This window comes from Artibeus jamaicensis, unplaced genomic scaffold (assembly GCF_021234435.1).
Source record: "Artibeus jamaicensis isolate MK-2021 breed Jamaican fruit bat unplaced genomic scaffold, CSHL_Jam_final contig_923, whole genome shotgun sequence".
Classification (NCBI taxonomy): Eukaryota; Metazoa; Chordata; class Mammalia; order Chiroptera; family Phyllostomidae; genus Artibeus; species Artibeus jamaicensis.
The window spans coordinates 17,596-1,171,028 of record NW_026522014.1 but is presented as its reverse complement, the minus strand read 5'-3'; the positions used below and the strand labels follow the sequence as shown (position 1 = coordinate 1,171,028).

At 40.4% G+C, this 1,153,433-nt stretch overlaps 3 protein-coding genes, 1 long non-coding RNA gene and 3 pseudogenes across 8 annotated transcripts; 1 reads left to right on the top strand and 6 right to left on the bottom strand.

Annotated features, from left to right (window-relative positions):
- Positions 1-5,091: 5,091 nt before the first annotated feature.
- LOC119042706 (60 kDa heat shock protein, mitochondrial-like) lies at positions 5,092-6,763 on the bottom strand (annotated as a pseudogene).
- Positions 6,764-110,867: 104,104 nt separating this feature from the next.
- LOC119042728 (fatty acid-binding protein 5-like) lies at positions 110,868-111,274 on the bottom strand (annotated as a pseudogene).
- A 238,809-nt stretch (positions 111,275-350,083) lies between these two features.
- LOC119042726 (60S ribosomal protein L10a-like) lies at positions 350,084-350,695 on the bottom strand (annotated as a pseudogene).
- A 28,246-nt stretch (positions 350,696-378,941) lies between these two features.
- On the top strand, positions 378,942-391,792 carry LOC119042711 (uncharacterized). Of its 2 annotated transcripts, XR_005081276.2 has the most exons (4): positions 378,942-379,028; positions 380,157-380,225; positions 390,467-390,561; positions 391,695-391,792. It is a non-coding gene; the product is annotated as an uncharacterized LOC119042711 (long non-coding RNA). The 2 variants fall into 2 exon arrangements; XR_008389643.1 differs by lacking the exons at positions 390,467-390,561; positions 391,695-391,792 and adding an exon at positions 387,138-387,249.
- Positions 391,793-398,338: 6,546 nt separating this feature from the next.
- Positions 398,339-405,690, bottom strand: FZD1 (frizzled class receptor 1). Its single transcript, XM_037136505.2, has one exon. The coding sequence runs from the start codon at positions 405,222-405,224 to the stop codon at positions 403,281-403,283; it is 1,944 nt and encodes a 647-aa protein (XP_036992400.2). The 5' UTR covers positions 405,225-405,690; the 3' UTR covers positions 398,339-403,280.
- Positions 405,691-452,524: 46,834 nt separating this feature from the next.
- On the bottom strand, positions 452,525-1,014,976 carry CDK14 (cyclin dependent kinase 14). 4 transcript variants are annotated; one of them, XM_053655082.1, is made up of 15 exons: positions 1,014,624-1,014,975; positions 1,007,637-1,007,668; positions 884,817-885,062; positions 873,878-873,972; positions 833,927-834,006; positions 772,780-772,874; positions 737,426-737,488; positions 723,002-723,125; positions 685,745-685,865; positions 662,765-662,858; positions 601,478-601,541; positions 580,301-580,349; positions 543,949-544,088; positions 536,994-537,137; positions 452,525-455,902 (listed from the first exon to the last, which is right to left on the bottom strand). In XM_053655082.1, exons 1-14 carry the CDS (start codon positions 1,014,712-1,014,714, stop codon positions 537,022-537,024), a joined length of 1,410 nt encoding a protein of 469 aa, XP_053511057.1. In that variant the 5' UTR covers positions 1,014,715-1,014,975; the 3' UTR covers positions 452,525-455,902; positions 536,994-537,021. The 4 variants fall into 4 exon arrangements, with proteins under 4 accessions (XP_053511057.1, XP_053511060.1, XP_053511059.1 ...); XM_053655083.1 differs by lacking the exon at positions 452,525-455,902 and adding an exon at positions 509,346-509,894 and having other exon boundaries at positions 1,014,624-1,014,976; XM_053655085.1 differs by lacking the exons at positions 1,007,637-1,007,668; positions 1,014,624-1,014,975 and adding an exon at positions 1,006,475-1,006,495.
- A 125,615-nt stretch (positions 1,014,977-1,140,591) lies between these two features.
- CLDN12 (claudin 12) lies at positions 1,140,592-1,152,210 on the bottom strand. Its single transcript, XM_037152463.2, has 3 exons — positions 1,152,092-1,152,210; positions 1,150,172-1,150,258; positions 1,140,592-1,143,882 (listed from the first exon to the last, which is right to left on the bottom strand). The coding sequence occupies exon 3, from the start codon at positions 1,143,847-1,143,849 to the stop codon at positions 1,143,112-1,143,114; it is 738 nt and encodes a 245-aa protein (XP_037008358.2). The 5' UTR covers positions 1,143,850-1,143,882; positions 1,150,172-1,150,258; positions 1,152,092-1,152,210; the 3' UTR covers positions 1,140,592-1,143,111.
- Positions 1,152,211-1,153,433: the final 1,223 nt, after the last annotated feature.

Here is a 1,153,433-nt window from a genome sequence, read left to right as displayed (position 1 = left end):
GGGGCAGGTGGGCTGGACCACAGAGCTGCTCTGCTATTGAGGAGGTATTCCCTGAGGCCACTTACCAAGGGGGTGTAGAGTATTTGCTATTCATTCATTCATTATTAAATCACACACTCAACATAGAGTTGGCATTTATTTATTAGTACAGTTCCAGCTAGGTTTAAGGCACTGTGCTAGGGAATAAAAGATTAATCGGACTGAGTTTTGACTGTTTCATGGGCTTGTTGTTTAAGAAGGAATATATACATCCGTGCCTTTCGTGAAACTAAGTTTTGTGAAATTTAGAAAGGTGAATCAGACACAGTCCTAACCTTAAGGAGTGTGTGTGTGTGTGTGTGTGTGTGTGTGTGCGCGCGCGCGCTTGCTTATTCAGTAGAAGAGGCAGGAAGCTCCTAACACTGCTGTAGGTGCAGCCTTTGGGGAGGTAAGCGGTGCACTCATGAACAAGGAGTAATAGCAGATGGCAACTGAACTGCGTGGCTCTATCCACAAGCGCTTCCCCTCTCAACTCAGCTCTCCCTGCCTTCCCTGTGTAGCTCTGCACGTGTTGGAATCAACAGACAACAGTGAGTATAGAAGGATCACCAAATGGCTGTTTTTCACACATCCATGGGTGTCAACTGCGACACAAAAACTTTTTAAAAAAAAGCTTGCTTTGTCATTGTAGTTGTCATTCAAGTCAACTAACTTGTCTTAAAACTTTTATATAGATTTTAGGTAGCTTATGCAGCTAATAAATCCAAATGAAAAAATTCTAGAGGCTATTTTTGGTTAATTTTTATGATGGGAAAAGAAAAGACACCAGTTGAGTAACAAAGAGAAGCTTGTATTGGAATTTAGCTCCTGTGAATTAGTAGTAATCCCCCAAGTGCCTTCCCAGACAGCAATGCTAAATTCAGTGGTGTTTTCCAGCTTCTCCTGCCCCCATTTTTCTCCTTCAGGGTCCTAAGTGATTAATTTTATTTAGTGAATTTTAAACTGATATTTTTACAGCAAAAATTTTTAAACAGTCAGAGACAGATTTCATTTTAATGGTTTAAATTTGAGGAGTTTTCAGAGCTTTGCTGGGTTGTTGTTCTGAGCGATGAGGCAGAAGAAGAAACTTAAAGAATGATTTATAAAGCAGGTAATATATGTGACATTCACATTGCTAAAGTCTGCAAGCAGAAAGTTAATCTTGCTTTTTTTTCCTTTAAAAAAATTCCCAACCCATTTCTCAATTAGAGCTCTAACCCAACACCCCAGATTGTAATGTATTAGTGATATCGATACACATAATTTAATGCTCTATTTAAAAATAAGTATAAGAAAATACTTTAAATGATTCATGGTGCAATAAAATTTGGTTATATTTATGTGTTGATAATATATCTTATTAATATGTTTTTTGCATTTTTGACATGCCATTAACTTTGACTAACATGAAAGCAACCTTTGGTTACTTAAAAAGAGCTTTTGTAGTGATGTAAATTGTATTGGTTAATGTCAGTGGGACTTATGCAAATTTCATGGGCCTAATATAATTTTGTGAGTCTTATGATTTTCTAGAAAGAGAGAGCAGCTTTGAGTTACCAGCCATCATTTCTGAGAGACAGCAGCTCTCTTTTTCGGGGCAAAGAGTGTTGCAGTTTCTGGGCAAAGGAAACTGCTCACAGATGCTCCTGGTAGGCCCAGCATCGTCGGTCACAGCTGCTCTTCCCAGGCAGGCTAAGATTATGTTTGTGATTCTTCAACTTCCTCTTTTTGCCAATCAAATGTAAACATTTATTTAAGTGTCCTTTTTTAAATGATTACAGAGGCAATAACCTGACATAGACTAGCAAGCCAATAAGTAAGGCTTATACACACTTCCTTTTAGAAGTTATGTTTTTAAAAATTTTACTTATTTATTTTTAGAGAGGGGAAGGGAAGGAGAAAGAGAGGGAGAGAAACATCAATGTGTGGTTGCCTCTCACAGGCCCTGTACTGAGGACCTGGCCTGCAACCCAAGCATGTGCCCTGACTGCAAATCGAACTGGTGACTCTTTGGTTTGCAGGCCCACACTGAATCCACTGAACAACACCAGCCAGGGCTAAACATACTTCCTTTAATAAAGATTCTCCATGCATTCATTCACTCACTCATTCATTCCTTCTGCAAATATTTATTAAACAACCACTATGTATTTGGTACTGTTCTAGGTGCTGAGATTTCAATAATGGACCAAACAGTTCACTCTCTTGCCCCATAGGCTCAAGCTTACATTCTGGTGGGTAGATATAGACAATAAACAAAAGAATAAACAAAACATGTAATATGCAAATGGTGATAAATGCTATGGAGAAAAATAAAGCAGGTAAGGGGTAGAGTGAGTTCCAGGATGGAGGGGATTCAAAGTTAAATACCATGGTCAGAGAAGACCTAACTGAGAACATAGACAAATGAAGTGTTTCTAAGGAGTGAGCCATGTATATCTACCTGGGGGAAGAGTGTTCTAGGCGGAGGAGACAGCAAGTGCCATGGGCCCCAGGTAGCAGAGTGTTGGACGTGTTGACTGAACAACCAGGAGCAAGAAGGGAGCAGTAATGGAGGGGAGAACACAGGGGCTGAGGTCAGAGAGTTAGTGGGGTCAGATAGGGTAGGGCTTTGTAGGTCCTTGTAAGGACTTTGGTGTTTGCTCTGGGGGAGAAGGAGAGCCACCGGAGGGTTTTGAGCAGAAAAATAACACTATGGCTTCTTCATTAAAATAGGAAGCAAGGTCATCAGCTGCAAGTGAAGATAAGGAGGAGGGTACTGGAAGAGATTAAGATGCAGTCACCTAGAAGGGTGAGACAATGATTGGGTTAGGGAAATAGAGTGTGATTACCAGGCAGCAGGGAGAGCCCACCTGAGGTTACTGGTCATGAATTTAAAGTGAGATCAGGCAGCCAAGCGGAGCAGGCGGAATAAGATTTAATGAGGGCTGAGGTTTTGCCAAGGACTAAAAGAAGGAAGGGTGGGGAAGGGGAGCTGAGGGCCTCACAGGAGAGTCATTTAGTGATGGACTCTGGAATTTAGGCTGGGTAGGGAGAGAACTGCGGGCCGAGGGGCAGGGACAGCGAAGTGAGGTAGGACCTGTGGACTGGAGGCGTCATGCAGCAGGATGTCGGGTACGGGGCGGTGAGCTCGGGGCACACCATTCTTTCTGGACTTTTTGTCCCCTGATATCTGAGCTTTTAGAACACTAGCAGAAGATACCCACAGTGGCCGATTTAGAAGTTTAGGCACTCAGTGGGTAGATTTCATTAAGAAAAAAGTTACAACCTAGCAGAATTTGGCTTTCCAAGATTATTTGCTTTATCTTAACTGAAAAACAAACAACAAACAAATAAACAAACAAACACCAAAACCAGGGCCGAGATCAAGGAGCCAAAATATTGCATTCAGTTGGAAATAGTCAATGCACACAGGAAAATCAAGTTTATATTTTCCATTGCCCCAGACATTGGATGCATTGTAGGAAAACACCCTGAATGACAGCACAGTAATAGTTATGGTAAAACAAAAACACAAGATTAGCCAATAAATACTTGCCATTGGAATACACATCTCATTTGCAAAACCATGCTGTGTCTCTGCTGCTTTTGAAGAGAGACAATTAGACTGTAAACACATAAAACTTGAAAGGAGCATAAACATCAATTATTTAGTGCTTTTCCTTAAATACAGATTACAATGCCAGCATTTGGAATTTCATAACTTACAAATGGTAGTGAAGCTTCTTGAGTCAAAGTCGCATCAGGATGTGTAAGTTAAACTGGAAAGAGGATTTGGAAACCTCTGCTCCCACCCCCGCCCCCGTCCCCATATAAACCCTTTTAGGTAGATGACGTTAAAAAAATGACACTTCAAGCTCCACAGGTGGTTGAATATCAAGGATAATTAGCTATTCAATTATCTTTAGGAAAATAAATTGAGTGACTTAAATACAAACTGTTTAAAAGGGCAAGCTCATGAGAACATAAGTTTTGTTGTTTAATAGTTCTCAAATTTCAAACAGAATTTTTTTTGGTTTTGCTGTAGGAATTAGATAAAAACATATAGATATTTTAAACTAAGGATGTGAGAAAATTAAACTGGCTTGAACAACTTCCATAAAGTATGTATATTTTAGCATTGAGTAGAGATTTTCCATTTTTTTGTGACTGAGAAATGAAACAAGGACACATTTCAGGAATCTTTATGGCCTGTTGCTTTGCCGCAGTACAGTGTGAAGTATTACCATCAGCACTAGAACTATATTACTTTTAAAATAAATTAAGGTCATATAAAAACACAGTAGTTTGAATTTTCTCAAAATTACAAGTCACGGTGTTCTGGTCCCCTGACCCCTTGCTCAAACACAGGAGGAATTTATATGATTTTCATTTTTAATCTATATATGAATCTTTGGGCCTAGACCTTCATCAAGTTAAGAAGTCAAGATTCTTTATAAAGAGCTGAAGTAGCTAACCCATTAGTTGAAAACATTTCTGTAAGCAAAGGTCACAAAGAAGCTTTGTTACTGAAAAGCCAATTTTAGCTACATTTTGAAAGGGATGCACTAACCTAATCGACCACTTGCATATGAGCTCTGCTGATATATAAAAGCCCTGAGGATTTTCTAAACTTTAAGCAAATTTTTATTACACAAAGCTCACATAATTGGACACTTCTCTACTTTGTACACAATTATTCTTATACTCCACAGGGAGGCTGCTTCTTAACTTCTCATCTTCTCAGGTGATGTCAAACACTAAAATCCTGATTTCCACAGAATGAGAGTAAAAAATGTGTCAGTGATTTAAGTTGAAAGCACTACATTGGTTCATGGCTATGGCACTTAATTATCAGGAGTGTGGAAATGTATTTTTATTCAAAAATACAACATAAGTTGTCCGTAGGCAGGGACAGTGGCAGCAGCAAACCATCGTCTGTTGTCAACTGAAACCAGTGGCGGATAGTTACAGTGATTTTCTTAAATGTCATCCAGTCGTTTCTTCAGTCCCGGCCTTCAACAGACTTCTCTGAACTTACAGGTGAGGAGCACTACCTTGAGCTTCCCCTCCCGGTTCTCATTAGTAACGGGATTAGAACATGCCACCTCCCACACCACCTCCCATTCCACCCATCCTGCCCACCCAGGGTCTTTCTCTCCTTTAGGAATTTCTGTGACTACAGCTTCTGCTGTTGTTAACAGAGAGGCCACTCCAGCAGCATCCAATAAAATAGTTCTTACAGCCTTCGTTGGATCAATGATTCCTTTTCCACCACATTCACAAAATCTCCTAGTATAGTATCATAACCAACTTCTGAGGAATTTTGCATAGTTTTCTCAGCTATCAATGATTCCTCAACATTCTTAGCAATGGTCACTGAAGCAATATTGAGTGCTTTTAAGCTAATTTTTATACCCACTTTTTGATCTTTTGGCTGGAGTTAATCAGTCCAAGGCTGGAAAGCGCCGCAGTGGGGCATGAGCCCCTCCCAGAACAGTGCCTTCCTCAGTGGCAGCTCATGTAGCACCAGGGGCGTCTGTTACTTTGTCTTTCTTTTCACTCACTGCAGTGTCACTTGTCCCCCTAACCTGCAACACAGCGGCTCCATCTGAGAGTTTCGTCAGGTGTTCATTTAGTTTTTCCTTTTCATGTCGACTAGTTGTGATATCTGTTAGATGATTTCTTGAATATATTTTTCAATTTGAGTCTTGTCACCTTTTCCATTCAAGAACATGGCATCATCTTTGGTCACAATGTCATCTTCAAAGAGTTAGAGTCAAACCTCCTCCAAACACTGAACCACCAGTGGCAGTAGCCATGTCTTTAAGCTGGTTCTTTCCATTGTCACTGAAACCTAGAGCTTTGACTGCTACAACCTGAAGAGTAACTGTTAGCCTATTCAGAACAAGTGTGCTTGGAGCTTCTCCATCAGCATCTTCAGCAATTGTGACCATGGGCTCACGGTGAGCATTGGTGATTTCAAGAGCAGGTCCAATGGGCTGAACACTAGAAATTTTCTTTTCACTCAGTAGAACATAGGCATCTTGGTATTCACCTTTCTGATCTTTTGCTGCATTAATAAACTATGAAGACATATAACCTTGATCAAACTTCATGCCTTCGATAATTTCTAACTCATCATTTAGTGTTTTTCCATCCTTTTACTATGATGGTAACTCCTTCTTTCAAGCTTTAAAAAAAAATCACATTGGAAGTAATATTGCCAATTTCATTGTCTCCGTTTGCAGAAATTGTAGCAAACCGACCCATGTCTTCAGGGGTTGTCACAGGTTTAGATTGCTTCTTAAATTCAGAAATTACAGCAGCAACAGCTAACATTATGCCTCTCCAGATTTCCGCTGAATTAGCACCTCAACCTTCTCAAAACCTTCCGTGACAACGGTGTGTGCCAGTATAGCAGAAGTGGTGGTGCCATCCCGGCCTCTTCATTTCTCTTATTGGTAACATCTGGAAGAAGTTTAGAGTGCAAATTTTTATCTGTTACGTCAATGGACCTTCCAACGATCACACCATCTTTTGTTACTTTGGGACCTTCCCAAACTCTGATCAACAATCTCTGTTCTTCCACTTGGCCCCATAGTAATGGCTACAGTGCTGGCCAAAAAGGTCTAGAGCTTGAAGTATTGAGGCTCAGGTGTCTGCACCAAATTTTACATCTTTGGCATAGGCCTTGAGTAAGATGAGGAGCCAGTGCCCTGGACATTGGCATCATCTGGTGAAGAATGTTGTGTGATCAAAGCATTTCTGTGGGCCAGTGGCAAGGCATGTGAGCGGTGAGGCAGACCATCATTGGCAAGTGAGGGCCAAGGGTTTTCAATTAATATGAAATTAAAAGGTTGGATGAAAGATAATCTTAAATTCATAATAATAAAATTGACAGTTGTGGTGAAGGTGTATGACATGACAATTAGTTAAATCAGTAACTGACCATTTGACTCTTGCTAAATTTGATTGAGGCCTGCAAAAGTAGATCTAAGGGAGTTTATAATCACATCTCAAGGAGCTTATAATTCCTTGGAGGAGATAAGACTAATACATACAAGTTAGCAAAATACAACAAGTGATGAATGATCTTAGGGAAGGGGCAGTATTAATTCTTTTATTTTCAAAAACCTTTTTTCCTCCTAGGAGTATTCATTGCTTTTACACTTGGTACACTCTTAACTGCCTTAGAGAATATTTATCAATTTCCTGGGCTGCCTAGTATCTGAATTATTTTCCTGGATTTGGAGAATTCTTATCATATGAGTGTTGGTAGGAGGAAGACTGAAAAAGCCAGATAGTCTCTTTCCCAGCCTCCTTCACAGCCAGGGTGTAGGCACACGACCAAGGCTCAGGCAGTTGACTTTAAAAATATAACAGCTTCATTGAGATATAATTTGCATGCCATTCAAATTACCCAGTTCGAGTGTACAATTCAGTTTTTCTTAATATATTCACAGTTGCATAACAATCAACTTTAAAATATTTTCATCACCTCAGAAAGAAACTCCATACTCATTGGCAGCCACTGCCCATTTCCCCTAAACTCCTGAGTCCTAGCAACACGCATCCACTTTTAATCTTGGTGTATTTTCCTATTCTGGACATTTCATATAAATGGAATCATATAATGATTCTCTCATAATTGACTTCTTTCACTTAGCATAATGCTTTCAAGATTCATCTATGTTGTAGCATGCATCAGAACTTTATTCCTTTATGTTGCTGAATAATTTTTCATTGTATGTATATAGAATATTTTATTTTTCTATTCGTCAGTTGATGGATATTTGGGTTGCTTCCAATATTTAGTTATTATGAATAATGCTGATATAAACATTCATATACCAGTTTTCCTGTGGGCATATATTTTAATTTCTCTTGGGTATACAGTGAGGAGTAGAATTGCTGGGTCACGTGATAACTCTAAACTTAATTTTTAGGACTGGGTCTTTTCTAAACAGAATATGCTGGGTGGGGCAAAAGAAGACTTACAGTTGTTTGTGTGAAAAATAATACAATAATTAATAAATAACAAAAAATTAACTCTGTTTTGCATACTGACAACTAAACCTACTTTTGCCCCATCCTGTATTATTTTCTGAAGTGCTTGCACCATTTTGCATTTTACCATCCATCTATGACAGTTCCAACTTTTTCATAGCTTCATCAACATTTGTTATTACCTGTCTTTTTGAATATAGCCATTCTAATAGGTGTCGGGTGATACCTCATTGTGGTTTTGATTTGCATTTTCATGATGGCTAATGATGCTGAATATTTTTTTGTGTTTTATTTGAACATTTTTATATCTTCTTTGGGAATATGTCTATTTAAATCTTTAGCCCATTTCTTTAACTTGGGTTATTTGCCTTTTCATTATTGAGTTGCGAGGCTTCTCCATAGATTCCAGCTACAAGCGCCTTATCGGATCTGTGATTTGCAAAGTTTCACCCTATGAGTTTTATTTTCATTTGCCTAATGATGCCCTTTGAAGTATTACAATCTTTTTCGATAAAGTCCAATTTATCTAATTTTTTTTCTGAGAAATCATTGCCTAATCCAAAGTCATGAAAATTTACTTCTGTGTTTTCTTCTGAGAGTCTTACAGTTTCAGCTCTTGCATTTAGGTATTTGGTACATATTGAGTTAATTTTTGTGTATGATGTGAGGTGGGGTTTCAACTCTATTCCTTTCATGTTGCTCTCCAGTTGCCTCTCCCAGCACCATTTGTTGATTTTTCCTTCTGCATTAAATCGTCTTGGCACTTTTGCCAAAAATCAATTGACTATAAATGTGAGGATTTATTTCTAGACTCTCCGTTCTATTCCATTGATCTGTGTGTCTATCCTCATGCCATTACCACAACTGCCTTGATTACTGTGGCTTTGAAGTAAACTTCGAAACTGAGAAGTGTGAGTCCTTCAGTGTTGTTCTTCTTTTTCAATTTTGTTTTGGCTATTCTGGTCTCTTTTTGTTTCCATATGAATTTCAGTACAAGCTTGTAAATTTCTGCACAAAAACAAGCCAGGATTTAGACAGAGGTTTTGTTGTATCTGTAGATCACTGTGGGTACTAAAGCCATCTTAACGGCATCAAGTGTTCCAATCTAGGGCCATCGATGTCGTTCCATTTATTTAGGTCTTTAACTTCTTTCAACAATATTTTGTAGTTTTCAGAGTAGAAGTGTTGAATTCCCTTTTAACAATTTATTCAGCATTTTATTTTATTTTTTGCTAATACTATATTTGGAATTGTTTCCTTAATTTCACTTTTGGTTTGCTCATTACTGCTGTATAGACCTACAAGTGAGTTCTGCATGTTGGTCTTGTGTTATACAACCTTAGTGAACTTCTAACAGTTTTTTAGTGGCTACCATAAGATTTTCCATACAAGATCATGTCATTTGCAAATAGAAATATTAATAGTTTTATTTTTTATGTTCTAATCTGATACCTTTTATTTAAATTTGCTCTCTTACTGCCGTGGCTAGAATCTCTGGTACAGTGCTAAATAGAAGCAGTGAGAATTAGCATCCTTGCCTCATTCCTGATCATAGGGGTAAAAACCTTTTAGTCATTCACCATTGAATTCAACCCATCAAATACTGGATGCAAATAAATAGGTATCATTGGAAAACCCAATCCAACCCTTTTTATTCCCCTTTCCTGCTTTATTTTTTGCATGTATCACATTAGGATATACTGTATGGTTTTAACTATTTGTTTTATAGTCTGTTCCCACCTCCTCTTGGCCTCTCCTATGTTCCTCTCCCCCCACATAATGTAAGTGCCATTGGGGCAGGCATTTTTGTTTGTTTTAGCCACTGCTTCATCCACGCCTAGAATTCTATTGGGCACATAGTAGTACTCAATACATACATGTTGACTGAAGGAATGATAACATGGTGTGTTTTCTGTTGCTGGTTTGCAAACTTTTTGTAAAGGGAAGCATAGTCTTGGATTTTTTCAAAATCTTTGTTTTATCTATACCAACTAACACAATGTGTCAGATATAGCAGGGCTTAGTAAATTTTGGTGAAATGGAATCATATATTGTACTGAAGACAAAAGGGTTCATGGAAGTGAGAGTTGAGCTAAGCCTGAAGAAGGAGTAAGAATGAGATGGGCAGAAGCAGGACAATACTAGTGGTGTAAAATGTAAATTTTAACACTTTGTTTTTTAAAAACAAGTAGGTAAAAATTATTCTCTCACAGTACTGGGGGCCAAAACCTTGAAACACAGTTGGTATGGCCATGTTCTCTACCAAGCTCTAGGGGAGGGTCCTCCTGGCCCTCTCTAGGTTCTTGTAACCCCAGGAATTCCTTGGCTTGCATCTGTGGTACTTTGTCTCTGACTCCATTGTCACTTGGTATTCTCCCTGTGTATCTGTGTCTTCTCATGCCATTTTCCTCTTTTTACAAGAACATCAGTCATCTTGGCTTTGGCTTTAAGATAATGACCTCATCTTAACTTTATTACATCTGCAAAGACCCTACTTCCAAATAAGGTCCTACACACAGGTACCAGGGCTTAGCACTTCAACATACCTGTTTGGAGGACACAATTCAACCCACAACACACCATGATGTTTATGGTCGATGTGACCCATTTCTACTTTCCCAGTCTCATTGCTTGCTCATCACTCAGTGCTCATGCTTCAGCTCTACAGAACCACTGGCTGTTGTCCAGTCTGGGATGCCCCAGTCTGATAGGCTAACACCATGGGATACTTCACCGCTCAGCTCAAGTGTCGCTTTCTCTGGGAAGGCTTCTTTGAGTCCAGTAAGGTTAGGAGCCTCTCTAATAGGCCCATTATAATATTTATCCTGCTGTACTATAATTATTGGTTTCCTGCCTTTTTCTCACACTAACTGAAGTTGAAAGTATAAACTTTGTGTCCTGTTTACCATTGTGTTCTCCTTGCTAAGCACAGTGCTTAGCGTTTGGTAGACATCCAGTTAATGTTTACTATTGAATATGAGGAATATTATGAAGGAAATTTGATAGAAACTAGAAACACATAGGGTTAATGGAAAAAGAAGAAATAGAGGATTAATTTAGAACTGGAGTAGAAAGCAAGAGAGGTATATATGAACAGAAAGGGTGAAATTCAAAGGAGAAGTGGTTTGGGGGAAATATTACAATTCCAATTAAAATAGGTTATGAAATAAATATGTAGTTGAGGGGGAAACTCTTTGAGGACAAGGTCTGTGCCTTGTCATTGTCTTCATAGTACTTAGTATTTTGCCTGGCATAAAAGATGCAATCAACTCATATTGACTATATGAGTTTTAAAGTGAATGTTTCCAGGTCTCTAGGATAGTGTTTATATTGACCAGACAGAGAAGTTGTGGACAATAACTGGATTAAGGACTGTGAAAATTAAGCCTTCAGCTTCAGGTATGTTGATTTGAAACTTAGAAAAGAATGGTAGGGTGAGATTCCCAGTAAACAATTCTAGGAGCCATGAGAGCTCAGAGCTGTGGACTTGAAAGTTATTGATGTCTATTTGGGTGTATTAATATAGAGATGGTAATTAAAGACATGGGATTTTTTAAAATGAGGTTTTTATAGGGATTTGGTATAGAGTCAGAGATTTGAAAAGAGATGTCAGAGCCTTGGGAAAACACGCATTTGCATACTAGGAGGTGCAAGTTAAGCCAGAGAAGGAGATGGAGAAGGAGCAGGTGTTCTATAACAGAATACATGAATAGGGTAGTGTCACGGACCCCAAGAGAGAAAATAATTTCAAAAACAGGAGCTCATTAACTGTACCAAGTGTTGAAAAAAGACCAAGAATAGTGAGGACTAATAAAAGTTAATCAGTTTGAGCTTTAGAAAGTCATTTGTGACTTTCAAGAGAAGTATTTCAGTGGAGTATTGGCAGTTAAAGCTAATCTCAGGTGTTTAAAAAGTAGTTGGTGACAATTTGGTGATAGTAAGAGAGGTGATGTGTAAACAATATAATTAAATTTGGCAAGAAGAGAAGAGAAACTGAAGAGTAGCTTTGGAAGGTAGTCAGGATCAGCAAAGACTGCTGTGCTTTTGGAATGAAAGGCATTTTTGACAAATTCAGTGTACTTGTGTTTGGTTCCCAACTCAGGTTAGAGCTGAAAGAGTGAATTACAAAGGTAGAGAAATCATGCAGTTTTGGCTTAATAACGCAAAAGGGTCTCCTTCTGGGTACTAGAGCTTGGTTCTGTGGCCAGTGCTGGAAAAGAGAAATGGGGTGGAAGGGATATGAGGAGTGTCTACAGTGGAACAGAAATTGTTAGGCCAGGGAGCACAGTCTAAGTGTGATGGAACAGAAAGGACTGAGTAAACCTCTCTGTTTATAGATGAGACAGCTGAGGTTCAGAAAGAAAGCCTGGGACTTCTGAGTACTAATGAAACAATAACTGAGTTGTTTGATAGGGTGATAGATTTGTTTTCCCTTCTCCTCAGACCGAATGGAATTCCATGCACCATTACTGCTTCCTAAGAGGGTATCGGGTTGTAGGCAAACCAGGAATTGCTGCCTGCCCCCTTGTTGAGGATGGTGCTGATCAGAGAGTCTAGCATTAGCCTCTCTGGGGAAAGAGTCTGCTTCTCAGAAAGCTCCTGGATCCACTGTGGCTGCGCTTTGCAAATAGGGACAGGGAAGTGGAAACCCACACTGTTGCCTCCCCAGGGTCATCATTAACCAAACTGGCAGGCTGAGAAGCCTGTGGCTATGGAAACCGACCTTATGAGGGAAGATGGGTTGTAAAAATAAGCCTCTTTTCTTTTCAACTAGATTTACTGGAATGATGCCTTGGCTCTTTGAATTAGATCCTGCAGAAATATCGGATTGGATTATTTAATATTCTCAGTCAATACCTTATCATCATTTTCTTAAACGTTCTCTCCTATGGGGCTGTTTTGGTTCTGTTGAAGACAGTAATCGATACGGCATTTTCCTATGCATGCGGGTTTTTACATTGTGAGCCCATATGGTCTTCGCTTGTCACATATGGAAACTCAGATTTCTGTGATGGGGAAGATACTCTGGTGCCGGGCATACCTTTGCGGCTGGGACTCAGGATGATGAAAGAAATAGTGAGCTGGGAGTTTGATGTATTGGTATCCACTCATATCACTGTTTTCTTCCCCTAAATATTTCTTCGTCATTGAGGTTTGGGGGAGATATGTATGTTCTGTATATATGTATATGTTACACACCTGCGCACACATACACATAGATGCCAGAATTCCTTAACCACACTTGGAAATTCCATATGCAAGGATAATAGATACTAGGATTAAACGGCAGGGGAGGATATGTGTGACAGATATATGGAAGGGTTTATTAAAACATTATCTGGGTTATTCAAGTTACTGTCCTCTAACCTTACCCTTTGTCCCCAACACTGTTCAGTTTTTGCATCATTATTCCCGATAGCACTGGAAAGCCTGCGGCAGCCTGTTCAGAATTCTCTAACATATTAAACTGAATAGCAAGTAAATAATTTCAATAATAATGTGTAGCCAATAATAATCACCCAAAACTGGCAGAATTTCAAAACCTTTGAAGGCTTCTTCTCTAACTACAGAATTCTATAGGGTATTAAAACCAAATTTTTAAAAATCTCAAGGCCTTTCAAATGATTAATCTAGGCATAGTGATTAATTCAGCTGTGGATAGAAACATTTTTTTTACATTTGTTGATGCTTTATTTTTATTATTTTTTCACATTTTTAAATTGCTGTTCAAGTACAGTTATCTCCCTTTCCCGGCCCCCCTTCTCGCCCCACCGCCCTAGCCATCCCCAGTGGATGGAGGACTTGTCTTCACTTCTTGTTCTAAACTGGGACTGTGTCAGCAGCTCACCAGAGACTGCCTTGTACACGATGTGGAGAAACAGGAGAGACCTAATATAAAAAAAAGAAAGGAGATTAGAGCAAAGGGCACCCATACGAGACCCAGACAAACTACACTGGGAAAACCAACAATGGCCGTGCATGCCAAAGATTCGCAGGGTATTAAAGAGGTCACACCCTACTTTAGAGCAAGACTTCTGCTAAACTGTAAAAGAGAGGCTTTTCTATTTTTAAAAATAACTTCAAAGAAGGATCATGGCCTCCATTGGTAACCCATTAAATTATCTAATAACTTTCTGCCAGGATTTAGTGTCACCTGTTTTGTTAAAGCGGAGTCCAACTTGTGAGGAGTTTAGATGAACTAACCTGACATGCACCCCTGGGGTGTAGACGTTCTTATATGCGAGGGTTACAGTTAGGTATTTATTTTTAGGAGAGCGTAATTTCTTTCTCCTTAATTTTTATACACCTTAATATTCTCCATTGCTTTCCTTTAAACCCTTCAAAGTTTCTGGAATACTGCAAATATGAGCTTGGTTCTTGTCTTTGATTATCTCAGGGTCAGACTGCTCACTTTGAACACTGTGAAAGGTGAAAGCATTGAGGTAGTGTTCAACCTTTTTCCTTTGCAAGTTATGTTCACATGGGCAGCATAATATTAGAGATGACATTTCTGCCAAGATCCAAAGATATAATTAATGCTGCATTCTAAGGGAATTCCTATACAAAGTTTCCAGAGAGGTAAACTGAGAACTGGTTACATGATTTTTAACTCTCTTGTCCATATAAAGGTTATATAAAGATGGAGAAAGTAAAGGTGGCTTCAGGATTTGTAAGGATTTCTTTGGAGAGCATTGTGCTGAGTCCCATTTCCAAGGAAGTAGTTTGGGAAGGTGCTCTTCTTCATCTAAGATCAAGAGAAAGGAGATTTTACAGATGTCATGAGGAACTTGATATGTGTCTCCTGTGGTTAAGGGAACATAGTGAACGAGTATCTGATGATTACATGGTAAATCTAAAAGGCAGAGAGGAGCCTGTGGGGTGCTCTAGCCACCTAGAGTATAGAAGAGGTGACAATATTGGTTGACCATTTTTCCCAGTGTGTGTTGGGCAAAGAATACTGAGGGTATTTGCCATAGACCAGGTATGGATTATATAAGAGAATGCTGGCCTGGAGTTTGGGGCTCAAACTATTATTGGGTCTATCTCTGCTTACTGCATCTCTCAGTGTAGCTTTTTGTATGTTCAATCTAAACAGACAGGCCCTCACTTTGTAATTACAGGATGGCTGTCAGAAGTTCCTGAAAGCTAATCCTTCCAGTTTCCAAAACCAGTGAAATATAGCAAGAGTCTTTCTCTCACTGTTCTTAGCACAAGGCCTAAGATGTGTTCCTATTGGACTGGCTTATGTCACGTACTGAGTCCTGAACAATGGCCAGGTTGACTTGGGGTTGAGTTTTGTACTTCACTCATGGAGCTGTGGAAGGGTGTCTCATCCAGCACACCAGACCAAGAGTGGGGAAGGAGTAGGTCCACAAATGAATATTATGTTCATGCCAGAGAAAGGTGGTGTAGATGCCAAGTAGACTAGCTATACATGTTCTACACACCTAGCATTTCTGTAGCTGTTATGCCTCTTCCTTTTTCTTTGTGTGTTTGTGCGTGTGTATAGCAACAAAAGAGAAAAGATTAAGGTCTGTGGTGGGCAGTTAAATCTTTTTAAATATTAAATGTGAGGCCAGCTCTAGAAAAAGTGAGATGAGAATGTTTCTGCTGAGGATTTGGAGCATTTATTGGAGTTGTAGGGAACCTGAGAAGTTGAGGAAGTGGTGGCTCTACTTGAAAGACCTACAAGAAAACCTGAAATCTTTGTGAATGAGGTGTATGGATACTCAAGGCTCACACTATCTCCAACATTTTCATGTTAAAAAGCAGCTCACAAAGATAGTGTTTGATATGTGCTATATGCTTGAGCGGAAATGGTTCTCCATATAAACTAAATCCTCTAATAGTATTCTTTCTTATTATTTCCTTTCATGATTGGAATATAATTTTCTATTGTATATAGATGGGGTTATTTAGATCTCACACTAGACTATAAATTCCATAAGGGCAAGAGATAGGGTGTCCATCTGGCTCACCATTGATCACCAGCACTTTGCAGAGAGTCTGGCACCTAGTTCAGCAAATATTGACTGAATGAATGGTTGAATAAAGTTTGTCCTCTTAAACCCACAGCATGACTTGAAAAAGAAGCCCATGTTTCTATGGGGGAGGAGGGCCTGCTTGAGTCACTAAGCTAGTTTGCCTGCCAGCTGACCTGCAGATCGGATGTGGGCCAGGTTGTGCTGTCATTCAAAGCATTTACAGAACTCTGTGTCAGGAGTCTGCTTTCAAGATATGGCACACGGAGTAAAGAACACTGCCTGGTATGTGATAAATATTTGAATGAGAGACATGCTAAAGGAGGGAGAGTTATTTATAAGATAAATAATCTGGACCCTTTGGGTAGTCACAGACAAAAGTTACATTTACGTATTATGGACATTTTTATGTTTTGATTTAAAAAACATCCACCTTATATCAGTATGATGGAATAAATGTTCCCCCTCATGTCACATAATCTTTATAATCATCACCTAATGGCTATGTAATGTTTCAGGGACTAGATTGTCCATAAGATAATTAATCACATTCCTACTGTTGGAACGCTTAGTTGTTTCTAATTTTTCCAATGTTGTAGATAATACAGGGAGCAACCGTTCTGTGCATGTCACTTTTACCATCCCTTGGATGTTTTCTAGGAAGGTTTCCCTGGGGTGTTATTCTTGACTCTGGCCTGAGGAAATGAGGAGTCAAACTGATCTTTTAACACAGGGTGTGTTCTGGGTGGTTGGAGCTCAGTCTGTACTCTGCCCACGAAGGGTCCTGCTGCAGACGAGGTCCCAGAGCAGGAGTCCCTCTGGTATCAAGCCCCAGCCCGGGCACCTTCTCCAAAGCAATGAAGAATCTTTGCCAGTATCAGGAAAGGAAATGAGAGAGGCTGCATTGTCTATTTTTTTAGTTTTCATGAACATGTTTATTTTGTGATTTGTGTTTTTTATACAAACATTATTTTTAGAACAATTTAAGATTTATGAAAAAATTACAAAGATTTTTCTGTAATTGCAAAATTACACAGAAATATCCCACACCCAGTTTGCATGATTATTAACACCTTACCTTAGTGTGGTACATTTGTTATAACTAATGGACCAGTGTTGATATATTATTGTTCAATTTGTTTACTTTTATTTATATTTAAAAATTGAAATTATTAAGCTTTTAGTTCAATAAAGCAGCTTTCAAATAACCCTAAAGTAAAAACAAAAACAGAAACAAAAATGAAAAGAAGAAGGAAAAGAGGAAGACCATGATTACAGTCTCAGGCGCTTCTTGAGAAGACCAGGAAAGAGGTCCTTGTCCTTATTTCTGCTTAAAAAAATCAATATGTAGGATTATATATGGGGTGGGACAAGTAGGTTTACAGTTGTGTGAGTATGTGAAACAGAGTTTATTCTTGTATTATTGTTTGTTAATTATTATATTATTTTCCATAGAAACAACTGTAAACCTACTTTTGCCCTTTCCTGTACCATGTGGCAGAATTTGGAAGCATTCTATTTGTAAGATTTCCACTAACGATTGCTTACTATATTTTTCACTGTTATTGCTGAGAGCTGACTAATGTGTTTTCTGAAATATTATTGTTCTTTTCTTCTTGTATTTTTTGTTCAAGTTCTGCTAAAAGTCTTCTTAATTAGTGAATTAATTTGACTTCAAAAATTTAAAAATCACTTACTTTAGTTCTCCCTCCCTGCCTCCCCCCCCCCCCCGCTGTAATTTTAGGGAGTTAATGCCGAACTGACTTGCAGTCCTTCTTGGGTTGTCCTTTTCTGCCTCATAACTAGTTCTCTAATCACCTCTCCTGGGACCAATCTGCTGGCTGAGGGATACAGTTTAGTACTGCTGTCCTAAAAAAGTTGGGAAGATGAAGGTTGTGCTTCTCACTTTTCCTTTCTACTTTCACCTTTACTGTTTTTCTTCTTCAGTTTTTTTCAGTCCCTAGCTGTGGTCTGTACTCTCTATGATGGGCCCTACTGATTCTAGACTTCAGGTGTTCATGACCTTGTGTCATTCTCTCCCTTTAAGCAACTGGCATCTACCCAATAGGATATGGCAATGTTGGGGGGATGTCATTTCTGTGATTATGTTAGAAAAGATTTCAAACTCTTGAATTTTCCTCTAACATTGGTTTCATTCCCAGCCTTTCTTTATTTTGTGAGAGGCATCCCTGGCACTCAGCTGATAAGCCTGAAGGACCAGAAGTTTTGGAGTCACCCTTGATTCACTCCTCTTGTACCCACCCCTCCACTCATGTAGGCAAACATTACTGAGCCTATGACTGGTAACTCTGTCTCCAAAATATGCCTTAGATCTTTTTACCTTTTTCTGTGGACACCACGCTGGTCTAATTTGTCTCATTTTTCACTTGGAATTGCTACCACAGCTTTTTATAGTAGGCAGAGTAATGCTTCTCTTCCTATTTCCCCTCGAAGATGTGCACAATTTAGTCCCTGGAATGTGAATATGGACTTTGCCAATGTGATTAAGAGTAAGGACCTTCACCTGGTGAGATTATCCTGGATTATCTGGGTGGGCCCAATCTAATCACGTAGGTCCTTAAGATTGAAGACTATTTTGTGATTGAGTCAGAGAGATGAAATGGCCTCTAGAAGCTAACAACTGCCTGAGTTTATAGCCAGCAAGACTTTATTCATTTTTAGAGAGAGGGGGAGAGAGGGAAAGAAACATTAATGTGAGAGAGAAACACCCATCAGTTGTTTCCTGAACACACCCTGGCCACGAGCCAAACCTACAACCCAGGGATATGCCCTGACCGGGAATCCAACTGGCAACCTTTTGCTTTGTGGGACAATGCCTAACCAACTGAGCCACACTGGTCAGGTTTATAGCCAGCAAGAAAACAAAAACCTCAGCTCTACAACAATAGGTAAATGAATTCTTCCAACAACCAGAATAAACAAGAAATTGATTCTTCCCCAGAGCTTCCAGAAAGGACTGCGGTCCTGCTGATGTTAGCTCAGTGAGACTCCTGTGAGACAGCAGACCTACAGAGCTGTACGTTAATACATTTGCATTATTTCAGCCACTGAGGCTGTGGTAATTTGCTACAGCAGCAATTAAAAACTAGTACAGCTTCTTACTGTTTTTCCTAACAATTCTCTTGGCTCTCCAAAGTGTTCTTCACAGGACAGCCAGAATGACCTTTTTTAAAAATTCTATCAAGGTGACTTCCCAGCTTAAATTCCTTTCCATTAGACTTCCTGTGAAACCCAAGCTCTTTTTCTGAGGCCCAGAGCCCTGCATGATCTGGCCCCTGCCAATCTCTCCAGTTCCTTCTGAAGTCACTCCTTTTGCACCTCATTGGCCTTTCAGTTCTCTCAACTTGTCAGGAAGTTTCACACCCTGGGGTTTTCACAGATGCTGGCTGGCATTTTGCTCAGAATGAGTTCCTCTGCTCTTCACAGGCAGTCCCCTTCTCATTCTTCAAATACCACCTTAAACGATAGTAATTATACCAATATCTTGTAAATTGTATTAGTGGTATTTAAGATACCGTAATATCTTGGTATTTTATGATATTAGAGAGACTTTTTCTCACTATCCTATCTGGATATGCTCTTCTTGTCGTTATTTTATATTAAAAAACTTATCTCCTTTATAGCACTGTTATCAATTTGGAACCATATATATACTTATTTGTTGCTTATTTAATGTCTGTCTCCCCAGCGAAAACTCTAGGTGCTGAAGACAGGTATGATGTTATCCTTCTTTGATCTGCAGTACCCAGTGTATTGCCTGGCATATTACAGATGTTCCATAAATGGCTTTTTTGAGTGAATGACTGTATACTTCTCCCATGGGATGTTCGTAAACATTTTGCCAGGGAAATGATTTTCTGGAGAAATAAGTTTTGGAAGTTTGAAATGAAAGTTAAACAGAGTTCTTTACTACAGGACTTTTCTGAGCTTTAATTTGGTGACATATATATTTTTTAATTTAATTTTATTTAATTATTGTTCAAGTACAGTTTTCTGCCTTTTACCCCCATCCCAGCCCACCCACCCCAACCCTCCCCACCTCCCTCCCATTTCCACCCCATCTTGTTATTGTCCATGCGCCCTTTATACTTGTTCCTGCAAATCCTTCTCCTTTTCCCCAGAAATTCCCTCCTCTCATAATTTGGTAACATATTATACAGGGCTAAGGCATCATGGGTCTGTAAATGGGACCATTGCTTGTAGCTTTTCTTGTGCTTATTTCACCTGGAACAACTTCAACTACTTCTTCTCCTTCTCTTCCTCCTCTTTCTCCTCTTTTTACTTATTCTTCTTTTATAAAAATCCTCACCTGAAGACATTTTTTTCATTGCTTTTTAGAGAGAGAGAAACATCAATTGGTTGCCTTCTGTGTGTGCCTGGACCGGGGATCATCCGTGTCCTGACTGGGAATTGACCCCGCAATGCTTTGGTTGTGGGATGACATTCCAACCAATTGAGCCACACTGGCCAGGGCTGGAGCTTCTTTTTTGAGGATGGTAGCTCTTGGGCCTAGTGTTCTGAGATACATAACTTGGTGAATACCAGTGTAGTTCAAGGTCCTCAATTTTTTAAATAAGGAGATTGTGACCCAGGCAGATTCACTGACTTATCTAGGGTTATACTGTGAGTTTTTATAACCATCAGGTCTTTTATGAAAGTCTACACATTTGAGAATGTCTATGGCATCTTTAAATGATTAGCTAAACCAATAGGGAAAGTTATGTTTACAGTAACATTACAGATGAGAGTTTAGAGCAGACTATATCAAGGAATTTGGACTTCTTTGGAAATTGCCATTTTTGATAAAAATACCACAACGGAGACAAAGTAATTCAGACCCTATAATTCAAAAATGCTACCACCACCTCCCTCCTTCATCCATGCCCAGATCAAAACAAAAATTCGTATAATTTAGTTTGTTCCAGCTAACTGGGATAGAAAGGAATCAGGCAAGAAGCATAAAGGAAAGTCTGGGTTTTATTTACTTACCTGATTGCTATGTTTTTATGGAATTTTTGTGTGGGAATTGAGAGTGTCTGAGAGAAGAATCCATATGTTTATTCTCAACATAGGGAATCGGTTGAGTGTATGGTCATGCATCTGGCTTTGGAATCTTACAGATGTGGGTTAGAGATGTTCCTCCGTTCCTTACCACCTGTGTGACATTGAGTACTTTATACCAAACCTCTCCAAGCCTCCTTTTTTCTCATGTGCAAACAGGAATACAAGCACACCATGGAGATATTGTGGGTTCAATTCCAGGCCACTGTAATAAAGCAAGTATCTCAATAAGGCAACTTGTATAGTTTCTCCTGGTGGAGGGTCTTACCTTTAAAGTGCAGCGAAGCGAATCACTATGAAAGGAGATGTACCTGTAATATTAATCCCATGTCATAGGGTTGCAGAGATGAGACGATGCATGCAAAGAGCTTAGCACATTGCTTGACACCAGCAGACACTTGTGTTAGTCATAGTTTTTAGGAGAAAGGAGTTTAGGTGTGCCATTGATGAGTGTTTGAGAGATTGGTGATAGGTTTCAAGTTTGCTCAATGATACCACACATGACTTAGGATTTCCTTGCTGATTGCAAATCATTCCTCTGCCTGGGTTTAAAATAAATACCAAATAAGAAATAAAGAGAGTCCACATATAATAATTTCTATATAGTTCACTTCTTGATCACTTAGGAATTTGCCTGTAGATCTGAAGTAAGATTGTCTAACCTGATGCAGCTTAAATGCACACTGACCATGTTTTAATGACAAGCAGCGTAGTTAACATTGTGAATTACTAAGGTTCAGGGGGCAAACACAAGGCCTGTGGGCCGAATCTGGCCCTCCACCTGTTTTATTCAGCCTGGCACCTTGTTTCTACCTGGTGGCAGTGCCGAGCTCTTCCTTAACTGTTAAGGAGTAGTTACGTTTATACAGTCCTAAAATTACATTCAGCCCTTTGAAGGCAACTGCAAGAATGATGTGGCCCTCAGCAAAAAAGAATGTGACACCTTTGTACTAATGGGTTTACATGGTAGTCTTGGCAAAATAGCTATTAGTTTGCTCTTTCAAGACTTGTATTCAGCTTTGTTAGCCACAGGTTTTACCAGGGGTAGATTAGTCTTCCTCCTAGGGCGTGGCCTTTCCAGGGTCTGCTGAACGCGCAAGCTGTTTAGTGAGGACTCTCTGCTTGGGCAGGTTAAAACTTGGACATTTCCAAATCCCATGTTTTTCAGCCCATAGTTCTTCTGTAGTTCTTTCCCTGGCTTTGTGGAGTCTTGTTCTGAGCATCTATTGCCTAGGATCTAGCCAAAGACCCAAGGGGTTCCCTGTACAGATTCCTGGACTCCTATACTCCTTGATAGCACTATACTCCTATACTCCTTGATTCCTGGACTCCTGGACTCCTTGATAGCACTTTCTCAACATGAAATTATGTTTTGTACAAACAAATTACACAGTCTCTCTTTCTGCAGCACCATGCCCCTTGAGTTCTAGCTGCCTCAGTGGCCCTGAATTCTGGTGTCTCCTCAGCACCCTACACTGAGATCTGTAAAGTACTTCCAGGCTTACTTTCCCCCCTTTTCTCAGGGATCAGGTTTTGCCTGTTGTCCAACATCTGGAAACAGTTATTTCATATGTCTCGTCAATTTTTATAGTTGTTTAAGAGGAAAGTTTCTCTGTTGTGGCCAGAAGTGGAAGTCCTTTCCCACTTTTAGTCCTCATTACTTTCCCATAGGGCCCCTACCTTGAAGAATCCCCCCCTCAGTACTGGAGTGGTGAGGGATTTACTCTCACAACACACGCTCTTGCCAAGTTTCTCTTATGACTGAGGGTCTGCGTAGGACAGATGGTGGGTATAGATCAGAGAATCATCAGATCAGTCTCTCATCAGAGAACAGAACAAAATTAACTCATCAGTACTTGCAACTGTACTTGTAGCTTTGCGCTTGATATGTTTAAGATTCTAGACCATACGGGTGCCAGGTGGGTATGAGACTTATCAAAGAGAACACTTCATAAATTACATAAATATTAACATACACCTGAAACAATAAAAGATTGATTATCAGCTGTCATTTAAAAATAGAAGTTAAAAAAAGATTCTGGACCACACAAATGGTAGCACGATGGGTTCATTTCTGAATTCATTTCTAATCTACCTTTACACAATGACTTTAAACAACATATTTGTTGACTATGTTGATTATAATTGAAATAATTTGAATCTATACTCATTGCCTTGTTTTTAGGCTAGAAAGACCCAATGTATCAGAAAAGGATGTGGTTTTCCTGTGAGCAAAGAATCCTTCTAGGGACAGGTCATGCAGAAACCATATTTTCTTTAGTCAGCATAATCACATTAATTATGATGAAATAAACTAATAATCTATTTCTACACCAATTTCTTCAGTATAACGAGGTGAGAAGTAATCACATATTGGTATCTTTTATAAAGAAATACTGGAAAGAGGGGGGCTCTTTCTTCCCATAATATGAGTAGGTGAAGAAAAATGAAATAAAATATAATTTAAGGGATTCAGAGGCTTTCAGTCATCTTTTTGCTTCATATACATGTAAAATAAAATATACAAATTGAAAAAAACTTCAAAAAATTTTGTTTTCAAAAAAATTTTATTTATTTACTTTTAGAGAGAAGGGAAGGGAGGGAGAAAGAGAGGAAGAGAAACATCAATGTGTGGTTGCCTCTCATGTGCCCCCTACTGGGGACCCAGCCCACAATCCAGGAATGTGCTCCAACTGGGAATTGAACCAGAGATCCTTTGGTTCACAGGCCAGTGCTCAATCCACTGAGCCACACCAACTAGGGCTAGTGTGTTTTTTTTCTTGGTAGGTGGTAGGGGTCCACTGGTGAGAATATGTTCTTTAGTAAGTTTTTGCTACAAAGGGTATTTGCTGGCATCAATGAAGAATGCTTATCTTTGCTTGTAAATGCTATTGCCTGTATCATGAGTAACTATGAGGGGGACACAAAAGGAAAATCCTTAAATTTAAATTTTAATTTATTGTAGCTTCATGTTTCAAATGTCTAATGCTTATTAATTCAGATGCCCTAATTTTTTCTTCTCCATAATCATTTTGACTTGCATGGCTTTGGAAAACCATTTGAAAGAACATAAAACATCTTTGTTTTATGACTGGTCTGTAGATTACTGACTCTAGCCTTCTTTAGGGCCTTGAACTTTGAGAATTTCATATCCATTTGTAATTTCAAATTATCTTTATAAACCAAGCTTTTTTGATATATCCTTTTTATTTTTTGAGAGTGTAACTGTATTATGCTAATCGTCTATATAATAATTTAGTGCAGTCATCTTATAATGACAGTGGAGTTGTTTATATTTTCCTGCTTTTGCAGAGGAGAAGTCAGAGGTATGGAGACTTTTGTGATTTTCCCAGTGTCCCTCATGGACAACTAAATATCATGGTGCTGGTACTGTTCTGTATCTTGATGCTGATGGTAGATACACAAGCCTACCTGGGTCATAAAATTCCATAGAACTAAATACGCACACAGCCATACACACACACATACACGTAAAACTAGTGAAATTGTCATCACAGAGTGGAGTGCATCAGTGTTAATTTCCTCCTCGTGACCTAGTACTACAGCTTTGTTCCCCGTTAGGGGAAACTGGTCGAGGGGTACTGGGATGACTCTGAATTTTTTTTTTACAACTGTCTGTGGATCTGCAATTTTCTCAAAGTAAAATGTTTTTTAAAAAATATCTGGGACTAAAGACTAATGTCCTGTAGAATGAGCATTGGTTGAATGTGGGGAGGGGACTCAAATGCGATTCCAAACTTGTCCTTAGTGTAGGCTAATTCCTTATCTGGGCGTCATTTTCCTTCTTTGTAAAGTGTTAGGGTGAAATAGATCAGCTCTCAGGCCCTTCCAGCTCAGAAATTTTATGGTTATTTGATGCCCTTTGGTGTTTCTCCCAGAGCACAGTGCTTCCTTCAGCTTTTTCTTCTGGGTATACCGAGATTGATTTGGATTCCTCCATTTCTGCTTGTGCCCTAATGACATAGCATTTTGCCTTCAAGTACTTTTTTTAAAGATTTTTTTTTAAAAAAGAACTGAGTCACTTAGAATACATTAACTCTGTAATTTTGAAACAGTATGCTTAACTTTCTTATTTTTCTTTTAATATTTTATTACTGTTATATAGTACTTTTATTTAAATTTACCTACACTTATAGTATAGACTGAAGTATACATTGAAGTATAGAAAAAGCCATTACTATATTTTCAAATAAGGTAGCTTTCAAGTTCCCAAATACTCACCATTGGGTTGCTTTATTACTAATCACATGTTTGATCTTGGGTCTCTAACTAGCCTTATTCTAATGTAACGAGGGAGGGTTATCAATAACTTAGGTCTTCACAAAGATATGGCAATAGAACAGAAAACTAAATAGTAGTTATTCCCATGATTGTTTTACACTTCTGAATGTAAGGACATTAAAGTTGAAGCTTTGCAAGATAAAATATGTTTCAAAGTTTTAGAAATAATTTTAATATAGAATTTCAAAATAGTGGAAAAATGCAAAGAATATTGGACCTTTCAACTGGTTATGAAGTGCATACCAAAGTTTGGACTTTTGGGAGCCTACTTCTGGACTTTTCCATGACTGATAAGTCTATAATTTGCTATTAAAATGTTGTGATTTTAGTTTCAGACAGTTGAGCTATAAATTGCTGAGCTCTGGGATAAAAGGCCAATTATATTAGAACAAATGTCTATTGTTTTATTCCAGGAGGGGGAGAATTCACCATGCTACTTACTTACAGTGATTATTTCAAATTTTCCTCCAGAAGAAAAAGCCCATGCCACATTTGTGGCAATGGCTAAGTGACCGCAGGAATGAAGAATTCAGGGATGATTTAGTGCAGATCATCACATAGGCTTCCCGGCATGTGCGTTTCAAACAGTACTGTGTTGTCTCCAGGTTTGCCAAAGTGTAATCTGTGTGCAATTGAGGCAAAATCAAAATCAGAATCCTAGGAGAGTAATATTATTTTGGAATTGTCAAGCAAAAGACCATGGTTTGGGTTGTTACGTCTGGAACCAAAATGTCACATGTGGCATACATCATTTGAAGTTTATTGTTTTAACCTTAGACCTCCTTGTTGAAAATGTGTACTATTCAGTGCCTTGCATCCCAGGATAAGCATTTCTGTTCCATAGTATGCGAGTCTCTGCCAGCTGCATGGTGCACATGGGGAAACCGTAGCTTAGATGGCTGGAAGAGCTCCTCCATGGTTTCACTCTTTGGCTGGAACTGCCAAACTAATAGATTTGGGGGGGCTCAAAAATTAAGGCATGGCACCAGGTAATTGAAACCATTCCCTGCACATCTGGAAAAAAAAACAGTCTAGTCAGCCAAACTCTTTGCTGAAAAAGGAATCATCCCGTGCTATTGTCTGGAGTTGCAGGGAAGTGGTGTCATTTTATGTTTATAGACGTATTTAGCATTTTCATGGACAGATTCAAAAGCTTGTGGTTACAAAGTGTGAAATTCTTATTAAAATTTCTCATGAAATCAACAGAATACATATCTAGTGATTGTTCCAAGGCCTTTTTTCATTCCATTTATACATTATAGCAACAGTCCTACTGATGTATGCTATTTTCTGTAACAAACCAACTATCCTACTTTTCCAATCATTGGTTGACTTGTCCTAGCCAGGAGAATTTCAGTTATTTGTCATTCAAGGTAAGTTCACCCTCAGTGCTATGGCCTCCTTCATGCTGGCATGCAGCAAACGGTCCTCTGGGATCAAGATGCAGTGAACTTGGGCTGGCCAGGGCACCAGTAGAAAAAAGAGGGGTGATGACAGGGAGTGTGTATTTTCACTTTTAAATCTAAACACAGATTTATAGATTGAGAATTTGATGTTATTCTGTGTGCAGAATTTGGACCTTCCACCTGTAGGCCAACATTTACTGTCAGAAATGAATTTATATGTCTTCCAAAGTTGCGCGTTACTTTCACTGATAATAAGAATGCAGCTAATAATAGAATAATAATAAAATAAATTCTATGATTTCAGAGGTGCTTTTATTATCATGTTTATTCTTACAGTATTAGCTTATGGGGCACATGGGTGGGGATTATTTTTTTCACTTTGAAAATGAGAATCCTGAAGCTCGGAGATGTTGATGGTTGACTCGAGGTCACACAGAATAGGGCTCGCTCTCAAAAAGGTTTCCTGATGCCAAGTCCTGTGTTCTTTCCATTAGCATCTGGTACTTCTTATGCTTCTTATGTCTTCTTCTCACCAAAGAAAATTTTATTTTGGACAAGTTTTCAAACGAATCTTGATGGCACAGATTCAAATGCTGTTCCTGTGGAGCTGACAGTGTGGAAATGTGCAGCTTCTCCACAGGGACAGTCTTTGTTAGCTTGGAATCCTGGGACTGACAAAGAAGAGTGTGAAATGGGCCCTGGTCAGGTGGCTCAGTTGGTCGGACAGGTGTCCTGTACACCTAAGTGTCACCAGTTCGATTTCTAGTCATGGCATGTACCTAGGTTGCAGGCTTGACCTTTGATCAGGGTAAGGGAGGCAAATGGTTTCCGAGTTCCTCTGTTCTAGTACATATTTCTGTCTATGATACAGGTACTTATTTGCATGTATGTCTCTAAATTTCAAATATAAACTCTCATTACCCATTTACCATTATATTCATGTTTGTATATGATGTCCACTGTACCATGTCCAATGTCTTGCATGAAATAAATGCTCAATGAATGTTTATTGAACATTACTGTTATGGCATTAAAGATGACATGACAGAGTTTGAAGAGTCCAAATGTACTTCTGTATACCATCTATATCAGTGCTGTCCAATATAACTTTCTGCAATGATGGAGATACTGTGTATTTGGGCTGTGCAACACAATAACCCCTAGTGACTAGTGTGACTGGGGAATGGAATGTTCAGTTATTTTTAATTTAAAGTGATTTAAGTGTAGATAGCTGTGTGTAGCTGATGGTTACCATATTAGAGAGCACAGCTCTAAATTCACATATATTTGTACCTTGTCAGATCTCTGAAATCTAGTTGTATTTAGTTCCTTCCCTACACTGATGGTTCTCACTATGTTTTCTTTTTTTTTTTTTTATTTTTTTTTTTTTCTTTTTTTCTTGTTTTTTTTTTTGGTCCTTTTTCCTTGTTTTTGTGTAGACAGGGTGCTAGGTTCTTTTGTTTTATAATGAGGTTGCACAGCCAGCCTTGAGCAAGATGATGAAGAGCTGGGTTGAGACTTTATCTTGCACACAAGCTAGGAGGCCCTCCTTGCTCCTCCAGTCCAGGAGGAAGAGATGGTATACGTCCTTGGGTGTTTTTCTGAAAATCACGAGTGACTTGGCTCTTGTAGTTAGTTGAGAAGGATTCGAAGAGGCTCCACAAGGGGACACAGTGGGGACTTCTCACTTCTCTGGGCTCAGGGATAGTTAGTCTGGGCCGTAGGAAAGAAAAGGTCTACCAGTTTCCTAATAAAAGCAAATCTGCAGTCAAAAGAAAGAGGAGGTCAGGCAGTTAACATTTGTTGAGCAGATTTGCTCATCAGTGTCTGGGTGGTGTTGCACTTGAGGGAAGAACCTTCAGAGTCTGTCTTTCTCCGTAACAAAGAAGGCTGCATCTATCACTCCTAACCATTAAGTTACACGTTTCTTCAAACTGTAAGACTTCTGAATCCCTACTCTGAAATTGTCAGCTTGGAATCAGTAAAAAACATTCTCTCTCCCTAGCTTTACCCAGCCCCCAACCCCACTCCTCCCCGGAGAGCCGTAGCAGAGGCTGCCCAGGAAGAGAGAAATGCTGTTCGTGCAGGGTGCACCCTTTGATCTCCGTGGCTTCTAAGAACCGCCATTCCTCATACTGCGGCTTCTGCTAACAGCTCTGGAGGAGGCAAAAGGTTAAACAGGCAGAGAGGCAGGAGTCAAATGGCAGCCAAATGGGAGCGCCCAAGTGGGTCCTTGAGTGGATGACTATGTGTTGTTATGTGATTCTGGCACAAGTTCTTTCCCGGGATGTAAACAGTGTTATAAAGGCAGGTTTTTACTATTAGAAGTAAAACAAATATGTGAGACACAAAAATGTGTGCATAGTTAATGTTGATGTACTCACGGGTAGCTTCAAAAACTGTGAATGAATCTTGAATTTCAGTATCAAAACCTTGGAGTCCGGGGTTGACAGCATTATTTGTTAAAGGACTCACTCAAGAGCTCTGTCAGGATTCAAAGGGCAGGATCTGCCCTGAGGGGTTTACTATGTAAGGCTGACTAACAATAGATCTTAATTCCTGTATTGTCTATGAAACTGGCACTTAGAAAAATGTTCTTCCTCTTTACAAAATATGTTCTGGTTAATGTTTTAACTTTCTGTCCTTTTCTGGCAGCGATGGGAGGTAGGAATCATCTGTCCCTTTGGGGATGAGGCAAAAGCACAGCACAGAGAGGGAAGTGAAATGGCTAAGCTCACAGAGCAATCCTGTGGCGTCGGAACAGGGAACTTCAAACGAGGACTGCAAACCAGCCTTTCTCTCCAGGAATAAGATGAGCTCCAAATCTCTCAGCCCATGTAAGGGAACTTCTGTGTGTGGAATATGTAAGTACGTGTGCAAAGGAGGAGAAGGAACCTCCCACTGGTGAAGCTCTTAGAAAAAGACACGTGACCTGTGACTTTGGTTCTGATTCCCTGGACCGATTAAAAAAAAAACAAACTTCCGTTTTGAAATAATTTAAAATGTATAGAAAAGTTGCAGAGATAATATAGGTAGTTCTGACATAGTCTTTATCCAATTTCCCCTAATATTAATATCTTACACCTTATTTCTTAAATTTTGCAGTAATTTTATATGCATGAGTGCCCCTTACAAAGAACTTTGTCTGTTAGTGGGTTTGTTTCTATCACTTTCCTATAACATTTTCCAAAAATGTAGTGCTAAAATGGAGTAACTTACATATCTGATTAGGATTCAACAGTTGAGCACTGAAAACTTCTATTATGAAGTCACTGGAGAGTTTTAACCACAGCTGTCGTTGCTAGGAAGAGGGGAAGGAAGAGGATTATTTGATCTTGGACAAGACAAACAACTTTTCAATAGGGGAAGGTCTTCTTAAGTAGTTCTCAGGCTGGAAGGTAGTTTTTTCCCCTCAGGAACCATTGAGTCTTTATAGCAATACTGAGATGACGGAGAATTTTGGAAACAGCATTTTATGGACTAAACATTGTAAGAGATCTGCATTTTCCAAAGTTCTTGAATTTGCTCACTGGTAAATAGAACCAGAATGAATGAGGATGACAAAAATTTGGTGGGCAATGACACTGGACTTTACAGTTGGAGTTGGAGCAGGCGCAGACTGAGTGAACTGTAGATCGGTGGAGGACACGCAGGTACATGGGGCCCATGAGGTCATGTGCCGCAGAGAAGTGCCGCGATGGCCAGCAGCTGGGCAGGACCCAGCCAGGGTTCTTTGATCAATCAGTGAGGAGCAATCGACACTTAAGACTGGCCTCATGCTAAGTCACACTTATTTATTATTTGAATTTGTTAAATTTGCATTTATGTTTAAAGTTACTGTAGGAGAGATCATATGAAATTTTCAGTATTTGACCATTGTTGTTCCATGAAAAGGGCGCTTTCTCATCATTCAACCTAACACCTGGTAAACTAAATGTGCTTCATTCTAGAAATGTTCACGTTGTTGTTGTTGTTGTTTTAACCTGGAAGTAAAGAATAGCTATTCGAACTGTGAACACCAACTGACATTGCTACGTGAGTACCCGGAGCGGGCAGACAGATGGGCAGACAGATGGGCAGGCCCTTTGGCAAAAGGCGCTCTTCCTGTGTGCCAGGTGTTGCACGCGTGTGTTGTGCGTTTTCTTCCCCGGATTAAGTTAGTTCTGTGGAGTTAGATTTGTGAGTTTCACAGATTTGTTAGTGCTCACCCTTTTCCCCTGTAGAGATCTAAGCAGGTATATCGGGAAATGATTGTCATCATGTTAGTTGTTAACCATAAGGTGGCATCGTATCACATTTTATGCCAAGAAAGCAGGCTGCTTTTCTGTTCACTGAAATAACTAGTCCACTGCACACGTCTTTAAGTTGTGGGTGTAACACGTTATTGAATTTTGAAGTTTATAAGCCAGTAGCAGAAGCTGGTATCTTCATACAGGGGGTTAACTTTTTTTCCTTATATTTGATTTTTTTATAATATGGCTGAGAAGTTAGTAATAGAATAAACTACTACTATATTAACTAACACTATGTTTTACCTCATTAAAATGTGTAAGGCAGTTTCTTGCATACATAGAAGCTTCTCAAAAATGTTCATTGCATGATTAAATTAAAATATTCCTTTAATAGGCCTTACCCTCAGGAATTCATTTTCTCATTTGTCAAGTTGAATTTACAGCGCACTTTTATTGCTATGACCCATTTCTTACCAGAATAAGAAGCTTATTTTCCTGAAGAAGTTAAACCCAACCGAACACATTTAATTTCCCTACTACCCTTTAAAAATACCTTTTTTGGGGTAACATACCACTTTTTTTTTGCTAATTAGAAATGTCCAGGACTTGCAAATGACAAATGTGCTGGCTTACTTTCTCTGAAAATTTCTCTGAAAATTATGGTTTAGTTTTGAAAAGATGAATAAAAATTTTGCTTCATTTTTCTCTGTAGAAACATTTTGTACCTTCTTAGAAAACATTGTAAATGCTTTCCATATAAAACCTCCATTTCTCCGTATGAAGTGGTTTTGTTGCTGGAACTCTGTATCCGGTTCAGTGGGAAGCTGGTGCCGCCTGTCTGCAAGGAGCAGCCCCACGAGGCGAGGCGTGTGGCAGAGCACCTTCGAAGTCTAGTTAGGCATCTGGAGGCTGCAGCAACAGGACTTTGGCCTCAGCATCCCTCTGCTGTGGATTCCCTGAAAAAACACTCTATTTTGCATAACCAGCTAGAAGGAGGTTTCTATTAAATGGATTAAATTAATTTCATGAATTGAGGTTTGACTGTAACCTGTATATTAAATTTCCTCCCTCTGACCTTTCTTTGGGTGAAATGTTGCTTAAAAAATCACCAAATTGTATTTCTCTCTGCTGTTAATAATGTAGGCATTTTATCCTTAATATTCTCTCAGAGCTAAAGTTGAAAGTCAAGCTGCAAGGCAGTAAAAGGCCAAAGTGAGAAGGCATGGATGAGAAGATGATCTCGGTTAGGCTGAAGGATGAGTCAGAGCCAGCTCTGTAAATCTGGCCACGATTTGGGTGGGTAGAAGATAGGATGGTGGTTGGGGAGGACAGTCCAGAAAGTGACTAGCCTATCTGTTTTGAGGAAGGGCGTAGCATATAATGAAGAGAAGAAAGAGAAGAAAGACCGGTATGGTTGGAGCACAGGACCGGGAGAGGGTGCTGGGAGTGTGGTAAGGTGGGCTGGAGGTGGGCTAGCACTGTGGTGGGCTAGCACTGTGGTCAAGACTCTGGATCTTTTAAATGCAAGGGGAAGCAAACAAAGAGTTTTAATTAGGGAGATGACCTGATCTTATTTACACTTAAAAAAAATCACTCCAGTTCATCAACAGTGGAATAGATAAATTAGTTGCGACATTCATGCAATGAAATGTTCTGTAGCAAAGAGAATGAACAATTTGTTGTTATACACAACAGCATGAAACAACATGCCAGCTTAAATGTAATGCTGAGTGAAAAAAGCCAAATGCAAAGATGAATACATTGTATGAGTCCCTTAATGTGAGTATTCTATTTCTTGACCTGGGCGCTGGTTACATGAATGTGTTCAGTTTGTGAAAATTTATCAAGCTGTACATTCAAGATTCGTGCACTTGAATGTATATATGTTAAACTTAAACGAAAAGTTAAAAAAGAGATCACTCTGGCTGCAGAAGAAAAGATAAATTATAGAAGGGAGTGGAAGCAAGGGGGACCAGTTAGGAGGCTACTGAAATTTTCCAGATGAAAGATGGTAGCTTCAACTGAGCTGGTGGTGGAAATGAGGAGAAGCGGGTAGGTTCTCGACCTGACTTGTGCCTCGTACAAGTTTAAGTATTATATGGGATATATAGAATTGTTGATATTTGACCACTTTTGGCCTTCAAAAGCAACAATTTCATTTGACTGAGCCTGCTAGGAATGGCTTGTAATGGCATCCTTGACTCATTTTTATTTGCGTATTAAGAATGCTAATGCTTGGTTTTACATATCTTTTCTTTACGATGTCATGAATAAAAACTTAAGGTTGTACTTAAGAACAGCTCCTGAGTTTTCGTGATTTCCTTCTATTTGAAAAACAATTACTACTTTCTCGGGGATGAGTTATGTTATAGTTGTTTTCTTCTGTTTTACCTGTGCTAGGATTCATGTATCAAAACTAGGAGTTCGTAATGTAACTAACTATTTAACTACCATACTAGATTTATGTCCTACTTTGTTGTAAAGATCATGAAAACAAGTAAAAACCTGTTTGTTTTCAAAGTCACGAGTCGAGTGTGGGCGTTGTTTGTGTGCAGGGGTGTCATGCGGCCCAACGTCAAGTTATAAATTGACTGAGAACATTATGAGATTTTGGGGGTGATTATGTGCTGTAATGTATTTTACATGTGGCCCAAGACAACTCTTCTTCTTCCAGTGTGGCCCAGAGACACCAAAACGTTGGACACCCCTGAAAGTATAAATTGTGTTGGAGGGTACGGATGTTAAATATCAGGTTTATTAGCTTCATCCCTGCACTTGCTCCAGAACTAGTGTCGTTTTTGTATCTGTTTAGGAAGCTTTGTGTCTGTTGTCAGATTTCTGGAGAGAAGCATGGGATTGAGAGGCCGCTGGCTGGTACACTAGGGGTGCTTTAAGTTGTGAGCATGAAGGCGACTTAGCTGGGCGGCCAGGCTATATGGAGAAGGCTGCACAGTGAATTCTGACCCTGTAGCCTATTCTACTGTAACTGAATCTTCTGATTCATATTCATCAAATGGACACGTGATAGTCTAAGGAGAAAACAACCTTGAAAATGGCCTATTGAAAGTAATTTACTCTCTCATTTATCACATTTTCAACTGGTGTACATTTGAGCAAAGTGGTGAGAGTATAATACCCATATGCCGAAAGTTTAGAGAGTCTAGGGAAAGGTATTTTAATTTTATTCTTTTTCTCAACATATATATTCTTTCGTACAAACATATATAAAATAAAAGTGGAAGAGGCAGATGATATTTGATATATATACATATATATGTATTTTACTAGCATGGAACTCATTTCCTCATATCGAAAAGCATGCCTCCTGGTTAGTATTAGATTTTCAGAATGTGTAGATGGAAAATAGTTAACAGAAATCATCCCAACTAGATTTATTTTGCATTGTGCTTCACTGAGTACAGAAGTCATATAGAAGGTTCCCCGCTGCCCCTCCCTACGGACCACTGTAAGTGCAGCCTCCAAAGAGGGGTGAGGAGGATGGGGAGACAATCTGCAAATGTTTGTTTGAAAAATGCCCTTTCCTGCCTAGTTATAGAGTGAAATCGATACTGACCTCCAGATCTGTTGACCTGTTTGTGAGATAGAAACTGAAATGTGAAAAAAATGAGAGTTTTCCTTGATGATAGATTTTTTTTCCTTTTTCCGTTGCAGCTCATGTGAACAATCTAATGACTAGAAAGATCTTCAGACCTCTTTACAGTGCTGAGGAATGTCATGTGAGAAAGGGCAAGCTTTCCCTATATCACTGTGTCTTAATCTTCTTAGATTTTTCTACAAAGAAATCATATTAATCAAATCTCTTTGCTGCTCTATGAGAGGCGCAGGCTGACTAATGCTCAGCTTTGGGTGAAATTGGATATGGGAGAAAATTCTGACTTGAAATAATACCAGACTTTGCATAATCCTGTGTTGCTGGAGTCTTAGTTCAGGGCTGTTGTTTCCAGCTCGGGTTTCGTGAAGACCCAGGGTACTGCCAGCGAGCCCGAAAGGTACTGCACCCTTTTAGAGGCAAAACAAAACAAAAAGAAAAACAACCAACCAACAACAAAAGAAAATAAAACTGAAACAAGGCACCAATTTAAATGTATTTAAACATAAAAAGAAATATTTGCTTTGGAGATGTCTAGGAGTAGGTTTTATGTATATATCTTCTGGTCACATAATGAGCAGCAGTTTTATGTTGCAAGTCCAGTGAAACTGACACTGCTGTTCATCTGGTTCATAGACTTTGCTGGCTCTATGATTTAAAAAAAACTTAATTTGGAATCTACTTATTGAAAATATAGTTGCTTTTTCAAAGTGCCTTTTGGGAAGCTATCTACTTATTTCAACAATTTATATATTAAAGTATTTTGGGAACATCTTGCAACTTTTTTTTTTAGTCTGTAAGTGTACCTCTTTAAATATCTTTTGAGGGGGGAGAGTGAATTTTTGGAGAAGTATGAAATTGTTAAGAATAGAGAGCCATGGATATAAAGCATGTGGATATGACCAACAGATTTAGACAAGAGGGCTAAGAATACACAATGGGGAAAGGATAGTTCTTCAATAAATGGTGTTGGGAAAACCATATATCCACATGCAAAACAATAAGGTTGGATCCTTATTTTACACAATACATAAAAGTTAACTCAAAATGGATTAAAGACTTAAATGTGACACCTAAAACGGTAAAACTCCCAGAAAAAAGCATGGGGTGTGAAGTTTCATGTTGTTGTCTTGGCACCGATTGCTTGGCTTTGACACTGAAAGCATAAGCAACAAGAGTGAAAATAAAGTGGGACCATCTCAAACCAAAAATGTTCCACACAGCAAAGGAAATGAACAATGCGAAAAGGTGAACAATTTTGAATGGGAGAAAATACTTGCAAACCATCTATCTGACAGGGATTAGTACCTAAAAAATAAAGGGAACTCATGTAACTCCAAATAACCATTTAAAAATTGGGCATAGGAACTGAATAGACATTTTTCCAAATAAGATACACAAATGGCCAACAGGTGCATGAAAAAGCACACATCATTTAATCATTAGGGAAATGCAAGTCAAAACCATGATGAAATATTACCCACACTTGTTAGAATGGCTGTCCTCAAAAAGACAAGAGAGAAGAGTTGGTGAGGATGTGAAGAGAATACTTGTACACTGTTGTTGGGGGGTGTAAATTGGTGTAACCACTCTGGAAAATCATATGGAGGCTCCTCAAAAAAAATTAAAAATAGAATTACCAAATGACCCAGCAATTCCACTTCCAGTTATTTATCTTAATGACCTGCAATCAGAGTCTTGAAGTGACGTCTGCAAGCTCATGCTCATTGCAGCATTATTCACAATAGCTAAGATATGGAAGCAACTGAAATGTCCAGTGACACCTGAAGATGTGACTACACACATGCACACACACATGCACACACACAAATATTATTCAGCTACATGAGAGAAGGAAATCCTGCCATTTTCCATTTATGGATATACCTGGATGACATTATGCTAAGTGAAAAAAGCCAGACACGGATAAATACTACATGATGCCACTTATATGAGGAATCAATGTTACGGTCAAACTCACAGAAGCATTTAACTGTGGTGTCGTCTCCTTAGTCTCTTCCAAGCTAGAAAGTTCCTCATACTTCCTCCCTTTCTTTCTTTCTTTCTTTCTTTTTTTTTTTAGTTTTGTTCTTTCATGATCATGACACTGGTCAATATTTGATCAATATAATTGGTCAACATTGACCAATTAGTTCATTTCCCTCTGTTTCGGTTTGTCTAATATTTCTGCATAATTTAATTCAGGCTTTTCTTTGCCAAAATACCACAGACATGATGCGTTTCCCTTTGGCATCATATCAGAGGCAAGTAATTTTTATTTGTTCATTACTGGTGATGTTAACTTTTGTTATTTGTTTAAGGTGGCGTCTGCCAGGTTTCTGTACTGCAAATATAGTATTTTTGCCTTTGACATTTGAAAATGTAGTTAGAAAATGTACTGAAAAAGAGTAATTATATACAGTTGTTCAAGACAGTGTTGCAGGATCACTCACTGGATATAGAGTTTTATTTGTTAAAAAAGCCTCATTCATTGGCTGTCAGGTGACGTTTTCAGACAATATCAATTTCCTGTTTCTATTCATACTTTCTGTCTGAATTTTAGCATCTATTAATGATTCTTACCTGGAAACAGTTATAATGGTGATATTTGATGTATACCGATTTTCTATTTCCATCATTTCTTCTATAATTATCATATGAGTTCTACTGCCAGGAAGAGCTGTCATTATTTATACCAAAAGAAACTACATGAATTCTTATTTTATTCTATGGCTTATGATCTATTACTATACTTACTTATTTTTGTTGCTCAACTATGCCCCAAATTGGCCATTGGGAGACCATTTAAGTTCAGAGACTGCATTCTTAACCACTGCTTCAAACTCCTCCTCTAAAGTTGTACTTTTACTTCAGAAAGTTACCATGCATCCTCTTTTAGTAGGTGCTCATTCTCATAGGTAATAGGAGGCTTATCGTGGCTTCCAAATTGGATACTATGACTTTATTAAAAAAAAAAAAGCAATCCCTAAGCTGTCATACTGCAAGTTCATTTGCCACTCTCTCAGACATTTTTGCTACATATACTTTACATATGGACATTTTTCAACTTTAATGACTATGTGATAAATATCCTATACAGGCAGTAAGGATTCAACTATTTTCAGGATATTTGAGAGAAAAAGATAGAACAAAACCTATTTTCCAATGTCAGCTAACTTGCTACCCAGTGAGGGAGACCAGACATATATGGAATTTATGATCTAGCAATAGTGGGATATGATACATATTTGAACAAAATTTAATGGAAACATAAAGAAGGATGAGTTTTATTCCAACGTAGGGGAGGGGTAGAGTGATGGAGAGGGGTAGGGCAGGGGAGGGGGGCGTGTGCGAGGTTTACCAAACCAGCAAAAACAAAGATGTGCGTGTTAATCTGAAGATTAACAACCCATTTCTTTTGCCAATCGGTCTATATCTTCATTCTTTAAAGCCTAAGGTTTCCATTAGTTTCAAAAGTCCTGAAAACCAAAGGTCAGAGAGGTTTATATTTTTACAGCTAATTGCTGAGACGTGGAATGGAAGGTGACTTGGAGGTAATCACCCAGGAGTGTAAAGAGAATGGGTTAAGTGTGTATCGCTTCACACTGCAGTGTAGTCCAATCATGAGAATGGCAATTCAGAGCAAGCCTGGCTTGGGAACGAACATCTTATACAATCCCCTGTTGGCTTTGCTTCTCATTCCTCTTGGCAAATGCAGATCTAACTCCCCATGTTATCTAACTGGGTTCAGAAAGAGCTCCTGTCACGATGTCCCCTCAGGAGTTATCTAAGCAGGAAAAAAGGATGATGAATTCCAGGACAGTGATTGTGTTTGAGCAATAAGCAAATATCAAGAGACAGTGTTTGGAAGGTGATGGTGGTCATAGTGGGGGACTCGCTGAGCTTCATATAAATAGTTGCCCTTTTTTGAAGCGATTTTTCTCTTTCAGCTTGCAATGCAATGGCTGCGGCCATCCCCCTTTCTCTGCTGCTTTTGGTACCCACGGCATTTGTAGCTTCTGAGCACTAGGAATGAAGCTATTTGGCTCCTAGAGATTCTCTGCTAAAGTTTTTGATGCCTTGAAACTCTTCAGGCCTGAGGCCTGCCAGAGAGCAGGGCGCAGAGCAGCCTGGATGAATGAATTCTCATGTGAGCTTCAGAAGGGGCAAGCTGCCTCTCACAATCCGGTGGCGATTAAAACAGAAAATGTTACATGCTTTTGTGCATGGAGTGCCATTGAGAACTTTTCTTGATATGAGTCTAAGTTTCCTAATTTATAACTGAATGATAAGTGAAAATTAATCCATGAACACTACGAAAAGGATTGGTTCTGGAAAACTGAAACATTCTTTATCTATTACTAAATGATTTGAATGCTACCAGCACATAGAGATAAGGTAATTGCCCCCTCATATATATGAGAAACATAAATACCCAGAAATATGTGCATAAGTGTATAATGGTCTTTCTATGTAAAATTTATGTTCACATGTGTAATTTATATTCCATCCAAGAGTGTTTGTCTGGATGGCTTATTTGTGATTTGATATGTGTGAAAATTCTTGAAAATATTTTTCAGATGATTTATTTTCATCCTCTACCATTTGTCTTCTTCCATCTAATTGTATTCAGTAAACACAGAGAATTTAATATGTGCTTGATTTGTGGAACAAAATAAATCAAAGACAGAAGTTCCCTCAAATTTTCCATCAAGTAGTTTAAAAATTGTCATTGATTTAAGTCCCGTGTTGAAGCTCTTTTGGTATACTCTGTGCACACACACAACATACTAATACACACTAATTTGAAAGCTGAGATGGAAATAAGCCGACAAGAAAATAGCAACTCAGAAGTAATAACATGATGACTATCAAAAATAGTGTCACATCTGTGGGGAAGCTTTGCATTTCATTTGTATCACAGTCAATCACCTTTGGAAAGTCCTCTGTTCTTGGGGGATACATCAAGAGCTTGCTTGACTCTTAGCTCCTTAGAGAATTAGACTGTTTGGCCAGAGTTATGGAAAAGGGATTGTGTCACAAGTGAAGTTATGGTTTCAGGACTGCTTCCAAATAGTCTTCCTTTGGTTATAGGGTAAAGAGCTGAGGATTCTTGAAGCAGTCTTTTTGGTCAAACAGTTTAATAGGCAGTGGGTCTGGTGCCAGTGATTCCATTTCTAAAGGATTTTCCTTTGAAGTGTTTGTTCCTCAATATGTTTTTTCAAGCCAAACATATGCCTGTGATTTGAAATCAGCTTAAGAATTTTTTTTCCCACTTTAGTGTTCATGTTCAGTTTGCTGGCATTAAAAGATGCAAAATAAACTTGTCTGGCTCCGCAAATCCCTACAGTAATTTTGCCACTATGGGTAATTCTCAGGAGCAGAGTTTAGTTATCTCTCACTCCAGGTAAGCCCTCAAAAGTTATTTGTTTCGATAAACTTATTCCTGAGAAAGGGTTAAAGGAAAATGTGCTCAAGCTTCCACATACCTTGCACCTCCTCTTTTACAGTTTCTTAGAAAACTTTTTCTTAACCACTGTCTTAGTGGTTTAAAGTTTTTACTCTGCCAGGGATGTGGGTATTATTCTTGACAGCATTATGTCAGGCTCTTGGTTTGAGACAACTCATTGGATTAGTTCCCTTTGAGAATTCATTGAATATGATGGAGCAAAAGATTAAAAACATTGAAATCTACATTTTCTGCCTTGTCCTGGAGAGATGAGACTTGCATTTGATAAGACATTGTGTTCAGAGTGGGTAAATTGCCTACGATTCTGTTGGTTTTGTGAATAGTTTTTGGGATTCAAATTTTGGAGGCCAAAGTGAGAGCATTAGTTCATTGGAATAACTGTGATGGGGTCTGTTGGGTAGGGGGCAGGGTATGTTCTATACCTTTGGCTTCAAAAGTGGGACTTTGGTTTTCTCTTCTAGGAAACTGGTTTTCAGATCCTGAAGAACCAATTCTGACCAATAGAGATCTTTCTGAAGCCCTTCTCTCTTAACAACTAAGTATGGAATAGCCTTTAATTTATTTACACATTGCAATGGACTGAATGTTTGTGTCTTCCCAGAATTCAAATTTGAAGCCCTAATGCTAAATATGATGTTTTTTGGAGGTAGGGCTTTGGTAGGTAATTAGGTCATGAGGATAAAGCCCAATGATGGGATTGGTGCCTTTATAAGAAAAAAAAAGGAAGGGACATCAGAGAGATGCTCTCTACCATGTGAGGATTCAGCAAGAAGATCTGAGGATTCAGCCATCTGCAAACCAGGAAAAGGAGTCTCAAGAGACAATGAGGCCACTGGCACCTTGATCTTGAACTTCCCAGCCTCTGGAGCCATAAGAAATAAGTACTTATTTTTAAGCCACTGAATCTATGGTATTTTGTTACAGCAACCTGAACTAAGGCACACAAATTTCAGGTGAATTCAATCCTCAGATAACAAAAGCACTAATCAGTTAGAATTTATAGATAAAAAGGTTATGAGTTGTTTGGATAATATATATTTTAAAATCCAGACTTGGTTCTTGTAATCAATGCTATTTCTTAGTATAAGCTGAATTCTCAGAATACCCCTTTGTCCAGGCCTTCTTGTTACACTCACCTAAATGAGGTTATTCTGATGCCTTGTGGATCCCATGGCAGGTGACATCTTGTTTCTTCTCTGCCATGAAATCATTATTGGTTTTGTGAATGGTCATTTGGATGCATGGGCTGGAGGCTAGAGGCTGGAGAAAGAGTCCGAAGTAGGAATAGGTATTTCTCACTCAGGAGACTGACTTATCTGGAGAAATCTACCAGTGGATCCTCCCTTTTCTCAGTGGGCCCATTGACATATGAAACCAAGAGAACAGATAGACTGTTACGGATTCTTCTAGTTTATTGCTCCTATTGGCTCAAGCTAATATCTCTGTCCAATTCTCTAAGATCAAACCTTGGAAGGCCAGGACTCTCAGAGTTATCACACTCATCATGGGCACTTTTAAACATACTGCACGTGTGTACACATGTGAGTTCCATTAGGTTGTAGAGCTGATATTTCAGAAAAAAATGGGGAGTTTGTTTTTCCATTTTTGCCTTTTTGGATTTCATAGTATCTCATCTTTTTTTTCAGCTAAATCAGATCTCCATTATACCTGATCTTCTTTCAAAAGACAGCCAGTAGCTATGATCGTTGAATTTGGCGTAGAGGTTTCTTCTACAAGAAGTTGTCTTCATTTGTGACATTCATTCGTCTAACACATATTTTTGGTAGCTTCTATGTGCTAGGCTTTGTGCAAAGAGGTAATGGGATAATGATAAATACATTACGGGTATTGTCCTCAGCTCATGATTTAAGGAGGGGCATGGCAAATTAAATATGAACTCTAACATAATACATAAAATGGTATATTATTAGCACGAATAAAGTGCTGTAGGGACACAAGGAACTCTATTCTGCTGGGATAATGGGGCTGGGCAAGGTGACCCATTGGAGACAACATATGAAGCATATGCAGACTATGAGATGCTACTGCAGTAATTGGAGCCTCAACCTTGAAAGACTGAGGGTTAGCCCAATTATGATGACCTATCCTGGTGAGTATGTTTTTGTTCTCTATCTACTAATTGCAATATTAGTGTCATAATTATATTAGAGTGACATTATATTATAATAGTAATAGAAATATTGATTATAGGGGGAGAGAACCCGAGGAGGTTAAATAGTAATGCAATAAAATTTTTTTAAATAGAAAAAATATTATATTACATCGTTGCATTGTATTATATTGCATTTATTGTATTGCATTACATCACATTCTAAGAAAAAAAGAGAAAGGATAGTAGATGTTAATTGAAGTTTAGAAATATGGCCACTAAACAAATTAAACTAAAAGTTTTCTTTATTGGTGCTTGCCTCTTTACAGTACAGACTTGGAAAGAAACTAGTTACAGTTTTCTATTTGGAATGAAAAAGTTTGAAGAAAGATGGATATGAAAGAGGAAAGAAAGAAGAAAAAGAAAGGGGAACAGGGGAATTTCCTGTACTATTGGAGCAACTAACCCTAGGTTTTCACCTAGGACTGTATGTTTATTTGGGATAGCTGGGAAGGGGCTATTGGACATCAAATCATTCCCTGGTGTTTCCACTGGCAGTAAAGTGCTGAGAAAGAAATGCACTTATTTTTATTGGAAGATAATTTATTAAAAAGCACTTTCATACAAAATACCTTTTCCTAGTTTTAGAATTGAAGCCTGGGATAGAACTTTAGAAGGTCCTGACATGAAAATTTGTGAAAAGGAAATTTACTTGACTCTGAAAGAATGCAGTATCTTATCCTTGATGTGATTTAAAGGGATGAGATCGTGTAGTCCGAGGTAACAATTTCTCTGATCTCAGGGGAACAGAATAAGGTAGTGCTCAAATAACATCACAAGTATCCCCTCGGCTTACAGTACTAGCACACTCCGTGCTCCATGCTTTTTTCTCAGTGCCTGCAGAGCTGGGAGAAAAAAAATAAACCCTGTTCAAGTGTGCCATGGACTGGTGCCTTTAGAACCCTTCTGAAAGCCCACTAGTCAGATGAATCATTAAATGTCTCTCTACTCAGTCTGCTCACCGCTGCTTTGCCCGGGATCATATCCACATTCCTACCTTTTGACGCTAAGCCGAAGTTAGGACTTGCTTGTTCCTCTTGGCACATTTTCATATCGTGAACACATTTTGTGATATGTTCATCTGCAGGCTATCTAACTAAGGGCAGACTTATGGGAGTGTGGCTGAGAGTTCACTTAAGATCCTTCACAGGCTCCTGCCTGCCTTTTCCAGATTGGCAGCCACAAATGAAGTTAGTCAGACTGTAATAAACACGGAGTAGTCTGGTCATACATTACACCTGGGAGTGTTGAGTCCTGCTCGGAATTGAATGCCTGGTACTGTTTCGGTGACTTGGGCTTTGAGCTGTGTTGACTTGTCAGGGGAACAAGTCAACAAATCTCAGCTAAATTGTTTGTGGTATATTATTAGGAATGTTAGATAAGGAGTTCCATGTAACTCCTATCATTGTGCATACTTGTATTGAAAATAAGCCAGTCTTTTAACAGTTTGGAAAGAAAGCCTTGGCCCTTCGAAGACCATGGGAAATGAAAATGATACATGGAGACACTTTGAAGAGGACCTCTGTATCCTCTGACTTGCTAATGTCAAAAATATGAAGGACCTAGATGTTTGCTATGGAAATGCAGTTGGGAACTAAACCTCCATTTCTAATAGCTGAAGATCTTTTTGCTATTTCCCAGATAGTTACCTAAATAATTGAAATAATAATTTCTTAATTTTATGTGTTACTCTGTAAGCCATTATGGAATCTGTGACATTCCCAGTCTGCAACCAATAGCAATATTAAGAAGGGATAAAAAAATTAATTGTTAGCATTGATGAACATTTACTTAATGCCCATAAAAAAGCAAATGCTTACAGGGATAGGATTCATTATCAGATTTTTGAGGGCCAGTCTCCAGAGAACCACATGTCAGTTATAAACTAAACTTAGAATGTTTTCGAAGGACCTGTTATGTATTTAATATCTTGCATAAAAGCAATGATGATTTCATCAGAACTACTGAAGAACATAAAATCATGTGTCATAAGTAATCTTAATCCTTAATTAATAATCAAAGGGTAACCATTTGATTATTAAAGGGTGACTGGTAAGTCAGTCAACTGGCTTTGCTCTTATTCAACTATTATGATATAACTAGGTAACTGCAACTTGCAAACAGAGGTAGAATTTCCAGCCTCAAATTATGAGCGACATTGAAATGTGGCTTCCTTATTTAATGCTGGTCACTGTTGCACTTTGTCAGCAGCAGAGATACACTCTGAGTTCCCAAGGAAGAGAAAACATACCCATTAAGCAGTACCACTTTGGATGGAGGGAGTTTTGTTTTATTTTTACAAATTTTATTCTTAAGTTTTCAAGCAATGGCTGATATGTCTACTCCCATAGTAAGGATTAGTAGCTTGGCTTCACTTCATGGAAACAGTATTTGATTATTAAGTATATACTTATGGTTTATAATATTATTCTACAAGAGAAAGCGATGGATAGGCAGCTGGTGCATTTCGCTTGATATGTAATTTCCCTTTGGAGTTAAGTCTATTCATAGGAGAAAGTAACTTCAGTTTGGTTGTAAAAAGCAAATGGCCTTCTCTCAAATACCTGGAAAGTTAGCAATAACTGGATACCCCAAAGGGCTGTTCATTTTTACATTTTGCTTCTCTATGAGAATGTGGATACCTCCAGGTGGAATCTTGTAATAAGAAATTTCTACTGTGCTTCTAAATCAAGCTTTCTCAGAAGTTAGGTGTACATGATACTATTTGGAAATGGTTTTACCTTCTCAGCAAGACAACCACTGGGACATAAGTGGGACTTTGGACTTAAAGTGTTTCTCTTCTCCCTACTCATAGGCAATCTATTTTGCAATCAAATATATGATATAAAATCACCCTGGCTAGGTGGCTCAGTTGGTTAGAGCATTTTCCCACACATCAAAAGGCTGTGCGTTTGATACCCAGTCAGCACACATACCTAGGATGCGGGTTTGGTCCCTGGTAGGGGCGCATATGGCAGGCAACCAATTGATGTTTCTCACATCGATGTTTCTCTCTCTTTCCTTTCCTCTCTCTTTAAAATCAATAAAAATATCCTTGGGTGAGAATAAAAAACGTATATATGATGTATAATTCATAACCATCATAACCTCAGAACATTGGAATGGGTTGCCAAGGGAGGTTGTGGAGAAGTTCAAGAGCTTGGACAACTTTTGGTCCTAGATGACTTAGATGTTCAATTGCTTAAAAGCAGATGATCTCTAGAGATTCTTTCATGTACTATGCTGTTAAACATTATACATGAAGCTGTTTTTCAGAGATAAGGAAAGTTAACATAATTAACTAAAATATTATTTTATTGCTCAATAACACTCAGGTTCTCCCTAGCCCTATAATATTTTATCCATTTTCCTGATTATTCTTTTTTTGGATTGTGTTATATAGAACTATTATTCTCATTGCTGAATTCTCTGCTGGTATCCCAGTTTCAGACAATTATATACACTAGAGTGTTCTAATATTGTTTTTTTTTTAAACTTTTTGAATGGGTGGTTCAGAGTGGGAAGGGGAGTAATAAAATTGTAGGTTTTTCTAATTGAAAATGTAATGCATTTTTATTATGTAGACTTCAAAATATAAAAAAGTATGCTCACTAGCCGTCAGAGAGATGCAAATTAAATACACAATGAGATAGTACTTCACACTGGTCAGAATAGTTTTCATAACCAAATCAACAAACGAGTGTTGGTGAGGTTGTGGAGAAAAGGGAACCCTAGTACACTGTTGGTGGGATTGCAGACTGGTGCAGCCACTGTGGAAAACAGAATGGAATTTCCTAAAAAAACTAAAAATGGAACTACCTTTTGACCTGGCAATTTTTCTGCTGGGATTTTACCCTAAAAATCCCGAAGCACCAATTCAAAAGAAACTAGGCACCCCAATGTTCACAGCAGCACAATTTACAATAGCCAAGTGCTGGAAGCAACCTAAGTGCCCATCAGTACATGAGTGGATAAAAAATTATGGTACATTTACACAATGGAATGCTATGCAGAAGAAAGAAAGAATGAACTCCTACCCTTCTCAACAGCAGGGATGGAACTGGAGAATATTATGCTAAGTGAAATAAATCGAGCAGTGAAAGAAAAATATCATGTGATCTCACTTATAAGTGGAACCTAATCAATAAAACAAACAAGTGAGCAAAATAGAAACAGAGACATGGAAATAAAGAACAAACTGATAGTAACCAGAGAGGATGGGGGAGAGGGGTGTTGGGGAAAAAAAGGGAAAGGGTTGTCAAAGAACCTGTATAAAGGACCCATGGACAAAGACAACAGGGTGGGGAGGCTTGAATGTAGGAGGTGGAGGTGAGTAGGGCAGGGAGAGTAATGGGGGAAATGGGGACAACTGTAATTGAACAATAATTTGAGAAATAGCTCTCACTCTAAGATTTGTGTGTAACTAGATTTCTATTAGACAAATTATTTGAAATATATGGACAATCTCTCACTTGGCTCAAATTATGAATGTTGCATTACATATGTATTTTAACCTGGATATGACCACTTCAATTGAGTGGCCATGAAAACACGGAATATGCTTTATCCTCTCCTAATACTTAGGGTGTCCATCTTTCTGTTATCTTCTTCCTTTACTTTCTACTTAGAGTAACAGACTTAAGTATTACATTTTCCCTTCTCAAGCCTGATCCTGTCAGTACCTCTAGTGAGTGACATTTTTATTTGTAATCTCCCTGAAACTTCCTGTTGTCCTCTGGACATTTCTACTTAAATATCCAAGCTCCTGAAACATGATATATGTACAATGTTTCGCTTCCTTTGCCAGCGACAGATTTTCCTTTCAACTTCCCGCTTATGTGAATAGTAGCACAGTAAATTGGGCTTGAAGTCTGGAAGCCATTTTCGGTGGCCCTTTTCTCTTGTTTATCCATATCTAAATAATTCTTCAATTAGATCTATTCTTACTTGTTGACATTTAAAAAATGGTTTCTTTCCTTCTATTCCTGTTGTGATCCCCCCAATTTGAGTTCTTGCTATATTTTTCAATAGGTTTCTAATTGGTCTCTCTACTTCTAGTTTCTCTTTCCTCTACATTGCCACAAAGCTCATTGTATGATTTAATTTAGTGGCTTTTCATTACCCATTCAATTAAGAACTTACTTTCAGCCTGGAATTGTTGGTCTGACCCAAACCCACAGTCACAATGAAATTTGCCCATTTTTTATACTGGAGAGTAGTAGTGAGACAGACTTTCTAAAAAGAAAAACAAACTCAGAAATTTGTAATTTGTAGCTACATAATAAAAAAAAAACACAGCAGGACAATGATACATGATGAAGCAAGCAATTATAGAAAGAAGTGAAGATTACTAGAATGAATAAATATACAAATACTATTTAACAATAATAAAGTGTCTCCTGGGTTTTATAACACATGGACAGAATAGCACAAAAGGCAGAAGGGGGAAAGGAGTTGAACTACAATATTTTATGGTTGGTGCATTTTTAAGGAAATCATAAAGTATGATAACTCAATAATTTATAAATGACAAACTATGAATCATAGAAATGATGCTCAGAAAACTAATGTATCCTGTATAGTACAGGCAGTTTTTGATAAAGACTCCTTACCACACTTTAAATTCAGGCATTGGATGATTTTCTGTTTGTGGTGAATCATGATGGAAACATTGTATTTCTGTCAGAAAACGTGACACCGTACCTGCAGCATAAGCAAGAGGACCTGGTCAATAAAATGTCTATTTTGCATGAAGAAGGTGGAAAAGATTTTTTTAAAAAAGTATCAAAGTCTATAGTTAATAGATTTCTTGGACAAATGAGACTCAGAGAAAAAGAAAGAGACATACATTTAGTTGTTGTATGTCGATGAAAGCACCACGTGTTCCGGAAGACACAAACTTAGTCCTGACACACCAGAGGTGTGAAACAGTGCAGTGCTTTGCCCTGTTTCAGCCATGAGCTATGACAGAGGATGGGGAAGAGCTATTGCAACCTCTAGGGCAACTGCCAAAAGAATGATATATAAAGCCAATCATGGAGCTAAATATGGAATAATAAAAAAATCTGGTTAATCCAAGAGAAGACAGAAAAGGCAGAATAAAGAACAATAACAACAACAACAACAATAACAAACCCACCCCCCCAAACCCTCCAATCCAGATGGGACAAATACAAAGAAAAAAATATCAAAAGAGCACTGATAGTAAGAAAAGCTAAAGGAGTTTGTTACCACCAAACCAGTATTACAAGAAATGTGAAAGGGTCTTCTTTAAGAAGAAGAAAAAAACAAAAGATAGCCTATAGTATGTCAATAATTATATTAAATGTAATTGGACTAAATATGCCAACTGAAAGGCAAATATTGAGACTGGAACCAAAATATGTCCTATTTATAGGAACCAGAAAGGTCACAGAAAGGTTGAAATTAAAGTAATGGAAAAGACAGACCATGTAAACACTAACAAATGCTAGCTAGTGTGCCTATACTCTCAAAGTAGACAGTAAGGTGAAAAGTATTATTGGAAATAAAAAGAGATATTTCTTCATGCTGAAAAGGCCAATTCAATAGGAAGCAAACAACCATACATAATATAATTTCAAAATACATAAAGCCAAAGTTGACAAGATTAAATAGGCGAATAGATTTTAATTCCCTTTCCCAGTAGCAAATTAATACACTCACATCTCCCCCACCCACAACAAAAAGAAGTAAGAACGTTAGATTTGAATGACACCATTAGCAAACCTGACCTAACTGACACTCATAGAACACTGCCCACAACTGTAGAATTTTGCTTCTTTCAAGTGCCCGTGGGTGCTGGTAGTTACAAAAGTAAACTTGTATGCTGGAATGAAAAACAAGTCTCAGCTAATTTCGGTGGACTGAAATCTGACAGAATATTCTTTTATCACAGTGGAAGTTTTAAAAAAGATTTTATTCATGTATTTTTAGAAAGAGGGAAAGGGGGAGAGAAACAGAGGGAGGAAAACCTTGATGTGTGAAACACTGGTGGTTGGCTCTCGCATGTGCCCCAACCAGGGACTGTGCCTGCAACCCAGTCGTGTGCCCCGACCAGAATTGAGCCAGTGAGCTTTTGTTTTGCAGGATGATGCTCAACCAACTGAGCCGTGCTGGTCAGGGCTCACCGGAGTAGAATTAAAATAGAATTGTAGTGGAAAAATAACTAGAAAACTCTCAAAATATTTAGGCAATAAGTGTCATTTTAAAATAAATCTTGGGTCAACAAAGAAATTGCAATGGGCACTATAAAACATTTTGAGCTAAATTATAACAAAAATTACCCAAAGTAAAACAGGGCTTAGAGGGAAAAATATAATATTAATGCTTATGTTAGGAAAGTAGAAAGGTTGACAGTCCATTTTGTAAGCATTCATCTCAGGGATCTAGGAAAAAGAAGAGCAGCTAAATCCACAAAATGTAGAAGGAAGGAAATAATAAGGATAAGAGCAGAAATTATTGAAATAGAAAGCATGTACTTGTTGCACAAATTAAGTTTCCTCATCTGTAAAACAGGGATAATAATTGAACCTACATCACTGGGTTATTCGGATGATTAGATGAACTAACACATGTGCATTCTTTAAAATGGTGCTTGTCATATAGGGAGCACCTAACAAATATTCTCTGCTGCTGCCACTACTGTAACTATTATTATTACAAGACAAACTGTTAGGCACATATGCTTACTTTACATGGGCCATGAGGAGTCCAGAGGTCCTAAACTATCTGGTATCTAGTTTGCCAGCTGACACAGAGACATTCCTATGCCACGGGATAGTGTGTATGTTGAAGTATCCTTTTCAATAGAAACTACACCCTATTACTCCCCTGTGAAAGTCTTCCTAACTGCATTTAAGGTAAAATGCACCCTCCTTACTGTGGTGAACAGAGTTGCATTACCTGACCTCTGCCCACATGTTTAACCTTACATACTTCCCTTTCCTCACTATGCTGCAGATACTTACCCTTACAGAGTCTTTGCATTGGCCAAGTCCTTTGGCTGAAATGGTGTTTCTCAGCTCCTTAAGTGGAAAATTTCTTTTTTTTCTTTAAGAGTCAGCTTAAGTACCATCATTCCAGAAAGCACTTGCCTGACCACTTTATCTGTAGTTGGATTCCTTCTGCCCTGTGTAGTTCTCTGACTCGGCATCTGTTGATTTTCTTCATAAACTGTCTGAAAATATGCAATTATTCCTGTGTTTAGTTGTACTTTGTCTCTCCCATTAGACTGTTATCTTCATGAGGTTGGGGCCCTTGCCTATCTTGTTCAGAATGCAACAGTAGAGACTGATATAGTAACTGGTGCATAGCGGGTATTCAAAATACTTGTTGAATAAATGACTGGATCTGTTAGGGTTGCTGTCTTGAGCAGGAGGTTGTGTTAAGTGACATCTGCTGTCTTATTTCTACTTAAGACTTTAGGCATATGCATGGCTTTACTTTTCCCAACTTGCTCGTTCTAGGCAGAAAAGGGGTAAACCCCACAAAGAATTAGGCAAGTTCTTCCCCATGGGTGAATTTGTGATGCCATAGGGTCCTCTTGTCACTGGAGCTGTATGATAATAACAAGTGATCATCTTCCATTTGCTGTGTAGGTATCAACTCCTCTCCCCAACTCCTTGATTTGACTCTACCCAATGCTACAATAAAGGACTTTTAGCAGGCCAAAGATAAAAATAACACATTAATTAAAGTGATGCTTTCTCTCTTAAATTTTAAATTTGATAAATAACAGTTTTCTGGTTGTTGCTAATGACCAGTGTTAGCACTAAATTAGCTGTCTGTTACGGTGGTTTGGGCAAGTTGTTCCATTGATTTTAGCACTGGTTCTCCTGCTACAGAGAATATAAATCATCACTGAGAAAGACGGTGCTTCTTTTGTGAGTTCTCCTAATATCAGCCTCAGGCTACGAACTGTGGATGGAGACATGCTCTTCCAGCAGAGATTTCTTCCTCCTATTGTGCCTTGGTTTTTCACACCTCACAGCCATGTCATTCTCATCAAGCACAGATGGATGAGCCCCACATATATGTAATGTGGTACGTGACTATTATTTTGATAATTCAATCTCCTTGCTTTTTTATAACTGAAGGCTCTATATAGCTGCTTGAAGCTGGGTAGTTGTTTTAATTTCCATGGAAAATGTATTTTTCTAATTATAGGACATTCTTTTTTTGTTGTTTTAAATATTTTATTTGTTTATTTTTAGGGAGGGGAAGGGAGGGAGAAAGAGAGGAAGAGAAACATCACTGTGTGGTTGCCCCTAAGTGCCCCCTTCTGGGGATCTGGCCTGCAGCTCAGGCATGTGCCCTGGCTGAGAATCGAACCAGCATCCTTTTGGTTCTCAGTCCAGCACTCAGTCCAGAGAGCCACACCAGCCAGGGCCATTCTTCTTCTTCTTTTTTTTTTTTTAAGAACAATATTACCTTCAGGAGCCATATTTATGATGACTAATTTAAAACAGGCACATATTCACCCAGGGCAGATTTAGATACTATTGAAATCTGGTCAGTATTAGGTGTGATATTTGTTCATCAGTTTGAGTGAATGAAAGAAAATGAAGCAAAATTTTTGAAGGGCACAGAAATAGTATGCCCTATGCATTTGGATACATGGAAGTCAACATTGGTTTAAAATTAGGCAAGCTACTTAATGTGTGTCTGGGCTCCAGGCTTCCCAGGCCTCTTGCAGTGTTGACCTGGTATTTCAAGGTAGGTGATCTGGACACTTGTGGAAAAGAATCTCTTGCTTGTGCTGTGCAGTGTGTCCCAGGGCCTTCTCACCTTGCTGAGCAAGGGCATCCCTCCCTCTGGTTCCTTCCTTCTACTGAGAGTAGCTTCAGACTAGAGAGACTGAAAATATGATGGACTCCGATCTGGAAAAGCTCTATGATTTTCAGATTACTCTTAATTCTTAAATAAGCATAAAGCTAAATTCCATATTCGAAGAAACTACTTTTATCCCATACACTGAGCTCCAAATATAGAAGAAACAAACTTGAGAGTAAAGCATAACTCTTGTTTGAAAGCCTTCCTTATGCTGTGAGCCCATTGAAAATGCGAATCTCATTTCTGAAAGGAGACCATCCCTTTTGCATGTCATTCAGGGTATGATTACCTGTTAGTTTTTATATGTGCACCTGCTGATTTTTCTGATTTTATTCATTGCAGTTGCAATTCATCAACTAACCTTAAAAAATCTTCCCAGCAGAAACTCCTTCGTTGTAATTGCTTCCCTTCTTTAAGATGATGTACTTCTGAGGAAAGCTTTATTAATTGTTAGTGAGAGGTGATATAAGGAAGGTCTACAGAGAGATGTCCACCCATGATCCTCGCAATCTTGTGACAGTGTGAAGACCACAAGGCTTTGTCCTTAGAAAATACAGGGAAGTGGTACTGCACTGTGGTTCTCTTACCAAAGAGAGCATGGCTGTAGTGGAACTATAGCAACTCAAATGGGTTGGCAGTCAGGACTCATTCAAGTCCTGACTGGGCAGTTGACCAGCTCTCTGACTTGGGTCAAATCACCAAATTGCCCTGTCAGTGTCATTACTATTAATAATTTTTAAAAAGATTTTATTTATTTATCTTTAGACAGAGAGGAAGGGAGGGAGAAAGAGAGGGAAAGAAACATCAATGTGTGGTTGCTTCTTACACCGCCCCCCCCCCCCCATTCAAGGTCCTTGCCCACAACCCAGGCATGTGCCCTGACTGGGAATTGAACCAGCAACCCTTTGGTTTACAGTCAGGCACTCAATCCACTGAGCCACACCAGCCAAGGCTGTTAATATATATTTTTTGCTATTAACCATCTCACAGTTGTGAGGATTAGATGAAGATGCATAAAAGGGAGATGCAAATGGAAGTGATTGTTATTATTATTACTACAAGCTCTTTATAACTTTCGTTGATTTTTAAGTTCAGTGCTGTTGGATATTAGTTGTCTTCCCTTATTTTTCTGGTGGCAGAAGAAATAGTGAATGGATAAGCAGGCCTTCATTTACAGTCTTTTCTTGGGACTAACCCAAACCTAAATCCCTGCAATATATCTCTACACTACAGGAATTAGAAAAGATAGAAAAAAATGCTATCAGTAAACCACAGCATCTCTGGCATGCATCACCCTTGGTCTGCCAAATCTGGACTTAGGAGTCTGAATAGCATTTCTTTTAGACTTAAAGAATAGATGTATCTAAAAGAAAAAATAGAATCTTTTCAGTTGGAGCCCATGAATGATTTTTATTTTATTATTTTCTTTTTCAGGTTATTTCTAACAAAAGGCAAGTGGTACTTAATAAAGCTTCCTACTTTTGCTCAGTAACTAAGCTACAGGTCCAGTCTGTGACTATAATCTTTAATTGATGTATGCTTGGTTTCCATCTATCAGTAGCTTGTCTAAGGGAAATTATATTTAGGAACAATTATCTAAGAGACTTGCTCTCTGCCTACCCACTCGGGTATTTTATCTTTAGATTTAGTTAGATGACTAAAGGCATATGTTACTTTAGCTTCTAAAGAAGGAATGCCCTTCTATGAACAGTACTAATACATTATGTCCTCAGCTACTTTTTTAAGTTGTTGCAAGAAAAAGCATATTAAACTGACTTTTTATTTTAGTTAAAATGCTCTTGAGGCCATTGTTCAGGTTAGTATCCCCAATACTGTATAAAGTCACACATGAGCCTTTCAATCCCAAGAAAAGCTTTGTCTTCCCCAAGGCACCCTTTTCAACAGTGAGACCTTTGTAATCGCTTGGTGTGCTTGCTTGTCATTCTAGCTTCTGAGCAGCTTGGAGCCAAATCTGAAGCTCAATGATGGCATTAATATTTACTTTAATAGTTAGCTTATTTAACATGTTTTTAACCCCATTCAATTGTTACTCATATCTTTTGTCATAAGCTGTATCAAATGATTTTTATAAAGAGGCATTATAGAAAGAGAAATACAAGAGTAGTTATTAATAAGGTAGGATTTACAGAAGAAAAGAGGAAAAGGAAAAAAACAATTATTCTTATCATTATTGTCATAGAAGGCTACAATTGCTTATTCGTGCAGTAAAATAAACTAATAGTTATTTTTACTTGTGTTAAAATGCTTTAGAAAAATTATGAAACACTTTAGTCCCAGACAGGTGGCCCAGTTGGCTGGAGCATCCTCCTGTGCACCAAAAGGTTGCAGGTTTGATTTCTGTTTAGGGCACATACCTGGGTTGTGGATTCGATCACTTGTTGGGGTGTTTATAGGAGGCAACCCAGTTGTTTCTCTTTAACATCTATGTCTCTCTTTCTCTTCCTTCCTCTTTCTTTAAAAATCAATAAATATATTCTAGGGTAAAGATTAAAAACTATTTTAATCATCAAAGAAATATAGAGAAAAATATAACATGCACCCATGTATTCACTATCCAAATTTCATAAATATTAACATTTGCCATATTTTCTTCAGATAAAACATTTTTAAGTAATAAAAGTTATAGACATAACCAAATCTCTCCTTTTAGCCTTCCTATTCCTTCCATTTCCTTTTCTGCTTGGGCATTTATATATTACTGCATGAATCAGTCTGCAATTCATTTTTTCTTCCAGCAAAGTTTTTTTTTACCCTTGAAAATTGATTTAAGTTTTGCTAATTGCTAAATTCCCTTCTATGATCACACCACAATGTATTTCTTTCCTTTACTGAGGACATTTAAAAATTTTTCAAGTTTCCTTCCATAGCAAACAATACTGCCTTGCTCATTCTTTTTCTGGTACACAAAGGAGAGAGTTTCTCTAGGGTGTGTGCTTAGGAGATGAATTGCTGGGTTATAGGTCTTCATTAGTTAATTGATTTATTCACCAACTAATCCAGTGCTTATAATGTACCCCATATTATTCTAGGCACTTGAAGATGCTGCTTTGAATAAGACAGTAAAAATTCTTGTTTTCTTGGGTAATGTAATTATGATGTGCCTTGGTGTGTTTCTTCTTGGGTCTACCTTCTTTGGGACTCTCTGAGCTTCCTGAACTTCCTGGAAGTCTATTTCCTTTGCCAGATTGGGGAAGTTCTCCTTTGTTATTTATTCATTTACAATGGAAGGGCAGATAAAGCATTTCTCAGATAAGGTCAAGTTCAAGGAGTTCATCATCACCAAGCCCTTATTATATGAAATGTTAAAGGGACTTATCTAAGAAAAAGAAGAGAAAAATATGAACAGTGAATGGACAGCTAACTCACAGTTATTAACAACCATGGTTAAAACAAAAGCAAACTAAGCAGACACCTAAAACAGGAGAAGAGCCACAGAAATGGAGATCACATGGAAGGTTAGCAACAGGGGAGTGGGAGGAGGAGAAGGGGAGAAGCTACAGAGAATAAGTAGCATAGACGGTGGGGAGAAAATAGGGGGAGGGCAAGAGTAGTGTGGGAAATGTAGAAGCTAAAGAACTTATGACACATGGACATGAACTAAAGGGGGGAAGATGGGTGGGAGGGGGTGTGCAGGGTGGAGGGGAATGAAGGGGGAAATGGGACAACTGCAATGTCATAATCAATATAATATATTTTAAAAAATAATAAAAATTAAAAAATTTCTTGTTTTCATGAAGCTTATATTCTGAGGGTGAAGTGGTAGAAAAGATAGACAATAAACACAATAAATAAACAAAACAAAAGTATGTTGGACAGTGGCAAGTGCTCTGGAGAAATACAAGCAGAGCAGGTGATAGGAACTATATATGTGAAGAGGTTTGCAACTTTCCAAAAGATGGCAAAGATGATCTCATTATGGTTTTAATTTTCATATCTCATGTTATGAGTGATGAGGAGCTTCATTTTGTATGTTTAAAACAGTTCATATTTAATGCACCCCTTAAACATTCTGGCATTACCCCTTGTTGATTTAAATCCTCTACATTCAAATGCTCCTTAAATGTGTACAAACTAACGCTAGGTATAAACTTATGTTTAGCTCTTACAGGTTGTAGTTCTTATCAAAACAAATGTATAAATTACCTACAGTCCTCTCCTCTGCAAAGCCAAATGACTGTAAATTAACGTAAGTAGTTCAGTGTGGTACACAGCATTAGTGACTGTGGCTTAGGTTCTCTTGGGTTTGGTCTGCCTCTCCCACTGGATGCCATGAGGTGATACAATTCTCCCACCACTCTTCTTTCCGAGCACTGAAACACCTTTGTTCCTGCAGAATACTGCGAGGTCATCTGGCCCACACTTGGTGCAAAAGCTCCATCTACCTCTGAAGTCTCTCTCTGTTCATTGCTAATTAGCTGGAGACAATTAAAGTGGGCCTACTTGGCACCAGTATAATTGCAGACACAAAGACAAACAGGGTCTGTGGGGCTGGCATTTGGTTTTCAGGTGGTCACCCAGATAATGCAGAATATGCTTACTTTATATTGTCAGTGAAATGAATAGCTCAAATTAACAAATTCTCAATAATATATTCCAACCAAAACTTTGTAGATCAGCCCAAATGGATCATCCAACCCCAGTTGGAGAAACTCTGTTCTAACATTGAACACTAATATGAAATACACTGATTTAAAAAATATATATATTTTATTGATTATGCTATTACCACTGTCCCAATATTCCCCTTTTGCTCTCCTTTGCCCAGCAACCCCACACCCTCAGGCAATCCTCACACCCTTGTTCATGTCTGTGGGTCACGTGTATAAGTTTTTTGGCTACTCCATTTCCTATACTGTACTTTGCATCCCCATGGCTATTCTGTAACTACCTATCTGTAGTTCTTAATCCTCTTGCCTCTCTACCCATCCCCCCACACTCCCCTCCCATCTGGCAACCATCAAAATGCTCCTCATATCCATGATTTTGTCTCTGTTCTTGTTTGCTTACTTTGCTTTTAGATTCAAATCTTTTTAAAAAATTTAAATTTATTTATTTAAATTGTTGTTCAAGTACAGTTTTCTGTCTTTTACTTCCATCCCAGCCCACCCCCTCAGTGCCCCCCACCTCCCTCCCATTTCCACCCCCCTTAGTTGTTGTCCATGTGTCCTTTATACTAGTTCCTGTAAATCCTTCCCCTTTACCCCTGAAATTCCCTCCCTTCTCCCCTCTGGTTACTGTCCGCCTGGTCTCTATTTCAATGTCTTTGGTTATATTCTTCTTGCTTGTTTGTTTTGTTGTTTAGGTTCCTGTTGAAGGTGAGATCATATGGTATTTGTCTTCCATTGCCTGGCTTATTTCACTCAGCATGCTTTCCAGTTCCATCCAAGCTGTTGCAAAGGGTAGGAGCTCCTCCTTTCTTTCTGCTGCATAGAATTCCATTGTGTACATGTACCATAGTTTTCGGATCCATTCATTTACTGATGGGCACCTAGGCTGATTCCAGCACTTGGCTGTTTGTAAATTGTGCTGCTATGAACATTGGGGTGCATAGGTTCTTTTGGATTGGTGTTTTAGGGTTCTTAGGATATAATCCCAGCAGTGGAATTGGTGGGTCAAAAGGCAGATCCATTTTTAGTTTTCTGATAAAATTACATACTGTTTTCCATAATGGTTGTACCAGTCTACAATCCCACCAACAATGGATTAGGGTCCCCCTTTCTCCACATCCTCTCCAACACTTGTTGTTTCGTTTATGATGGCCATTCTGACTGGTGTAATGTGGTATCTCATTGTAGTTTTAATTTGCATCTCTCTGAGGGCTAGCAATATTGAGAATCTTTTCATGTGTCCCTGGATCTTCTGTATGTCCTCTTTGGGGAAGTGTCTGTTCAAGTCCTTTGCCCACTTTTTAATTGGGTTGCTTGTCTTCTTAGAGTGGAGTGGTGGAAGTTCTTTGTATATTTTAGAGATTAAACCCTTGTCTGAGGTATCATTGGCAAGTATGTTTTCCCATATAGTTGGTTCTCTTTTAATCTTAATATTGTTTTCTTCATCCATGCAAAAACTTTTCATTTTGATGAGATCCCATTTGTTTATTCTGTCCTTTATGTCCCTTGCTCTAGGGGACAGATCAGTAAAAATGTTGATGTGTGAAATATCTGAGATTTTCTTGCCAATGTTTTCCTCTAGGACGTTAATGGTGTCATGGCTTATATTTAAGTCTTTTATCTACCTTGAATTTATTTTTCTGTATGGTGTAAGTTGGTGCTTGAGTTTCATTTTTTTGCATGTAGCAAAACAGTTCTCCCAACACCATTTGTTGAAAAGGCTATTTTTACTCCATTTTATGTTGCTGCCCCCTTTGCCGAATATTAATCGACTGTAGAGACTTGGGTTTATTTCTGGGCTCTCTGTTCTCTTCCACTGGTCCATGTGCCTGTTTTTATGCCAGTACCAGGCTGTTTTGATTACAGTGGCCTTGTAATACAATTTGATATCAGGTATTGTGAGCCCTCCTACTTTGCTCTTCTTTCTCAAAATTGCAGGCAGCTCTTCAGGGTCATTTATGGTTCCATATAAATTTTTGAAGTGTTTGTTCTATATCTGCAATGTATGTCATTGGTACTTTAATAGGTATTACATTGAATCTGTAAATTGCTTTGGGTAGTATGGACATTTTGATGATGTTAATTCTTCCAATCCATGAACATGGTATATGTTTCCATTTGTTTGTGTCTTCCTTGATTTCTTTCTTCAGTGTTGTGCAATTTTTTTGCATAAAGGTCTTTTACCTCTTTGGTTAGTTTTATTCCTAGGTATTTTATTATATTTTTTTGCTATCAGATTCAACTCTTGATAGATATGTATTTTTGCCATTTTATTGTTCATGGTTTTGATTTTCTTCTTTTAAATAAGTCCCTTTAACATTTCATAAAATAATGGTTTGGTGATTATGAACTCCTTTAGTTTTTCCTTGTCTGGGAAGCTCTTTATCTGCCCTTTGATTCTAAATGATAGCTTTGCTGGGTAGGACAATCTTGTGTATAGGTCCCTGCTTTTCATGGCTTTGAATATTTCTTGCCAATCCCTTCCATCCTGCAAAGTTTCTTTTGAGAAATCAGCTGACAGTCTTGTGGGAACTTCCCTGTAGGTAACTGACTTCTTTTCTCTTGCTGCTTTTAAGATTCTCTCTTTATCTTTAAACTTTGGCATTTTAATTATGATATGTTTTGGAGGAGGCCTCTGGATCCATTTTGTATAGGACTCTCTGTGCTTCATGGACTTGCCTGTTTATTTCCTTCACCAAATTCTGGAAGTTTTCTGTCATTTTTCAAATAGATTTCCAATGTCTTGTTCTTTCCCTTCTCCTTCTGTAAGGCCTATGGTGCAAATTTTGGAATACTTAAAGTTGTCCTGGAAACTGCCTACATTATCCCCATTTTTTTGGATTCTTTTTTCTTCCTGTTGTTCTGATTGCTTGTTTTTTCTTTCTTATGTTCCAAATCATTGATTTGATTATTAGCTTCATTCACTCTACTGTTGTTTCCCTGTAAATTGTTCTTTATTTCAATTAGTGAGTCCTTTATTTCTGACTGATCTTTTTTATGCTGTTGAGGGCCTCACTAAGTTCCTTGAGCATCCTTACATCCAGTGTTTTGAACTCTGCATCTGCTAGATTGCTTATCTCCATTTTGTTTATCTCTTTTTCTAGAGTTTTGATCTGTTCTTTTATATGGGCCATGTTTCTTCATCTCCTTATTTTGGCAGCCTCCCTATGTTTATTTCTATGTATTAGCAAGAACTGTTAATGAAACTAGAAAAGACACTGGTGTTCAGGCTGCCTGTCACTATCAAACCCAAGAAGCAATGACAGGGACTGAATCTTTATGGGCCCTTTATTCATATGTCTGGTGATCTGAGAAGATGGTGGGTTCATACCCTAACAGACCATCTTGCCTTCTCTTTCCAGGCCAGACTTTTCATACCAGGGAATAAACAAGGTGTTGTGAGGCCTTTGAGATTCAGGGAGAATTAGGTGATAGAAACTGCAACATTCTTGTCCTGGGCAGTTAGCTGTTCCCAGGGGTGGTGATCATTTGTCTCTCTCTGAAACACAACGGCCTGGATGCCTCTAGTTGTACCCAAGTGGTAATTTTTAGCAGTGCCCCAGGAGGTTGGCTGTTTTCCCAGGAGCCAGGATGAGCCTTATTTATAGTTTCTGAAACAAAAGTTTTAACATAGCCACGGCTGGTGTAGCTCAGTGGATTGAGCATGGGCCTGCGAACCAAAAGATCGTGGTTCAATTCCCAGTCAGGGTACCTGTCTGGGTTGCAAGCCAGTTCCCAGCAGGGGATGCATGAGAGGCAACCATACATTGATATAACTCTCCCTCTCTCCTTCCCTTCCCCTCTAAAGATAAATAAATAAAATCTTTTTAAAAAGCTTTAACATATACATTACTTGCTAGACTTATAACTTTTTACCTTGAGCTAAAATTTTCCAAGCCTGAAGTCCTCTGTCATTATGACTCTGTTTTGGTATCAAGGTCTAATGCAGTAGGTGTACTGTAGGATCCAGTAGCCCATCCTCCTCTATCACCCAAGCTGGGTAATCGAGGTGAACCCTTTGTGTGCACTGGGCATACTCTTCTCTTGTAGTTGAGCCTTGATTTCCATGGGCAGGTAGAGAGTGATTTCCCCAGGCAAGTCAACTGCAAGAATTTGTTGTGACCACTTTGTTGTAGACTGCTCTGCTTAATTTTAGGAATTGTGTCTCTACCCCTTGTAGCTAAGGGTGAGAGACTGATACAGGGTGCAGCCACGGGGGGCCCCCAAAAAAAGATTTGGAATGGTGTCCAGAATTCAAAGTGTATAGGAATATTGGAGAGACATATAAGATGTCCTCACACCTCCCCCCAGGGGGAAGAAACAAATGGAGCCAGGGCCATTGAGAGCTGTTTTGCATAGCAACAGTTTTGGAGCTAACCTCTGGAATGGTTATTTAACATATCTATAACCTTTAACTGGTTTCATAGATATGTTAAATAGCTGTGGCCAAGTTTGGAGCCAGGGAGAAGGTAGTGGCTGGGACTCAGGATGTAACTAGGGTCTGCACTCCTGGGGGAGAGGGCCTGTGGAAGAGCTTGGAAAAGACTGGTTCCAGGACATGAGGCAATAACTGCCCAAATGAAAGAGAAAACCACACAGCTTTGCCAGAATGGAGGTCCCTGCAGCCAGGTGAAGAAGAAAGCCACAGGCTTTTGGTGGAGTGAGAAACCCTGCAGCTTTAGTAGAAGTGGCCCACGTGGCTTTGGGGTGCCCCCTTTGGCCACGTGGCCTGGAAAGCAAGAGAGACTTTGACTGGAACTGGGTACAAAGGACTCTTGCCAGTGGACCATGATAAGGTGCCATATGACTGGATTAACTCGAGAGATCCTGCCTACATGGTGATACAGCTGACAGTGCCAGCGGCCTGAAACACAGACGTGTGCTCTTTTCCTGATTTACAGTACCTGGAGTTGGGACAGTGGGAGAAGTGGGAGCTGTGTGGGTGTAGGTGTATACCCTAAAGGACTTTGATATTTTAGTGGAGGCATTAAGCCTAAATACCATTAAATAAACATTTTGTTTCCTTTTCACAAATCTCTGGCATTGAGAGATGTCTTTCCAATTGGTGGCGGACAGAAGACCCCAGTAGATATTAGTATTTTGTCCTTGGGAGGGGTCCCTGTTGTATAGCAGTTTTCGGCATCCCTAGGTGGGCTGACTATTGTATTGCCACTCCCTCGGACCTCTTGTTCGGTAACAAGACGACCTTTGGAATGCCAGCCACAGAAGACAAAGCCTGTCTCTGGTAGCAAACGCTGCCTCAGTTCCTCTCCCTGCCCCCAGAGTTTGGTCAGAAGTCAATGACGGTAAAACCCCTCACAGCGGGGGTGGGGGGGCAACCTAAGCCAGACTCGATCACCTGGGAGGCCTTCATGGAAGGACTCGAGGGCTGCAACAGAGAGCAATGGACTCTCGCCCCCCCCAGCTTTGTCAAAGCCCGAGTCCCCATGTCCTCTGGGACAAGCGCTTCTTGGCTCTAATCCCCTTAAGCCTGAATACTTGATGGGGAGAGGTGCAGCTCCTTGCCTGGCCAGAGCGTGCCCTGGGGAAAAATCTGGCATCACAAAGACTTGCTGATTAACCTGTGAAATCTGCTAAAAGTGCTTTCATTCATATGATAAGGGTTCGAGAGGAAATGAGTATGTCTCCCAAAGTTTCTGCAACTCTCCTCCTGACAGACACTGACTCAGATCTCTTTGTAATGTTATCTACTATTTGATCCTTGCCTCCCTGTATTCCTGTGTATTACAACCCAGTAAAAGGGTATGGAGAAAGGCGCTCAGGGCCTTTTTCTCCTCGGAGAAACTGGCCGCTGCTGGCCTCTTTCTTCCCAGAGAAACTGGCCACAGCCCACACCTTCATCCCCAAACAGATCTTATCTTGTCTCGGCCATATTTACTCATTCATGCGTGTCCGTGGCACCTGGGGGACCTCGAGGAGAGGTCGCCACCACACCACTGACCGTCAACCTCTGCCCTCCGTGGAGGAGCAGCTGTGCAGGGGCAGGGTGGTGGTGCTCTGATGTGCTCTGCCGCTGTCCGTTGGGCTTTCCAGGTGGTGTAAGCCAAGGTCACCCCTGACCTATGTTCTGTCTGAAGCCACCCTGCTTGGTCTATAAATCAATCATAGGTGGTTGCTACTTGTGCTGGACTTGGAGATGGCCAGGCAAAACCAAGCTGTGAGTCTAGGCTGGCAGCTGCTAGTTTCTGACGTGAGGACACTTAGCAAGAGGTATGGGGACTGGGGACTCACTGAGGCCAACTGTTGCTTGTTTGAGAGGGTTTAGGAAGTTGCGAAACATGAGCTAAGACCAGCTATTCATGTGGAAAAGTCTGTGTTAACAGCTTGGGTGGGCCTGTAAGTTGGTGGGACAGAGTCTCAGGGGATCTCCAGGGTGGATTGAACAGTGTTAGTCAGGTTGATGGAATCTCATATGTTGCACGTGCCTACTGGCTCTGTGGCTCTGTTGGGGGAGTGTTCAGAAAAGGGACAGTGGCCTCTGCCCACCTCTCTGTCTGGATGAAAGCTACGCCCCAGCTCTCACCTTGATACTAGACACTTCAGTTTCTTCCTGTATGCCACTGGTGCCTTTGAAGCTTCTACCTTGGTGCTGGAACTCACAGGGAGTGAGTCTGAAAAAGTTTATGTGTAGGTTCTTTAAAAGGAACTGCTTGGGACTCCAGAAATTTCTTCCACTGATTTAGGCCTTGCTGGTTTTTGCAGTTAGAAATTGTGGGGACTTATCTTCCTGGCTTTGGAACCCTGGAGTCCAGGGCCTGATGTGGGGCTTGAACTCACTGCTCCTGAAATATCCCTCTTGAATTTTTATATACCACACAATGATGTGGAACCAGTCTATTATGTGTCTCTGTCCCTCCAACAGTCTAGATGGATGTGGTTTCTTTAATTCTGTACTCATCAGACATCCATTCATCTCGATTTCTGACTATTCTGAGTAATGGTTGTTTTGTAATTTAGTTGTAATTTTGATGTGGTTGTGCAAGAAGGTGAGCTGTGTTTACCTGTGCTGCCATCTTGACTCGAAGTCCTGATTTTTTAGGGTGTATGATGAGCCACATGTACAGGAGTGGGCAAAAGTAGGTTTACAGTTATAATACAAGTAAATAATACAATAATTAATAAATAATAATACCAGAATAACCCTACTCTTACCCCCTACCTCTTGCTAGGTGTCCCCAGGTCAGGAACTAGCAGCTGCCAGCCTAGATTCACAGCTTGGTTTTGCCTTTTGAATACCCACAACTGTAAACCTGCTTTTGCCCATCCCTGTATTAGAAATCTTTGGGGTCTTTTCCCTTGGTTTGCCTAGTCTGGAATTGCACCCTTGGTGAAGCTTGAAATGGGCTCCCCTATGTTACAGAGGACCGGGGAAAATTTACTGGGCGGTCCTTCGCTCTATGATGCTCTCCTCATTACCAGACTTTCTTGTCTTTCTCTTCCCTCCAGGGTACAGATGTGTAAAATTGGTCTGTTTTATTTTATTTTATTTTTAATTTTATTTATGTTCATTATCTGAAAGTCTCATACCCATTTGTTTGTGCTTTTTGTCATGTGGTTGACATATTCAGCAGAGAGATGACTCGAGACCACCAATTTCTTATTCTCAATTGCTGGTAGATTTGTGTGTGCATTCCTGGGGGTGAAGGACTAATGCAACTGCCCAACTGGATATGAAGAAAAATTTCTGTTGCATTATCCACAACTTGAATCATCAAATATTCTTTTTGCCAAGTCAGGTTCATTATATAGATACTGAAAGCAGACTTTATTGTAATACATATTAATAGTGTTGATAGAAGTAGTTTTATTGAGAATTTATTACTTGCCTGTTAAAGTTACTACAACCAAAAATTAGCACAGTTAGGGAATTTTGCTCAAATAAAGATGAGAAGTTTTCCATTGAATGTATGTGTGTGCTCATGCACATGTGTATGTGTGTGTTTGAATCATGTACTTGCAGGTTCTATAGGTCGAAAACAGACCAATGTAAGCAATATCATGTGGTTTGTGCATATATCTGTATATAGGTCAGATTTCAGCAGCCTCACCAAAGCAGTAACAAAGATTGTAACGTCTAGTTTTCTTTGCTTAAAAAACAAGATTTTCTTTACATAAAATATTTTCATCTTGGGGGTTGAGGTAGGCAAAACACAGCAATCAGAATGTCCTATCTTACAGAAAACCTGGAATGCCTTTGTCCTTCATTAGCTAAACTCTTTCAGGGCCCAGGGCTAATTTGCCTATTAAGGTAGCAGTCTTCATTCTAGCCCATAATGAGGGTACTTTTCTCTGAATATAGTGATTTTTCCTTTGCTACATTATATCAGTGAATAAATAATTCTGTATTGCCTTCTTTCTAAATAAACTGTAAACTTCTTGGGAACAGACAGCATGCCTTGACTCTGGCCACACAGTATTTGTTGATTTGTCTGAGCATTTGACTCGAAGAGCATTCTGAATAGGTTTTAATAATTTAAGATGGCGAAATAACAAGGAAATACTTTCAGAGGACTAGGTATGTTGCATCTTGGGAAATCAATCAAGGATCGATCTGCTTCCAACGAATTTACAGTCTCCTTTGGGAGATAATACAGACACTCATGAAGATTTAGTGAGGCCAAATCATGTGTTTTAGATTCTCTTAAATGCTATATTCCAAGCAGAATGGTAAAAGGATGCTCAGTCCACCAGACCAGGTCTTTGCTGGCTAAATTGAGCACAGGGATCTTCACCTATTGATTTTAGTATGGCAGTGATATATTTACTTTATAAATAATGGAAGTCATTCAGTTATCTGTTTTGTACACTTATATTGATAATAGGGTGGCATTTTCCTCAACAGATTAATGTGAATAACTTATAAGTGCACAAATCAGATTTTAATATGTTCTAAAGTTCACCAACACCATCTTCAACAAAAATGCCTCCATATCTCAAATTTCAATGACAATTTTTAGTGCAGCTCAGACAAGACCTTCAGGTAATTAATGACAGCTCTTCAGGCAACGATGTTTGCCTTTTGTCTTTCTATTTTTCTGAGAGACGTCGGTGCCCTAAAGGAGAAAAAAAATTGGTTCACGATCAATGCTCTTGGACCAGACACCTAAACTGAACCTAAACAAAGGTCAATATTTAGCCGTACCTTATCAGTGTGAAAATGTCAATCGGAGGAAGAGACACAGACAAATTTCCAACTGATTTCTCATTCTGATGCTCTGGTGTTCAAAGCTCTGTGGTGGAGTTTCAACATCAGATAAGACAAAACGGCCTTTAGGGGAGAAAAAAAGACAACAAATGGCAACACTTGCAGCTGCCAAGACCACAGTGGATGAGAGGCAGATAGACTCAGGAGGTGCACTCTAAGCTTTCCTAGCATGTTCCCTTGGTCACCTTCCCTCCTGTGTGGTGCTAGCACTTGATTATCACTCGCAGCAGGAAGCCTTAGAGAGACAGCAACTTGCTGAGGAAAGGCATAATTTGTTGCCACCCAAGACAATTGACACAAATGGTTTGCATCCTGAATTTGTTATGGCTGGGAGTAGTAGACACATCAAGAGTGAGTAGGTGGCCACTGTAGGTGGCCTGTGAGTCTGAAAACAGGAGTTCTGCTCGGGCCTCCCTGTTCCTATGGCCAGTTAATGCATAGAACGGAGGTTTCCAGTTGTTTAAGAACTTCAGAACCCTTTTCGAATTCCATCTCACTCCATGGGACTCCAGCTGACCTCACCCACGTGATTGCTGTTCAGTTGTATCTTATTAAAAAAAACAAGTTTACATTGAAAAAAAACTGTAATGATACTCATATTTAATGAGATGATTGGACTGTCATCACTGAGATATTTGGTTATGAAGTAAAGAAAATAGTATAAGAAAGATGATGACATAAATGCTCAATATGCATTGTTACAAACTGACTTTTAAAGGGTGCGCTTGGCATTTCATGGAACGTGGAGATCTGGAAATTGGTGTTGGTAATAACTTTGTTTCATCTAGGAATCCGACTGGAAAGGAGCTGCATGAACTAGATTCACAGAACAATGAGGCTTAAGAGTTGGACAAGGCAATGGTTGGACAACCATTCCAAGTGAACTGCTCGTATGATAAGGTGCTTCTTGAAAGTACAGATTCCCATTAACTTCCCCAGGAGATCTGGTTTAGGGAGACTGTAGTGGGATCTGGGAGCCTGTATTTTTCTTTTAAAAGATTTTATTTTTTATTTTTAGGCAGAAGGGAAGGGAGGGAGAAAGAGAGCGAGAGAAGCATCAATGTGTGATTGCCTCTCTCCTGCCCTCTACTGAGGACCTGGCCTGCAACACACATATGTGTCCTGAGTGGGAATTGAACCTCAACCCTTTGGTTCACAGGCAAATGTTCAGTCCATTGAGATACACCAGCCAGGGATGGGAACCTGTATTTTTCAAAAGAGTGCTGGGAGATTTTACCATCAGATTTGGAAACATTGCTCTACATTGTCCTCCAAAATGCAGGTTACAGAGAAGGTGCTCAGTAATGGAATGACTGAATGAAAAAAGGAAACTTAGTGAGTGTGCCAAAAAGGAGGTCTCAGCCCCTGATTTTGCTGCATGCTTGCTGTGCTGGGGCTCCTGGCCTTGCACAGCTGACTCCCAGTCATGGGAAGAATGACCTTCAGCTGATAGAGGTCAGGTTTTCGAATGCCACATGAAATAATGCTCCTCTCCTTGGCCTTTATTGGGATGTCATAGTGACACGCACACACACACACACACACACACAATCTATGTTCTAAAAAAGGAATGAATGAATGCTAGGTGTTAGAAACAGTAATAAAGTTGCTTAAGTCTCCATTAGGAAGAGTTCTTTCTTGTGAGTGTTTCCTGCCGTAATAGTTCCCACCAGGCATAAAGCATCCTCCCTCTCTAACCTGTCCATAAAGGCACAGAGGAAAGAGGTGCTGAGAGCACTGTTCTGATCTTCATGTGGATGCTGCAGCTAACAATTTCTGTACTAACCCAAAGCCACCTCGTTCTTCCTATTCTGAAGTTGTACGTGACATTAACTTTGCTATGGTCTCCAGGGGAATAATTTTGTAAGCTCCATGGCAGATGGGAAGGACCTCCCTCCACACAATTTATAATTCCTTGTTACAGTACAAGCCTCAGAGATACAGGAGCTGAGGGAATGGACTGGAAGTGAGAGAAAGAAGGTGAGACCTGTGCTTTTAATCCACTGTAAGGTCCTCTGGCACATGGCAGGTTATGGGACTGGACTAAAAAGACCCAGTTGTCCCTTTTGTTCAGTTTCTATGGCTGCCTGAAATCATTATGGGGCTAATTCGGGGTCATCTAATTTTTGCTGAGGAGAGGAAAGATGACAACACAGGACAAAAGGAGCTCCAGTGAATTTGTTGAAACTTGTCATACTCTATCTTGGTGACTAGAGGATTGAGTGAGTATTTTTGGGGAGAAAAGATAAGGCAGAAATAAGGAAGCTTGCAGGATGGTCCAGTAGTGGTTCTTAAACTTTGCTGTATATTAAGATCAACCGGGTAAGTTAAAAAAATTCAAGTACCAGGCCTTGTCCCATAGCTGTTCAGTCCCAGTCTCTGGGGACCTGATCCAAGCCTTACTTAAAAAAAAAAGTAGGTGATTCCATGCATGGCCCAATTTGAGAGCTAGTGATTTTTAGACTGATTGTATATTCTAGGTCTTTGCCAGTTTTATGTTATTTCCTCCACCTGGAATGGCCCTTCATCCCTTCTTTTGGTGAGGACCTGCTAGGTTTTTCTATTTTTATTTTTAAAAACATTTTATTTATTTACTTTTAGAGAGAGAGGAAGTGAGGGAGAAACAGAGAGAGAGAAATATTGATATACGAGAGATATATTGATTGGTTGCCTCTTGCATTCCACAACTGGGGACCTGGCCCCCAACCCAGGCATGTACCCTGACCGGGCATTGAACTGGCAACCTTTCGGTTTCTGTGACAACACCCAACCTACTGAGCCACACCAGTCAAGTCAAGGCCCGCTCATCTAAAAAAATTTGCTAGAAATATACTTCCCACTGACGGAGTTTATTCATTCATTTTCTCAGTGATTATTTACTGGAGTGCTTCTCCCCTCCATGGCAATAGCACTCAGTGATGACAGTACATTTTGATTATTTCAATTATATTTTTTAATTATTCTTCATTCATAGACTGAGTTCCTTGAAGCCAGGGATCATGTGTCTGTGAAACAGAGGATGAAATTGAGAAATGAAGAGAGATTCCTCCTGTTTGCCCTTTGTCTTCCCTGACGAACTTAGGCTTGGTTCTGTGCAAGGGGATCTTGCCTGGAAGCTTCTCTCTCTCTCTGAGCTTTGGACTCAAGTCACTTCCCAAGTGATGAAGCTGAGTAAAGAAAAGGCCCTCAAACCTCTGGCATTAGTATTGTTTTCCTTCAAAACTCTTTGCTTTCTTTTGCTTTCAGAGTTCTATGCAAGACTATGTGCAAAAGTATAGTGAGATAATTTGCATTTTAGAGAATTCTTACCTGAAAGAAATCATGTTAGTTTGTGTTTTTTTCCTAAATCCAATCCTGAGACAAGGATTTGGGGGCAGGTAGTTTACTTCTGAAGTGGTTCCAAGAAGCACGTTGAGGGAGCAGGGCTGTGAGACAGAAATAGGAGCAAAAACAGTGGAGTTATTTCAGGAGTGGGTACCTGTGGACACTTGGGACTCAGTCCTGCCAGGCACACCCAAAGACTGTAGTTCTAGCAAGGGGCAAGGAAGCTGGAGCATTTATCTACTATCCTGTGCAATTCACAGGTGCAGCCTTTGCCCTGGAAGAACGAACTCCCCATTATTTCTGGCTTTATCCTGGGAGTGAGTGGGCAGAGCATGCTCCGCAGTCAGAGGAAGTCCCCTGGCAAAGAGACACAGATGCTTGAGGTAGAAACCCATTGGTTCATGAAGGGAATGGTCCCCTAATGATACAGGCAGCCAAGGCTATAGAAATGGGTTGAGAGGATGTCAGTGGGGCACCAGCTGTCTGTGGCACAAGGTGTAGTTTTCAGTTTTGAGGAAGCTGCACTTAAGTTTTCTGAAGTTATAACTCACTCTGTTAGGTGCCATGAAAACAGCTCTTTAGTGCTTTGGGCTTTTTGTGGCTAATTCCTGCTTTTCCTCTAAATTCCCATCATAGATCCATCCTGCCAGAATTTTATTTATTTTTACAATTGTATAGCAGCTGTTCTTGGATGGTCCTTATCATCATCTCCTGGTGGTTTATTAGTGTACCTCAAAGTATGCTCTATATTTCTTGATCCCCCAAACTCCCAATAAGCCATATCACAACACAGGGATAGTTTAGCTCTATCTTTAGCATTCTCGCCCCTACCCTGAGGTACTTATTTTCTCGTAAAGGATGTGTATCATCTGTCTGTGGTGGGGGTGAGGGTGGTGTTTGAACATGGCCATGAGGCTATCGGTGGTTTTCCTTGAGGTTCAGCCATGTTCTGGGCATGTTATAATTATGGTGGGCAGGGCATGTCTGATGTCTATTTGTAAAAGGACTGAAGGTCATTCTGGGAGATTATTATAAGGGTTGAGGAAGCAAAGTGTAATTACTTGCTCTAGTAACAAGCCTCAGTTATCAGAGGAGAGGGGCCATTCTGAGAATGGTATGGTATTTATGACTCAAATTCACCTCTAGTCCTGGCCACCATTTAGGTCAGGTCTCAGTCCTACAGAGATGAGGGGTGAAGGCTATAAATGAAAATGAAACTGTTGGACACTGGAGGCACAAGCAAGATTACTTAGGGACCTCTCTAACAGAAGGTAATGCAATTGAGAGAGGAGAGAACGAGCGCACTTCTCTTGCAGCTCCAAAAGAGTCCATGGAGGGATTGGAAAAAGGCAGGCGGAATTAGAAGCCATGTGGTGTCTGACAAGACTTGTTCCTTACCACAGGTGAGATGGCCCCCGGGATTTACTAGAGCTGCCCAGGCAGTCCTTGATTGATGGGTGTCTGAGAGGTGAGGGGGAAGCCATGCAATCTGGGTTAGCTGGAAAATGCAACCTCATTTGTTGCCATAGGCCTGTGAGGATGGAGCAAACTCTAGCTGTAGGAGAAACATTCTGCTCAATATTGGTAAATTCATTGCTTTCCATAATCAAGTTTAGGATAGTTCTATATTGCCTGGTCCACAGTTGGTGCTCATGATTTCCACTGAATGAAATAACTTTACACACATTTGATAAACATTAAGAATGCACAAGGATTATAGGACTGATCCATGGTGAATTCCAAATCCCCTGAGGGTGAGAAAGGCATTGGTTATTAATCTGATATACTGTAAATAAATGAATGTATGTGATAAGAACACATTATAGATATCTAAATGATTTTATCATTATGAAAACTTCAGAAAAATCAAATTACTGCTGAAAAGTACTTCGACAAATTACTGTTAGTTTTGCATCATTTACTAGCAGAGTTTGTTGGGCAAACTATTTAACATCTCTGAGCCTTGGTTATTCTATAACATTGAGATAATGCTACCTACCTACTGATGCTCTTGGGAGTATTGAAGAAGATAACCTAAGTGTTTAGTACAGTACCTGGGATGTGGTAAGCATTTAATAATAACAGGAGGCTATCTAAAATATTATAACAATAGCAGTAATAACATAGGTAATCAATCCATGATTCAGCTAAATAAGATCCATCTAGGAAATTGCCTCTACTTTGTTTTTTGTTTTTTAGTTGATTTTCTAAGAATACATCTTTAGTGTAATCTTCAAAACTTTTTTTTAAAGCCTTTGGTATAGACTCTGGTAAAAAGGAAGTTTAAATATATTCTCTATGTCCAGTGGTTTTTTTCTTACCTAGTTTTGACTCTTCCAGAGAAGTATCAACAGATGAGCGAGGCCTCATTTCCCCTTCTATCAACTGGGTTGTCTTTTCTGCTTTTTCATACCAGCTTTTGCTACATTGCATCTCTTTCAGCTAAACCAGTACCTCAGACTAGGTCTACTGTGTACTTCTTTTAGTATCTCTTGTAAGCTGCCTGGAGAACATTCACCGGGGCCATGCGAAAGTGCATATTTTCTACAAGACAGAACTATTTTTAGCTTGAAGGTAGAGCTGTGTTTTTCCTTCTTGGCAAACTCCTTTTCTTTTGATGAAAGCCCAAACTTGAAGCTAGTGTTGAGAGGTCAGGGTCCTAATTGCCGTGCTGTTAGAAATAAGGAGAGATGTTTATTGTTAATCAAGTAAGGAATAAACCAAATTCCATCGGTGCAGTAAGATGAGCCCACTCAGTGGGCTGGTCTTATAAAATACTTTTTCTAGCAAGCCTGGGAAAACTTGTGAAGTGGTAATAATAAAAACAGCATATGGTCTTTGCAGGAACTTTGTCATACATGAGCAATGTGCTGTGGGTGTGGTAATGAACATCAGGTGTATTTGACTCAAGACTTCTAAACTTGGAGAAGAGGAATTTTTCTTCTCCTTTTTTTGCACTATTGGAATGTGTTTTTACATTTCTGGTATTTAAAAAAATAACTTAAGAACAACGTTATTTTTTTATTCCTTATTTGGAAGCTATACTGGTCAGCATAAGAAAATACTTAACTTAAGATCTTCAAAGGAATGCTGTAGAGGTTTGGAAGGCATTTGCTTTGGCTTGAAGCAAGTTTGGCTAGTGAAGTGACAAGCACACAAGAAAGAACAACAGGTGAAAAAATGTGGAGTTTCTTTCATCTTTCAAAGGATTTTCTTGATGAATTGAAACAGCCATGAAAATAAGCACTGGCCTCCATGCCCAGTGGCCTACAAGTGCTTAGCATGGGCCAAATCAGAATCAGGCAGGGGCCTAATGGAAATCAGGCAGTCAGCCTAGGCCGAATGAAATGTGTGCTGCCCACCCCTACTTTTAAAAAATTCCCTTTGGCTCATTTTTTTAAACAAAAAATTTGGTTTTGTGGTCGAGAGATATTTGTCTTCTTTGACTCAGATAGAGCTAGTAACGGCTAGCAAAGGCAAACAGGGGCATTACTTATTCAGTAGAACCAATGAAAAGTTGGGTTGGCTAAATAGAGTTTCCTGCTGGCCTATTTCTTTTAAAAACTACTTATAAAAATGAATAAATTTCTGGACTAAGGTAAATTATATCTCTTGAAGTGGTTGAATGCGAGTCAGAGACAAAGTTTTCATTTTGTTGGGGAAAAATATTGCATTTGATTATAACCATGTTTTAGAATAGCTTTTAAAGATGTTGAAGGAGGGAGGGGTGGGGGCACTGGGTAAGAGAAGGTGAAGGGATTAGCTAAAGAACATATATGCATAGCCCACAGACGTACACAATAGTGCCCCGAAGGTCAGGGGATGGGGCCGGGGGCTGGGGGGCTGGGGGCCGGGGGCCAGGTGGAGGTGTGTGCAAAGGTGGGGAAAATGGGGGGCATGCGTAATGGTGTCAACAATAAAAAATTTGTAAAAATGTTGAATGTGCTTCAGCAGTTTCCCAAACTGTTTAAAGGGGTCTTTGAGATCTGAGTCATGAATAATTTTCTGATTCAGGTCATGAGATAGATGTCTTCATAGAGTTCTGCACAACTTTAAAGCACGTTTGAGTAATGGGAAATTGACCTAAGCCTAGAACATTCTCTCCAATGTCCTAGTTTACAGAGCAGGCACAGAGGCCGTGGGACTGGATCACAGACTCCTAGGCCCTTAATTGGGAACTTCTCCCTTGCCAGTACCTCCCATGAAGAAGTTGCTGCTTAGTTTATTATTTGAATACAAATAAAACTTTCATGTAACTCAGGGAGATAACATAATTTATTACAGCACATTTATGAAGTCTTAGGAGATGCCTGAATTATAATAACTGGTGAGTCTGTTTTGTGTCTTTCTCCAAAGCCTCTGCTTTGGGAGCAACTTTTGAAGTCAACGACAATGCCAGATTCGGAACAATTCTTGAGGCATCTGTTTGGGGTGCAGTGTGGAAACGGATCAGCTCTGTAGACGCTAGAACATTACATACATGTATGCAACATGACAACAAAGCAGTTGAATCCTGTGAAAGTTCACTTCAGAAATACAAATGGCAGGTCTGCCCTCATGGGTCAGCCACCATCAAAGGCTAGTCATAAATAACAACAACAACAACAACAACAACAACAATAACAACAATACACCATGCAGATTCTAAGAAGGCTGGTGCCCTGTTTTCCTTTTGAAATGCTTAATGAAAAGCTGCACCAAAACATTTCCGTGGATTTGAGGATTTTGGAATAAGCAAAGGCAGGAACAGAAGCCTACGTGCTCTGTCTTTACTGGCTTTAATTGTTTTGGTTTCATGCTTAGCTGCAACATGTTCCTGCCAAATGAATGTCCCTGCGCATGGGATGTTTTCTGCTTTGCTTCACTCAGGCGTTTGAAAAAAGGCCCTGGTTTATATCAGTCAGACACCGTTTTAGTGTAAGAGAAAACATGCCCCTTGAAGCAATTAAGGGATCTCAACTTATCATTAGAGTGAAGAATAGGTTGCAATGTCTATTTAGCATAGGGTTTTAGAAATTAATTACTGGGCTAGGTCACAAAATGCTTCACTGATTTCTAATGATTAAAAACTACAGTTCAACAATTAGTGAAAAATTTGTCAGGGCAATACACTTATCATTTATCATTATTAGAAAAGGGTTGGCCAACTCTTTGTAAAGAGCCAGCTAGTAAATATTTTAGGCTTTGTGCCTGTTTAGTGTGAAGGCAGCCATAGACAATAAGTAAATGAATGAGCGTGCCTGTGTCCCAACAAGACTTCCTGTATTGTGTATTATATTCGATATAATTTTAGCATGTCTTAATACCTTATTCTTCCTTTGATTTTTTTAACCATTGAAAAATGAAAACAAAACGTTTTTAACTCTGGGTTGTATGAAAACAGGCAACAAGTCCACTTTGGCCTGAGAGCTGTAGTTCGCTCCTTCCTGCTTTGGAAGAGAAGACCCCATTATTATTTACACTGAGGTGTCTGAGCATTATCTGAAAGAGTAATGCACTTTTTCAACTCCTAATTATTTTATAACTTTGTTCCAATGATTATTGTTTTTTTTGATGAGGGTTATTTTAAAGCCCATTGTTTGGGCTGAGTGAGGACCGCAGCCTGAGGGCTGGCTGGGTGGCACAGGCTCCACACATTCAGTCCCCACTGTGCTCCTCTCCTTGTGTTCCACTTCCGTTCATCAGTGAAAGGAACTTGTGCCATTGCTTCACTTGTGGCAGTGAATAAATCTGTATAATTTTACAAAAGACTAACTGCGTGGCTTCTTTTGCTGCCCGAAGACTTGAGTGTTGAGCTCTTCTTTATAAAAAGTTTCCATGACAATCTGGCTTGAGAGAATGACAAGTTTGCCCTCATGGGGAATTTCTCATTAAGGAAGCTTTTCTTTGACCAGGAAGCTTTATGGGGGCTTAATAGTGGGTCAAACAGAAAGGACCAAATAGGACTCTTTCATAAGCCGTACCTTACATCTACTCTGGCCTGAAAGAGAGCTTGTTTCCTCCTGTGTGTGGTGAAGGGGTGATGTTCAGAAGCTGGGAGGTTAGAGAGGACCACCATGCTACCCTGGGGAGCTTACTTCCGAGTGGTAACCAAGAGACCCAGACACAAGCATGTGCTATTAATATACAGGCTGAGCCAAGAATGATTGGCCCCTAGCTTTCCCTATTAAAAAGTGGTATGTGGAATGGAAAAGCAAGTGGGCTAGAGGCTTGACTACCTGAGTCTTTAACCCGGCTCAGGCGCTTACTAGCTGGGTAACATTCACCTCTCTGCACCTCAGTTTCCTTCCCTGAAAAGGGGGCATGATAATGTCTATCTCATAGGGCTGTGGGGATTGTAATTAAGAAAATGAATATATATGTAATACATTTTTAAACAGCACCTGGTACATGTTAGTGAGTAATAAAGGTAGCTGTTGTGGTGATTTTCTTTCCTTTTTAGCTTTGAAAACAATGCAAACTTTTTTTTAAGAGGGATAACTTCCTTCAGGTATAATCACTCTGACAATGTCCTTTAACCTGTTATTTTTCTTTCTCATTCATATCACTCTTTCGTTCTGCTGACTATACATTTCAGCCACCTCAGTTACTCTGTCCTAATGCCCATATTGGATTTTGGCCTTTATTTTCTTCCCACTTGCTGCACTTGGATATAAAGTCAGTGGTCTTCTGGGCCTGAACTGAGAAACACTTGGCTTATATGTAAAAGGGAAGCAGAGTTCATCAGGTGTAACCTAATCTATTGCCATGTAGTTGTGGCACAGGCCTGTCTGGGTTTGGTTGGAAATCTACAGGTTTTTAGTAAGCTGCTCACTCTGTGCGTGCAGAGTTGAGAAGCTAAGGACACTACTTGAGTAGAGTCCAATGAGGAGAAACTGGTAGTGTTCTCAGCACAGGCTTTGTGTCTCATCCTTCTTTCATAGGGTACCCAGCAACTAATAGAATGTTCTGTGTTCTAAGAGTCGTCATTACATACTTCATGCTTGACTATGTATATTGGGTTTGGATTCCCTTCCCTGCCAACTGCTTTCTGTGATGGAGGGAGAGGTAGCCTTAACTGCTACAGTGCACTATTTTAGATCTGGCTGAAGCTTAGGTATCTTTCCTCTCAGGCCTGTCTGCCCGTGCTCTGGAGCAGGGAATGTATGGACAGTTGTTGTGAGAAGCTCTTGTTTTGGTTAACTACTATCCTGGATTTGTCCATTTCTATATGCTTGGAATAAAAGTGACATGCTATGGTTTTGGACTACTCAATATACAGAAAGTAGGATTTTTTTTCTAGAGAGGATACATTATATAGGTTATGGACAAAAGCAATTCTGAAACATTTCAATACACTTGCATAGAAAAGGGCATGTCGATTAAGGTTACATGGGTTTTGCTCTTTTGAATGACTCAAAAAGCATTTCTTAGTTCTATAAGAAAAAAAAAAGTCAGCATTAAATACTTCCTTATTCCTTAAAAAATACAACACAGGCCTAGTTTCCCTCCCCACCCCCATATTTCTTTACTCCCTAGGTATCTCATCCACATGAGACGCTCTCTTTGTCTTCAAAGGGCACTTTGTGTATTCAGGAAATACCCAGAGAGTAGCAGAGAATGAGATTCTGTCCCAAATACAGTTTTATTTGATTGAAACCATTCATCTGAATGACATTTGCTATTGTGTTAATCGCTTATGCTGTAGGCTCACGTAGAGTTTACATTCACTTATTGATGCTTCTTTCTCCAGTGTAATAGATTCCGACTGTGTGCAAAGGGCCAAACCAGGCCGCATATTTGGACAACAAGACATACAATCATTCTGAAATGATTTGCCAGAAACAACTGTTTCTGCCAAATCATTTCAAAGGTAAAATATTCTCTGCAATATTTTTAGTGTAGAGTTTCAGGAGTACAACAGTGGTGCTCATGATGATTCTGTTTATTTTTTGTAAGGAAAAGAAAAAGAAAAAAAGTAGCACTTTTAGTGCTTGCTACATGCTAGGCATTGTGCAGAGGAGCACAGTGGGGACTGAATGTGTGGAGCCTGTGCCACCCAGCCAGCCCTCAGGCTGCGGTCCTCACTCAGCCCAAACAATGGGCTTTAAAATAACCCTCATCAAAAAAAAAACCAATAATCATTGGAACAAAGTTATAAAATAATTAGGAGTTGAAAAAGTGCATTACTCTTTCATATAATGCTCAGACATCTCAGTGTAAATAATAACGGGGTCTTCTCTTCTAAAGCAGGAAGGAGTGAACTATAGCTCTCAGGCCAAAGTGGACTTGTTGCCTGTTTTCATACAACCCAGAGTTAAAAATATTTTGTTTTCATTTTTCAATGGTTAAAAAAATCAAAGGAAGAATAAGGTATTAAGACATGCTAAAAGTATATCAAATATAATACACAATACAGGAAGTCTTGTTGGGACACAGGCACGCTCATTCATTTACTTATTGTCTGTGGCTGCCTTCACACTAAACAGGCACAAACCCTAAAATATTTACTAGGTGACTATTTACCAAAAAGAAGAAAGTAGCATTTTTTAGTGCTTACTATATGCTATGCTCTTTACAAAAAATATATATTTTCATTGAATCTTTGCATTAACCCTTGAGCACAAGTACTATTATTAGTTGTTATTAGTACTGAGAAAAACTGAAGTTTGGAGGTTAAGTCACCGGCCTAAAGCCACACAGCTGGTAGGCTGTAGAAAGCTGGCATTCATAACTAGGTCTGTCTCTGTTCCCTAACCCCAACTGCCTCCCTTTAAGCAGAGATGGTCTTTGTTAACCAGCTGGCAGAAAATGCTCACTTGGGACATAGAAAAGTGTCCTCCAAATGTGTTTCACTTAAAATTGTTATGGAAATAGGTGGAAAGATATGTTGCTTTCCCAGAAAAAAAGTGCAATTACATGATCAAAGTACAATTAGATTATTAAAACAAACTGTGTGTATAGGTATGTATAATCAGAGAATTAGACATTTAAAATGGTTATCCCACAAAATGAATCAAATCTATAATCTTTGTTTGACTAAGGTATAATTTAATAAGTACAATATAGACTGAAAAAATAAACAGCTGCCTATTTGGTTCTAAGTATAACAGTGATGATCATGTTTTAGAATATTTTTTTAATTATAGAAAAATTGCCATCAGAGGCATAAGAACTCAGAGGTTCTTGCAAATGCTTAAGAGCAACCATAAGTTTTTGCTGCAAAGCAGAGACAAAGCAGTCCTCATTTTTGTGCCAGAATTTCCTTTTGGCTCAGATGGCCAGGTCTACAAAAGAGAAAACAGGGAGATTTGCTATTCTAAAGAGGTTTCCTGATATGCTTAGGGGAACACTTGTAAAAGACACATGAATTCTTCTAAAATAGGTTATCTATGGGTTATCTATCTTATTACTGCACAAAATTCTTTCACTTTTCTCAGCCCTGGTTTCTATTTTTGTCCGCAAATGGTAACAACTTCTCTATCTAGGTTTTTGAGAAGGTCAAATGATATGCAAAAGTACTTTGGAATGGTTAAAGAGTTATTCGTATGGTAAAGTGTTATTCATATGAGAGAGTAAGTATATGTAGACAATATTCTTTCAAATACTTCCAATATATTTTCCCCCGTAGTAATACAATTTCTCTCTCTATCATCTTCCCCCCATTATTGCCCCAGGGAAGAACATGGAGAATGTCACCTGGGGAAAGAGAGACTAAGAAAGGGAGATACTTCCTATCAGTCAAAGGGAAAAGCTGAAGATGCTTCACATCTAGGAGGTGGAGGGAGAGGAGAGGAAGGAAGGAAGGGAGAGAGAGAGAGAGAGAGAGGAAGGGATGAAGGACAGGAACTCAGCACTGGGTACTGGCTCCATGCATGAAAACTCCCACAGGGTGAGTAGAAACATTCAGAAAGTTTCCAGGAGAACCTGGAATTCCCCTCTCTTGAGAGAATGGGAACTTCCTAGAGAAGTTCTGAGGCCAGCATGACTTTCCATGATGTGTAAACAGCAGAGCAGGATTGTGAGGGAATAGTCTACCTAGATGGTCCTGAGCTGATATTTCTAGTGGTCCTATGAAAGGTACGTGGAGGATTCAAAAGTTCTCATGAACCAGAGGGAGAAGGTTTGAACATTTGAGAGAACTGGTAGACTAGAATAGGTCTAAAATATTCTACCATCCATTACACAGATGAATATCAGAAAGTCAGATAATACCAACTACTGGTAAGGGAATTGGGAAACCCTTTTGCACTGTTAGAGGAAGTCTAAGACAGAACAACTATTCTGGAGAGTTATCTGGCAGTGCTTAGAGAAATCTGGTCATATGTGCTAAGATTCCACTCCTGAGTATAACCTCTACAGCCACTCTCACACAGGACTGTGAGGGAACAGGTTTGAGTGTGTTTACTGATGCTCTAGGTGGGAAGGGCGTAAGTTGGAGAGGATTGAGGTGTCTATTGCTAGCATAATGAATTGGTCATTTGTGGGACAGACATATGTAGTAGAATTCTATGCACCACTTAGAATTAATTATCTAGATGCACACAAAGCAACACTGAGAGTTCTTAGAAACATATGTCGAATGAAAAAAGAAAATGTTTTATAGAAAAATTATATGTATATGAATGAAACACATGTATTTCTCAACTTTACATATTTCTCCAAGATACAAACACACCTAAATGCATTCATGTTTTATAAACATTAGTGTTGATGCCTCTAGCAAAGAGGACAATCGGCTTTAGGATGAGACATTAAGGGGAAAAATAAAATTAATAAAACATGGTCTGGGCCTTGTGAGGTTGGATAGCAGTGTGACATGAGTAAGATAAGTGATGAACTCAACTCTGAACCTTAGGATGAGGAGCAGCAGCTGCAGTTTGTATTTCTGAGTCACGGTGCACACCCTCGGTGGTGGAATATCGTGATGATTCTATTCAGGAGAGGTGGTCTTGCAGCGGGTGAGCAGCCTCTGTGAGTAAGCTACTAATCCATATCACACAAACAGGCCATTTTAGGGCTAGGATGAAATTTAGAAAATTGCTTGTTATTTAGTTCTCTGAGGCCCTTGCAGATGAAACATTTACCCCTTGAGATTAATTTTTCACGGACTGATCAAACCCAATGTACTGTTTATGTTCTCTGTAACAGGAATTTTAAAGTACATAAATTTTTAAGCAAGAGTCTGATATCCAAAAAGATACATTACTTTCATCTAAAATAATTTGAAGTTCAACCAAGTGAAATACAGCTACTATTTAAGCTCCTTATTTATAAAATATGGACCCAGTTAATCAGATTTATAGCGTGAAGTCAGAACTCTCTCTGATGACTAGAGAAGACAGTCCAATATTCTTAAAATATTGCCCCCTATGGTCCTCATTTTTCACTGGCTGCATGTCAGCCATCAGTTTACATTTCTGGATCTCAGTTTCCTCATCTGTAAAATGACTGGACTAGTTCATTGCTCCCTAAAAGTGCTGTGACTTCACAATAACAAAACCAAAAAAGACGATTAACATTGTACTGAATAGGAAGCCATCCGGCTGTATTACTGATCACCTGTCAGGGGTTTGCCTCAGGGCAGGAGAAGCTGACAAGTACTAATTTTAAAGGTAGGGGTGAGTCAGATTCTGCATTTACACTGTTACCTGTGAGTCATCCAGGGTTTTACGGAATCAGGCATTTCTAAAATTCCAGCGAATTATTAAGAATAGAATTATATGTTGGTGCCTCAGTCTAATCTCATTATCAGAGTCTCTAATTCTAGATGGTTTTAGAAGTAAAATTATGACTACAAGTTTCTTTGGGTGTTTCCAGTATAAAAATAATTTGGATGGTGTGCAGGATGCTTCTGTAGTATAATAATAGTAACAATAATACTTAATACTTTATAACACTTGCACAGACACTATGCTGAGGACTTTCAAATATTAATTTACTCCATTTTCACAAGAACTCTATGAGACAGGTAGTATTATTATGTCCTTTCATGGGAAAAGAAAATGAGGCACAGGGAAGTTAAATAAGTTGCTAAGTTTCATAGCCAGAAAGTGGGAGAGGTGAAATTTGAACCCAGACTGTTTAACCCAAGAGTCCGTGCTTTAACCCAATAGGCTTCTCTCTCTAATATTCAATATAGTGAAGTTCCAGTTTACACCAAATTTTAATATCATACCAGAGGTTTCTCCAGATCGTGTGTTTTGAATAGTGTTTCCATTACTCCACCAACAGTCAATTTTTGGAGAAAGATGATCAGAAAAAACTCCCCACTGACTTGACTCCCTTAATCTGATTCTTCCTTCAATGCTGCCTCTTACAATAGTGTATCTAATATTTATTTAGTTCCTCCTCAGCACCCCACAAAGTGCTTTGTGCTTCTCAGCTTGTTTATTCCATGACCCATATGAGCTTTGCATGATCAGTAGCCCCATCAAGCCAAAGCTTACAGGGGTTATGCCGTTTGCACGTGGTCATACGTCTAACAAGCATCCAGAGGAACAGCCTCTGGCACCAGTGCTAAGCCCCTCGCAGGACTGCTTTTAAGGGCGTTTAACACTCAGGGACTTGGATTTCTTCATTTCTAGAGTAAGATATTTGCTCAGATGTCTTCTAATGTAATAGCCAGCATTCTTTATAATAATCAGTCTTATTATTCCTAATGGTCCTGGTTCCCCACTTAGTACTGGCTAAAGCAGAATTTCAAACCAGGCTCAAAATTTTGTCTGTTGTTGGCTTTGGCAAATCACAAATCTTGAACATATTAAGCAACAAAACAAGATAATACACAGGAAACTATATCTTCATTTCTTTTCTCAGAAACTATTTAAAATCAAGCATTGTTATTAGTTATACTATGAAGGCTTTCATTAATAAAATGTTTTTTAAATAGTAAAAATTTCTTTAAAAATGATAGTATTTTACATCAGGAGAGGAATTTTTGTGTTAAACCCAATGAAGTTTTGCTGGCACTCACATCTTTAAAAAATATCTTTCAGAAGTTTGCCCTGCATTTCCAAAGCCCTTGAAGCAAACTGTCATAGTAAAAACTAGCAGGAGACTGGGGTAGAAAAGGGGGCGTGAGTAACGGCCTGGGAACGTTTATCCTTGAAAAGAGGTGGAAGAGTGGGGTGAGGAAGTGGGGTGGTGTGACCTTGTGATCCTAGATGCCTTGTTTATATATCGTTATCATGAATCTTCTTGCTAGAAGTAAAGTGTTGGTAAGTGGCTTTAGTCTGCCAGAGAGACTCTTGGCCTTGGCCCAAACGTCACTGAAATATTATCAGAAATACATTCTTTACCATGTATAGCACTTGCATATTCTTCTAATGAGGTCCACACATGGTAGCCAATTAGGCGGGACACTCCAGAGCCTCAGACACGGGAGAGCATGCCCTCTCACTATCTGCCATGTAGGGGTTATCCACCCAACGTGGCTTTGTGCGGCATGTCCGGGGACTGAGGTCAAAGTGTTGTTTTGTGGGAGAGAAGTATTATGTATTTGCGAGCCTCAAAAAATCTAATTTGTGTATTCTTATTTGAGGAAAAAGAAAGAGATTTAAAGCTCGTTGTACTCTGGGACAAAGCTATCATCTATTTCAAATGATGATCTAAAATTAAAAATATCCTCCCTACCACATGGCACTTCATGGTCAGGTATTTCAAGTCACTCTCCATCTGGGTTCCTTCCGTCTGGAAGGCCAGGCCTTTCGGGAGGGCACAACGCCCACGGAACCGGGGTTACCGTTTACTCCCTGCCATCTGAATGCTGGCCCAGACGTGGGCAGGCAGCCTCCACAGAACCACTAAATTCCTTCTGTTTCACAGAGTTCTATGGGATCCACACCAGAGGGGCTTCCAGGCTTCCAGAAGTAGTACAAGTTTGTTTGTCATTCTCTGACAGTGAGAATCTCCCCGCTTTTGGCTTATTGTGAAAAAGCATGAAACTCAGCCATGACGGGTCAATTTCTATTCTTTCTTCTTGGTCACAACTTCGCACTTCACTTAAATTTTCCTCAGTCTAAGATGTCTCAACTCTCTGTGGGAAAGAACAAGATATCAAGAGCTAAGTTCCACCCCTGTTTTCCTTCCTTCGATTTTAGGTTGAATATTTCCTTTTCTTCTCTAGATGAATAAAAATTATATTTCCTTTTGCCGTCTTCTAAAGTCTTGAGAAAACCATTAAAGAAAATCTGTTTTCCTTTCTCTGGCCTGTATGTGACTATATTATGTGCTTCTACAGTGATGGCTTCCTCCTTCGTTATATCCAGCAGGGCCAGCCCTTGGCTTATACCCTGGGCAGGACCATGAGACCAGCTCTCTGGTGTTTGAAGTCGGCTGGGCCTGGTCAGTGGGTGAACCTAGAGACTAGAAGGCAGAATATTAGGTGGGCTTAACTGACTCAATTAATTGTATGTCTTAGAAAGCTTTGTTCAATAACTTTTCCTAGTGCAATCCCCTTCATTTCAATTTGAAGATCTGCTTCAATAAAAGTCAATTTGTTGTCAAGGAATAAAGTTTTCTGCATAAAATCTAGCCCCATGATGGCCATTGGCAGTTTAGTAAGATTCAGATGGCATACGAGCCATCTGAAAGATGTGAAATTCTTAGGCATTCAGTAAACATCTCCCAATCCTGGCACGAAATATCAGCAAACTCCAGATTCACATTTTGCTTCCAGTAGATGCTTTGATTTACAGACACATTAAAATTGCATGGGAAATATAAATATCCAAAGTAAAAGGCATGTGACAGAGACTATTTTACCTGTCCAGGAATATTTTAGACTTTGATGGTAAGAAGATGTGGCAGCCTGGCACATCGGGAATTCCAGAAGGGAAAGAGAGCTAGACAGCCCTTAAAGAAAGATGTATCGAAGAGCACCATCTCCAGTGACTAATGAATACGGTTAACACAGTGTATCAGGAAACAGAATACTCTCGTTTTCTTTTTCAGGGAGTACAAAGTTTATAGGAACCTAATGTCCTTTGTAAAAATATTTCTGCATTTATGGGTTATTCTCCCTAATGGCTATTCTCTCAAATGGCAAACATAGTTTGAGTCCCAGAATTTGGATTTAGCCTTAGCATTTCTCTAAATACCACTTGTCTGATGTTTCTTTAATATGGAGATTAAATGCAAACATGAAATTAGCTTCCTTGAAACATTCCCTTTGAACTTGGCTTTTCTGCTACCAAGGAGACGATCTTTTGAACGAATGCCCTGCCACACTGACAGGGTGTTCAGAGCTTGGAGAGGGGCCAGCCTTGCTTAGCCCTTTTCCTTATTTAGCTCGCTCAATATTATTGGCAGGTTGCTTCCACAAAAACCCCTATTTTCTAAGGGATTTTTGACAACTTCAAATAGGTTCGATATCTTTCATGGGAAGTTCTGCTAACTAAGCAGAAAGACCGAAGTGCCAATTATAGCAGCAGCAGAAGCAGAGTTGCTTTTGTTTTATTGGGAATATAAGGGAATCCTGTGCAGGTAACAGACAGGGCCTATAATGTCACTTTAAAAGTAAAACACAACAAAGAGACTGTGGAAATTGCATTGTGTTCCTTCCCTGAATGGTCTTGGAGGACCTTTTTAGGTAAATTCAAAATTCTCTAATTACGTTTATGACTTGGTGATCATCGTCATCCTCCCTTTAAAATGGAACACTTAGTTTTATGATGAGGATGGCTCTTCCTCTATTTTGGCAATATATGAAAATGATTGAATCGGCACTGTTTCTTCCTTAGCTTTGGGGAAAGCAGGCTAATTGGTGTGATCGACCTTTAAGTTAAACTGGCTATTTGATGAATTCTCCGAAATGTGAAGCCTGAAGAGTCCACAGCTCTTCCCTTGTCATTTTAGTAGCATCATTCACCAAGAACAAAGAATTACTTGCTAATAAGAAACATTGGTTCTTGTGTGTGTCTGCGTTTAATGAAGAAAATGATTTTTAAAAACAGCCCGGCAGAAGTTGGGAACACCACCGACTAGACACAAGAGTAAATGTTCTTCCATTGGCACCTCACAGATACATTTTATAATGATCCTGGCCGTGTAAGGAAAGCTTCATGGATTTATTAGGGGCCTTTACACAACAGTCTTGGATGTTACATGTAGTATGAGTAGTCCTCTTTTAAAGTAAACATACCACACCATACTCTAAGCCTAATAAAAAGGAGGGAAATGATTTATTTTATTTATTCTCCATCCTCAAAATTAAAGTTCCATTCATTAAACTGTGAGGAGTGGAAGTATCATCCAGCCTTACTATTCAGAAGGAGGGCCAAGCCACAAAGACAGAGCAGTGGGTGTAAAGTTGGGGGTTATGGGAAATTCTATGATTCAGGAAGGAAAATGGGTAGCTAATAGTAGACAAAAGTTGCTTGGGTTGCTGTTGTATGGGTGACATGAACTGTGAAGAGGCAACTGGAACCATCCTTGAGTGTTCAGTTGCTCGATGCCGAAGATCGGCATTTTAATGTCCTTAGGTGAAAAAATTAGGCTGGCATATTATTGTATTTCCCCTACTTGTCATTGTAATAGAGAACAATTAGAAATAATTTAGAGGACATTTTGTTAAAAATTTAATTTTTCCATAAAGTAAGATACACATGCAGAGTCTTCGGAAATATCTATATGAATATCAGATTTTATTTGAATTCATGTATTAGGTTCTGTGGTTTAGACATTTTTTGTATTATATTAATTCACTTGATTAAATGTTTGATCAGTATCAAAGTGTCCTGTTTAAATATTGGACAAAATAAATAACAATAATAGTCACAGCAAGTCCTCATTGGCAAAGACGTACTTTGAGGATTTGTGGACAGCTGTCTTGGGAGAATCATTGTTTTACATTGATCTTTTCATTGGTAGCTATCATTTGTTAAGTGTTTACCAAGTCTAGGTAGACTATAAACATTATTTTATTGAAGTGTTCTAACTGGCAGAAGCTCACAGAGCTTAGGCCAAATGTCAGAGATCCCAGAGTGAGTGAAAGGAGGAGCTGCATTTGTGTCCAGGTCAGCCTGGCTTCGTAGTCTTTGCATGCTACCATCATATATCCCCTGTCTGGCAATGCTAACCGGGTAGCAGGCTCAACCAGCAATGCATTTCCTTCTTGCCTTCCTTCAACATCCTCTTGGCTATGCTGGACAGGACCAACTGATCTTGGAGTCCCTGAGGGGGCGGTGTGATATGAGAAGAAGGCTGCATAAAAGCTCTTAGGTACCTTCTCAGCCTCTGCCTTCTGACTTGGTGATAGTGAGCAGAAGGGTCATCCATGCCTACGAGGGGGATTCTGGGCAGAGTAAAAGCGTGGAGCCTTCCATTCCTTGCTCTTGCCCTTGGTAGTCAGCACAGCCTTTCTGAGATCTGGAGACTCCAGGACGATCTTGGTTAGCTGCCACCCAGAGCGTCCCAGAGGGAGGAGTGAGCAGGATGCTTGGATTTCCCAGTGGGATGGGGGATGGAGGAAATCCCTGCTCTACCCTGGAGCCACGGGACTGACACAAACTGTAAGGATTGTCCACAGGGAAAAAGAACATAGAAAGCTCTTTGATAGTTCTGGGGCTTGCTGGAAATGTACCCCCTCACCCACTTTTTTCTTTTTATAAGGACTCATTAAATAGGGATAGAAAAGTTTGTAAAAAAACATCCTTGACAATGTGGCTGGCATATGCTTTTGGGATATGGAGAAATCTTGCATAACAAAGTTAATTTTGGGGGCATAGTGAATTTTCTATTGGTTTAGACAGAATCATTCTGACAGTGGGAATCAGCAAAAGAGAAATTCTTCATGCAATACATGAGCACTAGTGCTTGACATATTTCCTCCTCCCATCCTTTCCTTTCTTCCCTTCCCTCCTTTAAAAAATGAGCACCTGGCACATAGGAGTCTATTCTGGTCACTGGGGATATAAAAACAAATCATTTGTGGATCTTATCCTGAGTAATGTAGTATACTACTATTACATACATAGATAATATACAACAATTAATATAAAATGGGAAATAGAACATAGAGTAAGTGCAATAAGATGCTAGAAGAGTCCAACTCTTATTTATGTATTCATATTATAATAGGTATTTTTTTACTTAAAAAATTACTTTATTGTTGTTCGATTACAGTTATCTGCATTTACCTCTTGCCACCCTCTACCCCATCCCAGCCAAGCCCACCTCCCTCCCTTGCTTCCACACCCCTGCCTTGGTTTTGTCCATATGTCCTTTCTAGTTGTTCCTCTATAATGGATATTTGTTAAGGACATAGGGACCAGGCATTAGGCCAGGGTTGGGGCTACAGCTGTGGCTGCCCTCAGAAAATGTAAAGATCAGTGGAGAACATAGACTTGTAATCAGGCATTCACAACGAGGACCGGCCAGTGCTAAGTCTCATTCTTGCAGCAAATAATTTTCATTGCCTACTAAATGCTGAGCATTATTTAAGAGAGGCTGAGATGAATTCATGGACAAGGTCTCCTTTGAGCTGGATCTGGTTTGCACACAGAGATGTGGGGAGAAAATAACTTTTGAGAAAGAAGGCAGTTTTGACAAACATTTTAGATTTTAGGAGGAAAAGGTTAATAGTAATAATAACAATAGCTAAACTAACCTTATGCAGTGTTTAGTCTGTGTCTGGTACTGTTCTAAGTTCTGGGCATATCCTTTATTAACTCAAGCATTCCTCCTGACATCCCTGCAATTTGGATACTGTTGCCATTTCACATAAGAGGAAATTGAGGCACAGAGAGATGACTTGCCCAAAGCCACACAGTTGGGAAGAGGTCAGTCTGGGACTCAGACTCAGGCAGTCCAGCTTGCAGCACAGAGCCTTGCTGTAAACAAAGTTGAGGAAGGGAAACCTCGTGGGTTGGGAAATTGCAAGGAGCTCAGTTTGACCTGAGATTAAGGTTGGTGGAGGAAAGTGTGGGAAATAAACTGGCAAGGTAATTGGGAGCATATTATAAAAGGCCCTGAGAGTCTGGTTGTCAGTGTGAATATCTTTTGCAGATAAAGGGGAGCCACTGAAGGTGTGTGAGAAGGCAGTGCTGTGATCTGAGCTGTGCTTCAGAACATTCAGCCTGAACCACTGTGTGAAATGAGGGGCAATAGGCAGGAAGAGGAGTTCGGGACTGATTGTGGTGATAGGAAGGAATGAGGCTCAGTAACTGTAATGAGAGAATTAGGAAAAGGGCTGGAGGTTACAGCGTCTGGGAACTTATTAGCACTCCGAGGTGTCATGTTAACCTTTGGCCTATGACAGGCAGTGGTCATGAAGGGTTAAGTGGATATGCCTGCTATGGAAATTTCTTGGGCATTAACATTTTCCACTTTTCTTCAGTTGTATCAGATGCCCTTGTAATGGGAGAAAAAGAACAAACATCAAAAGTACCTTTTAACTTCACAATTCTTTCTAAATTTCTTTAAACTTATAGGCTATACTGCTGATTTGCAGACTTCAAAGTACACGGAAGGATCGGGGTCAGATTGAAAAATTATTTCTTACGGTTTGATAAAATATGCATGTGAATCCTATGACCTGCCAGTGAAATTATTTATGTGTTAATGTAACTTTGTAACACTAATTGCACTGTTTAGCACTCCTTTTTTCTCCCCTCATAGCTTTTTTACTGTTAGTTCCAATTTTTGCATATTACTTATGCTGTACTGTACAGATTTCATGAGTTGTTTATGGATTAAAAATCAAGGTTTTTAAAAAATTATAGCAAGAAGACTAACTAGAGTGTGTTCTTATGGACAATGATTAGAACTTTTGTATTCAATTTGTTGTGAGTTTCTAAATGTTTTACTTTTTATTAACTAATGAGAGCATCATCTTAATATATTTGTGATAATTTTTCTCAGAAGTAATACTTTATGATTTTTCAGTTCTTTTTCAAATGGGAATCACTCTTCTCCTTCCTAAAGTGTGGGGGGGAACCAAGATAGAAAGTTGAGAACTGAGGGTTTCCCACATAAATTCACCATGTTTTCCTGCTTTTTACATGTTTGTGGGACTCCTAGTAGTAATAGTATCAGAATATGTATGCTTTTGCAGATTAAAGTTCTCTTTTTCTTTTGTAAATTCGATTTTTGTTGCAGTTGATGGAAATATACCACTTGATGGTAGTGAACATTGTCTGTTCTGCAGTTTTTGTCTGTCCTTTGCAGTTTTCCTTAGATTTGAATGCTAATTGTTGGTTATTTAATATTTACACGATTATTTATAATAGGCTCCTTGACTTTTTCAGAGGTTTGAGGCAGTGTTGTGGAATGGCTAAGAGAATAGGCTTTGTGTTTTACCATTGCTTCTCAAACTTCTATGCATATAAATCACTGGAGGATCTCTTAAAAGTGCAGAATATGATCAGTACATGTGGGGTAGGATCTAAAATTCTGCATTTCTAATAGGTTAGTCTGTGGACTACATGTTGAGTACATTCTAATCTTTATGTATATTACTTCACAACTGTGTGACTTTGAGCAAATCACTTAATTGCTTTTTAGCTCATTTTCTTCATTTGTCACATACCACCAGGAAGCTGTGATGATTAAGTGAGAAAATGTGTGCAAAGAGCCTGGCACATGGAAATTGTATAATAAAGTGAATAGTAGCTGCTGTTACTTACTATTGCCTTTGTAGGTAGAATGTCATCTTAAGAGCCTGCTGGGAAGTGAACATTGTTATTTGGTGACTAAATCTGGTTTTGGAGCAGAAGTTCTTGGTTGAAGTTCTGTCTCTTCCATCTATTGCTGTGGGGTCACAGACAGGTCATGCGATCTCATTTTCATGGGTTTTATTTGTAAAATAAGAGAGGGTTGAACTAGGGATTTATGAGGTTTCTATCAATTTGAACCTGTGACTCTATAACTATTCAATGAACTATACTGTTCTGCTTTTTAGAATGTTGACAAACAATAGGATGAGTTATGATTATGTTTGCATTTGTTTCTTCTCTTTGTAAATTTATTTGACTTAATTTTGATTTGCATGGTCCCTAATAATTTCTCTCCTTCCCCTCAGATGTCGGCTATTGTTTGGAAAAAAGTTCTGGAGGTCTGCTGTGGGTGAAGGTATAGGTAGCTGTGATATATCCAGAGAAGCTCAATCAAGATATTAGAGAAAACAAAAATTATCTTCAGCTGCTTTGTAAATGATCATATTTTAACCATTCTGATACCTTATAAAATCATTCAGAGTACTCTTCTAGCTGCTTGGGTAATTGTCCAGTGCTTGCCTGTGAATTTCAACCTTAGAGAAAAGGCGTCCCCTGATATTCTAATCTGAACTACTAGCACATTTTGAAAATTATCCTAAATTATTTTTAATGTACCAAAGGTATCAAATGTCATTGGTACCACCAAAGGGAAAAGATCTGTATTAAAAAAAATAAATTGATACGTGGACAAGCATTTGGGAAAACGTCTATTACGCAAGATTTGGTAGTCATCAAAATTTCCTTTTTTTAAACATCACATTTTATTTATTTATTTTAAAATATATTTTATTAATTATGCTATTATAGTTGCCACACTTTTTTCTCCCCTTTATTCTCCTCCACCCTGCACCCTGTCCCCTACCATCATTCCTCCCCCTTAGTTCATGTCCGTGGGTCATACATGGGTTCCTTGGCTTCTCCATTTCCTATATTATTTTTAACCTCCCCTTGTCTATTTTGTACCTACCATTTATGCTTATTTCCTGTAACTTTCCCCCCATTTTACCCTCCACCCTGTCCCACTGATAACCTTCCAGGTGATCTGTATTTCTGTGAATCTGTTCACGTTCTAGTTGTTTGCTTAGCTAGTTTTTGTTTTTGTTTTTAGGTTTGGTCATTGATAGTTGTAAGTTTGTTGTCATTTTACTGTTTGTATTTTTAATTATTTTTAATCATCTTCTTTTTCTTAGATAAGTCCCTTTAACATTTCATATAATAAGGGTTTGTTGATGATGAACTCCTTTAACTTGACCTTATCTGGGAAGCACTTTATCTTCCCTTCCATTCTAAATGAAAGCTTTGCTGGATAGAGCAATCTTGGATATAGGTCCTTGCCGTTCATGACTTCGAATAGTTCATTTCAGCCCCTTCTTGCCTGCAAGGTTTGTTTTGAGAAATCAGTTGCTAGTCTAATGAGAACTCCTTTGTAGGTAACTGTCTCCTTTCCTTTTGCTGCTTTTAAAACTCTCTCATCTTTCATTTTGGATAATGTAATTATGATGTGCCTTGGTGTGTTCCTCCTTGGGTCCAACTTCTTTGGGACTCTCTGAGCTTCCTGGACTTCTCGGAAGTCTATGTCTTTTGCCACACTGGGGACATTTTTCTTCATTATTTGTTCAGATAAGTTTTCAATATCTTGCTCTTTCTCTTCTCCTTCTGGCACTCTCATGATTTAGATATTAGAATGTTTTAAGTTGTCCCGGAGGTTCCTAAGCTTCTCCTCATGTTTTTGAATTCTTGTTTCTTTATTTTGTTTTGGTTGGATGCTTATTTCTTCCTTTTGTTCCAAATCATTGATTTTATTCCTGGTTTCGTTCCCTTCATTGTTGGTTCCCTGTATAATTTCCTTTATTTCACTTTGTGTAGTTTTCATTTCTTCCTTCATTTTGTGACCAAGCTCAATCAATTCTGTGAGCATCCTGGTTACCAGTGTTTTAATCACTCTGCATCTGATAGGTTGGCTATCTCCTTGTCACTTAGTACTTTTTCTGGAGTTTTGATCTGTTCTTTCATTTAGGCCATATCTCTTTGTCTCAGGACACCTGTTATGTTGTAAGGGGATGGAGCCTTAGGTATTCACCAGGGTGGGGCAACCCACTTTTCTGCATTATGGCACTGTATGTGGGGGAGGAGTCTGAGAGGGAACAGTGCCACTTGTTTGGTTCTCCATGGGGTTTCAGTCACTTCCTCCTTTATCCACAAGCAAATTGGGCCCTTCTGGTGCTGATTCCTGGGGGGTGGGTTTGTGTACCTTCTAGGACCCTGTGGGTCTCTCCAATAAACTCTCTTTCCTGTGAGGCTGGGAGTTTCTCCTGCTGCCTCAACCCACACAGATTTTTTTGTCAGAGGATCTGAGACTTTATTTCCCTGTGCTGGGGTGTGCAGTCTGTCTCAGTAACCAGGTGTTCCTCCAGGTTTACCCACACACAGATGTGGGACTGCCTGGTCCTCCAGATGCTGTCTTGCTGCTAGTCCTCTCCACCCCAGCTGCCCATCTCTGCCCCTCCTACCAGTCTGGGTGAACATTTCTTCTTTAACTCCTTAGTTGTCAGACTTCCATACAGTTTGATTTTCTGTCAGCTCTGGTTGTTTTTTGTTTTAAAATTGTTGTTGTTGTCCTTCTTTTGGTTGTGTAAGGAGGCAAAGTATATCTACCTATACCTCCATCGTGGCCGGAAGTTCCTTTCAAAATTTTCTTTATCTTCATTGTTAGCTTTAGGGTATGAACATGAGTTTGTAGTAATGAATAAATAGAAATTTGAAAATAGGAGATAAGAAAGTTTATTTTTCTTAATGTGGAAAATTTCTGTCTATTTCCAGAAAGATTTTGAAGTAGCTGGAAGGTTTGTTAAAAAGGCACTATGGACAAAGAAATGTGAGAGGCCCACTTGCAGACACTGCCAACAGGAAGGCACCTCTGTGCGACCTTTCTGGGAAGCACCTTGTCGGTAACTTTTGGGAGCCTTAAAAATATTAATATTCTTTGAACCACTAGTTCTTCTTTTATGGTTCTGTCATAGCAATTAGTACAAAATGAGAACACGGATTTTTTTAGGATTTTAATCCTATTTCTTACAACAATGATATGTTAAACTGTAAGTTCCATGAAAGTAGTGGTTGTGCTGGTTTGTGCTCATTGTCACATGATTAGTGCCCTAGTGCAATTGGCACATGCTGGGCATTCAGTAAATATTTACCAAATAAATGAACCTAAGCAGCCCACAGTGAGGAAAGAGTTAAGTAAAAGATGCTGTATCATACATAACATAATATACGTAGCCATTAAAAATTTGCTTATGAGGAGTTTTAATCATATATAAAAATACTTATTTAAAAAACAAGATAAAACACTATCTATACAGTGTGACATAAACTTCGTAAAGTACATTTGTATAAAATTAAGACTGGACAAGTCAGAAAATGTCAAGTGATCATGTTAGAATAGTTGTTTGATAGGTGCCATATTTATTTCCCCAATTTTTTCTAATGCGCATGTGATTTTGTAATAAAAAAAGTTTTTTGTTAAAGCACAGCATTTTCCTCAAGCTATAGAGAAGACTGAATACTTTTTCTAAATTTAAACAAGTATCTATTTCTTTTGACTATATGTTGAGCTCTTTGTTTTCTCTGCTTTAAAATGAGTTGAAAGAGACTAAAAGCATATGTCTACCTGTGGACTTGCACACAAATGTTCAAAATAGTATTATTTGTAGAGTTGTATACTAATATTCACAGCAGTATTATTGTTAATAAAAACCTGCATGAGAACATTCGTAGCAGTATTATTCATAATAGCCCAAACGTGGAAACAACCCAAATGGTTATCATTTGGTGAATGGATTAAGCAAAACGTGGCCTATTTGGACAGTGGAATACTACTCAGAAATAAAAACTGAGATGCTGATACAGGTTATAACATGGATGGACCTCAAAAACATTATGCTGAGTGAAAGAAGTCAGAGGCGAAATACACTTTATATGATTCCATTTCCATGAAATATCCAGAAAAGACAAGCCTTTGGGGGCCACCAGTACGTTAGTGGTTGCCAGAGCCTGTGGATGGGAATGGAAAGTAACTGGAAATGAGTGTGAGGGATTTTGCTGGAGTGATGGAAATGTTCTGGAGCTGGGTTACTGTGATGGTCGCACAACTTGGCAAAAGTACTAAAAAATCACTCAGATCTACACTTGAAATTGGTGAATTTTATGATATATAGTTTAATGCAGTTTTAGAAAACCATAATGGCACTGGATCAGTAAAAATCCACACAGTGTGAGAATGTAAAAGTAATATATAAAAAGTAATACGCACAAAAAGCAGGTGTTGTGTGTGTGATGGCAAAGCCATGTGTCTTCTTTATTTGTTTTATAACAGAGTAAACTTGCTTTTTCCTTCAGATGCATTAAATAATTCTTTAAGAAAAAAGTGAGTCTAAGATAGTTCAAAATATAACTTCTGCTATAGAATTATTTGAGATTTCACTTAATGTGAAATTCTGGTGTTGCCACTGGTATGAATATCAGTCCATAATTATGACCCTGTTGTAAGTTTTCTGCTCTGGTTCAGAGCCCTGGGTTTATGCTGGGGAAGGAGCTTCCTTTGATCAGGGTTGCATTCCCCAGCACTGCCCAGCCTGTGAGACTCTTCCAGTGGAGAGTTCCCCTTGGAAAGTGTGTTTTTTTTTTTAATTTTTAAGTATTTTATTGTTGTTCAATTGTAGTTGTCTGTGTAGAAAGTGGTTTCCTTCAAGCCTGAAAAAACACTTTGCTTGATAGTTTTTTAGTTAATTTATAAAGAAGTTAGTAGTTTACATAAAAACCTTTTGAGGGGTTCACTTGTTTATCAATAAGACAAGTGGTCCGGGCCTCTGTTGGTGAAACTGCCAGAAGGAGCAACAGCCCAGGGCCCAGGCAGGGCAGATGGTGTGAAAGGCCAGACCAACCTCTCTTCCTCTGAGGCACTGTGGGAGGCTTGGGTTACCCAAAGGTGGGGGGTTCTGCCCCCACCCCCCACCCATGCCTTCCCAGCCACAATTTGCCCAACTATAGGATTTCTTCTGCTCTGTAAACACTGGCATTTCCCCCACTGTGGCTCTGAGCGGGGCACTCCGGTGTAACAGGAGATCCCATTCTGAACAGCGAGATTGATTTTACTGTTGTTGCAAAAGGACGGGAGGTAAGTGATCCCCTGATTCCTAGACCCTTAATGAGTTGGCATCTCAGCTTTCTGGAGGGTGTCAACTGCCACCTGGAAAACACAGAAAAAGGGAGGTATTTGCCTTTCATTGTTCATTTAGCTGTTGTTTTAAAACAAAGTGTACTCTTACAATAGGCTTGTGTTCCTAAGTGTAAAGGCCAATTCCCTTACCTCGACCTCACAAGAGAGCAGTGCAGGCCAGGGGAGATCTAGACTCAGACAGAGCAAATGTCAAGCAGGCTGGTGCACTCCACCTGCAGCTGGACCTTCAGATTTCTCAGTTTAGTTCTGAGAGATGTTTGGTTTGGAATGGGTGGGCGGGGTCCCTTCTCTTTGTCGTCAGTGTCCTGACTGTACAATAAGGACACAGTTCCCTTTCTCCTCCGCAGTGTCTGTGATGACTTCTGACGGCTGTAGTTCTGTGCCTGAGGACTTTATTTCTCTGGAACCAAGGATGAAAAGTTAGGGAAGTCAACATGTCCTCCCCCTGCCCCAGCATGCCAGCCCTGTAACAATGAATCTCCAGGGTTGGCGTGTAAACACCCCAGTTTAGAAGTATACATTTTACCCCATTGTCAGAGTTTCCCTAAAGGACTGACTTTGAGCTGACTGCTCTCCATGGTAGCTGGTTTAAAAGCTCACCTTCTGTTGGCTGGCTTTCTTCCCTGCATTCCTTTCCACTTCTCTCCCTGTGTTCCCTGCGCCTCCCAAATACACCCCTAGCACCAAAGGCCTTTACTCAGGGTCTGCTTCTGGGAGAACCTAAAGTAAGACACCCCTGAACTTACTCTGAAGGATAAAGTTGGATGGGGGACAAAATTGGAGCTGAGTTCTCCGGAGAACTGCCACCATTCTGCAGGGGTAAGACCTATTGTGTAAGAAGAATCTGAGTTTAATCATATTATAAATTAGAGTTCTTCCATGGCCTGGTCAGTTACCCAGCTACCATGTATAAAATATTTTTATGGCAAGTATGTTCCAAATTCCAAATAGCCTACTTCCAGGTTAATCTAATGCCAATACTCAGCTACTTGTATTATTTCCAGAATGTTTTTGAAAAAAATCTTTACTTTTTCAAAAGCATCAGAGTTAATGTAGAATATGGACAAACCTAGAAATCACAGTTGTATTACAACAGGTAAAAAAATTTAAAAATGGTTACTTTTAAGAAAATGCATAAAAGAAAAAGACAGAAAAATAATATGACAATTTCCAGATGAACTGGAACAGAACTCTGATTCGAATTTCTAGATAATCTCTACTCTCCTCTTATTTGATTTCTTCATTCCACCATCACTTACTGGGAGCCCACCATGAACCATGAACTGCCTGGGTCCTGTGAGTGTGTAAATGAAAGACACAGTCCCTGTTACTATGGACCCAGGGTCTGGCAGGGAGGCTGACAAGCCGGCATTTATAATAATAAGAGTGGAGTAAGGGCTGGGGCAGAGAGAGAAGCACAGATGCTCCAAGAATGCAGCAAGGCTTTGTGTCCCAGGGAAGGTGACGTTGGACCTGAGTCCTAAGGATGCAGGAATTATCCAGGCAAGGGTATCCTGACTAAGGTGTGCAAAGACATGGAGGTGAGAGACAACACGGACTGTTAATTATATCCCAACAGCTGTACCCCCTTCCTTTGTTTTAGAGCTAAACCTTCCATGTTTACTGGAGCACGTGGGCAGCTAGACACTACAGGGCCCAGCCTAGTGTTAGGGCTAGTTCTGGTTGGTGAGATATGAGCAGCAACAGGGATGTGGATTGCCAGTCTCCTTCTGGTATTTAGATAAGAGAGAAACAACCATCTGCTAGAAATCACAATGTTTTTGTTTATTTGTTACATAGTGGCTTAACTGTAACTAATGTGGTGAGTTCAAGGAAGTGTGGCTGGGGTGCAGTGTGAGAGGAGAGTGGTGATACGTTCATGGCTACAGAAATGAGCCAGGCCAGATCACGAAAGGTCCTGCTTGGCACGCTAGGCTGGTTGGATTGCAACCCAGAAGCCAGTGGGAACCCTTTGAAAAGCCTTGATCTTGCCTGAGCTCGCAGCTGACTGTGATGTTTTGTTTTCTGAGATAAGAATTGCAAAGAATTGAAGAGTCGAGGATAGGTTTTTAGTGTTGCTTGCCTTGCTGTTTTAAGTTTGGTCTCCCTCTGAACCCATCTGGCTGCTGTGCTTGTTTGGTGGCCTATGAGGAGCACATCATTTTCTGGAGGGAGTGTATTGGAAAAGGTAAGCAAGGAGGGGGCAGTGGGGGGCCAGCTGTGATGGCTCTTGTGTAACACTTCTCTTCTGCTGCTAACATTTTCCTCAGAGCGTTTCCAACTTCCGAAAGTCTCCATGCTAGCAATTCTGCCCAGTGTTCTGGGAGGATGGGAACATGCCTGGTGTGCTGGACTAGTCTAATTTAACCCCGTGTGGGAAAGGGCCGGCAACCACTCCAGGCCCAGGGCACCTCCTCACTGTTTCCGCTCCCTCAGGCTTTCCCAGGGCTCCGGAGGGCTTCCAGTGGCAGCTGGACCACATCGTATTCCCCTTGTCAATCCAAACTGGAGATGCTCCAAAGAGACTCTATTTTTTAAAAAGCCAAGGACAAAAACAAATATATATAAATGCACACACGCATACACAATCCCCCTGGCAGCTCTGCCACTGAATCTTAGGAATAGGCAGGTGAACTTACAAGGCATGTAGTTCTTATCTTAAAGGAATATTACATTTTTTTACACAGATGTTTTCACTGGCACAATTTTAAATCTCCATGCCTCTGCTAAGGAAAAATTTTATTGTTTGCACTTCAGTGTGGTTGATCTGGTCAGGTCTGGAGGGGCTCAGGGCTGTGAGTGGGGTGAACACTCTGGGAGGCTGAAGTTGGAGGAAGTCATAGTTAATGTTCCTGTTACTTTGGGTTGCCCCTTTAAAAGTTGACCAATAGAGGGACTGAAATACCCCACCAGGAACTAATGTAAAATCAGTAAAAGCTGGGGCTAGAGGTCACATTTCAGTGTCCAAAGGTTCAGGAATGGTGGACTTTGTGCATGCTAAAAAAATACAAATGTTATAGGTTTTAAAATTTTTTATTTATTTATCTTTAGAGGGGAAGGGAAGGAGAGAGGGAGAGAAATATCAATGTATGGTTGCCTCTTGTGCGTCCCCTGCTGGGAACTGGCCTGCAACCCAGGCATGTGCCCTGACTGGGAATTGAACTCCAGTCCTCTGGTTCGCAGGCCCGTGCTCAATCCACTGAGCTACACCAGCCAGGGCCAAATGTTGTATTTTTAATTTTTGTAAAATACACACAACATAAAATGTACTGTCCTAATTATTTTTAAGTGTATAGTTGAGTAGTATTAAGGATAGTTATGTTGTTAGGTAACCAACCCAATCTCATCTTGCAAAACCAGAACTCTATGCCCTTTAAATAATTCTCCATAAGATAATAGTGATAATTACAATCATACATGTGTTCTCATATATAACTTTTTTAACCCAAAATATTTTTTCTACCTCCTCATGGCTAACTCATTTTTCAAGCCTTAATTTAAACTTCCCCTTTCCCAGAAAACCTCCCAGTATCATTTAGTTATATTGGACTACGATGCTATGTTTCATTTAGACTATGAGCTCCTCTATGGCTGGCTAGAGGTTGGTCTTATTATTGTTGTCTCCTCAGAGCTTAGTATAGCGCCTGGATAATCAGGTGCTCCACGAGTATTTGAAGAATTGAAAACCTTCTTTAACATGACTAAGACTAATAGAGATCAGAATGGAGTGAGTTGGGATGAAATTCAGATGGCCTCCTCTGCACAGAAGTTGTGTTACCAGGGTCTGAATGAATTAGCCAAACCTTTGCTGGTCTGCTTACACCTGGGGTGGAGAGGAGGCACCAGGAAAATAAAAACTTCTGAGAATGACCCTGCTTTTGGGAAGAGGAACTATAGCAACACCCACTCGTGTGGGGGAAGGAAAATGGAACTGGGAGTTAAGAGGCTGAGGCTGGAGCATTGTCTTCTCTACTGATCATCTTTACGATCTTAGACAGTTCATGCAATCTCTCTGAATGAAAGTTCCCTCGTCTATAAAATGTAGATAAAACAAATTCTGCCCACCCTCTGTCATGCAGCTCTTATGAAGGTATGAACAAGCTTTATGAATTATAATATGCTGTATAGGCATTGCTTATTAGAACTATAATATCGTAGTGAGAGTCGCTAGGGAGAGGCAAGCAAGTTCCCTGAGGCAGACTCAAGAAGCTCCAAGTTTAATTTCTCAGGGAATTCTTTGCAGCAGCCAAGCTGGGGCTTTAGTACCTGATTCCCTCAGAGAGAATGGTCAGCTTCCTTTTTCTGGACTGTACTGCTCAGCCTTCAGGGAGGGAGCAATAAAGGCCAAGTATTAGACACAATTTAAAAAAAAGGTTCTATTAGAATTGATGTTTAGGGAAAGCAGGACTGGGGGCAAGGACAGGAGTCCTGAAGTGAGGGCATGGGACTGGGCTTAGACTATTTTCCATGCAAAGGGAACCCCGGCATATTTGCGTGTTGGAGCCTCTCCCCAGATTGGTGTCTTGCTCCAAATGAGCCCCTGCTTAAAGTGTGCTTGTAGCTTGAAACAGTTTCCAAAAGTCTGAAAAGAGAAGTAAAAAGTTAAAAAAAATAAGCAACAACAAAAAAACCCAGTTGGGCTTCTGCACAGTTTCCAGCCTACTTCTCCCTTGTTGGAAGAGCTATCCACTTAAGGGGTACCATGAAGTGGCTCTAACTTTAAATTTAGACTTGCAAAAGTTAAAAGCTGTGCAACCTGATCTGAATAGAAATGTGGTCACAAAGCGTAAAGAAAGTCAGTGAAAACAGGATTTTAATATTTTAGAAGCCGTTTCCTCTGCTGCATTGGAAATTCAAATAGAACAGCACAGGGGCATGGGAAACTGACCAGGATAGAAAAGCGAAACAGATATGACTGGTCTCACTGTCCATCATAAATAAAGAATCATTAACAAGCAGCTCAAATGTGGAAAACCCTCCTTTTCCATTTTAATCTCAAGGCATAAAAAGCACACTTTCTTAAGAATGCAGGTGAAGTTTTGAAATTGGGCAATTTTGGCCTCGCTATTGTGCTGTTAAATGTTTATGTATTAAAACATATTCTTGGAAGAGGTCTGGAGCCCTTTGGTAATTTCAGATCACTTTCCCTCCCACATCTGTTTCCCATTATAAATCTCCTCAGATTTAATTACTTTTTTCCTATTGCTTACTTTCTCATTGAAAAACAGTTCATATATTTATTTAATTGTACTTCCTCTGTCCTTTCCTACCGCCCTCTTTCAGATGTGTGTAAGATGTGGCTACTACTCAGAGATGCCCAAATGAGGAGGAGTGATTTTTAGTGCTAAGAGATCAGCAAAATCACTTTTCCTTTGATTCAGAAAATAGGGCTGTCAGTTTGGTAGGTGAGAATGTATATTTGAAATCTGACAAAATGCCAACAGATGACATCAGATTGGAGGCCAGGAACACTCCTGCCCCTTGGATCCTCCAGTGACTTGTCAGGAATGTGTTTGCTGGGAAAGCGTTCTTCCCAACACAGATCCCTCGAGTTGATTAATTGCCCGATGTGTCTGCTTTGTGCTTTGAACTTGAAAAGTGCAATGTAAATACAAAGTATATCGTGATGGAGATGGTGCTGAGCATGCTAATGACAGGATGATAGATAAGAACCTTAGTGAAATGTGACTTTAAGCACTTTAACAGAATTCAGTATTTTTTTCTTCTTTTGACACAAGGAAATAGTGTGTAAATCCACACAGGAATTCACTAGGTTTGCTTCCAATATGGCATATTGTTCTACTCCCATTCATAAGGGTTTTAAGCTTTTCACACACGGTACACAAATTATCGTTTCCTGGCTTTACATCTGTTTCTATCTCTTGGGCTGCCTTTAACAACAACTAGAGAAAAGAATCTATAAAACGATGTAGCTTATAGTTATCTTTAAACAGATTTAATTGGCCACACCTTACAAGTTCCTTCTCCTGACTATATTGTGCAACCCAATGCTTTGCCCCTCTCTCCCCCCTGCCTTCCAATCAATTTGGGGCCTCAGGCTGGTGTAAGCCATCGTTGACAGATATGTTTAATGAGCCTGGCTTTGAGCATTCATAGCTGAAGGACTGTGGATTAGGTTTTATCTAATTTCACATCTTGATGAATAATCTGGGAGGAGGCTTCTACATGCTAATGGAACGTGTGAAAGAAGACGGGAGGCAATGCAAAGAGAGAGGGCAGCTTAAAAGACTGGTGTGGGGACGGAAGGCTCAGGTGCGGAGGCCTCGGTGAGCCGGCCTGTGCGCACTGCTCTGCAGAGAGGCTGCGTGGAGGGTGGGGGTCGGAGTGCAGGGCCCTTTCCGGGGTTACCACGCGGGATCTGAAGGGCCGCAGGGGTGTGACTGCCCAACACAAAGCTCCTTTGCAATGGGTTAGTCACTCTTAGTTCATGCTAAATTTGGGGAAATAACCAGAAACATAGGTTTTCCACATGAAGGAAGAAACGCGAGTGGAGCGCCGCTCAAGCTGACCTGAAGGTGGCACTTCGTCGGAGACTGGGCTGCTGGAAAGTGTTTCAGGAACAGGCTTCGCTGTGCACACACTGGAAACCCCTTGCTCTGGCCACCTGAGAATCTTACCTTGTTCTCCTTGGTTCATGAACCCATTTTTATGGAATTTGTAGAGGGTGTAAGCCTGTAAGTGCCTCAGGGTTATCAAATCAAAATGCTACGGACTACTAATAACAGTCAACTAGATTTTAAGCTATAGCCCATCAAATAATTTCCTTTACTTGCTTCTGGACATTTTCTCTATATCTTTCTTCTAGCTCCTGTATGTAGAATTCCCCTAACTACTTCAGGGTTGGCACTGCTCGATTCCGATTGATTTTTGCTCAAATGAACCCTTAAAATTTTTAATATGCTTCATTTTATCTTTTAACACCCACAAGATGTGGATTTTCCTATTGTCTTGATTTCTTTGGAGAGGGCTGGTGGGTCCATATGCAGCGAAAGTGAGACTGGACCACACACGGATGGCTCACTTACTCTGTCATCTGCCTGCTGCTTCCCAGCAGTGACTTACAAGAAACAGACATAGTTTCAGAGCAGGAAAGGAAGGGAGAGATGGAGTCAAAGCTCTTCCTTTACAGATAGGGAATGAGAGGAGATTTGATTTTGACCAAGGTGACTGGGATCTAAACGAGTGGAGCTAGAATGTAAATGGGCGTCTGTGGCTCAGTCCAGCCCACCTCCTGTACATGGAATGCCTGAGCTGACCAATACTTAGGAGATTGTAGAGCAAGTGGAATTCTGATCGAGATGTCCTAGGGAGAGTCACTAGGTAGCATATGGCTTTTGATTTATTGGTCATAAGAATAGGGACTTTGAAGATTTAGGGATAGTTTTATTTTGCACTGTACGGGTTAAAGAAATGCATCAGAGGTGAAGAACAAGTTACCCTGTGAGAACTTTGCATATGTGAAAGGTTTCTCCCGGAATTCTTAGAGTTTCAGAAAATACGAACAAACCCATGAGCCTGGGGAAAGATTCAGAGAAGGAACACCTTCACTGTTATCCTATGATTTTATTCTTATAAAGCATTTCAAAATTACCTGCCAATTTCAAAGCCAGTGTTTTTGGGTTGGTGAATAAAGAAAACTTCCATAACATTTGGAAAGATGAAAATAGCAAACAAACCGTATTTCTCAGTGAAACCATTTTGTTGTAGACTTTTAGCACGACAGTTCACAGTCTCACCGCTTCATCACTGAAATGATCCGAAAAGCCTTTCGAGTCACAGCCACTTCAGAGGCACCGGGAGGACGGGGTGGGGGCTGTTAGAAGCAGTAGTAGGGAAAGCGTAGTAGAAGTAGACATTTTCATTGCAGTGTTTTTAACATTTTATTTCAGTTTTAGCACAGCATTTACTGTGTACTTGGCAGATTAACGTACTCTTGCTGCTACTTATTCATTATAATATTTACCTGTGAGAAAAAGTGGTTGTAGAGTTTAATTTGTCTGAAAGTTGTTTTTATGTCTTGGAATGAAGGGTATTGGACATGTATAAATATAAGCATAATTATTTTTATTATCCTTCGCTTGGATTCCTGACTTCAAAGGGCATTGATGAAGGAGCAGTGCCTAACACTGAGGGTCTCACGACCGGCCTCTGGAGCACAGCATTTGATAAACTCTAAACAGAAAACCATTCCTTGCCCAGGAAAGTAGATTTGACCTTCCGTTTTTTATTTGCTAATAAAATAATACTAGGACATGGTCTTTTGTTCCTAAAATATTGCTCTAATTATGTGAGTTTTGTAAGTTTGAAAGCACATGGCCAAGGCTGGGTGGAGTGTGTAGGTGGAAGGAAAAGGCTTACCTGAAAAAGGAAGTGCAATCGTGGAAAGGGAAGAAAAAAAATCAAGTTGAAATCAAAGGAGGGATAAAAATGACAATGGAAAAATAGGAGAGTCCCAATCTTCTTGAATATTTTATAGCCAGCTTTTGCGTAAGCTTGATCACCCAAGGACACACCACAGGGATCAGTATTCAAAAATGAACAACAGATGTCGGATGCCAGCAGATAACACCCCAGTGGTAGGGGGAGAGAAAGTAAAACACACTGTCAGGTGGTCTCTGGTACTTTGGGTAAATCTTTGCTGAGGAATGTGTTTCTTGTGCAGCTATCTGAGAGTTCTTGGAGCAGCCCAATTGCTTTTCTAGTTAACAGGCTCATAAGAGGAAAATTAATTAGGCAACAGTCACAGGGCATCTGTGTGTCACTGTACTTTGACATAAGCCTTTCCCCAAAAGGGATTATAACCAAGAATGATTATCAGGTAAACAAGCATCTTTGAACAAGTTGGCTTATGTGGGAGGAATCATTGGAGCTTCCTCGAAAACTTCTCCCCTGGCCTAAGGTGGCTGTATTTTACTTTTTGGTGACTCTGAATGCCATTACTGTGCTTTACTGTCTTTATAGTGTTCATCTGAAGTTTTGTGCATGCAGTTGTTTTCCTGCTCATTATCTGTCTCATCCACCAGATTACAAACTCTATGAAATTAGGGATGACCTTTGTTTTCTTCATCACAGTGAATCCAGTGCCTAGGTTAGTGCCGGGCACATAGTTGGAACTTCAAAATGCATCCAGTGGTATGTCAGACATAATATTTCATTTTAGAACTTGAATGAAGAATGAATATATTAATTTACTATGATCAACACTATATAGAAGTCAGGGAGAAGAAAAGATGGAAGAGAGAGAGACAATTCTAATTTGCATTGTCCTTCATGATTCTTAATTTACACATTGAGAAGGTACCGACTCTGGGCAGCTGAGTGCAGGCAGCCTCTGGTCAACCTGGATGTCTTGGAGAAAGCTGCATGAAGGGACCAGACAGGCTGAAAGTGCTGTCTTTATTTCAGGTGAGGCCACCAGGTGTGCCCATCAGCTCATAAAGAGGATGGAGAGGTGAGGATGTCTACCGTTGTGAGAAAAAAAACTATTTTAAATCTCTCTCAAGTCTTAAGCTTACTGAAATGTGAGGAACGAAGGCATCATTCTGGTAGGATGAGGGGTGGTGCTGGTGGCACTGGAGAATGGGAGTTGGTTTCGACTTTAGTTCTAAATCCAAGTATTGAGGTTGTGAAGGCCACATTGCTTTAGCATTGACAATTCACTGGGACATGAGTCTAGCCTATGTTTTTCATATAGGTCAACCTATTCCACTTCGAGAAACACCCCTTAAATTGAGACTCTGCCTAGTTTCATGTTCAAAATGTGTGTGTGTGTGTGTGTGCACATAATGATAAAAGTAGTTGTTTTAATGACTTTGTTTGAAATAGATATACGAGGGATTGGAAACCAAAGATCTGAAAAGAGGGTCAGAAGACAAGGTGATTGGAATCAGGAGTTCATGGAAAAGTAAAAAGGTAGAGATATAGAGGAAAGAGAGTAAGAACTAGAGTAATAGTTGTTTGACTCTGTGTTCCAGGAGGGAGATGGGTGCTGAGAAGACAAGAGGGGCCAGAGAGCCAGTACTCAGGTAGGGGAGGGGAGGTACGACTTCTTACATTTGTCTTTTACAAGCCTTTCTAGGGAGCTGCTTCTTTACTCTGCAATCAGAAAGCCATGGGTTTAAGTCTGAGTTCTTTTCCTAGCTTTCATAGGAGTATGCTGAGAATTTAATGGTGATAAGTCGTGTGATGAATGCTTAACAGTTTTGAGAACATAGCAAATTTTTAAAAAATATGAGGGGAGACCAAAATAAAAAACCCTACAATTATCTTCTGGAGGGCAGGCCTATTGTAGTACAGGCTTCCTCCATTAGGTGGGTGTTCTAGGAACTCATCAGTATCAGTGTACCAGCTGGCATGGTTGTGAGAGGCTGCGTTTGGCTTCAGTGGATTTTTTTGAACGCTTTCAATGCATTTGCCCATTTCACAATGGCTGATTTATGAGTGCACCTGCCCACACTGTGCTGAGTGTTCAGCAGTTTTTGAGCAAAAATGTCATGAACCCTGTGCTCCACCTTCTCTTGTTGCCTGATCTCATCTCAAGCAACATATTTTTTGCTTTTGTTTCCCATATGAAAAAGTCCTCAAAGGGAAATATTTTGCTGATGTAGAAGAGGTAAGACAAAATATGGCAGAAACATTAAAAGGCATTAAAACTGACAAGTTAAGAAACTGTTTTGAGCAGTGGAAAAGTAGCTTGATATATATATATATTGAATCAAATGGAGAATACTTTGAAGGTGACTGAAGTTTAAACATCTAAGAATAGATACACATTTTTAAAATACATGAATTCCATTTTTAGGAGGTCCCTCCTCATATTACTACTATGTCTGCTGTTACTAGTAAGTAGTTTCATTAGTACTAAACCACCACTACCAGTCCCCAAGCGGGACCCATCACTTGTCTTGGGAGCAAGATGAGGAGTAGGACCCAAGTGTTGGGGGTTAGAGGAGTTCCAGGAAGCTATGGGGTTTGCAGCTGAGGAGAAAATGCAACCCCGAGTTTCAAACAGAGAGGGAAAGAAAGCTTTGCCACTGCTCAGCTGAGAGTGTGGATAAATTGGGCTTAAGTTATTCAGGGAAAAAGAAAAGAAAAAAAAAGTTGATTCTGTAGGAAAATCAGTGGAAAGATGAAAGTAACTAGAATGATAAAATATTTAAAAAATCAATGTATAAATTTATATTGCCAGTTTACAAACAGAATCTGTGTGTCAAACCATTTTATGTTACAACTGTGACCCTCCCTTTGAGATGAAGATGTCATTGTCAGCTCTTGAGAGGTCAACACACCTTGGATTTAAACGAAATGTATAAATCTCTTTCTTCAACCTGGATTAACCAGTATTTAAACTAGCTTCTCTGCCATGCAGTTTTAAAAATAGCATAAAGATATAGGAAAGACAATAATATGTAATTATGTTGCTATCTTAATTTGATTGAAGAAGAGAGCCAGTGGAGAAAATAATGAGTCTTCCATTAACGCAGAAGGTGGTTAAGACAGGCTGGAGCTGGGTGTGTGCCTGTGATCCCAGAATCCCAATAAATCGCTCACTCACTTATCAAACATGAGGTGAGCACTGGGAAACACAGCTCAGAAGGAGTCTCAAAACCCCTGCCTGTAGAGAGTTTACAGTCTGATGAGCAATGAAACATATAAAAACAATTACAATATGATACATGAAATAGAGGCTCAAATAACAGGCTATGGGAACCCAGAAAAAGTGCCTAGCTGGCATTGTGTGGTCACTGAAGACTTCCAGAGGAGGAATGCAGGCTGAATCACCTGAACAGGAGTTTTCAGGGTAGATTTAGAGGTTGAGGGTTGGAGGGGTGAATGGAGAAGGGTTTTTTAGGATATAAAGCTATGTGTAGACAGCACCTTACCTTTGGAGACTGAGTAGTTCAGTGTGGCTGGAGGATAGGCTACTTATGGAGAAATAGGAGATGTGGCTAGACAGGGGCTAGATCACAAGTGGACTGCCTCAAAACCAGTTTGGATTTATCCTATAGGTGGCGAAGCTCTTTGACCAGATGGTGTTTCAGTAACATACTAGTACTGATGTGGGGACTAGCTTGAAGGGTGTTGACACTAAAGACAGGGACTCAAGTTTGGAGGTTACTTCATGGTGTAGGTAGGAAGTCACAGACCTTGAACTGAGGCATCAGTAATGGGAATGGAGAGGAGGGGGAGGGAGAGGGAGAGGGTTCAGGATGCATGTGGCTGGTGACGATGGGTGATGGGGATGGGAAAGGGAATCTCAGGTTATGTTCTGAATTCTCTTAGGCATTAGGTAGATGGGAATGCCAATCACCGATTTAGAGGAAACAAGGCAGGTAGGAGTTGGAGGCCTTCTTTGGAATGTGCTCTTCTCTGAATAAAGATCAATAAGAGAATTTTGGGTAAAATGCTTGTCCTGTGCTTCACAACTTGCCATCTCCCAGACTTGGTACTGTTTTCTTCACTGGGAATGTCCCCTGGCCCCTCAGGCCATGATTCTGCAAGTTCAAAGCTCCATCTTCTAAGTCTAACACAAATTCCAACAGTTTCAGAAAGCCTTCTCAGATTCTCTGCCAGCCAAAAGCAAATTTATATTGCTAGATTACAAACAGATCTGTCCAGTGGTTGATTCATATAGTTCCTTTCTTCTGAGAAGTTGTAGAGGATCACTCTAAAAACATGGGTTCTGGAGCCATACTGGGTGGGGTTAACTTGGCCTCTACCACATCTGAGTTGTGTGATCTAACCACTCTCTGCTTCCATTTGCTCATCTGTAAGGAGAAGCTAATATCAGCACCTACCTTGCAAACTTATTTGAGTATTAAATGAGTTCACCCAGATAAAGCAATCTGAATAGTGCCAGGCATATGGTACGTGCTCAATAGATGTTGGCTGTTACTGTCATCTTTCTTCTGGTACTAAACCCTTTCTATGCTGCGTTGCAGTATACTTGTGTAAATGTGCCTGAGGAGATGGTGATCTCCTTGAGGGTAGGAATCATCTTTGAATTCCCTTAAGCACCAATCATAATGCCTTTCATAACAAATATTTATTGATCTATTGATTTATTCTGTACTGTTGTTTTTGAATACCAAGTTTTCTTGTTTAGGACAAAACATACATTGCAACCTATTTTTTCGTCTGGGGATTGAAGCATTTGCCTAGTATTTTAAAGAATTTGAGAGTTTATAGTTGATGGTTAAGGCCTGTTATCATTCATATTTATGGTTTCCTTGCTTCTGAATATTTGGTCAGGAATGCAACCACCAATTATCTAATTTTTCTAGTGGGAAACATTATTTTCTTTATGACTTAGTTTCCAGGAATGGTAAAAATTTAGTACTATCTGTGCCTTTCCCCTCAAAATTAATATATTGTATCTCAGATCTCATAATGTTTTAGTTTGTCTACCTATCTCACCGACACTGGGCCAAGAGAGGGGACTTGCTATACAATTGTCCACCCACACAATAATTGTGTGGTCTAATAATTCTAGACCATATTTTCCCAATTTAATAGTAAGTATATGTATATTCTGAGTTTGTATATGCAGCCTGTAATTTTCTTCTTTTATAGTGTTCTTATCTGGCTTCAGTATCAGGGTAATGCTAGTCTCAAAAGATGAGTTTGGAAGTGTTTCTTTCTTTTTAATTTTTTGAAAGAGTTTGAGAAGGCTTGTTAGCAATTCTTCTATCAATGTTTGGTAGAGTTCACCAGAGAAGCCATCTGGTCCTGAACTTTTATTTGTTGGGAAAATTTTCATTATTTATTCAACCTCCTTGCTTATTATTGGTCTATTCAGATTTTCTATTACTTCATGATTCAGTCTTGATAAGTTGTATGTCTCTAGGAATTTATTCATTTTTTCTAAGTTGTCTAATTTGCTGGTAGATACTTTTTAATAGTAGTTTCTTATGATCCTTTGTATTTCTGTGGTATCAGGTATAATATCTCCTCTTTTGTTTATAATTGTATTAATTTGAGTCAACTCTTCTCTTAGTCTAACTATAAGCTTGTCAGTTTTATCTCTTCAGAAAACCAACTCTTCATTTCATTAATCTTTTCTATTATCTTTCTGTTTTTATTTATTTTGCTCTAATCTTTATTTTCTTTCTTCTGCTAACTTCTGCGAACTGGCCTAGCCCAGTTTTTTCCCCTAGTTCCTTGAGCTGGAATGTTAGCTTGTTTATTTGAGATCTTTTTTAAAAATAATTTTTTGTGTGTGTGTGATAAACTTTTCTTTTAGAACTGCTTTGCAGCACCCCATAAGTTTTCATATGTTGTGTTTCCATTTTCCTTGTTTGAAGATTATTTTTTATTTCCTTTTGATTTTTTTATTTTACCTGTTTATTGTTCAGAAGTGTATTGTTTAATTTCCACATATTTATAAATTTTTAAAAATTTCCTACTTTTATTGATTTCTAGTTCCATAGCATCTGGTATGGTATGGAAAGGTACTTGATATAATTTTAATCTTCTTAAATTTATAAAAACATGTTTTATGATCAAACATATGATCTATCCTGAAGAATGTTCCATATGTGCTTGAGAATAATGTATATTTTTCTACTATTGGATGGAATGTTGTATAGATGTCTGGTCCATTTGATCTAAAGTGTAGTTCAAATGTAATATTTCTGTATTGCTTTTCTGACTGGGTGATCTAGTTGTTCATTGCTGAGAGTGAGGTTCTGAAGCCCTCTGTTATTATTGCATTCCTGTTTATTCTTGCCTTCAGATCTCTTAATAATGATTATTTAATATATTTAGGTGCTCCACTATTGGGTGTATTTATATTTTAAATTGTTATGTTCTCTTAATAAATTGATCCTTTGTTATTACATAATGACTTTCTTTGTTTCTTATCACAGTTTTTGACTTAGAGTCTGTTTTGTCTCATACAAGTAATGCTACCCCTGCTCTCTTTTGGTTTCATTTGTATAGAATATTTTTTCCGTCCATTGACTTATAGCCCTTGAATGTCTCTAAAGCTTAAGTGGGTCTCTTGTAAGCAGCATATAGTTGGGTCTTCTTCTTTTTAAAAATCATTTAGTCACTCTGTGTCTTATTGAAGAATTTAACCATTTATGTTTAGAATAACAATTGCCAGGCAAGTATTTACTACCACCATTTCAATAATTGGTCTTTATTGTTTTGTAGTTACTTTCTTGATGTTTTACTATGTGAACTGATGTTTTTCCTTTTTTGTAGTGGTATTCTTTGCTTCTTTTCTCTTTATCATTTGTGTTTTGATTATATTTATTTACTTTCTGAGTGGCATGAGGCTTTCATAATATGTCTTATAGTTACAACAGTCTATTTAAGCTGATAACTACTTGACTTCAATTGCATAAAATGTTCTACATATATCTACATATTCACCCTTCTCCATTTTATGTTGTTGAATTTCTATTTTTTATTTTAATTTTTTTAGCATAAACACATTTATTTACTGACCAAAGGGTTGGTTCTAATTAAACTAACACTTGGAAACAGTTATGTAAAATGTTTGCAATGATGATAACACAACAATAATGGTGGGGGGGAAGCATGGGAGATTTGCTTATTGAACTGAGCTTGTTTATCCTCACAGCTAACTCCTGTCCAGAAGGATGATGGAATTTTTACTCAACTTTTTCATATATCTGACTATAGGTGACACTGTTCATGATGCATTCCACCAACATTTTCCCGCCTTCCAGTTTTCTCGTGATTGTGCTTTCCTTCCCATCCCACTCTTGATGTTGAAGCAATGCGCCATTTACAAAGTTGCAGATGGTCTGAGTGTTTCTGCCATTAGCTGTAGTTTCTTCAAATGTCTTTCCTAGGTTATGTGAGAAATGTGTCATTTTAAATGTGCTCTCACTTTTTACAGTGAAGGTTTTCCCCCAAAAGTAATGATACAGTCTGGTTTGGCCATGGCACCCATTTTGTGCAGAGCCATTCCCACACCTAGTTCCTTCATGTACTCATTGAAGCCTTTGCTCTCCACTAAGCACCATCTTTCTACTAGATGCTGAATGGTGGCCATGATAGGCATGGGAGGCATGGGGGAAACCAGAGAAGAGGAGTCCCGTACTAAGAGAGTGGCCAATTTCTATCTTTTTATATTATATATCCATTAACAAAATGTTATAGCTATAGTTATTTTATCACTTTTATATTTTAACCTATATGATAGAGTTCAAAGTGATTTATATACTACCATTGCAGTATTAGAGTGTTCTGAGTATGACTAAATATTCACTTTTACCAGTGAATGTTATACTTTCATGTTAGCAATTATAGCTTCCTTTTATTTTAGCATGAAGAAATCTCTTTACCATTTCTTGTAAAGTAGGCCAAGTGGTGATAAATTCCCTTAGCTTTTGTTTGTTCGGGAAATTTTTTTACCTCTCCTTCATTTCTGAAGGACAATTTGGCCATGTAATGTATTCTTGGTTTACAGGGTTTTTTTTTGTTTGTTTTTTGAACACTTTATATATATTATTCCACTCCCTTCTGGTTGCAATATTTCTGCTGGGAAATCTGCTGATAGCCTTATTGGGATCCCCTTGCATGTGATGAATCTTTTTCTCTTGTTGCTTTCAATAGTCTCTCTTTTTGAGTTTTGAGAGTTTGATTATAATGTATCTCAGTGAAGATTTTTGGGTTGAATCTGGTTAGGAATCTTTGAACTGCATGTACCTGGATGGCCCTGAATGTTTCTAGCTACTTTGCCATTTTAGGTTTTCAGGTACACTTTTCTGAGTTTTCCTAGCTTCTCTTCTGTTGTATCAACCACCAAGGTGTGCCAGTTGAGAACTATGGCCTTAAACCTCCATCCAGAAACCTGACTGTGTGCCTAGTTATATTATCAAAAGAATTTAGGAAGCTGAACATGGTTGTGGAGGCACAGATTTTTCTCTGAGGGACTCAGGAAGACCACCCAGCAGCAGAGGAAACTGAAGCTGAAGTCTATATACACCAGGCTTTGAAGAGCATGAGGACACATGGGACCAGCAGAAAAGTGTGATTCCCAAGTTGGGGAAGCTCAGTGAATTTGTTTAGCTGTGGCTAGCTCCTCTAGATTTCAGGGAGCTTTCTTTTCACGATCTTATCTTTTGCAGAAAGCAGATTTTTTAGAGAAAAACCTCTGAAACAGGGCAGGGGATGAGGCAATGATCGCAAGCATCCGGTGTCAGTTGTTACTCCCCGAAGCTCTGTTCATTCTTCAGAAACTGTTCTTGACACTTGCTAAAGCTGCCACATTTGCCTGTGAGCTGGAAATATTTTCTACCCATTCTTGATAGAAATATGTGGGAAGAGAGGATAAATAGATTCTAACCCTGGATTTATTTGTAAAATACACATGCTTCAGTCTGATGACCTCATAGTTTTTTGTTTTTGATGGTCTTTCTCTTTAGCTTGGTCCTTGATCATCTGGGGTGGGGGGTAGTCAAGGTCACCAAAGAAATGACTTTCAGGTAAATGAATTACAGTATGTCTCTGGAATTGCTATTAAAGAGATTTTTACCAGCATTCTAAGAATATACATCAAATCTTTATGCTTTTATTTCAAGGACATCTTGTTCTTTAAAAATATATATTATTTAACACTATCAACAACTTTATTTTCCTCTTCATTTTTTGAGTTTTTGACAATAGAGGTTAGTGATACTGATATAGTTTTAAGAACCGAAATGTAGCTCATTAGGGCATATAGCTTAATTATATTTATCTTAGTAAAATATATTGTTTAAATTTTCTCTTCTTCCCGTCCCTTTTTCCTTATTCCTTCTCCTTCCATTGCCCCTCTATTAGCACTTAGGATCATTAGACTCAACTTCTTCCCTCCCTTCTTTCCTTCACCAAGTATTTAGTTTGCAATTGCTATATTCCAGGTGCTCCTTGCAGGAACTTACCTGTTAATAGGGAGGGCAAAATGTAAAAATTCCATAATGAGATACAGTATGTATTAAAATGTCATCAGAGTCACAAATTGTGTTACACCTTTATGAAGGAGAGATGACTCCTGATTGAGCAATAAAAATAGAGATTGTTTTGCAGACCAAGTTTCTAAAAAACTCCACTGGCACATCCATTCTGTGCTTAAGATGAGCCTGATATTATGTAGGAAGACCGTTAGCACTAGGAACCAGGAGCCATTGAGTTAACTAGATTTGATTGGGTAAAGGCCAGAGTCTGGACTGAGGCTTCAGTAGAGCAGTAGGTCCTCTCTCTTTATACCAATCATCCCCTAACTGCAGGACCCAATGGGCAGAGCTGACACAGTTGATTAAGGACCATATCAACAGTGGGAAGGAGACAGTTACAGAGCAGGAGTCCAGAGTAGAGATTTAGGTGGGTTCAGATGAGCTCAGAAGCCAGGTATGTCTACATCCTTTGGCTTTCCTCCCATTTCTTTCCTCTATGTTCACTGTCAATTTTGTTTCTTTCTGTCATCTTTTTCTCTACTATTCTTGCTTTTTCTTTTTCCACATGTTATTTTGCAATGTCCTCTTTCCTCTTCAGCAACCCTCTCCTCAACAGGGAAGGCCTTTCTTATCCCTGTTCTGATTGTCCCTTTGAACAGCTCTATCCTGGGTACTTTTCTTTCTTTTCCCATGGTCTCTGGAATGGGGAGGCATTTTCCTTTATTAGGCAGATGTTTGCCTGTAGTTTGGGGAACTCTTCTGAGCTACCTTTCTATCTGCCCCAAATCCTGCTCTAAAATTTCTGTTGTTAGCTTTAGCTTCCTTCTTTACTTTAGTGGCTGCTATTAGCTTTTGGGTTTAGTTAATAACGGAATTTTACAAGTTGTGATAGGTTCTTAGAGTGTGCCCACTTGTTCCATTATTTACTAGCTAAGTTATTCTTGCTATTCTCTCCATACAATATATGAAACCAGTTACAATACCAGCTTGATTAACTACAAAGCAGTGGTTCTCTATTGGATGATTTTGTCTACTGGGGAACAGTTGGCATTATCTGGAAGCCTTTGCGGTTGTTACAGTTGGTTATGGGGAGGCATACTCGCATTTAATGGGTAGGTCAAAGATTCTATAAAGCATCCTACAATGCACAGTACAGTCCCCACCCCCCACCAAAATTATTCAGCTGAATATGCCAAAAATTACTGAGATTGAGAAACCCTGATGCAAAGGCATTTATCTCGGAGCTTGCAGCTAGGGTGAATATGTAGACAGGATTAATCAAAACCAAATTAAATTGCAATCAATTAGGAAAAACAGTGGGGGCACCTTGTGATGGCAAATAGTAAATGTGCTGCCTTAATAACAACAAAATGAATTCTTTGTGCGCTACCTGCCTGCTGGTTTTTATTTAAAGAAATTATATTTATTAGCTCTCCCCACCCATCCCCTCAATCCTGTGAGTTTGCTATGGGAGATATTTTGAATATAAACAAACCGAAGATAGAGAAGAAGATGATTCTCCTTAGCATTTTTTATACCAGACAAAAAAAAAAGCCACAGGGCTGTTCATACAGCTTAACTGGAGCTATAATAGCAGAAAATAAGGGCAGGAACCAAAGCTGCTGTCACAAAGAAAGGGCTCTCCCAGTTCTCTATTTGGTATTTAAAAATAGGAGAGAAAATGGCATAGCTTGAATCTGAGCTAATGCTTGCTGCTTTGTGAATGCTCTTACAGTCATTGCCTTCGAAACAAATTGGCCCTCATCTACAAAGGTTTCTTTTTTTACTCTCACAAACTCATTTTTAATGGCTCGTGTGGCATCAGTTGTGCCCCTGAGCTGTAATGAAGCACTCTGCAAGTCACCACACGCGAGTCAGAAATGAATCTCACGGAGAGGAAAACGCTGGAACGTTAATAGGTTTTAATCCAAGGTAAGCAAACCTATTGAGCCACTACCATGTGCTTTTAAAATTTAAATGTCATAAAATTTTCAGCAGTTTTCTCTTGCCTGCAAATAAGTTTTGGTCCAGAGACAACCAAGTGGGGATCAGAAAGGAAAAATCTCAAATGCACATAGCTGCCCAGTAGCACACCTTGAGGAGTTTACAAGCACCATCCAGGCAAAACAAAGAAATAATTGATGGAGCACAAGGAACACTGGCTTTGCAGGGCAGACATCTGAAAAGCCTGTAAGTGCAGCAGACATCTTGCAATATATTTGATCCTATCTTCAATATTTTGGGTGGAGAAGGGCTGTTGAAATCTGAGCGTCTCTGTTATATGGGTTTTCCCCTTAGGTTTTTATTTAAGTGGAAAAGCAGTGTTTGTATATTGCACTTTATTGCACTGATACTAGCCAATTTACAGAGTGAGATTTAATTGGTAAACATTTGATTTTAAACTTCATTTTGCACAGTACCTCAGCAGCTTTTGATAAGTGCTTAAGTGTTCGGAAAGCAGCAATTTCTGAATAGTAAAGTAAAACAAATTGGTTTCTCGCTGGTGAGACTTTCTGCATACATGGGAGTCTGGAGACATATTTTGAATTTTACTCCTCCAGCTGGTGGATGACCATGACCTACAGAGATAGAGTCAGAGCTTCACCTCCAGGACCTTTGGGGGCCATGGCTGCTGACTCCACCTTCGTCATGCTTCTTGGTGCTGGATGTGTTAATTGCTGTAGTCACCATTGGGACGGGTGGTCCTGTTCTCTCTAATGGAATGAAAAAGGTGTACCAGTCATAGCACAGCATACTCAATTAAGCTAAATTATAGAGTGTTGAGACTTTGCAAGAGAAATGTAAACATTTAGCCATATTTTTAAGTTTGCATTTAGATATCTTTGCAAAGCTTGCTATGTACAAGTCATGGTTCAAAAGGCTTTGTTACTTTAATTTTTTAAAAACTTTATGTAGGTACTGTTATTATACTCATTTTAAATGAGGAAACTGAGGCACAGGGAGGTTAAGTAATTTGCCCTAGGTCACATAGCTTATTAGAGGCATAAGTAGAATTTGAATCCAGAGTGTCTCTGGAAACTTTGTGTGTTCCTATCCATTCTACCTCACTGCTTCCCAGAGCAAGTATCATGAGTATTTAACAGCAGACTGTTGTGATTTTAGAGCTCCTTTGTTGCATTTTCTTGTTACTAATAATTTGAAGCTACTCACAGCAAAAGCCCAATGGGACAGAAAGGTTTTGTTCCCACTCAACTGTACTCCATGATTCACTATGGATGTCTCCTTGTTCAGATTTAGCGGCCTATATATAATGAATATGTTGGTCCTACTCATATTTTATTTAAACCAAAGTTACAAATAAGTCTTGAACCATGCCAGAAGTTCTGCTATCCTGAGACAGAGTTGGAAGAGTCAGGATAGAGAACAAAACACAGTTCAATGTGCCCTTCCTAAGACCTACCATATTATACAAACTTGGGATAGTCATCAGTAGTCCCAAAGACTGAGTCCTTTCTCTGACTTTAGAAAGCAGAAGAAACAAGAGGAGGAAAATAATAATGCAGAAGGTTGAGGGTAATGCTTCTCATACTTTAACGTGCTTGTGAACACCTCCGAGATTGTGTTAAAATGCAGATTTTTTTGTAGGTCTAGACGTGTCTGGAAATTCTGAGTTTCTATTAAACATTTAGGGATCCCTGATGCGACTGAGCCATGGACCATGTTTTGAGGCAAGAATCTAGAATTAACCAGTATATCTTTCTCACCAGAAAGCTTGTTAGAGATGTAGATTTTCATCTCTATTCCAGGCCCACTGACTCAGAATCTATGTTTTGACAAAATCTCCAGCTGATTTATATGCGCTTTGTTTGAGAAACAGTTGTCTAGGGTGTTCTTCAAACAGTGAAGATGGATATAAATAATTAGGCATGCTTTCAAAGGAATTGTCTATGGTGGGAAGGAAGATAGAGATAGTATAAAGTTCTCATTAGAAGTTCCATTCAAGTATTTTAAGTGTATCTCTTTTCTTTGTGATCATGTCAATGCCACATTCAAAGCTTGTTTGCAGAAGTTTGTAAAATCTTTCATTCAATAGAAATTATTCAACTTAATTTTTTTCTCCTTCAGGATCAAACTGTAACTTCACAATTGAACATTTAGAATTTAGAAGAATGATGGGAGGAGTCATGCCCACCAATGTCCCCATCTCTGGATGGCAGAGTCCTAGGTTCTGAGTCCCCTGAAGAATGCACTGTGGCTCTGTTAGCCTGAATTGGGATGGCCACCATGTTCAGAGATGCCAGTGAGCTGGCACCCAACATCAGCCCTTCTTGTTCCAGTTCCCAGGCCCCTATGGAGGCAGAGGATACAGACCTAACCTCAACCCTCAAAATGACTGGGAGCTGCCCCTGGTGGCTGCTGTGTTAAGGCAGGTTTGGGAAGGGCAACCTTAGGCTGTCTGGGTGTAGGGAACAGTGGGGAATGAGAACCCATCCCAGGGAGGTGGAGAGATAGGAGGAGATGGGATCATGCTAAGGCTTCAGGTCCCCAAAGCATACTTCATTGTCCCATTAAACTTCACTTACAAAACACAAATTTCAAAGATCAAATCATTATAAGAATTTTAAGAGACAGTGACTACAGAGCATTAAACTCCAAGTACAGGACCCTTGTGTGCTTGGACGTGATCCCATGCACCTGTACTGGTGGAATACTCATGACACAGGCCCTGACTCTGGAAATTGCCTGGTATTTTTGTGTTTGGAAAATTTACTCAGACTTGCTTGTGTTGGGTCTGTCTGAAAGTCTAAATAATGTTTATGCTAATCAGATAGTCCAATGCAGTGGTCCTTCGAGTGGAGGCCTGGTCCAGCAGCATCAGCATTACCTAGGAATGTGTTAAAATGCACATTCTCAGGCCTTGCTTCAAAGTATGGGAACAGAATTCTGGGGGAGAGGGGCCAGCATCCTGTGTGTTGAACAAGCCCTCCTGGTTTAACAACTTTGATCTAATGGTTCTGATCTAATAGTTCTGAAGCTTTCTGCTGAGGAAGAATTTTTTAAAAATCAAATTATTGTTGCAGAATTCTCAGCAGTTATTTGGAGGTGGTGGTGGAAGTGAATTGTCAGTTACATGGGTGCTCCGCACTCTTGTACGTTGTTTCCAGCACTAAGTCTCTGTCCTGGTGGCTGCGAGTTGCTGGGCTCCTAATATTTGCTTGGAGGTGCACACTGAGTTGCTGAATTTCTACTAGTCATTCGGAAGTGGCAGGAAGGCCTATGTATTGAAGTAAATCAGAGTATGGGTAAGAGTGACAGAGAACCTTTTCCATGGTGGCTTTGTGTTTGGTTCAGCTCCAGAAAGACATCAATTTGAATCCCAGCTCTCTCTCTAACCTACTGGCAATACCTCAAGACAAGGTATCTTTGAGCCCAGGTATCTTCAGCTATAAAATGGAGATAATAGTGATAACCACTTTCTGGCATTTTTCGAGGTTTGAGCTAATGAGTAGGAGAACTTATTATCGTGCCTGACACATAGTTAGCACTAGACAGATGGTCAACAGATGGTAGCTATTATTCAGGGACTAAAACAATTGTGTACTGATATAAACAATGACATAGTTACATATTCATTAATTTGATTGGTAGTGATGATTATTTGATATAAATTGAAACATCCTATTCCCATAAAGGTCTATGGATTTGTATATCCACATGTGACTCATAACCATTCTGTTATCAGACTCTCTTTTCCTTCATAGAGAGTTTCCGGGATTCCACCTGGCCCACTAGAAGGTTAAGTTTTCTTCTTTCCCGAAGGACTAGCAGCTATGTTCTTTTCTAGCATTAGCTTACTTTTGTGCTGAGCATACATAATTGAAATTTCATAGGCTTTCTTCTTCTTAGCACCCATATTTTCCAAATCAATGATTTACAAAGTAAAAAGGATTCTCTTAGGTAAATATTTGCTAAGCAGGTCCATCTTGCCCTGCTTTCTGAGCAGGGCAAAGGCTGCCTTTAAGCCTGGTGTCAAGGAGGATGGTGGTATATTGATTTGCTGCCTGCTACTTGCTTCAGCATCACATCAGTTATGGGGAGAGTGGAATTATCCCTGCTCAGATTTATGTGGGCTTTTCTTTGTGTTTGGGTCTGAAAACCAACTCCAGGCTAATTGTATCCTTCTTATTGAATAATAAATGAAGATCAAGGTCTGCTTGGCTCTGAATACAAGCCAACTTGAGCGTGAGTTAAATTTCAAGGCCAACAGGCTTTTTCTGCAAATAAACACTGATTTTAGATTAGTTCGAAACCAAACAAAAAAAGCAACAAAAAATAACCTAAGCTCCAAATGATTCAACAGTAAAAGCTCACTCTCTTGAGGGACTTTGGGTCCCAGGTGGCCTGCATCTGGATGCCTTTAGTGTTGCAGGACTTTTAATGCTAAGGGCTGAGAACAGTACACACCGCTCTCCCCGCTATCGATTTTCCTCACACTGCCTTCGTTGGGGGGGAGGATGAGGGCTCTTGGCATCTCTCTACTACTTCTAGCAGCTGAGCTTTGGCCCCAGAGGGCTTTATTTAATGAAAACTCGGGGCTTAGACTATGAAAAAGCAGCCCCAGGAACTGACGTTGTAGACATCCCATCCCGATGGAAAAAACATGAAGACAAGACAAGAGACAAGTGCTGGGTCCGACCAGGGTATGGGATGATGATATGAAGCCTCTATTCAAGTATTTGTTTTACATGGAAGAGGGAGCAGCTGCCCTCAAATGGCTGTTGAAAGTTAACAGAAGCTCTTGCCATTGAAAGATGAAGTGCTTACATAAAATATGTAAAAAAGTTGCGCTGGGAGAGGGAATCAGAGGGTAGGGGAGCCGCATAATAGAATTTTGGAGAAGACTGTCTGGCGTGTATTAGGGTCTGGTTACAGACAGTGAAGGCCTTTGGGGAGAGTTAAACAGGAACATTTTTAAAAAATAAACTTTAATTTTCTAACAATTTTGCATTTACAGAAAAATTGTCATAATAATACAGAGTTCCCCTATGCTCTATATCCAGTTTCCCATATTATTAACATCTTATATCGCTATGGTACATTTATTATAATGAATAAACCAATACTGAAAAATTAATATTAGGCGAAGTCCATACCTTATTCGGATTTACTTCATTTTTTTTTATTACTTTAATGTCTCTTTTCTGTTCTAAGATCTCCTAAGATTCCTCTGGGCTATGATTACTTTCCCAAAGTTTCCAAACTTTTCTTGTTTTTGATGACCTTGGCAGTTTTGAGGAGCACTGGTCAGGTGTGTCATCAAATGCCCCTCACTTAGGGATGTGGGGTTCGTTTCATGCTTTTCTTACGATGAGACGGGTTACATGCTTTGGGGAGGAAGGCCACAGAGGGGGAGAGCCATTCTCATCCCATCATTTTGAAGGCATGTGCTATCCACAAGGCTAGTCACTGTTGCTGTAACAGGAACATTTTTTAAAATGGAAGATATTGAAATGGAGCAAGTATCAATTGTGGAATTAACATTTTACCCTCCAAATGTGGTATATTTCAATGGAAAGTAAAAGGGACACATTGACAAACCGTCATTATGAACGGGCCACATCGACACTGATCTAATCATGATTTTTACAAGGAAAATGTATGTTAATCTTGCTTCTAATAAAAAGTGGTAAAAACAAGTCATTGAGGAAAACAAGGAAATGTATTTTACCCAGTTTTGGTTGCAAACTGAAAGGGTTCCAGTTTTTCAAAGTGGCTTTTGTTGATATGCCTGCAAAAATAACTGAAACTTGTGTGTGAACAGCTTTCAAAAGCAGAAGTCTGGAACTGAGAGATTCCGCCATTTAGAAAGAAATCATTAAATAATGGGAGACTTAGGAGTTTCTCAGAAAAGTTCTGGTTGTTCCAGGGTACATACTGTGGACACAGGCCTGCAGTGTCCGTGGCATTGTGGATGATGCAAGGCAAATTCACACACACTACCGAGTCCTGTGGAGGAAAAGGGATGGCACAGCCACTTTCTCAATGGGAGAGCACTTTGACCCTTCCATGAACAGCTTTTATTGCTTTTCTGGGCAGATTACATTGAGGATGGTCCTCATTTACTATGCACAGGTTCACTTTGGGTGGTTACTTTTTACAGAAAACAAATGAGAGGATGTTGCTAATTACATAAAAAAGAAGGATATTTGCAAATGTAAAGGGAAAAGTGGTTGAACTGGTTACACTCATCCTCGGAAGGTTTAGCATAGATTTTAGGAAGTTACTTTAAAGATATGCAGTCAACATTTTCTGCCTCAATTCAGGGTGAGGGAGTTTTAGCAAAAAGCGAATCTCAAAGAGCAGGTCTGGTTCCACACGGGAGAACCTGTCCATGGGTGTGGGTCCTTTGTACCGGACCTCACTTTCCACCGGCCTTTCTGAGTGGGAGCTGGGCCCACTCCACACAGAATGGTCTCCTATATTCCCCCCTGTGTTTTTAGTTAGTGGGAACTATAGTTCCCACAAAGCTTGCAACTTGCTGGTCTCTCATGTGACCCTGGGAAAATAATTTGCAAATGAGTGAAAGTTCACAGAGCATTATTATAATCAGTAAGCAACCAGCAGCTCCAAAGACCCACATTCTCAGATTAGGCCCATCAATCATTGTCAAGCAGTAATGATTAAATAGATAACATTCAAAGAACTATGAGGGCTTATTTAGAGTCAGGGTCAGATAGCTACAGGGCCATAAAACTTTGGGGAAACAAACTTATTTAACGCTTGAATCCTTATCAATAAATCAAATATTAGCAAAGCAGGTTTCACAGAATTTTATGCATTCTTTCTTAGGCCTGATTGCCCCAGGGAACCCATCCTTTCCAGCACAGGGCTGCATATACCTCTGGCATTGTTTCAGACTTAGGTCAAGCAGGGGAAGTAAAACAGTCAAGATTAGGAAACTTTTTGCAGACAGAATGAGGACTCAGGCTACGTCAAAGCTAAGGGGCGAGGGTCCATCACCCCTTTTTCTATAGGCCCCCAAGTCCTTCTCCGAGATCACCCCTGTGACCATGCCTGTCTTAGGTCATCCCTCCCTTGAAGAATCTTACCCATCCTTGGCTACCCGTCATGCACTGGAGGCCAGGCAGGGTGAAGAAAGGTGGGCAGAGGTGGTGCTCCTGCCAGGGAGATAAGCTTCATCTCCTCAGTGGCTTTGGGTCCCAAGGTCTCTCATTTAGCCTTAGCCATGGGGAGTTACAGCTTCCGAAACCAGCCAGGGTGGTCCCCAACATTATACCTGCAGGAACTAGCTGGATAGTGGGTATCTGACTCTTTGTGGCTTACCTAGCCAGCAGGGTATTGATTTCCTAAATAGAAATTATAATAAAAAATGTTTGTACTTTTGGTGCATAAGTTCTTCACCTTGTCTATGTCAAGGATTTTGTGCAGTTTGTATAAGATGAGCACTTCCAGGCCCCCATACCTCACAAACTGTGTCTTTGGTTAATTTGGTGAGGCCAGGCAATGGTTATCGTGGCTGGGACTCCAAAGTCAGCCACTTGAGTAACTGGGGTGAAATAAGCATGAAGGTCTAAAGCACATTCCTGTTGATGACAGTGGACAACCTTTCAGGTTGTTGAAGGTCACAGATAGGCATCTTCTGTTTGGATTGGGTAGGGAAAGGATCTGAAAGGATGTATATCAGTCTGTGAGGGCTGCCATAACAAAGCTGCAGATGGGGTGGCTTAACAACAGAAATTTATTTTCTCACAGTCCTGGAGGCTAAACATCTGAGATCAAGGTTTCATCAGGGTTGTTTCTTCTAAGGCCTTTCTCCTTGGCTGGCAGATGGCCATCTTTTCCCTTTGTCTTCACATGGTCTTTCCTCTGTGTCTGTGTTCTAATCTTTCTGTAAGGAGACATCACATATTGGATCAGGGCCCACCCTAATGACCTCATTTAGCTTTAATTATCTCTTTAAATAAAGGCCCTATTTCCAAATACAGTCACATTCTGAGGCAGTGGGGTTAGGGTTTCAAAACACAAGTTTTAGAGAGACATAATTCAGCCCGTAAAAGGGTAAAGGTTTGGACAAAGTGCATGTATCCTACCCTCTGGCCTGGGTTTCCAGAACTCTGGGATGACTGACATTTGATGCTTACTTATGGCTGGGCTAGTTGAGGGGATTATAACAATGCAGAAAAATGTGAGAGGGAGTGCTTTACTCGGGGAAAAACGTGCTGTGTAATATGGTTTTGTTGGCAGCCTATTTCCGGAAGTCACCTGTGGTGTTCGCACAGCTATTCTGTCATTGTCCACATCATCAGCCCGCAGGCTGATTTCCTGGTGAATTTTCACCTAATTCCCTTTGCATCTGCCTTATGAGTGATAGTTGCATTCCTGTACTTTAAAAATGCCTAAGCCAGAATGCTGATTTATTAATTTACAGTGAGAAATGGAATCGTCTAGTGGACTGGATACTCCAGCTCCTTGGCCAGCATGTGCTTTCCCTGCAGGCAAGCCTAAGCGGGGAGCCACATTATCATCAGAAGGCAGCTTGGGGAGCATGGAATCAGGCCAGGAGAGTCAGTCATGAGATTTGGCATTCCTGTACTGTTTCTTTTTTAGGCCAAGCAGCACTGAGCAGCACACGCTGGCTGCATGGGGCTGCCTGCCTCCATCCTTGCTGTTCCTTCTGACTTCCCCTTGTCCCCTCTGGTGAACTCCTCATCAAGCAGGCCCCAGCTCAATCATCTCTTCCTCTGAAAAGCCTTACTCTCTCCAGGCGGAGGGGATTCCTTTTCTTCCTTATCCCTGTAGCACTTTATGCTAAGTGTGTATTTTGCAGCCTCCGTGGTGTTTATTTATTACTCACCTGTCTCCTCACTGAGCCCTGAGAAACTTGAGTGAAGGGTTTTTCTGTTGTGTACTGTGCATGGTAAGTGGTCAGTGTTCAATAAATACTCGACTGATTAACAGGAGTAATAATTATTGTGATTTATATTATGCGAAGGCATTTTATTGTTTTTGCCTTATAATTTTAAAACACTTTCCAGTAAGTTCTTCATAAATCATCATCTTCACACTAATAGCTGTGAAGTGACACAGGCAGATGAAACCTGCTAGGAGGTTAATTGATTTATCTCACTCTGAATAAATAACACTTTCCACTGAGTCTATTTGTCTTTGGGACTGAATCCTGTCACCCTTCTGCCTTCCCCATCCTGGCCTAGTGGGCAAGGATGCCCATGCTCAGGCCTCCCTCCTGCTTCCTTAGTTTGCTTCTTCTCCTTCCCTGAGGACCCCAGGGCCCTGTGAATGCATGGTGCTTTCCTTCTGAAGGGACCTTCCCAGCCCTGTCTTACCAGGTAGAGTTCTGCACCCCCAAACCCTCCACTCCCCTCTTCTGGGTACCCATCCCCTCCTCCCACATCTCCTCGCACATCTTAAGGAGAAAGCAATGTGATTAAATTTAATTTACACGAAAATGTTAATAGCCTCCTAGGGGTGCTTGCATTTTAAGATATTAAGAGTGAATTCCTTATAGCACAGTATTTCTGGAAACTGGGTACATCTTACCATATTCCTCTCTCTCTCTCTCTCTCTCTCTATATATATATATATATATATGCACATACACATATATGTATATATGTATACATATATTCACACACATCATCTATATACACACATTATATATATACACACATATTAAACATACATGCACAAGTATATATACAGAGATATATCTGTATATATACTTGTGCGTGTATGTTAAATTGTGTTAATTATATTTGGTAAAATTCCCTCGGCCTTTAGAAGCTATTTCTTTCTTTATTTTCAAAAGAAATTTCTATACCTTGCCATGCAGATACTACCATGAAAGAGTTCTTCAGATGATCAGCAACTAGTCATTATAACATTTGGGGAGACACAGCGCTTTATGGATGAGTCATTAGTTCTGGGCCCAGAGAACAAATCTGAAGGACCTTTTCATATCTTATAATTAAATACATTCTGCAGCTTGAAGATAAACATGCTGATCTGACAGTGAGTTAAGGAGGTTTATCAGCATTTGTGCACCTGCAGTGTTACACTAAAAGACATGACTTCATTAAAACTCACTGTGCTTGTGAGAACAATGAGGCATGGCTGTAGGTGTAAGAAAGAAAGACACTACTAGATGGCAGTTTTAAGCTCATCTTTGAAGGGATGAACTCATTCTATCCGACATGTCCAGCTGTGCAAACAGCAGCACCGAGAGAGCAGCAGTTAGCTGTACTAATACACAGGATTAGAACAGAGGCCGGGCCACATATGAATGATGTGAATACTTAATATACTTGAACGCTATGAATGCTGCACAGAGGGGGAATGAGAGCCCCAGAAGTGACAGAAGATATTTTGCTAACTGTCATGAAAGGAGATTGTATTTTCAGGGCCTTCTAGGAACATTTCTCTTGCCAGAGACGTTTTGCCTTTTGAGGCCAATGTTTTCTAGAATGAACAAACAATCCAAAACACCAATCTCTCAGAAAACTCCACAGGGAGATAACAAGGGTTGCCACAGTTACCATTGTTCTTTCATAGAATCTCAGAATGAGGGAACTGTGTATGCGTGGGGAGAGGGGGAGTTCACCTGCAGTAACATCTCAGGCTATAGAAGGTTTAGGTGGTGGGCTGGGGGTTTTGGGGAGTGGGAGGTGGGTTCGAGGAAGCATTGACAGTGAGAGCCTAAGAGTTGAGGCAACGGGGCCCTAAGGCCTGGATGAGAAGACCCAGTCGTGAAAGGTACTAGAAGGTGGGGTGAAAGAAGCAGAATTAAGGTTCTAGAAGTCTGGCAATGGTTAGAAGGGTCCAAGAGCAAGATAGGCCTTAATATTGTGGCCTACTTCATCTGCGGATGTGTTTGCTGGCGCGGAGGGATTCTTTACGCTACTCTTGGTGGCAGGTGCTGGTAGTCTGAGCTGAGCCCCTTCACCGAGCAGAGGGAAGGGAGTGCAGTGGAAGGAACCGAGCAAGTCCCAAACTCCTATAGACCCATCTCCCACCCTCCTAGCACTTCTGTAGAAAGAAGAATGAAGCATTCAGTACCACTTCTTTTCTTATTTCCCTAAAACCCTAAAAGTTTCCGTTTGAAACTTTTTTGAGTGGTGTAGAATAAACACAGGTTGATTTCTCTATTAGTCCGAGGAGCTGAATATCGTTGTCCATGTTTCAGGACCTTAACTGATTGACTCTCTTGGGGAGGCTCTCTGAATCTCGCCCTTCCACGTTGAATTTGCACGCAGGAAACCCTTCAGTGCAGTGTACGTGAGTGATCCGAGAAGACCAGGCATGCTTCTGAAAATTTCACTGCAGCCTATAATTTCATTTTTCCTGATTTTAGTCCTGTTTTACAAAACTTACATCATCTCTTTGTCCCTTTTGGCAGAATGTGCACAAGAGGCGAAACAGTCCGTGATTAAAGAAAGTGTGCTTAGACAAAATGTGAGGGTGAGATGATAAGTCAGAGGTAAGGTGGAAGACACAAATTCCATGTTGCAAATAATCCCAGTGGTCTTTTTACAAATATGGGTAAATTCTCCTGAGTAACAACATATATGCATAGTTGATATCTCTAGATCAACTATAAACTCCTTTAAGAATGTGATTTGCTGCTTTTATATCCCGTGTCGACCTAACACAATACTCAGCATGGCCTGTAGCTGTGAAACACACATGATTAGCACAATACCTAAACATGCTCATGAATTTCTCTAAATCATGCCACACTTTGTCACCTCCCTTGGCGATATAGTTAGGCTTATCCATTTCACGCCTCACAGGCCACATAGCTCTGGCTTTATTGGTGTGCTGGTCAATAAGTCACTGAAGTTTATCTTTACTTAATGAATCGTCAGCAAGGGAAATCATAGAGACAAGTGTTCAATTTTCAGAAATCTCTTGCCCAATCTATCTCTCTTCCTCCTGTCTTCCTAATTATTGATTTAACTTATGAAGCCCTCCTCCCAATTCTTCAGCCAGCTCCCTTGGGAGTTCAGCCTTTTAAGAATGTTCTCATTACAGTCAATAATTCACCATGGCATATTATAGAGTGTCCTGAATATCTATAAAGCTGTTCTTTCATGTTTACATCCTGGGGTGCTCAAATAATTAATTTGACTAGCTATAGAGAACAATGCCTTCCATTGTGAGTGCTATTAATGCACTATCCACAGAAGCACAAGTATAGGTGAGGCTGAGAGACAAGCCCTGCAGAAGCGTTTCTCAAGAGAATTTTAACATTGGAGTCAGGTAGTTCTGTTCTTGGACTTGTTTGGAAACATAAACTGCAATTGTGATTTGGAATTAGCCAAATTGACCCAAATACTTTTTTCTGTGTGTTTCTTCTTTCTCATAAGAATTAAGAGTAAAAGAACTCTTGAAATAGTTTAGCAGGTGACATTAAAAGTGCTTGCAGAGTGATGGTGGTGGTGGGGAATGGAGACAACCGTACTTGAACAACAATAAAAAAAAACGTGGAAAAAAAATGCTTGCTTGAAGTAGAACATTCATCCAAAGGCATGATACTGAGACCCAGAAGAAATCCCAGTGTTCTGTTTATCATAGTGACTCAGAACCGATCCAGTTTTAACATAAGTATTTGCTTTTAAATTCAAGGTTTTTAATTAATTTAGTGAAGACTATTCATATCCCAATTTGGCTGCCTAAAAAAGTTAAATAACAAAATGTTAATGCACATTAGCATTTTAATTATTGCTAAGTGAAAACCCACACTTCAATTTAATTTGTAGCAAATCAGAATAATTAAGATTTAAATTAGACAAATAAAAAAGTATCTCTTAAACTTACTATAATTAAGAGTCAGGGCTCCCAGATTCAAATTCCAGTTCTGCCAGTAACCATTTGTAGTAACTAAGGGGGCTTTGAGTAAGTCACTTAAGTTAACCTAGTCTTAGTTTCCTCAGGTCCAGAAAACAGTTCCTTCCTGTGTTAGTATTCTTATTTCCATTTATGATTGTCACTTAGACCTCCAATGAGTGAATCACTCAATTGGAATAGAAAAATTCAATAGTCATTGTTTTTGTTTTTTTAAATAAATCCTTCAGGCAGGAGATATTTATGGTACCAACAGATAGATGAATATTGTCAAAATATGTATATTCCCTTGTGTGAGACAATTCCCAGGCTAAAATTTTTGCTGTATTGGGAACTGGCTTAGGAAACCAAAGCCAGAATGTAGATCTATTTATTTCTAGGTTGCAGAGTAAAAACTTCTATTGGACAGCCGGGAAAAATTATTTTTTATATTTTCTAGCTTCATTGAGATCTAATTGACATGTGACATTCCGTGAATTTATGGTGTATAAACTGTTGATTTGATGCACTTATATATTGCAAAATGATTATCACCATAGCATTAGTGAATACTCCATCACCTCACATAATTACAATTTCTTTTTTGTGGTGAGAACATTTAAGATCTACTTTCTTAGCAGCTTTCAAGTATATAATACAATGTTATTAACTATAATCACCATGCTGTACATGAGATTACCCAGAACTGATTCACCTTATAAGTGAAAGTTTGTAACCTTTGAGCAGCATCTCCCCAAATTCCCCACCTCAGCCTGTGATAATCACTTTTTTACTCTCATGAGTTGACTTTTTTAGATTTCACATACAATTGATATTATATAGTATTTGTCTTTCTCTATATGATTTATTTCACTTAACATAGTGCCCTCAAGTTTCATCCATGTTGTCACAAATGGCAGAAATGACATAGGTTTCCTTTCTCATGGCTGAAAAATATTTCATAGTATATATATATATATATATATATATATATATATATATATCCATCTTGATCCATTCATCCATCAATGGACATGTAAGTTTTTAATACTTTGGTTAGTGTGAAACATTTTGCCATGAACATGGGAATGCAGATCTTTCAGAGATCCTGTTTCCATTTCCTTTGAAAATATACTTAAAAGAAGGGTTGATGGATCAGATGATACTTCTATTCTCACAGGACTTATATAGTACAACCCATGGACATGAACTAAGGGGAGGGAATGCAGGAGGGTTAGGAGGTACAGGGCGGAGGGGAGGTAGAAGGGGAAAACTTTGGGAAAAAGCAGAAAAAAAAGATGACAGTTCTATTAATTTTTTGAGAGGAATCTCAGTAGTGGTTGTGCCAGTTTACATTCTCACCAACAGTTCACGAGAGTTTTAGGAGCAGTTCTTAAGTCAAAAGAACAGCTCTGGAGTCACAGTAGTCACAGGCTTTAGCGATACATGGCAGTGGGGCAGGCAGTAAGCTGGTGGACAAAAAATGTTGTCCCAGAAACCAGAGGCCCCAAAGTACCCTACAGCTAACCAGCCAAGGACACCTCCAGCAGCTGCCTCAAGCCACACCCATTTGCTCCATCTTTGGGTGCCATCTTGACTGAAAGCAAAGGTCTAAAAAAACTGAAAAATCTGAGGCTGAGCTTCTTTTTCTGGGGAAAACTAAGCAGTACTTAGTTTTCCAATAACCAAATTGGACATTTACTTATTTTTCTTTTTTATCACCCCACAGGTGGCAAAGACAAAATAAAAGAGGTTGCATTTCTAAATTTTGTGCACATCTAAGCACATGAAATTTTTGTCCGTGGTATACACAGTTGCCTATTGTATCACAAGAGATAATATAATAATTGTATTTTATAGACTAAAGCCATCCCCCCAATTTAACATTGGAGTCTAAAGAGAAGAAACACAGTATTTGTCACAGACTTTATCAGATTTGTCACTAAAAGTCCTTTTTCTCCAGGCACATCAATCTGGGGACCATCCCTAAGAACCCAACTGGTACAATTTTTTGGAGTTATTAAAATTCTGTTCCCACTGGTTTCCAAAGCTTTTTTGTGCGCAATTCCCCACTGAGTCTTTGATGAATTTCTACTCCTTGGGGTCCCTGATTGTTTTGTGAGTATGCTGAGGATCCACACGTCACAGGGAGGAAGATGATTTCTTCTGATAACATTCCCCTGGCACCTGAGGAGCTTATCACAGTCCTTTATTTGGCTGTTTCTGTTATGTTGGCAAGAGTCCACAGCACAGGGAGAGTAAAGATTATGATTTACAAGGAACATTTTATTTCCTCTTGGGAAAAGTGAACATGACTCAATGTCAGGAAGGAAAATTCTTCATATAGGTAAAGAGAATGTACATCTGCCTACTTATTTTAATAATTAAAATACATTTAATAGTCCTTCTGTATTGTTTTCTAGAAGAGCTCAATTTTAGAAAGTTTGATTTCTTGAACTCTGATCTGCCCAGCCTTTTTTTCCCCTTTTTAGTATTATTTTACATTGGCTTCAGGTGGACAGCATAGTGATTAGTGCCCCAGATTTTTTGTTAAGAAATGCTGTTTTCCTTCCCAGAATACCTATGTGGTGGGTAAGGCCAAAATGGTGAGGTCTGGTTGTGTACTGGTTGGTGGGAGGATTTCTGAAATAAATGTCTTGACTTAGGGTAAAAGTTTAACTTTCTCACTGTAGAGGAGCTGAAAGGGAGAAAAGTTAAAGATGTTAAAGATTGAGATCAGGTAAGGTGTCTGGATTTATTAATAGGTCTCAACCTATTGAATAGGAACCTTGTTATTAAATAGGCACAAAAGTCATATCCTGACCTGGAAGGTGGAAATGGGAGGGATTGGGGTAAATCCAGTACTGTTTATCTTTGTCTGGTCATTCTTCATCTGAAAAACTTAATTCTTTAATAGCACTCTAAATCTAGAGGTAGGGAATATATTTTAATTTCTTTAAAGATTTTATTTATTTATTTTTAGAGAGAGGGAAAGGAAGAAAGAGAGGGAGAGAAACATCGATGTGTGAGAGAAACATCCATTAGTTGCCTCTTGCATACCCCTAACTGGGGACCTGGCCCAAAACTCAGGCATGCGCCCTGACTGAAAATTGACCTTTTTGCTTTGTGGACAATGTCCAACCAACTGAGTCTCCCCAGTCAGGGCAGGGGTTTTAATTTTCGACAAACCAAACTGCAAATTCTTTTATAAAGTATTTCCATGATTTTGTTGTTGTGGCTAAAAAAAGGTTTTATGTTTTAAATCTTGGAACAGAAAAAGAGGACATTAGTGGAACTACTGGTATGAATAAAGTCTGTAGTTTGATTAATACTATTATACCAATGTTCTTTTTTTAGTTTTGGTCATTGTACTATGGCTATATAGAATATTTACAGTAAGGAAAGCTAGTTACAGGACATACAGAAACTCACTACTATCTTTTCTTTGTGGTAAAAAATAATATCATCAACTTATTTAAATAATTTTTAAGAGTATAGTTCTGTGGCATTAAGGACATTCATATTATTCTGCTGTCATCACCATTATCAATCTCCAGAACTTTTTTATCTGTTCTATAAAAATGCATGCTATTTTTCACATAACAGAATCTTTTTCCACATTATTAATAATTTCTCCTAAACATGGCTGTAAATGACTGTATGATATTCCAACTATGTCAGACATTTCCTATATTTTAATTTTTTATTTAGATTATTTTCCATTTTTATTTTATAACTAACACTATGTAGAGCATTTTTGCACTTAATAATTTTGGGTCCATTGTCAATTATTTTCGAACTCTTTGTTTCACATTCTTTATCCATTTATCTCTTGAGGGTCCTAGTGTATTTCTTACTAATCTATATAATAAAGATGTAGATAAACCTTTTAATATAACAAAACAGATTTTTCTCATCTGTGCTTCCATAATTGTAGATATACTTGCATTCTGAACCAAAAAGACAATTGTATTATAATAAATTTGATTACCTTATCATCTCAGTGGAAAAGTATTTTGGCCTTATGTGTGCAGGATAAACTCTATTGGTAAGTGGATTGAATTTTTAACTTATAAAATAAAACAAGTAGTTAATAATGTTGAACACCACAACTTTAGTGTTTTAGGAAATTTGTGTACATCGTCTGACCATATTACCCATTAAAATCACCCTTCTTAGCCAAGACCGATGTCCTTTATCAAGGCAAAGATTTAGGGAAAGGTAGAAATGGAAGCCATCCCTCTCTGGAGGCAGTTATTCTGAAATCTTAAATATTACTGCATTTCAAAATGTTGCTATTTTCAGTTGAAAAGAGATATCTAAAGGAAGAGAAAAAAAGCATAAAAATTTTGCTCCTGAGTCTTTGAAACTGACAATTTCTACTGAAAATATTTTTTTTGTAAAGTTGTGTGCACCACAAATAAAACAAAGGGTTTTTGAGTGGAATTGGCTTTTGCAAAAGCAATGAAATATTCAAGGGTTAAGGCAACTGTTAGACATTTCTACAGATAGCGGACAAGGAGAATAAATGTGGAACTAATAGTCTACATGTGAGGGTGGAAGGAAGAGGGACTACTTGGATGCTTCTAGGGAGAGCAGGTTGCAACTGCAGGTCCAGATGAATGTATCCAGAGGGGACTCTAACTCCTGCTGCTTGAAGACACTTAACTTGATGAGACACTTCATTTCATCATAGTGATTTTTTAATTATGTTTGTATATTCAGGCTTTAATTGTGTATACTTATTTAAGAATATTTTATTGATATAACATGTATTATTATTTTTTCCCTTTTCAAAGTAAACATTTCTGGGGAGAATTCCTTCACCTATCTTAAAATTTTAATCCAGGATCACCCCCTGGAATAGTATCTGAATATAAGTATGCCATTTTGGAACTTCAAAAATGTGTTATAAACAATCTTATAATATGGTGATAAAGTCAAAGAATATATAATGAACAATTTTGTAAACTGGGGACACTAGTGGTAGTTTAGAAGAGACACATGGAGAGAAATTTCTTTAATATAATGGACTTTTCAGAAGATGACTTTTAGGATACAAGAGGTGGCTATCAACCTAAAACATTATTAATAAAGCCCCTTTAGAAGCAGATGAATAAGCTAGATGTTTCAGCAAATCCTTTATATAATATAGCTAGGAATATTTCAAAATAATATTGAGATGACTTTCCCAGGAATGTGTATGTGTTCATCTCTCTTAAGAGAACACATAAAACTATTATTTAAGGTTAATTTCAGAAATATGGAATAAAGTTACCTAAAGTGATAAAGAATACATTTTTAAAACTTAGAATTTCTTGAGTAAGTGTAATTAATAATAAATCAGTTCTTAATCAATACATTTATTGGGAATTTATTAAGTATCTCTATGTGACATTTAATGCTGTGCATTAGGAACACTAACTAGTGGGGAAAATAGGCATTAAGAGAAATAGTTAAAAATAAGATGGTAAATGCAATTCATTCATTCATTCATTCATTCATTCATTCATTCTGTACTGCCTGTGGTGGCTGGTAGATATACAGAGGTTAGAAACAAACAAAACAAAACAAAATCCATGCTTGATTGTGCTCCTCATGAAGCTTAGAGTGTAATAAGAGAAGCACTAAACAAATAAACATATCATCAAGAACTGTGATCCCTTTTATGAATGAACACAGCTGGTACTATGAGTGAGATTAGGAGGATCTAAGTGAAACTGGGGACATGAAAAGGTTTCCTGAGATACTAATACATAGGTTGAGGCCTGACAGGTGAATAGGAGTTCAGTGCACAAAGAGTTGGGGACAAATGATGTAGGCAAAGGGAGCAGCTTGCCCCTTAGGCCCTGGGAAAGAATGAGCTCGTCTGGTTTGGGAATCTCAAGGCTGGAGATGGGTGAGTGAGGGTGAGAATAATGGGAGCTGAGGCTGGACAGGGCAGGGCCCGAGCATTCAGAGCCTGGGAGGCCACATTATTGTCAGTGTAAAAAAGTTAATGAAGAAGTCTCTGACATGATTTATAAATATGACTTAAAAAATCCCTCTGGCTGCTACTCAGCAGAAGACATGCCAATGGAATTGAAGAGATCAGTGGAAAGACTATCATAGGGGAAATGTAGGAGATGACACTCAAACTAGGTAAGAGCAGTGGGGAGAGACATGGATGGATCAGAGATGTGTTTTGTCGGTAGAATTGACAGTGCTAGGTGATGGGGTGGAAATGAGGGCCAGGGATGTCAGGTGTCAGGAATAACACAGTGGTAGACATATGCATAGGGCATTATTGGTCCACAGAGGAAGTATACCCAACCTAATCTGATTTGGAACAGAGAGGCTCAGAAAGAACTTGTCTGAGTTGAGACTTAGGGAACCAATCAGAGTTAGGCAGGCAAGGAAAGAAGGTATGAGGGAGGTGGTAAAGGTTCTAGGAAGAGGAGAACCTGGGTGAAGGCAGGGAGTGGGGAATTGTGTAGGGAAGAGGGAGAGGGAGGGCAGTGAGTATACCATAAATGGTGTGATTTTGTTGAATTATAAACTGTGAAACAGGACTTCCATCCAAGATAAAGGCATAGGTATATATAATGCATCCTCACACAGCAAAAAGGACAACCAAAAATAACCAGAACTGCCAGAAAATTGAACTGTATGGAAGTCCAACAACTAAGGGGTTGAAGAAGAAACACTCATTCAGACTGGTAGGAAGGGTAGAGACAGGCAACTGGAGTGAAAAAGACATGAGACAAGGTGGCAGCTGGAGGACCTGGTGTACTGGCAGAGTGGATGGTCCCACATTTGTGTGAGGAGAAACCGGGAGGAACAACTGGGGAGTGAGATAGACTGCACAACTTAGGGTTCCAGCATGGGAAAAGAAAGCCTCAAAACCTTTGGCTGTAAAAACCTGTGGGTTTGCAGTGGTGGGAGAAACTCCCAGTCTTAACAAAAGAGTTCATTGGAGAGACCCAGAGTGTCCTAGAACATGCACAAAACCACCCACCTGGGAACCAGCACCAGAAGGGCCCAATTTGCTTGTGTATAGCAGGGAAAGTGACTGAAAGAGGGTGAGAGCCAAGCAAGTGACATTGTTAATTCTCTGATCCCTTACTCACATATAGTGTCACAATGCAGAAAGGTGGGTTGCCCTGCCCTGATGAGTTCCTAAGGCTCCACCCCTTACAGTGTAACAGGTGGGCCAAGACAAAGGCATATGGACTAAATGAGAGAACAAATCAAAACTCCAGAAAAAGAACTAAGTGACAAGGTTCAAAACTCTGGTAATCAGGATGCTCGGAGAAATGGTAGAGTATGGTCACAAAATAGAGGAAAAAAATGAAGACTATGCTAAGTGACATAAAGAAAAATATACAGGGAACCAACAGTGAAGGGAAGGAAACTGGAACTCAAATTAATGATTTGGTGCAGAAGGAAGAAATATTCAACAGGAACAGAATGAAGAAACATGAATTAAAAAAATTGAGAGTCTGAGGAACCTCCAGGGCAATTTTAAACATTCCAACATCTGAATCATAGGGGTACCAGAAGGAGAAGAGGAAGAGCAAGAAATTGAAAATTTATTTGAAAAAGTAATGGAGAACGCCCCCAATCTGGCAAAGGAAATAGACTTCCAAGAAGTCCAGGAAGCTCAGAGTCCCAAAGAAGTTCGATCCAAGGACGTACATACCAAGGTACTTCATAATTACATTACCCAAGGTTAAAGATAAGGAGAGAATCTTCAAAGCAGCAAGAGAAAAGGAGACACTTACCTACAAAGGAGTTCTCATAAGGCAGTCAGCTGATTTCTCAAAAGAAACCTTGCAGGCAAGAAGAGGCTAGAAAGAAGTATTTGAAATCATGAAAGGCAAGGACCTACATCCAAGATGACTCTATCCAGCAAAGCTGTCATGTTGAATGGAAAAGCAGATAAACTGCTTCCCAGATAAGGTCAAGTTAATAGAGTTCATCATCACCAAGCCCTTTATATGAAATGTTAAAGGGACTTATCTAAGAAAGAGAAGAAGATCAAAAACTATGAACAGCAAAATGACAACAAACTCACAACTATCAACAACTGGAACTAAAACAAACACCACCACCACCACCACCAACAAAAACTAAGCAAACAACTAGAAGAGGAACAGAATCACAGAAATGGAGATCATGTGAAGGGTTATCAGTGGAAAGGGGGTTAATGGGGGAAATGGTACAAGGGCTAGGAAGCATAAATGGTAGGTACAGAATAGATGGGAGGAGGTTAAGAATAGTATGGGAAATGGAGAAGCCAAAGGACTTACATGTATGACCCATGGACAGGAACTAAGGGGAGGGAATGCTGGTGGTGGTGGGGGGTGTGCAGGGTGGAGGGTAATAAGGAGGAGAAATAAATGGTACAACTGTAATAGCATAATCAATAAAATATATTTAAAAAATAAACTGTGAAACAGGGAGAGATGTGCAATAAGTCAAGAGAGCTCACCAAAGACAGATCTCATAGGGCCTTGCAGGGTACTTCAAGAACTTGAGTGTTATGGGAAGGCACTGAATAGTTTTATTCAGGAGAGAGAGCTTATTTAATTTGTAATTTAGAGAGAATGGTAGCCACTTCAGAGCTGGTTTCAGTAAACTAGGCTTGAACTGGGGTAATACATCAAAGGTGGCCTGGAGCAGATATGCTAAAAAAATTTTGAAGATAAAAGGTGAAATTGGCAGACTTTTGTGACTTATTGGATATGGCAGATAGGGAAGAAAAGAGAGTCAAGGTTGAAGTTGAGGTTTCTAGCTTGAGGGGCTGGATGGAGAACACAGGTCTGGGAGCAGATTTTGGGTGTGTGCATGGGTCTGGGAGCATGAGTTCAGCATCTGTGTTCAGGGGAGTGGGAGAAACCCCACTGAATACAGAAGGTCAAGGAAGCAACCAGGTACTCCTTAAGTGTCTGATTTATGCAAAGGTACTGTGAGTGCTGTGAGCACTATCAGTAGGGATTTCAAATATCATCTACAGATGAAGCATCAAGGTGCATAGACAAGTTCTCTGTGCTGAAGGTCACTGTACTCATAAAAGTGTAGAAATAAAGGTCACTGAGCTTATGAAGGAGATTGTGGTGAAGGAGAAGTTGAAACACACAGGTGAACACCACCTAATAGGCTTAAATCTAAGTTATATGTGTATAACAATGGGTGATGAAGACATGCAAAAGCATAAGAACAGAGTGAACGGAACATTTGGGAGTCCCTATGGGAAGTATGGTCGCACTGTGTGAGGACCATTGCAAACAGCAAAGGTGGTTTCTTGCTTACATGCCAGGGCTGTATAGGGTATTAACTCTCTATAGATATGTCATATCCATGAAGACGAGTAAACAAAATTGGGGGGTTGGTGGTTATTTTTAGTCCTTTTGTACATGTTCCAGACAAATAGTTCACGTGCATTTTCATTTGGGAGAAAAACCCATTCCTTTAGTATGCCCAATCTAATTCTTTTAACAGTTCCCATCGTTCTTAAGAACCTAACATTTTTAGTAGGGTGTGGAAACTTATCAGAATATGACTACATAGGAAAAATCACAGCAGAGTTGAGCAACACAGTTTCCTGGGTTGAAAAAATTCATATAGTCAGTAATGTTAAAGCTTAGCTGTAATTCGTACACAATGGCTCAAAGCCAATGGTCATGGGAAATGTTCCCACACAACTACTCTTTTGATGGCACTGAACCCCAAAACTGAGGAGAGAACCAACCCACTGGACCAGCATTTATACCAAATCTCATCAGTAGAACCACTGCAATTGCTGCTGGCCTGAAGTTTTCAAATGCCAAAGACCTCGTGAGGTGGCATATCTCAGTACCATAAGACCATTCAGCATGCAAACTAGGGATTTTAACACTTCATTTTCAACATGCTTTATCAGTTCTGGAATGATTGGTTGCCAGAATACTGGTTATCCTTGCTTTTAAATGCCAAGAGTTTAATTTAGGCAAGAATCTTTTGTAAACTTTCAATCCTGACCTCCTTAAAGAAGTCTGTTTCCATCCTCTACATTCTATGGAGGTAGAGGGAAATTAGAGGCTAAAATGAAGACAAAATGTCCTGTAGAGCTAAGCCTACCTACTTACTTCCATGTGTTAAGTTGATCTACATGAATTTGCTGTTTTTAAGGTAAAAATAGTTTGAATGTCAGCAGTTTTTTCTGGTTCAAGAAAATAGTACTGAAGTCATTGCAGAAAATGAGCAGCCTGCACTTTTCTTAAGAGCTTCACAAAAAGCTCTTCCTAACTTCCTTTGGCAGCCCCTTCTATTGTCTTGGAATTTGTTCATTCAGGAAATTCTTACTATTGACCTAAATCCCTCTTGAATTAATTAAAGCCATTTTACTTCTCCTGTCCAGAAAGAGAATTGAAAAGGACAGCTTGTCATTGCTTATTTGAACCCCCTTCATCATTTGGCAGACTGTAATGAAGTGACCAGTCAGTCTTATTTCTCCAACTTAAATAAAGTTACATTAGCTCTCCCTCAAGGACCTATTCCTTTTCAATTTTTACATACTGTTAGCAAGGACAGATCAGGTACATGAACTTGGACAAGTGCTTAATATTTTTAGGACTCAGCTTCTTTGTTTGCAAGATGAGAATTGAAAAAAAAATCAAATGTTTTCCAACTGCTCTGAAGATTTTTCTTAGGGGATTCTTGGAAGGGGCTTGGTTTTATGTGTGTGTGGGGTGGATGAGAGAGAGAGAGAAGGCTGAGTTTTGGTCTACTCTATTTGTACTTAAAATGCTTAAATTTTAATTAAATTCATTGGAGTACCACTGGTTAATACATTATATAAATTTCAGTCGAATAATACAATATTTGTATACTCCACTGTGTACTCACCACCCAGTTTTTTTTACTTATACATGCTAAGGTCTCATTTTGCTTCCTATTCCTCTCCCCTCTCACCTTCACATGAATACACACACGCACATTCACAAAAAAGAAAATACAGATCAATCTCTTATAAATTGCATTTAAAATTTTAAATTATCAAACTCCAAGAGCATATTTAAAGAGTAACATACTATGATCACATAAAAAATCATTTAGTTATAATTCATTAATATAGTGTTGTTAACCTAAAAACAAAAAGCCAAAGTGAGAGGAAACAAGCATTTATCTGAGCTCAAAGAATTGTAATTCGAGGGCATAGATTGGGGCAGAAACTCAAATTATATCCAAATTACAGGGTGAAGGCAACGAGCTTTTATGAGAAAGGAAGGAAATGGTTACATAAATAGAGGAAAGAAATTTCTATTGGTGCTAACAAATTGAGTTATTCTTTAGCAATCCATGTCTGATTACTGACTCTATCTTCAGAAAGAGTGTCCATAATCAGCAGTCCTGTGGTCATGATGTCTGCTTTCCTGTTACAGGAATGTTTGTGAGACAGTGTTGGTTTGGCCCAGTCCAAGGGTCAATTTGCGCAGTTTAAATGTTCCAAAGGTTCGAGGAGCAAGACACATATGCAGTTCCCCTGGAATGGCTGCTCTCCCTACATTTTAAGATGGCTCCGCTTATGTCAACTTTTCATGGTATAATGTCTCTTAAAGAAAGGGAAAACTCTCCATGTTGTTGCAAAGGGTAGTAGCTCCTTCTTCCTCTGTGAAATAGGCCAGGCATTGAAGGACAAATACCATATGATCTCACCTTTGACAGGAAGCTAAACAATAAAACAAACAAGCAAACAAAATAAAAACAAAGACACTGAAATAGAGAACAAGGGGGCAGCGACCAGATGGGAGAGAGAAGGGAATTTAAGGGGAAAAATGGGGAGGGATTTTGAGGAACAAGTATGAAAGACACAAGGATGAGGACTGGGGGGGGGGGATGGGAGAGAGGGGGGAGACAGGGTGGGGGGGGCTGGGATGGGAGAAATAGACAAAAAATGTACTTGAAAAATAACTAAATAAAAATTAAAAAAAAAAAGAAAGGGAAAACTCTTATAATAATCTCCGAAGATAGTGAAAGTGAATTCAATAATTTTAATGTTCATTCTTAATTATAAAATAATCTCTTAATTAAATAGGACTAGATGGACATTTCCTTAGCCTGATATATATTTATATATCTTAGCCAAGAAGCTTGCCATATGACTAATGAGGAATCACTAGACACAATTCCAATAAAGTCTAACAAAGAAAAAGATGCCTGATTTTACTTGTATTATCGAACATAGTTCTGTAAGTACTAGCTGACAATTCTGAAGAAGTATCACATTGGGAGACTTGAGCAGCATAGCAGTTCATGGCAGAGGGTACTTTTAATACAAAAGAAGATGACTTATGCTATTAGTTCTCTGTGGTTCAGTTCTGTGCCATGACCCTGGCTTATTAGTGGGATGGTTGTGCTGAACGGAGGCCTTCTGGAAAACTTGGTTGTATTAAACCTCTACAGACCTGGCCCATATGGAATTCTGTGTGAGAGACTAATGTGTTTTTAAGTTCCTCTCTCTTAGAATTTAGAAAAATATGCATGATTCCTTGTTCTTGGAGGTTCTGATTTAAGTCTGGGTTAAATGGGGAAAGGTGAGGCCATGGGTATATTTTTAAATTTCCCCAAGTATTTCTCATGAGGTTCCTACTCTCTGACAAGTGAGACTCATAAGAGAGGAAATTATTCCCCTCATCCATTTGACAAGTGCCTCTTATTTACATTCAAAGTCTTTAAAGACATTGACACATTGTCATGACTTGTTTATAAACTTGATGTTGAGGAGTTACCCTTCTCTTCTCCCTAGGCTCCAGATCTATTATTGCCAAATATCTTGTAGACATTCTTGTTCGAATAGATTGTAATCACTTAAAGTGTGCAAAATTCAATTCATCATAGATAGGATAGTTAACATGAGTTTCCTATGAGCATAATTAGGATTCCATGCTGTTTTAATTATTTATTACTTAAAAAATAACTCCAATACTTAGTTTAATGCACAATTTTAGAGGGTTAGGGATCTGGATGTAGCTTAGCTATGTGCCTCAAGGTAGCTCACCAGCTGCAAAGTGTTGACTGGAGCTCAGATCTCATCTGAAGGCTGCTTGACTGGAGGAAGTGCTGCCTCCAAGTTCACTCATGTAGTTGTTGGTTGGACTTAGACTTCCCCAGTTCTTTGCCATGTGGGCCTCTCCACATGGCAGTTTGCAATATTGCAGCTGGCTTTCTCCAGAATAAATAAGTAAGAGAGTATGAAAGCATGCACAAGATGGAAGCCACAGTATTTTTGTTACCTAATATCAGAAGAATATATATCCCATCACTTTGTATTCTACTGGTTAGAAGTGAATCACGCAGGTCCCGCTGACACTGAGGGAGGGATTACACAGGACATTGATATTGGGGATGGGGACTATTGGAGGATCATTTTAAAGGCTGCCCATCACAGATTCTGAGTATCCAGCTGACCTGGTGACACAGCATGGCGGGGAGTCCCAGTGGATGGTCTGGGCTGGACTTTACAAGGTTCTGGGCCATAGGTTAGAACAAGGTTTTTAAATTTAAACAGAAGCAGTGTAACTTTTTTTTTGTTTAACACTTTATTATTTTGGCTTTACATTTCACTTTAACCAGTGGAAATTTAGCCTCCACATTGAGATATAAAGTAAGTGTAAAACACACACTGGACTTTGAAGACTCAGCATGAGAAAAAGAATGCAAGATACCTCATTAATAATTTATATACTGATTCTATAATGAAATAGTACATATTTTGGATATATTGGGCTAAATAAAATGCAGTATTAGGATCAATTTTACCTGTTTCTTTTTGCTTTTTAAGTGTGATCTATGGAATATTTTAAATTACATATATAGCTTGTATTGTATCTCTGTTGGACAGTGCTGGGTCGGACTACATAACTTCTTCGGTTGTCATCTTTCATTAAAATTCTTGGATAATAATCAGTCCTTGCAGTTTTTCCTCTAAAAATGTTTTGATAACCTTTCCAATTCCTATACAGGATGTGTTTCCTGGACCATTGATCTAAATTATCTCCAAGATGAATAAACTTGTAGAACACCGAAAATAATTTGTAAATAAAAATCTTTGTTTTAAATTCCTGTATACTTCTCTAGAAACTCTTAATTCCAGCTGAACACCAATAGGAATTTGGAGCAACATTGAGAAACTGTATGTTCTTTGTCACAATGTAGAAATTGCATTTGACACTTTCTTCTTAAATTGTCAGTGAATTCAAGAGCCATGTACCTAAAATTTGAACAAGTTACCGATGGATGGTGGCCTTGCAACTTGGCAGCAACTACAACTTCTGGTCTATTTTCACTTTTCTGAGACCATAAACTTTATGCTACCAAATGCAGAATAACTATAAGTGAAATAGTTACAAAATTAAACTCACTCTGCTTTCATATATGAATATTGCAGGTATACTTCAGGTACCCAATGCAAAATCTGTGGCTCATAAATTACATACATGCCAAGCGGCCACTCACTGTTGCCTTGGACCCACCTGTGTTCTTCATGAGAAGGTTCTTGCTGAGCCTTCTAGTTCCTGGTCCCAGGGAGCTGACTCTGTAAGTTCTGTGTGAGGTCCCTTCACCACTTATCATGGTAGTCACCGTGACAGGATTTCTAGATTTCAACTTGTCATCCATTTACCATCTATCCTTTATGGGAGCATGTGGAATCTTCTGGGGTGTCCACATGAGAGATAGGGAGGTTGTTCTTTCCTTTGGCCAGACTCCTTCACTCTCTTTAAAGATACTCCTGGGCCTGCCCCTTGTTGGCATAGAATGCCCTGCTCAGGGATTCCCCCAGGGAACCAAATAGGAAGCAGGGCAGGCACACCTCTACTTTCAGCCTCTCCCCAAACTTATCTAATATCCCTTCTCCATCAGTCTCTAGGTAAAACAATGGAGAAGGGACTCCAGAACTCATGTGTCCCACCTCCTCTTGCCTCTCCTGATTGACTCCCCATAACTCTCCCCCAGCCCCAAACCACTCTCCTTGTCCTCCTCCAGCAACTGCATGGACAGGGCTTCTCTTTCCTGCCCTGTTCACCCTGGATTCCATTTTCTTCATGTCGTGGGATCCGCCTCCACAACCCCAGCATCATATCTGAGCCCCAAGGCATTGGAGAAAGATCAACTTACACCTAGGAGTAGCTGATTCAATAAGGATTTTTAAAATAACTATGCATGAAGCAAATGTATTTTTTTAATTTGTAAAACGTCACTGAACATTTTGGGAGGGGAAGAAGAGGTTGAATTTATATCCAAAGCAGGATTAAGTAGACATGTGATAGCTTATATAAAAATTGCTTCCCTTGGTCAGTAGTATGCTGCAGCCTCTCCACTGCATGAGGTCACAGCTTGCCCAAAATATCAAAACTGTTCTGTTCAGTTTAGAACACTAGGTATTCAGCTTATCTAAATGGGTTGTCTCTATTACCTACATATTCTCTGCTTTTCCTCAGTTAAAACTAAAATCACAGGCCTCTCTCTTATTCTTTGTTCCCAGAACTCTCCATTTCTAATGAAAAGGACTTTGGGGAAGGGTGAGATGCACACGGTGGCTCATGCTCTGGGCCGTGACCTCCCCTGTGAGAGCTTATTCTCCTGGATTCCAGGTTATGAACATGTACAAACATGTCTGTCTGCATTTGACAGAAATCGTCGTCCAACAAAGAAGTTAATTTTATATCTCAGCATCTACTAAAGATGTCAGGAAAGTTTTTTTGAAAATCGTTCTTGTGTCTTACTGAAATTTATTTCAATTGAACAATCGTTTTCTCCAGCTAAAATCATTCCAGTACCAGTATCATGGATTGAAATGAGGCAATAGCTGATATTCAGTCAGTATCTGGAATCTGGCAAAAAAAAAAAAAGTGCTCCTGATTGGGAATCAGGAACAACAACAACATGATAATGACAACAACAAATGACAGCTCTGCTATCATTCCACGTGCGTGTTTGAGTAGTTTGCCTCACTCTAAATTCCTTCTGCTATAAAACGAGGATCACAGTCCCTTTTTTTCTTAGGTCTACACTTTGATGAAAAAAATGTGATTCTAATATCTAGAGGCGGAAGAGGCCACATAGACTAAAAAAACAGACAAGGCAACATTTTAAGAAGCTGCCCCCACTTCTCACTATGCCCTTCTATGCTTCCTGCCAAACCAACAAGGGATACAGACCGTCTGTTAATGTCACCAGGACAAAGGATTAAAGGAGAAGAAAGGATCCAGATGTTTCCATTTGGGGTAATTGAATTTTCAGACACATCTCATTCAGATGAGCTGTATAAAGACAATTCAGCCAAAGACATAAAAGTGAATCTTACAATTCAACTGGGCTTTTGTGATACCATTTCCCATTCAGCACTCTAATCAATATTATCCCTTCACATGTCTGTGATGACATGATAGGAGTCCAGAGGAAGAACACCCTTAATCAAAAAAGCAAATTAAAACCTTCAGGCCCCCAGTGTTTTCACAGCAGAATTTATTGCATGACCAATAAATGAGTACAGAGTACAGAGAACAAAGTACTCAGGACAGAGTACTTAGTATAGAGAACTGTTTTAAATGCTATAATGAAGGGGTACAAAAAGTAGGCATAATGGTACTCCAAAAAGTTCTCAGTTTAGTTGAAGAAAATAGGAAAACAATAAAAAACATTTCATGATCTTTAAAAAACCTCATATAAATGTTAAGTATTGTATCTGCCCATTGAATGTTTTCTTTAATCCTTCAAGGTTAGGCTGTCATATACATTTAATTAATTAAACCAAGAAGGAGGGGGGCCAATATTTGCGTCCTACTTGAAAAATCTGATTTTCATCTACCAGATATTTTAATTTTTGTGGTAGATGTTCAGCTTAGGAAATAAACTAGAAGCCACAGCCATAAATAGATAGGGTAAACAATTTATTCCCCCAAACTTTTGGGAGTGAAAAGGGGGACTTGTGAGAATTACACAAGTACAGCAGGGATAAATTGCAAATGTTTGGGGTGAACTGGGATGAAGACACTCCTCAACTTGAAATGGGGTTGTGTCCCAATAAGCCCACCCTAAGCTGAAAATGGCATTAAGTCAAAAATGCATTAGTACACCTAACTTACCAAACAACATAGCTGAGGCCAACCCTACTTTAAATGTGCTCAGAACACTGACATTAACTGATAGTGGACAATTATCCTGAGTTTCATCTCATGAGTAATTGTCTTTCTCTTCTCACCAGAGGGACGAGACACAGACGGCCATTTTGGAGACATTATGGGATGTGAAAATACAACATCCCCAAACTGCTGGCAACACCATCTGCTGTAGAGTTGTGTGCCTGGTGGGAGCTGGCAAGATACCAATAGTGCTAGCTGGGGAAAAGATCAAAGTTCAAAATTTGAAGTATGGTTTCTGCTGGATGTATATCCATTTTGCACCATTGTAAAGTTGAAAAAGTGTAAGTTGAGCCATTGCAAATTGGGGACCATCTGTATATGGATGCCCTCATGATAAAGAAAACAGGTATGTCTCAGAGGTTGACAGGATTACAATGAGCTTTACTTTGGGTCAGAATGTTGAAGCAAGAAGTACAACAGAGCCTCACAGTCTGTCTGGCTGAATGCTTCAGTCAAGCCTCCCCTCAAGCTTGAAAAATTCAAGGTGACCTCTGTCATCTACTTTCTCCCCTATTCATTGCTTAAATAAGCATTTACTCTTTACTGAGCACCTGCTTTGAGAGCATGGAGTGAATGCTTAACTCCAGTTATGGAGTCGGTTGCTGGCTTGGACAAGTAAGACTTGAGTGTGATTTACAATACTTAGATGTATCAGCAGGCACTGTGGAATATATTGAAATAAATTCTACAGACAGTTGGAAGTTAAGCAGTAGGACAGATCATGTGGCATGGGGAAGGGAGTAAAGCTTTAATTTGGGTCTTGAGGGATAAAAGACAAATTTCAATTTATAGTGTGAGTGGCATATTGTGCTTTCCATTTTATTTCCCAATCAGCAAATGACAAAGTATGAAATATAGAAACTGACAACCAGCAACAATAACAAAAGACCTTCCAACTTGCATGGCAAAGTATTACAGGCTCTAGTGTATAAAGGGTTTTATAAATCATTGAGAAGAATAAACATTTCTGAAGAAAAAATGGACTGAGGACATGAGATCAATGAATAAAGGAGGAAATATGAATAGCCATGACACATTTGAAAATTTATTCACTTATGAGTATAAAAAAGTGAAAAAAAAACCTTGACAAAATAGTGGAGACAGGCAGAGGGAAGGGTCACGTTAGGACCGTTGGTAGGAGAGGGTGCACTGGGAATCTCCTCTTCCCTATCGATATGCTCCCCTTTTTCTGGAATCAGGTTGTGTGAATTCAGAAATACCACTTTTAGAAATCCATCCTAACGAGATAATCAGACAAACTGCACAATGACATGCAAGGATGCTCAACATGGTGCCATTTATATTAATGCATAAAATTAAAACCAAGTAGTAAATACATTGATAGGATATCTACTTAGTAAATTTTGGTACATCCATACAATGAAATAATATATAGTCACTGAGAAAGTTTATGTGCATTACTATTCAGTAAGATATTTTAAATGAGAAAAATCAGGTTAAAATGTGCAAGCTCCCATTTATGTGTGTGTATTTATCTAACTTATAATACCAATATACTTACATATTAGATATATATCTATATATTTACACATACCACTTAGATTTTCATAATTTTAGTAATTATAATGGTAGCTGATAGTGTTTGGGGGGGTTAGGTTTGTTTTCTTTTTTATAATTTATATTATATTTCTTGAATTTTACTCAGTGAGTATGTGTTGTCTTTACAAACAAATTATACCACTGAAACAATTGAAAGTATTTTGAGAAAAAAATCTCTTGCTGATTTGATAAGCAGTGTCCACATAATAGGTACATAAACACATTTCCAAGGTTGTTCCTCATAGAGATTCTCAATATAAACTACTGGTGTTCCCCTATGAGGTGATTCAGTGCAAAATATTCTGAAAAGGTCCATGTCTCTGCAGGTCTAACTTGACCCAAGGACCTATTTTTGGATGTCTAGATGTGGCATTGATGTCATTTCCTCCAAATATGGCTTTTCTAACAGCTGTTGAAAAAACCACACTGCTGTGTGAGTTAGAGATTGTATCAGGTGGGGCAGAAGTGGGTTTACAGTTGCATGTGAAACACAGAATTTATTACTTATTAATTATTATATTATTTTTCCATACAAACAACTGTAAGTTTACTTTTTCCTCACCTTGTATTTTATGACAGCTTCCTGGGGTGCATCTATACAGTTGTCCTAGCCACCAATTCTAAGGATAGGATTAACATCCTTTTGTTGAAGCTAAGGAACTCATTAGTGTGAGGAGAACGTGCCAAGATAGAAGACCATCCCTCCTTCTCTCTTCAGGAAGGAGTCCTTAGCAAGACTGAGTTTTCCTGAAGAAAAGAGTTTCAAATCCTCTTCAGGGTACAGTCAGGGTTCTACTGTTTCACTTATGTAGCATCATGAAACTAGTTTGGGCTCCAAAGTTTCTAAGGCAGTTATAAGCAGATGCTCATTTTGGCAAAAGCATCATAAATTCTCTGTGAAATGAATGCCTCCAAATGCACAGTGCTAATTCTTTGTTTATCCTCCCAAACGCACTGGATGGCAAGGTAGCTAAATGAGGAAATGTGTTGTACAGTATAATTATTTATAAGGCAGAAGAAAAAATTCCCCAAATAACTGTATTTTAGAATAATCAATTTGTCTATGGTCCTATTTTTTGTTTCTAAGTACCTAGAGGAAAAAGTTATCTGCTAAACTCATTCTTAATTTAAGATAGTGACATATATTGTTTGCATAAAAAAAGAACTCTTGTCTGTGGTAGCTGGAGTTACAATCTAGTTGGGTCAAATAAAGTTGTACAAATAAAGTAAGTCAAGTTATACAAATTAAGACTGTTCAAAAATCTAGGCCTAAGCCATGTAGTACATTAGAACTTTAGACAAATTACAAATGACAATGAGTTTGAGAAAAATCATACACACACACATTAACATGAGTCTCAAGTTCTGTATCTACTCAAAATGTACAGAAAGAACCTCTGGGTGGTTAAGCTTGAGCAGTGTATTTTCAGAGCACCACAGGCGGCTCTAATGGGCAGCCAGGTTATGAACCACTTCTCGGAGGGGCGAGCCATCTGGCCCCACTTAGTGCCGCTGGCAAATGAAAGGTGGGCCTTCCACTGCAGGACTTACAAACTAATAAGCAGTTAAAATAGTATTGGGTTTGGAACCAACTAACTCTTGGAGCAAACTGCCCAGAAGACCTCCAAGGTTGAGGCCAGTCATTTTTGTTTTTTTGATGAAAATTTTTTCCTGGAAAATTTCTTGCTTTTTTTAAATTATAAAAATAGCATGTTTACCATAGAAAATTTGAAAACAAGCCATAAAAGAACACAGAGGACATAATAAGATAACCTGTAATTCTGTCAATCAGATATAACCACAATATTTTCTATATCCTTTAAGATTCCTTTTATATATAAGTAGAAATATATTGTACATACAGTTTGTAACATGCTTTTTACAATTAGCAATATAACAGGAGTATTTTATTAATATTCTATGAAATAATGTTCAATGGCTACAGAAAAATTTTATCTCATATTATTGCTTTTCTATTTTAGGGAAAGTTATTGATTTTTCATTTTGAAAATTTTTAGCTTTTTAATTATGATTGATAAATAATCTTGAAATGATCCTCCTTGAACATATCTCTCTAGGTAGATTCTGAATATTTCCTTAGGAGTCCTATATGCAGGATTACTGGGTTAAAAATGACTATTTGTAAGGAATTGCATACATATTTTTGACTATCCTTAGGAAAGGATATACTAATTTTACATTTTGACCAGAATTTACAATCCTTGAATCATTACCAATATTGAATATTTTACTACCTTTGCCTGATCATGTTTTATATTTATTTTTTAATAAATAAATATAAATGTATTTATAGGGGGTTTGCCTTTTCCTGTTGATGTAAACTCTGTGTTTCACATGAGTAGTTTAGAGAATATTTTTTCTATTTTATTTACTTAGTTTCTTTCTTACAGTGTTTTAGATGTATAAAAGTTGATAACTGCTTTTTGAGAATAATTCTTAATTTAAATGTGTTCCTACAAAACAGACCCAGCCTTGGAAAGATCATCTATATGGCAAGAATGAGACAGTCTTATTTATAACGAACTACTCCAGTCTCAAAACTTAGTGATCTCCCTTGCCTAACTAACTGTGTCTAGGTTAGGAAAAGATCATGCAATCATGATATACATAAATTTAAGTCACTGCTTTACATTCTAAGAAGTACTTAGATTTTAGGCCTTTCCTCTAGTTAAACACTGTGATTTGCTAAAGAAATTTTAGGCTTTGAGAAATAGAGTCAAATAGGTGAAATCAGTCCTGCAACTATTTATTGAACACATAATATGAAAGTTACTAAATTAATCAAGCATCAGTTGCCTATGTATAAGGACATCTGTATGAACATACTGCACTGAAAATAATATTAAAAATATATTGATGAAATGTATGCCTTATTTTATTTATTTAATAATAAAAGTTTAAAACAAAAATGTGGTCCTATGTGGAGCTGAGACTTGGGGATCGAATGACTGACTCAGATTCTTTAGTGGTTGTTTAGTGTGATTGATATTAAAATATAGAATGATCCACTACAAATTCAATGCTTAGTGAAGAAACTGGTATTTTTTTTTTTACTTTTTTTATTTATTTATCTTTAGAGGGGAAGGAAAGGAGAGAGCGAGAGAAACATCAATTATTTGATCAACGAGTTCCTGGTCCAGCAGGCAAGGAAACTGGTATTTTTAAAAAGCTTCTTAACATTAAGAAAAGACATAGAAGCCAAATACAGTTAAAAGAAATAAGCCAGAGAATTTCCCAAAATTTAACTGAAGTATGGGTGTGGTTGAGTATGAATGTAGCTGCAGATTTAATGAAATTCTTGTGTTTTTAAAAATTTTCTATATTTCAGAGACTGCATATTTGTTTGTACTATTTTATTGTACTGCATAGAATTTTATTTCATGTGGCTAGTGTCTGTTTTTTTTTTTACAATTTCTGTGTTAAAAATCTTCCCATGTAATAAAAGTTACACATACAAACACACACACATACACATGTATATATACTTTATTTTAGTTTGGCCCTTTAGTCAGTATGGCTTGATTTATACATGGGTTCCATAACTAGTGTCCCCTGCATGCTAAACAAATTTGCCAAACACTGAAATATGAAGTTACAGATTTGCTTCCCTCCACTGAGGGCAGCATGGAATGTATATATCATTTCACTGCTTGTCTCTTTCTCCAGATTCCTGGCTTTTATTTGAAGTCACTTGTATTTGTCAGAGGACTCAAAGACCTGATCAAGAAGTTGGATACCAAAATATATAGAAACTGAAGTGAGAATTCAGAGAGAAGGAAAAAATAAACAAGACAAAATTGAATACTGTAGAAAACACACTTAACTTAGGAGAACAATAGAGGAGGAGGGGCGCTGGAGTGCTAAGGAATAATCAGAAGATGAAGGCGTCAAGCACAATATCCATCTATCCACCAGGTGTCCACCGAGTATGGCTATTGACTTTGACATTTAAGCAGACACTGAGATGGCTTCTTGGAGGGGTCAATAGGCTTGGGTAGGAATCATGTCTGACATATGCCACATCGGGCAAAACACTCCATGTGAGTGGAAGATATTCACTTATACAAATCCTACCTGAGAGTGGAACAAGGTAAAGAATGGAAGGTGAGAGATGGAGAAAAAAGGAGAGAAAGAGAAAGAGATATTCTTGTTTTGTTCTGTATTTGATCTATTCTTTTAAGTTTGATGAAGTCCTAGCTCTTTCTTCTTTCAAGAGATCCAACCACACTTCATAAAATGCTGATTTGAGTCAGATGCAACGATATTCTACAATAGATAAAGGATACTTACCCTGATGGTTGGCATTGCAAACCAGAGTGCTCAGAACCAGTGGTTGAACACAGCACCATCAATGTATGATTTTACATTCTCTGGCCTTAGTCACGAGAATACAGGCTATGATAGGTACTAGATTGTTATATTCTGTTCATGGAAGTCAAATAGTGTCTCTAGTGCATATTTGAACCAGTGCATATGCCTTTATTTTCACTAATGTTATCAATTTTCAGCAATTTCACTAATGAAGACCCATTTACAATGTTTTATACTAATTAGCTAGATTTGGTGTTGGTTAGAAATAATGACAGTGGAAGCACTTGTAGGAGTGACAATCGGAGAGTAGATTTTCTAGTGTAATGTTGTCCAAACACCCTCCAAGGTTTAATTCTGAATCAGGACAGCTAACTGTCCCTAGAGTGTAGTTTAAATTAGTGCGTGTGAGTGTAGGCATGACTTAGAGTGGCTGATACAGAACTCACGATTCCTTACTACGGATGCTTCACCGTGGAACTTCTCATCTCATTAAATTATGCCATCTGTTGATGTGATTAAGCCAAAACTGTAGGTTTTAGCCTTGAGTTTTTGATTTCTCACTTTTATACCCTGTCCATTAGCAAGTCATTTTGACCCTACTCTAATTTGTAGCCTAGAATCATCATCTTCTCCACTGTTACTGCCTTAGTTTACACCAACAGATTTACATCTATTACAAAGAACTGAAGTGATGTGGCAAGGAGTGCTGGTTTCTAGTGGTCACTGCTCTCCTTTTTTGACTGTCTCAGCTAGCCTCCTAACAGGTGTTCTGGCTTTTCCCCACAGTCATCCCTTCTTCCCACTACACTTGACTCCATTCTTAGAAATACAGCAGAGGGATCTTTTAAAAATATAAATTAGATTACATCACTTCCCTTACTGAAACCATCCAAAGACTTCCAATTATACTTGGGATGAATTCCAGACTCCTTTCTCTGGACAAAAGTCTCCATGGTTGAGCTCCTGATTAATCCTTGTCTTCATTTCAAACAACCTCCACCCTGCCCACTATGTGAAGTCACACTAGCCAACCTTTTGGTTCCTGAAAATGCCAAACTCTCTTTCCTCGGGGCCTCTGAACTGGCTGTCTGGCTTCCTGCTCTGTCCAGAAAGCTCTTCCCCTAATCTTAGCACTGCTGTTCTTGTCACTCAGATCTCAACCTAAATGTTAACTTCTTAGAGGAGCCTCCTGAGCGTACATTCAGACTTGCATCCACCCTGTCATGCTCTCCTACATCTGTCTGTTTGTCTGCACTACACCTTTAGATGCATGTGTCATCTTCCCCTGGCCATGATTTAAGCCCCACTGACACCAAAAGTCTTGTTTATGTTGCTCACCTTTGTATCTGTATCATGAGGTGCCCAAATATTTGCTAAATGAATGGAGATGTGAACGGAGATGTGATGGAGATTTCAGAACGGAGTCTGACATTTGGACAAAAAGGCCATCAAAATTATTCTGCTTGATTAGAATTTTTGGTATCAAAATACTGTCTAAATAAATGAGTTACAATCAAGGGGCTCAATGCTTGTTTAGGGATAGGAATTAATTGTATGGTACTTGTAATAGGATATAATCAGGATCCACTTTAAAAACATTGTAGGAATTATTTGTTAAATTTCTGTATCACTAAATGATTTACATCTTAATTGTACTGGGTAGTCCTGGAACTTCTCTATTTAACTTTCCTGCAGTGTCTGATCAATTAACCACTCTGTGCACATAGAACTTTTGTCCAGGATTTTACAAGAATAGAAAGCTCTTGTGATATTCTTAGTAAAGAAACTCATCAGTATTCCTGGTTATTTAAAAAAGAAAAAGGTCACATTGTTTTAGACAAGAAGTCTGAGGTGCTAGACTCTTTCCCCATTTTCTTAGCTTCCTTGTCAAATACCAGTTGACTACATATGTAAGAATTTATTTCTGGATCTCTCTTTTATTTTAAATATTACTTATTTGAATCTTCGTAGACTAGTAAAGTTTTGTCAATATTGTTTATCTTCTTAAAAGACCAATCTTAGTCTGGTTTTTTCCTATACTTTTTCTGGTCTCTATGTCACTTATTTCTGCTGTGATCTTTGTTATATCCTTCCTTCTGCTAACTTTGGGCTTAGTTTGTTTTTCTTTTTCTAGTTCCCGGAGGAGTAAGCTTAAATTGTTTATTTGAGATACTTTTTTGTTTCTTAATGTAGACCTTTATTACTATAGACTTCCCATTTAGCAGTGCTTTTGCTGTATCCCATAAATTTTTGATATGTTATGTTTCCATTTTTGTTTGTTTTAAGATGTTTTTTGATTTCCCTTGTGATTTTTTTCTTTGACCAATTGGTTGTTTAGGATCATGTTGTTTAATTTCCATATATTTATAAATTTTCCTGCTTTTCTACTGTTATTGACTTTTAATTTTATACCATTGTGGTTAGGAAAGATATTTGGTATCTCTTTTGAAACCAAAGGATTTAAATTTAGTTGCCTTAAATTTGCTAAGACTATTACGGCCTAACATATGATCTAACATGGAGAATGTCCCGTGTGCACTTGAGAAGGATGTGTACTCTCTGGTTCTTGGATGAAATGATCTGTATTTTTCTATTAGGTACATTTGCTCTAAAGTACAACTCAGGTTCAACGTTTCCTTATGTGTAACCTGCCTGGATGATTGGATTAGTTTCATTGTTGAAAGTAAGTTGTTAAAGTCTCTTACTATAATTGAATTGTTGTCTATTTTTCTCTTTAGAGTTACTAGTATTTGCTTAATATAGTTAGGTAGGTGTTCTGATGTTGGGTGCATATATATTTATAATTGTTTATATTCTCTTGATGAATTGAGCTCTTTCTCATTATATATGACTTCCTTTGCTTCTTGTTACAGTTTTTGACTTCAAGTGTTTTGTCTTATGTAAATATAGCTACTACTTCTCTCTTTTGGTTTTTACTTGAATATCTTATTTTCTTCAAAGTCCTTAACTTTTAACCTAAGTGTGTTGTTAAAGCTGAAGTGAATCTCTTACAGGCATCAAAGTTGGATTTTGTTTTTTTTTAAATCCATTCAGCCACTGTCTGCCTTTAAATTAGAGAATTTACTGTATTCACATTTAAATAATGATTGATAGATAAGGACTTGCTAATGCCATCTTATTGTTTTCTGGCTGTGTTGTAGTCCCCTGATTTTTTCTTTTTCACTATCTTCCTTTGTGGATTGGTGATTTTCCTTCTTTTTTTTAAATGTTTATTGATTTTAGAGAAAGAGGAAGGGAGAGAGAGAGAGAGAGAGAGAGAGAAAGAGAAGGAACCATCAATTGGTTGTCTCCCATGCCACCACAACTGGGGGAATTGAACCCACAACCTAGGCATGTGCCCTGATTGGGAGTTGAACCACAAACTTTTACTGTATGGGATGATGCTCCAACTAACTGAGCCACATCAGCCAGGGTGTGAATTGATGATTTTTCATAGTGGTATGCTTTGATTCAATTCTCTTTATCTTTTGTGTGTCTACTGTGGGTTTTTGTTTTGTGATTACCATGAGGCTTACATAAAACATCTTACAAACATAACTGAGTTTTTAAAGCTGATATTAGCATTTTAAGCTGATAACTTTGCATACAAAAAGCTCCACCCAAATTTTTGCATACAAAAAACTCTACCCAGTTTTTCCCCAATCTGTCACAGAAGTTATACTCTTTAACAGTATGAGTCTGGGAAAGTAGGGTGGGAAGATATGATGAAAGTTGGGGATGCTGGAGTAGATAAACCTGTGTCCCTTCCAGAAACAGGACACTGACAAAAGCAAAGTTTTCTCCAAGAGAAAGAGGTTTGGGTCCCATTCCTCCCACCTGGAACTCGGAGGGCGGGCAGCCTTGCCAACGTTCCTCTTGGCATATGGGCAGAAGAAATGACGACACTAGTAGCTGTGAGAGGGCATTAGAGCAGGCAGAAAAGCTGTTTGCAGCTCCTACCTTTCCTGAGCCTCATAAGGCACTATTGGTCTCCCCTGAGCCCACTAGATAGAGAGGGAAGATTTGTCCGGGGATGAAAAGATGATGATTCTGGGCATTAGAATGAGGCAGCTTCAGAGGGAACAACTGCATAGACCTAGCAGTTTTCCCAGGATTGCAGCATCTCTCACACACACATAAAAAAAGACAGGTGAAGGAGATAGAGCCAAAGACACCTGGGAACAATGGGTGAGTCTCACCTGGAGTAGGAGGTATGTAGAGGGTTGGGACCACAAAGGCTAGAATGAGTCATTTCTGGCCCCAAAGACTCATTCTGGCAGTTTCCCACACTGCTAAGGATTTAAAATCAGCACCAGGAAGGGAGTGAAATAACTTTGAGAGGGTGAAAACTCCTGAATGGACAGTGTTTTAAACTTGTAATTCAAATTTCCCTTTGAAGTGAGGAAATCTCAACTGGAAATGAGAGCTCTGAATTTAAAATCAAAATGGTTAGATTGAGTTGGAATAGGGTGACCTTGCCTTAGGATGTGAGATTTTGATAGCTAAAACCTAAAACATCTTGGGCAAACCTAGATGATTGGTCACCCTAGTTGCAGACATAAGGAAAGTAGAATTTTTGCATCCTCAAGTTTGTGATTATGAAATTCATACCAATTGACATGTAAAAAGGCCAATCCTGAACTCTCCAATGGGGAGGGTTCCCCCACACACACTGGAATGGACCCTGATGCCACCACAGAACTTGTTTTTTTTTAAAAGATCTTATTGTCCCGGCAGCTGGGAGTGTGTTGGTGGACAGCCTCAGCTGTCCATCCCTACAGGGTTTGCCTCAGTAGTGAAGCCAGCTCACCCCTTCCTGTGGTGGTGCTCATGCAGTGACTGACTGATCCACACAGGAGTATACAGTCTGGCCATCTCCCCCCAGCTCAGGACAACAGTGAAGGCCCTTCTAGCTCTATATAGCTTTCTGATGAGTAGACCGAGGTTGTTGTTGCACTGCAGCCCAAATTCTTCCTCTGCCCAACCGCGCTTTTTTCCTTTCCCTTCCCTTCCACAGGTGTTAATGCCAAGGGCATTCGCTAATAGACATCGTGCATATTAAGCTCTGTCTCAGAGACTGCTTCCTGAAGACTCCAACCTCAAACCAAACCAATGTTATTCTTCCAAATTGCTTTCAGTCTGTTCCCTGAGACCACCCCACAAGGACATGCAAGTCATGGGGAACTCACTGGCTGAGTCTAAGCAAACTGGTCTGCCTTAGGAGCTGTCTAAGGAACTATATTCTTTTATTCTGCAAGGCTTTTAAAATATTGAATTTATTGTGGTGACATTGATTAATAAATATAGGTTTCAAGTGCACGATCCTATGATATATCATCTGTATACTGTGTTGTGTGTTCACCATCCAAAGTCAAATCTCCTTCTGTCACCATTAATGTCCCCTAAACCCTCTTCTACCTCCCCCGACCCCCTGTCCCTCTCTGGCAGTCACGATACTGTGTCTGAGTTGTTGTTATTTTTTCTTATTCCCATCACCTTTTTCTTTTTGTTAAGTTTTATTTTCAATTGTGATAAAGTACATGTAATATAAAATTTATTATCTTAACCATGTTGTAAGTGTATAATTCAGTAGTGTTATGTATGTTGACATTGTTATGTAACCAATGCCCAGAACTCTTTTCATCTGCAAGTTGAGAGTAGTATAAGCAGCCTCTGGGACAACTTTGAGTAGTCCAACATTCACATCACAGGGGTGCAGAAGGGGGAGAAAGAGCAAGAAATTGGAAATCTATCTGAAAAAAATAATGAAAGAAAACGTCCCTAATTTGACAAAGGAAATAGACATGCAGGGCCACGAAACACAGAGAATCCCAATCAAGTTAAACCCACGAGGACCACACCAAGACACATCATAATTAAAATGCCAAGGATTAAAGATAAAGAGAGAACCTTACAAGCAGTAAGAGAAAAGCAGAGAGTTACCTACAAAGGAGTTCCCATAAGACTGTCAGCTGATTTCTGAAAAGGAACTTTGCAGGCAAGAAGGGGCTGCAAGAAATACTCAAAGTGATGAAAAACAAGGACTTACAACCAAGATTATTCTATCCAGCAAAGCTATCATTTAGAATGAAAGGGCAGATAAAGTGCTTCCCAGGCAAGGTAAAGCTAAAGGAGGTCATCATCATCAAGCCATTATTACATGAAATGTTAAAGGGACTTAATTAAAAAATCAAAATTATTAACATTAAAATGACAGCAAACCCCCAACTATCGACAGCTGAAAACAAAAACTAAGCAAAGAGCCAGAGCAGGCACAAAATAATGAGTATGGGAATCATTTAGAGGGTTGTGAGCTGGGGGGGGGGGAGAAAGGGGGAAGTGGTGTAGATATCGGGAAGCCTAATTTGTAGGAACATTGTGGACAGGGGGATGTTGAGAATAGTGTGGGCAGGGGAGAAGCCAGGGAGCTTGCATGCACCACCCATGGATGTGAACTAAGGGGGGTGATTGCTGGAGTGGGGCCAGACTGAGCAGAGGGGGGCAATGGGAAAAAATCGGGACAACTGTGACATCATAATTAATAAAATGTACTTTAAAAAAGCTATCCCCTATTCTCTGATCCTCCCACACCCTCACAACCACCATTCTACTTTCTGTCTCTATAATTTGACTACTCTAGCTACCTCATAATAACTGGACTCATACAGTATTTGCAGTTTTGTGCTGGCTTATTTCATTTAGTATAGTGTCCTGTAGCTTCATCCATGTTGTGGAATGTGTCAGAATTTTCTTTTTTAAGGTTGAATAATATTCCATTGTTTGTATATACCACATTTTGTTTATATGTTGATTTGCTGATGGACACTTGGATTGTTTCTGCCTTTTAGATATTGTGAATAATGCTGCTAGGAACACGAGTGTGTGATTATTTCTCTTTATTGAATTTATTAGGGATGATATTGGTTAATAAAATTATATACGTTCTAGATGTACAGTTCTATCATACATCATTTGTATATTGTATTGTGTGTTCACTACCCCAAGCCAAGGCTGCTTCCATCACCACTTATCCCCCCTTTATCCTTTCCTACCTCCCCCTGACCCTTTTCCTCTCTGTTAATAACCATGCTGTTGTATCTGAGTTTTGTCATTGTTGTTAATCCTTTACATTTTTTTACCCAGACCAGCAACCCCTCTCCCCTCTGACAACTGTCAGACTGTTCTCTATATCCATGAGTCTGTTTCTACTTTGTTAGTTAGAAAACCCAGTCCTGTCCCTGGCCATCCCTGCTTCAGCCTTGATTGCACCTCTCTCTGGGTCCCTTTTAAAATAACAACATAACTAGAATAACTAGACCACTAGACCCTCAGATAACTTTTGGTGGTTCTTGTAGAAAAATTCAGAGAGAAACAGGGGTGCACACTGTACAAGGAGGAGAGGGAGAGCCAGGTTTTCCTGGGTGTCCATGTTTTACCTGAACAACGGAGATTGGCAGCTTGCCGAGAGCCCGTGGGCGGTTCCTGTCTGCTGCTGAGTTGGTGGTGAGCAGCCCTCCACCACCACCTATGCTTTGCCCCATCTTCCTGGGTGTTATCCATCTCTGAAGGAGGCTGAGTTTGGGGGCCTTTCCTAGTTTAATGGTTGAGTGGGAGTCTGGAGATTAGAAGGAGAAAGTCTGCAGAATACATGGTGAATTAAGAAAGCCAAAGCCAGGTCTATGGAATAGAGGCCTGGGGCCAGTGGGAGGAGGAGGCTACACTGGGGTGGGGGGCAATTTTGCCCCATTTCCTTGCAGACCCTCTGCAGTGTGTCAGACTCTGTCACAGCTGGCCCTTGCCCTTTACAAGTCCCCCTGCCTCTTTCTTTTCTTATTTTTTCAAAATGGCCTTGCTCTGGATTAGTGAAGATATGCTGGGCAGCTTTCTCTCTCTGCCTGGCACTATGCTTTCATAAGAATACTACCCTAGATTTTAATCAAGAGAGTGGAGAGGAAATGAAAAAAAACTGCAAAGAAAAAGCAGACCACCATAATCAAAAGAGACAGAGTTAGGGGGACAAGGAAGGACAGGGAGACACTTGACTAAAAATGTTGGCATTTAAGTCAGGGGTTTGGCAGGAAGTGGGTGAGGCAATTCCAGAATGACGAAAGCCAACCTGAACCCTTCAATGCAGCCTTTGTCAAGGTTTGCGAATACTCCAGTGGGCTTTAAAACCCTTTTCCTCCTTTACCCTTAAATTTTTGTCCAGGCCCAGAGGTGAAAGTGAAATAATCTAAAGAGAAATGCAGGCTTTACTGACTTTTTTTTTTTCAAAGGGAAAACAGGCCACAAGTTTCATAGGAAATCCTCTTGGTGAGTGATTGGCTCTTTTTTCCCCCCACAATTTGAATTGTGATTTAAAAAAATTATTTTAATTGTTGTTCAAGTACAGTTTTCTGTCTTTTACTCCCATCCCAGCCCACCCACCCATTCCTCCCAACCTCCATCCCATCCCCCCAACCCCCACTTAGTTTTTGTCATGTGTCCTTTATAATTGTTCCTGTAAACCCTACCCCTTTCCCCTGAAATTCCCTCCCCTCTCCCCTCTGGTCACTGTCCGCCTATGTTCTCTGTTTTGGTGTCTTTGGTTATATTTTGCTTGTTTGTCTGTTTTGTTGTTTAGGTTTCTGTTAAGGGGTGAGATGATATGGTATTTGTCTTTCACTGTGTGGCTTATTTTGCTTAGCATAATGCTTTCCATTTCCATTCATGCTGTTGCAAAGGGTAGGAGCTCCTTCTTTCTTTCTGCTGCATAGAATTCCATTGTGTAAATATACCATATATTTTTTTATCCATTCATTTACTAATGGGCACCAAGGATGCTTTCAGCACTTGGCTATTGTAAATTGTGCTGCTATGAACATTGGGGTGCATAGGTTCTTTTGGATTGGTGTTTCAGGGTTCTTCTGATATAATCCTAGCAGTGGAATTGCTGGGTCAAAAGGCAGATACATTTTTAGTTTTCTGAGAAAATTCCATACTGTTTTCCATAGTGGTTGTACCAGTCTGCAATCCCAACAACAGTGAACTAAGGTTCCCTTTTCTCCATGTCCTCTCCAACAGTTGTTGTTTGTTGCTTTGTTTATGATGGCCATTCTGACTGGTGTAAAGTGGTATCTCATTGTGGTTTTAATTTGCATCTCTCTGATAGCTAGCGATATTGAGCATTTTTTCATGTGTCTCTGGATTTGCAGAAGTGTCTGTTCAAGTCATTTGCCTATTTTTTAAATTGGGTTGCTTGTCTTCTTAGAGTGGAGTTGTATGAATTCTTTATATATTTTAGAGATTAAACCCTTGTCTGAGGTATCATTTGCAAATATATTTTTCCATATGGTTGGTTCTCTTTTAATTTTAACACTGTTTTCTTTAGCTGTGCAAAAGCTTTTTATTTTGATGAGATTCCATTTGTTTACTCTTTCCTTTATGTCCCTTGCTCTAGGGGACATATCAGTAAAAATGTTGCTGCGTGAAATATTTGAGATTTTCCTGCCAATGTTCTCCTCTAAGACTTCAATGGCGTCACAGCTTATAGTTAAGTCTTTTATCTACCTTGAATTTATTTTGGTGTATGGTGTAAGTTGGTGCTTGAGTTTCGTTTTTTTTTGCATGTAGCAAAACAGTTCTCCCAACACCATTTGTTGAAGAGGCTAGTTTTACTACATTTTATGTTGCTGCCCCCTTTGTCAAATATTAATTGACCATAGAGACTTGGGTTTATTTCTGGGCTCTCTGTTCTGTTCCACTGGTCCATATGCCTGTTTTTATGCCAGTACCAGGCTGTTTTGATTACAGTGGCCTTGTAATGCAGTTTGGTATCAGGTATTGTGATCCCTCGTACTTTGCTCTTCTTTCTCAAAATTTCGGCAGCTATTCGGGGTCGTTTATGGTTCCATATAAATTTTGAAGTGTTTGTTCTATGTCTGTGAAATATGCCATTGGTATTTCAATGCTTCAAAGTTATTGCATTGTATCTGTAAATTGCTTTGGGTAGTATGGACATTTTGATGATGTTAATTCTTCTGATCCATGAACATGGTACATGTTTCCATTTGTTTGTGTCTTCCTTGATTTCTTTCTTCAGTGTTATGTAGTTTTCTGCATAAAGGTCTTTTACCTCCTTGGTTAGGTTTATTCCTCGGTATTTTATTCTTCTTTTTGCTATATTGAATGGGATTTTTTCTTGATTTCTGCTTCTGCTGTTTCATTGTTGGTATACAAAAAATGCCTTTGATTTCTGGATATTGACTTTGTATCCCACTATTTTGCCAAATTCATTTATTAGGTTCGAGCAGTTTTTTGGTGGAGTTTATGGGATTTTCTATGTACATTATCATGTCATCTGCAAACAGTGACAGTTTTGTTTCCTCCTTTCCTATTTGGATGCCTTTCATTTCCTTTTCTTGCCTCATCACTGTGACTAAAACTTCCAATACTATATTGAATAGAAGTGGTGAAAGTGGACATCCTTGTCTTGTTCCTGATCTTAGTGGAAAAGCTTTTAGTTTTTGCCCATTGAGTATGATGTTGGCTGTAGGTCTCTCTTATATGGCCTTTATGTTGTTGAGAAATGCTCCCTCTATTCCCACTTTGCTAGTGTTTTTTATCATAAATGGGTGTTGTACCTTATCAAAAGCTTTTTCTGCATCTATTGATATGATCATGTGGTTTTTGTCCTTGTTTTTGTTTATGTGATGTATTAAATTAACTGATTTGAAAATATTGAACCATCCTTAGATCCCTGAGATGAATCCCACTTGGTCATGGTGTATGATCTTTTTAATGTATTGTTCGATGCAGTTTGCCAATATTTTGTTGAGGATTTTAGTGTCTATGTTCATCAGCGATATTGGCCTGAGTTTTCTTTCTTTGTTGTGTCTCTATCTGGTTTTGGAATTAGGATGATGTTGGCTTCGTAAAAAGAGTTTGGGAGTCTTCCATCATTTTGGATTTTTTGGAATAGTCTGTGAAGGATAGGCATTAGCTCTTCCTTAAATGCTTTGTAGAATTCTTCTGTGAACCCATCTGGTCCAGGGCTTTTTTGTGATGGGAGTTTTTTGATTACTGCTTCAATTTCATCAGCTGTTACTGGTCTGTTCAGGCTTTCTACTTCTTCTTCATTGAGTTTTGGAAGATTATATTTTTCTAGAAATTCGTCTATTTCACCTAGGTTTTCAAGTTTCTTGGCATACAATTGTTTGTAGTAATTTCTTACAATCCTTTGTAGCTCTGTGGTATCAGTTGTAATCTCTCCTCTTTCATTTCTGATTGTGTTTATTGGGGTCCTCTCTCTTTTTTTCTTGATGAGCCTGCTTAAAGGCTTGTCAATTTTCTTTATCTTTTTAAAGAACCAGCTCTTGGATTCATTGATTCTTGGAATTGTGCTTTTCATCTCTATGTGTTTTAATTCTGTTCTGATCTTGGTTATTTCCTTTCTTCTACTTGCTCTGGGCTGTCTTTGTTATTGTTCCTCAAGTTCTTGTAGGTATAGGGTTAGGTTGTTTGAAATGTTTCTATCTTTTTTAGGTAGGCCTGTATTGCTATGAACTTCCCTCTTAGAACTGCCTTTGCTGTGTCCTATAAGTTTTGAGTTGTTGTGAATTCATTTTCATTCATTTCCAGACAGTTTTTGATTTCATCCCTAATTTCATTTTGACCCATTCATTTTTTAATACTGTGCTATTCAATCTCCATGATTTTGAGCATTTTTGGTTTTTTTCCCTTGGGGTTGGTTTCTAGTTTAGTCCCTTGTGATCCAAGAAAATGCTTGGTATGATTTCAATTTTCTTGAATTTGTAGAGACTTGCTTTGTGTCCTATCATGTGATCTACCTTTGAAAATGTTTCATGTACACTTGGAAAGATTGTATATTTAGCTCCTTTTGGATGAAGGGCTCTCTATATATCAGTTAAGTCCATTTCATCTAGGGCATTGTTCAATGCCACAATATCTTTGTTGATATTTTGTTTGGAAGATGTGTCCATTTTTGACAGTGGGGTGTTAAAATCCCCTACTATAATTGTGTTGCTAACAATATGTTTCCTGAAGTCCTTTAAGATTTTCTTTATGTATTTGGGTGCTCCTACATTGGGTGCATATATATTTACAATATTTATGACTTCTTGGTGGATTCTTCCCTTGAGTATCATGAAGTGACCTTCTGGGTCTCTCTTTATGGCCCTTTTTTTGAAGTCTATTTCATCTGATATGAGTGTTGCTACCCTGGATTTTTTCCCCCTGTCCATTTGCTTGTAAAATTTGATTTCAGCCTTTCCCTTTCAGTCTGTGTAGGTCTTTTGTCCTGAGGTGGGTCTCTTGTAGGCAGCATATGTGTGGGTCATGCTTTCTTATCCATTCAGCTATTCTGTGTCTTTTCATTGGAACATTTAATTCATTTACACTTAAGGTTATTATTGATAGGTACTTATTCATTGCGATTTTTGTACCTGTGTTTCTCTTTCTCTCTTTCCTTTCTTTCCTTAAAGCTGGCCCTTTAGCATGTCTTGCAGAGCTGGTTTGGTGGAGGTGTATTCTTTTAGACTTCTCTTGTCTGGGAAGCTCCTTTTTTGGCCTTCTATCTTGATTGAAAACTTTGCTAGGTAAGGTAGCCTTGGTTGCAGGCCTCTGTTCTCATTACTTGGAATAATTTTGCCATTCTCTTCTGGTTTGGAGTGTTTCCATTGAGAAGTCAGCAGCTAACCTTATTGGGGCTCCCTTGTATGTTACTTCTTTTTTCTCCCTTGCTGCCTTTAAGATTCTCTCTTTGTCTTGGAATTTTGCCATTTTGATGATGATGTGTCTTGAAGTGGGCCTCCTTGGGTTCCTCTTGATTGGGACTCTGTGATTCCTGGATTTGTGTAACTTTTTCTCTCATCATATTAGGGAAGTTTTCCGTCATTGCTTTTTAAAATAGATTCTTTATCCCTTGCTCTTCTTCTTCTCCTTCTGGTATCCCTATTATATGGATATTATTACGTTTCATATTGTCTTGCATTTCTCTTAATCCCTCTTTATTGTTACTGAGCCTCTTTATTTTTTCTTGCTCTTTCTGTTCTTTTTCTCCTTTGTCCTCCAGCTCACTTAATCGATCTTCTGCTTCATCAATCCTGATTTTGATTCCTTCTACTGTGTTCTTCAGTTCAGAAATTGTTTCTTCATTTCCTCTTGGCCCTTGTTGATAGTTTCTATTTCCTTTTTCATGTTAATGTAGTTTGCAGTGAGTTTATTGTAGTTTCACTGTTGTTTGTTTGTCTTCCCATTGTTTGTGAGACTCTTCTTGTTAGCTTCAGCTATTTAAATTGACCTGTTCTGGCTCCCTGGGTTTATGGTGTGAACTTCTGTGGTAGAACACCTGTGAGATTCAGTGGTGCAGTCTCCTTGGGGTATCCTGGTGTTCACAGCTTCTACCTGTTCTTTTTTGTGATCAGTTGGAGGGGTAAGGCAAAATGATTTAAGACAGCAAAAGAGTATTCTATGACATTTACAGTAGCAGCTGCTAGAAGCGATAGGAGCTCCTTTGGCTATGTATAGTGTTAACCATGATATTCCACCCAACCAACCACTCTTTAGAGAGGATGGAAAGAAGATAAGACTCTTGTTTGGGAGGGATGGGTTGTGAGTTGGATCTAGAAAGCAGTAAGGTTGTGGGAGGTCAGATTCTGAGTTAAGGTGAGAGTAAAGGATAGTAAGTAGGTGTAGTGTGTGAGCAAATAGAGTTAACCACTACCGTAATAGAGTTCAGGAAACTGTGAAGTGGGCTAAGATCTGGGAGGGGTGTTGTGAAGTATTTACAATTGTATGGAATAGGTATTATTTACAATAATATTAGAGCAACAATCATCTGACAGACTCTATGTGATCTGGATAACAAGAATAGGGAGTATAGGCTCTTGAGTAGTGTGCTAATGGAACACAAGTGAAGTGAAGGACAGTAAATTAGCAATATACTGTGGATGAGGGAGCAGAGGAACCCTGTCAAATGATACAATATAACCAGCCAAGCAAAGAAAACTATACATAAAGAGGAGGTCTACAAAACTACTATTCAAATAAAAGATGTAAGAATAATGAAAAAACAATATTACAAATATGCAGTAATTTGCAGGTTCTTTGTAATATCAAAGTGAAATTTGTCTCTCTGTCTCAGCTGTTGGGATTCCCCCTCTTTGGGTCCAACTTTGGTGTTTTTACAGTACCGGGGTTTTTTGTCTCACTTGTGCGTATTTAAAAAGAAAAAAAAGAAAAAAAAGCAGAAGGAAGGAAGAAGAGATAAAATTGGAAAGTAAGAAGAAATAAAACTAGAAAAAACATAGAGAAGTAAAAGAAATTCAGAGACATATAAATAATAAGAATTAAAAAGCAAAAAATCACTTTAAAAAAATCAAACAAACAAAAAAAAACCCTCTTGCTGGTTTCAAACTGGCCAAACCGGTTTTTCTTGTCTTGGTGGCTGCACCAGGCTGAGAAGGCGATTGGTATCACTTTTCTCCCTTCCTGTTCAGTACTCAGTGAGTGTACTCTCCCCAGGGCTACGATGGTGCCTCGCTGCAGGGCCTTGAGTGTGTGATTCAGGTCTTCCTAAGCGTGCCCTCACCCCGAGTTTATGAGCTTCAGGTTGTGAGCTTCGGGTGTTCCACAAACCACACCCTCCCCGGGTTGCGGACACTGGTGCGCAGCCAGGCCACTTCTGGTCGCTAGGGTTAGGGTGCATGCTCTTCCCAGGGCTATGTGTGGCTGCTCATAGCCCCCCATGTGTTTGCCACTTAGTCCTTATTCCCATCTCTCCGACTTTAAGCAACCAGGTCTTACCCCTGCTGCTCAAACTTTGTTTGGCTGGGGAGGGCGTGGTTGGCCTGGCTCTTTCCCAAGAGTCCTGTGGCAGACCCAGAGCGTGCCAGGCTGGGGGCTGCAGCCTCCCTCATCCCTGAGCTGATCCCTGGGCCCTTATCGTCCTGAAGCACTCTCCTTACCATCTGGTTTTTCAATGTCCGCTACAATTTTTTATCTATTTTCATATATGCCGTGGTGCTGTTGGCTGTCTGCTCCATTCCTCCAGGTTTGTCTCCAGTGTGTAAGGGGAAAGTGGAATTTTCTTCCTCCTACCATGTCACCATCTTCCCTCCGTGTTTAGCTCTTGAGAACAAGACTAGCTTCGTAATTTGCAAAGTTCACTGCAAAATAAAAATGTGATTCCCTTGTTCAAATTATCAAAAATTCCACGATGACAGGAGAGCATGGCACCAAATGTGGGCCCTTTCTGAGCCTGGGGCCCCTGTGAGGACTGCACAGGGGCACCTTCGAAGAAGCTGTCCCTGTATAGGAGTCTCTGAAGGTTTGCATTGTTCTCATTCTCTGACTTAATGCTTCTCCTTCCACATTAAAAGCATCAGGGATATGATTATTGTGTTTGTGTATGTGTGTGTATTCCAATACTGTTTATAGGCACTGAAGTTGGTTTTCCAAATGGTTTTTTGAAACCTCAAACATTTCCAAAGTGCAACTGATGATGTCAGTACCACTCTTAGATCTAAATCCGAGCAAGAGAGACTGCTGTCCTGGGCCCTACTCTTTAGAGAGATCAGCTCTGACTGTTTTCCAGCGCAACTCAAATCTGAAGGGCCAAGAAGACATGCCTTCCCAGACAAATGTCTGAGTAGCTAAGGCTCCAGAATTCCCTGCCCAGATGGCTCTGACCTGCTACCAGGGATTGGCAGGCATCTTCCCCGGGTACTTGCTCCCAAGGGTGGACCTCACTACCAGTTAAGATTTGGCCTAAGATTTACTCCATGGTCTAAGATTTGGTCAAAGGACAGCTGTTTGTGGGGGGAGGGATGCTATGGACAGAGCTTGGTCACTGGCTAGTTTGGTAAGACTCCCCCCACCCCCATGTTTGTATGAGGCCCCTTGCTGTGCCAGAGGGAGCTGGAGGAAGAGCTGGGGGTGGGTGCTTTTCCCAAACTGTCAATACCAAGCAGGAATTCCAAGGAGTCTGGGCATTCTGAATGATACCCTGACTTTTCAGGCCATTATCGATTCTATGAGTATATTTGTCATGGTAGAACCAACCATTCTATTTAAAAATTTCAGTTTGATTTACAACTTATAAAACTTTGGAGTTACAGTATGTGGGTTTCCATTTCCATTCTTGCCATGGGTTCTGCAACATTAGGAACAGACCTGGGTGGCTGGCAGCAGAGAACGTGTATATTTCCATAGTAAAGTTGAACACTGGCTTCCACATAAACCATTTTATAGTTCAATTACTCTAACTTTGTGTGTGTGTGTGTGTGTGTACTATTTATACATTTTGACAATGCTTCTATTTTGATTAATGGGATACAGGAGCTTTTGGGGATGCAATTATTAATTATATATGTACATTTCTGCTCCAAAAGTTTCTCAATTTAGTAAAAATATTATTTTTTTACTCACTGTACTTCACTAAAATTTGTATTTATACCAAAAACCAAATAATTTTATCTTGAAATTTTTACCCAAGCTATAATACTAACAACAATGTCAGATATTTCTCTTTGGCAGAATGATTATCTGAAGGAAGTATTTTAATTCATGAACTGAATAAAGAAAAACGAACTTTATTGGAACTGATTTTCTCTTTGCTGTACCTAGGACACTGGCACCCAATTGGCCTTCTTCAGCTGTTTGTGCAGTTCTTCTGCCAAAGGAGCCAACATGTGAACAGTTATTTCTTCTCCCTCATATGTCCAAAAGGAAGCTTGGAATCCAAAGTGGGTGAACTTACTGAAGAACAGTCATGTGAGGTAAGTGAAAAGTCCTGCTTCACTGGGTGATGTGAAAAGGCACTTCCTTTGGACACACATGTTCAGCAGTCACTTTCAGATGAAGCCTCAAAGTAACTTCTCGCTTTGGGAATAGATGTTGCTGCTTCACAACTAGATTTGTGTCTTCTGGCTTTCACAAGGTCATCACTGAGTACTCATGGTTAAGGCTTCCTTTGCAAGTTCCATACTGATTGACAACTTGGTTCTGAAGTGAAATCCAGAATTTAGCTTTTTGCTAAATGTGTGCTTTTGGTTTTTTGAGCTTTGTGCTGCAGAAAGAGTTTATGGCAAAATAAAAGAGCATCACCAAGTAATAATTGCTATTGATATATGTATATAAACCATACAATAAATAATGAAACCATGTAATGAGAGTATTCAGGCCACTCTCTGTAACTTCTATGATAAGACGGCGCTAGCTCCCATGCATGTTTTCCACCTCACATTTCTTCTGATCTTGCCAGCCGATGGTTTGTGGAATAACCACCCTTTTGAAGGGTGTAGGTGTGGTGAAGACAGCACAACTGCCTAGCCCAGCAATGCCTAGGAGGAGCAGTTGTGTAGAGTCTTTCTCCCACCATCACCCAAAGGGTAAGAAATTAGCTCTCCCCCCCAGCTCTCTCCTGCCTGAGGGCACTGCAGTTACCAGCAAGTGCCATGCCTGCTGTCTTTGCAAAGGAGGTGCTTGTTAGGCTCAGTCTGAAAAAAATAGGGGACAGAGAAATGGACTTTTCTTGAGCATCTTTTAGATTTAATCACATGTTAAAGTAAAGAGAAAAACCCATTCATTTCACATAAAACTCTCACACTGCTACACAAGACCATGTCAGAAGCTGAAAATACAAAGCAGAGATTTACCAGTACAGCTATGAAAATAATTCTGCATTAAAAAATTAAAAACCTGAAAGAAATGTTAGGCCAGTTGGGACATTGAGACAATAGGTGTAAATTGGGATTGTCCTACCTTGGGTCACCATAGTTGTAGGTAAATAAAGAAGCTTGATTTTCTTTGCCTCTTTGGGAGTGGTGTTTGTCATTTTGCTACCTGGTGTATGGGTGTACCTGGTTTTTCTAGAGGTGTGGTTTCCCACATAAGCCCAGGATGCCTGCTTGATACCTGTGTCTGTGTGACCATTCGTCTATCTTTTCACCATTGAAAGTAATTTAAAAGCTGCCTGATGAACTAGGTTGTCTTTGTCATTAGTTAAAATGATAAGGCTAAGTAGGCCAGGAGACCAAAGACCTGCACATGGTGTGTCCTTAATAAATATTTCAATAAGGGAATCCACTGTTGGAGATGTTACTTAAAGTCACCAACTTCCTCAGGGCGGTTTACCTTGCCACAGTGCTGATTTCAAAAGTAGCTTCCATGCCCTGGCTGGGTGGTTCAGTTGGTTGGAGCATCATCTGGTACACCAACAAGTTGGGAGTTGGATTCCCAGTCAGGGCACATACCTAGGTTATAGGTTGGAGTGCATACGGGAGGCAGCCTGTTCATGTTTCTTTCTCACATCGATGTTCCTGTTTCTCTCTCTTTCTCTTTCTCTTTCCCTCCCTTCCTCTCTCTGGAATCAGTGAATATATCCTCGGGTGAGGATTAAAAAAAAAGTAGCTTCCATGGTTGTGTGTTTATGACTCATATGAGCATATGGATATTTAATGGATGTCTAAGTAAAGAATTGAAAAGTAATAGCCCTCTGATATTTCTAGTACCCAGCTCTATGATCGTCTAACCACTATGCTGTATAGCTGAAACTAATATAAAATAATATTGGATGGAAAGTGTGATTGAATTTTTTTTAATTTTTAAAAAATCAAGAAAAGTAATATCAGTAGTTTCTTAAAAGTCATTATAAAATGACTTTACACCATTCAAAATGCCAATGAACAGCTGCACCGTTAGGGCATCAGAACCACAATATCTTGCAAGGAGGTTTACAGCAAAAAAAAAAAAATGAGATAGACTACTCTCAGGATCACTGGCAAATTGCTGGGTAAAGACTTGCCTATCACATTCTACTATTTCTGGAATGCTGACTGCAGTTTTTGCCTCTGCTTGACATGTCAAGCTAAGTAGCTAAGTGCTGATATTCAGTATTATTTGATCTCCTAATCAGATGCTCATTCAATAGCAGTCACTGCTGAATTCTGCAGACTTGCAGAAATTAAAATTCTACTTGCTTATGTTGTTCTTGGCTTATTGCTTTGGTTTTAGGCTTTAAGCTGATTCCCACCCACCCCTCACCCCCAGTTATTTAATTAAGCAGATTAGGAAGAACGGGATGGGATAGTGATATCATTAGGATTAGTGTTATATCTCTCATCACTCACCAACCACATCCTGCTTCAAATTTTTAAAAAATTTTTATTTCCTCAGCACTGAGGAGAGCTGATATTATCATATATATATTTAGCCTATCCCAAGAGTGTTATAGGGAGATCAGATATGTTTTCTGAAAGGGCATAGAGACACAAGGAGAAATTTCTAGTTAGTCTCTAAGAGTAAGTGATGGTGTTATGTGTTCTGGAATTGAGTTGCTTAAATTCTCTGACATAATAAAATAACTTGTGCTGCTACAAAAAATGACAGGTAGAAAAATACCATGTTAGCATAGGCTTTCCCAAAGCATGTTCTATGTAATATGAGTCAGTCCATGAAAGGAGGGTTCTGTGGCCAAGACCCTCCCACCTCGGTTTCTTAGAGGTTCCCAACACATGTTAAACATAAGGAAGAATTTGATTGGTTATGTAATGTAGCAAACCTACATTTGCTTAACCTGGAGTTTTCTGAAGCTTTCTAGATTGTATCACGAAGCCCTCATTCTATGTGACTTCCCACAGAAACACTGTAGTGGTGTAGCATCATTTCTTTAAGTCTGTTTTTTTTTTTCTCCATTCATTGGGCTAAGGACATACACTCATTACATACCCCAGTCCCAAGACATTATTGCCTATTTATTTTATCTACACTAAATCTAGTCATATTTTCTTTCACTTCTTTTCTGCCAGCAGATGGTGATAACCCCTCCAAATGCTCCCAGTATCATGTGATCTTATAAAATCAGTGACTGTCTCTCCAGAGCTCATGAATATCTGTTACCTAATCTCATTGCTTACCTTTTCTTGCTTCTTGATTTTCAAAGCGTTGTTATCTTCTATTCCACAGCAGAACCACTGCAATTTAGCTGGCATTTGGTCATTTTTTTTTCATTCCCATTTCTCTTACTGCCAAATGTCGCTTTGCTCTCAGATTTGATCAGTACAATAAACACTGGCCTATTTTATTTGTGTCAATCATTCTGATAAAAACAAAAACATTCTAGAATATGGATATAATCTCTTGACACACCAATACTGACCTTATTCATATTCTCCACCCACACCCCAAATACTAGCTATACTACATATTTTTCCCCTCATGTGCAAGTTTCAGTGTCTACTGAAAGTGGAGAATCCAGGCCAGCATCCTGAGTGGACCACCTTTCTGCCCTGTTGCAGGAGTGAAAATCTGAATTCAGTTACTTTGCTCAAGAAAATGTGAGTGTCTTCCACATGCTAGGCACTGGGTTACATCTGGGCATTGGGGTACAGTGACAAGGAGAATGGTACCGGCAGTTTCCTGCTTTCATGAAACGTAGATGAGGGTGTTGTGAATGACTTCTATTATAGCATGTAACATAGTTCTTTTTAAAATGATGTCCTCATCTAAATTTGTAGCTCTGACTATATAGGTTAGTCAGTTCTCCTTTTGAGCAGCTGATGAAGTTCACATATTCTGGGACTTTTCTTTAGCGAACTCTCACATTGTTGGTGTCTATATGATAGGGAACTCAAGAGTTAAAGAGTTTAGCTTTTGTTGGTAGGCTTAAGTGACTAATCCATGCGGAAAGCTATTGTTCCAGAAACTGACTCCAGGAGGTGCACTAGCAATTCAACCTTTGTACCCCAGGGGGTTTGCAAGCTGGTAGAGATGGTATCTGAGCCTTTGTGTTTCAGGGAGTGGTTGCCTGTGATGCAGATAAAGAATTGTTGATCAATAGATAAAGAAGTGTTAGGCAAATCATTGCTGGACTGTAACTCTTACCCAATTAACCTTAAAAAAAACCCAAAACAACCCTTACCTACCCTTCTATCCAATTAACCTTTCCCCAAACCTCTTACTTACCCTTTCTTCTCCTTGTAAAAAGGTCAACTTGAAAACAGGTGTTAAGATGGTTTTTGAGGGTACATACCGGCCATCTTCTCAGATCACTGGCCATCTGAACAAAGCTCACATAAAGATTCAACCCTTGCCTCTATTTACTGGTTCTGGTAGTGACAGGCAATAGGCACAATCAACCCTTCCGGTTTCATATATACCAGTCCTAGTCACCCTAGGGCCAAGCATCAGAGAACTCCAAACAGTCCCTAAGTCCTGGAGCCTGTGAAATTAGTCACCCAATGCACAGGGAATGAGCTAAACCTGGTTAACCCCTCCCTGCTTGCCATACATAAGCTGCCCCAGCCCTGGGTGTATCCCTCTGTGTGGTCCTGCCTGGCAGCCCCCTCTGGTTGGGCAAGGAACGACAAGTTCTCCTTTTCATCTATCAAGTGTCAGTGTGTTATATCCTGCCATCAAAGAACCTTTAAATCCAATAAAACATAGCTGCAAGCAAAACTTTAGTTTTTCTCATTGTTATGAAAATTTCAAAGGACTTAGAGGTACTAATTGGTGGTGAAAAAGAGGTGGGATGAGGATTTTAAGGGAAGAATTTTTTTTTTGTTTTGAAATTAACTTTAGTGACCTAATTCCCCCACCAAGAACTTTAGCAGGTTAATTTGCTCCACATAATCATTGATTTTCTACATGCTTATTAACTATTATTTGCTGTGCCGCTTGTATTATAATACTCTAGGATGTATGTAAGAACAGAAAATGTTTATCTTCCCTTGAGAAACCTACAGACTGATTAAGAAGACATGGTATGTACCTAAAATGATTAGACAAAATCAAATGTGTAGTGATATAACTAAATCATCTCCAAGTCCAGAAAAATGACAAAAATATTAAAGAGTTGGAACAATAAATTTGCTTGTAATTTTCAATGACTGCTAACTTTAAAATAATTTTTAATTTTCCTAGTTATTTTGCTGGAGAAATGTTTATGTTGTTGTTCATGTCCTCAGTTCATTCTTCCCAGTTCTGAAACCTTTTCTCTGAGGAAGATAGGGCCTAGCTTTTTCTAGCCCTGCTATGAAACACTTAGATGCTTTGGAGTCATGTGGATTTCGAGCTGAAACAGGTAACAAGTTATCTTAAGGGATGCATTTTGGAACAATATGTTTATAGTTCAGATCAGATGAAGCTATTTATTTTAAAACTTGGATGTGTTTCAAAAAGCAAAATGGTTTTAGCTCAAATCCATTTGCAATGCCAACCTTCCTAGTTGGGGAATTGACCACTTAGCTAATTTATTTTTGATGAGAAAGCTTCCGTATGTTTTAAATGATGGTTGATAGACCTGGAAGTTGGGCTTCTCCAGAAGGCTTTTGGTGTTGGTCCATGATCTTCAAGGGAACCCACAGTTTTCCGGAAGGAGAAGCAGGAAGCTGTAGTGGATCAAGCCTCTGCCCCTTCTCTAGATCCACTATCCAGTGACTTTCACTTAGTCCTCTTGTTACTATTTTTTGAACATCTACCATGTGTAAAGGACTGTAGTGGCTTCTTCGAGGAATGTGAAGGATGCCCACAAGCATGAGCTCTATGTGGCATGAACTCTGTACAAGGCAGCATGTGGGCACCCCCATGAAAGGGACATAAAATGTGTGCATGGAGTGAAGAAGAGTCTCGTCAAACTGGGTGGATCAAGGACAGCCTCACAGAGAGTAACACTTGAGCTGAGACTTGGAGAACAGGTTTGATTTGGCAACAAGAGAAGGGATCGGCAAACTACAGCCTGTAGGCCAAATCCATTCTTTCTACCTGTTTTAGAGATGAAGTTGTATTGGAAGTCAGCCACACCCACTCATTGATGTATTGTCTATGGCTGCTTTCATGCAACAGTAACAGATCGGAGTGATTGTGACAGAGACTATATGCCCCTCAAAGCTTAAAAAATTTACTATCTGACTCTTTACAGAAAAAGTTTATGACCCTGGTTTTTTACAGAAAAAGTTTATGACCCTGGTTTAAAGTCAGTTGCTTGAGGGACTTAATATGGCCTTGATATGTAGATTTGAGGTAAGCCAAAATATGAGACTTCATTTGGCAGACATTCGGGAAACAGAATGCTGCTGAGCCCTGGAAATATCTGAGTGTTCACGCTGGTACTGAACTTCAGGACAGGGAGGGTGCTAGATGGACCGTAGGCGGGAGGTGCTACTGGTAGGAAGAAAAATTCCAAATTCCTTTGGTCAGGGAGTGAAAAATAATGACTCTGGATCTGGAGGACAGCTGTGATGGAAGGGAGAGGATGCAAGAGACACCGTGAATAAAGCTGTAGGAGGGTGGACCAACGGAAAGAGACCACTGAGGATGGCTCTAGGTGTTGAGACTGGGTAACTGAGTTTGCAGCGATCCCTTCTCTGAAAACGTATCCACCTGAACTGGATGAATTGAGCACTCCTCCCACCTATGCCAGTTAGGTGGAGGAATGAAGCTGAAGTAGCCCCATCCCAGCAGGGTAGCTGGTATTTGGAGGAGGGGTGGTCATAAGCTATTGTTATAGAGGAAGTGAGACCACAGCCTTGCTTAAGGAAAAATATCTGTCACTAGATAGAAAATCAGCCTATGTTGTCTCTGGGAAAAAAATTTTGTGAGTTGGAGAGTATGTTGTATTTTAGGGTACCTTGCAGGATTGCCAGATAAAATATAAAATGCCCAGTTAAATTTGAACCTCAGATCAATGAGGCATAATAATATGTCCAAAATATAATATGAAACATATTTTTATTAAGAATTATTTGATCCTGACCTGAAATTCAGGTTTAACTGGATCATTTTAAATAAACAGTGAATAACTTTTTAGTGTATGTCCTAATTATGGGATGTAGTTATACTAGAAAATTATCTGCTGGTTATTTAAAATTCAAATATACTCAGGCTTTTTTTTTTTCTCTAAGTCTGACAACCCTACGTGCAAAGTAAGCAGACAGATCTTTCACTTTGCAGGGAACTGAACAAGAATTGAGGCCCCTGTATTTGTTTCACGTTGCAAGAGTAGAGCTGACTTCGCCCGCCCTTCTGGAGCCTGCAGCTGAGCAGAGGAGATAGCTCAGCGAACACCAATTCTGCACCTGAGGCACTGTGTCAGAGTGAGGACGGAGGATGGACGGAAGGGTGTGGTGGAGTGATGTTTCCAGTGGGGGTAGTTTGGGCATCTAACTGAGGGACTTGAATAAAAGGATGGGTGGAGTAAAGAGGGTTCGGATTAGAAAGGGAGTGTAAGTTCAGGACAGAGATTCCTTTGAGGAGCCTTCTTTCAAAGACTTACTTTTGGAAGGCATTTTCTTGGGGCAGAACACTTTAACACTGGCTTCTAAATCTTTGATATGTTGGCGTAGTGAAGGGATTGACATTATTCCCCCCCAGTTATCTTACCCGGCTGTGCAATGGTTCATTTTGCATGTCAGCCGAGCTAGGCCATGGCGCCCAGTTGTTCAGTTGGAAACCGGTCTAGATGTTGCAGATTTTGGACTTGCCATCCCCCATAATAACGTTAGCCAATTCCTCAAAATAAACGCCTCCCACCCTCTCCTTTCTTCCCCTGCCTCTCTCTGTCTGTCTGCATGTTTATTCTCTGTGGTGTGATTTTCCACATTAGCCACTTTCCATTTGTTTGATCCCATTTTTGGCTATAAGAGTTACAGCACTATTATGCAGCAAGCAGTCTGGCTTCCTAGCTCTCTTAAAGACTAATGTTTCATGGTGACAAGTATAGGTATAGTTAACAAAGAAAGTTAAAATGCTTAGCAGGCAGGAGTGTGACCCAGTCAGATTTCTCTGCCTGGCAAAAACAGAGAGGCCTGAGCATCGCTAAAGGAAGGTCTATACCTGGGGGTGGCTGGTGATGTCTATCCTTAATCTAGTCTCTGTGAATGTTGAGAGTAAGTTCTTAAGGAAAAAACAATAGTTATTCTTAATTTATGAGGATTTTGTCATTGCCCTAAGATACTTGAAAATGTTACCAGGTTTCAAAATCTGCTTTTACTTTTGCTATTTTCCTTTGACAAAAAATTGAAAACAAAAATCAGACAATTTGAATTAGTGAAGCCATCTAATTCTCTTTGTGCCTCAGTGGCTGACATTTCTGCATTGTGTCAGAAATAACCCAATTAGGGTTTTAAAAAAAGAGAGAGAAAGAAATGACTTTTCTAGAGTCCCTTCCCACTCTACCACTAAGAGAAAGAAAAAAAAAACTAATCTCCAGGAAATCTTCCAACCAATGCTGTTTGCACACACGTGTGCATGTCTGTTTTGCAGACACAAGTGTGCCTTCCCCTGGTGCAGATGGCTACCTTAGGAGCAGCACCTGCGGGATGTGTGTGGCTGAAGGCTGGCTTGGTTGTGCACATGGAAGAAGAAAACAAGAGAGTGAGGTAAAAGCCACACAGGCCGAAATCAAAAGCAACTGTTCTGCCATGAGGAAAGCAGGCAGCCCTTGCTCTGTGCACACGCCACTCCTTCTTTGCCGCCCAGACTGATCTTTGAAATAAAATAAAGAAGCGTGGCAAACTAACTGAAACATAGGTAGAAATAATATATTTGGGTTTCAGAAAGGGAAAAAAAAAACTTGGCATCGCTTGAAAGGCACCCATTTCATAACAACACATGTGCAAAGAATTACAATAATTGCAGTGCACACATCGGTAACAGACAGAGTGAACAATGAATATTAAAAACACATTCCTAGAGCTAGCTCCGTGGCTTGGCAGCCATGCTCAGCGCGGAGACCTGCTCGGGAGTCAGAGGAAGGCTCTTGGCTTCCAGAGCTGTCAGGGCTTGGCGGGAAGAGAAACAGAGGAGAGAGGGAGGTGGCAGTGACTGTCCCCAGCACTGTGACTCCTGTCTCCCACTGGCAGAGCCCTAGGATGGCTTCAGGAGGGTTTTATAGAGGAAGTCTGCCTCAGCCCTTTGAGGCTCCAGCTCAGAGCTGAATTTGAGCCAGGCCGGGAAGGAGGAGGGATGGGGCTAGAAAAACAAACAGGAAAGAACAAACAGGCGGAAGGTAACACTGGGAACACCCAGACAGCGGCCCGGACAGCATTCCAGTCTTCTCCCTCTTAAGGCTTGCCCACAGCGTGACCCAGCATGGTGGACCTCTCCGCTGCAGAGGCGGGAAGCGGGAAGGTGTTTATCCTCTATGGACTGAATGTATTGATCTGCCTTTTCCCTTGGCTACGCGGCAGCATGAAAGTCTGTAGGGGGATGAATTCTGATGGTGTGTTCCAGAGCCTTCAAAGGCACATTAACCAAACATCCAAGGTACACAATGATCTTTTCACGGTGAATCCCTTCCATTGTCAGCAAAGACAAAGGTCCTTCTCTTAAGTACAACTTTGGCTTTGAATACTCAGATTTTTGCCTCTTGCCATTGGCAAGGAATTGTTTCACATACTGGGAGTTGAGGCCTCAGGATTCTTTAACTATAGACCACAAACATCCAAGGGGTCAGTGAGGCAGAATTCAGGGAGATTCATAAACTTGAGTGGGGAAAAAATGACATTTTTTATACTTGCTCGCTGCTGAAATACAGTATTCCGTTAATTACAAATGTAGGAAACAAACCACAATATAATCAGTAGTGTTAGTAATATTTATGACTTTGTCACCTGTAAAAAATGTGCATATTTCCATGTGATTTCACTGTTGTTTCAGATATACCCAAATTTGTTATTTATGTTGTATAACATTTACGCTCATCACTACTTGAAATTATTATTATTAGACCCTCCACAAGGTCTGGTTATTTTATGCGTTAGTGAAGAAGCATGTAGCATAATAAAATACTGTGATAACTATATTTCAACATATTGGTTTCCCCTGACGTAGTATGTATTATGGTTTACTCTTTTTAAAACGATTATTCTGAGAAGGGTCCCACAGACCACCTGGCCGCACTGCCGGTAGGTTTCGTGGCAGTTCCATTCCGTGGAGTGCACTGCGCTTCCAGGCTCTGGAGTCAGGATGAGCTGGGCCCTCCCCACGGTGAATCCCGTACTGGGCTGGACTCACCGGGGAGAGAAGGGAAAGGCAAATGTGTCTTCGGCCACAACACTGAGGATTTAACAAAGGAACTTCTTACTTGTCCACTCTTCAGCTATGCTCAACAAATGTTAGCATTTGCAACACAAAAATTTGCATTTTTCTCTTCAACGATGTGTGGCAGAGCTCCAAAATGATTTCATTAAAAAGGAAAGAAAAGAAGCCCTTCAAACAACTTCTCCAGTTTCACCAGATGCTGGCCAAGAGTGTTTGCCATTGAATCACAATTGATAAGGTAGAGAAAGGCTGATGATGGACTAACTGTAGTTGCCAGTTGCTGCTCCAAGATTGGAAGGACGGGGAAGGGCTCTAAGAGCGGTGGTGAAGACAGCCTAGCAGCGACAGCTCTTAAATCAAGGTGTCAGCTGAGAGAACTGACGACACCCATCAGTATCACAGAGGCAACTTGAAAGCCCTTTTACTTCCACTTGTCTTCATACTAAGACAGAGGAGTAGTTCAGATTTGGAAGCAATGATTCATTTGATTCACAAAAACCTGAAATCCCATTGAACTCTTGTACCAATGCAGAATCCAGATGGGGTGCTGGGAGAAACCATTTTCAAAGATATGAGTCTTGCCCTGGCCAATGTGGCTCAGGTGGGTAGAGTGCTGTCCCATAGCTGAAGGGTTGAGGGTTTGGTTCCCAGTCTGGGCACATGCCTTGATGTGTCTCTCCCTTCCCTCTTTCTTCCTCTCTCTCTGAAAGGTGATGAAGAAAATGCCACTGGGTGAGGATTAAAAAAGTGTTTATGAACCTTAACTTCTGGCTTACAAGGGACAAAAATACTTTCCTGAAAGAAGACATGTGAAATATTAGATCTTTATAAACTTTTTTTAATTCTGAGAAATATTGAGATAAGAGAAAGAAATAGATGGATAGAGACATAATTTGGTGAGTTCTAGATCTATTATTATATATCAGACAGTATACTAGTTTTTAAAATACACTTACCTATTTCATTTAATCATTTCAACATTTCTATGAATTATCATCAGCCCAAGTTTTTCAGATGGGGGCAAGCTTAGAGAATGAACCAACCTAAGGTCACAGAGCCCGCAGTGGGATTTAAACTCAGGTTTGCCTGACCACCAAAGCTGCCATTCCATTATTTCAAGTGGTTCCAATTATTTTTTAAAAAAGGCACTGTGACTGAATCCTTAAAACCCAAGAAGTTTTTATAGAACTTGAAGGATCAAATTTCAAGTTAGGAACATAAATGGCAATGTGATAACAGATTACAGATTGATAAAAGAATCTTTATGATATCAAACAAAGTTGTTTCTCAGGCTTGTCTACCTATTTTAATCATTAACTTTAATAAATATAAAAGCAGGCACCTGGAAATAGGAGCTCCTCAATGATTTCACCTGCCAACAGAGTAGTTCCCTTGTAGCTGTTGTCAGAACTGTCAGAACGCAAGCCTGTCATCTCTATTCCCTGTTTATAGGAAATAGGAGAACTGTCTGGTGCGTGAAACCACATTTCATCATGTTAAGAATGTGCCTCTGTACCATTTGCCCTCTCTTACCTACTGGATCAGTGTAGCACCCAGGGCTGGAGTTAAGGCCATGATCACAGCTCTCAAAAATTAGGAATAAAGTAACAATATCTCAAGGTCATGCCAGATTATCCATTAGAGAAGTACTACTCCTCATCATCCATTTGCCTCCTTCCATTTTAAGCAAAGCCACAATTAAAGAGTGCATATATTTTAGTCCTCTTAAAATAATTTCTCTCCAAATCACCACAGGATGTTGTAGCCTATGAGCTGCATACTTTAAATGGCAATTCGGGATAATCTCCAAGGCCTTATCCAGCCCTAACTTTCTCTGATTTCAGGAAGTTAACAATTGCTAAGGTAGAAAGCCCACAAGGGGTCTTCATAAGGTCTTGTAACCATCAGAATTTAAAGGGTCCTTGACTTGAGCTGTTTCATGCTGCAGGAGTTACCCAGTCCGTATGACTAAGTGACAAGTTAGGAGATTTCAAAGACTAAGTGAATAACCTGTGATCAGAAAATTCAATTTGTTCGTGAGGTGGAGAAAGGCATCCTGCCATTAAGTGGTCAGATGGAAAGCATGCAAACCACAGTTCATGGAAGAGAAAAGAACACTAGTGGAGCTTGCCCCAAAGCACAGGCAAGTTCAGGAAACATACTCAGCTAAGTCAACGTGTCTGTTATAAATGTGGGAAGCGGGAGTCACAGCACTGATTGAAATTCCAAACTGTGAAATAACCGGAGACACGACTCACAGTCCAGTCCCTCTGATGGTGTCCACTGGGGAACCTCTGAGAGTCACTCACGGGATGGGTTTGGAAAGGAGACTCTGGTCAGATGTTATGGGAACAGGCACAACCAGGCGGTGAACTCCAGTGATGGGCAATGATGGCAGAAGGCACAGTTTGTCAGGGCCACCTTTCCCTGTTTGGCCAAAAGTTAAAATCTCTTTTAGAAATAGAAAAAAAGAACTGATGAAGCACATGGTTATTGCTGCAAAGCATCTCAGAGAATTGCTGTAAATGGGGTGGTAGCAGAACTTGTATTTGCATTAAGAATTACCTGCATATCCCAAAATGGATATTACCTAGTGCTAAATTTGGCTGCTTTTTACTGCACTATTTATTATTCTAGTGCACCCCTCTTTTCCACACCAAATAAACCATGGTGTATAAAACCAGACCCTGTAAGGCTGATCTTGCTGTAGATTTGGCATCTTTTGTAATATTAAGGTAGTGTTTGTTATCAGGGCCACCGCTAGCTCATTTGGCACTTTGGGGCAATTTTGAAAAAGAACCTCCCTCTTCCAGGTAGATACAGCTCCATGCCAGAGCATACAGTTTGGTAACAAAATGGGAGCTGGATTTCAGTCCCACTCTCCCTGTCAGCTGGATACCCTTGTGCTGCCCAGGTGCAACATTCTCTCAGTCTCTAGAGGGTGGTTCCTGCTAGGAATCAGGTTTCATTATAGATCAGTGGATGCAGCAGATGCTATGGGTGCCTGGCTCTATTCCCTGTTGCTTTAGAGGTCTGCTGCAGTGTCAGTGTTCAGCAAGCGGTCTGTATAAACAAAGACTTCTTACCTTAAGCTCCGGTTTCTCCCTGCCCAAGGGCGTTTTCTAGCTTCCAGAGCATGTTGGATGAAACAGGAATTGATGCCCAAACCGTCCTCAGTTAAAAAGGGTGGAATGGAGTAGGTGGGTACATTCCCAGCTCCTTTGTACCAGGTGGTCTGTCTCATGTCTTATGGGGCCCTCAGCAAGATGGAGCCCTTGTTGACTGAAGTGGCCACCTGCTAATTAGCTTGCTCTTTGGTACCCTACTTTCTTATCTTCTTTGTTTCACTCCCTCACTCCCTTCCCATGTTTCTTGGGATCACCTTCTAAATCCTTGCATCCAAATCCTTGTCTCTGAGTCTGCTTTTGGGGGAACCCAAATGAAGACTGTGGGTATCCTTACTATAATTTTAACTCTTGGCTCGATGCAGCTGCCAATGTTTGGAGCTTTAAATCTCATTTGACCAGAATGTGAAATTCTTCATGATTGAGAGTACTTTTTCCCAAATCAGATAACATTAAGAGAGGAACAAACCACATCATAAAGAGAGAAGAAATAAAATGGTCACCTAGAGAACTTACGATGAGAACAGATTTCTACAACTGTCTTAAAGAAAATGTGCTTCAAGGAAAAGCAACCACATGTCCTTGAGATCAGCAGAGGATGGGGAGGCAGGGAGAGAATGGAATGACTGTGCTTACTAGTATCTATGCAGCAGAGCACAGGCTTCAGGTTTAGTGCTATTGTCTTAGTTGAGAGCCTAGGAAGACTGAATGAGTCAAGAGGCAAGAGCCCAGTTCATTGACCCTTATTGCAGAAGCTGGCAGAAGATGGCCAGAAAAAAAGCAAATGGGTGTGGGGAAAGACAGCATGTGTAGCAGGTGCTACACATCCATCTGTCAGGTTTTGGCATTAATTCCAAAGTCTGGGGACTTAGTTCCAGTATTTATGGAGCCATTACTGTACCAGTCAATTGGTACATGGTGAGCACAGCTTCATGGGGAACCAAGAGGAAACTGGACACAAACTATGGCAATGAGGATCCTGCAGTCTAGTAGGGGACATAAGACATCCCAAGCCATTTGGCACAGGACAAAATAACCATTCACAAAAATAACTGCCTGCTACGCTCTAAGAATCTTAAGAGTAGAACCATAATTTCTACATCTTTATACAGCCTGCAAGATAGTGTGTAATGATTACAGCAGGTGCTTATAGATGGATGGTGTTTGAATAACCCAAAGAAGAGTTTAATTCTATAACACAGAGTTGCATGAAAAAGCAGAGAAGGCAGAAGCTCATTTCACCTAGGGAATATGGGGAGGCTTGGAGCCAGTTGAAAGCTCCGAAGTAAAACATGCTCAAGTACAATGGACTCTATTGAATTTTCCTTTGCTTGTCAGCAGAAATCTGGGCTTATGTTGGGAGATATATTCATTCTTCCATTATTTCTTGGTATCTAACGGATACCTTTTTAACTTCGGCCTTTAATATTTTTAAGTGGTTAGCTGTCAAAACATCCAAAGTCAGAAGCTATTCTTCTCTTGATAACAGTGGAAGGATATTATTTCTCTGCTGTCACTGCAGCTAAGGAGCCATTGTTAGTTTATTCTCCATTGTTGCTCAGAGATATACTTATAGACATGAGGGTGCATTTGAAGATGAGAAACAAAAAGATGAGAAAATGCACCCTATACAGGAAAGCCAAGCCTCCCAAAGAAAAAACCAGGGGCTGCCAAACAGACTTGTGTTTTAACTTGTGATCATTCCTGCTCCAAGCTTATAGCCACCTAACTCCTTCACACCCTCTCTCACTTTTCCTCTGCCAGGAATGACAACAGTGCCCTCAGTAGGTGCTTTGTGGATGGCAGGGGAACAGTAAGGGCTTATGTGGAGGATCTTCACTCAGGGAAACCCTCTGACAGGCAGAGGTCCCTGCTCAGCCAGCAGGGTCAGCATTTGTCAGGTGGCTAAACTACCTTTTCATTAATTGGTAAACAACACAGCATTGTCATTTCTGCGGTTCAACAAATGGTTAAATAGCAATGTTTGTAGTACATGGTTCTAGTGAATAGTCTTGTAGGACAACTATTCCACCTACTAAGAAATTAAAAATAAATAAATCTTGAGGGTTTTTTTCTTCTCTGATTTCAGCTCTGGCATTGAAATCTGTCCTTGTAGCAGAGATGGGCTGCATGAGAATTCTTAGTAAGTCTAACGAGGTCACCACAGGAAGTGCAGATGTGAATCTGAGTCCACAGACAGAGATGGGCAGGCAGCATCAGAGGATGTGCCTATTCTTAGATCAATCTAGTGGTCATGCCTCTCTGGATGCTTCCTGGTGGTGATGCCAGAAACCTCATCCCAGTTCCGGTTGCTCTGGGATCAGCCAACATCTCTGTCTCCTGCTGTCTTACTTCTGGACATGGAGAAGCTCTTTTATTTTGGTCTCTTCTCCTGCTTCTACCCGCAACTCCCTTCTCTTCCCTTTGCCTCTCACTTATGGCTTTCTGAACATTTAGGCTTTTGGAAAGCAAAAGTTAGAAAGCCTTGGAGACTTGCTACTCTAAAATGAACTTCCCCCAGGGCCAGGTAAAGCAGAGCCCACTTAAATGGGGGAGAGGTACTGGGAGAAAAAAGTGGAGGAAACAAGTAATAAATAAATCACAAAATATTTAGATACAAAGAGAAGTTATGGTAGAGAAGTTGGAAGTAGAAATGTATTAGGAACATCATCTCCTTAATGATTTTGCCCAGGTCAGACTTTAAGTCTCTTGAGGCCTTAGAGTGCTTTCAGACCCAAAGAAGAAGGTCCTGAAAACTTTTTTCCCGGCACTCAGCCTCAGTGGAAGCGACTTAGCTCAGGCCTAACTTCACACTTCAAGAAGGATGCTCGGCTGCTGTGGGTTTGTGAGATGGATTTGGGTGGGCTCTTACCTTGTCTGAGCTGGTTCATGACAAATAATCCTAATAAAAACGCAAGAATCATCACCAAACATTCAGAAGCAGAGCAGGACAGGCCAAAGGCACTTCCTCTCTGAGTCCTAAGGTACACCTCCCTCTTTGCATTTCTTTTGATTCTCAGGACCACTGAACATTTTTGTCTCAAGGCTGCTTTAGGTTCTTTGAGGCCCCGCTGGTTTATGTTTAGATGTATCTATATTTTTTACTTGACTCTCTATTTGCCCAGTTACCCAGGTGATGGATTCGGCTATTTTGAAAGCCACTTTCAGAAGCCTTAGCTTTTCCATGCACCGTTGACAGCAAATATTTCAAGCCTGAGTCAGAGAGCCCCTGGCTTTGTGGAGGGCGCCAGTGACGCAGACTTGTTATCATTGGTGTGCTCTCCCGAATGCGATCCTGCCAAGGAAGCTCTAAAGGGCTGAGCCGGAGAACAAGGAGCGCATTAAAAGTTGGAGTTTCAGCCAGGCCTCCTGACCGTCCGTGGGAAGGTGCACTCGGGCGCTACGGAGAAGACAGTGAACAACAGAAACGAAAGGCTTCTCTGACAGATATATAACACTGCGTGGAGTCTTCTGTTAAGCAATGTTGTTTTCTGACGACTTTGAAAAACAGACACAAGGGCCACACAAGAGCTGTGTGTATCAATGAGAAAACTTTTGTGCCAGATAAGAAATGAGATATAGTAAAAATGGACCGTAGTTTCCTGTGGAGTTAGGAAGCAATAAAATGTTTATGGATAGATTGTCACTGATGGCCGAGAGTCTGAATGCCAAGAAAACACAAATCGAGCCTGTGTCTTGCTGAGTTGGGACAAGTTCTCTCCTTGGTTTCTCAGTGTGTGAGAGGAGGCGAGGAGTTTCCTGGCTCTTTGTGATGAAAAAGCTTCAGAGGGAAAGAAAGGAGGCAGGCCTAGGCTTGCTGGGGCTGAGCTGTGAGCAGATGAGAAACTAAAACAACAGTTGTGATGATGAAATGCTTCCAAATGGCCCCAGAAGGACTTGGAATGCGGCCCCGGTGCACTATCTCACCATTTAATCTCTCTGAGCGAAAGAAGGACCCAACATGAATTTTCGTCTTCCCTTCTGTGCAAAAGGTGGTAGAGGTTGAAAGACAGCAGTGAATGGCACCTTCACCTCATGGGTATGGAACTGAAAGGTGTTGAAAAATGAGACAAAAAATCTTTTTTTGGGTCATCTATTCAGTAGGACAATTATACAATTGTCAACCTTGAGGTCATAAGATTTACCAAGCTTTTCTACTTACAGAAAAAAAAGTTATGGTTGGAGGGAGGTGGAATTTAACCTTTTATTTTATTTTACCAAGGGCTCTTAGGCAAATCATTGTTCATGGCCCTCAGAGGTCTGGGGCATATTTGCATTCCTGTGCTCACTCACTGACCAAAGTTGGCATGGGCGTGCATCTCTGTTCTCCTCACAGGCCACGTCAGGAGGATGGAGGATGTCAGTCCCAGCCTGGCCTCACAGCAGAAGGGTTCCAGGGGCCCTTCTCTGGGCTTGGGAGAGGACGATGAGGCCCGAAACCCATAACCCAGAGAAGGACACAGATCTGCTTCGGGTCTCTGGCCCCTCTCCTTTCATTGTTAAAGTCTGGGCAGTTCTGGCAGACACTGAAATTTTCTTGGGGAAGATCAGCCTCAGATACTGATGAGACATCAAGGGAATGAAGTTGCTTATTATGGAAAGAGCAGGACCCTCTGAAGAAAGGAAATGAATAACTGTTAGGGGGTATTTTTACAAGTGATATAAACTAGATAATTGGGGGAGGAGTTATTTCCTCTTCTGCACACATGACGAGTAGGAAGATGAATCGAAGTTCTGGCTGGACTGCAAATGTGTGTCTCAGAAATGGCCATTGAAAAATAACTAAATAAAAGTAATTAAAAATTAAAAAAAAGAAATGGCCACTTGCGGGTCAGTCTGCCCCTGTAGTTCATGGCTAAATCCCTCCCCCACCCTTCACATGGAGCCCTGGTACCTAGAATTTTATAACCAGGGCATATAATCAAAATACATGCTTCGTCACTGAGTAATTTTATTCCCTTGGACAAATTGCTTAACCTTGCCTGAACCTCAATCATCTTATCAATGAAATGAGGATACTCACACTGGCCCTGTACCAGAGGTTGCTCCGAGTGTCAACTGTCTTTGGCATCTGAAGAGTGCTGTGTGCAAGTGCGAGTTCAACAGAAATCGAGCTCTAAGGCTGTCATTCTGTAGCATGCTGCCTCCCACATAGAGAATCCGATCAACCGTAAAATGCAGAAAGCGAAGCGATGACACTTACAAGAGCTGTTGAAAGTGACTGTGGACTTCACTTCTTGAGAGGAGTTCTTGTGAGCATAGGTACTTTTAGGTTTCTGGACAAGATGCCATGTGGCCCGACACTCTGCCATTTTTTCTTATGAGGTTTCCCGACCCTCTTCTTTTGTTCAATGTACTGATTTTTTTAATTGAAGCATAATTGACATAAGATTTATTTCAGGTGTACAGCATAATGATTCAATATATGTAATATTGCAAAACGATCACCACAATAAGTGTAGTTAACATCCATCACTGCATGTAGTTACAAATATTAATATTTTTCTGTCATGAGAACTTTTAAGATCTTCTCTGTTAGTAACTTTCAAATATATAAGATATTATTACGAACTCCAGTCTCTCTTCTTTATGTATCACACGGTGCCCATGTGCCATGAAGGAAAGTAAGGATTTTTTTTTTTTTTACTTACCAGCATCCTATAATCTTCCCCCAAATTGAGATTTTATAATTCTTTTCATCAAAGCTATGTTTTTAGGACCATGCAGGAAAAAGTGGTTGTTTTCCTTTGAGAACTGGCAAATTTGCATAAATGCTAAACCCTATGTTATTCAGATTTCAGACTTTGTAGATCCATCTCACTGAAACAAAGAGGCAGAAGAAATAGTACATCACCCTTGAATCATTGCCTTGTAGGCTGAAAAGGGTGAGGCGTGTTTCCCCTCCACTGTGTCCCTCCATTTCAGTTTGATGTGCCTTTGCCCTGGGGGTAAATTTGGGGCAGGGCTGGGGGGAGGGAGTAGATGCTAGAGGAAACACACATTTTATTTTATATTCACACAAATCTCTCCTTCCAATTTTTATTGCAGGCCTGTGAGCTCCCTAGGCACGGGCAAATTTTGAATGAACTCAGCTTTTAGTGACCAGGAGTGGAGACATTAAAAGAGCTATTCAGCCTCTCTGGTTACAGAGATAAGTACAAAGGGTAAACTGGCATTAAGTTGGTAGTAATAGCAGCTGTAAGTACTGACCATGATTTGAATCTCTCGATAACTGATTCTGGGGAGGCTGAAATATTTATCAAGCCATTAGGAGAAGCTGTTTCTTGCTGATAAGATACCTACAACTGATGGGGTGCACCTGAAGATGGGGAGGAGGCTGGGCTGGATTTATAGCCATTTGTAGCAAGAGCAAAAAAGTGTTCTCCTTAAGAACAGCATGAGACGTTCATCAGCAAAATTATCAATCTGTTTCCAGGGGCCAGCCTATGGAATCTTCACGAAACAGAGTTGGTGAACACCCTGATGTATAAGGTGATTGGCTACCATGCTGAGACTTGGCCAGCAAGTCACAATTTCACTGATTAGGAGACCAAGGAAGTATTGGGTGGAATAAAGGAGATGGGAGAGTTATTAATCTGTGGATCTCAGTTTCCATAAAAACTCACACTGAATCATAAGGTGCCAGACTTGTGATTATCCTCAGCTTTAAGAAAATGAAGCCACCAATTTTGCACAACTCCAGGGACTTTTTTGGTTCATTACTGCAGTGGGAGACATTGCAGTCTAGGAAATATCGAAGTTAAAAACAAACGGGAGTAAAAGCAGTCACCTGCATTTTATTTTCCACTACTGTGACATTTTGCAGCCATGGGTCACCGCAGTGCTAACTTTTAAATTTAAAAAAAATTGCCTATCTCACACTGAAAATTTATGACTTTAGTGACTTTTGAAATTTAAACTTGTGTTTCCAGATTAATTATATATTTAAAAATAGCCCCAGCTGGTGTGGCTCAGTGGATTGAGTGCCGGCCTGTGAAACAAGGGGTCGCTGGTTCAATTCCCAGGCAGAGCACATGCCTGGGTTGCTGGCCAGGTCCCCTGGGTTGCTGGCCAGGCTCCTGGTTGCTGGCCAAGCAAGAGGCAACCACACATTGATGTTTCTCTCCTCCTCTTTCTCCCTCACTTCCCCTCTCTCTGAAAATAAAGAAATAAAATCTTTTTAAAAACTTTAAAAATTTTTACAAAATAAAGATAAAATCTAGGTGAGAGGCAGGTATGCGGACAGTTTAGGGTGGGCGGTTGTCTTTCCAGCAAACCATTCAGCCACATCCCATAATGTCTTTAATGGAACAACCTTCTTAGTTTTCTTTAGGTGATTTTTCAAAAGTACATAGATTTGTTCTTCATTAACAACACAAAATTTTCTTATATCTAGACTCAAGCTATTTGTTGCCCTACATTTACCTAACATTTTCTTATGAGAAGTGGTATCTATGGAGAATTGCCTGGAGGATATGTAGTTATAGTACTCTACTTGATATCCTGGATTTTTAGCTCAGGATCAAACAGGATCATTAGAGAAATGGCTATTTGCATCTTCCTGGATCTCTCCTGCCCTTGAAGAACCATTTCGAGAATTTGGACTGGTATTATAGCTCTGGCCTGCTTTGAAGAATTCTTTAACAAATGGCCCTGCTGTGGTAGAAGACATTGGCTTTCTCCCACCCGCCCCTCTGTCCCACCCAAACCCCTACTCAGTCTTCCAAGATGGGCAAAGCGTGTGTGTGTGTGCATGCTTGTGTGTATGTCCCGAGCATCTAATTCTTTCCCTTTCATGGGCACCTGTGGCCTCTCTGGCTTCCTTTTTGGCTTTGGTTGTGAAGACTGACAGCCACCTGTGTTGTAACTGCCTATGACTGTCATACCTGTGATAGTCTCTTCTATTTTTATCTTGCTCTTCTCACAGAGAGTATAGCGTGGCTATGAGGAGCCTAAACTCTAAAGCCACACCTCCTGGGTTTGAATTCTGTTCCCTCAAATGTGGCCTAACCGAACATCAGGCTATTAGAAATAATCCAATACTCAGTTGCCACTCCTAGAGCAATTTCCTCTCCTCTCCTGTTGTGAATTGACTTGAGTACCTTTCATGTCTTCAGAACGTTGGAGGAGTTCATGACAAAAGTACTTTAAGCTCAAACCTCAGTTCTTGGTCTTCTGCCACTGACTTGGCAGCATGTGAACGAAGGACCAAGGGATTGGGTCGGGGAACCCGCCCCTGACAAGCTGCTGCTGCACGGACAGCCTGGATCCCCTCTTTGGAGGCTTCACTCCCAGGCCCCACAGGGCAGCTGTGCCCAGAGAGCATGGGCTTTGCTTCAGAAGCAGCAGAAATGCAAGAGAAAAACGATTCTTCTTTCCCAGTGTGCCTTGCTCCGGGACAGTTCAGTGTCTTCTAGAGAAGAAATTTCAGACACCAGATTCTCATTTTGGGGCTTGCTTGAGGTATAGCCCTTATGTTGGTGCTAAACAGATAAAATATTAAGCACCACTGTGCTCCCCCAAATCATTAGCAGCGAGTCCACAGGTAATTAATTCAGCCCTAGGCTATTTTGGGGCCTGTTGTTTTTATTTCCCACCCACAGCACACAATTTTCAGTAATGAACTCTCTCTGTACAAGATGAGAGACATACACTGTGTCCCCAGAAGGCTTGGAATGTCTCATTTCTGCCAGAAACTCTGGCCCTGAGGGCTCCAAACTCTGTCGGGAGCAGAGAGGAGGAAAAGACAATCCCATAGCTATCTAGCTTTACTGGCTGGCTGGCTGGATGAGAAAGCTCTCTGTCTTAAATCAAACTACTGATTTGAAAGACTTTGGAGGATTTGCAAAATCTATAAAAATAAACTGAATGTAAATGATACACCTTTTTCTTTTTTCATAGTTATTTTAAATTACTTCATTAGTTGACCAACATTATCTTTGGTCTTTACACTAGCCCTGGGAGGCTGATGGCTCTGACCCCCACCATTTCTGAGCTCCTGATGGAGAGACTAAGTCTCAGGACAAGTTAAGTGGGTTTCCAGAGATCTCCTGATAAGTGAGTGCAGATAGAATTTGAAGGTGGTCTCAGTTGCTGGTTTGGTATGGAAACTTCCAATGTCCTCTCAGTCTAACATTAACAGTCTCCTGAGAAAAGATTAAGGGGGGAATAGCAATTCACTTTACCCAGGGTAATCCAAATACTTTTAGCAGAAGGGAGAAGCACATTTCCAATTTAGACAAGGTATCAGCTAGATGGGTAAATTATGTAGCCCGAAGTGCATTGCTGAGTTGCAAAACTTTGGAATGGAGTAAACTCCATGCATTAAACTGTCAAAGAGAGTTTGTTTCATGTACATTTGTAATCACGGGGGTGTGTGTGGGAGGGTGTTGTAATATCAGAATTTTGCTGATTGCCCTTTGGAATATAAATATCATGCAGTTTAAATACAAGGTATTATGCAAAACTTGTTTCTCTGTACTAGATTTATGAAGTCAGCTACTAGTTATTTCCTGCCTTGCCTTTACAAAGGCCATATTGATTTTTTAGTTCAATGTTCTGAATCATAGTGAGGGGTGTAGTGATTGTGTTTAAGGAATTATCTTCAAATATACAAAACAGTAAGTTAGTGTGTTAGTGTGGAGTGAACTGTGCTATTTGATCTTTAAATCCAGAAGAAAACTGCAATTAAAAAAAAAAGAATGAGGGGTGAGAATCAGGAGAGAAAATCATTCTGTGCTCCTGTAACGCGTTGGTGAATCCGTTTGAGGATGAATACATTATGGCAAAGGCTTGGCAGTGGCTGATGTAGTGTGCAGAACCATTTAAGTTTGTGAATGATTTTGTCTTCAGTAATTATGGGGTGTCAGGACTTTTTCTGTTGTGATAGAAAACCGAACCCAACCTGATTTAAGTCAGGAGGAATTTACTTGCGGATATAACTAAGCATTGCACGTAAATCTGGTTTCAGGCAAGGCTTTTACTTAGTAGAGATACCAGGACCCGATCTCCTTATTCTTGGGCTTGTCTCCGCTCTCTGTTCTGTGTTGTATCCATTTCTGGGTTTCATAGGGTTTTGAGGTGGTTATCGCAACTATTTACTCTCAAGATGCTGAAATTAAGTTCCTAGAAGCTTCACTGAAAGTTTCCTGACAGTTCACTCTCTGAAGCCTTTTCCTGAACCAATCACGGTGGCTGGCAGAACACGGTGCTCTGATTGGCTGGGATTAGGTCACATGACATCTATGGAATGGGGTGTGGAATCTGTCCTGCAGTTACTACCCTGGATGGAGAGGGGAGGAAAGTGCATGCTCACAACAGAATGAGACACCGATAAAGAAATGAGGGCAAATGGATGCCAGAGGGCCCAGATGCAGTCATTAATGCTAGCAACAAAGGAAAATTACACTGCTACAAACATTTTTCAATAGCATTAAGAATAAAATAGCACCCCAATGAATATTAGTCCTCTGTGTTAGAGACCCCCAGGTATCTTTTTGTATCACATATATGTGTCTCAATGACCATGATATTTAATTGTGTTGGAAGACCTAAAGTGTTTCTAGAAGTTGTTACCAACTTGCAGAAGGCTGTTAAGCTGAAAGTTTAGATATGCCTCTTTACGTTTAACTTCCCTGTCTTGAGCTGGGGTATTTGCAGCGAGAAGAATAACGACAGTGGGTTCAGGGAGTCTTCTGGTAGCACTTAGGCTGGGACCTGGTCTTGGTCCCCACTTTCGCCTCTTGAGGGCATTCCGGGAGCCGCCTGAGTGAGCCACCAATCCCGTGGCGCCTTGTCTTAGCTGAACATGGGCCAGGGCGATGAACAGTATAACAAAAGCAACTTGAATGTGGTGCGCAAACTCCCAATACGGAGTTGGAAGTTGAGCTCTTGCAAACTGACAGATAAACAGCTTTCAGACGTAGTTTATCGGCGTTGTGACCAGTGGTGGCCCGTCTAGCGTGGAACACCGTGGATTTTGAAGCTTACCTGGTGCATTTGCATTTGCTTTTTCTCTGCCTGGCCTACGTTTCCCACGCCTTTTTCCATGTTTGTACATGCTTTTTCTCCAGACCTCAAATTTTCAATGTTTGCTGATCCTCTCACTCTGCCCCATTTACTTAATATTCTGTGGATTTCTTTTACAGAACTTTCTTCAGTTTGAAATTATGGGCTTTATTTATTTACTTGTCCACTGCTTCTATCTCCCCATAAGAATTATGCTCCTCCAAGGCAAAGGCCTTTCCTATGGTACTTAATTCAGAACCCCTAACATCTAGAATAGTGCCTAGCACACACAGATGATCAATCTATAAATGTTTGTTGAATAAAGTTTAGGACACAAAAAGAACAAACTGTGCTGGAGATAAAACAGCCCACTTTGCCAAATAAACTCTACAATATGAATGATTACCTCTTCTGACAGGGGTGATGAACTTTCTGTGTGCAGTGGACCGTTCTGGCAGTCTGTTTGAGCCTATTAACCCCTTCTAAGGATATTTTTTAGCACATCCAAAAAAAAAATAGGGCTTTCAATTGAAATCAATTATATAAGAGCACAGTTATAAAAATATTTTTAAATTTATGAAATATTAATATGTGCTTTTTTATTAAGGTAGAAAATAAGACAGTGGCGGATCAAATAACTAACATAATTTCAAATGAATGATGGAAGTGAACACTATTTTGAGATATTTATAGCACTTATAATGTGATATAAAAATATGTGTGATTTCAGCCACATCGGTGACAAAGTCACAGTTATGCTAATACAACTGTAGCTTGTTCACTGCTGTCATAATTGAAGGAAATGCTGAATTTCATTAAAAGTCAATGAAAAATGATGTAATTTTTTCCCATCTAAGTTTATGGACCTTCTAAATTCTACCTACAAACTTCCTAAGAGGACTCTGGACAAAAAGGTACAAACTTCCAGGTATAAATAAATAAGTTATGTGGATGTAATGTACAGCATGGTGATTATAATGAATAATTTTGTGCTGTATATTTAAAAGTTTTTAAGTCTATAGATCTTAAAAGTTCTCATCACAAGAATAAAATTGGAACTCTGCTTGGTGATGGATGTTAACTAGACTTATTGTGGTGGCCATTTCACTAGACATGCAAATATACCATTATGCTGTACAATGGAAACTCATACAATGTTATATGTCAGTTAAAAAAATGAACCCCTGGGCTAAGGACTTAAGTGTTCTATAAATGTGGCAAGATTAACAGTTAATATTAAAGAAATAGGTGGTTATGCCTATGTCTTATCTTTAACCGCCTGTTTGTGAGAATATTATACACACACACACACTTTTTCTAATCATTAGAAAACTGTATACGGCTTATCCATAGAAGTTGTTTAGCTCCTATTTAAACAAAATTTTCTTGTCCTTGTGGAGTACCAAGTTAAAGGACTCCTTAAGCACTGCTAAGGAAAATAACCTGCACAGGTGACCCCGCACTGTTGTTGTTGTTACTCTGCTGGTTCTGTGATTGGAGGAGAGAGAACAAAAATTTACAGACCAGATGCTCCTACAGGGATGAGCAGTGTAGCTCAGGTGGGTCGAGACCCTTAATGCATGCAGAGAAGAGTTTAGGACATCAGACAGTTCTCTTCTGTCGCACACTCACACATCATATCTTCCTTTTGCATGAGAAAAGAATCCATTTAACATGAGTTTTCTTTTTTTTAGTAAATAAAATATAAATCCCAGTGGCTGCGATGAAAGGCACTTACCTTCCTGACATTATGTCTCATGATGATTTCTTTATTTCTGACTCTGTAGCTTGTACTAAATTTCATAAGGGAAGAGATTCACTCACTGCCAGTTTGGAAAGTTGTCAAGGGCTGAGCATCACAGATTTTATTCTTTCTTCTCACTCTTGTTCAGAAAAACATTATGCAACATAGGAAGGGCCCAAAAGAGAAACGAGAACTCAGAGGGCCTGTGGAAAAGCCCCCGAGATGCTCCCTCACGGGTGGATGAGGCTGCGTGAGTGAGTGCATCCATTCCAATCGGGTCTCAAGGAGATATTTAAGAATTTACTTTTCACTCTGATTCTAGGACAAACAGAGATCCTCATGCAATTTTCTGATTCTTCTAAAGTACCGTTAAAAATTTAGCAACATGGTTATAACTTCAAAACTTTTCACCCATTGTGCAGTATAGTCATTTTTACTGTGTTTCTCATTTTTCAGTTTTTTTTTTAACAACACCTATTCCACTAAAGGTCACAATTTTGTAATTCATTTTAAAATGTGCATTAGTCATTATATAGTAGGTTTTGTCACAGTAACACAGAATTCCAACATCTCTGTATCTTCAACGAAGAAAAGTTTATCTCACATTTTTTCTGTGGTCCAATACAGGGGCTTTTTGCTCATCACAGTCACATGGGGCCAAACCTGATGCAGGCTTCATCTTGGCTTGTTTCCATAATTTTTATGCACAGGGAAAGGGAATGGCAATAACGAACTGGCCCATAGAACCACCCGTCTCTCCTGCTCATATTTTATTGCATAAGGAAAGTAGCATGGCCACACCAAACTTCAAAGGGTAGGGGAAGTACAAGTTTACCACGCGTCTGGGAGGAGGAGAGCTGGACATGCTTGTGAAAGGCCTTATGACTACTACAGCCCACCTTCTGGTTGCCATATATTCTGTTCACCTCCTGTGCTCCAGGGAGACGACCTGGAAGTCCCACTCACTGAGAACATCAGGCTCAGAGCTTAGAATCCCTGAGGGCTACTCAGCAGTCTCTGTTTCAGGTTCGGGTGTGGCTCTCCTTAAGCCAGAGACCTGTGAATTGAAAGATGTGTTATATTCTATGTACTCTCTCTATAAACTTTCGTAAATATTAACATTTAGAAAGGAAAGTATGGGGTCCACATAGGGATTCTAAAGTCTCTGTGGGCTAAAGTGTCAGGAGCGTCTTCCCCTGAGGGCGGGGGGTGTTCTCTCATTAGACCTGATTCTGCTCTTGTTCCTCCCTCCGAGATGCTCTCTCTTCCCCATTATCTTCCTGGTTATACCTGAAGTGAGCATCGGAGACTATTCTCTCCTTGGGCACTAGCAGCTTGGTGAGCCTCCCTGTCCTCTTCTCCTATTCCTCCGTTATTAAGTTGTCTGTCATCCAGCTTTTCATTTTCCTATACACATGTTCTTTTGTTATGACTCATCTTCCTCTGAAGTAGGTTCCTTTTTAAATTTGTTGGTTATTTTGGACTCAGATCCAGTACCTTGAGTGCAGCAGCTCCTAAGGCAGAGAAAGATGGTGTAGTTTTCCCTCCTGGGTCACTGGTGAAGAAGCGAGCAGGCTGCAAGTCTCCTCACGATCAACTGGAGGAGCCTCCCTGGTCCGCGACGCACTCCCTAGCTCAGGCTTAGGGAAGCCACAGCCTGCCTGTTCAGTAGTTCTCCTCAGCCTCTTCCAGGGAGGAAGAACCACTCATTTACAGGAGACCACACCTGATCTTCCTCTCTGGGGTCCAGATATGTTTCTGAGCCAAGATCTTCCAGAACCCACTACTTTGTGGTAAGCAGGAGAGTGATTATCTTCAATCATCCCTGCTGCCTGCAGGTGAAAATCCTAAGAAGATTCCCACCAAGGCTGAAGCTCTCTTGCCCATGGACTACAGCCGGCTTTTCCAGGGAGAGGGATGAAGGAATGAGGTGGGTATAGCTTTCCATCGCTTCCTAACCAATCTCGATGGAGTCCAGTGACTACCCCCAAATGGCAAAATATAATTTCCATGATGGTTGTGTTTGTGGTGATGAAAAATCAATGTTTCATGACCACCCAAGAATATCACATTTTTAAAAATTTTAATATGAAACAGTATCCGTTTTGTATTATCATGTTCTGGAATTTTTTATACAGATTTTTTTGTGTGTCCTGAGGTAGACGACATCATCAGTTCCTGGCTTGATGACATTTCTTTTGTATATTATTAATTGTGAGAAGATAACTCAACAGGTTGTTGCTGAAAATACTGAAACCGGGTAGATGTCAAGTGTTATTTTAGCCATGATTGAATAGTCAGATTGGAGCTTTATACTTACCATATTGGAGGGTAGGCAACTGCTCTAGAGCCCTGTAATGAGTGGACTGTTCTCAAATGTATTTCTCAATAAAATATTTTTTCAATGAAAAAATGTATGGAAAACAGGAGTAGCTGAAGACAATGGAGAACTTTTCCATGTGATTCCATTTACGGTGTGTGCAAACAGATGACAGGTCATTATATACTAACAACTTCAAAAGTTACCAGTGAAGCAATTGGATTTAGTAAACAATTTGATCCTTAAATCCTTTTAAACTAATTTTTAAGTATGGACAATATCTTGGCTCCTGAAAAAAATGGTTTCTAGTTAGAAACCACTGGAAGGAGCCTATGTCTTATTTTTTGAAAAAAAAATTCTGAATTTTAATGCATAGATAGTAGAATCTATTTTTAAATAATTAATAGGTTTAAATCCTCCAAAGTTTTCTTGACAGTAATATAACACTCTATAAAAATTTTGGTTAGCTCATGAGTTAAATTTATAAACATATTTTTTAAAATCCTGGGTTTTTGCTGTGTTGACATCAAGCAAGTCTTTAACTGTTACAAAACTTAACTTCATCTCACAACCTCTGCTGAGTGTCTTTAGAGAACTGGAAAGGGCCCAAAACAACGAAATGAAGGCACAGTTCCCCAGGCATATGAAATACTTGCTGGGCTGTCTACACCTTCAGTTAACATGATATTTGATTGTGCAAGGGGCATCCTTTTGTGACATTTCAGTGTCAGATTCACAGGAACAGGGTCTAGGTCACCAGTGCTATGGCCAGAAAAGAGCATGTTTCTTTCCTTTGTGTCTCTTGTGAGTCGTGAGAAACATGTAACGAAAACCACCAGTACAGTGCCGGCAAGGTAGTTTACAAATCGATTTACTAATGCAGATGCAGTAGAATCGCCTAGAAATAAAATCACATATTTTCTCATAGTAATTGTAATAAAAATGCCAATGCATAGAGACATAAAATAATTAAGGTGGTGCTAGATTGTTAGGTTTTTCCAGAAGAGATGTTTCTATGTTTTTTCACTGTTCAGTCATCTGTGATTGACTGGCTGATTGATTAATCGATCAAGTGGTTTGGCAATACCACTTTCGATTCTCTGCATGCCTGTGTTTTAGGGCACAGGGCCAGAGTGCCAGCTGCTGACTTGGTAGGCTCATTGTTTCTTCTCTCTTTCTGGTTCTAATAGGAACAGAACGGAATAGAGTCACTGCATTCATATCAAACACTCCCTAAATACCTCCCATATGCGTGACCACCTACCTGGGACTTTGGATGAGAAAAGGGTCAAGAACGGCCCCTGTGCTCAGGGTGCTCACAGCCAAGGGAAAGGACCCACACCTAAACCTTGGACCAGGAAGATAGGCCTGGCCATTTGTGCTTTTGATAAGCTCTAGAGTTGAATGTGGTTCGTGCCAAAACTTAATAATCCTGACTTCAGGATGAGTTTATAAACTTCACAAAGTTTTAACTTACTGGTAACTCTTCTGGTGTGCACCATTGGTTTTGAGATTGTTTCTTTGTTTAGATGCTCAAAGGTTCCTTCACTCCCTTTCCATAGAAAAATAAACACTTTCAGCTTTAAAGTGACTTGACATAATGTCTCCCTTTTATAGGCTTGTAATTCTTCATTGTATAAAATTACAAGTTGAGGGTTTTTACTAAGACAAAAGTGCTTAGAGCACTGATTTCTATTGGTCTCATTCAGTTAGTTCTTAAGAGACAATGGACACATTGCATTATGTCTAATGAGAAGTTCAACCAATGAGGAGTTTATTCTTGCAACTTTGGTCCTCATGATCTTCTCAGAAATCCTAAAGAATACAGCATGGCCTCAACAACTCGGGCAATGTGCTTTGAGAAAGATTATTGTGGCCGCTTCCTCTTGACTGAATTACTCAAACACTGCAAAGGGAGTACAGATTCCATTGTTTACTCACAGCCACAGATAGGCACTGCAGTGGGTACAGAAATATCTTGTCCTAACATCCGATGGGCTTAGATCAGAGGTTCTCAGTCCTGGCACAAGTCAGTGTCTAGGGCAGGTGGAGGGGCAAGACCTCAGTGTTTGATTCTGATGTGCAGCTGGGTTGAAACCCAGAGTCTTAGGCCACCTGAATGGGACAGTATTTTGTCAGTGCCATTGCCTGTAACCAAAGTGTGAAGCCAGGCGATCTATGGAATTTCTTGGTTTTTCTTTATGATAGCTTTTAAATGGCCTGTTCTCTTACAGCATTACTTGATTTAGCAGAAGACTTTGTCTTCTTGAATCCGTAGACTGGGAAGGATAACTCTTTACATCTCAAGCTGTGGTAAGGCGTATAAAATGATCTGCAGGTGCTATGAAGCAGAAATCCCCTGGAACTGTTGATTGTTGGGTCAACAGAGCATTCTGTTTGCATCTTGTGACTGGTTTTGGAGGTAAAGGGGCCTTTTGTCAAAATAATGATCAAAATTTCATTATTCATCAGCTTTTATTATGAGTTTAATTATGTCTTCTAAAAAGATATGTTGGAATCTTAATCCCCAGTACCTTAGAATGACCTTATTTGGAGATAGTGTTGTTTGAGAGGCAATCAAATTAAAATGAGGTGTAGAACGCACCCCAGAAACAGAATAATGAAGTTCATTTGGAATGTACATTAAATACAGGGGAAAGATGGGAGCACTTACTGTGAAATTAGTTCATCTCATTGACAAGGGCCTTAAATACCAGCCAGAGGATTTTGTATACAAACTGGCATTAAGCAGGCCACAGGGAGATGAGGGTTCTTAAGCAAGGACATTTGAAGAGGCACCTCCACCAGCTTTTATGGGATGGATTAGTTTGGGGAAAGACTGGAAGCAGAGACTTAGTTGAGAGGCGATTGCAATAGCCCAGGCAAGTGGTGGTGGGGGTGGTGACAGAGGGGATGGAAAGGATGAGGCAGCTTTAACAGGCATTACCACAAAGGAAGAAAGATATGCAGGAGCTTCAGGCATGTGGCAGAAAGATGTGGAAATGTTTTAGCCATGTGAGATTTTCTTGCCAGTTACATCACACCTCTGGGTGCCTGGGCATAAAGCTGGCTTGCAGAGACTCTGCAGTTAGAAAGGAATCAAGATTCTAACCCGCCAGGATCCAAGGGGGAAATCCTCCAAACATTTTTGCAACCTGGAACGTTCAGGACATGTGACAAAGGATGTGGCTGTGTGACACCAGTCAAGCAGCTGTGCTTGACACATCTGTATCTTGGGGCATGTAGATGTATGAGCAAGAGCATCTAGATATTTCAGTTCTACCCAAAGACATCTGCTACACTGGCCAGCTACATAATGTAGTTGAATCATCTGACGCATGTGTGCCTGAAGTATAACCTAAGTTATTTCCCTCTGCACAAAGCAGCCATTTGTTAGTTTTCACACTTCAATAATCTTTTTACCACTTTCTCCTACAGCCAAAAATAAACCCCCAGCAGAGCAGGGCAACTGCCTGTGGAAGTACGGAACAGTCACAGCTCTCATGGATGGCTGGGGTTTCCTCGGCCACAGTGCTGACGGCTGCCTAATCCACTTAGGCAGCTCAGTGCTCACAGGTAAGTTACAGATGATGGTGCCAGCTGGATGGGTTATAGTGTTCAAGTTCGGGTCACTCTTTCACTTGCAATTCTTTGTGAATATGGACAAGTTTGGAGCCACAGAATCAGGGCAATCCTCTGCCTCGGGCTTTGCAGGCTGAGCCAGCTCTGCGGCTGTCTGGCCCCCTCCTCTAGGCATTGGACATCATTCTCCACAGCCTTAGTCCTGTCCTAAGGACAGAGCAGTTTTTTGCCTGTTGCTAGAACAGTCCAGGTGCTGGAGCCTGTAATCGGGAGCTAGCTGGGGGCTGTGAACTGCCCTTCCTCGTTTACATATATTATATATGTGCTCATATATTTTATTGTTGACACTGTTACAGATGTCCCCCAGTTCCCCCCGCTTTGGCCCCTCCACCCAGCCCCTTGTCCCCGGCCTTCATACTGTTGTCTGTGTCTGTATTTACCATCACTGAGGGGAGGGAAGCAGCTCCCTCTAGGTGCTCTGCAAGGCAATCCTCAATCTGAGTTGCTTGCAGAGTTGGACTCTACCTGATCAGTAACTTCTCAGCAAATGTCTAACAACAGGACTTTAGTCTATCCCTGCTGCCACTTTCATAACCTAAAATATGCACAGCTGAAGCATTTGTAAATAAAAGCTCTTTGCATAAAGGATTAAGGGTCTGGTGATCATGAAGAAGATGGAATCTACTCTCTCCTGTTTCTCAGAGACCCGATCAAAGGCAGTCCTGAAGCAGAATTCCGTAAGGGACTGAAGATGTGAGTGCAGTGAGCCAAGGGTGTACATTTCCTCTTGTAGCAAATGACAGATTCTATCTCTGCTAACCTCCGGAGTCGTGGAATTCACCATGTACTGTTGCTTTATGGACAGAGAGGATGGGAGGATGGAGAGGGGAGAGGACTCTTGGGGAATGTGGATTGTCTGTGTGTGTGAGAGAGAGAGAGAAATCAAAGCAACAGAGGAAAACAACTAACATAGAAGATTCCTTTTGGCTTTGCAGTTTTTGGTTCCAACAATTCGCAAATCTTTTTTTTAAAACTCTGCCCTTGTATTCCAAAATATACTCTTATATCCTTATGATAATTTCTCCCTTTTTTTGTCTAGACTAGTTGAAGTAGGTTTCAGTTGTTTATTGTCCAAAGGTTCTAACAAGTTATGGGTGTTTCTTATGGTGGACCAAGCTAATTTTCATGAAAATACAATTATAGCAGTCTTCTTCCAATTCTCAGAATAAATATAAGTTAATGAATGCTCTCCTTGATTTCACGTTTTGCTCTCATAAATTATTTCTCACATCAGTGGCGCTTGTGATGTCTTGCCTGGTGGTGAGCACTAGCAGGTGACAAATGAACAAGCCGAGAAATGTTACCAGGAGAAGGGAGAACAAGCCCATGTGCTGAGTGAACAGCTTGTTTTGCTTAGATGGACAGTAGTAATAATTTTGTATTGTGTATTTGTATACACATATATTTATATTTTTAAATAAAACACATACCTCTAGTCACCTTTTCTGCTAGTAAAACAGCTTGTAGTTCATGTGTTAGAATAAAACAGATTAATAAAGGTTTTGGCACCAGCACAAGTGTGGGAACCACCAGTGTAGGTCAACCTCACTCTCCCATTTTCTTCATTTTCACCCCCCCAACCCCCGGGCACTAAGGAGCCATGTGGGACCTAATCTGTCTCTCCCACCACTGTTCTCTCTGGCTGACCCAATTTCTAGCCTTTTGCAATGGGATCATCCTCATAACTCTCACCGACACTGCATGAGCACAGGACTTCTATTGTGTACTGCACAGGGGGCGGGAGCCTCCGTGCATATTTCATTGGGAGAGGAGCTGGTCCTCATGGTGATGTTGTGGGTGGGAGGCCAGACCATGAAAGCTGTGGGATGGATTTCTTAGCAGTTTACTCAGCCCTGGGTCAGCCCTGTGGAGAACACCTACTCATCAGATTGCTTCTTTGTCTGGTTTAACGGTTTCCAGTATTTTTTAAGTTAGACCTGTGAATGGGGTTTGGAGGCTCTTATTAGATATAATAAAACTTTTCACATCAACCATAAACATAGGGTTCACTTGTTAGATGCTTTTCCTAAAATATTTTTTGAACTCCCCATAAACGGTGTTGTGAAAATAAAAGATAGTTTTTATGTTTCTGAACTTCAGGACTAAGTTGGTTTTTTTTCTCGTGTTTTAATCAAGAGCTGAATGCTAATTATTGAATCCCCCTTTCATGAAGATATCTGTTACTCATGTAGATAACTGGCAAGTTCAATATTAATGAAGCTTAGTTTTCCATAAATAAGGAAATCTGGCACTTATAACTTTATTTGCTAAAATTTCAAAGGAGCCAGTTTTCCCTTGGGAAGGTCATTTATTTATTCATTCTAATTTGGCATTTAAAACACCAACGATTATTGGAACTTCCACATAGTTCTTGTGGTTTAGAAAAACATGTTGCTCCAAATGAAGTCCTTCTTTTCTATTTTGTATTTTTAGATAGCATTTAGATAGATAAATCTTTGTCTTGATTTTTTTCAAAGATGTTATTTACTTATTTTTAGAGAGAAGTAGTAGTTCTCCATTACATTAATACAGTTTAGAAGTTTACATTTTTAGAGCTAATATGTGAGACACACATGAAACATTTCAATAAGCTTTTTCTATTAAATGTTCATTTCTAGACATGAATATGCTATTTTGTAGTGTTTGCTATTATATGGTTTTGTTTTTTCCCCTTTGACTTACCACATTTTCACCTCTAATTGTTCAGGGTCTTCCTCCTAGCGAATCTGCTCTTCTCCCTACTGGCTCTCTCACTGGTGATCCAAAGGTTCTCATTGGTGGTGGGAGGGTGAGAGGTAAAAATGGGGTTAACGGGCACCATTCAGGAGGCCATTTTTAATAGCCACGTCTGGACCCAGCCTCAGATGTATGATCCACTTGGTCTGGGTGATACCCAGGATGTGTATTTTTAAAAAAGCTTTCCAGGAGATTCTTTTATACCCTTGGTTTGGAATCACTGCTTTAGTGTTTGCCTCTGTCCTTGATATATCTGTCTGGTATCTTTCTTTCCTCCAATTTCTACAATTATAATTTATAGAACTCCATATGCAGGCCTGATGTAATTTATATTCAATATCTCTTCATTGCAATCTGCTTTATCCCTCCATTGATGTTAATTTTCTTAAAAATTTTTTGTTTTATTCTGATTGCAAAGTGGTGTCTGTCATAAAAATTTCAAAAACCAGAAGTATAAATATGATACTTTAAGTGGAAGTTACTACTAATCATATCTTCAGATCTAAGCAGATCTAATCAGGAAAACAGAAACCTCTATGGCTATTTAAAATACAAGGAAGTTAATGACAGTACTTCGTTACAGCAGCAGTAAAAGAGGATGAGAAGTTTCTAAGAGCTTTGGGGACACCTCTGTGACTGGTGACATTAGGAAGCTGCTAGGATCCCAGACTGTGAGAGAAAGGGAGAAGCAGTGTCCCCAGAACTCAGGGGCAAGAGTCACCGAGGGGAAGGTAAGAAAAGAGGTGCAGGCAGTGATACAGTTGTTGCTGGAGAAGTATAAGAAAAGAAATGGGGTAGGAACACTCTGGCTTTCTTTTCCATCCACTCCTTAGCCTTATGCACCAGAGTCAGCTTGTGGGATTAGCTCCACTATGATGTAGGGCAGGGAAAAGGCAAAAAATAGATCCGAGGGCACATAGACCTTGCCACTATTCACAATTTGATATAAGATTGATTACTTCAGAGTTGGTTCTGGTTCCATGGTTACTACATTAAAACAATTGGTCTTGGGCTCTGAGTTAATGTCTATGTAAAACCAAATTCCTAGACCCTCCAAAATGTGATGTTTTCCAAACTTTGTAATTTTTTCTCATGTTCTTAAATATGTACCATCTTTTGCTCATGGCATCTTCTCTCTCACAAAGGCCTCCCTGTCCCTGCCTCATCTACTTTACATTTTCTTTTAGACTAATTTGAAATCTTGTCTTCCTTATGAAGTCTTTTCTAATCACTGGGCTCATGCTGAATACTCCTTTTGTTGAGCTCTATTTATTTGTGGTCTCAGTAATTTGGCATATTACAAACTCCATTTTACCATATTATTTGGGTTTTTAGGTCCTCCTCCTATTTATCCTACTAGATTTGAATGCTCTTGAAAGTGAGGAATGTCCATATAGCTTTTTGTGTTCCCAGGTAGTTCAGTGTCCATACCGTGTAAGATATTCAGTATGTTTACATTGCAGCCGATGTTTCTGTTCTGACCGAAAGCTGTGATCAGAAGAGTTTTTGGAACTGTTTGCTTTTCAAGGAGATAAAAAAATGGTTATTGTATATCTTTCAATAAAATATGAACACAGAAATAGCCATACAGAAATTATAAACTTAAATCAATTTGGGGGGAGTTTTGTAAATCACAGATAACATCAATATAATTAAAAATTTGACTCTAGGAGAAATCTATGCTATTAATACCTTATCTCTCTGTAACTGCCAATAAAATATCATACAAAGAAGAATAAAATAAAATAATGTTCTACTTGTTCTTGAAATTTTTTTACACGATATTCAGAATACAGTAAAAAACTTAACAAGATATGTGATGAAGGAAGGAAGGGTGACCAAAAATCAATAGAAAACAGCAAATTGAAGCAAACACAAAGATGATTCAGTTTTAAGAATTAGTCAACAAGGGCTTAAAAATTTTATAAATATATGAAAGAATTCACTTGGAATATAAACACCAAAGATGACAGAATGTAGACATCAAAGATGAATTTTGTTGTGTGTGCTGATAGCAGTTTGGACATTACATAGGAAAGAATTAGTAAATTTTAAGACAGATCAGAAGGAATTACTCAAACTGAAACAGATTTGTAACAAGATTTAACAAATGAACAAAACAGTAACTTATGAGAAAATATCAAGCAGCCTAACATATCCATAATTGGAATCCTGGAAGATGAGGAAAGAATGGGACAGAGATATATTTGAATAAATACTTGGTGAAAATTTTCCAAACAAGAAAATAGCATAATCTGGGTGGCTTAAGCAACAGGAATTTGTTTCTCTCAGATCTGGAGGCTGGAAGTCCAAGATCAAGGTGCCGACCAATGCAGCTTCTGGTGAGAGCTCTCCCCCTGGCTCGCAGGCAGCTGCCGTCCCCCTTTATCCTCTCTTGCCCTTTCCTCAGTTAGTGCATGCAGAGAGAGAGATCTTTTTCTTCCTTTTCTGCACCTGAATAAGGGCACCAGTTCTAGCAGATTAAGACCCTACCTTGTGACCTTGTTTAACCTTAATTACCTCCTAAAGGCTCTGTCTCCTAATACAATCACATCGATGTTAGGGATTCAACATATAATTTGGGGGACACGATTTCAGTCCATGGCAGGTATATTCATCCAGTGGAATACCACTAGCAATGAAAATGAAAGCCAGACATTCATAGACATTATGAATGATAAAAGCCAGGTAGTAAGGAGTAAATAATTTTTATTGAAATAATTACAGAAATCAAAGAATGACTGAGGAGGGTGTGGTTAACTGGGAAGGAGACCCAGGGAATCTTCTGGGAGGATGGCTGTGCTGTCTTCACTGGGATGATATTTACATGGGGTTGTGTTTGTCAAAATACATTGACCGCACATTTAGATCTGTATATTTTACTGCACGTAAGCTGTATCAGGAAGAAAAGACAACTGAAGACAAATAACTGTGTTAAGTTGTATCTTAACAAAGAAAGACAACCTTCCCTGGTGATTTCGGTGTACTTCTATGTCAGGGAGCACTGTTCTGTAGAAAGTTTTCCATTTTACAAGTTCTTACAAATGATGAAGGGGTTAGGGGATTTCAGATCGACACATTTATTCTCTGCCTTCATATAATAGACTCTCCAACTCACAGATGCCAATGAGAAGAAGGAACTTGTTCCAGATCACATTACTAACCAATTAATTATGGAATGGGAACCATATTACTAGCTTTTAAGTTTAGACTATTTGGTATTAAAGGAAAAAAGAGTACAGAGCACCAAGTGGGTATAAAGAGGTTCAGGATGTTGGAGCTTGTGGTCTCCCAGGATGTAATCCTCAACCTACATTTGTGTTGTGAGGCGCAATTTGGGAGCAGGCAGATTTTCTGTGGTGCCGTAAAAGGCTTGTGCTGACCACACAGAGGCAGGGAATGTGATCCCAGCAGGAAGCGTCTCCAGTCTCCAGCACACCTCTCAGTCCTGTAACTCTACCCGACTACTTCCCCGAGACTTTCAAGTCTTTCCTTCCAGGGATGGGTTTTTCAAGCTTAATCTCTGCGGCACGGGGTCCACCATTAGTACTTTCCTTTCTAAGGCATTTTCAGTGGTTGTTTTACCACACATCTTTGAATTCTCTGGGGGCAGGAATCGCGGCTCACACATCTAACACGATAGTGGGGGCTGAATGTTTGTGGAATCGCTGTAAGTACTTAACAACAAAGAGGAAACCATCCACATTTCCATCAGCAGCAGCTTGCAGTGTTACTTACGCAAGCACTTTGACGCAGCTCCGCGGACTGCAGAATTAAATCTGCAACCACAAAAGAAAGAAGCTGATTTCTTATGGCCCTTTTGTAACTTCAGAAAGGTTTTGGGAAGTCTCTAAATTGAATTTAACTGTTGAGCACAGGCTGAACTTAAAACCCTCATCTGTTTTAAGTCATCCCCTAGCTCCCATACCCTGTAGGCTCATACAGGGTCTGAATCCTGAGTGCTTTGGCTAAGGACATGTGCCCTGTGTGAAAGGCCGAGGAACCCAAGGGGCTGAGATTACTTTACTGCCTGCATCACCGCATTCCTTTGTTTGAATTCACTGTGATGGAAACCACTGAGTGGCTGTAGAATGTCCCGCTCGGAGCACTGGGGTCCCATCAGGCCACAAAGGTGGGTGGGAAAAGCACAGCCCCTCAAAGAACGGTGGCGTTATTAAGGAAGCAAAATAGGAAGATGGCAAGAAACATAGATATTTTGCAACAAAAACATGCCAAAAATTTCCTGCTTCAAAATAAGGGTGTAATTGGCTTCTACCTTGAAGCCAAACACCATGTAATTAATTTCACTGTGTCCTGGCATCGGCTGTGCCAATGATCTCACTGATGCTTCGTGAACCTTTCTGAATACAAGGGAAGTACGTGTATTAATCAGGACAAGTGTTGTAACATGTCACTGATATTTGGGGCAAGGAGAGTCCAATGAGGACAAGGAGGGGCATGGGTGGTGGACACGGGGGGCTTAGGGGCCAGGTTCGGCACAACGCTTCTGCCCACGTTCCACTGGCCGTAACTTAGTCATCTGGCTGCAACCAGCTTCACTGGTAGCTGGAAAATGTGGGCTAGGTTTAGGCCTAGAAGAAAAAAGTAAAGAGGTTTCATGAACACATGGCATTGTCTTTGCCACAGTGTATGACTGTAAGTGGCAACAATGTAAATTCCATCCTTACTAAGATACTTAAATATCTACTCAAAAGCACGGGAGGGGGGGAGAATAGGTTCCATTCTAATCTTCCCAGTTGGTGTTGGTGCTGTTTCTGAGGATGTTAATTATAGACAGAGGCCTGATCACTCCTGAACCATCTTGCCGACCAATGACTATTCCTGAACTTACAATTTGACCATCACCATTGATTATATAATGGTCGCACAGAACAGATTTTTGCTGTGGTACTAAAATCATGCATATTTTGAGGGGTATTCAAAGCCTTTAACTGATTGGGAGACAGGACATCAGACTGTATTTTAGGACTTCTAAATTGTTTTATTCCTTTGCTTTCTACTATTATACCACTAAGAAGAGTTCTTAGCCAATGTCCTATTGTAATTAACATAGAAGATGGAAAAGATCAGTTGGAAAAGAATGCCTTCAAATTTCAGTTTTACTAGTTAGATGGTAACAGATTCAAAACCAAGTCAGAAGCATGTGTCAGCAGAGCGGCCCTCACACAGGTGCGAGGAGTCAGAGAGGAGGGCGGGTCCCGATCTGGAGCTCTGGGAGGGGAGACAGGGCTGGAAGCCCTTAGCATCACGGGGGCGGGGAGCCTGAGTGTGTAGGGATCCCTGCAGGAGTTGGAAGTAGGGAGAAAATTCAAGAAGCAGAGCTGGTAGGTGCCGTTTCTGTGTTCTCTGGGCCATATGCATTTCCAACTGGACTCACTTCCCTTGGTGTCAGCTCAATGTCTGGATTAAGGACTGGTGAATTCCTTTCATCTCCCTCTCAGCTGGGTTCTCATGGATGATCAGGCATCTGAAATCTATAGGCACTGTTTTACACCGTGCCTCAGTCAAACCATATTCAAGTTTTTTTGTTTTATTTTGTTTTTAGGTTTTTTTTAATTGAAGATCTGACATTGAGCTGGTGCATTAGAATAGTTACGCTGGTGATAACTAAAAATCTCAGACCAAGTCTTTTCCTGCCACAGCTGTCACTCCCAGGCAAGTCACAGTGTCATTTCCTAGTGAGAGACAGCATTCTCTTCCTAGGGCATTTTAAGTGCTTACGGCTCTCAACATGCTCTGCGTGTTGTCGTATGGCAATGATTGAATAACCGTGTGGGGTGCTGGCCTGCACATTCCCCTGTGGTTAATTGCAACAGCATGTGGCAGAAGTCCTAACTGAATATGTAATCTGATGCCACTAACCGGTGATGGTGTCAGGTGCATTAAATGCTCCAGATAGTCGAACCTTTTACTTCCCCACTTCATTGGGAGTCTGGCAACTTGCCCAATGGTTTTTGAGGTCAGGGAAAAGTGTACCATTTATGGTGGTCGTAGGAGGAGAAGGCTAGATGGAAAGGTGTCTAGAAACCCCACATATGGGAGTGATGAGGGTAGAAGTGTGACTAATGGGAGGGAGCAAGGAGATCCAAGCCGTCGGGAGCAGAGAGGAAAGAACAGCAAAGAGAAACACTCTGTGTGAAAAGGGCTAAGTGTGTTTCATTCATTCAAAATAAATGCAATAAATGAAAAAATCATTTCCATTAATATGAGGTCCCAAGACCAAAAAATGGATATCATCATTACCAGTGGACAACTCATATAAGCTCTCCGAGTCTCAGTTTTCTCATATGCAAATTGGAGACACTAATAGTAGCTCCCTAATAAATGTGTGAAATTTCTAAGAGATGATTCATGTAAAGCACCTGGCATGGAACCTGGCCTAGAGTGGGAGCTCAGTGTAGTTTAGTGAGGAAGATGATGGTGAGGAAGATGATGGTAGATATCCAGAGGATGCCAAAAGAATCAAGCCAATGAATTTTATTTCAAACCACTGACATGCATTTAAATAAACATTTCATCAAATTGAAAAATTACTGGGACACTTCCTGCTCCGCAGGACAGCTAGATGGTAGCTCCAAGTTCATTTGCAGATTTTCCACCTCCCTTTCATTTCCACAGTCCCCAAACACATGGACAAAGGAGGAAGTAAAAGCTCAAAGAAATGCCAGTGCCTGTGCATTTGGGATATACAGTCACAGTGTTGGAGGAAACATCAGGAAATCAACTTTTGTGGAAAATGGTATTTAAATAGCCAAGACAGGTGAGTATCTACTATGTCTTGAAAGACTTTTACAGGTGCGGCTTTTCTTAATAGTTGGGTTTAGGCTCTAATTATGTAGATGTTTAACTTCAACAGCATTGCAGTCTGGTTCTGATCCCCCTGGCAATGTACAACAGCTGGAGTTCTATAAAATATCCCATGACCCACTGGGTCAGAAGATAGGAATAACATCCATACTATAACCTCGCTGTGCTAAACCAGGCTTAATACAGATTCCGAAAGGTGAGCTTAAGGTCAGGTGTCATCTGCCTTCAATCAGAGATGTTTGTGGGGAAAATGAGAAGCATATCAAGCCACAATGTAGTCCAGATGTCTGAAGAACCTCCAGGGAAGAGAATCAAGAGGCAATAATGCAAAGCAGGTGGAGTTTAAGGTGACTCATGTGAGCAACTCTGGATCAGCCCATTCTGATATCAAAATAGCAAAAAAAAAAAAAATCCCAAACCGATGATAAGTACCATGGTAGAAGTTCAGTTTGGACAGTCCCTTTGGGGACTCTTTTGGGGAACACGCTTTGATTCATGGTGGAGCTGAATGTGAATCCAGCTATGATGGGGACCTACTCTTTCTTCCACCAGCTCCTTCAGAGCCCTGTTTCCCAGGCTTCATCAGCTCCGTGGATCGCCACCAGTCTCTCCCCAGGCTCCCTCCCACTTCTTAAGTGGAGGAGAGCAAATCTGAACTCTGGGCTATAATTAGAGTCTGACTCATCATGCACGCAGCCCAAGGATGTCTCTTCAGGTGTTGTATGGCACATGTCACGTAACATGTGATTCCTGCTAACTCATCTGAGGGCAGTCCTCCCCCCAAACAAATAAGACAAGAGTATGCTTTTTCTGACTCATACGCACCATGTGTTCCAACATGTGGATCTTTCCCATCTAATTAGTTGAATCTCTCATTCTTCATGTTTTAGTTGTATAGTTTGTTTGGGGTCCTTAAGCATATAACTTGTGCCTGGCTGGGGAAACAGGTACATATCTTTTATTTTTATTTCCTCATTGTTTTAAACAGTGCTAACACTATAGGTGAATTGCAAATGCCTTTTGAGCACATGAATGAATGAGGCATGAACAGAAAGCATCCATCATTTTTCTCACACTGATTTTTTGTTTCAGATCCTAGACCAGGGGCTTTCATTCACCAATATGCTTACACACAGCTGGATGCAATACCTTCAGTTTTCCTGGTACCATCTGCCAGCTAAGTCATCCCCTGAAGGCTAAAAAGCACAGAACAAAAGGAGCATTGGAAAAAGGAGGAAGGAGGTGTGGAAAGTGGACAGGAAGAGGTGTTTAAGGGAAATGGAGTACATTAGCAAATGTCACAGAGATTTATTTCTTTTTCTATGGGGATTTACTCCAGTGACTGAATTCTGCTTTCAGGAGTTTTTCCAAAAGGCACTTGAAGCATTTATCATTTGCTATGGGGACCGCTGTGTCGGCCAAACTTTCCTTCTTCCCAGATTTTGGATTCAGGTTTTCCACTTGAAATATTAAGTGGAGCAACACCTTGATGTTGCTGACAGAAAGAAAGGAGAAAGCTCAGGGTGGGGGATGGAGTGGTCAGAATAATTTCTCTGGGTACCTTTCTCAAAAGCATCACTTCTCCCACTCCTCACTCTTGGAGCAACCACATCAAAGAAATGTAAGGAGTAAAGGCCTCAGCCCCTCTGTGTGGCAGGGAGACATGAGCGGTTTGAGTGTTTGGCATGTGTTTTAGGTCACATGTGGGGACCAGTGTCCAGATAACAGGTCCTGTGTGTTCTAGAAGGAGCACCCTCGGTGCTGAGGCTTGAGGGCCACCGACCAGCAGGGAGGCCCAGGGATGGGCTACACCTAGAAAAGGTAATAAATCCCCACTGACTAATTCCAGGCCCCCACTCCTTCCCCAGTCCGGGATGTAAATTTTGCTCAAAAAATGTTTTTGAGGATGTGAGGGGTTTAAAAGATGGAAGTCTTTAAAATTATTGTTTGGTCAGGTATCTGTTTATTTTACAAATAACTATGACATAAAGGTGTTTTTATGACACTTTTGTTTGAGTACCATAAGTAGAAGACAGGAAAGTAATGATCATTAACCTTAAAGTAGTGGAAAATCAAGGAACAGAAAGGGAATTTGCTGATTAATGACTCTCCGGAGTCATTTTCATTTATCATGTGAGTAGTAATAAAGTATTACTATTGTGAGTACAGTAAATAAAGTCAGTGAGTTAGTAAACAAGTATTTATAGAGATTCAAAGTTTGACAGAAATAATAAAAATATGAATTCTATTTTTCAATGGAAAACATATTTATTTTAGATAGGGTACCGCTAGCTGCTATAATAGACAAGCACCTCAATTTCATTGGCTTTCATAAGAAACTTTTAAAAAAGATTTTATTTATTTATTTTTAGAGAGAGGAGAAGGGAGGGAGAAAGTGAGGGAGAGAAACATCGTGTGTGGTTGCCTCTCAGACACCCCCAACTGGGGACCGGGCCTGCAACCCAGGCCTGTGCCCTGACTGAGAATCCAGCTGGCAGCCCTTTGGTTCGCAGGCCAGCGCTCAGTCCACTGAGCCACACGAGCCAGGGCGAAACTTACCTTTTTTTCTCCTGTGAGAGTCCATGGTGGATACTACTGGTTAACAAGCAGAGTGGTGGAGGCACAATTGCTCCGTGTTTCAGGGACCCAGGCTCAGCAGCTCTGCCATCTCCTTCATGTGCCTTCCAAGGACACCTGGGGCCCAACACAAGCCAATGGATGGGGGGAGAGAGATTGGAGAAGGCATAGCTGCTTCTCACACAAAACACTTCTGCTGCCGAGTGCTTACCACAGGGCCGCACCCCCGGGGGAGTTGGCTGAAAATGCAGTTCCAGACCAGACAGCCACTGCCTAGCCTGAACTCTCTGCTCTGGAATGGGTGAGCTTGAATCCACTGGGAGACATTTGGAAATGTGTTGAAATGGAAGAAGCAACGAAGTCAAGTTTTTTATTTTATTTTATTATTATTTTTTAAAATTTTATTTAGTTATTTTTCAAGTACAGTTTTTTGTCTATTTCTCCCATCCCACCCCCCCCGCCCCGTGCTCCCCACCTCCCTCCCATTTCCTCCCCCCCAGTCCTCATCCTTGTGTCCTTCATACTTGTTCCTCAAAATCCCTCCCCTTTTTCCCCCTTAAATTCCCTTCCCTCTCCCCTCTGGTCACTGCCCACTTGTTCTCTATTTCCGTGTCTTAGCAACGAAGTCAAGTTTTAAAGCCACGTTAGACTTCTGGCTCTGCCAACCACCAGCTGGATAACTTAGTCTCTTGGATCTGCACTTTCCTCACCGAAAAGTCACGGACACAAGTGCAGCTCCCAGAATCGCACTGAGGACTAAATATAACATTAAATGGGGTGGTTTTTGTAGACAAGAAAGGGTGACAGAGTGCCCCTGAAGCTGTGGAAAAGCAGAGTAGATTTTTAAAAATTATTGAAAAGTTTACTATTCAAGTCACTGGCAACTTAATGACTTAAAATATCTATCTTTATGCTTATGTTGTAGTTTTAATTGTTACATGATAAAAGGATAGTGCATTTTCAAGAGTATAATTAAAAAATTTGGGGCTGTGGTCATAGAAAGAAAGCTGTGACACTGGCCAGCTGACTGACCGCAATCTGGTCACTTTATCTGTCTGGGCTCCATTTTCCTCAGAGGCAAAAAGGCGGTGGTTAGCGAAATGGTCCTTCCCGATTGTGAATGAGATATTCTGAGGGGAAAACTCATCTAGATGACTAACCCACATGACTGGATTACGACCAGGAGGAGACCAATGGAGAAATAGCACCCAATTTCTATAAATGTACAGGTAAACTTATCACAAACTGAGGGAAAAACAAATTTATTTTCTAGCCTCTTAATGTAATGACTTCATTACTGCATTTAAACAGGTCGAGCGTTTCAAAATTATATTGTATCATTTGCCCCCATGTTCTTTCTCTAGACTTGCTTTTACATTTCTCTTCTTTAGCTAATATGAGGACAACTACTGTGTAGAACACAGATATGACTTGGTAGGACATGATTTCAATAACAAGTAAGCATGAAACTTTCACCAAAAATGATCTTTCATAATTTATATATAATGATTTTAAAAGAAAGATTGAGACCAGAAAGATGTCGTATGTGATTAAACTGATTTATGGTGATTACCAGAGGGAAAGGGGGCTGGGGCGGGGGGTAGATGATGGGAACGGGGGAGATAAATGGTGATGGAAGGAGACTTGACTTTGGGTGGTGGACGTGCAATACAACATACAGATGATGTGTTATAGAATTGTACACCCGAAACCTATATAATTTTATTAACCAATGTCACCCCAATAAATTTAATAAAAATTTTTAAAAAGTGAAATGACCATTCACATATGTTTAATTTCTTTTCTAGACACTAATGCAAAGCACTGGGTTGCGAGGTTAAGTAACACCCAAGGCAACCCCCTGATCCTAGCAGATGCTGAATAAATAGTTGATGAGGGTAGTGAATATGTCAGCAATTAAGTTATTAGTGACACTTTAGTTCCTGCTTTTCTAAACTGTTAACTCTGACCATCTAATTACTTAAAACACATTTTATTCATTACATGCATAATCATTTTTATTAAACTAGCAATATAGCCTCAGTTTAGTTTCATTGTCTCTCTGACCCTCAGTTTCTCGATCTATAAAATGGTGATTTTTTTTTCTTTTGGTTTCACTGTTCAATTGTACAAATTAGTGTTTGTAAAACACCTGGTACAGGGTCTGACACATGGAAGGGGACCAATAAATAGCAGCTATTAGCTTTACCTTTATGATAATCAATGATCACCTACCTTGTGCTTTCCATACTGTGCTAAGTAATGAAGACTACAAGAGAGTTAAGAAATTTGTACAGATGCACAAACTAGCTGGAGAGACAGGGCAGGCTAATAAAAATACAAGCAGGCCTTTGCCAAGTGCAGAACCACTGTAGTAATGACACCCTCATTGTAGAGACAGTCAGTGTGACTGGCACGGGTTTCGTAATGTATACAGCATATTTCAATGACAGCCTTTACCCACATTTTTATTTCTTGGATGGTTCTTTTGTTTGCAAAAAGTTTTGTTGGTGCTTTGTGGTATGTACTATGGTGATTACAGGGGATACCAGCCAATTATCACCCATTTTACAGAATGAGACCTGAGATGACAAGAGTGACAGTTTTTGTAAAGTCACTCAGGGGGGGCCTTGCAGAGGGGAAGATCAGAATGCAGATGATACTTTTGTTTATGTTCATCTCTCTGGACCCTTTTAGAGTTCAGAGGACTAAGGTTAAAAGCTGAGTCTTCTTCTTCTGTCCTTTGAAATTAATTACATTTATTCCGAAAAGATTGATGACTCAGACAAACCCTGGAAACTGTGTCCACCTTTCATCTCCTTGCAGTCCTGCCAGCACAAGCCTCCATCCAGCATGCTCAACTCCAGTTCACCTCCTGGAAAGCTTCTTCCTCCCTGGGTGACCGCAGCGAGAATCTTTACTTGTTAGCATGCAGAAGACTCCAGAAATTTCTGCACTTCAAAGTGAATCCTTCATTCACCTGAGCACTTAACTGTGTCAATGAGTTCTTGTTATCAGGTTTAACTGAATAATTCAACAAGGAAATGTGCCTAGTGCACACACAATACAGAGGTGTTTGCCAGAGTTGTCTTGGCTTGTGGAGAGAGCCACCCTCCGACACCCCGAGTTACTTAGAAGGCCATTGTGGATGTCAACATACGATGGAGAAGAGAGATGCTCACAGTAATACATAAATGGCAATATTCATCGCTGTTTTATTCTCCTTTCGCACCAATAAGATGTTGCCCTTGTGCTGGAAGTATATAAGTGAACACCTGGTCATGAGGAAGTTGTACTTACTCTCCCACTGGGTGGTATGTTATTCTCGGCCAACATAAAACTGTAAGAGAGGCTGTGCTCTAAGGTGGAGTAGGATGCCCTGTGTGTGTGAAGACCTTGCTGGGTTCCCGACCTGCAAGTACAAGCCATATATATTTCCACTGCATCGCCCCAGTGGGGCTACAAAAACTATGCAGTACAAGCTACTTTTCTTTGGCAATTAATATGGAGTCTTACTTAAACTGGACAATCAGATACATGATTTGAATTAAACCTACTATGGACCAGGTAAAATATAGAGTATGTAGGAATAATTTACTACAGGACTACTGTGTTAGTCAGCTTTTTGCTGCAATAATGGTATATAACAAACAGTCCCCCCAAATCTCACTTGACTTATAACAATAAAATTGGTTTATTGCTCACAGGTCTGTGGGTATGATGTGGCTCAGCTGGACTTGGTTGGGCTGGTTTTGGCTGGGCTTGGCATCAGGATATAGGTTGAATTCAGGTCTGTTCTTACGTGACAAGAACATTCTGGGACTCAGAATGAAGAAACTGTGGCAACATGGCAACCCTGACAATACACACAAATCTAAAGTGTGGTTGAATGCAGTGCACATTATATCTTCTTATATTTCATTGGCCAAAGAAGTACTCTGGCCAAATTTCAAGCTAGTGACATTAGGAAGCATCTCTGCTAAAAATATGTTTGGGCCGAGGAATGAAGAAATTATGGTACTGAAACAATATAATTTACCACAGCTGATTATTGTAAGTGGCTAAATAAAGTTCAGAGCAACTGGACCTCAAAGACATTTTAATCAATCAGAAATAAGTGGGTATTTTTAAAAATATTAAGTCAAGGTATTTTAAAAGTACCTTTAAATCATTATGCCATGTGATTTCCCTTCCCCCTAATCAACGGGTTTCAGTGGTTTAGGGCCAGAAGATACGTCATTACTCACCCTCAAGCTGGGCTTTCTGAATGGCAAGGCATTCGTTTTGAAGACTGAGATTTTGTGGGAAAGAGAACAGATTTCCAAATTCCAAAATCCCCTTTCTTATATCAGACACAGAGTTTAGGAACCTGAATGACTGTTTTTATTATAAGACTCAATTAGAGAGCTTATGATAAGACAAAAAGGAAGTTCCTCGCTGCTTTGGAGGAAGTGACCAGCTCTAGGTCTTAGGGATGGAAGGAGATCAAACAAGAAAGATAAATTATCACACAGGTGGGGCCTGGCAACCCCTCCTGGGTAGAGGGGTGGAGTGAGCATTTTCAGATAGGCAGGGGGACTTTGAAAATAGTGAGGCTTGTCTACGGCCATACCACCCTGAATGTGCCCGATCTCGTCTGAAAATAGTGAGGCTTGCCCCAATGCACAACAGTATTATTTCAAAACCTTCTGAGGAGCTTCAGGTTCATCCTAATGATAGATCAACTGGTTTCAAATGTAGGTCAGTCTATCAGTCATGATTTTCAGGAAAAACAAACCAGTAAATAAATGTGTGTGTGTATATTCACAGATTTAGTTAAAAGAACCAGTTTATGTGATTTGGTAGACCAGCAAGTCCAAAACCTGTAGGACAGACTAGAATGCTCAAAATCCTCAGGTAGAAGGTCAGGCTGCAGTCTTGAGACAGAATTTCTTCTTTCTCAGGAAAACCTCAGTGTTGGCTTTAAGGTCTTTCCATTTATTGGATGAGTCCCGTACACATTATGCAGGATAATTCCCTTTACTTAAAGTCAAGCGATTGTAGACGTTAACCACATCTACAAAATACCTTCACACTAACACCAAGATTAGCGTTAGATTGAATAACTTGGTACTGTTGCCTAGCCAAGTTGACACAGAAAACTAACCATCACAGTTTCCAATAGTTCAGGAAAATTTCTGATTTCTAGACAGGAATTTCTAGCACTCCTGCTTTCATATGGTCTGTATTTGGTATATAAAAAATCCAGAAATTCCTGTGTGGCTCACAGAAAGATGATAGATAGATAGATAGATAGGGAACATAACAAAGACAGAATGTTTTGAATCTGGAAATAAAAGGAGTCAACTTTCAAAGGCTACCTGTCCATGTTTAATGCTGGGGTCTCTCTAGCACCTGAGATGCCTTTATTGCTAATGTAGTTTTGGAAGCAAGGCTCTTCTTCTTCTGGTGGAGTGGCAAAACTTTTGTACAAATGAGACTAATCCTTGGTCAATCAAAGAAAACACTTCTGAATTCTAGGTTTTACATTTTAGGCAAATGGACACTATTATTCACAAGTGCATTGAGCCACATCCATTTGACCTAGCATTCTGAGCTAGGTTGGATCATATGTGAATCTCAAAGCTTCCTGTCATCTAAATTAATTATTAATCATTTTTCCTGAAGATCCCATCTTGGCCTGGTGCTATGTCCTATTACTCTGGCTGAAAACGAGACAAAAACAGGGTATTTTCATCAAGCCTAGATCAGAGCTAAATACATATTTCATGCCTTCTTTCCCCAGGTTCCTACCATGGTGGCCACTGGGACTTGAAGCCCTACTCTAATCACACAATCATGGGAGAAGAATGTGAGAGAAGAGATTGCATCATGAACAGGAGGTCTATTCTAAGAGATAAAAGATGAAGGCATAATGTCCCATTAAATTTCCATTTAAATGTCCCATTTAAATTCTCTGAGCATCATGGTTTAACTGAACACATTTCCACTTGCTCAATTTTCTTAGGAGTAGTGTGAACAATAGAAAAGGAAAGACTTGGGCTTTCCTAAATGTTCAAGTTTGCGGTCACATTAATTCCATCTCTAGACTATCAGGCATCTGCAGGATCAAGATGTTTTGAGGTGAGTTTTGTTGGTTGAGGAATCTGTTTTCTATTTAGCACTTGGAATAAAAACTTCAATTTTGAACTTTCTAGTTTAAGAGTAGTTGATCAATTATATGCTTTAATATATAGTGTTTTTTATTGTGCTTGGACTTTATAGTCAAGGAGATATAATTAATATGGAATATTATCTATAATTTTATTTGTTAGCACTGCTAAGTACAGACACCATAATCATAATTTTGTATCTGAACAAAGTGATTGCACCATTTGATTTGATCATACACCACGATCATGTAAGTTTGTGAATATAATTTTGAAATAAATAGGAATTATTTCCATCAGGTTTCACTGATAAAATTATTATCAGTATTTAAAGAAAACAATGTAGAAATGTATGTATATATTTCTATGTATATGCAGAAATGTACATATATAAATGTATGTATATGTAAAGTCAAATATAATTGTATGTAGAATTGGTGAAGAAAGGCATTAAAAAATAAAAAAATTTAAGTTGATTTTTTTAAAAAGCAAACTATGAATAAAATATATTAGCTATAGACATTTTGTACTTAATTTAAAAATTGAAATATACAGCAAAAAGTAGTAGAGCTTGATGGACTAGACCTCATCAAAATGAAAAAAAATTGTTTCAAAGGACACTGTCATGAAAGTGAAAAGACAATGCACAGAGTGGTAGAAAATACTTGCAAATTATATGTCTGATAGGGACTGGTACCCAGAATATATAAAAATCTCTAAAATTTCAGCAATAAAAATACAAATAACCTAATTATGAAATAGGCAAATTATTTGAATAGCCATTTCTCCAAAGATAGATAAATGGTCAATAAACCACATGAAAGGATGATCAATATTATTAGTCATTAGGAGAATATAAATTACAACCACACTGAGATGCCACTTTACATCCACTAGAATGGCTATGATAAAAAATACAGAAAATAACAATTGTTGTGGAGGATGTGGAGAAATTGGAACCCTTGTTTTATTGATGATAGTAATATAAAATGGTTCAGTCACTTTCACAAACAGTTTGGTACCTTTCTGAAAATGTTAAACATAGAGCTACTATGTGACCCAGTAATTCCACTCTTAAGTCCCAGAAGGAATGAAAACATATCCATACCAAAACAAGCCCATGAAGATTCATAAAAGCTTATTCATAATAGCCAAAAAGTAGAAACAACACAAATATCTATCAACTGATGAATGTAATATATCCATACAGTAAAATATTATTTGGCAACAAAAAAGAATGAAGTACCAATACATGCTACAAGATAGATGAATGTTGGAAACATTATGCTAAGTGAAAGAAGCCAGATACAAAACTCCATATGACTCTACTTATAACAGTAGAGAATAAATCAGTGATTGTCAGGGCCTGGGGAGAGGGGAGGGAATACTATTAGTGACCATGGGACTTCTTTTTGGATGAAAATATTCTGCAATTAGAATTGCACAGCTGTCTAAATCACCTAAAACTCTCTGTATGAGAATTATATATGAATACAAAATAACCTTTAACAGGAAGCTAAATAACAAAATAAACAAGCAAATAGAATAAAAACAAAGACACTAAAATAGAGAACAAGTGGGCAGCGACCAGAGGGGAGAGGGAAGGGAATTTAAGGGGAAAAACGAGGAGGGATTTTGAAGAACAAGTATGAAAGACACAGGGATGAGGACTGGGGGGGGGGGGGGGAGATGGGAGGGAGGGGGGGAGATGGGGCGGAGGGGGGGCTGGGATGGGAGAAATTGACAAAAGAAAACTGTACTTGAAAAATAACTCAATAAATTTAAAAAAAACAAAATAAAAAATAAATTGTAGCTGTAAGGGTAACTTGACAAACACAGAATTCTAAAAGGAAATTCTATCTCACTTTCTAGCAGTCTTCTTGACCACCAAAAAGATAAAATAAGTAAGAATAAAGAGAGCTGCAATGACATAATTAATAAGCTTGAGCTAATTGATTTCTATTTAAATTTATGCCCCTCAAAACAGAGAATATGTATCATTTTCAAGCACATACAGAATCAATCACAATGATTTACTAAGATAAACCATGTATTAGTATAAATAAGAAATACAAATTCTAATAGTTTATCATATATAGCCAAATTCATTGATGAAAATACAAAAAAATTAGAAGTAAACTGATTGACTGGTATGCAAAACGTGTTCTGTACCCTGGAAAAACACTTCTAGGTAACTTTTGGTTTTTAGAAAATAAAAATGAAGCTACAAAATATTTTGTAACTAAACAGTAGCAAAAACATTTTATATCAGATTTTATGGCATGTAGCCAAAGAGCAAGTTGAAGGAAAATTCAAAGTCTTGAATATGAATTTATTTATTTAATAGGATATAAGAAATAATAAAAAGAAATTGGCTAAGTTTTAAACTTAACACCAGAAAAGAGAAGGAAGGAGTTAATGAAGGTAAGAAAAGATGTTATAGAAATAGAAAGTGAATATATAACAAAGATAATTACAAAAATAAAACCTCATTATTTGAAAATACAAACACCAAAAGATAGACATTTATAGGCAATACAACAAAAAAAACAGGATATCCCCAAATAATAAGATTAGGAAAAAATGGAACATATATACAGGGATGAAGTATTATAAAAAGGAGCACCAATAAAAGTAAATATCAAATGAAATGGACACTTTTTAAGAAAACAGATTACTAAAATTAGCTCAGTAGGATACTGAATACCAAGCTCAGAAAAGAAATCCAAATGGTAGTTATTGATTTGTGTCTACTAGGGTGACTGCTGTCAACTCTTTGAACAGCAGGTACACTCAGTTCTCATTATTTGTGGTAGTTAGGCATTGTAAAGTCCCTGCTAATGCTGCATTAGTGCACATTGAGTCATCACTCCCTGGAGAAAGGCAGGGTTAGTTCTGTGAGCCCCTGGCCACAATATTTTCATCAACTGATCAATATAAAACTTGTTTTATGTATGTTTCTGTTAAAAGACACTTTAATATACTGTATATTGTTGACACATTAACACTGAACTCATGGCCAACAGCACAAAAACTAATGCCAGAAGAAAACTTGTATTGAACACACAGATTTTCTCCATGAGGTGTATCGTTCCTTGTCCTCAGGAACCCTAGACAGTATGCCTTTACTATGCTTGAGGGCCATTTGAAAATGCAAAATCACCAACAAAAAAAGCACAAAAATGCAAAAAACACATTATTTAAGTAGACCACACAAAAAAGCCATTTGATCACAATATGAAAGCTGAAAAAAGAGACAGCGCATCCTTCTGTTTAACTTCAGCTGGGAATGAGCATGTAGGTTGGTTCAATTTTTCACCTCTCAGTGTTTGTCTGCAAATGACCACAAAAGTGCTGCAAGTATTGATTTTGAGGTTAAAAATCAATTTTAGCTAGTAGGCAAATTTACAAAAACAGAATGCATGAATAATGGCATCAACTGTAATTTCTAATATATCAAGTTGCTCTAAACATAGGAAAAATATGAGAAATTGTGTTGCTTGGCTTAAACCTAGTGCCAAATTAAGCTGAGGACCATGAAACAAACAAAAATTATTGGCCCATTTTGTTATAAGCAAAAATCCAAAACATTATATAAAACATAAGCAAATTGAATTCAGCTGGAGATTAAGAGAACGAAACATTAGGAATATGCTCATCTGAGGGATTCAAGGAGAGTTCAAAACTAGAAAATATGTTGGTTAACAAACTAACAAAAAGGGAAATTAAGAAAACAATCCCATTCACAATTGCTTCAAAAAGCATAAAATACCTGGGAATAAACCTCAGTAAGGCTGTAAAAGACCTATACTCAGAAAATCATAAGAAACTGAAGAGAGAAACTGAAGAAGATACAAATAAGTGGAAGCACATATCATGTTCATGGATAAGATAAATTAACATCAAGATGTCCGTACCACCCAAAGCCATTATAGAGTCAACCAAATTTTTATCAAGATTCCAATGATGTATTTCACAGAAATAGAAAAAAATATTTCAAAAATTTATATAGAACCACAGAAGGCCCCACATAGCAACAACAATCCCGAGAAAGAAGAACAAAGAGGAATCATGCTACCTAATGTGAGACTATATTATAGAGCCATAGTCATCAAAACAGCATGGTACTGGCATAAAAACAGACACATAGATCAATGCAACAAATTAGAAAACCCAGAAATAAACCCATACCTTTATAGACAATTAATATTTGACAGAGGAAGCAAGAACATACAATGGGCTAAAGATAGTTTATTAAATGATGTTCGGAAAATTGGACAGAAAAATGAAACTAGACCACCTTCTTACACCACACAAGAATAAACTCAAAATGGATCAAAGACTTAAATATTAGAGTTGAAACCATAAAAATCCTAGACATTGCTCATAGTAATATTTCATTGGATATATCTTCCCTGGAAAGGTAAACTAAGGAAAAAATAAACAATTGGGACTATATCAAACTAAAAAAATTTTTGCACAGCAAAGGAAAAATCAACAAAATGAAAAGACAACCCGTAGAATGAGAGAACATATTTGCTGATACATCTGATAAGGGATTAATATCCAAAATTTATAAAGAACTTACAAAACTGAACACCCAAAAACCAAACAACCCAATTAAAAAAGGGCAAAGGTCCTGAATAGACACTTCTCCAAAGAGGACATACAGATGCCCAATAGATATATGAACATATGCTCAATGTTTCTAATCACCAGAAAAATGCAAGTTAAAACCACAATGAGATATCAACTCAAACCTGTCAGAATGGCTATCATCAATAAATCAACAAACAACAAGTGCTGGCAAGAATGTGGAGAAAGGAGAATCTTTTGCACTGTTGGTGGGAATGCAAACTGGTTCAGCCTCTGTGGAAAGCAGTATGGAGACACTTCAAAAAAATTGAAAATGAATCTGCCTTTTGACCCAGTGACCACACTTCTGGTTATATATCCAAAAGATCCTAAAACACTAATTCAAAAGAACAAAAATACCCCTGTGTTCACTGCAGCATTATTTAAAATTGCCAAGATATGGAGGCAGCCCAAGCATCCGTCAGCAGATGAGTGGCTAAAACAACTATGGGGCCTTTAGACAAGGGAATACTACACAGCCATAAAAATGAAAATTTTACCTTTCTCAGCAGCATGGGCAGACTTGGAGAACATTATGCTAAGCAAAATAAATCAGTCAGAGAAAGACAAATACCATATGATTTCACTCATATGTGGAATCTAACAAACGAACTGAACTAACAAGCAAAATAGAAAGATTTATAGATAAAGAACAAGAAGGCAGCCAAGGGGGTGGGGGGTTAGGAGGTGGAGGGATTGAGCAAAAAGGGAAAAGGAGTCATGGACATGGATGACAGTGTGGTGATTGCTTGGGGCAGGTATAAGGGGACTAAATGGTAATGGAAAAATACATTAAAAATCAAATCAAAAAGAAAAAATATACTGGTATATTAACCAACATTTTAATGGAATAAAATAGTATTAATAGATGTAGAAAAAGCATTTGATAACATTTAACATTCAATTATGGTGAAAAATTTCTTACAAATTTCTAGAAAACCAAGACTTGCTGTGATGCTTGGCCAACAGCCTGAGGATGAAGTCAACCAGAGTAAAACAAAGCAGAGACTTTCAAGAAAGCAGAGCTGGAGCGTGACATGCTGTATCTGCAGCCACTAGATCTTGGGATTTCCTGGTACATAAAAGAATATATTCTTGTATTATTTAAGCTAATTTTAGTCATGTGTTTCAATTTCTTCCTGACTAATATGAAAAAAGCAAGACCTCCAACAGTCAACAATGTCAGATGATATGATTATCTACCTAAAAAGAAAAGGGAAAAAATGGATCTCATAACTATTGGAACAAATAAGGTTTTAATAAAGGGCCAGATATGGGATGAAAGAAATCAGCTATAAAAGAATTCATAATACATGAGTCCATTTATATGAAACTTAAAACCAGGCAAAATTATTACAGGTAGTAAATGCATTAGAAGAAAACATCTCATTCAAAATGGGACTAAATTGTACAATGCACCTAGAAAGCAAACCTATAAGAAATGTTACACACACTTTGGAAACAATGAAGACTTTTTCTTAAATTAAGATATAAACTATGTTCATGATGAGGAAACTCCCTGTAGTTCAATTGCTCAGTCATGCTTACGGAAACTGAGCTGCAATGTAAACAGCCCTGCCCTCCTCTACCCAATGTGGGAAGCTCTGAGATTAATGGTAGATCAGCACCAGCTCTGCAACTCTGAAAAGTTTAAGACTGTTGAAGAATCTCTCAATTATTTGGAAGGGTTGAAAGAAGAGCAGGAAATACATGGGCATTATGTGGCATTCTACTCGGTGAAAAAAGAAAGGGAAATTGGAACTTTCTGACTAGTGTATGTGTCCTGGTGTTGTGTACTTTGCACTTTATAAAAATTAATTAAAGTGCATGTAGTTCAGAAAGCATAAAGAGCTCTAATTTTGGCATCTTTTAAAGAATGACAAGATCCATGTTGTGCTAGATATCAAGGTACAATATAAAACTCTAGAAATTAAAACAACATGGAATTATCTCAGGGATAGACATCCTTATAACCAGTGTTTTGAACTCTGCATCTAATGGATTGCTTATCTTCATTTTGTTTAGCTCTTTTTTTCTGGAGTTTTCATCTGTTCTTTCATTTGGTTCATGTTTCTTTGTCTCCTTGTTTTGGCAGCCTCCCTCTGTTTGTCTCTTTGTATTAGGTAGAGCTGTTTTGATTCCATGTTCTGGTGTGACCTAATGTAGTAGATGTCCTATAGGGTCCAGTGGCATAGCCTCCCCTCTCACCCAAGCTGGGTACTTGAGGAGCATTCTCTGTGTGGGATGAGTACACCCTCCTTTTGTAGTTGAGACTTGGTTGCTGTTGGAAGATCAATGGGAGGGATTTGCCCAGGCCAGTCAGCTGCAAGGACTTGCTGTGATCACTGACTACCAGCATCTGCCCTCCATGGAGAATCAGCTGTGCAGGGACAGGGTGGTGGTGCTCCGACATGGTCTGTTGCTGTCCAACAGTGTGCTGGTCCTGGGGCTTTCCAGGTGGTGCAGGCCAAGGTCAGCTCCCACCTGTTTTTTGTCCCAGGCACTTGCCTAAGCTATAAAGCAATCTGAGATGGCTGCTACTTGTACTGGACTTGGAGATTCCCAGTGGAAACCAAGCGGTGAAACTATGCTGGCTGCTGTTAGTGCTGGACCTGAGGCTCGCTGAGGCCAGCTGTTGCTTGTTTGAGAGCATTTAGGAAACTGTAAAGCATGAGCCAAGACCAGCCTTTCATATAGAAAAGCAGCTTGGGTGGCCTGTAAGTTGGGTGGGGTGGAGTTTCTGGGGATCTCCAAGGAGGGTCAAACAGTGTTAGCCAGTTTGATGGAGTCCCGGATATGGCACCAGCTTGCCAGTTCTGTGGTTTTGTGGGGGGAGGGTTTAGAAAAGGGACAATGGCTTTTGCTCACTTTGATGCCAGACACCTCAGTTTCTCCCAGCACGCCACTGGTGCCTTTCAAGCTGCTACCCCAGTGTGGGGGCAACTTTTTCCTGCAAGTCCCCCCGTCCGACATGGATGAAAGTCAATAAGACATAACATGATCTGCTTGGGGAGGAGAGGTGGCCAATCCCTCAGAAGGGAAGGGCCTTGAGCAGTGGCCAGTTTCTCAGGGGAAAAAGGCTTCAAGCCCCTTCTTCCAGAGGCTTTTATTGGGTTGTAATACACAGGAATACAGGGCAGCAAGGATCAAACAGTAGATAACATTTCAAAAAAGTCTGAGGGCTTAGTATGAGTCAGAGTCTGTCAGGAACAGAGTTTTAGGGTTTCCTGCTCAAACCCTTAACATATGAATGAAAGCACTCTTAGCAGAGCAGATTTCACAGGTTTTTCAGGAATTCTTTGTGATGCCAGAGCCTCTCCCCCCCCCCACAGGCAAGGCAAGGAGCTGTGCACCTCCCCATCAGGTATTCAGGCTTAAGTAGATTAGACCCAGGAAGCGCTTCTCCCAGAGGACATGGGGACTCAGGCTATGTCACACAGCCAGGGGGCATCGGTCTATCGCTTGCTCTTTGTTGCAGCCCTCCCGAGTCCTTCCATGATGGCCTCCCAAGTGATCATGTCTGGTTTAGGTTGCCCCTCCTCTGAAGGGACTTACCCATCAACAACATAGACCATGCTTTGGGGGCAGGGAGAGGAAACTGAGGCAGCATTTGCTACCAGAGACAAGCCTTGTCTCCTGTGGCTCACATTCGGGAGGCCACTCTCTCATTCTTAGCCACAGGGGGTAGAGTTACAATTTCTGAAACCAGGCAGAGCAGTTCACAACACCCTGGTGCTGGAGCTCAGAGGGAGTGAGTCTGAATATGTAAGTCTGTGTGTGGGTTCTTTAAGAGGAACTGCTTGGGACTCCAGAATTTTCTTCCCCTGACTCAGTCCTGGCTGGGTTTTGCAGCCAGAAGTTGTAAGGACTTATCTTCTTGGCACTGGAACCATGGCCTTGGGGCCTGGTGTGGGGCTGGGACTCCTCATTCCTGAGATACCCCCCTCAAATTTTTATCCACCTTAGGTAGGTGTGAGACCAGACTGTTGTGCATCTGTGCTCCCTCCTACCAGTCTGGATGGATGTGGTTTCTTTAATTCCATAGTTGTCAGACTTCTATTCAACTTGATTTCATCATTGTCAGACTTCCTCTCGACTCAATTTCTGATGGTTCTGAGTGATGGTTGCTCTATATTTTAGTTGTAATTTTGATGTGGTTGTGCAAAGAGGTGAGGCTTGTCTGCCTACGCTGTCAATCTTGATGGGAAGTTCCCATGACCTTGTTCCATGATTCTTCTCTTTCTCCATTTTATTGCAGCTGAGCCTAGTGACCTGTAAGTCCCATGCGCCACATAGCAGAGCCATAACATGGAAAAAAAACTGTAACCTTGAAAGACACTGAAGGCTCTTGCCAGGAATTCCTCCTTGTACTATTATATGAGCAAGAAATAAAGTTAAGACACTAAAACTTGGGGGGTTGTTTGTTATAGCAACTAGTACTACTTTAATACAAATGCTAACATATGTATTCAACACATAATTATTTGAGTAGATATCTAACTATATATCTAATTCCTTTTCCCCTAAGACCCTAGGAATAATTAATTGAGCAGACAATGTGATTGCATTAGTATATTATATATAGGTTTTCCCTTTTCAGAAGTTAGTAATGCACACTTCCTGAGTTTCTCTTAGTGGTAGTTTTCATTTGGACAATTGTTTTGTCTACATTAAGATTTGCTTGCAAACAAGTAAGCTGATGTATATTTTTTAATTATGGAAAAAAGTATGAAGTTGAGAACTTCAAGTTGATGGGTAGTGAAATTCTGTGTCTTTGGGAAAGTTTTCAGTCGCAACCTCAGACTAATTAATGGAAGGACCATCACTGTCCTGGAGAAGCACGGTGGGGACTGGTCTGAAGGGGCATAATGTGAGGTCCCCTGCCTGAATTTTGTGCATCTTACAGGAAATGACATTAACCTGTCTATTAGTTCAAAGATTTGACAAAAAGTGAGCGAGGCCAAACCACTGAGTGAAATGCAAGACTGTACCTGAGCTCTTGGCTCCCACTGTGGGGACAGGCGCCAGGTATGACAAAAACAGCACAGACTTTGGTGAAACCCTAGTGTGAATCCTTACTCTTCCACTTGCCTCAGGTGCTTTTAAACCACTTGAGCTTCAGTTTTTCTCTGTAAAAAAGAAAGTGATAATATCCAATTCTCAAAAATGCTTCAAGATAATCATAATGACTTTATTCAATGACTGAAGGTTACTAGAATTGGTGTGCTGACCACTGTACTGTCAAATCACTATGTTGTACACCTGACACTAATATAATATTGTATGTCAACAATACTTTAACCTTTATAAATGCTGTGATTTTTAGAAGCAGTAATTTTAAAGTGCTAACAAATAAAATAACTTAATATATGGTAAACTTATTAGATTTATTGTTAATTGCTCTTATGTTTGTAAAAAGCATACAAATAAACCTTGAACCATTTGCATCAAGATGTAACATGCAACCAGTACATGCTTGGGTGCTGGTTTTATGGCTTCCTTTCCCATTTGTACAATAGCAAAATTAGGTTCATTTTATTTAGTATTATTCAATGATTAAGGCAAAACCATGGCACTCTTTTCTAGTAGTCTCTTGGAGATATAATTCAACAGAACTTTTCAAATGCCTTTCGTATGCAACACAGGGTTGCTTTCTAAATATGTTGCATCCCACATTTTATTTGGCTCGCAATGAGTATTGCAACCCTCTCTTGTCATCAGAATATGAATTATTTTATCTCAGGACCATTGCAACATGAAAGGGTTTGTTGCTATTATTGCTGAAACTTTATTCAACAGTCAGTACGTCAGAGTAAAGGACTCTTATAAAGGACTGAGAAGCAATGAGTGGAGGTTAACTTATATTACGTGTGTATTTAATGCTCACAAATTATAAAATAACACTAAGAAATTAGTAAAAGAAAGGCAAAGAACAAAGAAGACCCATCCTTTTTATTCCCTTTATGTCATTGAGTGAGTAAATTCTAACATTCCCATGACCTGGAGTTGAACACAGACGGGGAGGATGGTATGTTTAGTTTGGGCATGGTGTAATTTTAGGATTCAAGCTTTCTCAAGGCCGGAACTCTCTGGTCTTGCAGATGTTTTAAGCTCTCATTAATCAGGCTTATTCCTTTATCATTCTCCAATATTTGTACCACATCTACGTCATGGTGAACCATCACCATGGTTACCTTTAAATGCAACTTTTGAGGGGACAAGGAATTCTTGCTTCCCCAACCTGCCTGGATCCCACCTCTGACTGGTTGGACAAGAACAAGGAAAGTGTGAAGCTCTTGGGAGCAGGTTTGCAACGCATGGACAATAAATCATATTAGCAATAACAGAAGTGCGCTGGTTTCCCCTCCCCCTCCACGCCGCCCTGGAAAGGCACTTCTGCTGTACATCTCTTCGGAGAGCAGTGGTGATCTGAAGCAATGCTTCCTCTTGAAAGAACCCTTTTTGTTCACAGTGGAATACTCTTGAATTTTGCAGATCGTCAAACACACACAAAAAGTTTTCTCTTTAATAGTTGAGGAAATAAGCCTAAAGAAAATGTGTACCTAATCCTATTAGCTGACTTAATATAGAATTATTAAAAGCCTTGATATACAGGATTTAACACAGTCTTTCTAGCAGGGTGTGATGTAATCTGTTTTTGTTCCTCAGCTAGCAGATGGCTTACCTTTAAGTAATTTCCAATATGTTAAGAGATCAAAAGCCATCCTCTCGCCACCGAAGCAGTAATCGTTCTTCTCTGCTGGGGGTTGCTTGGGACTGTGGTAGGGATATGCAGAGGCTCCTGGCATTTCCAAAGATAGAAGGGCGACATTTCTTCAGACTTTGAAGTTAATAATCCTTCAGAAGTTAAAAAACTGAGGGATTTTTCAAAACCCTTTTAATATTCTATATGCCATGTGTGAAAGTAAATATCTGTAAGAATCACTGAGGACTGGTGTGAAGCTCGGAAGAGGAGCACTCTGCAGTCTCCCCAGTCCCGGACTGGCGCGGTCTCTCGCTGCTGAGGGTGGCAGTAGGTTGTGCCTCCATCAGGAAGTGCTATTTGGGGATGTGTTTTCTCAGTTGAATGGTTTGTGAATGATGCTGGAAATCAAACTGTGAAATTTGTTGCCTGTGCTGTCATTGATGAGCCCAAGCAGTGGCATTTATGACAGGCCTATGCCCGGCGTCAAGACGTGCCTCCTCCTGAGGTGTCACTGGCTTCCTCATGCATGTGTTTCATTGTTGGGAATGATCTATTGGTGAAGAGATGGGGTAAATTAGCATTTGGGATTCTGTTTGATTTTTACCACAAGAAGGAAGAATATGCTGTATCTCGGCAGTTTAATATGTTCTTGATAGACCAGAGCCCAAAGTCCCTTTTTTATTGTTGTTGTTGAATCTGTTTCAGTTCTTCATGATGTGCTGAGTGATAGAACCCTGCTGAATTTTCAGCTCAGATAAACCTAAGTGTCCCAGGGTTTGTTTAAGGCTCCTGCTTTTGCTGCAGAGAGGTCTCCTTTCATTTCTTGCATAAAGGCTACTTTTTTTTTGCAAGGCTACTTTGGCTCACAATGTTATTTTCAGGCTACTTAAAATAAGAGAAAAGGCTCAGTAGGAAATTATATTCTTGGGCATGCAGGAGACCTAAGGTTGGCTCTTCCTCTTGGTGATAAAATGGATTGTTTTAACTTAAATACCAGGTCCCTCTGCTATCACCCCTACTCCTTTCACCATTTTGGTTTATGAATTTAATGACCAGAATGTTGACAAGACAGCGGATGGATAAATGAGCGCCTAATAATCATTAAGAGAGATAGAAGAAAAAAATCAAAATAGAAATTCAGATACATATGCAAGAAGCCTGCAGTCACCAAGTTTCATTCGGAGAGGGCAAATGGCCTGGGAAAAGAAAAACTCAGAAGATGAGAACCTGAAATGTCATGATATCATTCTACTCAACCCAGAAAATCACACATGAGTAGAGAGTACCTGTTTCTTCAAAAGAGACTCACGTTTGGGGCTATAAGTAATGTCTGTTCTCTGTCCTAATCTACAACCAACAAGGAGCACTATTATTCTTCACAGTCCTCAAAAGATTCCATCCCTACTATTCTACCATGTATTCTCCTTTTGAGAATTTTCTATTTTAAGTACCCTGAAATAACTGATCCAAGGAATAAAATGAAACTTCTCCATATCAAAAGCAAGTGCTGGTAAGAGGAACTGATTTATCCTGACTTACACAAATCTTTCCAGAATGATTTCAACACAGCTGCTTCTCACACTCTCTAGAATCTCTTTCCTTGTCCTTGAAAACCATTGTTATGTCTCTGCTGTCTTCTGTTTAGGATTAAAGGCCCCATTGTTCCGTGATCTAGCTTTATTTAGGGCCTCTTGCTTCCTCATAGGTCTCCCCTGGGTACTGCACTCCATGTTGTGAATGAGGGCACAGGATGTGGTAATTCAAGCAGAAGAAGACTATGGCAGGCCGTGGGTTTGTTTTTTCTTCCGTCATGTACCTAAAAATAGTCAGACTTTAAACGGGGATATCTAAAACCTAGTCATAAAAGACTGAGGAGTCTGGATAATTTGGGAAGTCAGTGATTCTGTTGGAATTTTGGTGTATCTAGCTTGGATATAATTGTTCATTCTGTTAGATGGGAGAGGTCAATAGTCAACTCTCACTGAAGTGGTTAGTGAGGTTGTGGTAGGAGTGGGAAAGTAGTCATGGAAAACAAAACATCAAGCATAAAAATGAAGTGAGTTATTGCTCAATTATTCAACATTGCCATAAATGTTATTAAGGAGCAGCACTATTTACAATGTGTTCACCCATGAAGATTGCTTATCACTTTCAGAAATTGTTCCCAGCTCTTCTCCTACCCCCACCCAAAAGAGATTCAAGGCTTAGAGTTTCTGGGTTTCCTGTTGGGAAAAAGAAATGAGTAGCAGGCTGGGTGGGGTGACTGTGTCTTTGGCTTCTATTCCTTGCAACCAGAGCTGCTCTGCTCACCGCCCCCCCCCCCATGCTCATCTCCAAGGAAACTGCAATTAGCAATAATTAGCCAGTGTCTAATTATTCAGCTCCCTCTTCCTATGGGTGTGTGCTCCACATCCCACCTGCACCTGAACCACAGTGAACCCATGAATTCATAAATTGACACTGAAAATTGTCAGATTAATTGCATAAGACATTTGTTGGATGTTAGGCATCTAGTTTTGAAAGATGGGAGAATTTTAGGTCATGCACCAGTGTGACACTCAGCGCACAGGAAAACTGTGACAATTCTCAAAGAGCTCTGGTTCCTTGAAAGAAAAATATTGCATAAATCACGAGGTTAGCTCTCTTCCTGGCTCCTCAGGGCATAACAATGTTCTGTCTCAAGCTGCTAGAGAGCATTAACAGCAACCAATTTCCTCCCCTATCTTTCCATATCACAGGCCAGAGAAGGGGTTAATTTTCTACACCGTGGACTCAGACTGTGGATTCCTATTCTTGTTCCTTTGTTAAAATTACAGGGGGGGAAAAACCCTACCCGTAGGGAATGCAGAAACACGGTGCCAAGAAGGACTTCTGGAGGTCAATAAATTCATCTCTGTCTTTCTGTAGCACTGTACCCCTTGTTACTTGGTCAAGAGCTCCTGGGATTTTGAGGTAGTATAGAATGAATGCGGGATGTCTGACTCGAGCACACAGTCAAAACTCAGCCCAGCAGCGGCTGCACAGCACTTTCTGTCTTCCTACTGTGCCCCGAGTAAAGACTTTTCACTTCATACATCATTCACAACTTGCTACAGGGATTTCACAAAGCCAGTACATACCCTTTACACAAAGAAAAGAAGAAAAAGAACAGGTCTAGGAAAAAAAGCATGTCTGCCAGGTGTAGCACTATGAACCGGGAAATTAACAAGGCACAATGTAGTCAAGGACGTTAATTAAACAAGTGGAGTTTCTCGTTCTGTTCACACATTTAAAGAAATCTAGAGAACTTCAGAGTCAAACATGGTTAGGAACTTTCATTTACTTGCTCAGCTTTGGTGCCATGAGGTACAAGAGAGAAGATGAAATCGAAAGCTGTTCTTCCCCTAGAGAGATCTGGTAAACAGATACTGAGCCCTACCATATGGTTCAGAAAATTTCAGGGTCCCAGAGGAGGGTGTTACCTGGAGGTGCCAGAGACACTGCCAATGGTGGGTGTGTTGCCCAGTGACTGAAGGGAGAGGACCCAATGCACAGGAGAGGATAGAATGTCTTCACTTGAGTCCTTGGATGTTACATGATAGGATTCTTCTCCACAAAAAGATGAAAGAACGGCTTATTTCTTGCTAACTCTTGAGGGGTTTTCCTCTTTCCACAAGATGATTCCTTATAAATGTTCATGGTTATTTTCTAATTAGCACTTCTAAATATTAATTGGAGTTCTCCACCAATTTTATTATGTTATGTTATTCTACACTATGTTATGTTACCTTATGTTGTGTAAATATTTTGATTGGGTTTCATAGTGGCTTGATGGAAAGATTTTCATGGAAGAAATTGAGCCATAGAGAATTAGGCAGATGAATTAATCAGACACAGAGTCATTAGCTCCCAAGTAGTGAATTAATTTAGGAAAACCACTGGATATGTTGTCTTCATTGTCTTTTCCTCTTGAGAAATGAAATAAAATGTTTATTTTTGAAGCTTAGTGCAAGAGATCTGTTCTGTTATTAAACTGAGTCATTTGAAGCACCAATACCTCATTTCTCTCTTCTCTCCACCTATGGCCACCCATGTCCTTTCCCCGAAACCTTCATGAAGAATTTGGAGCACGCTGTTTTTCATGTCTTGGTCCTAGACCTAGAAGCCCACCATATCCATGTCCATGAAGCTATAGACAGAGCCCAAGTTACCAAAAACAAGGTGCTGAGTATACAGGGTCCCCAGATGTGTCACCTGACTTCCCTGTCCTTAGCCTCCAGGCCTGGGAATCCCTCACATACCACACTGCACAAGCACACAAAGAGCCTAGGTAATGGTACATGACCTCTACTGACTCACCTAGTTATGTCCCTTTCTTGACTCTTTGGCTTCCTGATCTTTGTCTTGATCTTTTCCTTTGGCCTCCCACATTCTCTCTTGACCCTGAGTTTGGAGCTTCTATTCTAATTACTTTTTCTGGATTATGATAAAGTAATCCACAGGCTCTTTTATCACAACTCTGAGGTTGACACATACCTCTGACTCTGGAATTCCCACGGTTCTGGACAGAGCTCCCTTCATCGGACCCACCCAGTGGGATCCTATTGGCTCTGATCCCATTTAGACAAAGAGGGAATTGGGGGTTTCCATCTTGCACTGAACACTTAGGGGAGTAGAGTGGAAAATTCTCAGGGAACTCCAAATTCGGCTTCCCATCCTCATGCAAGAGGTCAGTCTTTTAAGAGCAAACTAAGGGCTAGAAAATCTTTCAGGGAGAACAAAACTCACTGTGTCATTCATTCAATCATTCACTCAATAAGCATTTGTTAAGTTTCCATTATGTGCCCAGCATTGTGTGAGATTTAAGATGCTGCTAGGTTCCCCCATGTTTGTGCTACTCAAGAGGATAAGGCTAATGCCTATCTCCTATGAACAGGCTTGAAATAAAATCACTGCAGAGTATTGTAATTTTACTTGGCCATCCACCAATCAAAGTGCCTGGTTTTTATCATGGCCCAGATGCCAACAATAAGTCACTCAAAGGTCATGATGATAGACTGCTTATAGGAAAAGTTATGTGTAAACCTTGGGCAGAATGCATAATGTTAAGACAATGTCCAATTCCATTTTCTCTTCCTGTGGTTACTTCTAATGATTATTCTGGGATCTGCCTGCTTCATGAGACATCCCTATATGAGTCAAACGAGGCTGACTCCTCTCTTTATCATCACTCTGCTTGTGGATTCTAATATTCACCATGTGTTTGATTGGCTTATCTGCCTCTTGCCTGGAAGCTTAGCCAAGAGGAAATCCAAGATCACAAGATGATGGAACAAATATTTAAATCTCTTACTACAAGATGCTGGCTTTGTTTTCCTTTATTTTTCAGAAAAGAAGCAAGGCATAGCTACTACCGGGTAGTGTAGTCTATAATAGTACTTACACATTTAGGCTCCCTACACTGAGTTACTTTTAAAAAAAACAGAAGCATCACAGTAAGGAATCAAATCCATGACAAGAGGAGAGTAATAGAGTATGCTCACCTAAAAATAGGTTTTGAGTACCTCTCTGGGAGCTTAGAAATGTGACAAATAATGTAAGACTTAGAAATGAATAGGATTCTAATGATTTCACCATTGAAACACTACAATGGTTTATTTTCAATGGTACTGCAGGTAGAGACCAACTTAATGGCACTAGCTCATAAAGGCAATGTAAATGCATAGTTTGGAAACTGAAGAGAGAAATCCTTTAGATAAAGAAAATGTATAGGGTTTTTATGGGTAGCTTCATTTCATCAGCCATTATTCCCTCAGAAGTCTTTAATAACTGTGGTGCCTGTAATGAAAAGCTTTGCTTAACAAAGATATTGTTACTTGAAAAAGAAAACTTTTTAATAGTAGCCTGAAAGATACAGAAAAGCTATTGAAAATCAATTGAAGAACCATAGGCATGTTGCCTTACTGTGATTGCTACAGATTTGGAAGAATTTTGTCCAATTTGTGCTAGATTTGTAAAGATTTTCATGATAGTGTTTGGATGCAGGCCAGCTTTTGTTCAAAGCACTGAGACAGTATAAAGGGGGTGTTCAGGAGAGGGACACAATTAGGACAGTAGATTTTAAGTTTGAGAAGGAAATGGGTCCCCGGGGAGACACTGACTACATTTTCCCCACATATATCAGTGGGAGAAATGTTGGATTCTTGGAAAGTGCACAGAGGGCTGCCCAAATTCCTGGCATACGAGAGGAAAGAAATACCACCCAAACCCAGCAGTCATCCATGAATGCTCCTCACAGTGCTCTAATTAGACTAATGAGGGCAGGTGTTTGTAATGTGGGCCATGTGCTAGCATTTGAATTAAATGTCATTACACATCCTTGGCCAGGTGGGTCAGTTGATTGGAATATCGTCTCATACACCAAAAAGTTGCGGGTTCTATCCCCAATCAGGGCACATACAGGAGGCAACCGATCAGTATTTCTCTCTCACATTGATGTTTCTCTCTCCCTCTTTCTGTGTCCCTTTCTCTCTCTCTCTCTCTCTCTCTCAAATCAATGAATAGGTCCTCAGGTCAGGATTTTAATTAAAAAGTCAATACACATGCACTGCTGGTGGGAATGTCAATTGGCTTAACCATTTTGGAAATCTGTTTGGCAGTAGTTACTGATATGATACTGAATACAATGTATACCACATCACCCAGACATTTCATGCCTGGGTATATACCCAACAGAAATGTATACATGTGATTACATGTATGCAAATGTTCACAGTAGCACTATTTAAAATAGCCTCAAAGTATAGACTACTCAAATGCTTATCAACAATAAAATGGACTAATTAAGGTAAATTTACAAAAGAAAATACTATTCACCAGTTAGTTCAACAACTACTTGCAACAATATAAATGAATCTTATCAACACCGTGTTGAACGCAAAAACGCAGATACAAACTCCTGAATGAGTCCATTTCTTTAAGTTATAAACAGAACAACTTATTTTATGATGCTAGAAGTCAGGATAGTGGTCACCCTTTGGGGTCTAAGGACAAAAGGGAGGCTCCTCACTCTGATCTAGGTGTCGATTAAAAGGGTAAGTTGAGACTTCTGCCGAGATGGAGGTGTAGGTGGAAGCACTGCGCCTTCTCGCACAACCAAGTTTAAAAACAACAAAGTTTTAGCAACAAAAATACAGCCAAACCACAGAAAATTGAACTACATGGAAGTCTGACAACAACGAACCCTTTAGCCAAACTGGTAAGAGGGGCAGAGTCAGCAGCAGAGTGGGGTGGGGCAGGAAAGATCCACTGGACTCACCCGGGCTTATGACCCAGGCACGCCGGCAGCCATAGGAGGATCCCAGGTGTGGAGTAGTGGGCAGACCCACTAAGGGTGCAAGGCGTTGGACCCACTGAGGGCTGATCCCAGTCACACATTCTCGAGCAGATAAACTGGTGAAGGAGTGAGCAGTGAGATGGACTGCGCAGGCCCCAGTGGCAAGAAGTGGCAGAGGGAACCGCCATTGTCCCTCTCTGACCCTGCCCCCACATACAGAGCCACAAACCAGCGACCTGGATAGCCCCACCCTGGTGAACATCTAAGGCACCTCTCCTCATACGTAACAGGCACAAACAGATCAAAACATGGCTCAAGAACAACTCAGAGCTCCAGAGCTGATAAATCTAAGTGACCAAGAAATAGCCAAACTTTCAGATGCACAGTTCAAAACACTGGTGATCAGGATGCTCACAGAACTGGTTGATTTTAGTCACAAATTAGAGGAACATTAGAAGGCTAAACTAGTTGAAATGAAGGGAATTGTGCAGAAAACCAATAGTGATGAAGAGGAAACTGAGACTCAAAGGAGTGGACCAGACAGAGGAAAGAAAAGACCAAACAGAAAAGGATGAAGAAACAAGAATTCAAAAAAATGAGGAGAGGCTTAGAAACATTCAGGACATCTTTAAATGTTCCAACATCTAAATTATAGGGGTACCAGAAGGGGAAGAGGAACAGCCATGAGTGGAAAACTTATCTGAACAAATAATAAAGGAGAACTTCCCCAATCTGGCAAAGGAAATAGACTTCCAGGAAATCCAGGAAGCTTAGAGAGTCCCAAAGAAGTTGGACCCAAGAAGGAACACACTAAGGCACATCATCATTATATTAGCCAAGATTAAAATGAAGCAGCAAGAGATAAGGGGACAGTCACCTACAAAGGAGTTCCCATCAGACTGTCAGTGGATTTCTCAAAATAGACCTTTCAGGCAGGAAGGGGCTGTAAAGAAGTATTCCAAGTCATGAAATCCAAAGACCTACATCCAAGATTGATCTATCCAGCAAAGCTTTCATTTAGAATGGAAGGGCAGATAAAGTGCTTCTCAGATAAGATCAAATTCAAGGAGTTCATCATCACCAAGCCCTTATTACATGAAATGTTAAAGGGACTTACCTAAGAAAAAGAAGATAAAAAAGATGAACAGTGAAAGGACAGCAAACTCACAGTTATTAAGAACCACACCTAAAACAAAAGCAAACTAAGAGGACAGCTAGATCAGGAGCAGAACCATAGAAATGGAGATCACATGGAGGGTTAGCAACAGGGGAGTGGGAGGAGGAGAAGGGGGGAGAAGGTACAGAAAATAAGTAGCATAGACGGTAGGTAGAAAATAGGGGGGAGGGCAAGAATAGTATGGGAAATATAGAATCTAAAGAACTTGAGACACGTGATCATAAACTAAAGGGGGGAATGGTGAGGGAGGGGTTGTGCATGGTGGAGGGGAATGAAGGGGAAATAGAACAACTATAATGGCATAATTAATAAGATATATATTTAAATAAGGGTAAGTTGAGTTTGTGAAAATGTACTTATTTATCCACTTATGTTTTAAGCATTTTGTATATATGTGTGCGTGTTAGGCTGTTTGGGCTGCTATAACAACATACCATAGACTTGGGGGCTTATCAGCAAAATTTATTTCTACTAGTCAGATGACAGGAAGTCCATGATCCAGGTACCTGCAGACTCTGTGGCCTCTCTGTGGAGAGAGCTTGCTTCCTGGTTCCTAACAGCCAAGTTTTCACTGTGTCTTCACATGGCAGATGGGACAAGGTAACTCCTGGGGACCACTAATCCCATTCTCAAAGGTGACCTAAGCACCTCCCAAAGGCCCCACTTCCAAATACCGTGTCACTGGGAATCAGGTTTCAACGTACGAATTTGGGGGAGGGCAAAAACATTCAGCCTATGGCAGTTTGTTTTCCTTCTATGACCTCCCTTCAAAAAGATTGATTCAATAAAAATCAATAACCCTCCTATACAGTAGAAATGATAAATATGTAACAGAAGAAGAGACCTTGCTTACATATCACAAAAAAATGCAAAATACCTAAGAACATACCTACAAGAAATTTCCAAGACATATTTGGAAACGAGAATTTTTGAGTAAACAAAGATACAGGCAAAGTTCATACATGAGAAAACTCTCTGTGGTTCAAAGACAAAGTCTTTCCTGCAGAAACTCGGCTGCAAGAGTGAACCTCCCATCACAGGAGAGCAATGCCAGCTCCAGGGCTAAGACTAGGTCAGACTCAGAGTGGAAATGAATCTCACACTCGGCAGAGAGCTGGAGGCTGAAGTGGTAAAATATAGGAATCACCTGGCATTCCTTCCACTTGATAAAACATAAACGGAAAGTGCAAATTCTCTGATCAGTGTCTGTGTCTTAATGTTATATAATTTCTACCTCATTATGTTTTTAAAAAAAGAACCAAAGTACAGTGTGGTCCAGGAAAGGAAATTGTGTTTAATTTTAGAAGAACCTTAAGCTAAACATCATATCTTACTAAATAGCAAGATAATAATAGAACTCTAGTGGTTAAAACAGTGTGGAATCATCACAGAAATAGATCAATGGAAAACAATAAAGAGTTAAGAAAGTAATCCACGTAAATTAGAAGATCGCATCTAACACCTGTCTTGGCAGACCATTCATTTATTTATTTTGTCATCAGTTTAACTACATTTTCTAAGATAAGCACAAATTATAAGGCTTCAGACACACTATTTCTATTCTTGCTTTATCCCCAAATAATAGGGTTGGAATAATGGGTTCAGTTAAAAGAGAAATACATGGATTGCCACCACCTTATTTAATCTAATGTTTACTCTGGTGTCAATAAAATATCTCTATTTTTCTTTTCTGTTTTCTATTGGTTTGTTTTAGTTCCAAAAACTAGATTTAACTAATATTACATATTCCTCAGAAAAAGGATAGAAGTTAAACTTGTAACACTATACTCCCATCAAATTGGCAAAAACTGAGTCTGATAATAGCAAATACAGGTGATGATATGAAGCAATGACAACTCTCAGACACTCCCCATTAGACTGTAAATTTATGCAACTCATTTGACATTATCTAGTTACATTAAGTGTATGTCTAACCCATGATGCAGCAATCCCACCTCTAAGTATATATACACTTAGGTGCACCAGGAAACACGTATAAGAGAGTCCATAACAGCATTGTTTCCAAAATGCACAAATAGCCTACATCTCCATCAACAGCAGAAAGGGTAAAGAAACCGCAGTACAGGTATATGTATGTGTATACAGGTATATGAAACCATATGTAATGGTATATCATACAGCCATGAAAATAAATGAATCTCAGCTGCAGGCAACTTCATGATGTCAAGTGGTAGAAGCCAGGCACAAAAGAACATACGCAGTATGAGTCCATTTATATAAAACTTCAAAACAAGCATTATTGCTCTCTAACAGAGATCTCTAATTAGGTGGCACAGGGATTGAGAAAAGCAAAGGAGTGACAACCAAAAGGATCAGAAACGTGTAACCTTTGAGGGAGTGGAGGGGATTGGGTCTGAGGAGGAACCCACAGAAGCTTCTAGGGGATTGGGAATGGTTGGTTTCTTGATCTGGTTCAGTTGCACTTTCCTCATTACTTTACATTTTATTGCTTTTCTACACATGTGCTTCATTTTCTAATCTTTTTGTTAAAGTAAGTAAAACATTTTGGGTACTTTTTCTGGGCGGGGGGCAAGGACATATGTCTCTGAACCATGACTTTCCTTCCCCTGTGGCTGGGCTTCCCCCGAGGCCCAGAGAGCCTCGTAATTCAGGTTTACTGCCTGTAGCACTCGATGTTAGGGAATAAATAATGCTTGGTCCTGAGATACTCCACATTTCACATGCAACTGAGCTAGCTCAGCATTCTGTAGTTTAGAAATTTGAATTTATTTCTCCTTATGGGATATATCATGAGCCTGTAATTGACTTTTTTTTTAGTATACTTTTAAAATGAATCCAGGCTGTTTTGAAGTGTATTTTTGATCTAGTGAAATACAGAGTGCTATTGATTAGATACTCTGAATGTCATCTGTTTGTTATCATTTAGTAATTTGATATGCCTTGTATGTTCACTTTGGGGGCTTTTTTTATTTCTGGATTCACCACTATTGCAAAATCAATCAAATGTGAGCAAAAGCAAAGGCAACTCGAGTGACCCAGAACTGAGATTTGAGCTGCCAAAACAAGCAGTAAAACAATTTTTACTAGCTCTAGTGATTGTCAGAAAGATAAGAGTTATAAACTTTATTTCAAGTAAGTTTCTGAAAGATCTGGAAATGTGGTTATCAGAATGCAGAATGTACAGAACTTTATGTCCCTTGATTATTCACAGATGCAAATTATCATGCAATTGGAAGCATATTAAGATATTGCAAAGATGTTCTGACATTATTACTATGCTGCCTTTGTTAGTTTAGGGTTGGTCTGCTCATTCCTTCCAAAGGAAGAGCCTTAAAGTTTGTACTCTTCCACATATGGAAAGTGATCAGGTAAGAATTTTATTCGAACACACCCAGCTGGTCAACTGCCCTTCCTTCCAGAGAATGGTAATTTGTTGGAGGAGAGGCAAAAAGCAGTCACTTTTTTCTGTACACATTTTGGAATTGTTTGATTTTTATTAAAAAAGTATTTCATAATTGTGTTTCGGTTCATATTTAAATTTCATATTAAAATCAAGATTGAAGAAATGAAATTGATCCCCTTATCCCCAGAGCTTCTCCTTATTTTCATGACTGCCTTCATTTGATTCTTCACTGCCAGTTTTAATCTCTCTTCCTAAAGTAGACTCTTTCTGTTATTCTTTCCTATGGTAACTTTTTCTTCCACTTTTTAACATGTATCATATTTTTAATCACATGTTTATTTGATTGTTTATTTTGTCATCTGTCAGCCCCATTGACTGAAATCTCCACCAGGGTAGCTATAGCATCTGTTTTGCTCAGCATTCATAGCCCATGCCTAGCACAATACAGAGTGTAGTCACTCAAATATTTGGTGGATGGATGATGGGTGGATAGCTGGATGAAAGAAAATCAACAGATTGAAACTACCAGATGAAACTGCCATCTTATCCTCTTGAACAAACTATGATGTTGTAATCCCAGGTATGAATTCTTCCTTGCATTATTTTGCTAGACACTTGCTCACAGTACTAAAGAAAGTTTAGCACTAAGAATCAGCATTATGGATTCCATTTGGCCATTGAACAAACCCCCTTCATTAAAGGAGGTATCACCTTCTGTCAGAGATGACTTTCTCCTCTCCTAATGCCATCATCTCACACGCTAACACTCATGCCCTCCTTCCTCCTCCCCAAAGCAAAGTAATGAAGATAAATGGGAATTTTACAGACAGGTAATCTCATGATAACAGACGCTTGTTATTTACACCAGCAAAGCCATTTCCACAGTGTCAGGACTTGCCTGCGCCCACTAGGGTCAGATTCTGCCAGTTCGTGATTTGTAAAAGTGGAGGGTTCATTAGGGTTCTGAGAACAGCTGTCCACGACGGCTGTGGATCAGATTACAGGGATCTCATTAACTCACCCTTCTTGCCTGCTTCAAGCCTTTTGTTAGAACCAAGATCTATTATTTCAACTTGTCTGGTATCAAGAGGGCTGGAGGCTGAGAGTTTTGTTTTACTTACTTCTGGTCAGCATCATTTTAAAGTATATGCTAAGGGAAAGCAATAACAATAACATTCATTGCACATGTTGCTATGAAATATAGATTGTTTCATGTCTTTGAGGAACTAGTTCTTATTTGAAATTTCCTAGTTATCCAATTAAGGATGACACAGTTTAAATAATAATCTGCAATAGACTGTGAAATATAGAGACATTAATAAAAATCCTAGGAAATTTTATTGTTTCATATTTCTTTATTTTTTTTTAAGTTTGGTGTGGTAACTTGTCTGAGGAATGAAAATGGCCTGAGTGTATTTAAAGGAATGTGTGTCTGCTTGGGGTTCACTCATCACAACAGACTTAGCTCAGAGAGTGGACCAGCATTTTAGTTCTTCAAAGCACAAGTGCAAGGGCATACTGGTCTTCTGTAAGAGTCTGTTGTGGACGAGTGGAGGGTGACTGGAGAATGTTACAAGATAAGATAAAATATATGTGTCCAGTCTTGGAGGTGAGAGAACATAGAGCAATTCAGAAGTTAAAGGAATGCTGTGTGCCAAAGACTAGAGTGCAGAGGAAAGAGTGGAGTTAGGATAGAGGAAGGATAGGTATAGGCCAGATTATGCATAGCTTTATAGAGCATTTTAAGGATGTTGCTCTCTAACCCAGAAGCAAAGAAAGTGCCTTTGAATGGCTCCCACCATGCATGAAGGTAAGAATATGATCAGATTTGTTTTCTGAGAAAACACATAGACTTAAATGGGTGATTAGTAAAAGTGAGGTCAGAATGCTATTGCAGTGATCCAGGATGAGAAATCATGGTCATTTGGATTGTGATGTTGACTGTGTAGATAAAGAAGAATGGAAATGAAAGGATTTAGGTCACATTTAAGGCATAAAAACGTGTATTATTTGCTAATGAACTGAGCATGTAGTGTGAAGAATAAGGAAGGGTCAAGAATGACTTCTATATAACTTTTCAGCAACTGGGTGAATAGTAATGCCATTCACTAAGAGATGACACTGGAAAAAACCGCATGTGAAAGAGGAGGGAAAGACTTCAGGCTTGCACATGTTGAGTCTGAGGTCCTTATATGCAAGGGAAGATGTTGCACAAGCGGTCAGGTATAGGCCGAGGCTGCCATCAGCACTGGTAATTCAGGTGATGGGAATGGATGAGATGGCCTGGTAAGAGGGTACGAAGTGACAAAACAGGGCCTGAATCTGAGCTCTAACAAATTCTAATGTTTAGTAGTTGGGCAAAGAGTCAGAGAGTTAGAAGGAAATGTGAAGTGTGGGAGGGGGAGAAGGAGAACAGAAGCCAAGGGAAGAGGGTGTTTCAAGATGGAGGGAGTGATGGATGGCAGTGGGCCAGGGTTAACGCTGCTGAGCTGCAAATAAGATGAGAACTGGAAATTGTGCACTGGATTTAGCAGTATGGTCGCATGTAACTCTAGAAAGAGCCATTTTGTTGGCTGAAGGAACAAAGGCCAAAATGAAATGGGCCTTTAGAGGAAGGAGTTAGTGGAATGTGAGGAAATGGAGAAGGTGAATATAGAGTTTCAACACATTTCATTGTGAAGAGAAGAGGGGGTGTTGGAAGATGAAAGAAAAGCAACATAGAATGGGGCTTCTTTACTTGTTATTAAACAGGAGAGGCCAGAGGATATTTAAATTTTGATGACCATAGCCCAGCTGAGAGATATGAGTTGAACACACAGGAAAGAAAAGGGTTCATTGGTCGTGTTGTCAAAGGATGTATGCTGTTTCCGGTGTCACCCTGTGCTGGATTGCAGACTCCCCCTGTATCTTTCTTCTTGTCTATTGGCAGACACTACAAAAAAGAGCCCATCCATCTTCCAAACATTGTCTCCATGTTCAGCTTCCTGAATCAGCAACCTCCACTTTGACCAATTCTTCCAATTTTAGTGGGCTCTTATTCCCTGAGATCAACCCAGTACAGCCCTCCAAATTTACTTTCCTTTTGCTCCAAGAATACAACTGCACCAATGCTTTAGCCATGGATCTTGAAAACTCATCTTTGCTCAAGGCCCCATCTTTTCACTTGCTCAAGATGGGAAGTGAAAAGAATAAACATTACGCTCACAAGATATTAGTTCTGTTCAGTGGCTGAAAATACTTGCCCCATATCATAGAAAGGGCTTATGACCCATCTCTTACTCTATCTTAAAGAACACCCAACTTCAAGAACAACCTACAGTTGTAAGCCAGATGTTGTACACTCTTGAGATTCTTTATGCATGCTTAATGGGTTTTCCTCTTGGGTCTCCCTCTAGTTAGGTTTCCATTAAATTCAATATGGCTGTAACTCCCACAAAAATCTAGTCCCATCTGTTTTATGTTTCTTTCCTGGACCTTTAATGTCCTAACTTACTAGTTTGGAGAAAATATTGAAAGTTGAAAGTAGTAGATAAAGATTTGTGTTCAGGAAACAAGCTGTCAGCACAGATGTATGGTATAATTTTTACCAAAAGTTCAATATCACCTTAATGTGTATTCAGGGAAAAAGCCATAAATATAATGTTCACTCTAAATGGGATCATAAAACAATAGAATATTCTCATGGCTTTTTACTCAGACATTGGGTTGAGGCAGTTTTATAGTCTATTATTTCTGATTCTTCCGTGATTACTGTTGGGGTTTTGTAATGTAAGAAAGAAAGAGATGAAGGAAGAAAAGAAAGGAAGGAAGGAAGGGAAGGCAGGAGAGAGGGAAGGGGCAGGGAGAGAGGGAGGGCAGGAGAAAGAAAGGGAGGGAGGGAGGGGAAAAGGGAAAAAGATTTTAAAAATATGCTTTAGTTTTTGCTCTAACAAGCTGACAAGCACATGGGCATCTAGTTTAAAAATCCAGAATCCTGTGATATTTCCCTTGGTTTTATCTCTGCTCACCTCTTGCTTAGAGGGAGCACAATAGAGTGATAAAATCATAAACTTTAGAGCCAGATAGATCTGGGCTCAAATACCAGCTCCATTGTTCACTGTCTATGAGAGCTTGGGCAATTTCTAACTCTCTGAGCCTCAGTTTCTTTGTGAAATGTTTAATAATATGAACCATGCTGGGTCACTGTGAGGATTACATAGGATTATGTGTGCAAAGTGAATTATATATCAATATACGGCAGCTATTGTTGCAAAATGGACTGAGACCTAACATATGCGTGCTTGTCTATTCCCTTCATGAGAGAAAAAATCTAATTGGGGCAAGAGCCACCTGTTGCAGATGGAGCCATTCACAGTAAGTGGAGTCATTCACACTCAAGTTGTGACTCTCATAATGGAGGGGCCAGATGCTCCTTAGCATGATGATGTCAACATTATGGTTTCCCATGAAACACACTTTCTTTCTAAGAGATTGGACTGTGAGGTTTTGAGGAGGGGGCGGTAGGGGTGGTGGAGGTGAATGAAATTGTATGTTGCTTTGATGAATAAGCTTACTTTAAGAAGTAAGGGCCAGAGGAAATCAGCAGCAATTCCTGCTGGTAGGGAAATTGAATCAAGGCACTTTACTTCTTTAATGCATAAACCCAGAGCAAACCTCTATCCCTTTGCAGTCTGCAAAGCCTGAGAAGCTTGAGTTCCTGACACCAGGAAGAACACAAAAGTGGAAACTCCCACGAGGAGCAATAGAGATTCCTGCAGGGAGATCCGTGTCAGAATTCTGTCTTCCACCACTAGAACACAATACATTTGCATTGTTTTAGCCTCTAAATTTGCTGTGTTTTGTTATGCAGCAGTAGAAAACTAACTATTGGTGAGAATGTGCAGCCACAGGAAGTCTCTCATATTCTGGTGGGAGTTTAAAATGGTACAACCACTTTAGAAAACAGATTTTATATACTGTATTTTTCTGACTATAAGATGCACCTCTTTGCCCCCAAATTTGAGAGGAATAATGGTTGTTAATGTTGCTGTTGAGTTCTGTTTACATTTACGTTGGTGAAATATTATGTTATTAAATATTTTACCACATTTTTGCTTCAAAATTGTCTTCCTATTTTCCTCCTCTAAAACCTAGGTGTGTCTTATGGTCTGAAAAATATGGTAGTTAAATTTAAACTTACCATCTGACTCAGCAAATCTACTCTTCTGCATTTACCCAGAAAAGAGAACATAAGTCCACAGAAAGACTTTTACATGAATCTTCATAGCAGCTTCATTCATAATAACCCCAAACTAAAACAACCGGAATATCCATCAACTGATAAATGGACATTATACATTTTGGTATACTCATACAATGGAATATTATTTAACAGGAAAAAAGAAGAACTACTCTTACAAGCAAAAACATGGATGAATCTCAGAAATACTTAGCTAAGCAAAAAAAAAAAAAAAAAGAAAGAAAACAAACCAGAGATTACCTACTGAGGTATTTTGTTCCCATTTATATGAAGAAAAAGAACAAATGAAACTAATCAGTTAGAATAGAGATCGGATTAAAGGTTGTTTGGGGCAGGAGGTGGAGTGGGATTGACTACTAGGGGCATGTGGAAACTTTGTGAAGTTCTGTGTATTGGTCAGGGAGGTGGTTACATAGTTATATACCATGAAACAAAACTTACCAAGCCCTGGCTAGGTAGCTCAGTTGGTTAGAGCATTGTCCTGATATGCCAAGGTTGTGGATTTGATCTCTGGTCTGGGTACATACAAGAATCAACCAATAAATGCATAATTATGTTGAACAACAAACTGATGAACTGATGTTGCTCTCTCCTCTCTCTTCCCCTCTCTCTAAAATGAGTCACTAATAAAATTTAAAATACGAAAAACAAAACTCATCAAGCTACATATTAAAATTGTATGTAAACTACACCTAGAAGAACTGATAATAAAGTTAAACATGCTAGGTGACATTGTACATGGCATAAAATCTCAGCTGCATGTAGGCAGACAGACATAGGTATTCATTCTTACTCTGACATTAATTAGGTTATATTATCTGGAACAAAACACTTAACTTCTCTGAACTCCCATCATATTCTTATTTGTAAAGTAATGGGTTAGACCAAATCAGAGGTCCTCAACCCTGTCTGCACATTACAATTACTTGGGAAGCTTTTAAGAAGTAGCAATGTTTGGGTTACATGCCCAAAGACTATCATTTTAATTGTTTCTGACTTTGGGCTCAAGCACTGGCATTTTTTTCCAGAAGTTTCTTAGCTAATAATAATGTATATTGGTATGGGACTCAGAGCTTTAGAAAGTTTAGTCAAGGAGAATTCTGCAGTTTTGTCTCCATGGAAATCGGCCTCTGGTCTCCAAGAATAGCATTATGGAATACTGGACTATGGCTTAGAGATTGTTGAAAGTGTTGGATGAGAGGCTTAGGAAGATATAATAAGTGACATGCATTCTTCCAAAATATTAAATGGAGAGTCATTTTTCTATGAAGAATAAATATTCAATAATCAGCACCAGGCTCCTACATCATTATCCCAGACTAAATGGGTATAAAAGATATATGATCTGATGTATAGAAACCACTTTCTAAGATAAAAAATCAGAATATTCTTGAATTTATAAAATTTAGATTTATTTTGAATCTGTTGTAGTTCAAATTTCCTCTTTACATACTAGAGCTAAGTGGTTAGGAAGCTGTTTCTTTCTAGACGGCCTGCCCAAGAGGCAGTTTAATTGCTAGGCTCTTAAAACGATTGCAGCATCTATGGAAAAAGCTTCTGTGCTAGCTCTCAGTGAGTCACCAGGAAGACCCAGGAGTTTCTTTAACATGTTACAGCTAGTCAGGAGTGCAATCCAATCTGGTAATCCAAAGAGTAATTGTTCTCTTTGAGGATTATCCAGATGTCCTGTCTCCCTCATTTCTTTGGTTGTTTGACCACCATTTGTCTGTTTCTATATTGGAAGAGAGGCATGGGCACTTGAGAAAAACCAGGTCATAGTTAAATATATCTGTTTACTTGGCAAATAGCTCCCTTTGTGGGAAGAAATGAAAGCTGTCTTTTAAATAGTGGTTTTCAAATTATCCTAAAATTATTTATTACAAGCTTTCCACATGTGATGCTATTGATGTGGTGTGTGTGCGTGTGTGTGTGTGTGTGTTGGGATGGGGGATGGAAGAGATAGTCATGATAAACAGTGGACACCTTGAACAGCTCAAGCCTGAAACATGGACTAATTCTATTTTTAAAAGCTGTTATTTGCTGAAGTGTTTTTCTATTTAACTTGCTCCCTCTTAGTCATGGAGTAGCTATGAACACAAGTCAATGTCATCCTTTTAAAAATTATCCCAATGGGGGCAATAGGGGCCTTGAGAAAGAAAGCTCACACTGGTACAATAACATATGGTCTAACAAATTCACAACTGAGTGACTTTTCTTGCAGCTGTGGTTCAAATTATAGGCATTTCAGATGCTTAATGGTCACTTTAGTTTACAGTGAGGAAGTGTATGCTGAGCATCTGGAATGACATGATTTTTCTTTAATCATTTTGATTTAGGTGACACTAATTACAAGTATCATCATAGTCTGTGGAGAAAACATTGGTTTTACCGTTACCTGCCAGGACTTGTTTCTGCCCTCCACCAGGGCATTTTTTCTGGGACCAAGAAGGGTTAAATCACTGTTATTAAAATGCCCTTTGCTACCAAAGTGCCTGGCATGAGCATGGATTCATAACAATGGAACAAATTGGTGAATTTGCTTAACCAAACTAACACATTAAAAGATTAAGAATAGTGGCATTAAGGTAACTGGAAAAAGCAGTGTTCATCTGCCTTGGAAATTTTATAGCTAAATAGCTGTAGCAACTTGAAAGACCTTGGAGTAACACAAATTGTTTCTGTCTCCGACTACACAGGTAGTTTTGTGAAAAGCTCCACTGGGTATCCTGCCAAAAAGGCATTAAGTACAGAACGGGGCAAATGCCTTAGTCTGAGCTCTTCAGTCATTCTATTTCCTGTTTTAAAGGCATAGAATACAAAGGTTGGAGTAATCGCTTAACTCTAAATCCCAAGAAGAAAGTTAAACTCAACATCAGAATATCCCAGACAGCGAGGAGGTTTTAAAAATAGAGGGAGTATCCAGGAGATATGAATAAACATACCTCAATGTGGAGACATAATTAATGTGCCAATAAATATTCATTGAATGAATAACTAAGAATATTAACCAATCAAATCTTTATTAGAAACTGTTAAACAGTTCCTAGATCTTAAATGTGTCTTACAAATATGAGCATCTCAATTGTTTAAAAAAGTAGGTAGAATCTCACAAAGATTCTTTCTGTTGAAAAGATCCAGCTCCGTTGCTAGCTCTGCCAGCATTGCTTTATAGCTCTGGGCTCCCTGAGTCGCATAGTTTTTATTTGAGGTATATGAGGGCTATAACATATATTTTGTCTTCAGCACCAGGTTGAAGTAAAGATCAAATGAGCAAATAAACTGAAAAAAAGTGGAAAAAGGCAGTTTTCTATATTATCCTGTTTGTGTGTTTCCATTTAAAAATGATCTTTCCCTCAGTTCCTCTCCCACACACGTACTGATAAAGGTATTTGAGATCCAGACGCTGCATCTCTTCTGGACCTTATAAATAGCAATGCTTTCAGTCACAAGTTCATTCAGAGAGGTTGGTGCTCAATCATCCCAGAGACGGTCAGGCCCAGTCCTGTTCAGTTGGATTTGTTCTCCCTTGTTTACATGCTTCGAAGCAATTTCTTTTCTTATTAGTACCTCATTCCAGAAAGGGGTAGCAGAAATTAAAGAACACCATCATATGTTGTTAGAGGTAAAAAGGCATTAAAGACTCCAGACCAGACCCCCCTGCTGCCTAAGAATAAGGTCGTGAAAGACCACATCTGCCTACAGCAAAGCTGGGTGTTCCTCGGGTCCCTGGACAGTGCTGCTTTCATTATTGTAGTTAATTAATTTGACTGATAAAAATGCTATTGGCATAGAGAGATAGAAGGCCTAGTGAAAAGGGGGGATAATCATTTCCCCCACCCTCCCTGTCCTCTTCCTTGCCTTGGCATTGACTGAGAAATCCTAGAGCCTGTACTGAAGATATTCAAAGCTAGGGACCCTCTGTAGCTTTTTGGTTCTGTCCTTCAGTTTTGTTCTTAGAGAATCCATAAGACAGAGATTCTATGAAGAGAAATCCCTTACTATTAGATGCTTTTAATGTCTTGGTAATAAAAAAACCAGCAACTTCAATATACTCAACGACACTCAAATTAGAGTATAATCTGGATTGATAAATTATGAAATACATACGTAAGATTTATGTTACAGAAATTTGAACTAAATATTCCTCAAGTAAAGCTATCGTGGTAGCAGTCTCCCAACATAAATTCTTCCCTGTCTGATTAAAGTACTGATCATGCGATCCCATTCACCTTGCCAGTGTGTGGTTGGTTTAAGAAAGACATGTGACCTGATTCTATGAGGGAAGGTCTGTTAAGAGGAGCAGAGATTTCTGGAAAGTATTTCCTTGCTCCTAAAAAAAATCACAAGGAAGGGATGGTCCCTTTTCTTCCTGTGGACATAGTTATGTTTGCATGTGGTGCCCAGAACTGTTGCAGCCACCTGGATGTCCCTCTGGGATGAATCCCACATGTGGGCATTGCAGAGCTAAGGGAGATGTCAGAGAGGAGGAGGTAGAGCCCTGAGGAGCTGTGTCTCTGGGAAATAAGTTATTTTAAACTGTTTAATGGAGATTTCCTGTTAACCTATAGCTAACTCTAATTGAAAATTTGGATGATGAAATTTTAACTTAATAATTTTACTTTATTTCTGTGAAAATGCAAAACAAGTAGCTTGCTGATCCATGACCATTCTTAGCAAGTTTCTCTGGAAGCAAATGTGAATCTCAGAGAAGATAAATAATATTTCTAAAGGCTCCTCCTGGATAATCTACTCTGATTGCTTTAGGTGGGCTGCCTAAAGGATAAAATCAACTGGATACAAAGAGGAGGGAAGGATCAATCAGCAAGTCTTTATTGAGTATCTACTAGTGCCAATCTTTCACAAGAAGGATTGTTTATGCTCAATTATCCATTTCTAAAGGAAGTCTTCTTAATTTCCAATCAGATAGCTCTTATGCTGTCAGAATGTAGTGCAGAGAAACGTGGTTGATGAATGTGTGTTGACTTTTCTTTGCTTTCCAACATGAAGGTAGCCAGACCCTGCCAAAATCAGCACTAAAACTATTTCTCATGAGTGATAACAATAATATTCTTTTCCTTTATAGAACCTTTAATCCAAGAATCTTAAGCCTATATAAACATTTGCCCAACAACACACGCAGCATTTCAGTATTTGGTTGATGGGGAAATTCAACTAGATGCAAGAACGCGGAAATAAAAATAGAATCCAGAATCTTGACTCATACTGGTCTTTGAATCTATTGTTCCTGCCTAATCATTCAAGAAAAATTAAAAATTACAGAAATTTCAGCAGGATAAACAACAAAGTTTTTCCAGCTCTAACTGATGATTCATTATTTCCCTTTTCCTGACTTGTAAAATTATTTTTAATTTTGAAATTTGTGTTACATTTTGTTTTTGACAGTAGGAGTGCTAAATGTCAACGAATGAGGAAATTAATCAGATTTGACTATTTCAATATCTTGGGTCTGCCAAAAAATTTGGCAATATGTGAGGAGTGAGGTCTCTGAATATTTACAGAGCTTCCTGTTGGACTAAAGTATTGTCAAAACAAACTCTCTCTTTGTTGTTAAGTAAGTCTCTTTTTAAATTGAAAGAGAAGAGAAAATAATGTAATTAAACTTTGGGAGAATAAAAAATGATGATTAATTAAATTTTTAATACATTAGCAGATTATGAAGAGAGCTTTGAATTCTACTATTTAAGACTGAGGATAAGTCAGCAGAAGGTAGGTAGAAGTTTAAGAAAATCTATAGTGAAACCAAGATTTCATGTCATTATATTTAACAGACAAAAAACTCTTTGAAGAAAAATGAAAATTAATAAGCTAATTGTGAATTAGTAATTTTCTAATAAAGTAGATCCACCATGGTCTCAACTTGGCAACACTTTGATTAATCCATTGCTGGTTGATTGGTGATTACTCTGTCTTGATCCATAAAGGCTTTGAATGAAAGTATCTTAGAAAGTAATATTGTATTAAAGAGTAATTCTATTTGACTCATTCCTTTGTATATCCCTCCACTTAGGGCTATGTTAGCCAGCAGTCCAATTCTGTGTAGCACACCCAGTCAACTCTCAGAATGCAGCTTGATGGTAAGAATCTTACTAAAACATCCCCGCATTTCCCTAAAGCTGAGTTCACAAAGAGAGTACAGAGGAATGTGCAGATTTTCATCAATAACTCCCAATGATCCTTGCCAGGGACCTACACTGAAGTTATGTTATAAACTGCTTAAAAGGATATATTAAAGCTGAAGATTAATATGGAAACCCAAGGTACCACAGGAAACAAATTTAGTAGGTGGTGCCACTTATGTTTAGTGGGGTGCCAAATTGTATGTATTATGGGGGCATTTTTTCTTAGACTGGGCAAGATCTGTCCATCTCTGACTGTTAATCTTGCTTTGAAATAACAACTGATGGGTAATTTCTAATATTCCAAGAACTTTATTATACCTAGTACATTGACTGCTCATCTCACAGCTGCCACAGGAAATCAAGTGGACAAGCATCACTATCCCCACTATCGTCACTTCTTCTAGGTGGGCTCAGCTGCAGAATTGGCCTTAGAGTCCAGTCTCCTGACTTTTCATCCATTTATCTTCTTTCTTCATCATTGCTATTTTATTACAATCCTGAAATGTATATGGATTAGCTCTAATAATTAATTAATTTTTATTAAAATGTTACAGTCTTCATCCTTATTTTCCTATATATCACCACATAAATTTCCTTTTCTATGTGTGATTTCTTTTTAGAGTTGCTATAAATTATTTAATAGATTTATGCTGTATCTCAAAGGCTGATCACCTTCCTTGTGGGGTATATCTCTCCTGCACTTAACAACCATTCAAGACTTGAAAAAAAGAAACCACATGCTATTATTGTTACCCTATTGAATCAAGTCTGCTGACAAAATCCTCTGTAACAACTTTAAAACTTTCTGAAATTACTATAAGCTACCCCACTCAGAGGGGAAAATAATAACACTTCACTCAGCTGCCTGAAATAGGTAAACCAACTTTACTACTGTACCATGGGAGAAATACAAAGACCAACAAACCCAGGTCTTCTGTAGGTCTCTTTATTATTATGCTCTTTGCTATAACAAAGTACTTTATCTGGCATCAAAATTACATTAATGCCCTATTCACACTGCTCTTGCAAAAAACAAATACTTCTTTGTGTCTGAGTTTTCCACATGGTCGCTCTGATGAAACATATGCCATTGGAGGACCAATATATTGATGCAAATAAAAAAGAGCAAATTAATTCCAGAACCTACTTAGAGATAAAAGATGCCATTTTCTTATTTTCTGAAATGCAATTTATATAAAATGTCACACTGGACTTTATTTGTGGAGGAAAAGCATGCTGAAACTTTGTAACTGGCAATTTTTCTAATTTGACACTTTATCCGTTCCAAAAATGCTGAGCAGAATTGTGGGCAACTTCTTCCCGCCACTTCTGGCTATAGCCCATTCAGTAAATCTTAATGTTATTATTGAAGATGAATGAGCCACCCAAGGTTTTTAGCAAGTTGATTCCAAAAATCTCTGTAATGTGTTGGTACAAATGCAAAGAGCCAAATTTTGAAGTTTTCTGGATCAGCAAGAATACCCTTTCCTGGGAGGACTTGTAACACTTCCTTTTTCTGGTTGATCTGGGATTCTATAAATCCTCCTTCAACATTTTGGTAGTACCCCTGCCAGAAACTGGAGAATAAAGAAAAGAACTGTAACCCTTTTAAAATTGTTATCCAAAAAATTATCAGTAAGCACATATTTCATTGAGTAATTATTTGCTGGAACACAAGATCAACAGAAGAGAGATTTTTACACATGAATAAGATGCTTTTACTCTCAATCAGCACATCTGAGCCACTCTGCTTCCACATTTTAGACTGAAGCTCAAGTAAAACTCTTTTCCAAATAACTGGGTAAAAAATGAAAATTAAAGCAAGTTTTAACAATCATGCAGAACACAATCTGAATGAGTTAAAGATTTGTGCATTTTAATTTTTATTCAGTTGACTTTTAACATTTTGTAACCTTGGATATGTCTATGGTCTCTGGCAGAAGCAACACACTGACCATGAATTACTGATATGACATTCACTCATTGAAAACAACACACACATCTTCCATCACTGTGCAGCCCACTTCCTGGTGTATACAGGGCAATTCATAAATTATGAATGATTGAATAAATAAGCATGGAGTGTTGGGTGTTTGGTAAATGACGCCTTCCTTTTCTTAGGAGATATAGCCACCCATTTTTACACAGAGTGCCCTTGGAGGAAAAAAAAGATCTTGACACTCATGGTCAAAGTGCAAGTAGGGAAAAGCAGAGGGAAGTATTCAAACAAGTGCTAGTGAGAATTTAACTAAACTGGTAGTCATTTCCTATGCCTACTTCAGAATTTGTCTCTATATTAGTCAAGGAAAACAAGAAATTGATGGAAAAGACAACTGCTTTTAACTCCCAATTAAAGACATAAAACAAAAACCCGGACCATAAACTTTCTCTGAAATTTGAAAATTGGTCTTGAAATAGTTTGGTCCAGTATTTTGGAGGTGAAGCATCACCATACCACATTCTGGAGCAGTAGGACATTTGCAGGTTTGCAAGGTTTCTGTGCCATCAACAGCTGAAAGTCTCTCTTGGGTAACACTTGCCCAGCATACCTGACTCTCCCATATGTTGTTGGTTTCAAGGGAATTTTGACTAGAAGTAGATGTGAAATCCCAAATCCCACTTAAAAGAAAGAAACACATTTCTCTTCTGCTTTGACTTTCTATTCACAAGTATTCCTTATCTTGTTGAAATTAATTGAGGGGTAAATTATATTATGTTAAAATAAGAAAATGTAAGAAACCAATGGATTTTGATTGTCAAAATTCAAGCAAAATCAGTCATAGAAATGAGCCTTCCAATCAAAACTATGTTTGTGTTGGGTTTTGTCAGGTAAAGACAAAGAGAGGCATGAAATACAAATGGCTACAATATAATAAGAAATGATAGACTACTATATGACAGAGTTACTAACTGTAAAATAATATGTGAGTGAGAAAATGGTTTTGCTGTACAGATAGAATTAGGTATGATGCTTGTAATTTCTAATAGGAAGGAGAGGTTGGAGAAACTCAGGGGAGGAAAGAGGGATTTATATTATGGGTCTACTACAAGTACTATATTGCTTCTTGCCAAATTATTCAGAGGTGTAATTGCTTATAGACACAGTTTATCTTGATATTTACAATATTTCAGTTTTTCGCATAGCTCATTCTGTTGGTGCTCTTTAGATGAATGAATTTGGTTATATAGGCCACTTGCCTCTATATGACTAGGAATCTCCTTTAATTAGCAATTGTCTTGAGTTAATGGAAATGGCCTCCAGGTCAAAGGAATTGGATTGTGTTCCCTGTCCTGTGTTTAATGCACTACAAGGCCTTTGGTGGTTGGTGTATACCTTCAACCTACACTAGAACTCTGAAAGCCTGACTCATGCCCACCAACTCACATTTGAAAACTGGCTATTTTAGGGAAGGAGTCAAGCAAGTTGCAACTGAATAAATATTAATTCATTCAAGTGCCTCATGATAAAACCCTAACAGATATAAAATTTGACTCCTGGTATAATAGTACCAAGGCTCTGGGATTTATTTTTCTTCTTTGTTAATGTTAATTGTCATCTTTCTAATAAAGGTTTGAATTTATATCCTTTTATTACTAAAATGCATCATCTCTGATATTCGAATTAGCCTAAGGAAATTATCTATATAAATTCTGACTATGAAAGTGTTTACTATAGTGTTATTTGTAATAGCCCCCAAAATAAAGGATCATAAATATCCACAAATGTAACATTCATTGGCTAAATTAAGGTTAAGACAAGATATAATGGGAAATGATATTTTAAGAGAATGAAGAGATGTCGGTAGGAAACTCCAAGGGCCCATCCCTCAATAGAAACCCTGAAAAGGCTGGCTAAAACTGTCAGAATTAACTTTTTGGAACTATGGAAGATAACTAAACTTTTATAGCCACCAAATATATGCCTAATCAAGAAAGTGGCAAATGAAACCAAGTAAGAGAGGTTTGTGGTGCTTTACTTACATTTGTGCCACCCCACACCCTCTGGGACAAATGCAGTCCTGAGGACAGCAGCCCACGAGCTGGTGTGGATTCCTAGTGCTGGTGGGAACAAAGAGGACTTCATTCCCAAAGAACTCATTATGTTACATGTAAATGGATCAAAAGCTCCAATTTAAAAATGCTCAATTCAAAAGACTGGCAGAATGACTTTTCAAAACATAATCCAACCATATACTGATTATAAGAGATTCATTTTAGATCCAAAGACACAAGTAGCTTGAAAATGAAAGGATGGGGAAAAAAATTCATGCAAAGAGTGACCAAAAGGGAACTAGGGTTGCTCTACTAATATCAGAGAAAATACATTATAGGTCAAAAGTTATCATAAGAGGTGGAAAAGGACATTATATATTGACAAAAGTGTCAATACATCAAAAAGATATAATGATTATAGACATATGCACACCTAACAACAGAGCCCAAGATGAGAGGAAGTAAAAACTGATAGACTTGAAGGAGGAAATAAGCAGTTCTATACTAATAGTTGAAGACTTACATACCTCACTTTCAATAACAGAAGAAGAACTAGACAGAAGATTAATAAGAAAATAGAGGGTTGGAACAATACAGCACATAAACTAGGTCTAACAGACATATACAGAACATTCCACCCAATGACAGTAGAACACACATTCTTCTCAAGTACACTGAGAAATTCTCTGGGTTAGACCATGTATTAGACCACGAAAACAGTCTCAAAAAAGCTTAAGATTGAAATTATGTGAAGCACCTTCACAGGCCACAGTGGAATGAAACTAGAAATCAATAACAGATGGAAAACTGTATCTCACAAATATATGGAAATTAAACAACACATTCAAACAACCAATAGATAAAAGAAGAAATTACATGAAAAATAAAATAATTCAATGAATGAAAATAAATCCAAAGATCCTGAAGGATTAAATAAAATCATTAAAACTGAAGTAGAAGTATATATAGTGACGTGGAAAGATTTTCATGTTATATCAAGTTTAAAAAGAGAAAAACCAGCCTTGGCCAGTGTGGCTCAGTTGGTTGGAGTGTCATCCCATAACCAAAGGGTCTCTGGTTTGATTCCTGGTCAGGGTGCAGACTTGATACCTGGTTGGGGCCCGTGCAGTGTTTCTCTTTCCTTCCCCTCTATCTTCCATGAAACAAAAAAAAACATTTTAAAAAGAAAAAGGCAGCTAGAAAATATAGGTATGTATAGGAGGAACCCACTAAAATACCTCATGCATGTGCATTTACATAGAGAGAAAAGCAGCTGAACAGATCGTGGCAAGATGTCCATACAATCATTAGTTGATCACTTTTGATATTGTTATTTTATTCTGCTTCTCTATAGTTCCTAATTTTCCTCAATAAACATGTATTAAGTAAACTTTAAATAACATTTGATAAAAATAAAATAAATAAAAACTAAATAAGTACTTTAATAGCACTTATTAAAAGCACTTATTTATTAGACCTGTGGTTTTGGAAAGAATTGTTTCTTCAGTTACTAGTTTTTAAAGCATAACATCACTGAAACAAGCAGACAAAGAAAGAGAAATGCACATTATTTAAAAGAAGTAAAATATTGTATGTGTATAATGGGCAAATTTTAACAAAATTATTACATAATATGGGCTTTTGAATAAATCTGCAATCAGAATATTTAGCTACTGCCCCGATTTCTCCCTGATATGATTTGCAGTTGAGAAACTGAGGCTTCAGGGAGAAAGAAAGTCCGAGCATTAAAAGCACCACTTCGGGTAATGGATTGTTTCACTGCTACCAGCATTTGGAGCAGGCATGTCAGGCTGATTGATCCTCTGGGGAAAAGAAAGGAATTTCCCCTCTTTGACAACCTGGGACTCTAACACTGTCAGCAGGGCTTGCTTTGTTTCACATTGTCAGAAATCCAGTTTTACATTAGATTAGTTTCAAGGATAAAAATTTTATGGGAATAAAACATCGAAATACATTTTTCTCTCTGGAGCCTTGTCTTTATTCTAATATCAGGAAACATTTATCATCTCAAAGTCATTGCAAATTTGGTAAAGAAAACCTCAAGTCATAAAATGCAAATCTAATCACAAAGAAGGACTTAACTGGCAAAAGGAAGGAAGGTTCCTTTTGTTCTTTTATTTCTGAGCTTAGTACCAAGTATGGATCATCTTTATGAAAGAATTAAACTTGAGAATCATTGTACCCCATCAAAGATCAGAGAACAGGGGAAATGACAGTACTCTTCATTACTTTCTGTAAAACAAGGTGCTACTTGCTGGGCAAGTTACAAAAATTTTTAATTAAAAAATACAAGAAGAATATAAGAATTTAATCTTTATTTGTAAACACTTTCAAAATTTCTCAGAAGAAATTCAGTTCTACATGATCCCTTACATTTCTAAGCCCTAGTCAGAGAATTAGGACCTCATTTTTCTCCAAGTCCTTTACTCATCATGCTGCTTTTTCTAGTTTTCCACAGCACTTAGCTAAACAATGGGCTTTCCCATTTTTTTAAAAAAAAGATTTTATTTATTTATTTTTAGAGAGAGGGGAAGGGAGGGAGAAAGAGAGGGAAATGCCAATGTGTGGTTGCCTCTCACTTGAGCCTTCCCCCCATTTTTGTGTGTGAAGTATGCTTTCCTCTTTGGCCACACTTACATGTGTTAGCTGTAATTGAGGTCTATTTTATGATGGTGACATGACATTGCACATTAAATTCAAAGGAGGACAAAAATGACAATTTGTAATGTCTCAGAGCTATCTTCCTCCCAAAGATGGAGTCCTGAAAATCCAGACAAAAGTGACCTGAATTTCTCCAAATTCCAGAGGATACTTCTGATTTACAATGCTGGAAGAAGAGCAACCCAATTGCAATTTTTTTTTGCTTGTCTTTATCCCTTTTCATTCTACTGTGGAGTTTCACAGTCAGAAACATTTTCTCTGACATATCCCAGTTCCCCATATGTATTAGACTCAATGAATTTTGTGAATTCTTGTTTCTAATGATTCCCTGCAGAGTTGGGAATTCAAATAGGCAGCAAGGGCAGAATCCAGCCAGGAGGCCAGTGTAGGCTCCTCTCTGATTGCCAGTGTGGGGGCAGATGACAAAGCCAGCAGCAAAATCAGAAGGCCCTCTCCATGGGCTGATGCTGGTGTTTCATCCCCTACAACCCACAGCTCTTTAATACTCAATCCATTTGTATTTGCTCTTCCTGGTTTCTGGTTTCTACCACAGGCAGTTTTTGAAATAAGATCGACTTTTATTGTCTTTCTTAGAAATCATGTGATTTATTTTTGTCTTTCATTTTTAAGTAACACAAAATAATAGAAAAGCATTGGAATATAAAAATAGTGTTCAGGGGAAATAGTTACTATTTACTGTCAATTGAACATTACTGAGTGAGTATACTATTCAGTACATTTTTCCTTCTGTTAAATCTGTTATTCTAAAACTAGAATTTAGAGATAAACCAAGTGCTTTTGTTTGGTTATTTATTTTCTTTTTCCTTTTTTATGAGTCTGTTTCTTAACTGTATTCTATTTCATTGGTTAATGTGCTTAAGGAACTTAGTGAGGACCTCAACAGCACAGAAAAGATCCAGTCAGACACAAAGGACACACTAACTGAATTAAAAAACAATTTACAGGGAAATAATAGTAGAGTGAATGAGGCTGAGAATCAAATCAATGATTTGGAACATAAGGAAGGAAAGAACAACCAACTAGAACAACAAGAAGAAAAAAGAGTCCAAAAAGATGAGGATAATATGAGCAGCCTCTGGGATAACTTCAAGAGGTCCAACATTCACATCATAGGGGTGCCAGAAGGAGAAGAGAAAGAGCAAGACATTGGAACTCTATTTGAAAAAATACTAAAAGAAACCTTCCCTACTTTGGTGAAGGAAATGGACATACAAGTCCAGGAAGACTCCCAAACAAGATGGATGCAAAGAGGCCCACTCCTAGACATATCAAAATTAAAATGTCAAATGTTAAAAATAGAGAGAGAATCTTAAAAGCAGTAAGAGAAAAGAAATTAGTTATGTACAGGGGAGTTCCCATAAGACTGTCAGCTGATTTCTCAAAAGAAACTTTGTAGGCCTGAAGGGATTGGCAAGATACATATTCAAAGTCATAACAAGCAGGGACCTACAGCCAAGATTGCTCTTCCCAGCAAAGATATCATTTAGAATCCAAGGGCAGATAAAGAGCTTCTCAAACAAGGGAAAACTAAAGGAATTCATCATTACCAAGCCATTACTTTATGAAATGTTAAAGGGGATTGTTTAAGAAATAGAAGATCAAAACCATGAACAATAAAATGGCAAAAATACATATCTATCAACAACTGAATCTAAAAAAGAAACTAAGCAAATGAGAAGAACAGAGACAGAATCATGGATACAGAGAGTGTTTTGATGGTTGGCAGATGGGAGGGAGATGTGGGGCAATGGGTGAAGAGGTGAGGGGATTAAGAAGTACAAATAGAGAGTCACAGAATAGCCATGGGGATGTAAAATACCATATAGGAGATGGAGTAGCCAAAGAACTTATACACATGACCCATGGACATGAACGATGGTGGGGGGACTGCCTGAGGGAGTGGGGGTGCTTGGTGGAGAGGTGAAAGGGGAGGAAAATTGGGACAATTATAATAGCATAATCAGTAAAATGTAATAATAATTAAAAAGTCATGGGAGATGTTTATGGACCAGGACAAGAATTGGTGCCCATCACCTCCTCATACTGCCATATGGCCATATATAACTGCAAAGGAAGCTGGTAAATATAGTCCAAGTATGTAATAACTACATAGTCAGAAAGAAGAGAAAATAGACTTTGTGATAAACTGGTCATCTTGTCCATGGTATTCCATGATAATCCATAAAGAGAACCTTGACCTCCAGGTTCTGGAAGAATTACCTTAGAAGCAAAATGTAGATCTAGAAATTTTATTCAGATTGAAATACTGGCCCCAGACCACCGTTTGTATGACTTCTAAAAGTTAGAAGAGTTACCATAAGCATAGTGCTATTCTGATTTAATGAATACTTCTAAAGTAGGAGAACTTTTAGCAATGCCATGAATTTCTGTATTTTATCTTATTTTTCTAAGCTCTAGCACCTAGTACAACTCTAGCACCTAGAACTCACTCAACACATGTGTGTTCAATGAATGAATAGCCTTCTAGGATTGACTATGCATCTGTTGCACCACTTGACAAAAGTTGTCGTCCAACTATCACAATGAACCAACTCTATTTTTGTTGTTATTGAACATGATTCAATAACATGTTATTGAACATGATTCAATAACATGTTATTGAACATGTTATTGAGCATGATTCAACCATGCTCTATGGCAGTGCTCTTCTTAATCATATTTACTTACCACTCCAAAAATGTGCGTTAATTCTTCTCTGTAACATGAAGGATGTTATTGAAGTCTGCTTTTGCTTACCTAGACTCAAGGGAGTGAATGGGCAGCTAGCTATGTTGCGTAATGGAAAGAACAGAGAGGAGCCTAGCTGATTTACTATTTCAGTCTTCACTTTAGGCAAGATATTTTTCCCTTCTAAGTCTCAGTTTCCTAATGTAGAAAATGTGAATAATAACACCTACCTTCCAGAGTTGTAGGTACAGCAATTTACATATCAAAGAACCAGAATATAGTAGCCACTAATAAATGATAGTCACTGACATCATCGTTAATAATGATGACTGATTATTTTTAATGTTAGCATTTAAAATTGTAAACATCATATAGTTTTATCTCCCATTAGATGTATTTCCTAAAAAAGCATAACATCCAAGGGCAACACCATTACAGAATTCTATGTGGAGCACAAGTTTTTCGGACCCCTGCTGTCACCTGAGTCACTATTGAGTGGATATAACCCTGGGGACAGGTAACCATCCAGCAGAGGTCATAACAGCTAAAAGCTTGAGCTGCCGCTTTCACCTCTAATTTGCATTAGATTAAGTCCATCTGCTTTCAGCCTCTACAAGGGTAAACAGCCAGCAAACCATAGGCTCTTAATGACTCAGTCTCACACAGCCTTATTAAAGGATCTTATCTGTTTCAATACCTGCCAGTAGGTGTGGAATATTAGAATGTGTGTACTGGGAATCTGTGGCTGTCTTGAATTAGCAAAACTGGCTCAGGAAGGACATATTTTCATATCAAAATAGCAGAAACTTTTTTTCTCTCTTTACTGATGCATAACATTCTAAAAGGCAGGAATGGCCTCCAGCTAATACAGATCAATATCCATTCAGTTTTAGTCTTTATTTAATTAGTGTTGACTTCTTTAACCTTTCTCACTTCCCTTATGGATTATATTTCTTCCCACTCTACCACGATTTAGGTTATTTGGTGATGTAATCAAATTAAAATTATATATTTTCACATTTTCCTTCTCTCATGTTTATTTTGTGCTAAATTTATTTAGAAAATTTATTTTCTGAAGGTGAAAATTTTTAATGAGCTGACTTTGCTTTATCTCTATATATACGTTTTAGATTTTGATTTGTTAAAAGAACACTCTCTGATTTCCTCCATAACACGTTTCAGATGAAAGCCTGCCATTTCCTTTAACATTCTTGAATCATTTACCTGTATAGAAGTGCACATGCATATTAAAAAGAAAAGTAAACTTCAAGGTGAAAACCAATCACTACGAGTACAAAGGGGGTTATCAGAGTGATATAAGAGAAGAAATTGCCTTCTTTGGGACTGTGCATTATTATTATCACTGATCTAAGCATTAAAATGTAAAGAAAAAGATTGAGATTTAGAGTGAGACACTACCTGGGCCAAAACCTGGCTCTGCAATTTATAAACCATATGTCCTTTGGCAAGATCCTTGACTTATTTGAACCTGTCTCATTATGTGGAGAATAGTAATAATGATTCTACATCTCAAGATCACCACAATGATTAAGTAAAGTGCTGGCATATACATTTTGTCCCAGCAAGTAAGTACATTTGAACTTACCAGTGGGACAGTCGCTGGGTTCTCCTGAAAGGAGAGCCTGAGGCAAAAGCTTCTGTGCTGCTACTTTCCCAGCTCTCAGGGAGCTGAAGAGAGGGGCAAAGGGAGTGAAGCAGGGAAGGAGGGAGAGCCAATATGAGCATGCATAATCAGCAGAGCTGCCACTAAGGAAGTCTTTTTAAAAATTATATTTTATTGCTTATGCTACTACAATTGTCCTGATTTTCTCCCTTTGACCCCTCAACCCAGTACCCCCACTCCCTCAGGCAGTCCCCCCACCATCGTTCATGTCCATGGGTCATGTGTATAAGTTTTTTGGCTACTCCATCTCCTATATGGTATTTTACATCCCCATGGCTATTCTGTGACTCTCTATTTGTACTTCTTAATCCCCTCACCTCTTCACCCATTGCCCCACATCTCCCTCCCATCTGCCAACCATCAAAACACTCTCTGTATCCATGATTCTGTCTCTGTTCTTCTCATTTACTTAGTTTCTTTTTTAGATTCAGTTGTTGATAGAAATGTATTTTTGCCATTTTATTGTTCATGGTTTTGATCTTCTATTTCTTAAACAATCCCCTTTAACATTTCATAAAGTAATGGCTTGGTAATGATGAATTCCTTTAGTTTTCCCTTGTTTGAGAAGCTCTTTATCTGCCCTTGGATTCTAAATGATATCTTTGCTGGGAAGAGCAATCTTGGCTGTAGGTCCCTGCTTGTTATGACTTTGAATATGTATCTTGCCAATCCCTTCAGGCCTACAAAGTTTCTTTTGAGAAATCAGCTGACAGTCTTATGGGAACTCCCCTGTACATAACTAATTTCTTTTCTCTTACTGCTTTTAAGATTCTCTCTCTATTTTTAACATTTGACATTTTAATTTTGATATGTCTAGGAGCGGGCCTCTTTGCATCCATCTTGTTTGGGAGTCTTCCTGGACTTGCATGTCCATTCCCTACTTCACCAAAGTAGGGAAGGTTTCTTTTAGTATTTTTTCAAATAGAGTTCCAATGTCTTGCTCTTTCTCTTCTCCTTCTGGCACCCCTATGATGTGAATGTTGGACCTCTTGAAGTTATCCCAGAGGCTGCTCATATTATCCTCATCTTTTTGGACTCTTTTTTCTTCTTGTTGTTCTAGTTGGTTGTTCTTTCCTTCCTTATGTTCCAAATCATTGATTTGATTCTCAGCCTCATTCACTCTACTATTATTTCCCTGTAAATTGTTTTTTTAATTCAGTTAGTGTGTCCTTTGTGTCTGACTGGATCTTTTCTGTGCTGTTGAGGTCCTCACTAAGTTTCTAAAGCATCCTTATAACCAGTGTTTTGAACTCTGCATTTAACAGATTGCTTACCTCTATTTCGTTTAGCTCTTTTTCCATGAGTTTGATCTGTTCTTTCAATTGGGCCATGTGTCCTTGTCTCTTTGTTTTGGCAGCCTCCTATGTTTGCTTCTATATATTAGGTAGAGTTGCTTTGACTCCGTATCTTGGTAGTGTGGCCTAATGTAGTAGATGTCCTGTAGGGTCCAGTGGCACAATCTCCCTCATCACCCAAGATGGGTACTTGAGATGAGCCTTTTGTGTGTGCTGAGTATACTCTCCTCTTGTAGTTGAGCCTTGGTTGCTGTCGGCAGATCAATAGGAGGGATTTATCCAGGTCTGGGAACTAGTGTGAGGGAACCAGTGCGAGGGCTCTGTAAGCTGAAAAATATATTTATACCAAAGATAACACTCAGAATGTAACAAATATCTTCAAGATGGGCATGTGAACACTTTGGGCCCACTGTAAGACAACCTGGACCAAAACTCCATTATCGCAGTGCTCATCTGAGGATGAGTTTCCACTCTAACTGGAGTGCCTTGATGGTACTTAAGGACCCTTGGTATTACTTCAGCCAAGACTCTATCTGAAAGTCTTCAAAAAGTCTGGATTTTCCCCTTTCAACAATAGTTAAACTAAAAAAGGGCCACAGGTATATTTAGGGGAAGAATCAGAGGAATATTTCCTGAATATAGTTGCGGTGACATCAAAGTATCCTTTCTCTAGGGATCCTTGCTTCCCCATCAATCACTGAACCCATTTAGATATGAAAACTGGGTGATAAGCTGTGATTTTTTACCATGGTAGTTGATGTTAGTATTCTTTTCACCAAGGTTCAAGACACATCTAAACAGACTATTAGGGCTGGCTGCAGGGTTTTTTTGTTTGTTTGTTTGAGGATATAAAATTCCAATCATGAATGGGTGCCCCATGTCAGTAACTTTTCTTTTATCCAATTTCATATTCTGACCTTCTCACTTTAGTTCAAGACCCTCAAGCTCCATTCTCTCACATGTAGCTTCTACTCTTACCGGATCATATTGGTAAATTTCTGCAATTCTTTTGGTCAGCTATTCCAGGACTAGTCCTTGAACTGGGCTGAAACTTCACCTTGGCCAACAATTTAGAAAGTAACAAGGGATGCTGGGTCGTATCTCAAGGGGAAAAATTACCATTTTACGAGGGACTTGCCTTAGAGAAAGTCCCCAAACTGTCTCCAGACAGACAGCCACTTCAGTCCTCTAAGTGTCCTGGAAGATTTAGTAGGAGTTCAAGATTCTTAGTCTGGTTCATCCAGATATTCTCATCCTTTTTCTGCCAAGGTCTTGACTTTGACATAAATTTATTGGAGCTGTATGTTCACTGTCCTTTGTGGTTCTGCCACCTTTACAATTAGATTTTCAACATGGTCTCCCATGTTTCCAGAAGCTGATCATTTTCTCTGAAGCTGCTATAAAGGATTTCTGGCTTTCAAAGTTTGTCTTGAGTTGATAATTGGCTTCTCTGAGTTTTTTATTTTCTGATGTTTCAAGGGAAGTTGACAGCAATCATCTCTATTGCACAGTTTCTATTGTTATCATTTTATTCCTGCTTTTAATCATCATGGTCCCTCATTTACTACCTACATTGCAGCCCAATTACCCACAGGTGAAAGTCTTAGTTATTACAATGCTGCTACACCCCCAGGGTTATCATCGCCATACTTTCTGCTAGCAATAAGGTCTTTCCAACCCAGATGCAAAATACCTCCTGAAGAACTGTTTTCTGGAGCCACTCTGGTATCAATTGTCTTATTCTTGATTCTCCAGAAAGCAGATCTTGCAAAGTCTTTCATCATAGTGCTTTATTAGAGAGTGTGATCCAGAATGAGACTATGAGGGATGAGGTAGATAAGGATAGAGGAAAATATAAGAACACTAATCAAGCTGGCAGCTGCTACATTCAAGTTACTGCTTGATGTTGCAAGATCATCCTCTGAGAAGATGGATGAACATATACCTGCTTCTCATAATAGTCTCCAGGGGAGAAAGAAAAAATAAATCAGTTCATGGGCTCCTGTCACACACTGGCCAAATTTTCATTCCTTGTGGGTGCAAATGTCATCGCATTTCCAGATTTATTTGCATGAGTGCCTGGCAGGTCCTGTGGCATTTTAAACTTCTGCATTAACATTGAGACCCTTTGGCAGAAGGTGCGAAGTCAGGGCATAGAGCACATCACTGTCAGGGTGAGCCTGGGTGAATTTTATTAGAAACCGTACATAAGTAGTCACCACAACAGAGGCTGGAGTTAGAGACAAGGAAGACAGAAAATATTAGAAACAATGCACATCAGGTGTATGATACAATGGTATTTACAGCTTCATGAGGTTGGAAATAGCATTACAGAAATACTCTCTATTTCTACATCACTTCAAACCAACAAATAACATGGTTAAAGAAAAAGTACTGGAAGGTGAAAGGCCTGTGTGGTCATTCACTTTTTCCTCCAAAAAAAAATCTGGTTGGGGGTATGTAATAGTGACGTCTCATTTATTTTCACATCAGAGCAGTACCTGTTAGTCCTATATGAAAAAAATTAAGGCCCAGAGAGGCTGCACATTCCACAGTTAATATAGCAAGTAAGTCACATATCTGGAGTCACAATCTAATTTATATACCCATAGTGTGTTTTTTTCCACATACCACATAGCCAATTCATCTTTTCTTTCCCTCTAGAAATTCTCATGACTTTTATCTTTGAAAACACAACGGTAGACATTCATACATTGAAATGAGCCTAGGAGCAAGAGTGCTAAGATAAGCTGGACTTTACAACACCTTCTGTGGGGTTCTGCCTTAAATTTTATCTTCCTCAATGTGCCTTTGCTTATTGTTCTTAGGATAGAAGGGGCATAAGTGAGGAGGTAACACAAGAGAATGATCCAGACAAAGAGCAGCCACATGTAAACCACGTCCTGTTCCGCGGTTCGTATTCAGCTCTTCTCTTCCGAGCTCTGCAGATGTCACGCCAAGTCTTCTTCAAGAAAGGACCCTGCTGTCTCTCCCTCCATATTCCTCACCCTCTAGGTACTCACCCAGACACATCAACTGCTTGACATAACTTTTGGAAGGGACACATAAAAAGTCCCTCTCCAAGCCCATGAAGCAGCCACTCCTTTTCCCCCCTCAGGGGTGAGGTGAGCTTTTCAGGCTGTATATTTTATAAAATGCCCCTCATTAGATGAAACAATTTTCAAATGAGTGGAGTCATCTCAGACATTAGGAAGACAATTAGGGAGGACTTTGTGTAAGAGGATTATTATGAAAGCCTCCTGTGGGTTTCAGGACAACTCCAGCCTCTTTTAAAATTTTCAGTGCACAGGTGATGGTGCTGGACAGCTAAGGGATAGAAAGATTCACCTGCCTTTTTTTCCTAACAGCCCTAATAGTTTTGCAGCAGCACTAAAAGTGACCTCTGAAGGGAACAGGTAATTTCCCTTTGGGCTTGGGAACTTGAGACCAGTGTCAGCACCATTTCTTTCCGGGATGACTTGTACCACTTCTGTGACATCCATCTCCTTAGTGGTTCATGAAGCCTGAAAGTGGAGGCTGCTGAACACGCTCCACAGTTGCCCTCACCTTACCTCCTGCCTCTGCTGCAGTGACCAGTGCCAAGCAGGGGAAAACAGGAGTCTTGACTTGTTCCTGAGAGTTGAGTCACGATGAGACACTGGTTTCCCCAGAACATCTGCTGCTGTTGTTGTTCTCATTTTCTTGGTAGTTATTTTCTAGACTTCCCATTAGCAAAGGAGAATACTCAAACTTAGGGGGAGCCAGTCTATTTTTCCTAATTTCTTCTTAGCCTTTGAAACCTTCCACACCAGTCCCAAACCAGTGCAAAGGGGGACAGGCTGGGGTGAAAGTGATAGGATCTGGGACCTAATAGCCTGGGTTCGAGTTCTGTCTCTGCCACTGACAGGTTGCGTGGTGCTGCCCTCGTTGCTGCACATCTGCAAGCCTTAACACCCTTACCTACAAATGCAGATAGAAGTTTGAATAAATAGATGAACACAGGTAAAAATGTTGACCTCATGTGAAAAGAGAGGTCACATTTCTTTAAGACCTTTAGGTACTGTTTAGCACAAATTCCAGGGGAGATTTAAGTGAGTATTCCTTTCTTCATATTTTCTCAAAGGATCAATCCTTCTTTTGGGTAAATACCAGACTCCAACTCAGAAACCTTACTCATATTGGCTCAACTGCTTTCCATCTTGAATTGGCAATCCAGGCGCTCTAGGCTCTCAGTGCGCTGTGATTTATTTCCAAAGAAGAGAGAAGCAAGAGGACCCGGTCACTATGGCTCAGCAGAGTAGTCTTTAGCAATGGTCCTTAGTAGGAGGAGCTGTTTCTAAAGCAGCCTGTGTAAAGAACTTCACCTTTTGAACCAGCCAAACCACTTCCTTCCTTGGGTTGCAGCTCTCCTACGGTCAACATGTGTGGGACTGAATCAGACCCTGGACAACCCGGTTTGCCTAAAACATATGTCGGTATAGATTTACACATAAACACTCAACTAAAATACTTCTAGATATATATGTGCATGAATGGCACATAAGCACATATAATATACATGCCTTTTTATATAAGAGAGGCTTGGTTTTATATTTTGCTTGCAGCCAGTTCTTATCTAGCTTTTGGTCTCGTAATTAAACAATTAAGTGTCATTTCTTATAATTACACATTACAACAAAGTGGTAAGGTAGGCATTAACTCATTTGAGAAATATGTTCTATTTTAGAGCCGGCACAATATAGTAGCCAAAGTCCAGAGAGCATTAGTGCTTGGTACATGGCTCGGTGTTAGCATCCTTGCAGAGAGACAGCACGTTACTCTACTCTCCAGTGACTGCACCAGAAATGTCAAAGGCCCTGCCTGTCAGCCCTGCAGTCAGCCCGAACCACCAGGGCACAGTGGTTCCCTCTGGGATGTCATCATCCTGCTAGCTTCACTTATAAGTAGTTCAAGAGATGCCTATTTCTGTGCCATTCTTGAGAATTGATGGCGGAGGTGCATTTGCCCAGTCTTTAAAAGGATGCTTTATTTATCTTAAACCCTGTATGTAGATGATTAAGACCGCCAGGCTTAAATTAGAGGAAGGAAAATGCTTGTCTTCTTAACTGCTCATCCTACACTGAACTTAAAGATACCTCATGAATCTCAGCTTTAGAACTTGAGAAGTTCAAGGCTGCATTCCCATATGACCCCCAAGAGAAGAGGAAGTGAGAAGACTTGAAGTAGCAACACTCTACACCAACCTACCTGGCCAGTTCTTTCTTGCCATGTGCTGTGTTTGCATCTGTGACTGATCAGGGCTGGATGCCTTTGGTGCAGCCAGGAGGATTAGGACTGAAAACATCACAGCAAGCCCATGCCCCAGTTGGCCAGCTAGAAGACATAGAAATTTTCACAGTTCTTACTTTAATGTGTAAGGTCATAGAAAGCCTGTAGAAAATTATAACATCTGGCAGGTGGATAATCATTATACCATTAATATTTGCTGCTGCTATTGATGAATAACAATACAATAATAGTAGCTCTTCTTGTTTGGACCATTATTTCCACTACAGTGTTTTAGTTACTGTGGTTTGACTTTAAGTCACAGACTCTTAAGGGCTACGCTGTATTGTCCACGTAACCGAATCACATATTGAGGCATGAAATCTCTGGTTACCTACAAGATCTTGAGGAAAAGGAACGCAGGATACTAAAGTTTTGCTAAGATCTGGCAGGTATTTCAGTAAAGGGGATGGGGTGACATTACTGAGAGAACTATTTAGGGAGGTCTGACACTGATCGGATACTACCATGAGGTTACTATTGGCTATTCAGGGGTGAAGCATAAGGGGGTACCCGAGAAATAAGATATAACGATGAAAAATGGACTTCCGCCAAGATGGAGAAGTAGGTGGAGGGTCCACCTCGCCTCTGTGCACAACCAAATCTAAGAACAACTATTTTTAACAGCAGTCACAACCAAGCCACACAGAAAATCGACAATACGGAGTCCAAAGGACAACTAGATACTCGGCTGGACCGGTACGAGGAGCGAGGCCAGAAGCAGAGCAGGTTAGCAAGAAAAAATTCCCGGGGCGGTGCGCGGGGCGGTGTGCGGGGCGGTGTGCGGGGCGCGCAGGCAACCGAGGGCTGCTCGCCAGTGAGCTGGCTGCCGGAGCGCACAGGGAATAGGCGCGGTGGGTCGCTCAGTCGCGCGCATTTACGTGCGGAGAAACCAGTGAGAAGGGAAACCCGCGCGGTGCAGCAGGCTCGCAAAATTAGGATCGGATAAGCAAGCCCGAGGCGTTTGAGTGTCTGGATGCGCTGGGCTAGCGGAGAGGAACGCCATCGCTCCCTCTCTGACCCCGCCCCCACACACAGCGTCACAAACCAGCGACCTGGGTCGCCCCGTCCTGGTAAACAACTCAAGGCTTCGCTCCGCTCACTAAACAGCACGAATAAACCAAAAATGGCTCTAGAACAACTCAGAGCCCCAGAACCGATAGACCTAAGTGATGAAGAAATAGCCAGTCTTTCAGATGCACAGTTCAAAACACTGGTTATAAAGATCCTTACAGAACTGGTGGATTTTAGTCACAAATTAGAGAAACATATGGAAGCTAAATTAATTGAAATGAATGCTGATACAAAAGATACCAATAGTGATGGAAAGAAAATTGGGACTCAAATCAAGGGAGAACACCAGACAGAAGAAAAAGATGATCAAGCAGAAAGGAATGAAGAAATAAGAATTCAGAAAAATGAGGAGAGGCTTGGGAAACTCCAGGACATCTTTAAATGTTCCAACATCCGAATTATAGGGGTACCAGAAGGGGGAAGGGCACAACCACCAGTTGAAAAATTATTTGAACAAATAATAAAGGAGAATTTCCCCAAGATGGCAAAGGAAATAGACTTCCGAGAGATCCAGGAAGCTCGGAGAGTCCCGAGGAAGTTGGACTCGGGAAGGAACACACCAAGGCACATCATAATTACATTAGCCAAGATTAAAATGAAGGAGAGAATCCTAGAAGCAGCAAGAGCTAAGGGGACAGTCACCTACAAAGGAGTTCCCATCAGACTGTCAGCTGATTTCTCAAAAGAGACCTTACAGGCAAGAAGGGGCTGGACAGAGGTATTCCAAGTCATGAAAACCAAAGATCTACAACCAAGATTGCTCTACCCAGCAAAACTTTCATTTAGAATGGAAGGACAGATAAAGTGCTTCTCAGATAAGGTCAAATTCAAGGAGTTCATCATCACCAAGCCCTTACTATATGAAATGTTAAAGGGACTTACCTAAGAAAAAGAAGATAAAAAAGATGAACAGTGAAAGGACAGCAAACTCACAGTTATTAAGAACCACACCTAAAACAAAAGCAAACTAAGAGGATAGCTAGATCAGGAGCAGAACCATAGAAATGAAGATCACAGGGAGGGGTTAGCAACAGGGGAGTGGGAGGGGGGGAAGGGGGGAGAAGGTACAGAAAATAAGTAGTATAGACAGTAGATAGAAAATAGATAGGGGGGAGGGTAAGAATAGTAGGGGAAATACAGAATCTAAAGAATTTGAGACACATGTTCATGAACTAAAGGGGGAAATGGTGGGGGAGGGGTATGCAGGGTGGAGGGGAAGGGAGGGGGAATAGAGCAAATGTAATGGCATAATCAATAAAAAAAAAATAAAGATGAAAAATGCCTACAGACAAAAATCACCTGGGTTGCAACTTCACCTTCTAGAGCGTTGAGGTTCAACTTGAAGCCCCAGCCCAAACCTGGCTGGAGATAAGACCGGCGCGGATATACTAACTCTGTTAATTCTAGTAGTTTGGGTAATAGCAGATAGGGTCGTTTTATAAAACAACTTACTATGTTGGGGAAAATATTCTAAGGGTACAAAGCGCCCTTTAAGGGGATCTGTAAAGTTGTTGTCACAAAGAGCCGTAGTTATGGGGAACTTGTGTGACATCTCTGTTGTAGTCAGGCTGGAAGAAAAGACAGAGGAAAACTTGGGAGAAGCTTGGAAGATGCGTAATTTTTTTAAAAGATTTTATTTATTTATTTTTAGAGAGGGGAAGGCAGGGAGGGAGGGAGAGAAAATTCAATGTGTGGTTGCACCCTGAGCGCCCCTCTGTTGGAGACCTGGCCTGCAACTCAGGCACATGCCTTGACTGGGAATGGAACCTACGACCATTTGGTTAACAGGCCAGCACTCAATCCACAGAGCCACACCAGCCAGGGCCGAAGGTGCAGAATTCTTAAACATGGGTTTTATTCTCTAAAAACCATTATGTTTTCTACAGCATTGTTTCTGCTCAGAATCAAAAGGGTTGTGGGTGCCATGCTTCCATAATCCTGGGAGCTTGGCTATGACCACCATCAGCACCAGCTGACAGAGGTTGCAGAGTCAAACATGGCTGGCTATGGGCTGGTTGCCGATTAAATACTATAAAACTCATGATCTTTGTCCTTCTCTGTCAACAATAACAGAACCCAGAGTGAAGAGCCAATAATATAATGAAGATGGTGTGAAATTGGAACTTCAGAGGAAGGATCTCTCTCATCTGCCTTTCTAGAAAGATCTCAGAAATAGGGCTGTGATGGAAAGAGGTGGGAGACAGAGCAGAGGTATGCGGGTCTGGAGAAGGCATGGAAATTCCCACTTGACCCTTAGTCTACAGACAAAAGCAATTTGGTTTGCGATGACCAGGACTTTCAAATACTTTTCTGAGGCAAAGCATGCCACATGTCAAGTATGAAATCAGAAGGTTGGATCTCTCTCTCTCCCTCACCCGTGTATTACATAAATCATATAGCTAGAGCTTTTGTTTTTCAACAAGCAATTCCCACCAACATTCAGAGAAAACTTAAAGCTGATCAGTTGGACGAGGAAACAGGAGAGGGGGAAGTTGAGGATGGTATAGGCGAGTGTAAAGGAAGACAACTGTGAGTGCACAGTCTAGAGCCCCGGGTTAATAGACCCTCTTGTCCTAACAATGGTACAGCCTCTTTGGAATCAAGTCAGACCAAGAGACTACTGAGCTGTTTTTTTCTCAGTTTAAATCCAAAGCAACAAAGACCTATAGGTATTCAAAAATCCTTCGAAGTTTTATTATCTTTATTATCTATATTAAGAATAAAACCCGATCAAGCTTTATTCTCCATGATCAGTCCATCAGCCAAATAAGCAAGTTAAATGTAGATGTTATAAAAATCACCAGCTTGCATTTTTGAGGTTTTTCACAGTAGAAAATACTTTTTTGAAGCACTGATTTTTACTGTCCAACTGACATTTTTATTGTGATATAACCTTCCATGCGTCAAAATGGTTTTGGGAAATTGTTTCATTTACTTGGTAGATTGCCAATTCGGGGCAGAGCTGAAAGGATGGCCACTGTGTTTCCCTTTAATTCTGTCCAGTACCAAAAAAATCTCATGGAGGCAGTTATTTAATATGATTCTAGCTGCAACCAAGGTGCAAGATTTTCCTCAGCAGATTCACGTGGGGAGGCTACGGGGTAGATCGTCAGAAGTCCCAGGCTCATGGCTTTTTCCAGATGGGCCTTAGTTTCCATGAAATGAGACAGGATTAGCTTCCCTGCGGTCATGTTACAAATCTGATTTTCTAACCTGGGCAGTATTTTTTAAAACATAAATTGCTTAAAAATTATTGTAGCATTTCCCATTAAAACTCCATCACATCATTTCTTAAGACACTCAAAACATAGTTGTTCATTAGTTTCTGCCTGGTGAAAAGACTGGTAAGCCTCACTACAAAACCCTTTTTCAAAGAGTGAAAACGAGAGCCAGAAAATCTTTCCGTGGGAAGGAGGCAACAGCAAAGTGCTGAGTCACTCAATATTAGTCCTGGACAAATCCGAACGTGGTGAAGTCCCGCTTTGGCCTCTACTCCAATCCCACTTCCTGATTGTTCTTTGTTTCTACAAAAAAGGTTTTTGTTTTCTGTTATAGTAGTGATTAAAAACACACACACACACACACACACACCTCCCAGGGACATTGTATATGTGAGTAAACTCTAGAAAGTGGAAAATCTTCATGCTCCAAAGGTGGAATCTGAGGAAAGGAAGGTCCTTTGAGCAGAGAGTCTGGCCCACTAACAACTGCATAGGCCACCCCACTCTAATTTCATGTCTCGCCTCGATTTGTCTTCATGAAAAAAGTTTAAAGACAGTAAATAGAAAGAAACAAAATACACTACTCTTCCCTTCCTTGCCTGTAACAGTCTCCTGAGTTGGCAACTCCCTTTTCTCCACGATGGGAGGGGAAATGACCTCGATGGGGAAATGGATACTACGGTCAGGCTTCTCTAGCTCCTCAGGCTTTGTGCCCCATCACTCAAAATTCTCTCAAGGTGCTCAGATTCTCTTTAACTTGCTGCTTCTACAAGAAGCTATGCCCAATGGTAACTCAAAACACATCTGACTGGTATAAATGGTATTAATTTCATTAAGCTACTTCTCTTTAAACAGGTATTTAGAGAGAAAAAGGGAGAGGGCGGGGGAGAAACATTCTTCCACTTGTTTATGCACCCATTGGTTGTTTCTTGCATGTGCCCTGACTGGGGATCAAACCCACAACCTTGGCTACTGGGACAACACTCTAACCAACCAAGCTACCTGACCAGGGGTTTCATTAATCTACTTCTAACTGCCTTTTCTGTTTATAGGGAGCATCAAAGCCCTGAGAAATACACTACAAATAACTCCACAATAGTAGCAGGATGGCACTTCAAAAGAGGGCATTAAAGAAAGCTCACTAACAGTGATAATTTTTCCTAATGGTTCTGGGAGGATAATTAAGTTGTTTATCACCTTTGATGCTTATAACTCTAACACAGGTGTTCCCTGGAAACCAATTAAAAATATTTACAGCTGATAAAGAGTATCTCTTAGCTCAACAAATTTACTTATAATTCCAAACCCATTTGGAAAAAAGTCTTGTCAGGTCTTTTGACACCAAAAGGCAACTTTCACACTCATTTACACTCAGTGATAAGCTACACAGGGTATTTACTCAGCCTCCCTTGATCTCAATAGTAGTGTCCTCCAGAAAGCTTTCCTTGCCTATTGAATGACAAACTTAGTTTCAAAGTATCAGTTGTGCCCTGTAGTTCCTTTCTGGAGGATGGAAAGGATTTCCTTTAGAAGGAAATGGACTGGGATCCCTCTGATGATATCTTTGCCTAACTGTCAGGAAAGAGTGGTGCCTCGAATCTCCTGCCCTCAGTTTGTAACTTGCAGTGAACACCAAGTTGATGGTTTTTAGTTTCTTCAAGACTCATGGAAGAAGGAAAGGGTTCCTTGTGAAAACCCCAGGTGGTAACAGGTGGCCTACGTGGCAGACTCATGAAGGCGAGCTGTCAAGTAATAGTTTGGTCAAGACCCACTCATTTCCTTGTATACTGAGTTGGTACACCAAGGTCCCACGCCTGGCCCCATCCCTGGCCCCATCTCTGGCCCCTTCCCTGTGTGTTGACTATTATGCTGAAATCTGTCTATATCAGTCCTTTTCTAGTCTTTTTAAAATTTTATTTTAATTTTTATTATTATTTTATTTTAATTGTTCAAATACAGTTTTCTGCCTTTTGCTCCCATCCCAGCCCACCCCTCAGCCCTCCCAACCTCCCTCCCGTTTCCACCCCCCACCCTCTTGTTTTTGTCCATGTGTCCTTTATACTTGTTCATGCAAACCCTTCCCCTTGTGCCCTGAAATTCCCCCCTCTCTCCTGATATAGACCTTCTGGTCTATATCAGGCCTTTTCTACCTGGTTGAAAGTTCCTTGATAAAGTTCTTGATTCTTGTGTCTGAAGGCTCATGATTCTCTTGCGGGAATGTTTTCTGCTTGATTAGTGGATTAGTTTTCACTCCTTTCATCCGCCTTAGCCTCATTCTGGTCTACTCCTTCATGCCTTTAGAATTACGCTAATTCTCAGGCCACTTTATTTCTCATTAGTTATTCCTTCTTCAGTTGGGGCAAGGAGTGTGACTCTGGATTCAGGCACTCCTGGCTCTGCCATTAAATGGCTAAGTGGCATTGGTCATTTACTTCTTCTCTCTTGAACACTTATTTTTTATTTAATTTATTTAATTATTGTTCAAGTACAGTTTTCTGCTTTTTACTCCCATCCCAGCCCACCCCACCCCCCGTGCTCTACACCTCCCTGCCATTTTCATTCCCCTTAGTTGTTGTCCATGTGTCCTTTATACTAGTTCCTGTAAATCCTTCCTCTTTTTCCCCTGAAATTCCCTCCCCTCTCCCCTCTGGTCACTGTCCCCTTGTTCTCTCTTTCAGTGTTTTTATTTTGAACACTTATTTGGAGAGAGAGAATAAGACCAGAGGATGTATGAAGGACTTTTCAGCTGTTAAATTTATAGGATGTTTTTGGCAGATGGCTGATTTTCACACGAAATATTATTCCTTACTATACACTTTTTAAAACTGAGACAAACTTTCTTTTTAAAAAATTATTTTAATTGGTGCTCAAGTACAGTTCTCTTTTACTCCCATCCCAGCTCACCCTCCCCCAGAGCTCCCCACCTCCCTCCCATTTTCAGCCCCCACTAGTTTTTGTCCATGTGTCCTTCATACTTGTTCCTGCAAACACTTCCCCCTTTCTCCTGAAATTCCCTCTCCTCTGGTCCCTGTCAGCCTGTTCTTCATTTCAGTGTCTTTGGTTATATTTTGTTTGCTTGTTTCTTTTGTTCTTTAGGTTCCTGATAAAGGTGAGGTCATATGGTATTTGTCTTTCACTGCCTGACTTATTCCACTTGGCATAATGCTTCCCAGTTCCATCCATGCTGTTGCAAAGAGTAGGAGCTCCTTTCTTTCTGCTGCATAGAATTCCATTGTGTAAATGCACCATAGATTTTTGATCCATTCGTTTACTGATGGGCACCTAGGATGCTTCCAACACTTGGCTATTGTAAATTGTGCTGCTATGAACATTGGGGTGCATAGGTTCTTTTGGATTGGTATTTCAGGGTTCTTAGGATATAATCCTAGCAGTAGAATTGCTGGGTCAAAAGGCAGATACATTTTTAGTTTTCTGAGAAAATTCCATACTGCTTTCCATAGTGGTTGTACCAGTCTGCAATCCCAACAACAGTGCACTAAGGTTCCCTTTTCTCCATGTCCTCTCCAACATTTGTTGTTTGTTGCTTTGTTTATGATGGCCATTCTGACTGGTGTAAAGTGGTATCTCATTGTGGTTTTAGTTTGCATCTCTCTGATAGCTAGTGATATTGAGCATCTTTTTATGTGTTTCTGGATTTTTTTTAAAGATTTTATTTATCTTAGCCCTGGCTGATGTAGCTCAGTGGATTGAGCGCGGGCCTGCGAACCAGACAATTGCAGTTCGATTCCCAGTCAGGGCACATGCCTGGGTTGCAGGTCGGTTCTCTGCAGGCCAGTTCCCAGCAGGGGATGCATGAAAAAGGCAACCATACATTGATGTTTCTCTCCCTCTCTCCTTCCCTTCCCCTCTACAGATAAATAAATAAAATCTTTAAAAAAAAAATTTTATTTATCTTTAGAGGGGAAGGAGAGAGGGAGAGAAACATCAATGTATGGTTGCCTCTAGTGCGTCCCCTGCTGGGAACTGGCCTGCAACCCAGGCATATGCCCTGACTGGGAAATGAACTGCTATCCTCTGGTTTGCAGACCTGCACTCAATCCACTGAGCTACACCAGCCAGGGCGTTCTCTGGATCTTCTGTATGTTCTCCTGGGAGAAGTGTCTGTTCAAGCTCTTTGCCCATTTTTTAATTGGGTTGCTTGTCTTCTTAGAGTAGAGTCATGTAAGTTCTTTATATATTTTGGAGATTGAACTGTTGTCTAAGGTATCATTGGCAAATATATTTTCCCATACAGTTGGTTCTTTTTTTATTTTAATACTATTTTCTTTAGCCATGCAGAAGCTTTTTATTTTGATGAGATCCCATTTGTTTATTCTTTCCTTTATGTCCCTTGCTCTAGGGGACATATCAGTAAAAATGTTGTTGCATGAAATATCTGAGATTTTCCCACCTATGTTCTCCTCTAGGACTTCAATGGTGTCATGGCTTATATTTAAATCTTTTATTCACCTTGAATTTATTTTTGTGTATGGTGTAAGTTGGTGCTCGAGTTTCATTTTTTTTTGCACGTAGCTGTCCAGCTCTCCCAACACCATTTGTCAAAGGGGCTATTTTTACTCCATTTTATGTTGCTGCCCCCTTTGTCAAATATTAATTGACTGTAGAGACTTGGATTTATTTCTGGGCTCTCTGTTCTGTTCCACTGGTCCATGTGCCTGTTTTTATGCCAGTACCAGGCTGTTTTGATTACAGTGGCCTTGTAATACAATTTGGTATCAGGTATTGGGATCCCTCCTACTTTCTCAAAATTGCAGCTGCTATTCAGGGTTGTTTATAGTTACATATAAATTTTTGAAGTGTTTGTTCTATGTCTGTGAAATATGCCATTGGTACTTTAATAGGTATTGCATTGAATCTGTAAATTGCTTTGGGTAGTATGGACATTTTGATGATGTTAATTCTTCCAATCCATGAACATGGTATATGTTTCCAGTTATTTGTGTCTTTCTTGATTTCTTTCTTCAGTGTTGTGTAGTTTTCTATGTAAAGGTCTTTTACCTCCTTGGTTAGGTTTCTTTTCTTTATTATTTTATTCATTTATCTTTAAAGGGAGAGGGAAAGAGAGAAATATCAATGTATGGTTGCCTCTCATGTGTCCCCTGCTGGGAACTTGCCTGCAATCCAGGCATGTGCCCTGACTGGGACTCAAACCATGATCCGCTGATTCACAGGCCCATGCTCAATCTACTGAGCTACACCAGCCAGGGCTACCTCGTGGGTTAGGTTGATTACTGGGTATTTTATTTTTGTTTTTGCTATATCAAATGGGATTTTTTTCCTTAATTCTGCTTCTGCTGTTTTGCTGTTGGTATACAAAAATGCCTTCAATTTCTGGATATTGTCTTTGTATCCTGCTGTTTTGCCAAATTCATTTATTAGGTTGAGCAGTTTTTTGGTGGAGTCTATAGGATTTTCTATGTACACTATCGTGTCATCTGCAGACAATGACAATTTTGTTTCCTCCTTTGCCATTTGGATGCTTTTTATTTCTTTTTCCTGTCTGATCACCATGGCTAAAACTTTAAATACTATATTGAATTGAAGTGGTGAAAGTGGACAGCCTTGTCTTGTTCCTGATCTTACTGAAAAAGATTTTAGTTTTTGCCTGTTGAGTATGATGTTGGCTGTAGGTCTCTCATATATGGCCTTTATTATATTGAGGAATGCTCCCTCTATTCCCACTTTGCTGAGTGTTTTGATCATAAATGGGTGCTGTACCTTCCCATTTATGGGAAGCATTGAAATGCTTTTTCCGCATCTATTGATATGATCATGCGGTTTTTGTCTTTGCTTTTGTTTATGTGATGTATTACATTTATTGATTTGTGAATGTTGAACCATCCTTACATACCTGGGATGAATCCCACTTGGTCATGGTGTATGATCTTTTTAATGTATTGTTCGATGCGGTTTGCCAATATTTTTTTGAGGATTTTAGTGTCTATGTTCATCAGTGATATTGGCCTGAAGTTTTCTTTCTTTGTTGTGTCTTTATCTGGTTTTGAGATTAGGATGATGTTGGCTTCGTAAAAAGAGTTTGGGAGTCTTCCATCATTTTGGATTTTTTGGAATAGTCTGTGAAGGTTAGGGGTTAGCTCTTCCTTAAATGCTTTGTAGAATTCTCCTGTAAAACCATCTGATCCAGAGCTCTTGTGTGTTGGGAGTTTTTTGATTACTGCTTCAATTTCATGTACTATTTTTGTTCTATTCAGGCTTTCTGCTTCTTCCTCATTGAGTTTTGGAAGATTATATTTTTCTAGAATTTTGTCTATTTCACCTAGGTTTTCAAATTTCTTGGCATACAGTTCTTCATAGTAATTTCTTACGATGCTTTCTATTTCTTTGGTGTCAGTTGTAATCTCTCCTCTTTCATTTCTGATTGTGTTTATTTGGGTTCTCTCTCTTTTTTTTCTTGATAAGCCTGCTTAAAGGCTTGTCAATTTTCTTCATCTTTTCCAAGAACCAGCTCCTGGATTCATTGATCCTTAGAATTGTGCTTTTAGTCTCTGTGTCATTTAATTCTGTTCTGATCTTGGTTATTTCCTTCCTTCTACTTGCTCTGGGTTGTCTTTGTTGTTGTTCCTTGAGTTTTTGTAGGTATAGGGTTAGGTTGTTTATTTGAAATGTTTCTATCTTTTTTAGGTGGGCCTGTATTGCTATGAACTTCACTCTCAGGACTGCCTTCGCTGTGTCCCATAAGTTTTGGGTTGTTGTGACTTCATTTTAGTTTGTTTCTAGACAGTTTTTGATTTCTGCCCTAATTTCGTTCTTGACCCATTCATTGTTTAATAGCATGCTATTCAATCTCCATGATTTTGAGTGTTTTGAGTTTTTTTTCCTTGGAGTTGGTTTCTAGTTTCAGTCCCTTGTGATCCAAGAAAATGCTTGGTATGATTTCAATTTTCTTGAATTTGTTGAGGCTTGTTTTGTGTCCTATCATGTGGTCTGTCTTTGAAAATATTCCATGCACATTTGAAAAGAATGTATATTTAGCTTCCTCGGGATGAAGGGTTCTATATATATCAGTTAATTCCATTTCATCTAGGGCATTGTTGAATGCCAGAATATCTTTGTTGATATTTTGTTTGGAAGATGTGTCCATTTTTGACAGTGGGGTGTTAAAATCCCCTACCATAATTGTGTTGATGACAATATGTTTCCTGAAGTCCTCTAAGATTTTCTTTATATATTTCGGTGTTCCTATGTTGGGTGCATATATATTTACAATGTTTATGTCTTCTTGGTGGATTCTTCCCTTGAGTATCATGAAGTGACCTCTAGGCCTCTCTTTATGGTGCTTTTTTTTTGTACTCTATTTTGTCTGATATGAGTATTGCTACCCCTGCCTTTTTTCCCCTGTCCATTTGCTTGGAAAATTTGTTTCCAGCCCTTCACTTTCAGTCTGTGATGGTCTTTTGTCCTGAGGTGGGTCTCTTGTAGGCAGCATATGTGTGGGTCATGCTTTCTTATCCATGCAGCTATTCTATGTCTTTTGAGTGGAGCATTTAATCCATTTACATTTAAGGTTATTATTGATAGGTACTTATTCATTGCAATTTTTGACCTGTGTTCCTCTTTCTTTCTTTCCTTCCTTTCCTTAAAACATTCCCTTTAGCATCTCTTGCAGAGCCGGTTTGGTGGAGTTGTATTCTTTTAGAATTCTTTTGTCTGGAAAGCTCTTTATTTGGCCTGCTATCTTTATTGAGAGCCTTGCTGGGTAAAGTAGCCTTGGTAGCAGGCCTCTGGTTCTCATTACTTGGAATATTTTTTGTCATTCTCTTCTTGCTTGGAGCATTTCTGTTGAGAAGTCAGCAGCTAACCTTATTGGGGCTCCCTTGTATGTTATTTCCTGTTTCTCCCTTGCTGCCTTTAAGATTCTCTCTTTGTCTTGGAATGTTGCCATTTTAATTATGATGTGTCTTGAAGTGGGCCTCTGGGTTCCTCTTGATTGGGACTCTGTGATTCCTGGATTTGTGTGACTTTTTCTCTCATCAAATTAGGGAAGTTTGCCATCATTACTTTTTCTAATAGATTTTCTATCCCTTGCTCTTCTTCTTCTCCTTCTGGTATCCCTATTATATGGATATTATTATGTTTCATATTGTCTTGCATTTCTAATAATCCCTTTTCATTCTTTCTGAACCTCTTTCCCTTTTCTTACTCTTTCTGGGTGTTTTTTTCTACTTTGTCTTCTAGCTCTCTGATCTAATCTTCTGCTTCATCAATCCTGCTTTTGATTCCTTGTACTGTGTTCTTCAGTTCAGAAATTGTATTCTTCATTTCCTCTTGACCTTTATTGATAGTTTCTATTTTCTTTTTCATGTTGATATAATTTGCAGTGAATTCATTGTAGTTTTCCTGTAGTTTCTGGTAGCTCCTTGTAAGCTCATTGAACTCCCTGATAATCACTGCTTTGAACTCCGTCTGATAGTTGAGTTGCCTCTATTTCATTTGGCATTCTTTCTGAGACTTCATCCTTTACTTTCATTTGGGGATTGTTTCTTTGTCTTCCCATTGTTTGTGACACTCTTCCTGTTAGCGTCACCTTCTTAAATTGATTTATTCTGGCCCCCTGGGTTTATGGTGTGAACTTCTGTGGTAGAATACTTATTAGATTCAGTGGTGTAGTATCCTTGATCTCCGAGCTCACTGGTCTTGGGCTGTCATTTAAGTTGGCTCTGTGTTTTTCCTTGGGTTTTTTATTGTTTTGGGGTCTTTCTTTGGTGGGTCGTTCCCGCCAGCTGGTTAACTGCGGGTCACTCTGTCCACCACCTCTTGTATTTGTTGTGCTGGTGAGGGCAGGTTGTGTTGAAGCTAGTTCTTCTGTGTGTACAGGTTTTGAGGATTCTCTTTTGCTCTTGCCCAGTTGTTTGTACTGGGTAGTTTCTCCACTATCTAGTTGTATTTTCAGGTAGGTCCTGTGTGGTTTGTGTGGTTTCCACTCCCTCCTTCACCTTCTGTTGTTATCTGTTGGCTGTTCCTTTGTTGGTGGGTTTCCTCTTCCAGTGGGTATCCTGGTATTCACCGCTTCAACCTACTCTTTTTTGTGATCAGTTGGAGGGGAAGCAAAATGGTTTAAGACAGCAAGAGAGTATTCTATGACATTTAGAGTAGCAGCCAGTAGAGAAGACATAGGAAATCCTTTGGTTGTGTATAATGTTATCCATGATATTCAACCCAACTAGCCATTTTTTAGAAAGGATTGAAAGAAGATAAGACTCTTGTTGGGGAGGGATAGATTGTGAGTTGGACTTGGGAGGTCAGATTCTGAGGTAAGAGGAGAGTAAAGGATATGTGTGTGAGATGAATAGAGTTACTAAGTAAATAGATGTAGTGTGTGAGAGAATAGAGTTAACCACTACAGTAATAGAGTTCAGGAAACTGCGAAGTGGACTAAGATTTGGAGGGGTGTTGTGAAGTATTTACAATTGTATGGAACAGCTATCATTTACAATAATATTAGAGCAACAATCATATGACAGACTCTATGTGATCGTATAACAAGAATAGGGAGTACAGGACCTTGAGTAGTGTGCTGAAGGAACACAAGTGACATGAAGGACAGTAAATTAGCAATACACTGTGGAGGAGGGGACAGGGGAAACCTGTCAAATGATACAATATAACCAGCCAAGGCCAAGAAGAGTTTACAGAAAGAGGAGGAATGCAAAAATACTATTTAAATAAAAGATGTAAGAATAATGAAAAAATAATACAAATATGCAGAAATTTGCAGGTCCCCTGTAATATCAAAGTGAAATTTGTCTCACTGTCTCAACTGTTGGGTTGCCCCCTCTTTGGTTCCAGCTCTGGTCTTTTCACAGTTCCAGGTTTTTTTGTCTCACTTGTGGGTATTTTTTTTAAAGCAGGAGAAGGGAGGAAGAAGAGATAAAATTGGAAAGAAAGGAGGAAGGAATAAAATGAAAAAGAAGGAAAGAGAGGAAGAAGGTACTGAAAGATAAAACAATAGTAAATATTTAAAGAATAAAAGATTATTTAAAAAAAACTCTTGTTGATTTCAAACTGGCCAAATGGGTTTTTCTGGTCTTGCTGGCTACAGCAGGCTGAGGGGCAATTGGTATGGCTTTTCTCCCTTCCAGATGTGCTCTCAAGCAGTCTTGTGTGCACTCTCCCTAGAGCTAGTCTGGTGCCTTCCCAGGTGCCTTGGGCGTGGGATCCAGGTCTTCCTCAGAGGCTCTTTCTCCAGCTTACCGCTGTGGGCTGGAGTGTGGGCATACATGCTTGGCCAGGCTGCCTCGGTCCCTTCCCATTGCTGTGGGGATGCACAGGGCCTTCCGTGTGGCCTTCCTCGCAACCTCAGGATCATTGCCCACCTGGGTGGGGAGGATGCTGAATGGCTGATGCAGGAGAATTCCCCAGACAGTGTTTTTTTTTTTCAGAAATTCCTCCTACTCAAGCCTGCTGCTCTGTATAGCCCAATTCTCCAGCCAGACCAGTGACTATTGGGGTCAGTGCTCATCACTGTGTGACTCAACTCTCCCAAGCCAGAGACCACAGACTCTGCTGGTGATCACAGCCCCTGTGTGTTTGCCTCTTTGTCCTTACTCCACTCTCAGTGACTTCAAGCAACCAGGCCTCTCTCGGTGCTGCTTAAACCTTATTTGGCCAAGGAGGGAGGGAGCAGTTGACCCAGCTCTCTCTCTCCCAAGGACTCCACGGCAGACCTGCCGCTTCCAAGAAGGCTGTGGTAGACCTGGCACTGGGTGGGCACTGGGCCTGAGGCTACAGCCACCCTGGTCCCTGAGCTGGTCCCTGGGGCCTTATTGTCCTGGAGCACTCTCCTTACCATCTGGTTTTTCAGCGTCCGCTATAATTTGTGGTCTCTTATTTTCATATATGCTGGGGTACTGTTGGCTGTTTGCTCTGTTCCTCCATAGACTGGCCAGGTTTTTCTGCTGTGTGTAGGGGGAAGTGGCATCGGCTCCCTCCTACTCTGTCACCATCTTCCTTCTCCCTAATCACTTTTAAATTAGCTATTGTAACCAGTTTCTCATTTAGCCTTTTAAAAATATTGTATCTTCACTAGAAGGCATGCTTATTGATTTTATAGAGAGGGCAAGAGAGGGAGAGAGAGAGAGGAAGAGAAACATCAATGTGAAAGAGAAACATCAGTTGGTTGCCCCTTGCATTTACTCCTGACCGGGGACTGAACTGCAGCCTAGGCATGTGCCCTGACTGGGAATTGAACCCATGAATTTTCAGGGCATGGAACAATGTTCCAACCAACTGAGCCACACAAGCCAGAGCTCATTTAGTCTTTTTTTAAAAAGATTTTATTCATTTATAGAGGGGAAGGGAAGGAGAGAGGGAGAGAGATATCAATGTATGGTTGCCTCTCGTGTGTCCCCTGCTGAGAACTGGCCTGCAACCCAGGCATATGCCCTGACTGGGAATTGAACCACAATCCTTTGATTCGCAGGCCTGTGCTCAATCCACTGAGCTATACCAGCCAGGGCTCATTTAGTCTTTTTGAATGTATAGTTTGCATTTAAGAAACTGATTTCTGGCCAGTATTGCTGCAGTTGATAGAATAAAGAAGAGAGTGGCATGAAATAAAGCTGGAAAGAGCTTGGAAACATCACTTTAGCTATTAATGTGGAAAACAGATTCAAAGGAGTTCTGAGTTGGTAAATTTAGCTCTTTTGATTTAAGAACTGATTGCAGTGATCTAGCAAGAGGTAATAATACTCCTTTGTAGTAGGTGACTATGGAGATAAAGAGAAATGAGTTTTTTAAGAGCTATGGGGTGGTGAACACACAGTGCTGTCCATATTATAGAACTGTAGATTTGAAAGCAATATAATTTTATTAACTAATGTCATTCCAATAAATTTAATAAAAATTATTTAAAACATAAATAAAGGAAGGTAATAGAAAGTATCTGAAGGGAGGAATACTGCTTTATACAGTGGGTGGTCTAAAATAAACTTTGGTGTATGGTTGCCAGATTTAGCAAATAAAGATACAGGAGATGCCTCATTAAATCTGAACTTCAGTTAAAGAACAAATACTTTTCAGTATAAGTATGTATCCCATGCAGTGTTTGGGACATATTTGTACTAAAACATTATTTTTATTTATCCCCTGTTTAATCTGGTGCACCCATTCTGGCGAGAAGACATTTTTGATATTTAATATCAGTGGGAACCCTCCAGTTAAAAGGAATTAGTTGAATATAAAGGAGCAAAGGGAGGCTGTACCTGACACTGATATAAAGCACCTGAGAATTGTGAGGGAATGGGATCCAGAGGCCGGGTGAAGGAAGGGTTTACCGTAGACAGGAGAAGGAAGCAGGGTGCATGTGGATGGGCAGTGGTTTGTTAGCATGGTAGGGGGAAAAGGAAGGGTCCTGTGAAATACCTCTGATGTTTCTTTTCCAATAGATTGGGAAAACAGGCCGAAAGGGAGAGGCGTGTAGAGAGAGGGGAATGGCTTGAAGGTTGAAGAGAATGGAGACTTAAAAATAGAAGGAGCAGGAGTTGGCTTAACAGGTTGAGAGCTCTAAGGTCCTACATGAGGTTGGTTGTTCATAGTCTCCATGACCATGACTGAGTGACCCACCCGGCCCATGGCTCTTGCTAAATACTTACTCTTATGCCTTTGCCTCGGGGGGCCATTAAGCATTTTAGCTATTTTTCTCTCATTGGAAAGATTGCTGCCACCATAGAAGCTACTTTAATAGCCCTACTTAGGGAAGGAGATGAATCTGAAGATAACATCAAAAGACCCATTTATGAAGCATCTAATTTCAACACAAACACCATCTATACAGCCTGAAGTAAACTGGAGATTTGGCAATTAACCCACTAATTTGAACAATATTGACAGTCTGCATAGATAATGCAGGACTTGACTTTTTGGCTTTTGTCTCCATGGTGTTTAAGTTTCTGCATTTTTTCTGCCTTTTCCACACTCCTTCGATGTGGCATCTTTCCTTGTTAGAGCTGCATTTAAAAAAGAGGCATATCATTTTAAACAAGTTAAAACGTATTTTATTCATTAACTCTTGACATTTCATAATCACATTAGTTCATTCTTAACAAGCATAATAATTGCTTTGCATTATTTCATTTAGATGCAGAACATTTTTATGACATGTGTCTTCATGTTTCATCAACATGGGGCTGAATACAGAGCTCCTTTCAGGGGTGAGCGTCATGTGGCATTTCCCTTGCACTTGCCCACTGGAGTGCACAGGAGGTCACCGTTCTACAGGAGAGGAGCCACGTTCACCTTCTGGAAAAGGAGCATTTGGGCGGGGAGAGTGCCCTGCAAAGAACTCCACTCTTCCCATCTCCCAGGGTGAGGGCAGCACTGAGAGCTTTCAAAGGCATCCTTTTAGCACCATCTCTGGGAGAACTCAAATAGAAAAGAGTATCTGTGAAAAACCTTTAGTTGGTGACTTAGAACCCCCCAAAAGGGAGTGTGGGGAGTGATTGGGAAGGGGAAGTTTGATATTTAACTATCTGCTATTTGGCCTTGTTGGCTTCCTCAGGTTCTGTCCTCTGTGCACCTTCCCTGCATCACATGATGCAAACCCAGCTTTCATCCACTGTCTGTAACCATCTTATAACAAATGCAGCTCTAGGCAAAATAGGTCTTTTGGAGTTTGTGGGAGAACAGAGGGAAATTTTTAACAGGCCACGTGTTATCTCTTATGTGTGGGAAGGCCTGTTTCTGAGCCAGACTTCGGGAAGTTTCTGTGCAAATCACTATGCCACTTTTCTGTGCACATCACTATGCCTCTATCAAAAATTGCTGCTGGTTGTGGTTAGGATTATTGTATCTTTTATAGTGTCTGAGAGCTCAGGTGTGAAAGAAACCTAAATAGTTCACCTTGTTCAATGGTCTTCAGACATTGTATTGGCTATGCTGGTGGATCACAGTCGCTTGTGAACAAAGTATCAACGTTTTGCACATCAGAAGGGATTAAAGATTATCATCGCGTTAATGTCACTTCCTCTCACGTGCATTCTGATGTAGTTTCTTGACTGGGACACAGAGTGAATGCGCCACTTCCCACAGCCTGTGTATGTCTGCAAACAATATCCACTATTAATGATATGGAGGACATAAAGGTGGAGAATGACAAGCACCATTAACAGAAGTCCTCCTCACTGTGCACAGGCCCACCCGAGGGGGTCTAGGCTGTGCTGGTATTGGAAACTCTCCTTCTGCTTGGGTGTGTAACGTCAGAGATCTGACTGGCAGCTTGTGGTTTTGTACTGTTAACAGAGAAGTGAGCAGTTGCAGAAGCCACCTACCCTTGAACCTCTGACTTTCAGCCATTGGGCAAGAAAAAGGATTGCACTGTTTTTTTTTGGGGGGGGGAACTGCAAGCCAATATCCCAACCCTGTCTTTAGGAGAAGGTCCCATTTGTTGTTGTTTCTTTTCATAGATCATGGGGGTGAGACAAATTTTGTTGGGTACCACCTCTTATGTTTGCATACACAAATGAAGTGGAGAATGGTCTAGTTAATCAAAGTTCATTAATACACATGAAGAACTTGGGAAATTAAGGCCCCAGCTCATATAGCCCTCTTATAAGCAGGCTTGTTACTCCAATATACAGGTGAGAACTTTATTGCTCCATTTTATTTTACATCTGCAAGTAGCATATCAGAGATAGAAAATTCAGCTTCTGTTTTCTTGGCAAAAATTTCAATTCTGGCCCTGGCTGATGTAGCTCAGTGGATTGAGCATGGGCTTGTGAAGCAAAGGGTCACTGGTTTGGTTCCCAGTCAAGGCACATGCCTGGGTTGCAGGCTGGGTCCCCAGTAGGGGACACATGGGAGGCAACCACACATTGATATTTCTCTCCCTCTCTTTCTCCTTCCCTTCCCTTCTCTCTAAAAATAAATAAATAAAATATTCTAAAAATGTTTAATTCTGTCCTCTTACAAAGAGACCTGTTAATACTCAACTTCTAGTTCAGGGGCAATTTAGAATAAAGTAAAACAAACACAACACAGGCACATACTCTAAACAAACAAAGAAAAATCTCATCTTTATTCTACATATCCGATGAAATCAATACATCTTTTTTTTAACGCATGTAACTTTATAGTTTCTAACCTTCTGATGTACAATACTTACAAGAGCAAGGTGTTGGCTTTAAGAATTTTTGTAGAATATAACTTAACAGCTGAATAAATAGAGCTTACTTATTAAAAAATGATTTTCCCTTTTGAGAGAAACCATTAGACATTGCATTGTACATTCAATTATTAACAGTTCTTTCTGACGACATGCGGTAAATCAATTTCCAAATAATGATGGTGACTCCACACTACAGCAGGGTGTCACTTCTCTGCACATCTACAACGTGCTAAATACATTTAGAGCTTAGAGGCCAAAATCAATACAGTATGTTCTATATATTTAGTTAATAATCAAAATAATACACAATATTTAAACCATACTTTAAAGTTTACAAAGCATTTTGTCATATATTATCTTCTTCGGACATTACAAAAGACCATCAAAAGAGAAATTGCTAAACAAATTATGTGAGATTCACGCAGTGTAATAATATTTCGCACCATTGAAGCAAGATGAGTGTGAAGTGGAACAACCCCATATTGTTAGTAAAAGAAGAAATTGCAGAACAGCACCTACAGATGATTCCATTTTTATTAAAGAGTTATAAAATATGAGTGTTACATATACATGTAAATATAGATACATTATGTATGTGTATGAACTTAGAGAAATATGCTTCAAGCTCTGAATGGCATTGGAGGGGCAGAGAAGGATCATGGCTACTACTTCTTTCCGTATGTACATTCTGAAGTACAGTTAGATTATGGGTGATTCAACTGTGTCATGTTTTTCTGCATTTTACTAAAGAAAGCTTTCAAAAATCTTGTCTTCATTTTAAGGATGAAAAAACAAAGCTCAGGCCCTGGCTGGTGTAGCTCAGTGGATTGAGCGCAGGCCTGCGAACCAGAGGATCGCGATTCAATTCCCAGTCAGTGCACATGCCTGGGTTGCAAGCCAGTTCCCTGCAGGCCAGTTCCCAGCAGGGGACACACTAGAGGCAACCATACATTGATGTTTCTCTCCCTCTCTCCTTCCCCTCTAAAAAGATAATTAATTAATTAATTAGAAAAAACCCAAAGCTCAGAGATATTCAATGACTTTTGCAAAGTCATGCAGCTGATCCCTAAAATCCAGGCCCCTCCTCCTCCAGCACCCGCTTTGGCTACCGCATCCCCGGGACAGAGCATCTGGACTGCAGACGAGGCTGAGGAACACTCACAAGTGCCCATCTCTGCTCCAAGGTGTGCTGCCACCTTAAGACATTTTGGTCTATAGCAGCAGTGTCTTAGCCTAGTTAGCATGGAAAAATATAAGTAGCTAAATGCCTGTGTTTTCTCTTTCTGTGAAGAAGGCAGACTAGTTAACTGTGTCTGGTTGGAAATCTGGAAGTCTGTGTTCTATCCGAGTCGCAGGTGGCGGGTGAGCCACTGAACACCGTATCTCAGTTTCTTCACCTGTGAAAATACTGGGCTGACCTACTTTCTCGGAATAGCTGGGTGGGCTATTCATGATTTAAAACTGCTTTGAAAATACAAAGCTCCATTGAAATTGTTTGTCAAGAGTTTCTCCTGGCTCACACCTTCCTTCCTTCTCATGCCCTCCTCTGGCATATGAGCCCTGAAGACTTGGTATTTTTTTTCTATCTGATCTAAAAGCTTACAAAATTCAGCAGTAATTTTCCAATTGGAAAAATGTCTTCTAATATTTGCTTCAAGTGAGAATGGAGTCACTATTTCTCCCAAACCTGAATGTAAAGTGTGTGCGTGCAGGTTTTTAAGACAATCAGGCCTGAAGGCAGGGTGGGATCCTCGCACCAGGTGGGCACTTCCGGGCTTCATCTGGCATTGAGAGGCTTGACATCACCTGGACTGTCAGAATTAGTGGTACAGTCTTCAGGGTGTGGGAAGAAACTATTCTCTCTTCTTCTGTCTCCCATCATTCACTTTCCCTGTCTATTGTGGTTGCTTTCTCTGCTGGGCTGGGCGGAAAGTAGAGGCAAAGGACCAGTTAAGCACCATAGAAATAAAGAGGAAAAAAGATCAGGAAGAGGAATGCAAGAGTTTGCTGGAGTTCTTCTCACCAACTGAAACATTGTTGAGTGAAGAGAAGAGCCCACACCAAGGGTAGAGTTCCTCCTCCTTCGTCCCCACCCACCTTAGCCTGTGACAGGACCAGGGGTGCTGAGAAGGGGGTGTGGTTGGGCATATTGTAGGCCCACACTCATGGAGCACTGCAACACAGACATGGCATGGCTTGGGGAGTGCTGGCCTTCTGTGTTATAGCTGGAGCTTTTCTTCTCTTCTTTCCTCTCTTCTTCAGTTTTCCTCTCTTCTTTTATGTTTGCATAGTTTCAGAATTTTCTCAATGTCGATTTGAGTTTTTGGTTAGTAAACATGCTCTTATCCATACATATTACACCCTCTTGGGACCATAAATATCTTGTAATTCTCTCAATACCTACAGTAGTGTTTTGTGTATAGCAAGAAATTCAGACTGACTAACACAGATACTTCTATGTGCTGTCCAGGGTGCGTCAACTGCTCTGTGACCCTGGGATCGCAGCTCCAGAGGCCTATCTGCCTGCTCTGGTATTGGGAATAATTTTTTGTTGAGGTGGTTTTCTTTCGTTAGTGACCATCCCCAAGCACATACATGAAGACCCCAGAGAATCTATTTTAAGCAAAAGAAAATTAATCTTTCTTCCTCTCTGACATGCTCTTAGATTCTTTTTAGTTGTGTTTTCCTATATTTTTGAGAAAGAAAGAAATCTTCATGGTGTTCTAGCCCAGTTACTAGTGGGCTTCCGAAGTCTCCTCCCAGCTTCTTCCCGAGGTGGGCTCCCAGTGTGTGGCTAACATCCCCTAGGGAGGGGGACCACAGGCCCTCCTGCGGCAGCCCATTCCCTTTCTGAACAGCTTTGTCTGAAAGAAAGGTCTCCACCACGGTGAGTGGAAATATGTCCACCCTGGGATTCTGTCTTATGTGAGAATATGCCTGATCTTCTCGAAGACAACTCTCAAGTGTCTCCTCTACCTTGTAAGCCATCCCTACATCTCTCCTCCCAGCTAAACAGCCTTGCTTCCTCCCAGCAAACAGCTGCTTGGCTGCTGCAAGTGTCACGCCTTGTGGGACAGAGAAGAATTTGACTCCTAGAACCCTGGAGCAGGCCTGTTTCTGGAAGAAATGTGAACATTCTGTATCTTCTCTCCTTTGCATTCGAGGAGTCCATGCCCAGTACTTCTGCTGAGGACGGGTGCTCAGGGTATGTGCCCAGGCAGGGCCATCTTCCTTCCCATCATCCAAAAGTGCCGTGGGAGGCAGGCCAGTACACACTCCGTACCTGCTTCCTACCTGCGGCATGAGCAAGAATGAGTCTTGGCTGGATGACTGACAGTAATAACATTAATGTCCGACTTCTTCTTACACCACAGCCACTACCCTAGGAGCTCATAATTCAAAGTATAAGGAGAAGCATGGTTTTCTTTAATGTAAGACCTAAGTTTAATTTAGCTGGTAAGAGTGATTACAAGTCATCTACATGTTTCTGGGTCTGGTGCACATCACAGTGAGGGACCACCATGTTCTTCATCGCTGGAGATGCTCATAAAGACAGAGGAGGGAGCCCAGCAGAACTGCATAGAGCCAGGCTAATGGAGGTTTGGGCTCTCCTTTTGTTTTAAAGGATCAGTCATAGAATTATGGTGTATGGAGATTAAAGCACCTAACACAACAACACCAGCTCTACTCCTTAACCAGTGAAGGATAAATAAGTAGGCAGTATGTTCTCTCTGGGCTCATGCAGTAAGAATTTTGATTTAGGATGGTTTGTGTAGGACTGCATGAGGCATATCCAAGTATATTTTGGGTGAACTATCCTATAATCTTTGATCCTGGAGGAAACGTGCTAAGAATTACTCAGGGCTCGAGCTACCTAAAGCAGGAAATTAAAGTGCTGGCCTGTAACACTTAGTCAGTGTGATTCCCCCAATGTCTTCTCATCAGCCTCTCAGGTTGGGTCACTCTCTGGGTCCCATCTGTGCTCCTTGGCAGCAAAGCCAGGTCAGTGAATTGTGATAAAGTTTCCACTTTTCCCATTTTGATATATTTACATAAATTGGGTCCCCAACTGTAAGAACTAATGCAACAAATGACTTCCAATGCACATGCACAACAAATAAAACTCCAACGTGCAACACAGGGTCTTTTTTCTTTGGCACATCTTTCTCTCCCCTTCCTTCCTTTCCCTTCCCTCCTTTCCTTCCTTCCTTCCTTCCTTCCTTCCTTCCTTCCTTCCTTCCTTCCTTCCTTCCTTCCTTCCTTCCTCTTTCCCTCTCTCCCTCCCTTTCTTCCTTCATCCCTCAAATGTTTTATGAATGCCTATTTTGTTCCGGGCATTCTACTGGGCACTGGAGATACACAGTTGAGATGGGGTGAAGGATCAGCTGTGAAAACCCAGTGTATGGACTGCTGCAACAGAAGGGGCTGTGGCACACTGGGGAGAGGGCTGGGGTGGAAGGTGTTGGGGTAGACCTGACCCTTCAACTGAATCTTGAAAGATGGAAAAGGGTCAGCCTGATGGTTGAAGTAAAGAAAGGCATAAAAGTAGAGGGAACAGCATATGCAAAGGCACTGCCAGGGAGGTGGGAGGAATATTGGAGAGAGGGCAGGCACAGGAAGTTAGGAAGAAGAGATAATGATTAGTGTTAAATGGCACAAGGCCAGGTAAGAGCAGGACTGAAAAGTGTTTCCTGGTGACTAGCAGGAGCTCTTGTCCCTGCACACAAGCCTATGGCAGTTAGAGCATCAATTGCAGGAAATTGCATAGAGTTGGGGGAGATCTTGGAGACCTTCAAGCCCAGTCTTTCTCCCAACATGGGAACCTTCCTATGACCTTCATATCAGGTTTTTCAATCTTTGCTTCATCACTTTCAGAGTCATGAAGTCCAACCAAGCCCCTTCTCACACACCCCCAACCTTGAACCTGTCCCACAACCTAGGCTTGTGCCCCAACTGGGAATTGAACCAATGACCTATTGGTTCACAGGCTGATGCTCAATCCACTGAGCCACACCAGCCAGGGCACAAGTACCAATTATTGAACACCCATTATGAGTCCAGATACTGTGGACTTATAAGGACAGCTGGTTGTTTATTTGTTTTTATGGGATAAGTTGTGTTTATTATAGTCTAAGGCTTATAAAAAAACTGGCAAGTACTTGGAAGTAGAATACATAATGTAAAAAGCAAAACTGGTAAAGCATACATAAGACAGTGTCAGAGGCTTTATGTATATTTTTCAGTTCATCAACTTAGAAACTGTATTTAGGTACATGTACAGATACAGTTCTTTGCAAACGACAAAACCTGATTCAGCTACCTTATGCAAAAACACAAACCATTAGAAGAACATGCATGGGTTAGCTCACAAAACTAAAGAAGCTGAACAACCAGGCCCCAAGAAGGACAGCAACCTGGTGGCTTAGGAAATTCAGGCAGCAGGAACTAAAGAGCAGCCATTTTCATGATGGCATCCTTAGAAGAAATCAGCTCCAACCATTTTACTTTCTTTTTTTAAAAATTATTTACTTATTTAGAAAATGTATTTTTCAATTATAATTGACATAGTCCAGTCATTTTGCTTCCTGGAGTCACTGTACCCAGGATTAAAAATCCACAGAGGCTAAGTTGGATTGTCCAGGTGTTGGCAGGCCACCTTGATTGACACCAGGACTTATGCTGTGAAAAATCGAGGTGCTTTTACTAAGGCAGCGAGAGAGAATGCTGAGCAGACCTAAACAGCAGTCATCCATCAGCCCAGATGATGCTTTCCCTGTGCACAGATCAGGAAACTGCAACTCAGAAGCCAAGCAACTCTCCTACAGCTATACAGACAGTGCACAACAGGACCAAGGGTTCAACCTAGACCTTCTGACTTCCAAGTCTGGGTGCCTTCCATTCCTCCTCATTGCCTATTTGCCTGAACTGCATATGGATATTGCATTTGGAGTCAAGCCATATCTGGTAGGCTGAGACGTTGCTGTTAGTCCCAGAGCTGGGTCAGTCTCCTCAGTTCCTATACCAATTTTTAGGGAATATCTCCAGAAATAGCTTCCTGTCTCTTTACAGGAGCCTGTCTTGCTGTGAGGAAACAGCCATGCACTGCTTTCCTAGTGGGAGACAGGAGAATATTAAACCACAGCCTGTCTCTCCAGTGTCTGTCTACCCGTTAACCGTTTTGCCCTGAGAGCAACACACAATACTCCCTTCTCCACACACTGACCTTCCAAATGTTTTAAAAGAGCTATTGTCCACCCAGATCCTCTCTTTACAAAGCTAAATATCCTCATGCCCTTGACGATTCCTCATACTGCTATCCCATGTAACCACATGGGGATAACTTCCATATGTCGGCTAATCCTCCAAGACTTACATCAGATGAGAAACTGGCCCTGTATGAAAAGAAACCATTTCCCCTTGCTTTCTTTTTCTGATCCATTAGATTTCACATAAACCCTTCTGATGACTACCTGCTGTTTTCAAACTCAGCTGCAACCCAATATGACTCACTAGGTAAAACTCTCTTTCTTCAGTCTTCATTTATTGTTTCCCACAGCCCAAGACCCCCCAAACGCCCTTCAGCAGCCATAGCCAGTGGGCAATATATGTTCGTGAAAAATGCCAAGTTTGGATTTCTTGCCATGTTTTAGTTTATGTATAATCATATGACTTTTTAAAATCAAGGATTTTTTGTTCAATGTAAATAATTTTAAACTTAAATAGCTATAATCATATCTTCCAAAGAAAATATTCTCAAAGGTGGTTGAGAGTGTCGTATGCCAGACCCTCCCTCTACAATCTCTTAATTGTCCTTTCCATTTTTTTTTTAAAAAGAAGAAAGTAGAGATTTGAAAATTGTTTTGAGGTTTTGAGCATTTGCAGAGCATTTCCTCACAAAAACATTAGTTGTGCTGTGTCAGAAACAAAGTGTCTGATTATATAAATAGTCACGGAACCTCAAAGTTTGATTTGGAAGAAAGAGAAAACAAGGGAAATTGCAAATGTAGGGAATGAAGTTTAGGATTTTTCTGGTCAGAATCCTACAGCGGTAGGCAGCGCTAAAGACTGGGCCTGGCATGTCAGAAAATTAAGTAAATACTGGAAGAGTTGGCCCGAGCAAATCTCTGTCCTAGGCTCAGCATGTGACCAGCCATAATAAAATATTCCCATTCTCCTGCTCTTCAGAACATGAATCAAAATCAACCACATGCAATCTGCACTCCATGGGAAATGAACTGAACTCAAACAGTGGAGCCTGTTGTCTGGGCTCTGCCATCAACGAAGGATGTGTCTTTGGACAAATTACTACATGATTTGGAACGCCTCTGCCATTATACAGTTGGTCAGTGACCAACACTCTAGAGAGACGATCTTTAAGGATAAGTTTGTGATAAGAAGAAAGAGCAGTCTCTACTATCATATTGTGTTGTTTCTCTGAAATGAAAAAAAAAAAACCAAGTCTTTCCCAGATCTTTGCTAATGGACTTAATACCTGCAGGCTGAAGAATGAATTGCTAAATGGAGGTGGTAGCTTCAGCAGATTTATAAAATATAGAACCTCACAATTGGAGGGCTCACTAGAAGTCACTCGGTACAAAGCTCTGCCTAATGCAAAAATGTCTTCTTAAGATCACAGAGCAGTGCTGTCTAAGGTGATGGCTACTTCAACACATGGGGGTAGGGCTCCTGTCACTTTCCAAAGCAACTCATTCTATTCTGATATGGTTCTAAATGTTATATCCTTCCTACACTGAGCTGAAATTCACTACCTGTTGGTCTAGAGTATACCCTCTAGAACTACAGAGAATAATATCTGCAACATCACTAAACTTGCCAATTCCTTTCAGCTGCTCTTCACAGCACATAATTCCCAGATCCTTTACTTTGTTGGTCACCCTTTTAGTGCACACCCCATTTGGATGCAATCCTTTGTGCATAATTTGAATCTAATCCTTCCATTGGGTGAGCATCCCAAATGTGTGGAAGCCTAAACTATACGTTTTATGATGGCAAGAACAGTATTTGTTTCACCAGCAACTAGTACTGCCCCAAATGTTGTAGCTACTCAAAAAATATTTTCTAAATAAAAGACTCTGATCTTCTCTTTAGCTGCCTTGGATAGAAGTCCAAGGAAGGTCAAAAGTCCAGCTTCTCCTAATAGACTGGAAATCTAACCTTTTGTGTTTTAACTTCAATAAAGGGAGGAAATCTTTCTCTTGCAGGGAGAGCCATGTTAGATTTAATAGAAGGCTGGAAGGCTGATAACTTATGGTTTAACATGTTAAACTATGTGAAAACATCTTTACCAGAGAATCATTTCAACACTGAACAACTTTGGCTCAACACATGTTGTACTGATGTTTTTCAGTGTGCCTTTGTGATTCATACAACTAGGGTCTTTTGACTAATAAAAGAAAAAAATCACAAGTCAGTAAAAGAGGAACTGTGGAATTTTGCCACATTCCACATGTAAAGTAATCACCTGAAATCTGCAGAAGACCACCTCTGGCACCTGGCTTCACAGCTAAAGTGGATAGCTCACTACTTACTTTGTTGTATATGCCTCTAAATGACTTTTAGGATGGTTGTATATTTGGGTAATTCCAGTGGACTGAAACACAGCTGTCAAATTACTTGTGTTCACCTGAACAGCACAGAAAACATGTGATTTCACCTCAACCAGCTTCCATGAGCAGACTCTGGCTTTTCCTTAAGCAGGGGATTCAAGTCTTGTCTCTACTACACCCAAATACCAATAGAATATCTGACTTAACTCTCTGGGAAGTACTGTCCATCAGTAGGAACTTCACTCTGAGGACAAGAAAACAATCTATTAACAGGATTTATTATCCCCCTTATCATTTCCAGTTCTAATGGGATTAAGTTAACATCAACATACTTTTCTGTGGCTCTTTCTCACAGTGGGCTGTATGGGGGTGTAGACATGTGCACTTTGTCACATTTTATACTTTTGCAAATAGCCAGGAGACTGCAGAAGTCATGGCCAATCAGTCCTCTGGTTCCTGGCGAGAAACAAACTGAAGGAAATCAACTTTAAAAGCTTTTTTGGCCCCTCACATTATTAAGCTAAACTTAGCAAATATATGAGAGGCAAAAGTAGGCAGTATACTTTCCAAAGAAACTAGCCTGGAACTATTTAGAGACATATCTACAATTTCTATTAAAAAAAAAGAAAGAGTTCTCAATATCTTCTCTTCCTCAGATTGAAAATAATCCTTAAAGCCAATATAATTATAGCATTTATTTCCAGTCGACATATCTTTTGTTAGCCTTCTTTAATGTCAATCTTACATATTTCCCACCACTAGAAAACACCTCATTTAAATGAAAACCTAACCAAAACCCAAACCAACAAAAAATCCTTTAAAACAGAAAAGCAAAGACTCAAAATCTTGTATGGTTCTGATTCTTAGCAAATATCAACAGTCTGATAGTTACATTAAAATATAAATTAAATGGCTAATGACACATTCTGTTTTTTATTTGGTAACCCTAGGCTGACCTTTTCCTAAGATGACTTCTATTGTTGACACAGGGAAGCAATTCCTATTGAGAAAGAGGATTCTGTCTGTAAAGAAATGATTATGATTCAAAGAGGAGATGAAATGTTCACCAACAAACTTTCCATTTTTCTTAAACTTCATAGACCAAAGCCTCACTGGACTCCACTTCTGCAACACCTGCAAAAGGATTTCACTAAGTGCGTGGGCTCTCTTCCCTTCGGTCCCTACTCTTCCTACTGCAGTTGGTTGGACTCCTCCACCAAGGTATCGTTAGTCTGACTTACTCTAGGGACTGACAATGGGGGCCTCCACACTGTGATGTTTGAGGCTTCTATTCAAGAAGGTCAGACAAAGTAACCACAATTGGTTAAATGAGACCCTGGGGAAGAGGCAAAATCATTCTGGGGAAAAAATCCCAGGTTTTACTGAGGATTTGTTGATTTTAGTTTTCCTTTTTGCTTTTATTCAAATAAAAGGTTTAGTGTGAGGTGTTTATATGTGGCTTCTTGACCTTCCAAGTGATTATTGAAAAGTATGCAGTGGGAAGACGTTAATCCCAAACTTCCTACCTCTACAGCATTGGATCATTACAATTTTCTGGTGCACAGAGGACAAGGCAGAGAGCAAAACACTCCATTGTAATGTTACTTGCTTGTTTATAGGTCTGTCTCTCCTACTCAGCTGGAAACTCTATCAAAGGCAAGCACTGTGTCCTTTGCATCTTTTTATCCCCAAAGACTTGTTTAATGCCTGGTACCTAGCCAATAAGTATTTGTTGAGTTAATCTATGAAGATAAATTGAAAGTATGCCATTAGTGTTTAATTGTTATTACTGGCAATTCCTTCTGTAGGCAAGTAATGGGCCCACAATGGCCCTGGTAACCACAGTGTCCTTTGAGGCCGAACATTAAGCTCTTTTTCGTTCTCCTTGCCAAGCATGGTGCCTAAGAAGGCCTCAGTTTCATTTCCATTTTTGGATCATGCTGAGTGCAGACCCCAACTCTATAATCTATTTCTTTGTGAGGCTGTTGGCATCTCTGGAGTCAGGAAGTAACATCTGCTTCAATGAGCTGATTATCAATGAGAAGAAAGAGGTAAAGGCCAGCGTTAGGTGGGGTCTGGCTTAGCTTCAAAGCAGACATATGGCTTGTATCTTAATGAGAGAGTATACATATTCAGGAAAGATACTTCTGAAGGGCAAATTAACTGGTTCAAGACTGAGTGCATAACTAAAATGTTCCTGATTACATTGCTTTAAGTCGACAGCACATTGTCCTGTGAAAGCCCTGAGTTCTAAGTTCCCACTGCAGCACTCTTGTTGGGGTCTCGGTTGCTGAACTCCAGATTATCACAGTGGTTCCTCTTATGATCTACCCTTGCTAGATGTCTCTTTGCACCAAATCCTGCTCCACAGAGTGATATGTTAATCTCTTTAGAATACCATTTTTATTTGCTCAAACACCTTCAAGCTTTCCCTCTGTTCCTGGCATTTAAGTATTTCCATGAGGGTCTGGTCTTCATTCATATTTTTATTCTACCTCACAACAGAGTTTCAGTCCAAATCTCCATCCCACCAGCCTGGTGCACTAACCTACGCATAGTTTCCTAATTCCTTTCTGTCTGTTATATTTGCCTACAAATTTAAATTGATGTTCCTTCATTTTTCCAAGTCCTGCCCATCCTTCCAGGTTCAGTGCTAGCTTTATTATGTACCAAGCCTTCTGTCATCATTCTAGTCCTCAGCATCACTTCCTTCTCTGAGCAGTTAAAGAACTATAGGACACTGGGAAGGGACTGATATGCACCTATATTTAAAAATATCCTTTGATTCAAACATTATTCAGTTGGACAAAAGCATAGGCTCTTTAGAAATCTCTATGTCAGTTTACACCCTGTCCAATGTGGAGACCTTCTGTGATGCAGAGAACAGAGACTCAATCTAACACGATAAAACCGGTATGGTAAGAGGGGATTTTTTATCCACTACATCTCATTTGTCCCTCCCCATCATTGTTTCTTTTAATCATAACAACACATTAGAGTAAGGTTGTGAGGAGTGACAAGTGAGGAGTGAGTAGTATCAGCCAGAGAGAGGTTTTAGTCTTAAGAGGACTCTACTCTTAAGAACAGAAAGATCCAGCTGAAAAGAATCTGCTAACTCAGATTCGAGTGGTGGCAGCTCAAAGTGGGACTGGCTGGTTTGAGTATAAGGAGTGGTGGTATAATGCAGCAGAGCTCCTCAAGAAGAAATGGGTAGAAAAGGATGGAGGAGGGAATCCTAAGGGAGAGGGTGTATCCAGGCACCCAGGCAAGGCAGGACAACACAGCTGAAGGGACCCTGAGGAGGAGAACAAAAGGGATGACAAACATCTGCCACATCCTTTGGACTGTATGTAGATTCCTGAGCAGCTATGAGTAAGACCGAGTTATTTCTGGTGGTGGTCTGATCATGTGCCCATTTTCAGCACACAGATACTAACAGCAGGAGTACTCCACCCGAAAGGAACCAGAGCTGGGGGCCCAGTCAGAGAGACTCCCCTATGGAAATATGAGGAAGAAGAGTAGGTGGTGGTAGAGATAAATATGACATCAAGGGAAAATCTAGCTGATTGGTTCATGCAGCTGTAACAGAAGGGAAGACCATTTATCTAATGGCAGCTACATTTATTTTAATAGAAATGTCTAGAAGAAAAATAAGCTTTGAAGTATTAGACTTAAGCCAAAAGTCTAAACTTTGCCACTTATTCCATAAGTATTCTTGGCACTTATATGTAAGACCTTATTTTTCAGAACATGTTTTAAAAACATTTTTGATGGCTGCCCACACTAAAAATTATTTTACACAGGCTAATGTTTCATGGGAAAAATTCTTACTAAGGATAATTATGATGCATTTTGAGATTTCTATTCTAGTATTGTCTTTTAATTTAAAAAATTCTGGCCAAGACCTGCTAAACTGGCTTTATGACCTATTAACAAGAAAATGATGTTAGAACAATTAGGCATGGCTGATTTCCAAGGCCATATGACAAATGGTGGGAGAAACTCAGCAAACCTCTCTAAGAATTTTCTGAGGGATCACCAGTGGTATATGGGTGGGAGACTTTAAAGGCTTCTATGAGTTTTAAACTCGTAAGAATACAGTTTTTAAACTTTATCCTTTATTGTTTTGACCCTAAGGTGCAGGCAGAGTCCTCATGAAACCACATGAGGATAGAGGAACTACTTAGGGACAGGGGCATAATCCAGAATTTGACAGCCTGCATCTCATTCCACAGCAGTCCTTGGAGAAAGAACAGACATTCCAAACAGACCAAAGTTCACTCTCTGACCTTAGGACCATGTCTTCATGGAAGACTTCCATAAAGAAAGGTCACAATATCCATGGCTGGTGTAGCTCAGTGGATTGAGCATGGGCCTGAGAACCAAAGGATCATGGTTCGATTCCCAGTCAGGGCACATACCTGGGTTGCCCGCCAGTTCCCAGCAGGGGATGCATGAGAGGCAACCATACATTGATATTTCTCTCCCTCTCTCCTTCCCCTCTAAAGATAAATAAAATCTTTTAAAAAATAATTTAAAACACTTATTTAAAAAAGAAAGGGCACAATAAAAATTTCATCACACATTTGAGATTAATGAAGTCTAAAATAGTGGTTTCCAATTTTAAAGGATACTCTTCCTTTTGATAACCATGTGCTCACATTTCTAATCACATACCCAGATTTGGATTCTAGACGTTTCTCTCACCTACCACTCCATTGGTGGTTACCTGTTCTAGACAATGAGTAGAAAAGGAAATGAGCATTTGTTAAAAACCATTAATCTTCAAGCACATACAATAATTTATCTCATTTCAATTGTGTAGCAATTTTATGAGATAGGAATTATTTTTCCCATTTTTGATAAATAAACAGGAGCTCCATGAGTTTAGGAGATTTGTCAAAGACCCAGAGCTAAGATGTTCCAAAGCCAGGACTTCATTCCCTAACTGGATGATGCAGAAATCTACATCTTTCCACGCCTGCAAAATAGGTCATAAGTGGAAGTCAGGCCTCGGGTGTTGGTGAGATGGATACTAGTCTGAGTACAAGTGTTAGCTCTTCTGAAACTCCTGGTGATAGTGGTCAACCCCCTGAAGTCTCAGCTTTTCCATTTCTAAAATGGGGATCATGCCCTCCTCACAACAGGACCATCATGAAGACTAAATGAGGTAATTTATATGAATTATAAGCTGTGAACTATTTTATTCATGTGGGCTACCACTTAATGCTTTGGCTTCCTGTAAGAGGTGATGGCTTTTATAAATTACCTAGCTCAATAAATTTTGTTTTCCTTTCTTCTTTAAAGTGTTATGTGAGAAATCCACACTGTAGCAACCCAATAAAGCTATGTAGATAAATGCTAGACTGTCAAGATCCAGGGCAATATGTCAGGTGTACCCAGGAGGACAGGGTCCAGAGCTTGAAAGTCCCATGTTTGCTGATGCACTTCTGCCTTGGAGTCCCGTCTATAGATCACATGAGTGACATCCAATGGTGAAGGTTTAAATTCAGGTTGCCAAGTGGCAATTTTAGGAAGGGCCTCTTTACCTTTGGAGAATTAATGGGAAACTGGCTCAAGTAACGTTTCCATCTCTGTCTTTCCTGAATAACCCCAAAGGTATGCATTAGCTTGGGGAGGGGTCAAAGAGGTAGGAGACATTTAGTTCCTATTCAAATTGGAGGCCATTAATAATATTTAACTCTCCCCCCCCCACAGTATCAGTAAGGTGTTGTCATCTTCTTCAAACACTTTCCCAGTACTCCAAGTGCCTCAGTTCCACATCACTACCAGAATGTGCTATAGTTTATTACAGACGTCTGAACTAGACTCTCCTGGTTGCCTGGAAGTCAGAGGACCAAAGGAATGAAGACTTCCTCTTCCAAAACCTCTTTTTTATGCAGCATTTCTGCCACAGCTGCTGGATTTCCAACCCAATCACTTACAAATCACATTCCTTTCTTCTGTCACTTCTTCTCAACTACATTTTATCTGCATCTTCTTTTACTTATGCAACTTGTCCCTCAGTTCATAGGGAAGATCTGTTTGTGAGTATTGCTGAGGAGAATTCTCAACCCCAGTTCAGAGAAACGGGACAGAAGGACTCTCGATAAAGTCACTGCCAAGGACCAACTTCAGGTTATAGTAGAGAGAGCATTTTTTTGGTGTCAGAAGACCTGAGTTTTTTGCCACTGAAAAGGGCAGGGGTAGGAAGATCTTAATGCATCTCTCAGCATTCTGAGGATAAGTGAGCTACCAAAAGTAAACATGCTTTGTAAAGTATAAAATGCTTCCCAAATGCAAGAGAGTTTTTAAGTCAGAGGCTGGAGAGCCCAAGATTCATCTCTCCCCTTTTCTATGTTTTAACTGGTAGATAATAAGTGTAAAGATAACAAGCCAAAGGGAACCAGGTATAGTCTTTGCAAATGGCAGAGAAAACACCCAACATTCCTTAAAAGTCAGGGGCTGGTAATATCTGGGTTAAAGAATACATCTTGGCCTGGAGGCCAACATGGAATCTTTCTAATATTTATCTGAAAACAGATCATATGTTTTACCTGATTGAGTTGGTCTGTGGAGCAGGCTCCAAATCCACTTTTCCAAACAACTGTGGACCTGGGAGAAAAAAGGGGCTTTTCAGCTGAACTTTAGAGAGACTACTAAAACCATGGCTCCTGAGTCACAGGGGCTTTGGCCAATCGATTTACTCTTACTCCAGTGGGGAGAAGAGCATTAGGTCAGTAAAGAAAAGTCTCCAACACTCCCCAAGGAATGAGGGAGCAGAATTTTAATGGAATATAGTTCTCCCTTTTTCAACATTTCCTGTAGGGACCAATAATATAAAAATTTATATTTGTACATGCAAAGCAAGAGGACTTATAATTAATTTAGATGACTGAGTTCTTTATTGCATCTTGGTCTTTCAATTACCCTCCCTAGATCTAGTTCATTGTGATTAGTTGGGAACTGTATTGTATGTAAAAGTGCAAGTTCAGGATCAAGGGTGATAAAGATCAAGAAGCTTCAAATGGGTGGCTTAAAGGAAAGTGCAGAAGCATTAGGTCCTCTTAGTGAGTTACACTTACCAGTTATTATATCCACTTACAGTAACAAAATACACTTAGAGCTATTAAAAAACTTTATCCTTACATTTTCATGTAGGAAAAATAATTTATGACCTTAAATTTAACAGCCACAACCCCCATATTCCATTAAAGCAATTGTTTTTGTAACACAGGTTTTCTCAGAAACACAATAATCATATTTTAGGAGACAATGTTTTATTCATCACATATCTACTATGTATCTGGCATGTGATAGATGTCATGAGGGATTCAGAATTGAACAAGACATGGTTTGTGCTCCCTAAATAGTCAATATGAGAGACAATGGAAAGCCAAAAATAAAATAACATGAACTAAATGTATAGAGCTATAACTCCAGTTGGAATGGGGTGAGTGCTCAGAATGGGGTTCATGGATATGTTAATTAATAGAGTGATTACTAGCTTGGGGTGGGAAGGTCAGAGAGACTCATGAAGAACTTCAGGGAGGAGATAGCATTTGAGCTCAGTCTTTGAAAGGTGGGTATTATTTAGATGTATAAAGAGGATAGATAAGAAATGATAGGCAAAGGGAGTAATAAGAGAAAGGCACTGGGTAAAGTGCAAATCAGAAAGAGAGAGTAGCTCCCATTGACTAGATTGTGTGGCTCACCAAGAAGAGCATGAGAAACAGGACATTCAGTAAACCACATAGAGGAGAACTCTTCATGCCAGTCAAGGGATCTTGGACTCTGCCCTCTATGGCAGTGTGGCTTTGTAGCAAAGCCTGCAGCAAACTGCAGGATCTCTTGCCTATTTGGTATGTATAAACCTTGGCTTTCCCTGCAAAGAATTGGAGGTGAAGGGAGGCTCTCTGACAAGCTTCCAGGAAGAAGTTGTGTTTGCCTGAGCTAGGATGGCAGCTGTAAGAATGACAAGGAGAGAATAAATGAAAAATATACGTGTTGCTCAGAAAGAACTGATGGGATTTGATATGGTTGGCAACCCAGTAACTCATGACTCATTTACTTTAACAGAAATTCCCCTCAGCCATGTAAGTTATAAATCTTTTAAATTTTTTATTTTTATTTTTTAATCTTCACCCAAGGATATGTTTACTGATTTTAGAGAGAGGGGAAAGGAGAAAGAAAGAGAGAGAGAGAAACACCAATGTGAGAGAGAAACATTAATCGGTTGCCTTCTGTATGTGCCCCCAGAAGGGGGTTTGAACTTGCAACCTAGATATGTGCCCTGATTGGAGAATCAACCTGCAACCGCTTGGTGTATGGGATGATGCTCAATCAACTGAACCACCAGCCAGGGCATAAATCTTTTTTAAAATAAAAAAAATATTAAAATTATTCAGGCAAACACAAATTGGCTTTCATCCATTAATTTTCAAGGACAGCTTGTGCTGCCCCATCTACAGAGCTAGGCAATAATTAGGGAGCGCGGGAGTTTCAAACCTGGTGCTCATCTCAGCTTGCCGTCAAGCTGTGTCTTTTTATTTCTTTTGCACACAGGGCCACCTGAACCATCTCCTTGGTACAAAGTGTTCGTAGCTCCAAACTAGTATGAAGACCACTGACCAATCCAAACTTTATAGAAGAAGGAGCTGGAGGACACCCCAGTTTCTGGACTCCAGGTCAGATCCCCAAAGAAGTAGGTAATAAAACCCCTTTAAATAAGCTGAATTTTCTATCTCTCTTTCAATGTTGGGACCCTTGCTGTGCTTTATTATTCTGTTTTTCATCCTGGCACAATATTAACATCAGAGCTCATTATAGATCAGTATTCAGATGTGGAAAAATCAATCATTTACAAAAAGAATGCCAACATCTTGATCGAGAGCCGCAGAGCCACTGCTGTGGAGAATCAGCAGCGGTTCCTGCCTGGGTGTTCGCTGTCTTGTTTAATTAATTGTGGGCAGTGCCTTTTTACTCAAACAGCTAATATTTCATTTGCAGCTCACATTGTAGAGTCAGGTAATTACGACTTTCTGTTTGTGGCTGGAAATGAAAAAAAATAATTATAATTCAATAATTCTCATGGGACGTTGTTGGAATAATCAAATCATAATTTAGAAATTCAGAAATGGGTCTGAAGGGTCAAAGAGAAAAATATATGTAAAATGTATTATCCTTTTAAAAAAATCTTAACCCAAGGATATGTTTATTGATTTTAAAGACAGAGGAAGTGGGGAGAGAGAGAGAAACATTGATTGGTTGTCTCCCGTACATGCCCCAAACTGGGATGGAACCCACAACATTTTGGCGATTGGGATGATGCTCCAACCAACTGAACCACCTGTCCAGGGCAAAGTGTATTGTCTTTTTAATAAACTCATACTCCCTGAAGAAATTTGAAAAATGCTATTACACAAGTTATTACATTTATAAAAAGGATTAATGGGATGCAGCTTTGGCAAAATTAATCTGAGTTCTTTCCGTGTGCTTCATATTTTTGATGACTCTGTTGTGTGCTTTCTGCCTTTGTCTGAACACAGTACTAGGGTTTCTCAAACACTAATGGGCTCACAGATAGGAAGAGCATGGTGTCAAAATGCAGACGCTCATTCAGCAAGCCTACATGAGGCCTGGGATTCAGGCAATGCTGCTCGTCCCAGGACTGCACTTTGAGAAGGTCCCAGGACTGTGTCTTCTCTGCCTTGACTCCATGGGACCTGGTCACCTTCCCAGGATTTCTACATTCACGATGCAATTTTTTCTCAGTGCTTCCTGAAATCCTAGGGAATAGCGAGTACTATTAATTGTCCAGAGGACAGGGTAGGGCCCAGAAATAGACTCAGCAAACAGGGCTGGAAGCTGAACCACTCTGCTACAGCAGGTCCATGTTTTATGGGTTTAACATACAGGCTATCGTTTGAAGAGTTTCAGTGCTTAAGAAGAAAAAATCTGGAAATGATGGCTCTACACTTCCCATCTTCTCTTCAAGGAAAGCTAATACTCACTGACAACTTACAGTGCAAGAGGCCTAGGCCATGGGGTTGATCAAGGTCACACATTTCAGAAGCCGTGGAGAAGATAGGATAAGATTCCAGAGCTGCCTCCTTCTACCTAGGCCTGGAGTATTTCGCAGCCCCCTGCTTCCTTCCTGTCCTTCTTCTATGTTGTGTCTTAGCCTCAGGGGGCTTAGTTCTGCTTTCTCTGGTAGGATCTAAATGTTACCATAAACTGTTCAGCATTGGCTGATGAACTCTGTAAACAAACAGCGGACAAGACTTTAATAAAAAGTAATATATTTAAAAACTAGTGTTAGGTTGTCAATTCATTTCATTTCTCTGGTACCAGGAAACTAGGGATGTGGAGGCGGGGCAATTTGATGCTGCTGTTCCCTAGTGTGAGTTGCCAGGACTGCAGGCTTAGCAAGCCTCTGTCTGGGTCAGCAAACTGTGGTCTGTGGATGGCCTACAAACTGTTTTTCCATATATTTTTAAGGGCTATAAAAAAGAACAGGTAACAGAGAGAATATCTATCCAGAAAGTCTAAAATATTTATTGTTTGTTCTTTTATTGAAAAAGAGTATTGATTTCTGCTCCATTCCTGATTTGAACAAAACAAAAAACTTTTAATGAGTAGAACTAGATAGGAGTTTCTTCAACCTTATAAAATGTGTCTACAAAGAATCTATAATCAGCATCATACCTAGTGGTGAAAATCTGAACGTTTTCCATCTAAGATCAGAAAAAGGGCTTGGATGTCCACTTTATTTCTATTCAGCACTGCATCAGAAGTTCCTTTAGTTTAATAAGGCATGGGAAAATTCAAGGCAGTTGATCAGAAAGAAAGAAGTAAAATTGTCTTTATTCACAGATGACTTTATAATCGAAATAGGAAATCCTGTAGAATCTGCCAAAAACTACAATAAATTAGTCTGGCACAGTTACAAGATATAATATATAGACATTAATTATATGTCAATATATTAGCAACAAACAATAGGAACTTCAATTTTAACGTTTTCAATAACATCAAAATGTGAAATACTTAGGGAACAAGTTCACAAAACACAAAAACATGGTGGAGAGAAATTGAAGAAGACCTAAATAAATGGAGAAATATACTGTGTTCATGAGTTGTAGGAATCAATATTGTTAAAATGTCAGTTTTACCTACAATGGTGTATAGATTCAATGTAATCCAAATTAAAATTGAGCAGGATCTTTTAGACAACCTGAGAAGCCAATTATGAATTTATATGGAAATGCAATAGGTCTAGAATAGTCAAAACATTTTTTTCAAAAGGACAAAGTTGGATGAATTCTATTACCTGTTGGAGATTTTTAGAAAACAAACACACACCTATGAAAGCGACCTTCATTGCACTTCACCATTGTGAGGATAAATTGAAATGTTTTTCAGCTCTGATATTGCATTTTAAGACACACACTGCAAGCATAAAGATGGGTGATATGGCTAAATATCGTACTAGTTTTGAAACCATTGAAGTAACTGGTAGTATTTAACCTAGAGGAACAAACTGTTCCTGATGGAGATCCAAAGACTATATTGAAAATATAATGGGCTATCATAATAGGGGAGATATTTGACTTATTCTGTGTAGCTTTAGAAGAAAGAGACTGGAAATATAGGAGGCCAAGAAAGATGGGGGAAAACTTGCTAAAAATGGAATGAGCTGCTTTGTGAGATGGTGAGCTCTCCATGGCTGGAAGAATTCAAGCAGATGCTAGAAATCATTTGTCCTGAAACAGACCAGTGTTTCTCACATTGTAGTTTGAGGTCCGCTTGCACAAAGAAGTTGTTAAAAGTTCAGATCCCTGAGTCACACCCCAGACCATAAATTTGCATCTCTGAGGATAGGACGTAAGAATTTGCACTTCAACAAGTGTGCAGGTGATGTTTATGTTCATTAAATTTGGAAATTGTTGATCGAGATAACTGACAGAGATCCTTTTGAATTAAAAAAATCTCTGATTTTCACAAAGGTTTTTTAAAAATCATTCATTCTGTTGGGACAATATGAGAAGTTTTCTATAATTTGCAATTAATTTTGCATTCCGAACAACTCCGTGGCAAATGAACCTTTGGGCAATGCTGAAGAGTGGGATGAATCAATGTGTTGTAATGCATGTTGATTACTGTCATGATAGAGCATCAGGACTGAATACTGATTGCCACCTCCACTTTGGTATCAGGATTTCAGCAACAGAAGGAACAAACCGTAGGCTAACATCCACACAGAAACACCACAGGAATGGCCTCACCACAGGGTACGCTGTGGTCATGACATTGACTGCCTTGAGCTGTTGACCCAGCTTATTGTCCAAGTCACAACTCTTGGTAAAGAATTCTTCAAAGGACATCCTTAAATATAGTTCATGAACTTAGAGTTACACCCATTAAAAAAAATAACATTTTGACTTTCAAGTTAAAAAAAAAAACAAAGAATTACCACCTGAAATCCAAATGTAGTTTCAAGGCCGGAAGACACATACCATTCAGCTGCATTGCGTATACAATTAGACTCCCTATAAACATCATTTGAGTCATCTCTTATTCACAGCATTCCTCGCTCTATGAGTGCAATGGCCACAGAAGGTTAGGAACTCTAAAAAAATAGGAAACTACTTTGTCACACAACTCAATTTTATATGCAGCTTAATGAATAGATGCAGCTACAATTACCATTGTTGGGTCTTTTCATTATCATGAAATAATCTGTATTTCTTGTAATACCCTGCCTTGAAGTCAACTTTGTCAAATATTAATATGGCTGTATCACCTTCCTTACAGTGTGTGTACATACTCTGTCTTTTTCCCATCTTGTAACTTTCAACATGTTTTTGTATTTAAAGTGGCCCTCTTGTAAACAGCATATAATTGCTTTTTTCCCCCAATCCGACAGTCTCTGCCTCTTAATTGGAGTGTTTAATCAATTCACATGTCATTTAATTATTAATATAGTTGGGTTTAAGTCTATCATCTTCCTATTTTTATTTACCCCCTATTTTATTTGTCCTTTTGTTTCTCCTCTCCTGTGCTTGTGTGTGTGTGTGGTAATCAAATAATTTTTAATATTTTATTCCACTTCTCTTCTGTTGGCTTTTAATCTATACCTCTTCATATCTTTAAATTTTTTTTAATGTTTTATTTTTAAAGATTTTATTTATTTTCAGAGATAGAGGAAGGGAGAGAGGGAAAGAAACATCAGTGCATGGTTGCCTCTCAGATGCCCCCTACTGGGGACCTGGCTCATAACCCAGGCATGTGCCCTGACTGGGAATCCAACCTGTGACCCTTTGGTTCTCAGACCAGCACTCAATTCATTGAGCCACACCAGCCAGGACTCTATCTTTTTATCTACAATATACATGCATAACCTATCACAGTCTATGTTGAATTAGTATTCTAATAATGGGTTGGCCAAAATGTTCATTTGTTTTTTTTTTCCCCATAAGATGGCTATAGCAGAGCTTAGTTGTCTTTAACTTTATTCAAAACAATTTTGTTATATTATATTGTGACAGCCATCATATCAGGATGCATTTAAAAAGCTTATAAAAATTTGTGGATCTTTGTATAGCCATTCTAATACTGACAATGGAAGAAAATATGCAACATTTTTGGCATATTATACTTTATTATTTCAAGAAAAGAAAAATGCAACTGAAACACAAACAAAGATTTGCGTAGTGTATAGGGAAGGTGCTGTAACTGACCCAACATGTCAAGAGTGGTTTGTGAAGTTTTGTGCTAGAGATTTCTGGCTGGATGATGTTTCTCAGCTGGGTAGACCAGCTGAAGTTGATAGCAAACAAATTGAGACATTAATTGAGACTAATTAATGTTATACTATATGCGAGAGATAGATAACATACTGAAATTACCTAAATCAAGCATTGGAAATAATTTACACCAGCTTGGTTATGTTAATCATTTTGATGTTTGGGTTCCACAGTTAAGTGAAAAAAACCTTCTTGACTGTATTGACACATGAGATTTTCTACTTAAAAGTAACAAAAATGTTCCATTTTTAAAACAAATTGTGATGTGCAGTGAAAAGTGGATACTCTACTATGATGTGGAACAGAAGAGATTGTGGGGCAAGTGAAATGAACTACTACCAAAGGTTAGTCTTCATCCAAAGAAGGCGATGGTGTGTATATGGTGGGATTAGAATAGAGTCCTGTACTATTTGAGCTCCTTCCAGAAAACCAAACAATTCCCACAAGTACTGCTCCCAGTCAGACCAACTGAATGCACTCAATGAAAAGTGTCCAGAATTAGTAAGCAGAAAAAAAATAATCTTTCATCAGGATAACACAAGACCACATGTTTCCTTGATGACCAGGCAAAAACTGTTACAGCTTGGCTGGGAAGTTCTGATTTATCTGCTGTATTCACCAGACATTGCACTTGCAGATTTCCATTTATTTCAGTCTTTACAAAATTCCCTTAATGGGAAAAAATTCAATTCCCTGGAAGACTGCAAAAGGCACCTGGAACAGTTCTTTGCTCGAAAAGATAAAAAGTTTTGGAAAGATTGAATTATGAAGTTGCCTGAAATATGGCAGAAGGTAGTGGAACAAAACAGTGAATACATTGTTCAATAAAGTTATTGGTGAAAATAAAAAATGTGTATTTTATTTTTACTTTAAAACTAAGTAAGCTCAATACTTCATGGATAATGTAAGTACCTTGCACAAGTACCATTCTGTTTATATTCTGGCTCTTTTTTGCAACTTTTGTTCTATACTTTACTGCTACATATGTTATAACCCTCCACAATAAATTGTTTGTTGTAACTATCAGTTGACTTACAAAGATGTTTTTAAAGGAAAAGTAATATTTTATAATTACCCACATATTTATCATTACTAATACACCTCCTTTCTTCTCCTATATCTGGATTTCCAACCTTATATCATTTCCCCTTTGAAGAACTTTAGCATTTTTAGATTTTACAATTTTTGTTAGACATTTAGAACCTTTAACATTGTTTGTAGTCAGTTCTGCTGGTGCAAATGTTTTCAGCTTTTATCTAACTAAAAATGCCTGTATTTCATTTAAATATTTAAAGATATTTCCCTAGGTATAAAATTCTAGATGATGAGTTTGAAAAGATGTCATTCTATTGTGTTCTGGCTTCCATTGCTTCTAAAGTCAGCATCACTGTAATCATTACCCCCTGTATTTAATGTATTTTTTTCTGGTTGTTTAAGATGTTTTCCTTTATCACTGGTTTTAAGCCATCTGTCTATGATGCTCCTAAATGGGGTTATGTTCATATTTATCCTTTTAGAGTTTTAAAGATTTGTCTACTGGAGTTTTTTTCAACATCCATGACCCATGGGATGCTGGGTATATTTTTTAATTAAGTCTAAAAATGTTACACCATTATTTCTTAAACCATTTTTCCTCTCTTTGTCCTTTCTCTCTTCCCTTTCTGGAAATCAATTTACTCCTATATGAGGTCACCTGATAGTGACCTACATATCACTGGGACTGTTCATTTTCATCCCATTTTTTCCTCTCTAAATTTCAGTTTTGATGATTTCTTTTGATCTGCCTTCAAGTTCCCTATTTTTTCTATGTATTCTGTTAGTTCCATTTAATTATTTTTTAAAGTGTCAGACTATGTACTTTTTAGTTTCAGGATTTACATTCAGTTCCTTTTCAATCTTTAAATTTCTTTTGAAAGTCCTGTCTCAAATTCCAGTATTTGGATCACTTGTCAGTCTGTTCGTACTCTTTGGCTTTTTCCTTGACTGTTCAACACAGTAAAAATTTCTTTGTATGTCCACTAATGTTTAATTGTTGAAATGACAATTGTAGAGACTCTGTACTCTGTAATCATATTCTGAAGAGTGTCAAATTTTTGTTGAAGCAAGCAGTCAAATTACTAACAGATCGCCATTCATTTCTGGGGGCTTGACTTTGTGCTTTACTGATTCTATTTCCATTTTCTCTTAGTTCCAGGGTGAACTCATTAGTTCTGTTATATGACATTTACTATTAAGGTGTCTCTGATGTTTCAATGGAAATCCCAAAGAGTTGACCCAACTCTTCTATCTTGTCAAGACTCCAACTACAACTTTCCTCTGTGGTCCCAACTGCTGCAATCTTTCCTCGGCTCTTTTGGCTGGTCTGGATGTCATTTTCTCCTTGGGATATTTGGAATTCCACTCATGCCTGTATGGCTCAGAAGTCAATTAAGGATTTGAAGGGAGCTTATGTGCAGAATTTACCCCCTTTGTCACATAGCTTCTTTCCTTCTGGGACCCCCACCCTCAATTACCAGCCATTCTGTCTATTCCACAGTGTGCTCTCTGTCCCTTCACACCAAAAAGACTGTATGGTGTTTTGTTTTGTTTTTTCCCTTGAGCGCTAGTGCCCCATGTAGCATGCAGTGTGGGGTTCTCCTCAGGAAAAGAACTCCCTTCTTTCATGGGTCAAATGCTCCCTGTTTCTACCTGATCTGGTCACTGTGCAGTGCCTTTGAAAAGGTGATGTGTGTGTAATAGTGAAATGAAAGCTGTTCTTCCCTTGCAGGAATGGGGGCCCCAATATGCACTTTTGGCATTAATTATCCTAATTCCTTCCCAACATCTTTTTCTAAGAAATGTTTTCTGCTCCCACTTCAGATATGACCAGTTAATGGTGTATGAAACTGCTCCAAAATCTTTATAACTTTCAAGCCAATTATTTAGTGCTATAAATTGCCAACCTAATAAGGCTTATCACTTTAATCATTTTCTCTCTTTATTTTAAAGGAATATGTTGTATACCAAAACTCAAAGAGCGTGTCCAAAACAGAGGTCCAACAAACCCAGTGCAACTGTCTTTAGCCACAATGGCTCCTTCTTAGTATAATTTACCACTAATTTTTTAAAAGATTCTATTTATTTATCTTTATAGGGGAAAGGAAGGAGAGAAATATCAATGTATGGTTGCCTCCCGTGCTCCCCTCGCTGGGAACTGGCCTGCAACCCAGGCATGTGCCCTGACTGGGAATTGAACTGCCATCCTTTGGTTCGCAAGCCCACACTCAACCCACTGAGCCATGCCAGTCAGGGCTAATTTTTTCAAGATTCTTCACCTCCAGCTTCTTCCTCTACTTCTTTTTCTTTCCTATTAAGATAGATTAATCAGATTTGTCTTATAGGTTAGAATTTGTTTTGTTCAGAATATATAAATTTGTCATTGCTATTGTTTCCCAGTGAATTAATTCATCATTGAATCACGAATGTCTTTATTCAAATAAGGCTTTTCTGCCTTAATACTGACTCTCCAGCCTTATTGGTATTTTCCTCTTTTATCATTTCCCACATCTTTTCATATTTAAGCAGCACAATGTTTTAGATGTACCTCTTGCAAACAGCACATACATGAATTGTGTTTCTTAAAAACTGATCTCTACCTTTGAACAAACCAGCTGAAAATGTCTACACTTACTTACTGAGAGTACTAATATATCTAGAATTTTCTACAATCATTTTTTTCTATTTCTTTTGGTTTCTGTTAGGTTATTTTCTTTCTCGTCTTCTTCTTATGAGATCACTCTAGTGCTCTTTGATCCTTTCTTTCATATACACCTGTTTAGACGTTATATACCTTCTTTTTTCTATTTTTGAGCATTACTCTTAAATTTTAAGAGTTTAAAGCCATACTTAAAGTATAAAATGAACCTATTTGTCTTACTCCTGAATAAACTTAGAGTTATAATTTCAGCCTCTCCAATTCCCTTTACCCATATATTGTCATCTAGCGTTTTTGTTTCTTGTTATATGAACAACTGCCTAATTAATCTTGTTTTTTAATTTTTTTATATTTTTAAAATTAATCTTGTTTTTAAAAAGAAGAAAACAGTGCTTCTTTAGATTTATAAACATGTTTACTATCTTTTTTTTCTTTGCTCATCATCCTTTCTTGCTTTTTTTACCTTGGACTTAAAATTCCTGTTTCCTAAAGTAGTATATTCATTACCAGTTACCCGTATTTTTTGAGCTATAAGATGAACGTTTTCCTCCACAAATTTGGAAGGAAAATGAGGGTGTGTCTTATAGTCTGAATGTAGCTTACCTGGCTCACTTTGGTGGGGCGACGGCGGCCATGCAGCGGGGTCACAGGTTATTAAATATTTCACCACATTATTTGCTTCAAATTTCCCCCCCTATTTTCCTTCTCTAAAACCTAGGTGTGTCTTATGGTCCAGTGCATCTTATAGTCCTAGAAATACAGCATTTTATTAGGGGTCTAAAGTTGGTGAACTCTCTCAAGCTTTGTTTCTCTGAAAATGCCTTCTCTATTTCACCCCACACATGAATAATAATCAAACTTTGTGTATCATTCCAAGTAAATATTTATTTTTCCTCAGCATTTTAAAGGTGTCCTGTTATCCTGTGGCATCTATTTTTGGTAATGGGGGTATTGTTAGTTTAATTTTTGCAAGTCTTATTAGATAATCACATATAATTTTCAAAAATGTTCATATTTCTTTATTCCACACATCTGTAACACAATGTTTCTTCATCTTTTTTTTTTGAGAGGAGGGATTTACAGAGTTCCGGGAGAATCTGATGGCATATGTCATCCTCACATTCCCCTGTATACAAAATCAGGAGGTTCAAAGACCTTTTCGTGTCTATATTTGAATCTTGTTGTGAATCTCTGCTTAGAACTGCCCTCAAACAAAAGAGGACTCAATAAATATATGTTTGTTAAACTAATTAATTAATGGATATAAGTCTGGATGGAGGTCTAGAGGCATGAAGCAATGGATCCTGGGTAATCCTGGGCAGATGTCTTTATTTCAGACATTCTTGTCTGTTGCTCCTGTTAACATTACTGAGAAGAGATTATTTCTTAAGATTGTTAATGTGAAATGTTATTTGAACAAAAATGGAACAAATATCACTTCTTCAAAATACAGTTCTAGTTTAAAGTCGCAATTTGATTATTATTAACAGTACACTATAAAATGATAGTAAATGTTTGCTTTTTTTAAAAGTTTCCAAAGCATTTTCACTCTATTCTTTTAATTCATTTGATCATCAGATAAACCTAGTGAGTTAAGAATACTTGCCCTCATTTTTTTTCAGCTGAAGAAACCAAAGCCCTGGGAGAATTGGAGCAATTTGCCTAAAATTATACAACCGGATACCTGGACTCCACTCAGATTTTCATTCCGTACTCTCTGGCCTCTCTTTGGCTGCTCTTCACTTCTCATTCACCTTTCCCCTTGCCTCAGAGGACCAGACACCAGTGCTAAGTATGTGCACACCCCAGCAAGGGCAGCCAGATGAAGGAGGGCGTGCCCAAGCCTCCAAGAGTGAACTCCAGACCTGAGTGACCCTTGAGCACACACCCATTGGACGGAAGCAAAAAGGGAAAAGGCCTGTGGTAATTTTCTAGGACCATGATATGTGTTACAGAGGAAGACAGAGTGGGTGATAAACATCCAAGGAGACCTCTCCTACTCACTAAATGTCTTTGAATATGACTGCTTCCTCCCTCAGGCTGCTTTCTCTGACTCCATCCTTTCCTATCAAGGTCATATTGCTAGAGTCCTTCTACTAGACTTACTCTTTATTCTTCTTCCTCATTCTGCACTACCCTTTTAAATTTAGCATGAACCAGTTAAAATTCATCAAAACCTTCATCCTAACTTTCCTCTAGTGCTGGTCGAAGTGCACACTGGTAGGACTGTTCAAGGAAACTGGGATGGTATCTACTAAAGCTAAAGATACACATACCCTAAAATTCCATTCCTGCATCCCACAGACCTAAGGGAAGTGTGTGCATATGTTTATCAAGAGATGTGCACAGCACATACAGCAGCTTTAATCATAACATCCCCAAACTAGAAACTATTCAAACACTTCTTAACAGTAGAATGATAAATAAATTGTAATGTATTCATACAAAGGGATACCATACAGCAAAGAGGGCTAACAAATTGCAACATTGTAGATGAATTTTATAAGCATGAAATAAAACGAAGGCAGCTAGGCACAAAGGGACTCATATCTTGCGATTTCATTGAAGTTCAGTGTAAAACAGATACAGCTGATCTCTGTCGGCAGAGGTCAGGATAAGAACTACCCTGGGAGGGAGTAGAAGTTATAAGGGCGACAAAGGAAGCTCTGAGCCCTTAGTAATGTTCTGTTTCTTGCTTTGGGTTACCTGTTCATTTGTAAACGGTACAATTATGATATGTATACTTTTTATATGTGTAAATTACATATTTAATAAGTTATAATATTTATCTGTATCCACACTGGATAATTTAAGCTTACATGTATAAGACTTAGATATACCACACAAACTTGCATACAATTCTTGTGCTTATTATCCATCCATTATTGATAAATTTGAAGGCCCTAATCTACTCTCTTAAAAAGTAATCACACTGAGTCACCAGAGCTGTAACTTAAACTTGCCCATTTCACGAGACATGATATCAGTGGCTTCCTGCCACACCACACCGAGATCAGTAAAGGAATTATGTAAATACAATAGCCAGCCCTGGTGAACCAGCAATTATATATCTTAGCAGCTGTGTGCTTCTGTTCATGTTAGATAATTAGCCAGAAAGTTGTTTGCATAATTATTTAACTCTGAAGGCTTATCCAAAAGTCATTAAACTGTTTAAAGTGGTAGAGACCCGAGTTGGTGCTGCTTCCGCACACGTGACAAAACCCAAATGGCCTCAGCCTTCCATGGGTTTCTTCTGTGCAACCAGCCATTGCAGCTGGCAGGTCCGAGCTGGCTTTTGCTTTTAAAGTTTTATTATTTTCTCTCTAAAGAACATGTGTGTTGACTCTTTTAAAATGATGTACAACCAAAATGAGTTCTTGGGGCTGCCACGGCTATTTCTGATTAGATGAAAGTATACATGAATCATTGCCTTGGTTATTAAATCCATGTGCTTCATTTCCAGTTTCTGATAGGAAACACTGAGAAAGAGAAGTGAGGAGAGCTTGCAAAGGGAAGCAAAAATAAAGAAGGGAAAGGACAAACTGACTTTGGAGATTGGTTTGAAAGGTACTTCTGGTTCACCAAAAGTATAGCCAATCTTATATTTTGGTAGCTTTCCCATATACTATAATGTACCAACAATATACTTGATAATATGAAGCTTCAGTGGGGAATGTTTTCTATTCCCTCTTTTGGGAGTGGGGTTAGCCAAAGAACTTCATTCTGTGTACCTGGCAAGACATTGAACTGAGCCTAAGTCATTGATGGATGGTTGCCTTGTTAGAGCATCATGGGCTTGGGGTCCAAATGCTTGTATTCAAGTCCTAACTAGCTTCTTTCATAGAGTGTATCCTCTCAAAGCCTCAGTCTTTGCTTTGCAAATGGGTGCACTGAAGAAAATTAGAGCAGTGCTTCAAGTTCAGATTGGAATCAAAGTACATCTGCTCACATCTCAGCACTGCCCTCATGAGCTCTGTGACCTTGGGCTTGTCATCATTTAACCTTCTGCACTTCTGGCTAATTTTAAGAGCCTGTCTCACCTGATGCTTGAGGATTAGATAAGTGAATGCATGTATGGGAACTACTTAGAACTGCCAGGGACAGAATAAACACTTTATAAGAGAATCCTATTGTTATTTTTTACTTCTAACTGCCGTTTGGGAGAATAAAATAACATCATGTACATGGAAGTTCTGTGAGAACTTTAAATCCTAGACAAGATAATTCCCATAATCCTGTCATTTCCTAAGAATATGCCATTCATAATTCTCCAGAGAATAAGTGAGAAAAAATTCCCAGTCAAAATTTATTAAGCACAAGTTCAGGTTTGTGCTCCTTAGGGGAAAACCCCAACTGCATAGCTTACATCAATTAGTTCCATCTTCTCAGAGAGCCCACTGCAGACACAGCTCGTCTGGAAGATGGGGACCGAGTGCTCAAGTGGCAGAAAAGAACAAAAGATGGGCAACTGTTGCTCAAGAAACAGCGTCTGCCATTTTTAAAACAGCCCCGTGGGAGTTACTGCCAATGGGCGTGGGGTTTCTTTTGGGGGTGGTATATATGCTCTAAAATTGACTGTGGTCATGGTTGCACAACTCTGAGAATCTACTAATACCTTCAAATTGTACACTTTACATGGGCAAATAGTATGGTTGTGAGAACTAAATCTCAATAAAACTGTTATTTGAAAAAACAAACAACTTCTTGTATTTCAATTTGTATCGTGGGCTGAGAGAGAGAGAGAGAGAGAGACAGATGGAGACAGAGAGGTTGAGAGAAGAGGGAGGAGAAAAGACATTTGGCCTCTTCTGCAGCAGAGTGTGCCTGTAGCACCAGGACTGAGCCCAGCAGCTCTGACACTGGACACTCAGTGACCACGGCAGGTATTGTAGATGGTGGCGGCCTAAAATTCCCATCAGACTCTGGGAAGACAGAAAAGAATGCCAGTTCTTCTCTGCTTAGTTTTCCCCATTTGTTTCCAAATAAGAAAGCAGAATTTGAAAGGCAAAGGCCAACCCCAAGGGTGAGTTCTGTCAGACACAATGGTGAGCTCTCCGAGCAGGTGGGAATAGGAGGGGAAGGAAGTGGGGTGAGCACCACGGGACTGCAGTGGAAAGATGTGCAAAAGTGGCGGGGATTCCTCCTGAGGAGAGGTGTCTTAAGACACGGCTGCCAAACTCTTGGCATTGTATAGTGTCTTCTGAAGAATAAAGAGACTGAGCTTTCACACGGTAGTGGGTGGCTTTCTCCTTGCCCTTCTGATGGCCCCCCAACTGGTCATCAGTCTAGTCTACCAGTTCAGCAGGGGCTCAGAGCTTAGGGCCCTGCCAAATGCGAGGGTTAACAATTTCCAGTGTAAACAGTAAGAAACCATCATAAAGAGATCGACAGACATGAAAACACAAAAGCACTGCAAAAATCCTCCAAAATAAACCACCAGACTGCAGTCTCAGGGATGAAAGAGTCTCTGGAGACCTGCAGGCAGGGGGCCAGTTTGTCCCAATGCCAGCTTGGGGGGCCGGTTGAGAGCTCTCTCCCAGGGTGGGTGAAAGGAAGTGTGAAAGACATAGTGAGCTTCTGAGACACCCAGAGAGAATGATTCTGGTCTTCGGGCATCTGGGCTCTGTCAAGGGGCTGCCTCATGTGCCTTAAAGTGCACCCTTCCTACACATGGCTTTCTGAGGAGACAGACTTTAATTAATAGTATACATTTGTTAATTTTAACCAAAAGTTACAAAAAGGGGCACATTCTGAAGTATTTTAGAAGATAAACCTAGTAGAGAAAAGTTTGAAGAGAAGCACAATATTTAGTCTCAAAGTATGCATCTCCCTACCAGGTTTTTACTAATTACAAAGAAAGATAACATCGAGGTTACAATGGTGTAATAGGACTAATGAGCATCAGGTGCTTTCTGGTGCAATGCCTGAGAAAAAAGCCCACATATCTTGCGTGATATTTCTGCTGAATTTGCATAACTTGAAAATGGCTATGAGAAAACGTCAGACGAATCCAAATTAAGGGGCATTCTAAAAAATCAGTGGCCCATACTCTTCAGAAATGCCAAGGTCCTAGATGATCAACACAGACAGAGGAAGGGTTCAAAAATAAAGGAGACTAGAGACCAAAGGCAATGTCGAACCCTGGGTTGGATTCTTTCACAATAAAGTCTCTCATCAAGACAATGGGGAAATTTGAACAAGGACTGAAGATTAATAATGGTGTCATAGTCAGGTTAATTTTGTGATTACAATAATTATACTGTGTTTATGTAAAAAAAAAAGCCCTTGTTTTTAAGAAATACACTAAACTAGTTGGGAGCAAAGAGGCATCGGATCTGCAACTTGTTCTCAAATGGTTTTAGAAAATAGTAATGGCAATAATTATATATAATTAGAGGGAATAAATAAAGCAACTGTGCTACAATGTTAACATTTGAGGAATTTACATGAAGAGCATAGAAGATCCTTTTGTACTGTTATTGCAACTTCTTTGTAAGTTTGAAATATTTTTTAAAAACCGTTTTTAAAAAAAATACTAAATTTCCTAGGAATAAAAAATGAAGTAAAACCTCCAAAAGGTGGGTGCAGATGTGGGTGAAGCCTCTTTATGGAGTTTCCATACACGGCACTGTATTCCTGGCAGAGCTCTAGGATCCAGAGGACCCTCCTTCAGGAGGCTGCGCCCAGGGTTGCTAAACTCATCTCTTCCCCGAAGGGATCCACAGTGGTTCATGGTTAGGAGAATGTGAAACACGACCCTGATATTCAACATTTGGAAATGATATCTAATGTGATAGAGAGGCCGGGCGCCCTGTCCAAGGACGTTATTTCCCATCCTCCTCCTGTGTGAGGCATCAGAGGGCTGTTGTTTGGATTATTAATGAGAGGCAGATGAAAACTTAAATGACAATATATAAGCTCTTGAAATGTTTTCTTAATATATCTAGGCTACCTCCTCCTTCTTGTCCAATTTTCCTTTTATCTGTTTTATGTTTATCAGTTCATTAGCTGCTATCCCCAAGACACTGTAAGAAGAACCTTAGGACTTTGTAATTCATCATTTGCCAAATGCTTTTAGGAACTTCAGTATAATGTTGTGCCCTCCCAATTGTCTCCACTCCCTGCAAGTTGTATTTTTAACTGGTGAAGGGAATGAAAGGAAAAGGAAGGGAAGAGATTTAGCAAGTGGTTTACAGCAATACCTCATTTAATCCTCACACAGTCTTGGAAGGGAAGTGGAAACATCCAATGACAGATGGAGACTGAGGTTCAGAGAGGTTAAGGAGAGACTAAGACCACACAAATCATATGGGAACAGAGAACTGAGATTAGATAGCCTGGTTTGTTTAAGTTTGTTGCTTGCATTTTACATTTAATACTAATGAAAACTGATTTGTTCATTTCTCTTTAAAAATAGCACTTTCTAAGCATGGGGCAATTATACTGAAAAAAACATGGAAAACCACAGTAAAATAGAAGTCCATTCATCCTACCACCCACAGTTAACCTGCATGGTTTGGAAATCAAGCCTAGTTAAAAATGTGCCTAGCACCACATTTATCATTATTAACAATCCAAATCTGATGTTAGATATCTTTTCCCTTTTAAATAAATCAAATTTCAGCAAAAAAAATGCATTTTAGGTGATCCAGGCCAGAACTCTCCTTTTCAGGGATGAGGTTGCTTCCACCTAGCAGGGATGCAGAAACATCGACTTTCTCAACTAAAAGAGAAGCTGAATCATATAACCTGAAAGTTTCTTTTTAATTCAAATATTTATTGATTTGGAGGCTTGTGGTTGTGTGTCTGTTTTGCCTGTGCTGCTAACCTGGATTCCCAAACTGAACACTCACAGCTTTTCCATATCCGAAAAAGTGGAAACTTCTACCCACTGATACAAATTTGTTTTGTTTTGTTCTTTAAATTTTAAAAATATTTTTAGATATTTTTAGATAGAGGGGGAAGGAAGGAGATAAACATCATTTGGTTGTCTCTTATACACCCCTAACTGGGCATGTGGCCCACAACCCAGGCATGTGCCCTGACCAGGAATCAAACAGGTGACCTTTCGGTTTGCAGGCCAGCGCTCAATCCATTGAGCTGCAGCACCCAGGGCATATGCAATGAAATTTTGAATATGAGAGCAATCCATCAGTTTTTTCCACATCTCTTGTCTAAGCAGCATACACAGGAGTTAAGAAAATGGGTTTCAAAGTCAGTCACTCTTGGGATCCAATTTGAGATCGACTCACTTTCTAGCTGTGCGATGCTGGGCAAATTATTAAATCTCTCTAGAACTCCTTCCTTCTTCCGTGAAATGGAGGTAAGTATAAAAAATAATTGAAAATACTTCAGTGAAACAATGCATGTATAGGGTTTCGTACGTTTCCTGACACACTGGGAGTGCCTAACAGACAGTTCTTAGTCTCAAATGCTGGGATTAATGTGGGTAGATAGCATCCCATTGTGAAATAAGTGTAGGTACAGGAGTAAAACAGGAACAGGTCAAATCTTAGCATAATTTTTCTACTTACAAGATATATGATCTTGGTCAAGCAACAAACTCTATGCACTTCAGTTTCCTCATTAGGAAAATATAACAATAGTGATTCGATTCAGGTCTATTTGACTCACAAGCTTAAGCTCTCAGCTACCACCCTGCATGTGAAAATGATACTTGCAGGGCTGATGTGATAGCCCTCTGTGGGGAAAGTGGCGCCCAGATGGATTCAGTAGCAGCAGACATGGTACTAATAGTGGAAATAGACATTGTTAGTGCTGCAGGCACACTTGTATTTGCCATAGTCGTCATTTGGTGGTCTGGAATGGCACTAAAAGACAGAGCCTTGCCGGTCTGAAAAGGTGACTGGGCAAACTGGTGGAGAGACAGTACTGACAGGGCCCTGGGGAGGCAGAGCATCTCCCCAGGCCGGGCACGCACACTCCAGCTCAGATTCTCCACCCATGTGATGTGGACAATGGTGGGGGAGAGTAGTTTCCACATTTCATAGGTTTGTTTTTGTGATGCCAACCTCGAAGGAGAAATTGAGTGTCTAATGAAGCTAATAAAATCCTTTAGGATACCCTGGTTCTGAGCCACTTAACCTCTCTGATCACACATTGTCATCCACCAAACAATGATGAGACTGCCTCCCTCCCTGTCCCTAGCAGGGACCACTTCTACTGTGTTTCCGGAATGCCTAGGATGGTGCCTGACTCTAGGGTAAGGACGTAAGTTTGTGCTTGGTGAATGGTAAAGAAAGGTGGGTGGGGAGGAGGTAGGTCTCTGCCAAGGTATCTACCCTCTTACTGTCAACAAACAACCCTTTCAGGTAAACCAAAAACACATAGAAGCTGTTCACCAGCTCTATTCCTGGAAAATCTGTGCAGCTCTGCCCTGAGAAGCCTCTTCGAGAATGGAGAACACCTTGGGTATTCACATGCTCTTAGGTATAAAGGAAATTGGCCTGCAACTTTTGTAAGTAATGTATAGCTAAGCACCTCTGAATTTCCCTTGGGGTGCCTGCCAGTTGAGCCTCCCTCAGTGCTCACAGACCAGAAGGTGATACCCAGGAGGGGGTGTTGGGCTTGACCATGATGACAAAGCCCAGCCTTCTTAAGTGTTTCTCCACACTGCATACCAGCCACCCATGGGGGCTATTTTTTAGCATCAGTGAAACTGTAGCCTCTGGTTTTGTGCTTCCACCTCCCATCCCCCTTCACTCCCCAGTCCACATCATCATCATCATTCATTGCCTTTATTAAGGGCCCTTCTATGGGCCTCTGGCCATCTGTGCATGACAGTGGATGGGCGCCACACCTGCTCCAATGTCTTAGGGAAGTGTACCCCACTCCTCTCAGCCCCCAAGTGCCTTCACCACTGGTTTTACTTAGTTACACACATACACCACACTCACATGTCACTATTTTCAGCCAATTCTTCAGGGTTGGAGGATTCAGAAGCAGGTACTGGGACCGTCTTTAAGGCTGGGGAGGGGTGGCTTTGGAAGGGGGGAAGCCCGAGACAAAGATTTGCAACCAGGAGCAGGCCTGGAAAACAGCCTTCCCAGAGGACAGGGGTTGGAGGGCGTGGGTGGGGTGGGGGCCAGCATCTTCAAGGTCATGTTTCTTTTCCCCACCAGAGCCAGCCTGCTGCTGCCCTCCAAATATTTGTAGTAGGATGCAGAGAGTCATCCCCAAAATTGAGCTCAAACAGAAAAGGCATTGGAAATAAAGTCAATGTGAGTGACAGCATTCCTTAAGGCAAAACCTCCCACACCAGATGGGAGAATACGGGGCCTCATTAGCCAAGCCCACACAGTTCTCAGGGCTGCGTGGAACCAAGGCTTGGCTGCATCTGCGGAGGGTCGGTTCTCAAGGTCAGAGTCCAGGAGTTCATCCACACTTCCCAGTGTACTTGGAGACAGCCACAAAGGCAGCACAGTCCAACAGGGCGCCCCCTGCTGACTGACTTCACACTCCCAACACCTCACAGTCGGAGTTTTCCAGGAGTAGAAAAACAAAGAAAACCAAAACCGATGAGTAGGAAACACCTTTCTCCTTGTAAGAAAAAGAAAAAGATCTGCTGTTGAAATGCTCCTAGGGTGTTAGCAATCTCATTATTATTTCCTGCGGCAAAGTCTTGAGTCACAATGCTTTCACTTCTAACTCGGCCACGCTCATCTGCGTGGACGGCAATGCCATCTTAACCCTGATTTCCTAATGGCATTTTTCCTGTTCTTGCTCTTGTGTGATATAACACTATTCTTTTCGGCAGGGTTTCCAAGGAGCCGGAAATGCTGCCGTCGGACTTGAACTAACGACTTCCCTGTTGGGACAGCGCCCAGAAGGACTGGAGCAGGGGACCTCCTGGCTCGCTTTCGAAGGGTGTTGTTTACCAGAGCACGTAACTGGCTCAGAGCGAGACAGCGGAGGGTTATACAAAGAACTATGTATTGTTATTTGGGGTGGAGCGATAGGGTAATCTTACTGAGGAGTCCCTCAATGGCATTATTAAAGCTTCAAATGTACAAAGACGCTTACATGAGTTGATGTTTTCAAGGCCAGGGAAAACCAAACAGAAACGAATACGGGCAAATGTCTGAACGGGGAGGTGCTGCACTTGACTTATAGAAATGACTTTCAAGATCCCAAAGATGGGAGAAGTGGGAATTGCTCATTTCAAGACTTCAGAAATTTTCATCTTGCTGTTCCTGTGAAAGGAAAGCAAATCTGTCCTTGGGAGAACTTGTAAGACAAACTTCTCCTTTAAAAAAAAATCTCAAAAAACAGATTGAGTGCCACAAAACTTTGAAAGAACTAAGATCAACTTGGTGTTTGACAAAGCTAATATGAGAATGGTAATCAATCCCATGGCAATGGAAATTTTAAATTTAAAATAAGCCTCAACAAAGCCTTTGAACCTTCAAACACTTTATCCTTAAGAAATTAATGGGTCCCTGAAGAAGTCACATTTCCTTTTCTGTTCCTGTAATATATGCTTCAATTACATTAATCAACAATGCGGCAAAATAACTGACACCAACCAACTTCCAAGTCGAATTTCCAAACCAAATGCCCCTTTTCTCCAGCAGAGACTTTGCGTTTAAAGGCAGCCGACCGAGGTTTATATCGGCAGGAACAAATATTTGGTAAAGCTGGGTCTTCTTGCTGTGTTGTTGCCCCTTGCTCACCCAGAGCGGCTTCCAGTCCTTTTCTGCCTTCTCCTGTCATTCCTGTTGAACGTGGTAAACCGTCTTGCCAAGGGAGATACTACATTAAACTGTCCTTCTGCGGTGTCTGCAAAGACACTGAAACACCGTTCGGGTGGGTCTCCTTTTAAAGCTCCCTGGGACTTGTGAGATGTTTTGTTTTTCCCCATTGAAAAACCAGCTGAGGCTTCTCCGGTTCCCTGTGCTCTCCTTTGCTTGGGACAAAATTAAAAAATGAAGTTTCATGTCATTAATCTTTTTAGATGTGATTTTCTTTGTAAATTGGATTTTGCTTTCATTGTATGTACCCCCACGTCTATCCCTAGGAGAGTTTTGGTTTCACTTAACTTTTCTCCAAGAAAGTGACTCCAAGGGCCTTATTTTTTCCATTTTGGTTTTATCTCTCTCTTTCTTTCAAAAATAAAAACCTTAGAAACAAAAAAACTCCAAATATTAATTTTACTAGTGTAATATTATACACACACACACATATGCATACATAGAACTTCAATTTTCTGTTTGGGTGTTTCCCTGTCTACCTGAGAGTGATCACTGTCCAGTGGAAGGTCGCTTCTGACTTTCGCTAATAGTTTGTGGGAGAATACTGCTGGCACTCTGGGTGCCGCAGAGATGGCCAGTCTCGCTGTGGGGCTGCTTCAGCCCCTGGTGGACGTTTCCACATTTACCATCTCCTCGCCACGAGACGTAGCTTCTAAGTCCATTTCACTGAGACCCTTGCCTTACCCATCATCTTAGGAAACAATCCAAGAAAGCTAGCCTTTCTGAGGTGAATTACCTCTTTCAGGGACTCTTAGATTTTAATGGGAAACTTCCTGAGGGGGAAAAAAAAACCCGAATTATTATAGTTTCTAAGGTGGAATTACCTGCACAGGACAGTATAAGGGAATTTTCATAGCTCATGGGATAAGGTAGACCTTCAAGTCATATCAACTCAGCAGCTTCAACCCATTCATTTACAAGGCTTATTCTTTGTAAAGCTAAGTATGGACTATCCACTATTTCAGAAGTTTCATTACGTATAGTTCAGTATACTGCAGAATTCCATGAAATGAGAGACTTGTTGCATGGTTGCTACTTCCATGGACACTCACCTCGTTTTCAAATCTGCTAGTCACCAAAGTGGAAATCAGGACATGTGGCAGCACACACAGTCCATCTGGACACCTGTGTTTTACATGGGGGCATTTCAATCAAAAGCTAAGATGTGCAAATTCATGATTCAGTTGGCAAGGCTGACAAACCTCTCCAGTCCTACCTAATGGAATCAAGAGACTTGAATTCCTTCCCTCCAGCTCCCGGGAGAAGAGACTTTTTTCTTATGCTCTTTCCTTCCATGACTTGAATATCACTTTTGCTGTTGCATATATGTGTTTTTGTTACTTTCTTCTACAGGCATACCCCTTTTCACTGTACCTCGTCTTTATTGCACTTCACAGATGTGTTTATTTATTATTTTTTCAAATTAAAGTAAGGTCCTCCACCAGCAGAAAGATTATGAATTACTTTTTGCAATACCCACTTTAGCACCATGGTCTGGTACTAATCCAACAATATCTCCAAGGTTTGTCTGCATTTAATAAGAGTGGCAATATATGTAAATAGACCAAGTTGGATGAGACTATCTGCCCACGGAATCACACCCAAAGAGCAACAGTTTGGGTCCAGATCTTCACTAGAGTTTGAAACTGCAATTTAATAAAAAGACTCTCTGAACACAGGTAGGTTCAGATCATGCCCAGAATGTGCACATCAAGGAAGGAAATGCTGCACATTCAGCTCCTCGACTTGGCCACAAGCAAAGCTCAATCTTCCACAATCTCTGGGAAAATGAGATGTTACACGTTCTTAGCAGGAGCTGACAATTAAGCCAAGTGAACAATCGTGCGAGGCAGGGGAGTGGGAGTTCATGCTGCTTAGCCACATGCCTCAGGTGTTCGGTGAGTGTGAGGCTCAGGGCCAAGTGCTTTCAACCACCCAAGAAGCTGGGGATCCTGAAATGTACAACCCTATGGCATGTTATTCTGTTTATTATCATGGAGGCTGCCCTGTTCCTTCCAACTATTTCCTTTGGCATGATAAGGATTTTGTGAGGTGCCAGGGGAGATATAATTTATTAGAATCAAGTAATGATTTGTAATATTTTAACTATTCCATTAAACCAGGAAGCAGGTCAGAAACTAACCTTTAAATGCAGCCAAGGGAGAAAGTCAGCCCAGCAGCTTAAAATATATATCTTTTACAGGAAGCATGGAGAATATAATTAGCTGTAATTTCTGCAACTACTGTCAGGAAGCTCTGGTTTTTGGCTGTTAGGCAGTGTTATCTTCTGATGGCCTGGGAAATCAACTCCTAGGGTTACATTCCTGGCTCCTACAGGGACCCACGTGGGTGGCTTTTGGGGAGAAAATGTGCAAAGAAGCAAAGGAAAGGAATGGGCAGGGTGGGGCTGGGAAGAAGTTGCAAGGAGGGATCTGGGGATAGCCTCTTTGAATCTTGTGTAAGGAGTCTCTGGGTGTTGTGAGTTCCAATCCAACATATTCTGATTTCCAGTGCGACCACTTCCCCGAGACATTTTCAAGGTTTATTATATTGGGCCAAAGCTGGCTCCTTGGCTCCTGCTGGTAGTTGTGGAGGAAGTTAAATGGGCTGCTGTTAGAGGATCACTTTTTTTTTGGCTGTTTCAACAAGCACAGATTTTTTATTTTTTTATTAGTATTATTTCTTGCAGTGGGCAAAGTCTCAGTCTGGTAGAGGCATTAAAAATTAGTAAAGGTGGAAATGCTTTGAAACATTTGATCTCTTCTCAAGGAAGCTGAACAGAGGGGAGGGGAGTCCCTCAGGAAGCCTTGCTGGGTGGACGCACATACACCAACAATGAGGTTTTCTACAGTGCCTCCTATGGCCTTGAATTCTCCCCTCTAGTTAGGCACCAAAGGGGTGAAAATCCTTTCTGACATTTGATCTAAATCTACCAGAGTCTCAGGGGAGGCCAGGTAGGCTCAGGTGGGGAGCACTAGAGTGAAATCAGCAACTTGGTTGTAAATAAGTCTAATTTTTGTCCCTGGCAAACAGGGCTGGTTTGGTTGGAACGGAGGGCTCTCCCTTTTGTTGCTCTGCAGTCTGGCACAGCCTCCCCACCTTGCCCTCTGAACCACAGAACCAGCCAATCGTCCAACAAACAGTTACACTAACAGACACATACCCTGGCTTTACCAAGAAAGACAGTAATTGGCATTCAAAAAAATTATGTCTCCCAGTTATTTATCAGGGTTCTGCAGTGTATTAACCTCTTTCCTAATTATTTATTTAAAAAATTCTGCAGTCGTTTTGGGAAAGAAGAGATATGATTTTAAAAGATTTAATCTGTAAAAATAGTGTAATCTTGGCCGAGCACCAGAAAAGCCCAAACACCATCTTTCTCTTCTGCTTCCTGGAATGAGTTCTCTTTGATGGCGATCACGTCCACATGTGTATTATACTGATATCCCCCAGATAACCCATCTTGAATTACAAACCCGGGCATCTTCCAGATACTGAGGAGGAGAGGATAAAGCAAGAAGGTGAACAAACACTCATTAGACGAGAAATGGAGAAGCAAGGGAGCATCTTTGCAGGGACCTCCATCGCCAGTATTTACCCGACATTCACAATACACAAATAATTGCCTCCCAGCCCTGACTTGGTCAGATAAATCTGCTCACTGCCTCAAAGAAACAGCCTGAGACCATTTCTCGGAAGGCTCCCGTCTCTTCCACAGCAGCTGCTCATCTCTAATGTAACAGTTCTGTGCTGTCCTCCGGAGTGGAGCGGCATTGTCCCAGCTATGAATAAATCATTAACCTATTTTATTAATAAGGCGAAGCTAACAATACTCCTAACCTGGCCCTGCCCTTCCTTCCAGCAGGGCTTCAGAAACAAGAGCCACAGATCTTCCTGTGGGGAGAAAGGCTGTAAGTCTGAGGGATGCGCAGGCAGGATCTGGGGTGTGAGGCGCCAGCCAGCTTTCGGCAGACGAGACAGACTAACTCTGAAGCCTCAGAGGTTCAGGGCTGATGACAGCCCGCCGTCCACAGAGGAAGCTTCCCTGGGAGAGCGTGGCTTTCGTGGGACCACGGGAGAGGAGGGTGCTGTGCAGTGTGTCGGGGGAAGGGTGTGGGCAGGGAGGAGCAGAGGAAACGGCTTACCTTGGTCTCATTTTTAAAATAAAGAAACAACAGGTTTTAGCCCTGGCTGGCAGGATCATTGTCCCATACACCAAAAGGTTGCGGGTTAGATTCCCTGTCAGAGCACAAACCTGGCTTGCCGGTTCCATCCCCCAATGGGATGCATTTGGGAAGCAACTGATGGGAGGCAGCGGATGGATATTCCTCTCGCAGGCGTCTCCCTCTCATCAACATACATACTCTCCTGCGAGGATGTTTTTTGGGAAAGAAAGAACCGTTTTTGAAAAATCCTTCCTTAAGAAATAATAGTTTTATGTTGTCTCGCCTCTTGTGTGATCTCAAATTGCACCCCCACCCCATTGGAAAGAGGTGGAAACATACATTTTATTTTAAGAGACTTTATTATACACAAAGTATTTTACTGTGTCATCAGTTCTGTTATACCACTGGCCGAGTTATATTTCTTATTGTACTGGAGGCGAGTGAGAGAAATCCAACTTACATAAATTTAAGCAGTAAGAAAAAGGGAGAAGTTGTTGACCCTGGTAAAGAGTACTTAAACATGTAGGACAGACTTCAGGCATGGGCTGAATACAGGAGTTCAAAGAACGTATCAGACTGTCCTCTGTTTCTCTCTAGGCCTCATTTTCAGGGAGACTTTTCCCCACAGGGATTCCCAATGGGAGGCTGTTGAGGGTTTAGACACCCAGCTGCTCTCTGCACTGGCTGAGGAGAGGACTTGACATTTCCATGGGAACTCTGATGGAGAAAGTCTTGAGCATCTCTGACCTACTGTTCTCCGAGTCTCCCCACTCAGCAAATGGTAGCCAGCATCCACCCAGCGCTTCTCCAGGACCCTTGGAGTCCTTCTTGGTTCCTCACTCTTCTTTACCCTCTGCTGAAATCTCCCAGCAAGTCCCATGAGCTCTGTTTGCAATATGTATTCCACTTGTCACCACTTCTGTCACTACCACCCTCGTCTGAGCCACCAGCACCTTCTGCCTGGACCAGGGAAAGAGTCGCCATGCAGCAACTTGTCTCCCTACCAACACTCCCCAAAACATTTTCCATGCTTAGCTATAGGGATCATTTTCAAATGATCATAAGCGGAACTGTGTCCATATCTGATTAAAATATTTTAAATGTACTTTCTCACTGTTCTGAAGGCTGAAGCTGTAAAATCATAATGTTGGCAGGATCGGTTCCTTTTGGAAACTCTGAGGGAGTATCTGTTTCATATCTCTCTTCTAGCTTCTGGAGGATGCTAACAATCCCTGGTGTTCCTTGGCTTGTAGCTGCATCATTGCAATCTCTGCTTCCTTCACCTCCTGGTGTATCTCTGTGTCCAGATCTCCCTCTTAAAAGAATACCAGCCATTGGGTTGAGCACCACCTTAACTCAGTACTACCTCAACTTGATTACATCTAAAACACCCTATTTTCAAATAAGATCACAACCATAGGTACAAGGGGATAAGACCTGAGTATAACTTTCAGGGAGACACAATTCACTTCAGTAGCCTTATCCCCTCTGACATTCCCAAAACTCACATGGGCAAAATATATTCACTTCCTTCCCAAATCCTTAAAACTCTTAACCTATTCCAGGATCAACTCAAGTCTAAAATTTCATCTAAATATAGAGTCACAATCTTCTAAATCATCTAAGTCAGGTGTATAGGTGTACAGGAGACTCTGAGCACAATTCATACTGGAGGAAAGTTCCTCTCCATCTGTGGACCTGTGGAACTTAGGAAACAAATGATCTTTCCAAAATACAATGGTAGGACAGGCCAGTGAGAGGCAGTTCCACTTTGAAAGTAGAAATTGGGAAGAAAATGGGGGTTACATGTCCCAAACAAGCCCGAGACCCAGCTCAGCAAATTCCATTAGGTTTCAAGGGCCCAGAATAGTCCTCTGTGGCTCTGCGCTCTGTCTGCTGGGCCAGCTGGCAGTGGGGCCCCACCCCTCAGGAAATTGTAGGAGGGCCTGGCTCCCTTGGAGATGGGGCTGAAGGGAGGGTGGCATGCATTGAAAGGAGAAAATGGAAAATATCTGAAAATAAACTTCTCATTTTTACATGTTGCTGAGGATGAAACCTGAGGAGGGTCCCTTGGACTGGCTTTAGCTACATTTGCAGCTGCAAACACTCTGGCAGCCCCTGAGCTGCCCTTGAAGCTCGGAGAAGGGAAGGAAGGAGACAGTCCTGCAGCTGGTAAATTGTTTATGCTGGAGGGTAGGGGACAAGCAGGGATGACTTCATGGGTTTGCAGCCTACACAAGGCCCCACACTTAGAAGGGCCCCACGGTTGGTTTAAAGCTCTTCTGTCACCATCTTGAAATTCTTAATATTAGAACAAGGAGCTCCACATTTTAATTTTACACTGGGGCCCCTAAATAATGTAGCTGGTTCTGAGGGTAATCACTACCTTACACTTATGACAACTTTTTTTAGACATAAGAAAAAAAAACCCCTGGAATTGGTAGCAAATTATTGACGTGGTTATTTTTACAATGTGGGATTGAGGTCCTTTTAAGTGTCCTTTTTGGTCTCTTTGCTCATCTATATTTTCTAATTTTCTATAAAGAATATGCATTACTGATATAGGGGAAGATATTTTCAAAATAAGCTTTGTAAATTATAGATAAAATAATAATCCTGAAGTATCTTCTCCATCTCTGACTTGACCATATGAGTCCCATAGGTCTTGTTTTGCATGTAGAATTTACAAGGAAGGAGTCGGCTATGCAGGAGAAGCCATGTCAGTCAAGAATTCCTCCCTTCAGAAGCCTAAAATGGAGTAAAAATAGCCTCTTCAACAAATAGTGTTAGGAGATCTGGACAGCTACATGCAAAAGAATGAAACTTGATCACCAACTTATACCATACACAACAATAAACTCAGGGTGGATAAAAGACATAAATATAAGTTGCAACACCAAAAAAGTCTGAGAGAAGAACATAGGCAGGAAAATCTCAGATATTCTACGCAACAATATTTTCATTGACATGTCCCCTAGAGCAAAGGACATAAAGGAAATACCAAACAAATGGGACTTCATCAAAATAAAAAGCTACTGCACAGCTAAAGAAAATATCAGGAGAATGAAAAGGGAACAAACTGTATGGGAAAATATATTTGTAAATGATACCTCAGATGAGGATTTGATCTCTAAAATATGTAAGAACTCACATGACTCCACTCCAGGAAGACAAGCAAACCAATTAAAAAATGGGCAAAAGACCTGAACAGACACTTCTCCAGGGAGGACATACAGAGGGCCCAGAGACATATGAAAGGATGCTCAGCATCACTAGCCACCAGAAAGATGCACATTAATACTACAATGAGATACCACTTCACACCAGTCAGAATGGCTATCATAAACAAATAAACAAACAACAAGTGCTGGCGAGGTTGTGGAGAAAAGGGAACCCTAGTGCACTGTTGGTGGGAATGCAGACTGGTGCAGCCACTGTGGAAAACAGTATGGAATTTCCTCAGAAAACTAAAATTGGAACTGCCTTTTGACCTGGCAATTCTACCACTTACAGATTATACTCTAAGAATCCTGAAATGCCAATTCAAAGGAACCTATGCACCCCATGTTCATAGCAGCACAATTTACAATAGCCAAGTGCTGGAAGCAACCTAAGTGCCCATCGGTAAGTGAATGGATCAAAAGACTATGGTACATTTACACAATAGAATAGTACACAGCAGAAGGAAAGAAGAAGCTCCTATCCTTCAAAGCAGCATGGATGGATCTGGAAAGCATTATGCTAAGTAAAATAAGCCAGGTGGTGAAAGACAAATACCATATGATCTCACCTGTAAGTGGAAACTAATGAACAGAACAAACAAATGAGCAAAAAAGAACCAGACATAGAAATAAAGAACAAACTGACAGTAACCAGAGGAGAGGGAGGAGGGAGATAATGGAGAGAAAAAAGGGGAAGGGTGGTCAAAGAACATGTATAAAGGACACACGGACAAAGCCAAAGAGAAGTAGGATTGAGGGTGGGAGGTGGGGATGGTTGGAGCGGTGGGGAGTGGTTGGGGGAAAATGGAGATAACTGTACTTGAACAACAATAAAAAAGTAAAAATAAAAATAAATAAAATAATTTTTTTAAAAAGAATTCCCCCCTTGGGGGCAGCTGATGGGTGGGAGGATCATGAAACGTGGAGCCTACAAGATCCCCAAGCTGTCTCCACAGAGACTTCCCCAAAGAAAGGAAAGAAAAGCATGCCTTCAGTATTCATACCCATTCCTTCATAAAGACCTAACTACCCATTTCTGTTTCTGTCCCTGCTGCCCACGTGTGATAGAAGAAAACCATACAGCTCTGCCCACGGGCGATGCTGCACCTTTATGAGTCCAGCCTCAGCGGGGCCCAGTGCTTGTCGGCACACTATGCCCCCTTACTTGGAACCATTTCCCATTTTCCACAGCATATGCCAAACTTAACTCTGCCCTTCTCAACCCTGAGTAAACAATCGTTCTTCTAACTACCTCCAGAAAATGAAGGGCATTCAGTAAGAACTTGCACAGCCTCTCCTCTGAGCTTTTCTTTAAAATGTCTCCCTCACCTCTGACTTCTTTCCTTAAACTTTTGAATGAATAAGGTTCTGTTTCTCTTTTCATATGACAGCAGGGTGCCATCCCCCCTGGAGTACATTTTCAGGCTGAGGAACCCAAGGTCATCCTCATCCAACTCTGTCATGCAGTATGCCTTTCAGGATTTGTAAAAAAAAAAAAATCCCTATTCATGCATGGTATGATTTTCTGGACTTTGAGGATATCTCCACTTATATGGTAGTGAACATGCATTAATCTATGAAGGAATTAGCTCTTTTTGTCTGTCGAAGCTCAAAGCTTACCTTCTGTATCTTTTCGTCACAGGGATGACCTATGGAAGCCGGTACCCAAAGAGGGTCCTCCATGAACCACACCTCTCAGAATACACGGCTTTGTATAGTCCCTATCTTTCGAATCTGGGCTGGCCCTGTGACTCACTTTACCCCACAGAGTACAATGAGAATGACATTGTGCACATAGGCAGTCTACACATTGAAAGAAATTCCAAGTGGCTGAAATTCTAAAAGGTATCTTTACTTACACAGTTTGAATTTCTTTTGGGAAGTTCCTTCCTAACCTTTGAAGGCCTAGCCCTGGGCTGCCATTCAAACATTGCCTATGATCTTGTAAGTTTAGCAGTTGTAGTTTGCCTGGCATTTTTGTAGACCTCATTTATATTTAAACTACTTCAATATGGATATAGTAGTTATGGCCTAAAACACAGAATGTCTTTTAAAATTAATGTGTTTTGATTGCTGTGAATGCCCTGTCTGGTACTAAGGCAATTCATAGATGATATGAGGCCATTTTTCCAGGGTTTCAGGCTGTTCTGTAAGTATATTATTTCTAGCAATGTTTTGCAAGCTTTTGAAAGTAGTAGACTACAATGCGTGCCAGGGGGAAATGCCAATTTGACAGATTGAAGAGAAAAACTATAACAAACCGCCATATTTGTTAGCAATTTGAAGTACTAAAATCTTTGTGAAATTACAAACACCACCGATTTCCTCAGGCCTGTATGTATCCAAGTAGTAAATTACAAATCAGAACTCATAGGCCTGCAGAAATGTTTGCAAAGAAGGTCTCATGAGTCCCCAGTAAGGGTCCTATGTCCACTCTAGTGGGTGCTCCCTCTTTTCTGCTGTTTTTCCCCGGGAATCTCACGGTGCTGCCATAACTTCCCGGAACAGATGTTTTCCCCTCGGCTGAGGTACCAAACCCTCCATATGCCAAACTGTTCAGTGTTCTGTTTCATTTCACATCCTGTTAGGTAAACATAGCTGTGTTCCTTGAACAAAATTTTTGTAAAGTTTTCCTAAAACAAACCTTTCAGATTTACTCACTGCTCCACTGCTTACCACGGGACTCACATATAAACCTACTGGGCTCTCTGAGAGGACTCGTCTTCGTGGTTGTGAAATGACAGACACCGTTCTGTTCTCAGGGCTACTCTCTATCCCCAAAACCTCAAGTTTTAGGATTAGATCACAGCTTTTGAGCTTTGTCTCCTCTCCAGAAGAGGCTTTTTCTCTTCTGGTGGAATCTTCTAGCCAACCTGCTCCACCACCTCAGGAATATTCAGCCAGTCTGCATTGTAATCATGTACCAGTTCAGGTTCAAAGTGGGTTTCCCATCACAAAGATGTATTATACAATTGCATGAGACTCCAAAGACCTGAAATGTAGGAGTCATTCACTACATTCCCTTCATGGGGAATGCAAAGAAAATGGAAGTAGGAGACCAGAAGCTGGATGTATTCCAAACTTACTCACTTGTTGGATAACTCAGGTAAGTCAGTGAACCACCTCAGCCTCAGTTCCCAGATGATTTCAGAGACATGGTTTTCCTTCTGTACGTGCTGAGAACACCCAACCCAAAGAGAAATGTATACATGGATGAAGTCAAAACAGGCTCCCTCTTCACTAATATAACACATGGTGTGATGATGCAGAGGGAAGAGGTGAACAGTCTAGTCCTCGGAAGGTAATATGGAATCTGAGAAACAGGGAAGGTGGCCATGGCATGTGCAAGTGTAAGGCAAAAACTTTGACTTTCTTTTCTAAAGCAAGATGCAGAAGAAAAAGGTAAGAAAGAGACATGTAAGTGAGACAAAGATTATTCCTCCTGAATTTCCTGGTGGGCTAAGGTATGACACTCTTTTAGGATTAAGATGAAGCAAAACATTTATCTGGGATGGCATGAACTGATGGTGTCTTCTCAAGACTAAAGAGAAGCCCAGCTGTGTCCCTAAGGCTAGAGGGCTTCATATAATAAAATAGCAACTAACATATGGAGTGCCTACTTCAAACCAGACACTGAGCTTAGCATTTTATGTATATTAATACATCCATGACACATTACTATTATCATCCCATTTTAAAGATGAGAAAACTAAAGCATAAGGAAGTTAATAAGTCACCCAAGACCCCTAGCTTGTAAGTTGCAGAAACAGGATTGGAATTTAGGTAATAAGGACAAAAGCACTTAAATCACATGGCACCAGAGTTTCTCAAGCTTTGTACTAGTGACATATTTGGCTGGATAGCTCTTTGTTGTGCGGGATTGACCTGTGCATTGTAGGATGTTTAGCAGCATACCTTATCTATACCCACCAGTAACAACACCTTACAGTTGAGACAATCAAAAATGTTTGCAGATATTGACAAAATTCCCCCTTGTTGAGAACCATCATTTGGTACTCAAAGTCCCCACAGTGTGACTCTGTCACAGCTCTGACTACAGTTCCTGTCTCCAGATTCTTTGAGATTACAAAGGAGCGGTGTAGGCATTAAACAAGTTAATATGTTATAAAGCTCAGGAGAGCTCCATGCACATAGCAAGCACTAATAATGTAAGTACTAGCTATTATTATTGGTCTAGCCATCAGCCTGGCCAGCAGTGGGACCTTTATAAACAGTCAAAACATGAGTTTTTCCAGAAAAGTAAATCATCAGGAAAAATTAATTTCTCTCAGTGAGTTTTTCATTAAAAAGTCATTCTGAGTATGTGGTAACTGTCCCATTCTTGCAATTCATGCTTTTGATTTGAGTCTTGGGTATCTCCTGCCTTGATGTAGTCAGGTCACTGGGCTCATCGAGAAGCACAGTGTCAAAGAGGCAATAAGTGAGGAAGGGAAAGGGTAGATCTGCACAGAAGCAAGAGAAGGAGACCACACTGATGCATGAAAGGGCAACACAGTAAAGGGAATCACCATATGTTGTTGCCCTATTGCTCATAATGAGTCTACAAGTTGGTGGCCATCTTTAGTTGGTGAATGAATGGGAATCCATAAATCAGGGAGGCTAGAATACTAACACACCTGTGTGAAATAAGCACTGGGATTCATTCCAAAAACAGCCACAGAGAATTTTAAGACACACAGTGACTCTGAGACACTAGGGTACCCCCAGTCAGTTTGTGAACTGCTAAGTCAAGCCCACCCTAAGCCTTCACCACTAAGACTAAGACTGACAGGATTCAATGACATCAGCTACTTGAAGTGAGAAACATTTAAAAACTCAGGGAACATGAGAACACAGGACATGTGAAAGGATTTTGCCATTTTCATGAGGAGCATCATGTCAGCTAGGCAATATTTACAGACACAGAAAAGCCACAGAGTTGTAAGAAATCTACTCACCGCAATGCAATGACCACATTCCTGTACACCCATTTAACTTCTTGAAGTCTCGGTTTCTTTATCTGAAACCACAGCCACGTTGTACAATACCTAGTTTTACCTTTTTCACATAATATTTAATTTAGTTCTCTTTACTCCTTGAGAGATGGGTATTATTGTCCTTAATTGAGGCTCTGAGAGGTTAAGCTACTTATTCAAAATCCCATAAACTGTCCTGGGTGCACCAGACTGTTTCCTTCTGCATATGAAACAAGACAGAAATGAGAGACAGGGAAATTATTCTTCTGGGATGCAGTTCAAAGAGGACCAGCTACATGGGGAGAAGAGCCAAAACCGTCTGCAGGGTTATTTTAGAACAGGACACGGTTCTCGATTCAGGGGAAAAAATGAATTTTAAAAAGCTGCGTAGCCTATCTTGAGGCACATTTTTTTTGGAATTGAAAACATTTTTAAAATTTGCTTTTACATGAAAAGCCAAGATTAAACTATGTACAGAGCACAGTGTTGGTTCCCTGAGTTATGGAAGGGTCTGTACTTAGTCTTTGGGCCCCATAAATATTAACAAAGACCCAGATAACAGATGATAAGGGCTGTGGTTCTGGGCTGGTTCTCAGGCCTTATGTTTCCACCCAGGAGGGTTGGCGATGATATCACATTTAAAGAAGTGAGCTTCACAGTACAATATATAAGTCTCAATGATGTATGTCTTCCTGCTACTGAACAATGAACTCTGCAAACTCCTAGCTAAAAACACACACACTCGCACGTACACACTGGTATCAGTAAAAACTGAACTTCTTGAATAGATGCAATTGTTTATTTTGTGTCTGAGTTTCATTTTTGCCACTGGGACCACATTTTTGCTTTAATCAGATTATTTTGTTGATGCCTAAACAACGTAGAGTTGGTGCTTTCTGGGAAAAGCAGCCAGCATCCCTAATTTTCCCTACCCTACCACGAAAGTGTCTCGTACTTTCCTGCCGCATGACTTCTTCACCCCCCCCCCATCCATACAGGACACTCTCAGTTCCCCAGTCTTCTGTTTGCTCACACGACTATGGGCATGTTTCTTGAGCAATGGGCATCCATGTCTGCATGGGGCTTCACGGCAGGTCCAAACGTATATGCTGCCTGCTGCCGGTCAGGGGCACCATTTTCAGACCGAGTGGGAATGAGTCATCCCAGGCCTCCGTCTTGCATTCACATTACATTGTCCATAGGAATCATCTAGCTGTTTGGGAATGTAAACAGCAAAGCAAGTCCAATCTATCATATGCTTGCCTACAAACAATCCTAGACACCATGCCCACACACCGTAAATACCTTGAAATCACAAAATTATACTGAAAGGTGTGAAGACACTTTAAAAAATGTCCATTCACAATTTTACCTTTAACAGAAAATAACTAAAATCCAGAAACTGTAAAAAGACAGTTAATTCGACAAAATAATTATCGGATTATAGCATACCTCTTCCTTCTAAAAGCATCTTTACATAGTATTTAGATATCTTTTCTATACTTCGGAAAGGCAGAAAATAAATATCTAACTATCCTTTTTTAAAAAATGATATATCCATGCTATTTATCATTAATGGCTTTATAGAAGGTAATATAACACATCCATATTTCAAACAGCCTTAATCTTCAAGTCAACAAGTCTACTTCTAGAAATTTGCCCTTAAGATGTTACAAATGCATGCCAATAAGTGTGCTCAAAAGTGCTTTGTAATAATGAAGAAAGAAACTAATACTAAGAAACTGTTTGAGAGAATGGTGTAGAACTTAGGGGCATGGAAATTTGGGTAGAATATGTTGCTAAATGAAAAAAAGAGTTTTTTTTAATGAACATATATATTTCTGTTTGTGTGTGTATATACATAGAAAAAATACCCAGAAAGATATTTATTAAAGTATTCAGAGGGTTACCACTGCATGGTATGATTAAAGATTATTTTTACTTATTTCTTTATACCTTTTTTTTATTGTATAAGCTACTTCACAAGAGAATAAAAGTAAAACTACTTAAATTTGGGGGAAAACACATAACAATAAGAGACATGCACATATGAATGCCAAATTGAAGTATGTTAAAATCGACAATCAGCATCTATGTATCACAGAATTTCAGGGGCCTGCGTAGTGATTGAACGCCCCCTGTGCTTCCCCAGACCCACCGACTTGGCAGGGATTAGGGCAATCACAGCTGTAGAAGAGGCTTGGAGCTTTTTCAGTGGCGTCACGCCACACACAGCCTTGTCTCATTAGTGATTTAATATTTGCTAACTCCCCCCGCCCCCCCCGCCGCCTGCCCCGATATTCCTGAGCAGGCTGTTGTGGACTGATGGTCTCTCTACTGACAGAAAGAGGAGTTGAGCTGTCAGGGGAGTGGAGGTGAAAATGCAGAGGGGTGCATTCCTCCAGACAGATGAGATCTGGGAGAGCCTGCCCACGCACCGCGGGGCCTACCACATCCAGAAGTGCCTTCACTCGTTAGAACACAACCAAGTAAAACATTCAGTGCAGCCATTTAACCTTCCATTGCAAAAAATGAAATAGGCACAAAAAGTAAATGCAACCTTTACTTTTTTCTCTCTCTCTTTCTTTGGCTCTTTCTTTTTATCTTTTCTCTCTCTTTTTCTCTGGCAAATTTCAAACATTTCTTATAACCTGCCATATAGGCCAAACCATCCCTGGAGAGAGATGCTAAGCCTTTCTGAGTGGCATGTGGCCATATTTAAATATAAAACCTTCCTTTTCCCCCTGCATCCTGGTCCCAGAAATAGAGGGAGTCCGCTTTGCGCATTTTTGGCCACAGGTGTGACCAGCATCCAGTTCGTGCCTCCCAACACTTCTGCAAGCATCTCAAATCTGATTGCTGTCTCATTTCTCATTTGCCTTGGGCTCAGACACTCTGCAAGGTATGTGCTGGGCCAGTTAAAGCTGCACACCGAGGTGAGAAAGAGCATGCAGGTTTTATTCAAAGGACATAGGACTCTCCATGGAAGAGGAAGTGTTGTCATCCTGGTCAGGCCTGGATCCAGTCTATGTCAGAGAACATGAAAGGACCTCTGGCTACAACAAGCAATCACCACATGCTAATATAACCTAGTCAGGTTCACTGCTATTTCTTGCCACTTTCTTTTTTCATGTGTGAAGGTTGCCATCATTTCACACACATTTGGCATTGATAAAGGTAGTTCCATTTCTACCTGTCTTGTAGGGATAAAGGAGCAAGGTTTTTATAATTGGGTTTCGATAACTTTGAAGTTACTTCCTCAAATCTCTCTCCATCCTCACTGTATCTTCTTTACGTGACTTTTTTCTTTAAATATAAATATTATGTTTTTCTTTGTGACGCACAAACATACGAAGTCTGGACAAATAGCCAAGGGGCTTGGGCTCTGCTCCATTTTTGAGTGCTGAAAATAGAATTAGGAGACTCCAACTATGACTCAAAGCAATTTGGAGGTGAGCCACCACCAGATTAATGAGACATAGGTGAAGCAACAACCCACTCAAAATGTCTCAGAATCAGGAACAGACCCTGCAGCCCCAAGTCTCTGGAATCCCACCCCTCACGGATGCTGAGAAGGATCTACTGGCCTTCGGACCCAGAAGGGGACAGCCGGTGGTGCCTGGAGAACACGGGGCTTGCAGTGCCATTGTTTACTGTTGCCGTTGCTTATGTGTTTTCAGCAACCCGCTGCCAGTGAGGTTATTTTATGACATGTTCATTTCCCCCTCTGTGTTATTGTCGTGACACTCGGTGGAGAAGGAGAAACAGTTGGATGTGCAGTAACTACATATGCTGCTGTATTTTACAGATTGCCTCCCTCCTGCCAGAGGGGACTTGCTGTGACTTTCACCTTTCAGGTGTGCTACAATGTGTTTGAGAAATACAAAGGGAATAGAACAAACGGTGTTCACCATCCAACTAATTGACTAAGGGAGCAATCATCGTTGGCAATGGTATTCACAGATATGAACCTGCAGTGCTGAGCAACACAGAAACAGTGAGATTACTTCCATTTCAGTTACAATCACATCAGGCACCAGGCCCAGGCGTTTGGATCTTAGTGGTGGCCGGGGACATATTGCAAAGCAAGTCTAGATTCAATGATCAGACAGGAATGAAGCCCTCCTCCTGAAAATCAAAATGAAATAATTGCCAGTGGCAGCTTGCCCTAGGTTCTAAGACTCAGGAGGCAAATATTTTTTTGTAAAAGGAACCATGAGGGAGCAAAATGAAAATAAATTGCTCCAGTTCTAGGCTTTCTCTGTGCCTGGGCATTGGCTCTCTTTTACATAACCCTCAGAAGATTGGATGGTTCAAAAACAAAACAAAGCTGAACATGTTGAAGGGCCGTATTTTTATTGCCCCACAAGTTAGGTCTCCCAAACAGGTGTCTAGGGTGCAATAAAGGCTGAGAATCTGCCTCGTAACATTTCTACTATTTCCTCTCTACAGTTGAGTCAAAATAGAAAGAACTCAAGCTGCAATAGAGTTTTCTAAATTAATACTATACTGAAAAAGAGAAATTAATATTGAAAACTTTTTTTCAGAAAATGAGCATGTATATAGCTTTCATGCCAGCCTGAAAGCAAGCGACCCCAAAGAGGTCTGTCCACTTGGATTTGATTTGACAGTTTGAAATCCACCTTCTCCCGCCTCTGCCAAGTCAACCCCACCTGGCCCTTCTACTCCCACTCACGGGCCCCTTATAATTTCCTCCCTCCTTTACACCCAGATGCAGCATGAAGTGTGAAAAACTGTCTAAGTACTCTTAACTTACTTGGAAAGGAAACTATCTGGCCATTTTTTATATTCTATGATATTAAAGTAATTCATCTGAGTTTGTGCTAATGACAGTAAATCTCTCATGCTGACAAGCTGCGGTCAATTATCCTTTCTACAGCCTTTTGAACCCGAAGCACTAGGAAGTGCGTCAGTGTTGGAAACTTGTGGCTTGCTAATTCAAACGAAGCAGCCAACCAACTGGAGAAGCTCTTTCAATGGTTCAGCACCGCGCTCCTCCCGCAAACAGCTCTCCTAGGGGCCTGCCAACGCTGGGGCCCTTCTGCTGGAGTTTACGTGAACTCCATGAACGAAGGAAATGGTTTAAATGAAGTGGTGTGTTATTTATCCCTGTAATGAGTAGTTTGATGGCGACAATTAGGAAGGAAATTCTACAAGCCTGAACTCCAGTTACTTATTACTGCCACTGAAAGTCAATTAAAGTATCTAAGTAATTACAGGGATTGGGATCATCTGTCATCTGGCAAATCATGTGAGAGGGAAGAGGCACTTGGTTTGTTTTGAAGGTGTGTGATCTCGTCTTCGTCGAGTTGGTTAATTTTTGGACAAGGGAGCATGCGAGGGGGCTTGCACCCACACATCTGAAGGTCTGTTCACCTGGGAGTGCAACAAAAATGTTTGCTAGATTTCCATCCAACCTCAGCTGCTGTGCAAGGAAGAAGGGTCAGGCAGGAAGTGGGTGGGGAGAGGCCCACCCTGCCGGTCAGTCACCCAGGACATCTCTCTTTAGCTCAGGGGACATGGTGCCTTGTTCCTCCTTGTGCTCCTGCTATGCCACGTCCTGTTCCCTTGTCCACTTCAGTGTTCTGTCTCCCACTCTCCAGCACCTCCCTCAGTCCCCTTGGTCACCTCCCTGTTTCACACATGCTCACATCATGATTTAAACCACTTCTGTGATTTGTTTTGTCCTGTTATCTAAGATGCATTATTTCCCTCTCTTCTGTCCAGGCAAACCCTCGTCACCCTCCAAGGCCCAGCCAGAGTCCTGACTCCTCCTTCCTGTGGAATCCAACACGAGACGTCTCCTCTGTGACTCGCCTGTGGAGTTCCATGCTTATTGCACAGTGGTTCTCAGATTGTGAACACCTAGCAGGGGCTGCATCTTAAGTCTCCACTTCTTGCCCCACACCTGGGAGGAGGTAATCTCCTGATCTTTGGATTCTGTGGTTGCTGTAGTTTAGGCTCAGGTTGGCGAAAAGTCCTCATCAGGCCTAGCTGACATTCCTTCATCTGTCTACTCCATCATTTATTCCGCAGCACATTTTGAATGGTTTCTCAGAGCAGGAAACCAGACCTATGGCCTCTAAATTTGAATCCGGTGCTTATTCTTGTACCACTTGGCCTCAATGGGAAACTGCATTAGTTCACACCATGCTGCACAAATTAAGGAGCCTCTCAATGCTCATCATTCCTTCCTTGGCTAATACATGCAGGGAAATGGTCATAAAAACACATATAAAAGAAAATATGAGCTCTTTCTCCCATGGTTCCACATGGCTCTCTTCAGAGCCCTCTCCATCCAAATGAGAAGACAAGAGAGGAAAATATTTTCAAATGATCTTCAAATGACTTAAGTTTCACATAAGGTTCAAGTTTAGTCCAAGGGATGGGCAAAACTTGGGTCAGCCAGCTATGTTAGGGTCAGCCAGACATTGGGGTCAGCCGGCCATGTTCGGGTTGAGGCATGCGCACTTGCTGTTCTTCACATCCCAAGACAGATATTGGAATTTTAACTTTCCTTCTTGCAGCCTCTTTATATTCTGAGAGTTCATTTCATCTGAGAGTAAGACTTCCCCGAGGAGCTATTTTCTCATTCTCCCTTTTCATGGCGTGTCCTTTCGCAGCTCCTGTACTGCACCTGTGGTGTTTAGATTTCATATTTCCACTTGCATTTGCCACCAATTTATTGTTTGTGTAAAAGTGAACCTGCTGCATGTGCCCAAAGAAGCTGATGAGGGAGGAAGAAACAAGAAGTCTGCCTGAGGGGAAAATGCATGAAATGTTTTCGGTAAAGCTTCTCACTGTTTTCTGCAGGAGCCCAGCTGCAGCCCAGGCCACGCCCACTCCCCCCGCCCCCTCCCAGAGGTAGGGGAAGACAGGACTTGAGAGTGCTGAGGTAGCCCCTGAAGTCTGTACCGGGATGTGAAAGTCTGAGATTAGAAGGCTGAATCATAGTCTCTCCAATGTCCATTGTTTCTCTTCCTCTGTGAACTCTGTGACTCACAGGAGCTTTTTGAGAAGCAAATGCTATAGCCAGAAGCATGAGTTCTGTGACTTTTATGTTAGTCTGGGATTCTCTAGCAGCTCCAGTGTTTTTATTGGGGAAAGTTACATTTTGAAATAAAAGCAACAAAAGTAAGCTTACAAGAATAGGATCCGTGAGAGCAGGTCAAAGTGGCCCCGCAAACCCCGAGGAATGGTTGTGGTGGACGGTGTCGCTCTCAGTGGGTGCTGGCGAGGCTGCATGTGCCTTTGCGCTGGTCATGCTCAGCCTCCGTGTGGGGCTCTCCTTGTCCTTGTGAAGATCTACAGCTACAGCCATTCATGCTCCAAACGAAGAGGATGTAGAGATGTTAAATAAAATGTCTTACCAATGAGGCGATGCACATTTTGTGATTTTTTGCAATCCATGTGGTCTTTGTAGCCCTGATATTAATCTTTTTGTTAGGGCCTTACCATGAAAACATTCTTGTTGCATAACCATCTGCTCCATAAGTGGAGTGCTTTTAGCTGGCTCTGTGAAAGGCCTGGGCATTACTTTAAAGAACTTGCTGCTGGAAAGCCTCAGCTGAGACACCCTTTGGCTTGGATGCTGCTGCTAATCCTCATAGTCTCAGTGAGCACACAGATTAATTATCCAAATGGTTCCATGGACATATTGAACTCATATACGGAAATGCCAATGGATTATGTATTCTTTATAGTGTCAGCTTTAATTCGTTCATCTTTTCTTAAGAAGGGGCAAGATGTACCTTTTGATGACATCATTGATACTTGGAGTGGTTTCCTTAAAATTAGGTGAGAGTGTCATAGTTGCATGCCTTTAAAGATATGTATTTAGTCTGACACGACTGCCCATGTCATTTTGATAAGTTCAAAAAGCAGAGGATGTAATCTCTCTAACATTCTTAATATTGCTGATACAGTCAAACCTCGGTTCTTGACCCAGTTGTTCATGGGAAAAATGCCTTGGTTGTCTAAGAAAACCTCAGGTCTCAATTCTCTACCTTGTCAGGTAGAGACATGCTCTTTCATGCTGATAGCTATATGATCAGTCACATGTCTCTCAGGCAACACACAAAGATTTGGTTTTCGAACAGATCCCTTCTTGAACAATTTTCCGGAACAAATTAAGTTTGAGAACCAAGATTCCACTGTATTCTTAACAGCAATAAATAAAGTTTAAACTGGGAAACTGAACAGCTAACCGGTGACAATATTTCCCAAAGAAATGAAGATCTGATGGGTTTTTTGAGAAACGAGTTTAATTAAAACATTATTCTTTAATTTTGCTGCAAGGTGAGTTTGAATTCTAGAATGTGTCTAAAAAGAACACTGTCCTCTTAAGTGATATTCTCTAGACAACATTTTTTAAGATTTCACTCATTTGGACCAAAAAAAGTTAATTTGCTTATAGATGAACAGTAGCAGTTAACTAAAATGACCTATGTGGCGCTTTCTATTTTTATTAACATTATATTTTTGTAGATGTATTTTAAGCCCTCATTCCTTCATGAAGAACTAATATAGTAATGCCAGTTTTTACACATAAAAATTAAATGCCCAATTTCTTTATTTTCAAAAATAAAGACATGTATTTGCAGCACAGTACTGGTGCAGAGCAACTTACTAGCCAGATAAGAGTAGAATTTCTTTCAAAATATTGTTGCAAATTTTTGTTTGTTTGGGAAAATTAATTTTAGAGGATTTTTGAAAAGCCTCTGCAATGATGTAGTAGATGGAGTGGGTTATTTAACTTTGTAATAACATTTTTAGGGATATGTAATGTATGAAGAGACCGATTTTTGTTTTGACTCAGAGATGGCACTACCAAAGAACAATTGCGAACTGTTTGGAGAAGGGGCAGTACCGGCAGAAGACACAGGATGTGTGGCCTCCTGCGTGACCGCCCTGAGGTGACACTCACTTGAAGCTAATGATTATAAGATGTTTACTAACATCAGTTCAGGAAAAGGATGGGAGAAGTCATGTTTAAAGTGTCTGATTATCAAAGGGGAGAAGTTTTATTTCTTCAAAAAATAAAACTTTTTGCAAACAATATCAGAGTGAAGTTATTCTAGGATCACATCTTAGAGAACCTTAAGTACTTTTTATTTTCTAGGTTTAAAAAAAGCACACACACCCAACATTTTTCTCTATACTTAAGAGATTAATTTCTCACCATATTGGGTGATGTCAGCAAAGTCATTCTGGGGTTAATCAAAAACTTTAATGCAAGGGATATACGATATGGGAACACTGCTATATATGTGCCACGATTAACGAAGAAGTGTTTTCTGTATGTATAAGTAACATCAGTAACTGAGCTATCCATGAAAAACAAGGGAAAAAACTTGGGAAAAAAACAAGGGAAAAACAAGGGAAAAAACTGGGCTGGAAACTTGGCAAAGTTTTAGACTTAAAAATGCACATGTTAGTTAATTTGTTATGACTACATTTATCTGTTAAGGCACATCAAAGGAAATTCTGTCTGAACCTATCTGTTTTATAATTTTATTGAGGACAAAATGGGTCTAAAATAAGCCATGTATATCTAACTGTACAATTTAATAACTTTTGTCACATGTAAATATCCATGAAACTATCACCACAATCAGTGCGATGAACATACTCATCACCTTAAAAAGCTTCCTCATGCCCTTTCCAATTCCTTCCTCCCCAGACAACCACTTATTTGCTTTCTATCATGATCCATTATGACACTATAGGATTTCATATAAACAAACTTACATAATATCTACTCTCTTTTATTCTCTTCTTTTACTCACAACAATTATTTTGAAGTTCACCCATGTTGTGTATATCATCATTTTATTCCTTTTTATTACAGATGATTCTATTTATTCCAGATACTCCTATTCATTTAATTTCTTTTTTTAAATGGTAGCCATAAGGCTCATTTAGCTGTACCTTAGTTCAGGAGCCAGGGCTTGCCCATGCTCTTGATGTACAAAAGCCCAGTTCTTTTTAGCAAGGACATCAGGAAATCGACAGCTCAGTGGATGTGGTACATAAGCTCATCAATGGTCATCTTCATGTGGCCAATGGCCACTGCCAGATGCAGCACTTTCTTCATCTGGAACTTGATCGTGGATTTCATTCCACCAACTCACCACGTTCTCACTATGAGTCAACAAAGAAGGGGACTTGCCAGCTTTATTCAGGCCTGGGCCCAGGATTAGTGGGATCTGCCTGATCAGAGATTCTGAAGCCAAAAAGACATACTTCTTGGCCAGCTTCTTGACCAGTTTCTTATTCCTGTTGAGTTTCTTCAGCACTTCAGTGTCCATGGTGGAAAGTAGGGGGTTCCTCTGGCCTTGGCCTCGTCACAGGGCCGCTGGTCCCCTGAACACAGACAGAGAGCTTGGAGGGGGGAGCAGATGTAAGCCTGACAGTGCCCGAGAGTGTGTGTCCTGATGGTCACAGTTCTACTGTCTTGAAAAGCTTCCCGTGCTTGTGCTGGCTCCTGTGCAGGCCCTCCCCCTGCCTTGTAGAGGGTGTCATGAGAGACTTTTCTGCTCATGGTGCCATGTACACCATGGTGTCATGGTGCAAAAAATGGAGAAGACACTCATTTAATTTCATTATACAGACCTACCAGATTCCTTATTCATTCATTGGTTGATGGTCACTTGAGATGTTTCCAGTTTTTATTTGTATTCATGAAGCTGCTATGAACATTTATGTACAAATCTTTCTAGAAACATACATCTTTTCTTTTCTTTCTTGGGATCTACATAGATAAGTTGTATTTCACTTTTTAAGAAACTGTCAGTTTTCAAATGCAGTTGTTGTACCATTTTACATTTCCATCAGTGGTGTATGAGATTTCTGGTTCCTTCATTCCCTTCCCAACATCTGCTACAGTCAACTTTTATCAGTTTTAGCCATTCTAATGGGTGTGACGTGTATCTCATTGTGGTATAATTTGCATTTCCTTAATGGTTATGATGTTGAGCATCTTTTTATGTTTTTATTTGGCATACATATTTCTTTAGTGATGTGTCTCCTCAAATCCTACCAATTTTTATTGCTATATAAAGTCTGTCCACAACATATCCAGCCATATAAAATGAAAAATAGAGACATTTATTAAAGAAGAAACAAGATACAAGAAACACATAGGGCAATGACACCTCAGTCCTTTCAAATTAGGCATCTTGGGACCACACTCAGTTCTCCTAGCATCTTGTCCACTGTTCAAAACACTGCAAAATCCTTTGTTGGAATCGCCATCAGCTGCCTCATAATATTTTCCTGACTTTCATGGTTGGTATAAAATTGCTTCCCTTTCAAACATGATTTTAGTTTTGGGAAAAGCCAGAAGTCACAGGAAGCAAAATCTGGGCTGTAGGGAGCTAAGTCACCTGGGCGATGTGACATTTCACCAAAAAATCTCTGCATAAGACATGATGCCTGAGCGGGCATGTTGTCATGATCAAGCTGACAATCACCAGATGCCCATAGCTGCATCCGTTTTCATTGTATTGCATCTCTCAACTGACCAAGACCATTGAGGTAGTGTTCCTTATTAATTGTTTGGTCTGGAGGGGTGTACTCATGGTGGACAACACCTTCCCAATCAAAATCACAGTTAACATGGTCTTGATCTTGCTGCAACTTTGCTGCTCCTTCTTTGTGTGTGGATAACCAGATCACTTCCATTGGGATGACTAGGCCTTTGTTTATGGATCATAGCTGTAGCCCCAGGATTCCTCTTAAATTATCATCTTCTTGAGGATATCTGTTTCATTGGTAGTGGTTTGAATCAAGTCATTAGCAACTGTAGCATGATATTCCTTCTATTCTGGTAGCAAAAGCCACAGAATGAATATTGTTATGACACATTTCATGCCAAGATCCTGCATCAAAATCTTGGACACAGCAGTTTTTAGAATCCCCAGATCAGCTTCTAGTTCTCACAGTGTCAGTCACAATCTTTGTTAATTGCAGTCGCACATGTTTAACATTCTCCAGGGTTCAGCTTATTGCAGGTCTTCCAGAATGTGGATGACTTTCAACAGATTCTTGACCATCTTTTAAGTGTTTTATTTGCACTGCACTCATTGCATCATCCCCGAAACCTTCTGAATTATCCAAATAGTTTCCATAGAGGAACGTTCAAGCTTAACACAAAAATGGGATGCAGATTCCTTGCTCTGCTTGCTCATTTTGAATGTGACAGCCACACAGTACACATGCTCCCTCAGCAGCATCTACCACCCCCACTGACTAGTAAATAAAGTTGTTATTGCTCATGCATGTGCTTTCTAGTCCACTCCCCTTGGCTGCCAGGTTACACAGATGTCTAACAAACTGTTCTCACTATGTTGAAAATGGCTGGACTTTTTCTGGACTGGAGAGTAGACTTTTAAAAAGACAAATGACTCAAAAGAAAATGAGGAAAAGATATAAAGTTGCATTCACAGAAGAATAAAAATGTTCAATTAGCATATTAAAAGATGCCCAATCTCAATTTTAATTAGAAAAAATCAAATTAAACCAATAGCATCATACTTCTCAGCCATCAGATCAGCAAAAATTCAAAAGCTCAATCAGCCTAGTGAACTTGGCCTGTCACCTGTAGGAATTTAAGCCCACGTTATAAAGAGAAATACCATTTTTTGCCAAGATAGTTCAAAACAATAACAAAAATTCCACAAGTAGATGCATTTGGATAGGGTATAGTAGGAAGAAGAACTGTCTGTTGTTCATCAAGCAAAGGCATTTGGTCCCTCTGTTTTTTGATTTATAAATTCATTCACTGATTTCTAAAGAAGATACCTAGGCTTTCATCTCCCATTTTTTCAACTTAATTCTGGATCTTCATTCTCCTCAACTCTTGTAAATTCTTCCACTGATTTCTCTAGAAGACAAAGCAAGCAAGCCAACCATATACCCCCCTTATGTCTCATTTCCCCAATCTCCAGTAACCTGTCCATTTTATTATAGACAGCATTTATTAAGCATGAGTATATGGGTTATCTAATAAGTAAATTGAGATGCCCTACATTTTTAGCTTCATGTCTGAGGAAATAACCCCGTCAGACACATGGCCAAAAAAAAGGTAAACTCTGGACCCTGGTCAGAGTGGCTCAGCTGGTTGGAGTGTCTTCCTGTAGCCTAGAGATTGTGGGTTCGGTTCCCAGTCAAGGCATGTGCCTAGGTTGTGGGTCTGATCCCCAGTCACGGTGAGCATGGGGACAGCAGGTCAATGCTTCTCTCCCACATCTATGTTTCTCTCTCTTCCTTTCTCCCTCGGGCTGTCTAATTCACACTTGCTCTATCTTCTGACAGTCTTAGGTTTCTCCAACCTTCCTTCCAATTCCTGTTTTCCCTGATCTCCAACTCTGGCATTGGTAGGTATGACCCAAGGACAATCCACCTTTCATCCTTTCCATTCTGTAATCCCCCCTCAGGTCTATTCTCCACTTTCTTGCCCCTTCAGACATGGATGGTGACAACTGTTCTCCTCTCTTCAGCAAGAGGTGTAGAGCATTGCACAAGAGGCAATGTGGTATAGTAGTTTTAAGGCACATACTTCAGACTCTGAATTCAAATCTTGGCTCTACCACTTACTACACATCATTGGGCAAACATTTTACCATTTCGTGCTTCCATTTTCTCATCTGAAAATGAGAATAAAAGAATAGTACTTACTTCATAGGATTGTGGCAGGATTAAATGAGTTCATGCATTCCAAAGGCTTAGAATGTTATCTGGCACATTGTGCTGTGTTTTTGTTCTTCTCTCTCAAGTGCCTTCAGAACCCCCATTTTATTGTGACTCAATCAACAAATGCACAGTGAGTGCCCACGACCTGCCAGTCACTGCAACAATTTGCTCAAACTTTTGCAAAGTCCTTCCACCATATTACATGACTTGAGACCTGGCCTTCACTGGCATCAGACCCCTGCAAACCCTCCACTTTCACAGGGGCTACCAACTCCCAGACCAGTGTCCTCATTCACAGGGGATGCCATTGCCAAGACCGCAGGCCTTCCTCCTTTTCCAGCATGTCAGTGGCCTTGATGCATGTTTTTTTTATCCTCACCCGAGTATATATATTTATTTTTCCTTTGGACTTAGAAAAAGAAGAATGGAAAGAGAGGAACATTGATGCAAGAGAGAAACAATCAGTTACCTGCCCTCTACGCCCTGACCAGGCATCAACCCTCAACCTTTTGGGTAAGGGACAACACAAAAACAACTGAACCACTCCGACTGGGCTTAATGCATTTATTATGATGATCTTTCTGATACCCTGATCTCACAGTTCTTTAATATTTTTAAGAAAAATGACTTTCACTTCACTCCACTTTAAACTATACTCAAGACTGTATCATAAGATCATTTGAAACTTCCACTTCTGATTTCTAAAATTCTGAAAACTATTCCTCTGATCGCAGCCTATTGCCCATTCAAACTGCATCACTTAGGATTAGATCCTCTGCTTGTGACAGAAATGCTAAAATAACAATGGCTTAATCAAGATAATGTTAATTTCTCTTGGCGTGTCAATAAAGTATGAATGTACATAACACAGGAACCCAGGGCAGATTTGGGGATTCCGTGATTATCAGAGACCCAGGTTCCTTCCAGGTCACTGCTCTGCCACTCTTAGGGTAAGGAGTCTCATTTGCATGGTCCATTATGAAACCCAGAGTTCCAGTCATCACATCCATCTTCCAGTCAATAGGAGAAAGAAATGGGAAAGAAGCAGCAAAGGGAATGTGCAACCTGTTAGGTAAAGAAGGTTTATTGGAAACTATGCATGATGCTTCTGCATCCCTTCTTTTCAATAGTGCTGTGCATCTACAACTGCTCTAAAAAATGAAGTTTTTTTTTAAATGGAGCATAAAAAACAAAAGGAACCCTTACTTTTACATAGGTCTTACTTGTCAGAATTTAGCCACAGGGCACAGGAATTTGAAAAATGTAGCCGTTATTTCCACTAGCCACAATTCCTGGTTAGGACAGGAAGTTCTAGTACCAAGGACAAAGTGGAAAATGACTAACGAGGAGGCAAACAGCAGCTTTTACAACACACTCACCCACCTCTCCTTCTGAACCTTTTATCAATTCTAATTATACCAAATCCCTCCCATCCTGCCAATTCCCATGTCCCTGTTGGCTTCATTTTTCTCCCTACCCAGCCCTGTGTGGCCAAAACCACTACAAGCAAAGCCAAAATGCAAATAACAAACAGGGAACAAATACTTGTAATTCAAAGTATTAATCGCTGTGTTTACATTTTTATTCATTTAAATCTTGTACTAAGCTTTTTTGTGGAATATAAAGAGCCTTGGAGACACTAAGGAAAAGGTCAATAATCTAATAGAAAGAATGGGCAAAGGCTATGGGTAGGTCACACACCAAATGAAATGCAAGTGGCATCTGAAAATAAGGAAATGGTTCTCCGCCTTGCTCACAGCAAGAGAAATACAGATGATAGCCATCCTGAAAATCCATTTTTAACATAGGGTTTAGAAAAAGTTAAAATTATGACAGCAACCTTGGTTGGCAAGGCTGTGAAGAAACAAACACTACTGCGCATTGCTGACAAAATGTGTAAATTGGCACAAAGCCTGTGGAGGCAATTCAGCAATGTCTTTCAAATCGCCAAGTGGAGATTCTGAGACTTCACCCTGCCGATATACGTTGGCATGTGTGATAGGATACAGCTATAAAGTTTCTCATCGCAGTAATGTCTGCAAAACCAAAATTTTGAAATACTGTAAATGTCAAATCAACAGAGAACTAGTTAAATGAGTTAGGGTACACCCACCCGATGGGACACTACGGCCCTGTTAAAGGCACAAAGAAGTGCCCTCCGCAATAATCTGAAAAACTCTCCGAAGTGTAATGTTAAATTTTTAAAAATCTACCAAATAATGTGTAAAACAGGCTACCTTTAGAGTGAGGGAAATTGCGTTTGCCTGCATGTGCACAGAAAATCTCTGCAGCAGTACACACAGAACTAACAACAACGGTTGCTTGAGGACGGAGTGTGGGGGTCGGAAGGAGATTTTTCAGTAGACATCTTTTTATACATCTTAATTTTTAAAACAGAAATAATTTACCTATTCAAAAAATTCAAGAAACCATTAATAAATTTAGTTTACCGACAACGATAACGCAAGAAAACAAAGACAGCCGCACCAAACAATCCTGAAGATCAGACGGCACCCCAGCTCTACCGCATTCTCGTCCCGTGACCCTGGTGATGTCGCTGACTCTCAGTGAGCTGTCATTTCCACACCTGTAAAATGGGGTGTCATGTTTTCATCTCAAAAGTCGTTGTAGAAACTGAATAACATAATACATAGTACTGTGTCTGGGAGGCAACTAATGAATATAATTCCCATCCTACACTCCCCCAAAAACTCTTCTAAAAAACCATAAAATACTATTTACTGTGTATTAGAAAATGATTTATCACGTAGTCCAGGATATAAATGAAGCAAAATATGGTAAAGAATTAATAGACTGGTGAAACGGTGGTGCCAGGAAGGTTTTCGGGGCGTATTTCATCTACCTCTCTTTTCACAAAGGAAGGAGAACCCAGGGCGCTGACGCCATCCACCCAACGCCATTCACCAAGATGAGGCTGAGATGGACTGGAACCCAACCCAACCCTTAACCCTCCTCTTAGTTCTTGCCAATCATTACTTAATTGAAGAGTGGGCTACAAACAATTTTTCCAGAGTCAAAATCACTACGTGCATTGAAAAAGAACTGTCTTAAAAGAGACACATAGTCATTTCCTCACATAATTATTACTAATTACATCTTCTAGCCTAAAAGTGTTAGCACACAATCTTCTAGCCAATAAAATTGAATTCTTTATAGGTGGCTATTAAAATATTTGAAAATAAATGTTAGGAGTAGATTTATAACATTGTTGAGGTTTTTTTAATTAAAAAGAGGAAAATATTTCTATATTTGGCTATGTGAAAATTAAAATTTCACACTGGCAAAAAAGACATAATAATAAGATTTTTTAAAAAGAGACAATCTGACAGGCTGTATCACAGGGAGTGGATTGATAATACACAACAGACTGTTACAACCCCCAGGGAAAACACGAAGACCCCAGCAGGAACAGGCACAGAATGTACAAGCCTGTCTCGGATAAAGGAACACACAGAACCATTAGGCAGAAGGAAAGAGTGTCGACCCACTCATATTCAAAGAATCACATTTTAAAACAATGAGATATACCACTACCTCAGAGATTACGGAAGGTTGGAAAGAGTAATAATGTCCCACACTTTGGACCCAGTGTGGGAAAAGGGACCTTTTCGTACATGCTGTTGCCATGAGCCTAGTATTGACATAACTTTCCTGGAGGGCAATTTCTGTGAAATTTCTGTGAAAAATGCTATGAAATTGTTGACCCAAAAGTGCCATTGCCATGAATTTATCTTATAAAAATACCCAACTGCCTAAAGATATTTTTATGAAGATGTATATTGCAGGCCGGGTTATGATACCAAAACTGGGAAACCAACAAAATGCCCATTCATGGAGGACGAGTCTAAAAATAAATAGAGGAATGATGCATTCATATGACATGCTCTGCTGACTTAAAAGAGTGAGGTTGCTCTAAATGTACTACCTGGAAAAGTGCCAGTGACGCAGTCAGTGAAAAAGCAACATATACAGAATGATCCTATTTTGTAGAAGTGGGGGAAGGGTCAATAGGTGTTTAAATATATGTAATTTTACTCAGAATCCTTAGTTTGAAGTGACAGAACTGAGCAGAACTAGCATAAGCCAAATGGGGTGGTTTGGCTCACATCACAGGGAACCCGTAAGTAGAGTTGGCCAAAGCGGTAGCCAGACTGGGGGCACAGGCAATGCCCTCAGCGTGTCTCTCTACTGACTCTGTCTCTCTCTGTGTCTTGTCCTCCTCGTTTATTTCATTCCAGATAGCCACCTCCCTCACGTAGCCCCAAAGCAAAGCCACTGCTAAGCTGACTTTACATCTACTAATGAGATGACCTGCAAGTGCAAACCACAGAATTTTCTGCTCGCTTTGGCAGGAGCCCCAGGTAGGACTCTGAAAGAAGCTTCCTCCAAGCCAGAGAGGGGCCTAACCCTCCTGGAAGCGATGGCTGGGGTGGGGGCGGGGCCGGGGCAGGACGAGGGCTCCTTCGCAGAGACTGGGGAGGCTCCGGATCCCATCCCTGGGAGCAGTGGGGACACCGGCGGGGCGGGGCCGGTGGTTCTCCGGATGAAGGAGTTCTACTAAACAACCTGTCCAGTACGCCCTGGACATCTTGACTAACAATAACTTTTGGGAATGGGATACTACGGTAATTGGAAAAGTGTAAAGGATGGGATTGCAGAAAATGGGATTTAACCCCACCCCCTCCAGCAAATGGGGAGTTCTAGTTTACGTCTGATATTGTTTTACGTAACAACAGAATCTAAAAAACAAAATGAACAAGCAGAACAGAAATAGACTCAGATACAGAGAACATTTGGACGGCTCTAGATGAGAGAAGGGTTGGGGGTTTGGGTGAAAAAGGTGAAGGGATTTAGAAGTACAAACTGGTAGTTAGAGAACAGTAACTACAGGGATGTAAAGTACAGCATGCCAATAATGTTCTAATAACTATGTATGGTGCCAGGCGGGTGTGAAATTTATGGGGATGATCACTTAGTAAGTTATGTAATGTCTAATCACGGGGGTGTACACTGAAACTAATATGATAATGGATGTTAACTAACAAAAATTAAAGTTATTAAAATTTTTAAAAATAAAGCTGGGTTTTAAAAAGGCTTAAAATAATAAATTCATGGCAATAGCCTTTCTGGGTCTGGGGGCTCAGACAATGTCTTCAGAGGATGCCCCTTTTGAGATTTAAAAGCACAAAGAACATGCACACACTTTTCCATTATTGGTCAAATTGTAGCCTAATTCTTCCTTGGCAACAAATTGGTTAATTTCTCCTGGAAAGATGCTGGGAAAGGAATTTTTATTGAAGAAGCTGATTCAACCTCTTTTTGTGACCCAGGTGAAGGGAGCGCACAGGCCTGGGTAAGTGCCAGGGTGGCTCTGCTGAGCTGGTCCTGGAGGCCCCCTCAGGGTAGGAGGACTGGAGGGCAGGGCCAGCCCCGCTGCTCCCTGCAAGACCCCAGGGCTTCTGACAGCTTCTGAACGGGCTGTAAACAACCCCAGCATGGATTTTTCTCTCCAGGGAGCAGGCAGTGCTCTCTGTCACACTTGCAGCTGACTGCCTTCTTTTCTACCCCCCCCACCCCTCCCCACATAGGCATGTCAAAGAGAAACAGGAATTCGAGACCCACCGAACAGCTCAACTCAGGATTCCACCAAGCCAGCATCTGAGATAATCAGATAGGAGCTAGAATGAAGTTTCTGTATTTCTTACCTCTCACTAAAAAATTTATTTTACAAATCACAGCATAAATAAAATTGCAAAGCAATGGGGAAAGCTACTTTTGAAGCATCCTTCACTATTTCAGAAGCATCCATTGACAGGTAAATCAGCAGATACACCAATGACTAATTATAAATCCCTGCTGTCTATTCCAAGAAGTATTTTTTTTTTAATCCTCTTCGACTGGACACATTGTAGCTGGGTTTCTAGTTACTTTATATATCCTCAAAAATAATTAAACAAGGTATAATTCAGAATATTTTACTACTTCAGATTACTGGAGAGTTTTTATTATAGGGTGGGTAAGACTGGTTTTCAAATGTGGTATCTGGCATAGTTTATAGTGGTTAAAACTTTTGAGTCAGACGGCTATAGTTCAAGTTCAGGTTCTATCATTTCCTGCCACCTTGGGCAATTCGCTTGCCCTTCTGAATCTGTTTTCTTATCTGTGTAATGGGATAATGGAAGTGCTTTGAGGATTCAGTGGGAAGCTTAGCACTAGTAATCCATCAATAAATAAGTTAGCTTTTAATCTTTTTAGTTGCATATTGTGTTTTAAATGTACCTGACTCTCCTAGGTCCCCAGGACATTTTCTTTAAAAAATTTTGGTCTAATGAGAACAGAGTAGGTCTGGTCCTAAATGCACTTTAGCCAAATGCTCAACTGAACACTTCTCAGTTCAGTACAACAGGTGGTGTAGTATCCGAGGGGGAAATAATACCTCTCGCTTTGAATCAATCTGTCAACTTCTCAGTTCACTGATTTTGCAGCATCTGTGAATTCTTAAGAAACCAACCTTCCCTGCTATCTTTCCATTAACAAACAAACAAAACTTTTTTTTTCCCACAGAGTTAGGTATATTTTGATCTATTCAGCTTGGGAGGAGTCCACCAGCATAGATCATTGCATTTCAACAACATCTCAGTATATGGTACATGAAGGCAGTGTTTACCCACAGGCAACACTGAGTGAGTGATGAGCTAGGAATTCATGAGGCAGATCAAGCAACTCTGATAAAGTAGAATGAGTGGCAAGAAAGTAAAGTGACAAATGACAAATTGAGAACAATATTTGGCACACACGTAACAAGCAAAGGCTATAAAGTACCAATATCAGAATGTAAAAATATAAAAGACTCTACAAATCCATCAGAAATGTCAAACAATCCAGCAGAAAAATGTACAGGGTATTTGCTTTCAAGTCACAAAAGAAATTCAAAGAGTCAGGGACATGTGAAAAGAACCCAAGCCTCATCAGGAATCAGGGAAATTCCAATAAAAGCAACAGTGGCTTGCCATTTTTTACTATAACATTTACAAAAGTTAAAAAGGCTGATAAGTGCCTAATGTTAAGAATTTCAAGAAATGGATATTCTCTTACATGAATTATATTTATTTTCTATTGCTGCAATGGCAAATTGCCAAACAGTTGCTTAAAGCAACAATAATTTATTATCTGACAGTTTTGTAGTTCAGAAGTCCAACACGGGTCTCACTTGGATAAGATCAAGGTGTGGGACTGGGCTGCAGTCCTTCCTGGGGGTTCCCTGGAGGGAACCCATTTCCATGCCTGTTCCAGTGTCTGGAGGACCACAGCTCACCTGGTGTCCTTCGTCCATCTTTAAAGCCAGCAGTGCTCCATCTCTTGGATCACTCTTCTGCAGTCACATCTCTGACCACAGCTAGGAAAGATGCTCTGATTTTAAGGATTCACATGATTAGATTTGGCCCAATCAAATAATCCAGGACAATCTTGCCATCTCAAGATTCTTAACCTTAATCACATTTTCTAAGTCCCTTTTGCCAAGTAAGGTAACATATTCACAGAATTAGGATGTGGACATCTTGGGAGGAAGCGTATTCTGCCTCACACTGATGGTGATAATATGGCCTGTTTAGAGGACAGGTTGGCAGTATGTGCATACCTACTGACTCTGGAGTATCTATGCTACGGAAACACGTGCACATTTGCATAAACAGTGCATGTCCAAGGACATTCACTGCAGCATCATTAGTGAAAGCAAGGGATGAAAACAACTTAAACACCCTGCAGAAGGGTTATCTAAGTAAATTATAGAATGCTCATATTGAATTACTAGGTATCAATTTAATATACAGGGAGATCTCTGTGTGCTGATACAAAAAGATCTCCAGAACATTTGGTCATACGGTTACATGAAAAAAGAGAAGGAAAAAAAAAACATCTGGAGGGATTCCCACCAAACCTTTGAGAAGTAGAATGAAATTGAGAGTCAGGAATAGAGGGGATATTTACTTTTTCTTTTCTAGATAGTTAAATGATAGAGACAGAGATACATGGATAGCCATGTATCTCTGTGTATCTGTAATGTTTGAATTTTCACAGGAGTGTATTCATATAGTCACATAATATCTTTAAGATGTTAAATTTCTTTAAAAACAAGTGCACTGAGCTCTGTGTCAGGAGCACAGCTATGTGACTTGGGTTACCCTGTCTCTTAGTCCATAAATTTAAGGGATGGACACAAGGACTCTAAATTCCAACTCTAGATTATATGGATAGACGTAGCAGAAAAAAATTAACTCAGCCTAGTACTATTTTGGTCATTTGTGAAAAGAAAATTAGTTCTTTATTGATTTTTAATATCAATGTCCTAAATTTTCTGGAATGTTCATGAGTTTAAATATAATTTTTGATCCTGTAAATATATTAATGCTTGTTGAACTCAGTTTGGGTCTAGAAAACATTATTTCCACAGGCATTCTACTGCACTACTAGGTGATAGTGTAAATTGGTACATATTTTCTGAATAGCAAATCTCAACAGGCAAAAGCTTTAGAGCAATTTAATCTTTCACTGTTTAACCTAGTAATCCCAAGCAGTTTAAAGCACTTTAACCTGGTAATCTCACATCTATAACTTTGTTCTAAGGAAAATTATAAAAGTGATCTAAATATTCAAAAAGGAAAGTGATTCAATAAATTAAGCTGTATGTTCAGGGGACATCATTATACAGCCATTAGAAATATCTCAAAAAATGTTAACAACACATGAGAATTTACAATCAAATTTTGAGGGAAAAAACCTAGAGAGATATGTGTATATTTTCTGTTCACTATGTAAGTTTTATGCTTATGAGCCTAAAATAAAAATTAGAAGGGAATGTACCAAAATGTTAATGATGGTTAGTTCTAGGTTGTGATATTTACAATACTTTTAGGGACTTTTTATTTTTTTAACTTTACTTTTTTTAAGATTTTATTTATTTACTTTTAGAGAGAGAGGAAGAGAGGGAGAAAAAGAGGGAGAGAAACATCAATGTGTGGCTGCCTCTTGTGTACCCCCTACTGGGGAACTGGCCCACAACCCAGGCATGTGCCCTGACTGTGAATAGAGCCAGCGACCCTTTGGTTCGCAGGCTGGCATTCAATCCACTGAGCCACACCAGCCAGAGCAGAAATTTTAAATTTAGAGTCACTTTTGTAATCATAAAATAAAACTTTAAATGATCTCTATACTTAAAAATTTATAGTGACCTCTTCAAATGAAAAATTTCACTGAGTTTATAGAGAAATCACTAATTCTCTTAACATTTGGAAAATCATCTTTCTTCCTTCTTGCTTCCTTCTGCTTGCTCTGGGTTTACTCTTGGTTTTTCAGTTGGTTAAGATGGAAGGTTAGTTTTTGATTTGAGATCTTTTAAAATATAGGTCTTTATGAGATTTCACATATAAGTGAGATCACATGATATTTGTCTTTCTCTGACTGGCTTATTCTGTGTAGCATACTAACCTTCAGGTCCAGCCATGCTGTTGCAAAATGTTGGGGGACTGGATGAAAGTAGGTAAAGGGGTTAAAATATATGTATATATATAACATACAAAAAATAAAATATAGATCTTTAGGGCTATAAATTTCCTTCTAAGCACTAATTTAGCTGCATCCAAAAGATTTTGATATGATGTATACTTCATCAAAGTACTTCCTACTTTCTCTTATCATTTCTTCTTTGATCCATTGGTTATTTAAAAGGAGTATGTATTTTTTTTTGAATTTCTGGATAATTGTGAATTTTCCAAATTTCCTTGTACTATAAAATTTTTTAATTTGTCCTGACTGGTGTGGCTCAGTGGGTTGGGCATTGTCCTGGGGACTGAAAGATCAGCAGTTCGATTTCCAGTTCGGGAAGCCACATGCCTGGGTTGCAGGCCAGGTCCCAGTTGGGAGTGTGCGAGAGCCCATGCTTTCTCTCACACACTGTTGTTCCTCTCTCGCTCCTTCTCCCTTCCTTCCCCTCTCTCTAAAAATAAATAAATAAATAAATATATAATCTTTAAATTTTTTCAAATTAATTCCATTGTAGTTGGAGAACATACGCTGTTATGTTTTCAGTCCTCTTAATGTGTTGAGACTTATTTTGTGGCTTAGACTTAGTCTATCCTAGAGGCTGCTCCCTGTGAACTTAAGAATGTGTGTGTTTTTGCTGCTGTTCATTGGAGCTTTCTACAGATGTCTGGTCGGTCTAATGGGTTTATGGTGTTAGTCAAGTCTTCCATTTCCATATTAATATTCTATTCATTTATGAAAATGGGATATTGCCGTTCCCAGTATGATAGCTGAATTGTTTATTTCTCCTTTCAATTTTGTCAGTTTCTGCTTGATGTACGCTGGGGTTCTGTTATCAGATGCATATATGTTTATAATCACTATGTTGTCCTCATAGATTGACCATAAATTGATCCCTTGATCATTATAAAATGATCTTTTTCTCTCTAGTGACAAATTTTGTCTTACAGTTCATTTTTTTCTGATAATAGTATAGCCACTCCTCCTCTCTGTTGGTCTGTTAGAGCATGGTCCTTTTTTTCCATCGTTTCCTCTTTCAACCTGTTTATATCCTTGAATATAAAGTGTGTTTTGTAGCCAGCAAGGAATTGGAGCATTTTTTAAAATCTATTCTGACAATCTCTGCATTTTAATTGGAATGTTTAATCCATTTGCATTTAATGTACTTACTGACAAAGTAGGATTTACAGCTACCATTTTGTATTTGCTTTTTTATGTCTTATCTTTTTTATTCTTTGATTCGTTTATTCCTGCCTTATTTGTGTTAAATAGCTATTTTGTAGTATACTACTGTTTATTTTACTATGTTTGGGGAGTTATTTTCTTAGTGGTTGTCCTGGAGATTTAGACCTTAATTTTAAAATAATTTAGTTTGGAGTATTACCAATTTAATTACAATAGCATACAAAAATTTTGCTTCAATACAGCTCCATTTCAGCTATTACCCTTTCCCGTGGCAGACTAGCTTTTGAAGGCATGTTCACTGTCTCACTTCCACTACTGAGCACTGGTCATGTCTCACTGTAACTAATAAGCGTGTCCTAAAGAATTTCTAATTTCTAGTTAGGAGTGACATGAGGAGATCAAGTAACCAGCTTGGTCATTTGAGCAAGGAACATGGAAGCTCCATTCTACTTAGGGGTGTTGGAAGGAGGATTCCCCATTCACAGAGCCTTCCTAGCTTTCATCTGATCGTTATAGAGTGATTTTGTGTGAAACTAAAAAAAAAAAAAAAAAGTAAAACTGTTTTCCACAGTGTTTTAAACAAAGTATAATGCATTTTCAGACACAAAAGGCTATAGGGAGATTTCCCGAAAAACTTAAATAAAGTTGGGAATTTCAACTTTTTATGAGATTCTTTAAGCACTGACTTTAACGTGGCAGCAGCAGGCTAACTCTTGCTAGTTATGAGCACACCGTAACTCCCAAGGTGAAGAGGGGTAAATGAGCCCTCCAGGATCTGCAAGTGGAAAATATAGGTGCAATTTGTGTGCCACAGAAACAATTATTCTTCAAGTTTCATCATCAGGAAGTGAGAAAGGCAGATCACCCACTGCGTACACATTTACACACACAAATTTGTACAATGCATGACACATCATTTAGTACTGCAACGATATTTGGTCATAGATGGAAACACAGTGTATGGTTGACATATAATACTTTCTTCATTGTTTTCTAAACCATGTGTTTCATTTTGATTCAAAATGGCTTGTTGGCTTTAGACATATCTGAACTTCAGTCATGGTGCTGCCACCTGCTCCCAGTGTGATTTGGTGCTTCATATCTTAATCATTTAATCTCCCTGTGCCCCAGTTTCCTCAAGTGAAAGACAGACTTAAATTTGGTGCCCACCTTAAAGAGCAATGGAGATAAGAAATCAATGTGATTAGCTATTGCTAATAATATAGACAATAAAAATAATAACAGCAACTATTTTGCATACCCACCACATACAAACCAATGTTCTAGGGCCTATAGGCAAATGGAAGATGGAATTTATTGAACCCATTCTATTAAAATATGCTTCAAGATGAGTGTGAGAAATGAGGAATAATGCCATCCAGAATGCTGGTGCAGATCAAAGCAAATCCAGTGGAACTTTTAGGGAAATTAAGGGCAATAGGATTAATGTAGAAATAGAATTGGAATGTGTCTATTTACCAGTTTTCAAAACACTAATGAAAAGAAAATAACTTCACTGTACTTCTACTTTCTTTAATACTCTGAAGAAATTCTATAAGTATTGGTTGGAATTCAAGGTCAATAATAGATTACCTTCATTTTTTTACAACAAAAGTTTCTTTAAAAGTATACATAAAAATATTTGTAAAGTGAAATGTTTTAAATGGTTCTGATTGAGCTCTTATGCTTTCTAGTCATCACAAGGTATTCATTTCACTCCCTACTTAAAATAATTTCCTGTTTTTTCTCTGTCAACTCAAATCCTAGCCAATCTTTCAAGCTCACCACTAACACCACTTCTCTGACCTTTTTCTAAGGTCATCCCAGTCCTCAGCTTTGTACACTCCTGTGAATTACTATACACTCCTGTGAATTACTATAGGATCTGCATTTAATATGAAGAAATCCAACAAACAACTGTTGGCCAATTATAATGAACTAGGCACTGGAATTGGTGCTGGAGACACAGAAATGAACAAGACAGCCCTTATCTTCCTCTTACAGGGTCTAGAGTCCAGTGGCTGGAGAGAGACATACTAAAAAATCATTATTTCAAGAAATATTTTTTTATAAAATGAAGGGTACATTTATAGAGAAATACTCCTTCAGAAAGAAAACCAATCACCCATTCATTTGTCTTTTTGATAAATCTGGGTTTTCATCTATAGCATGTTGCTCAGCCAAGCTTTTAAATTTTTTCCCAGAAGTGGGAAAGTGGTCATTTGAAAGTAGTTTTTGATTTTCTGTCTCTATAATTAGAGGAAAAATTCAACTTTACAGGAAGACTTGTCTTTTTATTTTGAGAAAGCATTAGAACATGCATTTGATTATGCAAAGGTCAAGCCAAAATGCTACTGTGGAATGGGGACACTCAGGGCAGTAAGTTGCCCAACTACTTTGCAAAAGATGTAAATATTTGACTTTACCATGGAAAGAGCTATATCTTGTAAAATTAGCTTTTGCCATAATAATGGTGCATAACAAACAACCTCAAAATGCAGTGACTGAAAAAAAATATTATAGTGCCACAGATCTGGGAGTCAGCTGGGCTGGTTTTGCTTCATATTGCAGTCTGCAGATCCAGGTCTTCTCAACATGGCTTTCATCTCCTCGGTCCCAGGGAACTATTCAGGACACATTCTTCTTGGTGATGGCACAGGCACATCAAGGGGCAAATCCAATCACATAAGCATGTTTCAAACTGATTTTTGCATCATGGCTGCTAACATCTTACTAACTAAAGCAAGAACATATGTCCAAGCCCTGGACAGTGTGGCTCGGTTGGCTGGAGTGTCATCCATAACAAAAAAAGTTGTGGGTTCAATTCCTGGTCAGGGCACATACCTAGGTTGCAGGTGGATCCTGATCCTTGGTCTGGGCACATAAGATCCCTGGTCCAGGTGTATAAGATCCAGTCTAGGTAAGCATGGGAGGCAACCAACTGATGCTTCTCTCTCTTCCTTCCTCTCTCTCTCTCTCTGAAAGCAATGAAAAAATATCCTTGGGTGAGGATAAAAAATGAAACAAAACTTATGGCCCAGTCAAAAGTTAAGAGATGGGGAACTGTACTCTATCTTTAATAGGAAATTATAAGGCAAAGAATGTGTAGGAAATGATGAAGAGTTGGGTCCAATAATTCACTCTACCAGGTACCTCCATAAAGATATTTATTGAAATGCATTAGAAACTTGAGAAAAGGACTTAGGGTTTGGAGGCCTTCTTGGTGAATCAGAGAAAGGAGCAATTTGAGAGATGTAGAAAAGATGTGCCTACAGCAGAATGTAAATAACCCTCACAATGGTGGAACAGGTGAACCAACCAGTGAAGCGCTGGCTGAGTCCATTTTGTTATATCCAAGTTCCTTGGTAGTGCTTGTTAAATATTCCTGCTTGGGATTAGCTGGGTTTGAGGAATTTAAGACAAGCCCATGAGCAAAACAAAGTCAGGAACATTGGATAGACAAGCTATTTTTTGGAATGAATTTAGTATTCGTCTACAATAAGATGCCTGGTCAAGCAGCAATGAGAGTGCATAAAAGGAAACATAAGTTTTTTCCTCCAGGGGGTTTAAAAATATTCAGGATGGACAATACCACAGAACACAAGACTTTGTGCTAATAGGGCACATGGAGTCTTCTTTTTGAGATAATCACAGTTGAGTAATAACTATGATACAGGATATAATTAGGGTTTGCTTAATTCAAGCAGCTTCACCAGTGATTTTATTAATTATAACTCATCTGTTTTAGATTAGACCAAGTTTTAGTCACTTCCTGGACCTCTGAGCCCAAACTCATCTATTTGGATACAGAAGTAACATTCCCCTGTAGGCTTAAGTTACACATCTTATGATCAGTTGTATCTCTTATCATTTACTCATTTTCTAAATATGAAACCCAAGCTATACACAAGATAAACATCTATGCAAGGTAAACTTTCTAATTGCAAATTATGTCTAAATAAAGTAAGAAGATTATGAGATAAAAGATGCAAAGTCTCTAAATGTTTTGAAGATACAGAGGCACAGTTTAATGAAAACTTGACCTACAAAAGTCTGAAACAAACCCAATCATAGTAACAAATCCCCTAATGTTTTTAAATGTACTGTGGCAATCGGTAGATAGCTGGCTCAGTATTCAGAATATTAAGTAAATAAGTCAAGTATATATCATCTTAATGTCTGAACCCATGATCGGACTCCAAATAGAGAATATACCACAGAACCCAAAGACAAATATAGACATTCATATATATATAAAGCTAACCATGAGGTACACGAAAGCTCCATCAGCCTTTAGTTGATTGAGGGAATAGACATACAAATTATCAAGCAAACATATAAAGTGAACAAATGCATTTTAGAAAAACCTAATTACTAGTAAGAAATTATAGCAGGATTCTATGATGAGCATGATGTGGATAGCTACTTTCTGTTGGGTTATTAGAGAAGACCTCTCTGAAGAGGCAACCTTTGAACTGTGACTAATTGGAGCTAATCGTGCAAAGATGATCTGGGACAAGAGCACCTCCAGCAGAGGGAATGGCAGCTGCAAATGCTTTTAAGTAGGTATGGCAGCAAGGAAAATTATTAGCTTTTGACATTTCTTACTTTTATTTTTTGCTTAGTTTAATAAAATTAGTTTCTAATGACTCAGAATAATGGGGAAAGTCAATGACTGTTTTAGCCTAAGACTCATTATATTTCTTAGTATTTTTATATTTGCAGTCAATTTTGTAGACACTAGAAAAAGGCTATGTCTGACATTTTGGAAATATAATACTTTTTTTAAGAGTGAAAGAGTAGCATGAACTGTCAACTCTGAAAAAAATGAAGATGCTGTCAAACTATCCCATCTGGTTTACCCTCTTTCTTCACAGGTTCTTACCTCACACTTGGGCTGCACAAAATCACCTCTTTGCCTAGAAAAAACAGCCCCAGCAGCAATCTTCCCTCCTTTGCTTTTTTCTCTAAACTTGCTGTTCAGAGCTTCCTCCTGAGACTCTTCAGGACTGGAAGGAAATAGGTAGTAGAAGAGGAAGGTTTAAAAAAAGCCTGGGAAATGTTAACTTATCTCAGTGGTAATGAAACTGGAAAAGTTGGCATTTGTGCTGTCCGTCACTACCAGAACCAGTAAGTAGAGGCAAGGATTGAATCTTTATGGGCGCTTTATTCAAATGCCAGTGATCTGAGAAGATGTTGGATTATGCACCCTCAAAAACTATCTTAACATCTCATCTCAAGCCAACCTTTTTATAAAGAGAAGGAAGGGGAGGTAAAAGGTTTGGAAAAAAGATTAATCAGATAAAATTCACCTGAGGTATTTTCCTAGTACTTCTTTAACTGTTGATTAACAATTCTGCAGTCACTGTTGTTCCCTCCCTGGAACATAATGGCTCACATACCATTTCCAGAGCTTCCAGACCCCCTGGAGTACAAAGGTTGATGTGTGCATGGACCTCCTGGAATCCTGCATTCCACTTCTTGGAACAACAGCTTTCCACATGTGTTAATTACTTAAGCCTATCAACTATGACTGAAGCTAAAATCTTTAACTCTTGAATTCCCCTACCAGTAAGGATGAATGCCAAATTGTCTTCTCTTTTCCTCTTCTCTCTTCTCTTCTTTTCTCTTCAGTGTTCATCTCCTTTTAAAAAAATTTTTGGCCCATTTTCAGTAGAAAATGGCCCACAGCTTGAGTGGAATTTTGCCCCTGCCTGGTTGGTTAGAGCTGAAAGATCTGCACTGTGGAGCCACAAAGCAGACACTATAAATTGTTTCTAGTGTGAAAGGATTTACACCTAAAATGGAACTGGAAGATATTGAATAAAAAATCTCACACATGTGCCCTCAGGGAAATGCAACTTAAGAATCAAAAGACTGATTTCCTGTAAATCCCTGACTTACAGAAAACTGGACCATATCTCCTGACCAATGGACATCTGCCAAAATCTCTTCTCCATCCTCAAGACCGCGAGGAAGCAGATAGTAGAAGTACAATCAATGTGCTGCTTGCACTGTGGCTGGAGTTTTCCCCTCTTTGCTCTCCTTGCTCGTAGGAACAGCCCAAATTCCTACCTGTAGCTTGCTACAGTTGGATTTCCACAATTGCAGTTCCTCTGCTATTCCAAAATAAACTCAATTTCTGGTAATTTGAACTTTGCTCAATTTACTGTTTTATTTAGGTTGATACCAGACAACTGATTTTAACTATTTTTGTATCTAAAGCACAGTACCTGTACAAAGTAGGCATTCTACAGATATTTGATGAAGTAATGAATGAATGGTTAAGTGACTCTATGAATCTATGGGTCAGTGAAGAAATACTCAAATAAAACAGAGGACAATAATAAATAACCCCAATGTTTTCATTGTTCAAAGTTCAGTTTTCAACCTGAAGGTGTGGCCATCCTACATTTTGTCTTATACCAAATTTCCTGGTTCCAGCCCACTCTTTTAAAGGTCAATTTCATTAAGATAACACAGGACGTTTAAACTAAAACATGTTCAAAGAAAATCCATAACACTTTCATTAAATTTTATTTTTCAGTTACAGTTAGAAAATTCATAGCACTTAAAAGGAAAGAAAAGTTCTTTTTCTAGCAAGCAAAGATTTTAAGAATATAATTGGAACAATTTTATATTGCAATCTTTTGTTATATTATAAAATAATTGCTAACCAACTACAGGGATTCTGTTGCTGATAAGGCATTGTTGCTGGCAAAATTCACTGACTTTTGTATATGTAAAAAGATAATGTCTTCTAAAAATGTTATGTATACTTTAAAACTCAGTTATTTTGAAACTAAAGTTGGCAAAATGGTAGTCTAAGGGATTACTCAATTTATAATTTATCATTCTCATTAATAGATTAACTGACTACGTAAAGAAAATTTTGGTAAGTTTTGAAGAGTTGATTTTACATGAGATGCTCTGATTGCAATTCAATGACATTAAAATTCTATAAATGGTTTCCTCCTGATCTCAAGAATATTTTCAGGAATTTTGTGGAGCTGTTGTAAAAAACATCCATATGTTTTTTCCATATGTTTTTTACAGGCAGGAAAAATAAGTTGAGCTCTGGTATACTCTCAAGGAAAGCTTCAGCCAACCCTATGGAAAGTTCTGGAGCTTGGGTGGCCTTTCAGGTTGTCCCAATTTGGGGTTTGACTCTCCTGCACTGATCAATCTTTGCAAGCGAGAAGAGAGGGTGAGCTTGTGAGATTTTCTTGGCTCTAGGCAATCTTTAACAAGGGCTGACGGCTGAGAACTGTCTGTCTTCAATACTCTCAGCAGTCTTCATTCCTGAAGGTGGATCTGGGTGGCAAGGTACCTACTATGTGCCAAGCACTATTCTAGATGCTGGAGGTATGAACAATAAACAAATTAATAAGAAACTATGAATGTCAGATGATGAGGAGTGTTACAGGGAAAAGCAGAGCAGGGTCACTCAACTCCAACCACATAACATCTATGATGTTCTTCCAACCCAGGCTGCATGTTTCCAATCCAGGATCTTTACTGTTGTCTGCCTAGAATGCTCTCCTTCCCACAGCTTAAGGCCTCACTCCCTTTAGGTCTTGGCTCAAATTTTGTCTTCTCAATAAAGCTTTGTCTGACATTCTATAGACAATTGCAGTGTTTCTCCCCCCCCACACCCATCCCAGCATTCTCTACCTCCCCTTCCTCACCTGGCAGTGTTTTTTCTGTTCTCCTGAAAAGCCTGTACTCTGCTCCCCTAACTACAGCCCTGAGCATCCTTGTTGGGGCCTTGGTAAAATACTTCTTTTATTTTTCTTTAACTCCCCTAAACAGATCAAACATTGCAGCATTACAGAGTGGGAGACTTTACTCTGCTCAGTTCCCCCGACCCCCACTCCTGCCTCATCCTACCCCACCCTCACCATCAAGTGATAAAGTAATTTTTCTCAACACAGGAAATCAACTGGGAAAGAAACTAATATGGAACTGATTAAAGCAGATCAGGAAGAAATGATTTTAAATGGCTGCAGTGCAGTGTGTACGCATGGGATGGGTTTCCTATGAGGCAGTTTGGCTTCTGTCTTCTGCAGGAACCCACTTTCCTTAGCAAAACCCTCCTGGGTAGGTCAAGTCTTATTTCTGAGTGCTCCTTGACTAAAGCAGGTGTTTGCTTAGTGCTTGCCCCTCCTGTCTCCCTGGCTGGATTCAAATGCTTTCACACTTGAAAAGGATCTCTTTAAATCCTTTTCAATCTGCTTTTCCCCAATAGATTAGTGGTAGCCTGAGCTCAGGCTCTGGAACGTGGGGTGCAGGTGAAGTTTAAGCACACCCTTACAGTCTGAGTCTCAGTGTAAGTTCAAAGCAAACAAAACATTTCAGATCTGAGGGAAAGAGGGATGCTGTGCTTTCTCAGTTGTGCAGTATGTGTGCATCGCAATTTTCTGTCAGGAAAATATGAGCATTTCCAACATGTAACTAAGGCCTGGTCATTTACAAGGGTTAGGTAGATGATGCCCTTTCTAGCATGTCTATTCTCCTTCTATTTCACTTTCCACTTCCTTTTCCTGGACAGCCCCCTACCAAGCCCCTTCCAACCCATTATGCTCCATGCTCCAATTCACAAATTAAAGCGTTTCTGCTGGGAACTATATATTCCACTGGATGACAGGGGTTCACTGCAGGAGTTCATGTAGCTGAAATGTCCAGATGGTTGTCATAATTCTTCATTTTGCTTTGCAGTGTGTCTGGCTATCTTTTCTCATTTTGTCCATCATCAAAACATTTTGAGTCATCCTCTCCAAAGAATAGAAAGGCAAACCTTCAAGTAAGGTGTTCTGAACCAAAGTTAGGAACTACATTTGAATTCAGAAAGCAAGCGTTCAGAAAAAAATACTGACTGAAGTAAAATTAACATGCCTTTAAAAATTTGTTTTTTCTATATGAGTACTTATTTATTAAAATTCTTGAGCAGATATTTATTGAACACCCACTATATGGCAGACATTTTTTCAGCTCTTGCTATATCTCAGTGAACAGAATGAAGATCTGGACACCATAAGAACTTACATTTTAGATAAGAATGCTCATAATAAACACAAACATAATAAATAGGTACATTATGTAGCTTGTTAGAAGTTTCCATGTGATACAGGCAGCATTCCCATACAACACAGGGATGAAAAGAATGAGAAAACACAATAGGAAGGATCAGGGGAACAGGAGGTGTTGGCCACCAAGGGTTCATTGAGTTCGTGCTAATGAATTTAAGATGAGCACTATCAGCACCGTTGTGTTGTTCTTGGGCTGCCATAAGTTACCCAGGTGCAGGTACAGTATAGATTGGATTTAAGCAACATTGTGGTTTTGCCAAACAAACATGACAGCAGAAAAAAAAAGGGCAAGGAAATGGAAGGTGTGAACAATTGAGAGTGGCTATTGTGGACAGAATTCAGCTCGGTAAGGGGGATCAGGGCATGACGGAAGTAAGAGGTGGTGGAAAGGTGGTAGAATTGGAGGTCCAAATGAGGCCAAAGTGTCTGAGTCATAATACTAGGAGAATGACTCAGCCAGTCAGGGGCACGCTGGCCAGAGTGGGATACATGACATGTGGAGAGTGGGAGTGACGTGCTCTCTGAGGTCTGACCCTGGAGTGTGTCACTGTAGAGGAGAACAGCCAGGGACCTAAGAACCCAAGTTACTGGAAGGACCATTCATTACATATTGAAACCATCAATAAACTAAAATACCAAGTGGCAAATTAAGGTAAACAAACTTGCATGCGGTATAATGAAATGTTATGCAGGTGTTAAAAACAGAATTTAGGAAAAATATTTAAAGAAACAAGGAAATGATAAAAGAATGCTAATGGAGGAAAAAAATCTAAGATACATAGCTTTACATGTACTATTATCTCATTACTTATAAAAACATCTTTATGCATAAAAAAAGACTAGAAAACAAAACAAAATGTGCATGGGATTTACCTTTATGGGAAATTTATATTTATATTTGTATATACTGTGGTTTTTCTAAATTTTCTACAAAAAAAAACCCTAACCAGTAACACAAAGTAACAAAAGAGAGTGCATATTACATCTAATGCATTAAATTTCCTAAGAGCATTTTTCAAAATAAAAAAATTCGTCTCAGCTCTCAGATTTCCCCATCTTTTAGATGACAAGTTTACATAGGTTATGTGAAATATGACACAATTTGTGACTAAAGTTTGAGTGTTTTTTCACCTTCAGAGGATTTTTTTACACAATAGATTTTTTTCAGTCAATTGGGACTCTAGGAATTTGCTTTTCTGTCCAAAAGTTTTATAAATGGATGTTCAAATTTGAAATGATCTTTCCTCCTGGAGAGGACAAATGTCTTTTACAGAAGACATGGGAACACAGTAGCTATATTTCTAAAGCTTTAAGCATCTAGGTCTGGCATGGGGAACCAGCATGGTTATAACTTGGATTACTTTTGTAGAGCTGCTGACAATCAAAGCTAAGTCAGGAGAATGAGGTTTCTCTTGAGGGGCTGGGGGGTCTTTGTCTCTTAGTAAGGCATATTGTGACAGGGTATGTTTAAATGCAGTTAATTTTAAATTTGCTATTAAGTCTGGCTAAAAGTAAAAGCAAACACACATACATACACTTTTCTCTCCCCAGAAAGAAATGAATGTCCATGTTTGCGAATGTAGTGGTTGTCTTAGGTTGTTTTACGTTTACTTACAGCTTTCCCCAAAGAGTTTTTTTTTTTCCTGCCCTATTAAGGGAAACTACAGGGGAGAAGAAAAAGGCCTTCTTTTGACTCTCAGTAGAATAATAGACTTCTACCAGTCCTTATCTCTGACGCCCTTGGTAGTCCCATGTTGAAAACAGTGGGATAGGTTAGGGAAGATATTGTAAGAAAAGATTTAGGGTGAAACCCTATGTCATTTTGGAAAACATTAATCTCATACTGATGCAGCCTGCAAAAAAATCCTGTTTATCATTTTAAAGATTGATTTTATTTTTAATATGTAAGGTTAAAGGGCAAATCTTTTATTTTATTTTTAAAGCCATTTATAGTACAGTTTACAAAAGGAAACTAAAAAAAACGGTAATTGAACCTTAGTCATCAAAAGTTTGTGTAATTTCTGCAGAAAAGTCTCTAGGGGTAATTATGACAGGGGAAAAACATTTTCTAAAAGCTGAAAAATATCCGTTTTATCCATAAAATATCATAAGTCTTGAAGGTCTGGAATCACATTGCTGTTCCTTTGTAAAAGCTGTGGTACCCTTGTCCGAACACCTGGTGCTGTCTGACAAGATGGCCAGGGGAAGCGATGGGGATGGTGGACTGTAAAAGATTGTCCATATCTCATTTCATCATTGCTTCCATCCTAGTCACAAAGCCAAGGCAAGGGAAAAAGAAAACTCCTATTTCTATGTTCACCTTGACTTAGATCTTCCACTGAAAAATGTAAATTTTAAGTGTCTCATGATAATTTCACTTTTTTCATTCTACTTTTATGGTAGTATAAGCAGCCTGAAAGAAAGATGAATAAACTAAAAGGCAATCTGTAAACTCAGAAGGCATGTGATTTATCCAAGGTCATGAGGGTGAGTAGCAACTCCTAAATAAAGACCCCAAAGTGGGGGTCTTGTGTGTGTGTGTGTGTGTGTGTGTGTAACTACAGCACAGATTCTCTCCCTCACACACACGCAGAAATGCACACACAGCTTCAAAATCTTCAAATAGCTCTCTATCAAAGGTTAAAAGCAAAAACTAAAAACTTGGCTCTAGTTACTGCTCAACCATTTATCTACCATAGACCAAAGTTTCTTCCTATTTAAATATAGCATTTCAGTTGCAAAAGTTCAGACACTTTGTATTCTGAATAATCCTAAATGTCCAAATACTTCAAAATCATGTGTTAACTAGAAAAACTTGTCTTTGGTATATTAACATTGAATTTTTCATTTTATTCCTTTGCAAGTTCATGAAATCTTATTAATTCTAAATGGAATAAGAACTTGGTTGTGCAAAATAGTCAAGAAATTTTAGCCTGCATTGTTCTAAGATAAGTGGAAGTTGGTACAACCTGGGTAATTTTGGCAAAAATATAATTTCTTAATTAAAAGAACTATATAATTACATTAAGAGGCTATTTATGTTGAAACTGAAGTCAATAACAGTAGTGAAAGTCAATAACAATAAAAATATGGACTAAGTGATTATTATGTTCCAGACACTGTGCCTCACATTTTATACACATTGTCTTGTTTAGTTCTTCCAACAATCCGTGTGTAGGGCTACTGCTCCTATGTTCATTTTATAGATGGGGGACTGGACAAACTACGGAATTTGTCAAGTTAACAACCTATCAAGTAGCAGAGCGGAGATTGGAACCAGGCAGCCTTAACCACTGCTTCAACCAGATAGAATAGAACAGTTATGACTCGTAATTAGAAAAGTATGCTTTTGTGTGAATTCAGTTCTCAGTGAAATGGGTTATATTTAACTGATGGCTGATTCTATGATTAGCACCATATATGCTTTGGAAATGTTGTTTGTCAAGCATGGGAAAGTAAAATATCTGTGCACACTCCTTGGTACCCAAGACTAATTTCCAAAAATTCCACTAACTTGTTAAGATAGCAATAATGAAAAAATTAATTACATGATCAAACCATTAGGTTAAGAGGCTACGCAAGCATGACCTACGAATTTTCCAAACTGATGGTAGAGATTAATGGGTTGATGGACTTTAACCATCGCATAAAAGCAACCCAACATGCCCTTGTAAATCATTGTTGAACTCATTACTCATTACGGTTTGTAGTTCTCATTACCACGCTGCATGCAAAATCTTGACAAGATTTGCCTGACACCCAAACCAACTCTTACAGCTCACACAGCGTGTTTCTCTGGTGTGTTGGCCCACTGCAGGTGTTTCTCTAACACCAGGAATAACTACATCAAACAAAGACAAGAAATGTTCTAAAGATGACAAAAACCACACATCTGAAATCTGTATTTTCTACCTCTTGGGAAATTAAAATCTACAAGTATAGGGACTTTAATGCCCATGACTTGGAGCCATTCCAAGTTTATAAAGAAAGATCTTTTCTTTGCAAGCCCAAAGATTGCAATAATACAGGGAATTAAACTATATTTATAAACTGGACACCAGTACGCCAGCATGCTTTCTCAGCTCCCTGAATCTTGCAACAAAAACACTAGCAATCAAACATGTGAGCAAGAAATGACAAGTGTTTTGACAGCTCTAGAATACTTTGAGGTATTTTTAGCATATTTCTGAGTTGTATTAGCTTAACCTGTAATAGAATATAAATGAGCCCATATGGCACAGATGTAATTATGTTCCATGGGAGGAATCCCTGTGGTAGGTTGGGGAGGGAAGCATACACCGACCCCATGCCCCCGCCCTCTCCCCTCACCATGTGTGCCTTCTGGAGGGCATGATTTACACATCATTTGCATTGAGAAGAATACGAAGAAACACAATGCTAACAACATGGCACTGAAAACGGCAATGGAAAGATTGGGGATCCCTGGGGGTCCTGCTCTCTGTGACTGACATCCAGTCAGGAGCAGAGGCAGCTTCCCCTGGGGATCACGTGTGATGAAGCGATCTTTGATTATGTGGGCACAGCAATCATAAGGCGTAATTATTATTACTGCAAGAGAATGGGCAAGGCGTCTCTGGGGAGAGCCTCTGTCACAGACACTTTGCTGGCACACGCTGGAAGCAAATGTTCTCCCAAGGATCATTTTCATTCCAACCTGATATTTAGCTGAAGCTTCTTTGACTACCAGTCATGAAACATTAAATATAGATTAGAGCCAGAGAGATGTTGAAAGTTGAAATTCACCGGAGGTGCACGCCTGTGTCCTTGAGAAACAAACCCGAATGCTGTCCAGATGTTACGGCAGCAAGGCAGAAGGTCCCAAGCTGCAAAGAGGCCACAACACAGGAGAGGGGGGGCTGTTTAGCATTCCTCCGGTCTTCTGTTTGGTTTATTTGTACTACAGTGATTTAGCAGAGGATCCTAACAGGCTGTTAGTGGTAGATGTTGCAAAGTGTTCACTCTCCTGAAAGAAAGAAGAAATGCTTTTGTGCCAGGGAAGGGAGTAATTCAAAGCACATAATTGATTTTCTACAGTTTCAAATCGTGATAAGACTAAGGCATAGCAACAGAAACATATGTTAGCAGTTTTGTCTGTGTCTCTCAATGAATCTACAATAAAGAGCACCCCCATAACTTGTAGATGGTTAACTTGCTTTGAACATCTCAGTAGATATTAACAGACACTTGTGCTGGAATTTGGAATAAATTGGCCTGCTCAGGAACAGTCTGCAGAAGGGCAGCTGTGCTGTGCAAACTCATCCTCCAGATGTGTGATGAGAACACCTCTTCTATTTCCTCATTGAATTTTGAGTGCTGCTTTTCCACGTGAGGATCTCCCCACTCCCCCAAACCCCCTACCTCTCCCACTTTTGCAGAACACGGATAGAAGTAGGCCTTTCTGGTATAAGTTAGAAGCATGTAACTGGCGTCATTCAGGGAAGACTCTTCACTTCCTAGAAATCCCAGTAAACCAGCAATATTATACCTGTTGCCCTAGAGGCAGGAAATGGAGTTAGAAGCAAGAAGATTAGCAGCAGGGAGACCCAGGAAGTCCTCTCAGTTGAGGGCTGACAGTGCTAGCTTGGATGAACACAGGATTTTTCATTTCTACAGACCTTTAGAAATAGGAGGGACTGGTTAGTTCCTTAGGTCTTTCTGGAAACAAAGAGTTGAATTAGATGATGTACTGATCCTCCCCATTTCAACTCTAGCTCCCAGGATTTCTGAATCTCTCCCCCACCAAAAACAAGGCAGGCACCAAAAGCTTTGTCTGAAGTTGCTAGAGTGATTGGGGGGGTCTCTCATGATTGTGCTTCAGGGCCTAAGGTGATCATTAAGAGTCAGCAAGGCAAGCGCCCAGGTATTAGAAAGCAGGGAGGTACAGAGAGGACTCTTACTTTTAAACATTCCTCCTCTAGCTCAAGATATAGGGCCCTTCTATAATGCCAATTCTTGTGCTTATACTGATGGTGAAAATAGATTTGTACTGAATAAACTTGAGGTCATGTTAAACAAATATAATGCACCAAAAAGGTGGGGAGAGCCAATCCCTACAAGTTTTCATCAATCTTTGTTCTGCTTGTATAAGAACTCTGATAACCAGGCACAAAACTAACTTCGAAAAATATTGCCATACTCCATCACTGGACAGCCCTTCCTATAACAGTCTTATGGTAAAGGGCAAGGGATGGAATGGGACATGTTTCCCCAGAGAGGACCCCCTTCAGTTGTGTGTTTTTGTGGATGGATGGGTGTTGAAGGTAAGGGGTGCTAAGGAGGGGACTCCTACAGTTAAAACAGCATGAGGAAAAGCACAGAGACTGGAATTACAAGTTATAAGGGAGCTGCAAATAGCCTGGTTTGGCTAGAAGGTAGCATGTAAGTGTGGAGGTTAAAATGAGACACTGGACAGAAACAGTGACCATCCTAAGGAGTTTTCCTGCCATTGAGTAGGTGGAGAAAGAATTGCGAAGAGGATGTAAGATCAGTTCGACGGTGTTGCCCTGGTCCAGCTGAGAGAGGGTGAGTTCCTGAACTACAGCAGTAACTTTGGATGGATGAGCCGTGGATATAAGAGTAGTTACAGTGGTGGAATCTACTGGACTCGGTGGATTTTAGAATGTGAGGAATGAGGGAAAGAAGTCTAGGATGAGTTGTAGGTAGGGTGAGCAAATAATTTCTAATTCATTTAAGCCTCAACTCCAAATTGATTAGTGATCACTTGAGTGGCCTTTTGTGTTCTTGTGCCCTCAGTGGCCAGTAAAACGGAGGCACGTGGAGGAAGGGGCGGGGGATGAGCACCTGGGCTGCGAGTCTCTGGACTGTGACAGAGAAGGAAAGACCAGAGTAGTCACTGATAGAGCCTTTGGTGAAGGTAATGTGACAGATTGGACTAAAAGTCTTTAAGATTATACTTTTTGAGCCAACAAATTACACTTATAGGAATCTATCCTAAGGAAATGACCCAAACTACTTAAACTCTGTACAAATGCTAAACTGCAACATTAGTATAGTGGGGAAAACACTCTAAATGATCGATAACCAGGATGTAGTTACGTAATTGTTCTAGAAGTAGTCCGTAATATAGTTACATAAGAAAACAGTATCTGAAACATAAAAATTGGAAAAGAGGAGGCAAAATATTCATTATTCACAAGTGAGATGGATGTCTTCATGGAAAACCCCAAGAGAATCGACTAAAAACTGCTATAAATAACAAGAAAGTGCAATAAAATGACATTATAAGATTTGTACAAAAAAATGTTCACAGCTTGAGTTAGAAAATAGAATGAAAAAAGCTCATTTGCCAAGGGGACATAAAGTGGTTGAAAAAAATTAAAAGATATATCCTTACTGAAAAAAAATTTAAAGAGTCTATTTGGGGGGAAAATGATCCTACAGTGGCCAGATGTCAATCCTCCCTAAACCAACCTCAAAATTTCATGAGCTTCCCAATGAAGAAAGATACTAGTAGGTTTTTGTCGGTGATAGTGGTTTGGGGTGTTTCATTTTATTTTGCTTTTGAGTAAGCAAAGTGATTGTAAAGTTCATGGGAGGGGGAATGTCATTCAATAATAGTCTGGACTTTTAAATAAAATTAAAAAGTAATAAAGGGGGCTCGTCTTATCCATCATAATGTTCAGTAAATAAAGCCCTATTCGATGGTAATTAAGTACATGACCTGATCAGTGAGAGAGATTGAGAGTCTAGAAATAGAACCAAACACTGGAATTTGGCTTATGATAATAGTCTAGCATTGGTCTGGTCTTAAATTCCGAGGAGATGACGGTCTCTTCAGAAGCAGCTGTACAGTATTTCAAAGTCCAGTAGATTTCGAATAACTATTTGCCTGTTGGAAAATCTGACAATTTGGTTCCATTCTTTACAAAAGGCAAGAGTGGGGAGTATATTTGTTTCAGTACCACTGTTTTTGACAGTTCATGTATATACCTAAATAGCCATATGTATTCCCCACATTTGTATTTGCACAGAACCTGAAACCCAGTGAGCAGTGTGTGTGTGTGTGTGACATTTTTGCTCAATGCATGCATTCTTGGGCGCTCAGAGAAACAAAGCCATTGCACTATCATCTTTAGCAGAGGGTTTGGTAAGTGAGGCATTGAAAACTTCGGGCTAAAATAAGGTTTGGGGATTACTAATGGATTTAATTTCTGCAAGCCAGCCTCATGACACATTACCATGGCTAGCTAAGCATTAACCGGATTTTCTCTCCGTTTCCCCATATTGTTGGGCTCAACCTTACCTTGTCAGCTTGGGGAAAATCCCTTAACCCCTGTGAGTCTCAGTTTCTTCCTCTGTCAAATGAAGGGGTTAGGCGAATTGATCCCTCAGGCCCTGCTCCATCAAAGCCTCTGTTATTCTGGGCACAGCCGACTGGGGCCACACTTCGGTGCGCTAAGCCTCAGGTGAAACAAAAGGAGAGGTGTGCTTAGTTAAAAACAGTGCAGACGGTTTAGGGAAAGTGCTTACCAGCTAAGAACAGTGGTCTCCAAGCTCTTCTGAGCCTGCGATTCTGTGTTTTTTTTAAAAAGAGGATGCATTCCAGGATTTGTACATACACTTATAAATTGTACAACAAATTATACACATTTGTTGCTATACATATGTATGTATATATGTATTAAGGTATACTGTAATGCTGTAGTGTGTCCATTTAAACATATCTAAGAATATAAAACTGAAAAATTAATATTTTCTGCCTATGCCCATACAAAATGGATCATCTTTTGAATCGTCTAGAACTACTGGTCTAGAGAATAGAACTAGTTTGCTCTTCAATTAGTACATTTAATAAGGAGCAAACTGGTAGATGGAACACAGAATGTTTTCTATTTATTGGTAAAAAGAAAAAATACTGTTTTTCAGCTGGCCAGATGCCACCAATTATTTGTGGTTGAGAGGCAGCCAAATATAGTTAAAAAAGACCCTTAAATCTAAAGTCACAAAACCGTGGCTTGAGCGCCCATCAGCAGGGGCTTCTACCCCAACCTCACATCTTAATTTTGAGTTTCTTTGTTTCTTCATGTGTTAAATAGAGTTAATATTACATACAATACAGAGTTATTGTGATAGATTACATATGTTAGATCAGAATATATAAATGGATTATATAATATATATTATTTATATTGCATATATAAATGTGAAGTATAAAAATTGTTATTGCCAAATAAAATGTACAACAAGTACAAATTTCAACCCAATTTAACCTTCTCCAACTGACCTGATTCCTACATACATAACTTAATAGAAGAGTAGTATGTACTGCATCCGAAGTTTAAAAAGCTATTAGGAAAAAGAACAGAGCAATTAAATTGAAACCTGAGAATAACCTCGAGCCTCTCGCCTTCGTAAGTAACATGATGTATCCCCAGGTAGACACTAGGTATTTTGGTAACAGATCCCTTCTACCTGTTCTGTTCATGTCCCGTGCTACCTCCACCCCATAACCTGAGCCACCAGCAGCTGTCCATGGACAGCACTCCTCCCTGGCAGGATAGGGCTGCCCCTTCTTGGGCACTGTCCTGTGCTCTGATAACCTCTGGGCCCCATTGTCAAATTTACCTGCCATGTGGTTCATTCTCTCAGAACTTTGCCATCTCCTCACCAAGAGAACAGTATGCCAGGGGGGATGATATAGATGCCTTTTACTGGGAAGGGGTTACTGTAGGACCTCCAGTCCCCAGGCATTTGCCTGTCAACAGAGAATAGATACTGAATACACAATGTATTAAATCAAAAGACTAGGGAACTAATGGTTGAATCATAAATAAGTTCCTGGAGTGGGAGTGGGGGAGTGCATTTGACTGTAGCTCCTACACCTTTGCTTTTGCCTCTGTTGTCACCAGTTTTCTCATCCCCTCCCCCCAGCTTATCCTGCTCATTCTGTAGTGAAGTTCAGGTTCAAGCTTGGGCGCATGAGGCAAGAACTGCAACATTCTAAGCAATTGTCCTTCCCCACAATCAGGTTGGACTCAGCAGGAGCCACTGTTACTGCTTCTCAGGCCCACGGGTGCTCACTACAGGACTCCTGCATTGTTCCCCAGTTTTCCTGGATGCCAGCCTCCCTGCCTTGCAACTGAGGACCCCTTGCTATGAGTCACATTCTATTTTAATTGCTGTACCTGTTTTAACTGATGCAATCCTTAAAACAACCCCATAACATTGAAATTGTATATTAGAATGGCAGACACTATTACTATCCCTGTTTTAAAGACAAAGAAACACTGTTTTTTTTAAACATCTCCTCTTCAGCTTCTACTATATGCCAGGCACTGTTATAGAGATACTCCCGTAGATAAAACACAAAAATCTGTGCCCTCGTAGTTCTTAGATTACTGGAAGGTTAGTAAAGAGAATTTTTAGAAAGACTCTTGGCAGAGATCTTCAATCAAACCAAATAGTCAGCGACCTGCCCTTCTAGGCCTTGCCTTTTGCAGTTGTAGCTGTTTCTCAGACCTCGAGTCAGTGGAAGAGCAGCCTCTCTGCTGTCAGATATCCACTGCGTCAGCTCCAGCACCAGTGGCACGTGCGTGGGCACTGGGGAGCTAAGTCGCCAAATGTCGTCTGGCTCACAAAGGCTGTTGGTCGTTCAAGAAAGTCAGCCGGGACAAGGACAGAGGACTACAGAGTTCATCTGTATGAGGAAGAGCTCCATTTCAGATGCCAAAACTTTATAAAGGTTATAAAGTCACTTGAAACAAAACAAGTCAGTTTGTAATGGAAACTTCAAGCTACGTGTTAGAATTCATTCAAGATTAAACCTCAACTTAGTTTTAAAGAGGAAATCAACTTCTCTTTGTGAATTAGGAACAAAGTAAATGAGGATCTTTATCTCATGGGGACTATATTTGTAAAGACATTTTCTCCCATTAGTATCTTGACAGAACTGATGGATGTGGCCAGCTGTGATGAGAGGCATTGTGTTTCTAAACCTGACCCCCAGGATTTTAATATAAAAACATCCCTTTGGGCCTTCAAAGGCTACTATCCCAGAAGGATCACAAGGCAGAGAGTAAAATCAAATAACAAAAGTGGGGCACACCACAATGGCAGAGACAGTGTGACCATGCTAGGCAAGATAGAACCCTTAGTGCTTGTCAGCGAGTGATGAATAACTGACAGACATAATAATTTTACAGACACAATTTCTAAGACTGTAACATGGGGTCAGGAAGGGGGTTACCAGGGTCAGCGTAACAATGCAAATACTATGCTTCTATCTTTGCCTTGTCATTCTTGCAAGACCTCATTCTCCTTACTTCACTTAAATATGTAAATTGACATATATTTTTCCAATTTAAAAAATATCTGTAGCTGGTGTGGCTCGAAGGATTGAGTGTTGGCTTGAAAACCAGAAGGTCACTGGTTTGATTCCCAGTCAGGGAGTGTGCCTGAATTCTGGGCTGGGTCCCCAGTTGGGGACATGTGAGAGGCAGCCAATCAATGTATCTCTTGCACATAGATGTTTCCCTCCATCTCTTTCTCCCTCCCTTCCCCTCTCTCTAAAAGTAAAGAAATTAAAAACTTATATATATGTACACACACACACACACGCATGCTTAGGATGAAGCGTCAAACCTTACTAAACTAACAGAGTTGGAAGTGACAGTCCTCATAATGTGACTATACATTCCAATTTGTTCAGGACGGTCTCTTTGCATCTGCTGTCTCAGCATCATTATTAGCAGGACACACCATTCATTCTCAAAATCACCCCTGATTGGACAAAAATTTCATGCTACCCTATTTATAACCCACACCCTAGACTTAACCATGGTTAACTCTTTCAGTCCATTTTCAAATTTCACCCTCACCCAGTAATTTCAAGAGCTCTGTAAGTTGTCTCATGTGTCTAAGAACATGATCCGCACAGCTGCATGATGCTATCACTTTCTTCCCCCTGAGATGTGCTTCTGAAGCATGTGGCACCCGTGGAGCATCTATGAAGGCACTGCTGCAACCCCTCCGCTGCCCCTATTGGCACTGGGCCACTTCCCCTTACTGTCAAAGGCAGTCCCTTCCTCCTGCTCTGATGATGCTGCCGTGCGACAGCTCTAAGTAAACCAGATGCACCCAAACGGCCAAAGCTGTCAGTGAGCCAATGCTGTCAGCACTACAAAGTCACAATGAACTCTCCAATGACATAGGGTGTCCCACTCCTGCTGTGCTTTGTGAGGGCTAGGTCTTTTACAGATTTTAGGCTTCAGGTATGATTTCATGGGGATCATCCAAGGGCAGTTCCTGTAAATCTCACTTCTGATCCTTCGTTACTAATCCTCTACCAAGCTGGGGGGATCTGACTCATCCTAAGGTGAGTCGTTTCCTAGAAGGTGCTTCTGTCCTACTAAGACAAAATGTTGCCAGTGTTCTGGTTATTCGGACATGCTTGAATCCTCCTGTGATCTCGTTTGCTATTTGCAATCATTTCTTAATATAGCGATACCCTTGGTCTCCTTTTTCATTACCTTTTGCTTCATTTGTTTTCTTCCCTTTTCCACATTTTCTTAACAGTTTTCCAACCCTATGGTTTTTTAAATTTATGTAACATTTGTTTATTTCCTTAAGCCCTGTACTTTTTTTTTAATTATTATTTTTATGGTGGTAGAAGAAAGTTGGGGGAGGGTCTCTCTTGTCGAATGACATCTTTTCAACTGTAAATTTCTAGAGAACAGGACCATGTCATGGCCCAGACTCAATGCCGTGTGAATGTGAATCCATACTGGTTGCTGTTCTGATTCAGAAAATAAAGCTCAGGATTTATAATAAATCCTTCTTATTATTAACTTTTGGGTAGAACATAAATACAGCTGCCAAGCTATTAAAAATATTGAGTGGGTTCAGGAAATATGGACATATTTTCCTTTTCATGGCATCCAATAGCTAACTAAAGAGGAAGAAAGCAGACTGGAAGAATATTTTTGTCTCTTTGACATCTGCTAACAGAATGCCTACTTTTCAATGGGACTGCTTATGGGAAGTATGTTAGGAAGCGAACCATACCTGAAAAACTTCAGTTTTGGGTAGTTTTCCACTTCTGACATTTTTCTGTTTGATGTTCCAGAAGTTTCTCTTGTCAGTCAGCTGGTAGTGGGCTGCTGCATCCTGATGATATATTGAAACCTAAGGATTCAGTGCAAGGTCACCAGAAAGGCTCTCTCAGACCCGGAGGCAGCTCGCACAGCCTGTCCATATTCCCACCTGCAGCAGCTCTGCACTTCTTAAGGCCCTCGCTTGGTTTGTCAAGGGGACGAGCTAAGATAATTTTAAGCAGCCTTAAATGGCACTGCGGCATTTTGTATGAAGGAGCTGAAATTCTGTGCTCATTAGAGATATTTATAACATGGGGATGTCTTAACAGGGTGGACATTTTAAAAAACAAATTATACTGAATTCTCACCATGCTTTCCTTAGACTCACCGCTGCAGGACCTCCGTTGGGGTGTGAGTGGCTTCTCCGAAGGTCCTTTTCCGGCTTCGGGAGCAAACCCTTGGAACAATGCCTGAGATCCCCGACTGATTCAGCATTGCAGCCTAGAGTTACATGGAAGTTTCAGGGCAACAAATAAAAATAAACCTTGAAGTAATTAAATTCCAAATTACTGTTTTATTTATTGATACATGCTATATTCCATACTTTAGGAGGTTTTAAATGTTGCTGAATGTAAGTCCTTATTTGACTAGTTTGTAGTAAACCTGAACTGGTGCTATCAGAGAAATCACTTGATTTGCTGACTGCCTTAACCTTTCCTCAAATAACATCTGTCTTACTATTTTGAGATAGCACACCTCCCCTTTTTAGTTACTGATCCGGTGGTAGAACCACATGAAAGAATGTTGTATTTGTACATATTATATAATAGAACTAAAGTATATTTGGCTCAAATAAAATTTTAGACAGGCAATGTGCTAAGCTATTGAGATACTGAGTGAAACAGACTGTTATTGCAGAACTGTGGCAAGTTCTAGGACAATAAGCAGGATGCTTACAGGAGTGCAGAGTGGGGACACATGCGTGGGCCTGTGGAGGTCAGGGAGGCACAGGGAGAGGACACATATATTAAATGATGACATTTTTTACAACCATGTAAAGCTTTGGTAGGGGGCAGAGGGGGAGAGAAATGCGATGTTTTAGAATCTTAAGTCAGGAGAATAACAAAAATTTCCCAATAAATAATTAAACGGACTGAATATTTCTCCCCTTTGGCACTAAATATATAATTACATTAAAGAGGCAAATCAATGCACATATTTCACACCATTCCCCCATACACAGATGACATCAAACAGCTTGACATAGCAGATGTGACGTGACAGAATTAAAAGTGAAGTTGATCATTTTAGTCTGGCAAGATGAGGTTATCTTTTTCTGCAAGAAATAAGATTACGTTTATTAGGGATATAAATAAAGGCCTCCATTTAGGTTGGAAAGTGGAAGCCGAGGAAAACCTGGTTTCCAGAGCAGATGGTGGGCTAAAACCTGAGATTATTTTTTTTTAATTCCAGGGGTCACTTTTATAGAAGGACGGTCACAAAGCGACGTGCATTCAGAGCACGCATTCACGACTTCATTCGCTGGGTGGGAAGTCAGGAGTGATTGAGTTAATCGGTTTGACACAACCACCCTCTGCCAGGTGCCCACTTTGTGCCAGGGGCTGGGAGTGCGAAGATGAAGACACTTCCCTCCTGTGAAAGCCATCGCTGTCCGATGGGGAAGACTGACTCATAAACAAACCGCAGTGAGAAAGTCTACGCAATGGCTGCTTACAAAGTGCTGTGGGAACACAGAAAAAGGAAAAGTAATTCTGTCTGGGAGTCTTAAGGACCTATAATGACAAATAACACTGTCATTTGAATTTCTTCAGGGGTAGTGGGGGCAGGGCAGACAGAGTGCAGATAAGGACTAGCAGAGCGGAAGGAAGTTGGAGGCCAAGTTTAGCTATCATCTGGAATAATCAGCAGTGGGAAGGGCTGCGTCGAAATTAAGAATCTTCCTGATATTACAGGAAACATGTAGAGAATGATGACTCTAAATAGTAAAGAATTATAACTTGTTTGTAATATTATGAGCATTATGGGTTTTACAGTTTGCCTCTTTACCTTGGCTCTTGGGAAGCTCAGATACAAAATTTTAACCTGCCTCTGGTGAGCATACAAAATGTTATACTCTGCCCATTGCACATCACAGATTACTGCACATGTTTTCTATTCACCCAATAGAGTGAGTCCTATTACTGTATAGCAGTGATTTTCAATCATTGTGACACAGAATTTTTAAAACATGCAACACTGACTATTTAGTCAGGGGCACTGACCTCTTTTCCCTTAGACCGCCAAGTAAGAAAATGACAACAGCCAATACAACAGTATAGTATGAAACAGCTGTCTGGTGTGAATGAATCAAAATTATACCTATTTTTGTCAGATTAGCAAAAAAATATATTTTTTGGTGTGCTACAGAATTTTAGTAATTAGTTTATGTGTGCCATAAGATGAAAGAGATTAAAAATCACTGCTATATAGTAATATTTTCTATTTTTCTATATTTGTTACACTACACATTTTGATAAACCACATGCATCCTTTTTGTTAATAGGGATATATAAATAAACAGGTAAGTTACGCACAATTCCGGAGTTGCTTTGTTTCCACAGTTTTGGAGGCATGACGACCACCATGCAGTTCAGTTCCTTTCTTTTTTCGCCATTGACTTAATTTCAAAATATTGAAAGAATCAAAATGCAAATCAAAACCACGATGAGATACCATTTCTATTTATGAAAATGGCTATAAGAAAAAGACAATAACAAGTGCTGGAGATGATGTGGAGGAATTGGAGCCCACATGCATTGTTGAAACATGGTGAAAACGCTTTGGGAAGCAGTTTCACGGGTCCTCAAAAAATTAAACACAGTCACATGACCCAGCACCACTCTGAAGAGAAAACACATTTTCACACACACACTTATACACGAATGTTCATAGCAGCATCATTCACAATAGTACAAAATGGAGACAATCCAAGCTGAGGACTAGGGAAGCAAAATGTAGTAAATCATACAGTGGAATATTATTCGGCCATAAGAAGGAATGAAGTGAATGAACTTAGAAACCATCAGGTTCCATTGATAGGAAGTATCCGGACAGAAAACAGATGAGGGGAGGAAGGAGTGTCTGCTGAGGGGTCAGAGCCTCTTTCTGACGTCATAAAATATTCTGAAATTGGGTAGCTGTGAGGTCGTATAACTGTGAAATTTCAAAAACACACTGCCCTTTTCACTTTTTAAAGGGGTGACTTTTATGGCATGTGAATTATATGTCAATTTTTTAAAAGGGAGTTTGAAAAATTAGTTGGGGCGAGTGGGATGTGTGGGACATAGATCAATTTTACTTTCCTACAAAGGACTTTCTTTGATTATCATTTCAACCATCTCTACTGAACTCAGGTACTTTCTGTTATAACTTTCTTTAAAAGCCTTATAAAAATTTTGGATTTTTCAGCTTTGAAGTTTATACAATTTGTTATTTGGAAGGAATAATTGCTAAGTGACTAAATCCTTTTTCTTTCTTTTTAGTCATGAGCTCTGTGTTCTTTGAATTTGGTATTCAGACTAGGTATTAGTAATTAATTAGATTGACTAAGTGTTTATTTTTGAAATTCAATATCTATTTTCACTTAGACCATAAAAACATTTTAATAATTTTTAAAACTACCAAAAATGTTTCTCCATATTTCCTACCTAGACACTACGTGGCATTCACTGTACGTGGAGGAGGTATTTCGTCCCAGTGTGTACCCAGCACACAGGAAGTGGCTGCTTGAAACTCTCCCAGCTCCAGTAAGTTCTATGGAGTAAAATGACTTCATTCTGAAAAGACAGGACGGCCCTCTCCTTTGTCCTGTGATTATTCTTTCCTATAAAGCAAGTGCTTAACATGCTGAAGACAACATGAGTTTAGATAACTTAGGTTTGGGATTTTTTTTTTAATCTTGTAAAATCAGCTGGGATATACTTTAGTCCTGTCTTACATTTCCCAGGAACCTGGAGTAATTGATGTGAAGAACGACAATGGTGCTTTGAAGCACCCGGTACAACAGCGGAAATGATCACATTTCTTAGTTAATGAAGGAACCGCTCTTTCATAGGCCTTGTTTATGAAAATAAATAGAGTGTTACCTTGATTAGTGAATTCCCTGGGAAGGAAGAGCCTTCTAAGATGTCAGTTGTATGAAAAACCGAAACAAACAACATCAGAAAGGATGGGAAACTGAGCCACCAGAGAAGCCTCGGTGCCCAGCTTCCGCCCATGGCTGCCCCACTGAAAGGCCCACCTGGGGAGACCAGGGGCCTTCTGAAGTCCCTCCTCTGCCTGCCCATCAAGCCTCCACCTGCTGCATTGTTCCCCCTCTCTGTGCCCCTGTCAGAAGCTGCATCTCGGCAAGAGAGAATCCCTCTTCTTCTCCTTCCCTACCTAGTGGCTGGTGAACTGATTTTACTCTGCCAAGTCTTCTAGGGGTAACTATAAGGTATCTGTTAGAATTTCAGACCTGGGCAGACCACTCAGTGGTCTTGGAGAGAGGCTTGCTGGGCACACAAGGCTGTTCTCAATTTAAATCAGGACCAGCCTGGTCTGCATTGAGAATTCTGAGAAGCTAGTTCCTACAGTTTTCAGGCTCTGAGTTCAGAGAAGTTGGCATAAGTCATTGTAAGAGGAGGCTTGTTTCGAAGCTGTGTTTGCTAAACACTTCACACAAGCTTGAGAAACATCATTTGTCCCTGTCAAAAACTGGAGGACAGGGTGGTGGAGCTGAAGTTCCCACCGGTGCTGCCACTCCTGGGAATCTATCTTGTCACCAGTTTTCATCCGAGATCAGCATGTCCCACCTGGGTCTGCTAGTGTGTTCCTTCTCTAAGCCATTTTTTTCTTTCTATCCATCCTTTCCCCATGTCCTTAACTTCACTTAACCCAGGATTTTGAAGACCATCTCAAGGGCCTCCAGCATCAGAATCATCAGAATGGAAAGCTCCTGAATCTTTTCCCCTGGTCCACGACATCAGCATCTCTGAAAACGAGCTCAGAAATCCTCATATTTAATGAGCTCCTTGAATGAATCTTATGCACAATCAATTTTAAGAATTCCTAGTAACCCTTTGCCACCTCCAATAAATGTTGTATCTTTTGAGGATCATCTGGTTTTATTTTAGTTAGCAGTGAATGAGGTTTCATTATAACTTGCCCTGTCTGAGATCTTTAACATGCCCTACACCTCCCACATTAACTTGACTAGGTTCTAATGAAGCTCTATATTATTGAAACATATCTTTTTTATTTATAGAGCCATTACCACATTGAGGTGACCTCTGGCCTGTCACTGAATTTTCCTGTTCAGGAAAAGAGCTACAGGAAGTATAAATGATATAAAATTTTAAAAGAAGATAAATGATAGTAGTATTAAATTCTTCATATATTTTAACTCATTACTGATTTCTAGAAATACTACTACATTTATATATAATCCCTGCAAATCCAGATGCTTACAAATAATGTATGCTTGGGGATAGCTATAAAAATGTGAAATCCTTTCTCTTAAATAGCTGCTGAAAAGGCATATATTTTCCAGACATATTTAAATGCATATGAGAGGAAAGATGTAATTTTGGCCATAATAGTGTATATAGAAAAAAATCCACTGGTTTCTAGTGTAGACTAAAAATTTCATTTTAAAGAACATTTTTACAGATGCTTTTGTAGTGCTGGAAAATTTTCTCCTCCAAAAATATCAACATAATATTTTAAACCAGGGCACATATATTCATTACTTGAATTTGTATAAAATGCAACTCAGGCAATCCATATTTTTTTAACAAAATATTTAAAGATCATGAGAAAAAAGTTTTTGTCTATAAATATTATGGTAACTTCATGAAGAATTAAAACCCATAATCACAGCCAGAAACGCAGGTAGGATTACAGAGATGAGATGTGCTGTGTCCACTGTCTCTCACATCCAGCCCTTCACCAAAGGGCAAACATGCAATAATTTGACAGATATGATAAAAACCATGTGGTTATATCACCTGTAGTAAAAAAAATAGTGGGGTTATACGTGTTCAGTTGGGAGAAGAGGGTTGATTTAGTCAATCACCATCTGTTTCTGATCTGTTTCTGGGACAGGAAGAAAATACGAATCTAGAGAGAGATGTATTGAAACCACGTATCAGGTAGCAAAGGAAAGGCTATGTAGCAAGGTGACAGATGACATCTGGAATATTAAGAAATACAGTCGACTTAGAGGATTAGAGTGATCTGCATACTGCTTACCAGGAACACGGGTAAATAGAGAGAATCAATGAAGAATTGACCATTGATAAAATCATATTTCGAGAGAATGAAATGGAGAATAAAAGAAATTTAGGAAGCCAGTTTTTAAAATAAAGAATTGTAAAGAACAAGAATGCAATGGGAATACTCTGCAAGAGAAAGATCATCTAACTGTTTCCAACTCCTAAAGAGAGAGGTGACAGACAGGTAGAGTATGGGTCCTCCACAGATGGGAGCACTCTGATCCTGGGAACCTGATTCTGTATCGATCTAATCATATAAGTTCTTCACAGAAGGAGACCATTCCCAGCTGGAGAGAATCAGACAGAAAGAGAAAAGACTTGAACCAGGGCTGCTGGGGTTTAAGATGCGGAAGGTGCCATGACGTAGCAGGCAACCTCTGGAAGCTGAAAAAGCCTCCAGAAAGGAACACAGTCCTGCAACACCCTGACTGTAGTCCAATGAAACCAGTGTTAGACTTCCAACCTACAGGACAGTAAGGCAACAAATGTGTGCTTTCAGGTTTATAGTAATTCAATACAGCAGCAGTAGAAAATCAATACACTAGACCATGGGGGCGACCAAAGCACCAGATAGCCAGCTGTTCTTTCCATATAAGAAAATAATAAAACGACCAGTCGACAACTTTAAGATAAACCTTCAGCCCTGCCCAACTCCACACACTAAAATATATTCAGTAAGTTTTAGTAGCCCCAAAGGAATATTTTCTGAATGCTATTGAATAAGTTCCCTTTGGCAATATAGTCAAAAAAGACAAACAGAGGACTCCTTCAATTCTTCAATTAGTTATCATTGCAGTAAGGAGCGTGTTCCTAGAAGGAAATGATGACTCTCTCCCTGGTCATGATTTGGAGTGGCCTCGAAGGGCTCTTGCCACATTATCCAAGTATGCAGCCTACCAGGTAGGTCAGAGCTGTGAGCAGCTGCAAAGGAAATAAATTTGAAATGTTGTATTCAAACTGGGCATGACTGCATGGAAATGCACTTATGCTTTAAAAGCAATATCACTAGTTAGTATACGGAATGTTATATGTGTTATTTAACCTTACAGCTGCCCACAAATTTAATCTTTTGTCTGAGTAAGTCTTGTAAAACATGCTTAGCTGAAAAGAAGATGCAGGAAAAATACATCAGTTTGCATTATGCCTTTTCAATTCCCATCAGCCATAACGGTGATGGAAGAAGGAGGTGAAGGGAGAGGAATTCTGGGAGATGAGGGAGGAGGGGAGGAGGAGTAAAGAACAGGTAGAAGGGGAAGAGAGAAAAGAAATATACAGTGAGGAGAGGAGGACTAAGGTTTGTAAATGACTAATGCTAAAATACCACTATGCACTTTATTTCTTTAACTCTCCTAACAGCCAATTTAGTAAAATATTATTATTGTTACCATTTTAGATGAACAGATCTGAGGCTAAGAGCTAGTTGGGATTCAAGTCAGGTTTCACAAGCCCAACATTCTTTCCAAGATGACATTCAACTTCTCTGTTTCCAGTTCCCTATTATCTTGAAATTGATTTTTTTAAAGGAGAATGAGGAAAGAAGGTGTTATTTCCAATCCAAGTTTACGGCCTTATTCAAGAGATGTTTCCATTCAACTATTTTACTCAACTCCATGAGGGCTAGCCCTGGGAAAGAATAGTTGACTTCGGTTTTCATTATACCCCTTTCTTTTTTTATCCCTTCCAATGACAAATGATCTCAATGTGTCCACCTTCAAGACATAAAGACCCCTCCCCCTTACCCTGCCCAGGCTGCTTCTTCCATCTACCCCAACTCCTCGATGAGCAAATGGACAAACAGAGCCCAGCCGTGACACTCTGTGGGGGCTCTCAATCAGAAGTGTCTGCTTGTGAATTTGCACGTTTGGACCTAGAACATCTTCATAGTCCTCCCACTCCCCTGATCTTACAACACCTCGGAAGCAGAATTCTTGCCCCAAACCAGCCCTCTCAACAAGAGCCTCCTTCCGTCTAACCAGGGCCCAACATCTGTCAAATGATGCAGCAACTGCACTGCAGATTGATTTATTAAAGTTCACCAGAGCCTCAGGAGAACTGGGAGCATCCTGCATGTGTTCAAGACAACCCAAGTGTAGTGAGAAAGACAGAGGAGGGGTGGCCAGGAGGACTGCAGAGAGGCCCGCCACCTTGGGTGACTTCAGCGACTAGAGCATCCTTTTCTGAAGCTGGGGAAAGAGCGGCAGCCAACGCTGAGGGGGAGCCTTTAAGGGGTTTCAGTCTCCTCCTTACCTGACTAGCTCAATGTGATTGATAGTAAAAACCCTCACATTTGTACGTGGCTTCACTGTTTACAAAAGGGCTTTCTCGCTCATTTTGTCCTTAGTGCCTCCACTAGACTCATGAAGCCCTATGGGTCAGACTCATCCAAAGTACCTTAACCTGATTTCCCCAGCCAATGCAGGAACCCAGGTTTTCTGGCTCCCAGGCCAGAGTAATTCCTCTGCACCATAACACCTTCAGTGATGCAGGGAAATGTGTAAAAGAAAATGGGAATATGGAATATGAAGTATAATAGCACAAGACTGACAGTTTTAAGAATTTTTTTTTCAATAAATTTGTTATTTACAGATTGATTTCTACTGAAATGATGTTCTAGGTCCCTGTTTAGATCTAAATAATAAAAGCACATTTATATGATTGACTGTTAAGGGTTGAATGTTTGCTTTTCCCCAAATTCTTATGTTGAAGTCCTAACCCCAAATGTGATGGTATTTGGAGTACCAAATTCCAAATTTGGTCTTGGGGAAATAACAAGGCTTAGATTTGGTCACGAGTATGGGTCCCTCATGATGGAATTATTACCCTTACTTGAAGATCTCTCTTTCTCTCTTTGTCCCCCCACCCCCATGAGAGCCCACCATGAGAAGGCGGTTGTCAATAAACCTGGAAGCAGGATTAGAAGCTGTCTCTGCTGGCACGTTGATCTTGAACTTCCCAGGTCTCCAAACTATGAGAAAAAAATGTCTGTTGTTTAAGCTACCCAGTCTATGATATATAGTTATAGCAGCCCAGGGAGAGGAAGATACAGACAGGTCTGCAATATCATCAGCTATTCAACAATTTAAAATGAAATTTGCAGCCCTGGCTGGCGTAGCTCAGTGGATTGAGTGCGGGCCTGTGAACCAGAGTATCGCGGTTCAATTCCCAGTTAGGGCACATGCCTGGGTTGCAGGCCAGTTCCCAGCAGGGGACGCATGAGAGGCAACCATACGTTGATATTCCTCTCCCACTCTTTCTCCTTCCCTTCCCCTCTCTTGGAAAATAAATAAATAAAATATTTAAAAAATAAAATGAAATCTGCAGGTCAAAAGTAAAGCCCATGCTGTAGGCACAGTAAATTTGTATTTTTCCTCAATTCTATTTTATATATTTTATGTATTTAAGGTATTTCATTGTTCAAATATGTATTTTTCAAAATTTTAAGCATTCCTCTAGAGCATGGTTTTTCAACTTTGGCACTTTGGATCGGATAATTCTTTGTAGTCAGGGGCCTCCCTGTGCCATGTTCTGGTCTCCACTGTCTAAATGGCCATAGTAACCCCACCCCTGGCCATGACCATCAAAAACGTGTTTGAATATTGTCAAATGAGAATCATAGCTATGCAGTCTAATGTGTAGGTACCCCCTGACATAATTACATTATCTGCACATCTTTTTTTATCCCTTTACATCGAGTTTAATTAAGAGACAGCAAGAACAGTGTTTTGTTTCAACCACAAAGGAAGTGAAATTTTATGTGCATTTCCGAGAGGGATGACAGGAATGGACAGATGAGAAGAATGATAAGAAGGATGAACTGAGTATAGAAAGGGGTGGACAATTCTGACCGAAGAGTTGGACGCGAATAGAAATGTGAAGCCCCTGGAGCGCGCAGTCCACACGCTGCATTTGATGATGACCAGTGATCACGGAATTCTACTTGTCTACTTCTTTGTTCTTTCCTGTAGATAGAACTTTTCATTTTGGGAAAAGTATGGGTGCTAAACTTAACTGACCTCTGAGAAAAAGTGTACGTTGATAAATAGCCATTTGGAGTAAGTCCCTGTTTGAGTTTGCAATCTCATTCCAGGAGGTGCATCATTGTGCAGGAAAACATAAACATATGCAAAAACCTGACGGTTCCTGACAATTTGACAAACTGTAATATCAATTAAAAAAACCTTTATGCATTCCACGGGAACACTTTTGAGAGACTTTTATAAAAATACCTCCTTACCCTGATTTCATAAGTAGCTGGAACAGGGCTCAGATTCCTTTATCTACACCCCATTTTTGCAGGAGGAAGAAGGCTCAAGTAGAATGGCCAAGATATCAATGTGGTTTGTCCCACTGCACCTTTGCCTTCCACTAAGCTTCTACTGATTGGTTCTGACTGTGAAGATCAGCTACTGTGAAGGGTTGGGTTCATCGGCTTGTGATCTGGTAATGAAAAAGGCTAAGGCTACAGTGGAATACTGTTAATGCTGAACCAGTCACCAACCTGCAAGCTTTTGCTCTACCTCGGAAGCACAATTTAATCATTAACAGGGAGGCCCACCATCCCAGTTTGTCCATAACGTCCCTTGTTTTACTACTGAGAGTCCCACATCCCAAGAAACCCCTTGGCCCCAGGGCAAATGTGGGTAGTGTGTCCCCCTCTGAGTTTTGAATAGAGTATTTATTGAAGTTAGCTTTTAATGAATGTTTTCCAAGAGTTGGAAATACAAGGTCAAGAATAGTCTCCAAATCTACCTTTAAAGAAAAAAATCCTTATAAAAGTAGCAGTTGGCATTTGGAATATGCATTTAACTAGCCTGTATGACTTCCAGGTATTTGCCGCTAAGTTTGTGAAGATGAGCATTTCCAAGGGCAAGAGAACAATCTGTCTCAGAGCACTTCGTTGAAGCAAGGATGCACTGCCAACTTGAAAAGAAATAAATGCCACACTTTGTCTATGGGGGGACCCTGCAGTTATTCCCCTGCAAATTTAATTCAAACAGGTACTGAGATCTGAAACATGGAGATATCCACAAATTAGAGGATACTTGGTTTTTAAAAAGAAAAGAAAAGAAATCCAGGCCAAAGAGAACTACCTCAAAGCAGCAATAGTGGTTCCTTTTCATGTTAATCACTGTATTCCTATGAACATGTTTTGAAAGTCAATACTGTGAATGAAAGCTTATATGAAATATGCATATGATACATTTTAAAACTTAAAATTGTCTTCAAGCAAGCCAATTTTATTTTAAAAAATAGAATGCTTGTGTAAGATGTTCAAATCAATGCTATTCTAATGCTTTGCTTTTAGAGAGTTATTAGTTATACAACTATGCCATTCAACTAGTGTATTAATGATTCCTTTAGAAAACATAACTTGGCTTTATCACCCCCAAATAAGCCTCTTTAGAATATTACCATCTTAATATAAAATGTTTTAGAGAAATCTTTTGGAAAATGCTTGTTTTTTAAAGCAGTCTAAGAATCTGCTTGACATAAAGCTGATGATAACCTTTAGGATACTCCCTCTATGTCCATTACAAGATGTACTTGTAGATTGCACTCGAGACTATCTATTGCACGATAAAGATTTCTGTGAGGAGTCCTTTGATTTGACCTGTTATTAGGGTCCCACACCAACTCATAAGTAAAACTACACAAAGGAAGTGTTATTATATTTAAATAGAAACTTGATTTTGTAGTGGAACAGAGACACCTGTCACCACAAATCATGATAAACCTTAATAAAATTAGTCTAGAGTCTATCTGCCTTTTAATCTCCAGGTTCCAAACAAGCTTGTCACTATAATTGTTATGGTTTAACATACCCATTGTTAAAAGGTATGACCAAAGTGTACAGAAATATTTAAGCCCAGAAAGCTTAAGGGAATTCTGAGTCATGATTGAAGCCCAAGTACCATTTTTCAGATTCTACTAATATCTGCCAAAGGTTCAAAATATTGATATAAATCTTAGGAATCACCAAAATAAGCTGTACCTTGTTTGACAAGGGCCCTTGTAAGACCCCCCATGTCAAATGTAAGGGCCTTAAGATAAGAGCCTTGAATTTCAGGCAGTATTGCAATTTCTTTTTTGTAATGTAACTGTAGAGTTCTTACATGTAATCCATATCTTATTTTGGCTCCTAGGGGTAATCCTGCAAAATTTTGAAGTTAGCATATTCTGTAAAGTATTCAATAACTCTATTAGTGTTCACCTTAAGACATAGGTAATCACCACAATTTGATTCTTATCTCTCAGTCCCTGGTTACACAGAACAGTATAATCAGACATGTATCAGGATACCCAGTGTCACGCCACTGGTTTCAATTAACTGCATGTACGTTACACAAAATGTGGCCTAGAGCCAATAGATGGATTAGAAAGCAATAAAAGCTAGAGTTGCTGAAGTTGAACCCAAACACACGCACTAAATACATAGCATCTTTGAAAACAATCACAAATATACCAAGATTGAAACATGATATCAGGAAGTGATTGGAAGCCATCCAGGTCCAGAATTGGTTTGTGGTTTAGGCAATTTTTTTCTCTTAATTGGCCACCAAACTCTTCGCTGTGGTCTCCTCTCCTGGTTCAGTGCTGGACTTCAGAAATGATGCAACGAGAAGAGGCTTCAGTGCTCACTGGAGACAAAAGGGCCAGGCCTGTAAACTCAGGCTGACAAGTGACTACCCCATACCAACTGAAAAATCCGGTCCAGCTGTTTTGCTATGTTTGATATTGGCTGGCTTTGAGATTTAAAAATATGACTTTCTGCCCCCACAAAGTTTAAGTTAAAAATGGCTTTTTAAAAAAAAGAGCATCAGAAGGCTTTTGTACTATGTATGAAAGCGGAATTAAGCACATCGTAAGGGAGAAAATTGACTCCCATTGATAGCTGGTTCAAAAAAAATAAAGTGAGCAAACCAAATCATCTGAAAATAGGTTTATCATGGAAACAGTATGTTAATGGCACCATATTCCCAGCAGCTTCACAATTTTCCAGCAAAGTCTTATTTTGCCACCAGTATTTAAAGAAACAAAATAATACACTGACTTTCTATATTCTACATAACTTTAAATTAGTTGTTTCCTAAACACAAAGCCTGGTGTTGACTTAAATATGTCTTTTAAAGGTATTGAAATCCAGCACTATCAAACCTTTCTGTATCAAAGTTATAGTTACATTAAGGACACATATAATAAGAATGCTTTATATTTATTTCTTGGATAGAGAATAATAATCTAAATTTCCCCCCCCCCAGAAATTATCTGATTGAATTATCTTGTGAGGTGACATGTTTTGATCTGTTGTAAGAATTGTTATTTTTTGTGTGTGTCTATATGATAAAACCTTCTCATATATCTACTGTGGTAGATTAATGTAACAAAGAACAAAACATCAAACTGCATCTTGGTACTTAAAACTGAATGTTGTATTTTCCAGTAGATTTACCTTTTTCATTTGCCTGAAAATAAATAATGATGACTTATAAGACAATTACCTTACAACCATGAAAGTAACTCTATTGTATCGATGGTCTTCATTTTAACCCCTTGTCATTTTACCACAAAGTGTTTTCATGGAAAATGTAATCAAGATAGTTTTAGACTGTAAAGGAATAAGAGACATGTTTTTCAAAGGTATTTGAGGTTTTCCACCTGGTATTTTCCACTTCTCATAACCTTAATTCCATATTTTAAAGTGTATAAGTAAACTTTGCATCTCTATTTTATAAAAATTAATGTGTATGTATACTTATATGTATATAGATATATGTGTATACATATATTATACATTTATATATACTTATATATATATATAAATTCTAAGAGTAGACCAACTAGATAATGCTTCTGGAGAAGGTTCCTTGAACAATATAAAAATGGAGTCTTCGAAAGCAAACAACAAAACAGTCTTATACACCCAACTGCTGCTTAAAATGCTTATAAACACAGTCAGTTAACCATTTACTGAATACCTATGTAGGGTTTTAGAATATCCAAGATTATGGAAAATATAAGATAATACTTTATAAAAATTGTGATAAAGGGGATGGCTGATGATTTAAAAATAAACCTCCATATTATAAAAAGTCATGTAAATTTACCCCTTGAAAGAAAAAAAACTCTAATATTAAAATTAGGGTTCTCTCTTTAATACTCTTCTTTGAGTAAAGAAATAATTTTCAAACTCGTATTTTAGAGTTACTATCATGAATGCATATCTTTCCTGGGGACTTCACAATGTCAGTCACAATGCAAATAGGATAACTGCTTGGAAAGACAGCACGAAGGTTTAAAGACAGGCTTTTTCATTGAATTCCTGAATTTATATACTGTGGGACTGGCCACTAGACACTATAAAATATAAAGCTAGTTCATAGTTTAGACAGTTTCCACTCTATTGTTTTCAGGCACAAAAAACATATAATTTTGTACAAAACTTTGATTGTTTTATTTGTGAAATTAAAAATATGGTATTATATATATATAAACTTCTATTCCTCTATAAATATAAATGATTTAGTGAACAGAATAAATGCATACCAAGTTCAAAGACCATTGTCATTTTAGGGTATGACAGACACAGATAAATTTAGCTCCTAAGTACCGGCATTTTGATAAACTCTTAAAGTTTACAATACAATCAGGAGGATTGCTTTTCTCGTCTTTTTCACAGAGAACTAAAGTGAATATTTTTAAATGGCTTTGAAAGATTTACATCTGATACATTTCTGTAAATCCAAACGGGAGTGCACAGGATTCCATGCAGCAGACCTGCGGATATTTTGAGCACGCATGCCCATGTTTTGTATATTTCAGGAGCTAATCCCATCAGTTAGTCCACTTCCTTTACCAGGTTGGTACTAATGATGTGGATTATTCCTCCCTCAGATGTTGCTGAGTAAGAATCATAGTATGTTGAAAATACACCTTTTACATTTTAAAGTTTCTGATATATGTCTAATTATTATTTGACCAAAAAAATCCTAAAGTAGCACTGCATTTTGAGGAAGCCCATTGCACTGAAATCTCCTTCAAGTTTTCATATTTAGTTTACGTTCTGCTGTCCCATAAAGAAGAGCAAAGATCAATCAGCTCCTTGACAAAGGTTTGCAGGTGACCTCAACGTTTCCATTTTACAGAAAGCTAAAATCTATACTCGAACTCAGTCCTGAAGGCAGGTGGCCAGGCGTCGGTGTACAATTAGAATGAACGTTTTATAAGCCCCATCTTCGGTCTCTTCCAACCCACACAAAGCTTCGTGCCTCTTTCCCAATCTCAGTAACTGCATCTTTCCACGACGCTGGCCAAACTCATACCGGGTTTTAGACACTAGAGAATGAAATGAGCTCATCCACCAAAAATCAGACTTTAAAAAGTTTGGCATTGCTTATCCCACTCACCCTCTAACCGACTTAGGTGGAAGGAGGGACTGTCTGGGCTTCGGAGGCCAGCGCGGAGGGCGGGAGTCTGGGACTTTCAGTAACCACAAACCACCAGCCTCCTTGAAGCTAGGGGTAAGGTTCTCGACAGTGGAAAAATCAGCTTGGGGAAGTCAAAGGGACAAATCTGGGCCCCGAACAAGGGCAGACTCCAAAGCTTGAACGGTCAGGACCTTACTATCTCCAAACTCAAGCAAGGAGGGGAAGGGAGGGAGCAGAAAGAGGAGGTGGGAAGTGACCCGAACAGCGCAGTCCCAGACGCACCACCCCAGCGCTGCAGGGAGGGGCGCAAGCCAACCAGCCGGAGCACCCAGCGGGTGCACTCCCGCAGGTCACTCCCGCAGGTCTCGGCAGCACTCTGGAAAGGGAAGAGAGAGAAGCCTCGAATGGTTAGACAGCCTTAAAGAATTCATATTTAAATCCAAAAAAAAAAAAAAACAAAGGAAAAGAAAACGCGAGATCAGTCATTTAAATACAAATATACTTACAAAAATCTTACACAGGCTATTTACAATCATAAAAGCATACAGTGCTGGTACCAGCGAGAGAGGTCGGTCCATCCCCCCCTCAAGAAATTGGGCCCTTGAGTCCGTTTGCCCCCAGGGACGGAAGCTTTTGCAGGAGTTATGCTGTTAAAAGAAGCCCGCGAAATTGTCTAGTGAGGAAGCCTGTAGTAGCCAGGCTTGGTCGGAATTCCATGGGGGAAGGTTTTCAGGGTGGCTGGGGACGGGCTGAGGGCTGGGAATAGGCTGAGCAAGCCCCCAGGCCTCAGACGGTGGTCTCCCCCTGTTTGCTGTTGGTGAGTCTGGTGTAGAACTTCCTCCAGGAGTTGAGGGTCTTGCCGGACCAGATCCAGAAGCCGGACGTGATGCCCACGATCAGCGTCATAAGATACTTGATCATGAAGACTGTGAAGTCGGGGCTCATGGGCGGGTGCGGTGGAGCCCCTCCACCGGCCTGGAGGTGGGGGCAGGGGATGGCGTAGGTCTTGCAGCTCTGGGCTACCCAGCTGCGTTCCCACTGGTCCCGGAAGGCCTGCTCGTAGAAGTAGCAGGCAATGACTATGGTGGCTGGCACGGTGTAAAGCACGCTGAAGACGCCGATGCGCACCATGAGCTTCTCCAGCTTCTCGGTCTTGGTACCGTCGTGCTTCATGATGGTGCGAATGCGGAAGAGTGACACGAAGCCGGCCAGCAGAAAGGACGTGCCGATGAACAGGTACACGAAGAGAGGAGCTAGGACGAAGCCACGCAGCGCGTCCACGTTGTTAAGCCCCACGAAGCACACCCCGCTGAGCACATCGCCATCCACCTGGCCCAGCGCCAGAATGGTGATGGTCTTTATTGCCGGCACGGCCCAGGCGGCGAGGTGAAAATACTGCGAGTTTGCCTCGATGGCTTCGTGGCCCCACTTCATGCCGGCCGCCAGAAACCAGGTAAGCGACAGGATCACCCACCAGATGGAGCTGGCCATGCTGAAGAAGTAAAGCATCATGAAGAGGATGGTGCAGCCCTCTTTCTTGGTGCCCTGCGCCACAGTGCGCGCCCCGTCCTCGGAGAATTTGTCGTTACACACCACCCGGTCCTCCAGCAGGAAGCCGGCGATGTAGGCCACCGCCACGGCAGTGTAACAGCCCGACAAAAAGATGATGGGCCGCTCCGGATAGCTGAAGCGCCGCATGTCCACCAAGTACGTGAGCACCGTGAAAAGCGTGGAGGCGCAGCACAGCACCGACCAGATGCCGATCCAGGTGCGCGAGAAGCGCAGCTCCTCGGGCCCGAAGTACATGAGCCCGTACACCTTGGTCGGCTCACAGGGCGCGCCGCAGTCCTTCTCTCCTAGGAAGTGGTAATTGAGGTAGGAGGGCACCTTGAGGGCGCGCGGGCAGGAGAACTTGCCTCTCTCCGATGCTCCGGCGCCCCCGGGGAAGCCGCCTCCACGGTGTCCCCCGCCGCCGTGCTGGGGGTTGCTGGTCCAGAACTCCGGCAGCAGAGAGGGTGTCGGAGTGCCCTTGTCCGAAGTGTTCTGGCCCACGCACAGCTCGCCGGCGCCGTGCACCGGGAACTTCTCGCACTTGAGCGTGTCGGGCCATTGAAAGCCAAACTTGTTCATGAGCGCCTCGCAGCCCTGGCGCGCGCGCTCGCAGAGGGAGCGGCAGGGCGGCAGAGCTTGCTCCAGCACAGTGCACACAGGCGCGTACATGGAGCACAAGAAGAACTTGAGTTCGGCTGAGCACTGCACCTTCACCAGAGGGTAGAACTGGTGCACCTCAAGGCCCGCATCCTCCTGGTTCGTGTGGCCCAGCAGGTTGGGCATAATGGTCTGGTTGTACGCGATGTCCGTGCACAGCGGGATGGAGATGGGCTGGCAGTAGCCGTGGTCCGGGATGGAGATGCCCCGCTCGCCGTTGTACTGCTGCCCGCTCTGTTGCTGCTGAGGCGGCGGCGGCGGGGGCTGCTGACCTGGCCCGGGCCCCTGGCCCGCTGCCTGAGCCCGGACCCCCAACAGCAGCGGGGCCTCCAGTAGCCAAAGCAGGAGCAGTAGCCAGCGCGCCAAGCGCCGAGAGTCAACTGGGGGGCAGCGGCGGCGGTGGCCAGCGTCCCAACTCCCTTCTGCCGCCGGCCCCGCCGGGAGAGCCCGGGCACAAAGTTCCCAGCACCCGCCGGCAGCGGCGGCGGCCCGGGACTTTTTAGGCACCTCCTCCTCAGCCATACTTTCTCGGCTCCTTTCTTTGCACGGCTCGGCTGGGGCTGGAGGTGGCGCGGCGGGCGGCGGCTCTCCCAGCGGTCGGGGATGTCTCCTCCACGCCGGTTCCCTCCGTCCAGCCCGTGCCGCGCTCTACCCGCTCCTCCGGCTCCCACTCCGCGTCCCGCAGCCGCCGCCGCTGCGGAAACTTGCGATTCATGAAGCGCGGGCGGCGGGGAGAGCCCGGGTGGCTCGGGCGCGCCGGGGTCGCGTCCCGCCTTCCTGGCCCTGCGCTTGCTGGCTCCCGGCTGGCGGCGCCGCGCTAGTGGCCGCGGCGCGATAGAGCGCGCAACTCAGGGCAGCCGAGCGGCCTCCGCTCCCCCCTACGCCTCCGCCTCCTTCTCCGCCGCCGCCGCCTGACCATTTGTGTCTATCCCTCAACTCACTAGCTCTCCTCTCCCTCGCGCGCCTTCGACCGGTTTCCAGGCGCCCCGCAGTCTGTCTTTCACCAGAAGGGAGGAGCCTTGAAACCGACGCGAAACTGGAGGCTCAGGGACCGTCGCCCAATCCCGGCTCTGGCTTCCCCGCGCAAAGGGCGCCCGCCGCCTACTTCCCCGAGCGAAAGTCCGCGGCGGGAGGGAGCAGGGGGCAGGAGGCGGGGGGAGTAGTAGTGGTGGCAGAGGCACTGCTCAGGCACAAAGCCTGGGTTTGCTGCGAAGCGGGACAGGCTCAGTTGCTTTTGCTTTTGAGGAAGAAAGGGAGACGACAAGTAGGAGAATGGTCCCATATGCTGCTGGAGATAATGAATAGGAGTCGGCGGCCCGCAGGACTTAGCTTTTCTTTTCTTTTCTTCTCTGCATTTTCATGTTTAAAAATCCTGCTCTTAACGCTGGTTACACAGGGCAAACCCAGCGAGTCAATCAGATGACTTTGACTTAAGGAGCGCACGGCTTCTTTTGAGTTTATGTCTGTCGAGGTTTTGTGTAAAATATTACTTTTAATAAACCCTAGAGCTTTCAGGCTGGACTTGGCCGGCTGTGGATGCTCCATTTCCCCCAAGGAGAAGTTCACGGGATCACTGTTAAATAAAAACAAACACAAACAAAAAAACAAAAACGAGAACAACAAAATCTTTGATGGAATTTTAAAATTCAAGCCAGATGCGCCGTCTGCTACTATTCTTGTAGTCAACTCCTTTTCCTCCTCTTTAATTAAGTCAGAAACAGAAGCAAAGGGAAACTACCCATTAAATATTTAGAGAGGAACACTGGAGAACCCCGCCCCCTCCTCGGCCCCCAGCATCTGTGCTACCCAAGCCTCCAGAGGTGGGTCCGAGCCCCGCTGGCGCAGGGCTTGGACCCCGGGTAGCTACTAGGAGACTCCCAAAGCCTAGGATGCCTATGGCTCTGAGGGAACTTCGGGGAGTGTCAGACCTGGGCCAGTAGGTGCCAGAGGCGTGGTCTGCCGCCTGTCTGCAGGACTGAGGATGCCGGTTTAGAGAACAAAACAGCGCACTATAAAAGCCGAAAGCAGTCTGTACATCCTCTTCCTAATTTCAAGCAACACAATCAATGTCAGCTGGCTTACATTCTTTCCGTTTTCTGTGTAAGATTTTTTTCAAATGATTGTTTAACTACATGACTCAGTTTTATCAATTAAGTGCCCTTGTGTTATTAATTCTATGTAGGATTTGTTGGCCTATGATTAGACTCTCTCCGCATACTTTTCCTCAATTATTTCCTTCCTTCCTTCCTTCCTTCCTTCCTTCCTTCCTTCCTTCCTTCCTTCCTTCCTTCCTTCCTTCCTTCCTTCCTTCCTTCCTTCCTTCCTTCCTTCCTTCCATCTTTCTCTTCCTTCTTTCTCCCCAGCCAATGACCTTTTTTTGTTGTTCTTTTCATTGATTTTTAGAGAGAGAGAGAGGAAGGGAGAGATAGAAACATGGACTGGGGAGAAGCATCAATTGATTGCCGCCCAAATGCGCCCCACTAGGGATCAGAACCCACCACTTAGGTTTGTCCTGACTGGGAGTTAAACCCACAACCGTTTGGTTACTGGATGATGCTCCAACTGAGCCACACTGGCCAGGGCTACAATTATTTTCTATCTTTTGTTTATCCATATATTTGTCTAATAACTTCTTACCAAGCACCTTTTGTGCTATAAGCACTGTTAAGTAGAAAAATACAAAGATAAAACATGGCCCAGCCCTGCAGGAGGGCAGAACACTGTGATGGCCCAGGTGTGTAGGTCCGGTACCTCAAGGCCCACCTCAAGCTGAAGGATCACATGGGAAGCAGCTAGCCTGTGGAAGAGGTGGGGAGGGTCCTGGTGGAGAGGTGGGTGGGAGGGGCAAAAGACTGGAGGAGCTCTGAAATGCTTAAATTGCTCAAAGGAGTTGGGGGCAGGGAGGAGTGTGGTTGAGGTATTTTGGGGAAGGCAGGAGAAAGTTTTAGTCCATGCTAAAAAAAAAGCTCGGGCTTAATTATAGAGACAATAGGGAGCTACTAAAGGCCACTTTTCCCCCACAGAAGCAGGGGGTAGCTCTAAGATGACACTGAAAGAAGAGAACCTGGGACCCACTGTCACTGAAAAGCTTGAAGATTAGTCTACGCATGGAGGTCCCTACTTCAGATGGGTATGATTGTTAGGACAAATGTCTCAAGGTCTGGGGGTTCTTACTAAATGCTATTCTTGGTAAATGTAAAATATAGCACAATATTTTGTAGATGCAGCTGTAACTGGATGAGCTTGACCAGAACCCAACCATAAGTTTAGCCAACTGTAAAGAAGGAATCAAACTGTAACTGACTAAACAGTGTATATAAGCAGTGGCCAAGCCTCTCTTGGGAAAACAGAGCTTTGGATGTGAATCTCCTCTCTCCTTTACTCGTTGCAAGTGAATATATCTACCTAAAAACAACTATACTTCATTCTTGAATACAGTACTCCAGGCAAACACCTTGAGTTGGGCAACATTGTTGCTGGACTACGTACTAACAGTGCACTGAATTTCATCACCATGCATGTGTGTGTCTCTAAAGAATGTACAGTCATATTTTTATCTGTTAAAACAAAATGATGCTGTTTCAGACACATATATTATTCAAATACCCATGGGTTCAGTAAATTCATAAAATACATATTTGCTTTAAAGTGTTTCTGCCCTGGCCAGGTAACTCAGTTGGTTAGAGCATCATCTCAATACACCAAGGTTTTGGGTTCAATGCCCAGTCAGGGCACATACAGGAGTCAACCAATGGATGCCAACCAGTGGATGGTGGAACAACAAGTAAATGTTTCTCTCTCCTTTCTTCTCTCTCTCTCTCAAATCACTACATTTGAAAATTGTTTGTTTCCAAAGCCCTTTGAGCATTCACAATATGTAGCTGTTCATTTCACCCTCCTGCATCCGGATTCACAGTCTCCCAGAACCCTTCACTAGCCTTCTACCCTGATGCCCATTCCTTTGCTAATAGTACCCTGTGCTTGGAAACTTGACCAGGCCATTTTCCTTGTACCATCATTCGCTTATGAAGCTTTAACTCTCCTGTGTTTCATTCCTTCAAGGTCATCCTAGGAGACTGGGCCACTGTCACCCCAAACCCTTCTTTCCCAAGGGGGTTGGGCACAGGGACTATGGCAGACTACTCAGGTCCATCCCTCTGAGTAGATGACACTTCAAGAGTTGTTCTGTTGAAATCCTTGAGCTTATTTTATCTTCCACGTGACAGTGAGGTTTATCAGGGAGAAGGCTCACAAGTGCAATGGCTGGAGTTACAAAGAATGAAAAAGCCAAAAATACCAGATCACGGAACTGGAAGGAACTGATGCCATCATACGGGAACTAGTTAATTTTCTCCAGTTTACAATGAAGAATACAAGGCCCAGAAATGTTAAGGGATGCACTAGGTTAAGTGGCCTCAATCGGCTTGATTTCATTAGATGCTGGTTTTAATATTTTTATGTTTTTTTCAGTGGCTATCATTTTTCTTTTTTTGTTAATTAGCTTTTTGAAGAAGTTTTCAATTCTCTGTGTAAAATTTTAAAAAATATTTCCTGAAAGTTGTCTTCCAAAGTTAGATGATTTTTGTATGTCAATATATTATTTTACTTATCAACCTTATATGACAGAGAGGAAGCTACCAAAATCAGGAACAGTTCAGAGTTGTAACTAATACCAATTAGTGTTATGTTTCAGGGAGGTTTGGAAGTAGCAGGTAACAACAAATTAGAAGAAAAATATGAGCAGCATGTTTTTACTTTAATCTAAAAATATTAGTTTTTCAGGAAGAGGAAAGGTTTGAGGTCTACAGATAAAAATTACTAAATAAATATGAACTATTGTGAACTTCTTCAGAATAATATTTCAGTTAGGCAAAAACTACAAACATAACCCAATTTATTTTCGATACCAATTTTTTTAAAGTATTAGGCTCATTTGAGTTTTTTATATCAAGGTTTTGTTTTATGAGGCCTTTCCCAAATCTTCTGAAGTTTCTCCAGACTGCTTCCATTAGGCTGAATGTCAATAGTGACCAGGGTTAGAGATCCAGTTCCAATTACATGGAGTTGAATGCACGTGGGCACACAAGTCCTTAGGTGAGTGCCCCAAGTGCTACCTGGCAGACCTTGAGCTTCTAGGTGAGTTGTTTGCTGCTGGCTTGTGGCTGGGAGGCTTGAATCATCTTTGTCAAAAAACAGAGTATATAACACTGGTTAAGACTAGATTTCTGAGCACCTGACACATGTATTTGGCATTGCTTTCCATTTTATTTTTATTTTATTTTATTTTATTTTATTTTATTTTATTTTATTTTATTTTATTTATTTTATTTATTTTTTTATTTTATTTTATTTTTAGGGAAGAAAAAGATTACATTTATTGCCTCATAAACTTGGTAATAAAAATCACAAAAATTGCCTCTGGAAAAAGTTATCACCACCCCCACCCCCAATCTAAACTGTCTAAACTTTGGACAGTTTAGACCTATTTTTTTCTTTTTTCCCCTATTTATTTATTTGTTTGCAGAGTGTTTATTGTACCTTTTCCATTGCCATTCAGTCCCCTTATACCCTTCTCCCCCAGCCATCCCCACACTGTTGTCCGTATTCGTGGGCACCACTCTTCCTAGTGTACACTCTGTGTACACACTTCGTATCACTTCGACCTCACCACTCTTCGAGGTAGGTACTAATTATTATACTCATTTAATAGATGACGAATCTGAGATTCATGGCCCTTACGTAATTTGTCCAAGGTCCTTCAGCCAGTGAGTGCCAGAGAAGGCCTTGTGTCTGACCAAAGTCCACGGACTTCCACTGAGTTAACACATCCACTCCTAAAAATCATAGGAGAAAATGTGGTTTCTGGGTGTAGATGGTGGAAGTCCTCAGCCTTTTGCATCATCTTCTGCACTGGGATAGAGATTTTAGGAGCATCAGTGGTGGGACTTACTGATGAGTTAGAGCAGCACTTTCCAAGTTGTATTCTGTGAAATACAGTAGCTTCCCCTAAGGGTGTTCCGTGAAGTAAATTTGTTCCAGTAAGTTTGGAAAAGGCCATACTCTTTGTCCTTACTGGCGACTTCTGTTAATACAATCTCTGAGAAGTAGTAAGGTAAAGAACCCTTTTAAAACTTTATCTTACGTAGCATTTCCTACATTTGGAATATACTTATGTACCCGTGCATTTGTAAAACATACACACACACACACACACACACACACTACTGTATTTTTCGGACTATAAGACTCACCCAATTTGGAAGGAAAAAGGAGGTACATCTTATAGTCTGAATGTAGCTTTACATTTACATTGGTAAAATATTATGTTATTTATGTTATTAAATATTTTACCACATTTTTTGCTTCAAAATTTTTCCCTATTTTCCTCTAAAACCTACATGCATCTTGTGGTCTGAAAAATATGGTATATAAATAGTACTCTGCTTGACACTCATGTATGATCAAATATATTGTACTTTGAGAACTGCTGGACCAGACCTAACATATTTTGAAACTAAACTATAAGGTTGGACTCCCAGTTCTGTATCATTTTGTGTGTCCAGAGTGGAAAGTGAGAACTTGGCCTACTCTGCTTTGAGTTCTTCTCTTTCCTAGTGAAGGCTATTCTTTGGGTAGGGAGCTGCCAGCAATTGAGAAAACTCAGGCTGTGTGATCCCCTCCTGCGTGAGAGGCATCACCTAGGAGTCTATTAGGTGGTTTTTAGAGAGATGCCTTAGGCGTAATTCCATCTAAGCTTTCAACATAGATCTCTACCCATTTCTTCTTGAATTTCCAACACCGAAATTTCTACATTAGCTAATTCGTATCTTCTAAAACATCTGTTTCTTTTGCTACAATTCTAAAGCTAAACGTCTTTCCTTTCTTTGTTGGTGCACAAATCTGTTCTTGACATTGGTGAGAGAGTTCTTGGATTCATTTACACACAGAGCCTCAATTTATAGACTCTCTTTGAAAGGTCCATCTTTTTAAAAAATGCATTGCTTTCCTTAAAACAACTTATCAAAAGAGATTGTAAGTTTGATTATTTTAACTTTTATCTCATAGGGCACTTCTGGCTGATTCATATTAAGATCCTAAGCTAACTTATCTTTTGAGAGTCTTAATTTGTTATAATTTACATATTAAACATGATAAGACTCAAAGATTTCATATAGATGAATATGTTCAGTAGGTCTTAATATGAATCGTGGATTACTTGTACACAAATCTCAAAAAAACACATTAAAAAATAGAAGTGTAAAAGGAAAAAATAATGCCTCCATCACTAAATTATCATCAACGAGGTAGGGTAATAATTATCCAAAATTTCTTATAATTCAAAGGTTAAACTATGAAAGAAGATTTTGCTAAAGCAAACCTCAGCGTCTCAAAAAGGCAAAAGAATTACCTGGTGACTCTGCTTTAATTAGTTCTGTTGTTCTTATGCAATTGGAAATAGTATATATTATCTGAGAAAACTTTTGCAAAACATACAGGCGTTTGTATTGAATTTCAAATGTAGTCTTTCTGTGAGGCCCCGGAAAAGAAATATAGATGATCCCTTGTAAATTAAAACCTTATGTTTCATGAACTTGAAGAGGCTTCTCTGATTTGCCAAGATGTAGGGAACTGAGTTTGGAATCATTTTGGTGCAGAAAGAAGTTTTTAAGAGAACAAGTAAAACTTGCGCTTCTATAAGTGAGCATTTCCGCTCTATCTTCTGCATGACGCGATGCGTGCGCGCGTGTGTGCGTGTGCACGTGTGTGTGTGTGTGTGTGTGTGTGTGTATAAAGGAAATAATATTATACATCTTTTTAAATCACGGTCTGACCCAGTTGGGGTTTTTTGTTTGTTACTTGCCTTAACCTGAGGCCCTCTGGCTGAAGGTGACATGAAAGTCAAGCCACAGTTTCTAAAGTACAGTACAAATTCTTCTTAAAATAACATCTTTGGAATTATGATTAAGAACAAATGGAACATGCAACCAGGTATTGTCATTTTGGATCTGACAACATTTTTTTGGCCAGGGTAAAGAAAAACCCGGGCTATTTATACTTTATTTGATATCTAAGGCTAAAAAGATCCTAGTACTTGATAAAAATTTTAAAAGCAGAAACAATTTCCCCCCCTGGAAGTTTGTATCATAGCTTCGTGTGACTTGACCTTCACAATAAGGCTGATGAAGGTAACAAGATGATGACCCTGAGTTAAGATGCAGAAATGGAGGTTTAAGAAGTTGATGTGTTCTCACGGCTGCTGGTTGGGGGAACCAGAACTCAAATGCAGTTACAACATGTATTAACACAGTCCCACACCAGAGGAAACAAGTTAAATTCTGCAGGATTTGTAATCTAAAGAAAGTTCATTAGGAAATACAAAATTCCACCTTGCTTTACGACAGTTATTTGGATGTGTTAGTATAAATAAGATTAAACATCTAAGGCATTGCCAGATGACCATTTCTTATACCCACTCATGATAAAAAAAAACTAAGATATAATGATGTATCTTAGATGGGGAACGTATTACTGTAAGGAGGCAAAAAAAAAAGATTCAAAGTATAGCTTTCCTGTGATCTGATTTGGTCCAGGGCGAGGCCTTTAGGGATGTACTTGACATTCTTACATTTATCTGCATCAGAAGAAAGGCCTCATCCTTGGTGTATTCTTCCAGGCTTGGTTAAAGGCACCATTGTTTTTTTTTTTTTAATCATGGCTAGTTTTCTTGCTTTCCTGAGTCTGTTTCTTCACTATGAAATTAGTATGATAATCTAATGGGTATTGTTCATGTATCTTGATGGCTTTACTATACCATAATTCCAATCACAACAAAGAGATGTGCGTGCTTACATTTAAAAGTCAGAATGTTAATCAGTAGGCAAGCGCATCTGATAAATCGCCTCAACATATTGATTTTAGGAGACTCTGCAATATTGATCTGATAGGTTGAAGTGCAATTGGGGTCTGTTTAAACTGAGGTCTTTTCTTTTCAGCTTTCATTTCCCCTCAGTCCTCTTAAGAACAGAAGAGAAGCCTCTGTCCCCGTGGGCTAGTGTGCTTCCGCTCCAGGCCTCTCTGTCTGTGGCATTTGTATGGCATTCTGTTTGCTGCAGGCCCTTCAGATTAACATGTGGCTCTGAGCTTAGGAAGAAGAAAGTAAACTTTGCCATCATTAAAAAATGATATATATTTTAAAAATATGCACCTAGATCAGGATAGGATCTGATGATTTTTATACAGTTAATATTCCTTTTATCCCCTTATTACCCCCAGATCCATGATTTTATAAATGTTCAGTGTACCGATGGTTATGTAACACCCCCCCTCCCCAGACTGAGTGATAAAGTAACAGCTATTCTAGTGTGCTCAGAATTCACGGAGCCAGGAATTTGGACGGAGACAGCAGGAATGACTTGAACCCCAGCTGGGCAGACTCCAACAGCTAGTGGAGGACACAGGCTGTTAAGAGCTGGAACCATTGGTACTGGAGGATCCACTTCCCAAACACCTCCCCCCAGGCAGGGATGGCTGTCTTTTATGGACAGTCACCCAGAGGTCTTACAAGTGACCTCTCCAGACAGACTTTGTCCACAGCAGCTCAGTGTCCAGCAAACATGGCAGACACTGCATGCTCTCTCATGACCTGGCTTTGGAAGTCCCAGAGTGCCATTTCCAAAATAGTCTAAGGTCAAAGCCATCACAAGCCTGATTAGGCTTACAAGCCTGATTAAGTGATGAAGACACATGACCCCGCTTCAATGGGAGCAGTGTCAAAGAATTTGTACCGATTTTTTGTTAAACTGCCACATTAAAATATCTGAATTTATAAAATTATTTTTATGACAGGATTAGAGATGGCTATAATAATGTTTACTGAGTGCTTACTATGTGCTTTTAATTCTCCCATTCATTCCATGAAGAATGCTCTATTTTATCTCCATTTCACAGAGAGGGGAGAGAGGCTTACAGAGAATGAGACTGGCCACACCCAAATAAACAGGAGAATGGAGATTTGAATCAAGTTTGTCTGGCTGTAGACTCTAAGAGCTTAACCACTGGGTTATATGATTTCTCCTTAGCTAACTACACTAGAGCTGTTTTAGAATTGTTAAGCAAAATTTTAAAGCTATAGGTATTTACCAAATATTAAGAAACGTTTTAGATAAAATTGTTACTGAAACAAGTGTGATGGTCTCAGACACATAGCAACTGAAAAAAAAGTCTCACCTCTACACAGACACCTGTGTGTTGGAAGAGTATGCTCCTAACAGGATCGGACAGGCTTGAACTTGCAGTGTTGGAACCTTCCCTAAGAAGAATGAGGTGAGTCATGAGGCTTGAGGGTGACTGTGCTGTGAATGCTGGGAAACCAAGCTTTCTTCTTTGACTCTTAGTTGAACATCATTCCAAAGTTCACAGATGGTTTTGCATCCAGAATTGGGATGTTATCAAGACATATTCCAATGCGAATTTGTTTCAGCTTTCAGGTCACTCGTACAGTAGATAGCTAAAGCACAGAAATACAAAGCTCCCATCTTTTTAACTCCATTTTCATACATCTGACCAAGTTGTCTAGCAGGTTCTTGTCCTAAAAAAATTATAAAATTGCAAAGAGACACACCTCTGTGATGAATTAAAAACCTGTGTCTTGCTGGTTCCCTGCTTCCTACTGAAATAGCTCAGCATGCAGCTGAAAGAGTGTAACCCTTGTGACACCAGCCTAGATATTGTATGCTAAAAGCTTGGGGGCAACGCCAGAACTCGGTGGCTGTAGGACCATATGGAATTTCAACTCTGCCAGCTTTGTCTCCAGAGAGTTGCAGCAGACAGAAAATGGGACCTCCTCTAGCCCCTCTGTCCCATCTACCCCTGGCTACTCTTCCTGCTGCAAACTGCTGGCACAGCAGCTCTGTCCTCTGCTGTCCTCTACAGACCACCAGAGGCAGTCAGCACTGTTCCTGCTGCACACCTGCCTGCTAGCCAGTCAGGCGGTGACGGGCCACACAGCCCTGCAAGGCCCACTGCTTCACGGGGCCACCATTTTCCGCTCCCCCTCTGCACAAGTTTAGAGTTTTTCCATCTATTTGGTAAGATAACTTATTTCAGTGAATCTTGGCATCCAAAGGTAAACAGGGAATTTGTACTTTACTCTTTTTGCCATCAGCTAATGTAGGGTGTTTTCCAAAGGCTGAACTATGTGACCACCTGAGCAATTCAATCAAGGGTTTGTATTTGAAGCACTTCTTACCAACTTGAAATCCAAACCTAGGATGGTCCTTTAACCCTCCTGCCCAGCCATAAGGAAGTCTCATCCTTTCCCAGGTACTTTGGAAGGAGCTGCGTCAGTCTTGTATTTCCAGCACCAGTTCATGGCCTGGGGGTTGGGAACCCCTGCATTAGAGGAACCAGGAGAAGTTAGGATTGGGGCCAACAGCATACCTTAAATCTGGTGGACTGGAGGCCTTATTTCCAGCCTCATATCCCTTTCATCAACCCTCCCAGGAAGCTACTGAGACTCCTGATGTCCAGTAAGGGCACCGCCAAGTTCCTGGGTGGGATGTCCACTGTTAGTAATAGAGCTGTTTAACCCCCCTGATTTATGGTTGTTTATGCCTTCCATTCTCATCTTCCTTACAGAAATATATTGGCTTTTCTTTTTTTTTTAAGGTTGATTAAAATTCACTTCACCTACTTTCTCCAGATTTATTAATATGCCACCTGTCTTTGTATCTACAACACAGACCTACATAAATTCTAGCATAATTTTTAATTGTTTTTAAGGCAGCTCTTGAATTTTAAGCATCTACAAAATTACTTTTTCTAAGGCTAGAAATCGAGCTGTTTTGTTTGGAGAAACAGTAACTATTAGGAGTCACATATGATGACCTGACCCGGAGTTATTAACCCTTTAAGGAAGAATTCCGAACACCTATTTTGACCATCCTGATGATTTGGGCCGAGCGAATGTGGAGGTCTGAGGTAGGTTACAGATGACCACAAACTCCTTGTCATTCTTCCCATTGAGAAATGGAGTCTATTTCCCCTCCCTTGGAGTCTGCACTGGGCTTCAGACTTGCTGTGTAACCAGTAGTGCAATGAAGAGGAAATGACAGTAAGCTAGTCGCAGGCCTAACGCGGTCTCTGTTTCTCTGCCCTTGGGAGCCAGCGCCACGCTGTCAGGAAGCTCCGGGTCTACTGAATGAGGAGAGGGGACCCAGGCAGGTCCCGGAGGTTGGGGAGCCACCTTGTGCATTCCAGGGCCGGCCGTGCTCCCAACTGAGTGCAGCTGCGGAGTGATCTCAGTTTACACCTTGTGAGCAGCACACTTGCCCAGTGGAGCCCAGGCAAACCACAGAATTTTAAGACAATACATTTTTATTGTTTGAAGACATGAAGCTTCGAGTGGTTTTTTACATACTTACTGAAAAGTTTCCATGTGAATATTTCTTTTCCATTTCTTTAGGAGGCGGTGAATTTTCTGTTATTGTTGGGGTTTTTTTTTAAGCATGTTTGTTTTGCTAATACTTTTTAATTGGTTTACTAACAATTCATTACCAAAAGTCATAGAGCAAAAAAATTTTTTTCCTCTGACCCTTTTCTTTGAGTCACCCAGTTTCTCCCACAGAGGCAGACACTTTCAGCAGTTTCTTAGGTATTTAAATATAGGCACAAAAAGAAAGTTGTCTTCTTTTCATATATTTTCTTTGTACACATGGTTTTATACCTTCCTCTCATTGTTTACTCATATATGTTGGAGGTAGTTCCATACTCAACATACGTAAAGTTCCTTCCTCCCTCCCTCCCTCCCTCCCTTCCTTCCTTCCTTCCTTCCTTCCTTCCTTCCTTCCTTCCTTCCTTCCTTCCTTCCTTTCTTCCTTCCTTCTTCTTTCTCTCTCTTTCTTTCTTTCTAAATCCTTACCCAACCTGTATGCACCCTGACTGGGGATTGAACCTGCAACCTTTTGATGTCAGGATGATGCTCTGACCAACTGAGCCACCCAGCCTGAGAAAAGCTGCCTCATTCTTTTTAATAACTATAAAATATTCTGCTGCATGATATAATGTATTTATTTATCCAGTCCTCTATTCATGGGTGTTTGCCTCTAACCATTTATTAGAAATAAAGCTGCAGTAAATATTCTGTATTTATATCATTTGTATATGTGCAAGTACAAGAATGTATTCTTAGAAATCAAATTAAGTCAAAGGTTATGCATATTTTCATTCTGATAACTGGTACCAAAGTGCCCTTTATATGAGCTGTATCCAATTAGACTCTCAGTAAAGGTGAGAATAGCCTGTGTTTTAAACATTGTCTAATACAACTCTAGACCACATTCCTTAATTATGTCAAAATTTTAGTTGATTCTCTAAGATTTCTGATAACCGTTATTTTACCTCTTTCTCTTTGCTATTTTATATTTCATTCCTTTCTCTTATCTACCTGTGTTGGCAGGCACTTTTAAAATAATGTTAAATGATACTAGTAATAATTGTTTTATTCTGATCTAATGAGAATGTTTTCCCAGTAAAGATAAAGTAAGACATTTGAGATGAAACATATATTATGTCAAAGAAATAATATCCATCTCTTCCTAATATTGAGAGTTGTTATTGAGAGGATGTTAAATTTTATCAGATTTCAAGGTCTGTGGGGTAATTATGTGAGTTGTGTCTCCTTCGATCTGTAAATATGGTGAATTTATATTAATAAATTTCCTGGTACTGAGCTATTCTCCTTCTTAGAGTAAGTCTCACACACTTGGTCATGGTATATTAGTCTCTTGGTATTTTGCTGCTTCCTATTTGCCAAAATTTTTATTTAGGACATTGCATTTTTATTTATAAATGAAACAAATCTGATGTTTCAAAGTAAACTTGACAAAGAAAATATTACATCAGACACAAGAGTGATAGCAATGTGATGGATAAACCACCGAATGAGGAATTCTAGAACACAGAGAAAATGCCAAGGACCAAATGTTGAAGCGTAACTATGTTTAGCTATGTTCTGGGGTAGAGGAAGAAATGTAACTGCAAAGAGACAAAAGTCAGTCTTTAATGACATAAAAGCCAGCAAAGACAGTGTACTGTGAAGAATGAAATGGAAAAGAATTAAACCTCTTGGTGAGTAAAGGAAAATACCCAGTTAAGGGAGAAAGAGTGAGCGCACAGTGGGACAAGTATGTTAGGGAGAGACATTCGGAATGGATGGAGTGAAGTTCTCAAGGAGATAGAGGGTTAGGGAGGGGTCTCTAGCAGAAGGGGAAGTTGGATGAATGCAACCCCTTCCCATGAAAGAGAGACTGAGGGAGAAAATCCAGGGAACCCTGAGATGGCTGATAAAAAAACCAAGGAAGCTCTCTTCAGACAATTTGATCTTCAGACTAGTGGAGGTAACAGTCTTATGCAGAGGAGGGAGCCGTGATTGCTTGGAATAACAACTTTTTATTATTGGAAGTATGTCAATAATAAAAATAATAAATAGGCAGACTAAGTATAAAACAATCTGAAATTATAAGTGGTAGATTCACTGCAATTGTTTCAGCAGCTGGAAAAGAAAAGGAACCAATTTTCTAAAGAAAACACTTAATAGGAAAAGGAAAAGTTGGCTGATTTGACCTCCAGGGGCAAATGACCAGCCCATACATTACTCATCCAAGGGAATTGCCTTTTCATTCCTTCTCTAGTAGAACTAATCTTCTGTCACACAGAGTCTGTAACCAGGGAGAAGGGACACAGCCTGAAACGAGGCTCCTCTTCAGAGCACTCAACGATGGGCAGTCTCAGGGACAGCAAACAAGTCCAAGTGCCAGGTTTGATGGAAACGGCCTCATGGGAGCTTGTCTCTTTTCCATGACCCTGCAAAGTCAATTTCATGTTCTCTCAAACAGGAGGAGGGAGCTGAGCATGGGAATCATTAAATGTTCTCAAGTGTCCCATCCGCAGCTCTAAGGAGGAATCACTCTGACTTCTCTTTCAGTGTCTGGTTTTAGCAATGATATCACCAGAAGCTATTAAACTTAATAAGAGATGAGATAATTTATAGGGTTTATTAAGATGTGACACTGGACATATTCTGTTCCTGTAGCTTGTTAGCCAGTGGTTTTGGACAAGTTTATTCAATGACGCTGAGCCTCATTTTTCTCATCTGTACAATGGCTGTTACAAAAACAGTTTCCCTGATTACCTCACTGGGCGGTTGTGTAATGATCAAAGGAGATGATGAACATCTGTAACACTTTGGAAATACTCTCTAAACATAAGGGGGTATTGCATAAGTCGCTTGTGAAAAATAGCTTTGCTTACTGTAAAAACTCATCCCAATCCTGGGGCAAACTGGTGGGAGAATTTCCCTCTTCTTCCATTTCCAAAGCACAAAAGAAGAAAGGATTTCCTTTGTTCTGTCCTTTTGAGAGGTGTCTTGGTGAACTGTGAATGGAATGGATTGATGATTTGCTGAGTTTCTGAAATCCCCTTTTGCAGGCACTGCTAGAATACCAGCAAGTCATCCGTCTAGACTGTAAGCGCAATTTGGGGAGCCGGGATTATTAGCCAAACGGGAAGTGTCTGCCTAGAGTAAGGTTAAGAGGATAACCACTGACAGGAAAAATATAATTTTGGCATGAGAAAGAAAGAAATAGTACATTTTTAAACGAACAGCTCCTAAACACTTGATGGCTACAGGATGTTCCAATTTATAGATGTGAACTCGGGAACCAGATTATGTGGATTTGAATCCCAGCCCTGCTCCTTATCAGCTGTGATAACTCGGGCAAGTTGTCCAGCCTCTTCAGTTTTCTTTCCTGTACAATGAGTCGTGTAATGGTACACTCTTCACAGGGTTATTATGAGGTTTCAATGAGTTAATATTTGCAAAGCACTTGGAACAGTTCCTGGCACATGTAAATGCTATATGTGTTAATCTGGAAGGTATTTAGTATGTCAGACTCTGGCATTAGACCTCTATGTTTGCTTGCTAATTAGAGAAGGCACATCCCATTGATGCCACACTGCAAGGTTTAAAGAGTTTATGAATTTACAGCCCTATGTGTAAATATTTTCAGAGATATTCCCCATGTTTCGTGTGAAGTACCCAAACACATTACAGATACCTTCTTTAGGCAACATCAAACCAGGTTGCAGATGTGGGATCTCAGATCTGGCGGCAGATTGGGCAGCGCATGTAACCTCCTGACGCCTCAGCTGCTCTCTCTGTAGTAATGCAGTAAAAATGCTGGCTTCATGCGGGTGTCATAAAGACGAAAATGAAATAACTCTCACCACTTACTGAGAGAGGCGCCACCTAAACGCAGATTAAAATTATTAACAGCATCTTGTATCCTAATGGAGACTGGTTTGAATGCCATTATCTTATTAAATGACTAAAGGTGACCTTAGAAATTAGAATGGTGGGGGGGGGGTTGGATAGTTAGGAACACGGCACCAGACAGTTTCCTGTGGGAAAGCTGTTAAGAAGGCGACACCAGACTTCGCTGTGTGACAACTCACTAATAGCACTTCCTCGGTTCCCCTGGGGCAACTCTAAGAGCAGAGCTCCAGCACTTTGCAAATGTGGGTCTCTCGGGGTTACCCTCTGTGATTCCTGAGCATTACCATTACCAAGTCCACAGGAATCTGGAGCCAGAAGATTTGGAGTGGGAGTTTCCTACTGGAAATTCAATAGCCCAATGGACTCACAAAGCTTTTGAGAGTGGTTTAAGATTTTTGTGGAACCAAGGATGTTAATCTTCTCCTGCCTGTTCTAGTTTCAGATGAGATAGGCAGTAGGTGACAAATGCTCAACGAGCAAAGTAATAAACTGAGAGATACAGAAAACATTTCTATGAAATTCTTTTCCTGGAAAGAAGAATATTTCAAAGTCTTGGGACATATATATTGCTGACAAGCAAGGTGATTTCAGGTGGTACACAGATAAATCTTATATCCTTTTATGTATTTGTATATATACAAGGTCTGTACAGAAGGTATCCAGCCATGTAATATGAAAAATAGAGACATTTACTGAAAAAGATGCAAGAAACATTGTACATAAGAAAATGACACCACAGTCCCCTTCAAAGTAGGCACCTTGGGACCTCACACAGTTCTCCCATTCACCGTTAGCTGCCCTGTCATATTTTCCTGAATCTCACTGATGTCTGAAATCTCTTCAATTTCAAAGGTGATTTTAGTTTTGGAAAAAGCCAGGAGTCACAGGGTGTCAAATCTAGGCTGTAGGGGGGCTGAGTCTCCTGGATGATTTGATGTTTGGAGGTAAAACTCTGAATGAGATGTGAAGCATGAGTGAACCATTGTCTTGGTAAAGACACCAGTTGCCCATAGCTGCAGACTTCTGAATAATTTGAATAGTTTCCATGGAGGAATGTTCAAGCTTAATGCAAAATTTGATGCAGATTCATTACTCACTCATTTTGAATATGACAGCCACACAGTACACATGCTCACTCAACGTCTACTGCCCTCACTGACTAGTACAGGGAAGTCATCATTGTTCACCCATGTGTATTCCAGTCCACTCTCCTTGGCTGCCAAGTTACATCAATGTCGTGCAAACCATTCTCATTACATTAACAATGGTTGGACTTTTTCTGGACAGACCTTGTATAGGTACATACACATACATATACATGTATGTGTGTGCATAAAAGTTAAACATTAGAACCTGAAACCTGTGTATTCATGGATATTATTGCTTAGGACAAATAAACTTGATGGTTGGAAAAGATAGTTAGTAGTAAGAAAAAAAATGTTATTTGACTTAAAGAAAAAGACTAAGTAATTAATATTAATAGAAAATGGGATTCTGGGAAGATGGCGATGGAGTAGGATGGAGTGGATTCTAGCTCCTGTACTCATGGGTAAAAATCCTGGCAGATCTATAGAGAAACAGCATAATAATCCATCGATAACCCAGCATTTATGAAATTAAAAGACCAGAGATTGTGACCGATGCTGAAACACCAGACAGTGGCAGAGTCAGCTACGGGAGCTGGACACTCATGGCCCCTTTGCCGCTGCCATAGCGATGGGCCTGGGCGCTGGGGAGTCAGCTATGGGAGCTGGGACACTCAGCAGTGGTAGGCGACCAGCGTGGGGACCAGCGCGAGGACCAGCGCAAGAGTAGGTGGAGACGGAGAACATCAAGATACCTGAAGGAGTCTGCACCACTGAAATTCACAGGTATTATACCACAGAAGTTCACACCATAAACCCAGGGAATCAGAACAGATCAATTTTAGAAGCTGAGACTAACAAGAAGAGTCTCAAACAATGGGAAGACAAAGAAACAATCTCCAAATGAAAGAAAAAGCAGAAACTTCAGAAACAATATTAGATGAAATAGAGGCTAATGAACTATTAGATATTGAATTCAAAGCACTGGTTATTACTAAGTTCAAAGAGCTCACAATGAGCTACCAGAAACTACAGGGGAACTACAATGATCTCTCTGCAAACTACATCAACATGAAAAAGGAAATAGAAAATATTGGCAAGGGACAAGAGGAAATGAAGAATACAATTTCCGAATTGAAGAACACAGTAGAAAGTTTCAAAAGTAGACTAGATGAGGTGGTGGATCGGATTAGCGAGTTGGAGGACAAAGTAGAAAGCATCTCACAGAAAAAGCAAGAAAATGAAAAGAGGCTCAGAAAGAATGAAGAGGGATTAAGGAAATGCAAAACAATATGAAACGTAATAATATCTGAATAATAGGCATACCAGAAAGAGAAGAAAAAGAACAAGGTATAGAAAACATATTTGAAAGAGTAGTGAGAGAAAATTTCCCTAATTTGATGAGAGAAAAAGTCACACAAATCCAGGAATCACAGAGAGTCCCAATCAAGAGGAACCCAAGGAGGCCCACTTCAAGACACATCATCATCAAAATGGCAAAATTCCAAGACAAAGAGAGAATCTTAAAGGCAGCAAGGGAGAAAGAAGAAGTAACATACAAGGGAGCCCCAATAAGGTTAGCTACTGACTTCTCAATGGAAACATTCCAAGCAAGAAGAGGATGGCAAGAAATATTCCAAGTAATGAGAACCAGAGGCCTACAACCAAGGCTACTTTACCTAGCAAGGCTCTCAAGATAGAAGGCCAAATAAAGAGCTTCCAAGACAAAAGAACTCTAAAAGAATACACCTCCACCAAACCAGCTCTACAAGAAATACTAAAAGGACTGCTTTTTAAGGAAAGGAAGGAAAAGAGGGAGACAGAGAAGAGAGGAACACAGGTACAAAAATGGCAATGAATAAGTACCTATCAATAATAACCTTAAACGTAAATGGATTAAATGCTCCAATCGAAAGACACAGAATAGCTCAATGGATAAGAAAGCATGACCCACACATATGCTGCTTACAAGAGACCCACCTCAGGAAAAAAGACCATCACAGACTAAAAGTGAAAGGCTGGAAACAAGTTTTCCAAGCAAACAGACAAGAGAAAAAAGCTGGGGTAGCAATTCTCATATTGGACAAAATAGACTTCAAAAAATGGGCCATAAAGAGAGACCCAGAAGGTCACTTCATTATACTCAAGGGAAGAATCCACCAAGAAGACATTAACATCATAAATATATATGCACCAAACATAGGGGCACCCAAATATATCAAGAAAATCTTAGAGGACTTCAAGAAAGATATTGACAGCAACACAATTATAGTAGGGGACTTTAACACCCCATTGTCAAAAAATGGACAGATCTTCCAAATAAAATATCAACAAAGATATTGCGGCACTAAATAGCACACTAGATGAAATGGACTTAACTGATATATATAGAGCCCTTCATTCCAAAGAAGTTAAATACACATTCTTTTCAAATGCACATGGAACATTTTCAAAAATAGACCACATGATAGGACACAAAATGAGCCTCAAAAAATTCAAGAAAATTGAAATCATACCAAGCATCTTCTCTGACCACAAGGGACTGAAATTGGAAACCAACCCCAAAGGAAAAAACCCAAAGCACCCAAAATCATGGAGACTGAATGGTATGCTATTAAACAATGAATGGGTCAAGAATGAAATTAGGGAAGAAATCAAAACGTTTCTGGAAACAAATGAAAATGATCTCACAACAACCCAAAACTTATGGGACACAGTGAAGGCAGTCCTGAGAGGGAAGTTTATAGCAATACAGGCCTACCTGAAGAAGATAGAAACATTTCAAACAAACAACCTAACCCTACACCTGCAAGAACCCGAGGAACAACAACAAAGACAGCCCAGAGCAAGCAGAAGGAAGGAAATAACCAAAATCAGAGCAGAATTAAATGACATAGAGACTAAAAGCACAATTCTAAGGATCAATGAATCCAGGAGTTGGTTCTTTGAAAAGATAAACAAAATAGACAAGCCTTTAAGTAGGCTCATCAAGAAAAGAAGAGAGAGGACACAAATAAACACAATCAGAAATGAAAGAGGAGAGATTACAACTGATACCACAGAAATAGAAGGAATTGTAAGAAATTACTATGAAGAACTGTACGCCAAGAAATTTGAAAACCTAGGGGAAATGGACACATTTCTAGAAAAATACAATCTTCCAAAACTCAGTGAAAAAGAAGCAGAAAATCTAAACACACCAATAAGAGCAAAAGAAATTGAAGCAGTAATCAAAAAACTCCCATCACACAAAAGCCCTGGACCAGATGGCTTCACAGGAGAATTTTACAAAGCATTTAAGGAATAGCTAACCCTTATTCGCCACAGACTATTCAAAAAAATCCAGAAGGATGGAAAACTCCCAAACTCTTTTTACGAAGCCAACATCATCCTAATTCCAAAACCAGATAGAGACACAACAAAGAAAGAAAACTTCAGGCCAATATCTCTGATGAACATAGACACTAAAATCCTGAACAAAATATTGGCAAATCGCATTCAACAATATATCAAAAAGATCATACACCATGACTAAGTGGGATTCATCCCAGGGATGCAAGGATGGTTCAATATTCACAAATCAGTAAATGTAATACATCACATAAACAAAAGCAAAGACGAAAACCACACGATCATATCAATAGACGTGGAAAAAGCTTTTGATAAGGTACAACACCCATTTATGATAAAAACACTCAGCAAAGTGGGAATAGAGGGAGCATTCCTCAATGTAATAAAGGCCATATATGAGAGACCTACAGCCAACATCACACTCAATGGGCGAAAACTAAAAGCTTTTCCACTACAATCAGGAACAAGACAAGGCTGTCCACTTTCACCACTTCTATTCAATATAGTATTGGAAGTTTTAGCCACAGTGATCAGGCAAGAAAAGGAAATAAAAGGCATCCAAATAGGAAAGGAGGAGGCAAAACTGTCACTGTTTGCAGATGACATGATAGTGTACATGGAAAATCCTATAGACTCTACCCAAAAACTGCTCGAACTAATTAATGAATTTGGCAAAACAGCGGGTTACAAAGTCAATATCCAGAAATCAAAGGCAATTTTTATAGCAACAATGAATCAGCAGAAGCAGAAATCAAGGGAAAAATCCCATTAGATATAGCAAAAACAAAAATAAAATATCTGGGAATAAACCTAACTAAGGAGGTAAAAGACCTGTATGCAGAAAACTACACAGCCCTGAAGCAAGAAATGCAGGAAGACACAAACAAATGGAACATATACCTTGTTCATGGATTGGAAGAATTAACATCATCAAAATGTCCATACTACCCAAAGCAATTTATAGATTAAGTGCAATACCTATTAAAGTACCAATAGCATATTTCACAGACATAGAACAAACACTTCAAAAATTTATATGGAGCCATAAATGAGCCCGAATAGCAGCTGCTATTTTGAGAAAGAAGAGCAAAGTAGGAGGGCTCACAATACCTGATATCAAATTGTATTACAAGGCCACTGTAATCAAAACAGCCTGGTACTGGCATAAAAACAGGCACATAGACCAAGGGAACAGAACAGAGAGCCCAGAAATCAATCCAACTCTCTACAGTCAATTAATATTCAACAAAGGGGGCAATAACATAAAATGGAGTAAAGATAGCCTCTTCAACAAATGGTGTTGGGAGAACCGGACAGCTATGTGCAAAAAAATGAAACTTGAGCACCAACTTACACCATACACCAAAATAAATTCAAGGTGGATAAAAGACTTAACTAAAAGCCTTGAAACCATTAAAGTCCTAGAGGAGAACATTGGCAGGAAAATCTCAAATATTTCACGCAGCAACATTTTTACTGATATGTCCCCTAGAGCAAGGAATATAAAGGAAAGAATAAACAAATGGGATCTCATCAAAATAAAAAGTTTCTGCATGGCTAAAGAAAACAGTATTAAATTAAAAAGACAACCAACTGTATGGGAAAACATATTTGCCAATGATACCTCAGACAAAGGTTTAATCTCCAATATATACAAAGAACTTACATGACTCCACTCTAAGAAGACAACCAACCCAATTAAAAAATGGGAAAAGGACTTGAACAGACACTTGTCCAAGGAGGACATACAGAAGATCCAGAGACACATGAAGAGATGCTCAATATCGTTAGCTATCAGAGAGATGCAAATTAAAACCACAATGAGATACCACTTTACACCGGTCAGGATGGCTATCATAAACAAAGCAACAAACAACAAATGTTGGAGAGGTTGTGGGGAAAAGGGGACCTTAGTTCACTGTTGGTGGGATTGCAGACTGGTACAAGCATTATGGAAAACAGTATGGAATTTTCTCAGAAAAATAAAAATCGACCTGCCTTTTGATCCAGCAATTCCACTGCTAGGATTATATCCTGAGAACCCCAAAACATCTATTTCAAAGAAAGAACCTATGCACCACAATGTTCATAGCAGCACAATTTACAATAGTCAAGAGCTGGAAGCAACCTAGGTGCCCGTCAGTAAATGAATGGATCAAAAAATTGTGGTACATATACACAATGGAATTCTATGCAGCAGAGAGAAAGAAGAAACTACTCCCCTTTGCAACAACATGGATGGAACTGGAAAGCATTATGCTGAGTGAAATAAGCCAGGGTTTGAAGGACAAATACCATATGATCTCACCTTTAACAGGAAGCTAAACAACAAAACAGAGAAGCAAACAAAATGAAAAAAATTAACTGAAATAGAGAACGGGGGCAGCGACCAGAGGGGAGAAGGGAGGGAATTTAAGGGGAAAAAATGGGAAGGATTTAGAGGAACAAGTATAAAGGACACAGGGACAATAACTAAGGGGGGTAGAAATGGGAGGGAGGTTGGGTGCATGGAGGAGGGGTGGGCTGGAATGGGAGAAATAAACAGAAAACTGTACTTGAAAAATAACTAAATAAAAATTAAAAAACAAACAAAAAAATCTTTATTGCAATATACAATTTAAAAGTTGTTGTCATCAACATAAAATAACATTCTGATTAAAATTGTATATGTTCATCATTTTTTGGAATGATTGACATTTATATGGTACTAGTTATTTGTATAGAGAAACAAATAGTTTCTCTCCACTAGTTCATCTCTTATTTTATATCCAACAAAAATATTTTGGTTGCTTTTTAAAAAAAAGAAACTAATAATATAGTTTTTATGGCCAAAATCATGACTACAGTTAAGGAAACACCATCTTAGAAGAAAGATAAGAGAGCTTTTGTTCCTTGGTTTCAAATTTAGATTCCGGGGAAGAATTTAGAGAACAGCAATTTTTTTACATCTGGATTGATTGCCAGTTTGTAAAACATTTTTACAAGCTTTCACTTATTTTCAGGTCGGGCATAATTATTTCTGTTTAATAGATGAGGAAACAGACTAAGTGTCCTTGAAAAGTTGTGCAATAACAAGCTGGCAAATGAATAAAATTTGCATATGTTGAAATGCTATTTAGGGAAAAGAACCATATGCACAGTGGTTTTTACACAGAATTATTTACTAAAACCAGGGGTCAGTCTTTTAAGTCCTTGGAAACCTGCGGTGCTTGTGGTGGTCCTGTTTCTCCCTCCACTGTCCTCTGCCGCGTGTGCTGGGCACTGTGCATGGAGCTGAGGCCTGGAAGGGCATCGCCAGGTCTGTCATGTCGGGGGATGAAGTCTGGACCTAGGTACCACACTGCTAGCCCAATTGGGTCTGCTGTCCAATTTTCCTTGAATAGTAAGGTGTTAACAATTTTTTGAGTGCGTTGTTAGAATCTGAGAATTGAGATTTCAACATAAAAATCTGGTGCCCAGCTTGGCTTACAACCACGGGAAGATCTGGTAAAGCCAGGTCTTGGGGTCCTGCTTAGTTGGGCTTCGGTGGGGGCTGGGTCCTCTCCACGCTGACACACGCTGGACTCGCATGTCCTTCATCTTGGCTCTTTACAAAATCGTGCAGGGAGATTCTCTCCCTCTATCAGTGAATTAATTTACTAGCTTTTTCATTCAACATCTTTCACTGGAGAGCCCAAGTGCAGAGAAGGATGTGGACAAGTCAGCTGTCACTAGAAAAGGATAAAATGACCATGGCAGACATTAGCATAAAGTGTGTAAAACACAAGTTGGGAGAGATCAACCGTATTTTCATAGAACATAAGGTTAAATATTAAATTAATATATCAGGTTGCCTGCAAAATATTTTTACTGCTTTGGCTGTCTACAGAATTTCTCCACATCATTTGCCATTCACACCACAACTCTGAGAAATAAACTAGGCAGGAATTATTATTCACATTTTGTTAATTAGTAAATTGAGTGTCTGAAGTTGAAAGTCATTTCCGAGAAACAGAGCCTGAGGCAGGGTTTTGGGTGCAGGCAACTGCTTTTTGGGAGAATCTTGGGAGGGAAGAGGTGAAGCAGGAGGTTGAAAGGGAGGGATGTGGTCTCTCTTGGAGAAAGTGCACCCTGGCCTGGACCCCGGGGAGGATTCTGGAGCAATAACACACCACAGAATTGCTGCCTCTTGGGGTGAGGATGCCACCCTTTTGTACCCCTTATCAATCAGTCACTGGGTGTGGCCTGCCCCCACTAACTTCCTGGGTGAGGGGGCTCTTCACTTGGCCCAGGGCAACTTCCTCAGCAGTGGGGGCATCTGCGAGCCCTCAGCAGCCAACACTCAGAGCAGCTGAGGGAGCTTCACCAGCCCAGCAAACGGATGGATGGAGGGGGGAGCAGGCACTACAGGGGCATCTTCCAAAGTACAGAACACACAGCTACTCACAGGGAGATTCAACTAATAGCCCTCCCTACCCGGGCAGCACATCACACACACACTGCACACAATGGGTTTCAGGGGGTGGAAATTTCAAGAAACACGTCGGAGTTCCTTCCGAAACCAGAATGTCCTCAAGTCAGCATGCTGAGAAATTGAGAGGAAATGGTCCTGCCTTTATGAAATGAAGTCCAGTTTCATAGCTTATTCTGTGAAAACTATCAAAAAGAGTTAAAATTGAAAGTCTAAGATTTTATAAATTGATAAAGATGTATGTGTACATATACATACACACATACATGTAGAATGTATATGTACATGCATACATATACTACACACATAAAATATACATGTATGGATATGCAGTATATGTGTAGATAAAAATATAGATATGAGATGCCATTGTTGATGTTTGTCTGGGTAAAAAGTATCTTGCCACAGAAAATGGAAAAAGCTTTGTGTTCAAAGGTTTAGAAAATAAATTCTTCTTCAACAGAGCCTGGCCCCTTGGGACTTGTCTTATGAAGGAAAAGAGAATTTTCAAGAAAATCAGGTTGTCCTCTGGCATGTTCCTACTTTGTTGTGAAACAATTTGAGCTCAGAAGCACGTTTCATCAGGTATAGTATAGACATTATAGGTTTTTCTAAGTGAAGAGAAAGAAATAAGATGCAGGATTATGTTTTAACCTTAAACATTTGGATAGAGACTTCACAGAATGCTTCTTATTGAAGGATATCAATAAGGTGTCCATCCTTCATGACAATTGACATTGTCAATGTCAACGATTGTGGTCTCAGGGAGAAAGCAAACAGGCAAAAATTCAAGGTAAAAAACAGTTCATTTTGTTTTGTTTCTTCCTTGACTTTTTTCCACAACGCCTTCAAGATACCATCCCAAAGCTATTATTATAACTGTGTATTTTACTTACTTAATGGAAAGTGCAGACACCTCAGATCTTCTTTTGCATGACAAATGCTTAATTAGAAAAATAATAGGATGGAAATGAAATTGGCATTTACTATGACTGGAACAGAGACTTTTCCTAGAGAAGAAAATTCAGTTTTGATTCACCAAAGGCAAGAAAGAAAAAGAAAAAATAAGCAAGCAAGAAGCAAAGACTCTTACATGATAAATACTGGAAATAAACCGCCAGAGACAAAAGCGTGCGGCTTGTGCCTCTAATTGAGATGCAGCCCCTCTCTCTGTCTGTCTCTCTCTCTCCCGCCACATACGCAGAGTCCAACGCAATCATAAAAATGTGATATTAAAGTTCTTAAATTGAAGAAGTCCTATTTAATTGCTTATCAAAAAGTCAGGCCATCTAAATGTTGCATCTACATCAGATTAGATAAAGTGTATACTAAATCAGTGTATTGTCCAATTCTGCACTGCATTAGCGACCTAATTATAACTGTGAAATAATTCAGTGTGGAACCACATGCTAAAATATGGTAATTGCGATGGTACGGGTTTTCCAAGCAGTAGTTGTATTTTCGTGTGTCTTTTTGAGTTCTTGGTGGTGATTTGTTGCCTTTGGCTGGTGAGTCAGAGGCCATAAGCCTCTTCCTTACTGCAGCACCTGAGAACTGCGTTAGTTCTCCTCTGCATTCACTTGTAGATTTTCCTTTCTTTAACAGGAATTCATCTTGTCACAGATAGGGTTTCACACAAGCTGGGTCCCTGTATCCGATTTCCGTCCCCCTGAGTTGGGCTCTTCCGAAAGTTTCCTATAAGTGTGCATGGGATGTACGCAGTTTGTTGAAATTCTCCTTTTATTTGCAGGGGGCGGGTGGGCACATGTACGAAAAGTCAGCCTTGAGTTATTGGTTAAAATGCTGGGCCATAGAACAGTATGTGTACTTCACGCCATCACAGCTGACATCACTGAGGTAATTCCACAGTTGCTTGTTCTGATTTTGTATTGCCTTGCCTTCTTTTCTAAAGACAAATTTTAAAAGAGAAGTTTCAGGTTAACGATAAAACGGAGGGGCAAATTCAGAGATCTTCTGTATACTTTCTGCTTCCACACCTGCGCAGTCTCCCAAAAGAATGGTACATTTGTTCATGAGGATGCACCTACATTTGACCAAAAGGTCACAGTTTACATTATAGTTCACTCTGTGGTTTGGACAGATGTATAATGACTTACCTCTATCACTACAACATCAAAATACTGTTATACTGCCCTAAAAACCCCCTGTGCTGTGCCTGTGCAGCTCCCCATGTGCCCTGGCAACCACTGATCTCTTACAATCCCCGAAGTTTTGCCTTTTCCTGTTGGAATCGTACAGTATGCAGCCTATTCAGATTGGCTTCTTTTACTTAGTAAGATGCATTTAAATCCCTCCATGTATTTTCATGACTTGATAGCTCATTCCTTTTTTGGTTCTAAATAATATTTCATTACCTGGAGGTACCCTCCTTTATTTATCCAATCACCTGCTAAAGGACATCTTGGTTGCTTCCAAATTTTGGCAATTATGAGGAGTGACTGCTATAAACATCTGCATGCAGGATGTGTTTACCTTTTGACATTTTTACTTCTAGATCAAGGACCAATTAAGACTACCAGATGGAAGAAGCTTTTCAAATTATTAGGTATAAATTATGTTGTTTCAGCCTTGGCTGGTGTAGCTCAGGAGATTGAGCACGGGCCTGGAAACCAAAGAATCTCGGTTTGATTCCCAGTCGGGGCACATGCCTGGTTGCAGGCCAGTTTCCAATAGGGGACGCATGAGAGGCAACCATACATTGGTATTTCTCTCCCTCTCTTCTTCCCTTCCCCTCTAAAGATAAATAAATTTTAAAAGTCTTTAAAAAAACTTGGAAAAAATTATGTTGCTTCAAAATGCTACATAGTAAATCTGCAACTGATAGGAATGACCCTGCTATCTCTTTGTGTGTTTGCTCAATTCGTCACTGTCCTACCAGATTTGACCCAATTAAAAAAATTTTTTAATTGATTTGAGAGAGAAGGCGAGAGAGAGAGAGAGAGAGAGAGAAAGAGAGAGATCAATTTGTTGTTCGATTTATTCACTCATTCATTGGTTGATTCTTGTATGTGCCCTGACTGGAGATCGAACCCACAACCTTGGTGTATCAGGGTGAAGCTCTAACCAAGGTCTGGCCCAGTTTTTAACTGGGAAAATTATGAAGAGAGCCCATCTCTACCTCTAAGTAAATAGGAACTTGCACAGAATTACTCTCTTGAATTCCACTTCTTTCTCTTCTAGCTCAGGTGTCTGAGGTAGACAATGTCTGATGCCTATCACGTAGTGTCAAATCCAAGACCCAGAACCTGATACTGCATCTCAATCAAGCATCATCGGCACCGTGATCACCAGATTGCTCCCACCTCAGGCTTGATCAAAACATCCATCCAGCTTTCCTATCACCTTTGAATGAGGACAGCAGGAGGTCTTCAATGGTCAAGACTGCAGGTTTTATCAAATAGGATTAAAATCAGAAACCGTTTCAGTCCATTCATTCTTTCATTCAACCCTTTTTTCTGTTTCATTTTTTTGGTAAGTGCCTCCCTGCTACACCAGGTCCTGGGAGTCAGAAACGAGATGAGACACAGTAGAGGGAGTGGGGCCGAGGTAACCCCAGGTAGATTTAAAGACAGGAGGTTAGAAGGAGTCACCTGACTGGTGTGGCTCAGTGCGTTGGGCGTCCTCCCACAAAACGAAAGGTCACCTGCTCTTCCAGGTCAGGTGCCTTCACATGCCTGGGTTATGAGCCAAGTCCCTGGCTGGGGGTGTGCAAGAGGCAACCAATCACTGTTTCTCTTGCACGTTGACATTTCTCTCCCTCTCTTTCTCCCTCCCTTCTTTTCTCTCTAAAAATAAATGAATAAAATCTTTAAAAAAAAACATTAAAAGGAGCCCTGGAGCCTGAGCTGTAGGTACAGTGTTGGGAGGAGGTGTCCAGTAGATGGAGCTACAAGGAAAAGGTGTGGGAGGCCCCTTCCTTCTTGTCCCTATTGCCAGGTGTCCAAATTCAGGCCACCATCACTTCTTATCAGGACTACTGACTGCAAGGGGCATCTAACTGATCTCCCTGTCCCCAGTTCTAATCCATCAAATCAAATCCATTCTCCTCACAGTTGTCGGAATGGTCATTACAAAATGCAAATTGGACCGTTCCCCAACATTACTTAGAACTCTTCAGCAGCCTGCCTTCACCTTGAGGGCCATGGCCAAGCTTATCGGCAGGGCCTCCGTGATCTGGCCCCGCCTGCCCCTCTCCATGCCTCGCCCCAGGTGCATGTCCTGGCAAAAGCAACTGCTTGGGTGCCTATCACACAGGAGCCTTGGATTTCCCCCTTCCACTCAGCCTGTGCTTAAGATCCTGGACTTTGCTATCACACAGGTCTGGGTTTGAGCACAGGCTCTGCCGCCTCCTGGCTCTGTAACCGTGTGTAAGGAATTTTGACTCCTGAGTCTTAGTTCAAAATGTGGGCAGGATACCAGCATCTGCTCCATAGGACACTATTGTGGAAATTAAATTTAATAATGAATGTACGTAAGTCCTCAGTTGATGTTGCCAATGAGGTCTGTAAATTTAACAAAGTAACAGATAGTGCAGCCAGTTTTACCACAGGCTACTTGACCTAAACAAGTGTTAAGTTCCTGAGGTATCTCATCGATGCTGTAACAAAACAAAGGTGAATAAAATGACATTATTCGAGAACCTGCTGTCCAACACATGTGAAATTCCTCATATACAGTAAGTGTTCAATAGATTTCACCTATTTCGATTCTCTTTCTCTTTTCTGAAGAGTTAATTTAAGCTTAATCTTCTCCAGCAACTTTTTCCCGGGTGCCTCCTGTTTCACAGGCTGCATGAGACTCTTCTCTGAAGTGGTCTGTATGACCTTGGGTACAGTTTCCACCGTAGTGTGCTTGCCATTTTGCCTTGCAGCCAAATTATTGTTTCAGATTGTGAACCTCACGAGGGCAGGGACTATGTCGTCGTAGACACCCTCAGACTCACAGCGTCTGGCCTTGTGACTGGTAAAATCAATTTCACTCTATGTCATTTTGCTTCAAGTGGCATTGACAGTGTTGTGAGAACCTCCAGTATATTCACCGAGTTTAATTCCCACAGCAGTGTTCTGTGAAGCAGACTCTAGTGTCACGCCCACATTCCAAACTGAGGCTCAGAAGTCACGACTCCTCACACACTGTCACGGAGCTGGGAAGTGGCAGAGCCTGCAGTCGAAGCCAGAGCTGTGTGACAGCAAAGTCTGGTGGTACTGTGTTTGTGCTTGCATGTCGACTGGATGCAGCCCCGAGAAGACAGCTGATGCACGAAGGAGCTTGTGTGTGATTTGCATGCAGAGGAATGCTTCTGTAGCTTCTGTAGCCACATCCAGGATCTAGGCCAGGACGTGGGGTCCCAGGGGGCGGGTACCCTAGAATGTGCCCAGGAGAGAAGCTGGCAAAATTCATCAAAAGAGGCTCGGGAGCCAGAAGCCAGACAGCGAGCCCAAGGCTCCGGAGGCATTGCTGCCTTCGCTCCTTTCGGGGAGAGAGGCCCCTGGGGTTCGCCCTGACTAGAGCTGGGAATTGGGGTAGGGAGTAGGGCAATTTCTCACAACAAACAGACACTGAAAACAACAAAACCCTGGAAAATCATCAGCACTTTCTCCACTTGATTAACATTTTCTTTTTATAATTAGAAATATCGTGGAAAGAAAGGGTATCCTCATTTTGGAAAGTGCCACATCAGAGCACAGGTTATTGCACTTACGCAACCTGTATCCTGGTTTTGTCATTTCAGATTTTAACTAGAAGGAAAAAGGAGTTCGGAGATGGTCGTGGGCCTTCCAGGTGCTCGGGCTCAGCCCTGCTGACAGAGAACAGGGCAGCAGGCTGAGAAGAGAAATGCGACATCAGCAGGGACGAGCCTCCCTTCCTTATGGGTCACCAACTGCATGTGTGCTCCTTCCGGGTCGTCCTGGTTTGGGCATCTTTTTCCACGTGACCAAGACTAAACGAAGTCAGAGAGACAGAAAGGCAGGAAGTTCTGAGGGCCGCTTGGTGGTTATTGTTACTAAGGAAACCAGTTCTTTAGTATTCATGTGTTCAGCCCAGGGCCCGGCTGAATCTCTGAGGCTGAGGCGGTATCACAGAATGGCATGAGAAAGGAGAAGGGATGAAAACAGCCAAACCGGTCAATACAGGAGCTGTTTAAGAATATGTTGATCATTCTTAAGAATATGGCTATCAGCGTGGTTTCCAATGGCTTTAAAAAGGAGATCATTGTCAGCATCAAATAATTTAAAGAGTGGCCGGGAGCCCGTTGTCCTGCTGCATTCTCACGATCACGTGCACACGCTGCCTAGACACGGAGAAGACAAGCCTCTCCGGAGGGCATGACGACCCCTGAGACCTTGGGTCCATTTTGAGAAAATTGTTAATACGTGAAAAGGGCTTCTGTCATTTATCTCTGCCTGTTGTCCCTGCTCCAAAAGGCCTTTCTTTCCCTTAGTATCGGAAGGTAGAGGTGGCAAGTATATTGGTAAGGACTCCAAAGGCAAGATTTTCCCTAGCAGAGGGTGCAAGCCTTTACCATGGTTGTTGAGCATCCATCCCAAAACGTGAGAAGTCACAGTTCTGGAAGGATACCCATAGTCCTGCTGACCAGTCGTGTTGGGCCCAGGGCCTTCAGGACAGTGAGAGCAAAGTCGGGGAATACGGAGCCTGAGCTGCTGACCAGGCTCTGGGCGAAAGAGCAGAGCTGAGAAGGACGAGGGAGAGAGAGCATCCACCCCACAGCCCTGCTTGTCCCAGTTGGCAGCGTGATGCTTGGTGAGCCTTGCTGTTGAGACTGTGGCCAACTAGCAGCTCTCCTAGTGAGAATCTGGACAAGGGGACAGCTAAGCACTCTTTGCCTCACGGAGAAGTAATACAAACTGAAACATTTCTCAAGTGCAAAACAAGGCCTTGCCCCTTCATCTCTTGTCTGCATGGCTGAGGGGAAGCCACTGGGGTTTCTAGGGTCTCTTGTTTTGGAGATACAAGTAGCCACTGACCTAGACTGTCATTAACATCCCAGTGCATGGTCACATCATCCTTGCCCATGTTCAACCAGTGTTAATTCATCACCACCTGCCTTCAAAGCCCTCTGCTGGTGTTGTCAGAGATGTGAACATGAGTATGATGCAGCCTCCTAAGTTGAAGAATCCACAACTTCGTTACTGGACGACAGAATGAAAAATCAATCATATCTTTCATTAACATCCATAAACAGTAGTAATGTGACCTGAATTTCCCTGGACTCTGTCCAAGTCTCCTCCTTCAACTTCATGGGCCCGAAGTCCAGGTCACTCCCCACATTGGCTTCTTCACTTCTCCTGCCCCTGCCTCTTGCTCGCAATGTTCAGACCTTGCTTCCAGAGTCACTTCTTTCAGGAAGCTTTTCCCAATTCCCAGCCCCCTCCCCCTCTATACCTTCTTATTGCACCCCCGTTTTCCTTTGCTGCAGTAGTTGTAGTTGGATTATACATTTCTGTGACTGTTCGCTATTGTCTGTCCTCCCCCATTAGACTCCAAATTTGATGGAACCAGAGGCCAAGGCAGCTTTTCTCATCACTGAATCCCGAGTGCCCATCGCCTGTCTCTTGGCAAACATTTTTAAATAAATGAATAAAGGTACACAGTGAAATAAGTTAGAAAATAAAAGAAAAAAGACCCTGAAGCAGAGGACTACTAAACAGTGTGGCTGTTCTAAATATTTGCTGTGTACACAGCGCTCCGTGTATAGAATCCTTGTGGAATGTATAAAATAAATGGATACATAAATGACTTGTGAACTGGGTGAAGTCACCTCTCATTTTCCTCCTCTGTTTGTTTGCTTACATGATTTTACTTTACATAAACAGGAATGTTCAAAACCCCACTTTTTTGTGTCTCTGCCTGGTGAAAAAAGAATGAAAAATAAAAGATAATCAGTCAAAAACCCAGGATCTAGCCGAGTGGCCTCTCTTTGCCATTTCCATCAACGGTAGATGATTCTGGCCCGTAAGCCCTGTGGTGAAACGCTGGCACCTTCCATTTTCTAAGGAAGACCTCCTGTCTGCTTTGGCTGTGAGCACTGGCCTGAGAAGCTTCAGTCTCACATATTCATAGAACCGGGGCTGCGGTTCATTTATCTGTTGACTAGTTCACTCATTCACTGACTCATTCAACACACGTTTCTTGAGTATCTTCCAATACTGGTCACTGAACCCTCACATCCACCACATAATGGAGAAAAAGAAAGTCAAGACTTCTGACAGTTTACTTGGGAAACTGGATCTGCTGAGAGATGATTTCGCCCTCTCCCGAGAGTTGGAAATATGCCCTTGGCACGTGGCGCCTTCCTCATTGGTAGCATTGGTCAGACTCATTTTCATACTTCCAGTGTCCGTGATCTCCCTGAAGGTGAGCCTGCTTTATCTGGTCCACCTTCGTACCTCCAACAACTAGCAATACCTCTCTATTGACTAACTGCAGCTAACACTTATTATATGAGCTAAGCCCTGCGTTCTGCATGTTAATGTGCAGTGGTTGTCATTCAGTCCTCATTTCACCATTATGAGGTAGTTGCCATTCTTATTTCCACTTTACACATGAGGAAACCCGGTCACGGAGAAGCTAAGGAGCTTGACAAGGACACACAGCAAGTGAAGTGACAGAGTCAGCATTCAACCTACATCTGTCTGATGTCTACCCACTATGTGCTCCTGTTTTTCTATTAGGTTGAACTGTATGACATTGTTGATGTTTGGCCCTTTTGACCTACAGAAATAGCAAATACGTAAGTAGGTAAGTAATAATATAAAAACTATGACCTAATATAAGGAGATGAAATAAAATAAATGAACTGTTATATGAGGGGAGACCCCCCAAAACTGGAATTATCTTCTGGAGGGCGGGCCCCTTGTAGTGCAGGGTTTCCCCACTAGGGGAGTGTTCTAGAAACCCATCTGTACCAGTGTACCAGCTGATGTTGTTGTAAGAGGCTGAGTTCAGGGTCAGGGTCAATGTCCTTGCCCATTTCACGATGGGTGATTCACGAGTGCACCTGCCCACACCATGCTGAGTGTTCAGCAGTTTTTGACCAAAAATGTCATGACCCCAGTGCCCCACCCTTCCTATTCACCCATTCTCATCTTGAGTGACTTTCCTTTTGTTTCCCCAGATGAAAGGAGTCCTCAAAGGGAAACCTTCAGCCAATGTGGGAGAGGTGAAACAAAGAATAGCAGAAGCACTAAAAAGCATCCAAATCAATGAGTTAAAAAACCTGTTTTGAGCTGTGGAAAAACGTCTCTATAGGTGCACTGCATCAAATGGAGAGTATTTTGAAGGTGAACAAAGTCTAAATGTGTAAGAATAAATGCACAATTTTTATCAATAAATTCCATTTTTGTTTTGTTTTTGATCTCCCCTCATACTTGGGGTGTTAGGGAAGCAGAGGAGGGCAGGTCAGGGGAGACTTCCTGGGGCAGCCTGCAGAGGGTCAGGGATTAACTGGTATTTTAGGTAGAAGAGCAGCATAGGCACTTACCCACTTCCTCACTCAGTGCAATTTCGTTGTGGCCCTACTGTGTGCCAGACCCTGTGCTCATGTAGAGAGCTGGCAGAGCTTAGAGTCATGCAGAATAGACAATCATCTAAAAAGGGTTAATTATGTAATGTATTTAGTGAAGATCAGTCAACCAGAGGTGGTCACAGAACAAAAAAATAGGACATTAAAAAATTAAGACAATTTGACAAAAGGCCATAGTCTGGTTAAGTGCATAATCATAAATTTAAACATAGCTTTTTGAGATTCTCTGATCAAACACAAGACTTGACCATTGCGCTTTCCCTGGTTTGCAGATTCAGGCAATCTGTTAGCCAAGGTACTCTAGTCATGAACAAACTTTTTGGGTAGAGGTGACCAGAGGGAACAACCTCCTCTGTTATCCTGGGAGGCTGACAGACAGGAAGCCGTAGAGTTGCTAATTAGTTAACTTCCATCCCAGCATTAGCTTTCTATTGCTGTTGTAATTTCCACAATCTTTGCCAACAAAATTCCCCCTGAAACTATGCAGCATCTTAGCTTCCTGAAGGTAAATCTCAAAAGTGCCTTTGTGGGAAAAAGTCACCTCGAATGTCCCATTTGCCAGCAGACAGCAGCAGCAGCTCTGGGAATCTTCTAAGGGAGGAACAATAGAGGTTTATGTTGCTGTCTGTCTCTGGCAGATTTAAATGTTGATGTCACCTGTAGCTGAAGGGTTTTGGCAGCAATATTGTTGATACCCAGGGAGGAAAAATGTGACTGCAATGAACAGATGAAGAGCTGAAAGTTGATCTGATTCAACATGATATTTTGCCATCCTAGTCTGCTCTTTCTGTCTCTCTCTCTCCGTCTTCCTTAATGACTTTTTCCTTTCACTCATCTAAAATCTACACCAGCTTCATGATCTCTGAGGTTTACCTTTGCCGAATCTCTATCAAAACTTCCTAGACTCCAAACAGCACATGTCAACAGTGAAGAAGAGAAAATGAATGAGGTGGCATGGACCAGTTCCCTGGAACGATGGATAGAACCTCAGCATTTGAAACAACGCTGACATCGTGAAGAAACCTTTTAATAAAAATTTCCCTCACTGCTTTCCCCACAACTTTGTGGATTTCAATGATTGTTTATCTGGTCTCCAATACAGTAGTCTTTGGATTACTCAAAGATCTGTCTCATTTTCTGCACAATGTATTTCAATATAAATTAAATCTTTATTCACCAAATAAAGAATGTTCACAAAAAGTCTACACCCCATCCTTTGCCCACCCCGGAGTAACTCACTCTCCCTAAGGATGTGAACAATGGGATTTGTGTTTGAGCAAGTTGTTAAAAATAAGTCTTAAGCTTTAGGAATGAATCACATGTGACTTAGTTATTTTTTAAAATAAATAAATAAATAAAGCCTGGAGAGGGGTTGGGGCAAAGGGAGAGTCACTTAAGGAGGAAAAGAACAAGCAATTCATTTTCATGAATGGCAAGATGTAGTCTAAATATAGAAAAGAAGCCTCCAGTCAGTCATCTCTGAGGGGTGAACGTCACTCCGCACCCCCAGGCATCCATAAACACATTTGCATTGGTCAGCCTGCGAAGACAATCTCTGCACTGCTAGAATTTCTTTACTCTTGGAAAATTGATTGCACACTGTTCTAGCGACGGCCACAAAACTTGCATTCCACAACATAAAAAACCTTGTGGAAAAGAGATTGTGTTGCCTTGAATGAGGTGGGCTTGAAAACTGGCTTGTCTGTCCCCAAAGTTATTGTTTTAGTCCCCCGCGCGGCGTTTAATGCTAGACAATGGCTTATTTAATTCTTTGGCACAGCAGGGTTTCTAAAAATTAGTATTACAAAGCTACTTACCCAGACTAAGTCAAGTCCAAGCATTAGGAAGTCTTAGAGACTGGAAATGGAGAGAATGCTGCGTGTTGGCTACTTGAGGAGGATTCTTTTTCCTTTGAGACAGTGGCTTCCTGGCTTTGGGAAATAGGGAGCTAATGAGGGACAGAGAACAAAACTCCATTGTATAATGCATGGTTTCCTGTGAGGCAAGTTAGCACCTCCAGATTCAAAAGCAACAGGGTAGGCAAAGGATTCCCAGGTGCTTATGGGGGATAATATTCACTTGCAGATAATTTTAAAAACAGACACCTAACTCCCAGAATTCCAAAAAAATTGCATTCTTGGATTTCTTCCCAGTCTACAAAACCTTCCCTGATCGGCAAGCGAATGCATACTCAGACAGGGCTTCTATGTTGCTCAACTCTGGAGGTGCGGTGGTCTTAACACAAGCGTGCAGATGATTTGAAGTACATCCCCATCAAGAGGTGAATTGAATCTCCCCTTCCTTAAAATATCAGGCTGGCCTGAGTGACTTTCTCCTTTTTTCCCTTTTTATTGAATTTCCTGGGGTGACACTGGTTAACAATAGTATACAGGTTTCAGGTGCACAATTCTACATCCTCTGCACACTGTGTCATGTGATCCCAACCCCAAGTCATGTGTCTGTCCATCACCATTTATGCCCCTTGACCCTTCTCCAGTTCCCTCCGACCTCACTCCACTCCCCCTCCTTCCCTGCCAGGCACTGTTGTGGGGTCCATGAGTTTTTTCTCTTGCTTTTTGTTTTTGCTCAATCCCTCCACCTCCTCTAGCCCCACGCCCCTCCCCCACATCTATCAGCCTGTTCTCTATCCCTGAGTCTGTGAGTGACTTGTTCTGATTAAGAGTAAGTAGCAGAAGTAACTCTTAACGTACATTCCCTCGGAGCATGGAAACCACTACACCGGGGAAACCACAGTGAGAGGCCACGTAGGCAAACAGAAGGATGCTTGCAGCGACACAGCAGTCCCAGCCCCAGCCTTTCAAGTCTTCCGAGCCCACGTGCCACATATCTGAGTAATGAATCTTCCGAGTTGGCCCCAGTCCCAGCAACACATGACTGTCAGAGATCCTGAGTTAACAAGCTGATCCAGAATGTCAAATCCCCAGAAATCACCAAAGACGATGCTCATGAATGCTGTTTTTAGACCACCAATATTGGGAGTGGTTTGTTTCACGACAATAGATGACTGGAATTTGGGGGTACCTAGCAGTGAGGCGTTGCCATTACAAAACATAAAACATGTGGCAGCGGCTCGGTGCCTGGGTGGAGGGTGGAGATTGCAAGAGCTTTGAAGAAGCTGTCTTCATCCCTCATAAGGGATGAAAGGAGGGTGAGGAAAGTGTGTTGGAAGGTGGAAGAAAGCAGACCATGGGTACAGGGCAATGCAAAGTTGAGCAGTATTTTCACCAATAGTAAAGTGTAAAATAGAAAATGTACCTTGGGAACTCATGATCTAGCATAAGTGTTAAAGGTGTCCCCTGACTTGTCTACCTGCCCCTGTAAAATACGAGAGTGATGACCTGATGACCTCCAGAAAAAATTGCTAAGTATAAAAGAGTACAGCCCTGGCTGGTATAGCTCACTGGATAGAGTGCTGGCCTGTGAATCAAAGGGTTGCTGGTTCGATTCCCAGTCAGGGCACATGCTTGGGTTGCAGGCCAGGTCCCCAGTGGGGGGCATGCATGAGGCAACCACACATTGATGTTTCTTTTCTTTCTCTCTCTCCAAAAATAAATAAATAAAATCTTTTAAAAAATAGTCCAAAGTTTTGGAGTTCAAAAAATAAAACTATTTCTCAGATTCATCGTCTCCAGACAGATAATGAGCCTAACATTAAAATATGCGATTTCCACCTGAACATGAAGACTCTGGTGTGGCTCTGGAACCCTTTGTTAAGACCTCAGACAGACTTCAGGTAGTACTTCATAGATTCTCTCAGTCAAAAGTTTCTCTAAAGATCTTAATGGCATGTCTCCATTATACAGAAATGCCCCTAAAAATTGTAAGGGCCTTTGAAGAAGTGTAAGGAAGAGAAAAGCTTGCCTTAAGGAGATCTGTGGATGTGGTTTTTGTCTAATGGAGTGAATCTCAACAAGACTGATGGGAAACACATGAAGTGTGAGAAAGATTTGTACTAATGAAAGCCCTTTAATAGGGGTAGTTCGAATAAAAGAAGATTTTAGACTCCCAAAATTCAATGGGAAAGAAGCAGGCTGAGAAAAGTACTCAGCTATAAAAATGGGGGTATAAAAATGATAGGACGATAGGATAATTCAGAGGGAGGGACCCAGAGCCCAGAGCTGGAGCCAGGAGACACGGAGAATCATTCCCAGGGAACAATACTGAGCTCTAATCACAGAGTTGGCAACATGAGCCTGGCTGGATTTCAGGTTTGTTACAGACTGCTGATTACCTGATGGCTAAAGGCCGCTGAGATGTCTGTAGCAGTAACCTATGCTTATACCATGAAAGCGTGTTGAGTGAAGGGAGCAAAAAATTCATCACTTGAGTTCACAGATCTGATATAGAATGATACTCAAGAAGCTGTCGCTGAGGCTGTGCACTTAAGGAGTGCCATCTGCAGCCCCTGAAACTGGTTTGGATGATGAGATACCATCCTGTTGGATGCCATCCAGGTGACACATTTGGGGGCTTATAGGAGGAGGAGTTTATTTTGCATGTGGGATCAATGTAAATAACTTGTGGCTGGAGGGCAGACTGTTCTCGTTTTAAAACATTCCCATAATTCTTTGACATTCTTTCCATCAAAAGGTACAGTCTGATTCTCCCTCTCTTTAATATAGGTTGGCCTTAGTGACTCACTTCTAGCAAATAAAATGCTAGGTCATAAAAAGCAATACAGCTTCCACCTGGTTCTCTTGTTCTCTTGGTACATGCACTTTGGAGCCCTGAGCCCAGCTAGAAATTCCCAGCTAATCTGAGCATCACGCTTCAGAGACCTTGTGAAGAAATCCCATTAAGTTAGAGGTGCCCTGCTCTAGGTGTTTCAGCCCCAGCTTTGAGTGTTCCCGGCTCTGGCACCAGGTATATGAGTGATGAGCTTTAAAGGTGATACCAGGCCCAGGCTGGATAGCTCAGTTGGAGCATCGTTCTGATATGCCAAGGTTGAAGGTTCAATCCCCAGTTAAGGCTCATATAAGAATCAACCAATGAATGTGTAAATAAATGGAACAAGAAATCAACATTTCTTTCTCTCTCTTTCTCTCTCTCTCTAAAATCAATCAATAAAAAATGTTTGAAAAGATGACTCCAGCTAAGCCCCCATCTGACTGCAGCCTCATGAGAATTCACAAGCCAGAATCAGCTGGCCAAACTTCTCCTGACCCCTGAAATTATGAGAGATAATAAATGACTTTTGTTTTAAGATAATAAATTTTGGGAGATTTGCTATACAGCAATAGATAACCAGAACAAGAGCACCCCGGTCACATTTTATTCCGTGTGAGTAGAAATCCTTGGAAGTCCTCGGCAATTAACCCTCGGAGTCTGTGCAAACCCTATCACGAGTGTTGCTGGCCTCTCCCCACTTTGTCCAGGCTCCTCTGTTTCTCACTTTTTCTCTTCTCTTCCCTCTGTTTTTAAACCTACCATTTCAATCTATTTACCTTCATCTGATACTAAGCTTCAAAGGCCAGCCTCTAACGAACAGGCAGCGGGGCTTTGCAAACCTCTCCTGGGCATTCCAGCCTAGTTCCCCCTGGGATTTCCCCCAAAGGCTGCCCTGCTGTCCACGTCAGCACACCTGTACTTGACAAACAGCAAATGCGGGCCCCTTCTCTTCCATTCCTGAGCCTCTGAACTGTGGGGGATCTGGGAGGTGCACACACTCAAGTCCGGTTTCCACCCCACGCAAACAGCTGTCTCTTGCCTATTCCCCTGCTGGGCTTAGGAGGTGCGGTGTGGCTCCACCCTTCCCAGTGAATGCTCAGCCCAACCAAGCTGCTAGGATAAGTCAGGACCTCAACCAGTAACTGATGGTTGGCCTCCGTGGAAAGTGGTAACATTTAATTACACATCACCTACTGTACTCTCAGGTTCTGTTTACTGGCCCGCAAAATGAGATGACCCAAAATACCACGAGTCTAATGACAAACTTATGAATAAACTTGAGCATGGAATGACATTGGAGAAGCAGTAGTGGGCATTCGTCAATGGCATTATATAGAGAACCATATTGTGTTCTCAATTTTAGTAAAAACTGAAAGCATGCACCCTCACCTGGACATTCATGACCCACGGCAGAAAAAAATATTGCATTCTTCCGCCTACACTTGGCAGGTAATTAACACGGAGACTGAAGAAGCACTCAGCCTCCTTCCCTGGGGTAGGGCGCCCTCCTGGGGTAAGACAAGCGTGTCAGGACCTATGTTATAACTCTGGCATCCATATGAGAGGAACATACATTCAGTAATGTGCCCACTACTTCATGGAACATGAGAAAGAATGAAATTTTATTCTATTGTTTCACTTTGTCAAGACAGGAAATAATTTGTCAATATGCTCTTCCCTATGGGCTTACAGTGAATCTCTCTTTTAACCTCAGAAATCTGGGAACACCTGAATTGTGCTGGACGCAGCTACAGGAATGAGGAAGACGAGGTGTCCACTCTCAGGAAGCTCAGGCTCCCCAAGGAGATCGGGGAGGTACCACCATGGTGGGAAGGCAGGAAGGAGGGGGTGGCACTCTGAGGAAAGAGTGTGCAGAGTTCCCTGGGCGTATTTATTATTTTATAAGGTTAAGAGGCATCTGGAATTATACCACCTATCCCTGACAGACAAGATTGGGAACCTTGATGTTTTTATTACAGAATCTTTAAATTGGTGTTGAAGAGGGCGCCTGCTGTTCCATCCCTCTGCATATTTGTATTTGCTCAGGAAAGCCTGTCCAGGCCCCTGGAAAAGTCAGTGTGCCCTTCCCCAGTTGCCCTCCCCACCACCCACCGTCTCCTGCCCCGGGACCAGAGCAAAATATCACACCTTCTCTGTAGACTTCTGTAACTCTCACAGCTTCTGCCGCATTAAAGTAATGTCTGCACCGTTGTCCGCCCCGACTACATGGAGGGCAGGACAGTGTCTTAGTGGTTCCTGCACCCTCAGTGCCCAGCTCAGGGTCTGGCATGTCAGCATCGAGCAGATGTTTGGTCCAATGAAAAATGGTGAGCAACCTGTGCAGAGTGGTTGCTCCCGAAGTAGAACCCAGGTTTTGCCATTTCTGGGTGTGATAATTCAGAAGAAAGTTCACACTCCTTGGAGCCTGGCACCAGCTTTGCCCTTTACTCATCCTTTTTACACACCTGTGCTCCGGGAGAAGCAGAGTCCCTTGAAATTTCCCCAAACACCCCGCCTTTCTCTCATGTCTTTGTGTTCTCCTTCTTTCCTAGTGTGACTTTCTGCCCGACCTCAGGTGGTATGCGCTGAAGTGGTCGCCTATTTTCAAAGCTCAGCTTCAGTGCCACCTCCTCCATTAAGACTTTCCAGTTACGCAGCCAGAAGGCGCCTCCTCCTTTTAAGGTTTTCTCCCCTTACTCTGCGCTTCATTGCTCCTGTCACGTTGTGCCTTGTGAGTTCATCGGTTTAGTCAACTTTATTGACAACTTACACTGGAGCCGGCTCTGTCCTGAGATTTAGATATAGAAAGATAAAAATCATCTAGGACTTGCCTTAAAAAAATAGGCACATAAAAAGGCATTTTTCAGAAAAGGTGACAATTGACGTATTAGTAACTGGGAGTAAAATGATGAATAAGACCAGAAAAAGTAGTTATTTATGGGGAAAAAAAGCAGTGGTAGAGATGGTCAGAGTTTTTTGAAGCACTTATCACAACAAAATGGTGTTCTGTATTTTTAAAATTCTCTCTCCCACTATGAGAGAACGGCTATTCACCACTGTATCTTCAGCACCCAGAACACTTCTGACATGTGGTAGTCACTTGGCTGTTATTTGTCGAATAAATTGGAGCAAGACAACTTTTGTTTTCATAGTTACTTCACAATGGAAGTTTACATCTTGCTCATGTAAAGTCCCCAAAGGACCTTCTTGACCATCACGTGGCTCCATTCCAATAGCAATTCTTCCATATTGTGGTTCTATCTTCTAAAATATGTGACTTCCAACTGGCCATGATCATGTGCATGAAGATGGCACAAGGGAAAAATACATGGGAATTGTATACAAGACACTTTCATGGGCCAGGCCTGCAAGGCGTTTAACCATTTCCGCTGATATTTCATTGGTCAGTCCTTGCAAGGGAAACTGTGAAATGTGCTCTAGCTGGTCTGGTCCAGGAGAACACTTAGCCAGCCTCTACCACACTGCGTGAATGAAGGGAGGGAGTAATGAAGAGAAGTAGGCCGACTAACCCGAAGAAGCTCCTTCATCAGTGAAGGCTTCATGGAGGAGGGAATGCAAATGCAGAAGGTAAGTCTTAAAAGAGGAGCAGGATGCAGCTACCTGTGGAGGAGAGAGAAGGAATCTCAGACAGAGGGAGGGAAAATGGGGGACGTGAGCCAGCATTCCCTGAGGCTAGAAGACAAGTGAGGGGTGAGGAGAGGAGATGAAAGTGAAGAGGAAGTAAAGGGACATCACAGGGCGGGGGGGGGGAGCTCTTGATGCCATTCTCCAGAGCTTGGACTCCACTTTGGAGGTCACGAGGAGCCACGGAAAAGTTTGAAGCTGGAGTGCCCTTCAACTGATTTGCAGTTTGAACAGAGGCTTCAGGTGGAGAGAGTGGAGAGGGGATTGAGGGGGAGTCAAACAAACTGGTTAGGAAGCTATGCGTCTAGCCTGCCCTACAGGGTGGCTCACGGTCATGGCTGACTATCGGTATCGCTCAAGGAGATTTAGAAATGCACATACACCTGAGCTGCCACCCTGGGGACTGAGAGTCAGTAGGAATGTTTAGAACGTCCCCCGGGTGATTCAGCCAAGTGTAGGACTCACTGCTTCAGTGAGCTCCTTGAGGACAAGCAGAGACCTTTCTTTTTTGGTTTCTTTCTCCCAGAGATCCAAGCAGTACCTTGCATAAAATTGGAGAATATATAATTGTATCCATGTAGTATATTCACATTTGTTGCAGGTTTCTGAACCCTTTCTTAGGAAGGTAAACTAAATTCCATGACACTTGTGTTTAATCTGAATTAAAGCAGTGCTGTGCTGGGAAACCAGCTCTCAGACAAATGTGCAAACAAACAAACAAAGGGTTTGCCGATTTCTGTGGTGTAAGTATTCCCATCTGATTTCAAGTTATCTGTGATTTAAGACCTGCCTTCACAAAATTCCTAAATTTTTATCAATTAGTTCTTGTGAACTGGTACCAGCAAGTTCCATTATGTGACTGACAGGGGCCAGCCCCTGTCATTGTAAGCTTTGGGAGCAATGCGCTGCCCTTCCTCAGAATGGTTTTCCTGCACGTGATGAGGTCTGCTTTCAAGGGTTTGGAGTAGGTCCAGCCAATGCACCTGGGACCTGAAAACTCACGGCAGCTGATTCTCAGGTTCCTGTCACTGCCCGAGGGTGCCCTTAAACTCAGGCAAGAGGGCCCCTGGTTTGGTCCCCATGTTGAAAGGGCCTGGCTCTGATCCTCCACAGGCATAGCCTTCCCCACACAAAAGGAATCCATGGAGCCTTGACCAACAGGAGTCTACTCCCCCACCTTTCTCCACATATTCCCGATGCCCAGGACCCTGAGTTCTCCCTGCAGATGGCATCTTCCCTGAAAGCCTGTGCCTGATCCCCCCAGGCCTGGCCAGGGGGGCTGTGTAAGGCTACGGACTGGCGGTGGAAGTGGGAGCTGGGTGGCTCCTCACACTGGAGAGACCCCTAGAGGAAGGAGTGGGAAGTGAAGAGTAAGGTGGTGTCTTGAACTGGGCCAGCACCCTGCATGCCACCATGGCTCAGTGAACTTGGAGGAGTCCAAGAATTCTCAGCGAAACCCTGGCCTTGTGGGTCATTATGAAGACACATGTGTCCAGGTAGGGGAATTGAACATATTTAACGTTCTGTCAGTCACATTTGTATCACTAGATATTCAGATATACGGTATGTGAACCTCTCTTTGGCTCTACCCTGGGTCTGGCAAATGGTGGGGGTGGTCCTGCCCTCCCTCCCCTCACCAGGGCTGCAGGCCATGCCAAGATAAGCAAGCTACAGCTCCAGGCAAACTCCTACCCACTGCAGGTTTTGCTACAGGCTGTGAGCTAAGAATAGGTTTTACATTTTTAAATAGTTTTTAAAAATCAAGAGAAAAATATTTCATGACATGTGAAAATGGTATGAAATTCAAACTGCTTGATTGGAAGCCAGCCACGCTCATTCCTCTGTGCTGTGTGTGGCTGCTTTCAAACTCCAGCAACAGAGTGAGCAGCTGCGAAGGCCGAATATACTTACTATCCGGGAAGTATACTTACTATCCAGCTCTTCCAGAAAAGGTTTGCCTGCCCTCCTGCAGACGGACAGGAGGAAGGGAAGAGTCTAGCACTTCCACGCAGGCCGTACAGTAGAACCGCCTGTGGAGCTCCCGCAGCAGGCCACTGCTGGGGCCTCACCCTCAATATTTCTAGAATGAATCAGTCTGGGGTGGGGGTGTTCTGAACACTTCACGATTCCAATGAGAGCCAGGGCTGTGAGCCACCAGGCTGGTGAGAGATACACGAGGGGCTGAATTCCCCAAATGTTAGCCAGAATAAGGTTGGCAGGACCTGTGACGGCCTTCCCCAAGGATCTGGGTGGATGACACAGCCTTCCTTTGAGGATGCAAGGTACCCAGTTACCTGGTTTGGCTGGAGAAGGAGAGAGGACAAAGAATCATTGATTGTTTCACACTGTATTATGATGCATAAAGCTAAGTTTCCATTGAATCTCTCTAAATCCTCGAACCCCTGGCTCAAACACGTGTCCCTAGCCGTCCCGGCATTGACTGCATCTGCCAGGAGGGCACACCTGGGATTGTCCCAACCCAGACCTCTGCGGAGACCCCCGCTGGGTCCCTTCTCAGGATACACTCCAACAGGGGACCCTCACCCCGTCTCTGCCCAGCGTGCCCTCCGTAATTATTGGCGGTCTTGCGGGGAAGGAGGAAAAAAGACAACTCTATCAGAATCCCATTCTCCACCAGCACAGTCAGCAGCACTGGCGGAGGCTGGCTCCGGGGCTGCGCGGCTGCTCCCGGCTATTATTGCGCCGGGCTCTCTCTCAGCAGGACTCAGCGCAGACAATATAGCACACCGAGAGCGTGGGGGACGGACGGTAAATACGAGGCCTTGGATTTTTTAAATCTTGTCGGTTTTCCCCCTGATTTGTGTCCTTTATCCTAGACCCCTCTGCGGTATAAGCTTCTCAAAGCTAATGCCCATAACGCCACCACCCACTGGTAGCAGCAGGCTACTGGGCCACGGTGGGGTTCTCACTGCGGAGATTTACAATCCTGCCATTATGCGGCATCTGTACGTGTCAGCCCGGCGGCGCAGGGCTGCTCTCACACCTTCCCCGCTGCTTTCTCTGCACTGGAGGCCCGACGGCGGGTCTCGGAGCGCCCTGCTCCTGACCCTCTTTGCCTTTGCGAGCACACACATCCTCCAACCTGGCAGAGCGGGCTAGCCATTGCCTTAAAAAAAAAAAATGGAAGGAACGGTGGGCCCTACGGAACTAGGAGCTGATTGTCATCTGTACTGCCGCATTTAAAGAGTTAAAAAATATTTTCCAAAGCTATTTCTTTGCCCTCTTGTAGATATTAGTCCTCCGCTTTCATCTTTCTGTTTTAAGGGCTCGTGGGATTAAATGAACCCTGGCACATAGCCAGGCTCTAAAATGTGAGCCCACAGTTGAAGCTGCTGGGAAGACCTGGGGGGGGGGGCCGCTCCTGTGGCTGGGGGGGGGGGGGGGGGCGGCAGTGGCGTACATTTTGCTCCCTTGAAGCAACTCCAAGAAACACGTTGTTCTTTTGACATTCTATAATTTTAATCAGTTTCCAGAGTCATATTTCTTCCCCATTTGGAATTCGTCCATTACCACTACCTTGGGTACCATGAAGTCTTCCCCATTTCATGTCCCCCAATCCGCAGGACTGCATGACTGTCTGGCACAGATGAGTCACAGCTTTAGGGGAAGTGGCAGGGGCAGGGGCGGGGATGAGGATGCAGCGGCTCTTGTGAGCTTTGCTGGCATGGAACATGCATCAGCTGAGAATGCTTTTGTTTGCTCTTGTGAGAGTGTGAGTTTGTGGAGGGCTTGTACACTATGCAGACACAGAAGTTCTCCCACAGGAGCCAGGGGAGGGAAGTCTGAGGCAGGGGAGGGTCTGCTCAGGGGGAAACCAGGGGTTCTGGGTCCTTTTCTGTTTTCTTTCTACTGTTGACACTATTACAGATGTCCCTTCCCCCTCCTTTGCCCACCCTCAGAAGCCTTTTAACATGAGACTTGAACTTTGATTTTGACCTTCAAGGGTAATTATTTTTAATTCACCAAATATCATAGCTATACATTGATGACTGTATCCGACATGAACTCTAGCAATTTATCGACTTATGGGGGGTTCATTTGGAGTTATTGAAGCTGACGGATCCGACAAGAAGGAATTGATGATAGAAATGACACCGGTCTCCAAGGCAACACTGTCAGTCCCCGTGGGGCGCTCCCTGCCCACTCAGGTGCAGGCCCCACTTAGCTAGTGCACAGGTGTGCTCAGCTAGAGGAACAGAAATGCTTCTGGCAGAATGTCTGCAGGCTGAAGCTTTGATTTATATTCAGTGGAGAGTAATCTACACACCTCCTCTTAGTATATGTGCAAAAAAGAAAAGAAAAGAGAAAAAAGAGGTACTAAAAGATGAACAGGAGTGTCACTAAACAAAACCAGACAGGCCCCACATGGGTAGAACACATGGTGAGTGGCGGTAGGGACCTGGGGGGTATCCCATCCAGCTCATAAGAATTGATTTGCAGAGCCTCTACCAGTTTACCTAGATCTGGCCTAGCAACTCAGGGACCAGGAGGGTCTCAAAGACTCCTGAGATGTTCCAGCTAACTCCTTCCTTCCCACACCCAAGAGGACTGTGTGTTTGGTCTCTTATTTCCCTCTTTGAGAATGGTTGTGTCTAAGAGTTTTCAAGATGATGTTTCTTTGCCACAGTATATGGTGTTTTGGGTAACGGCCAACAAGATGTATCAAGAACATTTACAGAGATTCTGCTATATTTTATTCCATATCATGTTACAAGAAAACAACAGTAACAGCTGACAAACCATTACATCTTTCATAATACAGACAAATTACAATTGGTAACAAATATGCAACATGTATTATTCCATTCTCCTTGCTATGTGTCATTTTGAAGTATAATAGTTTTCTGAATGATGCTAGCACATTTCTTAGGTACCAACTCTTGTTAGAAAGTACACATCTCAGTGTATCATATGGGAAAAAAAGATAAAAATAAAAAAATCCACTCCCAATTAGAGAATGTAGATTTTATATGTGCCTCTAAAATATGCTGCTGCAGGAAGGGAATGAGAATAGAAGATTGCTGATTTTTTTTTTGCCTTTTTTTTTGTGTGTGTGTCTATGAAAATTGCAAGGCAGTGACCTATGTGGCTCCCCTGCCTACAAGCCAGTAAAGGAGATGGAGGTTATGCACAATTATGCAGCATATCCCTATGTATAGGGGCAGGCAATAATCTACCCCAGTATGTACAGCCTACACGTCCTCTTATATAACAAAGGTTACAAAACCAGTAATATTCACAGATGAGTATCTTATAGAGACGCATAACCTCAGCTATGGATTACACCGCCATCAGGTACACACTGAGGAAAGGACACCCAGAGGCTCACTTCCCCTGCAAGCCTGGAGGTGCCCCTGGAAACTTTTCTCATTGCTCTTACGAGGTAGAAATAGCTTCTCACCCTTGAATCCGCGGATGGATAGCCACCCCTGTTTTATGCCCCCCCCCCATTTCTTTTGAGCACTGCAAACATTTTTTTCATGTCCTTCATAGCTTGTATTTTTAAGTCAGTCATACTGTTCCCTTAAGGACGTGGCAATGAAGCCTCACACTTCCTTTCAGAATACTGGGCGCGCAGTGATGCTGCGCTGACCGATCCCCATGCTAACGCATCCTTACTAGTCCAGCTGTTTGAATTCAAACTACTCCTTCATATAAAAATATCTCACAAAGCATTCCAGTGCTTTCTCAACAGAATAATACATCTGCTAGTGAACACATTCTGCCATGATTTTCATGGCCTTCCTCAGCTCCAGAAGGTGGGGAAAGAAGGGGAAGGAGAACGAGATTGCAAATGGGAGAGGGAAGGAGAGAGACAAACCAAACTTTGGGTGTTCTGTCCCGGTGGCAGGGATGGGGAACTGAAAGTTCCTAGGGAAGATCTTCTGAGTGGTGTGTCTCTGTCATAAAACAGACCCCGCCACTGAGTGCTATTATGTTTCATTTCTCAAGGGAAGTTGCCCGTGACAGGGGTTCAGATCACTGAATGATGCTAACATTCCTAACTGAAGTCTGTTAACACTAAATATTTATTAACAGCAAGATATAATCATCAGTTGCTCTTGGTTTACACTTCGTAAAAGACAAAGTTATGCTCTCCCACAAATGAATAATTCAAGAGAAATCACAGGCCAGGCTGTTTTAAATTGTGTGGAAGGTTTTCTTCTCCACATTCACTGTAAAAAAAAAATCCTAATTTCAATACATGTTAAATCAAAATACCTCCAAAGACTTCCAGTGAGTTGGAATGTATGAAAGGAAAATGGGAAAGGTTTCTAGGTAGCGAAGAGTAAACACTCTGGCCTTGGGTAACTTTTGCTCTCTTGAACCTCTATCAGTAAGTAATTCATCACTTCACACTTGGAAGCTTACGATGAATGCTCCTTCTGGATAGGATGGATTGTGGCCTTGAATATACTATATACTCACAACCCACTCCAGGGAAGGGACCATGTTAATGTTTAGGAATGCTGGGTCTGATTCTCTAGGTTAACTGGGTTCAGCTACAGAAAAGTGTCTCCCTTACCTGACTCTTGGAGAAAGTCTTTGTCAAACTGGCTCACAATTCCTAGACCTGAGGCCCAAAGTGTGATGCATTTCAAGTTCTTGGTCTCTCCTTCTTTCTGACTAATAGGAAAATGTAAAATGATGTACATGAAGTATTTCCATAGGAATTCGTGTCCCGAGGAGCTAGGTTGCATGCTTCAGATGCTCGTCCCAACCACCTCTCAGCCTCAGTATTATCTGGGCTTCTGCAGCGAGGCCCGTGCCCCTGGCAGACAGCCTACATCAGACAGCCTTCCGTCCGGATCAAAGCTCGGCAAATGCCCAACCCACTCTCCCCTCCATGTCACATGCCCGCCTTCATCCTCCAAAGTCTCTCAACTCCTTAAACAAGGGAAGCCGGGCCTTTCTTTTTCTCCTTCCCATGTTTAATGCAAGACTCCTGTATTGCTTCTAAAACCTGCATTCAAACATTTTCTCCAGGAGACAGTTCAAAGTTAGCATACCCAATGATGGCTTCCAGTCAGCTTGGAACGTTTTAAAAAATGTAATTGAAAGGTGCTTTGGTGTAAATGAGCCTATTTTTAACTCTGGATCACCGTGTAGTTTGCTTTTTAAATGTTAACTAGCAAAGATGGCTTTCCGAGCTCACCCAGCAGATCCAATTCTTGTGCACCCAAGGTTTAAACATTCTGTTCCTCACTCTTTTCTCCACCAAGAAAAGACAAAGTGCAATAAAAGAGTGGATGGAAAAAAATAAGATGTTGACAAGACCCAGAAAACATGTAAAAAGTTAACCTCAGTCTCCAGAGGCTGAAAAGTAACTAAGCAATTTATCCCATTTGTTTTCAATGCTTGATAGTTGTTTCTTCACTTCCGACCTACTTGGAAAACAGTCATGCTATGTGGCTTGCCAATAAATGCTAAGCAGATTCTGTTATCCTATATAAATGTGTGGTATTTCCAAGGGGAAGAAAACACCACACTTGCAAATGTCCTCCAAAGGTAGGCGACACGTGGGACCCCAGGGCCCGGGAACAAGCTGCCGAGTCAGTGAGCGAACACGGGTTTGCTTTAGCTGCACGTTTCCTTCCCAGTCGTGGCAAAATGTGCCCTGCTGTCAAGGAAAGCACACATTGTTTTAGGCCCCCGTGTGGCTTTCAAGTACGGATATTACTGAAGAAGTGTGAACTCCAAGTGTGTTGTCTTAATGTATTTAAGACATGGTTGGTAAAAGCATAAAAACCTTTACAGAGACGCTGCTGTGCTGCAGAGGGAAATCAAACAAAATCATACACAAAAGACTGAGAAATACATGCCATGTGTCAGTAAGCAAAGCTTAATCTTCACATAGTTCTTGGAAATCACAAGGTATCCAAACGCGTGCAAGGTTTTCAATAAATTGCAGAGAAAACAGGGTCTTGCCAGCTTCAATTTCCTTGTAAGGGAAATCCACCACAGGGAGAGAAAGGAGACTGATCCGTGGTTCCTTTCCTATTATTGGCCACTTCGTTAATGCTTTTTTTTTTCCCTTCCCAGAATGATGACAACTTAATCCTGAAAGGAGGAAAAGAGCAAATTGTTATACGGTTAAAAAAAAAAACCCAAAAAACTTACATCATTCATTTTTCCTAAATTACATGAGACTTCAAACTTGGTTCAGCCAAAGGGAGCCTATCTGCCCTCCCCACAGCCAGCAACCCGAGCACCTGGATCCGAGGCAAAGCGTCTCTTTCACCAAACTGGTTCTCAGAACATGGTACACAAATGTTCCGACTACACTTACGTTCCCTCAAAGAACTGAACTTCATGGACTGACATGACCCAACATCCTCTTGGATTAATACAGAGGACTCAGCAAATTCCCTTCCCCAAACCATCAGCAGTGATACTGGTCTTAACTAAGTGCCCAGAACATCATTACAGATCATTCAAAGGACATATCATGACATTCGTTTTATGAAGAAGAAACAGAAAAATGGACCACATAATGCTTTTAAAAATCCGGCTGCCTACAACGTCTCTATTGCCTATCATCAGACCTAGTTTCAGGGGAAAGAAACTTGGCCAGCAGGACCTGCACTGCCAGCCTCCTGCCGACTTCCTGCCTGTGGCTGTGCGTTTTCAATGATGCCTGCTTAAACTTGGTGACTACGTCCACGTGAATGGGTCAAGAAGAGAGGAGGTTTGCTCTGCTCCTGTCCACATTTCTTTCTGGTCCTTAACCATTTTCATTGGGTCTCTAAGATGGGGAAAAAATGTTTTGCCAGGACAGGTGAAAAGAAACACTCCTAGGTTCACGTCACTTAACTCAGACTTTCGACCCATCAGTCCACCAAGTCCCAGAATCAACTCATCTCGGTTCAGAGGCTCAAGGTCACACGACCAGATTAGGCCTGCCTGTCCCCTTCTACAGTGGCACATTGTCATCTTCGGGGGCAGAGAAGAAACCTTGGCTTTCTGTGGAGAAAGCCAGTGCAGTCACCCCCCTCCCCCGGCTGCCCATGTGGGCTGTAGTGCCCAGGGCATCATCCCTGCACGGCACTACCTTGACCAAGAGAGCACAAAACTCCAGCCCTCCAGCTGAAAGCAGTACCTGCTCTACCTGCTGCTCGTATCTCCTGCTTACTATGACGGTTTTTTGGAAGGTTAACCTTCCATCCCTTTTTTTAAAAGGAAATTGTGCTGAAATTCATATAACAAAATTAACCATTTTAAAGCATATATTTACAATGTCATGTAACCATCATCTCTATCTTGTTCCAGAACATTTTGTCATCCCCCAAAGAGACCCCATATACTTTAAATGGTTACACCCTTTCTCCCCTTGTCCAACCATTGATTTACTTTCTGTTCTACGTAATTTATCCATTCTGGATAGTCCATATAAATGGAACCATGCAATATGTAGCCTATTGTGTCTGGCTTCTTCCACCTAACATGATGTTTTTAAAAATCATCTGTATTTTATCATGTATCAGTGCTCCATTTTTTAGTGTAAATAATATTCCATTTTATGGATATCCCACATTTTGTCGATCCATTCAGGAGTTGGTGCACATGTGGTCCATTTTCAAATTTTGGCTACTGTGAATAGTGCTATGAATATTCTTGTACAAGTATTTATTTGAGTACCTGCTTTCAATTCTTTGGGGTAAATAATACTCAGGAGTGACACTGCAGGGCAATTCCACGTTTAACTTTTTGAGAAGCTGGCCCACTGCTGCCCACGGGGGCTGCACCATCTATGTTCCCACCAGCCCCATACAAATGCTCCACGCCCTTGCCAACATTTGTCCCTTTCTATCCTCTGTTTTTTCTTGATTGTAGACAGACATCCTTGTTGGTATGAGATGCCATCTCACTGTAGTGTTGATTTGCACTTCCCTAATTATTAGTGATGTTGAGCACCTTTTTATGTACTTCTTGGCCATTTGGCTATCTTGGGAGAAATATCTATTCTGGTCCTTTGCCCATTTTTAAATTGAGTCGTTTGTCTTTTTGTTGTTGAGTTGTAGTATTCTTTATAGAGTTGTATCTTTTTTTTAAATCTTCACCTGATGATATTTTTCCCCATTGTTTTTAAAGAGAGAGGAATAGAGAGAGGAAGGGAGAGAGAGAAACAGTGATGTGAGCAAGAGAGAACAACTGACTGGTTGTCTCCTGTATGCACTTGCCTGGGCCACTGCCTGAACTGGGACTCAAACCTGCAACCTAGGTATGCATCCTGACTGGAAATCCAACCCACAAACATTTGGTTCTGGGTGGCACTCCAGCCAACTGGGTCACCCTGGCCAGGGCTATATATTGCATCTTGATTTGGAAATATTTACTGGCATTCTGTGGATTGCCTTTCACTATGTTGATAGTGTTCTTTGAGGCACAAAAACTTTTAATTTGGATGAAGTCCAACTTATCCATTTTTTTATCTTGGTGTCATATCTGAAAATCCATTGCCAAATCTAAGGTTATAAAGATTTACTCCTAGGTTTTCTTCTGAGAGTTTAGTCCTTAGATTTATATCTTTAATTCATTTGAGTTCATTTTGGTATATGGTGTGAGGTAGGGGTAACATTTTATTCTTAAGAGTTCTCTGTCCTCAGTGACTGAGCCAAATGTAAAAAGTCCTTACCTTAAGTTTCTAGGAAATGTGTGGGGCCAGAAGGAGGTGCCTGGGGTAAATGGATACCACACAGGCGCCCTTTGCTACCACTAAGTTCAAACTCCTCAGTTCTCATCTCAAATACCTGCTACTCGTGGAACGGTTCCCTATGTGGCTCACCTGGCCACCCCTCTCCTCTGCCAGGTTGCCCAGATGTACCTTTATCCAACCTCTTCTTAAAAGGTCACTACCCTGGCAGAAACAATTACATGGAAACTACTGCCTTAGCTCCCATCCCACACCGAGATCTTCCAGGGAAATGAAGAAAATCTACCTTTTGCCTTACCTGTTGCTCCCATGTAATTAATCCTGCATTCTGATTTAGGTCTACGGCACCTTTTCTGAGGCTCAGAACATCAAGGTGGGAAAGAGCGCCTGTCCCCGTGGCACTTAACCACACCTATCTACAGGCATCTTCATCCAGTCCCCAAACCCACCATCGACCTTGATATTTTTATTAAGCAGATGGCAGAAATGCCTGTCTGTTCCATGTCACTTGGACAGCAACTGAGATTCAAGCTCTTCCAGGATGCCTTCCCACCCTGGCCAAACCAGAGTGTGGGTTTGCCCTGACCCCTGCTTGCCTAGGCATGGAGGCCCTCCAGCCACATCCAAATGATGCAGTCATTCTCTGGCTTTCCTCCACTCTACCACTTTAATCAACAGGATGTAGGCCTGGTCTTCAAGCTGACCACTTAAACTAGTCACCCCATTTAGTCCCTCTTCAGGTGTGAGGGCACTGCCTGCGAGGGATCAAGTAAGAGGGCAGGTGGCATCATTGTGTCCTTGATTAAGCTTGGTTTTCTTGACCATTCTGCCCTTAGAACATAGCTCAGACCCAGCTCGGGACTTGGTCCACAGTTGTTGAATGGATAGGAAGGGAAAAGGTAGGATCTGAACACTAGGGGGGTGGAAGATGCTCTCCCACGCAGTTTCCTCACGGCGCACCGACTGAGGGTGAACGCTGTGCCCGAGCTCCTGCTGGAAGAGCACATTGCCGGGGGGCAGAGTAGGCCACCCACCAAAGACCGAGAAAGGTGGGTAGGATTAGCACCTTCCTGTAGGCCAGCCTTTTAAAAACCCATGACATTCTACTTGAAAACAATGCTTTGCTTTTCAGTATATCTGATTTCAGGTAACAATAAACTATGTTGTTACCATAGTCCATGGCATGTCACTATCCTGTAGGGTTGATATACGATTTTTTTTAGCCATTGATGGTGTCTGTCCTTGTCTCTGTCCTGGTTCTTTAGGTGTACTCTCTAGAAGAATCACATGCACCTAACACAGGACATAAGCAGAACTGGATACTAGAGGATAATATATAATAGTAATTGGATAAAAATGATGAACACGGCGATTATGGATAAGTCCATGTAGTTAGGTCTGAGGTCAGACATTGAATGAAAGGATCCAATAATTTAAAAAAAGAAGAGAGGTGCCAATGAGAGCCAGATGCTTTCCCACCTCTGTGGGGTGACTCTCCGGCCTGAATTGTGCCAAGTGCCCTGACTGACACTGCTCACCAGCGGCAGGCAATGTCCCTTCTCCCTCCTTGGGTGACTTCAGTATCAGTTTTAGTTTTTGAGGATTTCATACAAGGTGGGTGAGTTTACTGCTGGAAAAATTCTTTCAAATTGAAATGTAATCTTACATGTGATGGGCAGGGATATAGGTGGAAGGACAGAGGGTATATGACGTTCACGGAGAAACGAAATATAGTAGCAATGTACATCCTTCTCTTATATCTAATGGATTATTAAAAGAGGCTGCACACACAGTGCAAATGAATAGTGCATAGAAATGATAAGCTCAGCTATGTGCACATCAACTCACAGGTGTATGAGTCATTAGATTAATGGATGCCATTTTTAATCTTGCTTTCTGCTTTTACAGTGCTCTTTCTCCAGAAATGAATGTTTTAAACAAGAAATTGGATTTTATTGATTGAGTCCTTATTCAGAAATATCTACATAGAGCTTCTCAGCTATAAATATTAATTAATTGGATTGCTGGTACCCATAATGCAACTTTGTTCTGACCCATGTGCCCTATGAACTAGATATTTTTTGGATTCAATTTTCTTAAAACCAACTGTCAGCATCATGTGATGGAGGAGATGAAAAATGAAAATGAGCAGTCCCGCTGTGCAGGTGGGTGACCTGTGGGAGAGAGTCTGCCTGGTAGGATTGTTACAGGAACCATCAGACACAGACCAATTGATTAGATCATCTCATACCCGCCACCAACTAGGCTCAAGAGACTAATTAGAGAGAGTACTGCCTGCGCAGGCACCCCATTGACACCTAATTTGCTCAGCCAAAGCCTTTGGGGAAAATGTATTATCTCTGCAGCTGCACTTCATGCATTTCTGATTTGAGGCATAAGCAAGGAGTGCTTCATCACTCTTTTGACCAAACTGAATGTAGAGCCCTTAAGTGCTAAAAGCAAGCAAACAGACCAAAATTAAAAATGGGCCAGGCTCTTTCTAATTCCCTTGGTGCTCCCTGTTAAGTCTCCTTGTGTACATACACACACGCACACACCTGGTTTACACACGTGCAGTTTGGTCGCCCATGGGTTGACACAGCTGAGGGCCCCAGTTCGGGGTGCTTCCGTGTGATTGGATGGTGTCTCTTTTGTGAGCCTGTTTACCCACTCTAAGGTATTGTGTTTGTTTTATTGCTTTTCTTAAACTATTAAATTTTTTTCCTGCTGCATTGCCCCTCCACAAAGTATTTGTTCTTCTACAGGCAGACTTTGGCCCATTTTTTGTTCCCCCTCTAAGCCTTCACTGGGGAGAAGTGATTGTTTTGGTTCCAAATTAAAACAGCTGTAGATTTTCCTTTCATCGCCTACATTGTGGAGAGGATATTCACTGGGATGTACATGGAGCTGTAGGGTAATCCGCTTGCTTCTATTCCAGAAACTTCTTTGTAAAGGTGCCTGACAGAGAGGGTAAGATGACTAAATCTGACGGAGAGAAAGCTACCTTACCATAGTAAAGACGGTATGGAATTATAAAGTAATTAGGTTCTCTTCAAGAAAAACAATGTACATCATTTGAGCAAGTTTAGCTTTTATCTGCTTCTACCCAAGAATAAAACTAATGCCAACCTTCTTTTCTAATGTAGAATCCAAGTCACTGGTATATCAGGAGGCACTTAAAGGTAGGTATGTAATGAATTACATGCTTTAAGAAAGGAAATAAAAATTAAAACTCCAGACAGTGTGAAAAAAATAGGGCATCTTTGTGCCAAATCCGGTGGTTATGGCAAATGAAGTCCCCTGATGCTGGAATAAAAAACACACACAAGAAAACAGGTAGGAGATGCTATGGTGGTGTCCTAGGGCAGACTGACTGACTGAATGCCTTTCCGCTCACGTGTGGGAGAAATGACCGTACCCACATGTTCTGGCAAATTAAAGTGCTGCTTTGTAATTTTCCCATTTATCTTATTCTTAATAATTCAGTGAAGACTTTGGGAGATAATTTTAGGTACTTTTTAAAGTGCATTCAAAACTGTCCTAAATTGGCATACAGGTATTCCAAGGATTCCTGTAGCCATCGGAGCGAATGTTGGTTTGGAAGGAATTTGGAAAGTGATTGTAGGAGCGGTGTTTGAAAGTAGTTAGAAAACCTTGGCCTTAACGAACACATAAAAGCATCTACGGAATTTATTCTGTTTTCATGGAACACAGAGCTCAGAAAGCTTCTTTTCCCCAAGTACCATATTAATATGAGTTCTCAAGAAAAATAAAACCTACCAGGATGTGCCAGTTTGGGTTCAATTTTGCTTAAAATACTAAGAAAAATGCCCAAGCGAATATTTTGTACCCAAGTCATCTTCAAGCAGAGTTGGCTGAGTTGGCTTCTGCAGAAAAGTAGGTTTACAAATAAGCCTGAGCACCGAGGCAAGTCCAATTCTCCAAAGTAAAAACACCCTGTTACACACACACACACACACACACACACACACACACGTGACCTTTACCATTGCTATCTGTAAAGCACGTGCACCCCAAATTTATACCATAGACCTTAGATGGATGTTGGACTCAAAATGAGAAATTTTAAACTTCATATTGATTTCAAAAAATCTGCGACAGCTTACTTTCTTCACTTTTTTTGAGTGAGTTTAATTATGTTATGATTTGGCCAAAATACAGGTTTTCTTTTAGAACACCTAAAAGCAGTGTTTTCCAGTTACTTGACATTGCATTGAAGCTCTTTGGGGGGGTGGGGAGAAGTGGGATGAAACAGAAGGGAATAGAAAATTAGTCAAATCTACTTCTGTAACTTATTTCTGGTTTATGATAATCATGCTTCTTTCCCCTCTCAATGAGAGCTCATTTTTGAGGCCAGCCAGAGAATATTAATTAAAATGAATGCAGGCATAGACAGGCTTTTGTTTTAGGCTTAACAGAAGGTCCATCATTCAAAATAGCCTAAATCCTTTAAGTTGAAAGCTGTTTGGTAACATCCATATGGATGCACAATGCACTAATTGCAGCGACTTTGCACATTTTAAGCTTCATGCCAAAGTGGTGATCTTCATTAAAATGTTTTAGTCAAAGCTATAAGTCTGACATTTCAAAACAAAGCATTTCTCACACAAGGAGACTGACTTAACATATCATTTTAATAATCATCATTATCAATGGACATTTATTGAAACCCCCATTAAAGACCAGGCATTATATGATGTATAATTAGCTGTGGTTGAAAAGAATGCTCTATTTTAATGGTGTGCCTACTTATTAAATCAAATTTATGTAAATACAAAACCCTGGTCATATTTTAGACACATGTGGACTAAAAGGATGGCAATTCTGGGAGTATGTCCTATGTCAGAGAGGCAAAAAAGCACAGGGAAGTAATGATCCAGGTCTTGTAAGAACTACCAAGACACAGTTAATCTTTTAAAAAGATTATATATATAAATATATATGTATTCATATATATGTATATGTGTATATCTATTCATATATAAAATCGTACACACATAAATATACTTTAAGGCTTGAAATAGCTCATTGAAACAGTTTTAACGGCAAAGCTAAGAATAGAAAAGGCTTCATCCAACATGGCTCATTCTTTTCAAAGATTTCATATTTGAAGCTTTATTTGCTCGGCATACCTTTACAATCGACTGGCTCCCAAGTGGGCATAAGTTAATTAAATAGGGTCTACACACTTTAACCTTTCTTATATATTACAGTCCTACTAAACTGTATTTGAATAAACCAAATACAAAGTCATGTAACCCAGCAGTGTGTGCCTATTTAAAAACTTAAAACATAAATCTCATAAACACTTCTGAAGTATTTAGCAGTCAGAGAAACATAAGGGTTCAGGTCTAACTTTAATTAAAAGATCTGAGAGATGTGACTTCATTTGGGGGTGGATTTTTTTTCATATTAAAACTTGCCTAGTATTATTATCCAAAGCATCGAGGTGCAGAAAGTTTTCATGCTAAAGGCTTTGAATTAAATATATGGGATGACCTACAATTTGAATTTGTCTCATGAACCATCTGATTCAGCAGAAATTTGCAAAGCTAAAACATGCATTTCTGGGGCGTAAAATAGATGACCCATGGTTGGTAAATAGAGAATGGTGTCAGCGTAAACTAAAAGCCATGTTGGTTCATGGGAGAGGTTCCTTTCCAATGTGAAGGTCTGAGCCACCAGCTGGCATGGGCCGCGTGCAGGAGACAAACACATTTGCATGCCAGCTAAGGAGGTGTATGAAACTGCACTTGTGGTCCATTTACCCCACAGGCTTCCTCTTGCTTGGTTGGATCACATGCTCTATCTTGGAATTAACTGTTTATTGTACAGTTCTTCTGGATCTTGGCACATTTCACCCTTTCAGCCAAAGTTCGACATCCCCAAACCTTTCATCCGGCTTCTTTCACCTGTAAGTTGTGCTAGTGTTTTTATTAGTGTTTTTTTAATGGCTTGTGTAAGTGTTACATGCTAGAGATGAAATTTTTGTGTCCCCCAGGGTGCATAAGTTGAAATCTAATCCATAACGTGATCGTGTTTCGAGGTGGAGCCTTTGAGAGGAAATGAGGTCATGAGAGCAGAAACCACATGAATGGGACTAGTGCCTTTTTAAAAGAAACCCCAGCAAGAAGGGGAAGAGAGTCCTCACCAGACATCATCTGTCGGTGCCTTGATCTTGGACTTCCTAGCCTCCAGACAGTGAGAAATAAATGTCTGTTGTCTATAAGCTGCCCAGTCCATAGTATTCCATTATAGCAGCACCAACAGATCAAGTTAAGCATATTTTGATTGGTCTGCCCTTTACTCTATTTTTCCCTGTAAGTTATACATTTTTATTACGGTATTTTGCTGAACCCAGGTAGGAGCATGGATGTCATCCTATCGCAGGAACATCTATTCTTGTGAGGCACATTTGGATGCTGTCACGTGCTGACACATTGTGGACACTGCCATAGCGTACCATTTCCATCGGGATGTGTCTGCCATCAGCAGGAAGCGTCCAACAGGGCCATGCTGAGGGCTGCCGACACCAGAGAGCCAGCTAAGTTCCCCACCAGCTCTTTCCCACATGGCTGTGCTCCAATACAAACAGTGCCAATGGACGACTCTCAACAAAGGACAAACCACTGAGTACCAACCCACGGAGACTAAGCCTTTATCTACATGCAAAGTATCTGATAGGTATTCTCCACAAAATTGTAATTGGTTATTTTAAAGTATTCTGATACTAGTTATTCTACTCTAACAAGCTGCTGTATTTCAGTAGTACTCAAGATGCATTCTAATACATACAATCATGACATCTAACTATGTAATGAGTACCATCAGGAGAAGCGAACACCAGCACTGTGTGCTCACGCAGCGTTTACTCCTATCCAAAGTACACGTCCATTTATTCCCTCATTCAGGGAAAGTGCCTGAGAAACAGGACCACGACCTTCAGAAGAGAAGAGGTTTTCTAAACCACTTTAAAAAAAAGCTCTAATCCTTTTAGTCACTGGTTCAGTGTCTCCTGGCAAACTGGCAGCCAGAGGTCTGCTCCCCGTGTAACTGCCCACGGCACTCACTTCACAGCACTCCTTTACAGGAACTGGGCTGACTGCCTGTCCCGGGTTTTAGCGTGAAGGGGATTTCCAGGATGCAGAACTTTCCATCTTGCAAGTGGGGGAAAACCAGAATGAGTTGGTCACCCTAACAGAAACAACAGGAGTGATATGTTGTAATTCCCAAGTTTATTATAAAAACAGAGCCAGCAAGCTTGGCACTTGACTACATGAACTAAAACACATTGACATTCCAATCTCAAGATGTGCATCACCGAAGCATTACAGATGCTAAACACTGAGAACGGCAAAAGATTTGATGATGAGAAGGTGGGAACTGAGCCCATGGCCTTCTCTCCTCTCAGCCCTTCTAAGGAAATTTTCGCTTCTTGACTCTATGTTTTAGACTCTACCCCCCAAGTTTCTCATTGAAGCCATGGAGGATCCCACTCTAATGAGGCTGCCGAATTCAAGACCGCAACTCTCAGGTGCACTGTCAATAAATCCATCTACTTAAATATACACAGGTGGCATGGGGGAGATGGCTAAGGCCACCACTCTCAAGTGACAAGAAGTGTAAATACTGCCTGCATCTCTGTGGCAAATGACCCCCAGCTCAGTGCACGGTGGCAGAGCCTATTTCGATGCAGAAAACACTTACTGAGCATCTATTTTTCAGCAAAGCCCAGTGTTTAGAGTGAAAGGAGAGAGTGATACAAGGGCTATTAAAGCATAATAAGGTGGTGGTTTGGAGCTGGCTTGAACTGGCTCACAAGTGTCGAATGTTAAAATTTTCAGGAATTTTGCAAGCTGGTTGTTAAACACAGTCACCCTTGAAATTGGCAATGGAAGGAGGGATTATACCATGAGCTACAAGACAAGCATGACCAATTAGGGCTTTACGGCTTTCTTTCTGGAGAGCTGGCTGTTAAATATTTACCAACACCCCACTGCTGTCCTTAGGAGCCACAAGAGTTTGGAAGGGGATGCTGGCTAAGACAACCTCTGAGTCGAAATGGAAGACAGAAGTGTCATCCCAGAGGTACCGTACAGTGAAGAAGAACTAGGCTTTGAAGGATAAATGAAAGGTCAATGTGTAGAAAGGGAGGAAGGAGAACATTCTCTAGTGTCAAGGGCCTGCAAAGTGGTAAATGGCCAATGAATGGAGCAGGCACATAATTGGATGTTAGGAAACCTGCAGGGGAAGCTGAGACTGCAGGTGTGGGTGGCGGAGCAGAGAGCCTTCAGTGCCCTGATTAGCAGTTTGGGCTTTCTCTGTGTGTAGTGAGGAGGTCACAGAGGCTGTTGAGTGGGGAGCCCCCATGTTCTAACCCAAGAACAGCTGTGCACTCTTCACATAGGCGAAGGCTCGGCTGCTTCTGTGAAGTCTGTGGGTGAACAGTTGTCTTCTTCAGAATGCTACTGAATATGATAATACAATTGGTTCCTCACATAACTGGTGGGACTGCCCACAATTCATCAGGTTTGTAGCACTTAATGGTGAAAGATCCTATTCACCTGTGAGAAATACCCAGCGTGTCTTGGACTAATGATGACAGAGAAACCAAACTTTTCCCCAAAGATGGCATTTTTCAAAATGTAGCCCATGGAGCTAATATGAACATTTTCATGCACCAGAAAGATTTTTTAGAAAATAAATAGTTTGTGGCTTTATATTTGTCTATGCACGTAAGAGAAAAGGAAAAAAAGATGTACTAACTCCTAGCTATACTACTCTGCTGTCCTTTATAACTCAAACATGATTTACTGTTTTTGATTAGCACACAACCTCAGACAGACTTTAAATTGCAGCCTTCGGGGTTATGAAACACTGTCAAACCTTTAAAAAAGCAACTGCAATGAATTAGAAAACGTCAGCAGTCTTGTCTTGCTTCACTGTGGCTGCACGATGTGGACTAGGAGTTTCAGCTCATTAAAAATGTGAAGTCTGTAATGTCTGATGAATAAGACATTCACATCAACCAAATTGGTTTCCTCCTGGTATAAAACAATTAAAGTGCCAACAGCTCAGTGGTTTAGTGGCAGAGCAAAGAACAGTGGTTGCAGGCCTGGGGTCAAACACTTCCCCTGGCAACAGAGCTGGAGAATTCGGCGGCAGTAGCCAGCATCCACCAGGCTCATGGGATTAAGCGATGCTTCACGCTTTTTTAGTGTCCACTTGTGGCAGATGGAAACAAAAGCACCAATGGAGTTAAGTGAATTGAACTCTGATTGTTAGAGGCAATGCAGTGAATACCCTTTTGCCTGGCCCCACAACAGAATCCCACACACAATGCCGTGAGTCAGGAATGTGACGTCTTCTCTTCCACACCTGTGAATGGCAGCATATCCCAGAAAGCTCTTACTTCCTCTTCACACAGATGCAAAAGAACAAAGTCATGTCTCGTCTGGGATATGTTGTTTGTTTTCCAGTCTGTTGGCATTAAAATCAGTACCCTAAGCACCTATCATGTCTCCTGATGCTCTGTTAGGTTCTTTTCAAAAGTGGTGATTTTGAACACTGGGGTCTTTGGGAAGGAAAAAAAAAGCCAAACAGATTTAGTGACTTTGTAACACTGGGGTCATTTGGAAGAAGAGAGAAAAACAGAAATAGTGCTTCATGTTATCGTGGGGGGAAAATCACCACAGTTCCATTTTAAACACAACAATGAGATAGGAGGTATATTGTAGGAAGCATACAAATGTGACACAAACAAAATAGCCCATCGGCTCCAGTAGGCTGTTTTGGTTTTGTTCCTTTTGCAAGTCTTAGAAGTAATGGCTCTGCATGAGATGTTACGAACAATAAGCCAGGGCCTGAGATGCTGAAATGGAAAGGCTCTCTGTTTCCTAATTACTAACCTCCTGAGTTTTAGTATTAGGACTTATAATATTCTCACGATTGTTGAGTACCTTGGTCCAGTCAGGATATAAAACCGCTCATGCTTGGATTAACATGGTAAAGTTAAATCTCATCTCTCTCAGTCCTTCCTTATTAGGAAAAACTCTAACAGGTTGATTTTTAGGGACTGACGTAAGTCTGGTAAAATGTAAAGAACAGAGCACATCTTTTTTTAGCTCCATGGGATCCAGTACGTTTCAGACCACATACTGGAGATGGGTGATTCAGATAAGATAAGACATATCTGAAGCCGATAGGCTAGAAGGGAATTACTAAGATTAATGGTGTGAAATCAAGCAAAGAAATATTCAGAGGGACTAAGAAACAAGTAATGGCAAGAAGAGCTTTATGGTACAACAAGGTCCAAATAAAACTGCAAACACTACCCAATCTGGAAAAAATATGCAATTGTGGTCACTGCTTGGAGGTCACTGCTTGGAACACTACACATATATTACAGTAAACCTCTGGACCGTAAGTTATTTGCACTTAAAATCTGAATACAGTCCCTGACTTTCAAGTAGAAACTGGACTCTGAATTTTGATCTTTTCCTGGGCCAGCACTATTTGGCACAATGACTTTTTTGTGATGCTGGGCGGCAGCAGCAGCAAGATGATTTTGCCCAACTGAAGGCCAGTGTCGGTGTTCTAAGCCTGTTTTAGGTAGGCTAGGCTATGGCATTCAGTCGGTTAGATACATTTAGTGTCTAGATTTCTTCCTATGCACTAAAGAACGACTTCTGAATTAACTCAATAAATAAGTTATAAAACCAACTTTCATTCATCCTTTCGACACTTGTTCTGTCTACTGTGACACAAACAGTTGTAAGTACTCTAAATGGTATGGCCACATATTTCCCCAACACTTAAAAGTTTTTTTCAAACAGAGAAAAATAAAAGAATTAACACAGTAGACATCCACATACCACTACACAGATTCTTCAACTAACATTTTGAAATGTTTGCTTTGTCACATAACTATTCATCTGCCTTTCCTTCTACCTATCCATTAATTCATTCTATTTATTCTGATGTGTTTCAAAGTAAGTTGCAGAAATCAGCACAATTCATCCCTACACACTCATATCACTAATTAGAGCCTAATATAGATTTGCGTTTTTTAGGTAAATTTTACTTATGCTAAATTGCGCAAATTTTAAGAACATTGTTTGATGTTTTTAATAATATTATACATAAAATGTTACATTGCTAATAATAGGAGAGATTTATTTATTGATTGATTGATTGATTGATTTATCCAGAGGGGAGGGAAAAAGGGAGAAAGAGGGAGAGAAATATTGATGTGAGAGAGAAACATCAATTGGTTTTCTCTCACACATGCTCCATCTAGGGACAGAACCCACAATCCGGGCATGTGCCCTGACTGGGAATCTAACCTACAACCTTTTGGTTTATGGGATGACACTCTCCAACCAACTGAGCCACTCTGGTTCAGGCCCGCCCAAATGTATTTAATGTCACCCCTCTTTTCTAATCTCATCAACTCCTCCGTGGGCAAAACACTGAAAAATACAATGCCAATTAAAAAAACACAGGCATGCAGCACTCAGATTGTAATAATTCCTAACCATTTTTGAGTAACTAATAAACGAGAACAGATGAACACCACAAAATTCTCTCTAGAAGACTGCACTCCTGTAACTACATGCAGATTGTTTTCATCCCATTTCAGTTAGCAGACTTTCTGGATCCCATCAGTAGACCCAATGGCCCAGGTCAAGGACTTCAGGATTGGCATGTGAGAGTGCTGAAGCAGTATTTTCACCAACTAGCCATAATTTTAGAGCATATTGCAGAGAAAATACCTTCCATGAAAGTCAAGTACTTCAAGGTAATTCCTTTCAAACAAGTGGCACAGTCTAGGGACACTCCTGTTAAGGAAAAAGGCTTATGTGATTTCCTATACCCTTTCTTGATGATAAACTATAACCAACCAACCAAAATCTCATCCAGTCTATGCATCATGTTTCTCTCGAGAGGGGTGGAACCTAGACCATTCTATCTGATGAAGGATTGCCAACAGGAGAAGCATGAATGGGCGTTGTGGATCCCTGTATAGGGATCTAAGTCGATGATCCTCTGAGCTGAGTCAAAAATTCTTTCTCTCCAAACACAGTCCTCCACTCTTCCATCCTTTGTCTTCTCTATTAGAGTCATCAATGATGTACCCACGTTATTACAGGATGAAAAGTAAATGGAAACTAATTTCACAGTAGGCATTCTTACTAATTATATGAAATACCATTACTAAGCACTTTATTTCATGTGCTATTTTGAGAAAGCTGAAGCTCTTAGTGACATATTCCCCATTTCTACTGTCTGGACAAAGCTCTGTTTCTCTTATCATTCATGGTGTTTCTTCTTACCACCAGAAGACCAAGTCATAGTCTTCTTTATCTGCTCTCCATGGACTGATCTGGCTTCTGTGGTCTGACTTTGGTTCTATCTTTCAGACTTGTGGTGTATCTGGACTTGACCTGTGAGCTTGGCATTCTAAGGATTCTTGCTCATTTTCATCTCCTTGGTTAAATCTTATTTACATGTGTACCCTGTTCCTCCCATTCACACAAATTGCATGGTCACTGTGTAACCATGCACAGTGAACCTGGTTACACTCTGTTTCTCTGGGACCTGTCTTGATAGCACCAAGACCCCAAGGACTGCAAATCTTCAGGAGCCAGTTATGAAGGGAAAAAGAGAATGTGAAGTCGGAGGAATCATGATTCCTCAGTCTTATTCCAATCAGCACAAGGTTGCCATGGCAACCACACTGAACTGTCCCTCTACCTTGTTCCTCCCACTGATCTGCTTGCTGCTTTGGGTGCTGAAGGGAATTTGCACAGAATTGCTGCCGTCCTCTGATTCACATAATTTTACTTTTATATAACTTAATCTTATACCATTTCCCCCCTTGAGCATTAAATAGAGACTAAAAGACCAAAATCAAAATATACATTTTTTGACCCCAGTATCCATCTCATCAAATGCAGCAAGACCAGTCCTCATCGTCCTTTTCGATGCTTCTCATTTCCTCTCCCCTGATTTGCCCTCCCCTCAGCACATGCACTCACATCCACATCCACAGCATGTGAGTGCCCGTTGCTGGGATTTTTTAAGGAATATAAAGTCTGTCTGGAAAAAGCCCAGCCATTGTTAATATAATGAGAACAATTTGTGCAATGTCAATGTAACCTGTCAGGCAAGGAGAGAGGACTGGAATGCACACGCGTGAACAATGACAACTTCACTGTACTAGTCAGTGGGGGTGGTAATACCACTGAGAGAGTGTGTGTACTGTGTGGCTATCGCATTAAAAATGACTGAACAATTAGAGCAACAAATCTGCATCAAATTTTGCATTAAGCTTGAACATTCCTCCATGGAAACTATTGGGATGATTCAGAAGGCTGCAGCTATGGGCAATTGGTGATTGGCAGCTTCATCAAGACAATGTGCCTGCTCATGCATCACGTCTCATGCAGAGTTTTGGGGCAAAACATCAAATTACCCAGATGACTCAGCCCCTGTCCAGTCCAGATTTTGCACCCTGTGACTTCTGGCTTTTCCCGAAGCTAAAATCACCTTTGAAAGGAAAGATATTTCAGACCATCGATGAGGTTCAGGAAAATATGACAGGGCAGCTAATGGCAATTTGGAGAACTGTGTAAAGTCTCAAGGTGCATACTTTAAAGAAGACTGAGGCATTATTGTCCTATGTACAGTATTTCTTATCTTGTATCTTCAATAAATCTATTTTTCATATTACGTGGCTGGATACCTTCTGGACAGACCTCATGTTCTGAAGAGAAATTTTAAACACATAGATATAAGATCTTAAGCATCTTGTAGACTTGTAATCCCTCTACAATTAAACCAAAACAGGAAGTTTAAGGAAGAACTGGACTTGGCATAGTGAAATCTAAGCTTTTTTCATTTGACATGTCTTCCTTTTTAATACTAAGACAGGCTCGCTTCCTTAAATTTTAAGCACCAAGGAAACAGGATGCTCTTTAAAGGGTCTGAGGGGATAGATGGAGAGAAAACCCTGATTGTTTTAGTGGCTTTATGAGCCTGGTGGCCACGGTGTTGCCAAGCCTGGACCACTAAGTGATGTTCCACAACAGAGAAGCATCAGGCTGAACAAAGGCCAACACAAAATGCAGTGCTGGCAGAGACCAGAGGCCAGAGACGCTGCCAGGAACTGAGCACAACAACTGAGCCCAGGGGCTCTGAGCTGCTCTGCGTGGGCAAGCACATGCTGCACCTGACGATGTGCCGAGGAGGTTGAGGACGGGGTCACCTAGGCTGCCATTTGCAACCCTCTTCAGATCTAGGAGTGTGGGGCTTGATCCCTAGTCACACGGGCAGACCCAGCTTTTTCACTTCGACGCTATCTCTTCGCTCACTTTCTTTTCTTATTGAAGTCCTTGATCCACATTCCTTTCCATGCCTGACACTCATGCGAGGCTCCCGTTTTTGTCCCCAGGCTCCTTTTTTTCCCCTAGAAAACTTTCTTGAATATCTCTGGGAGCAAAGAAAACCAGCAATGACTTTCACCCTGCCCTAGAAATGCTTTACATTACCTCTAGTGTTTGCTAACATTCCTATGGGGGTCATCAGTACTCTTCACTGACTTCCAGCTCCCTGCTTTCTGGACCTTGGGTGGAAAGCCCTTCCCAGCCCCCTTGGAAGTCAGGCGTGCCAATGGACCTGCTCTGACAAATGAAATGTGCACAGTCCTGGGGTTGCTGTAAAGGCCCACTACTCACCTTGCTGCGTCCCCTCCCCCTGCCAAGGTGACTGAGGAAGCATGTGTGGAGATACAGCCTCTGTTAACCTGTGTCGCTGAACAGAGTCCCCCATGTGACTCACACTGGACATAAAGTGTGAGCAACAAATAAACATTTATTACACTAAGCCATAGCAGACTGCAGCCCATCCTCAGTGATACAATGTCAATCAATCATGTCTAAGATAAATCATAGGCCCCTGGTCAAAAACTATAGCTGACCTGCTCTTCAGAAATCCTAGTGAGGTAGTTGGTTTTGCCATTCTTTATTCCAATAAGGGAACTGAAGGGTGGAGAGCACACATAAGTGAAGTCTGAGTAATAGCATTCTTTGAAATATAAGCATGAAAGGTCAGGTATTATCAAAAAGGATCTGGGAAGATATACACCAACTGTTAATAGTGGCTACTTTTGGGAAGGAGATCAAGATATACTGCAGGGTGGAAACTTGAAAGTTTTACTAGCTAGTCTTACGTGTTATTTGGATACTTTCTAATAAGAATGCATTTGTTAATTTTTTTGTGTAATTCACACACACACACAATGTGATGGATAACTGCTGACTTCATAACTATGCCTTGTTGACATGATAATTTCAATGAAAAACTACACCTGTTTAGTGCTTGGTTTAATTAACCAGCATTATTTAAGCTCTGCTAAATATCTCTATGTTTAAGAGAAAAATTTCCAGAGGAAAAAGTAAGAAGTAAAATATGGTCCATGCTGTACACTGCATACCCAAATTGAATTATTTTGCGATTATTTTGTTAATGATATTTATTTGAGACATTAAGGATAAATTGAAATGATAAAGAGGAAAAAGAGAGAGATGATACCAGATTAGAAAGTAATGACAAGTATCAAATACTGCTCAACCTCTTTAATTACAAAAGCAGAAGACACATGTATAAAGAAAAATCAAATAACTATATATTTTTAGGTACTTGGTCATTACTAAAATAAAGATGAAATATTCAAAGTTGCTTTTTTAAAGCATGTTTGAACCTTTCAGACATGCTTTTATCTTATCCTTTTCTTTACAGAATAAAAACTAGGTTTGACTCTCTTACTTCTAAACCAATCAACAATTACACAACATATTGACTGTTCCACAGTCACACCTTATTTTGAGGTATAGTGGCAATAAGGCAATGAAATGATCTTTTTCATCCAATAACTAGTTTCTCTATAATCATATGCTATAATGAGCACCCAGACAAAAGATTTAGACGTGGTGATTTTAATTTAAAACTTTGACTAGAGATTCTGCAATTTTTAATGTAAATGTAATAATTCCATCCTTCTTATGATTATCTATCTATCTATATCTATCTATCATCTATATTTCTAATCTATATATAAGCTAACTATCCATCTAAACACATACTGTACCTTGGCCCTGAGCTTTTAGCTCTTAGCTGGTGAACTCAGAATCCAGGGGAAGAAGTTGATAACTGAGTAGAACTCTAGGGAATTCCACTAACATTGGGGCTCTATCTTGCCCAAAAATTGCTTGTAGTTTGGGAGGAAAGAAACACTGGATTCTCTCTTCTACTTCTCTCCTCTCAATTTCATCAAGGGTTAACACTTGCATCTTGTTACACTGTTCATCATCAGTGAAAAATAGCAGGAGTTAAAATATATGAGGAACATTTGAAGTGATGCTTCTTAAAATCATCATTTAATTACAGGAAATGATGGGAATGCAGATGGGTGCAGCCACCGTGGAAAACAATATGGAATTTCCTCAGAAAACTAAAAATGGAAATGCCTTTTGACTCAGCAATTCCACTGGTAGGACTATATCCTAAGAACCTTGAAACACCAATCCAAAGAACCTATGTACCCCAATGTTCACAGCAGCACACTTTACAATAGCCAAGCGCTGGAAGCAACCTAGGTGCCCATAGGTAAATGAATGGATTAAAAAAACTATGGTGCATTTACACAATGGTATTCTATGCAGCAGACAGAAAGAAGGAGCTCCTACCCTTTGCAACAGCATGGATGGAACTGGAGACCATTATGCTAAGTGAAATAAGCCAGGCAGTGAAGGACATATGATTTCACTTTTAACTGAAACATAATCAACAAAAGAAAAATGCAAGCAAAATATAACCAGAGATACTGAAAGGAAGAACAATTTGACAGTAACCAGAGGGGAGGTGGGAGGGGATAATGGGGGGGAAGAGCTTTCAGGAACTACTATAAAGGACACACGGACAAAACCAAGGGGAAGGGTGGAAACAAAGGAGGGAGGAGGATTTGGCTGGGGTGGGGGGGAACAGGGCGGAGGGGAAATGCAGACAACTGTAATTGAATAACAATAAGAAAAAGGAAAGAAAATAATTATAGAAAATCAAGTGTCTTTTAAAAAGTTACAACGGATCACACAGTGAGTCTCAGCACTCAGGGATCACTCAACAGACATTGATTCCCTTACTTGTCCTCATCTGAAATTATTATGATCTTGACAAATAAAGGTAATATTTCATAGTAGAAAGGAGGAGAATTATGGGTTAATATGAAAGGAACACTACTGTGTTCAGAAATATGTTTGGAAGACGTTGTTGACCTTATGTCCCAAGAGATTTTCATGTACTCCCTGTAATGTTTGCCTCCACTGAAGTTTAGATGTACAGCTAACACTAAAGTGGCTGTTTATTGATTCTCATGTGTCTTGACTGCAAAATGAAAAAGAGGAATATCTTCGCTGTGGCATCTGGCAAAGAGTTTACCAGAAAAGTACTTGACTGTACTTAATTCTATATTTTTAATAAACTAGAATAATTTATTACAAAGGTGAAGAGTAATTATTGTTTAAATAAATTATAGAAAATCTTAAAGAGGTGATGATATAGAAATGATTATGTACCATTTTTAATAATTTAACTGTTCTCCATCACTGCTTTATTTAATCCTGACCCTGTTGCCATGCTTCGACTGAGCTAATATTTCACCTTGAACCTGTTTCTGAAGGTATTTCTCTCCAGCAAATCTGTTGTTTTCAGAAGTATTGCCAAGTATAAGATCTCACGTGCATGCTTTCCTATTCAACGGTATAACTAACCCTCCAAGAGAATGTTTTAATGACCACAGATTCTATAGGATCAGCGATAGTCCAGAACTGCTGAGATCTAACTTCAGGCTCTTTCCCTGTGTCAGAATTAAGGAGAAAACAAATGAACAAAAAAACCACCTTTTGGATTCATTTGATTGCTGAAAGAGAAAGACTACAGTCCAGCGTGTCTCTTTGTTGAAGAACAGTAACCCATACACATATTTTTTTCCTCAAAGGGTTCCCTCTTTTTGAGGAAACCCTCTTATTGAGGAAATCTCTCAAAAACCCTCTTATTAATGATATTTATTTGAGACATTAAGGATAAATTGAAATGATAAAGAGGAAAAAGAGAGAGATGACACCAGATTAGAAAGTAATGGATTAGAAGGGTTCCCTCTCTTTGAGGGAACCCTCTTGAAAGCTGTCAAAAGCAGCTTTCCAGACTTTACTGTAACCTGGCAGACAAAGCATTTGTAATTTGTACATGGACAATGGACGGTGTCAGCAGCCATCTCGCCGACCTCAGGGCCTTCTATTCCAGGGCGGAGGCCGCTCCCTCTTTCAAAGGAACGTCATGAGAACGTGGAGGCACTGGAACCGCCCTGCACTGCTGGTGGGTGTAAAATGGTGCAGCCACTTTTGTGTTCACACCAGCATTATTCCTAACAGCCAAAAAGAAACAACCCAAAGATCTGTCAGCTAAAGAATGAATAAATAAATGGGGCATGGCCATAGAATGGAATATTACTTGAAAAAGAAAAGAAATATAATACTGGTGTATGTTATAACAGGGATGAAACTTGAAAACATTATGCTAAGTGGAAGAAGACTGTCACCAGTCATATTGTATGATTTCATTTATGTGAAATGTTCAGAAACGGCCAAGTCACAGAAACAAAAGTACAACAGTGGCCATCCAGGGTTGCAGGGATAAAGGGAAGTGGGAATGGGGCGTGACTGCTAATGGATATGTGGTTTCTTTTTAGGGAGATGATAATGTTCTAGAAACATTAGACTGTGGTGGTATTTGTACAACTCTGAGAATATACTAAAAACAATTGAACTGTACACTTTAAATGAGTGAATTTTTATGGTGTGTGGAATATATCTCGATACAGTTGTAAAAAAAAAAAGAATTCTATGTTCTCTCCAGCAATAATGCCTATGACCATAATTTCAGAACTAATTTGCCCATTTCGTAACAATGACAATAAAGATGAAGACTATGTGAGGGTGATATATTGGGGCTGCAGAGAAGTAAAATATCAGAGGAGAGTGTACTAATGGAAAGTGGTTGTGTTTAGTGAATGAGCTATAAATGTATTCTCTTCACACCATGTACTGGTGTTTGAATTTGTGTATTGAACGTGTTATTTCTGTAATTAGAAATGTTTAAGGATCCGAATTTTTGGAAGTATTTTAAAAGTAGAAGCTCTGGGGACGGCCATCAGTTGGAGCTATGGCTGGGGAAAGTGGGTGGAACTGAGCTATAGGATGGATAGAGCTGGAGAGAGACAGGCTGACAGCCTTCTAAATAGGTATTTAATTTTAAGCACCATCACTCATTTCCGCTGGGCTCTGAGGGTGGAGATGAATTTGCCTTATTTAGCACTGAGTCCCCAGGGTCTAGAATGCTGTTTGCGACAAAGAAAGGGCTCAATAAGCATTAACTAAATCCATAAAAAAATATTTGTTGCTAGAATCTTTTTCCTAAAATACAGATGAGAACTAGCATTACCACCCGCAACATATGTGTGCTTTTATGCAAATCAGAAAAAGCTGTCCTCTTCTCTTAGGTTGACACGGCTCCTCTCTAGGACTTGTGGCTGGAAGAGTCAATCATTTGTGCACTCATGAACTGTCCCAACCTTCCTGCCTGGCCAACCCCTCTTCTAATGGCCATACCCCCAAATGCACGCAGAATAAAGTCCATGCTCCTGGGGCTGGCGCTCGAAGCTCTTCTCAGCCTGACCCCAACTTTCCTGTCCTATCATACCATTTCCAACACCTATTCTATGCTTAAGCCTTAGTAATACTATGCTTCCACGTGTTGGCTCCCACTACTGCCTTCATCCCACTGATTCAATGCTTTATTTACAGCCAAATAACTACTAAATAAAGATAAGCCCTCCACATTCTAACACTTCTCTCAGTGACTGTCCAGGACTCACCCTCTCATCTATTCTCCTCCCTTTCTATCTGACTCTTGATTGCTTCTTCATTTGAAGTTTTGGCCCTGTTCATGGGGTTTAGATCTGGACGTTAGCACTAGGTAGGCACCCTGGCTCTTGGTTCTCAACTTCCCTCCTCCTCTGGTCTGGCCTTGGCCCCCTTTCAACATCCCACTGGATGAAATTGTCAGCCTGCCTCCTCAGGTGGCATCAGTAGTCACCTTCTTCTCTGAACTTACCCAGTGTATTGTGCAAACTTTTACAAAACCTTGATCATATTGTATTACACTGTCTCCTTACATCATTTCCATTTTTTAGACTTTTGGAGATTCTAATGGAAGGGATCATATCTTATTCTTAGGTGCTTAGAACTATGCCTGATTATACAGCAGGTATTCAATGAATTAGTACCCAGAAAAGGAATAAATGAAACACAGGTTCTGGCTGTGTAAAGAGAGTAGAACTTCAGGGGCAAATTCTAGTAGAACAAAGTCAAGAGTGTAAAAGGCCTTGATATTCAAAGAGAAGAGCCTAGATTTGCAGTGGAAAAAATAAGGGGTCACTCAGATATCTGAGAAGGGCAATGACATGATGCAAAACAGGATGCTGGAAGACTTGTTACGTGTCACCACTCAGGGTGGAGGGGAATAAGCAAGAGCCTGTGGTCATAGCAAGCATGCAATAAATGTCTGTTGATCCATTGTCTGAGCCAGAGGAATCTCTTATAGAAACACAGGTTTGAGGTGAGAGAATGAAGGAGAGTGTGGACATTCAAGAGACTGCTCAAAGCAAAGATGGGCAGGTTTTGGAGGCTGGTGTAGGCAAAATGAGACTTAGAACCACCGTCCGCAGAATGGGAGCAACATGCAGAGAAAGCTGAGAGGAGTAGTTGACTTATAAGGGGAGAAGAAGCCAGCTGTGACTACACTGAGGTGCAGTGGCTGGTCTGTGTGCACACATGTGCTTATGTGACTGTGTAGTGAGGCACGTCTGTGACATAAACCCTGTGCTGTTCCAAGAAGTCCTCCCTCCCACTGTGCACCACTCCTGCCTGGGCTTTAGTTTTCAGCCAACAAAAACAAAATTACTCATAAAATTAATGGAAACAATCTGCTTTTGAATCATATATCCTGTAGCTTGATTAAATCCCTTACAGTCAGCTAAGCATTAGAGGTTTGCACTGTGAATCTCGGAGCTGATGTTTACTTATCACATGTAAGCAGATCTGTGCTGGAAAGCTGCAATTCAGCTGGGGTAATGAACACATGCTCTCCCTCTCTGGTGCAAAATCTACTCCTCAACATTTTCAAAGAACTAGTATCTGGTAAAATGTTAATAAAAACCGAGTCTCTGGACAATCTCTCAATGCAGAGTTAGGTTTTGTAATACAAATTTTTTATCCTCATCCAAGGACATTTATTCATTGCTTTTAAAGAGAGAGGAAGGTGGGTGACAGAGAGAGAAAGAGAAAGAGAGAGTGAGTGAGAGAGAGAGCGCGGGCGCCTGAGCACGAGCCAACCGAGAATTGAACCGGCAGCCTTTCAGTGTGGCAGATGAGGCTCCTACCAACTGAGCCACACCCACAAGTGTTCTGATGCAAATTTTTAAACATCTGTACCGGTCTTTTTTTAAAAGAGTGCTTTTGTTCTCTCAAATTCTCCTAAAAGGAGGCATGGCAGGAGGTACAATTCCCATTTTAAAGATATTTCCTGATATAAACTGAGACATTAAAGAACTATCCACCTGGCTGGTGTAGCTCAGTGGATTGAGCGCGGGCCTGGGAACCAAGCAACCACGGTTCGATTCCCAGTCAGGGCACATGCCTGGGTTGCAGGCCAGTTCTCTCCTTCTCTCCTTCCTTTCCCCTCTAAAGATAAATAAATAAAATCTTAAAAAAAAAAAAAAAGAACTATCCAGATGATCTAGCTTGTAAGAGCTGGAGTCAGGTTTCAACTACAAGACCAAGTTCTCTCCACTGTACCAAACTCCCTCCCCTAAACCACTGAGGGCAAAATCAACAACGGATTTTTTAGCAATGGAAAAAGCTGAAAGAAATTCAGGCCAGAGGCCAAAGATAATGGGGTACTAGGGCAGCATGTAGAGACCCTAACTGGACTCAGTCCTGTCGACTATGGATGGCCAGGTCACGGGAGACTCTTGGCCTTCTTTAGGAGTAGGGTCACCTATGCTCTAACCGCCAATAATGATCTTAAGAATGAAGTAGGTTCTCCTGTTTGTCTTCATAATCTATTTTCTTGTCTACACCCCACAGCCTCACACTCACATTCAAGAGTCATCCCCAGGCCCAGTGATGACAGCTTTATTACCAAAAGGATCCTCTCATTGCAGAAGTTACAAAGGATCAAAAAAGCAGTTAAACTCACCCATTATTCTACTTGATCAAGAGAGAACAGTGTTAATATTTAACTTCCATTTTTCTGTCTTCTTTCTATGCATATAGGAGTATATTTTAGTTAGTGAAATGGGCTTGTATTATACACAGCTCTTTTGCAACATACATTTTGCACTCAGTGATAAGCACAGAGCATATTTCAGTATGTCAATAAATATTGCTTTTATGACTATTTAATAGCCATGGCATAAACTGCATTATTATTTAAACTTTTCATCGAAACAAAAAGTAAACTCCTTGAAGGCAGGAGTGATGTGAATTTGTAATGCATTTAGTATCCCACGCATCAAGCAAAGAATCTTTCACAATAAACACTGATGAGGTTTACTCAAGGGAGGACATCAGAAGGAGTTAATCATGTGGCTGTGCTTTGGCAGCTCAGCTGACAAGGCATCTGAAGATTGTGGATCCTGTTACACATTTACCCCAACATCCATCAGCTCCTGGTATGGGAGTGCAGTGAAAAAATTCAAGGCTAGAAAGTTGCATATTTAAAGACAATGCTGGATGTCATTGCTTTCTCAACTATGTAGTTCTAACCTCGAATAAGAACACTGAACTCTTGCCCTAGCTTCTTTCATGCTACATCAGCAGCAAGAACAGGAATTAATAAAGTTGGAAAGAGCAGTCATGTGCTTACATAAGAAATCCAGTAAGTTTTGTATCCACTGTAGATTAGTGAGGGCCGTTGGCTTAGGCCCAGCTACAGAGATTTGCAGAAGTCCTGTGTCCTGGGTGACCACTGATGGCCTCTGGATAATATAAGTTGTTTGCACAACTGGGCGGAAAGTAGTTTTGTCTGCTTATCCATTTATAACACTAAAATAATGTTAAAATGACTCTTTTTAGGGTATAATAAACATTCTATACATTTACTCAGCATTTCCAGGATTGGAATCTCATCATTTTAATAACTATCGAATTTTTTGCTTGAATATCCCATGAATATTTTAGTTAAACTATGTAACTAAACTGTGCATTTTAGGTTGAAACAGGATATTTTTTATCATAAATGTAAATAGTAGCAAAGGATATAATGTTTGGCTTACTGAAAATATTGGCATTTTATTTTATTTTTGAAATTGTTCTGTTACGGTTGTCCCAATTTCCCCCACTGCTGTCCCCTGCCCCTTCCCCCCCCACAGTCAATCCCCACCCTGTTGTCCATGTCCATAGGTCATTTATATTTGACATAATTCTTTAAAATGGGTTCAATGGAATGTAAGCAAATTTGATCTACCATCCTCCTTTTTAAAAAGTACATGGATAAATTATTCTTTAACAGTGGGATATTTTATATTATTCACTTTTTCCTTTTACTAATATGTCCATTGTACTTCCCTAATAGGATTTTATCCTAATATATTCTTATCCTAGAATGTCTTTATCATTCTATAATATTTCGTAGCATAAAAACACATAGGAATTTAAATTTAATTTTAAAAATTTCCCAGGACAAATCGATCAAAGTGACAATATATTACAAAGTTGAAAGTAATTATTAAACATAAAACTAAACTTCTGTTGAAAATGCTTGTCTTAACGAGGTAGAAGAGGTTTCTCTTCTCTCCAGGTTAGTCACTGCATCTCTGGAAGAAAAGTGTTTATTACCAGAAGGAGTCTGGGTGCTTTGACTACAGGAGGTTTTCTGGGCACCTATAAGGGGACCCAGCCCTTTGCTAACTGGAGGTTTATAAAGCTCAAGACAATTCCACACAGTAAGGCTGGGATGGATGCAAAGATGCTTTCTTTGGGAAAGAGGGAGAAGGGCCACCGGGAAAGGAGAAGCAGCAGGTCTGGGTTGAGAGGGGTACGATCAACCTAGTTCAAAAACTGCAGGAGTAGGAGGCAATCCGTGCTTTGTAGGCATTCATAATTTGACAGGAGAGACATACGAATGAACAAAAATAAAATTCGATGTTAGTGAGTGTAGGTCACAGAGAAAGGACAATCATCAATTCATGGAGAAGTAAAACAAGGCTTCTTAGAAAAACGTCTGTACGAATAAGGAAGGAGGCACATCCATGCACAGGAAACCAGGCTTAGGGAACGGGAGTGTGAGTCACGTTCAGCACCCCACGCATCTCCATGGCTGGCGTGGGTTTGGAGGAACAGGTGGAGGTTTAGGTGGAAAGATCAATCAGGCCAGATTACATAGGGCTCAGTGTTTTTCTACTGTACCCTCTAGTCAATGGGACCCCCTGGAACATTTTTAAGCCAAAAGTAACTGGTCAGATTGGTGTTTTGGAAAGTAAACTCTCTTAGCATTAAGGAAAACTGTTGGTGGTAAGGGATGGGGCAGGAGTAAGTAGGGGCAGAAAAACAATTTAGGAAGCAGGTGAAGGATAAAGAGGACCTCAACAAGGCCAGAAGACAATGGGGAGTGTAGAAGAGAAAATGGAGTTTGAGATAATATTAGAAGGAACTGACAAGTCTTGGTGGCTCACTCAATGTCTGGTTAAGACACTGGGCAACTCTTGGAGGATGCTGAGCTTTCTAGTTTAGGCAACTGTGCTGGTGGTGATATAATTAACAGATAGGAAAGGAAATGCAAAATTTTCCACTGATGGTAGCTCTCACTGTCTCATGTTTGTTTCTACACCACCTAACAGATATTACCGAATAAATGAATATACTTGTCAGTGTATTTGACCTCACTGACTCTAAGTTCAAAACAAGGTACTTCTAGACAGAATTTAAGTGCTTTTTTATGAAAAACTTTGTGGACTGCACATAGCTGACCCTTAATAAAGCAACTATCTAAAATCTAGCCCAATTGTTCAAAATAAATCTAGCCCAATTGTTGAAAAATTATCTAAACATATATTTAAGACTAAATATATCATCCAAGCAGAAATGGAGTAAAGATTAAAATTGAGCAGTTTGGACTAAAATTATTTAGTACAAGTCAAGGAAGTTAATTCCACACATTATGTTTATAAGTTAAAAGAGGCTATAAAGTGGCATTTAAAAAAAGATTTGTTAAAAAGTTTATTCCATTTACTCAAAAAAGCATTGTTCAGCTCATATAACAATACTAGTTATGGCAGCTTTGAAGATCAAGCTGGCAGCAAGTGGAAAAACGCATTTACAGCAAAAAGTTCCAGAGATGCACGGCGGTGATGGTCACATAACACTGTGGACACGGCGCAATGGAACTAGCCACTTACAGTTAGTTAGGAAGATGCATTTCGTTACATGTATTTTAGCAAAATAAACAAGACTGGACAGAAAACCAGAAATTCAAACACAAGTTTTTTATAGAAGTTATTTGGTTGTAACATAATCACTTGAAAAATCATTTTTCCTTTTTTAATTGGTATATTCTTCAATAATCAAAGCTGTCAACAACAAAAAGAGTAAAGAGAAAAAAGAATTACAAGCAAACTAGAGTTATTTTTAATTAACAAATCAATTTTCACTGAAGTGAAATGATTTAATTGTATGTGTTCATTTAAAAACTGCCTTCCTCTGTGGACAGGACTCAGGTGTCTAATACTGTGATCTTAAACAACTCTAAATATTATTTTAATATCAGTAAACCCGAAAATTTAGAATGCACATCATCTATTACACGCACACAGACACACATTTCTTTCTGCCGTCATCAGAACTGAAGGGTAGATTCTGACACACTTAGTGGGATCTTTCATGATACTCAGATGAAATACTTAAAATCAAACACTTTCTCTGGCCCTGACGCATGTGGCTCAGTGGGTTGGAGTGCCATCCTGCAGCGCAAAAGGAAGCTGATCCAATTCCCAGTCAGGGCACCTGCCCAGGTTGCAGGTTCCGTCTTTGGTGGGGGCGCCTGCAGGAGACATCTGACTGATGATTCTCTCTCACATTGATGTTTCTCTCCCTCTCTTTCTTCCTCCCTTCCCCTCTCTCTAAAAATAAACAATAAAGTCTTAACAATGTTTTCTATGTATATAAAATTAATACATAAGTACACATTTTAAAGAGCCCCAAATCCAGTATTTTGGGGAGCAGGATGCTAACATGAGTGCTTGTCACTCTTGTTAGGCCCGGGAAGGAGTTGGAACCCCAGCCCTTTCTCTGTCTGCGAGCACACAGGGAACAACTGATCCTGGAATCACTGTTTGACCTCTGAGGAGCAGCTCATGTCATCGCAGAGCCAAAGTGCTGGCAAAACATTTATCCAGATGAAAGACCTCAAGCAGTTAACCTGCTCAGCAGAGGCAACAGCAACCAGGCAACAGGATAATGACCTCTATCCAAATGTGTAAGGTACATCAATTTAATACCCTGACAGCCTGACAAAAGATGATGGCAGCTCAGCGGGAAGACATTAGCCATGATAACACAGGGCACTGTATGTGAAAAGAATGAATTATAAAGCACAATGCTATTTGCACGGAGCAGGGATCTTTTTTTTTCCAAACCAACTTTATATTTAGGACAGTAGTCATGTCTAAAGCCTCCTTCCATTCTTTTCTACCTGAAGAAAACCCTGATAAAAGAGGCAGTGTGGATTAAAGCGATAGCTTAAACATACCAACTTTCCTAACTAACCCAGGGGATGCTGCACCTGAGTCCTGGCAGGCATGTACTGTCTCCGAGTGGAAAAATCTGGGTGTTGGTAAATGGCTTAACCCATGTGAAAAAGAAAGGTAACTCAAATAAGTGTGGACAAGACCAGGCTGACTGGGCGTGTTATTTTATTTTGAAAGGGAGACGGCACACGCAGGGGTGCTTTAAATTTTCAGCTGTACAATTTCTCCACTATGAATTCCATTTAGAAAAATTAATTTTAGAGTACTAGCATGATCACGCTTGTATGTTTATTCAAGGACCTTTCCTCTGTGACAGGGTTTCAGCCTGTGAGGTTTTCTCTACACATGGCAGGCAGCTGTCAGAACCAGTGTGAGGGGTGAAAGGGCAGCCTGGCTGCTCTGTTAAATCACGGGGTTCCATCAACATCTCAGAATTCCTGCCGAGTGGGAGCTGGGAGACCACAGATTAGAGTACACTGGAGTGTGTATATTAGGTCACTCAGTGTCTATCAAAGCGATATCATGCCGGTGAGCTGTACAATAGATTTTACTGTGTTCTGTTCAAAGAAAATGCAAGGAAAGTGGACATGTGTGTAGCAGACCACAGCCGAACATTGAATTCTTGTCTTTAAATGGATAGATTTATTATCCACAAGATGAACGAAGAAGAGCGACACAATCGATAGCTTTGGAAATCATGCAAAGCTGGTGGTTTTATTCAGTTCTTGGCAATGACTGTTCTGCGGACATGTGATGAAGCAGAAAGAGTCCTCAGGCCGGCACTGTTAGGGACTGAAATCGAGGCCCTGGGTAATCGAGGGCTGGACTGTGGCTGTGGCCCTGGACCATGAACTTGTCTGATAATCTTGGATAGTCACTTCACCATGCTTTCATAAAACTTCAGTGTCCTGATTTAAAAATTGGAAATAATGTGTAATTATTCCTGATTTATCTACCTCTCCAAATGGGTAAACAAAAAATGAACTCCTAAATAATGAAGGGCTTCTAAAGAGTTGAAAAGAATGCAGAATGATGGTATAAGGTGTGATATTTAAGAAATATTTAATAAATTAAATAAGAAATATTTAATATTTAACTCATATCAAAGGATATTTGGTTTACATATAAAAACAGATATCTATTCTTTTTATATTTGTTTAATTTTTTTTAACAGAGTAAAATATATGTTCCTCAAGGAATCGTGTAGTTTTTAATAAGATAAGAGATATAAGGTGACTAGCACCATGCCTGACAAGTACAATGTTGAAAAGGTTAAATAATTTGTTTCATATTTTATTTCTCAGTTATGAATTCTGCAAGGGGCTCCTTGACTGTGATAAGTACATGCAGAATTTATTTTTTTAAAGATTTTATTTATTTATTTTTAGAGAGAGTGGAAGAGAGGGAGAAAGAGAGGGAGAGAAGCATCAATGTGTGGTTGCCTCTCATGCATCTCCTACTGGGGACCTGGTCCACAACCCAGGCATGTGACTTGACTGGGAATTGAACTGGTGATCCTTTGGTTCATAGGCCAGCACTCAATTCACTGAGCCACACCAGCCAGGGCACACCTGAATTTATTAACAGTAGCTAACACTAGTAAAATGTTGATTATGTACCATTTCTTGATTATGTACAAAAATGTTGATTATGTTGATTATGTTCTGACCACTTTACAAAATTAATTTATCCAAGTCACATAATCATGTATAAAGTGGCTGTACTTTTATCAGGTTTTAGGCTTCATCAGCATTTTACATGAAAAAGAATAAGACTCTGCATTATGATTTTCCTTTGTGTTAAATACATTTTCTAACCTTGTAAAATTTCATACCATCTGGAGTAGATACTACTCTTTGCACATTTCTTAAGATGAGAATTTATTCCCACCAAAGTTAGGTGATTTTGCAAAGCAACTGAATAGCAAACCCAGGATTCACTCACACACACACACACACCCCCCCCAGTCTGGCCCTTACCACGCGGCACTGCCTCTGTGCATCTGAGGCCCACAGCTCCCACTGTCTGGGAGCAACGCCATGGTGTTCACGGGCTGATCTGGAATCCACAGCTGAGACACCAGGTCTCAACCTTGCAAGTCACCTAGAAAACTGCTCAAATGCAACATGGCATTGAGACTGGGTTCACATTGGAACCTTGGCCCTGTCTACACTATAGTGATCAGCAGGGCAGTTACTTGAAAAGATACCTATGGCCACATGTCTACCTTCAACCTGGTGAACTGCACCTTCGAATGTGCTTCTAACATTTGCCACTGTGAATGCAGAAAATTTATGTAACCTTTTCCTTTTTCTTTTGTTTTAATTAGAAATATTTTTCATTGTTGCTTGGAAATATGTCTGAAAAAAATGTTTAAAAGACAGTAAAGAAATTCTTAGATCGAATTCCATTTTATCTTACCATTCGTGGGTGACAAAAGAGAGTGTGAAATACAAATAGGCATGTCTAGAGTGGTGTGTAACAGCTTTGTAGCGTTCCTTTCAATAAATGCAGAGACTGTCTTTGTAGCTAGTGACCTTTTAGGGGTAATTTAAAATAAGAACTCAAGAGACACAGTATAATTTGTCTATACCAAAGACCCAATTATAATTCTCAGCCTCAGCTTTCATGGTTACTTCTCAAAATTCAGTGTAGGTGAGCAAGAGCTGAGAAATATTCCTCTTTCCCAGATAATATTCTGCAGTGAAGTGAGGATGTGGTTGCTTCCTTCCCAAGCCCTTGTGAATGGATGCCCTCATTGGTGATTGATCCTTTAATGAGATTCACCAGCAGATGCAGGAGCAGAGGCTGTCCAGCTCTCTACATTTTAGTAAGGGATCAATTCAGATGCACACTGAGCTGAGTTGTTGGGGCAGGGCAGTGAAACCAGTGAGTATACTGGACGAATAACAGAAACTGAAATTCAGATGCATGTACAAACATAGTGCCCATACTCAGAGACCTTATAAACAAACAGAGAAAATGCCGCCTCATTTGGATGGTATAACCAGCCCTAACTTTCAGCTCCCGGGCTGGATCAGCACCTTACCCCCAAATATAAGGCTCTGTATTATGATCCTATTCTAGGTTAAATTCACTTTCTAATCTTGCAAAATGTGAGCAACCCAACTGCCTCCTACCAAACAATTTCATTTCACGGATTTTGCCATCAGTAGGGCAGATACAGGCGGCTGCATTGCTCTAAAAACTAATTAAGAGGCACTTCAAGTGTGGCCTCTTTGCAAGGCCATCCTATTTATTTATAAATTTGATTAATTCTGAAGCCAGTTGCTGCTCAATGGTGTATTCATGTTCAACTAGGTCAGGTCCGCTGGGATGGTGTCTGGTCTCACACAGCAGGCACACAGCGCCTGGACGGGCGGCAGGCTCCAGCCACCGGGCGCACTTTCTCTCCAAAGATTTGACTACATGAATTTGTTAAGGCTTTTTTGAAAAAAATCTACATAGAAATCCAGATATGCATTTCATAAGTCTCTCTGCATGAGGCCTTCCACACATAAGGCCGTCACTGAACACATTGCCTCCTTGTGAGAAAAACCGGCAGTGGGCAAACGGTCCATTTGTGATTCATGGGGCCCATTCGGGTTAACAGTGAAGGGCGTCCACCCACATGAGTGAGGGAAACACTAAAAATGGCTCCTCCCCATTACCTTGGTTTTCTCGAAAAGTATGCACTTGCACACTTAACCTGTAAACCACAAGTTTTCAAGTGTGCTGTAATAGAATAAAGTTTAGAATAGTCAAGACTGAGGTGAAATAAAACACATTCATGTTTTTATTTCCCAATAATGCAGTGATTGACAAACTTTGGTAATAAAATGCCATAGAGTGGAATACAGCATTTTTTAAAAATAAAAAAATGCAGAGGCATCTGACATTTAAAATATGAATGTGAAAGAATCCTTGCAGCCCTATGTTCATTGCAGCATTATTTACAACAGCCAAGATATAGAAGCAGCCCAAGTGCCCATCAGTAGATGAGTGGATGAAAAAGTTGTGCTACATTTACACAATGGAATATTCCTCAGCCATAAAGAAGAATGAAATCTTACCATTTGCGACAGCATGGATGGACCTAGAGGGTATTATGCTGGTAAAATCAGTCAGAAAGAGAAAGACAAATGCCACATGACTTCGCTTACATGTGGAATCTAAAGAACAATATATACAAAGAAAAAAGAAACAAACTCATAGATACAGAGACCAGACTGATGGTTTCCAGAGGCAATGGGGATTGGAGACTAGGTGAAAAAGGTGAAGGGGTTAAGAAGTGAGAATTGGTGGTTACAAACAAGGTACAGGGATGTACAGTACAGCATAGGGAAAGGAGTTAATGACGCTGTGATGATTATGTACGATGCCAGGTGGGTACCTGAAACATGGAGGGACCGCTTTGTAAAGTACATGACTGTCCAACTACCATGCTGTACACCTGAAACTAACACAAAATAATATTGACTGTAACTGAAAAAAAATTCAAATGCGCACCAGCAGTCTTGCTTCTCCTTTTAGAAAAGGGACATGTGACTTACTTTGGGAGCTATTTGAGCCACCTGTAGTGGACGGGTAAACGTGACAAGCATCAGTTTCTCGGTCTTCCCACTCTCACTGTACTCTGTGGAATGTGAACAGTATTTACTTCCCTTTGAACCTGTTTTGAGCCAGGACTCACTGATGACCTCACACAGAATATTAGAGTTGAAAGAGCATCCAGAGACCCAACACTCTACCCTTATTTTACAGAGGGCAAGCCGGGGGCCTCTTAGAGATTGTGACACACCCCAGGTGGCAGCAAGTGGGTGACAAGGTTAGATTTAGTTCCAAACCCATGTCTTTGGACTCCTAACGCTCCTTCGCCCTCGCACCCTAAAGGTGATGAAACACAGTCACGACACAGTTCCTTAGAGTTCCATGTCAGCACGTGATTGTTAGATGTACACGGTTGACTGTGAGTTCTCTGAGGTTGGGAGAAATGTGCAGCAATCCAAATGTCACAGGCCTGGAAGTAATCAAAAGGAAGCTGAATGGTAGATACTACTGTGCATAATGCTTGCAACATATCTGTGGTTGGCTGCAATGTATTATTAGAGCTCGGGTTTTGTTGTGACTGTATGAACCCAGCCACACAGGGAACGCTGAAGAATGATCACAAAAATACCTTCCTTCCCTGCCGTCCCTCAAGCAGCAGGGATCAAATAACTCTTTCTCAGCTGTCTGTCTTTTAAATAAAAATATCTCCTTCACTCTACATATATCTTCGGTAAGTTGGTGTTTGCTTCTTCTTCTCGGTTATATTCTGTTTTTTAGACCCCAACCTTGGGTCATGCAGGGAATGCTGGGACTAGAAAGGGCCTGACATGATGTTTTACAAATTTATCTCGGCTTTCTTCAGTATTTCACCATTTTTGTTTCATAAAGGCAGGCGGTGCTGAGCAGGCAGGCAGAAAATGGTCTGCCATCGGGTACTGGGCTTGCGGAATCACTGGCCCCCTAGTCTTGATACGTGAAGGGCTTTCTACTTCGAATATGGCTGTTGCCATCCGTCTTTTGGGCCAGTGGCCATAATGCCGACATTGCAATAATGGTGCATTGCATTCATCTGCAACCCAGCCGAGTCTCTCTCCATTTGTCTAGGAAATCACAGAGCTAGTGGAGACTTGGAGGAGGCATCTTTAGTCCACTGTACTTCCTAACAGCATACAAAGTTCCCAGTTCCTTTACCCTGGCTCTGGCTGGCCACTTACTGACTGGACAGGTTTCTGATTCTTAGTTTGCCCCACCTAGCCCCATGTGTAAAATGGGTATAGGTAATAATATTCTCTCTCTTAGGATTGTTCTGAGGACTGAATGAGTAGGACCTGGCGTATAAGCACTACATAAATATTAGTCACTGTAATTATTATTTTCACTCCAAAAAGTTAAGACTGCCTCATACTTTTGAAACTCAGCTGGTGGTGACTACTTTCACATCAGTGCAGGAATAGCTTGTTAAGCTAAAGAACATCATGTGGTTATACCATAATTAATTCAACCACTCACCTAATATTGGACTTTCAGTGTTTCCAATGTTCTGCTACGTAGATAATGTTGTATGCTACCTGCCACTAATAGTAACCTACCCTTATAGCTTTTTTATGAGGTAGATGTTCTCAATATTGTCATTTTTCAAATAAGGAAACTAGAACTTACACAATAAATATATAATGCGATCACACAACAAGGTAAGTGTTATATGTAAGATTCAGGCCCATGCTTTTGGATCCCAAAGCTGTAATCAATTCCCTAAACATCTTTTCTAAGTGGTTACAACAACAAGAAGTTTGTGCACCTAAAGTTGCAATCTCCTTCTTCTACCTAAAATTTTTCTCATATGGACCATCTCATCCCTCAATAACTAAGAATAACTGTAGTGTCTTTGTCCCCTCGGGCCCAAATTCCTCAATTTAAAACCCGTGACCTATTATTAGAAATGCCTACACTGCAAAGTCACCAGCAACTTCACAAAACATCATCTTGGCTTCTAAAGGACCTGGGCACGTCCATGTCCCAATGCATTCCAGACCACTTTGACCAGCAAGACACGAAGTAGACACACACGGTATGCTCACAAAGAGAGAATACAGTGACATTGCAGCAAGAAGACCGTCTCTGCTGCTCTCACCTGCTATGGGCTTGTACGGCTCAATAAGACCTGACTAAACGCCTGGTTGTTCAGGAGGGAAATTCCTGTCCTCGCTATTGGGAGCAGTGTGCATGAGTCACACAGGGGCACTTTTAAGAACATACAGATATATTTTGTTTTTTGAAGACAGAAATAATAACTGAGGAACAATTATGTGAGTACAATAAGTGTATAGTTTGTATTATTGCATACACAATATTTCTCAGAGAAGGGAGTCTGGAATGGCTTTGACAACACCACACATGCAAGCTAGGGCTGTCCTCCCTGACTACCTGTCCCTTCTCCAAGGGCACCTATAACTACAATAATGCCTACAATTTATTGTTCATTTACTATGCGCCTGACACTATTCTAACTACTTCGTATGTACTAATGCCATTTAATCCTCACAACTACCCTATGAGATAGAAATAATTTTTATTATTACTATTATTTCCACATTTTATACATGAGGGACTGGAGGTGCAGGAAGGGTAAGTAACTCCTTCAGATTATAGTCACCAAGTGGTTAAGGCCAGGATTTGACCCTGATGGCCGGGACCCAGGGCCTTTGCTCTTTGTCACCACCCTGGGCCTATATGTGCCCTTGACCCCTGGCTCCCCTGCCCTCCACCCTCCCAGCCCCGTTCTTGGCAACCTCCTTCCATCCACTCCTCCTGTTTGTTCCTCAGTGGGTGCCTTCACAGGGCACTCCCCCAGCTGAGACTTCTTAGTCTGCTAATGCCCACCTCCCCCTCACTCATGTCTTTCTACCTGTTCCGTGGAACCTTCCCCGAGAGTGAAAGGAATTTAAATGTATCAGTGAAACAGAAGGAAAATCACTTCCCCTAAACACAAAGCTTAAATGATTACTAGGAATACATGGAGAAGAACTATTTAATATAAAAAATGAAAAAGTCCTCATTAACGCAGACACATATTTTTAGAGAAATCAGTGCTGAAAGAGACCACTTCAAGTAGTAAAATGTCTTACACATACATAAACAAATGTGTACTGAGTGACTGGGTGAGGCCAACTTGGAACCATGGAATTTGGAGTTGGATGTTTTTGTTGGATTGCTTTAAGATGCTCTTCTGAAAAAAAGACCATCTTATTAAAATGTATACAACCTAATGTTTCTATGTGTTATAAAGTCCTCCACGGAGGGTTTTCCAATGAGTCTGTCCATGCGAGTGCCACTTGCCCGTCCGTCACAGAAGGCTGTGGCTGTTCTTTTACGTGCCCTGCTTCCACCAGTTCTTAAAAAATAACATGCACTCAAGATACCAAGAGAAAAGTTAATCATTTTAAAGTATCAAGCTTGGAGAAAGCAAAATAGCTAATTTGCTTTCTTAACTCTTGTAGAGATTTTATTACTTTAGTGTTATATAAAAAATGTACTTATATTTCATGCTGACATGCCATTTTATGAACTGTTAATAGAAATGACTGACTCACAAATTGAGAGAAAAACACTAAGACTAATATTTTATTATGTTCTAGCCATGTGTTAAACACCAAGAAGAATTTAACAGCATCTGTGGCTTTGTTGTTTTAATATGCAGTTTATTTTGCAATTATATCTCAGATTTTAAAAGTCATTTTAAGCTCCTTGGTTTTATTTATTAATATGGTTATTGCCTCAAAACTGTTTTGAAACTGTAAAGGCAAGGAGTTATTAAAAAGATCATGATTAAAATAATGAAGTTGATGACTTCATTGAAAAAACAGGATTTTGGTACCTTCATTCCACACCTGTTTCAGGATTAACCTACCACAGAAATAGCTTGTGCAGTTACCTAGAACCAATAGACATTAAGTCCTCGACATTGGTGATAGTTCCATGACTTTCAGCGAAACAACGATGTTTAAGGAAAGCAATTTTATCTTAGGTTAATTGATATAAACAAGAGTTAGTTAGTATGGCATCTCATCAATGGCATTGAACAAAAAAGAATGTTATTCAAGGACCTGCTGTAGAAAGGTTAATTCTCACTCTGCTCCGGTATTCTAGAAAAATGAGCCATAAACCTTACATTTTGGGAACCACACCTGTCGGATTTTTCTTGGGATATAATAGATAAACACATACATGGAAATTATACAGAATGCCTTGATTTACAAAAGAAAAGAAGTCAGAATTCTGGCTTTACCTTCCACCCTAAGAAACACATGCTCTAGCATCTGCCTGCGCTGCCTCTTCACACCCTGCCTGTTTCACCCCTGAGTCTGTGGGGGTGGCTCCTGCCTGAATCTTGTCCCGCACCTATTTCCAACCCACAATATGCATTTTCCTACTGACTTGTCCAGATCCAGATCAAATTCTGCCTCCACGGAGCCTTCCCAGCCAGGAGCAGTGTCCCCACGTTCAGGATACCGACACCGGCACCTGCGTCTCTTCACATTGTCTTTCCACGGCTGATGAGGTCTCATCTCCCTCTCAACTCAGCTGGGAACTCCTGCAGGTCAGGGGCGCTGCAGACTGCTACCAATTTATCTTTGCATTTTACATAAATCTGTGAGCTGCCATCAATCACATAATAAATGACCTGTGGCATAAATACCTAATGCTTATGTAAGGACTATAAAATCCTATGAAAGTGTGGATGGTCACATATGGCCTGTGGGAGGCCAACAACTGCATTATTGTGTAGTGATACCTTGTACACTGTCAAATTTGTAAGCATCCTAGTACATAAGTGGAGCTGATAAATACATCATAACAAAGGACATTAAAAATAAGGACATAGAGGGTATAGAATATAGTAAAAGAAGTTGTAAAGAGAAGAGGAAAATCTTTAAAAATATATACAGTGCAGAGCGAGCATTTGATCACCCGTAAACCCGGGCAAGTGAAATCAATAGATAATTACAAACTAAATTTTAGCTATAGTTTCAATCATCTGTTGAAATGGACATTTCTGTACAAGTTAACTGTAGGCCACAAGTTGCTTATTTGGCTTTATTTCTCCTCGCTGTCATAACCCAATTTTTCTATTACCCAGATACTAGCTGGGACTTTTCTTGCCTTTAAGTCTCAGTAAAGAGGGCAGGGAACCACCAGTTCCTCAGCTCCCAGTCTGAGGAATCAGGAGCCCACAGTCTCTGAGATGTTTCTAAATTGCAAGGACAGAGGCAGGGGCGTGGCTTGCGCTCTCAGGGCACGGCACTCTCCCTGCCTGCCGCCAGGACGCACACACTGGCATTCAGCTCCCAGTCCATGCTCAGTGAAACCGGCTGGAGATCTGGCGAAGGCAGAGCCAAGACTGCGTGGTCTATCACTGCCTAGATGGCTCCCTTCTCCCTATTATCCTCTGGATTTTGCCCCCATTCTCTCCATCCTGGGTACAGTAGTTCAGATTGTCAAGAGGGAAGCTTGCCACCATCTCTGTCTCCCAACCTATGTGGATCTCACTTTTAAAAGGAATTTCTAATCAATATTTCTCAGGCAAAAGTAGTGCCCTTGAGGCTAATTCTGATTAGCTGTTCAACAAAAACATGTCTCCCAATGACACTAATGTTCTAAGAAAGTAGTATCCAGTCAAAAGGCTGGATAGTGGAGGAGAACTGGGAGCTCATCTGCCCTGCTGCCTGAAACCCTCCCTTGCCGCCTGTGAAGGAAGCTCAGGTAACACCTGTAAATGCCACCGTGGGCAGATGCTAGACCTCACTATCAAGTTGCATTGGGAGCCTCCTGTTCTGGGCCGGTACCCCCAGTTTTGGCCCCATTGCATGTCTTCTGGATTCTTCCTTTTTTTGGTAGACTCTTGGTTCTGATGCACAACTCAGACTTATGTCCAGTTTTGTCTCCTGTCCCCCCTCCCTGAGGCCCGTGTCACGTCTCCTTGCTCCCAGCACAGCCTCAGCTCACATCTGTCCAGACAGCGAGCTTGGGACAGTGCTTTATATAATATGGATCTACTTTGGATTTCAGTACCATGTTCAAATATCTAAGGGTTCATGATTCATATAATGGTAAGTTATTCACCTTTACAGTAGGCTCTCTTTTTCACGGAGGCATTAGGTGGAAAGGAGGGTCAGTGACTGTACCTTAGAAAAGCACAGCAGACAACAGGCAACAGCGTCACCATGCTGAGCCCTTGGGTGAGCACAGCAGTCTATGGCTGTGAGGTTGTCAGGAGCCTCAGAAGCACTCCATTCCATGCCTCCTAACCACCCTCACTGTTCTTGGCAAAACTGTCTCCACAATTTGTCTTTAGTTAGAAAACACAATATCCCGTAGTCATGACACCAGGCCAGCATTTTCTCTGCTTCCAGTTAAAGGAAATATAAAGATGCCAGAAATTATTGCCCAAAGCAGCACTGTTTTTCATTAGAAGGGTAGTTTTAGAGCCTAGTTACTGCACTATCAACTCTGTATTGTTCTGTTACCACGAAGCACAAGACTGAAGTAGGTGTTTCTTTCTCTATCAGCAGCATATAATAGCAGCATATAATATTTACTGGGCATTAAAGAAGGTGTTCACAGATATGAAAAGTTTTTCTCCTCCTGAGAGAGGCCCATCATTGAGAATGTAACATAATTTCCATTCTCTCTTGGAGCTCTGAAGTAATTTAAGGATGTAATCTTTCTGAGTTGCTTCAGAATAGCCAGGACATTAAACAGCCCCTCCCCACCTCACGCTGTGACATGGCTGTGTCTGAGCCGTAGGAAGACGTCAACGCTCCCCTCGTCAGTGTTTTCACCTCGGTCAGGGCAGAAGGCTCACCCACTCGGACCCCTGTCTTGGAAGGGCCTCTCACAGTCCTCCTTTTCTACAGCAGTTTGCAATATAACATGGCTTATCTTGGGAAGGACACTTTACGTTTCAAAGAGAACTGCTCAGAAACGAGAGAACATTTCCCAGTCCATCACTATGTGAGCTGTGACCAAGTCCACATCTCCAAAGGAACACGTCTGGAAGTGCCAGAGCCTGACTGGATGCCAACAATGTCTGTGTTTGGCAAATGGCTATCATGAGAGAAGAAGAAAGTTTCCTGGGAGCTCTGGAACTCACCATGGCTTTGGAGAAGAACAGCTGCATCACAGATGGTAAGTGCCAGACCGGTGCTTCTGTGGCCACGACGAACTCCAGATTACCATCCAGGAGTGTCAAACCCAGAGTGCTCACCGTGAGGTGGGACCCCACATTGGATTACATTTGGATGACAGAGACAGCAGCTGCTATTTACTGTTTGTTCATGATGTAACAGGAATCACAGACCCATCAGCCCAACCACCCTATGGGAGCACTGAGCACTTTCCAGGTACCAGGTAAGCACTGGTCTGAGTACCCACAAGGATCATCTCATGCACTTCTCATCACAATGAGCTATGGAGATGATTACTATCGCTGTCAAGATGAGGAAATGGGGACTCTTCCCAAGGCCACAGAGTTGGGCTTGGGAAACAGAACTCTTGATGGCCATGCCACAGTGCCTTGCCACCTCTCAGGTAATGAGGCATTGACACCTCTCCTCTCTTACTTAATCCTCCCACAGCTTTGTAAGAGGAGTGTTACTATCCATGCTTGGAACAGAAGAAAACAAGCCTCCAAGAGATTTAGGGACTTGCCCGTGGACACCCAGTTAGCAGAAACACGTTGCTGGGATTTGAGCCCAGGTCTGTAAGAATCTGAAGTACAGTGAGAAGCCCTGTCTGTGTGGCTTCTGCAGGACAAGCCACAGCGAGCCTCTTACTCGTCACGGACAAAGGCTGATTGTGGCCAGGGTTCAGGCGCTCATATCCCCAAATCTCCGGGAACATGAGATCATTTTAGTTAGACTGCCTGTCGTACTAACACACATCTCTTCCTCTCACAGAGAAAACATGAAACGTGTGATTCAGCAACTTCTCTGATGAACTTTACCCTCCCTCCTAATCTGGACCCAAATTCACTACTCCCTTTCCACATTTTTCACTGTTTGAAATGTTTTTAAGCACTTCAGATACCTAAGTCACAAGGGTAAAAATTAATCAGTGGAGAGATATGTAATGCACAAAATATGGAAATGAGAGCTGCTCATAATAAAATGTAGGTTGTCTCATCCAAACGAAGACCGATCCAAAAATGGCGAGTCAAACTGCTAACATTTCCTCAAGTGCTATTTGCATGTTCTTTACTTTGGTCTCCAGCGTTCGCATGGGTCTGCTCGGGCTCCAAGTGGAGGCTGTGCCAAGAAGCTCAGCGTTAGTGCTTTCAAATGCACAGAATGTGATGGGAATCTCATTTGAAACCATATGGCTTTTCACGAATGCTCTGAATGGCCACTACTCAAAGGTACAAGATTTTAAAAAACCATCCTGCCACCATTAAAAATATATGAATAAATAAATGACGACAATGACTTCCTTTTCCCTACTGAATTTGTGGACGGGTTGAGGACTATGAATCGCTTCTGTTCTGTGGCTGATTTTCAGTTCAGATAACTCATCTTTATTCATTTCCTTTCAGTCATGATGGGCCATATTGAGAGCAGCTGTAGGCAAGAGAGAAAAAAAAAAAGGATCTCCTCACTCCCTCCTTCAAATTGTTGTTAAACAGCCCTTATAAAAGAATCCATCTGGGATCAGTGCTGCGCTGGGCACCCAAGAAATAATAGAAAACAGGAGAAAAAGAAAACAGTTTAAGCTGAATCTAACAAAGAGATTTAATAATTATCCAGCCACATGTTTGGGGGAAAATCAACCTCAGGATGATTTAATGCAAAGTCAGATATACCAGACCTACAGGAAAATAACATTTCCAATTACATTCAGAAGTAAGACAAAGCAAAGTGTACTTTAAAGGTGATGGGGAACCCCAGTAGGCAGGTAACCAGTAACAAGAAGTCTGGTAGCCAGTTCCAGTAAGAGTTGCATACAAGTTAGAAGGTGATAAGTGAGTGCCAATAAGCTAAGCCTTAAAATGCAAGAGTGAAAATGGTCACGGGAAAACCACTTGCACACAGTGGGATAAAATAAGATGATTTACATTCGTGATTGAGTTTTTATATCTGAAAAAGTCTTTCCGGGTTTACACAGCAAATGAATTGGGGATCAAAAAACACTCAGTTTTGTTTTGTCTTTTTAAATTTTGGATACATGAAGGATATTTTTTGGATCCAGCTTGGTCTGAATTAGGAAGTAAATGCTTTTAACATTTTACTTAAAATGATTTCATCTGTTTTATTATATAAACCCAACAGAGATCTTGTTTATGGATCACTGTACTATACTTAATGACACAAAAATGGCTTCAGTTTCAAAGGCGAGACTTGGCAAGTGATTACTGCACAAAATACTGCAGCCTTGTTTATTTTACAGCATTTTTGTTCCTGTGTTTTTAACGCTTACATGAACCAAATGCTTAAGCAACTGTGCTGAACGAACACGGCGTGAGGGAGAAATGGAGATTTTGCTGGTAGGCAAATTGGATGACTCACTGCTCTGCAAGTTTCCTTATAACTTATAACTGACATAGCAGAGGAGAATTCTAAGTAACGTTTGAAGATGTCCAAGAAGACCTCATAACTAAAATTCACAAAGAACGTTTTAAAAAGCTAGAAGGAAAGTCCACAAAAAAGACCCATCATAGAACACACACAGAAAGTTCAAACTCTCTTGCCTTCAATTGATGAACTGCAATTAGTAATGGCTTTTATTCCCTATCGTGTCTGAACTCTCTGCCATTTGGCACTGCTGCGGCCCCTCTCCTCTGTGACATTATCCTTCCCTGGAACCCACAATTCCATCCTCTGTCCGCCTCTGCACTGGCATCTTCTCAGTCTCCGCAGCTGGTTTCCCTTTCTTCCTGCCACACCCAGTCTCCACCCACCTCCAGCAGTCCGGGATCCTAAGCCTCGCTCTCTCAACCCTCACTTTTCCTGGCGTCTATCCACTTCCGCCTCGGCAGGTCACTTCTGATCATTCCCGCATCGATATGCCCTTCCTCAGTCTCCACCCTGCAACCTACGGACACCAAGCAGCCTATGTCCCTCTCCCACTGCGTCACCTTCAGTACAGTCGGAGCCACCTCTACCACTGAGAGACACACGCCTCTTGATGGCTGAGGTTTAGAACCTCTGACTTATTTTTAACTCTTCTCCTTTGTCCAAGACAGCCCATCGGTCCCTGAGTCCTGTTGATTTGTCAAAGATTTCTCTCTCTGTATGTTTCCCCTTGGTCACTGAATATAGGTTCTCATCACTTCAAACCTAAATCACCGTCCTAATAATGTCAACAACAGCTCAGTGATGTTGGAGATTCGGTGTCAACTGCTCTAGTTGCTTCATGTTAATAATTATCTCGCTACACAGGAAGGAACCAAAGCATGGACATGAACTTAACCATACGCCAAGGACAGCCAGGATTAGAATTCTTCAGCACTAGGTTCAATGCCTTCCCACAGAATCTTTCCTCCACACCATGTTGCTCCCTATGTCCACTTCATTTTTCTAAAATAGTGCTTTCAGTGTGCCAGTGTGTATTAGTAACCACAATTATCCATACCTGTTGGCTTAAAATCTGAGTTAAAATTTATGAAAATGTATCTCACATAAATAATTAGTAATGTATGAAAAGATTTATATACAGGGATCTTCACTACAATGTGATTTACAATGGTTCAAAGTTGGAAGCCACTTTAGTGCTGGACGGTTGGTTAAATACAACTGTGGCACATTCATATGAGGGAATACATATTACTAGGATGACATCATATTAAAAAACGAACAGCACTGCAGAAGAGTATTTGATGACATAGGAAAATTATCAAGATTTACTAGGTGAAAAAATTATAAAAACAATATTGTAATAACTATGATGTATGGTGCCAGGTGGGCACCAAAAATATTGGGGGGAACACTTTGTAAGGTACATATTTCTCTAACCACTATGCTGCATACTTGAAACTAATAGAAAATAATATTGAATGTAAACCGTAGTTTAAAAATAAGTTATATAGGGTAATATAAAGTATGAATAAAGTTTTTAAAAGAAGCAAACACAACCCGTCAAACCCCTCAAATACAGAAAAATATCAACTAAAACTATTTCTGAGGTAATAGGACCCTAAGGGACTTATTTTCATATTTTTCCAATATTTTACAATGAATGTATAATACATTGTAATCAGAGTTCCTCCCATGATAAATGCTATTTTAAAAATAACATTCTAATCCCACGACTTTTATGGTGTCATTTCCCTGCTCAATGACATGACAACAAACACTTACTCTCCGTGACATTGGGCTGAAAGTTTCTCTGCTTCCAGTTCAAGCCCCTTTGTCTAGGGCAACTTGTTGGTCCTTCAGTCCCAACCTTTGCATCTTGCCAGGAGCATGTCTGATCCCAGCCAGACCGGTCTCTTCACTGAGCCTCCCATCCCCGCCCCTCCCAGCCCTGCAGATGGTCGGGGCCCAGCCAGAGCCCCACTCTCGCTCACCCCTCTGAGGCACAGATGCATCAATTTGTCCACTAGATTCTTAGAGGATAACTTGGATTGACTTATACATGTTTGGTACCTCTTTCTAATTTTACCACGAGTGGAAAGTGGCCCACTCAACCTGTGGGCCATGCAGTCATTACAAAAAGTCACCATCACCATACACGAGCCAGGCCAGTGGTGTTAACAATGCTTCCCACGTGTATGCACTCTTTTCTTATTTACATGCTGGTCTTAGTTGCTATTCTGTCTCCTACATGACATTTTTCACATTTGGGCTACAGCGCTTGCCACCTAAATTAAGCTGAGATATTTACATGTATGTCTCTCTTGCTCAATTGTCCGTTAGCTAATTAATAACATTAGCTAATTAAGTTTTACAGCCCCAGCACATAATAGTTAATAGATATCTGTTGAATGAATTATAAAATTAGAGGAAATGGGTGAACCTGTATCTAAAATAAATATAAGTTACTGGAGGAAAATTCTGGAAGCAACTTTCACATGACTTATGACTAGAATATAACACCAACACCAGAAATGATTAAAATCTCCAACAGTGAAACTATTAAAGCTAAAAAAATATGTCCAGTGTTACTCAGCTTTGCCAGATATCCAAGAGACAAATAAAAGTTAACCTGAAATATAATATAGATTTATCCATCATAATGATTTCTTACAATACGAGGTTGTTCCTATCTACGATTTAGTGATAAAATGAGTGAGAGGAGGGAGGAAGAGGAAAAAAAAACTTTACTGGTTGTGAAAAATTCCCAAATGGTAATTCCAGCTGCTACTTTCTCCCACTATATTCTAAATTACTCTGAAGTTCCTATGTATCTGTGGAGACCAAAAGACCATACCACAATTCACAAGACACAACACTGCATGAATAAGTGGTCTATATGGGAAGCTATAATTTTTCTGTGGTGTTTTGGAGAAGTTGTAACCACATGAGGAAAGTCTGACTGGTTAATATACCAACTGAGCCACGGGTTGCATTTAAGGGTACCGTAATCCCAAACACACAGGTTTGGTTTTATATAATGTATGGGTATAACTCTGACTGAGTAGGCAAGGATTTTTCCATTTCATGTTGGCTCTAATTCCCATTTCTTTAGACTTCTTTGCTTCTTTGAGCTCTGTGGGCCATAGCATTACATCATAAGTGAGCAGAACTAGGCTCCTTTCTACCTTAGTGACCAGGAAATGTAGGTATGTAGCGACCAGTGAATCAAATGGAGAATATGCAGAGAGAAGAGGGAAGCAGTTTTCCTCTTCTTCGACCGTGGGATAAGGAACGAAAGCACCCTCTTGGAATCAAATGGGGAACTCCAAGGGGGAAGCCATTCCAAACCAGTTTTTATTTAGATTGCTGTAAAATCATGGTAAACATTATTTAAAATAGAACTGCTAAGAAGTCTGAGAAATAAAAATCAGGAACTAAAAAAGGTTTCGTTTTAAATGAAACCTCATCACCATTCTAGAGTTAGGAAACTCAGGTCCAGCCCCCACTTTATAGGCTATTGATACATTCATTCCCTCAGGCTTTTAACAGGAGTAGCTGTTTTGGTTGAGAGAGAGCATGGCAAGATCTATAGCATCTGGATTTGAATAACAATGAGCCACTTTTAACAGGGCCATTCGGTATCAAGGATATGAACTTGGATAAGGGTGCTCCCACTGGACCTGTAACTGTTAGCAAATCAGACTCACACATTAGAACTGAGAGCCTGAACTCTCTGTCCCACGCTAAGGCACAGCCTGAAGCTCAGAGGACAGACCAGAGGGGGTTGAAAAGACGGCTGAACACCGAACTAGAAGCAAACACCGTGGTCTGCAAGAGTACTCCAGTTTTAAGAACAAATTATGCCTGCTTCATAAGATGCACAATCCTTGGAACACGGCAGGCATTAAATAGCCAATATTAATGACATCTGTGTCCTTCACTGAAGAGTTCCCCCCATAAAATAATGAAATACTTTATGCATTACTGAGGCAAATAATAAAGGAATAGGAGTCTTGTGTTTATTGTAGTAAAACCTAATTTGGATTCAAGGCCTGAAAGACGTAGCTAAATCAGTCTAAATTCGAATACCCTTGAAAGAGTTACAATTGTAATAAGTACACACAGAAAGTAGATGAGGATATTTTTATTAATTTTATCAAGTGGAGGTCCTTTATAGGCTCACTTGGACTGAGCACATTAACAGTATTTTAACACGCCTGAAAACGGTTTTCTTAATAGGATAAACATTCTCCCTCGTGCTCCTTTTAGATACCTTAAATGACTTAGCAAACTGACTTTCATAGATGGAGGAAAGGCCAAATTCAGAAAGCTGTTCAACTTAGCAGACATTATTATATACTACAGTTTAAATGTTTAAAAAGTTGTGAACATTTAGTGGTGGTCCCACGCACCCATGCAGACACAGGTACACGTAAGTGCACACACAACCAGCACAGAAACATTCAGTGTTTTTAGTTCTTTTAGACCAATGTGTAAAAAAAAATCACCAATCGTCTGGCAAAGAGTGCAAATATATTACATAATCACATTATCTTGCTACAGAGCAACTGAAATGAATGGATTTCACCTTAATAGATAATTGGTTGATCTCATATATTTTAATTTAAAAGAAGACTTAGAGAAATTACTTTAAAAATGCATTAAACACAAAACACCCCCTTATAAAAAAACCAGCAAGCAGGAGGTCCAACCTTCCTGGCATTAAAAGGGTTAAGTGCACCACTAAATAGCTCTTCTACTTCCTGCCACCTGCAGGATGTTGTAATTTTTCGGATTTATGAATTGGCCAGGCCAGTCAGCATCTTGAACACGACAGACTTTGTCTAGATCTATCCCTTACCTGCTGGGAAGAGACAATTCCCTTCTCACTTGGAACCCTGAAGCCCTTTAAGCTGCTTGCTCTGTGACCGTGGCAGCTGGGCCTCACACAATCCTTCATCTCCTGCCACTGGGCCTCACTAAATAAAAACTGTGGTGCCTTGTTAGCCAACAACAGAGCGTGAAATCACTACACTGCAATCCCCTACTCTCTGAGTCAATCAATTTTTTTTTCCATTATAGATCTGGATGCATTGGGTCAATAAAGAGAGGGGGGAAAAGTGGAGTAGAATAAAATGAATGTAGCAGGCCAACCAACACACACCCAAAAGGCATATTTAATTCCACACGGTGAAATTAGTGCCTTCATATAAAAGAGTTCGGAGCTGGCGGACAAAACCAAGACACGTACTATTTAATGTCATCATCATGCTTTGAACTTGCACAGGATGCATGATGGAGACAGATACGCAGCCAAGAACAAGCTTTTGTCAGGTCTAAAATTGCTTGCAGATTGGAGTGTGTTTGACAAGGCATGGAGATTGTAACATATGTTCTTTTTAAGAAGTATTAACATTTTATGCACTAGCTACGAGCTCACTGAGAGAGTCTGGGCCGCTAGAAACGATTAAACTCCCATTTGCGTCTGTGGCAGCTCTTGTGCATGTTGGGGATTCTGAGTGCGCGTGCGCAGAGAACGGAGGTTGCAGGGAAGGTGGCAGCAAGGGGGTCAAAACAGAACACGAAGCAGCAGGCTGTAACATGTGCTGACGGGGGTCCACGTTTTTCTTAAAGAAGCCCCCAATGTGGTGGGCATGTTCAGAAAAGGGAAGGGATATTTTGAAATAAAGCTCTTTCAGCATTTCATCCCTTCTGAATAATACCTCATACCTAGCACTCCTCTCCTTGTTGCAGGGCTATTTACTCAGTACCCTGAACTGGCCCTTTCACTTCTATTCTTGCAATAATTCTTTTTCAAGAGGGCAAAAAATCGGAGTGTTGAATGAATATTGTTATTTAAAAGGAGCTAGAAATACTGGCCCAAGCAGAACACTCAAAAGTCACTAGGCCTCCAATACATAGTAAAAATAATCTCCCTAACTGTAAATGTTCACACATGGCATGTTATGTTTTTATATAAAATTTCAACAACTCTTGCTGTTACAAACAGCCCCTATCTATACATAACTCGTCTCTGGTGATACCTGGCAGATACCTACAACTGAATAGTCATTTGTCGACCGGTACTGATATGAAGGAAATGGAACACGCACAGTAGGACTGGCGCAGCACGGAGTCCCGCCGGCGGCCTTCCCGACACGGCCCTCTTCCCAGCTCCCCCGGGGATCCTGGGCACGCTGACCACGGTCTTCATCGCCGTGGCAAGGCCCACTGGCTGCTGGCTGCCTCCCCTGTAAGACTGCACTATCCCTAAGGGTGGCCACTCAGACTTACTTGAATTTGTAGCCTGGACATCCAGAACAGAGATGGGGTTACAGGGGTCACTGCCCTTTCTGCCCTAAGGCACAAAGCTAATTACTACCTCACAGACTTCATACTCACCAAAGGAGCTGCAGTCCTACATTACTAAAGGGACTGGCAATGGGAAATTTTTGTACAAGTGAAATGATATGTCCAGCCCATCTGACTTACAAGTTCTCTTTTAAAATAAATTTTTACTGTATTGTACAGCTTTTTATTATTTACATGTTATTCAGAGTCCTCAGGTAGTTATTGATTATATAAGTACATGTGAATATACACATATGTATGTGTAGATGTATATAGAAAAAGATATATAAACATTTTTTAAAGATTTAATTTATTTATCTTTAGAGGGGAAGGGAAGGAGAGAGGGAGAGAAACATCAATGTGTGGTTGCCTCTCATGTGTCCCCTGCTGGGAACCGGCCTGCAACCCAGGCATGTGCCCTGACTGGGAATTGAACTGCAGTTGTTCGGTTTGCAGGCCTGCGCTCAATCCACTGAGCTACACCAACCAGGGCAAGATGCATAAACTTTTAACTTTAGGGCTCTTTTTACTTCTTGATTGATTCCCTGATGGTGATTTTAATGTTAAACATGCTCATTTGAAGGTTAGACATCATTAGAGACACTGGTTGGAAGAATAAAAGTGATGAAGTATTATTGCATCAAAGGAGAAATAATTTCTGAGGTGGTTGTTATCCTGGATAATTTAAGTGCGTATCCAAATTTTTATGAAAGAAAAAGAGTTCAGTTTGGATCCTGGGACTAACAGCCCCACTTCATAGGTGGCGATTGGTAACACCTACAACAACGTATAAGATACTTATCATATAGGCGATCATGATCTGTGAGGGAAAAGCAACATGGTTTGTACGTGGAGAGGGCGTGTCTCTTCAATCATTCTGAATTCTTTGAGATGGTAAATAAGCAGGGTGCATAATTTATTTAAACTTTCCAAAACCATGGACAAGGTTCCACTTCGAAGACAGCTTTTAATAAGGGTTAACATAGGACTGGGGAGACTTTTCTCAGGGAGAGGTACTCGATTACAAATGGGGAACAGTGACTAGAGCCCACACTTTCCACTGGAGAAGTGTGAAAAGGACCTAGGAGCCAGCATCAGCTGCATTTTCTTTTTAATATTAAAAATTATCTCAGAGAGAAAGAGAGTACACTCCCCCCACCCCCAAATAATTCAAACAAACAAACAAACAAACTCCACCAAATCTGCAGGACCCGTCTGCCTCCTAAACCATGGAAAGATCTGTGTGTGTGTGAGGAAGAGACAGACAGGTGCAGACAGAGCCTGGAGATTTAGATGCCATGGGAGGAGGGGCTGTTGGGACCTGAAAATGAGGAGAAGATGCTCCTACTGTTGTACCAGGTGGCTTAATTGCACCCGCCCAATATGTACAAATGTAATTACCATGCCTGGCAAGAATCTTGATTTAAAAAGTCCAGTGAAATTGGAGAAATGAAATACAGTATTACTTTTAAACATGGAGGCAAAAAAAATCCTCTCATTGATATAGTTTTGTGTGTGTGTGTGTGCGCGCGCGTGAGCGCACGATCAAAAAAAATCGAAGGTGTAGAAGAGGATAGAAAATAAAGGCTGTTGAGCATGGGAACACAGAAGCTGAGAGGAGCATCTGGAAAAGTTTATACAATCACAAAGAACATGAGTGGGGGTGTCCATTGTACACATTGTCTGAACAGCAAAGCCAGGTAGACCCCTTTGAAGTCTAAAAGGCTCTTTCAGGACACCTGATAGGGCAGGTGAGAGTAGATTTACACGACAGGTGTCTCTTCAAGAGAAAGCATCCAGTGAAAAATGGAAACAGGCTTAAGATGTTTGAGACGTTCAGGGACATCAGTAAAGGAAATGAAGAGCTTCTAGCTGCGCCCCCCCCACACCACCTTTTGAACTTGCCCCGCCCTCCCACCCTCCCAGACAGGGGCTGGAGAGTGGCGGCCCCCAGGCTCCAGCTGCCACCCCCCTCCATTAATGCAGAAAATTGAGCGTGGATTATGGATGTTGCATTAGCCACTGATGTTGTCAACACCTGTCACTAAAGACCCAATTTGGGAGAAAGAGGGGCAGAGGAGAGAAGCTTCCAGTCAAACAACAGTACTGTCTAAAGATGTAAAAAATCTTTTTTTAAGGTAATTAAAAAAATTTTTTTGGCAACTTTAAAGACTGGCTTTCTCAGGCGCAATGCGGCCTTAGAACAGCTTGTAGGCTGCAGATCAATAAATTCCAGTTAACTTTCAAGTCATGTCGGCATGCAGCCCTGGCTGGTTTATTAATTTAAATTTCAGCCCTCTTAAAAGGTATGTCTAAAGAAATAAGGCAGTGTATGGATCGCAGTGAGATTGCTCAATCAGAACAGCCCTCACCTCTCTCGGCGACCGACATCAATAGGAAGTCTCACAACACAGGAGACAACAGGTCACCCCTCCTCCCGTCTCTTTCAGTCAGTGTTTTTCTTGGGAGACTGGAGTACCCTTCCCTTTTTCTTTGAAGAGTACTTGATACCTGTGCAGCAAATACCTATGGCTTTCCTCCTGAAAGCGGCAGCAGTCAGTTAAGTAAGAATTTAAAAAAGGTAAAAACAAAAAGAGAACACACCACCTCCATATTCAAGTCTCTATATAGGAAGGAATGTCTACGACAGTCTCCCTTCTTTTGTCCCTTGTCCTTATTATGTTCTTCATACTTTCTAACTATGAGGGTATAACCTAAAAGTCTGATAGTAAAAATGAAAAGCTAGCAACAGTTTATGTTTCTCCTTTCAATCACCTTTCCCTTGCATGGTTTCTTCTCTTTGATTTTTTTACTTTATTTCCTTTAATATATATATTTTTAATGCCCTCAAATATCTGTCAGTGGATTATCTCTTTTGTGGACTTGCTCTGGGCCTCAGACATTCTAGAATTCTTGCTCCAAAATGGCTAGTATTTGAAGAAGCACAAATTAAGCCGTGGCTGGGTAGCTCAGTTGGTTTGAGAATCTCCCAATACACGCCAAGGTTGCAGCTTCGATCTCTGGTCAGGGCACATGCAAGAATCAATCACTATATGCACCCCTCTCTCAATCGATCAATCAATACAATTTTAAAATGTTTAAAAAAGCACAGACTAACTTTACTGTGAGACTATGCGTAAAATTACTAAGCTAGTACAGCTGCAGTTCAAACAGTGCAGCCTCCAATACATAGATGTCTGAATCCTCTGTCATTTCCCCCCTGTATTGACAGAAATAAGAGAAAGCTGCCAGAATCTATGGAGACTCGTCAGTGATGAGAGCTGCAGCTGAATTCTACAGTACCTACTGCATTTTTAATTCTGAAAGAAATACTTATCAAATGAGAATACCATCTGAATATGCCCCATAATAATAGTATCTTAAGAATATGTTGTAAAACATCAATGCTGATGCAGAAATCTCAGGTGTTTACAGACCAATTGTGCCTTCATGAAATTTATATGGAACATTGTCACTTTATTAATAACTGACATGTATTTTAAGAGACAACTGAAACAATAAGAGATGCCACATTTTCGTGTTGAGAATTTTAAAGGCAGATTTCTACATCTTATTTCTGACTGCTTCAGTTTTAATCAAGGTTCCTGGAGCTTCTCACCAACAGTGAGATTGTATTTAAATAGGGCCTTTAGGGTGTTGGAGTTATGGATTAATTAACTCAATTTGGACAGGGTTTAGGGGGCTCTGTAGTTCTTGCATTTCTAATTTTATCTCCGGAGGTAGTCAAAGTTCCTCTAGACATGAGCAACTAAATAATTGTGTAGGCTTAGACTGGTTATGATTGAAACATCCAAAACGAAGCAGGCCTGTCAGAGTCAGACTGGAGACGAGGGCCCCCAGATGGCACTTCACCCCCTGCATCGTGAGCGCTTTGCTGAACTGGTGTGATTGCAGCTCCTCCACTCAGCTGTGGGAGGCCGGGGATGGGAACGGACAGTCACGTCTCAGTCTCCTCCTCAGTCTCCTCCTCTGCAAAATGGAGATGAGAATGCCAGCTGTTAAGGGCTGGTGTGAGGACACACTGAGAGTACTGGTGTGAAGTGCTCGACATGATGCCTGGCGCACAGTGAGCCTCACAAAGTGAGAAGTTGTCACTGTCATTGTTAGTAACCTGATTACTGCGCTTTATGGCAGGGCAGAATTCTCTAGAAATACAAAGCATAGAAGAAAGATTAGGGAAAAGAGGAGCTGGTGCTTGTTTGGACAAAACCTGATCTTCAGTCGGATTTTCTTTCCAGACCTTCCCCCAGGCACCCATGTACCCACTCACACATGCCTCTGTTAGAGCCATTACCTTTCTTGGTGGAGCTTCAAACACATCCATACAAAAGAGATTTGCAACATTCAAACTTGATTGACTGAGAATCAGAACTGTGAGCTGAAACTAGAAGTGTCTGGGAAGAATGTGAAGACAATGTTGGAAGTAAAAAGGAAAGAAAACGCAAGATGGATGACAGAAGAGACACTAAAAATTGTTAGAGATAGGCAGGAGGCAAATGTAAAAGATGATAATAGCAAGGTTAGAATGCGGAATGCAGTTTTTTGATGACTATCACAAAGATAGAGAACTACTGCAATAGTAAAGTGATAGAGGAGGACAAGAAGAATGGAAAAATAAGAGATCTCTACCAGGAGATTCAAGAAATAAAAGGGAAATCCAAACTTAAACCCGAAATGCTGAATGACCAACAAGGGAAGACAGTATGTAACCAGGAGAAAATAAAGGGTAGAAACAGTTTACTGAAAACCTACATAGAAGAGACAAAAGGATGAGTGATACCTTAGAAGAAGATTCCTATGAGGAAAAGCCTGTAATTCTAGAAAGTGAAGCGAAAGCTGCCCTGAAAATGTTGGGAAGAAATAAACCACCAGGGTTAGATGGGATGCTGACGGCCTTATTTCAAGCCGCAGAAGACTGAACCTGTCAAAATTCAAGCAAGAACATGTCAACAAACATGGAAAACAAAACAATGGCCTACAGACTGGGAATGTTGAATATACAACCAATCTTCAAGAAAAGAGATGCCATGGAGTGCAGTAACCGTAGGACCATTGTTCTAATTTCCACACAAGTAAAGTGATGCTACAGGTGGTGCAACAAAGACTTCTGCCTTACATAAAGCATGAAATGCTGAATGATCAAGCTGAATTCGGAAGGGGAAGAGCCACCTGAGATCTAATTGCAAGCATCTGTTGGATGCTGGAAGGCTCCAAAGAATTTCAGAAGGTTAGTTTGTGTCTCACAGACCATGGTACAGCCTTTGACTGGGGGGATCATGAGTAGCTCTGGGTTGCTCTGAAAGAAGTGGGTGGGTCTCAGCATTTGATTGTCCTGACATGTAACCTGTATTGTGGTCAGGAAGCCACTGTCAGGACAGAATATAGAGAGACAGAATGATTTCCTATAGGCAAAGGTGTTGGACAAAGGCGCTCTTTGTCTTCCCACTTGTTTAACCTGTATGTAGAACATACATGAAAAACCAGGCGAGGCTCCAGGGAAGGAGGAGTGAAAATTGGTGGACGAAATCTCGAGATATGCAGATGGCATTGTCTTACTGGCAGAAAGTTGCAATGCTTTAAAATGACTTTTGATGAAAGTGAAAGAAGAAAATGCCAAAGCCGGACTGCACTGAAACCTCAAAAAGACAAAAATTATGACTGCAGAAGAAATATACAACTTTAACAATGAAGGCATTGAAATTGTTAAAGATTTTGCTTACCTTGCTTCAGTCATGAATTCAAATGAAGACTTGAGCCAGGAAGTCAAGAGAAGGCTGAGACTCCAAAGGGTGACAATGGGAAAATTAGGGAAGAACATCACGGACAAAGATGTGTCACTAGAGACCAAGGCTAAGAGTAAAAGAGGCTGATAAAGAAAAAATTAATCATTTGAAATATGGGGTGGGAGGAGAGCTCTATGGTCACCCTGGACCACCAGAAAGACAAACTAATTGATTCTAGAGCAAACTGAGCCTGAAACATTTCTGAAGGCAAAAATGACAAAACTGAAGCTGTCCTACTTCCGGTACACCATGAGAATGCAGGGTTCTTTGGAAAAGACGATAATGCTGGGAAAATAGAAGGCAGCAGGAAAACAGGATGACCAACTGTGAGATGGAGCAACTCCATAGGAGAAGCCATAGGCATGAGTCTGCAGGAGCTGAGCAGGGCTGGCGAGGACAGGACCTTGCGGACATCACTCATTCATAGTCTCCAGGATTCAGAACCCACTCAGAAGCACATAACACACACACAAGAATGTCTAGGGTTTTTTTTTTTCATTTTAGATAAAGGAAATGGAAAGACAAGTGAAAAAGTTAGCATAAAAGAGTTCAAATAAATCTTTCATTTCTCATGAACTTCTTGAAATTTAGGATCCACAACAGTCATTAAACACATTTAGTTCAGTCCTTGCTTGCTATAAGCCAAGCAAACACTGTGCTAAATACTTCACATTTATCATCCCATTTATTATCCACAACAAGCTGATAAGATAGGCACTGTTCTTAGTCCTGATTTATAGATGAGGAAACTGAGGCCTAGAAAGGTTCAGACTTAGCCCAGGTCACAGAGATAGTAAGCAGTGCAGTGAAGTAACAAAGTGCAGGCTGCTGGTCTAAGCCAAAGATTTTAATTCCTACCCTGCAAGGCTCCGGGAGTCAAAGAACTTGTGATACTGAGTGGAGTCTACTGCTAACAGGACTGAAGTTAATGAAATGAGTGATTAATAAAAGGTTCACTAACATAATGGCCAAATAAAGGCAGCCTGTAACTGCTTCATGTGTTTTTGGAAGTAGGCATGACAGAACTCATAATTAAATAAAAGAGCTCAGAGTCAGATTCCAGAGCTTTCTGCACACTGCGCGTCACTTACATCTCTCAACAAGACCAAGGGCTGAGAAAGCAATTGTTAGGCCTATTTCAACTTTCCGAAGGAAGTCATATAATGAGCACTTTTAAGAGAAGTCAGTTTGTTTTTCTCATTTAGTCTTTGTTCTTTTACTATTTATTTCTACTAGAGAGATTGCCTCTCTCCATGGCCCTCAGTTTCAAGGACCTCATTTGGGTGTGTGAGGAGGCCGCCCAGATCTTTCCCACTCACATCACCGTTACTCACTGCTGCCTTTCATTCCTCCTCAAAGAAATGAACAGGAAAAAGCACAGGGAGACGGACTCACTGCTTTTCCCCCTTTTAAAATTGTAAGCTGTTTAAAGTCCATTCAGATTTAGAGTTGTCCTGGTTATATGCTAAGTCTCAGAGTTTTTTTCATGGGATTAAGTAGGGAAACTGCACGTCAACTTTAGAAAGAAAGGGAAAAAAACCCAAATAACTGAGGGCTGGATGGTTTCCCAAGCCCTCCCTGATACAGAAAACCAAAATAATGCTGATCTGATTCCTGTGGCTACTATACTTAGCTCTAAAAATCCCAGGAAGGGACCTGAGAAATCATTTATTCAAACTTCTGGCCACTGCATCCTTTGTATAAAAGACATCTTAGGTGGAAACATAAAGTATAAAGCAGATTAAAGTAGAGCTACTTTGACGGGGAGAGTGATGGGCTTGGAGCTCTGCCCAGTGTTGACTTCCCTTCCCCTGCCTCCCAGGAGAAGCCTTGAAAGGGATCTGAAGAGCAGTCACTGGCGTTCGAACTTCTTGTGACCACCACTGACTGTAAAAACCCATTTTATTAAGTGACTCAGTATAGGTACACACACACAACAACTGAAATAAAAAATTCTTAAAACTCTACTTATTATTTTTCTTTTTTAGATTATTTATTTATTTTTAGGGCAAGGGGCAGGGAGAGAGAAAAAGAGGGAGAGAAACATCAATGTGTGAGAGAAACATCAATCAGTTGGTTGCCTCTCGCAGACCTGTAAGCCGGGACCTAGCTCACAACCCAGGCATGTGCCTTGACTGGGAATCGAACCAGAAACTTTTGTGTTTGCAGCCTGGTGCTCAATCCACTGAGCCACACCATTCAGGGCAATATTTACTCTTATTACATATGAGATCTCTGAAATTTACCTTTTTCAGCTAGTCTATCCATTTAAGAAACACTATTTCCAATCCACTAGATTGATACCAAAACCCATTAGGGGAGTTGAAAAACACCACATTCAATAATTTCACCCTCACAATAATTCTAAAAACTTTTGCTTATGTCTCTGTTTCCTCCCACTCTAAGAAACTGAAGAGGAAAAAGTACAGTAACAAGTGATAAGTAGTACTTCTGGCCAAGATGGAGGCGTGAGTAGACACGCTTTACCTCTTCACACAACTGTAAAAAGGATCAAAGTAACTATATCTAATACACAGAAACAAACACAGGGAGGCTGCCAAATTGAGGAGACAAAGAAATATGGCCCAAATGAAAGAACAGATCAAAACTCCAGAAAAAGAACTAAGGGAAATGGAAATAGCCAACCCATCAGATGCAGAGTTTAAAACACTGGTGAAAAGGGCACTTAGAAATCTCACTGAGTATAGCAAATACATACGGGAAGAAATGAAGTCTACATGAAGTGAAACAAAAAAAAATCCACAGGTAACCAACAGTGAAGGGAAGGAAGCCAGAGTTCAAATCAACGATTTGGAACATAAGGGAAAAATAAATAGTCAACCAGTACTGAATAAAGAAATAATTTTTTAAAAAAGAGTAGAGAATAAGAAGACTCTGGGATATTTCTAAATGTGTCAACATCCAAAATCATAAGGATGCCAGAAGGAGAACAGGAAGAACAAGAAATTGAAAACTTATTTGAAAAAAAAAAAGAATGAAAACTTTTCCAATTTGGTGAAGAAAATAAACATACAAGTTTAGGAAGCACAGAGTCCCAAACAAGTTGGATCCAAAGAAGCCCACACCAAGACACATCATAATTAAAATGCCAAAGGTTAAAGATAAAGAGAGAATTTTAAAAGCAGCAAGAGAAAAGCAGAGTGTTACCTACAAAGGAGTTTCCATTAGACAATCAGCTTGTTTCTCAAAAGGAACTTTGCAGGTAAGAAGAGACTGGCAAGAAGTATTCCAAGTGATGAAAAGCAAGGACCTACAAGCTAGAGACTCTACCAGAAAAGCTATCATTTAGAATGGAAGGGCAGATAAAGTGCTTCCCAGACAAAGTCAAGTTAAAGGAGTTCATCATCCTTAAGCCCTTATTATATGAAATGTTAAAGGGACGTATTTAAGAAAAAAAAAGATCAGAACTATGATCACTGAAATGGCAAGAAACCCACAACTAGCAACAACTAAATCTAGAAAAACAAAAACAAAAGTAAATTAAGCAAACAACTAGAACAGGAACAGAACCATAGAAATGAAGATCACATGGAGGGTTATCAGTGGGGTGGTGAAGAGGGAGAATGGGGGAAAAGGTATAGGGAATAAGAAGCATAATTGGTAGGTACAAAATAGACAGGGGGATTGTTAATATTATAGGAAATGGAGAAGCCAAAGAGCTTATATGCACGGTCCATGGACATGAACTAAGCACTAGGGGGGGGTGTTGCTGGAGGGAAGTGGGGGTACTGGGTGGAGGGGGGGAAGGGGAAAAATCTGACAACTGTAATAGCAAAATCAATAATATATACTTAAAAAAAGAAGTGACAAGTAGAGATACCTCAAATTTAGATGTTGGATTGATTTACTTGATCCAAAAGGGCAGATTCCCTTCAAAGGGGTTGGGAATGCTGACCTAGAGTGATGCCTGGCCTTTTATGACAAATCGTGGGACAAGTCAATTTGCTTTCCACCATGTGGACCAGAGAAGCAGGGGATGTCACTATGAAGGCAATAGGAAGAGATGGACAAAGAGATAAAAGCCTGTCTGGGCTTAAGTCCCTGTTTCCAGTTTATGCCCAAGGTCCATTTTTATTTTTGTCCTTGGCTTTATAAAACATCCAGTGTCCTTGTAATCTCCCAATGACTCAAAACAAAAGAAAGAGAAAGGAAATCACAGCACAGTCATGACAATAAGTTCCAAAATAAATGGTCATTAATATATATAAACTCTTTCCATGCTATACAGTAATCACGAACGTAAGGGGGGAAAACCAACCCCCTTTCAAAGAACAACCCAAAAAATATTTCTGGTGGACTTAGGGAAAGTGAAAGAGAGTGCAAATGCACATTTGGGGAAAATTGCAAATGTCTACCACTTTTCCCCCCTTAGGACTGTGCACTCATATGTCAATCCAAGGGTAGGCACAGAACCTAAAGATTTCATTGATCTTCACTAACTTAAAAGATCATCTCAAATGCCAACTACTTAAACGCGTGTCCCTTTTCACCTTCCATGTTAGCAAGAGGCTGTAAAAAAATACACCTTAAAAAAATCTCGCCATGCTAAATCCATGACAAGCCTTCAAACTTATGTACTCCCACATGAAGTCACAAAAGGTACTTTTACAAATTTCTTTCTACAAAAACAAATCAGAGAAAGTAATAAAAAAAGATAAAGCCTCCACACAGAATTGCAGCAATTATATCCCCACAGCTACACTATAACCCCAAACTCTGCAAAAGCTTTGATTACTGAACCGTGGCTGAAGTGAATAATTTGCTTTTCACTAAGAAAACAAGCACATTCATTCTTACCACAATGGAGAGAGGCAGTTTTAATTAAACCTTATCAAAAGATGAATAAAGAATAAGCTCAATACCCATTCCACAGAACTCTATTTTCGTCTGTTTAGTTTAAGCTTGCCATGTTCATGCAATAATTATCCACTATCCAAGGAATGCTGGAGTTGTGTTAATGTTGGTAAAGATTTAATTAGCTCAATTATCTGGAGAGTATTGAAGTGAAGCTCAGCACAGTACGAATTTCTTCAGGCTTTATACATACCCCTGATCAAAATACATGAAACTGAAATCTAAGTGAACAAAAGACTCTTACTTCTACAATTCTACTATTGAAACAGTTCCATACTTCATAATTTTATCACTCCAATTAAAAAAACCCCACAGTATAAGTCTTTAGAAGTAGAACTCACAAGTGAAGGCTTACCTTGGGGGGGATGTGCGCATGTGCCTGTGGTGCACACGGTGCCTATAGTTAACTTCCTGAATCTGTAAATACGTTCTTGGAAAGTTAATTAAATTTTCCTTTTAGATAAATATTAACATCCAAAGTCCAGTCTCTTCTAAACATTTTATCTTTTCAACATAGCCTATACATAGTACTGTTTCCCTGGAAAACGAGGCATTTAATCAGCATGGAAAGTGCAGTAACACAAACAACTGTTTCAATCTGTCAGACACCAGGGACAGACAGTAGGGTTCATTTCAGAAAACAGATTGGCCCCCAGCGGCCTGACCTTCCTGGTGGGAAAGAGAACACAGCGCTGTGCTTGACAAGCTCAGCAACAAAGAGATATATTCAGGTCCCCCCAATTCAGACATGCTTCTCACAGGGAAAAATGCAAAGCAGGAAAAAGAAACACACCCTTTCCAGCAAAGCGGAGTTTACTCAGATCAGAGACAAGCAGCTCAACCATGACTAAAAAATAATGCACTCAGGATAAGAAAGTAGCAGGCACATTTTAGCCACTCATTTGTAACTTCAGAAAGCTCTCATTTGGCCATTGGGAATGTCTTAGCTTCCAACTTCACTTGTGACCCGTAGTCACTGGCATCACAACATCAGTGGAAACCCAAAAATATGATTACCATGATAAAAAGTTTTCCTAATTCACCAATGAAGAGGGCATAACTTTTCTCTCAGAAGCTGGCTCATGTTAATTTCAAAGTATTTTTTCTCTTTCTTTTTACATGTTGCAGGTTTTGCCTTTATTTTGAAACTCAGATGGACACTTCCATGTCTTTTAGACTGAAGACGAACAGATTTTTAATTACTTATTTTTATTTTGAATTTGTAAGGATTGTTCATGAAAATCTCCAAATGTGTTAAAAATTCAGGAAAAGGACCAACAATAACAAAAAAAATGATAAAGCAATATTCTTTAAGAAATCTTATGCTAAGTCAGTTGCTATGTATAAATACATGCATTTTTTTCTAATCTCCAAAGTCAAGTTTTATTATATATCCTGCTTCATCAGCTACCAGCTATGTTTAGTTTGTATGTTTTCAATTCCACACATAACATGTTAAGATACCCTATCTTTTGAAGCATTAAGCTCCATCCATGTGGAAGATCATAAATTTATAAGGCACTCACAACTGCCCACAGTATCCTTATAAACAAGCTCACTGCTATATTTAACACTCAGATTCTGTGTTTTTAGTACATACTTTCCCAAAGTATAAGGATTATGGGTACTTAGGCTCCAACCAACTAGTGAAGTTGAAATGAGTCGTGATTTCTGGCCCTTTACTATGTAAGCAGGTATTTAGAGATCTACATTTTCACTATAAATGTGTAGATTATTAGAAAAACTTGTGGTGAAGAGTGGAGTGTCATTGTTTAGGAAAAAAAGGCACAGTTTTGAAAATTGGACGCAGACCTGAAGCATGAGCTCACGTTACCAGATAAAACAGAAGGTTGGTGGTGGTCAGAACACTTGTACTGCTTAGTGATGCAAATAGTCTGCCTCAACGTTAGACTTAAACACTTCAATTGCAAACACTCTGTAAGGAAATAGGGCAAAAATGATCCAAGCCAATCAAAAACTGCTTGTTATCTGCCATATTATTTTGAGCCATCTTATTTCCGGGCCATTACATTATGGCCTCTTTGAGCTGTCAAAGGAAAACACAAGTGTGGGTTGGCTTTTCCTTGTTTTCTAGCCTGCAACACTTTTATGCTACAACTTACTCAGTCTGGCCAGGAAAGACATCCTTGGAACTTCAGAGTATTTTGTGCAAGAACAAAAGGTGCTTGGGTTCAGTTTGCAACACCAGTCATTTTTACCGAACAAATTCCCTTCTTTGGTGCTGGCAAAGGAGGATACTTTGAGCCCTTTGGGTTTAGAAGATCTTCAAACACGCAATAGTGTGCAAACAGCCCTCAAGAACATAACTTTAGTAGAACAACGTCAAGGCTGAGACCAAGGCTTTGAGAAAGGCCCCTTCAAGCAGATTTCCTTCTGCTCTTCACCCTGAACAAAGCCTGCCTGACAATACTTGAAATCTCCTTCTTTCTTTGGGTTAAACCCCCTTTGCAGGAAAGGTATGCAAATGCTATCCGTGGCTCCCTCATCCGAGGCTACTCTCACCCAGCTATCTTTTCTCTGGCTCTCCCAGACCATCCAGTGCCTGACACAATGACCAGCCTTCTAGTTCAACATCCTTCACAGCTCTGACAAACTCCCTGGGTTTAAAAAGGGGGCTCATTTAGTTGTAATTAACTATTCCTTGCGTATTTCCTAAGGGATGGTAATTGTGCTAAAAGCCCACAAGTGAAGCATTCCTTCCATTTCTTATTTAAATCTTCCCCCCCCAGCAGTCTTCCTCTCTCTGCCTTGTTTTCACCTCCCAGCAAATACACATGTTTTGCTTTTCTTTTTGATCCTCTCTGGTAACATTTCAAGTCAAGAAATGGATTGAAGGTGGAAATTGGAAAATGCAAAAAAAAAAAGTTCAGAAAGCAAAGCTTTCTGAACAGTGAAGTACCATGGAAAGTCATAAAGGAAGTGGAAACATTGTTTTTGTGACACAGATATATAAATACAAATTTATATGTTTGAAAATTATTTATGTAAAATGACCACATACTGAGCTGGTTTCAGGTCTCAAATATGTTTGTGCAAACACACAATATAACAATTTTGCAAACTCATTTTCTTCACATACATCTTCTTTTCAAAATTCATTTGTACCCTGCGTTACAAATAAAAAAGGTACAAATAAATGGAAATGACTTTTGTCTCACCAGCCTCTCTCCCTTATCCTTCAGCTGTGGACAAGACAGAGGTAAGGGTAAGGATCTTAATTTCTGACCTCATGCAAATCTTTCAGGTCCTGGCAGGTGGGTAGTGGACCACTGAGGGTTGTATTAAGTTCTCGTAGGCAGACTAACACCTACCGTGATCAGGAGATATTTGGGGGTGTGGGGAGATAATAAAGAAATTATTTACCTTGAAGACTTTTCATCAGCCATGAGCTCTTGAGCTATAGTTAAATGGATCAAACTGGGAAACGGTCATGGCTTTCTTGCAGTGCAGTCTTTGGGAAAATGTATTGAGATAAGCAGTAGGTGAAGGAAAAATCTGGAGTCTCAAATTCTTATCTGATGTGCTTACTCTAGCTCTTCTATTTGCTTTGGGTTAAATTATGGCTTCATGTTGTTCCTTAATCATTTGGACATTGCTATTTCCAGTGTTAATGTACCAGCATTTCTTAGTATTAAGACAAATACTTTAAATGTTAAATTATGAAATGCTCTGTGGTTGTAAATAAGTTTGTTGGCTTGGTCTTTGGTTCTTCATCATATACTACTATTTACAGAGGAAAGTCTAGTAATGAGACAGCATCAAAAAACTTGGACTTGCCCAGGCCGGTGTGGCTTAGTTGTTTGAAGCATCGTCCTCTATACCAATAGGCTGGTGGTTCGATTCTCCATCAGGGCACATGCCTGGGACATAAGTTCGATCCCTAGTTGGGGTGAGTATGGGAGGCAACCAATCAGTGTTTCTCTCTCTCTTCCCTCCTTCCTCTCCCTCTAAAATCAATAAATATATTTAAAAAAACCAAACTCAAACCCATCTAAGGCAGTCTGAGGTTGGAATTACAGTGAGAAACTACTCTGGCTATAAAACTAAATAATTATTAACTTTATTAAATATACAATAAAATTGTAAAAACCATTTTTTCTGCTAACACAGATATTTAACAGTTTAATGTATTTCCTTTGTCATTTTTCTTTACATACATGTTTTATATGTATGAGTGAATATTATACTTTTTTCATATTATTACATATATTTCTCCTTGTTATTTGCTTCAGACTGCAATTTTTGGTTGCATAATATCTAACTAGTTTGGTATACTTTAATGTACTTAAAAACTCCTTTTAAAAATATTTAAGTCATCAATTCTAAATAATTTATGTTTAATCTGTCTATGTTATTTTAACATTTTTTATTTGTCACTATCAGCACTATCATCAAAAAAGTTATTAAATATTAGGTGTCTAATTGGTTAGACACAAAAAATTGGTTAGACACATTTTAAGATCTTCAAATACTTAAAAGTTTGTTTGTATTTAGGCAAAATGGGCATAAAAACTGGAGTTAATTCTTATAGATACTTATGAATTTCCTCATGAAAAAACTTTTGTACACCTACTGAGTGCTAAGCACATTACAAGCACGATCATGAACATACTAAATTCTTTAACATTTCTTTCAACTTTAAAAACTGTCTTACATTTTTATCCCTGAGAAATCAGTTATCTCACTTGTTAGTTTTGCATTTCTCCTAAATGTTGTCAATATATCTTAATATGTGAAATACTATATATTCACAAAAATTAAATTAAATGGGTCATTATTCATTTTACAAATAGGATATGAACAGAGAAAACATATTCTTTTAACTAAAATGAAGAATTTGTGCATAACTTTTCAAGAAGTAGATTATATGCATGTTGAAAAAATGTATGTAGAGAAGCCATTCCCAGAATAGATTCACATAACTTCAGGGCTAGGGGATGAACAGGTTTCAGCTAAAGAGAAGGGCAAATGTTGGTTTAATTTCTAATATTCTAATACTATGTTAGATACAAGTGTGAATAAAATTTTATGCATTTTCTTTACTTACTTTCAAGACATGATCAACTATAATCAGATGTTCCAAGAAAAAAAATCACATCTTCTTTGAAGGTTGTTATATGATCCTTAAAGAATCTTCCAACTTTAAGATGTGTGACCGTCCTGTGCCTGACCAGGAGGTCATGTATGTTTCCCCACAGGCAACGGCATTAAAATCCAAACTCCTTAGCATGTCATTCTGGACCTTCCACGAAGTAGCTTCAATGGCTTTTTCAGTCCCGTCTCTTTTCACTCCCCCTGCCCGTGTGCTGTAGCTTTACACACACTCCCTGAGATGCTCTGTGACATGGCTTTGCTTCCAGTGTTTCCTCTGCTTGAAAACACACTTCTTTTCCTCATTTATGCCCATGGAAAACCTAATTCCTTCTTTTGCTCAAAATCTCTTCTTTTGTGAAACATTTTCAAGAATATCTAGAGTACTACTTCAAGAAAATGAAAAATTAATTTTTACCTCATTTGTCCTCCCATATAGATTCATGCAAACTTCTGCTGTAGCCAGTCCTAAAATTTAAATGTTCATATCTGTCTCTCTAAATTGTGCCTTCCAGAAGCAAAAAACAAAAAAACACCCACAAACAATTCCATTATAAAGTGCACCAAAAACCCAAAGAGACACTTATCCAAAGAGGACATACAGATGGTCAGATAAACATATGAAAACATGCTCAACATCACTAATCGGCAGAGAAATGAACATTAAAACCATAGTGAGATACCACATCATACCTGCCAGAATGGCTATCATCAGTAAATCAACAAATTACAAGTGCTGGCGAGAATGTGGAGAAAAGAGGTGACCTGATGGTGGGAATGCAGACTGGTGCAGCCACTGTGGAAAACAGTATGGAGGTTCATCAAAAAATTAAAAATGAAACCGCCTTATGACCCAGCAATCCCATTTCTGGCTCCTATATATAGCCAAAAAAAGCCAAAACAGTAATTTGACAGACTATATATACCCCCATGTTTATTGCAGTATTATTTATAATAGCCAAGCTATGGAAGCAACCCAAGTGCCCACTGTGACAGCATGAACAAACCTAGAGGGTATTGTGCTAAGTAAAATATCAGCCAGAGAAAGATGAATACCATATGATTTGACTTACATGTGGAATCTGAAGAACAATATAAATAAGCAAGAAAACAAACAAAAAAACCAGACTCAAAGATACAAAGAACAGACTGATAGCTACCAGAGGGGAGGTGGGTTGGGGACTGGGTGAAAAATGTGAAGGGATTGAGAAGTACAGATCGGTAGTTACCAAACAGTCGCGGGGGTGTAAAGTACAGCATAGAACATATAGTCAGCAGTATTGTAACAACTGTGTCAGGTGCTAGGTGGGTACTGGGAATGTTGGGGGAACACTTTATAAAATACAGATTGTCTAACTGCTGTGCTGTACACCTGAAACTAATACAATATAATATCGAATGTAAGCTGCAACTGAAAAAATTAAAAGTTAAAAAAATTGTGTGAAGCTAGACACTCTCTTACTCACTGCTGCCTAAAATAACACCCATCTAATGGCTACTCAGAAACTGCTTGCTGGGAGGACAGAAGATTTTTGTATGGTGAGTTTGTTGGCTATTCACTAATTCCAACAACATCTAAAAATACTTAATGGGCATAAATTATGTTCCATACTAGGAGATGGAGATATAATAGTGAAATGGGGACAAGACAGTAAACAAATTCCTGTTTTTGAGACTGGATTCTGGTAAGGACGACAGATTCCTGACAGGGGACTTTGATATGGAAAAGCAGAAGCTCTGGCTTTGTTCCCAACATGTATGAAATAGCCACACATTTATTCATGTTCACAAAATATATTTCACCCTCTGTCAGGCATCTTGCTAATCTACCACTGATCCTGAGTCACAGGCTGGAACATCTCAGGATTCTTAACTCGGACACTCTCCTCTCGTCTGTGAACTCCTCTCTTCCATTTCTGACAATTTTCAGCCATTTCAGAGTCATTTCTCTGTCTCTCTTCTGAATCTCTCTTCACCAGGTGGCTCTGTTCTCAGTTCAGTAACTCATCTTGAATTCCTTCCATCTGATTGAGAACCCATCCCAGAACTTCTGCCTCTCTGATTTTACTTTCTGGATATCATGTGGTCTGTGGAACTGCAACTAGTGATCAAAGTCAACATGACCAGTGATAGGTCATGTGGGTGTCATGTACTTCCTGACATGATGTCATGAGCATTTCATCTTGGTGGGATTCTTCTCCAAAACCCATAACCCCATCTAACCATGAAAACATCATAAGGAATATTGTATAAAATACTTGAACAGTACTCTTCAAAAGCTTCAAGGTCATGGAGAAAAAGGGAAGATCGGGAAACTAGCACAGACCAGAGGAGACTAAGGAGACTTTATGATAAATGCAGTGTGGTACCCTGGACGGGGTCCTGCGGTAGAAGGAGGACACGAGTGTGAAAACAGGTGAACTACAAATAAAGTAGTAGTTTAGTTAATTTCGTAAATTGATAAATGTACCATGGTTGTGGGTTGTAAAGACTGTTAATACTAAAAGTTGGTGAAGTGTATAGCTTTCTACAAGTATTTCGAAACAAAGAGTTAAAAAAAACCCACAACCCTGATCTGAATGCTACTCATGCTGGGTAAGAAGTGTCAGTTAGCAACCCCACAATGCACCCTGATTTCCAGAAGCTACTGTCTAGTAAGTGGGCAGAGGAAAACCTGAGTCCCTTCTGAAAGAAACTGAATTTACACTGTCTGATCAAGGTGCTGTACTGAAAGTCCTCCTGAGTCCTATAAGCCAGCTATGAAAATGGCCTGACGATTTAGTGTTTTACAATCAGAGCCTCTCCAGGCAAGGTCAAATCTAATGCACATAAAAAGGGGAAAGTTACAGCCCAAACAACTAATATATAGCAAAGGTCTTTTAAGACTTGGTCTACTAACCATCAAGAGCATCGTAAATGGCACTCTACTGTAGGTATTTGTGTGAACACAAGAACAGAGAGTTTACCCACTATACCCTCAGAGAAACTGAGATATTCAATCAGATGAATAGAACCGGAATAATTTTATATAGTCAAAAACTTCAGTGAAGTCATTTATATATGGAGAAAAAAATGTTACCCACATAATTAGCATGTTAGAGTTAACGCTTAGCCCTAGTAATGCAAGGCAGTGGTTCTCACACTTTCTGGTTTTAAGGACCCTTGATATTTTAAAAACTATAAAGGATTCACAAAGAACTTTTGTTTACGTGGGTTATAGCTATTGATATTTACCATATTTATAATCAAAATTGATTATTTAAAATATTTATTAATTCATTAAAAATACATCCATTACATGTTAATATAAAAACACTGTTCAACTACAAAGAACTATATTTTCCAAACACAATTAGTGAGAGGGGTGGCACTGCCTGAGTACGGAAATCTTTTTAATGTCTGCTGAATGGAGAAGAGCGAGATTCGCTATCCGCTTCAGCGCTTAATCTGTTCTATGATACGTTGTTTTGGGTGAAGCAACGGAAGGAAATATGGCCTCTCACAGATATGTAGTTGGAAAAGAAAGAAGTGTTTTACTAGCTCTTTTCAGCTGACTGTAGATATTCATTCTTCTTTTACATTATAGTAGCCCTTGGGGAGTGGTGGTTTCTTTAGGGTTAGTTGCACTTGGGAAGTCTGAAACCATGTCGCTGAATTCTTCAAGGTCTGTTACTTTAAAACTTCTTGGTTAATTTTACAATTTTAGTAAGTATTTTATTCATACAATGATTTTTCTAAATCATGCACTGGCCCTTTGGAAAACCCTGGTTCAATGAGTTATGCGGATCTTTCAAGTGCTGACACATTTCACTACATAATATCCAAAAATCCCACTTGCTTGTATCACCATCCATCTCACTTGAAAAGTGTTTGGGAAACTGTCAAGCTCAGAGTACCAAACACAGTTTTGTAGAATTTTCCCAAACTCTAATATTCTATTGAAAGCTTTAATTCTATCATTGGCAGTAAATACTATGAGTTGTTTTCCTCAGATGACAGGCTCAATTTTTATTATTTTTAAGAAAATGTCTGCCAAATACCCCAGTTTGAACACCCACATTTCTCTGTCAGTCATTCTTTCAAGCTGAAGACCATGTTTCAGGAAATAAAAGGGCTTGCTCACCTTGCAACTCAAATACCTGCACCAGAGCTTTTCCTGAGACAGCCTTAGCGACTGCGGAGGTGGTTTATACACACTTCCCATTGAGTCACACCGAACTCCAAAAACCATTTACTCAAAGGGAGAGACTAACAAAATTAATGATTTTTACCTCTTCATCAAGAACAGTATGAAGTGAAACTGGCTTTTACAAACAACTAGCATTGTGAGGCGGTAAAGGAAACAGTACCTAGGAGTACAGTTTGGTGTCGCCGCCTCGATTCAGGCCAAGGCGCCAGCGGCTTTCCCCACCAAGCTTTGCACCCTCTGGGCAGATGTCAACACAGTGCAAAAGGCAAAGAACATCTTAGTATTATCAGGAAAACAAGTATCGACCCCATGGAGTCTCTGAGAATCCCCAGGTACACTGAGAACTCATATAGAGGACAATTACAAGGATGTCATTTCTTTAGAATCTAGGGACCTTATCTAGGGGAACCCACAAATCTGAAGGTGAAATTTAAACAACAGGGTCAGTCAATCCATTTGGAGGAAAGACTCATCACTGGGAATGATAAATACACGAATGTCAATATGTACCAGATACTATTTTAATGAACGGAGAGGGGGTTAACTGAGAAGAATTCGAGATTAGTGGAGAGGATGGCCCGGTGGAGGGCAGGGAACGGAGAAAGAGGCAGGTAGTGAGCGGAGACAGGCGCTAACACCGCCCTCCACCTGCGGCTCCCAATGCAGGACACCTGTGGCTTGCCCATTTGGGATGTAAGGACATTTTACTTAAAACTAGTTTGAAACTGCGAAATCCACTTGGACCCGACTTAGACCCAAATCTCTTACTTGAAAATTCTTCACAATGTTTTCTCTTAAAATAGTTGATTTATTCATTTTTCTAATAAATCTGTCAGTTATGAATAAATTGAGTTACTGTAGAAGGATCAAAAAAATCTTAACTGTAGACAAACCATTTCAAACGCTATTTCATAATTTTTTTCCAAAGGTCAGCTTTTGGACCACACAATAAAACTCCCAAACGAGGGAACGAGTGCATTCATGCTGATGTTTAGATTTTTAGATTTGACAAACCTAACACAGTATATCTTGACAGCTATATTCAGTAGCTTAATGCTAAGCTTTTTATGCTGGCCACGGGACAGAATGAATTTCCCAGCAGTGTGTTGACTAGGAGGTCTTCAGATTCCTGTTCACTTACGGCAGCAGTTGGAGGCTGCTTGATAACACAAGCTTTAGCTATTTCATGTCTGCCTCATAAACTGTCTCAATATTTAAGAGAAAGGAGAGAACGTCAAGGCAAAGACATTTTGAAAATCTGTCTAAACCAAAACCTAGATGCTAAGTAAACATCCTTTAGTGCTCAACCAGAAAGATGTATAGCCATGGCGTTTGTGGCTTAACAAACGAAGACCTCCATGTGAAAGATAAATGATATCATAAAAGTTTCTTATCAAAAGAAACAACATTTTCTGTTGGAATATATGCAGAAAAAGGCTTTACACTAAAGCCCATTTAACATACTGTAAGAATACTGGAACCTTTACATCTGGAGTTTAATTTGAGTACATACCAGGCATACTATTTTTTGTTTTGCCAGTACATACTCCTTTTATAAATTGCAGATTAATTTTCCCTGTTAGTACATCTCTGTAGCTTCCTTTCATTGGTAGATATGGCTGCTGTCATTTGCTAAATTTATGGTAAAATATCAAATCCTAGATGAACTGACTGACAACTAGGAAGTCATGAAATTGGAGAGCTTCCCCCCTTTTAAAAAACCAAATCAAAATTTTAGCATTGTACCCAAATATGATACAGCCATATTCTAAACTATACATATATATTTTAACGTGGATTGGATCTAAACCTCCCGAAGAATCTGTGTAAGAATCAGGAAGCCCGGGTTTGACTGATGTAGCCTAGCTCACCACAGCCCTTTTAAATTCAGTATGCAACTGAGCTAGTCTTCCACACCAGCAGAGGGAAAAAAAATCCCTCTTATTTTCTAAAGTTGCCCATCTCTGTTTCTCTTGAATTGCCACATCGCCCAGATAAAACATTTGAGAGTATGTCAGCTTTAATTAATGTAACATGACCTGATCATTTCCACAGTTGAGAATAAAGAAGTTTGCATTCTATAAATCCAAAGCTCAACCTGGAGATTATGCTAAGTGGCTTCATTCATAGTCCACACTTCTCTGCTCATGTCAGAAGGACAGCATTTGTCCCCTCTAGTGATAAACAAATTATACATGAAATCAATTCCACTTCACAATCATTTTTCCTATTGGGTATTATCTTTCCTCCTCTGCTCCCTCCAGTTAAGCCCGCATCCTGTAACTTGCTAATGAGCTGGGGGCCTTCTGTTCCAGGTGCCACCCCCTGCCTCGAAGTCATGACATTTCCCATTTCGAATGCTGCTGGCATTTTTCGACAGCTCCTGCTAACTAGCCTTTTTGACCTGCACTAAGAGGAACTCATCTGATCGAATCCTCTAACCTGCCAATCATTCCAGCAAATGATCTTCACAGTCACTCCCAAGGCAGGAATGAAAAAAAAAAAAAAGGAAATTCGAGTGAGAGAATGAGGGAGTGGGCAAGCGGCTGCCTCTGCAGCTACCTAATGAGAATACTTTAAGTCTCTGAGGCAGCTGAAATACTGAAAAACTGATGGGAAAATTAGGACACAACTGAATGTCTGGCTCTGTAATTACTGATTTCTTTCCATCCTGAGATCATTTTGAGAGCAACACCTCTGAGATGTGCCAGTTTCTGAAGAACACAAGAACACCCTACCTGATGTAGAGAAAATAGATTTATTTCTCCTGCCACTATCAGTATGCAATTCTCATAATCCCACTCTGTCAAACATCATCCTTTGCAGAATTAATTATGTGCTATAAGCTTGTTAAGTGTGCATTTGTAAACTAGGGGTGATTATTGTGGTTGCCACAATGAAAGAAAGACCTCCTTCCCCCACCCCCACCCTTGGGCATGTTTTAAATGTTACCATCATTCAGGGGGTGTTGATTTTTGCTCATTTACATAAAAGAAACAGGTAATGGTAGAACCTGGCACTGGGCTCAAGAACAACTGCACACTGAACACAGGATAATCTGGGCACTGTTAATTAATGGAGGTAAAACATATTTTTTTCCTTCCAGATTTTTTTTACTCTGTGCACAGAGTAATTCAGTTACCTTAGGAAAAAAGATCCAGTACCCAGGTCTTTGACAATGGACCACAATTCTAGGTATCTTAACGTAAAATAGATGTGTTGACCAAGGAATGATATAATATAATTAATCCTTATACCATTGTATGTAATAATGTAAAATAAACACTGTACATGATTTAATTGCACATGATAATCACACATCTTTCCTCATTTATAGTAATTAGGCCAGTAGCCCCATTTACAGTAATAATTATATGTAATTGAGGGCCTTTCACTAATTGCATTGAAAATGATAATCCAGAGCAATTAAAAATCCAAGAGCACTGTACATAATGCAAACTACATTAAAAATGGTAATAATTTAAAGGGGAAAAAATTCACCCAAGTATGGGAGTTAATAGCCACAGTATTTGATTTCACACTTGGTATACATGGTGATATTTCTCAGGAGTAAAATTTCCATCCATTTCTTCTACGTTTGTATTGTTTTCTGTTTGAGACCTTGTGCATTATATTTCCTTAGGTGGAAAAGCAACCCTTTTACAATATATGATATTATCCTAGCAACTGCAGGACTGTTGAAAAATGATTCTGTCTGGCTGTGGGAGTGTCCAGAGTGCGTGTGTTTGCACGCATGTGTGTGCGCTGGTAGAGGAAATAGCTATCCTAAATTCCAAGTGAGACCTGGTAAATTATTCATTTTCATAACTGATTTGATGTTTTTAAAAGCTTTCTTCATAGAAGCATCTCAGAGTATTGCAAACATTTTGTTAAATATACTTGTAATAATTTAGCTAAGATGTTTATCTTTGTTAAGACTTGAAATACATTTGGGTTGTGCTTTTCATTACATCTGCTATCTGTCTAAAATGTTAATGTGTCTAAGAACTCGAATCCCTGGCTTTGGTCCCAAAGCCCCAGTGTGCACTCCTCCTGGTCCCACTCCCCATTTCCACCCAGACAAACCTCCAGTAGGAGGAAGGGCTCAGGAGGAATGACGAGCGTCACGGGACGATGGGAGTATTTCAAGCTTCCTTTTGCCTTCCCTTCCCGACATTATCATTTCGGCACTGCCCTCCATGCATTCAAATGTCATCCCAGACTATCTGCCCGCTTCAACTCAAACAGCCTCCTTTTATGCTCAGACATTTCTTAGGGTCTCCACAGACCACAAAGACTGTTAGGGGGACTCGGGTGCTCTCCTGGTATTAATAATACAATATGGTACGCTTAGGGCAGAGATGATTCCCTCTGTATCCAAAATTTGTGAGACCACACATTAAGTAAAAAGGAAAAATAGCGCACCTGATGACTATCACTACCTGTTACAGTATCTGTGTTTGCTAACTTCGGCACCGTGCAGCCCAGCACTGCAACAGACATCTTGCTTACTAGCCACATCACACACTGTGCCCACTATTTTTATAAGAAAGCTTCCCTCATATTATGCTGCTGGCAAAATAGTCCCAAAGAAATTAATTTGGGTTTTAAAAAGGCAGAGATACAAGGTGCAGTGCTACCCCACCCCCATTTTGAAAGCTCCTTTGACCTAAAACACTGAATCACAAAACACATAGCCAATTTTTGAGCATCTTTGGGCTGATGAACCAGTTTGTGAAGCATCAAACGTTTCTTCTCTTTTAGCCAGTTTACTTTTTAAAATTCTCCATCAGAGAAGGGAAAGAAAGGGCAGAAATTATTATTATTTTTAATTAAAAATATCACTCTGAATTCTTAAGGAAAACTTATTGAAATATTTCAAGGTAATGGAATGTCATGTAAGTTAAAAAGATGGTTTGGCAAAACAACGTATATGTGCACACATTTGTGTGTTTCTGTGAGGAAGAGAGTGAGAGAGAATGAATACAATATAGCAAATTCCATCAAATGCAAACATTTGGGGAAAGTAGATAAAGGGTATCAGGAATTCTTTGTATGATTCTTGCAACTTTTCTATAAATCAGAAATTATGTTGACATTAAAAATGGAATAAATACTTAGAAATGCACTCTGAATGGAGCATGATGCCTATATTCAACTGTATTTTCCTTCTGCTTTGTCACAATCCCGGGATATGATTAAGCAGATTAGACAGTAAAGGCCTCAGAGTCCCTGCAAACCCTACACAGGGTTGGCGGTGATGGTGCAGAGCACAGATCAAGGGTGATTCACAGAAAGGGAGAGAAGGGAGGGAGAAGGGAGAAGAGACGAACTTCCACAGCCTGCTAATTTGTATCTGAGTTTAGAGGAGATAATAGACTCTCCGGGGTAGAGGGGACACAGGAAAGCGGGTGGAGATGGGGCGGGGAATCCAAACAACATGCTAGCCTCTTCTCTGTCAGGTGTTCATACACATTATGCATTTGTGGTGTGAAGCACTGTCAATTTCTGAGTAAGATGTATTTTTTAATCTGCAGCAATGAGGAGTAATGACACAAACCAGGGATCGTTTCAGAGAAAACCTTCGAGGAACACTAAGATTTATTTCCCTCTCTCCCTGTTATTTCCAGAACTAGTCTTGTCAACTACATGAGACAACAGAGAATAAAAATGTAGTTGTTTGATAGAAAAAAATTTGCAGGATCATGCAGAAAATAACAATTCTTGCAGGAAAAAAATCAGAAGACTTCCTGCTACTGAAAGAAAGCTAGATCCACCCTTTGACTTTTTTATAGTGTGATAAATACTAACTGGTGTGTTTATAGTTTAGAAAATGCAACATGGCCTTTAAAGGACTGTCAGACAAAAATATCGCACCATGAGGATGAACACCGGAGTGTCCCTCTGCACTGGGCTGATGTTTTCTTTGCTAGTGGCCAGGCGAGGTACCTTCAGACTCTACAGCTTGCTTCACAGATGCTTCAGAGACTGCTAAGCCCAGAGCCCTCTCCCCAGGGGTCCTGAGGAAAAGGTTGGCCCACCCAGTTCATAGCCCAGCTGACTGAATTGGGGCCCTGCACCTGCCCCGGTGGTGCACACTCCACCAGCAGCTTCTGGGGGAGACACGCAACAACAGCCTTGCCCGACGCCTTGCTCTCTACTTCATGATGATGACCAGACCAGTCAGAACTGCTTCTGCAGACCAACTGAATATAAGGAAAGGAGCTCAGCAACAGACTGCCCCAGAACAAGAGAGACAGAGAGGAACGGCCATAGGCAGGATTCGTGCACAAGCAGAGACGAGTCAGCACAAGCTATGAGAGGAGAAGATGAAAGCAATGTTAGTAGACACAGCAACATGAAAACTGAGCTGCATTAAATGAGAGCAACAGGTGGGTGTTCCCCAGGAGCAGGTAGCAGGGCTGAGGTGGCGGCTGAGCTGGCAGACAAGCTGAAGCCCCTGCTGGATTCTGAGGGGCGTTTTCTGTGCTGGTAGGTGGACTGTCAGCCTGTTCCTCCTCACTTCCCCGAGCAATCTCAACAAAGACCGCTGTGAACTAAGGAAAGCCGACCGCGTCTCCTTCTCCTAAAAGATGCCCAAACCCACTTTCTTGTGGTGTGTCCCGTTCCTGGGGCAAAGTCTTTTCTGTCATTCTCAATCACCAGTCTCTGTTCTCACTTTGCTACCTGCCTCGTTCCTCATCTGAGAGTTTCTCTTCCTCCAACACTTTGAGCTTCTCTTAGGTGGCTATAATCTAGAAGTGACACATGTTTTACGGATTGAATCCGTTTAACTTTCCTGATGCCCCCGTTAACAGGCAGGCAGGAGAAATGCTCTTCACCAGTCGTCCTCTAGCCTGTTTCGTGGCGTTGGAAAGGTCCCCCATTTGTCCCAGCTAATCCAGGTGGCTGCTACTCACCTGTGTCTACTGAGCACCTGGAATGTGCTATTGCTACTGAGGAAACAAAATTGTAATTTAATTTAACTGTAATTAATTAAAAATTAAACAAAAACCCCACATGTGGCTAGTGGTTACCTTACTAGTACAAGTCTATACTATTCTTCCTTTAAAACAAAGGTAGAGTTAGGGTAGATTTTCCTAGTTTGTCTATATCCAGTCCTGACCCAAATAACTGATTATTTTACTTTATAAACACACCATTCTTGGTATTTACTAAATATTTCATATGCAGTTGAGACACTTGTATCAACATGCTTTGGGGGGTCTTTAAAATGCAGATTCATGGACCTCACAAACCTGGATTTTTAAAAATTTTGGCATGCTGAGGCATGTGGGGGCAGCTCTACGGAATGTTCAGCACCAATGCAATGCTGATTTGGAGTTTTCTTTAAAAAAATCTTTACCTTATTTGATCAGAATTCTTAGCAATTTATGCATTCTACTGTTTACCTGGAAGACTACTTTTAGTTAATTATTGCTTGATGACTAAGTCAAGCTGAGAGAGGCTAACACTTTTTTTTTGTTGTCATAAAATGCTTAAATAATGTCGATTAGCAAAGATAATATTCTATAAGGCAAGGGGAAGGTCTCTATAATATGCATGCAGTTAAATTCTTGCACTTGAACCAAGTACAATTTTTTTCATGCACTAGACAGATAGCTGTGTATTTATTACCCATTTAACAAGGTCTGAAGACCAACTGATTCATCAAAAAGAGATGTACCATAATGAGCACATATCATTTCAGAAAAAAATTATAAAGCATCTGTTTAAAAGATTAGAGGCCATTCTTATTTCTTGTCTTCAGCAAAAAGAGAAGTAGCCAGAGCACCCGTGCACTTCCTGTCTGTTTTGAATGGCTGGAAAAGGAAGCTCAACACAGGGCTGTGTTTGCATGTAAGTGATACTAATGGGTGTGGTACTCCACATAGCTTCTAGTCTTCTCCTTGGGGGAGATTTCTATGCACACTTCAGGCCCCCGCAGATGTTAAGGGCGTCTTACCCTTCAATGCTGATTAAAAGAGTGGGGACAATCTGTGAACTCCTGACTCTGTCGTATCTTCGGGGGATAACAAAATGTAGGGGGCACGGTGCTTTCAGTCCTTCCGTGGTACCGATCCCGTGTTTACCTTGGCTGCATGTGGTTTTTCTTTTTATTTAATTTGGTCACAGGACTCAGAAACCAAAATGCTTTCTGCTGCAGTGGAAATGCTTCTCATTATCCAGCTTATGCAAATCCAATTCTCTTAACAAGATAATGAAGTGACCTTAGTATGCAAGTATAGAAACAATTTGGCACTGAAGTGTCATTGGGGAAAAAAATCAGGACCTGAGACACTCCTGTCCATCAGCCCTCCCTCCTTTCAAATCCAGAAGTGATCCCATGCGCTTCCCTCTGCCTCACCTCCCGGGAGAGGCGGCTGGGATGCTCGCCTTTGCCTATGTGGGCCCCAGCCCCTCCCACCGCCCCTCCCACTCTCCTCCCCAATCCTCCTGGACTTTACAAAGAACTGGGACCTCTGAGGACAATTTAAGATGCCACATCCTGCTCTAGACAGTTAATTAATTCATCTACAACAAGATTAAAATCTAGGAAATTCCATGTTTTTCTTTACGAATACCTTTATTTGTGTAGACTTTTTGTCCTGTGTGTGTACAATTTGGTATTCAAGTATTGGTCAGAATAAGCCCTATTGTACAGGATGCATTAGGACAATGTGTAGGCTCTACATATTTATCTCCAAGATGGCTCCCTCTGATTAAAATTCAAAATCCGCACAGAGGAGAAATTAAAATGATTTCTTTTACTGCTGACAGAAAACTCTTAGAGTCCAGCCTCCTTGTAGCTTTTCTGAGAAAAAAATCAGACATTTTCTCAATATAATGTTAAATCAAGGTGAGGTATTTACATTTGTAAGAAAATAACAAAACCAGTAATGATGTTAAAGCTTTACAAGTTGATGTGAAAAAGACAAAACTCATAGAGAAAATATTTGTATCATTGTCAAACAATTCTAGAGGAAGAGCTTCCAACATGCCAACATACCCTTAAATTAGTTTTTAAAATCTACTGCAAGGAAAATGCATTTTAAAAAGGCTTTCAAATACGAACGACTGCAGTTCTGAGCACGTTTTAAAATCTTCTTTCAAATAGTGGTTGAGTCCTTACAGGCGACGCCTCTGTTCTGTGAGTCTGATTTCATTTTACCAGAAGCTGCCCTGACCCCCATTCCAGCAACATCGGACCAGCTAGGCTCAGGTCGCAGAGATCTCCGAAGAGCAGAGAGGAAAGAACACAGCCTTGCCACTGAACTCGTGTTTGCTTGTGTGCATGCATGTTTGAGACAGCAGCCCAGATGAAGTCCACTTTCTGTTTTGTTCTACGGAAGGCTGAAGGATTTATAAAGCCAGGGGCCCCCACTATGGTAATGCAGGTTAAATGCAGGTTACGTTGTGTCCAGCAGGGAAAACTGGCCTGAGGAATGAAGCACCTCACTCATACCAACAAACGATGTGGCAAGTTGACCAGTCCTGGCTGATATTTACTCATCCCATTTTACCTGGGGATCTTCTCTCTGCAGCCATTTGTAACTCATCATCATATTCCCAAGAACCCAGCATTGGCCCCCACACTGAATGCCGGCAAAACCTAAGTCCAAACATAGCTCAGGGCACTGGTATTTCCCCCATAAGACAAGGTGGACAATGTTTCTTTATGGAAAGAAATAATATTTCTTCATCACCCTTACCTAAGGATATATTTTTATTGATTTGAGAGACAGAGAGAGAGAGAAACATCTATCTGTTGCCTCCCATACACACCCTCACTGGGGACTGACTGGGATGGAATCCACAACCTAAGCATGCGTCCCGACCAGGGACTGGACCCAACACCACTGGGTGTACAGGATGGTGCTCCACCCAAACGAGCCATCCAGCCAGGACAAGGTGGACCATTTAATTTGCTCTCTTTGCCAGGCTGACAAATCAGCCTGTTAATTTCTTTTGTACTAAGAGACAGAGGAAAAGAAGGAGGAGCTCCTGCAGTGCTATGTCCATCCTCCAATTTACCTGAATGTCAAATTACTGAGCATGTACATGAGCAAGGAACAAATATGGACTAGCAAAGAAAAAGCTTTCCTCATAAAAAAGTTGATTCCCTATTTGCTTAAGAGGGTCATATATACAAAAAGGTGTGTGTGTGTGTGTGTGTGTGTATATACACACACACACATATATGTGTATATATATACACACGGGGTATATATATGTGTGTGTGTGTATATACACACACACACACACACACACACACACACACACACACTCATACATACATACATACATACATACACAGGGGCACACAATTCCAAAAACCCAGACCTTTCCATCTGTCATAAGGAGGGACACAGCCTTTTCCAAAGCTGCTGTCTTGTGCTCCTGTCTGGGAGGTGTGTGTGGTGACTGGGACAGGCTGATGGGCGTGGAGAGTGCCTTGTTTAGATGCTGCTGCCCATCTGCAGAACAGCAGAGGTCACCCCACCATGGAGGAAAAGGAGGAAAGCTGCACCATGATAAGGTCTGTGCGGGGTCAGAAGCGGGTGGAGCGGCCCACATGGCCCCTGGGCAACACCAGGGAGCATGCGTACTTCCCCAGGGAGGCAGCTGCCATCCACTCAGACTCCCAGACTTCCGGCAGGGCGGGGAGCAGGGCACCGCAGAGTTGCTGACTCTTCAAGAAAAGCCAGAAATCCAGACTTTGTATAAAATCTCCCCAATGTAAAATGAGAGCATCTAATTTAAAAAATTGTGTGGGTCGAACAAAGCAGGTCTGTGGCTCAGATACAGCCCAAGGTTAACCTTTTTCTCTCCTCAACGAAGGATGTGTGAATAGTTAAAATGACTTGCTTACGACTAAATGCTTTGCTCATAACTCTACAAACAAAGCAAAATTTTGGTTGGAATCGGGAAGTGCTGGAAAACATGCAAGTAACCGACCGTACTCTGTCTCAGCAGAGTCTATGAGGGATGCCACAGTGAACACGAGAGACTTGTACGACGGGGAAAAAGGAACCTGAAATACTGCGTTGAAAAGATCTCTTTCATGTCTATTCAGTATCGCTTTCCAAGTAAAGTGGGTCATCTTACCTGTGCTCTCTCGGGAATGCCGTGCTCATCAGTGCTTGCTGTTCGATAGACTTTTCCCATAACTACTGTTTTTCCCAAAGGCCCGCATGCTTTCTCCGGATTCTGGTTGCAATCTTACATTTGGGACGGTAAAAATAGAAGACACTGTGGAGAGAATGAAAGTTACCATTTACATATTTATTGATGTGTTTATAATCTTCTCTTTTTAAAAATGTATACTGAACTGCAGTTTTGGACATCTGGCCCAGGAAACAGTATTGGCCTCTGAAAGTCAAACCCTGGCGAGCCCTGGCTCCTGTGGCCCAGTGGACTGAAAGTCAAGCAATTGCAGCCACAAACACGTGTACGCCGATACAGACACACAGGACAGGACAGTCTGCCTTCCGCACAGAAGCACCACTCAGGTGATAGAAATAACATGCTGCCCTCCCTCCATCCCTCCATCCCTGCATCCTTTCTTCCCTCCTTCCCTTCCTCCTTTTTTCTCTCATTCTCTTTCTCTTTCTGAATTCTCCCTTGATATTTTTTATTGATCCTAAAGAGAGAAGAAGGGGGAGGGAGAGTGGGGAGGGGTGAGGGGGGAGAGAGAGAGAGATATTAGCTGCCTCCTGTATCTGCTCCAACCTGGGATGGAACCTGCAACTTCAGTATATGCTGAACAGGCTGATGGGCCTGTTCAGCATATACTGAAAATCAAACCCACAACCTTTTGGTGAATGAGACAGCACTCCAACCAGTTGAGCCACCCAACCAGGGCTATTTTTTCCTTTCTTTATGCCATACTTTCATTCATTCATTAAAGAAATATTTATCGAGCCCACACTGTTCTAGGACTTCAGAATCCTGCAGTGCATAAATCAGAATGAAAAGAAATCCCTGTTCTTGTAGACTCCATTTGGGGGAGACAGATGAAGACAAACAAATATAAAATACCAACTAGTAGTAAATGTCACAATGAAAAATAAGTCAAGGAAGAGAAGCTGGACATGGAGCTACATTTGAGCAGAAACCCAAAAGAGGCGAGAGGGCAAGCCACGCCCGTCATGAGGAACAGGGAGAGCTAATGTAGAAAAAGGAAGCAGCAGGAGCTGAGTCTCAGGAAGCAAGGAGAAAGGCAGGCAAAACAGCAGTCTATTGTAAACATACAGGTGACAAGTGGGTAAAAAGCTGTGGTACATAAATACAACAGATTATTACTTGGCCGTGAAAAACAAGGAACTCTTACCCTTTGTGACGGCATGGATGGACTTAGAGAACATTATGTTCAGTGAATTAAGCCAGTCAGAGAAAGGCAACTACCATATGATTTCACTTATATGTGGAATCTAATGAGCAAAATAAACTAACAACGAAAAGAGAACTGGCCTCATAGACACAGACAACAGACTGAGAGTTGCCAGAGGGGAGCGTGTTGAGGGACTGGGCAAAAAGGTGAAGGGGCTGAGAAGCACAGACTGGTAGTGACAGGGAAGAAAAGTACAGCCCAGGGAATGGAGTCAGTAACACTGTCCTAACTATGTGTGGCATCAGGTGGGTATTGAAAATATTGGGGAGAACACTTTGTAAAATATATGATTGTCTAACCACTATGCTGGACACCTGAAACCAATACAAAATAAATTGAAAATAAAACAAATTAAAAACGACAGGTGAAAGAAGACAGTGAAAGCAGTGGAGAAGTGAGAAGAGGTGTGATTCTGGATATGTGAGGCCTATCTGGACAAAGACCAGCCACTGTTAATATAACGAGAATGGTTTGTGTGACATCGATATAACCTGGCAGCCAAGGACAGTGGGCTGGAATGTGCATGAGTGAACAATGATGTTGTCACTGTACTAGTCAGTGGGAGCAGTAGACACCATTGAGTGAGCATGTGCACTGTGTGGTCACTGCATTCAAAATGACTGAGCAAGTAGAGCAATAAATCTGCATCAAATTTTGTGTTAAGCTTGAACATTCCTCTGTGGAAACTATTCAGATGATTCAGAACTCTGCAGCTATGGGCAACTGGTGATCGGCAGCTTCATCAAAACAATGTACCTGCTCATGCTTTACATCTCATGCACAGTGTTTTTTTTAAGAAATATCAAATCACCCAGGTGACTCAGCACCCCTATAGCCCATTTTGGCACCCTGCATCTTCTGGCTTTTCTTAAAACTAAGTCACCTTTGAAAGGAAAGACATTTCAGACTGTCAGTGAGATTCAGGAAAATACAAGGGGCAGCTGAAGGCAATTGGGAGAAGTGTGTGAGGTCCCATGGTGCCTACTTTGAAGGGACAGAAGTGTCATTGTCCTATGCACAGTGTTTCTTGTATCTTGTATCTTATTCAGTAAATAACTCTATTTTTCATAGTACATGGCTGGGTACCTACCTTTTGTACAGACCTTGTATTTTGAAGCTAATACCAACAGGGTCTGTGGGGGAAGCGAGTACAGTTGTGACAAAAGAAGGTGTCAGAGAGAACTTCCATTAGCCATTCATTGACAAGGGGAAGACCACAGAAGGAGCAAGTCTTGGGGGAAAGATCAGGAGTTCAGTTTTGGTAATATTAAATTTGAGATGCTCAGTAGATGGCCAAAGAGAGAATCTGAGTAGTCAGTGGGATATGCGATCTTCGGTCAGGGAAGATGGGACTGGAGATATAAATTTGGAAGCTGTCAAAGTATAAGTGATATTTAAATCATGAGAGTGGATGAGATCATCTGAGCTCTAAAAAAGTGAATTATAGATAGAAAGATTTGAGGATTAAGTCCCAGGGCTTTCTACCAGCGAGAGGTCTGGCAGATTAGAAGAAATCCACCAGAACCTGAAACGTAGAAGCAAAAGGAAAACCACGGGAGAGCCCTGTCCTAGAATCCAAGTGAAGGAAACATTACCAAGAGGAGGTGGTGGTCACTTGTGTTAAATTCTGCTGATGGGTCGAGATGAAGGCTGGGGGGGATCCATGGACAGAGACTCTGAAAACAGTGATTTGGGGGTCTTGGGTGTCAAAACCTCGTTGGAAAGAATTCATGAGGGGATAGAAATCTAGCAATTGGAGACAGCAAACATATATGACTTGGGTGTGGTTGTGTTAGTTTTTTAAAGATGACATGGAGGTACGGCTACAGAGTTGCCCGGCTACTCAACAGGAGAGCTGAAGCCAGAATCCAGGGGGTCTGATCCCCAGTTCAGGGCTTTTCACACGGCACCAATTTGTCGACCTTCTTTACGGCAGATCTGAGTTTTGTGAATTAACAAACGAATGTAATAAAATCAAGGACTCTGTGCTATGAAGTGTATTTTGTTCATTTACTTTGACAAGGGTAGTTCAACTTCAATAATTTATGTAACTTGATAGTATACACAGGAGAATGCCCTATGGTGTATTTGGAAAAAGTAATGAATTTCTTCCAAATCAGCCTTCCATTTACTTCCTTGCAATTAAATCTTTGTGAGGAAGTGGGGCAAGGCTGTTGGGGTTTCCAGACAGAGGGAGGATGACAAGGTGCCATCAGAAGTAGCCAGCTTTAACCTTGAGATCCCCAGGTAACTGTACCATTACTCTTGCTCGATAAACTTGTAATTCCCTCCTCACTGGCACACTAATACGTTACTTCTAAGTTTTGGTATTATGTAAACTGGTGAGGTTTTAACGAACAGTACAATAAAGAAAGACACTCTATTGTTACATGTTCTTCCAAAGCAGATAGGAGTTTGGCATAAGTATACGACTTCAATTTTGTATATACCCCATGAACGACTGCAATATTCTATGTAACTGAGACACTCGATTACTTGACACTCTTTTTTCAGGGTCTGATATATTAAAGTGGCCAAGAAGGCTGGGGCCCACTTTAAACTTATTTTTACTCCACTCTTCTTCCTTTCTTACTGGTTTCACTTTCTGCTTGCATCAATGTTTTATTTTTCATGGACATTCTTTTCAAAAAATGCTATGAGCTGTCTTGAAGAATGTAAATGCTCTGGACCAAAATATGTCCTCCAGATTCCTAAGTGGAAGCCTTTAGCCCACAGTGCAATGGTATTTGGAGGTGGGCCTTTGAATAAGAATCACAGCTCCGTGAGGTCATGAGGGCGGGGCTCCCATGAGATTAGTGGTTTTATAACAAGAGGAAGAAAGACCACTCTCTTTCTGCCACAGGAAGATACAGCAAGGTAACTGTCCACAGTCAGGAAGAAAATCTCACCAGGAACCCAATTTGCCGGTACTTTGATCTTGGACTCCCCAGCGCCCAGAACTGTGAGAAATGGTTTGTTGTTTAAGTGCCCCTGCCCCTGCTCCTTCCCACCGTTTATGGTATTTTGTTATAGCAGCCTGGGCCCACAATGCAGTGAGGTTCCTGGAACTGAGGATCTAAACCGTGACCCGGCTGCTAAGACAATCCATTTACTGGTTCTGTGACTCATCTCCCCAGGTGCACCTCCTCCGAGCCTCCTTGAGAAGGAAGCACCACTCCACGGTTGTTTGCCAGGCGGTGGACTTTTATAAGACTCCAACCTGATGTAAAATTGGACGCTAAGAATTTCTAAATATAGTCTGCAGAGTAGTAGGGAGGATAACGGTCACCAAAACTAGTCATCTCACCTAAAAGAACTAGTTCCCAAAGTCTCCGGAGTCTTGGAATTCTTTGTTTTGTAAACGTGTTTACAAGGACTACCACGTTGTTCAAAATGGAAATGAGTCCAGTATTTAACACTGGGATTGTCCTTTCTTGAGACTGGATTTATGCTTCATAATGATTATCTACTAGACACAGAAATAGCATTTCTGTAACTCAAAATTTTTACCAGAGGCATTTAGCAGAATCGTGCTTTAAAAATATAATGATTTTTCATCTTTATTCTCCCCCCTTCAAAAGGTTTCCCTGCTCCTGATGTTTAACGTTATGCAAAGACGTGTTTCTGCCAATGAATATCACCTTGTGGTTATGCTTCTGCAAATAGCCTGCTGTGAGCTGATAAAGGGATTAATGCAGCCAAAATTCTTAATCTGTGAAATTACAAATTAAATTCTCATATTAAAAATACCACCCTGAGGTATTTTTTGTGGTTTTAATTCCCCTCTGGTGTTCTGCATACATTGTGCGTGTTAATGATGGGGACAAGGCCGTCTTCGTTGGCTGCCTGCTACCCAGTGATAATGTGTAGGCATTTACTGACTGATAGGAACTGGATTTATCCACCGGCTGATAAACTAAGTGGCAAGTGGCTAATAAGCCCATATTAACAGAAAAGTACGGCTACAAAATTCAGGATTCATCGCCCATCAAAATCCTGGCTTAACCGCAATCATCAAGTCAGATGGGATTGAGATGTTACTGAGGAGGAGCGGTATAGAATTACAAGTTGTTCTAAAAGGAAAACAAACTGTATGTTTCAGTTTGATGAGCCATAAACTAATAAGCCCATTTGCATCTTCTTTTTAGTATAAAAGGATGTATCACCAAATCATTATTTTTCCATAGGGATTTCATCTTTAATTTTTTAAAATTGGGATAGCAGTTGTAATCGTCAGTGAGTAAACTTTTAGAAAGGAAGTTGGGCTGAATACAAAATGTGTAACGTGAAAAAGGGCTGACAAAGCCTAGGGGAGCAGTGATTACCTATCTCTAGTCACTTTAGGGTAGAAAAAGGACCACATGTTGCCGTGTATAACGTGCTCCCATGTATAATGCACACCCATGTGCTCGTGTGTATGACACATGGGATTATTACACACATGTTTAATGTACACCCTTCTTTTTCATCAGAAATGTGGGCAAAAAAGTGCACATTATACATGGCAAAATATGGGTAATTAGAATTAATTGTAGGATTATAAAAAAAAATTAGGATCGGGATACGCAAGAGTAGTTGTTTCTTTTATGACTTAATTCCAAAATAAAAGGGTTACTGTTGTTGTTAACATGAATCTGATACAACTGGGGGGGGGTCCAAATTCCAAAAGATTAAGGAAATAACTGTGTATGTCCATGGTAAGTGATGTATATCAAAGGATTAATAAGTATATTATAAATATCTATGCATATACGGAGCACATTAATTTTAAGGCGATGGGAATGAGAAGAAATATGTCTACCCAGCACGTGGAAAGAACGTATCACCACTGAACAACAACAATGTTCTTACTGCAACAGTGTTTTGCGAAATTTCACAAGAATTCTGTTTCACACTTTGGAAGAAAGATGAGATCCTCCCAGCCATAAATCCTCCCCCAAATATTTAAAATGTAATTGAAAGAGGCTGTGTAAATATGAACACTTTTGTAAAAGCAAAACAAAAACCCACTCAGGAATGTGTTTTGTTTTAAGAGATCTAGAGAAGACCTGTCTGCATGAACACCAAGAGCGTCGGCAGTTAAAATGAATCATGTCTTCATTTCTTACATGTCAATTCAGTGCGTTAGACAACTGCCAACTCTATTCGTCAGCTCACTGCATAGCAGCCCTTTTTAAGATTATTGTTACAACCAAGATGGTCTCTGAGAATCAAACAGAAATGAATCATTTCTCCTCTGTACTGCAGCCAGTTAAAAAGTACTGTATGCATAAATATGTAAATCATATTTTCCTTTGCCTTTACGACTGCTCAGATCATTTTTTTGGACACACACATAATCAAATACAAAGACTGCAGCTGCAAACTGCACAGCAGAGATAGCAAAGAGGGAATCCATTTTCTTCCTGTGTCTGGTAAGCTGGCGTTTGAATGACAGGATTCCATTAAATACACACACACACACACACACACACACAAGCCCCTTCCCCTATGTGTTCTCTCTCTCAACACACACACATGAATGTACATACACATACACAAACACATAGACAAGCTCATAATCTCACACATGCACATGTAAACATCAATCTCTCTCTACACGTATGTTACACACAGATGCTAAAACGATGTCCTTGCTTTGACTGGATGGTGTGGGTTTGTCCTACTCACTGTCAGTCAGTTCCCATAGCCGTGGGGGCAGGTCACTAAAATACTCGTGGCTCAAGGCAGCCTGTGCCGACAGTCTGTTCTTTGGGGAACATTGTAGGAGCTTGGAGGCCAGATCCTCTGCATGATTCACATAGCTGAGCCTGAAAATATAAGCACAAAGGAGAGAAATCAGACCAAACAGGAAAAGTCACTAAATAAGACATAAGGCTCGCCCAAACGTTCTGGACTTATTTATTCCTGGCCAAGAAAACAAGTTAAATTACCCACTGAAAATAAACAGAAGGTGAATTCATGTTGGTTCTGAGAGTATCTGTTACTCTGAACTGGCTTTTACTCTGGTAATCTTCGTCTCATTGATTTAAAATGTCCCTGCTACAAGCAAAGGGTTGATACTTTCAGGCTCGTACTAGGTCCGGAGGTGGAAAACTTCAGACAATAATTTATCAAATAGTTGCCAGAATTTGTTCATAGGACCATGTAGTACAGACACATCTGGATACATTTATAGGAAAATTAATACAAAATAACTAGGAGATTTAAAATAAAACTGCTATTAAATTCTTTAGTTACTAAAGTTACTCTTTCTCTAAGAATTCACATCTTCTTACATTGAAGATAAAATTATTGGAGTAAGTACCCTGTCAAATGTCGGCAATCAAAATATTAACATGCAGGTTAACAAAGGGGATGTGCTTAAACCATATGGGGCTGAATCAATTCAAGATGACCTTTAAAACAACAGTAGACAGAAAATAATGTGTCTCAAGATTATTAAAAGCAGAGAAGTAAAGTCCTCCATGTGACACAGCTTTCAAATGGGCAGCAGACACACAGTCCAGCCCAGCCTCGCTGTGCATGGATCCTCTGTTTCACTGCTCAGTGCCCCCAAACCCAGGTAATTCACGCAACAATAATGAAAGTCTTCCCGATAACGGCTGCCATTTACGAATAGTTGAGTATGTGACCAGCACTTTCCCAGGTACTTTTTGCACTCTTTCCCCCTTACGATAGCCCACTAAGATAATTCCAGTCCCATCTAGTCACAGGAGAAGGTAAGAGGGACTCAGAGAAGGTAGTGGGGTGCTTAGTTGGCAGGCGGGGTAGATTCAAACTTACTCAGAATTATAACTCTAACCTGGTAGGGGGAGGTAAAGTACAGCACAGGGAAACAGTCCATAATATTGAAACAACTAGGTATGGTGCCAGGGGGCACTGGACTTACTGGGGGCATCGCTTCCTAAGTTATGTCAATGTCTAACCACTATGCTGTACACTGAAACCGAACATGATATTGAATGCCAACTATAATTTAAAAATAAAAATGTTTCATAAGTAAAGTAGTTAGCATTTGCCACGCTCTCAAGATTGTTTCTAAAGGCTTTAGTCCTTGGATTCCTGTGTTTCTGCAGCGAGGTGCAGTAGCACAGGCTCAGAGGCAGCCAGACAACTGTGAAGAAAGTCGCACCTGCAGGTGGGTATTTGTTCAAAAGCCCTGAAGCTACTAAACACACAATCAGCCAATGAACATCTTTCCTCGGTGACCAACGACTCTCCCTCTCCCCACTCCCCTCCTCAAGCAGCTTTTTAAAAAATTTTGTACTTTTTATGTTATTGATTTTGATTTGTGAAGGAAAAACAATTACTTATTTGCTTGATTTTAATTATATAATAATTCTTTTAGAAAATAATAACAATGTTATTATTAATAATATGATTCTGAACATAGCTTAAGTTTTCATGTTTTATTTTGTTTTTGCTTTTAGTATTTATTTATTTATTTACACTTTTAGTTAATTGTTGTTCAAGTACAGTTTTCTGTCTTTTACTCCCATCCCAGCCCATCCCCCCCAGTGCTCCCCACCTCCCTCCCATTTCCACCCCCCTTAGTTGTTGTCCATGTGTCCTTTACACTAGTTCCTGTAAATCCTTCCCCTTTTCCCCTGAAATTCCCTCCCCTCTCCCCTCTGGTCCCTCTCAGCCTGTTCTCTATTTAAGTGTCTTTGGTTATATTTTGCTTGCTTGTTTGTTTTGTTGTTTAGCTTCCTGTTAAAGGTGAGATCAATATGTCCCCTAGAGCAAGGGACATAAAGGAAAGAATAAACAAATGGGATCTCATCAAAATTAAAAGCTTTTGCACAGCTAAGGAAAACAGTATTAAAATAAAAAGGGAACCAACTATATGGAAAAACATATTTGCCAATGATACCTCAGACAAGGGTTTAATCTCCAAAATATACAAAGAACTTACATGACTCCACTCTAAGAAGACAAGCAACCCAATTAAAAAGTGGGCAAAGGACTTGAATAGACACTTCTTTAAGGAGGACATACAGAAGATCCAGAGACACATGAAAAGATGCTTAGTATTGCTAGCTATCAGAGAGATGCAGATTAAAACCACAGTGAGATACCACTTTACACTGGTCAGGATGGCTATCATAAACAAAGCAACAAACAGCGAGTGTTGGAGAGGTTGTGGGGAAAAGAGGACCCTAGTTCATTGTTGGTGGGATTGCAGACTGGTACAACCACTGTGGAAAACAGTATGGAATTTTCTCAGAAAACTAAAAATGAATATGCCTTTTGACCCAGCAATTCCACAGCTTTTTAGTATTGATTTAAAACTGTTATGGGGGCAGGGAGGATTGAGAGTGAGGAAGAGGAAAGGAAGCAATGAACTTGAGTAGAAGACAAAGGAAAAAGAGCAAAGAAAAATATTACTCCAGAGATCCAATCTAAGAGAACTCTCTCAATGGTCACCCATGAAGGTCTCATAGATGGGCTCAGTGTTTGGCTGCTGCAATGGCTATTTAAAAAAACTGATCATTAGATTTGTTTTAAATGTCTCTGCCTGGCAAAGAGAAGTTTGCCCCACAGAAAAAGGAGGCATTGCCAAGATTCTCTATAGTTTTTCCCCCCTTTCTTCTAAGAAGGTCCAGGGCCATCCAAAGTAGTCTTTCCTCTTCCTAAGACACTCTCACTATTATACACTATTCATTAATATTTAAAAAATATCAAATGTAAAGCTTCAGATAGGTAGACTTCATGCTAAAACCTGCACTTCCATTGGATGTAGAGTTCATACAGAACCATGGTGAAAAACACCCTTGTATCCATCTTCTATAGCTTGGATAGAACAGAACAAGGCCAGTCTGGGGCCGGATGTGCGCTTTGGTCCTGAGGCTGTCACGGGAGTGATGAGCCACATGCTGGGCAGCCCCTGCAGCCCCGGTGAGCCATGGTCATGCTTGGGACCATGGCGTCACTATGTGGAAGAATTGGATTCAATTTGTAGCTGTAGCTCTGTTTTTGTAATAGATTGCTGGTCATGTTTAAATTTGTTTTCTATTAAATTTTTATTTATAGATTTTAGAGAGAAAGAGGAGAGAAGGGGGGAGGGGAGAGAGAAACATTGGTTTTGTTGTTCCACTTATCTGTGCATTCATTGGTTGATTCCCACATGTGCTCTGACTGGGGATTGGTCCGCAGCCTTGGCGTATCAGGACGATGCTCCAAACAACTGAGCTACCTGGACAGGGCTGGTCGTACTTAAATTTTATACATATGTACCGAAATATAAGGCATTTACCAATATAAGACAAGCTTATTTCTCATTTCCCCATCTTACTACTCTTTAATAATGTTGATGAAATAATCAACTGCTCATTTGTGACATTCTGTATACAAATATATCAATTATATAAAATTTTAATTTAGAAAGTTTTCTGTTTCCTCACCTGCATTCCAAGAACCACTTATGTTCCAACTCTCTACATGCATTTTCAACATCAGAGTCTTTGTCATTACCACAACCACCTTTTGAGTTCATCTAAGTGGTTTGAGACATGATACTTCCAGGATATTATACTTGGAAGTTTTACCCCAAGCCATAGGTATACCTTATCAGAATGTTACAATGACTGTGGCTATTGTTTGCAATCTCCCATGGTGATGGTAGACTTTCTTAAGTTCTCTTGTAATTCCATCAAGTCTCATTTTATATACTCTAAAGCTGAGTAATTAAACGCCTAATAATGTAGCACTGTTATCTCTTCCTGCTAAATGAACTCATCAATCTTTTTGTAAAGACTATTTTTATTTTTAATAAAGCTTTCTAGGCTAAGTTCATTCTTTTTCTCATATTAACTTAATGACTTCAGTTTTCTTTTTAAAGATTTTATTTACTTTTAGAGAGAGGGGAAGGGGGAGAGAAATAGATGGAAAGAAACAGCCAGAGAGACACACCAATCAGTTGTCTCTCGCATACCCCCAACCGGGGATCTGACTCACAACCCAGGAGTGTGCCCTGACTGGGAATTGAACCGGCGACTCTTTGGCCCCCAGGCTGGCACTCAGTCCACTAAACCACATCAGCCAGGGCTGACTTCAATTTTTGTTTTAATTCACTATTTGCCTGGCATACCTTTTATAACCCTACTACTTTTATTTTTGTATCTATCATTTAAAAGTATCTTTTTCATAAATACTATATCTCTGAATTTATACTTATTCAATTAAATAATCCCCATATTCTGAGAAAGTTTAGTCCGTTTACATTCTGTGATTACTGATATATTTATGAATGTATTTATTTTTTATTTAATCTTTACTGTATTTTTTCCATTACCATTTAGTCCCCTTTATACTACCCCCCCCCCGCCCAGCAATCGCCACACTCCTGTCCATGTCCATGAGTCTGTTTTCCTTTTTTGCTCAGTCCCTCCATCCTCAACCTACCGACCCACCAGTTGTCATCTGCTCTCCATGGATGGGTCTGTCCCCATTTTCCTTGTTAGGTCAGTTTGTTCATTGGATTCCACATATGAATGAAATCACATGGAATTTGTCTTTCTCTTATTGGCTTATTTCAAGTAGCATAAGGTTCTCAAGGTCCATCCATACTGTCACAAAGGGTAAAATTTTCTTTTTTATGGCCGTGTAGAATTCCACTGTGTAAATGTCCCATAATTGTTTTATCCACTTATCTACTGATGGACACCTGGGCATTACTGATATATCTAAATGAAGGCTACCATGTTAATCCTGCATTTCATTTTTACCTGCTTTACCTTTTTTTTCTTTTCCTGCCTTTTTTGGGTTGAATTTTAAAATTCAAGATTTCCATCTTCTGTTTTAGAAGTTATATATTCTATTTCCATGTGTTTAGTAATTACTTTTTAACTTTTTATTTTTTGCACTTCAATATTTATTTAGATATTTAAACTCACACTGAGTTCTTACAAAGCTCAAGGACATGGAGAAATTATTTTTCCCGAAGGACTATAATCATACATCCAGACAATATAAACATGTGATTGAATTAACAGCTGTGTACAGTACCATTTTATCAATTACATAATAAGACAAATTGTCATGTATTCAAATATAAAATTACACAGATTAACAGGCATATAAAATGTTATATATATGTATAACACTTATATATAACACTTATATATATAACATTTTATATGCCTGTTAATCTGTGTACTTTTATATTTGAATTATTTTTATATATATATATATATATATATATATATATATATATATATATATATATAACTTATTAGCAGAAACTAAATTCTCTTTTTGGGGGCATATTCCATATGTCCCGCACAAGACAAGCAAACTGCTTTGCTAAAAATCCTGTAATAGCTCACTCCCACTCTTTTCTAGGCCCTCTCTTTTAAGCTGCACCCAAAGTGCAAACATTAAATCAGTTTTCAGACGTTTTGTCTGGAGACAGTAAAGATATGTGCTTCTGTACAGTGTGGATTTTACATGAACTTTTCCACCAGAGGTTTGTGATTTTCAAAATGGAGGTTTTCATAACAGCACAAAATGAGATTTATAGAAAGACATTAAAAAATCATCACAGACTTGGTCAAAAGCCAACAAAATCAGTGGTTACACAAACCTGATGTCTACTGTTTTAAGTTTGGAGCTATAAACATAAAGTAGCAGGCAAGTAATCATAAAAGCCGCACTATCAATGCTTGAAACGAATGAAGGGATAAACCACAGGCAATCGACGCTGGGTTTCATAGTTCCTGAGATTTTAATTCTGTATGATATTAAAAACATGTAAGTGTTGTGCCAGGTATTTCAGCACCCACTCTCTCTAAATTCCTAATGTTTTGACAAAATTCTGGCATGGAACTAGATTTCAAGAAGATATAACTCAATACTGCATGGTTTCAGGAAAGGTCAATTGATAGAAATGATAAGCATGTCTCAAATGCTGAACAGCAAGAAATTTTTTGCTACGTTTCCAACTAGGCTGTTCATAATCCAAACACAGAGGCTGAAATTCTGCCAAGCTTGAGGCCTGATAAAACTGCTTATCAATGCTCCCAGGAAAGCCTCATTCGATCTATCACTCATTCGCCATGCCTACGTTTTGGCTAATAGTGATGATAAAACTGGATCCTGTCTGAAGCTCCATTTCCAAGGCAATGCTATCTGGCAGCCCAGTTTTACTGATGGTAATGGTAATTTCTATGACTATTGGTATCTACGAAGGGCAGCAAGATTTTAGGACAATGCTTCTCCAAATACAAAAGTTGCTTGCTTTTAAGAGCTCCTTTCTACTTTGTCTTATGAACTTGACCACATGTTCATATTTTATTCCACCTTCAATTAACACTAAGGCAACAAGCATTAGTGCTCTCCAGAGACCTACAACACAATGACAACAATACAACCACCAGGTTCTTCAAGAAATAAGACATAACTAATCAATCATCTATTTAGATGGCAGCGGGCCATCAGGTGGTCAATCCAGAGCAGGCATGACACCTTTCTCTACATGATCAGTGCAGTTAAGTTGCTTCACACAGTCTTATGTTGTGTTAATGCCACACATTTTAAATTCCTCTACACATTTATTTAAGGTCACACTGTTGGACTGTCTTACATGTGACATCACAAGAGTTGGTCTGTCCACTTGAGCCATATTAATTAAGAAACACTTTATAGGATCACGAGAGAAGTGAAATAGTTCGATACAGAATACAGAAGTAAGCAAAGAATGTTGTAGAGAAACTGAAGTCTACTTCACTGCACTATGCCCTTGAAATTCTCAATGCTTTGAGTAGGAGCTCGGGCATAATGGGAAGTGAAATGAACCTCCCAGCAAACAGCAGGCGCTTTTTAATTCAGTAATGAGGACACAGAAAGGACGTTCCCTCAGGTTTAGGCCATCTAGGTTAGAACTCTTGCAAAACATTTTCCTCATTTTAATTCAATCCTCTTGTGTCCCAGTTAAGTCCTTTTATGGAGCTTCTTGGTGGAATAGTAATGAACTTCTATAGTTTCACTTGTCTGTATAGAAGTTATACTGTGTTCCTGGTAATAATCTCCACCGTCATATGAAACTTAATAAGTACGTGAACAGGAACACCACAGAACCACCCCGTCTGTCTGTGGCTGGTGATGTTTTCTTTGGGGGTAAGTTGGCTTGGTGTTTGTTTTTTTTTAACCATCAAGGACATCAGAAGAAACTTGCACACCTTTTACCTTCCTCCCAAGGGAATGGCTCTTTACCTGTTTAACATTTAACTTTAACTATTTAGAGTTAAACTTTATCTTTACCATCTTGCCAAACAATACAAGAACATTAGAACACTTTAATTCTTTTTAAAATTTATTTATTTTTTAAATTTATTTAATTATTGTTCAAGTAGCTTTCTGTCTTTTACTCCCATCCCAGCCCACCCCCCCCAGTGCTCCCCACCTCCCTCCCATTTCCACCCCCCTTAGTTGTTGTCCCTGTGTCCTTTATAAAGGAACTATCCTGTAACACTTTAATTCTGATAAGATGGGTTCCCTCTCTCCTGTTGTTATTGTATAGTATTTTATTTCTATTTTCTATGCTTTTAAGAACACAGACTACACAGTTATTGTTATTATTATTCAGATTTACCCATGTTTATCATTTACTCAGTCACCTTAAGTTCTCATGTTTCAGATATTCTTTCTCAGATTATTATTTTTATATCTGAAATACAAACTTTGAAAGTCCTTTCCATGATGAAAGAACTCGGTGGCAAATTCTGTTTTGTTTTCATATAGGATAATAGTTAGCTGGGAATTAATTCTAGGTTCAAAGCATTTTCTCTTAACTCTGAATATATTATTTCACAGGCTTCTGTTGTCTCAGCCTGATAGCTCTTCTCTTCTTCCTTAGAGGTCTGTTACTGCAATGTAAGATATTCTTTTGATTTAACCTGCTTGGTATTCACAGTGCTTCCTGAATTTGAAACTTCATGTCTTTCACCAACTCTGGAAATCTCAGCCCTTACTTTTAGACAATTGCCTGTCCCCAGTTCTCTCTTTTCTCGTTTTCTAACGCCAATGCAATGCCGCCTTATTAAATTCCCCATGTCTTCCTGCACTCTTTCGTATTTTCCATCTGTTAGTCCCTCTGTTCTCCATTCTGAGTAATGAGATCAGAGCCTTCTCTCAGTTCAGCCAGTTCTCTAATCAGTGGCATCTAATATGCTGTTTTCACTGTTTATTTTCGTTCGTACCAGTTCTTTTGACAAATTTACGTGTTCAATTTGGATGGCTTTGTGTTCAAGTTTTAAATTTGGTCTTTTATTTCTTTAAAACATTTTTAAATGCAGTTACGCTCTATGTCTCATAATTCCCAGTAGCCAAAGTTCAGGTGAGGGAGGGGTCCAATTTTGTTGCTCATGCTACGGACTCTCGTTCGCGGTAACTTTTTCTTGTATGTTTTACTATTCTGAACGGTGAGCTCATGCTTAGCTAATATTAATCTTTGGGAATCCTGAAGAGCCTGGGTTAAGAATATTTTTCTCCACAGATATTTTCTTCCACCAGGAGTCCTGGGGTTCTCTCAACAACTGGGCACTCCGTGTTCTTTCTGTTGGCTTCCGAGACCATGTACAGATTCTAACCTAAACTCACAGAATTCTCAGGGGAGACGGTTTCATTCCCATGCAGAACAAAGGCCAACACAATCAATTGGCCCTTGCAATCTTCTTTTGCTGGAAGCAGATTTTTTTTTTTGAGCCAGCCTATTACTGAGCTTAAAGTGCTTTGAGTGTCTTGACTCTACCTGAGGAATCTTAATTCCTACGTTCCACCTGTCTCAGTCCCAAAGCCTTGTTTCCTGACCCCCTGAGTGGTTCCATTTCCTGTTGCAGCAACACTACCACAAGGCAGCTGCACTTAAGCACTTACTTATCATTCTGGTTCTTCATCCTTGGCCCCTGGATATTTCACTTATTTTCTTTTTGGTTCAGCTATGCACATATGTATCTGAACAGATGTGCTTGTGGTATTTTACCCTAAATTGGGCATTTTACCCAATTTAGGTGACTTTTAGTGATGGTAGAAGATACTCCCAAATCCCCTGCCTTATAGGTATATATTTATAATCTCTATCATCTAATTAGTTACTATAAAATAGTCTATACTGGTAATTTTTAGGTCTTTCTCCTCAGAACAATCACTAAATCAGTGTTTCTTTGACTTTTTAAGAGAAAAAAAACTATTTCTTTTAGTTCACCTCTATTACGCTTCAAAAACTAGCTAAATGAAGTTGTTTCAGGCTACTGTTCCTTTACCACTTGATTTATAGATGACTCTCAAATGCATCATCCTACGTGAAAGATGCCAAAGCCTACATAATATGTAATCCCATTTATATGACACTCTGGAAAAGGCAAACTTACAGAAACAGAAAAGTGAGCAGTGGTTGACCAAGGCTGGGAAGAGTTAATAAAGAACACAGAGGATTTTTTTCGGATGGCTCTGCATCTGGACGGAGAAGGCTGGGCACCGGGCCATCTGGAGATGTGGGAGGGCAGGGTCAGGAGACCCGTAAAGGAAGTTCAGTGGACGGAGCTGTTTAGAGAGATGGGGTGTGCGGGTCTTTCACACGGAGCATTCAGGCATTGGGGGAGGAGCGCGGACCCCCTGTGAGTGGCAACACAGGGACCTCCATGTCTTGGGGGTGGGGAGGAGGGACCCTGATGCCTCAAAGGAAATGTTCTGGCAAATGGGGAGATCCTACTGCCAATGGCGAGGCCACCCTTTTGATTTCAAGGCTCAAAGCCAGGTCACCGAGAGGGGATCGGCCTCACACGACCGGAATCGTGCCCATCTGCTCAGATGCATGCTCGGTAAACTGCGTTCGTGAAGGGCCACACAGTCCTGGCAGCGTGTGTGGGACAGGAGGCTGTCATCTTCGTTCCATATTCGTCTTCTAAAATGTAAAAGATGTGTTTGTGCAAACTCTCTGGGAAAAAATCTAAGAAATTTTTAAATTATAAATCTTCATGACAACGAAGAGAAACAATCCCTACTGAATTCAAAGTGTATGTGAAGAGAATCTGATGAGTAACTTTCAAACAAATGCTTTTAATGTAGTTGAAAATAAAGGAACACTGCTATTCTAACCAAAATGAATGTTCATTTTCCTAGTCCTTATCCATGTAACACACACACATACTCACACACACACTCTTTACCTGCCTATACAAGGGGGCACACAAAAACCTGAAATTATCTTCTGGAGGGCAGGCTCCTTATAATAAAGGCTTCCCCCCACTAGCTGAGTGTTATACAAACCCATTTGTATCAGTGTACCAGCTGGCATTGTTGTGAGAGGCTGTGTTCTGTTTTAGTAAATTTGGGGGAAGACTCTTGCAATGCATTTGCCCATTTTATGATGATGTATGAGCACACCTGCCCACACTGTGCTGAGTGTTCAGCATTTTTTGACCAAAAAGTGGCACAACCTCCACGCCTCCTCCTCTCTATTCTCCTGATCTCACTCCTAACAGCTTGTTTTTTGTTTCCCTGAATGAACAAAGTCTTCAAAGGGAAATGTTTTGCCCATGTGGGAGAGGTGAAACAAAAAACAGCAGAAGCACTAAAAGGCATCAAAATCAACGAGTTCAAAAACTGTTTTGAGCAGTGCAAAAAAGTCTTAATAGGTGTATTGCATCAAAGGGAGAGTGCTTTGAAGGTGACTGATGTTTAAACATTTAAGAATATATACTGTTTTACAAATAAATTCCATTTTTAGTCCCCCTCATACATATATAGAGATTATATATACATAAATCATATATCCATATAATCTATGATGATAGATTATATGAAAGAAGATAACGCGATTAGTGAAAAACAGCCCTTAAAAGCTCACCCAAATCTCTAAGCCATCCTGAAAACAGACAAAGAACAAAGCAAACCCGGAATCCTTTGCCAGACTAAAGAAGACAGTGGAAGTTGGGAAGAGGAAATTAAAAGTGGAGAATAGAAATGATGGTGCAGAAGGAGGGAGGCCTGTGCTATAGCAAGATGGAAAGGGCTGCTTCCTATGACGCACGGCTCCTGGTGCAGTGAAGGGCATGGTGTTTGTTGACTGACCAAGTGTTTGCTTGAGGACTGAGTATATCAACTGGTATATTTACAAAGTTTTGCCTTACCTGAGAAACATGCATTGAAAAAATAAACAATCATTTTTTAGCTCAAAGACCTTAAGGTCATGTAGTGGTTCTTAAGGAACATTCAAAGTACACACTCTTCTGGAGGATGCCATTTTCTTTTTTTAGAATGGAAGAAAATTGGTCTTTGTCTTTTTAAAGTTACTTCATAAACTGGGATGGTACGTTTTTGCTCTTTTTCCCTTTCCTTACACTGTTCCAAAAGATTCCCTCTAAAATTGATGGTATGTCTGCTTCTAGAACCACTAAGATCTGTTACATTTTGTTCCCAAGAGTTGACTTGTAAATATCTTTATAAAAATCTTCATTGGGACTTATTAATGTTTGGCTCATGAAAGCTGGACATAAGGTGTAGAGATGTAGTAGGTTCAACTTATTAGAGCATTCGATGGTGATACCGATTTCCATAGAAAAGCTTAAAAGGGAACAGAAAACTTCTAGAATCTTCCTCACTTGCATTCCAGGTGGGACAGAACTGCGTACACTGTGGGCCTGTGTTTGAAGCACAGTAGTGTGCTTCGTCTCCGAGAGCTGGACTAGAGTGGCCTGGAGCGGGTGATGTGGGGGGTGTCCCTCTTTGCGCTTTATTTACAGTCACACTCTTCACAGAGCAAAGCCACGGCGGGATCCTTTCAGCAGACAGTGGACACACTGTGCAAAGTTGCCGGCATGGGCACTGGCCACTGGATGATATAACTGATCTCCTGAAAATGATGTGTGAAGAAGTCCACTCCCCCCCCCATAAAGACAAGCCTGACTGGTTCCTCAGCTGAACTGCACAGACCTGTCAGGGGCTGCATGCTTTCTGTCTGTACATCAGAAGCAAAATGGTCACTTAATCACCTTCTTATCAAAGCTTCTGACACAGAGGGAGGACTGTGGTCATAAAACTGGTCTGATTTGTCAAAAAGTGGCTTATTTTTACAAAATAGGCTCAAATCTATTCATTTTGCAAAGAGGGGTCAATAATTGGTCAAGTGGAACAGGAAGGGAATCCCTAACATTGGAATAAACTTTTGGGGGAGATAAAGACTAATATAAGGAAAGACTGAGGCCTGTGCAGTGAACTCTGTTCACTGGGCTGTGCAATGAATTGAGAGGCAAGACTCAGTTACGTTAATAATGAAGAGACATAGAGTTTTTCAATGCTGAGATATTCTTTGTCAATGCGCTGATGTAAAAAACAAACAAAAAAAGCCCAACCAACCTGAAATTAGTTTTTATGAGTCTTCCTAAACAGGCTGTGTTTTGTTGTGCGTAGAAAACTGTTCAGTTCTCATTGATTTACTCTAGTGAGACCGTTTAATGACACCTTCTCCCTGCCAAACAGTCACTCCCATCATGGTCAGCTCACCTGACTGTCAAATGAGTATAACGATAATGTTATTTGTAAGGGCCTCCACGGTTACAGAGTACTTTCACATGTATTATTTTATTTAATCCAGATAATCAAAGGGTCATATTTACAAAATGGGGGGCATCCAGATTCTGACTCTCAAATTTTAGAGTCCATTACATTCTCTGCCAAAGATTTATTGCTAAAATGTATATATACCGAAAACCTGCTAAATCCTCTTAAACGAGCAGCAGCCAGCCTCAGTAAGGCCCCAGCCCCTGTACCTCTTGTTAAGTAGCCCCAGGCCCAGCACTAGCAGCAGCCAATCTAGATTCACAGCTTGGCTTCACCTGGGAATCTCCAAGCCCAGCACCAAGTAGCAGCCATCTCAAACTGCTCTACAGCCCAGGCATGGTGGCCCCAGGCAAAACACAGGTAGAAACTGACCTTGGCCTGCACCACCTGGGAACATCCAGCTCCTGCCACCCAGTGGACAGTTACAGACCGAGCTGGAGTACCACCACCCAGTTCCTGCACAGCTGATCCTCCATGGAGGGCAGAGGTTGGTGGTCACTGGTCACGGCTAGTCCCAGCAGGTGACTGGCCTGGGTAAATCCCTCCCATTGACCTGCCAACAGCAACCAAGGCTCAACTACAAGAGGAGGGTGAACTCATACCACATGAAGGGCAAACCTTGAGTACCAAGCCTGGGTGATAAGGGAGGCTGTGCCCCTAGACACTATAGGACACCTACTATGCCGGGCTATGCTACCAAGACAGGGAGTCATAACAGCTCTACCTAATACATAGAAACAAACACAGGGAGGCTGCCAAAATAAGGAGACAAAGGAACATGGCCTGAATGAAAGAACAAATTAAAACTCAAGAAAAGGAACTAATCAAAGGAGAAATAAGCAATCTATCAGATGCAGAGGTCAAAATACTGGTTAAAAGGATGCTCAAGGAACTTAGTGAGGACCTCAGGAGTGTAAAAAAGATCCAGTAAGAAATGAAGGATTCACTAATTTCAATAAAGGACAGTTTACAGGGAATCAACAGTAGAGTGGATGAAGCCGAGATTCAAATGAATGATTTGGAACATAAGGAAGCAAAAAAAAACAAAAACAAAAACAAAAACAAAAAACCAATCAAAACAAGAAGAAAAAAGAATTTAAAAAACGAGGATAGTGTAAGAAGCTTCTGGGACCACTTCAAGTGTTCCAACATTTGCACCATAGGGATTACAGAAGGAGAACAGGAAGAGCAAGAAATTGAAGATCTGTTTGAAAAAAATCATTTAAAAAAACTTCCCTAATTTGGTGAAGGAAATAGACACGTAAATTCCAAACAAGATGAATGCAAAGAGGCCCACATCAAGATACATCATAATTAAAATACCAAAAGTTAAAGATAAAGAGAGACTATTAAAAGCAGCAAGGGAAAAGAAATTAGTTATGTACAAGGGAGTTCCCAGAAGACTGTCAGCTGATTTATCAAAAAAAAAAACAAAAAAACAAAACTTTGCAGACTAGAAGGGATTGGCAAGATATATATTCAAAGTCATGAAAAACAGAGATGTATAGCCAAGATTACTCTATCCAGCAAAGATATCATGTAGAATCGAAGGGCAAAGAATTTCCCAGAGAAGAAAATACTAAAGGAGTTCATAACCACAAAACCATTAGTGTATGAAATGTTAAAGGGGCTTTTTTTAAGAAAAAGAATATCAAAACTATGAGCGATAAAATGGCAATAAATACACATCTATCAACAATTGAATCCTAAAAAGAAACCAGCAAACAAGAAGAACAGAGAGAGAGTCATGGATCCAGAGAGTATTTTGACAGTAGCCAGATGGGAGGGGGACAGAGGGAATGGGTGAGGGAATGGGTAAAGAGGTGAGAAATACATATAGGTAGTTGCAGAATAGCCATGGGAATGTAAAGTACAGCATAGGAAATGGAGCAGCCAAAGAACATACACATGACCCATGGGTGTGAACAATGGTGGGGGGATTGCCTGAGGGAGTGGGGGGTGCTGGGTGGAGGGGGGACCAAAAGGGAAAAATTGGGACAACTGCAATAGCATAGTCAATAAAATATAATTAAAAAATAAACTGTATGTATACCAAGCTGTATGTCACCCAGTTGGTAAAGGGATTACTAGGTTATTTTTAAATTTTCCATAAGAACACCTTACATTTTTTCAGTATTTTTCTCTTCCTTTAACTTTGAACTCCATTGTTGTAGAGAATATTCTTTCTATATTCTTGTTAGCACCCCAACTGCCCTATATTAAATAAATAGAACAGGGAGCATATACCATTAACATGGGCAAGATGAAACTCCCCAAAGTCCCTGATACTATCCTGCCCAGCTTGGACAGGCCTCTCCTTCAGATCTACCCCTACGCAGTACACAGTCGCCCTTGCAGTAAACCAGAGCTGGTGGAAAAGTACAGAAAGTGCTAAAGAGCCCTCAGCAGGATGTTTGGAAAACGTTAGCACTGACACTCTTAAGGTTAGTATAAACTGCCAAAAAGCAGGCCAGTGAAAGGAAAACATTAAATTCTTGCTTTGGATTTCAAAGCTCAGCTAGATATTTACCCCGAATTTTCTAGCTTTGATTTTTTTTTACTATTTTTCCTGGAAAAAGAGATGTCATTGAGTATGTAAGTTTACCCTGAAATCAAAAAAAGGGTGTCCTGGTTTTAAAAAATTGGTTAACTTATGAAGTCATTATATTAGCCTTTCCAATGTACTAATATGGACCTATAGATTTTCATATTTATACTTCATAAATCCACTGATGTAGATATTATCATAAAATATTCAAAAGCTAATGTAATTGAACTTGATGTTATATTCTTTTCAATACACGTCCTTGTGTACATATTTAAACTTATTTTTGCTTAATAACCACAAAAGAAGATCACACTTCCACTCAACCCGCTTATGGGAAAGGATCGGTTAACCACTTCACTGCATTGTGTGTGTGTTTTTTTAAAGATTTTATTTATTTATTTTTAGACATAGGGGAAGGGAGAGAGGAAGAGAAACATCTATGTGTGGTTGCCTCTCGCACGCCCCCTACTGGGGACCTGGCCCACAACCCAGGCATGTGTTCTGACTGGGATTCCAATCAGCAACCCTTTGGTTTGCAGGACGGTGCTCAACCCATTTACCCACACCAGCCAGGGCCACTGAATTGTTTTTTAAGAGATTCCACTTTAATGCCCTCTCCAATTCTTTTCTAGGGTTTGGCAGGAATGACTTTTGTAAGTTGTAAAGTTTTATTTTTTAATAGCTTATATAAAATGCTATAACCCATATGCACTTAACCTATAATTCTATGTGCTTAAATAATATAATTTAAAGAAAATCACTCTAAGATTTGTTAAAGCTTGCCAAACTTTGACATTTTTTCTTATACAGGATAGTACAAACCTGTCAGGAATTATACTTGTGCCTCAGTTCTGTTTTAGAAAAGATTCTTAGATTTAGCAGAGTAGCAATTATGTGATTCTATAATTGTTGTTCAGTGTTTTACTTTAATAATATGGTTAATAGCAGAAAAAGCACAACTAGTTACTTTTGAATCCTCTGACTGAAGGATATGATAGGAAGGGATATATTTTATTTTGTTAAAGGAAATAATAATAACTACCCCTTCTAATCAGAAGGCTAAAACTTATAGAATACTTTACAAGAAAATTCTTAAATTCACAAGTCATTGTAGAATATCCTCAAAACCAAAAGGCTGTGCAACCAACAGAGTGGATTTCCAGCTTGTCAGTTACTCTGCTTACAATTCCTTCCAGTCGTAAACACTAGGCCTTCGTAACCACATGATCTTGCCCCACATGGAATTATTCCATTGTTACCTGAAGGACATCAGGCGACTCGTAACCTTTCCAACTTCTGGATATAGATCAGGATGAAATTAATACCCTCTCCCACTTCACAGGACTGCTGTGAAGACTGACCTTTTCCTGCTATAACTTGCTTAAATCTTATTATTTCACCTATTTCACAAGTTTTCAAAATATTTTTAGGACATCAAGAGTGAAGCAAAATAAAATGCCAGTGAATGTTCTACCCATGTGATGTTATTTGGAATTCACGCTATTTAGAGAATAAAGATGATCCAATTTTTCTGAATTCACAGTAGTTGATGGCAGCATTATTTCATGTGAAACAGATGACTCTCATTTTTGATGAGAGAAGGCAAATCAGGAGTTTAAATTCAAATCTTCATTTATCAAAAAAATCAATGCATATTAAACCTTAGCTATGGCTTATGTTTTACCTTTGGAGGGACAAATTATAAGTATTTAGTTCCAATTGCATGGACAGTGAATAAAATATTTCACTGTAAAATTGCTCCTGAAAAACTTACTGGTGCATCTGTATTACGGTCAATCAAGCTCATGGAAATGGTAACTCACAGCCTTTCTGTCCTCTGAAATCCTATAGAAGTTATGACTCTGGCCATCAGAGGCCAGCTTGGGAGGCTCTTGTCTGCTTTGCGGGAATGGTCGATGTGTCCCTCGACTGTAAACAGTGCTAAAAATAGCTCCTGAAAGGCATCGTTTTGCTGTGATATTATTTTGCCAAAAGAGATGGAGAAAAAAATTTAATCCCGAACAAAACCTCTTCAAAGTTTATGTTCTCAATAAACCTTTCACTGAGAACTGAAAATATAACTTGGTAATGCAATAAATACTCTAACAAATATATCAGATTTTTCACTTAATGCTTTTTACAGGCTTAAACTGAATGGAGTAAAAGGAAGTCACCTTTTACAGTCTGACTCCTGCAGCAAGAATGAATGCCTTGCTGTTACGCTTTTTAGAGAAGGCATGGTGAATTTATATCAACTTTGGCAAATCTTGGGGCATGATAAAAGGAAGAAAAATACCAGTGCAGTTAACATTCCACAGAACTCTTTCTTCACATGTTTATTTCCTTAGAGACTGGACATAATCCAAGATAATAAGAAAAATGTAAAAAGGAAAGTATTTTTTAAGTCAAAAGATACAGAGTTTAGCATCCTATGATGATATAGGATAAATGATGTTTCCCTACTCCTTGAAAAAGTAACTGTCTCGCAAAGACATGACGTGGTTAGGCCTAGAGGAAATCACCAATAACAGTTCTCTCATTCAAAGCAATGTGAAAGCAAATTCAGTTAGGTCAGAGCTTATGGCTATTGAAATTTAATTCAAGACAAATGAGGAATCCAATTGCTGGGGACTAATTTCAGCTTCCTTCTCTTACAACATTGCATCTGGGATTTGAAACTATCTGAGTTCATTATGATGTAAAGAAGAAATGGTCTGTGTGCTTATGTCTAAAACAAGATTTGGATTAAGACTACTGAATGGTTGGGCAGCCTCTACGAGGGTCTGATGCTCTAAGAAGAAAAGTCAAAACAGCTTTTAGTACCTATGAATAAATACGACAAGGAGCCTCCTGTCTGCCTCCGTCACGCGGTGTCTTCCAGGCTGCACGCTGAGCCAGCTACCTGTGGACCTAGCTGACCTCTGATTCCCACAGAAGACGTGGCACACCAGCGAATGACACCCTGGTTCTAAATACAGTTGTGGGAAGGCAGACAATGGAGACGAAGCATTTACTGCGCGCTAGAGACTTTTCACGTGTTCCCTTATTCCACGCACCCAGCTACCAGGTGAGTCTCATTATCCCGCAGTCCACACGCGGGAACTGAGACTCAGAGAGGAGGGGCAGCCCTGTGAGTGAGGGGCGAGTGTGTCGGGCGGCTCGTTCGCTGATGCTGTCTTCGCCATGTCATCCTTCTGAAGACTCTATTTATATCCTACAGTTTTCTCACTATGAAAGTAAGATATGATCACTCTGGAGAATTTTTAAAGTCTTGAAACATATAAAAGAAAATAAAAACATGTTATAAGTCTGTCTGTCATTCTGAGATTATGACTTTTTTGTCAGTTAGGTTTACTCTTGTGTTATATGGGTCTGAGCACCTATATAAATTTACTTCTTTGTAATTGTTATCACTATGTACATTTTTCCCATGGTAAAATTTCCTCCTAAAACCTGAATTTAAAAAGCTCTCTTCGAACTCCTGAGAGTCAGACTTACATCCATTTTGAGGTCATTTTAGCTTTTCATTGATCCCCTAGTGATCAAAAACAGTTTTTATAACCAAAAAATTCAGATCCATCAATACTGTATTTTCTTGAGGGTATATGTTTTTCCCCCCACTCGGGGTATTTACATTGATTCTCACTTTGCCAGTCAATATTCCTTTAACAGTGTAGTTTTACCAAATCTCTTTTCTTATGCAGAAACATGATAGGCACTTTATTTAGACCAAGTCCTAACGATGCTCTCAGCTCTGTGACTCTCGTACTATGGATGCCATGATGAAATTTCTTTTTCATTTTACTACACAGCTTTCTTAATACACTTGTATTTATAAAGTTGGCTGCACCGAGAACTTCCACTAAATGAGGAGAAGATAAGACTTCAAAGACAGGAAAAAAGAACAGTGGGTAATTATTGCATACCCACAAGAACAGTTATATTGGAAATTCTATTGGAATTTTTGCATTTTCTTTTTAAAAAAACGCAAATATCTATTATCCCATAGTTTTCAGAAATACTGAAGCAGAGCCTGACTGGGTACTTCTGGCTCAGGGTCTATCACAAGCTGGAAGTCAAGTTGATGTCCAAGGCTACAGTCATTTGGGTCTTGACCAGGCCTGGTGAATTGACCCCCATGGTGGCTTGCTCACATGGCTGCTGGCAGGAGGTCTTAGTTTCTCTCCACCTGGGCTTCTCCATAGGACTGTTAATGGGACCTGGCATCTGGCTTCCCCACAGCCAATGCTCAGAGAATGGGCAGGGATGGGGAGAGTCAGAGCTAAGACAGGAGCCTCAATCTTTTGCAACCTAACCTTAGAAGTAATGCACCACCATTTCTGCAGTATGCTCTTAGTCACCAAGACCAGTACTGGTGCATTGTGGGAGGAAGACCTAAGGGTGTGCAGACCAGAAGAGGGGACCATTGGGGTCATCTTGGAGGCTGCTGACCATGCTGATGATTATAAAAGACACCTGTTTTTTTTTAAATTGTGGTAAAACACATATAACTTGAAATTGGCCTTTTTAACCATTTTTAAGTGTGCAATTCAGTGGCATTAATTATATTCACAATATTATTTAACCCTCACAAATATCTATTTCAAAACTTTTTCATCACCACAAAGAGAAATCCTATAGTAGTTAAGCAACTAAGCAATTTTATTATTAAAATAATGTGACAATAATATTAAAGGTAATTTTTGGAAAGCAGAAAAATAATCACCCAAAATTCTACTACCCTAATACCATTATTTTCATCTTATATATTACATTTCAGTCACAGTTCACAGATATAACTGTATAGTTAATGTTAGTATGTATATAATTTTTCATTCTGCTTTTTTTTTCAGAAAACATATGAAACATTCTTTGTGCTTTCAGAATCTTCATGATACCATCTTAACACTGTTGTGTGATATTCCACTGGGTTCATGAATCATGACTTATTAAACCCTTCTCCCTTCCTTTGATCTTGGTTAAGTTAGTAGAAAGTCTTTTAAAAATTTTTAACATGCAGTTAGGTAATGAGAAGTTTGGGGCAACTAAGATTTTACTCTGTTGATTTACTTCCTTGGGGAAAACACCAAAGAGTGAAATTACTAGGTCAAAAATATAGCATCCCAGGCTTCCTGTTGGAAGACAGGTGGAATCCCAGCTGCAGCCTAGGAGGGCCATGGCGCACCCAACCTCTGCCTCCGGTCTGAAATCTCCTCTCCTCTATCCCGCCTCACACTCGCTCTTCTCTGACCACTGAGCACCTTCACCCTTCCATTCCTAGTTCTAGAGTGCCTACTGTGGGCTGGGCTCTGTCCTAGAATACAGAAGAATACAGAAGTGCAAAGAACACAGAAGTAAACAAAACGGCGCAAACCCCAGCCTCATATGGCTGACGACAGCTTACAGCTTGCTCATGCTATTCCTTTTCCTCAGATTGCCCTCTGTTATTGTCTTCATGTATTCTCACTCTTTGAGATGATTTTGTTTATTTTATTACTTATTTATTCTAGAAGGTAAGCTCTATGAGAACAAGAACCTCATCTGTGCATTTCCAACTGCCCAGAACATTCAGATGATGTTAAATTAAATTCTTCAATCTGCCACAAATGAATATGTTAAAGCTTATAACACATTTCCACAACGTTTTCCTCATTGTTTACCAGCTTGCAGTGGCCCCGGCAGGAAATAAATGGCCTGTTTTTCCGAAGCCTTGGTGTTGAAAGAGGAGGGGGCTGTGGGTCTGGGGGAAGGGGTGCTCATGAACCATTGTTTGATGGGCAGCAAAGAGAACACTGAGCTATCTTTTGACTTTTTTAAATATTGCATTAAACTTTTATTTATCTCGTTTACTCTATTCCAGGCGGGGCACCACCATAAATTCTGAGTCCCGAGTGAATGCCTTACCTGCCTCACCCGAGGCTCAGCCCTGCTCTGTATGACATGACGAATGAGGGATTTATTTATAGATTTGCTCCGAGGCTATGATATAATTGAAGGCAGGGAAATCAACTCTCTAAAATAAGCTTAACTGTTCCTATCTGAAAAATATGGAAACCGATTTGAGCGTTCTTTTCAGGATTAAATTAGATAGTGCAGACGAAGCACTTGGCCTGCCGCCGGCACGTCCGTGTGCACCAGGAACAAACGCAGCTGCTCCTATTCACAGTCCACACTGCGGCTACTTCTCCATCACTTCTATGCATGCAAAACATTAGGCCGACCCTACTAAGTGCAGTAAAACAAGCGTTTTTAAAGGAGTGTTTGGAGACTGGGTGAAAGAGGGGAAGGGATTAAGTGAAAGCTGGTAGCTACAAAACAGTCATGGGCTGTAAAAGTGCAGCCCAGGGGATACAGTCAATAAATAATATTGGAATAACGATGTATGGGGCCAGGTGGTATTGAAAATACCAGGGGAAATGTTTTGTGAAGTATGTGGTTGTTTAACCACTATGCTGCAACTAACACAAAATAATATTGAAAAAAGGAAATAAAAAATGATTCAAGGAAGATTAATATTCTTTTCCAAATCAGAGTGTACCCCTGAAAATCCTTTAGTAGAAAACACCTCATGGTGAGATTTACAACAAGTAGAAGAAATAGGATTGAGGTCATGAGTAATTTATACCAAAGAGGTCTCATCGTTTTTAAATCTTCATTAAAATAAAACAGTGATAGTTTTACTTCAGGACCTGCCTCTTAATTTTAAGATTTTGCCCACGTGTCCTGCTGTGTGTCGTGCACAGAGGCGTACTTCCCTCTTTGCCCATCTCCACTGCACTCCAGCTGTGTTTGCCCCCTTTCCAAATGCCCAGTGTCCTCCTCATTTTATGGCTCAACAGGATTGCTTCCTGTTTTCCGGGCCTGTCTCGCATGTCTGGATTTCCTCCTGCCGAGCAGGCACTGGGCACTGATCTCCGGTCAGATTTATCAGGACCACAGTAAGAAAGCCCATCTCCTGCTCAGCCACCCTCACTCCTCCTTGCCTGGTCCCAACCCTTCTGTTCCAACAGTCCCCAAAGAAGGGACTTGCAAACACCCAAACTCAAGCCCTCAGAGCTGTGGATACCAAATGGACACCCACTGGCACTCTGAGTAACTGTGACTTGTGTTCGGGAGGGATTACTGGAACTTCATATGTCGCTGGGGCTAATGCTAAAGCTGGTATGGAAAAAACATTTTTTTTTGGTTGTGTTTTAGTTTTGTGGTTCAAGACCTGGAAAGTAATAATTTATTCTACTCTGTGATGTGATGTATACTACCAATACGAGAAGCCATCAGAGAAAAGATTTTTAGAATCTCAGGGGAAAAAAGTTATCCATTTTTATCACAAGACATCATTTCCTCCTACATTAGAATGTGTAATTTAAGGAGGGATTTTTAGCAAGAAAACATCAGGATGTATTCCAACTCAAAAAGAGATAAAAACTGGCATCTTACATTCTTCTTCTAGTCCCAAGCCCTTGCCTTTGACCGTTCACTTTCTCTTAGTACCTAGATGAACCTGCATGACTACATCTCTATTAAAGAATCTTTGAAAGTGCTTCTAGAGGGTGCAAATGACATTCCCAACACAGAAATATTTGCTACATTATGGAGACTTCAGTCTATACCTGCGGTAACTCACATGCTCATTAACAGGGAGCCTACCAGTCTGAGAACGGCAGGAACCTGGCTTTGTGCCTGGGAGCCCAGTCCCAACGCCCGCTCCTAACAAAGTATCGATGCTGAGAAGAACTTCATGACCCTTCTCTCTCTCCTTTGCTCTGTTGTGCCCTGTGGTGTGGGCATGCCTATGCTTTCCCAAGAGGCTGGTCTCTTAAAGAACCATGTGACTACCAAGCTTTCTTCCCCCGCTGCGTGGAGGAGGCCGTGGATCTGGGGGCACGAGTGCTACAGAGAGTGGTTTGATGGGGGGCACAGAGCAGTCTGAGGCTGTCTTTCCTGAAAGCCAACACGACCTTGGAGTTACGTGTTCCTTTATTCTCGCCTTTAACTCCGAGTCTGGCTCTTTATAGAAAATGACATATAACAGAAGGATGCTGATATATATCCATGGTTTAAGGAATCCCCAAGTTGGCATGACTGCTAGAGCTGTTTGTCTCCTTGAGCACTAATTTTTATCTTTACAGCTGAAATAAAGATAAATGAATAGCATTAAAAAGCTGCGCACTTATTTTTTGAGGGGGTGCAACTAATTATAATTACTAGAAACGTAGCAAAGAGTGTTTTCTGGCATGTCTGCAGCATGGGGCAGAAGCTGGTGGCAGGACACAAACCATCGTACAAAACCAATGGTATCAGCATAATGCAGAAAACGGAAGACAGGCATTTGCAGACCACGTGTAAAGATATGGAAGCATTTAAAAAATGATTGCTTGGGTTTCTACAAGAACATTTCAAAAAAATATCGAGGTCGATTTAGAATGGATGAAACAAAAACAGGCCTTATTTGTAGTCAATATAAATAGTTGCTTTACCTACCTATCTGTCCACCTCTCTGTGGAGTGGGGAGGAGGTGCACGCACACTCTAATTTAGGGAGTATGCTAATTGGTAGTGAGTTTACATGTAGCTTGACAGATACTTGCACATTTCCTAAATTTGTGTCTGCACTGAGAAAATCACCAGATGTAAAGAGGAGACTGCGCTCAGACCGAGGAATGGCCCACGCCCACAGAATCAGAGATGCTGGAATGCCAGGCTTTGAAACTCCATTCTGGGTACCCGAGAGAGAGGTGTTCAATATTCAGCAAAATCGAAGAATTTGAAAACTGAAAATCTCTCAGATGTTCTGAGAGAGGAAAAATCTTGGAGCCGAGTCAGAGGATTTGGATTTAAGCCGACAGCTATATGAGAAAAAATAAGTAAGAGACTAAAAGCCTGGGCAGTAGGTTTTTAGCTGCAAAATCTAACCTACCTCACAATACAGTTTGTTAAAACATTTGTTATAAAGTGATCAGAAGTCATGCTCTATTCTGCACTGCCCAATTCGGTGGCTACAAGTCCCATGTGACTGTTTGAATTTAAAGTAGTTAATATTAAATACGATAGAAAAATTCAGGTCCTTGGTGGCACTAACCTTATTGTAAATTACTTGCGAGCCACCTGTGGTGAGGAGCTCCTGCACCGGGCAGAGCAGATACAGGGCCTTTCCATCTAAGCACAGGGTCTGCTGGGTGGTGCTACTCTATTATCCCTAAGCAATCTGCTGCAGCTTCTAGAAATTCCTAAAATTAAAAAAAAGACTTGTGCAGTTTCTACACTGGAAGGATTTGGTTCTCTAGATGAAGAGGGGAGATTGGATTGACAGGCTCTGTGAATGTATTTATAGGGAAGACACTGGGTCAGGGATTAGTCCACAGAGGAGCTGGCCGGTAAGAAAAGGAACTTAAAATCTTGACAGAGGGAAAATGTCCCTGTGGAAATGTTTGTCACCCCCTTGGGAAAAATAAGAGACATTAGAATTCTCTCCACAATCCCAACTAAAAAGTAAGGGATGTGAGGTAGCTGGATTCTAAGATAGGAGAGGAAAGCCTCTTCTGACCACCCTATAAAATTAGAACTGTGGGGATAATCTGACTCAAATTCTACACTTCAGTCCAGGGTGACAAGAAATGGAAGACAAATGGAAAATCCCATTGGTGTTTATCTTTATAGATAAAATGATGTGCTTAGTTCCACTGGGTGGCAAAGGCATGGAGTGTCGTGTAATCCTAAATCTGGTAGCCTCCAAGATAGCACAATCAAGTCATAATAATCTCTGCCAGCAGAGGCCACAAGTGGCAGAGAGGGGCAGCCAATCAAAGCGTGCAGCAGCTCAGGTTTTTCTACTGGAGATATGTGACCCATTTTACTAAAGCAAAAAAAAATCCCGTTGCTTATCTCATCTTTTATGGTGGTGTGTGGCTGTCCTCTAACCTTCCCCCACCCCAGAACATGCTGCCCCATACAGGACACATGGATCTACACACATATAAAGATATGCAGAAATCAGGGTCCAATTATAGTCAAAATAGTAGGATCCATAGTAAATGTGATAGAAAAAAAAGGAGGTGGTTGGTTATTTCTGTTGTCTGAACTGCTTTCAGATCAACATGAGAGACCATCGACATTTATAAGCCTCTAAGAAGTCTTACCTCTTGAGCTTTGCATATGAGAAACCATACATACTACTATAGTCCTATTATGGCGTTTGCCTTGAGAAATTTAGCAGTGTATGCCGCTTTTGTTTTAACTGGAGAGTGTATTTTTCTTTTGATTTAACTGGAGAGAAGAAAGTATAGAAGAGAAAAAAGAATGGCTGAGATGGTTTGACGGTTTTCACTAGCATTTCCAAGGTATGTTAGTTTTGATGGAAAACTCAATGTATTAAAACTAGGCTCTAAGTTGGGAAATAAAAGTCAACACATTTAAATGAACACAACATATGTGATTTTATTCCTGCTAAGAGTTTAATCTTTTAAATTTTGGCTGCAGTAATGTAGGCAAAATCTGGCCTCAGAAATGAATGAAAACTACTCTTCAGCTTTACTGCAAATCAATTCTTCCCCAACAGTCGTGCCATAAACATGCACATGCACACACGCACACACACAGCTGGGATGTTTATTGGTTTAGTCACTAAAGGATTTAGCTGGACAAACATCACAAAGATGATGGCTTATTTAACTGAATTTATGATCAAATGTTTTCTCCATTGCAGGAAGAGTGGGAAATCACTTATGGGGAGATTTGAATAATTTAAGGCAAGTTCTCTACTTGGCATTATGTTTGTACATTGAGTCTTGAGGGATTAAATACAGCTGAGGACTAGCAGAGAATTCACATGCAGATACACAGAGATACGCTGTATAACAATGCAGTGAGGGCCAGAGCACTGATCCCTTTGTGTTAATATTTCTATTCATCTATGTCTTATTTATAGTCTGAGTAATAACATCCACACACAAATATACTCCCTGACTGTGAGACTTCAGTTGTAAATTGTCACTAGATTTTTCTGAGATCCTAAAAATGTCAAAATGGCCTTAAAATGCTCTTTCAAATAAGACAAAAAAATAACTTGTGGGTAGTATATGTGTGTGTTTAAGGCATTTAAAAATCTTTGTTGTTGTTAAAGGCAATGAAAGTTGCTCCCAAAGATGGATATAATAAGGTAACGTGGGATTTGTGCCTTAGGGCATGAACTTGGCTTGGGGTCTGAAGGAAAGAGGCCAGTTGCCTTTGGAGTTTCCTACCCACTTACTCCTGAGCCATGACAGGTGCACCAAACCAAGGACACGCTCCCAGCCTTTATTCACTGTGTTTCTCAAGATAAGTCATCTACCCTCTCTGTTTAAAAGCTGTAAACACTACAAATAATTACTTTCTTTTTCACCACTAAAACCCTGAGGTCAAGTGGACATTCAGGGGCTACACACCTGGTTTATTTAGACTTACCCATCAGTTCATGTACACAGAACATCAAGGTAAAGGTCTACCAGATGCTTTGAATTTGGTAATAGCATTTTTCTATGGGTTTCTTTCATTGTAATTAGAAAAACTGACCAATGACATGTTTCAAGACTTAGGATAAATCACAGTTTTACATTAATTATATACAACACTATTTGTTAACATACCAGTGTTTGGAAGGAACTGTTCGGAAAGAGGGAATCTTGTTTCTACACGAGAAGTATTTTAAAAATGATTTGGTGACTGAGCAGTTTAGCACCTGCTCCTGGAAAAGTGGGAGGAATATTCCAGATGTCTGGGAAACCTGCACAGCAGTGGTATTCATGGTCAAGGACAATTCCTTATTTGGCATTGAATGAACTGCCCTGACTGGCAGGGGAGTCAAAGTGTGATAAAAAAGTAGAAGCAGGAAGGCCAGCATCCGCCGAGGGCACCCCGTCCTTTATTCCCACACCCTACTCCGTACCTGCAAAGCCCTGAACAGGGTTCTGAAGACTGAAAAGCTGGGGGTCAGGCTGGTTGGCGAGCTTCCTGAATTATGATTCAGAAGTGGACCTAGTGTGGGGACTTGGCTCTGTGACACCAGAGATTATACTGTTCTCCGGTGTTTCCTGCCGCTTGTGCCAATAACAGGCTTTTGCAGTCTTCCTCTGTTCTACTTCTTGAGGGTTCCTCTCGACAATGTTCACTGACTGTGTGTTCTTACTTGGTCAGTAGGACCACTGTTTACACAGATGTCAGCCACACACATCAACACAAATAAGTCTATTGACCGTATCTTTACAATGAGCAGAATTTGAGCCCCCAAATGATGAGGGGGGCCCCTTTTCCCTATAAATGACTAGGACCCTTGTCCAATCCTAATTTTCATGACAGGCAACCAAGGTAAAGTGTGAAGTGGGTGACAGTGGATACAAAAAAGGAGTTTGCTAAAATCATGTTTCTCCAGTGACTCTTATATTCACCTTATTTTGAGGCTGACAGTTCATTAAACTCATAAACATTTTCTTGCCCTGGCTGTTATGGCTCAGTGGGTTGAGTGGGAGCCTATGAACCAAAAAGGTCGCTGGTTCGATTCCCAGTCAGGGCACATGCCTGGGTTGTGGGCCAGGCCCCCAGCTGGAGGCGCATGAGAGGCGACTGACTGAAGCTTCTCTCTTACACTCACATTTCTCTCCCTCTCTTTCTCTCTCTCTTCCCCTCTCCCTAAAAATAAATATATAAAATCTTAAAAATTTTTTTTTCTAAATCAAAAGAAAATGATATAAACAAATCTGGAGGAAAGGGATCTCATATATGGTATTTCTTATACATAAAGGGCAGTAAAAACTTCCATATTTCTGTTTGTACTTCATTTTTTCAAATGTGACAAATTTCAACATTGACTTTCTGAGGCTGAAGAATGAACATACATGCCCACAGAGGCCCATGGGGGGCGGGTATTGAGGAAATGGCGCCCCTCTCAACAGTACCCTACAGGTGGGGAAGAGGCAGCTGAGTCTTTATGATAGTTTTTGAGTGGAGTTAGGGAAGATCAAGGGGGCTGAGAACAAGGCAGAGAGGTGAATTCTCAGGGGAGTTCAAAAAGGGGAGCGAGCTGTGTGTCTAACCCCTAGCAGTTCCCAAAAGAAAAGAGAGAGAGAGACAGAGACCAGGAGAAGGAGAAAGGAACAGAGACGCTGGCAACAAGCAGTGCCCCTCAGAAGGGAGCAGCGTGGCTTCCGGGGGGGGGGGGAGGGCAGAATCTCTGCTTCATGTTTTTGATACTTCCACTATTCCCTCTGCAGATTTATTACACTTACTTGGTTTTCCAGAGCTACTATCTTCCCTGAGTGTTTACAGATAAAAGACGGGCGAGAAGCAAAAATATAAAGCAAGATCTCTGGATACTTGGGTGCAAAGCATCTGTCACCCACATGTGTCTCACTCCGGTGGCACCTGAAAGGAAGGAACAGTTTGCAGGGTGGTCTGCAGCTGTGCCACCCAACACGGCAGCTGAGCACGTGGGTATTTATATTTAAGTTAATTACGTTTAAGTGAAATATAAAATTCAGTCCCCGAGACACACTTAGCCACATGTCACACGCTCAGTAGTCGCAGGGGGCTAGTCGCTGCTGTGGAGCAGAGAGACTGTTGTCAGCGAGAAGGTTCTGTCAGAGGCACTGAACTAGAGGGGACAGAAATGTCAGGACACACCTTCAGTTCTCTCAGTGACTACCCGCTTTCCTGAGAACAATCTCTTTTTTCTCTCTGCTGGGGGTGGAAAATAACTTCTCCCTTGCATAGAATTTTGAGGGTACCAACTGTGAGCCAGGCCACGTGGACCCATCAGTCCAAGGCCTGTCCCTGTCACCAATGGGCCAGACATCGGGCAAAGCCGACAGCGACTGCCCCTGACGGCTGGGCCTGCCCCTCTGCTCCGCCCACCACTGTGACTCCACCCGGAATAGGAAACCCCAGCACCAATATGGGGAAGGCAATGCCCCAAAGGTGGCCAATCCCAGAAGCCTGTGAGTATGTCACCTTTTATGGCAGAGACTTTCAAGACACAATGATAGTTACAGGCCTTAAAGTAGGGAGATGAACCTGGACTATATGGGGGAGAGGGGGCTTTGAAGCAGAAAACTGTCTCTTGCTGGCGGCAGATGTGGGAATGGAAGGGGAAGTGAGAGAGTGGAAGCGTGGGAAAGCCTCCCTGCACTGCTGCTGGTTGGAAGGAAGGGGAGCGTGAGGAGGATGACGGTGGTCTTCGGGAGCTGTGTGAGGCTCCCAGCTGACACCCGGCAGGGACACAGGGCCTCAGCCTGAGGACCACAAGAAACTTAATGCTGCCAACAGCCCAAATAAGCCTGGAAACAGAGCCTCCCCCAGAGCCTCCAAACAGAGCCCAGGCCTTCCCGCACCTTGACTTTGGCCTTGTGACACCCAGATCAGGGAATGTGCTGAGCCCTCCAGCCTCTGCCCGATAGAACTGTGAGGTAACACCCTGCGGTGTTTTCTGTTAATACACTTGTGGTAACTTGCTATGGCAGTCACAGCATAGAAATACACTGTTTTATATTTTGGAGAAGCAAAGATTTTCTTCAGTTCACGCTTCCAGAAGCTGTTTTGGAGAGCAGTTTGAAGAAGCCGAATTCTATGGGCCTCCTTTCCGGGAACCGTGCTGCCCAGAGGCTCCTGGAAGCTCTGTGCCGCCTCAGAATCGTGGTTGGGTTTCGTTCCTTAATGAGCTGGACGCAGGAGGGAGGTATTAGCTGCACCGGGAGTGCGCTTTTGGATGAGGAATCCAACACATAATCTGAAAGGACGAAAAACAATGGCCCTTGCCAACTCCTAGGCCTGGCACGTACTGCCAATTAGTGAGCAAGAAGATGGATATTTTTTATCAGAAACTCGTGCCCGAAAGCTAACAAACAGCATGGGGCCTGCCCTTGGCCATCAGCAGGGGTTATTAATGACAGTGAATTCTTCCCTTCAAAAAGAAGGACATGGACAAGAAAGCTGGCAATGACACAAAATGACAGAGGATGATCCCCTGGGTTTGGTAGGAGCTGAGTGGAATGGGCAACAGATCTCAGCACCAGGGTCTGAGTGGGTGGCCCACAGGCCTGCCGTCTCCAGCCCCGAGACTGTCGGAAGCCCCCCTTCATCCGAGTGGCACGCTACCCAGCAGTGGCACCAGCGAGGCGTGTGAGGTGGGGGTGGTCAGCCTGCTGCCAACACTGTTCCCCGGCACAGAGGAAGTCAAGTTCCTACTGCATCCCAACTGTCCAGATGCCTAAAAACTAGACTGAGAATGAATGGCTTCAGTTCCCAGAAGAGCTCTCTCTGCCCAGAGTGGTAGTGAGAACAAAATCAAACCAGATGTTGATAGGCCCGCTCAGACATCAGGGTTCTTAAACTGGTAATATTTCTTTCATAAGACTCACAATGGGGTACAGATTCCAAGTTATAATTTCCAATAGCATTGATCATATAACCTCACTGAGCAAGTTTTTTTTTTATTCAAGCGATAAAATGTCAATGCATCTTCCCTGACTACCTCCCAAGACTGTTATAATGATATGAGGATGGGACAACATATATGAAAGCAAATTCTATATTGCCAAAGGCTGCCCCAGTGTTAATTACCATCCTGTCCCCATCACAGCTGTGCCTATGAATCAATGAGTGCACATTAGGCCTCTGACTAGTAACATTTCCTATGTGACTGCATTTACACTTTGCTGGTGTTAGTGATGAGGACTAGGCCTTGGGCAAACTTGCCAGCCCTCTCTTGGATAGCTTTCTGTCTGTGCCGCGGGCACCTGTCCCCAGCCCACGTCTTTGGACAGACCTTCATGCTGTCTACTTTGAGGCTCTGGTTCTGCTACCAGAGAGCCCGGAAAGCAACTCCTATTTTAGAGCTTCCTCTTCTCCCGTTCAAAATTCCACTCTGCAATTTTCTAGAATTAGTCTCCATTTGGTAGCAAGCATTTTAATGGATCTGATAAACATCACTGAACTGTGACTTTCAAGGAGGCAGGTGACAGTACGAAGTCCCCCAACATGACCATGTGTGGATATCCACAGTCAGGACAAGAGACCTGTTTTGATTTGAACATCCAAGTGTCGGAGACAATACTTTCAAGGGTGTGGGGAGGAACTAGCCCCCACGCGGCCACCTAAGCAGGCTGGACTCAGATCCACAGAGCTGGGATGTTGAACTTTGTGACCCCAGCTCATTTTCTGAATTAAGAGAACGGAATTCAGAAATGTCTGCTTAGTGTCTGCTTTAGAGCTTGTGACCTGCATCCCTCCCCAAATAAAGCCATCCCCCCAAAAGTGCACTGATGATGTAAAAGAATAAGGTCTTTAAAAATATTGTGAGAAAAAACTCTCCAGGCGCTAAATAAATAAAAACTTTTACTTTGAAGTAAGGAGAATTATAACAAAAATGATCAACAATGAAAAAAATGTGAAAATGGAGAATGATAAAGATTTGGCTCAACTCAACGGCTCCCCCTAGTGTCAATAACTGTTGTTACCTTCCTCTAACATTTCTAAACAACTGGTAAAGAAATTGAAAGCTCTAGCTTACTTTGCAAGATATTATTATTTTAGAAAATTTTAGACCAACTTAGAATGAGTTAGAGTAGAAAGCAGGGCCTTTGGTTTCTTGAGAATGCACTGATTTAATCTTTAATGATAAGCAATCAAATATGACAGTAAGAAAAATACAGTAGAGAACATGAACATTGAGTGAAATTTGTTATTCTTCCATACATTATTTTAAATACTTTTTGTTTATGCACATGTGACACAACTGTCTAGCAAATCATCTTTAAAATATGTACTGGAAGTTAATCACTAAATTAGGTAAAATATTTTAATAAAAGTTCAAGAACACAACATGAGGGCCTATGACTCACCGATACATTCAAATACACACAGGTGCATGTGTTCTCGTTTTCCCACTCCATAAATGTAGCTTCATTGCAACATCTCTGTTTATTAGACAAAGGACCAGTCTCTTTTTTTATTCTTAGGAGAAATGCAGCTGGACCCAACAGGCAGGAAGGATTACAAGAGAACCAGGGGGGAAGGGGGGCAGGCAAGACAAGGTCCACCTACACCTCCTGCATCTGCGGGCCAGCTCTGCTCTATGAGCTGCGAGCTGTGTTTTCCTGTCTTGTCTTCTGCGAGTTTGGTGCTTTAGCCTTAGTTCTCTTTTTGCTGCTTTCAAACCTCCAAAAATTGTTCAGCTGTTGAAAAGTTCCAAAACAAGCAAATGGGTTCCTGGAATCCTACTCTTAACTTTTCTGGAGAACATATACGAAAGCTTCTTCTACAGCCAAAATAATAAAAAGATCTTTCTTTTAAGTGGCTGAAATTCTTTGCTGATTGCACATGCATGCCAATGTCAAACAACTATAAATAGAGAGATTTGGAAGAAAAATAGGGGGAGTCTTTATAACTCCAATGAAATAAAATGGAATGTTTTGAAGGCAGTCAGAAAACAGTGCGCACATTTATAAAATTAAGATTTGTGTCCCTTCAGTCCAAAATCCCCTCCAAGCAGGAAGAGCCCACCCAGATCAAGTACTTTTGGTGTAAGGGAATAAAACAACTTTCCTTTCTTTATTACTGTATGTTTATTATTCTCAACCCTATAATTAAGATTTCTTATTTATATTATCCTCTTGAGTTTAGATAGCTGGTAGATCTTTTGATTTTTTTTCTCCCATCAGTACTTTGTTTGCCCAGAATACTAAAAAATCCTTCAAAGGATAACATTATGCCCAGAGTTATTGGTATAAATGAAGTCAGCAGGGACTTGCATGGGTGTTACCAGGGCAGACTAGGCCCCGAATAATCTGGGTCACATATTAAAACTGTTCAAAGAGACTTGAGGATGCATTTCTCAAGAAATTCTTACTCTCTTAGACAGGTTAACATATCCACTAGCTTTAATAGCTGAGCTAATACATATTTTAAAAGACATTGTTACTTAATTTTGAACAGTGATTTACTTCTTTACGTTAACCTACCCATCTTTTATTCACCCACCTAAACTGAATGCAAATTAGTTCTTGCAAATGAGTTCACTTGATTTTGAACCTATTACGGCTGTACAAGAGAATTTACCAATTGCTACAGTTTCGTAATGGTGCTGTAGACAAGCACATTAGTTAGCCGCAGTTGAGAAAGTCAGCACTTGCTTAATAGTGTTTAAATGCAGTTCTTCTGAATCTAGACCTCACTCTGAAGTGAGAAATGTTGAAATGTCAAATGACGGTGGCAGGGTCACGAGTGCATTTGGAGGAAGAATCAACAGTGTAATTAATGTCTCTGAATCCTCAGTTCCCTCTAAATTGCATGGGGCTTGAATTGGCTGGAGGCTACAGCTTGGCTCTAAGGATTCAGTATGTAACACTGCAATACCAGAAAGTAATGTTTTTATTATATTTTTGGTGATGATTTCATTACTTAATGCTTTCTGAAGTAAATCCTTAAGGCAATAAAAAATAAGACTTACAGGGACTTGAAATTAGCATGTTTCTAAACAAGTCATGTTTATAATTTTAAAATTTTACCTCAAGCTCAGCTTTTAATGTTCTCCCTAAAATGTTAAAAAGTAATCTAAGACTGGAACTCAGTGTATTAAACAACTGAATTAATTCTCAATTTTAAAAAAAGACCACATGATGGTAGAGATGAAAAGAAAATCATTAACTACAGTTCTATCAGCTGATTAAAAATTTCACATAAAAATATACTTCCTTCAGTATTTTAGACCTTATTTTTGGTAGGAAAATTATAAATCCTATGTTTATGGGAAATGCAATAAAGTAAAGTAAGGTAATAAAGAAAGTGATCTCTTAAAGAGACACTGTGTTCTTATTTTGTGAATAATAATATTCCTAAGAATTCTTACTTGCCCTCACAAGTAAAAGCGCATTTACTAATATCTAGCACCTTTTAGGAAAAATTTAAAGATTGAGCACAACGCACATAGTTTTTAAAAGTTTCTAAAGCAGCAGACTGTACATCCTGTTTTGGTAGACGAAGTTAACTACTTTTGTTGTGACACAAGGGCTACCTCCCAGCGAAAGGAAAGGATCTGGTCAAAGGTGGTCAGACTGAGGCGCAACAATGCCAAGCTCAAATGCAACTTTAATTTTCTTTTTCTTCTTAGACGACATGAAATAACTTGGTTTCTCCTGGGGCAGAATAATGTAAATGGACAAAAACCTCTTCTCGGAGAGGCATCCCACCGGACACCACAAATGACAGAACCAGAAAGGCCATTCACGGGGCAGATGCGTCAGTGTGCGGGCGGTGGCGGGTGCTGAATACAAGCTGCAGCAGTGAGCGACTGCAGGGGCCTCGTGTAAGTGGTGAGGGGTCATACCCACAAGAGGACAGTGACAGAAACGTGACAGCAGCATCCACAGACCTCCCTCCGTCTTCTGCAGACTATTCTGAGTGGGTAAGAATTGCCATATTATCTTCTCGGGCGATTTCCAAGCCATCCTAGCTTTGTCCGTCTGAAGGAAGGAAAGGGCGTTTTCTGAATTGGAGGTGACTCTCCACAAATGCTATCACGTGGAGATGTGCCAGTTTCTCCGGTTTCTTTAAAGACAAGGCTAGAGATGCAACTGCCTTATCAAGAATTGTTTCATAAAGCGGTCACTTGGTTGGATGACACTTTCTGAGCAATTACGAGAGGAATGAGTTGGATCACTCTATTAAGGCGGGAACCATATACTGCATGTATTCCCTGACGCATGAAAGTACGTGGGAGCACCAGTGGGTAAAGTGGTGGCGGGGTGGGCGGGGCTCAGGGAACGGGTGGGGAAGGCCCACGGGAGGCTCCCGGCCCAGGGTGAGCCCTCCCCCCGCAGCAGGGAGACTCCAGGTCTGGGGAACCGACTCCTCAGACGGCAAATGCAAGGCCTTATGTGAGACAAGAAGAATTATACTAGAGTGTTCTTTCAAGTATGAATTTAATCAAAATAAACTGCCAAATCTTTCAAATAAATGACTGCAGAACTTAACGTGTTCATTCCACGAGTTCCTCACAATAAGCTGCCCACTGGACCACCTGACAGTATTGATGAGAGAGACATTTTTATTTAAAAAGGTTTTCTCTTACCGCTTATTTTCATAACTTAGGGCATCTGTAATTCAAACGTAGTGACGGTAAAAAGCGAGACAATAACACTAAATTCCTCAGGGACAAAATGTTGTTTTGACAAATTATAGTATGTTTCATTGAAGCAGTTCTAGGTACCTTTTCTCCAGCATAATGCTTGAAATGTGATGCCCGCAGTGAAATGAGTGATTCAATTACTCTGCTTTTCAACTTTCCATGATTTACTAACAGGTTGGCTTGCAGTAAAAGACCTCTGTATAACTTGAGCAACCCAGATCTACCAATTTCACCAAGTTTCGAAGCCAATAAATAAAACTATTTTAACAAGGTCAGGTGACCGAAATTAAATAAATGAAGTCCATATACGTCGAGTGATGTACGTACTTAGTTTCCCAATAAGGCTTAGTGGAGAAATAAGTAAACTGTAAAAATGTGGAAGATCAATTTTTATCTAGTTCAAAAGCTGTCACCAATTTTATTTCGATTATAAAGTCAACCATTATGTTGTACTTAATAAATGCTGTTTGGCTGATGCCAAAATGCCCCTTGAAATCTAGTTACGAGGGACGTGACCACGTAACATTTAGGCTTTACGGCTCTGGAGCAATGCCACGCGGCTCTGGGAACGCAAGCTCACAGGCGCGATGGCGTCAGTTCAGGCTGACGATACCTGGTAGGAGCTGAATACCTGGTTAATGGTTAAATGAATGAATGAGTGACTAATTGAGTGAACAAATGAAAAAAATGTGATGGCAACTTATCAGGAGCGTTTTTAAAAATTAGAAGAGAGAGAGAATGAACATAATCTGTTGGAAGACTTACTTATTCCAGGCTTGTCCAAGGTGTTTAGAGCTGTACACGGTGAAGCGTTCTGAAACAGAAAGAAAAACGATAAGCAATCTTTGTTTCAAATGCATATATTGTTTTAAAAGCATGTTTAAAAATTGAACTTTTAAAAAGACAGGGTTTGATTCAGCCACCTTGTACTAGCCACATAGCAGGTCTTCACCTTTAAAATCGGAAGACCTTGACATTTTAAACAACGAATCATTGCTTTCTTTTGTCTAAACTGATTTGTTTCATAATCTGGTTTTGCAGTGATTATTTCTTAGAATAACTAAGTTTCAATTGGGTTGAAAAAGGAAACATAGGCTCCAAACCCCCAAACTGGAAGCAGATTTGCAGGAGACTTGTTCGCTTAGGGCCAACCCAGTAACACTGGCTTTCCTTTCTTTTCTTTTTTCTTCCTCTGTTCCTCTTTTTGGTGCCCTGACTGGGGATCCGCCCCCATAACTTTGGCACATCAGGAGATGCACTAGTCCTAGGGGGCTGTCCTTTCTTACGCGGTGACATTTACACTCGCTCAAAGGCAAACTATCCATGCCCTATAATGTAGATTTATATTTATCATTGAATGACCTTCACTGTATTTTTAAATTAAAACATAATGCTTGGCCCTGGCTGGTGTAGCTCAGTGGATTGAGCACGGACCTGGGAACAAAAAGGTCGCCGGCTCGATCCCCAGTCAGGGCACACGCCTGGGTTGCAGGCCAGGTCCCCTGTAGGGGGCATGTGACAAGCAACCACACACTGATGTTTCTCTTCCTCTCTTTCTCCTTCATTTAAAAACAAATAAATAAATGGATAAATTAAATAAATAAATAATGCTTGTTTTACCTAATTAAACAACAAAACGGCATAGACTAGATATGGATAACCTCTCTGCTCCCATCATTCACTCCTGATGATATGGCAATTTTTAACGGCTTTGCATGTCTCCTTCCACATTATGTCTTATGTCAATAAACATGAACCCATTCGTATGTGCAAATATATATACCATATATACTATTTTAATTTTTTGGATAGACTGTATAATAAACATTCCCTAAAAATCCTTATGCACTTAATAATATAAAGTGTATTATTCTTCAAATCAAGAAGATAGCTGTGACCATTGTTTTAAAACTCTATGAATGTTCCATAGGATAGGAACACTATAGGTTATCTGATCGCTCTCCAGCTGATGGAAACTGAGGTGGCTTCCAGTTTTCCCCCCTAGAAATCACGCTTTAGTGAATAGTCTTGCACATCTGCCTCTGTCCTCTGATGTTTTCATTGCTTTTGGATGGATCCCCCAATAGGAGAACTGCGCGGAAAACTGTATGCACATTTTACATTTAAATAGATGCCGACAGGTTACTTTACATTTTCCCAAAAGCAATGAAAAAAATAATGTCTCTTCAGTAGTATGCATCCTGGGATGTAAGAATGGTTCAACACATGCAAATCAGAAATATATCATATTAATAGAAAGATAAAAATCACACAATCATCTCAATGTAGAAATAATCCTACAAAATTCAACATCCATCCACTCACGATAATAACGCTCAACCAATTGGACTCAGAAGGAAAGGACCTCAACACAATACAGTCCATGCATGACCCGCCCACAGCTAACATGCTACTGAATGGTGAAAGGCAGAGCGCTTTTCTCCTGAGATCAGGAAAGACAGGCTGCCGCTCTCACCATGCTCATACAACGTGCTGCTGGAAGTCCGAGCCAGGGAAATTTGGCAAGAAAACAAACAAACAAATAAACAGTATCTAAAACAGAAGGGAAGAAGTGAAATTGTCTCTGTTTGCAGACGGCATGATTTTATATATAGAACCTCTTACACACTCCACCAAGGAAGTTAGAACTAATAAATCCAGTAAAGTTGCAGAACTCAAAATCAGTATACGAAAATCAGTTGCATGTCCACATACTGACAACCAAGAAAGAAATAAAGAAAACAATTCTATTTTTAATCGCAGAAACAATAAAATACCTTGGAATAAATTTAAGTGTGGAGGTGAAAGATCTGCACAGTGAGATACATAAGACAATGCTGAGAGCAGCTGAAGAAGACACAAATAAATGAACAGGTTTTCCATGCTCATAACTGAAAAAATAATATTGGTAAAAGGTTTGCATTACCCAAAGTCACTCATAGATTATGTGCAATCCCTATCAAGATTCCAGTGGCTTTTTTTCACAGAAACAAACAAAAATCCTAAAATTTATATGGAATCAGAAAAGACCCTCCGTAGTGCAAGCAATCTTGAGAAAGAAGAACAGAGCTGGAGGTTTCAAATTGTTTCCACCTTCTTGGTTTCAAACGTCTTGGTTTCAAATTGCATTACAAAGCTATAGCAATCAAGACAGTATGATACTAGCATAAAAACAGACACACAGACTAATGAAACAGAAGAGAGGGCCCAGAGATCAATTCATGCGGATAAAGTCCACTAATATTTGACAAGGAGCCAGAGTATGCACTGGAGGAAAGACGGTCTCTTTAATAAATGGTGCGGAGGTAACTGGATATTGACACGCAAATAAATTAAAAATAAAACTGGATAACTTTCTTACACTGCTTATAAAAATTAACTAAAAAAAACCCAACAAAAACAAAACAAAACTAAAGACTTAAATGTAAGACCTGAAACCACAGTAAGAAACAGGGAATCCTGGCAGTGATTCTATAGGTACAATCACACAGCACAAGCAGCAAAAGCAAAATAAACAAGTGGGACTACAACAAACTAAAAGCTTCTGTACAACAAAACAATCAACAAAATAAAAAGCAACCTACAGAATGGGAGAAAATATTTGCAAATGTCATACCTGATAAGAGGTTTTTCTCAAAATACAAAAGATACTCATATAACTCAATGGCAAAGAGACCCCCAAATAATCCAATTTTTAAAATGGGCAAAGGACCTGAACACTTTTCCCAAGGGAGATATTCAACTAGGCAACAAACACATACATGAAAAGGTCTTCAACCTCACTAATGATCAGGGAAATGTCCTTCAAAACCACAAGGAGACAGCACCTCACTCCTGTTCAAATGGCTGTTATCAAGAAGAGAAAAGTTCCGGAGAAGGTGTGGAGTAAAGGGAACCCTCGTACACTCTTGGGAGGAATATAAATTGGTGTAGCCGCTATGGAAAATGGTATGGAAGTTTCTCAAAGAAAGTTAAAAATAGCCCCCGCTGGTAGGGTTCAGTGGATTGAGTGTTGGCCTGAGAACCTAAAGGTCACTGGTTCCATTCCCAGGCAGGGCACGTGCCTGGGTTGCGGGCCAGGTGCCAGGTCCCTGGTCGGGGGCGATCGAGAGTCAACTGATGGATGTATGTTTCACACAACAGTGTTTCTCTCCCTCTTGTTCTCCTTTCCTTTCCTCCGCTGTAGAAATAACTGAATAAAATCTTTAAAAAATAACAACAGAACTACCATATAATCCACTTGTTGGTACATATCTGAAGGTAACAAAATCACTATCTCAAGGACATTTCTGCATCCCTATGTTCATGACAGCATTATTTAAAATAGCCAAGACATGGAAACAACCTAGGTATCCATTAGTGGATGAATGGATAAAGCAAATATGGTGTACATATACAATGGAATAGCATTCGGCCATAAAAAAAGAAAATCCTGCTATTTGCAACAACACAGATAGGATGTGAGGGCATTACGCCAAGTGAAGCCAGTCAGACAAAGGGAGATAAATACTGTATATGATCTCACTTCTATGTGAAATCTAAAAACAAACAAACAAACAAAAACAAAACTAATGTTGGTGTACAGTAGCAATTTTCCATCTATGAACTAATTACTAAAATTCTGTGGCAGAAGGAAAAATTTTTCTTTGCTTCTCTGACAAAAAATAGATGCAATTTTTATTCATTCACACTGGATACCTACTGTTGTGTTGGCTGTTATCATTTTTTTATAATTTGACAATCTAAGGGAAAAGAGGTTAGTGCCCCTCACTAAATGCTTAAAAACAAAACTAATAGTAGTAGAGAACAGATTGACCCTTGCTTGGGGGCGAGGGGGTGGGTAGGTGGGAGGGAAAGGTGAAGGTAGGCAAAGGTACACGCTTCCAGTTATAAGGTAAGTTCATTCCGGGGATGTAATGTACAGTGTGGTAACTACTGATAGCAATACCACATGGCGTATTTGAAACTTGCTAAGAGAATAGATTTTAAAAGTCCTCACTACACACACTATGTGAAGTGATGGATATGTTAACTAAACTTAACATGTTAAATTTAACATGTGGTTGATGCCTCTGTAATATATATGTACATATATAAAGTCACTGTGTCGTGCGCCTTCAACTGTATACAGTGTTATATGTCGATTATTTCTCCATAAAGCTGGGGGAAAAGACAGTGTTCTGACAAAATAAAACAGTGTATAGAGGTGTATAGAGTGACCCTTTGGGTGTCGAGGAAAGGGGAGTTTCAAACAAAACAGACACCAACAAAATAAAAACAGTGTCCACTGGAAATCTGGCTGGGGTTTCATTAAAATATATATATTTTATCTGAAAAGGATAATACAAAATCTCTACACATAACAACATGGTGTGTTTTTCCATTTAAACAGGATTTGTGTGTACATCCTCCAGCAAAATTAAATGGTTTCTTTTTTTCATAGTGACCTAATTTCTTTCTAATAATTTATCACTCAAAAGACTTAAACTTGCCTAACATGTACTGGTGTTTTTTGTCAGTGTTGTCTACTTTTAATTACAAGTTTTTGAAGGAGAGACTAAAAATTATTTGTATTGTTTTTGTTACAATATGATTCATGTAGAAGAATACCATTAGACGAGAAGACAATTTCTTTCTACCATTAGAAAGAAATTTAAGAATGCACTCAGCTTCTTATCTCTAAACACAGAGTTTATTCAAAGGACTCACTGGAAATACTGTGCAATAATTCATTCATTCAATTACTGTTTATTGAGCAACTACTGTGCTTCAGGGATGCTAACTGGGGCAGAGGACACAGGAGGGAACAGACAGAAAACCTTCCTGTCTGCAATCTGGTAGGGACTGCCCCTGGCTGGAGTGAGCCTGGAGGATGGGGTGGCTGGAGCAGAGAGCCCAGGAAAGATGAGTGGATGCTGAGACAAAGACCAGCCCCCGGGCAGCTGGGCAGAAGACCAGCCCCTACAGAGCAGCCGTGACCTTTAAATATGATGTAGGCATTTTTAAAGTTTTTTATGGATAACTCTGACTTCTGTTTGAAGATACACTAGCAGAAGCAAGGCTGGCAGCAGGAAGACCAATAAAGGGTCATTACAACTGCTCAGGAGACAGATGACGGGCTCTGGCAGTGGCGTGAATATAGTGAGAAAGAGTCAATCTGAAACTTAGGTGGAGCCAGTCAAACTTCTTGATAAATTGGCCACAGGGCGTGACAGAAAGGTGGGGTCTAAGATGACTAGTGGAATACTTGATTTCCAATTTTCAGATTTCGAAGGTTCAAAATGACATATACAACTCAGATATTCCCCTCAGAATACATGAATCTTTCCATGATGATTCTGAAGTTATTTCAAGTTCTCAGGAAGCCTCGGAGTCATCATTCAAGCAGAGGGGTAATTGTCAATATGCTTAATAACCTGCGAGGCACAGGCCCCGACCAATCAGCACAGAGAGTAGGCACCCGGCTATAATGATGTGCACTGGCCGAAGATCAGGCCAGATGACACATGTCCAGTGTTCTAAAGCTGTAGGCAAAAGTGCTCGCCAACGATGTACGTGCTTGTTTCCCAAGAATGTCTAATGTCTGCATCATTTTCTAGCAGACTGCACCATGTAAGATGCAACGTAATTCAGCCAGTTGGTGTAGAGTAGCAATTTTCCATCTATGAACTAATTACTAAAATTCTGTGGCAGAAGAAAAAAATTTTTTCTTTGCTTCTCTGACAAAATATAGATACAATTTTTATTTATTCACACTGGATACCTACTGTTGTGTTGGCTGTTATCATTTTTTAAATAATTTGACACTCTGAGGGAAAAGAGATCAGTGCCCCTCACTGCACGTTTTAAAAATTCTTACTGGTGTAGGGCAAAAATATAAAGGCATATTCTAGGTTTGAGGATTAACCAACGACATAAGGAGAAATGGGAAGAATATTTCTTTTTATAAAGTTAAAAAAATTATCTAAAGCCTGATATTAAAAATGCAAGATATATTTTTAAATTTCATTACATCAAACGTCCTTGTAAAACAAATTTGATCTCCTTACCTTTGTACTCCCCACAAAGCAATTTTAATAATTTGCTCTAATTTGGGGATGACTAAGAATTCCATTACAGATAAAGTTAATACAATCTTACATTTACAAGTAAATTATTATTCTTAGCAATTAATGATTACACATAAATATTAGTTTCAAGAATTGCTTCTATTTAGAGCTTGACAGGGTGTGCTAATAGAATTTTTTCCCAGAATACAGCACGTCAATTTTAGCTGTGCATAAAAGAGCCAAAATTGACAGAAACCTGACATATGAAAGTAGACGAAATAAGGAAGAGTGAAGTCTTCCTACATTTCCCTTCTACTTCACATGAACTCTTAATCCTCTCAGCGATGGTCACCAGGGCGCCTGCCTGTGTACCAGGCAATGCACTGGGCAGAAGGCACACGAGCACGAGTAAGTCCTGGTGATGTAGTTCAGCAGCACAGAAACGTAAGTACAGAATTACCAACACAGGGTCAGAATGCTGCTGTGTGGGTATGGACACAGGCCCCCGAGAGCCCCGAGACACGGCCACTAACTGCATGGGTCTCTTTTCCAAATGAAGACAAGATAAACTCAGACACCTGCAACTAGTTGGAGTGACACTCGGGACCTGATGTCTTGCATTCAACAGCATCTTTCAGATCCCAACTGCTATAGTACACAACTTCAAATCGAGCCATTTCTAACATTTTCTGCCATAAGCCTGCATTACATTTGCATTGCATTTTAAAACTATTTCCATCATAACTAAAAGTAATGTTCCATTAGAATGAAAGCAACATAATTAGCCATGTAAGTTCTGAAAATAAAAAAGGGGTTTACATTAGTGCCCCAAATTAAAAACAGGTGTGTTTAATAAAATATTCAACTGCCTATGAGTAAATTTATCACGTTATTCGAGTATGTGCCTATGTGTGTTTCACACTGTTCTTCAGCTAAGTTTACACTGTCACTTGGTGCTTTAATGTCAGCTTTCTCTTTCCAATTATGTTTAAACTAGAAGTTTAGAATGTTGTGATTTAAAGCATTGGCTAACTCATAGCATAACTGAACAGTGCAATTAATTTAAGCCTGCAGGCTGAGTTTACCTTCGCTCATTGCAGGGACACCACTGCGGAGGATGATCACACGCAGCGGGAGACCAGGGGAGAAATCACTTGCTGTGTGTCATGATGACGATGGACTGGGGACGGAAGGCTGGAAAGATTTTCCCTCAAACTGCCAGCTATGCTTGTGTATTGCAATTCATTGAAATTCCACAGGAAAATGACTGGAGAACAACGTTGTAGATTCCAAGTCTCCCAGCTTAAAAGAGCTACACCAGAAATGGCCAAAGGCACTATGAAAGCAGACTTGAATTCAGGTGAAGATCCAACCTAATTTGGAAATTACTTATATCCTTATTGGCATGTCCTTTATGGTACAGGAGAATTATTTTGTTATTCTCCACACTCCCTTTTCATCAATGGTTCTGTGTGTGTACATTATAAGACAGTGCTGTGTTTTTAACTTCAAGAACAAGAAAACAAATAGTTAAATCAACCAACAAATAAAAAACATCAGTATGTTCAAAGGATTTGAAAGGTGAAACCAGAATTTTAAACTAACATTTTCTCCTTCCTTCCTTCCTTCCTTCCTTCCTTCCTTCCTTCCTTCCTTCCTTCCTTCCTTCCTTCCTTCCTTCCCTCCCTCCCTCCCTCCCTCCCTCCCTCCCTCCCTCCCTTCCTTCCTTCCTTCCTTCTTAGTGGGGGGTTGGGAGGGAGGTGAAGGAGGACTAGCAATAGTGGCAAAATCATAAGAAGTCTCAAACTTCTTATGAAGTTTAGTACATCTCATGCAAATGGATTTAATATTATCCAATTTAATATAACACCATGGAATAAATATAAGCCAATATAAAAATGGGTTTGTCCAAAATGCCATAGAGAATATTAGATGGATGATGTCTGTCCAGAAAAAAGTCCAATCATTGTCAATACAATGAGAACAGTTTGCACAACATCAATGTAACCTGGCAGCCAAGGAGAGTGGACGGGAATGTGCATGCGTGAACAATGACGACTTCGCTGTACTAGTCAGTGGGAGCAATAGATGCCACTGACTGAGCATGTGTACTGTGTGGCTGTCACATTCAAAATGACTGAGTGACTAGAGCAACAAATCTGCAACCCATTTTGTGTTAGGCTTGAACGTTCCTCCACAGACACTATTTACGTGATTCAGAAGGCTGCAGTTACGGGCAACTTGTGACTTCACCATGACAACGTGCCAGCTTGTGTGTCATGTCTTGGGCGGAATTTTTCTGGTGAAACATCAAATCACCACCACCACCAGATGACTCAGTCCCCCTACAGCCCAGATTCGGTGCCCTGTGACCTATGGCTTTTCTTAAAACTGAAATCACCTTTGGAAGAGAAGAGATTTCAGACTGTCAGTGAGATTCACGAAAATACAACGGGGCAGCTGTTGGCAATTGGGGGAACTGTGTGAGGTCCCAAGGTGTCTACTTTGAAGGGGACTGAGGGGTTACTTTCCTACACACAATGTTTCTTGTATCTTCTATCTTCTTCAATAAATGTTTCTATTCTGCACATTACATGGCAGGATACTTTCTGGACAGACCTCATATTTTATAATTAACTCTTCTAAACCAGCGATTTTGAACTGGTATGCCACCAGAATTTTAAAAATTCACTATACTTGACTATTTAGTCAGGGATATTGCCCTCTTTTTCCTTAGATTGTCAAATTTTAAAAAAATGACAACAGCCAACATAACAATAGCCACATGGTGTGAATGAATCAAAATTATACCTATTTTTTGTCAGATTGGCAAAAAACATATTTTTTGTGGTGTGCTGCAGAATTTTATGTGTGCCATGAGATGAAAAAGGTTGAAAATCTCTACTTGAAGCCATATTTTCAACTATCCAAAATTAAATTCCTGGGGATTGTTTTGTATTTAAACAGATGCATTTACTCTTTCTTACTGATTTGTACAAGTCGTAACGATATAAGCAAAGAGCTGTGGGTACCCTACTACCTGGCCGCAGTGTGGAACCCGAGGCCTTTCTCAGGGCTGCCTCAGTGGAAGGACAAGCCTCCCGTCCTTTGTCAGGGTGAACCACAGACACGGTCACAGTGACGAGTCACTCTGGTGACATTTCAGACGATCCCCCAGTTAGTTGTTCATGCCATCGATAACATCCCTTGATCCCTCAGGATGGAAGGCAGGAGTATTCGTTCACTGTCCTATCCTTTCTACAAGTACTCACTGTGTACCTGCTGTGGGCCAGGCCCTGCTCTAGGCACTACGGACAGAGCGATGTGCAAAACACACATGGTCGTAAGTAGCCCACAGTAAATCGTGGGAACCAATACTACAGGACCATCAATAGAGGAAAAGTGTACTTACAGGTGCTCACAAGATGTTACCTTTTTATATTTATTAGGAAATCCAAGCCCAAACCAGTGTCAATTGACACTCTGATTGAGATACAACAAAGCTGGATTGAAACAATCTATAGTGCTCAGGACCAACGTAAAGCAGAATCCACGTACAGCAGGTCTACCCCAATTAGAGAAGGCAAAGCTTGTTCCAAAGTGTGCAGACTTCAGGTATCTCAGCTCCAAAACAGCACAGGGATCCAGACAGGGCATTTTAGAAATTGCACAGTTGCAAATCACAGCTTTAAAACACATGCTATCCCCAAAATATATGACGGAGATATGACGCGGCTCTCCTGTTATCAGTGAGAGGCCCTGATGTGTCATACTAACGCAGCACAAACTGCACGGCCCTGTAACTGTCACCGAGAGCGGCTTCCTCAAATGCCGATCAGCCTGCAGTCCCCACAGCAGGAGACTGCAGCACCCGCCCCGCCCCGCCCTGGCTGTGGCCAACTATCCTTCAATTACTGGTGATGCGCACTGTAAAATGAGTAATCTTTGAGCAACTTTTAGAAACGAACTTTCTGCTACATTCATTAAACTCTGACTTTGGACAGCATTTGGCTCTTCCAATACACATACAAATGTGGACTTGTGAGCATATATTCCCAGGTGAGGTATTCAAACTATCCACACGTTTCTTACTCTAAAAGTTAGGGAACACTTCTCTTTCCATAAGACATTTTTCTCTAGAGAGAGAGGTAAAGTTTAGTCACTTAGGCATTTCCTAAAGTCTAAAGTGTACTATTTACAAATCAGAACGAATTTTTACAGGTCCCAGAAAAGAAAGGAGAAGAGAGATTCTGTGTCTTACTCTTCATGTGTCCTCACCCACCCCTCCATCCAAACTCTGCAAAGGTGGGAAGAGATCAGATCAGAAATGGCACTCAGAACGGTCTTGGGAAAGTGTGAGCTAGGTAGGACCCCAGCACTCAGGCAGTCGAACCACTTCATGTTACAAGAAAGTAAACTGAAGTTAGAAAAGTCGCATTGCCTGAGGCCCTGATGCAAGGGCTGAACAGGGACTCTGCTCCTGGCCTACCGTTACCAAAGAGCCGGAACACATAAGAAGCACAAACAAATCAAAGCTTTAACCAGCAGTAAAACACTCACTTGCAACTCTGTGACAGTCTGGAAAGGGCAAACTATGGAGACAGTAAAAGATCAGTGGTGGCTAGGGGCTAAGGGGGAGGGAGGGATGAATAGGCAGAGGATTTCTGTAGGGCAGTGAAACTACTCTGAATGATACTATAATCACGAATACTCATCATCTCACATTTGACCGAACCTACTGAATGTGCAGCACCAACAGTGAACCCCAATGCAAAGTAGGGACTCTGGGTCAATGCAGGCTCATCGGATGCTGATGTTGGGGGAGGCTGTGCGTGTGTGGGGACAAGGGGCATATGGGAAATCTCTGTACCTTCTGCTCAGTTGTGCTGTGAACCTAAAACTTCTCTAACAAATGAAGTGCTAAAACAAACAAGCACACAAGCACATAAGCCGTACTCTCCTTGTTCCCTACTCTCCACATGCTCCGAGTGCCTCACCCTTTTATGTCTAGAACAAATCCTTCCTGTGCACACAGGACATGCCAGACAAATGTCCTGCAAGCTCTAGTGACTTTAGACATATTAGTTAAGCTCTCCCCCCAAAAAAATCTTTAAGTGCCTCAGTTTCCCTGTGTTACATACAGCATCGTAGCAGTACTTATCTTACCTCAAAGAGTTAACCATGAATGTTCAATAAGAAAATGCATCTCAAGAGCTAATAAGAGTGCCTGACACATAATAAACATTCAATACCTGTTAGCTATTATTACTACCACAACTGTTGTTAATAATATGCTTGAAAAGCTGAGCATCTGGTGCAGTGATGTTATATGTATATAAGGCAGACATGTGGTATATAAAAAGCAATATTACTCCAGGGAGGGTAAATGCTAAGCTATCCTGAATATCCATCTTGAGTCAACAGTTAAAGAAATGAATAAAATTCCAGACATGTCGATGCTTTTCTAATTCCTCATATGTGATGCTGTGATTCTAATGCACTGGTGGAGAGCAGGGACCCACATTCTGAGAGGGTATCAACTGTCATTTTTTACAGTCAAGAGATTATTAATTGCATTTACAAGGCTGGCTTTTAGAGGCAAAAGCACCTGTGTACATACATACTTAGGTCCTTTTAAAATAATCTTTGCAAACATTATTGAGCGTTAGCCTCAAAGGTGTTCTGACAACCCCATATCAAGGGCACGTTTGAGGGAAGAAACTTTCATCAGATCTCATAGCTGAGCTCATTATTACTTGTCTCTTAAATAACAGAAACCAAGACTAAAATATTACTTGTCTCTTAAATAACAGAAACCAAGACTTCTTCTTTCACCTGTTAGCATGAGTTATTATTCCATAGTCACCCATCTTCTGTCTTGCAGTGAAGCTCAATGATAATAGCTTAAATGGGTTTAAAAATCAACATCATTTTATACAGAAATGAATGTGACTCACTTATTTTAGCCTGGCATAGCCAACAGGCCTCTAAGTTAGAAGACTTAGTATGGGACATTCAGAGATTGCCTCTTGCCCCCCCTCCCACCTTCACAAGCGGGGCACACCTCTCCCTGCCCCACTGGTATTTTGTGTGCGTGATGGGATATTAGTGGTATCGATGCAAACCAGGGCTTGAAAGGTGCCTGTGGTGGTGGGTGCCCCTGTGCTCCTGTCTCTTGCCACAAGAAGAGTGCTATTCTGCATCTGCTGTGCCAAGGACATATGCGTGGAACTATCTGAACCGAACCTGCAGCTCTGAGGCAAGCCCCGGGCAGGATCAGCTGGCCCAGCTCACCACACAGGCGTCAGCAATCAGCAAGCACTTATGGGCATACAGATGTAGCTTTGGAGCGGTGTGTTTTGAGCTCAATCAGTAGCATTGACTCCGACGCCTGGGTCTGGCTACCTTGGACCACAAAGTCAGTCTTTCCTCAGCAGCCTTCAGCCTCATCCACCTTCCTGTCTACCTGCCCCCATGAGAACCTCTTGAGATAGTGCGTGTGAAAGCATTTGGCAAACACCAAAAAACAGTACAATGCAAACACCATCACCAACCAGCACTTAAAGTTGTCGTCATTATTCTATGTTTCTAAGACTTTCCAAACGCAAAAAACTTACACAAATTCTCAGATTACAAACACCATGCTCTTCTCTGTGCTTCCAATGCCGCAGAGACAGAGGAGAGAGAAATCCTTCTTTCATCGCAGCCCTGGTTCATCCACTTAGTCACAGCGGCGTGGAACCTCGGCTCGAGAGGGCCAACTGCACAAGGCCCTGAACTCGTGCGGAGCTCCGCTGCTTCCCCGGAGCAGCTTCCCACTTGAGGTGCTGCAGTCAAGATTCAACTTGGAAAGAGGCATCAAGTTTTCTTGTTTTAAACTTCCAATCTCCTGTCCCCCTTCCTGAAATCTTAATTTTTTTACAAGTTTTTAGGAAGATGTTTAAAAGTTCAGGATCTGGAGATATGGAGGACTATTTTGCAAAGCGTAGGTTTCTAGCTACACATTTGCTGGCATGCATCGTGAGATGGGTAAATATAAAGTATCAAGTTACAAATTGAAGGAAGCAGTAAGATGTGTACGGCTGGTTGACGGTAATGCCAATGGTAGGCAACAACTTCCATGCTCTACATTTAAGGAGACGACAATTCTTTCAGTACCTCGAAAGAGTTTCATGTCTTCACTTAATTCTAATCTCCACCCTTGGGCTAAAACTGGAATTCTTTTCTTAGATAGGATATTAACCAAATTATGCAAATTGGACAGTGTACAAGAACTTGAATCCTCTTGGGTGGGGGAGAAGGATTATTGAAGAGATGGAGAATCTTTCTGTAGCGACTGGCATTTGGTAAGTCTGCATAACTACCAAACTGAATTGTATGAAATTCCGAAAGTAAGAACATGAAACCAGTCTACATAGGATTTTTATTGTTGTTGTTGTGAAGGCTGAAATTAGAACACCACTTCTCCTTGAAAATTTAATCTTACTACTACATTTCTCTGGCATTGCCTAGACACTCTGGTAGTCTCCACCGTCACTGATGCCCTCTAGTGAAAACAAATGTAAAATTCCTCAAGCAGATACAGAGAAAGTCAGTACAGAGAGTCTCTCTGCTTTGCACTGAAATGGATTCCCACAATGTGTAAAGATAATTCCACACACAGGCCTGTCTTTTGGGGAGGAAGTGGATTGTTACAGATGTCCCCCTTGCCCATCGGGGACATGGTCCAGGACCCAGTGAATGCCTGAAACTGCGGATAAGTACCGAACCTTATATATACTGTTTTTCCCCTATACACACACACCTTTCACTTAAAGGAAGCAGTTTGCAGCTTCTCTTTGGTATGTCTGGATTGCCAGCATCACTACTCTTACACTTTGGGGCCATTATTAAGTAAAATACAATTTATTTGTACATACGCCCTGCGTTACAGGACACTCGAGCTGATAAGCTCCTAAGTAACTAATGGGCAGGGGCATATACAGTGTGAAGACAGGGAAAACGGGTGGTTCCTGTCCTGGGCAGAACAGAGCAGGATGGAGCAGGACGCAGCAGGAATTAATCACAGCACACAGAACTGCACACAACTTAAGACTTGTGAATTGTTTATTACTGGAATTTAGTGCTTTGAAGCCTCAGTTGACCACAGGTAACTGAAGTGCAGAAAACAGAACTAGGGGCAAGGAGGGACTGCTGTATTTTACGTTTCTGAGTGGTTATGGGGATTTTGGGGCCATTCCTTATTTTCATATTATAGCATTGGCCACATCTATGACTTATCTCAAATCCTTGGTCAGCTATGGACCCATGGCGGGGGAAGAACCCGTCCCCACGTCCGTGACATCGCTGCTATCTGCGTGAGAACAACTGCTCCCCAGCCAGGCCCTGCCATCACAGGCCTGCCAACCCAGAGCTGTGGGTGGGACTCTAATCAAGAGGAACTCAGGCTGGAGGTGACGCCTCTTCCATCTCCTCCATAGGCCTGTAATTTTTGTAGCCAGTAGGTCCTTTGGAAACCAGAAAACATCAGTCTCTTTCTCTTCTCAAAAACCCTCCCATGGATCGTCTCACGCTTCAAATAAAATTGGAATTCCTCACCTTGGCCTTTCAGGACCAGCTCCTCCGAATCGTCCCCTGCCCTCTCCGTGGCCACACTTCTGCAGCCTCACCAACTTGCATTTTGTCTGCTATCTGTCTCCCTGCCGGCACATCAGCTCCAAAAGGCAAGGGGAGTTCTGCTTTGTGCACGACTGACCTTCAGCCCCAAGACCTGCGGACACCGGGCGCCCGGAGGCCCCACTGCTGCTGACCGCAGCGAGGCCTCTGGTGTCCACGCTCTCTCCTGGCCCGCAGCCACCCTTGACCTTTCAGCAGGACTGTCCCAATCAGAAGGAACAACTGTGCTGACAGTCTGTCCTTCCTGTCACATTTAATGTTTTTATTTTTTTCACTTCCTCTGCTCTATCAAGTTCACTTATTCCACACATGTATTTACTAACTGGCCTTTTCAGTACACGGCCAAGTTGGAGAAGATGCTGGGGGAGTGGGGTGTGGGGTGGGGGAGAGCGCAAATCGTCCTTCCTAAGCAGACAGACCCACAGGGTTTTGGCAATAAAATCTGAGATGAGTCAGATATTTACGTAATAATTTTTGAAGTGCATTTTACAACCCTCGCATAGTTATACTCTCACACATTCAGATGTAACCCGTGATCATTATAGCTGCTCTCAATCAATTTTAAGAAGACATAAAAAATAAAATCAAGACATAAAAAAGGGTTCTTGAGGTAAAGCATAAAGGACCAGTGGGAAAGGATGTGCCGCAGAGAACGCTGTGTAAATGACACAAATTGTTATTTTGTAGTGATATGCCCTTCACAGCTTAAAAGCACTTTTATATCAATTGTTCACTTAGCTCAAATCTTCTTAAAAATAGAGTAGAAGTAAATAAAAAATCAAAAAAGAGAATGTAAAAAGAGATGATCTCAATTCATTTCCACAGGTGTTCTGTGAGCTGGAGAGAGCAGATGTGGTTCTCCCGGAAGTGGGAGGCTGGTGTCTCTGCCCGGCCCCAGGTGGTGTCTCTGCCCGGCCCCAGGTGAAGTCCCCACTCGGCCCTAGGCATCCTCTCACCACATGTGCAGTCCGGGCAGGACAGCATCATGGCTCCAATATGCCCTGTACTCACGCTTCCGGCACCGGACATCCCACCCAACCATGACTGCGGCCTCTGCAGCTTTTCCCACTTTCTCAAAGACGAGGGGGAAGCCCAGCGCATGACTGAGGCTCAGGGCTCACTTCCTCGCAGCTGCAAACCATGGACCTGGGCAGTTTCCACACCGGGTACTAAGGACTGCACATGTGAAACTAAAGGTCCCCAGAGGGTATTCTGGAGGTGACAATTTATTGGAAGCACAGGTTTAAAGGCCTTTAGAAGATACAGGTGGAGGGTGGGTTCTAGTGTCTCCCCAAAGATACAGATCTGTGCCAGGGTGCCACAAGGCAGGGCCAAGAGGAGCCTCACAATTCTCCCATGTGCTTCTTTGTCCACAGTCAGGGGAGCTCACTTAGAGAGGTGCGGGCAACTCCAGGCCGGGGACTTGAAAGACCTGGTTTTGATTTTTGGCTCTGCTGCATATTGGAGATGTGGCCTTGCCCAAGACCCCCAATCTCTCTGAGCCTCAGTTTCCTAGTCTGTAAAGTGGGACAGTGGAATTAGGACAATAAAATTATAATGGCTCGGAATTATTTTAAATACCAGTTGAGATAATGTATTAAATTGCTTTGTAAATAGTAAAATACACAACACAATGTAAGCCATTACCACCATAGTGATGGGGGGGAGAGGGAGAAGAAGGTAGTAGAGAGAGGGGGACACGTCTACTTTTGAGACCATAAGCCACAGCAACATCACGAGGGTGGATGAAAAGGCAATCAGGTGCAGAGAAGGGACAGACGCACATCCCATTTCATTTAAGAGAAACTTACATGGAAGTCATGGTGGAGGAGCTGCTAGCAGCTCCCAAGTCTGGGGAGCACACACACTTCGCTGTGTGCAGCACACACACTTCCATACATGCGCATGCGTTACTTAGTTACTTATTTTATGCAGCTGTGCTCTGTCCCAGCTGCTTGGCTGCTGTGGGGGAAAAGCCGAGGTTAAGGAATTTAGCATAAATGTAAGAGCAGAAGACGATATACACAGGATAAGTGCTACAGAATAAAACACGGTTGTCATCTAATTGTGCTTTTAATATTTTAACAGTTCTTCTTATAACATTGCTCCGGTTTTGCTCTACTTTCCGAGGGAAAACCACGTAAAGTTCTGAGCTGAAACAGAGCTGCGGAGAAGGCAGATAACAGAACTCGTGGCACATCTCCTCGCCTCTGCCCTACATTCCTGTCCGGTCTCCTCACTGGTCTCCCTGCCCCCACTCTGGGCACAAGAGCCAGGCCCTCTTACCAAAACCCCCAGATCTGGCACTGTCTTGATCAAAATATTCCAGAGCTCTCCGTCTAATGCAGAGTCAATGATGAAGACTACTAGTAGCCCTCAAGACCCTACACGACCCGCCCCAGCCCCTGTTTGCCTCTGATGTCCTTTTCTACCCCCTTCTTCCCACTTCAGGGAGGTTACTGGATCATGCTGCAAACAAAGTTCCTTCTCAAATACTCTGATGGCTCTTTCATATCCTTCAGTCAAATGTCATCTTTTTCGTGGGGGCTTCCTTGATCCCGCTTACCATTTAAAACTGTAGACACCCCTTGCCTGGCACTTCCTGGGCCCCTTCCTTGCTCTGTTCCCCTGCACAGGACTCCTCACCACCTGCACCATCGCCGGTAACAGAGCCCGGTGCCCTCCCTTTGGACAGCGCGCCAGAAGTGTTCAAAGTTATAACCGTATACACCTATTCCTCCTTCAACCTTACTTCTGGTCATTTATAACAGCAAAACGCTAGAAACAACCCAAATGCCCCTGCACAGGGCATAGGTGAAGCCCCCACAGCAGCAAACAGTGTGGCTGTCAGGGGACAAGGGAGCCCACTCGTCTGTGCAGTGACATGAAAGCCCTACTGGGCACATGAGTACAAAAAGCAAGACCGAAAACTGTGTTTAAAATGAGAAACACTATCTATCTATCTATAAATAATTTCTTAAGTTACACAAGAAAAGAAACAAGAGACTAAGAAGATAAGCCTGAGGTGGGCGCAGTGATTCTGGAGAAGTGGGCAGATGGGAGGAGCTACACCACGCTCCTTTTAATGTTGTTTGATATCTCGAATTGCTTAAATGTATTACCTGTTCGAAAATCAAGCAAACCACGTCTGACCTATCAGTCCCACCCCTTGGTATTTGCTGGAAAGAACAAAAAACGTATGCCCCCAGAGAAACCTGCCCACAGGTGTGCATAGCACGTTATTTATGTGTAACTGCCCAAACTTGGAGCAGTCAGGGTGTCCGTCAGCAGGTGAACGGACATCCAGACAATGGAATATTCAGTTCTAAATAGAAATCAGCTGTCCAGCCACGAGGAACCATGAAGGAACCAAAATGCCCGTTACCAAGTGAAGGAAGCCAGTCTGACGAGGCGACACCCTATATGATTACAATTGTACAACTGTCTGGAAGAGGCAAATGTATGGAGACAGTGAAAAGATCAGGGGCTGGTGGGAGGGAGGGACAAAAGGTGGAGCACAGGGGGGTTTAGGGCAGGGAAACCACTCCGTAGGATTCTATCATGGTGGATGCGCGTCGTTTTACATTTGTCCAAACCCACAGAACATACGACACCGAGAACGAATCCGAATGTAGCCCACGGACTCTGGGTGACACTGACATGTCCACAAGGGCCATCAGTGGGACAAGCGTGCCACCCTGGTGGGGGTGCGGGTAGTGGGCAGGCTGGCTGCACATGTGTGGGGGCATCCGTACATGGAAAATCCCTGTACCTTCCACTTAATTTTGTATGGACAAAAACTGCTCCAAAAAACAGGCTATTAAACAAAAGAAAAGAAAACAAAGTATGGCCTCATGGCTCAGGCTTTTTCGTTTTCCCTCGAATTTCTGAGGGTACTCCTGGGGGTAAAATAAGGAGGGGAAGAGTCAGGGTAGGACAGTGGGACAGACGGACCCCACCGCTGATACTTCCTCCCCTGGGACTGTGCGTCCCCTTCCCCTGGAGTAGGAGGTCCAGGTGGCAGAGGCTACGGACCCCCCGTGGCCTGGCTGCTGGGCTGCACGAAAGCACTCGCACACTGGCTTCCTTTGCCTCGTGCATTAGCTTGTCTTCCCCTGACCCCTCTCAACTCAGGAAGCACTGATCACATCTACGCTCAGCCTCCGCCCCAAGCCCCGCCCATAACATCGTCCTTGTCAGTCAGCTCCCATGCCCATGGACACCGACCACCTGAACAGGTGATGCTTCCAGACGCCCACTGCTGATCTATGGTGTCTGTAGTGACACTTGCCCATAGTAGTAATAACTGAACACATACAACCTAACTTATTCATGTCTATCAGAAGAGTCACGTAAGGTCTGGTTTAATCAACGTAATGCAGGCGATCAACATTTGTGGAACACGAGAATGTGTGTTATGTGCCATCACTGATCTCATGAAGTTCCCAAGCCGTTAGCTTATTTTCCACTACATCATATTACTTCCCAGGAAACATTTAATAAATGATTTTGTATGTTGTTAATGAAGATAAATTATATTTGCACCGAAACAAACAAATTACTAGATGCTTTCTGGTGCAGAAATTCGGCAGGCCAAGTGACTACCTTAATTGTTCCTTTCTGCAGCCATTGTTACTCATTTAAAATTTTTTCATACTCTCCTTTGTTTTATTACTGTTTTTCAATTTTTATTTATTGATTTTAGAAAGAGAGAAGAAAAGAGAGTGAAAGAAGAGAGAGGAAATTGGGGGGAGAGAGAGAGGGAGAGAAAGAGAAAAACACTGATTTGCTCTTCTACTTATTTATGCATTCATTGGTTGCTTCTTGTTTGTGCCCTGACTGGGGATTGAACCCACAACCTTGATATATCAGGACAATGCTCTAACCAACTACCCTATTTGGCCAGGGCCCTTGGTTTCATTTCTTTGGGGCTTAATATTTTAGATACTAACATGCAGTAGCTAACCTTGTTTAAGAGCCACATTTGGAACATTTATAAAGAGCTTTGTTCTCACTTAGACTCCTGAGGGACAACTGGAGCAGTTAGAGAATGAGTCTTGCTTGGTTAAAAAAAAGGAAGGGAAAAAAAAAACCCATCTAAATTGTTAAGTCACTACAGTCTTCTAGAACACAGAAGTTATTTAAAAATTTCAGTAAAAGTACAAAGAGTCCTTGGGGCACTGAAGAAGATAAAAGAATTTTCAGTACACTACACTTTCAGAAGAAAAATATTAAAAATAAAAATAGTTTCCTAACTCAGTCATTCTTTAGGGTCGATAATTTATTCCTGATGGTCCCCCAAAAGAGGGGAAGAGGAGAGAAAGAATATACTTGGCTCCCACAACAGAAATTATTCATAGCTCTTTTCCCTCATAAAATAATGAACTATTAGATCTCCCATAAAATCCCTTTCAGTAATTTTATGGCGGGTCTGCATTTTATAACGCATGTTTTGTAACCAAGAAATTTTTTTTAAAAAACCAAGAGAATCATTTTACAATAATTCATCCCACTGATTTTTATGAAATTTGCAATTCCAAACCTTTCATCCTCCCCTAAAAGTTAAATAGACCAAGTTTGAGATTTTTCTGGTTAGTGTAATTATTAAAATGGAAAGTTTCTTCACTGCCACCTACTGGTGAGAAAAAAAGTGACAGCTTATTTTTATAAATTTTACATTTCTCCAATTTTCTGGTTTGGGTGTTTAAATAATTTACATTAAAAAACACTGAATACCGTACAATAGGACATTCAGAACATTTCACATGTTTCAAGTAAAATTAACTGACCATAAATTTCTAGTTTTTAAAAAGGAAATTAAAATGTGACATTTTCCTTTTTTACAATTTAATACTTTTCCCAGTATTAGAACAAGAAATCACACACTGTTGTACCCCAATTTAAATTTTGTTTCCATAGGTGTGGACACTATCTAACTGATGATAATATGAATGCTCACTTCACAAGTAGCCTATCAAATGAAATGCAGTACCTCCCTCAGAATGAAAATCTCTCATCATGAGTCATGTCATTTATTTTTATCTTTACAAACAAATAAAATGTGAAAATGAAAGGACAAGTCCACTAACAGGTGGGATACACAATGGCAAAAGTAACCAGAATTTTCCAAAGTAAGATATTAGCTTGGGGGTAGCATTTGCATCTTCAGCCTTTGCACAGAGGGAGCACACAGTCATTTATAATTAATGAAACATACCTGGCTTAAAATGTGGTAAAGAATGCACTCCAGGCCAAGTGTCCTCATTTGGCGTTCCAAGAACCTAGTGAAGAGCAGGAAATTGTGGAAACAGACTTATTATTTCCAAAGCACTCAAAATTCTCCAGTGTAGAAAACAGTACACCGCATATGATGAAACTCTGAATTTTTTTTTCCATTATCTTGTGCCAGGAATTTTATTTCAGTAAAAAAAACAAACCCGGCTAAAGAGCCACCCAAGATGAATGTCTATGTTTTAACAAGCGCGGCCGAATGAGGTAAGAGAAGTTAAATCGGCTGCGTTTTATCAACTCCAAACTTAATAAGTAGGTTTAGGACTCAAAGGATAAGCTCATCTTCATGGAATTGAATAAGGGGTGTCCCTGTCCCTCATGATTCTTTCAGGAGCTTTTGTCCTCCGTGCCAGTATCAGATGTCTCGTCGGTGAACAGTTCTAAGGATTCTGTCATTTCTCGTCCCACACCCTCTGTCTGAGCATCGTTAAGTTTCAAAGAAACAGGACAGACAGCTTGGGAGGCTCACCGTCTCGCCCGCCGTGTGCTCATTACAGTTAACATCTTTAATCATGTGATTTATAGGTTCCTCGTCCCAACATACTTTTCTCTCTAGACTTTTTCCTTCCTTTCCCCCCCCACTTCTACCTTCTTTTCCTGTCTGATCTTCTCTCACCACAGCGCTTGATCTGGTTAAAGGAGTGCAAGGGCAATCCCAGCCTACGCAGAACTGGGCACACTCCATTTGACTTTCCAACTCACCATCTATGACTGTTACACTGGGAGAGAACAGTGGAGTCGAACGGCTCCGAGCCCAGACCCTGGAGTCTGTCTTGCACCCCTCCTCACTCACTAGTCACAGGGCTTTGGGCGAGAAACAACTGCGCTGAGCTCCAGCTTCCTCTTTCGTAAACTGGAGGTGAGACCACCACCTGGCACGCAACAAGCACCATGTCCCTATTAGAGGTTACTCAAAGCACCCAGAGAAAATGGGGTCAGGTGAGGGAGGTGCTGGCCACGTGGGCAAATCTCATCCGCTTACTTTTTCCACAGTGACTTTCCGCAGTGACTCCTGGTCAGGGGACTCAGTGAGTGCCACACGCACTGACTCCAAATACCATGAACCAACACGAGGGCAAGAGATAAAGCCAGGAGCTGGCAAACGGGAGGAATGGCAGGTTTCATGGGAGGAAATGAGGCATATTCACTTCACCTCTGAGGTGCTTCCAGGCAATATGGAAACAGAGAGCTCTGATTATTTGTGCACTTATTTTCTGGGGGGACAGGGGTGTGGAGGAAAGGATGGCACACACACATAGTGAGCGTGTCCCTCACTGCTTCCCATCTGGGGAGTCGGCGTGAAAGACAAACATTACGTTCTTCACTGAAACACTGAATCTCGGTTCAGGGGATCTCAGAACACAATTTTTCTTTAAAACTGTGGTTGGCTACTTTGGCACGCACTGATTAACACGAACATTAATAGGCAGATCTACATAAACTGGGTCACACTACTGACGGCTGGTGGGAGTGGGAGGGACGACTGGCGGGAGGACTAGAAAAGTTGTAAGACGGGGAAAGAGACACGGACACTGGGTCCGACGTGAACATGTGCGACCAGTGTCTCTGGAAAAGGCACCCCCCCCCTTTCTTTTCACTAACTCCAACCACGGTTTCAAGAGGGAGAGACAATCGGGTGTGCAGACAATGCACACAGCTCATCGGGGAAGCTCTGCATGGAGCTCACACTGAGTTCTCATGGGGGACAAAGGAGTTCAATGGCATTAAACGTTAGCAACTAAAGAGGTGAACTTTCAGCTCAAAATCACAACTTGATCACAACTAACCCATCAATATGAAACAGACACTCCAGAGGGGTTGTGAACAACAAGAAGCCCAGCCAGAAGCTGAATCTCGTTCTCTCACTGCTAATACAGGCACGATTGCTACCCTGACTGTGTTTCTACAATGTTTGTGTTAGGGAAACTTTTTCATAGGCACTATCCTCATCCAGATCCGGGGTCTGTTTCAAAGTGATTGTCAAACATCATGGCCATCTCATAAAATTTATTCGCAAAGAAGAAATATATGACTTTTTTATGAGTTATTATAGCACTGACTGATGAAGTTCCAGACCTCAAATTCTCCTCCTGCTTACATCTCCTGGGCCATTGGCACAGGAAATACAAGCTGGACAGCTAGTAGGCAAAGGAAAAGAAGACTTAAAAGTCAATTCTGCTTCTTATAAAAACCATTTTGGGAAAGACAATTTGGGTAAAACACGTGGTTAGAGATGATGGGTACTTGTGCAACAGAGAGAGTGGGTGTGTGTGGTCTCTGATGTCAGAATTTCGTTTATATTAACCAACTAAGAAGCTCCACAACCACGATACTTTTAAGTTACAAAGAAAAGAGGTATTCTCTAAAAGCAAAAAAGTCTTTTGCAAATAAAACAATGAAAAAATTGCATACAGTGTGCCATCAACATTTAAATTCTAGTTACATCTATAAATAAGCATCCCAGGCCTGGTTTAATCTTTTCTTTAATCCTTACCTGAGGATATGTTTTTACTGCTTTTAGAGAAAGAGAGAGAAAAATGTGAACATGAGAGAGAAACATCGATAGGTTGCCTCTCCTGCGTGCCCTGACTGGGGATCTAACCCGCAACCTAATCAAGAATTGAACCCACCATCTGGTGTATAGGACCATGCTCCAACTAACTGTGCTGACTGGCCAGAGCAAGCCTGGTTCAGTATTAAAACAGCATCCTTTGATACACTAAAAACTCTTCTATGTATTCATCTAAGCACTTCACCTTAACCCTGTGCTGTGGCTTATACATGTCCCTTAGACATCATTTATTGGTTCATCTCTTCACTAGGCTGACATTTTCTGTGTCTGTCACAGAAGACAGAGGGAGCGGCCTGGGGCTCTGCCTTGGGGTGCTCCTACCCTGCTGGGGCAGGTGAACAGGGGCAGTGATGTCTGTCTTCAGTAAGTGTTCTCTCAGAGGCGGGGGGAGGGGAGCGCGCGAGGCAGGGAGCGCTGGAGTCTCAGAGTGGGGAGAAAAACTACACGGAGAGATTGTTCGTGCGGTGGCAGAAGGAACCCTGACTAACGGTTGGCCAGGTGAGGAAAGGGTGGGAGTCACAGGATAGTATTCTGGTTAAAAGGAAAGGCTTATGTCAAAATACTTTCTCCAAATACCCGCGCTGCTCACGCCCCCGCACCTCCTCACTGGTTTCCTCTCCTGGAACGTCCTGCCCCTAACCGTCGGGGTAACTCCTTGCTCTGATTCTCACTGCAGCTCATAATTCACCCTTTCCTGAAAGACTTTCTGGATTCTCTGATCCAAGTTACATGTGGTGATCTTTGTGATCTCTGAGGGCTTTCTGCAGACTTTTGTAAGACCTACCCACTGCCTTGTAATTGTTAGCTCACTTGTCTGTCTTCTCGCTGGACCATGGACCGCAGAGTGGAGACCATGATGTTTGGATGCGTAGCACCTGCCACGTGCCATGCACTCAGTAAATGTTGACTGACTGACTGACTGAATGATGTTTCTGGGCAACAGTGTGAAGTTTGGTGTGACTCACCTGTAGACTAGGCTATAGAATGGGAAACTAGGGCCAGAATCGACTCCAAAGAAACTATATTCTATCTGTTTCAAATTTTCCCAAAATACAGGTCCCACGACCCACTGGGGATTGTAAATATCACTCAGTGTAGCATCGGCATTTTTCAAAAGAGGAAGTAAAGAGACAATGTCAGAGGCCACACGCACAGTGAAGATACTCAGTGCTGTGTGAGACCTCTGTTCAGGCTGCGTGTGCTACGTGAGTGCACATTGTGAGTCGTGATGTGAAATGCCGTCTCTTACCACTTCAGAGCCTTTCCGTAGGGAACAAGAAGCTATTCGCTGAAATCAAGAATGCAGGCAATAAAGTGAGTTTGAGGCCCGGGGGCAATGAGTTTAGTTCTGGGCCTGTTACATGTCAGAGGTTGGTGCCTGCAGGTCAAGGTAGGGATACTTAAAGGGCAGTTTGAAGTACAGACATGGGTCTGAGGAGAGGGATTTAAGATCCAGAAAAACACGTGGAAGTTTTTAGTACGCACAGCATTGGAAAGCAAGTGCCAAATTACAGCAACAAAATGGTCTTCCCCACAGTCACATACACACACACACACACACACACACACACACACACACACACACACACACACAATTCCCAGAAGACTGTCTCTGTGAATTCCTGGACTTCTAGTATCTGTTAGAAAAACAACAGGGGCTCTCACCTTGTCAGTAAGGGTTTGCACTGCCTGGCCCCAATGAACTAGGAGCTAATGCCCTCAAATTTACGCTCCTGGACTTATCTGTGGGCCGAAAGGTATGGCTTGAATCTCACCAATCGTGATGGCCTCTGTGCAGGGCAGAGGAAGACACTAAGAAAAAGGGGCTCTCTGCTGAAACACTGACTTCACAAATTCTAGAGCTCAGATTCCAAGAACTACTGTTTGTCAGAAACATTTATTTACCCTTCTAAATTTTCTAAATCTTTATTGCGTTTTTTTCCATTACCAGTTAGTCCCATATCCTCCCCTCCCCCCAGCAATCACCACACTGTGGTCCATGTCCATGAGTCCTTTTTCCTCGACACCTTCACCCCTAAATTTCCCCCCAATAGCTGTCATCCTGCTTTCCATCTATGAGTCTGTGCACATTTTCCTTGTTAGTTCAGTTTGTTCCATCTGAGTGAAATCGCATGGTATTTGTCTTTCTCTGACTGGCTTGTATCACTTAGCAGAGTGTTCTCTAGGTCCATCCATGCTGCCACTAAGGGTAAAATTTGTGTCATTTTTATGGCTGAGTAGTATTCCCTTGTGTGCACATCCCATAGTTGTATTATCCACTCATCTATTGATGGACACTTGGGTTGCTTCCATAACTTGACAACTGTAAATAATGCTGTAGTGAACATAGGGGTGCTTATGTTCTTTGGAATTAGTGTTTTGGGTTCCTTCGGATATATTCCTGGAAGTGGGATTGCTGGGTTTACCCTTCTAAATTATTAATCACTCCAGTAATTCTCACATTTGCTAGTTTTTGCTTTGGCCTAGGCCCTGGGCTTTAAAAGCCTGTGGGTTTCCCCTGAGCAAAGCCTGCAGTGCAAGCAGAACAAGGGGCGCTACTCGTTCTTCATGGACGAAGAGGTTCAGAGAATATATAGCAGAGGGATTCTGACCAATCAAGTGCAGAGAAAACTGGGTCACCCAAGGACGCCCCGGTGAAGTGGAACATACGGGGTTCCCTCTTCAGCTCCCCGTTTGATGAGATGGGCACTCTACAGGAGTGCTGGTGATTCCAAACGGACTTCACGATGCATCTAAGGAAACGGAGAACATCTGAATAGCTTTTATAATTTTTAAGCAGAGTCTCTGAAAGGCCACATATACCGTACATCTCTAAACTAATGATTTGCTGTACTACTTGAGGTTCCGGAAATGTTTTTCCTGGTTCCTCGGTGAGAAGTTCTAAATGAGCCTTGGGGAGAGGTCAGCACAACTCGACTGGGCCGTCACCCTCTCCACTCTGGAACAGCTGGTGTCAAGTTCAAAGGTGAGCCAGAGAGAAAACAGAACTTCCTAACTCTTATCCTGCTGTGTGCTCTTTATCTAGAAAAATAATTGTCAAGTGGAGCAGGGGTTCCGAATCAGGTTGTTCTGATGAGAAAGACTATGCTCTTGAGAGCCACCCAGTACCCTCCCAGGAGGACTTGGTGCAGAGATGGCGCTCAGATGGTGTTAAATGACTCACAGCTACCGACCAGACGCTGCAGAGAGGGAGTGGGTGTTAGAAACTAGGCTTTTTCATTCTCTCTCCCTCCAGTCCAGCACGCACATGGGCACACATATATCCATATAACCCTCTTCAGCGACTTAAAGACAGACACAGAAAAATGTCTTAATTTTCTAATGACCCAAAATAAAAGGACTGCGTCCTATTCAGATGGCTGAATCGGGATTTAAAAAATATTTAATCAGGAAGGAACAAGTGCCCGAACCTAACATAGGGAAACTTAATACCAATAAACATAAAGGCCACTGCTTACAGTAGGTTCTATTCATTAGCTATTCAAGATGGAAAGACCTGGCTGGTTTGTGTAAAAAATGACTCATGACTTTCAGCTGATACAAAGTCCATGTGACCACCCGGAGGAGATCCAAGGAGACTGGGGTGGGCTGCCTTTAGGGTGGCCTGTTGTCCCCACCTGCTGGTGTTCATACTCCTCCCCTTGAGTGTGGACGGCACTAGGGACTAATCAACACAACATGACAAATGTCTTAAGACGTCACTTCTGTGATTATATTGTGTAAGATGCTAACTCCCATTTTGCTGGAACCCTAACCCCTTGCTGGCTTTAAGGAAGCAAGCTGTCATGCAGGAAGGGCACAAGACAAGAAAACGAAGCCCATCTCAGCCAACAGCCAGCAAGAACCTGGGGCCCTCCACCCAACAACCCTTGAGAAAGTGAAGGTTACCAATGACCACAGGAGCCTGGAAGTGGACCTGTCCCCAGCTGCCCTCACATAGGATTGCAGGCCCAGCTGACACCATGATTACTGCCCTGGAAGACCCTAGAGCAGACCCCCCAGCTAAGCCAGGCCTGGACTCTTGACCCACAGAAAATGTGAGCTGATAAAATGTGTTGTTAAGTTTGCAGTAATATGGCTACACAGCAATAAGCAACAAATACAGATGTAATTGCTGAATCATATCGTATAAAAAGGGACAAAAATAAAGAAGGTAGTGTTTTATAGGATGCACCCAGAAAGGTCAGAGGATGGTGGAGCCGTGTGCTGTGAGGTGGACTGGAAATGCTTACTCTCAGTGAGACTGGGACATCACCTTGAATAGGCCCCGTGCTGCCGAGTCAGTGTGGGGCTGCCTTCTGCTGTGCTGAGTCAGCTGAAAACAAGGGCAGTGGGGTGAAACACCAGTATATGACACAGAAGGGCACGCTGATGACAAGAGCTGCCCAAGAGGGAGCAGCAGCCCTGCAAGTTCTCATCGGCGCCAAGGGTTGGACAGCACCACAGTTTGTGTTCAGATACAGTAAGAGTCAAATTCTGCCTCCACAGACACAAAGGTCCTGTGCAGTCAAATCCTGATGTGAGGTTGCAGCAAACAGTCTGGACAACGAGAGGGGGTCATGCATTTACAGCTGCCTTTATTTTCATCTGTCCTATAACTAGGGTCCCTCGGGAGAAGGGAGTGGAAGAGCAGAAGGGTGTGACTAAGTGAAAGAGGGCAGAGAAGGTATGAATGAAAGCTGTCCTTCCCGGATCAATGTCCATGATTTTTCAGAGAGTCAGCACAATCAGTGGAAAATACCAAAATATTTTCTAGTAGCAAGATAAACAAAATATATGCATGTATGTGGTGTGCGCACACAGGTACACACAGACACATATACAGTTCCTCTCCCCCATCATTCCCTAAGGCATCAGCTAAAGTGACACTAGACAAGGGGTTAGACTCTGAACTGTGTTCGTTCTAGTCAACAGCCAACAGTGTACAGGCGGATGTAGGATGAGAAAAGCTGCTTTAAAATGCTGATTTGGGGTTGTGTTTTGAAGAGTAGCCGAACCTGGAGTGAGATTTTGCAGAGCAGGGAGTTTTACCTAAAAAGAGCCAGCAGGGGGAGCCACTGGACTGAGAAAATGAAAAGCTGCAGTGGCTTCAGAAATCTGCTTGAAGGTTTAATCAGCTGTTCCAGTGAAGGTGCTGGATGAAGGAAGATGGTGCTTCCAAAATATGACGTGGAGTTTTCAACTTGGCAAAGGTCTAGAGTAGAAGTAATCCGAATAAGTAAAGGATAGCTCTGAGAGTTTTATTTTAAGTGAGTTCAATTCACCTGCCAGAAGGTGAAGGTCTGGCTTAGTGCTACTTGGGTACACATGGGAATCATCTGGGAGTATTTAAAAAAAAACCAACTAAAGACTAGGACACATTCCAAAGGTTGTCATTTAATTGGCCAGGCTGCAGCCTGGATGTGTGGAATTTTCTAAACATTCCCAGTGATTCCAATGCCAGATGAGGTTGAGACCCCTGAGCAGCCCAATGTACTTAGGAATCTCTTCGACGGCCTCAGTTTAGTTAGACAGTTTATAGATTTTTTTTTAAAGCCTTTGGCCTGGATCCAGGGGCCCACGAAAGATTTTCAGTTGATGAATGAGCAAAATAAACAGTTGACTATTAGAGAAATTAGAAAATGCTCTTAACTGGAAAATTCTGCAGCTGATTTAAAATGTTTTCCTTCAACTAATTTCCATGTTTCCCGTCTCGTTTCTCCTACTGTTTCTACGCCCTATTTCCCGAAACCCTAACTCCCTCATCAACGTCACTCTCACCTCGACAGCTTCTCTTCTTTTCACTGATCGATGCCATCGTGGCTTCGGACGGTCAGTCCCTAAGTGTGGGCTGTGGGAGCCATGACAACAGCAATAAGGTGCAGAGGGTGGGAGCTGCAGAGGCGGAAGGGGCGATGTTGCGAAGCAAATGCAGCAGAACTAGATTGACTGCCCCGAGACAGACGGTGGCGCAAATGCAGAGAAGTGAAGCCAGGAGAGGGACCTGGAGGGTGGAGCACTAGGCACTAGAGCACAGGCAGCCCTCCACCCTGTGTTTATCCAGCCCGGCACCTTGTTTCTACCTGGCAGCAGCGCCGAGCTCCTTGCCCCTAGTTAAGGAGCAGTTACATGTATACAGTCCTAAAATTACATTTGGCCCTTTGAAGGCAACCACGAGGCTGATGTGGCCCCGGGTGAAAATGAGTCTGACAGCCCTGCGCTAGAGCCTTGCTACTCAACACGTGGTCCAAACCAGCAGCAGCAGCATCGATGAAGAAAGATGCTCAGGCTCCACTCCCCACTGAAAGAATCAGAACTGAGAATCCAACATGGGCCTCAGGTGATGCGTTTGCACATGGCCATTTGAGAAGTACTGCTTCAAACAATTCATCCTACCTGGATTTTTTCATCTAAAAAGCACAAACAGTACAAGAAAGTTAGGGCCACAGGTCCGCTTTCATCTTCATTTGTTAACATAAGCATTTGGAAAGGAGCAGTTGTGGACAATTTGAAGTTCAGCGGTATGGGCAGCTCACATCAGGCGCTGCTGCAGGTGGTTGCTTGGAGGGCTGGCTCAGCAGTCTACCACCCAGCACACACCCCCCAGCACCTGCCCGCCCGCCCTTGCTTTAACGGTCCTATACCCCAGGTGTCTCTTACTGCAAGGGGCTCCGGATCATTTCTGGAAACTTGCGGGATATAAATAGCGATCATTTAAAAACGCTGAGCTCATCCACTGATGCTCTTTACTTCAGCTGCAAACTTGAGGCCAGTTAAAATTCTATGCCATATATGTGCCACACAGGACACATAACACCTACCCAAACTGATCGCTATTTCCTTTTTCTTGAATGAAAGTAGTTTTCCTATTGACTGTGTACAATTGTGTTGATTATGGGGAGGCACAAAAATGCAAAACTGCAACTTTTCCCCTCAAAAATGTAGTATGGTCAGCATTTCTTTTTATGACATTAAAATTTAAAATGACAGCTATTGAACTAATTCTTAGCACTTTGAAACTTCGTGCTTTAGGGAACTGTTACCTTCAAAAACATGTTAATGGGAATGTCTTAGTCTCTTGTGGCTGCTGTAACAAACAACCACAAACTTGGTGGCTTAAAAGAATGGAAATTTAATTCTCCCAAAGAAGTTCTGGGGTGAGAAGTCAGAAATCAGTTTCATTGGGTTGAAATCAAGATGTCAGCAGGGTCACCCTCCCTCCCAGGCTCTCAGGGGACAACTTGTCTCTTGCCACTTCCAGTTCCTGGGGCTGAGAGTGCTCCTTGGCCTGTGGCCACATCACCCCAGTGCCTGCTTCTCTGCACCCTGCCTTTTCCTCTCCTGGATCGAATCTCCCCCCCCACCTCTCTGCTCTAAGGATGCGGAGAGGAGCTGCACACTGGGCCCACCTGGATAACACAGAAAAATTTCGTTTCAGATCCTTAATCCCATTTGCGAAAATCCCATTTTCCAAATAAGGTAAAACAAGGTCCAGGAATAAGGGTGAACCATCTTTGGGTGTTCTCTATTCAGCCCCCTACAGAGTAAAATCACCATTTACAACATATTATTTCTAAATGATACTCTACTGGTTTATTTATACATAGAAAGCAGAAAGTATCTGTATTTATGAGTTTGTTTTTTTAGATTCTGCATATAAGTGAAATAGTATGGTATTTGTGCTTCTCTGACTTATTTCGCTTAGCACAGTACCTTCCAGGTCCACCTCTGCTGTCACAGTGGTAAGATTTCTTTTTTTTTTTTTTTATGGCTGAGTGATATTCCATTGTATTTATATATCACCTCTTTTTTACCCAATCACCTATTGATGGGCGCTCAGGTTACTTTCACACCTTGGCTATTACAAATAATGCTGCAATTAGTGTTTTTGGATTTCTTTGGATGGGTACCCAGAAGTGGGATTGCTGGGCCGTCATATGGCAGTTCTATTTTTAATTTTTGAGGTGCCTCCGTACTGCTTTCCACAGCGGCTGCACCATCTGCATTCCCACCAACAGTGCACCAGGGTCCCTTCTGTCCACATCCTCACCAACACTTGTTGTTTGTTGATTTTTTGATGATACCCATTCTGACTAGTATGAGGTGGTATCTCATTGTGGCTTTAATTTGCATTTCTCTGATGATGAGTGACACTGTGTGTCTTTTCATGTGTCTATTGGCCTCTGTACGTCCTCTTTCAAGAGGTATCTGTTCAGGTTGTCTGCCCATTTTTAATTGAATGGTTTGTCTTTTGGCTAAGTTGTGTGAACTCTTTATATAATTTAGATATCAATCTCTTTTCAGATATACCATAGGCAAATATTTTCTTGCATTCAGTAAGCTGTCTTTTCAGTTTTCTGATGGTTTCCTTCACTGTGCAAAAACTTTTTAGTGTGATGCAATCCCATTTGTTTATTTGTTTGTTTTTTTTCTTTTGCTTCTCTTGCCTGGGGAGATATGTCAGAAAAAAATATTGCTAAGAGCAATGTCAGAGTTTGCTTGCCTATGTTTCCTCCTAGGAGTTTTATAGTTTTGGGTCTTACATTTCAGACTTTAATCCATTCTGAGTTTATTGTGGTACATGGTAAAAAGGGGTCTAGTTTCATTTTATGCAAGTATCTGTCCAGTTTTCCCAACACCATTGGTTGAAAAGACTGTCTTTACCCCACTGTGTATTCTTTTCTCCTCTGTCATAGATTGATTGACCACATAGGTGTGGGTTTATTTCTGGGCTCTCTTTTCTGTTCTATTGATCTGCAGAGCACAACCTGGACTCGTGCCTGGTGACCTTCTCACCCTGTCGCTCAGGTGCTGATGCACCATGATTACTAAGGCTGTTAATTAATTCATCTCAGTTGACCCCTAAAGCCAGTTACGCAAGCAGGACCGGCAGTGACGGAGAGGCGGAGCTGAGCGGTCAGTCCGTCAGGCGGCCTCCAGCTAAGGGACCCCGTTCCCCGCAGCTGGTGCAGCTGTGCTTCTGCTGCCCTGCTGGACCCACACAGACTGGTTTCAAAGTCAAGGAGTGGTGGTCCCATATTGCTGTTTACTGAGAAAACCAAGTTTGCCATTCATTCCTATTCGGTCCTGACAGTCATAGAAGCGTTTTCCCCTCAAACCGAAGAGAAAAGGATGTACTTATTATTTGTTCTTTCTGTGGACTTAGTGCATAGAATTTTGTTGTAATGAACATAATAAGCCCCCGTGTGCTCACCACTGCAGACAAGAGCTGGGTTATTTAGCTTTCAACAACCACCAGCAAGCTCCATCCTGAATCAGGTTCATTATTCTTTCCTTTTTATATAACTTTATTGTCCTTGTAAAGATTATAAAATATTATTTTATTTTAAATACAAAATATAATGCTGTGGCTAATCTTTTAAAAAAGATTTTATTTATTTATTATTAGGTAGAGGGGAAGGGAGGGAGAGAAACACTGATATGTGCTTGTGTCTGGTGAGTCCTCACTGGGGGACCTGGCCCACAACCCAGGCATGTGCCCTGCCTGGGAACTATAACTATTATGTGAATAGAATATTATTCACCCACTCTCTTACTGACGGGTAACACTTATAAGTGTTACTTATAAGTTTCTACCCAGGAGTCAGGATTCAGGATGGAAAATTGCATTCAATAAAGACAGCAAGTTGAAAGCTCATCAGCCATCTCATTATCCCTTTACCACCATAAAATTCCATAATGAGAAATAAATGAATAAAAGATTGACTCCTAGAATGGGGCCGTGTTCCACCATTCTGAGAGCTGTTGGGACTCACACTACATTTTTCCAAAGAAAAGATTCTGCACACAGTGGTTAGACCCCTGGGTGACGCACGGAAGGCTGGCAAACTCAGAGCAAACCAGAGGGCGCTGCAGAGCAAAACCATCCTGCACAACAGCGCTTCCCGTGAAAGTGCAGCCACCAGGGGAATCACAAGACTCCTTCAGTGGAGGAGGCTGGGGAGCAGGACAGGGCTGCTGTCCCCGAGCTTCCTGAAGCCCTAGCCTGGGGCAGCCACCCCAGCCTGGAGTGGGAAATAGGTGAGCCTGAAGCTTCCAAGCCCATGGGGAGGCTGGGAAGGGACTGAGGCCAATCCCACAAAGGGAATTACGACTTGGGAGACGTGACAAGAGCTCTCGTGGGAAGGATGAGGGGTGGTCAAAAGGTGAACCATCTTCCCTGCCTTTTTGGTTAGTAGGGGCGATGCAACAGCAAGGCGGGGTCCCAAGGCTGCCTGCACAGGGGCGGGCTGAATTTTCTTTCTCCTCTTCACAGCCTTTTACCGCTTCTTTCACAGAAGCACCTACTTGCACTTAGGATGGGGCACTGGAGAGGCAGCAAAGGGGGCTCCTGGAAGAAGTGGAGAGAATAAAAAGGGGTGCCCCCACCCCTGTGCTGTTGTGTCTGTGGTGGTGGAGCTGGGTGGGGGCAGGGAGGACAGGATAGACAGATAGGGCTGCGCCTGTCCTGGGAGTATGTAGGTCAGGGCCTGCCCGGAAAGGAAATCCATACATTCACCTGCTCTAAAGAAAGATGCTGCTATTTTTAGAGCTTTGAACGGGGGTGTGCAGGAATGTGTGAATTACAACTAAACCTCTGGTAAGTTTACCAGCAGAAAGGCTGTTAAAAAAAATATAGGTCAAGAGAGTTCTCTACATTGGCAATATTTTGTTACAGTTTTTGCAACTGCATATATACTATTTGGATATATACAATTACAATGTCAACATATGTGTATATTATATATTTAGTCATAAAAGAATACTGCAAGCCTGTTATGGACAAGGACTTTGGTCTGGATGCAAAATGCGTCCAGGGAAGAGAGAGTCCCTGGTACAGGGACTGTATTTCACGAGAAGAGACCTTCATGGTGAGTGGGAGGTCCGCCGGCCACAGAGACCCAGTGGACTCTCTCGACGTAGAGTTCTCTTGGCAACTGGCCCGCGATACCACAGACTCACTGACAAATGAACTACTTATTTCTAACCAATTCAGTGGCTCAAGAGATGGTATTTAGAGCACCAATGCTAAAATCTGGTATTTCTCTTTTAAATGAGCAAATCAGAGTGGAAAACGAGGGACTGTCTTGGGAAGTATGGCTGCCACTCGGGCCTCACAACTCCGGCTGCTCTTGCCAGCCACCTGCACGTGAGCAGAGCTGGAGATCGGCAGCTCCCTGGAGAACCCTGGACTGTGGGCTCCTCATCAGACTCACAACGAGTTGGGTGTAACTTTCAACTGCTGTTACTCTTGACTGTAAAGGCTAAACTGGTGTTCATTCAGCCTTATCAGCACCAGTTTAGACTATTGTGAGCTCTCTGGTTAACCTCACATTACACGTGTTTTTTCATATATTTTAATGCATTTCTGCATCAATGGCATATGTGGTCAATTATTGTCCAATAACTGGAAATTATTACTTATGCATTGTGGGTTATATATGAACCAGCTAAGAGACTAATGCAAAAGCAGACATATACCTATATCTTCCCCACTCCTTACTGTTTTATTTAAATACTTATTTCTATGGATTGAATATCTGTATGCTCCCCGCCCCAAACCCATGTTAACGCTTTAACCCCCGATGTAATGGTATTTGGAGATGGAATCTTGGGAAATCAGAATCGGATTAAACCAGGAAGGCGGGCCCTCATCATGGGACTAAGGTCCTTATTTTTAAAAAAGGGTACGTGGGACCTCTCTGAGCACTCCCTACAAATGAAGTCCTGTAAAGACATCACCAGGACAAGAGGCCTCACCTAGTCCCTGACTACACTGGCACCCTGATTGTGCACTTGAAGCCTCCAGAACTATGAGACGTAAACATTTGTTCTTTTTGGTCTTTTCTTAAAAATATATTTACATTTTATTTATTTATTTTTCGAGAGAGGGGAAGGGAAGGAGGGAAGGAGAGAAATGTCAATGTGTGGTTGCCTCTCATGCGTCCCCTGCTGGGAACTAGCTTGCAACCCAGGCATGTGCCCTGACTGGGAATCGAACCGCGATACTCTGGTTCGCAGGCCCACGCTCAATCCACTGAGCTATGCCAGCCAGGGCTAACATTTGTTCTTTAAGCCACCAGATCTATGATGTTCTGTTGGAGCAGCCAGTGCGGACCGAGACACCTCGCACTGTTATCTCCACAGTTAAACAGGAAAGGGTGAGGCTGGCAGCCGAGATCTGCTGCCTGCCTGACAGCACCGAGGAGGGAAGTGCCAGCCTGTCCTGGGGGCACCAGGCGAGGAGCACAGGACTCCATTTATCCCGCATCACTGATAGTTTGGACAGAAAGTTTTGTACCATTTAGTGAGGCTGGGGGAAAGAGCTTCAGTATATGGCAATATGAAATGTGATATAATGAATAATAAACCCTAAACAGGGGTTTCCGGTTTATACAGAGATACACAAATGATGCCTGGAACAGGCTGAGTGACTGGCAAGGGTCACACAGCTAGTGGTGACTGGTGGTTGGTCTCTGGACTCCAAAGAACCGATAGGTTCCTTCCTACTGGATTGTACCATCCAAATAACTTTAACGCATATGTTGGCCTTTGAGCATGAATTTTATCCTCCTGTGGAGGACAAAGTGAAAGATTACAGATACGCAGACAGATCAGGGGTTGGGCCAACAATGAGTGTCTCCCCGAGCTCCATCACACGGCCCTCAGACCATCCTGCTTTGCTAGTTCTTGAGAAGTGGTTTCCACTCTGGATCGTCAGCACCCCACAGAACACTGCCCGGATGCTTTATTATTTTCAGCAGAGGGTAATGCTGCCCCAAAGTTAGGAATCTCAACGTCAACACAGTGTGGCCTCCCTACACAGTTGAAGCTGTGAGCAGCTATTCTTCCTCTGCTCTCTCAGGAAGGCAGTGTCTCATCAGCCCCTCTCCGCTGCCCCGTTCTGTCGCCGACAGGTTACAGGGGACGAAGGACAGCCTTACAAGACAGCCTGTCCACAAACAGGAGCGAAGGGCCAGTCCGACCAAGATGCAATGTCGTCTAACGGTCACATTCATTACAAAGGTGGGTGACTTAGTCCTTTCAAAGAGTTCACCAAGTTTTTAAGACAGGCAGCCACCTCTGTCTTACTGATTCTTGTGATTAAAATAAGGCTCCCAGCACAACAAGCTGAGGAATGGAGATTAGTGTGGGTGAGCATTTTTGAAAGATATAAAATTAGGACTTTGGCCAGTGACACCACGGGCCAAAGAGCACTGGGAACTCATTCTTTTAGTAGATGTGAAATTAAATTCAAAAGGAGGAAAACACTCCTTGCCCCTCTTATTTTCTTCATGTTGCGTTAGAGAGAGTGCACAGGCAGTTGGCTCGGAGTCCTACTGGCACAAGGTTGTGCTCTGCAGATGCTTTTGTAGGCGACACTGTAATCTGCAAACAGAGCCACTGTGTCTGTCTTTCTGTCAGCAGCAGCCATATGACCAAGTCCCACACGGTCCCTTAAAGTACCAGACTTGAGTCCAAGAACCATCACCCTCATGTTCAGCACTTTCTCATTCCACATAATGTCCTATGCTTGCATGCATGTGATTTAATGAGACTTAAGTCATAAAATTACTGCCCTCTACCAAATTATTCACTGCGTAAGCCTTAAATCACCACCTACTTGAAGTGATAAGCTTGGTTTCCCCGAGGTGCCTTTGGAAATGTGCTTTTCTATTTTTGAACCATCTGCTGCTAGAAACCCGTCTCTTCCTTAATTAAGGCTCTTCTGTCATTGACTTTAGAATTAAGAGATCTGAACACAGTGGCAGGTACTATAGTACAGAGCAAGGCAACTGAGTTTTGTTCTAATGTGTTCATAACATAAAGCAGAATTTGATTCCCTTAATAATATGTGCTATGAAAAGTTCCGCTACTAGATTAGAAATAAACACTTTGAAAATACACAGACCTTCCTACCTCTGACCAAGGAAACCTCACTTATTATAGATGATGCCAATGACGATGCAGGTGAGGCAACAGAACACCTCAAGACGCAGACCCCCAGTTCTCAAGTTAGCTGACAATCATTTATCATGTGCATTTCAGGTCAGTTTGGAGTGAGGGGAGGGGAGGAAACTCTTAGTTGGTTGGGTACAAGAAATGTTTATGGTTATAGACTTCAGAGGGGCATAACAAAGAGTACCTACTTCATTAGGCTCTTGCTAAGAAGATTAAATAAGGTGACATATGTATAGTACTTAAGTCCCCTATGACGCATAGTAGTAACTCGGTGAATGTTAGCAGTCATCACCAACGTCATCATTATCTTTTTTATGGCTTCCTTAGCTTCTTTAAGACACACTTTTCTTTTTTGTTATGGGATAATAACACCTATTACACAACATTGTGAGAGTTAATGAGATAATGCTTAAAAATGCTTACTATGGCATTTTGATAGCTAATAGTAGTAGTAGTAATAAAAATAACTTACCTATCTATTTCCCCATTGATGCACTTTTCTAGTCAGAAATCTTTGTGTCTTTGTGATAATTTAGCAACTCTGAGAAGGCTAGTTTCTGAGCCAAATGATATGAATGGTTTAAAATGTTCCTCATTTGTTCTGTATAACCATCAAACCAATTTATAACCCCATCAGTAGCATGAGAGTACTTATTTTCCCTTGCCAAGAGTAGGAATCATTAATTTGAAAAATCTTCTCTGAATTATATAATACACATACAGTTGAAGATACATATTATGCTGAAGCTGTGAAAGTCTACTTTATGGGCAGATCGCCACCACCGTTACTATGACCAACAAAAATCAAACTTAAATTTCATGTCCCTATAATACAGAAAAGAGATCTATGAAGTAGCAGAAACAGCAATGCACTTGCTATAATGGTACGTCAAGTACATACTGACTGATGAACACGCCTTGATAAGAACACGTATTCCCCTGTGTGAGAAGGCGGAGCTGTGCTGTGAGAACGACAACCTCATGAGGCATGGAGTATCCTCAATGGAACGAGGATATCGATAAAAATCATGGTTCACATATTCCCCACAAAAACCCAGCTATTAGTACTTTTGGAGGATTCCGTTGTTTCATCAGATGAAAAATGTCTCCATCGAGGGTTTAACATGCTGAGGCCCCAAAGAGTTCCTTCTTCCTGCCACATGGCCCCTGCCCTAAATGAGATCATGGGGAGAGGCTCCAGAGCCCAAGGGGCTTCGGTAAGGGCACAGGAGGCAACTCTTCTTGAGGGACTATCAGTCCAGAAAGAGCTGATAAACTTTTTCTAACAAGTACAATGGAAAGAAACTAAACACAATTCATTCCAGTCATTTCCTTTTCATCTTGAACATGAATGGAAAAAAAAACACTAATAAAGACGCGATACCCACACCTGTGTGTCTGACAGTGACTGGACACCCAGATCTGTATTTCAGCGTGATCGCCGAGACCCCTGGAGGCTACATACTGGTGATGGGTTTGCTTCTGCAGGGAGCACCTGGTGCCGGGGTGGTGGGGTAGGAGACATAGTTTTACTCTTTACCACTTTGCACTGTTTGAATTTTTAAAAACCGTGCCTGTTTTTAGTTATTTCTTTAAAACACACGATAACCGTGTAGATAAATAAATGTGTAAAGTGTACTAGGACATTTGGCAAGATCCGTAGACATTTTTGGTTGTCTCGGTGTGGGGCGGGGGTTGCCTTCAGTGGACAGAAACCAGGTTTGCTGTTAAATATCCCGCAGTGCCCAGGACAGCCCCCAAGGGTCCAGCTCGAAGGGTCGGTAGTGCTGCCGCTCCACATCACAGGCCTTTACACAGAAAACATTAACACACAGGGTGTGAATTATACAAATGACGACGACTGACATTGCCTCTTGGCTCCTCGCTACTCCAGACGGAGTAGATCATCCAGAGAAACAGGGAGTAGAGACTGCCCAACCCCCAGCCCACACGCCCAAGCCATTTCCCGTCTGGCTGGGGAGACACAGCTTTCATCAGGGGCTCTTATCAGGGGAAGGAGTAATAACAGCAAGTTTGGACCCATCCTGCAGCCGCAGGAAGATATAAGGCCCGCTCTCCATGGGCCATGCGGGTGGAAGAGGGCATTTAGGGGCTGTAGTTCTTCAGTTATTCATGTTTAAGCAAGTTTGGTTAAAACTCAACCACACTTTTACCCCTCAAACATGGCACTAGCGCCTCTATTCCAACTGTTACATTATATAATTCAGTGGCATCATCCAATGGTCTGTTCGACGTCCATGGGCTTCAACTACTTTAGGAACAGTATGGAGACCAAAGGAGGAAACTTTCTTATACAGCACTACTTGCTTGGAGAGTTGCTGGTCCCCCAAAAGATCCCTGACAAGACAACCCACAAAACTTCACGCCAGAAAGTACTTAGGGAGGTCCTTCTGACAGCAACATACAGGAGGAATGGCTCTTGCCTCCTTGAAATGTGGTCTATTTAGGTTAATTTAAAATTGTCCCTATATTATGCTTTCTCTCGCTCTCTTTTTAAATCAGATTTCTTGTCCTTGTTCATTTTTGCATTACAGTGTGTTACAATATAATGTTTGAGCTGAAAAGGATCTTAAAAATCATCTAACAAAATCCTCACATTTTACAGATAACAAAATAGCTAACACATATAGGAATTTCTCTGTAGCCAGCACTGCTCTGAGTTACTTTAATTAATTCCTTTAATCCTCAAAACCACCTCATGAAGAAGATATTATTATCACCCCCATTTTACTGATAAGGAAGCTGAGATGTAGAAAGGTTAATTCCCAGAACGTGGCAGACAGAATTTTAAGTGACCTTCAGTTAGCCATGCCCTTGTCCAAGTGCCCCCCCACGGCATGCAGGCAGAAGCTGTGACTTGCTTCAAGTCAATAGTCCATTGCAATAGTGATGGGAGAGTCCCCGCCATGATTACATTATGTTCTGTAAGGCTTTATCTCAGCGGACTTAGTAGACTGAAGGAAGATTCTCCCACTGGCCTTAGTCTGCAGGAGCCTCCAGCTAACAGTAATAAAATGAGGACGTTATTCTCATAACCATGAAGAAATAAATTCTGCCAGCTACACCATGAGTTGAATGGAAGATCCTGAGTTCCAGAAAGGAATGCAGTCCAAGCGACACCTAGACTGTGGCCTTGTGAGACACTGATCAAAGGACCCGGCTCTTCTGTGGCCTGGACTCCTGACCCACACACACTATGAGGTCATACATGGACACTTCTCTAAGGCGTTAGTTAAGTTTGTGGGAATCTGTAATGCAGCAGTGGAGAAATAGCAGACATGCCCAAGATCACAAAGCAAGGGGAAGGAAGAGCAGGATTCAAACCCCAGTGGTCAGACTCCACAAACCACAGATACCAAACTGTTAATAATGGCAATCGATGGGGCTTGTAGAGGTGGATGACATTACTTAGCCTATTTAATCTTTATTCATTGCACTTTTTTACTCTCTGATATGTTATACACTCATGAACGCATGTATACACCTACATGTATGTAGATGGAAATTACTTAGCTTCCATCTCTATGACTAGAACAGGGAATCTACATGGGCAAGGATATCTCATTATTTTGTTCACTGTTGTATTCCCAACACCTAGAACCATGCCTGGCACCCAGTAGATGGTAAAGTTATTGGTTGGGCACCATGAATGAGTGCAACCACTAAGAAGCTGAGGCGCTTGGAGACTTGTTCGAAGTCCCAGGATGGCTGGTGGCTAAGCCAGAGGTGGTTGGCTGTCTGACCCATCCTGCTTCCTCACCTGTTCCTGTAACTGCACCCTCTGCCGTGCAACTGTGCAGCGCCTCGGTGGGGCTTGCCCTGGTTTGGCCAAAGGCACAGGGCTGAGACGTGAAAGGCACAGTTACAAATGTAGAACTTAGGAGGTAACACCTGTTTCCACTCACCCTTCTTGTTCTTCTGCAATCACCAGAGAAAAGAATGCCCAATTAGCCCACTGGTCCAAAGAAGAAGAAAATATGCAGAGCAGGCCTGGTTGATGAGCTGAGTTTGAATCAGTCAACCCCAACGAACCCATGGGCATTTGAACAAGAATAAATCATTGTTCTTAAGCCACTCAATTTTGAAGTTATACAGCATTATCAAGGATGAGGAAGAGCTGTTTGTACTTCTAATCTACCTGAGGTGAAATTTCATAGAATGGCATCATGGGGAAGACAGCCCTAAGCAGTAAAGGAAGACATGATTAATGCTTTAATAGTCCATTTGTTGGCTACAGGAAGCTTTGTAACCATTACACTAAAAGCAGCTTTTAGGATAGAATACACTAAGGATCATAATTTGTGTCTTAACAAAACAAATACATAGATGCCCTCCTGAAATTAAGGCACTACAAAAAAATTACACAGGATTAAAGGGAGAATGGAGGCGAGAACTGGAGCCAGGAGTTCAATAGCTAAGCAAGCTCGAGTCAATGCAGAGCTGACAACGGTTAATCATCTACTTTCAAGATCTGAAAAGACTAAAAGGGGCTTGAAATTCTGTAGCCTGGAGCCTCTGGCTATCCTTTAAAACATGGTATTATTGTCCATAATTCAGTCAAAAATTGAAAATAGATCAAAGCTAGGTCTATTTGGTGTAATTTTCCCTGGATAAGGGGTACAAGGAGCATCAAAGCTTAATACTGAAGACATGAAAGAAGAAATGGCATAAAGCTGCTCGCTGGATGGAGCTGTCCATTCGCAGAGTTGGGCCAGCCCGCTGGGAAGCCCGCTTCGCCCAGCGGCTGCTATCTCTCTGTCAGTAAGAACAGCAGAGTTAGTCTTACTTCCTGGGGATGACTGTATGGCAGGCACTCTCTGCTACAAAGTCTCTCTGGGTATTATCTTCAATCATCACAATAATCATAACAGGTTAGGTGCTCTTGTGTTGATGGTGCAGGCAAAGCTGAGAAAGTGGAGTTTGCTCTATGAAGACAAAGTGCTAAGTAAATGAGGAATGATGAAAAACAATAGCGAGTTCTGGCCCCAAGGCCCAATTCTTTCTGCAATGTCACCGCCCTCCTGAGGTTTCTGAACAAGGATGGCTCCCTTTCCTCTCCCTTTCTTCTTGCTTCTTTTGTATTGAGGACTTCAAATTTACCCAGTGTGTATCTGCTCATCATGAATGTTATGAATTATATCATAAATTTACTCAGAAATACCACTGTCCCTTTGTTTAGGAAACAATGCCACAGTTATCACAATTATTTGTCTACTGTTTGCCAGCACAACCTCTGGCTGGCAGAAAGACAGTCTACTTTGGTTTCAAGTCCTGAAATTGGAGGAAGCTGGTTAGCAGAACCATTCTTCAGTTATGGAACTAATCTAAAAGGCTGGCTGGCTCCTGCACCCTGGTGGCCCTGTCATTCAAAATGCTCTGTTACCTCTGTGCCCAGATTCACCTGCTCACAGAACATGGGTAAGAACAGAATGCAGCGGTGTTGGCCTTTCCTAACAGAGCTCCTCGAACACAAGGCCCTTCCAGAAGCTCTGACACTCATACATCATGACGCATTGCTCCTCTAGCCTGCTCATGCCAAGCACAAATGCCTATTCGGGCAGCTGAAGCAATCGATGACAGCAAGACACTGACAGAAAGTCCCGCATTCAAGTGAGCATCACCAAGGTTCAGTTCTCTGCCCAGCTGGAAGTGTGTATGAAAGCTGACCAGATGTGTTGTTTTCCAAGGGCTCTCATCTCTAAGAACTTTAACTCTCATCTGTAACATTGTTAATGAAAATATTATACGCAAACAGATAATAATAATAAACAGTACATAAGATTATTTGATAAAAAGTGACTCTGTCAGTTCTGACCCTGCAGGAAGCCTCCGTCTGGAAGCAGCGCTGCGCCCTGGCTGGCGGCACAGCAGACCCATCTGTTCAGCAGAACATTCTTCTTCCCACTAATGGGCACTCAGACATATTTTATACTTTGCCTTTTTACTTTTACATACCTTGAAAATCTTTCCATATTGTAGGAAACAGTGGGGAACAATCTCTTTTCAAAAGGTTAATCTCTTTTGAAAATTGGAATGTGTGTCACTAAGAAACACTGACTTCAGAGGAACTAGCCCTGTGTCCTTAAACCACTCTTGCTCATTACAAATGGATTCCAGCAGGTCAAGTGGAGCTCGGGCACATCGCTGGGCACCCGAAACAGAGGACCCAGAGTCCCGTGCAGGGTGAGACCGCTTTCTTCCTCGATGTAAGGATCTGCTTCTTATTTCCTTTTCCTGTTTGTCTTAACGGGAACAATAGGCATATCGATGTTGGTGGAAGGCTTTAATGAAGGTCCCTTCTAAGTTTCTCTCCATGCCTCTGTAGACACTCAGCGTGTGCGTCTACAGTTACTATAGACAATGCTTTGTTGACAGATGAATAGTTTGACAGATGAATGAAAGTCACACACACACATACACACACATACACCCGCCTCCCACTTCTGTAGAATCTGGTTTCCCAAACCCTCAAACCTGCCATAAGGGATGAACATAAAAGGCATCTTGCATATGGTAGCACTAGATTCGTCACAGCAAGGCCTGAGATAACATGTATAGAGGTTTCAGATGCATCCACAATTCTGCTTACGATCTGGTTGGAGACGGGCTGGGTGAGCTGCAGAGGGGCGGGTAAGAATGCATAACTCACGTTCAACAGAGCATGACCATCTGGGTGGAGCCGCGTGAAGCCCATTAAACAGAGAGATTGTGATCGATAAAGAACATAAATAAGTGTAAACATCTGTCTAGCGGACTGCACCACCTCTGCTAATGGTTTGAGGGGTTTCCATCAATCCTTGAGAGCCTGTTTGGAATAGTCTTTCCTAAAATTGACAGAATCACAAAACTCAGACCCTGAGGACTGAAGGGCTGCCCCAATCATGGTAAATGAGAGGCTTGTGTCAAGGGAGACCGGTGGAAACATGTTCAAGTATTATGGTTTTGCTGGCAGAGAAAACGTGTCAGATTTCAAATGTCCCCAGATCAAAATCCACCAGGGCAGAGCTCTGACCTGCAGGGTTACGGCTTGCAGGCGGAGACTGGAGACGGCCGGAGGGCACCTTCTGCCCTGGGCAGCTCTCTGCAGCTCCACAGCGTGACAGTAGGAGGGATCTGTTTATTTAGTGACCATCAGCACGAGCCTTGCTCACTTTCGGTCGGTAATCCACACCTGGAAAGCCAACGTTCTGCACTAAGTGTTAATTGAGAGCTGATTCTCCATTGCTTTAAGTGGGAGAAATTTCAACATGCTCTATGATCAAGTAGCATGTTGCTCTCTCCTAACCTCATGACCGAGACTTCAAAATGGGACTGAGACACAGTCGGCTAACTAATACATGTCACCGACTATCATCTTTAGGATACTCCATGTGAAAGCAAATATATTCTGTAGGATGTTCAAATAAATTTCTTTGTATATAAACATAGGACTGAGTCTTACCTATATTCTAAGTAGAGTATGAAAAATAAATATGTATTTGGGGAAAAATGCTGTCTATTGGGAAGAGAAATGCTGCTGGGTACTGCCGCAGCTACTGAGAGCAATGCTGGGTGCAGATGGCACACCGGCTAAGGACGACCTGTGGGACCTGGATCTTCAGTGAAGAGGCATTAGCAAAGGAAGGGCTTCCTGAGGCCGCAGATGCCACAGGGGCAAGAAGGGATGGAATGTTAAGTCAGAGAGTGAAGTCAGGGAGTGCCTTGAGGAAGGGGCAACGGCCTGAAAAAGGAAAGAGAAATAAGCCCTGACCGGTGTGACTCAGTTGGTTAGTTGTTGTTCCCTGAAGCAAAAGGCCACCAGTTGGATTCCTGGTCAGGGCACATCCCTGGATTGCGGGTTCGGTCCCAGGTCACACACTGATTGGTATTTCTCTCCCTTGTCTTTCTCCTTGTCTTCTCTAAGGAAAAATGCATAAGTACATACATACATACATACGTACATAAAACAAGCTTTGTAAATAGGGTGGGTTTAGTAAAGAGACTGACCAGATTTGATTTTTAAAAAAAAAAGGCAAGGCAGCTTGAGTCACAAAAGGAGAAATGAAGGCGTCAGGACCTCACCTAAGCAGAAAGGCAGCAAGCGGAAGCCCAGCAGATGAAGGCAAACTCAAGTACACGTTCCACAGACCTCTCTCTGTCGGATGAAGACAGCATGCTCGCAGAGAAATACAGGGTACGTATGCTAATAAACATTAGTGACAGTGAACAGACTTTTCAAAATTTAGCTTCAAGAATTATGTGTTTTAATAAGAGTAAAAAACAAATCAAAGACTTTGAGAACTATAAAGGGCCTTCACGGTTGCCGCATTCAACGGCGAAACTTTATCTGTGGTTGGTCCTTGTAGCTGGGCAAGTGGGCACTCGGGCCCTGCACCCTGAGTCAAGCTGCCCCCCTGCACGTGCTGGGTATACACTGCAGTGGGATTTAATGCTTGTATCTCAAATGAAACAAGACTGTTAACAACAGCAATGACAATGAAGCTTTGATGGCAGCTAACTTAGTTCAATGACAATTAACCTATGGTTAAGTTTGTTTAAAATATTAAATGCACAAAAAATTCCTTTGCTTTGTTAGTACTATTGCTAGCTCTGTATCACATTTATCCTGTTGACAATATATGGTCTTCTAATAAAGATCTGGAAAAAAATCATTGCATGCAATGGCATGTTTAATGCTCTAGTGTTGGTAACATTTATAAAAGATCAAGGAAAGCCCTGGCTGGCATGGCTCAGTGGACTGAGTGTCACCTACCAACTGAATGGCCGCTGGATTGACTACCAGTCAGGGCACATGCCTGGGATGCAGGCTGGGCCCCCAGCTGGGGGCATGCAAGAAAGAGGCCACCAGTCAATGTTTCTCTCACACATCGATGTTTCTCTCCCTCTTTCTCATTCCCTCTTCTCTCTCTAAAATTAAATAAATTTTTAAATTGAGAAAAAGGAACAGAGACTAGACCATCATTCTAAGAATGATCTCGTGTTTCGACTCCAAGAAAAGAATGAGAAGTTCACAAAGTAATCTCTATTTCTATTCTGGACTGCCTTTGTGTTTTAGTTTTCCCATGTCTATAATAAAGCACTGAGTTACGAAATAGAGACACCCAGAAAATCCCTGAAATAGAAACTAATTTGAGAAAGCAAGGGGAGGCAAATAGTAACAGCTTAATGTAAGCAAAAGGAAGTCTCGCAACTAGATTACATTCCCTTCTTCCCCAGCCCTCAACTCCCCCCATATCAGGATTCTAAGTATCAAAACGTGGTCCACCTAACGTGTGACTTCAAATATCAGCATTGGATTATGATAAACCGAAGGCAAAGTTTGGTGACGGGACCAGCAGAAAGGCATGCCACTGAGTGTCATGTTTTAAGGTTATGCTATCTTGACAACCAACAAAGATGTCATCAGCTTAAACGCTAGAAGGGGTTACGTGAGATACTCTTGGCACACAGGTAACTACAAAAGAAATAAAATTAGGTCACCTACTTTCCAGTCCAATTTCTGAATGTGAATAGCTGCTTCACCGTCACAGAGGCTGATGCAGGGCTGGGAACACTCTGCAACATTCCCTCCTGTGAAGGGCCGGCCCTCCTCAGACCGAGTCTTAGTTACCTGTTACCTCCAAGTAATCCTGGTATATAAAGTTTGTGCTGATTATAATCCAACACTAAGATTCTCCTAACGCAGAACTGCTTTTTCTTACCTTAGGCTGAATCAAGAAGGAACCGCAGGAATAGAACAGGACAAGGACAACGAGACCGTGTGGTCTACAGAGAGAAAGGTCTTTCTTAAAAAGCACTGGAGTATTAATAGGATAGGAACCTAGGTTTCAGCCAGACTGGAGTTATTTATGAAAAACAGAAGCTCAAATATTCTTGGTGCTAGAGTGACATTTCAGAAGACAAGGAAAAAAGAAAAGGCCTCATGTGGAAAATAACCTGGCAGTTTGCTTTGAGGATTTCTATAATGTCTCTCTTTCAAACTTGACTCAGTTTCTGGCCTTGTAAAATTTTGAGAGGCACAGGGAATAAAATAAAATACAAAGTTCTAATAATTAGTAGAAGCAAGTGGACATGGGCAAAGAACAATCAACTGCCAGAAAACAGAACTCCCAGTAGGAGGGCAGTGAAAAATGCATCAGTTCAACAGAAGCTGATGTGGAGGCATGTGCCTGTCACTGAAGGACAAATCAGAAGCCCTGGCAAGGCCTCCCTGGTAGGAACCAGAAAGGACAAAGGAAGGGAACACAGGCAGGGGTGAGTTTGGCTTTTGTTTACCATGTAAATCTGAGCCTGTCTTTGGGGTGGTGATAACTTGATACCTTTCGAGGTGGCTTAGATCAATCAGGTTAAGTAACAAGCTCCCTACTTCCATTCTCATGTTAATTGTACTCTCTGGCAGCACTGGAAAAAGGTAAAATTCAGATGCACTGGTGCCCTGTTACTGGCCAGGGCACGGAGTAGTTCGGTAAAGCCTGGCTCAGAAAAGCCCTATAGTCTGACATTTCTTATTTACTGCCACATCCTCTCAATAAGTTACATATTTTTCTTTCATATGCATACCACCCACTTACTTGTATGTGTGTCTATGTAAGTGACTCCTTATAGTCACTCCTTGAGGAATATTCACTTTATACTCAGCAGCCTGCTAAATATACTTGAGGCCTGAGGAAACCTTTGCAACTTCCAGCCACAGTCGAATAATAGAGATCAAATTTTCCTTCCTTTCTGAAACAACTAAAACACCAGTGAAAATATGTGACATGCTGGCTCTCAAGTATGTAAATATCAGGCCATAATGGACAGCGGTTATGAGAGACAGAAAACAAACCAGGTGAAATCTACCTTTATACCTGGAGAACACTTCTGGGTCACAATGCAGAGAGGGGAAAATCAAGGAGAGCTTAGTAACCTCTCTCAATTGAAAATATGCAGCTGACAATCAAGGGAAGCAAAGGCTGCTGCAAGCTGTAGAGTGGACGATCAGAGAGGAGAAATCAGTGTTGTAAAAAACTCTGATGATTCAGCTAAGTACGACCCAATGCTAGAAAAAGAACTATCCAAATGGTTAAGCAGTACCCAGAGCTCATGCAGGGCTGAGAAGAGAACATATCCTCAAGAGTCACAGTGGAAAATCTCTTAATTCCCAAAGCCTTGTTTGGATTACTAAGCAGGATCTTGCTCAGCAGTAGAGAAAACGTCATCCTAGGCTAAACACAGCTTGAAGCCTGCCTATCAGAACCTAAAAGCAAGACCAGAAAGGGTAAAACTATTTCAAGGAACTTCACCATTTCACAGAACAAGCCGAAGAATATTTTTTGGACTACAAAAATACACAGTACTGGGAAAGAAAAAAAATCACCATTCATGACACTGAATTTTTTTAAAGTTACCAGTCACATAAAGGAGGAGGGAAATACAACTTATGAAAAGAAAAATTAATCAAAAAAGCAAACTGACTCAGAAATGACCAAAATGGTAGAATCTGTAATAAAGGGAAGCTATGGAACAGATAAAAACCAAACTCCTACACATGAAACCTACAACATGAGAGATGTAAAATGCACTGGAGGAGATTAATGACAACTTAGACAGTAAGAAGAAAAGATGAGTGAACTTGAAGACACAGCAACAGAAAGACTCCAAACTGAAAAACATAAGGAAAAAAGAAAAATGTCAACAGAGTATCAGGGGCAATCAGTGAATCAAGTGGCTAAACAGACATACGATTGTAATTCCTGAAGGAGACGGGTAGAATAAAATGTATTCAAAAACAATAGCCCCCAAATTTTGTAATTTGACAACAATTTTAAACTGACATACAAGTTTAATGAACCATAAGCACAAAAGTAAAGCAAAAACCACATCCTAATCAAATTATTTAAAACTAGTGATGAAGAGAATATTTTAAAAGCAGCCAGAGATAAAAGACACAATACATGCAGTGCAACACAGGTAAGAAAAACAGCGTATTTTTTGGTCCAAGATGATACAAAGTAATATGATCATCTCAATGGATGAGGAAAAAAAACAACACATTTAACAAGATCCAACATCAATTCCTAATCAAAACTCTCAACAAAGTAGGAATAGAAAGAAACCTCCTCATCCAACAAAGCAGACCTGTAAAAACCCAAAGCTAGTATCATCCTTAATTGTCAAAGATTGAATACTTTCCCTTAAGATCAAAACCAAGACAAATATGTCCACTCTTGCCACTTCTATTCAACATTGTATTGGAGTTCCTAGCCAGTAAAATAGAGCAAGAAAAAGAAACAACAAAAAAAACCCACTCCATGTTGTAAAGGAAGAAGAAAACTATTCAGAGATGATGTTACCTAGGTTGCTTCCAACTCTTAATTGTGCTGCTATGAACATTGTGGTGCATAGGTTCTTTGATATTGATGTTTTAGGATTCTTAGGATATAACCCTAGCAGTGGAATTGTTGGGTCAAAAGGCAGGTTGATTTTTATTTTTCTGAGAAAATTCCATACTGTTTTCCATAATGGTTGTACCAGTCTGCAATCCCACCATCAGTGAACTATGGACCCCTTTTCCCCACAACCTCTCCAACATTTGTTGTTTGTTGCTTTGTTTATGATAGCCATCCTGACTGGTGTAAAGTGGTATCTCATTGTGGTTTTAATTTGCATTTCTCTGATAGCTAACGATATTGAGCATCTCTTCATGTGTCTCTGGATGTTCTGTATGTCCTCTTTGGAGAAGTGTCTGTTCAAGTCCTTTTCCCATTTTTTAATTGGGGGTTGGAAATGGGAGGGAGGTGGGGAGCATGGGGTGGGGGAGGCTGGGATGGGAGAAATAGACAAAAAACTGTACTTGAAAAATAACTACATAAAATTTTAAAAAATAGAAAAAAAAGTTGGAAAAAAAAGAAAACCAATGGAAGCTACAAAAAAATGCTACTAGGGCAGGTTGATTTTAACAAAGTTGCAAGATATAAGATTAATATGCAAAAATCAATTGTATATTTATACACTAGCAGTGAACAACTAGAATTTTAAATAAAATACCATTTACAAAAGCATAAAAATATTAAATAATTACAAATCTGTCAAAAATGTGTTAAGACCTATACATTTCCAACTATGAACCACTGGTGAGAGAAACAAAAGATGATCTCAATCAAGATAGACATTCACTATATTTACAGATTGGAAAGTTCAAGATTATGAAACATGCCAATTATCTCCAAACTGATCCATAAATTATCCAAGCATAATCCCATTCAAACAGTCAGTAAGCTTTCAGTGGAAATAAACAGGCGATTCTAAAACTCATATGTGAATGCAAAGGATCTAGATAGACTAGCTAATCAACTGTGAAAAAACAAGTTGAAAGAGGTACAACACCTGACTTCAAGACTTATTATGAAATCACAGTAATCAAGGCAGCGTGGTATTGGTATCCAGATGGAACAAAAAGTAATGCGCATACACAGTCAACTGATTTCCACTAGGTTGCAAAGACAATTCAGTGGAGGATAGTCTTTTTCTTTAGTCTTCTGTTTTCCACAAACAGTGCTGAAACAACTGGACAACTCTGTAAGGAATCTGGATCTATCCTTGGAACCACCTGCGAAAATTTACCAAAAGTAGATCTGAGACCTAAATATAAAACCCAAAGCTATACAATTTCTAGAAGAAATCACAGAAGAAAATCTTAGTGGCCGTGAGATGGGCCCAAGATTTCTTTGGACTTCATCAAAATCACGTACTTTTACTCTTCAAAAGAAACTGTTAAGAGTGACAAAAAGACAAGTCAAAGAACAAGAGAAAAAAACTGTAAAATCACATACTTGATAAAGTTCTGTATTTAGAATGTATTTTTTTAAACTCTTAAAACTTAATTGTCATAAAAAAGTGCACCAAAAGTTTGAATGGGCACTTCATCAAAGGAGACATAGATGGCAAATAAGTACATAAAAATGCTCAAAATTATTAGTCATTAGAGAAATGTAAGTAAAACCATTATGATATCAGTACACACCATTTAAATTGTATAAAATTATGATGTTCTAAGAAAACTAAAAATGAATATGCCTTTTGACCCAGCAATTCCACTGCTAGGATTATATCCTAAGAATCCTAAAACATCAATGCCAAAGAACTTATGCACCACAATGTTCATAGCAGCACAATTTACAATAGCCAAGAGATGTAAGCAACCTAGGTGCCCGTCAGTAAATGAATGGGTCCAAAAACTATGGTACATTTACACAATGGAATTCTGTGCGGTAGAAAGAAAGAAAGAGCTACTACCCTTTGCAACAGCATGGATGGAACTGGAAAGCATTATGCTGAGTGAAATAAGCCAGGCGGTGAAACACAAATACCATATGATCTCACCTTTAAAAGGAACCTAAACAACAAAACAAACAAGCAAGCAAAATATAACCAAAGACACTGAAATACAGAACAGGCAGACAAGGATCAGAGGGGAAAGGGGAGAGAATTTCAGGGGAAAAGGGGAAGGATTCACAGAAACAAGTATAAAGGACACATGGACAAAAACTAAGGGGTGTGGAAATGGAAGGGAGGTGGGGAGCACTAGGGGGGTGGGCTGGGATGGGAGTAAAAGACAGAAAACTGTACTTGAACAGTAATTAAATAAAAAATGCTTTAAAATTATGATGTAGAGCTGGAACCCTCACCCACAGCCACTGGCAATGTAATATGGCACAACAACTTTGGAGAACAGATTGGCATGGATTGTTTTAGTTAAACATACACCCGCCATATGATTTAGCCTTTCCAATTCTAGGCGTTCACTCAAGGAAAAAGAAAACACTGTCCACATTAGAATTTATTCACAACAACTTTATGGAAAAAACCAAAATGTCAACAAGTGAATGGATAATCAAATGGTGGTATATCCATACAACGGAATGCCATTCAGCAATAAAAAGACTGAACCACTGACATTAACAACAACATAAATGAATCTACGTAGTTATGCTCACTAAAACGCACCAGACTCCCTCATCGAAAAAGAAGGAAGCGCATACTCTGCATTTCCATTTACACAAAATTTAAGAGAATGCAAACTCATCTCTAGTGACAGAGAGCAGATCAGTGGTGGCCTGGAGATGGAAGGGGGAGAAAGGGAAAGGGTGGAGGGGTCAAGAGGAGGTGTGCAGAAACCTGCAGGGATGAGGAAGGTGCCTGCTAACTTGATCACGGCAGTGGTTTCATGGCAAAATTGATCATTTTCCACAGCATGGCAATCATACCTCTAAAGCAATTAAGTTTCTTGAAGACAGTCATCTTTAAAAGGTGAAAATTTAGCATGAAATGCAACTACAAAGCATAAACTCTTGTTCTAGGGTACTGTTTCTAAAACCTCAGTTAAGTCAATACCCCCTTTTAAACATCCAATCCTCATGCCTTCCACAAATGTATGTAAAATTTCACAAGTAATTATTCTGACAGAAACAAAGACAAGGTAACTGAACATGCTTTTTTAAATGACAAATTCTCCTTCAGTCACTTTGACATGCACCAGTCCCTTTGAGATTATGATTTAAGGGTCTTTTTTAGTACTGCCAATTAAACACTGGAGGATATACTACAAATACAAGGGAGAAAGGAAGTAAGGAAGGAGCCAGATCAACCACTAACACCATGCAAGAAATTCCAAGAATGACCTCAAGTGTAGCCTGAATTCGAGAAGATTAGGTTTTGGCCTTTATTCTAAACTTGAATCAAAAGCTGTGATGCTCATTTTGTCATCCTTTGTTCATTTTCCCTCACCTTCCTGTCTTTCACTCGCCCCTGGTTACTCTGATCAGCCCTGCAGCTGCGCCAAGTTCACGGTTTCAGGCTGCTGGCTGGCTTTGCCTTGAGTCAGCAGAGCTTCATGACCTGTCAGACAAATTCCTGAGTGTAATTACTGCCACTAATGCTCTTCCCCTGGCTCACATTTCCGGGCTCTCTGTAAGTCTCTGAGGTGCCCTGAACGAGCAATTCTAGTGCAGCAGTAGCACCTTTAAAGTGGCATATGTGTTTTCTGGGGGGGCCACCACTATCCTCACCTCAACACGCACTGACCGTGAAGGCTGCAACTACTACTTAAAATACCCAACAAAATGTCATGTTGGAAGTGGAAAAAAATCAGAGTGTAAACTGATCTTCATAAAAGAATTTTAACCACATAAAATTACTGACAGATGAAAAAAATTAGGACGTGTAAAAATGAAAATAAAGTAGTTGCCAGGTTCCTCCCCTTCCCTCCTGTTTTTGCTATCTTTATTGATGTTATATTGTCTTTATGGGGAAAAACATTTATTGACAGATGCTAGCTTGAAGGGTTTTTGATTCTATCCACTGAAATGACTCTGAGACTTCTATTCATCTGGGTAAAAAGGAAAAATAACAAATTTATTTTGCTCCTGTGGTGGGTGGCTATAACTATGGTGGATTTGTTTGACTGCCAATTATTGGTAACAGTTATCTGATTGTTATACATTTTATAAATAGGTCTAGCAGTGTTCTGTCTGGAAATGCATATGGTTTAGGGGAAAAGAACTATCATAAGTGTGTCTCCCGTTCAACAAGATGAAGAAAATGGACCCTGGTTCATTTAGTGACATGGCCCACACTTCGCTTCAAGACAACTCCCAGGAAGTTCAGGTCTGCAGCAGCCTCCAGGGAATGATGCTACCGTGGTAAATCACCCAAGACAGGAAACAAGCTTTTCTTAGGTTTATTCTGAAGGCAGCAGAACATGTCACCCCAAAATATGCTGCTTTGTTATATTGATTATTTTGAGCTGTAGGTATCTGAAAAACAGCAAATGCAGGGAGAGGCTTTGTCTAAACCCCCCTTACCTGCCTATAGGTGCATCCACCAAAAGGAGTGCAAAGGTCATCAATGCCTCCATGGGACAGATGTCACCAAGCAGTGAAGACTGACTCTTGTCAAACGATAGGAGTCTAGAAGTTGACACCACACCCAGATAAACTCTGTCACAAACTCTCACACCTCCCACCTGTTCATCTTTCCTAAAAATCATGAGGCCCACATCTCCCCTCCCTTTCCTTATTAAGAAGGTACACTGTTTAAGTCTGAATTCTCAGACCCCTTGGGGAATTCTTCAATTTTCCCTGGGCATCTCTCATGTGTATATGAGGTACACAAGCTAATGAACTTTTGTTTGTTATTCTCTTAGTAATCTTTCATGACAAGGGTCTCAGCTAAGAGCTCAGAAGGGCAGAGGGAAAATGACTTTTCCTCCTCTACAATTCCATCACAGGAAAGCACATCATGGGCTGAACGATGAGGCGAACCCTAGTGCCGAAGAGCCCCGGTGGAAGGGCGGGCGGCTGTTAGGAGGGATCCCTAATGTGGGCATCAAAGTGGGGCGGGAGGGCACGTGCCTCGTTGCTGATGGGAGTGGAAGCTAGTTCAACAACTTTGGAGGGTGCTCTGTCAAAATCTATGAACTGTTTAAGGTGCACCCAGCAGTGAGTGGTCTAGGAACTGTGCCTGCTGAGATAACACACGACTGCACAGAGCCCTGGTGGCAAACCAGGCTGCGATCATCCATGAAAGGAAAAACCAGCGAACAGCCTGAATTTCCAGGACAAATGGTATAAATATGTAACAGCCATAGACTAGATTATCATGCGGCGGTTAAAACAAAGTGGAGTGAGTTGAAAACAATGCCTGTAACATTTTTTAGTGAAACACATATCGCTCATGAACATACACTATTTCTGCACAGAGGAAAGAATGTGCATACAATTTTTAATTGGAGTTACCAGGGAAGGGATTACTGTGAAGCTGGAGAGAATTTTAACTTTTACATTCACATACTTGTGTAATAGGGTGGAATTCCAAGTGGTTTTTAATTAAATAATTCAAAAAAGATAAGATTAAATAAATGTAAAATAATGAAACAGGTTATTAATATGGAAAACTGATGGTAAGAACAATGGGACATGATCCAATTAAGAAAATGTACTGGGGTTGGTAGTAAGTGATTTCTATCAAGAAGAATGTGTAATTTTTTTTTGGGGGGGTGTGGAATGAGCACATGTTAAATGACTTTCTCTCCCCTTCCCTGCTGACAGCTACAATCCAAGTTACTGGGTAAATGCAGTCCAGGTAACAGAGAGAATGGAACAGTAAACAATGAAAAGAAGGGACCTACAGGGAAGGGGAGTTTCAACATTAAGTTATACCTTTAAGAACTAAAAAGAGCTATGGTGAAAAAAATTTTCCTATTTTCTTTTCAGATCAAAATAGGCATGGCTATGCTTATTATGAACCCGCCAGCAGGCCGAGCTCCTGGGCAGTCTAGTCTGGGGCGCTACCAGCCAGCAGGGTGCAGCCGGTCCGCCTACGGGGATGGCTGGTGCCACCTTGTAGCAGAGTCCCTGGGACCAGCCTGTAGCCATCACCACCTCTAGGGCGGGGCGGGACAAGACTGGGTGTCTTTCCGAACCACTTCAGATCTCAAACCACAGCCGCCCACATCACCATCTGTTTTGTGCCATGTGGGCTCTAAAAGAAAAATCCGGTTTGGTCCTAAAAATACTATTCTGCCTCATAAGGAACGTCTCCTCAGGCTCTGCCTCTCAGTCCCCTGTTTTACATAACATTAATTGGAGATGCTAATTCTGTGTCAGAATGGTACAGCAGCCACACCCTGGAATGGGAAACTAAACCTTAAAATTCTGCCAGAATGTGTCATTTTTTCCAAGTGTAGCAGTTTGAAATTGCTCATGTTCCAAGCCTCGCTGACCAGAAGTTCTAACCGGACTGGAGTCAGAACCTTGGACTGGAGTCAATCATGCTCTTCCTTTGACTCATGATGTATAAGATTTTTTTCTCTTATTTAATAATAAAACTACCACTTGATAATGAAATGAGCCTATGTATTCATATTTCACATTGAAGGAAATATAGTCCCTCAAATTGTTAATGAGTACTCAGGGCAGAAGTAAAGAACTGTTTTCTTTATTAACGTAATGTTACTCAGCTACAAATGCACCTCCCGCTGCCTGCATGTGATACTGGAGTACTTCTCCCTTGCCAGCTGGCACGATTTTAAATTTTGTCAGTAGATGGTGCTGGAGGGATCTTGGAGGGGGAAGGAAGGATCTCAGCTTGATCCAGTGGCACCTGAGCCCAGCAGAGCACAGCCAAAGCATCCAGTGGCCCTCACCTTCCAGCCTGCCAGCTCCAGCCAGAAGTTCCCCGTCTGCCTGCCAGAACCGACAGGGCACCTGCTTGCAATTCCCAGGCCCATTGGTTCCCCGGGGGCAGCTTCCCAGCCAGCTCGTCTTGATTGGAAGTTCCAAGCCACCTGTGGGCCAGCTCTGGCCCAGCACAACCCAAACAGCCTGCCTGACATCCAGGGGGCTGAGCCCCATCTTTCACATTGAGATCTGAAACTCATACCTGGGAACGGAGATGCCTGCCAATTTTGTTCCCTTCTTGGGTTCTGTTCCTTCGGCCTCAGGGTAGTCTTTAGAATTCTCGTTTATATCCTTTTAATAGCAGCAAATCTCTTGTAAATAGTTAATAACTCTCTGTATTAAAGCATCCCTGTTTAAATTAGAGTGTGGCTTCTGATTCCAGACGGGACCCTGACTGGTAGTCATCCACTGAAGAGCGGAGCAAATTTAAACCTCACTTTCTCTCAGTGCGGTTCACTGATTTCATCATTCATTTCTCACTGTCCGTCCAGCACACTGCTTACCAGGTTACTGCAGACCTTCTCTTGTGTCCTTTAGGCTTCAATTCAACCAACTTACCAACAACTACCTACCAGAAGATTACATCCACTGATACTCATTGAGCAAAAGTAAGAGCTTCCTTCAAAAGTCAAATTTGTAAATCCTTGATTTGCTCTCGTATTGATCTTGCTCACATTCTTTTCAGGTTAAGAGAAAAAGTCAGTGGCACTACATCAAACTAAAAAGCTTCTGCACAACAAAAGAAACCATCAACAGAATGAAGAAGAAACCCGCTGTGTCAGAAAACATATTCAACAATATATATCTGATAAGGGGTTAATTTCCAAAATACCTAAAAAAACTCACAGGGCTCCACTCCACGAAGACAAACAACCCAATTTAAAAATGGGCAAAGGACCTAAGACACTTCTCCAAAGAGGACAGACAAGTGGTCAATAGACATATGAAAAGATGCTTCACATCACTAATTACCAGAGAGATGCAAATGAAAACCACAATGAGACATCACTTCACACCTGCCAGAATGGCTGTCATCAATAAATCAAGAGACAAGTAGTGCTGGCCAGGATGTGGAGAAAAGGGAGATCTCACACACTGCTGGTGGGAATGCAGGCTGGTGCAACCACTGTGGAAAGCAGTATGGAGATACCTTAACAAATTAAAAATGTATCTGCCTTTTAACCCAGGGATCCCACTGCTGGGAATATATCCTAAGAATCCCGAAACACCACTCGAAAAGAATATATGCAGCCGTATGTTCATAGCAGCATTATATAAAATAGCCAAGATCTGAAAACACCCCAAGTGCCCATCAGTAGATGAGTGGATAAAAAACCTGCAGTACATTTACACAATGGAATACAATGCAGCTGTAAAAAAGAAGGAACTCCTACCTTTTGTGACAGCATGGATGGATCTGGAGATTATTATGCTAAACTAAATAAACCAGTTGGAAAAAGACAAATACCATATGGTCTCACTCATATGTGGAAGCTAAAGAAAAAATAAACCTACAAACAAAACAGGACCAGAAGCACTGATATATGGAACAGACCAACAGATCTCAGAGGGGCAGGGGATGGCAGGCATTGGAGGAGACTAGCCAAAGAACACATATTCATATATGAATAGCCCATGGACACTGATAATAATGTAGTGAAGCGGGGACTTGGTAGAGGGGGTAAAATGGGGACAAGGGGGGCATCTATAATAGGGTCAACAATAGAAAGAAATAAAATTTTTAAAAAAGTCAGAATTTCCTATTACCAATGTACACTGCACCCCCTGACTTGATATAAACACAGCTGTTTTTATTTTACATTTTATCAGTCAGGACCTTCCTTATAGTTGTTGCCTTTTCTTTCTTTCAACAGACTAAAGCTGGAGATCAACTGAGAGACTTCATAACAAGTGAAGTCTCAACAACTGAAGACTCAACAATATTGAGTCTTTTAGTTGATGAACACAGTATATCTCTCCATTTATGGTTCTCACACTATATTCTTGGAGTTGTGTGAGTTCTTGGAAGCGTACCCTGGCTATTGTCATTGGGGGTGGGGAGGGAGGTGGAGCAGGTGGGAATTGGGGTCTCGGGATTACAGATGAAGTTTATGTCAAAAGGAATTACATTACTGACTTCGGAGGGGGCTGTGGATACTCTGCAGTCCAGCTCCTGGATGGAGATGTGTGAAGGGGCCCTTCAGACCATAAGATGGGGAAGAGAGGGCTAGACTCTGCAGGGGCACCGTGGCTTCAGATTAATGCACCCAAAATACACCCTACCTAGCAAAAATAACATCTTGCATTTACTGTACTAAAACAACATGTCTACTTCTGTGACAGTCACCTCTCAGATGGCCCCAGTATCCCTGCTTCCTGGCATTCCCGCCCGTGTTGTCCCCTCCCACAATGTACCAGGGTCGGTCTGTATGAAGAATTGAATATGGCAGAAGTGATACTATGTCACCTCTGGGGCTAGGTTATAAAATGACCTTTGAATTTTCTGTACAATATTGTCCCTATAGCTAAAATGCTGTAATATACACTTAAAATATTTTTTAAAAAGATACTTGGGGCTCAGCCTTGCTCTGTCTTAGATTACTCTGGGGAAAGCCAGCTGCCATGGGATGCGGACAGTCAAGAGTCCTATGAAGAGGACCACGTGTCTAGGGACGGATGCCTCCTGCTCAGAACTGTGTGAGTGACCGTCTTGGAAGCAGCCCCTGCGCCCGGGCAAACCTCAGATGACCACAGCCCTGGCCAATGCCTTGAATGAAGCCCGTGCAGGACCCTGAGCCAAAACCACTTCTCTAAGCTCTTCTGATTTCCCCAGAAAGTGTGTGAAATAATACATTTGTTGTTTTCAAGTGCTAAGTGTGTAACTTGTGACACAACAACAGACAACGAACACACCCTCTACCTTGAATTTCATTACAAATGACCCTCATCCTTGTGCCATAGCCTCAATTTTTGCCAAGCTGGCCAAAAAAAAAAAAAAAAAAAAAGGAATGGGTGACTCATGGCAGGAAAAGCCCAACCAGCCACAAAACGGCACAGCTCTGTACTCATGTCATGGCTCCTCCCCGTGAGCCCTGGGCCCAGACCCTCTCTGAGCACCCAGTACCAGGAGTCCGCATCTCGGCGTCAGTCCTTCCAGAAGTCTAAAGAGTGGTGATCAAAGAGGCAGGCGTCCCCTTTCCTTCCTCCTTAAGGTCAAAATAAAGGCTGCAGGAAACCCTCCTGGGTCTGGAACCCCCACCCCCACTGGGGCCTTCTCCATGCAGGACAGCCAGTGGTGGCACCAGCAGAAATTTCAAAACTAAAAACCCAAATTCTGAAAGTATGTTTATGCACTTCCTACACTCAGGCCTACCTACTTGCTCTTCGTTCTCTCCATCCTCCCTGCCCCGACATGACAGCTTTGAAGACTTCCCCCTCTCCCTGCTTCTGCCCTTCACTTCATCTTGGCTGAAGAGAAACAGAATTCAGTGGAAGGGGTGAGCTGAGACAGCAGGACACCAGGTGACTTCAGACATAAGCTCCCCGGGGTTGACAGGATCCTGCCTGGCCTAAGCTTACATCCAAGGACAACGCGTTCCTCATTAATCACATGGGTTAAAGATGCTGCTGGAGCCAAGGTCTAAGCATCATCTTCAGGATCCATGACTTTGTCCTTTTAATCTAGTCCGGGGGTGCCCAACCTTTTGGCATCTCTGTGCCACACTGGAAAAAGAACAGTTGTCTTGGGCCACACATTAAATACATTGCAACACACAATCACAAAAAAATCTCATGTTTTAAAGTAAATTTATGATTTTGTGTTGGGCTGCATTCATAGACATCCTGGGCTGAATGCCCAGGGTGGACACTCCCGGACACTCCTGGAGTGTGGGCTGGACACTCCAGCCTAGCCTCACTCTATAGCTGAAGAAATGAATCCTACTTCAGCATGTCCAATTACAAATAGAGACAAAACTAAAAGTCAAGTCTTCCAATAAGATATCATGAGCTTTCATGCCAGAATAAAAAAAATCTCCACATACTTTCATATTTACTATCTATCACAACTTAGCATCATAAATTCCATCAACGTCTTACAGGTGGTTATGTTACATCACTCACACGGAGCTTAAACACAGTGTAAGGAAAAGAGAAAGAGCTTTGAGGACAGCAGTTGGGTTGGAGCTGCGCTGGCCACAGTCACAGGGAAGATTCATGCATTATTTTAATGGAGGCAGCACAGAGCGCCCAGGCCAACCAACCTCGTTCTTCAGATGCTGCTAGGAAGTGAGAACACAGATCACTGCAACAGGTCCCAATTTTCCCCCTGGGTGTCAGTGGAACTCATTAACTACTAATCTTCCGATTAAAGTAGGGAGTGAAAGGAAAAAAAGGAAATCTCTTTCTCTGCTTACATTGTTTTTAAAGTATTGCCTTTTCCAAGAAAGGAGAAAATAAAAAGCAATGCCACTGCTGAAGGTACCTTTCATGTCATGTTTCCCTGATCACTGCGTTATAGTCCTGTAGCAGGTTATGCCGCCGCACACTGTTGATAGAAATCTCTTCATTTGCTTTCTTCTTCCTTTTCCGAGTGAGTGTTTTATCTTACATCTGAAGCCAAAGGCTGCCATTATCAAAGCTGTGCGTCCTGAGAGTCAGCGGCGGGCCTGAGTTTCCTTTATTCATTATTTTTGGGAGAACATGCAGACCTCAGGGGCAAGCCAGCAGCGTGGCCGTGCCTTCAGATCCCTGCCAGGTTTCCTCGTGGGAAATGAAGGTAATTAATCTGCCATCCTAGACAGAGCACCGTTCCTTCAAAATATTTAAAACTTTTATCATCAACAGACAAACTAGAACAAAAGAAGAGGAAGCATTTCTAACCAAGAGTTGCTGAAAAGCATAAAGGTAAACACTGAGTTTTTAGAAATTCTCAGAGTAAAAACCAAAAACTAAAACAATAACAAACAAAAAAAATATGTTTGCCTGCTGATTTGTTCTTTCTTGCCTCATTTAGTTCCATATTTCTGAAAACTGACCTGCCTTTTGACTGCCTTGCTCCTGTAAGTGTTATTCTAACGAAGATCAAACAAATGTTAATAGAATATTTGGCACTGCATTGATTTTTAAAATGTGCGGTACTCTGAGTTAGCATGTTGGTCTTGGTTAATATGCTGAGTTTCCTGAAGCACAAAGCAGCATTCTGGATCATTCCCTTCATGAGCTACTCTTTTGATGTCTCTGAATGTGAAGACCTCACTTAGAATACCTGTATCTCCTGTAAGAGTTTGAGAAAGACTCTTAAAACAAAATCTCAGGCCCTGGTTGCACGGCTCCATTGATTGGAGTATCAGCTGGCGGGTACTATAAAAGGTTCCGGGTTCGATCCTTGGTCAGGGTGCATACAGGAGACAGCTGATTGATGTTTTTCTCTTGCACGCTCTCTCTCTCCATTCCTTCCTCCCTCCCTCCCTACTTTTCTCAAATCAATAAACATATTTGTGGGGTGGGTTAAAAAAAGAAACCTTATTTTTTTTCTGCTTTCTAAAACAACATGTCCTCAGTATTGCCACGGGCAGCTCCAAAGCATCAAAGAGCAGCTGAGGTGTATGGGAGGAAAAAGTCAGAGCAGTCGTCTTTGTCCTTGGAGAACATGGGGATGAACTACTTACACCAATGGGAATCTCAGCATCTTTTCTTGTACCTGCAGGAAAGGCCATGTCCTTCTAACACTTGCTTGGCTCCTGTCCCAGTGCCATAAACACAAGGCTTAGCCCATCAGGCCTGGCTGACATCAGTGGAAATTGGGGTAAGCGTGCACATGAGCGAAAACAAGGCACAGCTGTTTGGAGGGCCTGGCCACAACAGAGGAGACAGTAAAATACTGTGCGGTGAAATGCGAGTAGCCAACAGGAGACGCATTTGTAGTTCTTTTTACCTTAGTGCTGGGTTTTAAACACAGAATTCCTATTGTGGAAGGTAAGACTAAAGGCTGGAAGAAATGAGAGTTCTGTTGTGCTTCATTCAGCTCTTGCTTTCCAAGCAAAGAAACAGCAAGTATTAGTTGGTTTGAAAAAAAACAAAACCTTGCTTCTTGTAGCACTTCATGAATAAAATCATTACTTTGGAAACTGAAGACAAAGAAACACATGCATCGGAGAAAATGAAATCATTCATGGCGTGCCCGAGTCATCTTTTTTCAAAATGGTATTAAAACATGCTAAGTGGTGGTTGGGACAGAATAGTTACTAGTAAATAATAATTCAATATTTTTTTTTAGTCAGGAAATATCTGGTTTAACATATAGACATCTTTATCTTAAAACTCAAAAGTAAAAGGTTCGCCAATTTCTATTAAAGCCACTGAGTTTACATGATGGACAATATGGTACAGCATCTCTTACCTTTTTTGAAATAATATTGATATAGCTCTGTTCAAATAAATGAATGCTCCCATTTTAAGCAATTCATAGCAATGTAAATACAGGAAGAAGGATCGTCAGCAGTGCCCCCCCAACCCAGTTCTGTACTCCCAAACTAATGATTACAGGTTTTCAATGCCTAAGCTTAACCTTGTTACTCTACTGCTAGCCATGTTGCTTCAGGATGTTTGCACAGCCCTGCCCCGTCTAGCACAGTTTCTGTTCAATTGCCAGGCCATAAATATTTTTACTGCCTAAGTGTCTATTTCCTTGCACAAAGTGGCTCACTGATAGAAGTAAGACATGATTCCTGGAAGGAGAAACCTTCCCACTGACTCGGAAGAGGAGAATGGATTTTTTTTTGGATGGCGTTCCACTGTGATTCATTGACATCGTCATTCGCCCCAACAGGCTGTGTTTTATAGAGCAGTTTCAGGTTCACAGCAAAACTGGATGGAAGGTACCAAGATTTGCCATGGAATATCATCTTTACTGTTTACAAAAATTGACGTTAATGTTTGAAAAAAATGAACAAACACTGTATTCCATTTGTTTAATATTTCTTGCTAGCTGGAGGATCATCATCTCACTGAAGTTAATGCCCCTCCCATTTCAGACCCAGTTTGGTACCATGGTGTATCAGGAAGCTCGTGATGATGAGACAAGCCACTGTGTGCACTACCTGGGATTTATTGTCTAAGTGTGTTCTAAGGAAGAAAATTGATAAGGACTTGGCAATCATATTAAGTTCCCTTATGGTTTTAGCTTGTGTATTTCCACCAAGTAGTATTCCTAGTACTAAGTATTAAAAAGAAAACTCAATAAAAATTGTGCTAAACTTCTTCAAAGTAGAAATTGACTGAAGCCCACTGCTGGTCGTATCACAGGCACTCACAACTGCTTTACAAACGAACCACATCCAAAGAGTCAATAATCAGATTAAAGTGTGCATTTCTCACTACTCTGTGTGAGAGAGAAACGGCATTTTACTTTATTGGGAATAAGATGAGATCTGAGAAATGAGCCCAATATTATCCTCAAAAAATGTTTTATTAACACTTCTCAACTCTTTACTTTTCACATGGCAAACATGAAACATTTTTAATATCAAGTTTTAATTAGAGCATATTGATAGTGATTTGTTCTACTTCAGAGCTTCAATAAAATGAACTATGTATCTGAATGTTAATTGACGGCAACTTACATATTATTAGAACAAGAACTGCAAAAGGAGAAAGTAAAGGAAAATAAGAACTCACATCTATTTTAAAACAAGTAAATGAAAGAAGGAAAACTGTCTTTCATTTTTAAAGTGGCTTTTAATGTCCCCACAGAGTTCCTCCCAAAGATGCACTTTTAAAAAGAACCCAGTGAAGAATGGTGGGCATGCAAATCGTTGCAACCACAATGGAAAATGTGGGGGTTCCTGTACACACATTAAAAATGAAACTATCTTATGAGCCAGGGATCCCACTTCTGGGTATACATCTAAAGAAGCCCAAAACATTAATTCAAAATAATATGTGCACCAACATGTTTATAGCAGCATTATTTACAGTAGCTGAGATGTGGAAGCAACTCAAGTGCCCGTCAATAATAAGACAAGTGGATAAAAAAGCTGTGGCATATATACACAATGAAACATTACCTGGCCATAAAAAGAAGGAAATCTTACCATTGGCAACAACATGGATTATGCTAATGGGATAAGTCAGTCAGAGAAAGACAAGTGCCGTATGATATCACTTATATGTGGAATCTAAAGAACAAAACAAACAAAACAGAAACAGACTTACAGACACAGAGAACAAACTGATGGAGGCCATAGTGGAGTGGTGTTGAGGAACGGGGTAAAAAAGGTGATGGGATTAATAAGTACAAACCGGTAGTTAGAAAACAAGCATGGGGATATAAGGTACAGCATAGGGAATATAGTTAACAACACTCCAATAACTATCTATGGTGGCAGCAGAGCACTTGAATGATCAGAGGGGACCCTTTGTAACCTATATATATGAATACCTACCCGCTGTGCCGTACATCTGAAACTAATACCAAAAAAGAGGGGGGAGGGCTGAATGCAAACTATAAGAAAAATAGAATTTAAAAATGCAATAATTCTCCACAATAATTCTAATATTATGGGCCTATTTTGGCAGCATCAGGGTGCATGCTAATGCTTGATTTGCACAAAGTACTCCTTTCTCCCGAACCCCTACTCCCAAATCCTAAATTCTATTAGGGGACTAACAGCAAAATAACAGTACTGCAAGGTCAGAATTGAAGGGAGAAAGCAGAGAGGTCTGGGTAAAGAAGCCAGGAGGTCTAGGGGAAGAAGAGAGAGTTTATCATTGGGAAATCAGAGAAAAATTCCCTAAGAGGGGGAAATGTTTCTAATATTTAAAAAGATGGGTTATATTTAGACATTGGGATTAGGAGCAGAGTGATTCCTGGCAGCTGTAAAGGAACAGAAGTTTGATAGCACAGGATGCACCCCTAAACCGATTTCTGCATCTTTCTCAGGGATTGGCCAACAGAAAAGGCAAAGTATGACACTGACATTTGCTCTTGTCCTGAAGAAGAACATTCTCCCAATAGAAACTCAAGTTCACTGGCAATTTTAATATTTCGAGTTATTCAAAAGTAACAGAATACCAAGTAAAATTTTAAAAGAATGGTACATTTAAAATAGATGATTCTCAGGAAAATGTGACATATATACATGTGTGTATCAACATTACTCAGCCCTAAAAAAAAAGGAAATCTTGCCACTTGCAACTACATGGATGAACCATGAGGCTATTATGCCCAGTGAAGTAAGTCAGACAGAGAAAGACAAATACCATATGACCTTACTTCTGTGTGGAATCTAAATAACACAAAACACCAGCCCCATAGACAGTGGAGGACAGACTGGCAGTTGGCAGAGGTAGGGGTGAGGGGTGTAAACTTCCATTTATAAAGTAACTAAGTTGGGGATGTCAATAAATATATAAGTAATAAGATAAAATAAATAGGTAGTTCTCAACCCCTGTGCAGTACAACTAAATTCCCAAAGAGATGTTAGGAGAACACAAACGCCATGGCCGCCACATTTCCGGAAAGCACGTGCCTGTCCTTCAGAAGAAACGAGGGGGGTGAGTGAGATGGAGGACAAAGTCAGCTCCAAGGTGAGGCAATCAGTTAACCTGACTTAGGATGAAACTGCTCTAGGGGACATGCTCCAATGACTTGGGCAGATTATTCTTATGACAAATCTCAATCAAACAGCACAGCTTTTTATCATGATATATGATAATGAGACAGGGGAGATCAATTTAGGATAGAATGATCTGAGGCGGCTTTTTTTTTTCTTGTACAGGGTTTGGCAAGAGATGATACAAGGTCAGATTTTAAATGAACGCATGCCTCACAAAAGATTAACATCCTGGCCAGATTTATCCTTGAGAGTAAAGTCTTCTGAGGTACAAGGAAAGGAAGGGAGCCAGAATGTTAATCGAGTGATCAGAATAGATATGAAGTTATAGTGCTGGGACATGATGGTTACAGATCTTCATTTGCTGTGTACACAATTCTAATAACAGTCCCCTAATATTACTAACACAACACCATGTGAAAGAAACCTTCAAAGATACTTATAAAGTTAAGTTATAAAGTCACGTCCCAAAACAGGTCCCATGTCCCTGTAAGAAACACAAGACTCAGTCTGACTGAATAATGATTTCTATATTCCGGAGAGTTATGTCTACATTATGTAGGTGTTCAGGTTGCCACAAAAGGCCAGAAAATTTAAAACATGCATAACATTTCGAAGCATGATATGCATCTTTGAGATTGGAGTTTCTGAACCAGGAGGACCGCCCAGGCAAGGCTTGCCTGCATGTTAGACTGCACAGAGGCCTGTGTCTGAGGACTGTGAGGCCCCACGTGGGGCCTGAGACTGTGTACTCAGAAAGCAATGCCCAAGTCATTCTCATGCACACTCCTGGTTACAAATTGAGCAACAACAGCCAACAAAATAACTATAAAACTATTTTGGTGGAAGAAGGGTCAGCAGATTTAGGATTTAGTCTCAGTTCTGGCACTTATGAAATATGCCTTCTTAAGCAAATTCATAATCTCTGAAGATAGTTTCCTCAGCTATAAGACAACAGCAATAGTACCTCCTTTCTTGGTCATGGGACCAAAGGAAATGTATTAGTTACCTATTGCCCTGGAACAAGTTACTCCAAAACTTGGTGGCTTTAGGTAACAAACATATGTAATATCTCAGTTTCTGTTGGTCAGGAATCCAGGAGCACCACAGCTGGGTGCTGCTGCTTAGGGTCTCTCACAAGGTAGCAATGGAAGTGTTAACTATGGCTGTGGATTCCCAGGAACGTTCAACGTGGGGAGGAGCCACTTCCAAGCTCACTCACGGGGTTGCTGCCAGGTCTTCACTGGCTGTGGGCTAGAAACAGCTCCTCGCCATGCAGGCCCCACCACAGAACAACTTGCAACATGGCTGCTGGCTCACCCCAGAGTGAGCCATAAGATGGTAAGAGAGGACAAGGAAGAAGGAGGTAGGAATCTTTCTGTAATGCAGTCTCAGAAGTAATATTTCATCACTTTTGCTACAGCCTGTCCATTAGAAGCAAGTCCCTAGGTCCAGCTCACACTCAAGGGGAAGGGAGACATGAATACCAGGAGGAGGGGGCCACTGGGAGCCACCTTCCACAAGAGATGACACATGTGATGTGATGAGGAATAAAGGACTTATCTGTGGAAGCACACTGCAAGGGGGAAAATTAAGGCAGAATTGGAATTATAAAAATCGACTTCACGGATAACATCCTGAGAATTTGCTGTAAGTATCACCGCCTCTTCACTTGCCTCAGATGTCTCACACTGTGGCGGTATTTCACCATCCTCTTCAGTCTGACACATCTGTGACCTCGTTAGTCAAAGAAGGACAGAAAGGAGGGTGAGCAAATGAGGGACCTCATGACCCACCAGATAACACTCTGTGACAGTTCACACTTTCATACTGTCATGGGAAACAGTACTGCAACAGCTATCAGGAGTATGGGGAAAACAACAAAAAATTAGCAGCTTGAAAAATTGTTTCACAGATTATTTTTTCCTACAAAGCTGTTTATCAGCTCAACTTGGTGATAGGACTTAATGAAAAAATCACATAATTTCAGTTTTAGAGTTTTAAGACACAGGCCCAGCATTGTTGCTTGTCTTCCCATCTAGAATTAGGGTTGCTGTCCCCTCCTCTTGACTCTAGGTGAGGATTTGTGACTGCCTGGATGGACAGAGAGCCACTCTATGACTTCTGAGGCTAAGTTAAGAGAAACGATGAAGGTTCCACGTGGTCCTTTTAAGACATCTACTCCTGGAACCCAATCAGCAGACTGTGAGGAAGCTCAGACCAGCCTCCACGGAGAGAACCCATTTGGGATGTCAAGACTCTATGAGGAGAGAGGTGTTTGGCCAGTTCCCAACTGCTCTGGTTTCCCATTGTTTCCCCTCTACCTGCCGTCTGTTGGAAACCATTTGGGAGTTCCCGAGTCCAGAACCGCCCTGTTGACTCCTCACTGAAGTCATGACTCTGAAACCATGATGAATAACTTTTTAAATGACTGTTATGGATTTAACCCAGAGTTGTGAGGTGGTTACATGAAAAGAAATAATTGTGACAGCCAATAAATGGTCATATATTGACAATAAAGTCATGAATAAACAAAATGGTAGTATAACACAGTATATTAGTTTGAAACATTTTCAGAACATGTAAGACTGTTAGACCACAGATGTCAACTGCTGCCTCCAGGAATGTCTTTGGTAAAACCCCTACAGTTGGGAAATACTTACAGGTAGGATGGATATGCCTAAAATCAATCTTAGGTTAACAGTAACATAACCTATAAAGAATTATAGAAATTAGAAAGAGAGCATTCTTATTTCTATAAAAATGTATCAGATTAACAATGGTTCAACAGAATATGGTCAGCGACTATCTCCTTCTCTTGTCTTAGCCCAGTTGCAAACCATTCGGTATTAGACCAGCACATCAAATATTACCCCCAACACCTGCCCACAGCATCTACCACAGCACCACTCTTTCATTTAAGAATCAGGCACATCATTGATGCAGTCGATAAATTTTTTCTTGAAATTCTCCTTCTGACTTCACAAAACAAGTGTCCTCTGGCCCTCTTCATCCTCTGGATAGCCTTTCTCTGTTCTCTCCTGTAAACCAACACCCGCTCCCCGAACAGAAACATGTCCCGCTTTCTTCTGTCCATACCAACATTTCCAGTGAAGTGAATCAGGAAGCCCACATCTCTAGCTGCAGCACAATGCCACCCTGAAACATGCACACAGGTGTTCTCAAACCCCCTTTGCTGATTTTCCCAGCCTGCTTTCCCAAGAGTAAATGATACAGGAATTCTAATGCTTCACAAAAAGCAAAGACTTCTGATATAAGAAATGCTTTATATATATAAAGAATGGCAAAGAAATGAGAATATTAGAAATCACCTTCAGGCACTAGCGAGAATGATCCTTCATTCACCAAATCTGGACTTGAGAACTCAAGTATTACTACCAGTAAATACACACAAATTGCTATTCCCTCCCGCTAAATGCTCTGATCCCTGGAGTCTGTGTGTGTCGTGCCTTCACTAATGTCACTCAATGCCCAAGTCATCACTTTCTTTTTTAAAAAATATATTTTATTGATTATTACAGTTGCTCTATTCCCCCCTTCATTCCCCTCCACCCTGTATACCCCCTCCCCTACCATTCTCCCCACTTTAGTTTATGACCACTTGTCTCAAGTTCTTTAGATTCTATATTTCCCATACTATTCTTGCCCTCCCCCCTATTTTCTACCTACCTTCTATGCTACTTATTTTCTGTACCTTCTCCCCCCTTCTCCTTCTCCCACTCCCCTGTTGCTAACCCTCCATGTGATCTTCATTACTATGGTTCTGCTCCTGATCTGGCTGTCCTCTTAGTTTGCTTTTGTTTTAGGTGTGGTTCTTAATAACTGTGAGTTTGCTGTCCTTTCACTGTTCATCTTTTTATCTTCTTTTTCTTACATAAGTCCCTTTAACATTTCATATAATAAGGGCTTGGTGATGATGAACTCCTTGAATTTGATCTTATCTGAGAAGCACTTTATCTGCCCTTCCATTCTAAATGAAAGCTTTGCTGGATAGAGCAATCTTGGATGTAGGTCTTTGGATTTCATGACTTGGAATACTTCTTTCCGGCCCCTTCTATCCTGGAAGGTCTCTTTTGAGAAATCAGCTGACAGTCTGATGGGAACTCCTTTGTAGGTGACTGTCCCCTTAGCTCTTGCTGCTTCTAGGATTCTCTCCTTCATTTTAATCTTGGCTAATGTAATGATGATGTGCCTTGGTGTGTTTCTTCTTGGGTCCAACTTCTTTGGGACTCTCTGAGCTTCCTGGATTTCCTGGAAGTCTATTGCCTTTGCCAGATTGGGGAAGTTCTCCTTTATTATTTGTTCAAATAAGTTTTCCACTCGTGGCTGTTCCTTTTCCCCTTCTGCTACCCCTATAATTCGGATGTTGGAGTGTTTAAAGATGTCCTGGAGGTTCCTAAGCCTCTCCTCATTTTTTTGAATTCTTGTTTCTTCATCCTTTTCTGTTTGCTCATTTTTTCCTCCTTCTCATCCACTCCTTTGATTTGAGTCCCAGTTTCCTTTCCATTACTATTGGTTTCCTGTGTATTTCCCTTCATTTCAATTGGTTTAGCCTTCATATGTTCCTCTAATTTGTGACTAAAATCTACCAGTTCTGTGAGCATCCTGATCACCAGTGTTTTGAACTGTGTATCTGGAATTTTGGCTATTTCTCTGTCACTTAGATTTATTGGCTCTGGGGCTCTGAGTTGTTCTTGAGCCATGTATTGGTAATGTTTGCACCGGTTTGGCTGAAGGGTTCGTTGTTGTCAGACTTTTGTGTAGTTCAATTTTCTGTGGTTTGGCTGCGTTTTTGTTACTAAAACTTTGGTTTTTTTTAAACTTGGTTGTGTGAGAAGGTGCAGTGCTTCCACCTACGCCTCCATCACTTTCTGAGCGAGACCTCCCCCGAACGCCATCTGTGAAGTACGATCTCCCCTGCAGCATGTAGGAGTCACATAACCTGTGCACTTGTTTATCGTCTACCTTCCTGCACAGGAGGACAGGTCCCCTGAGAGCAGGGGCTTTGGTTTGTGCACCGCTGTCTCCTCAGAATATGGAAGAATATTTAGCCCATAATAACCACATAATAAATATTTATTGAAGATATAAATAACTGAATGATAAAGTAAGTGATTTATGAAAATGTTCTCATTTTCCACTTACAGAACTGTAATACTGTAATGTAAATGCAAGAACATGGGGTAAAATATTTTTTCATCATGTGACCTAATTCCAATATCTTCATCACAGCCAGCTAGTCTTCAAATAGAAGTTTCTTTTCAAAAAAGAATGTGATTAGCTAATCTATAGTGGGATATCCCATTGTCCTGGTTTTTCTTTAAGACTCTACTAAAGTTTGCTACTAACACTTCTGTTGGCTTATTAGCACAGAGCTTTCTTTATTAGACTATCTATTTAATGTCTCTGTGTATGAATCCCTCAACTTCTATTTCTCTAACATCTTCATTTGTACCAGATCTCTCTTCGTTTTTCTTCCACCTGGACTTTTTTTCTCCCACAGAACTTTTGACCTGGGAGAACCTTACGGTGTCATTATCCAGGGTTTTTCACCCTTCCTTTCCACAGTGGGATCTGTTTCACAACCAAAGCCTGAGAGAAAGCAGAGCCCGGGCTGGAGGGCCTGGAACAGGGCCTCTGTGAGGCCACACCCACCTTCACCCCAGCACCTCCCAGACACTGAAGAGGACCTCAAGCCTCCTTTTAAAATCAGGGATAGTCTTAGCTTTCCTAACGAAACCCGGATGTGTCTTCTGTGTCAACTTTTCCATTCCTTCAGCAGAAAACCCTTCCCCTCCTCTAGACTAAGAGCACCTAATGAACAAACACATCGTGCCACCCCCTTACAGCACAGGCAGTGAGAGGGACGTGCTGCGGGACAGAAAGGGAAGGCTCGGGCCTTGTAGCTCCCATCCACCAGCGAAACAGACCTGAGTTCATCTACAGCTTCCCTCAAGGGAGTGATGTCTCCCTCCTGTCTCTCCCTTCCCTTGGACTTTTATGTCACTGTGCTGTTCTCTCCTGGTCTAGCTCCCACCCACGCCCCATGCTGACAACCTGTGAGCATCTCTAAGGTTTGGGCAAGGCTCCCTGGCATTTCCCCCTGCAGCTTCTCCTTGCTGGAGAACTGCTATGGTTTGGGCAGATGATCCCTTGGTCTTCATCTTTCTCCTGTTTCTGCATATTTTGTGTACTAGACATGTCCACCTGGGCTTACCTGCAATCACAGAAAGTATAGGAACCTGGTTTGCTACTTCCGGTCCCTCCACTGGCACTCCCTTTCAATGTCACCATTATTTCACTGACCTCACTAATCACTTATGTCCATGAGCTCGAAACTCCGCAGGTATCTTTGATTCCTTTCTCTTCTGTACCCTTTCTAACTAGGATGTAGCAAAACAATGTTGCAACAACAGCCTTCTGTTCTGACTTTCTAGAAGCTATTTAAATGTAGCCCAGATGACAGTATTTTTGCAGGGAGCAGAGCCTATGTCTGCTGGTTTACCATTGTGTGCAGGCACTGTGCCTGGCACAGAACAGATGTGCAATAATCCTGCTGAAAGAGTAATGGAATGGGGTAAAACCATGTGGTGCTTACTGCAGCATAAAAACCGCGAGCAAATTACCTAATAATAGGGCAATGTATTAGTGCAGTTGGGCACATTTATAAGACATTATAGTATAATTAAAATAATATTTTCAAGTATATATTAATGGCTTGGAAATGGTTCTTTATTTAATGTGAAAATAAAGAGAAGATGGATTAAAAAAAAACCATACATGTATTATCAACCCAATTGTGAAAACCTAAAAAAAAAAAATAACAAAGAAGTATAACACTGGTTATCGCTGAGTGGTGATTTTTATTTATTTTCATACTGTTTTTAAATCTTTCTACCTGCTTTATCTTTTATAAACTTAAGAATCTGAAAAAGATTTGCCTCTGTGTAGAAAACTATGTCTACTGCTAAGGCTTGAGAGAAGCATGCATAAATTTAAAAAGGCATTTATTCCCCTACTTTATTCTGCTAAAATAGACTTTAAAAATTATTACTTAATATTCTCAATATCCTTCACCTCAACATGTATTGCTTAGCTCTCTAATTCTGTCAGTCTTTATACAGTTGAGTTTTTCATTACAGCATACTCTGCCCATTTTGCTAAATTCATTTTAACATTATTGTTGTCTTGTTAAGATATTACATCACCTCACTATCACTTCATAGGTAAAACAAGGTAAAAAGTCCCTAACACGTCGAAGTCCAGGCCTGAGCATCCATGCTTGCCTTCTACCCGCACAGAACACACTCCTGCTCCTGCCCGCTGCCCAGAGTCTCCTGTCTCCCTTGTTCCACTCAAACCTTCACTTTAAACCTTTCTTCAATGCTTCTTAAAAATTTACTTAGCAAATTTATCTTTAAACACCCACAGACCTTTACGCATAATCCTGTGACATCATGCGGTTTGGAATTTAAAATGATTAGAGTTGCAAGACATTATAGAAATCATTTAATTCAATTCCTCCCTTTAAAGATGCAGAAACTACAATGCAATTAGAAAAGTGGACTTGTTCAGGGGGAAAAAACCACCTAGGATCAGAACCCAATATTTAATTCTTTGAGTGCAATATTTTTAACTAACATACGATCTATTACTAATACTGGCTCTTCCATGTGCTGATCAACTGCTCAGCCATTTATTTATTTATTCTTAAAGATATGCTCACCTGCCCACCCCTCATTGTTGTTACTCCCCCTGGGCAGACACTAGGCACACATGCCTTCACATCTCCATGGCACCTTGTGCTGCAGAGTGGGTGTTGAAGAAGGATGGTGGAAATGACCTCCAGCAAATCTAATAATAGTAATGATGACACAAATTTGTGATACCAACATTCAATCTTAACAATGTGGATACTCCATTCAATTGGATGGCGATGACCATCTGAGGAGCCAGTGTTGGCTTTCTCGTACATTCTGCATGGCCATCCTAGACAACTGTGAAACCTTGGGCTATGGTGCCAGCCTAGATCCTGGACACAGAGCCAGGGTTGGGAAATTGGACTGGAACAGGGTCTGCAGACTACTTCTCTATGGTCAGGCCACTGCAAAACAGAGGCTGGCTTCAGGAATGATCTGAATCATAGGCTAGTCTGAGTGGTAGCTTTCTAAGTTGCAAGTGGGACTTTTCACACAGTCTCATACACACACGCACTTTAAAATCCTGAATTGGACACACACACACATGGGAGAAAATATTTTAACAACTGAACCGACCAAATAATGTGAACTAGGTTAACAAACAACCAGTGCAAGCCAGAAGATTCAGGAAACAGGGAAAGGTGAGACCCTCGGGGCTAACAGCAAAGATGGAGAGAACAGGACAGGCTCCCCAAACAGAACCCTGCCAGTGCCTCTGTCCCGGCTGCTGTACACAGGGCTCTGAGCCGCACAAGCCCAGAGTGTCTGCCAAAGGCCGCAGGCAGCTGTGCAAGCAGTCCCTGCCATTTGTTCAGCTGCTGTGAAGTGAGAGAGAAGCCTGTCCCCAGGCTCCACCAAGCAGACTTTTTTCCAATTCAGAATAATGTGATTAGAATACAATTCTTTAAATTCTCATTTTCTCACTCTAAGCATGTATTTACCTGGATGAGTTCAACTACTGCTTATTTTTGCAATTAATGGAGGTGAATATAATATATGATGCCACATTAAAAAATGGGTAGAGCTAAAAAAAAAACCAAATCACTCTTTTCACCTAAGAACAGAGTTATTGCTTAGGAAACTAGGACCCATCAACCTGGCGATGCAAAGAATTCTAAATATAATTTGCCAAAATTCTATCTCTTTCCTTCTTTCTTGCATATGAGCATCACAATTTCAAGGAAAATGATTTGATGGTGAAATATCAATTTATAGCAAAGTCAGCTCAATTTCTATGTATCAACAATTCTTATTTTGTAGAAAGGGATTCATCGGACTTGTTAAAAATATGAACTGCTCTTTTCCACCACAGTAGAGGAAAAGCAACAAGAAAAAAAATCAAAAGAAAACTATAAAGGCTTTACTGACTCATCTTTGTTGCTTTTTACATTTGTTATAAAGACTCAGTGTTTGGGAGTTAATTATATTAGTTACCTTGGGTGACAAGCTATTAATTTTGTACTTCAAAGTTATTAACCACCTTTCTATACACAGTTTACAGGGGAATAAACATACTTAATCTTGGTATTAAAATACAAAACAAACCAAATAATACCATGTTTCATGACTTCTCAAAGTTGATTATCTCCTTGGCAAAGCTTTACCAGAGGCCAGTTACATGGCTACTGCTTAAAACACAGTCTCTGATTCTACAAAACATTTAAGGAAGAGCTAACCCACATCCTTTACAGACTACTCCAAAAAATCCAAGAAGATGGAAGACTCCCAAACACTTTTTATGAAGCCAGCATCATCTTAATCCCAAGACCAGATAAAGACACAACAAAGAAAGAAAACTTCAGGCCAATATTGCTGATGAACATAGATGCTAAAATCCTCAGCAAAATATTGGCAAACCACATCCAGCAATACATTGAAAAGATCATACATCATGACCAAGTGGGGTCCATTCCAGGGATGCAAGGATGGTTCGATATTCGAAAATCAGTAAAGGTAATAAATCACATAGACAAAATCAAAGACAAAAATCACATGATCAAATCAATAGATGCAGAAAAAAGTTTGATAAGGTACAACACCAATTTATGATCAAAACACTCAGCAAAGTGGGAATAGATGGAGCATTCCTCAACATAATAAAGGCCATATATGAGACCCCTACAGCCAACATCATACTCAATGGGAAAAAACTAAAAAAATTTCCCACTAAGATCAGGAACAAGACAAGGTTGTTCACTTTCACCACTTCCATTCAACATAGTATTGGAAGTTTTAGCCACAGCAATCAGACAAGAAAAGGAAATAAAAGGCATCCAAATTGGAAAGGAGGAAAAAATGTTACTGTTTGCAGATGACATGATAGTGTACATAGACAATTCTTATAGACTCCACCAAAAAACTGCTCAACTTAATAAATGAATTTGGCAAAACAACCGGACACAAAGTCAATATCCAGAAATCAAGGGCATTTTTGCATACCAGCAATAAAACATCAGAAGCAGAAATCAGAAAAAAAAGTCCCGTTTGATATAGCAAGAAGAAAAATAAAATACCTGAGAATAAATCTAACCAAGGAAGTAAAACACCTGTACTAAAAAAACTACACAACACTGAAGAAAGAAATTAAGGAAAACACAAACAAATGGAAATATATACCGTGTTCATGGATTGAAAGAATCAACATCATCAAAATGTCCATACTACCCAAAGCAACTTATAGATTCAATGCAATCCCTATTAAAATGCCAATGAGATATTTCATAGATATAGAACAACATATTTCAAAATTTTATATGGAACCATAAATGACCCCAAATTGCCTCAGCAGTTTTGAGACAGAAAAACAAATTAGAAGGGATCACAATACCTGATATCAAACTATATTATAAGACCACTTAATCAAAACAGTCTGGTACTGGCATAAGAACAGATACATAGATCAATAGAACAGTACAGAGAGCGCAGGAATAAATCCATGTCTCTATGGTCAATTTATATTTGACAAAGAGGGCAGGAACATAAAATGGAGTAAAAACCGCCTCTTTAACAAATGCTGTTGGGAGATCTGGACAGCTACATGCAAAAAAATGAAACTTGACCACCAACTTACACTATACACCAAAATAAACTCAACATGTATAAAAGACTTAAATGTAAGTCATGATGCCATAAAAGTCCTAGAGGAGAACATAGGCAGGAAGGAAAATCTCAGACAGTCTACGAAGTAACACTTTCACCAGTATGTCCCCTAGAGCAAGGGACATAAAGGAAAAAATAAAGAAATGGGATCTCATCAAAATAAAAAGCTTCTGCATGGCTAAAGAAAACAGTATTAAAATGAAAAGAGAACCAACTGTATGGGAAAACATATTTGCCAATGATACCTCAGACAAGGGTTTAATCTCCAAAATATACAAAGAATTCACACTATTCCATTCTAAGAAGACAAGCAACCCAATTAAAAAATGGGCAAAGGACTTGAGCAGACACTTCTCCAAGGAAAACATACAGAAGATCCAGAGACATATGAAAAGATGCTCAGTATCACTAACTATCAGAAAGATGCAAATTAAAACCATAATGAGATACCACTTTACACTGGTCAGAATGGCCATCATAAACAAAGCAACAAACAAGTGTTGGAGAGGTTGTGGGGAAAAGGGGACCCTAGTTCATTGTTGGTGGGATTGCAGACTGGTACAACCACTGTGGAAAACAGGATGGAATTTCCTCAGAAAACTAAAAATGTATCTGCGTTTTGACCCAGCAATTCTACTGCTAGGATTATATCCGAATAACCCTGAAACACCAATCCAAAAGAACCTATGCCCCCCAATGTTCACAGCAGCACAATTTACAATAGCCAAGTGCTGGAAACAACCTAAATGCCCATCAGTAAATGACTGGATGAAAAAACTATGGTACACTTACACAATGAAATTCTAAGCAGCAGAAAGAAAGGAGCTCCTAGCCTTTGTGACAGCATGGATAGAACTGGAAAGCATTATGCTCAGTGAAATAAGCCAGGCAGTGAAAGACAAATACCACATGACCTCACCTTTAATAGGAACTTAATCAAAATAAACAAGCAAACAAAATATAACCAAAGACACTGAAATTGAGAACAGGCTGACAGTGACCAGAGGGGAGAGGGGAGGGCATTATTAGGGAAAAAGGTGAAGGGTTTGTAGGAACAATTATAAAAGACACATGGACAGTAACAAGGAGGGGAGTGGAAACAGGGGAGGGAGGTGGGGAGGGCTGGGAAGTGGGGAGGGGTAAGGAGAAAAGGCAGAAAACTGTACTTGAACAATAAAATAATAATAATAAAACACAGTCTCTGGCCATTTATATGAAAAGCTTGTGAAAGTGGATTTGATTACACTTTACTAGTCATTCCTCTTCAGACCACACATAAAAGGTCACCAAGGAAAAACATGTTTTCCCAGTGATTCAGTCCTGTTGGGTTAGTAGAATGTCGTTCTCCAGTGATCACACGACTCAGGAGAGAGTCTGCTTGTAGAACACGACATATAGCTCGGGCTTGCAAATTTAAACAATTCAGTAGAGGATATTAAATATGTAAGAGGATAACATGTACTGTCAAAAGTCTATAGATTTCTTTTTTTGATCATGTGGAATTCTTCAGGGTAAACATAACATTTTAATTCTACAGCATCAATTTTAGATGATGCTATTTATCTCCTAATTATCAAAGGACATTTTACTTGTAAAAAGCACTACACATACAGTAACTACAGTGAAAGGCTGAGTTATTACCATCAATCATGATCCTCATCTGCATTTAGGGGCCTCTGTGCTCTAACAAGAGCACACAGGAGTTTGCGATGCCAATATTGCTGTGGGAAATTTAAAATGATTTCTTTCTTTGATTTATTAAAAGCCTAGTCATAAATCAAAGGCCTCAGAATACCCATAAAATTAGGAAACTATTGCCATAAAATGAAGAAATAATAACAAAATCTTCATACAGGAAGTAATTCAATAGGATATGACCTATTGGAAATTACTTATTTTACAAAAAGATATTTAAAACTAAAACTCTGACCAAGCAACATCAATAAGCTAGGATTTCACAAAACTCATTCCTTTGTTCTGTTGCTACAGAACATACTTCATTTCTGGTATAACCAGGCTCCTTTCCTTTTGAATTTACTCTGAAATAATGTGTAAGTGAAGATACTTCTTTCTATATGATTCCCTTTTCAACTTTGCTAATTTCAAATGTAGTAAATTCACAATTTTAGCATAAATGTCAGTAATTTGACAAGGTTGTATAAGTATTGTTCATAGCTATCAGAGAGTGAACAATTAAGTACAATCTAAAGTTTTTAAGACTATTCTCTGAGTAATTAAGTGGTATTATCATGAGCTTTAACTAAATTAAAAAGCTAAATATTTAAAGATGTAGCATAATAATCTGTGATGCAAACATTAACCTTTCCTCCTCTGCTATTATTTTTCAATGATATGATAAATGAATGAGTTTATTATATTTTTAAGAAAATAACTGGAGAAAAGTTATTTAAAATAACTGAATGAAAATAAAAAGTGTAGTAGAAAAAAGCAAATGAAGGTATGTTTATAAAAACAGTACATTTATGCTAAGGGCCATAAAATATGAATAAAGGAATATAATTTATTTCTAGATAGAAAAGCTCAATTTCATGTCATTTCTTCCCAGTATAATTTACAGGCTCAGCACAACCTCAGTGAAATCAGTAAGAAGAGATTTTCTTGGGAACAGGGAAAAGGAACTGTTCCATGAGTTTAGACAAAGAGATGGATGCGTAAGAATAGATTTAATAGATTTATGAAAATTAAATCTTATTAAGTTAAGAACTTTTAATTCTAATAATTCTTAAGCAAAAAGCAAAAGATTTATTCACTTTGAAGAGAAACAAGACTATTAATTGCTAAGTAATAGGATGGCTATACAAAAGGTGCTTCTAGTAGCACCTAAAAGTTGATAACTTTAAACAAATTATGCAAATAATATCTTGTCCAAACAATGAAACACTCTTCTGTCATTAAGAATGATGTTCCTAGATTTATTTTTCAGTGAAAGATATTGAATACACATTGTTAAGTAAAAAAAAGTTACAAAACAGTACACAAGATATGATTCCATTTTCTTAACATGTATAGAAATGGAAGATATATATCACAGCACTAACTATGATCCTCTCTGGATAGTAGAACAAAAGGTAATTTTTCAACTTTCATACTTTTTAATATTGTGGGAATCTTCCATTATAAGATGCATTATTCTTATAATCATAAAACATTTTATTATTCTTGTGAGAATTTGTGAACAAGAAATAATAAGTAGAATTGAAAAGAAGTAGCTACAAGACACGACCTGTACAGAGGTTGGGCAAAAGTAGGTGTTTTGCATACAGTTGTGAGTATGCAAAACACAGTTTATTCTTATATTATTATTTACTAATGATTGTATTATTTTCCATATGAATAACTATAGCCCTACTTTTGCCCCACCCAACACATGCTGTTTAGAAGAGATCCACTTCAGATCGAAAGAAACACACACAAAGTAAAAGGACGAAAAAAGATACTTCATAAAAATGGAAACAGAAAGCACGCTGGAGGAGCAATACTCATATGAGAAAAGTAGGTTTTAAAACAAAGGCTGTAATAAGAGTCAAAGAAGGGTATGACATAATGACAAAGGGATCAATACAAGAAGATGCAATCCTTGCAAACATTTACACACCCAACAGAGGAGCACCCACGTATTTAAAGCAAACACTGATGGACAAAAAGGGACAGAAGAGTAAAGCAGTCACAATAGGGGACTGTAACGCCCCGTGGACAGCAGTGGTAGATCTTCCAGACGGGTAATCAACAGAGAGTCTTTATTATGTGTGCCAGACATCATTCTAAAAGCACTTTACGTATATTAAATTTTATATTCCTTAAAACCTTAAGGGATATATATTCCTTATATTCCTTACAACGAGGAGGTAGGTGTTACTATTGTCCCTCATTTCTGCCATGGGAAAACTAAGGCTCACGGAGCCACGTCCCTTGCCCAAGGTGACAGAGCAGGTGATGAAACCAGGTCGTCTGGCTCTAGGACACACTTCATTTTTACTTTCTGCATATTTAAAAACTTGAAATATTTAAATTGCAGAATATTTTAGACAAGTCACATAAACCAGCACGGAGAGTTCCCGTATACCCCTACCAGTTTCCCCTACTGTAAAAGTCGTACGTGACATGGAACACTCGTCACAGCCGGGAAACTCGCGTTGGCATCCTGATCCTAACTGAACTGTGCGCTCTCCTGGGGTTTCACTGGCTGTTTTCCTACTGTTCTTTTTCTGCTCCAGGACTCCATCCAGGGTACCACATTACAGTGAGTCGTCATGTCTTTGTAGCCCCCTCTGGGCTGTGACAGTTTCTCAGATTGTCCTTGTTTTTGATGGCCTTGACAATTTTAAAGAGTACTACTTGGGTATTGTGTGGACTCTCCCCCAGTTTGGGTTTGTATGATGCATTTTCCATAATCAGACCTTGATTATGGTTTTAGGAGAAAGATCACAGAGGTGACGCGTCACTCTCACTGGTACTGGTACGCTATCTCACGGGTACACTATCTCACGGGTACTGGTGACGACAGCCTTGAAGATCTGGCTGAGACACTGTGTGCCTGGTTTCTTCATGTGAAAGCTACTGTCGTCTCCTCCCCTGACTCTTTTTCGATGCTCTACTTAATGGGGAAAAGGTTACTGATCAAAGCCCGCATTTAAGTTGGTGGAGATGGGAGGGAGTTAAGGTATACCTACTTGGAGAGGAGCCTTCTATATAAATAGTTTGCAATTTTTCTGTCAGAGCTTTCATTTTTACCCATGATTCTGTATTGCCTCTGACCTCCTGTCTTTTTTTACCATTTTGGCATATTATTAATGTGCAGCAGTTTAAAAACATAGTAATTATTAACAAATGTTGTGCTTTTTCAAAGGTCCAAAAATATGTTAGAATTAAATGTGACAATCAGTACATTTGTTTAAAATAATTTTCCACTACCACTGCAGAATGTGCCACCAAGGGAGGGATTAGAAACCAATTTTTCTCAAAAGCGCGCTGTGTAGAACTTACCAGAAATATCCGTTCAAGCTGATCCTGAATGTCTTTCATTCCGGGGAAAGCAGCGACTCCTTGGGTCATCTCGACAAAGATGCAGCCAACTCCCCTAAAGAGAAGAGAGACATGGTTACAGAAACCTGGATGCATTCTGCTCAGGAAACTAAGCATGGAATTACAACCTCTCTTCTTATGGAGAAGAAACAATGAATAAACAACATTCTCATTGACCACAAGGGCTGTAACACACCCATAACCCACTGCACCCAGTGTTTTTGCTGGATGTCTCTACCTTCCAGTGATTCTCCATGTCTTTTTTTTTAATGGCTCTACCTTGAATGAGTTTGTTTCCTGAAAGTATCCTAATAAAATTATGAACATACTGGGGTACTTCTTTAACTGTTACACTCAGATTCAACTTAGAGTGAGCAAATCCTTGTGTCTACCTTATTTTACACCCTCTAGAGGTTAAAGATGAGGGGACTACTTCTCTAGAGCTACCCTGGTTGTTATCACAATTGTATGTAATTAGTGTTTTGAATTAAAGAAGTAATGCATTTACAGAACTCTCCTCTCTATTATACCACATAATTTGTATCCAAATTAAACACCAATGGTACATAAAATCAAAATAAATAAAAGCAAATGTTACTTAATATCAAAGAATAATTCAAGTAGTAAAGAATTAATTCCAAAATCAATGTTTAAGGCAGATATGTTTTAACATTTTTTCATATAAGATTTGAGAGACCACATAGGTATCAGGAATTATTCTGTTAGCATATTAAAATACAATGACATTCTTGTAAATGTTGGGGCTTCAGAGGTCCAGTTAGGTATAAGGTTTCAATCTGGTAATTTTTCGTATTTTTATGCAACAAATTCATTTCTAAGACTATATTTTTCATTGTCTACTTATTTAAGTTTACATGAAATATCTTGGGACTTAAGTAGCCACCCACACCTTTTTTAATATTCAGAACACACCCTCTATTTCTCCACCTTTCGGCCTCAGTATCCCCCATCACAAGCACCAACTCAAGGTGCGAAGACCCTCAGGAGAACGTACCGCAATTCCACCCCCCAGGCCCCCTGCCCTGCTAAGCTGGCCAGTGAAGTAACCATTACATTGTCAGGGGCACTTACGGAAATTCCTTTACCACTGCTGTGCTTAGTCCGTATCATCTCCGTAATACGATACTTAGAACAATTAGAAGACAAATCTAAGGTGTAATTCTACTCAGTTGGAAGGTGATGATGCAGCACACCTATAGCCTCTTATCTGCGTAGCCAGCTAAGGGACCCGAACTCTCATTTCTAATGGAGGTTTCCTATGACATCATTTTTCAAAGATGTATTAGGCTGCACTAATAAAGCTGAGAGGATTGTTCTTACAGGCTTTTTATAAAGAGATAGGAAGCTTGAGAAAATTAAAAAGTAGAAGTATAAAATATACCAACATAGTAACATAGCAGAATACTTTATTACTGGAGCTGCCTTACTGCCAAACAACAAGAAAAGCCCTTCGTTTTCAGATGAAGGAATTATTACCTGCTTTCCTTTTATTTCTCTTCACACTGCATTAGCCCTGTGCTCCCTCTCTCTTGATGGATTAGGTTGAGTGCCCTTAGTAATTTAATTAGAATTCATCCACTTAAGTTCTATACTTATAATATATAAACATTTCATGAAAGGTCCCCTTTAATTTGTTGCTCCTATTGATAATTTGAATAACTATGTAATTATCACCCACTTAGTCTAAATTTTTCAAGAATAAGAACTGGTCACAAAAACCTACAATTAAAGATATAGAATACAATGTGTTTGAATTCTTATTTTAGGGTTAGTTACGTGGAAAGGTAATACATAAAACATCCACCCATGCTTACACATCTTTCAATTCTTTTAAACTCAAAAGTTCCTAATTTAATTTATGCCACAGATGCATAACTTGTTTTTAAAACCACAATTAATAAAATTTAAAGCCAGATTGGTAATTTTTGTGATTATGAGCAGTGATGAATAATTTTTTAGGCCTGAAGTTCATACAGTTTGGAAGTTCTTATTTTGACAAAGAATACAAAATCCGAATAAAAATTGGGTACAAAAGTGAATTTAGAATGAGAAAATAAATCAAAAGAACTCACATATTTTTTTAAATCTAACAAGTGTGACAAATAATATAAAATTTAGAAAAGTAATATAACACTATTATCATTTATTGACATACCTTTCCAATACTTTTCTTTTTAAAATCTTGCCTGCATAATCTTTGTTTATGTTTTAAAAATTCTATAACATGAAATGTAAATAAAACACAGAGATAAAACTTAGTCTTTTCTTTAGCATAATGATGACCCTCTTTTCTGATAGTATAGAGTTTCTTTGTTTTCTTTCAGCTTTGCTCCCCAGTATTGATATAGTCATGGAAACTTTTAGGATTGCTGTCAATTTGGGGAAAACTTCTATGATGTTCCTTACAAGTATGTCTGTGTACTATAAACACAGTAATCCTAAAACATCCTACCCATTTCCCAGCTAAGGTACCAGAGGAACACGAGAGGATATGCTCAGCTCAATGTGGAGAGTGAGAAAGAACTTGTACTCCTGATCACTTAAAGGTCAAGAAAACTGGAACATGGGGTGAGGGAGCCAGGGGTGGGAATGGGGCATTAGGCAGAGGAGACAGAATCCAGTTAGTAAGAAATCTTGAGAGAGCCATATGCTATTGTTCTGGCTCTGTGTGGAAAATGGAAGGAAAAGTTAAAAAGAGAGAAGTCCATATTCTATTCTGAGAAGTGTGTGTTTTATTCGCGGGCTGGAAGGTCTCAATTTTTTTTCTGCATCCCAATGCAGTGGATAAGCTCCCTGGACATACATGTGGAGAACCCAGATTATAGGTACGTAAGCAGATAAAATGGCTTTGAGGACTGATGCAATTACAACCACTAGTTAGAAAGCCACTTTGTTCTTTCCCACTCATGGCAGCAAATGAATGAGACGAAGAGTAGTATGAGCCCTCCCTCAACTGGGGGCAGAGGGACAACATGCAATCGTGCACAGGGGCCCACAAACTGTGGACCGCAGGCCAAACCCACCCCAGTGCCTGTTTTATACAGATTACAAGGTAAGAATGCCTTTCACATTTTCAAATGTTTCAGAAATAAAAATGAGGACCAGTTGGCGATAGATGCACATTACAGGAAATTCACGCTTCAGTGTTCATAAACAAGGCGGTCCTGGAACACAGCCACGGTCATTCATTCGCGTTGCCTGGGCTGCCTTCTCACCATCCCAGCAGAGTTGAAGAGCTGTGACAGAGACTGCACACCCCGAAAACCTGAAACATTTACTATCTGGTCGTTTACAAAGGTTGCCCAACCCTTTTCCACGTTATGCTCTACCTGCATAAATCTTACTTAGAAATAGAAGAAAAGCCACCGTATCAGTTATGTAAAAAAAAGTTACATATTATGATTATTTGTGAATAAAGAATAGAAATGGGCTCTCAAGTACAAGCTGGTTTTTCACTATTTTCCCCAGCAGTTTTCCTGTGATAGCTATTCTTCAAAAGTGTCCATGCATTTTGTCAAAAATTGGTAGCTTCCTTACAACTTGATTTAAGGTGAATATTTTGAGTTTTGAAGTATTTTTAACTTAGAAATAAAGTGGGAGAAAATGTATATGGTGATTTTTAATAATAGGGCTTCTACAATCAGCACTATAAGAATTTCTTCCCAAAATAGAGGATTTGGTGAGATTATTTGAATAATGCCTTGTATGGAAGGGGAATAGTTTACTTCATGAACTTTTAAATTTGCGTTTAGAAGACTGAGCAGCAAACTATTACTGAAAATACTACCTACTATTTTCATATAGGACAATAGGAAATGTCACTTGGTAAATGCAAGAGTGCTGTGTTCTGAAATGGTTCCAAGTTCTTTTCTATCTACATCCAGTATCAGTGTGTCTGTGTTGATGAAAAAAGAAATCAGATTTTTAAAATGACCTCTGAGCTTTTTTTCTTTCTTAAAACAAGAGTGGAGACTGGAGAGAATGAAGGCCCCACATGCTCTTCAATTGCATATAAAAGCCTTTTGCTGTGAGATGTCCTTTCCGGCAGTGCTGCTGCCCCTCGGCCCGACCCTGAAACATGCAGCAGTCTCTCAACGTCAGGACCTCTGCTGTAGTTGTTTGCTCTGCCCACAACACCCCCCACCCCTACTCTGCATGGACAACTGCTTCTGGTTATTCAGGGGGCAGCACACATGGCTCCTTTTTGAAATGTCTTTCTCAATGACCACAGGTAAGGCAGGTTCCTCCTTGCTGCCCAGACCCTAAGTCTCACCCTCCTCTCCCTAGTTTGTTTCCTTCACAACACTCCAAGGGTGTTAGCTGGTCTTTGCTTTTTGGGAGCATGTCTCCTCTAGATGGGAGACCTGAAAGACAAGAGATAAGTCTGTGGTCATCATCCTGTCCCCAAGGCACAGAGGTGTCAGGCACACACAGTAAGGGCTTGAAAATATTGGTTGAATGAATGAATCAACTACTGCTCTCCCTTTCTCAACTACCAAGTGACAGCTGAGCTTCGGGAAGTGAGGTGGGGGTTAGTTAGTCACTTTACAGTGGAAAAAACTGGCAAACAGTACCCTGACCATACGAACAAGGTTAGCGCCATCAGTGATAAGTCATGTGGAAAGCAGGTACCCTTGATAGAGTGTGATGATAAAATCAGTTAAACTCTGTAGTCTTCTTCCTATAAACATCAGACAACTCCAAGCTGAAGAATATTCTACAAAATGCCTGACTAATAATACCCTGAAAACTGTCAAGGACATGAAAAACAAGGACAGTCTGAGACACTACCATAATATGGACATAGGACAGCTACATATAATGTGATATCTTGAATGGGATCTAAAGACAGAAAAAGAAAATTAGGGAAACACCAGTAAAACCAAAATGAAGTTGTTGATAGTAATGTATCATTTTGGTTTCCTTAGTTGTAACAAATGTACAATAGGAGAAACCAGGTAAGGAGTATATAGAAACTCTATTGTCTTTGCAAGTTTTCTATAAATCTAAAATTATTCTACAATCAAAAGACAACTCACAGAATGGGAGACCATATTTGCTGATACATCTGATAAGGGCTTAATATCCAAATTTTATAAAGTACTTACAAAATTTAACTCCCCAAAACCAAACAACCCAATTAAAAAATGGGCAAAAAAACTGAACAGACACTTCTTCAAAGAGGATACACAGATAGCCAACAGTCATATAAAAAGATGTTCAATGTCACTGATCATCAGAGAGATGCAAATTAAAACCACAATGAGATACCATCTCACATCTGTCAAAATGGCCAACATCAATTAATCAACAAGCAAGTGCTGACAAGCCTTTGGAAAAAGAGGAACTCTTTCGCACTGCTGGTGAGAATGCAGACGGGTGTATCCACCGTGGAAAGCAGCATGGAGATACCTCAAAAAATTAAAAATAGAACTGCCTTTTGACACAGCGATCCTACTTCTTGGAATACATCTGAAAAAATCCAAAACACTAGTTCAAAAGGACACTAATAAGCACACCTATGTTCATTGCAGTGTTATTTACAATCACCAAGATGTGGAATTAGCCCGTGTCCATCAACAGATGAGTGCATGAAACAACTATTGGACATTCACACAATGGAATACCACTCAGCTGTAAAAAAGGAGAAAATTTTATCCTTTGTAACCGTGTAGACGGACTTGGAGAACATTATGCTAAGCAAAATAAGCCAGTCAGAAAGACAAATACCATATGATTTCCCTCATATGTGGAATCTAATGAACAAACTGCATTAACAAGCAAAACAGAGACTGACTCACAGATTGCGGGAAAATGACAGCTAGTGTGTGTGTAGGGGGGTGTTAGCAGATAGAGAGATTGAGCAAAAAGGAAAAAGGACCCATGGACATGGACAACAGTGTGGTGATTGCTAGAGGTGGAGGGTTTAAGGGAACTAAATGGTGATAAAAAAAAAACAAAAAACCAGCCCTGGCTGGCATAGCTCAGTGGGTTGAGTGCAGGCCTGTGAACCAAAGGATCGCAGTTTGATTCCCAGTAAGGGCACATGCCTGGGTTGCAGGCCAGTTCCCAGCAGGGGACACCTGAGAGGCAACCATACATTGATATTTCTCCCCCTCTCTCCTTTCCTTCCCCTCTAAAGATACATAAATAAAATCTTAAAAAAAACACAATAAAGATTAAATTAATAAAAAGAAAAATGACATGTTTAAAATATTTTCAACAAAAATCTTCCCGTAAAAACAATGTTTCAGCAATTTTTGTTGGACTTCCACCAAGATGGAGGCATAGGTGGAGACATCGTGCTTTCTCACACAACCAAGTTTAGAGACAACAAAATATTAGCAACAGAAAACACAGCCAGAACACAGAAAATTGATCTTTTTGGAAGTCTGATAACAACGAATTTTCAGCCTGACCGGTAAGAGGGGTGAAATCAGCAGCTGGCAGAGTGGGGTTGCACAGGAAAATTCTGTCAGGCGTGTGGGTCCCGGGCGTGGGGTTGCAAAGGGCCGACCCAGTGAGCGACCCAGTGAGCGACCAGCGGATCTGGTGAGGGTGAAGGGTGGCGGGTTGACTGTGCTGGCGCATTCCTGGGCAAATAGACCGGCGAGGGAGTGGGCAGTGAGAGGGGACTGAGCGGGTCCCAGCAACAGGAGGCAGCAGAGACGGCCGCCATTTCCCCGCTCTGACCCCGCCCCCACATACAGCTTCACAACCCAGTGACCTCAGCAGCCCTGCCCTGGTGAACACCTAAGGCTTCGTCCCTCACCCAGCCGCGGGAAGTAGGAGAGGGGGACACCATTTCCCCACTCTGAACCCGCCCCCACATACAGCATCACAACCCAGCGACCCCACCCTGGAGGCCCCGCCCCGCACCTAAGGCTCCCCTCCTCAGACTTAATGGGTGCAAACAGACCAAAAATGGCTCAAGAAGATCTCAAAGCCCCAGAGCCCATAAATCTAAGTGACTAAGAAATAGCAAAACTTTCAGATGCACAGTTCAAAACGCTGGTGATCAGGATGCTCACAGAACTGCTTGATTTTAGTCACAAATTAGAGGAACATATGAAGGCTAAACTAATTGAAATGAAGGGCAATGCACAGGAAACCAATAGTAATGGAAAGGAAACTGGAACTCAAATCAAAGGAGTGGACCAGAAGGAGGAAAAAAATGACCAACCAGAAAAGAATGAAGAAACAAGAATTCAAAAAAAATGAGAGACTTAGGAACCTCCAGGACATCTTTAAACGCTCCAACATCTGAATTATAGGGGTACCAGAAGGGGGAAAGGAACAGCCACCAGTGGAAAACTTATTTGAACAAATAATAAAAGAGAACTTCCCCAATCTGGCAAAGGAAATAGACTTCCAGGAAATCCAGGAAGCTCAGAGAGTCCCAAAGAAGTTGGACCCAAGAAAAAACACACCAAGGCACATCATAATTACATTAGCCAGGATTAAAATGAAAGAGAGAATCCTAGAAGCAGCAAGAGCTAAGGGGACAGTCACCTACAAAGGAGTTCCCATCAGACTGTATGCTGATTTCTCAAGAGACCTTACAGGCAAGAAGGGGCTGGAAAGAAGTATTCCAAGTCATGAAATCCAAAGACCTACAACCAAGATTGCTCTATCCAGCAAAACTTTCATTTAGAATGGAAGGGCAGATAAAGTGCTTCTCAGATAAGATCAAATTCAAGGAGTTCATCATCACCAAGCCCTTATTATATAAAATATTAAAGGGACTTATCTAAGAAAAAGAAGATAAAAAAATATGAACAGTGAAAGGACAGCAAACTCACAGTTATTAACAACCACATCTAAAACAAAAGCAAGCTAAAAGGACAGCTAGATCAGGAGCAGAACCATAGAAATGAAGATCTCATGGAGGGTTAGCAACAGGGGAGTGGGAGAAGGAGAAGGGGGAGAAGGTACAGAAAATAAGCAGCATAGATGGTAGGTAGAAAACAGATAGGGGGAGGGCAAGAATAGTATGGGAAATATAGAATCTAAAGAACTTGAGACACATGGTCATAAACTAAAGGGGGGGAATGGTAGGGGTGGGAGGGTCCAGGGTGGAGGGGAATGAAGGGGGGAATAGAACAACTGTAATGGCATAATCAATAAAATAAAATAAAAAATGCAAAAAAAATTTTGTTGACATCCATAATAATGACAAAGTATCCTTATATTTTTTCATGTTTTATCTTCTAAATAGTATAATAAAAGCTGTCAGTTACCCCCCTGCTAAAAATAAAAAGTTTATTTTTAAAAAAGAATGAAAAAGCAAAGCATCTTTTGGGGACAATATACAGAATGTAGTCATTTAAATAGAAGGCCCACAGCATGCTGAATTTTCCCCATATGAGAAAAAAAAGAACCGCAGTGCCCCAAAGGTATTTGAAAACTGATATACATTCCCCATGGTAAAGAAATTCAGGATGAAAAAAATGAGTATCTAAACTATTAAATTTGGGGCAATGAGGGAAGTTTGGAATGCAAAGAAAAATGGAATTCACAGGGAAGGTACATAGAACTTTCCTCCATCTGAGTAGGGAAGAACAAGTTCAATGTCACTTCCCTGGGAAGGCTGCCTGGTGTGTCAGGCTGGCTGGGTTAGTAATCCCCTAATTCCATGCTTCTCCTGGCTCTTCCTACAACTGTAATTTATTAACTTGTAAGTATATTAGTCACTATCATCTTTCTCAGAACATGAACTTTTAGTTTGAAAGATGAAGTTCAAATGAGCCTAGGGGTTATGACACTGTAACAGCCCTCCCAGACTTGGATCAAATAGGGTTAGGTCATTCCATCACCAGCTAAGGTTCAGTGTGACCTATCTGTGCATGAACTACCTCTGTATTAAAGTCCTGTTGGGACACCACGGTGCAGGGCAACTTCATATCTTTCAACTACAACAGGGATTAATTGAATCCATCAACTCTCTACTCCAATAATATCTGCATTTGACACAAGGCATTTCAATTGTAGTGTACTCAATTGTCTCATGAAGACACTGATGTTGCAAGATGACAGTTAACCCAATAAATGATTATCCCACATGAGGAAGTATATTATAGGACCTAGACATTATTATTTATCTAAACTACATTAATCTTATTTTGGCCATCAAAAAATAAAATACTATTCTCCTTCTCCCTAATTCTCAGGGCACTTCTGAGGCAACAGTCTGGTTTGCTTCCATTTCAGTAGACAATATAGAAAGACTTTAATATTTTAAAGCATGGTTCAATTAAAATCTAAAAAAAAAACCTTGTAGATTTTAGCTTCTAATTTCATCCATTTATTACCAAAGGCTTGATTCCCCAGGGTAAAGAGCTTCAAGCAGAGAGTGACGGTTTCGTTCACAAGGGGCAGCATTTGGCCACGGAGCCCAGATCCAGACGCAGTGCAGCCTGGGCATTTGAGTTACGTACAGGGAGGGCAGCGACCCCACCAGCTCACACTCTCACCACGGGGGAGACCTGCCTGCCCCTTCTCATTCCACGCTCCCTAATTGAAAGTTATGAGGCCTCTACTTGAGTTCGGAGAATCGGGGAGAGGGCTGGAGATAAAGACAGAGTCAAGCTGCTTCTGCTAGGAGGACAGATAAACAGAATCACAACTCGCTGCAGGTTTTTCCTTCCCCTCTTTCAACATTATGCTGCCACCAGAAATTCTCTCAAAGCCTGTATGTCCACTGAGAAAACAAAAAAGCACGTGAGAGCAGCTCTGCTCAGTCTTTCATGTGGACGCCCATCACAAGGGGACGTGCTTAGAGGAGGGCTGTGACTGGGTGGAGGACTCAGATCCTGCAGCTGTAACAAGCTCGTCCGGAAGGCTGATGCTGCAGGTTGAAGACCAGAACCTAACGAGCTGGAATGGAAAGGAATCTAAATAATTCTGTTTTGAAAGGAGTTTTATAACTTGGATTCATTCTCTGAATAAAGATTCAGGCTCCAGTCAAGGGAACAACAACAATAACAAAAAAAGTAGACTATATGAAATAAATCATATGAAATGGTAAACGCAACCTGAACTTAACGTGCAATAGGAACTCAGAAAGGTTCCTCATTAATTAACCTAAAAAGTTATTTTATTTAGCCATGGTTCGTGGAAATAAACCATTATGCAATTAGAATTAATGCGAGCTGATGTACCAAGATGGCCATTTGTTTATCTCAGCTCTCTCTGTTGAAATGTATATATTTGTAGAACTGGGGTTTTGTTCCCTAGGAGGTTACCTTCAAAAAGATCAAAATAAAAAAAAACTTTTTTGGCAATAACTTATAAGAAAATTCATTACACCTAACAGATATGATCTTTTCGAGTTGGTACATGCAGTATTTGAAAAGTGAAAGATTAAAAAATTACAATCCACATGCCGTTGGTGACTACTGAAGGAACTGAATTGATTAAACTGTCACTCAGCAGTTACTGTGGTTAGTGCTTCATTAGGCACAGACGGGCACAATATATCTTAGTCGAATACTTCTACGGAGTACTCTGTTCTCAAAGAATGAAAACCAAACCGAACCTATATTGTGGGTAAAAGCCCATCCCGAAAAACATTCAGTTAAAAAAATAGACTTTTTATATAATGGGCGACTATTTGTTTTTCAAATGATGAGGCAAAATTATATCTCTAAGAAGGTATACTTACAAATTAAGCCTATCAGGACAAAAACTGAATAAAAGAAAAGCATGAAGTCCAGGCAGCTAATATAGTTGAGTAAGGCCAAGGCACAAGGTGGCCGGCTGTTGACTTGGGAAGAGGTAGCAGGCAGGTGAGTGGGAGCCCCCTGACCAGTGCTGACATCTGAAATATGACTTCTGAGGCAGCTCAAGAACCCAACCACCATAATAAAGCAACCAGCATCAATGCTCCAGTTACAGGGATAATTCCTGCTCACACATATTAACATAAATCTATGTTCATATATATATATTTCAGTACACATGTATTTTAGGACATAATATTTGTATGTATTTGTAATATACTGTATAAATATATATGTGTGTATACGTTAAGCAAATGGCAAGACTGTACTTTTGCTTTCTGGTCCAGTTCCATGAGCCAGAAACATGGAATCACCCAAAACCCTTGTCTTCCCTACTGCTCTCTTTCCACCATCACATTGTCGTACCCACTATTCCTAAATATCCCCCAATTGTGGTCTCCAACCATCATGCCCACCTCCTGTCCTTCTTTTGCCTCTACCTGCTTCTTAAACCATGTCCTTCTCCCCCCCACAAATATCAGCTGTTTCCCCAGCTGATGGGATATTCTACCTATAGCATGGCCTTCATGACCTTCCACCCCAGCTTGGTCAACTGCAGATGGCTTTGACAAGTCAGCCCACATAATTACCACTTTGTGACACCTTCTATGAACCCCTACCTCTCCTCAACAATCCAAGGATAAATTGACCACTGTCACCTTGGAGTCACCGTGTACCAACTGTATGTGTTACAGCTCATCACACTCTTTCTGCCAGACCTTGAGGGCATGGCAGAAGGACCCTTGATGGGTCCTTTCCATCTCTGTAAGCCCCAGGACCTGACCCAGTGCCTGGTGCAAAACAGGTGTTCAATAAATAACTTTGAAATAAATGAGTGTGTTTCATAAAGTAATCTGAGCAGTACACAAAAGAAACTGCAATAGAAAAAGAAACCTGTTGTAGAAATAATGGTATCATATAAATTTAAACACTGAAAAAAAATCAGTTTAGTTAATTTCATCAAAATACCTAAACCCTAACTTAATTTATAAGTCACTCTGAAGGAATTCCAGCAGTCTCCATGGAAACCACTGGTTCAGCAGCACAATTCACTCAAATGGTAAAATTTAGAGATAGAGGAATTCAGAGAATGCCTAAGACAATGTTGTGGCTTTTACATCTAAGGAAACTATGACATGTTTCAATGTCTTCGCTTCAGTCGCAGAAGCTGAAACCTTGACTCCGACTCCGGGGCCAATGGTCCCTTCATGATGCCGTGCTGCCTCTGCAGGTGGAACAAAAGGGTTTTTTATTCGGTCAGTCTGTTGAGAGCACAAAAGGAAAAATAGGGGTAGCACATTTGTTCTTGTGCCTGGTGACGTAAGTGCTAAGAAGGACAAAGAGAATACCAAAATCAAGTCCTCAAAAATCAGGTTTGAGCACACAATGAAACTATCCTTAAAAACTAAAGTCTATCACCATTGCCAGCAACTGAAAATGGGCTGGTCGTCTATGTTTAAAAATGCTTGAAAACTCTAAACAGACTCCTGTAGAAAACAAGGATTCTATAGATAAAGTATTAATAGATATAGATAAAGTATTAAAAAAACAGCTCCAGTTTATATAGATCACTAAGAACATTCAAACTGGGAACATCCAGAGCCAGGCACAATTAATTTTTAAAAAGGTAAATAGGAGAGGTCCTTACCAAAAGTCTTCAATAAGTAAACAATGTGAAGCTCCAAACCTTGCATTCAATAGCAGAGAAACACTGTCTTGTACTTTGGAACAACCAAGGAAGAGCACAGCCCTATGCGATTAGTCACTTAAAATGCTACCAGAGAAAGCGCTTCTCCAAGGAATAACTGCTGACCAGTCAGGGTAAGAAAAAAATTAATAAGACTTGTATGTCTTTAGTTTTTGTTTATAGGACAGCTGATGTAGGACAAAGAAGTCATATTATAAGATTTCTCCTGCAAATGTATTAATCCTCCTCCATTAATGTGGGGAACTAGGAAAAACTGTTCCTAGTTAACCATGTTAAAGATGTTTTTAGAGAAACCATATATAGCATATCAGAAAGTGAATAACTGCTGAGAGAATATTTGACAGTAAAACACTTGACAACCATCTGATGTCTTAGACAACATATGCAAAATCTGAAGGCAAAAACCTTTCCATTGTAAATCCTCAGTGTCCATTTTTTGGTGAAGTCTGTGGGCTTCTTGAAATATTCTCAAAGACTTGCCCTGGAACATGGCTGTGTACACTGGACATTGCACACGGACTAGAATGTGAATGACGCTCCCTGGAGTTGTGCAGTGCAATAGCACCAGTGAGTGGCCATTGAGGACAGAAACCAGGTCTTTTCACTGATGAACCTCTGAAAATTCCATAGGGTTCTGTTGAATGAATGAATGAATGAATGAATGAATGAATATACTCGTATTGTGTAACAGAGATCTTTGTGGGCAGGGGGCTGCCCTGGGAATCTAGAGGTGTGTTTGCTATTGTTCTAATTCTGTGCTACCACCAACCAGCTAGTGTGTGCAACATAAGCAAGCCCCTTCAGAGGTTGGTGAGGGGTATAAAATAACCATATGACAACAATTAAAAATTGTGAATTTTTCACTGGGTTACTAAAATTCTGAAACAATTTCTAAATTGTATATGCTAGGGTTAAATATATGAGACAGACGAAAATTTATATAGTTTATTTTTTTTAATTTGTTGAGTTTACCTTAGGCCATAAATATATTGTTTTCAAAAGGAAACCTGGTAAAAGCTAGCAATCAAGGAAGAACATTGAAGTATCGACGAGAAAGAACAGAAAAGCCCTTCCCAAATTTCTATACAAAATGCAATTATAAATAAACATGTCATTCTTGGAGTCTGCTGTCTCACATAGAAATACAGAAAAACATAAAATGGCAGAGCGAAAGATAACAACATGTGCATAAAAAAACAGGAAGCTACTCAGATTCTGTCTTTAGTAATTTACTAAGTGCTTATAAGACACTATGATTAAGTTTTATTTTTTAATGGAATTTAGCAGACTATTTCTTGGCCACTAATACATTATTTTAGTTAAGCTTGACTTTAATTCTTTTTCAATTATTATATCATCTCTTTTTTTCCCTTGATGGCATGTTTTACCGATAGGAATCCAAGGTCAATACATTTGAGGAGCAAAACTAAAAAATAAAATGAAACAAATATCTAAGTTTATTAATTATATGGTATAGCATCTAAAACCAAGAAAACTACTAGTGCACTGAGTTAGATTAACTCATACAGCAGAATACCAGTAAGTAAAAATGTGATTCTTAATTAAAATACACTGCAGATAATGCAGTGTCCTAAGGAATTAATTCACAAATGTCACAACAGCATCAAAGTCCCCACTTCCATCCTTCAACAAATAGTACGAGCTGGACACCCAAACCCCTCTACTAACCACAGTCACACAACAAGGTTGACCCAAGCTCCAAGGTTTAGTCCTATCACATTCCCACTCAATCATATCTTTCTTTCCTGCGCTTAGTACGCGTTAACAGTCTACCTTTTCACTTTCTTTGGATTAGAAACTTTACATTGAGTGGAACATTAATTGAAAGTTTCACTAATTGCTTCTGCTCCTTTCGATAGCAAGCTAATATTGGGTTCACACATATCATTGATTCAAAGGTCTATTTTCTACAATCAATTCTTTAAATTCATGTAAAATTGTATCTTTTTAAGAAGTATCACTTCACAGTCTATTCCCTTTCATCACTAGCCCATCAAAAAGCACGTGCCTTTCTTTTCAAGTTTTTTTCCATAAGTAAAATGCCATTATTTCACTAACACTCAAGTTAGTGTTAAGTCAGTAATCCTAAGTGATTAGAATTACAAATTCCCACCACCACATTGAGATGCTGGCAGTCAAGACGCTCCTGCCTGCATTTTGCTGTTTGATTCTCACCCATCAGTACCTGCAGTTCAAATCTGTGTCCTAGAAAATCACAGATTTCTGCAGGCCAAAGACCTTAGTAGTCAATCATCCATAGTTAAAGCCACAAGTATCAAATTACCACCATGAGCAGGACATGCAGTCAAAGGTGTGTAGACGCCCCTTCCCTCCCCAAAGTGACCGAAGTATCAGTTAAGGAATAAAATTTTAAACAAAGATAAAGTAGGTAGACAAAGAGACAAGTGAATGAGAGAGAACCTTTTTCCAGAAGCTATGGATGAAGCTGTGGCAATCTAGGCAGACCATAGGCAGTTACATTAAAGGTAGAAATCATTGAAAAACAAGTTCAAAGCCCTGGCCAGGTAGCTCAGGTGGTTAGAGCCTCATCCCTATAAAGTAAGGTTGCAGGTTCAATTCCCCAACAGGACACATACAAGAAGGAACCAATGAATGAGTAAATAAGCAGAACAACGTATTGATGTTTCTCCCCACACCTCTTCCTCTTGTTTTCTAAAATCAATGAATAAAAAAAGAAATTCAAGAAACTTTCTAAGAACTGAAACAGGTATCTTTATATTTCACATTGAAGGAAACCTACCCAGCACCAACAGAGAAAGACACATGCAAACTGAATTCTCATACAATTTCAGAACAGCAGGGATAGAGAGAGCCTAACAGTCTCCACAGAAAGTAGGACAGGCACACAAATGGGCGCAAATCAGAGGGAGTCAGACCTCTCAGCAGCAGTACTAGAAGCTCCAAAGAAATTAAGCAAGGTGTGCAGAATTCTGAGAGGAAAAGCCTAATGACAGTCAGTTTGAAACTTTATCAATCATATGTGGGAAGTAGAAGAAAGAGATTTTCAGAAAACTATGAATTTGAAAACTGTCACTCTAATGATTCTTTCTTAGGAAACTAAAGGAGGAAGGCAAGGAGTTCAGGAAAAGGGAGACTCTGTAATCAGTAAAGGAGAAAGAGTCCAACCCAGAACAGACTTCAATGAAGTGACCAGCTCCGGAGGTGTGAGGGAACCAATAGGACATTGAAACACTAAGAGGCTGGCCACAGTAGGAAGCCATTACCTGCCTTTGACCTAAATGCTATTATTCCCCCCCAGAATTAAAAAGGTCAAATGTTATTGAAATCTACTGACAGTGAGATCCATGGAAAAGGGGCTTCCGCCATAGAAGCTGTCGTCAGCCATTTCCAGAAATATGGGCTAAAGCAGGGAAGAATTAGGAAAGAATATTCCATCTCCCTCTCTTCCCCTTGTCCATTGCTTGAACTCCACTGGAATTACAGCCAAGACAGCTTGGAGGATGTTGGATGTATCCCCTAGGAGTTGGCCATCCAGGACACGTGGCAGGACAGAAGAGGGCGGAGAACAGATTTGAAGAGAAAGAGAATAGCCAACTTAGGAACTACAACAACAGGAGATGGGCAGGTGGAAGTAGCAAGATGGCAGCCGTGCTAAAGCGAGAAACTGAGTTTCTGAGAGAGCGAAATTCCAAGGAAAAGGTTGACAGAAAGATGGCAAGAAAATTCAATGGGACTGAGAGTTTTGCTGATTTGTTTGAGCATTTGGAATTTTTTATACATAATTAACATATCTCTCATATCTATAAATAATTGAGAATAAGAATAAAGACAACTAAACTAATAAAAGTCAGAGACAATTACAAAGTCTAGGAAGAAGACAAGGCTATACAAAAATGTACACACATCACGTACACTAGTTGACTTCAGTAGGAATATCCACATATTAATGTTCCAAAATGTGATATGGCCTCTATATCGGGAGAATGAGGTAAATTGGGGGCAGCTGATGGAAGAAAATTAAACCTATATTTATCATAACACCTAAAAACAGTAAATCAATAAATAGCAATATAAACAATTATTTAAGACATATAGAAGTAGACACCAAAAGAGCTGAAAGTAGTTATTTCGGGGAAATTAGAGGGTGAGCATTTAAGTGAAGCAGAAAATTACTATTTTTGCTATTGCTACTGTTGTGGCAGCTTTTAAGTATTAGTTATACCTGAAATTGGTTTCACTGTCAGAGTTTTCTGATTAGGAAACTGAAGATAAAGACGGTGAATGGATTTGGTCAACCAAGGTCACGTGTGAAGGAGTGGAGGTGACAGAATCTAATTTAGGCCTCCAGTATGTCTGCTACTACAAGACTGACGGTCCTTTACACAGCAAACCACGGACAGTCACGTGACCAGACAGCCGATTTCTACATGAATAAATACACAACTTAAAACATAAAAGGTGCCAGTACACACCCAATGTTCTCTAAACTTTGGGCACTAATTTAGGTATTTACAAATTAACCACTCTCCTCCCCCTACCCCCACCTCCACCACACACATATGATGAGAACACCCTAGGCCAAATTTCTAAGTCTCTAGACAAAAAAGGTATGCTAATTTCTCAAAAACCTAATAAACAGCTTCTATTTTCTTCAATACATACTATAACACCCTTGGATGCTATACAGGCACACTTGGATTTATTGTGCTTCACAGATGTGTTTTTTCCAAATTGAGGGCAAGGCCCTCCACCAGCAAACCATGTACAACTCACGTTAGTGCAATACTCACTTCGTGGTGGCGGTTTAGAAACACACCGGCAATATCTCTGAGGTGTGCCCGTACTCCAATAAAAATGCAATGTATTTTGCTTGGCTGATATACTAAGAACAAATAAGAACACTATTCTCAACATCTGTGGAGTCTTATATTTCTTAAAGAATTCCATATTTAAGCATCTCTTGCTATTCTCGCAAACCAGGGAAGCAGGTGAGTATACTAAGGGCTATCTCAGTATCATGAAAATTAGAAATTGTGATCGGCTATTTTAAAACCATCCAAAAACTAATTTGTGGGTTCCAATTACTTTGCCAACTTTGATAAGAACAGGGAGGTTTTATGTAAAAAATGATTAGCAGTGAAAACTACATACAATGCCTCACTTTATATATTATTATTCAGCAAACATCACTAGTAAGTGACCAAACATATCCATTGAAAACACACATGCTCTTTCTCTCACAAACACACACTGATAAACAACATGGGGTATGAAAACCATACCATGCTAAGTTTTTGACAGAAAAATAGAACTGGTTCATATAGCAATGGCACTCCAAAGCCATTGCTATATTCTGCACTTTGGCAGCCACTCAATAATACCAAAAAAATCTAATGTTAGAGATTGCACTTTTGGAGATTATTCATTATTAATCAATGTTACAGAAGTTTTCCACAAGAAATTTGACTTTGTAGCTAGCAGTCCTTTGCTGTGAATTAAGCACTCACATGCATTAGGTCTCTTCTGATTACTAGTACTTAACAAATTACTGCTCCAGTGCTTTAGGAGAAAGATGACCACATGTCATGGTTAAATCTGTTTTACATGTACTGTTCTGGCAGAATTACTATTAATTCTCAAAGGTACTCTGGAATGGAATATAATGTACTATATGATCACCCTAATTTTAAGAGATGTAAACAGTAGGAGTGGACTCAGAAACCACAGCTGCCACGATGAGCTCAGCTGTCAAGCACCCAGAGGCCCACTGACTGCCACCTGCTCCTTCGTTGGACACCAGTGAGCACACTGGCAAGGCACCTGGCTTGTGTACTATTTGAGAAGCTCTCCAGAGCCCTTAAAGAGTCATTTGACCAACTCAAGTCTTCTTTGGCTCTTATGACCTGATTAATTATAAATGTGTAAGTAGTGCCGATGGCTAGATGATTTCATGTAGTCCATGGACTCAAATGCTCATTCTTACCAACGCTCTTTTTTCAAATGGACTCATTCATTTTAGCAGAAGTGATAAAAGAGTAATGGTTAGGAGGTGGAAAAATACATGCCAGCAAAGGTATCAGTCCCATAAAATGTGTTCAATTCAGTGACTCACGGCTTAAGTCACTTTACTTTAAAGAACTTCCTCCTTGATACCAGTATATAATACAGAAAACTAATGTGGGGGGAAGGCGGTCCGCGGGGCTGCTGAGTGAGAGTGAGAGCCATTCCCTTTCTCTGAGGCACACAAAGGATTCAATATGACCCAGAGCACAGTCTAAATTTAAAAAACAGGAATTTTACTGTATCTGTGCTTTGGAATAACTTTACTAGTAAAAGAAAAAACCTGATGTATTACAACCTTATGTAATATGTTGTAAAGGAAAGAGCTTCGGAGTGGGTTAGCAGTAAATTCAGATGTTGGCTCTACTCACCGACTATACAACCTTACTTACTATCTTACTTAGTTGTCCTGGGTTTTGCTCTCTTCCACTGTTCAATGGTACAATAGGTAAGTAATTAAAATGCATGAGAGCTTAGAGTACAGGTTGTGTTCAATAAAAGTGTCTACTATTGTTACTATTATTACTATTACTTATGTTGAACTCTATTATTATTACCACTAACACTCAATTACTCAAGACGGGACTTCATATAGATCACATTTATTTTCAGGATAGGGGCTATAGTAGGATCCATCTATGATTCTCTCTCTTAAAACACTGGTAAACAAACCTGAGTCTTCAAAAACCTTACTTTATCACATAAATTTCCTTCACCCAAGAGAGATCGTTGCAAATGATGGCAACTCTGTATGTTGCCAATATGTATGGTGACCAGGCTTATTTAATAAAGAGCAATGCTAAATGGCCGCCTAACAGTCAATGAATAGGCAATTTCTTTCCTGATATATGCCAAATCAATTTTGATGTAGATGCATTTCTATATATCAAGACTGGTATGGAAATTTTTTTCTAACCACCCAGCTGCTACAATGTTAAATAAATTAATTTTAATCTTAAATCAGAGATGGAATACAGAAAAGGGTGATTTAATATGCAACCTCATTACATTTGACAGGCTTATTTATAAATGACTTGCCCCACATTTTGACAAGTGTAGTTAATATGTTAATTAGCTTTCAAACAGATGAGGAGAGGAAGGAACTGACACACTATCATTCTTCACACAGCATGTTGGGGAGCACGGTGCATGATACCACAAGGTAGTGTGAGTAAATACGGTGGCCCCCCAAAGCACTGGGGTCTTGATGAGATAATTATTTATTAGCTAAAGATAACTTGGTCACCTTATGTTGAAAATTAATCCCTTAAAATAATCCGGAGTGACCTTCTGCTTTAGAAAACAAATGCTACTCTAAGTATATTTACGAGCTTCTGTAAAGGAATAGAAAACTTATTTAGAGCAGTGACCTCCACAGTTAGAACAGAACTTCCTGACCAGGGAGGACCTAACTACCCAGATCAGCCGCCTTTCGACCTCTGCACTTACTTCTCTTACTATGGTTTTCAGCACTTGGTAAGCCTCTTTAGTTTAGAAGCTTAAAGACAATTTCCCATGCTTTGACTTTCAAAGAGTTATAAAATCCAAGAATTAAGAGAAGTTATACGTGAGGCAATGTCCAATTTGATTTCTCTGCCTCCTTCATGGAGGGAGACAAAGGTATCAGAAATGATCTTGCTTGATGAATACCCAAACCGCACAGCATATTCACACCCACCAGACGGCTGGAGACCTTGAGCAGTAAATGATAATGCGGTGAGCTCTGATTTCCATCACTTGCTGCCAATGTTAATGCCTATGTGTCTTCAGTAATAGTTTTATTGCCGGTGGCTATTTAAATAGAAAACTGGAAAATGCAACGCTGTGTAGGAATCGTTAGGTTTTAGTTACTACCCTACTGCCCTGGGATAGTAAATGAACTGTAAAACTAGCCTGAAACCATTGCCACCTGCCTCCCTGCTATTGTCCATGGGTTAATATTTGCACTTCTCTTTGGTGCAGCTGAGCCATGACTCAATTATAGTCCCATTTCTGGGTCTTCATGTAACCAGCATTGATGCCATTGGGTATGCAAAAACCAGTGCCCTGTGAACTTCTCTCTCACTGGAAAAATACATATATTTTACCTGACTTATAGGATAGTAACAAAATGGCTTTTAGAAAATAGCTTGGAATGAAGTCAGATGCAGAATGACAGGCATAGCATTGACATTACTCAGATTTTAGGGCTTGGGAATGAAGAGCCAAGAAGCATAGGAAACAGCTCAAACACATTTATTACTTGCTTTTGCCAATGAATAATTTCTGCATGCAGACAAAAGGGCATTTGGTGTCTACTATTTTGTATCGGTTTTCCTCCCTTCAACTTAAGTAGCAGTCTTCTTCTTATGCTTCATTATGTCTTTTTAAAGCAAATGGGCAGAAAGTGCCCCGGCCTTCTTCCTTAAAAGAAGAGCACACATGTGCACACACACAGGCAAAAGAAAAATGGGAGGTGTGGAGGAAGACAGAGACTGCAGATCAAATACTAATTATCAGAAACAGACATATTAGCAAGTTGCAATCCACGTGGCTCTCTGTACTGTAAATGGCACTTTTAAGATTTGGGAAAAATTAGCCAATAGTGTATAAAAAAACAGCTTCTTCCAATTATGAGGGTAGAGTCTTAACAGAACTGCCAAGCACTCTGACAAAACTGGCTCCAAGCCACGCATGTTTCCAAACTATGTCCTATTAGCAGAGTCCTTAACTGACCTCACTGAAAGGAAATCCAGAATTTCCATTCTCAAAAAACAGAGAAAACCGCTCCATAATTCAAGAATATTAAGTAATGATTATTTGCATAAGCCTACTATAAAGCATAAAGCAGAAGGAAGGAAGGGAATTAGAAAGTTAGTAACTACTATCTCGATGCATTCTTTGATCTTTATTTACAATTTTCCCCTCCATTACAACTAATGTCCAAAATGTCTATTTTGCCCAAGCCCCTGTCTTGAGGGGAAAAAATTTCCAAAGAAAACCAACAAAAAAGCCAAGAAGTGGGATGAAAAAAAGGATTAGCTCAGCTCCTCAGTGATAGATGGTTGTCTTTCCTCTCTGTGCGTCGGGACATGCATTATGGTATTAGATGTTATTATTATAAGGCATCATGAAATTTATGGCAATGGATCTCAGGCTGTTTGATGACCCAGATTCTTTTATAGCTTTACTGAAAGCTAACAATCTACACCCCATAAAAATAAATATGTCCATGTATATACAAAATATTGCATATAATTTCAGTGATTTCAAAGATACCAAAATCCTAGTCCTAGGGGGTTTGCTGGAACCTAAATTAAGAAAAATCTACACTGTGCCCTACATCACAAGGAACTTGTTTTCCAACCATAAAATATTTGAATCACAAACATAAGGGAAGAAACCAGACCTCATCACAGCCTAATTTACTAAAAGCCAAGACAACTGAGGGCAGAGCTGTGAAGTAAGCACAAGGCAGTAAGACAAACAAAATGTGCTGAAGTTTTATGGAGGTCATAAACATTATATGAACACGTAGCTGAATTCTGTATATGGGCACAGTCATTCATGGAAGATGCTTCCTGCTAGAAAATAACCACGTGCTATGTGAATTGCTTTGCTTTAAATATAATTGGGATTCTAGAATAGGATTTTTTTCCTATTAATAAAGGACATTTTCAGCAGTCACTAGTAAGCCTTTCCTGAGTGCTAATTTTTTTCCTTATTTGATTGTTTGATTTAAATTACACTGTACTGGGAACTCATTTGTATTTCATCATTAATAAAATTATGCATTAAATCTCACCAGTCTTTGGGCCTCCTGTTACGATAGATTTTTTAGTTTTGCTAAACCATTGTCTGAAACTGAGACTGTATCGAATTAAATTTACTGTGAACCTTTCAAAGACTGGTTGTTTTATTTTATTTTAGATAATTGGTAGCAACAGTTCTCAGAAGCACACTGTACCAAATTTAGTACCTGACAGTGACACCAACATTTTCAGACCACTTATCTGAGCTTTGCTGTGAATTGAAATGTGCTCGCTACTACTTCCAACCCAAACTGTTGTTTGGAGATATAAATAGACATCCTTGTTATAAAATAGAGCTATAAATTAAGACCCTCAGGGGGGGAAATCACCACACTGCCAGTTAAAAAATGTCTCTGCCCCCGTCCATCAAGAACCGTGACCAGACCCCATCTGCAAGGCAGTCTCTGATTAGGGAAGAGTCCCAATCATGTTTTTTGAAAGTCCAGCATCATTGCCACACACAGGCAAACACTCCTGCACCATTAATCTTCATTCAAACTGTTAGAATGTTTGTCTAGTCTTGACCCTGACCAAGCACCAGAGAGAGATTAGCTGGAGAAAAGCTTCCATTTCTCACCACATGTCAAGGCAGGTGGAATACTCTGTGGAGCCCAGGAGGACGTCCGGAGGTCTGTACCACAAGGTAACCACTTCATTGGAGTATGTGTGGCTAGGGACCGATTTTGCTCTCGCGAGACCTGCGGGTTACATAAAACATAAAGAAGCTTAATAGGCATTAATGGAAAAGGGAATTTAAGTTTGAATCTTCACAGTTTTAAAAGGTCAGACATGACACTGTAATACAGAACCATGAATTCAATGTCAAGGTTACAAGAAATGTCTACCTCTTTTGAGCACATGCTAATAAATCATTTACATTCCTAGTAAAGCATCAAGAACTTAATAAAATCCCAGGAGAATGAACAAACGATTCATCAATGATTAGATATGACACAGAAGCATAGAAATCTTCTGGACTTTCCAAAGAAGGTGCCGCAGAGCTCTAGTTCTGAGATTTACACATAATGTTAAGAGAAAGGCTTCCACACCGCGGACTGCTCAGTGTGCCCTTAATCTCCCAAACGTGTCCTGTGAATCTGAAAGAGCAGGTGTGGCAGTTTTCTCAAGTGATGTTCCCCAAACTCCTTTGGGTTTCAGTGTTCTGTCAGACACGAACTAGGAAATGCTACTCAGAAAGCGCCTCTGAAAACTACCTAAATAAATAATTATAGGAATAGTTAAATCAATTAAAATGTTTTCTAAGAATTTTTTAAAACTGGGGAGGTGGTCAGTAATATGTTAACCAGTCATGTATGTGCAGTCTGCCCTCACAACCATAAATACTTATGCACAGGAAAAAGAATGACAGAAAATATATTTTCCAAGTTTTCTGCAATGACTATACTTCTTTTGAAAGTACAAAATCTAAAGAAGTTATTTTTTAAGAGAATAAAATCTGTGTGACAGCTTCCTGCCTGGGTGTGTTCATGAATGACAAGTGTGAAGTGTTACTTGTTCCTGTGGTGCTGGAAGCACATGTAACATTTTCATAGTATTTCACCATAAAAGTTCACTTTCATGTTCTGCTTATTTAAATTTTTATGTAGTACTTAGAAATGTGACTTCTTCCTGTTTATTAAACACTTGGTATTCCCTTTGGCACATTCTATGTAAATGTTAAAATTAATAGAACAGCTGGTGAGAAAAAAGTTTTCTAATTAATTCAAGTATGTTCACAGTATCTGAATTTTTCTACAAGGTAGTTTTTATAATGATACAATGACATATTATAAACTGGTTAATGTCTATAAGTATTCCATATTACGATGTACGGATAGTAAACACACATACATAAACATATGTCCCCAACTTTATAAAAGTTGGTCCCCAACTTTTTTTCACATAAATAGAATTACTTTTTGGTAACAGATTTCTGAAACCCCTACTTCCTTCCTTTTTTAATTTATGGTAATTAGACATTTATATACTTATGAAGTAAAAACTCGGTAAGTCCACCACCCATCTGATATCACACATGGTTACTACAATATTAGTGACTATATTGGTTATGCTGTACTTTATATTCCTGTGACTATTTTTATAACTGGCAACCTGTACTTTTTAATTCCTCCACTTTTTCCCTGCAAGTTGTTTTCCTACTTCAATTCAGGCAGAACTGAAAAACAGGATGACAATCAGGGTGCTTGTGTTTCCAGAACTTAGTAATCCCATCAAAAGGCCTGGCTCCTCAAACGAGTGTGTTTCTGTACAGAGACCAAACAGCTCAGTGCCAGTCCTGAAACAGGTTCTGACTAGTTCCATACGCTGTTGTCAAGTCACAAGGGACGCCAAAGACACCCAGGCTGGCTTCCCTTGGCTTTCCTGAGGTCCTGTGACAGAACGCAAGGCCGGAGGGGTGGGAGAATGAAAACATCTGAGATTTTCTTTGACAGTTCAGAAAACCAGGCTAGTGATAGAAAATTGTGACTTTCCCAGTTTTAAAGGAAGAACGTGACCTGAAAATAACTTAGAAATAGTACAAATCTAAATAATTGTATGTGACTTCAGGTCCATTAAGTTCACTCTGACTATAAGTTTATAAAACTGGTTAAATATATCTGAAAAACATAATTAGAAAAAGCTTTGTCTACATTATTTTCCTCCTTCCCATATGTTTAGGTCAAGGATTGCCCAAGCTCCATTCATGTGGGCCGTACAATTTACCAAATTAACAGCAAAAAATAGTTTTCCATTTCTAACTCTTCAATGTGTTAAAACAGTTTCTTCTTAAAATAATTTCCACATAAAGGTACCATGTATTGAAGAATGTTAAGACACGGTATTTTGCATTGTTTGAGAAAACAAATCAATCTCACTTTAATAAAATCAATTAAAACTGTTTCTTGTGGGAAGTGTCCTGTATCTTGATAAACGAAAGGCTTTCACCCCACTAATATTGCTGTTCAGTTAAGAAAGATAAATAAATCTCACAACTTTTCAGGGAAGGAGCAAATGATTAATACAATGACTCAAAAAAAGAAAGTATACTTTGAGAAGTAGGAATATATAACTGTACTTTTTACAAATATTTTTGGTAAAGATATTGCTAGGTATTTATATAGTTCATGCATCAAAACACACTTACACATGCAAAATTTATTGAACTGCATCTTCCAGCTGAAGAAAAACTGTAGGACAGGATTAATTAGCACAGCATGTGTGAAAGCTTTCTTTCTCTGGTCCTTGTCAGTTGCTATGGTTACACTACAGGAAGAGAGCTACACTACCTTTTAAAAAGGATGAAATTCATGGATTATTATCAAAACTTCTTGCTTTAATGTTTAGTGTGAATTAAAAGTCAAACAGCAGAGTGAAATGCTAACCAGATGAGTCCAGGTTACGTGCACACTGCTGCCTTGGCTGAGTGGGTGCGCACGTGAGCAGGTGTGTGTTGCTATGGACACCTGGAGTGGCTTGCATAACAACTGAGTATCCGACTTCAAGATGTTGCCATTTCTAACAATCAAAGACCCTAAGTAAAGTACAGTAAAAAAAAATCCTGCTATTCAAGCCCTGTTGCCCATTATTCAAAAGTGGGTAACTTCTGAATAATAGCTAGCGCAGCAGAATCTTAGATTTCCAGAAGAGTTAAAAGCTTTATAATTAACCTCTTGCCCAATGAAAGAATTCCTTTTCACATATCTTTAAGATGGTTCTCCAACATCTTCTCCTGCCCTGAGCCTGGTTCTGCCCCCTTGCAGGGACACAGAATAAATCATAGGGCTTCTAACATTTGCCCTAAGCTGGCCAGTCATCCAGCATTGATTAATCTGGTCTCTCTAGACCTTATCTTAACAGCTCTCTCAGCTGCAGCAGATTTGACCACCCTTCTTCTTTTAAGTCTACTCCCTGGACTTCTCAGATATAGAAGTTAACAGGAGTGACTTGGTCTCTTTCTGGGATTTTCTTCTATATGATGGTTTTGTCTAGGGCTTTATTTTCAAACCAGGGCTTTCTCAAATATATGTACTCTGTAGGTAACTGTGGCTAATGCCCTGTTTTGACTGTCAAGGACAGGTAATTTCTCACAAGATTTTGTCTCCAGCTTCTACTTGTCCATGGGCTTCAGATCTGGGTCTAATTCCTCAGCAGACACAGGAACAAGGATGCTCCACACAGCCCTGAGCACAAACCCCTACGTCCATCCCCATCGTGAACACGGGCGCATGCCCTGAGTCTGGGAATGAAGGCTTTTCACTAGTCAACTGTCACAGGTTCCCAAAACGGTGAAAGTTTGTTTTAGCCACACACAGATACACATTAGATTTCATATTCCCTGTGTAATCATTCTTTCAAATTCCAATGCATCCCTTTTGCAGGTGGTAAAATTGCTTAGATACTTTAGTACTCTTTCCAGTGCTATGGAGAAAAATCACCCAGCCCAGACTAGGGGCTCAAGAATGATAATGGCCATGTGTCTACCTTGACTAAGGGATTGAAAAAGAACTGGTAATAATGGCAAAAGCTATATGAATTTGCAAAAGTCAACTAAAATAAGATACAAGAGAGCATCTTTCACAACTTCCATCCCTCCAGAGAATGAGCCATGCTTTGGTGCTTGTTGTTGGTTTCTTTTGTTGTTGCTGGTGGTTTTTTATTAGAGCAACTCCCATACCTCTCTCTCAACACACTTTATTCCCCAAACTAACCAATTGGAAAAAGAGAGTTATGCTCTTAGTTCATCACAAAATCAATAAGCCTGAGCCAGGGCTCCTTTCTTCCCCACACGAATCCAAACAGATGTAAATTATGTGGGTAAGAGTTTACCACCTGGCAGTCAGGAGAGAGGGAGAGACTTCTGTGTTGCCTGAGTCAGTCCCTGCGGGAGGGCGGAGGGAGGCTTTTCAATTTCCTTCCCAGGCCATGGTCCTGGGGGCTGCCCAGCAGTTTCTTCTTTCAAGCCGGTTTCTAATGCAGTCCTCTCCCTCCTACAGAATTTACATTAAGTATCGTAGGATGTACTAAAGCTGTTTCATAATCCTTTATTGCTGCTCTTAAAGCGTATCAGTAAACAACCACCAGAACAAAACAAAAAGATTTTTTTTTGGTGTTCTCGAGTTCTGGCTTTAAACTCTTTCCTCCGTGCTGGAGAAATTTTCCTGGACGATCTGAGTTAATCCTGTGGCTCCGGTTACTATCTATATGCTGATGATGTCGAACACATTATCTTTAAAATTAATCTTCCTTAAATCTTCACATTTCTACATAAAAATAGCCGCTTGTATCTTCCATGGCTATCTTGAACATAACTCACCACTCATCTTTATCATTTATCTATTCATCGAAGCCAGAAGTCTTGTTTCACTATAGGCTCCTTCTACTTAAAAAATTACAAAAGTCAGTGGACTTTACTTTATAATTTCTCTCTTTTCTTCCTTGTCTTTAGGCATCCCTCATCACCTCTTACTGGATTGTTCCACCAGCCTCATGTCTGTCCACAGCCAATAGTTATCAGCTTCAAAATACCTTCTAGATCTAGACAATAAAGTACGTACATTTATTGACATTAATTTTACTGACAAATCAAAGTTTAATTGAAACACTGTAGAAAAATTTAAATATGCTTACTGATTTTAGACAGAGATGAAGGGGGGAGGGAGGGAAGGGGAGAGAGAGAGGAAGACATCGATATGAGAAACATCGGTTGGTTGCCTCCCCTTTAGCCCCAACCGAGGATCAAACCTGCAACTTAAGTATGAGCCCTGACAGGGAATTGAACCCCCAGACTTTTGGCGTACCGGACAATGCTCCAGGTCTGGAACAGATGAGCCAGGTCTGGAACACTATCGTGAAGAATAATAAAAGATTTCAATGCCCAACATTCCCTCCCCTGTAAGCACTATGAAAGTTGGACATCCTCCAATTCTTGCCCCATATTTGCCATCACGGGAAGCAGGAAATGAGGGCATTTCAGGGCCAGGTCTCTGCTCTTTCATACCACTGATCATGGAACAACATGGGTTTGAACTGTGCGAGACCGCTTACACATGGGCTTTTTCAATAGGTACTATAAACATATTTTCTCTTCCTTCCAAGTTTCCTACCTACATTTTTCCTCTAGCTTACTTTATTGTAAGAGTACAGTTACATATACACACAGGGGTGAAGGTAGATTCACAGCTGTGAGTACGTGAAACAGTTTATTCCTGTATTATTATTATTGTATTTTCCATATGGACAGTGTCAACCTACTTTTGCTCCACCCTGTATATATATAATCATGCAAAATATGCGTTTTGACTGTTATGACTAAAGCTTTTGGTCAACAGTAAGCTATTAGTTGTTAAGTTTTGGGGGAGTTGACAGTTATATATAGACTTTCAATTGTATGGGGGTATTGGTGCCCCCAATCTCTACATTGTTCAAGAGCTGAGTGTCCATTTAACAACATGGTGTTGTTGAAACTGGAAAAAAAGTTTTGAGAATGGAATTAGATATTTTTCTTTCTTTGAATGAAACCTTTTCAGTTTGTTTATACCCAGACTTCTACTTTAACATAAACTACTCCTACAGGATAACAAAATCCCTTAAAAATGTTTTGATTGGCACTTTTAGCTGAATAAGAAGGGTTTTTGAAAATCAAGTCTAATAAAGTAAAATTAAGTCCAGAAGACATTTAAACATGTTAAGATAATATTTTATTTTGCTCTGATTTTATTTAATCATCTTTGAAACTTTAAGTAAAGCCTAATTTCTAGCTATCCTAAAGGGCATACACTTTTTTTATATTTTTCATTTTAAATAACAGAAATTATTACAACATTTTAATATAGACATTCTAAATAAGAATAAATATTCAAGTAATTAGATTCTGTATATAGAACTTTTTTTCTATTTTGTGTAGAAGATAACAAATATACTTCTCTGGTAAATATTGCTTTAAATGAAGTTAATAGGTGTGATGGGAAGACCAATTCATCAAAATTCTTTGGCTGAATACCATATAAGGAACATGCCTTTTGTGATCAGAGCATTAGGCTACATATTGGAAGGCTTATAATATGAAAAAACTAAATTCCTAATAGTGGTTTAGACACCATTTATGTCTCCTTAATGAAGTCACTTAAGCTGTCTTGCTTATGTTATATGTAAAATAATGAGGCAGAGATCAAAGTCAGCAAACTACGGCATATAAGCCACCTACCATTCTTTGAAGACGAATTTTGCTGACACACAGCTACACACATTCCCTCACATACTGTCTTGTCTATGGCTGCATTTGCACTAAATAGCAGAGCTGAGGAGTTGACAGACACATAAGGCTACAATAAATAGTATCTGGCCTTTTAAGAAAAAAATGTGCTGACCCATAGGCCAGACAGGAAACTCCAGAGTCCATCCAACTACAAGCATACCTCATTTTATTGCACTTCACTTTATTGCACTTTGCAGATTTTTTTTTCAAATTGAAGGTTTGTGGCAACACTACAAGGAGAACGTTCATTTGCACAATTTTTGAACAGCATTTGCTCACTTCATGTTCTGTGTCACATTTTGATAATTCTCACAATACTTCAAACTTTTTCGTTATTTTTATCTTTGTTATGGTGCTCTGTGATCAGTTACTTTTTTATGTTACTTCTGTAATTGTTTGGGGGCACCAAGAACTGCACCCGCATGAGGTGGCAAAGTTAATCATTAATGTCATGAGTGATCTCACCGCCCCACAGACCAGCCATTCCCCCATCTCTCTCCCTCCCCGGAGGCCTCCCTGTTCCCTGAGGCACAACAATATTAAAATTAGGCTAATTTTAATGGCCTCAGTGTTCAAGGAAAAGGAAGAGTCACATGTCTCTTACTTTAAATCAAAAGCTAGAAATTACTTAGTGAGGAAGGCATGTCAAAAGCTGAGACAGGCTGAAAGCGAGGCCTCATGTTCCAGTCAGCCAAGTTGAGAATGCAAAGGAAAAGTTCTTGAAGGAAATTAAAAGTGCTACTGGGTTGCAGGCCAGTTCCCTGCAGGCCAGTTCCCAGCAGGGGATGCACTAGAGGCAACCATACATTGATTAAAAAATAATAATAAAAAAAAAGTGCTACTGTAGTGAACACATGAATAATAAGAAGGCAAAACAGCTTTACTGGGGAAAGTTTCAGTGGTATGGATAGATCAAACCAGCCACAACATTCCCATAGGCCAAAACCTAATCCACAGCAACACCCATGTTCTCTTGCATTTTATGAAGACTGAGAGGTGAGGAAGCTGCAGAAGGAAAGTTTCAAGCTAACTGAGGTTGGTTCATGAGGTTTAAGGAAAGAGACCATGTCCATAACATAAAAATGCAAGGTGAAACAGCAAGTGCTGATGTAGAAGCTGTAGCAAATTATCCAGAAGATTCAATTAATGAAGGTGGCTACACAGAAAACACATTTTCAATGTAGACAAAATATCCCTATATGGGAAGATGATGCCATCTAGGATTTCCAAAGCTATAGAGAAGCTAAGCCTGTCTTCAAAGCTTCAAAGGACAGTTTGACTCTCTTGTCAGGGGCTAATGCAACCGGTAACTTTAATGTGAAACCAATGGTCATGTAACATTCCAGATGTCCTAGGGCCCTTATGAATTATGCTAAATCTACTCTGCCCATGCTTTGTAAATAGAACAACAAAGCCTGAATAACAGCACATCTTTTTATAACGTGGCTTCCTGATGTTTTAAGCCCACTGCTTTCATCTACTTCTCAGAAAAAGATTTCTTTCAAAATACTACTACTCACTGACAATTGCCCTGGCCACCCAAGAGCTCTGATGAAGATGTAAAAACAAGATTAGTGTTGTTTTCATGTCTGTTAACCCAACATCCATTTTGCAGCCTATGGGTCGATGAGTAATTAACCTTTCAAGTCTTATTTATTTAAGAAATACATTTTGTAATGCTATAGCTGCCATAAATAGTGATTCCTCTGATGGACCTGGGAAAAGTACATTGAAAACCTTCTGGAAAGGATTCACTGTTCCAGAAGCCAGTAAGAACATTCATGATTCATGGGAAGAGGTCAAATATATGAAATTCAATAAGAATTTGGAAGAAGTTGATTCCAATACTTATAAATGACTTTGATGAGTTGAAGACTTCAGTGGAGAAAGTAACTCAAGATGTGGTGAAAATAACAAGAGAACTAGAATTAGGAGTGAGCCTGAAGATATGACTGAATTGCAGCAATCTCAGGATAAAACTTGAATGAATGAAGAGTCACTTCTTATGTATGAGCAAAAAAAGTAGTCTCTTCTGAAAGAATCTACTCCTGATGAAGATGCTGTGAAGACTGTTGAAATGAAAACCAAGGATTTAGAATATTACATAAACTTAGTTGATAAAGCTCTGGCAGAGTTCTATAGGATTGACTCCAATTTTGAAAGAACTTGTACTATGGATAAAATACAATAAAACAGCATTGCACAATAGAAGTTATTTGTGAAAGGAAGAGTCGATCGATGCTGCAACCTCCACTGTTGTCTTAAGAAATTGCCACAGCCACCCCAGCCTTCAGCAACCTCCATGCTGACCAGTCAGCAGCCATCAACATTGAGGCAAGACCCTCGGCCAGCAGAAAGATTATAGCTCACTGAAGGCTCAGATAATACTTACCATTTCACAGAAATGAAGTATTTTTTAATGAAGGCATGTACATTGTTTTCTTATACATAGTACTGTTACTGGACACTTAGTAAATTACAGTATGGTGCAAACATAACTACTGTTTTATCATTTATAGTTTGTGGCTATAAATTCTTTATTGTATATTGCAATAAATTGGATAAAAATAGAGATATGACTAGAATTTATAACCCAAATCCATGATATCAGTTTTACATATGCCAAAATAGCCTTATTATTCTCAATGGGTGATATTTAACTATTTAATGTATTTTAACTTACAACAGTATAGAATACAATGGTGCCTTTTTATATGGATGTAGTTAAAAAGATGTTATTTTGAATAACGAAGGATTCTTCTGCTATGTGAAATAAGCCAAAGTGAAAGATAAATTCCTTATGATTTCACTTATATATGGAATCTAAAGAACAAAACAAAGCAACAAACAAAACAGAAACAGACTCGTAGATACAGAGAACAGACGGTACTTGCCAGAGGGGAGGGGAGCGGGGGGCTGGGTAGAAAAGGGGAATGTATTAAAAATCTACAAAACGGTCCTGGGGATGTAAAGCGAATATAGTCAATAATATTTTAATAACCATGTATGGTGCCATGTGGGTTCTAGAATTATTGGGGGATCACTTCATAAATTACATAATTGTCTAACCACTACGCTGTACACCTGAAACAAATATAAAATAATAATGAATGTCAAATTGAATTGAAAAAAAAAGGAAATAAGTGAATGTTTTTAAAAAAGGAAAGCGAAGTGAAAGGCACATCCTAAGATACACGGAACAGCTGCGTGCACTGGGAACCGGAGCATCTGTGTGACTCGCCGTGTTGCCGTGGTCCGGACGTGGGCCTGCAGCGGTGCCTCCGCGCTGTGCCTGTACCGAAGCTCCGTGACCCTAAGAAACTATTACTAAAAATCTTGTTCATTAAATGTATGCAGATCATATATGCCTAAGTTCTTTATAAAAGCCCTTAAATAATTTCGCCTCAGTGATCCTATCACATCACATCTGCATTAGGGAACGCAAAATCATTTTCAATCGACTGTATGTGAATATATCAGCATTTTCACAGTTCACTGGCTTACATTTCATTTTGTAGTTTCTGCTTCTCAGTTTATGAAACCTGGTGTTATTATTCCAAGACTGGATGACAACACAATAAAGAAAATTAATTCCATAACCTGACAAAATCAGCAATTTTGATGAATTTCTATTGTTCATGCTGATTTGTTTCCAATCTTTTAAAATTAAAAATAAACCATGTAAATTCATCATAAGAATCTAATAAGTTTCAAATCAAGACAGAAGACTCAAAACTTTCAGGCCATTTCTTTATAGATTAATATATACCCCAAATATTATATAAGTACGGACCTGTATGTGTTAAAGAGAGATTATTAATTGAATGATCACATACATAACTAAGTCGAATAACATACAAATAATTATAATTTTATGCCAGAAGTATGCTTTGAACTTAATAGGAAAGGAGCCAACCTACAAAGATGTAAATTATCACATGTACGTGACATTTGAAATGACAATATATACTTCAAATTTTTTTTTTTAGTTTTTAAAAAAAGAAATTAGAGTGAGTGTTCCTCTGAGAGGCTTAGGAGAAAGCATCCCCATTTCCTTCCTCTGCCACTGGGTTAAAAACAAGTGTGTGCCTTTGTGTGTCGGGGGCAATGTGCTCATCTGGTCTCACTACGGATAATACTAAAATATGAAAATCAGCGGACATGCTAGTACTTAGAGGCAAACTGGTGAGAATTTATTGGGCAGAATCTGTTAGGTACTCTCAGGGTTTTTAAATGTACGATATCATTTAATCATTATAATAACCCAGATGGTAGTATGATTACGAGCACCCCAATTCAACAGAAGGGACACTAATTTACTCCAGGTCACACAGTCGTAAGTGGCCATGCCAGGACCTGAATGCAGGCAGTGCCACTGTGTCCCCTGGAGGACTGGGAATTAGGGGACAAATGTGTTTGTGGGCTCCAGGGGCACAGAGCAGTGGGCCCGAGAACGGTGACAGCCAGTCTGGTAAGAGAGGGAGATGGGTGGGGTAAGAAAAGGGGGCAGGGGAGATGGGAAAGACAAGTGGCAGGAAAACACAAGCTGGAAGATAGTTCCAAAAATATAAGCAAAGAGAAAATGATTGATGTTGCCCAGAATGCCGCAGGGTTGTCAGACAAAAAGCCCTCAAGGAAAAATTTGATAAGGAAGTACTCAGCAGAAATACTCAGGAACCTTCAAATAGGGTCTGGTTGCAGAAATGGGAACATTTATCTGCTGCTTGCTTTATTTTAACGTGGAAGAGGTAGAGAGCTTGGGGTCGGGGAGGAGGCCTATTATCTTGCAGGACCCTGAGGTTCCCCTTCCTGTTTCCCCCAGAAACCTCAAACCTGGATGTGGTTAAAGCTAATCTGAAGAATATATAATAACAACACATTTAACAAAAAGTTCTGAGGTGTCCTTTCTGAAGTGAATTTTTACAATATTTCATGAGATGAAAACAGGCAATTACTTTCAAATTAAACTGAGAGGTTTTTATGTTTTTACAACAGTAATGTCCAACTGAATTAGTTCCAATTAACGAGGCAGTTATTGAGCCAATGAAAGGAAAAAGAGGTTTGAGTCATACTGAATCATTCCATTTTTTTTAATTTTATGGTTGCTGCCCAATTTTTCTGAATATTTTCTCTCATGCTTTCAGTTCTGTCTTTTATTGTACTCTTTGAGCAGAGGTCAAGTTAAATTTTGGGGAGTCTCAACACTGTACTCAAAACAGGATTCCATACATTATAGTTAAAAAGAAAAAGTCTATGAACAGATATGCAAGTTTATTTGATAATCTGATGAAAAGTGACCCTTGGTGACCATCTTGGTTAACCTGTAATTGGAGCTGGGCACCAGTATGTGGTAAATAAATAAACTGCAAATCTCCTCTAAAAGGGGATATACTGAGCACTTAGGGGATAATTTCAAAGACACATTAATTGCAAAAGGTAAATATGCATCACAGTCACTACAGAGAAGAGTCCTAGAGCTCTCGTGCTGGAAAGGGTCTGAGACGGTCTTTTTCAGAGCTTAGGAGAAAGAAGCTGATGTCCGTAGTTCGGTCCATTCTGCCTCCAGTGCTTCAAACCCCTACCCTTTTTGTCTGTCCTCACTGCCACTGCCACTTTAAGCCCAAACTTATTCTCCCAGGTCTCTAACCCATTGGGTCACCCAGTTGTCATGTTTGCCCTCCCATTCCTTTTCCCCAGTCCCAGGAAGAGACAGTCCCATGTAGCTGGAGAGAGCTTCTTACGTGGGACCGCCCACCAGCTGTGTGATTTCTGGACTCTCCCCCTGATGCCCCACCCCAGAGGCTGACCTGAATGAATAATTATGGAGTCCTTGGGACGTGGCCTCAAGTTGCGTCTGGCCGATGGGAGGCGCACTGACCAAAGATCACAGGGAAAGGAAAGAGTGAGGGGGTGTACCTGTTCCCCGGCTCCTTCCCAGCTGGACCGGGAAATGGCAGTGACTAAGCCCTCCCTTGGAAGGCTACTGCTCTTCCTCAGGGGGTTGCGGAATTGTGTCCTCTCTGAATCCTGCAGTGGAGGAGTAGCGAACGCTTCCCACATTGCCAACCTGAAGGGGCTTCACATCTTTATCCCTGTCCATTTTCATCAAATTCTGCATCAAATTCTCCTCCATCACCCCATTTGAGACAATAGGCCCCTGAGACAATGACCACATCTGAGTCACAGGGTATTTGCGTGAATTAAATGAGAAATGCATGGAAGATGCTTAATTGGGCACTTGGCCTACGGAAGCACCAAATACAGATTGGTTATTACCAATCTGATCAGGTCGCTCCTCTGCCAGCCAGCTTAATGGATCCCCTGAGCTTTATCCTGAATGTCTACACTCCAATAAATAAACCCCTTTGCAATTACTCTCTCGTTTCTTCTTATTCCTCTCTGTGTTCTAGCCATCTGTTAGCAGTCTGTCTTATTGCCTGCCCTTATCTGCTTTCATGTCACTTTCTTTGCACAGCATAGTCTCACATGAAATGCCTTACTCAGCTGTGGATTCTACATGGCCTTCTAAACCATACTCTGGCCAGGTCCTCCCAAAGCTTCCCTGATTTGCCCTCTCCTTCCTTGTCCAGGTAATGAGCTCGGTTCTCTGATGGACTGCAGCCTTGAGCTTGCATGGACATCCTAAGTCATTCATTTACGTGCCAGCCTCCACGGCCCAATGCAAGACTGCAGTTTCCTTGAAAGTAGGATCATGGCCCATTCGCCTCCTTATCCCAGTGCCTGGTGTGGTGGTGGGCCCCAGAGAGCCTATTGTTGGACCGACATACACGGTAAGGACAGCCACTGATTGTGAAGCCCTCCCGCAGTGTTCCCAGAGCAGGCGGCATGTGTCTGCTGCCCTGGCCACCAGGGAGAAGAGCCCAACCTGGCCTCAGCCGGTGCCCCCTGCTTTTACTTGTTTACACCTTGGGATCGTGTGTCAGGTTTCCATTGAAAATCAGTCCCTGGATTTTAAAATGTTTAAAAACCTAATGTGAGTAAAACTGAATCACATAAAAGGTCATGATCCCTATTTTTGTTAATATACACACAAAGCATACACAAAATACTTTAATCCCTTTATAATGCTCACATATACGTTAAATGAAAATATAAAAAGATGTCACACCATAAGTCTACTAAAATACCAGTAAGAAACTACTGGTTCTTAACCTACTTTCCTAACAAATTCTGTAATTTCTAAAGTGTATCTAATATGATCATTAAAATTTAAATAAATGAAACTTCAAGAATCAATCAATCTCTCCTCCAAATTTTTACATCACATCTGGCTCTCTGTTCGGCTCACTTGGCAGGAAGCATGTAAAACTGTTATATTCATTTTCTTATCTCTATGTTTATCTCTCCATCTATATTAGAAACCCCATGAGCAAGGGCCATTTCCTATGACTGCCCCACTCCTCACCACCACTCCCCACCCTTCTGCATCCTGACCTGACACTGAGTCTTCGGTCCAGCACCATACTGAGCCGAGGCTAGGCCTGTCTAAAGCACATTCAGACACGGGATCAACTTGCCTCCGCCTCCTAGGATCCCAGCTGGGAACGGCAGATGTGCCAAACCTGCTCGGATCCCAGCTACTGCAATGTCAGCTGTCTCTGACACCACGTGGCTAGAGACACGGCAGCTTAGCTGCCTCTCAAAGAGTTAACCTAAGCACAGAAAGAAGTGCGTCCAGACCTGAGGGTCTCTTTTGAAACCCTGATGAGCAGAAATACAAAAACATTCATTTCAAAGCTTCCAGCTGTTCAGTTTTACTGAAGGATGATACCTGAATTTACCTTTGAGGCTGACTGGTTCCTTTAATCTAAGAAAACCAACTCAATGGCAATTTCTGTTATATAAATGTAAAGCAAGTCCCTACCCACTGTTCTGGGGCAAGTCGTGAAATTAACCTGGATCTTGATTTTCACAAAGAGCAAAGGGCTTCGTGTAAACTGGGTGCGTGTTTCGTCAGATCTAACAGGTTTCTGAGGCCCTGGGTTTCTTTGAAGATGTTTGCTGCCTCAAGAAATACAACATGTAAATACTCCCTCCAATTGTTGTGCAGAGGATTTTAGGAAGCCAGAGGACTGAAAAAAGGGTAGGTGATGAGAGCTATTCTCCACCCTACAAAGGAGTGGACCAGTAAAGCCCAACTTGTAGTAGTAACACTTAGGTCTAAATCCCATTGAGCATACTAATACTGAGCTATGTGTTGTGCTTTGGTACAAATATTAAGTGCTCTGATTCTTCACTAGGGCTGCAGGCCAATGCCCCCCATCCTGGGGCCAGAGTATGAAAGGGGGGACCCCATGATTTGAAATTAGACCTCCCACCAGGGGCCTTAGATTCTTAGAAGGAGGGAACTTCCTCTTTCTAGAGCCTTGAGGCTTGCATTCCAGGTGCACCACTGGGGTACACTCACTTCCGGGAGGCAGAAGTCAGGGTTAGGCAGAAAGAGACATAAGCAGGAGAGAAACAGAGAGCCCTTCTCTTTCACACTGGGGAGGGGCCTCTAGGTGCTGAGCGGAAGACTTCAAAGGGAAGCAAGCGGTGCCCCTGAGCTGCAACGCACAGCCCTTCACTGCCGAATGCCCAACCTTCATTGAGTCTGCTTGCAAACGACAGCCCGATGTCGACTACAGGGCCGCAGCCGAAGGGGAAGGCTTCCCCTCCTCAGGCAGATGGCCGAGGAGTCCGGAATGACCATGACAGTGCACAACACCAGGCAGGAAGCAGCTTTTCCAGGAGGCCATCATGAGAGGTACCTTTATGGGCCTGGAGCACTCAGGCAAACAACCAGGTCCGTGCTGAGGAGGCACCCTGATGCCCCGTGGGCATTATTGTAAACAAAGAAGGTCACACAGAAATCTGGGGGAACTATTTCAGGCAGAGGGCACAGTGAATGCCAACATTCTGTAGCGAAGCCGGCCTGGCACGTCACAGGCGCGGCAAGAGGCCATGTGGCAGAGGTCAGTGCACCCAAGGCAGCCACACTTCCTGTCCCCTCCCCACATTCCCGTCTCTGCCACCTCCCACATCTAATTCTAATTCCGGCTCACCCTCAAACTCCTCCATGACCCTCAGAGGTCAGAAGTCATTCTAGTTGTTGTGGACATCCACAAGATTCAGCTACATCTCGAATGTGTCACGAGGCACCTTACCTTGAAGCACTGCAGTCACTGGAGAGTGACGCTAAGCTATTTAAAGAAAGGCCTGTCTGATTCTTGCAAGTCCCCAGGGTCGGCACTGGTGTAGAATGGGTGATGCGTTCACTGAGTGGACCGGCTGAACTGAACGTGACCACCACTGGGTATGTTTCAGAGAGTGATCAATGGCACCTTTATTCTATGTGTTTATCCTCTATTTATACCCACAAAGACGTATGTGCATGGATATTCCCTGTGACAGTGTTTATAGCAAAACACTAAAATTCCAGGGAGAAAATAGCTGAGTAAATTATGATATAGCTAGAAAATGCAGCCAATGAGGCCAGTAAGTCTGTATGTACTAATATGGAACCAACTATTGTTAAGGGAGAAGGCAAAAAAAGAAAGAACAATGAGCATGTCATGTACTATCCACATAAATAATAGCTTGTATATGCATATTATATCTCTGGAGGACCTAAGAAACTGGTAAAAGCCACTGGCTGTGGAGAAAGAGGAGAAGGGAAAAGGAAACTTAATTTTCACTTAACGACTCTTCCCATTTTGTACTCTTTTTTTTTTTTTTAAATTTTATTTAGTTATTTTTCAAGTACAGTTTTTTGTTACTGTGTGTGCATGTTGTCTACTGAAAAAAATGAGATGCTGTTTTTAAAAGAGAGAATGAGAAAGGGTCAAATAAGTCCTCACCCAGCTTCGTCATGTGGTCTTCTTAGCACGCCCTCCCTGCCTCTGACCTCGGATTCCAGTGTGTTTCTTTATACTGTATTGTTTGAGTCCCAAAATAGTCATCAGTTCTAAACGACAAGCTTTCGTGTGGCAGGGAAACTCACAGCACTGAGCTAATGACGGGGTGGAATGAGCTGAAATAAACTATTATTTAAATATTCTCACCACTACAACCAAATTGCCTGCTAAAGCTTAGGCTTTCTGCATAATAGCCAGTTTAGCTACTAAGACCCCGGATAAACTGGCATGAGCAATGTGAATCATTAGGCAATTTCCAAGTTTAAAAAAAAAAGTCTTCCCTTGAAGGAAATCTTGGTTGCAAGTATAAAACTTACAACAGATTTCCCTAAGATGAAAGTGTCAAAACTGCCCAGGCAGCTAAAATTTGCTACAAAATGTATAATTCATACAATGAAGCTTTCCTTTCTACATCCAGTCTAATTACATGAAGTCATGCCATCTAAATAATTAAGGACTAATGGTGTAAAAATATACTGGAGTTGGGTAGATGTTCGAACTCCGAATCAGCAACCTGACGGTCTATTTATCTTTACTTGTCAGCGGACATCACACAGGCTAAGTTTGAGAGGCCCGAGAATGTTCCCAGGGGACTGCCATGGTTTTAAAAGAGCTGTCAGCTATAACATGAAAATCCATCTCGTGCTATATGAGACAACTGTCTTATCCTTTCAGAGTGACAAACGGAAACCTAACATCTGAAGCACATGTCCTTTTTTAGAATCTGTTAAACATACTTTAAATATTCCCATCTTGTTAGTCTAAATAACATGTCTTTCAAAGCATTCATCTTCACCAATGTAGCTTTATTTAAAACCTTACAATGCAGATGAAGCCATTTTAAATTTAGACTCTTTCTTCAAACCAAACTTGAGTTCCAGGATCAGACAAGTCCTCTCTCTTTTGAGCCACTTGTTTATTGGCCTCACTGTTTCCATCATTGAAGATTTCATCAGAAGAGCACAAAGGGGAAATTGTGTTTGAAATATATACCGGGAAGTTAAGTAAAGCTTACTACATGAAAATTAATTAATCTTCAAACTCACGACTGTATGTTAAAATCTGAAAGTACAAAACAATACATCGTGGGTACTAAATTTCTCTACATCCATTAGTGGCTTTAAAGATGACACTACATCAAATGTCGTAAACAAATGCAGTATACATTTCTCGAAGTAAATTTCAAGGTTTTAATCTTCAAAACAAAACACCCACAAATTTTTTAAGAGATATCCTTTACACTATCGAGCATTTTCTATAAAACTTTTTTGTTAAAAAAAATAGCAACTTTGCACATTACTCACTTTTAAGTCAAAAGGTAAGTCATATGATAGTTTTCCTTAAAAATACTTTTTCCACATTAACATCCATTTTGGGGGGCAATATTTTTACTATGAAGTAATAAGTGGCTGTTTTCTATTGCAAATTGGGGACTTTATCTAGCTCCTATGATAAGCTCATTCTTGTGAGAAATAGTAAATTCGGGCTGAGTTTTTGTGAGATTACTAGGTTTCAACTTAAAAATGGTCTGGTAAAGCCCTGCCTGGTGTGGCTTAGTGGATCGAGTGCAGGCCTGTGAACCAAAGGGTTGCCAGTTCAATTGCCAGTCAGGGCGCAAGCCTGGGTGGGGGACTGGGTCCCCAGTTGGGGGACATATGACGGGCAACCACACATTGATGTTTCTCTCCCTCTTTCTCCTTCCCTTCCCCATTATCTAGATAAATAAATAAATACATACATTTAAAAAAATGGCCTGGTAAAAATAATACAACATTGGACTTTTTCAAGCTGGACTTCTGAGGCCAGAGAAGATGGACATGATGAGGCCACATGCTCAGGAATTAAAAGCCCCCGCAGCCCGGTCTACTGGTGTGCTCCATGGCCCCGGGCTGATGCTCTGTGTCCACAGCTCTCAGCCTCGGGACTCAGTGAGGCTGTTTGGATGGTGATGGAACATTAACAGAACAAAGGTAAGCTCTTCATTTTCCCAATGTGCCCTTCCGTGCAGCCACATTGCATGAAAAGAAGATACAATGTGACATAAGTCAACAATTGCTGAGACATTTATGGGTTAGCAGTGTGGTTTAGGATTTACAATTTGCATTTTAGTTTTCAATTCAAGTACAGATTCCAGACTATTTGTCTCCATGATCTCTTTGCTACTACAAAAAAAAAAAAAATTGGGCAACATCAACTTATTCTAATTGCTCTTTGCGGGTTTTTGAAATACCATATATATTGGACACTTCCAGAAATAATTGCTTTCAAAAGACAAATGTAAAATTATAACACTACAAAGTGTTTCATTATCTGATGCATCCCCTGAAAAACTCACTGAGTTAATGTTTTATATCTCACTCACTGGTTATTAGTAAGAAAAACTGAATTTCAAGGTCTAGAACAGAGGTTGGAAAATTACCTCTCACAGACCCAAGCCAGCCACATCCATCTGTCAGAATGGTTAGGGCCTGTGGCTGCCTCTTTACTACAACAACAGATTTGTGTAGTTGCTACAGAGACTTTCTGGAGCTAAAAATTTTATTATCTGGTCCTTTACAGAAAATGTTTGCCAACCCCAGTGTAGACTATTTCATGAGACAGAGAGTTTGTTTTTCAAGCAGTGTTTTATTACTCACGATTCCACTCTCCCACACTGACTAAAGTCTGAAAAAAAATCCAAATAATAGTAAGAAAAATAATATTTACTTGACTGTTCTGGGGAGCCAGGTGAGTTTCTGAAGTGACGAAAGTGTTCTAAAACTCAGCTTTGTGGAGGTCGTTTTTACCACCACATATATTTATCAAACTCATCAAATTGAAATGGGTAAATTTCATTTTAGATAAAATACAATGCAATAAAAATATGAAAAATTAACATCTGAAGACATATTCACCTTGGTATAGTTGGATAATAAAATATTAAAACCAAAAAGTACTAGAAGAACATAATGAGGAAAATCAGCTAGTGATCAGATCTTTGTGATTCTGACAGAGGTATTTCCAGTGTATGATATGAATTATAAAACACACAACAATGCAGAGTGTGAAAAACTATTACTTACAATGCCCTGCACTTCAAGTTATTAAAAATAATTTAGGCTCCAGACTCAACCCAGGTATTCATCCTTGCACCCGGGGGCAGAGGGGGGGGAAGGAATTGTTTAGTGATAAAAACTCTTCCTGAGGGCAGCCAGGCTGAAGTCTCAGAATCCAGAATTGAAGGGTTTGAATAACTATTCAGCTGTAGATACACATTAAAATTAAAATGTGTATCTAACATGCCCATTTAACAAGTTTGAACAAATCTATTATCTATGAAGAGAATCTAGTAACTACAGTGAGTTCCAAAATAGAGAGAGAGAGAGAGAGAGAGAGAGAGAGAGAGTTAATATAAAAGACTATCTAGGTTTTCTGCATTAAAGTTTTCTCTTCTTAAAATCTGAGCAGTATGTTTCATGCATATTGAAATAAAAGGAAGCAAAGAATGTATTCAAGTTGAAATACAACACTACTAGATTTAAATACAAAGTGTGTACACATTTTAGAAAGATGTCTGTCCATTTTCTAGTTTTCTACTGCATTTCCAGCAAGTCACATCAATCTCCATTTCACTAGGAATGCCACTGGTGATTGCCTGGTGAGGAAATCCACCAAGTTAACAAAATCATAAGGCATTCAGAGGCCGTGTATGTGCTATTAAACAATAAAGCAAGTTACCTTTTTAGAAAGTATATGTCATTATGTGAGGTATGCAAACAGGGGCTATCTGAGCAAGGAAGGGTCACAGGTTATGCTTATTTTCTTCCTTATAGCTGCTTATCATGTCTATTTTAATGCAAAGAATACATACTACTTAGAACTGTAAAGTCAATATATGCAAATATACTATGAAAAATCTCACTGTCACTGACATAAACAGAATCCACGGTATCAATGGTGTAACTGCTAGTATGTTAAGATGTGTATGCGCATCATCAGGGAATTGAAGAAATTTTAAAAATTTTGCAGTGGCTACTGTAATTAGATTCACAAGATTATGAGCCAATGTTTTTAGATTTTTTTCCCACTGGCATTTTATTTTTGCTCTCCTATTCTCAATGTTTAGAACAATACATATGGAAAGAAAAATAGAGAAAGGATTACACAGTCTCTTTTGGTTTTCCAGATTTGGCTTGAATTTACTTTTAAAAATGACACTTTCTGAAAGCATTAAAAATTCTTCAGTATTCCTTTTCCTAATTATCTAGTAATAGTCATTGGAATGATTACACTAAGAAAGGTAATAAAATCTCCACTCCAGATAAGCCTGACAGTCACAAAATTTTGTATTTGTTGGGTCCCTTTACATCTTCATGGGAAAAGCAGAAAAGATTATTTTGAAGTTGGTAAAGGTATTTTTAGGAAAATGACTATAAACTGTATAAACGCAAACAGAGTAAACTCATTTACAAGAATAGTTTATAAGAAAAAATTAACAAAATTAAAAAATAAAATTTGAAGATCATTCAATCCATTCTTATTTTCACTTACAGAAGACAAAGCTGCCCCTTTAATTGACTGGTCCAGGGACAAACAGCTAATGAGTGAAAACAGAAGAGCAAGTGCCCAGACTTCTCACTTCTGCTACCCTGTTCTTTTTGCTAAACTGCATCGCTAAAGAGCCTCCCTTTTGGCTGCTATCTCTGCCCGAGGGATTGCCTTCCAGAGAAGCCCTGGGCTGCCTGGTTTTTCACCCCAGCCCTGCCCGTCATTCTGCTCTTCCAGAGGACTCATAAACTGGACCAGGACTTACTCTAGCAGCTCCCAGATCTGTCAACGGGCTCTGCGAGGCAAACTCTATGTTGCTGATACCTGGCTCAGTCCCCAGGGGCTCTCTGGGAAGGAATTGGGCCTGGCCCAGGTCCTGCCCTTATAAGAGGCAGCAGGTTCTAGATGATAGGAGGCAGGAGAAACACGTGCTAAAATCCTCTGTGCTGCAGCTCTCTAGCCCCTGGGACCTCCCAGCACTGGCAGCCGGTGCCCATCCAGTTACAAGTGACTGAAGGTGGAACTTAGAGTCCAAACCTGGAGGGTGGGAGCAGGGCACGTGGTGGGGGCGGGGCAGGGCACGTGGTGGATGGAAACGAGTCTCCCTAGAACAGCCTGCAGGCTAACTAAAGGTAAAGCAAGAAGACCATTCGATCAGCAGCTGCTTCAGTGACATTTTGGAAGGAGGCCAGAGATAAATAAATAATAAAAAACATAACAAAATAGTCACCATCTGCTGCTATGGCCACCACCTAACTGACATTTAATCTGCTCTCTGGCTTTGACGCCCGTATGTCCACCAACATCTCTGCCTGTGGCTAAACTGTAAAGGCTCTGTTCTTTGTTACGTTACTTGTGGAGGGACTGTAGATTTACTGTTACGCGAACCTACTTACCTTTACTTATACTGGACCCTATCCCTGCCCTTGTCTCAGAAACCCCGTAAAACCCACTCCTCCTTTAAGAAGACTTCTTTAGCTTGTCCCCTCTAAGTCTCTCAAGCAAAAAGTGTGGCACCCTTTTTTTCTGGCCTCCCATCTGTCACCTGTTGGAAAACACAATTAGGAGCATAAATTGTCTCTCTGCTCAGTAAGCTGCTTGAGAATAACCTCCAGACCGGTTTATTGCCTACTTAACTTCTCAAGTTTCTATTTGTTTTTTGTTTTTGTTTTTTGGAAAAAAGGCTTATGAAGTAAGATACTTAAGTGGCATAAGCACCAATCAACACAGCCTATTTATCACCAGCATTTATCCTCATCATCACCACTACCAATACCCTTTATACACCTTTACACCCTAGCTGAAGGCTTCATCTGTTCAGTTAATTGTTATTCTTTATGGAAAATTATATCACATTGTAGAGTGACCATGAAACAACTGGGCAGTACTTTTTTACATTAACAGCAGTTGGCAGACCCTGAAGTGGTTTCCCTGAAGCCCGACTCCTGGTATTCAGGCTTTGGTGGAATCTCCTTCCCTTGAGCATGGGCGGGACCTGCTACTTGTTTCTAAAAAGTAGAATAAGTCAAAGGTGATGGGATATCATTTTCACAATTAGATTTACTTAAGAGTGTAACTCTGCCTGGCTGCAGACTCTATGCATTGCCTTCTTGGTTTGCATGCTTTAATGAAGCCAGCAGCCACGTTGGAGAGGTCCTTATGATAAGAAACTGAGGGTGATGTCCAGCCAACAGCTCGCTTGCAACTGAGGCTCTCAGTCCAACGTACTACCAGGAACCGAATTCTGCCAACAACCATGTGAGCTTGGAGATATATTCTCTCCCAGCAGACGCATCCTACAGATGACACTGTGACTACAGCCTGTGAGACCTGGACACAGAGGTGCTCGGCTAAATGACACCCAGATTTCTAATCCACAGAAACAGAGAGATGATGAGAGTGTGTTGTTTAAACAGCTTAGTTTGTGCCAACTCATTATACAGTCTAAGATAACTAATACACTAACTTTTCCCTGACTTCAGTTCCAGACTCGAAAACCTGTCCTTAATGAAATAAATCTGGGAGCTGCAATGTTCGATTTTATTTTAATTGCAGAAAGGTAAAAAAATAAAATTTTTGTATGTGCTTTTTAAAAAACTGTTGTTTTTTCACCTATTTAATCTTTATTGTATTTCTTCCACTACCATTTAGTCTCCTTACACCCCCCCCTCAGCAATCACCACACTGCTGTCTGTGTCCATGAGTCCTGTTCTTTTTTTGCTCACTCTGTCCACCCTCTCAGCCCCCACTAGCTGTCGTTCTACTTTCCATCTATGAATCTCACTTCTGTTTCTTTTTTTAAAAATATTTTTTAAAAAAATATTTGTTTATACCATTACAGTTGTCCCAATTTGTCACCCTGTGCCCCCTCCACCCATCCCACCTCCCACTCCCATAGTCAGTCTCCACACTGTTGTCCATGACCATGGAACTTTCATGCGTGTTCTTTGACTAGTCCCTCCCCCTTCTGTCAACTAGTCCCCACCTCCCCCTCACCTTATAGCTGTCAGTCTGTTCCATGTTTCCATGCCTCTCTGGTTCTGTTTTGCTCACTAGTTTATTTTGTTCATTAGATTCCTCTTATAGGTGAGATCATATGGCATTTGTCTTTCACTGACTGACTTATTGCACTTAGTATAATAGACTCCAGTTCCATCCATGCTGTTGCAAAAGGTAAGAATTCTTTCTTTTTTCACTTAGAATATTTCTAGTCTTCTCTGACCTTTTACCTCTCTAAACATACCAAGTATGACATTTTTCTGAGCAAAATACCACAACTTTTTTTTCTCAACAAAACAATTAACCTCTATGAAAAAGACAAACAGTAGTTCTCATTTTTTCCTGTCCCTTCCTGTCCTCAGGGATCAGTGACACGTCTCATCTGTAACCGGCACCAACAGAGACTGTCAGGGGCCGGGTGGGGGGCAGCCTGGAGACAGGACGAAGTGGAAAGTAGTTTCATGAGCACCGTGTTTGATGTCTCATATGTCACATATGGTTTTTTTTACAGGTTTTAAGTTTTGTTTTTGCTTTTTAACACCTTCTTGATTTCCAGAAATTTCATCTTTGGCAATGAAAGGAATACACTGCAATGTTTTACTGCCTTCAGTGTTTGTGCTTTCAGTTTCTAGACCACCCTTTAGATCTGGTGGGTACAGACGCTGTTTATCATGCACTCACTCAGTGATTAAAGGACAATTTCACATTTGCATCAAAATTTCTCTACGTATCAGAGGGAGATCAAAGAGCTCATTTATAGCTATTCCCATTGATAAAGTGCTGGATAGCAAAATGTATTTATCTGTAATTTTCATATTTAAAAGATCACTGGTCACAATAATAATAAGAACCCTTTGAACACTCTTCATGATGTTATTTAAAAGATATAAAAGGGTCATGTGATCTTATAAGATGATTTCAAGATGAATTATTTTTAAGTGAACAGACTCAACAGAAATGCCAATGTTAAAATGTCAGTCAGTCTGATGCCCATGTTGAGCTAATACCGCAAGCATAAATCAATCTTCCCGTATTAAAAAGAGGGTAACAAGACCTGCACTGTCTACTTCACAGGGTTAAAGGATAAATAAAATAACAGCTATGAGATCACTTCATGAACTACAAAGGGCTGCTATTATTATTAGCAGTAGAAATGACAGAAATTGGAATCAATTTCATTTCCTACAAGCAATCAAATGCCAAGTGCTTCAAATAACATGTTTCAATGTTTCAACTACGACAATGCTTTCAAATGTTAGATTCGATATTACAAACTAGAAGTGCTTCAGAAACTGGAGTCTCGACAAAATGCTCAAATGCTCATCCTTTGTTTCAACGTTGTCCGGCACAGATGCCCATACCCAAAGCAGATCATGACCTCTCACTCACAAAGAAGCTAAAATAGCCTTTCTTAGAATTTAAGAAGTGACCGAGTTCACCGTCACAGCCACACTAACAAAAGGCAGGCCGCACACAACCAAAGTGTTAAATGTATACATTTGCTTGAAAAAATCTACACTCTATCCTTATCTTGAATCACTCATTTTAACAATCTACACATCCCCCTTTTTGAAGATTTCAAGTGTATTCCTTTCGTTATAGATACTTCTAGCTGTGTGTTTTACCCCTTGCGATTTTACAGCGTGGTCAAATGAACTTTGACATCAAATCTAATTTCAAAAAAAAAACCACCCCTGTCACATAAATCTGATAAAACAAGTTATAGAGGCCTGACATTGTTTTCTAAAAACTAATTTCATTGTTTTACATAGCATCAAGCCTCTGAAGACTCTTAAAAATCAATATGCCATTTTTCATTTAGATTTCCACATTACCTGACAAGGCAAAAATAATCTCCACAACAAGTTCTATGCCTAAGGGACTATACGCGTTGAGACCAGAGAGAAGCAGTACTCATTCTAGTAGTATTCAAGGGGTCACTCATTTCTTTATTAAAATGTACACGAAGGTATAATTATAGTTTCAACTAAGACTGATTTTTTCTTGTGGTTCAAAAAAATTTTCTTCTCTCACAGGTTTCTCCTAATGAAACATTTGGCAGAAGGATTCAGCTGTTTACGAAAAGAAAAATGCATAATACCAGTAGATTCTTGGTTGGTTAACAAAGTGTTCTGCCACTTAAAACATTAACATAGGTATAATTTTCTTCTCAAAGAATGACATTAGTGCTATATATCTGTCATAAAAAGTTTTATTGCAAGAACAATGCCTTCTTACTAAATTATCCTTAGTCCCTTTACCAGAGAAGCTAAACTGAATGTCTACGATAAGATTTTTAAGTCTGAACTACAAACCACAGAAAGATTTTAACATTGATTTGTAGTAGATAATGACTTTTAAAATCTTACCCTACCCGGTAGTTATATTTAAAAACTGACAAACAATAATTTTCATGCAATATACAAGACTGGTTTAAAAATCAGGTCATTTAAAAAAGTTCATTAGTTCCCAGGGCATCTCTGTACATGACAATGACTGATACTCAAAATGGTGACCGCAAGACTGTAACAAAAGTTTACAGCAGGAGTACCAGAGCCATGTAACCTACGTTTACCATCCAGCCAAACACAGTGCTGGGTATACAGCAGGCACTCATTAAGAATCTGTTGAATCAAAAAGAGGGCAAAGGACCTAGACAGACACTTCTCCAAGGAGGACATACAGAGGGCCCAGAGACATATGAAAGGATGCTCAGCATCACTAGCCATCAGAAATGCAAATTAAAATGACAATGAGATACCACTTCACATGGGTGGGAATGGCCATCGTATACAAAGCAACAAACAAGTGCTGGCAAGGGTAGGTGGGAATGCAGACCGGTGCAGCCACTGTGGAAAACAGTATGGAATTTCCTCAGAAAACGAAAAATGGAACTGCCTTTTGACCTAGCAATTCCACTGCTGGAATTATACCCTAAGAATCCTGAAACACCATTTCAAAAGAACCTATGTACCTCACTGTTCACAGCAGCACAATTTATGATAGCCAAGTGTGGGCAACAGCCTAAGTGCCCATCAGTAAATGAGTGGATCAAAAACCTATGGTACATTTACACAATGGAATTCTACACAGAGAAAGAAAGAAGAAACCCTTACCCTTTGCAACAGCATGGATGGACCTGGAGAGTATTATGCTAAGTGAATAAACCAGGCAGTGAAACACAAATACCATATGATCTCACCTATAAGTAGAACCTAATGAACAAAACAAATGCATGAGCAAAAAAGAACCAGTGACAGGGAAATAAAGAACAACTGACAATGACCAGAGGGGAGGGGGCGGGTAAGAGGGGAAAGAAGAGAAACATGTACAAAGGACCCATGGACAAGGACAATGGGGTAGGCACTGTCTTTGGGAGCGAGGGTTGGACAGGGAAGGGGAGAGCAATGTGGGGAGAAACGGGATCAACTGTAACTGAACAACAATAACATAATAAATTAATAAAATAAAATGAAAAAATCTGTTAAATGAACTATTAAAAATTATTTCATATTATACCCTTGTTCAAGAAAACAAAAAAGTACATTAAGCATTTTAGGAAGAAAGTCACATTTAAAAGAAATAATTTCCAAAATCCTTACCAGAGGATATACTTATTGGAGAGAGAGAGAGGCACTGATTAGTTGCCTCAGGGGTGGAACCACAATGCAGGTGTGTGCCCTGAGTGGGAACTAAACCCACAACTTTTTTGGTGGATGGGATGATGCCCCAACCAACTGAGCCACCTGACCAGGGCAAAAATAAATAACATTTTGAAACTGAAACCCTAACTGAAACCCTAAATCATAAACAGTTAATAAAAAACCAGGTATTGTCCCTAAATGATGTATAAGTATTGAATTATTTCATTCCTTAAACAATTTTTGAGGTGCCCAGTATTACTATCATTACCCCCATTTTCCAACAAGGAAATTGAGGCACAGAGAATTTTGATAACTCCCCCAAGGACATACGATTTGGAATCTGACTCTGAGTTGAGTCAGATTTCAACTCGGGCATCTGACTCCAGAATGTGCACCCTAACCACTCTGGGAGGGATACTGTTCTTTACCCTGTCTTTTCACCTGGGGATATTCGCTCCCATGCAGAAAGTTTCCTCTTTCAGACTTACACGTTTTTAGTCAGTACTTCCGGTACAGCTTCCTGGAGTTGCGTACTGTCTATTTCCAACCCGTGGGAAAGGTAACATTTGAACAGAGGAGTCTTCCCACTGCGGGGCATGAAGAGCATTTTTCAGCTGCTGCCCAGCATTGCTGAGTCCTAAGGGGAACACTGATAAAGCCAATTCGGCTTTCATATGCCCAGAGGGCTTCTCAACACTTTAATTTATTCCAGGAATATAATTAGAGAGGTGGTTCGTTCTAATTCTTAAATTACTGAGGCTCCATTCCAACCTGTATTTCCAAGCAGGCTTCCTACACATCTGCTGTGAAAATCACTCTTTATATTGTTTCCTGTGGTTATCTCAAAACCACGTTCTACGCAGGTCCAGTGTTTAGGGGTGAGTGATAGCTAGTATTCTGGATCCCAGCTTCCCAACAGGGATCTCACTGTTTAGCTGACACAGGTCATCAGACCAGCAGCGGTTACTCTGAGCCCCACACCTGGTTCTCACTTCTACCTTCTCAGGTGTTTGGGAAACTGAGACTACGCATGTGCTAAATAAGGTATTAATATTCTGATTGGTACTACTCTAGGGCTCTAAAGATGTCAGTAATAAAAATAAGTTAACATATCACTTACTAAATAACAGGTACAACAGTAACTTATTTTCCACTCTCCGGGCCAAAGTAAGTACATTTTTATGATGAAAGTTTGAACTAGACAACCTCAAAGTTTCCTTCAAAATGCAGAGAATATCTAATATAAAAAATTCTGAAAATGTATGCCATACATTTAAACAAGGCATTTATGTGGACTATCTATAAACCAGGCACTGTCCCGAAATGATTTATAAGTACTGAATTATTTAATTCCTTAAATAATTTTTGAGGTACCTAGTATTACTAGGTTTTCCTTTTCTCTTATATAGTTATCACATTTTTATTTCAATTTTCCCATTACATATTTGTAACTTTTATTCTGAAAAAAAAACAATCACCCAAGCCTTTCTCCATGACATTATTTTATCAACAAATGAATGATAATATATAATATTATCGACAATAATATTGCATTCTGTTTTTAACTATTTGGACAAATGCTTGAATATCATACCTATTTTGTATTGTTCTTATAATGTTAACACTAGTGATTCCTATTAAATGCTTCCAAAATATTCTAAGTAGGGTGTGAGCTTACTGGTAATTTTTCAGAAACCATCAAGACCACATTATCCTGAACTCTCCCAACTTCCCTCTGCCTCTCTGCCTCTGTTCCTGCCCCCCACTCCCCATCCTACTCCTTTCAGGTGGTTCTCAGCACAACTTCCACCTCTACTGTCAGCTTCCAGATTCAAAATGGAAATGGCAATTAACTTAGCAGATATTTAATAGATATCTTACTTTTAAAGTTTGAATTTTTGCAAAAAAAGTTGTATTATTTTAGATTTGTATGCTTGATTATGCACATCAAAGTTATTTTTATAGTATGTGATAAAATAAACATAGATTGTTTTTCAGACATGTATCTAAAATTCCTAAAGAAGCACCACCCTGGCCCGTGTGGCTCAGTTGGTTGGAACACTGAACCATACACTGAAGGGTCACAGGTTCTATCCTAAGGAGGGCACATGCCTAGGTTGTGGTTTGGTCCCCAGTCAGGGTGTGGCCCCAGTTGGGACTCGTATAAGAGTCAAGAGAGCAATGTTTCTCTCTCACGTTGATGCTGTCCTTCCTCTCCCCTTCCCTCCTGCCGCCTCTCTCTAAAATCAATAAGCATGTCCTCCAGTGAAGATAAGAAATAACAAAAAATAAAATTCCTAAAGCAGCACAGATCAAGTTCTTGTATTTTTTTTAAATTCTATTCATTATAATGAAAAAGTCTTAGCTTCCTATATTTATCTATCACAACAGAAAACAATCACTCAAGGTGAGAAGAAAATTTTTAAATATTACTCTAAGTGCATACCACTTCAACAGTAAACCAACAGACAATGCATTTAAAAACTTCAAGAACAAACAGGAAAGCAAACTAACATCAAACTGAGAGTATTAAAGTGAGTAAATAAAGGTTCAAAATTATAAATTTTTCCAGTATGTCTACCTTTCAGAACTTACAGCATATCTCAGATTTCCCATATCACTGGTCAGTTTTTCTTGCTTCCACTAAAAATTTTAGAAGCAATGTTCTTTAGACTACAACAACTCACTGTCTACAAGATTCTAGTATACATCAGGCACAGTGACATTTGGATCAGTGAAGTCTGGTTTTGGTTGCATTTTAAAATGTGTTTCCTTGGAAGGTAAGGAGCAGGAGATGAAGGAAGATCCATAAATAAAGGACATTTATGAACTACTAAACTCTAAGTAACCTTTTACATATACCTGTTGGTTAACAAAACTCATGTCAAGTGCAGTCATTATTGTCTTGAATAGCATGAGTGTTACATAATTCTAAGGTTCATTTCAGTGCTCGTCTTGCAAACATCATCTGTACTGCTTCCTATCTGGCTATCATGAGGGTTCCAGTTGTCCCCTATATAGATTTTTTAAAGGGTGCATTGGTATATTTCAACACATATCCTGCATATTTATCTGATTTACTGCCAACAATTTTGTCCTCATATTGTATAAGGAAAAATATTTTTGCATATTGAAATTCTTTGCCCAGAAGGCTTCCATTGACATGGAGAATAAGACAATCAGCCATATTTGTAGCAGTCTGTTCTGCATTTAAAATGTTTTGCCATGCATGATATGGCTAAAAATGAACCAAACTATTTTGAATTTTCTCATTTCCATGGAGTATGAAACTGCCATTCTAAGTAATCAACCCCTATCCACATTGCTTCAGTCTGTTTAATGGTGACTGAAGAGATTTCTTACAGAGTAGAGTATGTGTATCACTTACAGTTCATATATTTCCTTCTTATTCCCATTTACAGCTTTTAAAAAACTCATGTAGGTGAGATTTCAGGATATATTTAGGGCAAGGAAACTCTTCTGCATGATACTATATTGCCAAATAAATTACATGTCATTATAAATCATCAAAACCCATAGAATTTACACCAAGAGTGAGCCCCTAATGTAAACTAAGGACTTTGGCTGATACTGAGGTGTCTATGTAGATTCATCAATTATAACAAATATACCACTCTGGCGGGGGATGGTGCTAACGGGAAAGGCCGTCCGGGTGTGGGTGCAAGGGATATAGGGGAATTCTCTGTAGTTCCGGCTCAACTGTACTATGAACTTAAAATTGTTCTTAAAAATAAAGTCTATTTAAAAGGAGAAAAAAACCCCTCACATATGTAGCATGTTAGCATACCTGGGAAAAGTCTTACTGTGACAACATGAAACAATACAATTGAATCTCAATATCATCCCTCTTAAACTCAAGGGGACTTTGGAGGGGAGGAGGGGAATACTAAACAAGACTTAAGTAATGAGGCCCAGGGATGACTTCACGGTCAGGGACCAGGCAATTTCCTTTTCAAAAGGGTTACCATGTGGACAAAATAATGAGTTGGGGAAATACCTTTGTCTAGCTCACTATCATAATTATACCTAAAGCATAATCTTGATAATCTGATAGATATTAAGACATGTAGATTTTGATTTGTAGATTAATGAATTCTTGAGAAATTAGGAGGGGATCTCATTTTCGGTTCACATTGTAGCATCAACTATTCTAAAAATATTCTTTGGTTTTCAGATCTATATAAAAGCACCTTCCTGAGCTTTGCATTAAAATTGCTTGTGCATTAAACTGTTCAAAGGGCCTTTTAAAAAGTACAGTGGTACTTTACTGGATGGTAAAGATATTTTTGCTAACAGAAAATATATTTCAGTGGGCAGCGACCAGAGGGGAGAGGGAAGGGAACTTAAGGGGAAAAAGGGGGAGGGATTTTGAGGAACAAGTATGAAAGACACAGAGATGAGGACTGGGGTGGGGGGGAATGGGAGGGAGGGGGGAGACCGGGCGGGGGTGGGGTGGGATGGGAGAAATAGATAAAAAAAAATGTACTTGAAAAGTAACTAAATAAAATTTTAAAAAAATAAAAAAAGAAAATATATTTCAAAATAAAGATACAGCAAAATTGAATCCTTCAGGCCATAATGAATGGACTAACTGATAATTTAACCTTGAATTTATAACTATGGTTTCAATGGTGAATTTCATATGCTAATGATAACAATATAGCTAAAAGTCTGTACTTTTGGGACTAACAGGCTTTTATTCAGAGACTTTATATTTATCAAATTGATAGACTCCTCTCTGCATCTGAAAGCCCTCGATTTCCCTGTTTTCTAGTATTCTCTATGCGAATTCTGAGAGGCACATTACAAACAAACCCTGCATTCACCATGGGCTCTGCAGTTACCACTCCGGTGTGTTCTGCAAATTAAGCTAAAATGTGATTTACAATAATCTCCTTTCTCACATTAAGACAAGGAACAGCCTGGAGGAGGAAACTACCAACATTAAGACAGTAATATTTTAGACCTCTGGTGGGAGAGGCCGTGTAATTTTACTTGATTAAAACCACTGAGCTATTTAACTTGGTTCCTACATTAGGAAAGTCAGTGCAATAAGCCAAGACACTAAATGCTTCTATTACAGAATTGTCACTGTCTCTTTGGCACGGGGCGATTTTAACCCAGCTGTCCTTTGGTGACCTTTAAAAATAGTGGAGGAATGGCTGGAGGATGTGAATGACACCATCATTATCGTACAAGATTTGCAGGAAGCTATAACTCTATGGACTCATCTATTTTGTTTTAATCTCATTTACATGAAAAAATACCTTTCAGTTTTCATACTATCAATACTGCGAATGAACATTAATTTCTTGGTGAATTTTTCATGCACTTACTTGTCATCCTTAGATAATTTTCTTCTAATGTGATCTCACTGCACATCACAAAAGTGTGGCCCTCATCTATTTGAACTTGGAGAAGCTAGAATAAAACATTAGATTCTAGGGAGAGATGGTATAGCACTGATTCCAGAATCAATGGACTGATTTTATCCACCAGTGAATATCTGGTTGTTGGAAAATAAGTTGGTAATTTCGAAGTGTGCAACATAAAAATCCATCACTGAAAAGGGTCTTAGACAGTATTGGTTCAATATTCTTATTTTTCAGCTGAAGAGACTAAGGCCTAGACAGTATAAATGATTTGTTTCCTTTTTTTGTTTTAGCATCACGAATAATGACTTCTTAAATGTCACACGCTACTTACAGGCAGAGCCAGACCTCCTAATTCAATGTCCAACACACTTGTTCCCAACAACAATACAATTCGACAATCATTTAAGGTCTGCAGAGTAGGAGCTTCAAATCTTATACATCTTCTGTACACGTTTCCATTCACTCAGAGGCGTTTATCTCTGCAGCCTGAGGTAGAAACACAGTAAACACCCAACAGGTGTGCAGAGCCTGTGTGCCAGAGCCTCCACACAGGGGAAGCTCCAACACTACCTAAAGCCATCGAGTCCCACCTACTCTCCTGACTGTGTCATCCAGGGCAGCTTGGGTGAAGAGAAAATTCATCGGTGAGCTGCTGGTTTGCCAAAATAAGTCAAGCAGAAACCAGTCCATTCAGGTGGGTCTTAGTCTTTACACTTATAATCACGGTAACCGTGCCCTTTTCTGTTTATTCCATCAATATTTACTAAGCAGCTACTATGTGCTAAGTGTGGTTCTAGATATAGCCCAGACAAGAATGAGCAAGAAAGGCCGAGTCCTTGCCCTCAAGGAACTTAGAAGTAGTAGAATAAAATTAAAAACCAAGTAAACAAATGGACAAGATAATGTCAGTGTGCTGTAAGTGCTAATGAAGAAGTTAAACTGGATGACAGTGATGAGGAAGGTCAGATTTTTGGAAAGGTGGCCTCTTTGAACAGGTGACATCTGATCTCCCCTCTGTATGATGAGGACATGCCAGCCACAGTGAGAAGGAGAGGAAGAGTATTCCAAGCAAAGAGGAAGGCTAAGTAAAAGGGTCTGATAGGGAAACCAATCTGGGTTTGATTGTACCACAGCCGGCAAAAAGGAGCAAGGTGGTGAAGGCAGGCTGGACGAGAGACTCGAAATGTTCTTTTCTCAAAGATAATGTAACGACAAACCCCTCTTTAGAAAGGAGTCTAAATGCCTCTACATAACTTTATCATTACACTGGCAGGACAAACCTCTGCATTAGGAAAGCCACAGTAACTCTAAGTCATGTGAAATTTATGCATATGGAAAATAAGCCTCAACTAAGTGCTTAAACATGACTTTGCTTATAAGAAAAAAAAAGTTACAGTGCTCTGACCACCTAGAATTCAGAACTGCCCTTTGTTTAAACCTGAACAGGTCCACAAATACATTATCGCGTGGTTTACCTTGGCCAGCAGGTAAAGGACTCAGGTTAAATCCACTTATTACTATTGAATTATTCAAATGGTAAAATGTTCTTTCAATTATGTGCTACATTTTTTGGAATTAGTGCAATTTCCTTTCATAACATGGGTATTGTATTTGTTGCATGTAGAAAATTGCACATACATGTGTAATGATTGATAATTTACTAGAAATTAGGAAGCCCTGTAAGGTAACATGTTTATGTGTATAAACACAAAGGCCCTGGGCCACCTGAGACTGAAGGATGCAGATCAATAACCTGAATGCCAGCTTTTCAACCACAGCCCTGGGTGATCAAGCCCAGACATTCTACCCCTCCCTGAATCTCATGCCTCTCTCAAAAATACACATTTCTAGACCTTCATACACTGAAGAGACAATGAAACAAAAATATCTAAGAGTCTGGCACCTAGAATAAGCTTAGTGCTTTTCCCCAATATATTTTTCTAACAAAGGTAGTAGCATTTACAATACGGGAGCAATAATCATGCAGATTTCATTTGTCTCTTTTAATGAAAACTCTGTGGTATTTTTCACATACAAGAAGGATGTAGGACAAAGAAGCTGTTTCTAAAGCTCTTCACACATCAAATCTGAATTAAGACCTAATTTTCTAATTGTTCTGCTGCCTGGCATCACCCCATTTTGACTGTCTAGTTTCTCTGCAGCTTCGACTGTGTTTCCCTCATCTCAGACACAAACACGTGCCCCAGCGCAGTAAATCATAGTTAATTGCATGTCTTAAATTAAAAGACAAAAAATAATGCCCAATTAATTGGGGGAAATTGTCAGTTGGTGAATGAATCTCGCTCATTACACTTCAGGCACAGGATGCATGCCAAGTGTGTGTCCCCGGCGAGATGGTTTGGTCCCGCATGATGAGGGGAGGGCACCACAGGACCTCTCTGCAGAGCAGGCTGGTCTGCAGAGTCACACGCTTCAATACATTCAATACATTCAATGCTGCATTTGCAGCATCTCCAGCTTTCTCTGCCAGGGTGCCCCATACAAGACTGTGCATCACAGTGGACAATAAGAGTGAACTAGAATTTTAGTTCATAAGGGACAGAATAAAGAGTCTGAGTGTGGGCCATTAAAGGAAAAATCTAAGCTGTTACAAATGATTTTTTCTTATTTGATAATATGCAAAAATATTGGTAACATATTCTTATGTGAAAATGACTTACAAAACAATGTGTTTGGTTTTTGAGGACTTATAATAGGTGGAAGAAGCAAGAGACAAGAGAAAAGAAAGGCACTTGGAAAATATAAAACAAAAATGTTAGCATCTGTTATCCCTCAGTTGTTTATACTTTCTAAATTTTCATTAAAACTTACTAAGTTATTAAAAATTATATTTAAATTTATTTCTGAATCTGATTTATAAAACGTCAGTTTTAAAGATCCATAAGAATCTTTTAAAATAAACTTAACTGTTATGGTTAAAATGTCATCATAAAATTAAAAAATAGCCCCAGTAAACACCTACACACAATTCCATTATACCCTTGCTTATGCAGACAAAAATCAATTCTGTAAAAATGTATTTTGAAAATATTTAAGAAAACCATGTTCAATGAAACTGAATGCTTAATGCAATAATGTATTCCAACATGTACCTTATCGGATATTAACACACCAGAAGAAAATCACTATAAATCCTTATTAATTTACTGATACTGACAAACTACAAATATGTTCATAACAAATTCATAACCTTGAACGTAAGGAATCGCAAACATCTCCTCCCACCTATTCTCCCATTATTTTCCACTTGGTAACAGAATGACCTAGTATCGTTCTGATGCTAAAATCTGCAATAAACAACACACACACACACACACACATACACACTCTCAGTGTCATCATTTTTACCAAACTACACGAGGACAGATGACAACATTTTATAAAATACAAATGTTAACTTTTGTGTTAATTCAAATATAAAAGAAAGGAACATACAACACCCAACAGAATAGATTCATCGGAAAGATATTGAACAGCCTACTAACCTTGAAATTAAAAAAAAAAAAACACATTGCCTGCTTCCTTTTATTTACTGGGAGGGGTGGAAATAGAGTGGGAAAAGCTAATAATATTTCAGCCAAAGCCCATAGCTCAACCTCAGGCATCTTTATGTCCCAAGGGTAATATTTCCATTCCGTTCTTAATGGAACAAATTTCTAATCAGAATATGTATTCAAAAATAATTGAGGCAAGGCAGTGTCAACACATGACGCTGCCATTAGCATTCCCTGGTGCCAGGAGTCAACTCAGCACACTCTCTGGCGTGACAGGGAGCCAGGGCCTCGCAGAAACGCCCGACCTGATGAAGGGAGAGGAGCTAGCAAGGGCGATGCCAGTGCTCGGCTCCTCTCTGGGTGCTCCAGACAGTGTTTGGGAGACAGCTTCTCTGCTGGAAGACACCCACCTCAGAATGTTTCCTTAAACCGTAAAGCCTTCAAAGAGATGACTTCAAATGGGTCCAGACCAGGAACTCAACTTTCAAATGAGAGTCAATGTCCACTTTTATAAAATTATTGAGAATTCTTAAAAAAAAAAACCAGTCACTTCCAGAAAGGTTAACATTGCCCCTAGATTTTTTAAATTATTAAAACCTTAGGGCACAGCATACTTTTGAATATATTTTGTGATGCCCTGAAAAAGTCCAGAGGATTAAACTCCGGTTTCTTCAAGGGAGCCAGTATACTGATCATTGTGGCGGCTGGGGGATGAGGAATGGGAGTTCACTGCACTAACCTCCCACTTTTAATTGGTTGACATTTTCTTAATAAAAAGTGAGAAAATAGACATCTTTTGATATATTTTACATTCACAATTTTACACTTTTCCTTTGGAACTCTGTGATATATGAGATGTGATTTGTGCTTATGATTACTTAAGACTCAAACAAGCAGTCTGAAATTTTTAAAACTCTAGCAAGCATAATGTTGATCATAAAAAAAAAAACCTTCATTCCTGAAAAAACTGTGCCATCATCTCTAATGATAGAAGAAGTGCGCCTAAACAAATGCAGTGCCACCATCTGCCTGGCATTCTCACAGTGTGACAAAACAGACCGGTAATGAACTGCTTTCCTACCGAAATCTGCCAGCTTTAACTCCCCCGTGTCACTGATCAGAAGGTTCTGTGGTTTCAGGTCTCTGTGCAAAATATAACGCTGGTGGATGTAAGACAGCCCTCGCAGCAACTGAAATAAAAACAACTGAAAAATAGGGAGACAAAAGTTAAAATCTGAACACAGATAAATGCCAGTTTCTACATACAGTCTGCCAAGCACTTGCATTTACTGAAAATGGGTACCCATCACTGAACTGCCTACCAATTTAGTCAAACAAAATGTGCATGTAGGTATGGAACTCCCTCATTTACTAAGAAGTAAATCTGAAAATTTTGAACAAGCCATCATGCCAACCCAGGGAACAATACCTCCAATTTGTATTGTACAAATCTAACAAAATGTAAATAATCAATTCTTTATAGTATTTTATTTCCTCAGGACTAGATTAATGTTTGAGGAAAAACACTACCTATAACATTATAAAAAGTAAAATATTTTGGCGAAGTTTCCGTAAATGTGCGCATACTGAACTCCATAGAAACGACACGAACACGATAACCAAGGTTCGCCCATTAACATGCTTTAAGGAATGAAAAGATGAGATGATCTAAAATAATTAAACAAAAACAGTCACATGGTTGAATTGATACTACATTGTAATTATGCTGCTTTTACACACATGGCCACAGAGGTTAGCCCATTGCCTGAGGACAGACATGTCCCTTCACTAATTACAGGGCGGACCCTTCCAAAGGGAAAAGAAACTCAGCAAACAGAGACATCAAGAATTGAAGAGTAATACTTTTATAAGAAATCATTTTTAAGATGTGATGGCCTTGCCTGGTTAGTTTCATGTTGGACCATATCAAATGTTTCTATTTTGATAACAAAAAAATGTGATTCACTAGGCGTTCCAATATTCTGTTGATGAAAAAAGGGAATATTTTAAAACAATTTACTTGTCAAAATAACCCTAGTTGATGTCGTTTTTAAAAATCGATCTCCCCAAACAAAAATAAAAACAAATTCTTAAAATTCCATCAGTGTGCTAATCGATATAGTCAGCTGGTAACACAGAGCAGTTCAGGAAACTCTTAAATGAGTTCGTTGTTGCAGATAGTATTGGGATTCCAGAATATTCAAATGGAAAAAGACTGGTAACTCCTTGAGGACCCTGGAAGTTTGTATTTGTGGGATATTTTCCAACTAACCAGGGACTGTAAAAGCCAAGTTAGTTGTTTTCAGGGTAGATGCCTTGAAATGATGGTAAGATGAACTCATTTCAAACTTTTTGTACTAAATATGCTGTGGAGCAGTCGGACCCAAGGACCATTATTTCCAGGATCTGGGAATCAGAAAGCAGAAGTCCAGTCTGCGTTAGACGACATTAAATTACTGGCTCAACAACCTTAGGAAGCAAACATTCCCAAGAGTCCTCCTCTTGGTCCTTCCCGGGGAGCAGATGGAAAACCTTAGCCAGCAGCTCCCAGCCTCCTCCTTCACTGCCAATAGCCTCTGCATCCTGCAGCCTACAACTGAGGCCTAAGAAAATTCATATTCCTTCAGTTCGGAAGGGAAATAGAGTGAGCAAGTAAAGCCACTTTGTTTCTTCAAAAGCTTAAAACAAACAAACAAACCACAAGGCAGGCCACATACATTTCATTGGCGAGTGCACAGTATACAGATGATGTATTCTATCTAGAAGTGTACACCTGAAACTTATATAATGTAATTAACCAATGCTACCCCAATAAATTTAATTACATTAAAAAAAGTTTTCAATATAATCTGATTTGGACAATAAAGCTTATCATTTGGCAAGGTGCTAACTAATTCTGGTAACAGAGCAGAGGCTTCTTGCAATGTGATTATCTGGTCCTGACAGAGCATTTTAGTGTAACAAACACACGCCCAGTGCCAGCTGCCACTCTATGCATCACAGAATATGAGCCCATTTAATCTCTGTAACAATTTTAACGAAGAAGGCACTTCCATCATCTCTGCATTAGAGGAGGAAACTGCGGAGTTCCTCAAAGTCGCGCAGCAACAAGGGGCAGAGCCGGGCTCACACCAGGTAGTCCGGCCCTGCAGGCCATGCCCTTCAGCACTGTACCACAGGAATGTTGGCCAGAAATAAACACAAGGAGGCGAAGTGTTGCTATAGAAGCTGCTCTACAGGATAAAGTCTGGGCAACGGGTACCATGGCCTTCACAGCCACTGAGCTGAGCCCCGATCCCTCTGAGCGCCTCTGCAGGGCTTCGCTCCCCTCCAGATGTATGTGAGGTGGGCCTCCTCTGGGCTGTGATGGCAGCCTCCACATGTGGCTTGGGCAGTGTGGTGTCAGCCTACCCCCTGCAGACTGTGTGCCTGCACCGGCTTCCTAACCTGGCACACAGCCTACACTCATGCCAGAAATGTGAGTTCTGAGTGAACTTAGAGACTTCTGGGTTAAGCAGGTACAAAAATAACAGGAATGATGGGATAGAATTCTATAGAAGCTAAGTGTAGAAGTGGGCACAACAAACCATCACAAAGAGCTCTTCTTTTCCTATCTTTACTAGTTGGTGAAAATACGTAATCCAGGTGCTAATACAGAAGCTATCCAAATGGATGCCGTAGTACAGAAGATTACAAAAACCAGTGTTAAGAAAGGACACAACTACCACTTCAATAACAAATGCACAAACCAGGCTCCAAACATGACAAACAGAGCCTCAAACATTCAGTTATAGCCCCAAACAAAGGTCTAGATCTCTGAGCAATACACAAAGGAAGAACAAATCCTCGGAATAAATTCACTCAGGATTTATTAAGTGTCAACCATGTGCCAGGTGCTGTTATGTAAGAGGGATGCAAAGATGGACAGAAAATAAGATGTGTGCCCTGGATGCACAAACTCACAGCCCGCAGGGTGTGAGGGGCAGAGCAGCAGACAGTCACCACTTACAGAGGTCTGCACTGTCACAGCCACACAAAGTGCACCAAAGACACAGAGGGAAAGGATCTAGTGACAACGACAATAACAAAACTATAGAACTGATCCTGCCCTTCTACGAAGAGTAGCCCTGTGGAAGGAAGGAATGATAGGAAGCTAGTCACTCTAAAAGCAGAATTCATTACACATAAAATTTTAATAGAAAACCAAGTGGATCATTCACTAGATGCACAAGTTGAAATGATGTGTTATATGACAAACCCTTGCATTTTTGAGGGAAAATATTGAGAAAGCCAAGCAAGCAGATCACTAGATAAATGAAGGAGAAAAACTTAGGTAAATGAAAAGAAACCAGCCCTGGCCAGCTGGTTAGAACCTCGATGATACACCAAGGTTGTGGGTTCGATCCCCTGTCAGTTCACATACAAGAAGCAATCAGTGAATGCAGGAATAAGTGGAACAACAAATCAACTTCTCTCTCTCTGTCTTCTTCTTCTTCTTCTTTCTCTCAAGTCAATAAATAAAAAATTAAAAAATATAATCTATGAAGCTGTAAAGCTACCAATTTACCATTATAAAAGTGCTAGTGACCAGAGGACAATACAGGCCTACTGAAAACATTAGAAAATGCACCTGAACATGAGGAACAGGACGTGCACTGCTGGCTAAGGGAGAGGAGACTGCAAAGCCATAGAGGCCGTCCTGAGTTAAACAGAATGTCCTTACGGAACGTCCTCTGGAAATGTCCTGAGAACCCACGTCTTGCAGGCAAGTACCTAACTTGCCCACGTCAATTTCTGAGAAAGCCACTTCACCTGCTTAAATCACCACATAAGATACACGTGATCTTTGTGAAAACCACAGGACACTATGGGAACAATAGGAGCCACCCAACAGGGGTCACATGCAGTGAAAGAATAAAAAATCCATCTTTGGTATTTGCTAATAAAACATAGTAACTATTGAAGGAATCTCGGTTCCTGAAAAGAAAAGAAGGGGGACTAACAATGACTGAAGGCTAGCTCCAGGTCAAAGGCAAGTACTTTTACATATATCTTTTAATCCTTTCCATCTACGATCCTGTGGTTTTCCATTTCACTGAAACAAATGAGGAAACTAAAGCTGTAAAGGCACAAGAAACTTACTGAAACTCACCCAACCATCACACAGTACTTGTGAACTTTACACCACCCCCATCTTAAATGAGATTGATGCTCAATAAATCCATGGAGGAATAGTTATACGCCCAATATAAGCAAAATACTTTTATTAAGTGAACTCAAGTTTGTAAAAGTCTCAATTAGCATATTATTAAAGAACATGTGATTCTTGAATCATATGATACTTGAACTTCTGTTTTTGCTGTTTAACATCCTCTTAGAAATAAATAATGGTGGAAGACAGCTACTGTATTGAAGCTGGTAATTCAACATATTTGAAACTTTCTGTCTTTTTATTATAGTAGCCATAAGATCTTCCTAAGAATGTCTTGTCACCACAGGGTACTATATATTCAACTTTCTAACAGGAGACTCCTTCAAATTCTTCACTGTGATCACTTAAGATCTGTATGCTAGTTTGGTATGTTCACTTTCTGCAGTCAAAACCCCAAAGGGAAAATGCCTTAAATAGCACTGGCATGGTGAGCAGGGGCACATGCCAGCAGCAGGTCCATTTCTAGCCTGGCTGTCCTGCCACCCCCCACAGGAAGCAGCTGTGGTCTCGGCGCCATGGCACACACGGCTGGAGAACAGCCATCTATTCCCTTCTGAAACACTTCAGACTTCAAGTAGGTAAAAAATACTATGATAAGGCCTTTGATCAAAACTTTTAGAGTAAGATAGTAAAGAGCACTCCATATGTTGTATTTAGTACTGGGAAAATTTACTGGCACTTGCAACAGGAAACAAGTTTTAATACTTCCCTCTCCTTCAAAGTCTAAAGGTGTGTGATCAGATGCTCTGTCTCAGTGTTCAGTCACTGAGTTCCAGGAATGGTCTGAAATGCATGCATTATTTAACATATGTAGTTCCACTTAATATGACACTCAGCCTAGGAATGTCCAGGTTCTCCTAGGGCTTATAGAGCCATTAGCAATGAAACTCCACGCCTCATGGCACACAACCAATTACTACAAAACAGTTAGTTAAGCTACTTTTCTGCCACCTGGGGACCACGCTTATTAACACCTCTGTATTTTAGGTTTCTGGTCTTGAAACTGGCTGATAGTCTTAGATACCTTTGATAGTTAATCATGCTGTAATATTGTATCATCCCATTATTACATGAGTAACAGAAATGGGAGGCATCTACCAATCAACAACTGTAACAACTGCCATTTGTTAAGTGCTTACTATGACAGACATTGCACTGCTTCATAGTCATGTAGATAATTTAATCCTCTCCACACGTCTGTCAGACAGATATTATTATTCCTAAGATTCAGAGAAATTAATTCATTTTGGCCAAATGAATTGGCCAAAGGGACACATTGCAAGTTAAGGGCTAGTACTGATAATGTGAACCCATTTTTTGTCTGGCTCTGACACCCACAATGAAGAGAACGGCTTCTGTACTATCTGATTTTTTAAGTATGTGTACTATTTAATTAAAGTAGTTCAGATTATGTGAACCTAAGGCTATAGAATATATGACACTAGCCAAATAGTCATATTTATCAAAATATAGAATGAATTTCATGACTTGGAATACCTCTTTCCAGCCCCTTCTTGCCTGTAGGGGTGCAGGGTGGAGGGAAATGAAGGGGGGAAGAGAACAACTGTAATGGCATAATCAATAAAATAAAAATTTAAAAAATATATAGAATGAAGAAAGACACCATAATATTCACAGTAATGAGCACTAGAAAATCATTGCCAGCTAACTGGAGGCTCTAATTCAGAACATGGAGAAAATCAGGTGTTACCTGATTTTCTATTTGAACATCAGAAAGTCTCATTTAGGAACCAATTCTCAGTGCCATCTGTATGACACAATCTTAATTTGGCATAACATCATTTTGTCTGTTACACACCTGCTCATTCTCTGGACGATGTAGGAAAAACAGCAATTTTTCAACTATAATGACTCTCATCTTTATAATTAATATAGATATTGAAATAAAAAATAAAACACAACTTCATGCCAACAGGAATTCAGATACTTCACATAATAAGGTAGAGAACTCAGAATTATTTTGGTTATTTTGAATTATTCCAAAATAGTTCTATAAGAAAAAAAGGAGAAGAAAAAGAAAGAAAATAAAGAAAGGTCCAATGTCATAATGGTAATAAGATTTAAGCATCTATATTTCTGGATATCAACTGAGGATAGCATCAACTAATGCTTTTTTTGGATGAACTTTGGTTTTCATTCTCTCATGCTTATCAATTTTTAAAGAACACATCAAAAACTGAATAGAGGATAAAATTTAGACCATTAAGGTCATTTTTAACTCAATAATCAACCTGTACACCACTAAGAATTATGAAATGAAGAACTAATACAAGTTCTGCATTCAACTCAACTATGAGGCCAAAACCCTATAAAATTGATGGCAAATGATTTGTGAAAAGGGGAAAAAATTGAACTACCCTAACGAAAAATTTTAACCAGTTTCTTACATACCAATTATCATATTCTGGCAATCAACTGCTATACCTTTAATCACCATAAATATTTATAACAAGGCCATTGCCCTCAGGCTTTTGATTCAGGTTTTAAATTGCCCACTAAGTAATTAACTGCTAAAATTACCCATTTGGCTAAAATTGATATTATACTAAGAAATGAACCATTAGTTAATACTTATTTCAGAATGCCACATTGAGAAGACACATTTTGTAGGCAATTAAAGTAGCAAACTGATTCTAGAAATTTAATTGTCAATTTTTCTTATGAGTTTATTCCAGTACATACAAGTAACATACATCAAGAAAGATAAAATTTTAACAGATGTTTTGCTGGGAATTGGTACAAAATTTCCATAGACCATTCCATGCTTTATTATGAAACCACAAATTACGTGCTGTTCCAATTGTTCTTTTCCCCCTCCATTCTTCAATGATACATGACCTTCAGAATGCGTGGAATTCTCCCACAGTCACACTGAAGAACAATCTTCTCAATTCTTAGGTGCATGACACTCCATATTTTTACAATAACCAAAGATATATGAATTATAAACAAAGATATGTACATTTTTAGAATCTAAGATAAATATTCAAAAACGCTTCTATATATTGCCATGCTGCATAGTGATAAAAGTCAAAATTGCCACATTCAGAAGCAAATGGATGTGGTCACTCATGTTTTCCTTCTGTTCACCATAATAAATATTCAGTATTTATTACAATCCAATTATTTAATGATCTATGAACAACTTAGCCAAATACAAAGTGTTAGAGTTATTAAAAGAACACTGTCTTTTAAAGATAGTAGCTTGTCTCGCCTGGTTTTCACATCTCTTTAAATTTATAGAGAACCATCACAAGGTGTTATTTTAGCTCAACTGTTGGTTTTTTTTTTTTAATTAACATCTGGCCCATCATAATGAACAGCTAGTAACTTAGTAAATATTATTTTTACGTTCTTCATTTTGCATTCATAGACTTAAGTGACAATAAATATCACCCCATGAAAAAAATACGCCAACACATCAAACAGAAATACCCATGAGACATCTGTCACTATGTCATAGTCAGACTTCTTTGAGTATAATCTCACCTGCAGTGCAGATCCTAAATGTAACCCCGAAGGAGGGAACTGCCTCGAAGCAGACGCACCATGAAGAAAGTCAGTGCATAATTAGGTGAGTGGCCTCCCATGGAAGCCAACTTGTCACCAGGGCCGTCTGCTTCCCTGCACTGCAGTTCAAATGCCAAAGCACAGGCATTAACAAGCTGCTTTCTGTTTTTTAACTTTCCATATGCTCAGAGAAGGTAAACCTATTGTCTCCAAGAGGAAAATGATGTTAAACCTATGTGACTGTATATAAAATCATAAATAATAGGCTAATGACAGTAATTGAATGTATTAATCATGCCATGTAGAGAAAAGGATGATGGACAGTCAAAAAGCCCCTTTTAATTTCAGTGATCCTGGTCTTTATTTTATATAAAATGTGGCCACTGGAATGGACAGCTAGTCTAGGACACTAACCTTGGATGGGCTTGGGCTCAGCAAGATCACTTAAAGTTGCATTTTTAATTTTAAATTATATCGACATTTAGTGTTGAAATGATGATGATCATGGAAATGTTATTTTCAGCTGAGGCATTGTTCAGTATGAACACTTTCCTTTTCCCCTGTACAATAATTTGTTTTGTTCTGGCATTAGCAATGATCTAGTTCTTTTGTTTACGGGTTTGTTTTTCTTTGTTTAGTTTTCTTGTAGTTACACCAATCCAACACCAAACTCCTCTCTCATCCTGTAAATCTGCTTAAACACATTACGTGACCTATCTAACAACTCCATCTCCTCGGCAGTCTCTCCTGGAGAGTTCTGACTCCCTCCACCTAGACTGGTGGGCCACCCTCCCAGTCAGTAGCATAACTGGCTTCCTGGGATTCTTTCCATCATTGTCCTCAGGATTCCCTTCACCTCTCTCCTGTGGTGGATGCTGTCACCTGGTTTCTTTGTCTTCTCTACCTTGGTTTATGCTGAATTCTAGTGAGGTAGCACATGCTTAAGTATCGTCCTGAGGGAAAAAAAAATGCAAGGTGGACAAAATTTCCAGTTCATTGAACATCTGAAAATATTTATTTTACCCTCACTCTTCATTGACAGCCTGTATAGAATATTAGGTTGGAAATGATTTACATCAGAACTTTCAAGCCACTGCCCACTGCCATCTCCCTTCCAGTGCTACTGTTGAGACATTTATTGCCACTGCAATTCTTGATCCTTGTAGTAAACCTGTCTCCTTTACGTAGGACTTTTCTTTGAAAACAGTGTTCTGGAATTCAGCAGCAATGCGCATTACTGTCAGTCTCTTCTCATTCAACATTCTGGGCATTTAGTGGGCCTTCTTAGTCTTGAAATTCTCATCTTTCACATCTTAGAAAAAGTATATTTTAATGATTTTAACTTAAATGATTGCCTCTTGTCTATTTTCTCCAATTTTTCAGATGTTAGATACCCTGGACTGGACTTTTGGATTTACTGATACTTCCTCACTTTCCAGATTTATATTTTAGGCTCTGTTTTCTGGCAAACTTCTTCAACTTTATCTTTCATCCTTTTTTATTTTTGTTGTTTTCATTTCTGTCATCCCATTAGGTTGGCCAAAAAATCTGTTTAGTCTATTCTGTAAAATAAAAGACACATTTTTCATTTTCATGAATCACTTTATTGATTTAGATACTTTGAGTATGTCATCTCTCTCCCACTGTTGGCTATTAGAGGCCAGGTGTGCTGCTAAATATTTCCCAATGCATAAGATGGCCCCACAGCAAAGAGTTATTGGCAAAAACATCAATAGTATCAAGAAACTTTGCAAATCGCTTCTGACAGGTTCCATCACTCACAGCACCTTGGCAAACACTGCACAAATCTTTTTCTGCATTTCAGTTGTGCTTTTATCTTCCTTGAAATAATAAAGCATAATATACCAAAATGTTGCTTATTTTCTTCCATCTTCAATATTAAAATGGCTGCACAAAAATTCGCCAATTTGGTTTTTTTTAATGCACCCTGATAATGACAGCTGTCATAATACAATCTAACAAAATTGTTTTGAATGAAGTTCAAGACAAGTGAGCACTACTAGAGCCATCATACAGAAAAAATGAAATGAACTTTTTGGTCAACCCAATATTTTTCATTTCTGAAGCTACTTTTGTTCACTAAGTTCTTTTTAAAAATAACATATTATTATTTTATAGATGTACTATTTTATTTTACCTCTTTGAGAGTACTAATCGTAATTTCTTTCAGAGTTTTCTCTCCTATTTTTCTTCTACCTAATCAATGCAAGAAACTTTTCATTGCCCAAATTACTCATTCGTCAACTGCAATCTTCACTATAGCCTCCTAGATTCTTCAGTTCTGATCCCTTGGATTGATCTGATTCTCCACAAAAGATACTTGTAATTTTCTGCCTTGTGGCATGGGTCTGACACCTGTTTTCGAAGCACCACAAGCTGTTCCTATCTCTGCGGTCTCCCCTTGCCCCTCCCACCTGCCCAGCCTTTCCATATTCTAGGATGCCCCACTACAGCCGCCTGACGCAGAATGAGGAGCGGTGGAGGCAGGCAGGCTATCTGGCTGTGAGAGCGCAACAGGCCAGAGTTGCCAGCAAGCACGCATAACCTCTAGGCTGGAGGTAGAGCCATGCAGGGAGGGGCACAGGGAAGCGAGGGGAGGTTGTGCGTCCTGGGAGGAACCCTGCGCTCTCAGGCTGCGGTCTGAGAAAACGCCTGCTTTTTCCTACTTCAGTGATTTTTTTAAAATTTGATTCTGACTTTGGGAAATGAAGATATATTTTATACACACACATATAAAAGTACATATATCTTATATATTTTACATAAAATATAAATATATATATAGGTATAGAAAACAAAAAGGAGTTCTATGGAAGAAACCAACAAATTATAAGTGCCAAATCAATTCTATTATTTATTTATAAAACAAGGTATTTCAGAGGTCCTGTATTTTAAAATTGTAAAACATAACTGACCATCAGAAACACACTCATTGTTAATGCCACACATATTATTAAGCACTTTTAATGTATTAAGAGAAAAACCCAACAAATTATGTGTATATATGTACGTGTGTGTGTATTTATACACATTTAAAGCTTCACAGGTGACTCTGCTGTCTAGATGGCTACTGAGGCCTCTTGCCCTTGTGTGCCCTTAAATCTTCCAAGAATTGAGACTGTCCAGTGCAAATCTCCAAGGAGCCAGGACTTCAATAGCTATGCAGAACGGAATCCCATATATCAACACATTCACATTTCAGTCATTGCAAACAGCATAAGAAGTAAATGACATCATGTTCTTTCAGAAGCAAAAAATGTGTAGGACCTCAGTCTGTGAGTGCATTAAACCACTTCTGTGTGGGAACTAGGACTACTTCCTGCTCTGTATGACTAATATCTAGACCCACTTTTGGTGCTGAGTTTAATTTTTGTAATACTGTTTTTATGCTCACTGCACATCTCATTCACCATTAAGTTTCTCACCACACCCCAAAGGATACCAAATCTTACAAGAGTAAATTCTATTTACTGCCACAGTACAACCTGTACTTGGAATAAGTAGCAAACATGAAGCATTTCAAGTCTGACGAACAACCACGGGGTGAAAGAAAAGTTTACAAAACTTGAATAAGAGCCATGGAAATACAATTTCAAGGAGGGAACTTACAAATGCCACAAAAATCGCCAGTGGCAGGGGCTGGAGGAGAGTGAACACAGAGATACTCTGTGAAATGATCTTTCTTTGTTTCACCAACAAAATGTTTCATTAATACCTGCCCAAAACTAATGACACCCATTTGGTGGGTGAGAAAACCAAGCAAGAACAGTAACAATCCAGTGATGCCATCATTCTTTGAAAAGATTCATTCAACTCTTTAATCTCACTCCTGTCACTGAATTTGTAAGCCACAAAGTCAAAATTAATTTAGAGTAGCTGTTGATTTCCACTGAGGCTGTTAGTCCCCTGGGCTCCCCAGAGCAAAAGATCCCACTAGGTGGCCTTTCTACATATTCCCAGGTTTAAAGTGGGAAACACATGACTCCACTCCAGGAAGACAAAAAACCCAGTTATAAAATGGACAAAAGACTCGAACAGACACTTCTCCATGGAGGATATACAGAGGGCCCAGAGACACATGAAAAGATGCTCAGCATCACTAACCATCAGAGAGATGCAAATTAAAACCACAATGAGATACCACTTCACACTGGTCAGAATGGCTATCATAAACAAATCAACAAATAAGTGCTAGTGAGGTTGTGGAGAACAGGGAACCCTAGTGCACTGCTGGTGGGAATGCAGACTGGTGCAGCCACTGTGGAAAACAGGATGGAATTTCCTCAGAAAACTAAAAATGAAACTGCCTTTTGATCCAGCAATTCCACTGCTGGGATTATACCCTAAGAGCCCTGAAACACCAATCCAAAGAACTGATGCACCCCAATGTTCAGAGCAGCACAATTTACAATAGCTAAGCACCCATCATCAAATGAGTGGATCAAGAAACTCTGGTACATTTACACACAGTGGATTTCGACGCAGCAGAGAGAAAGAAGGAGTTTATACCCTTTGTGAGAGCATGGATGGAACTGGAAAGATTAGGCTTCATGAAATAAGCCAGGCGGTGAGGGACAAATACCATATGATCTCACCTTTAACTGGAATGTAATCAACAAAAGAAAAAAGCAAACAAATATAACCAGAGTCATTGAAATTAAGAACAATCTAACAATAGCCAGAGGGGAAAGGGGAGGGGACAGTGGGGAGAAGGGTTTTCAGGAACTACTATATAGGAGGACACATGGACAATATCAAGGGGGAGGGTGGAAGCAAGGAAGGGAGGTGGGTTTGGAGGGGGCCTGGGGCAGGGGTGAGGAGAAAATACAGACAACTGTAATTGAACAATAATAAAATAAGTTAAATTTAAAAAAATAAATAATAAATAAAGTGGGAAACAGATAACAATATACCATACTGTTGAGTTTGAACCCAATCAACTCTAGGGAGTAGACATTGAATGTATAAATGAGACAATGTGAGATGTTTAATTGCAAAAAATAAAATAAAATTATGCTCAGGTTTATGACAGTAATGTTTATTAAACATAGGCAAGATTAAAAAAACTTTCTTCATCTGATGATTTTTTCTTCCCCAATTTAACTACTAAAAAAACTATGTCAATAATACAGATTTTGAATAAAGATGAATAGTAGAAAATTTTTAAAGAAATCTATCAATAAAACTAAATTTTAAAAAGCAGGTATATGAAAAGAGCCAACAAGCTATATGTGCCAAATCAATCCTTTTATTTATTTAAAAAGCAAGGTATTTCAGAGGTCCTGTGTAGTAAAATTGTACGCTGTGACTGACCACCATAAACATCTCCATTATGAATGCCACACATATTATTAAGCACTTGTAACTTATTAAGAAAAAGAAAAACCCAATAAAAATGGACAATATATAAGAATAGGCACCTTATAAGAGCAGAATTACAAATGGCCAAGAAACTTAGTAAAAAATGCTCACGGTCACTAGCAGAAAACACCAGCATGTAGTCATTCCATTTGTACTTATCCAGTGGCAAAAATTAAAATTATTGGTTACAGTCACTGCTAATGAGAGCAGAGAAAAACAATTCTTCTTTAATTTACAACCTACTGGAAAATATTCCAGTCAAATGCATTAAAACTGAAATCATGTCCTTTATTTAGTCAAGAGAATCCATTAACTAGGTATCCAAGAGAACGAAGAATTTAAAGGTGTTATTATACTAATATTTACTCTAAAATTACTCATACCATTAACATTTTAGAAACAACCCCAAAATTTATTTATAAGAACAACTGAAAATTATCCATACTATGGATTAATGGGTCGTTATTAGAAAGACTGAATGACACAGTCATGTACTGATTTTATAGGAATACTCATGATATATTTTACATTCAAAATAACACACATAATATATAAATTGTTTTATGGAGCAAAAAATAAATACAAAAAACTCATAGCAGCATATACACCTCTACAAGCAAAAGAAAAAGTACAATACAAAAGAAAAAAATGCCATGTTGTACAGAGCGGTGTAAAAAGAACAAGAGGAAACGGAGACAATTTTACTACTCAGCTGATTCTCATGAAATGTAGGGAACTGAATTACAAAGTGAGAGCACATCGTTAAACATTCAGATGTAACTCTTCTAACCCCCTAATTTATGCCAACGAAGACTCTTCTATTTTAAGCTTGAAGTTTTGGGACAACTTCCTAAGTTAATTGAGATCAAATCATTAAAACTTAGTTCTTTGGACATAGTAATCCAATTTGTAGTAAAAGAAATGAAAGAGAGCAGTAGGAAAGAGAACCATTTTTATCTGCTTGTACATACAAGTGACAAGTATGCCCTGTGAACTCACTACAACATTATTTGGGGCTATAATAATTCTTTATATTGAAGTCAACTGGTAGGACAACATGGGGTTCCAAGGTAGAGCTACCTGAAATCCCCCTCTACTAAAAATAGAGCTACAGAAGGATTCCAGTGGACCTCACTCATTATTGGTGAATGTTTGTCCTTAAAGAAAAAATATAATTTGATCTAAACAATAACACTCCAGTGAAAATACTTAACTGTTAAAGTATGGTTTCCAACTACAAATAACAGCTATGGTTCCCTTTGACATGCTCTTTACACAAAAAAAATTTTTAAAGGAAAAGTATGGCACAAAGATTAGACTTTGGCTAAGAACATGCACCTAAAGAACGCTAATACTTGGCTTAAAAAGCTCTTTTCCTACCTTCACGTTATCGGGATGGAGCCCCCCAGGGTGCTTGTCCATGTACTGACACAAGTCGGTGTGCTGGAAGACAAAAGGGAGATGCGTGACCAGTGGGTGGATTTTTTACTTATTCAATCACATGCCTCTCCAACCCTCATTTTTAATCAAACCGAATCATTACCTTTACCTCAAGGCTGTGTTTTACGTTAAACATATCCGTGTATTAGAAGGAATTCATGTGTATGATTTAAGTGCCGAATTTCCACCCCATTGAATATAAATCTTTTAACCAACTCCCCCGAAATAAACTAAAAAGAAATTCCTTAACTATAAAAACTAAACACACACACACACACACACAATTAACTGATTCATTAACAATTTCAATTATTTTCTATTTTCGAGAGCAAATGCAGGTTATGATTATTCTTGTATGAAGTGAAAAATACTAGCTCATTAAGGTAAAATTACTTATTGGATTTAAATTTCTCTTAGATGTATTTATTAAAAATAATTTTCAGGTTTCCAAAACTCCTGAACATTTCAAAAAATATACTTTATAAAAGAGAAATACTCTCAAAATTATGAATTAAGATAAAAATTCAGCTAGATATGACCAAAAAAACTTAAGAAACACGTTATTATTCTTTTAAATATCCCAAGCTTGATTTGCCCAGAATTATGTATTTTGTTCTTAATACCTTTTCTGTTTCTGAACTATGAAGAATTTTGAAAAAAAAAAGTAAAGTTCCTATTCCATTTTTTGTTGTCTTATTGGAAGATAATGTAAAATTTATAATATTTAATCATTCTGCAAAAGCCAATAAGCATGAGTATTTGAGCCCCAATATCAGGAATTAATTATTGAAAAATCATGAGTTTTATGACATATTCAAGAACCTTGCTGTAGCTGTGGTAATTGATGAGGATATAGAGCAGAACTTAGCATTCATTCACTACCCAACATGCATTTGTTCAGCCCTTATTACATTTTAGGCACTACTCTAATCATTAAGGACACAACATTTGGCCCATTGAAGGGCAGAGGAAAAGAAAATGGACTGAAAAAATGCTCTTAGATATGTTCTGAGACAATTTTGCCTTTATTTTGAACTACACTCAAAGTGTTTAACTTCTAAATCAAAGGCAAACTCCTTGATGATAGAAACTATGTTTAACTTGAAAATTACTGTCTCCACACCAGCAAAAATGTCAGACACAGGGAACCAAGTATATCCAAGTGGAAACAGTTTTACATATAGTAAAGCTCATTAAAAGTGACTGTAAAATGTAATTATAATGAGTTCCACGGAGTTTTTCCTGAGCAACTATATAAAAGTTTATATATCACATATTTAATAAACTGATAAATGGAGTCTTTACTCCAAACAGACACTTTATAACTCCATATTATTAATTTCTCTGTCCTTCCAAGGATAACATCCCCCTTGAGAAGATTTCTGAAGAATAAATAAATAGTACATAAGAAGTACTTTTACCCTATGATGCACAAAAATAAGGTATTATTTAAGATAGTGGCCATCACACAACAAGATCCACAATAGAAATAACTATATCTAATTAGTTTATTGCTTCTCACACAACAAATAAAATGGTAAATAGAAAGTACATCCAATCATATCAATTATTATGTATCCACGGCATGCTAAAATTCTTATTAAAAATGTAAAAACTCATAGTGGGGACTTCCGCCAAGATGGAAGCGTAGGTGGAAACACTTTGCTTCCTCGCACAACCAAATCTAAAAACCATAAAGTTCTAACAATAATAAATGCAACCAAACCACAGAAAATCAAACAATACAGAGCCCGAAAACAATGAAATGCTCAGCTAAACAGGTGAGAGGGGCAAAGCCAGCAGTGGAGCCAAAAAAAGATCCCCCGACCTGGGTGTCGCACAGGCAGCCGAGGATGCCTATCCCAGGTCCGAGGATGCCTATCCCAGGTGCGAGGTAGCTACAGGCAAACCCAGGGAAGGCGTGGGGCAGCTGGCTGTCTGCGGTAGCCCATTTTCGCACAGATAAACCAGTGAAGAAAGGAGCATGGAGACAGACCGCAGGGTGGCAGGCTCGCACATTTGCACTCAGATCAGCAAGCAGGGGCGAGCAGTGAGGCTGACTTGGCGAGCAGAGAGGACCGCCATTGCTCCTTCTCTGACCCCACCCCCACATACAGCGTCACAAACCAGCGACCTGGGTGGCCCCGCCCTGGTGAACACCGAAGGCACCTCACCTCCTACGTAACAGGCACAAACAGATAAAAACATGGCTCAAGAACAACTCAGAGCCCCAGAGCCGATAAATCTAAGTGATGAAGAAATAGCCAAACTTTCAGATGCACAGTTCAAAACACTGGTGATCAGGATGCTCACAGAACTGCTTGATTTTAGTCACAAATTAGAGGAACATATGAAGGCTAAACTAATTGAAATGAATGGAAATGCACAGGAAACCAAAAGTAATGGAAAGGAAACTGGGACTCATATCAAGGGAGCAGACCAGAAGGAAGGAAAAAATGACCAAACAGAAAAATATGAATAAAAAAGAATTCAAAAAAATGAGGAAAGGCTTAGGAACCTCCAGGACATCTTTCAACACTCCAATATCTGTATTACAGGAGTACCAGAAGGGGAAGAGGAATAGTCATGAGTGGAAACCTTATTCGAACAAATAATAAAGGAGAACTTCCCCAATCTGGAAAAGGAAATAGACTTCCAGGAAATTCAGGAAGCTCAGAGAGTCCCAAAGAAGTTGCACCCAAAAAGGAACACACTAAGGCACATCATCATTACATTAGCCAAGATTAAAATGAAGGAGAGAATTCTAGAAGCAGCAAGAGATAAGGGGAGAGTCACCTACAAAGGAGTTCCCATCAGACTGTCAGCTGATTTCTCAAGAGACCTTACAGGCAAGAAGGGGCTGGAAAGAAGTATTCCAAGTCATGAAATCCAAAGACCTACAACCAAGATTGCTCTATCCAGCAAAACTTTCATTTAGAATGGAAGGACAGATAAAGTGCTTCTCAGATAAGATCAAATTCAAGGAATTCGTCATCACCAAGCCCTTATTATATGAAATGTTAAAGGGACTTACCTAAGAAAAAGAAGATAAAAAAGATGAACAGTGAAAGGACAGCAAACTCACAGTTACTAAGAACCACACCTAAACAAAAACAAACTAAGAGGACAGCTAGATCAGGAGCAGAACCATAGAAATGAAGATCATATGGAGGGTTAGCAACAGGGGAGTGGGAGAAGGAGAAAGGGGGAGAAGGTACAGAAAATAAGTAGCATAGACAGTAGATAGAAAATAGATAGGGGGAGGGTAAGAATAGTATGGGAAATATAGAATCTAAAAAACTTGAGACACATGTTCATGAACTAAAGGGGGGGAATGGTGGGGGAGGGGTGTGCAGGGGGAGGGGAATGAAGGGGGGAAATAGAACAACTGTAATGGCATAATCAATAAAATAAAAATATATTTAAAAAATGTAAAAACTCAGTTTACAAAACAGAAAAATTGTATTCACACTGTTACAAGGTACAAACTAAGAATAATAAACAACAAAAAAACAGAAAATAAAGAAATAATATATTTTCTATTATGCATTTATATTTCATGTTAGTTATACTGGTAAATATCAATAAAATGAATCAGCATATCAACATATATATCAAATAGAATTCAACAAAAATTTAGTAAACACTAGTACATTTAACAGCATGACACAATCATATAAAACAATATAAAAATCTAATACAATATAAAAATACAAAACAATATAAAAATAAAAGAAACAAAAATTCACACAATCATGAATGGTTTAGTTCACTTCTATCAAAAATCAATAAATGGAATTTTAAAAAAGAAAGGTTACAAAGGACATGAATACCACAGTTAAATAGCATGTTTACTTTTGTGCCCAATAAACTTGTGCTACACATTTTTAAAATATAAATAGAATATTCACAAAAACTGAACATGAATTAAACATAGAGGAAGTCTCAAAAGTTATTAGAACACAGAAGTCACATTATATCTTCTCCCACAACTAGATAAAATAAACATCAATGTATACTACTTCATAAACTCTAAGACATACATTTTTTCCATTTCTAAGATTGCAATAATAGCATTAATTCCTATTACCCAGTCAGTAGTTGGAATATAGATGTCACCGCCTAAACAATATTTTAAACATCTTTAAAGCAATACATTTGATATCTAGAGAAAACATATGTCTTTTAAAAAAAAAACCATGAAAGACTAAATTTGATTCTATGAAAGACAAGAATTGAAGAATTATACCTTAAAAAAAGTACCAAGTTGAGGGGGTTTTCATGAAGAATATTTCAAAACTTCAAATAATGGGAATAAATTACTCCAGAACAAAAGAAAAAGATGCTTCCCACTCTTTCTTCAAGGTTACCATGTCAAAGCAGGCAAACCCAAAAGAGACCTGGAGAGATCACAGATCTTGAAGATGTATACATTCCAATTAGAGTAGGTACTGGAGTTCAATAATGTGCGTATTGAAAGACTAATACATCAATAATAAACAATGTGAAAACTAAGAATGCAAAAATAGTTCCAGGTAAGAACACCTGTTAATGTGATCCACTACAACTATTGTGGTATTATATATGACATATATGTATTAAATGCTAATTTTCCATAAATAAATAAGACAAATGTTTAAATTCTGTGGATTTTACATACTTGTATGAAGTCTCTCTAGAAGGTATCCAGCCATATAATATGAAAAAGAAACATTTATTGAAGAAGAAACAAGAAACATTGTACAAAGGAAGAAGATGTCTTAGTCCCCTTCAAATTAGGCACCTTGGGAGCTCACATAGTTCTCCCAATTGCCATCGGTTGCCCCATCATATTTTCCTGAATCTCATTGAAGTCTGACATTTCTTCCCTTTCAAAGGCTACCTCAGTTTTGGGAAAAGCCAGAAGTAACAGGGTACCAAATGTGGGCTATAGAAGTGCTGAACCACCAACTACTACAGTGAAGTCATCATTGCTCATGTATGCGCATCCCAGTCCACTCTCCTTGGCTGCCAGGTTACATGATGTGACATAAACCATTCTCACTATGTTAACAATGGCTAGACTTTTCTGGACCAACCTCATAAATGATTATAGCTTTTTACCAAGAGTAAAGTATTTAAGCTTTTTTAAAATAAAAAAGCAAAACCATAAAGAAGGAAACATATCATGAATGTGGAGCAGATACCTGATTCTCAGGGTACATGTGATGTCCTTCTGAGTCTATGCCCAATGGCATGAGCATCACAAATTGTGGAAAGGAAGCTTCTACAGAAATGAGATCTTGGGACATTTAATAAAAATTTTAAATTTTTAAAAGAAAACTTAAAAAAAATTAATTTGTATTTACTTAAATGTATGGTACAAGATGTATATGTGTGTATGCATATCACATGCATACACACAGCTGGATTTACTGTGTAATTTTGGGCACATTCTGTCCTCTCCGTATATCAGTGTCTTCATTTAGTGAAGATAGCTCCTATTACACCTACTCACAGACGCGTTGTGAAAACCAGTGACTAAGTACTCAAAATGTTTCCAGAGCACTGCCCAGCACATGGAAGACCCTATAGATGATGATGATAGTGCTGATTTTCTGTGGTGTGTTGAGAAGAGAGAGAAATATTTGGAAGGACAGCAATTGAAAATTGAATGATCATGATACAATGCTGTCAGAAGACTGGAGCTCTTAGGGGTGGCATCGCATCCTTTCATGTCTTCCCGTCCGCAAGCCCAGACATTCTCATTCACACTCCACTGCTCTGGGTACACGACCACTGGGCTACACCCAGCAGACATACTATTAACCTTCGATTGCTCCGTGGGATTAAGAGTTAGAACCCGGAGAATCTCAGATGGAGGAAGAGAGATGAGATAGTACAAGGTCCCACTTTGTACCCTAGCAAACTTCTGTTCCACCTGCATTAAAAATTGTTTATTTTCTCTCTGTTTTTAAATATATAGCACTATATCTGGGACGGCATTGGAGGTGCCAAAATTATAAATTTCTTTACAGCTCCCTTCTTTTATACTTCTCTCCTTAGGACAAATCTTTGGATTATGTGCTCCTTATGATTTGTTTTGACCCATAAACATGAAGTAAACAATAATGCTAGAAGGTACTTTGTCATTCCATTTTCAGAAGAACACTTCTGAGCAGAAGGCCCCTAAGACACATGACCAACAGATCACTGTCCTCCCGTGACACCCGAATAATCTCAGATCTACCTGGCTTGATCTACTCTGTCTATTTTTGCTCTAATAATAAAAGGGGAACCTTTAGACTTGATGCCTGGTGCTTGCAGATCACACACAATCACTCTTTGCTCTTCAATCTTTACCTTGGCTATTGGCCATTTCTCATTGAGCCTGAAAGCTCTTCCCTTTCAAAGGTGATTTTAGTTTGGGGAAAAGCCAGAAGTCACAGGATGCCAAGTCTGGGTTGTAGGGAGCTGAGTTGCCTGGGTGATTCAAGGTTTCACCAAAAAACTCCACACGAGACGTGATCGTTGTCATGATGAAGCTGCCAATCACTAAGCGACCCACAGCTGTGGTCTTGTGAATTATCCGAATAGTTTCAGTGGAGGAATGTTCAAGCTTAACGCAAAATTTGATGCAGATGTGTTGCTCTACTTGCTCAGTCATTTTGAATGTGATAGTCACACAGTACACACTCTCACTCAACAGCATCTACCGCCCCCACTGACTAGTATTGTGAAGTCATCATTGTTCACACACACACATTTCAGTCCACTCTCCTTGGCTGCCAGGTTACATCGATGTCACACAAAATGTTCTCATTATATTAACAATGGCTGGGCTTTTTCCGGAGACCTTGTATTTCTTTCAAATTTAGGCTCCTCCTTCCTCACTGTTGATTACCCATCAGGTAGCATGTGTTTGGTTATTTACATAAGTTCAGGAGTGTTTCTAGGGGAAGGAATTTGAAGAACATATCTGAAATCATAACAGCCTGAACAGAAATTTCTCTGTAAAGTTTGCTACATTTACAAAATGGGTTTCCCCATATTGATTTGATTACTCTGTGGTTGGATCAATTTAGAAGGAAGGAAAGAAACTTCCCTTTGTAAAAAGGCAGGATACAGAAAGACCATAGAAAATCGAAGGCTTTTTACTCATAAGCACTTTCACACAGTAGAGTCTCAGTTAAGTTCAATCACATGTAGAGCTGAGGGCCCCATGACTAATAGTACACAGCCATGAGACTTAAAAGAGAAGACATGAAAGGAAATTACAAAGATAAATTATGACTATAATGACAGTTTCAAAATGAGCCTGAGTGGAGAACAGCCCTTTAAAATAGGACGGGGAAAGAGAGGCCCAAGGAAAAGATGAGGAACAAGCTGGAGTAGGACGTTCATTTCGCCATGGTTGCCCACTCTCTACCCCTCACTCTTTCTGAAATTCACGTTGGGTCAGGGGAAAGAAACGACCTCCACCCTGGCTGGCATGGCTTAGTTTGTTTGGGTGTCATTCCACAAAACTAAAGGTCACTGGTTCCATTCACAGTCAGGGCACATGTCTGGAATGTGGGTTTGGCACAGTCAGGGCACGTGCCAAAGGCAATTGATTAATATATATTTCTCACATCCATCTTCCTCTCCCTCTCTTCTCCTCTCTCTAAACATAAATAAATATGTATGTATAAGACATACGTGTATGTAGGTATATGTATGTATAATAAAGAAATAAAATCTTTTAAAAAAAGAAGCAACATCCCTCCACTGAAAACTACTGGCAAAAAGACTCTCTGAATACCACAAACTCCGACAACCTCTTTGAGATGAAAGTTACCCCTACATATTCCAGGGTAGAAACGGTTATGAGCCAATTGTTAAGTCAGCTTAGTTTTTCAGTATGTGCTTATGTTTCTTATTAATCAATGTAGTACCCATAAGGTAAGGTTTTTCAATTGTTGCTTCTTTATATGATCAAATCCCCTATTTGAGAGATACCAAGATTGAGGAAATCATGCTTTTGCATTAGCACTGGCTTCCAGACTGGACTTGCCTCATTAAGCAGCAATCCAAATAAAGCCCTTCCCCGAAAACTTGCACTTGTTTCCAGTCTTCTATAATGTTAATTAAGCATGGTGTCCCCGATATTTGTCAGCTAAGTTGGAGGCCCTTCAGAAGCATTGCCAAAATGTGACATTGAAAATAGCACAGCCCTATTTTTAGTATCCAGACTAAAAATAAGAAAGTCTTTCTGGGGATAACCAACAGAAATCCTGACTTTGAAGTTATGTTTACCATACCCTCACATCCTTTACTGCTCTTTCATTTAGTTTTCCATTTTGATAGCAATGGAGAGTAAGTATATTCAAGCTTGGTGTAATTTTTACAATATTAAAAAACACTCTGCTTTACTAAGACTATGGAAAGATTTCAGAAAATAAAACTAATTTTGACTTTCTTTGTTCTGAAAGGATAGGTTTATGTTATGTTTAAATACCAAGGTTCACTTATACTTTCAATTTCAAATAAATAAAAACTTGTTTTTATAAAATAAAACATTAAGTGGAACCATATGAAAAGAACTAGTTGATAACATGTGCAAATTGAAAGCATAAAAATGTAGAGTCCCCAAACTCCCCCACCCTCATTAACTGATTCCTGGTTGTCTAAGGAGCTCCCTCGTCCTCATCCTGGTTTGGTTGCAGACACCCCATTTCCCTTCAGGTAAGTGACCCCATTATAAGGAATCTTTAAATAGTACTCTTCCTGGTAAGAGATCATATCGACAAAGTTGCAAATTTCCAAAGGACAAGACCAATTATTGCAACTCTTCAGTGTACTGTATGTGGTCCCAAAGTTAGTGGCAACCATCATCACTGTTGCTGTCACCACGATGATGCGTAGCAGGTGCTTACTTGAGTTGCTTACTTCTCTACTGGCTAAGGCCACCTTCACTACCATCATCCTGGGTCTGGGACGTACTGCACTCCTTCTAAAGAGAACCACACTTGAGGAGTAAACATGAACTTTGGTAGAAATCACTATCATTTTAGTTTTTAATCTATTTTACCTGTAGCTCATGAAAATTGTGCAATTCACTGGGGAGTAGCTTGTGCTAGAGGCAACTGAAAACCTACAGACATTCAGCCCTCCTGTCTTCTATGCTGTAATCAATGCCATTTTCCTCTAGCTCTAATGTCTGTTTTAATCAGCCTGCATTCCTGTAAGAATGAATACATCAAGTTACTAAGCAGTTAGTTTCAAACTGCTCTTATATAAAGTCCACAGGTTTAAATTGACTTTGAAATTGCATTTTTTCTCATTAAGCTTTATACCACTCATCTATTTCATTCCCAAATTATAATTAATGAAATTTAACATTATGAGTTCCAACATGTGAGCATCACTCATTAGTAAGAAAAAGATGAAACAAAACATTAATCAAGCTTCCTTTAAAACAAAATCACAACCACTCAAGATACTTTGTAGAGGAAGTTTATACCCACCATATGTCAAAGGGATCAATTTTTAAAACAGTGGTTAAAAAAATAAAATGTTTTAAGTATTCTATCAAATGTTATTTAGGCTTTATACTAATGCATTGAAATGCCTTATCTTTAATGACAAGAAAAAGAGAAGACATTCACAAACAAGTACAAAATGCTCTCTCTGTCTTCTGAAGTAGAATGGCTGATTACGACTAGACTATTCCTCCTCAAGTTGCATCACAGGGCACAGTATGACAATAGAGAAAATAAGGTCTTCCAATTTATTCCCTCATCCCCCAAAATATGCTCTCAAATAAAACAGTCTCAAATATTCCTCAAATAGTCTTAAAAATAGTCTCAAATAGTCTTAATGCTTATTCCTTCCTCAAATTTATTTTCCACATTACAGAGCCTTTTCCTGGATTGTTTTATTTTTACCTGGTTTTCAGCCACTTAGGAAATGTTTGAAATTCTACCAGTAAACCACGCACATTCCCCAGGCAGGGGAAGGGCAAATAATACACACACAAACCCTCCCATGCAATCGCAGTGCTGTGGTTTATTACTAATTCAATTAGTTGTTGTTTTGCTAAAGTATAATGTATTCTCCTTCTTTATGGTCATAATAAACCTACATGTGACCTAGCTATCCCATAATTTTGCCTAACTGGTTTCAGCTGTCATTTCTGAGTCTGAAATGCATGGGCAGCCTGAGGCTGGTGACTGGACAGGAAGCATTTCTAGCCACAGTCCCATCATGTAAAACCAGCAACCTGAAAGATCTTTTCCATTACAACAAAAAGCCTTGCTATTTGGCTTCTGGCAATGGTATCAACGGTAGAGAGATTGTGTAGCTGTACCCAGGCAGTAAGACTGGTATGGGCCATTCTTCTCACATCAGTCAAAAGAATGCAGACATTCATGCTCCAATAGTTCAAGTGTCTGAAGTATTTCAACATCCCAGGGGCCAGTTCATAAACCTAACATAGATCTATATACATATCTCTATATTTAGATCTATACAATTTATATCCATATCCATATTTATATAATTTATAGCCATATTTCTGTATCTATGTAATTTATTACTCTATACAATACAACTTCTAAGAGATAGAAATTATTTTCCTTTATGAAAATACAGAAAATTCAAAGTACAGATTTAGGAAGTTTCAAGAAATTTACAAAACTCTGTAGAAGTAGGACGCTGTGGTTCTGCGGCACTGTATGCCATCCCTGCATTTAGAAGGACGGTACAATGAGCTCTCTCAAAACAGTGTTGGAAAGAGCGACCCAGGATGGTCTCTGTGCCCTCTGGCGAACCATTCACAAACCTAAACCATACAAAACGTTTTAATACAAACAGCCACTTTAAAAAGGTGTCCATGCTATTTTGAAGCCAGGTGGATTTAAAAGGAAAAATAAAAAGTCGTTGGGTATAAAGAGTGGAATGTTCTCATCATCCAATATCCTCAGGAATTTGAAAAATAAATAAATAAATAAAGGTTAACAAAGTGAGCCATGAAAAATTCTTGAGTCAAAGCATGTGATGGAAGAGAAACAAAGGAACCAGAAGAGTTTTCGGGAACACTTTAACTCAAAAATATCTTCTGGACTTGCCCTGCAAGAAATATAGAAAATCCTGAAATTATAAGGTAAAAGCAACAAATGCAAAATAATTTAAAATAGAGAACTAAAATGGAAGAGAGGAGAGAAAGAGGGGAGGAGAACATACAGAACTCAAAGGCGGCCATTCTGGGATTACTTTTCTTGATTACAAAGTAGAATGAAGGAGTCTTTTTTATAATCTTGGTCCTAAAGGGTAAGAGTAAGACTCACAGAGAGACAATCATACACTTGATGTGTGGGTTAGATGTTTATGAACTATACTATAATGAGGTTCAGGTATATATTTTCCTTCTCTTTTTTTTTCATTGTCGTTCAATTATAGTTGTCCCCTTTTTCCCCCACTGCTCTTCTCTGCCCTATTCCTCACCCCAGCCCCAGCTCCCAGTCAACCTCCACCCCACTGTCCATGCCCACAGGTCCTTTACACATGTTTCTTGACTTTCCCCTCCCCCTTCTTTCCCCATTATCTCCCTCCCCCCTTTCCTGTCAGTTTGTCCTTTATTTCCATGTCTCTGGACATAGAAACTTTTACAATTTTTGAAACTTTTATATAGAAACTTTTTACAACTTTTAAAAGTTATATTTTGCTCGTTTGTTTATTTTGTTGACTGGGTTCCACTTATAGGTGAGATCATATGGCAGTTATCTTTCACCACTTGGCTTATTTAACTTAGCACAATGCTCTCCAGAGCTCCTTCTTTCTTTCTGCTATGTAGAATTCCATTGTGTAAATGTACCACAGTTTTTTGATCCATTCATTTACTAATGGACACTTAGGCTGTTTCCAGCACTTGGCTATTGTAAATTGTGCTGCTATGAACATTGGGTTGCATAGGTTCTTTTGGATTGGTGTTTCAGGGTTCTTAGGATATAATCCTAGCAGTGGAATTGCTGGGTCAAAAGGCAGTTCCATTTTTAGTTTTTTAAGGAAATTCCATCCTGTTTTCCACAGTGGCTGCGCCAGTCTGCAATCCCACCAACAGTGCACTGGGGTTGTCCTCTCAACACAATAATTTCAAAACTAGTAATTCTGGAACACAATCATAACAATAAAAGTAAACAATTATAGTTTGTTAACTTCTCATCTACTTTTTTGTAGTATCAACTGAAAATTAAAATATATTTTCAAACTCTTATAGTGGATGAAGTATTTAAAATATATAAAGATGATCCATTCATCAACAGCCAAGAGTGGGAAGCAACCTAGGTGTCTGTCAGTAAATGAATGGATCAAAAAATTGTGGTACATATACACAATGGAATTCTATGCAGCAGAGAGAAAGAAGGAGCTACTACCCTTTGCAACAGCATGGATGGAACTGGAAAGCATTATGCTGAGTGAAATAAGCCAAGTGTTGAAAGACAAATACCATATGATCTCACCTTTAACAGGAAGCTAAACAACAAAACAAACAAGCAAGCAAAATAAAAACAAAGACACTGAAATAGAAAACAGGGGGACAGCGACCACAGGGGAGAGGGGAGGGAATTTCATGGGAGAAAGAGGAGAGGGATTTAGAGGAACAAATAGGAAGGACACAGGGATGAGAACTAAGGGGGGTGGAAATGGGAGGGAGGTGGGGAGCACAGGGTGGGGTGGGCTGGGATGAAAGAAATAGACAGAAAACTGTACTTGAAAAATAATTAAATTTTTTTAAAAGATTATTAAAAAATAAAACAAAATATATAAAGATGAATAAAAATGCATATAATATTTAGGAGCTTACTGATGACTCAAAGGAAAATAAGAATAACAATCAAATAAATATGAATAATCTTCCTCCTCTTACATAAAATGAAACATTTACAACTTTTTGTTCACATCATTTGACCTAGCAGTAATGATTTTAGGAGGTTTTTGTCCACTACAAGGAAATACAGAGTAAAGTACTAGAAGTAATGTCTTACAATTTTACAATCCAAAGTACTTTGAATTTCTTAAATATGGCTATGATTATCTGATTATTTACGGTACAAGGGTTGTAGGCTATCAACTGCAAAATGGGATAAGTAAAAAACTCTTTAATTGGAACAATAGTTTAAAAATAAACATATCACAAAGTCAGAGTTCATTTACTCTCTCTGGCAGTTGGGAAAACATAGAATACAGAATGACGAAGCTTTTGAAGAAAATTCTGGCAAAACAGCAAAGTATGTGAAATTCCGGCTTGTTATACATGATTAAAGAGACCACTTCTTTTGTTATTCTTTTTTAAGTATATTTTATTGATTAAGCTATTACAGTTGTCCCATTTTTTTCTCCCCTTTATTCCCCTCCACCCTGCACACCCCCTCCCACCAGCATTCCCCCCTTAGTTCATGTGTATGGGTCATTAATATAAGTTCTTTGGCCTCTCCATTTCCTATATTATTCTTAACCTCCCCCTGTCTATTTTGTACCCACCATTTGTGTTTCTTATTCCCTGTACCTTTTCCCCATTCCTCCTCCCCTTCCCCGCTGATAACTCTCCATGTGATCTCCATTTCTGTGGTTCTGTTCCTGTTCTAGTTGTTTGCTTAGTTAGATTTTGTTTTAGGTGTGGTTGTTAATAATTGTGAGTTTGCTGTCATTTTACTATACATGTTTTTTACCTTCTTTTTCTTAGATAAGTCCCTCTAACATTTCATGTAATAAGGGCTTGGTGATGATGAACTCCTTTAACTTGACCTTATCTGGGAAGTACTTTATCTGCCCTTCCATACTAAATGAAAGCTATATTGTGATTCTTGTGACATACGCAAAGCATAAGCAAATTTATGTAAGTTCTCTGCTTCAAAAAATATTTTGCCCTTATTTTAATTTAGTACATAAAGAGGCCTAAGTAATTTATATTTCTCAAACTCAATGAGTCCAAGGATCACACCAACATTACTTTAAATTCTCACCCAAGGATATGTTTATTGATTTCAGAGAGAGAAGAGAGAGGACAGAAGCATCGACGTGACAGGAACACTGGTCAACTGCCAACCACAGGTGCCCCGACTGGGGGCGGAGCCCACGACCCTTTGGTGTATGGGATGATGCTCCAGTCACCTGAGCCACCCGACCAGGGCAACATTATTTTTTTAAATGCAAGTTTTTACCTGCAGAATGTGATGCTCTGAAACACAAGAAATTGAGGAGTAGAGAAACATGGTAAGAATCCACAAAAATTGTAAAAGTTTTGTTTTAAGTGGCTCTTTTATTTTTTTAAGATTTAATTTATTTATTTTTATAGAGAGGGGAAGGGAGGGAGAAAGTAAGGGAGTAAAGCATTAACGTGCAAGTGAAACATCAATCGGCTGCCTCTCATATGCCTCCAACTGGGAACCTGGACTGCAACCGAGGCATGTGCCCTGACTGGGATTTGAACCAGCAGCCTTTCAGTTCCCAGGCCAGCACTCAATCCACTGAGCCACACCAGCCAAATTTTAAAGAACTCTTTTAACAGCAAAGAATAAAAAGACCTCACATCACACAGGGGAAAAAGCAAACCTCATAAATTTTTTTACTCTGAGTATTACCAAGTTGAACTAGAAAAGAAATTCCAAAGTATTTCTTTTTCAGGATCTATAGCCAAATGTCAAATTGCTGACTTACCTGTCATTAAAAAATTTTTTTTGCCAGAAATCAAATCATCACTTTTATTTTTTTTTGCTACTAGCTTTGCTGAATTCGTGGATAAAGAAAATGCACTTAATGCCTTGCTAGGCATGTATATAAATTTTTTAAAGGTTTTTTAAAAGATTTTATTTATTTATTTTTAGCAAGAAGGGAAATGAAGGAGAAAGAGAAGGAGAAACATCAATGTGTGGTTGCCTCTCATGTGTCCCCTACTGGGGACCTGGCCTGCAGCCGAGGCATGTGCCCTGACTGGGAATTGAACCAGTGACCCTTTGGTTCACAGGCCTGTGTGTTAAATCCACTAAGCCACACCAGCCAGGGCATGAGTATAAAATTTAAAATACCAGTACCTTGGGAAAAAATCTTTTACATTTTCCCTTGATCATTAGATACTTGCATACTTGCCAAGATAATAACTCCCTAGGAACTTGACATATTTGGCAGATACAGTTGATGTTTTGAATATGAATCCTGAAACTTCAAGAAGAAAATTCCTACATTATTGCTCCTCATCTGTTTTAAGCTTTTATGCTAAAATCTAGTTATGTATTCAGTGAATCAGAGCTAAAAATATCTTTTCATGCTCTTGAATTAGTGCCATTTACCATTAAAAAGGTTACTGAAAAATTTTTCAAGAGAAAAAATAAAATTTCAACAAGTCTGTTGGGGATGAATTCAGGTAATGCTTTGCTCAAGCTGTGGTTGAAAATACCATTTGAAAGTCAGTCTTAGCAAAATTTAGAAGTTATTGGTGCTCACATTTGAAACAATTACATTTTTCCCAGGAAATCATACTGGAGAATTTTGCACAAAATATGTGAATATTGTCTTCAGAATAAATTAGTAGGCTTGGCTGTAATTATCATAATTCCCCTACAAAGCTACCTGTAGTAGTTTCCATTGAGAAAGGCAGAGCAGAAATTATATTTGACTGGGAAGGCGACCACCCTGGAACCTGATGCTGGACACTGTGATACACAGCTCGTGGTGAGCAAGCTGACTCGGTACCAGAATTAAGAATCTAATAAAACCTTTAAAAATCATCACCATTTGAATGTGTTTTATGAAGAACCTTAAATTTAATAAAACACATTCAAATAGTGAAATTATGGTACATATACACAATAGAATTCTATGCAGCAGAAAGAAAGGAGCTCCTACTCTTTGCAACAGCATGGAGGGAACTGGAAAGCATTATGCTGAGTGAAATAAGCCAGGAGATGAAAGACTAATACCATATGATCTCACCTTTAACAGGAAGCTAAACAACAAAACAAACAAGCAAGCAAAATAAAAACAAAGACACTGAAATAGAGAACAGGGGGACAGCAACCAGAGGGGAGAAGGGAGGGAATTTCAGGGGAAAAAGGGGAAGGATTTACAGGAACTAATATAAAGGACACATGGACAACAGCTAAGGGGGGTGGAAATGGGAGGGAGGTGGGGAGGGAGCATGGGGCAGGGTGGGCTGGGATGGTAGTAAAAGACAGAATACTGTACTTGAAAAATAATTAAATGTAATTTTTAAAAAAGAATCTTAAATTTATTCAAGACTTAAAATGATATCAAAGCATGGGATTTTATCAGTACAAAAGGTGCATGCCTTTTAAAATGGATAAACACTGATACATAATTACATTTACTGATTTGAAACAATATTAGCATTGACTTCTGTGAGTATAGAGGGTCAAGAAAACAGTTAAAAGTTTAAGAAAACAGCATATGTAGTATATGAATATAGCATACATATAAATAACTATACATGAACCCATATAACATGTATGTGAGTATGAGACATGAAAGAAGGTAACACTTGGTAACACTGGCTTCCTCTGGGGTGGCTGGAAAGTGTACAATCTGAGACATACCAGTAGCATTATGCTAGGTTATACTGAGATAATAGATGACATCTGCTCACAATTTATTAGCTAAGGCAAGTCACGTGGCCACATCTATATTCAAGGAGATAAATATAATCTTCCTGCAGGTATTGGGATCCAAATATCAGAGAATAGTAATAGTTTTCTACAGTAAGTAAGTCATATCCAATTTTTCACTGATAATACACAGTAAGAATATTAGATACACATGTGTATATATTTGCATTAAATTTTAATAGAATATTTTGTCAAGACTTTGGTGACTTCAAAAGGATGCTACAATTTTATAAATTGAATTACTGCTTATCAAAACTAACTTTCTAGTAATTCTTGCAAAGCCATCTTATTTTTTCCACTCTGAACTCTTAAAATCTTTTTTATTTTCTGGTATACTATCTGGTACACTTGGATGCTTAAGTCAGAGCCCCATAGTCTAGCAGTAACTTCCCTGAAATACAATAAATCCTTGTTAAATGAATGAGTTAGACTGTAGTTTTAAATTAATTTTTATGATTCCATGTCATAAGTTGGGTTTTCCAGATGGAGTCTGGGGGTACAATATGCTTATTATGTAAAAGAAAGACAACGTGTTTATTAGGTGAAAGGAAGGAGAAGGGAGCAGGACTGGACATAGGATGTCGAGCTGCAATGCAAGCCAACAAAGCCTCGGCCGACCTGGCCCAGAGTCGCTGGCATTGGGCAGAAATGACCAGGCCTTTACACCCCAAACTTAGCAGTCATCAGATACAGGATGTCTGAGGAAAGGCTTGACCTCAGTCAAAGTCAGTTTCTGGAGTCAAGACAGACCCTGGCGGTGCTAACAACTGAAAGCATTCTGGTAGCCGTATTTCCTGGAGCTATGTAGCAAGTCCCCACATCTCTGTGTGACACAATCCATAATGATATTTTAATAAAAATCTTGAAAAATGACTCTACATTTGTGACACACACAGGCACACAAAGAATAGGTATAATGCATGTATTCTATGGGAATAACCGTATCAATCTGGCACAGACTTACAGTTCCCACTGTAATTGTACTATGAGAAACATCAAATGAGAAACCTGGCCTGAGCCCTCAGGGAGACTGGCTACCCACTCACCTTACACGGTGTCACGATGACAGATAAGAATGATGGTCTTGCCCTTTAATCCTTTACAAGATACCACTCAGTTCATGGTACTTTTACTCAGATGAATTCTGATTGCATTAAAAAAATCCTAGGTCCTTTCTTCTCTTCTAATAAGTATTTTCTCACTAATCATCTCTCTCCATTTCCTGTCCCCCCCCCTGCATCCTTGACTTTCTATCTAGAATGAGATCTCTTTCCTCAATATATTCCCCCAAATGCTAGCTAATATGCTCAACATTTTGTCTTTACTTGTTGTTTCTGACTTCCTTATTCAAGTAAAAAAAGTACAGAAATAGGAGGAAAAAAAGAGAACCAATTCTATCTTCCAAATGTCCCTGACAATGGCTGAAATGAAAGCTACCGAGATCCAAAGCTTTAAAATGAAATCACATATTCAAGAAAAAAGGGAAAACACAAAGATGGAAAATTCTTACTTGGCAAATAACTGCCATGACAAATTAGTTTTTCCGTTCCTGAATTACACAATAGAAACGAGGCATGAGCATCTGTTGGGAATTTGTAACTGAACTTGTATCTGCCAGTGAGAAAGAAGCAAGTTATTCACTTGAATTTGGATGTTCATGTAAAACACTAAACTTTGCTTTCTAAATAAGAGATTTCTAATCATACACTACACTAAAAACTCCAATGAACCTCCAAAATGGGCAATGTATACATTCTTAATATTAAGTTTTAAAATCAAAACTCTTTAGCGTTGTTTATTTCCTTATACATACATTTACATTGTAGAAATGCTGTTGTTGGCTTTAAAACACTATCAAATGTATGAGCATACCTTTGCACAGTACATCAACATTCCACAATCATCGAAACAAATTAAAGCAAAAAACCCCACAAAAAACTAAAAGACCATAACAAGAATAAGAATTTTCCATCAAGATGGGACACTCTAATAAAGGCACCTTCACATTTTAGACCCTGCTGGTGTGACAACAATTTTACTGCTGGAACTGCAATCTAATAATAGTTCAAATACCTTTAGTTCCAAGAGCCTTGTCATATTTAATGATTTCTGACAACTGATAAATAGCAAAGATTCATATACTTCACAACCATTAATATGAAAGAATATTCATTTACATAATGGTATACACAATGACAAGCTCAAGCATTTGTTCATATTTAAACTTACTAAGCATGGATGAGATTCCAAGGTAAACATGGCAAAAAGCACCTACACTGTACTCTCTTTAATCCCCACTCACCATAACTTAGAAGTTTCAAAACAGCAAGTTCAGAATCAAGAAACAAACCAATGGATTATTAACCTGGTCATGGGGAAAACACAGACAGTCCTATTCATACAACAGAACAACCAAAAGGCCCAGGGGCAGTGGCGCCAGGATGTGGGAATGGATACATAGGGTCTGCATGTGAGGGTATAAAATAGGAAAATAGTTGAAAGTCTTTTCTGTAGCTATTTAATCCTTAGATCCCTTCCCTATTTGTTTACATAGATAACTGCCTGTCCAAAATGCAGACAGTGTAAGACAGAGACTGTCTAAACTAGACAATCAACCAGTTAGGGAGAAGGGTTACCATCCTAAAACAAGAGGGTTATGTATGAAGGGTCCTGTCCCCCATTCTACTGCACAAGACTGGCAGCTATGCCTCCCTCCTCCAGGTAGGAGTTCAGACAAAAGTACACAGGTAGCCTCATGGCCCTGCAGGGAAGATGGATGCTCCTATCAAAAGTTTCTAAACAAAATGGTTTAGTCAGTTCCTGTGGTGAAACGCATGGGGAGCCAGCCACCCCACACACTGGGAGCTCCCAATCAGGTTGTTACTGTACCGCTTTCAAGTATGACTAGACAGCCAAGAACCACAGCTATCAAAAACCAAAGCCTATAATATTAAAGACAGAGAACAAAGGAAACTGAAAGGTAAAAAAAAATAGCTTGTCTGAAACAGAGAATACACTGTTAGAAAAGCTTCACAAAGACTATTATTAATATTTCCAGTGAGGTAAGAAAAAATATTGCAGCCTTCAAACAAGTAAAGGGTATTGTAAAATGGAATATGTTGAGAACAAAAAATTATATTAAAATTAATAATAATAAAACTTAAAAATTTCAATCGAATAGATGAAACACAAAGTTGAGGAAATGTCCTTAAACACTCAGCTAAAGGAAAAAATAATTTAAAAGTAAGAGAGAAAACACAGGAAAATTAGAAGAGTCATCCAGGAGGTCTAAATTTTATGTAAAATAAAATATCCAAAGAGAAAAGAGATAATGAAAGGAGGAAATCATAACAAAACAATTTAAGGCAACTTTTTGGATCAGAAGAAATGCAGACTGTGGAAAACCATGTGGAAAGCAGTATGGAGATGCCTCAAACAATTAGAAATGGATCTGCCTTCTGACCCAGCAATCCCACTTCTGGGCATATGTCTGAAGCAGCCCAAAACACTAATTCGAAACAACATAAGCACTTCTATGTTCATTGCAGCTTTATTTATAATCACCAAGATACAGAAGCAGCCCAAGGGTCCATAAATTGAATGGATAAAACCACTACAGGACATTTACACAATGGAATTCTACTTGTCCATTAAAAAAAAAGAAGAAAATTTTACCCTTTGCAACATGTGGATAGACCTGGAGAACATTATACTAAGTAAAATAAGCCAGTCAGAGAAAGACTAATACCATATGATTTCACTCATATGTGGAATCTAATGAACAAACTCAACTAACAAGAAAAATGGGGACAGACTCACAGATGAAGAGCAGGATGACAGCCCCGGGGCAGGGGGTCAAGGAGGTTGGGGGTGGGGGCATTGAGTAAAGAGAAAAATGGACTCATGGACATGGACAACAGTGTGGTGATTGCTACAGGGAGGGGGTGTATGTTGTCTAAATGGTAATGGAAAAAGAATGCAAAAAAGATTAAATTTTCAAAAAAGATGTTGAACATCATTAGTCATGAGGAAAATGCAAAACAAATGACCATGACAAACCACTAAACACCCACTGTAATAAAAAAGACAGACAATGACAAGTGTTGACAAGGGTGTGGAAAACCCAAAACCCCCACACACTGCTGGTTAGATTTTAAAGGGGTGCATACACTTTAGAAAGTAGAGGGACAAAACAAAACTTAGTCCCACAAATAGTCCCACAAAACTTAGAGTCATTTGATGACTCAGTACCCAACTCAAGAGAACTGAAGACAGGTATTCAAACAAATGCTTGCGCACAAATGTTCACAGCAGCACAGTTCCCAACAGCCAAAAGGAAAAAATGACCTAAATGTCTATCACCCCATGAACTGATAAACAAATGTGACATCTCCACACCATGGAATATTATTCAGCCATAAGAAAGAATAAAATACTGATGTATGCTGCAACACGGATAAACTTAAAAAATATTATGCTAAGTGAAAGAAGCCTACCAGAAAACTAACATACTAATGACTCATTTATATGAAACATCCCAGGACATCTATAGAGACATAAAAGCTAGGGGTTGCCAGGGTAGAAAATTTGAAGAGACTGCTAACAGATTTGGGGCTTCTGTTAGGATAATGAAATTTCCTAAAATTGGTTAGTAGTGATGGCTCCAAAACTCCGTGAATATACTAAAACCCACTGAATTATGCACTTTAAAAGTGTAAATTTTGATTGGTGAAGTGAATCTCAATAAAATGGTTATATATTTTTAAAAGGGATGAAAGACATGAGTTTCCAGATTGAAAAGCTGGACCCAATGAAAATAAAGCTGCACACTGATCTATTTCTTGCTTCATCATAAAATTTCAAAAGTCTGGAAATAGAAGTATTTTAAAAGAACAGTAGAAACTGATCAACAATGAAGTGAGGCCATTAAAATTCTAATGGAATTTATTTCCAACCAAGAATTCTATAACTAGCCAAAATGTCAATCAAGCATGAGTACAGAATAAAGATATTTTCAGAAATGCAATGTCTCAGCAACAGCAAAAAAATCATCCACACACTATTTCCCAAGAAGCTGTTAGATATTCAGTTCCCCCAAAACAAAACAATTTGAAATGGAGGGGAAAAAAGAGCTCCAGCCCAGGAGAGCAGGGAGGGAGTCCCAGGAAATCCATGCAGGGGATGAATCAAGCAGAGGTTTGGGGAGGCCTTGAATTAATAATATAAATAAAAATTTGGGAATTGTTATTAATTTCAGAAAAACCTAGACTTGAACTGAAGGGGAAATGGAATCACAATATTCTATAGACCTCAGCTACAAACAAGACTTATATCAGTATAACAAATTCAATGCAAATACTGAATTTCTGATTTAATCAAAATTATGCCAATATTAAGAGAATGAGGGGTTGGAAGGAAAAAGGATTGGATGAGTTCACTTGTCTGAAAGTGGAAGAATGAAAAAGGAGTCCATTGAATTCCCATTTTTCAACAGATGATGCCAAAATGTGAATTATCAAAAGGAAGCAATAAAAGAAAGATGGATATGGTCTTCTTAGATATGCAGAAGAAATCCTAAAGAATTAGCTGAAAGAGCTGAAACTTGAAAGGAAAAACTGCTGTTTTCCACAACAAACCACAGAATTGAATCTACGCTCATGTGATGTATAACTTGCACATAACAGTCAATCACATCAACAAAGATGAATGATGAAGTAGGTTTAATGTCCCTTTACCAAAGCATCAAATGCACATTAAACTAAAACATGTTAACCAAATATTCCTGAATGCAAGAAACAGTAAGAAGAAGAAGGAGAAGGAAGAGGAGGAGGAAGAGGAGGAAAGAAAATCTTAAATGGTCATTATAAGGATATGCATATATCGATTTACTAAATCTGAAAATTGGTGAAAGTAGCAGACACCCTGTTTTGTATAATGTATAATAATGTAAACTTTCTCAGTTAGAGGTAAATTTGCTAATGTTTTTTCCTCCAGTTATTTAATGGCCTAGTCAAACAAAATGTAAAGGTAACTGGAATTTTTTATCACTTTCAACCTGACCTCAGGCTTGTCCATCAGACGGCACCTTGAGCACCTTAGCTGGATGGCTTCCTTGATTTCTCCAAACTTACCATTATTGTCAGTGTCATTACATTTAATGTATCACTTTCCTGCCTCCACCTGCCCCCTGAAATGTGAGCAGTTTCTAAAAGACTTTTGTTTTCCTAAGAAATATGGAGATAGTGCCTATGGGAAAAATAACCAATTAACATGTGAAATATGTTCTTTCCTTCAAAAGAAATTCTCTTTCTATTACCATTCTTATGTTCCCTGTGTTGTCCCTCTTTTGGGGGGAAGGGTCTATTCTCTGCAAATAAAACACATTATAGCTCCTCACCATTAAATGTCTCTAGGTTTAAACAATAAAATTATAAATTAAAGAAAGAAAAATAATAAAAAATTTTAAAGCCTATAAACATATCATGTACTCTCATAAAAAAAGGTCTCATTTATAGTGAAATGTAGTCATAAAATTTTGTTTTGTGGATAATCCAAGATTTACTACAGCAGAGTCAGAGATCTGACATGCTTCTGTCATAAATCATGTGAGTTAAACTAATATTGAACTATGATTAAGACTTCCTAATAACCATCATTATAACCAGTATTTTGAACTCTGCATCTAATAGATTGCTTATCTCTGTTTTGTTTAGTTCTTTTTCTGGAGTTTTGATCTGTTCTCTCATTTGGGCCATGTTTCTTTGCCTCCTCATTTTGGCAGCCTTCCTGTGTTTGTTCCTTTGTGTTAGGTAGAGCCCTATGACTCCCTGTCTTGGTAGCGTGGCCTAATATAGTAGGTGTCCTGGTGGGTCCAGTGCCGTAACCTCCCCTATCACCCAAGATGGGTAGTCTGATGTGCCCTTCCTGTTTTCTGAGCGAAACTTACTCTTGTAGTTGAGCCTTGGTTGCTGTTGGCAGGTCAATGGGAGGGATTTTCCCAGGCCAGTTGGCTGCAAGGACTGGCTGTGACCACCGACCACCAACATCCACCCTCCATGGAGGATCAGCTATGCAGGAGCATGGTGGTGCTCCTGTGTGGTCTGTAGCTGTCTACTAGGTATGCATGCCCTGTGGTGTCTGGGGTGGTGCAGACCAAGGTCAGTGTCCACCTGTATTTTGCCTGGGGCTACCCTGCATGAACTATAAAGCAATCTGAGATGGCTGCTACTTGTATTGGACTTGGAGATTCCCAGGCAAAGCCAAGCTGTGAATCTAGGCTGACTGTTGCTAGTGTCAGTCTTGGAGCCCTTTAACAAGAGGTATGGGGGCCTGGGGGCTTAATGAAGCCAGGTGCTGCTTATTTTATAGGATTTAGGAAGTTGTGGAACATGACCAAGACCAGCCATTTATATTAAAAAGTCACTATTAACAGTTTGGGTGGCCCCATAAGTCGGGAGGGACAGAGTCTCAGGGGATCTCCAGGGCAGGGCCAATAGAGTTAGCCAGGCTGATGGAGTCTCACATATGGCACCCCTCTGCCAATCTATGGCTCTGCAGAAGGAGGGCTCACAAAAGGGACAGTGGCCTCTGTCCACCTTTCTGTCTGGGAGAAAGCTGTCTCTCAGCTCTGGCCTTCATGCCAGACATTTCAGTTCCTTCCTGCCTGCTATTGGTGCCTTTAAAGCTACCACCTTGGTGCTGGGGCTCAAAGGGAATGAGTCTGAGTAAGTCCATGTGTAGGTTCTTTAAAAGGAACTGCTTGGGGTTCCAAAAGTTTCTTCCACTGACTCAATCCCCACTGGTGCTGGATTTTGCAGCCAGAAGCTATAGGGACTTATCTTCCTAGCACTAGAACCCTGAGCTGGGGGGCCTGAGTGGGCCTCCTCACTCCCAAAATATCCCTCCTGAATTTTTATTCACACCATGTGGATATGGGACCAGCCCATTCCACATCTGCACCAGTCTTGATGGATATAGTTTCTTTAATTCTGTAGTTCTCGAGCTTCCATTCAACCCAACTTCTGATGGTTCTGAGTGAAGCTTGGTCTATATTTTAGTTGTAATTTTGATGTGGTGTGGAAGGTGGTGAGCTGTGTTTACCTATGCTGCCATCTTGACCAGAAATCCTCTTAGTGAGGGAAATGTTAGCAGAGTAGATGAAGCTGAGAATCAAATCAATTATTTGGAACATAAGGAAACAAAAAATAAGCACCCAGAACAATAAGTGAAAAGAATAAAAAAGAAAAACCTAGGATAGTGTAAGCAGCCTCTGGGACAACTTCAAGCATTCCAACATTTGCATCACAGGAGTGCCAAAAGGAAAAGAGAAAAAGCAACAAATTGAAAACCTATTTTTAAAAAATAATAAAAGAAAACTTCCCTAATGTGGTAAAGGAAGTCAGCATGCAAGTCCAACAAGCACAGAGTCCCAAATAAGATGGGTGCAAACAGGCCCACTCCATGGCACATCACAATTAAAATGCCAAAGGCTAAAGAGAAAGAGAGAATCTTAAAAACGGCAAGAGGAAAGAAATTGGTTACATATAGGGAAGTTCCTATATAAGACTGTCACCTGATTCCTCAAAAGAAACTTTGTAGGCTAAAAGGGACTGACAAGAAACATTAGAAGTAGTGAAAAGCAGGAATCTACAGCCAAGATTGCTCTACCCAGCAAAGATATCATTTAGAATAAAAGGCCAGATAAAGAGCTTCCCAGACAAAAGAAAACTAAAGCAGTTCATCATCACTAAACCATTATTATATGAAATGTTAAAAGAATTCATTTAATAAAAAGATCTAAACTATGAACAATAAAATTGCAATAAATACATATCTATCAACAACTGAATCTAAAAAAGAAGCTAAGCAAACAAGCAGAACAAAGACACATTCGTGGATACAGAGAGTATTTTGATGGATGCCAGATGGAAGGGCAGTATAGGGAAATGGATAAGAGGCGAGGGGATTGAGAAGTACAAATAAAATAGGTAGTTACAGAATAGCCATGGGGATCTAAAGTACAGTATAGTAAATGGGGTAGCCCCAAAACTTATACACATGGCCCATGGACAATAATAATGGTGTGGGGACTGACTCAGGGAGTGGGGAGTGCTGGGTGAAGGGGAGTAAGAGGGGAAAACTTGAGACAACTATAATAGCACAATCAATAAAACATAAATAAAAATAAATAAAATAGAAAAAAGTGACTTCCTAATAAGGATGACAACCATATGAAATAAGACTAGAACACAGAGAAAATGAGTATGATGTAAAGAGAGAGAAAAAAACTGAAACTAAAACCTCATCCCACATGATAGCGAGCAAACACAATTGAAAATAAGTGAAAAACCGTGATTCCTCACTAGATGAGGAGAAGCCATTAGGGAAAAGGGCAGTAAGTAAGTTAACTGACTTTATCCTACAAATCAGAGAAAATAAGAAGTTCCAAATAGAGCACTGATTGAAAGCTAGTTGGTTTCCTTTTTATTTCTTTGGTTTCTTCTTATGATTCAGGATACTTCTACCTTATGCTGCCCACATATTCAGCCATCCACAAGGTTTACATCTGTTTGCATGTGGTACTTGGTTCTGAATAAACACCCACCCCTTTAGAATACAGAATCAGAGTATTACACTGTATTAACTAGTTCTCCACATATGAAACTGAAACATCTTTGAAATCTTCCAGAAAGAAAAGTCCTTGAATCAAATCCAGTTTTCCTATTGTTTTCACTACAACATGAATACATTGTACTTCCATAACACATAAAGATCGGAGACAGCAATGTATAACCTAAATGGCACATGCAGATTATCTAGTCTAAGACTGCAGTCCTCCACAGAATTTCAACCTCTTTAAACACAAGGGCGGTATATTTATATCTCTAGCATTTAAGGATAAACTCTGGCACAGAGAAGACAGCCCATATATGTTAGAGGAAAATAATGAATGAATGAATGAATGAGTGAGCAAATGAATTATTAACTGAATGAACATAACAAGCCATTTTTCTATTTCCAAAACTTATGCCAAAAGGGATGAGTTTAGATAACAGTTGCAAATGTTTGGCAGTCCATTACTACAGAAACTTGGAGTTCCCTGGATTCCCACCTGACACAGGCAGTGATGGGGTGCTGCCCCTGGAAAGGGTCTGCATGGTCTGCAGGAGACCCCTGAACAGCATGAGGCTTTGGGGTGTCAATCCCCTGCACAGCTGAAATTCCCCATCCAACTTTGACTCCCCCCAAACTTAACTGGTAATAGCCTACTGCTGACAGGAGGTTTTACTGATAATAGTCCATTAACACTTGTCTTGTATGTTATATGTGTTATATCCTCCATTTTTACAGCAAAGCTATAGAATGGAAAATGTTACTTTAGACCTTCTAAGGAAAAGAAAATACATTTACAGTCCTGTATGGATTTATTGAAAAAAAATCTGCATATAAGTGGACTCAAGCAGTTCAAACCTGTGTTGTTCAAGAGTCAACTGTATTTGAACTCTGCCTGAATTTCCTCATCTGTGAAAAGAGATGGAACTACATCTACTTCCAGGTTTCAGTTGGGACTACACGGAACAGCACAGCTAAACTACTCATTTCAACACTCTGCACGGACTGCAGGTTAGGAACCTGCCCTCCAGTGTTTCTGACTCGGATCCATTTGTCCTCCTCCTGAATACTTCCGGGGACAATGCGCTCGTTCCATCCAAGGCACCGAATTTATTTTACCAGTAACACAAAACATCTGAACATTCTTCCCAGGATTAAGCCCAAAGCAGCCTCCCCAGGACCCTCACACTTGGGCTTCTTCCTCTGTCTGGAACAGGCATGTCAGCTTTTCTGTTCTCTCCAGTATGTCTTCAATTTTCCTGAATAAGTCTTCTTGGAACTCTCAATGGTTTCACGTTGTCTACCAGTGATTTTTGACCTCTTACATCTCGGGGCACACATAAACAAATCACAGAATTCTGTGCACACCAAAACATGTTTTATTTTTTGCTGATCTGACCCAAAAAATAGGTATAATTTTGATTCATTCACACCTGCAATTATTGTGTTGGCTGTTGTCATTTTTTGATTTGACAATCTAAGAGAAAAGAGGTCCATGCCCCTGACTAAATAGTCAGGTATTGCATGTCTTAAATATCCTTGTGGGGAGACCAGATGAAAGAAGGTGAAGGAATTAGACAAAGAAAATGTATGCATAACCCACAGACAACAGTGTGGTGATGGCCAGTGGAAGGGGGTGGGGGCTGGGTAGAAGTGGGAAAAAAGTGGGGACATCTGTGATAGTGTCAACAATAAAAATAACGGTTAAAAAGTTTCTGGTGGTGCGCTGGTTGCAAATCGCTTTTGTACACGATTCACAGACCTCTTGCCATCCATCGTACACACACTCCTCCTCCGTATACACACTCCTGTTTGCTGCAGTTCTTTCAGCCAAAGAAACAGCTTAACTCTTTCCAATGAGTTGTTCTTTTTTGTCTTTATTGAATTCACTGGGGTGACACTGGTTAACAAAATGCCCCAGGTTTCAGGTGCACAGTTCTACAACATATCATCTGTGCTCCACACTGTGTGCCCACCACCCCAAGTGAAGTCTCTGTCCATCACCATCAAATGAATTGTTTTTAAGTTAACGTTCCTCTGCTCTGTTTTCCTATATTAGGATGGGCTCCTTTTTCTTGTTTTTAAACCAAGTAGACTATTTTACTGTTCTCCACAGCAATTCATCTTGTAGCTTCAGCCAGTCATTTCATCAGATTCCTTTCTGACAATCCAAGTATTAACTATGGCTCCCAGTTACAGCACACATACAAACAGATCAAGCACATCAACACCATGTCTTTATCTGAGTTACTAATAAAAATATCAAGCAGGACAAGGTCAAGGACAATGCCCTCCAGCATAGACTGATAGACTTTCCTCCACCCTGATGTCGATTCATTAATCAATATGCTTTGAGTTAAGTTTTTCAACCAGAAATAAAGTGAAAAGATAATAATCTTCTAAAAAGTGAATTTCAATTTTATTCCATTTATAAAGATCTCATGAGAGTCCATGTCATAAGCTTTGCTGGAATCAAGAAATATCACCATTTCTTAATAGAAGAAAATGAAGATTATTACACTTCAATGTCTGAAAAACTATTTTTGAATTTCACTAATGTTCTATGGTAAATTTCTGTGTCTATAGATTTGAGGTTTATTCCCTGCCACCCTTTAAAAATCAGCATTATGCCCTGGCTGGTGTAGCTCAGTGGATTGAGTGCAGGCCTGCGAACCAAACGACTGTGGTTCAATTCCCAGTCGGGGCGCAGGCCTGGGTTGCAGGCCAGTTTCCAGCAAGGGACGCCCGAGAGGCAACCATACATTGACATTTCTTTCCCTCTCTCCTTCCCTTCCTCTCTGAAGATAAATAAATAAAATCTTTTAAAAATCAGCATTACTTTTGCTATCTTTCTTAATGATTTCTCAAAGATTATAAACAATCATTCTATGAATATACCGCCCTCAATTCTTTTCACATTCTAGATGTAATCTACCTGGGACTACATGATGAACTTATGGATGTTCATGAGGTGTGTTTTGGGGGAGAGGAGGTTGGGAAGAGCAGAGGCCGGGGGAAGTGCAGTCCTGCACCTTGATGCATTCCCTATGCTGGGATTCAATTCCCGATGCTGGGAAAACCCCCTGCGTTACAAGTTTGGGTGAGAGGCTAGACCCACCCGCTGTTCCAAAAGCCTGAAGGTCAGACCTTTTCTCAGGGGCCTGTGCAGTCAGAGTATGGTGGGCATGTGACCTAGTGCCAGCTAACCAGACACAGGCAGCCCTCACTTAACCACTAGGAGCTAGCAACTCAAAGAGGCAGAGAGAATGTAGACCCCATTCTGACATCCCCAGCAGAGCTAATGACACTGGTCACCCAGGGCAGTGGGCCAGCGAAGGAAGAGGCACTGTCCGTAGCTGACAGCCCTGGGGGCGGCAGGGTTCTCAGTGCCCAGTTCCACAGCACGGTTTCGGCTCTCCAGCCTCACACTATCTTTGTTCATTTTTTTGTCTTCCCAGCAGGTCCATTGGCCACATGATGTCCTCTCAATAAACTTTTCTGATTAATTCAGCCAAAGAGAATTTCTTTTGCTTGCGATAGAGAACTCCAACTGGTAAATTTGTTCAGAGTGGCCAGACACGTTAACTCTGTTGACACAAGTGGGTAGCATTGTCTTCAGCCTGCTCTAACTGCTATGAAGTCATAGTTGTTCTAAATCTACTTGGAAGAATATTTGCTTTGATAGAAAAAATAAAGACTATACATAGAAACTAAAGATGGAATGTAGATAAGTAGAAAGAGAAACTGCAAAAATACGAATTAAGTAGTTCTGCTTTCATTGGTGGTTTGCTTTAAGTAGTCAAACTATTATAGTCTCTTGCTCTTCCTGAGAAAAATATCAGTCAGTTGCCTCCCATATGCGCCCCAGCCAGGGATTGAACCTGCAACATTTGGTGTACGGGGACAACACTCTAACCAACTGAGCTACCCAGCCAGAACCCTTCAGCCTATTCTTAATAAAGGAGCCAGAGACCCAATTAAACTATAAGTCAGATCAAATCATTTCTCTATCGAGAACCCTTTGATGGCCTCCCAACTCACTTTTGAGTTACATCAAAATTCACTGAAACAAAACCTTACGAGGCCTGACAGGATCCAGACCCCACTGTGTCTTGGACTCGGTCTCATCCTTGCCTGCTCCGTTCCAGTCACAGGCACCCTGCTGGTCCTCACACAGTCTCCCCCACCGAAGACCCCTGGCCAGAATACGCGTCTTCCTCCCTCACCTCCTGAACACCTCTCACTTTTTCAGCAAGGCCTTCCCTGATACCCCCATGTAAAGTTTGTATGTGCATGGACATGCGCGCAGATATTTTTTTCTCATAGGAAAGCGGAAAAACATTCAATTGCCCCAGGGTAGTTTAATATGGAAACCAGAATACTGATGGAGAGCTGCAGTTTTTGAAAACAGATGTGTCATAAAATCATGCAAATTAAAGCATTCTTCATAGATTTAGAAATCAAGATGTATGAGGCAGAGAAGCCAAACAATTAGGTAGATTGTGTGACAGAGTTAAAAGGCAGGATATAACTTTCAGCTGAGAGTTCCAGATCCTCAAATCACACATACCTCAGACCATTACAGCAAGCTACACAGATGGCTAACGCCAGCAGGCTACAGGGTGAAATGCAACAGCAACAACCTTCAGGCAGAGAAGACTTGGCGGAAAGTCTTATCTGTGCCCTGTTAACTTATCTGAGTGATTTTTATGAGAATAATATTTATGAGAAAGTGCTTTGTAGAATGTAAAGCAATATAAAAATAAATTAGATGATTTTTGGTAATACATAATTCACTTTCTATGACTTTTGGCGACAGTTTTATTTTCATGTGGAATACAGATTTTTGTTTGACTTAATGTTGCACAATACTTTGGAATACTTCATGAGTTTATTGCACAGAAGAATAAATGAAATGATTGCTCCAATGAATATCATGATTAGCTATAAGTTTGTGCTTTCCTTCTTACACCCAATTATTAAATATGTAATGAAAAATGCTGCTGCATATAGTTTGCTCTCATTTCACTGAAAATAAAACAGAATGGTCATACACTTAAGCTAATTATAATATATATTTATGTAATCATGTTTACTATTAATATTCTCATTTCCACTTATGGAATCTATTTCAAATTTTTTAGCATGGTGTTAAATAGGGTAATGTGGCACTTATTTTTCTCTGGCAAAAAATAAAAACTAAATTGCTTGGCTTTCTGGTTAAGTAGGAAAAGTAATGTGTTAGTGCTTTCATTATTTTTTATATTTCTTTTTCAAGTCTCAAACCTATGCAGAAAAAAGATAGCAGTAACAAAATTTTAGAGTTTAAGGAAACCGATTGCCTTTTCGAGCTGACTGAGCCACGCCTCGGTCGACGAGGCCCCTTCGAGTCTAACAACTGGAGGGAAGCCATGTCCCAAATCACACGCATCGCTGGGTCACGTGACGCACGCCTGGGACGTGAGCAGCCTGGGCAGCACTTTCCCAGTGAATTCCCACCCCTCAGCTTCAGGTCATTACAGCCACACATTTTGAAAATGTGTAAGAATCCATATTTCAGATGTTTAAGGAGCTCTCCCCAGTGCTGAAGAGATATGAACAGCGCGCTGTCCACATCACTGTAATAACACGGCCTTCAAAGTCAGTGCCTCAAGTGTTCTCTCACCTCGCAAACTTTTCATCACTCATGTCACCATTCTGGCCCTCAGAAAGCTTTATGTAACTTCACATGTCACTGGTGGGGATCATATAAAGCAGCAAGGCTTAGAATTCTCTTTTAAAGCAAAGAAAAGGAATATATTATACAATGTATAAAATATCATAAATAAGAATCTTTCAATTTGTGGAACTCAGATAGGTACCTCAAAAAACAAACAAGCAAAACTTGAATACTTAACTAATTCTAATCCAAAGAAAAATTTCAATAATACCTAATGAATTTTAAATTACTTTGCTTTCATATCTAGGGTTTTAATGGGTGTGATGTACTAATTTTTCTTACACTGTTTAACTTATTCCCCTCTCTCAAAAAGAGGTACTACAAATTAATGAAACTACAAAATCAACATATTTTTATGTTAACAATTTTGAAATATGACAATACCATCAAGTCTGGGGAACTGAAGACTGGAATGTTCGATGCTGATTTTAGGGCTTGCCATATGACAAGGTCTCTGCATATGTGTCTGCGTGTGTGTGATTAAGGAGATCCAGTGACATGCATGGGACAATACTGTCTCTTACAAATTTGCTTTATGGAAACTCAAACATTTCATGATTAAAATAAAATTGTAAACGGCCAGGTTTGTGCCCAGTCTCTAAAACTTATTCAGGGTAGGAAGCAGTTTAACTGTACGTAGGGTTTGCTGCACTGCAGGTCTGCTTAAGTGCAGACGGTTGTGCAGAGAGGGGTGTGAAGGGAGAGAAGATTTCCTTTCCCTCCACAACCAAAGTCTCCACCTCAGTGAAGCTGTAAAAACAAACAGGAGGTATAGTATTGCAGTTAGGGTTCGGAGTAAGGTGGGTCTAAGTCTATCTTAATCTACAAGACCTGGAGAATCACTTACTCTCTAATTTAATCTTCAGGTTTTTCCTTTGTCAGTGATATTCACAGTTCCGTAAGGCTGCTGAGAACATCAAAAGCAATCATGACTCTAAAGCACAATGCTTGACATAAAACAATAAATTTTAGTTGTTGGTCTTCAGTGCTGCAGTCATACTTGTCAAACATTCTTTCATTTCCCTTTCTGACCCTTCGCCATTAGCCTAAACCCACAGTGCGCTCCTGTTTCCGATCGATGTCCCTCATCTGGATGGGCACTAACTCCCCAAGCAGGTCCTACTTTGTAATCACTGTTGCCTTTCCACTTCCATGAAGCATGTAAGGAAAAAGTAGAATTTGTTTCTGCTACTTCCTGTGAGGAAAGCTGTCTGATTAAACTAATCCATTAAAGTATGTAATAACCTTGATTTTCCTCAAGATATTGGTATATATACGTGCAACAAGCAATGAAAAAGCAATGCACTACACAAAAATAACAACTTCAGGAAATATTCAGCGAAGTTATTTTTGTACTGGAAGTCATACCAGTCTAACTGGGAAGGCTCCCACCCCAACTCTGATTTCAGATATTTATTGAAACATATTTAAAATAAACAAAACCAGACAAACTTCAGTTGTAGCAGTTGTGCTTCAACTGACAGCAAAAGGACAGATAAATAAAAGAGAGACAAAAAAAGGTAGAAAGGAAAATGGACATGAAAAATGGGAAAGTAAGAAACTAACATAAAGTGGAGAACTGAAGAGGCAAGGCCGGGCAATCGGAAACCATGAACGATAGAGGGTTGCCTCATTTTCTAAGAGAGAACAGGCTCATCTACGTCTTACCTCCCACAGAGAAGTTAGGAATGAAATGTTGGAACTGCATTCGTGGACGCTATTATGTGGTGGATTTAAGAGGACCTAGGATGGACCCACAAGAATTGGGACCACAGAAAATTTCACTCACGTGAACAGAGAATGATTGTTTAAAAGATGGTCTTAACCAGTTAGCAAATACTGCAACACAGTGAATTTCCTTCCTTTGTATGTGACAACTTCCGCAGAAAATCATTGAATGACATCTGATCCATTATGTACCTTTTTAGCCTCTCAAATATGTTTACTTTTCTTTTAATATTTGGAAGCCATATTTTCACTTTATTTTTGTTAGTTTATTATTGTTTTTTTTTTTTATTTTAGGGGCCAAACCACTTTTCTTTGTTTTAACTTAATTATTCAATATTGGGAGAGGGGACAAATATACTTTTGAAGTATATTTTCTACAAAACATTACAAAAGTTAGTTGTATACTAAGCAAAAAACCTAGATTTAATAGAAATGTTGCAAAATGACCCACAGGACAAAAATGAAACAAAAACTCCAGTTCTAAATCAGCTGAATACATTATTGATTCCAACATCATCGATTAAACAAAAGAAATTATATTCGCATTGATGTGTGAATCTGCATCTATTCTTGGTAGCATGTAATATATTCCACTGCTCGGCTCTGGCTGTCCTTGTAGCCACATTACCATATTATTCAAATGTATCTATCATTTATATGTAAATAGACAATATGAATGGCTTCTTCGTAAGACAACAATTTTTCAAATGACACATAGACAGAGGCAGACATTATTAGCAAGATAAAAATGTTGTAAATATTCATTCCATTATGTATTTTTAAGGAAAACTAAAACCTATTTCAAGTGTTTAAAACAGCAGTGTGGTAATTATACGTGGGGTCTTAATACAGTCACAATACCAACAGCTCTTCTCCTCAATAAAAGTCTCCACCAGTGTCATCTGTGCCTTACAAATTACACGTTCCCAGATCCATCTGTGAAAATTGAGATGCTAATTATCATGGTTACATTTCATGATTCCACAGTTAAATGCTGAACTGGTGCTATACAAATACCATATGTTTTTCTAAGAGAAATGGAGAAAGATTAATTAGGAGTTCAAGTCCAAGTCTTGTAAAAGTAATACTCCCAACACAATAAGATCATTACATTGTGTTATACAAATTGGAAGTTTTAATTAATAGCTGAAATACCAAGTGAGGGGGGAAAAGAAACCCTATGAAACCTAAATTGTAAGTATCAGGCCTTCCTACACACACATACACACACAATCCCAATATGCATGCTTTTCAAAAATAAAGTTACAAATCCCCCTCTCCCAAATAACACTTTTTTATCTGTTCCTCTGATGGAGTGATCACCACCGTGCTGTTTAATCTTATTTGATAAACCTAAAATTTATAGTGTATCCCAGTAACAAACAGGTTATACATAGATAATACATCTGATGAAAACTCAAATTAACATTTTAAGGATTTTTTCTTTAAGATACATGTCATTCCAAATTATGCAAAATAACAAGTCTCGTACTCAGATAAAATGCTCATTTACTATAGCAACCTAAAAAATCAAACTCTCTGATAATACTAAAGATTTCTATTCATATTGACAAAATCTGAATCCTTATTTTACTCACCACATATTCAAACACAAGCGTCAGGGTCTCCTTGGTGTGGATGATATCATGGAGCAACACTATGTTAGCATGTTTTAGTCCTTTTAACAGAGAAGCTGTAAAACAAATGGGACAGAGAGACCCTTTGTCATTGGTAACAATCAAATGACATGTTTCATTATTATTCTGGTACACTGTCAGATGAAATGCACCTACTTTCTGATTTTCCAAGCCAATAACAATTCGGAGTCAGGGGCCGAGGAACTAGGTTTTCATTTAGATGAAGCTCCCAATCCCCAAAACCTTCCCATAATTATTCCACCTGTTATTTGTTATTAATCTCCAGTTACATTCCAGTACCGTCAGAGAACATTCTGGGTGTGATTTCAATTCCTTTACATGTATTAAGCTCTATGTCATCAGCCAGGATATGGTTCATCCTGATATATGTGACTAATGCATGCAAGGCACGGGGGATGGAGGGCAAAAGTGGGTTTACAATTGTGAGTATGCGAAACACAGAGTGTATTCCTGTGCCATTATCTATTAACTGCTGTATTATTTTCCATACGAACACTGTGTACTTTGCTGGTGTTGGATGGAGAGTTCTGTAAGGGCCCATGAGATCCTGCTGGCTGACAGGTTCCATCAATGGCTAAGAGAGGAATATGTACATCCCCAGCTGTAACTGGGGACTTCTCAATTTCTCATTTACATTCTTCCAGGTTTTGCTTTCTCTTTACCATATACACATTTAGGATTACTCTGTTTTCTTTGTGAATTTGCCCCGTTATCAAAAAGAGAATGTCTCTCTTTGTCCCTGGTAATTTTCTTGGCCCTGAAGTCTGTTTGGTGTGATTTGAATATCTCCTCCAGCCTGCTTTTGTTTAGTGTTTACATGGTATATGCATACCAATACCGTAATATTGGAATTGAGTTCCTTAACAGCATATTGTTTGATCGCACCATTTTTTAAAGCCATTCTGCCAATCTTTAACTTTTAATTGATATTAGACCATTTAAATTTAATGTAAATATTAATATATTATGTCACCTGTCATTTGAATATATTTTCTCTCAGATACCATGTAATGTAGCCTGCCTTTCTTTTTTTTTTAAGATTTTTTAAAAGATTTTATTTATTCAGTTTTAGAGAGAAGGGAAGAGAAGGAGAAAGAGGAGGAGAGAAACATCAATGTGTGGTTGCCTCTCAAGGGCCCTGTACCAGGATCCTGTCCTGCAACCCAGGCATGTGCCCTGACTGGGAATCGAACTGGCAACCCTTTGGTTCACAGCTCATGGTCAATCCACTGAGCTACAACAGCCAGGGCTAGTCTTTGTTTCTGATCTGATTTTGTCTTTTCTCATATATTTCCCAGGAGTTCAATTAACTCTAATTTCACTTCATTTTGGCTTTTGTTCATTTCTATTGTTAGAATTTGTATTTTCAATTCAAAGTGGTATTTTAATTTGTTAGTTTCATATAGAGCCAGAATTAAAATTTAATTTTGAATTCAGCACTGTGTACCCTTTTCTTTTAATTCCATGACTGATATTCTAAAAAGCACTTTTATCAGCAGAAATACAGTGACTTGTATTTTCTGATTTTCTACAGCAGTTTTATAGTAATGTGGACCATTTTGTTTTATTCCTATTCATTCAATGAACTGGGTTCTTATAAGGTTTGAGGGGTATTTTTCATCAGTTCTCCCCTCTTCTATGCAGTTTTTTATGGATGGTGCTAGTGGGAGAAAGGGGAGGGTTTACTGTGTCTTGTTTCTACTGAATCCTTAATTTCTTCCCTTCTCTACTTTCACTGCCACATCTTCAAGGGGTGACATCCTTTCTCTATAGTATTGATACACCTGAATCTCTCCTAGAAGGAAGGTTTCCCAATAGCTGCCAGCTTCCATCCTGCTCACTTTTGACCACCTTTCCTGTAGTCAGTGCTGGGAACTGTATGGAGTTTCAGCTTTCCCTTTCTGGAGTGATTTTCTCTGCTTTGTCTAAGGCTTCCATGTCCTTAAACTCTTTGTCCTAGATCAAGGCCTGATAAACAATAGCAAATCAATGAATTTACTGAACACCATTCATCTAAGGTCCCCAGTGGGAAATATACATGTAAAGACTGACTCTCCTGCCCACTGTGGACAGGGCCTGGTCTAATCCTTGAATGAGAAAAGGGTCTGCTGTCATCGGGCAGGACTTCCTCAAGTCTGATTTCTTTCCCTTTATACTATGAGTCCAGTACCAGCCCCAGGTCACAGTCTGATGTCAGGTAACACTCATTTTTCAACACAAGGTCCCTTGACATCTGTGCCCCCAAAAAACCCAGAGAGGACCAACTAACAATATTGGCAATTTCAAGATCTGAGCAGGAACAGTTGGTTCTGGACCTCAAATTCCCTTTCTTCCTCATGCAAGTTTCCTTTCCAAAAAAAGGAATGAGATAACACCAACCCCGCCTCCACACTCATTGAGCTAGTGCTCATCTAAAAAAAAAAAAAAAAAAGGATTCCATTGTTTAAAATTTCAGTCTTTATAAATAATACCACAAAGGATATATATTGAGCTTTGAAAACATATTTTTAGGATTATCGCCCTATGATGAATTATGAAAAATGGAGTTCCAGGGTAAAAAAGACATGAACACATTTGTAAGACATTACTCATAATTAAATGATAAGTAGATTTGGTCTTACATCTTTCTTTGTATAAGAATAAAAGAACCATGAAAGACAGGGAAAATACATAACAATTACTGAGCCATGCAAGGAACCCATTTTATCAAATAATCAAATCCAAAACCCTCATTAATACATTCATGGACATTTATATACTAAACACACAAGTATTAATTTAGGAATGAATTCCTATTCATTCCTCAGTAAGACCAGCAATAAACAGGATTATTTCCCTTTAGTCCATGACCATTCAGGTACAATACTCGAATAACAGAAGCTTCCTCTATCACCATTATTTATTTTAGTAACACTATGTCTTCAACTTTGGTTTCTGGTATACAACACGAGAGAAAAAATGTTTTGCATGTGTTCTGTCACACTTGTAATCACTCATATTTCAAGTATTTTATTCAGAACCCAGTAACTGGCATTGGTGGCCCTGGACAAACTTGGAACCCTTGATACTTACTCAACAATACTGCATAACCACATCTTTAAAAAGAGGTTTATAACATCAAGCATGAGCCCTGATGTAAACTGTGAGCTTTGGACAATAATGATGTGTCAGTGTAGGTTCATCAGATGTAACAAATGTGCCCCTCTGGTGAGAGATGCTGACAGTAGGGGAGGCTCACATGGGTGGGGAGGGGTGAACAAAGGGTATGTGATGATTCTCTGTACTTTCTACCTGTTTGGTGTGAACCTCTAAAACTGCCTTAAAAATATATATTTAAAAAAATAAAAAGCTATATCCATGTTTTAACATACTACAAGAAACAGAAAATTTAACTTATTTAATCTAAATATTTCAGATTAAATATTTTAGAAAATCTAAATATTTTACTCAAATAAAATGGTATTTTACATATACAATCACCGTGCAAAAGAGGCTGTACTGGGCAGTCCCCAGAGAAGACAGGGAGATAAAGCATGTGGACTGTTGAGTTCTGGTAGGACCTCAATAAATGTGAGCTCCTATTCTTAGAGTTACTGTAATTACTATGAATTTCCATTGTCTTCCCCAGGCAAGTCTGTTTCAGGATAATACACTATCTCTATAATCCCAAGATAAACTTTAATAAACACATAGTTGGTCCAAAGAAGGCTATTTGAACTGAAAATTATTTGGTGTGGATGTTTCCAACACTAGAAGACAAGAAATGTGTTCCTTGTGAAGCCAAATCAGAAGCATCACTGTATACATTATAGTTCAAGGCCAAGAAGTCTAAGCTCTTGGCAACTACCATGGGGAGGCCAGAGGCAGCCTCTTTTGCCTCCTGTATATATGCCACGGGGAAGTTAGTTTTATATACTACAAACCTTAGGGTTAAAATATCTACAAATTAATTGTATCTCAGCTTTGTAAATGCATGAGAAAATACTTACAAAAATTAAAATTAAATCACAGCACATGAACTTTGAAGAAAAAATCACTACAAAGACTTAAAGATAGTTTAATATTGTTAATTCCAATAATTTATAGACTGCCTTCTTCTACTTCATCTAGCCTATCAACCTCAAAAAACTAAAGCTTTATAGAGGACTTCTGGTCAAGATGGCAGTGTACATATACATGGTTCACCTCCTCACACAACCATATCAAAATTACAACTAAAATATAAAACAATCGCCACTCAGGAATGTCAGAAATAGAGTTGAATGAAAGTCTGACAACTATGGAATTGAAGAAATCGTATCCATCCAGACTGGTAGGAGGGGCACAGATGTGGAACAGGCTGATCTCTCACCCATGAGCAGTGGATAAAAATTTGGGAGGGCTATCTCAGGAGCAAAGAATCCCAGTCCCACACCAGGGCCCCAACCCAGGATTCCAGTGCTGGGAATATAAGTCCCCACAACTTCTGGCTATGAAAATAAGTAAGGATTGAGTTGGTGGAGCAAGCTGCTGGAACCCTAAGCAGTTCTTCTTGGGGAACCCACATATAGTTTCACCTACTCAGACTCACTCCCTCTGAGCTCTAGCACTGGGGTGGCAGCTTGAAGAGCATCAGTTGTATGCAGGGAGAGACTGAAGTGTCTGGCATCAGGGTGAGCAGAGGCCATTGTCCCTTTGTGAAGCCCTCCCCTCTACTGAGCTCCACAAGAGATCCACAAAGGCTCTACCCTACTCAATTTATGGGCCCACCCAAGCTGCTTTTCCATGACAGCCTCTGGTCCAGGCTTCTAAATCCTAACCAACAAGTAACAGTTGGCTTCAGTGAGCCCTAGATTAGAATCACAGAGTTTGGCTTTGCCTGAGAATCTCCAAGGCCAGCACAAGTAGCAGCCATCTCAGATTGCTTTACACCTCAGGCAGGGTGCTCCAGGCAAAACATAGGTGGGAGCTAACATTAGCCTGCATTACCCAGGAAACCCCAGGGCCAGCACACTCATGGACAGCTACAGACCATGATGGAGCACCACCACCCTGCTCCTGCACAGCTGATCCTCCACAGAAGATGGAGGTTGATATTCAGTGACCACAGCCAGTCCTTGCAGGTGACTGGCCTGGGTACATTCCTCCCATTGATCTGCCAATGGTAACCAGGCTCAGCTACAACAGAAGGGTATACTTAGCCCACACAAAGGGTGCACCTTGAGTACCCAGCTTGGGTGATAGGGGAGGCCGTGCCACTGGATCCTACAGGACACCTACTACATTAGGCCACACTGCCAAGACATAGAATTAAAGCAGCTCTGCCTAACACATAGAAACAAACACAGAGAGGCTGCCAAAATGAAGAGACAAAGAAATATGGCCCAAATGAAGGAGCAGACCAAAACTCCAGAAAAAGAGCTAAACAAAATGGAGATAAGCAATCTATCAGATGCAGAGTTCAAAACACTATTTATAAGCCTGCTCAAGGAACTTAGTGAGGACCTCAGAAGCATGCAGTCAGAAATGAAGGACACACTAATTGAAATAAAGTACAATCTACAGACAAACAACAGTACAGTGGATGAAGCCAAGAATCAAATAAATGATTTGGAACATAAGGAAGCAAAAACAACCATGTATAAAAGAAAAAAGAATCCAAAAACATGAGGATAGACTAAAGAGCCTTTGAGATAAGTTCAAGATGTCCAACATTCACCTCATGGGGTGCCAGAAGGAGAAGAAAAAGAGCAAAATATTGGAAATCTGTCTAAAAAAGTAGTGAAAGAAAACTTCCCTAATTTCATGAAGGAAATAGACATGCAAGTCCAGGCAGTGCAGAGAATCCCAATTATGATGGATGCAGAGTCCCACTCCAAGACACGTCATTATTAAAAGGTCAAAGATTAAAGATAAAGAGAGACTCTCAAAAGCAAGAGAAAAGAAGTTAGTTACTGGAAGGTTGCCAGATGGGTGGAGAGTTTGGGGGAATGGGTGAAGAGGTGAGGGGATTATGAAGTAAAAACAGGTAGTTACAGAATAGCCATGGGGATGCAAAGTACAGTATAGGAAATGGAGTAGCCAAGGAATTTATACACATGACCTACAGACATGAATAATGGTGTGAGGATTTCCCAAGTGAGTGGGGATGCTGGGTTAAATGTAGCAAAGGGGGAAAAATCCGGACAACTGTAATAGCATAATCAATAAAATATTTTAAAATAAAAGAAATTAAAGCTTTATTAAATAGCTCCCTTTCAAATATTAATCTGGGGACTAACTTCACATTTGCTCATTTTTTAAATGGACATTTGAAATGTTAAATGGCATTTTAGAAAAGACAATTGCCCCTGCCCTAGTCTTCTGAGGCAGGCTCATCCTCAGAGATGGATATTTCGGACCATGACTGGACATTCGAAAATGATGGCGGGTGCCGCACTTCACACTCAGTCTGCAGGAACCTGCAAAGGTGAAATGAATTAAGGTCCAACGAATCTCATGTTCTATGAAAGGAAGCTGGCTTTGCAAGGCAAGTTTTAGAAACGTATTATGTTGTATCACTTGTAATCGTGTCCAGTTTCATTGTTCAGGTTATCCCTCAGCTTGTCAGATTAACTGATGGTCCATCCTACCAGCAACAACTGCAAAACTGAGCCAAAGCTGAGACTTCAATAAGAATCCCATCCCCTGAGAATCCTTCGCTTTGGATATTTAAAAGTTTATTTATATTGATTTACTTATTTACTCCCCTGCTCCAACTTTCTTCCCTCACCACTTACATCTAAATTCTTTCTCATTTCTCAAAGTAATGTCTTCATACCCATCACTCTCCACTGTGTTTTTCCTATAGTTTCAGTAAAAACAAATTCTTGCCATCAATCATCTTGGAGGAAAATACTTTTCCCTGACAGTGACTAATATAGAAAATAGTCCTAACATTTTTATATGGTAGTTTTGACCATTTCTACAAGAAGACTCAAAGCCTCCATATTTAATTCTAATAAAGCTTCGCTTACTACAGATTTTAGCTTTGTAAATGCCTTTATATACATTTTAAAAACATACTACGAGTTAAATAAGTACTGATATCTGTATTTGAAAACAAGCCCTCTTTCTTTTGAGATTAACATAACGAATGCACATTCGGAAAAGTCTAGAGACAGTGATGCAAAGCTAATGGCAGAGAAGTGTCCAGGAAGAGCAGAAACCCTGCCGAGACGCCCACCGCCGTCAGGGCAGGTGGCAGACCCGACTGATTTGGAGGCTCCCAGGGCGCCGCGGCCAGATGCCGTGATCCTGCGTCTCCGGGGCTTGGCAAATCAGCTCAGTGATTAACACCTACCATTCCCAGCACCAGTATGTCTCCCCTTTCAAGACAAACACTGTCAAAATAATATTCCATGTCATCCCAATAATACCACAGATATACCACATGTTATTTTCTCTCCGTGTACACACAGAACAAATCCTGTAACACTAGCATTAGTAATTGCGGCACGCCTGGCTTCCTTACAGATTTTAAGTAAACATATGGCAGCCTTTAAAATTCCTTTCCCCAGTGAGGTTTGGAAAGGTATAATTGTACATGATGTAAAAGACCTGTAATTAGGGTTGAGGGTGAAAATTCTAACAGTAGTTTGGGGGTTGTGATGTTAAAACAATACAAAAGCAGAAAACGCTGTTGCTCATCAAGATAACCGTGCCTCCGATGAAGTCCCAGTGGGATGGAAGGACACGGGGCGTCTTCCCTCAGTTCAGTGGCAGGGTTCAGAAATCCACCCATGAGCCACACTGCCACCTTGACTTCTCACACGAGAGTAAACATCTCAGGTTTTCACTCCCATTTGGAAGAGATAAATTCCACCTTACTCCAACCTCATCATGACTGAAATGAATTTTAGTTAATAGAAAAGTTCAGAGCACAATGCATTTCATTTTATCAGGTTCACATTGCAGGAGCTATTTTATTTTTATTATTATTTTTAAATCCTCACCCAAGGACATGTTTATTGATTTGAGAGAAAGAGGAAGTGAGAGAGTGAGAGAGAGAGAGAGAGAGAGAGAGAGAGGAAACATTAATGTGAGAGAAAAATATCAATTGATTGCCTCCCATACATGCCCCGCCCAGGGATCGAACCCACAACCTAGGTATGTGCCCTGACCGGGAATCAAACCTGCAACCTTTCAGTGTATGGGACGATATTCCAATCAACTGAACCACCCAGCCAGGGCTTTAGTGGCTATTTAAAAACAAAACAAAACAAAATAATAACAACAAAACAATGTTAATGAAGAAAAGACATAACGTCTTTTTAAAATGTCAGATGGTTTTCTTGGCCATTATGTGACGTCCTACTAAAAGAGGGGAGATCACAAATAAATACCTCCCACCCTTGCTTACTCCACACTCTGGCCTCTGGAAAGAGTGCATTCAGACTTTCCTCTCAACTTCTGTACGTGCTCTTCTTCAGTGGGGTAGATGGAGGGGCTGCTGCCTGACTTCCCTCCAAGTCAAAAATTACTGCCCGAGACATCAACCACGTCTCAACCACAATGGACAGGAACTTCTTCTTCAAGCCTACAGCTAGACAGCTCTAAGGCTGTAAAACTCACTGTGTACTAGAAATAGTGAAACTATGTATATGTATAGACTGAGCACCCCTTGCCCATATGGGGCATGGGCTCGATTTAATCTTTGAATGAGAAGAGGGCCTGCTGTCATCTGCAGGACTTCCTCAAGTCTGATCTATTGTTCTTTTACTATGAGGCCAGTACCAGCCCCTGAGCTCAGTCCAAGGACAGATGACACACGTTTTCAACACCGGGCTTTGACAGCTACACCTGCACAAACCCAGAGCGGACCAACTAACAATATTGGCAAGGAGAAGCTGGTTCTGCCTCTCAAATTCCACTCTATCTTCACACAAGCTTCCTTTACTCTGACTAAAAACAGGAATGAGACAACCTCATCCCACCCCACCCCCAAGGATCAGACTCACTGTGACACTGCTTATCTCAAAAAAAGAAATAATTAGACTGCTTAAGATTTCAGTGTTTATAAATAATACCACAAAGGACAGAACTGAGCTTTTACAATATATTTCTTTCAAATGATTTTCCTATAATGATTTCTGAGAAATGAAATTGCAGGGTAAGAAGACATGAACATAGTTATAAGGTATTACTTATTAATTAAATAGTCATTAGGTTGAGTCTTATAGCTTTCTAATTCTGTGTAAGAATCAAAGAAATGTGAAAGATGGGGGGAATGTAATAAATAATGAAGAACTACTTACTAGCAATGAGAAGTTCTGTCTCACTTGCCAGTGGGTTCTGAATGTTTTCACCAGGAAAATATTCTGAATGGAAAAATCTTAAAGGCAACGACAGCAAAAAAGAATACACGCAGAGACAAGACAAGGCCGTTTAACTGTGTTGGTGACGAGGAGACGGTCTAGGCGGAGAAAGGCGCATCCATTTGCACACCCCGAGCAGTAGTACACTGCTGCGGTTAACCTGCGGGTAGTGCCATGCGGTGCACTGCCTGCTTCGGCCACACACTAGGAGAAATGCTGTGGTCCCACCCCCTTAATGATACCTGATACCCTCGCACATAGCACACATGCACACACATACATCATAAACCACTAAATGAACAAGTGAAATAATCAGGTTAAAAAATGGCATTGCATTGCCCTGGCCCAGTGGCTCAGTCAGTTGGAGCTCATCCCATACACCAAAAGGTTACAGGTCCAATCCCTGGTCAGGGCACATACCTCGGTTGCAGGTTCAATCCCCAGTTGGGGCACATATAGGAAGCAACCGATCGATGTTTCTCTTCACATCAGTGTTCTCTCTCTCTCTCTGTCTCTCTCTCAAATCAATAAACATATCCTCAAGTGAGGACTTTAAAAAAACAGAATTGTATCTTTGACTCAATTTCTGCTTTTTATACTTTATACACTTATACATACACAATGAACTCTATCCTGGGGAAAGGAGGTCACAGCGAACCTAAAACAAACTTAAAACGAATGTGATGCCATATAAACTTAATTTAGCTAAAATCATATTCAGGGTTTAGAGATGTGTTTTTTGCACCAGATGTTGACCAAATGTGGAAATATAATACTGCACAATCAGTTGGGAGTACCTTATAAATATCCTATATTGTTTCATATCCATCAAAAAGTATACCGTTTTTATTTGCTCCTTAGCTGAGTTTTTCTATTTCGAAATGGGCAAAGTTTCAGCCCCACTGCACAGTCCCCTTGCTCCGCTCCCCTCCTGAGTCCCCGTGTCACAGACTTTAAATGCGATATTGGAAACCACAACCTCAACTATTCCCCCAGTCATTGATACCTGTCTATCCACTTGGCTACTGGCAAAGGGCAGTCACCTGGGGGCTATTTCCACATCGCAGCTTCACACGACCACATCGACTGTACTAAATCACCTCAAAGGACAAATTCCTCTGAGAGTATTGCTTAACCACATTAAATTGCCAATATTTGATTGATATTTTGTCCTACTAACACAGCAATTTTGCATGGATCAACCTAACTGAGTTTAGTGGGTTCAAAGCAATTTTCACAAAAGCATTGCTACTGTTACTACTGTTAATATTCAAACCAATTAATATGCCACCAAATGACCAAAGATGAACTCTGCGTACAACAAAAAAGTTAGAGAAAATCTGTTCATCAACTATGGTTTTGGCAGAGAGGAAGGATACAGAAACAATTTAATTTTCTGCATGTACCTTTCTATATAATTTGAATTGTTTATGATAAAGAACAAAAGTTTTTATCCCTTTTTAAACAAAAAAAGTTTCTTCTTAAGTTCTTGATAACAAGCTAACTGGTTAAAGAGACTGGAATAACACTACTAAAGGCACACAGATGCTTAACTGAGCAATGAATATGCAACCACTGTGTAATGACAATGATGAATCATTACAACTGCAGTGTGATTCTTCTCTACTAACCCACCCTTCACTGGGGCTCTGGTACAAAATCCTTGCACTGCAAGAGTCTCTTTTCCTATCCCAGAACACAGCAGGTCCTGTCTCCATCTCTAATTTGCTCTATCACATACTAATCCAAAATGCAGAAACTATTTCTTGTCCAAACAGTTACATTCCTGCATTAAGATTAATTTGCTCAATGCCAAAGACACCTACTTCTATTGTCTCTGATTATCCTCAGTTGAACTTGTAAATGCCCCAGCTGCCACTCCATACTCTAACCCAGGGGTGTGAAACTCATTTCCACCTGGGACCACAATAGCCTCATGGTTACATTCAAAGGGCCAAATGTAATTTCAACTCCTCAACAGTTGAGTAATTACATTTATACAGTCCTAAAATAATTTTGACCCCTTGAAGGCAATTGAGAGGCTGATGTGGCCCCTGGTGAAAATGAGTTTGACACTCTGCTCTAACTAATCTTGTTCCTATTTGCAACTGGAAAGACCCACGTACACGCAGGTAGTATGTGAATAATATACATGTGTTTCTTCTCGAATGTCAACATCTTGCGAGTAAGTTCTGCAGAAACAAATCTTGTTAAGTAACAGGGTTGGAGATAATGCTGGTTATGCTCCAAATACTGTCTTTAGGCAGAAAAGAGACCGCTTAGGAGCTAAGGGTTACTAAAAGCCTTGATAATAAGAGATTTTTCCCCTCTGGCTATAAAAAGTGGATTTAGCAGCTCTTAGGTGGTTTGCTTTATTTGAATTACTACACACTACTGTACGTACATGTGGGTTGCATGTACAGTTAGTAAGACTACTACAAAGTATGGAATAAAAAGGACAGGTGGTTTGGCACCAAGCCCCTTATGTCCTCTGGTTAAGAAAAATTAACATTTATATCATAATAGTTATCACTGTTTGGCTGTACTTAAATCAACCTCTCCTTACACAAAAGCACGTGAATAGCTACTATTGTAATCCCTTACAAATATAAAGAGAAGTTGAAGGTCAGAAAAACACTTTCTTTGCCGTGGCTGCTAGTCCTAGCGCCTGAGGGCCTGTACGCAGGATGCTCGACTTTGTAAGATGCCAGACAAGCGTGGAGCACTGTCAGAATCCTCTATGAAGGCAGGGCAATTAGGTGGTAGGTTTCCAGACACAGGGGACTCTATTCCTCCCGCCCTTCGTCAGGAGGCAGGCTGTTCATGTCAGCACAGCCACAGGTCCGCAACCAGGTGCTTCTCAAAGTGTGGTCCTGCAACCACCTACGTGGAAGTCGACGGGTGTGCCTCCTCTCAAGGCAAATTCATTGGGTCCTAGTCCAGACTGCCACACTGCAATAGATGGGGATGGGGCCCCAAACCATCCAATAAATATTTAGTTAACATCCACTGTATGCCAACCTCTGTTCAATGCTTATGCACCCTAATGTTCAAATGTTTAACCACTGTGTAGTTTGACATGAAGGAATGGGTAGTGTGTTTATGGGGCGTGTAGATGGGTAGGCAGATGTGTGTTTATGCATCCAGTTACATTGAATCTACTTACTGTTCCATAAGCAAATCAATAATGAGTCAAATAATGAGTTTATTTACCTACCCCGCCCCCACACACATACACAAAGCTACTGAGGCAGATTCCACTGAAAGATGTAAAGTCTTGAGCTAGAAGACAGAGATACACCTTTACTGGGAAAATTTGATGGTATTTTGATGTGTGTGAGTTTTTTCCTATTCATTCCAAATACTCAAAAATGTCAGCTCATAACATTTCTCAATATGAACAAAATGTTGATAAGGTCATGAGTATATGGCTTTTCAATCCCCCAACAATTTCTAAAATCTGTGAAAGAGTAAGGTTTTATGTAAAAAGATGGCAATGAGCACTATATCAGACAGAACCAGTGCTTTCGGAAACAGATATAACTAGAAGGGCTGAGACACTGTAACCACATTGTGAGCACAAAAGGAAGAGAAGTGAAAAACTATTTAAAAATGAATATAAATTTTGATGGGGTTAACTCCTACCCTTTAATATCCTGAGCTGAAATTCCAAACACACCACTATTTAATTTGACTAAATCACAAGGTGAAAGGTATAAACATCACAAACTACAGTATAATTCAGTGGAAAGTGCACAGTCCCAGAGCCCTGTGTTTCTCACAGCATCAGTTAACCTCCAAGCAGTCACGCTGTCTTCAACCCTACAACCCTATGATGAAACTCAGTAACCTGTCCGTGGGCCTGGAGGAGGCTCTGAAACCCTCCATGCTGCCTCTAGTCAGCAGGGACCCTGGTGGGAGCCCGAGTTCATTTCAGCTCTGAGGGGGCTCTGCCACCACGGGCTGGTCGCTGCATCCCATTTCCCTCCCCCCACCCCCGCTTCCTCCCGCTCAGTGTGCAGTGATGCTCGGCTACTCATGACACAGCACTGGACCCATTCTGGCACCACTGAAAGAGTCAGAAGCTTTACAAGATAGTTAATTTAAGAGAAGCAATTAAGGTCCAGTCCAGGATTGCCTTCCCATCACATGCTGGCAGGCTGGGCGTTTCTCTCTCTTCACATTCTGCCAGCTCCTGCAGCGTTAGAAGGAGACTTGTCTATATTTGGCAACACAGAAGCAAGAAAGAAAAACAAATATCCCTACGTGAAGGGCAGAGGGACTCTCGGTTGTTCAGTATGCAGGAGCCTATGGGGATAAAAATAAAACTGTTTATTCAAATTACATGGGCAAAATGTTATGTGATAAAGTGGGAAAGGCTTCTCCTAACCTTGCTCACTCTTCTACACTAGAGAAGCCACTCTAGTACAAAAATAATAAAAATAACTTAAAAATTTTATTAGAGTCTCATTATCTTTCCTAAAGTCACGATCTACTCAGAAACTTGCAACACCTTAGCAGTGCTAGATTTCATGAAATGTATTACAGAAATGTTTAAGATAAAATATTTATCTACGGTAACTATATAAAGTAAAGTTGTACATTATATATTTTATGTTCCTAAATTCACAAGGTAATTTCAGATTGTCGTGGTTGTTAAAAACAAAAAACAAAACAAACAAAACAAAAAAACAGCCACTGAAGAAAATAACAGAAGGGAAGAAAAACAGGTTTCACTAACATGGTGTCAAATTTTTGAGAAATTTTGCAGCTGTCTCCACCATTGCCAACCACAGAATTGGATGAAGGATAATGTAAACATACATTCACATAGCAAGGAACTTGTCTGACTCCTGACACTTTGAGCCCAAACTGTTGTGACAATGAAGGAGCTTCTCTTACTATCTCTGTCCCTACACTTGTGACTGGTACTGACAATAGCTCCTTGCTCAGGTAACCTGCCTTTTTGTGCAGGAAGGCAGCTCCTGGGATCAGTGGTGAACAGCCACCGGTTTACTGGACTTTCCCCTGTTTTCTCAAATGTAGGCTACCTCCTGTTGGCCCATATTTCCTGTTCTAATAGAACTTCATGGTTTCCTATACATTACACATAGACACCCCCTATACATAAAAACCACATCTGGGATGTGACTTACACACAGGGTGACTGCCTCATCACGCACAGGTGAAACCACCCTCGCAGGACTGTAAACCTGAGTGGCACCTTCAAGAGCATCTAATCCAAAGCCTCATTAGACGATTGGGAAAATAAAATATACAGAAAGTTGGCCAGAGGTCTCAAACCCCAAAGCCCTGACTCCTATCCTAATGCAGTACAATTCTGTTTCTACAATCAAAATAAGCACCTTCTGCTTCTTTCATTGTCTTAGTTTTCTCATCTTCCTTCCCAGCGTTTCCCTTATCTTCACATCCTTCCAGATGTTGAGGAAAGAGAAACCTGAAGCTAAGAAGACTAGAAGAATATCAGATACCTGAGACGTATATGTGCAACTGCTCACTTGCAACATCACAACTTAGACTAAAGAGGTTTAAAGAGATCATAATTAGTAAAGAAGAAAGCCAGAGGAGACTTCCCTGTTCAAACTGGTTTTCAAAAATTGCCTTTATCACCCTGACTGGGTGGCTCAGTTGTTGGAGCACCATCCCATACACCAGAAGGTTACAAGTTCAGTCCCCAGTCAGGGCAGCATGTGACAGGCAGCTCATCAATGTTTCTCTCTCACAGTGGTATCCCTTCCTCTCTCCCCCCCTTTCCTCTTCTCTCTCTGAAATCAATAAAAACATAGCCTCTGGTGAGAATTAAAATCGCCTTTATCTGATTAAAACATTTCTCTTAAACCACTCCATTAGCTGCTTAACAGGACTTGCAAGGCCCTGCACCAGAGGACTCCTGAGGGAGCTCCGCCCGCAGCTCCAGACTCCCTGTCCCGCTCTGTGCTCCAGCCGTCTGGTGCTTCTCGCAGCCCTCCAATCGCCCTGTCCCCTCAGACCTCTCAGGTGTTGTCTCTCCTGTTCCCACAACTTCTGAGCCTCACACATTCTGATCGTCTCTCCAGACTCCAACCTGGCTATCACTTCCTTTGGAAACCTCTGCTGACCCCCAAGGCTCAAGGTTGGAGCATGTTCTATCAATCCCTCAGCACACGTTATCCTGTTAGAATTACCTGATGACCCATTTCCACTCGTCTGCATCCCCCACTCACTCGTTATCTGCTCTGACTCCTGCTGTGCTCATTGCACTCAAGTCAGTGCTGAGTTTAGAGAAGATGCCTATTAAGTAAGTGAAGGTTGACTAATGCATGCACAAATGAGAAAAATAAAATCCTCAAATGATCTCCCACAGATAGCCGTAAGCGGCCCCATTCCTCGTATCGCACTCTGCAGCAGCTCGGCTACCTCGTCGCACTGTGTTTAGTTCAGCCCAGATGTGCTGATCGAAACAGATGCATTCTCATTTCTGTAATACCTGATGAACACACTGAGGCTATATATTTCACCCCATTTTAAAAGGCAGCAGAGAAGCATTGCATAGGATGTCACGAAGAGTTCTCCTTTCCTAAGGAAATGAAATGTGTCTACTAATGCTGTAACTACAAGGCACTATTTTACTTCCACTCATTTCAGATTGTGGAAAGATGGTAAAATGTTTGCTTGAAACTACAATTTATTTCTAAAAGCTCATGTTAGAAACTAAAATTACATCCTAACATTTTACCCAGCATGAGTTATGCTTATAAACAAGAAGGCATTATCAATGACAGAAGGAAGATGTTGTTCTAAACCATATGTGGGTTTACAGCACAATCAAATCCAACCCACAGACCTGGCATGGTCGGCCTGTGCACTGTTTTAAAACTTTTATTAAGTGTTTTAAAGTTGGAGGGTTTCACACAAAATGCACAACTTGGGGTTTTTTAGCAAAGCCAGATGAGGGCAAAAGTTATGCGTCTGGAGCTACACATCCAGCCCCCTCATACAAGACATCACCGCAATGGTCCCCTACCCCTGTATCCCTCCAGAGTGACAGAGGCTCTTACAGCCTGTTATTTGATGGACCTTGAAATTTGTGATATCTGAATCAATGTTCGAGTGTCTTGTGTAAAAGTCCAACATCACCTTGACAAGCTATAGTAACAATTATGACACAACAGGAAGCAACCAATTTAAAGTGGGTTTTATGAATCCCATAAACCAGGAGTAAGAACGGGGGCTAGAAGCAGAAGAAGAAAGAAGTGTCTGTGTAGGAAGATCTCAATCTCTACCAAAGAGGGATGGGCAGAAATGAAATTACAGCCATTCGCAATTGTTCACCTCAAAGTCCCAGGAAGACCCACCTGGTAGAACAGGAACCCCCAGGATAACTAAAACAAGGCTTTTTCCCCATGGCATTTTGAACAGAGATTCACTGACAGATCTAAACCAACCGTGGAGGGTATTTAGTGCAACTGATGCAGAGAAGGATACAAGGGTGGGCAAAAGTAGGGTTACAGTTGTATCATATTAATAATATATTAATAAGTAACAATAAAAGAATAAACTCCCTGTTTCTTGTATTCACAACTATAAGCCTACTTTTGCCTACCCCTGTACTGTGGCCCCAAAAGACTGTCAAAAGTCACGTAAATTGGTGTGTTGCTTCCCCTCTCCAGCCCTCATTCTCTGTAATTCATTCTCAGAAACTTAGAGCAAATGTCAGGTATGCATCAACCATCTGGTATTTATATCCTGGGAAAAGGAGAAACAGAGAAACAAAATGGAGTTATTCAAGGTTGCGGGAATAGGTTTACAGCCCAAACCACCGTGCCAGGCTCCTTTCTGTGCAACTGCAGAGTGTCAAGTCTGAGAACGCTCCGGACCATGCTTGTGGCCCAACAACCCCACCCCCAACATGGGAACGGAAGGGCAAAATGGGCAGGAAGGCAACCCTCAGGGAAGAACCCGAAGCATGAAACTCAGAGCGAATTTATCTAAATAATATTTAGCAATGATAAGGATGTGAGAAATAAATACACTCACACACTGTATAAGGCCAGCTGTTACTGAAATGGGTCAACATCTCTCAAAAATTAAAATATTTCTTTTTTTTTAAGATTTATTTGTTTTTAGACACAAGAAGGGGGGAGAGAGGAAGAGAAACATCAGTGTGTGGTTGCCTCTCATGTACCCCCTACTGGGGACCTGGCCTGCTACCCAGGCATGTGCCCCAGCTGGGAATCAAACCAGCAACCCTTTGGTTCACATCACAGGCCAGTACTCAATTCACTGAGCCACACCAGCCAGGCAAATTAAACTATTTCTTATAGCCCTTGAACCAGCATTTCTCCTGGGGATTTACAGACAGATGCAAAAATTAGCAAAGATAATTTCATAAAAACGCTCTCTTCAATGTTTTAATAAACAGTGAAAAATCTAAATAATCTAAGCTGCCTATTCATGGTATTCTACTTAAATAAAATATGACACATTCATGTGACAAAAAATTTGTGTAGCCATTACAAATGCAATAGTTATAATCAAAGTACTATTAGCAAAACATGTCTAAGATATATGTAGTGGGGAAAGTAAACATCACGTTGAAAGTGATACCTACGTAAATGGGCAGTGAGTGGGATGCACACACTCAGGGGCTGTGACCAGAGGTCTCCTGCACTGAATGCCACCAGGCCCAGGAAAGCGTAAGTGGAACGGTAGCTTACTTTTTCTTTCAGACTCCTTATTTAGTTTAATGCTTTTTACCTAGATCATCTATCATTTTATATTATAAATGTAGCTAATAAAAGTTAGTGAAAAATATCTTCAAAATTCTTTTGCTTTTGACCCTCTTCTTAGGTGGATATCTATTTAACAAAATACTTATTCATTCAATATTCATGGTACACCCATGATCTGTATGTAATTCCCTTAACCTTGGAAGATGTGGAAAAGCATCAGTAAATACCACCAGACTTTGAAGATTTCACTCCTGTAGCAATGCAAGCCAAATTCATACTATAGGTAGGTTAACTATGGAGTAGATAAGCACCAAAAAAACATTTTGTATTGTCTGTTATGACCTGCCTAGAGAAATATTTTGACAAGTACAATGCTCAGCCCTGCTTTCCTAAGCAAGCTACAGCAATTGGTTTCCTTGTTACATGCTACCCTCCTGCCAAATCTGGCGGAGTCTTGGAAGGAAAAATGGTGATAGGTCCTGCTTGCCCTGCCCCTATTTATATGCAACAGCTCTGGGGAAGGGGCCAGCCAGAAAGCAAACTGCTCCTGATGAAGGTAAGGGGAGGCCAGAGCAGGGTAGAGGCTGAGCCCCAACGTGAGACTGCCAGTGCCGTTTTGGTTACTCAGATGATGTTCATTTATTTCTCAATGACTTACTTCATAAAACCAAGGCATGTGATGGGCCCACAACTGGTGATAATGGATTATACCCCCAGCTGGCCACACCTATCCTCTGCCTAGATCACAGTCCTAACCTGCCCTGCTGTCGGGAACTAGGCAACGGAGCCATCTGTATCTTTTTCCTCTTTTCCTGCTACCTCATTAAAGAGATTTCTACTTCCCACATCAGCCCCTGAGGTACTGCTCGGGTTGACGGGCTCGGGTTGACAGACACGTAGCGGTGAACCAAAATGCCGCCTGCAAACGGGCCTGCAGCTTGTGCACAGAATGCCCAGCACCACCACAGACTGTGGCACCTCAGAGCTCACCTTACCTGGACCCTCACTTGAAGCAAAACGTCTACACTCAAGTGGGTGAGAAGAAGCACACAGATAATTTTACTGCCACAGAGATATGTAAACGCCAAGGGAGAGGAACAACTGAACAATGAGAATACCAAGGTGATGAAGAGGAAGGAGAGAGAACTGCAACTGAAGCAAAATGTGGAAACCTTGTACCGCAGGCAGTAAGGAGCTTCCCAGGGAGAACCTATGGGTGTGCTATAAGGAGGGGGGACATTCTAAGCCCAAGACACGTGGCAGTGAGGAAAGAACAAGAGTCATAAAGGGGGGGGGGTCTTATGTACCCTAGTTTATTTTGGCTAAAAAATAAAGTGTCTGAAGGGAAGTAATAAGGACAAGGTTTGAGAAAAAGATTTGCATTCCCATTTCTCAGGTTCCTATGGAGCTTAATTATTTTTGTATACAAAAAAAAAAAAAAGGAAGGAAGGTTAAACAGGCCCTGAACTTCTAGAAAATTCACCGAGCAGGAAGAGACAGAATGCACTGACGTCTGACAGGAAGAGGTCTTTTCCCATAAAAGTGACCACCTGAATGCACTCTTCCAGTGACAGCCGACAGAACAGTGGTTAATGGTCACAAGTCAGATGACTGCCATCCTACCTCTGTGACATAACAGTGTCACCAAGGGGGAAAGGCAATTGTCACTGTATTTTTCAGAAAAGTTCATATAGGTATTATATTAACTGAAATGAAAATGTACGTGTCTAATAAAAGGTTAGCCCTGAGTGGTGCCTGTTACATGTCATTTAAATAATATAACTTACTACAAGTCTTATGAGAAGGTTTGTTGGGAATGAATTCAAACCAATGGCACTAGAAAAGAGAGCTAGCAAAACAATCTCCGCTTCCCTGCACAACTGTGCATTTGAAATTGGACATTTTATTTCCCGCTAGTTTTTCATTACCACTTGATTTTGAAGAAAAAAATGGATTACAAGTAAGAATTCAAGTAAGAAACTTATTCAACTTTCTGATGGAAATTTCCCTCGAAAAATAATATTTCCATTTAATGACTTTATTTTATTTTTTATTTTTAAATATTTTTTTCAATTACAGTTGACATACAACATTTTATTAATTCCAGGTGTACAACACAGTGATTAGACATTTAAATAACTTACAAAATGATCACTTCAATAAGTCTAGTACCCAGCTGGCACCATATATAGTTATTACAAAATTTATTGACTATATTAACTATGCTGCACTGTTTCTATAACTGGCAATTTGCACATCTTAATCACCTCATTTAGTAATTTTAAAAGATGAAGAGTACAATGAAACCTTTAAAATAAGTGGAATAAAAACACTCCTATCCATGATAATACTTCACAATGATCAGAATGGCCATCATAACTAAATCGACAAACAACAAATGCTGGCGAAGTTGTGAAGAACAGGGAACCCTAGTGCACTGTTGGTGGGACTGCAGACTGGTGCAGCCACTGTGGAAAATAGTATGGGATTTCCTCAGAAAACTAAAGATGGAACTGCATTTTGACCTGGCAATTCCACTCCTGGGATTATATCCTAAGAATCCTGAAACACCAATCCAAAAAAAACCTATGTACCCCAATATTCATAGCAGTGTTATTTACAATAGCCAAGTGCCAGAAGCAACCTAAGTGCCCAATCAGTATATGAATGGATCAAAAAAACTATGATACATTTACACAATGGAATTCTATGCAGCAGAAAGAAAGGAGTTCCTACCCTTTGTGACAGCATAGATAGAACTGGAAAGCATTATGTTAAGTGAAATAAGCCAGGTGGTGAAAGACAAATACCATATGATCTAACCCATAAGTAGAATCTAATCAACAAAACAAACAAGCAGAAAAGAACCAGTGACATGGAAATAAGAACAACTGACAGTGACCAGAGGGGAGAAGGAGGAGAGTAATGGGGGAAAAGGAGAAAAGGCCGCAAAGGAATATGTATGAAGGACACATGGACAAAGCCAAAGGGGGCTGGGACTGAGGGTGGGAGGTGGAGATGGGTGAGACAGGGGGAGTGGTGGGGGGAGAATGGAGACGACTGTAGTTGAACAGCAATAAAAAGAAGAAATATAATTTAAAAAAGAAAAACACTCATATCCAAAAATGTTTAACCAGATTTATATAATGTAATTTCTATCATTTAAATACCTTCAACAAACAAGTAAGAAAAATAGAACCAGAGATATTGAAATTAAGAGCAATCTGACAGTAACCAGAGGGGGGTGGGAGGGGATAATGAGGGGAAAGGTTGGAGGGTTTTCAGGAACAACTATAAAGGACACATGGACAAAACCAAGGGTGGGGTGGCAGCAGGGGAGGGAGGTGGGGATGGCTGGGGTTCCCAGGGGAGTGGTAAAGGGTAAATGCAGGCAACTGTACTTGAACAACAATAAAGTAAAATAAAATGGAAGAAAAATGTTAAAAAATAAATACCTTCAAAATTTAGAATATATAGTTTTAAAGCTCAAAGATATATGTAATACAATAGTTTCTTATAAAAGGTCAGGAAAACTCATTCACTCACTGAACAGAAATTTACCGAGAAGATGCTACGTGGGAGGCACTGGAGACACATAAGTGAACAAGACAAAACCCGCAAATATCCTGCTCTCGTGATGCTTACCTTCTGCTAGTGAAGAACAAATAAAATAGTAAATACAAAAATAAAGATGTAAAGTATATCGTTTGTTAGAGTATGGTAAACACTAAGGAGGAAAACAAAAGACTTCGTGCTTGGGATTTCTCTCTCATTCCTTACTAGACATGACAAGGGAGCATTCAGCCACTGACGGCCATCGTGGAAAGGAGTGGGACTCGCCGTTTTAGTTCAGGAAAGATTACACTTCATTAGCTAAGGCAGAAGTAATATAAGAGCCATCTAGATTATTTACTGGCTATTGAATCTTCCTATACAAGGATTTTCCTCCCTCTCATCAGAAAGTAGACTTTGGCCTCTAGTCCAGAAAGTTCTCAAGAGACTGCCCCTGGCTCTCTTAAGCACAGGGGAGATTCTTCATTTCCAGGGAACCGGGCTCCTGCTTCAGGCAGCCTCAGCCCAGGGGCGAGTCCAAAAGTGCCACCATCTTAGCGCTAAGGAGACCGAGCCCCAGTGGCTTTCACATCCAGATGCTTTTCCTTCAAGAATATGATTAGAACCCTGGCTGGTGTGGTTCAGTGGATTAAGCACCAGCCTGCGAACCAACCAAAGTGTAGCCTGTTTGATTCCCAGTCAGGGCACATGCCTGGGTTACAGGCCAGGTTCCTAGTGCAGGGTGTGTGAGAGGCAACCACCCATTGATGTTTCTCTATCTTTCTCCCTCCTTTCTCCTCTGTCTTAAATAAATAAAATCTTTTTCTAAAAAGCATATGAATAGGTAGGTTGTTCTTTCCTAACAAATATTATGCTGAAAATTCAGAGCTGTACAAATATCTCCCACACATACAAGGTCAACCTACTGAGATGGGGATTGTTCATTCACAGTGGTTCAAGAATATCACCATCAGTAAACCTTAATGAATAAAATAATCAAGTCATTAATCAATTTTCTGATAAAATTACAAAATAAAAATATCAAAATAAATCACTGCTTTTAAATTTGAAACTAGCATCTTACTGTGTGTGACACATATAGGTAATTTACATTGAACTATAAATGTACTTTTTGAAGGGAAAAAAGGCTAAAATTGATAACTAGCAAGCCAAATAGAGCTAAAAGAGAAACAGCATTATTTTATGCCAATTTTTGCTTTATATCAAATTCACGTGACCCCTAAGCAAACATCAGAAGCTCCTATTATTATTGAAGATATAAATTTAAGAAGCAAATACAATTTATGTCATCTACTTAAGACAAGCAAACTAAATAATTAACAACAGGACAATAATAATGTCTTGATCCAAATAAAACAAAGTGGAAAAATGACCATCCCTCTGAAAATCTCTCTAATAAAATCAACATTAGCAATAAGGAAGCTTGGCATTTTTGCGTGAGCTACCTGCACTTACAAATCAGCAAACGTCACGATGCTTCTTCTGACCCATCCAACTCAGACCCTGACAGAAGGGTTAAGGAGTTTTCTAAAGTAGGATCCCAGGCCCTAACCTTTATTTCTAGCTAGAAGAGTGCTCAGTACTCAACCATACTCTTGTTAATCGTGACACCGACTGTTGCTATGGAGAGTGTCACCTGCATGTAAGTGTGTGTGAACATGCTCGGACGCACATAGAGGTGGGTGTTTAACTGTCAGACTGTGTCTAACGCACTCTGGTACTTCTGAGGGAAAGACGTGTTTATTGTTCGAAAAGCTTTTCCTAGCCACTGCTGCTTTCTCAGGTCTGTGCCACTTGTTTCCAGCCCTCTTCCTATCTGCCTTCCTTCTCCTAAGCTGCATTACCAAACTCTTTGCTGGCACACACTCTCACTGCCCTCGTTTGCAGAGCGCACTATTAAGTAAACATTTCCCACCTTATGCTGGCTTCTTTCAAACCATTTCCAAGGCCTCCTATTGGAGATTGTTAGACAAGAATAAAGAAAATTAAGTTAGATGCCCAATATTATCACCAAAATGTCAAATGACAGTTTATAAGATCAAAAATGGCATCTTGTGGGAAAATACATAAAGTTGGGTGCTAAATTTTTGGCTACTGCATAACTGAGGATTAGCACTATAGCAAATCAAAAGAACATAGCAGGTTGGATAGACCTGAATTTTAAGCTCTGGCCTCTGCTAGCTTGTAATGTTGCTCAGATTCTTTCTCATCTATAACATGAGGAGCACAGTATCTGTATCACAAGGATGCTACAAAGGCGAGCTGAGGACATGTGAAACACCAGCAGAGTGGCTAGCACAGAGGGGCCACTGTATCACATTTAGGTTCCTCCTTTGCATAAGCACATGTCTGGAACTACTAGGGATTTAAGAGGTGCCTTCAGTTTACCACAGTCCAACTTCTAATCCTCCCAGTATTTGTTGTGCCTTGGGAAAACTGATAGCTGGGTATATACAGTTATAGCTGGGTATAACTCTCTGTGTTGTCTGAGTATATACAGACAGCACATTACTCCACCAGAAACAGGTGTGGCTACAGGTGAAGTTTTGTAACAGAGGCAATCAAGCAACAAGATCAGTTACCACAAAAAATTTAACAATATTCTATTACTTTTATTGTTAAATAATAGAATTTATTTTTAGAGCAGTTTTTACATTTATAAAAAATTGATCAGAAAGTTCAGAGGGTTCCCATATACCATACACCTTTTCTTCTCTCCTTTGCTTCCCACAGTTTCTCCTGTTACTGACGTCTTTCATCAATGTGCTGCACTTGTTACACTAGATGAACTACTACTGATCATTGTTTTAAGTAAGCCCATAGGTCATGCTTTGTGCTGAATGTTCTATGGGTTTGACAAATGTGTCCACCATGACAGCATCACACAGAAGTTTCACTACACTAAAAATGCCCTGTGACTTTTATTTTTATACAGAAATAATATATTCACTTCAACAATTTTTTAACAATTTCAAAAAGTAAAAAGCAAAAAGATCCATTTTAATCTCAGCTGGTAGATAACTGCACACTGGGGCCATTCTTCCTTTTTTCTCCTATACATATAGTGTGTATTATATATGTAGTGTGCATGTGTGTGTGTGGTCTCACATATCTTCCCTTTATTCACTTGCATTTTAATTTAAATGGACGTAATGTCAATGAAAACATAAAGAGAAATCCTTCAGAATTTCTATAAATACAGTATGGCTTGAATCTCTCAATGGAGACTGGTTGTATACTTTTGTTTATATCAGAATCCATTTGTTAAGTGGTCTGACTCAGTTTGAGTTTATACAACTCTTTTTTATCATTTATTTATTTATCTAGCTATCTGTCTATTTATTTATTTATTTTTAGGAGTGCATGACAGATGAAAAATTACATTAAATATTATCAATTAACACCATTTAACTTCACTGTCTTTTAACCCTTACAATTAAATAACTTATTTTACTGTCTAAGAACTTCAGTTACAAAGCAAAAAAGAAAGAAAATATTATATATGAGAAAAATTTAGCAAGTCAATGAAGCTGTTTCCTTGTTACTAATCATTTCCTCTGTAATAAATTTTAAAATTTCTAAAGCTTCATTACCTTTTAATTTAATTCATCACCCACTTACTGTATTCCTACCAGGTGTAAAAAGTACTAGGCTCTTTAAAATTATTAATACATAATATACTAGTAGTTGATGAAGAACAACTAATTGATATGGGAAAAGAATAATGATATATAGTAGTATTTCTCTATCCTTTTCCTTTAAACTAGTCTTATAAAACTATTTATTGGTGACATTTACCTAATGTGTTGATTGTAATTAGGCTGAGCATACTTTTTCTTTCTTTCTTTTCATAAAGATTTTATTTATTTACTTTTTAGAGAGAGGGGAAGGGAGGGAGAAAGAGAAGGAAAGAAACATCAATGTGCATGAGATAAACTGATTGGTTGCCTCCTGCACACATACGAGGGACCTGGCCTGCAACCCCCTGAATGGGAATTAAACCAGCGACCTTTCCGTTTGCAGGCTGGTGCTCAATCCACTGAACCACGCCAGCCAGGGCTCTTTCTTTCTTTAAAATAATTGTTACTATATTATTTCCTATTACCATTTAGTCCCCTTGAACTCAGGCCATAATTTCCCCTTTGTTTTCAACTCCCGGCCAAGCAGCCCTGCCCAAGCAAAGGAAGGGTTGAGAGACAACACTTAAAATACAATAAATTATTCTAATTCCTGTTCTCCTGCCTACCTAAGTTTTAACATATCTAAAGGGGTTATATAATTGTTTTTAGAGAACATCCTATTCTAGTAGTTCTGTTAGGTGCTTCTGGCAAATCGGTAAGGCTTTAAAGAAAACTAAAAAAGCCTTCTGATACATGTGTGATGAACTTTCCAAACTTTACTGTCCAAATGACAAGAAGTTGAGCTCTGGTCATCCCTTGGTTCTTGAAAATCGCTGTAACAACCTTCCCAATGGGGATAACTATGCAGTTATCTTTTTCACTCATTTAAAATAAATCGGAGCTTCGGAAGGAAGATAGGGATTTGCTAGGCTAGAGAAGATAGGAGAAAAGAATATCTTGGTTCGAGGGTGACAGCTTCTGGTGACAGTGACAAGGTAATAAGACAGCTGGTCCCTTCTTAAATGGAAGGTAGATGTAGCCTGTCCTAAGAAGCGATTTATTTCCAGCCTCTCATCCATCTATCTCAACGTTTAAATGACAGCTTAACTCTCACCCTTCATTCTTTCATACCTTTCCAGATGTCCACACAGTAGGCACACCATAAATGTTGGATGCGTTGCGCGGAACGTCCCAGCAAGCAACCCTGTGTGCCAGTCCAGAAGGGAGGGGGAAGGATCACCATGATGCTAAGGAACAATGTCAAGCAGGGGAAAAATTCGCTATTCACAAGCATTCCACTTCGATTCTGAATGAAAGCCATGCATAAAACTCTAATAAATTATGTTTTGCTAAAACCAGTGGTTTATACCAGAGTAGTGAACAGAAGCACAGTATTCAGCAATGCCATTTGGAAGCAGTCTGTTAGATGACCAGAAAATCCAAGTATTTGTTTCTTACAGGTAATATGTGATTTGTACAAGCCCTTCCTAACCTCCTGAGGCACAAATGTGCCCTTTGTTTCTGAATCTTGCAAAACACAACACAGCAGGTAAAAGAACAGATGGGGGTGGGAGGTGGTAAGCAAATGGGCTTCCCTGCTTACAACCTTTAGCACTAGAAAGCTGGCTTGCTGTGGATTCCACCACACCAGAGCAGTGGGACTGTTCATTATCGCTAATGAACTTCCTTGTGGGGAGCCAAGGGCATAAGCACACAGGGAAAAAGCACAGGAGCAGAGAACTCTGGAGACAAGCAATCGTCTCAATCCTACACTACTAGCTATGCAACCTCAGCTAAGTCATTTCACCTCTGGGACTTGCCTGAGTCCTTTCCTTACCTCTTACATAAATAGATGGGACAAGATTGCAACATTTTATCACTCCAGCTTGTAGAAAACTTTTTCACTTCACCACCAGCACATCCACTGCAGCCTCAAGGGTTGTGATGAGTGTATGTCCTATAATTTCTATTATGGACAAAATAGTCATACTATACATGTTTTATTATTATTATTATTATTAAAGATTTTATTTGTTTATTCTTAGAGAGAGGGGAAGAGAAGGAGAGACAGAGGGAGAGAAACACTGATCAGTTGCCTCTCGCACACGCCCTGACTGGTGCCCTGACCGGGAATTGACCTTTCGCTTTGCAGGACGGTACCCAACCAAGCTACACTGGTCAGGGCTATATATGTTTTTTAAAACAAGACAAGCTTTTCCCTCCACAACTCTTATATGCAACCCACCCCAGGCTTGCAAATCACTACACTAAAGGATGTTCAATATGACTTCTGACGCTAATGTTTTCAAAATCTGTAGATCTAAGGCTTGTACTACAAAACCCAGGTACACCTTCAGGCCAGAGATGGTGTCCACACATCCCTCTGAATCTGCCTGCCCACCTGCCCTGACAGGGGCAGGCAGGAACCTGAAACGTAGAGTCTAGTGGGAAAAAAAGTTAAAAAAGGATGGCTCTTTGAGCTTCCAAATCCAGCTCTGATACTACGGCCATGCTCCTCTGGGCCCAACATGGCTTTCTCCCTTCCAGAAATGACGCATCTAGCCACTGGATGTGTGGACACAAAGGACAGAGGCACTGATGGGGGAGTGGCCATTGACCCATCTCTAGTACCCTCTGTGTAATTCGTTATGACTGCTATGTCATGTTCTCACATGCTTAGCTGATCACTCTGCATTCTAGAATATTATTTCATTTATATACATTACTCAAAAATATTTTGTAGAAGCGAACCACATCTAAAAACAAACTCTCCATATCCTAGAAATTTTCACACATGTCTGGCACTCCTCCTTCCCTCCAGTACCATACTGTTGTCAGTGTCTATGAGCTTTTATTTGTGTTTCTTGTTTACTCATTTGTTGCTTTCCATTTTTATATCCCAAATACGAGTGAGATCGCATGGTTCTTGACTTCTTCGGTCTCACATATTTCTCTTAGCATGACACAAGCATGTTGAAGGCAGCCTCTATGCCCTCTCATTCTCGATGTGTCCCTGGAACAGTAGTTTAAACACCGAAACTTAGGAAATGAGGTCCAGGTATCTCAGCCCCAAAGACTCTGAGTCAGCCTAGCTGGGCGTGCCCCGGACGCAGTGGAGTCATGCTCCCGCTGTTGCCCAAAGGGTTCTGGGGTGCAGGATGTTGGGGCATCACAGCCCCAGAGCCCTTTCATGGCCTTTAAATCATAGTCATTATGTGCTTAATGGTTTCACGAATCTTAAAAATGAGGCAGTTTCCAATATCAATCTATAAAATGTTGGAAGGATGGGTTTCTATAGAATGTAAATGGGATGTGAAGTGAAATAAGCCTGTGAAACCGTAAGCGGTAGAAGCAAAGGCTGTCCTCAGACCCGGTGACTCTGAGCCCCACTATTCTGCTGCTTCTCTGGAGAAAACAAGGGTGGGGTCCGGACCTGAGTGCTGATGTGGTGGATGACCAGGTGTGGGCTGAAGGCATGGGAAGCACAGGGCTACTAGGATGACAAGAGGCGGGCAGGCTGCCATGAACAGGTCTAAAAAGTTCACCAAGTCCTTGCCCATGTGACCTTCCCCTGTCCACTGCACCACCTGGGGGCAGGTAGGAGCCCCTGCTGTAAGTGCCTTTCTCTACAAGAACTGCTCCAAAGCCTTTTATGGAAGCTCCTCTTAAGGACCTGCATTCTAAGCTAAAGCATCTTTATCAGCTCTAATCTCAGGCCCACATCTGCTTAAGATACAGGAGGGGGAAGTGCTTCGTATGGCTCTATTCAAACATAAGGGTTTGTTTTATCCTAATGATACTTCAATATTTAGCAACATGTCCTTTTTTTCATCTTAGATAATATGTGAAACATTCAAACTTTAAGGGATTTTCAAATTTTTAAAAACACTTTTAAATAGTAGGTGTTTTACTATAAATTACACTGTATGTGTAAAATGGCTCTGAAAAACTGTTAATGGCAACATCTAATGTAAATTCCATGCTGAAGATGTCCAATTACTTTAGCAACCCTAACTCTTCAACAATTTCAAGTTTTCCATTTTATTCTCTGTTGGGAACCGCTCTGCCTGGTTTTAGGAATTGTAACTGCCCCCCATGGCTAAGGCAGAGTGAGCGACCTCCAGAATGCAAACCACTAAGGAGATAAAGCTTGTCTCTGGTAACAAGCACTGCCTCTGCTTCATCCCCCTGCCCCCAGTGCTTGGTCGGTTAGTCAGAGATGGGTAAGACCCCTCAGAGGAGAGGCAACCTAAGCCAGACATGATAACTTGGGAGGCCTTCATGGAAGGACTTGGGAAGCTGCAACAAAGAGGAAGTGATGGACCCTCATCCCCCCCCCCCCAGCTATTCTGACATAGCCTGAGTCCCCACGTCCTCTGGGAGAAGCGCTTCCTGGCTCTAGTCCACTTAAGCCTGAAAACCTGTGATGGGGGAGGTGGTGTAGCCCCTTGCAGGCTAGAACAGGATCCAGGGTGATCAGGCATAAGAATTCCTAAAAGTCCTGTGAAGCCTACTTTGCTAAGAGTGCTTTCATTCATATGATAAAGGTCTGAGCAGGAAATGAGTATACATCCCAAAGTTTCTGCAACCCCCTTACCTGACAGACTCTGACTCAGACTAAGCCCTTAGATTTCTTTGAAATGTTATCTACTGTTTGATCCTTGCCACCCTGTATTCCTGTGTATTACAACCCAATAAAATCTGTTGAGGAAAGGGCTCTTGGCCTTTCTCCTCTGAGAGACTGGCCACCTCTCCTCCCCAAGCAGATCGTGTCTTGGTAGTGTTACTTTCATCCGTGGCGAACCGGGGAACTTGCTGGCAAAGTTGCCCCCACAATTCTCATCTTTATGCTTATACCACTGATTTTACATGACACAAAGAAAACTAAATCGGTGAGCTAAGGGCCCAGTGACAAGTGCCTTAATCAGACTCTTATGTGTAACTTCCAGAAGATTCCCTTCAGCCACTTCATCACTGGGAAGGGGGGCAAGCAGCAAAGGAGTTAGGGGAAAAGGTTACTGTAAGTAAGACAAGGTCAAGAGAATCTAAGACCAGGAATTAAAATGCCTCATAGATGCCTGAACCCAAATCCACCCATCATTCCTTCAGTAAATATTTACGGAGTGATTGCTATAAACCAGGCAGGCAAAACTCCTGCTTTTATTGGACTCTCATATATACTAAGGAAGTCATTCATTCATTCATTCATTCATTTACTCATTCAGCAAGTATGCTGTGTTACAAGTGTTACTAGTGCCAGGACCTGTGGCAGGTGGGAGATATAGTAATAAGCTAAAAACTATAAACAGATAGATACACAAGGAAATGCCAGCTAATGATAAAAATTATGAACAAAAATTAATCCATAAGAGACCACAGAATGATGGAGACTAGGGTAGAGTGTGTGGGGTGCAGGAAAGGAGTTTAAATGGCATGGCGATGAGGTGCGCTGTCCCTGAGGAGGCCATGTGTGACGTGAGGGGCCTGGTGAATCACCAGGGCAGAGAGTGGCAGGAGGAGGCACAGTAAAGGTCCTGAGAGAAAGCCTCGTGTGGTCAGGGAACAACAAGGAGGCCAGTCTGGTTAAGGACACTGATTGGACACGAGGGTGGAGAGAAGCCAGGATCGACAACACACAGGTAAAGAATCTGGATGTCAGACTATTATGATAAAGCCATTGGGCTCATAGTGGAAGAGAAACTATCGGATCTATGTTTTTAAAAGTCGTGCCAACTGCTGTGTAGAAGGCAGACTACGGACAGAAGGGGGGGAACTATGGAAATGAACAAGCATAAAGCTATCGTGAGGCCATTTAACAGTGGGGCCCAAGATGGAGATAATGGCAGCCACGGATGTGGTGAGAAGTTACTAGATTCCAGAAATTTCTGCAGATGAAGCCAACAGAATTCATCAATAGACTTCCTGTGGGGACTGAGAGAAAGAGGCAAGCCAATCCTAATAACCAAATCTAAAATTGTACTTCATAGGGAGTCTTTTGAGAAAAACCTTTAGTTCTGCTTGACACTCTCTTTATCCCTTGTAGATATACTTACACACAATATAAATGTCACACAAGACCTCAATATCTGAATTCTAAAAGGACACTACTTCTTTACTTTCCCTCAATAAGAATGATCCATGCCCACTGTTCCATCAATGAGTCATTCAACAAACGTGAGTATCTCAGTCAGACAGAGCTGAAGACCAACAGCACAGCTGTCACGAGCAAGACGTTAGTGTAGGGGCTGGAGACAGACAGAGGAGTAACAGAGAGGGAGCACTAAGGGGCGCTGTATCAGCTTAAAATAGCTTTCAGAGTTGTGACCTAATGCGACAGGAAAAGTACCAAAAGAACACAGAATTTCATGAGAAGACAAAGAGTTTAGGGGAAAGCGAAGCGCCTCCTGCTTTGGAAAATTGCAGATCCAAATGAAATAAAAGAATTATTTAAAAGTATAGCCCTAGAATCCTCTGGTTGTCATACTGACTACACAAAATAGTCCAGCTTGTCCTTCAGTGGCTTGGGGAGATGCCCCTCGGCATCCGCAGCAGCCCTCCACCAGGTCTCAGGTCTCCACTGGAACGTTACCTAACTCACATTATGTAACAAGCCTACTCTTCCTGGGATGCTAACTACAAATCACTCCAGGTGACAAGAGCTCTGGGAATACTTAGTTTTAAATAGAGGTGTAAGGATCAAGTCAAACTCACAGTGTTAAAAACCTCTGAGGTTACGTTTAGAAATCAATGTGTAATCATTTGGACATAGTTTGATATTTACTTGATATAGTATTTATCCTGTTTTAAGACAATGTGATATATTGACTGACTAGGTTTGTAGTTCCAATTTAATTTATTTTAAAATTGTGATTTTTAGCCCTGGCTTGTGTGGCTCAGTGGACTGTGCACTGGCCTGCAAATTGAAGGGTCACTGGTTCAATTCCCAGTCAGGGCACATGCCTGAGTTGCAGGCCAGGTCTCCAGTAGGGGGCACACATTGATATTTCTCTCCTTCTCTTTCCCCCTCCCTTGCCCTGTGTCTAAAAATAAATAAATACAGTCTAAAAAAATGTGATTTTAAATGGAAAGGTATTAAGAGAGTTTTACTAGGTTGATTTTTACCAGCACTAGAATTCTTAAGAGAAGCTATATTTATACATTTTCTTTTATCAGATTTACAAGAATAGTTTAAGACTTGGAAAAGTTCTGGTTGTTAGAACAAGGCATCTGAATGCTTAAAACACTAAATATATTAAATTTATAAATGCAGTTTAAAAGTGTTTCTGGGAATTTAATTACCTAGGACTCTAACTGGGACTGATTAAGGTTGTTTATTGGTACTCCTCTCGATTGTTTTAAACGGTAACTATGCAGGGAAAAACATCCTTCCAGCCTCTCCACCTTCACTCCCTCCCCAGTAACCCACAGGCAGGAGACTGGTGCTTGCAGACCTTAGCTGAATCCATACTATACATTTGAATAGTCAGTCTTCCTCGCCCACCCAACCCACAGGAATGGTTTATCTTGATCCTCATCTCTATACTCTGTACTCATTCTTGAGGTAAGAATAAATTAAGTATCCAAAGGGGTTGCAAATTTATGTCCACACCACATCCTGCACAAGAAGGGGAATAGCAGCTTTGTTCCGAGTTGCCAAAGTTGGAAGCAACAAAGATATCCTTCCTGGATAATAAAACTGTTACATCCATACAGTGCAATGTTACTCAGGGTTAAAAGGGAACAGGAGAAAGCTTAGATGCATAGTAAGTGAAAAAAAGCAATCTGAAAAGCTACACATTCTGTGGTTCCAACTATGTAGCATTCTGGAGCAGGCCAAACCACTGAGAGCGGAAAAGATCGGCTGCTGCCAGGCAGTGACCAGGCGGAACATGGGGCATCTTTAAGGCGGTAAAGCTGTTCTGTGAGGGGTTCTGACAGTGGGTACATGCAATTATGCATTTGCCAAATCCCACAGAACTGCAGAGTGAACCCCAATGTGAGATACAGACTTTGGCTAATAATAATGTATCAATATTTGTTCAACGATAATAAATCCCCGGTGCCAGGGGAAAAGGAGTGTGTGGAAACTGTTTGTTTTCTGCTCAATTTTCCTATAGATCTAAAACTATTCTAAAGAAAACAAAGTGCATTAATTGTTTTTGAAAAACCATACATATATAACTGGGTATTCAAGTTTAGAGAAAAAATTAATAATAAATATAAAAATTAGAAACCAAACCTTTTTTTTTTTTCACTTCCCTCAACATTATCTTCCTACCAGAACTGGCAACTCCACAGGCACCAACAGCAGCCAGAAATACTGAGCTCATGGAAAAGGAAAGAGAGAAATCAGTGCTTCAGTCACATGAGGGGACAAAGGGCCCATAAAGCTTTTCGGTGGCTACATTACAGCATTTAAGGGCTTCTTCCTAAGTTACTGGAGGTTGAGCTCAGATATTTACATACAATTCACTCCAACAGCTGGAATTAATTGGCATCTTTGCTCAGTTTCTCTGGAAAGAATTCTTCTAAAATACCTATAATTGCAAAGCAGTTTCTTGAAATTTCTATTCAGATGACCGATCAAAACTTTAACTTGAAAAATAGAACTGCTAGGAGTTTTGATTGACAAAAGCAACACTACCACATTCGAAATGGTCATTTTTATGTTAATCTACTCTCAGAGGACCCTTCCCAAAACATGAGAATAAAATTTTTAGGCAATGATAAATTTATGATACAAGAATTTTGTCAAACAGAATAAGATTCACTATCAAAAGAGTTTATTAAAAATAATTCACGCTTTTTCCCAAGTCCTTCATATTAAAGTCCATACAATCTGAAAAATTCTGTTAGTAAGAACTATACTTGTTATAATTTGCATATTGAGGAATCTTTAAAAAAATTATCCAAATAGATTTGATCTAAAAACAATTATGTCTCCACTACTTATATCACAGCAAGAGGACTTTCAAGTATTCTTCTGAATACAGTTTTACCAAAATGCAGGCAGGCACGTACACACACATGCACATAGTTTGGGTTTTTGTTGTTGTTGTTTTCCAGAAAACCACACAAAGGAAGTAGAAGCGTACTCTTTGACAAGATGTGAAGCCTTGTTTTCTTCTAGACTCAGAAGCACCAACCTAGTTTTAAAATGTGGGATAAGACAAAGAGTTCTTCCAAAGTGATGCCCTTTTTTATTTTCTGGAGTTTTGAAATATAGGGACTAACTGGCGAATATTTAATGTTTGGGAAAAATGGCTAAAATGGCAGGCGTTTGAGAAACAGGACTAATTCTTTTCCTGAGAGAAAGGGAGGTAGGAAGAGAGAGAGGGAGAGAAACAGCCCTCTCACGTGAGAGAGAAACGCTGATCCACTGACTCTCGCACGAAGGACAGAAGCCACAACTCAGGCCTGTGCCCTGACCTGGAATCAAACCAGCAACCTTTTCACTTTGTAGGACGGTGCCCAACAACTGAGCCACACTGGCAGGGTGAGACAGGGGACTAATTCCTGAGTGACTTTCATCTCCTACTGACACCCATTCAGCACCTCCGCTGGGGCAGGTTTGAGCACTGCTGAGCGGCACCTGGGAAAACCACCTCAATGTCGGCTTGGACTCCATGCTAGAAGCTAGTCCCTTAAATCTCAGAGTAAATGTAAAATCCTGTTAGTACAGTTCATCACAGTAAAGTCGACCTATAATATCTAAAATAAAATCAACACTAAATTACAAAAATCATTTCCAAGACATCAGTTCGTATACACACTTTCACTTCTTATACCCCGGCAAGGCAGGCCAGAGCAACAACTACTGAACATCTGAGGCAAATGTTCTCCAGCTCTGAAGAAGTCCCTCTAAGAGTACTTGAATTTAATTTTTAGAAATAATTATGCTATGGTTTTAGTGGTTTTCACAAGCCATTTTATTTTAAGAGGAGATTTGCAAATGACTAAAATATTGCTACTATCTTTCCTCTATACAAAAATGTTCCTGGAGTGCCCTCGGGGCCCTTTACGAATCTCAGTTGCTAAATTAGAGGCACCCTCTGTTAAATGGAGCAAGCTCCGGCCCAAGTCAGATGCTCACTTACATAGAAACACAATCCGACCTGGAGATGGCTACATGTCGGTCTGTGAATCCGAGTACGGAGTACAGAATACAGTCTCTATCTCCTGGCAACATTACGAAACTCGAGTCACTTTAGCTAAGTACATAAACTTTAGTTAGGTCCACACTCCGACTCTTTATGAACGGGCCTCCAGTGATTCAGACATTCATTTGGCCACGAATCTTGAACTGAAGCCAAAATTTCAGCAGTGTCGGCTGTACACTAAAGGTAACCTTTCATGATTTCCTGAGGAGAATTTAATTGCTTGTTTGAGCCAAGAAGGGCATACACTGCGAATCTACCAAAACAACTTAATCAGCATATATTTGAAACATTGCCAGCAAAGGGCAGTTCAGTCTTTGTGGCCATCTGATGCAAGGCATTACTGTCTACTTTTTTTACCACTATTTAAAATTATTATTATTGTTGTCATTATATCATCAGCAGCATGTCTACTGCTTATACTATTGACACAGGTAACTACTTTGTAGCACTTGACTATCTCATTAGCCCAGAAGATACTTACAATAAACGTATAGAGCAAAATGACAATGTACATTATTTCTCAATCATTTAAAAATTTTCTTATTGTTGACACTATAACAGATTTCCCTCATTTCCCCCCCACGAGCTCCCGGCCCCGCCCCCACCACAGTTTGTGCCCAGGGGCTCTGCATATTCGCATTTACCTTCTTTGGCTAATCTCTTCCAGTCTCCCCCAACACCTCTTCCCTCTGAGATCTGTCAGTTTGTACCATGTGTCTATGGTTTTATTTTGTTCATCATTTTATTTTGTTCATCCCCATATATGAGTGAGATCATATATGGTATTGTCTTTCTCTGACTGGCTTACTTCACTGAGCATAATATTTTCTAGGTCCAAAGGGTAAGAGCTCCTTTTATACAGCTGTGCAAAATTCCATTGTGTAAATGTACCACGGATTTTTTATCCACTCACCTACTGATGGGCACTTGGGCTGCTTCCAGATCTTGGCTATTGAAAATAACACTGTTATGAGCATAAGGGTACATATGTTCTCACTGATGAGTGTTTGGGGACTCTTGAGATATATTCCCAGAAATGGGCTTACTGGGTCAAAAGGCGGTTCATGGTTAAACTGCTGTTATCCACTGTGGCTTATTGAAGATGCAGACAGTCAACTTCATGGAGGAACTTGTCCTTGGACTCACAGCAGCCAACAAGCAGCAAGGGCTTGAAAACGGTTCTGTTCACTCAACACCCACATTCTCTCCGCTATGCCAGGCTATCTTTCATTAGTTACTATTCCGTGGGGCTTTATGAGAACAAGGTAGAATTATTAACTACCCAACTGACTCACAGCTCCCCGGACAGCAATGGTTTCCCTAACAACTTTAATGATGCCCCTGCAGACACCATGGTCACTCCTAGAACTAGAACGAGGCCGCCGGCTGTCAGGGTTTGGACATCTGCCACACTCCTTCACTTGAGCTATGGTTTTCCTCGCCTACAAAACAAAGATAATTCCAGAACCTACACCTCACAGGATAGTTCTGTGGATTGGATGAGATGACACATAAGAAGCAGGACCTCAGGTGCTCACCTTGGAGTCCGTGAAGCGCCGACATCGTCTCATCATTATGATTACCGTCACTTTTCCAAACTCCGCTCCAGCACACCTGCTTCTGTCAACACCCGCCTTTCCTGACAAACCGCATCTCATGAGAACCTTCATTTACTTTGAATCCCTTTTGTATTTATCAAAGATTTTGTACTACTTGTTGATATGAAGGAGAATTTCCCCCAAATAAAATTTTTATTAAAATTTGTGTGTATATTCTTACACATTTAAGATTCAGTCACCCTTAGAGCCCTCTGTATTAGATGCAATATACCTATCAAGACGGTTTTCTCTACTGCTCAAAACAGTTTTTGAACTCATTGATTTTGATGCCTTTTAGTGCTTCTGACATTTTTGTGTTTCACCTTTCCCACATTGGCAAAACGTTTCCCTTGAAGGACTTTTTTTCATCCCGGAAAACAACCAAAAAAGTCACTTTGTGAGGATAGAACATGGGGGTCATGCTGTTTTTGGTCAAAAACTGCTGGACACTGAGCACAGTGTGGGCAGGTGTGCTTATTAATCACCCATCATGGAAGGGACAAACCCTTCGAAAGAATCTTCAAAATAATTCACTGAAGTCGAACACAACCTCTCATGACAACGCCAGCTGGCACACTGACACAGATGGGTTCCTAGAACACTCACCTAGCAGGGGAAGCCGGTACTACAAGGGGCCCACCCTCCAGAAGATTATTCTGGGGTGTTTTAGGTCCCCTCTCATATGTAACCATAAAATTGTTGTCTAGTTCTTTCACAAAATTCTGTGTTACTAAAGGCCAGAATCCAGATTGGAGACTAGGTTTGGGATTCTAGAGTAAAGCCCAAACCTTTCTCACTAGGGCTTGCTACCCACACGTTTCTTGTCTGTGCCCTTCCAATCTGATTCCATTCATTTAAGCCACCCAGGTGAAAGCAAAAGTTCCGACAGGGTCTCTTCTCTGTTGCAGGAAACCTTTGTACAATAGGCTCTATTGGAAGAAAAATTCAAGACTTCAAACCAAGGTTTCCTATTATTAATGTATAATGATGCCCTGTAGCAAATGGGTAACTTTGATGGCCCCTTACTGCTCCCCAGAGCCGCCAGGACAAGGCCAAACAGAGAACCAGCCTCATGCCTCCTCCCGTTTACCTCTGTCTCGGTGCTTCTGGGAGGAGCACTAGGTGCCCCTTGACTCAGAATGGCTCCTAAGGTGATCAGCTTGCCAGGTAGAAAGATAATTTTTTTTAAGTTTTTATAGTAAGATAACATACCCGTAAAGAAGTGCCAATCCTAAGTACATAGCTCACATCACCGTAATTAGTACTGGATCAAGAAATAAAGGCTCGCTAGCATTCCAGAAACCCTCCCATGTGCCTTTCCAAACACTCTCTCTCCTAAGTACCGTCATCCTGATTATAACAAATCATAACATCATAGATTGGCTCTGCCTACTTCTGTAACAATGATCACGCACTCTTTTGTGTCTGGCTTCTTTCAGTCAACATTACGTTTTGTTGCGTGTAAATGTAGTTTGCTCGCTGACACCCATAAATTTGGAGGAGGGGTTGCCAGACAGATGTTCAGGAATGAAGCCCAGGGAGGGCCGCTCTGGGGGTGGAAGGGGTTGCTGGACCGCAGTGCTGAGTAGAGAGATGGAACATTCCCAAGGGGGGCTGAGATCACGGTCACTGCCACCAGCCCGGCACAGGGTGGGAAAGTGCACTGGGGCGAGAGGGCGAGGAAGCTGCTGTTAACGCATCGCTTTCCCCTGGAACCACACAAACCCTCAGAAACTTATCACCCTGAAATTCTTTAACAAAATGTCAATCCTTGAGCTTAATCTTATATTACCTCACCAATCTGCGTATTTATTTTTTTAATATTTTATTTATTTTTAGAGAGAGGGGAAAGGAGGAAGAGAGAAGGGGAGAGAAATGTCAATGTGCAAAAGACAGATCAACTGAGGACTCAGCTGCAACCCAGGCATGTGCCTGACTGGGAATTGGACGAGTGACCCTTCGGTTTGCAGGCCAGTGCTCAGTCCACTGAGCCATACCAGCCAGAGCCTGAGTATTAGGGTTTTTTTTGGCTCTGTCATTTATAAAACAATCAGGAAATAAAACAGCCACAAATCGATCCTCTATTAAAGGAGTAGCATTTTGCTAGATTCTATCAAGAATACCAAAGAAATTAAATGTCTCACCTTTCAAAATAATGTTAAAGAAAGCACCCACAAAACTAATGAAAATCTGATAAAATAGACAATGAAGTCCAGAATTGTAAAGTACTCAGGGACTGGGAGAGAAAACAGAATAGAAGACACAGAGGAGAAAGAACACTGCAGGAGGGAGGAGAGCAGAAGCAAAGGCCTGAAGGCCCAGGGGAAGGGGCAGAGTAGACAAGGGGTGGGCAGCAATTTGAAGGAGGTGGCAGACCAGACTTCACCCGTGAGGCAGCACTGAGGAACTGGAGGGCAGGCAGGGAAGATGGTAAGAAACTGAAGTTCAAAACCAGGTAAGGGAAAAAAAAAAAAAACGGGTAAGGCGAGGCTGAACAATGGGGGATCCTCAAAGTCAGGCAGAGACATTCAGCTTGATGAAGCAGACAGAGAGGTTCCTACACGGGGAAGTGAATGTTGAATGTGACTGTGGGGAAGCCTGTGGGGCTCAGCTCGCAGCCCTCTTCAGCGTCCACACACCAACCCTTGGCTTCAGCTGTGGCTCCACAGCGTCCCCTGACTCCATGCCTCTTCCCAGGGGCAGCTTGCTCACAGGCAGAGAGGAGATGAAATTAAAGGATCTTTGAAATGGGTCACACCAGCGAGGAACAGCTAAGCGGGCACAAGGGTCTGGCCTTTTGCCTTGATTTGCAACTGTGAAAGCCCACTCTAGCTGTAGGACACTCTGTAGGATCAGCAGAGACTTCTGGTACCACTTCATTGTACATCAGCCTCTCTTTCTGCCCAGGCCTGCCTTCCTCACCTTCTTGAAGGTTCATCTCCTGAAACACTCTCCAATAAACCTGCATGCAACGTTGCTTCCAGGTCTGTTTCCAGAGAACCCCACCTAACGCTGTGTTTAAAGGGGACTAATCTTGCGGTACAATGTAGGAGAAACTGAAAGGAGAAACACCTGAATCAGAAGGACTCAGAACGGATATTAATTTCAAGGGCCTTCACTGCTTTACACCTGGACAGGAAAACAGCAACGAAGAGGAAAAGGAAAGGGACAAAAGTGGTAGCCATTCTGATGAAAACCCGGCAATGGTGACAGATTACTTACAAGGCCACAGAGGAGTCTAACATGACCCCAGCACAGAAAACCTGATTTCTTTTAGTCTGTGAAACTAATGTTGACCTTGAATGCCATGGGATCATTGGTCCAGGGCATTTAAAATAGAATTTGGTTTGGTCATGTTGAGTTGGAGATAGTGCCAATGCATTCAGTATACTGAGTTATACTGAGGTGTCTGGATTTGGAGGTTAACTAGTCAAGACTAGAGATGGGGACAGGGAAATCAGCACAGAGAGGCAACAGCTAGCACCACGGGGTAGAGGGACTCGGGTGAGGAAGTGAAGGAAGCAAGCCCATGGGTCTGTGGGATGCCCAAAGGAAGTGGAAAGAGGAGGAAGACTTCACAGAGAAGAGAGGGGATTTTAGGATGCCGGATTAACAAACAAAAATACAATACAGGAGAGCTGGTTAAATACTGCCAGGGTCATACATTTCCTCCATGGCAGCAGCAAACAGTGTCAAATAACAAAATGCAGTTAAGGATGACCAAAAATTTGAGAAGTACATGAGTTTTTGCTAAGTGGAAGAAACTAGTTATGTTTAAGGGAAAACATTCCAGTTTTTATTTGAAAAATTCTATAAAATATTACTTGATTAGTATGTTTGAATTACTGTGCGTGCTTTCTTAATTTGATTTCTAATCAAATTATTCTTTTACCAAAATTATCTCAAAGGCGAGGAATTTCACTGCCCCTCAAGAGAAAGGGCAAATGTTCAGCATTAAAGTCCTCCTCTTCCTACTGAGGGAGATTAATATTCCCCCCAAAACTGAAAACTCTCAGAGGACTAGCTGTCTACAGCAGTATTACAGGTAACCATTTAAAACATGAAAGAAATATCTCTCTTTCTTCTCTAAGGGCCACAAATTGCTGAGAGCAGTTTCCTGAACTCAGGGAGGCCCAAGGCAATTAAAAAGGGGACAATTTCCAACATGTTTATTTTCTATGAAATTAAAAAAAAAAGTCACACTCACCAGGGAAATGAATCGAATCACGCTTACTAGACCTGAGTTATCTCAAATAAGCTTTCAGTTTGCAGGGGTGCACCGATGTACGCAGTTACGTGCACGCACGCAGGGCTGCGTCCCGGACAGGGCGGGGCTGAAGCAAGCTTGCTAGACATCCTCTGGGTCACACACACATAACAAATCACCTCAGTCTCTTCCTTATACACAAAGCAAAATAAACATCTCATAAGAAAAGTCTACAGGAGTGAAAATCTCAGCTCATGACTGGCGTCTCAAATTTGCTTTCGCATTACAATTCATCTGTGATGCACTGCCCTCCAATGACACATAAAGCTTCCATGGACAACTCCATGCACACACCAAAGCAATATATCACCATATTTAAGGATTTGCTTAGATGCTTTATGAAGCCCAAAGGCAATACATGGATTAATCAAATCATTGAAATAATTTACCCACATATTTCCTTAGTCATATTTTTGCTCCAAGTACCATAATATATATATAGTAAAATGACAGCAGATAAAATGTTTGGGTTGCAGACTATAGACATACAAAAATATTGGTCATATGCTCTTTGTGGGTTTTAAAATTTTGTTGTACTCAAAGCCTTTTAGATTGATGAAGGTTTACTAAAGCAGTAAGGCAAGCCTTCCTGTTCAACACAGCAGATTTAATGCCAGTAATTTCTCCATCTCATGCATAAAATTCAGAGTTGAGGAAAAATATTCCTAACAAATCAAATTTACTATGATTCACTTGCTTAGAATATTTTTATTACTTTATTTTTAATGGCTTAGGTAAATCTGAAATTATGATAGGATCAGCTTAATGGCAATATTTGCAATAATCTACTGCTGTGTCAAAGTCTTCTGGAAATATATGTCTGAAAGTGTGCTTTTTCAAGCTGCAGCTAAGCTACCAGAGTTCCCCAATTTTGAAAATTTTCAAGCATGCATTTGAAAATAAAATTGTGTAATGTGCAGCTGTACTTTCATGGTTTTCCATTTTCAGTTTGATTTAGTTCCTCTGATAGAGCAACAATTCAAAAATATTTTCTTTTGCAGTAATTACTCCACCATGTATGACATCAGTAGGTGCTGCTATAGTAATCGCCTTATGAAATAGCAGGGTCTAGTAACTGGTTAATCTGTGTACCCAAAATTTAATTGATTATGGGTGAAGCCCTGCCAGGTGAGTTTTGATTGTTTTCTATTACATTTGTGGTTCTGCTAGAGAAGGCGGCATGTGTTGGGCTCCGAAAGGAAATCTGGAACTGGGGTTGAGTACTAGTCCGTGGCTCTGAGCCAATCAAATAGCACATCACTTGGAGGTCAAGTCTTAACCTCTATGATCCTGCCTCTGGGAAGTGGCGTGTCGATGGTAAGAGCTGTGCTGTAGAATCAGCTGGACTAGGTTTGAATCTATCTGGCGATCCATCCCGTGGGTCTATGATCTGCTGGTTAGAATGGGTATGCAGGAGGATTTACTGGTGTCCTTTACCCTCATCAACCATCTGCAACATTCCAAATGTACCAACATAAGAGGGGCAGATCCAAATCAATGCCAGAAGTCCCTGAGAGTAGAAATGTATCTCCTCCAATGAAGCTTACAATCATTATAGCATTAGGTTGGCCAAAGAGTCTGGTTTTTCCTGTAAGATGGCTCTAGTAGCTCTTAGTTGTCTTGAACTTCATTCAAAACAATTTTGTTAGATTGTATTGCAACAGCTGTCATATAGCAGCATGCATTTACAAAAAACTTATCAAAATTGGTGAATTTTTGTGTAGCCATCTTAGTATTGAAGACAGAAGAAAATGCACAACACTTTCAGCATATAATAATAGTCTATTACTTCAAGAAAGGGAAATATAAGGCATTCAAAAAAAGATTCCTGCAGTGTATGGAGAAGGTACTGTGACTGACATGTCAAAAGCGGTTTGTGAAGTTTCGTGCTGGAGATGTCTTGCTGGATGTTGCTCCAGGTCAGGTAGACCAGTTAAAGTTGATAGCAATCAAATAGAGATACTAATTTCTGCTGTTTATAAGCTAATGAGTCTGCAATATTTTGTTACAGCAGCCTGAACCAAGGCACTATCATTGAATCTCAGCCCAAATCCCCTCTCTCTCACGACCACACCAGAGGTCTATCCCTTTAATTCAAAAACTACTATGAGCCTTTTGATTACTGCTTCAATTCCATGAAAACACAGACAGGACCCTGGGTTAGTTCCGTTTTGGTGCAAGTAGGGAAAGAGCTGGTGTGTGACTAGTCAAAGCTCAATTCCCACTACAACCCTCAGAATAACAATCAACATCATACTGTGCAAGGGATAACTGACATACTCAAAATATCCAAAAAATAAGGTTATTGGTAAAAATGAAAAATGTGTCTTTCATTTGACAGAAAAAAAAACATACAGACTTTTTGCCCAACCCAATATGAGGCATTCAGAAAGCAACGATGCAGGCAACTACTTATGAAATGACTATTATGCATTTAGAACTTTTAAAAAATATTACCCTGATCATCCTAAATTAACAAACACAACCAACTTGCTACTCACAGCGAAAACTGCCCCAAATCTGGCACATATGAAAAAAAATAATGCCCTTACAGAAAACTGAATACTGGTCTTCATCAAGAAAATGTGATAATCATAAGTACTTCTATGAAACCAAATAGTCACCATTAAAACGGACCCCTGCTGCCGGTTCCTACGCACACTAGCCCTAAACCTCAGGGCAGAAGGAAAGAGGGTCAGCTCACAGACGACAGAGGCACTGCCAAGTTCTTGCTTATTATTTCCTTTAATTCTTTTTCTTGGGCCCTATTCAAATTGTTAGGGCTGTGTGTGTGTGTGTGTGTGTGTGTGTGTGTGCACACTATTATCAATTCAATTCTTACGAGTGTACTGCTCAGGGACTTGACTCAGTGGCATGTGTCCAAAAAATATAAATGTCCTACATGAACTTTCTACTTCCAATCTTTTCCCATGATAAACTATATGGTACATTTTCTCCACATATGGTATTAATTTGCTTTTAAAAAATTAAAATGAAAATTACTTTATGGTCTTTTGAAGAGTTCCAACACATTCCAAAATGTCAGAGGAAAATGAGAAACACAGAGAAGCCCAAATGACATATCTTTTTGGCACGTCACACCGAGATCAGATGCATTCTGTGGTGAGAGCTGCATTGTAAGGCTGTGATTCACACAGATCTCTGACCGTCTTCCCTATAGTAATGACTCCCAGGACTTTCACTCCGTGCCTGAACTCCTCTGATCTTGGTCGTTCAAATGACCTACTAAACTTTCCAGGTCTCAGTTGGTCCTTTTGTAAAATGAAGGAACCAGATCACATAATAACTACAGTTCTTCTCAGCTCAAAATCTATCCAAACACTGACCCTAAGACCGGGGCCACTCCCGGCTCCTCATTTCTGTAAATGGTTCTGTCAACCTCAAAGATGCCCTTGCTTAAGACACAGACATCCTCTGCTCCTCTGGTTGGGTGTTCCGCCCAACCAGGCACATTCTTCCTTTTCAGCATCTTGGCTGTTTCTCCTCTTTCCCAGCCTTCATGACATTTGCTTATAGGTCCGTGGTCCCTTGGTTTTTCCCTCACCAATTATCCCAGATGCGCTGGCCACATTAATGACCCAGCATCAACAGTGAAACTCGCGCCATGGTAACAAATGTGAGAACAATAAAAACAAAAGAATGGAACTCTTAGAAACTAAGATTTTGCACAAAACAATAGCAACGTTATCTTTTTAGTATAATAACAGTGAACTCAAGAACAGCTAGAGTTTTCATCAGAAGACATTTACAAGCAACTCATAAACCCCACCAAGATCTTTAACTTCCTCTGGGTCAGTCACACTGGTGATGGAGTTGCAGGAGGAAGCAATATTTCCTACATTAGCCTACTACCCTAGCAGACATGCCTTTCTCTGTTCACCTCCCCTTGTATGAATCCTATCTATCTGTGATAGCATGAATATTTGCGCAAACCTCCCCCTGCCTCCAATTCCTATGTTGTAATGCTAATCCCCAAAGGCAATCATATTAGTAGGTAGGGCCTTTGGAAGCTATTAGGTCATGAGGATATTACCCTTAAGGATGGGATTCATGCTCTTAAAAAAGATCCCACAGAGCTCTCTAGCCTCTTCTACCACAGGAGGACACAAGAAGTCTTCGACCTGGAAGAGGGCCTTCACCCACCCATTCAGGCACCCTGGTCTCAGACTTCCAGCCTCCAGAAATGTGACCATTAAATTTCTGCTGTTCATAAGCTAATGAGTCTACAACATTTTGTTACAGCAGCCTGAACCAAGGCACTATCATTGAAGCTCAACCCAAATGCCATCTCTTCCATGACCACACCAGAGGTCTTTCCCTTTAATTCAGAAACTACTACAACCCTTACTGCTTCAATTCCATGAAAACACAGATGGGACCCTAGATTAGTTCCATTTTGGTGTAAGGAGAGGAAGGAGGGCACATGACTAGTCAAAGCTCAATTCCTACTACAACCCTCAGAATATAAAGGCCCAAGGGTTATCAATAGTTTATGATCGAACACAATTGGCCATATCATAAAATATAACAGAGTGCTAAAAGATAAGTCTATAAACAAAAAACAACAACAAAACAAGCAAGTAAAAAAGAGCACAAAAAGAAAAATATTACTCTGTGAAAGCCAGAAAGTTTTCAGGGAGAAAAACCCCAGAACCTTAACAAGGCCTTAAAAAATGGTCATAGCAGAGATGAGGAAGGGCTGGAAGGACTCAGGCTTGAGAAGGGCCAAGAGGTGAAGCTCCAAGATACAGCTTCTCTGGCTGATTCTTCACAGTGGAGTCATTAAGTTCAACCTGTCATTTCCAATCAGAAAGTTCAGTTGCCATCTACACGCAGCTTCTTGGCTGTGTAAGTTATATAGTGATTTTTGGCTCGTATTGGGTTATTTTATCTCCCCGAACAAGTAGTATGCTGGGATTAAAGCTGTCTGTTACAGACTGACAGCAATGACGTACAGCTTCAAAAGCACAGCCGTAAGGGACATCTCTATTCCCTCTTCCTGTGGCCAGGGCGGGCCACTCCGGTGCCACCCTGCTGGAACGAGGAAGGCTGCCAGGGCACTGATGCCAACGTTGTCAACCAGGAGACTTCATTTCTCACTGGTGACAGGGGCGATGGTTTTTTTTCTTAAGTTCTGATGTCAAATGTGATCCGTGTGCCTTGTAATGACAGGACAGGCTGGGCTGGACCAACGGGAGACCCTCAGAACCTTCTTTCTGACCAACTACAGTACTGCTCGGGCATCACCTCTTCCACCATGACTTTAAAGGCTCTTTGACTTACCAACAGCTTCCCTCTCCTCCTTTCCCTCAACAGACTTTTGTAACCGTGGTCCCATAATTCAAGTGATAAAGGTTTGTCTTCTTCTCTAAGAAATTATAAGCTCTTTGAGAATGGGAGGTATCCATTTTTATAAGCCACAAAACGAGTTAACTGCTCTTAATAAAAGCAACGCAAAGTTTACAGAAATTGTAAGAAATAGACAAAGACTTTATAGATTTTATAATTTAATAATTAATTTATTATTAAATATTTAATAATCACTAGTTGCTAACAAATTAATTTCCTTCTATTTGTAGCTAAGCATACATGTTAATAAAATTAGGTGAACATTTGAGGTATAATTCACAAATGATAAAATATGCCTACTGTAAGTATAACATTCAAGGATTTTTAGTAAATCAAGAAAATCCTGCAGCCATTACCGTAACTCAGATTTGTCCAGCTAGAGAACAACCAGCAGCAGAACAACTTCATGTTATCAGAGAGTGGTCAGAACTTACAGTCAATCCCCCTCCCAACTCCAGAACGGGGCAGCCACCAACCTGCTTTCTATCTTTATAGATTCAGCTTTACTCTAACTTTCATGTACATACACAAGGTTTAAATTTCTGAGTATAATGTTTTCGAAGTGCAAGCATATTGAAGCATATTATCAGTAGTTAGATCCTTTTTATTGCTGTGTGGATATTCAACATTTTGTTTAAGAATTCAAAGCAGATGGGTGTTTAGACTGTTTCCTGATCTGGGCTATTCTGCGTAGTAATTGTAGGGGCATTCACATATGCGTCTTGGTGTGGAAGTATGTTTTTCTTTTTTCCTGAGTAGATAATACCAGGAGTGGAGGTGCTGGGTTGTCTGGCAATTTAATATTCAGTTTTTTAAAAAAACTTCCAACATGTTTTCCAATGTGGCTGTGCCATTTGACATTCTTACCAGCCATGTACGTGGGTGCAGTTATTCTACATCCTTGGCAACTCAGTGCAGTTGGTCATTTCAATTACAGCCACGTACCGGGTGTACAGCCACTTCTCACTGTGGTTTTCATTTTCATTTCCTTTATGTCTGACAACTTTACACATCACTTCATGGGCTTATTAGCCATTTGTATATCTTGTTTGGTAAAATATCTGTTCAAATTGTTTAGCCATTCAGAAAATTTTGGGGGTCTTCTAATTACTGAGTTTTATTTTTAAATATTTATTTTTAAATATTTTATATATGTTAGATCTAAATCCTTTATCAGATATATTACCTTGAAATACTATCTCCCAATTTGTGGCTGATCTAAAATGTGTTTAGCCTTTATTTCTGAAGGATAGTTTTGCTGGATGTGGAAGTTTTGGTGAATAGGTTGTTTGTTTGTTTTGAATGTGTCCTTACATTGCCTTCTCTCTCTATGGTTTGGATGAGACATTAGATCTTAAACTATCTTTTTTCTCTTCCATGTAATGAGTTGCTTTACTCCTATTTTTTTCAAGATTTTCTTGTTGTCTTTCAAAAGTAAGACTACAATGGTTCTAAGTTAGGGTCTCACTTATCTTCTTTAATCAACAGATTAGTCATATTTTCCAATCAATTTATTAAGTTCTGTAGCAATTATTTCTTCAAATATGTTTTTGCCTCTTCTCCCTCCCTCCTCTCTTTCTAGGGCTGCAAAATTCCTTTCCATAAAGTTTATTCCAATATACATGACATATCTTTTTTAAAATGAAGATTAGAAGTCTCCTTGTTTACTACTGTCCTTGACTGTTCCTTAAACATTCAAGGAAATTTACCTTAATCTAGAACATGAAAATACACGACATTAAATCCTATCAGTGGTCATGACAATGGTCATGAATTACTGCTTGTAGTGTGTCATCCTTTGATTTTTTTCTGTGGTATGAGAAAGTACATAGTTTAGGCAGCAAAACAATGTAACAGCTTCTCCAATATCGAGTAGTACAAAGGTATGCCAATGGACTGAATTTTTATAAAGCAACTTGTTGCGTAGCTATAGGAATTAATAACATCACAAAAAAATTATACATAGATTATGAATTCCCATCATGTTTCTAAATTAGTTAAGGAATTTTGAAGGGAAGAGGTACCATCTTTGGAACAAACACCTGAGTTAAAAGACCCCACCCAGTTAAAATCCTAACAGCCATTTATTAGCAAATGGTTTGAAACAAGGCAATTTATTTATCTGTAGGACTCAATTCCTCATCTGTAATTTTGAGATGGTGATACCTATGTATAGCACAGGATTACTGTGGGAATTAAATGAGGGAACATTTTCAAAAGATTAACACAGAAAATGTCCATGCAGATTCTTAGCCAGTTATAAATGCCTTCAGATTAAAGCTAGTTACACAATCTTTCTAAAAAGGTTTTACATATAAATGTATCATAGTTGAATTTATATTTCCAAGAAAATATTTATATTTCCAAGTAATTTAAAATTTATATTTCCAAATAAAAGAGGACAAAATGCAATATGAATTTTTTACTAATTTAAAACAGATAAGAAATAAGTTACTTGGCTAAAAAAAAGCTTTACCCTTTAAAATTAGACATAAAACATACGACTTTCATTATTTTTGAAGTCATGATATAACAGCTTGCAAATAGTTTTTGTTGATATCGATGGGCAGAAATCCATCAAATTACTCATACTTACAAAGAATAACAATTTTGTCAATTTATATAAAATTACTTAGATCAAAGTCTAGACTCATGAATCTTTATCTTCCATTTACAAAATTTTTGTCTGTTAAAAGTCAAATGCTCTGAAGCACTTCACGTTAATTTTTGCAGTGACAGACATAAAGGGTTATTAGAAGTTTTCAAAAGAATATTTTAAACACAGTAGAAGGTGCATCCCATTATAACATGTGTGTATGAAGGATACTGATGATGGAATTCTAGAACTTTTATCCAGGTAAAAATTCATGCTAGTGCTCATCAGATAGTCTAACCCCCCTCATTTCAAAGAAAAACATAACAAGTGACTCACTCATAACCACACAGCCAGCAGCCCAGGGTTTATCAAGACTCACAATTCTTCCACTTGCTCTATGGTGCTTTCCCACCCTCACTTTTATGCTTCTTAGTAGCCTGAAAAGATCTATGTACAACTTTGATCACACAGATTGCTGTGTTACCTGTAATGCAGAGCAGCAGAATAAGAGAAACGATCCGGAGTTTACTGACTCACTCACTCATCCACATGTACTGAGAGGCTATCGTGTGCTGGGCACTGCTCTGGGCACTGGGGACAGGACTCAAATCCACCTCACATCTGCCACCTAATTATTTACATAATTCTGGACAAAAAGTTCTTGAGATCCCAGAGTCTTAATTACTAAGATGGAGATAATAAAATCAACCTTCCTCATACTGTTGAAAGACTAAACAAGATCATGCACTTGAAAATGCCCAGTCCTCAACATGGTCCTCAACATGGGTAACAAATGACCTATATGTAAATTGCATCACCATATAAACAACTGCCACATGAATATTGGACCTCAAATTAAACACGTTAAGACTGTGCTGTTAACCTTCCCTTTGGATACCTGCCGCCACCCTGTGGTTTCTTTCCTATTATTGGCTCCGCCATCTACCCAGTTACTCAGGCCAGAATCCTGGAAGTCGTTCTGCACACCTCTATCTCTATCAGGCTCCTTGCCCAAACACCAAGCCCCACCAGGTGTCCCTCTTAAGTCCCTCCCTAACACATTCATCTGTCTCTTTCTACCGCCAAGGCCTTTTATAATGAGGCCATCATTTTTTGCCTTAAGTATTTCAAAACCTCTCGGTCCTCTAGGCTAGCAGCATGACCTGGACTGAAAATAAGGAGATTCAACAAAGCTCTGCAAGTTGAAGAGAAAGAATCCCCCCACAAACCTGGTCCCTTACTCAATTACCATGACGTGGGTGGCAAATTTAAAATCCTCCAGACAGGAGATTAAATAATCCCTTCTACAAAAAAAAAAATTAAGCCTCTTCCCCCAAAAAACACCCTCACATACTGATATCTGAGGGGGCTGTGAGGGAGAAAAAGATGGTTAACTTGCCCTCATCACCCTATAATCAACAGCATTCCCCACCTAAGAACTGAGTTTCCATGGCATATTAGATTCTCACTCTATAACTTGACAATCAAGACCTCCAGGCAGCTGAAGGATGCTTCCAATGAGAAAAAGGCAGAAAAAAAGTGAACCAGAGACAATACAGAAGAAAATAACAGGAACTGTATCACTTATCCTCAAAGAGACAAGAGATGATACCTCTTCTTGATCTTCTTTTGGGAGTTTTCCTTGAGATTACCATCCACATCTTCTGAATTTTTAATTCTTGCTCATAAATTTTTATTAGCAAGAAACCATCATTATTTCTTGGTTGGTTTCTATTTTATGGCCTCATCTTTGTATTGAACAATTGCAATATCACACCAATCCTATGAGGTGAGTAGGATTTGTATCGTTCTTTTACAGATGAGGAATCTGACGCACAGGAAATTTAACAGACTTGCTCAAAATCACACATTTAGGTGGGAATGGAGGCCAAATCTGAACCCAGGCTCTTAACCACAAGTGAAACTAACTCTTGCTGGCTGGTCACTCACCCAGTTTGTTACAATCAAATGCAAGAGCCAACATGCAGTCTGAGCACCACCAGAATGCAGCTGAGAGACCCCCACACAAGGTGATCTCTCAAGTCTGACTTAGCTCCCAAATGAACTTCTACAGGATTAACAGATCTCAAACAATGGTGACACAAGGAGCGCCTTAAATGACAGTTGCCACTAACAGAGCTGATACCAGAAATGTCTAAGCTGAGAATTATTGAATTCCAAAGAGTTATTAAGACCCTTCCAGCCCTGGCTGGTGTGGCTCTGTGGATTGAGCACCAGACTGTGAACCAAAGGGCTGCCAATTCAACTCCCAGTCAGGGCACATGCCTGAGTTGTGGGCCAGGTCCCCCAGTTGGGGGCGCGTGAAAGGCAACCGCACATTGATGTTTCCCTCCCTCTCTTTCTCCCTTTCTTCCCCTCTTGAAAAATAAATAAATAAAACCTTTTTGACTCCTCCTTGAAAGATACCTAATTTGACCTGTCACCCAATGCATAGACAGGGTCAGATGTTGCATTACCACAGGGGAAAGCCTCACTAAAAATGTCTATAATCTACTTGTTAATGTAGAAATCATTACAAGTCGATGAACAATTCACAATACTGCTGCTGATACAATGCAACCAGGGGAACAGATGGCCACCCTCTCTGCTCCTGCCCCAGCGCCGTGGTCCGCCTCTACTACAGAAGGAGCTTATGCTCCAGGAGCCCCCCTTCCCATCTGTGCCTACCTTCTCCAACTCAGCTTCCAGGAGCCTGAGAGAGAGATTCCAGGTCCAGGCAAAAGGAGGGAATGAAAGGCCTGACTCCACTGGCAGAGACCCTCTCTCACCAGGAAGGTGTCCAAACATTTGAAATTCAGAAATCATCTTGTCCAAGAGACGATATTACAAAGAGTATTTAGGTTCTATTTGATCCTAAGAGCTCTATAAATTGTTGGGACTGCATATCTGGATTAAAAGAGACTCCTGTGGAACAGCATAGGATCCCAATCAAAATTTATATTTTGTCTTTGAATAAATGTGTGTAAAGTCCCAACAATCAATAAACAGAATTGTGGAAGTAGACACTGTCAACATTTCCCATCTACTTAGTAGTCTCAGGGTTCTCTGTTGTATCAGTCCTCTCGGCTTCCAACCTACTACCGATGCCTCAGTCACATCCTATATCCTGCCTGGCGTAATCTCTCTCCACACAAGCTACGGTTCATGAGTCCTTCAGTCATTCAGGGAAGTGATCCTTTTTAAAACATAAAAATTCACGGCAACTATAGAAGAGCCTGTGTAGAGAGGACAAGAATGAGTTACCTAGAAGAAAGTTAATGCATCCACCCATTTGTCTAATATATGTGCACTTAGTAAAAAGAAAAAAATGAAGAATATGATCAAAGCCACCATATGGTCCATTTTTTTAAACTTTTATTTATTTGTTAGAGATGGGGGAAGGGAGGGAGTAAGAGAGAGAGACAAACACTGATGTGTGAGAGAAACATTAATCAGTTGTCTCTCACACACCCCCAGCTGGGAGCCTGGCCCATAACCCAGGCTTGTGCCCTGACCAGTAATCAAACCAATGACTTCAAGGTTCACAGGCTGGCACTCAACCCACTGAGCCACACCAGCCAGGGCTGTACGATCCATTTTTCTCCTAAGCTCTCCAAGGTGCAATGCCTGTCCCTGTCCACTGTTACCTATAACTCCCTCTGTGAGACGGAGAGGAATGAACACTTGTAGTGGGTTGAATTGGTGTCTCCCCCAAATTCATGTCCACTCAGAACCTCAGAATGTAACCTTACTTGCAAATAGTGTCTTTGCGGATGTAATGAGCTAAGATGAAGACGTAGGGTGGGTAGGCCAAGTCCAGCAACCTATGTTCTTATACGAATAGACGACACCAGGAAGAAGGCCACCTGAAGCAGAAACAAGCCGAGGAACACCCAGGATTACTGGGGGGAGCCCACGCAAGCCAGAAAGAGACAAGAAAGGATCCCCCCTAGATCCTTCAGTACGTCCTGCCGACACCTTGATTTTGGATTTCTAGCTTTCAGAACTGTGAGGGTTTAAAAGAACATTTTTCCTGTTCTTTTAAACCACCGAGTTTGTAGTAATCGATTACGGCAGCCCTGGGAAGGTAATACCACAAACATGCAATGCAAAAAATGAAACTCACATTGGTTAATTACCAACTGAGTAACAACTCAGATATCAAACACTCAATCTTTGGAAGCAATCATATCAGACAGCTGCAAGAAAAAGGAATTGCGTGGTTTGAAAAAATAAAGAAAGAAACTGTGACATAAGATTGATGTGATAACAAAAACCAAAAGCAGTCAAACACAAAAATTTTTAATGCTCAATTAAATCAGCCTTATTTTCTATTTAACAACTTTATAAAATTTATAAAAATGATACCAGTGTGCTAGATAATTTATATACCAAACTCACTATGCTATTAAAATATTTAATTATATAATTAAAGTACAATTATATATTTAAGTAACAATTAAAAGATCAATTATTCATTTTACTAGCAGTTTAACCATTTCCACATTAAAAAATGTTGTCTTTCTTCCTTAATCTCCTCTTTAATTTCTATCTACCTCTGCCTTCCTGAGTACTTCCATTTTTATTAGAAATCTAAAATGTTTCCCCAGAATTCTAATACAATAAACAGTTGGGGTAGGGACCAACTGAGGAATAAACCAAACAAAAGGCTTGGTTTCTGGGAAAGGGTAGAGTGTGGGAGAGAGGAAAGCTGGGTACAACATATGGGACTATTCAAACAGGTATTAAAAAACACTATATTCAGTAAGAGTTCCACACTACACAGTTTACCATTGCAGGGTCCTTTTTTCTACACGCCTGGACTGCCCCATAGCTACACTGCTGACCCTCTTTCCTACCCGCCTGCCCTGCAGGGTGGGTGCTGGGTGCTGCCCTGCCGTATTTAGTGAATAATGTGCCTTCGCTTTCACAAACAAGCTTCCCTCCTATGTTCCCCTGGCAAAAGCTATCTTTTTTGCTTACCTGAATTTAACAGCCTAATGTGACCTTCTGCGTGAAACAAAAATGCACTATAAATTCAAAGTTTCTACTTAAAATCTCTTTACGACAGTATAATGTTTCAGTGTAGGCTCTGGAGTGTAACTGGCCAGATTCAACCTTGAACTCTGCCACACACTAGCCGTAACTGTGGGTGAGTGACTTAAGCTCTCCGTGCCCTACTTTCTTCACCTTAAACTAGAAATAATGGAACTGCAGACCTTAAGGGTTTAGTGAACAACAGGTGAGACTAGACTCTGGCTGTGCACGAACAGCCTGTAAGCACACACTAGGTACTATTCCTTGCTATTTCTACTACCGCTCTTTCAAGTTGTTCTCTATTAGAATGTCTAGATTTTCCTTTAAGCATAACTCTCACCTAAGGAAATCATTAGATAGTCAAGAATTCACAAAAGGAGACATTGGTTCCCTCACTTTCATTCCTCGTCTGGGAAAATCTTGGCCAAAAAGATACTTGGACATCTAAATGTAACATCACAGAGTACGGACACACATTTTTAAGGAGACTTACAGCTGGCATATCCTAAGAAATTCCATCTACTCCCTTTCAAGCCTATCTCCTGATTCTCTATCAGTACCATTAAAAACCATGATGATATCATGTAAAGATTTTAAATTAAAAGAGAAAAGCTGGCCATCAGTGCTGCTGCTTAATTCTCTAAGCTGCCACCAAAGATGAAATGAGTTTCAAAGCACCTGACCCTGAATTAAGGCATGAAGCACTCTAGCACAATGAGATAAAATTCAAAGTTCCCCTTTGGACATAAATCTAGTAAGATCACGGTTGCTTACACGTATTTCTACTTCAGGTGAAAATTACATGTTAAAACCTAAATTCCCAGGTAAGCTTGTAAGTGGCAAACAGCCACTTGAAAACCATCTTACTGCGAACAGTGCTTTCCTGCTTTGAAATCTTCCTGCTGTTGACACTCTGTGAATAAGGAAATGGACCATAACAGCAGAGAAGAGGCAAACTAAAACTGAAGTCTTTCATCACAACTGAGCAGGCCATGCTCCTCCCTCATCAATGTAAAAATGCAAAAATGAACACATGCCAAGCATCCTCCACTTTCGTCCTAAAATATTTCAAGCTCTAACACTAGCCACACAGAGGAGTTACTGTGCCAGATTTCTTGAAGTATTAAAGGCAAAAGATTATGAGCACTGGTGATAGCTTTCGTTTCCACACTTAAATAGCAGACAAATAAGACTTATGAAAGGCAGAAATTAAAAGGCAAAAGAGGAACAAATAACCAAAATTAGCTCAGAGTTTAATTCTTCTTTTTACTATAGGGTCATTTATTTCCATTAAAAATCACTCAGAAGTCAGCTTTTACTAGGAAAAGCTTAAAATATTTTCATTTAAAAAATGCAGTGCCATTTTGTGATCAGTTCGTCCAGGCTTTGACAATTTCTGCATCATCTTCTGATACCCAGGGCAATCTAACTGAGTTTGAATAGCTTGGGGCCCCGGCCAAGTGGCTCAGTTGGTTGGAAGGTCACCCCACACACAGAAGGCTGCGGGTTTAATTCCTGGTCAGAGCACAGAGATTGCAGATACAATCCCCAGTCGGGGCACATGTGGAAGATGACCTATCTTCCTCGCTCTCTCTTTCTCTCTTCCCCTCCCTCCCTCTCTCTCCTGTCTCCCTTCCTCTCTCCCTAAAAATCAATAAATATAGCCTTGAGTAAGGATTAATAAAAAATAAAAATAAAGACTCCTTAAAAAATGAAAACCACAGCGCAGAGGTAGACGGTTTCTGAGATACAACACCAACCAGCCCTTGTGTTCCACAAGCAGGGTGATTGGGGTCCAGAGCCGTTAGGTGGAGTTATGGACTGAATTGTGTCCCCTAAAATTCATACATTGAAGTGCTAACCCCAGCACCTCAAAATGTGACTATATTTGAAAATAAGAATTTTTCCGTGGCAATTAAGTTAAGGAGAGGTCATTAGAGAGGACCCTAATCCAGTGTGACTGGTGTCCTCATAACAAAGGGAAACCTGGACACAGGCAGGTATGGAGGGAAGGTGATGTGAAGACATGGGAGAAGGCCAAGGAGAGAGCCTTGAAACTGATCCTTCCCTCGTGGCTCCCAGTCAGAGGGCCTTGACCTTGAACTGGTAAACTCCAAAACCATGAGATAATGCATTTCTGTTGTTTAAGCCTCTCAATCTGTGGTAGGTACTTGGTCACAGCCCTAGCAAACTAATACAGGTGACTTGCCTTTTACTGTACAGTGAGGAACAGCAAAATGAGAATCAAAACCCAGTTTTACAGACTCTAATACCCACAGGGCCTCTACACTGCCTTGTAACTCAACTCCCATTTTCATTCAAAGTTTTCTCCCACAAAAGTATGATACTTGTTCAACTTGTTAAGAACTATGCTAAATATACTCTATTGAAGCTGAATTCTTGGAGCCACACTCCCACACTGCCAACAAGACGTTGCCATATAGATGTCTCATGAACTCAGAATGACTAAAACCCAAACCAACTACCCCTCCAGGTTAGCATGACCCTGATTTGATCTAAAAACATCTTGGTCCAAGATGCAACTCCTTGGACACATCATCTAACTTCTCTGAGCATCAATCCTGTATTTATAATGCAGATTCTATAAACAATATAAATTCTATATGAAAAGAAACCTTCAAAGAGCTAAGGTGAAGATTAAATCAGATAACAGCCCATTCAAACAGTCAAGTGTTAAAAGCAATTCTTCAGGCAGTCACAAATGATTTCTCCCAATGGTGTCATTTTTTTTTCTCATTCAAAACCACTGATATTTCCTGCTGAAATCATCTATAACCAATAATTCACCTAGCTCTCACAGTTTTTCCTCTACCCATCATTTCTTGTCACTGCTTTCCAATAAACTGGATCCTCATCATTTCAAATCTATACTACTCCGAATGACTGATTTACCAGCTTTCACGTTCCTTTGTATCTAATGAGATTGATCTTTTAATACACTCAGTTCAAAAGTCTTCAGAGGCTCTCCAACCCATAAAACACGGTCCCAGCTACAGAGCCAGCCCTGCATTCTACAGCAGAACTGACTCCTAGAGCTGATTCCTAAGCTTATCTCAAGGCTCACATGTGCCCAAGGGCCTTGCCTTATATCCAGGCAGTATAAACAGACAGCTCACCAACCACTGCACTTGACCCTACCTACTTCTCTCCTTGGACTTCCCACTGATTGACCCAACTGTCACAACTGGAGGCAGTAATGTCATTATGAAATGTCTCTTTTTTTATTTATTATTATTTTTTATTTTATTTAGTTATTTTTCAAGTACAGTTTTTTGTCTATTTCTCCCATCCCAGCCCCCCCTGCCCCGTCTCCCCACCTCCCTCCCATTTCCTGCCCCCCCCAGTCCTCATTCCTGTGTCTTTCATACTTGTTCCTCAAAATCCCTCCCCATTTTTCCCCTTAAATTCCCTTCCCTCTCCCCTCTGGTCGCTGCCCACTTGTTCTCTATTTCAGTGTCTTTGTTTCCACCACCAAACAGCAAGGTTAGGTTGGTGAATTCCAACACACACCCCACATGCCAGGGAGCATGCTTGCTACTGCATTTCATTTTCCTCCTGCTTCTCTCCTGGCCCAGCATCTCCTTCCCTCTCTCCTACTCCCTAACACTCAGGGTCTACCATAAGCAAATTCAACACACTCTTAACCTTGCCTCTGGCCACAGCTCAACTGGAACTCACTGCTCCATCTCAGCCAGCGGTTTCCAGTCTTATCAGACCCAACACCCTCTCTATATAACAAATACTTTATAAAGATGCTGTACCACAATGAAATGAAATTCATAGATTAAAGGTCTGTGTGCATGCATAATTTCAAATATTTATGTATAGAATTTCAAATATATATCTATACATAAATGAAATGCAAAAGAGATACAAAAATAATTTCTAGTAAAATGATGTATTTAAATACATAACTAGTAGGCACTGGAAATTGTAATAAAGAGTGGTTCTTACATCTGTGTATAGAACCAGCATGAACATGACTGCTACAATTTCACACTGTTTGAGACAATTACATTAGCAACTTAAAGTGCAAGTAGTACTGTTGTTAGATAAGTAACTTTTCAAAATGGTAAACAAGTTTTAGTAAAGTTTTAAATAAAACAAAATACAACCTTCCTTCGATCTATACTATAGTTGTACCCCTGGAAAATTTGGTGCATATTAGCTGTGTGTGGAGCATACTTTGGGTTTACAGTAGTTGGCTAATGGTCGAAGACAAATATAAACAGGTTTTCACCTGCATGAATGCTCAGCAGGACATTCAAAAGGCTTATGGGATGTGAAACAATTGTTCATTGTACTAAAGCAGGGGTTGGGGAACTGTGTGAAGGGCCAGGCGGTACTCACTCTAGGTTTTTGTGGACCATGTGCTCTGTCACAACCACGGGATTCCAAGAAAGCAGCCACTGACCATACATAAATGAATAGGAGTGCTGGGTTCAAACAGAGTTTATTTTTAAAAACTGGCAGAGGACTCAGAGTGTGGTTTCCCTGCGTCTGTGTTAGAGTGTCCTACATATTGCTGAATGTCCAGTGCTGACACACTGAACACCAGTTGCACTGTCCAATTATTGTTGATGGTATCTTCTGCGGGGCAACAACCATCTCGTCCTCCCACACCCACCCAATGAGAACTCCTGACCTGTTCACTGCACTTGAGCTTTCTGGCCTCAGCTCCTTCTACACCTCTCTGGAAGGCAACCTGTCCTCAATCTACCCTTCACTGCTTTTCTCTCTTTTGCCTAATTCAAGACCCAGCTGACACCTTAGCTCCCTTGACAAATGGAAGAATTTCTTTAAAACTTACCTTCTTTTAGAAATGCCCTGGCATTGAAATGCCACCTAATATTATTTCTCAAATTATTATGTATCTGTTCTGTCTCCCACCTGGAAAGCAGGTTCCTTGAGGGTGAATCTGTGTCTCATATTTGGTTGTACATAAGAACTGTAGCTCAATGATTTTGCCTAAGTCACACAATGAATATTATGATCACTGTACTAGATGTTGAGGACACAGCAGTGAACGGTCAGACAAGGTCCAATCTCACTAAGACGACATACTACTAGAGAGGAGTGAAAGTAATTAAGTTCAGATTCCGATAGGAACTCTAAAGAAAATAGGTGGTGCTATGGTAAGTAAAAATGAGGAAGATGATGGTCAGCTGCTAATTTAGATGTAATAGTCGAAGGAAATCTGTGCGAAAAGGAAACAGCTGAATTGACACCTGGCCTAAGAGCAGAGCCGGGGAAGAGCACGCCAACCATGAGGAGTAGCACGCATTCAATCCCTGACGCAGGAAATCTTGCAGCATGTTTGGGGGCAAACAGGTCACATGATACTTGAAACTGAAGCTTTCAAATAAGAAGTGATGTAACATGATTCAGGTTTGTGAAAAGATTATATTGATTACAGAGAGGGATAACAGGAAGGTAAGAGAACAATGTGGAGAGAGCAATCAGAAGCTAGGACAGAAGTACAAGCAAAAAACTGATGACAGCCAAATCTGGAGTTGGCAGTAAGGGCAGAAAAGCAGACAGACTTGAGACATGTTTTAGTGAAGTAACTTACAGGACTCCTTCACAGGCAGGATCTGGGGAGGAAGAACACTGGCTGCTGCTTTTACTAATATTGTGCAGGAATGATGTGAATGATAGTAGGTAGGGGCACCGTGAGTTCCATTTGGATGCGTTAAGTTTGAGATGACTGTTGCACATTGACTGGTTTTTTAAGGTTGAACCAGCCTTGCATTCCTGGAATAAACCTCACTTAGTAGTTAAATATCATCCTTTTTATATACTACTGGATTCGAGAGGAAATGCCAGGTGATGGATACATGAGAATGTAGACACAGAAAGGTCTTAGCTAAAAAGAGGCATATGTAGGTCATCAGCTCATAGTTGCTATTTTAACACATGAAATAATGAGTCACATTGAAAATGTGCTCATTAGAGAAAAGGAGGCCCCTTCCCTGTCCAAAATTCCCTAATATTTAGAAAAGAAAACCAGCACAAGAGAAAGGGAAAAAGCTACCTACTTGGAAAATCCAGTATCACAGAGGACAATGATTCAACCACTTATGAACTGCTAAAAGCTTTGGTAAATTAGCAAGGAGAGGTGTCTATCTGATCTGGCAATACAGAGATCATTGATTAACTTTATAAGAATATTTTCAGCTAAATAGGAATTATAGAAACCAAACTGAAGTGGTATGAAAAAGAGAATGAAAGGTAAAAAAGTGAAAACAGAAAGACTTTCAAAAATAATGCAAATCGTAAAAATAATTGTGGAAAATGATCGGACTAGTAATAGACTACACTGAGTTCATCAATACATTAATAGAACCATTGCAGCAAACCACAGATATTTATACCGCATTGTAGTTTAACAGAATAAGCAGCTATGGTTCCTTCAGTGCAAAAATAAATGGAAGTTTATGTCAAGATAATCTGTATTTTTTAAAATGTAGTAGAGGGAAAGCTATTAATACTGAAAGTTCTGAAACTGAACTTCAAAGATCTTATTAATAAAAAGAGATACTTTATTATCTTGGAGTAGAGCGACTGTTTCCTTCCTACTCTTGAGTATGCAGCAGGGTGGTCGTGTCTTATTTAACATAACTTGCAAGAGGTGCTGATCTTTAAACTTCAGTTTACATGCTCCAAGAAGAGATGCAAGCATATCGTTTAGAAACTCAGCCTATTCAGAGGCGCATAATATTTCAACAGCTATGGACATCATGCAAACACAAAAGCACAGAGGAAAGAAAACGCCTACCTTCTCTGATAGCTGTAAAAGGTGTACCTTCTTCTTCCTGCAGCCTGATCACCTTCAGGGCTACCAACTTCCCATTAACCCTGGAAGAAACAAAGGAGAAAATGAGAAGCAAATCCATGAAAATCTGTTCCTGTTATGGTTCCAATTTTCCTCATTACAATATATATTTTTGCACCGAAAATTTCGGGAACTCAATTATGCTGACACAACAAGATTCATTTCAGTAAGTCTGGGAATTCTATGTCATCCTCATAAATATTCACACTTTAAACACTCACATATTAAATATTAACTTGCATAACCTAAAAGTTAACTGAAGTTTTTCTGTGATTCACTCGATGTTCCTTCCAGAATGAAACTAATGCTCAACAAAATCACCATGTTCTGTCAGTTATTCTCAGATTAATTGAAATCAAGAAGCCAAATTCATATTCTTTGTTTTTCCGATAGCACCTTTGTTTCTTTTGCTGAAACTTCTTCCTCTTAAGTCCTAAACTGAGGTGATTCAACCCCCAAGGACAGAAACTTGGCACTCAGCTTACTCTCTTCCCCCTCCCATCCCCTCCTCTCCCTTACCCTTCCTTCCCCTCTCTTCCCTTCCCCACTCCCTTCCTCTCTCTCTGCTTTTCACCCTCTCTTTCCTCCTTTTCACAATTATTTTCTTACTGGAGCATCCTAAAATTATATTTGGTCTGACTGTGTTTTATAATACAGTGTAATATCCAAATAAAAGTTATGAATAGTTTACTGGTACAAGGTTACACAAGACCTATCCAAAGCAGATGGTTCTTCCAGATGCATTCTAAATGTGTATCGGCTCTAATTAAGAGTAAGAATGTGCTAGGAGACAACTTTCTATTCAGTCAATTCTGTTAACAAAGACATGTCTACCTATCATTAGTCTCCTCGTTGAGTGCTCAACTCTCTCTCTCTCCCTTTTCTGGGCCTAGAGGCCTATTTTATTAAAATAGGTAAAACGTGCACACATTAAAAGTTCTTTAAAAGATATAAGACAGCATTTGACAAAAAGTAAATCTCCCTCACACATTCTCCCTCAGCCACCCACCTCCTGTTCTCTGAGGTCAACACTTGCCATGGTTCATACTAACACACACACATACACACACGTACACAGGAGTGAGCAAAGCAGAGTTACAGTTGTTCATGTGGGAAATAATACGATACTAAATAATACAAGAATAAACTCTGTTTTGCATACTTACAACTATAACCCTACTTTTGCCCCCCATACACATACACACACACTAACACACACACACATACATAGAATACATACATATACAAATGGCAGTATGCCATACAGAGTACACGGCATGTAGCTTTTATCACTTAATACATATTTTGGCAACTTCCTCTTAAAATCATAGGCCTGCTCCCAACTTTTTGCTACCAAGACAATGATGCAATAAATATTTGTAGATATGTAATTTCATCTATGTAAAAATATGTCTGTAAATTCCTGAAAATGAAATAGCAAGATCAAAATGCACATGCAGATGTAAATTCTAATTCTGATGGATATTGGGAAATTATCCTGCACAGTCTGCACCGATTTACACTTCCCGGAGCGAACGCCATGAGCCCCTGTTCCCCCTTCACTTGTACTACGCCAATTCGACAGATGAAAAATAGTTTTTCTTTGCTATTTAAATTGAAACCAAAGTGAGGTTATGAAACTAGCAAAGGAAAACTGGGTCTGAAATAAAGAATCTGAATGTCTCTTTTTAAGAACTGAATCCACTTGGTCTGTTTTTGCTAAAAAAAAAAAAAAAAAAAAAAAAACTATAGACACGAAACTTAAAAGGCCAAGGAATGTATCACAGCCCAAGCATCCCAGTGGCCTTCCTCATTAAACTCATTGCTGAAATGCATTAGTGGTTACAGTAATCAAATAAGGATATCTGGTTATAAGGCCCACAGTGTGCCATCTACATCGTGTTTACTTTTCCTTGGGTTTCAGCTGGAAAGTTACTGCCTTCTGCCCTGCAATTCTCTACTCCGAATACATTATGTAAATATTCTAATCCTGATTGCACTCCAGGTACCCAGGTGCAGGCAGAACATTAACACGCACAGGGTTCAGCTGGAGACTGTACCTGTGCTCTTCACTGTGCCCTTTACGACAAAGGGGGACCTCTGGTGGGGCCCAAGTCCGGGGTGCGGTCACTGCTGACATCTGCACCGGTTTTTCTCCGCCAAGTTGAGCTCATCACTAGCTCCCGGAGGAGGCAGTAACTGATTCCAGGAACTGCTGGGAATTTTCCCTTCATTTACTGATATTTTCCCCTCACCCATACACACACACACACAAAACCTTCTTCCCACAAGGCTTTCCCACTTTCCTTGACTCTGTTAATGCATATGTACCATGAACTGAATCCCAGGATACAGGGAATCCATGTTTTTCAAAGGTTATATACTTAAAACACTCTCCAGACCATGAGCTATGGTGGTCTTGTAATACAACTGAAAGGAGAGGAACCTCCCCAAAGTCACTTTTTACAGGCAACTAGCAATGGAACAGCTTCAAGTAATCTCATAGACTGACGGGCATGATTTTTGTGGTGAACAAAATTTCTGAACATATTTACTATGATAACTGTGTAAAAGAAAAAGATCCAGGTTAATGGGATTCTGATTCTGATGCATAATTCCCCAAGAATTAAACCTTCAAGTATTAATTTCTTAGATATGATCATCACAACAGAGACACTGAGACTTTGTTTATATCATATGAAATTAACATTTCCTTAAGATTTATACTAGACTATTAGCTCCAGGAGCAAAGGGAGTTTTTCTGTTTCGTTAACTCTTATATGCTCGGTGCCTAAAACTGCCTGCTATAGACTCTCAAAATATTTTAGTGAAAGAATATTAATAATGTTAATATACTGACATTTCCTTCCTTATACCTGCAAGATAACCCAAGAATAAAGAACCTTACTCAACATCACTAACCATATGGGAAATACGAATAAAAAACCACATGACATGTCACCTCACACCTGCCAGAATGGCTGTCATGAAGAAGACAAGAGCCAGAGGGTGCTAGAGAGGATATGGTGAAAAAGGAACCTTCAGACATTGTCAGTGGGACTGTGAATTGGTCCAACCACAGTGGAAGACAACATGGAGGTTCCTCAAAAATTCAAAATATATCTCCCGTATAATTTGGCAATCTCCACTCCTGGGTACATAGCCAAAGGAATTGAAAAGACTTTGATGAGATAAATGCACTCTCACATTTATTATAGCACTACTCACAATAGCCAAGACATAGAAACAACCCAAATAGCCATCAACAAATGAATGGATAAAAAAGAAGTGATACACAGACACAATAGAATATTATTCAGCCATGGGAAAGAAAGATGTCCTCCCACTGGTGAAAACACAGATGGACCTGGAACACATTATGCCAAGTGTGATAAGTCAGTGAAACACAAGTACTAAATAATATCACTTCTGTAAAATCTAAAAAAGTCAAACATATTAAAAAAACAGTAAAACGGTAGTGACCAGGGTATTGCGGGTGAGGGGCAGTGAGAGGTAACAGCCTCTCACTGTTTTATGAGTTTTATGAGTATGCACTTGTAATGATTAGTACACAAGCCATAAGGATCTATTGCACAGTATAAGGAACATAACAATACCGTATTGTAATTATGTCATATGATAAATATCCCTACATCAGCAATCATATCACATTAGATAAATGTATCAAAGTAACATGTTGTACATCCACACTTACACAATGCTGCGTGTCAAATTCCTTCAATTAAAAAAAAAATCATTGCTTTCAAAATTTTCAGAAATCTTACATTTTTATAAAGCGTTCACATCTTTCATGTTTGGTTTAAATACTTCTTTTTTCAAATTAAAGATGCGGTTTCTTTGTTTTTGATGCATGCAGATAAAGAAATTTTTCATTTCCTGAAAGTTTTATAATTTAGAATGCCTTATTGATTAACCTTTTTGCATCTGACAGATTTGTTTCAAAACTCTCGCTCTCCTTTAATAATATGAGTCCGGATCCCTATACCTTCCTCTTCTCCAACTGCTTCATTGGTTTCCCATTAAGAATCATATTGATTATCAAGTTGCTCTTTAACCTAAAATTCTTTGTGACTTTTTCTTTTCTTAATTAGTTTTCTCTACATGTCTAGACATTCACCAACTACTGAATCATGCAGTTTTAAAACCCAATAAAAATGGTAAGTCACTGGCTCCACTTTTGGAAAAGATAATTTTGAAAAAAACATTATGAATATTCTAACATTCAATCTTTGGTGCATATACTTTTTTAGTATGCATACTTTTGGTGCATAAAACTTTAGCATGGACTGAAATAATTAAAATTCTGAGTGACTACTCTAACAAAATGTCAGTTTTTAAAGATATCTAAGGAAGACAGATGTTGTTCTATTAAAAACAAACTAAACATTGAATCTAATAATTACCTGTGGGTTTAAACTATTTTATTAAAAATTCAAAACATACACTTCAAACATTGATTTAAGTTCTTTAGAATAATTACAAAATTCAAATTGAATCAATAAATTAGAGCTGTTTACAAGAAAATATTTATGATTCCTCTTTAACAAGTCTTATTAATTAAATCAAAAGCTAATGAACAGAAGGCAATCAAGTCTTGATTGGCAATGGAGACATAAACCAGGTAAATAATGTGATTAAAAATAAATGCTTTAAATTGTGCTAATATCACCACAGAACATTCTGTGGGAGACAATTGTCAGGTCAGCATCTAGTTGCTCTAAACTATATATAGTTAATGGGAGCCATTTTTATTTCAAAGATTCTTGCCTATTCTCTAATTCTTCCAATAACTACCATTACGAGTTTGGTCTCACTGTGAAGCTCATGTCAGGCCCAAGGATCAGTGACTCACGGCTCTAGTCTGCCCATCCAAGTGGACAAACTGCTGAGTGCGGCAGGGGGAAGGGCTGGGGGGATGCCCAAGCCTGCACAGAGCCATCCACGCCCACGGTCACGGGGACACTGGGTGTCCCAGCAGAGCCACGCTAGAGTGGACCCAGCTTTCAAAGTGGTTCTAATCACAAATGCCAATCCCTGCCAACTTCAGAACTCTATCCACAGTTCTGTATGCCCCAAGTTTGTAAATAATACAATTCTCTTGTGAAAGTGAAGTTTTTAATGTGAAGAGCCTATTCATTTTTTCACGCATTCCTCCATTTGTTCAGTCAACATTTTGTAAAACACATAATGGAAAACACCTCAGTTAGCTCAGGGTACATTTTCCAGGTTCAAAAGGTGACGCAAAAAGAGAATTTCGTTACAGGCAAGCAACTCTCACAGGAAAGACAGAAGATTTTCCATTTTATTAGTTACCTGAAATTAATAGGGTAAGTTAGTATAATAAAACAAAATTACAAATATTATCCAGGTCATCTTTGAAAATAGTGTCCATGTGCTAACACCTAGAAGAAATTCTGTCTAGAGGATATAAAGGAAATTAGGTCAATACACCTGAAAGAAATTTAATATACTCTGGGAAATTTAATATATTCTCCCTCACTCTTCCATTATGATTTTGCCTCAAGAGAAACTGCTAAGAAAAATAACACCGAGTTCAGGCGGATACAATGCTTTCATTTCCTTACTGTGCTGTCTTAGAAGCAATAGAATAAAATGTAGATTATTACTAGGGGAGTTACAATGACAAGATGGAGTATATTGAGGACAATATTTTGGGCCAAATTTGTGAGTTTTTGGCAAAGTCATTAAAATATTTTAAAGGTTTTACTAATAGTACTTCTGTTAAGATGCTAACTATGCTATATAACCTACATATTCAAAAAACTAAAAACTAAGTATTCATGGCCTTGCTGTCACTAAATTTAATTTTTATTCACATGTGAATGAGAAATCATTTCAGTACTACTTAACCTTTGCTATTCTGAAGTATTCTAACAGTGCTATCAACTATACTTTATTCTAAAAAAATAAATAAGGGAAATTCTGGCCAAGATGGAGGCATAGGTGGAAACACTGTGCCTCCTTGCACAACCAAGTTTAAAGACAACAAAGTTTTAGTAACAAAAATGCAACCAAAACACAGAGAATTGAACTGTACAGAAGTCCCACAACAACCGTTCAGCCAGACCGATAAGAGGGGTGGAGTCAGTGGCTGGTGGAGCAGAGTCAGGCAGGCAAAAGCAACCTGACTGTCCCAGAAGCGCAGGCAGCAGTTGGCGGATCGCAGGTGTGGGGTGGCGGTGGGCAGACCCAGTGGGAGCACAAGGTGTCTGGCTGACCATGGTCACACATTCACATGCAGATAAACCAGGCAAATGAGTGAGCAGTGAGACAGACTGCACAGGCTACAGCCCCAGCGCCGGGAGTTAAAGCCTGAATGCACCAATTGAAACTTTCAGGGTAGAGGTGCCAGGAGAAGCTCCCAGGCTCAAGGAGAGTTTGTTGGAGAGACCCACAGGGTCCTGGAGGGTGCACAGGCTCACACACCCGGGAGCTAGCACAAGGGGGGACCGGTTTGCTTGCGGGAAGTAGCAGAGGGGACCGAAATCTGAGAGAGAGCAGAATAAATGCCATTGCCCCTCTCTGACCCCGTCCCCACATACAGCATCACAAACCAGCGACCTGGGTGGCCCCACCCTGGTGAAAACCTAAGGAAGGCTCTGGCCCTCATACGTAATAGGTGCGACCTGACAAAACCATTATGGCTCAAGCAGAAAAAGAGCTCAAAGTCCCAGAGCCAATACTTTTAAGCGACCAAGAAATAGCCAACCTATCTGATGCACAGTTTAAAACACTGGTTATCAGGATGCTCACAGAATTGGTTGATTTTAGTCACAAATTAGAGGAACAAATAAATGCTAAACTAATTGAAATGAAGGAAAATGCACAGGAAACCAATAGTGATAGAAAGGAAACTGGGACTCAAATCAATTAAGTGGACCAGAAGGAAGAAAAAAATGACCAAACAGAAAAGAATGAAGAAACAATAATTCAAAAAACTGAGGAGAGGCTTAGGAACCTCTAGGACATCTTTAAACATTCCAACATCCGAATTATAGGAGTATCAGAAGGGGAAGAGAAAGAGCAAGAAACTGAGAACTTATTTGAATAAATAATAAAGGAGAACTTCCCCAAACTGGCAAAGGCAATAGACTTCCAGGAAATCCAGGAAGCTCAGAGAGTCCCAAGGAAGTTGGACCCAAGGAGGAACACACCAAGGCACATCATAATTACATTAGCCAAGATTAAAATGAAGGAGAGAATCCTAGAAGCAGCAAGAGATAAGGGGACAGTCACCTACAAAGGAGTTCCCATCAGACTGTCAGCGGATTTCTCAAAAGAGACCTTACAGGCAAGAAGGGGCTGGAAAGAAGTATTCCAGCACCGGCTGGTGTAGCTCAGTGGATTGAGCATGGGCCTGTGAACCACACAACCACAGTTCAATTCCCAGTCAGGGCACATGCCTGGGTTGCAGGCCAGTTCCCAGCAGGGGACTCATGAGAGGCAACCATACATTGATGTTTCTCTCCCTCTCTCCTTCCCTTCCCCTCTAAAGATAAATAAATAAAGTATTTTTTAAAAAAGCATTTCCTTACTTTATTAAAAAAAAAAGTATTCCAAGTCATGAAATCCAAAGACCTACATCCAAGATTGCTCTATCCAGCAAAGTTTTAATTTAGAATGGAAGGGCACATAAAGTGCTTTTTGGATAAGGTCAAGTTCAAAGAGTTCATCATCACCAAGCCCTTATTATATGAAATGTTAAAGGGACTTGTCTAAGAAAAAGAAGATAAAAAATAGAAACAGTGAAAGGACAGCAAACTCAGTTATTAACAACCACACCTAAAACAAAAGCAAACTAAGCAGACAGATCAGGAGCAGAACCATAGAAATGGAGATCACATGGAGGGTTAGCAACAGGGGAGTGGGAGGAGGAGAAGGGGGGAAGAAGGTATAAAGAATAAGTAGCATAGATGGTATATAGAAAATCGACGGGGGAGGGCAAGAATAATATGGAAAATATAGAATCTAAAGAACTTGTGACATATGAACATAAACTAAAGGGGAATGGTGGGGGAGGGGTGTGCAGGGTGGAGGGGAATGAAGGGGGGAATGGGACAACTGTAAAGGCATAATCCATAAAATATATTTAAATAAACAAATAAATAAGGATTTCAAGGTAAGTTGTCAGTAATTACACATCATCCTAATCATGGTCAAAATAGAATAGAGAGGAGTAAAAGATTAATGTTATTTCTGTTAAATTTTTTAACCCAAAGATTAGTAAGAGAGTGTAATGGCCCTTTATTAGGAGGTGCCCAACAGTACAAAGAGTCTGAAGATTTAGCACAATGAGAAAAGAGTTTGCTCAAACAACTATCACATATAAAAGAAATGACAACCACTGAAGCAGACCTCATCATTCTCAATGTCTTCAATGTACACACTCATAACACTTTGAAACATAAACTTACAGTGACATCATAACATTCATAAAACAGAATTATGTACATTTGAACCATTTTAAACCAGCCAACTTTGCACCTTTCCAAAAATAAAACCTGTCAACAAAGAATTTGAGAATCTTATTACCTTGCAGACAAAAAGGTCCTTTCTAGCCTGATTGTTTATCTTGGTTCTCTCACTGCCTGGAAATAAACAGCCCCCCAAAAAACTCTGATAGAACTCAAGCTCCCCTAAAATGCCGCCCAAATGATTTAGTGCTTCGTTACATTGAGCCAATATTTGCTTCCTGTAACTTGTACCCTCTGATGCAAGTTCTGAGTCCACAAAGACTAAGCTAAACTAAATGTTCTTCTACAAGACAGACTTTCACTTAATTAAAAGTATATATACCCCGCCTCCCATCCAACAAATATTCATTGAGAGACGAACATTCTGTGCTTGGAATTAAGAAGGAACAACACAGACGCGGTCCCTGCCTGCATGTCCATCTCACCAAGGAGACAGGGATCAGGCACATGACTACAGCAATGGCTGAAACACGTCAAAGGCGGGCAGGAGGCTCCCACTCATCAAAGATGGGACAATTTCAGCATTACTAAAAGAATACCCATGAGAGAAAGGTGTCAAATATGCTTAGATCATAAGTCTATGATGAGACTTAAAAAAACTCATCAATCCTGGCTGGTGTGGATGGGCGGTTGAGTGTTGGCCTGTGAATCAAAGGGTCACCAGTTCTATTCCCAGTCTAGCAAACATGTCAGGGTTGTGGGGCAGGCCAGAGGCAACCACACATTGATGTTTCTCTCCCTCTTTTTCTCCCTCCCTTCCCCTCTGTCAAAAAGAAATAAATAAAATCTTTTAAAAAACCCTCATCAGTTATATCTGGGAGGGTATTAGGTAATCATCTCACTAGTTTAAAAACTGTCAATATGGAGAATATATCAAGCATTTACCCCTCCTGTCATGTATTTTCAGATTTCAGTGTAACCAGGTATTGACATGTGAAAATTTCTCTTTACAAATGCATTGCATGTAACAAGTGAAGAAGAAATGACAGAATTTGAATAACACCATTTTGCCAATCATAATAATTTAATAAATTAGTAAAAATTGCTGAAATCACCAAAACAGAAAGCCTATCAGATATTACGTGCCTCTTGATAGAAGAATACATCCCCCTCCAGAATAAACCCAAATTGAATCTGACCAAGTCTATATCTATTTATTTATTTTAAAAAGACAGGGGAAATGTTAAATAACATTATTAGGATACATCATAAAACTCCAAACAGCAGGTGATTCTTCATACAGGAGAAATAAATGGGTCTCTTAACAAATACCTTTCGTGAAAAATGGGAGGGGAACCCATAAATTAAGAGAGCAATATCAACTAATTCCAATGTATAAATCCAATTATATCTTTACTCTGACAGTGTATTTTGACAGTGGCTATATGTATATTTGATGATATAAAGGAACTGTTAAATTTTTAGATGTGATAATGGTATCACAGTTAAGTGTTTTAAAACAGAGTTATCCTTTAAAAAATAAATGTACCATGAAATAACATCATCTTTGCAGTTTGTTTCAAAATAATTGGGGGAAACAAATACAGATATAACAATCATATATGGGTTGTTGATGTCTGAAATCAGGTGATGGGCTCATTGGGATTTATCATAACTATGCTCTCTACTAATTTTCTATTACAAGTTCTATAAATTTTTAAAAATACTCAATATGAATTTGGATAAATGCAAGTGAGAAAAACTTTAATGTGCTATTAAAAATATAAAGAACCTATTTTAGATTAAATAGTTAAAGGAGGTTTCTCTGAGAATATGACATTTAAGCTGAAATAAGAAATAAGAGTAAGCAAAGAACATTCCAGGCAGATGAAACAACCTGTACAAAAGCCCAAGAGAACACGATGCGTTAAACCAAAATGTGAAAGAGTGGCTGGAGCTTCTTGGCCAGAGCCAGCTAGGGGTTGCACCTAGAGAGAGGGGCCGGAGAGGTCCTGACCACGGAGGTCCCCAAGGGCCACAAAAAAGACTGATAAAAAACCACCAGAGGACCTTAAGAAAGGTGATGATATGATTAAGTTAAGCGTCTGCAGCTCACTCACTATGTCATCAAGAACAGCCTGAAGGACAGAGCAGTGGGGGCAGGGGAGGTCAGGGAGCTGTCCCAGGGGTCCAGAAGGCAGATGGTGGACACAATGAACCAGGGTGCTGGGCAGAGAGTGATGAGAAAAGGGAAAGTGATACTCTGAAGGCAGAAGCAACATGCTGTAAAAATAAGTCGGATCTGATGTAGAGAAAGGTGTAGAGGATGACTCCTGACTTCAGGTCAAGGTGGACGGAGGTACAATTTATCATTTAATATTTGAGAGTTGAGAAAAATAAAGGAGAGGAAATTTATACCAAGGGCACCAAGAGTCCTGGGTGGGAGCCACTAAGTCTGAGAATAGCCAAGTGGAGATGTGAAGGGAGCATTGGTACACAAGGCTTTGGCTCACAGTACAAAAGTCTAGGCCAGGTATAAAAATCTGAGTTCCTTGGAAGACTTCAAAGGAAGTAATAATATTAAGAGAGAGCCAGCTTTCTGTTAAAGCGGGAGTGAAGAAAACAATCAGAAAGAGGTAGAGTATATGCAATTTGCTGATCACAGAATACTGTTCTAGATCCAGAAAATAAGGAAAGAGTCTGAAGGAGAGGAGAAATGACAGCTCAGGAGGTGCAATGAGAAACATGGGGGTGAGGTCTGAGACACTGGCTGATCAGGCAGTTTTATGCCTTGGGCAGCGCCTGGGTAAACAGTGGTGTGAGGCAGAGGAGACGCCATGCGGGGAGTCTCTCAGAAGCAGATGGAATGGGGGCTGCTGTTTGGCTGATGCTCAGTGTGGCTGCCCGTGTGAATTCGGCAAGGCCTAAGAAGGGATGGGTCACCCAACTGTCTTCCTCTCCTTTATCAATCAAAACACACCTAGGAACATCAACCTGCTGTAGGCTGTTAGACAGACATGAGCAGAGCAAGAAAGATGAGCCAGGGACAGAAGGTCACCAGGGAAGAAAGCCTTGGGTGCCTAGCACCAGTCAAAACTGGGAAAACAAGGACCTTGACCCCAGGGTAACCTCCCCTCCCCTAGTACACTGCTGGGCATGTGCTTTAGATTCCCTGACCTTTCATATGGCTAGTCATAGAGTTCAGACCTTCCCCTGACCTTTCTTCCTCTGGCATATTGCTAGTCATGTGTTAGACACTCTCAGAGGGAGCCCTTAAACATTAAGCCCCCAAGATAATGAGGTTCTGACCTGCTTCAAATACATCTAGGCCTCAGTTGTGTTTCATCCCAGGCCCAGAAAAACAGCAAAATCAAAGGCACACCACAGCTGACATCAGGACCAGCTGCACTGACTAATGACCCCCTGCTCTGGCACCAACCAATCAGTGGAGACCACAACCCTGAAAGGACACACCTTGAAAGCTGATGAATATTCGATTGAGATTGTCCCCTGGGACCTCTCCTAAAATCCTCACCCTTGAAAGCCCTTAGCATAGAAGACCCAGCCTGTCTCCCTCTCGGGGGCATGCACACACCTCCCCACTTCCCCCTCATCCCCACAGCGAACCTTACCTTTACCCTTCTCTCCCCTCAGCTCCAAGGGCTCATTTTTTTTGCCTCTGTAACTTCCTTCCTGAGCCCATTTCTTCTACTGCTCACTCCTTCTACCTCTGGGACTTTCTAAATAAGCTTTCTCTTGTAGTTAGGGTCTTAGCTCTGAATTCTTTGTGAGAATTCTTAGCTCTGAATTCTGAACCGAGGTCTGATGTGACTCCACTGGTCTAACACCTGGTGCTGTTCTCGCCACCAGCAAATCTATATCCGGTCAACAAGCGGACACCCAGTATCCACAGTGTTCTGCTAGTCTACTAGTTTACCAATCTGACCAAAACAGGAATTAAGGTTATTTAGGCATGATGTAATTTTTTATGAACTCCTGGGGCCACTAATTTGCTTTCTAACTACTCAGAAATTATCATAGCAATCAGCTGTCCCAAAATTTTCCACTGGAGGAGGGGAATAAGAAGGGCACACAGAGGAAAGGTCAGACCATTTCCCCTGTCTCCGGTTCACAGAATCCACCTTCTTCTGTGAATATCTGGACAGCTCAAGGCTGCTAACGCCTCTCCCATTTTTCATAGCTTCTCAAAGACTAACAATGATGGGACAATCACAACTCCCAATTTCTTTAAGATCCTGCAAAATGGTCTTCTCAAGTCTTAAATCAGAACTCTTTAGAGGGCGACAGTACTATTAAACTTCCTAAGACACAGGATCATTTCATTCACTCCTATATGTGTTCTGTGCTTCGGTACCAGAAGCTACATCTCCTTGGTAGCAATGATGAGCTTGTTCTCCATTATCTTTCTACCCAAGGAGCATCTTTTGTCTGTGAACTTCAAATCTGAGATTTTCCTGGATTTCTAGTGCTTCTTCTCCTTCCATCACTGAGCTGAACTGTACTAGTTATCTGGTCTAATGTTTGTTTGGTTTTAAGAGACTTTTATTATCCATTTTGATATATTAACCTTCGGGAGTTTTAAGGCAATGGATTATATGCTTCTTGATATCTTTCTGGAATACCTCCAGACACAAGGAACCATTCTGAGTAGAGCAAATAGTCACATGATACAGCCCTTGAAGAAATTACTCGCCAAAGAAATAAAACAGGATCAAACAACTAAAATGCATGAATTACATAGGTATCTTCATTTTTAAAAAGTACGGCCAAGTTCTCCAAGACAAAGAACGTTAACATATCAAGAGAAGGCACAACGCATGCAGAAGATGCCAGGATGCCCAGGGAAGTGAAGGTAACTGGTTACACACACTCCTGGACTGACTAGAGAAGAACCGTGCTTGTTTCACAGGATGGAAGAGTTTCATAAAAAGGAAATAAAATGTCTGTTATGAGGAGTTTTCACATGGCATTCAATATTTCACATGGTGAGATGTGAAGCTTACTGTGTTAATTAGTTCTAAAGGTTTTTTATCTATAACTCACAACATGTGAGTTATATATAAATATATATAAATATATCATACCCTATATCATACCCTTAAATATATCATACCCTAAATATAGAAGCACTCATATGTCCTGAAAACCAAGAATAAAGGGCTGGTGTAAGATAAAGAAAAACAGAAGTTGGGATTTTTTTTCCATTTCTCCCTAGTGCCACTCTGAAGCACACTCATCTGGAGAAACATATCACTGTGGTCCTTGAAAGGCTGCATTTGATGTTTCTAGGGAAATCACGTTTTCTTCTTCTGAGGTCAAGTTGCCACTTCAGATAGATTTTTAACTTCAGTAGCTTTTTTCCCCATTGAAAATTCTTTTCAAAAGCAAGAAAAAATTGATGTACTTCTAGATGATATTATTTTTTCCCTATCTTAGGCTACTTACTACAATCCCCAACTTACAATGGTTCCACTTCCAATTTTTTTATTTTATGATACTGCAAAAGCGCTACACATTCAGTACAACTCATACTTCAAATTGTGAATTTTGATCTTTTCCCAGGCCAGTGATATGTGGTACAATAACTCTTTTTTTATGCTGTGCAGCAGCAGTGAGATGATTTTGCCCAACTGCAGGTTAATGGAAGTGTCCTGAGCACATTTAAAGTACATACGGTTAAGCTATGATGTTCAGGTTAGGTGTATTAAATGCATTTTCAACTTTCAGTAATTCTACTTATGATGAGTTTATCGGGATGTAATCCCATCATACATTGAGAAGCATCTATATTTTCTGCCAAATTGTTAGATACTGTATCTCAAATGGGATCTAAAAATAAAAATGAAATACACTCATTCATAATTTTTTTTAAAAAGCCTAACTACATCATCACAATCACAGGGAGTCAACACGTGAACTGGGATTAAAGAAAAGACAATAAAATCTGATGTTCACTTTTACAGTATTTCAAGCTTCCCAGTTCAAAGATACATTTAAGGCATGATATGGTCCCCTTTCTCTCTCAGAGTCACAAATGATCCCCTTTTTCTTGTAAAGACACACCTGTTCAGTGTCATTAGAGAGAAGTTGAGCTTCTACTCTCAGGAAAAAAAAAACTCTAAGGAGTTACATGAGACGCACTAGAAAGCATATCTCGCTGACCAACCGCGAGGCTTGAGCAGTCCCCAAATACTTATTGCCAAGTACTGTTAATCACAAAGATCTTGCATTTTCCATTCAAACACAGCCATACAAAATTAAATGAAGTTTGAAACAGCAGGCCAAAACAATTAAAGCAGCCCTGGAGGGCCACTTAGTCAGGGGTATTCAGAGTTCAGACTGTTCTCAACCCAATTCTAATAAAGACACACATGCGCGCACACACACTTTAAGTTTATTTTATAATCAGGAGAGAAAGCTAGTATTTCCTTTTTGGGGTTTGGCTAAACAGGCCCATGAAGAACCAAAAATAAAATTATTATAAAGGTACAGTACCTTGATTAAAGGACCAGAAGACATAAAAGTAAAGAGTATTATGAGTAGTTTTCATGTTCTCCAATAAAAATATATTACTTTTATAATTATAGAAAATGTCATTATTAAATATCTTTAAAATAAAATTTAAAAAATATATATAAAGTAAGATCAAATTATTTAGTTTGATTCGGCCTTTATGACAAAAAGGGTTGGAGAACAATGCTATAGCATCATGAATTACCTAAATCTAAAACACCAAGTAGACTGCTTTATGGACAAGCAGTAAAGGATTCAATTTAACATATAAAATTGAAAACAATATAAATATATTGTTGAAACATGGTTTTATTGAAAACAATAAAAATATAAAGTTGAAAACAATCTACCTACACATGTTGAAGATCCGGTTTTATATTCATTGACTCTTTAGTAATATGTAAATTAATATAAAATCTAAAGAAAGACCATCACAAAAATTGTATATAATTGGTATGATAAGATCTATGCTAGTATTACTACTTTCAAAACATAGCAATACAGACAGAGTACATACAAATTAGCCTAATTTGGAATGAAATGGTTGTACACAGAGCCAATAACTTAGAATCAAGGCAGTTGTCTTTAAGTTGGTAAGTCAAAAGGAGCACTTGTGTTGATGACCCCTATTGTTGAAGTACCTGCAGTGTGGCCGGCCCTGGACCACGGCTTTATCTACACTGTCTCATTTAATCCCTAAAACACCTCCATGTGATACTATACTGATCTTCACTTTATTAAGAAAGGGAGGCACATGTCTAACCACAAGAAGTGACAAGTCCCCACTTTGGATCTAGGGTGTCCAACTCCTAAGTTCTGTGTGTAGGAGCAACAATTAGAGTGTAAAACACAGAAGAAAGGAGTGTGGTCCACACACTCATGCTGGTCCTTCCTTCAACAGAGGTGCTCTGCCTACACCTGTGATCAAATTATTTACTACTAAAGCAGTGTCATTGTGTTCTAATAATATTTCGCAAATGTCAAAGTAAATCAATATGTTTTATAATGGATTAATGTCTTATCCAATTATAAAAGAATATATAGAGGATTTTTGGGCCGGGGACCTGCCAAGTGGCCCAACCAGAGGGGAGCAGAGGTGATTTCAGTCTGTGCATAGCTCCGAGGTCCAGCGCCTGGTGGGAACTGTGTCTGGGAGAGTGCCTAAAGGCGCCTGGGACAGCGTTCAGCTCCCGGACGGCTCCCTCTCTGGGATTTTTCTGCCGGCCAGGCCGAGTGGCTCAGGCAAAGAGGTGTGGAAGAAACTTCAGCCTGCCCGCAAGTTGGGGAACTAGTTGCTCCACACGCAGTGTGTCTGGGCAAGTGCCTGAGGGCGCCTAGGCCAACGTTCAGCACCCAGAAAGCTCCCTCCCTAGGATTTTTGGGCCCGGACCGGCCAAGAGACCCAACCAGAGGGGAGCAGAGGAGATTTCAGCCTGCACACAGTTCTGGGTCCAGCACCCGGCGTGGTGCTGCTACATCCCTAGGTTTTTTTTTGCCAGAGGTTGGCCAGGGGACCCAGACAAACACAGGAGCAGAAGGGATACACACCACGCAGCGTGCCATGACGTGCACACAGAGTTTCTAGGCCGGCGCCCAGTCCTCAGATTGGCTCCCGGCTTCCAGTCTACCCCCCTCAGACTATCTGGAAGCCCGGGGCGCTGAGGGGTCCTGGGAAAAGAGCTGAGACCCTCAACCCCCTCCCTTTCTGGCCAAGCAAGGTGGGGGGCCAGGAGAGACTTGTTTGAGAGTTTACAGAGAGGTTGCGGAGGACAAAGGGCCCCAACCAAAGACTCTGTGGTTGCCAGCCCAGGAGAACTCAGAGGTGCAGGCTGGGGCTCTGAATCCAGTAGACACAGCAGCCTGGTCTGCTTCACACCCAGCTTGGCAGCAAACCCAGGATTGGGCAGAGGGTCTGGGGCTTCCCAACGGAACGGGGGCAGGCCTGTGCTCAATCCCGAGGGAACCAGGAAACTAGGCCGGTGCAGGTGCCTGCAAACACAGCAAACCAGACTACGGCAGTAACCCCTGGGAGGGGAGTGCTGCGAGAAAGTCCTAGTTCCCCATTGTAGGGAGCTGGGGGAGAGGCGCCAAGTGTCTGGATCCTGAGAGGGGCTGGCAGAAAAATCACAACAATCAACCCTCAGCCAACTGCAACCAGAAAAACCGGTTCGGCTAGTTTGAAGCCAACAAGTGACATTTCCTTTTCTGAGGTTGTTTTTGAGAGATTATTTTTGTTTGAGCGTTTTTTGTTTTTTGGTTTTTTACTTTATTTTATTTTTATTCTTTCTTTCTTTTTTTACCTTTCTTCCTTCTCCATTCCTTTTCTTTATCTTTTTGCTTTTTTAAAGTAATCTGTTATTTCTTTTAAACTTTATTACTGTTTCATCTTTCGATACTTTTGTCCTCTTTTCCCGGATTTTCTGTTTTATTTCTTTTTCTTTTCTTTCTAAACTTATTGCTCTTTCTTCCATTCCCCTACCATTTTTTTCTTTCTTCCTTTTATTTCTTTTCTTATCATTTCTTTCTTTTACCCACAAGAGTCACAATCAACTTGAAAATATGAAAAGACCAGAGCTGGACCCATAGAAGAGGCCTCCCAATAGTAGAGTCAGAGAGACAAATTGCACATTGTTGTAGGAGAGAAGCCACAAGTTGCTGCATATTTGAGTAGGTGGAAGCAGAGAACAAACAGGATAACCAAAAGAGGCTGCACCATTGAAATTCACAGGCATTCCACCACAAAAGTTCATACCATAAACCCAGGGTGTCAAAACAGATTAATCTAAGAAGCTGAGGCTAACAAGAAGAGTCTCACAAACAATGGGAAGACAAAGAAACAATCCCCAAATGAAAGGAAAGGAGGAATCCTCAGAAAGAATGTTAGATGAAATAGAGGCAAGTCAACTATCAGATACTGAATTCAAAGCACTGGTTATCAGGAAGTTCAAAGAGCTCACAAACAGCTACCAGAAACTACAGGGAAGCTACAATGATCTCACTGTGAACTATATCAACATGAAAAAGGAAATGGAAATTATTAGCAAGGGCCAAGAGGAAATGAAGAATACAATTTCTGAATTAAAAAACACAGTGGAAAGCATTAAAAATAGGGTGGATGAAACAGAAGCTCGGATTAGTGAATTGGAGGACAAAGTAGAAAGCATCTCACAGAAAGAACAGGAAAGGGAAAAGAGGCTCAGAAAGAATGAAGAGAGATTAAGAGAAATGCAAGACAATATGAAACGTAATAATATCCGAATAATAGGAATACCAGAAGGAGAAGAAGAAGAACAAGGGAAAGAAAACATATTTGAAAGAGTAATGAGAGAAAATTTCCCTAATTTGACAAAAAAAAAAGTCACACAAATCCAGGAATCACACAGAGTGCCATTCAAGAGGAACCCAAAGAGGCCCACTTCAAGACACATCATCATTAAAATGGCAAACTTCCAAGACAAAGAGAGAATCTTAAAGGCAGCAAGGGAGAAAAAAGAAATAACATACAAGGGTGTCCCAATAAGGTTAGCCACTGACTTCTCAATGGAAACACTCCAAGCAAGAAGAGATTGGCAAGAAATATTCCAAGTAATGAGAAACAGAGGCCTACAACCAAGGCTACTTTACCCAGCAAGGCTCTCAATCAAGATAGAAGGCCAAATAAAGAGCTTCCAAGACAAAGGAAGTCTAAAAGAATTTGCTGCCACCAAGCCAGCTCTACAAGAAATACTAAAAGGTCTGCTTTAAGGAAAGGAAGGAAAAGAGACAGACAGAGAGGAACACAGGTACAAAAATGGCAATGAATAAGAACCTATCAATAATAACCTTAAATGTAAATGGATTAAATGCTCCAATCAAAAGACACAGAATAGCGTCATGGATAAGAAAGTATGACCCACACATATGCTGCCTACAAGAGACCCACCTCAGGACAAAAGACCATCACAGACTAAAAGTGAAAGGATGGAAACAAATTTTCCAAGCAAATGGACAAGAAAAAAAGCTGGGGTAGCAATTCTCATATCAGACAAAATAGACTTCAAAAAAAGAGCCATAAAGAGTGACCCAGAAGGTCACTTCATAATACTCAAGGGAAGAATCCACCAAGAAGACATTAACATCATAAATATATATGCACCCAACATAGGAGCACCAAAATATATAAGGAAAATCTTAGAGGAATTCAAGAAAGATATAGACAGCAACACAATTATAGTGGGGGATTTTAACACCCCACTATCAAAAATAAACAGATGTTCCAAACAAAATATCAACAAAGACATTGCGGCATTAAACAACACCCTTGATGAAATGGACCTAACTGATATATACAGAGCTCTTCACTCCAAAGAAGCTAAATACACATTCTTTTCAAATGCACATGGAACATTCTCAAAGATAGACCACATGATAGGGCACAAAACAAGCCTCAACAAATTCAAGAATATTGAAATCATACCAAGCATTTTCTCTGACCATAAGGGACTGAAACTGGAAACCAACCCCAAAGGAAAAAACCTAAAACACCCAAAATCATGGAGACTGAACGGTATTCTATTAAACAATGAATGGGTCAAGAATGAAATTAGGGAAGAAATCAAAAAGTTTCTGGAAACAAATGAAAATGATCTCACAACAACCCAAAACTTATGGGATACAGCCAAGGCAGTCCTGAGAGGGAAGTTTATAGCAATACAGGCCTACCTAAAAAAAAACAGAAACATTTCAAACAAATGACCTTACTCTACGCCTGCAAGAACTCGAGGAACAACAACAAAAACAGCCCAAAGCAAGTAGAAGGAAGGAAATAACTAAGATCAGAGCAGAACTAAATGACATAGAGACTAAAAGTACAATTCTAAAGATCAATGAATCCAGGAGTTGGTTCTTTGAAAAAATAAACAAAATAGACAAGCCTTTAAGTAGGCTCATCAAGAAAAGAAGGGAACGGACACAAATAAACACAATCAGAAATGAAAGAGGAGAGATTACAACTGATACCACAGAAATAGAAAGGATTGTAAGAAATTACTATCAAGAACTGTATGCCAAGAAATTTGAGAAACTAGGGGAAATGGACACATTTCTAGAAAAATATAATCTTCCAAAACTCAATGAAAAAGAAGTAGAACACCTGAATAGACCAATAACAGCAAAAGAAATTGAAGCAGTAATCAAAAAACTCCCATCACACAAAAGCCCCTGGACCAGATGGATTCACAGGAGAATTCTACAAAGCATTTAAGGAAGAGCTAACCCCCATTCTTCACAGAATATTCCAAAAAATCCAAAAGGATGGAAAACTCCCAAACTCCTTTTATGAAGCCAGCATCATCCTAATTCCAAAACCAGATAGAGATACAACAAAGAAAGAAAACTTCAGGCCAATATCGCTGATGAACATAGACACTAAAATCCTCAACAAAATATTGGCAAATCGCATCCAACAATATATCCAAAAGATTATACACCATGACCAAGTGGGATTCATCCCAGGGATGCAAGGATGGTTCAACATTCGCAAAACAGTAAATGTAATTCATCACATAAACAAAAGCAAAGACAAAAACCACATGATCATATCAATAGACGCAGAAAAAGCTTTCGATAAGGTACAACACCCATTTATGATCAAAACACTCAGCAAAATGGGAATAGAGGGAACATTCCTCAATATAATAAAGGCCATTTATGAGAGACCTACAGCCAATATCATACTCAATGGGAAAAAACTAAAAGCTTTTCCACTAAGATCAGGAACAAGACAAGGATGTCCACTTTCACCACTTCTATTCAATATAGTATTAGAAGTTTTGGCCACAGCGATCAGGCAGGAAAAGGAAATAAAAGGCATCCAAATAGGAAAGGAGGAAACAAAACTGTCACTGTTTGCAGATGACATGATAGTGTACATGGAAAATCCTATAGACTCTACCCAAAAACTGCTCAAACTAAGTAATGAATTTGGCAAAACAGCAGGATACAAAGTCAATATCCAGAAATCAAAGGCATTTTTGTATACAAACAATGAATCAGCAGAAGCAGAAATCAAGGAAAAAATCCCATTCGATATAGCAAAAAGAAAAATAAAATATCTGGGAATAAACCTAACCAAAGAGGTAAAAGACCTGTATGCAGAAAACTACACAGCACTGAAGAAAGAAATCAGGGAAGACACAAACAAATGGAAACATATACCGTGTTCATGGATTGGAAGAATTAACATCATCAAAATGTCCATACTACCCAAAGCAATATACAGATTCAATGCAATACCTATTAAAGTACCAATGGCGTATTTCACAGACATAGAACAAACACTTCAAAAATTTATATGGAATCATAAACGAGCCCGAATAGCAGCTGCTCTTTTGAGAAAGAAGAACAAAGTAGGAGGGATCACAATACCTGATATCAAACTGTATTTCAAAGCCACTGTAATCAAAACAGCCTGGTACTGGCATAAAAACAGGCACATATACCAATGGAACAGAACAGAGAGCCCAGAAATCAACCCAACCCTCTACAGTCAATTAATATTCGACAAAGGGGGCAGTAACATAAAATGGAGTAAAGATAGCCTCTTCAGCAAATGGTGTCGGGAGAACTGGACAGCTACGTGCAAAAAAATGAAACTTCACCAACTTACACCATACACCAAAATAAATTCAAGGTGGATAAAAGACTAAAATATAAGCTGTGACACCATTAAAGTCCTAGAGGACAACATTGGCAAGAAAATCTCAGATATTCCACGCAGCAACATTTTTACGGATATGTGCCCTAGAGCAAGGAATATAAAGGAAAGAATAAACAAATGGGATCTCATCAAAATTAAAAGTTTCTGCATGGCTAAAGAAAACAGTATTAAATTTAAAAGACAACCAACTGTATGGGAAAACATATTTGCCAATGATACCTCAGACAAAGGTTTAATCTCCAAAATATACAAAGAACTTACACGACTCCACTGTAGGAAGACATCGAACCCAATTAAAAAATGGGAAAAGGACTTGAACAGACACTTCTCTAAAGAGGATATACAGAATATCCAGAGACACATGAAGAGATGCTCAATATCGTTAGCTATCAGAGAGATGCAAATTAAAACCACAATGAGATACCACTTTACACCAGTCAGGATGGCTATAATAGACAAAGCAACAAACAACAAATGTTGGAGAGGGTGTGGGGAAAAGGGGACCTTAGTTCACTGTTGGTGGGATTGCAGACTGGTACAACCATTATGGAAAACAGTATGGAATTTTCTCAGAAAAATAAAAATTGACCTGCCTTTTGACCCAGCAATTCCACTGCTAGGATTATACCCCCAGAATGCTAAAACATCAATTTCAAAGAACCTATGCACCACAATGTTCATAGCAGCACAATTTACAATAGCCAAGAGTTGGAAGCAACCTAGGTGCCCATCAGTAAACGAATGGATCAAAAAATTGTGGTACATATACACAATGGGATTCTATGCAGCAGAGAGAAAGAAGGAGCTACTACCTTTTGCAACAACATGGATGGAACTGGAAAGCATTATGCTGAGTGAAATAGGCCAGGCATTGAAGGACAAATACCATATGATCTCACTTTTGACAGGAAGCTAAAGAATAAAACAAACAAGGAAACAGAATAAAAACAAAGACACTGAAATAGAGAACAAGTGGGCAGCGACCAGAGGGGAGAGGGAAGGGAACTTAAGGGGAAAAAGGGGGAAGGATTTTGAGGAACAAGTATGAAAGACACAGAGATGAGGACTGGGGGGGGGGGGGATGGGAGGGAGGGGGGAGACCGGGCGGAGGGGTGCGGTGGGAGAAATAGATAAAAAAAAAATGTACTTGAAAAGTAACTAAATAAAATTTAATATTAAAAAAAAAGAATATATATTTTTGGAGGAATAGTTGAAAATACAGAAAATTCTTATATTAGTAATAATCCCACTATTCAGGTAAATTCTTCAATACGTATGTATCTTCTAGAGTTTTTTTATGCATAGATTTTTATTAATGGCATTCTACTTGTATATTTGGTTATTTACTTTTTTTCTTTTGACTTAACAATACGCGTATATCCTTTTACTGGACAGGCTGAAATAAGAACCCGGGGTAGTGCCAAGTTCAAAGAACTTTGTACTTTACCTTGTAAGGAAAATGGCCCCAGTACTTCTTTCCTTCTAAAAATGTCACAACTCCTGCATTTTGACTTGTGGTGAAGCCAACCCTGTTAGCCAAATAATAAAAGTCTGTATGTCCCTGACAGTCACACGGGCGGCAGGAGCTACGGGGCAGTGCCTCTGAGTTGACCCAGCTGGAATTCAGACTAATATGTGTGCTCCATTCCCAGTGACGGAAAACAGCCCATCAAATCGTCTCCAGGGCAGAGACACTATAAATTGAGATACACGATCTTAGACTTGGAAGAAGTGAAACCCACCCACAGTATTCAAATGTCAGTTGAAGAAAAAACTTCCTATGTTCCAACTATAAATCTCTATTCCCAAAGACCATCTGTCAAAGTCCCTTGTCTTCACACTTAAAGAGCCTGATGAGAGTGTTCCTAAACATTTTTCCCAATCAACACTTAGTTAAGGATTATTAGTTAAGCATCTATTAATAGTACTGTGACAGATAGGTCCCAAAGAATAAGATATATAAAATTGACCCTTGAACCACACGAATTTGAACTACACAGTCTTAAACCAAAAAAGTTTAGTAACATTAAAATCTAGCTTAATAAGAAATTTAATTTCCACTCAGTGAGAAGACAGAATGGAGCCACTCTGAGGAGGAGCCATGTTGGATGGCTTTGCCTTGTACTGAACGGCTTTCGTGGAGTCTGGCTTCAGTAAACTCCCCATGCTGTAGCTGTTTCCTGGTTTAGGCAAAGAAGAACTAAACCAGGAAAACAGCTACAGATAGGGGAGATCACATCGGCTTTCCCTGTTAGAACAATCTCTTTAACTAAGAAATCACAAAAGTCAGCTTTCCCAAATGTTCCTCCTTTGTGTGTGTCAATCTTCCCAGTCATTAACAGAAAGCCTTCTGATGTGACCTTCATTCGAGTTCAAAAGGAGTGTTGGAGGAGTAAAGTCACTGACTTCAGGGGGCAACATTTACTCAAAAGCAGTTAGTTATTTGCTCAGTTTTCATGGAAAAAAAGGAATGAACACAACGGCCATCACTCTTCTCCAACGAAGCAGATGGGAAATCATCAGCAGTCATCCACTGAGGAATTCTTCCACGACAGTACCATATATACAAATCCCGATCCAGAAAATAAATGTGACTTCAGCTAGTGTAATAGTTACCTTATAATGAGTTTTTAAAAATGAGTAGTGTTATCTGTCAATTGGGTAAACTGCATACAAATATCTAAACTTTCTCTGTCAAATATCTGTAGATATTTAGTCAGTAACTACCACTTTTCTTTTTCCTAAGATTTTATTTATACACTTTCCATATTAAAAATTGAATGTATCTAATATAAAATTACTATAAAACCAATAACCTGTGTCCATGGTGGATAAACAACTGTGTCTGGTTATAACACATAGGATTACTTTTCCTTTTTTTCCTTTTGTTTTTAAATACACAAATTTTTCAAGAAAATGCATTTCTTATTTTCTTATTTTCACTACAATCTTAAAAATCCAGACCACCAATTTGTCAAGTGAAATTCAGATTATGAATTTTGGAAAGTGAGGAAACAAGATTAATCATGTGTCAGATAAGCACACCATCACTATGTTACACAACTCATTCATTCTGAGTCACTGAGGAGAAAGTATGGCTGAATTACAGAGGATATGTTTCAAAAACAGGGAGATCAACTTATTTGGACAGATGGAATGGCTCCAGTTCTGACGCACAGTAAGAAAATGACAGATGAGAGGTTGAGACACCCAAGTTTTCATTGCTGCTCCATTACCACTCAGGTGTATAAACTTGACCTGTCAACTCTACATTCTCTTTTTCATAGGTATATGTGGGTATGTGTATGTTCATGGATTATGTAAATATATGTAACACAATAGAAAGGTTTTGAAAAGTAGCAAGTGAAATATATATATATATATATATATATACACACACACATACACACACACACACATATATATATGGCTGTAAAGAATGGCTATTAAGTGGATCCTAATATTGTTCCTTTTTAGAGATCTTACCATGTTAGCTTCAAGAGTTGTATTTTTGATGAAGCATCATACACATAATCATTTTTATTAGACAAAATAAGCTTAAATACATTTGTTCTCCCCAGGTCTTACCCGTTAAATAAGACTTTTTTTTAACAGGAGGGCCAATGGTAACTTACCTCAGGTAACATCAACCACCACAAAAATGATTTATAAATTAATTAAGTCATCTAAAAGCTTGTGTGAATAAATACATACAACAATATATATGTACTTACTTAAATATGAATACATAAGAAAGTGGCTAAAAAGAAGAACAAAGACTGTGAAAATTTAGCAAGACTTTCTAATGGCTTAGCAGGTAGAGACAATCATTTTTCCTCTTAATATAAATTTGAAGGCTTAACTACATTCACAGCCAGTGGTGGGCATATGCTTGGGTGGGGAGCTCAAGAGTGCTGAGTTCCTGACCTACTCAAAAACCTATTTGGGAGAATTTTACTTTTTAATGTACTGTTCTTGCTATCATATTAGTTATCAGTTCCTCCATCACTTACGAGAAGGATAAAAGGGCTGTCGAGGCGCTGGCAGATCAGGAGCTACGTTTGCCATCTGAGTGGAATGAAAAGGTAGTGAGGGAAATGGGTACCATCCAACCTTGGGCTAAGATGCACAACAAAAAGGCAGCCGTGGAATGAAAACCTTGTCCAAAGTAAACACGTGTGACAGAGGGAAAGGGGAACGGCAAGTGTCCGATTTCATCCAGGCGCCTACTCTAGGGACAGCCACAAATCTCTTGGGTAAAATGGGGCAGAGGGGACCCCTGTGATGTCACTGTGCGGTTGCCTAGAACAGCAGAGGACATGGATGGCAAATAACTGAGGAGAAATTACAACACCGGCACACAGGAAGTATGAGAATCATGGGAGAAACTAGCTATATACCAGAATCGATCATTGACAAAAGGGTAGAGAATAGGTTTTAATTTCAAATTTCAAGTTTTCTCCTCTCAAAAGAACAGAAACAAAAAGTTTAACTCAGCTCTCTAGTTGGAATCGACTGGGCCTGCCACTTAGCTCTGCCACTTAGCTGTGTGATCACAGGCAAGCTACCCAAACTTAATGGGCCTCGGTTTCTCAACCTGTAAAATGGGAAACAGTCTTATTTCAAAGATGTTTTTAGGATTGGTATAGAAACAAATAAAAAATAGCTGATATTCACTGGCCATGTACTATATGGAAGACAACATCCTGAACACACTCCAAACGTATAAATTCACAGGTATTCCTCACAGCTGTATGAAATCAATTAGCCCTGTTTTTATAGGTGAAAAAACGAAGCTTGACTCAGTGTTCAGTAAATATCAACTTTATTTTATAACCCTAAATGACAAGAGAAAGGTAGCACCAAAAAAAGAAAAGAGTCACAAAAATTGATATTGTTATCTAAAACTCACAACTAGTATCAACAGAGTCACAGGGGGCATGAAGGGACACCAATGTTCTACACCACAGGTGGCAAACACAAGGCCCACGGGCTGAATCCGGCCCAGCACTCTGTTTCAACCCAGCAGCAGCGCCAAGCTCCTTGCCCCTAGTTAAGGAGTAGTTACATCTGTACAGTCCTAAAATTACATTTGGCCCTTTGAAGGCAACTGCAAAGCTGATGTGGCCCCTGGTGAAAATTAGTTTGATACCCTGTTCTACACAGAGTTCAATGAGGTAACTGAAGTTTTAAAGAACACAAATAAAGAGAGAAGAGAGATTTCAGAAGGATAATATTCTTACAGGTCTAAGTCCTAAATTACATGAAGCTGGCAAAAAAGACAGCTATTTTAGATCTATGTATTATTAGAACAAGAAAAGGGGAGACCAATTATTTGTGACGTATGAAATAATTCAAGTGACAGAGGAAATAGAGCTCCTCAGATTTCTAAATCAAGATCGTGTTCTCCAAGTGTTTTCCTTAATCATTTTCTCTCTCCCTTTTCACCAACTCCTTTGTTATAATCTATGTTACACTCACTTCTTTCTCATTTAGTTTTAAAGTAAAACAACAACAGAAAATTGCTTCTTTCCCTTATTCTTAATCTTTCTGTCCTTGCCTCGATTCTCAAAGTACCACCTTGCACTCCAGTCTTTACTTCCATCATCCCTTTTTCTCTCTCTTCAACCCAAAGTAAGGAGGTCACTTTCCCCACCGATCCTCCACACATATTCTTAGGAAAAACCTTCCCAATTGCAAATTTAATAGATTCTTCCAAGATTCATCTGATTTGACCTTGCTGAAAACTTGGTCTCATCACCCACAGTCTTCTGCAACTCTCTTCCCTCCCGGACTGGTTCTCCTGTTACCTCTCCAGCAATCTCTCTCACCTTTTTCGGTTCTTCCTTTGTCCAATTTGAAATGCTTGTGTTCTGTTATTTCATCTCTTCTATTTCGCTCAGAGATGAGATATATTCCATTTTAATTTTAAAATCCTCTATGCTTTACTTTGGGCACAGTCCCAAGGGCCCTCAACCCTCCAGAGCTTAACCTGAAACTCTCCCTGGAACAAGAAGTGAAACTCAGTTAAACTTGGCCCACTGTCTTCCATTAGGAACGCAGCTTCCTCTGGGATCCCGAGTAGGGCTCCTTTGTAAGGTTTACTTGGTTTCTCAGTATCTCCACTTCCCTGTTCCTTCTCCTAAAAGGTTGCATCAGAAGCACAACAGAAGCCTTTGATTGCTTTTCTGCTTCCTCAGGGGCTTTTCCCTCTGTATGTATCTGTTCTGGCTGCTAAACTGCTTCCGAATTCTCTCGTCTCACCCATCAAGGCAATCCTTAGGAATGACTTCTCTCTTCTTCTCTGTTGAGTTACAATAAGGCTTTCAACTGTTAACCAAAGTACCTAGTGTTTACAATTTTCCACAGTTCAGGCAATGCTGGTGGATCTAGGGGACCATTGATTTAAATCCTTGAAAACACAGACAATTAAAAACACAGCAATCCCAAGGAGACCATTTTGAACTAGAGGTAAAATTATCTTAAATTTGCAAAGAATTTGTTTATACAGGGAAAAAGATGTCTGTTTTCTTGACTCAACCATTAAGCATGAAAAATGTCTCATGCCTGAAATCCTTAAAATAATTTCCTTTCTGTCTGAGATTTTTTTAAGCTCAGATGTTTTTCTGGCTAGAAGGCAGAGTTTGTTTTATCTTTTCCATTTTCAGATTTTACTGACACGAGCCTGTATCGCTCTCGAGCCCAATGATGAGACAACAAACCAGGGCCTAAAGTTGAACTTCCTCAGCAGCCCAAGAATACTTAGGGGAAGAATCAGACCAAACCCAACTTTTTCTCGTGTCTGATCCTGGCCTACAAGGATGTCATATTCCTCAACACTGTCACCGTCAGTGGTGTCCGCAATCCAATCTAGTACTTGATTCCTCTAGGCCATCAGTAGTCCTAGATTTTTCAGCAACATGCCACCTCTCCTTTATGATGGTTGTTCCTACTGGTCTAGTATACTTCTTTTGTACGCATCAATGCTAAACAGACTCTAAGTCTTTGACTAAAACTCAGTGATGCTGTAACCTGTCAGCTTGGAGCTCTCATAGCACCTGAGTTCACCCAAGCCCCAGTTTCCTCGTTAATTCCTCCTTCAAATTTCCAGCATTTCCACTACCTGAAAGTACTCTGAGCCTATCACTTATGCTATGGGTAGCAAGGGGTCTATGAAGTCAGTATGTTAATATCTATCCTGTTTGTAACTATTTTTTTTATTCATTGTATTTGTCCTTTTCTGCCTTCTTTCTCTGCCTCCTTTGATTTATTTCCAACTAATCTAAGTCCCTTTTCAAATATCACTATAGTGCTTCGTGTGCAGCACAAATACCTTATTACAGATGATTCTCAATTCCAATCACCATCTTTTGTGACATTGCTGTCATTCATTTCACTTCTCAATATACTATAATGGCCCAATACACTGTCACTATTATTGTTTTAAATAAATAGTTTGTTTTAGATCACCAGAGAAAAAGAAAAGATTTTATTTTACTTTCATTTATTCCTTCTCTGACATTCTTCTTTCTTAATGTTGATCCAAGTTTCTAAACTATATAATTTTCCTTTTGCCTGAAGAACTCCTCTGGGCATTTATCACAGGGCAAGTCTACTAGCAATGGGTTCCCTTGGTTGGTTTTGGTTTGGTTTGGGGTTTTTTTCTGAGAAAGTTTTTATTTCTCCTTCACTTTTGAAGGATATTTATTAATATGGAGTTCTGGATTGGTGAAATTTTTAAGTATTTTCTGTAAGTATTCCACTCCATTCTCTTCTTGCTTGGTTGGTTTCTGATGAAGAGTATGATGTAATTTTTTTGTTATTATGTTAATTTCTTTATTGGAATGACACTATTTAACAGAATTATACAGGTTTCAGATGCACAATTCCACAACACATCATCTGTACACTACACTGAGTGTTCACCACCCCAAGTCCAGTCTCCTTCCATCACCATTTATCTCCCCCTCTACCTCCTCCAACCTCCCTCCCAGGGACAATCGCCACTGCTCTCTGTGTCCATATATTTTTATCCTTGTTTATTTATAGGTAAAGTATTTTTTCCTCTCTCTTCATTCAACATTTTCTCTGTTTTTCTGCAGTTTGAATATCACATGCCTAGGTGTGTGCATCTGTGTGTGTGTGTTTATATGTATTTATATACAGCCTATTCGGAGTGCTCTGAGCTTCGTGGCTCTGTGGTTTGATGTCTGTCATGAATTTTAAAAAGTTTCCTGCCATTATTACTTCAGATACTTCTGCCGCATTCTCTCTTCTGCGGGTGTTCCAGTTACATTGTAGCCCTTCTCCTTGCAACCCCTACGTCCTTCCCTGACTGCAGTGTTCCCAATCTATTTCCTCCAGGCCCTGACCATTATTGAGCGCAGTTTCTCCCACTTTGGTGAGACAGACAGGAGGCTGCAGAGAGACTGGGGGAAAATCCCTCCCACAAGTGGGGGTACAGTTCCAGCAAAAGGCTTTTCCCTGCAGAGGAGGCTTTTGTGATGGAGAACGCTCTGGGTACACTTTACAAAGATTTCTCTCCCACTCCCACGCACGGCCAGAGCTGCAAAAGGGTCTTCTTTCCCAGATCTTCAAAGTGAGGCCCTGGTGGGATTCCCAGAGGCAGAGTCCGAGAAAATGTGAAGGTTTCTACAGCTGCAGCCCCAGGGAGCGTTCACTCTCATGTTAGACCACACTCAGGCTCCAGCAATCCATCAAAATGACTATGTAGGCATTCTTACCAGTTCTAGGCTCTAGCAGCTCATGCTCTAGGTAAGGAGACTATGGCTACGCTACCCTGATGTGCCTGTCTCTGCAGAGTTAAGTAGAGTGGTTTGCCTTGTGATATCTGGTCATGGATGAATTGAAGAAAACGTGTTGATTTTCAGTTTGCCCAGCTTTTTCTCTTTGTAAGGATGAGAGCAACGGCTCTTTATATGTTGGAGCTGAAGCCAGACACCTCACTCCCCGCATCATGGGAGGTTCACCCTGAGTGGGATGCTATGAGCAAGCCCAAACCACGTGGACAGCCAGCTGCGGCTTTGCAGCCACGTAAGGGAACCACGTGACCGTGACCCCACACACCCCAGTCAAGCTGCACAAAATGACACCACATGGGACAGAAACAAAGCTCCCCTGCCCAGCCCTTCACCCACTGAGGCAAATTACATAACAGTGTTGGTTTAAGTCTCTGTGTTTGGGGGTAGTTCATTTTGTCTCAGTGGATACACGGAACATTCCTAAGATGACCCTCAAGGCCTTACCAGCCTCTCCAAACCCACTTCATACAAGTCTCCCTGAGCATGTCCATGCCCCCAATGACACGGGGCTCTCTGAGTCTGCAGAGCCTACCACGCTCTGGCCCGAACACACTTGTCCCTACTTTTCACCTGGTCGGTCACACCTCCTCTTTCAGATCTAAGCATAACTGTCCCCTTCCCAACAAGGCTTCCAATGTCCATCCTACTGTATACCTATTGCCCACCCCTCTCTCATGCGAACAGATACAACCCACCACTCTCTGTCTTGATTCTTCTCATAGATCTTTTTTCCTTTACACAATTTAAAATCACACATATCTAGTCTGCTAAAATCACACATTAATCAAGTCTGCTAACTTGATTGATTTTTGCCTCCCCAGCTAGATGACGGCTCCATGAGAGGAGAGACTCAGTTCTACTCAGCACCACATACCCCTTGCCTGGCCCAGCACGCAGAATACCACGGGGGCTTAGGAAATACCTCTAAAGGAAGGAGATCTTTTATTTTTAAAGATTTTATTTAATTATCTTTAGAGAGGGGAAAAGGGGGAGAAAGAGAGGGAGAGAAACATGGTCAAGAGAAACAGATCAGTTGCCTCCTTCACGCCCCCTACTGGGCACCTGCCCAGCAACCCAGGCATGTGCCCTGACTGGGAATCAAACCAGAAACTTTTTAGTTCTCAGGCCAGCACTCAATCCTGGAGCCACAGCAGCCAGGCCAGAACGTCCTTTAAATAACACCACCTCCATGTAGTCATTGCTGAGACAAGTATTTCTCAACCTTGGTACTGTGACGCTGGGGATAAATAATTCTCTGCTGCAGAAGACTGTCCTGCTCACTTGTAGGTGGTTGACAGCATGCCCGGCCTCTCCTCTCTAGATGCGAGTAATACAACCACCTCTCCCCAAGCTGGGAAAACCAAAAATGTTTCCAGATATCATCAAACATATCCCAAGAAGAAAGACTGAGAACCAGTTGAGCACTACTGGCTTAGACCAGAAAGATGCTACTTCCATAGCATCCTGGTTTACACAAAAAGGGTGACAATAATAATGGAACAACTCAGAAACGTGGGTAGTTTTAAACTAAAACCAGTCTTACCACCATGTCCTTCCTCTAGTCCTCCTCAAAAACTATTGAAACTGGGGACTATGGGAGAGAGATTATAGGAGCCCTGTCATTATAACAATTGGAAACGTCCATACCACCTCTTTCAAAAAATTCTTCTACTATCCACAGAATGCTTCTGGTTTCACCAGTGGGCCATAGCTGATATATAACCTCAACTCTGAAGACAGATAATATCACTGGTTGTTTTGAGGGGCTCCCAATAAAAAATGATCACGGACCCCTAGTAACAAAACGACAAAAATGGCCAACAGAGGCCACAACATTTAAACATTGTCTGACAGGAAAGGTATCCCTGCACAGTTCAGTCTAATGATTGAAATTGTGCCTCTTGCTTAAACAATGGCCTCATTGTCGCCTTCGTCTCCCGGATTAGGCACCGTTTCTCGGCTGCAGGCTGAGTGACACCAGCTGCGCCCATGAGCCAGACTCTCACATCTTGCGTCCCTTTCTGAAGGACATCAGGGCTGAATCTGCAATTTGATTGGACTTTCCAGTTTTTAAAAAATAAAGTCAGCAGATGTTGGTGGGTGGGCTACTATCCTTCTTGGCCTAGGTAAGGGTAAAAACTCTACTTTTCCAACTTTTACCTATACATAAGGAGTACCAGATCAGAAAATCACATGGAGTAAAATCCATGTAGTCCATTAGGTTCTTTGAAAAATTCAATTATCTTGTATGGTGTGTGCATCATGCCTGGTGCGCATTAAACTCTAAAACACTGATTGCATTATCATAGCACTCTGGCATTTTCAGATGCTGTGACTAATAATGTGGATACAGGCTTGAGCTTAGGAGCGAGCTGTGATATAAGCTTTGGCCCATGGAGCTGGAGTCTAAAAGAAATCAAAGCAGGCCTAACGAGAGACTGAAAGGGGCCTGGGGAGCAGCCTGCGGCAGAGCGACCAAGTCATCCAGATGTGTGTCTCTCTGCCGGAGTTCCCGCTCGTGGGCAGAAACCTCTCAGGACACCGGAAGTCAGCATGACACTCCAGTTGTCAACACGAAAGACTGAAACTTCAGTGAACCAGGAGTCCAGTGTTGTCCATCTCAGCATTTCTGACTTTTAGAATTCTTCAAACTCCTCCTGATAGTGTTGCAATGGAGTTGACCTTCAGGGTGAGCAGTAAAAGCCACCTTTTTAATCTCACATATTCTGAAAAGGTAGTTACCTGCCACTGTCTTTCTTCCGACTGCTACGTGTTTTAATTAACAGCATTTCTTCCCACTATTTCCCCCGGGGGGCTTTGAAGAGCTCTTTGAAATGCATTTAGTATATTGCAGTCTTGGTTTGGGCTAGTCCCTCAATTTATGAGGTCATTTCATTCAAGTTCAATAATTTGGCACCAATTAGCAGGATGAAAGGCTAAAAGATTGGCCCTTTCAATCATGTAAGTATTGTGTTCTGTAGAGTGAGCAAATTCCTCCATTGTCCTTATTCACCTCTGAGGTAACAATTTAAGGCACAAACCAGGGTGGGCAGTGCTCAGCAGGCTCCCCCAGGAGTAAAGCTTTGCATCTTCACCTCAACCAAAACTGAAGATAAGCAGGAAAAAATGACCAGAAATCGGGGTCACCTGTGGAATGGCTCTGTCAGAGAGTCCAATACTCCAATTCCAGAAATGGAAGCAGGAGCAAGGATTTTCTTTATCGAAATGACCCTAGAAGTGTGAGAAAATCTAAAGCAAGCAGCCACAGCCTCACATCCCCTAGATGAAGTAGGAAGAAAAAGAGAGGGCTCTTTCCTGGGCAGGCATCAAGGCTCACGGGTCTCACCACCAGTGGCAGGGTCAGGAGCCTGCGGGACCTGGAAGGACTGGGATGTGCTCCATCAACAGATCCTGGGGCCCCGAGGAGCGCGTGGCTCCCACGTTTCAGAGTTGAGGTGGCCAGCGATTGCTGCTTTTTAACTACCACAGACACATTTGGGGGTGCTCACGCAGTAATGACCCACCAACCCTTGCCCAAATTATATGGCTTAAAGGCAATTTCACTTTACCATTCAAACAAAACACCATGCCTTAATCAAAATTCACACAGTAATCAAAATGAATCAGCTCGCTTTTACTTTAAGGCCCTTAGCCTTTAACAAATTTAGTGGAAAGCCTACTAACACAGGGTGAAAATCTTATGATGAAGTCTTTTTTTTTTGCTTTTTAAAAAAATTTTTATTTAGTTATTTTTCAAGTACAGTTTTTTGCCTATTTCTCCCATCCCAGGCCCCCCCCCACCCAGTGCTCCCCACCTCCCTCCCATTTCCACCCCCCTTAGTTCTCGTCCCTGTGTCCTTCCTATTTGTTCCTCCAAATCCCTCCCCTTTTTCCCCCTTAAATTCCCTTTCCTCTCCCCTCTAGTCACTGTCCCCCTGTTCTCTATTTCAGTGCCTTTGTTTTTATTCTGCTTGCTTGTTTGTTTTGTTGTTTAGCTTCCTGTTAAAGGTGAGATCATATGGTATTTGTCTTTCAGCACCTGACCTATTTCACTCAGCATAATGCTTTCCAGTTCTATCCATGTTGTTGCAAAGGGTAGTAGCTCCTTCTTTCTCTCTGCTGCATAGAATTCCATTGTGTATATGTACCACAGTGTTTTGATCCATTCATTTACTGATGGGGCACCTAGGTTGCTTCCAACTCTTGGCTATTGTAAATTGTGCTGCTATGAACATTGTGGCGCATAGGTTCTTTGAAATTGATGTTTTAGGATTCTTAGGATATGAAGTCTTATACAATTTACTTGGAGAACAAAGCACCAAAAGGGAACTGTCACAAGGAATGCTACAAATACACAGAGTGATGAAGGAGGCTTGATTTTAAAGCAAATGACCTAAGCATCTGTGTCTATGCCAGTACCATGCTGTTTTGATTACTATAGCCTTGAAGTATTGTTTGATATCAGATAGTACGATACCTCTAATTTTGTTCTTCTATTTCAAGATTGCCTTCAACTGTTCGGGGTCTTGTGTTTCCACACAAATTTTGGGATTACACATTCTATTTCTGTGAGAAACGCCACTGGTGTTTTGATAGGAGTGGCTTAAATCCATAGAGTGCTCCTACTTCTAGGTATATATCCAAAGAAACTCAAAACACTGACTCAAAGGAACGTATGCACCCCCCATATTCACTGCAGCACTATTTACCATAGCCAAGCTCTGGAAGCGAACCAAGTGCCTATCACAGACAAGTGGATAAAAAAGCTGTGCTACACACATCCAGTGGAACACCAGCCATAAAAATGAATGAAATCTTACCATTTGTGATAGCATGGATGGACCTAGAGGATAGTATTATGCTAAGTGAAAAAAGTGAGTCAGAGAAAGAAAAATATCATATAAATCCACTTACATGTAGAATCTAAAGAATGAAATAAACAAACAAAATAGAAATAGACTTATATATACAGAGAATAGACTGACAGATGTCACAGTGAAGGGGTCCTGGGGGTTGGGTGAAAAAGGGGAAGGAATTAGAGCACTAACTGGCAGTGACAGAACACACAGGGATGTAAAATACAGCAGAGAGAATACAGTGGACAATATCATGATTACTCTGTATAGTGGTGTTAGATGGCTCCTGAAAATATCAGGAGGAGCACTTTGCAAAGTATGTGATTGTCTAACCACTATGCTGTATACGTCAAACTGATACAAAATAATGTTGAACGCAAACTGTAATTGAAAAATAAAATTTAAAAAGAAGCAAATGAATCTGTGATTCAAATACCACTAGAAAGAACATATTTAAAATACTTGAGTCGACACCACCCTCCCTTCCTTCCTTTGAATCCGCGCACCATTTAACCTGGCCTTGTTTACCACATTCTGGCTCACACAGACTGCCTTCCTTTCTACCTTTGTAGATTGAGTTACGCAGTTGGACCATCTCCCTGCAAGACTGTTAACTTTCCTGACATCAGGATCCATATCTCAGATACCTATTTTTCACTTACAACATAGAAAAGGCATAAAAACAACATAATAAACACCCATCATCAGCTGGATAAGCTCAGAAAGTGTGTTAACAAATGTCTTAATATACAAACATCCTTGGAAAACAGAGTGGTAAAAAGATGACTTCAAGGTGTTGAATGAAAGAGCTTTCAAAATGCCACGTTTCAAAATTTGAAGTGTTAGAAATGCACGAATTTTTGTTAAAAAGTGTTATACAATGCAGGATTGTTGTTAAAAATCCTGTATTCAATGTTAAAGGAATTCAGAAGAAAGACTCTCATCAGGAAACCAAACCAGCACGGAGATCAGTAGAGAGAGTGATGATAAACCTCCTCCCCAGCCCAAATATAAACACACACACGCACAAAGAAATAATTTCGAAGCTGGGGAACGCTTGTTTTAAAAACAATCTGTGCTCAAAATATTAAAAGTTTAAAGCTTTTAAAAACAACACTTTAGTTTTGAGTGTTGCAATCTGATATGGTTGCAGCTACTCAGCCGCAACCTTCAGAACCCAATTCATTACCAAAGGGGTTACGCAGTATAGGCCTCTGGGTCAGCTCCCCAACTTACGGGTTCCTACAGGAAGAAGAAACTCAAGAGAGTTCAAGAGTATAAAAACCCTTTCTATTCCTTCTCAAGCCTCTAAATTTTGGCTCACAGCAACTACTATAGCAAAATCGACAATGCTGGGGGGTGGGGAATATCGTTCACTTATAATATATAAGATAAAAGATGGCTTATATATACCATAAGTAAGAAAAGAAAACCACTGTCAAAAATACACTATTAAATTAGTGAGGTCTGAAATTCATAAGTGTTATGGATTGAATCGAATATGTTGATATGCCAACCCCCAGTAGCTCAGGCTCTGGCCTTACACAGACACAGAGTCTTCACAGAGGTTGTCAAGTTACACTGAGGTCATGCAATGTGATCAGAGTCCTTACGAAAAGGGGAGTCTGGACGCTGAGACAGACACACGTAGCACGCATGTGAACACGAAGGCAGAGATCAGGGCAATGCACTTCCACGCCAGCAACGCCAAAGACTGCCGGCCACGGCACAGGAGAGAGGCAGGGCACAGGGTCTCCCTCACAGAACCAACCCGCAGACAGAACCTACTCTGCCAGCACCTCGATCTGAGACTCTGGCCTCCAGAACTGTACAAGGATCAATTTCTTGCTGAAGCCACCCAGTTTGTGGTACTTGGTGTCAGCAGCCCTTGCAGACTTAATACAATGAGGTTCATGGCAAATTCCAAAGTTGACCTGTGTACATGGACATGTGTAAAACATTCTCAAACCCAAAACCAGCGAGATCCCTGTGAACACCAGGGAGCTTTAGTGCAAGATAACAATAGCTGCTCTTGGAGAAGATGCTGAAGGCAATGTTTGAAGACGAGGCAGGGCTGCGGACGTTATGGGAGAGTGGTGAGGATACTGCAACAGGGATCCTAACATTAGCCAACTCTTTAATATATGTAGCTCTTCAGGGGATGAGCCAACCAACTGCAGCCCTCAAGTCTGGCTGGATGGCAAGTAACTATTGTTCTTTGGCCTTGCCTTGCACCTTAAAGCAGGCAGGCACAGCAGCTTGTCTTCTCTTAAAGGAAATAAGTGGCCAATGACTTTCATCTCCAGCTGGAGGAAATTAAACACTACGTGCAACCAGCAGGCTTGAAACTGCTTGAGAAATGCTGACAAGATACATTTAGACCCACTGGAGTGAAAAGTATTAACTGTCCAGAACCGTCCTTCTCAAAGATTGCAAGTACTTAGAAGGCAGTCTTCCTTTGATTCAGGCACAATAGATGGAGTATTTTTTCAACCATCAGGATTGGGATATAAATCTTAAAGCTAAACATTTAATGGAGTTATTAACTTGCATTTGGAAATCAGCCGAGCACATCTTTTGTGGGAAGACACTTCAAAGTGATTGGTTTGTTTCCTTATAATACAATTGTACATTTGCTTCCGTCTGATTCATGATTAAACCAAGTCAGAACATATGTGAGAACCATCTGGAATACTCAGCAAGGTCTGACTCTTTCCCAGGATGGCCCTGCACCAAGGAAGTGCTAGAGTGGACTGGTTAGGAAAATCATGGCTTCAAGCCAGAGAGATACAACCCAAAACAAGTACTGCAACTAAGCACCTGTGTGAACCTGGACAAGTGGCTGAAACTGTGGAAGCACAGAGTGTCCTGGTCAAGCGGAGATGGTCCTAACGGGACCTTACAGGGCCCTATGAGGAGTGAACAAGACAATGCAGACGCCACATTGTATTTAACCTACCTGCTCAGTCCAGCGTGGTTACCTTCATGTTATTAACATTAAATGTACAAGTCAATTTTATGCAGTAGAGTACTATTTTTCTTCAGGAAAAATTTCAAACCTGGGACATGACCATACTGAAATCAGCTCAGCCATCTAGGCCATTACCATGACACTCTGCTACACTCAAGCAACAGAGTGAAGTCATAAACAGCCCTCTGGATGTGGCTTTGTTTTTTATTCGCTGTAGTGTTTACTTTTCCATTCGAGTAAAAAGAAAAGACCTTTTTTTCAAATAGCTGAGATCTCAAAATTTATACCAGTATTTTTGACTTACAGCACTTCTTCACTTCCTTCCTTACATAGCTTCCTTTATCAGGAATATTCCTCCACCTTCTTAACTCAAAAGTCCTTTAAAAAGGTATACAAATATATTCCAAAAAAACAAAAAACACTGAAATCAACATATAGTCAAAATTTCCAATTATGTCTTTTAAATGATACTTCAGAGAATTTTCTTTTATATTTCTTTTTATTTAATTACCTAGCTTAACATTTCCTAATTCATATGCCTGGAAAGGATACAAAGACAGGAATAATTCAGAATAATTATTTTTCAGCATTATTTGGTAATGTGACTAAGGTGAAACAAGGCTAGTGTCTACTGCAGTTATTTCAGAAATAGCATTAAGTTTTCTATGAGCTACAGGCCACCAAATACACTAACACTGTATTGATAACACTTCATCATTCAGGGAGAGAGGGGACGCCTATCAGAAACAGGTGGGGCAGTGGTGAGCTTGCTGAGGATCCAAACATGTACCCTGACCCCAGGGTAGCCTGGGAGAAGGGGAAAATAGAGGGAGGGCTGTTTCTCTTTGTAAAAGTATATGGGGCATGATGCCAAACCAGACAGGTAGGAAAAAAGAAAGACTATGCAGTATTTTTAATTAACTTCTGAAAGATGTAGTAAAAACTCATTTGAAAAGAAGTCTCCCTGACTGGTGTAGCTCAGCGGATTGAGCATGGTCTGTAAACCAAAGGGTCGCCAGTTTGATTCAGGGTTGCAGGCCAGGTCCCCAGTAGGGGGCGTGCAGGAGGCAACCACACATTGATATTTCTCTCCCTCTGTTTCTCCTTCCCCTCTCTCTAGAAATAAATAAATAAAATCTTTAAAAAAGTACATAAAACTAAAAAAAAATTTTTTAAAGAAAAGAAGTCAAGTACAGCCAGTACATTTGGCTTTGTCAAACCAGTACTCTTATGCAAACATTAAACATCCATGACAAATTAATCACATCATTCACCTGGAAATGGATTCTCATGCCAGGGTTCCAACTACAGAGAGAAAGAGAAAACAAGTGGGGGGAGAAGTAGGACAAAAAAAAAGATAAACTGGACAAGTCTGCAAAACTGCTAGCAGAAAGAAATTCTACTGACTTCTACACTTGGTAAAAGAACAACAACGACAAAAATTTGAGGATGGAAACATATTACATATTACATGAAAATTATTTAAATATACTGTGACTTAGTATTAAAAAAGTAGGTACGTTGCACATGAGAAATAGTCAAAAACGAATGAACTTACTTGCTTTTTCCTTTGTATACTGTAGCATAAGATCCTTCCCCTAGCTTTTCCAGTTTTTCATACGAGTCGGCTTTTCCAAATTTGGGACTTGTTGGCTAAAAATGGAGCAGAGGGTAAACAAAATAGATTTCATCAAACTAACTAACAATAAATAAGCCAGTTTTGCTAAAAATATACAGATCCTCTGTCACTTTTTAAATAATGTTTTTCTGGTATAGGAATGCTTATTTAAGAAACAACATAAGCCCTGGCTGGTGTAGCTCAGTGGATTGAGCACGGGCCTGTGAACCAAAAGATCACAGTTCAATTCCCAGTCAGGGCACATGCCTGGGTTGCAGGCCAGTTCCCAGCAGGGGAGGCACCAGAAGCGACCACACATTGATATTTATCTCCTCTCTCCTTCCCTTCCCTTCCCTTCTAAAGATAAATAAATAAAATTAAAATATATATATTTATAAAAAAAAAAGAAACAACATAAATATTCCGGGTGCAAAATTCCAAATATACAAATGAACAGTACAGAAGTTTAAATTACCCCATAATCTAACCACCAAGAGGGAATCACTATTAATATTTTGATATCTCTTCTTCCAATGCTACCTGTATACTGACCACTGCTGTTTGAAAAACATGGGATTGCACACTATACATATTATCTTATAGCCTCCTGATTTCATTAAAAATATTATGAATATTTTTCATGTCATTATATAATCTTCTAAATCAGGGCCTAGCAAACCCCACCCACCACCTTTTTTTGTAAACCCCATAAGCTTACAAGGGTTTTTATATTTTTGTAATGGGGAAAGATTCAACGAAAAGTAAAAGTTCATAACACATGAAAATTATACGAAAATCAAACTTAGGGTCCATAAAGTTCACTGGACCCTAAGTAAACTTTAAACTTCCCCCTAAGTGAAGTGAAGTTTAAAGTGCATTCACCTGTTATAGTATGACTTTCAAGCTACAACAGAGTTGTAGTTACAACAGAGATCATGTGGCCAAGAGAGATGAAAATAGTTACTATCCGACCCGTTTGTAAAGCATGAGTGTATAAAAGTCAGTCATGTGAAGGTATCCCTCCAATACCTTTCTGTGATAATGCAAACAGATAATCAAAAACATATCATTCAGATGTCACCAATGAATACAAAAGGAACACTCATGTCTACACAAGCCAATCCCTAAGACTTAGGTGCAACCAAATAACTCTTCCCTAAGAAGCGGCACACCGCATCACGCTCTGAGAGTGCCGAGGGAGCAGTCTCACTACACCTGCTGAGCTCAACTGCCACCCCAACTTCACCAGAAAGCACTGTCCTTCAGGGAAGCAAATTGTCTATTACTTTAATGTCACTATAAAAGGGTAAAGCCAAAACATATTTGAAAATGCTAATTATAAAAGAAATTAAGAGCATTTGATAACAGTAGGGATTATCTGATAGCAGTTATAAACACATACATAATTGATAAAAAGTTGCTAATGATGGTGAGACTTTGTAAGTAACCAACTGTAGAAGCGTAGGGGCTGGGTTCCTGCAAAGAGTTTACAGAACACCATTCCTGAGCATATGGTCTGGTACCACTTATGAAACAACGTAACACACTGCCAACGCATCTGACTCCCACCATTTGTAAGGATTCTGTGTGGCAAGTTGAGCACATGCTTCTTTCCTCCTTGCCATCTAAAATGCCATGCAGTGACTGAAATGATCTATCTCAAACATAATAGATCAGAAACAGGAATGGGAAACAAAAAAACAAAGAAAAAAGAGTACCGATATCTAACTAGAAATTTTGAGGAGATTCTGAAAGATGGACCAGGTAATCAGGACCAACACTTAGGAGAAATAATTGGAGGAACTTAAAGGTCCAACATGCAGGCAAAGACTATTACAGACTCATTAGGCAAATATGAGACTGAGCAACACAGCTGAGCATGTGGTGTCTTCCCGAGCAAACTGCAGGGACAGTTGCACAGAGGGGACAGCTGAGAAGGTGGGGAGTCAGCTCGGGGGGGCAGAGCCAGGGCCTACAAACATTGTGACAGGCCCATACCCCCAAGCTATCACCCCTGCCTCTCTCATGCAATCACTGGCGACAATTTACAGAAGACAGACTAAGCTGACAGCAATTCACAAACACGAAAAATGAGTATATAACTAAAAATGACCAAACATTTCAGGAAAATCAACAAGAGAAGCATAAAATTTCATGGGCAGTTAAAATTAAGCCCCTAGTAAGAGAGTTGCTATTGCAAAGGTAAAAATCACTTTGAATAAAAACAATAGCATCTTCAGAGAGGTTTGAGAAGATTCTTTTTCCTTCAAAAAGAAACAATGAGAGATTTAGAGATTAAATATTTAAAAGTGAAATGAAGCACTTAATGGGCAGTGAAGAAAAGAAGGGACATAGGTAAAAAAGCAATAAATTCAGTGTTTGACCAGAATTGTCTCAGAAAAGTTTGAGGTAAGTTTGCATCTAAAAGAGAAAGTATCCAACAAGCATGATATTTTTATAGACAATACTGGCTGAATAAAGGCAATCCATCAATATTTTCAAAATAAAAAGGAAAATGATTTTGAATCTAGAATACTGTGCTCAAGACAGTTCCTCAAGAGGAGGGAAAGGCCACAACCTTGCCACCAAAAGAAAAAAAATCTAGATATAAAAGTCCATATTATCTCAATATAAAATGAAGTTGGAGTGATGGGAGAATTGCAGGAAGGCAAGGAACAGAATAGAAGAACTAAATGAAGCCTGTTGAGATTCACTGGATTGACTGCAGAGGCTGATTAACTACAAATGTGTAAGTTTTAGTATAGTGCAATTAAAAATGGGCAAAGGACCTGAGTAGACATTTCTCCAAAGAAATACAGCCATACAGATGGCTAATAGGCATATGAAAAGATGCTCAATGTCACTAATCATCAGAGAAACGCAAATTAAAACCACAATGAGATATCATCCCACACCTGTCAGAATGGCCATCATCCATAAATCAACAAACAACAAGTGCTGGAGAGGATGTAGAGAAAGGGAAACCCTTCTGCACTGTTGGTGGCAAGGCAGACTGTGCAGCCACTGTGAAAAGAGTATGGAGATACCTTAAAAAATTAATGGATCTGCCTTTTGACCCAGTGATCCCACTTCTGGGAATATATACAAAGGAATCCAAAACACTAATTTGAAAGAACACACAAACACTCCCATGTTCACTGCAACATTATTTACAATTGCCAACATATGGAATCAGCCCAAGTGTCCATCAGTAGATGAGGGGATGAAACAACTATGGGACATTTACACAATGGAATACTACTTGTCTGTAAAAAAGAAAATTTTACCTTTTGCAACAGCATTGATGGACTTGGAGAATACCATGCTAAGAAGTTACTCACAGAAAGACAAATACATATAATTTCACTCATATGTAGAATCTGGAATACTACTTGTCTGTAAAAAAGAAAATTTTACCCTTTGCAACAGCATGGATAAACCTGGAGAATACTATGCTAAGTGAAATAAGCTACTCACCGAAAGACAAAAAAATAATATGAATATCATTCCACTCATAGGTGGAATCTAATGAACAAACTGAACTACCAAGCACAACAGAGACAGACTCAGACACAGGATGACAGCCACGGGCGGGGGTGGTTAGAGGACACAGGAACTGAGCAAAACGGAGAAGGGCTCATGGGCATGGACGACAGTGTGGTGACCGCCAGGGGGAGGGGTGTAAGGGCGTTAAATGGTAATGGAAAAACACATAATTAAAAAAAGTTTTAGTAAATTTCTAAACATGTAGAAGGTAATCCCTAGAATAACATAAATAAGATATGCAAATTCTAAACAAATGTTCAAGGAAAGGGAATGAAACAAGTGCTGAGGTAGAAGGGGGAAGAGGGTGTACAGTGAAAGGCTAGAGGAGGCCGGGTAATCACCGGGGAAGCATGCTAAGGGAAAAACAATAAAATAAGAAGGAAGTTAAGTCTAAATATATCAATCATCAGCGTAAACATATGTTTCTATTAGCAGCATGTTCTCAGGTTGAAAAAACAAAGATATCTAGCCGCATGCTGTTGACAAGAGACAAAGTTAAAGCAGTTGAGTAAGTCTGAAAATAAAGTACAGAAAATATAGCAAAAATAAGTATTTTTGCAAAATCACCCACTACAACAATTTCGATGGCTGACAAGACAGAAGAGAAAAAAACAAATGGATTAAATTAGTATACTCTTTAAAATTAACATTGAAATCCACCAAGAAAGTTAGTAAGTATAAGCTACTTTGAACCAAATAACATAGTTTTGAAACATACAAAACTACTGACACCAATAAAAGGGGAAATTGTCAAATCCATGGTGATAACGGGAGAGATACATCATGCAGACATCAACAAAGCAAGCAAACAACCAGTAAGTACGGAAGATGTGGTCGGCTTCTATATTAGAGTTAACATTTTAATCTAATACACATATTAACATGTGTTTCTCAAGTACATATTTAACATTCACAAAAAACTGACTATATGTTAGGCCACAGAAAAACCCTCAGTATTCAAAAACACAGAAATGTTCCGTTACTTTTTCTGAACACAATGCAATTAATTAGAAATAAAGAATGAAAGGAAAACTAAATAGTTTAGCCATGCAGGTTAAAAAGAAAATTAAAACAGAAAATTTGTAAGTGAGTATGTGGCCCTAAGGACATGACATTTTAAGACCCATGGGATGCAGCCCCATCAATACAGGAGGGAAAATGTAAATGTACATGCACATAATGGAAAAGAAGAAAGCTCCAAAGTAATATGAGTTAAGACATTTAACTGCATCCAGAAAAAGACCACAAAGTACACAGTAGGAAGGGATCAATGTGGACAATGGGCCACCTATTCTTTTCTTCCAGAAACTTGCAATATACAAACCATGTGTTGAGTTGAATCAAGTAAACCTTAATGGAAAATTACATTCAAAATCACCTGACAAGTCCCGTGTGGGTTATGTTCTCATGCATTTTTCATCACCAGGAACAGCTTGCGAAGAGCATCACCCCCCTGAGCCCAACTCTTAAGTAGAAATTTTAAAACCTATATCAAACTTTAGCATAAAATGTTCTTTAATGGGGAAAATATTGTGTTCACAGTTCCACTCTAAATTATTTAAAATCAGAACGAGAAGTCTGTATGTTTGCTTTTGTGCTCCTTCACGAATAAATCCAATCTAAGTTGAAATAAAAAGCAGCAACAGAAAATCGCCTCTTTACTCATATCATGATACACTGCTAATGGGTATATATTTAGACCAAGTACAAGGCATGCTCACACAAAATTTATGAGAGTATTTTCTCTGCCGGGAAGGCACAACTAATTTTCTAAAAATTATTCATTCTTCATAAACTGCCTCACATCATAGAGTGGTGTGGTCATTCTGAGACACAGGCCAGACTACACTTACGATTTAAAGAAATTGAACTGAGGAAATTAGAAAAATGGGGAATATTTTTAAAAACAAACCCTATTTATCCATAAAAAAAAATCAAGTAAGAGAAAATGCTAATGGCACAAAGTAGTCTATTTGTCTAATTAAATGGATTTGGAAGGCATCGACTACCATGGTTAAAATACATTCTATGAACATTGTGATGGCAGAAAAATTAATATTTCCCCACCTTTGGCGGTCATACAATCAATGTTAATTGCCCTGTGAAACTGATATGGAGACATTATGGAAATACACTGTAACTTACAGATCAATCATGCTAGCTCCACAGCAAGAACTACACACATATGATGCCTCTCTAAAAGTTGTTCCACTCTGCAAAAGAATAGGCTTATGGAACAGGACAAGTCTATGAGACAGTCTGAGCTTTAAGTGTTAAGATTCCTGTAAAGTCAGTCTCCTACCTTAAGTAAGCACAAAGGTTCTGATCTGTTATTACTATGTAAATAAACGGGGAACCCAAGTCCTTACAGTGGCCAACAATAAAACCCCTCCTATGAAATGAGCAAAACTAAGAATAATTCAGAAGGAGAGGTCTTCTTTTGTTTAATAATTAAGGGTCAAGTCTCTGGTTTGCCTTTCTTTTTCCCTTGCAACTTTATTAAATCATGACATTTAAATAAAGATATTAGATCAAACCAGTGTGTTGTCAACCCTGAACGTCATCTTTGACCCTGATGTCAGGTGCGTGCATGGATGGGGAACAGCGTCATGGGGCAACCACTCCCCGCTTTTCACTCTCCTGCTTTCGCTTGAGACAGCACTTTAGAGAACTGGAAATACAGAGGGCTAATCAGCATCAGCAATCACTGAAGGACACTAAATGCACAGAGATGTGGAATTTAATGAGATAATGTAAAGGTACAGAGAACTGTCAATTGTCTGGACCAGTGGAGGGGAACATTGGCATGGATAATAAAAAAGTGAAGATAATGTTCCAGCTGAACGGTGATTGCCACCCTGACCTTGCTGGCCCTAGTTCACTGTGTAATCAACAAAAGTAGCTAATTTTCAATGTTTACTATGTGCCAGATTTGAGCCAAGCACTTTAAACACACTAACAAAATTCAGTCCCTGCAACACCACCCTGAGGTTGGTTCTGTTAGTATCCATGTTTGAGCATGAAGAAATTAAAGACTGGAGAAATAAAGTAATTCATCCAAGACCTGCAGTGAATGGCAGTTAACTAGAATCAAAACCTGACTTCTTCTCTACCAGTACTTCATTGGTGGAATATCATGAACACCCAAGTCCCACCCAAAAGGAGGAAATACTAAATGATGACTAAGTCTGTCACCTACGGAAACCTTATTCCTACAAGCAGGGATGGGTTTTGAACCGTATATTTAAAAACTGCACGAGTATACCTCTGTGTTCATTGTAATGCTACTGGGTTGTGGCTACAAAAACATCCACAGTTTCATACTGAATTCACTGAAATAGATTTTAACCTTTGTATATACCCATTGATTAAGCCTGTTGATGACACCCTGACTTGCAGGAAAACCACAAGAAAGAATCACCACATTGCACTATTGCATTATACTACAGTTGGGAGAGTGGGTGTGAGGAGAAGGTGGAAGGATCCCATCGGAACTCCAAAACCTCATTAGACAACCAGGATTTGAAGCGAGAGCTGCCTTGGCTAATTTCTCTACTGCCTTTGATCTCCAGAACAGGCTCCATCATCCTGCATTTCCATTAAACATGGCCACACTCAGGTCAGCCATACTTCATGGGTAACTTGGTTACCAAATAGATCTAGATGCTAGACAGAGAGACAGATCCAAGCACTATGCATGGTGACGGCCTGACCAGGAGGCTTGGTTCTATCTGGGAATGACCTCGTCCCCACAAGAATAAGGCAGTGACAAGACAAGACCCCCCCAAGGAGGACCATCTGAGAACTGAAGTGGAACCCTCATTTTCAAGTTTGCACCTTTCTCCCCTCTCTCTAGACTGCGCTTGCCTATCATGGGATGTGGGTTTTTTTTTGGGGGGGGGTTGGGCAGGTGGTGATGGAACGAAGTAAATTTTGAGGAATTTTTGGAATGTATCAAGGACCATAATCTCAATATGGATACCTGAATAGATGTTCAGTTTAAGCTCAGATTACAACAGCACAGCTCAATAAAATCTCGTATAAAGTGGGCCAACTAGACAGGCAGGCAGTCTCCAGTCTCCAGTTGCCACTCCGAGCCCCGCTACTGAAGAGCACAGCTGGCTAGAAGCAGTGGCAGGAAGAGGGGAGGAAAAGTCTGTCCCGTCAGGGAGAATATGAAACACTACCCAGGGACCAGGCCCAGGAAGGGGAGGCACTCAAAAAGTGTCTGAAACAAATAAAGTCTGTCAAACACCTCTTGAAATATACCAATTTAGATGAAAACCCAATTCTTCCCATTTTGCCTGAATTTTAGAGTGCCACTGCCTGGGCACAATCAGAAGGAACAGGTGAACTGTGATGGCCACTGAGGTCAGGCAGTCTCAGTTTCGTGATGCTAGTCACGGCTCCTAACACAGGTAACGGCCACAGTGTGAGCTGCACAGACGGGGAGACGGGGTGTGTGTGTAACGGTTTCTATAACAGTTTTGATAAGTGTTAGAATTGGGTTTTGTATGTTAATTTCATGACTTGCTATTTGGGTAACATGCTCACTTTTTTGTAGTAGTTCCATTGATTCTTTTGGATTTTCCAGATACATCATTAAAAATCCACTTACTTGCTTTCATTATCTGTAAAGATGTTATTCAGCTCCTTATTCCCTTTTCCCCGCCCCCTGTGGTTTTGTATGGGATTTAACCAGTAACTTTTCTATTGGTTGTCTTTGAGTAACCTGAATTTTTCTGTAGTTTAAGAATAGAGGCGTGTGGCCCGGATAGCTTTTCCAGCTTTATGGAATAAACGACTTTATTTCCATGAAGTTAAAAAAGAAAAGAGAATCTAGCACACACCGTCTTGCCCCATCTGCTTCTCTCAAACACTCCCTTCTGGGCCTTCCAATTCCTTTGTCCCTGACGAACCCGCCCTGCATGCTAGTCTGTCTCCCCCAGCACTTTCTCTGCAGCGCAGGGCTGTGTCCTGGAAAGGGGCACCAACTGGACAGCCTACAGAAGTCACAGGAGAAAGGCCAGCAGACCTCAAGACCTGCAGACCATGCCATGATCTCCTTGCACTCATCCACTCAAAGGAGCCACCAAAGTCCGATCTCAGTGGTTGTCGTTGTCCTCAGAATGGCCCGACAAGCTGCCAGTACGCCACACCGACAGCAATGTGGAAGTTTCCTGGCTCTGAGGGTAGTCACGAGCCCCTTGCCCTCCCTGACTTTCCTCCCTCATACTTTCAAGTACCACACAGCTCTTAATACTGTTCATGGTTTGTTCCCATCTCCACTATTTTAAGGTTCATGGAGATGCCTTGTCTGCTATACAGGGTGGGGCAAGAGTAGGTTTATAGTTGTGAGTGTGGGGAAACAGAGTTTACTCTTGTATTGTTATTTATCAATTATTGTATTGTTTCCCATATGAACAACAGCACACCCACTTTCACCCCACCCTCTATGTGTTTTCAATGTTATCCATTGCTTTGGTTTCACTATACTAGTTGCTCAAATTATACGAGGCACTTCAGAACTTGTACCACTATCACACGCCCAAAATCCTCTCCCATTTATCTTGCAAGCTATGTTCAAGCATTACTTTAACAAAAATGAAATTTAACTTTAAGGATAGAAATACAAAGAACATCAGACCTAAGTCTGAACTTTTCTTAATAAGGATTTTAATTCTTTATTAAAAATTAAAAAGACATATTGAAACCCCTTTCCCATTTACACTATGAGGTACACTGACTTTTCAAACTACATAACCCCCAGTAGCAACAAGCACACCCAGGACCCACATCCTGGCCTCTATATACCATGTTTCGATCCGTGGAACCAGAACTGATTCTAGGTGTGGGGCTTGAAAAGTACAATAGAAGCCAAGACTGTTCCGTGGGGCTAGAGAGCAAGGAAGTGCTCAAAACACAAAGGGATAAAGACATCTCAAAAGGACACAGAGCTCCCAAGGACCAACACAGAAATAGTCTGAGCAAGAAAAGAAATGACACAGCAGTAGATTATAACTAGGATTGCAGATAAAATACAGGACTAGTTAAGTTTATGTTTCACTCCAATAGTGACTAATTCTTTAGTATAAGTATGCCTCACTGCAAAACCTGGAAACACTAATTTCTCTACCATTTATAGGTTGACATAATAATAAAGTAAATATACGGTGAAATGTGTAATTCTCTTTCCATAATATAGGCTTAGTCATTCACAACAAATCCTTTCATTTCTTCTAAATGACACTAAATCTAAATGTCCTCCCAGGATCCAGTGACAGACAGACCTTGACCTAGACGGGTGCCTCCTTGCCATCACAGACAAGAGTATGGGGCCGGTTTGGAGAAAACCAGATAATCAATTCTCCTCACAGATGGTTTACATTAACAATATGTATTTCAGCTTCATTAACACAAAATGTGACACAAAATTTGTGCAGTGTCATACAGTTTAATTAAATTGAATTGTCTAGCAGTGACATTTCTTGCTCTGTTTTGGCTCTCATGGAAATTCATATTTAAGACTTGTGAAATGGCATGATTTTCTTAGGAAGATGACAGAGTTAAAATTCTCTTAGCATACTCCTCTTAACTTTTAAGAACATTTGTTCAAAAGGTCTTTAAGTATAAGTTAAATACGAAAATTACTTAATTTAAAAGATCATGAGGATTTTTTAATAATGTTAAATGCGGGGCAGTCTTGAAAATATGGGTTTCAGTAAAAATTTTACAGTCAAAAGCAGCAATACCTCAGATCTTTATACCTCCTGGGGTCAAAAGGCAAGACTTGATATGGTTTGAATTTAGAAAATTCTATTATAATGAAAAAGATGTCTCTTTAAGAAGACTCAATGTCTAGCTTTTATATTTTAAAATACTTACACTGGAAACAAACCAGAATAAGGCAAGTGAGCATATTTTAACATTCATTCCGAAATGACTTTCTTCATGAACTTGCCAAATTCAAGACTATCCTTACTGCCTGCACAGCAAAGTTCAGTATCCTCCCCAAGGGTCTGAGATACCAAAGAGTTTTCAATTATAAATTCCTCTAACTGAAAACAACTAGAAAAAAATGATTTTTCCAAAAATTTTTCAAATTTTTCCAAAAGTTGAATCGTGTCTCATTTGCTTGCCGGGTGCTCATGAACAAAGAGTCTGTATGTAGTTTGCTCAAGTACACACTCTCTCTCTAAGACATTAAACCTGGAAGGGGGCACATGCCAACGCACTGACAGAGCCACCTGCCGTCTCCCAGCACAGCATGCTACTCCTCTAAGAGGGCTACTCCTTCTGTCTTCCCACTGATAAGGAAGACGACCGCACTCACCGAGCTGGGGCTGGAGTGCCGCCTAACTTTAGGAGACTCTTTGCCGGTCGAGGACGTCTTAAAGTTAATGCAAGCATTGTTCTCCGAGTGGACCCTCTTTACTTGATTAGTCGGTTTCTCAAATGGGTCAAAAGTGCTCTGTGTCCTCTGAACCCTGACTTTTTTATCCTCAGGAATTGTGTCCAGGGGTTTGATCACTGAGTCCATTCCCTGGCAGTTCCGTGTAGACATCTTTGTGACACATATCTGGGGAGGAAAAAAAAGAAAGAAATTAAACTCAGAACTCTCCCCTGAAACTTTAACATCAAAAACATGCTGATTTCGCTATTCCCTTCATTTCAGGGGACACTCAGAAAGGCCACATTCTAAAAGCTACACCAGGTTCAATCACAGAGGCACTGACACCTGCAGCAGACTGACAGCAGTCAGGTGGGAAATGGGGGGGCGGGACTGGATGCAGGCAGGTGGAGGGATTGACCGAGACACCCACACACACATAACTCCTGCACACAGACAACAGTGTGGCTGTGGCCACGGGGAATGGGGGTGGGGGGCTGGGTGAATGCGGGCAAAGGGGGAAGATGGGGACATCAGACAATAGTGTCAACAATAAAAACAAAGTTTAAAGAAGTTCCTCATACTTATTTTGCTCATGCTCACTTAGGGCTGACACTAAAAATGTATCCCTAAAACGGGAAATTTAAGGCCTCCACAGCTAGTGCCCCAAGGTGGTTCTTGAACTCTGTTACATGTTTTATCATCTGACTACCAAGTGAGACTATTTCTGAATTAAGAAGTTGGATAACTTGCCTTAATAAAAAAAAAATCAGTTGAGCTAAATCAGATCATCATTTTAACTCATGGGTCATCTGGAAGCAGTTAATACAAGCTACAGAAAAGATTATGTTTGTCGAAAGTTTTATTCTTAAATATGAATGTTAAAACCTGTCCCTATATGGTACATTTACACAATGGAATACTACGCAGCAGAAACAAAGGAGCTCCTACCCTTTGTGGCAGCATGGATGGATCTGGAGAGCATTATGCTAAGTGAAGAAAGCCAGGTGGTAAAAGACAAACATCATTATGACCTCACCTATAAGTAAAACCTAATCAACAAACAAACAAGCAAGCAAAACAGAACCAAAGACATTGAAATAAAGAACCAACTGACAGTAACCAGAGGGGATGGGGAAGAGGGATAATGGTGGAAAATAGGGGAAGGGTTGTCAAGAAACATATATAAAGGATGCTTTACAAAGCCAAAGGGTATAGGATTGGGGGTGGGAGGCAAGGATGGGGGTGGGGGAAGGGGGGGTATGGGGACAACTATACTTAAACAACAATAAAACGAATAAAGAAAAAGAAACAGAAAAGTTCTCTACAGAAGAAAAACAAAATCTGTCCCCATCTTGATTTCACCCCCAAACTGAAATGGGACATATTAAAGGGCTAATATGGTTAGAGATGTTGAAATTTTAAAGCTACTATTTTTTAATCCCAAAACTAATGGATAAAAACGAATAATAATATAAAAGAAAAACATGAACTAACACATTTCAAGAGTTTGGTTACATTACTCCACTAAACCCCTTATCCCTTCCCAACTTCTCCACTCATTCTCTCCCTGCACAGCCCAGCCCCTCTCTCATCTCATCTCAGTCTCTCTGGCTTTTGCTCCTTGTTTTCTACTTTAAACTTTCTTCTGATACTCCAGAGACTTCATTGTTCTTATTAAATAACTTTATGGCCTCTGGCTTGTCTGTAAAGCCAGGTAGCCTTATTATTCCCTCCAGAGAAAAGATAACTCTGAAATGGCTTTTGAATCTTTTGTCTTCTTGTGAAGTTTCCACATCCCTCTTTAAAAAGGCAGGAAAAGAAGATATTTCAGATATCTTCTGATATCTGATGTTTGTTAAAGTAAAACTATAAAGTGTCTGAGATCTACATGTGATTCCACATGGAACTAATGTATCCATGTGCATGAATAGATATCGGTAGGTAGGGACATACCTGCAGACAGGTACAGACACAGACGTCTGTGAACATGTGTCTGAGCTCCATGAAAGGTACGGAAGGAAACACACCAAACTCTGTGTGTTATTCAGCACTAACTCTGTCCTAGGAATGTGTCTTAACTACTCAGCACAGATTGGACTCTAATTAAGTCAAATGGGAAGGATATTATCATTCTTTTTTTATGAGAGCAGAAAATAGCTGAAGAGGCCTTTGAAAGACCCAGTCCTCTATTCATGACAAAAAACTCACAATTTATCACAAGGACATTAGAGGCACTCTGTATTTCTAAGGGTTTATGTGTCCCTACAGAAGTGAAAGTGACACTCAGTACAGGTAGTGTGGGTGTGAAAACACCCACGTAACTGCAGCAACTGAATTATGGTTACAAAATATAAACTCATGGGCCTGAGATGTTAATGAACCCCAAGCACAAGAAATACAAAGAAAACAACAGGAAGGCAAAACCAATGTTGAAGAAAATATCTTTAAAAAAAGGCTGGGGATGGGGAGTGAAGTACTTTAAAAGAAAAGCATGACAGCAAATATTTGGAAACCAAATAATGCAAAAGGAGAAATCAGAAAGTATCTTGACTAAATGTAGATAATACAAAATGTCAAAATGGCAGGATGCTAAAGTAGTACTTAAGCTGGAGGAAAACTGTAGGACTAAGTACACACAGCAAAAAAGACGAAAGGTCTCAAAGCAATGAGATGGCACCTTAAACTACCAGAAAAAGAAAAGCAACGGAAACCCCAGATAAGCACAAGAATGAAAATAATGAATAAATATCAGAGTGGAAATAAATAAAATAGAAAACAATAAAGAATATCAGAGAAACCAAAAGCTGGTTTTCAGAGAAGACTTAAAAAAAAAAAGCTCTAGCCAGACTGGTAAGACAAAAGGTAAAAAATACATACATTGCCCATGTTAGAAATGAAAGCAGTGACTTCACTACAGAGTCTACAGATATTGTGAACAATCTTATGCCAATAAAGTCAGCAACATACATGAAACAAATTCCTTAAATGACAAAAATTACTGAAGCTCACTCAAAAATAATAATAAAAAAAATTTTAAAACAACAGGATAGGCCAGTGTCTAGTAATAAAATTAAATTTGTAACAAGAAACCTTATGAAAAAGAAAATTCCAGGAGCAGAGAGCATTGCTGGTGAAGTAAACCAAACATTTAAGGAAGAAATAATACCAATTCTGCAGAAACTCTTCCTAAAAACTGAAGAGGAGGGACTACTGCCCAACTTGTGATAGGAAACCAGCATCATTCCAATACCAAAACCAGACAAAACATTACAGGGAAACTCCAGACCAATGTCTCTCATAAATATAGATGCAAAAATTATTGGCACATTTTTAACAAATTGAATCCAATAATATATAAAAAGGATAATGAATCATGAAAAAGTAGTATTAATCCCAGAAAGGCAAGGCTGACACTCAGAAGTGGGTAATTCATCATGTGCATATAGAATGGGAGAAAGTCTCACAAAGCGCTCCCAGTGCTGGCCACTTTCCAAGCATTCTCACTCTTATTAAGCCCCCAGATCCTGAGTGCCGGCTGATTCTGTTGACCTGTGCCCAATAAATCGTGCATGGCGGAGATCCTGGGCTACTGCTTCTGGGGAAAGATTAGAAACGACAACTTGTGCTTTGGTACTTTCCTCCTCTTGGTCCTTCTCTCTAGGTCGGGGGGGGGGGGGCAGCTGCCACAGCAGACGGCAGCCCCATGGACAGGCTCATGTGCACAAGGACTGAGGCCTCGAACAACCACGTGAGTTGTGCCCGCGAGTGCCCGCACAGTCCTAGCCTTCTGCTTGAGGAGAATCTCATGAAAGACGCTGAGCCAGAGGCACCCAGCTCAGGAGCACCTAGATTCTAATTCCACAGATAACGTGAGATAAAAGAAATATTTGTTGTCTTAAAGATGCTACATTTTAGGGTAGTTTTATATGTAGCAGTAGATATCTAATACACGGATCCTTTCAAAACTCATATGATCATCTCAGTAGACTCAGGAAAAGCATATGACAAAATATAGCATCCATTCAAGACAAAAACTAAACAAATTAAAAAACAGAAGGAACTTTCCTCAACCTAATAAAGGTTATCTACAAAAACAAACAAACAAACAAACAAAAAACTACAGCTAACATAAAAGTTAATGGTGAGAAACTTAATGTCTTTTACCAAAGAAGAGGAACAAATCAAGGATGTACACTCATCACTTTGATTCAATTGTATTATAAGCTCTAGACAATGCTACAAGGCAAGAAAAAGGAAATAAAAAGCATTCACATTGGAAAGGGGAAAAAAAACCTTCATTCACAGAAAACCATTATAGTCTCTGTAGAAAATCCAATGAAATCTACCAAAATAAACAAAAAAGACCACTAGAATTAATGCATAAGTTTATCAAGGGTGTAAAATACAAAATCAATAGACAAAAAAATCATTTGTATTTCTAGATACTAGTCACAATCAGAAAAACACATTTTATAACAGCTTCAAAGAGTATAAAATATTTAGTGATAAATCTGACAAAACGTGCAAGATCTATACACAGCAACTAAAAAACAAGGCTGAAAAGAAGCAAAAATTAAAGGGTGAAGAGCAAATCGCAGGAAGTGCATCATGGATCTTTCAATTCACCAAGACACTGTCAGAAAGAAGCTAATCTCTCTGTTTCAGCCATAAATATTGTTCCTTACTTAACCTGAAAGAAGACTTACATACGCATAAATAAATCAGAAGAAGTGATAAACATGTATAGAATGGTAATATGGAATGAAATAAGTGAGGATTGAATTGATACATAAATAATGGGAAAGCAGTGACCATGTTCTGACTTCAACTCCATCCTTAAGAACAGCACCAGGAAGCACAAATCCCACAGAAATAGCTCTTGGTTTTGCCAAGAAAAACGCAGTACATTCTTTTGTTTGTTTGTTTTCTTTTATTTTTACTTATTTTCCTTTTTATTAAATTGATTGGGGTGACACTGGTTAACACAATCATACAGGTTTCAGGTACACAATACCACAACACACCACCGGCAACTGCATTGTGAATATGGTACATTCTATTCAGCCCCACATTCTTTTTTTATTTGAGGTCTTTGCACTATCTTAGCAAAATGGGTTTCTTTTTTAGACAGAACACTTTTTCCCCTATATGTATAGGAAAATACATGGTGAAAATTTTTTCTAGATATGTGGGGAAAGTGTTCACTATAAAACATAAACACGCAGCACAGGTACACCAACACAGCCACAGCGCAAAATATGAGTAGGGACTCAATGCCAAATGTGATCCCAACATGTCAGTTGGGAAAAGAAGAGCTGCAAGGACACCATAAAGCAAAGAGAATGAACTTAATTAATTCTTAGCCAGTTCATGAAACTGTACAGACTCATATAAGCCTTTCCTTTGCTGCCCTTCCTGCTCCCAATTCTGACAAAACTGAGACTCACAAGGCTGTCAACTGTGGGAGACAGAGTTGCTCCAACTGAAAATTGTGATAACTCTCTGAGTCTATACACTTCAAGCAAGAGAAATTGTAACAAAACCTACTGTGAGTGGACCCTCATCTCCTTCCTCGTGCCTTATGTTAAGGGACCTATATTAATGTTATTAATGTTCTTTCAGTCAGGTAGCCTCTCACTTGATGGAGCTGACGCTGGTGTACTTGATAATTCTAAAAATTCAATAAAAACTATGCAACAGTTGAAAACTGGCTTCTCTAAGGTATTCTACATTAAGACTGAGCAGCTTTTTTTTCATTATTTTAAGAGGAAAAAAGCATTTCAACAAAATTTCTAAATTTAAAACATTTCCCACAAACATTCTCAAGCATTTCACATGGATCAGTTTTATCATCTACTAGCAAGTGACAAAATACAAGCAGAAAAGAATCATCAACATAACTTAGACACAGTATACTTATCTGAGAACGTGCCTATGGTTGTAATTTCACTACATTCAGAAACATGTATCTTGCTAGTTAGCTTCTAGTTCACACATAATTTTTGAAATATATCACTGTCCCAGAGTGGTTTCCCCACACCCTGTCCGCAGGACACATTGGAGATTCAGCATCTTCCTACCAGGCTCCATGTAGGCAAAGTGTCCACATTATCATAGCCTTTCCCCTACAGTGTCTTGCTCAGTGCCTGGCCCACAGAAAAGCTCAATAAGGTCCTTCGAATTCAAAAATCAGATTTAAGAAGGTTCATTCAAACTAGCAGTTTTCATGCTCTCTTGCTCAAAAGGGAAAAAACTCTGAAGCATTACCCAAAAGCTACTGTCCCAAAACAAGAAGCATATATACACGCATAAAATACTGTCACCAAAAGTAAGATTTTTTAAACCACAAGCTGACTGTGATCAGAAGAATTCTAACATGATACCCAATGTTCCTCACTTTTGAATAATCCTCTCCCCTCTGAGATAAATATGATGATGAGATATAACTCCCATGATTACGTTATATGATAGAGCAAATGAGATTTTTCTGGATGGGCCTGACCTAATCAGAAGAGTCCTTTAAAACAGCTGGGAGTGTTTCCAACTAGCCTCAGAAAAGAAGAGAGATGTGACCTGGCTAGCCTGCAAGAAAGCAAACATTCCATGGCGTAATCTATGGGGCAGTCCCTAGGAGCTGAGAGTGGTCACTGGATGACAGCCAGCAGGAAAATGGGGACCAGGAACTACAACCACAAGAAAGTAAGTTCTGCCCACAACTAGTGAGTCTGTAAAGAAATCCCGAGCTCCAGGTCAGAACCACAACCACACCCAATGCCTTGATTTTAGCCCAATAAGACCAAGTGCAGAGAAAACCAGCTTTGCCCTGGCTGGACCTCTAACCTATAGAGACTGGGATAGTAACCTGGTTAAGTTTGTGGTGGTGTGTCATGCAGCAGTAGAAAATGAATCCACTCCCTTTACTGAAATTACTTGAAGCGCTTTGATATTTGAGCAGAATGTTCTTAGGAACATGTTGCAGATACCACTTTCTGAATTTGATACACTGTATCAGATCCAGGAGAAAACAAGGATGACTCTAGGACCACTATCAATAAATGGCCACGCACTGAAACTTTTCTGCCTGGCCTAACTCCATCAGCATTATAAAGCCAGCCATGGAGTAAACTCTGCCCGTAATTAATTTTATATACAATGTATACTGGTCTCTACTTCATCTGGGGTTTACATCAGTAACACCTGTATTGGTGCCTGCTTTGTGTGTGTGTCTCCATCCAGGAAAGTAATCTATACTTGAGTTTTCCACATAGGACAAAGTGACTGCTCTGGAAAAGTTTCAAGTTTCCAATCTTTGGGACAAACAACTTAAACATGACCTGGTCATCTCTGTTAACCACAAGCACAAGAGAAAGCAGAATGCAGGCCCTTCACAAAGATGCAAGAAAGGAATCGACCTGTGTCTGACCTCATGAGCCTGTCAGGCAATTCACCCAGCAGACCCCGAATTAGAGAAAGCAAGGTTCGGCCTGCAGAAGAATATGGGCAAGGTAAAAAGTAAGAATCGTACTCATTCCCTCAGAACGCTGCAATTTCTGGCAACTAGTAGAATAAAATTGTTGAAGTGTTCAGGGTACGTAAAGAGAAGAGTGAGTGGACTGGAGTTCTAACAATGAATGAGGGTTCTGGAAACCAGATTGCATACAAATGCTAGGCCTTGCTGCTCAATCTTCACTTGAATCCTTCTTTCAACCTATCAGCAACGTAAAGAAACCTTTCCCCTTTTCAAATAGAATCTTTCTTCCCACAACAAAATGCTTATCACGGTTGGTGCAACAGAAAGCCTTAACAACAGATAAAACCTCCTAAGAAAGTAGAGGGCAGAAGCATGGTGTGTCCATTTGGAAATAATTCATGGGAACCCCTGACCTCAGAAAGGCAGCTGTTTCCAACCACCGAACAGTAGCCCTTTGATCCACTTGGTGACTTTCATGTCCATCCCTAGTGCCCGGATTTCAGCCTATGCTCCAATTCTCCACTCTGAAAAAAGAGGAACCTGAGAGATCAAAAATGGTGGAGGAGTAAGTGGAAGCTACGCTAACCTCCTTCCAGGACCAAACTGGAACTACAACTAAATTGCAGAGAGTTCATCCTGAATAGCCAAGTGAACACTAGCTGGAAAGAAGCCTATCACAAAGGACGGGCAGAAGAGGAGCCCTGGGGAAGTGACCTGATTCCAGTTCACAGGACAGGAAGCCTAAAACAGCTGTGAAATAACCAGCTGTTACCAGAAAACTCAGATCTTTTCCAAAATGCCAGGGACGATGCGAGAAGGACAGAGGAGTCTGCCTATCAGGGTTCTTACTGGCTAACCTGTGATTATGTATCTGAGCATCGAAAGGAAAATAAAACTATGGTTAAATGGAGCATGTTAAGGTATTGAAAAACCATGAGTTTGTTATAATCTCAAGAAAGAAAAGTGTGTGTTAATATAAGGGGCAGATGGCAGTTATAGAGGAAGGACCAACACAAGAGGACACAGTTTGGTTTTTTTAACACCCAGAACTGTGAGCCGAGGATCCAAAGCAGGAACTGCACCAAGAGTAAGAATGGTTGACCCGAGCCATGGAGAGAGGATCTAAGTGACACCAGTGCAGCAAGATCAGCGACACAGGACATTCCAGTGATGGCAAACCAAGTCAGTGTAACTCAGTGACAGATAAAGGATATGTGACGTCACCTCAGCAATGTTTTACAGAGAACACATATATCTGGTGGACAGACACCAGATAGATTGCCAAGAGGACTTCGTGCGCAACCCTGTAAGCATTTTCAAAAGCACTGCTTTGGAAATAAGTTAAATTTTAATAACTCTGGGAAATGTAACCCTTAGAAAGAAAACGCAACTTCTCTGCTGATCAGTGACTCTGATCTGAATCACTTTGGAAAAAAGCAACCGAGACCCCAACAGTCTGCAACTCAGATCCTATCACCCTAGCTATTCAGAGAAGGCATTGTGTTACTTGCAGATTTGTATACATTACCCAACACCAGGATGATGAAAAAATATTATTACTGAAACCAACCCCTGGAAGGTATCTAAATTAGTAAAGCTATAGTCCTAGGAAGGTATACAAAGAAATACACAAATGATATTGAAATTAATTAAATTGACTGAGTTGATGTTTTAAAATAGGGTAAGAATAATTTAGTAACGGGACTTGCAATAATCATATTTGTGCCTGTTTTCTTTGTTGAAGGTGTCTAATTATTCACATAATTAGTTACACTAAATTAGCATTTGAAATTAAAAAATTTAACTCTCAGTAATCAATGCTGAAACAATTGAGAAAATGGTTTCAGAATTATATTTTTGAATAGCTACATATATGTTTAAGGACGTGGGCACTTGGCCAAGTACAAAAGCCACTGAGTGCAGATTTTCCAGGCACAGAAGACCCTTGGCCACTTCATACGCCAACAGCTCTTACTGTCCTTTACACACTCTTTGTTTGTGCCCTCGGCATAGGCACACCCACATCAAGTCACGGACCAACGATTATATTATTCAAGACTTTTCTCAAAAATTACTCTCGTTAATTGAACCCCACACACTCAGACCAATCCTTTATTAAGAATTCACCTCAGTGACTGTGCATTTATTCTGCTCCAGTATTTTGTGTACCCTGGGTTGTAATTATTCTTTTGGGGAGACTTTAATCTCAGCAACACGACTGTCTCCTCCAAAGGGCAAAGACTGTTTTTAACTCTTTATTTTATAGCTCCTGACAGCATCTCTTCCTTCAAATCCCTGCTTGAAGTGTCTGGTCAATGTTTTTTATTAATTTACAAGGGGTTTCCATTGGCTAAAGTGGTTCTTGCCAATCATGGGTTCAGAAGAAAACACCTTTGGTTCCTCTGCCCAAAGCCCATCACAGTAAACAGCTATTCCATCAGTACAGCCTGAAAGCAAAGGGCATTCCCTTAGTAATAGGAATTAAGGATATACATAATTTCTTTGTGGCTGCATTTTTTCACACTTCCTTGTTCCACTTAAAAACTGAAGTGGCAACATTTACATAAGCAATGATGTCTCATGGTATTGTAAAACAGATAAAGAGAAGAAAATATCACAAATACCAAAATAAATCCCCGAACCTTTTTTTTTCCAGTAAATTCAATAGAGGCTAGAATTTTAAACAAGGTTAGACAGGCATCCCCTTGGGTGTTCATCTGATTCAATTGTTTTGGTTCACTCTTTATTAACAGGGGTCCGTACCATAGTGGGCAGACTCAAAATTCAGTAAAAATTGTTGCAAATTCAAACAGTGTTGGAGGCTCCCAAAGTCACAGTTTGACCTACAATTTTAGCTTGGAGCTATGTAAAAGCCACACAACTGTCTCCCACACTCACAGCAGTGGGTTTGAAAGAGCACAACTTAATTGAGTTACAGTTGGCATTCATTTCAAGTGAATTCATTTGGGCTGAAAACTGTCCCTTTGAATCACCTATCTTCTGGTGATCGGCATTTTATTGAGTCAGAATGTGATCTTCTTCTCTACCTCTTCACACTTTCATGAAGGCAGATACCAGAAAAAGAACTACTTGAAAAGCCTCCAAGTTGAGCCACAGAAAATATACATCGTGTATCACACATTAAGCTAAGTCACAGTCTTCTGGCATTCATAAAAGAAATATGCATCACGAGTCCAATGCAAAACTGAAACAAGCAAAAAACTTGACATCCCAATAACCTTACACTTGTTTTTCCCTTCACCCATTACCCAGTAAGGGCCGGTGGGCTTTCTTCTACTCAGAATCTTCTCTCAAAATCTGCTCCCCTCCCCCCCCAAAAAAACCACTGTCACTCATTTCTAAGTTTTTGAACACTTAAATGAGAGTATTATTTCTTCCAGAGTTATTTGAACTTTAACAATATAGAGTACAAAGCTTTGTCACTTATAAAAGAGATGTCAGCCACCAGGGGACAGGTGGACTAGGTATTTGGGGTGGGGTAGAGATTTCTAATGCCAGTGGAATCATAACTCATGACAGCTACCTTCATCTCTAACCTAAACCTATAAGATCTAAAAGTACGCTGTTCTGCCCTGACCAGTATGGCTCAGTTGGTTGGTTGTCATCTGGCAAAGTGAAAGGTCACTTGTTCAATTCCTGGTCATGGCACATGCCTGGGTTGAGGGTGTGGTCCCCAGTTGGGGCACATGAGGCAATTGATCAGTGATTCTCTCATGTCGATTCTCTCCCTCTCTTTCTCCCTCCCTTTCCCTCTCTCAAAAAAAATAAGCCAGCCCTGGCTGGTGTAGCTCAGTGGATTGAGTGGAAGCAAAGGGTCGCCGGTTGATTCCCAGTCAGGGCCCATGCCTGGGTTTCAGGCCAGGTCCCCAGTAGGAAACACATGAGAGGCAACCACACATTGATGTTTCTCTCCCTCTCTTTCTCCTTCCCTTCCCCCTCTCTAAATATAAATAAATAAATATTTTTAAAAATAAAATAAACCAACAAAATCTTTTTTTTATAAAAAACATAAGAGTATGCTGCCCTCTCTTTTGTTATAGCCTGTTTTTCCCCCTTTTCTCACACGTGTGCGCAGAGGTGGCAGTGTGCCTGGCTCAATGGAACAAAGATATAGGATGTGTCAGCTATATGTACACAGAGGGTACACGTATGAGTGTGCTTTTACTTCTAGCTACGTTTTATCAGAACCAAGACTTACCCAAAGTCACCTTCGGAACATTCGCTAACACGCAGGCAAGCCTGTTGCTCACCCAAGTCAGAACTAAGTGACTTAAAACAACTCACTGACACTCTCCAGGTTTCAGATTTCTCATCTGTAAAATGAGGCAGGTGGAGTAAACAGCTCTTAAGATCTTTTTACATCTAGAACATTCTATTACAAACCCTCGGCAGTGGTTTGCAGCTGGTAAATGATTTTAAATGGATTAACTGGACCAGGGCAGACACATAAACTCAACCTGTGCTTCCTCGTACATTCCATTTTCCTCAGGGTCTCAGAGTTTAGAAAAGCAGCAGACTGGTTCGCACCGTGAACACGTCTGATGGTTCAGTCTCCAAGGGTCTTCCTTAGCTCTGAGGTCCCGGCACTGTGGCTCAGGGCTGGAGTCCTCAGCCTCCAGGCTGAGGAATTATTGGTGAGCAGCACAGCACAGCAGTCACATTGTAGGACACTGGGCAACCTTGGTCCTGCCTACTAAATGCTCGCTTTGACCTTATGTCACTGTCACTGTTGCAACCAAAAATGCCCTGAGTCATTTTTAGATTGTACCTCATAATTTGTCACTTAAATATATGCTGTCTTATACGCTTTTGTAACTATGAAATTTGTTTTCATGCATTCGATTAAATCTTACTGGGGGGGAAGGAGGTCTTTGTTTTGCTGTGTTTCCCGTGTGTCCCTCCTATTTCTATGGCCAGACTGTACACAAACACTGTATCTGCCGTTTCTTTAATGTCCCCAAAGCCCAGAAGACAGCATGAAATGGTGTTCTATTAATATTTACTCAAAAACGGAGTGTTTAACTTATTATAAGCCTTCCCCTTTAACTACACAGGCTGTTTTTGAAACACTCGGCCCTCAGAAGACTACATAACAATGAGGTGCCTCCAGCCTAGACCCTTTCCAGTCAATGAAAAGGCTTCCCCGGCTGTCCCCACTCACCAGAATTCAATGTCTGCTATTGTGATTCAGTTGAAAAATGCTTATTTTTCTACTGACTGGTTTCTTTGGGGTCTGACCTAATTTTATTTAAATCCTGAATCCATGGCTAATGGACACAGCTGAATGGAGAACCCTTGAGGACCTTACATTCTTTTATGTGGCCACTTCGGTGACTGTGGTTTTGTTACAGCCCTTACTGGGCTTCAGAGCTTACTCACCGCAGAGAGGCCTGGTAATTGTTTCGCTAACTCTATTGTGAAATGCTTAGGTGGTCTTCCCAGCAGCTTAAATTTTTAATGTATATTGTTAAAATAATTTTATTTAGTTGCATTCTCTTCTGGTATACTTATTCACTTGATACAGATATAAAAGATACAATGTTAATCATAGGATCCCATAGATAGATGAGTACATTGACTGACCTATATAGGTACTTCTCTATGTGGCCCATACAGGTCAGAATTTTTTATCTGGAATATTCTCCAACCCATGCCGGCCGCAGACCAGCAAGGCCTGGCATCACTTGGGATTTCAGGCCTCTCCCCGGCCCTTCCCACAGTTCCACTGAGTCAAAACACAGACTTTAACAAGATCCCCTGAGGATGTATGTGCAGGTTCAAGGCTAAGGCACAGCACTCCAAGCTGTGTAAATGACAGGTGCTGCTACCACGGCCAAAGAAGTACCTGAGATTGTGAGAAAGGCCAAGTCCTTCAGAGGCAGAAGCTGCTTCAGTCTGGGTACAATGTGGGTGATAATCATTTCAATATTCTCTGGGTAAATGTTTCCTCAAATGTCCCATAAAAACTCACGGTAACTTCAAATAATCTTTTAATATAATTTTGAACTCTGAAATGAAGCTTTTTTATAAGGTACACAAATATATTTATAGGGAGTACACCCAATATATTTATAAATTTTTTAAAACCAATAGGATAGAATGGGTGAGGAACAAAAACAGAAAAATATACATGGGTTGTAAGAGCATATATGACATTACTTCCTGCACAGGAATGTATGGATTTAGTGCGGAGGTAGGAGGGCTAAGCAGGGACACATGGCGATGGAGGGAAACTTGACTTGGGTTGGTGAGCACGCAATACAATATACAGGTGATGCCTTACAGATTTGTATACCTGAAACATATAATGTTATTAACCACTGTCACTTCAATAAATTCAATAAAAGAAAAAAATTTATAGATTATATGTTTTAATACAGAAGCATTGTTTTACTATCGGCCACCATATTTGTAAAAACAATTACCACAAAATTATTCTAAAGAGAATTGAACCCAGAATCTTGCTTTGCTCTTTATTTACCAGAGTTTATTTAGTAACTTTGAAAAGAAATAGAAGGAAGTCACTCCAGGATCCGGAAACAAGATTTTAAAAGGAACTTACACCTGTTAAGAGTACAGTGCACCCTAAAACAGATCCTGCCCTGGGTAGGGGGTGGGGAGAAAGCCTTTTGTCTGAAAGGCATAACTGAACATTCCCAACCCCAGAATGGGCAGAGGACATGAGCCCCTAATCCAAAACAAAAGGACATGGCAATCTGCAGAAGTCCAGGTCACTGTTTCCACTAAAAACTTACTAAATATCCCAAAAAGTTTAAAGGGAAGATAGAAGAAAATATGTGAGTTTTCTGACTCCCACTTGACATCCATAATTACATGCTGGTGAAAATCCCATCATGAAACAAAGACAGAGTCAGGAGTGCAGCATTCACATCCCATGGCCACATGAATATAGTGTTGGGAAGTGTAATAAAGTGGACACCCGTGTTGCCTCCCCCACCCATGTATAGCCCCAGGGCTCTAGAGTGGGGTACATGCAAGGAGACTCCCCACACGCAACAAGGGAGTGGCCTGGCTGTGATGCCACAAAGCACAGCTGATGCGGACCCATGACATCCCCGGAGCTGCAGTGCAAAGTGGAATAGCCGCTCCTGAAGAAGCGGAAGGATCCAGCTACAAAGTGGCTCACGCTGCATGGCTGATTAGTTCCTCCACTGAGACACAGTATTTATTCCCTTAAAGCTCTTAACTAGAAAAAAAAAAAAAATTCTGTGCCTGCAACTAGGGACTCCCTCCTCCCTCACCACAGACTTTACAGGTTTAAATATAGATTTTCTTTTCATTAGATTTTTATATTGGGCCCCATTTGAGAAGGGGAAACCAAGGTGTGTTTTCACCATGCAGAGGTGTAAAATAACCTGGCAAGGGGAACTGACCAAAATGAACTAGAGCAATTTAAAATTGCTACCACGTCAGAAGCACTCATGACCAATAAACAGATGAGACTGAACTCAGACTCACAGGTGTTTGAAAGGAACAGCATGGTCCAGCACGCTGTCTACCTGTACGCATGTTGAGTGTTTGAGGGTTTTTTTTAACATTATGAGGACCAGAGAAGCTGTCATTATCTCAAAGGCTATGCCAATAACAGTCTCTGGTGCCTTCTGAATCTGTCTTATTTTTCATCTGAGTTTCACTGCACCACCCATTGCTTCTTTGTACAAAACCAAGCTAGCTTTTCCTTCATACTTCTACCTTTCAAATACCTGTAGCTCACTATTCTGTCCCTCAAGGAAGATAAAGCATCCAGACGGCACAATAACATTAAAAATGGAAACTGAACAGACACCAACGGAGGTACTGACTGATCCACCAGGGCCTGGATTTCTTTCCCCTGGTAACCATATGAACAGCATTTAAAAATAAATATTACAAATATTTTTAAATTCCTTTCCTGAAGGAGAAATAAAACTGTGTACTATCTTCTCACTCTGAAACAGATGGCTATATAAATAAAGACAACTCACTTCTCCTCACCTACAGTAACCATCTTTTTAATAAAATTTCAATGCATTACTAATGTTTGGATAATAATTTGGCGATTAGTGTCACGTGTGATGTTACAAAGTTTAAAAGTTTAGTGTTTTTATTCCCATAAAATAAATCTAGATGCAAACCCCACCAAAGAATTCAGAAAAAAAATATAGGGCATCATTCAATGTACGATTGACTTTTGAAGCTCTTAAATTTTTCAGAGAATCATATATGGGTCACTAACCACACAGAGCTCATGAAGAGGGAACAATGAACCGTGGGGAGAAAATAGAATGCAGCCCTCAGTGCCGCTTTAACAACTGGCCTGTCCATTGTAAAGAGCTGAGATTTCAGCAATAATAGATTTGGCAGCAATCCATTAATAATAAAGTCCTGACTGATTTCATGAGGACTGGTTCTATAAACCTTTCCTGGGACGGAGACGAGTCAATAACAAATCCTGGCTCAGATATGCAAGGTGCACGGAGCAGAGCAGTGGGGCGCACACACCCTGCTGTTTGCCACCTGAAAGGACCCCCCAGTGCCCCAGGAGCATGTCACTGTCATCTTTGTATTTGTAGTGAGATCTCATTTAGCTGAGGGATAAGCAGTGGGGGCAAACTTGTAGCTGGGCAGGAAAGGAAGTCCACAGAATCTCTCTCCCTCCCAAACCTGCCAGACAATAAATAGAACACTGGGACATTCTTTCATATCCTCCTCCTCTCCTACACGCAAACCCAGTAACCTCAAGAAATTGTTGTGTATGCTCAGTAATCAAGCAAACTGGAGAGGGAGCTTGGGCAAGACACAATGCAAGTTGACAGAAAAGACAGATGGGAACTCAAGATTTCAATGATGATGACAATGATAATGGCTATTACTGAGCTCTTCTTACATAACAGTCTCTATGAAAAAGATGCTTTATATGTAGTTTCTCAATTAATCTTAAAACAAGCCTGGGGGTACTATTATTACCCAATTTTACAGACATTACATTGAGGCATATAAAAATTAAGTACCACATCCAAGGCCACTCAGAGAGTGAACAGAGGACACAAGATTTATCCCAGGACCCCAACTACAAAGCCCAAGCTGTTAACCACCAGGTTGTCTTCCCTGGAACTTCTATCCTGAGAGAAATATGCAAATAACAGACCGGATCTACAACACTTCTCTCATTCTTTCTTCTGGTGCAAAAAAAAAAAAGGACTTTTAAAGCTGAGCAAAGGACGTGCTTTGTGGTGTAATGTTTTCTGACCCATCTTCTCCTCCTCTGCCCAATTTCCACCACCCAAATGCTGCCTCCTATCAAAAGTCAGAAATGAACATCTAAGTCGTGTTTGCAGGCAGAGGGACAGAGCACAAGACTCACTGACCAGGACGAGCTGGGGGGATGGGACAGTGGGACACCGCTGGTTGGCTCTTCCTCCCCCGCACATGTCTGGGCTTCATGGCTCCTTTACTAAACGTTAAGAATCATCAAGTCAGCTAATGGCTGATCAACGAACAGCTCTGGGAACATTTACTTTTCTTTCTAAAAAGAACCCCCATCAGAAAAAACAGAAATTTGAGAAAGAGAATGTTATGTGATGGAGTCGGCCTGACCTCATCCCATGGAAAACTGCTTAACATGACACTCAAGCTTACACCCTCTGCCATTCCTCTCCGTCTAACTCAGAGGATAACTGGGGTTTTTGGACAGAGTGTCCACCGAGAACAGCCACGGGACACGGAAGGAGGCTTGCAGTGGGAATCAGGAGACTCTCCCATTGGCGGAATGTATGATGCTGAGAAGCCAATGAGATAATACAGTTGCAGAAATACCTGCTGGTTCTAAGAGTCTCTGATTCTCCTGTAAGAGAACCTCAACAAGATCAGTCTTTGCTTGTAAAGTTAGATAGAATAAGGTACTAGAAGTGGAGAGGGTACAATTCAAATGTTAATAGTGACAGAAGCTACAGGCCAGCCTTCCACTTAATATTTCACAGGTTGCTGCCCTCCATCAGGAAAGAACTGACATGACAGTGTAAGTAGCCCAGTTACCATGCTCAGTTCCCAGGCCATGTAGAGAATCCAAATGTGATACATCCATCAATCATTCCCTCAGAGCATTTCTAACCCGCACACCCTGCCCCTGCTTACCAGGTCTTTATTTTTAGTATCTCTACATTATCTATTATGGTGTCCATATGGAAACTTGACTTAGTGAAATCACATAAAGGTGGGGGGACACAGATTCCTGTCTTTTCCATAGAAAAATCAAAGTATACATTAAAAAGGAATGAATGTATGAACTTGGATGAACTTCACACCCAAGCTAAGTGAAATAAGCCAAGCACAAAAGGACAAATACTACGTGATTCCACTTCATGTCATATGAGGTACCTTGACTAGGCAAATTCATAGCCTCCTTTCCAGGAGACTGCAGACCTGGGTGGAGGGGTCTTGGGGAGTTATTATTCAATGGGCAGGATTCCTGCTTGAGAGGAAGAAAAAGTTCTAAAAATGGATCATGGCGATGGTAGCAAAACACTGTGATTGTCGATAAAATGTACACTTAAAAGTGATCATTTTTATTGTGTATACTTTATGCTACAACATAAAAATGAAAAACATCAAAGCATACACTATCTGTTTCACAAACAAGTTAACAGTAAATTAAGTGCTCCCAAATTTCTCCATGAAATACTTTAAAAGAAAGTAGATGGCATGTTCCCTGGGGACAGAGGCCAAATCTACTTCCTGAAAACACAGTAGCTACACTACTACACAGACTCTTCATAAAGGTTTGTAAATAAATGATTAAAAGAAAATTGACAAAGCACTCTCCTTAAATGAGAAGCTGAATATTCCCAAAGGGGAAGCTTACTTATTCCCAACAAGTAAGTTTAAAAAGCATTAAACTTACTTATTCATTAGAAAGTATAATGCAGTATATTGCAGAGGAAAATACCAATATTATTATACCTAAGCTCCTTCAGTTCAAGGAAAGGAGTGCAGCAAGTTCATCTGTCCTTCTGCATGGCATGTCCTACAATTTCTTACCCATGGTAGATGGCTAATACATGTTTGTACAATGAGGAATTTAAAAATGCATGATTGTAAAATCAATGCTATATTATTGCTCTACTGTTTATTCCCCTTTTAAAAATGGCTTACTTTTTGCAAATGTACAACTCCTTCTGTCACGGGGCAAAAGAATAAACCTCACAGCTAACACAGAGTGAAGGTAAGAATATAAATAGCTAGACTATATCACTCTCAGAAACAGAATCACCAAAGGCAGGGCATATCCTTTTCTGCTTAGAAAAAGAGTTAATTTAAGAAAAACTTAAAGAACAATGGAAATATGGGAAATAAAAGATCATTTAAAATGTCAAACAGAAGAAAATCTGAACTTTATTTGGAAGAAAATTCAAATATTCACTCCAAAAAAATCAATGTCTAACCATTACAATAAGCAATTGAGTATATTCAGAAGCAATGTTGAAGGCTCCTCCCTCCCAAAAGAAATTCTAGTGAACCCTAATATATTATCAATATTTCTCTCAATTAGCCTATTAAGTAACCATGTGTTCTTTTTTAAAAATGCCTATGTCACAAAATGATACACAGCTGGCTGGTGGCCAGCATGCTGCCGCAAGTTCTGATGATGTTCTCCACTAATGTTCACTACCTTCACCACTTATATTTTACAGGAATTACTGAGTTAAATATACATAAGTAGAATGTTTTTGAAACAAAAAATCAAATGCTCTCATCCTTAACATTCAGCACCTATATAATAGTGCATCCTAATAAACGCACCAGGACCATGTAATATAGTAGCCTCACTTTCAACAATATGAAAACATGCCCTTCAACTTCAACCAACCCTACCCACTATACTCTGTGCCAATTAACAAAGGAAACAGGAATGCAACCTCTATAGACATATCGACGTCTACATGTCTCTCTCTCAACTGTTTTTTTTTTTTTCACGAGCTGGCAGGCATCGTTTCGGAGTAGGCTGTCTGCTGCCCCAGTCTTCGTGCATGAAGGGGTTCTCCATTTGCATCCAAAATTCTCATGGTCCACTATTGGAGCCAGCACTTCAAACAGACCTGCGTGACGGATCATCACTTCCATACATGAAAGCATAACCACGACAGGTGTAACGATGCAAAACACCAGCACACTGACCTCTGCCAGGCAGCACACACTTACAGCAGGTGCATTTCTGTGCCCGAAGGGAACGGGTGGGGGGGGATGAGCATGGAGGAAGCCCCAAATCTTTAATATATCGGAGATGTTTATTCCACTCAGATCCAACCCAGCTCATTCACAGGCATCAGTTTACCCAAATGAAAAAAGTGGTCTTCCGTCCTTCACTAGCTTGACTCAGGGGGCATGCAGCCAAACCTAGCCAGGCAAAACAATCTGCAAGATCTCTAAGCCGTAATAAATAAGACAAGTTTAGAAAGAAATAAGACTCAGCTATGGCAAAGCAGCACAGTCGCGAAACCTTTTCCTCATCTTATCGCTGCTACTGGTGTTTACAAACTATAAGCAGTAGCCTCGGGAGCCTCAAGAGACTCTCCCATGAGTAACCTCCTGCCAGATCCCTAATTTAAATACCCCCTTGATCAATCTGTGCCGGTTTTGGCAGTTAAATGGAAAGGGATGAGTAAAATGACATGCAGAAAATGAATCCTTTTCAAGTTGTAAATGAGTGAGTCAGGATTCAGACTTGCCGGAGATGTTCCAAATTAAAAACCCTGCTCTAATTTTAAGCATGCTCTCTCTTACCGGTCTGTTGTTGTCTCCCTCAGGCTCGATTCACCTGGAACTCTTTAACATGTCTCCAGCAATGTGTTTGCACCAGGCCAGGCGCATCCAGTAACTGAATTCACATCTTTCTGCACTAGCAAGCTGAAATGGTACGGCCGTACTACAACCAAGACAGGGGGAAGCAGAAGAAAAAAAAAACCCCCACACACACACACAATCCAGAAATCACCCCAGAGAAGCTACTCTTGATGCAATCAGACAAAAAAGGTTCAGAGGAATACAAAAGACATGCTAACACTCAGTAGCAACAGCTCTAACAGTTCATTTTTTTTCCCCAAAAAATCTAATTTTTTTTTTCTCCAAACACGATGGACTTGCCTGTGGAGTTCCCAGGAAGGCAGAGTAACCGGGCTCTGCAGCAGCATTGCAGCCAAAGTAACTGTGCATATGCTGCCCAGGCAATTCACAGCACACTGTCTCTTCAGAGAGATATTGATTTGCAATGCAGGGCTGCTTCAAAAGAACACAGAATTGGAGCCAAACAGCTAATGGTGATTGCATGGAAGGAAAAACATTTAATCAAGGGGATGCACCTCATCATGTTCAATTCAATTTTTTAAAAGCGCTGGAGGAAGCCAGTAAGTATCTTGAGTGACAACCCCATTAAACAATAATCTGAGGTCCTACAGAAGGCCAAGTTTAGGCGACCATCATGCATGCTGCAAAAGCCACTGAACTAGTTTAATGGGTCTATGTGCATACATTTGTTATATGCAAATGGGGCATGAGAAAGCTAGAAAAATAATGCACCTGATATGTGAGGTAAAGAAAAATGCACAGGTAGCATTTCTGAACTAAAATGATAAAACACAGTTATGAACCTGCAGAATTCTTGGTGGGTTAGGCTCACAACACTCTCAAAAGTAAAATGCCAACCCCAACCAGATCTCACCATCCTTAGGCTAATTGTGTCAAGTCATGCCACAGGGTGCAGGGTGGCAGGGAAGAATGCCAAACTGCTACTCCCATAGCGACCCCTGCGGGAGAGCTGCCGATCAACAACTCATCCTTGCTTAAATGGTCCCTGTCCTCAGAAAACAGAACCACACAAGGGCATAAATTAGATTAAGACACAAGGAAACAACTACGAGGTAGGCAGGAAATTAAACAAAAAAAGAATCAGGCATAAAATGTGACCTCATAGATATTCAGTTAATTAAGAAATTGAAGTACAAGAGGAGGCGACTATTCTGTCAGTGATGAGTGGCCAATATTCCCATAGCTCCCAGAACTGAGTGCACACTTATAAATCAGAAAGCTCAGGGAAAAGCATTTTCCCTGCACATCCTAATTGGTTTAAACGAATTATCTCCTCCATCCTCCATTTGAGAACCATCCTTACTTCACCACCCTTCTGAGCGACCTGTGAACACACATACACACACAAAGCTTGCTACAAAGTCTTACAAAAAGTTCTTCAAACATGAATACTATGTATGCCCTCCTTCACCAAAGCCAAGAGAGAGAGCTATCTGCTTAATATCTGGAAACTATTATGTTATATGAACATCATTTATGTATAACAATTTCATTTCAATAACTCTCTCAAACATCTGAGGTTTTGCTTATGACTGCTGAGCCCTCCTGCCTACAAAGACTTCTTTCCCAGAACCGACCTCTTATTTGAGTCATTTAGTCACATGCTGCCTCATAAAACTCTCCCATATTATCGGCATCTTCCCCACGTTGAAGCCCTTGAGAAACAAATGGTATCAACCGCATCATTTTCTATTCCCCCAAAGCAATGACGCAACACTGGGCATCTAGCAAATATAAAATAAATATTTACCAAATTAATGAATTTCACAACTCCATATATTAGCGCTTCGATAATCTCCCCTCCCCAATCATTCAATGTTCCCTGGGGAAAATCCACATTAGAAGTGTTATCTTTAGTCACCTAATTTAAGTAGATCCTATTTTCTATAGAGTTGGTGGGTAAAAGCATGTACAGCATTGGTATTCATGAAGCTGTCCTGTATAAAAGCCAAAAAACTTAACACAAAGTTTGCTCTTTATTCTTTCCTTTCCTCAGTCAAAAAGCAGATACTGCTATGCCCAGCGATAGGGACAACCGTGCTCTCTGCATTCCGAGAACCAATCACTGCTCAAAAATAAAGCAAGTCACCCTGACCGGTGTGGCTCAGTTGGTTGGGTGTCATCCTACAAACCAAAAGGTTGCCAGTTCGATTCCTGGTCAGTACACATGCCTGGGTTGCGGGTTCAGTCCTCAGTTGGTGGGAGGGCAAGAGGCAACCGATCGATGTTTCTCTCTCACATTAGGGTTTCTCTCCCTCTCTATCCCCCTCCCTTCCCCTCTAGAATCAATATAAAAATTTTTTTTAATTTATAAAAATATAATAAAGCAAGTGATCACAATACACTGAACTGTTTTCAGATCACTTTGGTTAGACACAAATAATGTTCCTTAGGTGGCTCACAGAGGGCTTCCCAGAGGAGGCAGCCTGAGCTGAGGCTTCCGGGCAGCGCCCGGGGTGGGGGAGTGGGCACCTGAGGAACAGCAGGGCAGGACGGACAGGCCAGAGGACAGACACTGGAAGCTGCCTGAGGAAACCACCCAGCAGTGCGCACGGCGGCGGCAGCTGCAGAGGATGAGGAGGGAGAGGTGGCCGTGCCAGAGCATAACGAGCACTGGAAGCCCCGCCAGGAAATTAGGCGTCTGTTCTACAGGAAGCTGCCGTTTAATCCAATAGGAAGGCACTAAAGGACTAAGGGCAGAAGAGTGGCTGGATGGGACTTTTCATTTTATAACGGCGTAACCTGTAGAAATGGGTGGGAGCAGTGAACAAAGGGAGGTGAGGGGGCCACTTGGGAGACTAAGACAGTAGTTCGGTCAAGGGCCTGAGCTAAAGCAATAAAAGTGGAGATGGAGAGACAAAGGAGGGGAGAGACATTCCAGAGGGATGACTTGCTGAGTGACTGGACATGAACTGAATGGAAAGGGAAAATCCAAGTGCAACTCTAAATTCTTGGCATAATTAGGTGAAAGATGGGGTCACAACCAAAGGAGTGGGTACAGGAAGAACCAAAGCCTGAGGAGAAGGGAAAATTGTCTGGAATTCCATTTTCATGCATGTGGAGTTTTAGGTATCCTGGGAACATTCGAGTGGACATATAAGGTAGGCACCTATCTAAGGACCTGGAGCCCAGGGTGGGGGTAGGGGGAAGGTCAAAAAGTTCACCTATACGTCCTGGGTCAGGGTTTCCTGGAAACAGGGCTGAGCAAGGATTCTTATTCACCTAATTTACTGAGGACATGTTCTCAGAGAAAAGGGGTGAGGAGGCAAGGCTGGAGGATGGGAAAAAGCCAAGGAAAAATGTGGTCTCGGGTAAGACAAACACACCCACCAGTAGTCCCACTGAGGCAAGAGGGCCAGCCTTGCGTATTTCTGGCGGACGCCACCACCAGGGCCTGGAGAGGAAGGGCCGCCATTTAGCCTGCACACCAGGCAAGCAGGGAACCCACAGCACTCCCCACGCTATGCTTCAGGCACAAGGGACAAGTTCCTTTTCCACAAGGCTTATTCTTGCCTCAGGAATCTTTGTCTTTGCTGCTCTGTCTGCCTAGAATGCTCTTTCCCAGCCAGCTCCTTCACATTACTCAGTTGGATCTCAGGAATCTCCGCCCCAAGGTCCTGCTTGGGCCGCTGCCTCTTCTGTTGCTGTTCCTCTTTCCCCTATGATACTGAGCTGGTTTGGCTTCACTGTGGAGTTGACTTTGTTGATTTCTTTGTCTTCCTCCCCCACTAGGATATAAACTGCTCAGGAGCATGAACTTCTATGCGTTCATTCTGTGTTTCTCTAGCCCCTGGACCAGCACTGAGTACTTGCTGAGTAAATAAATATTAGAAGGAGCTGCTGATAACAGTACTCAAACTAATTCGTTGAACTCCTGTGGAGGGGAAATGGACAGAAAGCCTGAGAAATGTGTGGGGCAAAAAACAGTCTCAACAACAGCCTACAACTATGGAAGGAGTTTGGCCACAGGGCAGAAGTATTGGGGCTGGTGCACAAAGCTGCAAGGAATTAATCACTGTGTTCACATCACACGGGATTCACAGTCTACTCCCAGGAAGAACATCTTTCTTAGGGGCCACTGAGACGTATCTGAAAGCATGCCGTAAAAGAGCGACAAGAGAGGTTAAAATGAAGGGTCTATCTTTACAGAGAAGAGACAAAAAGTCTTTTGTGAAAGTAGCCTCTCAGTGGGTATAAAAGAAAAGGCAGGAACAAAAACTGCTGACAAAAATGCTGGAATCTGACATCTGCTTAGGTCATTTTCGCAGAAACATTTAAATTAATTTCTTGAATTGCCTGCCTTTATATGTGATGTTTAATAACTCGAAGTGGTATGCATTTCCCTGACTTTTAAAATGGTTTATAATGAACACAATCTGATCTTCAACTGATGATGAGGTCAACGGGTACCATTACGGATAAGCCACTGGAGTTCAATCAGGGCCACTGGGTCGTGCTCTCAGCATCTGACATCTATGCGCTTTCTGCCTCATTTATATGGTTCATCCTCTCTTTGCTTTAGACTTTCCCTCCTGGGGCTCTAACTGTGCCTCCTCCTTCTAACACCACCACACTCTTCCCAGTCTTGCCACAAGCTTCTTCAACCGTCCTCATACTGCGCAACTAGATAAGTGGGCTTATTGGAAACTGTGTGACTAGGGGTTTGACGTGTAGACAGGTTCAAAGCAGAGCTGGGAGCTTTCTCCTGAGCGGGAGAACTATTAGCCTAGACACCCACCCACCACAGGCTGTGCCCTATACACCTTGTGGGCCTTTCTCATTTGCGCAGAAACTCTTATAACCTATCAAGCTCTCTCAGACTTACGAGGCTGCCAGATGTCTGATCTTCACTTACGTAAACAGGATATTACACACAGGTGCACCAGTCCTCCCCTCCCCCCACCCCCCACCCCCCCCACTCCTCCCTGCCCAGAAAATGAACCTGGAAAAAACAAATTGAAGGAAGAAGTAGAGAAAGACTTTAACAGAAATAAATAAATAAATAAATAAATAAATAAATAAATAAATAAATAAGAAAAGTGTAAAAAATAGGAAAGAGGTAAGAGTAAAGACTATTTTGTGCATATAAATCTAATACGAGTCACCTAGTTTATCAATTAATTTCATGAAACCTTTCAGCTTTTAAAGAGAGAAAATATCGTATTCTGAAAAGTGATAAAGAAAACATAAAACTTTCACCAAAACACGTTGACTTTCGAATTGTTATATTCCATGCAACCCTAGTAATTTCTATTGTGAATTTTTACAGTGAAATGTTCAAGATATGACTGATTAAAAATGTTCATGATGTTTTAGAAAAGCCAGACTAATTTTGTAAGAAACCCTAAAAATTTTAGGACTTAATTCTTCTCTAGGGATGCCAGTCATTACTTACATTCCTAGATAGTCAAAGAAATCTTACTTTCATAAACGTTGAAAGGCCATTATTTAACCACAGCACCAAAAATATCCATATGTCATGCATGGCATTTCAAATTCTATCAGTAAACACATGTAATTCTATCACAGTCCAATAAATGTGTGCCTGAAAAACACTGCGTTCTCTTAAATTGCACCGTAAAAACAAGAAGGCTTCTAGGGAAAATAAGGTGGAGGGTGGGCCATTCAAACCCTACCGCGTCCAGAACACTAATTATCAACAAGACACTCCCATCAAATACCCACACTGTCTTCATCGGCCCCAGTGCCCACACCAGGGCTCACACAGGACCCATGTTCTGTTTTCGTTTCTTGGCTGAAGATATATCCTGGGCTGGGGAACTGCAGAAAATATGTCCAGGTGAAAACAGTTCAGTTATGAACTTCCTACAGGTTGCAAATTAAAGTCCAAAGAGAGAGCTCTAGCAGGAGAACTTTAAGTTACGTTAATAAAAAGCAGCGTAGAAGACTGCCATTCATGAACCTAATATCAGAAACTGGTAGCGGCAGACTGCGGTAATAGAAAGGCCTTGCCCGGGCTGCTGTTTGGAGTATCATCCCGTACACCAAAAAAGGGTGCAGGTTCGATCCCCAGTCAGGACACATACCTAGTTTGCAGGTTCGATCCTCACTTAGACATGTACAGGAAACAAACAATCAATTTTTCCCTCTCACATCAATGTTTCTCTCTCTCAAATCAATAATATCCACAATTGAGAATTTTTTTAAAAGACTTATTTTTTGCCTACATTTTAAAAACCTGAAATCTGACCCTTCTATCGAAGGTTTCAGCCTACTCCTCATCAGAGAACCATTTTCCTCTGTCCTGTACGCTGTGTTTCCTGGCTGTTGGCCCTTGGTGACCCCAGGGAACTACATGTCTGCACCTTAGCCTTTGCTTTCCTCAAATTCCTAATCCTTTTCACCTAAGGCCTGTATTTGCAGTCAAACATACATTACATGGTTTCTACATACATAAGCATACACATTTTTGTAGTTATTATTTATTCAGATGACATGTCAAACACATGGACATTTCCATGGCCCAGTACAGTTTTTCCTACTCTCACCCCAGCAAAAACACAACTGGATTTTTGACATGGCACCATGTCCCACGTGTGAGATGAAGCAGAAGACCGAGATGTACGAGGGGTTTTATTACGACCACATTCACAAAAGAGCAGTATCAGAGAGTTCCAAATGTGCAGTGCTAATACGATCTGAGAAATGTGCATTAAATTAGAAGACCTCAGTGGCAGACACGAAATCCTCAGTAGCAGCAGGAAGAAAGGCAGAAGGCTCTGAGAACAGACGTGAGGATTTTCTCTCCTCCCGAAGTCAGGATGCCAGTGAGGAGAGAGCCGACAAATCCTGGACTATCACAAAGCTTCTTAAGGAGCTAAGGCTCGTTTTTAAAAAACTTACCTAAGTGTTTGAGTTAACTATGAAAAAGGGAGAGACAAGGTTTTCTAGTTCAGGGCTGTAAGTCAGCTTTATTGCTTTTAAAAACATTATCCCAGCTTTGTAAAATGTCACTTAGTTAGAAGAACAGGAAAAAACCCAAAAGGAAGAAACCTTCCTGCCAAATGGACAAATAAGAAGTAATTTCAAATTACATTTGATATTTTAAAATCTAGGAATTCCCCGACACTGATTTACCATATAAGGAAAACAATATGGAATTTTCTCGGAAAACTAAAAATGGATCTGCCTTTTGACCCTTTTGACCTGGCAATTCCACTGCTGGGACTATACTCTAAAAATCCTGAAACACCAATTCAAAAGAACCTATGCACCCACTGTTCATAGCAGCACAATTTACAATAGCCAAGTGCTGGAAACCACCTAAGTGCCCATCAGTAAATGAGTGGATCAAAAAACTATGGTACATTTACACAATGGAATACTATGCAACAGGAAGAAAGAAGTAAGCCCCACCCTTCACGACAACATGGGTGGAACTGGAGAGCATTATGCTAAGTGAAACAAGCCAGGCAGTGAAAAACAAATACCACATGATCTCGCCTAGAATTGGGACCTAGTCAACAAAACAAACAAGAAAGCAAAATGTAACCAGAGACATGGAAATAAAGAACTGACAGTAACCAGAGGGGAGGTGGAGGAGGAGGATAACAGGGGAAAGAAGGGGAAGGGTTGTCAAGGAACATGTATAAAGGACCCATGGACAAAGCCAAAGGTGGGTAGGAATGAGGTGGAATGTAGGGGTAGGTGGGGTGGGAGAGTTTGGTGGAAGGAAAATGGAGATAACTAAACTTAAACAACAATAAAGAAAAGAAAAGAAAATATTAACATAAAGAGTATTTATTCAATAATTTGCTTCCTTGGTCTTACTCTATATACCTCAGGAATAAAACAAAACAGGAAGCAGGACCATGGGAAAGAATGAGTAACAATACTGTACAATCAACAATAAACACAGTAATGAAAAGATAACTCACAATTGAAATTAAAATACGTGCTCCTGTGTAATTTAATTAACTTTCCTGTGGCCAGTGTCTTAGTATTTGCCCTTTCCAGCTAACACTGGTACTAATACAGATCCTTCTAAAACTACATGTGCATCACTCTCAAAGACCAGAAAGCAAACCAAAGTCATCACTGCTCTAAGGAAGCATCACCAGATGACCGTACCACCAGTCCAGTCTCACTGGCGTAACAAAGAGCGAAGTTCACTCTTTTAACTTACTCCCACCCTCATTTTGTAACCAGTAAAGTGGTGGTGGCAGCAGCACACAAATACTGGTTGAACCCTTTCCACCACTCCTTGTGGAATGTTGGCCCCTCCCCCTGCAGTCCAGGGAGGGATGCACCTCGGATTTTTCCAACCAGAACTGAGTTGCGCCCCATCCCCCTCCCTGATGGTCCCAAAGCAGAGAAAGTATCAGATTAGCCAGCAGTGTTAATGTCTCTATCCCTGAGGAGAAGCTGGACTGACATCCTGAAACCACCAAGATTTCGAATCCAGAGATGAGGGCAAGAGAGAGACAGCACCGGACACATGCAATTCCTGGTCCCAGCTGCTGGGGTCCTTGGCACCGCCTGGCTGCCTGACCTTCTAAAGTGTGCCTGCTCAGCCCTGGTTTCTATTCTGCTGCACCATCCTCCCAATAAGTCCCATTTTTTTTCTTCATCTACTTCAGGTTGGGTTTCAGTTCCATGCTAGTAACCATGGAAATAACATGTACAAAAGGATACAGAGGTCCTGTGAGGCCCTTATGCCAGAACTAGAGCTAGGTCATGAATAGGTGTGTTGTTTTAAATTCTAGGAAAAAGAGACTTCAGGTTGATGTGGACTTATACGATAGAAGGAAAGATAGGCTTAATAGCAACCAAAGGTATTTACAAAGCTACTTCACACACCCACAAGGTATAATGACATTTCTATAAAATTACACTAAATGATCACATATATTAAATTTTTTTTCAATTTATTATTATAACTTACATGGGGAAATTGCATAACTGCCATAAGGCATGGGGCATTACTTATTCATCAGTTATCTGTACCTTTTGGAAGCCTGAATACTTGGACCAATTAATTTAACAGGCACCCAAGTTGCCGTGGTAGCAGGTATTCAAATTCTAGGCACATTACCTAAAGGGACATAAACTGATTTAGCCTTACAAACTCCATTTATAAACTGTCGGTAAATATCACCACCCATAAGTAGCTAAGAAATGTCATAGGATTTATGAAAGGGAAATCAGTCTGATCTCACCAACTCTGGTTATGAAGGAAAGAGAGTTATTAAAAATTAAAGAAGTGGATTTTGGAAGAAGCCACAAAGGTACACTAGGGAATTATGGAACATATAAAGAAAGCACTAAGAAGACTTTATAAAGCAAACTACGTTTCCTGTATTTTGTTACTAAGGAATTTTTGTCACGTTCTATTCATTTGCCAAACATTTATTAACCTTTGTGTGAAGTACTATGGGGGGTACGACGATGAGTAAGACACAGTTGCTGCTTTCACGGACAGTTACACAAATAAATATAATATGAGAAATAATTGCCACAGAGAACTAAAGAAAATGGCACAAAAGTTCAGGAGCAGGGAGGCCTCAGAATGATGGATCAAGCAAAACTGGCAGATGTTCACTTCCGGTAATCGAATTCTGAATATAAGAGCCACAAAGAATTCACTGCGTAGGATGTTGCGGGGCAGGGGATGTATATATATCCAAAGACTAGCAATGATCACTCTGAGCGCAAGAATTGTTATCTGTATCTGGATGTAATTTGATCATTTAACAAAGAACCTCTGTCATCTGATAGGAGAGCGGCCTAGAAGGGTTGAACAATTTCCGAGATCTGAACCCTCATGAACAATGGTTCTTTTCTCCCCGCTAGTGGAAGATTATTTGGATGGACTCCAAGTCCACTGCCTGCCCATATGGTTCCAAGATGTGGTTTTTCCTAGTTGTCCTGGTTGCAGACAGCCTAACTCCTTTTCCATATTCCTTAAGGAAAACTGGGCTTCGGGAAGTGCTGCATCAGCTAGTCACGGGGAACTTGGAGGCCCTCCTTCCCTCCCATTCCTCTCCCCAGTATTCACTCTGCTTTAGGGGAGATGGAGTTTTACTTACCAGGAAACAAAGGCCAATTGAATAGCTTAATTTTATGAATCCTCCCCTGGGTTTTTCTCAGTAGTCACTGTTTCTCCTAACTGTTCAAGAAGATTCAGTACATATGAAAGTTCACATCCAAAACAATTCATCCTTCCTGACTGAGCCCAGCAGGACCAGCTCCTTCTACGAGCACATAGTCACTACAGCCCCACCCGGACCACCTGACTTCAAGGACCATCCACACCTGGCGTGGGCCTACCTTGGTTCAGATAGTTCCCCTCCACCCCCAAGTTTCTTTACCTCAGAATTCTAAGGGATGAAGCAGGTTTGATAAGGAGAAAAGAAACGTCATAGATGAAACCCTGTAAATAGGTACCCCTGCCTCACATCAGCCGCGGCACTGCCTTCTTTAACAGCCATGGACTCTTGGGCTCATTTTCTCAGTCACTCCTTAAGTCCATTGGTTCCTATTGATTTGATTCTTCTTCAGTACCTATATTCCCATTTTTATTGCCATTGCACATTGTCTTTTCACCATTCCATGAAATTTAGTCACTTTTTTAACAGCTACAGGTGCTACCTTATTAGAACCCTTCTCCTTGATGTCTCCTTTGGCCGTAGGTAGAAGGAGCTATTTATAGTTCTGCATGAGTTTTAATGCAAAAATTGAAATCATTCTTCTCTTCTCTCTCTCAATTTTCTTACTTTTCTATCATATTTCTCCATTGTAACTACAAAACTGCAGCTTAAAGATAGGTTTCTTGAAGAGATCAGAATGAAAAGAGATCTTCCCCCCACGGGGGCACACACAGGGAACATCAGGAGGGGTGAGTGCTGCCAGAGGCGAGCTTCACATTCACCAGCAGGAAAACCAGCCACATCATGTGTTCTTACCTGCCTGCCACTCGGAACTTTGGAAGAGAGAAGATTAAAGAAACAAAAACTCATCAAGAATCAATTTTGCCAGTAGCAACCAACTAACTTTTCAAATACATAGTTCTAAATTGGCAGGCACACATTTCCAGCAAATTTAGGGTTGTTTTAAGAAAATTGGTGCCAATCAATGGAGTAGGATGGAGTAGGACTCCATCCTCTGAGATCAAACTAAATAAAATGTTCCCTCTGATCAAAGAAGGAATAACAGTCGGAGGCATCGGCTTTCAAAACGTACACAAATAATTGGCTTCCTTGTTAAAATCTGGTGACTCATCCATGATGACATCTGTGCAGAAGTGCACCTACCCACAGGTGCTAAGTCTCCATCACAAGAAGCCTCTGCCATTCTATTCTCTCATGTACAAAGGCTCTTACCGCAACGTGCAACTAGCATAAGGCAGTACAACCAACAAATTGCATTTTAAGATTTGGCACCATAATTAATCGATAGAATTCATTATTGTGCTATGATTGCAATTAGCATGAAATTAGAGCAAGAATATACACACAATATAATTAGTGCTAGAAAAGTGTATAATAAAAGCACAGGTGAAAATACCACACCCACAGGATTCTGAAGATGGCCCCTTCTCTAAGATATTCTCCACATGCACTGAAAATGTAAGGTAAACACATATTTGTGTGGGCAATTCATTTTGAACAAAATTAACCCAATCCTATCTGTCAAACAAGCATCAAGTAGCATGTATCTGCTACTTTTCTTCAATTGTTTAAGTACTCCAAAAAATATTTTTGTGTCACGGATTTTGCTTCACACATAGAAGGCCTCTCTAGAATCTTTATCTTGAAATTACTTCTGGGCTCACAGAAAATCTCACACAGGGCAATCCAGCTTTTTATCAGTTCAAAGACACCATCTCACATCTGAGAAGGTAAAAAGAAAACCACATTGTCCATGCTCTCAAAGCTGCTACTTTATATTTTTATAAAGTTAAAAATCTTTTGATTTTTTAACACCATAGAAAATATAAAAGCCTGTGCCTTTCAATAGCAATTTTCTCGTGTTTACAGGGACTGTCAGTACAGGAGTGAAGGACTGCTTCAGCTCAGCATGACAGGTAGGGAACAACACTGCCATTATTCCCAAAGTTATCTTCCACCTTAAATCTCCCTTGATCTCTCAACCCTCCCAACTAGAACTTCATTGCTATGATCCCTTTATAACAAAATTCCTCAAAAAGTAGTTTATCCAAATTGGCTCCCCTGCCTCTCCTCATTTTCATTGGGAGGGGGTGGTATGGAGATATAAATGACATATAACATTGTATTAGTTTTAGGTTTCCAACATAATCATTTGACATATGTATATATTGTAAAATGATCCCCACACATCAATCTTAGCAACAATTTTTTGAGACCAAAAGCAAAGGCAACAAAATTAAAAACTGCCCTTCATTCTCCAGCTCATTTTAATGAGCTGATTCCGTGACTCCACCACGGTCCGCAAAGGCCTCCACGAGGCTGGGCCCAGTGTGTGACTCCCAGACCTCACCTGGATCACTCAGCACTGATCCCCGCCTCCGTTTGGAACCTCTCTTCTCTCCTACCTTAGGACCTCTGTCTGCTCAGTCTCTGGAAGTTTCTCTTCTTTCCAAACTCCAGGACTGGGACCCTGGACCTCTTTTTACCTCTCCTTAGTTGATCTTAAATGTAACGGTTTTAATGTCATCGATACACGGCGTGTCCCCAAGCTTACAATCTCCAGGGCCTAGCTTTCCCTTACCCCCAGACTCGTATATCCAGCTACTTCTGTGACAATTCCTTTCATACCCAGAATATGAATCTCAAATTTAACAAGTCCAAAACCAAATTCCTGATTCCATACCCTCCCAACGCTGCGCACCCCCCACTCCCCCAAACAGTCTTCATTTCAACAAATGGCCCTTCTATTCATGCACTTGATTTCTCCAGTCAAAAACTGGAGGGTCCTTGACTGTTCTCTCTGATCTCCTACATCCCATCCAACAGCTGGTTCTCTTCACTCTACTTTCAGAACAGACTTCAAAGCCAACCACTTCTTACACCCCCATGGCCTCCATTCCAGTCCAAGTCGCCATGATGATCAAAACGACCTCCTGACTTGTCTTTCTGATGCTACTTTCCTACGCCTCTCCCTGCCCTAGTCCATACACTACAGCCAGGGTTTTAAAAACTATCACTGTCCTGCTCAAAATCTGAAAGCTTCTGACTTAGAATGAAATGCTACATGCTAACCATGACCTTCTCACAAGTCCCCTTGTTCAGTCTTCTGGCCACCCTGAACTCCTTCCTGGTTCTTGAGAACATGAAGACCCTCTAGCTCGGTGATTTTTCTTTCAATTTTTTATTTACTAATGGATTTTGGAAAAAGAGAGCAAGAGAGAGAGATTTTTCTGGTCTACTTATTCTTCACTGGTTGATTTTTGTTTTGTTCCCTGACTGGGGATCAAACCCACAGCCTTGGTGTATGGACATGATGCTCTAACCAAGTGAGCTATCTGGCCGGGGGTAAGCTCCTCCATATCTCAAGGCTGCTGCACCCTCTTCCTCCACATATTCCCACAGTTTGCTTCCTCCCTTCTCTGAGATCGACACTCAAATGATACCTCCTCAGAAATTGTTTCCATGATCATTCTATCAACACTTCCCCTCATGTCTCTCTTTCCCCTTTCCTTTCTTTGGTTCACCTTCCTGGCACTTCTTGACCATTAGATTATATTTCTATTTACTATCTTTCTGTCATCTCCACTAAAGTGGAAGTTCTATGGTGGCAGAAATTTCTCTACCTTGTTCACTCTTAAATCTCCAGGGCCAAGAATACTGCCTGGCAAATAACAGGTGCTCAGTAAATAGTTGTTGAATAAATACATGAATGAATCATTTCCATACTATTACCCTTTGCTAACTGGGGTAGAGAACAGATATTTCAGTTGTTTATTACTGTAATACATATGGTATAATGCCAAAAGGAACCATTAAAGAGTTTTGAAGTTATATTTTTAGAGCGTCATAGTGCTATCTAGGGGATGTTTAGACAGAAAGGGCAGCATGGGTATGATAAAGAGGTAGGAAATAGCAGAATATCTTTTGGGGAGTATAGGTAATTCCCTACAGAAGATCTGAGGAAAGCTGGGAGAGAAGGAAGCAGGACAGGTGAGAGGTGAGGCCTGGAATAAGGCTGGAAGCAGACAATGGGCCACCATGAAGGGTTTTTCTGATCTCCTTTCAGAAGGGTGCCTTCTGAATTTGGGGTTTATCTTGTAGCAAAGGAAGCATATGAAAAGAAACAGCAATAAGAGTTTCATATGAGGAAAAATTACTCTTGTCACATAAGATTGCATAACCCACATAATTGTATCTGTTCTTAGCTAAGTAGCAGCTCAGCTGCTCAAGTTCTGCATAGACACAAGACATGCCATGTAAGTCTTAAATGATTCTTTCACCCCTTACCATTCATACCTAAAAGGTAGTCACAGTTTCTTGCTCAAAAATCTTTAGCTAGTTTTCCAAATGAAATATTTTCTCAGCAGGCTCCTATTTGAGTATTTTCAACTTTTGATCAATTAGGTCATTAATTCAAGAACACTTACATGACAGTTGTTAATTAATGCACACATCCAGTGCATACACAGTGAATCAGTTAACCCACTTACAATACTAAATATCAATACCACATTGCATAGGGGAATATTTAACAAGATTTTTCAGTAATTTTTATAATTAGCAAAAAATTGGCATCTGATCATTCAGATATTGAAAGAAACAGTCTAGTTTATCCAATATAAGCTTCCACTTAAAACAAAAGAGTTCAGTTAGTTGAAACAAGGGGCATATAAAAATTCCTACATTTTTCAGGTTAAAACAGCAGGTCTGATCTTAATATTTAGTATTTACTTATATAAAGAAGTTTAATATAGAATACTAAGTTTCCTTCTTAATTAAAGGCCTTTCAATTAATGTTAAATGGTTAATTTTCACTGGTTTGTTAAAAATTACTGTTTGCCTTCTGTCCCTCTTGGCTTCCTCCATATCCTTAGTATACGCAATGTAAGCATTACTTTCCCTCTCACCTTAGAGCTTCCTCTCAAAAACTCATCCGACAGTCACTCCATCTTTGACTGCTTCAAAAGACATATATCAAATTCTCACTGCACAGCCAAGCAACTGAGGTGCAAAAGTGAAGATAACAACTCAACCCTGAAACAGGTCTTGATGACCGTGATCCATTCTTGCTTCCCCTCCACCTCTGAGGTACTCACCTCCATGTGTGGACTGTCCCTCTGATTTATACAACCCACCTCCATCTGCTTTAATCTCTCTATGCAAATCACTTAATTTCAACGACACACTTGATCTTTCCTCCAAGATCTTTCTTATATTAGCATCTTTGTGCTATAAGTCCATTTTCATTATTTTAAAGATTTTATTGATTTTTTTAGAGAAAGGGGAAGGGAAGGAAAAAGAAAGGAAGAAAAACATCTAGGTGAGAGAACCATCAGTTGGTTACATCTTATATGTACCCCAACCAGGGAACTGAACCTGCAACCCAAGCATGTGTCCTGACTGGGAATCAAACTAGCATCCCTTTTCTTTGCAGGATGATGTCCAACCAACTAAGCCACGCCAGTCAGGGCTGTAAGTTCAAATTTTAAAGGAAGCAAAGTAACTCTGACAAATACACAATGGTATGGTATCAGAGCCAGCTGAACAACTCCCCTCTGCTCAGAAACCAGGTTTGTGATTAATACCAAGTCAGAGAAGATCTCAAAGGGTATCATTAAGAAAAATGAAAAAAGCAGCTCTGACCAGCATGGCTCAATCGAGTTGGGCCCAAAGCAACCAACTTGTGCTGTAAAGCAAAAGGTAGCCAGTTTGATTCCTGGTTGGGGTACATGTCTGTGTTACGGGTTCAGTCTCCAGCAGGGAGCATCTGAGGCAAACTGATCGATGTTTCTCTACTTCTCTCTCACCCTGCCTCCCCTTCTCACTAAATACACACATAAAGAACGAAAAAGCAGAGGCCCCAAAGTCAGTGACCAAGTGGATGCTCTCTCACTGGCACTTCTTCTGTGCAGGTGACACAGACACTGAACTGACTCCAGGGACACAGAAGCCACACAGCACAGTGATGCTGTGGCACAGGCACAGACTAGTTCAGTCTCTGCTCTTCTGATCCCCTTCCCTTACAAGCCTTTCCTGACAGTTCCCAACAACACAACCATGAGCATATGGAGTTGCAAGAAAAGCTAAAAGGAAGGAACCCGCACAAGTTATTCATCACAAAGCCTTGAGTTACAAGAGAAGGGGGAACCCTGGAGATGCTGTCCCGGGGGACACTCACACGGCGGGGCCGATTCTGCCCCGTTGCCTCCACGTCGGTGCAGGCATCACAGACCAGGGTCTGCTACAGGGCTCACCAGCAGCTCACATAACTTCACAATTTCTGTTCAATAAATATTTAAGTACAAAGGAGGGAAGGTGTTTAAAGTTTTAAAAATGACCTTTAGACATCTACCTTAATATTTACATTCCACAGAAGGCATCACATTTTTAATACCTTTGGGAAGAATACACAGAGCAACCATTTCAAAGTAGAAAAAAGCAAATATGTACGAAACCTAAAATATTTCTCACAGGAGCATGAAGAATTCTGGGCTTTCACACACAGGCTAAATGAACTCTCCTTTCATTCACGTGCTTCTCATTTGGATGCACCTTTTCCCAATGCACCCCACAAGCTACCGAACCCTGCTGGCAAAATGTTTGTCTCTGGGGGGAAATTTTTCTAACTTGACAGAAGCAACGCCTGGAATTTAAAGCAGTTTTTCTTTCTCATCAAAACAGTGCAGTGACCTCTATGCAAAATGTATTGAAAAATGCAAGACAATGCTACAAGGTAGAAAATGAAACTTGGGTTTATGTCTACAAAGATATCACATGTATAATAACTTTTAGAGCGCACACACTGAAACAAAGAAAACATAAAGTAACCCTGTTCACACAGGGGCCCCTCCTGATGGTGGAGTCTCCCAAGGGAGACCCAGATACTGCTGCTGAAGCCAATTCTGACTACAAGCCTTCTTCACAAATCCCCTCTAGTGTCAAAACAGATACATAGAAATGCTAGTGGAGTCAAAATAAGATAAAAATTTACTAATACACACACTCTACTGTGCATTCTGATAAAATGTAAAACCCACAGTAAAATGAGAAATTATTTAAATGGATAAACAGGGCATCAGCCTGAGATTCAGAAAGAACAAGTCCAGTCTTGGTTAAATTCATGCACGGTATTCTATACATACTTATTGACTTGACTACAGAGCAGTATGATCACATGTAGGAGGTCTCAAGATCATTATTTCTTCTTCATAAGCAAGCCAATGTCACAACAAGGAGTGCTAAGTGGTTGGCTTTATGATCTAAGATATAGCAAGGAAGCACATCATCGTTCCATTCTCCAAGACTGAGAATGGCAGACTGGAAGAGCAAAAAATAACCTCCTGGGCTTAAATCTGAGGAGAGAATCTCTTCTTGCAACTATGAGAAGGACCATCTTTATCCTGAAGGCTCTGAGGAGTATTGAAAGGGAGGGGCAGGTCTCACCTGAGTGTTAAAAAGATCACTAGTAAGAATTTTGAGGATGGACTATTGAGCTATAGAATGAGTCACAGAAGCCAAACAGGGCAGCACTGTAGTCATAGCATGAGTGAAAGATGACAACTAAAACTGAGGTGACAGCCCTGGCTGGTGTGGCTCAGTGGATTGAGTGCTGGACTGTGAAGCACAGGGTCACTGGTTCGATTCCCAGTCAGGGTACATGCCTGGGTTGCGGGCCAGGTCCCCAGTAGGGGGCCACATGAGATGCAACCACACATCAATGTTTCCCTCTCTTTCTCCCTCCCTTCCCCTCTGTCTAAAAATAAATAAATAAAATCTTTTTTAAAAAACCCACTGAGGTGACAGAAATAGAATAGAAATTTGAGAAACAGCATATGAAATTAACAGGATGAGTATGTGAACAAGAGGGAGATGCTACAACTGATGATGATGACGATGAAGACAGCTGCGACTAACACTATTAACATTAAAATGTACTGGGTGTTGCACCGTGCCAGTCACTGTACTACATGCTTGTCCACTTTATCTCATTTAATCCTACTGATTATCCTAGGAGGTGGGTACTATTATTATTCTCATTTCACATATGAGAAAAATGAAGCTTATAGAGGTTGAACACTACGTCCAAGCTCACAGAAGTGGTGGAGCCAGGATTCGAGCCAGGGTCTTACGATGCCAAAGCTATACTGTAGGCCAAATTATCCCTTCTGCTCTGAACCTCCCAGGAGTCTGAATTCATGAGAACTAGAAAGCATTATTTGCCTAAAAGTACCTAGAGTGTTTATTATAAGAAACTTTAATTCCATACTGTCCCTCATATTCTGGTTTTTGTGAGTATCATCATGGCACTATTTTTCACAATTATGTTAGTCTCCCCTTAACACAACACATGGGGGTGCCACGCTGGCCTCAGAGGCGAACGGGGGTGCTCTCTGTCTCCAGCCGAGCCGTGGGGGCTGGCGGCTCTAGCAGCTCTGGGATTCAATTGTGCACAGTCCTCCATCCAGCACACGCTTGTCTTTAAACACAGGAAACAGATAATAGCACTCCCTCCCTGCCCAGAAGATGTTTCCATTTTTCTCCTTTAAGATCTGGGTAATTCTGACACTTGTCTGCTGACCCACGAATGTGGGAAAGACCCCAACATCACGCTATCAATATCTACATGTATGTGCACATTTTCTCTCATAAAGAGAAAATACAGATAGTGCAAGGTGACAGCATACAGATTTATTTTACCACTTCTGCAAATGTACCCTCCAATGTATCCTTTGCCGATCAAACAATGCGCATGGTTACAGAGAGAGCAAGGTTGTAACCTGTGCTGGAGGAATCCATCAGGTTTTGGTCCATAATCCATTCCTCTGACAGACCTTTGTTATAGCTCCTACCTTCGGAGTAGTTAATTGTCTATGGAAGGATAATAAAATCTCCCAGATTCCTATCGTACCAAATCAGTCCTTTTCTGCTTTTAAGATAGCCACAGAACCTCAACATTGTGATGAGGAGTTCTGTCCCTGTGAGTGGGAACAGAAAGCACAGCAGAACTGCTGGGTGTTACCTGCTCCGCTCCTCTGACTTCGGAGAGGGATACACACATAAATAATTCACACAGATTCATGTTTTCCTTTTTTAAGATTATTAAATGAAATGATTATTGTACTAGCATCAAGAATGTAAACAGTTTTTTGTTTTGGTTTGGTTTTGTAGACTTTGACTTTATTTGGAATCTCAGGGTTACTCCACAAGCCCTTTAATGTCTATCACGGTTAATGTCTATCCCAGTTTAATGTCTATCGCGGTTTAGATGAAGCCTAAAGAAGCTGTAACAGCTTTGTGTTGACCCAGAGTGACCACGGTGGTACAAGTAACTACTCTGGGTCAAGATCACAAACTCAGAAGCTAGACGAGACCTGGGCTCACATCATGACTCTGCTATTAACCAGCTATTCCAGCAAGTCCCTTCCTCTGAGAAAACCAGAAAAACAACCCTGCCAACCTCAGATGATTGCTGAGCATTAATCTAGTTGGTCTTTGTAAAGGACTTGGAACAAAGTCTTGCACAGTAAACACGATATAAGTGTTCAATCCAAAAAAAACTTTTTAATTAAAAACAAATATAATCCTGGCCAAACATTGAGCTTTTGCTGAGGCACTAAACAGTGAGAAGGTAAAACCAATTATGATGCACTCAAAAGCTAATTATCCTTCAAATAAAGTTTTTTTATATCTGTATAGCAATATGAGAAATATACTTCAGCAAGGAAACTGCATTTATACAAATGCATTATTCCCTGTTTTGAATATGTGTACAAAATGTGCTAAATCTGTACAATGGAGAAAAAAACAAATATGAGGAGGAGCTGTCTATTACCTTTTTAAATTAAGCGTAATTGTCCTACAATATTACATTCATTTTAGTTATACAACCCAGTGACTTGAAATTAATATACCGAACAATATGAGGTTTATTACTGATCAGACTCTGAATAAGTAGGTAACCTGTTATCCTATTAAGAGCAAGAACAAATATAAAATGGTTATAATACATTTGTACTTGTCTGTTTAAAGTTAAGTCATATGACCACTAAAGATTAAATTTATCTTTGAAAATGAACAGGACGGTTATTCATCATTGTGAGCCTCCATAAACTAATCCTGTCAGAAAAAATACATACAGGTCAAGCCTACAATCTATAAAATTTTCATTCTTTTTATTTTTAAATCTATTATAGTAATGTAATCTATAATCCATATTTTTAAATTATGGTGGTCAGCAAGAATCACATAGCTATCTTTTCCAGTATGTCCACATCTCTAAAGTACACAAAAAGCATTGAAAAACAGGTAGGAAATATGCCCGACGGTGAACTCTATTATTTGGGGGGATTTTTTTCTTTCCTTTTGGGGGTGGGGGATAACCTGGGTGGAGGGAATGGTGATTATATACTTCATTCAGATATCTAAAAGCGCAAAGGTCTTTCATCAGACGGAATTCTCTTCACTGTATAACTGTACTAAGATTTCACTAACGTTCAGTTCTGGGTTGCACCCCACGCTGCTTTTTTATGCCCACACCCAGCACCACCCTTCACAGTGAGTCTTTCAAACATTTTACACCCAGTCTTATTTCAGAAATGATTTTTAAGGTTGATAGCAAAATACTAACCTAGCAAAATAAAATAAAAATTCAAGGAGTTAGATGTTAAACATGGCAGATTAACCTCTCAGATTTTTCTCCCCTCTCCCTCTCCACAGACACGTTAGGAAGAGAATCAAAAGGGTGTGAAAAACCATGAGGACAAAGGGAAAGTTACAGCAGAGGGAGCTGCTGGCCAAGGGCCTGTCAGGAAGACATGAATGAGATGGAAACCAGTTCACGTGCAAAGCTCAAACAGGCCCGGTACAGCAAGGACAGAGACCATGTGGAGCTGGACAGAAAACAGGACAGCTGGGTGACGCCTCTCCTGGCCTCCACCACTACCCAATGCACCAGGTTATTCTCTGGAGATACTGACCTGTAGAGCCTGAGAACCCATTAGCCACAGTGGACTCAGAATCATGGAGGAACAGAGAGGGACTGAGTGAAAATGTACCAACTGAAAGACACTAGGACCTCAGATCCACTCGTTCAATCTGCTCCCACATACAGGGGTCTAATTTCTCCAAACGAGAGGTTAGAAGAGCCTTCTCTGGATCAACTAAACCTCTCTAAGAAACAAGGTTTCACATACTGACACTTGTGAGACCCCTGCTGAAGAACTGGCTTGCCATTCCATGACCACACAAACAAACCGATCTGCCAATAAGCTTCACACGCAGAGGGTGTTCATCTGCATGTCAGGACTCATTCTTGGGAGTGATAACCATACACTCAAGAATGGCCTCCCACATCACCCAGCCACTATTACATGAAATGTTAAAGGGACTTACCTAAGAAAAAGAAGATCAAAAACATGAACAATGAAATCACAACAAACTCACAACTATCAACAAATGAACCTAAAAGAAAAGAAAAACAATGAAAACAAAAACTAAGCAAACAACTAGAACAGGAACAGAATCAGAGAAATGGAGATCACATGGAAGGATTTCAGTGGGAAGGGGGAAGGAAGGAATAGCGAGGAAAGGGTACAGGTAAGAAGAAATGTAATTGGTAGGCATAAATAGATGGGGAGAGGTCAAAAATGGTGTAGGAAACAGAGAACTCCAAGAACTTAGATGTACAACCCATGGACATGAACTAAGGGAGGGACTGCTGGAGGGTTGGGAGGCAGGGCGGATGGGGAATAAAGGGGGGAAATTGGGAAAACTGTAACAGCATAATCAATAAAAAGAATACTTAAAAAAGAGAATGGTCTCTTACCTATAAAAGCAACATACAAATATAAACAGAAAGAGTCTGAATGTAACATAGACACCGTACAGAACAGAAGAATACTTTAGAGAAACTTGTATTTAAAATATATATATTTCATATTCCCTAGCAAACAATTTAAATGTAAACAAAACAAATAGAACCTATCATTAATATTGTCAGAGAAAGAAGGTATCACATACATCAAATGGGGATAGGAAGCTATATAAAAAATATAATCAATCACCAAGCAAAAGATCTCTGACATTAAAAGTATAATTTTTTATATTTTTATAAAAATATAAAAGCAAATAAAAAGTTAAAGCAAGGAGTTGGAAAACAAAGTTCAATCTCTTGGAAAATAGAAACAAAGGATCAAAGGATAAAAACCCAAGGAAACAAATAAAAAAATTCAGAATACCAATTCTATAAACCAGAAGATCCAAAGTCTGACTAACAGGAATTCTATAAAGCATAGGGAAAATCGAAAAGAGGTGATTAGCAAAGTAATAAAACCAGAAAATTTCTCAGACAAAACAGAAGTCTCCAGGTTCATCCCATAAGCAATTAAATGGCAAAGAGTTCTTGAAAGTAAAAATCAAATCTAGAGGACAATAGAGAGCAATGATTTTTAAAGTCTATGAGAAAAAAATTATTTCCAACATAGAATCCTATACCCAGCCAAACTATCATTAGCGTGTGAGAAGAGAAAAAATGTCAGCTTCAGCCATGAAAGGAACAAGAATTTAGCCTCCAATATCCCTTCCTTTAGGAAGCTCCGGAGTGTCCCGCAAAGCAAGAAAGCACAGGCCACGCCATCCAACACGAGGAAGCCCTGAAGGGAGTCCCAGGATGACGGAGACTCTTCACACCTAAGAAATAAGCCATCCACTGTACAGCTGGAAAAGCGGGAACTGTGAGGGCCCCAGATCATCTCCTTGTTTGAAATATTGTCGGCACATGTGGAGGGAAGGAAAGGGGTGGGACCTTAGAAAAGTAAACAAATAGGTAACAACGGTTCATTATTAACTCAAGTTGAAATGTAAATCATACAAGAACGGCAACTTAGCATAGTAGACCATTTTACTAGTAGTGAATACTGATGACACAGTCTTTATCATGAAAACACACACTACTGATTTAAATAAGAATTGTGATATAATTTTGCCGAGAAATAGCAAAAAAAAAAAAAAGAGTTGAATGGCACAGTCTACATAGATCCAGATGAGTACAGGAAGACACATGGGAAACACAAAACCGCTGTTTTGTGACAGCCATCCAGTTGGTATAATTTGACAGTTTAATGCTCTGTGTACGTGCGAGACTTTTTAAGTAATTTTTAAAAATACACAGTGAGAGCGGGGAGAAAATGGGAAGTTGCCGTTCAATAGGGAGAGTCTGTGTTCCGCCAGGCAGAAAAGCTCTAGCGATCTGCTGCAGAATCATGTGCAGTTAGCACAACTGAACTGTGCACTTAGAAATAGTGAAGACAGTAAATTTGATGTTATATGCTCTTTACCACAATTTAAAAATAAAATAAATATAAGTGCATGAGAAAATTAAGTCAAAGGAAAAGCGTTTTACTTTTGCTAGAACACAAATTTGACTAAGCTTTTTAGTAGCCATGATAGTAAGTGACATGATTCCATGTCCGTAAAGATTTTTTAAAGTAAAGCCATAACCCACAAATCCCAAGAGAATTATAACTAATGCTGATATGGAAAACAAGGAAATTTTGTGACAAAGATTCCCCTAAGGTGATACTATATAATGAAAGAATATCCCTCTTAGCAAATACAGCAAATGTTTCACTTACATTGGGAATAAATAGATTTTTAATATATAATGTTTCTTTTCAGATAAATAAAAAGGTATCAAATGCTTAGTAACAGTTTCTGCAAACCCTGGCCTCCCTTGGCCTGGGAAGTGAAATGAGTCACAGTGCCAGGCAGTCCTGGGGCAGGAGGCAGAGGACAGTAAGGACCCAGCCTCCCCCCGCCGCACAGACCCCAGTAGGCAGAGCCCCATGCACTCCCATTGGTCCACATCATTAGTCAACTGACAGGTAAAAGACTGAATCTGGCACAGGAGAAGCTGTTGGCTCTTGAGGAGTATCAACGTACAATGTGCCAAAGCAGAGGGTGAATGAAAGTCAATGTCTAAAAATTGAAAACCCCATTCAAGACTAATTTTCTTATGCAGCTTACAAGTTATTTTTTGAAGCATGACTCCAAATATAATTGAGCAATTGTGGCATCATTTTGCAATAAACACATAGCTACTCAATACAGGTTATATTTGAAAGACAATCTTTGAAATATAGATATGTAATGGAAGGTTTGGGGATACATGTCTAAAAACCAAACCAACAGAATAAAATACACTCTTTCACTACAGAAAGGGGAGTTTTAGATGGAATAATGATGTAAGGAAGCAAGCCAGAAATACAAGTTCCTGAATACTTGCAGTCAAGTATATCTTGAAATAATTCCCTATGTAAAAATGCATGTATTTCTCAAGTTGGAGCACACCGTATCTAGTTTTCCTTTATTTTTTATACCTTGAAGGATAACACGCATGTGCTATCCTTAAGGATTATATGTTGAAACCTGCCCCTTTCCACTCAAACTCAACACGGGTGAAACAAAACGGCTGACCTCCTGCCCCACAAAGATCCTGCAGCAGACTCTCCGACAGTCTTCCCACAAGTCCTTCGTGGTAATTCCATCATTCAGGTTATTCAGACCCGAAGACTGGTGACTGCAATTTGATACCCGAGCTGTGCAGCAAATCCTGTTGACTCTGCCCCCAAGTAAATGAGGACTCCAAGCACCTGTCCGTATCTCCAGAGCAGCCACCCTAGTTGGATGGTGACCTGATCCACCATCAGCTCAGACTGAGAGCCCCTCACCTGGTCTCCTGCTGCTCCCTACTGTCTTGTCTCAGGATAGCTGATGGAGCAACTCAAATGGAAGCCGAATCGCCTTATTCTGCTCAAAAATGCCCACTAGTTTCCCAGTCCGTTAAGACTAAGTCCATTTAACAGCAGCCTACAAGGCCCTATAAAATGCTGCTTATGTTTCTGACCTCCTTCCTATTGCTCCCCCCTTTGTTCATTCTGTTCCACCCACAACCGCCTTTGTCTCCTGACCTAAAATACACTTCGCCCATGTAGCCACATGGCTCGCTCCCTCGTGGCTGCCAAGTCTGTGCTCAAAGTCACATTATTCTGTGCAGTCTTCTCTGACCATCCTCTTTAAAATTACAAGCTGTCCCATATACTCCCTTGCTTTATTTTTCCCCCGAGTATTTGCTACCACCTGGCCATCAAGGTTTACCTATGTGTTTATTACCTGCCTTCCCTCCCAATTAAGTTGGGTGATGACCTGACTGGTGTGGCTCAGTTGGTTGGGTGTCATCCCACAAAGTGAAAGGTCACCAGTTTGATTCCCCATCAAGACACATGCCCCGGTTGCAGGTTTGGTCCTGTCAGGGTGTGTGCAGGAAGCAACCAGTCAATGTTTCTTTCTCACATCCATGTTCCTCTCCCCCTCTTTCTCCCTCCCTTCTCTTCTCTCTAACGATAAGTAGATAAAATCTTTAAAAAAAACATTCCACCATGGCAGGGATTTTTGTGCAAGTTTTGTTCACTGCTGTTTCTCATGGTTCACAATGAATACTTGTGAACAAAGTGATTTCTCTCTGCAAATCACCAAATTGCATATGACCAATTAGGAAGTACATTTAGAATTTTTTTAATATATTTTCAAGTAATTATTATCATGAATAAAATAAAAAGTCACAATAGAGAGTACACTGAGGATTCAAATCTAAGCTGAGTATCAAAAGGATGATGGGCACATTTATAATTAAACTTAGAGGCTTCTTCCTGTTTTTGCTTTTATGTGCTTACTTTCTAAAGTAATCTTTTGTCAAAATAAACCCTTACAAGTATTTACTGCAATACACCTTTTTTAATGCTCTTGAAAAACACCTAGATGCAAATGTGATTCTCTTACAACCTAGTACAAATTCTGTTCACTTGCCATATACCAATTTTTTAAAGTCCTTGTTAATTTCATTTCAAAGCAATGCCTGTGGCAGCTACCAGAATGACACACAGCTACAGGATTCTTTATTCTGTAGCTAGAGAATGCCATCTGGCTCACTGTGAGAGAAACCACACTGTCAGACTGAATAGTTCCACAGGAATTTCCTTCTAACATCAATTAAGTTGTGCTATTTTATTTCACTCACTTTCTAAATAAAATTACATACATGTAGCAAAAGAAGTGAGTAGTGACATAAATAACAAAAATACTAGGTAGTTCTAAGCACTTCTGATGACTTGCCGTACTTCATCTGCACAACAATCCTTTGAGGTAGGAAGGTACTGTTACTATTTCTACCTTACCGATGAGGGAGCTAGAATTCAGGTGGGAACACACCCTATCTGCACAACGGGGCTCTGGCGCCACCGCACACACAGGGCGTGTTACACTGTCTGCTTCTTTGAAGACAGCAAACACCAAGCAAACCCGCACCTGTTGCCCTGTAGAGCATTAAACATCGGGCGAGACGTGCCTCAGAGGCTTTCCAGTCTAAAGACGTAGGCCCTCAATTTTGGCAGTACATCACTTTGTTAAAAATTAGGATTCTCAGAACAAATGATCAGATTCTTCTAATGTAGCTTCATAGATAGCTATTAAAAAGTACACTAGAAATTTTAAATAAAACCCAAAAATGTAGGCTCAGTTTTATAGGAGCATCAAGAAAGCCCTTAGACTACCTAAGTCTCATACCAATCACAAATTCTATAAAAATTTTCTCAAAAACACAAGACTACAAGTTTCTCTCCTTACTGGATCATCAAAGAATGACTTCCAAGTAATTTGCAATTTACTGGGAACTTGCAAATTCTTCCATCCATTCAGCAATGACTAAGTGCCTAGAACCTACCTAGAGAGGGATTGAAACTTGGGGAATATATATTTCATGTCTTCAAAGTAAATGGAGTAAATTCTGTAATTTTCAAATATTATTTTCAGGTACAAATTCCCTAACTTATGAAAAAGCAAATGTATGAACACTGAATATCCAAAAGCAGTCTGTCTCCAACAACCACGAACTTGTTAGTCTTCCCCAAGGAACAAGACCTCCAGTCGGCAACTAAACTACCCTGGGTTAACAGTTCCCCCTAGTGGCCAGTATGGGAAGACATGAATCGGGAAAACACCTTCAGTATTTCCGTAACTCACAAGACCAAGCTTCACAGGCCACACAGCTCACTTAAACCTTTATTTTCATCCCTGCATACCCTCCGACATTAGTCTTTTTCTTGCATTCGCTGTCATTCTTGCTCAACAACTTAAGGATTCTGTACCCACACCCAGCCTCCCTAAACACTCTTTCAGCCCATATCCAAAACAAGTGATCCCAAGAATAATAAAAATAAAGGCAGTGTTTAATCTGTACCAGCACAAATTTTTATGAGCCATAAATGTGTGCTTAAATTAGTCAACTGAAACCAGCACCATCATAGTCTATGGCTCCTCAAAATAACCACAACTCCCTTTACAAACTCCACAGTCTTTTGTACATTTTCAACCATATTTAGCCACATTTGCTTCTCCTGAACACCTAATCACATAACGACCCCAATATTCATATTAGCACTGTACTACAACTGCACACTTAGCTTGTCTGAAAACTGGGGGCGCTGAGGGTGGAGGAATGGGGGAGCAGATTTCAAGCTCCACGAAGGTGAACAGCATGCGAGGTCAAGACTACTCTGTCCTGCTCAGTTAGAGCTGCAACCCTGACCCCAATGTGTGGTCGATTTTTAGGAGCACAGTCATTTTGATGAGTGGGATGGAGGAAAGGCGACCAAGATGAAGGAAGGGAAAGAAGGAAGGACTCTGCAAATCCATGTGACAGATGAGATGGTGGAGTAATGTCCTCACATTGTAAGCACTGTTTGTACACACGAATGCTATTCAAAACCGCCTCTGAACCCAGCACTGAGTTCATCAGTGTTGGTGTTTATGCCTGCTGTCTCAGAGATCCCCTGTCTCGGAACAGCCTCCCACTGGGTCCCTTTGTATGACAGTCTTCATTACAACAACACAGTTTCAATATATCACGTTTATTTACATGGTATTGTTTTCTGGCTCCCTTGTGAAACAATCTGTTAGTCACAGGGTTCGTGTTAATAGCTGTCACTGTCCTTGCCCGTGAATTACTGACTTGGTGCTTTAACATGCAGAGTTACTATGTGATTTCCAGGTGCTATGTAAACAAGGAAAAGCAATTTGTTGTAAAACAAATTGTTAAATTTTTAATTAAGCAGTTTAGTAGTACCGACATACAAGGAAAGCTAATTATGACTTAAATAGAAGATTAACTCTTCAGGTTGTTAGATTTTTTTTTAGGGTGATCACCAAATGACTGCTACTGCAAGTTATATTTCCAATCCTTATTTTCATAGGTGTCATTCCTAACTTCCATTAGAAATCTGTATTCACTGGTCTACGATCCCAGGTGTCTAAACCAGACACAGGAAATCTGTGAAGCAATCATTTTCTTCAGTTTATTTCAGATGCAGGAAAGGGTCACAGGAACGTGACCCGTTCCGACTGCTCTGTGGGATTGCCACAATCCAACCGGATTTCTTGAACTTCCTCCCTAATACTTTCCTTATAGCCTGAGATTTTTAACTTTATACTTTGCCATTCGAATACTGTTGGCACTGATTTAGGTGACATTGAGAAAAAAGAAACCATAATTCTAAATCACATTTCTCAGTTGTCAGATGTGGTGACTTAAATCAAGTATTTATTGGCTGTCTTTTCTGTCCTTTGGCAGTTACTGCTTTTGGCTGTAGCAACTGTTCCTGTCTGCTTTAGGCCGTCAGTGAAAGGTGCTGCGATTTCACAATTTCATCAGTATCTCAGAAATTGCTGTTGTAATTCAAGTTTCTTCATGACTGATAATGCCTTTCTCTGTCCTTTCAAATTCCTTTGGGAAAAGTTCATTATATTCTAATGGTAAAATTCTGTCTTAAATAATGGTCTAAATCTTTCTTTGGGAGTTGGGTAGAAGTGTCTCCCAAAGTAGCACAGGTAGAAAACCTGCCTGGTTACCAAGACACCCCCAAATCCCCACACATTGCTCCCCCATCCTATCATGCACTGAGTCACCAAAGCGCCTCTACATCCGTTCTTGCCTTCATTCCTCATTATTTCTACTTTCAGCATGTCCGCTCCCATCTTTTACCCTGACCCGCAAAGCCTCCCTTTTCTACCTACTACCTCAACCCTATTCGCCCTTCAGAACTCAACTTAAATCTTACCTCTCAGGAAAAGCCTTTCTTCTCCCAGTTCCTACTTGAAAGGAGGCTTCCTCAATCCAAGAGTCCAAAAGCCCAGAGCTGCTTCGTACCCAGCCCGACTTTCAGATCAGCCTTAAACAGATCCTTATTACTGGCTGACTAATGTAACAGGCTCCCATTCAAAATGATTTTTGAGGTCCAAAGGGAGGAAAAAAAACACACTTCACTACTCTTGATATCCCTTAAATCTTCCTACTTCTCATGTTTACATGGGGTGTACAGGCCACCCAGAGCATAAATTAAGAAATAGTGAAATCCCTTTTTGAATAAATTATCCCTTCTGCTCTGATGTGGATGGTTTGATCTAGTTGCAAGTTCGCATTTCTAAATTGCGTAAGTCACAGCTGCTGCACTGAAAAAAACTCACTCCCAGTTGGACCCCCCATTCACTCACCAGGGGCAGCCACAGTGAATGAGACTTCCTGCCTCCTAGGTCTTTAGTTCAGAGATGATTCGGTAGTTGGTTAGAGGTTTTCATTTTCTCTTGCTCACACCATATAATGGAACTGCATTACTCACTTAAAACACACTTGAAGCATGACAGAATGTTTAACACATGGAAAATTTTAATTGGAGACAATAATATTCTACTGACTCCCTCAACAAATCTTCAGCTCAAGATCAATGACCATGAGCAGCAATTTCAATTTATCATATTCCCCAAAACATCTTACTTTTAGGAAATAGTAACAGATGCTTTAATACCATCTTATGCACTCCATAGAATAATTTCTGGTGAATCCATCTATTTGACAATATTTACCAAGCACTTGTGCAGGGAGACGGGATACACTGAGGGACAAAACAGTCCTTCTCTTTTCATAAGGGTGACTTCAGTTTTAACAAGGCCATTCTGAACAATACAGAACTTTCTTACAGAACGTGTCTTCCAGAAGCTTCTCAAGAAATAAACAAAACCATATTATATAATTTGTTTTTCACAAGTTAATTCCTCAAATTCATTCACAAGGGGATAATTGACGTTTTGACCCATAAGTCAAGGGCCTAAAAGCAGATTCCTGGAAGCCACAAACACACCTACCCAGGATTTAATTTCTAACACCATTCTCCACTCAAAGGCACCAGAGCTCCTTGGGGAAATCCTGGGGCAGAAGTCCCAAGATAAGCCTTAACCTCTACTTATGCCATAAAGTTACAAATTGCTAAAATGAAATGGTTTGGCATGTCACGGAAACATAGGAGCCAGCTTGAAGAGGCTCCCACTGCTGATTCAGACAATTTCAGCACCAAAATAATTTCAAAAACAGGAACGAGTTATAAACCACTGGGGGAAATTGGGAATCTCTGAGTTCACACCAATAATAAATGGGCAAAGAAATAGAAGAGGAAAGGAGGAGTGAAACAACGTCATTTTGCAACCGCCACAAAGAATGATGGATGGATGCTAACTGTAGGGGGCGGGGCGGACACTTCAATGAGGAGCAACCTATCTGTGTGGACATGAAATGTCTCCCACATCTTGCCTATTAGTTGGATGGGAAAAAATAGTACACAGAAATCAGCTAACACCCTGGCTGGGTGATCAAAATTAACATCAGAACTAAGGAGCAGATGGACACCAGGTGCCTCCAGATGTGGAACCCTGAGGACACAACATCAGTTAGGAAATATTCTGGCAGCAGACAACCTGAATTTTTAATGCACAGCCCATTTTTTAAAAATGTATTTAAAAATGTTGATGTCATAAAATATAGAATTCTGAAGAACTGTGTCGGATTAAAGAAGACCAACAAGACATGACAAGCCAATGCAGTTGTGGTCCTAGGCTTGGTTTTTCACTGAAGGGGGGAAAGTGCCATAAAAAGAGACTGGGTCATTTGAAAAAACTGGAAAACATACCATTGATTAGATCAGCAATTTTCTACTTTTTCCATTCCACAGAACACATAATTACTAAAATTCTGCAGCACACTAAAAAATACATGTTTTTGCTGATCTGACAAAAAATAAGTGTAATTTTGATTTATTCACACCAGACGGCTATTGTGTTGGCTGTTTCATTTTTTGATTTGACAATCTAAGGGAAAAGAAACCAGTGGCCCTGACTAAATAGTCAGCATTGCATGTTTTAGAAATTCTTGCAGAGAACTGGTTTAAGTAGGCTGGGTTTGCATGAAAAGATGAGAGGCCTTCTGGCCAAGATGGAAGCATAGGTAGACCCACTCTGGCTCCTCCCACAACCATGAGAAGGATTACAACTAACCTCAAAACAGGAAACAACCAGAACTGCTAGAAAATCAAACTGTATGGAAGACCGACAACTAAGGATTTAAAGAAGAAATATTCATCCAGACAGGTAGGAGGGGTGGAGATGGGAAGCCAGGGTGTAGAATACTCAGTGTGGTGGCGGTGGCAAGGCCGTGACAGTGGCAGCCTGCAGAATGGGTGTCCCACATTCACATGTGGAGGATAGAAAATGGGAGAGGCACCTGGGGAGTGAGCAATCCCAGCCCCAGGCCAGACCTCACATCCCAGTGTTCCAACTCCAGGAAATAAAGCCTCACAACTTCTGGCTATAAAAACCAGTGGGAGTTGGGGCAGCAGATGAAACTACTGGTCTCTCAGGAGTGTCCATTTAAAGTGACCCATGATCCTAGAACCTATGTAAACCTACCCACTCTGGGAACCACCACCAGGGCAACAGCAAGAGGGGCACTAGTTGCACATAGGAAGTGGGGGAAGTGACTAGAATAGGGCAAGTGCCAAGCAAGTGGTATTGCTCCCTCTCCCACTCTTCCCCCACATACAGTGCCATAAAGAAGTGAAGCAGGTTACCCCACCCTGGTGAATACCCAAGGCTCCGCCCCTTACAACATAACAGGTGCACCAGGACAGGGAGTCAAAGCAGCTCCACCCAATACACAGAAACAAATTCGGGGAGGCTGCCAAATTGAGGAGACAAAGAAATATGGCCCAAATGAAAGAATAGATCAAAATTCCAGAAAAAGAACTAAGAGAAACAGAAATAGCCAACCTATCAGATGCAGAGTTCAACATATTGGTGGAAATGATGCTCAGAGACTCATGGAGTACAGCAAATGCATAGGAAAAGAAATGTAGGTCACACTATGTGAAATAAAGAAAAACCCACAGGGAGCCAACAGTGAAGGGAAGTTGATTTGAACAGCCAGGGTTCAAATCAACAATTTGGAACATAAGGAAGAAATAAACATTCAACTGGTAAAGAATGAAGAAACAAGAATTTGAAAAAACAAGGAGAGAATAAGAAAACTCTGGGACATCTCCAAATGTGCCAACATCTGAATCATAGGGATTGCAGAAGGAGAAAAGGAAGAACAAGACATTAAAAACTTATTTGAAAAAATAATGAAACAGAACTTCTTTAATATTGGTGAAGGAATATTTCTAGACATGACATGTAAGTCTAGGAAGCACAGAGAGTACCAAACAAGTTGAACCCAAAGAGGACCACACCAAGACATATCATAATTAAAATGCCAAAGGTTAAGGATAAAGAGAAAATCTTAAAATCAGCAAGAGAAGAGAGTTACCTACAAAGGAGAACCATAAGACCATCCACTGATTTCTCAAAAGAAGTTTTGCAGGCAAGAAGGGACTAGCAAGAAGTATTCAAAGTGATGAAAAGAAGGGACCTACAACAAAGCTTACTCTATCCAGCAAAGCTATCATTTAGAATGAAAGGGCAAATAAAGTACTTCTCAGACAAGGTAAAGCTAAAAGAGTTCATCATCACCAAACCATCATTATATAAAATGTTAAAGGACTTATTTAAGAAAATATTTGTGTTCAAAAATATGAATACAAAATGACAACAAACTCACAACTATCAACAACTGAATCTAAAACAAAAACTAATCAAACAACCACAACATGAACAGAATAAAAAATGTGGAGATCATATGGAGGGTTATAAGTGGGGAGGAGGGAAGGGGAGAATGGGGGAAAAGGTACAGGGATTAAGAGCCATAACTGCGCCCTGGCTGGTGGAGCTCAGTGGATTGAGCACGGGCTGCAAACCAAAGGGTTGCCAGTTCAACTCCCAGTCGGGGCACATGCCTGGGTTGCAGGCCAGGTCCCCAGTGGGAGCCATGTGAGAGGCAACAACACATTGATGTTTCTGTCCCTCCCTTTCCCTCTCTCTAAAAATAAATAAATAAAATTATTTAAAAGAAGCCTAACTGGTAGGTACAAAATAGGGGGATGTTAAGAATAGCATAGGAAATGGAGAAGCTAAACAATCCTATATGTACAACCCATGGCCATGAACTAAGGGGGTGCACTGCAAGAGGGAAAGGGAGTACTGGCAGAGGTGGGTAAAGAGCAGAAGAAGTCGGGACAACTGTAATAGCATAATCAATAAAATAGATTTTAAAAAAATTCTTGTAGCACACTAGTTGAAAATCATTGAATTAGAAAAAAGTATCATATCAGTGCAAAGTATGCTGATGTTAATAACTACACTGGGGAAATATAAGAGAATATCTTTATTCTTAGGAAATATGTATTATCTTATATGCAACTTACTCTCAAATAGTTCAGAAAAACATTATGTTTGTGTGTGTGAGAGATTGTGTGTGTATCTATACATACATCTACATACATCAGATAGGTAACAGAAAGCTAGCACCAATAACAATGGAAACAGTAAGAGATATTTAAATGTTTTTGTACTATTCTTACAACTTTTCTGTAAGTTTAAATTACTTCCAAAAAATGTTTTAAAATGCATTAAGCATGCTTCTACCACAAAAGAAAACCCTTCTTTAAGATAATTATACATTCCCCCTAAAGGCTTTTTTTTTTTTTTAGGTTACTACCATTTTCTAGATATTTTCTTACTACATAGTAAAAGTGTAAACTTTACTATTTGGGACTGTAACTGGACTATTAAAAATAAAAAATGAATAAGGCTCAAATATAACTTCAGTGCATGAACAAATACAAGTAAATGAATGTAGAAAGTAAAGTAATAATCTACCACTAATTGATGTCACTACTAAATGGACAAAGCAAAATGTTATTTAAAGCAGTGGTTGACCAAAGTATAATATATGCCTTAAACATTTTAATTCTTATGAACAGACATTTATTCAAGTATCTTTTTAAATAAAATTTTTTTCTTTGAAGGTGATCCAGGAATTCAGTCCTTTTCCCCCCACACTAACCATGAACCATAAAGCATCATCTACAAATGCCAGCACTGAGTTTCGTAAGGGGGAGAGTTAAAGACACTTGGGCTAAAGCCTTCTATACCCGTACAATCTTTAGAGCTGTCTCACCTATACCCAAATCAACAGAAGAAAACAATGCTTAGGACGTGCCTGCATCTTACTAATGCATTTAACTTACTTTTCATAGAAGCAACCATTCTTTCTTCATGCACTTACATTTTGCTATTTATTGCTAATTATATTATATTATTAGAAACACAAGTACAATTAGCAAAATATGCTGCTCAGCCAATGAGAGCGCCAGTACACAGGTATCCTGGAGAGTAGCTGAGCACTGCCAGTCCATACGTTCTCAGAACAAATGGAGAATAACTACCTGTTAATCCCACAAGTCTATGAAGTGGAGATCGGTATGAAAGTATCTGGTAGATATCCAAATGGAGCCGCCTCTACCGAGTTGCAATGAAAATATTTGTCTCCAACAAGTGAACTAAGCATTTCATGAATAGCTCTTAGTTTGCCAGAAGTGCACAGGGATTAAAGTGACATTTGATCAAGGTTACAGGCAAGTAGGCTCAATTTAAGAGTCTCACTGTTTTCTTAGAGACCAGCAATATGAGAGAGCAGAAATGTCTTCTATGTGACCACGAACAATAGTTTAAAAGCTGCGCCCCAAGACAGGCTCATAGATGGAGAGCAGGATGACAGCTGGATGGGGAGCGGGGGAGCGGGGGAGGCTGGGAGTGGAGGGATTAAGCAAAAAGGAAAAAGGACTCATGTACAGGGACAACCGTGTGGGGACTTACTGGGGGGGAGGGGAGTATAAAAGGACTAAATGGTAATGAAAAAAATACAATAAATTTTAAATTAAAAATAATAATAAAAATAAATAAATAAATAAAATGTGTGCCTCAGGTAGTCAATTCTTAAAGTATTTCCTAAAGTAAACCAAACATACAAATCAAAAAGGAGTAACAAGAACACAGAATAAGAAGGGAATAAAATCTCTGACTTTGACACTCTTATAAAATAAAACCAAGCATCCACACTTTCAAATATGTACACTACTTCCCAGTTGTGTCTCTTTGTAGAATCCATGAAAGAGCCTTAAATTATCTGGCAGAGTTTGGGGGAAATGTGTTAAGTGTGTGCACAGTTACATTCTAAAGCACACCCATGCATGGGTGGAATGTTCTCCAGCACAAAGTTTTAAACCATTAAAAGTGAGTTCTTTAGTCATCTAATTTGTGATCCCAATGTGTCTCCATTAGAAACATGTACCAGTAAAACACTGACAACTGTCAGGGTAGCTGGAGCTAACTTCCGTCACACCTACCTCGTCTCCACCCTCAAGGACTCGAAGGAACCAAAGTGCCCAAACGCTCCAGCATCTGACTGGAATCGCCATGTGCTCTGCACGCCTGACGTGTGAGGATGAGACATGCAACTTAATGCACTGTCTTGTTAGGGAAAGCCTACAGAGGAAATTTGATTAATTTTCCCAATAAATTTCCAACATAGAACAGTGTGTTGGAGAGCAAGACAAATAGCGACTCATTCCATCTGACCCCAGGGTCTCATCTGGCTTCTTCTCCACTGTGATTTCAAATTTATTATTCATTCTATATGTTACTTCTACAATCAATGAACAATGGTGCTCTTCTATCCACATGGCTTCACAAAGAAATTAATTATATTAAATAATATTTGACAATTTAACATAACAAATAAACTGTATTTTTTAATCAGACATTAGAAAATATGCCTAATGATGCAAGAAAATTCAGATTCACCTCCAAGAGGTTGTCATAAAATCCAAGATACAAACTGACATCCTTCTAATGTCATTAGTCGAGTTAATATTTCACAACATAAATTCAGATGCTACATAAAATGTCATTTTCTGCAAATGATCATATATATATGTATATATGTAGTATAGTATATATACATGTGTATGTGTATGCATATATACATGTGCAAAATATCTATGTAAAATATCTATAAATGAATATGTGTGCAAATATATATAAACTCAGTATGTATAAATAAAATTTAGGCACACACATAAAGGGGATACTAATGCTACAATCCCCTCATACCTGACTACACAGGCTCATTTTTAATCACATCTAAAGCGTGCAGAGTAAGATAATGGAGATAATGGCCTCCGTGCACCGCCACCCATTTCTGAGCTGGAGACATCCATCCGAAACATTCTAAGGCAGCTTCTTCAACAGCCTATGGTGACTACGAATCCATAGAGCAAAAGATCATTTTAAAAATTCATTCTTACAAATCATAGTTCCAATGACTTATACAGCAAATCACATAACATTCCTGTACTATGCCAACAATGGTAGATTGATTATAAAAAGAAAACTATCTCCTTTTATTCAACAAATCTCCTGGAGCCCCGTAACAGCATGCCTTGCCCATTCCCAATGTGCAGACTATTTTAAGATGTTAAAAAGCATACCAACTGTATCCTTCTCTGTTCTTAGCAATTTTACCTATAATCCTCTTTTAAAATAAACTGCCTCAGAGACTGGTGTTTCTTAGTAGTCCTTGGAAGGACTAAAGGATTTGACAAAATATACATTCATTCAGTTTGAGATAATTTCCATTAGAGGCCGTTAAAGCCACCCTAATGAGTCATTAGTATTAGTAGTAGTCATTAGTATTAGTATAAAACACAAATAGAATTACTTTGGGTAAATTATCAGAAAAAGTTATCTTAAGTAACAAGCTTTAGAATGTTATAACTGAACATGTAACTGAATTCATTTCCTTAATTCGAGTTACTATCAGTTAATACATTCTAAGCTGATCACACAATATTATACCCAAGCTCGCTTTCTTAAGATCTGTTCTCAACTCTCTTTGTAACTCTTTCTAATACACATCCTTTAGAAATAATTTTGGTGGATGATGGATGATTATTCTCTCTTGCTCTTTTTATTTCAAATACAGAAATCTGTGAGCTCCTTCCTAAGGCACTGATTATGCTGTGGTGTGCATCCCCAGAACCTGGCACAAAATAGATAGTATATGTCTGATGAATGAATGAACAAACGAACAAAGAAGCAATGAAGATGATGCCACCCTCTGGTCTCGTGCAACCCTTCTTCATTAAATCACATACATTTGAAAAGAAGAAAAGGGATGTTACATACTGGGCTTTTTATAATATATATGAATAACAAGTTACCCTCAAACTAAAGAGTTTTAAAAAATGACATTAAGAAGAGGGATTCATCCCACCCTTTAGTTCCTTTCAGTAGATAGTAATGATATAAAATAAATAAGCAGGAGCGCCACCCTCAGGGCATCTACAATCTAGTGGAGGAGACATAAATATAAGCAAATAATCACACAGGTGGTAAGTCTTCCCTTGGTTCTTGCTATTACTCTCTTCCTTGAAAGCTTCGGTCACATTTATTCATTAATGTACCAATTGATGGGACTGTGAAAGATCTCAGCAAACAACACCTTGCCTTCACCCCAAGCCCTGGCCAAGAGTGCCAGGAAAACCACTTCCACTGTCGCCTCATCTGACCCTCTGCTCAGCTTTAGAAAACTAACCAAGCGCCTGTCTGCCAATGCCACGACTTCGTTTGAAATTCTGAATGTAAATCGCTTCCCTCAAAGCCCCTTCTAATAGCACTTCTAATAGCACTGTTCTCCTACCAAAGCCTCAGCTTCCCTCCACTTCACTTTTATAATCAGTTAATAACCAGGGACCAGACGTTCTGCTCCTAATCATTCAAACTAAACAAATGTTTACATTCATCGCTGAGTCACAGGCTTTCTGGCCCAACTGTTGACTCTGTCAAAGAGGCGCCTACGTGGTCCAGCTCCTGCCAGCCACACAGCTGGCACTGCTGGGCATCGTCCTAACCCACTCCCCTGATGGCCTAAGGAAACAAGATACCCTGGGGTGAGGCATCAATCCATCGCCCACAGACACTGGGCATTCATAACACTTGCCCCATCTCCCCTTTCCATAAGCAAACGTCAAAAATCACAAATGTCACTAAAATAGAAACAATCAGATTGTCTTAGGCACCAATCATCAACTTCAGAGGAAACAGGCTTCATTATGTATGCAGCAGGGTGCAGATGGTAGACTTCCTCCTATTCACAAGAAGAAAATATATTATGTATTCTCCCCCATCACCTCAAAGCTGCGAAGTGAGCTGGTATTTTCCCCTTTAGAAAATACACAGAAGAGTCCTCAGTAAAGTGACTACTGGGCTAGATTTCTGGAACAGAACTGAAACCATGATTTTATAAACATCACTCTATTTTCTTTAAATAAGCAGATAACAGACACCAACAATACAATAAGACAGTGTGAAAATGACTACAGGACTTCAAGGATGTAATTTTAAGACACCTTTTGTCTGGAAAATGTATAAAATTAGTCTGAAACTGGCTATTACAAGCATCCTGAGTTTCACAGTAAGTTTTACAGGAACCGATAAATTTAAGGGGAAATTGGCAGGTACGTGAATGACAGGAAATTATATTTCAGAGATCATTATTTACAACTCTGACTGTTTAAACAAGATTACAAACCACAGGGTCCACCAGCTTTTAGCACAATACTCTTCTAGTAGGTATTTGTCTAAGTATTCACAATGCCTAGTGGATCAACAGGTCTTTTTGCTATTCATTTCCAGAATAAACAGTGATGTACCAAATTTGAAGTATGTCCTAAAATGTTTTCTAAAATTTCAAAATGGCCTACGTCAAAATAACTACGTCAAAAAAACTTGTAAACCTGTACACAGATACACCATTACTTCTCATTGTTTGAGGTGCTGGAACTCCGAGCACACCGAAAACCTGGTGTACAACTGAATAAACGCTGGAAATGCGGCAAGGCCGTGTCTTTGCCCTTTCTCATCTGAAGAGCCTTAGAACACCTGGGATGGGCCTGGAATTGCGGGTGCCACTCCTGCCAGCCTTCCCTCACTCAGTGCCCCCAGTCTAGATCTAAAGAGTCTACCCCAACATTCCTTTGGGGGTGGGGGTGCTTTATTCAGACCGTAAAACCAAAGCACTCAACCTGATGGAAATAGTTAAAAGAAACTTGAAAACAATGAATTAATATGTGATATTAACCATATCACATATTAGAATATGATATATGCTTACAATAAATAAAACAGCACAATTTGGGCTCAAGAACATACGTGCAGGGCTTTCGCACAAGCTCCTTCCTCAGCCAGTGCCTCTCTTCCCCCAACACCCCTACCACTCATTAGGGCTTTCTAGCCATTGCTCCAAAGTCAGTGTGTCAAGCAGGCCCTCCCTGACCACTCCACCAAAAATGTAAGCCTCCCTGCAATACTTCCTATCTCCCTCCCATGCTTTATTTTTTTTCTCCCTAGCAGTTAGCACTACCTCACATGCCACACAGACCGTATATGCTGTTTATTGGTGCTCCTTCTCTAAAATGTAAGCTCTATGAGGACAGGAATTTAGGTCTAATTTGCTCACTATTATATTTCTAGTGCCTAAAAGAGTGCCAGGCATATTGTAGGTGTTCAATAATTATTTCTTGACTAACTGAGCAAGTCAACACAAAGACTGTGCTATACTGGTCTACCAGTTGGCCTTCCCGATGAGCTGTGAAGTTGGCCAACTCTACTCATGGGACTTCTGCCTAGACAACACATTCTTAACATACAGCCTTACCTTCAATCCTTTCCTCTCCTAGTTTTCTTCTTCCTTCCTGTACTCACTGTTTTAACTCTCATTTAAAATGGCATTTCATTGTAAGTAACCCAAAATTGTTTGTGAAAGTAAGCAAGATGCCAAGAAACCAGTAAGCAGAAGCAAGATCGCTATTGCTGCAAATGGTTTGCTCTCTCCAGTTTACGTGCTTTTGCAATCTTTGAATCATATTATAAGCTCACAGGGAGGTGGCTGATATCTAGCTGATGTAGAAAATAAGCCAAGTTATTTATCTGTTCGCATATACAGAAAAGAATAAATTACACTGGTGAACTGCTATGATTCCATTTCTGAGTGCAATTCAAGAAGATGCTGTTTATAAGTTAAGCATATAAACCCTTTAACAGAGTTACAGTTGGCTGGATATTTCATAAGGCACTTCCCCTCAATCAATTTCATGATACCCAAAACTGACTATTGATACTTTGTGAGCAATGACCAAATTTATATTTCAGGGGAAAAGCTCTCAATAGTCAGTCTATGCCAACATTTATTTGAGGATGGGGGAGCTTTATTCACACCTTAAAAGCAAAGCATTCAGACAGACAAAAATAGATAAAAGAAATTTGAAAAGAATGAAGTAAAGGACACACTAGCCATTCCAGATATTAGAATGGCTATATGCCTACAATAAATAAAAGAGCACAGTTTGAAGCCAAGAAGATATATGCAGATAAACGGAAAATAATACCTCAAAAAATCCTGCTATAAACAAAAGGTTAATATTTGAAAGATAGTTTGAATGAGCAAGATTTTAGGCTTTCTGATCCTCAAAACCAACCCCAATCCAAAACCATGTCAGTACCAGTAACACCCATATTGTTGATAAGCCAGTACGAATTCTCCCATCACAGCCAAACACCACATAGTAAGAATGAACTACACTCAATGAATGGGGTGCCTAAAATTGACTATTGCAGGGGAGTGCTTTTTAAACCTTCTACACCACAGGTGAAAATAAGTCCCAGGTGGGGACGGGGCTGGGCTCTGCCTTCGGAGAAGGGTGGGGTGCCCCCTGCAGGCGGAGAAGGAGAGGTCAGAGGAGAGCCAGGCTGGGCAGCACAGCCAGGCTGGGCAGCACAGCCAGGCTGGGCCGGTGGGAGAGGTCTTGGCCTGTCCCAGGTGGTCCAGAGCTGCCCGCGCGCAGAGTAGGAGGGGCGGTGCTTCCTGAGAGGAGGCAAGTGTGTCTCAGTGGTTTCTACTCATCGTTTGTAAAACTGCCCGGACAAAATGTTTTGGAAAAACCAGCTTACACAAACCATAATTATGCATTTTCTGATTTTTTTAGCCCTCTGAGAATCATCCCTAAAATATCTAAAACTAAAGGCTTATTTATTTTTACCTGCCCATTTAGAAGTATATTTATGGAAGCAAATTAAGCTGTTGAGGTTACTCGGTAGCTCACTTCTCTTCTCACCTTGAACATGTCTATGTCTGCAGTTTTCATCTTTCACATTCTTCCATGGGAATCTGTGGCCCCATCTTCCCCAACAGACAGTCTCTCCCTAGCTATGGCTACACCATCTCTAGACTGACAACACCGGTTCAGATGAAACCTCCCAATACGAGCCCTGACACCCCACCCACCAATCCCCAGCCATCTCTCTGCTAGCCAAGGTCCAATTTAAAGATTCTCTCCCATGACCCTCTCCTGGAGAAGCCACAGTCTAATAATTAATGCATGGCTTTGTTTGAAAGGCTTTATTTTTCTTCTTGCTATATATAAACCTATTCTTAAAAACCATGTTCCACCTTTGGAAGCAGCCCTTTTGTAAGACTCATTCAGAACTTCCGTGCCGTTTTATATCCCCCTTCACTGTGAACAACAGACCCTCCCACTGCAGAACTAGAGCTGAAGACAGACAGCTTCGTCAAACGCCAAAATGTCAAAGAGCAATTCCGTGACCAGCATCTACCCCAACGCAATCAGCACGGCCGAACCCTCTGTAAAAGCAGTAAGTGGTGGAGGGACAAACAAGTTTTTTATTTAGTTTATTAGATCCTAATGGCTATGTAAAAATAAGGTTTAACCTTGATATAAATTCAGTAGATGTCAGAATATTTATAAACGCATCAATCCCAGTATTCCAATATTGTATTATGTAGTAGTAATCATGAAAGCAAAGTACGGATGTATTGAATAATAAATAAAGCCTGATATTTACAGTTTTGTGATTCATGAAAAATGGATTTGTGGTTATTCACATCTAAATTTTTTCTCAGTGTAATGATGCAAATAATTATCATATTGAAGTCAGGACAATTCTAGAGAAAATCTTATAAGCACCATCTACTGTGTCTCTGAGCAAAGAATTGACCAATTTTTAAAAGTATTTTATTTATTTATTTTTAGAGAGAGGGGAAGGGAAGGAGAAAGAGGGGGAGAGAAACATCAATGTGTGCTTGCCTCTCATGTGTCCCCTACCGGGGACCTGGCCAGCAACCCAGGCATGTGCCCTGACTGGGAATCGAACCAGTGACCCTTTGCTTCACAGGCCCGTGCTCAATCCACTGAGCTACACCAGCCAGGGCAGAATTCACCAATTTTAAAAGTTTCTTCCAAATTCTATAGCTTTTAATATAATGAAGTAAACAATTCTCGTTATATCTCTAAATAAGAAAATAATTAGTGTTTAACTTGAAACACTAACTTAGAATTTAAAATGTCATTTCTGTAGTAAAAATACACTGAGGAAACTTATGCAAAAAATGGTATTAATTATAACACCAGGACTGGCATTTTTAAACTCTAGTAAAAAATATTTTTAACATTAAGAGCTTCATCTTTCCAAATAAAGCTTTACATATCCTATTCCATTAATATCTGTGCAGTAGTTGGATAAAAGAATAAAACTATTAGCTCGAATATAAAAATAAAAGCTCAGAGGAAAAATATCACAATGATAAAAGTTCATATTTCTTTAATTCTGCACAACTGACAGGGTTTGATAGTTTGTTATATAAACATGATTTATTTAATTTTGTCTCTAATAAAAAGGGGGAAATGGTGGTTCAAAAAGAAGAAAATGTATTTAGTGCTTAAATTAGGTATTATAATGGTAACAAAAAATCAGTGGGAAAAATTTTAAACTATTTTATCTTATGACCAAAAAAATCACAGTTCTTATTCAGTTTTAAAAACTCAAATTTGAATGTGACCATATCTGTGAAGTCAAGTCTTCCCTGACCCTTCTGGGGTATGGGCATCATTCCGCCCTCTTTCTCCCATCACTGGTACCCATGATGCACCTGGTGCACTGAAGTACATCTGCATGTCTATGTCCTCACTTACTGCCCCTCCCTGCTCCTTGAGAACCACTCCCATTGAGTCCCACAGTGTCTGCTCTGATGGGAGAAGGTCCCATCCCTTAGACAAAGTGAAATGGAAATAGTGTGAGAATCACGGTCTTAGACTGTGTTGTGTCTGAGGGAAGAAATCTAATAACTCCTGAGACTGGAACCAGTTGAAAAGTTTCAGCTCTATCACTTGAACTAAAATCAGTCTTCTGAATTTTTTTATCAATTCCTTAGAAGTAAATACAGAGCTTTTGTGTTCCAAAAGGTCAGTCAGCATTTAAACAATGGCCAACTAAAATGTTTCTGACCCAGCAACTCTACTTCTAGATATTTATGCTGAGAAACATAAAACACTAAATTGAAAAGACATATACATCCATATGTTCATTGCAGCATTATTTACAGCAGCCAAGATATGGAAGCAACCCAAGTGTCCAATGACAGGTGAGTAGATAAGGAAGTGGTGCATATATAAAATGGAGTATGATTCAGCCATAAAGATGAAGGCAATCTGGCCATCTGTGACAACATGGCTGGACCAAGGCAGACAGAAAAAAACACATGCCAGATGATTTCACTTATAGGCAGAATCTAAATAACAAAATAAAGGGACAAGCAAAATAGAAACAGATTCAGAACATTCTGAAGGTTGTCAGAGGAGAGGGGGGCTGAGGGACGGGTTAAAAAGATCAAGGTAAATAAAAGTACAAGTTGGTAGTTACAAAACAGTCATGGGGATGTAACATACAGCACAAGAAATACAGTCCCTGATACTGTAATAACTATGTATGGTGTCAGATGGGTGTGAGATTTCTCAGGGTGATCACTACGTAAGTATATAAATATCTAATCACAGGGTCGCACACTTGAAACTAATACAATATTGTACACCAACTGTTAATTTAAATATTAAAAATTATTTTTAAAAGGAGAAAAATGTTTCTGACATCTTAGAATAATTTCCTACAGACCTCTGCATTACATCTGTGTAAGAGTGAAACCTACACACAGATGCTCAGAGCAACCTTATTCCTAACAGCCAGAAGGTGAAAACAACACAAATTTGCATCAAATGATGAACAGATAAACAAAATGTAACATACAATGAAATATTGCTCAGCCATAAGAAGAAACGCAGTACTGATGTACTCTGCAACACGGAGGAGTCCTGGAGATGCGCTAAGTGAAAGAAGCCAGCCGCAAAAGGCCACATATTGTAATTGCATGGTCCCACTTATATAAAAATATTCAGAATGGGCAAATCCATAGAGACAGAAAAAATGTCAGAGACTGTTTAGGCCTGGGGGTGGGGCAGAAGGGAAGGGAGGTGGCAGGGAGAGCATCTCAGGTTTTGTTTGGAGCAATGCCGTGTTCTCAAATTGACTGGTTGCACAACTCTGAATAAATACCCACTGAATTGTATACTGTAAATGGGTGAATTGTATGTTACATCAATAATGTCCCAGTAATGCTATTACTAAAAAAAAATAGGAACTTCTGTATTTACATATGCTTCCGTGTTCACCTATCTTAGCTTTACTCAGATTTCACCTCTCCCAGCCACCTTCCCACATTAGGTCCGCGTCATTCCGGAAGTTGATTTTCCTCCCTCCGCACTTATCCCTCCCAAAGTAAACTACATTCACCGTGAGAAGAACTGACAGCCTGTCCTATTCCCGGACACCGAAGGCAACAGAACACGTTCCCGCAGAGCACAGACGCAGTTGTCTTCTGTGTCCTCCTCGGCTGCAGACAGCAAACTATAGTGGGCATATGTCAGGTCGACTCAGTTTTTGTTTTTACACAGCAGCAGCAAAGATGCTAAAGGAACTTCTTATCTTAGGCAAGCGCCATAGCTACAGCAGTGGCAAATTCACTAGAAACCATTTCATTGAGCATCAGGAGAGATGCAAAGAATTAACCAGGGTGGTATATACCAACATTTGCTGTGGGGGGAGGGGGGCGGGTTGGATGGAGCATTACCCTTCCTTCCCACAATGCCACCAACTGCCCCCCCATTCAGCCACCCCAAATAACATATAAAAATTTTTTTGCCCTGGCTGGCATAGCTCAGTGGATTGAGCGCAGGCTGCGAACCAAAAGGGTCACAGGTTTGATTCCCAGTCAGGGCACATGCCTGGGTTGCAGGCCAGGTTCCCAGTAGGGGCCACATGAGAGGCAACCACACATTGATGTTTCTCTCTCTCACTTTCTCCCTCCCTTCCCCTCTCTAAAAATAAATAAATAAAAATATTTTTTTTAATTTTAATACTGGCTTTCTATCCAAATGAAAATTCTGGACAAGCCACCGTGATTGCCATGAACAAGCGTCCCCCTCTTAGCCTATTCTAATGTGAAGATTTTGAGTGCCCACTCCTGGAAAAAAATCAAACACGGCATCAATTTTTCCTTAAGAAAAAAAGATTCTAACTTTATTTCATTTGCTTACACCAAAACATTTTCATACTTACTCTGATAATCGTATTCAAAGCCACAGTGAGTCTGTATAACCTTCTTATTATGCAGTTGGCAGAGAGGAGAAGATGGGGGCTCAGTACAGATTTTAAAAAATAATCATTTTGAGAATCAGGAGAAACAAATCTGGGACTGCAAATAATTGACGGACCTTACATTCAGCACGCTGGCCATTCCGAACGCTGCAGTAGGTGTGTTGATGGTCCACATGAGGACCCGGCCGCCACTGGACTCAACGGGCCCAGGGAGCCCCAACAGGGCGGGACGGGGCAGCGGGGCAGCCATCCCAGTGGAGACTGGGCACCGAACTCGGGACGATGGACACACCCAGCTGGCAATTCCCTAAACAGAAAGCTCATCCACGTGAAACCCTCCCTTATCCTTCATTTTTTCCTCAAGAATTTTACTAGGGATCAAGGAAAAAGGACTCGGATGGACATGGACACCAGTGTGGTGATTGCTGGGGGCGGTATAAGGGAGATAAATGGTAATGGGGAAAACGCAATTAAAAAAATCTTGCAAAAAATAATTTTACTGCAAACCTCACCAGCTTTTCTTCTTAAGAAAGAGGCTCTTTCTTAAAAACAAGCCTCAGTGGCCTTGTTTGGAGAAGATGTAAAGTGGCAGAAAGACTGCACCAAGAATAAAGAGACCAAGATTATAGTTCGAACCCTGCTGGGTGAATTTGGACACCTTCGGGAGCTTATATGGGTCATAAAATTTTCTCTGAAATGAATGAGTTGGAGGAAATGACCCCAAGTCCACAGGGTTAGAGTATCCTGAAACACAGTACTGCACTGGACCTTTATTTCAGACACTACCTAAAATAAAATAATGTTCTGAAAACCTTAACGCTACTTCCCCAATTATGAAGTTTCTGACAACTTGCTACAGTTAGTTCCCACCTTCTCCTTATGGCTATTAGAAAAGTGCTACAGTGTAGCTCACTTGGTGGGCAGTGCCATAACACTTATAAAATGTAACAACACATCCACCTTCAATAAAATAACAGAAACGACTTCTGCAGCTGCAGAGGGAAAATCAGTTTTGTGGTTCACACAACGCCTTAGCGAATGCCTATCCATCTCTCAATTCAAGACGAATCTTTTTGATGCCCCTCCCCAATAGCTGTGTTATCCATCCATTTCCTAGATATATGTACTCTTGCATTTGTCATTCATTCATTCATTCATTCATTCATTCACATCTCTCTGTCTCCCTGCTGGGTTGTCATGTCCATGAAGGCAGAAAGTATCTTTCATATCTTGTCTTCAGCTTCTAGCACTCCATCTTTGTAATAACCACAACTCTTTCGGGTGTGACTAGAAAGAGGAATATGCAGACTCATGCAACTGATGGGTAGAGAAATAGTCTATCCTTCAGTCAATGCTAGGTTCAGCTGTTCAAAGGATAGTTAAGAATCTATCTCGAAGCTAGCCTTTCCTCCTGGATTTATAGACAGACAGACATCCCTGCCTGGAGGTAAGACAGCAATATCTGCAGGCCGTGCCAGTTTTCTTTCCTACTAATTACAGGCATCTGTCATTAGCCTTTTTGGGTCTATGTCCATCTCTGAACCAGCACTGTGGTTCTAGAGACACAGGTCGACACACTTAGCCCACTCTCCCTGCCTCGAGCAGGAGTACGTGTTGTAAGATCAGCCTGTAGATAGAGAGACTCCTTCCACAGTAGAAAAGGGACTCCACAAAGAACAAACCAGCCCCGTTTCCAGAAAAATAGAAAAAGCAGACAAGAACTGCAAATACAGCAGAAAGTTTTATAGACCGCAAGTCCATAAAACTTGGTGGCTTGCCTAATTAAATGTAATAACATGTGCAACAGAGACTTTGTCCCGTCATAAGTTCTCACTGCACTCCCCACTGCAGAAATGGATTCTAATAAATTATGTCATGACCAGTTGCGGATGGAAGAGTGGGGATGGGGGATGGGGTACACAAATGGATATCGGCACAGAAAAATAGCTACTTTTCTAGGCCATTCTAAAAGCTGAAATTTTGCCTTTAAGAATGTGGCCCCTTCCTAACCTTATATGAGAAAATTAACTCAAAATGTATGAAAGACCTAAATGTATGAACTAAAGGTATAAACTCTCAGGAAAAAATAGGCATAAGTCTACATGAACTTGGATTAGAATAATCTCCTAGGTACAACACTAAAACCACAAGCAACATTAGATAAAATAGATAAACTGGACTTAATCAAAATTTAAAACTTTTGTGCTTCAAAGGACATCACCCAGAGAATAAAAAGACAACCCAAAGAATGAAGTAAAGTATTTGCAACTAATACAAGATCAGTCCAGAAGGTATCCAGCCATGTAATATGAAAAATAGACACATTTATTGAAGAAGATACAAGATACAAGAAACATTGTACACAGGACAATGATGCTTCAGTCCACTTCAAAGTAGACATCTTGGGACCTCACACAGTTCTCCCAACTGCCATCAGCTGCCCCATCATACTTTCCTAAAAATTATCAACAGTTTGAAATCTCTTCCCCTTCAAAGGTGATTTTAGTTTTAGGAAAAGCCAGAAGTTCAGGGCACCAAATCTGGGCTGTAGTGGGACTAAGTCACCTGGGTGATTTGATATTTCACCAAAAAACTGCATGAGACGTGATGCATGAACGGACGCATTGTCGTGATGACGCTGCCAGTCACCAGTTGCCCACTGCCGTGGCCTTCTGAATCACCCGAATAGTTTCCACAGAGGAATGTTCAAGCTTCATGCAAAATTTGGTGTAGATCCATTGCTCTTCTCGCTCAATTATTTTGAATGTGACAGCCACACAGTACACGTGCTCACTCAGTTCGTCTAATGCCCCCACTGACTAGTACAGTGAAGTCACCATTGTTCACCCGTGCACAGTCCACTCTCCTTGGCTACCAGGCTACAATGACATCACACAAATCATTCTCTTTATATTAACAATAGCTGGACTTTTTATGGACAGACCTCTTATATCTGGTAAGGGACTAGTATTTAGAACATATAAAGAATTCTTGCAACTCAATAATAAAATACAAATAACCTACTTAAAAACTAGGCAAGTATTTAAATACTAGACATTTCTCCAAGGAAGACTGTAATGTGGTACAAATGGCCAATAGCTAAATGAAAAGATGCTTAACATCCTTAGTCATTAGGGAAATACAAAGCAAAACCACGATGACATAGCACCTTACATCTACCACGATGGCAAAAATATAACAGACAGAAAATAACAGGTACTGGTGAGGATGTGGAGAAACTGGAACCACCACAAACTGCTGCTGGGAATGTCAAATGTCACCATCGCTTTGGTAGTCCCTCAAAAAGAAGTATATGGAGTTATCATATGACCCACCTATTCCACTCTTAGGGGTATACACAAGAGAAATGAAAAACCTGTCAACACAAAAACTTGTGCATGAATGTTCATCACAGCACATTTCATAACAACAAAAACGTGGAAAGACAGCAAATGCCCACCAACTGATGAACGGACAAGCAAACTGCGACATAACCATACCGTGAGGGATTACTCAGCTATAGAAAGGAATAAAGTACCACCAGATGCTACAATATGGACAAACTTTTAAAACATGAAGTTAAATGAAAGAAGCAAGTCACACACACACAAAAACCATATAATGCGAGAATAAGCAAAACCTAAAGAGAGTATTTAAGTTAAGGGGGAGGAGAAAATTAATGACTGCTAATACATGTGGATTTCTTTTGAGGTAATAAAAATATTCTGGAATTAGTGGCAGTTGCATTAACTTTGTAAATATCCTAAAACCACTAAATTGTACATGAAAAGAAAGAATTTTATGGCATGTTAACTACCTCTCAATATTTTTGAAGCTTTAAATGTATACTGAGTATTTGACATTACCAAGAAATTATTTTAATTTTGATAAATGCAGTAATTTTATTGAGGTCACGTAAGACAATGTCCCCTTGTGTATAGATGCAAACTGAAGAGTGCAGAAATGAAATGACACAATGAAAATTTCGGCAAAAGAGGGTATTTGATAAAGAAACAAATGTAGCAAAACTTTGGGTGTAGAATCTGAATGATAAGTATTTTGGGGTTAAACATACCCTCTTCTCTACTTCCATGCATTTGAAATTTTTTAAATAAAAATTACTGAAAGAGATTATGATATAGATTTGCATTTCTTGTGGTTGGGCTATGTGGCACTTAAGCAGGTCAAGACTTTGGTGGGTCTGCACTAGTAATGAGTAAATAGCAAAATACTGAAACCAAGTCGAGAAGTCCATTCAAAGAAAGGAACAAAGTGTGTCTGCTGTTTCCTCTGTTGCTAAGACATTCCTTTCTAAGGTATTTCCTCTTATAAACCAAAACCACATTTAAAGGCAGTATTTTCCCAAACTATATTCCCAAACCAGACATTCTTTAAGACATTAACAGATGTACTCCAAAGGAAGGGTTCCACAGTCAAAAAAAGTTTGAGCAACACTAGGTCAATGTTAATGTATTGGCTACACTATTCAGAGTCATTAATATGTTCACATGTACTGGGAGTCATCCAAGGGAGGTATAATATCCCTCATTAGGGAAACTCATGTAAATCAACTTGTTTATACAGCATACTTATGAAGCTCATGAAATATTTCTCTTGCAATCCTGGCAGAGAATCAAATCACTTCTAGAGCCTGACATAAATACAATTTTTTCTCTATTTTTTAGGATCCACTCGAACTAGAGTTTATGAAATGCTGGTTTATAGATAAGAAAATATCTTATCTTTGTTTAAGAAAAAATATTTAATCTGAGTCTGGAAATCAGAGAAGAAGCCAACCAGGCAACACTGTATTTATGGCAAAGGGAATCACAGGTACAGGGATGCAAAAACAAAGGGACCCATAAATCACTTGGGGACCGAGAGCAGCCCCCTATTACTGGAAGATGGGAATACATGGGAAATGGGGCTGAGAGAAGATGAGGTGGAAGGGGCAGGCAGGGAAAGGCTTTGCAGCGCTACTGACTTTAACATGGCAGCCACGGAAAGCCACTGAAGCACTAACCAGGACTGATGTGGCCAAATCTGCAGTTCTTTCTGGTGTCTCCAGATACGCCACATATCACACACCTGGAAGCATGATGGTTTGCTCTGGACAAGTCACATGTCTGTGTCAGAATTGACTTGCTAAATGAAGCAACTTCCCAGGTCCACACTGATAATTATTCAAACTGCGGCCCACGTGTATAATTCAGTCCTGCAACACTACTACTATTCCAACTCCAACTATTGACGGCAAATCCTGAAATTTTTAAAAGTTTGATTCTCCTGCATTGCATACATGGAAAACACATCTCCAAAATCACTTTTTCTCTCTGATGCATGGATTTCTAGAAAGAGGAGAAAAGCTGCCAGGACATGCTGCCACTTAAACATATTTCCCCTCATTACTTAAAAGCTACTCTACGATTATTTCTCCAGTTGCACTTTCAATTATCGACCCTGGCTGCAGCGGAAGTTAAGAACTGTCCCCTTGCTGCCTGGCTGGGAGTTCGCTTTTTAACTGGTCTGTAGGCTATCTATCATGCTTTAAAAAAATGAATTAGTTGAGAACATTTGAAGATCTACTGATTTAATTATAAAGTCTGGATTTCTTGAGTCCCTTGATATGTTTGAAGATCTGTCCATACGGAGCTTGGAATTCTGCAGGATACAATCAGCTAGAGAGAAAATCGCAACACCCACCCTCCTTAGAGGAGCCTTTCAAACTGCCAAGCACCCCATTGACCGTGCACTTTGACCAGTTACACTCATACAGTGTGGATGGCAATGCCTGGTTTTATTTTGATTAAATAGGATTATACTGATCTAAATTTCATCCAAAAATTTAAGCAGTTTATCAAATTAAATACATAATATAATTAACAATAAAAACAATCCCCAGGAATTAAAAGAAACAAGCAAATAGATTTTTCATGCATCTGGTGGATATAAGGACATAAAATTCAATAAGTAATTACTGCAGTTGAATCATGACCTTGCCTAAATGAAATATGATTTCAAATTCTTTTCCCCTGAGTAAAAATGTTAGGGTTCCAAGATACAGCTGAGCTCATCATCAACTGAGATTTGCCAAAATTTCTTCCCAATAGGACAGTTCCTTCCACAGCCTCACGTTCCCCTCAAGCACAGAGCAGATTTCAGATTGTTATGCTCTTGCTATCAGTTACCAATTTAATCCATGCAGGTAATGTCTAACAGAAGATAAAGCCCTGAAGCATTTACAATTGGTAAACTTTATCAAATGTATTCAGTTCTCTTGGCTCTTCCTTTAGCTACTGAAGTCTTTAAAAATCTATCCTTCTTAGCTCTTTCAAAAAGGGAAAACATTTTATCCTGGATGTAAGTATAGCTTTCATAATCTCATTAAGCTGCAGAGAAACAAGGGGGACTTGAAGGGATTATTCACTCATGCTTTTCGGCCTTCAGGATGGTGCCTGTAATAATTCAACGTGATAATTATCAGATGACTATCTAGCACAGAGCAAAGCCTCCAAAACATCATCTAAATGCGGGTGCCCTGTCTTCTGGTGGAAATAGAAGAGTCCCTGGTATCTACTTGTGGTCTTAAATTTCATAGAGAGATGCTCTTTCCTTTGCCTTGACCCCTGCACCCTGAAGCTCAGTGCCTACGATCCTTGAGTTCTCTGCCAGGTAAAGTAAGGAGAAGCAAATTATTACTGTTGTTGCAGTAGTAAACTATCATGGAGAAAAGAAATACATTCACCTTGACCTACTTTCCTAGTTCATCACATCTTGAACAGTTTTATTAATATTCATTGGTTTCAGTACTAGTGCAATTTAGCCACTTGGGCTGATTGTAACCTTTCCTTACGCATTAATTCATTTGAAGGCTAGTTTTTTTCCTACTTTCCTCTAGACTGCAAATTCCACAAGGATGAATATGCCAAGTTTTTGTCATTCACCACTGTGCTCCTACAACCTAGCACTCCACCCGCCAGAGTGTACACTAAATATTGAACGAACGATGCTCCTTACACATTATTAACACCAACATCATTTTAAGCAACATTCAGAGAAAAAAAAATCCATTGAGAAAATTTTTAAGTAAAATGTAAAATGTAAGATGTAAACATTTTTTACCAAAAACATATTAGAAGATATTATATTTCAAACCCCTTCAGATGGATAATGTAAATAATTTCCAAGGGCTTCAGACTGTGTTACTATAAAAACCCAATATTTTTTAGAAAGCCATTTCTATTCTGCAGAGGAAAAGTACTATAAAATACAAGCATTGCCAAGAAGCTCTTGAACCATGGAAATGGGGGAAATTTGTTTTTGTTTTATTAAAGGTGACTAAAGGTTGCAATGAGCTTTCAGATTAACATCCTGAAGAAAGGAATATGGCCAAAACTCTTCGGCAGAAATTTTTTGCTAATAAATATTCAATGATGGGGAATAGCCCTGGTTTCCTGCACTAGACCAACAGGGATGAAGGAGCCACGGCTTCTGTGCAGAGATCGGAAGCAGAAGCACGAACACAGGCGTGCTGAGGCTAGAGACGGTGATGGAGAAAAAGGAAGCTGAAGAGAGCGGGTCCCGGACACTCTGGCAGCAGAAGACCCCTGCTGGGCTACTTTGAGGGACTGTTGCATGGACACCTACAGTTCCTTCCTGAGTACCTATCGCACCCTCGGTACTCAGGAGACAGTGACCTAATATAAGTACAAATCGTAACGCTCTTTCTCAAGAAGGCCTCAGTTTCAGAGGTAAAGCAAATGCACAATAAACCATTTTAAATAGCCAAGGCATTATATATGAAGAGAAGAAAAGTGATATAGACGTGTTATAATCTATGTGGAGAGATTCATGAAAGAGAGCAATGGTGGAAAGGGGGCTCCATGGAAATAATAGAAGCGTGTGTGTGTGTGTGTGTGTGTGTAGACATTCCACTCATTCCACTCAACAAAACACACCTCCCACTCGTGCTCTCAGGCTGGGTTTCACACTCACTTCCTCGAACCCTCACACCTAATGAATGTATAGATGTGCATGCACATCTCCATCTGACAGAGGAGCAAACTGAACAGGTGGCATAACCTGAATCAGGTCACACAGCTGGAAAGTGGAGGAGCCCAGATTCCAATGTATGATTATCTGGTGTCAACATCTTGCCCCTTTTTAAAACTCTTAGGAGCAAGTTCACAAGACGATGCCTATATAAATCTCTCTAAAGATACTTCTTCTCTTGTACAAAAATTTAAAAGGCATCTTTCAACACATAACCCTAACAGCTCGTGGTTGTACAGCACCTACTCTGGGCCCAACACTGCTGTACTTGACAAGTGTTCGCTCGGAGCATCCTTGCATCAGTGTCAGTATATGTGATTTTGCAGATTAAGAAACTGCAGCACAGAGAGGTTAACTACTCAAGCCACTCTTCTGGTAAGTAACAGGGCCTCTTATCAGTATTATCCCATACCACCCAAGAAAGCATCGTTCAAATGAGAATCAGCCCCACTGCACAGAGCGGTTCTTGAAATGCCCCAGGCAGGTCTGTCTTCTCCAAGGGCACCTGACCCAGGGAGAGAACTTAGTGGGACTGCGTCTCACTGGCACAGCATGGCCTGGGTGCTGGCTCAGTTTCCACCGCCCCTCACCTGTCACTGCACATAGTTATAGCTTCTCAGGGCCTCAGCTCTGATACCTACGAAATGAGTCGTTCATAATGACAGCAGAATTTCTTCCAACGTCTGCGGATTTAATCAACAGACTTGCTTTATACCCCCACTCCTAATTATAAAACATGAAGAAAAAGAAATCTGTGCATGAACTGTGATCTACTATGTTTAGGAATAAATGTAAATTTGTAACGACCTATATTCGCAAAATACATCATCATGCTTCCAATCACCACAAAATTATTGTTCTAATTTCTCTAAATTAGAATCACAAGCTTAAAGTATTCCCAGGGGTACCTACAAAATTGGTTAAACTAAAGAGCACACGAACTTTTTGTCCCAAGTGAAGTGACCTCATGGAGATAAGGGCCAACTTTTCTTCCTCCTTTGTTGAAATACGATTTTGTTTTTCTTTCCTGGAAGTGTTCTAAGACTCTTGCCAGACACGGCTCTAGCAAATAGCATGCTTAATCCTTCTGTAATGCTGGTGAGGGCCTTGGCAGCTCTCAGGACAGCTGGTGCAGTTGCTCGGGACCCCGCCTGGAGCAGCTGTAAGCCCAGCAGCCTTCCTGCATAAAGCAGAAGCAGCCTTTTACACACAAGCATCAATGCATTTGTAACCTCCCAGCCCTTAAGTGACTACAGAAGGGTCGATCCCAGCAACAGCGGCTGTAGTAACAGACCAAGCTTTAAAGTGAAGAATGCTTAGCAGAGTCCCAGCACGCAAGGGTCAGAAATCCTTCAAACCAGCCACCAGATGCATCGCACGGATAAGGCATCTGATCCTAACCTGGGTGATAACAATGAGAGTTGGGGCTAACGCCACCAGGCAGAGAAGGCACATGGTCAAAAAAGGGCCATCTGAGTCTTCGGAGCTGAAGGCCGAGTCTAGTGAAAGACCCAATCTCATCTGTAATACCAGCACACATTCCAAAGAACTTGGAACAGTAGGCTCTAAAACGAGACTAAGAGCCGAATTTAGCAGGAGGGTCTCCACTTGCAGCTGTGCAGGCCGGACACCGCACGATTCATTCTAGGGGGTGCACTTTACGTGAACTGTCCTTGAGGGTGGGCCCCGGAGTTGCGCACTGCAGTGGCCCTGCCCAGCACACCTCTAAAATGGCACCGAAGCCAGCAAAAGAATGGCAGTAGCTGTGGGTACCTTCTGCTAACAGAAAGGTTGCAAAATATAGTCGTTTTTCATTTCAGCTTCAGTAGACCTCAGCAGGCAAACCTCAGACTCTCAGAAGGTTTCACTGGAATCTTGTAACAGACACAGAATTCAATTTACTGTCTCTCCACATTTTGTCAGGAAAGGTTTCAGAGTCCCTGGGAAATGGCCCGATGACCAACGTCTGTCCTGTCTCTAGGGGCCAAGTGGTGCGGCTGAGGGCCCCTTGTGTGGTGGCTTCATGCCACGGTTTTGCCAGTCACTGCTTTTTAGACTCAGCAGCCACGGGGCTGCAGCTGGGCTGTACGAGGATACTGAAGAAACCTTTACGCCCTCCTGGGATGTGAGGGTAAAGGTTGGTGTGCATTTCCCCAGTGGGCTGAATAGGCGAATTTCACTAAATCGGTCCATCTAAGGGAAGGTCACATTTAGAAGTCTTGGAAAAGTCTAACCTGCAAAGAATGTTACATGAAAAGCTACTACTTCTCTGTTATCTGAAGGGATTCAAACTAGGTTTTGTAAGTCCATTGAACTGACTACCACTTTTAAATTATGAACTAGAAGGAAAGTATGCACCTATCTGTACTGTATCACACTACAGCTACGTGGATGTTATATAGCAATACAAGTTCTCCTGCCTGCTGGTCTGTAAGATTCTTATCGCCAGAAATTCTCTTATATCTCTCCTCTGCGCTTAGCACAGTGCTACAACACATTACTAACAGTTACCACTCAATGAGTGTTCATCAGGTACCAAGCAAGAATCTAAGTAGTTATGTACATGAATGCATTCAATCCTCACTGCATTGCTGTGACGTAATAAGCAAGATTATTATTACCATTTTACAGAAGAAGAAACTGGGGCTCAGAGAAGTTAAGTAACTTACCCAGGCCAAAGAGCTAGTACACAGTAGAGCCGATATTTAAATCCAGGGAGTCTGGGCTAGAATCTATGTTCTTAGCCCTCACACCCTCTTTCTGAACCTTCTGCATACTCAGTAAATGTCACTGATGTTTATCCACGGATCCTTCACTATGGAAGTTCTTTAAACCATCATCTTCTAAACAGGTCAAACACTTAGCTGATGTCACTGATGTCATTAACTTAAGCTTAATCCTTAACCATTTCACACACACACACACAAATTCCTAATTAGCGGGGTCCAAATTAATAAGGCAGTACTTTTACTATAAAAAGTCAATCTCAAACAATAAAAATGAAGGTAATAAATAAGTACATGTCAGGGGAGAGTCAATCCAAGATTTGCCCGTGGTAAAAAAAGAAAATAGTACCATTCTGGGACTGACACTGGCAACAGGAGAGACTATGCATGTGTAGAGACAGGGTATACATGGGAAATCTCTGCCTTCTCCTCAATTTTAGTATAAAGCTAAAGCTGCTCTAAAAAATATTTCAAAAGTCAACCAAAGACTTAAACACACACACACATACACACACATACACACTCCCCAGCTCCAGGGTTCCGCCCCCGGAGGACCCCAGACTGCTGCATTCTTTCTGAGCCACTTGGAAATTTCCCACAGCCCTTTGTTATCACCCCTGGAGCTTTTTCTCCATTTCTGTCTCATATCATTTCCATAAATTCCCTAAAGACAAGCACGACATATAGTTTTGTGATTCCTTAGCACCCAGTAGAAAATAAACAATAGAAAATATTTGGATAAAACAGGGAACATCAGGAAGTATCACATGTGTGAGGTTTGGGGTTTGTTTTTTTTTTTACCCTATGACTTTTCCCCCTTTTTAAACCAAGTGTACCATACTTTGGGGCAGTACTCATGCAGACCCAAGTACATTCTAACTTTATTTCAATAAGGTCATTTCTGGCAACCTTCACAGAGTTAAACTACATGTAGTTTTTTAAAGTCATTTCAGACTTCTGTTGTCTCAGCAAGAAATGTCTATTTATTGAATAACAAAAGCTATAGTGCCTTAAAATTCTGCTGTTTCTCACAGACAGTTCACCAGGGAGGCATTTGTGCAGCGCTTCTGGGTCTGGACATAGTGAGGACAAGAAAGGTCCAACCAACCAACAGAGATGATTGCACTGCTTTAGGTTCATAAACCCCCCCCCCCATGTGACTCTTTAAAACTTACTCAGAAGTGCAGATTCTTATTTCAACTGATACCCCACTGACAATCTACAGGCTCCTGCTGCCCACATTATATTGGGAATGCCACTTACAAAAACCAGCCTATTTATGTATTTTCTAAAACAAAAGTATGAAGAAAAACACAAGAAGGAACACTGCCAGGCATTTTTTTTAATCCCAAATGTGTGTGCAGATATCCTTAAAAAAAAGTATTGATTATTTTTTTTAAATGTCTCCTTTAGTGCCAGGTGATCCTAAATCTGGAATCTACACCCCACTGTCACCCTAAATCACTAGTAGACAGAAACCACAAGAAAGAATGAAGAACAAGTCACGTTTATCAAAAAGAAACTACCCCCTGCTTCAGAAGGTAAACAGAGAGTCACAGTCTGACCCAGCAATTCCACTCCCAGCCATACCCTCCAGAAAAATTAAAACATGTATCCCCACAAAAACTTAATAGGAATGCTTATAGCAGCATTATTCACAATAAGCAAAAAGCATTATAGTTACAACCCCAATTACCAGCTGATGAGTTATCAAAATGTGGCCTATCCATGTGGTGGAATATTATTCCGCCATAAAAAGGAACCAAGGACTAATTCATACTTCAAGGATGAAACTTGAAAACATTATGTTCATTGAAAGAAGCCAGTCATAACGAGTGCAGAAAATGATTTCATTGACAATAAAATCTCCAGAAGAGGGAACTCTATAAAGAAAGAAAGATTCATGGTTCCTAGGGGCTGGGGGAAAAGAAGGATGGGCAGCAACTGCTAGTGGGTGTGGGGTTTCATCTTGGGGTGATAAAAATACAAAACTTCGATCTAGTCATAAGGAACCCAAATTGAGAGGCATTCTACAAGAGAACTGACCCAACAGTTCGAACTGAAATCAGACCCTGTGATAAAACAGCAAGAGAAAACGTGTTGACCAGCCCCATGACCCTGGTGGAAGGGCACGTGCCCCTTGGGCCTTGGTTTCCTCCCAGTAAAACAGGCGTTCATGGGACTGTTGTAAACCATGAAAATTAAATGCCAGTGTCTTCTCTAGCACAGAGTAAACAGATGCTCAATAAATTCTTATTTTTGTTGTTGTCAAGTCTGCCAGGACATTAAGATAAACTCCAAGACAGGCCTTTAGTGATGAAATGACCCATCTGACCTGTGCTATCCCATCCAGTAGCCACTGGCCACATGCAGTTATTTCAATTTAAATTAATGAAAATTAAAAGTCCAGTTTTGCATCCTCATGAGCTGCATTTCACGTGAGTAGTAGTCACAGGTGTCCGGTGGCTACAGCATTGGACAGGACAGATCGAGAAAAAATATCAAAAGATGAGTGTCTGTAGATCCAGAACATTTTGACCATCACTGCACTAGAGACCTGGAGACACTCACATGAGTTACTGCTAACCTTTACACCCAGCTTTAAACTTTACATCTGGCTGAAGAAGCCCACGGCATCAACTACCGAAAGCTGTCTGCCTGTTGCATGAGCACTTCCGAAGTGTAAAACTGTGACAGTCTCCTATTGCTGCAAAATGAAGAGGAAAAGGAAGGGAGTCCCACATTTTTGCCATATACAATGTATACTTTTTTGCTCAAATTTTTCAGGGAAAAATAAAGGTACTCATTACACATGGGTAGTGCCTGAAATACCTTGTATCTGTTCTTCTGCTTTGTAATTATTTGCTATGTAAAATTTTTTGTAGCATAATATGTTCAAAAATGAACACTAAAATTCCTTTATAATGCCAAAGTATCTAAATATAAATAAATAAATAGCCCCAAAAAATAAAACAAAAGATTTTTTTCCCTGAACGTATGGGCCAAAAACATGGGTGTGCATTACACACAGCAAAATACAGTAAATGAACAACAGTGTTCTCTGAAATCAACCAATCAACCAATCAACCCCAAGATTTGTGACACCAATTTCTCATCCATAAACTATGTTTTTTGAAAATATTTTTAAATAGCTATTTCTCTGCAACTATCTCCAGTTCACGTTTTACTGCTGACGGCAAGAGAAAGAGGCTCAAACTCTTTGAGTTTGAGGCTCAAAGACTTCCCTGTCACTTATGATTTTCATTAATAACTGTAAGAAATGAGGAGAGCACTCTCCAATGCTCACAGCAGATGCTTTGGGCTACATGGAGAATCCTGCAGACGGGAATGGTTCCATTACACCGGCCAGACCAGACGGAGAAGCTCCGCCTCGGGGCTCTGCAGAAGCAGGCAGGAGCACCTGTCCACCCTGGGTTAGGATGAGGAAGATTCTGGGCCACCGTGTGGGATGCCTTTAGGTCCAGATACCAAAATGATAATGAGTCCATATTTATGATGGAATGTTGAATTAGAAATCAAGACATCCCCCACTGCAACTCAAATGTTTTCACGTTCAAAATCTATTACCTCCACGAAGGAGCTAAGTGGCATCCTAGGAAGTAAGTCCTAGGAAGTAAAGGGTGAGAGCGTTTGACTTTAAAGGGAGTGCACTTTGCTGGCCTTATTCCAGCTGGAATATACCCAGTAATGGTGCCTGAAAGTTGCAAGGCCCTTTTCCCCAGGGAGCTTTAAGTGCTTTAAAAAACCTGGGCTAATCCACCTTCAGAATGTCCCAGGCAGCAGAGGGAGCTTGGTAATCCCTAAACATAAAAAAAGTTCAAGTGATTTTCCTGAAGTTACACCACTCAGAGTTAGGTGATTCGAGATGAGAATTTATATGCTCTGGCTCAGCACCCACCCACACTACTGATCCAGAAGATTTAAACAGCCCACTAGAAACTCTAAGGGTGTTCGAGTGTGAGTCAACGTCTCTGAAGAAAGGCTGGCAAATTCCCAGCCCATCAGACCCCTTGGCAGACATACTGTGGCCACAGGAAGTCTTGAAAGAATGGCTCTTTGCTTACTCAAAAGCAAGGGAACGTCACATTAACATTCCAGGGATGTGTTCATACACTAGATATGCATTTGTAATGTGTTTACTCTCCTCAATTTGAAATAAGTCATCAAATAAATTGCTCCTGTAAAATTACACAGGTATTTTGCCCTTGACTTGTTCATGTCAGATATTTAGTATATGGTAAAGCGATGAACTAAGCTTCAGTGTGTCTGGCAATATCTGCCTTTGGCTGTGACTGGTTCAAAGAAACTCCTCTTCTGGATTAGAGGTTGGACTTCACATCTGGGAATGAGTAATTTAGTCCAGAAATACTTCCTTTTCCTGTGTTAACTTTTTTTTTTTCTGTGTTATCTTTTGATGTTGGGCCTTTGGCTTTAATGGTTATCTAATCAATCAAGCCATTATAACAGGGTGAGAGCTGAACAGTGACAGAGACAAAAACTACATTTTTTTCTGGGCTGCTAAAAAAAAAAAAAAAAAAAAAACTCTGACAGATCTTCCCAAATTCCAGTTATAACTTAAATCCTGGGAGGCTGGTCCAAAATTTGTGTCCACATAAAAATCTACACACAAATGTTTAGAGCAGCTTTATTCATAGTTGCCAAAAAAACTGAAAGCAAGCATGATTCCTCCAATAGGTAAATGGATAAACAAACTGTGGTACATTCATGCAATGGAATACGAATCAGCCATAAAAAGAAATGAGCTATCGAGCCACAGAAATGCACAGCAGAACCTTAAGTGTGAAGTGAAAGAAGCCAAACTGGAAAGGCCACGTGGTGTGTGAGTCCTGTGTGAGAGCCTGGAAAAGGCACAAACGTGGAGACAGGAGGACGATCAATGTGGCCGAGGGGGAGGGGAGGGGAGGGGAGGGGGTGTGAACTGGTGGAGCAGAGAGAATTTTTAGGGCTGGGAAACTATTCTGTACGATGTTGCAAGAGTAGAGGTACACGTCATTACAGTACATTTGTCAAAACCCACAGAACTGTGTAACACAGTGAACCCCCATGTAAATTATGGACTTTACTTACTGCATTTGGCCATGAACAACAATACGCTCCTGGGTACAATGCACACCCACATCTTGGGCCCAAACTTTCAGGAAAAATATTCTAAGTTATAATTTTTAATTCAATGTTTTATTTATTTAGATTTAGATACTTGTTTTTTGCATTATAAAGGAACTTTAGCATTTATCTTTTGAACATGTTACAGTACAAGAAATACTATGTTAACAAACAATTACAAAACACAAGAACAGGTACAAGGTATGGACTGATAGACTCTATCAAACTTCATACGCAACTTAAGTCCAGGGGTGCAAGCAGAGAAGTTTATTTGATTGACAGCTCTTACGGTGAGCTTACATTTTCCGTGAGTATGACGAGTTTTAAAACCACATTTCCAGTTACTTTTCCAAAAAGACTTACACCATCCTTGATGTTGTTTTATTAAATTAAATAAAGATGAGCTTTTTCTAAATTCTGTCCAGGGGACAAAGCTAATGTACAGGTAGGAAGAATAAGGAACCAACTTGTGAACCACTCACTGCCTACAATTCACATCATGTGCTAGAGCACCCTGTCGCTCCACCTCTCCAAGACATTAGTTGCTCGCATTTCTGTTGTTATTAATAAATATTACTATTTTTACCTTTAAGTTTCCTGAGTGTAAGGACCAGGTCTTAGCTATTTCTTATCCTCTAAGCAGGACATACTGAGAAAGGACAGGAGGGAGAAAGGAAGAAATGCCCTACCAGGATTTCCTCACACCGGTCTCAGTAGGAAGCGTATGACACACTCAAACTGGGAAGAATCCGTTCACACTGAGTCTGATCAAGAGACAACTTTTAAAGTCAGGGCAGGGTTAGTGCTACCAACAACAAGGAATCATTACCCCCTCTGTGCTGGAAGGGTCAAAGGGTGACAGTGATTCCTGGAATTCAGACACAGACACCCAGAGAAAAGTCAGGGGGAAGAGACCTATGGAGCTAACAGGCTGAGACCCAGTGGGAAAGAAGTGGAGGAATAAAGACCCAACGTCATTCTCCACCTGCACTCTGATCTCGAGTCCTTCCCACAGTGCAATTTGTCTGGAAGGTAAAGGGCAAGAGCATCCACTGACGTAACACACACGGGTCAGCCACCCAGGGCCCGGAGCAGGATGGAGAACGGACCCAGGCAAGTAAATAGAAGTTACCCAGCACCTCTTAAAACACACATGCATGCAAGCACAACACAAGAACATACAACCTTCACTTCTACCTATTACAGTCTTCAGACTGAAATAGGTCCACCGAGGGCTCAAATTCCAGACTGTGCCACTTCGTAGATGTGCATCCTCGGGCGAATGATTTACCCTCTGAGGTTCAGATGCACCAGTTACAAAACAGGACTAACTGGAGGAGCTGTGTGAGAGCTGCATAGACTAAGTGAGAGGACACAAAGCACTTGGTGCCTGCGTGCAGGAAGCAGCATCCGTATGTCCCACAACACACCATTCCCTATGGTTTCCATCACACCATCTCACACTTATTTTGGCCCTGTAGCTGTTTAGTGCATGTGTTACATCTCCTCAGGTACACGGCACAGTCTTTCAGGGGGCAAGAGCGGAGTCCTTTGACTCCTTTGCTGTCCCTCAATGCTCTTCCTTTGTAGAGAGCTATGCAAACCAGGCAACGAGATAAATGTTTACGAAAGAAACATGTAAGCCCTCTAGTAAAAGTAAAAAAGCTAAATTAACTTATTAATCTGCAGAACAGAGATATCATGAATGAAATCACTAGTTATTTTCCTCTGGTCTATAAAATGCTCACTTAATTTAGTAATTATGCTTCCTCATGCAGAAGTTCTTATGTAAAACTCAAGTAATTCAGCACATATAACATCTTAGCAAGTGCTCTGAATTTTAATATATACAAACTATGAGTAATTCCAATTAAGGATAATAAGAAAAAGAGAGATGTGGAGTTGGCCATAGAAAACAGAAGTAGCCCTGGCCAGTTGGCTCAGTAGGTTGAAGCAACGGCCTGTAGACCAACAGGTTGCAGGCTTGAATCCCAGTCACGGCACATACCCAGGTTATGGGTTCAATTCCTGGTTAGGGTGCATATGAGAAGGCAACTAATCAATGGTTCTGTCTCACATCAGTGTCTCTGTCTCTCCCTCTCTCCCCACACCTTCCTCTCTCGCTAAAGCAATGAAAAAGAAAGAAAAGGTTCAAACAGCAGGTGCTCAGGCAGGAGGACCAAGTAGAGCCAAGGATGTGTAGATTCCTTTGCACTGAAAATGAACGAGGAAAGTGCTGGGTGAAACAGATCCATGGAAACTAGCCAGGCATCCTAGCTAACCTGCATCTCTAAGACCGCGGTGGAAAGAGGAAGCAGGATCCCAGAGGCCTGCTCAGGAGGACACATCCATAAAACGAAGTCAACCACTAGGAGCACTAAAGATCAGAAATACACTAACCATCTGGACAAAGAACCAGATGAAGAAGAACAGTGGCTTCTTGCTATGACCTTGCAAGAAAGAAAACCATAAACAGGCCACTGTGATTGTGAGGATGACGTACTTAGAAACCTTAGTAACTGTTTCAGTCAATGGCAATGCAAAAACCTCAGACATTAGGTATTTTAAATGGCAAGGACTAGACAGAGGAACCTGATGACATAGGTGTTGGGAGACTGAAAAAGTAAAAAGGGGACAGAGAGATAACAGTGATATTAGTAACTGCTGGAAGCAGCTACAACCTTAGGGCTGAAGCAGCAAAGGGGGTCATGGGGTTAAGAGAACCTACACTGTTGTCCATGTCCATGAGTCCTTTTTCCTTTGTGCTCAATGCCTCCACCCCCAAACTCCCCCCAGTCTTAGCTGTCACTCTGCTCTCTGTGAGTCTATCTCTATTTTGCTTATTAGTTCAGTTTGTTCATCAGATTCCACATAGGAGTGAAATCATATGGCAGTTATCTTTCTCTGACTGGCTTATTTCACTTAGCATGATGTTCTCCAGGTCCATCCATACTGTTGCAAAGGGTAAAAATTTCTATTATGGCTGAGGAGTATTCCACTGTGTAAATATCCCATAGTTGTTTTATCCACTCATCTATTGATGGACACTTGGGCTGCTTCCATATCTTAGCAATTGTAAGTAATGCTGCAGTGAACATAGGGGTGCTTATGTTCTTTTGAATTAGTGTTTTGGGTTCCTTCGGGATATTCCCAGAAGTGGAATCGCTGGGTCAAAAAGATACTGAACATCTTAAACAGCCCTGACTGGTGTTGGTTCAGTCGGTTGGGCATCATCCTGCAAAACAAAGGTCATCAGTCAGGACACATACCTGGGTTGCAGGCTGGGTCCCTGACTGTGCTGTGTACAAGAGGCAACCAAACAATATTTCTCATTTACATCAGTGTTTCTCTCCCTCTCTTTCTCCTTCCTTCCCCCTCTCTCTAAAAATAAATAAATAAAATCTTTTTTTAAAAATCTTAAAGAAGCCATAGATTTCAAAGTTCTAGCAGGCCACAGGAAAAAATGCTGACAGGAGCTGAAACAGCAACCCCCCTCCCCCTCCCCCCTACTTTTAATGTCCCGCCAGTGCCTCCTCCGGCCAGAAACCTCCAGGAATCCAGCTGCCAAGGGAACCTGTATTTCACCAGAGCTCCAGCCCCAGTCTCACGGAACAAAATATAAAACGGCGGCTTGAAGCGGAGCCACAAGCAAACAGCCAGCAGTTTAATGTCCTTATTTTCCCCACTAGGTTTCAAGTTCCTCGACTAAGAACTCTCCAATATGGGATTTCCAGGAACCTAACCTTCATTTTTGAGAACTAGAGAATGTCATAAAGCTTTCCTGACTAAAAGTAATTTGGCATATTTCACTAGAACTCCTTTCCTTTCTTAGGATTATAAATTTATTTCCTATTTATTTTGGTCAGAAATTTTATAGGATAGAGCCTAAGAAAAAACTACTACCCAAATGCGACAATTCCTTCCAACAAAGAAAAGTTCTTCACGGGGTCCTAGCATTTCCAAAATCCGTTAAAATATCTCCTAATGCTCCTACTCAAAGAGGTGACCTCTGTACTGGGATGAGATTTGGGGACCCTGAGAGGAATGAGTGTATCTTGTTTTGCAAATAAGAGAGCCCTCAGGGTGAGCCTTCAGGGGTCAGGTGGGACAGGTGAGCCCTCAGGGGTCAGGGGGCAGTCACTCCCCTAGAATGCCCCCAATGATGGCTGCCTCCCAGCAATCAGAAGCCTACATAGTCGCCCCCATACTGAGTAGGGCTGACCTTTGTAACCCAAAGGATGTCGCAGAAATGACTGCATGGGACGTCTGAGGTCACAGAAGACACTGTAGCATCCACCTTGCTTTCTCTCGTATTACTCACTCTGATAGAAGCCACCAGATTCTAAGGACATTCTCTTTAGCGCTACAAAGATCTGTTCATGTGGCAAGGAACTGGGGCCTTCTGCCAACAGCCACGTCAGTGAGCTACGGTGCAAGCAGTCCCTCCAGGCCCAGGAAAGCCTTCCAATGACTGCAGCCCCAAACAACACCTTGACTACAGCCTCTGAAACACCCAGAGCCAGAACCACCCAGCTAGGAACTCTCCCAACCTCCTGACCGACAGAAACTCTGTGAGGCACTAGATGTGGATTGCTTGTTTTAATAAGTTTATGGGTAACTTATTATGGAGCAATAGATAATTAACTAACAATCCCCAATGAACTCTCCTTGGTTATGTCTCATTGTGTGGTCAAATGAACAAGGTTCACTAAACATGAACGCTCTGGTCTCCAGATTGGGCCTGAGAGAATCTTCATTACTGTGGTTTATTTAAAGAGTCCACCTGCTCCCAGCCTCTCTATAAATTCAACTATTCTTTTAACATATCTTGAATGTTCTGGCATTTAAAGCCAAAAGAAGAATTAGATGCCCATGATGTTTTAAGCCCCCTAACACTAGCAACATTCAAGCAGATGATAAAAGGTTACGGAATATTCCTTACACCAATTAGAAGGGCAGATGAGATAAGACACAAGTCTCTAGGTGTCCCCCAAAACACTGTGCAGTAATTCTCATCAGTATTGAGAGAAGCCTGGACTTCATAGGGGAAAAACATTAAAATGATTTATAGGCTTAAAAAGAAAAGATGTTCCACTTTGTGGGGTGGCTCAGTTGTTTGAAGCATCGTCCTGTGTACCAAAAAGGTGGCGGGTTCAGTCCCAGGGTCAAGGCAAGTACAGGAGGCAACCAATCCGTGCTTCTCTCTCCTCTCCTCTCCTCCCCTCACCCCCTCCTTCTCATCAATAAATATATCCTTGGGCAAGGATTAAAAAAAAATAGAAAACATGCTCAACCTAGCTAATAACTAAAGTATGCAAATTTAAAACAACTAGTAGAGCATTAATTTGCATGTGCCAGACAGGAAAAGTCTGCAAGATTCAGAAAACACATCAGAATATAGGGTGGAGGAAAAGACACGGCGGGCGGGGGTGTGAATCAGCGTGCTCCTCGAAGGCAAGTTGGGCCATCTACATTAAAACTGTAACTCTACACAGCCTGTGCAACTCAGCATCTCCCATTGCAAGCAAAGCTTTCCATTCACCTCTGTTTTTAAGGACAAAATCCTGTGAGTGACCTAAACGTTCACCAGGTCTCTACGATGGGTAAATCAGCTGCTGTGCAACCATACAATGAATAGCATGCAACCTGTAAACAGAGCGAGTTGGATTTCATATGAGCTCATATGAAACACCCACAAGGTATATCAACAGAAAAAAAAGAAGATATGTCCCATTAGCATAAAGGTGTGGGGGGGATTTATAAGCATAGAAAAGGTCTGGAAGGATTTTTTAAAATGCTGTTGAAAGCTACCTCTAGGGAGGGATACCAAAAACTTGGGAGGAGGAAAACTTTTTACTCTGTTCTTCTGTACTGCATGTATATGTTATATCCTTCATTTTTTTAAGGGAAAGAGTTTAATGCAGCAGAGAAGGAAAAATAAAGGCTTAAGTTATGTTTTTCTGCTACTTTATAAGCAGTCCATCCCTGTGGTGTAATTACACTGGGTGTAATGCACCCAGACTATGGGCTTAAGACCCTCCCAGGCACTTCAATCACTAAAAACCATCTCTGGGAGAGAGAAGGCCCTTCACGCGGTCCGTATCCTCTCACTCATTAGGGAATGAGAACGGTCTTGCCATCTGAATGCAAACCACTGCCTCAACAGCTGAAGGCTTCCAGGGAGGAACACCTCCCTGCCCTAGGCCCTGTGAATCATGGAAGGTGCTAGAACTGCCTTTCTTTGAATGTTTGGGCAAAGAGTGGCAAGGTTAAAGACATTTTTAAAAAGTCAGCACTCGTTTGACCAGCGAGGGGGAGTCATCACTAGTGCAGACAACCGCTGTGAAAAGTTTGGCGGCTCCTGCCCACGGCCTCTAACCATAAATGTCAGCGAGATTTCCTTCTCCGCCAACCAAACCCTTTGTGGGACTAAGTGAGCACTTCCCAGATCAATGATCTGTTCAAAAGACATCTAGTAAGTGACTGTTAATTATTCTAAGTGTGTGTATGACTAGAAAGGAAATTGACTAAAGGAAGACAATCCAAAGAACCTTCTTTTTCTCTTTTGGCCAAAATGCCCAAGACAAGACCTCTGTGTCTTGAAACGAGTTTGTATCTGCTCACAGGTGAGGGCGCGCCTGTTCACCTACCTAAAAATAAGTGCACCTGTCTAAAAGCACTCACGCGTCACCAAACATGCGTCATGACCTGTGTAAAAAGGAGGAAAATACCCAGAGTTTGCTTTGTAAATTACTTAAGCAAAGTCCTCATGCGAGTTGATGGAAAACCCTCAGGCGACTCTGCCCGAACCCTCACGCAGATGTTCAGATTCTTTTTCAGCGCAAACCTGGCAAAGGTCTAGAGTGTTGAAGCTCCTTTTGAGTTCCAGGAAAAGGGAAAAAATGTAGAACGAGTTTCTTTAATGATTTTTAAGGATTTGGGGCTGTTTAAAGGGAAACCATCATTTGTTTAATTAGAAATAAGATTTACAATATTTGTAGATACACTGTAAACCAAGCACAGACCCCAAAACTGAAGATTTATTTATCAAGGAAAGGTCAAGTGTCTGAAGTCGCAATGCGCAGAAAACCTTCCACCCATAATAACTTGCACGGATATACAGGATGAGGCAGAAGTAGGTTTACAGTTGTTATTAAGGAAAATAGTACAATAATGAATAGGTAATAATACAAAGAATAAACTGCGTCTAGCATACTCACAACTGTAAACCTACTTTTGCCAACTCTGTGTGTGTATGTTATATATACAAATAAAAGCATGTTGAGCCCTGGCGGGTGTGGCTCAGTGGTTGAATGCCAGCCTGTGAATCAAAGGGTCGCCAGTTTGATTCCTTGTCAGGGCACATGCCTGGGTTGCAGGTCAGGTCCCCAGTAGGGGGTGTGCAAGAGACAACCACACATTGATGTTTCTCTCCTTCTCTTTCTCCCTCCCTTCCCATCTCTAAAAATAAATAAATAAAATCTTTAAAAAATTAAAAGCATGTGGAAAAGGACACCAATTACCCCTAATCTCCACATCTCTGGACAGCGTACATTCCAGAAGATGAAGACCCGCATCTTTCCTACAAAAAGCCTGATACATTGGCAGGTGCTCAATAAAACCAAAGCAGCTCAGTTTTATAAAGGCATCTACTTTCTTTTCTTAGAGGTAATGAGTTTAAAGTTTATAACTAACTATCTTGTGATTTTTGCCGAATCTTCATGCAAAATAAAAGCTAAATTCAACTGAATTTTTTGAAGCGACATAAATACATAGTCTTATTACAATTTTTAGTTCAATCAATTCTAGCAAGTCCATGCTCAAATGTGTAGGTACATGATACATTAAATAGGCCTCTGGTGGCCCAGTGCAGGGATCTATGACCCTCCCAAGTGGGTGTCCACGGAAGGTTCTCCACAGCGAACCACAGGGGGCGGGGAAGGATGCCCCTGGGAACTGGTCTAAAATAGATGAGGGTCAAGTTAAAGTTCAACACGTTTCTTCACTGAAAAATTTCTCAGACTTGAATATTAATTGTTCATCCCAAGCTCAGTTGAGCAGGAAACACACTGTCCTCTATCTGTGGTTGGTTATTGTTTGGGTTTTTCCCCGCTAAAATATGTAAATGACCTACACAGAGCTATTTCCTCAAATTGGACTTGAGCTCAACAGGGATTCACAGAGTCACTTCCCCACACAGAGACCTCACACAAGTTACTTAATCATCCCATTCCCTGCCTGTAAAATGCAGATAAAGGCTTAACTCCTACTTTGCTGGGAGAAAATCCAACATTAATATATATTAAGAATTTCAATGATCATTTTTCCTATTTTATGCTGCTCCAAGCTGCCTTACAAAATACCATGAACTAGATGGTATAACAACAACAAAAAAAGTATCATCTCACAGTTCCGGAAGCAGGAAGACCCAACACCAAGATCTGGCAGGATTCAGTTTCTGGTACGGGTTGCAGGTGACCACCTTCACACTGTGTCCGCACATGGTGGAGAGAGAGCAGCTCTCTGTTCTGAGGCCTCTTCTTATGAGACCACTAACACCAGCCAATCAAAGCTGACCCGATGCACTCATTTAACTTTGCTTCCCCAGAGGCTCTATCTCCAAATACAGTCCCACTGGGGGCTCGGGCTTCAGCAGAGGAATCTGAGGGGGGCACAATTCAGTCCATAGCAAATCCCTTTCCAGTTGAGGTCTATTCTCACTCCTCAGTAGCTACTGTGTTGCTGAAACAGTAACAAGTCTCAGGCTGTTCAGATGTGACCAAGTTTGTTCCTTGACTTCTGCCAGAAATCCACAGACTGCAGGTTGTTGGTTAGGTTCTTCAGGCATTTGCCGCCCTCTCTTCAGAAGATGGACAAAAAAAGAGAAATTGCCCCCTGGCTTCCTGGCTCAGCAGCCACCAGGCTAATGTCAGGCTGCACTGTGATAAAGGGGTCAGACAGAGAAAGAGCCTGGATGTGGGAAATACAGGCTCCACATACATTTTACCATCTTCTCATCACTTAGCGGGAAAAGCACATCAGAAATAAGATTTTGCTACTGCTGGATCAGCCAAACTTATAGTTTTATGAATTATGAAGTTTCCATATGGTGCACATCAAAACAAGTAACCATGATCCTATGTGATAAGCATGTAAAAGATGGGAAATGGCTAAGATGCAAAGTAAAAGAACATACTAAAACAAAATGTCTTGAATGTGACAAAAATTAACATTACTATTTGAATGGAATACGAAGGATGAGAGCAAATTAAAAGCAACAAAAACTGTGCATGCTAATGAGTAAATAGGAAACTCGAAGGCTCAGGGAACCCTTGAGAACTCCTTGTCCCAGTCACGGTGTTTGCTGGCAACGCACACCCTGCCCAGAATGCCCTGTCTCTGCCCCTCATCTCTCCTCCAGGCGGAGGCTGGCTCATCTTTCCAGCTGCAACTCTACATCACATCTCCTCCGAGACTGGCCACATGCCCCAGGTTCCTCCTCAAATACCTTTTATTACTTTGATTTAAGCCCTCATTGGAACTACTATGAGTAGTTATTTCTCTGTGTAGTGTGAGATTTTTTTTTGAGTGCCTAGGCAAAATAAGTCTTTCTCATCTGTATGTTTCTAGTATCTGGCACAGTCCTGACACAGAGTTGGTATTCAATAAACACCTGTTGAATGAATAAAAATGGTCATCATTCATGAGGTCATAATGGGAAATAAGCAGAGGCTCACTAATAATTTATGTAGTCATAGAAATACAATTTAAGTTGACCTTTACTGTGGTACAGAGCACTATATACTTAACAAACAGTAAAATTTTATTTCATATGATAAAAACTGGTTCAGCCTTGAGAAAAGGAACATTACAAATCTCAGCAATCCAGTCATTCCTGAATGTCACCTGGAATTTTATCCAAAAGGAATAGCCAAAAGAAAAAAGAATTTCAATGCACAAAAGTTTTCTTTATTTAAAATATAAAAATATGAGGAAGTCCTTAGGTAGGAGAATGAGCCAAGTATCACACATCAGTTCAAGGAAATGCTATGTACCCAAAAAGCTGGGGATTTAAGACTGTGGAAATACGGTGCTTTTTAAAATTTTTATGGCTACATCTGGAACACTTTATCATAAGTTTATTAAACAATGCAAAGTATGTCATTTCTGGCATACTTTATATATGCTTGGCAGCTGCTGGCTTGCTGGTTTCACCTCCTCCGATCGGACAGGTTTCTCTCCCTTTTGTACTAGGAACTGGTATCTGTTCTGTCCTAGTCCACCGCCATCTTGAAAGCCTCACCTCACATCACCCATTTATGATCATTTCTGGCATATTTTAAACATTAGCATTTTTAAAATAAAATTATTACATTGCTTTTTTTAAACAGCTCTATTGAGGTGTAATTCACATGCCATACAATTTACCCATTGAAAGAATACACTTCAATGGCTTTTAATATATTCACAAAGTTGTACAAACACCAACACAGTTTTAGGACAATGCCACTGCCTCAAAAAGAAGCTCCACACTCCTTAGCTGTCCATCCACAATCCTCTCACCACCCTCTACCTGGGTGTGGGCAGCCATTAACCTACTCTCTGTCTCTACAGATTTACCTATTTTGGACATTTAACAAAAGGGGAATCACACAATATGTAGTGCTTTGGGACTGGTTTCTTTCTTTTAGCATAATGTCATCAAGGTTCATTCTGGTTTTAGCATCTACCAACACCTCATTTCTTTTTATTAACTAACAACATTGTTGTACAGATACACCTCCTTTTATATTTATTCACTCATCAGTCGATGGACATTTGGATTGTTCTCACTTTGGAGCTATTATGAACAATGCTGCTGTGAACGTTTGGATAGAAGTTTTTCTGTGGACATTATTTGTTTCTCTTGGGCTTATACCTAGGAGCGGAATTACTGGATCATATTGTGAGTCTGTGTTGGCCATTGAAGAAACTACAGACCATTTCCCAGAGGACCTGAAACACGCAGACTCTCGCCAGCACTTGTGATTATCTTTTCCAGTCTAGTCATCCTAGCAAGTGTCAGGTGGTACCGCACTGCAGTTTTGGCTTGCACTTCTCGGATGGCTAATCATGGCGAGCAGCTCTGTATATGTTTATTGGAGATTTGTATGTCTTCTTTGGATAAACGTCTTTTTAGATCCTTTGCCAATTTCTAATTGGGTCATTGTCTTTTTATTATTGAGTTGTAATATTTCTCTATATATTATGGATACTAGTCCATAATCAGACATATAATGTGCAAGTATTTTCTCTCATTCTGTGGGCTGTCTTTTAACTTTCTTAACATCATTCTTTTAAATGTGCTCAGGGAAGCCTAAACAGCATGGAGATTTCATTTCCAACATAATCCATGTTTTATATGAATAAGGACTAAGAAAATTTACATTATACCCTTTTCTCTTTGAAATCGTATTTCACTCCTCTTTTGCCTCAGAATTTCATCCTCATATATCTATACTTGAAAACCTTTTGCTGATTGAGGAATACTCTATTGTACTTCTCTGGAGCAAAAAAGTTTCATACATAGTTTAAAGTGTTTAAATGGCCCTGGCTGGTGTGGCTCAGTGGATTGAGTGCCAGCCTGCAAACCAAAGGGTCACCAGTTTAATTCCTAATCAGAGCACATGCCTGGGTTGCACACCAGGTCCCCAGTGCGGGGTGTGCAAGAGGCAACCACACATCAATGTTTCTCTCCCTCTCTTTCTCCCTCCCTTCCCTTCTCTCTAAAAGTATAGAATCTTTATAAAAATTGTTTAAATGCCTTTGATTTCCTATTACCACAAAACTTTAGTATTTGCCTTCTGGATTCAGTCGTTATGATTATTTTCCTATCTTTCATTATTTTCTATCTTTTTAAAAGTTTGATGGCTTCAAATCACTTGTTACACTAGACAACGATATACAAATAAGCCGAAAATAGCTACTTTTAAAATTAGACTTAAGCTTGACAACAGCTATGACTGGATTAATATTGCTTACAGTTGTCTAAATGTCACTTTGACAAACGACGTGTTTGTCTTGATGACATCCCTCCCCCCAGGCATATGGTGCTTGCATTAGCTCCAGTGTCCTCGCTGTATCAGGAGAATACCCCTCATTGTTTTCAGAATATTCATAATTCACCAGGCCTTTCTTTGGTCATGTTTCTTAATTGCTCATAATGTTGAGGGGAAAGTTCTCTGCACAGATGCTAGTTAGTGTGTGTGTGTTTGTGTGGTTTCTTTTAATTATTATTAATTTCAAAGAACGAACTATTCTCTTTGAAGCAAACATTTAACAGTCATGATCCAAATTTCATATAAAAACATAACCTTATAAAGTGTAACATAAGAAGGATGTGAGGCTAAGTTTTATCATGTCAACCTTGAGCAATGCAGAGAAACTTTGCAATTATGAAATCATGGAAGAATATAAATTCATGATATTCAACAGTTTCATTCAACAAGCATTTATTAAAATCCTACTTTGCATAATATTCTGTGATAGAGGTATAAAGGATAAACATACATCCGCCCTTGATTCTATCACACAATTGGCATTACGAAATACACAAAGAATGGGGGGATATAAGGGAATTGGTGATCCAAACATTTATCTCTAAGTTCAGTTTATCATAATTCAAAAATATTCTCTAGAGAACTAATGAATTTTAAAATTGGTTCCATACTCACATACTTCTCCCTATTGGCCCTTCCCACCAGTGGCATGAAAATGCAAACAAATCAACTACAAATCTTGCAAAATAGACATTTCATGAGATTAATGAAAGTGAATTTGGAAAACTGCTTGTCACATATAAGACCACAGAGAATGAGGGTCTCTGCATCCTTGTTATAACAAACAATTAAAGTTGGAAAAGAATCTTAATTTTATAGATACTTTGCAAGAGAATGAAACAATTACCAAATTTTTATGAATCCTTTGGAAAAATAAAGAATGAATAAGTAGGGACCCTCTATATAATTACGCTTAAATGAAGGATAGCATATGTGTTACCATATAATTATCAGAAATTATCATTACGAAGAAACTTCATCTCTTTTTTCTAAGAATTACCACACAGTTGCCCATAAAAACTAGAATGGGCAACAAAAACAAGTTTTGTTTCCATAATTATCAGATTATTTTCTAAAATACCAAATCCCAATCAAACCTTAATGCATATTAGCCATGAAATGCTGATCTCCATTTTAAGTGGATTTACCCTCAGTGACCTCCTTCCAGTGCCAATACCCCCGGGCCTCCTATATCTCTCTAGGTCCAATTAATGAGCAGCATTCTAGCCCCATCTAGGCTGACTTCAATCATTTGTGCTGGCAGGGGCTTTCTGTGCAACCCACTGCCATCTTCCCTCAACTTGGTCCTGGGAGCCTCTCCCGGCACCACCTCAGGCTCCCCCTTAGCCTCTCAGCCCAAAGCCCACCCAAGCCAACTGCAAAGCAACATACACAAGTCTCCCCGGTCCATGAGTCTCAGTGGGTTTTGTTGTTAGTAACTCTGAAACAGACAACCTAATTGCAAAAAACATCTTACAACAGCGGCTTCTGGTCTGAGGGCCTTAAATTTTTCCTGGAAGACTAAAACATACTGTACTTTTATTCATTTGACAAACTTAACCTTTAACACAGAAAAACCGCCCTACCACCACCAGCACCAGCACCAGCACTCCGCACACCCCTTCACGCCTCAGCGCTCGACAAATCCCTTCCTGCAGAATGGTCTGTCTCCCCAAACTGAAAACACAAGGGAAGCAGCGGAGCGGGTCTCAGGTGGGCAGTCTGCCTTACTGAGGAGCCCTGAGCAAACAGTCACCAGCTAAGCTTGGGCATCTGACCATGTGTGGCGTCTTTCCCGAAACACATTCTGTAACTTGTATGGTGCAGGTCATCTAGTGCAGGGGTGTCAAACTCATCTTCACTGGGGGCCACATCAGCCTTATGGATACCTTCAAAGGGCCGAAATAATGTTAGGACTGTATAAACGTAACTGCTCCTTAACTGTTAGGGAGTTGAAATTATGTTCAGCCCTTTGAAGGCAACCATGAGGCTGCCGTGGCTCCCGGTGAAAATGACTTTGACACCCCTGCTCTAGTGAATTCAGAGGCATTCAATGAGCAGCTTACAGAAACGAGACCAAGCCAGGATGCAGGAATCCTTGATTCCAGGATGCGTCCACGGAAACAGGTCCTGGGCCCCATCAGCCAAACATTTGCTATCCAAAGCAGCGCCACCTTTCGATAGCAAACACTTGGAATCCAGAGACATCGTGTGCCCACACAGAGAGAGAGAGAAGCTGTAATATAAAGGCAAAATGATGGAAGTAATTTTTACTGTCTTTCATTGTGTGTGTATATACAAGGTCTGTGCAGAAGGTATCCAGCCATGTACTGTGAAAAATAAAGGCATTTACTGAAGAAGAAACAAGATACAGGAAGCATTGTACATAAGGCAACAAGGCCTCAGTCCCCTTCAAAGTAGGCCCCTTGGGACCTCACACAGTTCTCCCAGTCACTGTCATCTGCCCCTTGTATTTCCCTGAATCTCACTGACAGTCTGAAATCTCTTCCCTTTCAAAGGTGACTTTAGTTCTGGGAAAAGCCAGAAGTCACAGGGCACCAAATCTGGGCTGTAGGGAGGCTGAGTCGCCTGGGTGATTTGATGTTTCACCAAAAACCATAGCACGAGACAAGATGCATGAGTGGGCATATTGTTGTGATGAAGCTGCCAATCACCAGGTACCCATAGCTGTGGCCTTCTGAATCATCTGAATAGTTTCCACAGAGGAATATTCAAGCTTAATGCAAAATTTGGTGTAGATTCATTGCTCTACTGGCTCAGTCATTTTGAATGTGAGGTACACATGCTCACTCAATGTTGTCTACCATCCCCACCGACTGGTACCGTGAAGTCATCATTGTTCACACATGTGCATTCCACCTTCCTCGCCTGCCAGGTTACATCAATGTGGCAGAAACCATTCTTGTTATATTAACAATGGCTGGACTTTTTCCAGACAGACCTCGTAAATACATACTTTAAGAAGTAAATAGGCATGACTGCACTATGATTTAATGATGTAGTAAGATGTTTGCAACTATTTTTAATGAGTAAATTTGAAGTTAAAGGAAGTAAAAACATTCACCTGAATATATGCAACACTTTTTATAGGATTTTTTTATCATCATCCAAGGACATTTTTTAATTGGTTTTAGAAAGAGAGTAATGGGGAAGAAGAGAGAGAGAGAGAGACATGGATGGGCTGCCTGCCACATGCACTCCGACCGGGGTCAAATCCAAAACCTAGGTATGTGCCCTGGCTGGGGATCAAACTTACAACCTGTCAGTTTATGGGATGATACTCCAACCAACTAAACAACACAAGCCAGAGCATGGAATGTTTTAAATTTTTTTTTATCCCCACCTGAGGACATTTTTTCATTGCTTTTAGGAAGAGGAAGGTGGGGAGAGAGAGAAAAAAAACATTAATGTGAGATAGAAACATTGATTAGTTGCCTCTTTGTACACACCCAACTGAGGTTGAACCCACAACCCACGTATGTGCTGTGACCAGGAATCAAACCCACAACCCCTTAGTCTACAGGTGGATGCTCCAACTAACTGAGCCACACCGGTCAGAGTAGGTATGCCCTATTTTTAAATAAAGGCCCTGTGGGGGTGGGGGAGGAGAAAACAGATGTGTATTCATAGTCATCATATTGCCCACAGTGTGTTCTGGTACAATTCAAATACCACAAGCAACACTGCTACTGGTGATGGAATTTGCCAAAATGTCTTTTTTAAGTTACCGATAGATCAAAGTACAACTTTTATTTATTTATTTAATATCTTTTTATTAATTATGCCATTACAATTGTCCCATTTCCCCCCCTTCATTCCCCTCCACCCTGCATACCCCCTCACACCCACATTCCCCCTTTAGTTCATGTCCATGTGTCATAAGTTCTTTAGCTTCTACATTTCCCACACTACTCTTGCCCTCCCCCTTGTCTATTTTCTCCCCACTATCTATGCTACTTATTCTCTGTACCTTTTCCCCCTTCTCCTCCTCCCACTCCCCTATTGCTAACCCTCCATGTGATCTGCATTTCTATGGTTCTGCTCCTGATCTAACTGTCCTCTTAGTTTGCGTTTGTTTTAGGTATGGTTGTTAATAACTATGAGTTTGCTGTCCTTTAGCTGTTCATATTTTTTATTGTACAACTTTTAACGTAATTTTCAGTTACATTACTAAAAATTTCATATATTAACATGGGCCCCCAAATTATTTACCTTTACATGCTAAATGGGTTAGGTTTTCGGTTCAGGTAATTATTTGTGGGTTTTTCACCAACAAACCCTCCAATAGGTGCATTCTGAGATTTTGCAGAATGCACAGTATAAACTATTCTCTACACTGCAGAACATTAGCACCCCCCAGTTTTCCACCCACCAAACACCAGTACACACTCCATTCTTTTGTGGTTTTTTTAAGATTTTATTTATTCTTAGAGAGAGGGGAAGAGAGGGACAGAAACATCAACTGGTTGCCTCTCGCATGTACCCCAACTGGGGACCAGGCCTGCAACCCAGGCATGTGCCCTGACCAGAAATTGAACCGGTATCCTTTGCTTTGTGCGATGATATTCAACCAACTGAGCCACCTGGGTTGGGACCACACTCCATGCTTTTGGACAAGTTGGCTTCTCCCTGATTTCTGGAAACTCCCTGCAGAAGCAGCACCTGTCCCACTCGGGTGCACTGCATAAAGCCATCCTAACAGTATTGATTGGAAACTAACAGACACCAGACCCAGTGCTGGATAGGAGGGACAAAGTGATGCGGACAAAAACAGAGCTTAGAGCAGAGTGGAGAAAGTGACGCTGAACAACTGCCTGCGTAATTATAGCAATACGAAATCCTGCAAGTGCATTGAAAGAAAATTATAAACCACCAGTTTTGACGGTGCAGTGGTCTCAGACTTTAGGAGTTTGTAGATCAGTAAAACTATTTCCTTTTATTAGCTTGGAGATATAAATAGGGATGTCAGCTTCTTAATTTTGCCGTGAAAGGATATTTTAAAAAAAATAATAACTACCATGGTAACAAGAACACAAAACAGAAATTGTTTCTGAATTTTAAGAAATTGAAAAACAACAGAGTACTTTTAGCATGGTGAAAAACTTCACTCGCTACGTTATTAGTTTTTTCTTTTTTGCTGCAGGCTGATACAAACTTAACAAAAATCGGCATTTTCCCACCACAGCACCGGACCCCGGCTTCTCCGTGGCCTGAGGACCACCACTGTCTGCATCCCATGAAGACTTTTCAGAAATGCAAAGTCTGAGGCACCACCTCCTCCCTCCTGCACCAGAATCTCCCTGCGACAGACAGGTCCCCAGGTGATTCACATCCACATTAAAGTTCGAGATCGCTGTCCTGGAATAGATTATAATGACCCTCCAAAGGCTGAAACCTAATGACCCTTAACATACAATAACCGTTTTTGCAAAGAAGGTAATTGAGGGGCCCTGGAAAAATGAAGGTGCAAAATGAAACATAAAGCAGATGAGCTAGCACCCTAAAGATCAACCATCTTTCACCTTTTAAACCTCAGGACCTTGAAAAGTAATTGGGGGTAGGAAGGGCGGCGACAATAAAGTGTCAACCACAAACAACATGCAGGCTTGGCAGCAGACCTCAGGAGCGTGGCAGTGAGCTCTGTGACGGCCGTGTGCGTGCGTCCAGGGTCTGGGTGAAATGCTGAGCCTTCCCCTGACTACTAAGTCTAGCCGAAGGACGAAGCAATTTATTGTTGGCAGTCAGCCGTTCAGGTGACCCGACATGTGCTACGTCAGAACTCATGTTTTGATGGGTATTTTATCCCACGATTAATTTTTCTGACAAAGGAAATCTCTCCAGATAAGTGTGAAATATGGGCAAAAAGACACGGACTTGTGCCTGTTTTCTAAGCCACTTTTATCAGAAAATAGTTGCCAGAGAGTGCAATGCCTTTCTAAGACAGAAGAAAGGTCACCGTAAAACCTGTGCTGACCAGGAAGGAGGCCACTAGCCACACACACGACTACTGACCACCTGAAACGTGGCTAGTCCAAACCGAGATGTGCTGTAAGTGTAAAACACACAAGCATATTTTGAAACAATACAAAAAACTAAAAATCTTAATAATAATTTTTATATTGATTATGTCCAAACTATAATAATTTGTTACACAGTCCCTCTTATCTGAGGATTTGCTTTCCATGGTTTCACCATGGTCTGAAAATATTAAACAGAAAATTCCAGGGGAGGTGGAGGAGATAATGGGGGAAAGAAGGGGAAGGGTCACCAAGGAGCCTGTATAAAGGTCACGTGGACAAAACCAAAGGGCGGTAGGACTGAGGGTGGGAGATGGAAATGGGTGGGGTGGGGGGGATGGGGGCAATGAGACAACTGTACTTGAACAACTATTAAAAGAAAAGAATATTCCAGAAATAAACAATTCATAAGTTTTAAACTGCAGGCCATTCTGAGTAACATGACGGAATTTTGCACTCTCCGGTTCTGTCCCACCCAGGACATCATTTCCTCAGAATGTCCACTCTGTAGAAGCCACCTGCCCGGGAATCACTTAGAAACCATTTCAGTTCTCAAACCGCTGCTATCTTGAGGTGCTTGTGTTCAGGTTGCATTTATTTTACGTAGTGCCATGTTTGCATGACTTTTGTTAGAGATACTGTTATAATTCTTTGATTTTATTGTTAGTTATTATTAATCTCTTACTGTGCCTAATGCATAAATTAAACTTTATCTTCGGTATATGTGTATATAGTTAAAAACAGAGAGAGAGAGAGAGAGAGTTTGGTACTTTCTAGTTTCAGGCTTCCACTGGGGATCCTAGAACACATCTCCTTCAATTAAAGAGGACTACTATATATTGAGTTAAGAAACATACTAAAATTAAAGTAATCTTATTTCTTTTACTTTTTTGATATGACTATAAGAAAACCTGTTAATTACGTGTGGCTTGCATTATGGTTCTGTTGGACGGTGCTGGTCTAGAAGCTTACTATGTGCATCAACCTCAAGTGTAAAAACATTATGCAGATAGACAAATCCTAACCCCTAAATTCTAGAGGACATCTGCAGAAAACACGTATATAGGAGGTAAGCAAATAGAAAGGATACAGGAGGTATTCGGCGGGAAATATTTTTATTTTAACAAATGCTGAGCAAGAGAACTCTTTCTGCAATGTCTGGGGGGGGGGGGGTGTCCCTGAATTTACATCCAAAGAAGAGGGAAATATCAAGTGTTTAATGAAAATAGAGCCAGGGGAGGAGCCGACACCCTGAAGTGCAATCACAGTGATGATGAGTTTGCTCAGAGTCTAGGAATGCAGAGGAGTGGAAAAGATAAACAAATTCTACTGACAACAGCCAATAACTTCCTGGCCTGGGCCATTCAGATAACTAAACCCTCCCAGCCCGAATTAAACGGGGGGTGGGAGGGGTGGGGAGTACAACCACAATCTCAGCCCTCGAGTCAGATCAAGGAAGATGCTACACATGGAAAACACAGACAGGCTGACCGAACTCATGTGCAGAGATGTAACTGTAAATTAAAATGAGCCCACAGTTGTTCTTCCACAGCACAAAGAGAAAAGCAAAAACTTCATGAGATTCAAGAGCAGATTCAAAGGTCTTTTCTCAATGGCAAGACCTCCACACACACCAATGTTAAAATAGCGTTCTGAACAATGGAAACCGGTGTCAGGTCAGTTAGTCTGGCAACCAGACAGTGCATGGGAAGCAAGTGGAGTGGCTGAAGCCATCTCCAGTCCAGGCAGATTCCTCTCATTCCTGGCCCCGGGAACAATCCCGTCACTTAGGAAATCTGGACCTCTGCCAACACACTGCTCCTGCTGGGGGATGGGTGAGGGGCTGCACATGTCTGGGCAGCTGGCTTTTATCACAAAGCCTTCTCTCTCTTCCAAAGGCTTATAATGAATTTCCTAGGCATGATAGAACACAATATTTTAAGTGATGAATAGTGCAAAATTATCACATTTAAAAAAAATGAATGTTTAAGGTATAACAGGCCAATGTCCCCATGAATAAAATCTGATGCAGATACTAAAAAAATTATATTCCAGTGGATTTAAATTCCTTTCATTAGGCTTAACCTCAACAAATCTATAGAGAAGAGAAAAAGAATAACATAGTGAGGGTTTAATAGAGGTGTCAGGCTCTTCTGCACATCAATCACCATCACCATCATCACCCCCCGACTTCAAAATGCACAGACAGGTTCAGTATCACACAACCGAGAAGAGTGGGGGCCTGGACGAGACCGCAGGTTGGTGACACCAGGGAGCGAGCACCCGAACTTCTCAGCCAGTCAATGCAAAGGCCTCACAGCCTTCACTCTCCTGTGAGGACTCTGAGGCTCAGGGGAATTAAGAGACTGCCCATTGTAACTAAGCTACTAAATGGTGGAGCAAAAACTCAAATCCAGGCGTGGCTGGTGTAGCTCAGTGGATTGAGCACAGATCTGCAAACCAAAGGATGGCGGTTTGATTCCCAGTCAGGGCACATGCCTGGGTTGCAGACCACTTTCCATCAGGGGATGCATGAGAGGCAACCATACATTGATATTTCTCTCCTTCTTTCCATCCCCTCCCCTCTAAAGATAAATAAATAAAATCTTAAAAAAAGAAAAAAAACTTGAATCCACATCTAACGCCAAATTCTTCTCATATGCAGCTTCCTGTTTTTGCCGAACCTTTGCCCTAGTTTGTAACGCTGTCAGAGTGTCTTACTCTCTCCTATTCCCAAGGGGACAGCTGCTAGCATTTTGCCCTTCTTCCTCCCAGCCCAACTGCCAATATTCCTAGCACTATTTGAGCTGTTGGCTCCTGAGGCATCTGAATAATACAAAATAGGATTTATGCTCTTCATAGCTACAGAAAATTAAGTATACAGGTCTATAAATCTGTCACGAAATATAGGAAATAAAATGCATTTGTCTGAATGGGCACATTAATGGATGGCTCATATTATTCGTCATTCATGTTACAATACTGAAGAAATGACTCTCAGTTTGAAATCCACATTGCTAGGGCTTTCAGGTCACACACCTCCCCTGATCTGAGCCTGAATGCAACGTCCTTAAACCCTGACTCTCTCTGGTGAGGCGGCCCGTGCCTGGGTTGCAGGCCAGGTCCCCAGTAGAGGACACATGAGAGGCAGCCACACGTTGATGTTTCTCTCCCTTCCAACTCTCAAAGAGTTGATGTCACTCTTTCTCCTTCCCTTCCCCCTCTCTAAAAATAAATAAATAATTTTTTTAAAGAAAAAAAAAAAAAAGAGTGAGGATAGGTGGGTGGGAAACCTGGGTTCCAGGCCCAGCATCATTGGGACAACACAAAATCGTGGCCTGAGGCACAGACTCACCTTCTCAGGAGTGCAACTTCCTCCTCTCCAAAGCAGGGACTAAAATATGTACCCACCACTTCCCAAGGCTGCTTTGCTGCAAGAATGTACTGAAATCACATGAGGAGTTGTTTTGTAAACTCGGAAGCCTTATAAAAACCTGCTATGAGATGAACGTGCACCGACATTGTTGCTGACATGAACTGGCCTGAGATGGGGCTGCGGGACCTCTAGTGACACAGAGGGAGACAGCCGTCCGCCCCTCTAATCCCAACCCCCCCAGTGGAATCATCACTGGATCTTAAGGTCCAGGAACTGTGTTCTCAAACAACAGCAAGAGATAACAAGCACTGATTTCAATAAAAGGCTTGAAAACTGCAGGAAGGCACCGACAGTCACCACTGGAACTGCCATCCTAATCAAATCTCCGAGGGGTGGCTGAGGCTGCTTTAGGGGAGCTTTCATTGCTAGACCTTCTGATCAAGTGAGACATGGGTGGAAATTCTACCTGAAAAGCACTCAGAAATGAACTGACAGGAACAACATTTAGGTGTTTTACCTCTTTTTAATAAACAGGCAAAAAATTAAGAAAACAAACCTGATACCTTAAAATCTGATGTTCAGAACACTTCCCAGACTGCTTTTCAGGTTTTTTTCCCTCCTTGTTTCACATCATCAACAACCCCCCCTCACCCTGGTATCTGCTATGGGCCCTGCCAAGGAGAGGCATCTATGGACAATGGCGCTTTAAAGAGAGGAGCAAAATAACGAAAGATCTTCAAATTTAACTATGGCAACAGCTGCCTCTCTCTTAAAATAAAAGATGCCTAATTATTGGTATTCATATGGTCAGACTGTCCCCTGGAAGGCACAGATCCACTCTTCTCAGTGCATGACAGAAATCCTTTTACGTCATCTGACATCCTGTATGGTGTCGTTTCGGACCTGCACACAGGTCTCTGTCAGGGGCACAAAACTCACACAATTACACACTCGAGTCTACAAGGGAAAAATTTAAAGAGGAAAAGAAAGATGACAAAATGTTTAGGATACCTCAATAAATCACTTATTTTTTAAATTATAGTAGAGGGAAGCCAGTGAATTGACAAATGGTATGCTACGACAATAATAGAAACTATGAATATTCATTACACAATAGTCATAATAAAAGGAAGAAAAACCAGAGTGCAGATGGGGTGAAATTCCAAAAGCTTTTAAAAGGAAAAAAAAAGAAGAAGAAGAAGAAAGAAGGAAAGAAAACACACACAGCCTCAGGCAATGCTACTTAGGTAAAGGTTCCTGGCTGGAAACTTTGATCTAAGATAAGCTGGGCCAGTAAAGAAGGAACTTCTTACATAAAAGTAAATAAATACACACTATAAACTGGCCTGAGTGACTGGAGGACTTTCAGTAAAAACAGCCAAAGTAACCTTCGCTAGACTTTTGGGTTCAGAACACTGCCTCTCCCAAATCACCGATAAGGTCGGTGGGCACTGCCCCGCCCTCCCACACCCATACTCCCCACTTAGAGAAAGGACAACCTTCGATAAAAATCCAAGGCATCAACAAGTAATCTCTAGTGTTTCATTTCTTATGTATCTTGGGAACGAGGAGGAAAAAACAAAGAGAGAAACAGAATTAACCCCAAATCACAAGCTCCTGGCTCCCAGCTTGTTTTTCCCCTTATTACAAGCTAGAGACTTCTGGAAAAGGTCACCACACCGCACCCTTGGTTTTTCTACAAGAACATTTCAAGGTGAGGACAAAAAACCCATAGGATCTACCGGAGCAAAAACACCACCACACAAATGAACAGTCACTTCATGTTTTTTTTTAAATGTACACAGATTATTCTAAATTGTTTCCAAACTAACTACAGGGGCGAGAGACGGGGCACTGAATTATTGACAGTGAACAACATCTGGCCTGTACTTCTTAATTAGAGAAGAAAGAATCCTGAAGGCAAATGCGAGAGGATCCTTAGAACTGGAGCGAGCACCTACTCTGGGCAGGAAAATCAGTGTGTGTGCAGCTCTGTCATTTTGTTTCCCAATCAGTCCCACAGCCAAGGACTGCCTAACACACACTTAGCGCTAATTTGCAATTTAAAAGTCACACCGTTCAACAATGAATGTAACTCAGTACCATTTAAATGCATGGAACGTCCATTCCTTTTACCCAGCAGGTCCCTCCCAGTTGCCACTTGAGCTGCGTGCAAGGGTCTAAGTCACCCCCAGTGCCACCACATCACCTAGTCCTGTGCCACTTGCTTAACTTCTCCAAACCTCAGCTTCCGCATCTGCAAAAGTAGCAATAATAAAGCCAATGTTATTGGGGAGATTAAATAATCCTGTGTATAAAGAAAAAAAACTGGAGGATAAAGGGGGTCAGATATACGTTGATAGAAAATTAGACTTTTGGTGGTGAGCACACAGTGTGATACACGGAGGAAGCATTATAGAAGTTTACGCTTGAAATTTACATAATGTTATTAACCAATGTTACCCCAATAAAATTAATTTGAAAAAAAGAAATATCATTTTAGGATTTGTTTGGGTTTGGTTTTGCTTTTGTTTTTGTCTCATCATCAGTAAAAAAAGAGGGAAAAAGAAATAATGTCTTGTCTGGATCATGGAAATAAACTCACCAAAAAGACCCCAAACATGTTGTCTGCTTATTCTCCTACGTGCTGTGATGGCGGGAGGGGGAGCAGTGCAGGAGGAAGCCTAAGTTTGGACTCCACAGCTTCAGCTGCCCCATCTTTAATGTGAGCAGGTTCCTAAAATGAGATCACCAGTGCCCCATGACAAAGCTAAACAGGCACCATGGGACCCCAGTATGCTCCCCACAGATGTGAGGGTTCCTGTGGACAGAAGGATGACACAAATGTCACTGGTAGATGCAGATCCTGTGAGGGGCACAGTCAAGCCTTGTGAAGGAGAGTGCCTGCTGTGTGCCAACTGGTCAGAGGATTGACAAGCATTATCCAATTAACCTTCACAAGAAGTTTGCCAGGCAGAGATTACAGGGGTTGTTTGGACAGATAAGGAAAAGGAGGCACCCGAAGCTTGCCGCGGTGGAGGAGGGATCCCAAAACTCACCGCCCTCCAGTAGAGGGAGCTCGAGGTGGAAAGCCCTGGAGAGCAGGCAGCTTCACAACCAAAGAGAGCTAGTGCCAACCACTCAAAAACAAAGAAATCTCCAAGAAAAATACCCAGCCCTCAATTACTGATTCCTTAACCACAGGAATCAATAATTCCTGTGACTCACCCCCAAATCGGTGATGCTCACTGATCCCCAAAATGGTGGTAAATGTCCCACCAAAAGTTCGTAAACATTTGCAGGTTTCTAACTGGACAAAAATCGTATGTGCTAATTGCAACATTTTGCAGGGCATACTTGTGGCTTTCATTACACATTTAAATATAGACTCTTGCCCTGGCTGATATAGCTCAGTGGATTGAGCACGGGCCTGCGAACCAGAGGATTGTGGTTCGATTCCCAGTCAGGGCACATGCCAGGGTTGCAGGCCAGTTCCCAGCAGGGGACGCAGGAGAGGCAACCACACATTGATATTTCTCCCCCTCTCTCCTTTCCTTCCCCTCTAAAGATAAATAAATTAAATTAAAAATATATATATACAGACTCTCGAGTGCAAAGGAACATCAAGAAGATATTGAATAAAGAAGCATATATCTCTTTTTTGAAATAAGTAAATTAAAAATTCCTCAACACAGCCTTCAAATAATTAAACTTAATCAGCAATTCTCTTACACAGGATGCTTTAAAAATTCACCAATAAAACTTACAATAAAATGCACCTGAGGCCCCTTTGGTTATTAAATACCTAGAAGTTGAAATAATCCACATTTTATATTCACTGCAATTGCTTATAGAGGAAAAAATACTCACCAGAGATCTAAAGAAAATAACAGCTTTAATTTAGAAAGTTACAAGCATCAAGAGAAAAAAATAACTGATTAAAACAGGAAAAGAAGAGAGAAAAATAGCACTTGCAGATGATACGTTATACACCTAGAAAACCCAGCGGAAAACCTCTGAAAAAATACTGAAACCCTGAGAGTTTAGTAAATTAGCAATACGCAAAATAAATATGTAAAATCCCTGGGAGCAGAAACAACAAAAATTAAGAACGAGTCTCATTCTTAATTAACATTTTTAAAAAGATGCCTCAAAATAACATGAGTGACAAATGAAAAAGGCGAGTCAGAAAGATTGAGAAAACTACAATACTCCATAAAAAGGACTTGAACAACAGCAAGATACACATGTTCATGCATTAAAAAAAAACACTATAAACTAAAAAGAATATTCTTTTAAAGGTATTGAAAGAAACCTTTTACTAAACATAAAAAATTTTATTTTTATGAATTCCTAATTTTTCCATATCATTGTATATTTTATCTTTTCATTCATACCAGGGGTTATTTTATATCTTGTTAAAATATAGTACTGTATTAGAATAACAAATGAATATCAAAATTCTCAAATGTAATCTGTTTTGAGGGTATATTTTAATCAAATTTCCAATTGTCTTAAATACTTGAGTGTGTGTTAACTGAGTTATTAGAAATAGGTTTAATAAGACTGAGCAGTAGACACAGCGAAAGAGAAGTGGCTAGCTTCACTTGTGTCCCTTCTTCCACTCTCCAGGTGAATGTGATCTGCAGTAAAGTAACAGTAACAACACCTACTCTAACTGTGAGCAGCACATCACCCGGGCCACCGGCCTCAGAGGTGAAACGCCCAAACAGAAGTAGAAACCAGTCAGAGGTTCTCACATGTAAGTTAAATGCTCCCCAAACAGACAGCAGGAAGGGCTGGCAAATACATTCATTTTCAAAGTAAATATTAACTTAATGAGCTTGGTGACCGGAAAACTGATTCTGCTCTCTCGAGATTTTCACTTTCCTCCTCCTTGTCATCAAAAAGAAAAAGAAAAAACACTAAGTGGGCCCTAATTCTCCTATGTCTGAGCCCAACGGGTACCAGGAGAGGATCTAAAAATAACTCCTTATGTCCTCAGATCTTCCCAACTCGAAGTAAACCAAACCACACACACACACACACACACACACACACACACAACTAATTCCTGAAATGCAGTGGGGAACCCAGGATGCTCAGGTCTTTTTTCAGGGGTCATAATTCTGCTAACTGCAGAACAGGAGCCAGTCACGACAAAGCATCAGCATCTCCCACCTCTTATTCTGCTCTCCTCCTTCCCTGGCCTGCTCCAGTCACTTAGGACAGAGTTACGTCTGTCACAGCAGCAGGATGGCACGAGCAGCCAAAAGGTCATAAACTGACTGGGCCCTCTGCCAGGGCTGTGAATGGGCTCTGGGTGAAGGAAGCACAGTGGCCTGTGGCTACACACAGTCCCTATCGAGACCACGCCGTTTCAGGTGGGGAAAGGAAAGAACACTTTCCAATGACACTGGAAGCGTCAGGAAAAGGAGAAGGAAATTAAAAATGGGTCTGTTTTCCTTAGCACTCACCAGTAAAAAGGAATACAAAGCAACCACGGCCTCTCTTCATGCCCACCTGAAATCCTTTTTCTTACAAAGATGTAAATATTTAAAAGCTCAGCCTGTTTCTTCTATCCTCTTAACCTTCACAAAGGTTTCGGGTGTCACGATAGGAAATAAAAATGAAGTTAGAATCACTTCACATGCACAAGCTAATAGTCAGGAGTTGAAGAGAAAGAATAAATATATTACCTCATGTATTCTGCTCAATAGTAACTATTTGCCTTGCTGAAGTGAGGCAATTTACACTCATTGAAAGATCCTCTGAGCCTGTTTTCTGAACACACCAGTTAAAACACACACCAGTATCGCTCTCACCATGTCTCCCAGCAGGCTGGTGATTCATGGTACCTCATCCTTCCGGTAACCTTCCATACACTTCGTTGTCTGCTGAACCCTAATGTCTCGCCGGAAATATGTATTAAACTATTACTACTAGAAGGAGGAAGCTTGTATCTTCAACAATTCCACCCCATCCCCACCCAGATACAGATAAAACCAGCAATACGAGCCATGTAAAGAGTAATTTTAAAAAGAGACCTGCTTGATCTCACACCAACCAACCATATTCTCTGTGGCAATTTATTTAATCTCCCTGGACCTCAGTTTCCCCTTGGCAAAATGGGTGGAACTTGGCTCAAAAATGACATAGGAATCTACTATAGGAATCTTTTCTGTTCACTTGCCCTTACCTCTAATTGGGAAACCATTCATTCATTAGAATGACTACCAAACATCAGCTGCATCTGTGCATGAACTTTAGGTGCATCCCCATCTACGTGCCGACGGTTACTCATATGGTCCGTGTGCCGTCCCTCTGCGGTGCGGCCCAGTAAAAATCTAAGCACACGCTGGAATCAGACAGACTGGGTTGGAATCACAGATTAAACCACTTTCTAGCCAAGGGGCGTTGAGCAAGTCACAACTTGAATGAAGTTCAATTTCCATATTACCCTTCTGCATTTCCTTTTTTCAGATGTTTCCCCCACGCAGAAAACGCCCATGTCTTACAAAGCTAAGATTTTACTTCTCCATGCACAATGGTATTCTCACTCAGCACTGTCATTTTTAGTTAACGCTTTTTACTATTCTGTAAATTTTCTGCAATGCGTATTACTTTTTTTAGTGGCAAATATTAAAATTATTTAGTGAAAAATATGTTAACTGTGATAAAAAGGAATCATTCAGAACCTGATAAAAGCCCAGGCTGACTTAAATATGCCTACATTGCCTGAAAAAAAAGTTTTTCAAATTGAGGGAAATGCATATACACAAAACAATATAAGGAGGGAAATGGAGGGAATGCTGTAGACACTAACAGTATCTGAAATCGCTGTCATCCAATTATGGTCATTCATGTGTGTTTTAAGATTTTCATCTTCTTTCTATTAACTGTAATTAATGTAAAGATGACCAGAATACCTTGAAAAGTACATATTTATTTACATTTTCCTTTTATGACTACAGCGCCTTTTTCTTGCACATATAACACATCATGTATACAAAATAATGCAAACCTCTTGAGGGATATTCTGAGTTCAATTAAGGGATATGGGGACAGACCATATGTTACCAAGCATTTTGCACACCTGAACCCCAATATCTAATGAGTCAAGGATGCTCATTTATAAAATTAAGTAGTCTGCCTTTTGAGGGAAGAGAAGCAAGCACTGCAGAAACTCTTCATCATATTCACCTAAGACGATATAAAGAAGCTATATAACCGATTGAAAATAAATGAGCACATACAACACAAAAGAACTTGTAATTCATGCCTTGCATGACTATTACTAACCCATAATTTTATCCCATCAATTTTATGTCTTCCTTATCTATAATTTCTTAATTAATAAAATTTTCATTAAAATTTTTAAAATAACATAAGTTATCCTTATTCATTTTTATCTGTTATGGAATAACTTCTACTTAGCCCTTCTTTGTTTATAATTTATCACTGTCTTAGTTTTTCTTTTGGCTAATACATGTGGAAAATTAATATGATATCAAGCAATATACAACTATAGATCTGGGGCTCTATTTTCGGAACCAAAATCAGGATGCGTGATCTGAAATCAAGAGCTGTTCAAAAAAATTCAGGCTGCGTGTGACTATACCAATATCCATCTTCAACCCCTCCCTAACAGTTCAGTAATAGATGTTTTATAAGAGTGGTTACCAATCTTTTTATCATCAAAATACACTTGTGTGCTGTGACACACTCAAAAACTAACCCTGGTAACTGAAGCAGCAGTGTCTTCCAGGTGTGGTTTGGGGGAAGGGGGTACAGAAGCCACACCGATATCTCAGGGAGCTTTTAGAAAACTTTCCTCCAAGCCCAACACTGTTTAACAACACCGTGGAACTCCTTCCTTTTTGAAAATTCTTTAAAGCAGAAGAAATAATGCTCTAAGGTAACTGAGCTATAATCATAGCCCAGCCTTAAGGCGAAGAACAGACTAGAACATATTCCAGTTTGTTGCCACCAAGACATATGTCACGGGTGATAACTTCCTGCTTGGCACATTCCTACAGCCAAACTCTGAAAAGGGCCAAATTCGCGATACTCTAACTGCAACTTAGCCCCTTATTTCCCCACAGAAATACATCAAAGCAGCATGGAGAGACTGACGTCAATCTGCTGTACAGTATTTTAAGGAAATTACTTGCATACTTCAACAGGTCAGCTGATCAGAACACTGTGTTTGAGATCAGCTAGACTAGAATGGGAATTCCCTGAAGGTAAAGGTATCTTCTCGAATCGCACTTTATAGACCTCTCACATGAGGGCACCCACAGGCTCTGAGAACACAAGTAAGAACATGAAATTTCATGAAATGGTGACTCTAGAACTCCCCAGGTTCTCTGTCCAATTTCAAGTCTCTTTCAATACTTCCAAGTCAGATCTGCCAGGCTGGAAAAACGTGTATCAGTGAAAAGTCAAATAAGTGCTTTAACTGACACAATGTTGGCTGAGTGCACAGTTACATGTTGAAACAATTTTTTGTACTTCACTTTAACTGGTCATAAGAGCTTTAAAAATCTTTTTTCCACACATTCCTTACCCATGCATTTAAGATTTAATATCATGGAATTTAGAATTTAATGAGTAGCTATTCAAAAAAACATACACATAAAAACCATTAATCTCATTTTTTTTGAAGAAGCATATAGCCCTGGCTGGTATAGCTCAGTGGATTGAGCAGGGGCCTATGAAGCAAAGGGTCACTGGTTTGCTTCCCAGTCAGGGCACATGCCTGGGTTGTGGGCCAGGTTCCCTGGTGGGGGACACATGAGAGGCAACCACACATTGATGTTTCTCTCCCACTCTTTCTCCTTCCCGTCCCCTCTCTCTAAAAGTAAATAAATAAAACACTTTTTAAAAAAAGAAGTACATAATATTGTATTACGAGACACTATAGTAAAAAGTACTGCCATATATATTTTTTAATTTTTAATAAAATCCCCAGGCTCATATGTTAAAACAAAAGAAAAAGGAAAGGGGAGGGGAGGGAAAGAGGAGGACAAGGAAGGGCAGGGAAGGGAGGGGAGGGGAGGAGAAGGGGGAGCAGAGCTTCAGACCACATCTGAAGCACCACCCAACCACCTCCGCAAGCAACACACTCAAGGGGCCGACTCAGTGGTTATCGGAGCTCTGCTGAAGAAAGTCCTGCTCCGTGCAATGGGCCCTGCACAGCTGGGCCTCCACAGTGGTCGCAGCCCAGGAGATGTAGCCACTCTACCTAATATATAGAAACAAGCATAGGGAGGCGGCCACAATGAGACAAAGAAACATGTCACAAATGAAAGAACAGAACAGAACTCCACACACACACACACAAAAACCTAAACGAAATAGAGACAAGCAATCTGCCAGACTAAAAACTAACTAAAATGAAGAACAATTCATAGGGAATCAACAGTAGAGTAGATGAAGCTGAGAATCAAATCAACGATCTGGAATATAAGGAAGCAAACAATGCCCAATCGAAACAGCAAGAAGAAAAAAGAATCCCCAAAATGTGGATAGGGTAAGGATTCTCTGCGACAACTTTAAGTATAACAACATTTGCATCATGGGGGTGCCAAAAGGAGATGAGACAGCAAGAAATTGAAAACATTTGAAAAAAATAATGACAGAAAATGTCTCTTGCCTGGTGAAAGACATTCAGGTCCAGGAAGCACAGAGAGTCCCAAACAAGAGGAGCCCAAAGAGGCCCACACCAATTCAGATCATTAAAACACCAAAGGTTAAAGACAAAGAGAGAATCTTAAAAGCAGAAAGAAAAAAAAAACCGTTAACTATCTACAAGAGAGCTCCCATAAGACTGCCAGCTAATTTCTCAACAGAAACTTTGCAAGCTAAAAGGGAATGACAAGAAATATTCAAAGATATGAAAAGCAAGGACCTACAACCAAGATCACTCACACAGCAAAGCTATCATTTAAAACTGGAGGAAAGATAAAGAGCTTTCCAGACAAGAAAAAGCTGAATAAGTTCATCATCTCCAAGCCAACCAGTATTACACGAAATGTTTAGGAGAGAAAGAAAAGAAGGAGGAGGAGGAGAAGAGAAGGAAGAGGAGGGAGAGGAGGAATAGGTAGGGGGAGGAAGAAGAAAAAGAAAAAGAATGAAAAATATGAATAATAAAATGGCAATAAATACATATCTAGCAACAATTGACTCTACAAACAAAATAAACAAGCAAACCAATTCATAGACAATGTTTTGATGGTTGCCAAATGGGAGGGTGGGTTGAGAGGTTGGGTATAAATGCTGAAGGGATTAAGAAGTATAAATTGGTAATTACAGAATAGTCACAGGGAAGAAAAGTACAGCATAAGGAATATAGTTAACAATATGGTGATAACCATGTATGGTATCAGATGGGTACAACACGTATCAGGATGATCACTTACTTATATAATGTCCAGTCATTGGGATGTACCCCTGAAACTAATATAATATTGTATGTCAGCTGCACTTGAAAAATAAAAAATTATTTAAAAGGAAAAAAAAAAAACCTGACTTCCGACTTAGCTGATTTCAATCACCATTACAGCTGCCAGTATAAAAGCCATCTCAAATACAACCAAGCAATTTAAGGATTTGGAGATTATAAATTAGTGGCTCAAATTTCAGTCAGAAGGAAAATGGGTATTAATGTACTCCCTATAGCTAGGCCCATTTTGTACTTGAAGAAAAGTGTTGAGTACCTAGGCTGTTTGGAGACTCCCTACACCAAAAGTCAGCTTCCTAGAAGGGATTTAAACAAGCAAATCAAAGCGCTGCCCAAAAGAGAACACCAACCACCCTTACAGGACAGACTCCCTACAGGCTAATGGCCAGTCCCCAGATGCATAATGCTCACGAAGAGAAAATAGGCACTTCTCATGCTTCCAACTTCTGTAACATCCTGTCTATTGGGAATTAAGAATATACAAGTGACTAATTCTCCTCTAAATGTGTACATTTTGCATTTTGTGACATGAACTTACTCTCTGAGTCTTTACACTTCCCAGACATTGTAGCCACAGTCTGGGACAAGACATAATTATGGTAATTATGCTACCATAATTAGGGAGATGGTAAATGTGATCGAACTAAAGGAAAAAGTGGAGCACAGAAAGTTTCAAGCACCCGAAAATTTCACCTAAATTTCCAATGAGAGATCTAGAGAGGAAGTAAAGTTCTTTTTTAGTCATCCGAAATGTTGAACTTGAAACATAATGACTTACTGGCATAATCAGAACAGTCTGTAAATTTCTAGACATCTTGCATGAATGGGTTCATATCTTCCAGGGTTGGCAGACACCGACCATGATGAAAACAAAACAGGATATAAAGTTACATAAAATCTGTCTCTAAAGGGTGACATTGCATCTGTGCCCAAGCCCCACACTGAAAGATGATAGGAGCTGGTCGACCTATAAATGTCATGGGATTAAATTCTTCGAGACTGGCTAGATCGAGAGTCAAGTTCAGTGCACAAATAGAGCCTCACATAAAACAAACATTGATAAATACTGGATGTAGAAATCTCTGAATTGAAGGGAAGTATCATGATGAGAAAGACGTTTGGGAAGGTGGGCATGGAACAGTGACATTTGGGACAGTGAGATCAATTAAGAGTCCTGAACTCAGGTCGTGGCAGCTGGAATGCCAATGATGACATTCAAATAAGAGATGACTATTTGATGAGGTAAAAGGCAGGCAAAAGATAGAGCATGAAAAGCCTTGAAAGCCAAGCTAGGAGTCTGGACTTGAACCTCCAGCTGATGGGAAGATGGGTTTCTATTTCAGATCTATCATTCACTTGGAATGAGAAGCAAGCTCCAGGCAGGGCAGCCAGTTAGACCACTGCAAGTCCAGGCAGGACAGGATGAGGCTGAGTGTGCGCCTCGGCGGTGGGAACAGAGATGGCAGGAGCAGACAAGAGCCAATTCCTGGACTTAGGGCTTGGAGGGAAATTTAGGATGGTGTCAATTTTTGCCTTGGAAATTCATGTGGCTGTTAATGCTAATAACTGAATTAGGACAGAGAACAGGTGCAGGTTTAGGGAACATAAGAATGAGTAACATTGTGTAAGTGCTGAGATCAGGATGCAGAGGCAATAACCTCCATGGGGCAGCTGGAGTTGAGTCAGCCACGCTGATGTGAGTATAACCCATAGGGTAGCCAAAAGCAAGCGACAGACAAACCATTCGAGGAAAGCTCGAAAAAACAACCCCAGAGAACACAGGGTTTCCGTTGTGATGAAAGAGATGGGGGAGACTTAAACATGCTCGGAGCCTATGGTGAAATACCTACGTACAAAGGAAGAGACAGAAAACGTAGATAAGAGAGACTCCATTACACAAGTTTCTGACATGGAAAGGAATCAAGAGAAGAGGAGGAACTAGCCTAGAACAGGAGACCATCCTCTGAGATGGGGGTGGGGTGAGGAGTTAGATGGGAGCACACAAAGGTAGCTGTGTGGGCACGGCGCGGATGCCTAGTAGTACTCAGTGTTGTAAGAACTTGCAGAGTGTTATGAGTTGAACCGTGCCTACCAAAAATTCCTATGCTGAAGTCAACCCCCAGGGCCTCCAAACGTGATCTTATTTAGAAACAGAGTCATTGCAGATGTAACTAGTTAAATGAAGATGAGGTCACCCTGAAGTAAAGTGGGCCCCTAATTCATTGACTGATAGCCTTATAGAAAGGGGAAATTTGGATACGCAAACGTTCACTGAGGGAAGACCATGTGAAGATATACGGGAAGGAGATGGCCGTCTACAAGCTAAGGAAGGAGGCTGGTTCGGGATAGATCCTTCTCTCACAGCCCTCAGAGGACACCAACCCTGCCCACACTTTGACTTTGGACTTCTGGTCTGCAGAACTGTGAGACAACACATTTGTGCTGTTTAAGTCACCCAGTTTGCAGTAATTCTCTGTGGCAACTCCAGCAAACAAATATGGAGGGAAAGTGATCCACTTAAAGGAAGGAGGGATGGAGGAGGGATGCTGGAGGTCTCAGGGCAGTGGAAAGGTTTCAGCAGGAAACCGGCCAGCCATACAGTGTAAGTCATGCATAGTTGCCTCAGGATCCAGCTAAGGCTGGTAACGATAAATTTATTTATAGAGTGATTTCTTCAAGCAGCTCTTGGCAGCCACTGGGTGAAAAAGGAAAAGATGCCAGGTCAAAATCAAGAGCTGGCAGAGTAGATTACAAGGAAAGGAAAGTACAAAGGGGCAAGGCCATTGAGGATACTCACAAGAAAGTGCTGTACCATGAGTGAACAAAGGAGGGGCTGGGTTGTGAGCTGGAAGAAAAGGACAGGGCAGGCAACAGAGGGGTGAAGTGGAAACTGGAGGCCAATGAAGAAGAAGAAACAGAGGGAGTTCAGCAGGAGTGAGAGAACTAGAAATGCAAGACTGTAACTGGGGGGTGTTAGTTTAGAGGAGGAAGTCAGGGAAACTGAAGCTAGTCTGTTGCATGCCATGTATGTACATCATGCACAGAGACACTGAGGCCTCCAATGACGACGATGGTTAGGGTGAGAAAAGACTGCGACAGCTCCCACCAACCTCGGCATATGGAAAAGAATGGCCGAGAATGTCCCCAAATCATATCTGTACCGAAGCCCTGGACTCTAGATCTCATTAAAAAATCACCACATTTATCATTGCAGGTATTCTAGTTACGTCTTTCTACAAAATAACAACAGGGAACATGGACTAGAAGCTGAAATCAATGAACACTGTCCCCATACAGGAGGTCTGTCTAGAAGGTATTTAGCCATGTACTATGAAAAATAGAGACATTTATTGAAGAAGGTAAGAGGTGAAAGAAACGTTGTACATAGGACAATGATGCCTCAGTCCGCTTCAAAGTAGACACCTTGGGACCTCACACAGTTCTCCCAATATTTTTCTGAATCTTATCAATAGCCTGAAATCTCTTCCCTTTCAAAGGCGATTTTAACTTTGAGAAAAGCCAGAAGTTCAGGGCACCAAATCTGGGCTGTAGGGAGCTGAGTCACCTGGGTGATTTGATGTTTCACCAAAAAACTCTGCATGGGACGTAATGCATGAGCCAACATATTGTTGTGATGAAGCTGCCAATTACCAGTTGCCCACAGCTGTGGCCTTCTGAATCACCTGAATAGTTTCTACAGAGGAATATTCAAGTTTAATGCAAAAGCTAGTGCAGATTCATTGCTCAAGTTCTCTCAGTCATTTTCAGTGAGACGGCCACACAGTACACATGCTCACTCAATGCGTCTAATGCACCCCCTGACTAGTACAGTGAAGTCATGATTGTTCACACATATGCATTCCAGTCCACTTTCCTTGGCTGCCAGGTTATGTTGATATCATGCAAATCGTTCTTGTTATATTAACAATGGCTGGACTTTTTTCCAGACATAAGTCATTACATCTCACAAAATGATTAGACTGAGCAGATAGGAAGCAAGTTACCCGATAAGAAGGTACCTGAAGAAGTTACAGATCAGATGTAAAAATGAGATATTTTAATATACAAAAATAAGATATATTTTAATATACAAAAATGAGATATTTTAATATACAAAAGATAAAGTAGCTGGATAATGCCAAAATGTGTTGGCAGCTCCTGACACTTTGCAAACACGAAATAAGTGAGCACAGTGAATAATTAAACTCATAAATGACCACCCATTTTTTTTCGAACATATAAGGACTTAACTTTCTGAATCATATACCATAAACAAATAAAACTCTTTGCATTTCAAAGGTTTATTTCAATCACTAAAAGTTTTGTATTTCTCCCCCAAAAAGCCAAGCAGAGTCAACACTTTGTTCTGACTCAGCTAAAATAACAGAAGCCTGAAGCAGAGCTAAAACTAAACAATTTAACCTCTTAATTTATGCACAGAACCACTCATGAATTGCTGTGGCTTTAGACTTTTCCAAGTCTTTCTATACACATATATTTACACTCAATTGTAAATTGGAGCTTTTTGCTTCCAAAGTTCAAATGGTCTTAATGTGCTGATTTTACACTGGGGCAGATTAACTGTATTTCTGACCTTTTACATTTTAGATATCATTACCATTTTAAAACAAATGAAATAAAAAAATAAGATTCAAAAATTCACCAGAAGTCATAGTGTAGCCATTGTCCACTCTTCCTGGGAAGAAAGGGCCACCAAGGGGACACACCAGGGCCATTTGCTGGGGGACCAAAGGTGAGAAAAAAATTTGGAAAGTTCTGCAATAGTGTCACAGATAGGAAGTTGACACTTACTAGAAGCTCTCATCACAATGTCACCAGAAACACTGTGTCCCCTTTAAGCAGTGACACAAAATAGCAATCTGCTTGCCTCCTGCAATCTGGCTGAGGCATCTGTCTCCCCAACAACTATTTACTTAGCCCCTTCATTTCAGCCGTGTGCTGGGTCAAACCCCAGGGCTCCAAACAGCAGAAAGTTCTGTGGGGAAAAACGATAAAATGGCAAACGAAAACCAATAAAACTTATTTGAAATATCCTTAGGATGAGTTTGTCCACCTCAAATGTGCAGATTAAACCCACAGGACATAAAATGCTCCATATTTTAATCAGGACCCAGATACACAATGAATTAAAGGCAAAATGATCATTCTTAGAATGTCCTCTCTCCAAATACAGTGACTTCAGCAAAACTCCCTACTCTAACAGAACTGCTATCAGTGTGACAGTCCGAGATCCACAGTACTTAACTTCCAGAGCACCTCATTTTCTCTCTGCAAGCATTAGCACGCAGTTCCTGAATGTAATTCCAGGCTGGTTATGAAAATTAACAGTCATGGCATTTCAGCCTATTTAAGAACAAGTAAATGAATGTACTTTTCAAACAGGTCCATATTTTTTTTCTTCTCCTCAAGGTCAAACATGTTCACACACCCTAGAAAAATCCTCTACGTAAATCAACCAGTAGCAACTAAACTCAGTTCCGGGCACCCTGGAGGAGCCCACTCCTCGAGACCAGGAGCCCTCCCACTCATGAAGACGAAGAAGGGGGGCAGCTGGCTCACCTCTCTGCCTATCTAAGGAGCTGACCCAGGCCTGGGTTTTAAGACTCAAGTCCTAATTGAATTCCAACACACAGTGGAGGTCCCCCAACTTTGAGAGGAAGACCACAAAACAAGTTCAAAAAACTTCTATCACTATACTCCAAAGATGATCTTCAAAGAAGTCACGACTTCCCATTTGTATAACCACATTATTCTCTTTTCTGATCTTGGTAAAACTATAATTCTATGTCGATTGTGACATAGGATTCTACCATACACCTAAGCATAGAAAGCAACTCAAAGACCACAGTCTTACCTGATTGATTTTACAGATAAGAATGGAACCCTGGGTAAATTAAATGGCTTGCCCCAAAAGGTAGGAACCAGCAAATGAGAAATTTCTTTGTTTGACATTCAGCTCAACACTCTTCTTATTGGCAACAGATATTTACTCTTATTCCACAGTTGCTGAATGTTAGCCACACCCAGAACACCTGAGGGATTACAGCGCTGAACGCAGCCATCCTCTGAAGGAACCCGAAACACGGCAGGTTTTACACAATATTCTCACAGTTTTCATTAATGTGCAAATCACCAAAAAAAGCCTTCTATGAAATTGTAGAGGAATATTTGAAAACAACTCTCCTCAGAGCCCCTTTTCTTAATTTTGAACTAAATCCTTCACCCTACTGCCAGCCCTTCCAACTGGAGAAGGTGGGTGGCATGGTGAGAGCATCGGTGTGGACAAGGACAATGATAAAACCGAATCAGAGACATTTACTTCGCGCCAGTCACCATTCTGGAACCTTTGTAAACTGAGCTTATTTAATCCTCACAACAATTTTGTAACAGGAAAGAGTCTGTCAACTGCTCGAGAGGGTGGCTGGGTTAGGGTCTGTTTATACACAGGGATGCCGTTACTGCCACTGTCTCCCAGGCTCCAACCCCGGGCCTTCTCCTGATTCACTGGAAACCACCTGGCTCCTCTGAACCTCCACTTCTTCACCTGTGAGATGATGAAGGGGGCCCCAGGACCTCCAAAGTCTCTTCCAGAGACCTACTGATTTGGGGTATTTATCTAACCTCTTGTGGTACAGAGGAAGGAAAACACTTTGCAAAAGCTATGGATAAGTTTCCCTCCAATTACAAAATCCAGAGGTTTCGGGGTAATGGACAGTGGGTGGGTAGTTATGGGTTTGATATCCCCATCGTTAACGTTCATCTAGGCTCCAGCCTCAGGTTATTTTGAAAGTCACGTGTCACAGCCACAGGACAAAATAACATGCAATCATGAACAACGGCACTTAAATGAGACAAGAGCTTTTTTACACTCCTACTGATGATTAGGAGTCATCTGTAAAAACACAGGAAAATGACATGTTTGTCACAGGTTAGAAGGAAAAAAGCAGGATATAATACATGGACTGTGGGGGTTTTTTGCTTGTTTTTTTAACATGAACAAAGAAGCAACAACTTTCAACAGTGGTTGTAACTGAGTAATAGGATTTGGGACAATTCTTTCTCCTTTTCCTTATATTTCTCTGTTATGTGATCTTAAATTACCTCCATAATTAGAGGAGAGACTTTTCCTTATGGAGAAAGGAAAGGTGCCAATATTCTCACACTGGTTTCCTCTGAGAAAAGAGAAAATGCTCTCCTAACAACATCTCCGTTAACACTGTTGAAATTCCTGAAATACAGGTTTAGGGGAAACCTCATTATTACCTGCTACAGATGGACAAGAAAAGATCCCTCTGTCGCTTCAGGTCTGGAGTAACTAAGTTTCAGAGGATGTTTCGGGAACGCTGGCAGGGGAAGCTGGTCTGCAGCCCAGGGGCACAGTTCCGTGGAGCTGGGCCCCAAAAAAGAACAGGTGCAGCCGACAGAGCAGCAGACCGTGGGAGCCAAATGACGCTGGCCCCATCCAGAAATCCCAGTCTGAGCGGGTTCTCCCTGGACGGTCCTGCCCTGCACCGCAGCCAGCCACCTGGCCAAGGGGACTTTCCATGAGCACAAATGTCCTTTCCTCTCTGAAGCACTACGACAAAGGTAGCATATTCCATGGATTCCACAGCTGTTAAATAATCACAGAAAACTACTCCACGCTTTCATTAGGCCTCAGGATAAGCACACCGTGAAGATACATCTGTGTTCATACATAAACACACATTAAGTATGTGTACACGTGTGGCCCAGTTTATGACACAGATCAATTACTGTGGCTTTGGACGGCGACAGTGAACCACCACTCTACAGCACTCTTGAGAGCATTTTGTAAACACATTACTTCTCTGGTGACTCCCACTGATACAGAAAAAACTCAGGAAAGAGTACAATTGAAAAATCACATTCACAATGCTATTAATTACCCCTGCCTGACTTGAACAGGGTTTGCTTTTTTTTTTTTTTTGCTACTTTGTAGCAGGTAGATAAAGGCAGATCTGATATACAAAGAATAGGAAAACTAGAACAGGAAAAGTCAGCTCCTCCTCTGGGAGACGGTCTGTGGCGTCAACACCGCATCACACCCTGGTTCAGAGGAGGTCTGGGAGGAGCCCAGGTGCCCGGCTCCCGCCTGCTCCGGACCCGTCCAGAGCAGGCGCACGGCCCTGGGCTGCGCAGCACTGCCAGCATCTAGAAGGCAACGCCACCAAGGCCTGCAGTGTCCTTTGTGTGTCTGCTAATTTAAAAAGACATATTTCTGTCCGTTCACTTGACTGAGTATTTAAAATCAGAAAATAATATGATGTAACTAAAGAGACATCGTCCCTTGTTGGGGTTTTTTAAGGCATTTAGTCTTCTGTTCCTAAGTGCGAAGTTGGCACCTATTGACTTGACCTGACAGTAATTAAATACATCTAACATTAGATAAAGAAACTTAACCTACCTCATCAAAGGTGGTGTCGTCTTTCTTCAAAGCTGCAAAATAAAAAGGGAAAGGAAACAGTTATTGTGAAACATCTCAAAGAGGCCAAGTATCTAAGTTCTAGAAAACAGAAAGAATACCAAAGCAGTATGCTGTTTTCATTTCAAAAGTAAAACTGTACCCCAACCTGAATAATAATGTTACGATACAAAGATGAAAACTGCAAATGAGAGAGAGAATTACCTGGCATGCATCTTTGTGAAACACTCTCATAAGTATGTAAATGACACTGTCCTCCCAAATAGGGAAAAATAGTATGCATATCTCTCCCCTATCTTCTTTAGTAGGAAAATGTTTAAATGGAAGTATGAAAGAATCAAAATTAATATTAAAGAACTTTCCCTTGAACTTCTGGTTTTTGAACATATATCATTATGCATGGTATGTGGTCCTCCCAAACCGACAGTATGACCCCCGCTCCACACAATGCCCTGAACGAAATTTTCATACTGAGAGAAGTTTAAATATGGTGTAAAGCATGTACAATAAGCACTGCAGAAACATAACTTGAACATTTTAACATGAGAAATTTTATAACAGAGTATCAACACAGGAAGCAACACATTTGTAGTATCTTATAGGAACTAGTGAATACTTGAAATTTATTTTAAATATACATGACTTGTATATTTTCAGAAATGGAAAAGAGAAAGAGAAGTATTTCATGAATAGCTGGCAAACGCCTAGTTCCTTAAATCCCACAATTACTTAGAATGTTTCCCACTAAAGTAATAATGCACAAAGTAGCTAAGTTAGCTGAAACCACTCATTGGAGACATGTTTCAAATTTATGGAATTGTGCATAGGTGTTTACTGGTCTACACACTGGTTAGTTCCATTCCACTCAGAAGTACCTGGGTAGCTCTTACTGAGAAAGCCACATTCTGACAAAAGCAAATGGAAAGCAAATTACTTTGGCAATTAAGCTCTGAGACAAGTCATGGGCCTAAACTGAAGTATCATATCAAAGTTTATATTATATAGTCTAGCAATCTTAAAGAGGTCATTTTTTCCTGTTTCGTGCTATAAATTTGTCTTTTTTTAAACCTCAATAAGTATGTGGTTGTGGAGGTGTGTCTAGGGGATGTGGGCAGGTTGAGGGACACAGAATGTTTCTGAAAGTTTAATTCTTAGTCACCTCCTTTTGCCTAAGAAACTGATCCGTAATAGATTTCTCTACTTCCTTTATTTGAGAACAATTTATTCTTAGTGGAAAATTAAAAGATAACCTTTTCTTACATCCAATTACATATTTTATTATGTATTTAATTAAACTTACAATAAATCTAAAATAACCTATTCCATCGATAGAAATGACAGAAATACAGGGTGGGACAAACATAGGTTTACAGCTGTGAGTACATGAAACAGAGTTTATTCTCATATTATTTTTATTAATTATTGTATTCTTTTCCATACAAACAACTGTGAACCTACTTTTGCCTCACCCAGTATATAAGATCCTAGATATTCTTGATGGTTGTTGGTGTTAGTTCTTAATCATTAAATGTCAACTCAGAATGTAAAACTCCTCATGTGGAAGGCTTTCCTTTTTTTTAAAGATTTTATTTATTTATCTTTAGAGGGGAAGAGAAGGAGAGAAATATCAATGTATGGTTGCCTCTTGGGAGTCCCCCACTGGGAACTGGCCTGCAACCCAGGCATGTTTCCTGACTGGGAATCAAACCACGGTCCTTCGGTTCACAGGCCCACGCTCAATCCACTGAGCTACACCAGCCAGGGCTGGAAGGCTTTCTTTAAGCACCAGTCAACACTGTTACTAGACTATACCCCTCACTCAAAGCAAGGCATGTCCTTTAATTAACATACTTGACTAGTGATTCCACTACAAAATATTAATGACCTATGTAACTATAGACAAACAGGTCCATCTTAAAAAAAACATTTTTCTGGACTAAGAAATGATTAGATCATTGACTCCAAATATGAAGTCAATTATTATATAGCCTCATACCTACCATATTTAACAAAGATTAATGAAAAACATGATGTGGCTACCATACAAGAGACAAACAGCAGCAAGCTTATAATTCACAATACAAACTCCTAAATATATTTACTCTGGACATGATAAAAGTTCTGGAAATGTAGCCATGGTTTTTTCTTAAGCAAAGTAAGCAATAAAAGCCACAGCTGATACTATCCCTTAGAGAATTGCAAATATGGAATGAAGACCCTCAAGTTGAGAGATGAAGAAAGTAGAAAGCTAGAATGGCTTCAACACGCAGAGTGGGCTGTTGTCTTCTTGCCCCTTAAGTCCTGCCAATTCCTCCAACATCCTAGATAAAGAAGTGGGGTTTGTAAGTAGGAAGAAAAGGAGGAGACAGAAGAGGGGACTGCAGGTATATTTTCTAAGATGTAAGTGCAGAAGCCAAATTCTCTCCCAGGGGCACTAAACTTTTCCGAAGCCCTGGATATTGCAGGTGGGAATGTTTTAAGACCCACAGCTTCATTGAAACCCTCCCTTGCTAGACTGACACCTTACACAGTTTCTTCTAAATACTGAATCCTTGCCCTGAACAGTTCATAGTAACAACAAAGGCCAAGGAAAGGTGTCATTTCAAAATATTTATCAGGTCACTGATGACCTCAACAAGCACACAACATCTCGTTTTTTATTACAGTCCATGACTGTCATTAATCCTTCACGTAAACGTAAGCCCGAAATTGTCTTCGAGGTTGTCATGGAATAATAAGCACATTACATGCTTCTGGGTTAACAGAGGGGCGTGTATTAAACCGTTTAAGGTAATCAGATATTCTAATCCGTCCTCTGCTCAGACACTGCTAGCTCTAGAGCGCTTTCCATGATCTCACCAAGACTAAAGTGGTGGCCCTTCTACGTTCTTCAGCAGCAAATCACACTTATCTTCAAGGTAGCGTTTTCCACTCCATACATATTGCCAAACTCATGCAATGGCCTGTCTTATCTCAGAGTCCTGAGGACAAGACCAGTAACAAAGGTCACAGAATCTAAAAGCTAGAGTAGTACCTAGAACATAGGAGGTACTCAAGAACTATTTGTTGAATTAAATGAGTTACACGAGTATACCTCAGTGGCAAAAAGACAACACCTTACATTTCAAGGCACTTGAAAGTTTTGACATATGAAAACTATGTACTATTCTCTCCTATGAAGGGATCCTAGATGTGAATTCCATTTCATAATTTTCAAATTAAAACCTTTTGAAATGACATTGGGAGAGGTACCACAGTTAAATTTTATCTGACACTTCAACCTTACCGTCCCCTTCTCTGACAAGATGGACGTATCCAATGACAACTGGGCTCTAGAATTACGCACTTACGACACACAGTAACAAAACTGAAAATTCATTTGACTCTTTAAAAATTAAAAATTCATTTAACCACAGACTCTTCCTTCTACTCGGTTCTCACAAAAACTCTTCTAAAGAAATGGTACACGTGGGTTTCATCTCATATATCACAAAGTATAAACTACCGATCTCTCAGAAAAAAATCCAAATAAGGGTGAAGAAATGCATTCAGAGGAAGAAATGTCCGTTGGACCTTAATCTTACACCAGATATTACAGAAAACTTTTTTCCTCCTAGGCTGATATTCAAAAATATAAAGGGAAGAAAAGAGGAAATAGATTTTAATATAAATGTGTTGAACAATTAGTTAGCATATTTCCTTTTGTCTTTGTTTATTAAATTTGTCTTTGTTTTGTCTTTGGTAACAAATTTCAGGACAACTGTGGTGATTTCTAAACAGGTCCACACGCTGACACTATGGATTTAGCAGAAAACCATAAATACTACTGAACTCAGTGGATGACTTTGAAATTCAATTACCCCCATATTGTAAAAGAACCATAGCTGTTTTAGAGTCACTCCCAGGCAGATGTCATAAATTAAGAGTGTGATGCCTTGAAAGCCAATGTGTTTTATTAGACCTTTATAATAGAGTTATCTCAGATTAGCTGTATTTGAGGTGGGCAGTGACCAAGTTGGCAGGATCTTTCATTTTAGGAATAATTTACACATTAGGACTTCCACTTTTATATAGTCAGAATTATTCATAAGCATTTATTAGATATCACATACTTTCAAAAATTGCCTTTAATTTCTTATGGCTGGACAATAATACCATACATTTTTTCATACTTGTGTAACAAGCCACACTTTTGAATCACACTAAAAAGGCGAAATTAAGTGGCTATGTTTACTTCAAAAGCCATCACATATTAGTTAAAGGGAATGAATACATCGTAATGGTAGATTATTCAATAGGAGCAAGCACTTATTCTTGAATCTCCTCGTGAATTGTCAATGAAGAAAGGAGGAAGATATGGGATAAACAAAAAAACTGGACAGAATAATAAGCCTCCAGCAATGATTTCCACCATGTGACAGATATTACATGAGATATTTTATGTATTTTATCTGATTTAATCTTCGAGACAACCTTAAAAATGTTTACAACTGAGACCTCTGAGGTTTACAGAAATTCTGCTAGTTGCCCCAGGTGCACAGCAAGCAGAGAAAAATGGGTTCAACTCCAGACCAGCCCAACTCTAAAACCTATTCTATCTCCAGCCTGGCTCTGCTGTAAAGTCGGTGGCCACTTCCCTTACTTACTTTGCTTTCCACTTAGAAGATAACTATGTCAGTATGATGGAATGTGCAATCACTAATAGTGATATTAACATATTATGAACATCTACTGAGTCTTTATTACATACCGCATAGGACCTCTCATGTATTATTTCACTAAATGCCAATAACAAAATTCATGTGCACATAAAAAAAAATACGTGAAGCTCAGAAGTTGAGAGACCTGTCCAAGGTCACTCTGTTCCGAGTGGAAACACCAGAAATCCTGAGTCTGGTGCACAACACCCTTCATCTATGCACTTACATAATCCCATTGTAAACCTCAATTCGACAGCCTCCAGGACCTTCAAAACCCTTAAATAATCAGATTGATTTCACCGACTTTTTATTCTGCATATAAAACATCAACAAAATACATAGATAACAAAGACTCATTTTTCTGTAATGCTACTTCTAATAAATGCCTCGAGCTTAATAGTCGACCATAATCACTTTAAATCCCTTTATCTCCTTTTACAGTATTCCACAATGAGAGCTACTGTTCAGAATCAAGATCTTCATCAATACAATCATCAGTTATGCTTACTGTACTGTGCTGTTTCTGAAAGGAAGTAAAATATAATAGATCTTGGAAGATATTTTAACAAGAGTCAGAATCAAAATGAGTTTCACATCATAAATCTCAGGAACCTAGAAAGTCCGATTGCTATAATACCCCACTTGACAGCACTGTAGTTAACCCAAATTTTACTGAGTGTTTATCAAATTCTTGCAATTATTTAAACATAAGGATTTTTTATATTAATATTCTTGGTTTCTTACTGAGATTCAAGTGCAATGAATTATTTAACACAAAACTGGAAGAGCTCCAACAGAGTCATTAGCATTAGTAAATATACAGTAAATGTGTTTTAGAACAGGGCTTAATGGACTCCAGAACCGCCTCTGTGATGGTTTGGGGGGGTGTGGTGGGGGGGCTGAAACATCCTCCTGAATAATAAACACCGACTCAACACCTTTCTCTTCCATTCCTCTGGTTTAAAACTTCATTTGCATGTGCAGACTCTTCATGTTCATCCCTCACCTGTAAAAAAAATGACTAAATACTGGTTTCATACCTTAACTTGACAGTCATCTTGGGTAAGATTTTGTAACCTAATACCAAAGTTTAAGTTAAAAAACAAAGATAACAAGACGTTGGCCCATGTTTTTTTTTTTTTTACTTGAAGAAAGTTTGCATATTTTCCAATGCACTTAGGTAATGGTTTTTAAATAAATGGACAGAAGGATTACTACAATACTCACACACACTCCAGGGTTTTATTTTAAAGAAGTAAGCACCTTTTGCTTAATTTCCATTAACACCCTCATTAACGATGATGACAGGTTAAATAAATGAAACAAAACCTAGAAGGCTTCTTAGGGGTTCTAAGAGGTTATTTTTAGTGCCAGCACGATTTTCTGGCTGAAAGCAGTTACCTGTGTATATGAAAGTTATGTTAGAGGTGGTAGCCACTGTCTTAGTGTTTAAAATGGTTTTCGAAGGCCAGCCCTAGAAACCCAGCAAACCCGTTCCGTGGGATCCTGTTGTCACCCCGCTACATAACCTGTCACCTGGATCTATTCTTAAATGTCCTAAACATTTCTCAGTCGGTTTTTATTTGTTAGTCAGTTGTTTGGTTGGTTGAAAGACAATAGCCCCGGAGCTCTAAATGGAAGTTTGAGAGACATTCCTAAATGTTCCGACAAGTTCACAGCGCGCATTTCTCTGCAGCAAATGGAAAAATTCAGAGACCTGGGGACTGAACACCCAAATCTCGCTTTCGAGGACCTGAAGTACCGAACAAAAGGTCCCAAGGTATCTGCCCCACTTCTCTTTAGATTAGCTGTGTTAAACAATACCAAGCACAACTGAACGTTTCGCCAATTTCCAAAGCTAAATTATTGACTAAACACCCAATACCAAAGGCTACATGAGGGGGGAAAAAAAACAATTGGCCCACGTGGCCGGAGAGTCCAGTGTACGTCTGGGGTTGGGGTGTCACTTCGCCTGTCCCCCGCCCGCGCGAAAGCCTCAGCACAGTGGCGAGGACAGAAAACCCAAATTGTAGGCTTAAAATCATCCACAAATGAAACCCCACATCCTGAAAGAAAGGGGTGTCTCTCCTTTCCGTCATCAGCCCCCCGCCCGGGTCCCGAGTACTGTTCCCTCCACCATACGCGTGCAGCTCAGCGCACCCCACGGGAGCCCCGGGAGCCCCGAGTGGCCGCTGCATTGCTGGTGCCAGAAGCGCGGGGCTGAACGAGCAGGCGCGGGGTTAGGTGCCCTGGGCAGCGCGCCACTCACCAATGCGACTGAAACTCTCCGACAAAGTTCTCCGCAACTTCTTCATCTTGCCGATCTTCTCGGCTGGCTGCGGTTCAATGAGATCGCACATCTGGGCGACACTGGGCACAGCAACTTCCCCAAACTGGTCCAGAGCAGAGCGCAGACAACGGGAGAGCGCGGCGGGGAAGGCGGCGGCTCCTCCTCCTACTCCTCCTCCGGCTGGGAGGCGACGCTCGGGGCTCGGGAGGCGAGCAGCGAGCTGCAGGCTCGGCTCAGGCCTGTGCCACCTCCGGGCAGGCAGGGGCGTCCTACGTGCTGCCCGGGGCGGCCACGACCTCTGCGGCCGTGGTGGCTGCGCACAGCACCGCCGCCGCCCGGCTCATTTTCCCTCCTTTGTAACCCGGAGCGGCGGAGCGGCGCAGCCGGCAGTGGGGGCGGCGCAGCCAGAGGCGAAGAGGGGGTGGGAGGGGGACAAGGTCTCCGCGGGCGCGGGGCTGGGACCCGCAGCATGCCCAGCCCCTTTGGGCGCTCAGGTGAATGAGCCGCTGCGTAGAACTGCTGCCCCGCCCCCACGGCTCCAGCCACCGCCTCCCCCACACCCCACCCCGCCCCACGCTCCCTTCGGGCGACAGCGGAGGGCGCGGGACCCAGACTTGATCCGGACTCCCGACTCTGAGCCCGATCTTTGCGGCCTCCCTGCTGGGCTGGTGTCCCCGCAGCGCCCCCTCCAGGCGGCTCACTGCCCTCCTCCGGGGCCTGCAGCCCCGCCCTCACTGGAGGATCCGACCCCGGCCCTCGGAGGGCCGAGAACCCAGAGGGCTAGGAGGCGGCCGAGGCTGGGGACTGCGTCCCGGGCTGTGGAGAGGCCACTGAAAGGAAAGGGACTGAGCGTAGATCGTTTTGTCTGAGCAGTTTGCTCCCTGCCACGAGTGCACGAGTGCGTGTGAAAAGAGCACAGACTTTGGGGGAAAAGGAGGTGGCCACCACTGCTGCCTCCCACCCGGGGAAGTGGGAAGGCCTCGAGGACACTCTCGGGCTTTACGGTGTCTTTTTTTTTTTTTTTCCTTGATTTTTGCCAAGCGAGCTGGGAAGTGGAAGATGCAAAGGGAAAGGTGGGATTTTTAGAGCCAAGAGCAAAAGCGGAAGCTTCAACTGTAACTCCGCAAGGCAGGGCTAGGACTGTGTCCCTCATCCCCTGTCACATTCAGCCACGGACATTGGAATGTGGATGTGAGTGATTTCTGATATGAATACTTAGTTCTACAGTAAGGAGCAAACAGAAGGCCTTAGTCTATTTCCCATGCTCAGAATATGTTTCTAAACTCGAAGACTTGGAGGCCAGAAAGATTCTGACCTCCTCTTACCCCCAATTCAAAAAAAAAGAACTTTAAAAGGGCGGGGGTGGGGGGGTGGGAGGAGGGGGGCAGAGGCAGGAGGTGCTTTATAAAACCCCAGAACAAACAGTTCAGGCAGCAAACACACATTATCTTCATTCTACTACAGTGATGGTTCCAAATGTCAGTCTCCCAGGGGAGAGAGGAGGAAGATGGGGGAGGGCCTGCATATGTTGTTTTGGGGCCAGCAAACTTCTTATGAATAGAAATTTAGTAATCTCGAGTCATCTGGCTGGGCAATAAGAGCTTGTGAACATGTGACAATGCAGTTTGGTTTAAAGGAAGTTTTGGGGAGTTTGTGCTTTGTTAATAGATCTTTATCTTAAAACAAAAACTAGCCCCCTGCTTTCCTTATATTGTGAGGCAGAATTCAGATTTGTTCTCAGTACTGACCATATTACAGGGTTTTGATAGATTACATGAAAAAGACCGGAAGCCAAGCCAAGTGGGAGCCCTGGAGGGTGGGGAATTGCCAGGAAGTCAGTATGAGTTCAAATACAGGGATGTTAGTTACTGGTGACCATATCTGGATCTTGCAGAAACACTAAGTGTGGCCTCAGGCAGAAAAAGTTTCACTTTCGTCACTTCCTCCTGAAGTTGGTTAGGGAGAAAGTTATCAGCAGCTAAGAAACCAATCAAATTATTGATGGGTTCTAAGAGTCAACAAAGATAGTCATTAACTTAATAAACTCTGACTATATATGTCTGTGGCTGTTCTTTTATTTACTCTGAAAATGGTTATTTTGTGTGTGTGTGTGTGTGTGTGTGTGTATATATACATATATATATACACATATATATACCTGTGTTTTATCTCCCCAGTATTTAGTATTTACAAATTCTTAAAAAGTCAACCTTTGTTTAAATAAATTATGATATATGCATACATAGGCATAATAAGTAAACATTTGCACAAATGAGATAGTTCAATATATACCAATGTATAAAGATATCTAGGGTAAGTGAAAAAAACATTTATCATAAGTACATTTTTGTGGGAACAAAAATATACATGTATATTTTTCTATATGCATAGGAAATTTCTGAGGGAAAAAAAGCCAGAATTCTGTTAAGTGTGTGTACCCAGAATAGGAAGAACATTTTCTTTGGCCCCTAAACCTTTAAGTATAATTTGAATGTTTTACCCAAAGAATGCATTGCTTTTATAATAATAGAAGTACTGATTTAAAACATTTTAAAAATTATTTTTACCTGCCTCACTCCAAAACTTCAGCTCTCTCACCTCCAAAAATACTTCCCCAAATTGCAGCACTGAATCTGAAACAGTTGGGTAGTGGTGCGCCAGGTAAACTCTGGCAATTTTGAATAATCCACTTCCCATGTTATGCTTATCTGCTTCCTTTGTTGATTATATGTTAAAATGGCTAGTTTTGCAGAGAAGTGTGATAACACAAGAGAAAAATTTAAGTGGATTTTTAAAAACTATGTACTCTTATGCTATAGGACTCAACGCTTGATACAGTTGTTTCACACTTGCCTTCATCTTAGATTGTAAGGTCCCCAAGGGCAGGGACGCTCTGTACGATACAAAAGGTACAATACCCAGGTCTCACCAGGGGTGTAAATCGAATGTTTGTCAAATGAATGCAGAATGTAGTGCTGCATTGAGAAGTGAGGTGTTGTCCTCAGAAACCAAGATGACTATGCAGCCTCCATGTGACATGTGTATCTGCAGTGGGAGGAAGGATCAGAGCCAGCTCTCCATCTGAACTTCTGGTTCACAAGGTTTTGGCTGGCCTGAATTAAAGGTGCAGTGTCTGAATATTGACACGCTTACCCAGGGGCGTACTCAGCATGGGTTGACCTTAATCACATTCATCAGTTAGAGCATACACATGTATTAATTAGGCCTGGAGTAGTACAAACAGTAGCTGGAGACCCAGGTTTATGAGTTCTCGTCCCTACTCTATTGCTAAGGGTTGTGTGGCCTTAGACAAGTAAGTGACCTACCCACTTTCTTATCTTTAAAAGGAGGGGCTTGAACTATATGACCAGTCAGAGCAGCAAAATTCTGATTCCGACTTGAATGGTTAAATTGCTCCTTTTTTAGCTTGTGTACTAAGAAGTAGCTACATTAGTAAAAAGTAATTAATACACAAAGGAGAGAGACAAAAATTATGTGAAATGTAATAGATAAATCATGGTGTTATTATACATGGGTCTTATCCATATAAGAAAAATAGCAGGCTAACAGGCAGGCAGTAAGTTTCAAGGGAACGAACCCTAATCTAAATAAGATGAAATAGAGGATTTATTTGGTTAGAATCAGAGGCAGATTTACTGACCTGAAACAATATGAAAAGATATTATCAGGAAATAAGAAATCCATGACACAAGGATGATAAGAATGTGGAGAACAGAGTTGGAAAATGAAGTTAAAGAGAGAAAGCATTTGTTTATTTATTAATGTAAATTTTTAGAATTTAGCCAAAGCATAGACAGTGAAAGATTAAGACATACAGCTGAGGTTTCATTATTAAAGTGGTGGAAATTTACATAACTAAATATCCTCTTAGAACTCTAGTCGCCCTCGTTCACTGTTTTTAGGATCAAATAATCTCCTGTTTGGAGCACATCCAGGAACTGCGGTAGCACAGGGTTAAGTCACCTACACCCGTTTTCCAGAGAGTGACATGGAATCCAAAACCCCTGTCACCAACTCGAGTAAGTTCCAACCATTGGGTAATTTCCAATCTTAAGTGTTCCTCCTCCTCCTCCTTCTTATGCTTTGACAAAGAGCAAATTAAAATAAAAAAGGGAGGACAATGGAACGTTGCAGTAAACATTCTAAACCGTGGTATTCACACCCAGATGAACACAGCCTCCCCTCACTTCCCCCCATCCCTCTTCTATCAGCCATCCATTGCCTAACTCTAATTCGAATCCTTTTTACATTGACAGGAATCACTTCCTGCTGACACAAACCTCCAGCCTTGTTCAGGTCCAAGACCTATATTTGTCTTATAGGTCATTCTCCTTTTCATGATATATTCCAAGAGACTCAGTGAACTAAGTCAATTGATGTACTTGCAAGTGACTGTAGGAAAAACAAAGACGTCACTGAAATATCCAAATGATGTCAATCACGGATTAGTTCAGAGTAGTTTTAAAGAAAAACTACCAGAGTCAGAGTGTGCATTCAAATACTAACAAATTCACCTCTCCTATTAAGCATGCATAAATATTATACTGGCATCTTATTCCTCTTGTTCATTGCTACATAATTTGCACAATAGAAATTTGTGTAAGAAAATATCCACCCCCATTTCTAACTAACTGACACTATGTTACACAAGGAAATGTGCCTAGAGATGCCACCAAGACGTCCCCAAGATCTTCACACAGTTTCCAGTTTTAGATTGAAACACATTTTGCTTGCCAAAATCTTTTATAAAACATTTTGTGTAGCATGATGTGCACCTTTTTTTTTCTTCTGCTATACTTTGAGTGCAATTATTGGTGGTCCTTATGGTATAGATAGGAACTATTCTGCAAAAGAGTTTGTTCAAGGAATTGGCCAAATTCAGACAGGTTAATAAGTGGATCAAAACTACTAAATGCCAGCACTGAATTTTGCTTTTCCCTACATTAGGAAAAGAAATTAAAAGTGTGGTATTGAAAACGAACAACTGACTCGGAAAAGACACTCCTTCCTAAACCGGTATAAATGAACTGAACACTTTAACACTAGCATTTGTAGAACCGCTGGAGCGTACAGCAGTAATGTACTAATAAAATGCAGTTTGGTCCCAACTGCCATTTAATGCAATATTCCTCATCTGTGAGGATGAGTCACATCAAAATTACCTGGTGTTGGCTTGCTATAACTGACCACCATAGGCTGAGTGCCTTGTAAACAACAGACATTTATTTCTCCTGGCTCTGCAGGCTGGAAGTCCAAGATCAGAGGCACTATGGGGCCCCTTTCATAAGAGCACTAATCCCATTCATGACAGCTTCATCCTCCTATCCTAACCATCTTCCCAATGCCCTCCAAATACCATCACAGTGGGATTAGGTTTCAATGTATGAATTGGGGGGGGGGGGGGGGGTTTACAAATATTCACTCTATAGCACTTGCAGGGCATTTTCAAAGGACTACTCCAGAACTCCCTAGTCAGGAACTGGAGGAGCAGGAGGAGAAAGAAGCACTTCTAAATGGAGGACGCTTCTGAGATCTTTCTTGTACAACCCCGCCAGGTATGAACTGCTGATTTACTGCCTAAAACAGCAACATGATGATGGTAGGAGTTTGACAAGAGTCAGATATAGAAGGACAACAATAGAAAATACACCACAGAAATACCCACGGAGTGTCGAAGCCAGGAAGGTTGGAGAGGGAACATCCTAGGTGTGTTTCAAACAGCAAAAATAAATAAAGAGTAAACAAATAAATACAGGGTTAGGAGCCTGAAAATATTAATTCTCACTTCTAGAACCTCCTCTCATAAACTATACAGCATCACCAGTTCTCTGCTTCCTCCTCTATAAACGAGAGAGAGACAATTATCCTGGTACTACCCACCTACAAATTGAAGGGGTCATTATCTCCTTTGGTTAGTCAAAGATGTTTGATTTCTTGTAACTAAAAACCAAGAAAAGAGGGATAGGCCAGTGTAGTTGAAGAGAAAGGACTGAGAGAATCAGATTTCAGTACTACCTCTGTTTTCTCATCGTAAGCAAGTAACTTCACTGCCCTCATTTGTTCATTCATCGAATGCACTGTGAGCACCTCCTGTGCCCTGGGCGCTGAGCTGGGAGCTGAATTTACCGCAGTGAAAGAGGGGGAGCACGGTCACTGCCCAGGCCTGCGCAGAGCTGACAGGCTAGTGAGAGAAGATAAAAAGTGACCCATTTTACAGCCAGGGAAGGAGTGGGTCCTGTGGATGCCCTACAGAAAGGAGAGTTCACCCCAGTCTGAGGGTTAGAGATGTTCACCCCAAGCAATCACACCTACACTGAGACCTGTAAGATCCACAGAGGTAGCTGGACAGCCATTAGAGTTCCTTGCAGAGGGATCAGTGCTTGTGGGGGCCAGATGGTGAAGGGAGAACACGGTGTTTTCAACAGACTGAAAGAAGGACTGAATATGGAATGAATGTGAGATAAGGCTGGTGAGTTAAGCAAGGGCCAAAGGTAGATACAGCACAGGCCGGGTGTGCTTTAATTCCTATTAGAAGTGTCAGACAACACTTAGGGCAGTTTCTGTTCTTCCTGAAAACCCACTAACTATAGTGAATGGGTTTTTTTTAAGTATAATTTTACAAATGCATAAATAATGAAAGAAGAACCATACTAACCTAATTTTAGAAGCTGAAAAAATTATAATTGAGGAGTAACTAACTCGTCAGTCCCCAGAAAGCTAATCCTAAGCCAACAGTTGGCAAGGCTGAGAGGCAGCCTACTGAAAGTTTGTGATTGAATGTCCAGATCTTCTTTCCTCACTGTCTTCTCATGAAACCCGCAGTGGACAGGCTCATCCATGTGAATTGAGGGTGCCCCAGACTTTTTAGTGTTTCTCTCCTAAATATGGGCAGACAGCCAAGCGTACACAGACAGTTGATGGAATATTCTAATAAGAGAGATAAAAACCAAAGCCAACTAACCAGAAAAGTAATGAGGAAAACATAAAGTCTATGCAGGAGAAAAAAGAAAAACCTATTATGAATATCTCCAAAGATTCAAAAATAGAGAAAATATTATAAGATATTACAGTCATTACACAAGAATTATATCCTATTGATGTTTTGAAAAGTAGCAGTCAGAGGGCAAAAATGAGCTCTTGGATATTGAAATAATCATAGTATAATAGAAAATTTCAAGTGAAGGTTTAAAATAAACTGGTAAAGCTGACAAAATCTCAGGAAGTAAAACAAAAAGATGAAAAGAGAGAGGTACAGACTAGTCCAGAAAGTTCAATATCTGAATAATGAGAGTTCCAGAAAAAGAGAACAGAGAAAATGGAGGGGGAAAATTTACCAAAGAAAACAATTCAAAAAATTTTCCAGGAATGAAAAAACATGACTTTCCAAATTGCCTATGGAGCTCCCAAGGCAATGGATGAAATAAATCTACATTGACACATCTCGTTTATTTCTTAAGTATTGTCTTATTTGTATTACAACTGTAAACTTACTTTTGCCCACCCTATATTCTAAACACTTTCAGAAAAGAAAAACAGGATTCCAAAAAGGATCGGGTATCAGAATAGCCTCAGACTTTTTGACAACCACACTGGATGCTAGAAAATAAAAGAAAGAAATGATTTCTGATATAGTATTTCCCAGCCAAAGTATTAATTAAGTGGGAGGGTAGAATATAGATTTTTCAGACATGAAAGGTCAAAACCATTACCTCATGGGTCCATGTCTCAGGAAGCCATCAAGGATTTGTTCAATCAAAATAAGAAAAGAGAAAACAGAATCATACGTGAGCAAGGCAGGTTGATGGTAAAGGGAAGATCTAAGCCCACGGCTCTGAAGGAAGCCTGCAGATCAACCAGTCTGTGAACTGGAGCAGGGCAGGGCACTGGGAGAAAGATCATTACAAAAATGACTTGGATAAAATAACTGGTATTTAAAGCACGTTGAGGACAGATTTACAAAACTGGGGGCAGGGCTACTTGGGGGATGTATTAATGATAAGTACATAGAAATTTCATAGATCAGTGTGCCCAGGAGTGGGCATGATTGCTCACTCAGGAATTTATTTGGATGTCTAGAAACATGGCACAATGTACCCCAATGGTGAATATAAATAAAGCATATTTAGTACTAGCACTAAGGTGGGGTTCCCAGAAAAGAAAAGACTCATCCAAGAGTCAGATGAGGCCCTGGTTGGCGTGGCTCAGTGGATTGAGTGCAGGCCTGCAAAACAAGAGGTCTCTGGTTCAAATCCCAGAGAGTCAGATGAGAAGGTGAGCAAAGGGCTGGGGTGGTTTGGGGCTTTAAATGCAGTTAAAGGGTAGAGTCAGAATAGTGGGGAATTCTGCAAGCACAGGCTAGAGTCTGTGCTATTTGAGATTCTCATCAGCTATTGGAGGTATATGCCTACAGAGGTCTCCTTCTCTTGGCTGCCCAGATGTGGAGCAGAGAGGAAAGGGAAGGGTGGAAACTGAAAACTGTCAAACATCAAAAATGGAGTCGAGCCTCTTTGTTACAAAATACAAGTTAAGGGGGAGAAAGACAGTTATTAATCCAAGGAAAAAAAAACAAAAAAAAGTGTACAGGAAAACTATTAATAGGATAGTATAGTCTATGGCGTACCTGTAAAGAACACAAAGTCGTATCAGTGCAGATACTGAATTCAATATATAATTAAGTCATGGCCGTGTTGAGAAGATGAGGAAGAGAAGTGTTCCATATGTGGTAGGCATCATAGGATTTGGTGAAAATCAGCTAAATCTTCATCTTCTAGAGTTGGAAGTCACTGAATCTTTTTTTTCTTATCAGCAATGCAGCCCTGGCCAGATGGCTCAGTTGGTTGGAGTGTCATCCCATTACATCAAAAGGTTGCAGGCTCAATCCCCAGTCAGGGCACATACCTGGCTTGCAGGTTGGATCCCCAGTCAGGGCACATGCAAGAGGCAACCAATAGATGTTTCTCTCTCAAGTCGACGTTTCTCTCTTTATCTAAAATCAATTAACATATCCTCATGTGAAAAATTTAAAAAGCAATAAAAATAGCAATGCAAACATGTTCTTTAGAGATAGGGAGATGATTCCAAAGGAATCAGCTGAAACAGTCGACAGTGGTTACCTCTTGGCAGTCAAAGAAATGGTGGACAGTGATGTGGAAGGGGGTCTGTGGGAGGACTGCTGTTTGTTTGTAACAAAATACACGAAATTTGACTTTATCCCAAAGGCAATGGTGAATTACTCATCACCTTGTAGCTCTAAGCAGTTGGGCTCTGAGCTTAATAGGATACTCTAGTGACTTTGTGGAGAAGAATTAGAGGAAAGAATGGATGTGGAGGGGTCTATGAGGAAGCTTAGCTAGTCTAGCCTGGAATCTGGACAGAAAATGATTTTGGTCTGGGTTCAGGTATGGTGACAGGGGCATGTAAAGGTGGACGGATTTGTGAATATGTTCTGATTGACTATTATGGAATGGAAGAGGGAGACCTTTAGGCTGGCATTGCATTTCCTGGTTTGGAAAATGGGTGGGTGAGTGATAGAGAGAGAGAGATCTGATCTGATCAGATTACTGGGGAGAAGTAGGGAGGGGCCATAGAAGGAGTTTGCCTAGGCAATGGTAAACAGATTGGTGAGAAGCCGAGTGCCTCCAGAGCACAGGGAATTATGGGCCAGAAGATTTTAAACAAAAGAAGGGCAGAGACTGGCTCTCTGCCTCTCTTCCTGGAGGATGCCTGGATGACTGTGCTGCAGCTGCCTGCATTTCCCAAAGGACAGTATTTTGGATGGGAAGAAACTCCAGGCATTGCCTGGGGTCAGGGTGGGTCAGGGGATTCTAGACTAGACCAGCTCTGAGGCAGAAGCCTGCCATTCTTCCAAAATTGTGTAGCTTTCAGGATCTTATGTTGTTTTTGTTTGGAAACTAATCCTATAGAAATAAGATAATTAAAAATTAGCAAGCAGTGGGGGTGTGTGTGCAATGATTGGGTAACTCAAGAGTTAAAGATTTTAGCCTTAATTGATAAGCTTAATTGCTGAAAGCTGTAACTAAAGAGTTAAAGATTTCAACCTCAGTGGATAGGCTTAAGTGACTAATGCAGTAGACAGCTGTTATTCCAAAATTGTGTAGCTTTTGAATAAAGACTCCTTTCCTTTTTCACCAAACCTCTGCTTCTGGGATTTTGCCTAGAGGGTGGCTGTAGGGAATGGATTAACTTCAGCTTGAAATATCTAAGTGGAAAGGCTGCAAAGCCATTGCAGATACAGACCTGGAGCTCAGGAGAGAAAGTTGGGCTGGAGATGGAGATTTCGAATCAGCAGCATAAAAAATGGCTGAAGTCCTGGGGGTGGATGAGGTTGCTCAGGAGATGGGCAAAGAGTAATCAGCCAGCATCAAAGGCAGAGCCTGAAAGAATGTAAACAAGGGAAGAGAAAGAGGAGTCAGCAAAGGTGGGTGAGAGGCAATAGGAAGGTCAATACGCTATGGAAGTCAGGGAAGAGAATGTTCAATAGCATTTGTTAGAGCAGAAAGGGTGACTAAGGAGACACCCTTCTGCACTGGAGAGGCAAGGAGGAAGGAGCATTAGTAACCTTGAAAAAAGCTGTGTGTGCAGAGTGGAGGGGTAGGTAAAGCCGTACCTCTGAGCCATAACACTCACTTCAATCTCTGTCTCAGTAAAGGTAATAGTAGGACATGTTCTTGACTGCTTCCTATGAGCCAGATACTATATGAGGTACTTTACCTCATTACTTTATCTCAATACTTTATCTCATTTAATCCTCAAAGTAATGTAATTATGCTATAATTAGCACCTTCATTTTCCAGATGAGGAAGCTGAAGTTGTAAAGAAGTTAAGGAGTTACTCAAAGGAACAAAGACAGTAAGCAGATAGGCTGAAATTCCATCTCTAAGAGTCTGACTCTGGAGCGTACATTCTTAAACATTTCACTGTACCCTCTAAACAATCTGCCAAAAATAACACTCTTCAGTCAACCATGCATCAAACCTGCTGTGGCAGGTCCTCTTCCCAGAGCTGGTGATCCAACAGTGCAGTAATCAACACCCCTGACCTCACAGAACTTACTGTCTGGTGCAGGAGATAAACAGTAAACAAATTTAAAAATGCATGTGCATTTTCAGTGCCTAGTGTAATGATCACTAAGAGCAGGCAACTAGCTGGAGACTGGCTAGAGAGGAGTCCTGTTTTAGATCAAAGGCCTTCCTAGACCAAAGGCTAACATGTATTAACTACATGTTAATATAATAATTTAGGATGACATTTCAACAAAGACCTGAATGAATTCAAGGATTGAGCCATGAGAAAATGTATTTCAGTCTGGACAGGGAGGAAGTGCCAGGACCCTGAGGAAGGGTGAGAGTGAGGGTGGGTGCAGAATGAAGAGGGGGAAATTGTTAGACCACAAAGTCAGCAAGGGAGGCAGAGCTGTGTCACGTTCCATCTCATAGGTAAGAGTTTAACTGTTGTTCTAGGAATGGTGGGAGGTCTTGGGAGGATTTTGAGCAGGAAAATGACAAATCGTGACTCATATTTTATTACCTGGCAATACAGCCTAGACTTTGGATTCTGGGGCCATCCCAGAATCCATCGCCATTTCTAGTATTCTCTGACAGTGAGATGCCATGTGGCTTCTGAGCACTTGAAACGTGGCCAGAGTGAGATTGTTCTAAGTATTAAATGCACACTAGATTTCAAACTCTTAGTACGAATGAAGGAATGTGACATATCTCATGAACAATTTTTAATATTTACTACATGTTAATATAATAATTTAGATTTATTGGGTTAAATCAATACAAGATTCAAATTAATTTCATCTATTTCTTTTTACTTTTTTAATGTAGGTACTAGAAATTTTATTTTTTTTATTGGCTTTGAAAGAGAGAGAGGGGAAGAGAGAAAAACATCAATTTGTTATTCCATTTATTTATGCATTCATTGGTTGATCTGGTATGTGCCCCGACCAGGGGTGGAACCTGCAACTTTGGCATATCAGGACAATGCTTTGACCGACTGAGTCACCCGGCTGGGACAGCACTAGTAAACTTTAAACTGCACATGTGGTGGTGTCATGTTTCCATTGACAGCACTGGCCTAAGCCACTGATCTCAGCTTCAGAAGGTCATCAAGACAAGTGAAGTAACTTGTTTGGGCTCTCCGAGTTTTCTTAAGGAAACACATTGTGTAACAGCAAGATAAATTATTGAGGATCCTAGTCAGCCCCAAAAATGTACTGTTCTTTACAGGCCAAAGATAATGTTACCAGCTTGGTTGTGGTTTTGTGTTGTTTTTCCAACAGTGGTGATGAGTTTGCACAAAGCCATGTATAACGTTTCCCTCCCCACCCATTCCATCCACATCTGGTGCTCCCTCACGACCAAACAGCATAGTTCTGAAATACCTGGCCCAGGTTAGGAATGTAGTTCTCTAGCCGTGGAATTTTTACTCTGTGCAAAGTACTCAGTCCTGTATAGGTTTCAGAACTGAGTCCTGAACCTCAGCCTGTTTAACAAATTCTAATTATCTGGTTTACTCAACCAAGCAGATTTAAAATATCAGTGATTATATCTATAATTATAGAAGACTCTTGGTTCTTTTTTTCTTTAATTCTAAATAGAGTCAATTAGAATATACTTACAGTGAAAAATGTACACACATGTCCTGACCAAGAAAGCTGTTTTTCTTTGTGAATTTATATCTATGAAAAGCCCCACAATGTTATAAGTCAAATTATGTTCTCATTTACAAATGACAGCATTAAAATATTATTTTAAGACATTGGTATTATTGGGGATGATGTACCTATATTACTTTACCCTAGGTCTTGAATAACAGTGAGAAAACAAGTGTCAGGTGGAAGCTTCCTCAGCCTTTTTGCCTACTCACTTCTGCTCGCTTCTCTTTTCTCTCCTGTTAGGGAGATGGCAGGCCTTTAATCTTCATTTTCAGTCTCAACCCTCGTGTTCTGGATGTGGAATCTTTCTCAAGGACCTCATTGCTTTGCTTAACCCTTCTCTTCTGCACGTCACTTTCTCCTATTCTACTGGATCATCTCTAGCAACAAACAGCTTCAAAATCTCCCACTTCAAACACACACACACACACATACCCCTTCCTCCCTCAATCCCACATTTTCTTCATTTATGGCTTCTCTACTCCACAACAAAATCTTTCAGAAAGGTTGCCCAGAACTGTTTCCATTTCTTCACCTCCTAGTCTTTCTGCAAAGCATTACCATTAGGTTTCCTTGCCCCAACGAAATTGCTCTTATCAAGGGTGAGGTAAGACCCCCATGGGACCGAATGCAGAAAGCTTGTCTGTCCCCATCTTACAGTGCTCAGGTAGTCCATGCAGTACAGTTGGCCCTGCCTTCGAAATACTCTTCCCTTGACTTCCATGATGCTCTGCTCTGGTTTTCCACCTGTCCACCTGGCTACTCATTCTCAGTCTCTCTCCAGCACGTTTGTTACTCTCAGACCTCTAAATGTCATAGACTGCCTGATTCCTCAGCACCTCCTCTTTATCTGCTCTGTCCCTAAGTGCCCCCAGTCATTCCCATGGTCTTAAATGCCAACCATTGGTGATAATTTCCAAATGCATGCTCCAAATGTAAATTCCAGATTCACATATCCATATAGCTGAATCTCAACTATGTATCTCAAACTTAATATGTCTACAAATATATAAAATATTTATGTTTTCTTCCCATACTGAGAGGAATAAGAATGAGAAGACAAAGAATGGGAGGAGAAGGGGAAAAAAGTAAGGAAAGAAATGTTATGTTTTTGCTCTAACCAAAATCAAGCCGTGCCTTATTTCCCATACTTAATCATATTTAATCCATCAGCAAACTGTCAAGCCCTCTGTTTATCTCCACTGCTGCTCACATGGACTACTGCTATACCTTTCCAACTGACGTCCCTGTGTCAGCTATCATACCTGCACAGTTCATTTACAAAACAGGAATCCTTTCACATCATGAACCAGTTCATGCCACTCTCCTATTTAAACTCTTCAATGGTTTGGCAGCTCCCCATTGCACTTCGAATGAAACCCAAAACCTGACCGTCATGCACAACTCTGCACGGTTAGGCCCTTCCCTAGCTCTCCAGCTTCATCTCGTACCACCTGCCCTGCACTCCCACTCCTCCCCACCCTGGGACCTTTGTACTTGCTGACCTTTCTACCTGGAATGCTGCTGACTCCAGCCTCATCCCTTCACTCCAGCAACAGGCTTCCATTCATTCTTCAGGTCTCATTTTTAAATGTCATCTCACAGACCCTTTGTAGATTACCTCTTTTTAAACAACCTCACCCACTTTTTTAATAGAGTAGAAGGGAGGCAGGGAGAGAGAGGGAGAGAAAAAAAATCAGTGAGGGAAAAAAACATCTGATTGGCTGCCTCTCACACGCCCACACCCAGGGACCTGGCCCTCAACTCAGGCATGTGCCATGACTGGGAATAGAACTGGTGACCTTTCAGCTTGCGGGATGGTGCCCAACCCACTAAGCCACGCCAGTCAGGGCTCACCCACTTACTCTTTTACAAGGCCTTGTTTCTTTCTTTCTTAGTATTTGCCACAGTCCTAATTTGTTTATTTGCTGTCCTGACTTTTAGCCTCCACCCCTCACTCATCTCATTCCAGATAAGAGGCTGGGATTGAACGCTGAGTACCGTTTCCATGCTCCTCCTTTCTCCCTGCTCTTGGAAGCTAGCCTGTGTATGGAGTGTGTACCTGTCTGTACTCTCCTGTCATGAGTTTCATAAGAACAAGCCTGTGCTAGCTTAGCACTGCCCGTGGCTAAGTGTGAAGTCCAGTTCAGGACTGAAGTATTAGGAAAATCACTGTGACTATACAGCTAAATCATGACCACAGCAGACCCACCAGTAAAGAATGTTGACATTTTAATCTAGATCAGGTATGAGAAAAATAAGTGTTACATACTGACCCTTATGAACAATAACATCTCTTTCCTGAAATTAATGAAAATCTAGGTGTCTACCTTTTCAATCTTCTTAAACAATGCTATCCTTTTTTAAACAATGTATATATTAGTCACAATATGTGAAAAAATAACTAACAAAGTAAATGCAGAGATGTTCTGATTACAATAGTGATTATAATAATTACCCCTTTTATGTAGTAACAGGAAACGCATTCAGATTAACAGAAAAAAAGAAAAAATATTAGTTCATATAACAGAATATTTGGGAATGTGTCAGTCAGAAGTTGATCCTAGGTCAACTATGACTAGTTCCTAGTTTCTTTCTCTGCATTTTTTGGCTCTGCTAAGAGCTCTGAGAAACTCAAACTGGAAAAAGAAATTGTACTACAAACAGTGCTGGATCTTTTTTAAAGAGATCTCTGCTCACCTGGTTGCAAGATGGCTGCCCCAGGCTCCCAGGGCTACTTCTCTTCACTCATATTCATAGCAAAAAAAGCATCTCTGCCAGAAGTATCTGCCAAAACATACATTTAAAAAAATTGGGACTTCCGCCAAGATGGAGGCATAGGTGGATGTGCTGTGCCTTCTCCCACAACCAAGATTAGAGAAAACTAAATATTAGCAACAGAAAACACAGCCAGAACACAGAAAATTGAACTTTTAGGAAGTCCGTTAACAACAAATTCTTCAGCCTGACCGGTAAGGGGAGAAACCAGCGGCTGGCGGAGCAGGGTTGCACAGGAGGACTCGGCCAGACACACTCAGGCCCGCAGAATCCAGGTGCAGGGTCAGACCTAGTGAGCCACCCAGCGAGCAACCAGGCAAGCGACCGAGGGGGAGACAGCCGGGCCCGGGGCTGCATGTTGACTGAGGTCGCGCATTTGTGCGCGGGTGGACAGGCGAGGGAGTGGGCGGTTGGACCGGGCCGGCAGGTCCCCAGGGCAAGTGGCAGTGGAGGGCGCCGCCATTTCCCTGCTCTGACCCCACCTCCACCTACAGCGTCATAACCCAGCGACTCTGAGCGGCCGGCCCAGGTGAACCACCTAAGGCACTGCTCCTCCGCACCCAGCTGTGAGAAGCGGCAGAGGGGGGTCGCCATTTCCCCGCTCTGGCCACGCCCCCACATACAGCGTCACAACCCAGCGACCTGGGAGTCCAAGGCGCCGCTTCTCACATTTAAAGGGCCCGAACAGACCAAGAATGGCGCAGGAGGATCTCAGAGCCCCAGAGCCAATAAATCTAAGCGATGAAGAAATAGCGAAACTCACAGACGCACAGTTTAAAACATTGGTGATCAGGATCCTCACAGAACTGGTTGATTATACTGACAAATTAGACAAATATATGAAGGCAAAACTAATTGAAATGAATGGAATTGCACAGGACACCAATAGCAATGAAAAGGAAACTGGGACTCAAATCAATGGAGTGGACAAGAAGAAAGCAAATAATGGCCGAACAGAAAAGAGTCAAGAAGCAAGAATTCAAAGAAATGAGGAGAGTCTTAGGAACCTCCAGGACATCTTTAAACGCTCCAACATCCGAATTATAGGGGTACCAGAAGGGGGAAAGGCACAGCCACCAGTGGAAAAATTATTTGAACAAATAATAAAGGAGAATTTCCCCAATCTGGCAAAGGAAATAGACTTCCAAGAAATCCAGGAAGCTCAGAGAGTACCAAAGAAGTTGGACCCAAGAAGGAACACACCAAGGCACATCGTAATTACATTAGCCAAGATTAAAATGAAGGAGAGAATCCTAGAAGCAGCAAGAGATAAGGGGACAGTCACCTACAAAGGAGTCCCCATCAGACTGTCAGCGGATTTCTCAAAAGAGACCTTACAGGCAAGAAGGGGCTGGAAAGAGGTATTCCAAGTCATGAAATCTAAAGACCTACAACCAAGATTGCTCTATCCAGCAAAACTTTCATTTAAAATGGAAGGACAGATAAGGTGCTTCTCAGATAAGATCAAATTCAAGGAGTTCATCATCACCAAGCCCTTATTATATAAAATGTTAAAGGGACTTATCTAAGAAAAAGAAGTTAAAGAAACATGAACAGTGAAAGGACAACAAACTCACAGTTATTAACAACCACACCTAAAACAAAAGCAAACTAAAAGGACAGCTAGATCAGGAGTGGAAACATAGAAATGAAGATCTCAAGGAGGGTTAGCAACAGGGGAGTGGGAGGAGGAGAAGGGGGGAGAAGGTACAGAAAATAAGTAGCATAGACAGTAGATAGAAAATAGATGGGGGGGCAAGAATAGCATGGGAAATATAGAATCTAAAGGACTTGAGACACATGGTCATAAACTAAAGGGGGGTGATGGTGGGGATGGGGGGTAGGGTGGAGGGGAATAAAGGGGGAATAGAACAACTGTAACAGCATAATCAATAAAAAAATTTAAAAAAAAATTGGCTCTGGCTACATAGGTCAGTTGGTTAGAGCATAATATTCATATGCCAAGACTGCAGGTTCTATCTCTGATCAGGGTATATATAAGAATCAACTGATGAAGGAATAAATAAGTAGAACAACAAATTGATGTTTCTCTCTCCCTCTTTCTATAAAGATCAACAAGTTTTTTTTTTTAATTTTATATGCTTTCTTTCTCCCTAGAGGCATGGCAAAATCTCTTGGATTGAATTGTGTGCTATCTTGAACCAACCAATTCCTACAGCCAGGAATATGAGATACAGCAACTAGGTCAAAAATCAAGTCTTACTCACGGCATCCTAGAATGTACAGAAGCCCACCCACCCAGGAATCAGCACCAGAAGGACACTGTTCACTTGTGGGTAGCAGAAGGAAGTGACTGAAAATAGGGCAAGAGCTGAGCAAGTGGCATTGCTCCCTCTCTGACCCCTCCCCCACATACAGTACCACAACGCAGCAATGTGGGTTGCCCCACCCTGGCAAATAGCTAAGGCTCTGCCCTTACAATGTAACAAATGCACCAAGGTAAAGAAATATGGTCCAAATGAAAAAACAGATCTAAACTCCAGAAGAAGAACTAAGCAATGAGGAGATAGCCAACCTACCAGGTACAGAGTTGAAAACATTGGTAATCAGGATGCTCACAAAAATGATTGAGTATGGTCACAAAATCAAGAAGTGAAGGCTATACAAAGTAAAATGAAGAAAAATATGCATGGAACCAACAGTGATGAGAAGGAAACCAGGACTCAAATCAAATTTGTCCAAATTTGGAACAAAAGGAAGAAGTAAACATCCAACTAGAAGAGAATGAAGAAACAAGAATTCAAAAAAGTGAGGAGAGGCTGAGGAGACTCTGGGACAACTTTAAACATTCCAACATCTGAATTACTGGGATGCCAAAAGGAGAAGAGGAACCGCAAGAAATTGAAAATTTATTTGCAAAATTACTGAAAGAAAAATTCCCCAATCTGTAGCAGGGAATAGATATACAGGTCCAGGAAGCTCAGAGAGTCTCAAAGAAGTTAGACCCAAGGAAGAACACACCAAGGCACATCATAATTACATTACCCAAGATTAAACATAAGGAGAGAATCTTAAAAGCAGTAAGAGAAAAGGAGACAGTTACCTACAAAGGAGTTCCCATAAGATTATGAGCTGATTTCTCAAAAGAAACCTTACGGGCAAGGAGACTGGAAAGAAGTATTCAAAGCCATGAAAGGCAACGACCTACATCCAAGATTATCCAGGAAAGCTATCATTTAGAATGGAAGGGCAGATAAAGTGCTTCCCAGACAAGGCAAAGCTAAAGGAGCTCATCATCACCAAGCTCTTATTATATGAAATGTCAAAGGGACTTATCTAAGAAAAATATAAAAAATAGGAACAGTAAAATAACAACAAACTCACAACTATCAACAACAGAATCTAAAAAACAAAAACTAAGCAAACAACTATAACAGGAATAGAATCACAGAAATGGAGACCACATGGAGGGTTATCAGTGGAGAGGAGAAGGGGGAAAATGGGGGGGGGAAGTACAGAGAATAAGAAGTGTAATTTGTAGGTGCAAAATAGACAGGGGAAGGTTAAGAATAATATAGGAAATGGAGAAGCCAAAGAACTTACATGTACAACCAATGGACATGAACTAAGGTTGTGGGGGAGGATGCTGGAGGGAGAAAGATGCAGGGCAGAGAGGGATAAAGGGGAGAAAAAATGGGACAACTGTAATAGCATAATCAATAAAATATACTTAAATTTAAAAAAAAAAAGTAACTCAGAGCCAAGAACTCAAATTATAAGAGAACATTTATTTAGAAAGTTCCAGAGGTAGTAGAAGTGAGGCAGCTGGACTTCTGAAACAAGTTACAGAAGCAAAACAAGAGCCTTTGAAGCTTATGAGAGAGAAAGGCAAAGGTAATGCACCTGGGGAAAGAAGAGGGGGAAGGGAAAGGTGTGGGAGTGTTCTCAAGAGGGAAAGCACACAGTCCTTTGTCTTGAGAGTTTTAAAGCCTGGGAGTTTAGAGGAGGTCTTAGGGGAGGATCTCAATAGAATAATCATCAGCTTTATGCTGATGTGGCAAAATGAGATTCCACCCCCCCCCCCCCCCAGTTTATCTGTTCTTGGATGTGGTTAGTACAAATGGCATTAATTGGATTTTCATTATCTGCCTCCCTGAGTAGGGTGATTTAAGCTATTTATCCTCTGGTTGGGGAGTAGTAGTGTAAACCATTTACTCTTCAGTGTTCTTGGTTTAGGGAAGATAGAATTTTGTGATTTGCTAGAGGGCTATAAACCGCTTGGCTGGTTCGCTATCTGTCTCAGTTTCCCTACTCCACTTGTCCTGGCCAAGTGAAGAATAGATGTGGAAGGGAAGCAACCAGTCAATGTCTATGTAAGCCTAAGAGCCCTGAACACCTGCAGCCTGATATACAGCCCCTCTGTACAGAATCAACCTCATAATTTTAAATCCCCTCTCTATCTTCAAGAGTATTTTGTGATTTTTCTTCCTCCCTTCTTTGCTTTTCCTTTTCTCTTGCTTTGTTTTCTGTTCTTTTCTTTTCCTTGCCTCTTTCTTTCTCTCTTTCTTTTTTACTTCTCTCTCTTTCTTCCCTTCAGTTGGGTTGGTTAGGATACTTAAACATCCGTGCCCATATGAAACATAAAAGTCAGTGTTCATGCTGCCTGTTACTACCAAAACCAGTAGTGACAAAACAAAGATCAAATCTTTATGGGCACTTCATTCAGATGCTAGCAATCTGAGAAAATTGTAGGTTATGTACCCTCAAAAACGATCTTAACAGCTCATCTCAAGCTCTTAACTTTTTGTAAGAAGAAATTTTTGTAAGAAGAAAGGGTAAGTACGGGGTTTGAAAAAAGGTTAATTGGATAAGAGTTGCAGTCTGGGGTGATTTTCCTAGCACCTCTTTGTCTGCTGATCAACAACTCAGATGCCATCTCCAATCACCTGCGGACACCCTGGGGCACAAAGGTTGATTTGCTTGTGGACCTCCCGGAGTCTTGCACTCTAGTTCCTGAAACAACAGCTTTCCACAGGCATCAGTCACTTAAGCCTATCAACCAAGACTAAAATCTTTAATTCTTGAGTTCCCCTGTGACATATAGTTGCCCCAAGGGAGCTTTTAGAAGAGCTTGACGTTTAAGAACTAAACATGGTGAGAAAAAAGGCCCATTTCACAAGACAAATATCAAAGACCAGCCACAGCATTTACCAGCAGTGCTAGCTAGGGTGCTGAAGTGCCCAATGAGCTATAGGTTGGAAAAACAAATGCTAGAGAAAATGAGTTCTGAACAGGGAGGTGAGGAGCAGGTGTGAAGTCTTCACAAGGGACATGAATCATTTTAAGGGATTCCTTTTCTAGATAACCTTTCCTAAACTGGACAGACCCAAGAAAGTGAATGATCAAAGCTTCGGGCTATCTCTCCCTGCCTGCTTTGAGCAATCACCCTTTATCCCTTGATGAGAGAAAGGCAAACTTCACACTCACCCCAAACCTCCTAATGCATTGCCTTGGGTGTAAAAACCTTCAGTGTGCTCAAGAACGAGGAAGCAAGAGACTCTAATAATAGGGTGATTTGTCCTTTTGCAAATCTGATGGACTCCAATTCTCTGCTTTCCACCAAAGAGACCAGTACCTAATCAAGTCATCAGATGAGAGGTTACTAAAAATAATCTCAATGATAGATTACCATGGAATTTTTTGGCATGTAACTGAGAAGAATTCAAAGAATTGAGCCCTGTTGCTATAATAAAACTGTCATTTTTATTTACTAACTCATTTAAGTGAAGAGTTTTTCAACCTATAGCTACCAAGTCATACATTCAGCACTGATGTTTACCCATGTTATATTTATTCCTGAATATGTGAAAGAAAAAAAAAGACATTACCCATCTCATTAAGAACTGCAATCCCAATACAATTTTACATTTTATGTTTAGTAATTACTCACCAGTATTTGTAATCTATTTATGATGTTCTGAGGAATTGTGTGGAAATTTCTAACACTTTGAACCTATGGCCACAGAAAAGTTAAAATTATTCCTATTTATTTATAGACTTTTGCTGCCTAAAATTATGTTGCTCGTGAGATAAGTGCTTTAAAAATAAAACATGTTAAGAAGTAGAATGGGAATATTATTTCAAGAAGGAACATGAACAGAACAAATTTCCTAGAAGTACAGAAGAACTGAATTATGTATAGTTTTAAAGTACGAGGGGTATTGAATTACTACATTTTTAGATTCTACTGCATAGATATCAAATAGTCATATGACAGTTTACTTTCAAGTGTCATTATAATATGTTGGAATATATACATATATATTGCAACTCCTTTAACATGATAACATTTTAGACATCAGCTTAAAAAGTGTGGTGAGAAATGTATTGCTTCTTAAAATATTTTAGGCAAAAAAAACAAATAAAATATTTTAGGCATACTTAAATGCAAATGTCTAGGAACAATGAAAGGAGGAAATTACATTAGACAAGAAAGTGATCTGGGAAGAACAGGCCCACCTTTGAGACTGGTCGTGCAATGAAATATGAAATATGAAGGACCTGTCTGCTCACATTTGCTTTTGTGTCTTGTATCCAAGAGAAAGATCTAACTAAGGATGATGGAGTGGATATTGGTAAAGGAAAAGAGAACTCAAGATGGAAGAAGAAATTGTAACAGTGTACCCATCTCCCTGGGCAGCCAACAGAGGTTAATAAGAATAGCAAAGATTTGAGTCAGCCTTGCTGACTCAAGAATTGACTCAGAAGTCTGACTCTGCTAATTATTATCTATGTGACCATGGACAAGGGGCTCAACCCACCTCATCTGTATTATGGGCATAATGCAGTTTACCACATGGGGTTAAATTTCACAAATGGTGTAAAATACTTTGCACAGAATCATGCAAAGCAGTACAATAATTGGTGGTTATTGTGATTCTTACATAGCTGTAAGCCTTGGAGTAATCATCTTCCTCAAGCTTCACTTTCCTCCTATATAACACAGTAATAATAACATCTACCTCCTAGGAGTACTACAAAGATTAGATTGATAATAAACCTGAGAGCACTTATCACACAAAGAAGACACTCAATAAATATAGGTTCTTCCCCCACCTCTTCCTTCCTTAGGTTCCTACTTACTTAGACAATTCTATGGCACCCTTGTTGGGATGTGACCAAAAAACAGCCTAATTCCAAATGCCTGTGTACAAAATAGTCTATTACTTTTATTGCATCTACTAGTAAAAAGACTAAATCTGAAATGATTCTTTTTCTTGCTGAGAAGAGTCCAGGGTCTCATAATACAGATAACTGTATCCTTGTAGATATGACTTTTCTGCTTTACTAGCAAATCTCACTAGTAACGAACCTATTTTCCTGAAACTGTGGAAGACAGATATGTTGCTGACATTGACAGTCTAATCAATCCTCTCACAAAAAGGACCTACTTACAAACACACACATGCACACACACACAAATCTGGCTGAGCATTTCCTTTTCTGAGTGAAAAGATAAAGCACTCATTTTTCTATGTGAATAAAGTCTACTGATGGATGTGATTCCCTTATTCTAGATGATACCAAGCATGCCCTGCCTTTGCAACTGGGTGTAAGAAATGCAGGCTGGTGTAAGATGTGCTAGGATGCTGGGGAGGCAGTTAGGGAACCAAGTTTCACTGAACAGACAGGGACTGTGTCTAAAGCCACTTTCCTCATTTTAGTTTGTGGGATGATGTCCTGTTGGGTTTTTTTTTCCAGAACCAGGCTGCCACACTGTTGTTCCCTGTTGAGGACAGGGGTGTAGTGACCTTGAATAGACAAAATGCATAGGAAAGCCCCAGATCAGCCAGGTTCCCAGCAAGAAACAAATGGCACACTCCAAGGGAGCGCAAGAAGTTTTGTTGAGGTTGGACAATGGGGATGTGGGCATCCATTATACTAGTCTCTGTTTGAAATTGTCTAGAATAAAATATATAAAAACAAAGGGAGGAGTATAAAAACAAGAGACTAGTGAAAGTTATTTACAAAAGTGCACAGAGGTTGAAGGAAAACAAGGGACGGTGAAGTCTCCCTCCTTTCCCTCCAGGCCCCCACCACACCCAGGACCCGTGACAGTGGGAAGTTCTCCCAGGAGCAGCTTGAAGGCACAGGGAACCAGGGAGACTCCCAGCTACAGGAAAAGCCCGCCCACCAGGGGTCATGACTTTACGGGGAAGAGTACAGCTGCTGTCAGGCAAGGCCCAGTTCATAATTTGTGAAGTCCGGGCAAATTTTAAAAAGCAAGAAAAAACTGTGGCTAAGAGTCCTAAAATATAAAACTTTAGCTTTTTTGCCACAGTCTTTTTCTCCTGCTCTTGTTTTTTTTTTAAATTTTCTCTCTAATACCATTCTAAGTTTTAAAAATTATAAGTTTAAATCAGTAGTCTGAATTTTGCCATTTACACTGTACAATGTCAGTTTTAAATGTGATATATGGGCATTTAACAGCAGAATCACCAAAATTACATAATTTGTATTCATCATTTATATATACATAGAAATTTTTTTCTTACTGGGACAGTGAAAATGCTCCACAAACTCAACTGTTTTATTTCACTTCTTTATACACACACATTATTGCCAATACTCTTGACCTTTGGCTTACTGATGAGTAAAAGGGACTGAAAGAAAAAGGAAGTATGGCTTGCTATTTCTCTTTCCTTCTATGGCATCATTTTTAGTTTTCACTAACATAGGGAAGTAACATGGGTGAGAAAGGGCATGGCAAAGTTCCTTGGTTGTTTGTGTTTCTTAGAATGTCATTGACCTTTTTTTTTTTCTGAACTTGAAGAAAGTTTTTCTATATGGCTACTATCAATAAGTCAATAAACAAGTGCTGGTGAGGATGCAGAGAAAAGTGAACCCTAGTGCATTGTTGGTAGGAATGCAGACTGGTGCAGCCACTGTGGAAAACAGTACGCAGTTAACTCAAAAAATTAACAATGGAACTGCCTTATGACCCAGCGATTCTACTGCTGGGAATATACCTTAAGAATCGTGAAACACCAATACAGAAAACTATATGCATCCCTATGTTTATAGCAGTGTTATTTATAACATCCCAAGATCTGAAAATGCTTAAGTGCCCAGGAGTAGGTGAATAGATTGAAAGAAAAAAAAACAAAAACAACTGTGGTGCATTTATACAATGGAATACTATGCAGCATTAAAAAAGGAACTCTCACCTTTTGCGACAGCCTGGATGGAACTGAAGAGCATTATGCTAAGTGAAATAAGGCAGTTAGTGAAAGACAAATGCCATAGGTTCCTGCTTATATGCAGAATGTAATGAACGAAATAAATTAATGAATAAAAATAGAAGCAGAAGCATGGATACATGGAACAGACTGATAGCTGTTGGGGAAGGGGCACTAGATGAAAGAAGGTGAAGGGATTAGCTAAAGAATGCATGTGTAACCCTGGCTGGCACAGCTCAACGGATGGAGTGCTGGCCTGCAAACCAATGGGTCACTGGTTTGATTTCTAGCCAGGGAAGGAAAGAAGAGTACATGTATGGGTTACAGGCCAGGTCCCCACATTGTTGTGGCTCTCTCTCTCTCCCTCCTTTCCTCTCTTTCTAAAAATAAATAAATAAAATCTTTAAAAAAGAGAGAGAGAAAATATATGAATGGTCTTGGACATGGACATAGTGTGGGGATTGACTGAGAAAGGGGCAGTGGGAGCAAAGGCTGGATGAAAGCGGGCAAAGGGTGAAAAAGCAGGGACAACTGTAATAGTATAAGTAATGACAGACAAAAAAATTAAAGAAAGTGTTAATTCAAATGGAAAGAGAGGCATTTCTGAGCTTAATCAACCGTAGATGTGACATATTTACCTTGTACTTGTTTTGAGTCTTCCTGGACTCCCAAGCATCACAAGTGCACACAAATTCTATGCTTGCGAGGCCCTGGAAATGCTAATGGGGGGAAAGAAGTGGCAGATAACATACTGTGCATGTCTCCTCTGTTTACATATAAAACTTCCCTCACTAGGGACTTCCGCCAAGATGGAGGCATAGGTGGAAGCACTGTATCTTCTCGCACAACCAAGTTTTAAAACAACAAATTTTTAGCAAAAAAAACCACAGCCAAATCACAGAAAATTGAACTATACGGAAGTCTGACAACAACGAGCCCTTCGGCCAAACTGGTAAGAGGTGCAGAGCCAGCAGCAGAGTGGGGTAGGGCAGGAAAGATCCACCAGACACACCAGGGCTCACGACCCAGATGTGCCAGCAGCTGTGGGCAGATTCCAGGTGTGGAGTAGCAGGCGGACCCACTGAGGGTTCAAGGCGGTGGACCCACTGAGGGCTGACCACGGTCACACATTCGCACACAGATAAACCGGTAAAGGCCCCAGTGGCAGGAAGCGGCAGAGGGGACTGCGATTGTCCCTCTCTGACTCCGCCCCCACCTACAGCGTCACAAACCAGCAACCTGGGTAGCCCTGCCCTGGTGAACATCTAAGACTCAGTTCCTCATATTTAACAGGCATGAACAGATCAAAACATGCCTCAAGAACAACTCAGAGCCCCAGAGCCGATAAATCTAAGCAACCAAGAAATAGCCATATTCTCAGACGCACAGTTCAAAACACTGGTGATCAGGATGCTCACAGAACTGCTTGATTTTAGTCACAAATTAGAGGAACATACGAAGGCTAAACTAAATGAAATGAATGGAAATGCACAGGAAACCAATAGTAATGAAAAGGAAACTGGGACTCAAATCAAAGGAGTGGACCAGAAGGAAGAGAAAAATGACCAAACAGAAAAGGATGAAGAAACAAGAATTCAAAAAAAGAAGGAGAGGCTTAGGAACCTCCAGGATATCTTTAAATGTTCCAACATCTGAATTATAGGGGTACCAGAAGGGGAAGAGGAACAGCCATGAGTGGAAAACTTATTTGAACAAATAATAAAGGAGAACTTCCCCAATCTGGCAAAGGCAATAGACTTCCAGGAAATCCAGGAAGCTCAGAGAGTCCCAAAGAAGTTGGACCCAAGAAGGAACACACCAAGGCACATCATCATCACATTAGCCAAGATTAAAATGAAGGAGAGAATCCTAGAAGCAGCAAGAGATAAGGAGACAGTCACCTACAAAGGAGTTCCCATCAGACTGTTAGCTGATTTCTCGAAAGAGACCTTATAGGCAAGAAGGGGCTGGAAAGAAGTATTCCAAGTCAGGAAATCCAAAGACCTACATCCAAGATTACTCTATCCAGCAAAGCTTTCATTTAGAATGGAAGGACAGATAAAGTGCTTCTCAGATAAGATCAAATTCAAGGAGTTCATCATCACCAAGCCCTTATTATATGAAATGTTAAAGGGACTTACCTAAGAAAAAGAAGATAAAAAAGATGAACAGTGAAAGGGTAGCAAACTCACAGTTATTAACAACCACACCTAAAACAAAAGCAAACTAAGAGGACAGCCAGATCAGGAGCAGAACCATAGAAATGAAGATCACATGGAGGGTTAGCAACAGGGGAGTGGGAGGAGGAGAAGGGGGGGAGAAGGTACAGAAAATAAGTAGCATAGATGGTAGGTAGAAAATAGGGGGGAGGGCAAGAATAGTAGGGAAATATAGAATCTAAAGAACTTGAGACACGTGGTCATAAACTAAAGGGGGGATGGTGAGGGAGGGGGCGTGCAGGGTAGAGGGGAATGAAGGGGGGAAATAGAACAACTGTAATGGCATAATCAATAAAATATATATATTTTTAAAAACTTTCCCCCTAAATACACATTCAAAGAATAAATTCAGAATTCCAAAATGGTGGCAGCGAAGCTCTCAACCAAGTGTGGGGCCCATCTGAGCATGGGGCCTGTTGACTGCATAGGTCATACCCCTGCTGGAATACGGGACCAGCCAAGAAGGACCCAAGGTAACCAGTGCTCCCTCCTCCATCTTTTCGTCTTACACAGCTGCCCCACTGCTGGACCCAGACTAGACAGCGAGGAAGCCAGGGACACATCCAAAGAGGGTGGTCTCCCAAGCCCCTGACTGGGGAGAGAAGGGTGCAGAGTGTATCTGGAGGAGCAAACAGAAGACCCAGCAGAGGCTGCTGGCTTCCAAATCTCACTCCAACAAATTTGGTTTCTATTTAACCCAGCTGACATAATGAACTGTTAACAAGGACCAGGCAGACAGGCCCCAGGTGTGGCTCCAGATTTTTGTGAGGCCTGATGCTCATGCAATTTTGTGAGCCCTCTTTGAAAAGGAAGGAACGAAGGGAAGGAGGAAAGAAGGAAGGAAGGAAGGAAAAAATTACATATATAAATTAGATATGAAACTGACTATTTATTTAGAATGGAAAGAAAATCACAGTAAAACACTGGAATTTGGGAGATTCAGTTCCCTTTCTTCTGAGAGAATCTCTAGGAAATAGACCAAAAATGCCTGTACACATATGCTTCCTGATTGCACCTTGGCTTTTCCTCCCCACCTAAGACACTCACACAACTCCAGGCAGCTCCCACCACATGCGTGGGCCTGGGAACTATGGAATCTTGAAGATTAAACTTTATTAGCTTTATGGGGAATCCCAGAAATTTAGAATATAGAATGAAGTGACTGTGGAGCAGCAAGCATTTCCTTGCAAAAAGGGTGGGCCCTTGAGTCGTGATGTGACCCCTCCCCCTACCATGTGTGCCAGAAGTACAACATACATGATGGGCTCCTCTGACACACAGCTTTCTCGCTGTCATCAGAAAATTCCATTAAACTTCAGGGACACTATGGAGAGAACTGAGGATGTAGTAGGCAGTCATAGCCACTCCTTTGCACCCTTGCTCTCTTGTCTATCCCTTGTGCTGCTTGTTGGCTAAATTGGAATAAGCCAAAGGGAAAATGACCTCATTATCTTCAAATCCTGACCAGACCCTGTGCTCTGACCTGATCAATGGGTTCCTCTGTAGACATAAAATACTACTGAGCTTTTGTCACAGCAGCTGAGGCAACAGTGGTAGCAGCTTAGATTCAGAAGAAAGGAGAAGTAAGTCAGTTAGATGGAAGGGCTTCTCTGGATGGGGCTCTGGGTTGGGGCTTAGGAGCCCCAAAGGCTGAGCAGGGAGTCCATGGAAGGAGGTAAGGAGTGGATAAGGACCAAAGGAAGAATCACAGGCATATAGAAAAATGCTCAAGAAAGATTTCAAACTTTGCTAAAGCCCTGGTGTTGGAGAACTCACTATTTGCTTTTGGTAAGTACGAGGGTAGCTACTGATATCTGAACTAAGAACTTGTCCTTAACATGAGAGTGTGCATCTACATAAGGTAGTACTTAAGTGCCTACTTTAAAGTACTGACCTTATTTCTTAAAAGTTATGAAACTCATTCTTCCTGTGCCTGAGTTTCCTCACTGATAAGATGAAAGTGTGTTCTATTACATGACATCATGTTATTGATACAGGGTGCAGCCAAGGGAGGGGCCCAAAAAAAGATTTGGAACGGTGTCTAGAACTCAAAGTGTATAGGAATATTGGAGAGACATATAAGATGTCCTCACCCCTTCCCCCACAGGTGTGAGTTGGGGGAAGGGACACATGGAGCAGGAACATGCAGGGCTGTTTTGTACAGCCACAGCCTTGCAGCTAATCTATGGCCTGGTCATTTAACATATCTATAGCCTTTAGTGGGTCACTTGGATATGTTAAATGGCTGTGGCCAGGCTTGGAGTTAGGGGGATGAAGTCCCTTCCCCCAAGATGTAACTGGGGGCAGGTCCCCCAAGTTACAGCACCTGCTGTATCTGGGGGAGCTTGGAGAAGATTGGCTCTAGGACATGGGGCCATACCTGCCCAGACTAACGATGGCAGCCCAATAAACTTGTAATAATACAGAAATACTGGCAGGTGTAACTGATCATGGGAGGAGTCGGCAATAAGGGTACAGAAGAAGATTGGTGCAAGGATTTAAAACCCAGACACGGCAGCCATTGGGGGAGAGCCATGCGGTTTCAGCAAAGTAAGGGTCCCCTCTTGGCCAGGTAAAGAGAGAGCCATGCAGTTTGGGGCAGAGTAAGGACCCCTGCAGTCATGTAGGGGAGAGCCATGTGGTTTTGGAAGAATGTAGACCCCTCTGCCCAGGTGAAAGGGAAAACCACGCAGCTTTTCCAGAATGGAGATCCCTGCAGCCAGGTGAAGAAGAAAGACACTTAGTTTTGGTGGAGTACAGACCCCTGTAGTTTGGTAGAAGAGGCCTACACGGCCTTGGGGTGCTCCCTTTGGCCACGTGGCCTGGGAAGCAAGAGAGACTTTGACTGGAACTGGGTACAAAGAACCCTTGCCAGTGGACCGTGAGAGGGTACCACATGACTTTGGATTGACTGGAGATCCTGCCTAGACAGTCAACACAGCTGACCATACCAGTGGCCTGGAAAAACCGACATGTTCTCTTTTCCTGATTTATGGTAATGGAGTTGGGACAGTGGGAGAAGGGAGCGCTGTGTGTATAGGTGTATACCCGAAAGGACTTTGATATTTTAATGGAGGTGTTAGGCCTGAAGAGCATTAAATAAACATTTCGTTTCCTTTTCACAAATCTCTGGCATTGAGAGATGTCTTTCCAATTGGCAGCAGACAGATGAGCCCAGTAGGTACTAGTATACGGTCCTTGGAAGGGACCCCTGTTATTCTGTAGCAATTTTGGGGGCATCCCTAGGTGGGCCAAATATTGCCCCCTCCAGACCCCTGTTCAGTAACATTATGTCATATCACATCATGTCATATCATGTATGTCATTACATTATGTCTTTGGCCCCTCACTTCATAGCACTGTATGAGAATTAGATAAGCTAAACTTAAAGCCACTTATAAGAGTTCTCGGTACACGTGAGATAATAGAATATATATATATATCTTCCCCAGCACTAGGAGCATCTTCTGGTCTAGTACTCGATCTTTGACCCAAGTTCCCGATGCACAGCCCCTAAATTCCTCGGGATTACCTGCATGGTAGCAGTGTCTTTTGTTCTAATAAGGAGCCTCTTGGTGGGCTCCTGAATGGCTCCCATGTGGGGGCTAGTCACTGGAAAGACCAAGCCATAATCAGAAACCTGGAATTTTCAGCCCACCTCCCATTCTTTAGAGAGGGGAGGTGCACTGGAAATGGAGTTCATTATCAAATAGTTCTATAATGAAGGCTTCATTAAAACCCCCAAGTAGAGCATTAGGAGAGCTTCTTGGTTAGTAAACACGTACAGGCACTGGGAGAGTGGAGAGCTGGCAGAGAGCGCAGAAGCTCATGCCCCTTCCCACACGCCTTCTTGCCCTGTATCCCTTCCATCTGAACGTTCATCTGTACCTTTATCATATCTCTCGTAAATGGGTAAGTGCAAGTGAGGGGGCTTCCCTGAGTTCTGTGAGCTGTTCTAGTAAATAATTGAATCCAAGGGGGAGGTCATGGGAACCTCTGCTTTTAGCCAAGGTGACAGAAATTGTGGATAACTTGGGAACCTACTACTTCTGATTAGCACGGGGTGGGACAGTCTTGTGGGCCTGATCCTTTAACTTGAAGGATGTATAGATACTGTCAGAATTGAGTTAAATTGTAGGAAACTTGGCTGATGTTCCAGAATTGCTTAGTGAGAGATCAAAACCCACACATGTGGTGTCAGAAGTGTTGTGAGTGTGGCAGTGGTGTGAGTGCAAGAGACACACAGGAGAAGTAGTGAGGGTTTTTCCTACAGCACACACTTAGTACTTGATAAAAATGACAAATTGTTATGAAAATGACTCCAAATACCAGCATTTATCCACATCTGGGCAATATTTAAAGTTGTAAAATTTCTGCAACAGAAGAATAATCTCATCCATTGGGTCTTTTTTTTCCTATGTCTAATTTTATCAAACTTTGAATGGATGGAATCCTTTATGCTCAATCTCTAGCCAAAGATAAATATTGCAGGGTTTTCATGAACTAAACACAGTCATTTCTGAATTTTTCTCACCAAAAGGCAGAGGCACACTTTATTTTTTTATACCTTGCAGATAAATTGTTCCAAACATTGAAGAAAGATTTTGTTTTCTTTTTAACCTCGGACAGTTTATACAGACATATGGAGATTGGCTGAAATACCGGGTTCCATGCAGGAAATAGCTGGGGCAGGGGGCTCTCTCTTTATTAAACACAACTTGATATTAGAATCCAGTTTGAGTAAAATAGACAGTAAAGAAAATGTTAGAAAGGCTTGGTCACTTCCGTTTGCTTCCAGAGGTCAAGTTGAAATAAAACAGTAAGAGTTCAACTTTCTAGATCCTATGACCTTCCAGCAGGCTCCCCACATAACCTCCTTGACTCCCATGTCCTCACCCACTGAAGAATCACGGGAAAGTACTGCCCAGCCTCACTAACAAGGTTCTTGTGAGGATTTAAAAAGATCTTTAAAAAACCCTGAAAAACAAAACTACTTTAGTAATGTAAAAATAATTTACTCAAATAACAGTCTTCTTACCTAAACTTTTTTTGCATGTCATTCTCAAGCAGGTGGACTGGCTTATCTATCTGGAGGAGCAGCCCTGAATTAATTTCATTCACATCTTTGAAGTGCTCTTACCAATATCTGTAAGAGAAAAATCACAATCGGTTAATCAACACTAGTTCTTTAATGATCATTGTAAATGAATAGGTACTCAGTAAACATTTGTTGAATGAATTTGGAAGTGCTATTATATAACTTAAAACATTTGACAGTTTTCCACTCCCCAAGCTGTTGGAAGTCAAAACAATGGCTCAAAAACCTAGTTACCAGGGAGACATAATTTTCATAGAGTTGAATAATAACAAGAACCAATGCCTAGTGTTCAATGATTTTCTTCCAGCAGAATCAACCATTGTGGTGCCAGTCTAGCATGAATGTATACTACCAACATCATTTAGCATTTCTATATTTTTAAAGAAGAGACCAAGGCAAAGCAAAAAATTGGCACTAAACCATTTATTGTAGTAGAGCATAATATTGTGCAAAAAATGCATGTGGATTTCATAAACTCTGTGAGTAAGCAGAATATTTGCAATGTGCACAAGCATAGAACAGTGAATCATGAGTCCATGAGGGGGAAAAATTGGGAAATAATCCTAAAATACTAAAGATCTATAACAGGATTAAAGGAGTCATTACAGATTCAGGATATTGGTAAGTGCTGACTAATTCATGAAGAAGGTTGGGAAAGGAAAAGAGGATTCTTTTTTTTTTTAATATTAAATTTTATTTAGTTACTTTTCAAGTACATTTTTTTTTATCTATTTCTCCCATCCCACCCCACCCCCCCGCCCGGTCTCCCCCCTCCCTCCCATTCCCGCCCCAGTCCTCATCTCTGTGTCTTTCATACTTGTTCCTCAAAATCCCTCCCCCTAAGAGGATTCTTTTTTTTAAACATTATCTTCTATCATCTGTCTTTCTTCAACATTTGTCTCAACATTTTGTAACTATTTGTTAGCATTTTTTCTTTCTTTTTTCAAAATTATTTTATTGTTGTTCAATTACAGTTATCTGAATTTTCCCCCCAGGACTCACCCCAACCCCAGCCAAACCCACTTTCCTCCCTTGCTTCCACCCTCCCCCTTGGTTTTGTCCATGTGTCCTTTATAGTCGTTCCTGAAAACCCTTCCCCCTATTATCCCCTACGACCTCCCTTCTGGTTACTGTCAAATTGTCCTTTTTTAAAATTTAATTATTTTTCAAGTACAGTTTTCTGTCTTTTACTCCCATCCCAGCCCACCCCTCGGTTCTCCCCACCTCTCTCCCATTTCCACCCTGCCCCTAGTTTCTGTCCATGTGTCCTTTATACTTGTTCCTCTAAATCCCTCCCCTTATTCCCCTGAAATCCCCTCCCCTCTCTCCTCTGGTCACTGTCCCCCTGTTCTCAATTTCAGTGTCTTTATTTTTATTTTGCTTGCTTGTTTGTTTTGTTGTTTAGCTTCCTGTTAAAGGTGAGATCATATGGTATTTATCTTTCAACACCTGGCTTATTTCACTCAGCATAATGCTTTCCAGTTACATCCATGCTGTTGCAAAGGGTAGGAGCTCCTTCTTTCTTTCTGCTGCATAGAATTCCATTGTGTATATGTACCATAATTTTTTGATCCATTCATTTACTGATGGGCACCTAGGTTGCTTCCACCTCTTGGCTATTGTAAATTGTGCAGCTATGAACATTGGGGTGCATAGGTTCTTTTGGATTGGTGTTTTAGGGTTCTTAGGATATAATCCTAGCAGTGAAATTGCTGAGTCAAAAGGCAGGTCTATTTTAGTTTTCTGAGAAAATTCCATACTGTTTTCCATAATGGTTGTACCAGTCTGCAATCCCACCAACAGTGCACTAGAGTCCCCTTTTCCCCACAACCTCTCCAACATTTGTTGTTTGTTGCTTTGTTTATGATAGCCATTCTGACCGGTGTAAAGTGGTATATCATTATGGTTTTAATTTGCATCTCTCTGATAGCTAGTGATATTGAGCATCTTTTCATGTGTCTCTGGATCCTCTGTATGCCCTCTTTGGAGAAGAGTTTGTTCAAGTCCTTCTCCCATTTTTTAATTGGGTTAGATGTCTTCTTAGGTTACACGTTCTTCAAAGAACGTGTAAGTTCTTTGTATATTTTGGAGATTAAACCTTTGTCTGAGGTATCATTGGCAAATATGTTTTCCCATACAGTTGGTTGTCTTGCTAATTTAATACTGTTTTCTTTAGCCATGAAGAAGCTTTTTATTTTAATGAGATCCCATTTGTTTATTCTTTCTTTTATATTCCTTGCTCTAGGGGGCATATCAGTAAAAATGTTGCTACATGAAATATCTGAGATTTTCCTGCCAATGTTCTCCTCTAGGATTTTAATGGTGTCACAACTTATATCTAAGTCTTTTACCCACCTTGAATTTATTTTGGTGTATGGTGTAAGTCAGTGCTCAAGTTTTATTTTTTTGCACGCAGCTGTCCAGTTCTCCCAACACCATTTGTTGAAGAGGCTATCTTTACTCCATTTTATATTACTGCCCCCTCTGTCAAATATTAATTGACTGTAGAATTAATGTTGGGTTGATTTCTGGGTTCTCTGTTCTGTTCCATTGGTCTATGTGCCTGTTTTTGTGCCAGTACCAGGTTGTTTTGATTACAGTGGCCTTGTAATACAGTTTGATATCAGGAATTGTGATCCCTCCTAATTTGTTCTTCTTTCTCAAAACTGAGGCTGCTGTTCAGGGTTGTTTATGGTTCCATATAAATTTTTGAGTGTTTGTTCTATGTCTCTGAAATATGCCATTGGTACTTTAATAGGTATTGCATTGAATCTGCAAATTGCTTTGGACATTTTGATGATGTTGATTATTCCAATCCATGAACACGATATATGTTTCCATTTGTTTGTGTCTTCCTTGATTTCTTTCTTCAGTGCTGTGTAGTTTTCTGAGTGCAGGTCTTCTACCTCCTTAGTTAGGTTTATTCCCAGATATTTTATTTTTGCCTTTGCTATATCGAATGGGATTTTTTTCTTGATTTCTCCTTCTGCTGATTCATTGTTGGTATACAAAAATGCCTCTGATTTCTGGATATTGACTTTGTAACCCACTGTTTTGCCAAATTCATTTATTAGTTCCAGCAGTTTTTTGGTAGAGTCTATAGGATTTTCCATGTACACTATCATGTCATCTGCAAACAGTGACAGTTTTGTTTCCTCCTTTCCTATTTGGATGCCTTTTATTTCCTTTTCTTGTCTGATCGCTGTGGCTAAAACTTCCAATACTATATTGAATAGAAGTGGTGAAAGTGGACAACTTTGTCTTGTTCCTGATCTTAGTGGAAAAGATTTTAGGTTTTGCCCATTGAGTATGATGTTGGCTGTAGGTCTCTATATATGGCCTTTATTGTAATGAGGAATGCTCCCTCCATTCCCACTTTGCTGAGTGCCTTTATCATATATGGGTGTTGTACCTTATCAAAAGCTTTTTCCGCATCTATTGATGTGATCATGTGGTTTTTGTCTTTGCTTTTGTTTATGTGATGTATTACCTTTACTGATTTATAAATATTCAACCATCCTTGCATCCCTGGGATGAATCCCACTTGGTCATGGTGTATGATCTTTTTGATATATTGTTGAATGCGATTTGCCAATATTTTGTTGAGGATTTTAGTGTCTATGTTCATCAGCGATATTGGCCTGAAGTTTTCTTTCTTTGTTGTGTCTCTATCTGGTTTTGGAATTAGGATGATGCTGGCTTCATAAAAAGAGTATGGGAGTTTTCCATCCTTCTGGATTTTTTGGAATAGTCTGTGGAGAATAGGGGTTAGCTCTTCCTTAAATGCTTTGTAGAATTCTCCTGTGAAACCATCTGGTCCAGGGCTTTTGTGTGATGGGAGTTTTTGATTACTGCTTCAATTTCCTCTGCTGTTATTGGTCTGTTCAGGTTTTCTGCTTCTTTTTCATTGAGTTTTGGAAGATTATATTTTTCTAGAAATTTGTCCATTTCACCTAGGTTTTCAAATTTCTTGGTATACAGTTCTTTTTAGTAATTTCTTACAATCCCTTCTATTTCTGTGGTATCAGTTGTAGTCTCTCCTCTTTCATTTCTGATTGTGTTTATTTGTGTCCTCACTCTTCTTTTCTTAATGAGCCTACTTAAAAGCTTGTCTATTTTGTTTATCTTTTCAAAAAAACAGCTCCTGGATTCATTGATCCTTAGAATTGTGCTTTTAGTCTCTATGTCATTTAATTCTGCTCTGATCTTGGTTATTTCCTTCCTTCTACTTGCTCTGGGCTGTCTTTGCTGTTGTTCCTCAAGCTCTTGCAGGCATAGGGTTAGGTTGTTTGTTTGAAATGTTTCTATCTTCTTTAGGTAGGCCTGTATTGCTATAAACTTCCCTCTCAGGACTGCCTTCACTGTGTCCCATAAGTTTTGGGTTGTTGTAAGTTCGTTTTCATTTGTTTCCAGAAACTTTTTGATTTCTTCCCTAATTTCATTCTTGACCCATTTGTTGTTTAATAGCATACCATTCAGTCTTCATAATTTGGGGTGTTTTGTTTTTTTTCCCTTTGGGGTTGGTTTCCAATTTCAGTCCCCTTTGGGTTCTTCTCTCTTTGTCTTGAAATTTTGCCAGTTTAATGATGATGTGTCTTGAAGTGGGCCTCTTTGGGTTCTTCTTGATTGGGACTCTCTGTGATTCCTGGATTTGTGTGACTTTTTCTCTCATCAAATTAGGAAAATTTTCCATCATTATTCTTTTAAATAGGTTTTCTATCCCTTATTCTTCTTCTTCTATTTCTGGTATTCCTGTTATTTGGATATTATTATGTTTCATATTGTTTTGCATTTCTCTGAATCCCTCTTCATTCTTTCTGAGCCTCTTTTCCTTTTCTTGCTCTTTCTGGGAGTTTTTTTTTTTCTACTTTATCCTCCAAATCACTGATCCAATCTTTTCCTTCATTGATCCTGCTTTTCATTTGTTCTACTGTGCTCTTCAGTTCAGAAATTGTATTCTTCATTTCCTTTTGGCCTTTGCTGATAGTTTCCATTTCCTTTTTCATGTTGATATAGTTTGTGGTGAGTTCATTGTAGCTCCCCTGTAGTTTCTGGTAGCTCATTGTGAGCTCTTTGAACTTCCTGATAACCAGTGCTTTGAATCCAGTATCTGATAGTTGACTTGCCTCTATTTCATCTAACATTCTTTCTGAGGCTTTCTCCTTTTCTTTCATTGGGAGATTGTTTCTTTGTCTTCCCATTGTTTGTGAGACTCTTCTTGTTAGCCTCAGCTTCTTAAATTTATTTGTTCTGACTCCCTGGGTTTATGGTGTGAACTTCTGTGGTAGAATACCTGTGAAATTCATTGGTGCAGTATCCTTCATGTGTATCTTGATGTTCTCCGCTTCCACCTACTTCTATTGCCTGTGTGTGTGTGTGTGTGTGTGTGTGTGTGTGTGTGTGTGTGTGTTTGATCAGTTGGAGGGGGAGGCAAAATGGTTTAAGACAGCAGAATAGTATTTTATGACATTTACAGTCACAGCCAGTAGAGAAGAGATAGATCTTTAAGCTACATATAGTGTTAACCGTAATCTTCAACCCAACTTGCTACTTTTAAGAAAGGATGGACAAAAGATCAGTCTCTTGTTGGGGAGAGAAGGCTTGTGAGTTGGATATAGAAAGCGATGAGGTTGTGGGAGGTCAGATTCTGAGGTGAGGTGAAAGTAAAGAATAGTAAATAGGTGTAGCATGTGAGCAAATAGAGTTAATCACTAAAGTAATAGAATTCAGGAAACCGAAATGGGCTAAGATCCGGGAGATGTGTTGTGAAGTATTTACAGTTGTATAGAACAGCTATTATTTACAATATTAGAGCAACAATCATATGACAGAATCTATGCGATCTGTCTGAATAGGGGGTATAGAGCTTTGTGTAGTGTGCTAAAGGAAAACAAGTGGTGTGAAGTATAGAAAATTAGCAATACACTGTGGACAAAAGAACAGGGGAAACCTGTCAAATAATACAATATAACCAGCCAAGACTAAGAAGCCTATACAGAAAGAGGAGGAATACAAAGATACTATTAAAATACAAAAGAAGTGAGAATAATGAAAATAGTAATACAAATAGGCAGCAACTTGTGGCTTCTTTGCTATAGCAAAGTGAAATTTGTCTCTCTGTCTCTACTGTTGGGATGCCCCCTCTTTGGGTCCAACTCTGGTCTTTTCCTAGTTCCCAGTTGTTTGTATCTATTATGGATAAAAGAAAACAAAGCAACAAACAAACAAACAAACAAACAAACAAAAGGCAGGAGAAGGGAGGAAAAAGCGGTAAGTTTGGGAAGAAAGGAAGAAGGACTAAAACAGGAAAAAGGAAAGGAGAGGAACAAAGCATTGAAAGATAAAGCAATAATAAAATTTAAAAAATATAAGATTACTAAAAAGAAAAGTTACTAAAGAAAACAACAACAACAAAAAAACCCCTTCCCTGTTGTTTCAAACTGTCCAAACCCGTTTTTCTGGTTGCAGCAGGACCTCTCTGTGGGCTGGGGTGCCGGCGCACCCACCAGGCTGCCTGGGTCCTGTGGGATCTGGCACGGTCCTTCCCAGTCCTGTTGTAGGACTCAAATGCTTCCTCCCCTCCTCCGGATCACTGCCAGGCTGGGTGGGAAGCAAGCCAAGCTGCCATTACAGAACACCTCAGTCCATATTCAAAAAAAAAAAAAAAAACTTCTCCAGAAAGCCTGCCTCTCAGCCCAGCCCAATCCCCAGCCAGACCAGTAATGACAACACGCCTCTCAATTCTCCCGGGCTGGTGACCACAGAGTCCGCGGCTGAACTCAGCCCTTTGACCTTGTTACCCTCTGTGTAAACTCAAGCAGACAGGTCTCTGCCCAGTGTTGCCCAGCCTTGCTTAGATGGGGAGGGAGGGAGCTGATGACCAGCGCTGGTTCCCTACCAAGGCTGCTGGGTGCCCGGGCTCCCCCGGCAGATGCCTCTGGCGCTGGTCCCATACCGATACTTCTGGACCCTGACCATTAGAGCAGCACCAGGGCTGCCTGGCCGTGGGCGCCGGCCCCCCGCCACTGCTCTTGTCTTTACCTAGGTCCTCAAGACCCCACTGACCTGCCACTGTCTGGTCCTTCAGCATCCATCACAATCTCTGGTCTCTTAATTTCATAAATGCTGGGGAACTGTTGGCATTGATCCTCAATAGATCTCCCAGGATTTCCTCCCATGTATACGGGAGCTGGAATCCGCTCCATCCTGCTCCATCACCCTCTTCCCTTAAATTGTTCTTAATTTCAATGTCTCTGGTTGTATTTTGCTTGTTTTTTTCTTTTGTAGATTGTGTTCCAGTTAAAGGTGAGATGGTATGGTATTTGTCCCTCATCACCTGGCTTATTTCATTTGGCATAATGCTCTCCAGTTCCATCCATGCCATAACAAAGGGTAGGCAGTCCTTTCTCTCTGCTGTGCAGTATTTCATTGTGTAAATGTACCATAGTTTTTTGATCCACTCATTTATCGATGGGCACTTAGGTTGCTTCTAGCACTTGGCTATTGTAAATTATGCTGCTATGAACATTGAGTGCATAAGTTCTTTATAAAAGCTTTATTGAGATATGATTTCCATGTCACATAATTCATTCATTTAAAGTATTCAGTTCAATGGTTTTGAGTATATTCACAAGATTGTGTAAACATCACCATATACTTTCAGAACTTTTTCATCACTCCTGAAAGAGAAACTCCTACCTATTAGCAGTCACTCCCCACTTTCTCTCCTATTCCCAAGACAACCATTAATTTACTTTGTACATCTATAATTCTGTCTATTCTGGACATTTCATAAAAATGGAATTATATAACATGTGGTTTTTGTGATGGGCTTTGTTCACATGGCATAGTGTTTGCAAAGTTCATCTTGCTGCAGCATGTACTGTTACTTCATTTCTCTTTATTACTGAATAATATTCCATTGTATGGATATACCACATTTTATTTATCCTATTATCAGTTCATAGATATTTGGGCTGTTTTTACTGTTATGAATAATGCTGCCCTGACCATTTGTTACAATTCTGTGTGGACGTGCTTTCGTTTATCTTGGGAGTGAGATGGCTGGGTCATGTAGTAACTCTGGGCCAACTTGAAAAGGAACTTTAAAAATTGAGATATAATTTACATACCATAAAATTCACCATTCTAATTTTCTAAAAATCTCATCTAAGGATATTTTTTCATTGCTTTTAGAGAGAGAAAAAGGGAGAGAAAGAAACATCATTTGGTTGCCTCCCGAATGCCCCAGGATCAGGGATCGACCCATAACATTTCTGTTATGGGAACAATGTTCCAACCAACTGAGCCACACTGGCCAGGGCTACAACTCACCACTTTAAAGTGTAGACTTTATTGGGCTGTAGTATATTCACAAGGCTATCAAGCATCATGACACCTAATTTTAAAAAAGTCTCACCACCCCAAATAGAAAAGCCATACTTATTGTCCTTGAATTAATGTTGGATCAACAAGCCTAGAGTCCTCTGATCTTTCTTTTGTTTGAGAAAATGACTTTGAAACACACTGTCCTTTTTATTCAAATTAAAATATCAAGTGTATATTTGAAAAATAATTATACTGACTTTTTAAAATAATGGGCTCATTGAGATTTAATTCATGTACCATAAAATCCACCCATTTAAAATGTACGTGGGTTTTGTTAAGTTCACAAAGTTGTGCGACCATTACCGCTGACTAATTTAGAACATTTTTATCATACCAAAAAGCAACCCTGTACCCATTAACGGTCACTTCCCATTCTCCATCCCCCTGGCCTCTGGCAACCACTCATTCACTCTCTGTCTCAATGGACTTCTCTATTCTGTACTATGCTTTACTTATTGAAAAGGGAAAAAGGATTCTTATATCACTGGCCAATAACAACTTCTTTGGAGCATAAATAGCTGTTTACATACACGCATGCCAACACATACCTATTGCTTTTGTTATTACTGACATTTTATACCATGCCACTTTACTATACTCACAGATGAGCTCAGTATCTGTTGAAGCACTGAAATGGGGAAAATAATGGCAGCATGTGGCAAATTATTGGGCTCCTCAATAGAGAGATTTATCCATCCATCAGAACCGTACCATCTCCCTAGTTGTCATATAATTACTAATGAAAACAAGATATTTTTCAACCAAAAGTATTTTTTCAAAAGAGAATTTTAATACTGTAATACCCAGCATTGCCAGAGAAGTACAGAAAGGCATTTCATATATTGTCATTTAGAATTTAAAGTGGTATAATGTTTCTCAATGATAATTTGGCCATATGTATCAAAAACCTTTAAAATATGCATACTTTTTGATCTAGAAATTTTACCTTAAGGGGTTCATTTTAAATAAGTTATCCAAGGGACCCTTAAAGATATATGTATAGGATTTTACATTCTCTTATTGGTATTTTAAATAGCAACAAATAGAAAATGACCTAAATACTGTTCCAAAGAAAAAGGTTAGTTAACTTACTAATGAGCCAGATGATCAATTACTATGCTGCTGTTAAAAATATGTTGAGGCATAATATGATCGACTTCCAGCCAAGATGGAGGCATAGGAAGACACACTGTGCCTCCTTGCACAACCAAAAGGACAACAACAAATTTAAAAACAAAAAACAACCAGAACTGACAAAAAAAAATCAAACTGTATGGAAGTCAGAAAACCAAGGAGTTAAACAAGAAACATTCATGCAGACCGGTAGGAGGGGCAGAGACATGAAGCCAGGCAGAGAGGACTCACAGCAAGGCAAAGGATTGCAGACTGAGTGGTTCCACATTCAAGTGCAGATAAACTGGGAGGAACAACTGGGGAGTGAGACAAACCGCACAACCCCGGGTTCCAGTGGGGAAATAGAGCCTCAAAACCTCTGACTGAAAACACCTGTGAGGGTTGAGACAGCAAGAGAAACTCCGAGCCTCACAGGAGAGTTTATTGGAGAGACCCACAAGGTCTTAGAACGTGCACAGATCCACCCACATGGGAATCAGCACCATAAGGGCCAAGTTTGCTTGGGAGAAGTGGAGAAAGAGACTAAAAGCTGGCAGAGAGCAAAGCAAGCGGCATTGTTCCCTCTTGGATCCCTTTCCTACATACAGTGTCACAAACCAGTGAGTGGGTTGCCCCATCCTAGTGAACACCTAAGGCTCCTCCCCTTGCTACATAACAGGTGCGTGGAGTAAAAAAATAAAAATGGCCCAAATGGAAGAACAGATCAAAGCTTCAGAAAAAATACAAGTAAGCAACAAAGATATAGCCAACCTATCAGATGCACAGTTCAAAACACTGGTAATCCAGATGCTCACAGAATTGACTGAATATGGTCACAAATTAGATGAAAAAAATGAAGACTATGTCAAGTGAAACAAAGGAAAATGTACAAGAACCAACAGTGATGAAAAGAAAACTGGGACTCAAATCAGTGGAGTGGACCAGAAGGAAGAAACATTCAGCCAGAACAGAATGAAGAAACAAGAATTCAAAAAAATGAGGAGAGACTTAGAAACATCTGGGACAACTTTACACATCCCAACATCTGAATCAAAAGGGTACCAGAAGAAGAGGAAGAGCAAGAAATTGAAAACTTATTTGAACAAATAATGAAGAAGAACTTCCCCAATCTGACAAAGGAAAAAGGCTTCCAGGAAGTACAGGAAGCTGAGAGAGTCCCAAAGAAGTTAGACCCAAGGAGGAACACACCAAGGCACATCATAATTACATTACCCAAGATAAAAATGGAGGAGAGAATCCTAGAAGCAGCAAGAGATAAGGAGATAATTACCTACAAAGGACTTTTCATCAGACTGTCAGCTGATTTCTCAAAAGAGACTTTACAGGCAAGAAGGGGCTGGAAAGAAGTATTCCAAGTCATGAAAGGCAAGGACCTACATCCAAGATTGCTCTATCCAGCAAAGCTATCATTTAGAACGGAAAGGCAGATAAAGTGCTTCTTAGACAAGGTCAAGTTAAAGGAGTTCATCATCACCAAGTTCTTATTACATGAAATGTTAAAAGGACTTATCTAAGAAAAAGAAGATAAAAAATATGAACAGTAAAATGACAACAAACTCACAGTTACTAACAACCAAAACAAAAACAAACTAAGCAAACAACTAGAACAGGAGCAGAATCACAGAAATGGAGATCCCATGGAGGGTTATCAGCTGGGGAGTGGGTCCAGAGAGGGGGAAAAGGTACAGAAAATAAGTAGCATAAATGGTAGGTAGAAGATAAACAGGGGGAGGTTAAGAATAGTGTAGGAAATGTGGAAGCAAAAGAACTTATATATATGAACCATGGCCATGAACTAAAGGGGGGGAATGTGGGTGGGAGGGAGTGTGCAGGGCAGAGGGTAATAAAGGGGGATTGGGACAACTATAATAGCATTATAGATAAAATACATTTTCAAAAATATATATTGAGGATCAGCAATAGACAGTGGAACTTAAAATTAAAAACACAGTGCACTCACATTAGCAACTCCCCAAATGAAATACTTAGGTATAAATCTAATGAAATAGGTCCAAGATCTATATGAGGGAAAACTACAAAAGTCTGATGAATTAAATCAGAGAACTAAATAAGTGGAGAGATAGTTTGCATTCACAGATAAAAAGACTCAATATTGCCAAGACATTAGTTCTTCCCAAGTTGATCTACAGATGCAACTCCAGTCAAAATTTCAGCACGTTGTTTGGGATGGCAACTGACTGAGTCTAAAGTTTACATGCAGAGGGAAGAGACTGAGAATAGCCAGCATAGTACTGAAGAAGAACTAAGTTGGAAGACTAACACTATCCAACTTCAAAACTTACTATAAAACTATAGTATCTAAGTCAGTGTGACATCGACAAAAGAATATACAGAATACAGAGTTCAGAAATAGATTCATATACATATAGTCAAATGATCTTTGACAAAGAAGTACAGGAAATACAATGGGGCAGAGTCTTATCAACAATAGTGCTGAAACAACTAGACATCCACATGCAAAAAAAAAAAGAATCAAGAGAGGGATCTTAGCTCTGGCTGGCATGGCTCAGTGGACTGAGTGCTAGCCTCAACCCAAAAGGTCGCAGGTTTAATTCCCAGTCAGGGCACATGCCTGGGTTGCCAGCCATGCCCCCAGGTAGTGGTGTGAAAAAGACAACTGATTGATGTATCTCTCACACATTGATGTTTCTCTCCCTCACTTTCTCTCTCTCTAAAAATAAGTAGACAAATAAAACCTTTTTTAAAGAGGTTTTTTTATGTCCCTCACAAAAATTCAAAATAAATCATAGAGCTAAACATCTAATGCAAAATTATAAAACTTCAAGAAGATAACAGAAGAAAACCTGTATGTCCTTGGGTATGGCAATAACTTTTCAGATACAACACCAAAGTCATACTCCCTGAAAGAAATAACTGCTCAGCTGAATTTTATTAAAATTGAAAACTTCTGATCTGCAAAAAGTGATGTCAAGAGAATAAAAGACAAGCCACAGACTGGGGGGAAATATTTATGAAAGACACATCTGCGCCCTGGCTGTGTGGTTCAGTTGGCCACAGCATTGATACACCAAGATTGAAGGTTCGATCTCCAGGCGGGGTACGTACAAGAAGCAACCAGTAAATGCGTGAGTGGAACAACAAATCAATGTCTCTCTCTCTCTCTCTCTCTCTCTCTCTCTCTCTCTCTCTCTTTCTCTCTCTCTCTCTCTCTCCCTTCCTCTCTCTCTAAAATCAACAAATTTTTAAAAAGACACATCTGATAAAGGACTGTTATCCAAAATATACAAAGAACTCATAAAGCACAACAATAAGAAAACAAACAACAGTTTAAAAATGGACCAAAGAATTTGATACCTCACCAAAGAAATACACAGATGGCAAAAAAGCATATGAAATGAAGCTTCATAATGTATGTCATCAGAGAAATGCCAATTAAAACAATAGTGAGATACCACAGCACATCTAGCGCAGCCAAAGTCCGGAACACTGACAGCACCGACTGCTAGAGAGGATGTGTGGCAACGGAAATTCTCATTCATTGCTTGTGGGAATGCAAAATGGTACAGCCTCTTTGAAACACAGTTTGGTGGCTGCTCACAAAACTAAATATACTCTTATCATACCATCCAGCAACTGTACTCCATGGTGTTTGCCCAAAGGAGTTAAAAACATATGTCCATACAAAAACCTGCACACAGATGTTTATAATGGCTTTATTCAAAAGTGTCAGAACTTGGAGGCAAACGAGATGTCCTTCAGTGGGTGAATAGATGCATAAATTGTGGTACATCCAGACATGGAATATTATTCAGCACTAAAATGAAATGAGCCATCAGGCCACAAAAAGACATGGAAGAATCTTAAATGCATATTTCCAAGTTAAGGAAACCAATCTGAAAAGGCTACATAGTGTATAATTCCAACCATATGATGTTCTAGAGAAGGCAAAACTGTGGAGAGAGTTAAAAGGTCAGTGGCTGTCAGAGATTCAGCTGGGGTGAAAGGGTGGTGGCCGTGAATAAGAAGAGCACGGAAGATTTTTAGAGCATTAAAAATATTCTGCATGACACTATGATGGATACATGTCATTATACACTTGGCCAAACTCTCAGAATGCACAGCACCAAGCGTGAACCCTAACACAAGCTACAGACTTACAGTGATTATGAGGTGTCATATCATAATGTAGTGATTATGTAGGTTCATCAGTTTTAACAAATGTACCACTCTGGTGCTGCATGATGGCATTGGAGGCAGGGCTCTGGGTCTCGGTCCTTCCTTACTGGTTCTTACTGACCATAGGTGAGGGGTGTCTTGCTGGCCCATCTTCACTTCATGTGCTCATTTAATGCCTGGACAGTGTGACTTTTGGTCTCTGCTCCTGGCAAACACTGTTAAGGACCTGCGCTTGTCCCTTCTACCCCCAACCCCTGACCCACCTCTCCTACCCCATCATTGCACCATGCCCTTAACTTGCCTCACCTCAGTCCTCCTGGGGAGGTTGACACCCCTCTTCCACGTAGCCCTCGGTTCGAGGTGACTCCTCACAGCAGTGCCTGGCAGGACATTGGCTCAATCCTCAGCAACCCCAAACCTCAGCATCTGGAACTTTTACATCCTTTCTCTGCTTCAAGCCAGCCTTGAGGAACCCGGAGTGGGATGTCATTTCCAGCCTCTCTTTCTGCCAAAAAAATGACCCACTGGCATTTCTCCTCCCTCAGGCTGCCTCATGCTGCTAAGAAGAAGAGGTGGAAGGTAAAATCTACAAAAACATCCAAGTTCTCTATTCTCTCTTCTTTCTTCTTGCTTTCCTTCCCTTCCCACTTTGGATGGGAGGTGGCTGTGGGTCATCTGGGTGATACAGATGCCTGAAGTTTTGGAAAGCAGTCCAAGCACAGAGTTGGAAGGCATCAGCATAGATGTGGTAGGGAATGCTGTGAGTTACAACTGAGGAGAAATCATGGTCCAGGGCACAGTCCTAGTGCTCATTTTTTTTATTAAGAAGCCATAAAAGTGGCAATAAATTTTCTACAAAAACTCTGGCGTATTATAAAATAAATAACATAAATCCTGTAATGGGAGAAAGGCTTCATCTTTCACTTTGTCAAAAAGTAGTTCCTGGCCAGCAACTAGGGCTTTAGGGAGGGAGACGGAGTGTAAGGAATCCTCACATACTCTTTCCCCACAGCACCGGCAGTCCCCCAGTGGGCTTTTCCCCGCAGGCAAAGTTGAGGAAGGCTGTCAGTCTTTAAAATGAGGCTGCCCCTACGGAAAGACTACTCGAGCAACTTTATGTATTCTAGAAGGAAGGTCTTTAAACTGGGAATTCATCACTGAGAAAGTTTCTTTTTTCACTTATCCAGGAGAAAGCAACCCCTTCTGAAGATTGTCTCTGAGGGTTAGACGTGGGGATCAATGGATGGACGGGTAGGTGAGTAGATGGGTGGGACCAAGGCACTGAAATGAAAACATGGAATGGTCCAGAAGCGTTAGTCCCTTAAGCATGTATAGTGACTTACTTAATTCAGACAACACAAAATTACTGAAAACCAACTGCTGGCCACTGTGTTTGAGAAGGTCTCTGAAGTGTATGACCTTGACCTCATGGAGCATTCAAACTAGAGGAAGAAACAAAGTGCAAAGAAATGAATACATCAATTATTTTAAAAGTATGAAAATTAGTTTAAATAGAAGCATCACCATCTTCATTTTCATTTTTAATTCCATTAAATTAGAAAGAGCAAAGTGGTGCCACCTCCTTCTTGCAGGAGGACGCAGGCCACCAGAGAGAGGGGAGAACCTAAAATCACATTGAGAACATTTTAATACTGGCCAAGTTACTTAACATCCTGGGTGATTTTGCCACTGCCAAAAACAAGAAGGGAGGCAGATCACTTTATTTCACATTCGTATTTGAAGATCAACTTTACAAGTGCACTAAATATAAAGTATAAGCAAATATGCCAAACTTAGAAACACCTATTATAAATGAAATTTTAAACTATTAAATGTGTCTGTTTTCATTCTCTTTTTTCTATATCTAACTTATTGGAATTACTTGTAAAATACTAACTTTTAACTGTTCCATCACTATTATATTAAGCTGCCCTCTGGTGGTTTTTAATTTAGTAAATATCTTTAACTATCTTAGTATCTGCTGTATAGTATAGTTACATACTATTGTTTGCTTAATACCATATAAATTCCTACATTCTATACACACTTATTTGGCAGGGCCTTTGAAATATTTGTTGAATTGATGGCTAATGGACAGATACTGGCTAATGTCCTGAACCAGGAAAACAGTGAGTAACATCCTGAAGCGGAGTCCGGGCACCCGGTGTAGGAGTCATGGCACACCAGCGTTGCTCCTCTGGTTGCCATGATAGTGCAGGACTGACTGACGTGAGCCTCAAGCATAAAGTAAAAAATGTATGAGCAAAAAAAGAAAAACCTTTAACGTTTCATATAATAAGGGCTTGGTGATGATGAACTTCTTGAATTTGATCTTATCTGAGAAGCACTTTATCTTTCTTTCCATTCTAAATGTAAGCTTTGCTGGATAGAGCAATCTTGGATGTAGGTCTTTGGATTTCATGACTTGGAATACTTCTTTCCAGCCCCTTCTTGCCTGTAAGGTCTTTTTTGAGAAATCCACTGAGAAAAAGAAGATTAAAAAAATGAACAGTGAAAGGACAGCAAACTCACAGTTATTAAGAACCACACCTAAAACAAAAGCAAACTAAGAGGACAGCTAGATCAGGAGCGAACCATAGAAATGAAGATCACATGGAGGATTAGCAACAGGGGAGTGGGAGAAGGAGAAGGGGGGAGAAGGTACAGAAAATAAGTAGCATAGACAGTAGGTAGAAAATAGATAGGGGGAGGGCAAGAATAGTAGGGAAAATATAGAATCTAAAGAACTTGAGACGTGGTCATAAACTAAAGGGGAAGAATGGTGGGGGAGGGGTGTGCAGGGTGGAGGGGAATGAAGGGGGGAAATAGAACAAATGCAATGGTATAACTAATAAAATATATTAAAAAAAAGAAAAACCTATCTGAAAACTAAAATGTACTTATTTGGTGATGATCCTTAAAACATGCTAAAGGCTCCCACACGACACAATATAACTAACATTTGCAATAAAAGTATAAACTATTCTCATTAATGAATTGGCTAAACATTGTGCCACTGACAGGAAGAGTTTGAAATACAGCTCTGTCTTCATTCAGAGCTGCCATAAATATATGATGTGTCTGTTTAAAATAGATACTTCTAGGCCTGCGAACCAGAGAATCGCGGTTCGATTCCCAGACAAGGCACATACTGGGGTTGCAGGCAGGTTCCCTGCAGGCCAGTTCCCAGCAGGGGACGCACAAAAGGCAACCGTACATTGACGTTTCTCCCCCTCTCTCCTTCCCTTCCCCTCTAAAGATAAATAAATAAAATAAATAAAAAAATAGAAACTTCTAGTCTAACCAGTCTCTTGTCTTTGTATAAAATGGAAATTGTCAATCACTTTTGTTTTCTTTTGTTGAACTTTCTGCAGGATAATAACTATAATGTATAAAAGAACAGTAAGAACAATATATTTTAACCGTAAGAATTTAAAAGTTAAAGTATTACTCAACTTTTCTTATTATTAATTCTTTCATAATAAGTCAAGATCCATTTGGACACACTTAAATTATCTTTTTACACTGTATGCTCTGAGTTAAAGGAAAGGAGATCCATAATATATGAGGTTAAGTATTTTTTTGAGTTCAAACACTTATTTGAGTACCTTATGTGGCTTTACCCCGTGTGGCCTTCACTCTAGAAAAGGAGGCCATTCTAGAACATGAGTTGCAAATATATTTTAAGCTGTTGTATCATCATGGGAGCTAGAACTTGAGAGAAAATTGCTTTAGTAGTTCAGGAAAGAATTGAGCGCTATGTCAGCTGCAGGGGAGAATAACAGCTTCACAGTAGAAATGACAGTCGAACTGGGCTGTGAGGAACTGATGGGATTTGGGTGGCAAGGCACAAACTGCTGAAGACATTTCAGATCAGAAAATAAAGATGAACAAAAACATGTAAGAGGGTCAGATGTTGGTGAAAAGCATTGAGGGAATTGAGTTGAAAAATCAGCTCAGTTTTTTATAGCAAATGTATAGCATATTGCAGTTGAACACAGAAGGTAAAATAAATCTGCAGCTCTGTTTAGCAACATTCAGAAGATTCATAGCAGCAGTGGTTTTAGTTAATTAGACAACACATATGAACTGCTATTTGTCACCAGCACTGGGTAGTTGACCAATATTAGCAGAGTTAGTAGGATCAATGGATCAATGTAAAACACAGGCTAAATGAGATTATCATATTATTTTAAGCTGCTCAGAGTTCTTAAGAATTGAGGTAGCATTTCAAGAGAGGAAAATGTATAGCTCTTATGTGTGCATTTGATCAGCTTGGAAAAAATCAACACATGGGTTTTAGTGTGACACCTGGGCAACACACTCCTGTTGGGGGATGGAAGGTTCTGTCTGAGCCAGCAGTTCACTCGGCCTGGTCCCAGTCATTCCCCACCACCTCTGCCCCCAAGCAACTTTCGTTCTGACTTCTGTAACTGCAGATAAAGTTTGCCTGTCCTTGAGCTTCATGTAAGTAGAATCACACAGTACGTATGTTTTTTGAACCCGGCTTCTTATACTCAAGCATGTTCCTGACATTCATCCATGTCCTATCACTAGTTAGTTCCTGTGTATTTCTGGGTTGGATTCTACTCTATGCCTATAGCACAGTTTGTTTATCCATTCTCTTGTCTATGGACACCCGGGGTCGTTCAAATTTAGGGCTATGGGAATAAAGCTGCTATAAACATTTGCAAGTAGGTTTTTGTGTAGTCACCTTTTCACTCACTGGGTACCTATTTATGAGTGTGATTGCTGAATTGTATGGTGAGTATGTCTTTAACTTTATAAGAAACTGCTGGAAACTCCCCAGAGTGGCTATGTCACTTCATGCTGCCACTAGCAATGCATGAGACTTTGGAGTCTTTATTCTCTTTCATTTTAGCCATTCTAGTGGGTGTGTAGTGTCTTGTTGCAGTTTAAAATGGTATTTTTATGAGAGTTTAATGACGAGCATTTTCAAGTGCCTGTTGGCCATTTATTATCTTTTTTGTGGAGTGTCTATTTAAATCTTTTCACCTATTTTTAAGATTGGCTTTTCAAAATTGTTACTAAGTTGTAGTTGTACTTTATATATTTTTGGTGCATGTGTGTGGTCAGATGTATGTGTTACAAACATATTCTCCCATTCCATGTCTCCTGTATTCATTCTCTTAACAATGTCTTTTAAAAATGTTTAATTTTGATGAAGTCCAATTTACCTTTTTTTCCTCTTTTTTGGTTAGTACTTTCTGCCTTTTCCTCAGGAAGTCTTTGCCTATCCCAACATTGCAAAGATATTTTTCTATGATTTCTTCTGGAAGCTCTATAATTTTAGATTCCATGTTTAGGTGTATAATCCATCTCAAATTAATTTTTGTGTAGGCTTTGAGGTATGAGTGGGGGTCATTTTTCTCCCACATGAATATCTAGTTGCTCCAGCACTGTCTGATGAAATAAGTTTGTTCAAGTTTAATTTCACCAAAATTATGTCAAGAAACAGGAAGCTTTAGAAAGATTATTGGAAAATAGAAAATAAGGAGTAAAAAGGGGAGCACTTGACTCACACTTGAGTCATTTTTTGTACTCACAGAGCAAATATACACAAATGACCATTAATATTTAAAAAAATACAACCATCACACACACTCTGAGGACTCAATCTGTTCCCTGAATAAACTAACTATAACTATTTTACATGGAACGGGTGCTCTATCTGCAGCAGAATTTTAACTTTTTAAAAAACCCGTAGCATCTTTCTATTTCACTAAGTGCCTCTGAAGGCAGGTAGATATTCTGGGGGCATGTGAGGGAGGGATTGGAAACTTCCAGTCCACCTTTTAATTGGACTAAGATAAAGCCAAATCCCTTCTGGATGGAAGAGGTTTAAGGACGCCAAGGCGCTGAACTTCAAACGATGGCACATACTGTGCTGGGGCTGGCTTTGCACCAGGACAAGAGGGGGAAACAAATTTTTCTCTCTTTTTGGTCCTCAGATGAGATGGAGGTTTGTGTTCTGGGTAGGCTGTATTTTGGAGGAGGCACAAACATCGGGTAGGAGGAGGGGTTGAGGCTGGGCAGGTGAACTGTCTTAGCAACATGTCAAGAAGTAAAGTAAAAAACCTATGATACATTTACACAATGGAATACTACACAGCAGAGAGAAAGAAGGAGCTCCTACCCTTTGTAACAGCATGGATGGAACTGGAGAGCATTATGCTAAGTGAAGTCAGGTGAGGAACAAATACCATATGATCCCACCTTTAACTGGAACATAATCAACAAAAGAAAAAAAGCAAACAAAATATAACCGGAGGCATTGAAATTAAGAACAATCTAACAATAGCCAGAGGGGAATGGGGAGGGGACAGTGGGGAGAAGGGTTTTCAGGAACCACTATAAAGGACACATGGACAAAACCAAGGGGGAGGGTGGAAGCAAGGGAAGGAGGTGGGTTTGGCTGGAGTACAGTAGGGTGGGAAGTGGGGGGGAGAAAATGCAGACAACTGTAATTGAACAGCAATAAAGTAATTTTTTTAAAAAAGAAGTGAAGTCAATGGTCAGAATGCTCCTTTGGAAAGGTGTGGTTAGGAGCTCCTGAAGCACTCCTTTCTAGTGTCCGGCTTCCTGTCTGTATTCCCATCCCGTAGACCCCCTGAGTCTTTGGTAAAGTGCTTTGGGAAGTTAAGAGAGGGGCTGAAGGAGTAGGAGAAAATTTCGCAGGTTTTTCATCCTGTGAAAAACCTAAAGATAAACTGAAAACTGTGTGAGCAGAACGCAAACCACAGAGACGATACCACGTGTTTGTTTTAGCCACCACATATCGTGATTCAGGTGAAGCCTGTGTATTTACTGTTAGGATGTCTATGTTTTCCAGAGGAAAATTTAGATCTAAAGAAGGATTCACTAATGAGTCAAAGAGTAGGGTGGCACACAGGGTTTGACTCTTTTTTAAAAAACCGGCTTGGAAGGTGAAAGCTAAACGGAGGCAGGGCAGTAATTCACAGCCTGTAGTCATGGAGGAACTTGGAACTGTCTGACTTACACAAGAGCATCCAAATGAGTGCTTCTCAAGCTTTAACGTTCATCCTGAAACTAATGTGATGTTGCACATCAGTCTTATACCAGTAAAAGACTCCAATGTTCATACAAATCATCTGAGGATTTCGTTTAAATGCCGAAGCTAGAAGTAGGTAGAAATAGGATAGGGCCTAAGAGGTTGTGTTTTTGACAAGTTGAAGTGTGGTGCCTGGACCAGCATCATCAGTGCCCTTGGGAACTGGCTAGAAGGCAAATTCTCAGACCCCACTTCAGAGCTACATGCGAACTGGAAATGCGAGAGGTGGGGCCCAGCAACCTGTGACTCCGAAAACCCTCTGGGTGATTCTGAAGCACACTCCCGGTGGAGCCACTTTCTAGAGCAGTCCTGTAGATATCCACCAGTCACATGTATAAATTGTGTAAAATTAAATAAAAGTAAAAATTCACTTCTGTAGTGGTGCTAGCCTCATTACAAATACTCAATAGGCGCATGGGGCTAAAAGCTACCCAGTACATAAAGAAGACATAGAACATTTCCAACATTTTAAGAATTCCCATTGGACAGCACTACTCTAAGAGTGCTACTTGCAATCTTGGCTTCATGTTAGACTTATACAGTGAGATTTTTTAAATACTGAATTTTCTATTTTCTTTTTAAAGATTTAATTTATTTTTACAGAGGGAAGGGAGGGAGAATGAGAGGGAGAGAAACATCAATGTGTGGTTGCCTTTTGAGTAGCCCCTACTGGGGACTCGACTGGCAAACCAGGCATATGCCCTGACTGGGAATCGAACTGGCAACCTTTTGATTCACAGGCCAGCTCTCAATCCCCAGAACCACACCAGGCAGGGCTAAATACTGATTTTTAAGTCAGAATCTCTAAGTAAGATCTTGATCTTCACAAATTCCTACTGTACTTAATTTCTACGCCAGCCTATGAAAATCCCCAGCCAGTAGTAGTGGGAATGGGAGGCTGGGAAGATAATCCCATCTATTGCAGTATCAGAGGATGGGAGGTTTTTTAAAAAATCCCACACAGGCACTTTGAGTGTTTACCTCTATAAACTGCTTTCTTCTTGTGATACAGGGGTGAGCAAAAAAGGGGCACTATCTTCCTTCAAAGACCTCACAGTCTAGTTGGGAAGTCGGTAATCAAGTAAGTCATCAGAAATGAGAAAAGAAGCAACACGTGTGATCTGAGGTGTTCTATACAATTCAGGATCCCACAGCACAGGACTGGGTGTCAGCAAAGATCTCTCTGGACAAGGGACATTTATGTCAAAACTTGAAGAATGAATAGAAGTTCTTCAGAAAAATAAAAGGGGTGAGAAAGTTCCCAGGTGAAAAGAACAGTAAGTCCAAAAGCTCAAAGCAAGAGTGACCTTGCTGAGTCCAAGGAACTGAATGAAGTTCAGAACAGCTGGCGTGTGCAGCCGCACGGGAGATGGGCTGCTGTGGGGGACCAGATCTCACACAGCTCTACAAATAAGGGGACCTTCTATCCCATAGTTCCAGACAGTTTCACTTTACACACTTGTTCCTCCATAATTATTAACAGCCCTTCCTCTTACTCTCTGCTGTGCCCCACGTGAATGATAAATGGTCAACTACCTATGCAATCTGACATAAAACTTTGCCTCTATCCTAAGGGTAATGAAAAAATACCGAAGAACCTTAGCAGGGTACTGACATTTTGAAAGGGCTGTAAAACAATCCCATAGGCTGCAAAGAGAACAATAAATGCAGAGAACAATAAAATATAATTTTATAAGAAGAGAAGGCTGTTACAGTTATCTAGGCAAGAGATAATGGTATCTTGAACCATGGTCGTGGCATTGTGAATGGAGGGAAGTGGACAGAATTGTAAAATATTAAGACAAGAGAAAGATAATTTAGTATATGGACAGATGGGAGTTAAGCTGACTAATTTTTGAGCTTGGGCAAAAATGGCCTAGTAGTAATGTCACTTGCTGTGACAGAAGGAAGAAGAAGAAAAGGAGGATGGGGGTGGGGGAGTAGTTAATGATAAACATAGTTCTATATTTGCCGAGTGGAGCCTTTGGGTCTACGTGCCTGGAGCGCAGGAAGGAGCTGGGACATGGATCCGGGATTCATCAGAACTGGGCTTGCTCAGGTAGCGTATGCGGCAGGAGAAGCACAAACAACCTCAGGGCCGAGAGCCGCGAGGAGCACACGCTTTTAGAGCAGAGTAAAAAGACCCTGCAAAAGAGCTTGAATTGGAATGTTCCAAAAGGTAGGAGGAGAGCCAGGGAATGTGGTGTAGTTGATATCAAGGGAGGAGAACACTTTGAGAGGAATGAGGCGCACTGAGTGATACAAACGTGCCAGGTGAAGTCAGGTCTGAAAAGCCCCTTTGGATTTATCGGAGGCCGGGGTGAGAGAAACTCCTGTGGAGTTCGTGGGACTAAGGCCGCACTGCAGGGGACTGAGCAGCACGTGGCTGATATGGAAGGAGAATCAAGGGGGGTTGGAGCTGAATAAGTGTAGATGCCTCAAGGAGTTTGGCTCTGAAGAGGAGGGGAGAAATGTAGTTGTAGCTGCAAGAGGAATTCAAATAGATTGAAGGTTTTCTTGCTTTTACATAGATTTTTTTCCCCATATTTAATTGGTAATTAGAAGGACTGGTTAGAGATAGAGACTGGAAGATGTGGGGAAAAGAAGCAGGAGAGTAGGATCCAAAGCATAGATGAAATTCGTATTAGTTATCTATTACTACATAATAAATTGCCCCCAACTTTACCCACGTACAACAGCCAATGTTTATTGTACAGTTCCGGTGGGTCCAAAACCAGGGAAGGGCTCAGCTGGGTACAGCTGGCTTAAAGTCTCCCGTGAAGATGCTGCCGTGCTATTTGCTTGGGCCGTGATCTCATCTGATGACTCAACATTGCGGGGAAGGGAAAGGGCCTGCTCCTAAGCTTGCTCATGTGGCTACTGTCAGCATTCAGTTCCTCACAGGCTGTTTGTCCGATAGCCTCAGTTGCTTGCTGGCCTGTAGCCACAGGCCTCTCGTGGCAACATCTCCATAGGGAAGCTCACAACACAACAGCTGAGTTCCTTCAGGGTCAGTAAGTGACAGACAAAGAGAGAGCTAGAGACTACCCAAGACAGAAGTCACAAAGGTTTTGCTAACCTAACCCCAGAAGTGACATGCTATTACTTTTGCTGTATTTTCTTAGTTGGGAGCAAGTCACTATATCCAACCTTCATTCAAGGAAAGGGGCTTACATAGGGGTATGAATGTGAGTGGGGGTCTTTGGGAGCCCTTTACGGACTGCCTGCCACAGAGTGATCAATTTTAAATAGGAGGAGATCTTTTCTATGGCAATAGGATGAAAAGAAGAAGAGTTGGATCAAGAGTATAATTATAGTGAGAATGGAGAGAGCACTTTTTAAAAAAGATTTTATTTATTTATTTTTTTAGAGAGGGAAAAAGGGGGAGAGAAATATGAATGTGTGGTTGCCTCTCACACACCCCCTGCCAGGGACCTTGCCTGCAACCCAGGCATGTGCCCTGACTGGGAATTGAACTGGTGACCCTTTGGTTCACAGGCTGGCGCTCAATCCACTGAGCCACACTGAGGAGAGTGCTTTTTATGTGGCTTCTGTCTCCTGAGTGTGAACTGGAGTTATGATAGTAGAGAAGGTATTGTTGAGAACCAGAGAAAGGAGTTGGGAAACACGGGGTTCCCTGGGAGTGTTGTGGGTTCAGCTGGAGAGAGTGTCCACAGATTTATAGTGAAATCATCTGAGCCCAAGGTGACGCGTTTTCTCCAGAAGCACTTAGTAACAAGCAAGAGGAAGTTCTCCATGGCTACTTTCTGATAATTGTCCACTTTCCCTTAGGGGAACAGGGGGAGCATGAAAAATTGCTGAGGCTGATACCAAAATTTATATAACCATAAAACTGAACAAAATAGCTTCCACTTTCAGAGTCTAAAAAAGAGGACTGTCACGCAGTTTCATTTGCCACAAAATTCATGGAGAGTCAGGTGAGCACAAAATAGACCAGGCTATTCAGTTACATGCCAGACAGTTGCCCACTGATCTGCCTTCACTGGAACTCACACTTGCTAAAGATAGTTACACCCATCCACCAGAGGAGAGTGTTACAAGTTTTTCATTGATTATTTTCCCAAAGATTGTCTCACAAATAATACCCCCCAAAATTTTTGAGAAATAGGTTTACCTGTTTACTCCAGCTTCTGAATAAAACCTAACTAGAGCTCTATTCCGGTGAGTTTTCTCCTTCATATATCTCCTTCATATAAACTTAGCCCTTTCCCCAGAAGAGTGAGACAACTTCTCCAGACTGGAGGCCTACTATAGGGAGTGGGTGGCACCCTCTTGCTGTTGGCTTTCTGCCAAGTGAGCTAATGTGTGTCAGCTGGGCCGCTGCAGCGGGAGGAAGGCTCTGACAGAAACTACCATGTACCACGCTGTCTTCCAACCCTGGTGTGTATGTGTTGCTGGCTTGGAAGGTGAAAGCATCCAGGCTCCACAGCCTGACTTCACTCAGCCATGCCTCACCCCTTTCTTTCTACTCAAGGAGCTAGAGAACAAGGCACAACCTGACACTGGAACGTAAAAAGGCAATCAAAGACAAAAGGGGATAAAAGTTTCTACTCCAGAGACAGCTTAAAGCCAAAACACAACCATGGAGACGACTGGCAGCTGAGATTATAGATGAAATTTTGTCACGCAGGAGGGTGTGAAGGAGAGAGAAACAAGGAAGTTCAGGGCTCGCCAGTAAGAGTGGCTGACACATTGACCAGGACAGGGTAGGACACGGAGCAGGAGGGGCTGAGAGATGCTGAGAGGGTGGTTGCCTAGGCGAAGCAGAGGAGCCGAGAGTGACTAAACCCCTGAGCCAGCAGGGAAGGCAGGTGTAGCCGTCACATGGCCTTTGAATTCATGATCTCTTTGAGTCTCGCAGAGTGCTATCATGGTAAAGTGGCTTTGGCGCATGACATGATTTATATGAGAGAATTATTTCCAGATTCATGTGCTTTTACAGACATTTAATTCACATCTCTCTGTAGACTGTAGACTCCTATCTAGATCTTGTAAGAGGAATAAAACAGCCAAAATAAGCCTGGATAATTACTAGATATGACAATTGAGAGGGCTTAAGTTATGTAACAGGTGAACATCTGTTCTGACACAAGATTGCCCTTTGAGCAACAAATTCCTCCTAAATATCTTTTCCTTACTACAAAAGGGAACATAGTCACTGTAGAAAACTTGGCAAATGGATTTGTCCATTCAGTGAGAACAGAGCCTTGGTGGCTTTGTGGAGTCACAGCGGTACAGCTACAAATATGACAGACAAGATCCTTGTCGTCACAGGCTCTGCTTGCTAGTGAGGAAGACTGCTAAGTAAAAAGCATAATAATTTTGGTTCAGGAAAAAGTTAGCAGGGCAGTGAGGTGGGAGATGAGTGTTGGGTGTGGTGGGGAACAAGACGCAGAAGAGGAGGTGCTCGGAGATGGGTCTCTTAGAGGAGGTGACATTTGCGCTGAGACAAAGAATGAGACAGGGCCGGTCAAGATCTGGGTCATGGGCATGTGAAGTGAGATTAATAATTGCCAAGCCCTTAAGGTAGAAGAGATGTTAGCCTAGGCCAGGAACTGGCCAAAGCTCAGTGGGGCTGGAGTTGAATGAGCCAAGCAAGGAGGGGTCAAAGTTGCAGCTAGAACCACCAACAAAGACAGGATCAGGAAGGACCTCACAGGCAATGGGGAGAGTTTGCATTTGGTGTGCGGTGTGGTGGAATTTTAAGCAAGGGAGACACGTGATTTGGTCCACATTTTTAAAAAACGACTTTGACTGCTTTGTGAAGGATAAAAAGGGTATACAGAAGTATAAGAAGAAAATTAAATCAATGAATATGTTTTTAAACTCCTAATTCTAATGTAGGTATAGTTTTGTATCTACTTTTCCATTCTATGCCATGAGGACACAACCATGTCAAAGTCATTTGAAACAACTTTTTAAATGAGTTCACAAACTCATTTGAAAAATGACGTGCCTTTATCTACAGGGTCCGGCACAAATAGCACCTCTTTTTTATTACAAAATATTTTATTATAAAATCATGAGCATGTAATTCTGTAACATATCAATATCACACTCAAGCACACCCTTTGACATTTTTTGTCTCTCTCTTTTTTTAATTGTTGTTCAAGTACAGTGTCTTCATCCCCCCCCCCAACATTTTAGGTGAAATGTTCAAATTAAAACTATAAATTTTATACCCATATTATTAACCTACCAATCACTCAAGCAGGCCTTAACTTCTCTCGGCCCCTGTAACCTTGCCATTCTCCTATGGTGAGACAATTAACTCATTTCTAATTTTCTGTTTTAACTATGGCCACTGTAGTTATATTTTATTTTATCTTTGGTTACATTATCCACTTTGTTAGGATTTATTCCTAACTGCGGAATGAGACTACGGAATAAAAAGATATGAGCACTGGATTGTGCTTTGATCAAGTTGCTTAAGCTGACAACTATGATACCCAGAATTCCTTTCTCTGCACTATTAAGAGGTATAGTTGGCTGAAAGAGGAATTCATTTGAAACATGGGCAGCAGAAGTGAGGCAGCACTTCACCTACTCTTTGAAGGTCTTTGTTGTCAGTAACTGAGCTGCTCAGTGGGTTCCGAGTGGTCCTCATTCTGCAGTTGGCACTCAGACCTGCTTCCCATCCACCGGCCCTGCTGATGGACAGTGGCCCCAGATCAGTCGGCCCATGTCTGGCTGGGAGCTCCCAGAGGCAGTGGCCTCCTAGAGACCACCACAAAAATCCAAATCCCCCTTTGCATGTCCACACCAGTGCCTCAGATTTTCTCTCCCTTGTCCACCAACCCCAAGGCTTCAGGACTGGTTAGTGACTCTGCCTCTCGACTCCTGTCCAGCTTTCACTTCCCCAGCTTTCCCCACAATGAGGTAAGGTCTATTTACACAATAATAAATCCCATATTCTGTAGCCCTCATACTAGCTCTGCTAGCCTGACCAGGACAGTCTAGAAATATTTTGATGGTTCTTGGTACATATTGTCAGACAGCTTTCCTGAAAACTCACAATCATTTATACATCCACCAGAAGTTTATGAAAATGCTCATCTCACCATCCCTCAACAGTATTAATGATTAAATCACTTTCGATTTTAAGGGAAAACACTGGTGTCTAGTTTTAATTTATTTATCTTTGATGACTGATGAAGTTGAGTATTTTTTTCTTTGATCTTCTTTATTAGCAACAATCACCAATCTTTGTCAAAAATGTTTTAAATTTTGAGAAAATTTGCAGCAATGTCCTTTTTTGTCTGTCTTTTCAATTGTTGCTTACCTGCAAAGTTCCTTCATAGGTTGTAGGGTTGTTGTTCTGTGTGTAATTTTGGCTTTTCTTCCCCAGTCTTTTTGTGATATTTCAATACAGTCAATTTATAAATCTCTAGATAGAAGGTGAATCAGTTAGGGCTTTTGAATTGAAAACAACACAAATCAAATCTGCTAAATTTAAGGACAATGGAATTGTATGGGAACTCGTGGAATTGATGTAAATCTTTGGAGACCTATGCTTGGATTCAATGAGCAGGCACTGGTGCGGGAATGAGTAAATCCTACCGATGTTGGTTTCATTTTCACTCTTCACAATTTAAATTCCCAGGGGTGAGGATTGACTATGACCTAGCTTACATCAAGTGCCAGCCCCCTGCTCCATCTGCTTGTTGAATGAAAGGCTCTGGTGGAAAGAGCCTTTAAAGGCCCCTTTCTCATTCATAATGGGAAAAAAGGGACCTGGACTGACCATTTTACCAATAGTATTTCCAAAGCAGAATGAGTAATTTCCCAAAGGATACTGGAGTGATGTTCAGTGGCCAAAGTCAAAATACCCATAAGGAGATTTAAACTCTCAGATTTCTTTTTAACTGCACATATTTTAGGAATCACCATTTAGAAATCTATCTAGGAAATACACGAAGTAAATTTATTTCTCTTTTAAACATGTATGAGATCATCTGAATTTATAAGTTTTATGGTTTTCAACAACCACTAGTAGGTCAAGAGTTTCTATTGGAATATTTTGCATGTATTTATCACACTGTACAAGAAAACCTTATTTAAAAAACAACTATACAGTCTCGTGGTACCAATTTCTAATATGTATGGAAACTTTTGTAATGAGGACTATTCCTTTAAGAAGCCGTTTTACTAAAAAAAAATTTTATGGAAGGATTTAACACATTTGGTAAGCCTTACCAGTAGTAACTTCCAGCCCCTTTTATACATACCTTCATTTTTTTTATACATAACTCCTTTTGTGGTTGTGTAGTTAAAATATCAATGTATATTATAATATTAAGAGACTGTGGAGCTGATCTCTTTCCTACTTGCTATTACAGCAATTTCTGTGTGGTAAGAATAAGCAATAAGACCTAGTTTTCTGATTGTTTGTTGAAAGCTAGTACTTATTTGGCAGGTTAATTGGGAACTGTAAATAAGAAAGTCACTTTAAAAAGAAACTAAAACCTGAATTCACAGGCAATTCAGGATTATGAAATAAAGAATAAGAAAGCTCTGGGAAGGCAGGCATCTTCTTTCTCACTTGCCCTCTCTCTGGCCTTGGGTCTCTGGTTTCCACTTCCTTTCCATCTCTGTCTTTACTCCGGCCTTTGCTGTCTTCTGTGCAGAGTGCCCTTTCCTTCCTTATTACACCACATAAAGCCAGCGCCTGTTTATAGTCTCTGTGCCCATTCACTGTCCCCTCCCGCCCTTCTTTCCACAGTAAATGGTGTTGGGTCCATGACCGTTGTGACACAGATCACATTTTTTCAACCTTCCTCACAGCCACCTGCGGATAATGGCTCTCTTTTGATCAGAACTAATAAGTGCAATGTCCTGGTCGTGCCCTTAGAAGGAGTGTGCATCTCCTGTCCCCCTTCCTGCTGGTGATGGTGTCAGAGACCCGGTGGGAGCCAGACCGGCTCCCCTGTGCCCGGCAGGAAGCCAGGGCGGGGCCGGCCCAGCCACGCTGCAGGCCTGGGCTGTCCACCTGGCACTCGCATGTGAGAGAGAAACTGCCACCTCTTTTACTCTGGGGTCTCTGTTGCAGAGGCTTAGACAGCATCCTAAATAAAAGACCCCCTTCAAGACCCCCATTCACCTTTAGAAGGGTGGGTGGGAGGATTTTTCTTTTTCCTAGTGTCCCCAATCTTTTAAACTGCTCATCTTAGGCACCGAAAAAAAATGTTAGTTTAATGTTGTTATGGACTGAATTGTCTCTCCATTCACTAAAAAAAAAATTCTGTTGCAGTTCTAACCCTCAAGTACCTCCAAACGAGACTATACTTGGAAATAGGATCTTTAAAGAGATAATTAAGGTTAAATGATGTCATTAGGGGGCTTTAATCCACTACAACTGGTGTCATTAAAAGAAGAGGAAATTTGGACAGACACACATGGAGAAAAAACCACGTGGAGACATAGAAGAAAACAGCCATCTACATACAAGCCAAGAAGAGAGGCCTCAGAAAAAACTAACCCTATCCAAACCTTGATTTCAGACTTCTAGCCTTCAGAATTGTGGGAAAATAAACTTCCGTTGTTTAAGCCACCCAGTGGTACTTTGTTATGACAGCCCTAGCAAACTGATACAAGTGTTTAAATGATTGGGAAGTTTTTATAGAAGTTTCTTTTTGTTTTTTTAAAAAGAAGGTGTGGGGTGTTAATCAAGATTAGAAAAAGACTTCCGCCAAGATGGAGGTTTAGCTGGATGTGCCTGCCTCCTCACACAACCAAGTTTAGGGACAACTAAATATTAGCATCACAAAACACAACCAGAACACGGAAAACTGAACTTTTCGGAAGTCCGCTAACAACAAATTCTTCAGCCTGACCGGTAAGGGGCGAAACCAGCGTCGGGTGAGGACTTACAAAGGAGGGCTCGGTCGGACTGGGCGCGGAATCCAGACGCGCGAATCCAGTTGCGCGGGTTCCAAACCCAGGATTGGACCTAGTGAGCCACCGAGCAGCCCACCGGGGGAGTGACACAGTGGGGAGGCGGTGGCAGCGAGTTGACTGTGGTTGCCTGGTTGCGCACGAGTGAGGGAGTGAGCGGTTAGACCGGCGGCGATAGATGGCAGCCGCGGCGGCGATAACGGGCGCTGCCATTTCCCCGCTCTGACCACGCCCCCACATACAGCGTCACAACCCAGCGACCTAGGACTCCAAGGCGCCGCTTGTCCCACTTAAAGGGCCAGAACAGACCAAAAATGTCGCAGGCAGAACTCAAAGCCCCAGAGATAAATCTAAATGATGAAGAAATAGCAAAACTCTCAGACGCACAGTTTAAAACACTGGTCATCACCTTCCTCACAGATCTGGTGGATTACAGCCACAAATTAGAGAAACATATGGAGGCTAAATTAAGGGAAATGAATGGAATTCCACAGGAATCCCATAGAGATGAAAAGGAAACTGGGACTCAAATCAATGCAGTGGACCAGAAGAAAGCAAATAATGGACAAACAGAAAAGAGTCAAGGAGCAAGAATTCAAAGAAATGAGGAGAGTCTTAGGAAACTCCAGGACATCTTTAAACGCTCCAATATCCGAATTATAGGGGTACCAGAAGGGGGAAAGACACAACCACCAGTGGAAAAACTATTTGAACAAATAATAAAAGAAAATTTCCCCAATCTGGCAAAGGAAATAGACTTCCAAGAAATCCAAGAAGCCCAGAGAGTACCAAAAAAGTTGGACTCAAGAAGAAACACACCAAGGCATATCATAATTACATTAGCCAAAATTAAAATGAAGGAAAGAATCCTGGAAGCAGCAAGAGCTAAGGGGACAATCACCTACAAAGGAGTCCCCATCAGGCTGTCAGCAGATTTCTCAAAAGAGACCTTACAGGCAAGAAGGGGCTGGAAAGAAATATTCCAAGTCATGAAATCTAAAGACCTACAACCAAGATTGCTCTACCCAGCAAAACTTTCATTTAGAACGGAAGGACAGATAAGGTGCTTCTCAGATAAGACCAAATTCAAGGAGTGCATCATCACCAAGCCCTTATTATATGAAATGTTAAAGGGACTTATCTAAGAAAAAGAAGTTAAAGAAACATGAACAGTGAAAGGACAACAAACTCACAGTTATTAACAACCACACCTAAAACAAAAGCAAACTAAAAGGACAGCTAGAGCAGGAGTGGAAACATAGAAATGAAGATCTCAAGGAGGGTTAGCAACAGGGGGAGTGGGAGGAGGAGATGGGGGGAGAAGGTACAGAAAACAGGTAGCATAGACAGTAGATAGAAAATAGATGGGGGGGGCGAGAATAGTTTGGGAAATATAGAACCTAAAGGACTTGAGACACATGGACATAAACTAAAGGGGGGTAATGGTGGGGTTGGGGGGGCAGGGTGGAGGGGAATGGAGGGGGGAATAGAACAACTGTAACAGCATAATCAATTCAAAAAAATAAATAAATTTAATTTTAAAAAAAGATTAGAAAAAAGCAGGGAGATAGAAAATGTTTCTTTTATTTTACTCAGGGACAGCTTCAATGTGTACTAGAATCACTTAAATGTATAGTCCATAAAGACCATTAAAACCAAGAGGTAAAGTTCAATATTTTCAAGTTTACTGATGATTTGAGTTACTGTGGACATTAGCAATTGATTAGACATCTAATTATTGCTGAGAAATTCAAGGGAGAGATCTTTATTTTAAAACCCCAAGAACATTGCAAATTGTTCCACTCACATTACCCACAGTAAAAATGACTGCTTTAAATAGACCTTTCTTATGTATCAGGAGCAAATTCTTGAACAAGTGACAGTAATTGCAGAACTTCTGAATGCGCTCAGATAATAATAATAATAATAATAATAATAATAATAATCTCCTTTAAGCTTTTCTTTAAACATTAATGAGCTGAAAAATCCATGACTACATACAACTTAAAAGACAAAATTTTAAAAAGCATATGTTAAAATTTCTATTTAAAATAGAAAAATCCTACTAGAGCCAACTTAAAAGAGGAAGAAAACAGATTTTATTGGAAAGCCATGGTGGGGGTGTCTCTCAGAAAGAACGGGAAAGAACTGAAGGTGGCCCGAGGTGAGAGTGGAACCAGGAACTGGGACACCGCCAAGACCCTTGGCCATCACTCTTGCTTTGTGTGTGCAGGTCCCTCTCTGGGTGCCCTTGGTCTCTCAGTTCTGTGTCTTTGCCCCTCAGCTTCACTTCTGCTCATACCCCCTTCCTCGAGGCAGCCAGAGCTGAGAGGGCCGGTGCGGTGGCACATTGCATAAAGAACAGAGAGAGACCCAGCATCTACGGGAGCAGGGGAAGTTGTTTCTCAGACAACTAGGGAGGAGTTGTGGTAGGAGTAATACCCTAAAAAGTTTACGTTGACAATATTCACTTCTGAAAATCCACATGTATGACTTCTCACCCTCACATTTTTCTTTTTATTAAAAAAAAAGTGGCCATGGCTGGTGTGCTCAGTGGATGGAGTGCCAGCCTGAGAACCAAAGGTTGCAGGTTTGACTCCCAGTCGGAGCACATGCCTGGGTTGCAGGCTAGGTCCCCAGTAGGAGGCACACAAAAGGCAAGCACACATTGATGTTTCTGTCCCTCTCTTTTTCCCTCCATTCCTCCCTCTCTAAAAATAAATACATAAAATCTTTTAAAAATAAAGTGACACACTTCATTAGGGCATGATTTCATAGGGAACATAGTTATCCCTTAAATAAAATTGATAAAATATTACGTGGTTTTTCATTCATTCACTGATTCATTTATTCATTCGTTCTGTTTATTCTCACACAGTGATCCATATGACCTCAACAAGTTAGTTTCTGGGGTTTAGAGTCTCTGCTAGCGGGCCACAATTCTGAGCTGAACTTTCATTAACTGGTACTAAACTTAGACAAGCCATTGGAGAGGGGGAAGAGAAAACATGTTTACGCACAAATATACATCTTTTTAAATGATGGACACAATTTGGCAATAAACAGAAGAACCGGTTTTCCAAAGAGCATTTCTTTCCTTCCCACATGTTTGGACGCCCTTACTGAAGAAGCTGATAATGAAGAATCAATACTTTCTGGACTTTAGCCTTCATAGTCGTTTGAGTCTTTTCTTTGTGGTTTATCACATTGTAGAATATCTTCAATTGGCTCACCTGTTGGGTGTTATAATTTTAGCAAAACTTTGATGAGGGGATTATTGTTTGGCAGTTTATAGCTCCTTCCCCTTGTAAACCAGGAGGATCAGGTAAGACAGACTGCTGCCTCAGCAGAACAGGCCTGACAAGGAAGGGAGTTAACACTGGATGTAGAACTGCCTCCCCACCAGGCCGTGGGGGAGGGGGAGGGAGGGAAACCCTATCATTTGCAGAGATTGGCTAGATCAAGGTTAATCCCACAGTTTGACGAAACAGAGCAGCCCAGACATGAGTCATCCACACACCATCATCAAGAAGCCTATCAGAAATGATTCTTTAAGTCTTCAAGTGAAAGAAACCTCACCCCAAATTGGCTTGAGCAAAAACCAATGAATTAGCTCAGAACACTGGACAGTTCCAGGATAGGGTTGGCTGCAGGTGTGGCTTGTGCGGGGACTCACATGATGTAACCGTAACCCAGTTCTACCAATGTTTTGGTTTGGCTCATTCTTCTCTGGGCTGTTAAATTTTTTTGCAAAGGTAACTGCCCTCATGGTTGTGAGATGGTGGCCTTCAGCTAAATGACACCTTTAGAGTTAGGCAAAAGGGCCCCTCCCCTGAACCCTGCACTACAGAGAGCTCTGCTGTGGCTCTGCTCCAGCCAGGTGCCTCCCGTGGTGCAAAGAGCCTTTGGAGCCCAAGGACATCCTCCCCTGGAACTTCCTCACATCCTTCTAGATCACACTCTGGGTACCACGGGCCCAAAAATTCCCTGCCAAAAATCTACAAGTTAGTTCTCAGCCCTGTGTGGGGCTCCTCCTTGAGTTCATTTACCTGAGAGTGAACTAAACTGCCAGTTTGTATACCTTCAGGGACAAGAGGTAGCTCTTGTTTGCAGAGGGTTTGTATGGAATTCAGATGAACAGTCTAGACATTCATACATGGCTTACAAGTCCCATTGTGATACAGAATTGAAGCAGGAGTGAGAAGAGGAGATAGCCGGTATATGTGTGAGATTTTCATCCAGACATGCATGTTCCAAAGGAGAAATCTCAGTCTGAGAATTTGAACCTGGACTTCCAGGTCATTATGAAAGCATATGTGTCCAATAGGAAAAAATAACAGCTTACACTTAACAATGCATGTGATTTTATAATTTTTACATATTTAGGCATACAGTTCTATGTTTAGAACGTAGGCCTCCATTTGTTCTCTTGCTCCATGACCTACAAATGTTAGTGTCCAACTTGCTTCAGTTACAACCATTCAGGTTTAAATTTAACCAGAAAAGTGGGAACAACCATCCTGCTACTTCCAGGGGAAGTCTGATATTTTCTCTGCTTGGGCCATTTTAGGTCATGTTTCCACCCTTGAACCAATCACTGTGGTAATGGCCTTTCTTGGTTTCAAGCTCCATCCCCTAGCACTCAGAACAGGGGCTTGCTTGGACTAAAATGGGGGAAAGGTGGATTCTAAGCAAAAGTTGGAATTTCTGATGAAAGAAGGAGAAATTGGTATTTGAGCTAGGAGGCCAGCCACAATCCTGGAAAATTGTATCTCATGCTCAGTTTCAAAATATTGATGGCTTATGTCACAGGAGGGCCCGGCAGGACTTGGTTGATCCTAGGAGGAGGGTAAGGAAGGTGAGAAGGCAGACAGGGCAGCTGAGGCAGATGCTGTATCCATGAACCAGCCAACCAGGAGAGAAGGGGGAGAGGGGAAAGGATGCACTCGCTCCGGAGCACCCAGGCATCCGGGGTGTACCGGAAACCCCTGGCTTATAGGAAACATGCTTGAGGGAAGAGCCCAGGGATTCAGGTCTGGTATGAGGAATTAATTCTGAAAAAACTGGCAGATAGTTTGAAGAATTTGTGATTAGACAGAAATGGGTGGATTTGAGCCTGTGCACAGAGGGAATCATGGAAAAGACAAAGGAGAGGAGATGAGGCAGGGGTACTGAATGGGATAAAATATTTGCAAATCATCTATATGATAAGGAAATAAAATCCCAAATATGTAAATAATTCACACAACTCAACAGCAAAAAAAAAAAAAAAGTTCAATTAGGCCTTGGCCACATAGCTCAGTTGGTTAGAGCAACATCCCAATAAGACAAGGTTGCAGGTTCAATCCTCAGTCAAGGCACATACAAAAATCAACCAATGAATGCATAAGTGGAACAAAAACACCAATGTTTCTCTCTCTCTCTTTCTGTGTCTCCCCCTTCCTCTCTCTCTAAAAGCAATTAAAATTTTCTCAGTTTAATTAAAGATGGGCAAACTGAATAGTCATTTTTCCAAAGAAAAACTGGCCAATAGGTACATGAGAAGGTGCTTAATGTGACTAATGATCAGAGAAACACAAATCAAAACCACCATGAGATATAATTTCACACTTGTTAGGATGGCTATTATTTTTTTAAAAAGACAAGAGATAACATGCGTTGACAAGGATGTGGAGAAAATGGAACCATCTGCACTTTTGGTAGAAATGCAAATTGGTGCAGCCACCATGGAAAATAGTTTGGAGATTTGACCAAAAAAATTAAAAACAAAACTACCCTATGATTCACCAATTCCACCTCTGGGTATTTATTTGAAGTAAACAAAATCACTATCTCAAGAAGACACCTGCACCCCCACAACCACTGCGGTATTACTTACAATAGCCAAGACATGACACAGCCTAAAGGTTCATGGACCAATGAGTGGATAAAAAGAATGTGGTATATATTTATATACACTGGGATGTTTATTCAGTCATAAAAAAGGAATCGTGCCATTCCATTCACAAAAGCGTGAATGGCCCATGAGAGCATTATCCTAAGTGAAATAATTCAGACAGAAACAAATAAAGTTTGCTTTCAGTAATATGTAAAATCTAAAAAACCCCACAAACTCATAGACGCAGAGAGCAGATTGGTGGTTGCCAGAGGCATGGGGTAGGAGGTGGGTGAAATACGTAAAGGGGGTTAAGAGATACAAAGTTCTAGTTGTAAAATGAGTAAGTTATGGGTATGATATGTACAGCATGGTGAGAACAGTTAACAGTACTATACTGCACATTTGAAAGTTGCTCAAAGAGTAGATCCTGGGTCACGCACCTGGGTGGGTCCAGTGGATCTCCCCTGCCCGACCCCGCTCTGCTGCTGGCTCTGCCCCTCTTACTGGTTTGGCTGAAGAGTTCGTTGTTGTCAGACTTCCATGTAGTTCAATTTTCTGTGGTTTGGCTGTGTTTTTGTTGCTAAAACTTTGTTGTTTTTAAACTTGGTTGTGTGAGAAGGTACAGTGCTTCTACCTACGCCTCCATCTTGGTGGAAGTCATAAGTTATATTCTTGATTAAGAGCCAATATTTTTATAAAATTTAGCAAAATGTATATCAAATGGTACCTGCTATAACACTTCAAAGGGTATATGCTAAATGGTACAGTAATGTAACCATCTCATAACATTGTACTTAATATGGCTCCATTTCAATGAGCATTATAAGTGTTTTTTCTCCTAGAGCAATTCTAGCCTTTCTTTTTCCTTTTGCAACAATTCAGAATGTGTGAGGTCAGAAATGCTGAGGGCTCTCTTGGAGCAACTTTGTCAGGCATCTTTGAGGAGACAATGGGAGAGAATGAGAGACATTCGATTAAGCATTTTGAACCATGGATGTTTTGTTCTTCTGCCTTCTTCTTATTAAAACAACAAAAACAACAACAAAACATTGGCAATTGCAGATATTTATGAACACTCCATCGATTTTTTTTGTTGTAATTATATTTTCAAATGACATACCTTTGTCTGTAAGCTTCAGCAGTAAGTTTATGCAAGGGGGCATCGAAATATCCTATTAATTAGAATCTGTATCTGTAGCACATAATGTATGTACTATTTTATATGCAGTGGTTTTATTGCAATTATTCTGAACAACCTATAATGCTTTGTACACAGTTGAGTCTCAATTGTTGTTAGCTGGGATTAAACAGTGGACGTAAAACCATTCCTAAATATAAAAACTGATTCCCTAAGGTTCTAGTATTTGATTTCCAGATGACCAGAAGACTTCCTTTACTATAATCTTAAGTTCTTTGAAATTTTTACGGTGATGAACAAAGTAAACATTTGAGCTGGAAATCACTGGAAGTATTTCAACCAAATACAAGGGTAATAAAAAGTAAACCTATCCTTAACTTTATAATCAAATGTGGGGGGTTTTTTGTTTGTTTTTTGTGTCTTTTTGGTTTATTGTTGTACAGTTGAGAGAAAGCATTTTCCTCCAGAACATTTCAGTTTCACTGACAGGGAAGTTTATTCTAGAACAATAACCTCTTTCTTGAGTGATTTCAGACAAATCCAAAGGAAATTTTTGAGCTGGAATCTCACAGAGAAGCAGCTTTTTAAAAGATAAGAGCTGTGTCCTTCCAATCGTTGCTCCACCTCTGGAAACCAAATGATCTTGGGGAATTTAATTTGTGGTGGCTGGCTAGTTTCTTAAATTCCTTATCTATACAATAGGAGCACTAGTTTTTTCCTGTCTCAAAGGATTCATTTAGAAGAAGAGAAAACCGCCATTCTCCTGAACTAATTGGCGAAGGTCATAAATAATTTAGGGTCAAGCTGAATTAGAACTAGGTCTCCTAAATCCAAATCTTGATGTCCTCTTCCCAGCATACCATTCCATCTCATGAAGTATGACACAAAGAAGCTTGGATAATCAGTATGAAATTTAGCCTAGCGACTGGTATTAAATTGATCACTTTTTATCCCTCTCCAGATTGTACCTCCCTAGTTTGAAAATCCATCCAAAGCTCAGACCAGAATGGTGGCTCCCTCTGAATCTAGACATCTTTCGCTCTTTTCTAAATTGACTTTGCTCCTTCTGTCCAAAGCAGCATTTCCTGGAGCCACTGTCCTTCAGGGCTGTCTGTGCAACTCAAGAGTGTTCAGAAACTCAACAAAGTTAAGATGTCTCCCCAGTGAAAATCAAACATGTACTGGGTAGAAAGTAAGATTTTTGGCCAGACTGATGCTAGGTGGGTAGAAGAGCCTAGAAAGAATTAATCGGATTCAATTAGAATGTGTACCACTTTAAATCTTAATGTGGCTATAAGGAGCTCACTCCATGGGCTGCTGGTACTTCTAAATGACTGCGTTCTTTCAAAACAGTCACCATAGAAAATTCAAAGCTTTCCAACCACTGCCAAAAACAATTTGTACTTTTCTGTTTAAATTGCCATTATATGCCTGGCTGGTGTAGCTCAGTGGATTGAGCAGGGGCCTGAGAGCTGAAAGATCATGGTTTGATTCCCAGTCATGGCACATGACTGAGTTGCAGGCCAGTTCCCAGCAGGGGACCCACGAGAGGCAACCACACATTGATATTTCTCTCCTTCCCTTCCCTTCTAAAGATAAATAAATAAACTCTTTTTAAAAAGTCCTAGAGAAGAAATACATAAAAAAATAAATTGCCATTATATGCATCTTAGCCCCTCCTTTTCCTCCTGCTTTTTCATTTTTCCTCCTCCCTGCACACGACAGATTCTTCATAGCCTATCCCCACTCTGACAAAAACCGAATCATCTGGAACATTCAGTTACCTGTTCATTGCCACGGCCCTGAACGCCTCTCCACTACTTCGAAAACAAATCCTGTGTTCCTTTTCTCAACCATCCTCCAAAAATGGGACCTGCCCCCACTGAAGATGTAGTTTAAATGTTTTGCAGATTTGTAAGGACATTTCAAAGAAAGAGGTCCAAAGACATTTTAAGCAATAGCAGCAGTACTGAAATAAGTGAATAATTTCTAATAGTGAATACTCTTAAGGGGAAAAATTAATTGGGGTTCTTAATTTTAGTGTTTGTTAAAAGATGAGTCAGATTAATCTTTGCTAAACTTTCTGCATGCATACACACTATGCGTGTGAGTGTATATTCACAATCTTAAAATCTCTTTACTATTTTAAAAAGGAAATTTAAAATTGTAAGACAGCAGCAGAAGGGAAATCAGCATGTCACATACCATGGGAGGCAACGTAAATGTACAAGAGATCTGAGAGACTTCCTCCATAGTTTTACCCAATAAAGCGGTAATATAATAAAAATGCTGTGGAAAAAGCATACCATTACAGTGTTTTTTTAAAACATTTCAATTTCAGTGTCTTTGTTTTTTTTTTTTTTTCTGCTTGCTTGTTTGTTTTGTTGTTTAGCTTCCTGTTAAAGGTGAGATCATATGGTAGAGAACAAGGGGACAGTGACCAGAGGGGAGAAGGAAGGGAAGTTAAGGGGAAAAAGGGGGAGGGATTTGGAGGAACAAACAGGAAGGACACAGGGACGAGAACTAAGGGGGTTGGAAATGGGAGGGAGGTGGGGAGCAAGGGGCGGGGGAGGCTGGGATGGGAAAAATAGACAAAAAACTGTACTTGAAAAATAACTAAATAAAATTAATTAAAAAAAACATTTCAAGACTCTGACTTCATAGTCAATCTGTCAGGAATCTAAAAACTTATAAGAACATTTTGTTCTTCCAATAATCAATTTCAGTATGCACTTAATTCCACTTTAACATTCATTTTATTTAGGGAAATTTTAGGAATACAGTTTAGCTTTATCAGCTTTACGTTTTATGCCTGACATACATGTAAAAACTGCATTTACATTTTATCTGGGTGTTTCATTTTGTTACGTGCCACTGAAAATTCAGTAACCATAAAGGCACAACCTTTTACTCATACAGCGCACACACAGGCCCTCTTCAATAATTCAAAGAGCTTTCCATAATGATGAAGTCATACTGATGAACTCAATAGGGAAATTCTAATAATATTCAATATAACTTAAATAATTCACTGTAGAAACCAGGCATAATCTAGCAGGAAAAATAAATCCCAAGTGCTCAAAATATTTTCCTTTTTCTTATGCCAATGCACATTTTTAAAATTATACTGACAGTGTTCCCTCTCTTTTGTTGGAGTACATGACAGCTATTCATCTCCTGGAGCAGGTGCGGAAGCTAAATGCTTCCCTATTAAAGTCGAGAATGGCAGCATTCTGTGTGAGATGATGGGCAGGCCTCCATCACTTTTGCATGAGATATCTCCTGGGAACGCTATCGCCAGACCTTATTACTGCACTATCAACTTACTCTCATCTCAAATTGTTATTCTTCAAAGACAAACAGCTGAGTTGCACTTTAGTTGTTTAGATTCCCTGATAGGGGAGGGAAGGATAAAAGTCAAACAGAGCACAGAAAACAAGGTTATTCATAATTTCATTGAACATCAAACAACTCTAAAGTCACTAATCCTTTAAATATAGTATTGTACATTTTAGAATTTTGATGTAGCAGTATTGATTCAATCTAACTGTATAAAATAAGTGATTGAGAAAAAATTTAAAAAGAACCAGTCAGTAAATTATTTTTGATAATTATAGAACTATGATAGATTCTAAAATTAATCAACTAGGGTCAATAAAGAAATTAATTTTAAAAATATGTTGTAATTATAATAAAATAAATAAAATATGGTTTAATCTTTTATTATTTTCTTTGGTGTTATTTATAGAAGCCCTTTTCAGATGATTATAACTCAAGAGTCATATTCAGGTCGTATAATTAAAGGGTGATTTTTCATAACTTATTGGAGGTGACATGACATTCTACAGAAGATAACACAGCCTGTACTGAATTATTTTGAGCTAAGAAGATAAATTGCAAATTGTCATTGTGAAGGGAGAAAAAAATAAAACTCCCTCAAAGATATTAATTGAAATTTTTGAAAGATGTGTGAAAATGGCCATAGAGAGAGAGAATTAACAAAGAATGGATGCATTTTTAACCTTGTAAAAATTAGCATGCTTTTGAGATATAATTTTCTCTAATAAAAAATAAGATGTATTTAAACCTGGCAATGGTAATTTTAGAGTCAAACAAGTAGTCCTTCTGCATTGTTTGTCGCATTTCTTTAGCCCAAGACAAATTTTCTGTCTAGAATAGAAATCAATCTTTGACCCAGTCAGTGTGAGATCTGTCTTGCTATATTTACAGTCGCCTCAACTTCCAGCAAATTTGGTTTTTCTTAGCTCAAGGAATTGCAGCCTTGATATCTTGAGGGAAAACTTCTAACCATATATAGAATCAAGCTTTCCTTACCCCCATTATCTAGAATGCACTTGTTTATCGCACATCCCCTCACCAAGGTCTTCACAGTTTTCTCTTCACAATTTCTGATAGCACATGTCCCACCCCACCAAGTTCAACTGAAGCCATAGTGGTTTTATATCAAACCACTGCAAGTAACAGCAACGTAAAATTTATGTTTTCTGTTTCCAAATTTTGCCTAACAGGTAGGAGTATTTTAAAAAGTTGATGAGATACACTTATTAATGAAATTATCAAAAAATACTGAATTTTAGTATGCTTTATTACTTAAGAAAGAAATTATTTATTTAATAAGAAAAACAAGCCTTGCATAATTTTGTTCTATTTAAAAATCCTCTATATTTTTCTAAACTTGTTAAAAGTCTTCTTTTATTTGAAAGTATCCACAGCATTAAACATATATATATTATCAGTGGTCCCCTCAAAAACCTGTGGTACATTTACACAATGGAATACCACATGGCAGGAGGAAAGAAGGGTTCCCTCTACCCTTCACAATAGCACGGGTGGAACTGGAGAGCATTATGCTCAGTGAAATATGCCAGGTGGCAAAAGACAAGTACCATATAATTTTACCTTTAAGTGGAACCTAATTAACAAGACAACAAACAAGCAAAATATAACCAAAGACATTGAAATAAAGAACAAACTGACAATAAACAGAGGGGAGGTAGGAGGAGATAATGGGGAGGAGAGGGGGAAGTGTCATCAAGGAACATGTATAAAGGACACATGGATGACAAAGCCAAAAGGGAGTAGTATTGAGGGTGGGAGGTGGGGATGGTGGGGTATGTGGGAGTGGTGGTGGGGAAATGGAGACAATTGCACTTGGACAACAATAAAAAAGAGGGAGAGAAAAGATATTAACACTATTTTATCTATAAGAAAATTATCAGTGGTAAGGCACCTGGAATTGTCCATCTGATACAAAGCAGGTTAACTAAGTGTAAATTACATGAGTTGAATAATTTTGTTGAAATTTGTGAAATAAAAGAGACCTCTCTGTTAACAGTTAGCAGTGGGTTAAATATTAAGGCTCAGGTACGGGAGGCACCACCAGTAAACGAGGCAGCATCAGGACCCATATCCAAATTATCTGATTGCAGCTGGAAACAGCAACAGCATGAAAGCAAATTCCTGCCAGCAAAAGTACAACCGCTTACACTTATTAAGACTTAAGGGTTTTCAGGAACTACTATAAAGGACACATGGACAAAGCCAAAGGTGGACAGGATCAAGGGTGGGTGGTGGGTATGGCTGGGGTGCGGGGGGAGTGGTGGAGGAAAATGGAGACAACTGGACTTGAGCAACAATAAAAACAAATTTTAAAAATCTTATTTCAAGAGCTTTTTCAACTCTTATGATCTTAAATTACCACACAAGTCATAATGTAAAAGCAATAAAATACTTTACAAAGATGTTCAGTAGAATTTAAAATTTTAACTTAAGGGAATTTGGAAGTTTAATCATCCTCAGAGAGGCTGCAAGGATAATTAAAATCCTGAAGGAAGCCTGAAAAACAAGGATGCAGTCATTATTGGAAAATGTAATACAGCGTTAATGCTCAGGTTTCACATTTGCACTAGAAAGCTTAAGTTCAAGGCTATTACACCCATTTTTATGGAAATGCAATGTTTCCCAACTCATGGTCTGTCCCTTAGAAAGTTGTATGTGGTTAATAATGATTATAAATACAAATTAGTCACACACACACACACTGGGTAAACTGGAAATGAAAAGCTTTAATTACCCAAACTAACATAAATGATTTATTTCCTTCTGAGGACATGACAGGAAAAGAGTTGAATGTTCATGAAGGATATAGCATTGGCACACCGTACACCAAGGTCAGGCAGCTCACTCAGCAAAAACATTCACAGAAAAGAAACCATCTATTCCAAAGGCCACCACATTGGCTCAGCTTTTCGTCTGCTTTGAGAAGAATCCTGTCAGAGTTCCTCACAGTCAGGCAGCAGCTGTGGTGTGGAAGGGGACCGTCCGAAAGAGAAGAGTTTCTCACATTCCCCTATGCAACTCCCCCACTTCACAGACTATTCTAGTCCCCTGTGACACCATACTTAGTTACTACCCCGTGCCTTTGCTCTCACATCTCAGTGCCTACTCCCAAACATTTCTTTTCATGTTCCAGTCTTAAGCACAGTTGAAAATCACAGGGTCTCAGTCAAGTCTAGTGCAACCCAAACCCCTTCTAATGGCCTAGAAATCCCTGCATAATCTGATTCCTGCCTATGTCTCCAGCTCAACCCCTTGCTCTCTCCAGCCTCACTGAACTTGAGTTTGTCCAACACCCCAAACTCTGTCTCACTCTGCAACCTCTACCTGGTATGCTCCTTCTCCCAACTCTGCTCCTGGATAACTCCTAAGCATACTTTGGTCTTTGCTTAAACCCCACTTACTGAAAAAGGCCTTTTCTATGGATCTCAAGTAGGCCCCCCACCTTTATTGTCCCCAATTTCAATTTCTCCTTTTCTTTGCCACAGTGCCACACTCTTCTTCTCCGCTCTTGACTTTTTTTTAGTATCTGCATTGTCTTTTTCCAGATTTTTTGAGATACAATTGACATAACTTGGAGTAAGCTTCAGGTGTACAACATGTTGATTTGAAATTGTAAAATGATTACCACCATAGTATTAGCTAACTATTCTATCACGTCATATAATTACCATTTGTTTTTTGTGGTAAGAACAATTCAGCTCTACTCTCTTAGCAACTATCAAGTATAGAATACAAATATTATTAGCTATAGTCACTATGCTATAATCATTCTGTACATTAAATGCATCTTTAAACTGGAAGTTTGCATCCTTTGACCAAAAGCCTCCCTGCTCCAATGTGATCTGTCTGGTTCACACTGTATCCCCAATGCAGGCACAGAGTGAAAATACAATAAATGCTTATTCAAGCAAATCCATTCTATTCTAATCTATCTTCCTTTATCCCCCTTTTTTCTCGTAGGAAACACACTAAAATACATTCATCATTTATTCGAATTTTGTCGTTATTACTCAAGTCGTCAACACGTACACTTACTATATGCCAGAAACAGGAAGGTGCTGCCATCACAGCTATTACCATATTTTGCTGTGTATAATGTGCACCCATGTTTTTGGCCCAAACTTTCAGGGGGAAAAAATCTTTCATTTTATTTTTTTAAATTCAATTATTTATTTACTTATATTTAAAAAAACTGACTCATATTCCAGGGTATCATTTTGCATATGGACATCATTATTGTTCTCTAGAGTTACACTTTTAATACATAAGCAGAAATAAAATAATTAAAAAACATTTATATAGATACGGAATTAGTACCACACATGTATAATGCACATTCTTATTTTTCTAAAAAATGTGGGCAAAAAGTGCACATTATACGTGGCAAAACATATTCTGACACAGATGAAATGGTCGCTGTAAATTCCTACAATACAGTTAATGTGTTAGAAGAAATACAAAGAACTACAGCTCTACAATTCTGCAAAGCAAAATTATTTTAAAATTAATTCCAATGAGTATTTAAATTATAATGCTATTTTCCAAAAGTGTTTATGTGCAACTTTTTCAAGACCAAGAAGAGTAAATGTGTATGATAATGAGTAATTATATGATAAAAGCTTTTTTCAAGTTATTTATATAGAAAACTAGAGAGTCTCACCTAAAATTTTATTAATGTGGTTACTATGAATTCTTCTCAGTGAATAATTTAATTCAGCATTTCCTTTTATGTTCCCTACCTGTGGCTATCTATAATCAAAGTGCTTGACTCGAAAAACTTAAATAACTTTGCTCCTCTCTCAGTAAAACGCAATTACTTTCAGTTCCCTTCACACATTCCCACCACACTCCCACTAGAACATTTACTCATAGTCCCAAACAGCTGAACACACACACTCACACACTCACACTGATGGCCTCATTCAAAGGGCTGAGTGGAAGGTGTGTGGTGACTCTTTTAAAAATATATATTTTATTGATTATGCCATTACAGTTGTTTCATTTCCCCCCTTTCACTCCCCTCCACCCTGCACACCCCCTCCGCCCACATTCCCCCTTTAGTTCATGTTCATGTGTGACAAGTTCTTTAGCTTCTACATTTCCCATACTACTCTTGCCCTCACCCTGTCTATTTTCTCCCCACCGTCTATGCTACTTATTCTCTGTACCTTCTCCCTCCTTCTCCTCCTCCCACTCCCCTGTTGCTAACCCTCCATGTGATCTCCATTTCTGTGGTTCTGTTCCTGTTCTAGTTGTTTGCTTAGTTTGCTTTTGTTTTAGGTGTGGTTGTTAATAACTGTGAGTTTGCTGTACTTTCACTGTTCATATTTTTTAATCTTCTTATTCTTAGATAAGTCCCTTGAACATTTCATATAATAAGGGCTTGGTGATGATGGACTCCTTGAACTTGACCTTATCTGAGAAGCACTTTATCTGTCCTTCCATTCTAAATGAAAGCTTTGCTGGATAGAGCAATCTTGGATGTGGGTCTTTGGATTTCATGACTTGGAATACTTCTTTCCAGCCCCTTCTTGCCTGCAAGGTCTCTTTTGAGAAATCAGCTGACAATCTGATGGGGACTCCTTTGTAGGTGACTGTCCCCCTATCTCTTGCTGCTTCTAGAATTCTCTCCTTCGTTTTAATCTTGGCTAATGTAATGATGATGTGCCTTGGTGTGTTCCTTCTTGGGTCCACCTTCTTTGGGACTCTCTGAGCTTCCTCGACTTCCTGGAAGTCTGTTTCCTTTCCCAGAATGGGGAAGTTCTCCTTCCCTATTATTTGTTCAAATAAGTTTTCCACTTGTTGCTCTTCCTCTTCCCCATTCTGGTACCCCTATAATTCAGATGTTGGAACATTTAAAGATGTCCTGGAGGTCCCTTAGCCTCTCCTCATTTTTTTTTGAATTCTTGTTTCATTCTTTTCTGTTTGGTTGTTTCTTTCTTCCTTCTGATCCACTCCATTGATTTGAGTCCCAGTTTTCTTTCTGTCACTATTGGTTCTCTGTGCATTTTCCTTCATTTCACTTAGTGTAGCCTTCATTTTTCAACTAATTTTCAACCAAATTCAACCAATTTTATGAGCATCCTGATTACCAGTGCTTTGAACTGTGCATCTGATAAGTTGGCTATCTCTTGGTCGCTTAAAAGTATTGGCTAAGGGGCTTTAATTTGTTCTTCTGTTTGAGCCATAATTTTTTGGTCTGGTCACACCTGTTTGTATGAGGGGCAGAGCCTTAGGGGTTCACCAGGGTGAGACACTCCCCCTGCCATGGCTGACTTGTGACTCTATATGTGGGGGTGGAATCAGAGAGGAAATAATGGTGCTTGCTCTGCTCTCTCTTGGATTTTGGTCCCCTCTGCCACTTCCCACAAGCAAATTGTACCCTTCTGGTGCTGGTTCCCAGTTGTGTGGGCTAGTATACATTCTAGGACCCTGTGGTTCTCTCCAGTGAACTCTCCTGTGAGCCTGGGAGTCTCTCTTGGTACCTCAACTCTGCAAGTTTTTTCAGTTAGTGCTTTTAGGCTTTATTTTCTGTCGCTGGGACTGTGGGTTGCGCGGTCTGTCTCGCTGCCCTTTTTTTTGCCTGGTTTATCTGCATGTGAATGTGTGTCCTCGGTCAGTCAGACGCCTTGCGCGCCTCACTGGGTTTGCTCATTTCCTCCCTGCACCCAGGGTCTGTTGGCTGCCACTTTTTTCTGCTCAACCCCTCTCCACTGGCCACCGATTCCGCCCCTCTTACTGGTCTGGATGAATGGTTCATTGTTATCAGACTTCGCTACAGTTCAATTTTCTATCTGTTCTGGTTGTGCTTTTATTTCTGAATCTTTATTGTTCTTAAATTTGGTTGTGCGAGGAGGCACAGTGTCCCCACCTACGCCTCCATCTTGGCCAGAAGTCCTGTGTGGTGACTCTTTTATTTATCATGTTGGATAGACATTTCTTTTTACCCATTCCTCTTAGAGAGCCTGACATTCAGCTTTGTTGTCGTGTACAAGTCCTGGCACTGGGAAACTGCACTTGAAATCATGAGGAGACATTTGTCCCCCACCCCCACATTTGAGGTGATGCATATGATAATTACGCTCTGATAATAATAGAACTTTATATAGAGTTTCACCGACACCTTAGAAAGCATGTAATGAAGGGAAGGCCGGTTAGACACAGTATCCCCACTCCCTCCACAGAGGGCAGACACTGCTCACTGAAGCCAGTGCTCTTTCCCACTGAGCCTGGGCATCGCTCAGATTCCTTCTCTACATGACACTCTAGGCAACCCCTGTCTTGTAAGACAAAACCTTTACTGTGCACCAGCCTTTCCACAGGGAAGAAAATGCATCCTGAGATTCAAGACACTTTGGAAAGCTACAATTTATTTTCAGCTACCACGATACCTAACATTTAGCAAAGTGTTCCCTAGTATCCTGAAACACCCTAATAATTTAAAAGCATTACTACAGTTTGCAAAATAGCTACGTGTATGAGCAACATTTGCCTGTGCACCGCACTTGGTGCTCTCTACCACCCTTATCCTGCATCTCAGCACTGGTGTGTACTGGCTCACTCTGGAGTCACTTCTTTATCTTCTTGGGTGGGCGGGGGGGCAGCATAACTTCTTTCCACACTGAGATTAAGGCCACCCTTCAGGATTCATTCTTGCTCTTCTTTACTTTTCTCAACATACTCACTGATCACTCTCTCCCACACCCATGGTTTCATGTTGACTGTTTCCTCATTTATGTCTTCAGCTCTAATTTCCCAGCTCCAGACTCCAATCTCAACTCTTGTTTGGGGTTTCTACATGCGTGTCTTACTATTACCACAAATTCAACATGAAAACTCGATTCTTCTCACCAGAACTTCCTTGCCCTCCCTCCTACTTGTCATTTTTATATCAACAGCATCATTATCTTCCAATGACTCAAGTTGGAAACCTTGGGGTCTCCTTCAGCTCCTCCTATTCCCTGTCTACTTCTAAATGATCACTAGGGCTTGCCAATGCTCATCTGGAATGTCACTCAAGCCCACACCCCCCTCCTTTTCCCAATGCCACGGTCCTCATTAGAGCTTTCAGCTGTTCCCACTGTCATGCCTGGCACTCTCCTTCTAACTGGTCTTCCTGCCTGAATCTCCCCTCTCTGAGCCATCCACCCTCCCACCTCCCTGTGCCCTCAATAACACCATCAAGGGATGTTTCCTTACCAATGTGATTCTGTTATTCTCCATCTCTGCTAAAAAGTGCCTCTACATTCCTTCAGAATAATGTCAATATCTCCCAGTAACTTTAAAATGAAGCTCAGATTCCTAAGTATGGGTTTCAAAGTTCTCCACAAATAAGGACCAGGTGCCTTTCTCACCATATAATGTCTAGATTAAAGACTCAGGCTCTGGGGCCAGACTGCCCGGCTTTGTGACTTTAAGCAGGTTGAGGGGTCCCGAGAGGGACGTCTGGCTGAGTGGAGAGTTGTGAGCCAGGGTAGAAGTGTAGCCCAGGCCCCACTTACCAGGACGTGTCTCTGCACAGGGCTGCTACAGGCTCAGAGAAAGTGGCACCAATTTCTGCTTCACTTACAGGCACTAGAAGGGCTGTTTCCTTATCTGTAAAGTGGGGCTAATACTAAGACTTCTTTCATGGGATTGTGATGAGAATTTTTTAAGTATAGTTTATTGATTATGCTACTCCAGTTGTCCCAATTCTTTTCTCCCCTTTCTCTCCACTCTGCCCTGCACCCTCCCCACCCTCCAGCATTCCCCCGCACCTTAGTTCATGCCCATGGGTCACACACATAAGTTCTTTGGCTTCTCTATAACCTATCCCATTCTTAACCTCCCGTCTAGTTTATGCCTGCCAATTATGCTTCTTATTCCCTGTACCTTTCCCTCCCATTCTTCCCCTCCCCCTCTCCACTGAAAAACCTCCATGTGATCTCCATTTCTGTAATTCTGTTTCTGTTCTACTTGTTTGCTTTTCTGCAACTAGTTGTTCTAGTTGTTTTTTAGGTTTAGTTGCTGATAGTTGAGTCATTTTACTGTTCATAGTTTTTGAACTCCTTCTATTTCTTAGACAAGTCCCTTTAACATTTCATATAACAAGGTTTTTGTGATGATGAACTCCTTTAACTTGACCTTATCTGGGAAGCACTTTATCTGCCCTTCCATTCTAAATGATAGCTTTGCTGGATAGAGTCACCTTGGATGTAGGTCCCTGCCTTTCATGACTTCAAACAATTCTTTCCAGCCCCTTGCTGCCTGTGAGGGTTTTTTTGAGGATTGAATGAATGAATGTGTGTGAAGCCCTGAGAACAGTGCCAGGCAGAGAAGTACCAATAAGTATCAGCTGTCAATCCTACACCATTCCCCATCCCATATACTTTAAATAAATAGTAGAATTTACGTATTACTTTACTCGTGTATAATCTGTGCTTTTCCGCCTTTGCAGCTTTCATTGCTCATTCTGCTTCCTCTCCCCAGAATCCCTTCAGGCAACCCCAACCTCTGCCTCTTGATGTCCTGTCCACTGTTTAAACTCTGCTGACATACTGTGACCACCTCCATTAAGTCGTACTTGATCCTCGTCAATACGAGTTCTCCAGACTTTAACTCAACTCTCAGGTACCTGCGGACCCCTATTGTGGAACTTACTATAGTATATTTTATACTATCTTAACTTATACCTGCCTCCATGCCTTATCTTCAGGAAAGATTTTAAGTGTCTTAAGGTACCCTATACAGTTCTTCTTTCTATTCCTATAGTGACTACAGACCTACAGTGACTTAATAGGCTCATCATCAGCCATAATAGCATTAGTTGTTGACTACCAACTATGTGCCAGGTACTATAAAAAGTGTCTTACATACAATAGTTAAATTCTCATATAACCTTTATAGTGTTATTTTCCTTTTGCATAGGGAGACATTATTAAATAATTGGTTTAGTATTAAGCAGCTATAAAGTGGTGTAGAGAGATTAGAACCCAGGATCTTGCTGATTCAGGGACTGTATTCTTTCTACTTTATGGTGGTTATCTTGTCTGGTTCCTTCTCCAGCTCTGGAGCTACCACTTATTAATTATATATTATATTGCAGGAGTTTTTTTACATTATTTTTTAGCTCCCTTGCAAAGTTGTTATTACAATATTATACATATATGCATGCAGAAACCAAAGCTCACAAATGTTAAGCAATTTATCTTTGTTCTTACATCTAGTAAATTCCGGATGCAACTTTCAAACCTTCCCACAGAACTCCACCCCCACTCAAAAAAGCACTTGTTCCATTTTAGAAGTCTCTTGAGAAATGTTACTGCCTTCATTATTCTGGGTTTTTTTTAAATTTTTTTTAACAAGGAACAACACTATATATTTTTTTAAAGATTTTATTTATTTATCTTTAGAGGGGAAGGGAAGGAGAGAGGGAGAGAAACATCAATGTATGGTTGCCTTTCGTGCGTCCCCTGCTGGGAACTGGCCTGCAGGGAACCGGCCTGCAACCCCAGTATGTGCCCTGACTGGGAATCGAACCGCGATTGTCTGGTTTGCAGGCCTGCGCTCAATCCACTGAGCTACACCAGCCAGGGTTGCCTTCATTATTCTTATTCTTATTTAATTGTTATGCACAAGGTCTCTTATGTGGTTTTATTTAATTTAGACACCCCCTTTGATAGAAATCTTCACTAACTTATAAGAAAAAATGTTATTCCTGCATATAGTTTATCAGCTCTTATCTTCATATATTTATTACTTAATCCTACTTATAAATAACTTGGGAAAAATGATTTTCTATCTAGAATTTGATGGAGTTTTACATAAAAAAGATCTTGATATCAGAAAGATAAAAGTTATTGATATTAAGTGGTCAAATACATAAACGCTAGGTCAGAAATATGTTGAGGGATCCATACTTAGTACTTGTGATTATTACTTTCACAGGATCATTAGGTTCTGCCTGGTAATTCTATTGCATTTAAGTCATTCAAAAGGTCATGATAAAATAGTATGATTAAACAAACAAGTAGACACTGATATGGATGACAAAATGAGCCTGGAACTAAACACCGTTTACAAAAAGAAGAGGGGGAAAGGAAAGATGCAGAAACAGAAATAACTATTAGATTCTAAAAATAATATAAGAATATAATTTTGAAAACAAAAAATTTAGGGGTATGGTGACTTTACTGGAAATTAGTCTAATTTATTTAGGAGAAAACAACAGCCAATACCAAATTAAAATGTATGCAACTATCAAGGTAATTAAAAGTTACTTAAAATAGGTCCTGACCAGATAGCTCAGTTGGTTACAGACAGCATCAGCCTGATACCTCAAGGTTGCAGGTTCTATCTCTAGTCAGGGCACATACAAGAAGTAACCAGGGAAGGCATGAATAAGTGGAACAACAAATCAATGATTCTCTCTCCCTTCTTTTTCTAAAAATCAATAAAGAAAAACAAAAAAATGTTACTTAAAATACAGATATTATTTAAAGGAACATGACTGCAATATTATTCATCAATTTTGCTCATTATTTGATTGGAAAAATCCTATTGGTTTTGAGAAAAAACATGTGCAAGTATAAATAAAAAAATTAATGAACCAAAATCTTTCCAAGCAAAGAAATAACTCCGAAAGAATATCTTTTATTAATGAAAGTACTGGTTTCTGGAGCTCCCAGAGGATTCTGAGTAAAACCAGATGTACTTGCAATGCATTATAAATGTGTAATTACCATTTAAATGGAGGGAGAGAAGCTGGTGAGTGAAATGAGAAAAGGACATTTCCTTACAGCCACCCAGAAGCTGGCATGTAGGGCAATGATCATCTAATCTACAGGGTCCGGTTAACAAAGCTATTGTGTCATTCTGCCACTCACCCTCAGCCTTTGAACTGCTGTTCTCCTCCACCAGGATGAAACAGCAGGTGGTGGTTTTCCACAATTTTCACGCACAACTTACTCCTCAGGTTTTGGCTTGCTCCATATGTAATTCCACAGCATACATTTACCGAAAGACAGCTAAGACACATAAAGGCTTCTCTTAATTTTCCCTTTTTAATTATTGGGGCACCCAGATGTTGAAAGTAAATGAAACTTTGGAGTCAATTCCCATTGCCTGTACCATCATGATGGTTAGGGTCATCTCATCTCACCTACAGTCCAGCAAAGGCTTTCTTTAATAATATCCCTGTTTGTGGATTTGGCTGAGCCTCAACTTGAATGAAAAATTTTTGCCCTATACTAAAAAGACAATGAACATTCTTTTCAAATGAATTTAAAACTTGTCATATAGATTTCAAAACTCTGGACACATATCAAATATGTTTTCATTGGACAGCTGTAAAATGAAGGATAGAGGGTAAAAGATTTGTGAAGAATCACACAGAGTGGAAAGAGCCCATTCCCTGTCCCATGTGTATTTCAGAAGGCTGATCGATTCCTTCTGGGTCACTGCTACATTTCTTATCTTGAGATTAGCTACTTTTAATGGTGCGCTTGTCAAAACCTACTTATTTTACCAAGGTGACATATGCTGGTTGTTTTCATCGTTGCTTCTATCTAAAAAAAAAACCTATTTCTTCAGTAAGACTATAAATGCTAAGCATGAAAAATTAGTAAATCATGAAAGGACAGGCTGTGCACACACCATCACCCATGTGACAAAAGTGTTAGGATAAGTCGCTACATATTGGCTATTTTATTTTAGTTTTCCCTTGGTATCTTCTTTTGGCTTTTATTTGGTAGCTTTAAAACCATTGTTACAGCCCTGGCTGGGTTGTTCAGTTGGTTGGAGCATCAGCATATACCAAAAGGTTGCAAGTTCAATTCCTGGTCAGGACACATACGTAGGTTGAAGGTTCGACCCCTGATTGGGGTACAAATGGGAGGCAATTGATCAATATTTCTCTTTTTCTCTCTCTCTCCCCCTTCCTCCCTCTCTAAAACCAATAGAACATAACCTCAGGTGAGGCTTAAAAATAAATAATTAAAAATAAAATTGTTACATGTTAGCATAACAAGTTAGGCAAACACTGGCTAGCCATTCTGTGGTCTTTCTCATCATCTAAACCAGGAGTCCCCACACTATGCTCACAGACCAAATCTGGCCTCTGCATGACTTTGTAAATAAAACTGTACTGGAGCACAGTCATATACGAGTATATTCGTTTAAGTATTTTTTCTTGCTGATTTTGCACAATGGAAATAATGTTGAGTAGACCACAAGGCCTGAAAAGCCTAAAATAGTTACTCTCTGGCCCTTTACAGAAGAATTTGCCAATCCCTGATATAAATTATTTCATCTCTTAGTGTTCTAGAGAGAAATCATAATTTCTGGCCACAGCCTTCAATGCCCCCACTCTTGGTCCTACTAAATCCACTTTTTCTACTTTTCCAAAATGCCCCATTGCTAATTACCTTCATTTTTCTAGTGAACCTACCATATTCTGTCTACATCTTTCCCCTCTCACTCACCATCACAGTTAATTCCATCCCAAAATTTATTTAACCTGAAAAACAAACAAACAAAAAACTAGACAAATGTGGTTCAATCTCTGCCTTGAGTCAATCAAAAGAAAAAGAAAAAAAGAAATCAGTTCAATGCCAGTGGAAAGATAATTGAAAGAAATTTAAATATTTACTTAGGCTATAAAGAAAATGATTAAGTGGTAAGAGAGAAGTGTGATCTTATTGGTACTAGAACACGTCAAAATCCTATCTTCCCAGGATCGCCATTCTCAATATTCCCACCAGTCAAGGGCAGCTGCTGTGGTAGGTGCTATGGTGTGCTACCCAGATCTACGTTCAGGGTCAGGGCACTGGTTCCTCTGGCTCCCCAGCTCTCTCTCTCTCTCTCTCTCTCTCTCTCTCTCTCTCTCTCTCAGCCAGAGAGAGCCACTTCACTCAAAGTTCAGCCTCCTTTTGGACAGTATCCCATATCTAATGATGGCTGATACAGAGGTTTGGGCCTCTTGGTCTCAAAGGGAGGCCATCCAAGTTCCAGAGCTCCCAGGAGGGTTGATTGAGGCCTCTGCTGGGACTGTAAGAACATCCAACTACTCTGTTTGCCTAAGTCTGCTTTTCTTTCTCCCTTATGTGTGTTAGTTAGTGCTAAGAGCATTCCCCAATAAACTCCTGAAGGCACTCTCTGCCTTGCAGCCTATTTCCTAGGAAGCCAATTTAAGATAGCTGCTCTCTTCAAACTGTCTCTCATCCCGTTATTACCGCCCAGGCAGAGGCGACCCCTGTCCCAGCCTTCCAGACTTCATTTCTCTCCCCTTGCAGTCCTCTTTCCTCACAATCTGCATTCAATTCCTTTTCACTATCTTTAAGTGTACTACTTAGATATGAAAAAGAATCCATAACTACTTCTACAATATATGACCATGTGTTTTAATGCCTTATTCTGAGATTTCAAAATATTGTCTTATAGAAGTCAGTTTTGGACTAGGCTATTAGGTCTAATGTTTTAAACATTTCACTGTTTTATTTTTAACAGATATATAACCAAAAAGCATTAAAATTGTGTCTTTTACATTAAAAATTTTATATGAATATTATGGTCAACAGAATGGTGAACACACTTCTGCAGTAACACTTCCCTCCCTCATCTGCATTTTGATGCAAAATGAAGTCTCCTGGTACAAAAGTTGAACAACTAGGCAGCATGAACACAAATTTTTTAAATGTTCTAATGTTATCAAGCTCCTCTTTGGCAAGTCTGCTTCCAAAAAAAAGTAAGGAAGGAGAAAATAAGGAAGTAAGGAGGGAAAAAAGGAAAGGAGGAAGGAAAAAAGAAAGGAAGGAAAATAGAGGGAGAGAAAAAGAAAAGAGAGGGGAGGGAAAGAAAAAAGAATTGAGGGGTGGAAAACTGAGTTGAAGTAAATCAAGAGGAAATAATTATAAATTCATAAGTTACTTTGCATGCAGTACCTCTGAAGTTCTAGAATGACTATATATTTCAAAGAACAAATGTTTAATTGTCTGAAATTTCCAGCACTGGCATAAGTTAGAATTAACAGCTTATCTTTATTCTGCTTGATTTAAAAAATTTTTGAAATGGAAACAAAAAATTATGATTTAATATGATTTCCAGATGTTAATATAATTTATATATTTTCCAGAATTAAATAACTATGGTATTATGGAATGATTAGCCAGACAACCAATGGTACTAAATAGAACATACAAACATATCCTCAAATGTGTATGGAAATTTAATCTGTGAAAAAGATTCCATTTCTTATGACTGGCATAAAGATGGGCTTTTAAAACAAATTATATTGGGACAATTTAACAGCCATTTGGAAGAAGAAAAAATTGTAGCTGAATCTCACACTATATACCATGACCAATTCTAAATGGTCAATAGGACTAAATGTTAAAAAAAATAAAACTATTCATCTTATTTTTATAGGATAAATTCCTACAAGTGACATTATTGGGATCAAAAGTAAAAAAATGTTAAGACTCTTGATTCATATTAGCAAACTGATTTGTAAAGTTCTTGTGCAAATTTACATCCCCAAGTGTAGTATACAACAGTTTCATTCTTATTCAAGTCTAGTCAAGGATGTTTGTGTAGAATATTTGAAAATATTTCATAGCATATGTACGTGTGTAGTGTAGCTCAAGCTCAGGAGCCCACACTTGTCCTAGTCCTTTCAAGGCCCTGACAATATGTATCATTAGAGTCAAATCCTTTTTTGCAACATAACATTAGAAAAATTAAAAATAATTTTGTTTAGGGAAGGTTTCACAATTCCATAAGCTTCAGACCCCAAAAAACCTAGATCAACTCCTGATCATTTTGTTAGTTTGAACCACATGAAATTGCCATAAGTGGAAAAATCTAGGAATTTCATATGGTTCAAACGCACACATAATTTTGGTGACTCATGAAGTATTTCTTTTTTTCACATTTCTTTATTTTTTTAATTTTATTTTATTGATTATGCCATTACAGTTGTTCTATTCCCCTCCTTCATTCCCCTTCACCCTCCACCCTGCACCCCCCACCCCCACCATCCCCCCTTTAGTTTATGACCACGTGTCTCAAGTTCTTTAGATTCTATATTTCACCTACTATTCTTGCCCTCCCCCTATCTATTTTCTACCTACCATCTATGCTACTTATTTTCTGTACCTTCTCCCCCCTTCTGCTCCTCCCACTCCTCTGTTGCTAACCCTCCATGTGATCTTCATTTCTATGGTTCTGCTCCTGATCTAGCTGTCCTTTTAGTTTGCTTTTGTTTTAGATGTGGTTGTTAATAACTGTGAGTTTGCTGTCCTTTCACTGTTCATCTTTTTTATCTTCTTTTTCTTAGATAAGTCCCTTTAACATTTCATATAATAAGGGCTTGGTGATGATGAACTCCTTGAATTTGATCTTATCTGAGAAGCACTTTATCTGTCCTTCCATTCTAAATGAAAGTTTTGCTGGCTAGAGTAAGGGAAAGAAAATCTCTAATAACAGGATTACCTGGTCAGAGAGTACCAAAAGAATAAAACAGTGGTAGCTATTGTCAGGTTGCCTTCCAAAAAGGTTTGCAGAGAGCCAGTCCATCCAACAACAATAAATGAGCACATTTCCCTCTCGACAGTGGACATTAACCAGCATAACCACACACTCTTGTTTGCCCAACGTAGTCCTGGGTCACTCCTGTCCTCACAGCACAATTACTACTAGTACCCCTCTCACTCTCAATAGTCCCAGATTGGATGATATAGGGTCACCCTAGTGTCACTGATTTTTTATTTTATTTTTAATTTTTTTAATGCTCGGCCAAGGATATGCTTATCAATTTATTTATTTATTTATTTATTTATTTATTTATTTATTTAAGAGAAAGAAAGGAATGGAGAGAGAGAAACATCCATGGCAGAGAGAAACATCAATCTGTTGCCTTCGTATGCTCCCTGACCAGAAATCAGACCTGTAACCTTTTGGTGCAGGGGACGACACACTGAGGCACGGGACAGGGGATCACTGACCTTTTACACTGATATGTATTATCTCTCCCACGGAGATTATTTTAGCTTCTGGGGGATAGATTTCTGGGAGGTAATGGCATTGGCTTTCCCCTCCCTCTCTGTTAACCCGCACTGACTACTTCAGGAGCCAGAGAAGTATGGTGTGTGCCTCTAGCTAGAGACTCCCCCTCCGTATAAACAGATGTAGGAGAGGGCAGTAAAAATGGTCCTTGTGTTTACCTTGGTGTAAGTCAAGCACACATAGCACATGCACACACAAAGCTAAATGAGTAACTGTTTTAATCCAAGTGACAGTCCCTAGCTGTTCATCACCCCACATGACAGAGATCTTCATGGAGTTTCCGTGCACTGTCTTGTAGCAATACAGACTCAAGTTCTGTGCAAAATAATGGTAAATTGAGAATTAGGTTTATTTTCAGAATAGTCACGGTTATAATTGGGACTATCTCATTGGAAGACTACACTTACGTAAGTTTTTATTACCATTGCTCTATCATGTTGTTGTTCCATTCATGAGGGGTTGGGTGGGAGGACCTTACTCTGCCTTCAGAGGTGCTGAGATTCTATGACTAGACTAGTAGCAATGGGCACTTACTGAGGACTTACTGTCAGAAACAATTCTAAATATTTTAGCTCTAAAATCTCACTTTGTTCTTAGAGCTACCTATTGATTTAGTCACTATTGTTAGAGAATATCAACAAGTGAGTAAACAAAGTCACAGACAGCTTGTTACTCACCCACTAGGACAGTGAATGATGCCCAGATTTCAACTGAGGTGGCCTGACTGAGGAGCCGTCATAGCTCCATTTCCTGCTGCTTCATCATACACGTTTTCAGGCATTGGAAATCTGGTTGCATTTTACAGATTTTATTTCTACTTGCTTTCTTAATAGTTTTGATTATATTTCTAAAAATTTGCTGAATGGGAGGGAAAGTCATGTAGAAAATTCATGCAATATAATTTGAAACCTTACCGTTATAGAAACTTCCTCCTTGTCTCTCTAGAAGATCTGTCTTTTCAGTTATCTATTCATCATACACTATGAGAAGAGAAAATCAGTTTACCTTTCCAAAGTCTTTCTAAGAAAAGTGAATGATGACTTACTGAACAATTTAAAATGCTAAACATAAAACATTGATAAATAATCACATGATTTCTGTTCTGTGATGTTAATGTTACTGCTATTTTAATAATTAGAGTTCAAGTGACTTAAGGTATTACTGACTTGGGTATAAATTTGACAAAGAGGAAAAGGTCAAATATTTTGTGGTGACAAGACTAGTCTCCAGGGACAGAAAACCTATGGACCCTCAAATGAATCCCTAACCAGAAAATCATGTGAAGTCAGTTCTAGAGAAGTTTGGTCCAAGGACCAAGGACAAAGAGCAGGGAGATCACCACTGCTCCTGGATGCCAACACTGTGGGTGAGGAGCATCGGAGTCAAATAATACTCTGTGTGTAATATTGCTCAGGTTCCATATTTTTTGATTCCCTCAGTCAGAAGTCTGCTTATTCTCTGTCCTGAATAAACCACTCCTAAAGACCGGTTCCCAGTAGCCTCCCAATTTAAGTTCCAAGGACGCTCATGAATCTCTCCCCATCCACAGGCAGACTCGCCTCTCCTGATCTCTATGACAGCCCTGTCTCCCACTTTTCTATCTTCTCAGTTCCTTTTGAAGAATCCCTTTTCTTAATTCAATCCTTTAACACGGGATTTCCCCCCTGGGCTTGGAGATTATTCTCCTGGGCAGAAAATCTTCCTGCCTTGGGAAATGTATTACCTTTTACTCCACACAATGAATCTAGTATAACTCGTTGTTCTCAATCAGTGAATACACACTCGTTTCTACCTAAAATAAATACTCGACCGTGTGCTCATTTTAGAGCATTTCTCCTGGCCCAGTCTGCTGTGGAATTTAAAATAAATGAAGAAAAATAGAAATGCAGAAGCATTCTCTGCCATCCTCTGGTTTGATTTCAACCCCAGGAAGCACTTCAGCTCCCTTCCTCAAATAGCTTTTGAAAGAGTTCAGCATCCTGTTACAACCAAAACAATTTCTACATAACAAGATCCAGAATTGGTGATGGAGTGCGGATGTGCTGGATATTGCATCCTTGCCCCTGGGAGGTTTACCTGCTTCCCATCAGGGTTATTATTCTGTCCCAAAGGCCCAGAGCAGCACAATAACCTGGATGCTTCCCTGAAATGATTTTTAATGATCATTATAAAGGACCTTGCAGTACGCTTTCTTGGTCACATTGTGATCTAAAATTTTTCGTGGCCCAATTACCCAAGTGAAAAGGGGGAGTCATGGTTCTGACTTCATTTGGGTTCTGGGATCCAGGTCTGGGCAGGAGAGTGGGAGGGCCTGCCAGGAGCTGTGAGTGATGAGCTGAAGGAAACCAAGATTTTGGTCCTGGGTAAGAGAGTGCCTTGTAACTAAGGCAAAGATTAAAGAATCAAGTTGAGAAGGGTAGATTAAAGGATCAGCCAACTGGTAAGATGAAGTGAATTGATCTGGGAAAAGCCTACAAGGCTTTCTTAAGGCAAAGGTCATCTTTTGTTGAGTCTTTTGTGGGGTGGGAGTTGGAGGGAACTGGAAAGACTATTAATATCCAAGTTGGGTTAAAATTTTAACTCTTCTCTAACAATATTGTGGTTTTACCCATCCTAGACTATTGAAATTACAAGAATGTGTCTTAGAAATGAGAACAGTGAAATGTGCTGTCACATTTTCTACTCATACTTTAATTTTGATTCCTGGAATAAGTCAGGGAAAGACTTCCAGCTGTGCATTACCAAAAGAGTCTGGGCCATCTTATAAAAATAAATTAAAAACACTTGCCAGTAGTCCCAGGGTGGAAAGCAAAACTGTGTGGTCCTCCGGCATTATCGGCTTGATTTCTGTTTAGAATGATGGTAAGTTTAGAATTAGTGAGGTTTATCTCCAGAAGAGTTAAGGTTATAATTGGAATTATTTTATTTCACTAGAAGGCTACACTTATGCAATATTTTTTTATTATCATTGCTCTATTAAAGCTCTCCTTGTATTTATCCACCAGGAGAATTAAAGTGTTTAAGTAAGAACACCACAGTTAAAGTAAATGGAATATCACTGAAAATATTAACAAGTTAAAAACAGAATTAAAAATTGCTTATTTCTTGTCTGTGTCCCCTTAGTAGGATATAAACCCTTAGCAGGAAGGCAAGGGCTTGATCTTTCCTGTTCACAATTATATCCCTCATGACGACCGCCCTGCCTGGGCTTGGCACCTATGTAGTGAATAGTCGCTGAAATAGACAAGAGTCCAGGAAGAACTAAGTGGGTGAGTGGTTAACCATTTATATTCTCTAGCTTTTGGAACTTTTAAGAGTGCTTTAACTTTTAAATCGTATGTGCTAGTAACAAGAACATTAGATCAAATGTAGTAATCAATATTTTGATGCACGATTGATCATTCAAGCGTGTTTTTTTAAATGAAAGATGGATGTTTCTGGAATTCCATCAAGATCTTTGGATCAGGAAGTGAAATAAATCCTTAATAAGAAATTCCTCTAACAGAATACAGTGTTCATTGGACTAACTAGGTCTAGAAGAAATGGAAAAAGAAGAGATGGTGGGTAAATTGCAGAGCTAAACCAGAACTGAATATCTTATTGGTTCTTCCTTCTGAATAAAGTTATATCAGAGGTAAAGAATAGAAATTATCTTCCATCTTACCCTTTCTTTTATCTTTGTATGTTAATAAAACAGGATTCAAAGCCTCAAGGACAGAAAAATACAAAATCCTATACAAAGTAGTCTTAAGTAAGCAAATAGGCATATTTTACTTATGGGTGTGCCTATTAGCACACATCTATCTTACCTGTGGGTGCTTCTTGGAAAAGGTTTACAATCTGAAGAAAGAAGATTATACTGTACTGTGCTGAATGATAATGGAGGAAAACAAATTGCTTGACATGTGTGACTATGAAAATACTTTCCATACTTCTGTAAACTCCTTTTGAAAAAAATTACTTGAGGATGTATTTCAGTAAAAGGAAAAATGATCAATCCTAAGAAGAGGAAGATATGAGATTCAAAACATTCTTCTAACTAAGTAGAGCACTGAAAAGAAACTAAGTTTTATAAATTAGAACAGGAAGTCAGGACTTTTACAAAATGGCTATAAGAAGAAAATGAATATATATTTACCAAATAGTAAGATGAATAATTACAATGATGGGAATAAAGATATATGTGTTCTTTTTGACAAGAAATAACGAAGATAATGAAAAACTCTGGAAAATGCACAAATCTGCATAGGAAAGTCACAGTGTAAACACGGAACTGCCTGAAATGTAGCACGATTTGAGAAATGGAGAGTAAGCAAAGCAAGACTTGACCTTGACACTAGATACCTGTGTTTCAAGCAATCCCTTCAAGCAATAGAATTACATTCCTATTTCCATTTCGGTTCTTTATAAATAATGTGTATACAATCATAATATATTCTATAACTTCTATTCATTTAAAAATGTTAGATACAAACTATAGAGTAAGAATTTCAAGATATAAGTATAGTTATAGAATAGAATGTAAATATAAATTTGAAAACGTCAAATGAGGGAGAAAGTTTACAGAGTTTAGAAGACAGAGGAAGAGAATTTCCAAATTTTCTTATCTTAAATAATGGGAGAACTACAGAAACAAAGATTATGTGACTCAAAATCAAAAAGATAACCAACAGAAGAAGTATTAGTAATCTGAAGAGCTAATAATTACAATTCAAAAGTAAAATTATAATATCCACTAATAGCAAAATAACAAAAAGTAATATGGACAATGCAAAAGTTTTTCAGCTTATAGATAACATCTACAGTAAATAAATCATGAAAAGGGGATATAATCATATTGCTCAAATATATGGAGATAACAAAAGAACTAGAAATAAAAGCATACTAAAAAAGTACTTCTGGGAGTAAGTATCAGAGGTGGAGTAGAGGGTAGGAAAGTTCATTTTACAATATTCTGTATTTTTTAACTTTCTTCCTTATCATATGATGTATTATATTTATCATACAGAAAAATGAAAAGCACTTCTGATAACTGGTTTAGAACTGCACTCTTACTGAAGATAAAATGAACACACCTCTGCAGGTAGCACTGAAAGATGCAGCAATGCCAAATTAATGCTATGAGTAATATTGCAATGAGCAGCAGCATCAGAAATCCAAACATGTCAACTGAAATGTAAACAAATATATTTTAAGCTAGCAGATTAATAATGTCTTATATTTTCATCTTTTCTGGCATCACACAGTCTGATTCTTAAATACAAATTCAGTTGTTACTGAAAATGCCTTAACATACATCCCATACTCCAATAAAATTACTATTATCACAGCAGTCACTAACATTTAATAATCTGGGTTGCTAAAAGAAGGTAACATTATCTCCAGTTGGTAAACTGTTACGTCACTGGCTATTTCCAGGCAATATCTCAACAGATAAAACAGCAGATTTCTCAGGTTGCCTTCGGGTTTGTATTCAGAGGCACGGGATGCTTTGTGGTTTGACTGCAGGCAGTTCCTTATCAGAGAGACAACAAAATGCTTGCCTGCAAACCTCCCCTCCTCCCTCCATGCTGTGTGAAACTGTAAGGGCCAAACATAAAACAGAAGACTAGGATTCCCATTCATATTGAATTCATAAAGTGTTACTCGCTTCTAAGCTCTTTGATACGAACAACTAGGATTTAAATATACCTAATAGGATCTGAAGAAAACAGGGACTTGAGGGCAAAATTTATGTTTTTTCACTTCAATTAAGGAAAAAAAACATAGATAACTGGTTGTTCTAGATAGGAGTTCCTTGTATAGTTAGGGTTCCCCTGGAAAGCCTTTTAACTCTTTTTGAAAACTTCTTAAAAGGTTCTAATACATGTCCCTGCCTTAGCAGCTACCACCTAACAAACCAACAATATAATAGTATAGATATAACTTAAAGATTCTTTGATGCTTGAGATTGTTCAGCCCTAGGGAGTCATTGTTCTGAATGGAAATTCAGTATGAAATACATTAGCTGAGGAAATATAAGCAATAGTTACGTTACTGGGATCAGTATGTCCTCACCCCAGGACTAGCTTAAAAGAAACTCCTAGAGTTCCTAAAACAACACACCAATACCACAGCCTGCCTTTCTCTAGGTCACAGTTATGGTACATCAGAATAGAGATGAAATGTAAAGCATTTAACAACTGGTACGGTAAGGACCCACCAGTCAGAGTGAATGCTGACCTAGCTGAACCAACAGAGGATGGAAAGGACCCATATCAGCCTATAGCAGGGGAAACATTGATAAGCACATTTGCTATTATTTTAATAAAACAAAGTAAGTTCTAATCCTTCAAATACAGCAAATCTCTAGTATTTGTGAGTCAATTTAAAAAATACATACAAGTTCTAATAGGGACCACTCACCTTTACAGTTCAACCAAAATACCGAACTTATCTGACATCCCAAACTCGAAAGACAAAGCTTTTTGCAAGCCTGTTCTTCACTGCACCAAAAACACTGTATTTAGAAAGAAAAAAGTAAAAGCAGTGTACAAGGATAACAATCACAATTCTGGTAAGTTTTTACTGCCAGTTCAACAAATAAGAGTCGTTGTTGTCATCAACCACCACCACCACCATCATCATCATCATCATTTTATTACTATTCGTGCTGCTGTAGGTGCTCTGCCTGGATCCCCCGACCAGGCCCGTGCACCCAATCCCAGGTGCAGTGAGTGTCAGCTGCAAGTGGCTCCGGCCACCCTTCTGGAGTCCTCCTCAGTGGATAGGGACCATCTCGCATGTGAGGTGATGCTCCTACCCCACCCCACCGGTAACTGACTGCTGCATAGGGCTCCAAACACCAGGCATTCTCACCTGAAGGCAGGAACCACTGTGCTGCGTGATTCCCCACCCACCACCCCAAGGGCTGCCCATGGTTCAGCCACGTGTACACTTTAGCTGAGACCACAACTTTGCTTGGCTTGTGTCCCTTACATACCCTGAGTCCCTAAGCTGAGGGGCAGTCACTCAAGAAATGACATGTGCCTGCATCCTTTCCTCAGGCTCTGTATTTAGGGGACTAAACCTGAGACACTACTCACAAAACAGTTGTAAGGACTTCAGTGCACAGGACTTTTATCTCTCTCTCTCCAATGCTTTTTCCCATCCCCCTTGTCCACCGCACCCACTTTCCTCTGTTACATGTGGGCCAATGGTGCTTTTAATCAGCCTCACCTCTTCCTGCTCATGAGTGATCAGATAATCATGTGGAAATCAGAAAATGGAATTCTAAGCCCCTTGCTAAAGTAAGCAAGAGCAAGGTACAAAGGCGGAAACCATTGTGGGAGATAAGACTAGAACCTGGATAAGTCATGAAAATGAGGACAAAGTAGTAAAAAGGGCTGTTACTTACATAGGGCTCACCATGTGACAGGCACCATTTTAAGTCCCTTTTATGTACTAAGTCATTTGATCCTCAGGACAATCCTGTGAGCTAGGTTCTATTGTTGCCCACTTTATAGATGAAGACAATAAGGCACCAAGCGGTCAAATGACTTACATGAGATCACACGCCTGGTAAAGAGGGGAGCTGGAGTTCTCACCTCATCACTGTGGTTCTGTGCTCGTGACCAGGCCTATACGACTGATTTCAGACCTCTCTCAGTCACTCCGGCTGTACATCCGGAGACCAACAGAGGTAAGGACTCACCCCTTAGACAGGGCCTGAGAGCAGAAGGTATTCACAGGCCAGTTTCTGCTTCATGCACACCAAGACCAAAGGTCAAATGAAGCCATTTAGACAAGTCTGAGATTGAAGCCGGTTAGGCCAAATGTGCCTTGCCCTTTTAAACTGTTGCAGCAGGTTGTTATGTTTTGTTTTGCATCCAGCAGATTTTTAAGGGAGATGAATTTTCAGAAAAAAACCTGAACCTGTCAGAGGAGCTTGTGGGTACTCAGCACTGAGCTGAGTCCCAGGCCCCAGCAACCAAGTTCACAACAGGTGAGATGCTAAAGCAGTGCTGTCCTCAGCAGAGACATTCTTTCCTGTGCCTCCCTCTGAGGGCTCAGGATGGGGGCCCAGAAAATAATGGAAAAGAGAGCTCCTGCACAGTTTATGCCTGAGGCAGCCTCGTGACTCACTGGGCCAGGGAGACTCCACAGAACATCTGCACATTAGCACAACTCTCTGAGTTTCCAGACCTAGTGCTGGGGTTGGGGAGGCTGGGAGGGCAATAACTGACAATGACTTTGGCAAGTACAATTTTAGTTGAGGGTTAGTTGCATTATTTTGCAGGAACATTTTTTTAAAATGTAAGCATAGCGAAAATAAAATGTGCATGTCCTGAAAGGTAAGGATAGAATACAGTAGACTAAGAGCGTACATTTTTCCACTCTCTGTCTGGCCCGCTCAAGTAGCATCCTTCTCCTTCTGGGAGCCCTCTCTCCTCTGTGGACCTCTTCCCCCAGCCCCGCATGGCTCTGCAGCTGTCAGCCAGCTTGGCCCACCCACCACTGAACTCACTGGGCCCTTGTGGAGGCACTCAGGGAAGCCCATCCTGCTGGCCCAATAACTACTGCTGAGCTGGGCATAATTTCTAAACCGGGCCAATCAAAATCTTCTCTGGAGTTGTATACAGATGTAGAGAGATCTATTGGGAGCCAGCCCCTTCCCCAGCTTTGGGGAGAATGTCCATTTGCTATAGAAAAGAATGAGGTCATTGCACAGGGAGGCAGGACTGGGAGACAAGAAGAGAGAGAGAAAACAGGAATAATGTGCTTTAGGGTTCAGCTGTGCATGAAGCCAAGGCCACTCCTGGGCGTCCCGATTCTGCAAGTCAGAAATTCCCCTTTGATTGAATTCATTTAAGTTGGGTTTCTGTCCCTTACCACAAAAATATTTGACTAATACCTTAACTAAATCTAAAAATCTTCAAAGAGCAGAACTTCACATTACCCAGAGGAACAGAATAATATATTCAACATCCCTAAATTGGTAATTCATAATTGAAGACAAATTACATGGATGTTTTCTTATAGTTTAAGAAGATTGTCCATATAAATACAAAGGCAATGCCTCCCTCAGACCCTTCGGAGAATGACAACTGAGAATCAGTTAAAGGGCTTTAGAATGATAATTAATATTGTTCCATGGGAAAACTAGAGTATTTGTTCTGGGGCAGAACACTGTTAATAAGCTTAGACATCAAAATCGATATTTTTATAAGCAAATATCATTAAAATGAAAAAATAGAGAAAGGGGGAAGGTACGTAATGATATTTAATAGTTTGTTAACACTATAAATGGTTTAACATTATACTGCAAAACATACCATGCTAAGTAAGTGCAATATATGCAAAGGGAGTTTTAAAGTAATGGACATAGAAAGGATACAAAGCACATTCCTAATCATTTATGGGCAAGTGGAGGTTACACAGATGTGTGGAGCACTATTTTTGCTTTGTTTGGCAGGTCTAAAAGGAATAATATTATATTCAAAAGGAGTGGGACAGATATAAAATGTAATTGAAGTTTGTAAGAGAAAGTATTCACCTCTAGCTGGTCTGCCTAGGTCAGATTCCTTTCGGGGAACAGGCAGAACTTGGTCTGAGCCTGTAGGGTTCGGTAAAATCTGCCCAGGAGAGAGCAGGTCTTAGACACACAAGCCATGGCAGAATGAAAGAGCAGCATCCACGGTGGCTGGAGTGAGAAGCTGTTGCAGTGGACCTTTGTGGATCTGTTTGGAAGGTCAGTTTCCCTCATATTGGGATGGGGTTGGAACACCAGGCTATGGAGTTTGTGTTTTAACAATAAGGATCGAACTTAATTATTCTGAGCTAATAGGTGACATAATGAAAGTGCTAAATTTATGATAATGAATGAAGTATCACGAGGGACTGAAGTCTAGGAAGCCTAGGATTGTTCCAGTTGCAAAAAGTGGAAGGACTGATAGGACTTGGTGAATTGCAGATAGATAAAAAGGAAGAACAAGGAGCCAAAGATTTTGAAAATTATGTCTGGGTGCATGCTGCCAGAAGTAAAGAAGTCAATAAAATAAGCTTATTTGGGAAAGAAAAATGATAGATTTTAGTTATAGAAAATTTGAGCTTGAGACAAGGAAAAAATGTCAATCAAGAACTATGTCACTCTGGAATTCTGCCAAGATGGAAGCATAGGTGGAAACATTGTGCCTTCTCGCACAACCAAGTTTAAAGACAACAAAGTTTTAGTAATAAAAAATGCAGCCAAAAAGCAGAAAATTGAACTATAGGAAAGTCCGACAACAACGAACCTTTCAGCCAGACCGGTAAGAGGGGCGGAGCCAGCAGTGGAGCGGGGGTCGGGCAGGAAAGATCCCCCGACCCAGGCTCACAGGCAGCCGTGGGCGGATCCCAGGTGTGGGGTAGCAATGGGCGGACCCAGTGAGGGCGCCAGGCAGCAGGCTGACCGAGGTCACACAGTGGCGTGCAGATAAGCCAGCGAAGGAGCGAGCGGTGAAACAGACCGAGCAGGCCCCAGCACCAGAAAGCAGCAGAGGGGATCGCCATTACCCCTCTCTGACCCCACCCCCACATACAGCGTCACAACCCAGCGATGCGGTTAGCCCCACCCTGGTGAACACCTAAGGCTCTGCTCCTCATACGTAACAGGCGAGAACAGACCAAAACATGGCTCAAGAAGAACTCAAAGCCCCAGAGCCAATAACTCTAAGTGACCAAGAAATAGCTGACCTTTCAGATGCACAGTTCAAAACACTGGTGATCAGGATGCTCACAGAACTGGTTGATTTTAGTCACAAATTAGAGGACCATATAAAGGCTAAACTAAATGAAATGAAGGGAAATGCACAGGAAACCAATAGTGATGGAAAGGAAACTGGGACTCAAATCAAGGGAGTGAATCAGAAGGAAGAAAAAAATGACTAAACAGATAAATATGAAGAAACGAGAATTTAAAAAAACGAGGAGAGGCTAAGGAACCTCCAGGACATCTTTAAACACTTCAACATCTGAATTATAGGGGTACCAGAAGGGGAAGAGGAACAGCCACCAGTGGAAAACTTATTTGAACAAATAATAAAGAAGAAATTCCCCAATCTGGCAAAGGCAATAGACTTCCAGGAAATCCAGGAAGCTCAGAGAGTCCCAAAGAACTGGGACCCAAGAAGGAACACAGCAAGGCACATCATAATTACATTAGCCAAAATTAAAATGAAGGAGAGAATCCTAGAAGCAGCGAGAGATAAGGGGACAGTCACCTACAAAGGAGTTCCCATCAGACTGTCAGCGCATTTCTCAAAAGAGACCTTACAGGCAAGAAGGGGCTGGAAAGAAGTATTCCAAGTCATGAAATCCAAAGACCTACATCCAAGATTGATCTATCCAGCAAATCTTTCATTTAGAATGGAAGGGCAGATAAAGTGCTTCTCAGATAAGATCAAATTCAAGGAGTCCATCATCACCAAGCCCTTATTATATGAAATGTTAAAGGGATTTATCTAAGAAAAAGAAGATAAAAATAGGAACAGTGAAAGGACAGCAAACTCACAGTTATTAACAACCACACCTAAAACAAAAGCAAACTAAGAGGACAGCTAGATCAGGAGCAGAACCATAGAAATGAAGATCACATGGAGGGTTAGCAACAGGGGAGTGGGAGGAGGAGAAGTGGGGAGAAGGTATAGAAAATAAGTAGCATAGATGGTAGGTAGAAAATAGTTAGGGGGGAGGGCAAGAATAGTATGGGAAATATAGAATCTAAAGAACTCGAGACATGTGGTCATAAACTAAAGGGGGGGAATGGTGGGGGAGGGGTGTGCAGGGTGGAAGGGAATGAAGGGGGGGAAATAGAACAACTGTAATGGCATAATTAATAAAATATATTTTTTAAAAAAGAACTATGTCCTGAGGTCCAGGGGTTATTGGGTCTAGGAATATGAATTTGAGGTTTTGTTATGTGCAGGTACTAGCAGAAGTCATGGCAGTAGGTGAGATAGCGCAGGGGTGAGAAGTGATACAAAGAGAATGCTTTGGAGTATGAGGAAGGATGAGGAAGAGTAGCTGGTGAAGGACATGAAGAGGTGAAGGGAAGAGGCAGGCAGGGGAACGCCTGAAGTCCAGATCACCGTTCCCATAAAAAGTGACTAATTTGAAAGGTCATTGCATTAGTCTATGGAGAGTCTTTTATGAGCTCAAGATCAGCTTGCGAAGGATTAAATCAAGGGAATAAGGAAGCAGAGGTAGCATAAGAACTTTAGCTGCTAGAAGGAAACAAGATTTTCTTTCCATTTCATCTGAACTGGTAAGAAAGGGGCTGATTCAGAGAACTAGATGAATATGTTGTCACAGAAGGAACAAGAAAATGAGAAAGGTTCTGAGTTTGTGAGTGGGTTTCTGAGCATGATGCATGCATGCATGGAGGTAAAGACTCGGGCGTTAACCTTAGAACTGGAAATTGACTTCCTAGGGGGAAATGAGTGTAAGAGAATAAAAACTGAATTGGTTCAGAAGAAAAATGAGGAAACTTGAACCTGATGGATGGCCTTAAACTTCTCAAGGAAAATCAAGCTCCAAAAGGATGGTCATGCCAAGGGCAATCAAGGTGTTGGGAATAGTTGCCTTGGAGAATAACCTATACAACTAGTCCTCCAATTGTTTTCAGCTGAGAGAGACTTGACAGGTGATAACAACATGGTCACTGTCATATTCAAATTCGAATCCATGACCCTGTCCACTCTCCCTTCCTTACTCTATATCCTGGCACACACCCACACACATTTTTCAGAAAAATAAATACCAAATGGGCATCCCTATGGGGTTTGAGGTATGGCACTTACAAATGCATTTTACAAGCCCGTGAGTAATGGTCACTTCCTATGAAGTGGAGTAGATGAGGCAGGCTGTGGGAGATTCAATAAAACCTACTGGGCTTGCTACAACTCCATTCCTTACTGTCTGAACCAAGAATCCATATCCAGATGCAATGAATGAGAAAGATGTGATTGATTGAGAAAATGTGTACTCTGATTCATTTTTTAAGTCAGTTGCAAAACTCAGTCTTTTAACTGTCATTAGCACAAAAAAATTACTTATGACAAGTCTCATCATTGTGACACCATAACTGAAATCTATCTCTCCAAGGAATCAACAGTGACACATATTTATTCTGAACAAAAACAAAAGTCAAAAGTTCACTAAGTTTCTTAGCTAGCATGATTTTTTCCCAGGGGAAGAGAAAATATCAACAAAAATATAATGCTTTTCATATGCTGTGTTAATGAAATGTGTATTGGGGTAGTACTGTAACTTAGCTGCTTTTTACGGATCTGCTTTTGGTAAGAATGTTTTCTAACTCTAGGAAGGCCAGTCACATACTATTGGATCACTAGGAAATGTTTATGATAGAATCTGAGGGAGATTCCCTTGTACTTAAAAAGGATAAGCATGTTATCATTCAAACTGGAATGTTTGGGGGAATGAAAAGGTGTCAGTACACTCTAGATCTATCGGTATATCTGTCTGTCTCTGTATATCCATACACACAGACACTGCTGGACAATATAAGTTTATAGTTGTGAGCATGCAAAACTGAATTTATCCTTGTATTCTTGTATTATTAATCATTGTATTATTTTCCATATGAAGAGAGATATTTGCAAATAAAATGATACAGTATGTCATTTTTGCTTCAGAACAATCCATTTTGGAGGAGAGGGCATATATGAAATAAGATTAGCTAAAGTGGATCTTGGGTGGGTGTAAAGTTTGACTGTACTGTTTTCATGCATGAACATTTTCATTGTAATAAACAAGGAAATGTACCCATCAAGTGAACAGATGTGTGAAGTCACAAGAAGGAAAGGAGTTTGTACAAGAAGGCCTCAAAAATGAGGGATTAAAGAGCTAGAGAACGGTCTTGTCTTGTCGAGGCCCAAAATACATACAGTGTAAAGGGATGAGAATGCAGGAGCCATTGTGGATATGCAGAGTATAGGGGGTGGCCTTGGAAGTGACTTCCTAATGCACAGAGCTGAGGAAGTAGAGACATGGCAGGACCAAGTGTGTCAGGGTCATTGCCAAGTATGAAAAGCACATAAGATTGTGGCAGGAATTGGGTGGAGGAGGCCAAAAGTCCTGAGCCCAGGTCTCCATTAAAGCAGAGGAGTGTTCTAGATGAAGATAAGTAGGGGTACAGAGTGGTCCATCCAGATCATTATGGCACATAGCAATGACTAGAGTGTGTCCTTTTCTAAAGAGTAATTTTGTGTCACTCTTGTCTTTGGTGTTAATTTTTGGTTTTCTAATACTTGTTAAAGTAGGATGGTTTTGCTGGGGGTGAGGGTGGGGGGTGTTGGTGCCAAGCTCTCTGTAACACCATTTACCTCATTACAGCATTCCTGCTTTCTTCCAAATCTGAAGTGAAGAACAATGGTGCCAGACACTTAATCATCAGAGAAGGCGTGTTAGCTATTGTACATTGTGGTTAAGGAACAGCATGTCATCCTTTATAGTCTTCAGGGGATACAGTATCGAGAAAATTTTCACTATACTGCAAAAGGCTTATCTTCTTCCCTGACATAGAAAAAATTCTCCCCAAAGGTCACTATGATCTTTTCCATGCAAAAAAATTGTTTTGTTTTTGAAGCATAATTTTCTAGAAGGGGGCACATGCTCATACTAAATTGTTTCTTGTTTATTTCTAGATCCTTGAAGAATGGTTTGAAATGCAGAAATACATCTTAACTGCTACTAGTCATTCATATTTCAGAAATTGCGCAAAACAAAGTTTAGCATGCTTTTTGAACTGAAGCTGTAAATTGTGATTTTATAACATCCCCAAGATAATATCCTCATATTAAAGTTAACTAACTTACTTTTCTATCTTCTATGCACAATTGACAATTTTTCTTTAATGAACATCCTACAAGAAAAAATATTAAGTACAAAAATGTAAATACAAGCCTGTTTATTGCTCAAGAGTATATAAAAGTTCATTTCAGTTAGCCATTCCTGTTTCATAGCGTATTTATCCATACCCCAGCATTTTCCTTCATTATTTCTGTGTATCTAGAAAATGTTCCCATTGCTGCTATTTAAATCTTAACTTTTTATTTTCTCCTATTACTTGGACAATTAGGAAACGGCACCTTCCAACTTTGATTAGCCGAGTAAGTTCTAAAAACCCGCTTCTAAAAAACAATGAAAAAATGCACAATATCACTGTATATTTAAAACGTCATACTTCAAAAACCTCTTTTAAAAATTCTTTTGTTGCCCGGGCTGGTATAGCTCAGTGGATTGAATGCGGGCAGTGTACCAAAGGGTCACTGGTTCAATTCCCAGTCAGGGCACATGCCTGGGTTGCAGGCCAGGTCCAGTTGTGACCATGTGAGATGCAACCACACATTGATGTTTCTCTCTCTCTCTTAAAAAAATAAAATAAAAAACAATTCTTTTGTTATTCAGCATGGTTTTACTAAAATAGACCTGGTTAACTTTCTTTATGGAGTTATAAAAGCGATACATGTTTAATATAAGAAATAAATATATATCAAAAACAAAAAATCAACTGAAACTCTACCATCCAGAAAAACTTTGCTTCTTCACCTTACTTTAAGCAAATGAGTTCTATGATCTGAAGTTAGGTTTTGCCATCATCCCAGATAGCTCTGGCCATGAACTCCTAAATTGCAATGTTCTGTTCTCTGACTAACACCTGCCTTCCTCTCTCACATGCATTTTGACATCGCTAAGCTCTCAAATATAAACAAATTAGAGGCCTGGGGATCAAAGCAACCTGCTTTGGGGGAGGTCTCACTCGATCTGGGGTCATTTGCAAAGTCTTGCGATTGCCTGATTGCCTGTGTTGAAGGCCTACCACTCAGACCTCCACCAGGGATGGAGATGGGCAGCTCAGTGAAAGGTTAGAATCCCTGTTTCAGCTTTGTAAGTGAGGGAATCGCGTCTAAGAAACCATATCCTTGTTGGAAAGTTTTATGCAAGCACGAAGGGGAAACTGGCCCAGGCTGGGGAGCAACGCTCAGGGGAGGCCTAAGACTGGCTGAACCAGGCTTTTCCTCACGAAAGGAAGCCGTTTCTTCAGCAACATTGACCAGGGTTGATCAGCCCTAGGAACTGTCTGTGTTATCTATGATTCCCTTTTTTTTTTTTTGGCTCATTAAATAAAGCTCATTTTGGCTTTATTTTTTATTTTAATTGTTCGAGTACAGTTTTCTGCCTTTTACTCCCATCCCAGCCCACTCCAAGCCCTCCCCACCTCCCTCCGATTTCCACCCTTCCCCTGTTTTTGTCCATGTGTCCGTCCTTTATTCTTGACTTGCTTTGTTTACACCCTTTTTGTTCTTCCTCAAGCATTTTAATAAGATATTTTGAAAAAAATCTGGTATGACTCCAGTTTGCTAGGGAACAAAGGGGAGGATGTGTTTCTGTGTGTGGCCTGTGTTTTTTGGCACTGCGTGTGTGGGGGGGGGGCAGGGGGGGCTACAGGGCAGGATGGTGCTGGATCGCTGCTCCTCTTGGAGTGTGTATGGGGACGACCAAGAGAGAAACCCATGGAGAAGGTGACCCCAGAGGAAACCAGCCGGGCCTTTTACCTCGGTCTCTCCCCACTCCCAGCTCTCACAGCTGCAAGCTTGGGGTTGGCTTTAGTAAGAACACGGATTCTGCAACAGATTTTAACACGCCTGTAGACTCCAGAAATTGGACAGCACTAAGTATTCCATCTCCCAGCCTTCGTAAAAGTGGAAATCTTGGCTGTACAGGGCATTCTTCCAGGTCATTCAAATGTTGCCCTTCTATCTATACCATTAATTTAGGATTCTGAAGACCTTACTTCCAAGCCCATGACTTCAACAGCATGATTTTGAATGCTGCAAAATTTCTTCAGCTGGGGAGGAGAACCACGGGAAGTCTCTAAACCAAAGTAATTCTTTCTTAAGGTAAGACCCAAATTAAGCAATTTGTTACCTAAGAACTTAAAACACAGACTGGTCATGGCACTGAGTGAAGTCTGATTAGGCCAAAAACCAACAGCATATTCCTCACAGTCTAAAGCTTATGTGCTATATAGATCGTGGGAAGAGTGAGGGGACAGACCTCCTTTCCCAGATTTAAAACTATTTTAACCCACTGTTTTCATTTCAGGTAAGGCAAATTCATTCAAGCCCGATTTAACTGGATTTTACCCAAATTGTCGGGAGCCTTTAAATATGTTTTCTTGCCAACACTGAACTGCTGCTTTACAGATGAAAACTTCAGCCTACCAGGTTGGCACGATCAAGTGTTAGTAAGGGCAGCAGCGGCACTGGGGTACCAGCCTCTGGCTCAGGAGGGCTCACCGTCATTATCAGTAGATTTTGGTCTCAGCTTGCCCCTGTGTCTGGACACTCGGGAATAACCATTCTCTGAGAAGCTGACAAGCAGTTGAATGAGAAAGATAGAGAGGAAAACGGGCAGGAGGATTTGGCCACAAACCCGCAGCGAGCACATGGCTCCTCGGGCCTGGGTTCCACAAGTCCCCCGCCCGTGGGACCGTGAGGGGCACCTGGCACTGGGGTGCACCGGCAGACCCCGCTCAGGGACTGTGATCTGTTGCAGCCCCAGGTCTCGAGGCAGCTCCTTCCGAGCCTTGGACCCCAGAGGAACTCACAGAACCTTAGAACTCCTGATGTTCCGGCCAGAACACAGAATGTTCATGATGCCATCCCCGCTGGCACAAGGCAAGGGCGTCCCAGGGCCCTGATCACCAGGTACAACCGGGACTGTCCATCCACCGACTTGATCAATCCTTGCTATACTGCTGTTTTTGGAAATAGTCTTGGCATGTAATTTTCACCACTCAATAAGTGTGTAAAGCATGGCACTTCTCTGTCCTCCTTTCCTCAGATGTAAATGAACCTACCCTGCCCGGACCCCCACCCCCACCCTGTGAGGATACTGTGTGATAAAGGGGTGAGGTCCTGAAACTCCATATACCCTTGATCTTGTCCTTGATAGTCTGTGGCCCTGTGGCATGCTCTAACCAGTTTCCCAAAATATGGTGTATTTTAAGTGGTATACAGATGAATATGTTTTTAATTTTCATAGCTATAAATATAATTAGTAGTTATAATTACACAGTGGCAACAATATAAAGTTTCAGAACTATAAATAGTAGTACATGATTTAAAGGATATGGCAAAACGGTACAGATGGTTGCAGAATGACTAAAATTTGAGCAATGTTGCCCCAGCGTGGGATTAGGGGTGGGGGGGTCAGGAAATGGAAACTTGTCCTTGATTAGGGCCTATCTTGTTTGTTTTTCAAAAATGAAGAGTGCAGTTGTCCTGTGACGTTCCTGACATATTGCTCTAGACTGCAGCCTGCGGGCCATGGACCTAGTGCTGATGATAAAGATGGAGAATGGGATGGCCATGAATAGTCCCAGACTGCTCTTTCCTTCCCTGTCTGCAGTGTGGACAAGAGTTAGTAACTGTAATAGGAAAAGGGCTCTTATAAAGCGGCAAGAAAAGAACCCCCCCCAAAAGAAAACAAAAAAGGGATGTGAAGAGGCCATCTGCAGAAATGCAAATCCAAGTAGCCAATGAATATGCTAAAAATGAGTAGCAATTTGTGCCCATCTGGTCAGCAAAAAACTTGAAACAAAGCTAGCACACAGTGCTGGTGAAGATGTAGGGAAAAATACCGTTATAACTTTTGGTGGAAGAGCAAATTATTAGTGTCCTTGGAAAACAAATTGGCAGCAGCCGTTAATATAAAAAAATATATATGTACTCCCCTCCCTTTATCCTTCCCAATTGTTTCCCCCAATAAACCTCTTATAATCTCATCTTGGAAGCTAATTCTTGAAGAATTAAAACTAAGGGCACTGGAATTGTTCTCAGAAAACAAGCAGTTAGATAAGATTTGAGACCCATACATTTACTATCCAGTGGGTAAAGAAGATGCCATCTTGAATGGTCTGTGGAGTGTGGATAGTCCCTGAAAAGAGATGACAGCTGAATTGCTAAAAATTTCATTGGTGGTGAAATATTTTCCATTTGGGAAAATAACTAGTCAAAAAATGCCCTGATAGGTATAAAAATTCAATCATTTAAAGAATAAGGGAGCAAAGTTAGTTGATTATAGAGTTGCATTGATGCCCGGCACATGGGGTAAAGAGAAAAGGAGGGCCACTGGCAGTCAAAGACTAAGTATGAAATTCAGAGGACCTCTTTGGTAGCCCCCATCCCCTTAATGGAAGAATGGGCAAAGCTAAGCAGCAGACTGAGGATCTGATATGATAGTTAGAGAGCTCCAGGAACATTTAGATGCCATCAGGAATGTGTTGGGAAGAAGCATACTGGTGTCACTACAAAGTTCAGTGATGGCTCTCCAATGCAGGCCAAGACTGGGAGTAGAAGCAGTCATGGGTTTGGGCTTGGGCTTGATAATATCCAATTGGAATGATAGAGCCCCCAAAGTAATAATGGTTAGGTAGTGGTACTTAAGTGCAAGAAACTGTCAGAAGGCCACAGTTGCCATAGCAGCCTCCAAAGTCAGAAGGGCAGCCAATGGGGGGTTTGACCCATGGTGGAGCAAAACAGAGGGGCAGTCAGCAAGATGCTGTTCAACATCCACAAGAAAAGGACAAGAATGGATGAGCAGGAGGCTGAGGCAATAGTCCCCCTAAAAGGTCATGATCCCTTCCACAGTTCCTAAATTAGAGCCAATTTTCAAATCCAGAACCCACTGACTGAAGAGATGTCCACATTTTAGAAGGGGCTCTACAATGCTGCCTCAAAAATATGCTATAATGATTCTCCCAGTCCTTCCCCAAAGGGACTCATAACCATTTACTAGGGTGACTGGACACTGGGAAAAGAGGAGTACCCAACATGTTGAGGACTTTTGGACACCAGGCTGGAGTTGACATTGATACATGAAGACCCAAAGCACCACCTTGTCTAATCCTGTCTTGGCATCTGCTTCTCAGAGGACCATACCAAATAAGGGAATAGCCAGCATGAGAACTGCATCATTTCAGAAGAAATAGGTTCCTGCTGATCTATCTGGCCACTGGATCAGGCAATCCCTGGGATCAAATTGTTCTACTCTGAGTTCACAATTCCCTCTTTGCTTAAGCCAGTGGGAGTTATCTGTTTTATCCCTTGAGCATTCCTTGACAACTACAGATCAAGACTGGTCGGAGGAAGGGAAAATGGTGGCAACGTTTGTGTTAGTAGTTCTTAAGCAAGGCCCCTGTGCTCCTTCCTAGGGTTGATCTGAATATCTGCAATGAAGAAGGGGACTATGTTAGTCTACAAATCCCACGTATAAAGCTCCTTTGTTCTTAAACCAAGCTTGCACTTTTGCTCTTTCCATCTATGTACAATTTCCATATATGTATTCATATATTTATTATATGTATACACACAAAATAAACAAAAGTTCTCTATCCAAATTAATGAATAATAAAGGGAAAGATTTTTGTATTTTTCCAAATTAAGAACAGTAGATTGTGATAGCTGTCTGGTACAGAAGACCCTGAATTTCTGGAGCAGAATAGTAGAGGTCATCAGAACACTCCCTCAGAGCGTCAGAGCAGTAAAAGAGAAAACCACAGGCCCAAATGGCGTCACTTGTGCTAAAGCCCATGATACCAAACCTAGATTTAATACCTGACCTAATTGCTGTGTCAACCTTTCCCAGAAATATACACTTAATTAACCAGTCTGGAATTTTCTGGTCAGCACCAGTGAGGTCATCTGTCTCGTGGCCCTTTGCACCGCCCCCCATAGTAAGAAGAGGCAATCTGCATGATAAAAACCTTTGCAGTTCCCTCTTCCACCTCCAATCTGTCCTGATCTAAAAATAATCTTTTATTTTCTTTTGTTCACAGCTCCCTTGCCTCATCCTTCCTGTAAAAACTTTGTTTTGTACACCTCTCAGAGCACACTTCTGCTTTTTACATGAGACTGCTGCCTGATTCATGAATCGTTTAATAAAGCCAATTAGATCTTCAAATTTACTTGGTTGAATTTTGTTCTTTAACACTCTGCTGTGCCTGCTGATCCCTCCACTGGTCCAAAGATACACATATACCTCACTAGTCCTGAATCTATTCAGGTTATGGCAACATGCGACCTCAGGCAACAGGTTGGGAAAGTGATGTTACCACTCATGAAGTCTGAAAACCCTTGGACCAACCTCAGTTTCTTGGTATCTCATGAGCGAGGTTTCATTCTTTATCAAAAGTACCATCTCGCCCTAGCCAAATGGCTCAGCTCGTTGGAGCATCATCCCATATACCAAAATGTTGTGGGTTCGATTCCCAGTCAGGGCATGTACCTAGGTGGCAGTTTTGATCCCTGGTCGGCATGTGTGTAGGAGGCAACTGATCAATGTTCCTCTCTCATATCACTGTCTCTCTCTCTTTCTTTGCTCCCTCTTTCTCCTTCTGTTTCTAAAATCAGTGAACATATCCTCAGTGAGGACTTTTTTTTAAATTACTGTATCTTGCCTAGAGAGGTAGCCCCACCTCTGGCTGACTTGGAAGCAGCAGTCTCGCACACTCAGTAATAAGTGCCACCATTCATCAGCCTCCCAGAGCACTCTTAGATGATGGCCTTGTTTACCACCAGAAAAAAATGGAACCAGTCAGAAGGACACTGACTTAGTCCCTGGCCCCACACTCACCGCAGCATCTACACTCACATTCTCCTCTTTCCTGCCTGTCACTACAGAGGAGCTATTCATACTTCTACTCAAAGGTAAAGCCGACCCAAGGACCTGGATCCCACCTTCCTCGTCTTTTCAACAGCATGGCTCCAGCAACGTTCCGCTTATTCTTCTTCGGCATCATTTGTTTTTTAGACTCTATTGCATCATTCTCAGTAGCATCAATATGCTGTCATTGGTTCTGTCTTTTAAAATACATACAAACCTTGTCCTAACCCTGCCTCCTTAACTAGATATCACCTTATTTTCCCCTTGGAAGAAAATTTCCCAAGAGTAGTCTATATTCATTGACTTTAATTTTCATCCAATTGTCTCTTTAATCAAATCTATACCCCCAAATCATTTGTCATCTTAGTTCTGGGCTCATATTTCCATTTCTTTCTAGAAATCTCTATTTGAATGTTCTTCGGACACCTTAAATTCAGCATGCCCAAAGTCAGAGTCATATTCCCCATCAAACCGGTACTTCTTCCTGTATTGCTAAGTTGACTCATAACACCAGTATCCATCCTGTCACCTATGAGAACAGCCTCAAGGTCACTCCTCATTGCAAGTTTTAGAACAAACTCCTAGCCCTCTCCTATTCTAACAGGCATTTGATATTTATTCTTATCCTTTAACCACACACACAAATGTTTTCTTTCATTGTCTCAAGCGCTTGTCCCAGTCTTTGTGGATTATTGTCCATCAGTTAGTGCCTATGTCTGCATAATAACAAAACACCACAGGCCGGGGGCTTACGCAACAGAACTGTATTTCTCACAGTTCTGGAGGCTGGAAGTCCGAGTGCAGGTGCCAGCAGGGCTGGTTTCTCCTGAGGCCCCTTCCCACTGACCCGCTTCCCTCTGTGGTGCACGCTGCTGCTGTCTCTTCCCCTTCCCGTAAAGACACCAGTCTCACTGATGAGGGCCCTGCCCTTCTGATCTCTTTAACCTAAACTGCCCCCCCACAATGGCCCTATCTTCAACAATCGCGTTGGGTTTAAGGCTTCCACAGAAGTCACATCATTAACAAAACAAAGGAAAACTTAAAGTTTTCAGAAACAAGCATGAAGACCACCTACATGTTTCTTATTACAAATCACTACACAATGGTCTCCCTTTATCCAAGGAAAACACATTCCAGGATCCCGTGCATGCCTGAAACTGTGGATGGTGCTGAACCCTACAGATACTATGCTTTCCTTTGCAAGTGAATAATCAAAACAGAGAAACCCGGGATAAGTGTAACTTACCACAGCACCCAACAGACTCAAGGAAAGAACAATGCACAGCCCTAAATGGTTGACACGACTGCTGATGCCATCTGTTGGTGGCAGCAAAAATGACATGTTTTTAGTCTGGACAATCGCTTTGTTCTGCTCTATCCAAGTATATATGTTGAACCTCTGAAGGTAAAGGATGCTCCATATTACCTTTCTTGACCTTCTTCATTCTCCTCTCTGTCAGTTTAGGGCCCAGCCAGAGGGTAAATTGAAGAGACTAAGTACAGAGGTGTGGGCAGGAGTAAACGAGAACAAAGGATGGTGATGCACCCAGGAACGAGTAATAACAAAGGGGGGCTATTACCAGCCCTGAACTGAAGGGGCAAAGCGGAAGCCACAGGCTGGAACTCAGAGAACTGGGGAGGGGCTGCCTGATGGGAGCTGTGGCCATAAAGTAGAACAAAAATAATTTGGCTGAGGGAGTAGGAGGAATAAATACCCTAACCTCTTTCTTCTCTCCATACCTATCCTCCCAAAGCGAGAGAGGCAAAGTAACTTAGGCAATGAGTTCCGCAGAGGTCAGAGTAGGGCAGAGAAGGGTCGAAAATCAACCTGGAGGGTTAGCTGGTAGTTAACCAGCACAGCTTTCCTTCACAAATTGAGTTTCTTCTCCTCTATTAATTTGTGTGTGTGTGCATACATACACATATATATTTGTATAGATGTATAAATATACATGTAGATTACCATGTATTATGGATATTTATTTTATGGATTTGGTTCTCTATACTAATCCAAGATTGAGTTCTTATATGTTTCATTGATGGTAGTAACTATTCTAGCATCCATTATAGGAGGAAATCATAAATAAATATTTTTTGAATAAATAAGTGAATGAGTGAATACTTATTATCTGTCTCCATGGCTTAAAATCTTGGTGGGGAAAAAGAGAAAATGTACCCTATGTTATGTTATTCTTAATGCCCAGCAAATTTTATCTGGCTCCTGAATGCAATAAGGAAATCAGTAAAGCAATTTTCCCAGATTCCCATATAAGTTTATATGAAAAACAAAATCAAATAACAGATTCTAAGAGAGTTTCCCCCATGGTTTAGCTATCTTTTAAACATTTTTTATTTTATTGAATTATAATTTTTTATAATTATTGAATGTACTGGGCTAACACCGGTTAATAAAATTACGTAGGCTTCAAGGGGACTGTTCTACAATATGTCATCCGTACACTGCAGTGTGTGTTCTCGCCCCAAGTCAGACCTCCTTCCACCACCACTTACCCCCTTTGCCCTCCTCCACTTCCCCCACGCGCTTTCCCTCTGGTGGTCACCGTACTGTTGTCTGTATATGAGGGTTTTTTTTCCTTAATCCCTTTACCTTTTCTGTTTAGCTTTTCAAAATAAAATTTGCAGTATATGTTAAAAGTAAGACTAACTCGCTTATCTTTACTTCCAGCTTTAAAAGTTCACATTTTACATGGAAGTAGAGAATTGAGTTGATCTCCAAAAGAAGCACCAGAGTCCACATGGAAAGCATTCTGTGTAGTCTAACAGCTGAGTTCAGCACGCAGACAGCCTGTTGCAGACAAGCGAATGAAAGTCTCCGGGACACTACAGATGAATTAGTGAGCATGTTCAGGTCCATGCCCCATCCCCCCAATACAGAGAAATCCTGTTTATGGTGAGAGATATCCCTTTGTACAGACGTACCTGTCAATCTCTGAGCTGTGGAAGGTGTTTGATACAACATTTAAGACAAACATGTAAGTGTGCCCATCTGTCTAGCTACTCCGGTTGGCCTAATGACCAGGCTGCATCAATTTTTCAGCAGTACTGCAGAAGAGGAGAACATAGTTCTCCAAACTCATATTCCCTTTTATGCGCCCCATGCAGGAAGAGAGTACAGTGGAGATCGTTTTACTGATATTTTGTTGTTACAGAAAAAGAATGTTCATACTCTATTGGACATTTTTGAAGGCACATAAAACAAGAAAAGGTCAGTTTCAGTGGAAAATGTACCTTCTGGTCGGTCATTGCTGTTAAGTGCATTGTTCAGCAAAAGTTCCACTGTATTGAGTTTCAGGCATCACTTGAATTGTATTATGGTGAAAATTTTGATTAAGGTAAGCTAACTCAAAATGACAGCCAGGGGCTTTTAAAACTAGTATTTCAATGAAATCTGGCAGCACAGAAACAGCTGCCCTAAGTCCCCTCCTCTAATATTTCAAAGAAAGAATAGCAATGGATTTCCGATACCGTATGTGCCAACTGCAGAAATCTGAGACCGGCCCGAGAGACTCCGGGTTGAAAGGTCACACTCTGCCTTATACAGATGGCACGTTTAATTATTAAACAGCAATTTTAATCATTGAATCATTTCAGACTTCGAAATGAAAGGTCTTCTCGGGTATCTTGAAGCTTGTTGCAGCCTAAAACTCTGCAGTCAGACTTGTACGGAGTCGGTAAGCAGCAGATGTGATTTCATGCCCTCATTTGATTTACATTCTCACGTGAGTTGACTTCGTTTTGCAGACTCTCAAACACATTTCTTAGGAAAAAAATAAACTGAAGGCAGAGAATATACTAACCCCTAGCAGGAAAATTAAATCTAAATCCTTGCTTCAGATGTAAATCAGGATCAAATTTTTCAGGAGGATGACTGAATGGGCCCCTTTTCCAGCAAAATTATTTGCAGTTCTGCTGGAAAATTTTGCATATAGCCTTAAAAAAATGTTTCGGAAAAGTTTCCTTAGCTTAATGCATTACAAAACACTAAACAGTCCCAGCAAAGTGTCTGGTACCTAACGCTCAGTGAGTGTTGGCCCCGCCTCTCATCAGACGAGAGCATGCGCACACTCTCAGGCATAGGCTTGCACGCAAGTGTGTGTGGTTTGGCAAGAACTATGGAAAAAAATCAAGGATGATGCCACTAATCTTTATTGGCAAAATCAAATGCAAATCTTAGAATAAATATGTTCATTAGATGAAAGAAAGGTATACTATTACTGAGCCAATAATAATGGCAAATATTGATTGACAACTTATATGTCAGGCACTGTGCTAAGCTCTTTCCATGTTAATCCTCCTAACAATCTGATGAAAAAATGCTATAATTACCCTCATTTTACACGTGAGGAAACTGAGACAGAGAAAGGTTTAGATACCTGCCGGGTCACACAGCGGTAAGTGGTAGAGCCAGCCCGGCAAAGCAGAGCACTCAAACTTCAAAGCCCAGGACTGTGTCGACACACTCCAGCCGAAGACCGCCAGGAACACCTGTTGTTGGACAAGCTGGGAGCATTACTCATCGCCGAGAAGGGGCAGTCACAGCGTGGGGTGATGTGCGTGTCTCCATAAGGTTTTAGAAAGGACTTAGGACGGATTTGGTTTCATGTTAGGTGATTTAGGGGAGGGCTTGGGAAGCAGGACTTCTCTGTGGGTTACCTAGATGCCCCCAGGACGTGGAGATAACACTGTGACTGGGCATTTTAAGGAGTCCTAGGAAGAAAGAGGAGGATTAGATTAGAGAGCTGGCAGCAGTAAAGCAGCAGCAGTCACACCGGGAAAGCAGGTAGAAGAGTCAAGATTTGAACTCAGGCGGTCCACTCCGGAATCTGAACATTTACCTGCTGTGAGGCCAAGGCCAGGGGAGCAGCAGAAGCAAGGCAGGGGTGATGGGAGAGACGTTTCAGAATAAACTGGCTGTGGAGCCCAGCCAAGGCGTCCAAGTGGCAGAAGTCTCCGGGGGAACTCGCTGCTCTAACAACAGTCTGAAGCTAAAACCAAAAGTCCCAGTCCCGTTAGGGGACATTTTTTGCTTTCCTGAAAGCCTTCTGGGCCCGAGTACCCACAGGGGCCCACTGAACACTCTACCAGGTTTTAAAAGCCTCAGTCCCATTATTCGAATGTGTGATCAGGCTACATTCTCCTAGGGGACTCAGGGCCGTGCTGGCAACCTGAAGTCCCCAGTGGATTGGACTGGGGCTCCCCTCCCAGCGGACCCACTTTCAGCGGAGTCCCCTCCTTCTGGGGTCTTGGACCCCTCTGGTGCTGCTGCCAGGAGGCTGCTGTGTTAAGGTTTGATAGAAATCTCCTTAGGAGGAGTGAAACGGCCCTGAGAAACCACGATGTAGACCCATAGGGTCTGACCCGTAGGAGGCCTCTAAATACAGTGACTGTCGCACTTGAACTTCATGTAACTGGAGTCATTTCCTCTGTACTCGATCCCAGAGAACGACTCCCGTTCTGGTCTCTGGGAGGCTGAGGAGGCTGCTTAGAAGTCAGTGTCACCCTCAAGAGGAGCGCTGGCCCTTAAGGGATAGATTTCGTCTTATGATTTCACGCTCTCTCTCCTTTCCTTATATTTCCTTTGTCCTGATTTCTTCACGCTCTCATTTCACACTTACGTTATCTGGTTACATTTTATTTACTTTTAAACGTTGTGTGTTTTAATTCAATACTTTGAATCCTTTCCGGAACAAGGATGAGTACAATCACATAAATAAAAAGAATTCAAAGGTGTCAGGAGTATTTGCTACTCACTCCACCCACAACATAAAGTCAGCCCGGCTCGGCGGAGAAACCGGGGACTAAGAGGTCCTGCATGACTGAAATGTGGTGGAGGAAGTAATCCCCTCGTTAGATATTCTTGTATCCAATTATCTTCTGGCTCCCTTGACAGGTATTAATGAGGTATATCACCTGTCTTTATGAGATATCCCTGACGAAATCAAACTTTTTAAGAATGAAAAAAGGCATTGGAGTGGGGACGAGAGAGAAGAGCAGCGTGAGGCTTCTGGGTAAGTAAAACAGAAGCCATGTGAAATTAGAATTACAAATTAATCCATTCTGACATAAGTAATTTTACTTTTTCATAACCACAAAATTACTATATGTCTATTGTAGAGTATTTAGAAAATAAAGATTCATACCAAAGAAAATAATGAAAATTACCCAAATCTTTCAATTCTGAGATCATTGTTAACATTCTGATGTAGTAAATCCACCAAGGCCTTTTTATTTGCATTGATACTGTTTTATTTTTCTAAAGTCATATTTCATTTTATTTTATTTTCTAAGATCATATTTTATTTATTGTTTTATTACTTGCTTTTTCAGCTAACTACAGATCTTAAATATCATCCCATTATTAAATAGTCCTTTAAAATAATTTTTGTGACATAAGTAATACATACTCATAGTAATATGTTTAAATAATAGAGAATTATTGAAAACAAAAGTAAAATTCTGCTTATCTCACCAATATCCCATTTTAAATACAACAGAAAATTAAATTTATAAAGGAAAAACTGGTATACCTGACTTCATAAACATTAAAAACTTCACAAAGCAAAAGACAATCACAAAACATGAACAATAAATGATAAACTAGGAGAAATACTTTCAATGGGAATGACACATAAATGACTAACTTCCTTACTATGCAAAACCTCTTACAAAAAAAGATGTTCAAGAACAAGTACCAGTATATTTTTAAAAATGGGATAAAGATGGGGTTGGCACTTGGCTGATAAAGAAATGCAAGTAGCTGAACAAACAAACCAAAAAAGAAAGAAAAATTTAAAAGCCGTAGAAAATGAGCTCCTTCATTCATAAGGAAGTGAAAATTAAAACAAAAAAGAAGGTGCTTGTTAATACTCATAGTTGGGATAGTGTGAGGACTCTTCTCAACACAGTGGAAGGGAAAGGGGTGCAACCTTTTCTGTAGGACGAGTTGGCAATATCAACATCCTAAATACACATACTTTGTCTCTAGCCCATTTAGTGATGTAAAAAGGTATGTTCAAGGACATTTGTTACAGTGATGTTTGAATGTCAAGTTCTCATATTTAAATGAACTTGTCAGAAACTTCATGCCTTGGAATTACTTAGATTAACCACTAGATGTCACAATTGTTCCAAAAAATATAGCTACAACGTGCCAGATCAAATGAATTTGAAGACTAAAAACTTCCACTTATACCCTGACTGTTCTTTTAGAATAATTGGTACTTAGAGCATGCCACCCAGTGCAACTCTAAAACAAGGACCATTTTCCATACCACAAAGTATTTTGCAAAAGAGCATTTCACAAAATGATCTTCAAATTATCTTTAACAAATTTTTCTCAGACTTCTAGTCAAGATGGAGACATGGGTAAATGCTGCTCACCTCCTCACACAACCACAGAAAAGTTACAGCTAAACTACAAAACAATCATGATTTAGAACTCTCAGAAAGTCAAGCTGTATGGAAGTCTGACAACTAAAGAATTAAAGAAACCACATTTATCTAGATGGGCAGGAGGAACGGAGGGGCAGAGGTGCAGAGAGGCATAACCAGCTGGCCCCAGACCCACGTGTGGTGGACACAAAACGGAGGGATATCTCGGGAGTGAGGGGTCCCGGCGCCACGCCAGACCACCCAGCTGTGTTCCAGTGCCAGGCAGGCAAGTCCCCATAACTCCTGCCTGTAAAAACCACTGAGAGTTGGGGGTGGCAGAGTAAACTGCAGGGTTCTCAAGCCTCTCCTCTTAAAGGGCCTCGCACAGCACATGGATTTACACAGACTGACTGTCTGGGCCCTGGCACTGGGGCAGTGGCTTGAAGGGCACCACTGGTGTGGCATGTGGGGAGGAACCAAAGGGTCTGGCATCAGGGTGACAGCTGGGGGACAGCTTCCTCGCAGACAGAAATGCAGACAAAGGCTATTCTACCTTTCTGAGCCTTCCCCCACACACAAAGCCACAGTGCAGTGGCACCGTATATCTGAGTCTCCATCAACCTGACCTATGTGGAAGCCTTGCCCTGATGATTACTTAAGGGTTCACTACATCCAGCTAATGGGCCCACACACGCTGGTAATAGTGGCTTCTCCATATGAGGGGCTGGGCTAGGTGCAGGCTTCAGACCTTCCTAAATCTGCCCAAACAACAGCTGAGCCCAGCCCCTGTACCTCTCTCTCACCGAGTGGTCCCAAACCCGGCACTAGGGGCAGCCACCTGCAGGTCGCTTTATAGCAGATGCCAAGGAGCCCCGGACAGAACACAGATGGAGGCTGACCTTGGCCTGCGCCACCCGGGAAAACCCAGAGCCTGTGCACCCAGGGGACAGTTACAGACCATGTCAGAGCACCACCCAACCACCTCTACAAGCCATGGAGGGAGCAGTTGCTGGCCAGGGGTCACAGCCAGTCCTACCAGCTGTCTGGCCTGGGTAAATCCCTCCCACTGACCTGCTGACAGCAACCAAGACCCATCTGCAAGAGAGAGTACACGGCCCACACGGAGAACTCCTCAAGCACACAACTTGGAAGACAGGGGAGGCCATGTCGCTGGACATGAAGAACAGAACCACTCTCTGTGATGTAGCTAATACGTAAGAGGATTGCTGATTTTCTTAGTTTCTCCTAATGGCTCCAATAGAAATAATAAGTCAGGAGGTTCCTGGCTAAAGTGACAGCAGTCACGATGTAAACCCATAGCTATCTGTAAAATGTAAAACAAAATGAGAGATTTGTTTTTATAAACTTACTTTTATGACCAGCAGTCCTATATTTGGGATCTCACATCTATTCATTAGACTTTATGAATAATCATCATGGTGAAGCCAGGCATACTGTGTGAGATGCTCTATCTGCCGTTTTTCACAAAAACGTCTACGGCACACGGCAATAACCCTGGGAGTAGACGGTACTGTTCCTGCTGCAGATGGAAATGTAAGTAATCTTCCCCTTGCAGAGCGAGCAAGAGGCAGTTTGGATGACATGACAACTCCACACGCCCCCCAAGCTGGTGTGCTGCCTTCCCGAGTACCCTCCTGCAGGACCAGCTACAGAATTTGTGGAGTCCAGCACCAAAATGAAAATGCAGGGCACCTAGTTCAAAAATTAAGAAATTTCAAAGTGGCCACAGAATGCTGAACCAAGGGAGGGACCGTTCTGAGCACAAGGCCTTGTGTGAATGTGCAGGTCTCACGCCCACGAAACCAGTCCTGCTCTGAAGTCACAATTCCTACAGAAAGCACAGATCCGGTGGGAACTGGGGGAGGGGCGGGGGCTTCCTGGCTGCCCGCGGTTTAATTCGGTTCCAGTCTGAGCCACTGTGGCAGCGCTGCTAATTCTCTTGGCAGCCTGAGTGAGTTTGCTTCTGACAAAAAAATTCAGAGGCATCTGCAGAAATAAAAACAAATACATAAACACAGACGGCTAGGCTGACAGTCTCTTGATATGTTACTGACAATAACAGGATTGTAAAGTAAAAACATAAGAATAAGCTGATTTTCTTTTCTTTGCCATGTTTCTCTTTTGACATCTTAAAAGTCTAAACAAAGTCAATTTTTGTCCATCATTCTGTCACGGTATCACTTCTAAGGACACAGAATTTCACTTGAGCTGAATTACAGATACTTCTTTACCACGAGGCGTCAGTACTCTTTTTCTGCTCGGTTCCTTGTCACAGCTCACCTGATTCCACGGCCATTGCCGTTCTACCTGGGGAACTGTACTCATCTCTCCCTGGTCTACTTTGGCAGGAATGGCTTTCTCCACCTTAGTGCCTGACAAGTTGCACAGGCCACGTGGGGAGAGAGGCAGTCCAAAAAACAGTAGGAAGCTCGAGGTGTTGCTCAGCGAGTTGGGCCTCCTCCCGAAAACCGAAAGGTTGCTGATTCAATTCCCGGTCAGGGCACATGCTGGGTTGCAGGTTCAGTCCCTGGTCAGGGTGCGTGGGGAAGGCAACTGATGGATGTTTCTCTCTCACATCAATGTTTTGCTCCCTCTCTTCTCCTTTCTCTAAAATCAAAAATTAAAAACAAAAATTTTTAAAGAGTAGGAAAAGTTGGGTTTTGGTGCTTTCCATTGTTGTGCCCTTTTCCACTTGGGTCACATTTTCTTCTGCAAATCTCCTTTCTCCTGCGACCCAAGAGCCCAATGTCCTTAGGCTTCTTCCCCATGGGAGCCCTAAACCACCTTGTTGGGCTCCTTTTGAGGCCAAGTGTTAGCAAGACATCAGATTACATTTGCTGTGCTGAAATGTCAAAACAATCCAGGTCCCCTGTCCCAAACCTTTTTCCTTAGTAGAGGGAGGTATTGCTTGTTAACTCAACTGCCTAATGAGTCTTACAATCACCTATTTCCTCTCCTACCTAGGAAATTATCAGCTTTATTTTCTTCCTGAAGACTAACCCCAGAAATAATCAAGTAGATAAAAATAAATGATGTGTTTTTATAGCCATGGTTTATTTTTATATAGTGGTCAATAGTAATCATATAACTATTATGAATATCAGATTCATTTCCTTATAAATGTATTTAACTCTTATCCCAAACTCCATGTATGTTTACCCTTCAGTTTAGTTCTCTGCTAATATCGCTGACACTCACAATCTAACCAAAATCACAAAGAACTCTGCTCCCAATCTAAGTTGTTATCTCTCACCTCCCACGCCCAACACACACACTTCAGATTAAGCTGTTTTATCACACGTTGGCAATAAATATTCAGCACTCCCCAAAGGAAGCTGAGATTGTGAGATTTATTTATCATGCAGAGCAAGGAAAGCTCACATACCTCTTCATAGCATAAACAAATATCCTTCAAAACTGGTCCCCTGCATTTGCTTTAGCTTTGTGTATCAGTCATCTATTGCTGTATAATAAATCACTCCAAAACTTACCCTCTTAAAACAACAATGACTATTATTTTACACAGTTTGTGGGGGTCAGGAAGTTGGGGGCAGCTCACTGGGGGATTCCGGCTTGGGGTCTTTTTCACACAGGCAGCAATCACAATGTCACCACAGCTGCAGCCATCTGAAGGCTTCACTGGGTTTGAGGACCTCTGCTTCCAACTTGGCTCCCTAACATACATGGCCGGCAACTTGACACTGGCTGTTAGTTAGCAGGAGGCCTCAGTCCCTCCTCCAATAACCACGGGGCTGTGCCTGTCCTTGCAACATGGCAGCCAGCTTCACCCAAAGCAAGTGATCCGAGAGAGAAAGGCAGAAGCTGCAATGTTTTATGACCAATCAACTCAGAAGTCACATACTACCATTTCTGCAAAATCTCATTGGTAACAGGTCAGCCCTGGTCAGAGTTGGATGGACCCACATAAGGGTACGGATACCAGGAGACAGGGATCATTGGGGACATCTTTCAGGCTGGTTATCACATTCATCATGTTGCTCTTTCCATCAAAAAGGAAACAGAAATTCCCTGAATAAGGAACGTGACCAATCTAGTGGTCCCTGAAAAAGGATATTTCTTATTAAATCTGCATGCTTTGTTACATTCGATTTGTGAGATATTGTGTCAATAATTGTTACAAGTCTTATAAGCTATGGGCACAGTGAGAAAAACTTCCTTTAGATAATTCTCGTGCTGCTACACTGTGCCGAGCACTCGGCTTTTCCTGCGTCTGTGTTCTTTGATGTACTCCTGCGTACCACTGCACAAGACCTCCCTCCCACTCAGACCTAAAGGGCTTAGTCTCTGTTCTGACAGTCAGTTGCTGAAATATTTTAAGGAGGCGAGAGACCAGGTCATATTCGCACTTTATTAGGTTCAGGATGGATTGGTGGTAGGGAGGGAAATGGAGCAATACTGGGATAGTCCCTTTATCACAGTTTTACAGCTCTCAGCACTCAATAGGATTGGTTAGTTGATTTCCCCATCAACTAACCTGAAGCTCAGCAAATTAATTTTGCCTGGGCAATGGTGTGTGCCGGTAAAGGTTTAACAAACAACCATAGAAATGAAGATCACGTGGAGGGTTAGCAACAGGGGAGTGGGAGAAGGGGAAGGGGGGAGAAGGTACAGAAAATAAGTAGCATAGATGGTAGGTAGAAAATAGATGGGGGGAGGGCAAGAATAGTATGGGAAATATAGAATCTAAAGAACTTGAGACATGTGGTCATAAACTAAAGGGGGGTAATGGTGGGGGAGGGGTGTGCAGGGGGAAATAGAACAACTGTAATGGCATAATCAATAAAATATATTTAAAAAAATAAAGAAGGGAAGGAAGAAAGGAAGGGGAAAGGGAGGAAGGGAAAGAGAAACAGATTCTAGCTTGTACTATTTGCCAATTTCTGTGGCATAAATACTGCCATCACGGCCAATTTCAAGCTACTGATGTCACTGAAAAGGGAGTTTGAAAGAGATGTGCACACTGACCAGTACCACTTGGCTCTGGCGGCCAGGAGCAGGTTAGCGGGTTGGAAACAGAAGGGACCAGTGGAGCCAAAGCCCTGGCTCACGTGGCCAGCAAGGGGGAGGACGGGCTTCCTGATCACCCAAGTGGGGCTGTGGGGACCTGGATCTCCCCACTCCCTGTGGCAGTCTCCCAGTGCTGAAATCCCCACCGGGACCTTCCAGACCACAGGACTAGCCTAAGGGTGAAGGCAAGAAAAGAGACATGAGGGTAGAGGAGAAACTCTTAAATATATAACTAAATGATCTTGATTTACTGAAAGTTTCCTTTCAAACTGATGAATGTGAATCTTGGATTGAAGCCACTAGGTATAATGCAGTTTAAGTATCAATAACACCTTTTCTCCTACTGAAAAGTTACCGTTTTCTATTAAACAACACCCCCACTTCATACACTCTTTTTACAGAGCACTTCAGGTAACAAGCTCGCCCCAGAGCCACGATTACTAGCCTCCTGTTCACAGGACTTGGTCACGCTGGGTTTTTCATACAAAATACAGAACGTTTCCTTTCCTCACTTACCGCCTCACTTTCTTCCTTAAAATTTGAAGGTTTTATGAGACAGCGTGGAATTTGGTGTGTTTCCAAACAATACACAAGCACCCCAAGTTCCCCGTTAACAGCAGACTGGGTGTGAACGGCTGTGCTGTGGCGCACAGACCGCCCTGAGCGGAAGGGCGGCGTTTACCGCTTTCCTTTCTTCTCCACTTATTTACATCCGTATGAACACATGGATTTTATTCATTGGGTTGTAACCCATTACTGTGTTCTTTTGCTCAGATTTCCCAGATCTGGCCATTGAGGACCTCTTCTGGCCGGCCTCCAAGTAACTTGAGAAGCCCCACAAGGTTCAGAGCATTTCCTTCCTTTCTGGAAGAACAAGATGTGTTGGGCTCATCTTGTACTTTCCTAGCCCAGGACTAGATCAGTCTTTTCTCCAAAGGAGCTCTGTGTGGAGGGGTTTTTTTAATAACTGATCTTGGATAGTGGTTGCAAGTCATCTGTATTTCTCATTTCTGGTTGGCAAATGGGTCTCCTGTGAGTTTGGTTTGCACGAAAGGCTTCTCTCGCATCTGGTCACCCTCAGTGAGCCTACCCAGCTGAGGGGCAATCTCTGCATGATGGGGCATTAGCATCGTCAACTGGGGATGCCCGGCTTGACACAGCTTCAGATTTGCAGTGCAACACACGGCTCTACCACCTAAGGTGCTGTGGGTTCAGTGGGGAGTACACGTGAGAACTAGCCCCAGAAGGCTGCAATCCCAAAATCGAAAAGCTCATCCCAGGTTTCAGAAATTTTAAGGTGACTTACCTGTCAGGACTACTGCTCCTGGCGACCTCAAATTCTACAGAGTAAGGAAAGGTCCTCCTATGTAACCCCTGGGTAACTCCCACTCTCCAGAATCACAGACCCTTAGGCAATGCCACTGAGGAGGCAAATCTGGCACACTGATTCCGGTTAGTGCTTTTTTGTTTAATGCTGAAACAGCAAACTTCTAGGACCACTCTGAGAAATGGAAAAAACAGTCTTGATGCTTCTGAAATAATAAATCCAGTTTCTAATTCCTTTCCAATTGCTATTCTATACTGCTTTAAATGGCATTGTGCCTTAAGTTAACATATATTTGAAAAACATTTCTTAAAATATTTTACCTCAAAGTGTGGAGGAAAAGGAGGATAGAAACAGAAACTTGTAAAAATACATCTTTTAATAACATCAAGAAGTACAGTGCAATTTTATCGAGGTCTTACATTGCAGCTTACAACAAACGTATTATCTACTAAAGTGAATATTTACAAGTAAAGTAAACTTAGGGTTCTTTTCTCCCACACAGGATAAACCAAATGGTGCATCGTACCACATTTAAGGTTTCTTTTCGAGCTGGCTTCTGCAAAAGGCCCTTAATTTAAGCTCGTGAAAACAAAAAGATCCCCCATCACAATGAAAGCCTGATGAGTGCTCAAAAGTTACAAAAAGGAGTTGTAAATGCTTGCTTTCCTTTGATGGCTTTGAAAAATAGCTACTGATAGCAAATCTGAAATATTATGGACAAAGAGGGAAACAGCTGTTTGTTTTGTCTAGTGAATCTATAATAAATATCCATTTAAGGTGACATTATGTAGAGAATCCAAAAGATTCTTGCAGGAAAAGTTAACATTTATATTTATGATCCCATGGGCTAAAACTCTCTGATATATTAATGGTTAATTCTACTTTTCTATAACATTGTTTATACAAAGAACAAAGAGAGGGTTGAATTCTTGACACTTCTGGACAAAGTGAGTGAGAGAGGGGACTGAAATTAATTAGTAAAGGGGGAAATTAATATTAATCTCGAAATTCTACCTGCCATTGTCTTGGAATGATCAAGATTCAGCTCAATCTAAGAACAGTTAAAAGGAAGAGAACTGAAGGAAATCAGGAGCTGTAACTAAAAGCCTGTAGTCATGCATGTTTTCTCTGAACGACATTTAGAAATCATAGACCTGAATTTACTTGCTAAATACATAAACCAGTGTTGGAATTAGGAAAAAAAAAGTACCACTTACACCCACGAAGTACCAGAATCATACTCAAATTTGCAGAAGCATAAGAATCTGTTTACCATGCAACTAACCATTTGTGCAATGCTAAAAGGCCCAATAATGGATAATGGTTACTGGAACAAAATCCTTATGAACACAGTACTGATTTGTAGCAAATTACACCGATTAAGTAAGCAGCTCAAATTCACAAGGGTAAAGACCCAATATCCCTGAACTCCTAAGCATCTGTCTCAGTGTTAACAATTTCATCTGAATCTTAGCCCATTAGAAAAGATTTCAAATACCCCTCTCTCATCAACACATTTTTAGAGGTGAAAAGTACCGGTAAACATTTAATTTCTCTACCACTTTTTCCTGTTCTCATGAATCTTATATAGTGTTATTACAGTTTCTAGGCTAACACAGGTGCTCTAAAGGATCCAATAAATTGAATTTCTAGGTTCCAGAACATCACTGGCATTGTTCAATAAGCTTGTCTACCAGAAAGCCATGTCTCTGGTTAAAATATATTCCTGGATCAATGATTTCGGAGTTAAGACCAGCTACCAATGAAGTCAGACTGTTCCCATTTCTTAGTGAATGGGACACAGTTGCACACTTTTCGTGTATCCTCTGTAGCACCTACTAAAGGGCTGGGCACAGATATGCGCTAGAGGAAATGCTCAGTGACGGGGGCAGGCACTGAGTCAAGAGTGAACGTGGTCACGGTGAAGACATACCTTACTTCACCCTTCACTCGAAAGGCAGTCACGAGAGTGAACCTCTGATGCTTGTCACTGAAGAACAGAGGCTTGTCCCTTGCCACTGTCTAGAAGTGAACAAACCACTTCAGCCTCTTGATTTTTTTCCCTCAGTCACTAAGAGATTATACATGGGCACGAGTACCACTTGGTGGATGGTATCGGTAAAAAATGTTTTTCTGCCTCAGAGGAAGCACCAATCCATCTCATGGCACATTTTAACTCCAAGAATACAATTTATAAAATCATTAACTCTTAAAATTGTTAAATGTTATCCATACCAATATATATTTATAATGCTAGGCTTATTTTCTCTATCACTTAAAATGCATTTTATTTTTAAACACTGGCATGAGGTAGAAGGAACTCAGGAAAAACCCTAATCTTCAAAATACCAAACTCTATCCAATACAATTAGCCCCGAGAGAGAACTAAGAAAAGCCACAGCCTTAAGCTGGCAGTCTAGCTAGACTACTGTAAAGGTATCAATTACCCTTACTGAAAGACATTTCTTATATCTGAAATTGCCCCTTTTTGTTTTTTACTGGTTTAAGGTATTGCAGAGAAAGGACAACACACGTTCCGAAATACTCATAAAGATCATATCCAACAGCTTCTCTCAGCCATCAGTTTTACATGATCATGCTGCTCTACATCATTTCAGTTGAGACACGGGTCCTTTCCACTTGAATTACGGATCGGGTATCATTTCGGAGGTTAAAAGTCCTCCTAGCATACGAAGCAAGATACAAGAAATGATTCACATTTAAAATAATGTACTTTTCATAAGACTAGCAGCACTTCACTCTACCAGAACACACAAATTTGGCTTCAGAGACTGGTCAGAAACAAATGAAAATGTGTTATTGTCTGAAACAGCTCCTTGTACAAGAGAAATGTGAGGCTAAAAGTTTTCTTTAACAACTATTTCTCCGTTAAGTGGTGTGAGAAACTACTGGAATGTCAATTTCAATGGCAGAGAGGCGGGAGCGGGCAGAATAGGGCTGTGGGTACGTGTGCATACTGGGAGGATGGGAGTACAGTGGTTGCCAGAAAGGAGAAGGCAAAGATTTGCATGCACAATACCAAACGAACAGGAGGAGGGAGGTCATAAACAGGCCCCCAGCGCTAGCGATTGTGACATACACTGCATAGTCAAACGTAAAGACCGGCTCGAACTTCCTGTTCAGATGACTGTTGTAAAAGAAGACCCAGATGGATGGGGAGAGGCTCACAATACCTGCCAGGAAAAAGAGCAGCCCGGCCACCAGGTGGCAGCCTGCACTATTGACCAGACACTTGGCCAGTTTGATGTTGGGCACTGAAGAAGACCGGAAAGCCGTGTTACACATCCCGATCAGGCAGAGCAGCAGGGCACCCGTGGCGATCAGGATGCTGAGCGGCAGGGCAAACTGGAGGACTCGCAGGTCCAGCTGGTCAACCGATGAGTACCAAGCAGTGTCGTACATCAGGCAGTCGCTGCTCCCGTCGTATCGGGCACACTTCACCCACAGGCCTGTGTAAACAGTCAGGTTCTTCTCATTTTTGTTGAATGTGATCAGTCGTAATTTTCTCCAGTTGGGAAGCAGAGTCCCCGCAAAGAGGCCAGCTACCGAGGCGATCCCGCACAGGAAGGAGAGGACTGTGGCTGCATGGACATCCCGACAGCCCATGGCAGGCAGGCTGGTGCAGCACTGTCAGTCAAACTAGGGGTGACACACAAGAGGACAAAGCATGAGGGGACAATGAGAGAGCAGCATAACTGATGATGTCACTGAGAAGAGGAAATTCTGTCCTTGTAGCCTCCATATGCACAATAAAAATGCCTATAAATATGTGTGTGAGACCTTAGAGCACAGGTGTGCACACGTTTGCTCGCTTACCACTGACTGAGTCATGTAGCAACTAAAGTCTTTAGATGAGTATTTTTCTTTACAGCGAATCAAAAGACCCACCACACTAATTTCAAATTCTCTTAACATCACATCTGAAATTCTTCTGGTTGTCAATAATCGTTCAACACACATGCATTAAGTACTTTCACGTATCGGGCATTCGAATACACAGGGTCCGGGCACTCAATAAGCATCAACTACAAACACCACCAATTCATCCTCAAACGCTCATGCAAATGCAAAATGAGACCAGCACACAGCAGAGGGAAGGCGGCTCTAAGGACACGGGCGCAGGGAAGGAGCACAGCAGGGCAGCAGACTGCTTGGGCTCTTACCCCACGTCCTCACTTACTAGCCCCATGAGCTTAGCTGCAAACTTCTCTGTGCCTCATTTTTCTCATCTGTAAAATGTGAACAGCAACAGTGCCTACCTCACAGAACTGTCCTAAGTATTTAATGAGTTACTATAGTATCAAGTGCTTAAAACACGTCTAGTGTACTATAAGCACAAGGCAAATGTTAATGAATTACTTCTCAGTGACCAGCTCAATGGTTAGCACACTGGAGGAGTTCAGAAAACCTGTGTTGAATAAATGGTAAACAAGAGAAAGCGAACACCTCTTTCCTTTATACTGGGCACACCGGAAATTACAAAATGTAAATGGATTCCTCTCCAATGAGTTTGCCAAAAGAAAAGACAAAGGTCCCTGAAGTTACTCTGCTCAGCTACTTCCTGGCTGTTTCAAGATGACCTGCGTGCAATTTATTATACCACTGGTTATTGGTTATTATACTAGTATATTACTATTGACTCATATTATTACAGCTCATGTAAGATGAATGCTAAAATTTCTGAAGTAATGGTTACATATTTTTATTAATGCTACCTCAGGGAAAAGATGTGGCCAGGTCTTTCTCTCACCCAAATTAAAAGGCTGTGTCTTTTTTCTGTATATGACAAACTATAACCAGTACCTTATTCAGTTTTAATTTCTTCAAAAGTTTGAAATTCACTCTCCCAACACCACTTTTCCTCTGCCTTCTATCATGCCCCTGTGAGGCAAAGGACAGAGCACTTTAATAAGGCAGCACATTTACGGAACTTCTTTTACTCAGATCATGGGAAAGTGGCAAGGTTGAGAATATTCTTACTTCTGGATACAGTACAGAAGTTTACGAATCCATCACCTTTTGCAGGGTCAAATCTTATCTACTGAGATAATGGAGTAGCACTCCCAGAGGTTCAGGGGTCAGAAAGAAAAACACAACCAAAATGCTACAAAACTGGGTTAGGACTTGACCAAATGTATTCAAATGAGAAGACCAACGTTCTTGGGAAAATTATGTATTTGTATATTTAATCTACTCATGTACCAGGAATAACTTTAGTAGCAGAAAATACAGGTATGTGTACATGCTAACCTGTACACACATATAAAAGTATACAATATAAAGTCAGAGTTTAAGCACAAGTGACCATATTTAAAGTCCTCAATGTACATATAATTAGTTCTAAGTTACTCCGTGATATGTTTATTACTGGTTTCTCATGCTGCTTTCTGTCAATGTTACCAGAGTAGCAACTGTTTAAGAAAATGTTATAGATGAAAAGAAAACAAGGATTATAGCCCATATTTTTGTGTGTGTGTGCAAACTGGGGAGAAAAACCCTCTTGCTTAAATTTAGCAACCAACCACCTTGGTCCAGCAACGGAAACTCTGATGCAGGTTTGAGAATATTTACACTGGAAAATGCAACTAATGAAACTGAGGGTTCTTATGACTTTTATTAAATTTAGGTTTAAATCCTACCTCTAGAAATCACACCTCTCTCTCTCTTCCCCCCCTCCATGCACACACACACACACACACACATCATATATATCATATATCATATAGACACACACACACACACAAACAGCGCCTCCTCCTCAGAGACCTAGCTGTTTCCCGGGGTAACTAGCAACCCCCAGGGAAGCAGAAAACAGTACCCTGGACCTGACTAATGATCATAGCACCCAGACCTCGGGCAGACTAAAGGTAACATCCTGACCTTAGTTACGTTTCAGCTCCTGAACCCTAAGGAGTAACGACCACCCCCCACCCAGCCACTTCCCCATGAACCATATAAAGGGAAACCAGAACAAACTCAGAACTGTCCTCAAGACGTCAAGAAATGATTTATTACCCTTACCTCACTTTTAACCAATCAGCTCCCGGCATGACCCCAAACCTTCTAACCCATGGTGTTTGACTTTGCCCTTCTAATCTGTAACCTACACGCCATTCAGGAGTTCAAGCTTCTGAGCATTAGCTTCCCCGTTCTCCTGGGTGGCACCATCCATACTAAAATAGCCAATATTTCCCCACTGCAATTCCTGGTGTCTAGTGTTTGGCTCTGCTAGCACCAGGAGGACAAACTCTTCTGTTCGGTAACACCAATGACATCAAGTTCTAGAATTCAGCTTCCTGTTGGCTTTTGCTCATCCACCTGTCTCCCCCATACACTGTAAGCAACTTGCACAGTCATTTGAGGAATATTTAAATAGATGAGTACCAGGCCCTGTTCCAAGACCACAGTACTCACGAAGTCTAACGATGATGTAGAAATGAACAAGGAAGTACCAGTGCTGAGCAATCATTCCTTCAACAGGTATTTCCTGAGTATTTAGCACTGCATTAGGCCCTGGAGGGACACTGAGGGCACTAAGATCTGGACCCTGCCCCAATGTGTAACAGTATGCTGTTTTATAAGAACTCAAAATACCAATAGAGAACCAGTGTGTGATTACTACATAGCAAGCAATTGTTGTTCAGTATTAAGCAAAGTGAACCAATAATGTATCTGTTTATAAAAATGTATCATTCAGGGTTAAAAAAAAACAACTACTGAGCAATGAAAGACAATGATGATTTGATTAAAAGTGTAAAGACATTAAAAAAAAATCTCTTTTTCTTTCAAAACTTGGGCACTCCTTCAGGTGACCTGTTCAGAGTCCTAACCCAATCACAATTCCTCCTTGCTTTCAGAGGCAGGGTTCAGATACCGGGGGTAACAATGTCATTGAGACTCTCCAACCAAACTGTCCTGTATCACTGGTGCCTAAATGCACATGGATTGAGAAACAAGATCAGGATGAACTACTTTATTATTAATAAATAAATTCCTGTATTTCTTTGCCTACAGACAAGCAAAAAATGCTAGTGAACAGAGGTGGGTCAGTATTTATTTTGGTATAAAGTAAAATTTATCTTGCATCAAATCAATACAAGTCATGGATCAGTCCCCTGAAATTGCTTTTGCTGAAGCATTCTTAGCTCAGATCAAAGAGAAGGCCTAAAAGTTGTATTTGCAAAGCCAAAAGGATGCACCATTCTTAGGAAAGGAAATACTATTAACTTGAATACTTTAGATGAATTTCAACCTCAGTGCTGGAATTAATGTCCTTGCTCTTTGCACCTTTATTTGGCTGCCTTAGTTTTTTAAAAGGTTTTATTTATTTATTTTTAAAGAGAGAAGAAGGAGAGAGAAAGAGGGAAAGAAATATCAATGTATGGTTGCCTCTCATGTGCCTCCAACTGGAGACCCGGCCTGCAACCCAGGCATGTACCCTGACTGGGAATTGAACCACTGACCCTTTGATTCACAGGCAGGCACTCAATCCACTGAGCCACACCAGCCAGGGCTGCTTTGCTTTTTATGGTGTTCTTAACTCCATACACATATAACTTGGTAAGTCATATATCCCACTAGAGCGATAAGTAATACTTTATAGGGATAGTTAGGAGAAGGAATATGTCAAGTGATTTAAAACTGAAAAATAATGCCGAGTCTCAGGTTAAGATTTGTTTGTACTGAGGGTAAAAAGACCTCTACTTTTGTGCTATACACCAACAAATTTCGAATCATGAAAAATTTTTTTCAAATGCAAATCTGATCATTTCAGTACATTTCTTACTATTCAGTGACTTATCTCCCTCAGAATGAAGTTTTTAAAGTTTCAAATCCCACCAACTGGTTGCCAAATTCTCAATCTCCTTACATGTCCCTCTCCCACCTTACACACTGTAGTCTATATAGCTATACTGCTTTTCTTTTAACTTCTCAAATTTCCCATTTAAAAAAATTATTTATTTATTTTTAGAGAGAGGGGAAGGGAAGGAGAAAGGGAGAGAAAGTTCGATAGGTTGCTTCTCACAAGCCTGCAACTGGGGACCTGGCCTGCAACCCAGGCGTGTGCCCTAACCAGGAATCAAACCCACAACCCAGGTCGCAAGCTGTCGCTCAATCCACTGAGCCACATCCAACCAGGACTAATTTTCCACTTTTTAATTTTGTGAAGGTCTTTTCTTCATGCTGTTCTTCCTCCTAAAACTTTCTTAATCCCATCCTAGTCTTTGCTTAGCTGACATATATTCATCTTTCTAGTTTCCAGTTTCCTGGCCCTGACCCTGCCCTTCCCACCCTTCTCTTTAATCTTCCTCAGGCCCCTGGTTCCATGCTCTGGTAGCACCTTTGTACTTTTCCCTTCGTAGCAGCAATTGTGCTAACTCCTTGTTCAGTATTTACCTTTCCCATCAGAATGTGAATTCCAGAAGGACAAAGAGCCTTCTGTTTTATTCACTTGGTCCAACACTGGCGCACAGAAGGCACTCAATTACTGATACATGAATGAACAAACAAACAAATGAAAGGCCCATACGATCTGGTCAGGATACAGAGAGAACGTTATAAATCTGCTCTATTGCCAACAGTCCCATTCATTCCTACTGTTTTCTGACGTCATCAAGCTTCTTCTAGACTGTGCCCCTGCTTTCCACTCTCTACTGGCAGTCTTTCCATTTTCTTTCAAACAAAAAGTTCATTTTCTTCCCCCAGAAACTGCCCAAGAAAAACGAAGCCTTTGCCAGCTATTTATATACAAACTATGCTTCTAGAAATATCTAAGTTTGGCAACACTGATTAAGTTCCACAGTGATTAGGGAGTCAATCTTTTATGACTTTGTTGCTGTTTATGTTTTCAATTTAATAAGTACATTATGCACTGGATATACCTCCTCTTCAGTAAGAGTAGATAATAGATCAAATTAATGTTTGCTTATCAAAACTAAATAATTTATTATATTTGCATTTATATTTCCTTTTTGAAATAGCAATGGGGGGGAATAAACATCTTGTTGCCATATGAAAACCCCTTATTAGGGACTGCAGAAAACATACAAAGCCAAGCACACATTTTAACAGATCCCATGAACACTAGCTGGAGACCACCTTGAGCTGGGATACATTTCCTTATTATTTCCTTCTGAGAGCACCTACACATTGCAGTCCAGGGGGTCAGAGACCCAAACTGGACTGGCTATCTATTCCCTCTGACCCTCAGTACTCATCTGTAAAGTGTCCCCCCGGTAGTTGTCAGACCATGAATAGTAAAGCCCTTTGTAAAACAGAATATGGTCAGAAATTTAGGTTTGTAAGGATTATTAGTAGGATTTCTTACTCTCTTTAGCCAGGAACATGCCTTTATTCTGAACTATCAGCAAACAACCACAGATGACTACAGCCATGTAAAAAAAGGGACAGAGCATTCCCTTTGCAGTAGTTACTGACCAAAGCAAATAAGGATTATTTCAAAACACCCACTTCGTATGAGTCATGTGACTATCTATTCCACAGTGATTTCGGAGAAGTAAATGGATAAAATTTGATGCACAATAAAAAGTCATCAAAGATATCATTTCAAATAAAAATATTTTCAAAAGGATATTTGTTCTGTGGTTTTGAATAGAGTTCAAAGTAGTATGGAGCAGGAACAGTGGCTAAGAGCTATAGAAATTCACGGATCCATTACTACTTATCTTTTCGGGAACAATTCTAAGGAATAGCTATATGAGAAGACATGTAACAGCAGCTACATTAATTCTTGATGGTAACAGCTGAAGTCCCTTCCACTTGTAACTTGGGTTTTCTTAGAAATCTGTAAGTCAATCATTGCACTCACAAACGTCTATCCTATAACTCATTTTTGCTGAAGAGAAAAATGTGTCACCTGATATACAGTAGCAAAAAGAAGAGAAATATAATCAAAGGATGTACTTACTCTTTGAGGTACTTGATAGTTCTACAACTTTGATCAACTTAGAAGAAATATATGCACCTCTGAACAAAGAGAAGAGGGGGTCTGGGCCTAAAGAAATAGGAAAAATGCCTCAAATTAATATGATACTTCTTTAAAACTCAATTTGGATTCACATGGAATTAAGAAAAATACTTTGCAATCATACAAAGCCAGTGAAACGCTATATCAAAAAAAGGTAGGTAGGAAGTTTATTTTTTTAAAGGCAGTTTATCCCTGTGGCCACGAGTATTAAATTAAAAAACATATATTACACTGTCTTGCTTTATAGAAGAGGAGACTCAGAACACACTACCCCCAAATATGGCACCCTGGCAGATTGTACATTTCAAGCGTAAGGGATCTGAGAAACAGCATGGGCAAGGAAGGCTTTCTGACCTTACCCAGAAGCAGGTCATTAAACCCTAAGGAGAGGGCTACCCTTCCTACACCAAGAGGCTGAGAGCAATCTGAATGAACAAGCCTTGCTGCTTCCCCTGGTTTACTATACTTTGCTCCTATTGTATTTCATAGGATCACATTTCACTAAGACTTTTCAGTTTTCATCAAAACTAGCATAAAAATACTCAGGTTTAACCACTTTTGGAGGGGGGGGGTCTTCACTTCTGTATGAAGGCTTCTGTGTTATGTAGGACATACGGATTAAATCTGTATGCTTTTAAAAAATAAAGGCAGTTTATTCTTAAATTCACACATGTAACAAACAGAAGAAAACTTAACTCACTTTATGGGAAGATAGGAGAAATAAGAATAAAAATACACTTGGCTTCGCAATAAATTATCAACATCTGATGAATTTTTAAATCATTTTCATGACTGAAATCATTTCATAAGTGAAAGAATAAAGAGGGCTGAGGAAACACTGTGCATTTAGTTGTCTGGGAAGTAAAAGAAATTCATTATGTTTCTTTTATGCCTTTTACTAGGATAATGACCACAAAACTAGGCAAGGTTGATCCTCACTTTGCATGCTAAAATTTGCAATTAGAGTGCTTTTTTTGAGTTTACAGTTACACCAATGGCACAACCTGCTGTTTAAATGTTTCCATATATCTTTTTTAAGCATCACCAACTTCCTCTTCAAACACTATTTATCTCACTAGGTAGGATGAGGATGAAAACTTGTAAACGCCCGATAACTTCCTGGATCAAGGCGTTTCTCACCAACCCTATTATGATCATTATATAGCATGTCGTCCGACGCAGTTTGCACCTTGGAGATTACAATTATTTTATTTTCTAAATTTGTGTTTCCTGAGTTGGTATCAAGCATAATTGCTCACTCCTAAATTAGGTGAATCACTTTACAATTAGAAACACACCCTAGCATCCCTGAGCAATTATTTTAAGTGCAGTCACCAAGGAAAGCAAACCTAGCTTCCCAAGTCATCCGCATTCCCCCCACCGCTCTCCCCCTCCTTCGGAGCGATGTCCTCAGCCGCAACCAGAGCGGGCGGAAAGAAAAGGGGGAGGGGGCTCTCTTAATTCGAGCAATGGGGAGCCCGCAGCAGTGGCTGTGGAATGCTCCCAGAACAATCCTTTGCCTGCAACAGTGAGTGGGTTTGAACAGCGAGCAGGTCATCATTACACAACCACCAGCAGCTGGGGATTCTGAAATAGCAACTTGCAGTTGCACAGAGCACACCCAGCCAGCCAAGCCGCAAGCCCTGGGCTGCTCCCGCAAGACACTGCGACACTGCCATGCTTTCTGTGTACAAAATAAATTTTTAAAGCTTTATCAAATGCCTCTCCTCGCTCAATTTTCATGCTCACCACTGTGGTCTTTCGATGTCCCTGATTCCCTTCGAGTTACCTGTTTCACACAAAATCCTCAACTTCTTATGCAAAAGACCGAGAAATCTTAACACTGTCCACTACACCTACCTGTTCCTCACACCCAAGGCATTCTTCTCGCCCACACCGAGGAGCCTCTCAAAGATCTCCCTCTCAGTTTCCCAGGAAGTACGTTCCCCGCGAACCGCCCCGGAGGCTTCTGGGAGCCGACTCATCTCCCAGGGTTAATCTAAATGGGAATGCCCTGGATAACTAGGAGACTACAATTCCCAGAATTCATTGGGCCGCCGGCTGCAGCAACATCCGGCGGTCACCCCCCCCCCCTTCTCCCCCTCCCTCCATTCCTTATGCACCTTCAGTTCCGTCCAGATTTGAGTTACTGGTCTTAAAAAAAAAAAAAAAAAAGTTCAACAACAACAAAAAAACTGAAAATAGTTTTGAGTTGGGTATTTCCGACTAAATGTGATTTGTCTATAAAGTTCGTCAGCAAATAATCCCTAAATACTTTTTCCCCTTCGAATCATTTAGCTAAGCACAAAGTGGTAAAGAAGTCGAATTCTTATTTTGAAAATGTTCAAAGGTACAGAGAATTTGTACAACAAATACCCATGGACTCACCTTCTATATTTAACAATTATCAACATTTGCCATATCTCATCTCCATTTATTGTGTGTAATCATCATTACACTTCAGCATCCTTTAAATTTTTTAAAATACATGTTTAACTGCCTAGGTTTATAGGGGTCTCTGCTATTGTATGTATCAGTTGGGTACGTACAATAAGCAACTTCCTTCTCTCTGAGATTATCTTTAAGAGGAGGGTAAGATGACCTACATCGCAGGGTTGTCTTGAAAATTTAGAGACTTGCCCTGGCTCCATAGGTCAATTGGCTGGAGCAGCCTCTCAATACTGAAAGAGAGACAGCATTGGGTGATAAAAGGATGTGGGTACAGATAGGTTCTGGGTCCCAGGCCAGCTCTGGCAATAGCAGATGGATGATGATGACAATGTAACACAGTATAACTCACTCTTTTGCTCTGAACTCCAGTTCTCTCATCTATAAAACTGAATTGAATCAAATAGCTGTGTACCAAAATATTTTCTAATGTATTTCTCAATCAGTAATGAACACTACCTAGTTAACGGACTTTAGCTGGGATGTATAGGCAATTGATTAAAACTTAAGAATAACAGCTCCAAAAATATGGGGGCGGGAAATCCTATTTCTAGACTTACTGATCAAGTTTGGGTACTTCACTATAGCAAAGATGAACACATTTTTATATGCCCTAGTGGGACTACAATATTAAAGTATCATTCTCAAAATTACTTTAGGTAATACTTTAGATAGCAATTAACAATCCTGTCTTCCCAGTTTTTCCTCAACAGAGCCTTTTTAAGGAGTAAGACAAAGCAAATTCACTGCAATA

Bases quoted from the DNA above. Each gene is read 5' to 3' on its own strand.
- FZD1 (XM_037136505.2), bottom strand. From the start codon at position 405,224: ATGGCTGAGGAGGAGGTGCCTAAAAAGTCCCGGGCCGCCGCCGCTGCC.
- CDK14 (XM_053655083.1), bottom strand. From the start codon at position 1,014,714: ATGTGCGATCTCATTGAACCGCAGCCAGCCGAGAAGATCGGCAAGATG. The intron at 737,489-772,779 runs GTGAGTAAAATA...TTTGTCTTCCAG, and splicing joins CGCTTGTGTTTGAATATGTG to CACACCGACTTGTGTCAGTA. The intron at 601,542-662,764 runs GTAAGTTCTACA...GCTCTTCACTAG, and splicing joins AGCTTGAACGGATATTTCTG to GTTCTTGGAACGCCAAATGA.
- CLDN12 (XM_037152463.2), bottom strand. From the start codon at position 1,143,849: ATGGGCTGTCGGGATGTCCATGCAGCCACAGTCCTCTCCTTCCTGTGC.